This window comes from Triturus cristatus, chromosome 2_1 (assembly GCF_964204655.1).
Source record: "Triturus cristatus chromosome 2_1, aTriCri1.1, whole genome shotgun sequence".
Lineage (NCBI taxonomy): Eukaryota > Metazoa > Chordata > Amphibia > Caudata > Salamandridae > Triturus > Triturus cristatus.
In genome coordinates this window covers 377,913,080-379,066,512 of record NC_140581.1, presented here as the reverse complement: position 1 = coordinate 379,066,512, position 1,153,433 = coordinate 377,913,080, and the positions used below count along the sequence as shown (strand labels likewise).

The window sequence follows — 1,153,433 nt, the reverse complement described above, 5'->3', positions numbered from 1 at the left end:
GAGATTGAGTCGAAGCACAAGAAGATGAAAGATAACCTATTGCTCATTCAGATGCAAGCTGCTTAGGGACCGCCGAATGGGGGTCCAGTGGTAAGGAGACAGGGAAACCATCAGACAGGGAATCAGAATGTGCAGGGTCAGGGAAGGCCGAGGCCCGTAGACCCTAGGACAGGCATAGATGTAGCGATTCTGAAAAAGACGACCGCTTGTCACCAGTGTCACCAGGTGGGACACTGGAGGCGCGAGTGTCCCCTGAATCCCTATAATCAGCAACAGATGGAGGGAGAAATGGTTCAGGTCCCTGGGGCGGAACAGGTACAGACGGTGACTACACCGAGGATGATGCAAGGGGGGACCGGCATCCCGCAAGTGCAGATTCCCCAGCCACCTAGGATACAGAATATACAGCAGGGAGCTCGAACTTATTTGCAGATGCCCATGTTTGAAGTGGGCGAGGAGAGGGATACAGATTTGTTGGCCCGGTTGGGTTTAGGCCAGGATGATGATTGCATACTTAGGGCCATTTTAGAGGTAGATCAGAGAGGACCCTTTGTGGAAGCAGAACTCGATGGACACCCTACTACCTTTTTGGTAGACACGGGGGCTACCAGGTCAACTATAAGGTCAGCAGTAGTTCCGGGGGTAGCCCTTTCTGGAGAAAGCATACAAGTGGTTGGAGTGGCGAACAAAAGGCTAGTTAGCCCCTTGACAGAACCGATTCCAGTCAGGATAGGGAACTTTAGGGATCGACATCAATTCGTGGTGTGCGATTCTAGTCCTGTTTGTTTGTTGGGAAGAGACTTATTGTGTAAGCTCAATTGCACAATCTACTGTACCCCGAAGGGAGTAGAGGTGCAGACAAGGGATGATGACGCGACCTTTAAGGTTGCAAATCAGCGGGTGTGTGTGGAAATGTACCCAGCTTTGACAGTGGAGGAGCTTCCACAGGATTTGAGGGAGTCAGTATCGACTGACGTGTGGGACCTGAGTGGAGAGGAGATTGGCTTGGTCAGGGGAGTGGAACTGGTGAAGATACAGGTTAAGCCAAACGCGGAATTCCCGAGAGCCCCTCAGTATAAACTATCACCTGAGACGATTGCAGGGATTAAACCCGTGATCGAGTCTATGATTAGGCAGGGAATACTGGTGGAGATCATGGGTAGTCCATGTAATTCGCCCATTATGGGACTGCAGAAACCAAGTGGGAAGTTCAGGATAGTGCAAGACCTGCGAAAAATAAACAATATAGTTGTTCCATGTTGTCCAGTGGTACCGAATCCATCTGTGATACTGTTCCAGATCCCATGTGAAGCTGAATGGTTCACAGTAATTGACTTGTCAAGCATTTTTTTTGATTCCCCTACACGAAGAGAGCAGATTTCTTTTTGCATTTAGACTAGAAAATCGTGTGTTAACGTGGTGTCGTATCCCACAGGGGTATACGGAGAGCCCATCGATTTTTAATCAACTCTCGAAGAGAAACTTAGAAAGCCTTGTGTTGCCACAGAACTCTGTTTTAGTGCAATACATTGATGATCTGCTTGTCGCGTCCGAAACAGAAGACGCTTGCAGAACTGATACAATTGCGCTGCTGAACTTCTTGGGAGAAAATGGTCACAAGGTGTCCCCAAACAAGCTGCAATACTGTTTACCTGAGGTACAGTATTTGGGGCACAGAATTGAGAAGGGTAAAAGGAAGGTGTCTCCAGATCGCATTGATGCGATTCTGAGAATGCCAGTTCCCTCGACGCAGAGGGAAGTTAGAATGTTTTTGGGAATGGTGGGTTATTGCCGCCAGTGGATCCCCAACTTTTCCTTTGAAGCGAAGCCTTTACATCGGCTGACGCGAAAGGATGTAAGTGATCCGGTACCATGGGACGACAACTGTTTGAAATCATTTCTGAGGCTGAGAGAAGCCTTATGTAGCGCTCCTGCGTTGGGAATGCCGGATTACAACAAGGCATTCGCATTGTTCTGCTGCGAAAGAGAAGGTTGCGCATTAGCAGTGTTAACTCAGAATCATGGAGGTGTCCGTAGACCAGTTGCCTATTTCTCAGCTACTCTAGATCCAGTAGCTTCTGCGTTGCCCGGATGTCTCAGATCCGTTGCGGCAACAGGTGTCAGCATCGAGAGATGTGAGAGCATTGTGATGGGTCATCCTCTTACTGTACATGTGCCACATTCTGTTGAATTGTTGATGACTAGGACTAAAACACAGCACCTCACGAATAATAGGCTGACTCGTTATGAGCAAGTTATTCTTGCAGCCGATAATGTGATACTGAAGAGGTGTGCTGTTTTAAATCCTGCTACATTGTTACCTGTTCCAAATATAGAGGATAATGAAGATTGTGAGGACCATGATTGTCTCGACGTTACTGAACTATGCACCAAACCGAGACCTGACATTGTCGATGAACCGCTCCCAGTGTCAGATGAGATCTTCTTTGTGGACGGTTCATGTTTAAGAGACAGCGTCGGTCGATTGAGAGCAGCGTTTGCTGTATGCACCATCACGGGGTGGTTGAAGCCGCTTGTTTAGAAGGAGTACACTCCGCGCAGGTGGCTGAGCTCATTGCTTTGACTCGTGCCTGTTTGGCAGCCGACAAGATCCGTGTAACGATTTACACGGACAGCCAGTATGGGTTTGGTGTGGTTCATGACTTCGGACAACTCTGGTCCCAGAGAGGGTTTATGACGTCTTCAGGTTCACCCATAAGAAATGGGGACCATGTACGAAAATTGCTTGAAGCATTGCAAGGTCCTGATGAAATTGCTGTTGTCAAATGTGCTGCACACACGAAGGGAAATGATTTTGTTTCATTGGGTAACAATTATGCAGATGAAGTAGCTCGGTTTTGAGCAGAGCAGGGATGCAATTTCACGGAGACTTATATTGAGGAAACTGAGGAGAAAACGGTGTATAATCAGATGTTAGCAATGGCAGACTCATGGGAGGAACTGAAACAGCTCCAGGAAGGGGTCTCAGATCAGGAGCGAGACAGTTGGATACGAGCTGGATGTGAGAAAGGAGAGGTGGATATATGGGTTTCGAATGATGGACGAGCAGTGTTGCCGGAATGTTTATTGAATCCCATGGCGAGGTTGATACATGGTGCTGTACATCTTGGTAGAGACGCAATGATGAGAGTGTTTCGTCAGACTTGGTACAACCCGAAGTTTCGGGCAGTGGCTGAAACCGTGTGCCAGAGGTGTGTCACTTGTCAACAGATGAATGTAGGAAAGAGGACAGCTGTGACGCTGAGTCACATAGGGAGGTCAGGAGGACCTTTCAATAGGATGCAGCTGGATTTTGTTGAAATGCCGAAGTGTAATGGGTTGAGGTACATATTAGTGATAGTATGTGTCTTTTCCAGGTGGGTGGAGGCATACCCTACACGCAGATGTGACACACTCACGGTAGCAAAACTATTATTGAGGGAACTTATTCCAAGGTACGGGTTCCCGACGTCCTTTGAATCGGACAGAGGAACTCATTTTCACAGCGAAGTTATGAAGTTGCTTTGTGCTGCTTTGAATATAGATCAGAAGTTACACTGTAGCTATAGACCAGAAGCTTCAGGGATAGTGGAGCAGGTGAATGGAACTCTGAAGGCTCGGATGGCGAAGGTGTGTTCGTCTACGTCCCTGAAATGGCCTGACGCATTACCTTTGGTCCTTACGAGCCTCCGAAGTGTGCCTGATAAAAGGACTGGGTTGTCACCCCATGAAATCCTCATGGGAAGAGCGATGCGTTTGCCTGCAATACCTGCTACTGCTCTAATAAATATCACTGATGATATGATCCTGGACTATTGTAAAGGCCTTGCTGACGTGGTCCGTTCTGTGTCTCAGCAGGTGCAGACAGCAACGGTTCCAGCTGCGAGTGACCTGTGCCACGACTTGTGCCCAGGCGATTGGGTCCTAGTCCGAAAGCACGTGAGGAAGAGTTGCTTGGATGCTAGGTGGCGCGGCCCGTTTCAAGTGATCCTCGTTACGAACACAGCCATCAAGTGTGGAGGTTTACCGAACTGGGTGCATGCTTCCCATACCCGTAGAGTTCCAGCACCCTTAGAAGATACAGCCCCTCTCGAGAACGAAAATCCAGCAGAGCCGACAGAACCACCTGAGAGGGCCAGTCAAGCTGTAAGGGTTGCTGAAGCAGCTGATGGTGCACTGAATCGAGCCGAAGAAGAACGTGGAAGAAGTACTGACCCAGAAACAGGCGAAGGAGCAAGAGGTGCAGTGGGCAGTACGGAATCGAGTTCTGCCGAGGAGGAGGAGGCTAGTGCACAGGGTATCGAAGGGAAGACCGGAGGTGCCACAGAAGCAGAGAAGGTTTGGCCCGCAAGACAGAGACGGGTAAACCTGAGGTTGGTACCAGACACAGATCTTGCACCAGTTTCGGAGGAGCCAGAAGAAGAAACAGGCGACGAGGAGTATCCTCAAGGTACTCTGAGAAGGTCAAAGAGAATTAGAGTGCCAAGTCGGAAGTACGCCTCACCAGAGTGGGCATATCCAGTGACTGATGCCAGGGTTACCGAGCACGGGAAGATTGAGGTCGATGACATTGGTCAACAGTGTCCCGCTCCAGAGAGTGGAAGTGTTGCTGAAAGTTCCGGGACTGGAGATCGAAGGAATTCTGACTATCCACATTCCGAGTCCACCCTTTCTGAGTGTCATTCGGGGTATGATCTTGGACAATTTAGAGTTCCCGACGTTCACAGCTGTGCCAGATCCACAAGAATTGATCATCCTTAAGCTCGAAATATTGCAGGGAGTCCTGGAACTGTTGGGACCAGCGGTTATGCTGGACTGATTTGAGAAGGTTGCAAGCAGGGAAGAAGGTGACCTAGATCCGAGTGGAAGAAGAAAAAAAGTAGGGATTTATCTGTTATAGAACGAAGAAAAGTTAGGGAGGGTTTGCCTAAGTTCACGAAAGAGACATTAATGAGAAAGAGACTTACCATTTCAGAGACTGTATTGGACATTGAGTATATTCCGAAGATGGCAGATCCTGCAAACACACATCGTAGGGCTAAATTGATAATAGGCACATTGATAGGAGTTGTGATAGTCACTATATTTGCAGTAGTGATAAGTTCGTACATGGTGGCTCACAGGCAGGAGGGGAAGGTTCAGGGAGCACCCACACCTATTACCCCAGGACAGAGAGGTGTCAGTATCAGAGAACAGGGAACATCGAAGTTGAGGGAGGATCGCAGACTCCACATGGATTTGTCGAGGGGTGATTTTAAGCTTAATGCTTATGCAAAATTGTTGTATGAATATGTTGATGCGATGGATGTGAAGGACTGTTATGTGTGTATGCAGTTGCCTGCTTCAGTGGATGAGGGTATCAAGTATCATCATCTCCCATTGACATATGGGATTTCTTGTAGTTTATTGCTCAGTTTATTTTACGACAGGAGGCAGTTCGAGTATTTCTTTTCAAATTTTGACACGGTACTTCCTGAAGTTCCAGCAATCAAGCATTTGAATAAATATGACTATTATAAGAAAGAGGACAGACTCCTGAAGTATTTTAGACCGACTGTGAAGTTGGATACTGCGCATACTCACAGGTATAACCTGACATGTGCGTTATCTGAGACGGAGAAGAAATTCATTGATCAAGTAGAAGACAGATATAGAAAGTTGACCCAGACACGAGACACCGGAGATAGTCCAGTAGATTGGACAGAGGAGGAGAAAGCTCACAAGTCCAAGGGAAGCTATGGACCAATAGCGTTAGATGAAGTACAGAAAGGGAATTTGTGTATTGGACGGCCTCAATCCGCTACGGAGAAGGTCGCAGTAGGACATAGCACCTGTTCTCAGACCTTCACCATGGAAGCCTCTATTAAGAACTTCATGCAAGGTGTGGTACAAGTGATTCCGACAGTGTATTATGTATGTGGGAAGAATGCTTATGTCAGGCTACCTGCAAATTGGTATGGCATATGCTATTTGGCTATCATATTCCCGAAGATTTATCACACAGAGGACTTGGAGTTGCTAGAGACGAGACAACATTCTAGAAGACGTAGGGCTGTAAATACAGGTGCAGTGATTGGTGATATATTTGGAGCAATGATACCTAGTATGGGTGTGGTGTTGAATGACGTGAAGATCAGGAGGTTGGCGACTGTAGTTGATGAATTGTCTATGAATACGGCGAGGTCTTTGTTGTTGGTGGCTGGAGAGATGTTGTCGATACGAAATATGGTTATGCAGAATCGCCTCGCGTTAGACGTGTTATTAGCCAAGGAAGGCGGAGTCTGCAAATTATTGAAGGTCCAAGAATGTTGCACATATATTCCAGACAACACGAGGGAGTTAGGGAAGTACATAGATAACATCACAACTATTCACAAGGAGATTATGGACTTGACGGAGGAGAATGTGTGGGAAAAGATTGGACAAGGATTTGGAAGAGTGGGAACGTGGTTTGCGAATCTGGGAAGAGGATTTCTTGGATCAGTATTGAAGCCAATTATCATTGCTGTAGTTTGTGTGATTTGTTTGTGGGGATGTGTGAAAGCATGGAAGTGGTATCAAGGAGGCAAGGTTGAAAGAGCTCTTAGAGCAAACGAGAAAAGAATGGCGAAGTTTCAGGAGCAGCAATATGAGAGTCTTAAGAGAATGGAGGGAGTTCGACATGGTAGAGTCATGACCAGTGCGGTTTAAATCAGTTCTAAAGAAAGGAAGATTGTAATGGTGTGATGACAGATGTCATCAAAGGGGGGAACTGATGTAGCGCTTAAAAGTTTGAAAATCGTAGTGGTGCGTTATATTCACTGTTAGTCGGCACCCACATATAATCAAATGTGTACTCAGGTATATTGTGTGCAATGTATTAAGAATTGTGTAACCTATATCGATTTAGATTGAAGTGTTAGCTATGTACAAGCATATTGTGAACGTATTAGAGAAATGCATAGAGTTTAGCTTACTTGAACACAATGTGATGTTAAAAATGTGTAACTTAGAAAACGTGCCTGTAGGCTGTTTAGTTTAACGTACATGAAAGAAAGACGTAAATGTCAATAGTGTGATTTAGACATGCTTGTGTAACCGAAGTAGTGGCCAGAATGCGCATATATCGTTGAGGCGAAAGGCCTGGTATTTTCTTATGTTGACCGAGGGCAATAGGCCAAAAAGGATTTATTCCAGCAGAGGTTTCAGGCTGTAGTAAATTGCAAGTTAAAAGATGCGAAGTATGTCTGCCTTGCATGATCTTACCCCAGGTGCAAGGACAGTTGCTCGTTAGTAGAGAAGCTCTTTGTTCATGAATTGACTTATGTAGTAAAAGCCAGACATGGGAGTGCATTGGAATGTGCCAATCGTAACTCCTAGTGCGGATGGTGTCTGGGACTCAAGGCCAAGCGATGGACGATGGAACTGGACAGTGCTCTGTGGAAAATTACTGAAAGACGACCCCGCTGAAGAGGAGCTGCGAAAGGGCGTGTTCTGGGACTTGGGGTTCTGTATTAGGGAAAGCACCTCGAGGGTGGAGGCAGATCAGAGCAGCCCAGAGCAGAGGAAGGCTAGGCGAAGAGCTAGAGGGGGCAACCTAGATCAAGCTCTCTAAGTGAAGACTTCTTAGGAAGTTTCACTCTGACACCTTTTACTCGATTGAGGGTCTCAAGGGATTGCTAAGTAGGGATGTCATTTAGTACAGAGTAGGGACAGAGATGGTATGGTCCAGTGTCCCTAATATCGACATTGGCTTGGTAGTTTTCTACCTCATGCTTTTAGAGATTGTGCTTTTAGTTATTTTTAGCCGTATGCGGATTCTTCGTAGAGTAGCATTTGTGTTAGTGCCTATGTACTTGTTGTGCCTCGTATTGAGGACTTTGTATCTTCAAATCTTTATGCTGATAATAAAAGCCAGAGAGCCAAGATATTAAGTCTCGAGTCCTTGATTATGACAATTTGCGGACTGCATTTTCTGTTAATGGTGTTTATTCCCTCCACGCTATTGGGCAAGTAAAAAGTTCCATCCGACCAGAGTGGGTTCTAGTAGATAATTGCCAGATACTAAAATGGGCCGGAGCAGGTACAATGTGCAACAACCCAAAGTAATTCAAAGTGCGGGCCCTAATCAGAAACATATTGCCCAAACCCCAAGGCCAAGAAGAACTGCAATGGGTGGTCTTCATCTCTCTGTGGCGGATGACTCGTGGGTGAGATTAGAAACGCAAAAAACAGAACGTCAGAGTACAAAAATATTACTGTAAATTAATACGTTTGTTCTTGTCAACGTTTTTCCTTACATTTTTGACTCAATATACTCTGGGGCATATGTACAAGGAGTGGTGAAAACTACAGCTAACGCTAGTTAGCGGAAGTTTTCTTACCGCTGAAAACTATCCCCTTGTTAGCGACATATGTACAAGGCATCGCTACATGGTTATAGCTTCAGGGATCAGCGGTGAAAACTGCCGCTAACATTACCGTGATTGCGATAGGAATTCTGGCGTTAGCGGGCAAAAATACACGAAAGGCCCATTAGTGTAAAAAAAGCGCATGTTAGTCAGCCTAATGTGAGTTTTTTTTGCCTCTAATGGAAACAATTGCTTATCAGTCGACCTCCAATAGAAAATAGGCACAAAAAAAATGAAATGCAGAATGGAGCAGGCAGGGCCAAGTGCAGCACACTTCAACAACTCCCTCAAGCCGCCCAACATCCAGGGTGACCAGAATGAGAGCCTGGATGCCTCGCTGGACCTGCGTCTGGAGCCTGAATGCCTCACTGGACCTTCGTCTGGAGCCTGCATGCCTCGCTGGACCTGCATCTGGAGCCTGGATGCCTCGCTGGACCTGTGTCTGGAGCCTGGTTGCCTCGCTGGACCTGCGTGTGGAGCCTGCATGCCTCACTGGACCTGCGTGTGGAGCCCGAATGCCTCGCTGGACCTGCGTCTGGAGCCTGAATGCCTTGCTGGACCTGCGTCTGGAGCCTGGATGCGTTGCTGGACCTGCATCTGAAGCTTGAATGCCTCACTCGACCTGCGTCTGGAGCCTGGATGCGTTGCTGGACCTGCATCTGGAGCCTGGATGCCTCGCTGGACCTGCGTCTGGAGCCTGGATGCGTTGCTGGACCTGCGTCTGGAGCCTGGATGCCTCGCTGGACCCGCATCTGGAGCCTGGATGCATTGCTGGACCTGCGTCTGGAGCCTGGATGCCTCGCTGGACCCGCATCAGGAGCATGGAGTGGGATGCGGAGGAGCTGTGGAGTTGATGAGCTGTGATGGTAGACATTGAGGCGCGGCGATCGCCCGTACCTAGTGGTGAAGTCTGGCCGGTCGCATTGAGACACATTGCTGACCTGTTTGTGAAGACGGCCTTGCGCCCCTTGGAGCTGTGAATGGTAGAGGCGCTCCTGCGCTCCAACGTAGGGAGGTCTGCATCACATACTATGATTCACCACTACACCGGGGTGCACAGAGAGGATTACCAAAGGTGGGCGGCACCTCTCTGCATCACAGGCCGGATGAGGTTGCGCTGTCCGGACGCTGTGGAGGGTAAGGCCCCTGAGCTGCGCCAAACTTTTGTTGCGGGAGTGCTGCAAGTTCACGCCTAAGGGGGCCCTGCTGCATCAACTGCATCGGGAGGTTCACCAGTGGACTTGGAAGCGACTGCTGTACCCACGCTTGTGAAATCCCACCTGGCTGAGGCTCCTGCTGGGTGAGTCACAGATGTTCGCAATGCAAGCTGCATTACAACCTGCATGGAGAACATGCCCACACCTCCAGCCCCTGGCTGAATGCCTCATCTGGGAGCCAATGACCAATCTCAACTCCGCATTGCAGCGTTGTGATTGGCTTAGGGGAGGGAGCCTAGCTGCCTACTTCCTGTTCCAGGAAGCAGACTCAGGAGAGCAGGAGCAACAAAGACACGGGACCCGGTCTCGAGGTAAGATTTTTCTCATTTAAATGTTTACAACACCCGCTGACACACACACACCCCTAAGTCCACGCCCCATCCAGTGTTCTTTCCAGCGTTTCCCATTTCCCAGCTGTCCAGTCCCCCCTGCAGCATTTCTCAATGCCGGCCACTGTGCGACCATGCGCAGCGGGAGTACCACTGGTGTGCCAAAGGTATCTATGGAGTTACGACGCATACCATTATATTGCATTCCATTACAATGCATACTAATTCTGGGCATATTGCAACAGTAGGGAAGGTGTTGAATTGCGGAGATGTAAACATTACTATTCCCACTTCAGTGGGTGCAACCCTAAAACTGACCCTTGCACCCCAAAGCAAACTTTGAACCCTAAAATCCATCTTTGAGCCCCCAAAACACATCCTAAAAATCATATTTTACCCAAATGCACACCTCATATTTCATACTTGACCCCATAATACCCCCCACATTTCATCTCTGACACCGGAAACCCATACCCACCCTAAAAATTAAAAATACCCCATTACTGACCTCACAATGCGTTGTAATGGAATGTGATGTAAAGGCACCTGAATTATTGGATTTGCGTTCTAAAGGCATTACGATGTAATGTCTGCGTTGTAATGGACGTCTCCCGTGCCAAAGGCAAGACCATCTGCGTCCATCAGGCCCTGGACCGTGCTCAGCACCAAGGACCCTTCCTCTCAGACACTCCACCCCTACGGCTCCAAAACCCACCTCGCCATCAACCCTGGACGCCACATCACCTGCCAGGACCAACATCTGCTCTGGACCGAACATCGCCATCGCCATCACTGACGGCTACTAAATCACCCGTAAGGACCACCCCGACCGTGCAGGCGGAGGCATTGCCACCACCTACAGAAGCACACTCAGACTGACCATGCACTCTAATGACCCAACGGTGAGCATGGAACACCTCAACTTCCAGATCCAGACCAACCCCAAGCCCATTGTCTGCGGCAACCTCATCTGCAGGCCTCCGGTGCCATGGAGCCCCATTATCCAATACCATTGTAGACCTCATTGCACCCCAGGCTCTCCCATTCACCGACGACATCCTTCTCGGTGAACTCAAGTTGCACCTGGACAACCCCAGTGACCAGAACACTACCCCCTCCCGGGGAAGCTCCCCAACATCAGACTCAAGTGCTGATGTTGATGAAGCGCGGGGACATACCAGTGGTGTAACCAGGCGCTCTATAAATGAATAAATAAATAAGTCAAGCAGCTAGTCATCCCAGCAAGTCAAATAGCAGGACACACGGTCGAGCATGTCTCCTCCGCTAGCGTGAACTTCAACTACAGCCACACCACCGGATTCTCCTGGACCGACCATCATTGTATACATCACGTCTTCACCATGCCCACCAAACAACACCGCCATCATCGCCCCCCCATCGCAGCTGGATCAAGGCCACCAAAGAACGTCTCGTCTACTCCCTCAGCACCACCACTTCACCAATGCTTACAGACGATGACACCGCAGTGTGCAACCGCCAACGATGGATCTTCAACTGCCCCGACACCTGGGCACCCCTCAAGAACAGCATTGCATCAGTACCTTACGCCAGCCTGATGGCAGGCGTAAAGGTGACGCAGTGCCCCAGGGATAGGCTGGCCCCATGCATTGCTGGAGTTGCGTCATGCTTGTGACACAATTACAGCAATGCGTGACTTTAGCGCTGACAGATACATTAGGATTCCAGACGTATCTGTAATTACTTGCAACGTGGCGTGCCGTCCAGTGAATCCAGCGCATCCATGGTGTCGCAAGAAGAGCGTAGTGAAAAGTGTTGCAACGCTGTCTTGTCGCAGTGCTGCAACACTTTTCATGAGTGAGGCCCAGGAATGTGCACTATCTTATTGATGGTGCGCATTGCCGCCCTGTAGCTTTGTCGCAGGGCAACGCAGCGACATTGCTTGCAGCGCGGTCCAGAAAAAAGCATGCTGAAATGAGGCCCCAAGTGTTATCTCCATTTTTAAGACCAGCTATTTTCTGGTCTTAAAAAACTGTCTCTAACTGCAGTTAGAGGCAGTTTTTTTGGTCTTCCACACTTCACTCGCAAAGTGGGGTTAGCAGCTGTTTTTGCACGGGAACGGCTCTCTTGCATGCCATTATCGCTAACAGAAATGGCAATCTTTAAAACAGAGGTTAGCAACAGCTTGTACATACGGCGATAACAATATTGCCGCAAAACCGTTGGAAAAGTGCCGCTAAAGCGGCGTTAGCTCCTTGTACATATGCCCCTCTGTTTTCTTTTCCCTCATTGTGTTGGTGACATTTCTCACCTCTACCATAGTACTTTGCAATGAAGTGCTCATTGTGTTAGAAGCAATGCAAAAGAAGGTACAGCTCCAGGTGCACAGCACATAAGAATCCGTAAAATAGGTTTGCTTGCACCGATGCTTCATAAAAGGCATCACAAGTTTGTTGACGTTCCCTAATCACATGCGAGAGGCACTTTGTTAAATGTGGTGTGTGATCACCTCACTTGCTCTATGTTTATCTAAGGGTTGGAGGTGGGCAAGCCCTTCTCCAACAAGTTCACACCCGTTATTCACCCCTTATTCACATTATGCTGACCTTGTACTGGGCCTCATGTATTGCCAAAATGCACGCAAAGTGACTGGGTGGATGATTAAAGTGTACATATAATCGAGTAATGGTAAGAACAATATCACTCCAAGAGTTTATAACCATTTCCCTGTGCCACACACAAATAACGCTGCCTGGGCTCGAACCCTGATTGTGCTTATTCTTTTTTGGAGCAAAGCCCCTCCCTCACTATCACCACAAAATGTGGAATTTCATTTCCTAAAAAAGGCAGTTGCATAGTTTTCAAATTTTGCACAAGATGAGACTGAGCACTTTTTCTTTAAAACGTTTTTGATTTTCCTTGACTCAGTCCATGGGCTGCCTCTCCCTACTCTTTTCCAATCTCGAACTCTCTCCCTCTCTCTCCCTCTGTCTCTCTCTCACTCACTCTCTCTCTCTCTCTCTGTGTTTCCCTTCTGCAAAACTGAGGGCCATATTCACAAGGATCTATCGCCGAGTCAACAGCACTTTATTGCAGCCAAAGTTGCGATAAACTTATCGCCCCAATCACAAGCTGGTGTTAACAGCTGACAGCATCAGTTTACTCACGATAGCAGCTGCAAAAAACATCGCCGCGGATGACCCCCACAACTATCGCTAATGATATGCAGAGTAGGCGTTCCCGTGCCAAAAGCCACAACACCACTTCACAACGAACAGCCAGAACTGCGATAAGAACAAGAAACAGGCGATAAGGCGCCTTAGCACCAGGAAAATAACACCTGCTCCGACCTGGTGCTAAGTCAGACCACAGCCTGGACCACAAAAGGGAGACCAGCCCGTAACCACACCTGAAGAACAACAGATGCACCCCGGCAACTAAACATGCAGCCCAGAGGGCCAAAAGGGAAACAACACCTGCCACAACCCCCCCAGTACCTCCCTTCCCCAGCACCCCCCGACCAAAGACATGCCACATCAGCTACACCCAATCATGTACAAAACTATCCGCATGATGTCGCAGAATTACAACTGGTGACATGCATGTGTCATCACAAAATCGAGCATTACACATTCATTTCCGAAGCAACAAATCAAACTTTATTAAAATGAACACTGAAATGAAATGAAGACACATTGCGGCTCCCCTCGGGCCAATCCGTAGGTCACAGCCTGCAAGACAAAAATCATGATGAGAAGGTGTGTCCTGCACATATCAAAGGACAGAGAGAGAGCGAAGGGGACAGAGAGAAAGAGAGAGAGAGAGGGGGAGAGAGAGAAGAAGAGAGGGGGAGAGAGAGAGAAGAAGAGAGGGGGAGAGAGAGAGAGGGAGAGAGAGAGAGAGAGAGAGAAGAAGAGAGGAGGAGAGAGAGAGAGAGAGATAAGAAGAGAGGGGGAGAGAGAGAGAAGAAGAGAGGGATAGAGAGAGAGATAGCGCCACCCCTGCGCACCCAGGCCACACTGCTCACCTGCTGCCACCGGTGTGTCTCCAACCACTTACCGGTATGTATAGCAGTTCACCAGGTCACACATCTGAGACAGACCCGTAATCTGAAACAGAGTCCAGATACATGATTGGCACAGTACACACAATTACACAAGACAACTTCGCCAGCCTGCCCATGCACACCCAGACAGAGGCACCGCAGCCCCTCCCGCATGCCCATCGGAGCATGCCCACCCATGTACACCCAGGCCGCACTGCTCACCTTCTGCCACCGGCGTGCAGACAGGAGGTCCCACCACATGCCGCTGCAAGCCACAAGCCCAGGGCCCGCGGACATGGCACACTCCACACCATGCCGCTCCGCAGGCCACCAGGTCCCATGTTTGGTGCTGGGTCTTGATTACTTCATGGCAGAGGACATACCAGTGCACCCGGCCTTATCGCAGGCTGCACACCCGCTCAGACCAATAGATGCCACCACCTCCGTGATCCCAGAATCAATGCCACGTGGCAGTAGGCCCATGCTGCCCGCTGGCTCTGGCCTACACTGTGGTCCAGCAGGGCACACAAAACCTGAACTGTCCAGACCGCCGGGACGGGACATCATCGCAGGCTGCACACCTGCTCAGCAGCTCAAGGTGCCCCTAACTCAGTGCACCCAAAGTCACAGTCCCGTGGCGGGGTGCCTGTGCCGGCCACAGAGCTCCAGGTGCCACTAACCCTGTGCAACCCCAGTCAGCGCCTTGTGGTGGTAGGCCCGTGACGGCCGCAAGGTCTCGGGTGCCACTAACCCTGTGCAACCCCAGTCAGCACCACGTGGTGGCAGGCCCATGACGGCTGCAAGGCCTCGGGTGCCACTAACCCTGTGCGCAACAACTCATGGGCCCTTTATGATTGAGAACCGTGGAGCGTCCGTCATCCAGTCACCATCGCGGATGATGTCAATGATGTCTAGGAGGGCTTGTGCGTCGATGCTGGGGTTGTCCTCCTTGTCATCAGTGAAGAGTGGGTTGGACTGCTCTGCAGGGGGTGTTGACACTACCCCTGCAATGTGAATGGGATATGGTGTATTGCAATGTGTCCACATTAGGCCTGGGCGGTAAATTCCGTCCCACTCGCGGAATTTGCGAAATTTGGGTAATTTCACGTTCCATGGAGAACACGGAAGTGCCCAAATTCTGCGTTCAGCGGCTTTGCGGAATTTTTTGCTTGTTCACGTTCTCAAAATGCGTGTGCACAAGATATTTCCCCCCGAGCACGCAAACAGCGATCGCGAACAGGAAAAAAGCATCGCGAACAAGCAATTCCGCGTTTCTGCATGTTCGCAGAGATTTTTTACCGTTTCGCGGAGCTTTGCGTAGCGCGACTACGCAAATTCCGCCCACCCCATATTCCACATGTATGTAACCGCATGGGACATGTTGACATTCAGATAGCATGGCATTGTACATTGTGACAGTCAATAGATTTGGGCGATGACCCAGAGTCATTGAGGGTGTGCACTGTGCTGTGCTTGATTGTGCATGTGTGCCATTGTGGCCATCTCCACCCGTCCCCCCAGTACCTGGTGGTCACTCACCCTGTTGCGGTTGTGTTGTGTCCTGTCGAGCAGTGTCCAGTTCCCGACTCCGGCCACAGTATCCACACTGATGACTGTCGACACCAGCTCCTCCATGTCATCCAGGCCAAGCTGTGGCGCTGGGCCCCCACCTCCAGTCTGCATTGCTGCCTTCTGGTTGGCTGCAACTTTCTCCTTGGTCTTCCGCTTGATGTCATTTCATCGCTTCTTGACCCCTCCATTGTCCTCTTGTGCTCTCCGACAGCATTCACCTTGTACACGATGTCCCGCCATATTCCAGTTTTGGTGCCCAATGACACGTTGGAGGTGACGAACAGTTGTTGATGTTCTTCCATCACCTCCGTGACTATGATCCTGTTAAATTCTAGCATGTTTGACCTGCTGAAATGTAATGAATGATGAGGTCTTTAATACACCCGGTGATTACTGACTACGATAAATACAAAGCAACTCAGAGATCTCCAATCTCTGCACAAACAGAGGTTTACACAGGGGTTAGAAAACACTGCCTGATTTATAATCCGGGCCTAGGTGTGTTTATCATTTCCCATAGCTTTCTCTAACTCTCTTTACTGATACCTCTCAATTTCGTCTCCTAGCTCTCATTTGATGACCCATTCCCTCTTCTCTGCTTGTGAGTTGCCACTTCAATATTGGCTGCAGTCTCATTATATGAGGAAATTTCTCTCAGGTGGGTTTGGAGGGGTGTGGAGGAAGGCATGGATATGTATAATCAGAAGGGGGACGTCAGAGCGGGTTATTTATGGAGGTCCTGTTCCTATGCTCCTCGGTGCATCAGTGTATACCAGAAGGGAACAGTTCCTCTCCTGGGGTCTGAGTAGAGAGTGTCAATGGCTTTCTACACAAATGTAGGTGGTATCTGGGGGGATCTGACAATCCAGATCATAATGCCCTCACACACCTGTTAGGGTGTCATGCTTCATCATTTGGCGCTCCTCGTCGGACCGGCGCTGCAATGTCCAACGGGCCTGGTGGCATCTTTATCGGAGATCTTTTTGATCTGGGAACGCCGTATGTATGTGGAAAGTGATTTAAAATAGGACCTAACCTTGCTGATTCTCTTTAATAAGCATTCAAGGTAGGGGCTAATTAAAAACAGTGAGGCTACATTGATGAGTTAGGGTATTCTGATAGCCTTTAGTTGATTGGGGTCAAGGTTAGGGCCTATTTTAAATCACTTTCCACATACATTAGAAGACATTGTCCTCTTATTGCCCCACACACCTCACTCACAATACGGCGTTCCCAGATCAAAAAGATCTCCGATAAAGATGCCACCAGGCCCGTTGGACATTGCAGCGCCGGTCCGACGAGGAGCGCCCGATGATAAAGCATGACACCCTAACAGGTGTGTGAGGGCATTATGATCTGGATTGTCAGATCCCCCCAGATACCACCTACATTTGTGTAGAAAGCCATTGACACTCTCTACTCAGACCCCAAGAGAGGAACTGTTCCCTTCTGATATTCAAGGAAGGCATGGATAAGCAGTAGACTTTGTAGAGTAAAAATACCCAGTATGTTTGTGCAGTCTACAAGCCTGAATGTTTGCAGGTATCCACAAAATCCTCGCTGACCCCTCCTCACCCTGGAAAGGGTCGGAAATAAACGTCTGACAGTGGTAGGACTAAATCCTTTTTTCGGGGTGCAAACATCTCCTAGACTCTACCTCCAAAACTGGCGGGTATGTGGGCGAAGGGGTTTCCTCAATGGGTGCTCCACATACAGAATCCACAAAGAAGAGAACATTTATCACATGCCTTTGCTCGACTGATTTTTTTCCACGACAAAATATACAAATGTACATTTGCTGTTTTGAAAATGAAGTTCACAAAAGTTTACTTGGAGTACAAAAAGCCATCTATGACTCCTGCAGGTTTACAAGAGTAACCTAGAAAACCTTTGTGAACTCCAGAAATGAGTATAACCCACAAGAGGTCATAAGCGTCAGTGTGTAGATTGTGAATTGGGGCCAAAAAGTATTAGGACTTTTCCATAGATGGATGGAATTTCCTACACTTCTTAACCTCTCACTCCCCCGTGCCTTCTCTTATTTCTGCTCCTTCCACCCTCTCGACCTTCAACTTTTAAATCCTCTCCCACTCCATATTTATTTTCTTTTCCTCTTTCATCTTTCTGCCAGAACTGAAAGTTTATCTCTTTTCCTTTCTTTCATATTTTTCCCTTCCCCTTAGCTCATCCATCCATATCACCCAAAAATAATTCAAGAGTTCTGCGTTCTGTCTTTGTATCTGGCTGCCTTGCTTTGTGTGAAAGCACCTTAAACGTGAAATGTATACATACATAATTAAGCTCATAAATATCTTGGGCAAACGCTAGTGAACTGGATGTGCTTACGTCGATGCACACCTTCCCAGATACACAAGTTTTGCTCTCTGCACAATCGTTTTAACTTTTTGAAGTTAGAGGGCAACTACTGAGCTGGAATGCAGAAAAAAGTATACTGTCAAAAATGAGGTGTAAACAAATTACTCTCAGAGCTATACTGTAAAAATAAAGTATTGCAATAGGTAGACCCAACCTCCTGAAGAAGTTCAGTCTAACCAGAATTATACACATTAGGGGACTCATTTATGAGACTCCTTGCTCCTCTGGAACGTCACAATCCGTGGCGCAGAACCCTGCTTGATATTTATCAGGCAGCACTAAGCAACTTTTTTTGGCATAATTGTGCCTGATAAATATCAGTCCCTTTAACACAGTGTTCTCCGTTAAAGGGGCGTGCAATGGGTGTTGCTGGGGGCGTTCCCAGCAACATTCATGGCTTTTTGACAATGCCCCAGATTTACAAGAAATCGTAAATCTGAGGCAGCGCCAAAAGCTTACGCCGTAAGGTAGGCACAACGAGGAAAAATAACTTTATTTCTCCTCGTTTTTCCTTTTTCTACGCGTGCTGCATTCTGCAGCACACATAGAAAGAGGAAAAAGCCTCTTGTGATTATTTTTGTACAGAAAGGTTTCCCTTCCTGTACAAAAATAATCATCCACGCAACGCAGGCACCCTTGCACCAAGGTGCAAAGGTGCCTGCATTGATGCACGGCAGCCCATTCTGCGCTGGCGCAGGGGAAAAGGTCAGGAATGCGCCGTATGTTATAGCTACGGCGCTTTCCTGCAGTTTTCTTTTGCCGTAGGGAAGTGCAGCAGGAAGGCCTGTGGGGCTGCCCTATGGCAAAACCTCATAAATGAGGCCCTAAGAGTTCTGCAGTGGAAACACAGAACAGATGAAGCCAAACTTGATGCTCTGAAAATAATCTATGACTCTCCCTACTACGCATCTAGAATCAACACTAAAAAGCACATTTTAAAGAAAGAACACCAGGACACAATAACAGAATCAGACAACTTTAGATGCGTTAGCTATTGTATCAATGATCCAAAATCCATGTATACAAGCAACATTTTAAGTAGCTCAGATAGAAAGCCAATAACACGTAGTATAAAACTACACATTTAGTCAAAGAATTTCAAAGAGGATGGTTTAAGCACTAAAGATTCCCACTATCAATAAGGGCAGGAGGATGGTTATAAGAGGAAAAGCCTCTTCAGGAAGGTTCACAGGATCACGTTAAAGTCCTGTAGGGAAATGTCCAAGAACATGGAAAAGAACACAATTTGGGAAAGTTCAGATTTAGTATCTCACTAACTCTATCCAAAAGAGTTCAGTAATCAAGTTCATTGGAAAAGAAAAGTCAGAGCATTGAGTTCAGGTTGTCATCAAGGAAAGGAATCCAAAATCGATCAGCAGTTACAACAGCAGCTGAAAAAGTATCCCAAGTCATTGAGCAAAAATAAGAGCCAAAAAATAAGACAGCTCTTTGCTCTGCATCTCCAATCTAATTCTTACATTTTCACACACACACCTCCTCCTTTGGGAAGATCGTCTTTATACTATAGATGATGCAGTTGTGACATCAGCGATCGAGCCACAGTGTCTGTCCATTGTGCGGTCATCTTCCATTTGTCAGGTCTCATTTGCTACTCCAGGATTGTTTCCCAAGCTAGTCAGGAGAAATCACAGTCTTGGCCATTCTCACAGGTTTAGTTACAAAAAGAAAAATTTATTTGTAGCTCCTTTATGGGTACAGTCCAAGGATCAGTTCCCACCAATTCACACTCACACAAGGAAAAAGGCTTCATTCATAGTTGAATTGTTACATTAGGCAGGAACAGGTAAAGCATCATTTGAAGGAAACATGTCAAAGTTGATTTTGCTAGGCCATGAAATAATGCAGCCTAAGCAAGAAAATTTCAATGCATTAGAATAATCTTCTTTTAGTAAATCAACTCATTCCAACTATTCAAACAATAGGAAAGCAAATCAAAATGTTTCAAAATAAGAAATAATTATAGTTTTGTCAGTAATTACTATATAACAAATTCAACGATCCTAAATATGGTCTACTCGTATGAATTTCAAAAGTAGCAACATGGAAACTTATTCTAAAAATCATTAAAATTAAATAGTTTTCATGAATACATGTTCTTTATGATGTTAGGTACTTGTACCAAAAGTTTCAAACATGCAACCCTTATCAATGTTGATTTGCACCAATGTTGAGTTTGTGAAAACACTTTGCATTTGAAATTAATTGAAATGCTAAACTTCTCATTAGTCTTCATAACATCCTGTTATTATTATTTGACTAACCCTAATGTTTCTAGCTAATCACGCACACTTTTATGGTGCTGATAATTCAATGTTTACTCTGTTTCTGTGATGTTTTTCATCAAAGTGTCTAAGGTACATGTTATTATTCCAGTGTCAAATCAAGTGCATATGTTCTGCAAAGAATAATCACTATGTATGCTGTTACACCAAGGAAACAGAATTAGCTGCAAGTTAAGTCAAACTTTATTCATACAGATATCAACTGAGGCTAACAAGGCAGTACACCATACAAATTATTACTGAAAATAAAAAATGGTCCAGAAAGTATATATTAATAAATATTTAAAAAGCTTTTTAAACATTTAAAATACAGTAACAAGCACGTTACATTTTCTGGAGACATCATAAAAACATAACTTGCAATCTGGGAACAAACTCTGCATTTCTGTGAAAAGAGCGAATAAAATCCATCCTCGTTGAGCAGTTAGAGCATGGCACATAGGTAAAATATGATATAAACTCTGCAAGCCGCCACTATAGAAAGGACATATCCACTGGTGCAAGGGAAGATCCTTCCACAAATTCAATACTGCTTCAGTAGGCAATCTGCCTGATTTTAACTTAAATAATATTCTTCTGAAGTCATGATCTAGTAATAGGCCTAAATAGGATTGATGAATTAGCGATAACATTGTAATTTCTGAAAAATGGCACTGTAATCTATTTTGTGGCTTTCGGGACAAATCACTCTGTTAAGGGCTAATATTAGTGGCAATATGACCAATCCTTTAAATAATCCAACGCAAATTCCATGATTGATAATACATGAGTAAGGATCTGATAGAAAACATTACTAGAGCTAAAAGCTCGCACCCGACATCGTCTTCCTCACAGAGACCTGGCTCAAACTCACATCTGCCTCAGACATGGCCACAGCGATCCCCAACAAATGTACAATCACTCACCAGGACTGCACCAACAAGCCAGGAGGAGGAACACCCATCATCCACAAAGAGACCATACAGTGAACCACCACCACCCCCATGAATCATCTCAACTTTAAGCTCCACACGGACAATGAGACAACCATCAGAGGCACACTTGCATGCAGACCCCCAGGCCCACGCTCCAGCGTCTGCACCACCATCGCAGATTTCATTGGGTCCCTAGCCTTAGACTCCAAGGACTACATCTTCTTCAGCAACCTAAAATTCCGCATCGATGACCCCAATGAAAAAAACTCTACACACCTCCTTGAGAGTATGAGCAGCCTCGAATTGACCCAGATCATGAACTACCCTACATACACTGCAGGACACACGCTAGACCCAATTTTCACCTCCAGCAACTGCATCAAATACAGCCATGTCACAGAACTCACATGGACAGATCACTCCATTGTCCACTTCAGTAGCTCCAGTCCCTGCACCACCAACCCCAAGATGACCAACGCCTCCCACCGGAGGTGGAACAAAAGAGAGCAGCTGGGCGAATGCCCTCAACACCTCCAACCCTGCTACCGCCCCCAACCTAGAACATGGAGTGAAAAACTTAAATGTCTGTATCACCAATTGTGCAGGTAACATCATCCCCATCAAGAGCACCATCCAGACAAAATCCTCCAAAAAGGCCAGCTGGTACACCCAAGAACTCTGAACAGCGAAATGGGACAGCAAACAGTTGGAAGGGAGATGGCATGCCAGCAAAGGCGCCTCTGACAGGGCTGCCTTCAATGCCTCCCTCAACCTCTACCACTGCCTGTTGAGGGCAACAAAGAAGGCAGCCCTTGCCTCATGCATCGAAACTAGCACCAACGACACCAAAGAACTTTTTAGCATCATTAAGTAATTCTCCAAACCAGCTGCCAGCGAAGACAAAATCATACCCTCACAGGAGCTCTCCCACTTCTTCCACAACAAGATCGCAACCATATACAGAAACTTCGAACCCCAACCCACACCTACAGAATTCCTCGACAGGTACGCCAATACCATAACCGACACGAACAACGCACTGACCACCTGGAACATCCTCTCCACTCAGGACACCACCACCACCATGAAATCCATCCACTCTGGAGGTCCCTTGAACCCATACCCGCATCACATCTTCAACCTCGGAAACCAAAGGATCGACCACAAACTCACTGTAGGAAGGTGGAATCTGACTGCATGGTTTCCCCCATTTTCTTCCTGGTGTTTTGCTGGTTTTCCACTTAGTTGGCAGGAATCCTGCTATTCAGGACCCCAGCCTATCTGCTTTCCCCTTTAAATTGATTGCATGTACTCTAGGTACACTCCAGATTAGATTATGGGGTACCCTTATAAGTCCCTAGTATATGGTATACTATGTACCCGGGACATAGGTACCCCAGAGGCCTACCAGGGGCTGCAGCATGTATTGTGCCACCCCTGGGAAGCCATTTAAACACAACAGGTCTGCTACAGCAGCCTGTGTAAGGGGGTGTATGCACCCCTTACTGAGATATAGGTTCCCTATATCTCTCCAGATCACTGCACATAGTCACCCCTATGGCAGGCCTTATCAATCCTGAAGGCAGGGTGCTGTGTTTTATGTGAGAGGGTGCCCATGCATGAGCAGAGCCCCTCTGCAGCCTTCGGAACCTTTATTCCTGGGTTGTTTGTGATGCAGCCAGACCATATACCATAAGTGCATTATAACCTTGCAGTAAATGTTAACTTTGGAATGGCTGGATGGAAACATGTCCTGTTTGGTGTCAAACACCTTGGAATCATACCTCTACACCAGTGGCTGGTGCGCGAGGTATGATTCCCCCCTACTAGAGGGAGAAATATGACAGCACCGGTATACCCGGTACCATCTTTGCAAGCCCTGGCATCACAAAATGGATGCTGCCAGCCACAGACACAAGTCTGCCCTCCTGCTGTTGGATGAAAACTCCGGCAGGGGAGGCCTGGACAATAGGTTTCTTGTCACAGGGAGGTGTGACCACCTCCCAGCCAGGCTTTAGTGTATTGGGGCTGGGTGGGTACACTCCAAGAGTGCTTTGAAGTCTGCACTGGGGGCCCATTTGGTGTCCCTGTGCATAGTCCAGCTCAAACCGGTTGTAGGGGCTACCAGCCCTTGCTCTGGCGAGAAACTGGACAAAGGATATGGGTGTAGCCACTCTTCTGTCCAGACCCTCCCGTAGGTGGGTCCCCAGAGTTTGTCCCACCCCTTCCTTGGGTATAAAGTAGGAGCCCCTGACTACAGGACTTTAGACTTACCTGGACAAAACTCTGCTACAGAATCTCAGAACTTCTACTATCTACACGACGATGGAGGACCGAAGAATCTCCCTTGGATTAAAGGAGTTACTTCCCTGCAAGGCAGGCACCAAAGACACAACTGTCCGGTTGGCAACTACGCAGCTCCTGAAGGACTCCGAAGCTTTTGCAACACAGGAGGTGGGTTTCCAAGCTTCCCTGAGGCCGATCCGTGCTCTCAGCAAACCTGCGATCCAAAGCCCTCATGGGGACCGTGCAACCCGAACCGCTGAACACCGTGACCATTTGCAGAAGCATATGCTTTTTCGCGACCCCTAATGCTGTGCTTTGGCCTACTTGTAGTCCAGACTTCCACCGAAGATTACTGGCCTACAATCCTCCAGTGACCCGTGGGCTGGTATTGAGTGATTCCTCACGAGGTCCCTTTGCGATCCCTTGTCTGTCGACTTGTGGGTCGCTAAGATGGCTACTTTAACTTTCAACAGCCTTTCCTGGTTGCTCCAGACGTGCCCTGACTCTCTATCACTTGGGGAGTCCACAAAACTCTTCGATCCAGGCTTGGATCACCCTGGACACTTCTCCTTTCCACGGCAGCAGCACTTTGCAGCACATCGTCATTGACATCAACGGCGATTCCCGACACCATTTGACACCTAAGCACCCGGCTTCTCTGGGTGAGGTAACACAAGTACTCCGGTGCTCCCGTGGGTGCTGGCCCTAGAACCCTCTAGGTCTGAAGGGGTTTGCTCAAAGTCCTTTCCTAAGTGTCCTTATTCTTTAAAATTCCAACCGCGGCTGTCCTATTGTACGGGGCTCACAGCTGTGTTCTCACACTGCACACATCCCCCATGGGTCTCCTGTGTCACTGCCTTGGGTGGTTCCTTGGGGTCCCAGCGATTCTACGTGCCCTAGGCACTGTGTATAGTCAAGTCGTGGTTCTTATACCACTTTCTTAATATATGGTTTGGTCTCCCCCTGGGGCCTATTGTATATTGTGCTATTTACTGTCGTTTAATAACTGTATAATTGTGTGCCTTGCTCTCTAACTTCATAAAGAGGTTAGTAGAGAGTGTTTAGAAATAAATACATATATTTTATATATATATACTGTGAGACCGGCCTCGTGGCGTGGGCCCTCCCGACCAGCAAGCTACCCTGCAACCGCGCCGAACCTCGATGTCACAGACTTCCGGCCCCCGTGGCCCAACATTCCGAGGGCCGGCCAGATCCCCAACACGCATACCCGGCCGAGGGAGAGCGAAACCCCCCAAACCAGACCGAGAGGCGCCGACCCTGTCACACCTCTGGTATCTTCCCCAAGGGAGGTTTCGATCGACCACCAGGCCCCCGGTGAGCGGCCGCCTCGCCTGCTGGGTGTCTGGAGTCCCTCCCGGACCCACCTGAACAGATCAAAGGGCCGAGCGACAGGAAATCCCGACACACCGCCCCCCCCAGGCATCAAGACCCCTCTCGGCGAGGACTCCGGACTTCAAAGAGGAGGGGGAGTATAACAAGGGGTGCTGAAGGGACGGGAGGCAGAGAAGACCTGGACTGACGAGACCCTGCTGACCTGGTCGCGGCTCGATCGCTCCCCGAACCGAAGAACTCTGAGCCCTCTGAGCCCTGCTGACGCTGTCGCGGCTCCCCGAACTCTGAACCATCTGAGCCCTGCTGACGCTGTCGCGGCTCCCCGAACTCTGAACCATCTGAGCCCTGCTGATGCTGTCGCGGCTCCCCGAACTCTGAACCATCTGAGCCCTGCTGACGCCGTCGCGGCTCCCCGAACTACGACCCTCCGGTGCCTGCTGAGTGACTCGCGGCCCGCTCCTCCAAAAGAATCGGCAGACATGGCTGAGAGAAGCAACATCCCCTCAGCTCGAGGATTGAGAGCTGTGCGCCGGATACTCCGCAGAGACACTGATTCAAAAACTGTCCCGCTACCCCTTACCCCTCATCACGAGATCGCTGCCGCTTGTGGCACTAATTCTGCACCTGCATTCCGGATCATAAAGATCCCTGACAACTAACGATAAAGCCTATTGTCTTGCAAAGAATTCCTGTGTGGTGTCCCTCTATCCGAAGAGAGTAAGTGCAGCGTGTGCGATCCTAGGTACGAGACCCTTCCAGGAAGGGCCTCCCCGCTCTTGCTCGGCCTAAACTCTGGGAAAGGTGGCCCTCCGGGTGGTTGGGAACGTATTCCGCAGCCTCCCCGGGGAACGCCTTCTAACATTTGGTGGCAGGCGAAGGGATCCGAGCCAACACCTAGAGATCGTGCAGTGGACGGCTAACGCACTACCAAGAAGAAATGGAAGGAGAAACCTCCCTAGGTGCCGCAGGCACCAACCCGAGCACGACATTCCGAGCGGACCAGTTGGAATCTTATACGCACCGAGAACTGAAACAATTTTGCAAAGACCTTGGAATCGCTACCACCGGACTAAGCACGAAAGAGGACTTCCAGGAAGCATTAAAAACCTGGGTCGAGGCGGGAACTCCCCGGACACAAACAGAAGGAGAGCCGCCTAACGAACCACGAAGCACCCCGGGGAGGAACGGCGCCCCCGAGGGGGGCCTAACCCCAGAGGAACTAGCGGACCGAGAAAGAGGTCGCAACCACGAACTAGAACTAGCAAAATTAAAAATCGAAGGAGAACTAAAACTGGCCGAAAAGAAGCTGGCGGTAGAACAGTTACGCCTGCAAGGAGAACTTGAGGAAAAGAAACGACAAAGAGAACGCGAAGAAAGAAAACTCCAACTAGAGCACGAACGTAGCCTGAAAGAGATCGAGCTCAAGGTTAAGAATGCGGAGGCCAGACCCTCGGAAACCCAACCCCTTTCCTCCTCCGTGGAACCAAAGGTCCACATCCCCAAGGATGTGGTGAAGGAATACTATAAGAACGACGACATCCAGCAATGGTTCAAAGCCTACGAAGTCGCCATGACCTCCCACCGAGTCTCGCAGAAAGACTGGGGGGCTGGGCTGTGGGGCAGGTTCCTGAGCGAGGGGAGAGATACCCTGCTGGACCTGCCCTCCACGGTGATGAACTCCTACAGTCACATGAAAGAGGCCCTAGTAGCCAGATATGGGCTCACCCCTGAAATAAACAACGGTTTAGAGACTGCAAGAAGATACCCGGTACCACCTGGGTGGAATACGTGAACTTTTACAGCCGGGCCTTGGACGGGTGGATCAAGGGCAGCAAGGTCTCCACCTTTGAGGAGCTGTTCGACCTAATCGCATGGGAACACTTGTCCGCTAATTGCTTTGTAGAACTGCGCCAGCACCTCCTGGACAGCAAACTCACAGACCCTCGAAAACTGGCCGTCGAGGCTGACCGGTGGGTAAACACCCGGGCCTCCCGGGGTCCCGTGGGAGACTACGGTCGCCACAGTCAGGGACCCCCCCCGCCAGAGGGGTGGAGGGAATCAAGGCCGGCCAAGGGAACTCCTGGGGGGATCCCCGCTCAGCCCCCCCAGAGGACAACCTCCGCCCTTTCCAGCTCCACCTCCGGCCAGCACCGGGCCACCGGGGAGGCCGGGGCCCCGAGTGAGGATCACATGTTTCCGCTGCCAACAGACCGGACACTACGCCAGCGACCCTCAATGTCCCATGTACCAGCGAACCGCAACCACCACCCCGCCGGTTCGACAAATGGCCTCTGTAGCCCTGGGGGAAGAGGTGGAAGACTCCGAAGAATGGGAACCAGCCGCCATGACCTTGGTCTCCCTGGGGGACCGGGAGATGGTCCCCGGAACGTCCCTACCCGCCAACACGAAGAAGTACCGACAGCAGGTGACGGTCAACGGTCACCGCGTCGAGGGCCTCCGGGACACGGGGGCGAGTGTCACGGCGGTTCATTGTCACCTGGTCTCCGAAGATCAAATCCTGCCCGGAGCCTTTTGTCCCGTCATATCATCAGACAATTCCGAGAGCCTCTGCCGGATGGCCCTAGTTCCCTTCGAATGGGGGGGAGTCACTGGCAAGTTAAAAGTGGCGGTCCGAACCTCCCAGCCCGTGGACTGCCTCCTGGCCAACGACCTTGAGAATTCCCCGTGGGGACAAGTGGAACGAAGAGCCCATCTCGAGATGATGGGCCTACCCGAATGGGTATGCGCCACCACGCGCTCAATGACTCTCAGAGTACCTTCCTCCGAGGGGGGGGGAGGCCATGCCACGGAGCACCGCCACCATCCCCGAGGTCCCGGATGCGACACCCGAGGCTAACAACCCCCTTCCGGACGAAGCGACCGTTCCCGACGAGGGGTCCGGGCCTTCTGACCCCGAACCCCTGACCGAGATCCGGGACCTGCCAGAAATGGTCCAGTGGCACGGCGAAGGAGGCCTCTCCCGAGAAGAATTCTGTCAAGAACAATCCACCTGCCCTTCCCTCATTGGACCCTGACAACAGGCCGAGGCCCAAGCAGCAGGCGACCGGACCGTCACCCACTGGGTATACTGGGAAAACGGCCTCCTGTACAGCGAACAGAAGTCGGCCGAGTTGGGATCGGCCCGAGTACTAGTGGTACCCCGGCGCTTCCGAAGTCTCCTCCTGGGCCTGGCACATGATGTACCCCTGGCCGGACACTTGGGCCAAGATAAGACCTACCAGCGACACCCACTTCTACTAGCCCAAGATGCGAGCGAATGTGGAGGCCCACTGCAAGTCCTGCCTCATGTGCCAGGCCAGCGGAAAGAGTGGGGGGAAGCGCAAGGCTCCGCTACAACCCTTCCCCGTCGTCAGTACTCCTTTTGAGCGGGTAGGCATCGACATCGTGGGGCCGCTGGACCCCAAGACCGCCCAGGGCCACCGGTTCATCCTCGTCCTGGTGGACCATGCCACCCGCTACCCCGAAGCCATCCCCCTCCGCACCGTGACGGCCCCCGTGGTGGGCCGGGCCTTGATGGGGATCTTCTCCCTTGTGGGGTTCCCCCGCGAAGTCGTGAGTGATCGGGGTACGAACTTTATCTCCAGATACATGAGGTCCCTCTGGCAGCAGTGCGGGGTATCGTACAAGTTCACCACCCCGTACCACCCCCAAGGGAATGGCCTAGTCGAGCGCTTTAACAGGACACTGAAAGGGATGATCATGGGCCTCGAAGAACCTCTACGCCGAAGATGGAACGTCCTCCTCCCCTGCCTCCTGTTCGCCTACCGGGAGGTTCCACAAAAATCCCTGGGGTTCAGCCCATTCGAACTGCTATATGGACACCCCATCCGGGGACCCCTGAGCCTGGTCAAGGAGGGTTGGGAAACGACTCCCCGGGGGACCCCTCCAGATGTGTTCCGATACATCTTGGCACTCCGCAACTAGACCCGGAAATTCCGAGAACTCGCAGAGGCGAACCTCGAGGCTAGCCAGGAAGAGATGAAGCGCTGGTATAACCAGAATGCTACGCTGGTCGAGTTTCAGCCGGGCCAACAAGTCTGGGTCATGGCCCCGGTGAAACCCTGCGCTCTCCAAGATAAATGGACTGGACCCTTCAAGGTGGTCGAGCGGAAGAGCCAAGTTACCTATCTCGTCGATGTGCAGTCCCCACGGAACCCCCACCGGGTTCTCCACGTGAACCGCCTCAAACCCCACTTTGTAAGGACGGAGTTGAGTTTACTCCTGGCCACCGACGATGGGGCCGAAGAAGACACCGAGCCCCTTCCAGACCCCCTGGGGGCGAAAGAGACCGATGGTTCCGTGGAGGGGGTGAGACTATCAACCGCCCTCACAGCCCAACAGTCCGACGACTGCCGCCAGCTACTAAGGCAGTTCGCAGACCTCTTCTCCCTGACCCCTGGGGTCACCAACTGGTGTGTCCACGACGTGAACACCGGCGACAGCCCGCCAGTGAGACACCGGGCCTACCGGGTCCCTGATCGGGTCGGAACCTGCATCCAGACCGAGGTAGCGAAGATGCTGGCCCTCGGGGTGATTGAACCCTCCGACAGCCCCTGGGCCAGCCCGGTAGTCCTGGTCCCGAAAGTGGCTACCCCTGGTGTCGCCCCGGAGCTGAGATTCTGTGTGGACTACCGAGGACTCAATGCGGTCACCCGAGCGGACGCCCACCCTATCCCCCGCGCAGACGTGCTCATTGACCGCCTCGGGGCCGCTCGCTACCTCAGCACCTTCGACCTAACTTGTGGATACTGGCAGATTGCCCTCACCGAGGGAGCCAAGGAGCGCTCCGCCTTCTCCAACCCGGATGGGCACTACCGCTTTAGGGTGATGCCGTTTGGAATGAAGAATGCCCCGGCCACCTTTCAGCGGCTGGTGAACAGGGTCCTGTCCGGACTAGAGGGGTTCAGCGCAGCATACCTCGACGATATAGCGGTCTTCAGCTCCCAATGGACCGAGCACCTCCAGCACCTCCGACAAGTCCTGCTGGCTCTGCGCCGAGCCGGCCTCACCATCAAAGCCAGCAAGTGTCAAATTGGGCACGGCTCCGTAACCTATCTGGGGCACCAGGTGGGAAGCGGACAGGTCGCCCCCCTCCAGCCAAAGATCAACGCCATCTTGTCCTGGGAACCCCCCACGACCCAAACAGATGTCCGGGCCTTCCTGGGCCTCACCGGTTACTACCGGAGGTTTATTAAGAACTATGGCAGCATTGCAGGCCCCCTCACAGAGCTAACCTCCAAAAGACTCCCCAAGAAAGTACAATGGACTCCCCCCTGCCAGAAGGCGTTCGACGCCCTAAAAGCCGCGATGTGTACGGCTCCGGTGCTTAAAGCCCCCGACTACGCCCAGGAGTTTGTGGTCCAGACGGACGCCTCGGAACACGGCATCGGGGCAGTCCTCTCACAGTACGACGACAAAGGCATAGATCAGCCCATAGCCTTCATCAGCCGAAGGTTGCTGCCCCGAGAACAGCGGTGGAGCACAATTGAAAGAGAGACCTTCGCAGTAGTCTGGGCCCTCAAAAAGCTACGGCCCTACCTGTTCGGAACACACTTCCGAGTACAAACAGATCATCGACCCCTGCGTTGGTTGATGCAGATGCGAGGGGAAAACCCCAAGCTGCTACGCTGGTCCATCTCCCTCCAAGGGATGGACTTCACTGTGGAACATCACCCCGGGACGGACCACGCCAACGCGGACGGCCTGTCCCGATTCTTCCGCTTCAGCGAGGAGAACCCCCAAGTGGATGGGTAGTTCTCCCCGCCTTTCAGCTGGGGGGGGGCATGTGTGAGACCGGCCTCGTGGCGTGGGCCCTCCCGACCAGCAAGCTACCCTGCAACCGCGCCGAACCTCGATGTCACAGACTTCCGGCCCCCGTGGCCCAACATTCCGAGGGCGGGCCAGATCCCCAACACGCATGCCCGGCCGAGGGAGAGCGAAACCCCCCAAACCAGACCGAGAGGCGCCGACCCTGTCACACCTCTGGTATCTTCCCCAAGGGAGGTTTCGATCGACCACCAGGCCCCCGGTGAGCGGCCGCCTCGCCCGCTGGGTGTCTGGAGTCCCTCCCGGACCCACCTGAACAGATCAAAGGGCCGAGCGACAGGAAATCCCGACATACCGCCCCCCCAGGCACCAAGACCCCTCTCGGCGAGGACTCCAGACTTCAAAGAGAAGGGGGAGTATAACAAGCGGTGCTGAAGGGACGGGAGGCAGAGAAGACCTGGACTGACGAGAGCCTGCTGACCTGGTCACGGCTCGATCACTCCCCGAACTGAAGAACTCTGAGCCCTCTGAGCCCTGCTGACGCTGTCGCGGCTCCCTGAACTCTGAACCATCTGAGCCCTGCTGACGCTGTCGCGGCTCCCCGAACTCTGAACCATCTGAGCCCTGCTGACGCTGTCGCGGCTCCCCGAACTCTGAACCATCTGAGCCCTGCTGACGCTGTCGCGGCTCCCCGAACTCTGAACCATCTGAGCCCTGCTGACGCCGTCGCGGCTCCCCGAACTACGACCCTCCGGTGCCTGCTGAGTGACTCGCGGCCCGCTCCTCCAAGAGAATCGGCAGAGATTGCCGAGAGAAGCAACATCCCCTCAGCCCGAGGATTGAGAGCTGTGCGCCGGATACTCCGCAGAGACACTGATTCAAAGACTGTCCCGCTACCCCTTACCCCTCATCACGAGATCGCTGCCGCTTGTGGCACTAATTCTGCACCTGCTTTCAGGATCATAAAGATCCCCGACAACTAACGATAAAGCCTATTGTCTTGCAAAGAATTCCTGTGTGGTGTCCCTCTATCCGAAGAGAGTAAGTGCAGCGTGTGCGATCCTAGGTACGAGACCCTTCCAGGAAGGGCCTCCCCGCTCTTGCTCGGCCTAAACTCTGGGAAAGGTGGCCCTCCGGGTGGTCGGGAACGTATTCCGCAGCCTCCCCGGGGAACGCCTTCTAACATATACCTTCTGTGGTTCTCCTTTCATTTAGTCATTCAGGAGGTTATAATCTGGTAAACCAAGCTGCTTTACACTCCTTCAAGACTTAGTCTGAAGGCTGCTCTCCCTAGCTACCACTAGGATATCTTTCAATAAAGGTTGTCTTAAACCTAATCATCAATAAGGGTTGTTTGGACTGGTGCAAAGTGCCCACTAGAACTAGTGGACAGCATATACCAGGCCAACTTCTCACACTCACCACCCTACTCAACAACTCCATCACCACAGCAACATTTCCCAGTGCCTGGAAACACGCTGACCTCAGAACACTACTCATAACCCTCTGCCAACCCCTGCAAACTCCAAAACTACCAGCCAGTCTCCCTGCTCTCATTCCCAGCAAAGGTACTGGAAAAGATCATCAGCAATCAACTCATGACACACCTGGAGCAGGACCAGCTACTGTATGCCTCCCAATCCGGGTTTCCGCAGCATTAGCAGCACCAAAACTACCCTGATCGCAGCCATCGATGACATCCGAACCCGCCTCAACCGAGGAGAAACAGTAGCTTTGATCCTCCCCGACCCATTGGCAGCTTTCAACACAGTATCCCACCACACGTTGATCGAAAGACTTCACCATATTGGCATCCAAGGGAATCACATCCTTCCTCACCGGAAGAACCCAGATGATCCACCTTTCACTTATGAAGGATCACCTGAGGTGTCCCCAGGGCTCTTCCCTCAGCCTCATGCTCTTCAATGCATATATGTCCCCACTGGCCAACATCATCAAATCTAACAGTCTCAACATAATTCCTATGCAGACAACACCCAACTGATGCTCTAACTCACCGACGACCCCACCACCACCAGAACCAACTTCCACAGATGCATGACAAATGCTGCCGGGTTGATGAAGAATGACAGCCTGCAGCTGAACACTGACAAGACGAAAGTACAGATCTTTGGCAACAGCACCAACACATGGAATGACTCCTGGTGGCCATCAGACCTAGGACCCACACTCACTCCCTCAGACCATGCCAGAAACCTCGGAATCATCATTGACAGCAAGCTCACCATGAAATCACAGATCAAAGCTGTCTCCTCTGCCTGCTTCCTCACTCTGCACATGCTACCTACCATTTTAAAGTGGCTACCCTTACACATGAGATGCACCATGACCCAGGCCCTCACCACTAGAAGACTGGACTATGGCAACGTCCTCCACGCAGGAATTGACCCACACTTTCTACAGAGACTTCAGACCATAAAGAAAGCCACAGCCAGACTCATCGTGGGCCTTCCCCCACAAACCCACATTGCACACTACCGCAGGCAACTGCACTGGCTTCCCGGACAGACAAGATGCTAATTCAAGCTGCTGACCCACGCACACAACAAGGATCTACACAAACAAAGACCCACTTACACTAACCACCCCCTGAACTTCCACAAACTGTTGAGAAGTGTACGCTCTGCCTCTCTTTGACTTGTCCATTCTCCCTGCATCTACCAAAGCAGAAGTGGAGGACACGCCTTCTCCCACATCACAGCAAAGACCTGGAACAGCCTCTCCTCGTGCCTCCGGACCATCACCTCACTTCCGAAATTATGAATGGCCCTCAAGACCTGGCTGTTTGAATAAGCCTCTGGGACCAGCAAGTTCCTTGATACCCTATTGGGTGATTAGCTGCACTTTATAAATCCTGATTGATTGATTGTTTGATAAAAGCTGATAATAATTGATTTCTTAGATGCCATCTTGACAATTCTTCATAGGCATGTAGCAATTGGTATCCCCAGTGGACAAATGCCACAAGACATATGAAATAGGCACTAGAAATGCCAAAACCTAGCCTCATGGCCTGTATTGTGATAGAAGAAATTACCATCAAAAGGACTGATACGGCCTGTCCCTCTATTTTGTGTGATAAGTTAAGTATTGGACCCCATATAACAATGTTTGGGGGTGATCTTGTACTTGTAGGCCAAATCTAGGTGTATAAAGTGTCTTTTCCTCACTGTTTTGGAAGAGGCAGCTAACGGCCCTCTGAATAATTACTTGGGAATTTGGGTGTTCTATTCGAGGTTTCAGGCTATGGTTATAAGAGAATATTCTGCTGAGATAGGGTTACGTTTTTTCCACACTCCATTTTGTCAGGTATTAACTTCCAAAGATGTAACTTTTTTTACTTTCTAGCATTAAAAACTCCAATTTTACTTTTATCAACATTTATCTTTAGAAAATGTTTAGCTGTAAAAAGATTTAATACATTCAAATTTCAATGCAAACCAATTGGTGAGAGATGAAACAAAAATAAATCATCAGGGGACAAAAGATGAATGGTGCAAAAGAGGAAGCCCTGTTTTAAATCGCTGTATGTTTTCATCCTTCAGTGGAACTCTCTGCAAGACTATTATTAAACTCAGCAGAATCAATGGAATTCCCAAACTCACTAGTATTGTCCAAATAACTGGACGATGAACCAGTATTGGCTGGCAGGGATCGGGGGTAGATGGGCGAGGTGGGGCTTGGGGGGGACAAAAGATTTTAAAAAACACTTACCTCCTTGCGGCTGCCTCCGTCTCTCCTCTGTTGTTGCTGACGAGTCCTGGAAGCACACAGGCTAAGTCAATCACAATGCTGCATTGTAGGATTTACAAAAGAGGTCTAGGATATAGGTACAGCACTTATCCCTGTCTCGGGAATATCAGTAAGCGTATGGTGCAAGGATCAGAGAAGCAAGACCCCTCCGCTTCCCAAAAAGTGGAAGAAAACTTTCACTCAAAACAATATAAGGAATTTTGATCCGCACTCATATGAAGAATACAAGTCCATCCAATTTGTGTATTTTTAGATTGTTCTTTATTTTCATATCCTTTCTTCTAGTAGCCAACGCGTTTCGTCCTGTTTAAGGACTTCTTCAGGGCTCAGCAGATGATTTTCTTATCAGTATTTGAGTGATTTTCAATACGCTGGTTTTACCTCGCCTTTCTTTCTTAAGCCATGTTCGATAGTATTATTAAATCTGTTTTTAAAATTGATGAATGTCCTATAAGTAGGAAGATGTATCTTTAAATAGCTTTTAGGTCATCGCTATTATCCGGATCGTACGTCTAGTCTTTAAGAGAGCTGGTACTCCATCGCCATACTGCACGCGCAATGCTGCATTGTGATTGGTCTGAACACCATGGTTCGGGGCTCAGATAGGGACAGGGAACCTGTGCATGTTCTCGTTCAGGTTGTGTATTACAGCCTGGTGGGGAACATGCAAGTGCGCATAACTGTTTGGCCGGGCCAAGACGGACGGCCAAACCGCCATGCGCACTTGGAGCGTGCATGAACCACTCCTCTCAGACCCTGACACCAGCCTTGCCCGCCCTAACCCAGCCCCATAGCAGAGAAACAAAATGATAATAACAAGGTTATTATCATTTTATTTTTATTTTTTCCTGCTCTGAGAGCAGTGAGGTGACGGATCTCCGCCTTCGCAGTGGAGCCCCACCGCTATAAACACCAGACGCGCAACACCCATTGGACTCAAAGGGCTTCAGCGCCCCCGTCGTGTGTGGCAGCCCGGGATGAGACAGCTTCCCAGGCACACACACAGCCGCACCCGAGCACTTCAAAGGTCTTTAAAAAACCATTTGCATGTTAATGAGGCCTCGCTGTTGTTTCACCCCTTCTAAGAGCCCCTACAGCTCCACTCTGCCTATTGCTTAAAGATTCAGCCCCCCCCCCCGAAATTTTTTCTTAGCCACCCCCTCAAAATTTGCCTCTAGTTGCACCTCTGATAAACACAGACCAAAAATGTTTGAAAAATCTATAAAAGCTGTGTAGACAAATTGTTGTTTTCACTGTACATATTTGTCAAGAATGGATTGAAAAACAGCTATGTTGTCAACAGTTGAACAGTTGGATATAAAACTGGATTAATCACAAGGCATGATATATTTTCCTCATAGACCCATTCTTGCAACTTTTGAGGGATACTCTTTGCTAAAATCTTCCCCATTGAAGCAAGTAAGTCTAGTTGCTTCTAACTGTGTGTTCTTTTCTTGATACTTTTTTAAAAAGAGGAAACATTATAGTACCAATCTATCATTTCAGATAATTCTGTCACTTCACCCCTCAAATTCCAATTAGAACCCCCTTCTGCTTCAATTGCCACTCTAATAGATAAAATGGAATAGTGACTCAAGGGGTTTTATGTTACCTGCCATTTAGAAAGCATGTTTGTTTGATTTGACCCCTTCTGCTGGGGCATCCCCATACTTTTTGCCTCCATGCCTCCATTTTTGCTGAATTTCTAACCAGTGCTACAGTGCTTGTGCTCTCTCCTTAAAACAATGTAACATTTGTTTCTATCCAGTTGACATATTTAATTTACCTGCAAGTCCCTCGCAGAGTGGTATAACATATACCCAAGGCCTGTAAATTAAATGCTAAACATGTCCTGGTAGTGAAAAACCTTACATTTGTTTTTCACTACTGCAAGGCCTATCTCTCCCACATGATAATATTGGAGTTACCTTATTACAATTTATAGGTGTGATTTCCAAATGGGAATATGTAACCAGTTCGGGTTTGGTGTCTCTGGAATCACAGTTCAAAATCTTAATTCATGGTGAAGTCGGATTTGAAATAGCAATTTTGAAAATCTCACTGTCAGAAAGTTGGCATTTTTTTGTCTTAACCATTTGCTGGCTGCAGTCTGTCTTCGAGTAACATGTCTGGGTGTAGTTGGCAGCTGGGCTTTGTGTATTCCTCCTAGACAGCCACACACAATGAGAAGCTTAGGTGTGACTGGATGGGCCATCACTGGCAGGATGGGAAGGAGGAGCTGGGCCCAGCCCCACTTACACTTGAATATGCTGTATCTTGTCTCTGCATAAAGGGCTGCATATTCCTTGTAGTTAGTCTGGAGCCAGGGCCAGGAAAGCAGGGCATCTGTGCACTTCAAAGGCGTGCCCCTAGAAGCTTCTCCCCACTTCAAAGGCACAACTGTGTATAAATATTGAACCTCAAACACTATCTCTTCAGGACACTTTCGGACATGTGGATACTTTGCCATGCATAAGGACTGATGTGCTGCTGAAAGGACTGTCACTCTGCTGGACTGCTACTCTGAAGGAACAGCTACCTTGCTGTGCTGACCTGCTGCCTGGTGCCCCCTTCCTGGTGCCGAAGAACTGGACTTGCAATCTCATCTTGAACCCAGATACCAGAGTGACTCCAAAAGCCAGTCTGCTTGCCTCCTGATCTGAGCCTCAGGGACAGAAAAGGCTCCCCACCAACCTGCACCAACCTGCACCAGCCCCTGTGAGTGTTTGCCCCTAAATTGGTGCTCTTAAGGTCCTGGACCCTTAGTGTGGCTCACGGAAGCTGAAATCAAGCTTTTGGGCTCTTTGCACCCGCAAACTGGCCCATCACACTGTGACCTCTCCGCTCGCACCACAAATCAGTACAAAGCTCTTTCCGCCCGCTCTTTGCACTGAAGCATCGACTGCTCACGAGGACCGCCAACACAAAGCTCCACCAAAACCAGCTCACGACACCTGGTCTGCTCTTCTCGCTATGCCGACAGCCTCCCAAGACACTTTCCCTGCTCCTCGCGGCCCCCTTCAAGAACAGACTTTGAGAAGTTAAACCTCAGAGGGTCTAACTTGGTGACTGTATCTGACCTGCACTTCATCGTAGTTTAACCTGAAAGTGCAACTTTGATTTGGTCCAGTGTGACCAGTTAGCCCCGGTTGACGCTTTATGCTTTTTTGCGATATTTTATCCTTCAATCTTTAAAAGTTCCTAACTCCGTTCTTCTGATTGGATTTTTTTTGTTTTGGTCTTGTTTTATTTATTTAATATTGCTCTATTGTTCTAACTTGATATGGGGTCCTTTTTGAGTGGTGTTTCCAATATGTCACTGCTTGACACGCTACACAAATACTTTATAAATCGCCTCTATGTTAAGCCTAACTGGTCTGTTCCATGCTACTAGAGGGTTGAACACAGGTTCATTTATAGTTGGCTTGTGCCTCACCCACAAGGATTGGGCTTGCTGCTTGACCAGGGCTTACACCCCAGTTAACCAATAACTAAATTCTTCATAATGTTAAATGAGGCATAATAACAGGTGATATAATCTATTATTGAGGGACTAGAAGGTCCCCACCTGGTGGGTTTAGCAAGAATATCATCTTAAAAATGCCTATTGACAGTTATTCTCCCTATCTCTCTGAGTTTTGAAAATAGAAGAGTACTTTATCTGCTTTACTATTATGAGGGAATACCACCATTGGAATTGATTACGATTCTTCAAGGTATTTATCCCAATAGTTTAGGTTGGTACAAAATTAGTATACTTTTCTTTTGCATAATGATGTGAAATTTCAAGAAAATGATGCAGAATGATACGTAATCACATAAAGTGCAAATCATTCATTTAGTGCTATATTTTAGAGCAAAATGCACCCTACTGTCAAAAATTGACACACTGATGCATTTTGCACTGAAAATATCACAAAAAACACAAGTGCAGAGAATAACAACTGAATGTGTTCTGGTTGTTTTAGTTGTTCCCAGGTGCCTGGGCTATAATTTAGCCACGTACATAATCACAAGAGTGCTGTAATTTCAGTCATTTTGCATAAAAGCGCAAAGCAAAATTCCCCAAATTGTGCGAATTACGCTAGAGTAATTAAAATTTCACCCTGGTCTACTTTAGGCATCCAGATTTAAAACCAAATATGGTGGATCTCTTTTAATGAGCAAATAAGTAAATTAAATAATTTAATAATCTTAGATTATTCTTATCACCTGGGGAAAGTAAACATTTAGTAACAGGAAAATACATTTCTTATCTGAAAAGGGGAGGTAAAAATAAGACTTGCGCCATGTATATGGGTATTAGAGAATTAAATTATTTCGCACATCCAAGAATAATCAACTGATAGGAGAACTGACGCACCTCTGCTGCAATGACCCTTTGTATTGATTTTGGCCAGGATACTAATCATGTAATAATTTTCAAGAGAAGCATTAGAAGTGCAGCAAGTTCCTTACCAGTGGATTATATCTGTTCTAAAGTTTAATAAAATTATTTTTTTCCAAATTGTTTGATGTCTGGTCAAAGTCCAGGACCAAAGTAATAAATAAGGGCTAAAATGAGACTAACTGGTTATTTGGATTAAGTGCTCCAGCTAGCCAGCTTCAATTGCTGTTTTTGTATTACTTTGGTTATAGCTTGACAGATTAGGAATAGTTACAGTGTGCCCAGTGGTACCACTAGAAGTAGTGAGCGTATTATTTGTCACTGTTGGCACTGAGGAGGATTGAGAATTGAGATAAGAGCCATAACATTTATTTATTTATTTGGAAGTTTTATTCAGCACAAACGTGATCCAGGCGGGTATCAGAGCGCTTTACAATTTGAAAAGGTATACAAAGAGTATACATAAAACACCCAAGATAGTCGTGCAAAATAGATAAGGTATGTGGGATACAGACAATGGAGAACAATATTTGAAAATAATCACTACATACATGAGCATGGCAAGCAAATGATGGGATTCAAGGTGTCTAGCAATCTAATTGTCAATCAGGTGGCATTCAAGGAGCAGTGGGCCAGGAACTTGGCTATTAGGATTTTTTTCACTTCCTTTTCGAAGGTAGTCATTGAGGAAATTCGTTGGACTTCCGGTGGAAGAGAGTTCCAGATCTTTGGGGGCAGCCCCTGAGAAGGCTCTGTGACTCGTTCTCATTTTGTGGAAGATCTGTGGTTTTAACAGCCATGAACTTGCACTTCTTGACTGTCTGCAACCTCCAGATAGATCTAGCGTTTGAGCTAGATATGTGGGAGTCTTGAGATGTAGGCTTTGTGAGTCATGCATGGTATCTTCAGCTGTGTTCTAGCCTCATATGGCAGTCATTTTAGGGATTTGAGGTCTGGGGAGATGTGTTTGTTTTGTTTTGAACCAGTGATCAATCTAGCTGCTGCATTAATGGACGATTTTAGTGGGGCCAAGCAATATTTGGGAAGTCCACAAAGCGTGGAACTACCATAGTCTAGCCTAGGCAGCAGCAGGGCTTGCGCCCCCATCTTGATTTCCTCATATGGGAGGAAAGGTTTTAGATTCCTTAGTGTGTTTATCTGGTGTTTTGCCCACTTGCTTAAATTGCCAATATGATTCTGCATGCTCAAGTGCTTATCCAGAGTGATTCTGAGGGATTTCAGAGTCGATAATGCTGGGAGGGCAGTTAAAAGCCATAAGATATTTTTGCCAATGGTCGATCTTGGGGGTGTGATTAGGCAGAGCGATGAGAAGGAATTCCGGTGGTTGTCAGTTAGCCCGTTTTGAGTATCTAAAAGGGTAGAGTTGAGTGAGATGAGGTTTTCAGGGGAGGTGATTTTCAGATAAAGTTGAGTGTTATCTGCGTACATATGGAAGAGGATTTTTGCGGTATTCAGAGCATTTGCCAAAGGTTCTAGGAATAAATTGAAGAGTATCGGTGATAATGCCGACCCCTGTGGATCCCCCGTAGAAACTGAGGAGGGCTGGGATAGGGATTGCTTTATCTTAACTTTTTGTGATCTATAATGGAGCAAGGAAGTAAACCATCACAATACCGGCCCTGAAAAGCCCATCCTGTGTTCAAGGCTGGATAAGAGATTGTCATGGTTAACAGTGTCAAAAGCTGAAGAAAGGTCAAGGAGAATCAGGAGGCATGCTTCGTTGTAGTCTAGCATTACCAGGATGTCATCCATAATGTGAGTGAGAGCAGATTCCATGCTGTGGCCTCTTCGAAATCCGGATTAATGTTGGTCCAGAAGTTGGAAGTACTCCATGTGTGCACATAGTTTTATCTGCACGCATTTTTCCAGTAGTTTAGCCAGCGTGGGGATGGTGGAGATAGGCCAGAAGTTATTAAGATCAACTCTTTCTGCATAGGGGTTTTTTAGAATGGGGGTGATCGGCGCTACTTTTAAGCAGTCGGGGATCGTGCCTTCTGATAGTCTGATAGCGAGGCATTGATAATCTTTGTCAAAAGGGTGAGGATGGTATCCTTGATGTCTTTGAAGATAGGTGGTGGTAGCGGGTCGGTGAAATGATTAGATGGGTTAATTACCCACAGAGTGTTATAAATATCTCTTTTGCTGAGGGGAGTAAAGGAGAACCAAGAGGAGTCGTGCTTGGTGCCGGTATTGGAGGGGCTGAGCCGCCCATGGAGAGCTGGAGCAGCCCTCCCTGCTGATGGGAGAATAGTCCTCTTTGCTTCCAGGTCGATACCGATGCTCTTAGTTTTCTCAGTGAAGTAGGCCACCAACCCGTCGCAAGATGGAAGGCTGTCGCCAAGGTCAGAGCTGCTGGGTGTCTTGCCCGATTGTTGTTTAATAATTTCAAACAGCTTCTCGGGGCGGTCTTTGGCTTGATTGAGTTGTGTTCGTTATAAATGTTCCTGACCGATCTAAGGTGGATTTGATGTTCAGTGGTGGTACTGATCTCCAGGTCCTATCAGCTGACCTTAGGTTGCGGCTTTCAGAGTTTAGGTTTTCGTTGAACCAAGGTTTGGAGATTTTGAGGGAGCACTTTTTAGTTGTAGAGGGGCAATTTCGTCCAGAATGCCAGCGATGGTGTTAATATAGAAATCTGTGAGGACATGAACATCAGACATGTCCAAATGGGGAGTCAAGTCCTTTCTACAGCAGGTTGCTAGATCCAGAGAACTAATATTATTAAGGTTCCTTTTCCATTGTTTCTTTTCTTGGGTTGGACCCTCTTCGGTGGTACCTCCTTTTTAATTAGGAAGAAGATGCAGTAATGGTCAGACCAATCACAAGGGATAATGGCATCTATTTAGATGGTTTTTCCTTTGGAGATGATGAGGTCCAGAGTTTCACTCATGTTATGGGTTGGACTTTCGCAATTTTGTGTCAGTTTGTGCTCCAATAGGAAGGTTTTTAGACAGTTTACAGCCTGATCATTTGGGTTAGACCAATGAAGGTTGAAATCTCCCAGGAATATTTGGGAGACTAGGGTTTCATCATTGGAGGAGGTTATTTCCATTAATTGTTCAATGAAGGAAAGTTTGTCTCCAGGGGGGTGGTAGAATGTGTGTAATTTGCATACTGGCCGGTGATTGCTAGAGATGTTGATGCATAGGTACTCATAGGAGGTCAGATCAGAGGGATCAGAACGTGAGGCCAAGAGTGTATTTTGATGTATGCAGGCTAAACCTCCACCCTGTTTTTTGGATCTGTCTAATCGAATTATGTCATGGCTGGGTTCGACTAGAAGGTCAAGGATAGGGGTAGATGAGTCTTTTAGCCACGTTTCCGTGAGAATGATGATATCAAGGTCGTTTTAATGGATGAGATCAAAGATGTCAGCTGCGTGTTTACTTACCGATCTGCAATTGAGCAGTGCGCATTTCAATTGGAGAGGTGTGTGGGCGGTCGGAGGCTGCATGATGTTCACTCGTTTGAGGTTGTCATTGTTTATAACTCTGAGGCTGTGGGAGGGTTCCCTGTTCGGGTTGGCATGGATGGTTTGGATTAAGCTCATAGGGGCTTTGCATGCATTGTTAGGTGTCTTGTCGGTGGGAGGGCATAAGAGAGGAGAAGAACATCAATATCACTGTTTGACAGCTCGGACTTTATTCTTCTAGGGCGGGAGAGGGCATTATTGAGGAGTAGCGTACTCAAGGTAAGGTGAGAGAGACACATGTTTGAGACAGGGACTGTGCTTGTGCAGCTCAAGTGTGGGTTTCCTAGTGCGGATATCTTTCTGAGCAGAGGGAGATGTTTGATAGAGAGGGCTTTCAGATCAAGAAATTCATCCGTGAGTAAGCGCAGGTGGAGCAACCAAGTCTGAATGTTGGCCAGAGGTGATAATGGAGAGGTCAAGGGGAGCCAATGATTCAATGAAGTTTTGTGTAATAACTGATCGCTTGGCGAGAAGATAGGGGGACGGGATGGGTGGGTGGGGTGGGCTAGAAGTAAAGGGTAGGAGTTGTGAGGGGTGGTTGGACAGAGTGGATTGGGTAGAATCCATGTAGGGCAAGATCCTAGAATCCGGTTGAGGTGGTAAATTGTTTGATGGCATCGTGCATAGGCGATCACCAGGATAGAGAACAGACGGTGGGGAGTGATGGGATGACCAGCCACTGGGATCAGGGTGTGACCGCTTAGTGATCAGGGAAGTAAATGTCGTAGTCATTGAAAACGATGGTCGAGTGGAAAGTGAGGGGTCTGGTGATACTAAATCAGGGGATTGAGAGGATCTGTCATCACATAGGGGGAGAGGAGGGTTTTGAGGGGTTGAGGCCCTCCCAAGTGCAGTGGTGGGTGTGAAAGTGAGATCATGTGTTGTAGGATGGATTAGACCGGAAAGATTGTCCTTGGAGAACGCCACTTTTTGAGAGTAGGGAAGATATTATCCATCCTAGCTAAGTTGTCATTGGAGGCTTGAATTAGGATATATCGGTATTAGGTGATGATGGCATTCGTATTGAAAAAAGGCAAGGGCGATGTTAAAAGTTTGAGCCTACGGGAGATTTTCCTGGAGTCTGATATAAGAAGCATGGAGTAGAAGACCGACCTCCTACGAGCTTTTTTTCTGGTGTAGAAGATGAGGTCATTAGATACGGTCTATCTATTTGCACTTGCCAATACAGAACCATTGTTTACTAGATTTTTAAACAGGGGTATTCTATATGTGAATATCTATTTCTCAACTTTTAAATGTGTCACTGGAGTTCAAGATGATTGTGGGAATAATAGTAGGGTTAAATTCAACCTGCCATGATGGGTTAGGAGTATAATTCTGACCAATTTAATATAAGCTAATTGTACCATCTGCTGTTGTGAGTGTAGAGAAGTGAAAAGATCTGAGATCCATTCAAAAAAGTATTTTAATTCAAAACAGGTTGACAAATTCAATTTTAGATTATATGATGTCTATATATTTGAAGTCTGGATAAAACTTCCATTGCTTGAGAAGTATAAGAGCCTAGATAATCAGGGAATTGAATTATCAAAACCTTTGTGGCTTCGGGATTTAATCTGGATCCCCAGCCCAGATGGAGAAAACATCATAGTGGACAAAGGTAATGGATCTTGTGAGTGTTAAGCACACAATCAGAATCATTCTGATTTTGAAAATGCAAATGTCTAAGCTGTTTTCTTGAATGTCTATGATTTTCTGCCTTTCCTTACAGTTTTTTTGTAACACTTATTTGGGTTTAAGACCATGGTTCCAGAATAAGGAATTTGATCTTCCTTGACAGTTTCTTTGATTTTTGTTATGGCCTTATGGCTCGACGAAGTCTTTACGTCTAATACTTCAACAGAAACAGGTTAATCCATTTTTAATTGCTTCATGAAAATTGGAAAGAGTGAGTCTTTGTCTGTTTTATTATTAGATGCCACTGTTGCTAATTCTACTTGTTCTTCATGAAACAACAATTTGTCAGTGAATATACTATCAGGTCAGACTGAGGGAGTTGAATTTCCAACAGGAGCAGATTCTGTTCTTTTTCTGACAAAATTTGTGCATAATTACCAAATACTACTGAGTTAACAGATGTGTATTTATTTATGTATTTATTAGTTTTATTCAGCACTCTCTGCTGAACATTTGCATAGTCCAGCTGGGAATTACCAATGGCTACAACTGTCACTTTATAATGTGTACCCTGGAGAAAATGGAAGGACCCTACATGATGGAGAACTTCAAAAGCTCTCAGCTACTGTCCTTATCTGAGAATTAATTCCCAGATCACCTCCAAGGTATTCACCTTTTCCACATAAACCCGTTGGTCACTGAGCAAGAAGTCAGGAAGGGGTTGGTCTCCCATAGGTAGTGTATTAGAATGCAAGAGCCAAGGGGCTGGACCTCAATCTTGGCTCCATTAACCTAAGACCTAGTTTGAGACCATCTGGAAGCTTTTGGACATCATCGCCATACCCTGCTCTCCACTGACAGGTAGATAAAGCTGTGTGACAGCTGCCTATTATTGAAAGCTCAGTTTCTGGATCCAGCAGTGGCTTTATGTAGGTGCTAGAGAGCGGAGCCGGATTGTGAAGACCCATGGTGCATCACACTCTAGATATTAGCTGTATAAAAGACCTTCCATAATGGAATACTGAAAAAGACTACTGTTCTCAATTCAAAGCTAACTTGGGAATATTGAAATATTGAAACAAGCAAAGCTAAAATTACACTAAGTTTTCAGAAATACTCTACAAGACAATCTCAATCACAGACAGTTTGCAAACGGACATGGTAACAATGACCCATGTAAGACTAAAAAAGAAAACATTACATGTGTAACTAATCTGTGTGAAATTCTTTATTTTTGGGGGAGGAGCCTAGCGCGCAACCAAGATGGCCGCGTAGGCTTACGGCTCTCGAGGGCCTCCGCAACCTCCCACGTCTATCCTGACTTAATCCTGGTTTATTTGACGGGCTTTTGCAGATGAACTTGCGCTGAGGTGCCACCCGTTTTCCAAATTCAGATCGGACGCCGGGAGCCGGAATGGTTGCACTCCGAAGTTTGCGGCCTGCTCTTGCCTTGGTCCCGATCTCGAGCTGGTGAAGTGCCCGGGTACGAAGTGAACAACAGCGGCTGGCTGGGCTTGACCTGTCACGGACCCCGCACTTTAACTTTCGTTTTCAAGCTTGTTTTCTGATATCGGCTGAGAGACTTTGGTGTTTCAGAGGGGTGCGGACGGCGGAGTGTCTGGCCTGACTCTCGGACTCTACATGGGCTTACTGTCGCGACGGCTGTGTTTAATTGAATTAGCCACCTGGTTCCCTTTTTCCTGGTGCGGGCGGGTGCCAACCTAGGTGGCCTCCGGACGATGGCGGCGAGACTAGACGGAGACAAGTCGAAACCCAAGTCAACCCGGAGGGGTGCCTATACCCAGGTCAATAATATGAATCGATATGCGCAGGCAAAGGGATCACCTAGTGGCTCGCATAAATCGCCTGAGAGGTCTAAAGAGGTCTCAGACCCATCGTCAGAATTGACTTTGCTGGACGTCATGGGCGCCATTGAGGAGATGAAGACCGCTGTGGGTCAGCAGTTTGATACCCTGGCTCATAAATTGGATGCGGTCCTGATCGATGTGAATTTGGTCAGGGCAGACCTGTCCAAGACTAACGAGCGGGTCGACTCCTTGAGTCAAGCGGCGTCGAGCTTAACTGTGGATGTGGCCGCCCTGCAGACGGAGGTCCGTAGGTTGCGGCTAGCCAGTGACCTGACGGACCGGCGACTTGAGGACTCCGAAAGCAGGGCTAGACGGAACAACGTTCGTATCATTGGAGTGCCGGAAAGATCGGAGGAATCTGCTGCGGATCTTTTTGTGGAGGACCTGGTGACCAATCGTCTCGCGCCCAAGGGACTGAGCAAGTTCTTTGGGGTGGAGCGGGCCCACAGGATTCCGGGTGGTGCGCCCAAAGTGGGTGCTCCCCCGCGGCCTATAATCGCCCGGCTCTTTAACTTTCGGGATAGGGATGCTATCCTTCAGGCGTCGAGGGTGGCCGGGCCGCTGAAGTTTGAGAACTCTAATGTCAGCTTTTACCCGGACTTCACGCAAGCGGTCCAAAAACAACGGCTGGGATTTCTGGGCGTCAAACGGCGCTTGAGGGACATGGAGCTGAAATATGCGATGTTATTCCCGGCTAGGCTGCGGGTTGAGTTCCGGGGTCGCTCACACTTTTTCGACCGGCCGGAGGCGGTTGGAGACTGGTTGGATACCCTGCCTCGGGGACAAGATCGAGACAGTCGGACGACGGAGAGCGGACGGGATTTGGTGGAGCAGGACTAGAACTTGGTTCCTGGTGATGGACTGGACTGGTGACGTTTTGTACCTTGGCTCAACTGGACCCTAGTTTGGCACAATATGCCCTCCAAATGCCCGGGGGTTGTGGGGAGCTTATTGGGGCCCTTTCCTCCTTCTGGGGTTCTTTTTGTGGTATATGTTAGGGCGACAGGCACACTGCGAGTTGGGGGGGCTGTTTGGGCTCATGCAGGGGTGCAGGGAGGGGGGAGTTGTGGTTTGGGGATTGTGGGGGAGGGGGGTTGTTGGGGATTGTTTGTTTGTTTCGCAAGGCAATGTGAAGTTCTCTGCTGACTTATCCGGTTTGTGCTTTCTGGGATGTGGGTATCATGCATGGGAGTGGGATGGGGGGTAGGGGATTGAGAATCCTTTCGTGGAATGTGAATGGACTGGGGGACAGGATCAAGCGCGGGGTGGTGTTGCAGTTTTTGAAACGGATCTCGCCCGACATTGTTTTCCTGCAGGAGACACATTTGATTGGGAACTCCTTCCATGCCCTAAATAGGAGGGGCTATCGCCTTGCCGCTCACTCTGGTTTCACTTCTGGCTCTAGGGGAGTGGGCATTTTGGTTAGGGCCTCTCTCCCCTTGGTGGTGGACGAGGTGCTCCACGATGATAGGGGGGGCTATGTGGCACTGGTGGGGAGATGGGAGGGTAGGACTGTTTCGCTCGTTGCTGTGTATGTGCCTCCGGGGTTACAGACGGCTACATTTGCTGATTTGGGGCGTTTGGTCCTGGGACTCCCTGGGGGGGTTCTGGTGTTGGGGGGTGACTTTAACGCTGTTGTCTCCGGGTTGGAGGACCGTCACCCCCCCAGGGATCTCCCTAGGGCTCAGGCCTGGTTGGGTGGCTTTTTGGACACTTTGGGACTTGTAGATTGCTGGAGATTGATGCACCCGGGACAGGCGCAATATACCTTTCACTCGGGGGCCCATGGGAGTCTCTCGAGACTTGATTACATGCTTATGCCGGCGATCCAAGCTGGTATGATTGGGGAGGTGCGTCATTTGGCCCGAGGTATTTCTGACCATTCCCCTATATGGTTGCAATTGAAGGTTGTCCCTGGGGCAGAGGGGAGAGTGGCACCCATTAGCCCCTGGTATATACGTAACCCTAAGATCCGCGCGGAACTGGTCAAGTCCACTGATCACTACTTCAATGATAATGTGGGGTCGGTGTCGTCGGCCGTCTCCCTATGGGAGGCTTATAAAGTGGTGATCAGGGGGCAGGCCTTGTCCCTTATCTCCCATGCTAAGAGGTGCGAGAGAGCAGAGGTGGTTCGCCTGGAAACTGAAATAGCTGAAATGGAGGAGGACTTGGAGCGGGGAGTTACTGATGAGAAATTGCACGTTTTCAGCCTCAAACAATCAGATTATAGAGCGCTAGTCACGGAAGCCGCTAAAGGGATGAGTAGAGAGCAGCAAGGACGACTGTATGATGTGGGGGATAAGGCCGGAAAGTTGATTGCTTGGTTGGATAAGAAGGAGAGAGCGAGCAGGGTGGTGCTCGTTGTAGAGAGAATGGATGGAGTACGTGTGACTGACCCGGTGGAGATCGTTGACTGCTTCGCGGATTATTTCCGCGGGGTATACTCTCCGGTTTCTGTGCGTTCGGAGGAGGACTCTCATCTGTTGCTTAGAGACATTGCATTGCCAACCCTATCGGAGGCTGATGCAGTGTTGATGGAGGCGAAGTTGTCGTCAGATGAGATCGCCCTGGCCATTCGCTCGATCGCATCGGGTAGGGCTGTGGGTCCTAATGGTCTTCCCATCGAACTATATAAGTTGCGTCCCGGTACGATAGCACCGTATCTTCGGGACATGTTTTTCGCGGCACGTGCGGCGGGCTTCCTCCCCCCTGACCAACGCCTCGCCAACATAGTTGTGATACACAAAGAGGGGAAGCCGCGAGATCGCTGCGCCTCCTTTAGGCCCATTTCGCTGTTGAACGCAGAACCCAAAATTCTGGCTAAGGTACTGGCTAATCGACTGGTTCGGGTCGTGGGCGACTTGATTCATCAGGATCAGTCCGGTTTCATACCCCATCGGAATACCGCTCTGAATTTGAGGCGGTTGCACGGCGTGCTTGCTAGAGCGGAGTTTATACATGAGCCGGCCATCTTGGCATCTTTAGATGCTACTATGACGTTTGACACCTTGGAGTGGCCGTATATTTGGGCTGTGTTGGCGAAATTTGGGTTCGGCCCTGAGTTTATTGGTTGGGTAAAATTACTATATGCTGACCCACTGGCTCAGGTGGTGGTGAGTGGTAGGGTGTCGGCTCCCTTCGCACTAGGGAGAGGTACGCGGCAGGGATGTCCGTTGTCACCCCTTCTCTTTGCACTTTCTTTGGAGCCTCTCGCCGCCTGGTTGCGTTGGGAGCCGTCGCTGCGAGGCATTAGATGGACGCCGGAGTTTGAAGACCGTGTCTCCCTTTATGCGGATGACATCCTTCTGTATCTCACCTCTCCCCGACAGTCGCTAATTGTATTGGTGGACGTACTGAATTCCTTTGGTCGCAACTCTGGCCTGGTCATCAACTGGGCCAAGTCCTGTGTTTACATCTTCTCGGGCGAGGCCCCCCCCCTGCCACGGGATTGCCCCATCCAGATTGCTACACTGGGGTTCATATATTTGGGAATCTTTATCTCTCTGGAAACCGCGGTCCGCTATGAGCAAAACCTTCTCCCTCCCCTCCAGCGATTAAAGGCCGACGTCGCGAGGTGGCGACGACTTCCGCTCTCGCCGCTCGGACGGGCGGCATTGTTTAAAATGATGTCGCTACCTCGCTTCTTGTATGCTTTGCAAAATACTCTAGATGTCGTGCCGGCCCGTTATTTCCGGGAGGTGGAGGGTCTTCAGTGGCAACTGTTTTGGGATGGGCGGCCGCGGATTGCTCTCGCCAAGTTGACGCTTCTTTGGTACGATGGGGGATCGCCCTCCCCGATATTAAACGATACTATTGGGCGTCTCAGTTGGCGGCGGTGAACCACGGGATATACGGTCCTGCCTTGAATCCGGCCTTCGAGATGGATAAATTTCTGCTCCCGAGTGGGGATTATAATAGGGCGCTGTACTCGGTGACCCCGGACACGCGGTTGACAGGACCCACGCAGGTTGCGGTACGTGTGTGGCACGCGGCGAATGCTGCAATGGGGTGGAGGGATCGCTTGACTCGGGCGACGCCGTTGTATGCCTCCGGGCGGCTGGGTTGTTTGTGGAGATCGAAAGGCTTTGAGAAATGGGATATGATTGGTATATGTAAGGTGGGTGATCTTTGGGCGAAGGGGTCTTTCAAAATGTTTGAAATGCTTAAAACTGAATATAAATTAAACGATACAGAGTACTTCCGGTATGCGCAAGTCTACCATGCGCTGTGTTCGGTTTTTCCGGACGTTGCTGCTATCCCCGAGTATTCCCCACTGGAGGATAGAGTGTTGGATGGCTACGTGCCCAACAGCACTATTTCTCTGATTTATAAGAAACTCATTAATGATCGCGCGGACTTGCTGCTCCGTCTGAGGGAGGCATGGACGGGCGATGGCTTGGAACTGGACGATGAGGACTGGGTATCAGCGGTGGCCTCCCCGAAAGAGGTGGCGATCCCGGCCCGCTTACGATTCGTACAGCTGAAGATCCTTCATAGAGTGTATGTCACGGGGCCCGGTTTGCTGCGTATGGGTTACTCGATGGATGGACTGTGTAAGCGTGGATGTGGCCTGCCGGGTACCTTTCTTCATATCTTATGGGAGTGTTCGGAGGTTGTGCGATTCTGGAATGGTATCCACACCGTAATGGAGGAGGTCACGCACGTCGCTCTGTTGCCAGAGGCTAGGAGGTGTTTGTTGAATGTCTGGGAACCGAATGATTATAATGCGGCACAGACGCAGTGGGTGACTCTGGGGTACATGGTGGCTAAGCGTAACATTGCACAGCTATGGGGCTCCCCGAGGCCGCCCACGATCGAGGTATGGAAGGAGAATATGGACTGGTGTATGTTTAGGGAAAAGACGGTGTATGTGGCGAGAGGCAAGCCAGGGAAATGGACTAAGGTATGGGGTCCATGGAATTTATATCGTGGACGTATCTGCACCCCGCCTCTGCCATTAGATGTCGATATTGCTTTGTCCCCCTAGCCACACATTCTGCGGGATTGTTATGTTATGTTATGTTATGTTACAGGAATTTATAGAGCGCACGTGTCTTGGCGCTAGAGGTGTGTTCCATGTTTTGTCTTCCCGTTGCCCCCTACTACCGCTTCCAGACAAGAACTGCTTTGGACACTGTATGTTGTTCCCCGTCCTGGGAAGAGCACGCTGCTATTTCGGACTCTCATTGCCTTGAGTGTGTTTTGTATTTAATAGAAAATGAAACTGTTTTTTCCGATTGCTCCTGGCCTATGGCCACGGTCTGTTATATGTGCTTCCGAACTGCCGGGAGCTTTGCCTCTGATTCATTTGAATGTGTGGCGTCATATTGCGGGCCCTCGGGCTCTATAGCGGCCGGCCTTGGTGGTTGTAGGCCCTTGTCTGTATTTTATCATGTAATAACGGTTTCTAATAAAAAAAATAAAAAATAAAAAAAAAGAAATTATTTATTTTATGAGTTCCAATAGAACCATGTACAATACAAATAACCGAACATATAAAAATATAGCTTAATAAAAATGTACCATTATTTTTTTTCAATAAAATTCATTCTCATAAGCGTGATTAGCCAATTCAAGAAATTTCATGATGTGTCCAATTATTTTTGGAGAACTTCCCTTAAAACTATATAAGGTTACCCCCATTGACAGATCTTATATCTTTTTGATTGCATATTTCTTTCAAATATTTTTTTGTAGATCAACAGAACCTAAACATAGGCAGAATTTGTGCTTGATAGTCTCATGAGTTGCAAAACATACAAAGAGTATTCTTTAGATGTTTTTCTACCTGCGCCATCAGATTGAGAAAAAGTGAGCTAGAGGACTCTGAATTGTAACATAGATTTGTTTTTGTTTGTGTATTAATATCTAAGTAAGGTTATCGCTGCATCATGTAATGATAATGATCTGTCAATATCTGATGAAAAAAATAGTTGAGTTTATTTGCCTGTTTCACCAGTAGTTTCTGTGCCATCTAATCCTTTTTACAAGTTTGCATGATCATGGAATTTAATTTTCCAGCAGTAGCTTGGCCTTGTAATGTTCAGATATTGCTAGGTATTTATCACTTATACTCCATTTTTCTTTTAACAATGCTTTTAAAGTATGCTTTTCCGCTGAGAGACAGTGCACAAAATAATTTGTTTGGTTAATGCATATGATTGGCCGCAAAGGTTTTGGGACAAATTTTAATCTGATGCGGCACTGTGGAGTTGATGATCTTAGATTAAGTAATTGGTGGACGTAATTAAGGGATAATGTTTTCCTTTTTTGTATCAATTGAAGCTTCCAGGTTAGTATTCCATAGGAAATATAAGAAATCATTTCGTTTTTGTCACTATTAATGCTGCAGCTATTGCCTCCCTCCATATTTTATTGCACAGCTTTTATTGGGGCCAGTTTCGATAACAGTTTTGCTGACAAGTTGTTAAAAATGCAAGTTTCGCATCTTGTTCGGTACGACCCAAGGTATGTATGGTGAAGCACATATTCGTTCCTTGTAGTGCCCCCAGCGCAGTGAATTTTGGCAAAATCCAAAACACAATACTTTTGCTTTTCCCGAAATTGACCTGGAGTTTATTTTCAGAGTGATATGTATTCAATCAATTCAGTTTTGGCAGCTGGCATCTACTGGGGAGGAGGGGATGGGACGCACACAAAAATAAATTAGAGACTTACTGAACAACGTCCTCCGCTCCAGAGCTCTTCTTTTGCCAACGCCCACAGGAACTGGATGCTGCAACTCCCTTCATCAATCCTGGCGCTGCTCTCATGCTGTGAAAGCAGTGTCCTGAGTGGAGGATGTGGCCTCACTCTGCACTCCACAGCGCCCTGGAGACCTACACTTTCTCTAACCCGGCTGATTTAAGACGGCTTGTTAGAGGTTTCAAATTGGACAAGTCTGGTTGGCCATCACAATATGGCCGGCCAAAGGGACATGCACAATTTGAAAAGTGCATAGCCAGCCCATCCTCCCTTCTGCTGCTGTCAATCAGCAGCTGCCCCGCACCTGTCCTGATGCTCTATTCGGGACGGGGAATGCAAAATAAAATGGTAATAAATTACCATTTTATTTTCCATCTCGGGGGCTTTGGTAACTTTAGTGGGGCGACGCTCTGCTGCTCCAACTGAGTAGCCGACCTTGTCAGCGTATACTAAATGGGATATTGTGACATTAGCTAGCATTTCCGTCATTACGTTTAAATTCAACTGGTAGGTCAGCTAAGTACATAGGGAACAGTAAAGATACTAAGGTACATCATTGCTTCAAGTCATTTCTTCGGTGCATATCAGCAAGGCGGCGCTATGGAATTATCGCCGCTTTTGCGTCTGTTTTTTGGCGAAAAGCGGCGATAATTTCATCGCCTTATCAGCAAAGACACGCTATTGTGTGTTTTGCTGATTTAGCGCCCCTTAAAACAACGCCCAGCTTTGCATCTCTAATGAGATGCAAAGTGGGCATTCCGTGCCAAAATAACTGGAGAAATGTCGCTAACCGACATTTCTCCAATTATCAAGCTGCACGCAAACAAGCAGAGCGATAAGAAAAGTAGCACTAACCAGAGTTATCGCTACTTTCCTTACGCCTGCTTGTAATCTGATTTAGCCGTGTAATCCAATGGGAGGTGGATTACATGGCTAAAACCACCCTGCCCTATCAGCAAGGTATCACTGGTCGCAATGCGATTATCGTCACACTGTTTTCCAGCTAATGCATGGATTCCTATCGCTTGGGAGATAAGCGTTGCTGATAGCACGCTATCTCCGCGATAGAATCCAGCGGTAGCCTGCGTTAATTATCCTCGCGCTAAAAGCGCTGAGCGATAATTATCGCAGGCCCTTGCTGATATGCCCCTTCTTTTCTTAGGGGTCAAGCCCTTCCTATCAGACAGCTTTATCTGAACCCAAATTTTACCATGTAGATCAACTATTAGCTGCAATAAGACCAGACCAATGCACCACAAAGCTAATTTGCTCCAGATTAATTGTCAGTCTACTTTACCGAATGGAGTTGAAAAGTCAATATAGAATACAAACGTTTTTTTAGTCTTCTTTGTTCATGACCTTTGTGCTTAAGTACTTAATGCAACAATATTTTAAGAGTGCGTAAAATTTGTGGTGTAGTTTGCCTTTGCATAATTAGGTAAAATTTCAGAAAATTGTGAAAAATTGCATGTGATTACGCAAATTCCAGATCCATAATTTTGCTCTAGATTTTGGCGCAAAATGTGTCCATTCATCAATTTGTGACACAAGGATGCATTTATTTTAAACAAAGCATGCGAACAACAGCCGCTTGCGTTCTGTTATTTGTGTGTGTTTGTGGTAAATATTTACTGCAAATGATGCGTTGCTTGGTTAATTTTTACACCAAATGGCACGTAATTGCATGAAGTCGTTGATGGTTTAATTTCCGGAATTTCACGTAACAAGCGTAACACAAAATTATGTGAATTATGCCCCATATGTCACCTGAATTTCACCCAGGCCTAAATATTATCTACAGTTGAACACTTACACCTATATCTCGTCTTGAGGAATGTACATTTTTCTTCTGTCCATTTTGCCAGGAAGAATACTTCCTCATACACTTACCTCGTAATTGCATTATTCCAAGTCCTACTCCCTTGCTTCAATTCATTACTATATGAGGCAGGGTTGCCTTTGTTGACACCACACCCACAAAAGTTATGCATAGAAACCCCTCCCTCCCACCACTCCTCCTCTTCAGTTCCTGAATTGTTATTGGACAAGGCAGCCACCCAAAGAGAACCCAAAGAGGAAGACGCCAAATGTGCCTATTCAATCTTGTTCCTGGTCAATAAAGTGTTAGGGGCTTTCAAACCAGGACTAGATTTGAGGTGGATAAGTTCTTGGGTGAAACAAAACCCTTAGGCACACACTATATACAGGTTATATATTTTGAGTATTTCACAATTTTATGTTCATCAAAAGTATATCCATGAGTAATTACAATTTCTACACGAAAGATATAGTGAACCAAATCTTGGACTCCAGGGATCTTTTATTGTAGATCATTTTCATTTTTCAAAGCATCAAATTCTTTCCAGTTATCAACACTTATTTTGTGGGATTTAACAACCTCACCAGGGCTACAATGATTAATAAGAAATAACAGGGATGTAATTCCCAATATGTGCTTTGTATATTAGGCAGCTACATTAACACCATCAACTCTCGTGAGTTTGTTATTGTCACATTTGTCCTCAGTACAGAGACATGCATTGGTATTAGTGAGCATGCGTGCAACCAAAGTACTGTTCTCATTTCTAGGACACTGTCTACCAGTAACACGGATTCGTTTAGTTACATTAATTCGGACAGAAGCAGAGGGAATAGTTTTTTAAATAAAAGCCTAAATATAGAATATCTCTGCAGTGGTACACTGCATCCTATAGACAGTGATTAAAAACAATATAGTGGTAACTGCAGCATTTAAACAGTAATTGAAAGCGATATCTAAAGTCCATACAACATATGCAAAGTCACGGTAAAAGTAAAGTGCACCTCGCGAGGTCACGGTAATTCAAGGTAACCTCCAGAAGGGAAATAAAGTGTCGTACCTTACAGCCCCATGCAGGAGTAGGCGTGGGATGGCAAGGTGCCCCATACATGTGTGTCTGTCTGTGAATCAATAATAAGCACAACTATGCTTTATGGGGAGGCCAGAACACCACCTGAATATCCAGAAAAAGCCATGTCAATACATATCAAATGAGATCCCATAAATGATCTCACTGTAAAAGTATCATCTCTCACCCTGAGTTATTCCTCAGCGCAGGGTATGAATATCCCAGGGCAAAGACATAACATCCAGTAATCCAGGTTTGAGACCTGTTAGAAGTCCAGATATGTATAATTAGTCAGGGATATCAAGATATATCAAACAACCACTTCTCTGTACTATTTCATCATGGCAGTACCAGAGGGTTGTAATCAACTCACCAATCAATCAATCAATCAATCAGTGACACTTGTAAAGCGCGCTACATACCCGTAGGGTCTCAAGGCGCTGGGGGGGGGGGAGGGGGGGGGTGCCGCTACTGCTCGAACAGCCAGGTCTTCAGCTTCTTCCTGAAGGAGAGGTGGTCTTGGGTCAGGCGCAGGTCGGTCGGGAGGGAGTTCCAGGTCTTGGCGGCCAGTTAGGAGAAGGACCTTCCTCCTGTAGTCGCTCTTCGGATGCGGGGGACGGCGGCGAGGGCGTGGTTGGCTGATCGGAGGTGGCGTTTGGGAGCGTGGAAGTTGACTCGGCTGTTGAGGTAGCTCGGGCCTTGGTCGTGTAGGGCTTTGTGTGCGTGGGTGAGGAGGCGGAAGGTGATTCTTTTGTTGACGGGGAGCCAGTGAAGGTCTCTCAGATGTCCGGAGATGTGGCTGGTTCGTGGGATGTCGAGGATGAGTCTGGCTGAGGCGTTCTGGATCCGCTGGAGTCTCTTCTGGAGCTTGGCGGTGGTACCGGCGTAGAGGGCGTTGCCGTAGTCCAGTCGGCTGGTGACGAGGGCCTGGGTGACGGTCTTCCTGGTCTCGGTGGGGATCCACCAGAAGATCTTCCGTAGCATGCGTAGGATGTTGAAGCACGCCGAGGAGACGTTGTTGACTTGCCTGGTCACGGAGAGGGAGGAGTCCAGGAGGAAGCCCAGGTTGCGTGCATGGTCTGTCGGTTTGGGTGCGGTGCCCAGGGCGGGAGGCCACCAGGAGTCGTCCCAGGCGGAGGGTGAGGAGCCCAGGATGAGGACCTCCGTCTTGTCCGAGTTCAGTTTCAGGCGGCTGGTCGTCATCCACTCGGCTACCTCTTTCATCCCTTCGTGCAGGTTGGATCTGGCGGCGGCGGGGTCGTTGGTCAGGGAGAGGATCAGTTGGGTGTCGTCGGCGTAGGAGATTATGCTGAGGTTGTGTTTGCGTACGATGGCCGCGAGGGGGCTCATGTAGACGTTGAAGAGGGTGGGGCTCAGAGATGATCCTTGAGGGACGCCGCAGGTGACTTCGGAGGCCTCTGACTTGTACGGTGGTAGGCGGACTCTCTGTGTTCTTCCGTCGAGGAAGGAGATGATCCAGTCCAGCGCCTTGTCCTGGATTCCGATGTTGCTGAGGCGCCGTACTAGGGTGCGGTGGCAGACCGTGTCGAATGCCGCAGAGAGGTCTAGGAGGATGAGGGCCGCTGTTTCTCCATTGTCCATCAGGGCTCGGATGTCATCGGTGGCGGCGATGAGGGCGGTCTCGGTGCTGTGATTGGCTCGGAAGCCGGACTGTGAGGGGTCGAGGGATCCGTTTGTCTCGAGGAAGGCGGCCATCTGCTTGTTGACGGTCTTCTCGATGACTTTGGCTGGAAACGGGAGGAGCGAGATGGGGCGGTAATTCTTGAGGTCGGTGGGGTCCGCCGTAGGTTTCTTTAGTAGGGCGCTGAGTTCGGCGTGCTTCCAGCTCTCAGGGAAGATGGTGGTGTCGAAGGAAGTGTTGATGATGTCTCGCAGGTGGGGTGCGATGACAGCGTCGGCCTTGTTGAAGACGTGGTGAGGGCAGGGGTCGGTCGGTGATCCGGAGTGGATGGAGTTCATCGTGCGGATGGTGTCTTCGGTGCTGATCGGGGTCCAGGCGTGGAGGGTGGTGGTGGGGGGTGGTTGTTCGGTCATGGTGTGCGTTGGTTGGTTGTTGAAGCTGTTATGTATGTCCGCGATCTTGTTGTGGAAGTATGAAGCGAGGGAGTTGCAGAGGTCTTGCGATGGGGTGATGTCGTTGTTTCCTGCGCTGGGGTTGGAAAGCTCTTTCACGATGTTGAAGAGTTCCTTGCAGTTGTGTGCGTTGTTGTCCAACCGGTCTTTGAATGCCACCAGGCAATACAGACCAGGCGTGCACTGGTCTGTATTATGCCCAAGGTAAGTAGGATTCTTGGTTCTTGGTCAATTTATGCCAGGTCCGTGTGTGTTACCTATGAGGTGTTAAAGTAAGGTATATGCAAATGGATGGTCGGTCTTTTTCTTATCTGGGCCCCTCTTTGTGGAATTCTCTCCCCCTGTCACTTCGTAACGAAACCATCTATGCGAATTTACGAAAATGTTTAAAAACGTGGTTATTCAATCAGTAGCTCCTTTTTCTACTCTGTTCGTGTCAGGTGGCGCAGGGAAACCTCTGGGTAGCAGTGCGCCTTAGTTATAAAATTAAATAACAATATGCGACAGCGTTACTAAAATATCACCTAATGTATTAAAAAGACAAGTTTTTCTAGCGTGTACTTGGCTTACCTCTTCGGCATTTGTTGTAGTGTTATTGACGGCGTACTTCGTGGGCGCCATGTTGTTTCTCGGCTTTAAAAGCCAATGAGAGACGACTACAGGGCCTTAAGTGGGCCGGGACTCACGGTGCTGAGCACCAGCAGTTTTTAAGTCTCGCCTGAGCTATCGCGTAAGCGATGCTCTGGCGAGAGTTTTAGTAAGCGGGTTTTGGAAGTGCTAACTAGTGGCTTTTCAGGCCTCCAGCTTGCGTTCGCGATGTCGTGCACGTGCACAGCTGCTATCCTGCTTTCTAGCATCCCACGCATGGCAGGCTTTCCTCCCCCTCTCTCACCCGCTCCTCCCCCTCCCTTACTGCGTGACGACAGACAACAGGCGCCACTGGGCTCGAAGCCAGACAGAGCCATCCGGCTTCATTAATGATTAATTACAGTGGGCAGATTGGAGCATTTTCTAATAAAAGTGGCAGATTGGAGCATTTTCAGGAAAATCAAACACACTAATAACTTTCTTTTTTTTCTTTGTCTTGGAGCACTTCATACAGTGCTCGTGTTTTACGTTCACAGGCTCCATCCTCCGTCTCTCTTTAAATTCAAACACACTAGTAACTTTATTTTTGCTTTGTCTTGGAGCACTTCATACAGTACCCGTGTTTTCCGTTCACAGGCTCCATCCTCCGTGTCTCAATTTTTTAACCATTTTACCAGCCCTACTTTACCACTCACTTTACACAGCCAATAGGTCTCGCCTTTGGGACCTTATAAGTGTTTAGTTATCCAGCATCAAGTGTTGCATGGCTAAACACTTATAAGGTCCCAAAGGCGAGAGCTATTGCATATGTCAATGCTTGTTTAAAAGGGGCCTCGAAACGGGTCTCTTTCGGGCTCTGTTTTGTGCCCTGGCCCAAGCGGTCCATTTTTTTCTGGCCTACAGTGACAGCAGGCACATCGATGTGCGCGTGCTCACACGGCATGACGTCATGCCAGGTGAGCGTTGTAGAGGAAGGGAAATACTTTAAAGAGTCATTTTCTCTCTGGATTTCCCTTCTCTTTTTGAAACCCAGGAGCAGAAACATTGTCGTGGTGTCACCAGGGCTTTAAGTGGAAGCTTTTTCAAGATTATATACGAGCCATAGTTGCTGCTTATTTATCTTATGCAACTAACAACCATTGACAAAGCCAATAGTCGTGACTTGTTGTAGGTATGATGTTACTTGTTGTATCATATATCTGAACGCAATGACTGAAACAGCAAAATACAAGTCAGGCGGCACACTATGCTAAGCACAGTTTTTTTGTATTGTGTTGTTAAGCCACGCCCTTAATTACAATGGCCACTCCCCTTTGAGAGACCCCTACGTTTTTTCATTCCACTTAAAACCGTGGACGACGGACTGCAACAAGGAGCGCATCCCAAAAAGGCTTATACAATTAGAGGCGGCATGTTGGCATGGATATCAGCATCTGCATATGTGCCCGAAACGTCCACCATAGGTAAAATTAAACCTAAAAGTATAATAATAGTCTTGTTTGGGGAATACTGTAGTAAACAAAAATCGACTTGGTTTAGGTATACAAACCTTAATATATTGTGTTTGCACTTGGTCATGTGAAACACAATGTAGGAAAGATATTTCATACATAACAGCTATCTGTGTGAATGCATCCTTGATTAACGTCTTAAAGAACAAAAGAGATCTGAGCAATGTTTCAGTGGTCTACTCTTACCTCTCTATTTATGATCTACGAAAAGCATTTATCCAAGTCACCAGTGAATGAAAAATGTGATTTGAAAGGGTAGAGCACAGAGCAATTCAAATATGATTCAGAAAGGTTAACTACAATTTAAACAAGCATTGGACTAGCCAATAGGTCTTGCTTTTGGGGCCTAATAAGTCTTTAACCAGAGCTATTGGCTTTGTCAATGTCTTTAAGCTATGTTGTACAGCATTCAAGTTGAAAACTTATAATAAAAAAATGTTATAAGCTATTTTTGTTTATTAGCTTTTATCATAAACAAGTACAATTGAACATAACTATGAAAACATAATTAGTGTTTTTTGTCCTTGCAATGCTGGCATCTTCTTCCTGCCTGTACAATTGCTTGTTTGTTATAGCATTTTTTTGCTGGGGGTGGGGGGGACAAAAACAACAGGAGGGTAGAAGTTGGGAAATAGTACCTGAATAATAACACCAGCAGTAGCCAGACACTAGGGGAGAATGGACAGAATGGACAGATGCCAGATTCTGAGGGCAGACGTGGTGCTGAGTGATGCTGAGGTGGTGGTGTGCTGGTGCAGAGGTGATGCACAGGTGATGCTGAGTGATACTGAGGAGGTGCTGAGTGATACTGTGGTGCTAATTCATGCTGAGGTGGTGGTGCTGCACTGGTGCTCAGGTGGTGCTGAGTGATGCTGAGTTGGTGCTGTGCTGAAGTGATGCTGCACTCAGGTGGTGCTGCACTGATGCTGAAGTGGTGGTGCGTTGGTGCTGTGTTGCTGCTGAGGTAGGGTTGTGCTGTTACTGAGGTGAGGCTGTGCTGGTGGTGGTGCACTGATGTGGAGGTGGTGCTGTGCTGATGCTGAGATGGTGCTGTGCTGATGTTGAGGTGGTGCTGCACTGATACAGAGTTGGTGCTGCAGAAGTGGTGGTCTGTTGATGAGGAAGTGGTGCTGATGCTGAGATGATTCTGTGCTGATGCTGAGGTGGTTCTGCACTGATGTTGTGCTGGTGCTGAGGTAGTGCTGCACTGGTGATGAGGTGGTGCTGAGTGATACTGAGGTGGTGCTTAGGTGGTGGTTTGCTTTTGTCGAGTTGGTGGCCAGGTGATACTGAGGCAGTGCTGAGTGATGATGATGTGTTGCTGAGTGATGCTTTGGTGTGCTATGCTGGTGCACAGGTAGTGCTGAGTGGTGCTGAGTTGTGCTGAGCTGGTGCTGAGGGGATGCTGCACTGGTGCTGAGGTTGTGCTGCACTAATGCTGAAGTGGTGCTGCATTCGTGCTGTGTTGCTCCTGAGGTGGTGCTGCACTGGTGCTGAGGGTGCGCTGATACTGTGGTGGAGCTGCAATGGTGCAGACTTGGTGCTGCGCTGGTGGTGCACTGATGTGGAGGTGGTGCTGTGCCAATGCTGAGGTGGTGCCTTGGTGGTTTTGAGTGATACTGAGGAAATGCTGTGCTTGTGCTGAGGTTGTGCTGAGTGATGCTGTGGTGGTGATGAGTGATGCTGTGCTGGTGCTGTGTTGATGGTGAGATGGTGAAGCGGCGCTGATGCCGAAGTAGTGCTGCACTGGTAGTGAGGTGGTGCTGCACTGGTGCAGAGGTGGACTGTGCTGGTGCTAAGGTGGTGCTGCGCTGGTGCTGAGGTGGTGGTGAGCTGGGGCTAAGTGATGTTGAGGTTGTGCTGTGCTAGGGCTGCGGTGGTGCTCAAGGGCTGCTGAGTGATGATCAGGTGGTGCTGCTGAAGTGGTGCTGAGTGGTGTTGGCTGGTGCTGAAGTGGTGCTGCGCTGATGCTGAGGTTGTGTTGCACTGTCTACTTTCAGAATATATTGTTAAGTAACCCTACAGTAAATGCGTTTTGAGAGCATAAGTAGGCATACATTGATATTGTTTTGATTTTACCAACTATTGAAAGCATCAAAAGTTAAAAGCGTACAACTTAAAGCTGCTTCCATTTTCATAAACGGAGCAATAACAGCATTTTTACCTCTTTCATTGTATCCAAATAATCACGCTATCAAAAGCACAATGTAAATAGGTTGAGCCTACTGTCAGCCATCTTCTTAAACTACACTTCCATTAAGTAAATATATTTTTTAAGGTTTGGACATCTAAGCTAACAGAACCAAAAATGTTATAGAATGAAAAACAACAGAACCTCCGGCTGAAAAAGTGATTTGCAGCCCTTAGCTGAGCGCATTCAGTAAGCCAAAACAAGCCAAGGCAAAAAAAAAAAGTAGTGCGCTGAAACTAACTTACATGGCCGATAGTGAAGTGATTCATGAAACAAGTGCGTGACCAAAACAGCAAAAGGAGAAACAAATGTAAAAAATTCACCAACAAAAACAAAGGAATTTCAAAAGGCACATGAAGGAACAAATCAAATGGGTATGCTGAAAGCCCATACAGTAGATATAGCATGTCTTGAGAGACAGCGCATGCGCTGCTTAGGCGAGACCTAAGAAAAAAACATTTTGAATTTTGCATTGCATCATCATTTTGATTCATGCTAGATATATATTTTACAGTACACTAAGCCTTATTATACAGTAGCTGATGAAATGATTAAATGCCAAAAGATTGCATATAAAAAACACAGTTAATATTCAATAACTTTATTACAGAAGAAAAACATTTTAGGGGCTTTGTTGAAAATGAACTTTTGAGTGTATTAGAACTGTGTTACAAGGTTTACAAATCAACCCTTATGAAAAGGATGCACTATTGAAATCAATCACTATTAAGAAAACTCAGCTATGACAAAAGTTTTCAATCTATCTAAAATATTGAGAAGTGCTGAATGATAGTCTAAAAAAATCTATCCTTTTATTTTGTTTTCTTTCAATTTCAAAATATTTTCCCTAAAATATCCTCCTGTGGTCTACCAGCTCCATGTAACACGTGAGGTAAATTGTGCAATTTTCACACTTTCTGCAGCTTCTAAACATGGTTGTTTCAGATGTGCTATAATGTGTAAAAACTGTGTACCCTGGTTTGTGAATACCCACTGATTTTGAGCTGAGCGTTGATCACATTTGCATTATATTTGTTTGTCTAGTTCTCTATCACATTATTGGGACAAATATTTTAACCTGCACCAGCTTGGTATACATTGAAACTTTTTCAAGGTGTGGGCTAGATTTACGGAATTTGGCTTTCTAATACCTCTATTTACAAGTATCTTATCAATTTCAGCAAATAGGTGAATTGAGGCAGATAGAAATGAAGAGACTTGTCTAGATTGAGAAAGTATAGTCACATCATCTACTGAGAGCCCCCCTACCTTGAGTCATTGGCAGCTGCTGTCAGGGTAACACATTCTGGTATGTTTTCCTACTCTTTGAGTGTAAGTTTCAATGGGTGTGGTCTTATTATGTGTGATCTGGTCCATCCAGAGCAAACTTTTTCTTCTGTTCCTTCTCAGTGCCTTTAAGAGTTTCCTTACTCTGAGAGCCATTTCATATGGATATATTGTATTTGCACTACTTTATTGTGAATGTTAACCTAGTATGGAGGATGGTTAAGAATGAGGGGAAGAGAGGGGATAACCCTGTTTCTTTAATGAGTTGCTCTTGGTGCAGAATATCTTGTTGTTCAAAAATTGTAAACGTCTCTATGAAGGCCTAAGGAGAGGGATTTAGAGGCGCAGATGTAACACAGTCACGTGTATTTTTAGATATCCGATGGAGTCTCTTGTTTTTTTTTACCCCATGTGTGATTGTTGTTTTGTTCCTTGGGTAAAGCTAACGGCTCTTGCCAATGTAACACTCAGAGGGGGTGTCTATCACACATTTGAAGACTGCTAATATTGTAATTCTCCAATTCAAGCAAAGACTATGACTATTTTATCTCCTACCTGGGATTATCATTTAGGGGTTTCTTTCACCAACCACCATGTTTATTTACAAGTTCATATACAAGTACCCCCTTGGTCACTGAAAGTACTGGGACACACAGTTCATAACCAAGTGTGTACAGCCAGAGTTTGCAGATAATGAAGTACCGATTTATGGTTTATTTATAAGGTTCTACTCATTCCCCACTCCTATGCAGGCCTGACAGGGCTAGCAGGGCTAGTTCACAGGTAGCATTTACTGTTAAAGCAGGTTAAAAGCAATTGAAAGTCCTGCCAAGTCTTGGAAATACATATGTCATGGTTTTTACAATAAGTATAAAAAATGAACTGATTCATGTAAGAGTCTGTTATACTAATTTGAATTTAGTGGATTACGTTTGTTTACTATTCAAATGGTTGATTTTCTTTTTTTTTCGTAAGTGCAAGGTCAGGCGCAAAACAAAAAGCTTTAAAAAAAAAACATTCCAAATTAAACCACAAAAATGTGTCACCCAGGTTTTTCATGGAAACGTTACTGGTAAGTCTTTACCGAGTCAAAATGCAAAACATGTTATTATTAGAACGCATATTCTGTTCAAGTCTAGGACTGTTAAAGACAGCTTGGAATGCAACCTTAATATAATATATTAACCAGTCTTTCTGCATCTTAACACCGAGAACCACAAGCATGCCAACTGTGTGCCATCCTCTAAATACTTCATCCAGGATGTGGTTAATGACAGAGAACAGTTTGGAACTCTTGTGCATAGAGATGCGCTTGCTTGAAAAAACACAGATTACTTTATACATTTTCGTTGGTCTTTATTGTGCCTGATGTCAACACGAGACTAGTTCCGGGCTCTGCAGAACACAGGTTTACTTCTTGTGGGTGATCCATACACGAGAGCATGGCTGTGCTTCTGACCATGTACAGCCACTTCTTGCAATGCCTGAAACTCTCCCTCACTCTCTGAGCAGGCAGGCGTGTAGGCACTTGACAGACCTTCAGCTTCTCTAACAAGTTTCACAGATTTCAGGTGATGTCCCTTCAGCTCTGGGAGGGATTGGACGTTGAGAAGCATGGCAGACAGCTTGTGCAGGGTGGTGCTGGCGGCGTACCCCGATTGTTTGGAGGTGGTGGTGTTGGAGTCTGAGCTTACGCAGATGAAACCGCAATGGGTGCAGGAGAAAGGTCCTACCATGGAGATGGGGGATGCACAGCAGCAGCGTGTTTGGTGGCATGTGTTGTTGAGGTTGCGGAGGATGGCAGAGGATTAGTGGCAGTGTTCATTGGCTCTGGTTGCGGCTGTGGTGTTGCTTTGGATGGTCATGGGGCCAGGGTTCCTGGTGCTGTGCATGGTACAGATGCGGACGAGTGAAGATGGGTTTGCCTTTGATGTGCCTTTGGCATGCCGTGCATTAAGTAGGTCCTGGGGTGGGCAGGCCTTTTGCTGGTGGGAAGAACGGTGAGTCGGAAAATCCCGAACAGGAAAGCCTGGGCAGCGGCGGTGTTACTTGGTCAAAAGGTGGCAACTGATTCAGGCTGGAAGAAGCAGGAATTGGAGGACACTGGCAAGCTAGGTACCCAGGTGCTAAGCCAGACTCACAGAATACGTTTTTGACAGCTCATCATATTTGAATATATGGCAGACTGAGGGCTGCTTCGGGTGTGAAACCAGATACATGCTTCAATTTTGAAGGCATGGTTCAGGCTCTGAGGCCTTCCCAGGATCACTTCCCCCGAAAAACAAAGGAAGCCATCATTATAACACAGTTAACACGTCTTCAACTTGCATTGTGTAAATTAATTTTCCATAACTTGTACCTGGAATTCTATCCCGACCCCTAAATTAGGGCCTTGTTTAGAGTTTGGCCCACAGGAATACTCAGTCACAAACGTGGTGTATGTCTTTACCACTAGCGTATGGCACTTGTAATAAAGTGGTGGGATATCCGGCAAGTTGTGACAGCATATTTCACCAGCCAAACTCTAAGTAAGGCCTCCATTGTTTGAAATGAAATCCATGTAATTTCTCTAGATGAAGCATTCACAGAACAGCCAGAGAAAGGCTCGTCCAGGCCCCTTTCCCTTCTGCACACTCCACAAATGAGTAAAATCAATCAGAATGTACCTCCTGTTGCATTTGTGCTGACAACTTTGAATTCTCTTGCATTGTGGTGCTGCTTTTTAATCAAGACCAAGTATGATGAAGACAGACACCCTCACATTTATGAGCTGAATGTTTCTCTCAGATTTCTGTATGTTTATGAGTCTTGACTATTATTAAAACAAAATAAAAAGAAGAAAGGGACACTTTAAGTAGGCCTGACACTAGCCGAACTCTTTTAATTTTACTTAAATTGTATGTAAAATATACTTACTTATGTGGGCTTACAACCAACTCTGTTCATCCATTGGACTGCTATTGTGTCATTTACATTTTTCTTCCACCCACTGCAGCATAGAGCATGGGGCAATGTGTCAGCCCACTTCAGCAATGGGTTTTATGAAGGGCTGCATCCATACACAAACTTCTTCTCTTGAGTGCTAGGGGCTTCTATGGCAATGTGTGCTTTATGAGACCTAAAATCAATATGACTTTTAGCCAATATTTTTTTTTCTAGATAGACCAGGACCCAGAGGCTTCCCCAACAATAAGATTATGTGGAAACCATTACAAAGCAAAGGAAGCATTGATAAAGTCATAAGGCTGGCAGCAAGTGACAGACCTATTGGTTTAACCAGTGCTTGTATATTCTTAGCTCCTTGCTAAAAGTCAACTTAACATTCTCAGCTCATTCAATGGACTTGCAAAGCTGATACACCATCCTGAAAATTACAGGAGACAGGCACTGCAAGAGAGGCATGACATAAAGTAACAGTTGTTTTTTCTAGCCGGCTAAGCATTTACTGGTGTCCTGATATGGAGTAAGGGACGTCAGAAGGGAGGAGATTATTTAAACATGTTTTATAGTTGCCATCCCTCAGTATGCACCAAATAACATTTTAATGCCCAGAAGGGACTATAGGTAACTTCTTAATTATGTCACTTTCTTGTATTTTTATTGCCTATTTATACATAGCCCCAATCCTAAAGTGACAAATCTTATATGCACTTCAAGAATAGAATCTATCTATCTATCAATCTATCTATCTATCTATCTATCTATCTATCTATCTATCTATCTATCTATCTATCTATCTATCTATCTATCTATCTATCTATCTATCTATCTATCTATCTATCTATCTATCTATCTATCTATCTATCTATCTATCTATCTATCTATCTATCTATCTATCTATCTATCTATCTATCTGTCTGTCCGTCTGTCTGTGGCACTTATTTTATCAACTTAAAAAAAGCTGGACCTGTTGTGATATTACACTGTGGTCTGCAGTTTACTAAACTGATGTCTGCATCTGATGCATTAACACAATGAGCTAACTTGTTAGGATTAAAACTGGTGATTCTTAGACCCCTCTCCCATCGCTGCAGCTGAAGCATTAACCTACTGTCCTATCTTACAGGCATTAGAACTTGCGGCTGAAAGTTACACACACATATTTTCAGCAGTCACGTTACATTGCTTTGCTATCCTTGTTCAAAGAGGACAGAAATAGTGAAATGTGGCTGGTCAGAAGCAGAAATGCACCAGCTAGCCTAGTCCCCACAAAGTTGCAGATGAGCCGAGGCAGTGCCAGTCACATGGCACTGCGGGCAAAGGAACCCCTAAAAGCTTATATCCCAAAATACACCTCAATAGCACACCCACAGGTGGGTGGTATCCCAAAATGAGGTACAAAACAGAAATACAAATAAGTCAAATAAGAAAGGACAGATTCAATAAGTTAGGCCTACGGTAGAATTAGAAAATGTAGAAAGATTTATTAAAAAAACGTAAAAAGGTACAATCTAGAGATTGCAAATTGCAGATGCATTAAGTCATTGTCATGAAGGCAGTTAGTAATAAGACAATGCAGAATTATGGGCTAAACCAAGAATATTCTAAGTCCAATGAGCAGCAAAATCAGTAAGAACTCGAACAGCATTGCTAGCAGCATTGGAGAGGTCTCTGACTCAGCCCCAAATTTGAGGGTTTACATATGAAATCTCATCATAAAACACCATGCAAACTGCAGCCTCAACGTGGTGTGAGCAAAAGAATACATTTTCAGCATAATAGAGGACATTCAATAAAAGTCATATCGCATTACCACCTACGCATGAATGTTTGTTCATCCCCTTCTTTGCTAAAGAAATTTGTGGAACACAGTAGTTACAAAACATCAGTGCACTATTGTGCATGACGGCAATACAGCGAGCAGGGGGAAGAAACCTTGAAGATTGAAACATTGCTGGGCCCATGCTAGAAAGTCTTCTTTGGGAACAACATAATTCAGAAATAAACAATTATGATTTGCATGAATACAGGCAATTGAAAAAGTAAAGAGTGAATATGCAGGTTGAGACATCCATTTTGAACAAGATGGCCTAGTTGAGGACTAGTTAGCATAAGCCAAGGAAAGGCACTCTAACAGGTCATAGGAAAATTGTTTCTGGGGAGAGGATGTGGTCTTGCGGCTCGACTGCCGACCTTGGAGCTGGGAAACCAAGGTTCAAGCCTCAGGTCAACTCCGGATCCTGTGAATCTGGGCAAATCACTTAATCTCCCCATGCCTACCAAAAAAAAAAAAAGGATGTGTCCTGTGTAACGTAACTGGTGCTCAAGTAAACAAGCGCTCCAGTACCTTCGGGTTGAGTTCGCACTACATAAATCCAGCTGTGGTAACTTGGCACTAAAATAAGGTCTAAGGATCAAAGCACAGAACTTTACTGCAAAACACCACTAGGGATGGTGGAACAACCAGGTCTTAAGTAACTTCCAAAACATCAGCAAGTTTGGCCCATCTCTAACAAAGGATGCCAGCACGTTCAATGTGCTAGCAGCTGCTGCAGAAAATGAACATCCGCCAACCAATTTGCAGTAGAATTAGGGCCCCTCAAGGCTGAAATGAGAAACAGATCTAGGTGAGATGCTATCGAGTAAATCGTAAATGAATAGGATACTTAAAAGGTATGCAGATGACTTTATAGACCAGACAGAGAGCCTAAAAAAAGACCCTTTACCTGACCAGAAGCCAATGCAGTCGAGCCAACACTAGAAAGATGCGAAAACATTGGTGTAGACTAATTGCTAATCTAGCAGCATTATTTTGGACCAGTTTTAACTTATAGATGAGACTGGCCAGCAGCTAAATAAGCTGCATTACAGTAGCCCAATCACGACGGTACAAAAGCGTTGAGTAAGAACCATCTGGCCAGGTTTGATGAGACATGGCATGTCTCAATCTCTTCAGCTGGAACTTACAAGCTTTGACACCAGCCGACACCCGAGCATTTAACGATAGAGAGACATCGGTCAACACTCGCAGGAGCATATTCTCAAGGAGTTATCACAGAGTTATCGGCACCTTAGCGCAGCCTAAGTCACGATAAAGTTATCGCCCCATTCACAAGCTGGTGCTAACATCCGATACCACCAGTTTTCCGGCGATAGCATCCTCAAAAAACATTGCCACGGATGACCCTGGCAACTATCGCTAATGAGATGCAGAGTAGGTGTTACCGAGCAAAAAGCCATGACACCACTCCACAACATTCTCAATGACCAGCCAGATCGGCGATAAGATCACAAAGCCGGCGGTAAGGTGCGTTAGCAGCAGGAAATTGACACCTGCTCTGACCTGGTGCAAAGCCGGACGACAATCTGGAGCATAAAAGGGAGTCCAGCCCAGAGCCACACCTGAAGAACAACAGATGCCATGGAGCTACTTATTATGCAGCTTGGAGCCCCAACAGGGCCACAACACCCACCGCCACCACTCCCAAGACCGCCACCCCCCTCGGACACCCACCGCCCCCCTACCCGGACCACCACAGAGGCAGCGCAGACAAAGACAGCGGACCTTCAGGAAACCCACCAGCCTCATAGACTTAACACCAGAGCATGTCATTGCCCACTAAAGACTCAAAAGGACAACCATCTTCCGCATCCTGAACATCATTGTCCACAGGCTGATGGCACCAACAGAGGGGACAACCAGAATCCCTCTGCAGACGAAGCTGCTGGCTGTGCTGCACCTGTTGACCGCTGGGACGTTCCAACCAAACACCACCAGAGTTGGAGGAGTCTCAGCCAGCCCTATCCAAGTTCCTCAAACCTGTCCTGGATGCCATGATCAGCTTGGTACCCCAGTACCTATACTTCCCTCCCACTGCGCAGGAACAGCTGGAGACCAAGCAAAGCTTCTACGCCATAGCTGTATTCCCGCACGTGTTGGGGGCAATTGCCTTCACACATGTCCTACTTGTGCCCCCACCCGACACTGCACACAATTACCACAACAGATAGCACACGGATTCCATCAATGTGCAGGCAATAGTGGACCACTCTGGACTGTTCACCAATGTCGTCGCCAACTACCCAGGCAGTGTGCATGACTCATACATCTTCCGACAGTCCATCATCAACCGGCGCTTCCAGGATGGCATCTACGGAAATGCAGTGCTCGTTGGTAAGTATCAAATGAACACACCAGACACCGCCAATCCACAATCATGCAACTCACAACTCTGGCAAAACACATGTTACAAACACACATACAACATGCCAAACAACATGCCCACCCACCAGAATCAAGAGCACATCTTACTGTGGTAACCTGGGCTAGACATGCACATGAGCCATCAACGGCATGGCACCTCAGCCACACAATAGCAGGATGTGGGGTGAGGTGGAAACCAGGCATGTGCGAAGGAGGCAACTGACCCATGAATGAGAATGTACACAATGCCAAGTGTGGCGTGGATGTGCTGGACAGGCTGCAGTATGCAGATGACAGATATATCCATGTCGACATATAATGCTGGTGGTGGTAGTGTCATGGACAGTGGCCACAACCATTTCACCCCAGCAAGTGGGGAAGATCACGGAAATGTAGCTTGGTACGTCCCATCTTTAAGCATGTGCGGAGTGGGCTGGCCCGGCGTATGCTAGGCTAGCGTAGGGTTGTGATTAAAAATCATGTAGCTCTGGGCGTGGTTCTCTTCCGGAATGCCCAACGTCTCTGCCAGGGCAGCTCCTCTCACCCGCCACGAGGCCAACTACGTGTGTGGCCGTGCCTGCGAACCTGGGCAACTCCTGCAGCCCAGGCCACTGCTCCCAGGACCAGTCTTGTCCACCCCTGCGCATTCCAGGCCTCACTGCTCACCTGCGGACACCAACGTGTCTCCAAGAGTGCCGACCACGTGCCGGTGCAAGCTCCAAGCCCGAGGCCCACGACCTTAGCAGCCTCCTCAGACCAACACAGCCTCCGCGACCAAGGCCCGCAGTACTCCTTTTTCGTTGACGTACTCCACTGGCATACACAGCAGACAAGTACGTCACACATTTGGAACTGAGTCTTGATTACACGATAACAGAGTACATATTTAAGGCAGAGATTAAATCCGTATACTCCATTCTATGTGGTGCCACCAACTCTGTGCATAGCATTCCACTAACTCTGGGCAGATCAGGTCATGGACCCTTGCTGTTTGTACTTTGAACTTCTGATTGTCTGATCACTGTTGTAGTTGTTGCCAGCACAAACCAACCCCTGAGGGGTTGCTTACACTACCCGACACCCATCCAGCACAGGCATCACTGGACGTGTGACCCTGGCAATAAAAGGGGCCGGGCGCATGTGCCCGTAGCCAGTTCCACAAATTCTCTCAGTGTGTCCGTGTGGTCATTATGTATGCATGAGGGTCCCGAGCCATACCACATCACATTGTGCTGTGTACAGCGTGCACAACCTTGTCACCTCAGGCAGTGGGGTAGACCTGGGACATGTAGCTGTGCCGGACCCCCCTGTGAGCATAAATGAGTGGACCAGCGTACGTCAGTGTGGTGTAGGGTTGTGGTCATTCGACACGTGGCTCTGGGCATGGTTGAGTTTTGGCCTTGACAATGAGGTAACTGATGCATGTGTCTCTGGTGTAGTGTCTGCGCTAGCCATCACGTAATGTGCAATGTTGCCATGTAGCATGCCCACGGATTGCAGCCTCGGCAAGGGGTTCATGAGGGTAAGCAAGCCCGCCCGGGGTCCGGGATCATACATGCCAACGTCTGTGTGTGTCGCTATTTCCGCAGCATAGGCCAAAGGTCTACCCTCAACTACAGGGCGAGTTCAGCCAGACATGAACTCTACATCTGTGTCCGCTCTGTCCTTACCATAGGCCTACACCCACGTGGCCGCCCACCTTCAGCGCACAACACCACTGTGTCGTTGTCAGGCTTGTGGACGCAGACGGGCATGACAATGGTGTGCCGTAGGGGTGCAAGTGATGCAACCCCGCTGCGCAAACTGGTGAATGGGCTCAGAGGGGAGGGAGGAGCAGCAGTGAGGCTACGTAATACACATTGATGCCGCTCATTTGCAACAAGCAGTACATGTCATACAGGAATCACAAGATCACACATATCACACACCAATGAACCAGTGAGCCTGCCAACATGTCATGCAGGACCAACTATTGACTCATGTCTCTCTGCACTGTCACAGGTGACCAAGGATATGGTCTCTGCGCTTGGATGATGATGCCCCTCCTAGCCCTGAACACACAGGCCCAGAGGCAGTACAATGCGGCCCACAAATGCACCAAGGGCATTGTGGAGTGCACATTTGGCGTGTTGGAGTCACGTTTCAGGTGCCTGGATGTCACAGGTGGAAAGCTCCTGTACAGCCCAGACATTGTGTGCAAGATGATCGTTGCATGTTGTGTGTTGCACAACATGTGTACGCAGCAAGGCACCATGGATACCAGTTCCAGAGGCTCCGGACGATGATGATGAAGATGAGGCAGGTGGACCACACCCCTCTGGAGGCACAGCAGGAATTGCCCACAGCGACACCATCATTGCAAATTTCTTCTGATGAACACGTCACATTGTGACAGTGCTTGGCACTCATGGGACAGTACAGGAAAACCACAAGCACAGCATGTGCAAATAAATGCATTCCAAATAACATTCCCTAAGTGCATGTCACTCATCTGTTCGGGCACATCACTCAGAGAGGTGTGAGTGCGCCATGTGTTGATGACGATTTTATGACGTGTTCATGGATGGTGGGTGTGTCACCTCTGTGCAGAGGGGTTGTTTGGGGTGTCACGTATTCAAACTGCCAGTTCTATATGTCAGTTAGTAGGGTATCGCACTCTTCGGCGTTTCACGTGTGTCCAAGGTCATTCCATTTTGGCTGCCATTTGTGACCTACAGGTGACAAAAGGGCTCCTTTTGTGGTCAGATACGTACCACCATGATGCAGGGATGCCCGCTGTGACTCAAGTCCCGCAACATGGGCAACATGTATGTAAGCGGGAGTCACTGCTCCTTCATTCGTCCACACTGTCATTTTTGATTGTGCATGCCAATGACACGTCTGTGTGCAGGGGGGTTGCTTGTCCCTCTGCAATGTGAAGGGGAGATGAGGTTTCACTCTGTGTTCCATGCATGTGTCTGCATTGGTGCAGTTTACATGCATACTGCGTGTCAATGTACATTGTGATTGTGTGGAGATGCCTATGTGATGCAGGATGGTCATTTGTCCTAAGTCACGGATGTGGGGTTGTGCTCGTACATTGCCATCTCACCATTTTTGTACTCTGCTTTTATGGTGCCTTTTCCAGCATGACGCGTGGGACTTGTAAGCCTATCGCTGGTTAACGCTGGTTTTTGTATCGCGATTGGCCTCCTTGCAGCTTTTTTTGCGTTTATGTTTCTTTTGCAGTAGTTATCACACGTTCTTGAGAATATCCCCCCCAAGGTTTTTTACTACAGAGAATGAGCAATCAGGAGGAGTTCAAGGCTACAGAACCAGAAACCTTCAGGGAGAGGAGCCATTAAATTATTGCAGAACAGAGAATTTTGGTTTTGAACCCACTCACTTTTTTAAAAAATGGCATTCATCCAAAACTGAAACTCACTTAGGCAATTTGGCAGGTCCCCTGCTGCTCAATTAGAATCATCCTCAAATCTAGCAAATATTTGGGTATCATCTGTGTACAAATAGCATTTGAGTCCAAAAGATTTAATAAGTCGAGCTAAGTGCACAATATTTAAATAATAAAGGCAAGTGAATGAACCTTAGGCACGCCCCAGGGACAGAGACTGTCAGAAGAAGCAAAGGGTGTTTGTGAAACCTGAAAGGACTCATTTGCAAGAACATCCTTGAGCCAACATAGAGGCGGACCATAAAATCCACTTTCAGCAAATCTTTCAAGAAGGACACCATCCGCCGAACTCTACATCAGGCTCAGAATCTGCACAAACAAAAATCACGCAAATCAAAAAGGTAATCAAGATTCAATTCAATTCAACTCAGCTTTATTGCGGTTAGATTTACCATAAAAGCATACACAGAGAAAAAAAAAGAATACAAGCAAATCACAAGTCGAATAATACATTTCGATACATGGATCTCATATTCCTGAGTGATTATTAGATATTATATATAAAAAATTTAAATAAGTTAAAAGGTAGTAAAATTGATAAGAAACAGATCATTAAAAATATAAAAAGGTAGGTCTAGGGACTTGTTGGTCATATACTTATTATTAAAGTGCTACAGTGTCGTTTATCAACTTCCTTCGTGTAATCCACATAGAGTGTAAATATTTAGCTACAGTAAAGGCGATCAATGCGTCAGTATCTGTTTTCAGAACCCTAAAAAAGGCCAAGTATTGCCTCATGCCCAAGTTCTTACATAGCTGAATTATCCATTTTTTCCTAATATAGGAATAAGCTGGACAAAAGAGCATAACATGTACCAGAGATTCATTCTCATGTAGACAGCCTGGGCAAGGTCGTGCAGTGCCCCCTTTCCAACTGTCAATTATCTGAAAAAGAGGTAGGGTGCCATATCTAAATTGTAAGTACAATTTCTTCGCCAGTGTGGGTTGAATTTGGTCAATCACAGACTCAAAGCTATAGGAAGACTTGATATCCAAGAAATTATCGGTCAGACTTGAACTTTTTGTGGAGCTGAAGAGGTTCATTAAATTTTTTTCCTTAATCATACTTATCATAGTTTGTTTACTAATGGCTGGGCAGGAGGTTTCAGGATTAAGCCAGAGTTCCTCGAGCCCAGACAAGATAAGTGATTTTTTTACAAAGGCCAACCATGGAATCTTACCGGATCCCATAGTGGCTAGCACAAATTTAAGCTCCTCCTTGTAGTGCACCAGTTCTGGGGTGCTCCACAAGCGCTTCCAATAAAGTAAGGGCCGAAGAGCAATGATTTCTGCAATTGGATAAATATTAAGATCTAGCCTTAGGGGGACCAAAGGTGTGCTTTGAGGCAAGTCCAACAGCTGTCTTAAAAAGTTGTTTTCAGTTATTGATAAATTACTAACTGATATGTGTCCCCAAAGTTCTGCCCCGTACAGGGAAGATGCCCTGGCTTGGACTTTAAAAATTTCAAGGGGGGCACTTATTATTTTATGTGAGCAGTTCTTTTGCACTTTCAAAATTCCTCCAGCCGATTGTGTTAGCCTAAGGTTTGCTTTGGTCAGTTGTGGACCCCAACCCATTTTATCGTTGAGGGTCAGACCCAGATATTCGAAGATCGGAACCCTTTCAAGTGGACTGGCATCCAATGTTGGATGGGGACAGTTAACAGTATTGGCGTTAAAGACCATGTATTTAGTCTTATTTACATTGATCACCAAGTTTCTTTTGGAACAAAATTTAGAGAATTGGTTTAACACGCGCTGCATCCCCATCGGGGATTTTGATAGTAGAAGCGTGTCATCCGCAAACATTAAAGCGGGGAATCTCCGGGAACCCAGTTTGGGGGAGTCAATGTCGTTTACGGCTAGTAGGTCTTCGATAAGCCCGTTGAGAAACAAGGAGAATAATGTCGGGGCAAGGACACATCCCTGTCTGACACCTTTCTCAATCGGGAAAGGACCAGTTAACTGTCCTTGATTACCGAACCGTACTCTCGCATAGGTGCCATCATGTAAACGCTTCAATTGTTGGCAGAGATATGGTGGGGCCCCCATTGATAATAATATGGACCATAACTGATTCCGTTCCACCATGTCAAACGCTGACTTTAGGTCAACAAAAGTAAGGTAGAGACTACCCCCTTCCAAGGTCACGTGCTTCCAATGGAGAACTTGCAACCGGAATAACTGGTCAATTGTTGATGTTTTTGCCCGGAACCCCGCCTGTAGGTGTGTCAGTATATCATTATCATTGATCCAACTCTCTAGTCGATGAAGCAGTAATCTAGCGTAAATTTTTTGAGTAACGTCAATTAAACTAATCGGCCTATAATTTGAGGGCTGGAGGGGACAACCCTTCTTGTAGATGGGAATGATCTCAGCCCCTAACCAGGTACTTGGCAATGGTAGGCCCTTCAGGATCGCATTGAATAACACCAGGAGATATGGGCCCCAGACTGCTGGCTCATCTCTGAATAAGTCCCCGGGAATCTTATCGAGTCCCGGCGCTTTATTAGACTGGATATTTAAAATGGCCAGCTTTACTTCCTCCAAAGTGAAGGATTGCGTTGGACATGTAAGATTCATAGCTGGAGGGCCAGAGAGAGCTTGATTTATACAAGCGGGGGGAAGTGAGTATAGATCTTTAAAATATATAGACCAAGCTTCTTCTGAGATATTCGGGGAGATCGTAGTTCTCCCTTCTGGAGTCCCTGTGTGAACTAAATTCCAAAAGGTTCTTGGGTCCTTAGCTTCAAGTGCAGATGTGATGGCCACCCAGCGATCCACCTCCCATTCTAGTTTTGCATTTTTTAGCAATTTTTTATATTCCACTCTAGCTGTGATGACATTGTGCCTATTGCCTAGCTTTAAGGCCTGCAATAGCACGTTTTTGGCATCTCTGCATGATTTATTGAACCAAAGATTTTTGCCTTTACATTGTTTGGATTTGATAACACCTTCCCTATAAAAAGTGTCCTTTAGGAGAGTAGCCATTCCATTGTGAATTTCAGCCATTGTCTCAGCCACCATAGTAGGGGATTCAATTAGGGTGGAGTGTGCCCTTTCAAGAAAAGGAATGGCATCATAATAAAGTTTAGCCATAGTTTCAATGGAAGAATAGGCATCCGCCCAGCGGATTCTTCTCCCGCCGTCTACTATTCTTAGATTATTGCTTAGAGGATTAACTGGGGCGCTGTCCCCACTAGATAGCTGATAATCCAACTCAAGTATCAGGGGGTTATGGTCACTTTCTGTGCGAGAAGACACACTAAAATCTAAAATTTTTGACCAAAGTGCCAAACTCACCAGGAAGTAATCAATAATAGACGGGTGCCCCAAAGAATTGTAGGTATATTTGGCGGGAGTGTCGCTCTTAAAGCGTCCACTGCAGGCTCTGATAGAGAACGAATAAGTAAGGGAGGTGTGGAAATATGGATTTTTCTGATCAGTTATGTCCCCTATCTTGGACCCCAACGGTTCTATGTGCATGTCACAAGTACATGTATGTTCCCTCCAGTTCCAGTTATGAAGACGCAAACACATGTGCGTCCACCGTCAACATGTCCTCTGTCAGATCCGCCATGAATAGGCCAGATATTCCATTCCTAAATATGAAAGGCCACCGGCTTTGTATGGTTCACTTATGCCATTTTACAGTCCAGGCAAGTAGGCCCTGATTCTGTCATCAAACTCCTCTTGCCTTCTGCCTCTGAAAACTCGAGTCTGAGCCTGCATCTGTGACCATGAACTTTGTTTCATTCTCTGCGCGGCTCACGAAGCCTGACATCAGCCTATTCTCTGCCAAGAACTGTATTTCACCTTCGAATTATCTGCTTCACTCCTTAGCCGATGCATTCCTGTCTAGCAAATTAAGTAAACATTCTTCCAGCTACTGAGCAAAGGCTCGGCTTCTCTGTCCTCATGCAAGTAATTCATAGCCCTGTTACCATGGAATATTCCTACCCCCTCGCATTCAGTGTAGACACTTAGACGCTTGTACACGCACGCACAGTCAGTATAGAATAGATTCTGTCCGAGAGTCCTTCTTTTGTGGATAACATAGTTCTTTAAACATAGGATGTTAGATATGATTTGGGATTAGGTTGACTTGACCCCCTAGACTTTTTGTCTCCACATGTAGAGCTAAATGTCAAGTCCCCTTCACCCCCTAGTTGCACGTCAATTACACGTCATGCTGCTGCGCGCGCATCTATGCCAAGTATTATCTTATAGATCCACCTATATGTGACATCATAACCAATTATGTTCCTTTTTACTCCTTATTACACCCATTTTCGGTTACGCATATGAATCGTCATTTTCCTTATCAATTGTTACGCCTACTGCATTTGCTTCATTGTAATGTATGTGCTATAAAAATCATTTCTTGTCAATAAAGTATGTACTTCACTTCCTGAACCCCCGTGGTGATGGAACTTGGAGCAACCGATTATAATCGATCATTGGAATAAAGCCCATTCCGAACCTCTAATACCACGGATTCTGCCTCTCATTTTACTGAGCTATTTTATTATGTTTCTGTATCAAATTAAGTCCTGGTAAAGGAATTTTATTTACCACATGAATGGCGCCCGAACAGGGACACTTTCTCATCTCACGCGCCGGCGGTGAGTTGCAGGCCCGGTCTCCTGCCACAGCTGGACGGACAATAACGCGTACCAGCAGGATTTCCTGTATCTCCCTCCGGTCAAGCGGGGGCGACTGAGGCTGCGATCAACACCCAGACGAGGCGGTGAGAAGTGCGAAGTATCCCGACCAGAGCCTAGCTGAGAGAGCAAGATCCGAGGTATACAGAGGCCCACCAGTTCGAAGTCGAGTCCAGTTTCCGACGAGTCGAGTCGAGTCCAGTCCGGTTCAAGTTCAGTTGCCGAGGCCTTCCGTTTCCGAAGCTACCCGGTGAGTACCATTACTGGGGAGGCATTTCTGACGTGCACATAGGTTGTGCCGGTCAAGACGGGTTTGGGTACACAAATCCGGTCTGCACTGTTTTAGCAGTGTATCTGTACTGTTTAGCAGTATATCAAGTATTCCGAAATATCTAGTTATTGTCAAGAATTATGCTTGGTGATTAGTTATGCAGACGATCATCATTGTTGGTTATTTTAAAGGTTAAAAAAAAAAATGTTTAATGTTTAATGTTTAATGTGTTAAACGTCCTGCATATTGTGGTATGAATGGTTGTTCATTATTGTGCTTTTGTATTAAGTGTGTTCAAGATTAAGTATCGGATCAGTTGTCAATATGCCGCTCTTTTCGAAATTAAGACAGATCACTACTAGAAAAGGGGTACTCGAGGAAGCCGTCCCTATTCCTCCTAGGGACACTCCAGGGCACTTCATGTATCACAAACATGGCTTAGACGCTATATTATTCCTTGATTTATGGGTAGACTATACCAAGGAATTACCAGAAAGTCAGAGGTGGCCCGCAGCGGGGACCTGGGATGCAGAGTGCATCATGAAAGTCGAGGAAGAGTTATGGAAAAGGAAAGTCAGACAGTCACAGAAAGACGCCGTTGAGTTATGGCGTAAAGAATCTCATAGACGCACAGAAAAAGCACTCCGACAGGAAGAAAAGAATAAAGAGAGTTCAAATAAAGTTCGAGAAAATCTATTAATTGAGGAAGGTATCCGAGTGAAATCAGAACAAGTAGATAGACAAAGAAATGCCCTTATGAATGGTATGTATCCCCTTCTAGCCGAAGGATTACCTAAGGCTACTCCAGAGATACCGAAAGACTTGCCACCCCCATTATTCCCAATAAAGGTACATCCTAAGGGGCATCCTAGAACCGCAGAAGATGTTTTTCTTTCCTCATATTTAGATGACGCAGCTCCCGAGTATGCTAATTCCGCCCCACATAGACCGCATACCAGGGAGGTCCAACGCCAAGATCCAGCACCCGTATCCCTACAGCAACAGATCGAGTCACAAGTTCCGGTAAGCACATCTGTTTCTACATCCGTTCCTACAGCTACTTCTATAGCTGTGTCCACACCTATAGTTGCTGTGTCACGTTCAACGAATCCTTTCACACCCGACACCCCAGATGGGGCTACGGGAGGTGTTACCAATATTTTTTCTACGCCACCCAGAATAAATAAACTTACTTTTCAAGAGTCAGCTCATTCACGTACACCCAAACTCATAAATGCCCGTACGCTTAAGGAACTTCTTGTAGATTGTAGATATGACCCTGTGCCCGGTAAAGAGGACGAAATGACCCTGGCATCATTACGTATCAGACGAGCCGCAGTGTATTTAGGGAAGTTACCAGGAATGACTGCGCATCTAGATAAAATATATCATTTTGTCCAAACAGGGCGAGATCCAGAATGTATTAACAGAGCTATGGAATACCAGAAAGTGGAGATACAGGGGGAACTGTTACGTTTCCTCATAAATTGTGTGATCAGAAATCAAGACCGACCGGGGGTAGACCCGGAAGCAATGCAAATTCTTACCAGATGGAGCCAGAATATATCAGAAGGTAGACATGATAAGAAAAATTGTATAATAGCCATGTGCCGAAAGATCCGTAAAGAAATAGAACGCCTACACGAAGAAAGATTAGAGGTAGACGAGTTCGAACAAAGCGAGGAAGAAGGGTCAGGACTGCCCGCGAGACAGTCGGACACCATAGCCTATGTAGGTAGAGGAAGATCTTGTAATAGTAATAGATGTCTTACTGACTCGATACGTCCGATATGTCCAGAGAATAACAGGAATTTCCAAATACCTATAATTAATCTAAGGTCTAACGAGCATTCGTTCCAAACCGCCGACAAACTACTCCGAGAACGAAGGGGTTATCATTTTCTCGATTCTATGGATGAACAAGATTTAGCCAGGGCAGCTGTCCATTGGGTGGACAGTCCCGGAAAATATAGTGATGATACAGTAGCACGCACATTTTTGAATCTCACCCCAGATGAACAGAGGTTAGCTGGGATTTATATGATTCAACAACTCATTATACTATATCGGAGTCAGCATTCGGACCCTGGTCCCTTACCTGACATATTGACTGAATTGCTTATGAATAAATGGAGAGGTTCAGGTACTAAATTAATTAAAGAAATTCTAGAATCAAGAAAGCAGTATATTCTTTTTGTATGCTCAGAGCATGTCTCATTGCCCGTCAAGGAAAGAACCACGTATTACATGGATAGACAGAATCCCTTACGAGAAGTGCACCCAATAAAAGGCGAGGACAACGAGTTTAAGCGCGTATTTGTATATACGCCCATATCGAAAATAGAATTGTTACAAATGAAGAAAGTGGTACCCAGTCATGACAAAGATCCAGCGGGTTTTCACCGAGAAATTAAAGACATGTTACTCATGGGAGAGTATACCTATCCCGACATTATGACAATATTAAAGGTATTGATGCCTGCTGGTATTTATGAGAAACTCAAGGAAAAAGAGTGGGAGGTAGGAGACCAAAAGATAGAATGGTCAGTATTAGAAGCGGAAGAAAAGGCCCGAACTGCAGGAGCAGGACTTGGGGATAAAACTAAAGCACTACCAGGTCTACTAGTACAGGTACTGCCACGTTTATTAACTACGAAAAAGGAAGATTGGGGTACAATTTCAGCCTGTAAGCAGAAGCAAGATGAAGACACTAGTGATTACTATGCCCGATTTGAAAAATGTTTTGGTATAAATAGTGGCATAAAAGCAAGTAGCGAATCATACCCGCATCTGTTTGTAACAAAATTAGTAGAAAATGCCCTGCCCCAAGTAAAGAATAGAGTATTAAAATTCGAGAGTACCTGGCAAGGTAACACTCCATCACAAATGTTACAAATGTTACAGTATCATCACAATAGAATTAGAGAGGAACAAGAACATGAACACAGACGCATGAAAGACACGAAAATGAAAATGCTAGTTTCCCAGACTGTTCCAGCTGAAGGACATAAAAAGGGTATGACACATTCCGATTCAGCAGGACCTGTAAAAGGGACATGCAATTATTGTAAAAAGCCAGGTCATTACGTACACGATTGTCCAGTTTTAAAACATAATATCGCCATAGGTAAAACACAAGAAAGACCACGGCCACTCAGACAAGATCAGAATGAACAAGGAGCTCCGCAGCATGCACAAGCCATGCCAGCCGCACAACAGCCAATACAGTTTGTGCCAGCTGCACCAGCGCTGCCTGCTGCTGCCACACAAACCACAACACGACAAATGTATCAGACCGCACAGTATGAATATCCTGAGTATCAGCGTTACGCATGAAAAAGCCTAGAGAGGGAAATTGACTTACCCCTTATTGAAATCCCAGTAGATCAAGAAGGACCTTATGTACATAGTGAATTATTAGGCCAAGATAGAAAATTTTTACTTGATACAGGGGCAAGTCGAACAACTATAAAACGTAGTGAAGTTCCAGGGGCACCCCTCTCAGGCTCTCAGAATATTTCCCTTGGTTTTTCAGGAAAACCTATTGTTAATGAAGTATCACAGCCTCTTCCACTTACGATAGGACCTTTAACCCGAACTACAGATTTATTGCTTACTAAATCATGTCCAGAAAACTTGTTAGGAATAAAAACACTGAAAGCTCTAGGAGCCATAATATGTTGTTCTCCGGAAGGAGTAAGATTGTTTTTACGTGATTTTAAAGGGCACTATGTGTCTAGAGACATGGATCCCCGACTGCAGACTTTACCTACACATCTATGGGCACAAGGCCCTACTGATGTTGGTTGCATGAATATTACACCATATCGAGTCACATTAAAGGCAGGAGTGGTGCTACCACGAATGCGACAATACAAGTTACCACCAGATGCTGTAGTGGCTTTACTACAAATCATTGACGAGCTCATTGCCCAAGGAGTAGTTGTGGAAACAGACTCCAATGTATGTAATTCACCGATAATTCCGATTCTTAAACGAACAGATCCAACGGCCCCGCCAGTATATCGATTGGTTATTGATCTGCGCGAGTTAAACAAATGCATTGTGCCACAATTTCCTGTGGTCCCAGATATCTCGTCATTACTGACAGCTATTGATTCCGAAGCAACATTCTTCACTGTAATTGATCTCAAGAATGCCTTTTTCAGCGTCCCAATAGATCCGGAAAGCCAATATTTGTTCGGATTTAGTTTAAATGGACGTAGCTTTAAATTCTCACGCGCACCTCAAGGATTTACAGAAAGCCCCAGCATCTATAGCCAAGCACTGAAACGAGAACTAGATAGTATCCACATGCCAGTTAACACTGCTCTGCTCCAATACGTCGATGATCTGCTGATCACCGCGAGAAGCGAACCGGAATGTGAAAAAGCATCACTGACAGTTTTACAATTTCTAGCCGAAAAGGGGCACAAGGTGTCCCCTTCTAAGCTGCAATTCTGTGTACAGCGAGTTGTTTATCTTGGTCACTCGCTGTCCAAGGAGGGAAGGCAGCTCACACCCGACCGCATTCAGTTAATAGCTAACATGCCAATACCAAAGACACAAAAGGAGGTGCGGGCTTTCATAGGCCTCACGTCATATAGCAGGCAGTGGATCCCTCAGTACGCATTTCTAGCAAAACCACTCATTCAGTTGACAACACAGGAGGCAGCCACATCGACTGTTCTCCCTTGGACTCAGGAACATACACAAGCTTTTGAAAGCCTAAAGAAAGCTTTATGTCAAGCACCTGTCCTAGCAACACCATGTTACAATAAACAGTTTACACTCTTTGTTACAGAACGCGAAGGTACTGCCCTGTCAGTACTCACACAGGAACAAGCAGGAGCACACAAACCATGTGCTTATTTTTCTAGTACATTAGATCCCGTAGCTCAGGCTCTGCCTGCGTGCCTGAAATCAGTAGCAGCGACAGCTTTAGCAATCAGACAAAGCGACGCCATAGTGTTAGGACATCCATTGACAGTTCAAGTACCACACGCAGTAGAGGTTCTTGTAAATAGAACGCAAACACAACACTTGACTATAGCGCGACTCACTGGGTACGAACTAACATTGTTTCAGCCACATATAGAAATCAGACGCTGTAACACATTGAATCCTGCCACACTGTTGCCAGTAACCGGAACAGACCCACTAGCTCATGACTGTATTGAAGTTATTACAATAACGACGAAACCCAGACAAGACTTAACCGATGTCCCATTGTCAGATCCAGACCTGACGTTGTATGTAGATGGTTCATGTATGAGAACAAGTACAGGAGAGTTAGTGGCCGCTTATGCAGTCACAACAGACACTGAAATCATTGAAACTAATCGTATAAATACCTTGTCCGCTCAAGCAGCAGAGCTCATCGCTCTGACACAAGCCTGTATTCAAGCCACGAATAAAAAAGTCAACATATACACTGATTCACGTTATGCATTCGGAGTTGTACATGACTTCGGCGTGCTGTGGCGAGAGAGAGGTTATTTAACTTCCCACGGTGCCCACATTCAGCACGGACCCCTCATTCATGCCTTATTAGATGCAATACATCTACCCACTGCAATATCAATTATGAAATGTAAGGCTCATACGAAGGTTACTGATATCATTTCCCAAGGCAATGATCTAGCCGACAGAACAGCTAAACAGACTGCTCAAACTCAAACCCCCGACATGACAAAGACAATAGTCCCGACACCGACACATTGTATGACAGTTAAAGATCCTACTCTTGACGTAATTGACATACAGACACATGCTACACCAGACGAAATAAAGAAATGGACTGAATTAGGAGGGATCCAAACGGACCAAGGATGGACGATGAAGGAAAAGTCTGTATGGTTCCTTCCTGATTCAATGGTCCAAGTTATAATTAACACTATACATAGTCCAGCACATCTAGGAGAAAAAGCTATGCTAGACAGCATTCAACACATTTGGTTCAATAAACATTTACGAGCAGCAGCCAAACAAAAGGTCCGTACCTGTATGATTTGTTGCCAGTTTAACCCAGGAAAAAGCGTTCCCGTAGAACAGGGTGGATTTCATCCTCCTAATCACCCTTTTGAAGTACTCCAGATGGACTATATCCAGATGGAACGATGTCGAGGATTCAAATATGTTCTCGTAGTTGTCTGCGCTCTGTCCCGTTGGACAGAGGCATACCCGGTTTCAGATTACACTGCCTCGACTACTGCCAAACAGTTGGTTCGAGAATTCTTCCCACGATACGGTTTACCACGTGTTGTTCACTCAGATAACGGCCAGCCGTTCTCATCCGAATTAATGAAACATGTTTCACTTCTGTTAGGATATCAGTGGAAATTCCACTGTGTCCGACACCCCGAGGCAGCAGGTCTCGTAGAAAGACATAATCAGATACTGAAAATCAGATTGTCCAAAATATGCAGAGAGAAAGGTGTCGACTGGGTAGTAGCGTTACCAGTTGCACTCTTTTACATGAGAATGGTAGCACACTCTCGAACAGGGCTATCCCCGTATGAGGTGATCTTCGGTAGACCACCAAATATGTGGGGGACGCCTATACCACGCAAAATAACTGATATTGACTGTAATATGCTGACAGATTACTTGGCTTCCTTGATGTCTGCACTACAATCTTGTCGTTCACAGGTAGCTGCAGCCTTTCCCGACAACACTGAGGTGAAACCCCATGACGTAGTTCCGGGGGACCTCGTACTTGTGAGGAATTTCGACCGAAAGACTCAGCTGGAGCCCAGGTGGAAGTCACCCAAGTTGGTCCTGCTGACCACAAGAACAGCCGTGAAGATTGAAGGCAGGAAAGGCTGGATTCATTCAAGTCATATCAAGAAATTTCATGGAATTCCTGCAGATGTAAACAGCCCACCTCGTGTGTCTTCACCCATTGACTCAAAACTTCCTTTTGTTGAACAGAGTAACTCTGAACACTATAAACTAAAGCTTAGGCCCAACCAGTCGAGCAATTTGATTGTTTAAGTCCTCTCCAAGGTGAAGCGGTTGAATTGTCTCTGACATGTATCCCTTGGACCTGAGTAGAGAAAACACCCGGAAAATGTTGAAACGACAGGCGTATTGTAAATCACTGCGTAGCCACTGCATAGTGACATTATTAATCTTGTTTTTCTTGAGTCTTTTAATAATTACTGCAAGTATATTGTTGCACATATATTACCCTATTTCTAGACATGTTTACAATGTTACTACTGAACATTCTTTTAGTGATTTACCTCCGCATGAATTGTCTTATAGACTTGCGCTGCGCAATAACACTTTCATTAGTATGTTACATCATTCCCATCAGACTAGTAATGCCACTAATTGTTGGGTGTGTGGCCGGCTCCCTCCCTATCAGAATTATGAAGGAGTCCTGCCTTTCTTTCCACATCCATTTACACATAATGGCTCCTGTGGAGCATGGTTTAGTTTAATCAATTCCATAGACTCAGACACAGCAGTTTACCAAGATCATTGGGTATGGGGAAACCTGAACCTAGTTTTACTCAAGGTCTGCTACCCTGACAAGGAGGGTCGCCCCAAAAGAACAGGAACTGATCTAGAAAATGAAGTATATGGATTAGGCAATTTTACACCTAATCTCATGATTCTAAATGTCGAATCCGAAGTTGAACTAGTCTTACCCACCATGTCAGTATTCCCAGCGAAGGGTGAATTGTGTGTAAGAAAGGTTGGTTCCATACATATGGGCCATAGTAAATGCACTACTATAGTAGAATTCAGTGATCAAGGCAAATCTTCATTTAGAGCTTATCGCCACTCCTACTTTATATGTGGTCAGACTGCATATATGCGTCTACCTCTAGATTGGGATGGTACCTGCTACATTGCATTCCTTTTGCCACCTGTTTTCCTAGCTCCTCCTGATTATTACAGAAATATTCATTTAGTACACAATAGAGAGCGGAGAGATCTCCCCATTGTCGATTACACTGAGACGGCATGGGACAAGTATGTAGATTTTAATAAAGGCATCTTTCCCTATATAGGTACTGTTACTAATAGTAAGCTGATACGTAGATTAACTAGAACCCTTGAAGCAGTAGTGAATGAGACTATTTCCGCCTTAGGCAATTTAACAGAAGAGCAGTCTGCTATGCGGATTGTTGTGCTTCAAAATCGTCTTGTCCTTGACGTCATCCTAGCTGATAGGGGCGGAGCTTGTAGGGTCATCTGATCAAGCTGCTGTGTATTCATACCAGAAAATTCGCCATCAGTATATAAAGCCATCACTCGCCTTCATAAGATTGTAAACCAGATACACCAGAACCCAGGCACTTGGACTTGGTCCAGTTGGTTTTGGAGTGTGATATCAGCCTGGGGATGGAGAGTTTTATCCTTCCTAGGTATTGGCCTTCTCATACTATTCAGTTGCTGTCTATGTCTACAATGTGGACCAGCGATTTGTGGTCTGTGTGCCACATCGTGTATTCCACCACCAAGATTTCATTCGTCACGGAAGAAGAAAGAAGAACAAATGATGTTATATGAACAGATCAATGGATTGATGAAGATTGATATCTCTTAACGGGCAAGTAGGGGACAAGGAGGGAATGTGGAAATATGGATTTTTCTGATCAGTTATGTCCCCTATCTTGGACCCCAACGGTTCTATGTGCATGTCACAAGTACATGTATGTTCCCTCCAGTTCCAGTTATGAAGACGCAAACACATGTGCGTCCACCGTCAACATGTCCTCTGTCAGATCCGCCATGAATAGGCCGGATATTCCATTCCTAAATATGAAAGGCCACCGGCTTTGTATGGTTCACTTATGCCATTTTACAGTCCAGGCAAGTAGGCCCTGATTCTGTCATCAAACTCCTCTTGCCTTCTGCCTCTGAAAACTCGAGTCTGAGCCTGCATCTGTGACCATGAACTTTGTTTCATTCTCTGCGCGGCTCACGAAGCCTGACATCAGCCTATTCTCTGCCAAGAACTGTATTTCACCTTCGAATTATCTGCTTCACTCCTTAGCCGATGCATTCCTGTCTAGCAAATTAAGTAAACATTCTTCCAGCTACTGAGCAAAGGCTCGGCTTCTCTGTCCTCATGCAAGTAATTCATAGCCCTGTTACCATGGAATATTCCTACCCCCTCGCATTCAGTGTAGACACTTAGACGCTTGTACACGCACGCACAGTCAGTATAGAATAGATTCTGTCCGAGAGTCCTTCTTTTGTGGATAACATAGTTCTTTAAACATAGGATGTTAGATATGATTTGGGATTAGGTTGACTTGACCCCCTAGACTTTTTGTCTCCACATGTAGAGCTAAATGTCAAGTCCCCTTCACCCCCTAGTTGCACGTCAATTACACGTCATGCTGCTGCGCGCGCATCTATGCCAAGTATTATCTTATAGATCCACCTATATGTGACATCATAACCAATTATGTTCCTTTTTACTCCTTATTACACCCATTTTCGGTTACGCATATGAATCGTCATTTTCCTTATCAATTGTTACGCCTACTGCATTTGCTTCATTGTAATGTATGTGCTATAAAAATCATTTCTTGTCAATAAAGTATGTACTTCACTTCCTGAACCCCCGTGGTGATGGAACTTGGAGCAACCGATTATAATCGATCATTGGAATAAAGCCCATTCCGAACCTCTAATACCACGGATTCTGCCTCTCATTTTACTGAGCTATTTTATTATGTTTCTGTATCAAATTAAGTCCTGGTAAAGGAATTTTATTTACCACAGAGGTCAACTGGATAGCAAGGGCAGACCAATTTTTTACTGGATATGCATTAGATGGCGGAACTGACCAGATGTCATCCTCAGCCGATGTGATCAAGATTCACAAACTCTCATTTGTCAGCGGCGCGCAACCAAGATGGCCGCGTAGGTGCGAGGCTCCCGAGGACCTCCGCAACCTCCCACGACTATTCTGAATTTATCCTGTCTCGGATGAGGGGAATGTGTTGGTGAGCCTGAGCTGAGGTGGCACCCGTTTCCCGTTGTCAAATCGGACCTCGGACACCGGAGTGAGCACCGATTGAGGTCTGCGGCCTTCTCCTCGCCAGACCCCGGATTTGCGCTGAGGGGTGACCCAGTGACAAAGTGAACAACAGCGGCGGGCCGGGCCTGGCGAGTCGCGCACCCCGCGCTTTCGCTTTCGCTTTCGCACCCCCTTGCAATCACTGCAGGGTTGGGTCGTGGGGCTCTTTGTGTTGGTGTGGTCTCGCTGGGAGACTTGGCCTGCCCGCCGGCTGTGACCCACCCCGCCGATCGGGGGTGGCCCCCCCCGGAGCTTGTGGCCCTGATTGCCTGCCCTTCACGACGTGACTGGTGCGACCGGGAGACTAGTGGCCATGGCCACCAAACAAGATGGAGACCGGGCAAAGACCAAGCCGACCCAGCGTGGCACCACCCATCAGGCCAACAGTATGGACCGCTATACCCTCCAGAAGGGATCTCCCGGCGGACCGCACAAATCCCCTGAGGACCCTCCTGATGCCCCGGACCTGCCCACGGATCTGACTCTGCGGGACGTCATGGGCGCCATTGCCGAGATGAAGGCCTCGGTAGGCCAGCGGTTCGACACACTGGCACAGAAGATCGACTCGGTCCTCGTGGATGTTGGCCTGGTGAGGGCCGATCTTTCCAAGACCAACGACCGAGTTGATTCTTTGGCCCACACCGCATCGGGCCTTACTACTGATGTGGCGGCGCTACAAACAGAGGTGCGCCGGCTTAGTCAGGCGAGCGCGCTTATGGATCGGCGCCTGGAGGACTCCGAGAGTCGGGCCCGGAGAAACAACATCCGCATCATCGGAGTACCCGAGGGACGGGAGGAAGCGGCGGCAGACCTATTTGTGGAGGACCTGATCGCTACCCATCTCCAGCCACGGGGGCTGAGTAAATTCTTCACGGTGGAGCGGGCCCACAGGGTTCCCGGGGGAAGGCCGAAGGTCGGAGCCCCTCCGCGGCCCCTCATTGCCCGGATTTTCAACTTTCGGGACAGAGACGCTATCCTGCAAGCCTCCAGACTGTTGGGGCTGGTTAAGCTTGACAACATGGAGGTGAACTTTTATCCGGATTTCACCCCAGCGGTCCAGAAGCAGAGACTGAGCTTCCAAGGCGTCAAGCGCCGTCTTCGGGACTTGAACCTTAAATACGCAATGCTCTTCCCAGCCAAGCTGCGAGTGGAGGTAGAGGGTCGATCGCACTTTTTTGATCGCCCCGAAGCGGCCGGAGACTGGCTGGACACTCTGTCTGGGCATCGTGATCTGGGGGGCGGGGGGGGGGGGCGGCGGGGGGAGACGGCACACTGGATCGGGACTGAGGGGGTGATGTTGGGCTTCACTCTGGACAAAAATGTTGCCACTCTCGATTAAGCATCTGTCTGTATAATATCCCCTCCTATGGAGGTTGTGTGGGGTCTCTTGGGGGTTCTCCCTCCTCCTCTAGGGGGCTTAGCTAGTTTTTATTATATATATGGGGCGACAGGCACACTGCACGTTGGGGGGGCTGTTCGGGCTCATGCAGGGGTGCAGGGAGGGGGGAGTTTTGTTGGGGTGGGTGGGTAGGGATGGGGGGGTGTTGTTCGTTTTCACCACAAGGCAAAGGTATCATTGTGCTAGCTCTATAGTGCTCTCGGGGGGACGAATGGTGGCTCTTGTCTATGATGGGGGGTAGGGAACTAACTCTTTTGTCCTGGAACGTGAATGGACTGGGGGACAGGATTAAACGTGGGGTGGTCCTGCAGTTCTTGAAGCGAATCTCGCCCGATGTAGTTTTTCAGCAGGAGACACACCTCATTGGCAACTCCTTCTGCGCCATGAATCGGCGTGGCTATCGCCTAGTGGCCCATTTGGGCTTTACGTCTGGCTCAAGGGGTGTGGGCATCATGGTTAAGAACTCGCTTCCGCTGGAGATTGATGAGGTGCTCCATGACGACAGGGGACGTTACGCGGTCTTGGTGGGAAGGATGGAGGGCAAAGTGGTGGTTTTTGTGTCAGTATACGTCCCACCGGGGCTGCAGTCGACTACCTTTGCGGACCTGGGGCGCCTCCTCCTTGGCCTTCCGGGGGGGATTCTGGTGGTGGGGGGGGATTTCAATGCGGTGGTTTCCGGGACTGTGGATCGTCACCCCCCTAGGGACCTCCCCCGGGCCCAAGCGTGGCTCTCTGGTCTATTGGACACTTTGGGATTGGTGGATTGCTGGCGTTTAAAACATCCCACGCAGTTACAGTATACCTTCCATTCGGGGGCCCATGGTAGTCTCTCACGACTAGATTATGTCCTGGTCCCGGCGGCCTATGTTGGGAGGGTGGGAGAGGTGCGCCATTTGGCACGGGGTATCTCGGACCATTCCCCGCTCCTGTTACACCTGGACCTTTTTCCGAGGGGTGAGGGTAGGGTGGTCCCGATCAATCCCTGGTACTTGCGCGACCCCACTATTCGCGCTGAATTGATTAAATCCCTCCAGCGCTACTTTGACGAGAATGTGGGGTCCGTGCCTTCGGCTGTCTCACTGTGGGAGGCATTCAAGACAGTACTACTACGAGGAGAGGCCCTGTCCCTCATTTCCCACACCCGGAGGCACGAGCGGGAGGAGGTGACCCGGGTGGAAGCTGAGATAGCCGAGTTGGAGGGTAATCTAGAAAGCGGGGTGACGGATGCCGTATTGCATGTCCTCCAACTCAAGCAAGCGGCCTATAGGGCCCTCGTCACGGAGGCAGCCAGGGGCCTCAGTAGAGAGCAACAGGGGAGATTGTATGATGTGGGTGATAAGGCTGGTAAATTGATTGCGTGGCTGGACAAAAAGGAGAGAGCGAGTCGTGAGAAAACAGACGGTGTGTGTGTTACTGAGCCGGAAGAAATTGTCTCCTGCTTCGCGGACTATTTCCGTGGGGTGTATTCCCCGGTGTCTTCCTGCTCTGAAGAGGATTCCCGTACCCTGCTCAGGGATATCGCGCTGCCTTCCCTTTCGGAGGAGGACAGAGTGTCGTTGGACGCCGCTCCAACCTCCGACGAAATCGCCCTCGCCATACGTTCGGTCGCTTCCGGCAAGGCCATGGGTCCTAATGGTCTCCCCATCGAGTTGTACAAATTGAGACCGGATACGCTGGCACCACATCTCCGATCGATGTTCCTGGAGGCCCATTCGGTGGGCTCCCTCCCGCTGGACCAGCGTCTGGCTACAATCGTGTCTGAACTGGGGTGGCGTGGTGGGCAAAAGAACGATGGATTTAACCCAGATCTCTTGACTGGGGGAGAATGTCTGCATTGTCAGCATTCCGTCCATCATTTGTTTGTTGTAACGCTTTTCGCCCTAAGTGGGATGGGTATTCCCAGACGTGGGACCCGTGCTCACTACGCCACTGGAGTCAAGCTATCCTGGCTGATGACGGCTGATAGCCAGAAACCGGTCCTAGGATGCTTGATTCCGATCCAGGGAAGACATGGCTTGGCAGTTCGGGCTGGACTGTTCCCATGAGGCACAGGGTCAAGACTGATTTGCATATGGCCATGTCTGAACTGGGGTGGCGTGGTGGGCAAAAGAACGATGGATTTAACCCAGATCTCTTGACTGGGGGAGAATGTCTGCATTGTCAGCATTCCGTCCATCATTTGTTTGTTGTAACGCTTTTCGCCCTAAGTGGGATGGGTATTCCCAGACGTGGGACCCGTGCTCACTACGCCACTGGAGTCAAGCTATCCTGGCTGATGACGGCTGATAGCCAGAAACCGGTCCTAGGATGCTTGATTCCGGTCCAGGGAAGACATGGCTTGGCAGTTCGGGCTGGACTGTTCCCATGACGCATAGGGTCAAGACTGATTTGCATATGGCCATGTCTGAACTGGGGTGGCGTGGTGGGCAAAAGAACGATGGATTTAACCCAGATCTCTTGACTGGGGGAGAATGTCTGCATTGTCAGCATTCCGTCCATCATTTGTTTGTTGTAACGCTTTTCGCCCTAAGTGGGATGGGTATTCCCAGACGTGGGACCCGTGCTCACTACGCCACTGGAGTCAAGCTATCCTGGCTGATGACGGCTGATAGCCAGAAACCGGTCCTAGGATGCTTGATTCCGGTCCAGGGAAGACATGGCTTGGCAGTTCGGGCTGGACTGTTCCCATGAGGCACAGGGTCAAGACTGATTTGCATATGGCCATGTCTGAACTGGGGTGGCGTGGTGGGCAAAAGAACGATGGATTTAACCCAGATCTCTTGACTGGGGGAGAATGTCTGCATTGTCAGCATTCCGTCCATCATTTGTTTGTTGTAACGCTTTTCGTCCTAAGTGGGATGGGTATTCCCAGACGTGGGACCCGTGCTCACTACGCCACTGGAGTCAAGCTATCCTGGCTGATGACGGCTGATAGCCAGAAACCGGTCCTAGGATGCTTGATTCCGGTCCAGGGAAGACATGGCTTGGCAGTTCGGGCTGGACTGTTCCCATGAGGCACAGGGTCAAGACTGATTTGCATATGGCCATGTCTGAACTGGGGTGGCGTGGTGGGCAAAAGAACGATGGATTTAACCCAGATCTCTTGACTGGGGGAGAATGTCTGCATTGTCAGCATTCCGTCCATCATTTGTTTGTTGTTACAATCGTGGTTATCCACAAGGAGGGGAGACCTCGGGACCGGGTTACATCCTATCGGCCCATTTCGCTACTGAACGCAGAGCCTAAAATTCTCGCCAAGGTCCTGGCCAATCGGCTGGTCGGCGTGGTGGGCGAACTGGTTCACCAGGATCAGTCCGGCTTTATTCCCCATCGTAACACAGCTCTTAACTTGCGGCGTTTGCATGGGGTGCTTGCACGTGTTCAGTACATACGGGAGCCGGCCATTTTGGCATCCCTGGACGCCACCATGGCGTTTGATACGCTTGAATGGCCATACATCTGGGCGATGCTTGCGAAGTTTGGCTTTGGCGCAGGGTTCATCAGTTGGGTCAAATTGCTGTATTCGGGCCCATTGGCGCAGGTGGTGGTGAACGGTAGAGTATCGGCTCCGTTCGAGCTGGGCCGGGGCACGCGGCAGGGCTGCCCCTTATCACCGCTCCTTTTTGCGCTTGCCTTGGAGCCCCTGGCGGAGTGGCTGCGGTGGGAGCCTTCCATCCGTGGTCTCCGTTGGACCCCCGAGCATGAGGACCGCGTATCCCTATACGCTGATGACATCCTCTTGTACCTAGCTTCCCCACGTAACTCACTTATAGTACTGGTTGATGTTTTGCATTCATTTGGTCGTAACTCCGGCCTTGTCATCAACTGGGCTAAATCGTGCGTGTATGTTCTCTCTGGGGAGGCGCCCATTCTCCCGCGGGGCTGTCCGATCCAGATCGCCCCGCAGGGATTTCGGTACCTGGGTGTCTTCATTACTCTGGACCCGGAGGCCCGGTATGATCGGAACTTGCTTCCCCCCCTCCAGCGCCTGAAGGAAGATGTCACGCGCTGGCGGCGCTTGCCGCTCTCGCCGCTCGGCCGGGCGGCATTGTTTAAGATGATGTCTCTGCCGCGCTTCCTCTACGCTTTGCAGAATACTATGGACCCCGTCCCAGCGCGCTACTTCCGTGAGGTGGAGAGTTTGCAGCGCCGCCTGTTCTGGGACGGGAGGCCGCGTATCGCCCTGGCGAAGCTGACGCTCCCATGGTATGACGGCGGGATTGCCCTCCCGGATATCAAACGATACTATTGGGCCTCCCAGCTGGCTGCGATTAATCACGGCCTGTATGGGCCCGATTTAAACCCGGCATTCGAAATGGATAAGATGCTACTCCCGGGTGGGGACTATAATCGAGCGCTCTACTCCAGCACGCCCGACGCTCGGCTGACCGGCCCCACGCGTGTCATGGTGCGAGTGTGGCACGTGGCTAATGTGGCGATGGGGTGGAAGGATCGTCTGACCCGGGCGTCACCACTATTCGCGTCCGAGCAGTTGGGCTCCCTGTGGACCTCGAAGGGCTTCGAGAAGTGGGACATGATAGGCATTAGCAAGGTGGGGGATCTCTGGACGAGGGGAGGATTTAAAACATTCGAGATGCTGCAGACGGAGTTCCACTTGCATGGCAGGGAGTACTTTCGGTATTTGCAGATCCGTCATGCACTGGGCTCCGTCTTCCCGGACATTGCATCCATCCCGGAGTGTTCCCCCCTTGAGGATAGAGTGCTGGATGGACACGTTCCGGACAGCACGATCTCACTGATCTACAAAAAACTGATCAATGACTGCACGGGATTGCTGATTGCCCTTCGTGAGGCTTGGGTTGCCGATGGACTGGAGCTGGACGACGAGGACTGGACCCTTGCGGTGGCCACCCCGAAAGAGGTGCCATACCGGCCCGCCTTCGCTTCGTCCAGCTCAAGATACTCCACAGAGTCTACATGACGGGGCCGAGGCTTCTGCGTATGGGCTATGCTGTGGACGGGTTGTGTAAGCGTGGGTGTGGTGCTTTGGGGACCTTTCTGCATATATTGTGGGAATGCCCGGAGGTGGAGCGATTCTGGCGTGGTGTGCATGAGGTCCTGCGTGTGGTTACTCATGTGGTGCTGCTACCCGAAGCGAGGAGATGCCTGTTGAATGTGTGGGAACCCACCGACTACTCGGCGCCACAGACGTGGTGGGTGACTCTGGGATATATGGTGGCCAAGCGTGATATTGCTCAACTGTGGGGATCTCAGAGGTCCCCGACTGTCTCGGCCTGGAAGGAACATATGGATTGGTGCATGTTTCGGGAAAAGGTGGTGTATGTTGCGAGAGGTAAGCCTGGGACATGGGTGAAAGTCTGGGGCCCCTGGAACGCCTACCGCGGGGGAATCTGTACTCCACCGTTATTGCCCGATCCGTCGCCTGCCCCATCCCCGTAGCCGACCCATCTTCTCTGTTCCGGGCATTGAGTTTTACCCAGCCCTAATCCTGATCTCTTCCCCTTCTTGATACTCCTATGGATTGGTAGGGTCCCCCTCTCAGGGGAGCACATGCTGCTATTTCTGATTGTAGATTGCCTTGTGGTTTTTGTTTTTTTCTGGTTGTTATTTCAGTTTAAAATGAAACCGTACAGTGGGGTCCGGATGGTGTGGCTATCAACGCTGCTAACTCCTGTGCATCTTCCTTAGCCGCAACGCGCGCTCTACAATGTATATCATATGCTCCTTTTGTTTACTAGCGGCCGGCCGGAAGGTTATAGGCCCATCTTTGTATATTTTTTGAGTTTTGTAATAAACGGTTTCAAAAAAAAAAAAAAAAAAAAAAAAAAGATTCACAAACTCTCATACTTATTTAAGGTTTGAAGTCATTTGTAGACAGTAAAGGGAAGGCATCAGAGAAGGTTATGTGGTGTTCAGTCTGTGCTGATTTAGGTAATGAGGCATGGTGGAGACACAATTGGGATATTTGATTTGACAAGTGCTGCTTCTTCATATCCGTATACAAATTGTACTGGTAAAGAATATGGGGTTGTGCCTCACTTCTTTGTTGGGTGTGAATTACCCTTGCATTTCCAAAACTCGCTCACACAGCATCTTATGTAAGTGGCTATATTTGATTCCAGAATCAGATGAGTCACATGATTCTCCAGGAGTAAAATGTGCTAATTCACAGAATAAAGGCTTGTCATTCAGGGCTGTGAGTAAGCATGTACTCATAGAAAAAAGCTTTGGAAATCAGACCCTATAGTCTATTTGTCCTTTTACAGAGATGTACTCATTGTTATGATGAGAAGGGTAGCCTAGCATAGACTAGTTCTAGAACCAGGTGGGCAAATGTTCTATATTTAGAAATAACTAAAGGATCTGTACACTTGCGTCAAGACTAAGGGTCTTATTACGAGTTTGCCGGTCCGAGCGTGGTAAGCTCAGCAGTCTGACCGCTGTATTATGAGTTGAGTGGATCAGCTTCTGGAGATCGTCGCTGGACCACCCAGACTGCCGACCGCCAGGTTCACGGTCGGGGAAAGGCAGCCGCCATTGGGCGATACAGAGGAGCTGCACTGCCGTCCCTATTGTGAGTTGCCTGTTCCACAAGTGGACCGCAGCAGTTTAAACGCCTCCTTCAAGGTGGCGGTGACAAAGATTTGGGGTGAGTACTCATCCCTTTCTTCTTTTTCTTCCAAGCAGATTCCAACGTGGGTCCCTTTGTCCAGGTCCCCCCTTCACAGCAGGATCTACATCCCTAGGATCATGACCCTGTTTATGGCGATCTTCAGATACCATATACACATTGCCAGGACTGCCCACATATGGGTGGAACCCTGGTAATGGGTATTTGATAATTTTTCACATATATCATGCATATGTGTGCATCCAACACATCTACAGTCAAAATGCACACACAGGCATCAATATATTTGTGGAAAATACTCACCACAGCTGCAAGATCCCCCCCATGATCAACTCATAATACGGCGGTCTTTGAACCACCAGCACCATGGGCTGGTGGCAGGGGTGGATGTGGTTCTACACCGGTCAGAACACTAAACTCATAATAAGGCCCTAAGGCATGATCCTGCTATGCCAGTCTTACAGTAAGATATATTGTTTCAGCAATAAGTGGGGGATTCGAGCCTCATTATCATAGAATAACAGTTGCAGTGCTGGCTCACACTTAAAGCCACTAGAGTTCCAACTCCTTTTTTTCTGCCCTATTTTTGTAATACCAGTAGTGAATAGTAATACTCTTATTCATCTGATGGTGCAGAGACAGAATATCGATTAAAAAATATAGAGTTGCGGAAATTGCAAATATCGTGGGTCAGAAATATCGACATACAGATTCTCGTGGTCAAGAATATCGATTTTAGGAAAGTAATATCGATGTTAAGAATATCAAAGTGTTCAATATCGTTTGCAAAAATATAATTACAAATATCGTTTGTGTTTCAATGTTATGTATTTTAGTATATATTTTATATGTATGTGTTGCATGTTTGTGGTATAAGAATTGTTTGCATTTTTAATATACGTTTTACATTTTTAGTGGTTATTAATTTTGTTTTTATTTGAATTTTGCGTTTTTAGTTCCATAGGGGGTGTGTGAGTTTATAGGGGAATAGGGTGGGAAGTAATTTAATTATATTAAACGTGTTGATTATTTTGTATTTATTAATATTTGTTTAATTGAGATGTTATAGTGTTAAAAGTGTAAAGTCATTTATTATTAATTAATAATAATTGGTTGTTAATTAATTTAAATCAATTAAATGGTCATTAATTATGATAATTGTGTAATTAATTTTAGGTGTGTGTTGCGGTGTTTATGGGTGTTAAGCGTGGGAAGTAATTTATTTTTAATTGATGAATTCATAATTTGATGTTAATTAATTTAAATGTATTAATTGGTCATTAATTATGGTAATTGTGTAATTAATTTTATGAGTGTGTTTTGTTGTTTATAGAAACAAAGGGTGGGAAGTAATTTGTATTTAATTAATAAATATATAGTTGTTATTTAATGTTAATTATTTGATATGTATTTTGGGTAATTGTCGTTTTTATTATTATTTGTTAATAGTAATAGTTTTTAATTTATAAGTTTAAATTGTTTTCATTATTTTAGAGTTTAATTTAGGTGTGTATTGTGGATATTATAGGGTTAAAGTGTGTGTAGTCAATTAATGTCTATCAGATTTTTTTAATTAATAATATTTTTTTAATTGAGAATTAACTATGTTAATTTTTGGGAAAAATGTAATTCAAAATGTTGAAGTGTTTTGTTATTGGTGTGGTTTTATAGCGTAGGAAATACAATAAATAAATGTATGTATTAAATAATTTATTTGTTTGCAAATATTTTCTAGTTTAAAAGAATTTTATTTTATAAATGTATTTATTATTTTATAGTTTATATTAAATGTGGGTTTTTATATGTAATTAATATTATAATATTTTTATTTTTTATATATTTAATATATTAGATTTTTAATTTCTAAATATTGTCTTTTCACTATCCAACACTTTCCCTACTGTTGCACTAATTGGAGTGGGAATAGTAATTTTTACCCCTCCGCTATCCAACACCTTCCCTACTGTTGGACTCTTTGGAGTGGGAATAGTAATTTTTAATCCTCCGCTATCCAACAATTTCCCTATTGTTGCATTCTTTGGAGTGAGAATAGTGATTTTTACACCTCCGCTATCCAACACTTTCCCTACTGTTGCACTCACTGGATTTGGAATAGTAATATTTACACCTTCGCTATCCAACACTTTCCCTACTGTTGCAGTCACTGGAGTGGGAGTAGTAAATTGTTACCCCTCCGCTATCCAACGCTTTGCCTACTGTTGCATTTACTGGGGTGGGAATAAAAAATGTTATCCATCCACTATCCAACAGTTATTCTACTGTTTTATTCAGTGGAGTGAGAGTAGTAATTTTTACCCCTCCGCTATCCAACACTTTCCCTACTGTTGCACTTATTGGAGTTGGAATAGTAATTTGTACCCCCGCTAGCCAACACTTTCCCTACTGTTGCACTCACTGGAGTTGGAATAGTAATTTTTACACCTCTGCTATCCAACACTTTCCCTACTGTTGCATTCACTGGAGTGGGAGTAAATTTTTTTACCCCTCTGCTATCCAACAGTTATTCTACTGTTGCATTCAGTGGAGTGGGAATAGTAATTTGTACCCCTCCGCTACTCAACACTTTCCCTACTGTTGCACTGTTTGGAGTGGGAATAGTCATTTTTACCCCTCCGCTATCCAACACTTTCTCTACTGTTGCACCTTTTGGAGTGGGAATAGTAATTTTAACTCCTCCGCTATCCAACACTTTCCCTTCTGTTGCATTCTTTGGAGTGGGAATAGTAATTTTTTCCCCTCCGCTATCCAACACTTTCCCTACTGTTGCTCTCACTGGAGTGGGAATAGTCATTTTTACCCCTCCGCTATCCAACACTTTCCCTACTGTTGTACTGACTGGAGGTGGAATAGTAAATTTAATTATTTTTCTATCCAACACTTTCCCTACTGTTGCACTGATTGTATTAGGAAATTTAAGTTTAACTATTTTTAATAGTTTAATGTTTTAAATTATTATAGAATGTTTTTTTATATTGTATGTAATTATTGGTGTAAGGGATCATATGTTGAGTAACCCACGACAAAAATCTGGCCTGGAACACAAGAGGTGCGTATGGACCTAAGGGTGGAACCCACTGCACATTTCATTAAAAAGTGTGTCCATTCCTGGGAAGCGTTAGGCTTCATTGGCTTGGCACACCATGAAAGTACCCGAATATTTAATGAGTGCCCTTTCAAAGCCTATGCCTCTTGAAGAAATTATTGGGAAAATTGGGAAATAAAATTAACAATTCCACCCCAAAATGTGCACCATTTTATCTAGGGAGTAGGCAGACCCCCATAGGCTCGTCTTGAAAAAGTCAGGCTTGCTCACTAGAATTCAGGGCAAATAATACGCAACATTGCTTTCAAAGTCTAGGAATATTGAAAATGAATGGTAACATGTCTGGCCTGAAATTGTCTCAGAGAGTCAAACTGTGAGCACAAAACAATTCTGCCTCTACAGTAAATCACATAATTAAAGTTGTGCTGCTAAAAAGAAAGTACTTATTCCGAATTACCAGACTGCCCAATGTGTGTAATTATCTACATTTTTGTATTCACTCTCTTTTTCGCACAAAGCTTATGAATTTCATTCTAAAGCTCTAGCTGTCGGAGGTGAAAATAAGCTTCTCTCCATGCCAAGGAGCCGATATGACCGGAGGACTGTGCTTTCATCTACATGATAGGGTGGTAGGTGTTGATTTAATTCTTTTTACTATCGCTTAGCTCATATTGCATATTGATTGGTTTCTATAATTTTTGCTTTTTGTTTACAAAAAGCCTGTGGGCCTCATTTATGAGGTTTTTCTGTAGGGCAGCGCCACAGGCCTTCCTGCTGCGATGCCCTAAGGCAAAAGAAAAGAGCAGGGATACGCAGTATCTATCAGACATGGTGCATTCCTGTCCTTTTCCCCTGCGTCAGCTCCCAATGGGCTGCCATGCAGCAATGAAGGCACTTTTGCACCATGGTGCAAGGGTGCCTGCATTGTAGGGATGCAAGAAAGGAATCCTTCCTGCACCAAAACAATCACAAGAGATGTTTTCCTCTTTGTATGTGTTCTGCAGAATGCAGGAAGAGGGGGGGAACACCAGTGGCAGAGAATGCAAACCTTAGCTGTGGTGATTGCCGTATGCAGGAGATGGCCCTGTAGGCATGAGAGGTCTGCGTGGTCTGCGAGGTCATGTAGAAGGAACAGGGGACAAGACAGGGGAGTCACAACCAGTGGAACCTCACTCACAGTAGCACCAACCACCTCCCAAAAGAGGTGTATCGAGGGGCAGTCACAGAAGACGTGCATCAGGTCACAGAAGTCATGGGGGCAGCACCAGCGATTTGCATGAGGTAACAGGCCGGCTGCTCGCATGCAGTGATTTAAAGAGAGGAAACTTCAATCGTGCCTCTCTGGCCCCATGGTCAAGCACCTCCAGGAGGTCAGCCCAATCCTTCTGCTCATATTCCATCTGGAGTCTGGTTTGCCATGTGGTGCAGAGGCTATTGAGGAAGGATACGGAAAAAGATGACAGCATAAGAGGCTTCCTAAGCCAGACTTTACCCCACGGAAGTGGCCCACTGTCCTAATATAGGAAACTACAGGATAATGTTGGAGGACCCAGGGTCGTGACCTAGGCAACGACTGAGCCAATGCCATAGCTGCAGGTGCCGCCAGGATTGGTCGGGTGCGAGGCCAAACTCTTTGCGTAGCATCGGGAAGGATTTGAAGGCACCCTGATCGAGGATCTGAAGGAGACTGCTGATACCCGCTGAGCACCATGCCTCCTAGCTCAACATCTTGCTACCTATGCGGAGGCTTGAGTTGCCCCACAGTGGAGCGTGGTCATGAAGAAGGAGGTCCACCCCAAAGAGGCGATGGGCCTTTCACAATGATTTGAACATGGCTTGCAGCATCAGGTTATTGGATCCCGGCAAAGGCATGCTGCCCTTGTAGAGTGGGCGTAGTCCCTGCGGGCAACCCAGCAGTGTACGTTACGCCAACACCCACTGCGGTGTATCCAAAGTCCCAGCAAGCATGCAAGCAAGCTGTGATAAGTGGAGGGCTAAGGCGTATTTGAAATAGTTTGGTGCTTGTATGATGTGATTTCTGATGACTGTCATTCTGGTTTAGATAATGACACTTTTATTACCTCCCTTGTCGTGGGGGGAATAACATCCAACCAAATGCCTCTGAGTATAGTTAAGCCAGTTTCTAACTGCACTTATTCACCCTATCCGATAGGACAGTAACTTCACTTCACAATCTGCAAGCTTTATTTTAGTTTCTGACAACACTCGGAAATAACAGACAGACAACACACTTCACAAAGCTCAAAAGTGATGGGCCAGAGGTACAGTGCTCTTGAGGCTATGCACCCACTACCCAGCTGAAACCATATGTACATCCCCCCACCCCCCACAACACAATCTAACTAGTCTTTTATGGTATCGAGCTAACCTTTTTAAATTTTACTTGATTATATTTGTTTTTATTGCTTTCTTAGTTTTGTTTCTGAACCACTGGAAATAACTCCATCTATTGTAAAAGCACTCTAGACTAGGACCATCCTTCTAAAGTTTTAGTGAGCGAGCACCCAAATTAGCACTCAGCCATTTACATCTGTTAATCCCTTCTGCTGCTATTTACTAATCTGATTTGATCGTTACACTCTTTATACTTTTCCGCAGCATGCTCCCTTCTCCCTCTCTGCCATTGCTCATTTGATCCTGCTGCACTGCTTGATGGTATTTTGCCCCCGTCCACTCTAGTGGTTACTTAAAAGCTGAGCCCAGGGCCTTCACTTGGAAATAATTGTCGGGGATCCCCCAGTTTTAGCAGATGAACACAATTCCAAAATGACCTGGACTTCTGCCTGTTCACCTCCATGTTAGCCTCTTTGACATACTGGTGGTTAATGCTTCAGATGCCCTCTCTATGCAACAGAAGGAATGTGTATTGCATTGTCTGTGCCTCAGTTGTATTCCTTAAGGCCGCCGCTCCTTATCATGGACCTTACATAGTAGTCAATCAATGGGAACCATCCCAGCCCATCAGCGCCCCACAGTCCGAGTCTCCCACACTAAGGCGCTTCTGTACTAACCTTAAGAGGCACGCCCGGGGAATCCTAAAACCCTTCCTGACTTCTGAACCCTCATTACTCTGTATTTCTAAGTGTACTTGCATCCCTGTTCTTCTTAGGCACTTTCTTTGCCAATAAACAGAACCTTGTCACTGACCTGAGTGACCCCACCTTGCATTTCAAGAGGAAATATTCCTGTTTCGCATTGTCCAGCTCAAACCCAGGAAAGAAAGTTACATCTCTGCATCTTGTCATTTCTCATGGATAAAGCACTCACAGTCTGTCAGTCAAATCCTTAAACATCCTCATTGCCCCAGCACATGTGCTCGTGCTGCACCTGTTCAGTGACAAGAGATCACCTAAGTAAGAGCAACACGGACTGCAACGCATCCCAACCCACACCACCGTCACAGACTGTGCTGAACCTTTCAAAGAAGCTGAACAACTCGTGGGCAAGCATCTGCCATAAGAGCACTACGGGTGGCGTTAGTGACGTAATTTTCCCCGGCGTAATTACACAAAATGACAGCAAAATTGCGCATAACTATGCAGAATTACATGATAAGTGCAATCCAGCATTTAGCACACTTTTCTTAGTGAAAAATGCACCCTCCCGCCCAGGCCAGAGGATGCATAGCAGTTAATGGTACAAGACACGAACAGCAGCATCTCGCTTTCTCTAAGATCACTGTTCCTGTGCTCCTGGGGGAGAATATTTGAACCAATTTACTCTTAAATACACAAGCTGGCATAATCAAGTCATCGTGGTAATTTCACATCACAAGAGTAATGCAGGATTACTGAAATTATTCGGCATAATAAAAAGTTCGCCCAGGCATAAAGAGCACTTATACGCTACTGAGAATCTCAAAAGTGGACAACTGTCAGTTTGAACAGCTAGGTCTCTGCTGACTTGATATCAATCAACAAGACATCCCCACCCTTTCCCATTATCCACCTTTTTACTGCCTAATATGATATATAGGCGACTGAACATTCATCCTTTAAAATAAATCCGGTCACGCAGTTCCTTTCTGCAAGGACGCCATGACGGAATACCACAACCAGATCAGAGCCACCAAGAGGAACTTCATCCACAACAAAATCCTGGCCAACTCCAAGGAACTTTTCAGTATCATTCAAGAATTCACCAATCCATGTAGCGAAGCCACAGACATCACCCCATCCAAAGACCTCTGCGACAAGCTTGGAACCTATTTCCACCTCAAGATCAAAAACCTCTACGACAACTTCATCGACCATCCAGCAGGTGCCACAGACAGCCCCCCGCCCCCCAGAAACACCAGCCAGCCCACCATCTCCAATTGGGCACCGATTACGGCCGAAGACACCGCCTCGACCATGAAAAGCATCCACTCGGGAGCCCCCACAGACCCCTGCCCCCTCACATCTACCACAGAGCCGCAGCCGCCATCGCACCCGAACTACAACGCACCATCAACACCACCTTCAAAACAGGCACCATCCCAGACGAATGGACGCACGCAGAAGTCAGACCTCTGCTCAAGAAGCCCACAGCTGACCCCACTGACCTCAAGAACTATCGGCCCATCTCGCTCCTCTACCTTTGCAGCCAAAGTTGCAGAGAAAACAGTCAACAGGAAACTGACACGATTTATTGAAGAGAACACAGTCCTCGACCCGTCCCAATCCGGATTCCGAAGCAACCACAGCACCGAGACCGCCCTACTCGCCGCCACAGATGACATCCGCACCCTCCTGGACCAAGACCACTACACAGCACTCATCCTGCTCAACCTATCAGCGGCCTTCGACACTGTCTCCCACCGCACACTAGTCGCTAGACTACACAACACAGGCATACAAGGAACAGCCCCGGACTGGATTCGATCATTCCTCACCGGAAGAAGCCAAAGGATCAGACTCCCACCCTTCCTCTCCGACGCCACGAAAATCACCTGCGGAGTCCCACAGGGTTCATACCTGAGCCCCACCCTCTTCAACATCTACATGGCCCCCCTCGCAGCCATCATTCAACAACACGGCCTCAACATCGTATCCTACGTCGACGACACCCAGCTCATCCTCTCCCTCACCAAAGACCCCACCACTGCCAAACTCAACTTCCAGAAAAGAATGCAAGATGTCACAGTCTGGATGACCAACAGCTGCCTGAAGCTCAACTCCGAGAAGACAGAAGTCCTCGTCCTCGGTACCACCCCTTCTGCATGGGACAGCACCTGTTGGCCGACCGCCCTCGGAAGCCCACCTACCCCCTCAGACGACACTTAGAACCTCAGCATCATACTCGACTCATCACTCACCATGAACCGACAGGTCAATGCCGTCATCTCCAGCTGCTTCAACACCCTCCGCATCCTCCGCAAGACCTTCAAGTGGATACCACTGAGTCAAGGAAGACAGTCACCCACGCACTCATCACCAGAAGACTGGACTATGGAAACGCACTCTACGCCGGCATCAATAAGTCCCTACTCCGCAAACTCCAGACAATACAGAACACCGCCGTCAGACTCGTCCTCGGTATCCCCCGACACGAACACATCAGTCAACACCTACGAAGTCTCCACTGGCTCCCCGTGGAGAAAAGAGTAACTTTCAAAATCCTCACTCAAACCTCCAATCTTCCAACCTCGCACTGGCCGAAACCCCGCGCATCCACAGAGCCAGAGCAGGCGGAAGATCTTCTCTCACATTGCAGCCAAGACCTGGAACGAGCTACCGGCAGACATCAGATGTCCCCCCTCCCTGAACACCTTCAGGAAGACCCTCAAGACCTGGCTCTTCGGCTAAACAGATCTGCGTACCCCCACCTCAGCGCCTTGAGACCCTCACGGGTGAGTAGCGTGCTTACAATTCCCTGATTGATTGATTGATTGATTGATTGATTGATGAGATCCTAAATCTTTCCAGATTGGGTTGTCCCCTGCTCAGTGCCCCTTCATTGTTTACCTTCTCCAATGGCATAGGGGGAGGCTCCCCAGCAAATGTTATGCATAGCACCTGAGTGGCTGGAAGTAAGACCTTAAAAGCATGAATAAAACCATTCTCCATCAACTAAGGATCATATCACACACATTTTTACTAAACTCTGCTTTGCACAATTCCGCAACCACCAAAGGATTCCATAGTACCTGCCTTGCTGGCTTTACTATAGTTACTTGTAGTGTCCCACCTCTTATCTTTCTGTTCTTAAGATTCACTTCTCCCATAACCCTTCCCCTATTTTGATCAATGGCGTTTTCCATATGGCCTCTGAAATGTGATCTGACAAATTACACTTAATGCACTGATGCAAGCATCTGCTCACTGAGCCTACCTGTCAATGTCACAGATCAGACTGGCAACAAAAGCCTCTCGCTCATGACCTATGCCTTCCCTTGTACAGCTGTGGCCTATGCAGGTAAGAGCGGTGGGGCCCAGTTGGGGGGGAATTCGACGGTTGACCACGAGGGGAAATTAAATAAATAAATAATTTTTTCCTCCGTTGTAGTCTGTTGAAATCATGCCCGGCCCAACCGCCCTACTGCACTTACATGCACGGGACGCGGCTGCGCTTGTATCCTCGCACCACCTTATGTTGACTCAAAGGGACCGCAAATAGTCCAGCTGTAACTCCTTATGCTTTGTAGCACAACGTATGTCAGGGTGTTTGTCTTTTTTATGTTTACTGGATACATTTCCTATTAGGATTTTAGTCTGGATCCTCTCAAGTTGTTGTTGGTGTTTTTGTTGGTGTTATTATCATTATTGTTATTATAATACAAATACAAGCTAGCTAATGTGTGAGGGGAGAGATGGTTAGCTGATTAAGGTAATTCTCTCTCTGCAGACGAAATTATTTCTCACTTAGGGGCATATTATCAAGAAACGACGTTACAATCATTGCCGCTTTAGCAGCAGAAAACTGCAGCTAAAGCGTCGATAATGGGCTGGATAATATGCCCTGGAGAATTCCAATAGAAGCCCATGTTCTGGTGTCAATGGGCTTCTATTGGAATTCTCTACGGCATATTATCAAGCCCATTATCGCCGCTTTAGCTGTAGTTTTATGCCGCTAAACCGGCCATAATTGTTAATGCCGTCCTTGATAATATGCCCCTTAGGGGTTTGGGAATTAGGCGAAGAATAATTATGAAACCAATCAAGTCTATCCCAAATCCAAGTGCTGTTCCAAAGCAGGACTAGATTGTGCTGAACAGCAAATAAAGTAATGTTGCAAATGGCTGGGTGTTTCAGTTTTTCGCTTGGCTCCTTGTGTAATGCTAGAGGGGCACCCACCCTTCATCCCCAAAGCAATTTACAAGTCTTATCACCATTTGTAAGACATTATGCACTTCAAACCATAACATTAGTTGTACAAGGTGACTAATGTGGTGAGACCCAGGTGTGATGCAATGAGAGAATAATGAACTACTCCCCTGCAGAATTGCAGTAGGAATGTCCTTGCCTTGTGTGTGAAAATGTGATAATTTTGTAAAGGGATATCATGTGCACAACACTCTCCATACTTCTTGCTGATATTTTGAGCATGATTGTATATATTGTTTTCAAGTACCGTGAATATCCTCTGCACATACAGACAGTGGCGGCTGCCAACTTTGGTGAGTGGAGGGTGGGCAACTGGGTGGCGGGCGAGTGGTTGGTTTTATAAAGTATGAACAATAAAGTAAATAAAATAAAAAGTTACGTACCATGGTTGCTCTTGCATAGTCCTCCTTCAGTCTTCTTCCCACACAACTCCAGGGCCCCAGCTAACGCTCTTAAAGAACTCTGGTGCTGCTCTCACAACATAAGGATTGGTGAGAGCGGCCTTTATCAGTGCTCTCTAACCCAGCTGTCATAGAGAGGTTTAAAGTTCGCAAGTGTGGCTGGAAGTCGCAAGACGGGCAGCCGAAGAGACATGCACACTTTAAACAAGTGCAAAACCCTCCTCCCTGCTGCCATTCAGCAGCGGCCCCGCCCCCATCCTGCCACTCCGTTCAGGACGGGGTGACAAAAGATAAAATGGTAATGAATTAACTTAATTATCATTTTATTTTTCCATCTCTGGGTGTATTTCAGTGCGGCGACGCTCCTCCGCTATAACAGGGAAGCCGCCGCTGCATAAAGAATGAAGGGCCAGGTGTATAGGCACTTTTATGGCTGCACTAACCAGATTCAGAGTTTAAATCTGCAAATATGCTCTTGTGAATGTACTAATTATATTTTGGCAATCTCTAAACTTTCACTTTTCTAAACTATCTTGCCCCTATTACAAGTGCCATTGGATATAATGCACTTGTAATATGCAAAACAGGATATCCGTCACATTTGTGATAAAGTAACCCATCTGCTGAACTCTAAATAAGACCCGCAGTCCATTCTGCCTTCGACAGTAGCTGGTGTAGGCAGATGGGGAGGTAGCCACTACACAGCTGAATTCCAGAATATTCATGAACCTCACCTAGTTGCTGCAAGCGCTAGAGCAATCCTCCACTGTGGACAAGTTATAGTGTTGTGTACTTCCTAGTAATCTGTAGGATCTGTGTATTGTTTGGACAACTAAGAGCTTGGGGGCATATTATCAAGACAGGCGATAAAATTATCGCAGCTTTAGCGGCAGAAAACTGCCGCTAAAACGACGATAATTGATAATATGCTCTATGGAATTCCAATTTAAGCCCATTTTAGATGTGAAGGACATCTAACCTGAGCTTCAATTGGAATTCCATAGAGCATATTATCAAGCCCATTATCACCGTTTTAGTGGCAGTTTTCTGCCGCTAAAGCGGCGATCATTTTATCACCTGTCTTGATAATATGCCCCTAGGTCTCTAAACTGGTTCCGGTACACCCCATCAGGATATGTTGGCCTATAGACCAACTAGCTCACAGTGCCACTTTAAGCCCTCACCCTACCAGGGAACAAACAGTTTCTGGCAACCACTGAACATGACAACCCTGATTCCTCAGGAATTGTGTAAACAGTACAGAACCTTTCACTCAGTCACTCGTGCTCACTTGTTCTCAGAGAAATATACAGAAAATACCCAGTGGGACGTTTTCAATAATATTTATTGTACCAACGTTATTCTTGCATAAAATACTTGTGCTGCAATGATTAGGAGACAGAATCAAACAAAAGAGATTACAAACGTGAAAAGAGTAAACAGTAGATACATTTCTACCATAGTGCTGAAGCAATGAATGTATGCAGATCTATATGCAAAATGGTACTCCTATGATGCTGACCCTACTCTAACTGTACCTAGAGTATGTGTAGGTGTAGAGCCAAGAATCCCCCCCTAGGGACGATCCAACTCCATTACCTGATGGGAAAGTGTGAAGGACCCCGTCTTGGTCTCAATTTGGACACACCTCACGGAATGTCAGACCGGTGCATGGTGATTTCTCAGCATACAGGGACCTTCGGTGTCAGCAGAAGTGCCTCCTCCAGCAAACTATCGGGATGCTTATTATTTATATTAAAAAGCTGCCTTGACGATGTGCGCGCTAGAGTAGTGATGTTATGGATATGTGGATACGGCGGCAGCCTTGTGGATGAAGATAGGACGCATTTTGTACCTAGTGCTTAGAGAGGCCTAGTACATGATGTTCAAGGCATCGTGATAATGTTGTGCGAAGATGGATGTGGTAACAAAGTGGTTTCAGAGAAACTAATCCAACATTGTCGTGCATGCAAATGTGTGCAAGAGTAAATCGCTGGAATATTATTCTCTAGGACACTGTAAGGAATAAGCTGCCTCGCTACATGGGCCTTACCCGGGAATATAACACCCACTCCTCATCCTAAGGGTCGATATATAAAAGCTATCTAAAAAAGCCAGTATATTATAATGCCATAAAATGGAAAAAGTTAAACTACTCTTAACATCGTGTAAAAGCAAAGCTTCCCTTAAAAATATCCATAATAAAAGGTCAAAACTGCTCTTAACATTGTCTAAAAGTAAGCTTCCCTTTTCCTATATTCATAAAAGCTTTGAAGTCATTATACTATTTGAAATCCTAAGCACTCCGAAAGCCATGGTGCCTAGAAAAATAAAAATAAAACAAAACTGTTTTGGATTAATTTAGTTTACAAAACAAGCCGCATTGTTGCCAAACGGAAAAAAGGCCAATTATTCCATGTGTTCCAGGTGGCAGGCACAACAGTGTTGTTGTCCACAACCACAGAGCATGATCCCAGAGGCGCACCTCGAAGCAGATTTATGAATCAAAGGTGATTCCATCCAATTCCCACAGCAGCCACTGAGGGAGAGACTCCATCCTGTATGTGTCTAGTAGAGCCGTAGTTCAAGTCACTGTCCAAGTTGATGGACGGAATGCAGAACAAATCAAAACATTCACCCCCAGTCAAGAGATCTGGGTTAAATCCATCATTCTTTGGCTCACCATGCCACCCCAGTTTGGACCTGGCCATATGCAAATCAGTCTTGACCCTGTGCCTCATGGGAACAGTCCAGCCCGAACTGCCAAGTCAGGTATTCCCTGGATCGGTAACAAGCATCCTAGGTCCGGTTTCGGGGTTTCACCCCTCTTCAGCCAGGATAGCTTGATTCCAGTGGCACAGTGAGCCCAGGACCCACGTCTGGGCATACCTGGCGCACTTAAGGCGAGAAAGCAAAAGACACACAATTGATAGACGGAATGCAGAACAAATCAAAATCCATGCCACTGGAATCAGCAAAAAAGGCTGTTTACTGTGAGGTTGCATGCCTTTGGAGAGATAGTAGAGGGAAGATCTATGATGAGTTTTGAACTCTCATATTTGGAGTTTGTACTAAGCCGTATGCCTTGCTGAGATCCAGTCAGCTTGGTATCTAACAGGAAAAAGCTATGGTTGTCTATGAAGGATAAGCTGAGTCTGGGGTGAAATTAATGACTGTTGGGATGGGACTGCCCCCTGCAAGTTGTAAATGTGTGTTCCCCTGCCTTTAGTGCCTGGCTCCATCTGGGATCCTGTTTTTGCATTTTGGACCATAAAGTCACAATAATGTATTGTGTGTACAAAGGTCTAGGCCTGGCCCTTGAAATGAGTGAGGTCCTGTACTTGTCCTGTGACCCTGAGAGGCACCCTAGTTGTGCCCTCATTGTACAGAGAGTGGATTACTGTTCTTGTCATGGGTTTCGTACATAGATTAGTGGTGGCTGTGTACTGTGTTTTGGTAATCCGCAGTTGTGACCCAACCTTATCATTTGTGTCACTGTAGTGGAGGCCTACTTGTTTAAAGTTATGATTCTATGCGCTTACCCACATCATAATGCTAACATCCAGAGTGAATGTTGTTCGCCTTTGTATGGGTAGCTTGCATGGTACATGAATGGTTTGTGTGAGTGAAAAGGAGTCATGGAGGCCTGTGAGTTCCATTTTGGATGTTCCTGGCCTTGCTGTTTGCATAAGATGGACTGTAAGCTTGTTTTCCTAGAGAGTGGAAATGGATTGCTGATATTTCTGAAGTTGGAGTAGGAAGACCGCGACACTGAAGTGAGAGGAGAGGAGACGAGGCTCATTTAAGAAGTTAATTAGCCTTTGATGAGTAATCAGCTGCTGATAAGTCTTCTTAAGGCACTGGCATTTGGTAGATGGTGGTGGCGAAGTGTGGGACCAAAGGCTCTGTTGTACCAGGTGAAGAGGGCTCTTGGGTGAGGCTCAACCTTTTGTCTTTTCCTAAACACTTTCAATGTGGCTGATGACAGCCGGGTGAGTAAGCTCAAACCTCTTTGTGCATCTATGGTGGGTAAGCCAGCCAGGAGATTACCTTGGTGTGAGAAGCATCACTCTACATTAAGTGTGTCTGAAGAACATCCTGGAAAGGACTTTTGAAAGGGAACCACATTAAACAAGTTCTTTAAGTACAGCGACTGTATACACATTTCCTGTCTGCTTTTACTGTATCAAAGTGGAAACCACTGGCCCACTTTAATAAAAATAATCCTTATTGGCATTTTAAACATGAAAACAAACAACACCAACAGAGTGGCCAGTTACTTCCAGTATCGGCACAATCCGGTTGTTTGTGAAGTATGACAATTTATCTGTGCAAGACACACACCTCCAGTGCTAGATAACAAATCATAACATTCATTGTACATCCAGTTAACATTTGGTATTAGCTGTACAAGTTTGACCCCATTTCGCCTGGCATCTCTTCAAGGTAGGGCCCACTTGTGCTTACCAGTGTGAACCTGAATCATTTTGCAACAGCGAGACACCTGGGTCAACTTATTATTTGCCTCTAGGCTTACATAGGTATGTCTACTAGTCGACAGATGCCCCAGAGGGGTCTGCATCCTCCTGTTGGCGTGTGCGTGCCCAACCCAAAAAAGGTTCCCATATGTCCCTTGGCCTGGATGCCGATGGCATAAACCCCCAAAACGTGGACAGCTGTCTATGGCTAAATGTTACATAATGAATCCAATCCTTCATGGAAAGGACCCCCCTCCACCCCCAGAGCACAGCTACCTTCCACTTAGCAAGTAGCAATAACATAGCATGTAGCTTATGTGTCCCGATTAGTGTGTTTTTGACGTATCCCAACATTCCAAATAGGGGATCTGGATCGCCAGAAGTACCAATGATCTTGTGTATAGTGATACAGATTGTAGACCAAAATGTGGCTAACCTACGACAACTCCATGACATGTGCAGGAAAGTAGCTGGGGCAAAGCCACGTCTCCAGCAGCCGTCATCTGCCCTGATCCCTATGCAGTGAAGTTGAGAAGGGGTTCTGTAGAATCTATGGAGAAATTTAAAATTAATCAAGCGAAGCTTGTAATTGGGGGACAAGGCTGTTAGTTGAGTGCAACAAAATGCCCACTGTTCATCAGTTAGCGGATTTTGCAGTTCAGCATTCCATGCCTGGAAGGCCCTTGGCGTCAGCAAGGGGGCGGAATTCTGCATGTTATTGTAGATCCGCGTGATGAGTCTACGAGGGGAGTCAGTCTTGAGCACATTTTCAAGGGTTCCCACGAGATCCGCGCCTGTCGGCCCGCCCCGACCATGGAGATTAATAAGGATCGTATGGAATTAAAAAAGGTTTGTGTAAGAGGAATCGGGATATTGACAAATAGGTACAGCAGTTTCAGCAGTACCACCATTTTTGCGATGGCTATTCTTCCAGCCAGAGACAGGGGGAGACTGGCCCATGCAGTGACCTTGCCTTCCAACCACGACACTGTACGCCCGTAATTCATGTCCCAGATTCCTGCATGTTTCTGCTCAACCAAATTCCGAGATAATTTACCAAGCCATCGGCCCACTTTAATGGGTTGTCGAGTGGAAAGGGCGTAGTATTATCGGTCAGGGGGAATATGTCAGATTGCGTCCAGTTTATTGAGTCTCCAGACAGGCCACCAAATTTTATCATGCCTGATCGTAAATGTGTACGGTAACGTCTCGGCACTTAATGAAATTAGGAGGCTCCTCGAGCTAAATCCTAAGCCTCTAGCGGTGTGATGTTGCCTGATTCGAGCCACCAATGGCCCCATTGCGATCATGAAGAGCAACGGAGACAACAGGCATCCCTGCCTCATGCCCTGCAAAATTATGAATGGGTCCGATATCATTCCACTTACTTTGATCCTAGCAGAGGGCCTTGTGTAGAGCAGCCGCACGAGACTGAGAAAAAGGGGACTGAACCCCATCCCCTCTAGGACTGCAAAGAGATAGGACCACTCAAGCGTGTTGAACGCTTTTGTAGCATCAAGGAAAATCACGACAGCTTTCGTGTCCGGATGGAGATAATGCACCACAGAAAAAAAGTCCTAAGGTTATGAGATGTAGAGGGCCTGGGGATAAAACCTGATTGGTCGGGGTGGGCAAACAGTGGGAGAAGAGGCTGCAGGCGATTGGCGACCAGTTTTGCAAGGATTTGAACATCCACATTTATCAGCGAAAGTGGACGGTAAGAGTCTAGTTCGTCTTTGGGTTTCTCCGGCTTAAGCAGGGTGATTATAATGGCCTCTCGCATTGAGGGCAGTAGGATACCTGTTATCTGAGCCTCTTCGTAAAGAGTTATAAGGTGTGAGGCCAGTTCCTTGACATACACCTTATAAAAAGCTGTGGTCAGCCCATCGGATCCCAGAACCTTGTCCGATGGAAGGCCTAATCACCTGGATCACATCTTCCACTGCAAAGGGAACGTCCGGGTACTCCCTATGGCCCCGACCCAGCCAGAGCAGCTCAAGAGAGTCCAAGAACAGCTTGAGATTGTCCTGAACAGGACCATGGGTTGTCTTGTATAGTGTGGCGTAAAACTGAGTAAACTTGTTTAGTATTTCTTGCGGGCCTCTGGTCACTTGATGAGTCACCCCTAACCTCCTAATGTAAGCAGTCAAGTGTGGGGCACGGAGCATCGTCGCTAGGGTTCTCCCAGGCCTGTCACCCTCCCTGTACCTCCTGGCTTGTGAATATTTGCCAAGGAACCTTACTTCGCGCTGGGCATCCTTTTCAAACTCTAACAGCTTCTCTTTCAATGTCGCCACAAGAGTGGGATCATCAGTGGAATAAAATTGAGTTTCAGTCTCCTTAATCTACCAAGGATTCCAGAGTACCCCTTATGGCTTTCAGCACCCCCGACCCACTGGCCCACTTGATGTTATAGTTTCAAGTGCTCTATGACCAAGGGAGGACGTGCTTTCCACAGTACTTAGATGACTGCTGTGTAACCAGAACTGATGTCGTCTGACAAGTAACTTTGTAGAGGGGAGAGAACATCATCTGAGTCTACCGCTTACCAAAAAGCTGTTCACCTATCCTGAAGTGCCTAGATTAGAAGCCAGCCAGCCTACAGAGTGAAGTGAGGAAGTTAAAAAACTTTACAAAAAATGTGCAACCTATTGATTTAGAAATGTGCCTTAATGTTAACATAAAAATGCGTGATAAAATAGACATTAGGGAAATGTGCGTTTATTAAACGTGCAAAAGTGAAACTGTTGCTTTTTTTCTGCAGAAAGCTCTAATTTATATTGTTCCAGCACTAGTAGGCGCCACTATTCTTTTATTCTTCTCTATCCCTTTCAGAATAAAAATGCTTTCACAAAAGATGAATTAATGCTATAATTGTATTGTGGAACCTGACTTCTTTATAAAATGTGTTGTTTCCTGAAAATAGTTTTTCTCTTTTCCTCATACCATATGATTTCACTGTATTTAGATTATTTCCTCTGCCACATATTGATAATGAACAGGCGTATGTAATGTGTGAAGATGCTCGCTGCAGCTTACATTTCATGATCTAACTAAGACATACCAGCTTCAAATGTTCAGTTTCATAGAACGGCTCATTGCTACATTATGGGACACTAAGCAGCTAATAAAGTAGGCTTGCACAAAGGTTCTCATGAGAACCTTTGTAGATGTATCTTATTGTAATAAGTTGTAGCCACATATGAGTGACTTCATATCCACATAGACGTTTACAGTGGGAATCGAGGATGAAAGCGACGGACCACCAGAAGATCTTCCTCCATTGGACGTTAATGACATATTCACCTGTTTTTGCAACGATGTTAGTGGCTTTTCCATATAGTACCTATTTCCAGCTAGAGCTTGAAGTCACTCTATGCAATCCTGCCATGCCCCTAAGCACATTATGGTGCTAGCTAGAATTACCATAAACTATTGCTAACTGTGATTCTCTTTGATTTTCCCTGCTCTAAGTGAGGAGACTTTCTATCTCTATTTTAATCATAGCTACTGCTATGGTTTTTTCCTTCTACTTGTATTAAACCGCTGCTACTTCAGCTGTTTGGAGAACTCGGCTGTGACTCCGGGACTACCCTTTATGGGGATTTCAAACATTTCTTAGTTATCTGACATTTCTCCAGAATTTACTTGCTCTTTTCCAAAAGGAAGGTTTTATGGGTCTCCAATAGTGTAGGATAGGTCCTTTAGTTTAGAATAGGAACTAATTACTGAATGGAATACACTGTTATTTTCTATGCTTGGTCTAACTAATCTTAATTTTGCTAATTTCTGCAATTGGATCTATTTGATTAATCTGAAAAAAAAAAATCTGAAAAAAAAAATACAGACTTATCTCTTAAAGAGCAAATACACTTCTGAAACACACCAAACCTCTCCTTATTAGCTCATCATCAAATGCAAATAATGATGACTATTTTGTGTGATGCTCCGTTCTAAAACCGTGGCAAAGATTCATTGACTTAGGAAGGCGTGGAAATTACAGTATCTCTCAGTAAGTTTTAAGGTGACGTCACTTGTGGAATTTGTTACACGAGTTCCACTCTCGCAGAGGTAAGGAGCCTACCATCCCTGCAGGAGGAGGGGCTGCTCAGGAGGGGAAAGGTGCAGCCTGACCCTGGTGCATTGGGTCTGCAAAAGAGGAAGACTGCAGAGAAACATTTGCTTGCAATGGTGTGGTGATGGAGATTGATCTGCATGCCCTGGTGTTGGTGGGCCCAAACTCTGTACTGCCATTCCTGATAGAATCATTGAGTTTGCAGTGTCACATGTGTCACTGTGCTACTACCGTGAAGCTGAGTTGTAACCTGAACCACGGTACTCGAATCAAGAAGCTACAACATGATCTGAGCCTCCAGACCTGAATTAGGAAGCTGCAGTGTGACCTGAGTCGAGCCCAGCCTGTATGCCTACCCTGACTCAGAATCAATCAGCCCAAGCAGGACTACACTGAGCACCCACCAGAGAGATTTAGCATGTCACCGGACAGTCACATCACCACCAACGCACCTGCCACGAAGGCCAGCTCATTCTCTGTAAGAAAGAGGGAGAGCAGATGAGGAGCAGGGCAGTGCCTGACAATGCCGACCGGTCATGGATCAAGAGACTCGTTTGGCGGACAACAGTTAACTGAAAATAAAAGCTCTGCACTGTAAAAAGAGTATAGGGGTAATCTGCACCTGTGCCTATTCACACTAGGTATGGACCCACAGAGGAAACTACCTGGAATATAATGCAGTGAACGGGGCCAATGGCAGGACGTGGCACCAACCTACTATCGAGCTAGGACACTTCATTGTGTGGCACATTTTCCTACATGTATTATTTATTTCTAGTGTGCATTAAAGTACTTTCCTTCTTGAAAGTTCATCAGTGAGTTGGAAAATCATTCATTATACTAACGCATGTTTGTTGAGTGCTGAGCTGACACTATCTGCCTGAGAGGTTTGTGGCTGCTCGCCAGCACATCAAGTGCTGAAGGAGTTGTACTTGGACCAGTTTGCAGAGCTACAGTTGGATCCACACCTGGACAGAGCAGGAAAACAACTTTGACCCCCTTGGTTGAGATGCAGTAGCCACTGCTTGGCCTGTGGCTCCTGAATGGGGTTGGACAATTACTTTGTTGATGAAGGTTATGGAGTACTAAAGGGCTCCTGCAAATTGTCTATATTAATAGTTACAGTTGCAAATTAACTAGTGTATTTATTAGCAATTTTGCTAAATGGCGGGAGCAGAAAATCTTTTTAACATTCAGTACCTGATGCATGGAGACCAGTGGCAGCTGCCACCAAGTTGCACACGTGGGGTGGGGTCAGAGCAACAGAAAAGTACAAAAATTACTTAACTTGCTGCCGGACTGACGCCTCGCATCGTCCTCTCCTGTTTCTGCTTGAAGCAGGAAGCACACTCAGGATCCCCTAAGCCATTCACAACACTGCAATGCAGTGTTGTGATTGGTCTGAGCGTCGTGGTTCGGCGCTCAGACAGGCAGTGGGTGCCTGTGTATGTTCCTCACCAGGCTGTGTATTACAGCCTGGTGGGGAACATGCAAAGTGTGTGTGACTGTTTGGCTTGTCCAAGACGGCCGGCCAAACATTCATGTCACTTAAGTGCCCACCACTCCCCCCTTTGCTGCCTGTGACGACAGCCAAGCCCCGCCCTGCCCCACAAACCTGCCCGACAACGGAAAAATAAAATGATAATAACAGTGTTATTATCACTTTATTTTTCCTTTTTCCACTGCGCAAAATGCAGTGGGGCAGCGCTCCTCCGCCTTAACAGAGGAGCCGCTACTGATGGAGACAGTGAGGGACATAAAGGTCTCCAGCCTCAGAAAGAAATTGAATCGTACCAACAGAAGGTTTGGACTTTAGGATATCTAGGCCATTTCCTAAGGGGTAGAAGTAACCAGGAATGTATTTGCTGTCTCACCCGCCATAATCTATGCCTTCCTTACTCAGTCATTATAATGACCATAGGCAATCTTGCAGAAGCTCATCCACCATTCACTGTTGAATTTATATTCCTAGTTTTCTGCTGTATAAATTGCCACCATCTTTCTCGCTTTCTCTATATTCCCTATCTGTGCTGCCATTTGAAAAGAAAAAAAAGTAGTTCTCTCTATTGTTCATATTGATAACTATATTTGTCAACAGAGATTTGTTATAAAAAGTGAGATGATCATAATTTGATGCAAAATGGAATATGACGTTTGCAAAGCTATATTGTAAGGGACTATATATAAAATGCAAATGTGTGGAACACAGTACACAGTCCAGGTGCTATTAAAGCCCATGGGAGGTGCTAAACACCTACATGGAGCATGGTGTTTGGAAAACCCCTTTGAAAGCTACAACTCGGAAGTACACAGAATGTGATGTATGTGAACATATCCTATAAAGCTTTATAGAACTAGCAAGGCATTATACGCCTACATAGAGACCAACACAGTTGCTATACACCTACATCAGGGCACTACATGTAAAATGGATTCCAGTATGAAGTCACACAGATGGTACAAGTAGTTGCAAGATGGAATATGATGTTTGCAATCATATACTGTAAGTCAATACAGGACTAACGAGATGCTATACACATAAATGAGGAAAAAAAATGCGCGCCACCAACGTCACAAGTCAACACTACATGAAATATGATATTGACAAATACATACATTAAGGCATGATATGACTACTGCGATGCTATACAGTAACGTGGAGGGGCTAACCAGGTGTTAGACACCTACATCAAGCTACAAGGAAAGTGCTGTAGACTTCCAATGGTTCAGAAGTGAGAGCACATCATGCTCTGCCAACCCTACAAGTTGGTGCTGTATGGAATCTGATGATTGCAAGATGTATAGTATAAAGCACTATATGACTAGTCATGTGCGAAGTTCATGTGAATTCTATTTCTGTATTTACGTGAAGTTATACGTAGTTGTGCAAAATGCAAATCTATCATTTCGCACTATATTTTAGCTTGAATTCTCGTATCAACTTTTGACACAAGGATGCATTTTCCTGTAAAAATATAGCACAAAAATACAATAGAGGTGCCAGCAACGGTCACTCACATTCTGTAAGTTTGCGTTACTCGTGTGCTCACAATATAATTCTGCGGCAAACAGTGCATAATTATGTGATGTAGCTTAATGATGTAATTTCAAGAACTTTGCTTAATGTCAATTTCCCAAATGACGCGAGCGTAATTTAAATTTTCCCAGGGACTACATATAACATACTAGATGTCTAACGCCAATATCAGGAAGCAAACCAAAGACTAAACACCTACATGAAGCCACAAGGGAGGTGTTGCAGGTGCTATAGGGTGCATGGGTGGAAGACATCCAACCATAGGGTCAGGTATGTACCCTTTCATCCTAACTCACGCTACCATTTGCTGCCATGCCTTATTCAATGTTTCCTTTTGGGGTTATCCACGGTATTATGTGCTTTACGCAAGGACATTTAATTTAGTGTATCTGGTTCTGCCAGAACCAATACTGCAATCAGCCATCTGGGTCCTGTCTTCTTCACATTTGCTTCAATTTCCTCTGCGCAATCACTGCATAATATCAGGTCAAAGAAGCAAGTATACCCATCCTCAAACCTCAAATTCTCCACAGCTCCATCTAACTATTCACATAGCTGTGAAGTACCAGATGTTCCTCCTTCATCTGTGCTCTAAAGTATTGTGATGCCCTCATCACGATGTCCCTCAGACTGCTCACTGGTCCTGAAAGAGCGCTCTGTAGCTAACCATTGGATTTCCAGAACAATTCCTACACCCGTTCAAACTGTACTTCCCTCGCGGTCCTGCACGCCACCTCAGTGTGGTGGACCAGTCCTCTTCATCCTGTGTGCTTGGAGTTTCAACACCACTAGCTGCTACAACGACACATGCCAACAAGCTCCTGTCTGTCCGGAGCCTCCAGAACTAGATCTCGCTCCCATCAGTCGATCGGATCCTCCTCTGGACCTCATAATTTAGGTAAAGTAACAATTTTTGCCATCCGTTGCTGGAGCCTAGAATAGCATTAATTAAGCATGCTTATGCAATGCATTCTACAGGGCAATGACAACAGCCACAAGCTTTGCATTTTGTGGAAACCTGTGCTGGGTCTGTCATATGTGTCACTTTCCTTGACAGTTTATATTTTCAAATTGAAGGGGACAAAGTCACTTTTCATGGCCGATACCAAAGAACTGTGAATCGAGTTAAATTTCATACTGAGCCCCCTTAAAAGTGCAAACATTTGAAAAATGCTTATTTATTTAAAAATAGCAAAAATGCTTATTTATTTAAAAACTTTACTGGTGCATTGCCTTTGTCCTTATTACCTCTCACATGCTTTGTCAACACTTAAGGTGGCTTTGGTCAACACCTGGAGTTCTGGACAAGGGATCGGATCCGCCAGAGCATCCAAGTGGGCTTCTACTACCTCGCACAAGGGCTTCTTTGAGCTGTTCAGCTAGGAGGCGCATGAAAGCCCTCCACGGCCATTTGCCACCCTCCCTGCATAGGGAAGGTGGCTGTGGCTGGATCCATTGGCCCACCTGGGGGACCAGGCCCAAACATTCGTGCAAGCTTTACCCACCTCTCACTGGAGCTTCTTGGAACTGATCGGCCCAGAGGAGCACAAGAATTCTGTCAAGACCCAGAGGACTAACCCAGTGCTTCTCCTGAGGTGACGTGTTTCTAATTCCCAATTCCTCTTCCAACTGAGTGCATCCTTTGAAGTTCATATAATGGTACAGATCAGTAATGTAAGGGAAAGGGGGTGTGGGGTGAGAGAATTTATAAAGGATGTATGTGCTTGTGACAGGTCTCTGTTTTCTAGCACTGCTCTCCAATACCAATGTTCTTTGCACCTGCCTGGTCTTCTGGAAGCTTTGTTCTGTGTGAATCACACAAATTACAAGTGTGATCTAATCTATGCTTTTAACTTTCTTTAATGTTCAGGTTTTTTTTTTTACTTTTACCTGGCTTTAATATGACTAATTCCACTCTTTACCTGACACTCCCCTGTTATCCATTTTACTGATGACTACTGGACCTCTCTACCTTCTTTATATTAAAAGGTAAAACAGATATTAAGGTTTATCTTCTCAGTAATGTGTTTCCTCTACTGTTTTTATTAACTAATGGATCCATTTTTTACTTGTTTTGGTCACACTTTAAAATAATTCACCGTTCATGGCATCAAGAATAACGTGATCATTCTGGACCACATGTATCAAAAAAGCATTTTGCGATTACCAAATAGCGATTTTGATTGAATCGCTATTTGGTAATCACAAAATGCTATGTATATTAGGAATCCCCAAGATTTAGCGATTCCTTAATATTGCCAAATAACTGTTCGGTCAAAAGGTAATTGCTATTAGGTAATACATCTCCATTCATTCCTATTGGCCAAAAGACCCATAGGTGCAAATAGTTTTGCATTAGCGAATTTGCGATTACCTTATGCAAAGCAAACGGGGGGCCTAGGACCCCTCTGAAGCACACCAAAAAATACAAAATGTTCCCATGTAAAACGAACGCATGCCCTACGGCAATGTGTGCACTACATGGCACTTTGAAAAAGGCATTATTGTGCATTTTTCAAAATTTCCACATGGTCACTATCGACTTGAAGCCAATGGTAATAGCATTTTCCTAAATGCACAGTTTACATTTAGAAAATGCTTGGGACATGTGCAATGGGAATCACAAATTGCTATTTTTTATTTATCGTTGCATTCTTAGATAATCGCTATTTTTGCGATTACCTAATATTGCAACTTCAAAGCCTTTCATACATTTTAAAAGGCTATTTTGCATTCGCAAACAGCCGAAGTTACAGATTCTCACCATTTGCAAATTCAAAATTGTTTCATACATGTGGCCCTCTGTCGTTGCACGGCTAAACAGTCTTGTTTCCTTTGTAAGGATATTTTCACATTGTCAATGTTCGAGATGCAACTGTTCGTCAACTAAAAGTGCTAACAATATGTATTACTCTCAAGGTTCTTTCGCAGAATGTCTTTCTCCCAAAACAACAGAAAATGTATTTAAAAAAATATTGGGTCAACAATGTTTCTTTTTAAACAGACATTACAATCAAGCAAGGTTAAGCTATAAAAATATTTATTTTCTTTCCAGGTTTGGGTTTGTTAAATGGTAGCGGCAGTTTCAGTCGATAACCTTTCAAGTATTTGCCCGGCGGTAATCGCCTCTTATACCACTCGATAATTTACCAATGAAAGAGGCAGGCGCCGGAGACTGGAAGGCAGGAAACAAAGTTTTTATTCCGTCGGAGCAGAACACATCAGATCAGACAGCAAGGTATCGTCACGAGGTGCTCTAACTGCATCTCTGAGACCTGGTCTCTTATACACTGGTTTATTGCTTTATTACACATAGTACATTCTTGAGATTCCCTTGATGTATGGGGGAATATCTCCTGAAGCCCCGGTTCAGATCCGATCCCACACATAGATACAGTAGAAGTTCTCACCCCACCCACAGTAGGAGATGGCTATTGCGCAGCAGGGTATTCCGCCAATTCCTGGGGGGGTGTGTGTGACCGGTCGGGTCTCAGGGAGTAGGGGCTTTGATCTACTGTAATCCCTTTGATGTGGGGTGTTTCCCTTACAGTAGGGGCAATAAACTGCATCCGCAGGGCTAGGTGATGGCCTGGGACCAGTTCGGACAATGGGGCGCAGAGGAAGGGGGTTATCAAAGGAGAGGCATGACCATGTATGGGTTGTCGGTCGGAAGTGGTTCCGTAGCAGGGTCGCGCAGAAGGAGAGGGTTTATGGCCTGTATGAGAGAGCGGGGGTGGCCAGCGCGCGGGGGGATGCTCGCAGCGCTAGGGGAAAGCGCTGGTGATCGAAAATGAGCGGGGTGCCTAAAATGGCGGCCGTGCATTCGCGGTGCGTGGTGCTGAGGAGAGGCAAGATGGCGCAGATAATGTTCAGTTTGCACGCTAAATTTCCACAGTCCTCCCTTTTAACATGTCTCGCCAGCTTGCCTGGCCGTCATTTATTCTTCGTTAACCTTCAGCTATAATATCGTTAATGTCTTTCGTACATTCCTTAAAGATACAGAGTTTTTAGGGCATGCAGGAGTAATCTGACATATTTGCTTATAGTTATTTACAGGTGATAAAGTAGGCGGGGAGGTAATACATACAGAGTTACAGTGTAGTCGTGTACATGGCTGGTGTTGTATGGATGTTACTATACAAAGTTACATTTCCTTAACTTCTCAGTGTACAGTCGGAAGTGATTGATGCAACACCATAAAAACTTGATAAGAAGATAGTTAGTATAAAAAGGTGGTTGGGAGAGGATTTTCGACTTTGACATGGGTTCTTCTTTCCAGTGTCCTTTTTATGAAGAGCTATCACTGGTAAGCTCTCATTGTTGTTCTTCTTTCGTTGGCACTGTTGAGCACCGGCGGTGGAGCTAAGGTCCAGCTCAAATCCAATTTCTCACGTTGCAGGGTGTGATCATTCATTGTTCTCCGATCACAGCCCTGTTCATTAACACAGTTCACCATAGGTACTTTGAGACAGGGTACCTGCCTTTTGTTCTTCTGTGGGTAGGTCAGATTCATAATCCATATAAAAGATGGTGAGAGAGAGAAGGGTGTGACGTGCTTCGGGACGCCGAGGGAAGAGGGGGTGGAGTGGGATCAGATCAAAAATGTGGACCAAGGGGAGCAGAATCTTCCAGCACTGGGCCCACCAATCGGGCCCGACGGGTTGAGACTTCAGGCACGCTGGTCGGTGAACAGGGGGTCTCGATGTAGCCCCTCGCGCTTATCATCCTGAAAATGGTGTCTCATCCCACGCCCTTTTTGCTTCGTAGCCTCCCCCTTGGTCGATGTCATAGATGTTCCAAGGTCTGCAGCCAGGCTGTGCGTCACGTCCGACCCCTCCCTTCCGATGGCAGCACGTTATCTTTAAATGGGTACAAGAAACAAAAGTCTTAGAGAGTTGGCAGGGAAGACATTTACATACTTCATCCTCTCTCCCAACCACCGAGTAGTCGCGGACATGTTTTTATCGGTTGCTGCATGATTGGTGTCTTTTAACTCTGATGTTAGTGTGTGCGTTACTAATCTATTAATCATTGCTGTGGTGCAAGTTTCTGTGGGTGTCTCTGTCCATCGTCTGGCCCCCTAGGTGCCGATTCCTGCGCCCGATACTGGTTGCAGGAAGCCTGACATCTGTCAACCTTCTAGTCTATTAAAAATTCGAACCGGCTTCTCCGGCAGAGGCTTGTTCGTCTCAACACAAGTTTTGTTAATATATATATCCTTCCGAGGACTGCTAAGTTTATGAAAAGAAAGTGCGAGGTGCTACTGTCACGGGTTCACGAGTATCCATTTCGGGGAGGGACATAGGCTAAGCATTATTTTTGCTGGCGACAATAGGTAACCCTTTAACAGTTTAGGCGATGTATTATTAGTGAGGCGGCTAATATAGGGCTGGGGTTATCTTGGGAGGGCGGGGTGCTTTAGACGTTCTATTTCGGGGTAATTGGGCGGGGGTAATTCTGGGCGGTGGAGATGGTGTCCCTTAAAAAAAACAAAAACCACTGACATATAGTCCCCGTGTTGAGGGTCAGATTGGGGGACATCCGTCGTCTTACCTGTCCTTTCTTTCTCAGCCGATTAGGCTCAATATTTGCAAAAAGGAGAGGTAGTAATGTGGTAAAGTATGGTCGTTTTGTTTCTGTCAATTTGTTCGAACACCACCGTGTTCAGGCCAATTATACACTTACCGAAAAGGTATGTGTCGTTAATTTATTCAAACAGAAAAGAGGGTAAGAAGGCTTTTTAGTGAGGGAGGGAGTGGGAGAGAGAGAGAGAGAGAGATAGAGAGAGAGAGAGAGAGAGAGAGAGAGAGAGATGTGCATCAAGTAGGCTATTTGGCATACATACGACACAAAACGAGAGAGACATGGGTAAGAAAATAGGCCACTTGGTGCACACACAACATGGAGTAGCATGGGTCTGTTCCATGTAAGAAAACACAAGCGGGGAAAAGACATAAGTTCGGTGATCACGTATACACAAATGCCGGATAGGGTGTGACAGTACATGCATCAAGTGCAGAAACTTAAGATGGAGACTCAGGGCTACGTTGAGCATCGGGACCTCTCCTTTCCTGTCCTCTTTTTCTATGCTGCGTACTTTCAGTATTTTGTAGTTTATCCTAGGGGGTGTCGGACCCTTTATTCTCCTCCCTTTGATCGGTGGACGAGTGCTTCAATCATACAGTGACGCTCTCTTCAAGTGACCCAAATATAAAACGCATACACATTCATGCCGTATAATCGTAGAACACACGCACAATCATATCATACACTTTTTCATGTTCCTAATGGTGGTCTGTAATTTTACGCACTATCTCACAACGTTTGTCTATGTTTTTCCCTGATATTGAACTCTGTGCGGTCCATGTCCATTCCACTCTTCAGTCGGAACTTTGGCGTGACCTATAGAGGGGAAAAAAAAGAGGGGAGGGGATGTGCAGTATTCAAAGTACCCCAGCGCGCGCAGACACGAAAAAGTTCTACTTACCACGTACCAGGCTAGTCGCAGGAATGGGTGATACCACAGACCTATTATTCTCTTTGTCCGAGACAAAGATGCTCTAATTTATTTCATTTCCTAAATTCGGGTTCCCTTGTCATATATGCATTTCTCAATCGGTCGTGTATTAGGATGCAAGATACCATACCTTGCGTTCGGCATATACCCTGAGCTATGGTTGACCATGGTTTAACAACTCTTGGAAAAGATAGGTGTGATGGGTACAAATTCCGTTAATCAAAAAGATTCAAGCAAATGGGGACTGCATTATCTGTTTTCTATTGCTTGGGGGTAACAATCATTTATTCAAATGAAGAGATCTCTATCAACCTATGTGATTAGTCATGGCACTGATTCCGTAATTCTTTCAAGAGACCCTTTATTTAAAACAATGTCAGCATACAAGATACGGGCCTACAACCGTTCAGGCCGGCCACGTGGTGGGGAGGCGTCGAGTGTCATGAGCAACGCTACTACGGCATAAAATCGGTTCCCTTGCCGCCCCTCCCCGACCATCATGTGTGGAAGCATCGCATATATATATATATATATATCTGTTTAACACAAATGTCACGTGACTGGGACGCCACAAGGGTGTGTAGGTCTCTCCTACATCGGCGCCATCTTGGGGCGAAGTCGGGCCAGAGTACAGTCTAAGTCTTTCCATGAATTTGCTGTTGGACCAGAATCCCTTTCAGTAGTTCGAGAACTTTCGTTAGCGTCAATTTTGCGTCAGCATGGCGTCACTGCGACCCCGTAGAAATGCCATGGTTCGTTCTTGGGGCGGGGCAGGAGGCGGGTTCTTCCGCCAACGCTTCGAACCAGTCTTTCTCACTGCACTAAGCGGAGGCAAGGTGGCTGCCGTCCGGGGCAAAGAGCAATGGCGGCGGTTTGTCCTTACCGGAAGTCCGCGGGAGTCGAGTGTCAAATGACTCCAGCAGATTCTGCAAGGCTGAGGGGAGCATCTTGTCAAGGGTGGGGCCCATGCCCAAGCAGACAAGCTTTCGAGTCCAGAATTGTCTCATGGTGGGCTTTAGGCCTGGATCCGGAGGAGTCGACCGCCGGAGTTCAAGGGCAGCAGTAGCAGCAGCTCTTCGGTACAGTCACCGGAGAGGAGCCAGCAGCAGTAACAGCGGCAGTTCGGATGGTACTGCTACCCGGGTGATTCCAGTAGCAGCGACGACAGCAGTTTGGATGGTATCACCACCGGGGTGGGTCCCCGATTACCTTGCTGCGGGGGCCCACTCCTCACGTCGGGTGCTAGCGGCAGTCCTGGTGAACCCGGTGCTTGGGTGGTTGCCTGGCGGCCGCCTGCAGGGGCGCCGGCTCAGCCGAACGGCGAATGAAGTGGCAGGGCGCAACTCAGCTGGCTGACGTGTGAAAGATGCGGTTGGGGTGCCCTCGTCTGCTGGCGAGCCTCCACCTGGGGAGGCGGGGGAAGCCCGTCCGCGTCGCTTCCCCCGGCCAGGGCACCCCTCCGTTATTGAAGGAAGAAGAAAAGAATGGGAGGATCCACTCGACGTGGCAGGGTGCGATCCAGCAGACCGATGAAAAAGATGGTTGGGTGCAGCTTAGCTGGCCGGCGAGTCAAAGACGGTTGGGGTGCCCTCATCTGCTGGCGAGCCTCCACCTGGGGAGGTGGGGGAGGTCCGTCCGCGTCGCTTCCCCCCGCCAGGGCACCCCTCCGTTATTGGAGGAAGAAGAGAATGGGAAGATCCGCACAGCGTGCCAGGGTGAAATTCAGCAGGCCGATGAAAAAGATGGTTGGGGTGCCTGGCGAGCCTCCACCTGGGGAGGTGGGGGAGGCCCGTCTGCGTCGCCTCCCCCCGCCAGGGCATCAGCCCTCATTAAAGAAAGAAGAAGAGAAAGCGGAAAGGCCCGCACAGCGTGGTGGGCTCCGCCTTGGGGTTGCCAGAACTTCGGCGCTTCGTATAGCCTCCGGCCTATTCGCACAGTCGTCCGCCACTGAGGTCAATGGATTTTTGCATGGCTTTTATAGCCCAAAGCCGACTAAAAGAACCGCCCAAAACAGGCCAATGTTGCAATTTCGAGGAAGGAGAGGCGAGGACGGTGTCACGTGGACGTTAAGGCTTTGGGATGGAGGTTGCAGCAGACTGTCATGTAAATAGTTGTTTTAAAACGTGTTTTAACCTGTTTACCCTGTTGGTGTGTTTGTTATATCCTATAAGTTATTAAAATGTTATAACTATACTACTTCGTTGGAGTGTTTGTACATATTTGCAATCTGATGACGAGCACAAGGAGGTTACTGTGCAATCGGAAAAATAACATAGCCCAATTGTGCGCGATCTAGCCCTAGTTTGGTGACGTCGATGGTGGGTGTCAGCAGGCTTCCGTTTGTGCGGGATTTTGTCATGCTTATTGGGCGGGGTGGGCAGTAGGGCAGACATGTTTAGGTAGCGAGAGTAATGGAGTCGGGCTACCTCGTGGTCGTCTCGACCGTGAGCTTGACTCCTTCCCTTGGTTTCATATGTCCCACAAAGGGCTAACTCCTAGCGTTATTTTAGTTTTTGTAAGGTCAAAAAGGATCCTACCAGTGCCTTTACTATCTTGTCGATTCCTGTTCGTTCATCCTTCGCTAGCCGATTCATTATGGTGGACTCTTTCTTTCTCATCTCTGGGTCGTCTAACGTTATAGCCGACGTTGTGTCCAGCACAGGAGGCTCGGCCGGCGCGGAGGCCGTGAGGACCGAGGCCTCTGTACTGCTTTCGCTCGTGTTCGGGGGTTGTAGATGTTGCACTACTGACTGGGAGGGTGCATATGGAGGGGGCATGTAAATGATCGGGGGACCTAACAGTAATTCATCGTTCGTTCGCTGCTTGGAGGACAACTCAGGGTAGAGCAAAGAAGGGGTCCTAACAGCATACTGGCCTTAGGTTTTGGGCTCCTGTCTTAGTTTAGTTTCCCTTCTCTCCTTTATGTCTTCTTCTAACCTTCTAGCGGCAAGGTGAGCTGCCTTTCGTAATTCCTTTTCTGCTTTTACTTCTTCCCTCTTTTTTCCGTTGCGTTGCTTCTTTGCGCCAATTGCCGATACTGTCAAGCATAGTAGGCGTCGTCTTATTGCTACGCAGAGCTATTTCTAGCGTTTCTATCTTATGGTCGTCGAAGGATCCCATCAGTGGCCACTGACTTTCGGGGTCCTTCTTGGTATATTTATGCCACAGCTTGCTATAAGCTACGGCGACTAGTCCATATTTAGTGAACATGTCCTTATTAGGGGTGCCTTCCAGTGGAGCCGGGTGGTTCACCTCTAATAAGCGGTCCGGGCAGAACCAACTACCAATCAGTGGGGAGAAGATAGGCATGACGGGTTTCAACGGGGACAAAAGTCAGCACTACCTATCTTTTCACTGCTTGCAAAGACTAGACAGAATATCTCTATTCTTCGTTATTTGCAAGCAGAGAATACCTCCAAAGAACCAATATCGAACAACTAGTGTTCGGACAATCAATCAATCAATCAATGGGGAGATAAAGATAGGCACGACGGGTTTCAACGGGGACAAAAGTCTGCGTTACCTACCCTTCACTATTTGCAAAGACTAGACAGAATATTCCTATTCTACGTTATTTGCAAACAGAGAATATCTCAAAAAGCACTATTCTTCAAAACAATCAATGTTCGGACAATCAATCAATGGGGAGATAAAGATAGGCACGACGGGTTTCAACGGGGACAAAAGTCTGCGTTACCTACCCTTCACTATCTGCAAAGGGAGAGAGAGAGAGTATTTCTACTCCTCCCCGTTTGTAGACAGCGAATATCTCAAAAAGAACAATCAATGAGCAATACTAGTATTTCCAAAGCTTCAAACAATCAATCAATTATTTCTCAATTTGTCGTGTATCACGACCTTACCCGGACCGCGTGGACAGTTTCTCGTCTTCTGCCTCCAGCGCCCGATCGTCCTCTACTCTCCGTATTTGCCGCGGCACTCCTGATGGTTCCCAGTCAGGACCGTAGATCACTCGAGAGAGGTCTGCTCGGAATCAGTGAAGTTCGGATGATCGGCTGCCAGACGAGGGTCTATTGGGCAGGAGCTCTCCCGATCGTTGCAGTCGTTCACTCTGTCGTCGGGACCTCTCCCACTGGATCCACGTGTCGCTGATGGGCCCCACGTTGGGCGCCAATTGTTAAATGGTAGCGGCAGTTTCAGTCGATAACCTTTCAAGTATTTGCCCGGCGGTAATCGCCTCTTATACCACTCGATAATTTACCAATGAAAGAGGCAGGCGTCGGAGACTGGAAGGCAGGAAACAAAGTTTTTATTCCGTCGGAGCAGAACACATCAGATCAGACAGCAAGGTATCGTCACGAGGTGCTCTAACTGCATCTCTGAGACCTGGTCTCTTATACACTGGTTTATTGCTTTATTACACATAGTACATTCTTGAGATTCCCTTGATGTATGGGGGAATATCTCCTGAAGCCCCGGTTCAGATCCGATCCCACACATAGATACAGTAGAAGTTCTCACCCCACCCACAGTAGGAGATGGCTATTGCGCAGCAGGGTATTCCGCCAATTCCTGGGGGGGTGTGTGTGACCGGTCGGGTCTCAGGGAGTAGGGGCTTTGATCTACTGTAATCCCTTTGATGTGGGGTATTTCCCTTACAGTAGGGGCAATAAACTGCATCCGCAGGGCTAGGTGATGGCCTGGGACCAGTTCGGACAATGGGGGGCAGAGGAAGGGGGTTATCAAAGGAGAGGCATGACCATGTATGGGTTGTCGGTCGGAAGTGGTTCCGTAGCAGGGTCGCGCAGAAGGAGAGGGTTTATGGCCTGTATGAGAGAGCGGGGGTGGCCGGCGCGCGGGGGGATGCTCGCAGCGCTAGGGGAAAGCGCTGGTGATCGAAAATGAGCGGGGAGAGAGTGGGGTGCCTAAAATGGCGGCCGTGCATTCGCGGTGCGTGGTGCTGGGGAGAGGCAAGATGGCGCAGATAATGTTCAGTTTGCACGCTAAATTTCCACAGGTTAAAATAAAACAAGGATTCAACTAACACAATGCTATTCTTGTCTTTTAAAATGTCCCCTTCTAAAATGCTTAACTACAAAGTGTTCCAGAGGTGCCTCTGTCAGGTTAGTTTGTATGCTATTTGGGTGCCTGTGCCTTTCTTACCGTCTTTATGATAGTCGTCGGCCTAGAAGGGAACACCAAGCCCTGTCAGTGGGCAGGGCTCCTTTACCTTAAGGAGGTGCCGGTAGAGAAGACCTGGGCGCCACCCCCGCCGTCAAATTGACTCATGCAATAACCAATGGGGTGAGTGTGTGCAAACCCAAGCAAGCACGCCAGCTCTCCACCTGCCTCTCAAATAAGCAACCTTCAAACAACCGCTGGGATTTGCACATGAGGGCTTAAAGTGGTACAGTATCTCCGTCAAAAGGATCCAGTGTTCCACCATGATCCTGCCCCTTTTCTCATCCAAGCTGTCCTGCCGCTCAGGGTGGGCTGCTCTTCAGTTGCTTGAACCTCTGACAGGCTGGATTGGGTTGCTGGCCAAGGCACCAGGACTCCTGGGGCCCAGCCCAGGAAGGCACTGAGATTTGATTCCCCAGGATCAAGATGGGTCAGTGTAGGTTCTGTCTAAGGAGGGCTTTCTGTCGCATAGGGCCCTTCCACGGTCCATGCCCAGTGGCTGGGGGTCCCCACTACACTCCTCTGCTGATAGGCCATTCTTGCCTCTGCAGTGGCTGAAGGCAAGTCCCAGGCCACAGGTGCTCTGGCCCTTGGGTGTTAGTAGTGTTGTCTAGGGGAGACGCACACCCAGTCCCCGCCTAAGCACATAGCAACTACTTACCACTCTGTTGGCCAGTGTGCAAAGGGCGGGCCAGGCCTTGTGCTCGTATTTCATCTGGAAGCCAACTGAGTTTCTGCTTGCACTGTCCCTCTGGCTGCTCCACCTTTAACGTTTCACAGGTCTACCAGGTTCACCTACCAAAAACTTGTTACAATTTTTACTTCCTCTAGATAGTCAAGTTTTATTCTCAGTGTCCACCAAGGCAGTTGAGGACCCCAGTGGGCTGATCTGAGTACCTCACTAAACAATCCAATTGGTAGTAGGGCAGGTGCTGTGTACAAAGGGCAAAGACTTAATCAATGCAAGCTTAATACCTGTTCTGCACTTGTGAGCTTATGATCCGTATTTGCAAGCTTATGACCAACACTTACTGGGAATTTCTCATTCATGGAAATATTCATAATTCCCAATCACTATCAGGAACATGGCTCAGGGGGTTACCCACAACTGTCGTTGAAGGGTTGACATTTGCTGATCCATTCAGTGTAGTGCATGTGCAGCCACAGACATCTAAGGGCATCACAGACCTATTACTGATTGATCCGATGTGGCTGAACACTACTGGTCCTGCTAAGAAGTTGGATGCTGACCAATGGGGGTCGTGTAACTCGTTAACATGATCTCTCATTATCAGAATTAAACATACAGATTGCTATACCAACCAAGAACCGCCATGCACCACCATCCAAAGAGTCGAGAAAGAGCTATCAATCCTTTCCGAGTCCAGGCTGGGTGTGGTTTGCCTTGTTGAGCCAAATTAATCCACAGGCTCCAATCTAGGTGATGATCTTCCATCAATTCCTCTAAATTGAAACTGTGCTAATCCTACCCCCCAGAAGCAAAAGATTTTGGTTTCCAGGAAGCTGTTTGTACTCCAAGGACACAGTTAAAGGCATTAAAATGGCACTGGGAGCCAAGGGCTGGGATATTTGGCAGCTAACCTTGCAGACGAATGCCAGCTCAATCTCAAAATCCAAATTAAGGTATTTAATTGCAACAACTTTACTATTGGAATTACTATGGCTCCTGGCACCAGAATTGCTCTCCAATGGATCTTCGTTAAATGATTTGAAGTGCATTCATTCAAATTACAGGGATTCAAAAGGGTCGAGTATTGTTATTTTTGTCACTGCCTCCCAGAGTCAGAAGTGGTTAATGTATGCACATGCCGACTTCCTTGGTTTTTGTAACTGTTTCTCAGAGACTCGAACACTGATTTCCTGTTACCCCCAGTTGCTATGATTTACACAAAAAGTACCAATAAATGCTGATAGGGCAGACATCCAAATTTATCATCCCAGTCACAGCGGTGTTGGATAGGCCTGAGGATATCTAGAGTCATCAAAGCAGCCAGGCGAGCCCAGATTAGTCTTTTCTGATAGAAACCCACATCCCAGGAAGTTGGCTACATCGGCATGCATTAGCTTTAGAATTACCACAGTTATCCAAGTAACAGGTTGAGCTATCAAAGGAACTAGAAGTGACTTAATGCGCCATCCGCACATTCACTGTACCACCATGCCTACGTATATTAATCTTTGAGACAAGCATATGGTAGTGAAAGGATCAACCAGGTAGCCACACCAGTCGGGAGAGGAAGCCGCATGTCCATCCCAGACCCACCTTCACACCCTGACAGCTTGCAGGCCCTGTTGCCTTCAAGGACTGGGTAGATAGGATGATGGTATGGGCAGGACAGCGACAGAAGGAAGGCAGGCCAATGTGCAGCTTGAGAGTGATATAGAAGTTCTCGTGTCACCACTGAGATGGGTAGTGGCGAAATAGTTGTTCGGATCTGCTGCACAAATGCACAGGGTGAAGAAGGACCCCTTGTGATATATGAACCCCAAATAGATTGATGCCATCCAGAACAAGTACCACCTAAACCCAGCCATTCTGGTTAGACCGCTATGAGGTGAGCCTTTTGTGCTCCTTGGCTTTTTTGGCTTTTGCTCTTCTGGATGAGAAGGTACTCTGAGAGGGCCTCGCTGAAAGGCACACCTTTTAGTTGAACAGTCGAAAGCAGGGTGAAACCTCTTTGTTAGGTCAAGCCTAGCGGCAGCGCGCTTGCGCTGCACGCTCTGCGAGGCATGCAGTAGTTGAGTATGCTGTGGAAGCCTCGCCTTCTCTCCCCCCATATTTTTGATTGGCTGGTGTCATTGTCCTTGGTAAATGTTGGCTTCCGATTGATTATGAGGCTTGTTAGTCCCTCCTTTTTACCGCCCTTTCGCCATTTATTACATCTCATGAGGACTGGATCTTTTACTTGTGGCGTTACAAGGTCTCCTTCATAAGTCGGTAAGCACTATTTTTATTTATTTATTTGTAGCGCGTTCCACTTTCACTTTAGCGGCTGCGCTTGTTTATTTAATTAATTTTTAAAATTTTAAATTATAATATTTAAGGGAGCGTTTCTACTCACTAATATAACAAGCATTTGCAATGTAATATGTCTTGCATTTACGTGAGTTTGAGCTATTGACATTGCGAATAACAATGCCTTTTATTTTTGTTTTTGTTTTTAAAACATAAATAAAAGGCATGGTCATTTACAATGTAGATAGCTTAAACTCGCGTAAATGAGAGACCTATTGCATTGCAAATTCTTGTTTGAAACAGTAGCCAAGACAGGGCAAACAGTCCATCCCTAATCAGACCAAGAGTGTCCCTGAGCAGGATGCCCTGTCTGGGATGTCTGCTTCAAGCCTTTACCTACTGTATTGGAAGACAGGCTTAAAGAAGTCCCTCTGGAGCAAATCAGAAAGACTGCTTATAGTCTGGGTCCCTGGGGGCCTCATATGGGGTGACAGGACCTTTTGCACTATCTAGGGAGAAAACAGTTGATGTAAAGAGGGTTGCAACCAGCCTGTATCTACTCTTCTGTAGAAAGCTCACTAGCCATTATTGTAATCCCTGCACCCTGGGTGACAAAAAGGGACTTTTGAGAAAATGGATTTGATCTCCTGGAGCCCTGGCTTGGCTACAATCTTCAAATAAGCACTGACCGTGAGTTCTAGGGCAGTCTGGCCATCTTGTGCACCACATGCATTCCTATGGTGCATAAAGCCAGATAATTATGTCCCCTGTTTTATTGGCTCTTTGCAGTTGTGGTGTATCTGGGACTTCCTGGGCCTGCCAGAGCTCTGATCAGAGAACCAATCAGAGCTTTCATTTCGGCACTGAGGTATATATTGGATAGTTAGGGACACTAGTGGTTGGTGCCCGGAGCCAATGGTCCATGGCCGGTGCCCTGGGCGTGCTGCACCTCTGACTGGGACCTCTCAGAGCTTTCCACCCTGTAGGAGCTGGGGCCTGACTATCCCCATCCAGGGAATGGAAGCAGCCTCTGACGTGGATGAGCCTGGCAGTCCCAGGGTGCAGAAAATCAGCCTTGTCGCACCCTCTTGACTGAACGATGCCTCTTTTTGGTGGGCAGTCCCTCTCCCCCCAACAGTAAGGATGTGGGTGAAGGTGGCCAGGCTTCCTTGTAATCTGAGTGGATGACAGCGGGGATTCTGAGAAGATGCTTCTGACCTCATGGTGCCTTGCCCGTGACAACATTTCAAATGGGCCCTTATGGGGAATTCTAGGGCAGCTTGGAAATCTGAATACCGAGTCCCGCCTGCAAATCATGTGTAACATGACCAGTGACGTTGGCATGTCAGGTTTTGCCCCTCTGAGTTTAGGGGTGATAAATGTTACAAGGACTAATTGTGCACACTCTTATAATGAAATCACCAGACCTACTCGATAATGCACAGTGCCGTCTACAGTGTAAATCCCCTGCATTGCTTATACTCCAATTGATCTTATATTAATGACAACATTTTTTTTTTTTTTTTAAACTTTATTTTTGGAATTTCCAACAATACACATCATAACACAACACAGTCGCATATGACACCATCTCGAAACTACTTAGGGTAGCGCTTCTCGCCCCACATGAAGCAAGTGTTGACAGAGCAGTGGCCGGGCATAAATTAACTCCATATATGTACACAGTGCATATTAATGACAACATGTAGTTAATCCCCTGCATACTTGCCCTAATGGAATGGAATACAATGATTGAATTTCATTCCAGAGTGCAGCTAGCACAGGATCTCTTGGTTCCTTTCCAGAAGGCTGTTTGCACTGTCCTTGGAGCCACAGCGATGTCTGACAAGACATGTTCACAAATGTTATATTTAGAATCGGAAAAACGTAGGGGCATATTATCAAGGACGGCGTTAAAATTATCGCCCAGGGATTCTATTGGAATTCTCTGCGGCATATTATCAAGCCCATTATCGCCGCCTTAGCCGGCAGTTTTCTGTCTCTAAAGCGGCGATAATTTTAACACCGTCCTTGATAATATGACCCATAGTTTTCAATCTGACTTCCATTCATACTACAGATAGCTATAATTGGCTGCTGCCGCAGTCTGTGCGTGACTCACTGGAGGAATGCTCATTCCGTATGGAGCTCATGGCTGGAGAATTAGCCTTGGGCATAACATCTCCCTTCGGCCGAGCAGCACGAGTCGCCGTCTTGATTTCCCTCAGCCACTCATCTGTCGAAATATTTCATCTCTTCAACTTTCCTTGTTTAGACTTCGTGTTTCATAGTTGTAATTGACAAGGGACTCTGAGGTTAACTTTTTAATGCAGGCTGGCAGCACAGAGGCCTTGGTGGCAAGTCTGGAGCTCAGGATCTTTGAATGAGCAAGCTTTGCCAAAGCCAGTAGGCAGGCTTTAATTCGGGAAACTGTTCCACTAGCACTTGTGCATGCCCTTGGTGGCTTATTAAAACCGCGCTTACTAGCATTGAAAGTGCTTGGTAATAAAAGTGCATGGAGCGCTCCAGTAGGTGAAATGGGATTCCTGACTAAAATATTTCTAAAAGAAAGCGCAGGGCAGTGAAAGGCGAAATAAAAGTGGACTGCTTTGCGAACTCATTGCATGTATGCAAATAACTTACCGTGGGATGATCCTGTGTTCTTTTCAGCTGTAAAACAGTCCCTCTTGCATTGGAATGCAAGCACTCTATAGGAGGTGGAATGAGACACCCAAGTCTCACTAGCTACAGGTGAGAGACATACACCTCGCGTAGCACTCTCTTTATATTTGAAACAGTTGGTAGCAATAGGCCTTGTAGAGAGCTGCACTGTTAAGCAAGCCGGATCTACAAGGGAAATATATACTAAGGGGCAGATTTACAAGCCCCCTGCGCCACCAGTACGTCACTTTTTGTGACGTACTGGAGGCGCATGTTACTGATCCATATTTACAAGGACAGGAAAAGCCACTTTGCGTGGCTTTTCCTGTCCTTGTAAATATGGCCCCTTTACACTAGCACTTTGCATGAAATGGGCGTTCTATGGGTGTTGCTGTGGGTGTTCTCACGCAACACCCATGGAACAAGACATATTTCCAGATTTACGAGGAATCGTAAATCTGGAAATGCGTCTGAATGCTATGCCATCCTAGGGGTGGCGTAGCGAGGCGCAACGAGGAGAAATGTTTTCATTTCTCCTCGTTTTTTCCTCTTTCAATGTGTGCTGCATTCTACAATTTGTGCAGGAAGGGGCACCTTGACACAGGCATTCTTGCACCATGGTGCAAGGGTGGCTGCGCCAGCGCATGGCAGCAGTTTGTGCGCCAGCGTCGGGGAGAGCACAGGAGTGCAACATATTTTTGTAAAAATGTATGGCAATCCTTTTGCTTTGGAAGTGCCGCACAATGGCTTGGCAAAGGGTTTGCGTTGCCGCGCTGCAGCACTTCCATGTAAAACTGCCCATAAGGGGCTCATTTATGAGCCCTTGTGTTACTTTTGCACCACCGGTGCGTTTTTGTGACACGCCAACGGCGTAAAAAATGCACCATGTTGCGTCATATTTACAAAGTGACGCATCTAGGCAGATGCGTCTCTTTGTAAACCCCTGCACCACATTATACCTGCACACGGTATAATGAATGCAGGGTGGGTGTTCCGACACAAGTAAGCCTCCTAGAAGTGGCGCAGTGAAATCTATGAGATTTCACTACGCCACTTCTAGGACGCAAATGCGTCAAAGTGACGCAACTCCAGCAATGGGTCATTTCACACAGGCTAGTCCCATTTCAAATGTGCCTGTGTCAGTCTTACGCCTGCTGTGAGGCAGACGTAAGATATTGATGCATTTGCGTCCCAGAAGTGGCGCAGTGAAATCTCATAGATTTCACTGCGTCACTTCTATGAGGCTTACTTGCGTCGGAATGCCCACCCTATATACATTATACCTGGCACAGGTATAATGTGGCGCAATGGTTTACAAAGTGACACATCTACCTAGATGCTTCACTATGTAAATATGATGCAACATGGTGCATTTTATACGCCGCTGGTGCGTCACAAAAAGTGATGCACCGGCGGCGCAAAAGAGACGCAAGGGCTCATAAATGAGCACCAAGATGTATACAAAGCCACCAAACGAATATTGGCATACTAATGATGATCTGTATTGTGAGGGTGAATGCTGTGTCCCTTTATGGAATGTATAGCTTCGTTTTAATACTATGGTCCTATGGTTAACTTTGAATAAGGTAACTGCTGGTCAAACACTCTATAACACATGTCAACCCTACTCTCAGAAATGTGCATTAAAGTCCTGTACCCAGGGCAATCTGTACTACAAACCAATCTCTTGCTACGAGTGCTATACATTCTTGCCACCCAGTGCCCCCTTCTGTTTTATTTGTCTCCCCATGCTTACCAGCCATACAGGATATACTCGTTTGCTGTCACCATGTACCATATTGTTTGATCTACGTGTGCTATTTTGCTAGCCGTTAATGCATATCTACCAGCACAGGGGCCCTCTCTTGTGCTTGTCCTTCAGCAGGCAGCAGTGGTATGCATCCAGTGCTTCTTCTACACATACTGATCTTTAATGTTCCCTCTGTGATGCGCCAATACACGCATATCTAGGTTCACTTTGCCGCTTTTGGTGCTGTTGTGTGGGTGGTGTCCCCACATGGGTGATGATCAGACCCTGATTTTAGTATGTAAGAGTAAGCTTGCTGAATATTTTTGTTTGTGTCCTGGGGAGTTCTGTCATAGTCATATTTATTGTACAGTTAATAAAAACCTTTACAAAAAAGCAAAAAAAGCAGATATTTAAAAAGCCTTTTCAAGTGCAAGAGGTAATAAAGTGCTAAGAGCTGCTAAAAAGTGTTGCAGTTAGTCCATAGTGAGTTTTGTTACAGCCAGCCTCTTTGCAACAGTTGGTGTCCCGAAGTGTTGCAGCCTTGTATAAAGATTGCAGAATTCAGTCTGACATCTGGTTGGTAGGTTCAGGCAGTTCATGTCCAGAAAGCAAGTTTTGAGGCTGGGTGCCTGCTGCTGTTGCTCCGGCCCTCCCCTGGGCATTCAGTGAAAACTTTTTGAAATTGCCAATCTGATATGCTTCAATGTGTAAGTTGCAAGCAGTGCTAGAGTCTAAGGGGTGCAGGTCATAAATAGTTTTGCTCCTCCTCAGCCTGAGTATTCCAATCGCTTTTGATCCAGGTAGATGTTCCACATACTACTTGTTGTACCTGCTGTACCTAGTTTGGTAGCTACTATTTTAAGATATTTAGTGGTTTTTATGTTCAGTTGACAATTCTGCGTATCAGGCTGGCGATTATTGTCTGCCAGCATGTGCGTACGCCTAGGCTGATAAAATCGGCACGAAGTAGCAATTTTGTATGCAGTAGGAGCTGAGGGCAGATACATAGGACGTGGGTTAGGGTTTCTCTTCTGAGTCCACATCGCCGGCAGATATTATCATGGTTGGCAGAGAGGCGCCAGGCCGGATGGTGGTCCAAGAAATTCCACTCCTCCATTCTTAGTGCCATCAGCCTGTATTTAATCCTTAGTGGATAAGTATTGGTTATGTAGCTCTGTTGTTTTTCTTTTGAGGAGTACGAGTTCATCACTAACCATTCGTGCAAACGCTGAGACAAAGCTGATTTGTCCTCTAGTGTCGAAATTTTATTTTGGGGCCGTGGCTGAAGTCAGTTTTTTAAACGCTTGTTGGGAAAGATATTTGCTTCAGGCTTCTATTACTGAGAAGGCCCCTCAGAAGGTTGTCTAGTTGGGTCTTATATGCTGATCGCTGTTCTGACTGCTCCAGATCGGACCAGATTAGGGCGTGGATAGAATCCGGCGCCGCCGATCTAAGCCGGTGGCAGAAGTTGAGAGACCAACTGCCGGATGCCCAGGACTGATGGGGATGGCAAATTCTAGTCTCACTTGGACCGGAGATGAGCTTTTTGGCAGGCGTAGGACTGATTTATAGATTGTTTTGAGTAGGTTGTCAACAGGCCCGATTTCTTTCCCTTGAGTAACTTCACTGCCATAAATTAGAGTAGGGTCAATTTTTGCCTTCATTGCCTTGAGCAGCGGGTCGAGACTAGGGCCTTGTAGCTTCTGGACAATAGACATGAAGGCAAACAGTAGACTAGAGCCCTTAGTGTTGGTTGAATGAACGTGGCAGGTGAAGGCCCACCTGCTGCCTAAGAAGACTCCCAAGTACTTGTCGTATTTGCTTTGTTCTAGGGTATCTCCATCAAGATGCCACCTGTTCATCAATCCGGATTTAAGGCTTAAGGCTAATGTTTTGGTTTTAGATTTGTTGATGCCAAGCATGTTTGCTGCAGTGTAGTCCTGAAGCGTTGATATTAATCATTGTAGACCTATCTTTATCTGGCTGAGGAGCACTAAGTCATCTGCGTGTAACAGATGAGTCATTCTTTGGGCTCCAAGTTTGGGGGGTGGCAAATTGCTTCATTGAGGCAGTTGAACATGTCTGCTATATAAAGATTGTAGAGCAAGGGGGCCAACACACAGCCTTGTTTTAGGCCAGAGTTTGTTCGAATCCTGCTTGACACTCAGCGGCCATCCCCCAGCTTGATCTGCACCCAAGTGTTTGAGTATAGCTCTCTTACTGCCCTCAGCAAGATGTCCGATAAGCCCCATTCCCGTAACTTGCACCACAGCCAACTTCTAGAGATGCTATCAAATGCGGCCTTAATGTCCACGAAGCAGGTTAAGAGTGTTCCTTATCATTTGATTGCTTTGTCACACATTAGGGCCAGGGTCATTAGATTCGTAGTGGTGTCTCTAAAGCCACATTGATTCACAGGGACAATCCTCTGTTTTTTCACCCATAATCTTAGGTCGTCGAGGAGCAGGCTTGCATGTATCTTGGCATCATTGTCGATTAGTGCAATCAATCGTTAGTTACGGGGATCTGATTTAGAGCCTCCTTTAAAAATTGGTTGAATGATGGAGCCTCTCTATGAGTCCGGAATGGTGTTAGCTGTTAGGCAGTATTTGAATAGTGGAGTTAGTATCTCAGACCATAGATCAGGCTCATAGGCAAACAGAGCTGTGGGAAGCCCACTGGGGCCAGGGGCACCATCTTGTCCTTGTCGTCTTAGTTTGCTGGTGCAACGCTCTTTCATGCTGATGTTGATCATGACCGAAGTTGGAGCGTCAGATGAGTAGCTTACGTTCTGATTTGAGCATGGTTTTCTTGGGAATGTGCTGGGAGGCAATGGACATTCCGATTGTGTAGAGAAGTGAGCCATAAGATATGAGGCCCACATAGGCTCTGAGATGTTTGCACTCACGATTCTTCTGGGACCAATTGTGGCATGTTTGATTAGTGTCCAGAATTCTTTTGCGTTTTTCTCTTGCAGGTTGTTAGCAGTTGCACCCAAAGGTTTTAATCTTTATCCCTTCTAGTGCGCCAGATGGCTACCCTAAACTGTTATCTTGCTTTGCTCAGGCTGTGTCTGGCTGAGATTGAGGACAGTTGGTTTACAAGAACTCGTAATTTGTGGTTAACGTTTAGGTTTTCTGTCAGTCTGAATTTAGTTGAGGGTTGGGCGTGTGTTTTAGAGCGTGACGGTAGTGTGCCTTGAAAGTCCTGCAGGATTTGTTCTATGAGGTCGGTCCACTGTGAAATGGGTGTGCTGCCTTCTGTTAATGTCTTCTTTAAAAGGTCTTGTATTCGTATCGATATTTCTTGACCGATTTCATCATCCCATTTTAGCCGTTTTAGATTTTCTGTCACCACACCGATGTTGGTGTGTAGGGCTGCTTAACATTTTTGGGGAATTATTTTGAAATTAATGTTTTGTGGCCGGTGGTCACTGTCTAAGCGTTCGTTTAGGAAGAAGTCTATGATGTGTTTAAAAAGGCCGTCTGAGCACAAACTGAAGTCTATATAAGAGATAGAGTTACCCACGGTTCTTGTCCACCCAGGTGGAGAGTCTCCATGAAAGCAGACATTTATAAGCCTCAGGCCCACAACGTAGCATTCGTGCATGAAGCTTTCTGCAGTGGTGTTCTGCCGTGGATTTGGGGAAGATTTTGCATTGGGAAGTCGTATTCAGTGTCCAGGAAGTTGATCTTGCAGCCGGTCACCCCCCCCATAGAGATTTGTGTTGAAGTCACCGGATAGTATGTTTGCAGATGGGTGGTCTATTTTAAGATCAGTTAGTATTTGCATGAGGTCTTATAGTGTCTCCTTTTCTTTGATTTGCAGGGGTTAATGTAAACATTGATAGGAAGGAGCGAAGGGCCTTGTGACGGACAAAGATGTTGAAGCGAAATGCTTGGGCCCAGGGCACTTTCTATTTCTGCCAGTTTTGGGAACTCCACAAAACCTGATAAGGGAACTGTTGATTGGGCCCAGGTTTCTTGCAGTAGTAACAGGTCCAAATCCATCCAAGATGTCAAGGGTTTGTCGTTATTGATTTTTTATTGGAGCCCCCGGATGTTCCAGGAGCTTAGGGTGAAATTTGCCTTGGGTGGTTGTTTCCGATTTACCGTTATTGTGGTTTGTCATATTTCAGGTCTGGTTTGCAGGGTGGTTGAGAGCCAGTCTCGACTAGCATGGGGTGACGTATCCCTGCTGCGGTCTTGACCTCTGATCCAGGTTTCATTTCTTGATGATTGAATTCCCTGATGAACATTGCGGGTGTAAGCCGTGGTAATTTGTGGGCTTTGAGAGCCTTGAGCGCTTTTTAAGATTGAGTAGGTTGGTTAGCTGGTGCAGGAAGGCTAATGGGTAACCCTTGGCCCTTGCTCATTCCATTTTTATGCCCCAGCATTCAAAGAATAGTAGATTGGTCATGATCTTTTCTGCCCATAGTAGCCAGATTAAGGAGGCCTCGGTGACCTATGGCTTTTGAGCTTGTCATGGTTCGAGGAATTTAATTGCCAAAATGTCTGCTGATGTTGTGTCCATTAGATCCAGAATTGACTGAAACAGGAGGATCAGGTTAACCCTATTCAGAATGCAGTGGGTCCCGCTTAATTGGTATTCCTGGAAGAAACTAATTTAGTCATCCCTGGGCAGGCTGATGATTGTGCCTTCAGACCCCTTGCTTTGTGTCGGGGGATCTTCTGATTTATTTTGGTCCCCGTATTTCAGTCTGTCAGGGGTTTGCTTCAGACATTTGCATTGTTAACTAGAATCTCTGCGTTCCCTACTATTAGGATATTTGTTCTTGCCAGGCATTTGGGTTTAAGAGTGCTGGGATTTTATTGAGTCACTTTTTGTATTGCTGCAGCACCTTGTGAGGTTCGAGATTTGTGCCTGAATGGGTTTCAGGAATCCAGCCGGTCACGTTAATGTTAAGCAATTGTTTAGGGTCAGTGTTTGAGTTGGTTGGTCGGCCTGTGTGGGCCGTCATTGACATAAGCTAGTAAGAGTACTCTACCTGGGTCGTGAATGTAGTTTGGCCCTTCGGCTACTTGTGGTCTGGTGTAGCGAGCTTGTTATTACCATGGACTGATACCTCTGCTTGATTTAGTTGTTCAGCTTGTTGGTTCGGTGCAGACTGGTCTAATCTTTGCGAAACTGAGGAAGAATCTGTTGTATTTATTGTTTTGTCCCAGGACTGAGGTCCTCGAGCTGGTTTTGTTTTGGTAAAGATGGAGTCCAGCCTTTCCTGTTTTGCTAGTAGAGGCGCATTTTGAGCTTGTCTGTGGGAGGATAGTGCTGCAGATATAGAATGTATTGTACTCAATAAGGAGGTCCATACGTTGCTTACTTGTCGTGTTGTAGATATTATTGTATTTTATCGTAATTGCATTTATATAGCATTTACTACCCCTGACGAGGCGTTGCAGCGTTTTTTCAGCGAGTAGCACGCTACTCCGGAACCCAGTGGTGGATATCTTAGTTATTTAGATTGAGATGGATAGAGGAGGGACAGAAGAGGGAAAATGGTTTGCATTTATATAGCACTTGCTACCCTTGATGGGGGGTTGAAGCTCTTTTTCGGTGAGTAGCACCGCTACTTCGGAACCCAGAAAGGATTAGTGGTGAATTAATATAGTTAAAATAGGAAAGTAATTTGAGCGGTGGACATGTTAGTCAGTTATTTGGATTGAGAAGGATAGAGGAGGGATAGAGAAGGGAAAAGAGTTTGCATTTATATAGCGCTTGCTACCCCTGATGGGGGGTTTAAGTGCTTTTTTCGGCAAGTAGCATGCTACTCTGGTACCCATTATGTTAAATGAAGTAGAGCGGTGGTCTTTGGCTGTGGCATCTGACCTTGTTGGAGGGCGTTTTTTTCCTGAAGTTAGTTTGTATGGGCTTCCGATGCCTGATTTAAACTCTGCTTGTTCAAGGGGGCTTGATGCGGATAAGGGAGAGCCTGGGGCGTGTGACTGATTGATTGAGCTGGGAGCTCCTGAGTTTGATCGTGAAATATTCCCCTTTTGTGCATCAGTTCCACTCACTCCTTTCTACTCTGAGATCTGGTGAACATTTTCACGCTCGCCTGTAGAGCTCGATCCTGGCCTTCTGCACGTTGGAGGTTCTGACTTTGCTTTTGCCCAGGACTGCTGGGCCGGTTTGACTTTAGGTGATTGGTTTGTTGCATGTAGGCTGTTGCTGTAATCTAAGAGTCCCAGATCTGAGTTGAATCCAGACGTGTGGCCTGACGGGGCCATTGGGCAAGTTGATCCAAAAGTGTCCGGTGTACAGCTTCTGTTCACATTAACTGGGTGAGCTATAGGTGCTACTGGTGATGTTCCTGTGGATCCCAGGGGTGGCGGTTAGTAGCAGCCAGCCCTCATCGCTTGACAAAGGAATTAGAGTTGCCAGCTGGGAGTTTGACATTGGAGCTGTTAGCCCTACGAGGGATGGTGTGCTTGAATCTTGCTCCAGTGGCTGAGGGTGTATGCTACTTTGTGCGGACAGTGGGCCGTCCATCGTAGGGACAGTTTGTTCAATAGCTAGTGCTAAGATTAGGCCGGGTGGCAGTGACGGGCCAGGGGTGCTGGTGAAGCTGGAATCAATATGATAGCTGAGGTGGTGTCTTGTGCAGGGTCTGGTTTTGCTATATTTGGATTCCCGACTAAAGCTTGGTTTGCTGAGTGTTGGAAAAAATCTGTGATCCTTATTTTGAGGGCAAGCTGATGATTTTCTGCTGGAAAGCTTTGAGGTTCGACAGAAGCCTCTGGGGAACAGGGAGTCGGGTTGTCTCTCCTGGTTTGCGTTCTGGCTTGCATCTACATCTGAGTCAGACTGGGTCTTCTAGTGCTTCCGGCACTTGGGCTCTGTTGAGTCTACGGTGTTGCCCCTTGCTCTTCTGGGTCTTAGAGTGTGTTTCCCCACCATGCTCCTCTATTGCAGTGGGCGCTAGGGCCTTGGGCTTAAGGCGATTGTGTGCACCATTCCAGGACCAACTATGGCCCCCTGGTTTCTTAGGGCGGTGGCTGGTATTGTGCAACTCTCTGTCTCTGCCTCTTTGACCCCCTGTCTAGGCCTCTTCAGCGGCTATTGTTTTCTACTGCTCTGCCACTCTTCACTTTCTCCAGTGCCCTGAGGGGAGGACTGGTGCCAACAAACTGTGTGTCTGAGTTGCTGTGTTCCTATGTGCCTCCCTTTGCCCTACTCTGTTCCTCTCTTCTCTGTGGACAGGGTCAGGTCTATTTTGTTTCAGGCGTGTTACAGGCGTGTTGTTGTGGCGCTTACTGGAGCTTACCAGGGCTGATTGGCTTATTAGGGCTCTGGCAGTTTTTCCTGTGGGTCTTTCCTGTTGGGCTTGGCCCCATCCCTGGAGTGCCTTGGGCAGAGGCTGAACACTCCTTCAGTCCTTACCCCCGTCCTCCCTTCAACCCGCCCCAGCCCTCTCCCCACCCCTCCATACCTCCTGGTCCTCCTGGCCCTCCTAGTTCTGATCTGTGTCACCCTACCTGGTGCCTCCTGGGTGAGGAGCGGAGGTGAGGTGCTTGGTGAGGTGCTGGGCAGGGAATGGTGAAGTGGTAAAATGGTGGAGGCAGAGGGTAATGTGCCCCTTGTTATCATTGCACTCCTTGTGCCCTCCTTGTGCTGCTTGGGGTTGTGTAGGGCTGAGCAGTGTGAAGTGGGGCCACCAGGTTTAACTGCAGGCTGAACCTGGTACTAACCAGGATGCGTCTGCAGGACACCTGGGCCCTCTCCCAGTGCCGCCGACTAACAGCAGCAGCACTCGGGCCACACCCATATCTCATGAGATCTGTAGGTGTGGCAGGTTACTCGCAGAAGTGGGCAGCAGGGGGCGGCAGCAGGGTTGGAGCCCGGTTGGCCGACTCCGCAATGACTCTCTGCTGACCCGCCAGCTCGCGGACTTGCTGCGTTTCTCCACCTCCTCACGCTCCTCATCGTGCATCTCGTACGTCTGAGGTCAGTGTGGTACTCTGCAGCCAGTAAGTAGTATGCGTATAGAACTTGCTGACAGCTTCCATTACTACCCCAAGCCTATAGCCCAAGGGAGTTCTGTGTATGGTTTACCTTTGCATCATTTTTGTGCATGTCACTAGTTCCTAAAATCTGTTGAAGGGCAGAGGTTCTTTTGCACAAAGTAGAATCCCCAATCATACTCACGAGATATGAGGTTTTCATAGACTAAGGGTTAATTTGCAAAGAATTGGCATAGGACAGCACCGAAAGTCTTTTTTCTGGGCTGCCATATGCAAATTTGAATGGGCAGGAATGTACCCTAATTACAAGACATGGTGCTTTCCTGTCCTTTCATCCAGTGCACATTTTGCATTCAAGCACCAACGTGGCACTGTCTGTTGTTGACATGATTATTTTTGAGAGGTGTTTTCCTCAGTCTATGTGTCCTGTAGAATGCAGCACAGGTGGAAATAGGAAAATCAAGGAGAATTGAAAGGATTTTTCCTCATTACGCCTCCTCTGGGGTGGCATAAGATTTTGGCGCTGCCCCAGGTTTACATGAGTTTGTAAATCTCCAGAAGCATCATAATCCATGGGTGTTGCATGGGAACAAAATCAATGAACGATCTCTCACGTGACCTAAATTGCTTTAATGCTTGCTACTGTATAGCACAGAAGCGGGTCATTAACTTATGATTTCTCCACACATAAGTTTAATTTTTATAAAGATACTTTTATTTATCTTTTATTTCATTATTCGCTTATAAAAAGACTGTCAAGATACAATTCTGGATCACATTGTCATAATTTCTTTCAACAATGTTGTTTCCTGACCGTGTATAAACGAATTTCAACAATACATTTCTTAAATAGTCATCTCAATCCATGTAGAGAGAAAACATTTATAAAGAGACACAGAATTTTTTTGGGGGGGGATAAATCCTTTTCTCTTAGGAAACATATATCAATAAATTCTCGGCCCACATTTGTACCTCCTTCACATAATCCACACTCGTATCACTGACTCATACTGTACACATTCCTCCTCCCCAGTCCAACATCGCAAACACAGATAAGTAGAAATGTGTGTTTAGGTTAAAACCAGTAACCCTTGAATGCTATGCTGATATCTGGGACATCATACTCAGGCCGACGTACGTTTCAATGGATTTAAAGCATTATCTCCATCTTCATCAGGACCAATCAGTTCTTTCGTTATTTCTTTTTTCTTTTAGAGGTAAGCCATGGGGAATCTAAAAACCACAATATTAACTGTTACTTCTAGCTGTCACGTCAATGCACTCCAGCCAGAGTGTCGATAACCCTTGTAACTTGAGCAGTCATTCAAGGTATCAGCTGTCAAGAGCTAATTTTGTCTAATTCAAGACTCTGGGCGCCTTTGTTAAATATGGTAGTGGCAGTTGCAGTCGATAACCTTTCAAGTATTGCCCGGCGGTAATCGCCTCTTATACCACTCGAAAATTAACCAACAAAGAGGCAGGCGCCGGAGACTGGAAGGCAGGAAACAAAGTTTTTATTCCGTCGGAGTAGAACACATCAGATCAGACAGCAAGGTATCGTCACGAGGTGCTCTAACTGCATCTCTGAGACCTGGGGCCTCATGTAGGAAGCCAAATACCGGTCGGTAACGGCCGATTTTCGGTAATAATACCGTTACCGACCGGTATTTTGGCCATTGGTATGTAGGGGGAATTCGGAATTTACCGAATCGGTAAAATTACCGATTCGGTAATAATACCGAATCGTGAAGGTTACCGAATCGGTAACTTTTCCGATTCGGTAATTTTACCGATTCGGTAAATTCCGAAAGCAAAATCGAGATGTAGGGGGAGTGTGTGTGTGTGTTTATGAGTCGGTATTTACCACCAACTTATAGTTGGTGGTAAATAATGAATGTATGTGTAAATGCATTTTTAAGCGCGTAGCTGTGTGCAATGTGGCATACATACATGCCCTTAGGGCATGTATGTGTGCCACATGTGCACACATGGCCGAAACAGGGGTGCCACAGGGTGTCAATGTGACACCCTGCCACCCTTGTATGTGTTCCCCCCATTACCGAATCGGTATTTACCGATTCGGTAATGAGGCATACCTTCCCATCAATGGGAAGGTGTGCCTCATTACCGAATCGGTAAATACCGATTCGGTAATCACCGACTAGTAACGAATCGGTAAAAATTACCGACTCATTACCTACATACGAGTTACCACTTCTTAAATACCGAGTCGGTACGGCTCGGTATTTAAGAAGTGGTAACTGGTACGCTACCTACATGAGGCCCCTGGTCTCTTATACACACGTTTATGACTTTATTGCAGGTTTATCATACATGGCACATTCTTGAGATCGCTTTGATACATGAAAGAACATCCTCAGAATCCCCGGCTCAGATCCGCTCCCACACAAAGCTACAGTAGAAGTCCCCACCCCACCCACAGTAGGAGATGGCTATCACACAGCTGGACATTCCGCCAATTCCCGGGGGTGTGTGTCGGGTCTCAGGGGGTGGGGGCCTTGATCTACTGTAATCCCTTTGATGTGGGGTGTTTCCCTTACAGTAGGGGCAATAAACTGCATCCGCAGGGCTAGGTGATGGCCTGGGATCGGTTCGGACAATCGGGCACAGAGGAAGGGGGTTATCAAAGAGATGTATGACCATGTATGGGATGTCGGTCAGGCGTGGGATGTGGTTCCATGGCAGGGTCGCGCAGGAGGAGAGGGTTTATGGCCCATGTATGAGAGAGCGGGGGTGGCCGGTGCGCGGGGGGGATGTTCGCAGCGCCAGGGGAATGCGCCAGCGATCGGCAATGAGCAGGGAGAGAGACCAGAGTGCCTAAAATGGCTGCCGTGCGTTTTTCTGTGTGTCGCGCTGGGGAGAGACAAGATGGCGCAGATAATGTTCAGTTACGAGCTACATTTCCACAGTCCTCCCTTTTAACATATCTCGCCAGCTTGTCTAGTTCGGATCTATCCCCATAATGCCACGAACTTCTACCTCGTATAAAGCTTTCATATGTTCGGCTTCAAAGTTCGGAGTCTTAGGGCAGATGCAGTTTATGAAGAGCGAACATAAGGGTGGCAAACACTGAATCCCTAGGCAACATCCACATAGGATCACAATTGGTATTAGGATAAACGTAAATAACCTCCACCCCCAACTTTTAATAGTGTCCCAAAACCAACTCCCAAGCGTCCATCCTTCTTGCTCCTGATGAACCTCTGCGGAAAGTCTGTGGAGGTGTTCAATCGCTTTGTAGACTGAGGGTGAGTTATCCGGTACGTAGGTACAACAGCTGGACCCAATGATGCGGCATGCTCCTCCACGATCAGCCAGAACCACGTCTAGAACGAGGCGGTTCTGAAGAGCTACCAGGCGGACGGCCTGAAGCTCAGCGGTGTTGTTGGTGAGGATGTCGGCTGTAATGTCCATTGTGGTTTCGACTGCCTGGGTCAGGTGCCGGATGGCACGGCTGTTTGCCATTGGACCCCACAGTGGAACAAGTCCCTTTACTGCATCCATGAACTGTGCTCCAGTGGAGTCGGCTTGTACAATGTCCTTTGCACGTTTCTGCCGGTGATGGTTTGCTGGAGCCACATATGTTGGAGGAAGGATAAAAGCGATGTAGCAGGTGCCTCCCCACCCTTTCGGAAGCCAGGTGTAGGCCTTAGTACCACAGACGAAGTACATATTTGGGGAGGTAACAAAGGAGGGTGGGTCAACTGAGTCCAATGTTCGGGTGATGAGACAGGAACTGTGGCCCACCAGCTGCGTTCCCAGACCTTCGATACACACAAGACCTGTGATGTTGATGACGGATAGGGCCACCGTCAGGGTGGCGGCCGTTTGTTTCCGGAGGTAAGAGAAGGTGGGTCTGGCTGGGTTGTTGAACACCTGCATTTCGACTCGCTCTTTGGCAGGGATGTTCATATGAAAGGAAGTGTTTGATTTCAAAGGACAGAAGGGAGTAGAAGTTTTTCCAGTTCTGTTCAGCCAGAACCCATGGTAGAAGTGTGACATAGTTTTGCCGGAAGTAGCATTGTCCTTGTAGCTTTCTTGCAGGAGGATTAGCCAAGCGAGGCAAGAGCCATGGACAGAGAAGGGTGAAGGGATGAAAGGGATAGAATGTCCAGTGGCATGTGGCAGCAGTCCACAGATCCAGCAGTTGGTTGCATTGGCGGCTAGATTGTGTTGGTGGAGCAACTGTACAAAAGACTTATTCCAGAACTCCTTACGCCTTTCTCGGAGTTGGGGTGAAAGTGAGATCAGATGGTGTTCTTTCATGGTGGTAGGTTGGACAGTGGTCAACAATGTCTCATGAGCGGGTGCACTCTCTTCCACGATCCAGAAGGTGATCATGAGGAGAAGGCAAAAGAGTAGGGTAATAAAAAGCGCGATAGTCTTTGAGCTGTGCATTTTGTCAGTCTTTGGGTTTTTGTAGTGGGTATTCGGACGTCCGGTTGCTTCCATCATCTTCATGTCGGGCGCTTCCATCACCTTCAAGGGACTCGGTAGCGGGCAGAAACACAGACTTTGTGTACTTTCTCTTCTGGAGGCCTTTGAGGTGATTAGGCTCCCAGTTCAAGATTTCAACTTAGTTCGTGGTCTGTTTTGCCGAAGTTCCCTCCTTTCGTCGCAGGTTATACCCTTCTTTGGACGGCACAGTGGGATCGGGACATTTCATTAATTCAAGTGTCTCTGTATCCGGGTAGCAGCTCAGGGATGGTCGGTCTTCGTCCAGGAGTTCTTCTTGGCCGGCGACGTTTTCAGTTGTCGTCAGGGTCGGTGATACCTTTTTGCAATGATGTGCGTGCAGCCAATTGCGCTTCCCCTCCACTCGAAGAGCTGTTCGGGTGGTGATCAGGACTTGCAGGGGGCCCGTCCACCGGGGTTCCAGACTCCTTGCACGCTGGAAATTACGCACTAGGACGAAATCTCCCGGTTGGATATCGTGTCCGGGGCCCCTGGAAGCATCGGGAATGGCTTGCAGCACCTGCTGATGGATAACAGACAATGTTTTAGTTAGGTTGTACAAATAGTCAGACATGAGGACGTCCGGGACGTCGTGAATGGATGTTGGTTTTGGTGCGGTCCAAATGTTCATGGGCCGCCCGAATACGACCTCGTAGGGGGTTAAGTGGTGTTTGGTGGGAGTGGAACGCATTGATAGCAATGCTAGCGGGAGAGCGTCTGGCCATTTCAGTCCTGTGGTGGCAACTATTTTGGCTATTTTGAGCTTCAGTGTGGCGTTATGTCGCTCAACCAAGCCTGCAGATTGGGGATGGAAGACCGCATGGAACTTTTGTTTTATACCCAACCCCTTTAGGATGAGTTGGATAACTTCGGCTACAAAGTGGGGGCCGTTGTCGCTCCACAAAATTCGACAAAGGCCGTAACGGGGGAAGAATTCTTTCAGCAATACCTTTGCGGTAGTCATAGCAGTGTTGTCGCGGGTCGGGTAAGCTTCTACCCACTTGCTGAAAGCACACACAACGACAAGTACGTACTTCAAGCTTTGGCACCTTTCTAACTGGATGTAGTCCATCTGTAGGACCTCAAAGGGATGATTAGGAACCCCAAACCCTCCCCGGGGTACAGCAGTTCCTTTACCAGGGTTGTGTTGGAGGCATACCAGGCATTGTTGGACCAGACGTTTGGCTGAGTCTGGGATCTTGTCGTTGTGCCAGACCTTGGAGATGAATTCGATCATGGTGGCAGACCCTATGTGCGCGGGGGAGTGTGTCATGGTTAGCATGGGAATCAGGAACGAGTCAGGTAGCAACCATTTGTTCATGTCTTTAGTTCGCCAGCAACCGTCATCGTCCTTCAATCCCACCCGTGCCCATTCAGTCAATTCGCGTGGTGAGCTGGCTAATTGGATGTCCCTAATCGTTTCCCTAGCATCCTTCCATTTCTCAGTTTGTGACCTGGTCACGTACATGCGTGTTGTTGACCTATTCTCGGCTGTGGTTCGGGCAGTGATGTCAGCCAGCGCATTTCCCTGTCCTATAATGTCTGTCACCTTCTTGTGTGCCTGGCATTTGATCACAGCTAGCCGTGTGGGGAGGGGGACTGCTTCGGTCAGAGCGGAGACTAGATCTCCATGTAGGATGGGTGTGCCATGGGAAGTCAGGAATCCCCTCTCCTTCCATAGGAGCCCAAAGTGGTGAACCACCCCGAAGGCATACTGGCTGTCGGTGTAAATGTTTGCGGTTGTCCCTGCTGCTAGGATGCATGCTCGTGTGAGAGCAATCAATTCAGCCGCCTGTGCGGATCGCTGTGTGATGCGGGCTGTCTTGACAACTGTTCGGGCCGTGGTGACTGCATAGGCGGCTGAGGTGGTGCCGTCGGGGAGCTTGATGCATGAGCCATCTACCCACAGCTCTCCGTCAGGATCTGGGAAGGCAGTATCTCGGAGGTCAACCCTACTCTTGGTCTGTTCGTCGGTGAGGGTCACACATTCATGTATAGGGGACGCATTGGGGTCAGTGTCAGGGAGAGGTAGCAGAGTAGCTGGATTCAGAGTGGTGCATCGTTTCAATGTGATGTGGGGTGCAAGCAGAGTCAGTTCATAACCAGTCAGTCGTGCGCTAGTCAGGTGTTGAGTCTTGGTCTGGTTCAGGAGGGTGTCAACTGCGTGGGGTACTAACACAGTGAGGGGGTTCGAGAGCACGATCCCCTCGCTTTGCCGGATAGAGACAGCAGCGGCGGCTACTGCTCGAAGGCAGGCGGGCAAAGCTCTGGCTACAGGGTCAAGAGTAGCAGAGAAGTAGGCACAAGGGCGTTGTTTAGGACCTATGGACTGGGTTAGGACAGACAACGCGCATCCCTCCCGTTCGTGGGTGTAGAGGGAGAAAGGTTTAGTGTAGTCTGGGGTTCCTAGGACTGGTGCTGAACAAAGGGCATTTCGCAATTCTTTGAAGGAGGACTGGCATTCGGGTGTCCAGGGGAGGGGGAAGGGGGCGTCTTTAGCTAGCAGGGAAAGCAGAGGCTTTACAATAAGGCTGAAGTTTGGCAACCACTGTCGACAGAAGGAGGTGAGGCCGACCAGGGACCGCACTTGCTTCTGAGTTTTGGGGACAGGGGTGTCTAGGATGGTCTGAATTCGGTCAGGTGTAAGTTTCCTCCCGTCTTTGGATAGGAGGTGGCCTAGGTATGTTACTTGGGGTTGGCAGAATTGTAACTTCTTCCTGGAGACCTTGTGACCATTCTCCGCAAGGAAGTGGAGGAGGTGAATGGTGGCTGTGACTGCAAGTGGAGTGGTGTCGGCCGCCAAAAGAATGTCATCGACGTACTGTATTAACACCACTCCATCTGGTAGTTGAACTGCATCTAGTTGTCTCTTGAGTGCTTGGCTATAAATGCTGGGGCTCTCAGTGTAGCCTTGGGGTGCCCTACAGAATCTGTATGAACGGGCTTTTAAGGTGAAGCCGAACAGGTAGCGGCTGTCTGGGTGGATGGGGATGGAAAAGAATGCGTTCTTGAGATCAATAACGGTAAAGGTGGTGGCAGTGGACGGAATCAGGGTGAGGATGGTGGTGATGTCCGAGACCACGGGGTACTGAGGTATGACTACTTTGTTAACCTCTCGCAAGTCAACCATGAAGCGGTATGCTTTCTCATCTCCCTCGCCTTGCTGCTTAACAATGGGTAGGATAGGGCTGTTGCAAACATTACTGACTACTTCTTCTACCACTCCTGCATCGACTAGGGACTGGATGATTTCCACCAAGGCCTTCTCGCCTTCGGGCGATATCCGATACTGTGGAAGTTTTGGGAGTACCGCATCCGGTCGGACAGTTATGTGTACGGGGTCGATCACCATGCGTCCTACGTCCGAGTCGGTCTTTGCCCATAGGTGTGAGGGTAACGTGTCGAGTAGGGACAAGTCAGCATTGGTTATGGAGAACATACGTTGTATGAGACAAGACCTGAACAGATCCGGGTTATCGTGCAGGATGACTCGCACTCCGTCTGGGGAACATCTGATGGTAGCTCGGAAATGTTTTAGCAGATCAAGTCCCATAATAGCATCGGGGGTGTTGGAGGAGAGCAGGAATGTCGTGTCAGTGGTGTTATCTTCTAAGTCAAAGGAGATTGGTGCTGACAAGGGGTTAGTGGAGGGCGTTCCATCGAAGCCTATTGAGGTTACGTGTGAGCCAGACAAGGGTGCCCTAGGAATCAGTCGTTTAGATAACGCACTACGTGTCGCCCCAGTATCTACCAGAAATGGGGACTTTGTGCCCAAGACCTTAGCAGTGACGTAAGGACCTTGCTGGTCAACACGGAGTTCGACTGGATCCCTCCCTTGCCCCTGGCGGTCCTATGCAAAGTCATGGGTGTTTTCGTAGTCGGACTGCTGGCACTGGTTCTGTCGGGGGCGATCAAAGGTGTTTGGTCTGCCTGGCCTATCGTTGGCGGTGTCATTCGTGTACCCTCGTCCCTGTCCTCTACTTCTGGGGTCATATACTATGTCTCTGGTGTCTCTATTTTTGTTCATTTCCAGGAGGACCGGGCACTGGGATTTCCAGTGTCCGAATCCTCTACAGAACGCACATTGGTTCCCGTCTAAGTCTCTTCGTCCAGTGTAGGGTGCAGGTGTATGGTCTCTAGGGGGTAGCTTTCTAGGGGCGGTTGGTTGGTAATTTTCTTTAGGGGGCTCCCTTCCTATGGTCACCCCTTGCAACTGTGCTATCATTACCCTCTCCTTTAGTTCCTTTTTCTTTTTCTCGGACGCCCTATCGTTCTCATTCTTCTGATGTTCGTAGTATTGGGCCATCTGGAGGATAGCAGCGGGTTTGGAGGCTGCCCAACTACTCTCGCTGGTCTGTAGCTTCTGGGAGACTTCTGGTGACAGACCCTTCACATAATTCTGGACAAAGAGGTGATGTCCGGTTGCAGTGGTCATGTCCTGGCCACTATAATCGGAAAACACTGTCTTGAATCGAGAGAAGTATTCAGACACATCCTCCTGGGGTTTCTGGCGACAAGCCGTCACTATTGACCAGTCTACCTTTCTTTCTGGGATTAGAGTCTTCAATTTCTGTACGATCTTGTCTGGGAGTTCCAATATGGCTTTTAGGGGTTTTTGTCCAGGTTCTCGCTGCTTATCTATGGTATCGAGTTGTACCCAGGTATATCCGAACGGCTCAGCGTGGTCGACTCTCCGGATTTGCTTCCACACATCAGCCGGCAGACATAACCCGAAGAACAAATCGATATCCGCTAAAGTCATTATGGTTGAACCTAAGGCCGTACCTAGTTCGGTGTAGAAGGCCGTCGGGTTCTTTCTTAAGTCGGGTAGGGTTTTTCTAAAGGTCAAGATGTCTTGTCGGTCCCATGGCTGGTAAACCCAGTTATATACAACCCTCCCCTTCGCATCTTGGTGGTTGATGTCGTGTGTTCCCTGACCTCGTGGGGGGACCCAGTAGGGGGCGGCTTCTTTGATGGGCATCATGGTATCAGCCTTCCCTGCTTGGGGTTCAGTCGCTATGGGGGTCTCTGCTTTGGTTGTCTGTCTGTGTTCTCTAAGATGCCGGAAGACTTCGAGTGTACGAGTGAAGAGGTTCGTTACATCGCCCTCTCCTTCCTCCCCAATGTCTACCTTCCTATACAAGGTCGCTAAGCCTTCGGGACCTCTATCTTGGTACCTATCCTCATAAGCATTTAGGGTGTGATAACAAAGTCGTACGACAAAGTGTCGTCTGCGGTTGTCGGCATACGAGTTATACATGTCTGTTACATATTCCTCACTTTCTTTTCGTTCTACTAGTGTCCTTACTACCTTATCGATTCCGGCTTGTTCATCCTTTGTTAGTCGATTCATTCTGGCGGAATCTTTCTTTCTCATCTCAGGGTCATCTAACGTTATTGCTAACGTTGTGTTCAGTACAAGAGGCTCGGCCGGCGCGGAGGCCGTGAGGACCGAGGCCCTGGTACTGCTTTCACTTGCGTTTGGGGGTTGCGGGTGCTGTACTACAGGTTGGGAGGGGGCGTATGGAGGGGGCATGTAGATGATCGGGGGACCTAATAGCAATTCGTCATTCGCTCGTTGCTTGGAAGGCAACTCAGGGTAGAGTGTAGAGGAAGTCCTAACAGGGCACTGGCCTGATGCTTCAGACTCTTGTTTTAGTTTAGCTTCCTTTCTCTCCTTTATCTCTTCCTCTAACTTTCTAGCGGCAAGGTGAGCTGCCCTTCGTAATTCCCTTTCTGCCTTTACTTCTTCCCTCTTTTTCCGTTGTGTTGCTTCTTTGTGCCACATGCCAATACTGTCAAGCATAGTAGGCGTCGTTTTATTACTACCTAGAGCTATTTCTAGTGCTTCTATTTTATGGTCATCAAAGGATCCCATCAGTGGCCACTGACTTTCGGAGTCCTTCTTTGTATATTTATGCCATAGTTTGCTATATGCTACAGCGACTAGTCCATATTTAGTAAACATGTCCTTATTAGGGGTGCCTTCCAGAGGAGCCGGATGGTTCATCTCTAATAAGCGGTCCGGGCAGAACCAACTACCAATCAGTGGGGAGAAGACAGGCATGACGGGTTACAACGGGGACAAAAGTCTGCACTACCTATCTTTTCACTGCTTGCAAAGACTAGACAGAATATCTCTATTCCACATTATTTGTAAGCAGAGAATACCTCCAAAGAACCAATATCGAACAACCAGTGTTCGGACAATCAATCAATCAATGGTGAGAAAGAGATAGGCACGACGGGTTACAACGGGGGACAAAAGTCCACGTTACCTACCCTTCACTATCTGCAAAGACTAGACAGAATATTTCTATTCTACGTTATTTGCAAACAGAGAATATCTCAAGAAGTACTATTCTTCAAAACAATCAATATTCGGTCAATCAATCAGTGGGGAGGAAAATAGGCGCGACAGATTACAATGGGGGACAAAAGTCCGCGCTACCTACCCTTCACTATCTGCAAAGGAAGAGAGAGTATTTCTACTCTTCTCCGTTTGTAGGCAGCGAATACCTCAAAAAGAACAATCAATAATTAATACTAGTATTTTCAATCAATTAGTCAATCATTTAGCAATTCGTCGTATTTCACGACCTTACCCGGACCGCGTGGACAGTTTTCTCGTCTTCCGCCTCCAGCGCCCGATCGTCCTCTACTCTCCGTTATTGCTGCGGCACTCCTGATGGTTCCCAGTCAGGACCGTAGATCACTCGAGAGAGGTCTGCTCGGAACCAGTGAAGTTCGGATGATGGGCTGCCAGACGAGGGTCTATCAGGCAGCAGCTCTTCCCGATCGTTGCAGTCGTTAACTTTGTCGTCAGGACCTCTCCCACTGGATCCACGTGTCACTGATGGGCCCCACGTTTGGGACGCCAATTGTTAAATATGGTAGTGGCAGTTGCAGTCGATAACCTTTCAAGTATTGCCCGGCGGTAATCGCCTCTTATACCACTCGAAAATTAACCAGCAAAGAGGCAGGCGCCGGAGACTGGAAGGCAGGAAACAAAGTTTTTATTCCGTCGGAGTAGAACACATCAGATCAGACAGCAAGGTATCGTCACGAGGTGCTCTAACTACATCTCTGAGACCTGGTCTCTTATACACACGTTTATGACTTTATTGCAGGTTTATCATACATGGCACATTCTTGAGATCGCTTTGATACATGAAAGAACATCCTCAGAATCCCCGGCTCAGACCCGCTCCCACACAAAGCTACAGTAGAAGTCCCCACCCCACCCACAGTAGGAGATGGCTATCACACAGCTGGACATTCCGCGGGGGTGTGTGTCGGGTCTCAGGGGGTGAGGGCCTTGATCTACTGTAATCCCTTTGATGTGGGGTGTTTCCCTTACAGTAGGGGCAATAAACTGCATCCGCAGGGCTAGGTGATGGCCTGGTATCGGTTCGGACAATCGGGCACAGAGGAAGGGGGTTATCAAAGAGATGTATGACCATGTATGGGATGTCGGTCAGGCGTGGGATGTGGTTCCATGGCAAGGTCGCGCAGGAGGAGAGGGTTTATGGCCCATGTATGAGAGAGCGGGGGTGGCCGGTACGTGGGGGGGATGTTCGCAGCGCCAGGGGAATGCGCCAGCAATCGGCAATGAGCAGGGAGAGAGACCAGAGTGCCTAAAATGGCTGCCGTGCGTTTTTCTGTGTGTCGCGCTGGGGAGAGACAAGATGGCGCAGATAATGTTCAGTTACGAGCTACATTTCCACACCTCCTGCTCATGTACCTTCTATTGAAAAACTCCGATGCATTGCACACACAGGCTAAACTCTATTCTTTCCAATACCGGGACCGTCGTCGTTCGCTCTATTTTTTGTTTTCTTTTTCTTTTAACTGGATGACTCTCCTGATCATTTGGATATATTATCAAAGCCACACATCCCTTTCAGCGTGCATTCCTTTCTTCAAATGCACTGGAACTGTGCTCGTGCAGAATGGCAATCTCTACGACACCCAGGTTTACATGAGTTTGTAAATCTGCAGCAGCATCATAATCCATGGGTGTTGCATGGGAACATCCACAGCAGTACCAATGGAACGCCTCCTTAATGCAGAGTAAGGTAACGCAGCGCAGTGCGCTGCCTTGCGTTACTTCATATCTATGAGGCCATGAAAAGCCACGCAGAGTGACTTTGAGTAGCCTCATAGACATGATTCGGAGGCCTGAGCCACCTAACTGTCAAAATAAAGTGACACTCCGGCAGCGTAGGCCTCTTGTAAATAAGGCCTTAAGACCTAGAAGGTTATGAGCGCATAATCACAGTAACATTGAGGGCTGCACAATTTGTGTCCACCATTTGTGTGGTATTTTCCAAATTTGCAAGGCAGGAAACATTCTTCAATGTTTGTAGTTCATCACTAGGGCATTGGAGTTTCCCACCTAAGAGGTTTCATTTACATTGGAAGCAGCAACTGCTGGGCATACCCTGCGCATTTAGGGCGAGAAAGCAAAAGAAACACAGATGATGGACGGAAAGCATGGATGGATTTAGGCCCAGATCTCTGTACTGGGGTGAATGTATGACATTGTTCTGCATTCTGTCCATCAATTGTTCTTTTTGCATTTGTCAACCCGAGTGGGACGGGTATGCCCAGCCATGGGTCCTGTGCTCTCCATGCAACTGGAGTCAAGCTATATGGCTGATGAGGGGTCAAACCCCGAAACCGGTCGTAGGATGCTTGTTTCCAGTCCAGGGAGGACCTGGCCTGGCAGCTCAGGCTGGACTGTTCCCATTGGGCCCTGGGTCAAGACTTATTTGCATATGGACGGGTTCAAACTGGAATGGCATGGGGAGCAAAAAAATGATGGATTTAGGCCCAGATCTCGCTACTTGGGTGAATGTGTGACATTGTTCTGCGTTCTGCATTCTGTCCATTAATTGCTCTTTTTGAGGTTCACATGTGGGGCCATTTAAAGGTCAGGAAGGTTGCAAGTGGCCCCTGGGCCATACTTTGAATATCTTTGACCTACATTTTGTGACATTAAGTCTCAGACGATATGTCTAGCTTTGGAATAGTGTGGGAAGGGGCCTGTTGCTTTGTTTTCACTATTTTACACTTCGTAGTTTGCAGTCTGAGGGTGTCCTGGCTGCAGGTGTGCCAAGAGCCACCAGAGATGATGCGCTGATCAGCCAGCTAGATGGGATTTTAGATGATGATGGATTTGTAAATGATGCAGAGGAAACAATTAGGTTGAATCAGGATGCGGCGTTGTGATCATATTTCTTCCTATAATGGGATAAACTGCAGCATGAATGATTCCCTTAATTGGCAAGTGTACAGCTGTAGTGCCAGGCAGGTGACAGAGCAGAATGAGGGAGAATATGAGGGTATGAACAGGAGTTCTGAAGTTGCTTTCTGGGGGGAATGGCTTCACTTTATTTAGTTGAGAGAGCTGGTACCGTGCCATCTTTGTTTTCTTTCCGATGTGTTCCTCGAGAGTGAGGATGGTGTCTAGGGTGAACCCAAGTGACATTGCATTAAGTGAATGTTGGGGTTAGAAGCCATAAAGGTTCCTGTCATTGAACCTGGTTTGTGTTATTTGTTGCTTGTTGTTCTTGCCAAATATGAGGAATTATTGATGGGGTTACGTTTTAGATAGGCGGTGAGCATCCAGGTCTAAATGATGTGTAGGCAATGTTTAAGGGGTTGGATTTCTGTAGTAGACATCTAGATGGCTGGAGTAGAGGAGACTTTTAAGTAGAGTGGTGTATCATCAGCATATTGTTGAATGTGATACTGTTATCAGTGGTAGTTCCCCAAGGTAAACAATAATGAGATTGAATATAACACAGGATAGTATGAACCCTGAGGGAAGATAGGGATAACCTTGGAAATTGAGATGCCCATGTAAACCATATGGTGTCAGTTGAAAAGGTAGACAAACCTCTGAAGAACTTTCCTAGTGAACCCCTGTTTGAGACTTCAGTGTGGGTGACTTTGGGCTAGCCGACGGACTCAAAGATAGCAGAGACGTTCATCAGTAGCTGGAGGCAAGGGTCATCTTCATTTGTGGTCAGGAGGTTGTTGCCTATGATGTGTAACACACCTAGCACAGTGGTACAGAGTGATCTGAAGCCAAATTGTGCATGAAATGGTGCTTAAGAACAAACGCTTGCCAGCATTTAACACGGATCCTCAGTCTCAGTCCTGTGAGGTTTATTGTTATCAAATACTTTGTTCTTGATGGGTTTCCTTGGAAACACTATGGGTGCATCCTTAATAACATGTTCGGTTCCATGAGCATAGTCACCTCAAAAGTATTTTCATTCTATCACAAAGCTTCGTTGTTAGAATTGTAATGCACGCATTAACAGAATTTATATCCATAAATGCATTTCATATCCACGTTTCTCACAGCATTCACACTGGACATCACATGCCATATAAATCCATTCCTCCAAACAAATCTGTCTGAATTTTATAAAATACACCATCTCAATGCAACATGAAACCAACAACAAATATTTATCAAACTTCGATTTTACTCATCCAAACAAAATTGTCAAAAGAAATAGGAAAGTATTGTTTATTTTTTCATGTATAATTGAATTGGCAATTTTTAAAATTTGTGTCAGTTTATTTTTGCACACATATATATATATATATATATATATATATCCAGACAACATCCTCCGTCTACTGGGGGCCACGACTCTGCAGGGTGGGCTCAAAGGTTGCAGGAGCGGAGAAGCCTGCATGTTCAATGCTTCAAAAGTAAAGCCCCACTCCGACTTCTGTGCGAACACAAAACTTTATTCGTCTGAAGCAGCATATATATAACTCAAGTCCTGACCGGTTTCGGTGTCACCACGCCTTGCTCACAGGTGAGTTCAATAATTACCATGTGGTCACGAGGCCATAGGATCAACTACAGCCCCCAGCATGCATCATCGTTGCTTTGTAATCACGAGGCATTGCTTAATATTCATTTTTTGCCCAAATAGCGTTTTATGAACAATGTCCCAACAACGTACCAGATTGTAATGTGCACGCATTCCTTCTCACAGCAAGTGCACTTTTATGCTGCCTCTGTCCATGATAAGGGTTAGCACTGCAGAGCTTCCAAGAGGAGAAAACTCCCCTATTCCCTTTCTCTCTGATGCGCTACCAATACTTCTGGCAATCCTTCGTTTGGTGCGCGAGAGCGTGTCATGCCCCCTCCATAAAATCCAGACAACATCCTCCGTTTACTGGGGGCCACCGACTCTGCAGGGTGGGCTCAAAGGTTGCAGGAGCGGAGAAGCCTGCATGTTCAATGCTTCAAAAGTAAAGCCCCACTCCGACTTCTGTGCAAACACAAAACTTTATTCGTCTGAAGCAGCATATATATAACTCAAGTCCTGACCGGTTTCGGTGTCACCACGCCTTGCTCACAGGTGAGTTCAATAATTACCATGTGGTCACGAGGCCATAGGATCAACTACAGCCCCCAGCATGCATCATCGTTGCTTTGTAATCACGAGGCATTGCTTAATATTCATTTTTTGCCCAAATAGCGTTTTATGAACAATGTCCCAACAACGTACCAGATTGTAATGTGCACGCATTCCTTCTCACAGCAAGTGCACTTTTATGCTGCCTCTGTCCATGATAAGGGTTAGCACTGCGGAGCTTCCAAGAGGAGAAAACTCCCCTATTCCCTTTCTCTCTGATGCGCTACCAATACTTCTGGCAATCCTTCGTTTGGTGCGCGAGAGCGTGTCATGCCCCCTCCATAAAATCCAGACAACATCCTCCGTTTACTGGGGGCCACCGACTCTGCAGGGTGGGCTCAAAGGTTGCAGGAGCGGAGAAGCCTGCATGTTCAATGCTTCAAAAGTAAAGCCCCACTCCGACTTCTGTGCAAACACAAAACTTTATTCGTCTGAAGCAGCATATATATAACTCAAGTCCTGACCGGTTTCGGCGTCACCACGCCTTGCTCACAGGTGAGTTCAATAATTACCATGTGGTCACGAGGCCATAGGATCAACTACAGCCCCCAGCATGCATCATCGTTGCTTTGTAATCACGAGGCATTGCTTAATATTCATTTTTTGCCCAAATAGTGTTTTATGAACAATGTCCCAACAACGTACCAGATTGTAATGTGCACGCATTCCTTCTCACAGCAAGTGCACTTTTATGCTGCCTCTGTCCATGATAAGGGTTAGCACTGCGGAGCGTCCAAGAGGAGAAAACTCCCCTATTCCCTTTCTCTCTGATGCGCTACCAATACTTCTGGCAATCCTTCGTTTGGTCCGCGAGAGCGTGTCATGCCCCCTCCATAAAATCCAGACAACATCCTCCGTTTACTGGGGGCCACCGACTCTGCAGGGTGGGCTCAAAGGTTGCAGGAGCGGAGAAGCCTGCATGTTCAATGCTTCAAAAGTAAAGCCCCACTCCGACTTCTGTGCAAACACAAAACTTTATTCGTCTGAAGCAGCATATATATAACTCAAGTCCTGACCGGTTTCGGCGTCACCACGCCTTGCTCACAGGTGAGTTCAATAATTACCATGTGGTCACGAGGCCATAGGATCAACTACAGCCCCCAGCATGCATCATCGTTGCTTTGTAATCACTAGGCATTGCTTAATATTCATTTTTTGCCCAAATAGCGTTTTATGAACAATGTCCCAACAACGTACCAGATTGTAATGTGCACGCATTCCTTCTCACAGCAAGTGCACTTTTATGCTGCCTCTGTCCATGATAAGGGTTAGCACTGCGGAGCTTCCAAGAGGAGAAAACTCCCCTATTCCCTTTCTCTCTGATGCGCTACCAATACTTCTGGCAATCCTTCGTTTGGTGCGCGAGAGCGTGTCATGCCCCCTCCATAAAATCCAGACAACATCCTCCGTTTACTGGGGGCCACCGACTCTGCAGGGTGGGCTCAAAGGTTGCAGGAGCGGAGAAGCCTGCATGTTCAATGCTTCAAAAGTAAAGCCCCACTCCGACTTCTGTGCAAACACAAAACTTTATTCGTCTGAAGCAGCATATATATAACTCAAGTCCTTACCGGTTTCGGCGTCACCACGCCTTGCTCACAGGTGAGTTAAATAATTACCATGTGGTCACGAGGCCATAGGATCAACTACAGCCCCCAGCATGCATCATCGTTGCTTTGTAATCACGAGGCATTGCTTAATATTCATTTTTTGCCCAAATAGCGTTTTATGAACAATGTCCCAACAACGTACCAGATTGTAATGTGCACGCATTCCTTCTCACAGCAAGTGCACTTTTATGCTGCCACTGTCCATGATAAGGGTTAGCACTGCGGAGCTTCCAAGAGGAGAAAACTCCCCTATTCCCTTTCTCTCTGATGCGCTACCAATACTTCTGGCAATCCTTCGTTTGGTGCGCGAGAGCGTGTCATGCCCCCTCCATAAAATCCAGACAACATCCTCCGTTTACTGGGGGCCACCGACTCTGCAGGGTGGGCTCAAAGGTTGCAGGAGCGGAGAAGCCTGCATGTTCAATGCTTCAAAAGTAAAGCCCCACTCCGACTTCTGTGCAAACACAAAACTTTATTCGTCTGAAGCAGCATATATATAACTCAAGTCCTGACCGGTTTCGGCGTCACCACGCCTTGCTCACAGGTGAGTTCAATAATTACCATGTGGTCACGAGGCCATAGGATCAACTACAGCCCCCAGCATGCATCATCGTTGCTTTGTAATCACGAGGCATTGCTTAATATTCATTTTTTGCCCAAATAGCGTTTTATGAACAATGTCCCAACAACGTACCAGATTGTAATGTGCACGCATTCCTTCTCACAGCAAGTGCACTTTTATGCTGCCTCTGTCCATGTTATGGAGGGGGCATGACACGCTCTCGCGCACCAAACGAAGGATTGCCAGAAGTATTGGTAGCGCATCAGAGAGAAAGGGAATAGGGGAGTTTTCTCCTCTTGGAAGCTCCGCAGTGCTAACCCTTATCATGGACAGAGGCAGCATAAAAGTGCACTTGCTGTGAGAAGGAATGCGTGCACATTACAATCTGGTACGTTGTTGGGACATTGTTCATAAAACGCTATTTGGGCAAAAAATGAATATTAAGCAATGCCTCGTGATTACAAAGCAACGATGATGCATGCTGGGGGCTGTAGTTGATCCTATGGCCTCGTGACCACATTGTAATTATTGAACTCACCTGTGAGCAAGGCATGGTGACGCCGAAACCGGTCAGGACTTGAGTTATATATATGCTGCTTCAGACGAATAAAGTTTTGTGTTTGCACAGAAGTCGGAGTGGGGCTTTACTTTTGAAGCATTGAACATGCAGGCTTCTCCGCTCGTGCAACCTTTGAGCCCACCCTGCAGAGTCGGTGGCCCCCAGTAAACGGAGGATGTTGTCTGGATTTTATGGGGGGGGCATGACACGCTCTCGCGCACCAAACGAAGGATTGCCAGAAGTATTGGTAGCGCATCAGAGAGAAAGGGAATAGGGGAGTTTTCTCCTCTTGGAAGCTCCGCAGTGCTAACCCTTATCATGGACAGAGGCAGCATAAAAGTGCACTTGCTGTGAGAAGGAATGCGTGCACATTACAATCTGGTACGTTGTTGGGACATTGTTGATAAAACGCTATTTGGGCAAAAAATGAATATTAAGCAATGCCTCGTGATTACAAAGCAACGATGATGCATGCTGGGGGCTGTAGTTGATCCTATGGCCTCGTGACCACATGGTAATTATTGAACTCACCTGTGAGCAAGGCGTGGTGACGCCGAAACCGGTCAGGACTTGAGTTATATATATGCTGCTTCAGACGAATAAAGTTTTGTGTTCGCACAGAAGTCGGAGTGGGGCTTTACTTTTGAAGCATTGAACATGCAGGCTTCTCCGCTCCTGCAACCTTTGAGCCCACCCTGCAGAGTCGGTGGCCCCCAGTAAACGGAGGATGTTGTCTGGATTTTATGGAGGGGGCATGACACGCTCTCGCGCACCAAACGCAGGATTGCCAGAAGTATTGGTAGCGCATCAGAGAGAAAGGGAATAGGGGAGTTTTCTCCTCTTGGAAGCTCCGCAGTGCTAACCCTTATCATGGACAGAGGCAGCATAAAAGTGCACTTGCTGTGAGAAGGAATGCGTGCACATTACAATCTGGTACGTTGTTGGGACATTGTTCATAAAACGCTATTTGGGCAAAAAATGAATATTAAGCAATGCCTCGTGATTACAAAGCAACGATGATGCATGCTGGGGGCTGTAGTTGATCCTATGGCCTCGTGACCACATGGTAATTATTGAACTCACCTGTGAGCAAGGCGTGGTGACGCCGAAACCGGTCAGGACTTGAGTTATATATATGCTGCTTCAGACGAATAAAGTTTTGTGTTTGCACAGAAGTCGGAGTGGGGCTTTACTTTTGAAGCATATATATATATATATATATATATATATATATATATATATATATATATATATATATATATATACATATCCAACAAAAGGTTAGCCCCAATGGAAAGAGGCCTCAGGCAGGTGAGTACTTCATCCCTTTAATGGTGGCAACTTGCAAATAGGCAACAGCAAGGACACAAACATCTTCATCTCAAAGCCAGACACGTTTCAGGAATCACTTTTCAGGAAAAAGTAAAATTTAATAAATAATTTGGCACCAAAACGACAAAAATCCAATCAGTAAAACCGGATTTATGAATTTTAACAGTTTTAGTGAGTGCCACTCGCGGCTATCTGGTCATGTGAAACCGGGAGAAAGTCACAGGTTCAGGCCGACCACAATCGAGCGCCGGCTGGATACAGGGACCACGTTAGTCCAGCTGTGAAGTTACCTTCTCAGTCCAGCACAAGTAGTCCAAGTCCCATCGTAAGGGGCTGTGAGGAGCTGGAAAGCTTTGCAGATTCTCAACGATGTAGCGCAAAGAGCAGACTAAGTGTCACAGACGGTTTTTGTTGTAGCGTGAAGATCTTGTTGTCATCGTGAACAGTCATCACAGAGCTTTATGGTGGTGTACCCCCTAAGCGATTGATGCTTTAGCGCGAAGGGTAGGGTTAGTGGAACTTTATGTTGCCGGGCAGTGTGAGCGACGAGGTTTTGGCACCGACAGGCATGAACAAAAGACCAGCCCGTGTATTTACACATAGACCACCTTTTAGGTTTTGCCTACAACATACATGTGAAAGGTATGCAAGGTAAGGTGAATAAACAAACACTGGGAGGGTAGAGAAATGGATAAAAAAGATAGAAACAGGGGGCCCTATTCACAGAACTAACTTAAGACAAAATCCTAAACTTACTACCATTTTAGTATTCACAGAAGGCACTTACTCATTTTGGTATTCACAGAAGATAGGAGTCCTAACTTTAGGGCTCCTAAATGCCTTCTGTTAATACTGAAAGTCTTAAAGTTAGGATTTTTCTCAGTTTAGGAGTCCTAAAGTTTAGGAGTCCTAACTTTACTACTCCTAAACTGAGAAAAATCCTAACTTTAAGACTTTCGGTATTCACAGAAGGCATTTAGGAGTCCTAAAGTTAGGAGTCCTAACTTTACTACTCCTAAACTGAGAAAAGAGGTGACAAACAAGGAAGTGGAGACAATGAGAGGAACAAGATAAGTTAGAGGGAAGCATAATCAAGATATAGATGTGCTAGAGTAAGGGTGGAATGAGAGAGAACAGGGATTAGAGGGAGGTTGTGGAAGAGAGAAGGGTTGGATATAGATTAATGAGAGAGGGGACAGGATGAGGGAGATGTGGAGGAGAGCAGAAAGGGAGAATGAAATGTGGGGAGGGTAAGGAGCAAAGAGAAAGCAAACTAAAAAAGGAGCAAAGGAGATAAAGATAAGAAGAGAGGGATAGAATTAATGTGTATACAGGTGAGAAAAGGTGTGAGGAGGTGATAGACAAGGCAAGGAGAGTGCAAAAGTAGAGGATTGGTAGAATGATTGAGGCACCAGTGCCCAGGGGTGCAAAGAGCCCACTGCATCCTTGTCATGGGTGTCTTTTAATACCAAACCAGAGATGAGTGGGTCAGTAGTCTTGGTTTGCCTAAGGAGCCACAGAACCCTTGCTACACCACTGATTGTGATAGTCTTTGGGCCAGATGTATGACCCCTTCCCCTTTGCGAGTGGTTTACCACCTACTTGAAGTAGGTGGTAAACTGAGAGTGTTTTGCGGCCGCAAATGCGGTTGCAAAACACTAGTACATCGCATGTTGACTCACTATGAGGAAGGGATGCTATTACCCTTTTTTGTGGCGCAAACGGGAGGTTTTCTGATTTGTGGCTGCAAAAAAGGTTCGTACATCTGGCCCTTTGTAAATAAAGTTGTCGTTCGTGTTTCGTGCACACATCCTTGGTTACAGTGCACAGAGCATCTTTATTGCAGCACATAGAGGAAAACATATGAGGGAACATTGACCACCACGTCAACAAGGATGTGGCGGCAGCCATCTTAGGACTCGGGTTACCCTGATTCCCTAAGCCTGATGGTAGGGTTCCAGAGGAACCTTGCCTGGGGCCCAGATGATCAGTAAATGAACTCTTTTGGATCGACACATTTAAATATGCCCCCCTGATTGATTTGTGTGAAGCTCAAAATACCAAGAGCAGCTAATCATGCTAAGTGTTGTACAGCTTCATCAAAGTGCATCAAAGGTATTACCAATTCAAATTTTTTTTACCTCTACCCTTTAACTTACCCCCAACCTTGTTGATCTGCATCCAACCTGGGCTCCCTACACCAAAACTTGCTAATGAAAACATGTTTGCCTCTATCTTTGATATAGCTCCACAAGACTTGCCATGCCCACAGAATACTTAACATGCAAATCATCTGCCAAATTTCTTTCGGATTCATAAATGGATGCCATGGTTATTGAAAAATGCTAACAAATTTTACCCCACCTTTAAAGATGTCCCCATGAGAGATCTACTAAGATAGGATGGTGGAGCTACAAGTGGAGCTGAATGTGATGGTTGCTCAACATAGAGGCTCTGCTATGACAAAGCCTGCATTGATACCGCAGATGTTCTTTGGGAACCTAAGCCAACTCATTTTTGTGGAATTGGTAGCCCTGTAATGCCAGGCGGGGTCGGGGGCTGACAGAGTGCCCTTGGAGCGGCCTGCACCATAGAAGCCCCCATGTAGCTGATCGACCACCATATTGGAGCTGGGCCTGGTCAATATAACACTCTCTCAGCATTGATGCCTTTGCCCAGGGCAGTGGAGTGCTGAGAGGCATTCTGCTACAGGATTTGGGGAATGGGTTTCCTGAGATTGACAATGTTATCAGCCTCCAACTAGGACCATGACTGTAGCACCTCTGCCGCCACACTTCTCTAGGCCTGGCCCAGCTGGGGTGGAGAGTCCCTCAATCCATCCGGGGGCCCTCTTGGCCTGTGGCTTGTGGCCTTACCGCTGGAGAACCAGTCGCTCTCCACCCCTTTCTGCACTTCTGGATGGCCGACTGCCATTTGGAGGTGAGATCATGGGACTGGGAATGGGGTTTGGGCATTCTGCACTGATACCAGGTGAGAGAACCAGCTGCTGCTTTGGATAGCAGTGGGGCCCATCCTTTGCTGATGACTGATGTGCCCGTCCTTCCTGTTATCTGCCACCCATGCCCTTGGCCTCGCCAGCTCTATAGCCCAATGGCTTGCGGTGTGACTTCCCTATGCCCCGCTACGAGGTGGATGGGGCCTCTGATAACACAACCTGGTGGTAGGATTGTACATGATAGGCCCTACATGCTGGGGATTTATGCCATTAATAGTGCAGATACACTCCATGGAGTGATCTGGTGCTGAGAGACATGGAGGGCCTGTGAGTTGAAAGGCCCTGTGACTCTGTTTTGTGGAGAGCCTGTGGAGGTGGTGCTTCAAGTGAAGGGGACAACCAGTGGGCAAGAGTGTGAATGCAAAATCTTGAAAAGGACACCTCTCTGTGGCTCAGTGGCACACTGCTGTAGATATAGAACTCTGTGAGGTCTACCGAGTCCATAGGCTAGTGCATTACATGCGCACATTAGTGCCCCTGGAGACATCTGCACATGAGGTGGCCATCCTTCTTACCCTTCCCCTCAAGAAGTGATTGGGTGCCTCTCTTGACTTCACATGTCATCCCATAAACCAGTGGTCTGTCTACTATATCAGAGGCGGTCATCCACTTCTAGTCTGTATCAACTTTGCGCGTCACCGAGTGTCTGTCGTCAGCCGACATGAATGTCCCTTGAAAGAGATCCCTACTATAGGCATGATTCTCGCAGCCATGGATTCCAAAATGTCAGACCTCACAAGGGAGGTCAAATCAATGAGACAGGAAGCCTCCACTTTCCAAACCACGTTGAACAGGACTGATGATATTGAGGCCTGCTGTGATGCCCTCTCGGTTTGTGGCAGGGTCGTTGGCTACCTGTGCCATAAGATCGTTTATTCGGAAGACAGAACATGCCATAATAATTCTTACATATATGGCATCCCTGAAGATGGGGAAAAAGAAAAAATGATTGCCTTACTGTAAGATTTCCTCCCTTGACTTTTGGATCTTGCTTTACTGAACTTTTGGAGTTCATATGGGCCCACCCTCTTCATGATCGCAATAGGACACGCTGCTCCTCACCAAGTCCAATCATTGCCTGTGCCCTAAGTTAGCAGGACACCAGGTCCTTTCTACAGGGCCTCCAAAGACCCTTTTTATTTGAAGGATGCTGCGTCTCTTTCTTTGCAGATTAATCTTCGGTGACTAGTACTAAGCAGTAGAAATTCTTTGGAAATGGGAGCATTGATATGGCCCGCTAAACCATGCTTGCATGTATGTCATGGTTAATGGAAAAACCACAAACTTTTCTGACCCAGACAAGTTGAAAGCCTTCTTGGACTAAATGGCCCCTACTACACTTCCCATCACAGGCCCTCTAGACTTCAGGAAGCCGGCCTGGCATCTTTGGTGCCACCTGATGCCGCCTCCAGGTCCAAGCAGGGGATCAAATCATTTGTGCCTGTCTTCAAGTGGTATACTCTCTTCATGAGGACAGAGATAGTCCAGAAAGCTCCATAAGCAAGTCTAAAGGACTAACGATCACTTCATGCTCTTTTTGGGGAAATGGGTGGTTGTTTTACCGGGCTATAAACTGTTAGGGGGTGGGGGAAGGCCTCTTCCTTGTCTTTATTCTCCGTGGCTATAAGAGGACTCCATGGTCAACAATCATGTGCCAATTTTTCATATCCATCCTGAGTAATTGCTTCCCTTCCTGGGTGGGCTCCCTAGCACTACCGCACAGAAATGGGGGACCTTGGAGGCACTGGCACTCCCTTCCACTCTTGCAACCTGGTGCAGTCCGTACATCTACTGCCAGTCTCACCATTAACCACATGCTTGCCCAACACTAGTGCGCCAAGCCCGACCCCGCCTGTTATGGTATTCCCTTCACAGCCTTTCACAGACGTGCATGGTGTGGGTTGAGATCACACAGACATTTTCCAGGGGGACTTCTCCCGTGAAAGTCCCTATTATTTTTTTTTATTTTGAGAGTTTTATATAGTGCTGGCCAGACCCAAGGGTATTGGAGCGCTTTACAACCTTTTGTCATGTAGCAATCATTAATAAAGTGAGACAATATAAACACAGTAGTAACTGCAGCGATTTGTGACAAGTTCTTTTCAGGGAGGGGGGACATAGGTATCAATCGTATAACAGTGTAAAACAATAGTAAACAGATTAATTCTTGACGCGAGTCCAGAGGTAGGTGGTGACAAAGTCTTCTTGTCAGCGTGACTGTATACTCTACTGTGCAGGATTGGGTGGCAGCTATCCCTTCGGAAGAGATTTGCTGAGGTAGAGGTCTTTGAGCTGGCTTTTGAATTTTATGAAGGAGGGGTTTATCCTGATATGGACTGGGATGTCGTTCCAGATTTTGGGTGCATTACCGGAAAAGGAGCCTGATAAAGCTTTTTGTGTTCGAGTTCTCGGAGGGATGAGGAGTAGGGTGTTCGTACTCCTAAGGTTCCTTGTCTGACCCGCCTTGGTGAGTTTGGATGCCAGGTAGGCAGGTTTACCTGTGTGCAGAGCTTTGTGAGTGAGACACGCAGTTCTAAAGCTTGCACGCATTTCTATTGGGAGCCATTTTAGCTCCCTGAGAGCAGGAGAGATGTGTTCATGTTTCTTTACTCCTGTGACCATCCTGACTGCGGCATTTAGAGTTGATCGAAGGGGAGCTAAGTGAGATTTTGCCGTGCCTGTGAGGGTTGCATTTCCGTAATCCAATCTGGACAGAACCAGGGATTGTGTGGCTTGTTTGAGGTCATTGGGAGGGATGAAGGGTTTTATTTTGTTGAGTAGTATTAGGTTGAGGAACGCGCTCTTTGCGGTGTACTTGATGTCTTTGACCATGATTTTATGGAGTCTGCAGGGATGAGATTGCAGTTGAGAGCATCAATGGTTTTTAGCCATTCTGTGACCTTGGGGGTCTGCTCTTTGTTGGATATGAGAAGGATTTCCGTCTTCTCTTGGTTGAGTTTCAGGTGGTTGAGTGCTAGCCAGTGTTGTACTTCTTTTAGGGTGCCGTTTAATCTCTGAATGGCATCAATGGAGGAGGTTTCCAGGTAGATCTGTGTGTCGTCTGCATACAGGTGGAAGGGGATGTTAGCTTTTTTGAGTATGATGGTGAGGGGCTCCATGTAGATGTTGAACAGTGATGGGGAGAGGATTGATCCTTGGGGGACACCCCTACTTATGGGGAGTAGGTCAGACATAAAGTTTCAAATTTTCACTCTTTGAGAGCGGTTCCATAGAAAGGAAGTAAACCACTGTAGTACTACTTCTTCCGCTCCCACCCTTTCTCGGAGTGCGTTAATGAGCAATTTGTGGTCTACCGTGTCAAAGGCTGCCAATAGGTCCAGGAGTATGAGTATACAGCATCGGTCCGTGTCGAGTGATTTGTGGACATCATCTAAGACATTCAGGATAGCTGTCTCCGTGCTGCAACCTTTTCTGAAACCCGATTTGTGAAGGTGTAGTAGGGTGTTGCTGTCTAAGTGCTGGGTAAGTTGAAGGAGAACACATCTTTCTAGGATTTTGGCTAAGAATGGAAGATTGGATACAAGCCTGAAGTTATTGAGAACATTTGAGTCAGAGACCGTTTTTTTTAGTAGTGGCGTGATTTGGCTGATTTTGAGACAGTCTGGCATGATTCCGGTTGTCGGGTAGCAGTTTATAATCTTGGTCCAGTGCGGGGCTAATGTGTGTTTGAGCTTTCTAGCCAGTTGGGTAGGGATAGGGTCTGCAATGTGAGACGAGGGATTGTATTTGGTAATCATTTAGTTGATTTCTGCTTCAGAGATGGGGTTGAACGACTTCCAGTTGGTAGAGGGGTGTCTTGGTGGGATGATTTCTTCTTTGCCATGGGACCAGGACGGTTTTTGGCATTGTCTAGTGCACCACAAAAGAAGGAGGATTTTTCATTCTTGATGTGCTTTTTATATTTCCTGCGTTCAGTTTTGAGTTGATCACAATGGATTGGGGACGGGTTTTTGAGCCAGAGTCTTTCTGCAGCTCTTAGTTGTCTTCTTTCCAAGTTTAGGTCTGTGTTGAACCAGGATCTTGATGGATTGTTCCTGACTCTTTTTTGTTTCAAGAGGGCCATTTGGTCAAGTATAGAGGTTATAGTTGCATTGTAGTGTGTAGTAAGCTCCTTTGTAGACAAGTCACATGTGGTGGTGGGAAGGATTGAGCTTATCCTTTCTTCCAGGGAAGCAAGGGGAATCTGTCTTAGATTTCTCTCCCATCGGGGGGAATCCTGTGTGCGAGGTAGGCAATGGATCTTTTGGTTGATGTGGAATAGGTTGATGTGATGGTCTGACCAGTCAACAGAAAGGATGTGGTCAATAGTGATTGTATCTTCTTGAGCTATGATGGCATCAAGGAAGGTGCCTTTATTATGGGTTCTCTCTGAGCAGTGTTGGATAAGATTGTTGTTGCGTAGAAGATCGTTCAAGGATTGTATCAGAGAGTTATTATCATCACCCCAATGTAGGTTGAGGTCGCCTAGTATTATGTTGTTCGAGTCCAAGAGCGAGCAGTGTGTTATCAGGTCGGACAAGTGTTCTCCAAAAGAGGTGGTGTTGCCTGGTGGATGGTAAAGAAGATGGCAGTATAGTGCTTTGTTGTCGGTCGTTTTAATTGTGGCAGTAAGATATTCAAATTTGTTATATTTGAAGGAGTCTGTTTCCGCTACGGAGATGTTGCTCTTGTGGATGATTGCAATCCCCCCACCTCGATGGTCCTTTCTATCTTTATTGATGATTGAGAACCCTGGGGGCACCAGCATGTCAATAATAGGGGAAGAGGATTCGTTCATCCAGGTTACTGTGATTAATGTGGTGTCTATGTCAAGGGTGAGGATGGTTTCTGCCAGTTCTGTTGCATGTTTGGTGGCAGATCTGCAGTTTATGAGCATGCAGTTGATCAACCCCTTATTGTTGATTTCCTTTGTTAGGAAAGCCATGGGGATATTAGTGAGGAGGGCTGGGGGCCTCGACATTCTCGGTGCGATGCGGTCTCTTCCAAATCCAGTGATAACCTGGATCTCGGCAAGGTCAATTGCCTCATTCATGGGCATTGTGGCACTTATTATTTTGAGTCCCTGCTGCTGGTTCAAGAAGTAGGACGTGTTCCAGCTGTGGACCTTGGCAGGGCTTGTGTGTTTATTATTGGTAGCTATCGGTGTAGAGTGTGGACGCTGGGTAGACTCCAGAGGTGTTATGAGGTTCTCTAAGATTTTATAGATCTCCTGAATTACGCTCTCTAGCTGGTTTTCCAGCAGATCGAGTCTCTTAGTCATATTCAAAGAAGGAGGGGTGGGGAAGTTTAGGTTCAGAGTGTCCTGAGATGGGCAGTCAGGGGAGGGAGAGAGCTTGTCTCTGGTAATGTGGTTTACTGTGTTAGTGTTGCCTCTGTTGTCTCTGGCTATTGCTGAGGGCAAGTTGTTTGGGGAGCCACGTCGTGAATCAGGCGGCGGCCACAGGAGTGCCGGTGAGAGGAGAGAGATAACAGTTATTGCTTGCGGGTCGATGGTTGTGCTCAATCCTTGAAAGTGATAGCTTTGTGTGAAGTGTGTGTTGTGCGAGTCAGGGGAAATGGCGGAGTCAGGGAAAATGGCGGAGGAGGAGACAGTGTTGTCGGAGTGGGATAGGTTGGTGGAGTGTGACTTGGGGTTGTTTTGAGAATTCTCCAGGGGGGTCAGTCGGTTGGTGGATAGGGGGTTGTTCAAGAGGGAATAGTGTAAATGATTGAAGGTGTTGCGTATCGTGGGGAACATGGAGTCGAATGAGTCAAGGTTGTCATTGTTGGCTTGGATCAGGATTGTACCATTGCTGTAGATAGTGGCAAAGGTGTTTCAATTGCACGTGGGGCGGTTTGGGATTGAGAAAGTCAGTTTGCAGCTGAGAGGGGTGCTAGTTGTTTTGGTTATGTGAAGGTGGGTTCTAGGAATGGTGTTACAAATCGCAGAGCTCTGGGAGTAGAAGATAAGATCCATTTTCTGTTGGCCTTCAGAGGAACAGTGGTAAATGTCGGCGAATAGTGTTTCCGGTGTTGTCTTAGAAGCCTGTGTTTGAAATTTCTTTTTGCTTTGGGTGAGAGATTGGGGTGGAAGATGACGGAGAAGGAGTTGAGGCCATGGGGTTTCATGCAATGCGGTTCAGGGGAGCAGAGGTAGGTTAGATTGGTCGGTGTCATTTTGTGACACCTTTGACCCCACGCTCACTCTATCTCCTCATAGCTTCATCTCCGTTCCCTCTTTTGGGGCCTTACCCCCCCCCATGGAAGTTCAGTAGCAGTGCAAATGGGCATTTGTTGGCACTGACAAGGGTTGCCAAGACTAGCTCGCAACAAAAGGTTTTCCCTTCATAGGGTTTCCTTTTAGATCCTTCTGTCTTCTCGCTTTTTCCCTCTCGATTTTTGTGTTATTGGACTCTTGCCAAGTTTCTAGATTAACCTCACTTTATCTCTTTGCTTTGCCGTGGGAATTTCCTACATGTTCTCCTGTATGTACCTAGCCATTCTCTCCTAAATATGTCCAAAGAATTATTTCTCCTCACATGCATTGTGTGTAGTTTATCACACTAGATTAAGCAAAAAAAGGTCTTGTATTATCTCAAGACAAAAAGATATTGACATTGCTCTTCTTCTGGAGACGCATCTTTCCCCAGAGGACTCTCTCAAGCTCAAGAGTGACTGGGTTGCATGGTGGTAAGCAGCAGCAGAGTAATGCTGGAGTAACAGCTCCTTCTCGTGGATGGGATCCGGACACACCCTCAGGATATCACGGATTACTTTTCCTTGTTCTGTTCCTCTCACAGTACTTTGGAAATCCTGGCCTCTGTAAATCCTGTAGATGCCTTACCGGCGCTATTATGCCTCCCCACCCTCAGTGGGTAGGGAAGGAAATTGCTGGACGGGGGATTTACAAAGGAAGTGGCTGAAGCCATTTCAACCCTCCCAACTTGAACCTCCCCTACCCACCCCCTCTGGCGAAGATGGCTTTCTGGATGAGAATTATAAGACCAAAAAACTATAGAAATGCATCAAGTCTATGAGGGAGATATGTCTTCAACGCAGTGTCTCCTCGCTCCAGACAGACCTCTATGGACTGATTGAAGCCGGCAAAGCCCTGTGTTTTCTCTGTCTGTGAAACTGTGGGTGGAGACAGATCACTTGAAGTCCGAGGGTAACAACAACGGTGATTAGTCCCACATTCAGTGTGGTACACTGGTTATATCATTTACTTTTTATTACTACTTTTTATTAGTCACTGGCTTCTGTTGCAGAGTGATAAAAGTACACATTTTGGTTGTGTTATTGGCTTTCAAGGACAGTACCCTTACATTAATTTATATAAATAGTTTATTAGAATCCCTGCATTGAGTACGTCTCTTACTATTCTCTATTATTTTGTTTTGTTTTGTTTTTGATTTTGATTGATTCCCTTGATTGGATCTATTTGAGGAGGAGTTTTTATGTTGTTTGCATGGACAGCCAACACCCACTATTCATGCCTGATCCATTTACTGGCTCTTTGCTGACGAAAGATTTGTATTTTTTTTTTTGTTGTGTTTTTTCTAAAGCATAAGGAAGATATGAGAGGACATCAGACTGCTGTACTAGGGCGCCATTATGATATTCAAAGGAATCATAGATAATAGTGCAATTTATCACTTATCTCGATTAAAACAGTTCACTGTTTCAAAGTATGCAATAACTCCAAAAAGATTTAAGAGCGATGGGGTGAAACTGGAGTCGCTGATTCCCAGGCTTGCATTCCATTTGAGAGACATATGATACACATTAATTAGTCTGTGTAGGTCAGTGATAGAGATTGACTAGCAGATGTCATCATATCAGACCCAGTTGTTTTTATTACTGTGATTCCCCTTTATTTGAATGTAAAGAGAGAGAGGATACACACCCTAAGCATATAAAGTCTGTTATGAAACTTTATTTATTATTTATTTCATATCCTCCTTAGAGCACTTTACAGTAAAATGGAGGAAAATGAGTTGGAGACAAATACATTCCTAGGCTAGGCATATGTGCAAAAGAAGTGTATTGTGAAATACATTATCAAGTCAATGTTACAGATATTATGGGGCATATTTAAAAAGAAATGGCGGAGTGCGACGTTAGCCTCCTTGTCTTAACGCTGCACTCTGCCACTTCTGAATCGCAGGGCTGCACCATATTTTCAAGAATACAGTGCAGCTTTGTGTTTCCTCCTCCACAAAGCAGCACACATAGAAACAGAAAAAACGAAGAGAAATAAAGAATTTCTCCTCGTTGCACCATGGTAAGACCAGGTTTTCCCTGGTCTTAATTTTGGTGGAACCCCAAATTTACGCCACCCTTGTAAATATGTTCAGGTAAAGATGTCCTCAAGGGATTCTTTTCAGGATCTGAGCTTAATATGATTTAAAAAAATACATTGTTTTAAGCCCTAAATGGTGGCTTTTTCACAACAAATGTCATAATACATTGATTAATTATACAGCGAATCAAACGCAAGAAAGTAAGACATTCAACAAAGATAAACAATTCAAAACAGGTGTATACCTAATCAAAATTTTAAATTATTTAAAAAACTGTATTGTAAAAAGTGTACAGATTACAAATCACATAATCTCGATCCGAAAAGTTTAGAAGAGAACGAAGATGCTGGCAACTCGCAACTAATGCGAGAGTTGTCGAACTGACAACAATTCATTACTCGAAATGAAGAGAATCGGCACTACTTTATGCGCACTTGCCCCCATATGGCAATTGCCACTTTCATCTTGATTCTTTGAGCACCATTGAATCTAGTGTGCTTTTCTGTATAGTTCTTGGAATGTACAACCTAGGGGCATATTAGCAAGACCGGCGATAAAATTATCGCCGTTTTAGCGGCAGGAAACTGCCGCTAAAACGGCAATAATGGGCTTGCTAATTTGCGTTATAGAATTCCAATAGAATTCCAGGTTAGATGGCTCATTTTCAATATTTTGATGTACAACAGTGCAGCAAGCCTTGCTGCTGCACTGTTGTGCGTCAAATTGAAAAGGGCAGGAATGCACTGTATCTCAAAGATACAGCGTATTCTTGTCCTTTTTCTCTGCACTGGTGCACAATGGGCTGCTATGCGCCAATGTAGGCCCCCTTGCACCATGGTGCAAGGGTGTCTGCGTTGTAGGGGTCATTGTTTTTGAGCAGGAAGGGACACTTTCCTGTGAAAAACAATCACAATGCAGAATGCAGCACACATAGAAAAATGAAAAAGGAGGAGAAATAAAGGTATTTCTCCTCGTTGTGCCTTCCTTACGCCTACCCTGGGGAGCCGTGGGGATATGACGCATTCCCAGCTATGCAAACGTTGTAAATCAGGGAATGTATCATGTTTCATGGATGTTGCATTGGAACACTCACAGCAACACCCATGCAACGCCCCTTTCATGCAGAGTAATGCGTGAAAGGGGCCCATATTTACAAGGGCATGAAAAGTCACGCAGGGTGACTTTGCGTGGCTTTGTAAATATGGGCAAGCCCACTGGGATGCCGGCGCGCCCAAAAAAATGACACACCGGTTGTGCAATGGGTTTGTAAATGAGGCCCTGGGTTTGCACCAAAATGGTGTGCCTACACAACAAAGATGTAACAAGGAGAATTATCTTTATTTCTCCTTTGTACTTCCTCGTTCCATTTGTGCTACATGCAGCACACATTAAAAGAGGAATATGCCTTTAAGAACTAGTTTTTGTTTAGGAAGGGCTCCCTTCCTGCACAAAAGCTATGCTGCCCGTAATGCAGGCACATTTGCACTAAGGAGCAAGAGTGCCTGCATTGGCACTAGGCTGCACACAGTACACCAGGGCAAGGAGGGAGCAGACGTGCTCCATATCTTTGTAAATATGGACCTTTTCTACTGTCTCCCCTTCACACAACTCAGCGCAGCACGTCCCCTTGCTGCGCTGCGTTGCGTGAAATAATAGTATATGTGCACTTCACAGTTTTGTGCTACAGAGAGATTTGTACAGCATGCGTGCCATCCTGAATATGTAGCATTTCTTTGTTTTGCTTAGGAAAGTTTACCACAGTACTGGTCTGAAGCTCCTGAAGGTACCCAGAGCAGCAATTAAAAGGAAGATTGGCAAGGTAGGAACAGTTAGTATGAAGGGGCCCGAGAATAGGCGAAGCACGGATAGGCGACAAAACAAAGCTAATTCGTCTCCCGTTGAAATAAATCAGCCTTCTACTCTTCTCCAGATGTGCCAAAGGTTGGACATACACGTGAGAGGAGGGTATATCTTGGTTGTATGCAGTGATACCAGATTGGGTCAGTTTATTGCTTCTTGACTTGAGGGTTTCTAGGGAAATTTAACTTTTTCTTCACCTTGCTCTCCGCTTCAAGAGGGAGTTATATTGTCAGCCCGTTAACCGTCTTAGGGGCATATCAGCAAGCAGGTGTTAAAAAATTATCGCCGCTTTTGCGTCCGTTTTAGGACGAAAAGCGGCGATAATTTTATCGCCTTATCTGCTAGGTCACGCTATCGCGTGAAACCTTGCCTTATCTCCATTTCCCTTAACGCCCATTTTTGCATCTCTAATGAGATGCAAAGTGGGCGTTCCTCCCCAGGATAACGGGAGAAATGTCGCTAAGCGATATTCCTCTTATTATCAAGCCTCACGCAAAGCAGCATAGCGACAAGAAAAGTAGTGATAACCTCTGTTATCGCTACTTTCCTTACGCCTGCTTTGAAACTGACTTAGCCATGATATTCTATGGAAGGTGGATATCATGGCTAAGTATGTGAGGCCCTATCAGCAAGCTATCGCCAAACTTCGTAGGATTATCGCTGGGTTTCCAGCGATAATCACACGTTTGGCAGTTAGCGCTAGGATTTTTATCGCTTGTGAGATAAGCGTTGCTAATAGCATGCTATCTCAGCGATAAAAATCCACGCTAGCCGACGATAATTATCCTAGCTTTAAGTGCGCTCTGCGATAATTATCGCCGGTTGTTGCTGATATGCCCCTTAGTTGAGGAGAAAAGATGTAATCATAAGTTCACATAAGAGTGATCGTGACCAGAGTGATGTGATGTAAAAAACACCAATTGTCAAAGTTTGCTATCATGCTGCCATTTTTACAGGCTTTGTTGGGGTCCTTCTTTGTGCACCCTCATTCCATAATGCTGTCTTGATAAAATAAAAGTAAGGCCTGAAATACAAAGTGCAGCCTGCTCTACGTGCTTCTCATGCTCTATATTTAAACGTGCGCCCTTTTCACCAAATTGTTTATGTAATGATATTCTTATTCGTGATAATAGCATATACTAGACTGAAGGATGTTTTCAAGTTCATTTCTTGCAAGTTCATGCAGCAAAATGTGTATTAATATTAACCACATTATTAGCATAGATTACAGTAATTTATGTTATGAAGCCAGAGACGTTTTAAGGCATAAGCAAAGTGGACTCTGGTACAGGACTCCAGCCTTTCGGTTCCCCTGATAGAGCTTGCTCTGTTCTGCAGAGAGTCTTGTCCTGATAACCTTTATAAATTTTAAAGTTGATTGTAGACATTTTGCAGAGAAAGCGTGTTTGTGTTTCATGCAACATCCATAAAGAAATTTCTTTAAAATCAAAACAGATATGAGAAGGGGTGTGGCCTGCAGCCGATGGGGACGGACGTGAGCTGAGGAGCTCCGGCCGCCGCCACCCAGTAAACAGATATCCTGATCCCCTAACAAGCCTGGGGAAGCTACTTTTCGGTCCGGAGGGCACCTGAAACTGGCGGCATTCATAAAGGAGCTTTGCACTGACTTTCCAGCAGCTTCACAAGCTGAAATCGCCGAAATTCGTTCCTGTCTTGGAGACGGCAAGATGGCGCTCGTCTCGGGATCGGCCTCCTAAGTCTGCCTTCTCCCATAAATGGAGGTCCTATGGACCGCAGGGGTATTTGCGATTCACACAGGGGTCCCTAGCCACCCTACAGCTGAGCGCCGAACCCCGGTAAAATAGCTGAGGGCCGTGGTGAGAAGTGTGTGGAGCGGTGGAAGCCGCCGGAAAATGGCGCCCATATCCCTGCGGCAGAGCACTAGCCTCAATGCCGGAAGAATGAATTTACCTCACTGAAGTGGCCCAGTGAGGGGTATGCAAAGGCAACGAAACAAGAGGGCCTGGTGACTGGGGTACCCCCGAGTTGCCTGCACAGACTGTCCAGCAACTTGTAAATTGCTGGGAAGGTGAGGAGACCTGGAGGCGGATGACCGGGAGTGAGCCCGCGCGAGTGTGGGCCCTACAACGCTGCAACTGGACACTGGGGACTGACGCCCATTAGCAGTAAGTGGCATCTTACCCCTGGGAGCCCCCAGTAAGTTTGGAATGCCTGAGCTGCATGGCCTGACTGTGGTGACTGCAGGACATGCCTGAATCCCTGCAGGGCCCGGATTGCGGCAGGGGGCGGTGCAGTGTCTGCCCTGGGCAGTCGGGTAGCACGGTCCTGCATCGCCAGCACTGATTCACCCGGCCATCACTGCGGAATCCGGGAATCCCAAGAGTGTGCACATCAGAGAGAGCCCTTACGAAGGGAGCCCTGTGGCGCTGGTGCATACCTTCTGCGGGGGGAGAGATCTCTGCTGCGACCTGCTACGGAGCCTCTTGAGTGCGCGCTGCAGTGTGGGCGAGCCCTGCTGCCATTTATGACAACGTCTGGTGGTCCCTGCACCCTGATTGCTCCTTCTGCTCTGCAAGTTTGGCAGATGCATAAGGGCTCTGTGGAGACACCCACGCTAGACACTGACCACTGGCATCTTGCTCCCAAGGTGAGGAGGGGCTGAGGCACCTTGCGCTAGATGAACTGTCACTGGTGCATTGATTAAACTGTATGCGTTGGCTCGTCTGCCCTTACTTTAGCCAGCGAAGAGAAGACGCAGAGAGTGCCCAAGACTGATGGAAGCGGCCACGTGGCTGGGACTTCTGACAGGGCCTGCGGACCACTAGCAGTGGTTATTTCGGTGAGACCACTCGGCTCACAATGGCTGAAGCTGAGGAGAACACTAAGTGCAGGTGTGACGCCTAGCATGCAAATTCAGGAAATGTGTGGCAGCGGGAGACACTGTGGCACTGGTGACGCTCCAACGCACTTCCTGCGGCGGGCACTGAGGTCGTCCAGATGACGGGGGCAGTGCAGTGTCTGCCCTGGGCAGTTGGGTAGCACGGTCCTGCATCGCCAGCACTGATTCACCTGGCCATCACTGCGGAATCTGGGAATCCCAAGAGTGTGCACATCAGAGAGAGCCCTTACGAAGGGAGCCCTGTGGCGCTGGTGCATACCTTCTGCGGGGGGAGAGATCTCTGCTGCGACCTGCTACGGAGCCTCTTAAGTGCGCGCTGCAGTGTGGGCGAGCCCTGCTGCCATTTATGACAACGTCTGGTGGTCCCTGCACCCTGATTGCTCCTTCTGCTCTGCAAGTTTGGCAGATGCATAAGGGCTCTGTGGAGACACCCACGCTAGACACTGACCACTGGCATCTTGCTCCCAAGGTGAGGAGGGGCTGAGGCACCTTGCGCTAGATGAACTGTCACTGGTGCATTGATTAAACTGTATGCGTTGGCTCGTCTGCCCTTACTTTAGCCAGCGAAGAGAAGACGCAGAGAGTGCCCAAGACTGATGGAAGCGGCCACGTGGCTGGGACTTCTGACAGGGCCTGCGGACCACTAGCAGTGGTTATTTCGGTGAGACCACTCGGCTCACAATGGCTGAAGCTGAGGAGAACACTAAGTGCAGGTGTGACGCCTAGCATGCAAATTCAGGAAATGTGTGGCAGCGGGAGACACTGTGGCACTGGTGACGCTCCAACGCACTTCCTGCGGCGGGCACTGAGGTCGTCCAGATGACATGCTGGTACATAGCGACATTGAGATGGACTGGACCACCTCCTTCCTCTCCGGCAGAACACAGAGCGTTCGCCTCCCCCCCTTCCGCTCCAAAGCCACCGAGATCATCTGCAGCGTACCCCAGGGCTCATCCCTCAGCCCAATGCTGTTCAACATCTAGATGGCACCGCTCGCCCACGTCGTCCGACTGCACGACCTCAACATCATCTCCTACGCCGATGACACCCAGCTGATCCTCTCCCTCACCAAGGACCCCCACACCGCCAAAACCAACCTCCACGAAGGAATGAAGGCCATCACCGAATGGATGAGGAACAGCCGACTGAAGCTGAACTCAGACAAGACGGAGGTCATCATCCTCGGATCCACCCCTTCGGCCTGGAATGACTCCTGGTGGCCGACCGCACTGGGAACAGCTCCAACACCCACCAACCACGCACGCAACCTAGGGGGTCATCCTCGACTCCATCCTCTCCATGACCAAGCAGGTCAATGCCGCCTCTTCCTCCTGCTTCAACACCCTCCGCATGCTCCGCAAGATCTACAAGTGGATCCCCACCGAAACGAGAAGAACGGTCACCCAGGCCCTCATCAGCAGCTGGTTGGACTACGGAAACTCCCTCTATGCAGGAGCCTCGGCCAAACTCCTGAAATGGCTTAAACGCATCCAGAACGCCTCTGCATGCCTGATCCTCGACATCCCCCACCGCAGCCACATCACACCCCACCTGAGAGACCTGCACTGGCTCCCTGTCAACAAGAGGATAAGCTTCAAGCTCCTCACCCACACACACAAGGCACTCCACAACACCGGACCAGCGTACCTCAACAGCCGACTCAGCTTCTACACCCCCACCTGCCAGCTCCGGTCTGCCGACCTCGCCCTCGCCACAGTCCCCTGCATCCGAAGAGCGACCTCCGACAGCAGATCATTTTCCACCTCGCCGCTAAGACCTGGAACACCCTCCCCATCCACCTGCGGCCGACCCAAGCCCTGCTGTCCTTCAGAAGACTCCTCAAGACCTGGCTTTTCAAGCAGTAGCAGAATCCCCCACTCCCGAGCACCTTGAGACCCTCACGGGTAAGTAGTGCGTTTTACAAATGCTATGATTGATTGATTGATTGATTGATTGGGGAGAACGCAAAAGAAGAATGGGGTTCACGGCCCTAAGTGTGAACGCTCCAGGAACCCACTCTGATGAGGAAGATGATGCGCCCAAGACCAACAGAGACCTGGCTTTCCAGAAACCCACCATGTCCGATATCATGCAGGCAATAACAGCCTCCAGGGAAGCACTGGAAGGAAAAATTGACGCCATTGGTAGAGATCTCAGCCTGCTAAAAGATGATCATCGCAAGCTTAAGGACCGAGTGTCCAGCAATGAGAAAGAGATGTGCGGCCTGCCGTAATCCATTCAAGAACTGCGTCGTTCCCTCACTACCCTGGAAACTAAGGTAAAAACCCTGGAAATGACAGCAGAGGACAGTGAAGGGAGATCACAACAGAACAACATCTGCATCATCGGACTAACGGAAAAACAGAAGGGACAAACATGGTCCGTTACTTGGAGGACTGGCTCCGCTCTGAAGTGGCTCCCACAGGTCTGTCCCCTTTCTATGCCCTAGAGCGGGCTCCAGAGTCCCAGCTAAACCACCAAAATCAGGAGCTCCTCCCTGACCTATTGTGGCTCGATTATTACACTTTCGGGACAGAGACCATATTTTACAAAGCACCCGCCAAAAACAAGACCTGCACATTGACAATAACAAGATCATGATTTTCCCAGACTTTACCATGGAGGTGCAGCGTAACAGAGCATCCTTCACTGCTGTCCAGGCTAAGCTACGCCAATTACACCTGCCATACACCATGATATTTCCCTCTCGACTTTGGGTGGCAGACCAGACAGGTGCCTGCTTCTTCAAACCACCACAAGAAGCGTGGGACTGGCTCGAAGCCCGCGGCTCAGCGGACCATCATGTCTCACCTCCAGGAACCCCACAACAGAGCCCCCGCAACCATAGAATCGGATCCAAAGTCCCTTTGCCCAGGGAACTTAGCCTTGAAGGCTGCAGGGCAATGCAGGCAGTTGTGTCCCACAGTCAAAGAAGTCCTGGGTCTTCTCTAGTTGGCAACGGACTCCGCTCTGACAGATCGGAAACCTCAACAGAACGCAGCAATAATGAGAGTCTGAGAGGGGGCTTGCCACAGGTTACACCCCAAATGGCCTATGCCCTTGTGTGAGAGCTGTGTAACGTCACCACCCGTGGGGACTTCCTAAGACCTGTCATCCCCGTGCCAATGGCGCAGTTTCTGAGAACGTATGGCTTCCCCACTATGAATCCTGAATGACATTCAATTGAAATGGGGCTAGTTGGCTGGGGAACAACCTTTACAACGCAACTTTTACAACGCACTACCATTACAACGCATTTTTTACAACGCATAATCCATTACAACGCATGATATTACAACGCATGACACTACAACGCATTTTTAAAAACTACCTTTACAACGCATTCCATTACAACGCATACTACCATTACAACGCATACCATTACAACGCATAATATTACACTATACTATCCAACACTTACCCTACTGATGCACCCCCTGGAGTTAGAATAGTAATTTTTACCCCTATACTATCCAACACTTACCCTACTGATGCACCCCCTGGAGTTAGAATAGTAATTTTTACCCCTATACTATCCAACACTCACCCTACTGATGCACCCCCTGGAGTTAGAATAGTAATTTTTACCCCTATACTATCCAACACTTACCCTACTGATGCACCCCCTGGAGTTAGAATAGTAATTTTTACCCCTATACTATCCAACACTTACCCTACTGATGCACCCCCTGGAGTTAGAATAGTAATTTTTACCCCTATACTATCCAACACTTACCCTACTGATGCACCCCCTGGAGTTAGAATAGTAATTTTTACCCCTACACTATCCAACACTTACCCTACTGATGCACCCCCTGGAGTTAGAATAGTAATTTTTACCCCTACACTATCCAACACTTACCCTACTGTTGCACCCCCTGGAGTTAGAATAGTAATTTTTACCCCTACACTATCCAACACTTACCCTACTGATGCACCCCCTGGAGTTAGAATAGTAATTTTTACCCCTACACTATCCAACACTTACCCTACTGTTGCACCCCCTGGAGTTAGAATAGTAATTTTTACCCCTATACTATCTAATTCTTACCTTAAATGTAATTTAATATTATGCGTTGTAATGGTATGCGTTGTAAAGGTAGTATGCGTTGTAATGGTAGTGCGTTGTAAAGGTATTTTTTAAAAATGCGTTGTAGTGTCATGCGTTGTAATGTCATGCGTTGTAATGGATTATGCGTTGTAAAAAATGCGTTGTAAGTGCATGCGTTGTAAAAGTGTGCGTTGTAACGTCATACATCCTAGTTGGCTAGATCAGATACTGGGGAGGTGGAGGTATGGGACCATTGGCAAGGCACTAGTCAGGTGACCACCCCTACCACTGTCCCTATATGATAGTTTGTTATAATATGGTTTGGACGGGGACTCTCGGTTGGTACCTGTCCTGGGGAGGGGGAGTTGGGGTTGTTACTTCAGTTGGGGTTTTTTAAGGAGATCCAGGCATGTCACAGGGGGACAATTTTTTAACAGACGTATCATGGGGGAAGGTTTTTTAAAAGTTGCACATACTGGCTTCAACAATGGCACCCCCTTTAGGATTGGCTTGACTATCCTGTAATATGAGGGGAATGCACTCCATGACCCAACGTCATAAAATACACTCCTACTTAGTTTGCAGAGGCATTCACATCGCATTCCTCCAGGAAACGCATTTGCTGGCAAAAGAAGGGAAGGCATTGCAGCGTCCCTGGAGGGGCCAGGCTTATTCCACTACTTACTCTGCTTTTGCGAGAGGAGGTTTAGTATGGATTATGGCCGGAGTACCATTCCAATGTACGTCACAGCTGACTGACCCAGACGGTGGGTATGAGGTGGTAACAGGGAAGCTAGATGGTAGGGACCACACCCTCGAAAGTATATACGCACCCAACACAGACCAAACAGTCTTCTTCGCCCATTTATCGAGGAAGTTGGCAACCGTGCTCACGGGCTCTATTTTACTAGGGGGCGACCTTAACTGCACCTCCGTCACATTGGACCATTCACACCCCCCCTTCCAAATGCACCCGCACACAAATTGGCAGAGGCACGTCGTAGCTGGCAACAGAAATGGGGCTTGATAGATACTTGGTGGGCACAACACCCTGACAACCGCGATTACTCCTACTTTTCAGCCCTCCACAAGTTATATGTTAGACTAAACGCCATTTTAAGCTTGCCGGATGTTCATGAGGGGATTGGGTGCAGAGAATACCTTACCAGGACAATCTCTGATCATAACCCAGTCCTAGTGCAGTTGCAATGGTCCTGTGCTTGTCCCAAAATCCCCACCTGGCGACTGCGACCCAAGGCCCTAGATGACCAAGTTTTCTGCGCAGCGATAGGCTCAGCTATCACAACCTATTTTCAAGATAATGGGGGGCACGGCCACATTATCCCTAGTAGAGTGGGACGCATGTAAAGCGGTCCTCAGAGGGAGGTGCATATCTGAGATGGTTGGTGTTTGAAAGGTACTCCTTCAGGACCTAAACAGAGATGACGAACGCCTACGCACCCTGGAATAAGACAGGCCTGGAAACCCAGACAGGCAACAGGAGCTTCTCGAAGCTCAGGAGGCCGTAGCCACGCAGGTAGAATGCTTGTGCTGCTTCGGTTACAAAAATTACATAACTCGTGCGCATTGCGAGAGGGACAAGTCGGGAGCCCTTCTGGCTTGGTTGACCAACCCAGCCAGATGAGGATCGGTGATCCTTGAGCTCCGTGACCAGTGTGGGGTGCCCAGATAGGACCAACAGGGTATCAAAGACCTGATTCTAACGTATTGTACTGAGCTCTACAGGAGTCAGTTGTCCCCCACTGACGAGGAATTGCATGAGTTTACGCGGGAGGTCGACCTACCAGCTCTGGATGACGACAACACAGCCTCACTAGGGTGAGAGATTGAAATTGGGGGGGGTACGGGGAGCTATCAAGACTATGGCCCGCAACAAAACCTCAGGCACTGATGGCCTACCAATCGAATTTTACCTCACTTATATAGACCTTCTGGCTCCAAAACTGGTTCAGTTATATAATGACGCCAAGCTAATTGGCAAACTACTGGTTTCCACTAGGGAAGCAGTTATTATTCCCCTGCTCAAGCCGGGCAAGCAGGCATGGGATAAAACGGCCTATCACCCACTCTCTATGCTCAATTTGGTTTATAAAATATTAAGCAAAATTTTAGCTACCGGGTTATTTCCCCACATGACCACGCTGGTTCACAAGGACCAGTCCGGGTTCATTCCCACCAGAAACAGAGTACTCATTGTCAGAAGGCTTATGAGGGTCCTGGAGGCGGACACTTACCACACAATTGATGCCACGATAATTGCAGTGGACATAAAAAAAGCCTTTGACAGCCTGGAGTGGGCTTTCTTATTTCATGTGATGCGGACCATGGGCCTGGGCTCTGACTTTGTGAACCGGACGGCTCTCCTATATGCTGATTTCACTGCCAGAGTCAGAACTGGGGGGCTCATCTCAGATCCCATCGAAGTGGGACGTGGCACGTGTCAGGGGTGTCCCCTCTCCCACTACTGTTCGCCCTGGCGATGGAGCCGCTGGCAGCACAGGCTAGATCAGGGCGAGCCTACCAGGGGCTTGATATCCATGGCCGGGTCCATTACATCGCATTATATGCTGATGACCTTTTGCTTTTTCTAGCTGACGCAGAGTCGGAACTCCGGGGAGCAAACCGTTTACTCCACGCTTTCAGCAAAGTGGCGGGATTGAAGGTGAACTGGTCGAAATCTTGTCTGTTCCTGGCACGAAGGGGCCGGGTGGGCCCGCAGAGCTTCAAGGGAGTGACTTGGGAGGACCGCTGCCTACCCTATTTAGGTACACAGATATACCACAGCCAGGAAGACATCCTTGCGGGTAACATTGGAAAGGCCATCAGGGGAGCAAAATCTAACTTTGAACTCTGGGGCTTCCTGTAGTTGTCCGTTGTAGGCCGAGTGGCCCTGCTCAAAATGATAACCCTCCCTTGGCTCTTATATTACTTTGGGACCTTGCCGGTCTGGATCCTGACAAAATTCTTCAAGCAACTCTGTTCCATGATCTCCGCCTTCATCTGGGGCAATGGCCGACGACGGGTGGCGCTCAGCACACTCATGCGACCGAGAGCGGAGGGTGGTCTGACGGGTCCAGATTTCGAGACCTATTATTTGGCAGCGCAATTCATGTGGCTCACGCAGTGGGTGGCGGACGTCATCAGGGGAGATGACGAGCACAGGGAGGTCATATGGCCCTTATTGCTATTCCGCATCGTCCCGCGGCTCCTGGTAAACGCTGCATCCCTCACCCTGGAACTTAATACAGCGAGAAAATGCTGGAACAGATATCTGCGATGTGCCTCTATCAAATGCCCTTATGCCCCGGAAATACCATTGCTTATGTGTAGGGCCTTGCCACATGGAGGTAACTGGAGGAGCTTGGGGATATGGGCGGAGCAGGGACTGACTTTCATGGGAGACCTGTATGAGGAGGGCGCCATTGTCCCATTTAATGATCTACAGGCCAGATATGACCTCCCTGGGGGAGATTTCCTACAGTACAAGACCCTTACTTCAGCTACTAGGAAACACTGGGGCGGAGGGCTGACAGAACCACAAACTTCCCTAGGCTGTCAATATGTGGTGATGGCCGCTGGCACATTTAAAGTAGTCACGTATCTATACAGGCGCATGACGCTAGAACCTATACTCCCCTTGACTGACCTAAAGACCAAATGGGAAACTGATAATGGCAAGGGCATCCCGGACAAGGTATGGGGGATGATAGTGGAAAGAGTCTGGAAGAGCACTAGAAATGCACGGTTCCAACTAGTACACTTCCATATTTTGCACAGAGCATATCTCACCCCGGAAAAGCTACACAAGTATTTCCTGACCCACAAAGCGGCCTGTCCGTGCTGTAATGCGGACAGTGCAGACTTCATGCATATGTTATGGAACTGCCCGTTCCTTGACAGGTATTGGGAGGTGATAACGGCAGTCCTTTCAGGCCTCACTGATAGAGAGATCAACCCGACCATGGCGCACTGCCTCTTGCACTGGTTCCCACACATGTCCAAGAATAAAATCACTTGTAAATTTATAGATTTGGGCCTAATACTGGCCAAACGAAACATCACCTCACATTGAAAGGCTAAACAAGGTCCCACTATAGCAAGGTGGAAAGCCGAGTTCATAAAATGGGCTGAATGCGAGGGATTGATCCGGTTACAGTTAGCGAAGCGAGCCGGGAGTGATAAGGTCCTAGATGGGGCGAGAGCATGGGAAGCACTGATCGTCGCACTCAAAGCCCCTGAAGAGTTACATTATAATCGTCCCATGGAAGGCCCCCGAAGAGGCTGCAACATAACATGTGAATGGTCCTTGGATCCCCACGGGGCTGCAACCTCGGGTACTGGGTTGGTCCTAGTTAAATCTGATTGAGCACCATACCCGAAGCCGCATCCCATTCAAATACGTCACATCATGGCGTGCTTCAACCCGTTGACCCCCCTTTTTGCTATCTAGACTTAGTGACATGCCTGGGGGGTGGGGAGGGTGGTGTGGGAGGGAGGTTCGTTTGGGATAAGCTTTTGTAATTGTTGTTTTTTTCTCACTGAGCAGTCTGCATTCTATGCCTGACAGGAGATCCTGGACACTCTATTTTGCCACCTGATTTCAAATGTCATGATTGTACCTTCGTCTTCTGCTGGGAGGCGTCACCGGACCCTCCGACTGGGTTTGTGCAAAATCAATAAAAGTCTGTTAAAAAAAAAATCAAAACAGATATGAGAAATGTGAAGGTGTCACAGAGATTATTTGCAGTAATATGAGTGAGCTGCTGCTGTGTTAAAATATTGAAAATAGACATCACTTTCCCTGAATATTAGATGCAAACGCATTTAGAATTTGGATGAGCGTGCCAGTGCAGGTTGTATGACGGAACAACGTGAGGAAATACTCTGCATACCGCTACTGCTCATTTTTTACCACGCATTGTTTTTAGATCACATATGCTTTTACAAAATATGCCTTTACCACACATTGTGTGTATATATATATATATATATGAAAGTAAGAAGATTTCCCGATTTCGTCAGCTCCACTCCTCCCGGGGTCGGTGCGAGTTCCCGGGTTTCGGGTCCCGGTATTATATTGTAGAAGACTCCACAGTATTTTATACAAAGGAATACCTCGCACTCCAAGGCTCGTTTCAAAGAAATATTTAATGGCAACGCGTTTCGAGCAAGTGCTCTTCTTCACAAGCCAACAGTCACAACTTACTCGTCCACCATTTTTAGTATATGTAAACATAGATAATGGACCAAAATTGCTCGTAACCCGAGCATAGAGGTGAACAAAAGACTTTCATTCCGAAATAAAGATAAGACGCATTTCAAACTGCATAATAACAGTGCGTCAGTTACAATAGTCCAAAAAATATATATATGCAAATACAATTTGCTTATTCATTACAAATACATAAAAAATATATAAGTAATACAAATCCTCAATCAAAACAGAAATAATGGGTGAGAAAAACTTAACAGTTTTGAATTTATCCTCCCATTTGCTAACTAAGGCGGAGGAATATCTACTTGAACTTGGTTTGACTTTTTGCCCGATGGCGAACTTTGATTATAGCAGAACCAGAATTGATGTTTTTCTTTTTGATCGCAAATTGAAGTTGTTAAAAATGTTTTTGCAAAAGAAAAAGCGTGTTTTTGAATGTGACACTGTAGCAACTGACGTGGGCTCCCAGATATCTAAAAATCTGTATTTAGCAGATATAGAGGATTTAGCATGTGTAGTGGAATTGTGTGGTGAGGGAACTGGTGAACAAGATGAAAGAGCAATGTTAGAACAGATGGGTTTGGATGTAGGAGGGAGAGTATCTACTAAATTTAAACCCAAGTCCACATTTAATCCCAATACTCCGCCTGATTCTCTTGACACTTTTCATGAGGTAGTTGTCAGGGATCTGATGTGTGTTTGGGATACTACCAAGAACAGACACGCACATAATTTAACACAGGAACAACGGCAAGCATTGTGCACCTTAAATATTGATCCGGGGTTTATAATTAAACCCTCGGATAAAGGTGGGAATGTTGTCCTTTGGGACATTAATTTGTACAAACAGGAAGCTAATAAACAACTGATCCTTTCAGGCAACTACATGAAATCAAGCAGGGAAGACTATACTTTGGCAATAAATGTCTATTATAATAAACTTGGGGAATGGAGGAAAAAGGGACTATTAGAGGACTGTGAATATAGATTTCTCTATGTTAAACATCCAGTAGCATCTTGTTTTTATATGTTACCAAAGGTACACAAAAATCCCCCAGGTAGACCAATAGTTTCTGCCAATGGCAGTCTTCTTGAGAATACATAAATTTTTCTTGATGCATTCCTCTCTCCTTATGTTCTGAATCCCCCATCATATTGCAGGGACAGCACCGATTTTATTAACAAAATTGAAGGAATAATTTGGCAGGAGAATTTTTGGCTTGTTACGATTGATGTGGTATCCCTGTATACCTGCATAAAACACTCTGATGGTGTGCGTGCGTGTAAAAAATTTTTTAGGGATAGGTCTATCTTCCTATATGATCAAACTCATATGCTTTTGGATATGTTGGTATTCTGTTTGAATAATAACTTTTTCCTTTTTGAGGACAAGTGGTTCAAGCAAGAAAGTGGCACGGCGATGGGAAGTTGCTTCGCGCCGAGTTACGCTTGCATGATGATGGGATGGTGGGAGGAGCAACTAGTGTGGACTGATGTGAATGAGTACTTGACAAAAAATATTGTTTTCTATACAAGATTTATAGACGATATCTTTTTGATATGGGGTGGTTCAAGATCAGATCTTGATAGATTATTTGAAACCCTAGACAACAATGATGTTAACCTTTGTTTCACACATAAATTTGCTCAGGATGAGATGGATTTTCTTGATGTATGTATAAGAATTGAAGAGGGGGTTATAACAACTATCCTGTACAGGAAATCCACAGCCGGCAATAGCATTTTACATGCCAGGAGCCACCATCCCCCTAAATTGAAATGGAGTATCCCGTATGGGGAACTCCTACGGGCCAAACGCAATTGTAGCTCTGAATGTGCCTTTGAGAGGGAGCAGGAGGCTATGTTACAGAGATTCAGAGTGAGGAGTTACCCAGAAGATATCCTCATAAATGCTAAGGAGAAAGTATCAAAACAGAATAGAGCAGCATTATTGGTGAAGAGACCCAAAGATGATAACGGTGAAAACAATATCAGAATGATTACCACATTCAATGTGGCAGCCAAAGCTGTGAGTGATACGCTTAATAAACATTGGCATTTGGTCAGGAATGACCCAATCATAGGTTCAACCGTGAATGCGTATCCTCAGGTAACATATCGCAAAGCTCGTTCATTAAAGGATATGCTTGTGAGGAGCTATATGGGGGCAAGTAAGAAGTTGACATGGATACAACAACAGAAGGGTTTTTTCAAGTGTGGAAAATGTAAGGCCTGTGGTACGAGTAAGAACGTTAAGACATATCCTTTGCCCACAGGGAGAACAGGTGTTATAAAGAAATTTATGAACTGTAACACGGAATTTTGTGTTTATGTTATCAGGTGCCCATGTGCCAAAATGTATGTTGGTAGCACGATTTTCCCTGTGAAAAAACGTATTCTTGAACACCTAAGAGCGATTAGAAATGTGGATTTGAATTATTCTACTGCGAGGCACTGGCTGAAATATCATAACAAAGATGTTAATTGTTTTTCATTCTTTGGCATTGACAGGGTGCCGGTCCAACCCCAGAGGGGGAGATCGGGAGAAACAATTGAGAGTCCTGGAATCGCAGTATATCATCCTCTTAGAGTCCAAGAACCCTTTTGGTTTAAATGAAGATGAGGAACTTTTTATCCATATTGGATGAGTATCCATTGGGTTTCATTTTCTGCTCTATACATATTTATATGTATACTCTTCTGACTATGCCATTATGTTTATTTGAGTTTGGTTTGGTATCCCAATGGTGGGTTTGTCGCCATAGCATAACATTGGAAAATTACATGAAATGAAAATTCTCCTTTGTGACAGTGTGTCGGAACACTGTCTCCATTGATGCATAAGAACAATGTTACCTTTATGAGGCGATTACTGAATCAGTACTGTTATGGATTGTTGATTTAATGGTGACATCCGCCTGTCGAGTGCCCCCTGATCTTTCCTGCTGTGTTTAAAATTTCGTATAAATATTTTGTGACTTTACACTTCTCACCAATTTATATTCTAATGAAAATGATTTGTCTGTGGATATATTTTTGGACCATGACTATTGGGCCACAAGGCCTGCATTTTCAAGAGTCTATATGTGGCAACAGATTGTTCTGACATATTTGGATAAATTGTTTAAAATATTCGTGTGATGTTTCACATATAAGGCCACTTGGCCTTGAGGATTTGTATTACTTATATATTTTTTATGTATTTGCAATGAATAATCAAATTCTATTTGCATATATATATTTTTGGGAATATTGTAACTGACGCACTGTTATTATGCAGTTTGAAATGCGTCTTATCTTTATTTCTGAATGAAAGTCTTTTGTTCACCTCTATGCTCGGGTTACGAGCAATTTTGGTCCGTTATCTATGTTTACATATACTAAAAATGGTGGACGAGTAAGTTGTGACTGTTGGCTTGTGAAGAAGAGCGCTTGCTCGAAACGCGTTGCCATTAAATATTTCTTTGAAACGAGCCTTGGAGTGCGAGGTATTCCTATGTATAAAATACAGTGGAGTCTTCTACAATATATATATATATATATATATATATATATATATATGTAGAGATATAGGTATATGTATTTGTGGGGGAAGAGCCCCCACACCACCAAACTCACCTTAAATGCATGGCAAAGGCAAACGTTGGAAAAGCATATGCGTTCTAAAACCACTGCCTCTGTGGTTACTACACCATGCTTGGTAAAAAATGTGTGGTAAAGGTACAACGTGGTAAAAACCTTGTTGTAAAGGCTGTTTCCCACCTGTGCACTGCAAGTGACCCGGCCAAAGATGGCATGAAAGAGCTGATATTGGCCTAATATTGGACTGAATATGGGCTCCCAGACAGTGGTGCAACGAAACTTGAGGGGGCCCCCCTGCAAAACACATGGAGTGCCCCCTCCACCGGGCAGCTCGGCCCACCACGTACCACTTTGCCCCACCGCCCAAAAATCTGGCATATTTTGATTTGAAACCTCCAACATTTAAATGAAATGCCTCTATATTGTCTTTCTCAAAGTTCTAATGCGAAAGTGGGAAACCCTCTTAACATATAAGCTACGCCATTTGTAACAATAATGTCAAAAGCAGATTATTTAACTGAGGCAGCAATCAGAACAATGCCAAGGAGCGATCCTATTGTCTCAGGACCTGCAGCAATCAGAACAATGCCAAGGACCGATCCTATTGTCTCAGGAACGGCAGCAATCAGAACAATGCCAAAGAGCGGTCCTATTATTCAGGAACTGCCTATGGCTTAAGAATAACTATAACTTGACTGACAATCTGTGGTGGCTGGTGACATTTGAAAGTGGTGTGGTGTAAATGTTCTGTGGGAGAGCACTGTGGCGAGCGAGCAGAGCGAGCGAGCCTGAACAAATAAAAGAGGGGCTTGGGGGGGTTTCCCCCCCGAGAAAATTTTGAAAAAAGAGTGGGTAAATGGTGCATTTTCAATCAAATTTGAGAAGCAAGAAGGTTAATAAAGCAATTGTGAAAGTGCAGGTATTACATTAATAAAGGCATGTCATATAACATCAACATGGTAGCTGCTTATTCAGTATAACCACAGAGCTTCATAACAGACTTCAAGATACAATGCTGAGAACCTCACAGTTTTTATTTAAACTGCAAACAACTAAACAAACAACTAAACAGGTCACAAACTAGCAGCATTCAAGAAGAAATGTTATGATTAACGTATTGTTTACTCTCTGTAGACAAAATCTAGAGAAGTAGTCACTCTGCACTTCAAAAAATGTTAATGTTTATATAGCGGGAACGTGACCCAGAAGTATTAGCGTGGCTGGCTTTACATGAGCGTGCCAGTTGGTACACAAGGAGGACACAATCGGTATCAGTCAATACAAGATTTAAGGCACACGTATTACAGACAAGTGCAAGCAACACCATAAATAACACTGCATGTAGAATAAAAACAAACCATATCAGCAGGTACCTAATGACAATCTATACAAACTGTAGTTTGTAAAGCAAAAGAAAAGTGCAAATACTTTCAAAGTGCACAATAAAGCATTCACCAGTCTGGCAATAAAAAAAAATCAAGCATGTTTAGTAAAACAATTAACTTCTTGCATCAACGTGAAAATACATTCAAAGTACATGATAAAAACAAGTCCAGCAGTATGCAAAATGAAGCCAGGTTAGTCACACAATTCCCTGTTTGGTGTGTGCATAAAGGCACATCAATTTCAAAGCAACTGGTAAACAATAACAACTACAGCACCATACAATAATCAAAAGGGTTTAAACTAACAATTCCCTTTTTGAAGGCTCAAATATTTCAAAGTGACTAGCAAAACAGTAACAAGTACAGCAGACAGCAGCATACAAAAATCAAACCACTTTAGTCAACCAATGACCTTTTGGTTTGTGCTTGTGCTTGAGGTGCAAATATTTCAAAGTGACTGGTAAAACAATAACAAGTACAGCAAGCAGCAGCAGACATAAATCAAACCTATTTAGTCAAACTAATTCCCATTTTGATTGTGCACCACCACAGAAACACTTATGCAGAGTTTAAACATTCTGCGCCTTTGCTACAATTAGTTTTTTTTGCTAAACTTTATACACAAACAGGCACATGCATCACCTGTTTGTCCTCGACTCTGAGTGTCCTCGCTTGCCTGGCTGCTCATAGCACTGTATCTTTATCTTGGTAATGAAGCAATTTTAGCAAGAACGGTCTGGGTGGAGATCCTGGAGGTGGCTTCCGAGCCGGAACCCTGTGCGCCCTCTCTACTGAGAAGAATGACATTAGGTCCTGCGCTTCGGTAAACGTTTTGATCCATGTTTCCACGTACCGTATAGGGTCAGCCCCCTACACTCCCTCTGGCAGATTTAGAATGCGAATGTTGCTCCAGCGGGAGCGTCCCTCCAGGTCATCTGTCTTGTGTTCTAGGAATTTCACTTTGGTCTGAAGTTCTTTGATGGCCTCCTGTTTTGGGGTTCCACCGTCTGTAGAGTTCTTCTCCCTTCTTGACTCTATCCGCCAGTTTTCTATGATCATCTCGCAGTAGGTTGAGTTCCATGGCTAATTTGCCAAATTTGCTCTCCATGGTCATCCAGGATTGCTCTATCGCTGCCAGGACTTTGTCCAGCTTAGCGGACATGGATTCCGAGTGGGGGGAGGTCCCCCATCTGTTTAATTTCTGAAGGGCCCTGGGAAGGCTGTCTCACTGCGGCTGGGCCAGGCGTTGTGCCTGTTATCCGTTGTCTCCCTATGTCGTTTTGGTCGTATGGTCTTCCCTTGCTGCATTCTTTACTCAGTGACCTTGCGATTCTCTTTCATGCGGCGACGTGCTCCGTCTCTCCTTCCTCGCCCTGTGTATCTTTTTCTTTGTATGATGTAAGGTCACCTTAGTGTATGCTCAGTTGTTGGCGATAACTGCTGCTGGTGGTATCTGGGAGTGTACAGTATTGGCTTGCTAAGGATTTTCCCAGCGATGCAGTGGTTGGTTGTGCCAGACTTCAGAGACGTGGCGTTAGGGAGGGTATTATACTGGCGCTGCTGGTGAAGCTCTTCTCGTGGTCCTTTCCCCTGTCTCCTGTCTCTGAATTGCTCCCAAATGCACTAAAGGATCCTACCACGATGGATGTACGATGCTTCAGTTCCTTACTGTGTCCTGTACCTCCCGGCCCGGGTCCACGTGTCTGGGGGCACCTAGTAGAGCTGGCTGTCACCTGTGGGTGTCCCTCTTCTACGGCCCCCGTGCCCTTCCTTGGTTGTTATTGCTTCCCTGTACGTTCGAGGCCCCGATATCGAGTTGGGAGGCTCAGGCCTACCACTCCTCTCCGCCCCTGCTGTGGTAACCTCTGGGTCTGGGTCTGGCTCCATCTCTGCACGGTCCGTTTCTGTGGCAGTCGAGGGTTGCTGAGCCGTGACGAGGGGAAACCGGGGTATCTGTCTCCCTCTACCTTGGCGATGTCTCAGGGGGGGACTCCCCTTCCTCAGTGCCTTCAAGAGTTGTGTTCCCAGTGCTTCAGGGGTGATCGAGGTGCTCCTTTGCCCTCCACAGCTACCGGTGAGTGGGTCCCGCCATTTTGGCCGCGGTCGTGGGCCATCTCTCTAAGCTGGTGGCGCTTCAGGCACTTCAGCTGGCCAGGGGTCTGGGGGGATTGTCAGTGCCCTCTTGTATTAGGGGGGTCCCCCTCCCACTCTGGCTTCCCCACGGCGATCTCTGGTTGCGCGCCGTACGTGGCCGCTTTCCTTCCCCCTCGCGCCTCGAGTCCTGGCGCCGACTGAGGGGAGAAGTGTCCGTTGCGTTCAGGCGGCTCAGGGCTCATATCATAGCGGGGAGTTCTCGGCTCTAATATTCGGCTGCGACGGAGGCGCAGCAGTGTGTATACGGGTCCCGTGTCCCCCCGAAGGTACTCACTGTGTCACCAGACCGTCTTGGACTCCCGTCCAGGTGTCTCCTCCACAGCGGTGCCGCAACCACCGTTCCGCTTGTTGGGTCGCTTGCTTTTTGGGCATTTCTCAGCTATCTATTGTCGGTTGACGGGCGCCGCCATTTTGTGCTTGTTCTGGGATCGGCGGGCCGGTCCCATTTCGTAGCAACCCGCTCTGACTGGGTCGCAATTTTTGGCACTGTGGGGATCTCTGCGGATGGTAGCACTTGCTGCGTTGGATGTTGCAGAGGTTTAGGCATTTTCAGCGAGGCAATGTCTAACTCGCGCAGGCAGCCGATCAGAGCACTAGAAAGGTGCGTCCGCCATCTTGGCTGGCTTGGCCACGCCCCAGTGGGAATAGTAATGTTTACCGCTACGCTATCCAACACTTTCCCTACTGTTGCACTCCCTGGAGTGGGAATAGTAATTTTAACCCCTACGCTTTCCAACATTTTCCCTACTGTTGCACTGTTTGGAGTTGGAATAGTAATTTTATTACCTCCGCTATCTAATATTTTTTGTATTATTTTAGATAATGTCGTATATAATTAATATTAAAAAGAATAAAAATATTTTAAATTTTTTTTATTTTGTTATATATATTTATTTAAATTGTATTTATATTATTGTTTTATGTGTAAAGATGTATTTATAATTTATATGATATTTTCAGATAAATTATAATCTATTAAAATAATTATTACAAATTATAAGTAAGTAAGTATGTATATTATATATGATATGTATATGTTTCATTTATTTTTGCATTATATATATATTACTTATAATTTTGAAACTTTTAAAAATATTTTTAACTCTGTTTATTTTAATTATATGTATTATTTACTTTATTTTACATTATTTTTTTAACTTAAATAAAAAACGATATTTTTAACAATGATATTTTTGACATCGATATTTTTTTCTCGATATTTTTGTACTTACCATAATGTAGATTGGATGTCGATATTCTTGACTTCGATATTCTTGCGTCGATATTTCTGTAGGTCGATATTCTGACCTTCGATATTCTGTCAGTGATTCTGTTCTTGAGTTATGGAATCTTATCAATCTTGAAGAAAGGCAAACAATTACTTGCTTTGGTTTATTGTAACTGTCCCGTGATTTGGAAGGCAGACAGTTACTTGTTTCTATGATTGAGAGGGCGAATGCGTAAAGTGAGATTGTGAAGGTGGGTGAACCGCGGTCAGGGAGTAGAGTGACGTAGAAATGTACTGCCCGAGGGCAGGACGCTGGTCCTGGTGTCGGTTTATGTCCCCCCTGCATTGCAGCCCACTACCCTAGCGGACTTAGAGAGGACATTACTGGATCTCCCAGAGGGCGTGTTGGTGGTGGGTGGTGACTTTAATGCGGTCGGCTCAGGCCTGCTTGACAGGCACCCGCAGAGGATTTCGGGGGGGGCTCAGCGGTGGCTTCCTGATTTCATAGATACCCTAGGGCTGGTTGATTGTTGGAGAATGTTGCATCCCACACAACGGCAGTACACTTTCCACTCAGGTGCGCATGGCAGTCTCTCCAGAATTGATTATGTCCTTACTCTGGCTGCACACGCTTCCAGTGTCTCTGAGGCCAGGCACATGGCACGAGGTATTTCTGACCATTCTCCGGTGTGGATCTGTATGGATGTTGCCAGAGGAGTGGGTGGTAGGGTGGCCCCAATTAACCCGTGGCATCTTAGAGACCCTGTGACTCGTAGTGAGGTACTTAAGGCGATCGACCGTTATTTTCAAGAAAACCTCGGTTCGGTCACGTCGGCGGTGTCCTTGTGGGAAGCATTCAAAACCGTGATTCGGGGTGAGGCCCTCTCCTTGATTACAGCGGCCAAGCGTCGGAGGGACGCGGAGGTCGCCCAGCTTGAGGCGGAGATCGCAGACCTAGGGCTGGCCCTGGAGGGTGAGGTTACGGAGGAGGCGCTGCACGAATTGAGCCTTAAGCAATCGGAGTACAGGGCCCTCGTGACTGACGCAGCCAAGGCTCTGAGTAGGGAACAGCGGGGCCGTCTGTACGACGTCGGGGACAAGGCCGGGAAATTGATCGCGTGGCTGGACAAGAAGGAGAGGGTCAATCGAGTGGTGCCGGACCTAGTGACGGAGGCTGGCGTCCTGGTCACGGAGCCGGAGGACATAGTCCAGTGCTTTGCGGATTACTTCCGCACGGTCTATACATCCGTGTCGGACAGGCCTGTGGAGGACTCATGTGCACTCCTGCGCGATCTCGCCCTGCCTTGCCTCTCCGACGTGGACAGGGACGACCTTGATGGCGACATCACGGTCGATGAGATTGCGGGGGCGATCCGTTCTTTGCGTCCGGGCAAGGCCTCGGGTCCGAATGGTCTGCCCATTGAGCTCTACAAACTCCAGCCGGACAAGATCGCTCCGCATCTACGAGCCATGTTTGTGGAGGCGCGGGCGACGGGTTCCCTCCCGCTCGACCAGCGCCTGGCAATGATCGTGGTCATCCATAAAGATGGCAAGCCTAGAGACAGGTGCAGTTCATACCGGCCGATCTCGCTCCTTAACGCTGAGCCGAAGATCCTTGCTAAAATCCTCGCAAACCGGCTAGTCAGGGTGATCGGTGACCTGATCCACCCCGACCAATCTGGATTCATCCCACATCGGAATACTGCGTTGAATCTTAGGCGCATTCATGGTGTGATCGCAAGGGTCGGGACGATGCGGGAACCGGCCGTGGTGGCGGCGCTCGACGCAACGATGGCGTTCGACACGGTTGAGTGGGCATATTTGTGGGCCGCGCTCGCGAAGTTCGGCTTCGGGCCCGGATTTGTGGGCTGGGTGAGGCTCTTATACGAAGGACCTCTCGCCAAAGTCGCGGTTAACGGGAGGGCCTCCAATCCCTTCGTCTTGGGAAGGGGTACCAGGCAGGGTTGTCCCCTCTCGCCGCTGTTATTCGCTCTCGCCCTTGAGCCGCTAGCGGCATGGATACGGTGGCACCCAGACGTGAGGGGGATTCGCTGGTCCCCCGATCACGAGGACCGCATTTCCCTCTATGCCGACGACATTCTGCTCTATCTTACCTCACCCCGGAAGTCCCTTATAGTTGTCTGCGACATCTTGACTTCTTTCGGGAGGAACTCGGGGCTCACCATCAACTGGGGTAAGTCATATCTGTACGCCCTGTGTGGAGACGCTCCGGTTCCCCCGCGGAATTGCCCGATCCAGATCGCCCGGGAGGGCTTTCAGTATCTTGGGATCTATATTTCAGCCGACCCCACGGTACGGTATGAGCGAAACCTGCTCCCTCCGTTGGCGCGCCTGCGGCGGGACGTGGCAGGCTGGAGGCGGCTGCCGCTTTCCCTCCTCGGTCGTGCGGCGCTCTTTAAAATGATGTCGCTTCCCCGCTTTCTCTATGCCCTGCAGAACACCCAGGAGCTGGTCCCGGCCAGTTACTTTCGGGAGGTTGAGAGTCTACAGCGTTCGCTGCTGTGGGACGGCCGCCCGCGTATAGCGATAGCAAAACTAACTCTCCCTTGGTATGACGGGGGTATCGCGCTTCCCGACATCCGGAGATACTATTGGGCCTCCCAACTGAGCGCAGTCAACCACGGAGTCTACGGTCCTGCGCTTAGCCCCGGCTTCGCTATGGACCGGTGGTTGTTGCGGGGTGGTGGCTACTATAGAGCACTTTATTCAAGGGCCCCGGCTGGATCCCTCACGGGGCCGACCGGGGTGGCGGTGCACGTGTGGAAGGCAGTCACGAACTCCCTGGGGTGGAAGGATAGACTCACACTGGCCACTCCGCTGTTTGACTCGGACATGCTGGGGAAACTCTGGAACTCTAAGGGTTTCGACAAATGGGACCTGATTGGTATCTCCAGGGTGGGGGACATGCTGGCCAAGGGGCGGATTAAGTCGTTTACAGAGCTGCAGACGGAATATGCGCTAGAGGGTACGGAATACTTCCGATACGCGCAGGTACGTCATGCGCTGCGGTCGGTCCTCGTTGAGGGGGAGAAGGTGCCCGAATCCTCTCCGTTGGAGGACCGGATCTTGGACGGCCATGTGCCGGAGAGCACAATCTCTCTCATTTACAAGAAGCTGGTGAACGTCCGTACCGATCTCCTCCTGGGGGTGCGGGACCAGTGGACTAGAGACGGTCTTGAGCTGGACGATGAGGACTGGCAGTGCGCTGTCTCCTCCCCGAAAGAGGTTGCCATCCCCGCCAGGCTGCGGCTGGTCCAGCTTAAGATACTCCACAGAGTCTATGTCACTGGCCCCCGGTTGGTCCACATGGGTTTCTCCGAGGACGGGCTGTGTAAGAGGGGCTGCGGGATGGTGGGCACCTTTCTGCACATTATATGGGAGTGTGGTGTGATTGCGGAATTGTGGAAGCAGATTCATGTTGTGATGCAGGAGGTCACGGGTATTGTGTTGCACTCAGAGGCGCGGCGCTGTCTCTTGAACGTGTGGGGCCCTACAGACTACGATGCTGCGCAGACTCAATGGGTGACCCTTGGTAATATGGTGGCCAAGCGGGATATTGCACGATTGTGGGGATCCCCTAGCCCGCCCACCCTGGATGCATGGAAGAACAACATGGACTGGTGCATGTTTCGGGAGAAAACAGTGTATTGTGCACGGGGGAGGCCCAAGAAATGGCACAAGGTGTGGGGGGGGTGGAACCAGTATAGGGGGTACATCTGCCTGCCTCCTGCCACTGACCCACCAGAGGAGCACCTTTCCCCCTAGCCCCACTTCCGACTTGAGTTTTGCGGATGAAATCTGATAGAAAGTTAGTGCCTCTGCCTCTCCCTCCCCTCCACACTTGAGGGCTGATCTGATGGTGGATATGGGGCCGCCTCATCGGTGGGATCTGACGCGAACACATGATGTATATTGCCTTGCTCGTTATGTTTTTCTTTAAAAATTGAAACCTTTTTTCTCTCCTGCATGACAGCTATAGAAGACTACATATGTTGATTGACGAGCTGCCGAACCTCCGGGTTGTCGGCTGAATAGCTGTGTATCTGAAATATCCGAATAAAGGTTTTTAAAAAAAAAAAAAAAAAAAAAAAAGAAATGTACTGCCCTACGATAGGTTGGTTGGGGTAACGCAGCGCTGGGATTGGATGGTGGTCGTCAAGAAGTGAAAAAGAGAAATGTTTGGGGAAAAAGAATTTGGTTTAATGATGCGATGCTTTAGAGCATTACAAGATCTTTGTAGGTGAGCTAGAGGAGTGGTAACTATAGCGGGTGAGAAAGCACCACCTGAGGATACCCCAGCTCAATACATGGCAATGAAGGTAGGACTCCATACCATAGTTTGGCTTCAAAATTGGCATAAGATTACTGAAAAGGAGGGAGATTTGGCTCTTCGACGTTATGGTTCATTTCGATTGGAGGGGTTATATCAGTTGAGGGGAGAGATGTCTTCATTGCTACCCCACCTATACAAACACAATTTGAGGTACTGGACTCTTGAATGCGAGCAGCTCAGGCAAAGAGTAGGGAAAGATGTCAGGGAAGGATAAAGAAAGTGATGAGGGCATACCGGATGTGTGTTGGGACTCAAAACTAAAGAGGTGGAGAGTAGACCCCATCAAAGGAGAGAGGTTATACCCATTATTAGTGAGAGATGGAGATGCTCGAAATAGGAAGGGAGATGATGACAGTGACACCGATGACAGCTTGTTGGATGGTTTACTAGCAGAGCGTCCTCCACCATACAATCCCAATTCAGAAGAGGGACGACAGGAATCGGCAAATGCAGCAAGCATGGAGAGAATGGGAGTACCGCAGATAGACCCTAGTGCGGGTGTAGTGAGAAATATTTCAACATGGATGGAAGGAATCAGGATACCAACATCCGGAGTATAGAGACGAGCGGCGTTAATGCTGCTATACGGTTACCAGAAGCCCTTACGGTAACGGTCACCATTGGACCCGTAATGTCAGTGTATGACCCAAGTCGAGGTGAAAGCAGTAGTCAGCCATAGTCAGGGTTGGAAGACAGGATCAACTCAAGAGGGAATGTGACTGGGAACAGAGATTGTCCATTTGTTGTGTGTGTGGAAGTGAGCACTCCTTTACCAGCAACCGTGGACCCTTCAAGGGTGTGTGTTGGATCTAGTACAGTATGATCAGTGTTATTGGCAGATTCACATTCAGACTTGAGAATGTGGGAAGCTCCAGTTAGAGGGCCCATGGGAAGGATACCAGAAGCAAGTATAAATCAGGGAGTCTCGGGAGATCTGCATCTTTCGAAGACTACAGCAGCAAGGAATCGTCAGAGGAATCAGAGCAGCGAAAGAGAAGAACAGAGCAGTGTGTCAAGACGGAATAATTAAGGAGGCAGTGAAGGCAAAATTTCTAGATGTGGTGAGATTGAAAACTGAAACAGATGAGATAATCAGCGGAAGCTTGCCTTTGGGAAGGATAGAACTTTATGAGCAAGATGAGCTGATGTCATTCCAAAGGCAAGGAGGGCACATGAGAAATTGACAGACTTGGCACAGAAATATGATGTGGATTTATCCAAAATGAAAATGTTGCAGGGAAACCACAGGTTGAATTGCAGTGATCAGGAATTGGAAGAGAAAAGAATCATAGGCTTGAAAACACACATTCGAGAACTGGTAATAGGGATACGCGCATGAAGTAAGCTTGACAAGTTGGAAGAAAGATGGTCAAAAAAGAAGAGTGTCAAGAAAGGGATAGGAGACATGCCACCTCCGGGAGGGGGGACAGCAGGAGCCGAGGCTTACCCATTTCGAGAGGTGCAGAGCGGAGTGTATGTGTATATGCCTTGGAGCAGGGGTGATTTAGCAGCATTTACAAATGACTTTACTTGGCTGAGGGAGACACCTGCTGACTGGTGTAAGCAAGTTGATCGTTTTGTGAAAATCTCAAAAGAGTTGTGGATTGATTTGAAAACACTCTTTGACATTGTGGTACCTAGTGATCTGTGGTCCACTTGTAAAATTACTGTTAACTGGCAGTCTGCCGAACCAGAGACCCAATAATACATGGTCCTTGACGTTTTGTCATGAAAAAGTTAGACCAGGTAATCACATGACTATAATCTAAAATCTCGCCACAAGATATTGATTGGGTTAAGATAGATTGAGCCACACAAGAGCCTAAGGAGACGGTACAATCTTATTATGAAAGGCTTTTGCAAATCTTCAAGCAGTATAGTGGGCTGGACACTTTAGATTCGAGGGGTATGGGACAGTTTGTCTCTAAATTCGTGTTGGGATTGAGACCGTAAATTAGCTTCATGATCCAACTGCATTTGATTTGCTGGCAAAAAGTCAGTGGATGAAATCCTGCGGTATGCCAGATACTGTAGTGACAAAATGGACTCTAAGCATAGAAAGATAAAGGATAAACTGATGCTGGTCCAGATGAGGAATGCAGATAGGGTAGAACAAACACAGACGAGCAGAGGAATGTTGGGTCGAAAGCAGGGAAACAATCATGGAGGGACTCAGAACGCATCAACTCACACAGGTCAGGGAAGAGGGAAAGGAATAGATCCCAAGACAGGAGTAGATGTCGGTACCCTAAAGAAGACCACTCCATGTCATTGTTGTCAAGGGGCCGGGCATTGGTAGCGCGAGTGGCGATTAAATTCAGCAAATCAGTTCCAAGATGAGGAGATAGTGCTGGCCCATGAGGTCATAAACACTGTAACAAGACCCAAATCTCTCCATTGAGGGCGCCTGAGTTAACAAGCACAAGTACCCCAACCTTTTGCAGGGAAATCGAGTGTACCAGCAGATGCCCTTTATTGAGACCTTTGATGAATTCTATACAGACCCACTACAATGATGGTGCCTGGGGGAGGGGGAGACTGTACCCTCGGAGCAGTCGTGGAGGTAGACCAGAGAGGACCGTATGTGGAGGCAGATGTAGGCGGTCATCCTATTACTTTCTTGATTGATACTGGTGCTTCCTGTGCTACTGTGAGGTCTGCAGGAGTCCCAGACCTACCCCCTCTCGGGACAATCGATCCAAGTTGTAGGAGTAGTGGCCAATAAAAGATGAATCCATTGACAGACACGATTCCTGTGAGAATAGGAACCTTAAAGGATCGACACCAGTTTGTGGTGTGCGATTCGAGTCCAGTCTGCTTGCTGGTTCAAGACCTTTTGTGCAAACTGAATTGTACCATCTATTGTATACCGAAATGAGCAGAATTGCAGATCAATGATGATGACATTGCATTTAAACTGCTGAATCAGAATCTCATCATAAAGATGTTCCAGCGTTGTCTGTGGAAGACCTGCCATATGACTTGAGGGGCTCTGTCTCTCCAGTGGTGTGGGACTTCACGCGAGAAGAGATAGGATTGATTCAAGGAGTTGAGTCAGTTAAGATACAGATCAACCCGAATGCTGAGGTTCACACTTCACTTCAGTATAATCTGACTCCAGAAACAGGAATTAGACTTGTGATTAAATCAACTATCGAGCAGGGCCTTCTGAAGAAAATCATAGGGGGGGCAAGTGATTCACCCATAATGAGGCTGCAGGAGCAGAGTGGAAAATACAGGAACGTGCAGGACCTGCAAAAGGTCAATGCGATTTAGTTTCATACTGTCCCATGGTACCAAATCCATCTGTGATCCTATTCCAAATTCCTTGCAAGGCTGGATTGTTCACTGTGATTGATCTATGTCAGGCGTTCTTCTCGATACCCTTACATGAGGAAAGCCAATTTTTATTTGCTTTCCAGTTGGAAAATCACGTGTTAAAGTGGTGTCATATCCCACAAGGGTATATCCATCGATCTTTAATCAGATTCTGAAGAAAAACCTTGAGAATTTAGTGTTGCTGCAGAGTTCGGTACTCGTGCAGTATACTGATGACCTCCTGATTGCCTCAGAGACTGTGGAGGCTTGTAGGGTCGATTCTGTTGCTCTATTAAACCACCTGGCAGACAATGGACATAAGGTGTCCCCAAGCAAACTCCAGTACTGTTTGCCTGAGTAGAGTATTTGGGTCATTGTATTGAGAAAGGCAAGAGGAAGGTGTCACCAGACCGCATTGAGGCGAGCATGAAAATTAATGTGCCTACCATGCAGAAGGAAGTTAGGATGTTCTTGGGAATGGTAGGCTACTATCGACAGAGGTTTAATAACTTCTCATTGAAGGCAAAACCTTTGCAGAGGTTGACACACAAGAATTTTGAGTGATCCAGTACCATGGGATAACAACTTTTTGGTTCCTTACTTGGAGCTGAGAGAAAGCCTGTGTCACGCTCCAGCTCTAGGAATGCCTGATTACAACAAGACCTTTTCATTATTCTGTTGTGAGCAGGAGGGTTGTGTGCTGTCTGTACTCACCCAGACACATGGGGGTGTCTGTAGACCAGTCTCTTACTTTTCAGCTACATTGAATCCTGTAGCTCAGCGTTGCCCTGTGTCTCAGATCCGTTGCTGCATTGAGAGATGTGAAAGCATTGTGATGGGCCATCCTCTTACTGTCTATGTTCTGCACTCAGTTGAGCTCCTGATGACGAGAACTAAAACGCAGCATTTGACTAATAACCAGCTCACATGCTATGAGCAGGATATTCTTGCCTCAGAGAATATGACCCTGAAAAGATGTTCTGTGTTGAATCTTGCTACTTTGATGCCTATTCCAAATGTTGAGGGGGAAGATTTTGAGGACCAAAACTGACTTGATGTGACGAACTTTGAGCTAAACAGAGACCCAACATTGTTGATAAACCTTTACCTGAATCAGACCAAGTAATTTTGTTGATGGTTCATTTCTAAGAGACAATGCAGGGTATTTGAGAACAGCGTTTGCTGTCTTTACCATTTCTGGAGTTTTGGAAGCTGCTTGTTTACAGGGAGTACACTCCGCCCAAGTAGCTGAAATCATTGCTTTGACATGAGCATGCCTTGTTTCTGATCAAATCCGTGTCACCATCTACACCAATAGCCAATATGGGTTCAGTGTGGTTCATGACTTCGGACAGTTATGGTCACAGAGGGTGTTTTTAACGTCATCAGGATCTCCATTCAGATATGGGGAATATGTGAGACAACTGTTGGAAGCCTTGCAACGGTCAAAGGAAATAGCCATGGTTAAGTGCGCTGCTCATGCGAAGGGGGAGGACATCGTCACATTGGGCAACAGGTATGCTGACGAGGTATCACGTTATTGTGATGAACAAGGTTGTATTTTTAATGGGGACTACACGGGAGAGAGCAAAGAAAGAGCCAAGCTCACCATGATGTTAGCTATAGCGGACACTTGGGACGAGGTCAAGCGTCCGCAGGGAGAAATGTCAGATCAAGAGGAATCTGGTTGGATTAAGGCAGGCTGTGAGAAAAGAGATGATGGCATGTGGGTTTCAACGGATGGTTGAGCAGTGTTTGTTTTTTAAGGGAGAGAATGTAGCCTTACGGCTAGAGCGGTCAACCTCAAAGCTGGGGAACTGGGTTTGAGTCTCGGCAGTGACGCTCAACATCCTGTGATTCTGGGCAAATTACTTAATCTCCTTGTGCCTAACAAAACATGAATGTGTCTTTCTGTAACGAATCTGGTGCTCATGTAAAGTGCTCTGATACCTGATGTCTCGGGTCTAGTTAGCGCTATATAAAACACAAAAAAAAGACGAAAAAAGTCAAATTCATGGAGCAGTTCATATTCGGAGGGATGTCATGGTGTGAGTGTTCAGACAGACCTGGTTTGACCCAAGATTTTGTGTGTTTCCTGAAGCAGTGTGTCACAGATGTTTTACGTGTTAACAGATGAATGCTGGTAAGGAAACTGTGGTTGTGTTGAGTCACATTGGAAGGTCAGGGGGTCCCTTCAACAGAATTCAGCTTGACTTCATTGAGACGCTTAGGTGCTATGGACTGAAATATATTCTGGTTGTGGTGTGTGTCTTTTCACGATGGGTAGATGCATATTCAACTAGGAGGTGTGATAGTCTCACAGTAGCCAAGTCCAACTTCATTGAAGTCGGATAGAAAACCACATTTGCACAGTGAGATCATGAAGCTGTTGTACACTGCTTTACAAGTTGACCAAAGATTGCACTGTAGTTACAGGCCGGAGGCGTCTGGCCTCATTGGGCAGGTAAATGGGACTCTCAAAGTGAAGATTGGGAGGATTTGCGGATCCACTGCGGTCACCAGATATATAGATATTTTAAATATGAATATTTCAGGAACTACTGAATGGATTTACACCATTTTATAAAAAGGTCGCTTTTGAACCAAGAGCTACCTTTTTGCCAAATTTGGTGTAATTCCATTCAGCAGTTCGGGCTGAAGCCTCTTCCAAAATGTCCTAAGGAATTTAACATGGAGAAAATGCATTTGGGACTCCCCCTTTTTTCTCACTTGAGGAATCCCTCCGAAACTTTCAAGACAGGAGCTGATTGGAGCACCCCATTCGTTTTGAAAGTTTCACGAAGATTCGTCAAACAGCGCCAAAGATATTGGCAAAAGGAAAAACATGTTTCCTATGGAAACTAGGTCCTAACTATAACTATAACTACCTACTGGCGAGGTGATATATATATATCTATATATATATCTATAGATAGATAGATAGATAGATAGATAGATAGATAGATAGATAGATAGATAGATAGATAGATAGATAGATAGATAGATAGATAGATAGATAGATAGATAGATAGATAGATAGATAGATAGATAGATAGATAGATAGATAGATAGATAGATAGATAGATAGATAGATAGATAGATAGATAGATAGATAGATAGATAGATAGATAGATAGATAGATAGACAATTTTGTTTAGAAAGTCTGAGTCTGGCTATCTACCTCTAAATCAAACCTTAAAAGAGTCTAAAGTCTCACAGCTTGGCAGGTTACAAAAACCACAGATCAAGAGAAAACAAGTCCGTACATGGTGCTATGCATTTTAGTCCACAACTGCCCAGAGCAGCCTGTCTTCGTGCACAGATAAGAACACGTTCTGAGGATTATATTTCGACTCAGTTTCTGAAAGGCTGGTGGGAGGCATAATTGCATGCCTTCACAAACCAGATGCAGCAGTAATCACAGCAGAGCATCATAGCTGAGATTTATCAGTGATGATGGCAGGAGGCGGAAAGTGAAAGAAGAGCGAACAGTGAGCCCTGCTCGGAGCGGCAAATGGCATCTTAATTGGAATTCTTAATAGTTTTGGCAGAAAAACAAAATGCTAAGAAAGAAATAAGCAGTTTTTTTAAATTACTTTTTGCTGCACAGTTTTGCAGTGAATTGTTGTTAAAGCATCACAATATCTCGTCGCATCATAAAGACTAGAGAAACATCCATTACTTTCAACTGTTTACATTACGCATGTCCTAGACACTTGTTTTCTTCCCTGAACTGTGCAACATCTGTTTCAGCAGAGGGTGATTATGTTGAGATTCTTTTAAATTCTTTCAAATTGCTTAGTTTTCTGTACCTCCAAAATGAAATAAAAATATACTCAGAATGATAAACAATTTTAAACCACCTGGAGGTGCACAAACAAAAACTAGGCAAATTATTCGAGATAATAAAAAAATAACCACCACACTTGCACAGCTCACTCTAAAAACAAACTGAGTTGTCATAAGGTACTGATAACTGGTGCTTAGAGGCACATCTGCATTGAGAGCTCAAACAGCCTTGAATATAGTGTTTGTTGCAAACATCACTTACATATGTTGTTGGACCCATATAAGATCCTGAAGCTGGCCTTGTGATGCAGCTGGCACATAGCGCTGTCCATCACTTATTTGCCAATCGATGCACCAAAATGTTATGAAATGAAGAATGGCATTCCTATAGCGAATGAGGTGATGGTATTTACAAAAGTAGAACAAGTTATTGGAGAACAGGTGATGGAGCAAGGACTCGTGTAAAAGAGACTTGCTCGGATGCGATCCTCTCCTATAACTTGTAACCCGGTATTAATTATGTTTTGTCTAACCTAATATGCACCACATTCCATATTCTATCCAGAATGACGCTTGCATATGCATTTTACTAACAAGTAACTCGAGTGAAACTTAAGATGGCTGCTAACGTGGTAAACTGCACTGCGCATGCATCAACTACATCTACGTAGTAAGACGATCTTTGCTTGGAGGGAATTTTCTGCAGCTGCGCAATTTGATATAAAATGTCCGCTTGGAAGCTCACATGCTGAAAATCTGCCTTGCTGAAACTAAAACATGCTATTTACTAAATCCGTATGCGGGGAGAGCTATTATAAATAAATGGTATTAGAGCAGTGGAATACAGTGAAATTATTTTATTTTGATTTTAATATGTTTCTTTCTGACCCCTCTATTAGTTCGTATTTGGGCCTCCGAGGGTAACTGAAGTCCATACTACAAGTGACTTTCACAGAAGCTCATTAACCACCAGCCAGAAGCCATGATGCTGTCATTGAAACCCGTCCAAATCCAACTTTTAACATGTCCTGGGAACCTGTCGGACATCCTCAGTGCTGAATGGAAGTGAACGCCAAATGTATACATTGTTGTTGATAAAAATGTGAATACGGGTGGGAAATAAAGCTTGGGAAAAAAAATTAATGGGCGGGAATATTAAACAAAGAACTAAAGAAAATTATTAAACTTAGCATGGTGTGATGATCATCCCCCCTTGCCTGTCCAATCAGAATTAAGAGTTTCATAAAGTCGAAACATTAAGGGGTGGCACATGCCTTTAGGAAAGTATAATTGAGGTAGTTTAGTTAGTTAGTTAATGCAGTCGGCTCGTGTTGCTGAGATGCTGAAAGACCAGGATGCTGTCCGAGAGCTGAACAAATGCTGAAGAAGAATCGAATTGCAGAACTTCGATCCTAAACTTAATCAGAATTAGAAGAAGATTGCGGAAGAATCGAGGAGGGAAATTAGGCAAAGAATTAGAAGAAGATCACGGAAGGATCGAGGAGGAAGATAGTGTCAGAGAGGGGTACGACGCAGGCGTCGGATCTAGAAGAGGTCATCTATCCTGTCCTGTAACCTGTCCTGAAGCTTTGTCACCTGATCTGTCCCAGGGGACCTTCCCAGCTCCTTGGCCAAGGGGTTGGTTTCCACACCATACTAGGTAACTATATTTCTTTGTAGTATGTCATTGTACTGCTCTTTTGCTTCTCTCTTCTCCAGGTACTGTCATTGTTGGTAATATTAGATGATTGACCTAATTGATTTAACTATCTTTCTTCCTTGGTGAAACTGAGTTCTTACTGTATATGAATTTGCTCTCATGAAATTAACCAGATAAACATTTAAAACATTCCCGAGTCTGTGATTATTTCAAACAGGAAAGAAAATTAGATTTATGAAATTTCACCGTCAACTAGATCCAACTAAAAGGTCCATTGACCAGAGGAAAGAACGTATTGATCAGTGAAAGATTAGGTAAATAGCAGGTAACTAATCTAGAGTATTTACAAAAATTGACCCCCAGCGGGATTTACTAGCCTATGTGACTGTGTGTGAGTTTATGGGCCCAGGTGAGTATATGGTAGTTGAGCACCTGAGGTTGGTAACCCGCTGGATCAGTTTTCTGGTAGCAGAGCTATGGTTTTTATTGGCTAGTTTGGTGATTATCGATTATTGATTTATGTTTTACCCAACCCGTTTGTCGTTGTTTTTTGTTGTCTGGAAATTCCCGGGAAGTGAATAGTGGGTGGTAAATGGAAGCCACACTGCAGTGAGGTTACTCGTCTGTTGGAATAGCACTGAGAAGCTACGCAGGGCTGGCAGTGTTAAATTAGAGACTATTTTCGTATACAAGTGATAGTGATTGATAGCAAAAGAGTTCGCTGGTGAAACTTTGGTGTTATATCATCTAAAAAAGGTAACACTGAAGGAGTAACAGCTTCGTTGAAGCTTGAGTAAAGGATAAACGGAAGGGTTTTACTCGCAGTGTGTGAACAGTAAGCAGAAGGTTTTACTTGTAGTAAAAGAAAACAACTATCCTTTGGTTTTAGTGGATCAGACAGGGTAGCAAATGTTTTTATGTTGTTATCAATGAAGATTTTAAGAAAAATTGTAAGAAAATAAGTTTTTTGTATTACCTTGTGAAGGTGGGGTCAGTTGCTGGAGTGGCACTGACGTCACAGAGGGCTGTGCTGGGATTGGTTGAAACAGTGGGCGTGTGACTGACGCGAAATTGTAACGGAGTGGTCAGTAGAAAGGAGTGATACTTACGTCACAGAAATGCCGTGCTAGTATTGGCTAGCCGAATAGCGTGAGCCCGAGCTTGATTGGTCAAAAGAATAGAAGCCGCGCTGGAATTGTTCAAACCTCAAGTGTGAGGAAGGATCTAATTGGTTATCAAAATAGAAACTGTAATAGCATTGTATAGTGGAGTCTGTATGTGGAAATATGATCCAACACTAATAGGGAATCGCCCAGACAGGAGATATTTAGGATTTGCCAGAGACTAATATATAAAAAGATCTTCACCAAAAATGTACAGAGAAAAGAGAAAGATGTTATTTATGAAGAAAATTAAAAATGACTTCAAGAAAGATAAACCCATTAAGACTAGAGAAGGAATTCTTATTCCATACCCAAAGACACCCGCATCATTTATGATGATGGAGAGAGGCTACCATACCTGTGTGTGGTTAGAAAATTGGATAGAGTATACCAAAAGTGATGGAGTGTTAGCTTTCCCAGAAAATGGTACGTTCAATGGGAGAATCTTTCATAATTTGAGAATGCGGATGAATGAATTAGAGCCCAGACCTAGATTAACACAGTATGAGGCATTAGAAGAATGGGAAACTGAGTCATTTGAGCGTGACAGATCAAGAAGTAGCAGAAGTTATAGAGGATTTTTCCCTAGACAGATGTGCGAATCACGAGAGAGATGAAACAATGGAGACAAGCATTGGTGACAGAAGGACTGTATCCTGTATTAATAGCAGAGGAACAGTCAGGAGGAAAGTGTACAGGAAAAACTAAACATTTAGTAATGACAGGTTGTAGGGAGTCAGAAGATAAATTTATGGAAGACATTTTAATAAAAACCCACCGCCATATCAGGAAGGAACTAATAGAATTACTCCTAGTGCCCCAGCCTTGGGAACACCTTTGGTTCCATAGATTATATATGACCCAATGAATGGAAGGGTACTTCAGGAAAAAGAAAGACATGCATGAATAAAAATAGAAAAGAACTGACACAGAAAATAACCCAATTGAATGCACATGCTGAAGCACTGACTATACCAATGACTATAGGTCCAGTTGTTCCATTATATGGGGATAAAGTGAACTGTCCCAAACCGACTGATATGACAACTCCCCCAATCGAGCCTAGAAAAGAAAAGATAATAATTGATGATCCAGCCAGTGAATGTGATTCAATAATTTCCTTAATGGATTTACCGATAAGAGGACAAATAAATGAAACCCCGAGAAGAGTTGCACCTAGTTGTTCAAGAGAAATACACTTAGAAACAACTACGGGAACTAAAAGTGCCACAATAGTATCCCCAGAAGAATTAGAAAGGTGGGCACAGGGAATGGATAAGCCAAAACAACTAATGAAGATTTTAGATATTTACAAATTGAAAGTGGAATTGGAAGAAATGATAGCTGGAAATGTGGGATTAGACAGATTAAATGCTTACAATGAAGAAAAATTATTGTTTATTTGTAGAAGCATCACTAGAAATGCAAAGACATTTCATGAGAAATTGACAGATCTTGCTTCCGAAATGGGGATTGAAATAGGGAGATCGAAAATACTACAAAAGCCATTTAGAGCAGAATTTCTGATAAGGATTTGGAAAACATGAATGTGTCTGGAAGGAAATTACAGATTAAGGAATTAATGACCATATTACAATAATGGGGAGATCTGGACAAATGGAAAACTAGGTGGATGAGGAAAAAGTACTAACCGACTAACACAGACACAGACTAACTGATCAACATCTGAATTTTTATTGAAAGAATCCGGAAAGGCAGAAAGATTGTGTCCTATGAGAGAAGTTCCGGCAGGGGGATATGTACATGTTCCATGGACTCGACAAGATATTTTGTCATTTACTGATGATTTCCCAAAGTTAATAGAAAAACCCGTTGAATGGTACTGACAGGTTGAAAGGTTTGTGAAGGTTTCAATAGTTTTGTTGAAAGATTTGGATGGTCTATTTGACATAGTGGTGCCTGTTGATTTATGGACAGAATATAAAATCAACGTTGATTGGCCTAGTGAAGAGTACCCAAGAGATAAGAAAACAGGAGCCCCTTCAGAAGAGGTAATGGAGAAGTATCACCAAGTAATCACTTCCTTGAAAGGGTAAATCCCACCGAAAGAAACAGATTGGGTAAAAATAGATAGGACAACACAAGAAATAAACGTGACTGTACATGCTTATTATGAGTAACCCTGGGCGCAGTGCTACGCTCCGCAGCGGAGTGTGCGTAGCTTTGCCTACTTCGTGATCCGCGAAGTAGGCGTAGGGCATGCAAGCTACGCACAGCCACGGCGGAGCGAGTTGCCCGCCACCCGCCTCCCTGCCGCCCGCTTTTAAAATACATTAAGAATAATGCGGGCGGGAGGGAGGCGGGTGGCGCGTAGTGGGGCTACGCGGAGTGTGCGGGTGGACGTAGATTTGCCCCCACTCCGTGATGCTGTGCATAACCTCACTACGCCCACTACGCCCAGCCTTAATTATGAGTGTCTATTACAGGTGTTCAAGCAGTATAGCGGGTTTGAGAAAATGGGAGACAAAGGCATGGGTCATTTTGTATATCGTTTTGTGTCAGGTTTAAGGCCAGAAATCCCCCAGATGGTTCAGCAGCACATGTTGTGCTGGCAGGCAAAACCTATAGATGAAATCTTAAAATATACCAAGTATGGCGGAGACGATATTGAAAATAAGCGTAAAAAACTTGTAGCAAAAAGTGATGTGAGCATAAGTGAAATTGGCAGAACATCAAGAGCTTAAATTAAATAGTCAGACTGATGATCATTCGAGAGGACAGGGTCAGAATGATAATAATGGGGGAAAACAAAAAGGACAAATGAGTAGGGAGGAAGCAAAGAAAAAATGTCCTTGTCATGGGTGTGGAAAATTGGGACATTGGAAAAACTAGTGTAAAAATATTCAGAATAATAATAGCCCAAATCATAATTTAAATCCACAGACCCAGAATTTGGTGATAATGAGTCAAACGCAAAAGGTTGTAAATCCACAGTCAGTTGCCACCTGCCCCTATGCCAAATTATGTGAACAGAGCAAAATACAGTGTGGACACCGGATTTCCAGGAGAAAGTGGTAAGAAAAATTCTGTAACTTCACAGTTACCTTTACAGGAAAATTATATTTCTGGAGATGAACAATGACGGTGCCTGAGGGGGAGGAGTGCGTACTTGGCGCATCCTTACCGGTAAATTAGTCAGGTCCAAATACTGATGGTAAAGTAGAAGGAAAGGATATTACCTATTTGTTGGACACTAGTGCTACCCATTCTACTGTGGAAACAGCAGATATTCCAAACCTACCCCTCTTGGGATAAGCCCTCCAAGTAGTAGGCATTTTCAATAAACAGATCAGAACCCCAATTACAGAACCAATGGAGGTATGAATTGGCAACTTCATAGAAATGCACAAGTTTGTGGTGTGTGATTCTAGTCCTGTAAACTTACTAGGGAGAGATTTATTGTGTAAAATGAATTGCACAATATTTTGCACACCGGATGGTGTTGCAATTCAGACCCCTGATGAAGATAGGGTCTATAAAAGAATGTTATCAAAACAAGGCACAGAGGTGGACGCGATGTATTCATTAATGACAAAAGATGATTTACCTGAGGAATTAAAACGACAGTGAACCCAGAAGTGTGGGATTTTACAGGAAAAGAAGTAGGGTTGATGGCAAATTTAGACCCAGTGAAAGTGACTGTGAAGGAAGGTGCAGTTTATCCAAATACTGGACAGTACAAAATGAGTCCTGAAGTTAAGGCTGGTGTTGCAGCAGAAATTGATTGAATGATTAAACAAGGCATTTTGAAGGAAATCATGAGCAGTCCTTGTAATTCGCCTATAATTGGCATTAAGAAACCCAGCGGCAAATACAGAATAGTCCAAGATTTACGAAAAATCAATAAAATGGTAGTGCCTTGTTGTCCCATAGTGCCAAATCCAGCAGTGATTTTATATCAGATACCCTAGAATGCAGGATTCTTTACTGTAATTGATTCATGCCAAGCATTTTTCTCCATCCTTTTACACCCCGACAGCCAGTATCTTTTTTAGTTTAAGTTTGAGGACAGTATCTTAGTCTGGAATCGAGTTCCTCAGGGGTACACAGAAAGTCCTTCGATATTTAATCAAATTTTGAAAAAGTGTTTAGAAACTTTAGTGATGCCCAGAAAATCAGTCTTAGTTCAATTTATCGATGACTTACTTGTCGCATCAAAGTCACTAGATGATTGTGTCACTGATTCGAATGCCCTATTAAATCATTTGGCTGACAGTGGACATAAAGAGTCACCAGAGAAACTGCAATTTTGTAGAACTGGAGTCAGATATTTAGGACATCAAATAGAAATAGGAGTGAGGAAAGTGACCCCCGAAAGAATAATGCAGTTACCACAGATCCAAAGAGAGATTAGGATGTTTCTTGGAGAGGTGGGGTACAGTAGGCAATGGATTGCAGGTTTTTCGTTGTTAGCCAAACCCTTAATACAAATGACCAGGAAACGAGCAAAAGACCCCGTAGTATAGAATGATAAAAGCATGGAAGCATTTGTGAGACTACGAAATTGCTTGTGTGAAGCCCCCGCTCTAGGAATGCCAGATTACACAAAAGAATTTGCACTATTTTGTTGTGAAAGAGAAAGTTGTGCACTCTCAGTTTTAACACAAAGACATGGTTTAAGTCGATGTCCAGTGGCATACTTTTTTGCTACCTTGGACCCTGTAGCGTCTGCATTACCTGGATGTTTGAAAGCAGTAGCTGCCACCTGTACGAGTCTGGAACAAAGTGAGTCAATTGTGATGGGACATCCTGTGAAGGTGTATGTTCCACATTCAGTTGAGATTATTTTAACAAGAACACGAACACAGTATCTTACTCCTAGTCAAATTACTAAATACGAAAGAATCATTTTAGGAGCCGAGAATCTGACAGTGGTCAGGTGTACTATGCTAAATCCTGCTACACTATTGCCAGATGTACATGGAGAGGAAGTAAGAGATGAGGTTGAGCATGACTGGATGTGACTGAATTATGCACTAAGCCCAGTCCAGACATACAGGAAGAGCCCCTGAAAGAATCTGAGCATGAGCTATTTGTAGAAGGCTCGTGCATGAGGAAGGAGGATTAAGTGCTGCTTATGCAGTATGCACATTGCCTGGAATAGTCGAAGCATCCTATTTACCAGGAGTCAAATCTGCACAAGTAGGCGAATTGATAGCTCTGATTAAAGCTTGCAAAATTGGTTAAAATTGGAAAATAACCATTTTTATTGATAGCCAGTATGGGTACGGGGTTGTGCATGATTTTAGCAAGCTCTGGATGCAGAAGGATTTCATGACTTCTTCAGGACCCCCTATTAAAATGGGAAATTTGTGAAAAGAATTGCTAGAAGCAATCCAATTGCCAAGAGAAGTTGCAGTGGTCAAGTGTGCTGCACATCAGTCAGGAGATGACTATGTGGTAGCTGGTAATCTATACGCTGACCAGGTTGCCCAGTACTGTGCCAGAAATAAATTGGCAGTAATCAAGAAAATTGAAACAAGTGGAATCAGCTGCCAACTTATGCTACTCTCAGGAATAGAAACATGGGAGGAAGTAAGACAACTGCAGGATGAGGAGGAAAGGACAAGTGGATAAAAGATGTCAGAGAAGAACAGAGGATGACGTGTGGATCTCTATCCAGATGGCAGAACGGTGATGCCAGATTGTTTACTTTCACAAATGGCCAGAATGTATCATGGAGACACAAACATAGGCAGGGATGCCATGATCAGGCTCTTTAGACAGGATTGGTATAATCCAAGATTTAGGGCTGTCGCAGAGAGTCTTTGCCAGAGATGTTTAAAATGTCAACAAATAAACCCAGGCAGGAAGACAGTGGTCAGTTGGGGAAAAATTGGAAAAGCAGAAGGTCCATTTGTGAGGTTGCAGGTAGACTTTATCCAATTACCAGCTTGCAGAGGACTGAAGTGTGTTCTTGTTATTGTTTGTTTGTTTTCCCCGTGGGTGGAGGCGTACCCAACTAGGAGAAATGACATAACAGTTGCCAAACAGCTGTTGAGGGAACTAATTCCGCGATTTGGATTTCCAGTAACTTTGGAATCAGATAGAGGATCTCACTTTAATAATGAAATAATTTGATTAATCTATGAAGAATTTAAAATTGAACAAAAACTGCACTGTGCATATCGCCCAGAGGCTTCTGGAGTGCTAGAACAAATGAATGGCACAATCAAATCAAGACTGGCAAAAGTGTGTGCATCTACCTCATTGGATTGGCCAGATGCATTACCTCTTGTTCTGATGGGACTCAGAAGTATTCCTGACAGACACACATGATTGAGTCCCCATGAAATTATAATGGGAAGAGCAATGAGACAAGCATTTATACTAGGGCACAAACTGTTGAATATAACTGATGATTTGGTGTTAGACTATTGTGAAGGATTGGCTGACCTAGTGCGTTCAGTCTCTCACCAGGTTGGAGAAGAAGCAGTTGCCAGGCAGCCAAATCAAGCACATGATCTGAATCCCGGTGACTGGGTGGTGGTGAAGAAGTCATGCCTAGCACCCAGGTGGGATAACCCACATCAGGTTATATTGCTTACAACAACAGCAGTAAAATGTGCAGGTATACCTAACTGGATACGTGCCAGTCATACCAAAATAGTACCAGCTCCTGACGAAGAGGGACCTCAATTAACTCATGCAGTTGATCCTGCTGAAGGTTGTGCAGCTAAAGGATATAGAACAACAGATCCTGAAGTAGCTGACCAAGAACAACCAAGCACAAGTCAGGATACCAGTGGTTGACATACCCGAGGTGATTGTTAAACAAGAAGCAGAACCAGACTAGAAAGACAGGAATATAGAGAGGTCCAGACAGGTGAAGAAGAACAAGCTCGGGAAAAAGATAATAAAGCTGTTGGAGACCCTGAGCAGGATCAGACAAGGAAAGAACAATATACTCAGACAGAGGTGAACCAATACATTCACGAATCTGAGGAGGGACCGATAGGTCTAGAAGAACACGTTCAGGCCGCAGAAACCCAAAGTGCAGTAAGACCTGAGCAGGACCAGTTAGGAAAAGAAGAACAAGTTCAGGAAGAATGAGAACAAGACGAAATACGACCTGAACAGGGTCAGATAGAAGAAGAAGAACATGTTCAGGCAGATGAAGTCACAACAATAAATCCTGAACCAGGACAGATAGAGAGGGACACTGAAGACAAAGATAATTAAATTGTGCCACAACATAACGAAAATAAAAGAATACTAGCAAAAGAGACGAGGAAAGTGAAAGTGCAGTACAAGCCAAAAAGGTCCGAAAAGGTGATAATTGCCCAGGTGGTGTTAAAAGGTTAAAATATCGCTTAAGAACAATAAGTGAAGAACCTGGACAAGTAAATGAAGTCACTAGTCAAACTGGGCAATTGACTGAGAAACCTAGGCGAAGATGCCAAAGACTACGAATTTTGAACAATAAGTTCAAAGGTCCTGAATGGACCTACGTGGTTCTTGAAGAATTTGAGAATCTAGATTTGAATGAAGAAAGGGACGAAGAAATAATTGCAGAGCAGATTGACGAAGGAGAAGTGAGACCTCCTTGAAAAGCTAAAATATAAGTTCAACAAAAGCAAAGAAAAGAAAGGAAAACTTCTTAGTCCAAAATGACTGATGATAGGGTTGCTGGAAGACCAAAAAAAAGTGTATAAAGAAAGGTTGTAGAATATGTATATGTAGTTTATTTTTAGTACTCATAATCTGGTTAGTATTAACCATATCCAGCCCTTATTTGATGGTGACAGAAAATAAAAATAACATAAACACAAATGAAAAGGTAGCTAACATCATAGGAGATAGAGTAGCATTAGAAGCACTAGATGAGTTAGACCTACATCACACTGTGACAAATAATGACACTGCTTTAAATGTATTCACAAAGTTATTAGCACAATATGTAGATACTGTGGATGTTAGTGATTGTTATGTGTGTATGAAATTACCAGCATCAGTAGCAGAAGGTTCTACTTACCACCATTTACCATTAACATATGGTATTTCATGCAGTATATTATCAAGTTTATTTTATAGAAGAGGAAAATTACAATATTATTATTCTAACGTAGATGTGATTTTTTCAGAGGTTCCTATTCAAAAGAGTATGAATCCAGTTCTTAGTACTATAGATGCACAGTTTATGGGTGAATATTTCTTAACTATGAAAACAATAGATATGGCAGAAGCACACAACAACAATCTAACATGTTCATTACAAGATGAAGAAAAGTTATTTTTGAATTTAGTTGAGCAAAGGAGACAGGACTTCCAAAGAAAAGCTTCTGAAAAGAAACCTCAGATTCCTCAATGGGATGAGAAAGAGGAGATGTATACACCTGGCAAGACTCATGCTGCGATGTCCCTAGATTTTGAAAAGAAAGGGAAGATCTGCCTCCATAGATTAAAAACTGACTATAACAATGTATTAATTGGTTCCAGTGAATGCGAACATAATTTCACAGTTATTGGTGGATGGGGACTAAAAGGTGGAACTGCTCCAGTTTTTCCTGGTGCCTATTATGTGTGTGGGAATAAAGCTTACTTTAGGCTGCCTGCACATTGGTATGGGAGTTGCTATTTTGAAATAGTATTCCCTAAAGTTTACCATGTAAAGAGAATCATTGGAAGCAATGAAAACACAAAGGAACTAACACGCATAAAATGAGCTAGTTTTTCAGAAATAGTAGGTAACATATTTAGTGCATTGATATCTTCAGTGGCAGTCATTTTAAACTCACAAAAAATGTGTCAGTTATCAACAGTGGTTGATCGTCTATCGATGGATACTGCTGGAGGGTTCTTAATGATCAATATGGAAATGGTTGCAATAAGGTCAATGGTTTTACAAAATCCACTTGCTCTTGATATATTATTGGCAAAAGAGGGCGGAGACTGTAAAATGCTGAAAGCGCAACATTGTTGCACTTATATTCCTGACAAAAGTGTTGAAATTGGAGGGTACCTTAAAATTATTTCTAAGTTGGAAGAAGATCTAAAACCACTGGAAGTTGACGGTGTATGGAAGAAATTAACAAACAGAGGGGCATATTATCAAAAAACGGCGTTAAAGTTTTCGCTGCTTTAGCGGCAGAAAACTGCCGCTAAAGTGGCGATAATGGGCTCGATAATATGCCCTAGAGAAATCCCATAGAAGCCCATGTTATGTTGTCAATGTGGGCTTCTATTGGAATTCTCTGCGGCATATTATCAAGCCGATTATCGCCGCTTTAGCGGCAGTTTTCTGTCGCTTAAGCGGCGATAATTTTAACGCGTGCTTGATAATATGCCCCAGTATTACTTCAATAGAGAGTTGGTTTACTAATATAGGCAAGAGTATTATAGGTCAAATAATACTACCCATATTTGGAATAACAGTATGAGTTTTAGCAATAATGATATGGTGCAAATGTTGTAGAAGAAGAAAGAGATATGAAGTGAACGAAAAAGGAAAGAAAATAAAGTTTGAGGAACTCCAGTTAGAAGAAATGAAAGGCGAATTGTACAAAAAGATGAAAAGTTTACAAGGCAATAATGAGGAAGGAAGCAGAAAGATTGAAAGGGGAACTGAGATGTGCTAAAGTTGGCATCGGATTGGGTGAAGGGTAATTTTATGATGGCATAAAATGCCATCAGAGAGGGGATTGATGGAGCTAGGACTCGTGTAAAAGAGACTTGCTCGGATGCGATCTTCTCATATAACTTGTAAATAGGTATTAATTATGTTTTGTGTAAACTAATATTCACCACATTCCGTATTCTGGCCAGAATGACGCTTGCATATGTGTTTTACTAACAAGTAGGTCGAGTGAAATTTAAGATGGCTGCTAACACAGGAAACTGCACTGCGCATGCCTCAACTACATCTGCGTAGTATGACAATCTTTGCTTGGAGGGAATTTTCTGCAGCTGCGCAATTGCATCTAAAATGGCCGCATGGAAGCTCACATGCTAAGCATCTGCCTTGCTGAAACTAAAACATGCTATTTACTAAATGTTAATGCGGGGATAGCTATTATAAGTAAATGGGATTAGAGTAGAGATAGGTGGTATACAATGAAATTATTTTATTTTGATTTTAATCTGTTTCTTTCTGACCTCTCTACTAGTTCGTATTTGGGCCTCCGAGGGTAACTGAAGTGCATACTGCACGTGACTTTCGCGCAAGCTCAGTAACCACCAGTCAGAAGCCATGATGCTGTCATTGAAACCCGTCCAAATCCAACTTGTAACATTTCCTGGGAACCTGACGGACATCCTCAGTGCTGAATAGAAGTGAACGCTAAATGTATACATTGTTGTTGATAAAAATTTGAATATGGGTGGGAAATAAAGCTTGGGAAAATAAATTAATGGGCGGGATTATTAAACAAAGAACTAAAGAAAATGTATTAAATTTAGCATGGTGTGATGATCATCCCTCATTGACTGTCCAATCAGAATTAAGAGATCTTGAACTGGTCATCTATCCTGTCCTGTAACCTGTCCTGAAGCTTTGTCACCTGATCTGTCCCAGGGGACCTTCCCAGCTCCTTGGCCAAGGGGTTGGCTTCCACACCATACTAGGTAACTATATTTCTGTGCTGTATGTCATTGTACTGCTCTTTTTCTTTTTTCTTCTCCAGGTACTGTCATTGTTGGTAATATTGTTTAATTAGATGATTGACCTAATTGATTTAACTGTCTTTCTTCCTTGGAGAAACAAAGTTCTTACTGTATATGAATTTGCTCTCGTGAAATTAACCAAACAAACATTTAAAACTTTCCCGAGTCTGTGATTATTTCAAACTGGAAAGTAAATTAGATCTATGTAATTTCACCATCAACTAGTTCCAACTAAAAGGTCCATTGACCAGAGGAAAGTATGAATTGATCAGTGAAAGATTAGTTAAATAGCAGGTAACTAATCTAGAATATTTACAAAAATTGACCCCCAGCGGGATTTACTAGCCTACTGGACAGTGTGTGAGTTTATGGGCCCAGGTGAGTATATGGTAGTTGAGTACCTGAGGTTGGTAACCTGCTGGATCACAGGTACAAGGAAGGCGGAGTCAGGGACCTGTATAGAAATAGAATTATAGTAGTATTTGTAGTATTTGACAGCAGTCCATTGATATATTAAGGACATTTCTACATATCTTTCCAAAATGAAGTTTAAAACACAAAATGCGTACTTTACAAGGATTGGTTCCTTGCAAGATTAGAAAGCATACAAATTTGCAGGGACACTCACTAGCTTGTTTATCAAAGAAAGTGTGCCAAAGCACCTTTGATCAATTCAGGGTGTTAGTTGTACACCACTCAACAATGCAAACTTTAGTTAGGAGGTTGTACTATATAAAATCTCCTGCTTTATGTTTAGAAGAAATGAATATAGCACTTTTGTATGGTACTGTGGCAGAAGTAGAAAAGGTTTGTGATGATGTGCAGCTTTGTTTCTTTGGTCCTCAGAAGGATTTTAGGGAAAATGAAGAGTTGTTAAGAGGAGGAGTTGTAGAACAGGACACAGATATTAGAGTTGATAGTTTTGAAGCCGAGATTACAAAAGGTAACACAGTGTGGTCTACAAAAACAGAGTATGTTTGTATATGCTGTCGACTCACTCATAGAAGATTTAAACACGGAGGGCCCGATTCACAGAACAAACTTAAGACTAAATCCTAAACTTAGTACCATTCTGGTATTCACAGAATGCACTTAGTACTTCTGGTATTCACAGAATGAACTTACTACTTTTGCTATTCACAGAATGAACTTAGTACTTTTGCTATTCACAGAATGGATTTACGACTCCTAAACTTACGTCCGCACTCGGGCCGGAAATTCCGGCCCAGAGGCGGAGCTTCCGGCCCGGAGGCGGAGCTTCCGGCCCGGAGGCGGAGCTTCCGGGCCGGAGGCGGAGCTTCCGGCCCGGAGGTGGGGATTCCGGCCGATTTAGCTATGGCTGAAATCTCCACCTCCGCCCCGGAAGCTCCGCCTCCGGGCCGGAAGCCCCGCCTCTGGGCCGGAAGCTCCGCCTCCGGGCCGGAAGCTCCGCCTCCGGGCCGGAATTTCCGGCCCGAGTGCGGACGTAAGTTTAGGAGTCGTAAATCCATTCTGTGAATAGCAAAAGTAGTAAGTTCATTCTGTGAATAGCAAAAGTAGTAAGTTCATTCTGTGAATACCAGAAGTACTAGGTGCATTCTGTGAATACCAGAATGGTACTAAGTTTAGGATTTAGTCTTAAGTTTGTTCTGTGAATCGGGCCCCGACTGTTGACTTGTGTTTAAGAAGTGAATAGATAAATAATGATAACTGGCAAATGTTAGCTGTGTATTTATTTGTAGAACTGGCAAAAGTTAGCTGTGTATTTATTTGTAGAGGAACGCTTTGACTTGTCCATATCGCAAGTTATATGTAAGTAGTGTTACAATGAATTAGAAGATAATAAAATGAACTACACATAGATATTACATACCCATTTTGTTACATAATAAAATGCCTGCTAATGTAGAAAAACTATGAAGGGCCAAAAATAAAAAATAAATCAACATTTATGATTCTTTGCAGCATTGTGAAGGGCTCTTAAGGATGTCTCTCCAGCACTCACTACAGCTCCACAATTCATCCAGTATGATGCCATCTGGTAAAACTTTGGAGCCAAATCTTGCAGTTGAGATTAGACTTCTAAAGGGACTCTCTGCCCCTGTGTTGTTGCGGCTGCAATTGAAGATGAGGGTCACTCAGCCGCACATTGCCTTCTTGCTGCTTTTAGATGATGGCCATGGTATGTTTTTAGATGGTAAAGCATTGACGTAGTTTCACAAGAATATTTTGTATTTGTACACAATGTCTTGTCACATATTGTGCATTGCACAATTTTAGCTGTAAAGCTGTATAAACCAAAAACATTTCTTCGGTAGTTATGTTCTATTCGTGAGTTTCGATGTTGAAAGTTATTTTTTGAAACTGTTATTTTTTACAAGTTATCAAAATAAAGTTAAACCATTATGTTACTAAACAGCTAGACTCAAACTTTCTATAAAATATGTTTATATATCTGTTTTACAGTGTTCCGCAGTGTGTCCTTGGCAATTGCACTCATAGAATCACACAAGCACAACCTATGCAATCATACACACTCACTCACAGACACATATAGCCACTCATACACCAAGTCACCGACCTATGCAGCCATTCACACAGCCACTCTCAAAGCTTACAGGCTACAGTTAGGAAATAAAATTAAAAATACCTTTGAAATTAACTGAAAAAACCAAAGGTTACAGGGATGTTATAGTAAGTAATTAGCATTTAAAAAAACATAGGAATTCACTGAAAAAAACAAAGGTCACAGAGACATTATAGTTAGGCCCACGTTTCACTTGCACAAAACCAGAGAAATTCAGCAGTTATAGTTAGCTGAGCTAATTATAACTTGCACCCCTGCAGTGTACTGATTATGATCTAACGTATTACATCACTCATGACATGGTCAGTGGCATCACTGATGACATCATCCACAGAATCTCTGACGCACCCACTCACACCCCAATTTAACCCTTCACATACCCAGTTGAACTTCTACACTAGCATTCTCGAAATCATTGACACACCCATACCAGTACTTACACACCCACTCACTGATTAATAGGTGTACACACCCACTCAGTTACCCATACAGTCACTCATACACCAACTCATTCACTAATATAGCCACTGATATATCCACCCATACAGCCACTCACACACAGTCAGTCACTCATACAGCTACTCACACACCTACTCACTCACCTCTAGAGTCAATCACACAGCTATTCACTCGCCTATACAGCTATACGCACACCCACCCATTTATTTATACAGATACTAATACATACTCACTCCCCTATACAATCACTGAGACAAGCACACACTCAACCATACGACCACTCTCGCAATCACTCAGTCACACATACACTCACTCATATACTCCAACACTCACCTATACTGCCTTTCACATATGCAGTTATGCACCCATATACCACTGACAAATCCAATCACACACACTCACTAACCCATAGAGCCACTGACTCAACCACTCACTCATCCATACAAGTAGTTACACAACCCCTCACCCACCCACAGACATTGAGACGCCCATACATGTACTCAGACAACCAATCACTGGCCCATACAGAAACTTGCGTACCCACTCACACACTTATACAACCACTTAGACAACAACTGACATACAGATACAGACATTCACACAAGTCACTCAGCCATACATTCACTGAGACATCTAAACACTCACTTATACAGTCAGTCACGCACCTACTGACTCATTCCTACAGGCACTCATACACACACCGATTCACCAATACACCTTGGTATATATAAATATATAAATATATATATATTTTATCTACTGGTGGTCGCCAGTAGATAGTTATAGTTAGGACCACGTTTCCATAGGAAAAGCATTTTTTCATGTGCTTATAACTTTGGTGTCGTTTGACGAATCTTTACGAAATGTTCCAAAAAGTTTCTCTTTTTAGATCAGCTCCTATCTTGAAAGTTTGGGGGTGATTGGTCAAGGGGGGGCTGAGAAAAAAGGGGGTTCCCAAAACGTGTTTTCTCAATGCATTTTCCATAGGAAACTTTAGACAAGGCTACAGATCAAACTGCTGAATGGAGTTACACCAAATTTGGCAGGGGGAAAGGCCTTGGCCCAGAAAGCACGCTTTTGTTGAAATGGTGTAAATCCGTTGAGTAGTTTTTGAGATATTAAAGGAAAAATATATATATATATCTGGGCGGAGACTAACTCCCGAGCACGAGCTTGCCTCTGATTGGCTGCTAACTCTTAAAACCAGGAAGTGTTAGCAGCCATCTTGTGCCTCGCATTGAGTGAAAATATAAAACAAAGGTACCGGGGGCAATTTAATATCCCAGAGCTCTGTCTGTGTGATGTACCCCTTTCACGCTCCCTCTGCTCACATCACCAGCTCACAGCTATGCCTTTAGAAGGCAGTCTGTCGGCTCGCAGCTCTTTATCTTCGTGAGCTAGTACGCTGCTGTGCCTCTTTGCGAGTTGATGCGCCACATTTGGCAGGGAGAAAGGTCGTGGTCCAGAAAGCACTCTTTTGTTTATACTCCTTTCACGCTCCCTCTGCCCACATCACCAGCTGACAGCTATGCCTTTAGAAGGCAGTCCGTCGGCTCGAAGCTCTCTACCTTTGCGAGCTAGTACGCTGCTGTGCCTCTTTGCGAGCCGATGCACCACATTTGGCAGGGAGAAAGGTCATGGTCCAGAAAGCACGCTTTTGTTTATACCCCTTTCATGCTCCCTCTGCCCACATCACCAGCTCACAGCTATGTCTTTAGAAGGCAGTCCGTCGGCTCGCAGCTCTCTACCTTTGCGAGCTAGTACGCTGCTGTGCCTCTTTGCGAGCGGATGCGCCACATTTGGCAGGGAGAAAGGTTGTGATCCAGAAAGCACGCTTTTGTTTAAATGGGGTAAATCCATTCAGTAGTTTTTGAGAAATATCATATTGTACAGATATCGATATTTGAGAATTCTGACATCTGATTGGTTGAGGCGTTACGAGCACGAGCTTGCGGCTCTTTGGCTGAGAACTGTTGAGACTAGGAAGTGTTGGCAGCCATTTTGTGATTCAGTCTGTTAGCTTGTTTCTCTCGGTAGTTCTACCTCTGAAAGGCAATACTGAAAATATACCGGAGCTCTGTCTGTGCGAGATTCCTGTTTCACGCTCCCTCTCCCCACATCACCACTTTACAGCTATGCCTTTAGAAGCCAGTCTGCCAGCTTGCAGCTCTGTACTTTTGCAAGCTAGTACGCTGCTGTGCCTCTACCTCTGCGAGCTAGTACTCTGCTGTTCCTTTGGGAGCGGAAGGCCCGTAGTTCTACCTCTGCGAGTCGAACCCACGGGCCGCAGCTGTCCCTCTGCGAGCCTGGGTGTGAACTGTTGATAAGTCACACTATATGAGTATGGAAAAGCCATTTTGTGATTCAGTCCATCAGCTCGCATCTGTCCGAGGCAACTCTGAAAACATACCAGAGCTCTGTCTGTGTGAGATACCCATAACACGCTGCCTCTCCCCACATCAGCAGGTAACGCACCCTCTTCCCACATCATCAGCATACCCCCAACAACCTTCTTGGGCCTGCAAGTCTCCCTCTGCGAACCACCGGTCGGCTCGCAGCTCTTCGGGTACGACTTCTCGGGCCCGCAGTTGTATCTGTGAAGGCAAGACTGGAAATATATTGCAAGTCTCTCTCTGCGAGATACCCCCTTCACGCCCCCTCTCCCCACATCACTGTTCCTCAGCTATCCGTTCGGAAGCCGACGGCCCGCACCTTTCCCTATACCTGTCGGCCCACAGCTGTTCCTCTGCGAGCTGGCCCGCAGCTCTCCCTCTATGAGCCAGCCAGTCGGCTCGCAGCTCTTCATCTACAAGCCAGCCCGCCAGCTCGCAAGTCTCTGATGATAACAGATGCAATGGAGCCAACGATCATGCAGATCGACACCAAACACTGCCCCGACACCCCCCAGCAGCAGCTCCTTGTCCGCCATCCCCCCTCGCCCCCACCCCCCAAAAACAAATGTGACAGTCACGTTAGAGAATCTGGAAAGTAAAAAATTGGCTAATGACGTACAATTATTAATAAGAAGATGCTTGTGAGGTTAGACAAATAGGAATCTTAGTCATGTATGGATCTACATATAAAACATTTTATTTAAACAAAAGAACAAAATAAAAGTAGGTACAGGTATGGCGTGTCATCCCTCGACAATTTGTTAATCACAGCCTGCAAGACAAAAAGAAAGATAAGATGGAGCGTCATGTGTCCAGCAAAGGAGAGAGAGAAAGGAAGAGAGAGAGAAAGAAAGAAAGAGTGAGAGAGAGAGGAAGACAGAGAAAGAGTGAGAGGGAGAGAGAAAGAGTGAGATACAAGGAAGAGAGAATGAAAGAAACAGTGTGAGAGAGAGGAAGAGAGAGAGAGAGAAAGAGTGAGAGAGAAAAAGAGAGAGAAAGAAAGAATGAGAGAGAGAGGAAGAGACAGAGAAAGTGTGAGAGAGAGAAAGGAAGAGATAGAGAATAAGAGAGAGAAAGAGTGTGACTAACAGAAAAGAAGAGATGGAGAGGGAGAGTGAGTGTTGACACTGTGGAGAAAGTCTTCACAGCTCACCTTTCTGCCACCGGTGTGTCTCCAACCACGTGCCGGTATATAATGTAGCCCTCAAGTTCAGTCATCTGAAACATAGTATAGAAACAGTGATGGCAGAGTACATACAACTGCACACGCGTAATTCTCTGTTACGCCCCTGTGCACTCTGGCTGCTGCACCCCATCGACTCCCGTCACCCAGAGGTGTATGTCCGGCCTGCGCACTCAGGCTGTTGCACACCATCGAATCCTGCCGCCCAGAGATGTCTGCCTGCCTCTGCGCACCCAGGCTGCTGTACCCCACCCACTCCCACTGCCCAGAGGTGTCTGCCCGCTGCTGCGCACCCAGGTTGCTGCACCCCATCCACTCCCACTGCCCGGTGGTGACTGCCCGCCGCTGCGCAAACAAGCCTCTCTGCTCACCTTCCGCCACTGGTGTGTGTTGAAGAGGGTCCACCACATGCCGAAGCAACCTCCTCACCCATTGTGTACACGCGGTTAAGCCGAGCTCACAATTCAGGGTGAGTGTTGATTGCAGGATGGCCACGCATCATCGCAGGCCTGCTAGACAAAAAGCAAGATAAGATTGTGCGTCATGCATCCATCAAAGGAGAGAGAGAGAGAGAGAGTGAGAGAGGGTAAGAGAGAGAGAAACAGTGAGAGGAAGAGAGAGTGAAAGAGAGAAAGAGTGTGAGAATGAGGAAGGGAGAAACAGAGGAAGAGTGAGAGAGAGAGAGACAGAGAGAGAGAAAGAGTGAGAGAGAGAGGAACAGAGAGAGAAAGAGAGAAACAGTGTGAGAGAGAGGAAGAGAGAGAGAAAGAGTGTGAGGGAAAGAAAGGAAGAGATGAGGAGGGACAGTGAGTGCCCACACTATAGACAAAACCCTCACAGCTCACCTTTACACCACCGCTGTGTCGCCAACCATGGGCCGGGACCTAGTGGAGCCCTCAAGCTCCCACATCTGAAACCAGTAGCGGTTCGTGGAGGGAGTTCCGTGGGGCGGTGAGGCGGGGCGGGGGAGGGGCAGGGTGGGGAAATGTAAACACCGGAATATGGATGAACGGAGGTAAGTACACATTTAAATTAATAAAACGAATTTCGTTGCGCTCGCTGCATCGCATTTTGCACACCCACTCAGCACTTACAATGCCCCTACCTCAGTGGACCGGAATTCACCGTCCCGTGGCGGACTGCCTGTGCTGGCTGCAGTGCATCCGGTGCACAAAGTCTGAAATGGAAATGGCGTGGAGCACGTGCGTCCGGTCATTTTTACTGGCAGAGTCAAGTGTCCTGTGTAAACCAGCTGTCAGGGAGTGGCTGTGGCGTACTGCGAACTAGACCTGTGAGCAGCAGATCACTACAATGAAAAGCTGGGCCATGTAGCATTGTTGTCCCTCCCTGTATGTGTAAACGGATTGGGCTGGCCTGGTGTATGCCAGTCCTGCGTGAGGCTGTGAACAATGACTCTGGAGCTCTGCGCGTGGTTCCGTCCTGGGCTGTATGAGGAATCAATTGATGCGGGTGTCCCTGTTGTAGTTGTGCCACCAACTGGGCTGCAAGAGCCAAAATGTCACCCTGTACTCTTGGTATTGTGTGCATTATTATTGGTGGGTGACTTGCGTTCTTCACACATGTTTGGTTGCCACATCTCGCTACATTCAGCTATTGTGTGGCTGAGGGGCCATGCCGTTTTTGGAAGGGCCGCTGTCCTGTTGTGTGCTGCCTTGGTGGTAGTAGGGGGGGTGGTCCGGGGGGAGGTTCTGAGGGTGGTGGCAGTTGGTTATGTTTATTTTAAAGAACAAAGGTCCTTGGCATAAGAGGGAATATTGTAAACATTTCTACATAGACTACAATGAGCACTATGGGAAGTCTCCCAATGTCCAGCCGGACAGAGGAATATTTATTCAAATAAGATAACAGGGGAATGAACGGAATACAGAGAACAACAGGGATGGCAAACGGCACAATCCTGTACCGAGAATTGAAGTAAAGGGATAGGGAGTATAGACACAAGAGGAATTAAACAGGCAAGGAAATTGGTAGAAAGAAGAGCAAAAGGCGGCTTACATTAACATGGTAATACTACGTAAGCTCATACCAACAAACAACACAATAGATTTTACACAATGGTTAAATTGTGGTGTTTGCTAAACAGGTCGACGTTTCGATCCCTAGCTCTCAATACTACGGGATCATCATCAGGACTAGAATATAAACTGTTGCCAGATAAGTAGTGTCAAGAAGCCTGTAAGGTTATGAGACAGGAAACAAAGAAACAACAAAAAAATAATAAATAAACAGTAAATATGGTCCACCACACTTAGAGCATATCTATTCGAAAACCGTTTTGATGATGTGGAACAATTCGCCATGTGAATAGGATGGGGTGACGTGAACGTGATGGTAGACATGCGGACAAGAATGACAACGTTGCTATGTGCAGTGGCGCACATTGTGGATACAAGACCCATAAGGTCAGTGGCGGTGAGGGGGCAACAGGAGATGTGAAAAGTGCCCTTTATTGTCAGTGAAAAGGATGTCAGGAAGGCGTATGCGGGTGACGAAGGGCGGTGTGACCAGCTAATAATGCGTGTCATACCGAGATAACCCAAAAACGACGACACGTGCGGTTGAATGACCAGGGGCGGCGCGGTGATATTTGGAACATGCTCGTTGGCAAAATAGGTGCTTACGGAGGGAGAACCGTGTAAAAATCAGCGGACACGGCGCAGTGATGGAATTACTGCAAGACAAATAGTCAGTGTGCGCTGACCTGGCGAGCAGCTCGGCGGGTGCCTGGAGCTCGTGGGGAAGACCGCAAATGTCTCAAGAGGGATCTGGAGGAAGGAAAAGGGGGGGGGAAAGATGGAGTGAGTCTGGTGCTGGGGGTGGTCCATGAGGAAATAGAAGCGGGACGGGTGTTTACCTTAGGTGTAGTCCGAAAGTTGTCGGACTTGTAGCCGGGGTCGATGAAGGCGTTTTGGGTGAAGACACAGAGGAGGATCCAGCAGGCGTTGTAGAGTGCTGGAGCTGAGGGAGGCAAGATAAGTATTGGGGGGAACCCAAAAATTGTGAGGCTGACGAGTGCAGGGGCAGTCAGGGAAAAGGGCTTACCTGGGAGGCAGAAAGAGGAGCGCAGTTGGTTATGTGGCCTTCTTGGGTGTCAGAGGTGCATGAACAGTAGCTCTATGACATGTGTTGGTCTTCAGATGTGATTCAGGGCTGGGCTCCCTTTCACACTGTAGGTAGTCGTCCTACTTTACACCAGTACAAGGCAGATGTTACATTTCTACTGCAAACACAGCTTATCACCTATTTTTGGAACACATCGCAGATTTGGCTGCTCATTGAAAATATCGGGAAGTGGTGTTTGTAGATCCTGCGGAGCATGTGGAGGGTGTTGAAGCAGGAGGAGGAGACGGTTTTGACCTGCTTCGACATGGAGAGGGAGGAGTCGAGGATGATTCCCAGGTTGGGTGCGTGGTCGGTGGGTGTTGGTGTTGTTCCCAGCATGGTCGGCCACCAGGAGTCGTCCCAGGCAGAGGGGGTGGTTCCGAGGATGAGGACCTCCATCTTGTCCGAGTTCAGCTTCAGTCGGCTGTTCCTCAGCCATTCGGCGACGGCCTTCATTCCCTCGTGGAGGTTGGTTTTGGCAGTGTGCGGGTCCTTGGTGAGGGAGAGGATCAGCTGGGTGTTGTCGGCGTAGGAGATGATGTCGAGATCGTGCTGGCGGGTGACGTGAGCGAGGGGGGCCATGTAGACGTTGAACAGCGTCTGGCTGAGGGATGAGCCCTGGGGTACGCCACAGATGATGTAGATGGCTTCGGTGGGGAAGGGGGGAGGCGGACGCTCTGGGTTCTGCCAGAGAGGAAGGATGTGGTCCAGTCCAGGGCCTTCTCTTGGATTCCAGCTTCTTGGAGGCGTGTCCTTAGTGTGCGGTGGCAGACCGTGTCGAAGGCGGCTGACAGGTCCAGAAGCATGAGGGCAGATGTTTCGCCGTTGTTTAGTTGGATCCTGATGTCATCTGTGGCAGCGATGAGGGCTGTCTCGGTGCTGTGGTTTCTTCGGATTCCGGACTGGGACGGGTCTTGGATGTTGTTGTCCTCGAGGTAGCGGGTCAGTTGCGTGTTGACGACTTTTTCGATGACCTTCGCCGGGAACGGGAGCAGGGAGATGGGCCGGAAATTCCTGAGGTCCTTGGGGTCCGCCTTGGGCTTTTTGAGGAGGGCGTTGATCTCGGCGTGCTTCCAGCTTTCCGGAAAAGTGGCTGTCTTGAGGGAGATGTTGATTACCTTCCGTAGTTGGGGTGCGATGGCTGCGTCTGCTTTGTTGAATATGTGGTGTGGGCAGGGGTCTGACGGTGATCCTGAGTGGATGGAGTTCATGATCTTACGGGTTTCGTCGTCATTGACGTTGGTCCAGGAGGTCAGGCAGTTGAAGCGGGTGGTGTTCGCAAGGGGGGTGGAGTCTGGCGTAGTCGAGCGGTCGTGGTATTGAAGCTGTCGTGTATGTCAGCGATCTTGCAGTGGAAGAAGGTGGCCAGCGAGTCGCACAGTTCTTGTGAGGGCGGGATTTCATTGGTGTAGGCGCTGGGGTTTGAGAGTTCCTTCCCGATGCTGAAGAGCTCTTTGCTGTCGTGTGTGTTGCTGTCCAGGCGGGCTTTGAAAGAAGATCTCTTGGCTAATCTGATGAGGTGGTGATGTCTGCGGGTGGCGTCTTTGTGGGCTGCGTAGCTGTCTGATGTTCGTTCGTGGAGCCATTTCTTCTCCAGTTTCCAGCATGCTCGTTTAGAGGTCTGGAGCTCTTCGGTGAACCAGGTGGCTTTCTTGCTGGTGCGGCTGTTGGAGGGTTTCTTGAGCGGGGCGAAGGTGTTGGCGCAGTCGTTGAGCCATTGTCTGAAGTTGCGTGCGGCGGTGTCTGGGTCGGTGGGGTCAGTGGGTGGGAACTAGGCGAATGTCTCAAGAGGGATCTGGAGGAAGGAAAAGGGGGGGGAAAGATGGAGTGAGTCTGGTGCTGGGGGTGGTCCATGAGGAAATGGAAGCGGGACGGGTGTTTACCTTAGGTGTAGTCCGAAAGTTGTCGGACTTGTAGCCGGGGTCGATGAAGGCGTTTTGGGTGAAGACACAGAGGAGGATCCAGCAGGCGTTGTAGAGTGCTGGAGCTGAGGGAGGCAAGATAAGTATTGGGGGGAACCCAAAAATTGTGAGGCTGACGAGTGCAGGGGCAGTCAGGGAAAAGGGCTTACCTGGGAGGCAGAAAGAGGAGCGCAGTTGGTTATGTGGCCTTCTTGGGTGTCAGAGGTGCATGAACAGTAGCTCTATGACATGTGTTGGTCTTCAGATGTGATTCAGGGCTGGGCTCCCTTTCACACTGTAGGTAGTCATCCTACTTTACACCAGTACAAGGCAGATGTTACATTTCTGCTGCTAACACAGCTTATCACCTATTTTTGGAACACATCGCAGATTTGGCTGCTCGTTGAAAATATCGGGAAGTGGTGTTTTCGTGTTATTTTTGTACAGGAACGCCTACTCTTGAATGCGTTGAAGTCGTCGCAGGTGTTTGGCCGGGATACCTGCGTAGAGTGCGTTGCCGTAGTCTAACCTGCTGCTGACGAGGGCCTGGGTCACCGTTCTTGTTTCGGTGGGGATCCACTTGTAGATCCTGCGGAGCATGTGGAGGGTGTTGAAGCAGGAGGAGGAGACGGTGTTGACCTGCTTCGACATGGAGAGGGAGGAGTCGAGGATGATTCCCAGGTTCCGTGCGTGGTCGGTGGGTGTTGGTATTGTTCCCAGCATGGTCGGCCACCAGGAGTCGTCCCAGGCAGAGGGGGTGGTTCCGAGGATGAGGACCTCCATCTTGTCCGAGTTCAGCTTCAGTCGGCTGTTCCTCAGCCATTCGGCGACGGCCTTCATTCCCTCGTGGAGGTTGGTTTTGGCAGTGTGCGGGTCCTTGGTGAGGGAGAGGATCAGCTGGGTGTTGTCGGCGTAGGAGATGATGTTGAGATCGTGCTGGCGGGTGACGTGAGCGAGGGGGGCCATGTAGACGTTGAACAGCGTCTGGCTGAGGGATGAGCCCTGGGGTACGCCACAGATGATGTAGATGGCTTCGGAGGGGAAGGGGGGAGGCAGACGCTCTGGGTTCTGCCAGAGAGGAAGGATGTGGTCCAGTCCAGGGCCTTCTCTTGGATTCCAGCTTCTTGGAGGCGTGTCCTTAGTGTGCGGTGGCAGACCGTGTCGAAGGCGGCTGACAGGTCCAGGAGCATGAGGGCTGATGTTTCGCCGTTGTTTAGTTGGATCCTGATGTCATCTGTGGCAGCGGTGAGGGCTGTCTCGGTGCTGTGGTTTCTTCGGATTCCGGACTGGGACGGGTCTTGGATGTTGCTGTCCTCGAGGTAGCGGGTCAGTTGCGTGTTGATGACTTTCTCGATGACCTTCGCCGGGAACGGGAGCAGGGAGATGGGCCGGAAATTCCTGAGGTCCTTGGGGTCCGCCTTGGGCTTTTTGAGGAGGGCGTTGATCTCGGCGTGCTTCCAGCTTTCCGGAAAAGTGGCTGTCTTGAGGGAGATGTTGATTACCTTCCGTAGTTGGGGTGCGATGGCTGCGTCTGCTTTGTTGAATATGTGGTGTGGGCAGGGGTCTGACGGTGATCCTGTGTGGATGGAGTTCATGATCTTACGGGTTTCGTCGTCATTGACGTTGGTCCAGGAGGTCAGGCAGTTGAAGCGGGTGGTGTTCGCAAGGGGGGTGGAGTCTGGCGTAGTCGAGCGGTCATGGTATTGAAGCTGTCGTGTATGTCAGCGATCTTGCAGTGGAAGAAGGTGGCCAGCGAGTCGCACAGTTCTTGTGAGGGCGGGATTTCATTGGTGTAGGTGCTGGGGTTGGAGAGTTCCTTCCCGATGCTGAAGAGCTCTTTGCTGTCGTGTGTGTTGCTGTCCAGGCGGGCTTTGAAAGAAGATCTCTTGGCTAATCTGATGAGGTGGTGATGTCTGCGGGTGGCGTCTTTGTGGGCTGCGTAGCTGTCTGATGTTCGTTCGTGGAGCCATTTCTTCTCCAGTTTCCAGTATGCTCGTTTAGAGGTCTGGAGCTCTTCGGTGAACCAGGTGGCTTTCTTGCTGGTGCGGCTGTTGGAGGGTTTCTTGAGCGGGGCGAAGGTGTTGGCGCAGTCGTTGAGCCATTGTCTGAAGTTGCGTGCGGCGGTGTCTGGGTCGGTGGGGTCAGTGGGTGGGAACTAGGCGAGGGTGGTGGTCAGCTGTTCTTCGGTGACTTTGCTCCAGCAGCAGCGGGGCAGCTGTTGGGTGCGGTGGTGCGTGATGGGCTTCTTGAAGGTGAAATGGATGCATCGGTGATCGATCCAGTGGATTTCGGTGGTGTGGTCGAAGGAGACGTGGGGGCTTGTGGAGAAGATGGGGTCAAGCGTGTGGCCGGCGGCGTGGGTGGGAGCGGTGACGAGTTGACTGAGCCCGAGGTTGGTGAGGTTGTCGATCAGGGTGGTGGAGTTGGCGTCGTTGTTGTTCTCGAGGTGGAAGTTCAGGTCCCCGATGAGGATGTAGTCCGTGGAGGCGAGTGCGTGGGTGCTGACGAGGTCGGCGATGGAGTCGCTGAACTGTGGCCGGGGTCCGGGGGGGTCTGTAGACGAGGGTTCCTCTGAGGGTGGTGTTGGGGTCGGTGTGGATCCGGAAGTGCAGGTGTTTGGCGGTGCTGATGGTGTTGTCTGCGTGGGTGGAGACCTTGAGGGTGGACTTGTGTACGATGGCTATTCCTCCTCCAATTCCGTTGGTACGGTCTCTGTGGGAGATCTTGTAGCCGTCCGGGGTGGCTATGGCGATGTCGGGTGCCGAGGAGTCGTTCCACCAGGTCTCGGTCAGGAAGGCAACGTCTGGGGCGGAGGTGTCAAGCAGGTTCCAGAGCTCTACGGCATGTTTGCGTGCGGAGCGTGTGTTTAGGAGTATGCAGGGAAGGTGGTCGGGTCCGGTCCTTGGTGGTTTGGTGGTTCTGTCACAGGTGAAACTGCAGGTTCGGCAGGAGAAAGGTCCGTGGGTGCGATTCGGGGCGGCCTGGAAGCAGGTGTGGTCTCGCCTGGCATTGAGTGCGTGGAGTGTATTGGTGTCGTATCGGAGTCTGGCGTCGTGGCGGTCGCGGGGTCCAGGGGTTCTGGCGCTGGGCACGGTCCAGGCGTGGACGGGCGCAGACGGGCTTGCCTTTGGCGCACCCGCGCAGCAGCCGCTATGAGAAGGGGAGGTGGGAGGGAGGAGTAGCTGGGAGGGGGGAGAAATTGGCGAATGGGAGCGATGGGGTGGGCTGCAGGGGACACAGTGGCGGGAAACGGTGAAGGAGACTCAAGGCAAAGGGGCGGGGCTGCAGGGGACGCAGCGGCGAGAGAGCAGGTGACAGGCAAACAGTAACAGGTGCAACAGTGACCAGTGAGCAGGAACGAACCTTCCCAGCAGCAGCAATCAGCTGGGAACAAACACAGGCACAGTCAGGTGGAGCTGTGCGGCGTGGGGAGCGACTACCCGTGCAGCAGCCGCTATGAGAAGGGGAGGTGGGAGGGAGGAGCAGCTGGGAGGGGGGAGAAACAGCGAATGGGAGCGAGGGGGGCGGGGATGCAGCGGCGGGAAACAGCGAAGGAGACTCAAGGCAAGGGGGCGGGGATGCAGCGGTGGGAGAGCGGATGGCAGGGGCGGCGAGGGGAACAAGGCACAAGGGTATAGAAGCAAAATACCAACAAACAGGGCAGAAACGCAGTACAGTACAAAACAGTACACAAGCAGGTGACAGGCAAACAGTAACAGGTGCAACAGTGACCAGTGAGCAGGAACGAACCTTCCCAGCAGCAGCAATCAGCTGGGAACAAACACGGGCACAGTCAGGTGAAGCTGTGCGGCGTGGGGAGTGACCCCATGACCCTGTTTTGCTTGTTCGCATTCTCAAAACAGCGTTCGCGAACAGGAAAAAAGCATCGCAAACAAGCAATTCCGCGTCTTCGCGGAATTTCTGCATGCTCGCGGAGATTTTTTACAGTTTCGCGGAGCTTTGCATAGCGCGACTACGCAAATTCCGCCCACCCCTAACAGTTATACATTCACCATCTAACCTATTCATCCAGATACTAACATATACTTACTCTCTTATACAATCACTGACACAAGCACACACTCATTTATACAGCCACTCTCACAATTACTCACTCTCACATATAGTCATTTATATACTCCAACACTCACATACTGCCTTTCACATATGTAGTTACTCACACATATACATTCACTCACCAACACACTGATACACACACTCACTCACCTATACAGCTATTTCCAATTGCACTATTGAACCCATACACCCAGTAAATGATCCACTCACACATGTAGGTAGAAAGGCACACACCGCCCACCCACCCACACACACAAACACTGAGGCACCCATACAGATACTCATGCAACTAATAAGTAACCCATATAGACAGTCATGTACCTAATCATCAACCCATGCAGCAGCTTACACAACAACTGAGAGACTGATATAGACATTCACACAGTTTAGTCACTAACCCATGCATTCAGTAAGACACATTTAGTCACTAACTTATACAGTCAATCACACACCTATTAAATGCTCCACCCACACACTTATAGACTAACTCATTCTTCAATACACCTTGGCATTAACAAAATAAAATATATTTAAACTTTACAGAAACACACATTCACTGGATGATGTCATCAGTGATGTCATTTGAGGTGTCATCAGTGATGTCATCAGTGATATCACTGACCATGTCATGAGTGATGTAATATGTGACGTCATCAGCAGTGCACTGCAGGGGCGCGAGTTACAGTTAGTTCTACTAACTATAATGTTCGAATTTCTCTGTTTTTGTACGAGTGAAATGACCAACTAACTATAACGTCCCTGAAACCTATGGTTTTTTAGTGAATATATATATATATATATTTATTTCTTTTTAAACACTCATTGTCACTGGATGATGTCATCAGTGATGTCATTTGAGATGTCATCAGTGATGTCATGAGTGATGTCACTGACCATGTCATGAGTGATGTAATATGTGAGGTTATAAGCAGTGCATTGTGGGGGCACAAGTTATAGTTAGCTTAGCTAACAATAACTGCTGAATTTCTCTGGTTTTGTTCAAGTGAAACTTGGGCCTAACTATAACGTCTCTGTAACCTTTGGTTTTTTAAGTAAAATTCAAAGGGTTTTTCTTTAAATTATTTTTCCTAACTATAACGTACCTGTGATCTTTGTTTTTTTCTATGAATATATATATAAATACACACAAACACACACACATATATGAGCTCCCAGTCCTGGCCCACCTCATTCACTCCGTGGGACCTCCCAGGTATGGACCACAGAAACGACGAAATTTGTAAGGTTGTTGTATCAAACAAGTGCTTTATTGTGTTCCATCACCCTTCATACTAAAACAGACCAGTGTCCGCCATGATGCGTTTCGATCGCAATTACACGATTTTGATCACATGATGCGCCACCGACAATACAGCCATAAAATAAAGTGCATGTCCAATCGGATATAAAAAACTCACCATTTGTGTTAATGAACAATGACGACAGACCTCCTTATACATCATAGTAGAACTATTTGTTGAAAGTTCACTACTAATTACGATGCACATAAAATAGTTCAAAATATATACAGCGGCCAATCACATAAAACCATAATCTATGGAAAACTGTGCAGTGTATTAAAGACATTATAGAGTTGATTAGTATGTAAATTTCAGTCAAGGATGATAAAATTGAGTCATACTAGAATCGACTCTCTGAAGCATAACAGTTTCTCAGGTAATAACAGACAAATTGTTAATATTGAGCTGCAAATCTATGAAAGTGCAAATGCAAGTACAATTATCTCATAGTGAGAAGATCAAACTGCTAAATAACTGATAAAAAGCTAGAGAGATTATGTTGCGCATGGCAATTCATATATGCTTAGACAAAACCTTGCCAATTGTTGAAATCAGACTCTTGTCAATACCCCGCTGAATGTATGAACGGTCATAGCGTCTATAAAGTGCAGTGCATAAAAATACTGTAAAAGCTATAGTGCAAATATGCGGGATGTATGACGTTACAACGCATACTTTTACAACGCATGCACTTACAACGCAATTTTTACATCGCAACATCCACTACAACGCATTCCATTACATCGCATGACACTACAACGCATTTTAAAAACTACCTTTACAACGCATTCCATTACATCGCATACTACCTTTACAACGCACACATTACAACGCATACTGTTACATTGCATTTAAGGTAAGTATTGGATAGTATAGGGGTAAAAATTACTATTCTAACTTCAGGGGGTGCAACAGTAGGGTAAGTGTTGGATAGTGTAGGGGTTAAAAATTACTATTCTAACTCCAATGGTATGCATTGTAATGGTATGCATTGTAATGCCTGCGTTGTAGTGACATGCGATGTAGTGTCATGCGTTGTAATGGTATGCGTTGTAATGGTATGCGTTGTAGTGTCATGCGTTGTAAAGGATGTTCCGTTGTAATGCCTGCGTTGTAAGTGTAGTGCGATGTAATAGTTGCGTTGTAAAGGTTGTTTCCCAAATATGTGTGTTAAAAAACATATTTATCAAGGCAATCCAAAATGTAATGGCCAATAGGGCTGCCTGGAGACAAGAGCTAGTTGCTTGGACATAAGAATTGTAAACAATAAAGTGCAAGTGCAATGGTACAAACTGGATACAAATTGAGCAATGTAAATCCCAATCAATGAGCATACATCCAAACTCAGTGGGCCAGTGCCCAAAAAGTGCTCATCTATGTGTGCAGAGTGAAAGATGGAAATGCAGACAGGAATTGCCCTTGGCTAATGGTGTAACAGTATGAGTAGTTGGGACACAGGACAGCACCATGCTGTGAAATCGGAACCATCCAGATCATCCAATGAGAGTATAGAAGTATATATAGTCTATAGCCAAGACTAAAGAAAATTGTGTAAGTCTTCGCTTGTGTTAAGCCCATTAGGCATCACAGTATCGAGTGACAGCATAAAGTGTGATTTGAGTTGACGGAGAACTTTTTCTCTATTACTACCATGTCTAAGTGTGGGGACTGCCTTGATTACAGAGTATTTTAATTCGTTCACATTGCTTTGATGCACCAGCTTAAAATGGCGAGCTACTGGGTAATTGGGATTTGAATTGATGATGGCCCTCAAGTGTTGCAGGATTCGATTGAATACTGGAAGCTTGGTGCTGCCTACGTATTTTAAACCGCAGGTATATTCAAGGACGTATACCGCATGGTCGGTGCGGCACGTGTAATGTTCTTTAATGGGGTTGGCTACCAGACTGAAGGCAGTCCTGTACTCTGTTAAGTTAGCGCCAAACTTACAGACACGACAAGACTTACATTTGAAAAAAAACGGTTTGGAATGCCAAGTGTGTGTAGGTGTTAACTCAGGACTAGTTTTCACTAAGGCGTCCCTCATAGAGGGTGATCTTCTGAACGTTATAGAAGGAAAAACAGGCGAAATTGGTTTTAGGGCTATGTCAATGAGGACAATCAGCCATTGAGAATAGATGATATTCCGAATTTCTTTCTCTTGTTTGCTAAATGTAGTTATTAATCTTATGGATTGTGGATTGTCCACGTCCTGCTCTGTCTGTGATAGCTGCTCAACAGTTCTTTCCTTCTTAGGTACCAGACATACTTCTCTAGACCAGGAATTAGCTTTTTTGAGGGCTTTGTGTAGGTCTTCCTGTCTGTAACCTCGTATCAGGAATGGATCTCACTGGCATTGTTGTAAATCTTGTTCTGTGCTGCAGATATGGCAAATACGTAAAAATTTGCCGTATGGTTTACTCTGAATCAAGTGCCGGGGTGCGAGCTTGTGGCATGCAGAATGGAATTACCCACGGTGCTTTTGCGGTGTAACTCAGTCTGTATCACCTCAGCCCTGATGTAAACTTCAACATCACGACATGAGGGCATGCTCCTCCCACCAGCCAACATGAAGACATGCATAGCTGGAGGGAAACATGCCCCCATCCCCACTCCTCTTAGCTGTTGGTATAATTCATTGTTAAATAAAAAGAAGTTGTTATTGAGACAAAGATCAATCATTCTCAAAATCATGCAGTTGTGCTTATGACGGCATTTACCAGACTGGGTCCAACTAAGTCTCTTCAATCATAGACTATTTTATCTGCAGTTTAGATTTATTTCCGAAGGTCCAATCGCTTTCTACTAGATATTCTCATGAAAGCGATCATGTATTACTCACAGTGGAAGTTGAAGTCTATACCCAGCACACCTCCCTGTGGTCACTCCGTTCCTTCGAAGGACAGGCAGTTGTAGATCACATAACAGGAAGGATTCATTGGAAATCTAAAGCAATTAGAAAGATAAATCATATGATTTATCAAGATCTGCTAACAACAGTGAGTAAAACTGGCAATCCAATAAACAGATTCGAAGTAACTTTACAGTCGGTAGTCGGTAGTCGCCTCTCTTCAAGGAAGTACCTCGAGATGAGAATTTGTTAAAACATGTCATATGGGAAAATCTGTGGAGAATACTTCTCAACAATTAAATAAATTGACTAGAATGCAATTCCGCACTTTCTGTGTGCTAAGACAAGGAGAAATAAGGAAACTGAAAAAACTCCACCAATGGAAAAAGGAGAAAGAAAGACAAGCTCTGAGAGATAGTGTCTGCGTTGACATCCAATTAGCAGTAAAACGCAAAAATAATAAATCATTCTGTAATTTAATCTCTGCACAGATGGGGATAAGAAAATCTGCTCAAGCGACTCCTGTATCATCATCTGACTGGGAAAAGCATATTCTAAGGCTCTATAAATCTAATTATCATGACCTTTTTTCCCACAGGACTGGATCAAGCTCTGAAGAAACAATCTGAACAGGAACCAATGAGAATTTCAGCCGCTCAGATCTCTACTCTGATTTCCTCTGCCAGGTCCTCAGCAGCGATGGGTCCTGACAAGATACCTATTAAAGTTTTACAAAAAAACGCTGATGTCTGGGGAAAATTCTTAGCCCCTCTCTTCCAACATTGCTTGAAAAGTGGAGAAATTCCAGAATCTTGGCAAGGGAGTGTGGTGGTTCCCCTTTTAAAAAAAGGTATAAGAACGAATCCTGCAAACTATTGACAAATAGCTCTTCTCGTCGCCTCCGGCAAGATTTTTGCTGCTTGTGTTTTGGAACACTTAAAAGACTGGGCTTTTTCGAGAAAAGTAATCCCCATGTATCAGGCTGGGTTTCACCCAAAGCATTCTACATTGTCAATATGGCTGTGTTCCAAACAGTGCTCGATAAGTTTGTTAAGTTAAATGATCAAATTTTATATTGTGCTTTTATTGATTTTTCGACGGCGTTCGATAGTGTAGAAAGATTGACACTATGGAGAAAATTGGCTAATATGGGGATTCCCAAAGATCTCTTAACAATAATAATCTCCCTTCATACATCAACATGGTGCAGAGTCCAAATGGGTGGAGAAAAAGGCCTAACCAAACCCATCCCTACACGGAATGGGCTGAAACCGGGATGCTTATTAGCTCCCCTATTATTTTCCATCTACATTAGTGATCTCCCGGGGCGTCTCTCTCAAATTAAAAATTACCCTCCTAAATTAGCTCAAGTTGACATACTCTGTTTAATCTATGCGGATGACATCGTTATGCTCGACCAGACCCCGATAGGCCTACAAAGATCCTTGAATGAATTAAACCTTTATGCAACCGAAAATATTCTGGTGCCAAATATTAATAAAACTAAAGCACTCCCCTTCAGTGGCAGAAGGAAGCCCTTACCATATATTTGGTCTTTAGGAGACGAACCGATAGAGACTGTAAGAGAGTATGTTTATTTGGGTCGTATTTTTACTTCGAATCTGCTAGATACAGCCCACCTCCGCCACCTGAGTCGGAAAGCAGATTCTCACGTTGGGGCTTTACAGAGACTGTACCTCTCCACGGGAAATAGATTCTTTACACCAATGCTGGAAGTCTACGGTATGAAAATCCCTCCAATTTTATCATATGCCATGGAATATTCACAAATTAAAACATGGCAATCTATAAAAGTAAAGGAAGGGACCATACTCCGAAAACTGTTAAAAGTGTCACAGTCGGTACCAGTTCAAGCTCTACGTCTTGAGCTATCGGTAATGGGAATCTCAGCCAGAGTAATTTCAAATATCATTAGGTGGGCGTACAATTTATTACATGCAGCGCCAGACACCTTAAGACATATGTTAAAATTGGAGACATTTAAAGAGGCAGCATCTGGGTATACTCTTAATAGGAATATGGTGAAAGCCTTTGAGGTTTCTCAATGTACGGTTGCACTTTTACAGGAGTGGTCCCCAGCACACTTGAAATTGTTTTTAAAACATCTGGCCCCTAGAATCAGTTATGAGTCTGATAAAGAACATTGTAGTCAATTGAAGCATTATAAAGGGTTTGCAGAACAAATAGAATTTAAAACCTGTGCTCCCTATTTGCGTTTTCAATTAGAGCATGGAGTAAGGCACTGTATTCTTCTCTTACGTTTGGGTATACTCCCTTTAGCCACTTTTTTAGCTAGTTGGGAAGGTACTAATAACCCCAAAGGTTTATGTGAATTATGCAAAGGTGGCCAACATGATTTGCTTCACGTTTTACTAATATGTCCCAATGTGAGTATAGTAGCTGCTCGACGACGTTATATAACCCGAATTCAATTAAAGTATGATGCATTCTCGGCCCAAGATTTAATTACATTGTGTAACTCTCCTGTTAATGAATTTATTTGCCATAACTTGTTTAAGTTTTTAAAAAGCTTTCTGAAGCTGTTTTAAGTAATAAGCACAATCTGAAGATTTTATCTTATCTTATTCTTTTCGAATGTTGTATGGGTAGGTGGTAAAATATTGCTATTGTACCATCTTATAGTGAGTTTAAAAAGCAAAAGTTTTTTATCTAATCATTTTTATGAGTATTAATAATAATTTTAATTTTGTATTTGTTGATCTCAGTTGAGGTCTGGATTAAATAAAAATTTACTGATTTACTTTACAGTTGTGCTTATGTAAGTGAATAGATCTGTTGTCAAGAATATGCTTAATGGCAGCTTGACAGTCAACATGGTGAATACTGGTATATAGAGATGTTATATCCATAACAATCATCAAATAATCAGGGTGCCATGTGACATTGTTAATTTTACGCAGAAAATCACCGGTATCTTTGACGAACGAGGGTAATGCGGTAACAAGGTCCTGTATAAGGTAGTCCACATATTTTGATACCGATTCTAGGATACTTCTTCTTGCTGAGATGTTTGGTCTCCCAGGAACAGGAGAGATGTTTTTGAGGATTGTTGGTATGAAGTACAGAGTGGGGGTAATAGGATGTTCATTTTTTAGAAAAGTGAACTCAAAAAGTAACCCTTGCCTCTTCCATTGGAATAAAAGTTGAGATACCTTGTCCTTAACTGCCCGTAGATCATGTATGGAGGCTTTACAATAACAACAGGTGTCCGAAAAGTGTCTGTTGGCCTCCTCCAGATAATGTTCTTTTGGCCACAACACAATATTACCTCCTTTGTCTGCCTTGTTGATCACTATGTCCAAATCATCACTTAGTTTCTTCATCAGCACAAAGTAGCTTCTCTGAGTGTGATTCTTCCGATGTTGTCGCTGATTGATAACTTTATTGAGTTGTTTTAAATCCTCAATCACCATGTCGCTAAAGACATCTATGACGTCTTTAGGCATCAATGGAAGAAAAGTCGATGGGGGGTGAAAAGGACTGACCGCAGCCTTCCAGATGTTGACACCCTCATTAGTTAGGTCATTTTGTGTAGAACTCATGGAATTGCTGTCATCATTGGTCAGAGAATGTAATAGTTGAAGAGTAGGAATGTCCTTGGCCTGAAGATTACTGCCTCCTTTACCAGTAGTAGTCACCACTTCAACTCTTGCCAACAGCTTGTTCAGTTGGTAAAACTTTTTAAATTTCAGCTTGCGGATGAATTTGAATATGTCGATTCTAGATTGATTATATGCAAAGTTGCTCTCCGGACAATAAGACAAGCCTAATGATAAAAGTTGCATTTCTGCCGTGGTAAGTACTGTGTCAGTTAGATTAATAATCGTGTTGTCATCGGTTTCGGGTAGCAGCTCCATTTTTCAGGTGCCACTCCTCTGTATTGCTGCCTATGTTTCCTCCGCCTCTCGCTCCTTCATTTACTGATGTTTCGCCTTGTTTTTTTTGTTGGTTCCAGGGGTGCAAGGACTGCCTCCGAACCTGGTGCAAAAAATTCAATTCTTGCGCCGGTGTTAATTTCAATTCTACCATTGCCTGTGAACCCAAAGTTGTTGGCCTGTTGTCATCTGAATCACTGTTAGTCATGAATGAGCTGGCATCTGATTCATCATTGACTGTAACTGTGTCACATACCGCTGATGATTGTAAGTCTGGCGTTTTGCTGGTTGATGCCTGCCTCTTATAGATTTCAAATTTGTGGGAAAACGTAAAAACCCTTCCTGTGGCATAATCGTTCTTATCCCAGGCAAATTTGAAAATGTTACGTGCTTTAATGATATCTTCATGTTTTTTCATTCTTGCTTCAATATCGGAACGACCTTTGGCTACCACATCTTTTTGTTCAATATCATCCAACAGTGCGTTGGCCGGGTCAATTTCTTTCAAAATGCCATCCCTATCAATTTCTATATAATACAAGGTTAGGGATCAAAGCATAGATACCTGCACCAGTCTTGACGTCCCTACTTTTATAAACAGAAAAAGGTGCAAGAAGGCTTGAGACACAATCCCCTAGGTCCCAATGCGAAGAGACCAAAGACTACCCCCTTGGTCTGGCATGGATAGTACACAGCAAGTAATTTTTGACACAACTTTTTTCCCAAAGAAAAATCGATGTCATCTTGTGCTTTTTGATTTCATCCTTTATTCATTTTTCTTATCCACTCAGAGGTTTGCACCGAGCCCAGACGATTGTGTGGAGACGGATACGTGTATTTACTGACACATGGTCATGGGCGTCCGCAGAAATTTTTCCAGGGGGGGGGCGAACCTGGCAAATGAAGGGGCGTGGCTAATGTTAATGGGGGCGGGGCTAAAATGGCAGACAATCCGGATCGGGTAATGTTCAGGCCAACCTGAGAAAAACAAGCATTGGCATAGCCAATAGGTCTCGCCTTTGGGACCTTATGACTGACTCACTGACTGAAGAACTTATATAGCGCACTTCTGCCAAGGTGTCTTGGCGCTGGGTAAGTATGATGCCGGCAGTATAAGTATTTAGTTCTGCAGCAGGTCCCAAAGGCGAGACCAATTGGCTATGCCAATGCTTGTTGTTATATCAGGGCATGTTGAGAGGCTAGGGGACTGGGTCTCGATGTCAGGTTGGGAGCACTGCAATGACCTACTCAATTTGAATGCGTAGATAATACAACCGGAGGGGTGAAATGAAAGGTTCACTACCAGGAATAACAGGAAAGTAGAAAGTTAGGCTGGTTAGAAAGGTAAGGAGGAGTAGAGGCAGGCATGGTGGTGAGGGGAGAAACAGATGCATGCTAGGAGAGCGCTGTGAGGGAAGGAGGCGAAATGGGAAAAGGCACTGAAGGTGGGTCGGGTAAAGACCGTAGTGAGGCAAACAGAAGGGTAGCGAGGGGTGAAGGGTAGACAAAGAAGTGAGGTGTAGGAGTAAAAGATTCAGGAGCAGAGACAGGTAAATCAAAGCTGGAGAGGGGAGAATAACGCAGTCGTAGAACCAGAGAGGGCCAGGTAGAGAGAGGGAGAGGTGTGTCAGAGACAGGTAGAGACAGCTGAGGAAGAGGGAATAATAAAGACTGAATTAGACTGGTGAGGTAGAGGGGTGCGTTGATATAAAGGAAGTGCAGAGATGTGTCACAGATGTTACTGAAGTGGAAAAGAAGTAGAGATATTGAGAAAGAAGTAAGGCACAAAAAGAAGTAAGGGGTGAACAGAGGTAGAACGAGTGGAAGGGGAGAGATCACGTAGAAGATGAATGGCAGGGGAAAATGAGCGATCAGGCAGTTAGTGTGAGGAGTGGGATACAGAGGCATATGTGGCAGTGAGCGCGAAGTGCGGGGTACAGAGGGATATGTTGTGGCAGTTAGCGCAAGGTGTGGGGTACAGAGGGATATGTCGTGGCAGTTAGCGCGAGGTGTGGGGTACAGAGGGAAATAAGGCAGTGAGCGTGGGCAGGGCCGACTTTAGCGCTCGTGGGGCCCAGTGCGATAATGCTTTTTGGCACCCCCAATGACCACCTCCACTACAGGTTCTTCATAACCATCCTTTCACAGCGCCCCTCAAGCCTCCGTAACCATTCAGTCTCAGGTGCATTTAATTCATTTTATAGCGCCGCTCCTATCAGTGTAAGGTGTCACAACACTTTACATCACACAGATTACATAGAGACAATCAATCATAGGTGTGTAAATCAGTGCATAGGAAATGTTACATAAGAGAGAGGACAAGAAGGTGTAGGAGTCACATGTCATCCGTACAGGTAGGCAGGATAGTTTAAGAGTGCTTGGTCAGGAGAATCAGAAACCTAGAATTTAAAACCTAGCACCATGGATGGGGGGGTTCTCTTTGTTAATAAGAATTGATTTCTACCCAAATTAACCCATTTTGCCACATTAGGATAATGAAAAACTGGGGGGAAATCATAACGCCCTAGCCCAGTTTGCATGCATCTTTGATAAGTTACTTGCTCACTGTTCCACATTAGGATTTTAACTCATAAAGAGTTATCAACAATATGGTCTCTCTGACAAAAGTGTGACCCACTGACCTATTTACATTACATTATACGCACTTTGTGAGCTGCACGTTCTTTGCAGCAAGCATAGTAACCCTCTGCGCTACCTTAGGATGAGTAGAAACTTCCACTACACAAAACTTTGATCTCTCCCTCTCTCTAAGGAAGTGCATTAATCACTGCAGTCATTTAGACATTTTTATAGGTGGCTGAAAGTTTCTAGGAGTCCAGGAAAGAAGCAGGTGCTTTTAAAATCATCATATTAGGGCCCCCTACACGAAGTCAGCAGCCGGTGCGGTGGCACCGGTCGCACCGCCCTAGAGCCGGCCCTGAGCACGGGGAGTGGGATACAGGGGGATTTGAGGCAGTGAGCGTGGGGTGCAGGGGGATATGAGGTAGTGAAACACAGGGTCGGGACGTCCTGCCAGACATGATAGGGTGCATACTGGCAGATAGATATGTTATTGACACAAGTCTGTGTATGTTTTAGTGGGATCTGAAAACAGGGCTATGCTGCAACCTCAGTTTTTGACTTGGGAGAATAATGCATCGACCCCCCCCCCTCCCCCCGAACTTCATTCAGAAGACCCCTAGCTCTCAGGCTACAGAGTGTTCAGGGCCGGCTTTAGCACTGGTGGCACCCTGTGCGACAAAGTTTGTTGGCGCCCCCCACGGGCGCTGCCCACAGACTCCCACACTACTACCCTTTAACAGTACAGTACCCCCTCAAGTCTCCATAACCACTCTCTCTCAGATGTATTTAATAGTGCCACCTGTACCAGTTTAGGGTGTCAGAGCACTTTACATCGCAAACACTACTCAGATGCAATCAATCATAGGTGTGTAAATCAGTGTATAGGAAATGTTACATAATACAGAGGACTACAAGGTGTAGGAGTTGCATGTCATCCATACTGGTAGGCAGTATAGTTTAAGAGTGCTTGGTCTGGAGAAGCACAGACTCAGAAAGTAAATCAGAACCCGATGGTTGGAGGTTACATTTCATAATGATGATTTTTTGTTACCGAAAGGATCTCTCTGACAAAAGCACTGACCTATTTAAACTATATGCATTTTGTGATCTGCATGGTACACATTCTTTGCAGCACACACATTAACCCTCTGTGATACATAAAATGAGTTAAAACTTCCACTTCACAAAACTCCTTTTCTCTCCAGGAAGAACATTAATCACCAAGTTATCTTGACATTTTTATTTTTGAATGACAATTTCGGAGGCCGGCAATGCAGCAGGTGCTTTTAAAACCGTAAAATACTTCTAAATAGGCGCCCCCTCGAAGAGTCAGCACCCAGTGCGGTGGCACCAGTTGCACCGCCCTAAAGCCGGCCCTGAGAGTGTTAAAAGGAGGTCTTTGTGTCCAGACCTAACCACTCGTGCTTGTGGCGCGCAGCTCAAACCAGCCATTGTCATTCTGTTTGTGGCAATCAGCCGCAGACAGAATGACAATGGGCGGGAGGGGCAGCGAGGAGGAGTGCAAGGAGCCCCATCAGGGAGTTGAGGCCTCTGGCAGGGAACACCTCTGCTCCCTGCAGGGCCCGTAATCCCGAACAAAAGGCGTCCGTAAAAGCATAAGTGGCCACAGGGGGGGCAAGGAGGAGCAGTCCAGGGGGGGGCAAGCGCCCCTCCTTGCCCCCCCCCCCCCCCTGCGGACGCCCATGCACATGGTTATCACTGCAAACCTCTGAGTGGATACAACCTCACCGCCCAGAATGTTCTTCTAAATTAACTGGCCCCAATACATCGGCATAAGAAAAACGCATTAAAACATATACTGTGAGCCCTGAAGAAGTCCGATTGTGGACGAAACGTGTTGGCGGTTGCAAAAACGCTTTTAAAAGATTAAGAAAAATGAATAAAGGATGAAATCAAAAAGCACAAGATGACATCGATTTTTCTTTGGGAAAAAAGTTGTGTCAAAAATTACTTGCTGTGTACTATACATGCCTGACTTCTTGTGCAGGGCTGTTTGTCTTTCCTATCAATTTCTGCGTACTTTATCAGAATGTTAACCATATTCATGGATGCATGCATGTTTTTTTGTGCCCACTCGCTGAGCATTGCGGGATTCGGGTTTTCAAATGTTGGTGCAATTAAAACCCTCAGGCCTCTCGGCACTCTATCAGCCTCCCGGTACTTCTCAAGGGATTTTTTTACCACCATTTTGTTAGTTCTGTTTTGAGCAATTTTTCTGAAGTCCGTAACAATGTTTTGGCATCATTGTTGCTGATGCTATTGGTATGCCACGTTTTTTGATTGCTAATGTCCGGCAAATTCAAGAATAGCACCTCCGCAGCTGCCTCATGGTCACGTAGAGCATCGTTGGAAGACATTTTGGAGGATGTATATGATAAAAAATTTAACACCTGGTACTGACGTGAAATATCACTGCACCGCATATGAAGGCATCAAATTCTCACGACCCATTCACAATACAAGATTAAACGTTGGATCTTTTTACCAGCATAGACCATTCCGTCCCTCGAGTCCTCCGACCACTCGGGCTCCGCTGATACAATCCTGGATTCCGAAGAATCCCGCTGTGTTGCTTCAGCCGTCGTCCGAATGGATAAGAATAAGAGCTCCCAGTCCTGGCACACCTCCTTCACTCCGTGGGACCTCCCAGGTACGGACAACAGAAAAGCTGAAATTTGTAAGGTTGCTGTATCAAACAAGTGCTTTATTGTGTTCCATCACCCTCCATACTAAAACAGACCCGTGTCCGCCATGATGTGTTTCGATCGCAATTACGCAATCTTGATCACATGATGGACCACCGACAATTTGGCCATAAAATAAAGTGCATGCCCTACTGGATCTAAAAAAACTCACCATTTGTGTTAATGAATAATGACAACAGACCTTATACATCACGGTAGAACTATTTGTTGAAAGTTCACTACTAATTACGATGCATATAAAATAGTTCAAAATATATACAGCGGCCAATCACATAAAACCATAATCTATGGAAACTGTGCAGTGTATTAAAGACATTATATTATAGAGTTGATTAGTGTGTAAATTTCAGTCAAGGATGATAAAATTGAGTCAAACTAGAATCGACTCTCTGAAGCATAACAGTTTCTCAGGTAATAACAGACAAATTGTTAATATCGAGCAGCAAATCTATAAAAGTGCAAAAGCAAGTACATATATATACACAATACTAAGGAGGGAACTGGTCTTTAAAGTAACATAAAAATGTTCAAAAATAGGTAGAAATTCATATATATGCATATAAACATTACATACCCATATATTTTAAATGAATTTAAAACTTACCTCCAAAGTTATGAAGTCATGGTACTCTCAATGTAGTGATTCCTGATACAGTTACTCTGTTTTAGTAACACCCAAGGTAATTGCCTGTTTAGTAGTGACATACAACTGTTCTGTTGGCCCACTCAGCATTCCTTTTTGCTTTTATTAAACAACCAAAGAAGGAGTTTCTTTAAGAAACACAAAATATCAATGTCCTTGAGAAGTAAGCTGTTTTTCCTCTTTATGTTAGTCTCATTGATTGTTTTCTTTGCCCAGGTCCACCATGCCTCGCATGGAGTAACTGGGCAGGAATAATCAGTGGCTCTGCTTCACCCATAAATAAAGTGGAACTACTGCCACTGCAGTGGAGCTGTCCTCTGGCAGATAGCACATCAAGTTTCCTACTGCAGAACAAGCTGTTCCAGTGCCGCTGTTTCACCAAACTCTAATGAGGCAACAGAAGTTTGAGATTGGTGGGGTCAGTGACGTAGCAAGGGGGGAGCAGTCTGCCCCGGGTGGCACAGTTTTGGGGGCAGCACACCCCCCCCTTACCTGCAACCATCACAGGACGGCAAACACGTGAATCTCCAGCACCCTGCCCCTCCCCCAGCATTTACTGGCAGCTGCCGCAGGGAACGCCAGGGGCGGCCAATTGTCTAGCTATGTCGCTGGATGGGGTAGAATCCGTCAATTTAAGCCAGAGTTTTGACTCAGCAAACTCTAAATCGCCTTCCACGGAATTGTCGTATAGTATGATGTCTACTTCAATAGCCATATAACCATGCCTGTTGCACCTTGACCCTAGTGAAATCTGCACTGACCAGACCCTGATTTGGCAATCCCCCTGGGGAGAAGCTCAGATCGGTTGCAGACCCACAGGATGTCACTGAACCCAGGGGTGTAACACAGGCCCCCGCAGCCCCCATGGTGCGGGGGCGTCATGCTCCAGAGGACCACCTCAGCACACAACTCTGACCGGAGAGCGCCTGATTGAGCCCAGCCACGTATCTTGCAGGGAGGCCCCCTCTAGTTTCGTTACGCCAGAGACTATCTTTGAAAAATCCCTCAAGTGTCTCAAAAAAGTCTGGAAATCAACATGTTTACATGTGTATATAAACGTAAACATAAACTGGGCAGGAAGAAAAACATGTCAAAGCATATTAAAACATCATACTATTCAAGTTCCTGATATAAATCACGCCATGTCACCATATACGTCTGATGTTCTTATATCATTTGTGTGTTATTTTGGCTGGAATAGGTGCACTTCCACTAAAGGATTAAGAAGATTCGAGTTTCACAGAATTAGTTGCTTATCTCTTCAAAGCAGGTCTCCTAATAAGCAGTTTCCTTCAGCTTCGAGGGAAGGCTTGATTTGCAGTGATGTCAGCCATCAGCGGGCTCACGCCTGACGTGCTGCGTCACGCCGTCAAGAGCTAGTGCACCAATAGATTGAAAAATGCCTCCCAGGACGTCTCTAAATAGAGTTGGGGGAAAGACAATATCAGCACCGACGCTGAACTGAGATATTCCATCGTCCAGAGGCTCTGTTTGGGGAGCGCGTTTAATCTTGTGGCGCCATCTGTCCTGGGTGTGTGAAAAATGAGCCAGCCATCTATGCGCGGCATCAGGAGCCCTCCTTCTCCTCACCTTGGAGATGACAGCAAATTACAGGTTTCTGAAAGGGAAACGCGCGCAGATAATCACAATTGCACAGCACATGGTGTTCTGACGAGGACTGCTTGGTGCATTAGTGTAGAGAGAAAACATTGCAGTCACTGCCGGCTGCCATTCACAAATTAGCAGGATATTTCATGTGCCATTTTGAGCAAAAGGCTTGATGTTTGTCTGGCGAATTGCTAGTTTATTGCACAGGCAGAGACTTATACACACGGTAAGCTTTCCTAGTGTCACTTAGGCATCCATGTTTTGCAAATATCCTGATTTCGGAACAGCACAATGCAAATCGCAGATTTGAAAAACAAAATAGAAAGGAAGTTAGGCAAAAATCAACATATGCAGAGACTATCACATCACCTGAACAGCTGATGCGAAACAAACCGCACAACCAAAGCAACCCCATGATCTTAATAATATAAAGCTACTGGAATGGTCTGTGAGGGGCACCTGCAATGGAAGGGCAGGACAGGGAGAATGACTCTTAACTCAACACTCATGAAAACGTCTGCAGATCACGAGAAGGCTTGGTGAATATAACTCTTACCAGCTGGGACTGAACATGCCTGCATGGCCGTTTATCACGGTGGGTTTCTATGGTCTTGCATACCACCGTCACGTTATTAATTAGGGAGATATTCCTTTCTAGGGTAACTTCGGAATATCTTCAAAAGTGGTGATGGAGCAGGTATTGCAAAATTTTGTATACCTCCTCTAATTTTGCATGAAAATACTAACAACATCATTAATACTTAAAGTACATGTGGGATTTGCATTTTGCATGGCTAAATAACCTTTATAACTGAAATCTGTACTCATTAATAATAGTATATGTGGTAATAGAATACTGCATCAATATGTTGCTTTGTGATGTTGCACCCTCGAGGAGGATCGGAAAAGGTGACTATAATGGCTTTAAATGTTGCTATATTCTAGATAAATACAAACACATAAAGGGATTAGTAAGGGGTTAACATTAGAATCACTATTTCTATGAATAAATTATTCTTTTGTGTTTGTTTCGCTTAAGTTGGCATCTGGGTCTAAATCCAATATGGCCGCTGTCACCACACGCCGAAGTGGCCACTGTCTCATGAGGCGCAGAGTGAGTTGCGCATGTGCGAGAAATCTCCTAAACCTCATAGCGACCTTTGTTCATCATGTACCTGGTCAAGGATATGAAACAGGACGTACGCCAAGACCGGGCAACAATCTACCTTGCAGTAAACCGGAACAAGCCGATACTTCGCTGACCAATGACCTCACCCCAGGGGTTGCCGTTGCTGCTCTTCCCCTTCTTCTTTTTCATGACTTTGTTCATACGCTCTCCCTGATGATCCAGATGCTGCCCGACTGCTTGATGACTGCAAACCTTTTCTAAAATCCACGGGCTATGATAGATGCGTGCACGATTTCTGGTCCTTTGATAAATTGGGGACTGTAACGTGCTGAGCAGAGGACTTTGAGCTTTGGCCTGCTTTTCGGACAATTTACGACAAAATTTGGTTATGCAGAGCCAATGAATTAGAGGAGTTCAAATAGCCAGATTAAGTAAATATGATGTTCTGCGATTTATTTGAATTGATCTAAAAATTCTAAACTTTGACGAGACAAATGCAAGTATAAATCATTATGAAAATTTAGATAAACAATTATTGATTAATGAGAAATAATGAGTTTGTGGGGTTTTTTCATTAAGAAGATTAAGGATTCTGAGTCTTAAAATGTGTTTTAGCTGGTTCTAGATCACCATCAACCAATCCAACTAAATTGGTCCATTGACCAAGTGGGTGGGGTGCCTTGATGTTTAGGATTAAGGATCTATAGGCGAAGGATGTTAATGTATATTTTGTAAAAATAACTTTTCTCTCCCTATAGGTTATAAGGATTCCCCTACACATGTCCAGCGCTTGAATTACTCATCCCTCCTGTGTGTGCAGACTCGTGAGAGAGATGTGTGAGTGTTGGTGTTATGGGCCCCACCAATGACTGTGTGTGTGAATGAGCTAGTGTGACGTCAGGTCTGCGACGCAGTGAGAGTATCGGTAAATGTTATTCATCATTCTGTCCAGTCTCGCGCTGGATCAGTTTTTCTGGTAGCAGTATGATGCTTTTTATTGTTTTGGTTTGGTGATCAGTGCTTGTAAATTGCTTATTGATTATTGATTGTGGGAAAGTATTGGTTTATGTATTAACACTCTATGTTGAGTTGTGTCGAGTTCTATGTTGTTTGACAGCTTCTGGGATGTAGGAAGTCGGAAGTTTGTAATGGTTCCGTAGTAGAACAGAGGTAAGCGCTGCTGTCGGGAAAGACGGAATTGTTGTTGCCCTGTAGGTACACGGGGAAAACGTGTGATGACTGGAGTTGCACGACGCATTGTCTGGGTTCGATTCAGTGGCATCGTCGTGTGTTGCCATTAGGGACATTTTCTGTATGAGAGGAACGTATGGTAGCAAAGGTCACCTGTGAAATTTTGGTCTTAGGTACCAGGAGTCCAAAAGGCACTCTGATTACGCTTATCACTGGAAAGGTAATAGGTGTTCTCTAAGCTTGCTAGAAGGATAAAGTGGAGGGAAGTGCTACTTTATTAACAAGTGTCATAATTCTGTAGTAGGGCAGACTGTTCGCTGCTCTCGGGAAAGACAGAATTCTGTGTGAATGAACTACATTTTCCGTATGAAAGAGCGTGAATGAAATAGCATTCAGGTTAATTGTGAAACTCTGGTTTTATTTCTCAGGAGCAGAGCATCTCCAACCAGGTGTCTTAATTCTGGAGAAACGGTTAGCTAATGCTTGTTAGAAGAGTAAAGTAGAGGGATGTGCTACTTTATCAACAGAAGTAACGATTCCGTAGTAGGGCAGAGGTAAGCGCTGCTCTCGGGAAAGACGGTATTCTTGTAAGAAAGGTCATTAACTATTCTTTTGTTAGTGAAACAGATAATGGTGGCGTTTTTATGTCTTTACTAACAGATTTGTGAGTCAGAAAGAACGTAAGAAAAGTTTGCCGATCATTTTCTAAAGGAGGGGTCAGCAGAAGCAAGAGTAGCGAGAAAAGCTGACATCAGAAAGACTGCGCTGGGATTGGCCAGTCAGTAAGAAACATAGACGCTCCTGATTGGTGCTTTAGGGTATGCTGCACTGAGATTGGATAATTACAGGGTGACGTAGACGTTCTTGATTGGTGCGTTAGGGTGAGTCGCGCTGGGATTGGAGAATTATAGAAGTGACATAGACGCTCCGGATTGGTGCGTTAGTGTGAGTCGCGCTACGATTGGTTAAAACAACAATAGTAGTAGGGAAAATATAGCGATACACGGAAGACAAAATGATGTATTACGATCCACCAGAAAAAGAGAAAAAGACCTGCTTTGGAAAGATCAAGAGTTTATTTAAAAAGGACAAAGCGATTGTGACTAGAGAGGGACAGTTGCTTCCCCCACCAAAATCGCCCGCATCCTTTATGGTTGCGAAATACAGATATCATACATGTATTTGGTTGGACAATTGGGCAAAGTATACAAAAGATGATGGAGTGTTAGCATTTCCGGAACATGGTTCATTTAATTTAGCGGTTTTAAGAAATTTGAGAGAAAGAATGATGAATCTAGAACAGAGACCTAGATCAACTCAGTTTGAAGCATTGACAGAATGGGAAGATGAGATGCATGACAGAGAACGGCAGAGGAGTGTCAGAAGGTACAAGTATATGTTTGGTAGATCACATGGACAGGAGAATCATGATGATAGAATGAGGAGATGGCGAAGCGCAAATATGACTGAGGGTTTGTTTCCCGTGAGAAATGCTGAAGAAATTAGCAATAGAAAATGTATGGAAAAAAGAAATACTATTGAGTCAAAAGAGTATGTGTGCATGAATCGGAGGATGATGTTCTTGACGACATGTTTTATAAAAATCCACCCCCTTATCAGTCAGATTGCACATTATTGACACCAAGTGCCCCAATGAGAGAGACTCCATGGAATATAAAATTTGAATCAGTATCACAAGAGACAGGAAGAAACAATCCTTTTAAAGATATAGAACAAACACAACATGGTAAAACGGGTAATGAAAATTCAGCTGAACTAGCGAAAACCACTTTAGAATTAACTGAAAAAATTAGGGAATTGACAAAAAATGTGGAAGCCGTAACTTTTCCTGTAACCATAGGACCTGTAATGCCTATTTTTGATAAACAGAAGGATAGTGAGCATTGTCTGACGATTCTTTCTAACAGTAATAAACAAACAGAGAGGCCAGAAAAGAATATAGACAAGAACCCATGGAGACAAACAACAAGTATTTCAGAACAAAGTACACCTACAAATTTGACAGTAAATCAAAGTTTAGTGGATAGAATAATAATGACGACAGAATCAGTCCCAGGAACACCAGAGAGATTAGCACAACAAAATACTGAGAAAGATAGTGTAGGGCCTACTTCAGAAGAATTAAATGAATGGCTAAGGAGTTTACAGCAGAAAGATAAAGAATCCCAATCTATAGATGTGGCCAAGCTGAAGATTGTTTTGGAAGAATTAATAGTAGGGACTATCCCCACGGAGAAGTTAAAAGGCTATAAGTAGCAAATGAAATGGGCATAGATTTTGAAAGAGTAAAAGCCTTACAAAAACCCTACAGAGTAGATTTTTCTGAAAAGGATATTGAAAATCTAAACACCGCAGGAAAAACAACTCAGATTAAAGACATATTCATTTTGTTAAGGCAGTGGGGAGATGTAGATAAATGGAAAAGTAGGTGCTTCCGGAAACAAGAAGATGTTTCAGACAAAACCTTTGCAGCTTTCCCCGTAAGAGAAAAGGAAAAGGTAGTAACAGAATTTCCCATGAGAGAAATTCCAGGAGGAAGATATGTACATGTCCCTTGGACTAGACAAGATATTTTGTCATTTACCAATGATTTCCCTCGACTACGCAAAAAGCCAGTCGAGTGGTATAGGCAAATGGATAGGTTTCGTAAAATTATCAAAAGTTTTATGGATCAATTTAAATAGTCTTTTTGACATAATAGTGCCAGCAGATCGATGGACAGAGTGCAAGATTATGATTAGCTGGCCTACACAAGAATACCCTAGAGACTCAAAAACGGGAGCCCCGACCCCGAAGTTATGAAAAAATATGAACAGGTAATTGCCTTTCTGAAGAACAAAGTACCTCCCAAAGAGACTGATTGGGTAAAAATTGACAGGACTCATCAGGAAGCTAAGGAGTCGGTACATGCTTATTATGAGAGGTTAATCCTCGCCTTTAAGCAGTTTAGTGGTGATAAAAATTTGAGTGAAAAAGATTTAGGTCTTTTTGTGTACCGATTTGTATATTGGCTGCGTCCAGAAATAAGTGAAATGATTAAACAGCATACAGTGGACTGGCAAAATAAGAAAATAGATGAAGTACTGAGACATGCAAAATATTTTAGTGATGAAATTGAAGCCAAACAGCGTAAGTTAAAAGAAAAGGCTATTTGGGCACAGGTCAAGGTGGCAGAAAGACAGGAAGCTACATTGATTGAACAGGCCAATAGTGCAGTTATGAAAGCAAAATTTTATAATGGAAAAGGAAAGGGACAATTTAATATAGAAGAAGCCAAAAAGAATTGGCCATGTCATAATTGCGGAAGAATAGGGCACTGGAAATCCGAGTGTAAATTTTCCCCGAGTACTAATGGTGATAATGCATCATTGAATTCGCAGGTGCAGAAAGAGGTGAGTTATCCACCACAGCGACAGCAGCAGGTTGTTGCCCAACAGAATCAGGCGCCAAAACCGCATTTTCCACAGAGGGTAAATCCTCAGAAATACAGTAATGAGACAGGATTCTACAACGAAGAACAGGTAACTAAACTGCCGTGCGCTAGTGCTGTTTCGCAGTATTGGCTACAACGCGATGAGAGTGAGTCAGAAGAAAGTTATTGACGATGCCGAGAGGAGGAAGAAGAGTGCGTACTTGGCGCAACTCTAGAAGTAGACCAGACAGGTCCTTTTGTGGATGGAAAGGTAAATGATGAAAATATTACTTTCCTAGTAGATACTGGTGCTACTCGATCCACAGTCAGGTCAGCTGATGTTAAAAATCTTCCTCTCTCGGACGAAACAATCCAAGTGGTTGGAGTATCCAACAGACAGATTAAAACATATCTCACTGAACCAGTAAAAGTTAACATAGGGAAATTTTTTGAAATGCACCGCTTTGTCGTGTGTGATTTAAGCCCTGTAAATTTGTTAGGAAGAGATTTGTTGTGCAAAATGAATTGCACCATATTTTGCACTCCCGATGGTAGAGCATTTGAGACCCCTGATAAAGATGTACTATATAAAATGACTATGGCTAATATGGAAACCGAAATTACTGAAGCATGTGCTGTATTTAACCCTGAAGAACTACCAAAGGAACTGAAAAAGACGGTAAAAGCAGAAGTCTGGGATTTCACAGGAGAAGATTTAGGATTTAATGAAAAATGTAGATCCTGTAAAAGTGACAGTAAAAGAAGGAATAAGTTACCCAAATATTCCTCAGTACAAATTGACACCCAAAATAATTGAAGGAGTTACTCTTATAATAGAGAAAATGATCAAACAAGGTATTTTGAGAGAAATGATGAGTAGTCCATGTAATTCACCAATTATGGGACTGAAAAAGCTTAATGGAACATTTAGAATAGTGCAAGATTTGAGGAAAATAAACAAGATTGTTGTGTCATGTTGTCCTATTGTACCAAATCCATCTGTGATTTTGTATCAGATTCCACATGATGCAGAATGGTACACAGTGATTGATCTGTGTCATGCTTTCTTTTCCATCCCATTGCATCATGACAGTCAGCAGATTTTTGCGTTCCGTTTTGGCGAACGTATGTTGGCAGGGGTATACAGAGAGCCCCTCAATATTTAACCAGATATTGAAGAAGTCCTTAGAAGATCTAGAGATGTCCAAGAGCTCAGTACTAGTCCAATACATTGACGACCTGCTTGTGGCGTCAAAAACACGAGAAGCTTGTGTAGTGGATACCATAGCATTGCTAAATCATCTAGCAGATGGAGGACTTAAAGTATCCTCATCGAAATTGCAATTTTGTCAGAAAGAAGTACAATATTTAGGCCACAAAATTGAAAAAGGACTGAGGAAAAGAACAGCAGAGAGAATCAAGATAATAAAAGGAATGAGCGCCCCAATGACACAAAGAGAAGTAAGAATGTTTCTTGGAATGGTTGAATATTGTCGTCGGTGGATAAGTAACTTTTCCCTGATTGCAAAACCTTTGGTACGCCTGACGAGAAGTGATGTAAAAGACCCCATTGAATTAAATAGGGAAGAACTAACAACCTTTAAACAATTGAGAGACAGTTTGTGCGAGGCACCAGCACTTGGTATGCCTGGTTATGAAAAGGAGTTTGAACTATACTGTAACGATAGGAATGGATGTGCACTCGATGTATTAATACAGAAACATGGAAAACTGAGAAGACCAATTGCATACTTTTCAGCTATACTCGACCCTGTAGCTGTAGCGTTGCCAGGTTGTTTGAAAGCGGTGGCTGCCACTTGTAAGAGTCTGGAACAGAGTGAAGGAATTGTGATGGGATATCCTCTGCGAGTGTTTGTACCTCATGATGTGGCAATCCTTTTAACAAGGAGCCGCACTCAGTTCATGACGCATAGTCGGCTGACTAAATATGAGAAAGTCATATTAGGTGCAACAAATGTAAGCCTTGTGAGATGTCTGAATGTGAATCCTTCAACGTTATTACCTGATGCAGAAAATGTGGAAGTCAGAGACGATGTGAATCATGACTGTTTGGATGTACTTGATTTCTGTACCAAAGCACGTCCTGATATAAAAGATGTACCTTTGTCATAAAGTGACTATGTGATGTTTGTGGACGGGTCATGCTTGAGAACAGACAAAGGAAATCTGAGTGCAGAATATACAGTATGCACAGCTGCAGCAGTAATGGAAGCATCTTACCTAAAGGAAGTAAAGTCAGCCCAAGTTGCTGAACTTTTTGCTTTAACCAGAGCATGTAAGTTGGGAAAGAATGTGAGAGTGACTGTGATAACTGATAGTCAGTATGGCTTTGGTGTCGTGCATGACTTTGGACAAATTTGGTCACAGAGAGGATTTTTGACTTGAAGTGGAACCCCCTATAAAGAATGCTGAAGTGGTTGGGAAATTGCTTGAGGCGATACAGCTGCCTAAGCAATTGGCTGTTGTGAAGTGTGCTGCACATTCGAAGACCGGAGATTATGTCGCAGTAGGGAATAAGTATGCAAACGATATGGCTCAATATTGTGCGAGAAACCAGAATTCCATAAATAGGGCAAAGGAAAAGGAAATGAATTCATATCCCTTGTTGTTTACTAACATTGGGAATACATGGGAAGAAGTGAGGCAGTTACAGGAAGAAGCAGGAGATGAGGAAATGAGATAATGGGTAAAAGCAGGATGTGCACCAAGAGAAACAGATCATGTATGGGTTTATCGGGATGGAAGACCAGTAATGCCTGATAGCATGGTTTCAGCCATGGCACGGATGTATCACTGACAAGCACATGTAGGAAGAGACGCAATGATTAGATTATTTAAGCAGACATGGTATAATGCACAATTCAGATTTGTAGCTGAGAGCCTTTGTCAAAGATGCCTTCTTTGTCAACAGTTCAATCCTGGAAGGAAAACAGTTGTAAGTTTAGGAACGATAGGTCGAGAAGGAGGGCCTTTCACCAGAATGCAAATTGACTTCATTGAGATGCCTCCCTGTAACAGGTTGATGTATGTTTTAGTGATGGTCTGACTGTTTTCTAGATGGGTAGAAGCATATCCCACAAGAAGAAGTGATGGAATTACAGTAGCAAAACTGCTTTTGAGGGAATTCATCCCTAGATTTGGATTTCCAGTTACAATTGAATCAGATAGAGGAAGACATTTCCATAATGGCTTGGAACGAATTGCCGCGCCATCTGAGAACTATCACAGAGCTCTTACCTTTTCGTAAAGAATTAAAAACCTGGCTCTTTTCTAAGGAGTAGGCGTCCCTCTATTTCTAGCCTGCGTCAGTTTTAGAGAATCAGTAAGCGCCAGGACACCTCCGGGTATTTGTTGCGCTCTATAAATTTCATTAACATTAACATTAACATAATGAAATAATGAAGCTAATTTGTGAAGCATTGAATGTACAACAAAAATTGCATTGTGCCTATCGCCCAGAGGCTTCTGGTGTGGTGGAACAGGTAAATGGCACTATTAAAAACAGATTAGGAAAAATGAGTTTAGCCACAGGACTGAAATGGCCTGATGTCTTGCCTCTGGTACTCATGACTATTAGATCAATTCCAGATAGAAACACAGGTTTGAGTCCCCACGAGATTGTGATGGGGAGAGCAATGAGACATGTATTCATACCAGTCAACAAGTTATTGCCTATTTCTGATGACTTGGTGTTGGATTACTGTAAGGGGCTGACTGACGCCGTACCTTCTGTGTTTCATCAGGTTGGATCAGATGCCACCACCCTTGAAAAGAAGTCAGCTCATGATCTAAGCCCATGTGACTGGGTGAGAATTAAAGTGCACAGACAAAGGAACTGTTTGGTCCCACATTGGGGAAAACCACAACAAGTGATTCTAACTACGACCACAGCTTTGAAGTGTGCAGGAGTAAAGAACTGGATCCATGCCAGTCATACTTTGCGAATTCCAAACCCAGTGGATAACAAGGAAGGAGAATACTTTGAAGAGTCAGAAACTAGTTCCGAATCTGATACTGAGGGACAGCAGAACAAGACAAAATCCTGAAAGGGGGGAGTCAGAACCAAATTTGACCATTGCCCCAGAGAACATTCCCTTGAGAAGAAAGTTGCAGATCTCAGACACCAGCTCAGATTCAGAAACTGAACAAGCACAAGTACATACTGAACAATAGAAAAGCAGTGAAGAGACAATTAAATAAATTTTCGATAAGGAAGTCCCTCATGAAAAGTTGAGAGAAATTCCACCTGAAGTAACAGAAGCAGATGGTCAGGTGTCACATACAGAGAGTGAGGGAAAGATTTTTGCTGAAGACCCCTGAGGAGTTGTAGGGAATTCAAACATCCAGTTAGAGGAAGGGACAGTTAGTCAGCAGGAAGATTGTGTGCAAGAAACACGAGGAGGGACAGAAGTAGGGAAAATTTGGTGGAAAGAAAAACAGTTGAAGGTAAGAGTCAAGTTGAAACAGAATCAGAAGACAGTGATGAAGAGGTACCTGAAGGTCGAGTTCTGAGGAAAAGAGCATGGAGAGCTGAGAAGAATGATAAAGGAAATACATTGAAAAGAACAGCAAAAGATGAAATTTGGCCAAATAAAATAAAGAGATTGAGATACCGATTGACACGAGTGAATTCACCTAGAGCTGAACAAGTGAATGAAGTATCTAGTCAAGAAAAGTTGAAAGGCGAGGGAAAAACGACAACAGAGGAAAATAAGAGAACAAGAAAACCTAACCAGAAGTATAAGTCGCCGGAATGGTTATATGTGGCGCTGCCTGAAATAAAAGAAGAGGCGGATAGCCCAGAAAATCCAGCGGTGACTGTACCAGAAGTGGTTGAGGAAAACGAAGAATCGGAAATCCTGAGAGTTATCTTGTTTGACATTGGAGAAGAAACGGATGTTCAGGAAGTTCTGTATCAAGATTGTGAGAGAAGAGTGAAGGACGATCAAATACCAAACTGAAAAGACCAAAAGTGATACTAATGGAAAGACAATAAATAGCTGGAAAGGACATAACTGATAGAACCAAGTAGGTGCTTAGAGCCTTGGGTTAGACAAAGCTAGTTGTGAAGTAGAAGAGGCTAAGTCAAAAGACACTGATCATTTTTCGAAATGGCAAACACAGAAAGTAGAAAAAGGAAATGTGTATTTCTTAGAAGATAGTTCAAAATGTGTTGGTGTTGTTGTACAGGATTACTAATGCTTCTGTGGAGTGTGTTAGCGCTAATGGTTTCATTTAAGGTTACACTAGAAACAATAGAAGGACATAGTAAGAATAAAACTAATGTAGAAAAGATTCAGGTTGTATATCCAACTAAAATAGATAGAAATTACTTACATAAAGCTAGGTCCATAAATGATTTCTCTAACAATGTATTTTTGAAATTATTGTATGAATATGTAAAGACAATGGACGTGAGGGACTGCTATGTCTGCATGCAGTTACCTGTATCTGTGTCTGAGGGAGTGACCTATCATCACCGCCCAGTAACGTATGGAAGAACATGTAGTGTAATAGCAAGTTTGTTATACAAAATAGGGAAATTAGAATATTATTTTTCAGATGTAGATAACATATTTTCACAAGTACCTGTAATTAACAAATTAAATAAAGTAAAACCAGCCAAGGTATTAGGTGAATTTTTCTTAGAAACTAAAGAACTAACAATAGAGTCCATATTTAGAAATAATCTAACTTGTAGTTTAAAGAAGGAGGAGAAAGTGTTCTTGTATATGGTTGAAGAAAGGAGATTGAAAATGCAAAAGAAAGCATCTGAGGGAAGAGAGGAAAAGACAGTCTGGGATGTTGAAAAGGAAAAACATTTGAAAGGAGAAGCTAGTCCATCAATGGCTTTAGATTGACCTCAGAAAGAAAAATTGTGTATTAGAAGGAATCAAACTGCATATGATAATTATTTTGTAGGTAACAGTGATTGCCATGATACATATCGAATCATGGGTGGATGGGGATTTAAAGGAGGAAATGATTCAGTTTTTCCTGGATTATATTTTATCTGCGGGAACAAAGCATATTATCGATTACCAGATCACTGGTTTGGCACATGTTACGTGGGCCTAGTTTTCCCAAAGATATTCCATGTGGGAAGAGGACGAGATGGTGTACTTGAGTTAGGTAGACAACTAACACGTAGAAAGAGAGAATCTTGGTCAGAAATTGTGGGAGACATTTTTGGAGCATTGATACCAGCAATGGGAATATCTCTGAATGCACACAAAATTAGAAAATTATCAACAGTAGTGGATCGCTTGTTAACAAGCACCACTGGAGGATTTTTAATTGGTAAATACAGAAATGGTTGCCATGCGTGCCATGGTAATGCAAAATCAACTTGCCCTTGATATAATTTTGGCAAAAGAGGGTGGAGTCTGTGGAATGCTGAAAGTTTAACATTGTTGTGCTTACATTCCTGACGAAAGTCAAGATCTAAAGTCATACATTAGAAATATAACTGATTTGCATGAGGAAATTGCACCACTGGAGGTTTAAGGTGTTTGGGAAAAGATTGGAAAGAAATGATCTACTATTAAAGATTTTCTATTAAAATTAGGTAGTACATTTATAGGTAAAATCTTATTTCCACCAACCTGTGTAATTTTAATAGTATTAGTTTTAAGACTAGGGTGTTTATGTTGCAAAAGAAAGAAAATACAGAAAATTTTAAAAACTTTGAAAAAGAAAGAGAATAAAAGACGAGAAAGAGAATTTGAAGAAGAAGTAGAATTAGAAGAAATGAAAGATAGTATGTATAGAAAAGTGAGAGGAGAAGAAATTGGGGAAACTGAATGTAAACTAAAAATCAATTAATTCATTTTCTTTTTATAAAATTTACAAACTTTTAGGTATTGTGGTGATAAAATCACCAAAGGGGGGATTGATGGAGCAGGTAGTGCAACATTTTGTATACATCCTCTATTTTTGCATGAAAATACTAATTATATAATCTGTTAACTGTAATATTATTAAACGAGTGTTGTATGAATAATAATCAACATCATTGATACTTAAAGTACATGTGGGATTTGCATTTTGCATGGCTAAATAACCTTTATGACTAAAATCTGTACGCATATTAATGCATGATATATGTTGCTTTGTGATGTTGCACCCTCGAGGAGGATCGAAAAAGGTGAATATAATGGCTTTAAATGTTGCTATATGCTAGATAAATACAAACACATAAAGGGATTAGTAAGGGGTTAACATTAGAATCACTATTTCTATGAATTAATTATTCTTTTGTGTTTGTTTCGCTTAAGTTGGCATCTGGGCCTAAATCCAATATGGCCACTGTCACCACACGCCGAAGTGGCCACTGTCTCATGAGGCGCAGAGTGAGTTGCACATGCGCAACTCACTCTGCGACTCATGAGACAGAGTGAGTGAGTGAGTGAGTGAGTAAGTAAACCTCGTAGCGACCTTTGTTCATCATGTACCCGGTCAAGGATATGAAACAGGACGTACGCCAAGACCTGAGAACAATCACCCTTACAGTAAACCGGAACAAGCCGATATTTCGCTGACCAATGACCTCACCCCTCGAACTGTACTAAGAATCTGGAAACATAAAGCATACAATCTCAACCAGCCAATCACAACTGTTCTAAAGCTAAAAAATGTATCTTCTTTTACTTCATTGTATTATAAAAGGGGTAGTAGAATAGGGAGAAAAGGTTTCCGTTGCTGCTCTTCCCCTTCTTCTTTTTCATGACTTTGTTCATGACGCTCTCCCTGATGATCCAGATGCTGCCCTACCACTTGATGACTGCAAACCTTTTCCAAAATCCACGGGCTATGATAGATGCTTGCACGATTTCTGGTCCTTTGATAAATTGGGGACTGTAACATGCTGAGCAGATGACTTTGAGCTTTGGCCTGCTTTTCGGACAATTTACGACAAAATTTGGTTATGCAGAGCCAATGAATTAGAGGACTTCAAATAGCCAGATTAGGTAAATATGATGTTCTGCGATTTATTTGAATTGATCTAAAAATTCTAAACTTTGACGAGACAAATGCAAATATAAATCATTATGAAAATTTAGATAAACAATTATTGATTAATGAGAAATAATGAGTTTGTGTTCTTTTTTCATTAAGAAGGTTAAGGATTCTGTGTCTTAAAATATGTTTTAGCTGGTTCTAGATCACCATCAACCAATTCAACTAAATTGGTCCATTGACCAAGTGGGTGGAGTGCCTTGATGTTTAGGATTAAGGGTCTATAGGCGAAGGATGTTAATGTATATTTTGTAAAAATAACTTTTCTCCCCCTATAGGTTATAAGGTTTCCCCCACACATGTCCAGCGCTTGAATTACTCATCCCTCCTGTGTGTGCAGACTCGTGAGAGAGATGTGTGAATGTTGGTGTTATGGGCCCCACCAATGACTGTGTGTGTGAATGAGCTAGTGTGACGTCAGGTCTGTGAGGGTATCAGTAAATGTTATTCATCATTCTCCCCAGTCTTGCGCTGGATCAGGGGCAGCACAAGGTGGCCTATGGTCAGAGCTACAAGAGCGCCCGTCCCTGTATCCATCAGGATGTCCCCACCCCTACTATAATTCAGGAAAGAGCTGACGGTGCACATCTTAAAAGAACACTGAATCACAACAAAATATTAGTCCGCTCCACTCTCAGAAACCAGCTACCCCACCAATCACTTTTCTTTTGTTCAAATATCTTTATTGTTATTTAAAAGCAATAATACAATTATGATATATTGCAATACAACAGAGGGTTATGAAATGTACAATAAGTTAATAACAAAGAATTACAGAATCAAAAACAGATTTCATATCAAGAGTTAATGATCTGGGCTAAAGAAAATTGTAAACACATCATTATACAGTCAATGAAAACCCCATATATAGATAAAAGTGACACAAGTTATATGTTATATATCGAGTCAGATAATATTACAAAACCCAGGTAATAAAAATAAATAAGAACAACAGCAAAAATACTGTCAAGGTCAAACACCAGTCGTATTGCGTGATAAGTAAGATCGCAAAACAAAAGAAAACAGAGATAAAGAAGAAAAGACAGAAAAAAGTAAAGCAAAGAAAAGAAGAAGGTAGAGGTGGGAACATCTGCTTCAATGTAGGAACCAACATAAAGAGTAGAATCAGAGGGATACTGAGCTACCAACCCCTGGGAGGACAAATTAATATAATTGTCCAGTGACCGCCAAACATTACTAGAAATGGAAGGGGAATAATGCTTCTCCTCAACAAAAGTTTGAGCTCCAGGAAGGTAAGATACCCATGCCCACCAAGTATGTTTAAATTACTTTATTTTTTGATTAATAAAAATCGTTAAAACATTTTTACCCATAAAATATGATTACAGCATTACACTGAAAACTTTAGCAGCAATAAAGAGCAGCAGTGAATAAAGTGCGTTTGTGCTAATGGCTAGAGGACAATATCCAAACACTATCATTAACCCCTTCCCCGCTCATGACGGAACCACTCCGTCATGAGCCACGGTTGCGCTGTGCTCATGACGGAGTGGTTCCGTCATGCTACGGCCGTTGGCGGCCGCTCCGCCCACGCGGCGCTAATTCCCCGCCTGTGCGGGCGATTAGCGCAGTGGTCGGAGACGTGACGGAACCACTCCGTCATGAGCACAGCTCAACCGTGGCTCATGACGGAGTGGTTCCGTCACGAGCACAGCGCCACCGCACCTGCCCCCAAACCCCCCCAGCACCGCGGCAGAATTCCTGCCGCGGCGAAGGGGTTAAAACATTTTTTTTTTTAAATGCTTTATCTTTAGTCTTAAATTTGATTAACCAATCCTGTAACAGTTTCAAACCTTTAGTAACTATGATGTAAAGTTATATACAAAACTTTTAAAGTAGAATTCAAAAGCAGATTTTTCATTTTCATTTCATTTTTGCATTCAAATCAATAACGAATGTTACTGTATTAACGATCGATATCAGTTTTGGTTAATAGTTTTTTTTCGGCAATAAAAATAAACTTTACAAATTGAGAGATCATGCAGGGCATAGTCCCAGTAAGACATGTAATAATAGCGTTCTCACCCCTAATTAATTAAAAATAGGTCTTAAAAGGGTCTTCCGCTCTTCTAGCAGTTGGGGGCATGTAGTTACAATATGTATTAAAGTTTCCTCGTAGGAGCCACATAACCTACAAAGTTTAGTGGGCCATTTTTTTCCCCATTTAGGTATTCCGTCCTTAGTTGGATATCTCCCAAACCGCGATAGCATAAATTTGTTCTTTAAGAATGATTTTAAGTGGGTCAACAAGTATAATTGAGGTTCTAATTTAATAAATGAGTTGGTAACTAACCAGGAATGATACTTTTTTCTAAGCTCATCTTTATCTAGAAGACTCTATAGTAGAGTGGCTGATCGATTTATTGTTTGTTTAAAAACAGCTTTGCTCCCAACTTCTTCTTCAAAGGTTGGGCACTCAAAATTATGTAAACTCTCACTTAAAAAGGCTCTCCAGCTACTAGTGTGCTCATACCTCGTTGTCTCCTGCCAGCACTGATTTGCAAGGGTACCTTGTTCTGAGCGATATAACGAATATAGCATTTTTTAAAAGGCAGATTGCCATACCAGAGATTGCCTTTTCAGACCAAGTTCTAATCTTACATCAGCATGTCCTATATACCTGGGGATCCTAAAAACTGATTTGTAGTCTTTTATTTGTATGTCATCAAGAATTTTTGCGTCTTTACCACGAAAAATCATTGAGCTTTAAGCCAAAGATGGAATCAGCTTTGCTTTCATAACCTTCAAAGTTGTTCATGATTTGGACATGACAACTTGTCCCTCAACTTTCTAAAAGCAAATGACAAAGCTGTTGCCTTTGCTTTGAGGTTAATAAAGTGCTGTCTAAAAGACATATTATTGTCAAATGTTCTTCCTAGGTATTTGTAAAATGTTACTGTTTCCATATGTAACCCATTAATGTTCCATTCTTTCTTATCTGTTTTGGTTCCACCTATAGTCATTATTCTTGTCTTTTTGGTATTGATTTTCAAACCGTTAAGGGTGATATAATGATTAAAAGAATCAAGTAATCTTCTTAGGCCTATGACGGAATGACTCAATAATATAGTGTCATCGGCGTATTGTAAATATTTAATATATTTGCCTAATAGGGAAGGTGAGTGAGCATCAACTTCTTTAAAATGTATAGGAAGGTCGGCCATAAAAAGCTTAAAAAGGCATGGAGCCAGAACACAACCTTGTTTCAGACTAGTCTTAGTTTCAAGTCGGCAGGTTGTACTTCTGCCATCTCCGACTTTGATCTGAACCCATGTGTTGGTATATAACAATTTAATCATATTAAGCAATTGTTTTGGGATGCCCCAGTCCAAAAGTTTAGCCCAAAGTAGGTTTCGAGGAACAGAATCAAAGGCGGCTTTAAGATCAACAAAACAGATATATAACTTTTGTTTTCTATATTTTTCCCTTTCGCCTAATAAAGTCAGGAAAATCAAGTTTGTGCTGGTTGATTCGCCTCTTCTAAAACTGGTTTGTAAAGCTGGAATTCGATTTTTTCTTGTGTCCCAATCTTATAGATCTTCAAGGAGGCAGCTCGCAAAGATTTTTGCCTCCACATCAGTTAGGGTGATTAGTCGGTAGTTTGCAGGATTGTCCTGTGGACCTCTTTTATATATCGGCTAAATTATACTTCCTTGCCATGACTCAGGAGCTGATCCAGATTTAATAACATCATTAAATAAAATCGTTAAAACCTCTGGCGAATGCCTAAGATTTACTTTAAAAATTGAATTTGGAATCCCATTGCTCAACAGGCCCTGACTCCTTTGATAAGACAGAGGATGAAAAGATTTCCATTCTGTCAGTATAACTTTAACAGCAATGGATGAAAGTAAATCCAATAGCTGTATATCCGTATTGTCAAGGGGTAGAGGAATATATGTAGTCTATGGACCCAATCGGATCATCGGTAAAGAAAGCTCTACCGATATGTTAAAGATTAATGATAAGTGTTTCCCTATTAAACCCCAAAAGGATTGTAATGACGTACATTCAAAAAACATATGTTGATGAGTGCCAGGTTCTAATTTACAATTCCAACAAAGATCATTATCTCTTAATTTCAATATGTGTAAGTGAGCAGGGGTCCAATGAAGGAGATTTAAGGTAAAGAATTTAGATTGAATAAGAGAAGGAGCAATTTTATTACATAGGGATAGCTTCCCTATCAGTTGCCATGTCTCTTGTGAGATATGTTTAAAAATATCATTATCAAAATGATGAGACCATTTGTCATATGTGATTGTAGACTGTGCAGGAAGTGGAGCAGATAGAAATGTATACATTTTCGATGCGGTATGTCCTGAGCGAGACCACATAGAAAGAAGTGAAACAGTAACCAAATCTGTAGAGAGGGGTATCTTTGAACGAACAAACTTCAATTTCAGAAAATAATAAAAATCCATATTATTAAGGTTATATTCTCTAGCCAAAAAAGAGAAGGGAAGAGGATCATGATTAGAGTTGTAAAGATCCTTGACCAGTCTAATACCACTAGCAGCTCACGAAGAAACCGTATCAGAATCAATATCAGTAACAATTTTAGGATTGTTCCATAATGAGGATCACCTCAATTTATGAATAGGTTTGGATACTTTTTTGTCAATATACTTTAATGCATTAATTGTGTCTAAGATAATACAATCTAAGATAATACGATGAGAATGACCCAGAACGAATTTAGAAGCAGTGAGAAAGGAAGAAGTAGAAAGAGAAGTACACAACTCTCGCTCAATATAAATCCACAGAGGTGTGTGTTGGGAGTCTGGCAAGAACCAAAGGGCACTTTGAGAGGCTAAGAAGGCAATTTGATACAAGTTCCAATCCAGAAGATTACAACCACCCAGAACAGAAGGCATTCTAAGGTGTTTATAAGCTATTCTAGCACGTTTAACACTCCACAAAAATTTTGAAGTCAGTGAATCAATCTCATGAAAAAAGGAAGAAGAAAGCTCAATAGGTAACATGGAGGACAGGAAATTAATAATCGGGGTTATTATCATTTTAAGAGTTTGAAATCTTCCTCATCGGGAGATATACTTAGGAGACCAGGCGGACAAAAGATCGTTAACTTTAGTTTCTCGCAAGAACTGCGCATGCGCGGGCACGTGCGCATGCGCAGTATTTCCAGAAATGGCCATGAAGATGAGGAGGGCAGCCCGGGGATGCCGCAGCCCAGGTCAGTGGATTTAATGTACTTTAAAGTTATTTAATTTAATTGTTTTTCAATTGTTAATGGGGGGGAGGGAGGCGGGGGCTGGCCAACTCTGCTCCGCCGCCGAGTGTGCGGAGATTTGCCTACTCCGCATTCTCCACGGAACGCGGAGTAGGCAAATCTCCGCACACTCTGTGGGCGGAGCGGATTTTTCCGCCCACAGTTACATCTGATAAAGAAAAAAGAGAAAGTTAACCACTAGATCTTCAGATATAGGGGTAGGAGAGCACAAAAATCATAAACAATTTTTTGAAGCAGAAGTCTCCAGAGAAGGAAAGATAGAAAGAGAAGAAGAAAAGACTAGAAAGAAGAAAAGAAAGAATAAAGGTACTCCAAAGAAAAAAGGAGCATAAAAAAGGAAAAACCCCACCAGGGGATGTCTTTAATAGACAATTTGCATGGGGGAATAACGTGGAGGAGCAACCACAGAGGCCAACAAACACAATGCAGAACGCTCAACAATAAATATTACATTAAGCGAAGGAACAAATGTTAATAATATTAATATCTACTATACTATCAATAATCCATCAATAGGAATAAGCAATACAAAGTCCCAAAAATAAATCATATTTGATCGGTGATCAACATATTATCATATGCTGAATAGAAAAGTGAGACAACTATATCAGATAAATATCAAATAAAGGTATTATAAATAACAATATCAGATAATATAAATAACAGTAATAGGCATAATAAATACTAATAAATAGTATAATAAATAACAATTTTAGGCAATATAAATAACAATATAAAACATTAACCCACCAATCACTTTTATCTTTGCCTTCCACATTTTACAGCTCTATGTTACCCTACAGCTAGCTTCGCACTGTACACATACCACATATATACATACATACATACATGGGTTGATTTACTAAGGACTGTACACATACCACATATATACATACATACATACATACATACATACATGGGTTGATTTACTAAGGACTTGCTTTGTCCTTGTGTGACACAAGTCGTCACAAGGCACGCAAGTCCTTAAATGGGACTATTAAAGCCAGGCAAGGGTCCATTTGCACCGCCTTGTGTGACTTTCTAAAATATTGAATGCAACACAGCGGCTTGCGCTGCATTATATTTTGTTGTGGTCGACTCTCCATGGGTGGAGCATAGATGTTCCTGTGCATCGATCCATGGAATCTTATGCAAACTCAGACTTACTAAAGGCACTAAACTTGGCATTGCGCCAAATGGTGCGCCTACCACAGAGAGATGTTATGAGAATAGATATCCTTATTTCTTCCTGTTAGTTACTCTTTCTATGCATGATGCATCCTGCATCACACATAGAAAGAGGAAATTGCCTTTTAGGATTATTTTTGTGAATGAAGGCATCCCTTCCTGCACAAAAACAATCCTGTCTGTAATGCGGGCGCACTTGCAGCATGGCACAAGGGTCCCTGTATTGGTGCTAGGCAGCAAACAGTGCGCCAGCGCTAGGGGAGAGCAGAAGTGATCCATATCTTAATAGGTATGGCTAATTTCTTCTATCTCCCTTTCACTCTATCCAATGCCGCAAGTTGCTTTGCTGTGTTGTGGGTCATATTACTAAATCCTCCCCACAGAGCTTTACCCACAAATGGGACATGGACATTACCATGTTATTCTCCAACAGCTTCTAGCCATGGTAGTTGGTGTGACCTTACTGTTAAAGAATAACATCTAGCACAGTTTAACTGGCAGTGTTGTCCATCCCTTTTCGAACTTCATTAACCAGGAAACTCCGCTAGTAGAACTCCCCAGTGCAGTGGTTAGGGCTAGAACATCAGCATTTTAAAAGAAATGTCTTGATACTAATGAATAGTAATTAGGAAGATGGGTCCTAAGAAACATCTGCCATGCATGCTCTTTCCTCTTCTAAAGGGAGACCGATGGCAGAAGTATGCAATGACTCTTACAAAGCGGTGATCATTGTGCATGGAATAGCAATTGCCGGCTCCCTTTTGTATTTCATATTTTTTATTTTAAATTTCTTTTACTGAAGTTGGTTATTAACGTAAGCATGAAACATATCTCAAATGCACCAACATCGTTCTTTGCTACAGGCAAATAATTTGTTATGCTTGAGAATGTGCCAGAACAAGTAAAGGTAGTCACTCTTTTTTCAGGAAAAAATTCCAATTTAATGCTTTCTTCAGAGGTTTTTGTGATACTGGACTCTTACCATACTTCAGAGTCATGTACAACACAAAGGAATCAGAGATCCATAAAGCAACAAGTGGAGTTACAGCCATCAGGTGTTTCGCCCCCTTACATTGGCCATCTGGCCCGGGGCTTCCTCAGGGCGTGATTTTATATGGTATGATCTCAGGGAGTAGCCCTTTCACTGGTGCTTCGATAGAGGTATGAATCTAAAATTGGAACCGGAAACATCCGGTCATTAACGTGTCATCAGAGTCGGTCGGCATTTGTTATGCTATGCCTAAGGATAAAGTCTACGAGACAAAGGTGAAAGTACGTCATTCTCATTAGTCTTGTGTTAGTATAACACTGGTTGGCAGAGTTGTTGAAATGACAGGAAAGAAAGAAGGAATGAGAGAACTAACGACAAATAACAAACTTGACAGGCTGTCTGCAACTATTCAGGTGGAGCGAGGCAGGTGAATGGCGACATCATGCATAATTCAGTAAATTAGCCAGGAGAGGGATGTTGGACAGTATCTGTGTGTGTCCGTGTGGCAGTTGCTGGGGATGGACCACTAAATTCCATAGTTCTAGGGGCCCAGAGGCTGCAGTGAGGGATGTGATGACACGGGAAGCTTCAGAGTAAGTCTGTGTAGTGCTGAAGGCAACTTTGCATGATGCATCAGCTATTAGTAGGACTTGCTCTTCCCAAGGGGCAGCTTCTAAGGTAGGGGAGTATTGTCTTTGGTCTATGAGTGAAAAAAGTAAAATTCTTGTAACTGAATGCCGGGTCCAAGCCATTCAGGTAAGTAGATTTCTTTATTCAGCACAGAGCAGACAGAAAACGGACCTTTCCTCAGCTGGTCAGCAGCAACGGCCGAGCAAGGAACGTTCCCATTTAAAGCATAACATGGAACCTTTAGGAAAGGTTCTGCAAGGCATAGAATAGGAAACAGCATTACAATAAGAGAGCAAATGGTCAAACAAAGGAAGAACAACTTTACAACACAAAGCTTGTCCCAGTCCTGGGAAATGCGATGCTTCTGGAGGCCCAGACCATCAATAATTGGTGCCAGGTGTTTACACATGGTGGATAACCAGCTTTCCATTATTGTGTGGTGGAGCATTTCGCAGCAAGCTAGGCTAGGTCTAGGAAACTATGGTTACCTTATTGTTCTTGGTATGTTTAAATGAGCCTATAGAGCAAACCTCACATCTGTGTAAGGTAGAATACCCCATTACTCAGGCAAGTTGTTTGTTGATGGTCATCCGATATTGACATAAAGAAGGACAGGTCCAGAGGAAGTGCAGTAGTGCAACACTGACCTTGTTACAAAGGGAACAGCACGTGTTTACCTCAGGAAAGAACTTATTTATCTTGGCAGGTGAGGTAATCTCTATGAAAGACATAAAACTAAATGATTTTAATCCTAGCATTATAGCTAGATAGGCAATTTCATATTAAATGATAGGACGTTGCCATCCTGAAAAAGGGCACCCAAGGTTGTTATGTTTACAGTGCATCAATATTGCAGAACCGAAAATGTCATGAATCTCCTATTCTTGGGGTAGCCTACTAGGGTGATACTAGGGGGTGGTCTGTGTTGTTGTTCGTTAGTTTCTTTGGAAACAGTGGCACACCATCTGGGCTAAACAAGGATATGGAGGAGTCTCTTGTCCTCCATATACTGGTGCAGTTGCCCATTACTTAGCCGACAAATAAATTCATACTGGGCAAGTGAAACAACCAGAGGAGATTGTAACAGTACCAATGAGGCAGTTGCTTGCCTGTTATGGAAAAAGGAGAATTTGCGAAATGTCTATTCATGCCACCATTGTGACAGCGCATTAAAAGCTGACATACAACTTACAAGACAAAGATGAATCAGTGTGTTATGAAAGCTCAGCTTTCCAATTCTCCCTCCCCCACAAAGCCTGAGTAACTCCTTCTCCAGTACCAACATGAGCCTCTGCCGGGCCAACCACTGACCACCAGATTCCTAACTGCACCACGCTTATAAGATGGATGTACTAATCATTACTTGTTAGGCAATTGTCACCTCTCACCACTTTTCTGCTCTACAGAACCCCCACCAGACCACCTGTTTTCGATTTTTATAGAAGCTCTTTAAAAAAAACTCCACTTTGCCCACTTCACTGACTGCATGTTGGACCTGGCATCCTTTTCCTCTAACATTTTGCCTTCCATCCTCCTGTTTTTGCTGACTTCGTTTTTGCTGGGCACGGTACTCTGAACACTTTACCACTGCTATCCAGAGCTAAAGGCGTTATGGTTACTCCTTTAAATATAGTAGAATTGCCTTACACCCAATTGGCACTTTTTTAATTACTTGTAAGTCACTAGTAAAGTGGTTCTACATGTACCCAAGGCCTGTAAATTAAAATCTAGTAGTGGATCTACAGCATGTATTGTGCCATCCATTTAGGTGGCCTTTTAAACATGTCTCAGGCCTGCCATTGCAGCCTGTATGTGCAGATTAAACTGCCATTTTTACCTGGCAAAATAACCATTTTGCCATGCCTAAACCTTCCTTTTTAATACATATAAGTTACCGCTATGGTAGGTCCTGGTAGTGAAAAACTTTTTAATTGGGTTTTCACTACTGCAAGGCCTACCTCTACCATAGGGTAACATTAGGCTACCTTATTACATGTAATAAGTGCTAACTTTCAATTGGGAGTAAGTAGGAATATTGAGTTTGGTGTCTAAAAAACTAATTTGAAACCCTCTTTAATTGTAAAGTCAGATTTCAAGTCCAATTCTGAAATTGCCACATTTAGAAAGTTGGCATTTTCTTGTCCTAACCATTTGGTGTGTGCAACCTGTATCCTGGATCACATGGCTAGGGGTAGCTGGCAGTTGGTCTTTGTGTATTGGTCCCAGACAGTGAGACAAAGGGGGAATAGGTATTGGCAGGATAGGACATCTCTGCCTTGATAGGAGGGAGGAGTTGTCACCTACTACATCACAAAGCCTCTGCCTGAGTACAATCACAAAGGGTTTGACACCAGTCTTTTGTGCCCCAGATAAGTTGGGGCCAGGTTAGGGAGGCAGAAAATTCCAGGCACCTCTGGGTGTTAACCTACAAATAGTTCCCCTACTTCAAAGCTGGCACCAGGTATAAATATTGGATCCTCAGACTTAACTCTTCCTTTCAGCTATGGACCTGTGGAAGACTTAAAAGGACTGCTGTGTTGCTCTGCAAGAAGGGCTACTATTCTATTGACCTGCAGTGTTAAGAAGTGGACCAGCATCTTGAACCGACGACCACTAGAGTGACTTCAAGGAGAAGTTGGCTGGCTCCTGATCTGAGCCTCAGGGACTGAAAAGGCTCCAACCACCTTGAATCAAGTACCTGGACTCTGTCTGATGTGTGTCCTACACCCCAAGTGGTACCACCCCAGTCCTGGACCCTTGGAAGTGGGCAAGAAGGTGCTATGCCAGTCCAGCTGTGGTCCAGTGTGGAGAACCAACGAAGCGCGACACACATGTCTTTGCGTCCGCATCAGAACTGCCACTGGGACCTCACATCGCAGCTTTCTCAGAACTGCCACTGCACAATGCATCCTTGATGCAGGACCTACTATCGCAAGTGCATCGTCAACGGCATCCTCGTCAATGACACAGGACTTTGCCATCGCAGCCCTGCAGCTTTTTCAGAACCTCCACTGAATGACGCATCCTTGACGCAGAACTTCGCATTGCAAGCCCCTTGTCAAGAGCATCCTCTACAACAACACAGGGCCCCACATCGCAGCCTTGCAGCTTACTCTGAACCACTGCTGTGCCACGCATCTACGACACTTGATTTCGTGAAGCTCTGTAAACAAGATTTAAGTTACTTGGTTCAGCCGGCCTAACTTGTTCCCTGCATCCAACCCATGTCCCATTGTGGTCAGCCTGAACTTGTGATTTTGTTCGGGTCTGACGTGACCACATACACAAAGTTGGCACTTGGTGCTTTTAGGCACTTTTTTCGCAAAAATATTTAAAATTACATATCTTCGGTTATACTGATTTGATGTTTGTAGTTTTGGTCCCAAATAATTTATTACATTTTACTCCATTTGTTAAAATGGTGTGGGGTTTTTCTTGTGTTATGTTTTCACTTTATTACCGCAGCCCTCATCATACTAGACCTCTCGACCGCCTTCAACACCATCTCCCACCACACCCTAGTCACAGACTCCAGGACGGCAGCATCCGCGACAAGGCTCTTGACTTGGATCTATTCCTTCCTCACCGGCCAGACCCAGCAAGTCAGACTACCACTGTTCCTCTCAGAACCCACGGAGATCAGTTGGGGAGTCCCCTAGGGTTCCTCCCTGAGCTCCACCCTCTTCATAGTCTACATGGACCCCCTCGCAGCCATCGTCAGAAGCCATGGACTCAACATTGTCTCCCACGCCAATGACACCCATCTGATCCTCTCCCTCACCAATGAACCCTCAACTGCCAGAACCAACTTCCTCGGTGGAATGAAAGCTGTTGTGGCATGGATGAAAGACAGCTACCTCAAGCTCAACTCGTACAAGACTGAAGTTCTCATCCTAGGATTCACTGTGTCAGCCTAGGATGATTCTTGGTGGCCAGCCGCTCTGGGTGCTCCACCCATCCCGACGGACCGCGCATGCAACCTTGGCATCATACTGGACTCCTCGCTCATGATGGACAGCCAAATCAATGCAGTTCCCTCAGTCTGCTTCTACGCACTCCAGCATCTCCTAAATACTTTCAGATGGATCCCCAAAGAATCTAGGACGGTCACCCATGCACTCATCACAAACAGACTCGACTATGGCAACGCACTCTACCCAAGCGTCATCTAGAAACAGCTCAATAAACTACAGAAAGTCAAAAATACTGCCACCAGACTGGTCACGACATTCCCCGCCACAGCCACATCACGCAACACCTCTGACAACTCCACTGGCTCCCAGTTATCAAGAGAGTCACTTTCAAGCGCCTCACTCACGCCTACAAAGCCCTACACAACAAACGCAGCATACCTGAACCACCACCTCACATTCCATGTTCCCACCAGATAACTCCGATCCTCCCAAATCACCCTCGCCTCCATCCCCAGGATCCACAAGACCAGAACAGGAGGAAGATCGTTCTCCTACCTTGCTGCCAAGAAATGGAACACCTTGCCCCTGTACCTCAGGCAATCAGCGTCACTGACCCAATTCAGGAAGGACCTCAAGACCTGGCTCTTCGAATGATCCTCCACCCAGTCTCACCAGCAGCCCCCAGCCCCAGCGCCTTGAGACCCTCTCGGGTGAGTAGTCACGCTTTACAAGCTCCTTATTGATTGATTAATTACTGTTTGAATTGCTGCACAAATACTTTACACATTTCCTCTAAGTTAAGCCTGACTACTTTTGTGCCAAGCTACCAGAGGGTTGATTACAGGGTAATTTGGTTTTTGCTTCTGTTTCACCCTTACAGGAATTGTGTATGATGCTTGAGTAGGGTTTCACCCCCCTCCACCAGTAACCCAGTTTCCTACGCTTCCTATTTTACAATGCCTCATTCTCTTTATCCTACACTCTCCTGAAATCTCCTTCCTCTCACGCAGTGATGCGTCTGTGCCACTTCTTGTTGGCACAGGTCTTCTTCAACTGAACTTCACCTCTTGTGCTTCTGGATACAGATAGTCCTGCGTGCCTCACATATTACATGTGCACTCTTGTACGTCCACAATAAAATAGGAAAGATGATGTGATTTTATTCTTCTGATCCATAGCCACAATCGCCAAAGTGGTGTCAGTTTCTCTTTTATGTGTTTCCACTGCTGAAACATTGCTTAAAAGTTGCCCACAAGCCACACTCGGCATTGTTAGTGATACAGGGCAGTGCATGTCCTGCTCCCGACCTCCTCACCTCCAGTGTGCAGGCCTGCTTGTTTATGCTTTCCCTTGCCTTGGCCTTGTCTTCTGCTCTCTTATCCACCCTTTTCTTCTCCCAAGACTCTCCTGTTCAGAAGTACCAGACCACCTTCTAAACCTCTTCATCCAATCTGGAGCCGACGCATGCTCTGGAAACTAACACGTAAAAATGGAAAACCTGCAAGGGCAGCACATTTCTCAGTTGGCAAATCAACCTTCTGATCATCAAAGTGGGGCTCCACCTACTTGCTTGCGCCTGAATCACCTCTTGCTCTTTCAGCTAAGTAACCAGAAATATTTTTTGGGCCTGTCATATGGATTTTTTTGAACACCTATGTTGAAGTTATGTGGGTAAAAACGTTTTTCGAGTGGCCCCACGATCATTATATGTATTTGAGACTGTGTTTAAAGTTAAGAGTTGGCATAACTCTAAGTAGAGCAACGTCAGAGAAATAGGGCTTTGACTACTGAAGTGATGTTTCTCCATTTCCTTAAATCACAACCACTAAGTTCATCCTCTTTATTTTGAAAGGAAGTGGCACAGGGCAATGCAATCACCACAATCACATCACCGTAAGTCAGCACAGCAATTAAATGCTTAACATACATGAATACGTGTTTTCAAAATATTACATAATCTGGAGAAAGAGACACTGTAATTAATCATCTGAAGTCTTGGTGGGTGCTGTAATTTACTCCTATTTCTTTCTCTTACATTTCTATACTTTGTTTTAGAACATTGATATCTCTTTCTAGGGGACATGTTGTTATTTTACAAGTAGGAACTCATACAGCAAAAACATGCCTACAATACACTAAAACACTGAATGGTAAGGCAAAACAACAGCAGGGAAATACCAGACCCCACCAACAAATCAGTTTCTTAATGCTTGTTTAGCCCTGTGGTAATACAAATATCCTCAAACATCTAGGGGCATATTTACAATAAAGTGGCGGAGCGCGGGTTAACGTCCGAAACGGCTAACTCTGCGCTCCGTCATTTTAGAAATGCAGGAATGCACCGTATGTACAAAAATACGGTGCACCCCTGCGTTTCTCCCTGCGCTGGCACTAAATTCAGCTGCCTAGCGCTAATGCAGACACCTTTGCACCGTAGTGCAAGGATGTTTTCGTTGAGGGAATGATTGCTTATGTGCAGGAAGGTGCAAGTAAGGCAAAGCCCCTATCGCCACAGGAATGTCGTTAAAAGTGACATTCCTGTGGCGATAGCTGCTTGCAAATATTCCCTCTAATTGCTGTCTTTATTGTTGTATTTTTAAGTAAACTGCATTCATGTCTCATATATTTGGAACCCTTTACCCTGGGCCTGCTAGCCCTTGCCCTATTCCATAGACTTTCATTACAAGATTCTTCAGGTATTCCTATTTCTGTGACAGTTTCACCTGAAGACACTCTACTATCTACACTATATTTCACTTACTCTGCAGTGTCTGACACCCCTTGACTTCTGGCCGCGCCATCTAAAACCACATATAAAATAACAAAATGAGGTTCCATATTACGTGGGTGAGTTCTGAGCAGGACGGTTCACAGAGTTAAGCATTTGCTCCTGACACCTGATGTGACTTGTTTGTCACATGTTCAAGCTATTTTGGTGACAAGTCAGCCTTTCATCCTTTTGAAGTTGACAAATTGATTACAATCCAATAGTATGTGTGATTTATTGGGCTAGGAATCTGCAGATGCAAAAGCTAGATGGAAAAAAATAGTTTTCTTAGTCAATTCCACTGTGCGATGAACCTGGGCAGATAGTGAGTACTAAGATGGATCACTCCTGGTCAATGTTGGTAGTTTAATGGGTGATTGTTCAAATTACCACCCAGAGCCAGGCCTTGCTAGGATAGTGCACTGGGCGGACAGACATGTGGAGCCCTCACTCCTGAATAAAATGAGGCAACTTGGGGCCCCTTTTGTGTGCTAAGTACAGCAACGACTGGCCTCTGAACACAAACACACCCCTGCCCCAAACTCACTTGAATCACCCACAGATTAGCTCCATCATGCCGATGCCATGTTGTTTGTTGGGAGAAGGGGAGGTTTTTGATATGTGGTGGCAGGGGTGTTCCCAGTTATTTGCCCTGAGCTGTGCCCTCGGGCAGCACTTTCTCCAATGCAAAATTACTACTTTTCAACCCTTTAAAAAGAAAATTGGGAAAAATATACATTTCCTCAAAATATTACAGGGCTGGAGTAAGAATAGTAAATGGGCCTTCTTGAATATTTAGAGGAAAGTTGCTCTGTCCTCAAATATTCTAAGACTGGAGTTAGAATATTAATTTTGACCTTTTAGTGTCCGCCACGCACCCCTGAGGGCACAGATCAGGGGAAGAAACACAAACAAGCGGCGGCAGGAGGCGAGAGGGAAATGGGAGGGCAATGAAAGGAGCTAAGTATAAAAGCAGTTGGTAGAATTGTCCCTTCCTGCAAGGTCACCCCAAACTTTCTGCCCTCCTCCTCCTCTTTCTCTGACCTTGTTTTTGTTGGCTTTAGGAATCTGGGCACCTTACCACTGCTAATCGATGCTAAAGTGCAAGTGCTCTATAATTAAAATATAATAACATTGGCGTATCCACAATTGGCATATTTACTTATAAGTCCCTAGTAAAGTGCACTATATGTGTCTAGGACCTGTACACTAAATGCTACCAGTGGGCTGGTAGAACTGATTGTGCCACCCACTTAAGTAGCCCTCTAAACAAGTCTCAGGCCTGCCACTGCAGAGCCTCTGTGTGCAGTTTTAAACTGTCCTGTCGACCTGGCAAGTTAACCTACTTGCCAGGCCCAAACCTTTATTTTTATTGTATATAGGTCACGCCTAAGGAAGGTCCAGGACAGCCCCCTGGCAAGGTGAAGTGTGTTTAAAAAGGATGGTCTGCACTTTTAGATTTTACATGTCCTGATAGTGAAATACTCTGAAATTCATGTTTCACTACTGCAAGGCCTATCTCTCCCATAGAATAACATTGGGATTGTCTTATTAAATTTTATAAGTGTAATTCCCATTCCCAATTGGAAAGAGAAGGGACCCCCAAATTTGGTGGGACTATGTGCGCTTCATAGGATCTCTTTGAAGTCTCTCCCAATTCAAAGACCCAACTGGGTATAAGTACTGAACCTCTGATACCATGCACTCAGAACACTTCTGGAACTGAGGACATTCTACCAGGAAGATGGATTGCTGTGCTGCTGGTGTGGCTGCCACTTTGCTGAACTGTTTTGTTATGTTGGCCTGCTGCCCTCTTGCCTGGGAGTGAGAAGGACTGGACCTGCATCTCTACATCCCAGAACCCAAGTATCTCCAAGGGCTTGTTGGATGCCTCCTGTTTTCTGAAGCCTCTGGGATATAAAAGACTTCTCTCTTCAACCTGCAAACAGCACCTGACCTCTCTCTTCCTGCTGTAAGTCCTGCTATGCAAAGTGGTGTGAATCCAGTCCCTGGCCCTTGGAAGTGAGCATAAAGTGCTGCATCTGCGAGAACCCATGCTTCAACATTATTGCGCCAATTGGAACCCGAAGCATCCCCGCCATGGCGGGAACCAGATCAACGCATTGCACTTGGATCTACTGCATAGACTCTGGAACTGCTACATCAGAACCACCGCATCACCACCATTGTGTGGATAAGATCGACGCATCGGCTCTACAACGTGGAGAAGATCAGTGTATCACATTTTGAGCCGCTGCAACTCGGAACCAGCCCATCGATCACAAAACCGATGCATCACTGCTCACAGAACCGTTGAATCCCCTCTGTTGTGTGGAGAAATCCGGTGCATCACCCCAACTGTGTTGGGATCACCCTTGTACCTCGTTGCTTGCCACTTTGCGGAACTGTAAATAGCACCTGGACTCTGTCTGCTGTATGTCCTTCTCTGCCAAGTGATGCCAATTCGGTCCAGTCAGGCTTATCTTAAAGGCAGTGTGTAAAGCATTTGCACATAACCAGTAATACAGTGTAAGCACTAAAAAAGGACACCACACCAGTTCAGAAAAATCTTCAATATTTTTATATATTTAAGACAAGACTAAAACGATAAAAATCCACAATACAGTACTGAAAAATCTTCAATCATCCAAATACGCTTGAAAAATAATTCCTTGATGTCGATAGCTCCGTCCGGGTCTATCATGGCGTCGTGAGCAAACAAATCCAAACACTTCTGGCTGACCACGGCATTGCGTGACAACTACGGTGTCGGGAAGACCTGCAAACAGTAACGACCTCTCGTTGAGCTTCCGAAAGCATGGCGTCTACAGGCGTCGGTTCCGGAGGTCGGTGCAGGAGTCGTCGGGGGCCTTGAAGTCACACGCATTGCAGGTTGAACTCCCCTCTGTTGAAGTCGGGAGCCTTGGCGTCGGCAGGCATCGGGTGCTGTGGTACGAAGTGCAGCGGTGCGGTGTGCGGTGCCCTCAGGTCGGAGTGCGAGCAGCTGCTTGGTGGCGGCCTCAGATGGCGTAGTCGGTGAAACCAGGGTCGTGGTTCGGAGTGAAGGTGGTGCTCGTCGTGGTGCTGGCAGGTCACGGTGCAAACATCAGCGTTGTCGTGGCTAAAGCGCTGTCGTCGGCTGACGAACTGGAGTCGATGGTGCCGCCGCTGGTAGGCCAAGGCTGCAGTGTGGGATGAGGGCGGTGCATCGTGTAACTTTACGAGCTGTGCCCTCGAACCACAGTGCAAGCAGCCGCATAGATTTTGGCATGGAGCGGCGTCATCGGGGATACCAAGGTGTCATCGTGAAGCGAGGCGGTACGGAGTGCGGTGCCCACAGGTCGCGGTGTGAGCAACGGCCCTGTGGCGGCGTCAGCAGGCAGCGTCGATGAGACCAGGGTCGCAGTGCGGCGGTGCCCTCTGCGGTGCCTTCAGGACATGGAGTCGGCAGCGGCGTCATAGATGGCGTCAGGTTGCTTTTTCCTCTGTTGCAGCACAAAACACACAGTTCCCAATGCTGAGGGCAGTATTTGCTGTTCCTGGACTTCTTGAACAGGGGGCAAGCTCTACCTCAAGCCCTTGGAAAAACTCACAAAAGTAGATTGCAGAAATTTCAGTCCAGTCCTTTCACTGCCCAAGACAGAAGCAGCCACTGAAGGCTAACACAGCAAAGCACACAGCAAAGTGGTAGTCCCTCCTCACAGCTTCTACAGCTCTTCTTGCTCCAAAAGAGTTCTAAAAGTCAGGGGTCTGGGCCCCAATATTTATATCCCAAAATCCTTTGATCTCTTAGGCAGAGAGTGTCTGTGCCCAGCCAGAACCAGCTCTGCTTTCTCTGGTGTGACTTCCTGGCAGGAGGTGGAGATGGCATAGCCAGAGGCAGACCAGGCCCTTTGAGGTGCAAGGAAATCTCCTCCCCTTTTACCAATTGCAGCCCAGGTCTATTCATCCCTTTCCTTGAGCCACTCCTGCTCCCCAGCCTTCTGTCATCCAAAACCCAGACAGGCAATCTACATTTCAGCAGAGGCACAGGGGATGACTGAGCAAGAAAATACCTACTTTCTGGGGGGTAGAGCTTGCCCGTCCAAAAGATGGCCGCGATCTACTAGAGCTCCGCACATCACCGCCACTATTATCATCAGAATCCGTCCATTATCCTGCTGCAGCAGCATAGCTGCGACCTGCGCTGATCCCCTGGCTGACGGAGCTCCCGGTGAGCGTGGTTTGCTCACAGCTGCCTTCCATATATCCAAACACTGCGGGGGCTCGGGCGCCGAGGCGCGGTGAGGTCTTGAATACCCGGCCTGGAGTTTGGCGCTGCCCGAGGCCCCTGCCACCTGGGCCGCGCTTAGTGATGCTGCGCCGAGCGTCTCTGTGACGGCTGCTTGAACGGAGGCGGCGGTGGCTGCAGAGTCAGAGTCTGCACATTGGGGGGACCGAGTTAGCAGATACCTGCTGTGGCACCCCCGTGTCCTGCTCTGGTCTAGCTGGTGCTCTGCTGACCGGACCTGTTTCCCCTGCCTGAGAAGTGGCCATTTTGCTTGTCGGACTGGTGAGGAATTGGGGCAGTGCTTGACCTTTGAGATCAACGGCGGGGTGCTCCCCTTGGCTCGCCGCAGTGTTGGTGTCTCCCTCGCTTCTGCCCACATTCAGTGCCTGCTTGGGGGTGCTCCTGTCGGTTGGTGCCCCACTCTTTGTACGTCCCAGTGTCCCCTGGGCAGACTCAGCCTGTGATGGAACCCTCGTTGTCTCGGCTGTTTCGGAGGCCAGTTCTCCACCTGCAGGTTGCGCTTTGGTACCTTTGCCCCTGGAGATGCTGTGACACTGTGCTGCTCCCCGGATACTGGGTCCTGGCCACTGAGCACGAGGTGGTGCTCTTGTCCTTCAGCTTTGGGTTCTCTGTGCCTCCCCTATTGTGACTCACTTACCTGCGCTGCACGGCGTCATGGGGAAGGTCGATCGGAACTTGAGCAACACAAATCCCGGCGAAATGAGGAGGGAGCGGAGGGGACCCCTACAGAGACTGATGCCTCGTCGGACGACCCGGTAAGTGACATCAAACAAATCATTGCCTCCATGCAGCGGGGCCTTACTGCCATTTGCTCCAAGATAGACGCACTTGCTTATAGAATGGACCGGGTCTCTGAGCGCGTCGACAAACACTCTGAGCACCTAGACATGGCGGAGCGCCGCATCACTGAGGTGGAGGAGGCCCAGACGGAGTCAGGGGACACACGGCAGCAGATGGAGCGTGCCTCTCTGCTTTGCGGGACAAAGCGGAGGACCTAGAGGCCCGGCCGCGCCGCAGTAACCTGCGTATAATGGGCCTGGCAGAGTCCACTGCAACAGGAAACATAGAACAGTTTGTGGAACTCCTTCTGACCTCCCTCCTGGGCGCAGACACTTTCTCCCATATATTCGTGGTGGAGAGGGCGCATCGGTCGCTCGGGCCTCGACCCCAACCAGGCGCCTCTCCCCGTAATATAATTGCGAAACTTTTGAATTATCGAGACAGAGACGCTACACTGCGAAAGGCGAGGGAACTGGGTCTCCTGCGATATGAGGGGTCGGATCTATCTCTGTTCCCTTGCTTCACTCTTAAAGTACAGGAGGCGCGGCGGCAATTCACCCCAATCAAGTGTAAACTGCGGGACCAGCACATTGAATACGCTATGTTGTATCCCGCAAGGCTCAAGGTCCTCTTTGATGGGAAGCCGCGCATATTTGCAGACCCGCAAACACTTCAAAAGCCCTTCCGCGACTGGGAGAGGGCCAACAAACGCTTGAACAATCGACAAGCCTCTCCTTCACAGAATGAAGAAGCTGAGACTATGGACGATAATGACTGACTGTCTGGTGATAACTCTACTATATATTATGTATCTTTCCCGCTTTCATAATTGATGGTGTGGTTAATTGTTGCTGTTCTTTTTGATAGTCTATAATAGCCCTGTAGCGAGTGTGGTGCACCTGTTAACGCTTTACTCTAGTGTCTGCTTTCTCCTCCCTTAAGGAGCTCCTCAATACTCTGCCCCGATTCACACCTGGGGTGCGCAGCCGGGGTGTCGCCCCTTTTACTGGAGAGTTTGCCTTTTTGATGCTATCCTGACTCCCCTGAGCAGAGTTGCTCTGCATGTTCCTTGTTCTCAATGTCCCACGGATAAGCTGCAGTAGGATAGGGATTAGCAAGCGGTGTTAGTGCCGGGATTTGGCTCAGTTTATGTCGCTGGGTAACATCTGCCCCACTGTGTTAACCACTGTTTCACTTTTTGCTGATGGGTGTTTTATGGGGCCGATGTGTGGGACTCCCTCACGCTTGGTTTCCTTCTTTGTGAGGGTTGGGTGGGTTGGGACTTGCCTCTGCAGTGTTGGGGTTTGCAGGGCGTGGGAGGGGGGGGTGCGTTTTTATGGAACGATTTGTTTTTTTGCTCTAATATTTTCTGCTTGGATCACCTTTTTTCCTTTTCAGGTTGTGGGGGGCGGTGGGTGGGGTCTGCTTCTGTTTGGACGCTCCTCACCCCTTCTAAGTCCTTCTAAGTCCTTCTCATGTCAGGCATGCAATCCAGGGCGGTAGCGCCACGGCGTCTGACCTTTTTGACATGGAATGTGAGGGACTTAAACGATCGTTGGAAAGTGCATAAAATATTTGCTTACCTGAGGCGTAAGGAGGTAGATGTTGCATTATTACAGGAGACGCATCTGCAGCCGGGCAGTGCTCTCCCTGCAAGTCAAAAAATAGCGAGCACCTCTCATGCAGCTTACTTTACCTCACACTCCAGGTGTGTCTTAACTTGGCTTAATCCTAGCACAGGCCTCCGACTCGAGCCCTTAATTACAGACACGACAGGAAGATACACAGTGACGCGTTGTCATGGCCCTTACTGGGAATTCCTAGTGGTTAACTCCCACGGCCCTAACTATGATGACCCTGACTTCTATCGTTCCTTGTTCGAACTACTCCGGAGTCGTGGCTCCCTCCTTATTTTCTGGGGTAGGGACTTTAACTGTATTACGAACACAGCCCTTGACCGCTCGAGAGGCCCTTCCTGTCCGCTCGCGGCTTCAGCTAAAATGGTGCTAGATGTCACCTTGCAGTTGAATTTAGTTGATTTGTGGCTATCACGATCGCACGGCCAGGGTGGGTATACACACTACTCAGCACCACATGACGTTTATACCCGCATTGACTATTGGTTTATCCCGCGAGACATGATCTCTAGAGTGTTGGATTGTTCCGTCCTTCCTTGCACCTTCTCGGATCATTCGCCAGTCATGTTTTCCCTTGCTGCTCTCCCCGTACTCCTCCTCCATTTCTATGGCGATTTCCCCCTACTTCTTATTAGACTCTGTGTTCCATGCCAAGCTAAAAGAAGCGATCTCTGAGTTTTTTACCACTAATGTGGGCACAGTTGACTCCTTCGCCATGGTGTGGGAGGCGTTTAAGGTGTGTATCTGTAGGGTGGCTATTAGTAAACATGCGGGAGTCCTTCGAGCCATTCGGGGCCGATTAACCTATTTGGAGACCCGTTTGGCTGACCTCGAGGCGCGGCGGTCCAGTATTGATGACCCTTTGCTCAGTGACCAGATTAAGGCTACTCTAGCCGAATTCCATGAGGAAGCTGATCGGTAAGTTAAACACATGGGCAAATACGCGACGGCCAGAGCCTATGGAGAGTCTGATCGCCCGGGCTCGGTACTGGCGGCGCTGGCACTCCATCGGATGGGATCCGGTGCCATTGTCGAGATAGAGGATGAGGACGGCTCAATGTTAACAGATAACGACGCAATATGTTCCCGATTCCACTCTTACTACCAAGACCTGTACAGTTCCAAACTCTCCCCTGGTGATGAGGATATAGCCGGCTACTTAGAATATATACAACTCCTGTGGTTGCAAAACTGGCACCGAGAATTTTTGATGAGACCTATTGAGGTGGCGGAGGTCCGTCTTGCGCTGGGCTCCATGCGTGAGGGGAGCACCCCTGGTATGGATGGCCTAACGGTTGCATTTTATAAAAGCTTCAGTGACCTCCTCATCCCCCACCTTATTACTTTATTTCACGATATTGCCGCTGATGGCTTTATGCCCCTCTCCATGCGCGAGGCGCTAATTATCACCTTATTAAAGCCTAATAAAGACCCGCACAAATGCTCGTCCTACCGTCCTCTCTCGCTCCTCAACGTTGACGCCAAATTATACGCCCAAATCCTTGCGAACCGTTTATCCCCGCTTCTCCCTCAGCTGATTGGACCTGAGCAAGCTGGGTTTATTCCTGGTTGCACCCTTACGCAGAATATTCGTACTGTCCTTGGCGCCCTGCAACACGTGACGCCCGAGGTCAAGGCTGCGGCAGTCTTCCTTGATGCCGAAAAGGCCTTTGATTCGATTGAATGGAAGTTCATGAAGGCTGTTTTGTCTCGAATGGGTGTTGGCGACGTGTACTTACAGCTGATTTCAGCACTGTATCATGATCCAGTGGCTAGGGTTCGCGCGGGTGATGCGGTGTCGACACGGTCTTCAATTTCCCGGGGCACCCGCCAGGGGTGTCCGTTATCACTGCTGTTGTATGCAGTTGCAGCTGAACCGTTGGTGCAGGCCTTAAGTGAATATCACAGTCATAGAGGACTCCGCTTCCCCCGATACAATCTCATTACATCGGCGTATGCTGATGATACTCTTCTCTATGTCAGGGACCCGGAGGTGAACCTTTCCCCGGTAATCCGGGAGGTCCTTCGCTGGAGAGGCCTCTCTGGCTTTTCCATTAATTGGGATAAGTCTCTCATCTTCCCCCTGACGCCTGCTACACTGCAATACCCTCTGCAGTGGACTACATAGCCCGTACGGTATCTTGGCATCCAGATCCACTCCGACGCGGACGTGATTTTGAGGGACAACTACAGGACAACGATTGGAAAGCTCACTGATGATATCGACTGCTGGATGCGTCTCCCTCTCTCTTTTTTCGACCGGCTGTGTCACCTTGATGAAATTGATTGTTCTCCAGCGCCTACTTTTCCTCTTCGTTAACATACCCATAGTCCTCCCGCAGCAACTATTTTGCAACCTCCGCTCACTCATGACAAAACTAGCGTGGGCGGGCAAGACCCTGAGGGTGGTGTTGGACACACTCATGCTCCCATACTCCTCTGGGGAGCTAAATGCCCAAGCCTTGAACTCTATTATATGACTGCACAGGCCTCACATGCGTATAGCTGGGTACATGGCCCCCGGGATCTACCCCATCTCCAAGTTGAGAGAGTTGCTGCTACCCCACATACCTTGCCACGTTTTCTCACACAACCCCCCTCGCGTAGATGCGGCATCCTTGATTCAATCAATTCGGTGACTCATGCATGGAACGCGCTCCTTGATATGTATGATGGCGCACAGCTCTATTCCCCCTGACTACGTGTTGAATGGTGCCAATGGTTCGTGCCCAGTTCAGACAGGGGGACCCTGGACTCTCTTCACAAGCTTCATATTCAGACTATGGGGGATCTCTTTCGGGGGTACGGGTGGGCTCCTGGGAGGAAGCGGCGGGCACTACTGACGTACACTCGGCTCTGACTAAATTTCATTTTTTTACAACTCGTCATGCCTTGCTGGAAGTTTTTGGTGAGGAGCTACAGGAACACTTAGATATCCCCCCTCTGACTCTACTCTTGAGCGCCCAGAGCCCATGTAAACTGATCTCCAAACTGTACTCCTCGACTCTTATCAGGAAGATACCCTCCCTCAACAAATCTCGTTAGGCTTGGCAATTAGACATTGACACCCCCATCACAGACGATGTCTGGTTCTACTGTTGTACCGTGACCCGACAGATCTCTATCAACGGCTGACATCAGCTTGCCCATTTTAAATATTTGCATAGAGTGTATCATTCCCCCTCGCGCTTGTTCCGGTTTGGATTACGTGTCACTGACCACTGTGAGCGTTGTAGATCCCCTCGAGCAGGTTTTTTCCATCTGGCATGGCTCTGTCCCCCAGTTGCACAATTTTGGGCTGCGATCTTTCATAAACTTAGCGACATGTTGGGATCTCCTTTGGTCCCGGATCCTTTGATGGCATTGTTAGGTTATACCAAACCTCTTAACAAGGCTACACACAAATTGGTCGCTTTTGGCCTCCTATTGGCTAAACGCAGACTGGTGATAAGATGGATAAGAGGACCGTTGCCAACCCTGGCAGAATGAGAGCGAGATATGTTGTATTATCACACTCAATCGGAGGTTTACAATGAGATGCGGCCTCCGTGTAATCGCCCGAAGAGTTTTTGGGTCTCTCTGCTCAATACTGCGCTCTCCAAATGTCTCATACTGATGCCTTTGAAAACTAATAACTGTTACTGGCTGTTTCCGACTCATTTATGTTCTGTGGTGCTGTTGCTGTTGACCTTGCTCCCCTTTAGGCTGTCATCTTATTGTAAAGGTTCTATCTGTCGGACAGGCGACCTGCAAATCACTTTGTGGAGTATTGCCTTCTCACCCCTTGGATTGCCACACCCCTTGTGATGCCTCTCCCCACCCTCTCAGTGTCCCCCATTGCCCTCTATATCATTATTGTATATTTGATCCATTGATTATGAAACTGGTGATCTGCCTCCGTTTTTTGTTGATTTTCTGTGTTTTCATCCCTCCCAGATATGTATTGATTTGTGTTTTTATTCTTTTGTTGTGTATTTGTAAAATTCAGAAAATAAAATAAGAATTAAAAAAAAATACCTACTTTCTAAACGTGGTATTTTCAAGCACAGAATGCAAAAATCACCTTCACTAAAAGATGCATCTTTAAATTCTGAGTTCAGGCATACTAAACTTTATTTTCCGACCTAATTCCCTGGGCCAGTTATGTTTATAAGATGTTATAAACAAACTCCCCATTCTGTCCTATGGGGAATAGATAGCCTTGCAATAGTGAAAAACGAAATTGGCCGTAGTTCACTATCAGGACATGCCACACACACCAGGGCATGTCCTACCTTTCACATACACTGCGCCCGACCCACAAGGGTACCTTGGGCCTTCCTTAGGGGTGGCTGACATGTAAGAAAAGGGAAGGTGAGGGACTAGGAAGTGTGTGCACTGGCCAAGTCGACATGGCAGTTACAAACTGTGCGCAGACTCCGCAATGGCGGGTCTGAATTACCTTTTTATGGGCCGTTTGTGTGGATGGCACAATCCTGTGCTGCAGCCCACCAACGGCATTTGATTCACAGGCACCGGCACACGCAGTGCACTTTACTAGGGACTGACACATAAGTCAAACAGGCCAATCATGGAAACACCAATCCACAACACATTTTACCACAGGAGCACTTGCACTTTACCACTGATTAGCAGTGAGAAAAGCGTGCAGAAACAATAAGCCAGCACAAACAGTCAAAACCAGGAGGTCAGAAAGAAAAAAACTCAGGGGAAACACGCCAAAAGATGCCAAGTCTAACACCTGGCATGACGCCATGACGTCAATCAATCAATCAGTCATTTGTAGAGCGCACTACATACCCGCGAGGGTCTCAAGGTGCTGGGGGGGGGGGGGGGGTGCTACTGATCGAACAGCCAGGTCTTCTCCACTAGTGAGAAAAGAGCAGTGTGAGCACACGCACGTCGATGTGCCTGCTGTCACTGCAGTCCGGAAAAAACAGACCACCTGTGCCAGGGCACAAAACGGAGCTCAGTACCGGTGAGACCTGGCCCACCTAAAGCCCTGGCCCTGGGCATGCTACTCCCCTGTAAGGAATGCACACCACTCACCTCGAGGCTCGGTCACCCCTGCTGCGGGGAGGAGGGCCAGGGCCTTCACGATGCTGGAGACGAATATTTCAGTCAGAACATAACCATAATTGCAGGAGTACATAGAACAGAATATGTTGACGCTGAACATGCGGAGAATTTAACAAAACTAGGCACTAAAATGTTAAAGCAAGAGACTGAAGGAATAGAAACTGAATATAAACGCAAAAAGAGATGACATGACGTGGAAAAAAAGCAAAGCAGCACCATCGCCTGACAAATAAGACCCATTCTAGACCAAAAATACCTCTTGTCTCTTTCTGGCTGAATGATCTCGTGATGGCCACAGAAGACATCTTGATGACTGCCTTGGCCTCAATATTTCTCCCTGCAACAAGGGCACAATACATACGTCAATACGCTATAAATATGGACTGCTAAACATAGATGTGAGCTGCTTCTAACAGCGGAAATTATTAATGAAACCTCGCATCCCTTCCTGGCTGGAATGGATGCTTCCAAACGTGGCGCATCACAAGAGCACCTTCGCGATGACATACAGCGTCTGTCCTCTAATGGCCCCGTCTGCAGTAAAGTAGAGCGGTTATCCATAGGGTATGGCAATTTACTGACACATCCGTCACGGGCCCCCTGGGCGGCTCATTTTCAGCCGCAAACAGAGCAAAATCCCACACATCATGCTAACAAGTGACAAGAGACACGGCAACGCGCACCACATGAAGGCTATCGACTCCAACCTCGTGCTCTGTGTATCGATTACACCGTGTTTCCTTGAGCAAAATACCACGAAGGGACAATAAAACACGCAGCTATTCTTTCGCCTTCAGATCCCGAAAGCTGGTACTTAGTTACACGGTCACTCCCAGGAGCGACTGCTTGCTCTAAAACCATGAATAATGGCCGATGCACTCACAGTTCTCACACTTCATCAAGGTGCCCTATTAACCTACATTTTTCACACTACTCACCACCTTCCCCTTAATAACTTAATACGACGCCATTAGACTCACCCTCCGGCTGAGAGCAACTTTACCAGCACAAATAAAACTGCAAAATGTGGTGTTTGTCAAATACGCAGCCATATTTCAGAAATGTCGCAAAAATAACGTTAGAAAATACACTTTCAAACCGTCTCACCCATGTTTTACTTTTTTTTCTAGGAAAACCAAATGGCAAGTTTTTGGTACATAAGAACTTCTTCAGACATACCGAAGAAGAAGTTTATGAACTTTATAAAGACGCTAGCATTTGCATATTTTAAGCTTAATCGTTATGCATTATTCTTAGTAATGGATAATTAACCCAATGTACAACTTTTCAGCGTAATTTTATTTTTCGTACTACAAAATCTTAAATGAATGCCATCAATTCATTGAGGATCTGGCTAGAGGAAAACATGTAGATGTCAGAATAACAGTCCTTCAAAAACACATACGTATTTTTTATTTTTGGGTGCATATTATATCCCCATTTTTTTAATTATAAGGATGGCTGAGATCATATAGAGAAGCTGAGAAAAATGTCAAGCTTTAAACTTTTTCCCCCCCGAATATTAAAGGTTTGAGATATGCCTCAAATCGAGCTGAAGAGCATTCCAAACAGGAAATTCCTTAGAGAAAAAAAAGGCTTTCCTCCAGATAGTTTTCTTTCGAAATGGGTAAACAAACTGAAGGTGGGAGTTCAAATTTAGGAACAAACCTTTGGAATTTGATGGCAGAAAAGAAGGCAGTTTAAGATTAAAAAAAAATATACTAAAACTGTAAAAGCCACTTGCTTGTGCACCGGAAGGCAATGAAGATTTGCTAAGGTTCCTGACACTTGGGCAAGCACCCATAAAGACATACCTCTGTGGCATTCATAAGTATGTTATTTTATAACTCTTTTTGAACTTGTGCATGTTCCCTTACTCTTGGAATAGGCATGCAGTTGAGCTTAAAATGGTACCCAGCATCCTATGTTTTTGGTGTTTTATCAAATAAATGTCTCTACCTAAAAAGTTGCAAGAGTAAGCATATAGCATTAGATGCATGCTTTGAACACGTAGATTTGTTTGAATGTTCATGCCTAGTTCTAGGGAGTTTTGCAAATCCCCTAAAAAATCTATGTGAATGATAGGAGGGGTGCTGTATCTCTTATATCTCTGACTATGGATCCTGGAATCCATCAGATCAAAAGTTAGACTGGTAAAAGCACACTGGGGCATATCAGCAACACCCGGCGATAATTATTGCTCAGCGCTCTTAGCGTGAGGATAATTATCGCCGGGTAACGTGGATTTTTATCGCTGAAATAGCGTGCTATTAGCAACGCTTATCTCCTCAGCGATAAAAATCGTCACGCTAACTGCCTAACGTGAGATTATCGCTGGAAACCCAGCGATAATCTCACGCAGTGTGGCGTTAGCTTGCTGATAGGAACTCACAAACTTAGCCATGATATCCACCTTACATAGGATATCATGGCTAAGTGAGTCCTGAAGCAGGTGTAAGAAAAGTAGCGATAACAGGGGTTATCGCTACTTTTCCTGACGCTATGCTTCATAGCGTGGGGCTTGGTGATAGGAGAAATGTTGCTTAGCAACATTTCTCCTGTCATGTCAGGTCAGGAACGCCCACCTTGCATCTCATTAGAGATGCAAAGCTGGGCGTTAGGAATCCCGACGCTAAAGCAAGGTTTCCCGCGTTAGCGGGACCTTGCTGATTAGGCGATAACATTATCGCCGCTTTTCGGCCGAAAACGGCCGCAAAAGCGGCGATAATTTTTTATCGCCTGCTTGTAGATATGCCCCACTGTCACTGCGAGTTCGTAAATGACGTCAATACCACAGCCGAGTTTGTCATTTGGTGTGTTCTAAGGATAGTAAGATGCACAGTAACTTCAGAAACACTGGCTGGCTGCAGCAGTAGTCCACAGACGCCCACGATGGTACACAATAAGGTATAACAGAATACCTTTTTAGTATATTCAGAGACATTTCTAAAAACGCCACCTTCCAGAGGTAAATGTGTCTTTGAGTTAACCCGATGAATGATGTCGCAGGGGTCTCCAAAACCAAGCACACCTCATCAAAGAAAGCACATTTGTGGAATGCCTCAGAGATGCAGGCAGGGTAAGGATTCTCCACACAAGGGTGGCCCTTTAAGACGGCTGAGGTCGTAGAGGGGTCACTCCATAAACACATAACAGCAGACATCCTTCTAGGAAAAGGTTGGGGACCTTCCCAGCAGAGGTTCCATGCGTACAAATCCGGCAAAAGTGTCATTTTCCAGTCTCTGCTTCCTGCCTGCTGCGGAAGCACTTTGTCGCTTGTCTGCTGATATCCTCTGTCAGGCTCCTAAAGGCAGCGCTGAGCGGCGCTCCTGCACCCCAGTCAAGGCGCTATTTATAGAAACTCACTGGATGCATCCCCAGCTGGGAAGGAAATGAGAGTCAAACACAGACGAGGTACAAGGTGATGAGCCCGGCGTGGTGGGCTGAACGGATGCTTCCAAGGGCCTTGAGCCTCACGCTGTAATTTTGGAAGCCCCTTAAAATCACTATTATTGTGGCCAGTGTATGACTTTGGTGGCCAGCTGGCAGTGCTTAATTTGTGCGGGCGGTGGACACCGGCACTCATATTTGCAGACCAGGTCATATTTTTCATCATCAGACTTTGGCCTAGAGCAAGAAGGAGGAAGATGGAAAAGGAAGAAAGAAGGAGAGGAAAACATGTCACAAAGGGAGACAACAGGGATGAAAAGGAACCTGCAGGAGTGAGAGAGGAGTCAGGAAGGGCAGAGTGGTGGCAGGAATCCGTATGAGGCGGAATCAAGTCCCAGCATTCTTGGCCTGGAGCAATCCCTGCATCCAGGCGCACCAGTATTCACCTTCTAAGAAAACAAGCATTGGCAAGGCCAACAGATCATGCCTTTGGAACCTATTGTCTTTGCCAATTGGTTTAGTAACGTTACTGTACATAAATTGCATTTTCTTACATAAGTAAGGACTTTCAATTTGTTAAAATTTGTAAGCTATTTTTTGCTTTTGTATTGTAATTGAAATTGACTCTACCAAGTATTAACAAAGCCAAGAGGTCTGGGCTCTAAAAGACTGAGTAATTAGGCTTTCTAATGTGTGTTAACATTTGAGCTGAGTCGCATTTAGGTGTCTGGGTGAGTTCTAGTTGTGGGGGGATGTTTATAGGGAGGCACAACGGAGAGCTCTGAAGCAGAGGCCGAAGGCAGTGTGATTCAGTGGCTCATTCATTGTTCAGATTACATGCTCATCCAATCCTTGGCCTTTCTGCACTGTGCATATAGTAATGACCACATTTGTGCTATTTGTAGTTACCTGTCCTAATTATTTACAACAAAATAAAATTGTTATTCACATAAAACTGCTATCAAGCCTTTACAAAACAAAATAGGTCTGGCTTTTTTTTGGCATGTGTTTGTTGTGTGATATGACTGGATGCAATAGCAGAAAATTCAGAAAGAGGCACCTAAACGCTGGTCCGGCAGCATGCTGTGTAAAACACAGGATTGCAGGTAACATGTTTTAAGCCACACCTTTTACAGAGCCCCCTGCACCACCAACAACCAATTTCATGCCACTTAAAGCACTGTGGTCCTGACTGGGTGTTTTACCTATAGACAGCTTAAAGCTGTCTGATAGATGAGATCTACGAATTTGTGATGCTGTACAACTGTGGAGTCCTTGGAGTCAAATCTAAAACTTGTAGTGTAGAAACAAGGAGTGACCGCTTTGCTCCTCTGCAGCACTTACTCTGCACCTTCTCTGGGAGGGCAGGAGTACAGCTGGTGTTACACATCAGAGGGAAGAGTTGTGCACTTCATCGAAACAAAGCCGAGGGCTTGGCCTCCTCCAATGTGGAATGCCTGACTGTGTTTGTAGGTCCCAGGGCTCCTGGTGCCATTTCACCCACTACACTGAGTCTCAGGACAATATTGGGGAGAAGTGGCTTATGGGCCTCATTTATGAGTCCTCTGGGCAACTGAAGCATCACTTTTTGTGACACTCCGGTGGCACGTGTCCTGATACATATAAACGAAGCAGCACTAAGCCACTTTGCATGGCTAAACACGGCCTTGTAAATATTGTTCCCTTTGACGCAGTTTTCTGCATTAAAGGAGCATGCAATGGGTGTTGCTGTCGGCATTACCAACAACACCCATGGCTTTTTGACACTGCCCTAGATTTACAAGGATTCGTAAATCAGTGGCAGCGTCAAAAACCTATGCCACCCCAGGGGAGGCATGAGAGTGGTGCCACAAGGAGACATACGTTTATTTCTCCTCATTTTTTGCTCTGTATTCTTGTAAATATGGTTACTTCCTGCACTTAGACAATGACGCAGCTCGGTGCAGTAACATTCCTTGCGGCACCGTTGATGGAGCAAGGTTTCGCATAAAAAGAAACTTGCTCGTATGCAATCCTCTAGAATAACCTGTAACACTATAATCAATTTGTCTGTGAGTACTAAAAGTGCACCACATTCAACATATTGTATCTAGGGGACGCTTTTGTATGTACCTTACTAATGAATAACCTGAGTGTTCTAAAATGGCCGCTGAAAACGCGGGAATTCTCCTGCGCATGTATCTACAACATCTACGTAGTATGACGTTTCCTGTCGCTTGAGGGGAAAACTCTGCAGCTGCGCAATAGCTTCTAATATGGCCGCTTAAAAGTAACGCACTAACGCACATGCTGAGCTGAAACTAACCCATGCAAGCTCTACTAAGCTATTAATGCAAAAAGATTTATTAAGTAAATGGGGTTAGAGTAGAAGTAAGTGGAATACAGTGAATTCATTTAAGTTTGCACTCTTAACGTGTTTTTCTTTGACTTTATTAATAGTTCACATTTGGGCCTTGGAGGGGGGCCGCGTCTCTGTTTCCTTGTGGCTTCCACGCATGCTCAAACGTCTGCTTATTCTGAACAAGTGAACTAAATTGACTACCTGCCAAACCCTAAGCCCAGCAAGGACATGGGAAACCAACTTTTGATCCTACGAGAGGAAAGAGAAGCAACATTGTAAAAGAGACTTATCGATCCACATATAAAATGCTTGTGGGAATAAAGCTTGTGGGTATTAAAATTAAGGGGTGGGGGAACTAGACAATATACAAAAGAAAATTATTGCACTTAGGGGCATATTAACAACGGCCAGCGATAATTATCACTGGCCGTGCTTAGCGATAATTATATTATCGCAGGCTATCTCTGATATTTATCGCTCTGGTAGCGTGTTATTAACAACGCGTTACTCCAGGGCGATAAAAATTCCAGAGATACCGAGGTTATCGCCCTTTTGCAGGGAACATCGCTGGTTTTCCAGCGATGTTCCCTGCAAAAGGGCGATAACCTTGCTGATATAACCCACAGGTTCATATCAGCAAAATCCACCCCCTATGTTAGGGATGGCTAAGTCAGGATTTTAGCAGACGTTAGGTTTGGCGAAAACGGACGTTTTCGCCAAAATCTAATGTGTGCTAAAATCATGTGGGCTGCCTTGTAAATATCGCAATGTAAACATCAGCGATATTTGCAAGGTAGTCCATCTTGGGTACGCCCAGTAATGCCCACTTTGCATCTCATTGGAGATGCAAAGTGAGGCGTCGGAAAAAAGGGTGCTAACATGCGATTATGCATGTTAGCACCCTCTTGTAAATAGGGCGCTGGTTTTATCTCCGCTTTTTTGGCTCTGTAAGCCAAAAAAGCTGAGATAAAGCCCTTGTAAATATGCCCCTTAGTATGGTGTGAGGTCCTCACCCCACTGCTTGGCCCAATCAAATTGCGGGTGAACATGGAATTGAAACATTTGGGGGTGGACCATACATTTGAATTGGTATAACAGAGGTAAGTTCTAGATAGTTAGACACACTTGATGCTGAGATTATGATGCTATGCTGAGATGCGGCCCGATTTTGCTGCAATCTGACTGAAGAATCCAACACTAGGGAAAATTTGCGGAACAACCGAGGAGGCACATCTAGGAAGGGGTCCAGACGAGCCCGAGCCGGAGAGAGTAGCACCAGAGAGGGGTGTAACGCTGGGGTTACACTAGAAGAGGTCACCTTTCCCTGTCCTGAACCTGTCCTGAATCCTTGACTCTCTGATGTCGGGGTCCTCACACCATTATAGGTAAATATATCTGTAGGGTAAATGCTCCGTACTTGCTCTCTGTTCTTTCCCTCCGCAGGTGCTGTCATTGCAAGAATTTATTAATGCAAACTGATTATAAGCTAACTGTACTATTTTTCCTGATGGAGACTTCTGGTATATCCATGTGTTTGTTGATTTGACTCACAAAATTATTAATTCAGATAAACCTTTAAAACTCCTTCTGAGTCTGTGGGACTTTAAATTGAAGTTAAATGCATTATCATGTTTCCTCCCTATTCTAATCTACTACTAGATCTTATCGAATTGTTCATTTACTCAGGAGACGGGAATGGTAAGAATACTGGTGTAAAGGTTTCCTAGGGTAAATAAAATTGATGACCAGTGGATATTTGCCAGCTCATTGCGTGTATGAATGTATATGGGCCCAAATGAGCGTTGTGTGTGCGCCACTGTCTTGTAAATATGTCCCTATATTTATTACTGTAGAAGAGTGCACTGGCTAGGTTCATCGGCTGCAGTTGCTTGATGAAAAGAGTGCCTTATTAATCAAATTGATGATAGAGTTTTAAACACTGCCATTGTTTTGCTTATGCATGTATCTGCAGCAGGGATCAGTTGTTTGCGTACCTTATCGAATTCCTTGTACTGGTGTTTGGTGGGAGTAGGTACAATTTATTCACATTCTGTAATGGGGGGTGTTAGACCCAGGGAGTAGAAGTTTACTGGAAGGAGAATAGAAAAAGGTCAATAACCATTGAAACATGGGGCATGGCCAGGTTTCCCCCAAGGGTGTCGAAGTTCCAGTTTTAAGAATTAAGGCACCTCTCCTCTTGGTGCAAGTGATGTTTTGTAAGTGCTGAGGAACTTACAGTTTGCTTTTATAGTCAGGTTGTAACTGCATGACCATCTGTTTGTGGAGAAAATATTAAGTCCCCATTATAGGCTTCTCTTCTGGTACAGTATCAGTCAGAGGAATCACCTCAGCTGTGCGAATAGCATGCAGACCTAATAAAGCAGGCTGATTCTCCACAAAGAAAGTAGAGATTTTATCATCTTCCCACAAGAGAAGAGGATTTACGGTAATCTCCCAACCCTTAAATGCCCCATAGAAATATTTCTCTAACTAAAAATGATATCAAAACATGGAAACCTAAACTTGAATAAGTACAACAGGCTATGGGATTTAACATGAAAGCATGATAAGATTCTAATAAGTAACTCTGGAATCAACTATATTCAAAAGATGTGTCCCTCGTTGGTATATAAAAAAGAGTAGGAGCTCATAAGAGCCTTTTTATGGTGGAAGTTCCATCCACTGATGTGACTAGGGCACCATCTCCGCCAGACGGGGAACAACCTTTACAATGCAACTTTTACAACGCACTACCATTACAACGAAACTGTTACAACGCGAGTGCATTGACAATGCAGGACATTACAACGCAAGTCTTTACATCGACTTGCACTAGATGGCGTGCTAACATTAGAAAATAGTGTAGTTTACTATCCCAACACCTTCCCTACTGTTACGTGGACTGGAGTTGGAATAGTAAATTACACTTTTTTAATGTTAGCACGCCATCTAGTGCAAGTCGATGTAAAGACTTGCGTTGTAATGTCCTGCGTTGCCAATGCACTCGCGTTGTAAAACTTTCGTTGTAACAGCATGCGTTGTAACAGCATGCGTTGTAACGTCATACATCCCCGCCAGACTACAGCGAAAGATCTGCCTTATTTCTAGATGCTCACCATGGCGATGAAGAGTTGTTCCCCAAGACGTGGCCTGCTCCACCATGAGAGAAGCAACTTGGATTTGGGATTGAAATTCCTCCTTGCCCATGTGGCACAGAAGAATATGTTTCTATAAAAAACTTCCCCTTGAGTAAAAATACGTGGTTTGTGCCCTCATTTTAAGTGTACAGGACATGCTGGAAGATTTGTCCCATCTCTTCAGTCACTTCAATGTTTGTTGCCATAGAAAAGATACAGAACCTCCACCGACTTTTTTCCAAAAATTCGATTAGCACTGAATCAGATTCTAGGTACATAAAGCAACAAACTGTGCATACATTGAATAACAAATCTTCAAATCTTAGATTAAGTTGACAAATACATTTGGACGTAATTGACAAGGGTTTTCTGGGACAGAAGGTGTTTTTTTTAAAAAAAATAGTTGGGCTGAGAGAGCTTTAACCAGGGCTTTACAAGGGCTGGCTAGCTGGGTTTTCAACCAATATTCTGAAACCTACAGCATCTCTCCTGTGATTAGCGGAGAGATATCGCACTGGAAGGACATATCATCGTGCGTGCACGGGTCCCAACCGAATCTGCTGTTTATGAAATTCGCTGCTTCTGGCTCTTAATTATCTAAGATTTCCCTGAAACCCAGAAAAATATTTTTTTTTCAGAAAAAAAGACAATCTAATATAGCAAATAATAATTTTAAAAAAATCTTCAGGAAATGTTAGCCTGTCCCGCTCATGCATACTGCCTGGTCCCTGAGTGAAATTAAATTCTGACCACACGTTGCGATTGGTAGCCCTGATCGGGTCATTGCAACTCAATAAGTGGGGCAAATTGTTTCATGTCACCGACGGGCATTTGTTCGCCTGACTGTCTGAACGACATCCTGCTATCTCTCTTGCCGTGTTTGTAGCGCACCCCGCTAACAGTGAAAACATTATTTTGTGAAGTTAGCATTTTCTTTCACGCCCATCCTGTATCGTGATTAAAAGTGCGTGTTTTCTGCAGTTCCCTCTTGAACATGGGAAGCGCAAGGGACGCGTGACGCACACTCACCCCGCGAGCCTGGCCTGCTCGACTTCCTCTTGCATCACCGAGCTCTGATGACCTCTGGATGGGTGAAGGGAGGTGGCCGGATGCGTCGGTGTGATTTTTCAGGAATATGCCGCAGCCAGCATCTGTTTCCGCTTCTATAACCAAGAGCAGATGTCCTGGAAGTTTATTCCTATAGGGCTGCTCCTGCCTATAAATCCTATCAATAAACCCATCAGCACTTTATGGCCCATCAGAATGTGTATATCAGGAAGTGAGTGTGTGGCCAGCTGTACTCAGTCACCCGTAAACATAGCCTGACTGGATGATTTCTCCTCGTTTTTATCAACTCAGTTGCATGGCAAGTAAAATACAGGGAGGAAAATACCCACTTTAATTAATGGTCGTCTGTATGTATGTGGGCCAAACAATATAAGTTGGGCAGATTCTAGAGCCCACACGCATTCCTGTGCAGGGCACTGGGGACGTGGGGGTCCTGTGGTGAGTTTGCACCCAGTGCACGGCTCTGTTGAATTACCCACTGCACCCTCAGGTGGAGTTAAACCCTCCCCTCCTCTCTTCCCACTGGCAATAATTGGAACTACTCGCCTTCTGGCAGAGATAAGGCAACGCTTCAGCAGATTTAAAGGGTCAGGTGGCAGTGAGTACCATACCCCGAATGTATGCAGATGAGGTACTTTTGTTTCGAATCCAGGAAATGTGATCTGCGGAGTTGTGTATAATTTTAAATTCTTGCAGAATGTCACATTAATGCGAATCGTCTTTCATATTTCTGATCAGTGATATCCTGTTGATGGCAATCACCCTATATGGCCATCAGGTCAAATAGAAAGGCTTCAAATACCTACGGCCTCGATTATTAAGACGAAAGAACACCCTATAGAGCAGACTCTAAATATTCTCCTGGACAGATTCAAAGTTGAAATTCACCACTAGGGTACTCTCCCATTTCGTTGGCAAGGAGAACAACCCTGTACAAAAGGATACGTTTACCAAGATGTATCTACTTTCTTCAAAACACGGTGGTGTTTGTTTCAGAAAGTGGACCCTGTTGTGCATGTGCTATTTTTGGGTCTTTCTTGCCTCTTGCGTGCCCCAAGCCTTGTCAACTTACCCTACAAAGTAGGTATATCCCCACCCTACCTCAGAGATATTATTGGGTTTCTAAGTTGGCAATGGCACATGAATTGGCCTCCTCTCTGATGGAGAGACATGCTGCTATCAAATCAGATTTCTTAGACATGTGGATAAATGACTTATCAATACTACACGTATGGTGTGAGTGTCCACGACCACCTGCTGCCTGAAACCGTGGCGGTGCCCAAAGCGTGGAATGCCACGACAAAATTCATATGCTCTAAAAGTGTGGTGAATACAGAAACCCTGCTATTGGCTGGGACAGAGCTCCAGGAGGTATGGCCTCTGCAGAGAATTCACCATTGGGTCTCTATCTGGATTTCAATATCAGATGACCAATGACTGAAGGCCTTTGGGGAAACAGAAATAGGTAATTGTCTGATAAGTACAGAAAAGTAAATATACATGTGATTGATACATTCCTTAGCTAGTCTGGGCATGATCTGGAGCCCCGTCCAGGATTATACTCCTTCGGAGGCCAGGGTTCTCATGGAAGACCCACAGCAAAGAGCGACAGCAAGGACTTATAACGCGCTCATTAGCAATGAAAAAAAAAGGTAATAGGCAACCTGAAGGGAAAATGACAAATATTCATAGGCCTGCTGGGAGATGATGAGTGGGGAATACACTAGCCCATCATGTGGCCATGCAGTCTATTCTGAGGTTGATACAGTGAAAAATGTGGCACATGGTTGTACCTTTTCATGACCAACTTCTTTCGTTTAAGGTTGAGACACAGACCCTGTGTGTATCAGATGTAAGAAAGCAGAGGATTCCTTATTTTGCTTGATTTGAAACTGTGATATAATCAGAATTTGACTCCGGAATAGTGCATCCCAAATTGCCAGCTGTTCTGGGGCGGTAAATGAACCTTACCCCTCGCCTAGCAATTATTGGAATGTGGAATGATGTAATGTTTCCCAGACGCAAAATAACTTTATACATTTGAAGTATGATGCTGGCTAGAAGGGATATTTGAAAAAAATGTATTATCTTTTATATCCCTTCTTTTGAGAGATGGCAACAGTAACTGGACAGCATGGGTATAGGAAAGGACATATATGAGAGGAGGTTTTTTATCCCCAAGAAATGGGACAAGATTTCGACAGTGTGGGAGAGATGCTTAAGGATGCTTTTACAGATCCCCTTTCATGGGTGGCCCCCAACGAGGGCGGGGCTGACCTTTTATTCCAAGGGGCATATCCCGTCTGGAGCCCTTGGGGACTGGTTTTGAAAGCCCAGGCTTTGCTCAGGCTCCCTGAGGTTAACTGCAGCAGGCACAGAAGGCTTCAAGAGAAGGAGAGGGGAAATAAGGAGAAAGCGACCAGAGAGAAGAGAGAGAGATGGATGGATGGATGAAAAGAGAGACATTGTGTGAAGAGATGAAGGGAGTGGGGCTGGTTTGAGTATTTTTGCCAGGACTTCTTTTGGTTCCATAGTTCAGCCCTGCCCCCAATTTGGCCTATTGGAAAAGATTAGAGAGAGGCCATGGCTGCTGAAGGAAATGGAGACTGTGTTGTCTCCCAACGTTTAGCATGTAAAACAAGCATTGGCAATGCCGATAGATGTGGCTTTAAAGGAATATTGTTGTATGTTAATGGGAAGCATTACAAATACATAACATGACAATGGATATGCATTTGATTGGAAGCAAATTGTAGAAGAATACAGGTGTGGGTTAAAAGGTTAAATGACATTTACACTGTCAAGCCAGACCTAAAAATTCATGTAGGATAAGGGCTGCCCTCCTCCCATCTGTGCTGCTGCCAGAGAAAAAAACATGAATTATATAACAATGCAATACACCTTTACAGCATTATAGTTTTATGTGTGTGCCCCTGAAAGTTTAAACTCAGGCAGCTGGATAAATAAAACAAATAGTCACAGCTGTTTGAAGGGCAAGCACTTTATTGTGAAAGCACTCAACTTCTGTCCAATCCCAACACGTACTTGTGGCTCCCAACACGTGGGCGGAGCAAAAGACCCTCTCTAGTGATGCTCACATAAATGTCTGGCGACAGCTGCGCTGTCAACCCAGACCATAAAAAAGGAGTAGAACTGAAGTGGACCTGAAAATAATTGCAATAACATAGACAATGTACTAAAATGATCAATACTATTGATGACATATTTTCGAAATGTTTGTGAATATTATTGCATGCATAAAAAAAGAAAACATCTCAATAAAATATGTTTAAAATACTACGTTTAAACTTAAAAAATAGGAATTATTGGAACAATTCAGTCAATATATGTTGCTGAATACCTGCTAAATGAAGAAAAGAACAAAACGAAAACATTAAGAGCAGCATTTTTTGCTGCCAAACAGAAGGACAGACAGAAACAAATTTGATACATAGGTACCTATTCAACTGACTTATCAAGTGCCTGAGATTATTTTCAATGCAAAAAGATCAATTGATGTATGGAATGATAAACAATGTCAAACATTCACCCCCAGTACAGAGATCTGGGCCTAAATCCATTGTTGTTTTGCTCACCATGCCTTTACAGTTTGGACCCAGTCGTTTACAAATCAGACTTGACCCTGCTCCTCATGGGAACAGTCCAGCCCGAACTCCCATGCTCACTGTGCCATTGGATTCAAATTAGTCCGGCTGATGAGAGGTTCCAAACGGGGATGGTGTGGTAAGCAAAAAAATATGAATTAAACCTAGATCTGTGACTGGAAGAGAATGTTTGATTTGTTCATTATTCCATCCATCATCTGTTCTTTTTGCTTTTGTCGCCCTTAGTGGGAAGGGTATGTCCAGACGTGGGCCCCATGCACACTGTGCCACTGGATTCAAGCTAATCTGGCTGATGAGGGGTGATGCCACAAAACTGGTTCCAAGATGCTTGTTTCTGGTCCAAGGATGAATTGGCCTGGCAGTTCGGGCTGGACATCTCCCATGGGGAGCAAGGTCAAGACTGATTTGCATATGACTGGGTCCAAACTAGGGTAGCATGGTGAGCAACAAAACTAATAGATTGAACCAAGATCTGTGACTGAGGGAGAATGTTTGATTTGTTCAGCATTCTGTCCATCCTCTGCTCTTTTTGAGATTATTTGAAAGCATTTGCCAGGGTTAGGATTGGGTGCAACCACCAAACATTAGTTAAAAGAAGTTATTATTTTAGCATACAGGAAGAGCCCCCAATTTGAAGAATTCGCTAATTAGAGTTGAGGAACAAAAATATAAGAATCAAACTGTAAGTATGTGATAAAGAGTAATAAAATGTATAATCTCAACAGTGGAAAAGCAACTGCAATCAAGGAATGAACTGTGCGTCAATCACATTATGTCCTTTTCATGGATGATTCTACATCTGGCAAAGAGCCAGACTGGCAAAATTGCACTGAATTGAACATCATTCAAACATTAGACTAAACAAAGAGCCTTCTTCCATTGCCAAACTGGTAAAACACTTACATCGTTCTGTCCCATAATAGAAATTTCAGATAGTGGTATAGTAGAATTGCTACTTGAGCGGCAGCCTTCCGACAGCAAACGGTTGTGACCGCCTGTGTTAGAAACATCTTGCTGTATTTCCTCCCAGTGACTGAAAATCATGCTGGGGATAGCAAATCTCTCTTGTGCTCGGCAACTTACCATTTTGGTGGGCGCACAAGAAAAAGCTTTCACCACATGGCGATTGGCGTAATATGGGCAGAACTCCGGATTACAAGAGTAACACGGAGTCACCCAAATTCTGCCAATTCCGCCGGCAGAGCGAAATATTCCACCCACCCCTAACAATAACCATGTCAACGGGGTGTAAGGGATAGAAATGTATAACTTGAAGAAAGAGAAAACTGGATTGACGTCCTGGAAGCATTATTATCAAAAGACCTTAATGAATTACAGGACAAGGTGCGTTTCATGCAATATTTATAGATTTTGACAACAATGCAGCTTTTTAACAAGAACCAAATTATGTGTATTATATGTACGATTTATGAATGACTATTCCAGGTAGTGGCGGCCGGCATGGCTCGCAGGGGGTGGTGTGGGGGTGGACACAGGGTGGCAGGGGAAGGGGTCGCGGCCGTAGGAGTTGCATAGTTAAAAAAAATGACTTACCTTCCCGCTGGTCCTGCGTCTCTGCTCTCCCCAAGAAACAGGAAGCACAGCCATGCCCAACTGACTAATGATAACGCTGCAATGCAGTGTTATGATTTTTAGGCACCTAGCCTCCCCTGACCAATCTCAACGCTGCAATGCAGCGTTGTGATTGGATTTGAGCATCCTGGTTTGGCGCTCAACCAGGGAATGGGGCTGGGTATGTTCTCCGCGCAGGCTGTAATGCAGCCTGCATTGAGAACGGGGAAAGGGCGCATGACTGGTTTGGGCAGCTGGGGCCCCTCAAACCAATCCTTGCACACTTAGAAGTGGCCACACCACTCTAGCCCTGCCCACCCGCCCGCCCGCAAAGCAGCACAAACATAAAGTGGTAATAACTAAAAGTTATTACCATTTTATGTTTCTGCTTCTCGCACTGCTTGAAAGCAGTGAGGCGGCGCTCCTCTGCCATAGCGGGGGAGCCGCCTCTGGATAGCAGATCCCGGAAAGAATCTTGCTGGAAATCAAAAGAGTACAAACACAAAAGCAATGTAAGATGGTGTCAATAGTATTAACATTTACTTTCAGTGAAAGTGGGTAAGAGTGTCACAGTTAACATGTATAAACACTCACAAAATGGTGGAGAATGCCATAAACATGTCGACTTGCCACTGGGCATCCAGAGGCAGTTGGTAAATGTGATTATGTTAACCAAAGACTCATTGTAAATATGTTTAAGATGCCAGAAACATTAAAGTATTTTGTTCGTATTTCTTGTGATTACAAGACTGATAATTACTGCGTGGCCTTAATTTTGATAACATAACATGCTTGTGATAGCAATGTAGTATTTACTGGCACGGAGTCGTTTCGAGTGGAGCTTGTGTTCTCGTCTGAGGTGACTGAGTCTGTATCCCAGAGGAGAGGCACTGTGGAACTCCAACAAATGAGTAAATAGAGAACCAGGAGTGTGTGATTACCGCACTCCGACCAGGAGGGAGCTACACTTTGGAAACTGGCAAACAATGGAAATCAAAGCTGCATCAAAAGCAATGGCGTGGGAAGACCCAGATGCCTCAGACTAAAATGCCCATTTCACTTTCCTGACACAACCCTGGAGTTATGGAAAGAGATGTATCTGAGCTCCTGTAGTGTCTGGCACACAGGCTGCTCCAAAGGAGAAGAAAAGGTTTGTGTCTAGCTACACCAGGTAAATCCTCTGGAGGAAGTACAAGTCTTCTTCTGTGTAGTCCTTTTCAATGGCTTCCATGCCTGACCTTGCGGCAGTATACATACAGAATAAGCAGGCTGAGGAAGGGAGACAGACTGTACAAGCAGATAACCAAGGTGAGAGAAGTGCTCCAGCAAGGTCCACTTCTAAGAGGTTTTCACGGTTAGAACTTGATGCCACCCATGCGGGGCCTGTGCTCCATGGAATCACACAAGACTAAGCAAGTCTTCGGCTCTGGCTCGAGTAAAAGAAGAGCTTCCGGAGTCAGGGAGTTCAGCGAGTCACGATGAAAGATATCAGAGAAACAGGAATCCAGCAAGATGCTGCACAGTGAAAGCCGAGAGGAAGAGCCGCTCATGAATGGCGACAAGCTTCAGCAACACATGATAACTCTCTAGATCCGCCACTCCTCAGCAGGCCTGCTGCAGGGTAGGTGGCTAATACAACCCAACAGGAACATTGTAAGGTGTCAGGGAAGCCACAACACAGATATGGCAGAAGGGGAATCGGAAGAGACAAACCAAGTGTCTGCCCATCTGCTACAAATGTGAAGATGTACCCCAAGCCTGCCAATCCAGTGCTAAGCAGCCCCTCCAGTGCTTAATTTGAGACGTGGTTCCCGGTGGAGATCACTGGCGCTCATTTTTGGGGACAGGCACCTAGTTTTCTGTATTAGTCATTTACAGAGAGCTAGAGAGGAGAAACCATACTAACTGGAAAGATGGAGGAAGAGAAAGATGGAAAAACTGTCACAAAGGTAGAAAGCAGAACCTGCAAGAGTGATATAGAGGGGAAGGGAGTGTCTGGGATTGGATTTGGTGTGTGGACATTTAATAGCTCTTGCCGCAGGCATCTGAGAATAGCTTTGGGCACCGATTGCCTCAACAACAGAAGTCTCCCCCTCTGAATATATGTCCTACAGTACAGTGGTGTATAGAGTTACAACCCCTAAGGAGCACGCTGCAACTCCAGGGGGCACATATTTATTTCTGCAGCACCTGCAGACTCATACACAAATGCTGGCAGGTGTTATCCCTCAGCCCCCCCAAAACAGCTGCACATGCTGTTGTCTTCTGAGGCCCAGGGCTTTCTGAAAATGCATAGAATATGGGAGGCATGGAAATCCTCGTATTACAACTTTGAAAAGTACCAATATTCAAAGTGCATTTTGCAGCAAACATCACAGACTGTAAGTACCTATGAATTTTAGACTGCAATTTGCGGACACTATGAGGTGGGGCAAGCAGAAACCTGAAGATTTCAATGCTACCAGAAGCCAAAACTTAAGAACTTTGTATAATGATTGTGTCTTGGGCTATTTTGGGAATAGGTGGCATGTAGTAGGAGGTTCCTTTTTAGGTCTTGTTAGGTCTATTGTTCATAAAAATAAAAAAAATAAGGAAAAAAACGTAAAAGGGGGCTTTAAGCCCACCCATTACTTACTATTGGTTGGCATAATTCCTACTCTTATTTTCTTCCTTTTAATTGGTGAGCATGTGTCAGTGCATGTCGGCTTCACTTCGTCTCCATATTTATGAGTACTTCCCTGGAGCATGGACAAAGTACTTATTGAATTATTGATTGGTTTTTGCTTGTAAGACAACTTGAAACCATCTGAGTTGAAGCGTGTGCTTCCCAGTACTTCCAGGAGCCGAACACAAACCACTAGCAATAATACAAATTTGTCTCATGTGATCAATGAATGAAACATACATTTTGGCTGCCTTTCACTTTTATTGATGGTGAAGTTGTAAACATACTCTGTTGATTTAAGACTTTTGACATACAGTATGTGTTTTTTCTAAATTAACCCTGTTTGCTGCTGTGTCACATTTACTTCTTTGTTGGTTATCTTCTTTATAACTGAGAGAATATTTTATTCACCATGAAACATGTAGTGATTTCAAAATGTTTATGTTTCACCCCTAATACCAAAAGTCACCTCTACCTCCCTTTACCTCTACCCATCCTGAACCCTCAAGTCGCCTTCACCTTCATTTACGTCTACCCACCAATAAACACTCAGGTCACCCTCACCTCCCTTTACCTCTACCCAACCCTGAACCCTCAAGTCACTCTCACCTCCCTTTACCTTTGCTCACACCTGACCCCTCAAATCACCCTCACCTCTATCTCCCTCTACCCTTCCCTGAACCCTCAAGTCACTCTCACCCTCCTTTACCTCTGTACACCCCTGAACCCTCAAATCTACCCTCACCTCGCTTTACCTCTACTCCCGAACCGTCAAATCACCCTCACCTCTCTTTACCTGCATGGTACCTACCTGCGTGGTAAATACAGCGTGGTAATGATCCTGCATGGTAAAGGCTGTATCCCCTCAGGCAGGCCACAAATGTTTTGGGAGCACTGTTAGTTGATTTATGCCTTTCAGTATGTTTGTCGAACAACTTCACCACTTTGACAGTTTGCTCCCTAATTTTCCCCCTAGCCCATGCTCTGTCGCTTGCAAGACATTTCATTTACTTAAGGGGCTTGGAGTCTGCCCTTGCTTACCATTCCTTGGCTTCATTGTCACTCACATTTTCTTTCTTTTATTTGGTCAGGGAGCACGAGCTTCACTTCATGTTCGTGTTTTTGTCCCTACCAAGGAGCATGGCCCAAGTACTGCTTCCCCTTCCCAGTGTCCTTCCACTGCTCACCGCTTTCAGAGGCGCTTTTTTCCTTTTACTTGCACCCCCTCCCATATTGTTACTTGCCCCAACCCCCACCCTCCTCCTTCATCATTTCTTTACACGTCTGCCTCTTCCCCATTGCTACTTGCCCCTTCCAACCCTTCCCTGTTTTCTTTGCTTGCATCCTCCTGTCCCGACAGAAAAAAGGGCTCAACAGTCATGCCAGCGGGTTTCAAGACGCTTCAAAGATGCAAATGGCACTGCCATCCCTAATCTGCATGTTTTTTTTTTACTATGTCTTCATGCGGGGCAAAAACAGCAAACTTCAGCTTGGACGTAAGATAAATGTTTATGTTTTTTGTGAAGACAGAATATTCCCATACTAACAAACCAGATCAATGGCTATTGCAGTTAGAGCTGGCTACATCATAACACTATTTTTCCTAACATTCATCCATGCCGCACAGCAGCCGCGCTGCTGTATAACATGGGTAAAAGAAATTAATTCCCACGCCCAGATGGACCAGCAGCCTCCCCCTCAGCACCTTTAGATCCTCACGGGTGAGTAGCCGCGCTATACAAAATCCTGATTGATTGATTGATAGCTCTGCCAGAGGCAAGACCTATTGGCTATGCCAATGGTTGTTTTGGTGGGTGAAGTGAAGTGGCAAAAAAGGGTCGCATTTCTGTCTCCGAGGAGCAGAAATATTCCATAAGATCCCAGGACCATTCTGCATATCTCCAACTACTGAATAACAATTAGTGCAGACAGCTTGTGTGTGCTAACTCCCCTTACTCACTGCTTCGTATCCACCCCTCTGTTAGCTCCTCACAGCCTACGAGCCGGACTCCAGCAGTATGAAAAGGAACAGGTCCTCAGCCTTCTGCATGGGACTCTCAAGTATCAGTCACCAGTACTGTCCCAGGACCCCCAAACCAAACAAGAAGGGTGCATTGAACCTTCACATCCAACTTATTGTGGTCCAGATTGATGAGGTAACCAGCATTTCAATTGTAGGATTAATGAGTGTGGCAGCAACTTCATGCATTTGCAATGCATATTATACACACAGAAAAACAGAGCAGAACATAGACAGACAAAGGTCTGTTCCAGCAGAGAAAAGGTGGTTTGATGGTTACCAGTGAAACATATTCACTTTATAGCTATTGTCATCTGGCATGAAGGCTCTGAGATATCAGGATAAATATATCTAACAGGTTTATGGGCCTTCTGTTCAGAGACAGAAGGAAGTAATCATCAGCTGCTTCCTACCTCTCACTTGTACAATATGAAGACACAGTTGGGCAGGTGTTAGAAGGTGGGCATGAGGAGGGAAGCACTTCCTGCTAGAGTTTGGCCCAACAAAACTGACCATAGCATTACTGTTTCACAGCGAATACTGCAGTTTCCCAAACTCTTTCCTCTCCTTTTGCTGACACTGCTTCACTTTTGAAGCCCTCCTGCTGACTCCTCCTCCCCTTCCTTGCTGTCATATCACCTCGCACCAATGCTTCCCCGCTGTCTCTGCCTCTTCTCCATCCCTGCCCACTTCCAATCTCTTGGAATTCACAGCACACTTAGGGGTCAGCCTGCCAAATATGAGTGGGTGCCTGAGAACAAACACCCAATTGGTCATTCTGCAACTTTGTCTCCACATTTCGTGAAATGTCCAAACCTTTTGGGGTGGAATTCGAGGGAGGGGTCATAGGAGGGATGCAGTTGCTTGAGATGGGATTATCAGACTTAGAAGGGGATGTGAGGATAATTAAACTCCTTCTGCCCACAAATGGAGTTCAGGGCCATTCAGGGTGGCCTTCACGTTTTCAGTTTCAGCAGCAGCCAATTAGAACACCAATTGATACGTTTTTAGTTGGTGATAACTACGTTATTCTAATTGGTACACAGACTCTTCACTGTCCCTGTACCACAATGAAATCACTTCCTAAAACGACTAACATAACTTCTGGCCAATCACATTCACTATAGTGAAATCACTTCCTATGAAGTCTAGCATTACTGCTGACCAATCACATGCTGAGCTGCCTTAAAGAGGTTGATCAGCAAAGGAATGATTCCACAGCCTCTTCCAGTATACTCTCTTTTTCATTTTAATTCTCGGTTTTGACAGTGTAACTGTCAAACTGTTCTACTACTTACAGTATAAACTGGGGCGGGCTTTGTGTCCATTATTTCCATCAATTTACTTTCTTGAAATAACCTATTTCAGTCACTGGCTTCATATAAAACTCACCCCTCTGGATTATTTGTCCCTCACCTAATGCTATTGACTGTTTGAGTATATCCTTCCACCTCCTGAACAGGGCTTGCTTTGAACTGCATGAAGGACTACTTGACAACTAGGGAGATTCCAGGTAGATTTCATTAATGTATTTCGTTTCTTGCCCCGACCTATTGACTTTGCCTCTCCTTGTTTCTTCTTTAATGGGATAAGATCTGGTGGACAAGTACAACTATATGTAGACAGATCTAAAAAAAAAACATTTGCAAACCATATTGCTCCAGATGGAGTATTAATTCTTCCACAGAGTGTGTGGACCTGTGATATTGGGGGAAGTTAGGAGTAAGGAATAGAGTCCAAGGGCTCACGGTCTGGAGAGTTTGAAAACTCCAGTAGCTGTGGTGAGCTCAGTGCAGCCGCAGCCACCTAAGGATTCGTCTAGTCCATACAAATTACATTTCTGCTGAATGCGACTAAAAGGTAATGTTATGAGTGTTGATAACATGGAGTCTGCACTCAGCTCCTTCTAATCAGGGGAGCAAAAATGTATACAAAAAGGAATAAAAGTTATGAAATGTAAAAGAAAAAATAACACTAGAGATCAGTGTATAATGCCTGGATTTAGGACAGATTCTTTTCAGACTGACCCCACAGCGTGATAAGTTTGCCTTTACTCACATTGGCTACTATGTATATTTTTAACTATCTCGTCATTTTGATAATGAGACCCCCACTTTCTAACAGAATTGCCGCCTTTAACGCCCATCCTGTTTCGTGATTGAAAAGTGTTTCTTTTTGCAGTGCCCACTTGAACACGAAAGCACAAAGGAAGTGTGATCCACCCTCTCTCCTTCCCCAATCATCCAAGGCACAAATGATGGGTCTGGACTTAACAGATTTCCCGTCTACAGATCCTGTGCGGGCCCAGATAAGCGGTGGGAGTCCCCAAAGAATGTGCCTGATTGTGCTGGAATGTGTCACCACCAACACCTGTTTCCCATTCCTAAATCAAGAGCAGATGTGCTGGCTCGGTGCTTCTATAGGACCCCGTTTCCTTCACATAAACTCTCTTTATAACAACTATCAAAGTTTTATAATCCATCAAAATGTTTATAACTGGAAGTCTGAGGAAAGAAAGTGTGTGGTCAGCATTGAACTGAAGCCAACAACCATAGGCGGGGTGGATCATGTCTTTTGTGCCAAACAATTTCACGTTCTTTCCAGGGAACCTTGTGTTGTGATAAGACACATAAGGAAAACAATTAATTGCTGTTTCAGAATCCAAACAAATGCATTTTAAGGGCTTCTACTACAATTGTGTCAATCTTAGATGGTCTTCCTAGGGCTTAGATGTGGTACGGATACAGGACGCCATAGAATGGTGACCCCTATAACAAATGTCCTGCCTCTGGAGAACTCTTTCTTGGATGCCTTCACATTTAGAACAAGCATTTGCAATGCAACAGGTCTCGCATTTACGTGAGTTTGAGCTGTTGGCATTGTAAATGACAATGCCTTTTATTTATGTTTTGGTTTTGGAACATAAATAAAACACATTGTCATTTATAATGCCAACAGCTTAAACTCGAGTAAATGCGAGACCTATTGCATTGCAAATGCTTGTTTACAGTGTGTATATAAAGCGCTCTGATACTTTCGGGTCAAGCTAGCGCTATATAAAACTTTTAAAATAAAAATAAAATAAATAAACGGTGAAAAGGAAAGTGGTGGTGAAACCTGGGGATTTGCAGTGTTTAAAGGCAGCCACTGATGCACTCAATATGTACAGCTGTGTCAAAAACTAACGCTCGCTGCGGGAGTCAGAGGGCTCAGCCAAGCGCGAAAAGCACTGAGGACACGGGAGGGTGGAGGGGCAGAGGGAGGGAGCCTGGCAGAGAGGGCGAGCAGACTGGGAGTGGGAGAGAGATGACAGTGTCCATAGGGGACGGACGAAAGTCATTAAGGATTTAGGTGAGGTCTGGAGACAAGAGAGGCCTGGAGAGAGAGAGAGGGTGGGGAGAGAACATGCTGGCAGGGGGAAGAGGCGGATATAAAGGCACTAGTAAGGAAGGGGAGGCGTCGGCGGGGGAAGCAGATGCTCAGAGAGGCATACAGGGCATAGTAGAGGCAGCGGTCACAGCAAGAGGTACAAGAGGCCCGAAAAGGAAGGTGACGTAACGGCCAGGACTGCCGACTGTGGCGCTGGGGAACCAGATTCGAGTCTGGGCGTCCTCTGCTCAACATCCTGTGATTCCAAGCAAATTACTTAATCTCCCCCTTTCTACCAAAGAATGAATGTGTCCTTGTGTAACATAACTGATGATCATGTGCAAAAACAAGAAAAGAAAGGAGGCGGAAACATCATCAGGCGGTAGAACGGAAATGCTGAATCAGAAGAAAAGTTGGAAGCAGTGTACCGAGAAAGGAAACAACCAGGTGTAGTGGATAACAAGGAAATATGGATTGATTATGCAGAGGGAAGAGTAGGTTACTGGGTGCAGTGAAGGAGAGTAGGTAACGGGGTGCAGTGAAGGATCGAGGAAATGTTGGGGTGTAGAGAAACGTATGGGTACCATTTTAAAAGGCACGTACAGTGTATGAAGACTGAGGTGGTGAACTTGCATGTAAAAGGAGGACACACAATGTGCAGCGGAAGGGTGGGTGGAGTGTGTATGGAAAAAAGACGCCAGGATCAGGGGGCAGGGTGGGGTGCAGAGGGAGGGTCCACTCATTGTGCAGCTGTGGCAGAGTGAGACTGAGAGTTGTGCTGCGCAGGGAGTGAAGAGGAGTGGGTGTGAAGAGCGCACGATGGGGGGCAGTGCAAATGGAGGGGCGGTGTTTCAGGGAGGTAGGGGCACAATGGGCCAGTCACGCAGGCTGCCAAATGCTGCGCGCGCCTGTGTGAAAGTGATCACGATCGCGATCACACATCAAAGCGGACGTGCGGCCGCGAAAGTGAAAGCAAACGAGTGCTTTCAGGCCTCCAAATGGTGCGCGCGCCCGGCCGACGCACATGCACTGTATTTGGAGGCCTGAAAAGCCACTGTTTGCACTGCCAAAACTCGCTTACTATAAGTCTCGCCAGAGCAGCGCTAAAGCGCTGTCTCAGGCGAGACCTAAAAACGGCATCTTCTGCTCTTATCCCTGATAGGGTGTTTGTACGCCTCTGAGCCTCAGCTTTGTCAACAAAATTCAGTGTTAGGTTGATCAAATACACGTACCTCTTTGGTCTCTTTGGGCGCCAATCCAAACTGTATGTTTTTTTTTTGCCACATTCAAGGGCTGCATATTGGTGCAAACACTGCATCAGTATCTCATTGTAGTCTGAATGTAAAATGTAGAAATATATTTTTTTTAAAACACATTTGATCTAGTTTGTGATACCCTTCTCTCATAAACGTGCGGGAGGACAGACTAACAGCTCCTTCCTCTCACAGTGCTTATGGACAGAGGAGAATTGTGACAAGACAGAGCTATGAATCTGCGCTCCAGCAAACAGCCGGATGTCATTCGAATTTTTTTCCTAGCCTGAGACAAGTTCCAAACTGCATATGGCTCCTTGCTGAGGCACAGCACAACGTGCCTGTGACCCAGAAAAGAGACCGAGGCAGATTTGCTTTTTTTCTTAGTGAAATAAAAATGCAAGCAGTGTCTGGCTCCTTGGTGGGGGTACAGAACTGTTTGTCCGTGTCCCGGAAAGGACTCAGATGTTTGTTTTATGAACCGAGGGGTGGCATTGAAGTGGAGGGAGTTGGACAAATGCAAGGCACCCCCTTGCGACCTCCATCTTCTGGTAAATGCCTTCAGTTGATGGGGTCACATGGGTGGTGGGACAGTGGTTTTCTAGAAGTGAATTTTATGCCAGTGCTCCTCTTTCAGAGGGTCACGGGGCAGAAGGGGCTGCTGGCCCAACACTCATGGTTGAGACTTTTACTCCTGATTTTTTGGGGCCCGACCTACTATGGATCCTGAGCAACTGGGCCAAGTACCCTTCAGAAGTTTACTCTCGGTTCTAGCTGTGGTCAAGCAGTCACGGTACCCTCGGGGGAAATGTAGATACAGGTCAGTGAACACAACTCATAATTCAAAGTGCAAACAGTAGGAACAAAAAGTGATGCCCAGTGAAATACTTACTTTTATTAGAAAAGGCAGCATTTTATTTCTACCTCTACATATGTAAAGGAATATGACATTTAGACGCAACTACATAATCCCCTTGAGGATGGGGCTGTAGCAGTTGTCAGGCAAATCCTGTCTCATCCTTCTTCGGGTAATGTGCAATGTGTGCAGGTTATTCCCCATTCACTGGTGGGGGCATCCACGGAAAGCTCACTTTTAGGCTGTACTTAAAAGTTCTCCTTTGACTCTTCAGGTTTTAGTCAAAAAGTGTCTATGGTGCCTCAGCATCATTAGCAGCGAGTCCCCCAGGGGCCAACCAGCCCAGTTCACATCATACCTGCTCTCGCAACACAGAAAAACTCAGCAGTGCAGCGGGTGCAATCAGCGTGAGCACCCACAAGTTCAGCTCTGCTCAGAGAAGACTCGGCCCATGCCGCAGCAACCAGCAGCGCAGGCTGTCTCTCCTGAGCAGTGCTTCTGAAGTTCTCTCAGTTGTTGCAGCCGATGAAGACGCAGAAGTTGGCTTTACTTAGCTGGAGGAGGAAGTCCTTTCTTCAGCTCCTGAATGGAGCCAAAGTGGGAGCGACATCATCCACTGAGTCCTCAGCATCCCTCTGTGGTTAGTCTGGGGCAGTTCACTCGTATTGTGGGTACAACTCTCAGAACGCACCCTTAGTCTCACCTTCGGGCAGTAACCCGAATCCTTCAGCACCATTGGTACCGCAGCTCCTCCTGGCATATGGTATTTCCTCGGTACAGGATAATATAGGCACAGTCTCTTCTGACACAGGTGCCACTGGCAAGACAATTATGAGTCTTAGCACTTCTCACAGCAGCAACTTTACCAGTAGCCCCCTCTGTCATACAGGGTCACCGCAGTGTGGTGGTACGGGCTTCACAAGACCCGCACAGCACTCAAAACATGGCTTACTCCATGTCGGCCCTCTCCTGGCATACGGTGGTTGGCAAGCCGACATTCCTGCACACGGGCTACTACCCGATCGGTGCACAGCTGAATGCTCCACCTCACTCAGGGAAGCCTCACGGTATGGCTCCCCACTGGACATTGCTTCCTCTAATGCCCTCCTCTTCCTCACAGGGCACATTGGTATTGACAAGCAGGCAAGCTCTGACTCCAGGGCGACTGGTCTTTGCCCCCAGTCCTGGTCTTCCCACACAGCCTGTCTTGGCAGATGACAAAATTTGGGGTCTCAATTTATAATTTACACACCACCTTCAAATTACTATGACTTGTGCACCTCCGTACACAGTGCTGTCAACTCACTAGCCACACTACATTAATTATGACTTGCGCCTTTACGATGCACCACTTATACCCTTTCATGTTACCCCACTTATAAATCATAGCATTCATAAAAACACTTATGACATCTCAAATGACATCATTTGTGAGAACACTCTGCATGGTAGAGTTCCCAGTTGCTGATAAATTTATGTGGATAGTGAGTTGACAACACTGTGTATGAAGGTGCGTGAGTCATAGTAATTCGAAGGTGATGCATAATTTATATATTCTGGTTATAATTATAACTTTGGAATTTCTAATGTTTGTGTAGTTTAAGTTGAGTTTGTATAGAAAGAATAAATAAAGGTTTCCTATCTATAAGCTTTACCCTTTGTTTTTTTCATTGAATTCCAAGGGTTTTTAATTTTTAATAAAAATGTGTTTCAAATTATAGAGTTGAGTGTCATCGAGTGGAGTGTCATTAAGTGGAGTGTCATAGAGTACAGTGGAGGAGAGTGTCATGCAGTGTAGTTTAGTGTTGTGGAGTGGAGTGGAGCAGAGTGGAGTGGTGTGGTGTAGCATAGAGTGGGTAAAGTGTCATAGAGTTGAGGGGCATGGTGTGTCATAGAGTGCAGTGGTGTGTTATACATTGGAGTGGCATGTCGTGCAGTGGAGTGTTGTAGACTACAATGGAGTGGCATAGAGTGCAGTGGTGTGTCGTAGAGTAGAGTGGCGTTTCATAGAGTGGCATATCGTACAGTGTCTCAGAGTGGAGGGGCGTAGAGTGTAATGGTATTTCATATAGTGAAGTGGCATGTCATAGAGTGAAGTGGCATGGAATGGAGTGTCGTAGAGTGGAGTGGTGTGTCATTCAGTGGAGTGGCATGTTATAGAGGTGAGTGCTGTATTGCAGAGTGGAATGGAGTAGAGTGGCGTAGAGTGGCATAGATTGCAGGCACAAAGAGTGGAGTAGCGTGTTGCAGAGTGAAGTGACATAGTATGGAGTTGCATCTTGTACAGTAAAGTGGAGTGGTGAATAGTACAGTGGAGTAGATTGATGTACAGTGGAGGGGCAAAGAGTGGAGTAGAGTGGATTGGCGTAGAGTGAAGTGCCATCTCGTGGAGTACAGTGGAGTGGCGTGTCAAAAAGTGGCATATTCTACACTGGGATACAGTGGATTGGCATAGAGTGGAGTGGTGTAGAGTGGACTAGTGGAGTAGAGTTGAGTAGTGTGTTATAGAATACAGTGGAGTAAAGTAGCATGGAGTTTCACAGAGAGAGTTGCGTAGAGTATCGTACATTGGACTACCGTGTCGTAGAGTGACATAGAGTGAAGGGGCGTAGAGTGGCATAGAGTAGAGTGAAGTGGCATAGATGCAGTGGCATGCCATAGAGTAGAATGTAGTGGCGTGTCATAGAGTGGCATATCGTACAATGTCTTAGAGTGGAGGGACACAAAGTGGAGTGGCATAGAGTGTAGTGACATGCCGTAGATTGGAGTGGTGTGGAGTGTAGTAGAGTGGAGTAGACTGTTGGAGAGTGGAGGGAGTGTCGTACAGTGGCGTGGCATGCCATAGTGTGGAGTGGAGTGGTGTGTCATACAGTGTCATAGAGTGGAGAAGAGTGGCGTAGAGTGTATGGGCATATAGTAGAGTAACGTTTTGTAGAGCGCAGTGGCAAAGAGCGGAGTGGTGCGTTGTAGAGTAGAGTTAAGTGGTGTGTCATAGAGTGATGTGTCGTACAGTGTTGCAGAGTGGAGTATGTTGGCGTAGATTGGAGAGGCATAGATTGGATTGCCATGTCCTAGAGCTGAGTGGAGTGGCGTTTTGTACATTATGTTAGAGTGGAGTGGCATAAAGTAGAGGGGCGTAGAGTGGAGCAGTGGAGTAGAGCCAAGTAGTGTGTCATAGAGTAAGAGCTGTGTAGAGTGTCATACATTGGAGTACACTGTCATAGAGTGGCCCTGAGTGGAGTAGAGTGTCATAAAGTGAAGGGGCATAGAGTGGAGTAGACTAGAGTGAAGTTGCATATGGAGTGGTGTTTCATAGAGTAGAATTGAGTAGCGTATCATAGAGTGGCATGTCATACAGTGTTTTAGAATGGAGGGGCATACAGTGGAGGGGCTTATAGAGTAGTGGCATGTCGTAGAATGGAGTCGTTTTTAGAGAGTGGAGTGGTATGCAGTGTTGTAGAGTGAGTGGAATGGAGGGGTGTGTCATATAGTGGAGTGGCATGTCATAGAGTGGAGTGACAAGTCATACAGTGTCGTAGAGTGGCATAGGGTGTATGGACATAGAGTGGAGTAAAGTGTTGTAGAGTGCAGTGGCATATAGACGAGTGTTGTAAATTAGAGTCAAGTGGCATGTCATTGAGTGGTGTGCCATACAATGTTGTAGAGAGGAGTAGGTTTGCGTGATTGCAGGGGGATAGACTGTATTACAGTATTGTAGTGTGGAGTAACATCATAGAGTAGAGTAGAGTGGAGTGGCGTGTTGTACAGTTTGTTAGAGTGGAGTGGGATGCAGTGGCATGGCATAGAGTGGCTAGTGGAGTAGAGTGGAGTAGTGTATTATACAGTAGAGTGTAGTAAAGTAGTGTGGAGGGGTGCAGAGGAAGTTGCGTAGGATGCCGACTGGAGTGCAGTGTCATAGAGTGGAGAAGATTGCCATAGAGTGAAGGAGCATAGAGTGGAGTGTCGTTCAGTGGAGTGTCTTAGAGTGTTGTGTCATAGAGTGGTATGAAGTACACTGTCAGTGTAAAATGAAGAGGCATAGAGTAAAGTGGGGTAGAGTGGAGTGGCATGTCATGGAGTAGATTGGAGTGCTGTAGAGTGTAGTGGGGTGTGTTAGAGTAGAGTTGAATGGCGTGTCGTTGAGTGTCTTAGAGTGGAGGTGTATAAAGTTGAGTGTCGTAGAGTGGAGTGACATGTTTTAAAGTGGAGTGGCGTGTAGTACAGTGGAGTGGCATGGCGCAGAATACACTGGCGTGAAGCATCATAAAGTGGAGTGTTGTGTCATACAGCACGGTGGCATGTGGTACAGTGGAGTGACGTGTGTTAGGTTGGAGTGGCATGACTTTACTGTAGTACAGTGGAGTGGCAAAAGTTGATTGGCGTCGAGTCGAGTGTCATGCAGTGTTGTGTCTTTGCGTGTCGTTGCGTACAGCATGGCGGTGTACAGTGTTGTAGCGTACAGTGTCCATTTGTTGAGTTTAGTTTGCATAGAATAAAGTGGTGTAGAGTGGAGTAGCGTACACTGGAGTAGAATATAGTGAAAGGGTGTGCAGTTAGTAATGTGATGTAGAGGGGTTTGGCATGTCATAGAGTAGAGTGGTGTAGAGTGTTTTAGAGTGGAGTGGAGTGCCGTAGAGTGAAGTTGTGTGTCATGGCGTGTAGTGGCATGTCGTAAAATACATTGGTGTGTTGGAGAGTGTTGCAGATTGGAGTAAGGTAACGTACACTGGAGAGGCATAGAGTTGAGTAGAGTGTTTTAGAGCGGAGTGGCATAGAGTGTTGTAAAATAGAGTGGCATACAGTGGTGTAGAGTGGGCTGGAGTAGAGTGGAGTAGTGTAGTGGAGCACATTGCATTAGTGTGTCATAGAGTCAAGCGGAGTAAACTGGTGCACAGTGACATAGAGTGGAGTGGCCAAGAGTAGAGTGGCATGTCGTAGAAAAGGTCACCCTCAGCACTACTGCATCTTTGTCATCAGTGGGCATTGCTCTTCTGTGCCTCCTGGTCACCTCTGAGTGGTACGTACTCTTTCCCCTCTGCTTGCAGGTTCTTGTGTCAATAATTCACCTTTGGATTCCACAGGACTCTTACACCTTCTTCGCCAGCTGCATATTTTCTGAAGTCCTCCATTGTGGTCTATGGCGGTTTCTGACATCACTTCGCACCTATGCAGCCGGCTTCCCTGGGTTAGGTATCCTGGTTCCTGGGGTATCCACGGGTTGGGTGACTCTCCAACCTTCTGCCTTCCACAGGGTTTCTTCAGGGTCCACTGGGAAGGGTCCTTCTTCTTGAAAACTGCAACCACGACTGTCCCATTGACTTCTTTTTTTACATTTTTTATTTTTTGTAAGTCAATAACAGAAAGCAAGCAATTACGGCCACACATGCACAAGAGGATGGGTCATATTCAACAATACATACATAAAAATCCTTCTATGATATCCTACTGGCACTAGGATCAGATATTTCCCCATATCGAACTGTTGATGGGAATGGCCGCACGGTAGCCGAGCTCCGCTGCGCCACTCCTGAAATATCCATGTAAATCTATTTGCCCCGGCCTGATCTTTGCCCTGAGGGGCTCCCTGACTGCCGTTGCTGCTGCTGAAGGTGCGGACAAAGTTTTGGGTCAATCACAAGTTCCAGTGGAGAACCGCTCCAGAAACCGGCTCCACCAGATGAGGCCACGCTGGCAGGAAGTGTCGCAGTGCGGCGTAGGAGCGCGATGTGACACCGCGGCTGAGGCCTGACCTACATCAGTGTCGGAGGGGACGATCGAGGGGCCCCCTAGCCCTGAACAGAGTACGATGATCCAGCACCTATCAACGGAGCACTACAGCAGGTTTGTGAATGCCGCAGTGGGGAAATAACCCGACTCGGACTTCTGCTGCCCTTGTGCTGCCACATATCCAGAGAGCTGTGAGGCTACAGACCCGGGCAAGACCTTCCACGCAGCCCCCCAGTGCCCGTAAAGACTCTTATCCTGAATATCACTGCACATTTGGGGGCGAGCTGGTGGGCGGTTGTCACCTTCTGCGAGGAAGCCTGCTCCAGCACTGAAAAAGCCCCAGAGTATTGCAAGGACACTCTGAATAACGGGATGCAGCACTGGGCTCCCGGTGGGGACCCGCCGATCTACTAGCTGCTTGTTGATTGTTGTGGTCCAATAGTGAATCACCGGTGGGGCCCATGGGCGTCTGTGATCTGGCAAGGGGTTAAAGGAGCTACGCAGGCGGCCATTGTATAACGCAAGGGGGATGGTGTGCAGTACTATCCTGGCTGGTGCATTGCCGAGACTGGAACACGTGTGGATTCCCTTGGGCTTGACGGTCAGAGGGTTATTGGCCAAGTGAGCCGCGTATCGCAACAGAGTTCCCCCGAACAGGGCCTCGTGGTGAGTGACCGGTGCCCCCGGTTGCGGCGTGGGGCTGGGGAGCCACGTGCCAAAAACAACAGGCCAAGTGGGGGACACAACGCAGGCGGCGGTGAGTAGCTGTTGCTTCCTAACCCTGCATTGTCACCCCTCCCACGGAGCTGGCATGGCGACGGGCTGCAGCAGGCGAACTACGACGCAGGCCAAGCTGGAAAATTTTGCATGGCTAAAGACTCAGGAGGAAAGACCAGGCAATGTCGTTACCCATGGTGAGGACTCCGAGCCTTCCAACAAAGATCTCCTAGCAGCGATTACCACCGTGCAGACCTCTCTCGAGAACCGAATTGACACTGTCGCCACGGAAGTGGCCCTAATGATGGAAGACATGAGAAAAATGGCTGATCGTGTGAATACTATTGAGAGCACAACTACAGAACTGGTAACTGATACAACCCTCCTTAAAAAGCAGGTTACCGACCTGCGCACTTCCCACGATGCAATGGCCATACAACTCGACGAGTACGAAGGCAGAATGTTTGCAATAATGTCTGAATCCTAGGCATTCCTGAATAGGCGGAGGGGCCAGCTGCTGATCTCTTTGTCGAGGAGGTCATCCTGCAACGTCTCCAGCCAAGAGGCCTGTCCAAGTGCTTTTCCATTGAGCGAGCCCTTCGTGTGCCGGGGGAGGCCGAAACCGGGAGCCCCCCCCCGTCCGCTTCTTGCCCGAGTATTTAATTATCGCGACCGCGACGTGATCCTGCAAACTGTGAGAGCGGCCCCCCATTGACAGTTGAAAACAGTAAAGTATCATTCTTCCCAGACTTCACCTTAAGGGTCCAGAAACAACGCCGGAGTTTCCTGGAAGTGAAACGAGCTCTCAGAGACCAAGAGATCAAATATGCCATGTTATTCCCAGCGAAACTCCGAATTGAATCGGATGGTAAATTGTGGTTTTTCACTAGACCTGAGGATGCCTGGGACTGGCTTGACGGCTGGCATGCAGTTGGCAAGAAATCACACAAATCGACACCGATAAACAGAGGTACTAATGAGTGGCGTCAGCAACGACGGTCCCCGCCCCCCTCTGAGTCGGGTTCCCAAAGCCCTATAGGATGAAACCAAGCAATTGACCTCTGAAGAGGTCTGAATGGTGCTTTTTTCTGTCTCTCATGGCCTGCTAAGTGTTGTATTCCTGCTATGGTTTCTTGTTTGGGTTGCCTGGTGGATATACTGGTATGTCTTTGATCCTCTGATGTCCGGCGATGTCTTTCGATCAGGCCTTTTAAGTTGCTTATCCTATGTATTTTGAACTTCACTGAAGTATGTTTCACCCTCTGGGTTTTTGGGCCGGGGCTAGCTATCTGACCTATTATTTTATGCCCTAGGGAGTGGGGTTGTACACGTTCCCGAAGTTGATAAGGGTGGGCGACATGCACTCTGCAAGTTGAGGGTGGCGGGTTGTTCCAGGCCCATTATGCAGGGAGGCAGGGTGGGGGGTTCGTTCTGGGAAGGGGGGGTTTGTTAATTATGTTTCTTTTGTGTTCTGTATCGGTACGCTACAATGCTGGGTTCTCCAATCTCACAATTGGTTTTGCTCTTATTAGTACATATAACATCCAATTAAGCTGCTTCTGGCCCTCTACAATACTCTATTCTGTGGCGGAAGGGAGCCCCGGGAACCCCCCTGACAAGCGAGTTCAACTGGCTTTACTCTTTTTCCACTGACCTGATTTGATGACTCCTGGCTTAACACTCAATTTGTCCACGTGGCATGTTAATGGCCTTGGGGACAAGATTAAGAGGGGTATTGTATTACACTATATTAAGCGGCACGAGCTCGACATGGTGATGCTGCAGGAGACGCACTTAGTTGGAAACTCCTGTAGGGCCCTGATTAGAAAAGGTTATCGAATGGTGGTTCACTCCGGATTCACCTCGGGCTCCAGGGGGGTGGGGATTCTGCTCCGAAAGGGCTGTCCTTATATCATCCATAACACCTGGACTGATGCTCAGGGTAGGTACTCAGCAGTCACGGGCTCCTGTAAGGGACGGGTCATTAATGTTGTCTCTGTATATGCCTCCCCAGGGTTACAACGACTGACATTACGTGACGTAGGTACCCTACAGTTGGAATTGCCATTGGGGGTGTTAGTGTTGGGAGGAGATTTTAACCTTACAATGGATGGTTCTCAGGACCGTCTCCCGCCCCGTGAGGACCCGCCGAGAGGCTCGCATCTAGATGAGTTTGCTAACGCCCTGGGGGTTGTGGACATTTGGAGGTGGTTTAACCCGCTGCACACACGCTTCACCTTTCAATGAGGGGCACATGGTAGCCAATCTTGGATAGACTACATATTCACACACGCCCAGGATATCCACGCCTTCACAAGCTCCAATTGCCTGGCTCGTGGGATCTCCGACCACTACCCCGTCCTTACGACTTTTGGCATACAACAGGTAAGGCGCCCTGGTACCATTACTATACAGCCATGGGCGTTAAAAATACCGCATATCAAAGAGGCTCTCCGTAAGGATACTGAATATTATTTTGCAGAAAATGTGGGCTCATGGAGCAGTCATAAAGGGCAGGGCTTTGTCATTAACGGTGGGACACAGGGCTGAACGATCTAAGAGGGTGGCTGAGCTGGAAGCGGATATATAGAATCTGGAGGAGTCGGTTGCGCGAGACCCCAACCACGCTGCTCAGCATAGCCTTAGGATCAAGAGACAGGATTATAGACAGCTTCTTTTGGAGGAGGCTACGACGCGTTCTCTGTCTTCCTAACATAGAACCTATGAGCAGGGTGAGCGAACAGGCAAGCTCCTGGCGTGGCTAGAACGCAAACAGCAGGCTGCCAGATGGGTGCACACGATACCCAGCCCAGAAGGTACGCTTCTCACTGACCCTCAACTAATTGCTGACACCTTTGCGGCCTATTATGAGGAGGTTTACAGAAGTTCGCAGACATCTTAAGCCCCGATGTCGGCCGATCTCCTAGCCACTATTGATGTCGTCAGCGTCTCCCCACAGGACAGGGAGGCCCTAGAGGTGGACATCACGGGAACGGAGATTCAAAAGGCCATACAAGATGTCCGATCCGGCAAGGCGATGGGTCCCAATGGGCTTCCCGTCGAGCTTTTTAAACCCATGACGACATTATTAGCGCCTCATTTGTTGAATCTATATAATGAATGTTTTGCGTCGGGACTCCTCCCGGCAGATATCCGTACGGCTGTTATAGTAGTCATTCATAAACCAAACAAGCCGGTTGAAGATTGTAAATCATACCGCCCCATATCCCTCCTGATGGTCGAGGCTAAGATCCTGGCCAAACTCCTGGCCAATCGGCTCCTCCCTTATTTTACCGACTTGGTTCATCCGGATCAGTCCGGATTCATGCCGGGGAGAAACATGGCCCGGAATCTGCGATGGGTGCACGGGGCCCTCGGTAGAATTTATACCATCGAGGAAGACGCGATCCTACTATCTTTAGACGCCTCCATGGCGTTTGATACCATAGAATCGGACTTTCTCTTCGCCGTGTTGGCCCGCATGGGGTTCGGACCCAAGTTGATATGCTGGATTAGGCTACTGTATACACAACCCACCTCGCATGTCGTCGTTAATAATCATCGCTCTGCCACTTTCATCCTCCACCGGGGCACGAGACAGGGTTGTCCTTTGTCTCCATTACTCTTCGCCCTAGTCTTGGAGCCACTGGCTGTTTTGGTCCGGGGAGATCCGGGGTTACGGGGGCTCAAATGGAGAGCGGACCACGAGGACCGCATCTCGTTACACACTGATGATATTCTCCTATATCTGGCCTCCAGTATGATCTCTGCAACGGGTGCTCCATATCTTCCATATTTTTGGTGCCCACTCTGGATAGCAGTATAAACTGGTCCAAGTCCCAGATGTATGTGTTATGGGGCAATCCCCCATCTAGTCCTCGGGGCTCCGAGATACCGGTGACTCCCCGTGGCTTTTGTTACCTAGGCATTTTTGTCACCCCAGACGTTGATCTCTTTTTCGAACAAAACATGCTTGGGCCTCTTCAACATTTCAAATCTGATGCCCTACACTGGCGATCTCTCCCTCTCACTCTCCTGGGACGTGCGTCCCTGATTAAGATGCTCGCACTTCCGCGCTTTTTTTATGCGTTGCAAAACACCCTCAACCCTGTCCCGGATTCCTATTTTTCCCAAATCGATGGTGTATTGCAGGGCTTATTGTGGGAAGACCGTACGCCGCGGATTGCAATGAACAAGCTCACTATGGGATGGTATGACGGGGGCATAGGATTACCAGATTTACTACTTTATTATCAGGCGTCCCATCTGACTGCAGTCAATAGATGGATGTTCGGCCCCCACGATGAGCCCAATTTCCAAACAGACCATTGGCTCATGGGACGGGGCGGCTATAACAGGGCGCTTTACACCAATCCCCGTAACCTTAATTTAACCGGCCCCACGGCCCGTACGGTTGAGACTTGGCACGGTGTCACCAGAAAATTGGGTTGGCATAAACGTCTGACAAAGGCGACTCCACTTTGGGAGCCTGATATCCTGGGCCACCTCAGTCAATGCCCGGGGTTTGAAAAGTGGGACACAATTGGGATATCCACTGTTGGGGACATGTGGGTGAAAGGGAAACTGGCCACATTTGCTAAACTCCAGACAAAATACCAATTGGCACAATCCAAGACCTTTAGATATTTGCAGATTAGTCACGCTATTTCGTCTGCCCTGCCAAAGGGTGTCCCTCTCGCTGTCTTCCCCCCTAGAAGACCGGTTGTTATTGGACCCCATGGACCACAAGGCCATCTCACTTACTTATAAGAAACTGGTGAATTACCGTGCAGATCCGATGCAGAAATTGAGGGTGGACTGGGAGAAAGACCTGGGAAGTATAGAGGACGATGACTGGCGAGACGCACTGGCCTTCCCTAGGAAAGTGGCCATTCCCATGCTCCTCCAGCTGAAAATCCTCCATCGGGTTTACTTTGACGCTAAGCTCCTGTTTAAACTAGGTAGACGCCCGGACCGGCTCTGTCTCCGGCGATGTAATCAAGTGGGTACCTTTGTCCACATAATATGGGAATGCCCACAAATCCAGTGTTATTGGGAAAATATTACCCGCTAACTTGAGAGGCCATGTGACAAGCCCCTAAAGCTATCTCCCAAACTCTGCCTACTTAATATTTGGGGGGCAACTGACCTCTCCCAGGTTGAACAGGTTTGGGCCTTGATGGGCTTCACCATTGTGATGCACAACATTGCACAGAAATAGGGGGTGGACACGGTCCAGCTCTTGGGTGATTGGGCAAAGGACATGGATACTGCAATGATTGCAGAGAAGACGGTGTTTAAGCGACGAGGATGCTCCAGGAAATGGGACCATTAATGGGGAAAATGGAATAAGTACAGAGGGGACATCTGCATCTCCCCTATGGTGGAGCTGTGGAGAGAAAGGCGAACACTGATGATCCAGTTGACAGCAGAGGTGGTGTCTTCTCCTCCTCCCGATTAGCAGATATACGGCCACCAGGCCTCCATCACTTATTGTACCATGAACTGTAGCTTTTCAGATAGCAATGTATCTTGTGGTTGGTTGGACATTGAACTGAGGCAGTGAACTGCAACGATCCTCGCTTAATTTATATGTGGATGTAAAAGTGAAAAACAATGTATTGGAGAAGCTACTATAGTAAAGATGTATGATTTGTACCGATACACTGTTGAAAATGAAATAAAAAGTTTTATTTAAAAAAAAAAAAAGATATTTCCCCATATCTGTAACAAGACCTTTTTGTTGAGGAATACCAGGAGCAGTGTACGAGCTCGTTTACATCAGAAGTCGAGAACCAGGGGGTCGGTGTCCGGGGGGAGTACCAACAAACCTTTGCAGCAGCAACAGGCGTGGAAAACAATGAAGGAGCAACGTTGGGACCAGAAAGGTCCAAGGCACTCATCAAGTGCAGGGGAGTCAGAGCAGGCCCCGAGCAAGCTGGGGAGCCCACTGAAGCAGGAAAAGACCCTCGAGAGGACCCACAGGCCGAAGGTACAGGAGTCGCAAGAGGACCTCGAGCAGCTCACCAAAGATGAAGGCCAATGGTGCAGAGGATGCGTTGAGTCCAAGATCTTGGCAGGAAGAGATGCTAGAGGCTGAAGCTTCTTGTAGCCTGAAGATCTCTGGAATGCAGAGCCAACAAGCCTTGGCAATGGCAAGACGATTGTTTGCTATACACAAACGTATTTTGCGAGTAGTATCTTTACGACTGCGGAGTCTCCACACATAAAAAATAGGACAGTCCTTTCTTTTTATGTGCCGAGACTCTGCAGTCCTAAAGAGGCCACTATTTGTGAATAGCAAACAATAGTAAACATACACAAAAGTGTAAGTTTATCATTGTGAATCAGGCTCATAAGGTATAAAAATCTAGTGCTAGATTGGGCCACGGTATACCCCCAGTAATTTTGCAGTATAGCGTGGTGCATGTTGATGACAAGACAGTATATGATTGCCTAATGAATGCCCTTATAAAAGTAAAAAGACAATCCTGTTGGTTAAACCACACTTTGGCTGTGTTCTGGCTTTTAAGTGTAAATATAGTGTCCTACTGTTTTATGAGAATATAGAAAGGGATGAGTTAGTTTATATAAATATGTAAAGGTAAGTAAAAGTTGTTTTGTTACTTTATATATTTTAAAAAAGGTTTGCAGAGTACCGAGGTACTACCATATTGTTTACATCACACTTAATCTGCGTTCTGGGTGGTGTAGTACAGATTTCTTTATGTTTATTTTTACGTATTTTTTCATTTTATTTTTTCAAGTACACTGTACTACACTATACTTCCCCTTAAAACCCAAAACATGAACCAAGAGTGGTCTAAACAATATTTCACCCTTTCAAAATCAAAAGAGCGAAATATAGGTGAGACCACACTTAGTCTGCATTCTAGGTTTAGTGGGGAAATATAGTACACTACAGTGTTTTTGAAATGTTTAACATATTACATTTTTTTAAGTACACTTTACTACACTATATTTCCCCTTAGTACCCAGGATGCAGACTAAGTGTAAAATAAAAAATAATAATAATATGTAGACATTTTTTTTTAAAACCTTGAATATCAAATATTAGTGCTTTTTTTAAATGTTGTACATATTTTGTAAAAAGTTTTAAAGTACCATTGTATGTTCTAGGTAGTACCGCAGTATTCCATAAACTTTAATAAAATAAATAAAGAGAAATAAAACTACTTTTAGCTACCTTTACAAACACCCAAAGTGCCATAATAATTCCTTTCCAGTTATAAATCAATAAGGCACTATATTTCAAATTAAAACCTAGACTACAGACCAAGTGTAGGCTAAACAATATGACTGCCTTTGCATTTTGTAAGGGCTTGGATTACCCAATCATATATTGCCTTGTCATAGGCATGTACTGCAGTATATCGTGAGATTGCAGCGGAATACTGTGGCCAAATGTATCGCTAGGTTTTTTTGTTTTATAAGTAGAAAAGTACTGAATGGATTTTCATGAAATAGCAAATACGATCCTTCCCACATGGAAATTTATAATCCTACCAAATTATGTGAAAATCAGTTCAGCCATTTTGCTGCTACACCTGATACAAAAGTCTACGGAAAATACATTGATGGGAAAACATGTTTTGGGATGCCCTTTCTTCTTTGAGACACACTTTGATTATCTATATGCATATCATTATGGCACTGAAAGGCTCAGGGTCTTATTGCAAGTCTGACTGCATTTCCTGTACCCAATACATAAAATATCCCAAGATGAGGTATTTACCAGATGCAGAAAATTCCTCTTATGCCATCAATTTTGTTGAGAATTATTTTGGAATTATATACAGTATCTGTCTATATAGCACCGATTTACACATGTATCTATTAGGAGAAAATTGTGAGGTTTGGTCAGAATTCTCTGTTGCAAACACTTGTTTTACTTGTTTTAGACTTTCTCTTCACCCATTGGTCTACATTTCCTTTTGGGCTTTTTAGGTCGAGCCTGGGCAGCGCATGCGCTGCTCTGAGAGCCATGCTGTATTGGAGTATGTACTTTAAGCCACGCCCACTCACCGCCCATATTTGGCATTGGCTTGTGCCACTGTCCTTTGTAAATGCTGGCTTCTGATTTGTGATTAGGCTTGTTAGTCCCTCCTTAGTACCACCTTGTCTTCATTTGTAACCTCCCATGAGGACTGGCCCTTGTACTTCGGCTGTTACACGGTACGTCTTCTTTAGCCTGTAAGCACTATTTTCTTTAATTAGTTTCTCTACTGCAGGAGGGTGTCTCAGATGCAGTTGTGACCACCGGCTTGTTTATTAAACTCGTAGCAAACGGGGCCTTGGGAGACAGAAGGGGGCAACTCAGCAATGCCTTCAAGCATTTGGAATGCAAGAGGTCTCGCATTTGCGAGAGTTTAAGATATTGGTATTGTAAATGACAATGCCTTTTATTTATGTTTTAAAAACCAAAACATAAATGAAAGGCATTATCCTTTACAATGTCAATAGCTCAAACTCGCATAAATGTGAGATCAGTTGCATTGCAGATGCTTGTCCTTTCATTTGTTGTGAAAGGGTCACTCTCTGGGCGATACAGTCATCTCCATAATGTCGGCCAGAGTGGGCAACGTCTTGTCAATGTTTCTTATCTGTCATCTGTGAACGGAAGGAAGAGGATGCTATTCTGAAAAATGTCTGTGTGACAGACGAGCAGGAGGGATTTCTGTGACCATGGATGGTCTGGAGGTTGTGTTAAGGTAGAATGTAGGTGGGGGCATACACCTTCGGTCGGAGGTTGAAAGGTTAATGAGATATACCATCACCATTGCTTAGAAGAAGAATCCAAGCCAATCTCAGGCAAGTTTCCAGAGAGGTTGCAATAGGGGATTGACACAACCTCTCCACTAGCTGTCCACTCTCTACTTTGATCTCCCAGCAAGTAGGATGACCTGTAAGGACGATATATATTCGTGTTGACTGCAGGTCACCATTCTTGGTGTATTTTACCTATAAGCACATTATCAAACTCGGGTTAGTCATTGGAGCACTCATGAATAGGAAGAAAGTATTTCGACAGTGGAACACCTCTGCTACATGTGCTACCGAGGTTCATTTTTACACCTTTGAATGCAGCTCTGCACACTACTGTCCACCTAATAAATAAACATCATTGACGTCATCATGTCAATCAATATCTACTGGCTGCCCCATCAGCTTGCACCAAATGCAATACATTGTGTATAATCTACGAAGCCTCCCAAATCAGCAGACAAAACTACTTTTCGAATAAACATAAACAAATGAACACTCAAAATATATAGAAAAAATACCAAGGTACCATGCAATAGATCTAGAATCCAATGTTGTTTCAGGGAAAAGGAAGGTTGGCTAGTTACTTGCTCTCAGTTTAAAATGGATTTGTCAAAAAATATAAAAATACAAACAAACTGATAAAAAAGAAATAAAACTCCCAAATAAAAAACGTTTCCAAAACTAAAAACAGATGTGTATTTTCTTTGTTAAATTGTGCCCGTATCTGTTATGCTTAAAGGTACAATTTTATTTTATGTGAATGGTTGGTATGCTTTGAAAAGTGGACGGGGTAGGGAAATTAGTTGTTGGACAACTTTAACTAGCATAAAAAAATAAAGTTTTAATGGTTTTTTATCGTAGAGGCCAACAAGATCGTGCTGTCCTACCATCAGAGGCCAACACGCAGCAATCATGGCTTCATAAATTCAGAGAATCAATAAAGGAAACAGTTATAAGCAATCATAAGGGTGCCTTCTTGCCCGCACCTCTTATCAGTACTTTCAGATAACAACGGAATATTAAATGGCTTTCGAAATGGGCATATTTTCTTGGCGTACCGGGGCTCCCGTAAGCTAGGGGGAGCCCCGGTATGCCAAGAAGCCAAGCGGGAGCCTACCCCGCTCTGGCAAACGCCCAAGAGCCGCCCAAGACGAAGACAGAGGCAGCGCGATGCTGCTGCCTGGTCAACGGTGACCAGGAGCCTGTAAGTACCTGAGCGGGGCTCCCGTGTGGAGAGGAGAGCCCCGACGGCGAAGAGGGAGACTGGAGGAGCATCCACGAAGCCCGGTGAGTGAGGGCTTCACTTTTTGGACACTCCCAGCTGCCCCGAATTCCAGTGGTCAGTTGGAACGTTAGGGACTAGTTCGTCCTTAGTGCTGGGGGCAAGTTTTCCTCAGTGGCGCCGCCGTAGCGGGCCACTGCAACGTTGGGGGCCATTCTGTTTAAAGTCCCTAAGTGGGGCTTTAGTGGCACAGTGAGTACCAGTGCCGTGGGTAAATATTCAGTTTAGGGTCCCAGGGGGGGACTCACAGGGCACAGTGGTGACTGTGACATTTCCAGCTGCCCTGCGAGAGCGCATGCAGCTGCAACGTTTGGGCCAGTACCTCTGCACACTTTGCTTTCACTGCTCCTGCAGCCAGCCCTGACTTTTGTGGGACATAGGACCTTTTGAGCCCCTGAGAGAGGCCAGTTGGCCTGGGTCCAGGTCCAGTGTGTTGTGCCCCCGATTGGGGCACACTGCGTTTATGTTAAATATTGCCCATGGTGTTTATGCCTGCGAGGCCTGTTGCCTCATGATTCTTACATATTGTGCTTTTACGTATGAGGTTGGTGCATAATGTGTTATCCTAATATGGTTTATGCATAATATCATAACGCTGAGGTCATTATTGTGCCAGTAGTTACTGGTTGTGCTCTACATGGGCTATTTGTGCTACAATTCCTGGCTGTGTTCTACGGTTATGATAAATCTTACTTTTACTATTTCTACAAAGTGATGATTCTGACAGTGGTCCATGTGGCCCTGTCATGTGTATATAATCCCCTGTAAATATTGCCCAGTGCCAGTTGGCAAAGTGTATATTGTGTGATTATCATCTAATGTGTTTTATGATAATACAAAGGCTAGTTTTGATATAACCTTGTGTGGAGTTCCTTTTGTGGTGTGCCTAGTGTGTTGCTGCTGTGTGTGTGTGTTGCGCAAACGCTTTACACATTGCCTCCGGGATAAGCCTGACTGCTCGTGCCAAGCTACCAAGGGGGTGAGCAGGGGTTATCTTGGCGTGTAACTCCCTTACCCTGACTAGAGTGGTGGTCTCTGCCTGGCTTTGGCGCAAGCCTTAGCCAACCAGAGATCCCATTTCTAACATATGCAAACAAAAGGGCATAGAAACACCCAACAGTGGAGCCCTCTATAGACCAGCACCTAATCTGCTATCCCTTGTATATTCGTATCCCTATATGGTTGCTAGGGGTGTGTGTGCACACTGAAACGCACCCACTGTTACAATGCAAATCCCCAAAGGGGACCTAATAGTTTCAAAACACAAGCACAGGTGCACCACACATCAAGAGAACAGGGAAAGCAATAATATAATCATTTCCCACATCAAAATTATTCAAAAAATAATTCATTTTTATTCAAAAATTGTAATCATTATCATTTCTTTTTAAAACACAGAATTGAAAGTACAATTTGGTCTTGACAGCACAGCCGACACGTTTCGTCCTAGAAGCGGACTTCTTCAGGGCTGTTTAGACAGAAACACATATACATAAAAATACACATTAAAAGTCTATATGTAACCCAAGACATTACATACTACAAATTCCATATATACATAGGTTTCTTACATCAATGTCATCTTATTTCCTTGTCTACATCTAATATATACAGCGCTATATTGTTATTCTTGATGGTCATTGATGTCTATATCCCAAGGTTTGGGAATGAGTAACAGAGATCATGCTTGGACCTAGTCCAAAGATAGAGAGAGAGATATATTCAGCAAAAACTCAAATGGCTACCTTAATGGATTCTTAGAAAAGTGAATGGTAAACAACAAATACCGAGGAAAAAGGAGTAAAGACAGGAGAATTAACCGAACTATAAGCCAAATATCAGCAATTATAAAAGGAAAAGATAGAAAAGAGGGAACAAACTCTCGAGCGGGCTTGAAGGTCCCGGGCATCTCTGCACCGGGGCCGTATATCACCATTAACCCCAAAGTTGCATAGTGACACTAGAAATAACAGATTCATAAAAAATCCACTCTCTATTGATTCAAAGGTCCATAGGGGTCAAATAATACCCACCATGTAAGGGATGCAAGAATTAAACAATCCCATTCAGCATAAGTGGATGCAGTGCCAGAGCCGTAGAGTCTGTAAAAGTTTTCCCTTCGTTTTTTTTGTTGTTTTTTTTGTTTTTTTAAAAGATTGAGATTTATCTATAAATCAAAGAATAACAGAGATAGTCAACGTTTAAAAAAACACCATTCAAAGAAACTACACTATGAAAATAGGCAGGCAGTGCCAGCCTATAGATTTGTTACTTACATTCAAGCGTTAAATTCTATAGCATCACCATATTTTCCATGGTTGACCAAGTCACGTCATTTTTAATATTTTCTTGTTTTGAAAGACCGAGAGATAACAGTCTTCACAGTCTGCGATAGGAAATAATAAGTTTAAGGCAAGATGTGTTCTCATAAGATAATTATGACTGTGATATTAAAAACGTCTCTTAACGATAATCTTTTATGATATAACTTGAGCCAATACTAGTACCAAGCCAACATCATATACTCGCCCTCTGATAAATGCTTTACATAAAAAGCTTCTCATCCTTGCTTGGAGCCCGGTGGGCAAGACTCCCAACTGTAGTTACAGTAATCTAATTAAGAAACCAATCGGGTACCTTGCTGTAGTTCAAAAAACAAATATCACTGTCAAATATTATAGCTCTCGTAACCAGTGTACCCCTAATATTTTCTGGGGAATAGAAAATAGGGGGCTATGCCTGTATGATACCCTTTCACATGGTTGGTAGTACTAAGTACTCCTATTAGTAACAGAGTCCCAAAAGAACATACTAACGAGTTAATATCTAATGTCATACTTGTCCTTAATGTCAGAATTAAATTGGAATCTGGTTATTATGCGCATCCCTTAAGATACAAACAAAGAGGTCAGGGAGGTGTGCAAGTCCCATACCTCCCTAGTTCCCACTTATAAGGTCGAGTTTAAATCCTGTGTAAAGAGTAGCAGTCCCAAGATAGAACTTACCAGAATGCAGCTGTGACGGACGTCCAACAAATCCGGTAATAACGGTAGGCGCGTAGTGAAGAAATGACGGGCAAGCACAACCCGAAGGAAATTCCTACGTTTAAATAAACGCGCTAATTGGCGTTTAAACAAGGGACACCTGTAGCCTTTCATAAAACGCAGCGTGAAAATCACCAATAATCGCGTGAGAAGCATTCTAAAATGGAGCGGCCATCTTAGAATGGTGTGGTAACCCGATCGACCCCACTGTTCTTACTTAATTGAATGAACCGAATAGAAGTAAGCTTAATGAGGGCATGGAGCAATGTATATTTTATGTCCTAGTATCCATAGTCATCCGTTTTAATGATAAAAACGTATCCGAGAACGGTCAGTTCCTACACGTGAAAGAACGTTCTATAACGGAGTCGCCATCTTAAAGTGGTGTGGTGACCCGATAGGACTAACTGTTATTTCTAGATCAAATGAATATAATAAGGATCAAGCTGAATATAAGTCAAGGACAATATATGTCATTTTTGCCTTTAAGGTCACAGCAGTCCTTTTTCTTAATATAAATAGTAAATCAAAAGCGGTCACTTCAGACGGAGGGGGATGACATGCTTGGCAGCCATCTTAGATCAGGCAACACATGATCAAGAATAACAGTATTTCTGAGTATGATCAAACCGGATTGGTTTACAATTACGGTCATGTCCAGTAATAAGGAATGAGCTATAGACAGACTTGTTGTCAATCTTAAACAAGTAATGAAAACCAAATGTTGATCTATATCCATACACCTATCCATATCCAATCTTGATACATCCTTAAGCACGTGAACTAGATTTATGATAGAAAAGATATATGAATGAAGAAATGGCAGAAGAATGTCCTGAATGACAATGATAGAGTCAGATTAGGAGTCTGAGGAGCCACTGGGGCGTACGGGCCAGTGGCTCCACAGGACCCATCACGAAATGAACCATATAAATCCAATCAAGGTAGCCAGTTAGAGGCGAGTTTTAAAGGCGGACTAAATTAAGTTAAACAGATGGTGTAGCCAAAGGGTCAGAACATTAAGGGGGAAGGAAGAACGAGAGGATGCAGAGATTTCATCATAAAACCACAATAATGATAAAAATCATTGCACACGACATCAATGATAGACATTTGAGTTTTTGCTGAATATATCTCTCTCTCTATCTTTGGACTAGGTCCAAGCATGATCTCTGTTACTCATTCCCAAACCTTGGGATATAGACATCAATGACCATCAAGAATAACAATATAGCGCTGTATATGTTAGATGTAGACAAGGAAATAAGATGACATTGATGTAAGAAACCTATGTATATATGGAATTTGTAGTATGTAATGTCTTGGGTTACATATAGACTTTTAATGTGTATTTTTATGTATATGTGTTTCTGTCTAAACAGCCCTGAAGAAGTCCGCTTCTAGGACGAAACGCGTCGGCTGTGCTGTCAAGACCAAATTGTACTTTCAATTCTGTGTTTTAAAAAGAAATGATAATGATTACAATTTTTGAATAAAAATGAATTATTTTTTGAATAATTTTGATGTGGGAAATGATTATATTATTGCTTTCCCTGTTCTCTTGATGTGTGGTGCACCTGTGCTTGTGTTTTGATCCCATTTCTAACACTTTGTATGCTAGGTTTTCTCCTGTCCCTTTCAATCTTCTCATATCACATTTTATTTGGGCGATTTAACATCTACGCTGGATAGAAGAGTAGCTAACATCTGATTCAGGAGCAATGACGTAGTTCTCGGTGAGTCCTGTGCAGTAGTCAAGGTTGGCCAGGTACATTCCAGGACCAACGTTCTTTGATTATTAGGACATTGTTTTCAAAAGTAAATTAATCAAAGAAAATCTTAACATATCAAGAATCTTAGTGATGTTCAATATGGAGAAAACAGTTACCTTTGCTAGTAGTGCTATATTGATGTAATCCATCTATTCATCCATCTATCTTTCCCTTGAATGAAATGAGACAATTAGAAGCCATGCAACTGGCGACTCCAGCAATCCAAGAGCCCATCAGAGATGTTGGCCACATTTCTGAACCCCAGAATATTAGAGGTAAATAAAACAAGAGCTCAATCAAATTGTTTTGCAAATGTTCACCACAATTAAATATCACACACTGGACACTTCCTGCAACAAATTACAACACGCAGACATGTTCCTGAAATATCACTTTAAAATAAAATGGCATTCCATACTTGAACATGGACATACATGCAGTAGCCATAATACAGAAATGCATTATTGACAATAAATCCAGGATCAAGTTTAAGGTATCGTGGACCACCCATAATGCCTACTGGTGCAAAGGTATACAGAAGGTCCCACCTCACTGTATCCCAACAGGGCCCTTTCCTCTATGTTCACCCATTGGATCCACTAACAAACGTTCAAGAGGATGAAACACAGAGTAAGAGAGGCAAGGAGCTCGACTCTGCAACACACTAAACCCGAACCCGACATCTGAACCCAACTATGAGAGATGCAGAAGCTCTTGAAATTGAACTATTAAAACTTGGTTTGCCTCAAAACTGGGGTTGTGAGAGAAGAACCTCAGACATGGTTGCTCACACACACAAGTAGACTCATACCTCCCCTTCATACCGATTCTATCTTTTTAGTGCTCTAAAGTAACCAAAAGGAGATCGGATTGCTACATAAAGCTCCAAATGAATACAACATTTCTCCTTTAGAGTTCGATCTCAAAATCCCATAACACCATGGTGCAAATACTTCATCAGATGCAAGACTCACGCCACTGATGTGTCCAACATCTGCTGAAATTCTTCAGTGAAGTATTCACTGCTCCTAGACTGAAGGTAGGGATCAAAGCTTGGTGCAAATTATTTGATTAATGTTTAAATATTCCTCTGGCTTCTTTCCTATGTATGTAGAAAGGTGAGGCCAATTATAACATGATGACCCTTGTGTCTTCCTTTAGTGGGTATCTCTCATAGTTTCTGGAGGGAATCCGCTTGATAAAGGGCTATGTAAATACAACATGGTGTTCACTGATACATTGTAAATTACTGAAGTGGTTGTTTATACATATTCTTTCTAAGATCAAAACGATTGAGATTATTAATAGTGGGAATGTGCTATCTTGCCCAGTTCTGGGCATGTTTGTTCTCGAATCGTTAGTTTGTAATGTAAGGGTTGGTCTTGTAGTTTTATCAGAAACAATTGGCGCAATCATTTGGTGGAAAACATGGCTTGGACATAGAGGCAGTGGTGATATCACAAGGTACAGCAGCAGATTGGATAAGTGGTAGAAAAATACATTGGGTATATGAAAAGGCGGATTCTGGTGCTTACAGAAAAATGGCAGTGCACTGTACTACACCCAAGGGAGATGCTGCACAATCGTAGCCAGGAAGGATCTGCCAATCGGACCAGAGAATGGAGGTTCGGATGATGATGATGACAGTGATGACCTCCCTGCCCTCTAAGCCCCGTGGGCCAAGGTGAAGCAAACGCTGAAGAAAATAGGACACACAAGATAGATGTGACTGATAGCTACTTATGAAATAGGTAATCAACATGCTTGATGTATCTAGAAAACAACATATACACAGTGTTGGTTCATAATAGTTCTGCCTGTGTGTCCAGTGCTACTTGTCCTTCCTGTGTCTGACTCCTGCTGTACCTGCTGCACACATTCAGACTCTTCTTCTCGATGGACAGAGGGATCTGCTGAGAAGTGCAGTGCTTAGTCTACATATCAACAAGTTTATGTGAAAGAATATGTGTGGGACATCACCCGGCAGTCAGGAGGTACCTCAATTGTGTCAATTGGATTCTTACCCCTCTGGTACTTTAACACAAATGCAATTAAAACCTACCCACACAATTACAAATATTTATCTGATATAATGCGGAATAGGCCTGGGCTAAAATTTCGTTCCGTTCGCGGAAATTGCGATAATGTGACATCTTCGTGTTCCGCGGAAAGCGCGAAAATGTCAAAATTTCCGCATTCCGCAGCTTGGCGATAATTAGTTTCTTGCTCGCACTGTAAAATAATACATTCTCGTGCGCGCACGATTGCCTTACCTGAATCCCTGCATTCGCCGTCAAGTTTTCTTGATCCGGTCGCGTTCTCCATGAGATGTTGTATTGTTTTTAGCCATTTGCGCTGTCTCGCGACAGTTCGCGCCCGCAGTGACGTCATGCGTCGCGCGGTCACGTCTTTCTTCTCGCGATCATGCACCGCGAGACAACTGAAAACAAGATGGCCACGCCCGCGAGCAACCACATGGGTAAGTTGGCGAGCCGCAACCATGCAGAAAATCTCGCGAACATGCGGGGAAAAAACTTCCGCATCTTCGCGATATTTCCGCGTGTTTGCGATAATTTTTAACATTTTCGCGATAATTTGCAAAAGTGGATTTCGCAAATTCCACCCACCCCTAATGCGGAACTACCACTTGGATCCACTCCTTAAGGGGCCTTGGATAATAACTTGGTTGCAAATCACGTACCCTAAAGAAATGTCCCAGGGAGCAACTGTCCCCATACTCTTGTGTGTTTCGTTGTGTGCAAAGTAAAAACAACAATAGCCCTATAAGGGCTTGGCACAAAAACAAATATGGAGCTTTTCGCTGACCACAAGTCATGCCTACTTACTTTGTAACGGTATTAACAATTAAAAAGGAACGGCCTAAAGCCTTTAACATCACTTTTTACCATTAACCAAATAACCCAATGTAATTAACAGGATATGTAAACATTTACATTACACAATGTAAAAAAGCAAGAGCATTAGCTTCATCTTAACTTGAGAAATCCTCTTAGATCTAAAAGACTCTTCTTCGTGTTTACTAGATTGCCTAGGAACCAGTATAGACCCACAAAATAAGCCGTCCGCTGTCCCAGGGCTTTCCAACATCAGGATCATGGTGGGCTCCATGCTCTGGGTACCCTGCTTTTCCTGGGCACCCACATTCTCCCACCTGAGACACTTAGCACCACAAATTTCCATCAGCAACGGGGGACCATGTGAAGGTGCATTGTTGTCTTGATGCAGCTGCCCAGTTTAATTTTTAGGATGTGCTTCCAAACAGCCTGGTTTTGCATGAGCTTGGCAAGCATGCCACTTCTTCTGCGGGTGCCCCACATTGTTTCTGTATTTTTCCTTCCTACCCGCTGCCATGGCAGATTTTGTTTTACATGGCCAAATACCCCACTCTCTTGGGGCACACATGCTTTCATGGACTTTTCTTTAGGGCCAGTACCATTTGGGGTGAGTCACTCCTCCTGCATCTGCCCTTGGTCATTATGGGGTTTGCTGCTCTCCCTTTGTGGGTATGCACACCCTGTGTTCGTGCCCCTTTCTTACCAGCAAATGAGGACAGCCCAGTGAGTTTCCACAGCTACCTTTGATAGCAATACAATTACAGTATGTACAGCAAAAGTACTTTTACTGATGGAAAACAAATATACAGCCCTTGCTAAAATGGCATTACAATGATTCACAAAGTGCAAATTTTCTACCCTGAGGGTTTTTCAAAGAGGGTAAACAAAACTTAAACTCTTGCTATTATGGTAATCTATGAGCTTCCCTGTAACAAATACCAGTGTACAAGCTTTAGCACAGTGTAATGACAATATTTACTTTTATATGAGCTTTTCAAACTAAATATTTGAGGCCTACTGTATTTGTGATATATTTTCATATTAAAATGATTAGACCTATGACCTCTGACAAAACTTTCCAATGAACCATTTAAATTGTGACCTTTATCTCTAACTTGTCTCCACAAGCAGCTCAGGCCCACTGCATTTCATATAAGCTTTTCCCCCAAGGCATCTATTAGTATACAGTCACAAAAGTTTGTATACATACAAAATGAGAGTTACAAAACAATATACAACCCTTCATAAAACTGCATAATAGGGATTCTTAAAGTGCAAATCTTCTACCACAAGGGTTTGTCATAGGGGTTAATCAACCCCAAACCTTGTCTGCTATGACACTGTAAGATTCCCTGTATCAAAATGCCTGTCAACGAGCTTTAACACAGTGTAATGACAATGTACCCTTAACGTCCTATTGTCTTTAACACATGCTTTTTGCATATGTTAAAGACAATATATACAGCCTTTTTGGTAAATATTCCTGATAAACAGACCAGGCCTATAACCTTGATCTATGGCTTGTCACCATTACCAGCCGTATTGAGCATACACTTTCCCACAATGCTAAAGGTGCACCGCAAGCACATTTTCAGTAGAAGCACACACCTTCTGCCCAATCAGAATCATGTTCGCCGGGAAATCAACATTTGGGTGGAGCCAGAATGCCTCTCTCACTAGCCATACAATTACTCTTTCAGGTGGCAAAACCATACACAACCCTTTCTAAAATGGCATAAGAAGGATTCACAAAGTGCACATCTTCAACCCTGAGTGTAACCAACACTAAAACTTCTACTATTATAGTATTATGTGAGATTAACTGTAACAAAATACCTGTCTTCAAGATTTAACACAGTGTAATGACAAACTATCCTTTTACATCGGCTTTTCTAAATAAATGTATCAGGTCTACTGCCTTTGGCTAAGAAGCAATACATCCCATCTGCCAGGCTCCCTCTGAACTTTAACGCAAGCAACACCAGACCGTTTTTGGCCTCATCAGTGAGGGATAGCTTGGTTTCTGTGGCACAGTGAGACCCATATCTGGGCATAGCATACTTGAGCTCCTGTTCATAGGAAGACTGGCCGAGCAACTCAGGCAGGATTGTTCCTGCTGGAGCAGGACTAAGGCTGATGTGCAAATGGCTGGTTCCTGCCTGAGATAGCATGGTGGGCAAAAAAAACAGATACACTCGAATGCTGCCCAAATAAGCAGCAGGGACTGAGATCAATTCAAGCATTCCACCCATAATTTATTTTTTTCACCCACTTCAACACTTTATGTGTGATGGCCATGCACAGATGTGGGTCCCATGCTCACTGTGCCACTGTCAAGTTGCACTAACGCTTTTGTGTAAGCTCCAACGGGAGCGGTGCTCTTTCCGTCTCACACTGCTTCACCAGTGACCACACACAAAAGGATATGCCAGTAATAGGGGAATAGGATAAGAGAGAAAACAGAGACACTGGACTCCACCACTCTGCCTTGTCACTTCTGCTGGTCAATCAGGTCTGCTGGATCTAGTGGATCTCTCCAAGACAGAGAGCAATCTTTAGTAACTTGATTTTTAAGAAAAGCTGCAATTATTAATGGATATATGTATGCAATATCTCTACATATCCATTCTCTGTAATTAAATATGAAATTTGGAATTCCTGAAAACTAATCATACGAAAAATAAGTATCTAGAACAATGCATGTGCACTAGCACGCTCACTATGTTTTAAATACCTAAAGCAGTCTTCAGCACTATACATTCTTTTGATGATGAATTTAGATTCTGCTTGACTTCTGTGGGACTGCAAGATAATCAATATAATTACAATCCTATTCCTTATGCTTAGCCATGTTATGCACACACTAGAAATGTAATAGCTTGTACAGTCAGATATATGCATGTGCAATGTTGCTCTATTAAGAATCATTGCTTTTACTTCACAGGGAACTTTTAGAAGAACACACAAACCTGGTCTTCCAGATCAGATAAATGTAACCCAGGCGAAGGAGTTCTCATAATGCTCAAAGAAATCATTCAAAAATGATGTTTTTTCTTTAACAGATGATTTATGATACTTCTCATTAATCCAAATGTCTATATGATCAAACCTTTAGGAAGCGATAGGTCTTGGCAAAGGGAAGTTGAGATCCGTGTAGTGAGGTACTGGCTGCAGCAACAATGTAACACAATGCCATAATCCATGAGAGAAGTTATGGCCAATGACTTTCTAGTCACGTGACAGGTGGCGTGCTGGGAATTGTAGTTGGCCTTCAAGTGCACTTAGCCGAGATCTAGAACCGGCACGCCATTACAATCCCAATCACTTAAGTCAGTCTGATGAACGGATTTGACTTACTGTATTCCCTCACCCTGAACATAGTAAGCAGTCCCTTCACCCTCACTTCCTGAGGGCCATAGGAACCAAGCTATACGTCGATGATGCGGCTTAACTAGGCCAATACCTGTCTGGGCTTGCTTGTGATCCGTTCAGAGGGAACCTGACCTCCTAGTTCATGCCTGACTGTTCCTATTGGAGCAGGTCCAACACTGATTTGCATAGTCTGGTTCCTGTCTGAGGTAGCATTGTAGGCAAAAGCTAGACTGGAAGGCGTCCCAAGTAATTACTAGTGGTTGAAAGTTAAAGTACCATTTGTCGCTTTTCTGTTCTCGTCAGTGCAACGTCCGAAGGGCGATGGGTATGGCCAGATGTATGTCCCGTTCTCACTGTGCTACAGGATCCCTGACGAGGCCAATCTAGGCCAACTCTCATCGGGGTTGCTTGCGTATGATTCAGAGGTGATCTGTCCTGACAGTTCGGCAACAGGGCCTGGGTTGATCTATGGTTGGTCCCTGTCTGAGGGGACATGGTGGACAAAAAACGATGGAATGAAAGCACTCCTGCGTAAGTAGCAGCTGCTAAGATTATTATTCAAACGTTCCACACATCACTTTTTTTGCTTTATAGCACCAGTACCAAATGTCTTATGATCCTTTCCCTTTGGATGGGTTCCCCAGCGAGCCAGCGAGCCAGGGGGCGCTCAATTAGAGCCCCAGAATCTCGAAGGGCACACAGAATTTAAAAGCCAATAAAGACTCGGAATGCGCTTTACAAAAGCACATATCACCACACGGCATATGGACGGTGAGCAGAAAGCGAGGTATATTGTTGGTTTGGAGATGTGATAGCAGCATTTGTGGGGATGGAGTAGTTTGGCTCAAACCGTTTTGGACAAACTTCACCACATTTTCATTTAAATCTGAATTCGTGGTTTCTCACAGCTTTTTCAACAGATCATTTTTGGGGCACAAAAGCGTCCGATGTTGCATCAGCCTCTCTGTCGTCTTCAAGCTCACTATTAGGGACAAAGGAGAAAGTATACCTTTATTTTGTAGAGATTATTTTGAAGGGAAAAGAGCAAAGATAGAATGTTAGAACGAATAGTAAAACTGTGAGCAGTTTAAAGAGTAACTTTTAAGAAAAAAAATCTTGGCTACATTTTTTGAGAGAAAGAAACTGAGAGACACATTAGGAAAATAGGTATTTTCCTCGCAATTACAGAACCCAGTGTTACTCGAGCCCACACAACTCAGCAGGAACAGTTGCTAGGACACCGACTGAACTCAAATACATTTTACACAAAATCTAGCAAGATCAGTTCTGTTTGCAGAAATATGCAGAGATGTGTTTATGAGCACTGGCTAAATGGAATTTGTGTAGAATATTCTTTTCGTGTTAGATATAGGAAGGCCTGCTTTGGGCAAGAGATCACAAATCAAGTGGGGGGAAGAGGGAGGGGGCTTGCACACAGAGTCATTTGAATTTTTGAGAGAAATAAAACCTTCTACCATTTACAGGCATGTCAGGGCGTGTTTTAAGAAAAAAAATGTACCTCCCATTTTTTGGGTAGTTCTATGTAGGGCAAACTCAACCCGAATGTATTCAAATGCTTTAGTGAGCGCCGGTTAAATTACATAAGGTCACATTAACTTTTCTAGACATCAGGAGATGAAGTGGTTTCCCAGAATCACAGGACGTTGAGCCGTTGCCGAGACTTGCAACTGGCACCCCAGTTCCAGAGTCGGCACCTCTGGTCATAACACCACATCCTCTCCTAGTTCCTAGCTTGTATGAGGGAATGCAACTCAAAAGCGACTTTATTTGGTTATCTATATTAAACTAAATATGAAAGAGAAAATACTATGGTCCAGATTTATGAAGCCTTTGCATTGTCCTTGTGTCGTACAAGGTGACGCAAGGACAACACAAAGGCTGCAGTAAAATGTACAAAGCCACACAAGGGACGATTTGTGCTGCCTCGCGGGGCTTTGTAAAGAAATGTAACTCAATGCAGCTGCTTGCGCTGCATTGCATTTCAAGCTTGGGAGGCATTCCACGGATGGAACATGGGTGTTCCCATGCATCTACCAAAGAATTTTGGAGCATTTCCAGGTTTAATAATAAAGCAAGTAAACCTGGGAATGCATCAAAATGCTACACCTTCCTAGGTCAGACATGACGAGGAGCAACATCTTTCTCTTCTTATTTCTTCTTGCCACATTTGCTTATTCTGCAGCATACATAGAAATAGGAAAAGGCCTTTAAAGATTGTTTTTGTGGAGGAAGATGTCCCTTCCTGCACAAAAACAATCGTCATCTTGTAATGCAGGCACACTTCCGCTATGGTGCAAGTGTGCTTGCATTGGTACTAGGGTTCACACAGTGCACCGGCGCATCTTTCCGTTCTCTCCCTTTCATGCAATGCAGCGCAGCACTCACAGATATATTGCCCATAATGGTATGCCCCACTTGTAGAAAAAAACTAGTTAGTGTATTAGGAAAGGAACATGATAATTGAAGGCTTAATTATGAGTCTGGCGGTCTGTGGACTGCTAGACGCGCGGAGGCGTGGCGGTGGTGGTCTCCCGAACGCCCTATTACAATAAGGGCGGTTGGACCGCTAATGCTCTGCTGCAGCTGCCAGGGAACTGCCATTCCCTGGTGTTGTTGCAGCGATCAGGAGGCAGTGATATGCTTGGCAAGACGGCCCCGGCCCCGCCCTGCTGTGGTGTTTATGGCTGTTCCACAGCCATGAAAACCGTGGCGGAGAGGAAACAAAGGTGGCCCTTCAGAGCCCCCTTGTGCTTCTGCGCCATGTGGATGCACACAGGGGGGCAAAACATGTGCCCCCGGTGTATATGCACCCCACTTCCTGCACAACATGGACTTTACAGTCCATGCCGTGCAGGAACAGTTTTTGGCAATCCTATTGCGGTGCCCATATATATATATATACATCTCAAAAGGCTCCCCTTTTGCTGTATGTCATTGGCGCTTTTGCGGTGGTGCGAACCCAGCAGAACGAAAGATCCATGGCGTAAAATATTCCCAAACACTTCAAAGAAGTCTGGCCGCACCCACAGGTGAAATTCAGTGATTCTTTTTATTGCATAATCCACAAGATCATGTTTGCAGGATTTAGGCAGATACCCTACACGTTTTGGTCTCACATAGACCTTTCTCACAGGTAATTTTCACAGTTACAAACTCTGAATTAAAATTAACATCTTGATTACATCACTTCCTGTTACATTGCCCCGTGGCATTTTGGTATATGTAGTGCTTTAAAGTAATTATAAAGTGCAAGGTGCAAGATCAAATCATAGTTAATACAGCTGTTGTAATAAAGATGAAACCACACAGTAGAAGTGCTAACTCTTTATTCTCTGACCATCCGCTCTCAGCAGTGATGGAGCCCTCATGAACATTCTAAGGTGAGCTCCCCAGGGTCATACCATATGCTGGTTAAGGGAAGGGGGTTTGGAACATACCAACTCATCTTAAGATACTAAGATTACAACACATCTCCCCTTGAAGGGATAACAACAAAGCGTTAATTCACGCAGTGTTTACAATTCTGTCTTTGCTCCATGTTTGTCCGTTGTCCAGACGAACTACACTCTTACTTGTGCTTTCCACCCTTTGAGGTACTCCGAATTTGCTGGTTCCAGGTGGCACCCTACCAGGTTTCCTAACACACACCGGGTTGTTGGGTTTTACCTCCACCTCTTTAGCTCCATGTTTCCCATCATACCAAGACTTGTACTTCTGTTGATGAGACTCTACTCGTCCCTCCACACGACCTAGGTCTGGTACAACACTTCTTCCTCCACCCAACCACCTCGGGTTCATTTTGGTGCTGGGTTCCCTTCCTCTGAGAAACACAAATGGGGATAACCCTGTGACCATGTTGGGCGTGGTGTGATATGCCCACATGGCTTCTCTCAATGCTTCTTCCACATTCAACCCGTTGGCGATTGCCAGTTGAATGTGTTCCTTGATCATACGATTCACCCTTTCCACCAATCCATTGGCTTTTGGACAATAGAGAGCAGTCCTCTCATGCTTTATATTGTGTTCCTCCAAAAACTCTCTCATTGTTTCAGAGACGAACTGCACTCCATTGTCCGTTACCAGGGTGGCCGGGATTCCTTCATATACAAAGATATTTTTTAGGAATGCAATGAGATTGCTTGTAGTGGTGGACGCTGTGAAATTAAAATTCACCCAATGGGAAGTGTAATCCACCAACACAAACATAAATCTCTTCTGTGTCCCCAGGATGTCCATGGGACCCACTATGTCCATGGCCAGTTTAGTCCACGGAGTGATTGGCACGTTGACAGGGGCCAAAGGAGCCCTGTGAATGATTTTGCTTTTGTCACTTCTCGCACAGCTGTTACACTCTTTTACTGTGCTTTCCACCTCAGAATCCATCCTGGGGAACCAAAAACAACTCCGCACTTTGTTCTTTGTAAGGCTCCTGCCCAGATGCCCTTCATGGGCCAGGTCTATAATCCTTTTCCTCAACCCTTCCGGTGGAACAATTTTCTCCCCCCTTTGCAAGCGACCAGCTATGATCGAGAGTTCAAATCTGACTTCCCAGAAGTCTTTAACCATGTCAGGGACTTCCGACAACTTGTCGGGCCACCCCTTGACAATGAGTTCTTTTAACATACCCATGACCTTGTCTTCCTCCATGCCCTTGTCCCATTCTGCATCGGTTAGCGAGGGGAGATGCACCGCGCAAATGGGTACGTCTAGCACTTCCTCACTCTGATTGCCCTTGATAGGTAACCTCGACAAACAATCTGCAATCACGTTTTCTGGCCCCGGTAAGTACTCAATTTTGAAACAAAAGTTTTCCAACCCCAACACCCACTTACTTATCCTTGGGGACATGTTTTGCGCCTGTTTCGGCGAGAACATGAACGTAAGGGGTTTGTGTTCTGTGTGAATGGTAAACTTGGTACCCCACAAAAAAAACTTGAAATGGTGTACCGCCCAAAAACACGCGAATGCCTCCCTCTCGATGACAGAGTAGTTGCGTTCTGGCTCACACAGAGTGCGGGAAGCAAACGCTATTACTATTTCTTCCCCATCACCTTTTTGGGACAACATGGCCCCCAATCCCTTGTTAGAGGCGTCAGTGGTTAAAATGGTTCTCTTTTTCGGATCAAAGGACCCCAATGCTGGTGACTCTACTATGCACTTTTTTATCACCTCAACCATCCTACTGTGTTCTTCCTCCCACACAAATGCAGTGTTCTTCTTCAGGAGATCACGTAGGCCCACACACAAATCAGCAAAATTCCTGACAAATTTAGACATGTACTCCACTAAACCCAGAAACGATTTAAGCTCCTCCTTATTCGTTGGGTGTGGGGCCTCACTGACGGCCTGAATTAAACTGTGCTTGGGTCTGAACCCCTCTTTAGTGATGGTGTGCCCCAGATAGTCCACCGATGTTACTTTTATCCTACACTTGTCCAGCTGTACTGTTAACCCTGCATCAACTAGTCTGCGACACACCTCATGAAGGGTGGCATCATGTGCTTCCTCCGTCTCCCCGTACATCAGAATGTCGTCTTGGAAGCAGAGTGTGTTCTTGACCCCTTTTAGTACCTGCTGCATTACTTTCTGGAATACTGAGGCTGCTGAGGCGAGACCGAAAGGCATTCTTACAAACATAAACGCCCCAAACGGCGACGTGAACGCCGTCAACGGTCTCGACTCGGGATGCAGCTCCACTTGATGGTAAGCCCTGGACAGATCGATTACTGAAAAATAACATGCCTTGCCCATGGTGCTTAACATCTTATTTATGTTGGGGAGAGGGAATCTCTCCACCCAAATGTTCTCATTTAAGGAGCGTAAGTCCACACATAGGCAAATGCCTTTCCCATTACCTTTAGATGCCAAAACTAAGGGCGCAAGCCACTCAGTAGCCTCGATAGGTTGTATGACCCCTATCTCACACAGTTTATCTAACTCCTTCTTGAGTGTCTCTCTCAGATGGAAAGGTACTGACCGTGTCTTGTGAACTACTGGTTTGGCTCCAAGTCTGATTTTAATTTTGTGCTGAAACTCACGTAGTTTACCCAACTCCTCACTGAAGAGTTTGGGGAACCTCATCTGTAGACCTTCTTCATCGCTAGCTCTGTCAACCATAATCACCTGATTCTCTCTGTTGGGATCTAACATGATACCTAATTCTCTTTGATGCTGCCACCTAAGGAGATTGGCACCATGCTCTACAATGTACACACTCCCCTTTGTGGTCCTCCCTTTGAAATCAATGTAACTGTTCAACATGCCCACCAGGGGAATAGGATCTCTCGTGTACCCTTCAGGTGTGATATCAGGAGTCTCTAATACTTCTCTTGACCCACCCAATGATTCCTCAAAATCATGCACATTCACTAACGTGAAAGGGGAACAGGAATCTGCAAACACCTCCAGCGGTTTGTTATTGAACAGCACAATACATTTAGGGTAGTTCTGTTTTCCCCCCACCGCAGTGCTCCTCACTTGGAAAACATACTTAGCATGAGATTCCTCACCACTGCTAACCACACTCACAGTGTTACTTATCCCTTCTCTGCACACCCTAGCTAGATGTCCTCTCCTGTTGCATTTCTTACACATAACATTTCTGGCAGTACACACAGGGTTATTGGCAAGATGGTTACTGCTTCCACATCTATAACATTTTAAATTATGCCCATCTCTACTAGCTTTTGTGGCTTGAGCCTCCTTCGTGCTCCATTTATCGGACAATTTAAACACATCCCTACTCTGCTCCTCCACCTGTACTGCTGCTACAACATCTTCTCTAACTTTCATTTCTTTTACGCATTTCGCAGTATGTTCCACAGATTGAGCAATCGCCATCGCATATTTCAAGGTGGGATTTTTCGCCAACAGTTTCTCTTGAATCCTGCTATTGTTTGTGCATCTAACCAATTGGTCACGTATGAGAGAGTCATTCAAATCCCCAAACTCACACAACTGCGTTAGACCCCTTAGAGCTGCAATGTAGTTACTGATCGATTCGCACTTCCCTTGAACTCTGGTGAAGCATTTGTGTCTCTCCAACACCACATTGACTTTATCCCCAAAGTGTGACTCCAGTTTCATCAATGTCACATCAAATACATCAATACCCTCATCATCCTCCAACTCTGGCTCCGGAAGGGTTTCATAAACTTTGCGACCATGCACGCCCAAATTATGCAGTATAATGTGCTGCTTCCTCAAGGCTGAAAAAATGTCACCTCCCATAGCAATTAAGTACGATTCAAACAGCTTGGCCCAATCCTTCCAGTGGATCTCTGGATCCCCACAGTCATTCAAAAAGGACGGGGGTTGACTCATGCCAGGCGTTCCCATGGTGAATTATATGGCTAACACGGACCACAGATGTGTAGTTGGACGAATAGAAAGACGGGGTAGAAAGACCCTTCGATTTCTTGAAAAGCCTTGGGGTGGCTACCACAGTGCACTGAGCAGCTTCCCCTCCCGGTGCTCAAAGTACCAGAGTCACTCCCCTCAACACTGACAGGATCCGCTATACACCACTCTGATTCTGAATTACTCCTTGCACTCACCCCAGCCACAATGCAGGACAGCCCGTTATAGTTTGTAACCAGGAACCTCTCTCCAGCCTCTTCACACGAAGTAAACCGCTGTAACGTGGAACGACCAGCTCTGAAGCGGCTGGGGCACTGGACAAAGCTGACAGGAAGTTCTTTTAGTCGAACGGTCCTCAGAGGCTGGCGCGCCGGCTCCTCTGAGAGGAAATTGCCTCACAGGACGTCCGCTAGCTGAAGAGGCTCGAGAATGAAGCTGCCTCTGTAGCGCGCTGCTCCATACGCCGTCCGCTCGTGAGCAATCCGTCCGATGCCTGGATACTGATACAAGCGGTGACCGGAGTACTCCACAAGATACTTGAAGCGGCTAGAGAGGCGTACGTCCTCCCAGAGCGCCTTCCTCGTGAGGTGCAGTACGGCGCAGAGATTGCCTCCGTACACCTACCACTGCACAAGCTCCGTGGCAGCGGCGCTGACCCGCGTAAGTACCTTCCTCTGTCCAAAACTGAAGCTGCTCACTCCAGGATCATGTACGATCGGGACACCTCACACCTATACGCCTTACACTCAACGGGGATCCACAGGGCACCTTCTTAATGCACCGTAGTACTTGCACACCACAGCGATGTTCAAAGGAATAGCCGGACGCAAAGGCTCATCACCGTCCAACGAGCCACGCGCCCCCTGTGCAGCTGTTAGTCCTCTACTTTACTTCCTTTGCCTGTTAACGCTTACTCATATAGGTGCTCGTTTACGAGGTGTTCTCTATAGTGCCCGCTGCTCGTCTTCTTTTTGCAGAAACTCCTTCTTGTAAAATTCTCCACTCAATCATACTAGTAGTGGTGCTTCACAATGTATTCTGCCTCGAGAGAATACACAGAGGGGAGATGGCCAGCTGCCCCCTTCGCAGTTCGTCGCCAGTGTCGTAATAAAGATGAAACCACACAGTAGAAGTGCTAACTCTTTATTCTCTGACCATCCGCTCTCAGCAGTGATGGAGCCCTCATGAACATTCTAAGGTGAGCTCCCCAGGGTCATACCATATGCTGGTTAAGGGAAGGGGGTTTGGAACATACCAACTCATCTTAAGATACTAAGATTACAACAACAGCGCTAACCCATGTGTTTGAAATATTGGTTGTTACATTTATGGCAAGGCGGGTCCATCGTTATAAAGACCGAATTTGTACGTATGAGATATGTAAAATCCGTTCCATTTCTAACACAATTCCTTTCATGTTTTGTTTCTCACCCGCCATCATACGCTTTGGAAGAGTGCAATCATGATTTATATAGATATTTATAGCCCGTAATGGGGTCCTATCATGGCTGATTCCATACAACTCTATGGATTAACAGGTGGATATTACATGTTGCTACATTTTGTGTTAACCAATCAGAATTCAAACCTTACAAACCAGTCTGTCTATTCTCGGGGTTCCAGTGCCCGTTGTATCTAAGACCGTATTTCATTAATCTATAGTCATTTTCATGCTCTTGATATATTTGTCTAAAACATACAGTTTCCGGCCATATAAAATTAGTGAAGAAGTGATGGTGATGATAATACAAAAGGTAATATATACATTAAAGGTTCGATAGGAGAAAGGAAGTATAATGACAAAATTAATTATAAATGTACAGTTCCTCATTTTGGTTAAGCCCATACGGAGTGAGAGTCCGTATGTTCAGGATATGTCGTGATTCGCGTTGCCTCAATTTTCGGTCACGATCACCCCCCGATCATGACGTTCCACTTGTTCGATTGCATAAAATTTACATTTTTTCCAAACACTGTCATGATAGGTTTCCATGTGTCCATGTATAGCCCCATTATGGGCTAAAATTATCGATATAAATCATGATTGCACTCTTCCAAAACATATGATGGTGGGTGGGAAACAAAACCCGAAAGGAATTGTGTTAGAAATGTAACGGATTTTACATATCTCATACTTACAAATTTGGTCTTTATTGTGATGGACCCGCCTTGCCTTAAATGTAACATCCAATATTTTAAACACATGGGTTTCTGCTGTATTAACTATGATTTGATCTTGCACATTGCACTTTATAAATACTGTAAAGCATTACATATACCACAATGACACTAGGCAATGTAACAGGAAGTGATATAATCAAGATGTTCATTTTAATTCAGAGTCTGTAACTGTGAAAATTACCCGTGAGACCGAAACGCGCAAGGTATCTGCCTAAACCCTGCAAACATGATCTTGTGGATTATGCAATAAAACTAATGGCTGAATTTCACTTGTGAGTGTGGCCAGACCCCTTTGAAGTATTTGGGGAATATATATATATGTGAGTGCATTAAAAATGCCTCGAAATCCTACAACATTGTTTTTTATTGAGTATGTTCTAGGGCAAGATTAACAAGCATTTGCAATGCAATAGGTCTCGCATTTGCAAAAGTTTAAGCTATTGGCATTGTTCATGACAATGCATTTTTTAATCTATTTTATAAAACAAACACATAATGGCATTTATTTATCATTTACAAAGCCAATAGCTAGTGTTGCATTATTATTAGCAATGCCAGCTGCTCACACTTTTATAATGCGAGACCTATTGCATTGCAAATGCTTGTTATGTTTGTTGGCATTGGTTCACTTATTTGTTCAGGATACATACGCCCCCGCCCCTCACCACACACAAAAATTCCCTCGTGACGACTTTCTACTTTCAGTTTCTATTTTATGTTAATTGTGCTGACCGAGGGAGGAAGAGAGAGCAGCAAAGAAAGCCCACAGACAGAACCAATTACCCTCTGCAAACGATTCCGTGGTCAGTCCCCTTTCATGTCGTGTCCACCCAGGGGGAGGGGAAACTGAAGCAGAGAGGAGGGGATTGAAAACGAGAGGCAGCCGCAAACCAAAAAAAAGTCTTAAGTATTTGCAATGCAATCGGTCTTGCATTTCTGAAAGTTAGCACTATTGGCGTGGTAAACGATATTGTATTTTACTTATTTTTTTGTTTGTAGAGGTGGAGAGTGTGTGTGTGTTTTTTTTAAACCTTATGGTAAAGTAACTGTGTTGAAGACCTGAAGAGAACCAATATGAGAAATGCTGAATCAGTGTGTGCATGTGCAATCAAATTATGTGGTTAGTAATTATGTGGTATGAAGTGTTGTGAACTTATGTGTAGTGGTATTGCATGTCCTTGGGTGGCATGTATTGAGTGGAATTATGTGGCATGATGTGGGAATCTGTGGTGTGGATTGGATGTATGTGGTGTGTAGTGAAATTGTGTTGTGGACTTGAATTTTGTGACATGGGATTATGTGGAGTTGAATTGTGTTGCATGGAATTGTATGGCATAGAGTGAAATTATGTGGAGTGTAATACTGTGGTATGGAGTGTATTTTTGTAGGTTGGACTGGAAATATGTGTAGAGGAAATTAAGTGGAGTTTAAATTGTGTTGCGGAATGTAATGGAATTATGTTGCAGGGAAGAGTAATGTGGATTTTGTTTTTTGGGGAGCGAACAGCTGGGAAGACTGCTTTGGTTTGGAATGTGCACGGATCGATTTTTAGGATGTTCTGCATGCAGGAGTATTCATTGGCTGTTAAACAACTGACTGCTGTTTTAAGGCAATCATGATATCGGATTTGAATGTCCGGCCAGAGATTTTATATCTGTGTTAGCACCTGAAGTGTGTAAGGCTCAGGGAGCAAGACAAATAGTTAAGCAGCAGGGAGGGACATGAGTTGGTATGGAGTGGGGATGGCAGGGCAGATCAAGTTAAATACAAGTTTCACAAAGTGACTCCACATTTTGCAACAAGTGTTGCTGTGCCTCTGTGTTAAACGGGCCTGTCTCTTTAAGGGAATCATGATATTGGATTTTACTGGTCCTGGGAGAGATTCTGGTCTCTACAGCCGAAGTGTGTAATGCTTAGGGAGGAAGACAAACAGTTAAACACGCATGGACAGGCGGGAGGTGGTGTGGTAAATGACAACCTTTTTTTTTGCAGTGGAATGATAATTTTATCTACCAAAAAAAGTAACATTCTGAAAAAAGTGGTTGTCAACGGAATAAACAGGAAAAATAATATGTGTGAAAGTTAGGGATTTCTGCTGTTATTACACCATTTTTAAAGAAAACCAGACGTCTGCCAGTCGTGTATATATATTTTTTTAAAAACAGCTTGCACGAAGCAACAGGCGAGTGGGAACAGCGTGAAACGTAAATCAAAGTAAAATGACGTGGAAGGTAAAGTAACGGGGTAGGGACCGTCGGTACCGTCGGTATGTGGCTGTTAAGGTGCCAATAATTTCAAGAGTGTACATTGTGAAGACAAAGGAGCTTTAACATACCTTGTCTCTCCTTCTCCAGCCATAAATGCTTCAAGCTCCCCAGCTGCTTCTCTTCATTCCAGGGCACGGTACTTACTGTAGTGGCTGTGTCTTATGCTGAGAGTGGGTGATAAACATATCTATTGCTTGTTGTTAACACAAACACAAACGTCGGCCACTTATCAGTTAATCATTTTCAGCTGTATAGATTGTGAGGTAAAACCAATCTTCGATCCACGCTTAATAATTATTTGGAATTACTCTGCAATTACTACGTCCGCATGTTTAAGATTAACCAAAAAGCAGCCTTAACAAAGCCCACAATAAGAAAGCCTTGACGGCCAGGGGTGCATCTAAGAGTGGTTGGAAGATTTGCAGCTTCAGCTTAAGAGAGAAAGACAGGAAGAAACACAGAGACGTTACTGTTTGCCACAGCCTGCCGTCCCGGTAACAAAATAAAGGGGAGGGTGTGCCTCATTATTGCTCATGGCCTCATACCTACGTGGCCCCGACCACACAGGAAAGGAGACCAGAAGATGCGCAGGATTAGCAGAGCCAGAGCGCAACAGTGAGCAAGGGACACAGTTGCACCTGTGACTCAGCAGTAGCAGCACCAGATCCTCAGGGCACAACTGGGTCTGCGTGCACACAGCCTGCTGGGAGCTGTAGTGCACTGGAGACACACTTAGGCCAGGTTGCATGACAAATGTAATATTTTTAACTGTAATTGACATAAACGAGAGAGAGCGTAGAAGGACGATTTGCTTCATTACTCTGTGCTGAACACACCTTGACGGAAATGTAGCTGCGTGTTTCCGACTACAGTGCTGGGAGTTTGTGAATAGGCAGCAAATGTTAAGACTAGTGTGAAGGGCTGAAATGCCTCCTTCCCTCGGCAGCGCTCCATGGAAGTCTGTTGGAGCGCATAGAAGTGTGTTAAATTACTCGTGCTGGACGGGAGCAGTGTGGGCATCCCAAATAAAAATACAGCTTGTGTAAAGTCTGCGAATGCGCAGCAGACGTTAAGAGTAGTGGGAGGGGCTGAAAAGCCTCCTGCTCTCTGCAGTGCACGATGCAAACCTGTCGGAGCGACTAAAAGTTACTGTGCGAGCAGGATCGGGGGAACGCACGTAGGCAACAAAAGACCACATTTTGATGAAATGCAAATGCCGTGGGAAACATGAGTGAGCCATGCTCATACACGATGTGTAAGATAGCCGGCAGCAGCACGCAAGACAAACAAGCTTTGGCAACGCGGCCGCGAAAGTGCGAAAGTGAAAGTGATCGCGATCGCGATTGGAAAGACACATGGGGCTGCGCGCGTGCACGTTCATGTGTACTGTAGCTTTAGGCCATGGCAGCACTTGAAAAAGCCTGTTTACAAAATGTCTCGGCCAGATCAGCGCAAGCGCTGGATCAGGCGAGACCTAAAAACTATAAGAGGTCATAAGGGTACAATGATCTGGGACATCAAAAGGTCTCACTCGCTTCTTATATAGAGAACATTGACCATTCTATAGAAAAGGGTTTTTCAGAAGAACTGGGTGTTCCCTCTCAAAAGTAAGTTTGTATTGTTATATTGTCACTTTTGTTACGTTTTTACTTTGTTGCAATTTTGTAGGGGTTCAGCCTTGGGAATAAAGTTAAAGTAGGAATAACATAACAGACCTAAGGTACAAACCAAGATTTCACCTCATTGTTTCCTCTTTCTAAGTGTGCTGAATTCTGCATCACAGGTAGAAAGCGGAAAACACCTCCAAGGATTGTGTTTGTGCAGAAAATTAGCCCTTCCTGCACATGCACAAAAAACAGCAACAAGCAACACTGCGCCCTTGCACCATGACACAAGGGTGCCTGTGTTGGCGCTGGGATATGAGGGGAATATTTATGTAGGTTTTGCATTGACACCACGCAAGGGGGCGCAAGGGCGACGCAAAAGCTAAGTCGGATTTATCAAGCCACGCAAGGCCACCTTGTGTGGCCCTGAGTGAGTTCATAAATCCAGAGTAACGCAACGCCGTGCAAATTTATGCGTTGCGTTACTCTGCACCAGGGAGGCATTCAATGAGTGGAGCGTGGGTGTTCCCACGCATTCACCCATACATTTTGCAGCATTCCCAGATTTACCATTAGCGATAGACCCTGGGAATGCGTCAAAAGGCTATTCCTTTTGAGGAGAGTGCAGGAATGAACCCCATCATAGTAAATAAGGTGCATTCCTGCCATCTCCATTTGATGAAGCGCAGCGGTCTTGATGCATTGCGTTGCGTTAGTTTGATAAATCTTGCCTTTGGTCTATACTCTCCCATTGCACTTTACCCCTCGTAAAAATAATGCCTACATTAGTGAGCTGTGTTAAATTCATCTTTTTACACAGCACTTTCTCTCGTAATTCTGCTTTGTCTCATAGCATTGCTACTGACAGGAGTTATTAATGCCCAATTTAGCGGTACGCTTATCATTGTGGGAGGGTGAAGGGCCGGGTTAGCCCCCCCCAGATATTTGTAGGAATTTTTTACCTGCAAACTACGTTCCGATGCCACCAGCAATCAATGAACTCACTGAGCCATCTTGCCAGAAAGAGTTTTGTCCCCTAAATCCATTACTTGATCTACAAGTTTTCACTCAGGATTCAGTTCAGAATTCCATTGTTGCAGCCCACGGCAGTATTTGACTCAGACTGTAATTTGGACGAAAAAGGGTATTTTTTCGAAAGAAGAATTATTTCTCCTTCTTTCTGCAGTTTTAGGTCTTGGCTGGCACGGGCTGCGCACATGCGCAGTCTCGCTGGCGAGATTTAACGTTTTGGGGTATTTTCAGTAACGGACTTTAAGCCCCTCCCCTTTTTCCCATTGGTCGGCATCACCGTTTATGCTAAACGGTGGCCAGCCATTGGAAAAGAGCTGTTCATGACGTTCACGTTTGGCTTTTTGAGCCATCCCACTTGGACGGGCTTGTCTGCCTTCCGTGCGTCGCAAAAGGTTTCTTATCTTTATGGGGCCATGTATTTCAAACACATGGCCCCATAAAGACAAGCTCCTGCGCGATCCTGCAACAGGGAAGGGATGTGGGGTTGGTTTATGGGGACGCTCACCCTGAAGGAGCCACACTTGAGTCGAGGAAAGGACGCCCCGTTCAGCCAGCGCAGCAGCTGTGTGGAGTAGGAGTCGGTCGTGATCTACCCGAGGCGCTGGCGGCAGTAGAGACACCAATTGTTCAAGCGCCATACATTAATTATCTATCTTCCTAAAATGGCCGCGGCCATTGTAAGGGCCAGGCAACGTCTGGTCAGTCACCTTACAGCATAAGGCGGAACGGCTCCCAGCCGGTGAGTGTCGTGCTCCTGATGCCACGTGACCCAGCTGTGTCTGCCTACTCACCGTGGCGTGTCCCGCGAGGCTTGCCGTAGACCAAAAGTGAGTGAGTGCGGGAAGCGGAGCGGGGAGGGGAGCGCAGGAAGACCTCGCCTGACGTGTATGGCTTGCAGCGCTGCCCTGCTTCAGCTACTGGCAGTACTGGGGATTCTTAGCGCCTGAGGTGCAACCCCACGGGCTGGAGATGAAGCCTGCGTTAAACTTTGAAGGTAACGCGCAGGGGGAGGTGGGGCACTAAGGCCAGAGCCCGGTAGAGAACATCCATTGAGTTCAGCACGTTAACCGGGTAGATACCCTCCTTTCATCTGGTGACTCATTTGTACAATAGCGCCCTTTCGCCCCACCACCTAAGTTCCGCATCTCTCTAGTGACAGTTGAATCTCCTTCACCCAATAAGGCTTACTTAAACCACATCACATGCATGGACACCTCACCCATGCCCGCCACTGTGGTGACACTTGTTCCTTTTACTGTTTTTTTTCTTGAGACTTCCCCCTTTCTATCAATACCGATATTTTAACTTCGTTAAACAGGCCGGGAGAAATGTGTGTGGTTTTAAGTCTCAGCAGTGCCTTTTGCACTTGTCCATAGTTGCACAGAAGCTGTCTCTCTTCCTTTGCTTCTCTCTCTTTTGATGCCACCTCTTGCTTTATTTTGTAACGTCACATCTAGCAGTGTTATCTTACATGTTTTGCAAATTCTGTCCTAGCGCATTTGAGTACCCCATCTTGTTTATCGCTTTGTTTTGCCTCTTCTCTGTGACATTTAGAATCGCGTTCCTTGCTCATTGGTTATCATCACTATGGTGCATTCACACCAACCTACAGTGACAACAGCTCTGCTTCACACGAGGCACAAGGGTGGCTGTTGTGATACCAGATTCCCAGAATCCCGGGCATAGGCTGGCGGAGAGAGGATGTTTTGCCATATTCTGTTTACACTTCAACTGAATAATGAGTTCTACACCAGCCTGCCCATTGTTTCTGACCATGGTTACTAAACACCCTTCGTTATTACTGGCGACAGTCTGCTTGCCAATCTGCCATAATGAAGAGGTAGTTGTCCAAATACATGTCCTATTTGCTGACAACAACCTTCCACGCCCGGTAGGGTGCTTTTCTCTGATGTCACGTACAGTGTCGCCCCCAGAATATGAAACTACTGCCTACGTGGCTAAGCTGGTACTCCTTCAAGTGTGCATGTGGGGAAAACCCTCGGTTTTCTGCTGTCGCCATTCATGCTTCTGCTGATGCTGCCACGGAAGGCATTACTTATTTGACACCTGTGAATACAATATTCCGTGCCCAAGATGGGTAAAGCTCAGTGACATTCTCATCGACTCTATTGACATCACTAGTGAGGAACCCAAGAAAGGATTTCTTCTTTATTTTGCAGACTGTGAAACTCTAGATATTGCTTTTAAACTGACCCACTGATGAAATGTACCACAGGGCTTTAAGTGGGCTAGCAGGTCTGAGACCCCTCAGTAACTAAAAACTGACATTGAAATGGGGCCCTAATTTCATGTACTTGGCTTTACAGGCAAACATTCTGATCGATTGCTGAACAATGACTGTAAAAACATGTTAAGGTAATCCTTGCCAGGGATACATCCCAAATATTTCACGTGGGTCCCTCCTTGCCTGCTTGGGGTATTTGGTGCTGGTATGATCTATCTGGACCCTGCGGGTCCCTCCTGCCCTGTTTGTGATGTTTGGTACTGGTGTCATCTATCTGGACTCCGTGGGTCCCTCCTCTCCTGCTTGTTGTGTTTGGCGCTGGTGGGTTATCCATCTGAGTGTTATCCACCTGGACTCCGTGGGTCCCACTTCCCCACCTTGTGGTGTTTGGTGCTGGTGTTATCCATCTGCCCCTGTAGGTCCCTCCTCCCCCGCTTGCGGTGTTTGGTACTGGTGTGATCCACCTGCACTCCTTTGGTCCCTCCTTGCCTGCTTGCGGTGTTTGGTGCTGGTGTTACCATCTGGACTCTGTGTGTCCCTCCTCCCCTGCTTGTGGTATTTGGTGTTACTACCTGGACTCCATCGGTCCCTCCCCTGCCTCTCCCCTGCTTGTGGTGTTTGTTGTTGGTGGTATACAACCCGGGGTCAGTGTGCCCCCTCCCCTTGTTACTGTCAGTGTTACGGGTTCCGTGTGTCATTTCTTCCCTCGCCTTTGTTTGTCTGTTTGCGAGTGATGTTCAGTCGGGGTCTCAATGTGCCACCTGCGACCTCCACGGCCACCTGCTGCTGCACGTAGTGTTCAGTCCAGGCTCTATTTGCCCCTCCACCCTTCCGCCTGGTTGTGTTTTTTGTTTGACACTGCTACACTTCGGGATCCGTGCGTCCCTTGCCCACCTTGCTAGCTTGCGGTGTCTGCTGCTGGTGCGCAGCCCATGTTCAGTGTCCATGCTGTGTGTGCTGCTTTTTTCTTCCTCATCTGTGCGCTTGCGGGGTGTGAAGCCGGATTGGACACCACCAGTTTCTCCTCTGTGGTGCTTGTGGTGTTTCTTGCTGGTGATCTTACAATCCGGGCTCCACCTCTGCTGCTTGAGGTGTTTGATTGTGGTGGTCACTCCTGGTTTAATCCACCCTCCCCTGCTGCTGATTGTGTTTAGTCCCGGTTCAATGCGTCTCCCTCCTGTACTCTTTGTTGCTGGTCTCTGGCTCCCTCCTGTATTCTTTGTTGCTGGTCTCTGGCTCCCTCCTGTACTCTTTGTTGCTGGTCTCTGGCTCCCTCCTGTACTCTTTGTCGCTGGTCTCTGTCTCCCTCCTGTACTCTTTGTTGCTGGTCTCTGTTTCCCTCCTGTACTCTTTGTTGCTGGTGTCTGTCTTCCTCCTCTCCTATTTGTTGCTAGTCTCTGTCTTCCCCCTGTACTCTTTGTTGATTTGATGATGGTGTTACAGTCTGTATGCTCCTCGTCTTCCTCTCCTGCTTCTGGTGTCTGCCGCTGGTGCGCGTCCCGGTTCAGTGTCTTTCCCCTGTGCTCAGCCTGTGGAGCTTGTCTACAGCGAAGGAACAGGCAGCGCATGGATGAATTACTGACCGCCACTGGAACCTGGTGGTGTTACAGTCTATGCAGGCGGTGGCTGCCTCCACAGGAGAGTACCCCCTCCTCCGCCTCTCTTTCTTAAGCGAATCACGGAGCCCTGGATGCTGCAGGCAACGCTCAGCCCCTCCTCACCACCCAGCGGGGTTTATATGAAAGGTGGCATTGAAAATAAACCGAAAATTACGTGTTTTTAACAGCCGCCACGTTACGCCACAGTTGTGAAATGCAAGACAATCAGCATCCCCCATGGCAGGAAAGCCTCTGATTAGTTACCGTAGCGGCCAACCTTCCGCGGATCCCATGAGGTGTGCGGCGTAAGTTCTGATGGCGCCGTGGGGAACCTTATTACAGTTGCGTTCCATCCTTCAACATTCAAGGAATCAGGCTATTTCCGAATGGCACCAAAACCTTTCGTCCTGGGTGGCGCCACCTGCAGTGCCTGGTGGCACTGCCCCCACACCACCCGGCTTTGCCGGACCGCCCAACTGGTCATCACCCGCCCGCCCTGATATCTTTATCTGAGACATTCCTTCTCCTGGACGACCTCAACCCCCCAACCCAGGCCCCTCCCACCTTTACCAGACCCTTTGCTACCTCTACATCAGCTTCATAAATTGGTGCCCCTGGCGCGCTTTTTCCGCCTTCTAACCCTAGTCAGCGTGTATGTATTTGCTATTTTGATTAACCAGCCTAGCCCCGAAGGCTCGCCCCCTCCCCTGAGACCCCGTCCACCGTTACCTGCTTCCACCCCTACATGCTCCCGACATCCCCCCCCTGCCAGCATTCCTATACCACCATTGAACCTCCCGCCGTCCGGGACACAATTCCCCTTACAGGTGCCCCCCATCCTGCTCCCGAGCCATGCGACCCTCCCCACCTCCCTCACTCATCCAAATTGGAGCCCCAAACCTGCTCACTGAAACCTCAGCTTCCCTCACAACTCTCCACAACCAGCCCCTGCTAGCCGATCGAGCCCAGCAAAACCTCCATCAACACTGCATGGCGACCAAACCGTACCCCATCCTCCATGCGTGCCACTGCAAGGTCCGTCAGGTGGCCATGAGCCCAGCCTCGGGTGCTGCCGCACCCCTCTGCCCGTGAAACCGCACACCCTCTGCCGGGCTCACCCAGGTCACTCCATCCATGCCACCTCTGAAGGTAACAATCTGCTCGGCACCACCTGCACCCATCACCCTCGTCCTCCCCGCATCCTCCCTTGCAATACCCCCTTCACTCCTCTCAGACAGCGCCTGCCATGATTCCAGAGCGCCCGCAGACACTGTACCCAACCGGTCTCTGAAGGATGAAAGGCATGATGAGTACCCCCGCGACGGTCCCCTCTGTCTACGGCCTCGCCCGCCCCCATCCGTCCTGCCACCAGACCCCTCGCTACCTCCTCCCCAGCTGTCCAACTTACTGCCTCCCACCGCACCCCATGGCGCGCCTCCGTCCCAACCCCCAATCCGTCTCCTCCATCCTGACCACGAACCTCCCGGGGCCAAAACAGCAGAAATGCGGCCCTCCCACCGCTCCCCCTAACTCACAATGAAACTCCTCGCTGCCTCCTCCCCAGGCTGCCTAAACATGGTGTCCCCCCTTGCCCCCTTCCACATGAGCCGCCCGAGGAGACCAATCACCCTGCCCAGGATCCCCAGGACAATAAACCACGCCGAGACCCAAACCCAACCCCACCCCCCCCAAAGACGGCAGCTCGGAGCCTATGCCTCCCCCCGCTCCGGAAACCCCGCCATCCCCACTGTCCTGTTACGCCACACCCTATGCTCCCGAGCCCCATCTCGGCATCCGCAACCCCGTCCTGTCCGTCTGTACTTTTTTCACCCCCACTTCCTCCCTCACACTTTCCTTTCACTGCTCCGCTCTTTCATACTTCAATCCTTTAACCCTTCCTATATTCCTTTCTCCTTTTTTCTTTGCCCATCTAGCCATAATAATTTCTTTCCCCCTGTTCTTACCTCTTTATTACTTTCTCTCCCCCACTCGCTTTCTCTGTTTTCTACTCTGTCTCTTTCATCCCTCATTTTCATAATACTAACACAATAATAAAAACACTTCGAAAAAGAAACACCATTTGCTAAAAAAAATGCTCTAACTTGGACAAAGACGAGACCTGTTGCATTTTTAATGCTTGTTAGAAAAGGCAAACTGTCTGCGATGTTATAAATCCAGTGGGAAACTGGTTGAGCATTGGCCTAGAATATCTATTTCTGGAAAGGATTACTTTAATCTTTAAAGCATTCATGGCAAAAAATGCCGTGACCTCATTCCCCCACCCAATTAGCGACTGCTGACAATTTTACATGACCCAGATTGAGTGATTCCTGTTAAAGCGTAAATCTGCGGGTCAGTAAACGTGATCAGGACACACGTGTATTGCAGGAACCTTGTTCAAAGTCTGCTCTCCCTGAGCACTTTTAAAATACATGCAGGATCTCCGCATGGCATCTGCGAGGCACGGTGCCCAGGGGTGCACCTTTTAGGGGTGCTAACCTCTGCATGGTTGTGAGGTGCATTGACTAAGACACTGGTTCTAGAGTCGGTATCACTCCAGGTTTGGTGCAAGCTCCTCCTGTTTGCTCCCAGTGATCAGGATCCCAAGGAGGGTAAACTGTTTTTTCCCCAGGTGAAAAATAGTTCTAATTGAATTTGAAGTTTGATAACCTTAGAATATATTATATGTTACACCCCATTTTGAAGAGCAAAATATCCTTTTCAATCAAAATAACAGACTAACATGTTCACTTCTCAAATTTCATATTCCACTATACTAATTCACCACTAATCCTTTATGGGTTCCAGAGTAGCGTGCTACTCGCCAATAAAGCGCTTCAACACCCCATCAGGGTTACAAGCGCTATATAAATGCAAACCTTTTTCCCTTTTCAACACCTCCCCAACCCTTCTCAATCCAAATAACTGACTAACATATCCACCACTTAAATTACTTTCATATTTCACTATACTAATTCAACACTAATCCTTTGGGGTCCAGAGTAGCAAGCTACTCACCAAAAAAAGCGCGTCAAAACCCCATCAGGGGTAAAAGGTGCTATATGAATGCAAACCATTCTTCCCCTTCTCCGTTATCCTTCTCACTCCAAATAACGGACTAATATCCACCACTCAAATTACTTTCATATTTCACCATACTAATTCACCACTAATCCTTAATGGGTTTCCGGAGTAGTGTGCTACTCACCAAAAAAAGTGCTTTAACACCCCATCAGGTATAACAAGCGCTATATAAATACAAACCTTTTTTCCTCTTCTATCCTTCTGCTGTCCTTCCGAATCCAAATAACTGACAAACCTATCCACCACTTAAGTTACATTCATATTTCACTACACTAATTCAACACTAATCCTTTATGGGTGCGAAGTAGCGTGCTACTTACCGAAAAAGCGCTTTGACGCCTCGTCAGGGGTAGTAAGCGCTATATAAATGCAATTACAACACAGTACAATACAATAAATCACAATGTGGCACAAAGTGCACACCCAATAAATACAATTTATGGTAGTATCGGTGTTACCGGGTGCAGTTTTTAGAAAATACCTGTTTTTTGAATCCTACAAAAACTGGCAGAGAGACGGTGGCAGCACAATAGCTTGGCTCCTGAACGCAGCACAAGATCACACACTGAGTGACTGGAAGTGTTCTCTCTACGGGAATACGACTCAGGGAAGTAGAAAGAAATCTAGGAAGGGATATGATTTGCTGCAGGTGAAGACATAGAGCTCAGGCTCTAAAGTCAGGTAAGGGAATGGTGAAGTGGAGGAGAGTCAGGTAAGGGAATGGTAAAGTGGAGGAGACTGTGGCTGGAGGGGCATGAGTTGATAGATTGATGGCGATAGTGTGCAGATGTGGCAGAACCTATAATAATAATTCCTATTTGTAAAGCGCAAACATATCACCCATTAAAGTTTCAAGGCACTGGGAGCTGTAGGGGAGATTAAGGGGCATATCAACAACAAACGGCGATATTTATCGCAAAGCGCACTTAGCGCTAGGAAATTATCGCCGGCTAGCGTGGATTTTTATCGCTGAGATAGCGTGCTATTAGCAACGCTTATCTCAATAGCGGTAAAAATCCTCACGCTAACTGGCTAACGTGAGATTATCGCTGGAAACCCAGCGATAATCTCACGTTAGCTTGTTGATAGGGACTCACAAACTTAGCCATGATATCCACCTTCCATAGGATATCATGGCTAAGTCAGTCCTGAAGCAGGTGTTAGGAAAGTAGCGATAACAGGTGTTATCGCTACTTTTCCTGACGCTATGCTTCATAGCGTGAGGCTTGATGATAGAAGAAATGTCGTTTAGCGACATTTCTCCTATCATATCAGGTCAGGAACGCCCACTTTGCATCTCATTAGAGATGCAAAGCTGGGCGTTAGAAATCCCCACGCTAAAGCAAGGTTTCACGCGTTAGCCTGACCTTGCTAATATAGCGATAAAATTATCGCCGCTTTTCGGACGAAAACGGCCGCTAAAGCGGCGATAATTTTTTATTGCCTCTTTGTAAATATGCCCCTAAGTGAGCTATTGCTCAGAGTCACATGATGCTGAGCTGAGCTGCCGCCGGCGATCGAACCGTAAGCCCCACACTCCGGCGTCAGCCGCTCTGGTCGTTGCGCCACACCTCTCTCAACCTAAGTTCTGGATAATGAAAACTGATGCAGCCTGCTTAGTACTGAATATTCCGAGGTGTGTCTAAGGGCTGGGTGTCGCCAGCAACAATCACGGCATTGCTCTAGGAAAGCAGGTTACTGAACCCCCACGGCAGCTGGCCAAGGCTCATAAGAAAATCTCAGAGCTGCATAAACTTTTGCAAAGGAATAATGTACGTATTACAGGATCGACGAGCAGGGCTGACAGAGTCAGTCCTATTCAGGGCTTTAAGTGGGCCGGGTCGCTCTGGGTCTCAGGCCCAGGAGTATTTTAGAACAGCCAATGAAACGGGTCCCTCTCTGCCCCTATATTCCTGTCCTTAACTTCACTAGGAAAAACACGGACGACTTCTGAACAACTAATGACAGAAACGTTCAGGTTCCCCCACGGCAGTGGCTTAGTTACCATTTATATTTCACTTGCTTTACTAAATCCTGCCCTCCATTAGTCTGTTAGCTATTCTCAGGATGTTGCGTCTTTTCATTTTTTTCGTGCCGTATGTCACTCTTGTATAGGGCATGCTTTTAAATGAGTCGCATACAGGTGTTCATAACGGCCATGACTGAGAGGTCTGCAGTGCCTGTCAGTGGCTCAAAAGGTGTTCAAAATACGTGCTCATCCAAACCTTGGCCGCTCTGCAGAACGCACACAGACAACTATTGACAAAGCCAATAGTCCAGGCTGGTTTAGTTGCACGTCAGTGGCTCTGTCATTATATCTGGATGGAATACAGAAAGCTCAGAAGGACACTAAAATACCAGTCGGGTGGCACGCTATGGAAATTACAGAAATGTATGCCCCTATTTATCAGCCATGGACTTCCGCCACAAGACCTATAGGACACCACCAATGTAAAAGGAACACAGATGAAAACAGCTAGGCGCACAGGGACCAGCAACTGACCGCAAGCACCCAGCACAACACAACTAGACAGGCAGAAGAAGCCAAGAGGCAAGACTTGACCAAGACAAAAAGGAAATCTTGGCCCAGTAGATACAGGCCCTTTTTGCTGTGGCTTTGTGACACACAAGTCTGGCAATCCTGAGCAAAAGGTGATTTGCACTACAAAGGTGCCATTATCTCAGGGCAAAAATAACTTTGCGCTGATTTGCATTGCTTTGCGTCAAGTTGATCTTACTGGGGCAGATCAGGGCAAATATCCAGACAGCCAGCCCCGTTGTTCTGTCAAAAACTAACGCCTCCTTGAAGCAGGCTTTAACAGTGGGAAGCGTGTCCATTCCTCAAAAAGAACACATTGCGTGTGCGCTGCAGTGCACAGGACACAGCCAGCTCGTGATACTCCTCAGCGTTTGTCTCAGCAGAGGAACGTGTACCTTGAAGGGTATGCTTCCAGTGTGAACCCTGTGCCAGACAGCACGTGCTGTGAGGCTGTGCACTGCATAAGGCAGCCTGTTTGCGCCCATCACAGAGAATGTGGCTCTGAGCGTGTTACCCCTTACACAACACAGTGCAGACAACTTGGTTGTGCTGTGATATGTGACAAATGAGTAAATCTGGCCCAAAGTCATGTATGAAGCTGCTCTGAATTCAAGAATCCTCCTAAAAGTCATAGAGACTGACCTTGTTCACGCCTTCTGAGCCCAAGGAGAAGGGTTACATTCAGGAATAAGCGAACAGCACTTCTGTCGTCTGAAGCGAATGGTGCAGGATAAAGCTGCAGTCTGGGCCCCAGATGTGCAGAGCTCTCATGGCATGTGTCATCATTCTGGGAGAAAGGCCCCCAGCCCGTGCTACCGGTGGGAGGGAGTGGTACCCAAGGCAAAGCTTCTTGTGTTTCATGGAGGGCTAAACTGCACAGAGCTGTCGCAGCGTATGAACCAGTCCAGGAGGAAGTACACAAGAAGCACGTGGTTCTAATGACACAACGAGAAGAGAGTCCCTGCTCAAGGTGAGCAATGCTTATGAAGCAGCTCATTAGAGCGCGTTGCTTCCGGCACCGAGGACGGCACCGGGCAGACTCTCAGCGAAGGCCTCGGTGGGGATTAAAGATGCTGTGCAGACGGCTCCAAAGATCACTTCATGGCACTGAAGAGACGCTAGCAAACAGACAGAAGTGGATTTTGGTTTTCAAACCTAAACTAGCTCTCTGGTAACATCCTAGATGGAGCAAGGCAGAAGAAAGGACTAGTTAGCGTCCACACAGTAAATATGAATGCGGAGCGCTTCCTTGAGGCGCTTAGAAGCACCTTGAATATTCTGATTGAAAAGGCTGCCCTGATTCTTGAAAGCGCCCACCACCCACTGGGTCACATCAAAAGACTTGTTTGGCTGGCGCTATTTCAGGTCCTTGGTGGGATGTTAAGACAGTGCTTGTTGCAAACACCTGATACCATGGTATTATTAAAGGAGGATTCTGGAGGTGGTAATGTATAACTATAATTAATGTTTGAGCATATTTTGTGTGTGCCATTTTGCTGTGGTGGTCATGTGGTTATTGTTGTGTTCAGTTTTGTTGAGCCCTGTCATGTTGCAATTGTGTTATGGTGTTTTGTGTGTGTTATCATGTTATAGTCTATTGTTTACTTCAGATGTGTTAACAGATTATGCTACCTTTTCAGCTAAATGTACCAAAAGACAACACACTATTTTAAAATAGCACTGCTCCTTCAAAACTTAGGACACCAGTTAGACCAAAACTATGGCAAAGACCGCGCAGTACTCCATATGACATGGTCCCAAAATTCTATATACACCATTTTCATGAGTCATGTGATTATGCCTGGAAGGAGCACAAGGGAACGCTCCCTTACTTGCGGGCGGCCATCCCTGCTGCGCGTTCCAGCTGTCAGCCTCCCTTTCTTTTCATGTACGGTCCAGCAGGCAAGTCTGTTGACACTGTAGGGTGCCTCCGCGTGCTGCTGCAGCCTGGCCCGCCTGCTCGGCACAGTAACAACGCACGCGCCAAAGCAGGAATTCAGAACACAGCGTGCGCCGCACGTGCTGTGACGCATGCGTGCTCCTCTTTGATGTAACTTGCAGTCACAGAAAATGTAGGATTGCTCAATTTATCAGTGCTGGAAGGCTGGAAGGCTGAAAGGCTGAAAGGCTGAGTTACCCTACCAGAAATGGAACTGTGACCTACAGATGACGCATAGCGATGCCACTAGCAACCAATTAGAAACTGACCCATCTTGCCAGTAATCATTTTGGTCCTTAAAATGCTGACGGATAAACATATTTTAGAATGTAAATCATTGCAGGATTCCAATTTCAGAGCCCACAGCAGTATGAGATGCAAACTTAAATTTGCATGCAAACTGCATATTTTTTTAAAGGAGAGCTATTTCTCTTTCTTACTGATTTTTATAAAAGGCAAACCGTCTGTGCTGTTATGATTCGAATTGGAAACTGATTGAGTGTGGGTCTAGATTATCTATTTTTGGAAAGGATTAATTTAATCTTCAAGGAAAGTATGGCAATAAACCATGCCATAGACTCATCCCCCCCCCATTAGTGATTGCTAATGCTTTAAAATGACCCAGTTCAATGACCTGCAAGCATAAAGAGCAACCGTGATCCTGATTCGGCCCAGGCACAGTTTTATTAAACCGACACAATCTAACGTAATTTTTGTGATTTCAGGTTACCTCATTAACCGAAATGTCTGAAATTACGCTATTACCCGACATCACGTGATCACGTGCCACTTGTGATATGACTTTACGAGAAACATGCCATTTGTGGTAAATATACCACAAACGCACAGGACCAATGCAAAAAACAGCACGCAGGCGGCTATAGTTTACAATGCTCTTGGGCTTATTTACAAGCCCCTTGCACTGCCGGTGTGTCTCTTTTATGACGCCCTGGCGGCTCAGAGTGCAGACCCATATCTACCCTTTGTAGATATTGTGTAAGGCAACGCATCGCAAGTCGCTGCGTTGCTCTACACTGTATCAGGGAGGCGCTCCATGGGAGTTGGGGTGGGTGTTCCCACGCAGCACCCATGGGTTTTGATGCATTCCCCGATTTACAAACCTGGAAGTGCGTCAGAACTGGACACCTCCCCAGGGCAGGTGTAATGAGGGGAAATATCTTAATTTCTCCTAGTTTTTTCCTCCTTCTATGTGTGCTGTGAATGCAGCACACATAGAAGAAAGAGGAAATGCCCCCATGGATGGTTTTTGTGCAGGAAGATTCCCTTTCTGCACAAAAACAACCCTGCCAACAATGCAGACACCCTTGCACCATGGAGCAAGACGGCCTGCGTTGGATCTAGGCACCAAATTGTGCGCCGGCACTGGCTAAAAGGACAGGAATGCACCATATCTCATAAATACGATGCATTCCTTCTCTTTCGATTTGGCGTAGGACAGCGCAACAAAAAGACTTGCGGAGCTGCCCTATGCCAAATCATTGTAATTACGGCCCTTTGTTTTTTGCACTATTTTTTTGCATTGAATGGATCTTTATTGAAAGTGGATGCAAGGATGCATCTCACGCTAAAATATGGGGCCAAATTCCATTTTCATATTTGCATAATTATGTGTAAAGTTGTGAAATTTCTATGGTGTATTATTACCTCCCCATCCTGACTGTTGGACCTTGGGCTATAGATAGCATGTTAATATTCCATGTTTTACCCACTCAATGCAGAATGTGCAAATTCTTTCCCTAGTATATGTTTAGCCAGATTGGTCTATTTCCCTTAATTGCCAACAGTTCCCTATCGTATACATTGCAATTTCATTCTGTACTGGTCAAGTTACATCATTAGTAAGTAACAGAAATCCTGTGATTGAACCCCTTCATCCTGTGTGAACACAAAGCCCCTAATGCAAAGGGTAAGTCAAAGGATGAGGCATTAATCTGGTCTATAAAAGGAAGCTTAATATGTCAATGAATATGAAAGGGAACTGTTGCAAATGGTTACTGCAAGGCTGAAAAGGCTGTTTCTTGTTTTTCACTAGACTAAAATTGAAAAAGATTCCTTTTTCAGTCAAAGTAGCAATGGGTCAAGTAATGGTTTAGAAAACGTGATAAAAATTGTCAAATTGAACATATGTTGGAATCGACTTAACACTATTAAAACAATGCCATGCTAAGACAACTGTACCTTTGAGTTACTCATCTCAATTCTCTTTTCAAATTTTAAAATCCTAAAAAACTGGTCTCATGAACTTCAAAAAGATATTTATCCAACTTGACGTGGAGAGAGTGTCTACTTAGCCCTGTGAGCACCTTGTTAACATGTTTTCTATATTGTTGTAGGGGAATAGATGACGATATTGTCTAAGTATAGTACTATGAAGGTCTCTGCAAATGTCAGACACTTGGGGGGTGATTATGATGGCGGGCAGATCGCAACCGCCCGGCCGGCGATGGCGATCCGCCCGCCATCCCAACCACATTTACTATCTGCCATATTACCATGGCAGGGGGTACTGCGGCGGACAGAAAGTCCGTCCGCCGCTTTTCCACCGGTAGGCGTTCGTCACGATTGCCGGTGTATCCATATTATTATGCTTGGCTGTAAAGGCCTTTCCATGAAGGGCTGCCAGGAATTGCTTTGGGGGCCCCTTGCGGGCCCCCGGGAGTGGTGGGGGGCTGCACTTGGAGGGTACCTATGGTAGCCCCCTTCATTGCCATGCACAAGGTGGCAGGCACCCCCCGGTGCCTGCCACGTTGTGCACGGCAATGCACAGCTTGCCTCTTTGGCATTGGGGCAGTTGGGCTTGCAGCAACACCCGCCGCAATGCTACAGATCCGGAATGCGACTGCCAGGGTGGCGGTCGCATCCTTATTGGCGGTGCGGGACCGCCACACTGCTGGCACTAAAGTCCGCCCGACATCCTAAAGGGGCCCTAAGTGGTGAAACACACCTGAGTTATTGCATAGACCAAATGCCATGATGAGATATTAATACTGTCCATTGTGTTTTGAATGTTGTCTTCCACTCATCTTCCTCTTGAATACTTACCAAATTGTAGCCAACTCTTGAATCAAGTTTAAAAAAACACTATTCGAGTGATTTCGTTTTTTCCACTAAGACAGAAAAGTGGAAGTGGGTAGCAAATTCATACGGTAACTGAGTTTAATTAACATTTGTGGTTCCCATTTGCCTGCAATCCACATCGTTGACCCAGTTCAGGAAGGAACCCAAGACCTGGCTCTTCCACTGAACCTCCACACCCAGATGGATCAGCAGCCTCCACTTCCTCAGCACCTTGAGACCCTCACTGGTGAGTAGCCGCGCTTTAAAAACCCCTGATTGATTGATTGACAGTCATCAATACACGGCTGGGACTCCCCATTCACATTAAGTAAAAAAAGAGGGAGCAAATTACTGAAATCCTTTTCCAAGTTTTCCTCTAAATACTGTTTTGGTACTTCATCCCCCTTCACTGTTGAGATAAATCTGACCATGGGGCATGGATGCTGTTGGGATAAGATCAATAACAAAATCATAGTCTCAATGAGGAGGAAGAGTGTCTGCCACCTCCTTACTAAAAATGCTAGCCAGATCAGAATATACAGTCGGAACCAATTCCAATGTGAAGATCGCAACTTCCAGTTCCATTGCAGTGTGTTGTAGGGCACATCTCTTCCTTTTACAAGTTTGTGATAACAATGCTTCAAATAATAAGGTCATGAACAATGATTTGCTAGGTTTTTGCCAATCAATGAGCAGTATATGGTACCCTCAATCAAGAGGTTCTCATTAATGTGGGAAAAAGCAGGTTGATGATGTTAAAGTGAACAATTTCAACATGCCAAAGATTAGTACTTATCTTTAGATAATCTCATTAATTAAAGGAATTTCAAGTTAAATTATGTTTAAACAATAAATATCATGAAATCATTTTTAATTATGTATGGTCCAAAATTTGGTTACTATAATCTGTCTAGGACTATAATAGCCAAAGTTAGGTAATTCATTAGCAAAACATTTGATGAGGCCAAGCACCATAAGATTATTTCTAAATGCAAGGAGGTAATTTTGTTTCCATTGGGATTACAGCATGATCATCGGCAAGGTCAATTTCTATGGTTCCAATGGAATCACAATTACCTCCTGTAATTAAAAAATATTGTTATGGCTATGATACAGTCACACATGTATTAAAAGAAATCGAGAAACACGTGTTGGCTTGAGTTGTAGCTCAAGCTGATCAAGAAAAATATATGATCATTATATGTGGAATTCTTTTGAATTAATGAGACTATTTGCTAAACCTATGACCTCAGAACTTTTCTTTCTGGTTCTAATTAGGTAGTGATTGGGAGGAGCTCTACAATTTCTGTGGTCATATTTCTGTGGAATATGTTTTCGTCAAACGTATCTGAAGATGTCTAGACTTCTCTTGTACTGACCCAGATGTGAGGGAAGTGTGATAGATTCACTTGATATCCTTTGTTTCCTCGTTAGCCTCACGGAGAATGGTACTTTGTACACAAAAGACATGCTCTATAAAACTGCTAGAGGTGCCTGAACCCACCAAAGCATGGAGGGCATTTGGACCACCAGGAGTGGTTAGAAGTACCTGAAGGAAAACATTTGATCCTGGAGAGACAGACTGGCATTGCAAACATTTGCCCTGGGTCTGTCTGTCAAACACAATGCTTATGACTTGACAATAATTATACCAATAAACAACACCTGCAAGATAGCTGTAATTAAACAAAGATACATAATCAAACCACTTAATTGTCCTACATTCATTGTTATCTCTGTCAACGGGGTAAGGTCATTGTGGTGTGTAATCTCATCTGTAAACAGGTTTACAAGATGTGTAATTCATCTGTTTCACCAAGGGTCAGGCCATAAGTATTGCATTTGGTGTGCAAGTTATGGTTAGCTTGTCTGTTGTAAGAATTATGGATTGTGCTTCTAACCATAACTTGTGGATTTCAGAGTTATTTTTTAGTTTATTTTGTAACCATAACTTTATTTTCACTGCCTTTTTTAGGTACATTTCTGAGATTTTCTTAAACATACATTAGTAAGTATTCTAACCAAAGATAACCATACATTATATTTACTAAATGCACGCATAGGTAAAAGGTGAGTTATAGCTCTGACTCAGTCTCATCAAATCTCTAAAATCTGCTAGTTATGGTTAACAATGCACAAAAAACATGCCATAACTCACTCTACCCGCCATGGCTCGGAGCTGTTCTATTGAGAGTGCTTTTGTTTGTTTTTGTGCCTTTGCCAAATTGGTGTTTTAAGTATGCTGGGTGGTGCACATTATGGCATGTGTTGCATGTGTTGCCAACCATAATTGGGGAATTTCTGTGACTTGACGAGTTTAAGCCACTGTTATTATCCCCCCTTTTAGTTGACCCCACCTTTTTGGATAGGAACAAAACTTGACATACTAATGAAAAATCAAACATTCTAAGCTTCTGCCAAATTTTGCGCTGATTTATGAAACAGTGATAATGATATCAGCTATAAATGGAATGTCATTAAATTAGATCCAACTACCTCCCAGTGCAGGACAGGTCTTTATTCCACCAGGCATGTCCCCAGTGGGATGGAGCAATTGGAGGCTGGTTTTAAAAACCTGGGCACTCATGGAGCCTCTGTCACGTGCTCCATCTCCCGAGGTTAATTGCAGCAGACACATGGCGGCTTCAATGGAGAAAGAAAGAAAAGGAGAGTGGCAAAGTAAAGATAAAGTAATCAGAGCGGGAGAGAAGCGAAAGGAGAGAAGGAGCCACGACGGAGTCGCTTTGCTGTAAAATTGTGTGAAATCATCCTATGGCTGGGCCATTGCATTTGCTCATAGGCAGCGCACCAGTCCAGAGCATAAAGTAAAAACCAAAATTCAAGTAGAAGCAACAAGGAAGTCTCACGGACCCACATTTGCATAAGGGGGATGAAAAAGTAATCCATCATGAAAGGAAAAACAATAGAGAGGGTGGCCAAGAACTCTCCCTGTAAGCCATATGTTCCCAGATGTACAATATGTCCACAAGAATCTGGCTCAGTGCATGTCAACGCAACTGGACAGGTACCATCAGTTATCAAAGATACAAGATGTCATGGGGAAGACTAACAAAGCAGACAGTCCAGCTCTCCACCAAGTCAAAAAGAAGGGGGATCGGGTATCTCCAAAAAGCTTACAGACACTCCTCATCCCTAATGACAGTTCCATAGGTCCCCATGACATTTTGAATCGTAGAAATACCATCAAATTGTTTAAAAGCATCAAAAAGCTTCAATTCATCGAGTCCTCAAAAATCGACCACATCAAATGTTTACCACAGAGGGGTGCCCAGGGAGTAGACCCCACCTCGGCAAACTGGTGCATCAAGGAGATAGCAGCTGCCATTCTAATGAAGATTGATCCTGGGACATAACCCTCACCACACAACTAGAGGAGGCATATCCAACAGTTTTGTCAAAAAATCCCAATCTGCCGATAGCTAGACCACTTCTAAATGAGAGGTGATCCCCAGTGTTCTCCATACTGAACACAATCGGAAATCCCATAACACGGATTGATAAGGGAAATTGCGCTCGAGGACTCAAAATGTCAAGCACTGATGTGTCTCTAGCAACGATCAAGAATGGAGTTGGTGCCCTGTTGCCCTGCCTGGCCAACCGAGCAAATTAAGGCCCACAAAATGGGCACCTCAGGCATGGACATCTGTTCTGAATCCCTACGAGACTGTTCCTGGAATTAAGTGAATTGAAGCGCAAGACTCACTATGACCAAATCATAAATTACAGGAAGAATTCTAATGTCTTACTCTTGCAAGAAGCATTGGTCTTAGACTCAGTACCAATAATAGGTTTTTGTGAGTTCTACAATTTTGCTGGAAACGTTAAGGCCAAAGGACACTCAAAGGGTGGTCTCTCAACATTCACAGCAATAGATATTACCCAGGGAATAGGAGTTACAGGACTGATTGTGCCACCCTGAGTGACCCAAGTAAACAGATGATAGCAGTCCTGTAATTGCAGACTGCATGAGCAACAGCTCAAACTCGACTTTGCCCTCACCATGTGTGGCAAGAAGCACTATTTTTGATATATGCCAGTCACACATAAGGTAGGCCTCCTGAGTTCAGGAAGCAGGCTGCATTATATTAAAGGTGTGGACATATGAGTGAAACCTCAAAAATCCTTATAGTAGCCTCTTTCCATTAAGGGCTACTATAAGTTATCAGGAGGTCATAGGATAACATGGGCTGCCACTCGGGCACCGCGAGGTTGCCAGCTCCATTATGGTCCCACTGAAATTTGTCAGGTTTGGTATCAAACTACTACTGATCAAACCTGACATGATTACTACGTCAGAATTAATGTAACATGCACCCAAGGTGGCTATCTTAGAGGTTGCCCACTTGGGTGTGCTAGCCTTTCCTGTGCCCTAGCTGACAGCCTGCAGCTGTTGCCACTAAGACAGGGATCTTACCTCCTGCCAGAAGGTGTGAACACTCCCAGGAGTCAAAAGCAAAGGCATGGCCGGGAAGGAGGGGACACCTCCCTCCCTGACAGGATGGCTAGCGAAGTGGCACTTCAAGGCGATGAGCTTCAAAGCTTACACCGCCTCTGATATGCACCCAGGCTACCTCCCAAAGGATGAAACAGCCATGCCCCTGCACTCAGGCACATTTTAATCAATCAAGATTAATAAAGCAGTGCTAATCACCCACCCGGGAGGGTATCCAGGTACTGATGATGTTGCTACCTCTGGAGGGCTTAGTTGAACAGCCAGGTCTTTAGTGCCTTCTGCAATTCCAGAAGAGAGGTGGTGGTCCTGAGTTGCAGAGGGAGATTGTTCCAGGATTTAGCCATAAGGTAGGAGAAGGAGCATCCTCCACTGTTGCTAAGGTGAATTCGGGGTGTGTGTGCGAGGAAGAGGGAGGTGGAATGCAGGTGTCTGGATGGCTGGTGAAAGTTCAGTCAGTGGTTGATGTTGGCCGGTTCTTGGTTGTGCAGGGCTGCCAGGTAGGTGAGAAAATTATGTAGTCAGGCAGTGTATACCCCCAGAAGGCTAGCCACACCCCTAGGATGGGCTACTTGGTCTGTACAGCCCAGGAAGTTTTTTGTCATTTTCAAAAGTGGCAGAATAGAGGGTTCTGGGTAGCAAAGGTGGCGCACACCTCCAGATGTGGTCACCTCAAAGGTGGCTATTAACCCATTGGCTACTTGCACACACACCACTAACTCCCCTAAATCTAGCATTTAAGGGGTACCAATGGCACAGAAACCTCAGATCTGATTCGGCTTGCAACCAAGGACAAAGAAGAGATTCAAGTCTGCACCTTCAGGACCTGCACAAAATTAAGCTGCAATACTCTTCACCTGTGTCAACCACCGTGCAACTGCACAACTCCGACTTGTCCCAGACCAAAGACTTGTTCCTCCAGACAGTGGGACACCTTTATGAGCCAAAAGAAACTCCAGAACTCCCTTGGACTAGTAGCACTAGTCCTCTGCAGTCTACAGGTAAAGCACACTCCCAGAACCAACGAATCACTGGCCATCGGGCCCGCAGAGGGATCGCCCAAAAGTAAATGGTCCAGTGCATTGTGAGAAATGTAGTCCTGACCTCCAGCAAGTTTCAGGTGGCTACCATTTTTCCCAGGACTTCTGAATGTAAAAATATCTTCAAGCTGACCTTGCTCCTGTCAAGGCTTGTTGGTGGTCTGTCGAGCTACTACTACCTTTGTTCGATGCTGTAACACGAGGGAACTCCTCAGCATCTTTAACTTGCCACCTCAGAGGCCATGTTGCCGAGGTTTTGCATCCGTTTCCTCACCAGCACCATCTAAGTAGGAAAACAATCTCCCTCATGACCCCCACTTCAGCACCAGGGACAGTCAGGTAAAATTCAACTGACTTTCGTGGCCTGATCCTTGAATCCGCATCACCTTACCCCTCAGTGGGTTCCACACAACTCAACCTGCAAGTGACCGATTGTCACTACTGCTTTTCCCGTTAACTGCAATGTTAAAGTTTTGAAGTAGTGAATTGCACTGATTTATTTTTCGATCTAAAATCTTTCACTGTTTATTCTCATCTGATAGTATTCGGTTTGGTGGCTAAATTTAAATAAAAATCTGCTTTATTTTTATAAAATTGTCAGATTTCTTTTGAGTCGTGTCAATGACTTATTATACATGTATTTACTCTGAAATGCTTAACACATATTCCTCTAGTAAAGCCTGACTGCTCTGTGCCACACTGCAAGGACTGAGCCAGGGATTTATTAGTGTTCGTCCAAAGGACCTGTTTTGGGGTATTGTGAGAGTACTGCATAGTGAAGCCTAACCAGCCTCAGTGCAAAATACTCCACTTCCTACACATGTGACTTCACCCTAACAGAAATTGTGCCTGCTGCTTGAGTAGAGTTTCACCTCCCTCATCCAGTAACCTTGGGGCATATCAGCAAGCAGGCGTTAAAAATTTTCGCCCCTTTTGCATCTGTTTTTGGACGAAAAGCGGCGATAATTTTATCGCCTTATCTGCAATGTCACGCTATCACGTGAAACCTTGCCTTATCTCCATTTCCCTTAACGCCCGTCTTTGCATCTCTAATGAGATGCAAAGTGGGCGTTCCTCCCCAGGATAACGGGAGAAATGTTGCTAAGCGACATTTCTCCTATTATCAAGCCTCACGCAAAGCAGCATAGCGACAGGAAAAGTAGCGATAACCTCTGTTATCACTACTTTCCTTACGCCTGCTTTGAAACTGACTTAGCCATGATATCCTATGGAAGGTGGATAGCATGACTAAGTATGTGAGGCCCTATCAGCAAGCTATCGCCAAACTTCGTGGGATTATCGCTGGGTTTCCAGCGATAATCTCACGTTTGGCAGTTAGCGCTAGGATTTTTATCGCTTTTGAGATAAGCGTTGCTCATAGCACGCTATCTCAGCGATAAAAATCCATGCTAGCCGGCGATAATTATCCTAGCGCTAAGTGCGCTTAGCGATAATTATCGCCGGTTGTTGCTGATATGCCCCCAAGTTGGCCTGCAAAGATTACTAAACACTCTTGGAGAATAAGTTGAGAACATTCACTAGAAATACATCACTTGCGGCCCCTGGTATTTTACCAATGCAAAGCTTTCTCAGGATCAGGAGTATAAGTATCTAGGTGTACTCATAAACTTCAAGAGTTTCTGTCTCTGCTCAGAAAGCCTCAATGAAAACCAAGGCGGCTTCATTGTCGTTGACTTTCTTCACATTACAAAGGGTCTGAGGGGCCAGGCGGTGCTTCCGTTGCTGAGAGTGCTGAATGCCAGGCTTTTGTCGACCCTCTCTTACAGGCACCAACCCTGGTGTGGCTGAGAGGCCAAAGTGTTACAGTAACTTGATCTCAGGATCTACAGATGCCTTCTGCGCAATGCTTCACACTAGACTTGAGCTTGGTCTCATCAATCAAGGGCTAGCGAGGCAAGGAGCTTTTGTGATATTCTGTTTCAAACTGAAAAATGACAGCTCAACCTCATTGGCCTTTTTACTCTGCCAAGAAAAATCGAAGCCAGCCAGAAATCAATTTTTAGAGACTGCTTTACAAAGAGCTTGAAGTCTCTCCACGTTGAGCAGTTAAGAGATCTGCCTCTTTCATTCACAGTTTAAAAAAAATAATAATACCTGCATGGGCCAGCCATCCTGCCTTGCAGGTAAAAGAAGGCTCCCCAAGAGATCTCATGCTTGGATTATAATGAACAGCTACTGCCAGTCTGGCATGCAGCCCTATCTGGAGAGTTGCTGCTCGAAATCCACCCAAAAACCCAGTTTATGATCCAGCCTTGCGTTTGAGTGGTCTGCCCACTCTGGACTGCTGGCACACATGGCAGGTAAAGGCTACGGATAAAACATACACCGTGGTGTCACCAAGAACGAGAATCCATACTGCACGCCATCCACGTCTTTCCAGCACTTCTTGCGGCCTGTGGGCTCCTGCAGCACCCTCATTGCTTGGTTTTGGGGGTGCACAATTGTAGACAAGATATTATCTTGAGTTATAACAGGGGCAGCATCAGACTTAATTCCCAAACCATCACATTTTTTAACTATTGCCCCCAAAAAATTCTTACCCAGAACAAAGAAGCTTCAAAGGGACAAACCCTTCTAGATAGGTTGCACATGATCACACTTGCTCTTTCTTTCACAGCACTGACACATTGGTACTTTAAGAACATATCAAGATTTTCACAGTGAGTATTCTTGTTAAGCCATCTATTGTTTTGCCTACTTCAATTTTATACATATGTGTATGTTGAAACTATATGCATGATAGTTGCCAGTGTATGCACACTTTAGTAGACATATGTTGGTTATAGTGTCAAGCCAAAGGTTAAGGCTATAACCCTAATTGGTTCACTGAAAAAAGTTATGCCAGATTTCATAGGATAAATGCATCTCATCTATTTATAATGTAAAGTTATGACAAAGTAAGTTGGCCTGACTTACTCATTAGGAAAAGTTTATGTGAAAGGCAGTATATTTTAGGAATGCTATTACACTGTGCTAAAGCCTGTAGGCAGGCATTTTGTTACACAGAAAATTGTAGATTACCGTAGTAGGCAAGTGTTTAGGTGTTCATGACCCACCTAAAGATACCATGGGGATAGAAGATTTGCACTCTAAGAATCCATGTTATACTCTATTAGGAGGGGTTTTACAACTGTCAATTTGTATACGCTTGTAATTGTATTATGGTGTAACTGATGGCTGCCTTGTGGGAATGCTTATGACTAACACAGGAAGTGTTTGTTGGTTACAGTGGCAAGCAAATGTTAAAAGCTATAGACCTGATCTGTTTAGTATGAAATTTTACAATAAAGTGAGGTGGCCTGCCATGCTGATTGTGAAAAGCATATATTGAAATCAACAGCCAATTACAGGTGAGTTGTTATTGCTTTGTATTAAAGCCTACATAGTAGCAATTTGTTACATGGAATACCACAGATTAATGTAATAGGCAAGGGTTTTTATGATGCTTATCTCCCTGACAAAACGCGGATATAGAAGGTTTACGCCATGAGAGTGCATGTTAGACTCTCTTACGATAGTATTTTGCAGTCCTGCCAAGTGCCACGCATCAGGCGTTAGACTAACGCATTTCAGTGTGGTGCTCCACAACGCCGCACTGAAATGCATTGTCATGCATATCTGCATATTGGAACTGCCACTGTGAAACTAGAGTGTGTGGCATTTGGCAGCGCGCCGCCTGTGGCTGCAGCATGGTGTGCTGTTCCGGCAGGCTTGGGGTGCTGATGGCAGGCTCACAGTGGAGTGCCACAATGTATCAGCAGGTTTGATTCCGCTCCGCCGCGCAGCCGAGTCAGACAACCTGACTTCAGGGCCGGGCCCAGTCAGGTTGTTTGATCCAATTGGCTGATGGTGCTACGGGGTGCGGGAACATCATATCCTGCTATTAGAGCGGCGCAGGACGTTTGTGAGGAAGGGGCTGGGACTCACTGGTTTTCGGGTGGCACTTGACTCTCAGCGTTGTCTGCTGCTAAGTGCTCAGCCTAGCCCGGCCGACCGCCTGCACTGTTCTGCTTATGATAGCCTCTGCCCGTGGCAAATTCAGTATTGCTGAGGCCAGCCTCGGGAGAGTCAATTGCAGTGGCCGCTAGAACCGACAGGGCTCACAGTAGAGACAGTATGCCTGGATTAAAGCGGGCCGCTGCTTTTCAAACCAAAATGATTGCCGTGCGGGTGGCTCACGGTCACAGTGCCTCCCTGGCCTGCCCTTATTTATATACCTCAGTCTCTAATGTACTCACTGGGTCTTACCCCTCCCACCTCTTGTGCCTTGAGAAGAGGCTTCAGGGCCTCAGAGTCCCGAGAACTCACACTCATCTCCGGCACTGCCCTGTGTGCCTAATGTTGATTGAAGAGAAGGGAAAAAGTCACAAGGGGACGTCGCAGTAAACAAGATAGGGCATATACTAAAGAAAAGTGAGCCAAAAAGGGAGCAACCAGAAATAAATAATGCCACGTTTAATTATACCACTGATCGCTGATCAAGCAAAAGAAATGGTTTTAAAACCATACAGACTAGTACTGGCAATGGCAGCGCAGCTGTCGCTTGATTGCGGTAAATTAATTATCCCGTGACTGGATCCGACCCCACCGGCGCTGGTGGCAGAATGAATCTGTGGAAGACCTTGGCGACCACTGGAGTGTTCCTCAGCAGCCCAGAACAAATGCAGCTGACACAGAATGATGTGGCATTGCTGCAGGAGTCCACGAGGTGCGGTCACAGACCACCAATTACCGCCGCCTCCCTTCGCAAAGAGCAAGTGCCTGAATGACAGGTATCCTAGGCTTGCTAAGTTGCTAATACTATCATATAGTTTTGCGTTGCTCACAGGTAGCACCCATTCTTTCCATTCACTGACGTGTATTCACACACATTTATCCACTGGTGAGCATACGTCAACCAATACAGCCTTCATCCAGACTTACACAGGAATCCATCACCCGATTGTTTACGTGCCTCTTGGTATAGTCTCGGTGTATACAGCTGCATGCAAATATGTTTCTGGTTGCGCATCCAGATGTTTCACACAACATAAGATATTTACTAGAAATAACTTTTGCGCTTGAAATAATTAGCAAATTCTTGTGCCTTTTCCAATGCTTGTTTCTGGGGTAAGAAGAGATTATGTGCGTGAGGGGTAGAGTGTTCATATCCAACCTTTTGTTTACAGTAAATTTCTGGTATTTATGTTTCCATTGTGTTCATTGCTTGATCTTGCTTGCAAGAAAGTGTCACTCATAGTCCTTGAAATGTCACTCATAATTACACTGAAATTATGAAAATGTCACACTTGGCAATCTGAAACCTTGGCAGCTATGATTTTGCTGACTAATTCTGTAAACCTTTGTAATGATATGACTGTATGCCCGATGGTTGCATTGTGGGAAAGTTTGAGATTAATACAGTAGGGCTGAGTTGGGTAGGGTTACAAGCTATAGGCCTGATTAGTTCACTTAGAAACATATTTCAGTTGCTAAGGGTGTCTGATCTGTTTATTATGAAAAACTAAGACAAAGGCAGCAGTCCTGATTTATTTACTATGTAACACATTTGTAAAAGCCAATAGATCTTCGAGGCTGAACTGTTTTGTACTGTGATTGCATTTTGTCACATTATGACTATCCAGGACCGGGAAGAGGAGGACCCCATTGACCATGTACCCTCTTATGTCTCTCCTACCTTTTATTTGCAGTGGCCCCCGGAACAGTCTGTTGAGGACTATCACGTCCCCTTTAATACGCTCAGTTCCAGGAAGTCGGCCTGATCCATGTGACCATGTCACATGCTCCTATGGAACGTCAGGATGATGAGGAGGAGGGCTTTTTAAGCAACTACTTTGAGAGCAAGAGCTGTGTCGTCGTCGCCATCCAGGAACCCGGAAACGAAGACACGCCGAGACAGCAGCCCGCAACTCGAGGGCTCCCTGAGCTGCAGGACTAAGCGACCGCTGTTCCAGTGAGGTCGGATGGGAGGGTAATGCCGCGACTTCCCCGAGGGAGCCACCAAGACCTTCCTGAACGGGAGCCGGACCCTATCTGGTACCGCAACCAAGTAAGCCACGCTCCTGGAGGAGCGTGACTCCCTGAGGTATGTGCCCACGTATGGGTGTGGTTCTCAAGAGGGGGCTTAACGGCCATCAAGCCGGTGTCCAGGGATGGTGGAGGGATCTGACAGGGTGTGCTCATCAGCGTAGCTCGCCGAGCGCTTGCGACCACTTGGTGATGGTCCGGGTGATGTTTCCCTTCACTCCTTTCCCCTGTAAAGTGCGCAGCAAAGAGCGCCCACCCTAAAACCCAGTTCTTTGGTTTTTTTCCTCCCTCCTGAGTTCATACCTTCGCTGACCCTTTTTGGGAAGAAGACCCGCTCTCAAGCTCTACCGCCGAGGAAAAGATGGAAGGAGAAGCAAACCACGTCTTACCTGACTTAAACCAATTTAAACTGAATAAAGTATCCTTGTTTCACCATATCAACCTCTCTGCCTCACTGCGTGTTTACATGTGGTGTCACAAGTGGGATCCTTCCATTGCTTTGCACAAAATGGAGAACCTCATCCAAAAGCTCATCCACAGACAGGAAAAACTTGAATGGGCAGTTGAGAGGCACATATCATCGGCCCAAGTGGATAGGGAACTCCTTAGCACCTCCATTAACCAACATATGGAGAGTCTTCATAAAACGTCTGAAAGACAGGAACGACTCACAACACAAACTCGGCAAGGAACCCAATCCAACTTCCCTACCATCGCCCTACAGAAATATACCGTGGGTGAAGACCCGGATGTGTTCCTTCTAAACTTTAAACATGCGGCCAGAGCCTCTGGTTGGCCTGAACATAAATGGCCCTTCTTTCTAGCTCCATTTTTAAGCGGCGATGCTCAGGCCGCCTACCAGGCAGCCAAACCTACTGGTAACACTTCCTACAAAGAGATAAAAGAAATTATCCTGGATCACCTGGGTGTGGATGCGGAGGCGAATAGAGTGCGCTTTCGAAAAGAAAAATGAAACCCGAGAGACAGTCCCATGACTTTGTTTCACAAGCTAAAGGCAGCCGTGGACAAATGGCTAAAGCCCCAGGAGCATACCAAAGAGGAGATAATGTCCTTGATATATCTCAAACAGTTCCTAGAAGCCCTACCCTTTCCCACCCAGAGATGGCTTAAACAACACACACGCCTCTCTGTGGAACAAGCGGTGGAGATGGCTACCACCTATTCCAGAGCTCAACCAAGACCAACCACATGTGAGGGAGAGAAGAGTCAACGCCCCGGTCCAGGGAAATCAGACAAGAGGTTCGCTAAACCCATGATAGACATACCAAAAGCACGCTCCCCAAAAGTCAAACCCATCCCAATAAAAGGACCCCAATGCTTTGACTGCAGAGCCTGGGGTCACATAGCCCGTTACTGTCCGCAGAAGAAAGGTGCGGACGAGCCTATGGATGTCAGCTAACTTCCCAGACACGTCCTGTACACCGAGGAGATGGGCACCTGTTTCTATGTAAGTTTAGTCATAGATGGGGTATATGTTAAAACACTACTGGATTCTGGTTGTAGGCAGTCTGTAATTCAAAGAGCCTTAGTTAAACCAGAATAAATCCTCATGCGCTGACACATACCCATAAAGTGTGTCCGTGGCGATGTCAGAACCTACCCAGTAGCCCAGGTGGGAGTAAGGCTGCCCAACAGAAAGGATCTACAAATTATCGCAGGAGTATTACCCAACATACCAGAAAAACTGATATTAGGGACAGATAACCCTGAGTTCATGAAACTCCTCAGAGGTAGACTAAGAGGAGGTCCAGATACTTCTCCTACCCTCCTTACTCAGGCTCCCTTGCAAGGTGATAAGAACTTCCGGTATGCCCAAAAGAACGATCCCTCCCTTCAAATGGCATGTCAACAGGCATCCACTCCCTCAAATACTTATCCATCCTTTGTGATAGAACAAGATTTTCCCTACAGGAAGGGGAATCCACCCAGTCCCAAACAGCTACTTGTCCCTCAGAGGTTCAGAGACCAAGTTATGTTCTTTGCACATAGTCACCTTCTGGCAGGTCATACCGGGGCCCAAAAAACCAGTCAAAACATTCTTGAGCACTTCTACTGGCCTGGTATACATGCACACATCACTAAGTATTGCCAAGAATGCGAGGTGTGCCAAAGGAAGGATGTAATGTAAATGTAAATTGATACTTGTATAGCACACTACTCACCCACAAGGGTCTCAAGGCGCTTGTACGAATACCGCTGTGGAACCCATCCTGGCTTTCCCTGTGAGGCGTCCACTCCTGGGCACCCCCAAGGTGGAGGCCAGGCATCCTTAGCGTTGTGGGGGCCATTGTGGAGATTAATCAAGCTATTGCCCAGAGTTGCAGAGTGGTACTCCATGATTGGAATAGGCACCAAGGCGAGAATTATCAGGTCCGTGGAATTTTTTAGCCCAAGACCCGCCGAGGCAGGGAATTGAACCCTGGTCCCAGGCTAGACCTCTGCATCAGGGTCTGCCGCTCTAATCATTGAGCCACACTTCTCCACAAGGATCCATAACGTCCTCCTGCAGTTCCATTACAACCTCTACCCATTATCAGGAAGCCATTTGATCGTGTAGGTATGGATCTTATAGGACCTCTACCTAAATCCCGAAAAGGGAATCAATACGCCCTCGTCATTAGCGATTATGCCATCAGACACCCAGAAGCTTTTCCATTACAGACTCCAAACACCACTGAGAAGCTCTTAGAGTTGTTCTCTCACGTGAGATTCCCTTGGGAAATTCTCACGGATTAGAGCACTCCATTTGTTTCCTGATTAATGGGTCAAGTATGTAAATCCTTAGATATTACCCAATTAGGTACATCAGTATATCACCCACAAACGGACGGACTGTGCGAACCATATAATGACACGATCAAATTGACCCTCAAGAAGATGACGACAGCCGAAAGAGTGGATTGGGATGCTTTACTACCCTTAGCCCTATTCGTCATTCGCTGTCAGAAGCAGAGTAGCTAAGGGTGTTCCCCCTTTGGGCTCCTGTACGGAAGACAACCCCATACTCTTTTAGAAATGACCAAGGAGGCCTGGGAAAAAGAGAAACCCGAAGAAAGCCAAACCCTCCTCTACTATTCTCAGGGACTGAAGTCCCGGCTATATAAGTTACGTGAATTTGCCAATGCCAATTTGGAGAAAGCCCAAAGACGTCAGCAAGTATTCTATGACAAGGGCAAAAGGTGGCGTCATCTCCAGGTACACGATTGGGTATTAGTTCTCTTACCCTCTTTCCTTCCCAAAACCAAAGCAGAGTGGAAAGGCCCTTATGAGGTAGTAGATAAAATTGGCCTAACAACGTATCGTCTGCGCCTCAGCAAATCCAAGACCCAAATATTCCACATAAATCTGCTTAAGAAATGGTTTGGGGCGCCTCCCAAAACCAGCCTGATGCTAACCTTACAACTAGGTGCAATGTCCTCTACATTGTCCCAACTAGACATAAATGAAGCCCTCTTCGAACCACAAAAGAAAACCTTGGAGACCATGCACAGCTCTTTTTCCCCCATCTTTACCGACCGTCCAGGGAAGAGCTCTCTGATAGAACATACCATTCCTTTCATACCCGGGAAGGTCATAAGAAAACGCCCATTTCCATTCCCACAGGCCGCCGCAATGCTATTGAAGACGAAATCCAAAACATGCTCAAGATGGGGGTCATATGACCCTCCAGGAGCGAATCGTCTTCCCCTGTGGTCCTCGTGTCGAAGCCCAATCGGTCTGTGCGATTCTGCATAGATTTCAGAGCAATGAATGCCATCACACAGTTCGACCCCCATCCCATACCTCGGGTAGATGAACTAATCGAACAGCTTGGTGAGGCCTGATACATAACCACACTAGATCTCACCAAGGGGTATTGGCAGGTCCCTCTCTCTCTCCAAGACCAAGCCAAAACAGCATTCACCACCCCCTCTGGCCTGTAGGAATTCACCGTCCTCTCCTTTGGCCTTCACGGTGCACCAGCCACATTCCAGAGACTTATGGGCGCGGAATTATGGGATCATCGAGGATACTCCTCTGCGTACCTTGATGACATTGTGATATACAGTCCAGACTGGGACAACATCTTCACCACTGTCAGAAAGTACTCCAGGCCCTGCGAGAGGCCTGACTTCACATAAATTCCAAGAAGTCCAGGGTAGTCTATCAGAAAGTCCGCTACTCGGGGTACCTCCTGGGGAACGGGATGATTGAACCACAAAACGAGAAAGTAACATCATTCACCAACACACCATTCCCCACAACTAAAAGGGGCATCAGGGCATTCTTGGGGTTACTTGGTTATTATCGCAGGTTAATTCCCCATTACTCACAGCTAGCTTCTCCACTAACTGACCTTCTAAAAAAGGGTGTTAGAGAAAAGTAGCTCCTATCTCCTTCCTTACAAGCCCGCCAGGCCTTTCAGGATCTAAAGAAAGCTATCACATCTAGTCCTGTCTTAATTTCCCCTCATTTTACGATGCCTTTTATCCTCCAAACCGACGCTTCAGACACCAGTCTTGGTGCCGTACTGTCCCAACAGACGGACGAGGGCGAGGAACTCCCAGTGGTTTTCATCAGCTGTAAATTGTTCCCCTGTGAGAAGAACTACCCAATCATTGAAAAGGAGTGTCTGGCAGTCAAGTGAGCTATTGAAAAACTTTGTTATTATCTTGAGGGTTCCCCATTTGTCTTGTATACAGACCACGCACCCCTTCAGTGGTTGAGTCACAACAGAGGGAACAAAGCCCGGGTCTTGAGGTAGTTTCTCTCCCTCCAACCCTTTTCTTTTGAGGTCCGACATCGAAAAGGCATGCTTGATGCGAACGCTGACTTCCTGTCCCGTTTCGCCCAGTTCCCCGATCGTGTGTCACAGTATGACTATCCAGGACCGGGAGGAGGTGGACCCCACTGACCATTTAGGGCCATATGCATGAACACATTTTCCCATAGACACAGAATAGACAAAACCCTTTGATGCATCTGGCCCTTACTCCCTTATGTCTCGCCTACCGTTTATTTTAGGTTGCCCCGGGAATAGTCTGTCGAGGACTATCACGTCCCCTTTAACTACGCTCAGTTCCAGGAAGTCACCCGACCCATGTGACCATGTCACATGCTCCTATGGAACGTCAGGATGGTGAGGAGGAGGGCCTTTTAAGCAATGACGGTGAGAGCAAGAGGTGTGTTGTCGTCGCTGTCCAGGAACCCAGAAGTGAAGACACGCCGAGACAGCAGCCCGCGACTCGAGGACTCCCTGAGCTGCAGGACCAAGCGACAGTGAGGTCGGATGAGAGGGTAGCGCCGCAACTTCCCCAAGGGAGCCACCAAGACCTTCCTGAATGGGAGCAGGACCCCATCCAGTACTGTGACCATGCCAGCCACGCTCCTGGAGGAGCGTGGCTCCCTGAGGTACGTGCCCGCGTACGGGGCTGGTTCTAAATAGGGGGCTCAACGGCCACCAAGCCAGTGTCCAGGGATGGTGTTGGGATCTGACAGGGAGTGCTCATCAGTGTAGCTTGGTGAGTGCTTGTGACCACTTGGTGACGGTCCAGGTGTTGTTTCCCTTCACTCCTTTCCCCTGTAACGTGCGTGGCAAAAAGCACCCACCCTAAAACCTAGTTCTTTGGGTTTCTTTCCTCCCCCCTGTGTTCATACCTTCGCCGACCCATTTTTGGGAAGAAGACCCGTTCTCGAGCTCTACCGCTGAGTCAAAGTCGGAAGGAGAAGCAAACCACGTCTTACCTGACTTAAGCCAATTTAAACTGACTAAAGTATCCTGGTTTCACCATATCTGCCTTTCACTGCGTGTTTACACATTTGTAGCCAGGTATTTTGTTAAATGAAATATCACAGATTACTTTTGTAGAGAAGGATTTTGATTTGGTTACCCCCTTTGATAAATCCTAGAGTACGAGCTGTGCACTCGAATATTTTATGCAAGAATCTCTTTGGACGCTCTCTGTAAGGATCTTTTAATTAAAATAAATCATCAAATAATACATACATCTAAACATAAAAAATATACATCCACACTGATACAAAGAGGGCTTTTGGATCAGTCCTCTTCTGCCATTGGTCTCTCTGAGTGTTATTTACACTCTGCTACAATCCATAACAGCGTTCTGCAAGGGCAAATGGTCGAGCCCACATCAGCCATTGCCTCTTTTGCCCTTTAAATGACAGCATACTCTGATCACCAGTACACATCCACCTGGAACTGAGCATGCGCCAGTGTCAGGGCTAGCTGGGCAGTCCTCTCGTTTTCAACCTCTTAAGAGGATATTACAGCTCGCCTGGCAGAGCTCATGGGGCGCTTGCCTGGCTTTCATGTCATCTGCAGTGTGCTGCGTCCCACATGGCTACTTCCAACCACGTAACCATTATGAAATGCTGCTGTCCATTATGTATATTTGTTTTATCGCTGCAAGATGGCCGAACATTGGTTATAAACATGGTGGCCATGCTGGAATTTTAAAGCATTAGACTATGTACAACACCACTGCAAGAGGAACCCGAGCTGGTATGCTTGTTGTTGCAAGCATTTACTCAGCCACCTTTAGACGGCTGCATAATTTCTGTTTTTCTACTTTTATTCTTTCAATTTATCTTGCATACATTGTTGAGTTTGAGTGTGTTTTATTGTGTTTGTGTCAGAGGGTACGTAAGAATGAGTCTTTGGATGGATGAATGGATTTATGATTGCGAGGATGAGTGACAGAGCGCATGTTTGATTACTTCTTGAGTGCCTAAACCCATCAACGCACAAAAGGCACTTTCACTCACAAGTCAGAACTATTGTCTTGTGAATCTAGAAAACTAGAAGTAAACTGTTTTCATGGACTTTGCATAAACTTCCTCCTCTCGCAGAGCACCTATAAGCGTGAAGCATCACTGCATTTTAGGAACCTAATTGAGATTCGAATTCTGTACAAAACGTGCTTTTCATGTACACAGTCAGTCCCCATAATGTTACTTGGAACTGGGTAAGGCCATAAGGAGTGGCAGATGGAAGAAGCAAAGCTCTGCTTCTTAGCTTCCAAGCAGCCTAAGCCAATAGAAAGGGCGCATTTAAGTAACCCCGGTATATTTATCCTTCTCAAACAAAGGATAGGTCAGTGGCGACCCATGCTGAGCATCTGTCACAGTTCATGCAAATGCGATTTTCTCTCATTCGAGCATGTCAAAAGACGTGAAGAATGATTGGATTACCAATGGCAAAGCTAAGGCTCCTTTTTATTGACATTCCTTAGCACAATACTCCAAGAATAACATGTGTTTGTTATTCTGTATATATTCAACGACGGCTCTGATAGAAGTTCGTATTTGCTTCGCCCACATGGGAATGCTATAAAAGGCATTTGGCCAGGGGGTTCAAATATTGACAAACATTTTAAGTCATCTGCAGCGCTAGAGTTCACTGATATGAAACAAACTGCACCTGCTGCGTCGCCAAGGAAAATGCGCTTTTGTCTGTGTAGACAGGTATTGACAGGTCAAAAATCACAGGTCATATATGAAACACTTGGCACTGAACATGGCACCATTAGGGCGCGGGGGTGGGGGGGAGTGTGAGAATGAGGGAATAAAGGAAAAGAGGGAAGAGAGAACAGGGAGGGAGGCTATGTGCGTGAATCCATTGTCTCCAGGCACTGTATAACGAACTGAGAAGGAGGGAATAGGATATAAAACAGATCTAGCAGAAGGAAAGGTCTTGTACATTCTTTTGGAAAAGCTAAGGGGCATATCAACAAGGGCTTTATCTCTGCTTTTTTGGCTTTAAAAGCCAAAAAAGCAGAGATAAAACTAGCACCCTATCAACAACAGGGTGCTAACATGCCAATTTGGATGTTAGCACCCTTTTACTCTACGCTTCCCCTTGCATCTCTAATGAGATGCAAAGGGGGCGTTCCAGAGTAAAATAATAGGAGAAATGTCGCTAAGCGACATTTCTCCCATTATCAAGAATGTCGCTAACCCTGTTAGAGACAAAAAAAGCAGCGCTAACCGCGGTTAACGCTGCTTTTTTACGTCTGGTATTTTTCTGACTTAGCCATGATATCCTATGGAAGGTGGATATCATGGCTAAGTTTGTCTGTCCCTATCAACAAGCTAACGTGAGATTATCGCTGGGTTTCCAGCGATAATCTCACGTTAGCCACTTAGCGTGAGGATTTTTATCGCTATTGAGATAAGCGTTGCTAATAGCACGCTATCTCAGCGATAAAAATCAACGCTAGCCGGCGATAATTATCCTAGCGCTAAGTGCGCTTAGCGATAATTATCGCCGGTTGTTGTTGATATGCCCCTAAGATCGTTCCCATTCTGAGGGCCACAAAAGACCCTGCGAGGAGGAGAGGGGACTGCCCTCTCTGCGCGGGGTCACTGGGGAGGAGGGGGTATATGGCGTTCCGATGGCCTGATGGGGTGCACCTTGATATACGCAGAGGGTTCCGGTAGCCGTTCTCTACTGGTAAGAAAGAGAAGCAGTGCTGCCTCCCTCGGGGTCGGAGGTACAGGCTGCGCAAGATGGAGTCCAGGGGGTCCCTGAGCCGCACCTGCTGGATGGGGCATCACACACATGTAGGGGCATATTATCAAGGCAGGTGATAACATTATCGCCGCTTTAGCGGCAGAAAACTGCCACTAAAACGGCGATAACGGGCTTGATAATATGCTCTATGGAATTCCAATTGAAGCCCATGTTAGATGTCCTTCACATCTAACATGGGCTTCAATTGGAATTCCATAGAGCATATTATCAAGCCCATTGTCGCCGTTTTAGCGGCAGTTTTCTGCCACTAAAGTGGCGATAATTTTATCGCCTGGCTTGATAATATGCCCCGTAGAGAGGCAAATGAAGCGCAAAATCAGAGGAGACATAGGGGCATATCAACAACAACTGGCGATAATTATCGCTGAGCGCACTTAGCGCTCGGATAATTATCGCCGGCTAGCGCCGATTTTTATCGCTGAGATAGCGTGCTATTAGCAATGCTTATCTCATCGGCGATAAAAATCCTAGCGCTAACTGGCTAACGTGAGATTATCGCTGGAAACCCAGCGATAATCTCACGTTAGCTAGTTGATAGGGACTCACAAACTTAGCCATGATATCCACCTCCCATAGGATATCATGGCTAAGTCAGTCCTGAAGCAGGTGTTAGGAAAGTAGCGATAACAGGTGTTATCGCTACTTTTCCTGACGCTATGCTTCATAGCGTGGGGCTTGATGATAGGAGAAATGTCGCTTAGCGACATTTCTCCTATCATGTCAGGTCAGGAACGCCCACTTTGCATCTCATTAGAGATGCAAAGCTGGGCGTTAGAAATCCCCCCGATAAAGAAAGGTATCACGCGTTAGCGTGACCTTGCTAATATAGCGATAAAATTATCGCCGCTTTTCGGCTGAAAACGGCCGCTAAAGTGGCGATAATTTTTTATCGCCTCGTTGTAAATATGCCCCATGGTGAGCCCCAAAGGAATGTGGTAGCTCTTTCCAAACACAAGAACGCAGCAGAGGAAACGGGCCGTGAGTGAGAGCCACGATAACCCTCCCAAGAGTAGGTCCACTGTGGCATGGAGAGCGAAAGGGACCGGTGGGGACACCATAGTACAAGGGGCCGTAGGGCAGCGCACAGTGGAACAGAAGGCTGACTCAAGGCAGAGTGCAGGCCCTCCAGGGGGAGTGCACCCGCTTGAGGCCCTGCACTCCAGCACCGCTGCAAGGGTACACCAGGGCGCAAATGACGCACCATGGGCCGGCTGCTAGAAGTAGGCTAGAGAGGGGGGTTGAAAGCCTGCCCCCTGCTTCAAGTATATTGAAAGCACTAAGACAAGCCTCTTTGGAGAAAAACATTGAGCTGGACCCGAGAAGTGCGGGGGCAAGGATAGGAAGTGAGATCAGAGAGTAGGGTAGCGCAGGTTCAAGTCATGCGTCATGGGCCTGGAGCAGAGGGCCGTGGTCCAGCATGGCAAGCAGTGACGGCCAGTACGTTTAGCAGGGAGGGGGCAGACAGGACACACAGGCAAACACACACATACACATACACACTCACAGCCATGCATTCACACGCGCGCACACACACTCAAACATATCCATTCACAACACTCATTACCAAACATTCATACATACAGGCATGCACCAAACATTAATTAAAAAAAAACACACACACTTACCTGCAGCTCTGCCTTGGAGGTCCCAGGAGGCTTGGGATCAGCCAATGAGGGAAGGCAGCAGTCCCAACGTCATCACAGAGTGGGATGGGTCAGTGAGACCACTCACCCCACCTCACTCTGTGATGAAGTGTCACTAATTGACCTTCGACCCAGGGTGATTCAGGGCTTAAAACTGAAGCACCCAGGTGCAAGGTAATCGGTGACGCTTCCCCCTGTCACTGAGGGAAAGGCCTCAGGGACCTTTGCTGAGCTGAGGAGGTCATGCCCACAGGAGCTGTGACTTTCTCAGCCCAGGAAAGTTCAATTCAGGCAGCCAGGAGCCTGCGCCCCTTTAGGGCATGTCGGGCTCCTGGCTGCCTGACCTGAAAATGAACAGTGTCTGTCAGGCTGACCTTTGTTCTGCCTGACAGACACTGTTCATGAGATAAGATTAGACCCTGAATGTGGGGATCATCCAGATCTTTTTCAACTACTTGAGCATGGGGTCTGTTTGCTTAGTGGACTAATGCATCCACTGTAGGAGCTCGTGTTTGACCTCATGGTCACAGGTTCAAATCCTCACAGGTTCACTCATCTTTCTGAGGTCAATAAAATGAGTACCATTGATTTGGATAGCAATAAACATCCGTTATTCAGTGCTGAGATATCCTTGGGTGAACGTTTGCTTTAAATGTTATGTTATGCAAAGCAAGTGGCATTCACCTTGGTCACCCTGAGGCTTTATATATAACTTATCATCCAAAAGGAAGCCCAGATTTTTAACCTTCATGCATGGAGTAGGCAGAGCCCCTAGAGAGTCCAGCCAATGTTGCAGGCACCAAAGAGAAGAGTTCTTGACCAGAATCATGACTTCAGTTTTATCACCAGCGAGCTTGAGTGAGTTTTTATTCATCTATAAGGAGATACAACTCAAGCCCAAACTAAGATCTGACGGTTTGTGATTCTGCGCAGATAACAAATTAAAGATGATCTGTGTGTTATCTGCAGAAGACAAAATGGTCAAGCCACAACTCTTCACTACATCCGCCAAAGGGCGAACGTAAATGTTAAGCAGCTTAGGGCTCAATACTGACCCCTGAGGGACTCCTGAAGTTAAAGCTTGTGGCTCAGACCTGTCACTGGATGAAAAGATTTGAAACAAACGATCTTTTAGAAAGCATATAAGCCAAGCCAGAGCTGAGCCTTCAAAGGCCAAGTGACATCAAACTTTCCCCCAGGATGGAGTAAGACACAGTCTGAAAGGCCGTGCTAAAGTATAATGGAGCATGGTTATTCCATCCTCATCCAGGCACTGCCTCAGATGTTCAGTTACACCCAAAGAGGGTGAATTCAGTGCTGTGCCCAACCCTAACACCCGACTGCGATGAATGAAGAACATTTTGAGTCTCCATAAATTAAGTGAGCTCAGCATTGACCCGTCTTTCAAAATTTTGGAAAAAATGGGTAGCAAAGAAATTGGATGAAAGTTCAACAAATTGAACAGGTCCAGATTAGCTTTTTTTCAAAAGTGGAAGAACCATTGCATGTTTCCACCTCTGAGGGAACAAACCCCTTGCATAAAGAGGAGTTAAATATATCCATTACCATTAGTAACAGACTTGAATCTAATAGTCTCATCATGGCGTAACGAACCTTGAGGTGGCCTCCCTGCAAGGCACCTGGTGGTCCCCCTCCGGGCTCAATCAGGAGCCCTGCAGCCAGAGTGCTGTGCTGAGGGGGCCCCCTGGAGCTTGGGGCCCCCCGCACCGCGGGGGCTGCGGGGCCCTGTGTTACGCCCCTGGGATCCAGCAGGGATCCTAATTTAATAGATTGTAGAATGGCCTTAAAAGTCTCAGGGGGATATTCTCAAGAACGTGTGATAACCATCACAAAATTAGCTTAATGCCACTCTTCACATCGCAGTCTATCACAGGAAAACTACGCCGTGTTAACGTGGTATTCTCAACATGGCGGCACCATGCAATAGTCCCTCGCTAACGCGTCAAATTACCGATTTAAAATCAACACGCCACCACAAAACTGCGAAACACCAACGCCAGAAAAGGTGCAATGAGGCCAGTCGCGATACACAAATCAGCGATAACCAGCAACAGGCCTGCAATTCCCACGCGTCATGCGGCACTCGTCATGTGGGAAAATGCACCATAAAAGCAGAGTGCAAAAACGGTGAGAAGACAATGTATGGGCACAACCCCACATCCGTGACGTACAACAAATGACCATTGTACCGCATCACGTAGGCATCTCCTCACAGTCACAATGTACATTGACATGCCGTCTGCATGTAAACTGGGTCAATGCAGACACATGGATGGAACACACTGTGAAACCGCATCTCCCCTTCACATTGCAGAGGGACAAGCAACCTGTGGAAATATGGATTTTTCTGGTCAGTTATGTCCCCTATCTTGGACCCCAACGGTTCTATGTGCATATTACAAGTACATGTATGTTCCCTCCAGTTCCAGTTATGAAGACGCAAACACATGTGCGTCCACCGTCAACATGTCCTCTGTCAGATCCGCCATGAATAGGCCGGATATTCCATTCCTAAGTATGAAAAGCCACTGGCTTTATATGGTTCACTTATGCCATTTTACAGTCCAGGCAAGTAGGCCCTGATTCTGTCATCGAACTCTTCTTGCCTTCTGCCTCTGAAAACTCCAGTCTGAGCCTGCATCTGTGACCATGAACTTTGTCTCATTCTCTGCGCGGCTCACGAAGCCTGACATCAGCCTATTCTCTGCCAAGAACTGTATTTCACCTTCGAGTTATCTGCTTCACCCCTTAGCCGATGCATTCCTGTCTAGTAGTTTAAATAAACATTCTTCCAGCTACCGAGCAATGGCTCGGCTTCTCTGTCTTTATGCAAGTAATTCATAGTCCTGTTACCATGGAATATTCCTACCCCCTCGCATTTAGTGTAGACACTTAGACGCTTGTACACGCACGCACGGTCAGTATAGAATAGATTCTGTCCGAGAGTCCTTCTTTTGTGGATAACATAGTTCTTTAAACATAGGATGTTAGATATGATTTGGGATTAGGTTGACTTGACCCCCCAGACTTCTTGTCTCCACATGTAGAGCTAAATGTCAAGTCCCCCTCACCCCCTAGTTGCACGTCAATCACACGTCATACTGCTGCGCGCGCATCTATGCCAAGTATTATCTTATAGATCCACCTATATATGACATCATAACCAATTATGTTCCTTTTTACTCCTTATTACACCCATTTTCGGTTACGCATATGAATCGTCATTTTCCTTATCAATTGTTACGCCTACTGTATTCGCTTCATTGTAATGTATGTACTATAAAAGTCATTTCTTGTCAATAAAGTATGTACTTCACTTCCTGAACCTCCGTGGTGATGGAACTTGGAGCAACCGATTATAATCGTTCATTGGAATAAAGCCCATTCCGAACCTCTAATACCACGGATTCTGCCTCTCATTTTACTGAGCTATATTTATTATGTTTCCGTATCAAATTAAGTCCCGGTAATGAATTTTTATTTACCACATGAATGGCGCCCGAACAGGGACTCTTTCTCATCTCACGCGCCGGCGGTGAGTTGCAGGCCCGGTCTCCTGCCACAGCTGGACGGACAATAACGCGTACCAGCAGGATTTCCTGTATCTCCCTCCGGTCAAGCGGGGGCGACTGAGGCTGCGATCAACACCCAGACGAGGCGGTGAGAAGTGCGAAGTATCCCGACCAGAGCCTAGCTGAGAGAGCAAGATCCGAGGTATACAGAGGCCCACCAGTTCGAAGTCGAGTCCAGTTTCCGACGAGTCGAGTCGAGTCCAGTCCGGTCCAAGTTCAGTTTCCGAGGCCTTCCGTTTCCGAAGCTACCCGGTGAGTACCATTGCTGGGGAGGCATTTCTGACGTGCACATAGGTTGTGCCGGTCAAGACGGGTTTGGGTACACAAATCCGGTCTGCACTGTTTTAGCAGTGTATATGTACTGTTTAGCAGTATATCAAGTATTCCGAAGTATCTAGTTATTGTCAAAGAATTATGCTTGGTGATTAGTTATGCAGACGATCATCATTGTTGGTTATTTTAAAGGTTAAAAAAATGTTTAATGTTTAATGTTTAATGTGTTAAACGTCCTGCACATTGTGGTATGAATGGTTGTTCATTATTGTGCTTTTGTACTAAGTGTGTTCAAGATTAAGTATCAGATCAGTTCTCAATATGCCGCTCTTTTCGAAACTAAGACAGATCACTACAAGAAAAGGGGTACTCGAAGAAGCCGTTCCTATTCCTATTCCTCCTAGGGACACTCCAGGGTACTTCATGTATCATAAACATGGCTTAGACGCTATATTATTTCTTGATTTATGGGTAGACTACACCAAGGAATTACCAGAAAGTCAGAGGTGGCCCACAGCGGGAACCTGGGATGCAGAGTGCATCATGAAAGTAGAAGAAGAGTTATGGAAAAGGAAAGTCAGACAGTCACAGAAAGATGCCGTTGAGTTATGGCGTAAAGAATCTCATAGACGTACAGAAAAAGCACGTAGACAGGAGGAGAAGAGTAAAGAGAATTCCAATAAAGTTCGAGAAAATCTATTAATTGAGGAAGGTATCCGAGTGAAATCAGAACAAGTAGACAGACAAAGAAATGCCCTTATGAATGGTATGTATCCCCTTCTGGCCGAAGGATTACCTAAAGCTACTCCAGAAACACCGAAAGACTTGCCGCCCCCATTATTCCCAATAAAGGTACATCCTAAGGGGCATCCTAGAACCGCAGAAGATGTTTTTCTTTCCTCATATTTAGATGACGCAGCTCCCGAGTATGCTAATTCCGCCCCACATAGACCGCCTATCAGGGAGGTTCAACGCCAAGACCCAGTACCCGTATCCCTACAGCAACAGATCGTGTCACAAGTTCCGACAAACACATCTGTTTCTACATCTGTTCCTACAGCTGCTTCTATAGCTGTGTCCACACCTATAGTTGCTGTGTCACGTTCAACGAATCCTTTCACACCCGACACCCCAGATGGGGCTACGGGAGGTGCTAGTAACATTTTTTCTACGCCACCCAGAATAAATAAACTTACTTTTCAAGAGTCAGGACATTCACGTACACCCAAACTCATAAATGCCCGTACGCTTAAGGAACTTCTTATAGATTGCAGATATGACCCTGTGCCCGGCAAAGAGGACGAAATGACCCTGGCATCATTACGTATCAGACGAGCCGCAGTGTACTTAGGGAAGTTACCAGGAATGACTGCGCATCTAGATAAAATATACCATTTTGTCCAAACAGGGCGAGATTCTGAATGTATTAACAGAACTATGGAATATCAGAAAGTGGAGATACAGGGGGAACTGTTACGTTTCCTCATAAATTGTGTGATCAGAAATCAAGACCGACCAGGGGTAGACCCGGAAGCAATGCAAATTCTTACCAGATGGAGCCAGAATATATCAGAAGGGAGACATGATAAGCAAAACTGTATAATAGCCATGTGCCGAAAGATCCGTAAAGAAATAGAACGCCTACACGAAGAAAGATTAGCGGTAGACCAGTTCGAACAAAGCGAGGAAGAAGGATCAGGACTGCCCACAGGACAGTCAGACACCATAGCCTATGTAGGTAAAGGAAGATCTTGTAATAGTAATAGATGTCCTATTGACCCGATACGTCCGATATGTCCAGATAATAACAGGAATTTCCAAATACCTATAATTAACATCAGGTCTAACGAGCATTCGTTCCAAGCCGCCGACAAACTACTTATCATTTTCTCGATTCTATGGATGAACAAGAATTAGCCAGGTCAGCTGTCCATTGGGTTGACAGTCCCGGAAAATATAGTGATGATACAGTAGCACGCGCATTTTTGAATCTCACCCCAGATGAACAGCGGTTAGCTGGGATTTATATGATTCAACAACTCATTATACTATATCAGAGTCAGCATTCGGACTCTGGTCCCTTACCTGATATATTGACTGAATTGCTTATGAATAGATGGAGAGGTTCAGGTACTAAATTAATTAAAGAAATTCTAGAATCAAGAAAGCAGTATATTCTTTTTGTATGTTCAGACCGTGTCTCATTGCCCATCAAGGAAAGAACCACGTATTACATGGATAGACAGAATCCCTTACGAGAAGTGCACCCAATAAAGGGCGAGGACAACGAGTTTAAGCGCGTATTTGTATATACGCACATATCAAAAATAGAATTGTTAGAAATGAAGAAAGTGGTACCCAGTCATGACAAAGATCCAGCGGGTTTTCACCGAGAAATTAAAGACATGTTACTCATGGGAGAGTATACCTATCCCGACATTATGACAATATTAAAGGTATTGATGCCTGCTGGCATTTATGAGAAACTCAGGGAAAAAGAGTGGGAGGTAGGAGACCAAAAGATAGAATGGTCAGTATTAGAAGCAGAAGAAAAGGCCCGAACTGCAGGAGCAGGACTCGGGGATAAAACTAAAGCACTACCAGGTTTATTAGTACAGGTACTGCCACGTTTACTAACTACAAAAAAGGAAGATTGGGGTACAATTTCAGCCTGTAAACAGAAGCAAGATGAAGACACTAGTGATTACTATGCCCGATTTGAAAAATGTTTTGGTATAAATAGTGGCCTAAAAGCAAGTAGCGAATCATACCCACATCTGTTTGTAACAAAATTAGTAGAAAATGCTCTGCCCCAAGTAAAGAATAGAGTATTAAAATTCGAGAGTACCTGGCAAGGTAACACTCCATCACAAATGTTACAAATGTTACAGTACCATCACAATAGAATTAGAGAGGAACAAGAACATGAACACAGACGCATGAAAGACACGAAAATGAAAATGTTAGTTTCTCAGACAGTCCCAGCTGAAGGACATAAAAAGGGTATGACACATTCCGGTGATTCAGCAGGACCTGTAAAAGGGACATGCAATTATTGTAAAAAGCCAGGTCATTACGTACACGATTGTCCAGTTTTGAAACATAATATCGCCATAGGTAAAACACAAGAAAGACCACGGCCACCTAGACAGGATCAGAATGAACAAGGAGCTCCGCAGCATGCACAGTCCATGCCAGCTTCACAACAGTCTATACAGTTTGTGCCAGCTGCACCAGCGCTGCCCGTTGCTGCCACACAAACCACGACACGACAACTGTACCAGACCGCACAGTATGACTATCCTGATTACCAACGATACGCATGAACCAGCCTAGAGAGGGAAGTTGACTTACCCCTTATCGAGATCCCTGTAGATCAAGAAGGACCTTATGTACATAGTGAATTGTTAGGCCAAGACAGAAAATCTTTACTCGATACAGGGGCAAGTCGAACAACCATAAAACGTAGTGAAGTTCCAGGGGCACCCCTCTCAGGCTCACAGAATATTTCCCTTGGTTTTTCAGGAAAACCTATTGTTAATGAAGTGTCACAACCTCTTCCACTTACGATAGGACCTTTGACCCGAACTACCGATTTATTGCTTACTAAATCATGTCCAGAAAATCTGTTAGGAATAAAAACACTGAAAGCTCTAGGAGCCATAATATGTTGTTCTCCGGAAGGAGTAAGATTGTTTTTACGTGATTTTAAAGGTCATTATGTGTCTAGAGACATGGATCCCCGACTGCAGACTTTACCTACACATCTATGGGCACAAGGCCCTACTGATGTTGGATGCATGAATATTACACCATATCGAGTCACATTAAAGGCAGGAGTGGTACTACCACGAATGCGACAATACAAGTTACCACCAGATGCTGTAGTGGCTTTGCTGCAAATCATTGACGAGCTCATTACCCAAGGAGTAGTTGTAGAAACAGACTCCAATGTATGTAATTCACCGATAATTCCGATTCTTAAACGAACAGATCCAAAGGCCCCGCCAGTATATCGATTGGTTATTGATCTGCGCGAATTAAACAAATGCATTGTGCCACAATTCCCTGTGGTCCCTGATATCACGTCATTATTGACAGCCATTGATTCCGAAGCAACATTCTTTACTGTAATTGATCTTAAAAACGCCTTTTTCAGCGTCCCAATAGATCCGGAAAGCCAATATTTGTTCGGATTTAGTTTAAATGGACGTAGCTTTAAATTCTCACGCGCACCTCAAGGATTTACAGAAAGCCCCAGCATCTATAGCCAAGCACTGAAACGAGAACTTGACAGTATCCACATGCCAGTTAACACTGCCTTACTTCAATACGTCGATGATCTGTTGATCACCGCGAGAAGTGAACCGGAATGTGAAAAAGCATCACTGACAGTTTTACAATTTCTAGCTGAAAAGGGTCACAAGGTGTCCCCTTCTAAGCTGCAATTCTGTGTCCAGCGAGTTATTTATCTTGGACACTCGCTGTCCAAGGAGGGAAGGCAGCTTACACCCGACCGCATTCAGTTAATAGCTAACATGCCAATACCCAAGACACAAAAGGAGGTGCGGGCTTTCATAGGCCTCACTTCATACTGTAGACAGTGGATCCCTCAATATGCATTTCTAGCAAAATCGCTCATTCAGTTGACAACACAGGAGGCAGCCACATCGACTGTTCTCCCTTGGACTCAGGAACATACACAAGCTTTTGAAAGCCTAAAGAAAGCTTTATGTCAAGCACCTGTTTTAGCAACGCCATGTTACAGAAAACAGTTTACACTCTTTGTTACAGAACGCGAAGGTACTGCCTTGTCAGTACTCACACAGGAACAAGCAGGAGCACACAAACCATGTGCTTATTTTTCTAGTACATTAGATCCCGTAGCTCAGGCTTTGCCTGCATGCCTAAAATCAGTGGCAGCGACAGCTTTAGCAATCAGACAAAGCGATGCCATAGTGTTAGGACATCCATTGACAGTTCAAGTACCACATGCAGTAGAGGTTCTTGTAAATAGAATGCAAACACAACACTTGACTATAGCGCGACTTACAGGGTACGAACTTACATTGTTCCAGCCACATATAGAAATCAGACGCTGTAACACATTGAATCCTGCCACACTTTTGCCAGTAACCGGAGCAGACCCACTAGCCCATGACTGTATTGAAGTTATTACAATAACGACGAAACCTAGACAAGACTTAACCGATGTCCCATTGTCAGACCCAGACCTGACATTGTATGTAGATGGTTCATGTATGAGAACAAATACAGGAGAGTTAGTGGCTGCTTACGCAGTCACAACAGATACTGAAGTCATTGAAACTAATCGTATAAATACTTTGTCAGCTCAAGCCGCAGAGCTTATTGCTCTGACACAAGCCTGTATTCAAGCCACAAATAAAAAAGTCAACATATACACTGATTCACGTTATGCATTCGGAGTTGTACATGACTTCGGCGTGCTATGGCGAGAGAGAGGTTATTTAACTTCTCACGGTGCCCACATTCAGCACGGACCCCTCATTCATGCCTTATTAGATGCAATACATCTACCTATTGCAATATCGATTATGAAATGCAAAGCACATACGAAAGTTACTGATATCATTTCTCAAGGCAATGGTCTAGCCGACAGAACAGCTAAACAGACTGCTCAAACCCAAACATCCGACATGACAAAGACAATAGTCCCGATGCCGACACATTGTATGACGGTTAAAGATCCTACCCTTGACGTAATTGACATACAGACACATGCTACACCAGACGAAATAAAGAAATGGACTGAATTAGGAGGGATCCAAACGGATCAAGGATGGATGATGAAGGAAAAGTCTGTGTGGTTCCTTCCTGATTCAATGGTCCAAGTCATTATTAACACTATCCATAGTCCAGCGCACCTAGGAGAGAAAGCTATGCTAGACAGCATTCAACACATTTGGTTCAATAAACATTTACGAGCAGCAGCCAAACAAAAGGTCCGTACCTGTATGATCTGTTGCCAGTTCAACCCAGGAAAAAGTGTTCCCGTAGAACAGGGTGGATTTCATCCTCCTAATCACCCTTTTGAAGTCCTCCAGATGGATTATATCCAGATGGAACGATGTCGAGGATTCAAATATGTTCTCGTAGTTGTCTGCGCTCTGTCCCGCTGGACGGAGGCATACCCGGTTTCAGATTACACTGCCCCGACTACTGCCAAACAGTTAGTTCGAGAATTCTTCCCACGATACGGTTTACCACGTGTTGTTCACTCAGATAACGGCCAGCCGTTCTCATCCGAATTAATGAAACATGTTTCACTTCTGTTAGGTTATCAGTGGAAATTTCACTGTGTCCGACACCCCGAAGCAGCAGGTCTCGTAGAAAGACATAATCAGATACTGAAAATCAGACTGTCCAAAATATGCAGAGAGAAAGGTGTCGACTGGGTAGTAGCGTTACCAGTTGCACTCTTCTACATGAGAATGGTAGCACACTCTCGAACAGGGCTATCCCCGTATGAGGTGATCTTCGGCAGACCACCAAATATGTGGGGGACGCCTATACCACGCAAAATAACTGATATTGACTGTAATATGCTGACAGATTACTTGGCTTCCTTGATGTCTGCACTACAATCTTGTCGTTCACAGGTAGCTGCAGCCTTTCCCGACAACACTGAGGTGAAACCCCATGACGTAGTTCCGGGGGACCTTGTGCTTGTGAGAAATTTCGACCGAAAGACTCAGCTGGAGCCCAGGTGGAAGACACCCCAGCTGGTCCTGCTGACCACAAGGACAGCCGTGAAGATCGAGGGCAGGAAAGGATGGGTGCATTCAAGTCATATCAAGAAATTTCATGGACTTCCTTCAGATGTAAACAGCCCACCTCGTGTGTCCTCACCAATTGACTCAAAACTACCTCTGGCTGAGGCCGACAGTAAAGAACTCTACAAACTAAAATTAAGGCCTAGGCCGTCGGACGATTTGATTGTTTAAGTCCTCTCCTAGGTGAAGCGGTTGAATCTGTCTCCGACATGTATCGCCTAGACCTGAATCATGGACAGTCGCGAAAAATGATGAAACGACAGGCGTATTGTAAATCACTGCGTAGCCATTGCATAGTGACATTATTAATCTTGTTTTTCTTAAGTCTTTTAATAATTACTGCAAGTATATTGTTGCACATATATTACCCTATTGCCAGAAATGTTTACAATGTTACTGCTGAACATTCTTTTAGTGACCTACCACCACATGAATTGTCTTATAGACTTGCGCTGCGCAATAACACTTTCATTAGTATGTTACATCATTCCCACCAGACTAGTAATGCAACTAATTGTTGGGTGTGTGGCCGACTCCCTCCCTATCAGAATTATGAAGGAGTCCTGCCTTTCTTTCCACATCCGTTTACACATAATGGCTCCTGTGGAGCATGGTTTAGTTTAATCAATTCCATAGACTCAGATACAGCCGTTTACCAAGACCAGTGGGTATGGGGAAATCTGAACCTAGTTTTATTCAAAGTCTGTTACCCTGACAAGGAGGGTCGCCCCAAAGGAACAGGAACTGATCTAGAAAATGAAGTATATGGATTAGGTAATTTTACACCTAATCTCATGATTCTAAATGTCGAATCCGAAGTTGAACTAGTTTTACCAACCATGTCAGTATTCCCAGCGAAAGGTGAATTGTGTGTAAGAAAAGTTGGTTCCATACATATGGGCCATAGCAAATGCACTACTATAGTAGAATTCAGTGATCAAGGCAAATCTTCATTTAGAGCTTATCGCCACTCCTACTTTATATGTGGTCAGACTGCATATATGCGTCTACCTCTAGATTGGGATGGTACCTGCTACATTGCATTCCTTTTGCCACCTGTTTTCCTAGCTCCTCCTGATTATTATAGAAATATTCATTTAGTACACAACAGAGAGCGGAGAGATCTCCCAATTGTCGATTACACTGAAACAGCATGGGAAAAATACACAGATTTCAATAAAGGCATCTTTCCCTATATAGGTACTGTTACTAATAGTAAGCTGATACGTAGATTAACTAGAACCCTTGAAGCAGTAGTGAATGAAACTATTTCCGCCTTAGGCAATTTAACAGAAGAGCAGTCTGCTATGCGGATTGTTGTGCTTCAAAATCGTCTTGTCCTTGACGTCATCCTGGCTGATAGGGGCGGAGCTTGTAGGGTCATCGGATCAAGCTGCTGCGTATTCATACCAGAAAATTCGCCATCTGTATATAAAGCTATAACTCGCCTTCATAAGATTGTAAGCCAGATACACCAGAACCCAGGCACTTGGACTTGGTCCGGTTGGTTTTGGAGTGTATTATCCACCTTTGGATGGAGAGTCCTATCTTTCCTAGGTATTGGCCTTCTCATACTATTCAGTTGCTGTCTATGTCTACAATGTGGACCAGCGATCTGTGGCCTGTGTGCCACATCGTGTATTCCACCACCAAGATTTTATTCGTCACGGAAGAAGAAAGAAGAACAAATGATGTTATATGAACAGATCAATGGATTAATGAAGATTGATATCTCTTGACGGGCAAGTAGGGGACAAGGAGGGAATGTGGAAATATGGATTTTTCTGGTCAGTTATGTCCCCTATCTTGGACCCCAACGGTTCTATGTGCATATTACAAGTACATGTATGTTCCCTCCAGTTCCAGTTATGAAGACGCAAACACATGTGCGTCCACCGTCAACATGTCCTCTGTCAGATCCGCCATGAATAGGCCGGATATTCCATTCCTAAGTATGAAAAGCCACCGGCTTTATATGGTTCACTTATGCCATTTTACAGTCCAGGCAAGTAGGCCCTGATTCTGTCATCGAACTCTTCTTGCCTTCTGCCTCTGAAAACTCCAGTCTGAGCCTGCATCTGTGACCATGAACTTTGTCTCATTCTCTGCGCGGCTCACGAAGCCTGACATCAGCCTATTCTCTGCCAAGAACTGTATTTCACCTTCGAGTTATCTGCTTCACCCCTTAGCCGATGCATTCCTGTCTAGTAGTTTAAATAAACATTCTTCCAGCTACCGAGCAATGGCTCGGCTTCTCTGTCTTTATGCAAGTAATTCATAGTCCTGTTACCATGGAATATTCCTACCCCCTCGCATTTAGTGTAGACACTTAGACGCTTGTACACGCACGCACGGTCAGTATAGAATAGATTCTGTCCGAGAGTCCTTCTTTTGTGGATAACATAGTTCTTTAAACATAGGATGTTAGATATGATTTGGGATTAGGTTGACTTGACCCCCCAGACTTCTTGTCTCCACATGTAGAGCTAAATGTCAAGTCCCCCTCACCCCCTAGTTGCACGTCAATCACACGTCATACTGCTGCGCGCGCATCTATGCCAAGTATTATCTTATAGATCCACCTATATATGACATCATAACCAATTATGTTCCTTTTTACTCCTTATTACACCCATTTTCGGTTACGCATATGAATCGTCATTTTCCTTATCAATTGTTACGCCTACTGTATTCGCTTCATTGTAATGTATGTACTATAAAAGTCATTTCTTGTCAATAAAGTATGTACTTCACTTCCTGAACCTCCGTGGTGATGGAACTTGGAGCAACCGATTATAATCGTTCATTGGAATAAAGCCCATTCCGAACCTCTAATACCACGGATTCTGCCTCTCATTTTACTGAGCTATATTTATTATGTTTCCGTATCAAATTAAGTCCCGGTAATGAATTTTTATTTACCACAAACCCCTCCTGCACACAGACGTGTCATGCCCATGATCAATCAATTATAACAGCGTGGACGAATGTAGGGGCAGTGACTCCCGCGTACGTACATGTTGCCCATGTTGTGGGACTTGAGTCACAGAGGGCATCCCTGCAAAATGGTGGTACATAACTGACCCCAAAAGGAGCCCTGTTGTCACCTGTAGGTCACAATTAGCAGGTAAAATGAAATGATCTTGGACACATGTGAAACGCAGAAGAGTGGGATACCCTACTAACTGTGACACACAGAACTGGATGTTCGAATACGTAACACCCCAAACAGCCTCTCTGCACATAGGTGACACAGCCACCATCCAAACACACATCATAAAATCGTTAGCAATACATGTCGCACTCACACTTGTCTGAGTGATGTGCCTGTACAGATAAGTGACATGCACTTAGGGAATGTCATTTTGGAATGCATTTATTTGCACTTGCTGTGCCTGTGGTTATTCTGTATTGTCCCATGATTGCAAAGACTGTCACAATGTTACGTGCTCATCTGAAGAAATTTGCAATGATGGTGTCCCGGCGGGCTATTCCTGCTGCGGCTGCAGTGGGGTGTGTTCCACCTGCCTCATCTTCATCATCATCGACCGGTCCCTCTGGAACTGGTATCCATGGTGCCTTGCTGCTCACACATATGTTGTGCAACACACAACATGCAACGATCATCTTGTACACAATGTCTGGGCTGTACAGGAGCCTTCCACCTGTGACGTCCAGGCACCTAAAATGTGACTTCAACACGCCAAATGTGCGTTCCACGATGCCCCTGGTGCGTTTGTGGGCAGCATTGTACTGCCTCTGGGCCTGTGTGTTCGGGGCTCGGAGGGATGTCATCATCCAAGCGCAGAGTGCATATCCTTGGTCACCTGTGACAGTACAGAGACACATGAGTCAATAGTTAGTTCTGCATGATGTGTTGGAAGGCTTACTGGTTCATTCGTGTATGATATGTTTGACTTTGTGATTCCTGTATGACATGTACTGCTTGTTGCAAATGAGCGGCATCAATGTGTATTACGTAGCCTCACTGCTGCTCCTCCCTCCCCGAGCCTATTCACTAGGGTGCACAGCGCAGTTGCATCACTTGCACCCCTACGGCTCACCATTGTCATGCCTGTCTGCGCATGTCCACAAGCCTGACAACGACACAGTGATGTTGTGCGCTGAAGGTGTGCAGCCACGTGTAAGTAGGCCTATGGTAAGGACGGGGTGGACACAGATGTAGAATTCATGCCTGACTGAACTCATCCTGCGGTGGAGGGTAGAACTTTGGCTCATGCTGCGGAAATAGCGACACACACAACAGTTGGCATATATGATCCCAGACCCCGGGCGGGCTTGCGCACCCTCATGTACCCCTCGGCCGAGGCCGCACTCTCTGGGCATGCTACATATCAACATTGCACATTGAGTGAAGGGTGGCGCAGACACTACACCAGAGACACACGCATCAGTTTCCTCTTTGTCAAGGCCTAAACTCAACCACGCCCAAATCCACGTGTCGAACCACACCCCTACTCCGTACTGCCATACGCCGGTCCACTCACTTATGCTCACAGGGGGTCCGACACAGCCACATGTCCCAGGCCTACCACACTGCGTGAGGTGACAAGGTTGCGCACGCTGTACACAGCACAATGTGATGTGGTATGGTCCGGGACCCTCATGCATACATAATGACCACACGGACACACTGAGAAAATTTGTGGAACGGCTACCGGCACGTGCGCCCGGCACCTTTTATTGCCAGGGTCACATGTCCAGTGACGCCTGTGCTAGATGGGTGTTGGGTAGTGTAAGCAACCTTTCAGGGGTTGGTTGGTGCTGGCAACAACTACAACAGTGATCAGACAATCAGAAGTTAAAACTCCAAACAGCAAGGGTCTATGACTTGAGCTGCACAGAATTAGTGGCCCCGGATGCACTGCGGGGGCACCGGCACACCAGCAAGGGACGGTGACTTGTGGTGCACTGAGATAGAGCCACGAGAGCTGAGCGGGTCCTCGTTGCCAACAAAGTTCAACGGGAGAGTGCCCATGACTCCTGTGGCACAGAGTCAGTGGCACCAGAGCTGGTAGGGGATGCAGTCTGCGATGAGGCCTGTACAATGATATAAACTCTGCAATGAACAAATCAAGACTCAGTTCCAATTGTGTGTCCTACTCGACCACAGTGTGTGCCGGAGGCAGCGGTCAGCATGGGGCAACTGATGTGCAGCCAGCTCCTCCTGGATCTCTAACACATGGCGTTGAAATGGCACATGACGGAGGTGGAGGCACCAGAGCTGAGCGGGTGTGCACCCTGCAACGATGCCGTATCCTGCCTGGGACGGACTGTATTGGATTTGTCTGAGGCCTGCTGGACCGGTGTGTAGGCCTAAGGCAGAAGTCCTCAAGGGCCCACAGACACGTGTGGTCGGAATGCTATGCACAGATTTGGTGGCACCACATCGAAGGGAGTATAGGGATTTAAACGATACCATGAATATGTACTCTGCCATCGTGTAATCAAGACTCAGTTCCAAATGTGTAACCTACTTGTCCGCTGTGTATGCCGGTGGAGTGTTTCAACGGGAAAGGAGTACTGCGGGCCTTGCTCGCGGAGGCCGCGATGGTCTTGGAGCTAGCACAGGCACATGGTGGGCACTCTTGGAGACACGAAGGTGTCAGCAGGTGAGCAGTGAGGCCTGGATGCGCAGGGGCGGACGAGACTTGTTCAGGGAGCAGCGGCCCGGGCTGCAGCCGAAGCACAGGGTCGCAGGCACCGCCGCTCATGGTGTCAGCCTCGTGGCGGGGTGAGAGGTGCCGCCCTGGCACACATGTTGGCCATTCCGGAAGAGGAACACTCCCAGGGCTACGTGCTTTTTATTCACACCCCTACGCTAGCCTGGCGTACGCCGAGTAAGCCCACTCTGCACACGCTTACAGGGGGGAAATAACAAGCTACATTTCGTGATCTTCCCCACTGGCTGGGGTGACATGGTTGCGTCCACTGTCCACAACACTACCAACACCAGCATTATATGTCAACATGGATATGTGTGTGGTCTGCATACTGCAGTCTGTCCAGCACATCCACGCCACACTTGGAAATGTGTGCATTCTCATTCATGGGTCACTTGCCTCCTCCGCACATGCCTGGTTGCCATCTACCTCCACATTCCACTGGTTTGCGCCTGATGTGCCATGTCGTTGGTGGCTCATGTACATGGCTAGCCCAGGTTGCCGCAGTAAGTTGTGCTGTTGTGTCTGGTGGGTGGGCATGTTGTTTGGCATGTTGTATGTGGGTTTGTAATGTGTTCATTCTCAGGGTTGTGAGTTGAATGATTGTGGAGTTGAGGTGTGTGGTATGTTCATTCGGTACTTACCAACGAGCAGAGCATTTCCGTAGGTGCCATCCAGGAAGCGCCGGTTGATGATGGACTGTTGGAAGATGTATGAGTCATGCACACTGCCTGGGTAGTTGGCGATGACATAGGTTTAGAGTCCCCAGTGGTCCACAATTGCCTGCACATTGATGGAATGCATGTGCTTTCTATTGCGGTAATTGTGTGCAGTGTCGGCAGGGTGCACAAGTAGGACATGTGTGCAGTCAATTGCCCCCAACATGTGCGGGAATCCAGCTGTGGCATAGAAGCCTTGCTTGGTCTCCAGCTGTTCCTGCACGGTGTGGGGGAAGTATAGGTACTGGGGTACCAGGCTGATGATGGCATCCAGGACAGGTTTGAGGAACTTGGATAGGGCTGGCTGTGAGACTCCTCCAACTCTGGTGGTGGTTGGTTGGAATGTCCCAGAGGCCAACAGGTGTAGCACAGCCAGAGGCTTTGTCTGCGGAGGAATGTTGGTTGTCCGCTGTTTTGGTACCATCAGCCTGTGGGTAATGATGTTCAGGATGCGGAGGATGGTTGTCCTTTTGAGCCTGTAGTGGGCAATGACATGCTCTGGTGTTAAGTCTGTGAGGCTGGTGCGTTTCCTGAAGGTCCGCTGTCTTTGTCTGCGCTGCCTCTGTGGTGGTCCAGGGGGGACAGTGGGAGTCCGGGGCGGGTGGCGGTCCTGGGGGTGGTGGCGGTAGGTGTTGTGGCCCTGTTGGGGCTCCGAGCTGCATGATGAGTAGCTCCATGGCATCTGTTGTTCTTCAGGGTGGCTCTGGGCTGGACACCCTTTATGCTGCAGGTTGTCATCCGGCTTTGCACCAGGTCAGAGCAGGTGTTAATTTCCTGCTGCTAACGCGCCTTATCGCCTGTTTTGAGATCTTATTGCCGATCTGTCTGGTCGTTGAGAATGCGGTGTTGTTGCAGCTTTTTGCTCGGGAACGCCTACTCTGCATCTCATTAGCGATAGTTGCCGGGGTCATCCATGGCGATGTTTTTTGTGGCTGCTATCGCAGGTAAACTGGCGGTATCGGCTGTTAGCACCAGCATGTGAATGGGGCAAAAAATGTATCGCGACTTTGGCTGCGCTAAAGTGCTGATAACTCGACAATAGAGTCTTGAGAATATGCCCCTCAATGTATAAAAGAGACCATATCCTTATTTTAGACATAAAGCCAAAATCGGTTGAAGTGCCAATATGACCAGTTGAATAAGATTCCCAGTATTAGCGTCTACAGCAGAGTCACTAAAATGTTCTCCATTCATACAATCCTTCACCACTAGGGATTGAATATTTTCCACTTTTTGGGTGAAAAGAGAGCTAGCTCCATACCTTGGGTCTGATAAAGCGAGGGGATAGGAGGGAAGTTACCAGAGCCCGAAAGTTCCTTAACCACCTTGAAAACTGTCTTAGGCCAATTTTGAGCGCAAACATTTTTATCAGAGTAAAAGCCAGAGACAAGAGCCAATTATCAGAAAGCTAGGTGATCAAAAAGAGAAAGGCCATGGACAAGAGGCTGAGGTGGTCAGAGAGCTCATTGGAGCCGAGGAGCATCCTAGAACATGAGTTTGAAAGGCAGCTGGTGGAGAACCAGCATCAGGACCTGATGGGGGAAGACAAAATTAATGTGATTGGTGTGAGGGCGGGACGATGGAAGTCTCACATAATGAATTTCGTTTTGGACTGTTTCAGAGAGAATGGTGGGATTCATGGGATAGGCTTTTGTAAAAGACACGACAGTTGAGGTGGCTAAAACTGGGGAGACTTTAAAAGAGGAATAGAGGCAGTTAGAGAGGGAGAACGTGGAAAGATAAGTGGACATGAGCAGGAGGTGGGGTGAACCTCAGAAGTGTACAGAGACTGAAAAGGACAAAGAAGGTCTAGGGTTAGTGCGGAGTATTGGTGTAGTGGGAAGGAAGCTACTAAGTTAAAGACAACAGTTGAGACATCAGATAAGCACTACTTTAGCATTACAGCACCACTGGGAGATCATGTATTGCTTGGAATAAAGGATAAAAATAAGGGCGAATTTGTATGTTGACATACTAAAGCTATTACACAGAGAGACTAAGGGCCATATTTACAGCAAAGTCACACAGCGCAGCAAGTCACCTTACTGCGCTGTACTGCGACAGGCAGGCCAACGCAGGCACCCTTACACCATGGTCAAGGGTGCCTGCGTTGTAAGGAGGATTGCTTTGTGCGGGAAGAGTCACCTTCCTGCACAAAAACAATCCCTTGCAGCATTTTCCTCTTTTTATGTGTGTTGCAGAATGCAGCACACATAGAAAGAAGAAATAACAAGGAGAAATACATATATTTTCCTCGTTATGCCTCACCTGGGAAGGCGTAGTATTTTGGCACATTCCCAGATCAACCACTTTTGGTAAATCTGGGAATGCATCAAAATCCATGGACGGTGCATGCAAACGACCACGCAACACCCATGGAAGGCTTTCTGGAGCAGAGTAACGCAACGCAGTGATTTGCGCATTGTGTTACTCTTGATTTATGAAGCCACTCAGGGCCACTCAAGATGGCCTTGCGTGACTTCATAAATCGCATTTGGGCTTGCATCGCGCATACCCCGTGTTACATGGTGCAAGCCCAATGCAACCTCACTCAAACACCTAAAGTGTTAGGAACATTCAAATGCAAAGGAGAGGGGATTAGAAGTAGGCCTAGGCTGCCTTTTAATATTGATATGTGGATGACAGTGTTCTCTATTTACACTAGTATATATTGCTAGAGGTTTCTGGAGTTCACCGTCATGCTATGTAAACATTTGGACTTTATTGGATGACAGAAAGGAGTTTTGGATGACTGCCATTGTTATGTGTCCTATGGTAAGGTTGACAATGACTTGTGGATCTGGGTGTACTATATGATATAGTGTGGTGCCCTATCTTGGAGTACACTCGCACATACCATCTTGGGTTCAGTCAGTATTGTTCACTTAACCTTAGCTAAACCCTGAGTAGCTGTGGCTGCAAACAGTAAGGCTTTACAAAGGAACTTAGGGCCATATCAACAAGGCGGAGATAAAAAATTATCGCCGCTTTTGCGAACGTTATCGGACGAAAAGCGGCGATAATTTTATCGCTGTACCAGCAAGGTCACGCTATCGCGTGAATCCTTGCCTTAGCGCCCTTTCCCGTAACGCCCAGCTTTGCATCTCTAATGAGATGCAAAGTGGGCGTTCCGTGCCAAAATAACTGGAGAAATGTCGCTAACCGACATTTCTCCAATTGTCAATGGGCACGCTAACAAGCATAGCGATAAGAAAAGTAGCGCTAACCTTGGTTATCGCTACTTTCCTTACGCCGCTTTTCCTTTGACTAAACAATGTTAGCCAATGGGTGGTGGATTATTGGGCTGAGACCACCCAGCCCTATCAACAAAGATATCGCCGTTTTCCATGGAACATCGCTGGAAAACCAGCGATGTTCCATGGAAAACATCGCTATCACACGAATATTTATCGCCATTGCGCTATGTGTTGGTAATAGAGCACTAGCATGGCGATAATTATCTGCGATAGCCGGCGATAAAATTCGTCATGCTAAGGGCGGCCATCGATAATTATCTCTGCCGCTTGTTGATATGCCCCTTAGTGTGCAGCATTTATTAGCACCAACAATGGAATGAGAAAGTCACACACAAACAAAGAGACAGAACAACAATATATAAAAATCGAGCATATTTTTATGAATTTTTAGAGTTCTTAATCATCAAAATCCACCAGAGGATTCTGGAGATTCAGATTTTTAAAGCAATAAGTACTTTTAAATGCAACCACAAACAAGCATTGGTCAACAAAACATTTATAAACTTTTGACAAGTTTGAAACAGATAGTTCGGCGACTCCGACCCATGTTGGATGACCTATTCCGACAGGGCAGAGGTCTGGTTACCTGGCCACCAGATGATTTTTGAGGCAAGTTCCAAACTTTACAGGACAAATGCCATAGACTTCAATAGAGTGGTCCTGATGCTCAGCAAACAGGCAAAGGATGATCAAAGGATGCTCCGGATGCTGTGTGGTCGATGAAGGTGAAGTGTGGTTGATTTCTCGGTGCACGGTTGGGTTGAGGCGACTTTAACCACAGCACTTGGGCTCCCACGATCCCCTCTTTGCGACAGTTGAGGTTCAGCTGCAGCTGGGTACTCGCTCTTGTGACACAGAGGTCACAGCGAATATCCTTGTTGGGGGTTGTTGTCCCTTAGGTGTGACAAATCCAGCCACAGATAGCACTCCCTAGTAGACATGGTTGCAACTATTGGATATCTCGGATTTGTCTCTCAGGATGTCTGGCAACTTGTAGCAGCACGGCATCTGCGGTGGCTACCACTTAGTCATTTTGGGCACTTTCAACTCTTGTGTCCCTGGAGCTGGTTCCAGGGGATCAGCCAACTGATCCTTGGAGTCACTGCTATTGGTGAAGGTGGGAAATCGACTTTTCCCCATGTCAAGAGCCACAGGCACAGTTCCACTCTCGCTAGCCCAAAAGTGCAGCAGGTGCAGTCCTCTTGATGGTGCAGATTTTCTTTGCACAGGTAAAAGGCAGCAGGGCCATCCTTCTTCAGTCCTTTCTTCTTGTCTAGAGTGAACTGAGGGGCTGGGCACCCAGAAACGAGCCCCAAATTGACCACTGGGTCATTAGCCAATGGGTTACTGGATCCCCATCTCTCTAGTGATGAAGTTCCTGTGATGTGTGGCATCAGGCTAGCCCAGAGTACCCCATTCTTGCCCCTTCAAAAGTAGCACAACTCTCCTTGGTTGCCAGGAGCAGGGTAGCACACCCTAGAGGTTGGCTACCAATGGGCTACACGGCCAAAGGAAGAACGATTTGGGAACAGGTTTTCCTTCCTTGGTTCTGTCTCCTGATTGTCTGCAGGAACAAAAGGCATCCTGCTTAGGGGTGTTGTCATGAGCGGCCCTTTGAAGGCACCTTTGAAGCTTCCCTTTTGGGCTAACCCCCTGAGTGTCCAACCCGGGGAAGGAGATGACACCTCATTCTGTGGCAACTGTCTTTGTTCCTGAGCTTGGGAGTCGTTCACATGTCTCCCCAAGCAATCAGGATTCTGTCTAAGTTCCTGTGCCTTTGTGACACCACTGGACTTGCTGGAGTGCAGAGGAGGCAACTTTCTAAAAGTTGTTAACTTTAGTACTGACTTTAAATCTGTCCAGAGCACCAGGTTAGATTTAATGCCACAATTAATTTGATACATTATTTGACCTTGTTTGGGAGTCCCATTCAGAAGTTCGCCAGGCTGTGTTAGCCAATGGGGCTATTAGCTATTCCACAGAAAAACGTTAATTTGGAAGTCAAGTAATATCAGCGCTGGGGCACAACCATTTTCCAAATCCCTTCTCAAATCATCTACAACTGACAACACCACTGTTTCAGTGCTGTTTCATACACAATGTGAATTGAATTGTAGTAGTCTAGGTGTGAGCTGTGTTGTAAATTTATAGGATCAAGAGCACTGAAGATCAAATTCAAATTCAAACCTTTCTAACCATGACTTTGGAAATTGACCTTTGTTGCTACTATGCTTGCTGATTTGTTGACCAAAGGAAAACTCTGAGTTAAACCAACACCCAGGTTTTTTTTTTATAAATACATTTTTATTTTTGTAAATATTATTTCTAAGAAATACAGTTGCTCATTCACATACATGGAGTGCATGTATGATATCAATCGGTACACACATCCTGCGCCCACTACCTTCCAATGCCTACCAAAGGCCCATCTCTAGCTCTGTAGGTTGGGGTATATCCACCATTTGCTCCATATGGCCTCAAACATACGCAACGTAGATTGGTTCCTCCAATTCGCCACACCAGTCCATGCCTTTAATCCAAACTGCCAATGGGGGAGCTGTTGGGGAAGTCCACATTAGAGCAATATCATAGATACAACCCCACTTGTATCCTGTCACCACTAGGCCCACCCACATCATCTAGTCTACTAAGGAGAGCATTTCTAGGGCTTATCTCAACATGGGAACCCACCACCTGGAAAAGAATATTAATCACAGCAGCACCAGACCATATGATAAAAATCTCCTCTCAGGTCTCCGCACCTGGGGCAGTCAGGGCTATCCTGAGTCCCGGCTTTCCACAGGTGTAAGGGTGTAAGGAAAGCCTGATGCAAATACTGAACTGCTCCAAACGAAACCTTCCCGAAATCACCAGGACATGGTGGACCATACACACATTGCACCAATCCACCTCATCCAACTCCCCAATGCACATCTCCCATCTTTCTTTCAGGGCGCTCATCAGATCAGACGAGTGAACCACAAGAGTTTTGTAGATCTGCGTGATCCCACCCTTCCTCAAGTGGCCCATAAGTAAACGTACATCAAGTGGGCTATATTCAGGGACCCCATCCAAGTCCCCACGGAAGTCATGGAGTGCATGGCAAAGCTGGAGGTATCTAAAAAAAACTGTGAGGACAGCATCTGAAACTCATTGTGGGATGCTCATATGTGATCCCTGTCCCAAACATCTCCCATTTTTGAGCTCCCTATGGAATCCTAGCCCTTAAAACCCTGCAACTTCGCTACTTGTGCCAACCAACAATCTACCCACAGGGGTGCTTGAGCGTGAGTGTACAGTTCAATCCAATCCAGCGCTAAGCAGCTCTCCACATCTGAAACACCACCTGGGTCACCTCCAGCAGGGAGGCTGGGATAGGGGCATCATAAAGTACTGCTGTCACTGTGTTTAAGTCTAGAAGGGACAGTTCACACAGATACTCTGGGTCCCCACATCCCACATGCATCCATCTGTTAACAGGCACGAGTTGAGCTGCCCAAAAATAAAGGTGGACGTCAGCCATGGTGAGTCTAGCCTCATTAAACAAGCATTGACATAGCCAATTGGTCGCACCTTTGGGATCCTATAAGTGTTTAGCCATGCAGCACACAAGATGCGAGTTTACAAACATCAAAAAGCAGACAGAGCAACCGGTCACAATTCATGCAACAGCGGCAGAACCCAAATAGTTCCATCCTAAAGGCACGTGCCCTGCATGCTCTCTATGCAGGATTAAGCAAGAGCATTAACGACCGAGCAGAGGGGACATGGAAGGGAGCAAGGCAAAGGGTGCAAAGCCAAGGCGCGAACCTGGTCCAACGAGCGGGAGGCAGCGACTTGAACCACGTAGCAGGCCTTATGTGACAGGAGAGCGCTGGGCACGCTGGAGGCACACGGGTAGCTGAGGCCTGCGGACTGCACCAGTGCCAGAGCGGCTGAGCTAAGGTCGCTGATGGGCGAGCCCGCAGTGCACTGAGATTCTACTTACCTGCAGAGATGCCCGTCCATAGGATCCTCAAACTGAAAAAGTTGAGGATGAAATAAAAGTAAAAAACAAAACAAAAATCAGCGTCTCTTGTAAACGTTCCTCGTGGTATTAAGGGTCTTTCTTTATTGACAACTCTTCTTTTAATGAATAGTAAATATTTGTTTGAATAGTAGATGTCACTAGTTCAGAAATATTTGAACAGACATTAACAGTATAATCCTGATCTTGCATGAGGTGTGTTCCCCTTCCCTACGTCCTATATAGAGGAAGTGGGCCATTCAGGTTTGCCAAATTTCATATACAGATGTCAAAACATAATTTTGTGCAGCAACGTCGAAGAGCCAACCGTTGAAACTGTATTTTGAATTAGGAGTGTCTTATTTCTGGAGAATAGAAGGTAACAGGTGAATGCGAGGATGCATACAAGGGTATTATGGCTTCAGGACTCTATCTTAGGGAAAGGGGAGACTGAGATTGCTTCCAAAACATTCTTGCAGGGGAGGGGGGGGATCAGGCCAGCTTCCACTACTCTCTCCCGGGCAGGGGAGATGAGGATGGCTTCTAATTCAGGGGCATATGTATCAACCGAATTTTTAATCGCAAACGCTGCGATTCGCAAAAAACAGCGTTTGCGATTAAAAATTCGCAAAACGGGATGTATGAGGCAAAATATCATCGCAAATTTAAGGAATCGCTAATTTAGCGATTTCTTAAGTTTGCGTAAGCATTTAAGAAATCGCAAATTGCGATTTCTTAAATGATATGTAACACGCACCAAAGTATTGCGAATTATCCTTAAGAAATCGCAAATTACCACCAACTTCTAGTTGGTGGTAATTTGCGGTTTCTTTTAAAAATGCACTTTTTGTAATTTTACAAAGTGCCACGTGGCGCACATACATGCCCTTAGGGCATGTATGTGCGCCAAATGACCACACATGCTCATTTCAGGGGTGCATCAGGGTGTAATCTTGACACCCTTGCACCTTTGAAATTATTCTCAAATTGCGATTAGCAAATTGCGAATCGCAATTTGAGAATTACTTCCCATTCATTGCTATGGGCCTCCTGGCCCATAGGAATGAATGGGAAGGTATTCCTTAATTGCGATTTCGCAATTTGCTAATCGCAATTAAGGAATTTTAAGAAATCGCAAAAGATTTGCAATTTTTTAAATACATCCCGTTTTGCAATTCTCAAATAGCGATTCTCAAAAAATCGCTATTTGAGAATCGCAAATGGTGATGTTGATACATATGCCCCTCAGTCTCCAGGGCCAGGGAGGGCAGCATCTCTCCTGAGCGGGGGACTCTAGGGGCCATATTTACAAGCAGGCGATAAAAAATTATCGCCGTTTTGCGGCCGTTTTCGGCCGAAAAGCGGCGATAATTTTATCGCCTAATTAGCAAGGCCACGCTAACGCGTGAAACCTTGCGTTAGCGTGGGGATTCCCAACGCCCAGCTTTGCATCTCTAATGAGATGCAAAGTGGGCGTTCCTGACCTAACATGACAGGAGAAATGTCGCTAAGCGACATTTCTCCTATCATCAAGCCCCACGCTATGAAGCATAGCGTCAGGAAAAGTAGCGATAACACCTGTTATCGCTACTTTCCTAACACCTGCTTCAGGACTGACTTAGCCATGATATCCTATGGGAGGTGGATATCATGGCTAAGTTTGTGAGTCCCTATCAACTAGCTAACGTGAGATTATCGCTGGGTTTCCAGCGATAATTTCACGTTAGCCAGTTAGTGCTAGGATTTTTATCGCCGATGAGATAAGCATTGCTAATAGCACGCTATCTCAGCGATAAAAATCGGCGCTAGCCGGCGATAATTATCCGAGCGCTAAGTGCGCTCAGCGATAATTATCGCTGGTTGTTGATATGCCCCTATGATTGCTTCCAAAACATTCTAGCAGGGGAGGGGGGGGGGATCAGGCGAGCTTCCACTACTCTCTCACGGGCAGGGGAGATGATGATGGCTTCTAATTCAGTCTCCAGGGCCAGGGAGGGCAGCATCTCTCCTGAGCGGGGGACTCTAGGGGCCATATTTACAAGCAGGCGATAAAAAATTATCGCCGTTTTGCGGCCGAAAAGCGGCGATAATTTTATCGCCTAGTTAGCAAGGCCACGCTAATGCGTGAAACCTTGCTTTAGCGTCAGGATTCCTAAAGCCCAGCTTTGCATCTCTAATGAGATGCAAAGTGGGCGTTCCTGACCTAACATGACAGGAGAAATGTCGCTAAGCGACATTTCTCCTATCATCAAGCCCCACGCTATGAAGCATAGCGTCAGGAAAAGTAGCGATAACCCCTGTTATCGCTACTTTCCTTACACCTGCTTCAGGACTGACTTAGCCATGATATCCTATGGAAGGTGGATATCATGGCTAAGTTTGTGAGTCCCTATCAGCAAGCTAACGCCACATTGCGTGAGATTATCGCTGGGTTTCCAGCGATAATCTCACGTTAGGCAGTTAGCGCTAGGATTTTTATCGCTTTTGAGATAAGCGTTGCTAATAGCACGCTATATCAGCGATAAAAATCCACGTTACCCGGCGATAATTATCCTCACGCTAAGAGCGCTGAGCGATAATTATCGCCGGGTGTTGCTGATATGCCCCTAGGGGCGCTAGTATATGTCGTTATTGTTCAGTGCTCTCAGTGCTCCTTTTCATCAGCCCCAGCAGACGTGCGGCACATGAACAGGTATTGTAAATAGTGCAGGGTATTCAAGCCATTGTGCTAGGACCTTGTGGTACACAGTGTGTTGAGCACGGGGCACATGCATAGATGGCGTGAGGAGCTTGCTCTTCTATGGTTGCTTCTTCCCAGGACTTTAGTAGATCTTGTCTTTTTAAGAAGGAAGATAGCATTTATTACCTCTGTCAGGGACAGAACCAGATTTTCTTTTAAGGAGCTATAGATTTTGTTAGGTAGTGCGTCTGGGTCAGTCGCTTTCCCTTTCTTTTTAGCTTTGCTATCACACTCGCCACCTCTTCGGTTGTTATCTCGGCATTAACTTCATCTCTCTGTTCTTGTGACAGGGCTGGGACTGCTGTCTTCTCAAGGTAACAGTCTATTTGATCTCCTGAGGCCGCTGTGTCTTCTGAGTATAGCTCTTGGAAAAACTTAGTAAAAACATTCTCGATCTCTGAGTCATCTGTGGTAAAAGCTGTCTGGTTCTCTTCTTGAATGGCCGAGATCTTATTTTGTTTTTGTTCCGTTGTAATTTTCCAGGCAACTATTTTGCCACATCCCTCCCTGTACTCATAATGTGAAAGCTTGCTTGCCTCCCATCTACTTCTAAATATGAGGTCTAAAACACTAGACAGTTCCTCTTTTTTCTCTTTTATTTACTTTTCTACTTTGCCAATCTCTTGAGGGTTTTCGGCTCTCTCTGCTGCCTTACCTGGGCACTGTAATTTGCTTTCTAGCTGACTGATTTTGATCTTAGTATTTTTATGCTTGAAAGCTGATAAGCTAATAAGACCCCCCCCCCCCCCCCTGATAACTGCTTTGTATGCGTCCCAGGTAACCTGGAATGTGGTCCCAATTTTATTTAGTGAAAAAACAGTTTTATCTCTGTTTTCAGCTTTTCTTTGACCTGCAGGTCTGAGAGCAAAAATCGGTCTAGTGTCCATCTCGGGGTGGGGTGAACCTTATCTAATAATACTTCCATGTGGACTGCAGAGTGGTCAGACAGATGTGCTGGTAGATGTTCCAATTTCCCGACGGTATTACATGGGCCCTTGTCCACTAAGAAAAACTCTTTTCAAGAGGCATGTCCATGTTTTTTATTTCTAAAAGTGAATTTATGCTTTTTAACCCCCTTTGCTTTCCAAACATTTACCAGTCCCAGATCCTAAAAATAAAGTTTCAACCATTCCCTCATTCCGGGTAAATTAAGTCCTTTGCTTACGGGTAGTCTAGCTTCCCTTGGATCTATTACCAGGTTGAAGTCCGTGCCCAAAATTACAGGGAACGAAACATCCAAGAGATGGGTTTACAAAACCTGCAGGGGGGTAGGATCATCTACATTAGGACCATAGTATCCTGCCAAGACATATACTCTGCTAAACATTCCGACTTTCGCTATGACCCATCTCCTCTTAGAGTCACTGCTAGCAACTTCTACCTTTGCTTTTACTGACTACTTAATCAAAAATAACTAACCCCCTTCACACAACACGCCTGGTCGGTACACACATATGTGTTCACCCAGCTTTGTTTCTTCATTATTTCTCCCCATTCAGCCTTTAAAAGATGTGTTTCCTGCAAAATTATAATTTTACTATTTACCGATTTTAAATACTCCAAAATCTTTTGTCTTCAACTTCTAACTCAGAGACCATTCACGTTCCATGTTAGGATGTTAACTGGCATCAGGCTAGCTTATATTGACCCTGATGATCACCCACGTCTCCTTAAATCTTAAGTCGCTCAAATTTCCACAAGTCGGACAGGTTTTTTTCCCCATATGCTCCTACACCCAGTGCAAATATGTCATTATACATTCTTGTGAAACACCTCCATTCCTCACCTTCCCCAGGAGAAGCCTCCCTTTCTTCTTGAGATGAAACATTTCGCCCCTTTGGAGATCCCTGCTCTCTAGGCATTAATTCTATTCATTTTGTTGCATTTTAATGTGATTGATTAGCGACTCCACCTCTTTGGGGTCCCTTATGTTATGCATTTGGTTTCTCCACATTATTTTTCAAGAGGCTGGAAAGCGCATTTGGACTGTTGCCCCCCAAGGACCTTAGCTCTTGCATGTGTTGCCCTAGTTCTCACTGCCTATCCTGTGTTGCCTTAGAGATATCTGATCTAATTCTGAAAGCCCATTTACCCTTTGTATAAGAGCCAACTTTAAGAGCCTCATTAAAAACAATTCCTTCAAAACATAGGTTTTGAAGTTTGTCCAAATTCTTCTGGGGTTTTTTCTCTGCTTTTCCCATAAGGGTTCTGGTGTACCCTCTGAATGTCCTCTCCCAGGGCCACCGGCTCCAGCCAGAGGAAAAACTCTTTCAGTAGATCGATCACAAAGCTCTTAATGTTCTCTCCTTCCATCCCCTCCAGAACATTCAGGATCCTTAAATTGTTCCTCCTTTCCTGATTTTCTAGGTATTTGATTTTTCCCCTAAGTTCCTTCTCATTTCCTCCTGGCTTGCCTCTACTTCCCGACCCAGTTCATCTAGAGAGGCCTCCAATGTTGTTATGTACTCCATCAAGGCATTGATCTTGGCCTCATGGCTTCGCATGACCCTTGCATTTTCGTTTGGTTTCTCTCTGAGGTGGCAAAGTTCGCTCTCATATCTGAGATTAGGGACTAAATCAGTTTTTCCGTACCAGCATGTTCTCTTGAGGATTTTTGCCCCTCCAAATGCAACTCAACCTGTAATGCTGCTTGCGCTTGTTGGTCCAGGGACAAGCTACTGGTATCCAACTTATCTAACAGGCTTGATAAGCATATTCCTACAAAGAAGCTAAAAAAGAGAGGGAAACCCTCAGCCCCCTGGTTTAACGAGGAATTGCGAGCACTCAGGATGGGTTGTAAAGTGGCCGAAAAAGCCTGGAGAAAAGGATATAGTGATTCAGATAAAAATGCTTTTAAGAATCAACTTAATATGTACAAAAACACTATAGCGAAAACTAAAGCCGAGTACTTTGCTATTACCATTCTTCTAGCAGCTAATAGCACCAAAGCTGTATTCAGCTTAGTAAAGAGTCTGTCTAAACCTGACTGTGCTAATAACAAAATTCCTGCTACTCAAGCTTTATGCGATGAGTTAGCTTCCTATCTGGAGGATAAAATTGACAAGATAGTTAGGGATTTCGATCCACCAACAGCGGTGGAAGAACCTGATCCTCAGTTATCCAATGCTGAGCAGTGTTCTCTGCCATCATCAGACTCTAAGTCCAGCAACCCTACCATTTTAAAACACTATGAGCATACTCTGGATTGCTTTTGCATTCCGGACGAGGAAACATTTGATACCTTAGCTAGGGGTGTCTCCTCTGGGTCCCCCTTGTACCCCCTGCCCCACAGAATCTGGAAGGAATACGGGGCCAAGCTCTTTCCCTATTTACGACAGATTTGTGGTCTATCCTTGAGTATGGGGAGGTCCCTAAAAACTGGAAGGAAGCAGTTGTGACCCCTCTTCTAAAAAAAACACGCTTGACCCCGGGTGTGTGGCCAACTATCGGCCAATTTCTTTATTGCCATATCTTGTTAAAATTCTGGAACGCATCGTCAGTAAGTCTCTATCCCAGTATCTTGAGGAGTATTCGCTCCTTGATGATATGCAATTTGGCTTTCGGCCTAAGCACGGTACTGAAACAGCACTTGTTACCGTGCTTGATGATATGAGGATGCGGGCGGACAGTGGCCAGTCAGTGATCTTGGTGCTGCTGGACACGTCAGCGGCTTTTGACACTGTAAATCACGGTATACTGTTGGAGAGACTTAAAGACCAGGGTGTGGCCCGTCGCGCCCTTGACTGGCTTTGTTCTTATCTAACAGACAGGACACAGACTGTGCCTTCAGTCGTTCTCCGCTAACAAGTCTTCCTTACGACAGGGGGTCCCGCAGGTCTCAGGGATTAGTCCTGTGCTCTTTAACATCTATTTGCAGCCTCTCATTCCGCTTATTAGATCTTTTGGAGTGGAGGTGGTGAATTACGTGGACGATACCCAGCTCGTGTTTTCCTTGGAAGGGAATGATTACGTTTCCTTGGAAAGATTTCACGAGTGTATGACTAGCACCACGAAGTGGCTTTAGAAGAACTGGTTACAATTTAACAGCTCTAAAACGGAAGTGGTCCTGTGTTCTTCCAGAAGATCTGATCAGCCTGTTTTACCCATCTTTCAGCTGTCCCCTATTGGCGCTCCTATTACCCCTTTTAGCACAGTACGCAATCTGGGGGTGATGGTGGATCAGGACCTCCAACTGAATTCTCAGGTTAACAAAACGGTTGGCACTTGCTTCTCGCTAATCCGAGTGCTGAGAAAGATCCTCCCTTTTTTGCCTAACTCTGCTAGAACGCAGGTTGTGAGATGCGTAATTCTCAGCAGACTTGATTACTGCAACTCTCTATATCTGGGTGCGCCTAACACCCTTACCGGGAAGCTGTACAGAATACAGGCCATTGCAGCGAAACTTGTTTTAAATAGGCAGCGTGGGACCTCAACCACATTAGCCTTGCGAGATTTGCATTGACTGCCGATCCACCAGCGAATTCAATTCAAAGCTCTATGCACTGTCTTTAGGGCAGCTCATGGAATGGGCCCTAAGAACCTGCAAAGAAAATTCAGCTGGTATTCTCCAACTAGAAACCTTCGTTCTGCTTCTGCATTTCTGATGAATGTAGTCAGGTACAGGTGGCAGATATTTTCTGCCGTTGATTCTCGGCTATGGAACACTCTCCCTTTGGCTCTACATCAGGTCCAAAGTCTTATGGATTTCAGGAAAAAGTTGAAAACATTTTTATTCCCTAAGCTGGAGTAATCTTTCCTTCTGATATTATCTCTCTTTCCCTCCCTTCCTGTGTCACACCTCGGCTGCCCCTATTAACTTCTGGTGGGGACTCTCCTTTTTAAGCGCCAGGATACCTGTTGGGTGATAGAGCGCTATATAAGCATCTCATTACATTACATTACATTACATCTACAGCCAGAGCTTGAAATCTGTTATTACTAATGATTTTTCCCCCTATTGGATAGTCCCTTGTCATATTTGGACCTTCTCTCTTTCTCTTCTGTTCACCGGAAAGTAGGCTAGGGGAGTCCTGTTTGGCTTGCACTTTGAAAACGTAGCGTAATGAGGGGGTGATTTTTACTTTGGAGCCTACTGGTCTGGCTCATGGTGGCTTTGGGGAAGGTTTGTTCCCCCTTCTTGTTGTTAATTATGGGCACTAAAACAGAATGTTTGGGTATATTGCCAGTAGGAATATTGACAGCTAGGCTCCTATTCCTTAGACAATAGCTTATCCCCCTTCTTTGAATGAGATCCTGGGCTTGCACTTTTACGGGTATATGCTTTCTGCCCTTTTTCTTTCCAGCCAACTCTGAGGAATTGGAGTTTCATGTTGGGCTGTTTCCCTCACCTCGGTCACTTACAGAAGTCATATGCCTGCTTCCTGGCCTCGGCTCCCTTCTCTGTGTCTTCCTCCCCTTCCACAGTGTGGATGATCCTGCTGCCGTGCTACCAAGACTGATTGCTGTCTGCCCTGGAAGGAAAGCCGAGCCGCCACTTTCCGGTTGCTGTGAAGAACCGTAGCCGCTTCAGCCCACACAGTACTCGCGGGGCTTCCAGGATTCGATAGCCCCTTACGATCCTCGCAGTCCTCACAGTGTTCCGCTAGATATCGGCACTTTCCTGCATATCGTGTTGGTGGAGAAAAATGAAAAGCACATTTAGACGCTTTTGTGATGTGTTCTGCCTCGAAAGCTCGTGAGCTCCCAACCGGACTCCTCAGTCGGCCGTCATGTTCTCTAGCAAGTTGGTGTTCGACACTTCATTTTCTTCCACAATCAAGACACACTTTGAGATCCACCATGTTGTAATTCTCTGACAGATCAAGAGGGAAATTAACTTCAGTATGATCTGCACCCAGAGATAAACTGAGGTGTATATGTGCTAGCTAGCTCTGAACTTTGACTGTCGGACCGGGGGATGTTGTGTGTTTATGTGTCATGTGATTAAAATTCTAGTGTCTTAGTGGGAAATGCAAGTTTGGTTGCAGGTCCACAGTTGGCAGAGTCTATGGGGGTCAGCTGTTTGTACTTTAGCAATGTGGTTATGGTTGAATGTTTTACAGCCTACAACACTATACTTTATCTGATCAAAGCGTTCAGTAATTATGTGATGTCTAATATCAGGATATCCATGATATTTTTGACGGCTGTTACAAGGCAGGGTTTGGCTACCAAGTTTTACTGCTTAATTGCTTGAAAGGCTTGCCACTGGGTCATTAGACTAAATAATAATTAATATGCAGGAGTTTCCATTTGACTGGTACAGGTGAATTTGGACTTCTCTTGGGCGTGAAGGAGTGTAAACCAAATGTTGCCATTCTTGGCCACAAACATGAAGATATTGTCATAATGTTCTGGAATGGCAGCAGGAGATCTTTTGTTTTTTTCTTTTATTCTGGATCAGTAATATCAGAGAAGATTTAGGGGGTGCATTGATTTGTTTAGGAGCTTTTGTAATGTGCAATGTGTAGCATGCTTACTGGTCCTGCAAAGTGCACTACTGATTTAGCAATACATTTGATCCTTTTTGTCCATGGACTTCCTCAAAAGGTATTCTATATTGCGCTCTTTCCTCTGGTGGTGTGTCGCATTTTGGTTGAATCATTTGTTGATTGTCATGTTATTAAATTTAAGCTGGACTAGGTATTTTTCAAATAATGTGCTGGTGAGATGTTATCACTTACAATGTTCTCTAATCTCTCCAGCTCTGTAGCCTATGGAGAAGGAATCCAACGGTTTATGGATGATTGCAAGAGTTTAGTATCACTAATGCTTTCCAGTAGCCTACATGCATCTGGATTATTGGGCAAAAGCATTTGTCTTGTGATGTAACTTTGGTTGCAGAGCATATGTTTAATGAGTGGTCCAACAAGAACTGTCACTGTACTGTTGTTTCAGAAATGCCCATGACATGAGTGAAGACAAAGGGACTCATTCAGAGTTTGGCAGAGTGGGAGCCTCGGGATAAATCATAGGGACACCCACGCTGCCAATCTTTTTGCTTGTACACCTCATTTAGAAGTGGGCAAATCACAGGGTTTCTAGTAGAAGAACATCAGCTTGCTCTGCTGAGAGAAATGCTTTACCTGGTGGCCTACCTCCCACTTTGCTATCAGGTCATAGTGGTGGTCACTGCTCCCTACTTAGGGTGGGGAAATTGTCACTAAATGTCCCATGCAGGGAAATTCATCAATGGTCCATATGCACAGTGAGCTAACTCCCAGCAAATCAGGGTGCATTAACAAATTCTGACTTTGGCAGTTTGTTATTGAGAAACACAAAGGTTTTCAGGGGCAATACAAACATGATAACTGCTGCGAAAAGTTGTCTGTGTTGAGTGCAACCGCTATACCGGCAGCTTCCTTGAAGGCTTGCAAGATCCTCACCAGATCTTTCATTAGAGAAGTGAGGCCCTAGCCTCTGATTAGATGATGGATCATGGGCCACCGCCCACTCACTAAAGGATGACCTAGGTCTAGGGTATGACTAGCTGTATAGGATGTATGTATGTATGTATGTATTTGGTATATGTTAAGTGCATATAACACCGATAGGTCTCATAGCGCTAGCTGCTATTCAGAGAACCAGAAGAGGTGGGGCAAAGAGCTAAAATAGCCAGGTTTTGAGGGCTTTGCCGAATATTTTGTGATTGGTTTCCAAGCGAAGATGTAGAGGCAAGGTGTTCCATATATCAGGAGCAATTCTTGAAAAGGATCTACAACCGTTTCTTACTGTGCGGACCTTGGGTGCAGTTAGAAATTGTTTACTGGAGGAACGAAGGGTTCTAACTGGCTGGTGTTTTATGAGTTTCTTTGCTAGATATTGTGGTCCTTTATTGTTTAGTGTTTTGTGTACCAAACAGCAGAGTTTGAAATTGATCCTCTTTCTGATAGGGAGCCAGTGGAGGGTCTTTAGACTTGGCGCCAATGGAGAGTGGGAGGGGAGGTTTCAGACCAGCCTTGCCGCCGTATTATGTAGAACCTGAAGCTTTGTCAGATGCTTTTCATTTATGGATTCAAGCAGCGCATTTCCATAGTCCAAGCGACTACTGATTAGTCCATGTACAAGGGGCATGCGAAAGGGAAAGGGAATCCATTTGAAGATTTTCCTAACATTGCGCATTAGACCGTAGCTGGTGCGAACCACGGAGTTAACATGGTCCACCGTGGAGAGTTTATTGTCTATTATCACTCCAACATTGTGGGCTGCTGTCTTGCTGGATGGTTTCCTGATTGCTTGTTTGAAGTCTAACAAGCCCAAGTTATTCCTTAAATTGGTCTCTTATTTTTGTATATTTTCTCTTCACTTTAAAACCCAACTGGATGGCATCTGTGATCATGAGTGTGTGAGAAGCACTAGATCTATTTTTCTTTCAGGTTGTGGTACCCACAGATTTGGGCCATTCTCTGCATCAAACAATAAAAGTGCAGCACCTTTTAACTGACACAGTTAAAATGTAATCCATATGAGGCTGTAGAAAACCCCTGAACCTTGAAGAGGGTGATGAATACCCAAGAGAGGGAGTGCAGGCAGCAACAACAACCACTTATGTGTGGATTTTAAGGTCTCCATTAACATCTGAAGAAGAAGGTGCCCAACAGAGAAACTCACCCCATGCGCCTGTGTCACTGTACGTGATTGCGCATAAGGACCTGTAACATTTCTTTGGAAGGGGGTCATTGACTTCCACCTGGGGGGCGAAAGGTGATGATTTTTCATCTGTCTGCGGGGGTCACCAGTGAGTCATACCAACCGACTGTGCTTCTGTCGAAAGGATGCTTCGGGTAGGCATGTTAAATGTTCATCATTTGCTAGGTGTCAGATGTCCATCACTTCCTCGTTTGGTCTCTTTGCTCAAACATTTGCTGTGGTTATATGAATCATGTATGCGAGTGAGGGGATCCTCCGGTGTGCAAGGGCTCAAGCTCCTACTGAAATGAGGTAAGTCTCCTGTGCTAAGACGCACACACTAACTTTTAGTGCTGTCCATACAGTAAAGTGCAAACCAGTCAGAGAGCTTTGATGTACTTGTAGTCTTGTAGGAGTGGGTATATTGTCAATGTGGGTTTTTGTGTCTTTGGGAAAAGGGATTAGCTTTCTGGGACCCAGTAGATGACTCCCACTAGCAGAGACATTGCACCATTTGTTGTTTAACGGAAAATTGAGGCCTTGCATTGTGCTTGGATATGATCAGAGCCATCCCTATGTTTTGTTTCACCAACTTTGAATTTGCAGCATTCAGTGAGTGGGCTTTCACGTAGCTTGTGTCGGATTTTCTGAAGATTTGATTTTTCCTGAGATACAATTGCTTTGAAATGAGTTGAGGTTTGCTTAGAGTTGGCCTGAAGTGAGTGGGAGTTTGTTTAGAGCTGGTCTGAAATGATCTGTAGTTTGCTTAGAGCTAGTCTGAAATGAGTTGGGGTTTGTTTAGAGGTTGTCTGAAATGAGTTGTGGTTTGTTTAGAGGTGGTCTGAAATGAGCTGTAGTTTGCTTAAATTTAGTCTGAAAGGAGTTGGGGTTTGTTTAGCGATGGTCTGAAATTAGTTGTGCTTTGCTTAGTGCTTGTCTGAAATTAGCTATTGTTTGCTTAGTGTTGGTCTGAAATGAGTTGGGGTTTGTTTAGAGGTGATGTGAAATGAGCTGTAGTTTGCTAAGACCTGTTCTTAAATGAGTTGGGGTTTGTTTAGAGGTGGCCTGAAATTAGCTGTAGTTTGTTTAGAGTTTGTCTGAAATGAGCTGCAGCTTGTTTTGAGTTGTTCTGAAGTTGTTTGGGGTTTGCTTAGAGCTGGTCTGAAATGAGCTGGAGTTTGCTTAGATCTAATCTGAAAGGAGTTGGGGTTTCTTAAGAGGTGGTCTGAAATTAGTTGTGGTTTGTTTAGAGGTGGTCTGAACCGAGCTGTAGTTTGCTTAGATGTAGTCTGAAAGGAGTTGTGGTTTGTTTAGAGGTTATCTGAAATGAATTGTGGTTTGCTTAGAACTGGTCTGAAATGAGCTGTAGTTTGCTTAGAGCTGGTCTGAAATGAGTTAGGGTTTGTTTAGAGGTGGTCTGAAATTAGCTGTAGTTTGCGTAGATCTAGTCTGACAGGAGTTGGGGTTTGTTTAGAGGTGGTCTGAAATGAGCTGTGGTTTGGTCAGAGCTGGTCTGAAATGAGCTGTAGTTTGCTTAGACCTGGCCTGAAATGAGTTGGGGTTTGTTTAGAGGTGATCTGAAATGAGCTGCAGTTTGCTTAGAGGTGGTCTGAAATGAGTTGGGAGGTTGTATAGAGGTTGTCTTAAATGAGCTGTAGTTTGTTTAGAGTTGGTCTGAAATGAGCTGTTGTTTGTTTAGAGTTGGTCTGAAGTTATTTGGGATTTGCTTAGAGCTGGTCTGAACTGAGCTTAGTTTGTTTAGAGGCGGTCTGAAATGAGTTGGGGGTTTGCTAAGAGCTGGTCTGAAATGAGTTGTGGTTTGCTTAGAGCTGGTCTGAAATGAGCTTTAGTTTCTTTAGAGGTGGTCTGAAATGAGTTGGGGTTTGCTTAAGAGCTGGTCTGAAATGAGTTGTGGTTTGCTTAGAGGTGTTTTGCATTAAATAACTAAGGGGCATGTCATCAAGGCCCGTGATAAAATTATCACCGCTTTAGCGTCCGTTTCCGGACGAAAAGCGGCGATAATTTTATCGCACTGTCAGCAAGGACATGCTAACGCGTGTTTCTATGCCTCAACGCCATTTACCTTAACGCCCAGCTTTGCATCTCTAATGAGATGCAAAGTGGGTGTTCCTGACCAAAATAACGTAAGAAATGTCGCTAACCGACATTTCTCCAATTATCAAGCTGCACGCTAACCTTCATAGCCTTTAGAAAAGTAGCGTTAAGTGCGCTTATCGCTACTTTCCTTACGCCTGCTTTCAATCTGACTTAGCCATTATATCCAATGAAAGGTGGATATTATGGCTAAGTCTGCCCTGCCCTATCAACAAGCTATCGCCTATGTTTGTGCGATTATCGCTGGATTACTAGCGATAATCGCACATTTTGCAGCTAGCGCTTGGATTTGTATCGCATTGGAGATAAGCGTTGCTGATAGCACGCTATCTCTGCGATAAAATCCAGTGATAGCCGGCGATAATTATCCTCGTGCTAAGCACGCTTAGCGATAATTATCGCCGGCTGTTGCTAATATGCCCCTGTGTTGGGATCGATCAGCATCAAGTCTAAAAACATGTTTTTTTACCCTTATAACTTGTTAGCTAAGAGTGGCGCCCTCAGATCAAAGTAACGCACCATGTAGGCAAATGAGCATTATGCCGAACCACTGATTTACTGAATATCTACCTTGGGCAGGGGCAAGCCTGCTCTCTTCACTGAAGGGTAGGTGATGAGTGATTGGAAAACTATTTCCTGCCCTGCAGCTTAAGTAAATGTCAACTTATTTCCTATCTGCTCCTAGTTCAATACCTTTAGAGACAAACTATTTCTTAATAGGCTACAGGGTTTACTGCGTCGCTCAGTCCTGCTATGGGAAGATTCCTGCTTTGTGTAATTCATTTGACCATGTGTATTGCCTCATTATTTGTAGATGTGTTTAAATTAATCTTCTCCATATTGTTCCAAAAATTCAGGAGTTGGGGACACTGCTGAAATATGTGGATATCATTTGCCAACTCTTCTCCACCTTTGGGACAGCATTTCACCTCCTGTTTATTCAGCTTTGTCAGTTTCTTTGGGGTCCAGTATGTTCTGTGCATTTTGAATAAATGTGTTTTTCTGAGAGCTGAAGATTTAATGGTATACCAAAATATAGACATTGATGCCTGCAATAGTTCTTGTATATCCAGCGTCGACAGGACATTTCCTCAGATCTCTGTAGGTAAGATAAAATCCTCCTCTCCTGCTAAGATGAACATTCAATACCAACTTGATACTTCCTTCTTTTGTACCATATGCCCTTGTATTTTCCTCTCAATGTCACTGTTTCCTGGCCCACCTTTACTTAGGGATTTAAACCAGTGTACCATTAGTCATTGTGGACAGTTGGTTCCACCCTATTATGGTATTCTCTTCTATCAGCTGACCCCATTTCATTATACCTTCATCTTTCAGGGGAGTTGAGAGCTTATCTATCAGACACTCTGGGGTTCCTGGGGAAGACCAGATTGGAGCATGATCACTGTTATATGGCATTTTTAAAGTTCTTCTGATTTGGTACCATAATTTGGAGGCTGACAATTACACCTTCAATTTCACCTTTTTGAAGAACTTTGGATGACCGCATTTATATAGAAAGAAACTGCCTTCCTGTTTTGTAATTGCTTGGAGATAGGTGGGTTAGGTCTGATGTTCTTTAATTTGTGATTTAATATTCTTAAACTGAAATGCTCTGCAGTATTGACAGAGATCAGGGCTAGCAATCCCTCCATGCTCCTTTTTCCTTCGGAGCATTTTCCAAGCTATTTTGATCCCCTTTGAGGCCCATATAAAGCTGCTCAGTTCTCCTTGCAGCTTCTTAAACCATTCTCTCCTAAATTCCAATAGTATGGTACTGAAGATATATGTACATTTTGGGAGGACTGCCATCTTCAGGATGTTGGATTGTCCCATACATGATAGAGGAAGACTCCCACACACTTCTAGGAGCTTTCTTCCTAATTTCTGACATCAATTTGTTAAAGTTCAGGTGGGCTATTTTATCTATGTCCTTCACTATCTATATGCCCAGTTATTGTATCCTTTCCTTTACTAAGGTATTATTGCTTTGGGAGTTCCACTCCATAATTTACATTTTTGGTTGATTGACTTGGTAGCCTGAAACTTTTCTGAACTGCTCCAAGTTCTCTACTATTATCGGGACTGAAACTAACAAATTATACGTAAAAACCATTAGGTCATCCTCATGAAAGGCAGCTTTCTTCTCCCAGGCCTGATAATTAACAGGAGTAATCATATGGTTAGATCTAAGAACTTTAGCTAACGGTTCGATATGTAGATTAAAAAGCAGTGGATGAAGTGGGCATCCTTGCAGTGTGCCTCTTCGAATGGCTAGCCTCTCTGTGAGATTACCATTGACCAGAACACTAGCTGTTGGATTTTTATACAGACATTTTACTGCCCCTGGAAATACTTTCCTCAGTTTTTAAATTTCAATTACTTCATCCAGAAAAGGCCAGCTGACCCTATCAAAACCCTTTGATGCATCAACCATAATCAGTGCTGGGGGAATCCTCTCCTGGGTACCCACATCAATTGCACCAACCGACTCGTGTGTCAGTTCCTGAATTTGTCTTCCCTTGATAAAGCCTTTCTGGTCTCGATGTATCAACTGATCGGCAACCTTTCGGCCAAGATTTGGGTGTAGATTTTATAATCACTATTTAAGAACGATATAGGTCTATACGATTCACATATTGGGTCTTTCCCTGATTTCATTAGTATACATATGGTTGCTTCTTCCCAGGACTTTGGTAGATCTTCTCTTTTTAAGAAGGAAGATAGCATTTATTACCTCTGTCAGGGACAGAACTAGATTTTCTTTTAAGGAGCTATAGATTTTGTTAGGTAGTGCGTCTGGGTCAGTCGCTTTCCCTTTTTTTTAGCTTTGCTATCACACTCGCCACCTCTTCGGTTGTTATCTCTGCATTAATTTCATCTCTCTGTTCTTGTGACAGGGCTGGGACTGCTGTCTTCTCGAGGTAACAGTCTATTTGATCTCCTGAGGCCGCTGTGTCTTCTGAGTATAGCTCTTGGAAAAACTTAGTAAAAACATTCTCGATCTCTGAGTCATCTGTGGTAAAAGCTGTCTGGTTCTCTTCTTGAATGGCCGAGATCTTATTTCGTTTTTGTTCCGTTGTAATTTTCCAGGCAAATATTTTGCCACATCCCTCCCTGTACTCATAATGTGAAACCTTGCTTGCCTCCCATCTACTTCTAAATATGAGGTCTAAAACACTAGACAGTTCCTCTTTTTTCTCTTTTATTTACTTTTCTACTTTGCCAATGTCTTAGGGGTTTTCGGCTCTCTCTGCTGCCTTACCTGGGCACTGTAATTTGCTTTCTAGTTGACTGATTTTCATCGTAGTATTTTTATGCATGAAAGCTGCTAAGCTAATAAGATCCCCCCCCCGATAACTGCTTTGTATGCGTCCCAGGTAACCTGGAATGTGGTCCCAATTTTATTTAGTGAAAAAACAGTTTTATCTCTGTTTTCAGCTTTTCTTTGACCTGCAGGTCTGAGAGCAAAAATCGGTCTAGTGTCCATCTCGGGGTGGGGTGAGCCTTATCTAATAATACTTCCATGTGGACTGCAGAGTGGTCAGACAGATGTGCTGGTAGATGTTCCACCTTCCCGATGGTATTACATGGGCCCTTGTCCACTAAGAAAAACTCTATTCAAGAGGCATGTCCATGTTTTTTATTTCTAAAAGTGAATTTATGCTTTTTAACCCCCTTTGCTTTCCAAACATTTACCAGTCCCAGTTCCTAAAAATAAAGTTTCAACCATTCCCTCATTCCGGGTAAATTAAGTCCTTTGCTTACGGGTAGTCTATCTTTCCTTGGATCTATTATCAGGTTGAAGTCCCTGCCCTAAATTACAGGGGACGAAACATCCAAGAGATGGGTTTACAAAACCTGCAGGGGGGTAGGATCATCTACATTAGGACCATAGTATCCTGCCAAGACATATACTCTGCTAAACATTCCGACTTTCGCTATGACCCATCTCCTCTTAGAGTCACTGCTAGCAACTTCTACCTTTGCTTTTACTGACTACTTAATCAAAAATAACAAACCCCCTTCACACAACACGCCTGGTCGGTACACACATATGTGTTCACCCAGCTTTGTTTCTTCATTATTTCTCCCCATTCAGCCTTTAAAAGATGTGTTTCCTGCAAAATTATAATTTTACTATTTACCGATTTTAAATACTCCAAGATCTTTTGTCTTCTACTTCTAACTCAGAGACCATTCACGTTCCATGTTAGGATGTTAACTGGCATCAGGCTAGCTTATATTGACCCTGATGATCACCCACGTCTCCTTAAATCTTAAGTCGCTCAAATTTCCACAAGTCGGACAGGTTTTTTTCCCCATATGCTCCTACACCCAGGGCAAATATATCATTATACATTCTTGTGAAACACCTCCATCCCTCACCTTCCCCAGGAGAAGCCTCCCTCTCTTCTTGAGGTGAAACATTTCGCCCCTTTCGAGATCCCTGCTCTCTAGGCATTAATTCTATTCATTTTGTTGCATTTTAATGTGATTGATTAGCGACTCCACCTCTTTGGGGTCCCTTATGTTATGCATTTGGTTTCTCCACATTATTTTTAAAGAGGCTGGAAAGCGCATTTGGACTGTTGCCCCCCAAGGACCTTAGCTCTTGCATGTGTTGCCCTAGTTCTCACTGCCTATCCTGTGTTGCCTTCGAGATATCTGATCTAATTCCGAAAGCCCATTTACCCTTTGTATAAGAGCCAACTTTAAGAGCCTCATTAAAAACAATTCCTTCAAAACATAGGTTTTGAAGTTTGTCCAAATTCTTCTGGGGTTTTTTCTCTGCTTTTCCCATAAGGGTTCTGGTGTACCCTCTGAATGTCCTCTCCCAGGGCCACCGGCTCCAGCCAGAGGAAAAACTCTTTCAGTAGATCGATCACAAAGCTCTTAATGTTCTCTCCTTCCATCCCCTCCAGAACATTCAGGATCCTTAAATTGTTCCTCCTTTCCTGATTTTCTAGGTATTTGATTTTTCCCCTAAGTTCCTTCTCATTTCCTCCTGGCTTGCCTCTACTTCCCGACCCAGTTCATCTAGAGAGGCCTCCAATGTTGTTATGTACTCCATCAAGGCATTGATCTTGGCCTCATGGCTTCGCATGACCCTTGCATTTTCGTTTGGTTTCTCTCTGAGGTGGCAAAGTTCGCCCTCATATCTGAGATTAGGGACTAAATCAGTTTTTCCGTACCAGCATGTTCTCTTGAGGATTTTTGCCCCTCCAAATGCAACTCAACCTGTAATGCTGCTTGCGCTTTTTGGTCCGGGGACAAGCTACTGGTATCCAACTTATCTAACAGGCTTGATAAGCATATTCCTACAAAGAAGCTAAAAAAGAGAGGGAAACCCTCAGCCCCCTGGTTTAACGAGGAATTGCGAGCACTCAGGATGGGTTGTAAAGTGGCCGAAAAAAGCCTGGAGAAAAGGATATAGTGATTCAGATAAAAATGCTTTTAAGAATCAACTTAATCTGTACAAAAACACTATAGCGAAAACTAAAGCCGAGTACTTTGCTATTACCATTCTTCTAGCAGCTAATAGCACCAAAGCTGTATTCAGCTTAGTAAAGAGTCTGTCTAAACCTGACTGTGCTAATAACAAAATTCCTGCTACTCAAGCTTTATGCGATGAGTTAGCTTCCTATCTGGAGGATAAAATCGACAAGATAGTTAGGGATTTCGATCCACCAACAGCGGTGGAAGAACCTGACCCTCAGTTATCCAATGCTGAGCAGTGTTCTCTGCCATCACCCGACTCTAAGTCCAGCAACCCTTCCATTTTAAAACACTACGAGCATACTCTGGATTGCTTTTGCATTCCGGACGAGGAAACATTTGATACCTTAGCTAGGGGTGTCTCTTCTGGGTCCCCCTTGGACCCTCTGCCCCACAGAATCTGGAAGGAATACGGGCCGTGCTCTTTCCCTATTTACGACAGATTTGTGGTCTATCCTTGAGTATGGGGGAGGTCCCTAAGAACTGGAAGGAAGCAGTTGTGATCCCTCTTCTAAAAAAAAAACACGCTTGACCCCGGGTGTGTGGCCAACTATCGGCCAATTTCTTTATTGCCATATCCTGTTAAAATTCTGGAACGCATCGTCAGTAAGTCTCTATCCCAGTATCTTGAGGAGTATTCGCTCCTTGATGATGTGCAATTTGGCTTTCGGCCCAAGCACGGTACTGAAACAGCACTTGTTACCGTGCTTGATGATATGAGGATGCGGGCGGACAGTGGCCAGTCAGTGATCTTGGTGCTGCTGGACACGTCAGCGGCTTTTGACACTGTAAATCACGGTATACTGTTGGAGAGACTTAAAGACCAGGGTGTGACCGGTCGCGCCCTTGACTGGCTTTGTTCTTATCTAACAGACAGGACACAGACTGTTCCTTCAGTCGTTCTCCGCTAACAAGTCTTCCTTACGACAGGGGGTCCCACAGGTCTCAGGGATTAGTCCTGTGCTCTTTAACATCTATTTGCAGCCTCTCATTCCGCTTATTAGATCTTTTGGAGTAGAGGTGGTGAATTACGTGGACGATACCCAGCTCGTGTTTTCCTTGGAAGGGAATGATTCAATTTCCTTGGAAAGATTTCACGAGTGGATGACTAGCACCACAAAGTGGCTTAAGAAGAACTGGTTACAATTTAACAGCTCTAAAACGGAAGTGGTCCTGTGTTCTTCCAGAAGATCTGATCAGCCTGTTTTACCCATCTTTCAGCTGTCCCCTACTGGCGCTCCTATTACCCCTTCTAGCACAGTACGCAATCTGGAGGTGATGGTGGATCAGGACCTCCAACTGAATTCTCAGGTTAACAAAACGGTTGGCACTTGCTTCTCGCTAATCCGAGTGCTGAGAAAGATCCTCCCTTTTTTGCCTAACTCTGCTAGAATGCAGGTTGTGAGATGCGTAATTCTCAGCAGACTTGATTACTGCAACTCTCTATATCTGGGTGCGCCTAACACCCTTACCGGGAAGCTGTACAGAATACAGGCCATTGCAGCGAAACTTGTTTTAAATAGGCAGTGTGGGACCTCAACCACATTAGCCTTGCGAGATTTGCATTGACTGCCGATCCACCAGCGAATTCAATTCAAAGCTCTAGGCACTGTCTTTAGGGCAGCTCATGGAATGGGCCCTAAGAACCTGCAAAGAAAATTCAGCTGGTATTCTCCAACTAGAAACCTTCGTTCTGCTTCTGCATTTCTGATGAATGTAGTCAGGTACAGGTGGTAGATATTTTCTGCCGTTGATTCTCGGCTATGGAACACTCTCCCTTTGGCTCTACGTCAGATCCAAAGTCTTATGGATTTCAGGAAAAAGTTGAAAACATTTTTATTCCCTAGGCTGGAGTAATTTTTCCTTCTGATATTATCTCTCTTTCCCTCCCTTCCTGTGTCACACCTCGGCTGCCCCTATTAACTTCTGGTGGGGACTCTCCTTTTTAAGCGCCAGGATACCCGTTGGGTGATAGAGCGCTATATAAGCATCTCATTACATTACATTACATTACATCTACAGCCAGAGCTTGATATCTGTTATTACTAATGATTTTCCCCCTATTGGATAGTCCCCTGTCATATTTGGACCTTCTCTCTTTCTCTTCTGTTCACCGGAAAGTAGGCTAGGGGATTCCTGTTTGGCTTGCACTTTGAAAAAAGAGCGTAATGAGGGGGTGATTTTTACTTTGGAGCCTACTGGTCTGGCTCATGGTGGCTTGGGGGAAGGTTTGTTCCCCCTTCTTGTTGTTAATTATGGGCACTAAAACAGAATTTTTGGGTATATTGCCAGTAGGAATATTGACAGCTAGGCTCCTATTCCTTAGACAATAGCTTATCCCCCTTCTTTGAATGAGATCCTGGGATTGCACTTTCTGCCTTTTTTCTTTCCAGCCAACTCTGAGGAATTGGAGTTTCATGTTGGGCTGTTTCCCTCACCTCGGTCACTTACAGAAGTCATATGCCTGCTTCCTGGCCTCGGCTCCCTTCTCTGTGTCTTCCTCCCCTTCCACAGTGTGGATGATCCTGCTGCCGTGCTACCAAGACTGATTGCTGTCTTGCCCTGGAAGGAAAGCCGAGCCTCCACTTTCCGGTTGCTGCGAAGAACCGTAGCCGCTTCAGCCCACACAGTACTTGCGGGGCTTCCAGGATTCGATAGCCCCTTACGATCCTCGCAGTCCTCACAGTGTTCCGCTAGATATCGGCACTTTCCTGAAAAGCTTAAGGTATCGTTGTGCATAGCGTGTTGGTGGAGAAAAAAGAAAAGCACATTTAGACGCTTTCGTGATGTGTTCTGCCTCGAAAGCTCGGGAGCTCCCAACCGGACTCCTCAGTCGTCCGTCATGTTCTCTAGCAAGTAGGTGTTCGACACTTCATTTTCTTACACAATCAAGACACACTTTGAGATCCACCACGTTGTAATTCTCTGACAGATCAAGAGGGAAATGAACTTCAGTATGATCTGCACCCAGAGATAAACTGAGGTGTATGTGTGCTAGCTAGCTCTGAACTTTGACTGTCAGACCAGGGGATGTTGTGTGTTTATGTGATTTAAATTCTAGTGTCTTAGTGGGAAATGCAAGTTTGGTTGCAGGTCCACAGTTGGCAGAGTCTATGGGGGTCAGCTGTTGGTACTTTAGCAATGTGGTTATGGTTAAATGTTTTACAGCCTACAACACTATACTTTATCTGATCAAAGCGTTCAGTAATTATGTGATGTCTAATATCAGGATATCCATGATATTTTTGACGGCTGTTACAAGGCAGGGTTTGGCAGGCAAGTTTTACTGCTTAATTGCTTGAAAGGCTTGTCACTGGGTCATTAGACTAAATAATAATTAATATGCAGGAGTTTCCATTTGACTGGTACAGGTGAACTAGGACTTCTCTTGGGCGTGAAGGAGTGTAAACCAAATGTTGCCATTCTTGGCCACAAACATAAAGATATTGTCATAATGTTCTGGAATGGCAGCAGGAGATCTTTTGTTTTTTTCTTTTATTCTGGATCAGTAATATCAGAGAAGATTTAGGGGGTGCATTGATTTGTTTAGGAGCTTTTGTAATGTGCAATGTGTAGCATGCTTACTGGTCCTGCAAAGTGCACTACTGATTTAGCAATACATTTGATCCTTTTTGTCCATGGACTTCCTCAAAAGATATTCTATATTGCGCTCTTTCCTCTGGTGGTGTGTCGCATTTTGGTTGAATCATTTGTTGATTGTCATGTTATTAAATTTAAGCTGGACTAGGTATTTTTCAAATAATGTGCTGGTGAGATGTTATCACTTACAATGTTCTCTAATCTCTCCAGCTCTGTAGCCTATGGAGAAGGAATCCAACGGTTTATGGATGATTGCAAGAGTTTAGTATCACTAATGCTTTCCAGTAGCCTACATGCATCTGGATTATTGGGCAAAAGCATTTGTCTTGTGATGTAACTTTGGTTGCAGAGCATATGTTTAATGAGTGGTCCAACAAGAACTGTCACTGTACTGTTGTTTCAGAAATGCCCATGACATGAGTGAAGACAAAGGGACTCATTCAGAGTTTGGCAGAGTGGGAGCCTCGGGATAAATCATAGGGACACCCACGCAGCCAATCTTTTTGCTTGTACACCTCATTTAGAAGTGGGCAAATCACAGGGTTTCTAGCAGAAGAGCATCAGCTTGCTCTGCTGATAGAAATGCTTTACCTGGTGGCCTACCTCCCACTTTGCTGTCAGGTCATAGTGGCGGTCACTGCTCCCTACATAGGATGGGGAAATTGTCACTAAATGTCCCATGCAGGGAAACTCATCAATGGTCCATATGCACAGTGAGCTAACTCCCAGCAAATCAGGGTGCATTAACAAATTCTGACTTTGGCAGTTTGTTATTGAGAAACACAAAGGTTTTCAGGGGCAATACAAACATTATAACTGCTGCGAAAAGTTGTCTGTGTTGAGTGCAACCGCTATACCGGCAGCTTCCTTGAAGGCTTGCAAGATCCCCACCAGATCTTTCATCAGAGAAGTGAGGCCCTAGCCTCTGATTAGATGATGGATCATGGGCCACCGCCCACTCACTAAAGGATGACCTAGGTCTAGGGTATGACTAGCTGTACAGGATGTATGTATGTATTTGGTATTAGTTAAGCGCATACAACACCGATAGGTCTCATAGCGCTAGCTGCTATTCAGAGAACCAGAAGAGGTGGGGCAAAGAGCTAAAACAGCCAGGTTTTGAGGGCTTTGCGGAATATTTTGTGATTGGTTTCCAAGCGAAGATGTAGAGGCAATGTGTTCCATATATCAGGAGCAATTCTTGAAAAGGATCTACAACCGTTCCTTACTGTGCGGACCTTGGGTACAGTTAGAAATTGTTTACTGGTGGAACGAAGGGTTCTAACTGGCTGGTGTTTTATGAGTTTCTTTGCTAGATATTGTGGTCCTTTATTGTTTAGTGTTTTGTGTACCAAACAGCAGAGTTTGAAATTGATCCTCTTTCTGATAGGGAGCCAGTGGAGGGTCTTTACACTGGGTGCCAATGGAGAGTGGGAGGGGAGGTTTCAGACCAGCCTTGCCGCCGTATTATGTAGAACCTGAAGCTTTGTCAGATGCTTTTCATTTATGGATTCAAGTAGCACATTTCCATAGTCCAAGCGACTAATGATTAGTCCATGTACGAGGGGCATGCGAAAGGGAAAGGGAATCCATTTGAAGATTTTCCTAAGATTGCGCATTAGACCGTAGCTGGTGCGAACCACGGAGTTAACATGGTCCACCGTGGAGAGTTCATTGTCTATTATCAGTCCAACATTGTGGGCTGCTGTCTTGCTGGATGGTTTCCTGATTGCTTGTTTGAAGTCTAACAAGCCCAAGTTATTCCTTAAATTGGTCCCTTATTTTTGTATATTTTCTCTTCACTTTAAAACCCAACTGGATGGCCTTCTGTCATCATGAGTGTGTGAGAAGCACTAGATCTATTTTTCTTTCAGGTTGTGGTACCCACAGATTTGGGCCATTCTCTGCATCAAACAATAAAAGTGCAGCACCTTTTAACTGACACAGTTAAAATGTAATCCATATGTGGCTGTAGAAAACCCCTGAACCTTGAAGAGGGTGATGAATACCCAAGAGAGGGAGTGCAGGCAGCAACAACAACCACTTATGTGTGGATTTTAAGGTCTCCATTAACATCTGAAGAAGAAGGTGCCCAACACAGAAACTCACCCCATGCGCCTGGTCACTGTAAGTGATTGCGCATAAGGACCTGTAACATTTCTTTGGAAGGGGGTCATTGACTTCCACCTGGGGGGCGAAAGGTGATGATTTTTCATCTGTGTGCGGGGGTCACCAGTGTGTCATACCAACCGACTGTGCTTCTGTCGAAAGGATGCTTCGGGTAGGCATGTTAAATGTTCATCATTTGCTAGGTGTGAGATGTCTATCACTTCCTCGTTTGGTCTCTTTGCTCAAGCATTTGCTGTGGTTATATGAATCATGTATGTGAGTGAGGGGATCCTCCGGTGTGCAAGGGCTCATGCTCCTACTGAAATGAGGGAAGTGTCCTGTGCTATACGCACACACTAACTTTTAGTGCTGTCCATATAGTAAAGTGCAAACCAGTCAGAGCGCTTTGATGTACTTGTAGTCTTGTAGGAGTGGGTATATTGTCAATGTGGGTTTTTGTGTCTTAGGGAAAAGGGATTAGCTTTCTGGGACCCAGTAGAGGACTCCCACTAGCAGAGACATTGCACCATTTGTTGTTTAAAGGAAAATTGAGGCTTTGCATTGTGCTTGGATATGATCAGAGCCATCCCTATGTTTTGTTTCACCAACTTTGAATTTGCAGCATTCAGTGACTGGGCTTTCATTGCTTTGAAATGAGTTGAGGTTTGCTTAGAGTTGGCCTGAAATGAGTGGGAGTTTACTTAGAGCTGAGTTGGGGTTTGTTTAGAGCTGGTCTGAAATGAGCTGTACTTTGCTTAAAGCTAGTCTGAAATGAGTTGGGGTTTGTTTAGAGGTGGTCTGAAATGAGTTGTGGTTTGTTTAGAGGTGGTCTGAAATGAGCTGTAGTTTGCTTAGAGCTGGTCTGAAATGAGTTGGGGTTTGTTTAGAGGTGATCTGAAATGAGCTGTAGTTTGCTTAGAGCTGTTCTGAAATGAGTTGGGTTTTTTTAGAGGTGGCCTGAAATTAGCTGTAGTTTGTTTAGAGTTGGTCTGAAATGAGTTGCAGTTTGTTTTGAGTTGTTCTGAAGTTGTTTGGGGTTTGCTTAGAGCTGGTCTGAAATGAGCTGTAGTTTGCTTTGATCTAGTCTGAAAGGAGTTGCGGTTTGTTTAGAGGTGGTCTGAAATTAGTTGTGGTTTGTTTAGAGGTGATTTGAAAAGAGCTGTAGTTTGCTTAGAGCTGAGTTGGGGTTTGTTTAGAGGTGGTCTGAACTGAGCTGTAGTTTGCTTAGATCTAGTCTGAAAGGAGTTGGGGTTTGTTTAGAGGTGGTCTGAAATGAATTGTGGTTTACTTTGAGCTGGTCTGAAATGAGCTGTAGTGTGCTTAGAGCTGGTCTGAAATTAATTGGGGTTTGTTTAGAGGTGGTCTGAAATTAGCTGTAGTTTGCTTAGACCTGGCCTGAAATGAGTTGAGGTTTTTTTAGAGGTGGTCTGAAATGAGTTGGGGTTTGTTTAGAGGTGATCTGACATGAGCTCTATATTGTCTTAGAGCTGGTCGGCAATGAGTTGGGAGGTTGTTTAGAGGTTGTCTTAAATGAGCTGTAGTTTGTTTAGAGTTGGTCTGAAATGAGCTGTTGTTTGTTTAGACTTGGTCTGAAATGAGCTGTTGTTTGTTTAGAGTTGGTCTGAAGTTACCTGGGGTTTGCTTAGAGCTGGTCTGAAGTGAGCTTTAGTTTGTTTAAAGGTGGTATGAAATGAGTTGGGGGTTTGCTTAGAGCTTGTCTGAAATGAGTTGTGGTTTGCTTAGAGGTGTTTTGCATTAAATAACTAGGGTCCATATTATCAAGGAACGGCGATAACATTATTGCCGCTTTAGCGGGAGGAAACTGCCGCTAAAGTGGCGATAATGGGCTTGATAATATGCCCTGGAGAATTCCAATAGAAGCCCATGTTCTGGTGTGAACATGGGCTTCTATTGGAATTCTCCAGGGCATATTATCCAGTCCATTATCGCCGCTTTAGCAGCAGTTTCCTACCGCTAAAGCGGCGATAAGTTTATCGCCGTTCCTTGATAATATGCCCCTGTGTTGGGATTGATCAGCATCAAGTCTAAAAACGTGCTTTTTTACTCTTATAACTTGTTAGCTAAGAGTGGCGCCCTCAGATCAAAGTAACGCACCATGTAGGCAAATGAGCATTATGCCGAACCACTGATTTACTGAATATCTGCCTTGGACAGGGGCAAGTCTACTCTCTTCACTGAGGGGTCGGTGATGAGTGATTGGAACACTATTTCCTGCCCTGCAGCTTAAGTAAATGTCAACTTATTTCCCATCTGGCTCCTAGTTCAAGAACTTTAGTGACAAACTATTTCTCAATAGGCTACAGGGTCTACTGCGCCGCTCAGTCCTGCTATGGGAAGATTGCTGCTTTGTGTAATTCATTTGGCCATGTGTGTTGCCTCATTAGTTGTAGATGTGTGTAAATGAATATCAACAACGTCTGCTTTAGAGATCAATTTGTCACTGTTCCTTACATCTTACTGCTTTTATACAAGTGTTCTTTCCTAATGAAAGCCTGTAATTATTCATTCAACGGCTGACACGTAGAAATTCTCATTTTTGACAGACATGACTTCTGATTTAAATGTTTTAGAATGCATTACACTTGCAGCTGTGTGCTGGGTCAAAGCTGTACTTTTTTAAATCCAAGAAAGATTCCCCATTTCCATCGTATGCACTTATTTCCAGTCCACGGTTCTAGTATGTTTGAAGGGGCACCTATCCACATGAATGAATGCAGTAACCATTTGCTTTTTGGTTACTAAAACAAAGTTAATTATAACATTCATAGTTGTAACTGTGAATTCTGGTGCTAAGGAGAAATACTTGCCTAACTTATCTTTTCTCCTTTCTTCTATCTCTTTCCCAACCCATGTTATTCCCTTTTTTTTAATCCTTTGTTTTATTTTTGTTCCACTTCTTCCCTTTCCTAGTAATATATAGCACTGCCATTTATAGTCAGTAGCGTCTCTCTGGGGCCCTGATTCTGAAGGTAGTGAAGCTTGGTGAGGGATTTACTGCACCTGATAAATGCTGTTAGCCTGGGGTCAGGAATTTACCAGAGGCAATACATACCTCCTCTTTTGAGCTTTGCAGGTGATGATGAAGAATTACATGCTGAATCCGCATTTAAGACACCTATTGCCAAAGATATTCTATGCTTTTACAGATTTTATCCAAATAAATGTCACCATGTTTTTGCTGGTGAAATTTGACAGGGGAGAACAGCAAAGTAAATAGTTTCCGATATTTATAGCACAAATTGTCATTTCAGCACCTGTGCAAACATCTGTTTGCACGCCTTCACTGGGAATGGAGGCCTTACTTTTCCAGTGTGCTGGACTTGTTAGTACATGTTGTCAAAGAGTGCCTTGACTTGTCTTGCAGGCATTCTGATCCTGTAATTCCAGATGGGACTAACCGTTGGATCCAGATTTACTAAACTGTCATTCAACGCAATGCAGCAACGGAACTTGCAGCGCTGCGTTGTCTAAAAGGGAGAGCCAGAAATGCACAATGTCTACTAAGAAATTGCACACTTCTGCTCTTTCCATGAGCTGGCGCACTTGTGGCAGCCTAGCGCCAATGCAGGCACCCTTGCGCCACCATCCATGACTGTATTGACGTCACAATCATTTTTGTGCCGGAAAGAACACCTTCCTGAACAAAAACTATTATTTTACATGCAAAGAGGAAGTGACGAGGAGAAATAAATATATTTCTCCATTTTTCACCAACATCGGTAGGCACATCATTTTGGTGCAAACTCAGGTTTCCAGGCTATAGTAAATATGGATTTTTATCAAAATCCATGGGTGGATGCACGGGAACCCATGTTCCACCTATGTAATGCCTCGGCAATTGAACGTAACGCAAGGCAGCGACCTGTATGTTTTTTACAAAGCCATGCAAATCCATCTTGAGTGGCTTTAGAAATCCTGAAATACAAAAAGTGGCGCACCCATGACACAAAATGTTAGCAAATGTGGGCCTTGGTTCCTCTTGAGCATAGACCAATGAAAACTGCATTAAACAAGGATTCAATGCTATGGCATTGAGGAAACTCGCGTAGTGCTTCCAACAGTTTATAGGTGCTTGATTTTATGTTTTGTTGAAGCCACCTCATTCTCACATTTTTTGTTTTCATTTCCTGTTTTTAGATACCAGATGAAATAACTATGTGGTACTTACTCCTCCAAGCAGACACGGCAGCGTTTCCTTTGATGATTTCGCATTCGTAAAGTTTCCATATAATGTATATGTTATGGTTTTGCGTGTGCCAAAGTCAATTCACTTTTGGCAACAGAATATTCACAACGCAAATCTGAGAGTAAACAAATAATTATATCCTGGATTGACAATTTTGTTCAGGTGAAGCAGATGTACCAGGTTTTAACTGAATAGGTTATTATGAGTCATTAAATCATTGGAAAAAAACACAGATAAAAAGCTGTACAGATTCGGTAACATGTGAAAATATATTTAATAATACAATTTTCAAAAGAAGCAAATACCAAATTCTAAAAAAGAAAAATTGTAATGTACATTCTTTAAAAAAGAAAAACCTAAACCAATAAATAAAAATGTTTAATTTCATGAAAGAAACACCTCCTAATCCTAATGCGTCCTCAGCTGGACTGCAGCAATAAGGAATTTCAACTCTGAAGTTTAGCAGACAAGGTAACTAATAAATTAACAAATACTTGTCTGCACTTCCACAAGACTTCAATTTGCAGTGAGGAATAACGTAATACCTACAAAAGAGGGAACAAAGCATACATTATTGTTTTGAGGAAAGTCACAGGTGCAAAAGGGAGATTGAGAGATTTAGGGGCAGTTTTACTAACTCTTTGCTTCAGGTTTGCATCATCCAGAACAAAGTGGTGTTATGGGATTCACTTTTCAGTGCAAAACCTGATTAGCTTTGGGCAGTAGCACTAATGCAAGACAAAGTAGTGCCTGGTGCTAATGTGCACTATTTTTTATCAAGCGGGCACTCCATGGGGTATATTCACAAGAACGTGTGCTAAACATCTCCAAAAAATGTTAACGCAACTTTACACATCGCAGCCTATCGCCGGAAAATAACCCTGTGTCAACGTGGAATTCACAACACGGCGGTACCATGCGATAATCTGCCAGAAATGCGTCCAATGTCCACGATACAACCACCGCGACACAGATAAAAACACAAACCCCAACGTGTAAAAAGACGCAATGTGCCCAAACGCGATAAGAAAACAGTGACAACCAGCGAGAGGCCAGCAATACCCACGCGTAATGCAGGAAAAAGCATAACAGCATATGGAAAATGCCACTAAAAAACGACATCAACTGCGGAGTACCACGGATGCACCCTGGCCGACTGCAGAGGCTAGCATGAACCCCACAATCCCCACGGAGGAATACAGGGCCCGCGGAAGGGTATGAGAAGAGGAAGACGGGGTACAGTCGCCAGGAAAACCCAGCATTGGTGAACATTCCCCTGTGGTCCACTATTGCCTGCACATTGATGGAATGTGTGCGCTGTCTGTTGCGGTAGTGGTGTGCAGTATCAGCAGGGGGCACAAGTGGGACATGTGTGCAGTCTATTCCCCCCAACACGGCCGGGAATCCAGCTGTGGCGTAGAAGCCTTGCTTGGTCTCCTGCTGTTCCTGCGTAGTGTGGGGAAGTGAAGGTACTGGTGTATGAAGCTGAGGATGGCATCCAGGACAGGTGTGATGAACTTTGATAAGACTGGCTGTAAGACCCCTCCGACTCTGGCAGTTGTTGGTTGGAAGGTAACCAGAGGTCAACAGGTGCAGCAAAGCCAACAGCTTTGTCTGCGGTTGGATGTTGGTTCTCCGCTGTGTTGGGACCATCAACCTGTGGGCGAGGTGGGTCATGATGCGGATGATGGTTGTCCTTTTGAGCCTGTAGTGGGCAATGACTTCCTCGGGCTTTAGGTCTGTGAGACTGGTGCGTTTTCAGTAGGTCCGCTGTCTTACTCTGCGCTGCCTCTGTGGCGGTCCGGGGGGGCGGATCCGGGTCCTGGGGGTGGTGGCGGTCCTTGGGGTGGTGGCGGTGGGTGTTGTGGCCCTGTTGGGGCTTCAAGCTGCATGATGAGTAGCTCCATGGCATTGCTTGTTCTTCAGGTGTGGCTGTGTGCGGGGCTCCGTTGCCTACTGCAGGTAGTCGTCCGGCTTTACATCTGCAGGAGGCAGGTGTTAAATACCTACTGCTGCCGCGGCTTATCGCCTGTTTTTGGTTCGCTTCGCATATCTAGCAGTTCGTTGTGAAAGTGGTGTTCTCCTTTTTTCGTGTGTTTTTACACGGGAACGCCTACTCTGCATCTCATTAGGGTTAGTTGGTGGTGTCCACCGTGGAGAGACATTTTTGGGCAGTTATCGCGGGAATACTGGCGATGTCTGCAGTTTGCACCAGCTTGTGAATGGGGTGTTAAATCTATCTCCACTTTTGATGCATTAAGGTGGAGATAAATGCGAGATAAGTCCTTGTGAATATACCCCTATGTGTGGTCCATGATCGTTCCCGTGCAGCTACCTATGGTTTGTGATGGAAAACCGTAGCTACTAAAAAAATTAGACAGAAGTGTGCGCCAAATACTAATGCCTCCCCAAGGGAGGTATACAGTTTGAGATGTTTTCTGTTCACAAAACCGTTCCAACTTTGCATGTGTGCTGCACTGTACAGCACACATATAAAGTGTAACAAAGTGCAATAAATGTTAAACTATGGCTAAGGATAGTATTTTGTAATGGAACGGTACCCTTCTAGTACAAAACCTATGCTTGACATCACACAGGCACTTTTGCACTATGGTGCAAATGTGTGAGCATTGGTGCAAAGCCGCAGAAAGCGCGCCAATGCAAGGAGAGAAAAATATCTCCACATCTTAGCAGGTATGGTACTGTTGTGCTCTCTCCCTTTCACACAACACAGCTAAGTTGTGCAAAAACTCACTAAGCCTGCCCCTGGATCTCTTCTCCTAGCAAATCTCTGCCAGTCTGTCACCAGGCCCATTTGGTAGCGCGTTCACAGAGCGCCTTAATATGAGCTTCCAGCCCTGTCCCTGTCAAAATTCAAGCCCTTAAAAGGGGCTTACATAGGTCTGCATTTTCCCGCTCTACTAAGACGAACAACCTATATCTTCTGGCGATTGACGCAGTGTCCTTTTGCAAGATCCTAGGTGGAACAGACAAGCACTTGCAAACCCCACTTGTTTTAAAGTACTTTTTATGTGACTCAGTCAGACGATCACTGATGAGTTAGGAGTCTTAACAGTCTCTATAATAATTTCCCTAGTGAAATAAGAGTGTGGGTCTTGCAGCTTTGACATAACCCATAACAGCATTGGTGCCCATTACATTTTGCCACTCACACACTGCGTGACAGCGCCTTCATGACAAACGAATGTTGACATCACATTATATATTTAGTGCCACCCAAAGATCCCTTTCGGCTTTCCCACAAGCCTTATTTCACTATTTCGGTGCAGCAGGAATCAGCTGTGTTCACTGCAGCATTGCAGGAGGAACGAAACTCAGCTATTTATAATGCCGCAGCCTTCTCGCGCCTCTTTCTTGCGACCTTGGATGTCCAAGCAGATCATGAAGCCAGACGTAGTGCCCTTCACAAAACATATCTATCATTTTCCAGCAAGTTTTGTCCACCATACTTAGAAATGGATTTATCCCTCATACCCAAACTAGTAGTACTTTGTGCCGAAAGGATCACCAGGGCCTCCAGGATCAGGGTCATAGCATAACAATCACTTTCTGGTCTAGGATTTATTTTTTACATTTGCACATACTATAATAATCTGTTTGACACTAAAGTGTGACCCCCTCCTTTCGAAGGTAAAAGGAGCTCCCAGCATAACTGAAAAGTCCCTGAGAGCTGGTAAAACCATTCTAAAAAACTCACCGTTTAACCCTGCCATCCTCCACCTTGGTGCATCGATCACGTAGAATATCTGGGGTCTACATGCTATCAATTCTATATAAAGAGCAGCACCAATCTTTACAATAAAATCACCCAAAATAGCAGTGGGTAAACGACCCAACGATGCATCATGTAGTGGCTCTCCATTACTATCCAAGACGTTGGAAAGGTTAGCTAGATGAGACGAGAGAGCACAATTGAGTTAACTAATTAAAAGGATTTGTTGTCCGTTTGTAAAAATGAAAAGTAACACCAAATCACCTCACAGCGCGGGGCATAGGGTTCAGCTCCAGGAGCCTTCCAATATCGCTGTATGCAGACGATGTGACCCTCTATCTTATTAACCCGGAAGCAAATCTGGACCCAGTGTTGCGTGAATTTATTCGATTTGGGGGCCTGGCTGGGGTTTTTGTAAACTGGTCAAAATCAGTAATTTTTCCCTTGACGGACAATACCCCGCAGGTATCTTCTGAATATTCCCTGAAGTGGGAGGTGGCAGCGGTCAAGTGCCTGGGTATATGGATAAGCCGGGATCTTCAAGAAATTTGGAATTTAAACTATGGGAGGGCTGTCATGTGCCTAGAGGAGAAGATAAAGATATGGGCAAGGTTGCCTCTTTCGCTTACTGGGAGGATTGCTTTGGCTAAAATGGTCATATTACCCAAATTCCTATATTTATTTGCAAACATACCGAATCCACTCACATCTCACTTTTTCAACACTCTAAGATCGCAACTCGTCACATTGGCATGGGCGGGCAGGCATTCAAGAGCCTCCTGGCATATGCTGATATTGCCTTAGTTTATTTTTGAGGTGAGCCATGACTAGGTTCTCAGATATGCATTTCTTAAACACTATCCCTCGCTGTTGAATGTATTCGTCAGACACATCGAATTCAATATGCATTTGATTCTGCCACAATTAGTCCCCGACTAGTTACATGTATTAACCATGGTAATTGTTTTCTAAAAATTGAGTTTAGTTGCATTACCTGCTTTCGTTACTACGATGCGAGCCAAAGTTAGTTTAAATGTGCGTCTTCCTTTGAGCAATTTGCCTATTCGTTCATGGTATTATTTGCCTCTGGATCGGGCTGCCCATATACCATGCATGTAACGTTTGCGAATCAATTTATAAGGAGTCATTCTTGTCTTGTAGTCCCCTGAACTGTTTGTGGAGCTTTTCTGTATTATTGGTGGTGATTGGATGATTAGTAAAACTATATCTCAAGCCACTACCCTAGGTTCACTTTATTTGAATTCAATTTTCAGAAATTCCATTGGATGAGTGATTCGGCTCTACAATGTGCGAATATTAGGCCTTCCTAGACTAACTGCTAGGTGAGTTATGGCCATCTCCATTACCACATTTTGGTAGTATTGGGAACACATGAATTTTAGTATTAAAGACCATTTTTGACATGCACTTTACTTGCTCCTGCAGGTTGCCATTGTCAATTTTAAGTCCTGATGAAGACCCGCATGACGATTTAAGATCGCATATATAGGGTTGAAACGTCGACAGTACCTAGGTCCAGTTCAAGACCCGGTTTCATAAAGAACTTGAGTTATCCTTGGAAACTGTCATTGTGTTTCTCTCTAATACTGGCCCGTTTTTACTTTGTAAATAGAATTTTTGTATTCACTTTGTATATATTATGCACTAACTGTGTCACTTATGTCACTGATTCACGAATTCACTTTAATGTTTACAACTTTGGTAGCCTTGCTTCGCTAAAAAGAATTATATGGGTGTCAATATAAATGATGCAATTTATATATAAAGAATACTCTGCCACCCAGCAAATCTGATTTCATCGTGATTTGTGCATTGTCATTGTCTATTCTTTCATGTGGTCCTTCTAAATATAATTTCCTTTATAATTAATTTCTTGTTGATTGATATATCTAGCTTCTTTTGATTCAATCGTAAAACAAAGTAATTGTTTGGTCATACCCGACAGAACCATTGTACCTTATATCATTTATACCCAGGTTCTGAGGGACACAGGGTCACCCCATTGATTATGAAATATAGTTTGTGCAGGTGCTGACCTGCGAGGGTTTTTCTCTTATTTGCTGTGCTTTTATAAATATTCGGACACTCTCAGTATTTGTCCTCGTATTGAAATTATTTTGTAATTGTACTATGTCAGATAAGGAGACATTGGCATACAGTGAAGAGTACATAACAAACCTCATACAAGAGCAGGGGGTTTCTAACTTTCTTTTAGGTCCAGACAGATTATCAGTAGATGCTGGTCTAAATGAAAAATTGGCTAAAATTGAACGATTAGAGAAGAAATTAATCCGTTCCTGACTTCATGGGCACGTACTGACCAAATATTTACAATCAAATATAATTCCCAAAGGATTGCAGGTTCGGAATGAGCCAGCAATATTCATAGACGTACCAAAGTTTAGGGAAGGTTTCAGCTACGTGGCCAATAATTGGTCCAGGCACTGGATGGTGCTTGGTGTAGAAACTGCGATTGAGTACGTTAATAAACTCACGCAAGAGATTGCGGAACTTAAGAGAGAAATACTGGGGGACAGTGCCCTAACAAATGCCAAGGAGGCTTTGGATAGGGCGGAGAAGGCCTTAGCTGATTTCAATACAATAACCCTTAATAAAAAGTTAGACAAACTATCCAAAGACATAAGAAATTACGATAAAAAATTCACATACCCATACCTGGCTGCCGACTACTATCAACAGGACAGCCAGGGCTTCTTTTCCAATAAAAGTAAGCAAGGCCCTAGGAGATTTAAGACCTTTTCTGATTCCTCAGGTGGCAGTGGTTCTGATCCAGATCTAGATAGACCTTCCACTAGCCGTCAGGACAACCAAGTGTCCCATTTTTTAGGGGAGGGCCATCGACAATCGAACAGGGGGGGGTGGCCAGGAGCAGTTCTGGGGACGCACAAGAGGATGGAACAACCACAGGGGTGGGAACACTCGGCGCACCAACTCACGGGTCAGTTTCTTTCAGCCAGAAACACATGGCGAGATCTCGACCCGCAGACAAACATACAGATGGTGAACACACATATGGATACTCTAGTGGTTGCTAATCCGTATCTCACTCCAACCAATACGGGTCTTACTAGAAACCCAGACATCTTCGTTATGTCTTTGCCCTCACCTTGTTTACAACATAGACCCGAGACATATGTGTCCACACAGAGCCCGATGGTCATGGACACAGGTGGGAGGACAATGGAACGACAGGAAACTAATGATATTGCGACAGAAACCTTACGGTTGGTTAATTCTGATATAATTTCCACTACACTCCCTCAATCTAATTGTCCTGACGACACCATGTCGGTTCCTCAGAATAATATCTGCTCTATAACGATTCAAGAAATTTCTGATCCATTGACAGTCAGAACCCTGGATCGTCGCCGCTGGGCGCTGGGCGTCGCCGCTGGCCCCTTGGCGTCACCAAGCGCTTTATAAAACCCCCTATAATTAATCTCTCTGATTATAGACTATCAAATGAGGAAAGGATGGTCCTTGCAAAAGGACTAACATTTGTTCCTACGTCTGTTCCTGATTCCTTCAATGTTAAGGTTGAACTGCAACGCTTTTTCAGGAAAATCCGGTTGAAATATTACTTCAGTAAAAATGTCTATGCTCCGGTAGCAGCGGCTACACCATTCAGACCTCCCTCTACATTTACACCAAGTGCATATATGATGAGCGAGAAAATACTCGCATATGAAAGAATTGTCCTCGAAGAAATCATGGATTTGATGGAGAAGAAGAAATATATAAAACATAACATCATTAAGCAGGAAAGACTGGCGTTATCCACATTAGGAACCAACGAGGCTATTGTAGTCAAAGCCGCCGACAAGGGCGGGGCAGTGGTCCTGCAGAATACACAAGACTACATTGCTGAAATGGAGCTCCAATTGGGAATCAGAGACAGTTACTGTCCTATATCAAGGGATCCCACGACGGAGGTGAAATTACTTATTGAAAAGATAACCATGGATGGAGTGGCAATGGGTTTCCTAAGTCAACCTGAATGTGATTTTTTAAATAAAAAGGGAAGCCAGGATTCCTACCATCTATACCCTTCCCAAAATACACAAGCGTCTAGAGAAACCGCCAGGTAGACCAATTGTCTCTGGTTGTGGATCTGTTTTGGAACCACTTAACCAGTTTATATATCATTTTTTACAACCTTGGATACCTGAGACTAAATCATATGTGCGTGATACAATGCACATTATTCCGCTGTTGGAAGGACAACCATTTGACACTCAAACCCAATTACTTGTCACACTGGATGTATCTTCGCTCTACACCTCTATTCCCCAGGCTGGGGCCCTCGATGTAATTAGAGCTACCCTTGACAGGAGAATAAGACCTCATTGGATACCAACAGATTTCCTAATTGGTCTCTTGGAAATTGCAATGATACATAACTACTTTGTCTTCATGAAGCAATTTTATTACCAATGGAAAGGCGTTGCGATGGGTGCTACCTATGCGCCGAGCCTGGCCAATATCTTTATGGATGCATATGAGGAGGAACATCTTTACAGCCATCAAAATCCATTTATCAACCATATTATGGTTTGGAAACGTTACATAGATGACGTGATAATGATTTGGTCAGGCACTGAGGAGGAACTCAAGCGGTTTTACGATTGGTTGAATACAAGATCGGGTGATATCCAATTCATCATGATGAATGACAACAAAACAATTGACTTCCAAGATCTAACATTTGAAGTTGATGATGGACAGTTAGTTTGTGATTTGTATCGTAAACCTACAGAGAGGAACACCCTCCTCAAGTATGACTCCCACCACCCACGCAGCCTGAGGGACAACCTCCCATATGGTCAATACCTTAGATTAAGAAGGAATTGTACACGACAAGCTGATTTTTTTAAGGAAACGGAGATCCTCACTACTCGTCTAAAGGAGAGGGGGTACCCAACTGGCCTTCTGAAACGCGCACGGAAGCGCGCCTGGTATTGCCCAAGGGATCAACTCCTACAAGTGAAAGAGAGAACACCCAAAATGGAGAGTATTGTATGCGTGACGACATACAATACTAAAAGTAACGACATGAAAAAGATTATGAAAAAATACTGGAACCTTGTTGCCAGTGAGCTTCCAACGACTGAGGAACCACTATTTGCCTTTAAATGGGGTAGGAGTGTGAAAGACAATGTTGTCAAGGCATATCTTGAGCCACCAAAACCCCTGGGACTCAGGGACCAACTGGGCTTACCTCCCCTCATGGGCCACCACAAATGCGGCCACTGTATAGCCTGTCTGTTGACAGTGGAGGGATCCTCTTTTACTTATCACAACAGAACATATAAATCACTGAGTTTCACAAATTGCAATAGTACCAATCTAATCTATGCAGTAAGTTGTCCCTGTGACTTATTGTATGTGGGTCAAACCACACAAAAGATAAAAGCCAGGATACTCCAACACATGAGTCGTATCAGATGTAGAACACAAGGGGCCCCTATGGTGGATCACTTTCTCGCGCAGAACCATCAGCCTGAAAACATTAAATGGTGGGTGTTGGAAAAGTAAGTTTAGCTCCGAGAGGGGGTTCGATTACACTTAATCTAAAAAGAAAAGAATGTAGGTGGATACATTCCCTTAATACTGTCCAACACGGTTTGAACGAGCTTGAGGAAACATCTAGACAGATGGGTCAATTATAATCTACTTCTCTTTGTCACCTTGATACACCATCAGATTTACAGATATCACTTAAATATTGCCAGCCATTGATATTTACCTTCTTGATTAGGTTAGGCTATTGATGTGAACACTGTTTCAAATCTTGTTTGTTTTCTTAGATTTATGTGTTGCGCGGATATTTTTAGGGCATGTCACCATTGGGCTTAATGTGCTTCATTTACAGTTAGGCTGTGAAACTGTATTGAAACAAACTTGTCTTTTACATGCAATTGAATATGCTCATTGTGCCTCACTTGCTGAGAGATTTTTTGTAATGTTATTGAAACAAATTTGTCTTTTACATGCGATTGGTTCACAAATTGTAGCATGAAAATGTCTTTGTAAAGTACGCATTTTCTGTTCATCATTGTTTATTGGAAAATACACTATGCGCAATAGCTGCATTATGTTGTTTACATGGATGTACTCTGATCTGTCCAGTCCGGCTCTTTGCCGGAATCCCCGTTGCCCAGTAACCATTACGGCATGCTCTTCATTAATTTTCACTGAACACTAGACGTCTCACGTCAGCGGAGAACTGACGTACTACTGATACGGCGTCCTATCAGCTGCCTGATTTTTTAACGCGACCTCAGTTGCTTGGCAACCAATATGGCGCGTCTTACGTTCCACGTCACGCAGGGAGGGACAAGGATATTTACAAATAGCAGCCGGTTTGTTAGTTGCGTTTCGAATGCGGCTTTCCCACACTGACGAAAGGTGGCCGAGTGGCAGGATTCAATACTGCTCTGAAGCAATTTGTTGCTATTGTCGAAAGTGAGTCCGTGAGTAAAGTGCCTAAGTGTTTTTCTTTTGTTCGCTTTGCCAAGAATAAGTAACTGAGCATGCGTCTGTGGTTTTTGTTATAGACGCTGTTAGATTTTTCTAACGACTTCTGCGCCAAATCGGATTTGACGGCTGCTACATAACCAACTGAGCCTCGTAGCCAAAAAGTTTATTTTTGAGGTGAGACATGACTAGGTTCTCAGTTATGCATTTCTTAAACACTATCCCTCGCTGTTGAATGTATTCGTCAGACACATCGAATTCAATATGCATTTGATTCTGCCACAATTAGTCCCCGACTAGTTACATGTATTAACCATGGTAATTGTTTTCTAAAAATTAAGTTTAGTTGCATTACCTGCTTTCGTTACCACGATGCGAGCCAAAGTTAGTTTAAATGTGCGTCTTCCTTTGAGCAATTTGCCTATTCGTTCATGGTATTATTTGCCTCTGGATCGGACTGCCCATATACCATGCATGTAACGTTTGCGAATCAATTTAGAAGGAGTCATTCTTGTCTTGTAGTCCCCTGAACTGTTTGTGGAGCTTTTCTGTATTATTGGTGGTGGTTGGATGATAAGTAAAACTATATCTCAAGCCACTACCCTAGGTTCACTTTATTTGAATTCAATTTTCAGAAATTCCATTGGATGAGTGATTCGGCTCTACAATGTGCGAATATTAGGCTGTCCTAGACTAACTGCTAGGTGAGTTATGGCATCTCCATTACCACATTTTGGTAGTATTGGGAACACATGAATTTTAGTATTAAAGACCATTTTTGACATGCACTTTACTTGCTCCTGCAGGTTGCCATTGTCAATTTTAAGTCCTGATGAAGACCCGCATGATGATTTAAAATCGCATATATAGGGTTGAAACGTCGACAGTACCTAGGTCCAGTTCAAGACCCGGTTTCATAAAGAACTTGAGTTATCCTTGGAAACTGTGTCATTGTGTTTCTCGGGGAACAACCTTTACAACGCAACTTTTACAACGCACTACCATTACAACAAAACTGTTACAACGCGAGTGCATTGACAACGCAGGACTTTACAACGCAAGTCTTTACATCGACTTGCACTAGATGGCGTGCTAACATTAAAAATAGTGTAGTTTACTATCCCAACACCTTCCCTACTGTTACGTGGACTGGAGTTGGAATAGTAAATTACACTTTTTTAATGTTAGCACGCCATCTAGTGCAAGTCGATGTAAAGACTTGCGTTGTAATGTCCTGCGTTGTCAATGCACTTGCGTTGTAAAACTTTTGTTGTAACAGCATGCGTTGTAACAGCATGCGTTGTAACGCCATACATCCGTGTTTCTCTCTAATACTGGCCCGTTTTTACTTTGTATATAGAATTTTTGTATTCACTTTGCATATATTATGCACTAACTGTGTCACTTATGTCACTATGTCACTGATTCACGAATTCACTTTAATGTTTACAACTTTGGTAGCCTTGCTTCGCTAAAAAGAATTATATGGGTGTCAATATAAATGATGCAATTTATATATAAAGAATACTCTGCCACCCAGCAAATCTGATTTCATCGTGATTTGTGCATTGTCATTGTCTATTCTTTCATGTGGTCCTTCTAAATATAATTTCCTTTATGATTAATTTCTTGTTGATTGATATATCTAGCTTCTTTTGATTCAATCGTAAAACAAAGTAATTGTTTGGTCATACCTGACAGAACCATTGTCCCTTATATCATTTATACCCAGGTTCTGAGGGACACAGGGTCACCCCATTGTTTATGAAAGATATTGCCTTTGAAGCAAGGTGTCTTGGGCGCCCCAGACATGCACCTCTATGCGCTTTGCGCTCAGGCCTAATTTCTACATTTCTGGGTTCACCCGACCCCCTTCCAACCCCATGTAGCGGTAGACCAAGATGCTGTTGCGCCTGTCCCGCAGAAGGTGGCCATCTGTGTAAAAACGCGACGGGGGGATGTGGACTCTGCTGGAACACTGCATTGGGTAAGGGAGGAGTTGCGCAAAAGGGTGCGAGTCCTGATGTTATATGCCCCCTCGCTCTCATTGGCACAAAAGCAATTGTTGCCATGTATTGAAGGCGGGATTAGCAAACCCCTGGAACAGAAGCTGCACCTTCACACATTTGCTGATCTGTTTTCTGACAACTAATTTATGTCCCCTCCGGTGGCAGATGAGGGACAGGCTGTGCCTTTCTCAGAACTGTTTTTGTATCACAGACTGCGGACGGCATGCCACGTGCTCAGTGGGGACTTCCCGTCGGCACCCCCGATCTTTCCTGCACTAGAACGTTTGGTGGGCTCCCCGTCCCCTCGCAGACTGGTCACTATACTATATAGACAAATGCAGAACACAGCGCCAGTGGTCAAGCCTGAATCCCTACAATACTGGAATGAGGACCTTCATTCTGCGCTAACCGAAGAACAGTGGAACTTTTGTTGCGGGCAACTTACGGAACTCTCTCCAAACTATAGATTTAGGCTGATACATTTCAAATACTTACACAGACTTTATAGGTCACCAATTAGTCTGCATAGGATGGGGCTTAGAGAGTAGGATGTATGTTGGAGGTGCGGGTACTCCCCTGCCTCTTTTTTACACATAGCATGATCCTGCCCGGTGCTTGCGGACTATTGGTCTAAGATTTTTATATTGGTGAATCAAATTCTTGGGCGGTCGGATACCCCATCCCCAGAGCTGGGTATACTAGGATATATCAAAGATACTCCACTCAAATCACACAAATTGAATGCATTACTTCTCCTTTCTGCTAAAAGACAAGTGGCGGTACACTGGGGCAGAAGAAGGGCGCCATCAATAAAGGGTTGGCTGGCTGATATAGCTTATGGCCACACACAATTGGAAACATTCTGGGAACTTATGCCGCCAACTTCCCGTCCTCGCGACATCTGGGAGCTGTTCATTCAATGGATTCAGACACAACAAGAGGCGGCTGAGGCCGAAAACGCCACAAATATGTAGCTCCTGGGGTAGATGGAGAAGGTACATGGAGAATACAAATTGAGTGATAGACCGATATTGCTAAAATCCTGGTGTAGGATGGAGGAAAATGTATGGGCATATATACGATTGCACGTCTTTGTGGCAGCTCATTGATGTTTTTACACTCCCATGTCTGTGAATTACTATACTGCTGTTGGGAACCCCTCGAACCTGAGTAGATGTTTAAATATGTGTACCTTTCATTGCAAGACTGACGTGACCAAATGTTGAATATGTATACTACCACATGACATCTGTCCGCACCACGACTCATGAAAGATGTAACAACAACTGGCTTGTTTTGTTGTTGAATTGTTTTATAATTAATCAAAATGCTAATTAAAAAAAATAAAAAAAACACCAAATCACCTCAAGAATTAGAAGGGAAGTGAATCACACGACAGGGGAGAAGCAGAGAAATCCATATAGATAGACCACCAGAAGGATGGCCCTTTGAGACTGTAAGTCCGTCAGATAAAAAGATTGAAAACCACCTGTATGACAAATGTTTTTAGTCCCGGTATATTAAAATAAAATTATAAAAATGTTCTTTATGACGGACATCCCGCTAGGGTCTTGCAACGAAGTACCCAATTCAGCCTTATTCCACGATAAAATAGTAAACCATGAGCACCTTAACTCAGGTCCTATATCTGCTAGGGAGGCCTTCGCCTTAGACCCAGGAAAGATCTCTGAGTTAAACTGCGGACAATCCTGGATGGGTCCATCAATAAGATCCATTTCCGAGAGGAGCTCAAACCTGTTGGACGTGGGGACTGAATTTACTCTGACAGTGCTAGCACCTGAATAGTTTGAAGATGGGAGGCAAGGAAGTCCCAAAAGAAGACTAGACAGGTGGGCCTTGAGTGAGATTAAGTCTCACTGGCTGAAGCGCATCCCCTCTCCTTGACATGACTATCACAGACCTGCATCTCACCATGGAAGATGGTCTACAAAAGAAACCAAGCGGGAACATCATAATCATATATCTGAAACCAGGAAAACAGATAGTCTGTAATACGAACTCCATCACCATCAGGGAGTGAAACGTCAACACAATACATTCTTTCGCCATTTTTCGGAAAGAGCCAACACGAGGTACTCTACGGGCCATTAAAAGAGCATGTGTGTCTCCTTAACAAGTGCACACATTTATTAATTGCAGACACAGTATCTTATTGGGTTCCTTCATCTAGATAGCAACATTAGGAGGAGTCAGTGGATGGAGGTGAAGAGAGCTGGGTATACCATGAAGCTGTAGGCTCTCACACATGTAATCTGTCCTTAAGTAGCACCGAGAAAATACATACAGACTTCACAACCTCGCCCTTGAGTTGGAGCAGACTGGTCTTCTGATGGTGCCGCATCAGAATATCAATGTCCAAGGGCATAGCCGTCTCAGTGGCAGTCAGACACCATACAGCCGGTCTTAATAAAATAACAGTTACCAGAAATAGAGGGCTTTATGTCTGCAAGAGTAGTCCCAATTTTTTCGTAACATTTACAAATGTCTCATACTGAAGTGTCAATACATTTTTAAAAGCATGAGGGTTCTGAGGGGCTGCCATAGGGAGATTAGTCCTGGGTGAAACAACAGTGACAGGAGCCAAGGAGCATAAAATCTTAGAGACAACTTCAGAACACTCACTTGAACCATGTGGGGGAGCAAATTACCTTAAGAATTGTTCAGCATCTGCAATTTCATTGTTCAGAGCTCCAACCGCTTTCTCGAAGAAACCGTTAATTGTAGACCTTGAGTGAGAAGGACTTCTTTGCCGTTGCCAGTTGACTTTTTAGACCTGTGTGAGAGGGCTGAACTCACATGGGCTACACACTTGAAAACCAAGAGTCCAGGCCCAGTCTAGACTGATCCAGTATCTGACGAGCTGCGGAGGGCCGGTCATTGGCACAGGGTTTGCCCAGATGCCGACCAGGCATGTCCGAGCACATTCTGCGCAGCAGTAGTACCTGCAGCCTAATATCACGTCAGAGATGGTGAGCGGGGCTTGTGAGGTAGTCTATTACACGGAGTCCCCTCATTACGCTCTTATTCGAGTCCTTCGCCCCTAGGTATCTTCTGTAGTGTCTCGTGAAGCGTAAGTACCTGATATCTACTATCACAGCTGCGATGATGGGTGGGGCTCGTGGTACTTGTGAGACGCAGTGGTCTCTGGCTTAGTGAGTTCCCCTGTTAACGCCTGGTTACAGACCTTTAGCACCAAACATCTTCTGTGGTATCCCATGCCCCTTCAATACCTGCTGCCCAATGTTAATGCGGTGATGGTTGGTGGGGCTTGAGTGTCACCAGGGACTCTGGTGGACTGAGTTCACCCATTGGCCCTTGGTTCCCCTCCTATGCACTCATGCGTCTTCTTAAATGTACCACGGAATGGGGTTACCTGCCTGTAAATATCGCAGCGGTGATGGTGCAGGGGTTTGTCAGGAATGTGGGACTCTGGCCCTCTGAGTCCCTCTGTTAGCCTTTAGTTAAAATCCTGTGCCCCCAGGAGTCATTTGTGGTGCCATCAAATAAGTTACCTGGGAGAAAGTGTACCTATATGTCTGGTCAATAACAGGAAACATGGCTGCATGGTATTCGAAGGTTGTTACCCAGGACTCCCTTGTTATTACAACCTTCTGCTTCATAGACACCCCTTGCCAACTGTAGCAAGCAGGGGCACTGGATGTAGGGGGACTGCAAGTTGCAATTCTTAAATGCGATGGAAATAAAGATTTTAATAAGATTAAAAAAAGAGCACTTGTGTGATGCACAGATGACAAGTATACGCTGACACCCGATTTCCATGTGCTATCAACAGAGCGCCATATTCCTTTCGCAACATAACTGAATGATGCAAATGTAGTGGTCATTTTAATGGAAAATGTGCTCTTAGTAGGTGCCAATGCATTTCACAACATAGTTTTGTCATATATTCGGAACACTATACTCCACTGAACGCATACTTTTACCCTTTTGGGGGCATATTAACAAGGCGGCAATAAAAATTATTGCCGCTTTTGCAGCCGTTTTCAGCCGAAAAGCGGCGATAATTTTATCACCTAATCAGCCAGGTCACGCTATCGCGTGAATCCTTGCATTATAGCCCTTTCTCCCAACGCCCATCTTTGCATCTCTAATGAGATGCAAAGTGGGTGTTCCTGCCCTGACATAACTGGAGAAATGTCGCTAAGCGACATTTCTCCAATTATCAATGGGCATGCTAACCTGCAGAGCGACAAGCAAGGTGGCGATAACCTCTGTTATCGCTACTTTCCTTACGCCTGCTTCAAGACTGACTTAGCCATGATATCCTATGTAAGGTGGATATCATGGCTAAGTATGCCTTGCCCTATCAGCAAGCTTTCGCCAAACCTTGTGCGATTATCGCTGTATTTCCAGCGATAATCGTACAATTGGCAGATCGCGCTCTGAATTTTATCGCTTTGGAGATGAGCGTTGCTGATAGCATGCTGTCTCCGTGATAAAATTCAGAGTTGGCCGGCGATAATTATCCTCGCGCTAAGAGCGCTGAGTGATAATTATCGCCTGGCCTTGTAGATATGCCCCTTGGCCTCCTGCTGAATAGGCATGGCTCTTTTGAAATGGCTGTTGTTTATGTGACCCTTGGATTTTTCACTGTCCCAAGTATGAAACGTTGATGGTAGCATCCCCACTCTGTAAACTGTTCCAGCACCACTGCTAGTACGTAAATATTTAGACTTTTACACAATTGTACAAAACTTTTTTGCTCTTGGGAACGGGCTGATTTGCAGAATTGATTTAACGATTTTGTATTTGGAAGGGGTGTGTTGAGGGCGTCCCTTCCAAATACAGAATCGCAGTGATATATATGAATGTTTTGGGTCTGAATTAAATTCATATTTTACCGACGCCTCAAAGGGGGTGGTAACCATCTGTAAATAGAAAGAGGTTCCTAAGGGACTCCTTCCCCTTTGTGAATAGCGAAACAAAATTATTTTAAGAACAGGCAGAGGCCCACTGGACCACTGCCTACTCTTACAAAATGAAACATAAATGTTTCATTGTATTTTTTTAAACATATATCGTTTTTCTTTAAGGAAAATTGACTGTAAAAAAAACTGATTGCTTTATTAAAAAGCATTTACAGACATAGTGGTCTGCTGACCCCAGCAGGCCACCATCCCTGTGATGGCTGCAGTTCCTAATGGGTCACAAACTAGAGCTACCGCATTAATATTCATGACGTATGTCAGTTTGTGACCCACTAGGGAGAGCTATTTAAGAGGTGTATGTTTTTGTACATTTTTACATATGGCTCCGAGTATAGATAGCAATGCATTAATATAGGCTGAGCTGTTACTAAAATGTGTTTATTTGTTCCAGTTATAAACAGTGATAATTGATTTAAAAACGAGTAAGCTGCTAATCGGATTGGTGCCCCTTGAGGAAGGTTGTCAAGAGGTAAGTGAAGCATCCAACTTACCATTGGATTACAAACCTTTGGTATTTCACATGACTTAGGGGCATTTTACATATTGTTTTATATAGAAAGGTTCCTACACTCACAAATTTGTAACAAGGGATCAGGTGCTGCCATCACCATTTCTTCCCATTCCAGTTGCATCTTCCTCATTTCACTGTTAATTAGCTGCGTGGGTGAGTACACAAGGGCGATTCATTTCTTAAATGTTTGTAATGTTCCAAGAAGATACTAATTGTTTGATGCTTTTCTCATTAGCACCACAGTTCCGTGACTAGTTCTCTGACACTTTCGTGGGCACGGCACTTATCTCTCACATCTCTACTGTGCGTATTTTTTCATGGTTGTTCATTGCATTATATACATCATGCAGATGTTGCAGATGTATAACAGAGCAAGGGGCGCATTTACTAAAAAGCAGCGCAACACAACAAACGTTGCTGTGCTGCATTGCACTTGGGACGAGAACAGCGCAAAGCCATTTCTAGAGCTCCTTGAGGTTGCGAAGTGCCACGCACATACCTTTGCACCACAGTGCAAAGCTGTGTGCTTGATACCCTGCCAGTAAAAAACCCTGGGGCAGATTTACAAAAAAGTGACGCATCTGTAAAGATGCGTTACTTTCCTTGCGCCACTCTGAAAACCCATGCGCCACTATGGATGCGCCGCATTTACAATACGGCGCACCATGGCGCAAGGATTGACAGATGCATCAGACATTCTGACGCATCTGTTGACGCAAAAGTCACGCATTGCTGGAGTCATGTCGCAAGCACGATACAACTCCAGCAATGCAGGGGGAGGCCTATCCTCCTTGAGCTGCTTCACGCCTTACGCCTGCTTCAAGCAGGCGTAAGAATTTGACGCAGTGGCGTCCTAGAAGTGGCACAATTAAATCTTGTAGATTTCACTGCTTCACTTCTACGAGGCTTTTTTGCGTTGGAATGCCCACCCTGCATACATTATACCTGACGCAGGTATAATGTGACGCAGGGATTTACTACTTGACAAATCTCCCTAGATGCGTCACGTTGTAAATGGGTCACATTTTTATGCTACTGCTGCGTCACAAAAAGTGACGCAACGGCGGCACAAAAATGATGCAAGTAGCTTGTAAATCTGCTCCCCTATGCTTACACTACTTTTAAAACTTTTCACACATTGATGCTGTACAATGAAGCATACATGCAATATTTGAAAAGTTAAGAAAAATAAAAACATATCTTCTTGTTAGCGCCTGCCTCAAGTAAGTGTTACTGCCCTCTTTAAGATTGTGTGTCTGCCACACTAATTATGTATTCTGGGCAGCTACCGCTAACCCATCCCACACAAGTGGTTTCACTCCCTGACTGCCAAGATCGCTAATTTTGTATGGGCAGGTGGAGGGCACAAGGTAACATTTCAGTCCCTGCGCAAATCCCCCTTTGATGGAGACTTAGGCATGTTGGACATTTGCCTAGACTACCTTCCAGCCCACCTGGTACCGATTAACGACTGGTTTATGGGTGGGTGGGATGACCCGGCGTTCCATCTAGAGATTCACTCGCTGAGTCTGGATGGTCTCCTTTATTTGCTGTACAGGGTGGCTGCCCCACCACACTACCTTCTTGTAAGCAGGGGTTTCCCTGTTACCCTTCCATAGGACTACTCAATGCTCTCAACTCAATGGACAATGGTGTGCCTTGTAGATGGATGGCTGACTACACCAAGCACGTCTATCGCATGAATTTATGAGTTTTATGCTTCATGAATTAGACACAATCAACATCCCTAACATACACGTTTTGGCAGAAGCTAGGCAACCTTACACCTGGAAAAAGCTATCTACATTGGGTCTTCTTGTGATCAACCACTTCAACGCCGTTGAAGGTGGCTCTATAGCATGGAGAAATCCTGTAGTTCATTGTTTGCAAATAATTTCAATGACCAAACTGGCTTTAACCCCTTCCCCGCTCATGACGGAACCGTTCCGTCATGAGCCACGGTTGCCGTGTGCTCATGACGGAACGGTTCCGTCATGCCACGACCGTTGGCGGCCGCTCCGCCCACGCGGCTCCGTCATGAGCACAGCGCCACCGCGCTGCCCCCCCCGCACCCTCCCGCGCCGCGGCGGAATTCCCGCCGCGGCGAAGGGGTTAAAACTTTCAGCTATATGTCTCCAATAGAAACAATCACCGGTAAAGGGAATAGGAGCCTCACTAAGTTGCTAAAGCATGTAGCAGTAGCACATTAGTGGGAGACACACAAGCAGCAGCGGCCGGCGCTGATTGGAGGTAGGGGGGTGGGGCGGGGTGTGCGTGGGGGGAGGACACGGAAGGCAGGGGGCAGGTGCCGGGAGGGAGATTTACGAGGGGGAAGCAGGAATGAAAAAAATAAAATGGTGTCAGTGCAAAAAAGCAGGTGGGGAGAAACACACCTGCCTTAGCAGACGGGCCGCTGATGGAGCGGGTAGTACAAAATTTTGTATACCCCCCATTTTTGCATGTCATACTAATTAGAATAATCTATTTATTATAATAATATTAACGTGTTTGGAGTGATAATTAACCAACCTTCTTAATGGATGAATTACACGTGGGATTTGCATTCTGCATGGCTAATATAATTTGTAAACTAATATACGTACTCATACTAATGTTAGAAAATTAGAATATTGGATGATATATGTTGCTTTTGTGACGTAATTGTCAGTCGCACCAGATGACATCACTGGGTGAATATAAACGCTTTGAATGTCGCTATTATACTAGATAATTACATATACATAGGGGAGTTAGTGAGGGTTTATTAGCTATTTCCATATTTTAATTATGTTTTATGTTTGTTTCGCTTAAGTTAACCATTTGGGCCTAAGAAAAGATGGCTGACCGAGACACACGACGCGACTGCTACCATTTCACGAGGTTTCGGGTGAAGTGCTCCTGCGCCACCGCAAGCAACAGTGGCCTCGTCCTGACCCATGCAAGATGTACCCATCAAGGTTGCACTGGGAGAGTCGCCAAGACTACTAAACAAAGGACTGTCTTTAAAAACGGAACCAGCAAGTGTGATGACCTGACTCAATAGACTATGTGAGAACTTTACCAAATGACCCCAAACCAGCCAATCGGGACTGTCTAAAACTGATTTTTGTTACATTTTGACATTAAAATCATTATAAAAGATGGTAGAATAGTGAGATAATAGGGCTGTTGGAGTTGGAGTTATCGCTGCTATTTCCCTGACGTTATGCTGACGGAGAGGACGGTGACACTGCTGGACAGCTGTTTCGGTGAATCTTTGACAGACTGAATCGCTGCCTGACTTTGATGCATTAAAGATTATCACGACTTGATTGACTTAGAGGACGATTGATAGCCAGATTAGATAAATATGATGTTCTGTGGTTTGACTAATGAATTATTAAAGTTTGCAATTAATTAGATAAAAGAATTGATCTACAGACAAATGTGTTGGGCTGTTTATTGAAGAGATTAGAATGAGTTTGAATATATAATAGAAGAATTGAATCACTAATTATCCAACTACAACTAATTTGATCCATCGACTAAATGGAGGGAATATCTAGAGATTCTAAGTTTAATAAAGGTATTCAACGTATATTCATGTAAATTAGGTTCTTTAGGTGAAAAAGTATTCCTTTCATGTCAGCGATTGGAAAACTTATCCCTCCCGTAAGAACAGATCACGTTAGTGTGAGTGTTGGTGTTATGGGGCCCACCAATGAATGTATTGAGTGAAAGTGCTAGTGTGATGTTTGGTCTGTAACGAAGGGAGGATTTGACATTTCCTCGCTGCAGCAGTTTTTCTGGTAGCAGGATGATGGTTTTTATTGTTTTGGTTTGGTGATTATTTCTTGTACATTGCTTACTGATTATTGATTATTGATTGAAATTGATTTATGTATTAACACTCTATGTTGAGTCGCGTTGAGTTTTATGTTGTTAGCACGGCTTCTGGGATGTAGGAAGTCGGAAGTTTGTAACGGTTCCGTAGTAGGGCAGAGGTAAGCGCTGCTCTCGGGAAAGACGGAATTGTTGTTGCCCTGTAGGTACACAGGGGAAACGTGTAACGATTGAAGTTGCATGACGCATTGTGTGGGTTCGATTTGGTAGCCTCGTCGTGTGTTACCACTAGAAACATTTTTTTCTGCATGAGAGAAGTGTGTATGATAGCGAAGGTTACCTGTGAAATTTTGGTCTTAGGTACCAGGAGCCCAAATGGCGCTCTGATAACGCTTATCACTGGAAAGGTAATAGGTGTTCCCTAAGCTTGCTAGGAGGATAAAGTAGAGGGAAGTGCTACTTTATTAACGTATGTCATAATTCTGTAGTAGGACAGACTGTTCGCTGTTCTCGGGAAAGACAGGATTCCGTGTGAATGTACTACATTTTTCGTGTGAAAGTGCGTGAATGAAAAGGCATTCGGGTTAATTGCGAAACTCTGGTTTTATTTCTCAGGAGCATTGGGTCTCCAACCAAGTGTCTTAATTCTGGAGAAACAGTTAGCTAATGCTTGCTAGAAGGGTAAGGTAGAGGGATGTGCTATTTTATCAACGGAAGTAACGATTCTGTAGTAGGGCAGAGGTAAGCGCTGCTCTCGGGAAAGACGGAATTCTTGTGAGAAAGGTCTTTTGCTATTCCTTGGTTAGCGAAGCGGACAATGGTGGTGTTTTTGTGTTGTCACTAACAGATTTGTAAAATTTGAAACAAAACTTACCGAGTGATTTTTATAAAGGAGGGGTAGACAGGAGCAGGAGCTGCGGCAGAAAGACCGCGCTGGGATTGGCTAGTCAGTTAGAAGCGTAAACGCTCCCGATTGGTGCGTTAGTGTGAGTCGCGCAAGGAGTGGAGAATCATAGGTGACGTAGACGATCCTGATTAGTGCGTTAGTGTGAGTCGCGCTGGGATTGGAGAATTGTAGAAGTGACATAGACGCTCCGGATTGGTGCGTTGGTGTGAGTCGCGCTACGATTGGTCAGAATAAGCGGTACAGTCGAGAAGAGAGACTAGTGATACACGAAAAGACAGAGAAAATGTATTACGATCCACCAGAAAAGGAGAAAAAGTCCTGGTTTGGGAGAATTAAGAAGTGGTTTAAAAAGAACTAACCGATTGTGACTAGGGAAGGAGAATTACTTCCTCCAGCAAAAACCCCCGCATCCTTTATGGTTGCGAAATATGGATATCACATTTGTATTTGGTTAGACAATTGGGTAAAGTACACTAAAAATGACGGAGTTTTGGCTTTCCCAGAACATGGTTCCTTTAATTTAGGAGTTCTGAGAAATCTAAGAGAGAAAATGATGAATCTAGAACCGAGACCTAGACCGACACATTTGAAGCATTGACAGAATGGGAAGAGGAGATGCATGACCGAGAAAGACAGAGGAGTGGCGGAAGGTATAGGTATATGTTTGGTAGATCATACGGACATGAGAATCATGATGATCGAATGAGAAGGTGGCGGAATGCGTATATGACTGAATGTTTGTTTACTGTAAGAACTGCAGAAGAAAATGGAGGAAGAAAATGCACAGAAAAGAGACATAATGTGGAATCAAGAGGGTATGGAGTGAATGATTCAGAGGATGATGTTCTTGATGACATGTTTTATAAAAATCCACCTCCGTATCGATCAGAACCAGAAATCTTAACACCAAGTGCCCCAATGATAGAAACTTTACGAATCATTAAGTCAGAACCAGTGTCCCAAGATTTAGAGAAAAATAATTCCATTAGAGAGGTAGAAAGGAAGTCAGAAAATAAAATAAATGGTGAAAATTAAGCAGAATTAGCAAAGACAACTTTAGAATTAACTGAGAAGATAAGAGAATTGACTAAAAATCTGGAAGCCGTAACAGTTCCAGTGACGATAGGTCCAGTGATGCCTATTTTTGATAAACAGAAAGATAGCGAACATTGTTTAACGATTCCTTACAAAAGCAATAAACAGGCTGAGCAGCAAAAACAGAGCCAGCATGAAAATCCATGGAGACAGACGATAAGTATGATCGAACCAAATGTTTCAAATAACCCGTTTATAGGCCAAAATTGTGCAGAAAAACGTATAGCGACAGTGGAGTCAATAATAGAAACACAAAAGGATTCGGAACGAGGTAATGTAGAAAAACCAGTAGGACCCTCTACAGAAGAATTAAGTGAATGGTTGAGAAGCTTACAGAGAAAAGACAAAGAATCTCAATCAATAGATGTGGCCAAATTACGAATGGTACTTGAGGAGTTAATAGTAGGAACTATCCCCACAGAGAAATAAAAAACTTACCAGGATGAGGAATTACCATTTTTATGCAAAAGTGTGACACGGAGAGCGAAAAATCTGCATGAACGATTAGAAGAAGTTGCAAATGAAATGGGTATAGATATTGAGAAGGTAAAGGCTTTGCAAAAACCATATCGAATAGATTTCACTGAAAAAGATATTGAAAATTTGAACACCACAGGACGAATAGGTCAGATTAAGGAAATAATTATCTTATTGAGAAAATGGGGAGATGTGGATAAATGGAGAAGCAGATGGTATTGAAAACAAGATGATGCCTCAGATAAAACATTTGCAGCATTCCCTGTAAGAGAAAAAGAAAAAATAGTAACAGAATGCCCTATGAGAGAAATTCCAGGAGGAGGATATGTGCATGTTCCATGGACAAGGCAGGATATTGTCCTTTACAAATGATTTCCCCCGACTACGCGAAAAGCCTGTCGAGTGGTATAGGCAGGTAGACAGATTTGTGAAACTGTCTAAAGTATTATGGATTGACCTGAATAGTTTGTTTGACATAATAGTACCAGCAGATTTATGGACAGAGGGCAAGCTTATGATTAATTGGCTAACTCAAGAATACCCTAGGGATCCAAAAACAGGGACTCCAGACCCCGAGGTAATGAAGGAATACAAACAGGTTATTGTCTTTCTGAAAAACAAGGTTCCACCTAAAGAGACAGATTGGGTGAAAATTGACAGAACACATCAGGAAAGCAAATAGTCAGTACATGCATATTATGAAAGACTGATTTTGGCTTTTAAGCAGTTTAGTGGAGATGAAAATCTGAGTGAAAAGGATTTAAGTCATTTTGTATACAGATTTGTATATGGTCTACGTCCAGAAATTAGTGAAATGATAAAACAACATACCATAGATTGGCAAAATAAGAAAATAGATGAAGTATTGAGACATGCCAAATATTTTAGTGACAAGATTAAAGCAAAACAGCGAAAATTAAAAGAGAAGGCTATGTGGGCACAGGTAAAGGTAGCGGAAAGGCAGGAAGCCCACTTAGTGGAACAAGCAAATACAGGACCAAGACAAAAGTTCATTCCTGGGAAAGGTAAAGGAAATTTTAATATAGAGGAAGCTAAAAAGAAATTCCCATGTCATAATTACGGTAGAAAAGGGCATTGGAAATCCGAGTGTAAATTTCCCCCAATTACTAATGATGAAAATACATAATTGAATCCACAGGTGCAGAATGAGGTGAGTGGACAACTGCAGTGACAGCAGCAGGTTGTAACACAACAGAATCAGGTGCCAAAACCACCTTTACCACAGAGCAAAAACTCTCTGAAATTTAGTCACAAAACTGGATTCTACAATGAAGAACAGGTAAATAAGCTGCCGCGCGCTAGCACTGTTTCACAGTATTGGCTACAATGCGATGAGAGTGATTCAGAGAAGGGTTATTGACGGTGCCGAAGGAAGGAAGAAGAGTGCGTACTTGGCGCAACTCTAGAAGTAGACCAGTCCGGCCCATTTGTAGATGGAGAGGTTAATAATGAAAATATTACTTTCCTAGTTGATGCTGGTGCTACTCGATCAACTGTCAGATCAGCTAATGTTAAAAATCTTCCTCTCTCGGATAAAACGATCCAAGTAGTTGGTGTATCCAACAGGCAGATTAAAACTTACCTTACAGAGCCAGTGAAAGTTAGCATAGGGAAATTTTCTGAAATGCACCGATTTGTCGTGTGCGATACCAGTCTTGTGAATTTATTAGGTAGGGATTTGTTGTGTAAAATGAACTGCACTATATTTTGTACCCCGGATGGGATAGCATTTGAGACCCCGGATGAAGATTTGTTGTATAAAATGACAATGGCAAACAGGGAGAAGGAGGTTACTGAAGCCTATGCTGTATTTAATCCTGACAAATTACCTAAAGGATTGAAACAGTCTGTAAAAGCAGAAGTTTGGGATTTCACAGGAGAAGATGTGGGATTAATGAGAAATATATATCCAGTAAAAATAACAGTAAAAGAAGGAGTAAGTTATCCAAATGTCCCTCAATATAAACTAACACCTGAAATAATTGAAGGAGTAACTCCTATGATTGAGAAAATGATAAAACAAGGTATTTTGAGAGAAATAATGAGTAGTCAATGTAATTCACCAATCATGGGACTGAAAAAGCCTAATGGGAAGTTCAGGATAGTACAAGATCTGAGAAAAATAAACAAGATTGTTCTGTCATGCTGTCCCATTGTACCAAATCCATCTGTGATTTTATATCAGATTCCTCATAATGCAGAATGGTATACAGTGATTGATTTGTGCCATGCTTTCTTTTCCATCCCATTGCACCATGACAGCCAGCAAATTTTTGCGTTTCGTTTCAGCGATATTTTAGCGTATTTTGCCGTGGTGCCGAATTCCACAGGGGTATACAGAAAGCCCCTCAATATTTAATTAGCTATTGAAGAAGTCTTTGGAAAGCTTAAAAATGCCCGAAAATTCAGTGTTAGTTCAGTACATCAACGACCTTCTTGTGGCGTCGAAAACCCGTGAAGCATGTGAGCTAGACACTATAGCCTTAATGAACCATTTGGCAGATGGAGAACTTAAAGTGTCACAATCAAAATTACAATTCTGCAAGAAAGAAGTACAGTATTTAGGACACAACATTGAAAAAGGACTGAGGAAGATAACAACAGACAAAATCAGGATCATATAAGGAATGAGAGCACCCATGACCCAAAGAGAGGTGAGAATGTTTCTTGGAATGGTTGGATATTGTCGTCAGTGGTTTAGTAACTTTCCATTGATCGCAAAACCTTTGGTACGACTGGCAAGAAGTGATGTGAGAGACCCCATTGATTTGAACAAGGAAGAACTGGCAGCTTTTAAACGATTGAGAGATGGGTTGTGTGAAGCACCTGCATTAGGTATGCCTGATTATGAGAAAGAATTTGAGTTGTATTGCAGTGAGAGGAATGGGTGTGCACTCGCTGTTTTAATACAGAAGCATGGAAAATTGAGGAGACCAATTGCATATTTCTCATCAATGCTGGACCCCGTAGCTGTAGCCTTACCTGGGTGTTTGAAAGCAGTAGCTGCTACATGTCGGAGTTTGGAACAGAGTGAAGGAATTGTGATGGGATATCCTGTGAAAGTGTTTGTGCCTCATGACGTGGCAATCCTTTTAACAAGGAGTCGCACTCAGTATATGACACATAGTCGGCTGACTAAATATGAGAAAGTCATACTAGGCGCAACGAATGTGAGCCTTGTGAGATGTTTGAATGTGAATCCTTCAACATTGCTCCCTGATGCTGAGAATGTGGAAGTGAGAGATGAAGCAGATCATGATTGCTTGGATATACTTGATTTCTGTACAAAACCACGACCTGACATAAAAGATGTACCCTTACCAGAAAGTGATTTTGTCATGTTCGTAGATGGGTCTTGTTTGAGAACAGATGATGGAGTGTTAAGTGCAGCATATGCAGTATGCACGGTTGCAGCAGTGATGGAAGCATCTTATCTGAAAGGAGTTAAATCGGCCCAAGTTGCTGAACTCGTTGCTTTGACGAGAGCATGCAAGATTGTGAAAAGTGTGAGAGTGACTGTGATAACTGATAGCCAGTATGGCTTCGGAGTCGTACACGACTTCGGTCAAATTTGCCTGCAGAGAGGATTTTTCACATCAAGTGGAACTCCCATTAAGAATGCTGAAGTGGTTGGAAAATTACTTGAGGTGATACAGCTGCCTAGACAATTGGCTGTTGTGAAGTGTGCGGCCCATAGTCAAAGTGGTGATTATATTGCCACTGGCAACAAATATGCAAATGACATGGCACAATACTGTGCACGAAATCAGAATTCCATTAATCGGGCTAAGGAAAGAGAAGTGATTTCTTGCTCTTTGATGTTTACTAACACTGTGGGAACATGGGAAGTAGTAAGACAATTGCAGGAAGAGGCAGGCAGGAGAAGAGGAAATGAAGCAGTGGGTAAAAGCAGGATGGTCACCCAGAGAGAAAGATCATGTGTGGGTCTATCGGGATGGAAGACCAGTTATGCCTGATAGCACAATGTCTGCCATGGCACGGATGTATCATGGTCAGGGACACATAGGGAGAGATGCGATGATCAGGTCATTTAAACAAACCTGGTCCAATGCAAAATTCAGATTGGTAGCAGAAAGTCTTTGTCAGAGATGCCTAATATGTCAGCAATACAATCCAGGAAGAAAAACAGTAGTAAGTCTAGGAACAATAGGACGAGAAGGAGGGCCTTTTACCAGAATGCAAGTGGATTTCATTGAGATACCTCCCTGTAACAGGTTGATGTATGTTTTGGTTATGGTCTGTCTGTTTTCTAGATGGGTAGAGGCATTTCCAACAAGAAGAAATGATGGGATGACAGTGGCAAAATTACTTTTGAGGGAATTTATCCCTAGATTTGGGTTCCCAGTTACTATTGAATCTGACCGAGGAGGACATTTCCATAATGAGATCATAAAATTGATTTGTGAAGCATTAAATGTACAACAAAAATTACATTGTGCCTACCGACCAGAAGCTTCTGGTGTAGTGGAACAGATGAATGGTACTATCAAAACAGGATAGGGAAAATGTGTTTAGCCACAGGTATGAAATGGCCTGATGTCTTGCCTCTGGTACTTATGACTATTAGATCAATTCCAGACATAACTACAGGGTTACGCCCCCATGAAATTATCATGGGACGAGCCATGCGACACGTGTATATACCAGTCAACAAGCTGATAACTATAACTGATGACATAGTGTTGGAATACTGTAAAAGCCTGGCTGACGCAGTCCATTCTGTGTTTCATCAGGTTGGAGCGGATACCACCACCCTTGAAAAGAAGCAAGCCCATGATCTGAGCCCAGGGGACTGGGTAAGGATAAAAGTACACAGAAGAAGAAACTGTTTGGTTCCAAGGTGGGGAAAACCAAGACAAGTCATCCTGACCACAACAACAGCTGTAAAGTGTGCTGGACTGCAAAACTGGATCCATGCAAGCCATACATTGAGAATTCCAAATCCAGTGGACAGCACAGAAAAATAGTATTTTGATGAATCAGAATCCAGTACTGAATCGGATAACGGAGAGTTAAAAACAGAAGAAAACCCTGAAAGAGGGGAAACAGAACAAAGTCTAACAGCTGTTCCCAGAAGTATTTCCCCGAGGAGAAGATTACAGTTATCTGATACCAGCTCAGACTCAGAGACTGAATAAGTAGTGAAATGTTCTAGGAAAAAACAAGGAAAGAACAAAGAAAAGGACCATGAAAAGACAATAAAAGAGATTACTAAAAGAGAAGTCCCAGATGAAAGATTGAGAGAACTTCCACCTGAAACAACACATTTAGATGGACAGGTGCCAGATACAGAGAGAGAGGGAAAGATTACTGCCGAAGACCCCCGAGGAGGTGTAGGGAAATCCAACATTCAGTTAGAAGCAGGGACAAGTAGTCAGCAGGAAGATTGCGTGTCGGAGATTCGAAGAGGGACAGAAGTAGAGAAAACAAAAGAAGTGGTGGAAAAAGAGATTGTTGGGAGTAAAAGGCAAGTTGAAACAGAGTCAGAGGAAAGCGAATATAAAGTACCTGAAGGTCGAGTTCTAAGAAAGATAGCTTGGAGAATTGAAAAGAACGATAAAGGAAGTAAATTGAAAAGAGCTGCAAAGGACGATGTTTGGCCAAATAAAATAAAGAAATTAAGATATCGACTGACACGAGTAATTTCACCAAGGGCTGAACAGGTGAATGAAGTGACGAGTCAGGAGAAATCAAAAGCAAAAGAACAAGAAAACCTAACCAGACGTATAAATCACCAGAATGGATGTATGTGGCCCTGCCTGAAATAAAAGAATAGGCAGATAGCCAAGGAAATCCAGAGGTGGTTGTACCAGGAGTGGTTGATGAGGACGAAGAATCGGAAATCCTTAGAGTTATCTTGTCCGATATTGGAGAAGAAGCGGATGTTCAGGATATTCTGTATTCAGATCTCGAAGGAAAGGTGAAAAATGATGAAATGCCAAACTGAATTTAAAAAAAAGAAAATTACTGATGGAAAGATAATAAATTACGGAAAACGACAAAAACTGGTAGAACCAAGTAGATGCTTAGAGCCTTGGGTTAGAAAACTAGTTGTGAAGTAGAAGAGGCTAAGTCAAAAGACACTGTCCATTTTAGCAAAAATGACAAACGCAGATAGTAGAAAAAGTAGATGTACATTTTTGAATAGATATTGTAAAATGTGTTGTTGTTGTACAGGATTACTAATGCTTCTGTGGAGTATACTTGCTCTAATGATTTCATTTAAGGTTACTATTGATACAATAGAAGGACATAGCGAAAACCGATCTAATATAGAAAGAATTCAAAGGGTAATTCCAACTAGAATAAATAGAAACTATCTACACAACGATAGGTCTATAACCGATTTTACTAATAATGTGTTTTCAAAATTGTTGTATGAATATGTAAAGACAATGGACCTAAGGGACTGCTACGTTTGTATGCAGTTACCTGCCTCTGTTTCGGAGGGAGTGACTTATCACCACCTTCCAGTAACATATGGAATAACATGTAGTGTAAAAGCTAGGTTATTTTATCAAACAGGGAAATTAGAGTATTATTTTTCAGATGTAGATAGTATATTTTCACAAGTACCATCAATTAACAAGCTAAACAAAGTAAAACCTGCAAAGGTATTAGGTGAATTTTTCTTAGGAACTAAAGAACTAACATTAGAATATATATTTAAAAACAATTTGACTTGCAGTTTAAAGAAAGAGGAAAATTAATTTCTAGATATGGTTGAAGAAAGGAGACTGAAAATGCAAAGAAAGGCATCTGAAGGAAAGGTGGAGAAGACAGTCTGGGATGTAGAAATGGAGAACCACTTGAAAGGAGAAGCTAGTCCAACTATGGCTTTCTATTGGCCTCAGAAAGGGAAATTGTGTATTAGAAGGAATAAAACTGCATATGATAATTATTTTGTAGGTAATAGTGAGTGCCATGATACATATCGAATCATGGGTGGATGGGGATTTAAAGGTGGAAAAGACCCAGTCTTTCCTGGGTTATATTTCATTTGTGGGAATAGGGCGTATTATCGTTTGCCAGACCATTGGTATGGCATATGTTATGTAGGCCTGGTTTTCCCGAAGATTTTTCATATGGATAGAGAAGAAGATGGTGTACATAGTTTAGGTAGTTATTTAGCACGTAGTAAGAGATAATCTTGGTCAGAAATAGTAGGTGACATTTTTGGAGCATTGATGCCAGCAGTGGGAATATTTCTGAATGCAAACAAAATTAGAAGACTTTCCACAGTAGTGGATCGCTTGTCAACAAGCACCGCTGGAGGATTTTTATTGGTAAACACTGAAATGGTTGCCATGCGTGCTATGGTAATGCAAAATCGACTTGCCCTTGATATATTGGGTGGAGTCTGTGGAATGCTGAAAGTTCAACATTGTTGTACTTACATTCCTGATGAAAGTAAAGATTTGAAAATTTATATTAAAAATATTACAGAACTGCATGATGAAATTGCACCACTGGAGGTTGAAAGTGTTTGGGAAAGGATTGGAAAGAAAGTGTCAGCTATTAAAGATTTTTATGTAAACTTAGGTAGTACTTTCTTAGGTAAAATATTATTTCCATTAACATGTGTGATTTTCATAGTATTAATGATAAGATTAGGATGTATCTTTCGTAAAAATGAGAAAAAGCTAAAAAGAGAAAATTTAAGGAGAAAAGACAAGAAACAAGAGAGAGAATTTGAAGAGATAGAATTAGAGGAAGTCAAGGAGAGTATGTACAGGTTAGCAAAAATAGAAGAGACAGGGGATACCGAATTATGAACAAAACCAAGAAATCACTTTGAGATTCCATAAAAGGGATACAAAATGTTGATGGTGTGGTGATATAATCACCAAAGGGGGGATTGATGGAGCGGGTAGTACAACATTTTGTATACCCCCCATTTTTGCATGTCATACTAATTAGAATAATCTATTAATTATAATAATATTAACGTGTTTGGAGTGATAATTAACCAACCTTATTAATGAATGAATTACACGTAGGATTTGCATTCTGCATGGCTAATATAATTTGTAAACTAATATACGTACGTATACTAATGTTAGAAAATTAGAATATTGCATGATATATGTTGCTTTTGAGACGTAATTGTAAGTCGCACCAGATGACATCACTGGGTGAATATAAACGCTTTGAATGTCGCTATTATGCTAGATAATTACATATACATAGGGGAGTTAGTGAGGTTTAACATTTTATTAGCTATTTCCATATTTTAATTATGTTTTATGTTTGTTTCGCTTAAGTTAACCATTTGGGCCTAAGAAAAGATGGCTGACCGAGACACACAACGCGACTGCTACCATTTCACGAGGTTTCGGGTGAAGTGCGCCTGCGCCACCGCAAGCAACAGTGGCCTCGTCCTGACCCATGCAAGATGTACCCATCAAGGTCGCACTGGGAGAGTCGCAAAGACTACTAAACAAAGGATTGTCTTTAAAACCGGAACCAGCAAGTGTGATGACCTAACTCAATAGACTATGTGAGAACTTTACCGAATGACCCCAAACCAGCCAATCGGGACTGTCTAAAACTGATTTTTGTTACATTTTGACATTAAAATCATTATAAAAGATGGTAGAATAGTGAGATAATAGGGCTGTTGGAGTTGGAGTTATCGCTGCTATTTCCCTGACGTTATGCTGACGGAGAGGACGGTGACACTGCTGCACAGCTTTTTCCCTGAATCTTTGACAGACTGAATCGCTGCCTGACTTTGATGCATTAAAGATTATCACGACTTGATTGACTTAGAGGACGACTAATAGCCAGATTAGGTAAATATGATGTTCTGTGGTTTGACTAATGAAGTATTAAATTTAGCAATTAATTAGATAAAAGAATTGATCTACAGACAAATGTGTTGGGCTGTTTATTGAACAGATTAGAATGAGTTTGAATATATAATAGAAGAATTGAATCACTAATTATCCAACTCCAACTAATTTGATCCATCCACTAAATGGAGGGAATATCTCGAGATTCTAAGTTTAATAAAGGTATTCAACATATATTCATGTAAATTAGGTTCTTTAGGTGAAAAGGTATTCCTTTCATGTCAGCGATTGGAAAACGTATCCCTCCCGTATGAGCAGATCACGTTAGTGTGAGTGTTGGTGTTATGGGCCCCACCAATGAATGTATTGAGTGAAAGTGCTAGTGTGATGTTTGGTCTGTAACGAAGGGAGGATTTTACATTTCCTCACTGCAGCACCGCCACTGCACACAAAAGGGAACCAGCAGAATTAAAGAGGGGGAGATATAGTTGTAACGTAGCTCCTCATGCATTCCAATGCAATCATCAGAGTGAATGCACAGGGATACACCCAAATAGCCACTAGCAATGGGTGAGAGAAGACGCCTCTGCTAAGCTGAGCCAGGATGTGATTGACAAAGTCTCAACCACTGAAAGAAACTGGCTGAAGAAAGCCGTTTATTGAAAGGGGCGAGTAACAAGGCTACTCTATTTGTCAATCAATCAATCAGGTGTTTGTTAAGCGCGACTACTCACCCGTAAGGGTCTCAAGGCGCTGGCTAGTGGGGGAGGTCGCAGGTTCCAGTCCATCAAAGAGAGGGTCTGTCGAAGAGCCAGGTTTTGAGGTTACTTGCGAAGATGTGGAGCGATGCTGTCTGTCTGAGGTGGAGCGGAAGGTCGTGCCAGGCTCTGGCCACGTGGAAGGAGGAGCAGCCTCCCGATCTGGTCTTTCTGGTGCGGGGGACCACGGCGTAGGAGAGCTGGGCTGATTGTAGGGTCCTTTGGGGTGCGTGGAATTTGAGTCGGCTGTTCAGTTATGTTGGTCTGGTGTCGTGTAGGACCTTGTGAGCGTGGGTGAGCATCTTGAAGGTGACTCTAGCTTCGATGGGGAGCCAGTGGACTTTGCGCAGGTGGTGGGACATGTGGCAGTGTCTTGGCAGGTTGAGGACTAGTCTTGTGCTGGCGTTTTGGATGTCCTGTAGTTTGCGGGTGAGGTTTTTGTTTATCCCGGCATAGAGTGCGTAGCCGTAGTCGAGCCTGCTGGTGACCAGGGCGTGAGTGACGGTCTTTCAGTGTTCAAGGGGGATCCATTTGAAGGTTTTACGTAGGAGGCGGAGGGTGGCGGAGGGTGTGGATTTGTAATCTTAGCCTGACTCATCACATAATTCAGAAACAGATCCAGCACTCGAAATCAAGACACGGTCTCTTTTTACACCCTTATTAGTTGAAATCATTTATTTTGTCCACTACCGTATAACCAGCTTTAATAATGTTACCCTTATTGAGGGGCAAACCCGCAGAAGCACCCCAGCCTTTCGGGGGTTCCATTCAGCCCTAGGTCATCATTGCACATTTGCGAGGCATGCTTTACTCAAGGGCCCCTCTTCACATTCTGCAGGGGGCCTCATTGTGCGCTCCGCCACTGCAGGCTGCCTCTCTGTGCCCGTTGTGAATTTGCAAAGGCTTGTACCCCAACGCTCACGCAATTGACGGGAGCTCGGACAGCTGCTTTTCAACTCATTTAAATGATAAGGTTTGCGGCTATCACAAACATTACGGTTGTGTGCCGTATTACACTAACCACTTCTTTCTCGTGGTATTCCAGTGACAATGGAATGCACTTTTGTTACGGGGAAAGCTTTTACTCTAGCGCCCTCTAGCGGCGGTGAGCGCTTCACAATATTTGGATGGATATACTGAAATCTGCACGAGTGCGGTGTTGTTGCCTTTCCTTTCTCCATTCCTGATAACGCGCAGCGTGTCTCCCCCCCAATAGACAAATCTCTGCAAATGATGACGTCAGTTGTCGCGGACATTGTGTTAGGGAGCAGGGAACTCTAGCCAGGCGCGCTCGCATTTGATAAGAGACGCACATTTTAACATCGGTGATTTGGTCTCACGACAAAAGAAACGAACACGCCGGCGGTCTAGCCGAACGAGGCTGCCTGTTGTGCCTCCACTTTACACTGTTGGTCAATAATTCACGTTCTCACAGTCAGGATTGGGAGAACTGTGCACGCGCATGTAGCAGGGACCATTCCCTCAACTGCTTCTGCTTCACAAGACAGTGACGCACACATGCAACAGTGTGCTGAGTGTGTGGGAGGGGCGACTGATCAACATTTTCGAAGCAAATCATTATTTTGTGATTGATATCAGTGCCCAATGTGTAAAAGAATGAGTACCAGACCAGCCCACCAGAGCTCTGGGGCCGACACTTTTACATGTTGGTGTGCAGAATACCAGGGCTGCGGGGCCTCGTATCCACCCTGGTTTTCTTTGATCCACTGCCAGACACTCCCTCCCCCCTCATCTTACTCCTGCCGGCCCTTCTTTCTCCCCTTGTGTTGGTTTATTCCATCTCTCTTCTCTTCCCCCTGTGCGTTTCTGCGAAGGTTAAAAAGACTGTAATCCTGGATGGCTGAGCATAGTTTGCTTTGATATGACCGTACAAATACAGAGGGTGTGACCTTGTGTAAACGTTGTGGTTGTAGACACTGACAGGTCTGTGCTGATTGGGTTTAGTGTCTTCAAATAATTTTAATATGCTTGTTTCCTGTTCATCATATCTCTAATGGCAATGTCCCTGACAGAATTCTCAATGTCAGTAAATCGCAAAACCTCATTATATAAGTATAGTTTTAGGAATTGTTGATTACCTGAATCTACACACCTCTGGGAGCAGATTTACAAGAAACTGACTCATCTGTAGAGATTTTTTGAATACAAATAGGGGGACTAACGAGGCCGTTGTCCACTCAGAGGTGAGTGGGAGGTCCAGTAGGAACAGGGGCCCCAGATACGGAAAAAACAAGTTGTTCCTATAGTTCCTCTGAGGAACTATAGGAACAACTTGTTTTTTCCTCATCTGTAGAGATGCCTCAGTTTCCCTGCGCCAGCCTGCGATACCCTTACTCCATCATGCATGCGCTGTATTTACAATGCAGCGCACCATGGCTCAAGGATTGACAGATCCGTCAGAAATTGACGCATCTGTTGGCACAAAAGTCACACAGAGCTGGGGTCCTTTTGCAAGCACAACGCAATTCCAGCAATGCATGGGAACGCCTATACTTATTGTACTGCGTCACTCCTTGCGCCTGGATAGCGTGAGGTTTTGACGCAGTGGCATCCTAAAAGTGGCTCAGTGAAATCTTGTAGATTTCGCTTTGTCACTTCTATGAGGCTTTCCTGCATGGGAACGCCCACCCTGCACGCATTATACCTGATGCAGGTATAATGTGACATAGGTATTAATAACGTGACGCATCTACCTAGATGCGTCACGTTGAAAATTGGCTGCATTGTTTACTCTGCTGCTGTGTCACAAAAGTGACGCAATGGCCATGCAAAAGTGTCGCAAGGGGCTTGTAAATCTGCCCCTTGGTGTGGTGCGTGTGTCTCAGTTCGAGATGTATCGCTTCATTGCATCCCTATATTTTAGCTGCAAACTGAAATGCATTAAAAGAGTCGGTCTTTGAAATGCGTACATTGAGCAGTCATCTAAAGCGGTTACCAGTGTTCCATGTATACTTGCTTTTTAATTTTAATATTTGCATGGCGCTTGTTTGCACATGGATTTGTCTGGCACGGGCACGCTTTTTAAAACCGAGCCAATTGCAAATGTGGGAATAACGAAGTCCACCTAAATAAATACAGCAACGTGATCAAGAAGCGAGCTGGGCTGGGAGAGTTGGCATCCACAGACGTTCTACCACAGCTTGGCGCAACTTCAGACGTTCAAAGCGATGCACTTTACATAGGAACAGCTTGTTTGAGGCTAATGGGAAAACTGGTATTTTTATCTTTTGTCCAATGTTCACCTTTTATGCATTCTAATCTTGTGGTGGGGGCTGCGGGAGACCAACAGGCTCTTTTTTGGGGACTGGGACATTTCAACAGATTTTGACTCTGAAGGAGAGAGAAAGGCAGGAGAGTGGGAAACAAGGAGGAAGATGTAAAAACACTGACAAAGTGAGAAAGCAGGAGTGAAGAAGAACCTGCAAGAGTGCGATAAACAGGCATGGAGGGTAGGATGATGGATGAAAGAGGCAGGAGGAAATCTCGGGCCCGGCGCTTATTCTTTTGCAAATTAAGCACTGAATTGTGCCCAGCGAGCACTAAAGCGACACAGAGCAAGAACAACGGATGCGTGAGCCGGAGAAAAATATTATGTGGTTTGAAAAAAACATCCTAAGCAATATTGTATTAAGCAAGTTTAAGGAGGAAACAAACATTTCACAGTCAATACATTTTTTCAAAAATGTTACAAGTATTTAAAAAATAAACCCTGTACTGAATCAGCTAGGCATAGCACTTCCTAACCATCCTTCAACCCCATTTCAATTTTGTGAGCTCATGGTCAGACTCTTCCCCATAGACTCCAGCATCTGTAAAACCAATCAGGGACTTACCTGTAACTGGAGGTCCACCAGAGTCTTGAATTACTCTGCTCTCCCGAAGGAGCAGTAGGGCCTGCTACCATGCCAGAAACAACCCGAACGACCCGCTGGCACCCATCGGAGACAGGAGACTGGGCAACCGGGCCATAGTTTGGTTCCCTGGTGCAGGCTGCACCTCTCCACACCTCAGGAAGTGCAAGAATGGGGCTCTCCACTACAGGGAGGGACAGTAACAGTCACGTGAGTGCTCACCCAAGCCCCCTGTCATGAACTAAGCCTCCAGTGTCTACTTGTGGTCCAAGCAGAATGACCACTTGTAGGCACATTTGTCTGCAAGATGCCAGGGTGACCAGATGTATCACAGCCAAACATAGGTGCACCCAGTCAAAAGCTGGCCATGCTTCACCTACATTCGAGTTCTCCTCATAGATACTTTCCACTGAGCAGCAAACAAAGACCAGGAATAGACAAAGAGCTAGTTGCCTTCATTGGACAAGTTAACCTCTTCAACATGGAACAATGCGTTTCCCCTGGTGCAGCCATGCAGAATGGAGTTGAGGCATCCAGTTTTAAGAAGCCTCAACATTTTTCTGTTCAGGTGCTTAACGGAGCCGTTAAGAGTCTTAAAAGAGGACCTGCTTGCCAAACTCTCCTAGGTACCGTGCATCGGGAAAAACTTGGTTCAACCACATTAGCTGTGGAGGCATCAGCAAATAAATTAAGTCATTACTACCCAGATGCAGAATAACCAATCAGGCACCATGAGTCCTCTTGGCAAGGTCCTCTCAATCATTTTTCATATTCCTTCGACATGAAGATCTCTACCCACAATCCTTCGCACTTTGAACCCCGCTTCCTGGGCTCACTTATCATCTTAAAAATGTGTCTCTTGGGCTCAATATGTATAGGAATAGCCTACGACCAGGACGTCAGGACAAGTCATTACACATGAGAAAATATGAAAGGAAAAAACAATAATTAGGTACCATTTTGCCACAAACTGAAAGGGACATTACAGCAGTTATCAGCTTTCTAATTCATGCAAAGGCGCATATAGCGTTTATAACAATCATGCCTCCAACTTCCAATCCTTTCACCTGCCAAGGCTCAAGGCCACACCCAACTACTGGTCTAGCTGCCCCAGTATGCCCTGCACGAGCTAGAGATAGGTTAGAACCCTACTGATCTGTAACTTTGATAAAAGAACCCCATCCTCAAGCAGAAATAAAGCCTTAGGGGCCTATTAGCATGGCGGGTGGATCGCGACCGCCTGACCGGCGGTGGTGATCCGCCCTTCAAAACACCCCGCCGGCCGGCCATTTACCCCCCGCCACATTAGCATGTTGGGCGGTACCGCGGCGAACGGAAAGACCGTCCACTGCTTTTCTGCTGGTAGGCAATCGTCACAATTGCCTGCTGGGTGGAAAAGGCCCATAATATGGTGGCGGTGCCTTGCAGGCACCGCCATCCATATTATGATGGGTGCGGTGGAATGCCTTTCCATGGCAGAGACTCCACCATGGAAAGGCATGCGGAGTTTACTTTGGGGGCCCATTGCGGACCCTAGTTGGGCTGCACTTCGGGGGTCCCATTGGCATTCACAAGGTGGCAGGCACCACGGCGGTGCCTGTTACATTGTGCATGCCAATGCACAACATGCATTTTCAACATTGTGGCGGGTGCTGCTTACAGCACCGCCCGCCACAATGTTGAATATGCGGGATGCGACCGCCAGGGTGGCGGTCGCATCCTAACTGGCAGTGACTCCTTGACCTCCTGGGCCAAGGCCAGCACTCTCCCCAGCAGCTCCAGCTGATCAGCTGCCCCCGGCTCTTGCTCCCTCCCGGCTGCGTTCGAGCGGGCAGCCGTGACTGCGCCGCAGGTCCTCCAGCGTCTGTGGTTCTTTTCCCTAATTGTTTTTACCTTTTTCACCTGTGTTACTTTATTGTGCTTTGTAATGTTCTAGTGTTGTATTTTTAATTTCTCGTGCCCCCTTGGTCCTCCCGTTCCACCAACTCTCTCCTTTCCTGCCGCTGCTGCCCCTGCGGCCTCGCCCCCCAACAGAGCGCGCTCCCGCCCTCTGCTCCCGCCCCCCTCCCCTACATATGTCGACTGCTGCGGGGAGCGCGTGTGACTCCTTGACCTCCTGGGCCAAGGCCAGCACTCTCCCCAGCAGCTCCAGCCGATCAGCTGCCCGCGGCTCTGTGCTCCTTCCCGGTTGGGTTCGAGGACTGCGCCGCAGGTCCTCCGGCGTCTGTGGTTCTTTTCCCTAATTGTTATTACCTTTTTCACCTGTGTTACTTATTGTGCTTTGTAATGTTCTAGTGTTCTAATTTTCATTTCTCGTGCCCCCCCGAGCCTCCCGCGCCACCCACTCTTTCTTTTCCCGCCGCTGCTGCCCCTGCGGCCCCATCCTCCAACCGAGCCCGCTCCCGCCACCCATCCGCAGCTCCCGCCCCCCTCCCCTACATATGCCGACCGCTGCACGGTCGTGCGTAGCGGGTGTGCCGCTGGCGTGCCGAAGGCGCACCTAAGGCAAGCCTGTCTGCGCCAATCCGCGCCTGGACCGCGCCCAGCACCAGACTCCCTGGCCCCCGCAAGCTCCTTGACGCCAGACGATGCTACGCGGCCAGCAACCTCCACGCACTCAACACCGTCCGATCCTCCACCTGCTTCCAGGCCACCCTAAGCTCTCCCACGGACCCTTCACCTGCCAAAACTGTAGGTACTCCTTCCAGCGCACACCTGCACGTCCTGCCCACCCCACCAAAGCGGACCACAACCACCTCAGATGCATACTGCTCAACACCCGCTCTGTCCACAGGCACGCCGTCGAACTCTGGGACCTACTCGACTCATCCTCCCCGGATGTCGCCTTCCTGATGGAGACCTGGACGAACTCCTCATCAGCACCTGACGTTGCCATAGATATCCCGGATGGCTACAAGATCACCCGCAGGGACCGCACCAACCGACCAGGAGGAGGAATCCCCATCGTCCACAGAAATACCCTCAGAATCTCGACCAATACCGAAGACACCCTCAGCACCGCCGAACACCTGCACTTCCAGATCCACATCGATCCCAACACCACCCTCAGAGGAACCCCTGTGTACAGACCCCCCAGACCCTGGCCACAGTCCATCGACTCCATCACAGATGCCGTCAGCGCGCACGCCCTGGCCTCCACAGACTACATCCTCCTCGGAGATCTGAACTTCCACCTCAAGCACCAATGACAGCAACTCCACCACACTACTGGACAACCTCGCCAACCTCTGCCTCAAACAGCTCATCATGACACCCACCCACTCCGCCGGACACACGCTCAACCGCATTTTCTCCGCCAGCAGCCACATATCCATCAGCCACACCACCGAACTCCACTGGACCGACCACTGCTGCATCCACTTCTTCTTCAAGAAAACCACCACACACAACCACCAGCAAAGAATCCCCCACCCAGTGCTTAATTTGTGCCGGTGCTTTGCACCGGTACTTAATGATCAGGGCCGGGTCTACACACATTTAGTGCACTGCACGTAATTGATTTGATACTTAATAGTAATTAATTGAGTGCTACTCTACCGCGTAAGTTACGTACTGGTTGCATTGTGTTGTTGATGACTGATGACTGATATTGAAGTACTGACGATTCTGTTTCTTCACGAGTCACACAGTTAGTAAGTTATTCTCTCACTTCGTAACTGTTTGTTTGTTCCCAATAATGTTCAATGCAGTGCTGCAGGCCCATTGGGCGGGACACTGAGAGTTAAGCAGGGCAGGGCTAAGCCTTTGGTTGGTCTTCTGCGGGGGTTGTCTTGGGGCTGTGCACAGCAGCAGCAAGCAGCGTGCGCAGATTTGTTAAGATTGTAATGCACGTGCATTCACTGCTTGTTGCCACGCCCCAGCATACCCGCACCGGCACCTCACCGAGTCATCGTGGTTCAAAGGCAGCTGCTGCCCTTCAAAGTATCTGACCCGATCTGGACGACGTTGACCGCATTGAGGAGTAGAGTACACTCAGTACATAGTTACAGCAGCACCAGGTGAGGCACGGCCTGGTAGGCCTAAGCTGCATCATTATTTAAAATGAAGCTGTGCAATAAGGAGCACCAGGTGAGAGAGGGGCCTGGCAGGCGCCGCGGCATAATCAGTTAATGAAGCTGCGCAGTGCGCAGCAGCCTAACAGTGACAGAGTCCCGAATGAGTCAGGTCCCATCCCAGACGACTCCCACAGTCCCATTCAGCTTACTTGTCCGGGTCCCATCCCACAGTAGAGTCCTGCAGGCACAGTGCACACTGTCAGCCAAGAGAGCAGTGAGTAGGGAGATTCATGAATGTCTTTCAATATCTCAGACTGTTTATGATTATTCGACTGATTCTATGTTGATTGATGATGGCGTGGCGATTATGCTTATAATTCGATTAGACTGATTATGATGATGATGGCGTGGTGGCCGGGCTGGATGGATTCAGTTACTTTTGGTTTTAGTTCCAGTTCCACAAATGACAAATCTCATTCTGCAGGGGTTGGGGCTGTGCGCGGCAAGCAGCGTTGCGCAGATTTATTTTTATGGTAATGCGCGCACTTTCGCTGCTTAACCACACCCCAGCATACCGCACAGCCTCACCTCGCTCTCTCACCACCACTGAGTCGTCATGGCCATTGTTCAAGGGTACAAGAACCGTTCAGAAGCGTCAGTTCACTTCTAACTTAGGTGTGAAAAGTAAGTCAGCAGCAAGCGCGAACGGCCAGGCCAGACGACGTTTTTGCGGTGTGACGACGTGCATTGAGGACTTATTGGCATTGAGGACTAGTCCCCAGTGGCGTAGTCGCTGCCAGCAGTGAGTGAGTACTACTTCTGGCCAGTCTGACTCTGGCCAGTGCCGCGGCTGCCGCCTGCCAGTACCCACACCAGCCACCAGGTGAGGCAAGGCAAAGCCTAATCAGTTAAACTCAAAATAAAGCTGCACAGCAGCCTAACTAAGTAAGGATGCAGCCTGCGCACTACTGCAGTATTCGGTGTGTTTGTGTGTCCCTGTCCCGAACCGACCAGTAACTTAAGTTTCAATTGACGCACACTGTGACTGGTTGGCTGCACTGTTACTGTAAAGTAAGGTAGCGGCTGTAGCCGCCATGTGATGCCACCATGATCATGCCGTCCGTCCCGTGGGTGGCGGTGGCATGGTGGTGGCCCATGCCAATTGCTTGCTTGCCAAACCAACCAACCAATGCTGCTTTTTGTTTGGGTGTGCACAGTCGTGCGTGCCAGGTGCCTCCCTCCACCCTTGGAATCCTCATCAGACAAAACACACAGACTGAGAGGACAGGATCCAGTCACAATTATAATGCGTGCATTCTAACTCGGCAACCTTAGTGGGGCTTGGACTTGTGACTGGGCCAGGGTGGTGGGCCCAGTAGTCCCAAAGGTAAGCAGAGGCCGGGTTAACCCCCAGCACTTGGGTGGAACTTGGAATTGAGTTGACACGATCCAACTCTCTATTCTCAGACAATCCGAGGAAAGAATGAGAAGCTTTGCAATGTATATTCTTGTTTTAAAAGCACCTGCTGCTGCCGAGTTCCTTCCTGGCCTCCAGTAATATTCGGGCATAAATTAAAATGTCAAGATAACTCTGATGATTAATCGTCTTCCTGGAGACAGACAGGAGTTTTGTCTAGGGGAAGTTGTGACTGCTTGTAAGGTAATACAGATGGTTAATATACCTGCTGCAAAGAACGTTTACCATGCAGATCAAAAAGTGCATATAATGTAAAGTAGGTCAGTGTGTTACTGCTTCTGTCAGAGAGATCCTTTTGTTACTTGCAGTTTGTATGTGAAAATCCTATCATAGAACAGCAAGCTATTAACTGTTATCAAAGAGCTGCATGCAAACTGCAAGTTATATATAAGAGCTATATGTTTTTTTTTGCCCAATGTTTCATTATCCTAATCTTGCAAAAAGGTTCATTTGGGTAGAAATTAATTATAATTGGAGAGAACCCCTAACAATGCTGTTATGTTTTAAATTCTGAATTTGTGCTTTTCCAGACTTAGAACTCTTAAACTATATTGCTTACAATGACAATCATGGATGACATGTGACTCCTATACCTTGTAGTCCTGTCTGATGTAACATTTCCTATATACTGATTTACACACGTAGGATTGTTTCTATGCAATGTGTGTATGATGCAAAGTGCTCCAACACCTTACACTGGTATGAGAGGCGCTATAAAACGAAATTAATCTGAGAGACAGTGGTTATGTTATGGGGTCTTGAACGGCAGTCTTAAAGGGTGGTACTGAGGGAATGCGTGTGAGGGGTGGTCATTGGGGGGGTGCCAACAATGTCGCACAGGGCGCCACGCTGCCACCAGTGTTTAAGCCGGCCCTGAGCGAAGTAACCTTTTGCGAAGGGTAGGAATATTGCATAATGTGCAGTGTGGTGCTAGGCAGCGTGATGCCGGTTGCAGCAGGTCCTGTCACTGCATGGTAGTAGTAGCATGATGTAATATGTATTTAAGAGATGATGTGCAAATAAACTGACAGGAGTAGGTCAGACATCACCCTCTCAGTGTCCTCCATTAATTTAATTTGAACTTCAAAGCAATCTATAACGCCCGCCGGCTGCCACCTGAGCATTTGATTACACAGTCCGCCCCGTTGACTTTTCATGCCACTGGCTTTCTTCAGTGACTCGTGGGTATTTATTTTTCCCAAGAATAGTTTGCCTTTATTTATGGTAGAGGTTGGCAGAGCAGCAGTATCTGTCTCTACTAAGGAAATACTTTTGCTTAATGAAGTTTATTTATGTCTGCACTTTCTTAACTTCATTATTACTAACAGCCGCAGAATCATGGTAGCAAGAGGGAGGTGAGGTGAAGACTAACTTAGAAGATGCCAGTAGGGAAGAAAGGCTAGAAAGCAGAGAGAGAAGAGAGAGAGAGACAGAGGTAAAGAGGGGTGAGCCGTGAGTTCACATACCAAGAGAGAGATTACAGCAAGAGATGGGTGAGGAGAGAAGGAAAGATATATAGAAAGACAGGGTGTTGAGGGAGGGATAGGTAGACTAGAGAGAAACTAAAGTAAAGACAATCAGAGTTAGAGGTAGACATATACTGAATAACCCCATACCCATTCGGCCACTGGAAGTGACTGTGATTGACTCATTCAAGTGTATTGCATGATTTTATTCAGCTTATCTGTTGCAAGTGTTTTTACAACATTTCGTTTAGTTTGCCACATAAGCTATGTAAAAGGTGTACCTTTGTACTCATAGACTCTGTTCAAAATGGCATACCCTACCCCAGTATTGTCCTTTCCCCAAATCAGCACATACAGCACTGAAATTGTCCCTTTTCAATGCATTAGTGATTTTAGCTAATTTATTCCAAAATTGTGCTTTAAATGCACTTTTGATTTAATCTTTTTCAAAATGTTCACAGGGCAGGGGAACCTCCTATCAAAACCTTACTATGAGGAAGGCTCCCTTGCAGAAATTCAGATCGGGTATATATTACATCTGACTTTTAGCAGACCAGTTGACGATGTGGGTGGAGCTAATATAGTTAGTGGGTGGAGCCAGTGGAAGAAGTGGGTAGGGCCAGAGAAAAGTAGGTGTGGCCTCCGACAAACATTTGAGCACCTGCACTTCATATTTTATAAATTAAGCACTGCCCCCACCACAGCTGGAACAAGGTCACCGAAGACCAGCTAATCACCACCCTCGCTCGAGACCCACTGACCGACCACACCGACACAGCCGCCCGCAATCTCTTGGGGAGAGGAGTTGGCCTAACGGCTAGGGCGCTCGACCTTGGACCTGGGGAACTGGGTTCGAGTCTCGATAATGACGCGGAACATCCTGTGATTCAGGGCAAATCACTTAATCTCCCTGTGCCTAAAAAAAAAATGAATGTATGTCCTCATGTAACGTAACTGGTGCTATGTAAAGCACTCTGATACCTGATTGGATTCGGGTCAAGTTCGCGCTATATAAAACTCTGCAAAAAATAAAAAATAAAAAATCTCAAACAATGGATCGACGACTGCACCAACACTCTCGCCCGATCGAGAAACCCACAAACAGACGCACTGACAGAAGAGCCATCTGGTTAACCGCCGACCTCCAGACATGCAAGCAGACCTGCCGGAGACTAGAGAAGAAATGGCGCCACGAGCAAACACCGGACAACCACGGCAGCCCTCAATCATGCCAGCCGCAGACACCACCAACTCATTCGAACGGCCAACAGGACCTCCTTCAAGGAACGCATCGACAACCGCGTACACAATAGCAAAGAGCTCTTCAACATCGTGAAGAAACTCGCCAACCCCAGCTCCAGCTCCAACGACAAACTGCCGCCACAAGACCTCTGCGACTCTCTAGCTACCTTTTTCCACCGCAAGATAGCAGACATCCACGACAGCTTCAACACCCAGACCCCTCCGCAGCTGCTGACACCCCAGACTCACCACCCCCCAGTCACACCGGCCGCCTGATCTCATGGAACCACGTCAACGACGAAGACACCATCAAGACCAAGAACACCATCCACTCCGGTTCACCATCAGACCCCTGCCCCACCACATCTTCAACAAAGCGAGCTCCATCATCGCACCCCAACTCCGTAAGATCTTCAACAGCTCATTCGAGACCGCCACCTTCCCAGAAAGCTGGAAACATGCAGAGATCAACGCCCTACTCAAGAAACCCAAGGCAGACCCAAAGGACCTCAAGAACTCCTGGCCCATCTCCCTGCTCCCGTTACCGGCGAAAGTCATCGAGAAGATCGTCAACAGACAACTGACCCAATTCCTCAAAGAGAACAACACCCTAGACTCGTCCCAATCCGGATTCCGCAGCAACCACAGCACCAAAACTGCCCTCATCGCCGCCACCGACGACATCAGGGCCCTGCTGGACAAAGGCAAAACCGTGGCCCTCATCCTCCTGGACCTCTCGGCCACCACACCCTGCGCACACACCTCTACAATGCGGGGATCCGTGACAAAGCCCTGGACTAGATCACCTCCTTTCTCAACGACAGAACCCAGAGAGACCCCCTCCCTCCATTCCGATCCGAAGCCACCAAGATCACCTGCGGCGTACCCTAAGGATCATCCCTCAGCCCGAACCTCTTCAACGTCTACATGACACCGCTCGCCAACATCGCCCAATCACACCACCTCAACATAGTCTTATACGCCTACGACACCCAACTGATCCTCTCCCTCACCAAAGACCCCGCCACCGCCAAAACCAACTTTCACGCAGGGATGAAGGCAGTCGCCGAATGGATGAAGAGCAGCCGCCTGAAACTGAACTCGGACAAGACAGAGGTCCTCATCCTCGGCTCCACCCCTTCTGCCTGGGATGACTCCTGGTGGCCAGCCTCACTGGGGACTGCACCGGCACCCACCGACCATGCACGCAACCTGGGGTTCATCCTGGACTCTTCGCTGCCAATGACGCAACAAGTCAACGCCGTCTCCTCCTCCTGCTTCAACAACCTCCGTATGCTTCGCAAGATCTACAGATGGATCCCCACCGAAACCCGAAGGACGGTCACCCAGGCCCTCGTCACCAGCAGGCTGGACTACGGCAACTCCCTATACACGGGAACCATGGCCAAACTCCAGAAGAGACTCCAACGCATACAAAACACCTACGCACACCTCATCCTCGACATCTTCCGCCACAGCCACATCACCGTCCACCTGAAGAACCTGCACTGGCTTCCCATCAACAAAAGGATCACCTTCAAGCTCCTCACACACGCTCACAAAGCACTCCACGACGCCGGACCAGCATACCTCAACAAATGACTCACCTTCTACACCCCCAATCGGCAGCTCCGCTCCTCTGACCTTGCCCTCGCCACTGTTCCACGCATCCACCGAACAACCACCGGCGGCAGGTCCTTCTCCCACCTCGCCGCCAAGACATGGAACACCCTCCCCATCGACCTACGACAGACCCAGGACCTGCTGACCTTCAGGAGACTCCTCAAGACCTGGCTGTTTGATCAGGAGCTGACCCCCCCCCCAGCGCCTTGAGACCCTCAGGGGTGAGTAGCACACTTTACAAATGTTTGATTGTTTAATTGATAGTGCGGGACCACAGCACCACAGGCGACCGGTCCCAGCACCGCTAGAGTGGCGGGCGGACTGAAGTCCGCCCGCCATCCTAATGGGGGCCTTAGTGTCACCCAAGGTGAATCCTAATATTGTTCCTCAACATCGGTGCCCAGGAGTCCTGCTGAGTGCATTACATCCTAGGGAAGAAGTGATATCCATTACGTTTGTGATGGAGTAACCCACCACTAAACTCTAAATCAAGCCCCAAGTTGTAAGGTCAAATTCTGGTAGGAATCTACTGTGGTGAATAGAGATGCAGAGGATTATTGATTTACAGACATACTTAATATCCAATAAATCAGGTTTGTCATTTATTTGTCCACAGAACACTGGAACCACTTTGAAGAATAAGTGAGTCTGTATAAAAATCTACTCGAGCGGCAGAAAACGACAGCTCGCACTGTGCGAGATGCCGTTTTCAATGATTGCACAGTGCGGACTAGAATCCGGCACTGTGCAATCATCCCCGAACAGGCAACTACAAAGTTCGCATAGTGCTACGCGTAGCTCACGTAGTGCGAAGTGCACTTCGCGTTACTCAGCGAATCGCTACTTCGCGAACTACGCCCAGGGTTAGAATTTACGCCTGAGGTGGTGTTGAAGTGCTTTGCAGATGGGTGGCATGCAGCGCTGTGGAACTTTGAGCTCATTTTAGTGTTATGTTTCTTATACTGGGTTTGCACTCATCTACCATATTATAGGCCTTTTTTAGAGTTTCACTGAAGGATACTCAGTCACAAATGTGACCGATATCCTGCTTGCTGTATTACAAGTGCTTTGCATCCTTCAGTGTTTAATTTGCAAAAAAATAAGTGAAAGCTTCTCTTGCAGCTCTTCTTCCATAGACTGTATTGCATTACTCCATGTGAATTTACTAAGCCTGGGCAAAGCACTACGCTACGCTCGCGTAGTTTGCGAAGTTTGCGCTTCTTCGCACTACGCAAATTGCACGTAGCACAGTGCAAACAAGCGTAGCGTAGTGCAGTGGTCATTTTTTGCTTACTCGTGGTCCTCAATGTCAAGTTGCCGACTGCGAGCAAGCAAAATGACATCCCCGCGAGACTTTTTCCTCATTCGCGATCAGCAACATCAATTTGCCGATCGCGAGCGTGGAAAATAAACCTCACGGCGAGATTCTCAATGCGGGGAGGTCAGGTTTCTCATTGCGAGTGGTCGCGTATGCTCGCGACCGCTCGCGATAAGAAACTACCAGTCCGCGTTGAGAAAGCTGCCGCTCGAGTAAGAATCTACTCGAGCGGCAGAAAACGACAGCTCGCACTGTGCGAGATGCCGTTTTCAATGATTGCACAGTGCGGAATAGAATCCGGCACTGTGCAATCATCCCCGAACAGGCAACTACAAAGTTCGCGTAGTGCTACGCGTAGCTCACGTAGTGCGAAGTGCACTTCGCGTTACTCAGCGAATCGCTACTTCGCGAACTACGCCTAGGGTTAGAATTTACGCCTGAGGTGGTGTTGAAGTGCTTTGCAGATGGGTGGCATGCAGCGCTGTGGAACTTTGAGCTCATTTTAGTGTTATGTTTCTTATACTGGGTTTGCACTCATCTACCATATTATAGGCCTTTTTTAGAGTTTCACTGAAGGATACTCAGTCACAAATGTGACCGATATCCTGCTTGCTGTATTACAAGTGCTTTGCATCCTTCAGTGTTTAATTTGCAAAAAAATAAGTGCCAGAGCTATTGCCGGGTGACCACTGCAGCTTGTACCACCATTGCCCCTCCCAGCACTACCAATGATAGTACCAACACAACTACTAACATTCAGACTCCTACAAGTGTGACAATTCAGACATTTTAAGGCCTCCAACGCTATAAGAATAGCTTGGGCGGCAGGTAATATTCATTTTTAATATGTATTGAGTTAATAATTAACCGTTATTGTGGTCATCTCTAAATTAGCAAGACAGCACCACCTTGTGACAGACTGTCACAGGCCCCGGTGCTGACAATATTGTGCTGGTGCCAAGTAACGGAAACCACCGGCTCAAATTAAGCCCTGGCATCCTTGTACACTTACACTTGTATAAGGCAGGTGAGATATCGGTCATTCAAGTGGTGGAGTACCTGTCCACCAAACTCTAAATCAGACCCTATATGTCTCAATCATTAGTAATTCAAAAGTCAATATGTTTCCCATCTTCAAGTTCCCCATTTACACATAAATATATACACTATATTCGTTGTTTGTGATGCCAAAAGTAACACTTAATTTTCACTTCATTTCTTCCAAAGCTACATTTTTGGTCACAAACTATTTGTGGAATGTATATATTCTATTGAAAACAAGGTAACTTGAAGATAGGGATAATCAAATTACCTTTTAAATTACTAATGACAGAGAAACATGGTGTGATATGTGAGTGCAACGCAAATTTAAGCAATATAGGGCCATATGTACAAAGCATTTTTACTGCGAATTGGGTAGTTTATAACCAGAAAAATGCTTTTTCAAAATGTTCAAAATGCAAAATGTGATTCTGTAACTTGTTACCGAATCGTATTTTACATTCGCGATTCTGTATTTGAAAGGGACGTGTTTAGGGCGTCCCCTCCAAATATCAAATTGTTATGGTATGTCTTATGGTTTTGTGACTGAAGACCCTGCTGCAAAACAGTAATACTTTACCACCTGTTTAAAACTGGTGGTATTGCATTCTCAAAGGGGAATGTAAATATGTTTTAAGAGCAGGCAGTCGTCCCCTGCCTTCTTTCAAAAAAATGAAACTTCAAGGTTTCATTTTTTTTCTTTTTAAATGCATCCCGTTTTACATTAAGGAAAATGGGATGCATTAAAAAAAAAAAGATTCCTTTATTTAAAAGCAATCACAGACATGGGGATCTGCTGACCTCAGCAGGCCCCCATCCCTGTGATGGCTGTGATTCCTATTGGATCTCAAACTGCAACCAAACTTATCAATATTCATCAGGTAGGTCGATTTACAACCAAAGGGAATTCCTAAATGAAACTTAATGACTTTCATACTTTAGGAATACCGATTTACTAATTGCGATTTAGAGAGAATCTCAATTAGGAAATCAGTATTTGTAATGTTTGTACATCTACCCCATAGTATTAAGGTGGTTACTTGTTGCCAACACCAGTAGATAAAGGCTGTTAATAGTTGACCTCAGTTGTAAGTGTTGCAGCTAGCCATATATTATACACCACTACTGCTATACCGACTTGTTACATGCAGTTTCTAATCTAGAGGAAAGTTATTTGTTAACTTTAGACATACAATCACCAACACCCCATCAATCTACTTCTATTGACAAAATGCTTCAGAGGGCGATAGGGGTGGTGTCATCAGAAATTGAACTGACTGAAAGGCGCCTATCGCTAAGTCCGGACCTAGCCTTTACCCTGACTAATCGCGATACGCAATCAATTGTGGTCTCTGATTCCCCTAAGCCTCAGCCAAGGACACACGCTCTGGAACATGAAACATCCAACAAGGACATCCAGTTAAAAAAGGGAAAACTAAACCGGCTGTAAGAGCTGGGACCAAATGGAAGAAGTGTGCTACGGAACTCACAGTGAATGGAGACTTTGGGAAGGGAGGGCCAGGTGACTGTTCAGTTGCAGGTACGGAACAGCCAACCTGGGTCTCAAACGTGGTGATGGAACTTCAGATTCAAATAAGGGACATTCTTAAGGACAAACTTATCTCTCTGATTACCCGGGTTGACAAGCTCACAACTATGGTAGAGACCTGGGTGGGTAAGGCAGAAGCAAATCATAAGGTGGTGTAGTCCCTATACCAACAGGTATTACAAGTCCCCCCTCCTCATCAAAGGGCTGATCATATTTCTACAAGTAACCTGGGCCCCACCCCATTAAACCAGAACAATACGGGAGATGCACATAGAAATGTAACTATCTCTAATAAGCCAACAGATAAGGATAGTACACAGTGTCAGGGGCCCAGACGGGGGTTGGAGGTTGGTAACAAACATAGATCTTGTAGTAATGCCAGCAGTGGGGAGCTAATGTGCCCTCATTGGGGACAAGTTCTAGGGCTGATGAGGGACATGCTGCACGAACAGAAACACCTGATGCAAGACCAGCCCTGCCTTGTATTAATCTCCCCCCGGACTCCACCCCTTATGTTGTGATCTTAACTGGACTAACAGAATTGAATTTGGGACAAAGGGGATCACATTTCGAATTAAGAAATAAATGCATTTTTTTGGCTGGATAAGCAGTTGCAATTTTCCTACAAAGATGCAGGTGAAATTTTGTTCACAAGAAGGGTGGGATGGGTGGGACAGAGGCCAAAAGATGTACCCGGGGATAGTATTGTGATCAATTTTAGAAATCCTCGAGTTGTAAGGGTTTTCCTAGACCGCAATCAACAAAGGCAGGTGGAGGGTATAAGGCCCTCTGCATTGGGTTATTTATACCCCCCAGGGTTTGTGCTAGAAAATAGAATGTGGACTGCCCAGGGGGTTGGGATTAGCCAGCAGATCAAGCAGAGGACCTTTCTGGGACAGGATCAACCATGCCCACTATTTTTCAATTTACCACTCACAAATAGATTTAAATTCCTAGAGTTAGTACATTGACTCAACCCGGCATATCCTACGATATTGGAACTTAAGTCTCAAAAGGATCCCTGGGGGGGTCCCGCAGAACGTGGGGAGCCTTCTCAGAGTCCCTTGTATCCCAGACAGGAAAGTGGACAAAATACTTAGGGGGCTGATGGAATGGGAGGTGCTCAAAGCATTCAGGTGCAAGGGGTCCCCAGTACTAGAACCACACCTGGCTCATCTCTCAGGCCCACGCAGGTCTTCTAATGGCCTCCAGAGGGCGACTATAGAACCTTCAACCCCCATATTCGAACCCTCTGAAGCTGGTAATGATATAGGGCCACTGTTGAATGAACCTAGTGCACCCCCTTAGTTAAACAACGGCATGCCCAAGTTTCAGGTACTATCATGAACGTTGGTGGCCTCACCTCCAAACTGGAGAATCCAGAGTGGGGGACGTTCATTGAACATAATGAGATCTGCATGTTTCAGGAAGCTTGGGCCAGGGTGGAAACACATAGACTGGGCTATGCATCTTTTAGCATAGCAGCCACATTTGGGGGAAGAGGTTGGCCTGCAGGGGGACTCTGCACCTGAGTACCTGTGCATTTGGGGTGCACAGCTAAATTGATAGAGATATCTTCCCGTGATACTCTTTGCATCTGTAGGAGAGTAGGGTCTGCAATCCTATGATCACCCAGATTTTTTGCTTTTGCTTCATTGGTTTATGACTTTCCCCGGCTGTGGGCCTGCCAATCAGACCCACAGCCTAGCTGTTCTCTCTCGAAATTAAACACATGTACATTAGGTGCATCCACCAATTGGAACTGGGCCGCCTTGTCAGTCCCTGTCTCAGCATACCACAGGTATCCAGGGCATCGGTGTACCCAGGGCCTACCAGGGGCTGCAGCATGTATTAAGCCACCCCTGGAATGGCCGCCCAAATCTGACACAACTGGCTGCACGACAGCTGGGGCAACGTGGTGTAATCACCCGTTGCTGTAGGTGTAGTATTCCTACACCTAACCCTAAAATGGACACATGGATTCCTATCAGTCACTCCTATGGCAGGCCTTATCAATCCTGAAGGCAGAGTGCAGGGAATCACGTGGGACGGTGCTCTGGCACGAGCTGAGCCCGTCGACGGCTTGCGGAACCAAGTCCTAATAGCCGTTCCATGGTGACGCGGGCCAACTACTTTTAAATGCATTATAATCCTCGCGGTTATTTGCTAAACTTGGCATCGCATCACCTACACATGTCGAGTAAGGTGTCATACGAATTGGAATACGAACCCCTCGCCAGTTCTGGCGACGGGGTTAGCATTCCCCCCTTTTAGAGGGGCACGACATGGAAGTAACCTTGAACCCCGGTTAAAGTTGACTCAAGCCTCAGCATCACAAAATGGATGCTGCCACCAGACACAAGTCTGACCTCCTGCGGCTGGGAGACCTTCCAGCGAGGGGAGCTTGGACAAAGGGTTTCCTGTCGAGGGCGGTGTTAGCACCATCCCAGACAGGGTTTGTGTATCCCAGGTAGGCAGGGCTGAAAGGAAGGTGATTGCCAGTGGCACCCCGGTGCTCACTGTGCATAGCCCGGCTCAAACCAGTTTCGGGGGCACACCAGCCCCTGAGCTGGGGCAAAGCCGGACAAAGGATAGGGGTGTAACCACCCCCCTCCTGGCTCCACCCATAGGTAGAACCTAGTCACGGGCCAGCCCCTTTTCTTAGAATAAAGGTAGGAGCGAGTCCCCTTCCCAAATTGGATAATTCTGAATCTTGAACTACTTTCCACGAAAGGAACTCTTGACTATTTCTGAAGACTCTCCCTTGTGGCTAAGGAGTAGCCACCCTGCACCAGCAGGCACCACCTAAGCGCTTGCGGTTTGCTGTAAGTCTCTCCCACGGATCAAGACTGCCCAGCTCGACGAGACCCGAGTTCCCTGCCATCTCTGACCTTTTACCTCCCTCATCAGCCCAGCTGAGAGTCGTAGGTGTGACGAGACCTGCGGGACCGGCCATCTTCAGAACCTGCACGACGCTTATCTAAGCACGCCCACCGAGGGACCCTCGAGTGAGTGCACCTAGGGTTTGAGAAGCCCTAACCCTGAGCAGCTCCAGCACCGAAGTCCGCCTCCCCAGCATCCACGAGATCTGCGTGGGGGCCCTTCCGCTCCTTGCTGTTCACCGCGTTGTTCGACCACTCGCCGACCGGCTTGTGGCCCTCTTCACGACGCACCACGTTTGTTTCATCACTGGTTGCTCCAGACTGGCCCTTGCTCCCCTTCAATAGAGGAGTACCACGGACCCTCCTGGTCCACTCCAGACGCCATCTTGACTCCACCGCGTGGGCTTGCCACTGCCAAGATCCGCTGCCCCATTCCTGGGCCCAGCATCATCGACAGCAGACACCTGCGTGGGACAGCTCGCCCTCCATCCTGGTCGCCGCCGCGCCTCCCGGTCCGAGGAACGGCCGAGTCCGACGTCATCCACTCACCTGGTCGAGGTGACTTCAGCCGGTACCCTCCTGGTGCCCACCCGATCGCTGGCTAGCGGTTGAGAACTGAGTCCCCTCTGCTTTCAGGTTTCCTTCATCACCGATCCAGGCTTGGATCTCGCTGAACATCGACACTGGTCGCCTGCCAGCAACTCTTCTTTCAGGCTCCTGAGACTACAACGAGAATTTCCGACATCTTGCCGAACCTTCCACAGTCGCAGCCTCTGGGCTAGGTAACTCGAGCATTTCGGTGCTCCATCGCAGGTTCGCTTTACAAGTGTCCAGTTCCTTTCCCGTTAGTCCCACTGATCGGATCACTCCAGAATCAGTAACTTTAGACTTTCTAACTTCTCCCCTTCCACTTGCAGTGTAATGGTTTCGTGCCCTCGGGCATTTGTGTAAATTGTGCAACCAGAAGTATTTTCCTAAGAGTTTTGTATTGTGCTTAGCTCCCTGACTCATAAAGAGCCAGGGTAGTCTTGTTATAAATAAATATCCTTTATTTTCATAACAACTTGTGTGGTGCCCTTTCACTTGGTGTTCAAGGGGTATATGTGATGGTAAACAGCTGGCTTAACACGCCCTCTAGAGTTTAGCCTAAGACTGCTCGTATCCACGCTACTAGGATAGCTGGTCTATAAGGTTGACTTACAACCAATCATCAATAAGGGTTGTTTGGAATGATACACAGTGATCACTAGAATAGTGAGCACTACATATCAGGCCAACTTCTCACATTGGTGAGCAGCGGTTGGGATTTGAGCTTGCTGTTGTTTTACCACACACGTATCCTAAGAATATCGCAGTGAAAGATCACATAAGTACCCAGGTACATATAACTTAACTTAGAATACTCCGAGTTCTACTGAACCGGCTGTTGTAGTGTAACAGGGCTTAGCACACCCTGACTACAACTCTTAGCAAGGGATCAGTAGGTAAACACATAGTGTAGGTAGGTGCATCACTTACACCTCACTAGAAAAGCATGTCGGTCCACGGAGAGTCTTCGCAGACTCCCTTAGTGGTCAGTGACCCTCCACAGGTCGTGTTACGATATGCAGCTCTTAGCTTCAAGGAGATGCGACAACTGTGTGCCTCCAGGAAGCTAAACCAGGGTTCTAACCCTACCATCGCAATTCTGATAGGTCTCTTAGAGGCGTACGATGCTAGGAGGTCCTCTAACACAGGTCCCCCCAGTGCTGATGGGAACATGCCTCCCTTAGAGGGAACCCTCGGTGACCCAGACCTCAACCTCCACACAGAGGAGGAGGACGAGGAGGAGTTATCAGGAGACGAGGCAGACAAAGGTCCAGTGGTAGTCGGCAGGCTTACAAGGACCAACTTAAGCAGGCATGAGAATGGAACTGGAGGAGCCCCGGGCCCACGCTCAAGCAGGCCTAACCTTGGGAACGGACGAGCTAGGTCTCTCTCCAGAGGCTCTGGCAGATCGGTTCACACACGTCTCTCAGGCATCTTCTCAGAGAGGAATGACGTCCCCTCAGAGAAGGGAGCATGAAGCGAAGATGAGGGAAGTCAATCTGAGGATCGAGCGGGAAGAACTTGCCCTCGCCAAAGAAAGACTGGCCCTGGCCCGAGAGCAGAAATTGAGTGGGTTAGATCCCACTGGTGGCAGCATTCTCAATAGAGAAAAAGACAGGGGTATAGACACTAGACACCTGAGTAAAATAGTGCCCCTCTTTAAACAAGGGGACGACATCCACAAGTGGATAACTGCCTTGGAGAGGGCCTGCACTGTCCAGTGCGTCCCCCCAAGACAGTGGGCAGCTATACTGTGGCTTTCCTTTGAAGGTAAAGGAAGGGACAAGCTCCTCACTACTAGAGCTGAGGATGCTAACAACTACCAAGTCCTGAAGAACACACTGATTGATGGGTTCGGCTTAACCACGGAACAGTACCGGGTGCTGTTCCGGGACACCCAGAAAATTCAGTCTCAGGATTGGACTGACTTTGTCGATTGTGCCACTAAGGCTTTGGAAGGCTGGTTGCTGGGTAGCAAGGTTACTGATTACACAGGATTGTACAATCTTATCATGCGAGAACAGATTTTAAACAACTGTCAGAACCAATTGTTGCATCAGCACCTTGTCGACTCGGATCTGACCTCTCCCCAAGAATTGGGAAAGAAGGCAGACAGATGGGTCAGAACAAGGGTCAAGCAGAACCAGAACCAGAACCAGGGTGGTCAGAAGAAAGCAGACCAGAAGGGTAGTAACAAGAATGAACAAAATGACCAGAAGTCTTCGACAGGTCCCCAACAAACCAAAGAGGGTGGGGGTCAGGCTTCACAGAAGAAGAAGACTCAAGAAGGCCAGTCAAAAAGGTGGTGCCAATACTGTAAAAGTAAGACTCACTGGTTTAGTGAGTGCACCAAGAAAGGAGGGCAAATTCCTACCACTGCAGCCCCTAAGGCAACTGCACCCCCTAGTACAGTCAGCAGTGGTAGTGCGCCTCCCAAGGCATTAGTTGGGTTAACCTTGGGAACCGAGGGGAGTGACGACTTAGTCGGCACGCTCACTCAGGCCGTCCTTGTCTGTACAGGGGATATGGATATGTCCCCTGATGCCAGTCCCAATACTTTGGGCAAATACAGACAGACACCTTTGATTAATGGAAAAGTGGCTCAGGCCTACAGGGACACTTGTGCCAGTGTCACCATGGTGACGCCTAACTTTGTGGACCCCGGACAGATCATGCTAGGTACCAGTTACCTAGTGACCAATGCCAGCAACGTCACTACCAATCACAGTATGGCAGTTGTTGATTTCTCCTGGGGAGGGGTAAGTGGCCCGAAAAAGGTTGTGGTTAGTTCAGACCTCCCCGTGGAATGTCTGTTGGGCAATGATTTGGAAACGTCACAATGGTCAGAAGTGGAGCAGAGGACTCACATGGAAATGTTAGGCTTGCCAGCACATGTCCTTGCTGTGACCAGGTCACAGGCCAAAAGGTGCCCCACTGAACAGGTGCTGGATCCTGGAAGAACGGACCAGACACCTTCCAAGAAGAGGAGCAGTAAGGGTAAGGCTTCGCCTTCCCCCTTGCCCCAGGTCGTGGATCAAGTCTCTGAGGAGGCTGACCTTAAAGAACTGAGGGAAACTGAGCCGAAAGAGCTTGAACCTGGTCAGGTTGAGTTTCTGGGCTCAGGGGGACCCTCCAGGGAAGACCTGGGGAAGGCACAGTTAGACTGCCCCTCCCTTGAACCCCTCAGACAGCAGGCTGCTGCTGAGACTGCAGGGAACGCCACAGGTACCCACAAAGTGTACTGGGACGATGGACTCCTGTACTCCGAGGCAAGAGACCCCAAACCTGGTGCGACCAGGAGGCTGGTCATCCCCTTGTCTCTGAGAGGTTTCCTTCTTACCTTGGCCCACGAGATTCCCCTTGCAGGTCACTTAGGCCAGAATAAGACTTGGGACAGAATTGTTTCACACTTTCACTGGCCCCACATGTCCGAAGATACGAAGGAGTTTTGCCGCTCCTGTGTCACTTGCCAAGCCAGTGGTAAGTCAGGTGGCACGACAAAGGCCCCCCTCATACCACTGCCGGTGGTGGGGGTACCCTTTGAACGGGTGGGGATCGACATTGTCGGACCAATGGAACCCCAGACAGCATCAGGGCACAAGTTTATACTGGTGGTGGTGGACCACGCCACTAGGTATCCTGAAGCTATTCCACTTAGGACCACTACAGCACCTGTGGTGGCACGGGCCCTACTTGGAGTGTTCTCCAGAGTGGGCTTCCCTAAGGAGGTCGTCTCAGACAGAGGTGCAAACTTCATGTCGGGATATCTGACTGCAATGTGGAAGGAGTGTGGTGTCAACTACAAGTTCACCACACCCTATCACCCACAATGCAATGGGCTTGTTGAGAGATTCAACAGGACCCTAAAAGGGATGATTCACGGACTACCTGAAAAGCTTCGGCGGAGATGGGATGTCCTGATACCCTGCCTCTTGTTCGCCTACAGAGAGGTCCCGCAGAAGGGGGTTGGCTACAGCCCTTTTGAGCTTCTGTTCGGACATCCTGTAAGGGGACCCCTTTGTTTGGTAAAGGAAGGATGGGAGAGACCTCTCAGAAAGCCGGCATCGAACATTGTGGACTATGTACTCGGTCTCCGCTCGCGGATGGCGGAGTACATGGAAAAGGCGTCTAAAAACCTTGAGGCGAGCCAAGAATTACAGAAAGCTTGGCACGACCAAAAGGCTGTCCTGACTGTGTACCAGCCTGGACAGAAGGTGTGGGTGCTGGAGCCAGTGGCCCCAGCAGCACTAAAAGACAAATGGTCTGGGCCCCACACGATCATTGAGCAAAAGGGAGAGGTCACCTACTTGGTAGACCTGGGAACTCCCCGGAGCCCCCACAGGGTGCTCCATGTAAACAGGCTCAAGGCATATGTCGACAGGGAGGGCATGGGCTTGCTCATGGCCACAGACGAGGGACAGGAGGAGGAGAGTGACCCTCTCCCGGACCTGCTCTCTCAGAACCCTGACGATGGGTCAGTAGATGGTGTTGTCTTTTGTGGCAGCCTCTCTGGACATCTACAAAAGGATTGTAAACAGGTTCTTCAATCCTTTCGACATATGTTCTCTCTGACGCCCAGTCAGACCAATTGGTGTACCCATGAGGTCGACACTGGGGACAGTCTGCCCGTAAAGAGTAAAATCTATCGGCAACCTGATCATGTCAGAGACTGCATCAAGACGGAGGTGCAGAAAATGTTGGAGCTAAGAGTCATTGAACCCTCGGACAGCCCCTGGGCTAGTCCCGTAGTTCTCGTACCGAAACCTCACACCCAGGGCGGTAAGAAAGAGATGAGGTTTTGCGTGGACTACAGAGGTCTCAATGCAGTCACTAAGACTGACGCCCACCCAATACCAAGAGCAGACGAACTTATCGACCGGTTGGCTTCGGCCAGCTACTTAAGTACGTTTGACCTGACAGCTGGGTATTGGCAAATCAGGTTAGCTGAGGAGGCCAAGCCCAAAACAGCATTTTCCACCCCGGGTGGGCATTATCAGTTCGTGGTAATGCCCTTTGGTTTGAAAAATGCACCTGCCACCTTCCAAAGGCTGGTGAATCGAGTTCTCACTGGGTTGGACGACTTCTGCGCGGCGTATCTGGACGATATCGCTGTCTTTAGCTCCACCTGGGAGGATCACCTGGTCCACCTGAGGAAAGTGTTAGAGGCCCTGCAAAAGGCAGGCCTCACTATCAAGGCCACTAAGTGCCAGATAGGGCAGACGCAGGTTGTATACCTGGGCCACCTTGTAGGTGGAGGCCAGGTTCAACCATTGGAGAGCAAAATACAGGCCATCCAGGACTGGGCTCCTCCAACCACCCAGACTCAGGTTCGAGCTTTCTTGGGCCTGACTGGTTATTACCGGAAGTTTGTCAGAAATTATGGATCCATTGTGACCCCGCTAAACGACCTGACAAGTAAAAAGATGCCAAAAAAAGTTCAGTGGACAGCAAGCTGTCAGAAGGCATTGGATGACCTAAAGCAGGCCATGTGCACAGCGCCTATCCTAAAGAGTCCAGACTACTCCAGACCATTCATTGTCCAAACAGACGCTTCGGAGCCGGGTGTGGGAGCTGTTCTATCTCAACTGAATTTTGATGGTCATGACCAGCCCATAGCTTTTATTAGCAGGAGGCTGACCCCCAGAGAGAAGAATTGGTCAGCTATTGAGAGGGAGGCCTTTGCTGTGGTTTGGGCCCTGAAGAAGTTGAGGCCATACTTGTTTGGCACTCACTTCAAGATTCAGACCGACCATAAGCCCCTCTTGTGGCTAAATCAAATGAAGGGTGAAAACCCCAAACTACTTAGGTGGTCCATTTCCCTACAGGGGATGGACTTCACAGTGGAGCATAGACCTGGCACTGATCATGGCAATGCAGATGGGCTCTCCAGGTATTTCCACTTAGAGCAAGAAGACTCACCTGGTCAAGGTTAGCTTATTGTCCCAAAGTTTGGGGGGGGGGGGTCATGTAGGAGAGTAGGGTCTGCAATCCTATGATCACCCAGATTTTTTGCTTTTGCTTCATTGGTTTATGACTTTCCCCGGCTGTGGGCCTGCCAATCAGACCCACAGCCTAGCTGTTCTCTCTCGAAATTAAACACATGTACATTAGGTGCATCCACCAATTGGAACTGGGCCGCCTTGTCAGTCCCTGTCTCAGCATACCACAGGTATCCAGGGCATCGGTGTACCCAGGACCTACCAGGGGCTGCAGCATGTATTATGCCACCCCTGGAATGGCCGCCCAAATCTGACACAACTGGCTGCACGACAGCTGGGGCAACGTGGTGTAATCACCCGTTGCTGTAGGTGTAGTATTCCTACACCTAACCCTAAAATGGACACATGGATTCCTATCAGTCACTCCTATGGCAGGCCTTATCAATCCTGAAGGCAGAGTGCAGGGAATCACGTGGGACGGTGCTCTGGCGCGAGCTGAGCCCATCGACGGCTTGCGGAACCAAGTCCTAATAGCCGTTCCATGGTGACGCGGGCCAACTACTTTTAAATGCATTATAATCCTCGCGGTTATTTGCTAAACTTGGCATCGCATCACCTACACATGTCGAGTAAGGTGTCATACGAATTGGAATACGAACCCCTCGCCAGTTCTGGCGACGGGGTTAGCATTCCCCCCTTTTAGAGGGGCACGACATGGAAGTAACCTTGAACCCCGGTTAAAGTTGACTCAAGCCTCAGCATCACAAAATGGATGCTGCCACCAGACACAAGTCTGACCTCCTGCGGCTGGGAGACCTTCCAGCGAGGGGAGCTTGGACAAAGGGTTTCCTGTCGAGGGCGGTGTTAGCACCATCCCAGACAGGGTTTGTGTATCCCAGGTAGGCAGGGCTGAAAGGAAGGTGATTGCCAGTGGCACCCCGGTGCTCACTGTGCATAGCCCGGCTCAAACCAGTTTCGGGGGCACACCAGCCCCTGAGCTGGGGCGAAGCCGGACAAAGGATAGGGGTGTAACCACCCCCCTCCTGGCTCCACCCATAGGTAGAACCTAGTCACGGGCCAGCCCCTTTTCTTAGAATAAAGGTAGGAGCGAGTCCCCTTCCCAAATTGGATAATTCTGAATCTTGAACTACTTTCCACGAAAGGAACTCTTGACTATTTCTGAAGACTCTCCCTTGTGGCTAAGGAGTAGCCACCCTGCACCAGCAGGCACCACCTAAGCGCTTGCGGTTTGCTGTAAGTCTCTCCCACGGATCAAGACTGCCCAGCTCGACGAGACCCGAGTTCCCTGCCATCTCTGACCTTTTACCTCCCTCATCAGCCCAGCTGAGAGTCGTAGGTGTGACGAGACCTGCGGGACCGGCCATCTTCAGAACCTGCACGACGCTTATCTAAGCACGCCCACCGAGGGACCCTCGAGTGAGTGCACCTAGGGTTTGAGAAGCCCTAACCCTGAGCAGCTCCAGCACCGAAGTCCGCCTCCCCAGCATCCACGAGATCTGCGTGGGGTCCCTTCCGCTCCTTGCTGTTCACCGCGTTGTTCGACCACTCGCCGACCGGCTTGTGGCCCTCTTCACGACGCACCACGTTTGTTTCATCACTGGTCTGGTTGCTCCAGACTGGCCCTTGCTCCCCTTCAATAGAGGAGTACCACGGACCCTCCTGGTCCACTCCAGACGCCATCTTGACTCCACCGCGTGGGCTTGCCACTGCCAAGATCCGCTGCCCCATTCCTGGGCCCAGCATCATCGACAGCAGACACCTGCGTGGGACAGCTCGCCCTCCATCCTGGTCGCCGCCGTGCCTCCCGGTCCGAGGAACGGCCGAGTCCGACGTCATCCACTCACCTGGTCGAGGTGACTTCAGCCGGTACCCTCCTGGTGCCCACCCGATCGCTGGCTAGCGGTTGAGAACTGAGTCCCCTCTGCTTTCAGGTTTCCTTCATCACCGATCCAGGCTTGGATCTCGCTGAACATCGACACTGGTCGCCTGCCAGCAACTCTTCTTTCAGGCTCCTGAGACTACAACGAGAACTTCCGACATCTTGCCGAACCTTCCACAGTCGCAGCCTCTGGGCTAGGTAGCTCGAGCATTTCGGTGCTCCATCGCAGGTTCGCTTTACAAGTGTCCAGTTCCTTTCCCGTTAGTCCCACTGATCGGATCACTCCGGAATCAGTAACTTTAGACTTTCTAACTTCTCCCCTTCCACTTGCAGTGTAATGGTTTCGTGCCCACGGGCATTTGTGTAAATTGTGCAACCAGAAGTATTTTCCTAAGAGTTTTGTATTGTGCTTAGCTCCCTGACTCATAAAGAGCCAGGGTAGTCTTGTTATAAATAAATATCCTTTATTTTCATAACAACTTGTGTGGTGCCCTTTCACTTGGTGTTCAAGGGGTATATGTGATGGTAAACAGCTGGCTTAACACGCCCTCTAGAGTTTAGCCTAAGACTGCTCGTATCCACGCTACTAGGATAGCTGGTCTATAAGGTTGACTTACAACCAATCATCAATAAGGGTTGTTTGGAATGATACACAGTGATCACTAGAATAGTGAGCACTACATATCAGGCCAACTACTCACAGCATCTTTTTGAGTTTTCCTGCAAAGATCAGAATGGCTCTGATTAATGTTTATTCCCTACCAGTGAGCTATGGCAATGAGTCAACATCTCTTGACCAATTGACAACCTTTCTGCTTACTATTCCTGATAATACCCTGGTGGTACTTGTGCAGTGACTTCAGTTGCCAGTACGAACCCCTGAATTGCCTGAATGTGAATAACCCCACTGATGAGGACCTGCACTGAGCCATTCCAGAACGCCCAATATCCCGCCAACGCGGGCTTGGACCGCATTGGTACTCCACATGAACACTCTTACACTGAATCACTCACTCAAGGCGTGTAATGGGCGCACAAAATCTGATTCTTTGGCAAATTATACTTATAATAGATTGGGGTGTGCCTCCATTTTAGACTACATCTTGGTTGACACAGTATCCTGGATTAGGGTAATAGACTTTAAGATCGTGTCTCGGCACGACAGTGATCATAACGCCCTGATTTTAGAGATGGTCCCACCATGTCAAAAGAGTGTACTTAAAGTCAAATCTTTAATCGCTTCTAGGTTAACTTTGACCAGTTGCAGGAGAAGAGTTAGATGGGGGAAATATGTCAACCACAGGAAAAGTTAGCCTCCCTCTATCAAACAGCAATTCCATTCCTTAGGGCCGCTAACCAATTTAGCGGAACTGATGATTTTACTAGCGTCCTTCCCAAAATTACTGATAACCACCAAGGTTTAATAGCTGCCATGGGCAATATTTTATTCCCCATTAAAAGAAGAAGGGAAAACGGGCCCCCAGGGCACCCTTGGTATAGTGATGATTGCCGCAAGGCAAAGCAAAGTCTTATTTAAAATAGGGGCAGAAGTATGAGTCCCTATATGTTAGGGAAGAGGGTGATGCAGAGCTAGCTAGAAATTGGTGTTCCTTCTCCCAGTTAATGTGTTCTGATGCTCCTGCAATTTCTAAAAAAGAGATAACAGATGCTTTGAGCAGGGTAGCTCCATCTAAGGCCCCAGGGCTAGATAAGATTCCCGGTGACCTCCTTCGTAATGAACCTACTATATGGGTTCCTTACCCGTGGACCCTATTTAATGCCATCTTGCAGGGAATGTCGATCCCTTCCACCTGGGTGGGGGCAGAAATTATACCGATTTATAAAAAGGCTCACCACTCCTCCCTGCCAACTATCGTCCCATCAGTCTCATAGATGTCAGTCAGAAGATATATGCCCGGGTGCTGCTGGGTCGACTACAGAGTTGGATAGAGAAACACACTATTCTCAGCCCTTATCAAGCTGGTTTCAGAGAATGGATGTCCACATTAGATCAAGGTTACAACTATGGCACTGTAAGACATTGTACATGGAGGGTGTCAGCCTCTATTTGATCTTTGTGGACCTAAAATCAGCGTTTGATTTGGTGCCCAGGGACAAACTGTAGGTCATTTTATTAAATCTGGGGGCCCCACCGTATTTGTGTTATCAGCTGAAACGTCTCCAGGAACGTAACACTGTCCAAATGAGGTATGGTAAAAATGGTGAGTTCACTGATCCCATACCCATAGATAGAGGTGTACGCCAAGGTTCCGTGTTGGCCCGACCCTTTTTTGCCTTTTCATTAATGGCCTAGTGGAGGCTTTGATTGCGGCTATAGAAGCCCCCAGGCTGGTGAATCACAAGGTACCAGCCTTGATGTTTGCCGATGATACCCTCCTGCTATCAAAGTCTCCTATGGGAATCCAGAGGGCCTTAGACACTTTTTATCTTTTCTGCAAAAACAGGGGGTGAGATCAATTTGCAGGAAACCAAATATATTGTATTCAATGCAGGTAACAGTACTCAACCAAATCCCTGCTTAGATGGGAAAGCACTAGAGAGAGTTACTGTTTTTGAATATCTGGGAATTACGTTAACCGAAAAAATGGACTGTGACAAATTAAGAAGGCAAGTCTAAAGTTGGCCCAAACAACAGGGGGACTAGCTAAAGTACACAGGAATTGTATTCACAAAACTGTTGGACCGGTGGTGGAAATCTATAAAGCCCAAGCCAGAGGCGCAACCCTGTATGGGGCAGAAATCTGGGGCCACCGGCCACCTGAATCTCTATCTAAAATAGAGAATTCATTTGCTAGACAACTTCTGGGTTCCTCCACAAGCACTCTGCTTACACCGCTCCGTATGGACGTTGGGGTTTGACCAATTGCAGAGGAGGTTGCTCTCAGACCCCTTCTATTCTGGCGACGCTTATGGAGCACCCCAGAATTGGCTGCATACAGAGAAGAGTTGAAGGAAGTGCTGAGTCTACAGGGAGTGAGCCAAATCCCATGGCTGGCCTTAATCAAAAACATTTTTAGCAGCAATGGGAATGGGTGATTTGTGGGTTAATCCTGAAGAAAACTGCTTGATAACATTCAGGAAGGCTTTGATAGAGAGCTACAGGGAGTTCAATCTTTCCCTGAATGCAGGGCAGTTCTGCTTCATGGTGAATTCGCTTCCTCCTCTTTTTCCCTTCTCTGTGGAGTCCCCCAGGGCTCATATTTGAGCCCTACCTTGTTTAATATGTATGTCATCCCTCTGGCCAAATGAATCAAAAGCTATGGCTACCCCTTGGTGTCATACGCGGATGACATGCAGATTATCGTGTCAATTAACAGTGCATCTGCTGACACTGCGTCTCGATTTCAAGACTGTATGGCCCATATAGAAAAGTGGATGCAAGACAACTGTCTAAAATTAAACTCGTCAAAAACTGAAGTGATGCCCTTTGGGAACTCATCTTCAGTATGGTCAGACAGTTGGTGGCCCGATCACAAGGGTCCTTTACCAGTAGCTTCAAACAAAGTGAAACATCTCGGTGTCCTTTTCGATACCAGCCTATCATTCGAAACCCAGATTAACCACATCACGTCTGCCTGCTTCCTTATTCTTAAAATACTGAAGAAAGTGCTTCCTTTTATCCCTTTTGACTTAAGGAAAACAGTGGTCATGGCACTCATTGCATCTAGGCTTGACTAGTGTAATGCCCTATTCACTAGTGCGAGGAAGCGCAGCATTCATGAACATCAGACTGCTCAGAATACCGCAGCTGGAGTCCTGTTTGAGCTCACACGCTATGACTTGGTCTCCAAGGCACTCATACAACTACATTGGCTAACCATAGCAAGGCGTATTCAATTTAAAGCTCTATGCATAGCCCCCAAAGCTCGGCATGGCCTTGGACCGTGGCAGCTGTCACAATATTTCAAACCCTACATTCAGGCTAGACCACTTAGGTCTTTGGATTGTGGATATATGATCGTGCCCAGGGCGCGGAAAGCAAAATGGGGAGGAAAAAGCTTTACCCATACCACCACCAAGCTCTGGAACTCCATCTCTATAACTTTGAAAAAAGAAACCAATCTGTTTAAATTTAGGAAGGGATTGAAAACCTGGCTTTTCTAATGGTGACTCCCTCGTAATATTCAAAATCCATTCATCTGAACCAGCGCCAAGACACATTCGGGTACATGTAGCGCTTTACAAATGCTTCATTTCATTTCATGGTGACCTACACATTTCATACTATTCTTGCACGAATGGAGAGTTCTAGGATGACACTGAAGTAATGACACTTGTGGCTCACTGGAATGGCTGTGTGTGTTGCACAGCATACAGGACTGATCTGTGGCCAGACTTCAGGTGCTTAGAGGATGCACTTGGCTACCCCCTGACTGATTTGTGGGCCCTCTCCTGTTCATGGGGGCTGCATTGGTGCTATGGCCACCTCTGACCGCTGCTGAAATCCTGATACAGGGTGTGGCCTCTTACTGGAGAGATCGCATTTGGAACTGCGGAGAAAGGTGTGTAGCTCAGCCATGGTGCAGTCTTTTCATTATTCTGAACCAAGTTAATGCCTTCCTCGTGATTTAAACACATGTTTTTTTGTCTCCTCCTTCACCTTTATTATTTAATCTTTTTCTTTGCTTCTCATTTCCAGTGGCTGCTCCTTCACAAAGGCGGTAGAGCGTCGCCCCACTGCTACTTGAGATCCTGAGCAGTTCAAAAGAAAAATTAAATGATAATAGCAAGAAGTTATTATATTTTTCTTTTTCTTTGGTCCATCCAGGTCGGGTGGGGCAGGACTGGCTTGCCACAGAGGGAACATGAGTGGTTTGTACTCCCTCCCTACGTGCGCATGACGGCTCAAACGGCCATTTACGGCCAGCCAAACCGTCCTGCAAACTTGGCATGGTCTTCATTGGGCTGTGTTGCACACCCCCTTGGAAAACATGCCCAACCTCCCCAGGCACTGCCTGAGTGGCCAAACAGGCAGCTCAGACCAATCGTGATGCTGCTCAGGCATCATAGTGATTGGCTGGGAGAGTCCGGAAGCCTGGGTTCTTCCCGTGCTGCCAGACGAAGGGGCATATTAACAAGGGCCATATCTCCGCTTTTTTGGCTTTTAAAGCCAAAAAATATCGCCCTATTTACAAGAGGGTGATAACATGCATTAGCACATGTTAGCACCCTTTTACCTGACGCCTCCCTTTGCATCTCTAATGAGATGCAAAGTGGGCGTCACTGGGCAGTACAACCTTGTAAATATCGCTGATGTGCACATTGCGATATTTACAAGGCTGCCCACGCATTGTAGCAGATGTTAACTTTTGGAGAAAACCTCTGTTTTCGCCAAAAACTAACGTCTGTTAAACTGCAGACTTAGATATACATATCATTGGGGGTGGATTATGCTGATACGACCACAGTGTCGTATCAGCAAGGTTATCGCCGTTTTCCATGGAACATCGCTGGAAAACCAGCGATGTTCCATGGAAAACATCGCTATCGCTGGGAAATTATCGCCATTGCGCTATGATAATTTTCTGCGATAGCCAGTGATAACTATTTTGTCGCTAAGCGCGGCTAGCGATAATTATCGCTGCCGCTTGTTAATATGCCCCGATGGAGGAGATGCTTGTGGTAGAGGGAGCGTTACAACAAACAAATGATGGACGGAATGCTGACAATGCAGACATTCTCCCCCAGTCAAGAGATCTGGGTTAAATCCATAGTTCTTTTGCCCACTACACCACCCCAGCTTAGACATGGCCATATGCAAATCAGTCTTGACCCTGTGCCTCATGGGAACAGTCCAGCCCGAACTGCCAAGCCATGTCTTCCCTGGACTGGAATCAAGCATCCTAGGACCGGTTTCTGGCTATCAGCCGTCATCAGCCAGGATAGCTTGACTCCAGTGGCGTAGTGAGCACGGGTCCCACGTCTGGGAATACCCATCCCACTTAGGGTAAAAAGCGTTACAACAAACAAATGATGGACGGAATGCTGACAATGCAGACATTCTCCCCCAGTCAAGAGATCTGGGTTAAATCCATCGTTCTTTTGCCCACTACACCACCCCAGCTTAGACATGGCCATATGCAAATCAGTCTTGACCCTGTGCCTCATGGGAACAGTCCAGCCCGAACTGCCAAGCCATGTCTTCCCTGGACCGGAATCAAGCATCCTAGGACCGGTTTCTGGCTATCAGCCGTCATCAGCCAGGATAGCTTGACTCCAGTGGCGTAGTGAGCACGGGTCCCACGTCTGGGAATACCCATCCCACTTAGGGTGAAAAGCGTTACAACAAACAAATGATGGACGGAATGCTGACAATGCAGACATTCTCCCCCAGTCAAGAGGGAGAGCCAGCAAAGTTAAGTTTACTATTTTTTTTCCCAATCCTCCTTCTGAGGGAGATAGTGAACACTGGGGGCCTCATTTATGAAAAGTGACGCATCACTGCGTGAAAACAGTGATGCGCCACTTTTCACTGCGCCCTCCCTGCGACTCTAGTGATGCGTCATATTTACAGTATGACGCATCATGTCGCAAGGAGTCACAGATACGTCAGTATTTCTGACGTATCTGTAGGCGCAAAAGGGACGCATCGCTGGAGTGTGTCACAAAAGTGACGCAACTCCAGCAATGTGTCCTTTCACATGGGGCAAGCCCCATGTGAAAGGGCCTGCGTCAGTCTTACGCCTGCTGTGAGGCAGGCGCAAGAAATTGACGCATGTGCACACTAGAAGTGGCGCAGTGAAATCTCGTAGATTTCACTGCGTCACTTCTACGACCCTTGTTTGCGTCAAAATGCCCCCCTTGCATACATTATACCTGGCGCAGGTATAATGTGGCACAGGGGTTTACAAAGTGACGCATCTACCTAGATGCGTCACTTTGTAAATATGGCGCACCATGGCGCATGTTTTATGCCACTGGTGCGTCACAAAAAGTGACGCACCGGCGGCGCAAAAGTGACGCAGGGGCTCATAAATGAGCCCCTGAGTACCTTAGTAAGACTTTATCGGATCACTGCCCACTTAAATTGTTGTTAAGTTGGGGTGTGCACTTGTAGGGTTCCATTGCTCCGCCTTCAACTGGCAACACTGCTTGATCCTCCAGACAGGAAGCCCCTCTGCTGTGCAATTACCTAGTTCTTTTCTGAAAATGGTGGCATGGGGAGTAATGTAATGGTTGAATGGGAGGCCTAAAAGTTAACCGTGAGGGAGACATGCATGGGTATGTCGTAAGGGGGGGAAGAGACCTGGCACGTCACATTGCAAACTGGAGGATGAGCTGAAGGTGTTAGAACCAGCTGCAGTCACAGACCTTGTGGCACAACTGTGGTGGATCTAGTATAGGCATGAACGAAGAGAAGCCATGCATAGCCTGAGTTCCTATAGTTACAGGGTGTATCTAGAAATTAAGCACAGTGAGTGTGACAAGTCTGGGAGATTGCTGGCCAGGCTGATAAAGGCAAATGCCTGACACTTGTCCATGGCTGCTATATACAGGGCAGATAGCAATATTGGTGCTTTGCAGTCTGAGATAAATGGGGCATTGGCTCAGTGTATTTTGGCATTTTATATCAGTAGAGGAAGACGTGACATGGGATAATCGTGATTATGTACCAAGAGCCAGCCTAGCCTGTTTTTTTAGTGGATGAGTCTTTAAAGCTTCAGACCCCTAGCTCAATTGACAAGATCAAAGTAGTTGTACGGGGTCTGGCATCCAAGAAGGCACCAGGAGTAGATACATTTCACAATAAATGTGATCCTCATTATGTGACTGAACTTGCCCTGCAGCTACTGAAAGGGTACACACACGACAGAGAACTGGGTGAACCTCCCCTTTAAAAGAAAGAGACCATCAGTATAACCCTACTGAAGCTGGGAAAGAGCCTTTAGAGGTAGGATATTACCATCCTTTGTCCACGGTAAACCTGGACCATACGATTCTTGACAAATTTCTGACCAGTAGTCTATTGACTGGCTTAATACACCCTGACATATCTGGCTTCATCCCGGACAGGAACACTGCACCTAACATTTGCAGGCTCTTCTAACCAGTACAAAATCCTCTAGTGGGTCATCTAGTAGCACCAGACTATGAGTTATTCTACCTGGCTGCCCAGATGCAGTGGGTGTCAATGTGAGAGGTGGGGAGGTAGTCCAAGACAGAGTACCTTGGCGGTCAGCGGGTTGGAGTGAACCTCTAGCATAGTGTATTACTGGCCAGGCATCCATGTCGTGTTGGGATATATTATTGAATGTGGCCTCCTACTTCTGGTGGTGGTGTCTGACTCTCACAGCTGTGGCTTCCAGATATGCTCTGAAGCTGGAGTTATGGTCCTGCCTGGGAGTAGAGGGAATAGACACAAGGATGGATAGAAGATCTTGGTTACAGGCCAGAATACCGACCCTAGGTGACACGTTCAATGATGAGGCACTGGTACGGCACTGATACCCTTTGATAACTTATGTCAATCCGCACAGCTGCTGAAAAGGGAGTTCCTTATATATGGGTCATTGATTACAAGAATAAAAGGGATTTAGAAGCTGGGAACCGTGAAGCCCACCATTCATGCTGTGCTGCAGTGTGTACTCACACATGGCAGAGCTCAGAGAACAGTGTCGGCTATCTACCGCAACTTGGTGCAACAGACAAAAGCGATCATAATTCTCTTGGTGGAGGCCTGGGATCGTGAGACCCCTCTGGGTCTCTAACAATTCCAACTTCAAAATAATGTAACTCAAAATTTTGCACAGGGCTCACTATACACCATCGAAATTGCACAAAATGTACCCTGGCACATCTGGAGATTGTCTCCACTGTGGGCAATCTAATGCTGAAGTATCCTACATGTTCTGGGCCTTCCCTGTCCTAGCTCAATTTTGTGGTACTGTCAGCAAGTGGGTTTGAGAGGTGACAGGAATTGTCCCCACTGGTTGGAGGCCAATGTACTGGCATTGTATGAAAGATCCAAGTCCTCCAAGTTTGAAGATAGGTCTGCAGAATTGACAAGGCTGTTGGCCCAGCACCAGATTTCGATGATATGAAAGTCGGCGTGGGGTCCCCATTTGAGTGTATGGTCCTGCAGATTGTTTAAATGGAGAGAAGCAAAGAGTGATGTATTGCATGACATAAGGTACATCAATAGGAGGCATTCAGGAGTAATGGTATGGGATGCAATGATAGCTAAACTAAGAGCTAGGGAAAACACCAGGCCACGCGAGATGACTATGTTGGAGCCAACTTATGATCTGAAATATCGTAAGCCAATGCGTCCTGTTGCGGTGGGGTTGGGCACTTTGAATTTGGTGGCATCTTGGTGGTAATACTCGCCCAGAAGCTAATAAGCTCAGCACAACACACAGTTCACACTGCTGACCTTAGTACTGGTGTGGTGGCATAGCTGGAGACGTCATTAACAGTACAGCCCAGTGGGCTCCAATCAACCTTCTACTGCCTGAAGCTTCCCTATATGTCTTAGCTATATGGCCTTCCCTTTCACCCAGCCAATAAGAGTTGCATCTCTGGAGTGATGTTAGACAATGACTTTTTTCTTTCTTGTCCTTTATTATTCATATTTATGTTGATCTGGTTCAATCATTGCTGATAACGATTACAACTGGAATACATCCCTGAGTGTGTTTACATAATAACAATGGGTCACTTCAAAATAAGGCTCATGTCAAACTACTACACACACCTGTAAATTATGCCAAATGATTAGCCTATATGGACATATAATATGCAATGAAAAAGTGTGTTATTATGCAAGAAATACATGTTGGTAGGTGGTAAACGTAAGTTGCTGCAGAGTCTCTCCTATTCACTATTTGTATTGTTCTGGAATAATTCATGATTGAAAAGTAGATTTGCAAAATATATATTGGAACAGTTAGTTGTGGGGCCAATCTGTATCCCAGTATACTTTTCTGGGAGTATTTCTTGAGTTTCAATTGCAAAAATATTGGTCCTCTTCCATGTATTGCCTTATGAATATGCACATTAGTTGGAGGGTTGATTTCTGACAACCGACAGTCAGTATAGAACCTTCAGAGCCTGTGTGATATGATTGTGAAACATAAGGTGCGGAAGCTATCTTGCTACTGCATTTGAATTCTTTGGAGTGATCTCTAGTAGATATTGATAATCCATGGTATAGTCCATTGATATACTCCATATGTAATCAGGTTAATGAGGTTGTTGCCTTGTCTTTCTGCAGGAATCCAAGAAGAGGGATGGTGTGTCTGAATGTCCTCATAGTGTGGAATGTGCATTTTGTCAATTGATTGACTTGTGGCATAACGAAGAGGGCTGAATCCATGACAATGCCTAAATTCTCTACCTAAGAGAAGGTTGTTGGTGGCTTTCCAAGTTGTTCATGCCACTTTGTTAATGGTTGTAGTATTCCTATTCCCTGCTTTTAGGATTACTGTTTTTGATGTGTTGAGTTTGAGTGATTCTCCTCTACTGAGCAATATCTTTGAGGCAATAATTTTGAGAGCTGCTGGTCTTTTAGTGTATCCTATTTGAGGATAATCTGGGTATCAACAGCATAGTTGTAGCATGTGAAGTTGAAAATATTGCTGGTTTCCCAGAGCAGTTCGATTAGGGGTTGAACAAAAGTGGTAGTTAATTGATCCTTATGAAACTCATCTCCCGATGCTGTATGGTTTAAAGTAGAATGGGGGGAGAGGGTATAGAAGCAATGCTCGTACTTCTATAAAACAGGAGATAATCCAATCTAAGATATTTCCTTTGACATACATATCATGTAGGCAGCTCAGTAAGATTTCATGGCATAATGTGTGAAACGCGCTTATAGGTCCAAGAGAATGAGTGCTGCCACTCCCTCTTTACCCACTGCAGTTTTCAAGTCATCCCAACTGGAGATTAGAGAGAATTCAGTGCCTCTTCCTCCCAGAAGCGTTTTTTGTGGTCAGATATTGAGGAGTTTTCCTCCAGACAATTTGAGGTCAGGAAGAAGGAGGCCCTTTCTATCATGATTCCTTCATACAGTCTAATGAACCAGAAAGAGACAAGACAGTAACATGTTGGAGAGAAGGTCTGAGACCCTCTGACTCAGACAGTTCAGGCCCAGACATCGTAGCCTAGGAGGTGGAGGGAAGAACACTGGTCTATGAATCCCTAGCAGAGCCAGCCAGGAACTGCTTTATGACTGGCTATGTGTAGGTGAAAGGGTCTGCGAGTACCTAAGAGATAGGCTCCTACTTCATGTTATAATGACCTGGGGCCATGATTTAAATGAGGTAGGGCACACCAGCACCGACAAGTTGTACCCATCCCTCTCAGCCCATAAAATATAAGATGATAATATGAGATTGCACCTGCTTGTTTTGTCCTAAAAGATATACACTTAGTTATACAAAGAAGAATCCCTCCTCGGTGTCCTGGCCATAGGTTGTTCCTGCTACTCCCACCCTATAACCATTACAGTACCTTCTGCAAGGGAAAAGAGGAGGACCTGGTAACTCCTAGCACAGACTTTACTTGCTCCTCTCACTCTAGAAAATATACAGTAACCCGTATGAGTTTGAGAAGAGGAAGTGCCTCCCATTCCGATAGGATGTACCAGCTCCTCTTGCTGCAAAAGAGAAGCAAAACCCTGAAGAAAAGAAAGATGGCCTGGAGACACCTACTTCAGTCTATACCTGACCTCCTTATTCCGAAAGAGATCAGTGCCTGAAATGTAAATCAAGACATTCAGGTACGAACTGCCTTCTCTCTGAGAAGTGTCTTACATGCCATATAAAAGTCTTGCACCCAGTTAAGAAGGGGCGATTCTCTCCTTTGAAGTTAAGCAAAAGCTTGAAGTCAGTACCCAACAGCACCTGTCCATTTCAAGCACTGGGAGAGATACAGTCACAGGTGCGAGGGTGCCAAATGGGTCACATGATCCGGCACTTCCTACATTACAAGGGGGAGAATGAGGACTGGAAATTCCTACCAAAAGCTGTGTCTGCACCACTTACCCCAGGAAAGAAAAGACAAACACTGCGGGAGAGAAATAAGCAGCAGACAGGAGCCCACGGCACAGGAAGTTAATTCATTATCTTGCATGATATTTCTCTTCCTGGAAGAGACGGGAAAATGTTGTCAGTAGAGACAAAGAGGAACACAGGGACGGGATCCCCCACACAGACTGCATCTTCCTTCAACATAAAATAGACAGCATAGTAACTCTGTTTGTTAAGAATGGACACAGCACTTAGAAACACACCAAGAAGGTACATCCTGTTATTCTTGTTCTAGAAGACACAAGATGACTTCTACCGGGTAAGGTGCACATCACTCCTGCTCTCTCATCCCAGGAGAGGCTGCTGAGTGTCTCACATGAGTGCTAGAGAGTCATCAGCACACGGTACCCCTGCTCCTTCTGACTACATGGGACAGTACAGACATTTCCTTTGGGGTCAAAGAAGCCATAAATGTACACACACATTCCTTTTACCATAAATGAAACAAAACCATAACTCTGCAATGGACATTGAGAGTAAGGTTATGCTAGCGCTCAGAGCAGGCTAAACTAGTTCTTTTACCCAAAAATAGAACAAGGAAAATCCCTTCTGTGAGCTAAAGAGGGCACAGTAATCTCCAATGCACGCTTTTTCTGCTTATTTTAGCATAACTCAGACAGGCTAAGAACTAGTGTTGAGGTTACAGGCCTCAGAAACACAACACCTTCTCCATTTCAACGCATCCCCTAGATGAAACAAAGCAACATTCATTTTTAGGTCACACCTATCGTTGCAGCGCATGTGCTGCTCGCTTTGCGAGGCATGCTTTATTAGGGTAGAAGTGGTGTGGAAGCCCTGCCCATATTTTCCATTGGCTGGCGCCATCATCCATGGTAAATGCTGGCTTCCGATTGACAATGAGGCTTCTTAGTCCCTCCTTGTTATTGCCTTGTGTCCTTTTGGGACCATCCATCAGGAATGGATCTTTCACTTGCGGCGTTACACTGTCTCCTTCATTAGTCGGTAAGCTAACTCATTCAACATCATCTTCCCCCCAACCTCTCACTAAAAGCGAAAAGAAGCTTCAAACACAGACTGATCAGACAACACCCAGAAACTCTGTTCGCTGACATATACCACTGCTCCTCCAAAGGCCAGTCGAAAATGGACCTCATTTTCCATACGAACAACCCCGTTAATTGGAAAACCATCTTTAGAACTCACCATCACATTTCCAAAACAACTACCACCCCTTGAGCTGCAAACTGACAATCTCAATCGCAAACCGCCCTACGGCCACAGCAACACCTCAGCGACAATCTACACCAACGGCACAGTCATGATACAAGCCAATAACGACCACCTAGATGCATTTGACTCTCTCGTCCCTTCACTGCGAAAAGCCCTCACTCACTCATGCTACTCCCACCCGAGCAACCCCCTATCCCCAGACAGATTGACCCCCTGGAAATCTCTCATCATATTCCCAAGACGTATGCCAAAAACGCCAACATCTGCCCCGATCACCGACCTCTTCTCCCCCACCCCTCCCTTGATCCGCATAATACCCACCTCCCCCACACAACTAATCGGAAATACGTCTCAGAGGAGACTCGCCAACCCCCCACTGACCGACTCCTCCCCCCCTCCTCCTCTGATCACTATTCCCAACAAACAATGAAGGAAACTGACCCTCGGTCAAGGACCCAGAACCCTCTCCCCTTACCAGTACGCAATAGGCGGCCGCCTGAATCACAACGTGCTTACACACACCTCTTGTCCATGTCTACCCACAGGGCCAACGGAGACAACACTAACACCAAAAGTCAATCCCCCAATGACAAGCTCTCCTCTTTCTGGGACTACTTTGCTCAGGACAGCCCGAACCCAGACTCCCCCTGCCCTCCTCCTCGGAGACGACTCAGAGACTTTCTTTTCTAGAAAGCCAGCTTAAAACGGCAATTCTGGGCCTTAACAAAATCCTTAAGAAACTATCCGCTCCCCCAATGTCTATCCAACACCCACACTCTACACCCACATTCACCAACACTAAACACTCAATTCCCCCTAAGGCTCAATGGCCCAGCTGGAACATGACACCCGTCTTGAACCAGCCTTAGAGACCCAAAAGAACAAGAGCCTCAATGTCCATGGAAGAGGCGATCGATCTTGCCATCTCTTACGACACAGTCCCGCTTGGCACCCCAAGTTCCAAGATCTAGGTTATCACTGGATTTGGAAGAGACTGTTCCCCTCCTAGAACATCAAGACCCCCAGCCTTCCTCACCAATATCCCCAGGGCCCACTAGAAAAAAACCTCAATATCATTGGGATGATCAACTGCATGCTCATAAATTGCAGATCGGCCACCACACATGCAACAGAGCTGGCAGAATACATCCTTACACATGACATAGACATCGCGTTCATCACTGAAACATGGCTGAATAAGTTCTCTTCCCCAACCTTCGACATGCTCGTGCCCCCAGGCTTCTCAATCATCAATAAAGACCGAAAGAAACAGTGAGGAGGGGGCATCGCTATCATGCACAAGAACAACATCTCCATAACGGAAACTGACTCCCTCAAATACAACATGTTTGAATATATAACAGCTTCCATTAAGACGAAGGATAACAAATCACTATACTGCCATCTACTTTACCACCCGCCTGGCAATACCACCTAATTCGGAGAACACCTTACCGACTTGAGAACTCACTGCACACTACGCGACTCTAACAACATTATACTAGGTGACCTCAATCTACACTGGAACAAGGAAAACCACCCCGTTGACCCAAACCCTGACCGAACTTCTACACAACAACAACCTCACCCAACACTGCACAGAGCAAACTCACAACAGAGGCTCAATCTTAGATGCCATCATTGCTCAAGTAGATGCACTCAACATCGACCACACCCTACCTGTTGACTGGTCAGACCATCATATCATTCTATTCCACATCAACCAATCGAGCCCCCGCCTTCCTAATACTCAGGAACCCCTCCACTGGGCAAGGAACCTAAGAAAGATTCCGCTTGATAACCTCGAGGAAAGGTTAAGTTCACTCCTTCCCAACCCACAGACGACCTATCCACAACAGAACTCGCCGAACACTACAACACAACAATGACCTCCATTCTGTACCAAATGGCTCCCCAGAAACTAAAAAGAGCCAGGAACATTCCATCTAGATCCTGGTTCAACACTGACTTAAACTCCGAAAGAAGACAACTAAGAGCTGCAGAAAGACTCTGGCAAAACAACCCGTCCACAATCCTCCTTGATCGACTCAAATCAGAACACAAGAATTATAAAAAACACATCAAAAATGTGAAAACCTCCTTCTTCTGTGACACCCTTGATAATGCGACAAATAGACCCAAAGAACTCTTCTTTCTCATCAGACAACAAACTTCCAAGCCCCCTGCATCCTCAATGCAGCCCTCCAAAGACCTTTGTAATAACTTTACCCATTTCTTCAATGACAAAATCGCCCTGGACAGTCACAGCAGCGCACCCAACAGAACCACGCTCTCATGGACAGAAGATATCACACCCAAGCACACACCGAACAGCTGGAAATCCTTCAACTCCATCTCCGAAGCAGAGATCATCAAAATGATCTCCAGCTCCAAACCATCATCACACTTCTCGGACCTCATTCCTACCCAACTGGCCAAAAAACTCAAACGCACCCTAGCCCCGCTCTTGACCAAGATCATTAACAGCTCCCTGAGTACCGGAGTCATGCCTGATTGCCTCAAAATCGAACAAGTCACGTCACTACTAAAAAAAACAGGTTTTTACACAAACGATCTGAATAACTTCAGACCCGTCTCCAACCACCCATTCCTAGCTAAAATCCTGGAAAAATGTGTTCTCCTGAAACTCACCCAACATTTGGAAAACACCAACCTCCTAGACCCCCACCAATTGGGTTTCAGAAAAGGATGCAGCATAGAGACAGCGATCCTGAATGTAATAGATGATGTCCACAAATCTCTCGATACGGACCAGTGCTGTCTGCTTATACTCCTGGATCTATCTGCAGCCTTCGACAAGGTTGACCACAAACTTCTCACTAAGGTACTTCGAGAAAAAGTCGGAGCAGAAGAGGTGGTCTTACGGTGGTTCACCTACTTCCTGCAGAACTGTACCCAACAAATAAAAATCAAAAACCTCACGTCTAACCTACTCTCCGTCAGCAGGGGGGTCCTCCAAGGATCAGTTCTCTCCCCACAACTCTTCAAAATCTACATGGAACCCCTCACCATCATATTAAAAAAAGCCAACATCCCCTTCCACCTCTATGCGGATGATACGCAGATCTATCTAGAGACCTCCTCCGTTGATGACATCCAGAGATTAAATGACACTCTAAGAGAAGTCCAACACTGGTTATCCCTCAATCACCTGAAACTCAACCAAGATAAAACAGAAATCCTCCTCATTTCCCACAAAGAACAGAACCCCCTAATCACAGAATGGCTAAAAGCTATCAATGCTCTCAACTGAAATCTCACCCTGGCCGACTCCATAAAATCGCTGGGAATCACTCTGGACCCAAAATTAAACATGGACAAACACATCAAGAACACCGCAAAGAGCGCCTTCCTAAACCTAAAACTACTCAACAAAATAAAACCCTACCTCGCTCCCAACAACCTCAAACTAGCTACCCAATCCCTAGTCCTGTCCAAACTAGACTACGGCAACGCAATGCTCACAGGAACCGCAAAATCTCCCCTAGTTCGGGGGCGTGGCCAAGCCGCTGACTAACATGGCCGCGCGGCATTGAAGCTCCACCAGTCACCCACAGTCCAGGAGTAATATCCCCGTAATCATTAAGAGACCACAGTTCTGCCTGGTGCCAGGGGGCTGCCCACACCGCGGCAATTGCTCAGCTGTATGTGGATTGAGCCCGGATGGCGGCTAGACGAGGTGGCATACGATCAACACCCGGAGGGTAGGATTGAAACATCGCCTGAGCCGCTCCCGCTGCAAGCGCGGCCCACTTTGGACACTGATGCCTGCGACAGCGGAACTCCCGGCTTGACGATACGCCGAGAATCGGGGTGAGTCTGTCGGGCACAGGTTGTGGCTTGTGCTCTCCTCCCCCGTGTGCTCCCCCATCCTGACGGTTTGTGGCCCGTTCGGCCATGCTAGGCCCGCACCACCCGAGCCTCCTCCCCCATAAGCCCCGCGGGGACAGGGCCCGCGTTGGGCCTGGGGATCGTGATTTCAGATTGCAGTGAATGTGGGCTGGGGGGCATTGGGGATTGAGCCGCTGTACCCGTTGTCCGGCAGCGTCTCTGTGAAAGCGGGCGGCCAGCCGATTCCCGGCCTGTGACTCAGGCATCTGGCCTTGGGTTTCTCCTCTACGCCCTGCTCTGCCCCAACAGTCCGTCTTCTGCGCCAAATTGCCTCTATGCAGCTTGCCGCTCAATTCCCATGGCCCTGAGCCTCAGACACACGCAGGGAGAGACCCTGCATCCACAATGCGTCTCCCACCCGGGGCCATCCATCACAGGAAAAACAGACCTCTGGCTCCTCTCCGGTAAGGCCGAACCATCCAGCGCCCAACCTGCAATTTGCTGCTCTCCACCCTGCACCGCCTCCACAATCCGTTCCTTTGGCCTGCATCACTATTCCATTGCCAGCGTCTCCCCCAGGCCTCCCTGGTACTTAGCTACAGGAGGGGAGAGGCCCTGCTCTCACCCCGCACCCCTGCCCAGGGCCTAATAACATTGGTGCAGTCATTTCCTGGCCCACTCTACGGAACGGCATTCCCCCACCAATAGCAGATTGATTAGGGTGTCGACTCACCGGCATCAGGGGTCCCAACGCTAGTCCCCCCTGGACTGGTTTCCTTGCCACGCCGCCCGCTCTTCCTTCAAGCCTCATCATCGCCCCAGACGCAGGCTCGATACCACTGCAGCTACCGCAACCTGGCATCACAGCGGCATGGTCCGCAAAGACCCTAAACAAAGGACCCTCCCGTTCAAAAAAGTCGCAGAGCAGGGTCAAGACGATGGCCCCACCATGGCGGAGAGTGACAAGAGTGCAGACTGCGCTGACGAACAAACGGCACAGACAACTACGCTTCTCCAGGAGATGAGGGCTGGTTTTCGTGCACTAAACGGGCGCTTCGACGCACTAGATAAGCGCCTTGAAGACATGGGGGCTAAAATCAAGACGCACGACGCTTGGATGTAGCCGAAGCGCGTATCTCTGACACTGAGGATGAAACAGCTCAGTCCCTCAAGCGGCTAGAGCACGTGGAGCGCATCCTCAAAGAGGTGGTGATCAAAAATGAAGATCTCGAGGTGCGCAGTCGGCGCAACAACATCCGTATTTTAGGGGTACCGGAGACCACTGCAACGGGCCGCCTGGACCTTTTTGTCGAGACCTTACTTGCGGACTTGTTTGGCACGGAGGACTCCACCCCAGGCTTCGTGGTGGACCGCGCCCACCGCTTTTCTGGGCCCTCGACCACATCCTGGCCTTTCCCCGCGACCCATCATTGCCCGCATAATGAACTTTTGCGACCGTGACACAGCATTGCGCCTCGCCAGAGAGAAGGGAGATACAGACTGGCAAGGTTCCAAAGCAGCTCTCTACCCTGAATTCACATTCATGGTGCAGGAAGCCTGCCGTACATACAATGGGGTCAAGGCCACACTCAGAAACTTGGGTCTAAAATACGGCATGCTGTACCCGGCGAGATTGCGTGTCAATGTCAAGGGCCGGTCACGAATTTTCGACACCCCCACTTAGGCACAGGAATTTTGCCACACTTACAAACAGAACAGCCAGGCAAGGGCAGACGAGAGTAGTTCCTCACTACTGGGCAGCGGTTCTAACGCAAGTATGGAACTGTATCAAGCTCTGGCACAGGCTGACTATCACATCCTACTCGGTGATCGACCAAGGTCATTCTTAATTTGGGATATTAATGTTCATCATTCCACAATATTTCTATTAAATTTCGACTGGCGTGGCGTTGCCACACCTCGTGGTGTACACCTTTCGTTTAATTTCTTGGGATTCGGATGTACCGGGTTGGGGTTTTTCTATTGCAGCGTGAAGTCTATTGGTACTCTTGATGCGTATTCAGATTTGGGGTTTGCCTCGCTCCCTTTCGGACGTGGCCGGGTGGGGGGTGGGACAGGCAGTTCTATTCCGGACTGGGGAAAATGGTTACTGTTTCAACGTTTATAGTTGGCTGCAGGATTGTTCACTGTCACAGATTTTTAGGTCGAGCCTAGAACAGCGCATGCACTGTTGCTCGACATTTAGTATATGGGTTTCCAAAGGGCTGCCAGACCTCGCTGGCCTAACGCTTGCGTTCACGCGAGCGTGCACGCGCACAGCCGCCAATCACTGTTGTGCGCACCACTCGTGTGCTTAACACACAGCGCGTCTCGTCCTCGCGATCGCGATCACTTTCGCTTTGATCGCGATTACTTTCGCTTTCAAGGACGCGCGGCCGTTACTTTTACGGCCACGCAGCCAATGCTTGTAATACTACTGCCATCAGAGCAGGCTCCCTCAGCCTTGTGGTAAACCCCAAAACAACGTAAACACGTTTGAGCTCAACTACTGGCTAAGAATACACCAACCGTGCATCAACTTTTCCGGCTATACAAAAAAAATCATGCCACGAATGCATTACAAGTGGAGCACAAATTGTATGAAATTGCGTCAGTATAATTTACAGTTCCTCTGGGCCTATTCAAAATAGGCTTCTTCTTTGCTTTCTGGAACGTGTTATGCGGTACATCGGACTACGAGTACCAAAATGCAAAGCAATGCCCTGAATTAACTGAGCATCTTAATATTATATCGGTATTATAAAATATATGTTTTATAAGATATCCGGCATGAAATATAAACAGACTTCTGATGGCGTACACTGTCTGCTAGAGTCAGGCATAGCCTTATAGTGCTTCTACACTCAGAAAGTGCAGCCATGCAGAATTTTCGTGGTGAAGACTAGCGTTATGAATTACAACAATGAATTTTGTTTTAGTGACGGGTTGTGATACCTTTTATAGTAGTGAACGATTTGGAGTAAAGACAGGTGTATCAATAACAACATCGTGGTGCCGGTTTCATTGTTAAAGCTTTTCGCTTTAAAGCCTTCATTAAACAAGCATTGGCATAGCCAATAGGTCTCGCCTTTGGGACCTTATAATTGTTTAGTTATCCAGCACAATATCCTTGGTGCAACAACATCAAGTGTTGCATGGCTAAACACTTATAAGGTCCCAAAGGCGAGACCTATTGGCTATGCCAATGCTTGTTTATTATGGTTGTTTTATATGCATGACACGATTGTTACGCTCCCCCAATGGTTCAACTGGGTAATGTAGCTGGTCCTTCAGGTTTGTCCCTGATGTCTTGGAACATCACAGGCCTCAACAATAATCGCAAAGCGAGACATGTTGTTAGTTATCTTCTCAGGCTTAGAGTAGATATCGCCTATTTACAAGAAACGCACTTACCTAAAACTGACCCGCTCCGATTTGCTGCGAGCTGGGGGACACACAGGTACTTTTCCAATTTTAGCGGCTATGCCAGAGGCACGGCCATCCTTATTCACAAAAGGGTCCCCTTCAGCTTGGGTTCTGTTATGAAGGATAGCGATGGCCGATACATCATTGTCACGGTATCTCTTATGGGGCACAGGACGGCTCTGGTGTGCGTGTACACCCCGTCCACTGACTCTCCTGATTTGTTCCACGCTTTGCATGCTCAACTACTAAAATTAGAACCCTGCTTACTCTTGTTGGCGGGGGGTTTTAACTTGCTCCTTAATCCTGTATTAGATAGTACTGCCACATACCCTGACACTATACCGCGTGAGCGGGGCGCCCTCCTGGCCCTAGTCGAGCAGCTCTCTCTCCTAGATATTTGGCGCCTGCGCAACCCCGCCCTCACCGAATATACACATTACGTTGGCCAATATAATACCTGGACGAGAATTGACTTCTGGCTGGTTTCCCCAGGCATTTCTAACTGGTACCGGACAATTGAGACGCTCCCGAGGACGTATTCTGACCACTCCCCGGTCCTGCTCCTCCAGCAGATCCCACGTCCTGAGGGATTTGGACGACAATGGCGCTTCCCGAGTCGCACACTTCATGATGACCTTTTCACTGAAGAAGTGCGCAAAGCCATTGAAGACTACTTCCCTATCAATACTGGCTCAGTTGACATTTGGGCAATCCTGTGGGAGGGCTTCAAAGCATACATTAGAGGCGTTTGCTTCGCCAAACACGCAGGAGTGCTTAAAAGTCTCCGCACCACGATCTCCCATATCGAACATGACCTTGCTGACCTGGATGCCTCCACCTTACACTCCGCTGTTCTGGAAGCAACAGGTCGACGGTTAGCTCTCCTTATAGGATAACTGCCAGCTTATTGCTGAATCTTACCCACTGCCACTTTATAACTAAGTCTTCCACCCCACTCACCCCGATTCGTTCCTTTGTCTCCCCCTCCCCGAAAGGACTTCGTCTTGACTCAATGTATATATTACTGCTATGCTGTTGATCTCTCTGAGAGCGGACCTCGTCACGAGTCATTGTATATACCACTGTTATACTTTGAGATTTCTTTGCTATTAACTTTATAAAGCACCCATTTACTTTCGATTCGTCACAAATCAATGCTTGTATTACTGCTTTTATCATGTAACTTCGTCGCCACTAATGCTGTGAAGCGCTCCGATGCCTTCGGGTCTGGCCAGCGCTATACAAAACTCTTAAATAAATAAATAAATAAAGTAAGCACTCTTTTGTGTTAATTCTGCTTTGGCAAGGGCGCTCATGCTTCACGGGCTGCCATGTACATACCTTAAGTATGCACAGGCGCCACGCTACACCACAGCGCTCGCTTTTTTTTATTGTCTAGTGCTATATTTATTTATTAACTTTTTTTGTGCTCATTTACTTTTTTTTAACTTTGGCGGCACACAAGCTTTACCTTTAGCCATGTTAAGCTAAAGCGCGGGTGCCGCAATTGTTGAAAAAGTAAAGAAATAGATTTTTTTCTATTTCTTTACTTTTGCAGCAATCGCGGCACCCGTGCTTTACTGTAACATGGTTAAAGGTAAAGCGCGGGTGCCGCGATTCTAGCAAAAGTAAACAAATAGAAAAAAAAGAGTGGCCCGCCATTTTATTTTCTATTTGTTATCTCTTGTTTACAACGCCATAGGTTACAAACTCGCAATTGCGACATCTATAGCATTGTAAGTGCTTGTTGTGCGGATGGCTTCAGTCAGCGAACAATGGAAATTTCCAGGCTGCGGCTGATGTATTTTTCGCGTGACGACTGAGGTGGGGCAGGTAATACGGCTATGTTATTAGTGGTGGGAACGTGGAGGGTGGGCAGGGGGGTGCATGGAGGTCCGTGGGAGGAAGATGAGTGTCCTTGAGTGTGCGTCACTGTACACATGACAGACCCCCCCGCCCGGTGACCTTCAGAGTGTGGCCGCTGGCACTGCAGAGGGTACCGGGGTGGCACTGGGGTGCCCTGGCTTCTGTCACGCCTCAGATGCCCCAGCACGCAGCTCATGTGCATGTCTTCATTCATGTTTGCCTCTGCAGACCGGGATGTGCATGTCCAGCAGACACATGTTCGTTGCCACGCAGTTCACGCTCCTAAGGTGACACGCGACATTGACTGATTCAGGTACAAAATGTCACTCAAGTGTAGAATTCCACATTTTACAATGATACAAGTGATGACTGATAAATGCATTGTTTCTAGCTTTATTGTTATTGTTGTTCTTATCATCATCATCGTTATATTATTTGCACAGGGTGTGATCATGAAACAGATAAATGCAAGAAATGTGCACGCCTAAAATTATGAAAGCTTTGTTAATTGCTTATCTAAAGTTTATTCATCAGATATGTGGTTTTCCACAAAAAAAGCAATTATCCAGCTGTTTCTAGGTTTGGGTGAATGCTTTATGCTTTGGTTTAGATGGTGTCAACAGTCATATGTCACACCATAATTTGTGTGCAGTGTATGTTGTTTAACAACACTGGCATCCCCTCTTAACAGTAGGACATGGGGTTGTAGCCTCATGATTGTTACACTGTGCTGGGTATGCAGTGTTCCATATTCACCCAGAGGTGCCTACCGGGCTCGGTATAGAAGCTTTAAATGTGGCTTGTGTTGTAGCAGAGACAGGCGGGTATGATAAAGATGGTAGCACCATTTCTCTCTGTCTCACACACACACTTTTAAAATATTATATGTAATAAATACTTATCTCATAGCTTTCCTGTTCTTTAGAGATCTATGTTCCTCTCTGAAGATGCCCAACTCATAAGCTCTCCTGCTTGGAAGCCAACAGCAGAACTTTCAACTCACAGGGTGCCATCATGTGTTACACATTATCAGCTCTCTTCATACGGTCATCCGTTGAGAAGCCGATATCACATGGTGCGCACAAAATGAGCTGGGATCCCATGCAGAGAGCAGGCTTTTATCTCATTGCGTGGCGTTTACTCAGCCACAGTCCATTCTGTAAAACCTCCCGAGGACATGGGTGGCTTTTAAAGGTTGAGCCTGGGCAGCACATGCACTGTGTGGCATGCTGTATTGGAGTATGGATTTGAAGCCCCACCCACGCTCCGCCCATATTTGTCATTGACTTGTGTCATTGTCCTTCCTAAATGTTGGCTTCTGATTCGTTAATAGGCTTGTTAGTCCCTCCTTAGTACCACCTTGTCTTCATTTGTATCCTACCATGACGACTGGCCCTTTTAATTTGTTTGTTACATGGTACATCTTATTTAGTGAGTAAACACTATTTTCTTTAATGAGTTTTACCTACTGCTGGCACACCACGCTTTCCTGCAACATTCAGCGCGCCATGAAGGCTTTCACTTCCCAAGCAGCCCATGGTAGTCGAGGTCTCGCATTTACAAGAGTTTGAGCTATTGGCATTGTAAATGACAATGCCTTTTATTTATGTGTTAATTATCAAAAAAGATAAATAAAGGGCATTGTCATTTACAACGTCAATAGCTTAAAGTCTCGCAAATGCGAGACCTATTGCATTGCAAATGCTTGTTGTGAAAGGTGGTGTAGACGTTATGGGGACATTTACCACAGACAATGGCTGTTCCCCCGCCCAGGAGGCACATGAAAATACCTGCATTGAGGGAAAGGAAAATGCATGTGATCCCACAAAAAATATTGTACCTGTTCCTCCGAACAAAAAAGACAGAATAATTAATTTGTGGAGTTACACAACCTAAAAACACATTACAAAGTGATTCTTTTCACACATTCTTAAATAAAACAAGAAAACAACTTCTGTTGAAGATGGGGAGCGTGCAAACAGTACTTGCTCATATTACAGTATGTTAGACAGGTAAAAACCTTTTAAGGGAGGAAGAGGGTCTGAACAGCCCTGGGACAGGTTCTACCTACTCCCTTTCTGCAGCCCAGGCTGAACAGCAATTTCTCTGACAGTTAGCATGCCTGTGTGCTTGCAGCGCAGGCAGAATGTGCCTGTTTCCCAGCTTAAGTAGGCCAATCACTCCTGGAGCAAGCAGCTGGAATCCTATGCAGGGCAGTGTGGCCCTATCCCTGGCCCAGCCCGCTGCAAGTCCACCACACACCTGCCATCATCCACACCACATCGACAGGGCTATTGGGCACTCTGAACCACCTCCCTGCCATGCCAAGCAGTGCTTAATTTGAGCCAGTGGTTGTCGGTGCTCGGCACCAGCACTCAATTGTCAACACCGGCACTTATGACAGTCTGCCACATGGTGGCACTTTCCGTCTTATTTAGAGATGAGCACAACAACAGTTATTTATTAATTCAGTAAACATTTAAAAAATGACTGATACATGCCACGCAAGCCATTCTTATAGCTTTAGGGGCATGGAATAGTCTGAATTACCACACTTGCAGGAGTGTGATGGTTAGTAGCTGTGGTGTTGCGGTTATTGACCCACCGGCAGGGGGAATGGTGTGGTGGAGGCTGCAGTGGCCTCTTGACAAGAGCCCTTGCACTTTATTGTTTTACAAATTAAGCACTGACGGCAGATGGACCTATCCTGCTATGGGTCCGGCTGTGGCATCTCTTAACTACAGTGCCCTGTGGACTGTGCTGTAGATCTGATACTTCTCCTCCTACCACACTTCCTTCTCTTCACTGCCAACGTGTGAGAGTGAGAGTACCACACCCGCAGCTCTGCACACTCTTCTGCTATGCTGGGAACTTGCCCTGGCGCCTGAGCGTCCAGCACCAGCTCCAGTACAGCATATTGTTAAGATGTCAAATGTGTTTGCGAGTTCAACTTACTGTCGATCTCTATCCCAAAATAATGGTATATGTTGTTCTAATTTTGCATTGTTTATACCTCATACTCTTGGCCCATGCAATGACCTAGAGAAATCCATTACCGTAGTAACTTACTCAATGAGCTAATGAAAATCACTCCTATTGTTAGAGATGTTTATTGACAGAAAGTTGAGACATTTGTACTCTAGGAATCTATCTAAAGCCATTGAAGCCAACTAGTTGCCATTGGAAGGGCTACAGTTGTGGAAATTATATTGCTTTGCTAAAGCCAGTTTTTTTGGGCAGCAGTTTATTGTTTGCCAGTGCAGGAAGCAAATAAGCCAAATACAGGCAGAAAAGTAATTGGGTCAATATATCCACTTTCTTCAAATCACAGGGGTTGAACTCTTTCGCGACTAGGAATGGGGAAATTCCCTATTTTAATACCCCATAACTTTGGCCATTGCCACTGGTTTGTCATCTGTCTACCCCGTATTAAAGAAAAGGAGAAATGGAGGCCGAACGGCCTTTACCAGAAGTATTCCTTATATTACTCAGAGCACAATTCTTGTGTTATCCAGTACTGTTGGATGCCGAACAATTATAATTGTATTAAGTTAATTGATTACAGTTGCCCATCCCCTGCCAGTGTATCAAAGCAAGTTTTCCAGCAGGGGAACCTCTGTGTGTTGATTGCTTTGTAGAGTGCCAGGAGAACCCTGCAGGCAGGCACTACATACAGGTTTCCCTACTGGGGATGTTGCTTTCAAGAGCAATGTCAGAGGTTCAGGCAATTATTACCTGCTCACTCAATTTTCATTTTGGTAAGTACATTGCACGATTCCTCACAGTACTCCTAAAAGCAACTGTGTTGGTCTTTCTTTTTTTTCCATCTGAGAAGAAGGGAAGTTTTGGAAATGGCCCTTTTTGCAGGGTTATCCACAAACTTTTTGCTTCTTCCTCCTATTTTTTTCTGACCTGCTGTTGTTGATTTTAGGATTCTGGGCACTTTACCACTGTTGATCAGTGGAAAACTGCATATGCTCTCTGTGTAAATTGTGTAATGGATTGGTGTTTCTAATATTGGCATAATTGATTTACTTCTCAGTCCCTAGTAAGGTGCACTGAGTGTGCCAGGACCTGTAAATCAAATGCTGCTAGTGGGCCTGAAGCACTGATTCTGCCACCCACATGAGCCTTGAAAAGGTAACTCATAACATAACATAACACGTGTATTTGTAAAGCGCACGTTCACCACTACAGGTATCTTGGCGCTGAATAACAGATGTTTATTGTTACCCAACTCAATGGTACTCATTTTATCGACCTCAGATGGATGAAAGGCTGAGTGGACCCGCCGGGATTGGAACCTGTGACCATGAGGTCGAACACAGGCCCCTGCAGCAGACGCATTAGTCTACTGAGCCACCAGACCTGTGGGCACCACACTCTGCACCTCCTCGCGACGCCGCCCTGGTGTCCCCAACGACGCCGCTGCTTCACGCCAACATCGACACTGCTGCTTGCACCGTGGTTCGAGGGCACTGCTCGTAAGTTACACAACGCACCGTCCTCATCCCGCACCACAGCCTTGGCCTACCGACGCCAGCGCCATTGACTCCAGTTCATCAGCCGACGACAGCGCTTCAGCAACGATGGTGCCGCTGCTTGCACCGTGATCTGCCAGCACCGCTATGAGCTCCGCATCACTTCGCACTGTGACCCTGGTCTCATCTGATGCCGCCATTGAGCCGCTGCCATCGACATCGAGCCGCTGCTTGCACCGCGACCTGAGGGCATTGCACACCGCACCGCAGCCTCCGACGCCCGCCGACACCAGCACTCCTGACTTCAACCGTGAGGATTACGATCTGCAGTGCTTGTGACTTTGAGGGCCCGATGACGCCATCGCCGACCTCTGGAACCGACGCCTGCAGACGCCTTTATTTCGGAAGCTCAATGAGAGGTCGCCGACGCCCTGCATTTATAAAGGTACTGTTTTGTGGGTCTCCCTGACACCGTAGCTGGCCCACAATGCCGCGGTCAGCCAGAACTCTTTGGATTTGTTTGTTCACGATGCCGTGATAGCCCCGGACGGAGCTATCAACATCAAGGAACTTTATTTCAAGGTTATTTTGATAACTGAAGATTTCTAAGTACTGTATTGTGGATTTTTTTTATTGTTTTTGGTCTTGTCTTAAGTATATTAACATATTGGATATTTTCTAAACTGGTGTGGTGTCCTTTTGTAGTGCTTACACTGTATTACTGTTGGTTATGAGCAAATGCTTTACACACTGCCTCTAAGATAAGCCTGAATGCTTTTGCCAAGCTACAAAGGGGGTGGCAGGGGTTATTTTAGGAGTGTAACTCCCTTATCCTGGCTAGAAGGAAGGGTCCCTACTTGGACAAGGTACAAACCATTGCCAACTAGAGACCCCCATTTCTAATCGGAAGCAACTAGTGAAAAACCAAAACAGGCTAATTTCTCACCCAAATATTTTGCCCACCCCTGCTGGTGGCAGACCTGCTTTGTTTGAGAGTTAAATCTCAACCTAGTGTCTTCGTGCAGTTCAATAATTAGATTCAAAAGAGAGTTGTAATGCCCAAAGTTCATAGTTTAATCCAATAGCACAGTGTTTCTTAACCTTCTGACTGCTGTGGAACCCACTTAATCATTACTGGAAGCTGGGGACCCCCACTGAATCATTATTGGAATCTGGGGACCCGCCCAAGAACTCGTTATTGGAGGTCTGGGGCCCCGGACTAAGGAATTTTGATGATTTGGACCACAAAACAATACATAAAAAATAGAGTAACCAGATTTCATCAAACAACCATAAAAATGATTACATGTTTTTATGCAATTCATAAACAGATTAAAAACAATCAGAATTTTACTTCTAATGGGAAGGTTGGAGCTTTTCTAATTTTGATTGAGGCCACTCATCGTCACTTATCGTCGATACTATATTTTATTTCATGCACTTGCACTTCTCCTATGAATCAATCTGAGAATATTAACTTAATTTTTAGCCTCCCATTTCAAATTCCTACAAATTTACAGAACTTTTAACATTTGCAATTTTAAATGTTGCTTCTTTATTTAGATACACTGCATTAATCTGGTAATATTATTACATTTCCTAAGCAGTGGAGGACCTCTGAGTAGGCTTCACAAACCCCCATGGGTCGCTGGACCACAGGTTCAGAACCACTGCACTAGCATGCCTTATTTACTTTATTTGATTAAGTTAAAGCCATTTGGTTTGCTAATGGTATTGTATAAAAAAGCAAATGTCTTTAACTTAATGAAAGGCGGGACCTATTGCATTTTTAATGCTTGTTTAACATGGAGATTGGTGTTTAGAACCTCCTCTCCCTTTGCAGACAGATGAAGTAAAGTAAATCATGTGACAATCTTGCTGGTGTGCATGAAGTGCGAAAGGGAAGGCTGTATGTCATTTTTTTAATAAAACAACAAAAAATAAATACCAGTAAATTATCTGTACACATTCAGCAGTAAAGCAAGAAAAAATTAAGCACTTTTTTTACATTTGGAAGTGTGATGGCAACAAAGATTTTAATAGGATCAGAACAAATCATTAAGCCTTACTTGGTGATGCAAAAATATATTCACTGAAACCCAATTTCCACACATTATCATTTATGTGCAATATAGTTTGATCAGTGTGGGTATTTCAATGCAAAATGTGCTGCTGCAAATGTCAATGCGCTACCACACGATGCTTTTGTTACATTAAAAATATCTTCCGCCTCATGTCTATTAAAGTTAGGTAGGTCGCGCGAGTTTGTTGTACTAAAACGTGGTCCGTTTCTAAAACGTTTGGGAAGCACTGCTCTAGAGTACTTGAAAGCTCACTCTACACGTCAAAGAACATAGTGTTAATGAACATCGGAGCAGGGAAGGGACCTGCAACAATGTATCACTACCAATCTGACTCTCACAATACCACAAAACCTATTCCACACACCCACATAAAGGGATTCAAACGAACAAAAGAAATATTTGTACTTGTTGATAAGTAAATGAAAAATGAGCGTTTGAACCCGACCCTTTGGATTCCCAGCACCAATATCGTCAGATTTACTCGAGCACCCTTAGGCCTTCCTCTGCCTTTCTCATTTCCTCACAAGTGTCTGTGATCTTCATGTCCCCTCCTTCCCTCAGCTCTCCATATCCCCTCCTTCCCTCAGCTCTCCATATCCCCTCCTTCCCTCAGCTCTCCATGTCCCCTCCTTCCCTCAGCTCTCCATGTCCCCAACTTCCCCCAGCAATCAATGTCCCCTCCTTACCTCAGCACTCCATGTCCCCTCCTTTCCTCAGCCCCCCATGTCCCCTCCTTCCCTCAGCTCTCCATGTCCCCTTCTTCCCTCAGCACTCCATGTACCCTCCTTCCCTCAGCTCTCCATGTCCCCTTCTTCCCTCAGCACTTCATATCCCCTCCTTCCCTCAGCTCTCCATATCCCCTCCTTCCCTCAGCTCTCCATGTCCCCTCCTTCCTTCAGCACTCCATGTCCCCTCCTTCCTTCAGCACCCCATGTCCCCTCCTTCCCTCAGCACTCCATGTCCCCTCCTTCCCTCAGCACCCCATGTCCCCTCCTTCCCCCAGCACTCAATGTCCCCTCCTTCCCCCAGCACCCCATGTCCCCTCCTTCCCTCAGCTCTCCATGTCCCCTTCTTCCCTCAGCACTCCATGTCCCCTCCTTCCCTCAGCACTCCATGTCCCCTCCTTCCCTCAGCACCTCATGTCCCCTCCTTCCCTCAGCTCTCCATGTCCCCTTCTTCCCTTAGCACTCCATGTCCCCTCCTTCCCTCAGCACCTCATGTCCCCTCCTTCCCTCAGCTCTCCATGTCCCCTTCTTCCCTCAGCACTTCATGTCCCCTCCTCCCCTCAGCTCTCCATTCCCCCTCCTTACTTCATCTCTCCATGTCCCCTCCTTCCCTCAGCACTGCATGTCCCCTCCTTCCCTCAGCTCTCCATGTCCCCATCTCCCTCAGCACTCATGTCCCCTCCTTCTATCAGCTCTCTATGTCCCCTCCTTATACCAGGTCCCCATGTCCCCTCCTTCCCTCAGCTCACCATGTCCCCATCTCACCTCAGCACTCCATGTCCTCTCCTTCTATCAGCTCTCCATGTCCCCTCCTTCCCTCAGCACTCCATGTACCCTTCCTCCCTCAGCACTCCATGTCCCCTCCTTCCCTCAGCTCTCCATGTCCCCATCTTCCCTCAGCACTCCAGTCTCCTCTTTCCTTCGAGGCCCTGCTCCCTCTGTAGTCCCCCCATGTGTGATCTCTTCTCTTCCCCTCCTATCTAATCTCTCCCTTTAGTAGCGCCTGCTCCCCCTCAGCCTGTCTAGGCACTTGCCATATCTGCCTTCTCTCTTCCCCTTCGATCGACCCCATTGTTCCCTCCACGGCATTGACTCTCTGCCCTCCTTCTCTTGGGCTCGGGGGTCTCCATGCCCCCCCACCCGCTCTCTCCCTTGAACTGCTCACGCTCCCACCTAACCTTGTGGCGCTGCTCTCCCTCCCTCCACCCCACCTCCCCTGTGTGTGTTCCACCCTCTCCACCATCAGTTCTCCTGCCCTGCACCAGATCACCCTGCCCCGCAGCCTGTGGTTTGGTATTTCTAAAGCGCACGTTCGAGCTTCTTGGCGCTGTGGAGGGAAAGCTGCATTAGCGAGTTGGAGTCATTGAAAATTAGTAAGAAAAAACATTTGAGCCATTTTATGAATTCAGTGTCCCTGTCCTCCCTCCTTTGGGGTTCTGCTCTTACTGTATCCCACTCCTCCCTTTGGGGTTTCACCAGATGTTCCTCTCTAGGGTTCTAGAACTTTCTTACTGTTCAGCTCTCTCCCCTCTTCCTTCTGGAGCCCTCGTCTTGCTACACCCCTAACTTTCATATCACGCTCCTCTCCGTTTTGCTGTGTCCCCCCTCAGCAGGTCCTGCCCCCCATATTGCTTTGGAGTCTTGCACTCCACCACCGCTTGTACCGCCTTCCCCTCTTAGAATGGGGCATTGCACCCCAGTTTTGTTTGCCCCCCTCCGCACACCAGCCCCACCGCGCAAAGGCGTCTGGGAGCCCTGAGTGGATGAACCAAAGTTCAGGCTAATCCTGTGGGGCGCTTCTGTCATGTGAGGGGGATTAGCGGCCTCCCTTGGGCCCCCTGGGGCCCTCTCTCTGCTGGGGGGTCCCGGTGCTGGGCTGGGATCTGCCTGTTGCCCACTGTCCTCTGCAGTGCCTCTCCTCAGCTTCTGCCCTTTCATCTGCCCCTCAAAGAGTCTCCCTGGCTTTCTCCAAGGATCCGAGGCACAATGTCTCCGGGGGGTCGGGGGCTGCTCTTAAACACAGCAGCTCCCAGTGAGCGCCGACATGAGGCTTACTCGGCCCAGCCTGTCCTGACTCCAGGGCTCACAGGTGAGAGAAGCAGAGGCCTCCACGTGCACATAATACAGCGCTGCGAAGTAGGCTCGAGCAGGAGACGAGGCGCTGCCGACTGCCCCTCCATACTACCTGTCTCTCGTCTGCTAGGGATCCCAAGGAGTAAAAGCTGGTTTATATCAGATACACTTTAGGTATTCCTCCGAAATGCACAGCTCTTACAGGGAGTGGTCCTCGTCTCAGCCAAGCTCAGCTGATGTCCGTGACTGCCAGTGCAGGAGCCACATTTACCACAGGGTAAGGCTCAGAGGCTTTCACTCTTCTCTTGTTCCGTCTCGCGAAGCAGTATTTGCCAAATGCTTCCAAGGTCTCTCAGGAAGACGGTGCAATTTACGACCAAAACAAATTATTTTTAAAAATAACAAGCGCTTGCCAGGCAGCCAAGGTTTATTTTTACATCTCGCTTTTATGCAAAAATATATACGCAGCGGAGCTTGTCTTTATGGGTCCATGTGTTTGAAACACATGGCCCCATAATGATAAGAAACCTTTCACGACGCATGGAAGTCAGACGAGCCCGTCCAAGTGGGCTGTCTGAAAGAGCCAAAAGTAAACGTCACAAACAACTCTTTCCCAATGGCTGGCCACCATTTAGCATAAACGGTGACGCCAGCCAATGGGAAAGAGGGGCGGGGCTTGAAGCCCTTTACAGAACTTACTCCAAATCATTAAATCTCGCCAGCGAGACTGCGCATGTGCGCAGCCCACGCCAGCAGAGACCTAAAAAGTGACTTCCTGGCCACATCCTCACCAGAAACTAGATCTTCATGTTAGACTGACAACTGATCTAACATTGGCATTGTGAGAAACGTGCATCTTGGCAATGTGTATTTTGCTATTCCCAAGTAAAGTTTATTGAAGTGATCAGGTTTGGCACAAACTGTCATTCCATTCGAGAAGGTTCCAGGTGTTCTTTTTCAGGAGATGCAATAATTTTTAGACTGACAATTGGTGATTTGTCTCAGAGTACTACTTTTAAAAACTGTTTTCGATTACCTCAGACCTTTTTGTTTTTGGGAAATCCAAGACATTTCTGGGATTTTCTTCCACTTTTTCCGTTAAGCCTGTGTGAGCCTCCACTAGCGCATGCGCTCTCGCTAGCGAGACTTTTTGTGTTCTATAATGTCCTTGGAACCCACCCATTCCTTAACATTCGTTGGCATCATTGTCACTCTTCTTTGGTGGCTTTAAATTGGGCAGTGCTTGCCATGCGTCACTTTCTTTTCATTCTGTGGCGCTTGGATCAAGCACAGATTAATTAAATTTGATTAATGTCGCTCTGCTGGCCATTGCTGCTCGCACTGTGATTCAGGCACTATGGGGCATATTATCAAGAAACGGTGTTAAAAGTATCGCTGATTTAGCGGCAGAAAACTGCCACTAAAGCGTCGATAATGGGCTTGATAATATGCCCGTGAGAATTCCCATAGAAGCCCATGTTCTGGTGTCAACATGGGCTTCTATTGGAATTCTCTGCAGCATATTATCAAGCCCATTATCGCCGCTTTAGCTGCAGTTTTCTGCCGCTAAAGCGGTGATAATTTTAACGCCGTGCTTGATAATATGCCCCTGAGTTCTCTAAAAACAAAATTCAAACAGTCATGGCGCTTTTTTTACCTTCTCCCTATCAGTCCTTATTCCTAATTCTCATCCTCACTCTAATTCTAATCGCCAAACTCTTTCCCATGGCCTACCCTCACCCTAAACGGAACACTTACCCTCAGTTGTGATGAGACCCCTACACTAATTCTTACCTGTACGCTGTTCATGTATCATTTACGGTCTTGTTCTCTACATCTCTCTACTTCGAAACTTCTCTCATGGGGGCATTTTATCAAGACAGGCGATAAAATTATCTCCGCTTTAGCGGCAGAAAACTGCAGCTAAAACGGCGATAATTGGCTTGATAATATGCTCTATGGAATTCCAATTGAAGCCCATGTTAGATGTGAAGGACATCTAACCTGAGCTTCAATTGGAATCGCCTGTCTTGATAATATGCTCCTTAGTGTTTCTCCTCCTGAAAAAGACACGCCAACTTCTTGGTGAGGGAGTCGGATGCATGAATGTTTGCTAACCGAAATTGATGGAAATCAATACTTTCTCTGTCAGCTCCTGAGGGTAAATCCCGCTGACACCAACAATGAAGTCGACCATCAAAAGCAAGCTACATAAGCAACAGGATGATACATGCTTTCATGTGGAAAAATCAGCAGAGCCAGAAAAACGAAATGAGAGTGGATATTTCGGTCTGGCAAGGTTCTTTAAGGCCATTCGGCCCCCCAGCTTGCCTGCAGTCCTGCTTTGTGCAGCATGTTTTTTGTTTCAATCCCCCGTCAAGAAAGACGGAAAGCGAAGCAGACATCTTTCTTCAGCGTCGCTGCTGACAGAATCTGCTTCTCCGAACCCACGCGCACATTTTTTTATGCGGAAGTCTATTCTCATTTAAATGTCGCAATCAGGCCCTATCAGATTACAGTGTTCCTCCCACTCAGATGCGTGGCCATAGAGGCAGCCGTGATCTCAAATGAACAGCGAGAAAGAACATTTGTTGTCATTTTACAGTGTGACAGGCAACAAGCACCACGTGGCCGTTTTCACACAAAAAAGCAAAGAATGAAATAATTGTGCAGAAGCAGTGACAGCAAACAGTGGGAGGAGAGAGGGAAAAGGCATAAAGAGAAAGAAAACTATTTATACATTTTGATTTTCAGCATGGCTCACAATTTACTGGAAAAAACACAAACGACCAAAAATAATAGACCAGTTGTTTAATCCCAGTGCGTCATTGGTAAAGCTTTAGGAAGAGGAGAGAAACTGCACTGATTGTTCTTTGTCGTTTTGTGTCCAGGACGTGACGAGTTTCTAGGGTGGATTCAAATCATGTGAGGGGTGTCCCAAACCAAGACCTCAAGAGCTCCAACCACCTCGACTTTCAAGGTGCACATTCCCAACACTGGAGGTAGCAAAATAAATATATTAGCATCTGTTCTGGCTATTTGTCTGCTCTACCAGTAGCCAGGGAATCTCTCGCCCGCAGGTGGTGTATAGTGCCCTATGCAATACCCGGAGTCAGTAAGCGCACACCGTGATTGGCATTTTACACTATGTGATTATTTATGATACACTGTTGGTCTACACATCATGTCAATTCGAATGATTGCAAATATCATGAGCAACTCAGCAAATATTATATATATTAAGGCAAAGGGTAGGTATACCCCAATCATATTTCATCACACATCCCTTTCCAATTAGAGTAAAGCTCTGCCTGAGTTAGAACCATCTGTCTAACCCCATGGTTGTATTCGTCTATCATAATATGCCATCATGTAAAGCCCACGCATGTACCTTATTGTGCCATCGGGGCTGACATTGTAGCATCTTATGTCCGCATCCCTCCAGCAACCATTCTATGCGTCCTACCCATCCCCTGTATCGGTATCTTTTATACCTTTCTTATGCATGGTGCTTTATGGAGCAAGGGGGGACCAGCGTTGGAGCACAGCTGATGTTTTGTTACATAGGGCAGGGAACAGTTATTTTTCTAAATATAGCAAGAACACACAATCTTACTGATGCTTCCCCTCCTTCCTACCAGACGGAACTTGCAAGGTTATCTTTCCTTGTTTATTTGCAGACTTAGCCCCAGGCAGAGGGATTTGCACAGACAGGCGCAAGGTTATCTTACCACATGTCTACTTCTGTGTTTATGAAATACATTCTACTCCTCCAACCTGTTAGAGTGAGTCTCAGAAAAACACATATTGGATTAACTGCAACGGCGGCTCCTCAGCAATGGTGGAGAGGCACCGCCCCACTGCCTGGCTCGCAGCCTGCAAATGAAAAATAAAACGATGTTCCAGCACTGGAGGGAGGGGCGGGGCCAAGGTATGGGAGGGAGAAGAGGAGTGCTACCTGCACTCCCTAAGTGCGCATATGTATTTTGGTCAGCCACCTTAGGCCGAGCAAAACACATATGCGCACTTAGGCATTGAGCAGCCGGGCTGGAGAAACACTACAGACTCCCTGAGCGGAGCGTCTTTTTAGCCCGCTCAGGCCAATCCTTTTGCTGCTCTGCAGCACCGTGATTGGATGGGAGTCTGTCCCAGGGGCTGCTGGGACCAGGAAGAGGAGAGGAAGCGCAACGAGACGCGGGAGGCGGCCGATGGCTTAAGGAAAGTTCTTTTTTTAATTATTATATTATTACTACCCCACTCCCTTATCCCACCCGTGCGATGTGACCCCTCCTGCGTTCCCTCCACCCACCCCACCACCCTTTGTTTGTGGTGGCCGTTACTGATTAACTGCACCATTTAAATGAGCAAGCCTGCTTTCTAGGCCATGTACCTGTACCACAGACTCTAATATAGTTAATGTACAAGTAGTGACCTTGTTAGCATACAACCATGCTGGTGTTGTGTGCAACATTTGGAAATACACATAGAAGCTTCGCCACACACACATCAAGAGGCTCAAAATGACATTTGAATGTACCAACTCAACTTTTTTGGCACCAGTCCCTCTCTGCTTGTAGGGGAATTAGGCCAAAAACGCATTTGAGTTAACATTCATTCACATATATGAGTGGATAGAGACCTGGCATATGGTCAGATGTGGTAAAAGTACAGTGGAATAACGATGTTTCAGTCATTGTTGATGATATCACAGCTAGAACTGGGAGACAGGCTGGGTGCCCTCAGAGGCGGAGCTCTGAGAGGTTCAGGGCTAGTCAAAAGCAGCGTTCCTTTGTCTCATTAGTCAGGACTCTATTAAGAGCAAGCCTCCCGTGTTCAGGGTTTTCCCAGGAGCACACACTCACACCAAGCTGTTAACAAGACCAGACAACTGTGTAGGAATCTGATGTAATTCAAAACAGAGCCCTAAGTGAGTCGGATATTAGCAAGAGCAGAGCTGAATAAGGCTGGATGGTGTGGAGAAGAGCTCTAAGGGGGAATGAACTTCAGTTTCATATGGGGCATGGAATGACTGTGGGTAACACTGGGCATTATAAAACACAATCTTTCAGCTGCACTAGTTGTACATCTCTGACAATGTGTGCATTATCGAGAGGAAAACCTAAGTGACTCTGTGGTATTCTAGGAAAATAATGTGTTTTTTTTGTCTTGCACATGTATCAAACTGCGCTTACCTTAACTGCACAACATCGACTACTATTATATCAATAAGCTTACTAGAGGTGGAGCTGCAAACAATACATCTATACCTCCCAATATATGCTTAACTTGACAATATGCTGGTGGCTGATATTTTGGGGCCGATTTACGTGCAGTTCGATATTATTAACCTTGCTATGTTGGCATTCAATCGACTCTGAGCTGTTCCAATAGCACAGCTCTGAAAGAGTCTGAGGGTGTCAAGGAGGGACCTTTCAGTTACTCTGACTGTCACAGATACCAGACCAGTGGGTCAAATGAGCCAGGATAATATCAAAAGCAAACGTCTGAGGGATTCTGGGTATTATCAGTAGCATATCCCTGAGCGATCTTAGGCTATTCTAAGACCAAAGCTCTAATTAGAACATTAGAATGCTGAGCACTCCATTGAAGACAATGGGCTTCTAATGGCCGTTAGAAGCCTGGAGCATCAACATCCCAAAGTGTGTTTACAGCTGTTGTTGTGAACAAAGGCTTCATGGAGCCCAAAGGGATTTCAACACCCTGGGCCTCCGTGAGGCCTTTGTTTTTTAAATTAGAACATTCTGCCCTCTGGGGCGGAATGTTCTATTAGCCTTAGAGCCTTCCTTAGCGGGCTCTACTGGCCATTAAAGGCCCAGTCCCTTGTTTTTTTAAATCAACAATGTGTAAAAGGAGAAAATAGAAATCTTGGGCCATAGAGAGAACAATATAAATAGACACAGAGTAATATGAAGGCAAAAATATAGTTATATACAGCGGTAGAAGGAATGCAATGAGTCCTGGTGAAGAACATCCATTAGCATCAACAGAGCGTAACATAGAAAAATAACTCTACTTGGAAACATTAGGTCATGAAAGGTAACAGTATGGATGCTCCTGCTGGGTTCCCATTATTTGGATACCACAATGAGTTCTGCTACCAAAGTCATTATGCTATTTGTAACCAAAGAACAATATTTCTGATGGCTCTTATATCGCCTGGTATCATGTTCACGATGGGCGCTGCCTGTGCAGTGGCCTAGGGATTGAGATACAAAAGATCATTGTTGTCATACAAACAATTTCCTCAACTGTTTCAAGGGCTGCTTCTCATAACAAAACTCTTTTAATTGAAATATGAAACATTTTGAGTAGTAGAATAATAATTTGGGGCAGTGTCTCAGGCCACTGATCTTTTGTTGTTTGCAAAGTTTTATAATGAACATCAGGACACACTTTAGATGGGTACTGTGTTCATCACAAATGGCTCTGCACTACTAAACCTCATGTGTACCATATTTTACCCATTTATTTTGAAACATAGCTTCATAGTGCATTACTGAACCCAATTTTGCAAAAATGTCTTCAAGGAGTACCTCATCCAGGGCACTTTAAATTTAATGAGTTGAAACCACTGACCAGAACCCTTGCTCAGAAAATTGTTCCAGCATCACTGTATATTGGTCTGAATGGCAACACCTTTCGCTGCCTACCTAGCCTCAAGTAATGACAAAAAACGAATTAATGGGACCATCCAGTGAATAGGATCACAGTAGCTCTCAAACCCCCTTCTGACATTGTCAAATAAAACAACATTCTAGAATGCTTATTGTTGATGATTTTTAGAAATGTACGACTGGGTAAAGAGAATTATTTTCTTCTCCACACTGGATGGCCACTTTAAAAAGTTGAGTGCAAAGAGGGGATAGGGATCAGCCACTTTGTTGAGTTTCTTCTTCATGGGCACTTGCTTGGGCAGCAGTTGTGTTGGCCCATATATCAAGTGGTTCCCTAGCTCATAGTGATAAATACATTGTTAACTCAGACCTTTTATCAAATGTAGTAGGAAAGGGTTTTCATGGGATACCCACATGCTAACAGTAGTAGTACGGGACTTTCTTTAAAAGGTGAACTTGTGTTTAACCTAATGAACTCTTTGCTAAATAGAATACTGTTAGGATGGTCACAGGATCCAAACATAATGACACAGTGGCATAAGTCATGGGCATGTGGGTGGTACATGTTGCACTAAATAAATGGCCTAGCCCACGTGGTATGCCGTGTGCTTCTCCACTGGCAGTGCCCACATTATGTGTGGTTTTTTTAACACCCCTTCAACTCAGTGATCAATGATAGCACTGGACGGTTTTAGGCTGTGCTATGCAGTAAGTGCCCTGTGGCACATTAGCAGCACAGTGATCCTACCTGGTGAAGATCAAGCCGTCCCCGTTACACTCCCTATAGCACACGTGCTATAGTGTGGCGTGTGGTCTGAGCATGAAGAACACTTTACTGAACATCCGCACTAGGTCACATTTGATGCTACAAGCTCTTCATGATCTCTGGTTAGTTGCAACAAGGGCTCACCCAACCCGAAAGCAGGGTTTTCTCTATAAAGCAGACAGACTTTAGGTCATTTTTCTGAGCTCAGACCAAACCTTCATGCTCCTCAAAATGCAGCCTACTTTGTGTCCAGACATCTGAAAATATCCAATAATCTACAATTGTTACATTTTTCAGTGAGACTGGTATAAGCAGTAATCTAATCCAGCCATCATGTGTAAAGTGTTTTTAAGTTGACTTTCTACCCATCAACCAGAAAACCATATCTCAAATGTTCACAGGTATGCTAGCTGATCTCACTTGGGGATTCCTATGAGTATCAACACACTGTGCTGACTCTGTGCTAGTAATTTATTTGCAACACACATTGGGCCCGGTTCACAAAGGTAAAATAACACAAAAGTCTAACATTACGACTTTTGGTATTCACAAAGTGCATTTACTACTTGTAAATGTCCTTTGTGAATACCGAGAGTCATAAAGTTAAACTTTTGGTATTCACAAAAGGCATTTACGAGTAGTAAATGCCTTTTATGAATACCAAAAGTCGTAACGTTGGACTCTCGTCTCAGTTTACCTTTGTGAATCGGGCCCGATGACTATATTGGTGGTATTAACTGAAAAAATTAATCTTCCACAAAAACATCAGCGTTCTGGGAACTTCACAGAGGTTCCAGGTGTGGCCCTACCTGCCACCCCTTGAAACAATATTTAATTTGACTGATTTGGTTTTACTGCACATGCTTGCAGATTTTTAGGCTGATGGAATGTCCACCCATCAGCCATTCTGGCCATGGAAAGTCTACTCTATTTAGAAGTCTCTTTCATAGTGGTAAATCTTTCTTAACAAAAACGGTATTCTCTCCAATGAGAGGAGACCCATAAGTGTCAGTGCATATATTGAATCATATAAATTCCGTCACAAAATGCAGGTACTAGAAATGAACCCCCTAGGAGGAGATACATTGTCAGGGCCTTCATACTGAGCCTCACTCCCTTAAAATCTCTTCGAAACACTGGGGACACATTGCTCTCCTTTTAATTAAAGCCCGTCATTCTTCCTGTGGCAGTGTTTCATGGTGTGTAATCTGCCAAAGGTGATGAGTGATCTAACACTGTAAATAGGGCAACTGAACTACAGCTTTCTTTGGTGGAGTTAGCCTTGCCTCGATGGAGTGCCCAGCATTGGAGGCACTGGTGTTTCCACCAGCAGGGCATCCATCAGGTACAGGGCTCTAAATTAAGAAGTAAGCCACTGGAGGAGTGCACGGAGGACCCAACATTTTTGGGCTGGTGCTCCCTCCTAAGTAGGATTTTTTGATGTGATGAAAAGTCAGCCTGATAAGCCTCCTTAAATCTGTATCTGAACATGGGCAAGCAGCTATGGTTTAGTTCAACAGATGGGGTGCGGTTTGAGAACCGGTACAGTAAAATAAGATTCTTTACAGTTTGGTTGCTAGTCTATGGAAGATGCAAACTCTTGAGTTTTCTTAGTAACGTTGAGTCCTTTGAAGTTCGTAGACAGATGCACAGTAATGGAGGAATATATATAACACAAAAGGGTAACCCAACATATCCTTGTGGGCTTAGATCCTTGAAATTGAATAGGTATACTAGGGATTTACTTGAAAACATATTTGTTAGAAATTGGGTTTTTGTTTGGCAGAGCTACGCACCATGTCCAAGAAGGAACCACAATCCTAGTCAGGGTCAGTGTCGTACACCCCAAACGTTAACCTGTGCTCACCGTCTGGTAGCTTGGCACAGAGCAGTCAGGCTAAACTAAAGAGGCAATGTGTAAAGTATTTGTGAACACACACACAGTAACACAGTGACAACACCACAAAAAGACTCTACACTGTTGTAGAAAAATAGTATCTCTTTTGCTCTTTCAAACGACCAAAACGACAAAAATCCAATCAATGGTTCATGAGTTATGATTGCTCAAAGCTATGAATGCAAATATAGTGTTGAAAACTCAAGCGCTTCTAGTAGGTCATTTACGGTAACACTGGGGAAATGACAGAAATCCAAGCAGATCAGCAAATAGGCTTTCTTAGTATGTTTGAACAAATACGTTGTTTTAACAGTCAGGGAAAGTAAGGCAACTGCAGGTCCCTCGAAACCAGTGTAATACAGGCAAATCCAGCCACCTGTGATAATGTGCATGTCGGCTATGGAGACCTAACGGGTTTCAGTACACACAGTACCTTTCTAGGGGGAAGCTGCGAGGTCGACGGCCTCTTCAATGGAGTTCTCAGTGTCAGGATCTCCTCCTTCGGGCAGGCTGCGGTGTTTGGCGAGCCGCGCTGGGTCATCCTGGTGCAGTGCTGCAGCAGCTGTCGTGGTAGCCTCGGCGGGCTGGAGGGAGCGGGCAGACGCAGCAGTCTCCCTTGATCGGTCCCGTACTTGGGATGCCCCTCCAACTCATGGTTGCTGGCAATGTATGCTGACCCATACTGGCCTGTTGTTGAGCGGCACTACAGTGAAACAGACTGATGCAGCGATCACTGCAGCATCTCAGTCAGCGTACAGGCAAACAGCTGCAGTAGCACTGGTTTGATGCCCCGGGGGTGATCTCCACAAGGCAGGGCTCCGGGAGAGCCGGAACCAGCAGGAGTGTTTGTAGGAGCGAAGTCTTTGATGGCCCTGAGACTTCTTGAACAGGGGGCAAGCCAACAAGCCCTTGGAGTTACTTAAGTTGTCTTTGTAGAGGATGCAGGGAGTAGATCCAGTCCTTCTCACTGTCAGGCAAAAGGCAACAGGTAGCAGGCCAACACAGCGAGGTAAGTTGCAAAGTAGCATTCCCTCCTATAGCCCAGCATTCATCAGGCAACAAGCCAACACAGCAGAGCAGTTAGCAAAGTGGAAGTCCCTCCTATAATGTAGCTCCTCTTCCTGACAGAGTCTTGTCAGGTCCCAAAAGTGAACTGAGTACATGGTGTCAGAAATCCAGTACTTATACCCAAAGAAAGTTCTGAAAAGACCCTGTCCTTCCCTGCTCTGGCTCCAGACTCACTACAGGGGGGTATACAGCCCTTTGTGTTTGGAGACAGGACCTAACGCTTTCAGGTAGAAGTCTCAGCCCCTTACACAAATCCTGCTCAGGCAGACCCTTCAACATGCAGATGAACACTGAGGCACACCTATCTTTCCTTTGTGTGTGCCTGTCTAGAGGGAATGCAGGAAGCCAGCTGCCACCCAGAAGTGTATTCTACAGACAGGCAGAATGCACATAAGGGTTTAAGTTAAAAAAAAATACTTTTGTTAAATGTGGCATTTTCAGACCTGAAATTTAAATACCAACTTCACTAAAAGATGTGCTTTAAATTTTGAGTCCAAGGACACCAAACTTACTTTTCCTATATTTTCCCAATTTAATTTTATGCTTGTAAAAGGCTACAAGGCAGTTACAATGATAACGTATGGGAGTGATAGGCCTTGCAGTAGTGACATACGAATTTAAGATTATTTCACTACCAGGACATGTAGAACTTAAAAGCACAGATCCTACATTTTAAGTACACTGCACCTTTCCCATGGGCTGCTCAGGGCCTACTGTAGGGGTGGCCTATATGTAATAAAAGGGAAGGTTTAAGTCTGTCAATTAAGTGAACTTGTCATGTTGAAATGGCAGTTTAGAACTGCACACACAGGCTCTGCAGTGGCAGGCTTGAGACTTTGTTAACGAGCTACTGAGGTGGATGGCACAACCAGTGTGGCAGGCCCACTAGTAGTATTTAATTTATAGGCCCTGGGCACAGGTATTGGAATCTACTTGGGACTTTTAAGTAAAACAAATATGCCAATCATGGATAGACCAATTGTCCTCACATTTTAAGTATAGTGCACATGCTCTTTAGAACCGATCAGCAGTGTTTCTTTATGACGTCTATAACTTACATCTCAAATTATTTAGTTGTGTCTCAGTGTACACAACATGATTGTAAAATAATGGAGGAAAGCAGCCACCAACTCCTTAAAGAAGACAAAGTGCCAAAATATTCAAAATCTTCCATAAGCTTTCAAATAAGCCACAATAAAGTATTTAAAGTGTGTTGCGCATTTAATTATACCATTATTCACTGTGGTTTCCAGCCAACTAATGTGTTTCGACATCTGGAAATCACCAGTGACTTCCCTTGGGCTAGAAAAAATCATATAGTTCAAAATCAATCCAAATATTGTTCTGTAGTATCAACCATAACCACTAGAGTTGTTATTCATGCTCTCAATTGAATGGCCAGTGTGCTATTCAGAAATGTTTATTATGTTCGGTGTAAACCACTGCAATAAAGTATATTCATCAACAAGTGATCATTATGATGAGCTATATTACTAGTTAGGCATACAGTAACACATTATGTGACACAACAGAAGGTTTCCCTTTGCCTAATCAGTAGCTAAAAAGTTGTTTGAGATATATATTACACTGGTGGCCTGCGTCCCATGAAATAACAAGGAATCTTCTTGTGCATTCAATAGAACGTTGATAGGACTAGTAAACCTGCCACTTCCACATCTATCTCTCAGGGCAACCAGTGTGTACCAGTAACATCAGTAGGAATTTACCAGGCACTCCATTTGTGTCTTATTAAAAAGACAACTTGAGGTTAAAAGTTTGTCGTGTATTTTGCCGTTCACACTCAAAGTGAAGCAAGACATTGGGTAGATAAAAAGGAGTATAAATGTCACAGAGTATGGTGTACTAATACAGCAATATTCACATTTTATGGACATTGGATTGGATTACAAGATATATAAGAGCACTTACTACCCAAGTGTGGGTTGCTGAACCGCTTGCCTACATGGGTAGCATGCTACATCAAATACGTTATGTTGTTGGAAGTGTGTACTCTTTGTTTTGGTCCTATGTGGGAAGTGTTTCCATGTCATGCGTGATGACCACCAAGTTGTGGTTAGTGTGTTATAGGACGCAGCACTTAGTGGTGTGATGATTGAGGAGGTGTGAGAGAGAGGCGCTGTTTATGATTTTCAGTAAGCTGGCAGTTTTTAGCAGTTCTGCAGATTCCTTCATAGTATTTCTTATGATCATAGACCACTTAGCTGGTTACTTCATTAGGTTGGCCATTCTGAGATATTTTGCTAAAAGTTTATGGTTCTGAGCAGGCAGAGGGTGGATGGAGAAATGCTGGAGAGATCTGCTAGGATGGACTTTGGTAAGATAATCCTGTATTTATCCTTCTGAGCTCCCAAAAAGCGGTCATAGTATGTAAATTGTTGGGACCTGCAGAGTAGGACTAGATTAAAGTCTTCCATTGGAAACCAGCATGTGGCAGATCTCTTTAGTTATTCTATGCCTGTTCTGTGTGTGATGGGTGGTTTAATTCTGTGAAATGGTACACTACTACTAAGCAATGGGCAGGGCCCATAGAAAGTTTGTCTTGTGTAAGTGTTAGACTGTCACACAGTATATGGTAATTATTATTATGCAGTCTGTATGAACTGCAATTGAGTGCTCGACCGCTGACTGTAATGGTATTAGCCTTTAATGTGAGGCAGGAGTGTTATATATTGTATTGTAGTTGCATTATAAAGCACTTACTGTCCTTGGTGAGGCATTAAACATATTTATGCAGTGCAGTACGTTGCTTCTGAACCCTAGGTTCGCTTTTTTCTCCAATGGTTATTGTTGGTTATTGTGATTAGTCTTGTGCACTTAAGGAAACTATTCTAAGCATGTAATGTGGAATTTTGTTTAGCATTCTCATTGGGCCAGATATACTAAGACATTTTGCATTCTCAACGGGTCTGATTTGCAAAATCTGAACCATTGCGACCGCAGTATGGCCTTTTGATATGTACCAAACCCACATTGCAATTGGGTAACACGTAACTGAATCTCAGTTTGGGTTTGCAAATACAAAATGAAATGCAATTTGACAGGGGCGTGTTTAAGGCATCCCTTCCAAACAGTGATTCGCAAAGGGATCTATTTATGTTGTGCTACAGAAATCTGTTGGATTGCCACTTGCTCATAAAAAATGTTTGTAAAACTTTTCTATTTTTGTTTTTAAACGCATCTTGTCTTCCACAAATGGGATGGGTTTAAAAAAAGAATGCTTTATTGAAAGGCAATCACAGACATTGTAGTCTTCTGACCTTGGCAGGCCACCATCCCTGTGATTGTAGCCAGTCATAGATGGTCACAATTTGCAAACAATCTCATGTATATTAATGAGGTAGGTCGGATTGTGACCCACTACAAATGGTGATTTTGCAAACCTACCCATTAATATATAGGATGTTTTGCAAAATGAGAGTTGATTTGGTAAAAGTTGGTACACAATTTGTTACCATTTTTACCAAATTGATTCTTAGTACATGTGGCCCAGAGTGAGGTAATTATTGCACACCAGGATATCCATCTCTGAGATGGCCTTTAGAAGAACAGCTGGATAAATTATTACAGCGACCTAGATGTGTAGCATGAATTATGTTTATTTCTGCCGTTTGTCTGTGGAAAACTTGAGTTTCTGTCTGAGGTGGTAGTATGTGCTTGGTTTTCAATTGGGGTGGCATTCTTATTTTCAGAAGAGGTATTATTGAATGCACTATAAGAAAGGGAAATGTATCGAGGTCATCTAATTCCTTTATTTTCCCATGGTTTTCCTGCAATCCCTTTTGTTTTTTGTCCAAAAGAACTCTGTTCTGCTTTGGATTACCGGTTAACTTTTAGTTATTTTTCTTTCTGTTTTTGGCACTTATTTCATTGATATTTGATTACTCTTTATGGAGAAGGGGGAACAATGCACTTTGTAGAATATTCTACAGAGCATTCTCTCAGGCCACACTTCAATGGAACAAAGCTGCTTCATTTAGAGTGTGGGATCTCCTATGTGTTGCTGCACTTCAATTGGTACAAAAGGGACATTTTAGTGCCAATGCATTATAGCATTAGCATTAACTGGTCATTTGCAATTCTAAATTCTGCATTTTGAATCATAGCCTCAGGGCATGTGTTCTCGCGTTTGCTGGTGCTTAGACCCAGGACATGTGGTACGCTGTATCACATAAAGTATAGAGGTAAGGTTTCTCCCCAGTTTGGGTTAACTGCTGGAATATATAGCACAAGAGCTGGAGCAGCGGTAAATGGTTGTTTGTCACTGGAAATGTTAAGGAATGTGCTGCTATGTAAGGCAATGAAGCAGCATTTATTGACATCTCTAAGCAATTACAGATCAACCCAGAATGCAATACACTAAATTATTGCAATAAAGCAGCACAAAACACAACAGCACACAAAGCAATAAATCATTACCACAACAAAATGCAAAACGAAAAAATATGTAAACATTTCTTGACACATATTACTGCCTCCTAAAGTCTGCTTTCATAAAATGGTGGTAAAAGCTGTTTGCATCAAGCACTAACTACACTGGATATGTATTAGGACATCTTAATGCCAAAATGGGACCACTCAAATACTAAGTTCTAGATCAAAATTAAGGTCTAATGTTTAATACAGAATTGTCAGAAAAAACATTACAGAGATAGTTGCATATTTTTCATTAAGACCCTGAAACTCTGTCACAAACTCCAGAATGTCCAGAACGCCGCTACCAGGCTAATCCATGACATCCCCTGTCACAGTCACATCACCCAGCACCTCTCGATCTCCACTGGCTCCCAGTTGAAAGAAGAATAACCTTCAAACTCCTCACCCATGCATAGAAGGCCCTTCACAACACCGGACCTGCTTGCCTGAACAACCGCCTCTCCTTCCACGCACCCAAAAGACACCTCCGATCAGCCAAGCTCTCTCTGGCCACCGTCTCACGTATCTACAAGACCAGAACGGAAGGAAATCCCTTCTCCTACCTCGCAGCCAAAGCCTGGAACGACCTCTCCCTCCACCACCGGCAAGCTCCAGCACTGCCCCAGTTCAGGAAGGACCTCAAGACCTGGCTCCTCGGATGACCCCAGCACTCAACAGAGCTGCCCCCCCCCCAGTGCTTTGAGACCCTCACGGGTGAGTAGTTGCACTTTAACAACCCTGATCGATTGATTGCTACAGAATCACAAATCATAACAGAAACCCTAGTTTGTCAATGCAAATCTATAAGTTCTATGTGTCAAACTCATAAAGTATATTGACAGCATTATAAGTGAGAAAATCTCAAAATAATTGGACAGAGTTTCAGGAGGAAAATGGAAAGTTGCGTCCAATCCCTCAAAACCAGAGTGATTTATACACAATAGATACGTATAAATTAACTCAACTGAAAATTCAGCATGGTATGATCATGGTTAGATTGCATTGGCAAATCAAAAACACTCCAGTAAATTTGAAAGGCTCTTAACACTAATCCTTGTCTTAATGTAAGAGAAATCTTCAGCTTGCTTCCTCAACCATTGCACTCCAGAAATGTTCAACCCAATATGAAAATCTTTTAAACAGTCGCCCATAGAATCATGTTCTTCTTCACACTTACTTCGGAACTAACAGTGGAAATCAATCAAAACTATACATCAGGTACACAATGGAAAGTTTCATTCATAATACATGCTTTCTGACGCTACACTACATTGATGCCATTGCTGTTTGTGTTCTACAGAACTGTAGGATGAGAAGACGAGCAGCGGGTAAATCATTGGGAGTGGGGAATGAGCAGAAGTAGGATGAACAGGACCTCAAAAGCTGCATTAATTTTACAAATAAGGGTGACTCGCACGAAAATGTGGCATAACTATACTGCATTATTAATCACACTTCTAAGGGAGATAATCAAACCGTTTTAAGTGCAACATCACAAATTCATTGGTTACGGCCCCATGCATCATTTAATTAGCTAATTTGCACAAATAATATTGCACATCTGAAAAAATGTTTTCTGATCTGGCCCGAGGATTTAACTGAAGTTCTGGTGGGGCGTCATATTTATTACAAACCCCAGCTCAATGAGGTGCACACAGTCCTGTCCTCAGAAGGTGTCTTGTGCCCCTTGCGGCTGTGTTTATATTAAATGAAGTCAGTGTGGAGGGCAGCGTAAAGGTGAGGTGTGCAGGTACAGGTTAGGGGTGCGTTACGCAGCCAGCACACATGCTCTAGCACCTGATGGTGCCATCAGTAATCCAGGTCTGATTCTCCTTCACTCCATTAACTTAAATATACACATATCATAACAGCAAATATGTAGCAGTAGCATTTTACTTATGACAGTTACTCAAAAAAACATGCACAAACCAAATCATATTCTATAATAAATTACTTTAAATAAATGAAGGTGTCAAATTAATTGTAATCCCTTTCAAAAGGTGAACATACCCTGAGAAACTGTAAATGCAGGGAATAATAAGATCTGCATTCATTGGTTGGGCTGAGATAAATGTTTACGGTGTAAATATTGCACACATTCTATGTTGGTTGCAGAATAACTGTGAGTAGTTTGGAATTCATTTTCTATTAAGTATAGCAAAATAATTATAGCAGTTTATGCAGTGAATTATGTTGCTACCCACAAGCCCCCTCGCCAGCACACATCTTCTCCCACTAACTCTCCGTGATGCATATACACCGTACAGAACGCGAATAAATTAATTTATAATTGTTGTCTGTTGCCATGGCAATATGTGCAATCCTCTTTAGTCATTGCCAATCATAACATTTCAAATGGTTTAGATCTCTAGCTCTGGAATTACCAGTCTACCCTCGCAGGCATGACCTGCCCAATCTCATGTGCGATGAGAACGTATGTGGCACTGAATATAGGAGCTTGGCTGATTGGATGTGGCTTCCAAGGGTGGGGTTAGGCAGTGGAAGCTGGAAACCTGAGCTGCAGACTGCAGACTCCAAGAAAAACAAGCACTGGCAATGCCAATAGGCCTGGTTTACAGTTATGTTGTATGGTAATGTGAAACTTTACAAGTAAATAGCATGGGAATAGATATGTATTTGTGTTGAAGCAAAGAACTGTAGAATAATATTGGTGTAGGTTAAAAGGTAAGGTGGCAGTTGCACTGTCAAACCATACCTTAATATCCTTGTAGGTTAATGACTGTCCTCCTCCCATCTGCTGCTGCCAGGAAAAAAACAACATAAATTATCTAGCTATCTAATGCACTTTCATAGCATTCCAATGTAATGCTAGTGTCCCATAAATTTCAAGCTCAGGCAACTGAATAAATAAACAAAATAATCACAGCTGGTGCAGCACAAGTATTTTTGTTGTGGAAGCACACAACTTCTGCCCAATAAAAACATGTATTCCAGGCTCCGAACATGTGGAGAGAGCCAAAGCACGTCTCTAGTGATGAACACATAATTGATTGGCTGTGCGGTGAAACCAGACCTTAAAAATATCCCTGGTACTGCTTTATAAATATAAAAAGCAGCCACAGAAGAGCACACCTTTTTAAAACCATGATAGCCTTTTAGGTGTGTTTTGGGGTGGCATTCACTGTGCCAAGCCTTCCTCTGGTATGTGGAATGCCTGGCTTTGTAATTGGCTGAGCAAGAGGGCAATGCAAGCTAATCCCTGAGGAATGGAGTTTTGCATTCTCACTACAGTAATTGGGTATCTGATATTTCCATTGGGTATGCTGTTAAAAAGAACCCCCTCTATCCAGTTATCAGAATGTTTACCAGGTTCCCCAAAGCATCCAGTGGACTATAAACCAACGTTGCCATTTCAAACGTTTAATAGCCCAGCATAGTGAAATAACTGAAAAGATAAACAAAAGTCAAGATGTAACCATCAAGGGATCAATTAACATTTATTTCCATCCATCTGTTCATGTGTGTATTTTTACATGAGCTTACTTGCCCCTGCCATGTATGAAACCTTTTGCATATTCTGCCTTCCAGCCCAAACTGTACTTTGCTTCTGGGACTTTTGACATTATAGGCATAAGTTTGAAAACTCCTAGCTGGCAAAACGTGTTAGCCAGAACCCCACCATGGTTGAAGGTGCGACACAAGATACAAGACCCTTTGACAGCTATGAAGGTGTGCATGTGTGAGTTGTATGTGCCAATGTCATGGAATCTTGAAAATGTCGTGCCGTCTGTCCGGTCCTGGGCATGTCTAGATTTCCTCTGCTGGCATCCATTGTAAAACAGAGCCAAACCTATTTGCGTTGCCAATGCTTGCCTATAAAAGCAGCAAGGTGGTGCTTCCAAATACGCTTATTTTTGTGAACACGTTGGATTGTAATGTTCCAGCAGTACAGGCCTTCCCCATTGTAATGAAATAAAAATGCCTGTAGCCATGTCTGGTCCTCAGTGAGGCTTCCATTGACCGAAGGATGCCTGCAGCAAAATGGCCTTGAAATTATTTTTGGAGGAACCTCTCTTTTCAACACCACATGTATGCGCTGTTTGGCTTCTTTTAGCATTGAGGTCGGAAGTGGCAGTCACTGTTAGCCATGTTTTTCAAACTGAGACCTTGGGGGCATATTATCAAGGACGGCGTTAAAATTATCGCCGCTTTAGCGGCAGGGAACTGCCGCTAAAGCGGCGACAATAGGCTTGATCAAATGCCGCAGAGAATTCCAATAGAAGCCCAGGTTCACACCAGAACATGGGCTTCTATTGGAATTCTCTGCGGCATATTATCAAGCCCATTATTGCCGCTTTTAGCGGCAGTTTCCTGCCGCTAAAGCGGTGATAATTTTAACGCCGTACCTAGCAAAGCCCCCTTCAGCCAGCGGCCTCCGGTTGGGGCTGAGGGGGCTCCCTGTTTATCCCTGCACTGCGTGGCAGGCACCGTCAAGTACCTGCCACGCAGTGTAGGAATGAACACAAACTCCCTTTTCTGTATGGGAGTTTGCGACTGAACCATGTGGGGTCGCATCAAAATTAAGCGGTCTGGACCGCTGACCGTAGGTCGGTTGGACCCATATCCGCGACAGTGTTGCACCCGCCGACATAATAATAGGTTCCTCAGTTGGGTTTGTTTAATCTGAGCTGAACTTTCTTAGCCTCACATGTGATTCAACAAATGTTCGCATATGTTGTGTTGTATTTGCATTTATGTACAGCTTCATATGTGAGTTCTCCCTTCTTGATCATCCACTGTCGTCTTCATTGTCTCAGAGTCTTTCAGTTGAATCTTATTTTACATCTCCTTGCAGCACTCAAAGGCTTTCATTACACATTTACCAAGCATGACACCCTCCTCTCCATGATCTGAAAGCATTTTTAGGGGCATATCAGCAAGTAGGCGTTAAAAAATTATCGCCGCTTTTGCGTCTGTTTTTGGACGAAAGGCGATGATAATTTTATCGCCTTATCTGCAAGGTCATGCTATCGTGTGAAACCTTGCCTTATCTCCATTTCCCTTAACGCCCATCTTTGCATCTCTAATGAGATGCAAAGTGGGCGTTCCTGCCCAGGATATCGGGAGAAATGTCACTAAGCGACATTTCTCCTCTTATTAAGCCTCACACAAAGCAGCATAGCGACAGGAAAAGTAGTGATAACCTCTGTTATCGCTACTTTCCTAACACCTGCTTTGAAACTGATTTAGCCATGATATCCTATGGAAGGTGGATATAATGGCTAAGTATGTGAGGCCCTATCAGCAAGCTATCACCAAACTTCGTGGGATTATCGCTGGATTTCCAGCGATAATCACACGTTTAGCAGTTAGCGCCAGGATTTTTAACACTTTTGAGATAAGCGTTGCTAATAGCACGCTATCTCAGCAAAAAAAATCCACGCTAGCCGGCGATAATTATCCTAGCGCTAAGTGCGCTTAGCGATAATTATCGCCGGTTGTTGCTGATATGCCCCTTAAATGGACAGCTGGTGACTAGTCTTTGTTGTAGCTTTTTGGGGTAAGAGGAAATGGGAATCCATATAGCCTTTGACTGGTCATAAAAGTCACTTAGAGTTTAATTAAAAAAACACATTTGCAATATAATGTTGTTAAGCTACTTATGTACAAAGATATAGAGCCCTAGGTACAGGATGTCAGAAATACTTATCTTACTAACCAGGAGAAGACAGCTTCAACTGCCTCAATAAAAGGCGTATAACTAATATTCAATAGGGAACATGCCACACGTGAGAATAACTCAATGTACAATTTAGCCTGGAACACAAGGGTTAATCCACAATGGTGTGCGTATGTGTGTGTGTGTGTGTTTGTGTGTGTCTGCGTGTGATTGCGTGTGTCTGTGTGTGTGTGTGATTGTGTGTGTGTGTGTGTGAGTTTAGCTAAGCTGAGACAGGTTTTTTTGTAGTGTAAAAATACTTTTATAGTTCACAAAATGTGGTTTTACACTTGTAAAAATACTTATTTACACAAAGGTTTACATGTGAGTACATCTACTCCTATGATTTAGGAATGTCCAGGACAGGAATGCTCTGAAAGGTGTTTATTTGTGGGCATTTACAAGTGTGATATTAACCCATTCCCTGACCCTGGAAACAAATGGAAATTTACTTCTGTCAAGAACAGTAGTAAATGCCTTCCCATTGTCGAAATTGGGAGGGTAAATCTACCCCACACCTCCTAATTGCTGGAGGTGTTAAGCAAGGGATGTATCCACGTGGAGAAAAACAAGAACAATGCAAGAAGAGCATCTGCACTTGCTTTAGGATTTTCAAATAAACCATGTACATGTATATATGTGAAAATAGAACTCAATGAAAGGCAAAAGTACTGCTGCAAAAAGTGCATCAGCTGAAACTTCCGAGGAGCACTGCTGGAGCGTCTGTGAATTCCAAAAAATAATAAATCTACTCCACTCTCAGAGGTCAACTTAAGGAAGTGGAAGTACAATTTATGTGGCGTATCTATGATACATCAATCCTACACTAAGAGCAGAGTCTGCATCACTTTGCAGATTGCATGTTAATTGGCACATCGGCCTATTGTAGCCACAATATATCATAACAAGCGTTTGCAATGCAATAGGTCTCGCATTACTAAACGTTTCAGTTATTGGCGTTGCATTATTATCAGCAATGCTAATAGCTCAAACTTTTACTAATGCGAGACCTATTGCATTGCAAATTTCTACTGCATGGTGTAACTCCACTGTACAAACCCTACACCTGACTGCACAGACTCGCCTTTGCATCATCACGCAAACTAGCCTATTTTCTTAGCACAGGCAATTCTTTGTAGACCTGGCGGTGCTCTGTTTTCTATAATTTCCGCCTCCTACCAAAGCTACTTTTTTACGCTCCGCTCCATTGTGTGAAAGATCGTACATTTCCCCCTTTGTTTCTTACATGGCCTCCTTTAGTTCTAGTTTATTCGAAAGCTTACATTCTTATAATGGCTTAGATAGCTTTATGGTCCACGCAACTGTTTACTCTCAATAATTTTTTATCACAATATCAGCAAACATTGTCAAAGTCAATAGGTTTTGCTGTTCTGTAATGCATGTGTACAGAGGCACAAATGCAAACAGGCGGTTACATGCATAGGCACTGATGCACAAAGGCACAGTCATAAGTGCACGATCCTGTTCAGCAGGAGGCACACCATGACATGAGTAACTAGGGTGGGAGGTGCATATACATATGTGCGCGTTCATACAGAAGTACCTAGAGGCCATATCCCCATATGACTAAAGCCAATGGTTTGCCGGAACATCACCTCAACTGAGAAGGCTGCTAGGACAAGACCTTAATTTTATGACTGCGGAAATGGGATAGAAAATCCTCTCCCAATGCAGGGTCCAAAAAAGCTGCATTGCAATACTTCTGGTAAAGAAATAGGGTTGATTTAGTGGAAATCTGCCTCCATCCAAAGGAAAACATACCTGAGAGGTGTGCAATAAAGCCAGCCATTGAGAATGAGCATGAAATCGCAGCCATTCAATTGCCGTTGTACCTGAATCCTCCTGGAAAGTAGACGGGCCACCAGAGGAGCCAGCAGATTTGTGAACAACCTAGGAGATTATATTAGTGCAAAGGGGACAGGTAGGGTTGTTTCTACAACTCGAGGCAAAACCACAATCCAACTTAAGGGGAGGAGACGAAATGTAGAAAACAGGCCAGCCCCCACACAGCCTTAAGAATGCACACCACTGCTGTTGTGCCCCAATTGAGGTCTATTGCTAAGTCCACATCTGAATCTGAGTAGCAGGGCATAGTGAGAACGTTAACGTGAAACCTTCAGTAAACACGAAAGAGGGACAACATGAGAAAGGCACGAACATGCATGCAGGTACGTGCAACACCCATCTGTTGGGACAGCAAATTAATAGGAAGCGTTTGGACCAGTCCTGATTTCTTATAGTACGGGCTCCTGGGTTTTAAAGTATTTTTTCTTATTGTTGCGCGATTCCTATCTAGTGGCGAGGAAAAGAGACGCACAGTTAAGGTTAATTCTACATTGACTTCTTCGGAGTCTAATCTGTCATTTGTCACGAAAATCTAAAACTATGAAAGTTAGCCTGACGAAAACAAGCTGACAATATTTAATTTTAGAGAAAGGTAAAAATGACTAAATGCTGTCTTCACAACAGTATATTTTCGTGGAAAAGATAGAGGTAACAATAACGAGAGAAGGACGGCAACACAGGGAAAGGCATACCCTGCTCACAGCAAGAACCAGGACTCTTTTACTCCTTGCCCAAAACGGCTTGTCTGGAATGAAGAGGAGCCTATGCATCCAGCCGCAAACACCAGTCCCGTACTGTAGAGGATATAACTTTATGGCCAGACTAGTTACCAGTTTAGGAGCTGAGTGAACTGGATTCGGGGCTCAGCAGCAACTCAACATTCTGTGATTCTGGGCAAATTACAATCTTATTGTTTTAAGAAAGGCAATTACTGAAATATTTGAGTTCGAGTTCAGAATGAATTCCCTCATCTGATGCCGAACTTAAAATGCCTACATCTGCTAAAAGCAGCACCACGGTGGACGGAAGACCATATGGCGTAACAGCCAGAGCTGCCGCCTTTGGAGCTAAGGCACAGGGTTTGAGTCTCTATGATGACTCAACATTCGATTTAGGGTGAATCGCTCGATTTTCAGAGCCAAATGTAAACTAGTCATTTGGGTAGCACTCCAATACTAAAAGTCAATGTAAAACTCAGAGGTAGGGAAACAAATGTCAAGAGACACGCCTGCATGTCTCTAAATGTCGCCTCAAAGTTCCGTTGTCAAGGTGAACAGCACGATTTGAACCAGTGGTGCGCGTGCACCACAGAGGAGCGGGAATCGAAATCAGTGCTGCGCGCTCAAGACAGAGGAGTGGGGGCGAGGGAGCCTGTCGTCTGTGCCGCGCTGATGCGCGTAACAGACAACGATGGGAATGGGCGGAGCAAAGGCGGGACATGCGCCCGCCATTGCCCAATTGCGTGCTTTTAAAAAAAAAAAAAAGCTAAAGCCAATGGCAGCCGGCGAAAGCCTGACCACACACACTAGCATGTGGTCAGCTTTCAGAACCCCGTACAAGAGGTCTCACGCTGTGCAAGCAGTGCTGCACACTGCAACGCTAGGCGCGAGACCTAAAAACCATTTTTGCCAATCTGTGCATTCCATGTAGGCCTACATATTGTCAAATCCTTTCTGCCTTTCACATACAATTCACGGCTATGCTGCTTGGACACTGCTTTGTAAGCTTAGATAGGCCAAAACTCCCTTACACTAAGTCATGGTTTCCACAGAGACGCCAATCAGATTCCTAATATAACCTAAATTAAGAGACAGTGTGTGACTAGTGATGCATTTACTTAGCTGGCACAGCATTTCAATTGCTGAGTTATAGCTGTTTTGTTTGAAGTAGATGTTATTTTGGGTGCATTAGCGCGTCATAAATATACAATGGTATTCACTTATCACCTCCCCTTTTCATTTGTGTCACTTAGCTGTCGTTTTGTTGGACTTAACATTTTTTTTATTCACAAAGTAAAGGTGTGCACACCCTTAGGCAATAAGAAAAAATGCAAACAAATATTTGCATTTTGTTTGTGTTCCACAGCTGTTGCCACATTGTTATTAAACAGCCCATGCAATTGTCTTACTAACAAAAACAACTACAATACTAATTACGTACAATCACTCAGCTTTAAACAATTGCTTTGCAAACCCACCATTTGCTTGCCACTAACACTAACCTTTTTTAAATACACTACACGACCACTTTCTGTCACAACCCTTTGAGCAAACACTTTTACATCAAAATCTTACCTTCCTATTACAATAAAAACACTTTCATTATTACTTCATATATACTAAGCTTATACCACTCCTCTTTCACTAGTTTGTATATTGCGAACATGTTTGCATTATTGTATTATACTACTCTAACTGACCAACCTTTCGTGCATAACACTTTTCAATTTACCCGTCAGAAATATCCCATAAACTCAACATGCCAGCAATAGGGTTAATGTCAGATGTGATCCAGCAATCAGGGACTAATAATTTTCCACAGACAAGGCCCAATTTCATTACCCACTAAGTCCCTTCATGCTGGGTTAGTGAGTTTCCAAAACATATCAAACTTACCAATCACCAATTAGTATCTTCATCACAATAGACTAATTTTGGTGATGCAATCTTTTTATAGTTGACAGGGTTTGGCAAACTAATACTTGGTTCAAAAATAATACTTATAAACTAGAGAAAACACCTCTAATAAAGACAAACTCATTTGTATATTTATAAATATTTATCCAAATAATGTGGAATAAATACTCATCAGTACTAACATACAGTACAAACGATAGATCGCCACAAGGCAAACAACATCAGAAGAGAAAATGACAAATTCATATCAATGACAATGCATAAATGAGTGGAATGGCGAAGAGACAAAAGATTCAGAAACAAAATACATTTGCAAATGATTATGCAAATTCCTATATCAGTCTATACTAACCCAAATAGGAATAGGACATCTACTCTCTGGCCATAAACGTATATAGCGCAAAAACTGTCACCATACGGGTATCCTGGCGCTGCGACTTACAAATTTATCACTGGACAGAACAGATAGCCTATACGCTGATTTAGAGAGCTCATTTTACTCATCCCTAGGGAAGTGCCAAGTCTTTAAGCTTTTTCTGAATGGGAGCAGAGATTTACTTTGCCTGATGTTCAGGGGGAGATCATTCCAGAGTTGTGAGGCTACTACACCAAATGCTCTGCCACCCGTCCTGGTCTTCTTAAATCTAGTGGTGGTTACCAGACTTGCACTGGAAGAATTAAGATTTCTCCCCGGAGTGTACCAGGTGAGTTTCTCCTCCATGAGCATTGGACCCAGACCATGTACTGCTCTGAACACAATACTGAGGATCTTCAGGGTGTAGAAACAGGATAAGGCAACCTCATTGACTTGGCTGGTCATCACAAGTTGGTTGTCCAACACAATGCCCAGGTATTTCCCTTGACTGGCCAAGCAGAGTTTAAGTCCGAGCTCTGCTGACCACCAGGTAGAGTTCCATAGGAAAGTGTTTTTTTCTGAAGCGTATCACTTCTGTTTTGTCTGTGTTGAGTTTCAAGCAGATGGTCTTCATCCAGCTGGCTACTTTTGTCCTGTATGAGATGGAGTGTTTCTGATCTTATCAATGAAATAGAGGGAGAGTTGGGACAGAGAGCCTGAAATAGTGTGATGGTGAGGAGATGGCGGTGTCTGAGGTGAAATCCTTTACAATGGCAAAGATTTCTTTGTCATTCTTTGAGTTGTTTGTGATCCGCTCGGTCAGTGCTGACCGCTTGGTGGGTCTGATTTGCTGGTGGTAGAACCTGAGGGCTGACTTTGTCTATGTATCAGTTCATTTGCTGCCTGCTCCTGGTGGCAGCGGTGGTTTTGAGCAGCACTACTGTGCCGACACAGGAGGATACAGGCTGTGCATTTGCAAGGTCTGAAATTGAATGGGCACCTAATAACGATTTTACTGTTAAATGTGTATTTTAATTGTAAGGATAGCGCTCGGCAGTGCAAAATGACGTAACTGGTTGGGACACTGGAGAATCTAATCACTAATTATCCAAACTTCGGGATAATATTAGTCAGAGATTTTAACACTCATAACCTGGCAACTGGTAAAGCGCCTAACTCATCAAGAGACCCAGCCGGCAACATGCTAAACTCATTTTAAATACACATTGTCTGAGATCTGCTCAAGACGTTACCCCCGCCCGAGCAAGACACAATCCGTTCAGTAATACGTCAACCATACACTATGTCTTCATGAGCACATTTCTCTATGAACAAGTCCTTGAGTCCACACTATCACATTAGCAGACCAGCGACCATCTCCCTCTTACCACTGCAATATCCCTTCAGGCATGCTGTGCTCAGTTTGTAAATACCATGGGCTCGCCTACCAGGGAAGAATTCCACATATTTTTACGAAGATTAAAGTGGAAAAAAATTGACACGTCATTTTTGGCTGTTTGGAAAAATAAATGGCTGTCGGTTAAGAATAACTGTACAGGGGAGCACATATTTTTTAAATAACCATCTATGGTGGTAGACATGTATTACTTTCTGCATAGCAGGCCAACCAACTTCCAGACTGCACGTAAAAAAGGGTGTGCTACAGACACCAACCGCATTGTACAAAGATAATGCAACGAAAAGAACACTCAGGCAGGCTACCCGCTATTACAAACGGTCTGGGGGAGAAGGGCCGCACCATAAGTGGATCTCAGCCAGGAAAACACACAAGAGAAGTATGTGGCATTTTAAAAAACAACATGAAGAATCACAAAGTCTACATGTCTACAGTCTTTTAAAACAATGCAGACAATCTGAATTTTGCAGTCTATTACCACACTTGAAGGGCACAGTGACAATAGATGAAATGGAGTCCCAGCACACACATGTATTAACCATGTGAAAAAATTGTACTGCACGCCGAGCACCAGAACATGTGTAAATAACCAACTATCTTTAGGAATTAGCAGCCAACAAAATGCTTCTGGAATCAAAACAAACTAGTGAGGACACATACAAACTCAAGGATGTGCACAGCCGCATGTTAACAATATTTAAGAACATCAGAAGTAATTGAGCCCCAGGCCCAAAAGGTCTCCCAGGTCAACTATTCAAAGAGGACTATGATTTCTGGGTAGCTTTACTTACCCCATTATACCAGTTCTGCACTATCAATCCAATAATTCCTGAAGATTGGAAAGGTTCTTTTTTAAAACCAATACATAAAAAGGCAACACTTCAGAACCAAATAACTATAGAATGATAGCTCTGTTAGATGTTGAGGCCAAGGCATACGCACGTCTTTTTTACAGGAGTTACAAAATTGGGTCAGGGATGAAGGTATACTCCCGGAGTACCAATCAGGCTTCAGGACCGGAGCCTTGACATTGGATAACATTTTAGCTCTGGCTTACCTAGTTGAGCAGGCTACCCAAGTAAGACAGCGCACCTTCTTTGCTTGTTTTGTTGACTATTCTGCAGCTTTTGATTGAGTCAACAGGAACATACTTTGGTTGAAATTGCATAATTAAGGGATTCCCAGCATGCTGCTGAATGCCATTATAGTACTCTATTCCCAAACCTGGGTACATGTCAAGCTTATGCTGAATACAGCGACAAAAAAGTACACGGGGACCAAGGCTTAAACAAGGCTGTGTATTGTCGCCCCCAACTTTTTCATTTGTACACTGCAGACCTGAAAAATTCGTCATTATCGGCTAACTTGCTCGTACCAAAAATTGGGCTAACTAGATTGTTTTTGATGCAGTACACAGATGATATGGTACTAATGAACCACACAATGATGGGACTTCAAAAAGCATTGGATGAATTTAGCATTTACATGAATGCCAACAAATTAGTGGCCAATGCCAGCAAAACAAAGGTTGTTATTTTTGGGAGTTATACCAATAAACTTAAACACCACTGTAGATTGGGCAATTTGAATATTCCCACCACCTCCAAGTCTAACTATTTGGGGGTTTGGTTCATGGGCTACCGTAAGCCCAATCAACACATCTCTTACATAAAGGCAAATGCAATGGCGGTGACTTATGCCATGTGTAAACTCAATGCTAAATTGTACAGTCCATCCACTAAGGCAATCCGAAAGGTAGTTAGAGCTGAGCTACTTCCTTCAATGTCTCATGGGCAATTAGTCTTCCCTAGAGCATTGATGAATACTATGGAGACCGCCCATTGCCGCGCCTTCAAACTAATCTTCCAAATTCCTGCCCGTGCCTCGGTACGGCTGGAGTTCGGTTTAAACAAACAATCCTTAAAAAAATTGGGCAGCTCCAATCCGATACTACAGCGGAATTTGTGCAGCATCACCCAATACTATGAAGGAACTCTTCACAAAGGGCAAAAATCCATGGTTGGACTTTCTGTTGACTGCCTGCACTGAATTAAATCTTGGCATAGCGAATAGGGTAAACTTTACCACCAATCAGCAATACTAAAAACAGTGCTAAGGAAACAAGTAAGACTTTTATCCATGTAAGAAGATCTGGGCTTAATTGAAACCTCCGAAAGTAACATTCAGGTTATAGCTCCTACAGGGACAAATTAAGCAAGTCTTATTTAAACTGTGCACTGAACAAATCAATTTTAAAACAAATCCTGTCAGTCAGACTTATGGCTTTGCCAATCAAAGATATAAATGTCAGCTGGAAGCCCCTGGTGACGGTTTCCTTCTGCAGACCGTGTCACCAGTATGAGGAATCTTTGGCCCACTTTGTCTGTATTTATCCAAGTTTGATGCATTCACGTCGCACTTTATTAAAACCATGTTTTCTAAAGTATGGTACTCGCACTTGTATAGAAGCAATGGAACTCCTTTTTAATCTGGAAATCCCAATGGAACTGGTAAGGCTAGCACAATTTGCACGACAACTCAAAATGCTTTTAAGTGAAAGTCAAGCCTTGGGCTAATGCAATAATGATGAATTCCACATCATTGTCTTAATTAGGAACGTATGCCCACAGTCTTAATGGTTTTATCTGTTGTATTTTAATAATTCCAATGTTTTGAAATTAGCTAAATGAAATGGTACGCTCGTGTTTTAAGTAACACTGATATCAAATATGGTTTTATGAAAGGATATAGTGTGTATGGCGTTTGTAACAATTTTTATTAATTGAATCAAATAAAAACATTAATTAATTCGCAGGAGGTGTTCCAGGTGTTAAAGTTGGTGATGGATTACAATAGGTCATCTTGGTTCAGTGGTTGGCGGCCTTGGAGCTCTGTGGTCCATGTTTCTTCCAAGATCTGTTCCAATTTCTTCAGGTAGTTTTAGGAGATGCTGTTCTGTGTTTGTGGGGATGACCAAGTAGAGGCATTACCCACCTAGGGTAGTGCCCAGTAAGTTGCTAAGGGACCTAAAGAAGAATGCCTGACAAAGACTTAGAAAAAGGTGCGGTGATCCTAGAAAAGTATGGCGGAATCACCCGTAAACAAAACTCTTATTTCAGTGTGATATATCGACGAAACACAATGAACTAAACCTACTTTGGTGTTATCTGGAGTATGTCTGAAATCTAAATATTTCACGGAAAATACTATAGGCACACCATAGTAAAAGATTTTTAAAATAAATTCAGCACAAAGTTAAAATTTACTGATCATTAAATAAGGGTTTCATTGCAGAATATGTACTCAGAGTGGGACTGGGTTTCAGAGTGAGAACACCCTGAACGAAATGCGCACATCCCAACCAAATGTGTCCTTGTGTAACACAACTGGTGCTCATGTAAAGCGTTCTTATACCCGATACCTTTGGGTCGAGTTTGCACTATATAAAACTCTATAAAAAAAGAAAAAAAAGAGGCGAATGAATGCAGGATTAGTCCAGGCGAGGGGAATATGCTTGTTCACCAAGATGTCATTGAAATCGGTGAAGATGGGGTCAAGAAGATGTCCAGCGGCATGGATGTGTTCCTTCACTCACTGGGTGAGTCTGAATGTGGTCAGGTCTGCTAGGAGGTTGCTGGTGTTAGGGTCAGTGAAGTCCTCCACGTTGTAGTTGAGGGCACTGAGGAGAATGAAAGACCTAGAGTTGAGCACCAGTTGGACGATGAAATCCAAGATGGAGTTTCCAAAGTCAGATCATGGGCCGGGCAGCTGGTAGATGAGGGAGCTGTAGAGATGCGCACCTTAAAGGGCAGGTGTTCCAGATGGTTGCCAGTGTTTGTGGACATTCTTTGAAGATGATGGGTGGCTCCAGGTCGTAAGTTTCTGTCCTGTCTTATGATCTTGTATCCCTGGAGGATTGCTGTGGTGATGTCATGAGCCAATGTCGGGATGAGCAAGATTTCTGTCAGAAAGAGCAGGTCTGGTGAGAGGTCGAGCAGGAGGTCTCAGACTTTTATGTCGAGTGAGCAGGTGTTGAGGAGGAGGCAGGTCTGGGAAGACTGATAGCTGTGTGGGGGTAGTGTGGGAGACGTTGTGGTGTTGGATGGTGAGAGGAAGGTGAAGGCAGGAGGGATGTGTGGGTGGGGGCACACAGGAGAATAATGCACCTTCTGTGTTGGTAGGAGAGGCCCGAATGCAGTGCTGGGAGACGTGTCTGGGTATCAGAACTTAGAAGGCTTCTGCAGGGTAGTGTCTGAGAGAGTGATTAGTGGAGGACCAGCAGTCTTGGCGCTAGGTTCAAGCGGGGCGCAGACAGGCTTGGTTTTGGCGTACATTTAGCATGCCAATGGCGCACCGCCACACATGCCCTCTGCATATTCACACTGCAACCACAAATAAGTGGGAGCAGGAGAGGGTGGAGTACAGGGAGCAGTAGTTGGTGCGAGTGGCATGAGTGATAGGAAAGTAGGTGAGAGCGTGACGAGGAGAAAAAGGTGGAAAGGCCTCAGAGGGGGAAAGGGAGCAAAAGAGGGAAAGGCTGCAAATAGAAGGCATAATATGAGGCAAAAAGCTGAGTAAAAAGAGGCAAAAAGCAGGGAGAGAAGAGTGAAAAAGCAGAAAGAAAGCATGCAGGAATGAGTGGAAAAGTGGACAAGGAGGGAAAGCAAAAGAGCTGAGTAAGAGTGAGAGTGCAAAGACTGGAAAGAAAACAGCGAAGAGGCAAAACAAGAAAAAACAAAAGCAGGCAGAGGGGCAAAAGAGATCTAAGAAGAAAAGGAAAATGAGCTGAAACAGGAGCACGAGGCTGGGAGCCTCCGGACGGCATCAGAACTGGGTCCGCAAGGACCAGACATAGACGAGTTGTACAATTGAGATATGAGGGTTGGAGAAGAATCGATGCTTTTTTATTTTATATTGATATTTCTGCAGAGAGATCCAAAAGCAATAACTTAGACCAATTTTGTCCCAATGGTCAGATATTTCATTTAGAAGGCCTTTTTAATACTATGGAAGAGGGAGGGTGTACGGCTCATATATGCTACAAGGAAACCATTATGAAAGTGGGGCATCTATTTGGGTAACCTGGTCTTCCTTCAGGGTGATTTGGCTTGCTTTGATGTAAAATGTAATTTATTGTATCGAGTGATGTAAACCTAGTTTATGCTTTCAAAAGAGTAATTCAGTGAAAACACTTTGGGGGAGATTTGCTAATATTTTGCGCCGTGTTTGCGTCATAAAAGTGACATAAAACGGCGCTGATTCTCTTTTTCCTAATTTACTTTCCAGCGCTAAACGTGTTTAGCATTGGAAGAAACATAAAAGTAATGCAAAGCAGTGCAGTGGGATGCTTCGCATTACTTTGCGCCATGGGAGTGTACCAAGGGTGGTGCATGGGCGTTCTCATGGAACCACCCAAGGTTTCTCACGCTAGACCCAACTTACTAAAAACAGTAGATTGAGTTTAGCGTGAGAAAACTGTGCCCTTTTCAACTAGATGCAAGGAAGGAGAAATGCTTTCATTTCACCTCCCTTTTCCGACTTTGCATGTGTGCTGCACTGTGCAGCACGTATGCAAAGTGGGAAAAGCTTTGCATTGTGCCTAGCATAGTATTTTTTACAGGAAGAGTACCCTTCCTGTACAAAACATATGCTACACTCATGCACACACCCTAGCGCTGCGGCGCTAAGGTGTGTGCACGGCGTACGGCAGCTGAAATCAGCACCGGCGCAAGGGAAAGGGGAGGAGAGAGCCATATCTTTAAAAATGAAGGTATGAGGAGAAGATCAAGTGGCTGCCCTGCAAATATCCTCCATGGAAACACCTTTAAAAGCGGCCCAAGAAACAGCCACAGAACAAGTAGAATGACCTAGAATCGGTTGTGAGGGAACAACCGAGAGGACATCATAAGCCAACAGGATAGCCTCCTTAATCCACCTGCTGAGAGTTGAAAGCCCTGCCGTGCAACACCGAAAGTGACAAACAGATTGTCCACTTTACAAAAAGAAGCTGTGCGAGACAAGTAAATCAACAACACATGCTTCAAATCCAAAAGATGTAATAGAAACTCCTCCTCAGAAGTAGGATCCTGAAAGAAAACAGGGAGGACAACCTCTGCCGTCCTATGGAAGAAAGAATCTACCTTAGGGACAAAAGTAGGATGCGCCCGTAACACCACTCTATCCTCCAAAATTCTCAAAAACGGAGCCAACCTCAAGATAGCCCTCAATTCACCAGCACGTCTGGCAGAGGCAATAGCCACCCAAAAAACACTTTCAAGGTTAAAAACTTCAAGTCAACAGACTCCAGGGGCTCAAAGGGAATCCCCTGTAAAGCCCCAACACCAATGGAAGATCCAACGGCGGTGGAGGCAATACAGGACAAGGGCGTTGTAAGGACAGAGATTTCAAAAGACAAGCCACACGGGGTTCAACAGCCACAAAAGGGGAACCATGGAAAGCCTGAATAGCTGCCCACTGGGCCCGTAGGGTAGAAAGGGCCAAGCTCAAAGCAAAACCCTCTTTCAAAAAATCCAGAACACGAGCAGGATCTAACTCAGCAACAAGCCAACCATGGCGCAAACACCAAGCAGAAAGTTTTCCCAATGTTTAGCATAAGATTTTAAAGTAAAAGGGCGCCGGGACTGTTGAATGATATGAAGCCTGAAGACCCATGAACCAGAACACAGGAAGGGGAACTGGAGGACCCATCAACGGATATGGATGAAATGGCAACGTCCAACCCAGATGTACCGCCAACTCCAACAACAGAGGAAACCACGGGCGGCGACGCCAACCCGGCACCCCCAGAAGCACTAAGGTCCCTTCCCTCCTGATCTTCTGCAATACCGCCGGAATCAAGGGAATAGGGGAAAAGGCATACAACAGACCCAGAGGCCACAGGAAGGACATTGCATCCACTCCCCAAGCTTCCCGGCTAGGCATAATCGTGCAGATACAACAGACTTTGGCATTGCCCGGGGACACAAACAAGTTCACCGTCGGACACACAAACATTCTATGCAACCTTTGGAACATCACCTGGGTCAGAGACAATGATCCCATGGAGGGAAAACCTCTGCTCAGACAGTCTGCCATCACATTCTCCCTGCTAGGCGGGTAAATGGCAGATAAGGATGCCAAATTCTTCTCTGCCCACAAACAAATGAGGCAACTGAGGCAACTGAGGGAACGAACCTTGCAACCCACCTGATGATTGATGTAGGACATGACAACCTGGTTGTCCGTCCTGCCTTGAACAAGGTGACCTTCCAGCAAGGCCGAAATCTCCAAGAGACATGGGTGAACCACTTTCAGCTCTCATAGGACATGCTAAAGATATGCAGTTAAACTCCTATTAATAGAATTTCTATATATGTAAACTCTGAAACCTTCTACAAAATCTTTTCTTCACATTGTGAATTTCTCAATTTAGTTCCCTAATGTAATCAGTGATCACCTAATCTCACCAAACTGTTAAGATTCTTTGATTCCATTTTTTCAATGTTAGAAATATGTAGTCAAGTCAAGTCAAAATCCTTCTCACAAGTTGCATTCTCGTCTTTCTTTCTCTGATTGGTCCTTTGAGGCAACTTGGTTGTCGTTGTTCTCCAAAACATCAATGTTGTAGGACTTTCACCTGTGGTCAAATGAGGTATTGAACGATAAGCTCTTAGAGTAGTATCTAACAATGTTTTTGCTATCGAGCTTATCAAAAGTAGCACGCTGCAGTGCTTTCTTTAGCGTATCCATAAAGTGCTCAACAAGTCTGTTGGCATGCAGCCACATGCTCTTCTGGTGCTTTATATTCATATGCTCCATGAAATCTCGGAACTCTCGACTGTTGAAAGGCGGGCCATTGTCAGATTTCACTATGGCTGGAACAACCCATGTCACAAAGATGCCATCTAGTCTCTCAAGGACTCGATCTAAAGTGGTAGATGAGAGATCTTCAGTTAAGGGAAATAGTGGGTATTTATCCTTTAGCTGTCTTGGATGGAGTACCGTGAGCTTGAATAGGCACTCTGAAAAAGTAGTCGGCAGGGTTCTGATCCTTCCCTCTAGTAATCGTAGTCCCCATCGATCAATGCGAGGAGTCATCTTGTCCTTTGGATTACCAAATATAGTCAGTAAAACTTGATGATCAGTTACCAGCATGAAAGGCTTTCCAGACAGGAATATATGGAAATGTTCAAAAGCTCATACCGTGGCTAAACTTTCATTTTCAGGTTATGAATGAGCAAGTTCGGTTTGTGACAAACTTCTACTTGCATATTCCAAAATGTGCCTTCGAGCAGCTGGGTGTCCATTGTGCTGTGCAAGGATAGCACCTGACCCGACTGGGCTAGCATCAACAACCACTTCTGTATGAAGCTTTGGATCGAAGTATGCCATTTCAGTAGCATTCTCAATGGCTTGCTTGATTTTCTTAAAACGTTTCTCACATTCATGTGACCAATAAAATGAAGCATTCTTTTTTGTCAAGTCTCAAAATGTAGCACTTACAATTGCAAAGTGTCGTATATATCTGAAACAGTAACTGGCCATGCCAAGAAATTAGCACACTATAGCAACATCTTGTGTGGGATCAGTATTTGACAGCACTTGCACTTTAGCAGAATTGTGTGTCATAACCCCATCAGAAAAGATATGGCAAAAGAATTTTAGCTTTGTCTTATGGAGCCCACACTTGTCTGCATTCAAAGTCAAACCTGCATCAGCAAGTAAATAACATACCTGTATGAGAGCTTCATCATGGTCTTTTTGTGTAGCTCCGAAAACCAATATGTCATCACTATAATGGAACGCATTCATGGCATGCAGTATGATACGTCGAATGACCTCTTGAAAAAGGTCTGCAGACAGTGACACACAAAAACTTAGGACCTGATTGCGATCTGGGCAGATGGGATACTCCATCAAAAACGTGACGGTTATCCTGTCTACCGTATTACAGGTTACATAGGATATAATGGAATTGTAATTTGATGGATGGGATATCCGTCACGTTTGTGACAGAGTAACCCTGTCCGCCAAGATCGTAATCAGCCCCTGAGTCTTTTTGTATCGAAACAGACCAACATGTGCAGAAAAGTAATGGTCCTGCAATTTTCTTTGAGTTCCAATTGATGGTAACCTTTATTCAAATCAAGGCAAGAGAAGACCTTTACACAATTTAATTGCGTTTTCATGTCAGCAATGTGTGGACCTGGGTTTCGTTCTCATTTAATTGCTTTGTTTGCCTGACATATGTCAACTCATATGTGTACAGTTCATTCACTGTCCTTTTTGGGCACTACCACTATGGGAGAAATCCATGGCGTTGCACCATAGAGCACTCAATGATATCATGCTTCAGTAACCATTCAAGTTCTTTTTTAACAGATTCTTGTAAATGAAAAGCAATTTGTCTAAGTCTTTGAGCAATAGGTTGGATGTCCTAATTAACATGCAACTTTGCGTTATTTGTTTTAAGCTTTCCTAAAGTATGATACAATAAAGAGAATTGACTTACTATTTCGTGGTGAGCAGTAATGTTATATTTTATGGAAATCAGCCCTATATCAGCAGCTGTGCTGAAACTGAGTAGACAAGCACTTGACACTGTGCCTTGAAGCACATGGATGGGTGCTTGCACCTTCGTTTTTTTATCATTGCTACAAATGAACTGTGGATTTTTAGGGGCGTTGATACAACCACTTTGGTTTCCAATGACGTAAGTTGCAGTAATGGAGCAAATTCATTATAATTCTCCTCAGGCATAATGTTTATTGATGCACCACTGTCCATAATGAAAGGTATCGAACAACCATTTATTTTCAGTGTAATCTTCACACAATGTTTGAATGACTTTGGTGCTTTGGTATGTCGACTTTACTTTGACTGACATTTTTCTTCACATGCGACCAGTTCAACATACGCATACTTTTCTGAGGTAAATATCGACATGGCAAATCATCTTCTCTACTTTCACGTGCGACTGATATAGAAGAACTGTTTGAAAATAATTTAAATGACGATCAACTTTGTTCAGTGTTGATTAGTTAACTGATGTCGTCGCTTGACCTTGTGGGTGTTCGTCAAATGTTGCTCCTGGAACATTCTGGCAGCCATTTTGTCTTTGCGCCGTGACACACTTTCTTTTTTCTTCTCTTTACAAACTGTCACAAAATGATTCTCCTTTCACAGCCTTTACATATCTGTCCAATGGCGGGACATTTACCTTTGTGTGGGAATGAAAATTCACATCTGAAACACAACTTCTTTATACATGTAGATATCACTTTTTATGCTTCAGTCCTTTGCTTTGGCTTTCACCAGCTTGCTGTCTAACTTGATTGAAAATGCAGCTTTCATATTCAACACTCTGCATCGGATTATACTTGTTTCCCAATGCTTCTTTGATCTGACGGTGTAATGTTGCACCAGTCTGCAAGATCTTCTTCAACACTTCTTTTACTCCATCACCGGCAAGATTCTTTAAGTATTTAATGATTTGCTTATCATCTAGCTGGCCTAGGTCATCTTATGCAGTTCATCTAGCTCCAATATTCTGCTTTTTGGTGGTGTTAAATGGCGGTTTTGGTTTCAGGAACGCAGGTGTGTCATGCTTCGTGTTCCAATCTGCAGCTATTGAAATTGTTCATGGTTCCAAAAGCCTTTCCGGTCTCTACTGGAACTGTATCTTCTGCAAGCACAACCCCTGTGCTTACACTTGGGTTGTTTTGCCTGAACTTGAGGTCGTACAGCACTCTGTTGTCGCAGGTAAGTGAATCTCCGTCTCTAGTAACTGGTTATCACTGCCTTGATTGCTTGCTTCGTACCTTATTGTAGCTGGCTTTAGCATTTCACTTTGAATGGATGATGGTTCTGTTATATGGTTCAGGTCAGTACCTCTTTCATTAACTTGCCAGCAGGTTTTGGCAGGCTTTCTGATTGTGATTCTCTGCAAGGCCTTCAACTTCCTCAAGGGCCATATATTGGCTGGAGTGGGGCCTCAATTCCACACAAGCCACTTGCCAACTGCTTCTCATTGAATTGGGCGCATGTGGCACACACAAGACGCTTGCTGTAAAGTTGCAAACTTCCAGGGAGAGCAGTCTCGTTCCTTCGGGGCTCAGATCCCGCATTCATCGCCAGTTGTAGCATCCTCACCAGTCCGGGAGCATGCACAATGAATACACCACACATGGAGCTCTAGAGTAGATGCTTTTATTCCTCAGCATATAATCACACTCCACTCTGTTATTACATCATAACCGTAATAACCACACCTTAACACCTCCCAATAAGTTACCTAATTCCTTATTGAGTCCGCCGAGAACCACGAGGTTTCTAGCACACGTAGTCTCACGACCTGCAGTGCTCACAACACCTCCATAATTTCATCAGCTGTATGGTAAGAGATCATTCCTCAAGTAAAAATGTTTACCAGTTGGGAATAAAATAAGGTAAAAATATTTGTGCGAATACTCGTTTCTCCCAAGCTTGTGGATTCCGACAGTGGACAAGCTCCTATGAAAACAGTTAAGAGGAAGGGAGCACACCGCTTGGCATAACAGCACCAGTTCCCCGGATGCATTGATGAATACAGTAACAGCCCAAAAACAGGTAGCAGGAACTCAACCAGCACTGACTGTGCCAGCACTGATGGAAAAGTAATTAACAAACATGAACTGCATCTTCTACTATAATGCCTTGGAGAATGTGTGCTGAACGACTGCTATTGTGAATCCTTTTGAGTATTGTGCTCCCCCAGGATTAAGTCATGATGCGAATGAGCCTCCATGGAATGCTCCTGCCTGCTCGGGAGTGGTACTTCACTTGAAAAACTCAAAGAGACACTTCACATACCCCCATCACGAATGCTACTTGCTGTTGAAGTCAGGCTGCAACTCAGAAACTTGTGTCCAGCAATGCAACCAACATAGATGTCAACATTAATGGAAAATCACTTACCTGTGAGTAATTGGAAAACATGACCTGCCTCTACCACAATGCCTTGGTAGAAGGCGGGTTGATCAGCTGACAGTGTGCGCCACTCTCATTGACTGCAATGAAAAGTGGCTTAGCCTGGAAATCTGCAATCTTTCTAGATTTCAAGACATTCTCCTGGGAACTTTGGTGAAAACTCAAAAATTAGAAACATTCATTGTAGGTGTAAAACTACTGCTTACGTTTTACTTTACTTATGTTTTTCTGTTCTGACTGCTTTAGCTGTCTGCCCGGCTTTTGTGGTAAACAAAAGCTGATTTTAAATAGTTATGATGGCTTGCATCTTACAGGCATTTGTACCCAAGGCCGCATCATTTTCAATGTAGTTCTGTCCATCACAGGAATAGCATGTGGCAGAGGCTTAAGGGGCTCATTTTTTAAAGAGGCCTGAAATTTGGATAAGGCTTGTCTTCAGATGTAAAATACGACCTTAAACCGCTGACTGATTTCAACTTTCAGTAACACATTATAAACAGATTTGAGGCAGATTTACAATAAGTGGCGCATCCCTGCATATTAGCAGGGATGCGCTAGTTATTTTGTGTCACGACAGACACCTCTTGTGCCACCATGGATGCGCCGCATTTACAATGCGGCGCATCATGGGGCAAGAATAGACAGATGCGTGACGCATCTGCTGCTGTAAAGGTGGCGCATTGCTGGAGTCGCGTCGCAAGCGCAAATGTGGCGTACGGGGCTTGTAAATCTGCCCCTCTGTTTGATTAATGAATGGTCTGTTTCCATATTTGCATAGTATTAAGAAAAAGTAGATTTGCTTTTCAAATCAGGTATTGGTATTTTCGGGGGAGCCTTAGGGTGATATTAATTTTAAGCATTTTTTAGTGCACATCCTATTGCCCCAATGTGCACGCGGCTACCTACGTTCACCCATCGACCCGCTCAAGTCACCCTGCTACATTTAGCCATCACTTCACACTCGATGGAAACCTGTGCACGCATAAACGTCTTTGCATATGACAATTCGGAACTCACCCAAGTACTCTCGGCGAGACCCACGACTGCCGCCGGTTTCCAGGGGTAAGTAACCTTGAAAACTTTTGTAATTTCGACGATGCATAAATCTTGAGGCGTATATCTACACGCATGCGACGTAGTAAACATCCGGGGCTGCATTTACTCAATTCTTCGTAAATCATGTTAGATCCTCATGTGCCTTGATAATAATTTCTCTCTTTTAATGTTTTCTTGGGCACTGATTAACAATCACTTGATTGAAAGCACAAATGCAGAGCGTTTATCGTTGTCCATGCTTGTCCACTAGGGCTTCGCTAGAATAATTCTCGTGTTCCCATGCCAAGCCCAGCTTATAACATAAACTCATTATTGAATGTCTGGGATGTGCGTTTAATTATCTCTCCGAAAAGAAACCCTTGCAGATACTTGTCTGAAGGTTGTTTTTATTTAAGCCCCTTGCATTGCAATATGTAGCTAAGCAGCTTTAGTTTTCATCAACCAAACACGCACAACATTCAAGTGAAAAAAAGGATAATAATACAATCTCATACATGTTTTCTGGAGAAACGAGGTCAAACTACATGCTCTTATCTCAGACTAATGAAATATGTTTTTGTGGCACACCACGAAGAGAAAGAAGCAGTATGCAAGGATTCATCAAATGAGGTTATGTCTTGCTCACTTATCTCTGTATTTTTGTGACTCCAGAAACTCCGAATGTCTCAGAAACAACAGGAGCCTCCCATGTATTCATGGTTCGCACTGTTACCAATATATGTCTCCAAACCAAAGCAGTGGTTCTTAACCTGTGGTTCAGGGAACCCTGGGGGTTCCTGACGTCTACTCAGGAAGTTTGCAGATGTTTAGAAAGTTGAATTATATTATCAAATTAGTAAGGTGTATATAAATAAAGAATCAAACTGTAACATTGAAACTGTTAAAACGTTCTGTAAATGTGAAGGAATTTGAAAATGTAGGTTAAAAATTAATTTGGCATCCTCATATCGATTTGTGGGTGTAGTGTAAGTGCATCAAACCGAATACAGTATGGGCTATGAGTGGCTTCTATTGAATTTAGAAAACCTCCAACTTTCCCTTCCAATTCACATTTTTATTTTTTAATCTTTACCCATGAATTGAATACAATATTTAATCATTTGTATATTCGATGAATATTTGTTTCCTTATTTTTGTGTATTTTTTTGCTTTCAAATTATGGACCTTTCTTAGGCTGGAGTTCAGTAATAATTAAGTGGGGGTCCACAGCCTTCAAAAGGTTAAGAACCTCCACTTTAATGGATTAATGGGTCCTTAAATCGTTATCAAGTTATTTTATGAAACATTGTCTTTTTTCTCACATATATTGTGGCACGTTTGAAAAGTAGGTATTTATTTCAGAAAATAGTTATGCAGTGAATATGACTTTCAGATTTGTAATCATATTTTGAATTGGCAGTCAATGATTTTGACATGGAGAGCTTTATTTTTGTGTATTTCAAGGTTTGCCAGTTTCTTCTGTCACAGTAAATTGACATCAAAAGCTTGGTAGCAAAGGGAATATAGTCGGTACTCACCCCTAGATATGCGCCTCACGATGATATCTTCAGAGATGTGCAGACTTGCAGAAAAGTTCAAGCAACGTTTGTTGTTGGTTGTACCTCTGCCTGCCTTGATATTATTTGCAGATCTGTAGCTACTGTGCAGCACTTAAATTAGTAAAATACTTGCTTTATGGCAAGTTTATATGCACGAAACATGGCTGCAGTAGATACAGTCCTAGCGCTTGGACGCCTTCGGGCAACAATTGCGCTCTATAAATCCCCAAGTTTACAAGTTTACAAGTTTACAGTTATGCTACGTCAATAGTTTTCATCGACAACCTTCTCTTTTTGCACTATATTTTAGTACAAATTAGGAAACATGAGGAGTTATTCAACATAATTATTAATCATGAAAATTAATGGCAGGCTCAAAACATTCTAAAGAACCATAATCTGGTTTTCAAAGCATCTCATTACTGGCATGAATAGTTTTTACTGGGCAGGATGAAGAAGTGCCCAGTGGTTCCAGTAATGCATTTGATGGAGGCAATGCAAACTTGGACAGTGATATATATCAGTATACAGATGACAAAGATTGCCAACACAATTTCACAAATCTTTATCCTCCATCCTCCAAAAATATCCTTCAACGAACACCAAGCTCTCCACCCTTTGGAACCCATCCAATCAACCATTATATGTCATTTCTTGATGCTTGGATCAGGGAAGGCTCCTCCGTTATGGCTTAGGAATGTCTCCCCCCTGCTGAAAGCCAGCAGAGGCAAAGGAGTCAGGAAAAAGAAAGGATGATGAAACATGTTTGTTATCATTTGATAGCCCTGCAGGCTGCGAGGGAGGGGCATGGACTCCCTTCCAGACACTGCAGCTGCAGCACCAGGGAGGAGGGGGGAGGGGTGGGAACTGTCAAGTGCTCATGACAGTTTGGCCGGCCCGCTGGGGCTGGCCACACCGTTATGCGCAATTAGCCTTTCTCCACCTAGCTGTGTTGTACAGCTGGGTGGAGAGACCAACACAGGCTCCCACCCTATGTCTGAGCGCCGAGCCGAGGCGCTCAAACCAATCCCAGCGCTGCTGACATGCTGGGACTAGCAGTGGGAGCTGGGAGCCTGCGCAGTGTGCCGCAGGCTCCTGGCAAGGGCGCGAGGATCGGGAGCAGGGTGGCGGCTGTGCGGGCAGGTAAGCTTTCTTTTTTTTATTTATACCTGTTTTTTGTTGGGTTTAACTCCCCCCACCCACCACTTCATACTACAAGTGCCCGCTACTGGCTTGGATGTGTTTGATTAATTATCTTATTGTGTAATTGAAGAGACCTTAGGTACAAAAGTGCAACATTCAGAGCCGACAGTTGTACAAAACACCACTTTTGGCAGCCAGGACAAAATCAAGAGCCACCTTTTTCTGTAAAAGTGCTGCTCTTAGGTGCTTCTGATTCGTCAAATATCAAACTTAGAGGAATTGATGTTGAGCTTGTGACCTCCTCCAGTACTTTAGTTAGTTGCTGAATTTTGTAGATGTACCGTTCTTCTGCATAACTAGGGAACACGATGGCAAAGAAATGGTCAGCCTCAGTAATTTCTCTGGCCAGCCTCTTACAGAGGGGATGACATTTAGCTGGCAAATATCTTATGGCTGCCACAACATAAGCAGGATAACAAGATCCAGACTGGCAGTTTGTCAACTACGGGTTTGCCCTGTTACCATGGATGTAAAGGGTTCCAGAGAAATCACAGGTGCATCTGAGGGTATAGAGTACCCTTAATGGGATTTCAAAGCAGTAAGGAGGCAATTTAGAATCAGACCATGCTGGGTAGCAGGAGTAACATTCACTATGGTCCACAAAGATGCTGCGGGATCTAGTTTCACAGCCCAGCTCGTGAGCAGTGCTAGCAAGGTGAACAGCAGGGGGTGAGATTTTCTGGTCAGGAAAAACGAAGCCTTCAGTTAACAGAGGAACGTGAACAGTTGCATTGCCGCACTCAGAAGGAAAGCACCCATGCAACACCGTTTCAAGACATTGTTCAAGTTCATCGAAACGCATAGGAACCATGGGCACTCCTCCTTTGGAGTCAGAGGGCAGGTGGCCACATATCTATCACAAACAAAGGGATCTGTTCCATTGTACTGCTGTAGAAAATGCAGGACACAATTTGTCAGACTAGAGTGAGCGTTGGTTTCGGAAGTGGGAAGATGGCTCAGTGCTCTTGTTTCTATGCACCAGTCATCTAGATCTTCCAAGCACAGTAACACAAAGAGCAAACCAGCAAGACTCACAACAAAGAGAACAGGAAGACCCACCAACAAATCAGGTGTATTGGAGTATTCCCACAGCCGGAGTCTTAGGGCATAGCCTTCGGAGGCAAGAGGTGCTGCATTATGATGAGATCTGTACAGCTGGGTAGCAGCTACAGGAGCACTTCCAAGCATTGGATCAGGGATGCAGTGAGTTGTTTAGGCAGCAGCAGTCTGCGCTACAGGTGCAGAACCTCCTGTGCTACCAATAGCAGATACACAGGCAGCTTGGTGGACAGGTTCAGACTCTTAGTTCAATAAGCTGTATGAAGTCAGATCACAATTCGAGCCCCAATTAAGTACAGCTGGTGCCCGCTCCGCCCATACTATTTGCTCTAGTACCAGAGCCCCTCATCTGCATTATCAGACAAAAGCACTCGGCAGCAGCATTACGGTTCTGGCAGCGTCCATTGGCTATCTCACTGTATGCCGATGACATGGTGGTGTATGTGAGAGATCCAAGTACAAACCTTGATCCAACGGTGCGTGAATATGTTAGATATAAATGGTACTCAGGACAATGCATTAACAGGTCCAAGTCAGTAATTCCAATGTTGACTCCTGCTACTGTACCCCATGAACCCGAATATCCCCTGGAATGGTGCACAGACCCTCTAAAATATCTGGGAATGCAGATGCACCGTGACCCCGAAGTAGTGATCCAACAGAACTATGGCACAGCCATATCGCACCTGCAGGATAAGGTGGCTCCCCTTATCCCTGGCAGATAGACTGGCACTCATAAAAATGGTTGTACTGCCTAAGTTCTTATATCTATTTATAAATTCATCGCACTGACACAGCCCTTTTTTTAAATGCTGAAATCCTGTCTAACGACCTTAACGTGGGTGAAAAAGCAGCCCAGGATTGGCTGGCAGTCACTCACACGTAAATATATGCACAAGGTGGATTTAATGCACCCGACTTTCGGCTATACTATCTATGTGCGCAAGCCCACTTTGCACACTGCGGGCTTCACCTACAGCGATCCGTGTCCCATACTGCTGTCGAAAATGACTAATCCTATCCTACTCCTCTCACAGCTGCCCTCCAATACGTGCAACCAACAGCTGCATTGCAGACCACTGGCCCAGTGACTGTCATAGCTAGACTATGGCAAACACTAGCTACCCGCACAGGAAAGACCCCAATGTATGCCGCGTCCTTACCCCTGCTGCAGCATCCACGCTTCTAACATTGAGGGAAGCGGGACTGCAGGTAATGGGAGACATCACTCCCAATGGGTCCTTCATCACACTCGAAGAGTTCAGCGAACACCGTGAATACACCCCTCTACTAAGATTTGTGTATTATAGATTGAGAACAGCTCTTAAGGCCTTATACCCCTCCTTTCCACAGGAGCCACCTGCACGCCACTCATTACAGAAGCTGCTCACAGGAGCAGACTGCCAACACCTTATCACCAGGCTATATAACTCCTCCCTGGCGGAGCAAAGAATCAGCGCAGACACAGCTAGAGACAGGTGGAGAGCAGCACTGGGGAACCCACTAACGCAGGTAGAATGGGAGTTCTGCTGTACTCTCCTAGGCAAGCTCACATCCAATTGTAACCTCAGGATCATACATCATCATTGGCACCGCTGGCAAGGGCAATGGGTGGTGCAGGCTGCAGACGCTTGCAGAGAAAGGCCCTGACACTTACCTTTTTACAAATTAAGCACTGTGGGCCCCACAATGTTGTCTGAAGCCTCAACCAAATAAGCAGCTGTGGACCCCTTGCAGAGGCATGAGGCATCCGACCTGCAAGAGAATCCGGACCAAAGGATTAATAAGAAATCATTTCCATTTTATCACGATGAACCTGAACCTGAGTACCTAAAGAAAGTCCCTCCTTTTCATGACAATGCAATGCAATGTGAAAGGTGTGGCGTAATTGGGTAAACATAATGCAGGTATAGAAGCCAACATTTGTTTCTGAGATTCACTTTTCTTTTCATCTTTGGACTAAGGCAAAGGTTTATGGGTGACTTTTCATACAAAATCTTGAAATGGTTTGACAAGTTTAGGATAACCCAAGCCCACTGCCTATAGTAGTTCACCCTGCCCAACAGAGTGCATACCTCAGAGATGGTAATGGGTTTGGGGAACATAAGGATTGCCTCAATTTCATCTGCAGACAAGCTCCATTCTCTTGCCAAAATGCAATGTCCTAAACATCGAACATCGGGTAAGCAACATTTAGATGCCTTGTGCTCTTTCTTTGATAATTCCGTGAGTGGATACAGGTAGTGATACTTGCATTGCTCTAATGAGCTAGAAACAATGAACAAATCATCTACATGTTGAACTAGTGTAGATCATTCCAGGCCGATGAGCGCGTCCAGATCCTTCTTAAGAGCCTGTAGGTAAATATAAGGTGAATCTGTATAGCCTTGGAGACATCTTGAATACGTGATTTGGTCCTCAGAAAATGAGAAAATGAAAAGGTGCTGACTTTCAGGATGTAGTAGGATGGAGCAGACAACAGAACTCAAATCGTAACAGTGAACGGAGCAGCACTCACCAACATATAAGGACAGAATGGTAACAGGCTTGGGCATAAAATATGTTTGCAATACAGCAGTTTAAATAGCAAGTAAATCTTTCCAAAGCCAATGAACTTCTGATCCACACTTTTCCATCAGCCGAATTGGAGTGTTACAAAATACTATGGACACTAAACTCCTCTGTTTCAGTAAAGCAGTGACTATGCAGATTCCTGACAGTGAGGGGCATTTGGGGATACAAGAAAGTTGATTTCATGGGATTCACTCTTATCTTTACTGGCTCAGGAGTGAAAACACAGCATAAATCATAAGCATATTCATGACCATAAGGTCGAAGGAGCTTGGCCAGTCACATCAGACATCGATTCATGTAGAGATTTAACAACATCAATTTCACCCAGGTCATTATTTTCATATAAAACTGCCAAAATGGCATTTTTTCCATAGGCACCCATCGAAGCTAGAGTCTCCTTCAAGATGCTCACCCACGCTCACAAGGCCCTCCACGACACCGGACCAACATAACTGAACAGCCGACTCAAATCCCACGCACCCCAAAAGACCCTACAATCAGCCTAGCTCTCCTACGCCGTGGTCCCCCGCACCAGAAAGACCAGATCGGGGGCAGCTCCTTCTCCTTCCTCACGGCCAAAGCCTGGAACGACCTTCCGCTCCGCCTCAGACAACATCGCTCCCCATCTTCGCAAGAAACCTCAAATCCTGGCTCTTCGACAGACCCCCCTCCTTGATGGACTGGAACCTGCGAACCCCCACCCGATCCCCCCAGCGCCTTGAGACGCTTACGGGTGAGTAGTCGCGCTTAACAAACACCTGATTGATTGATTGATTGATTGATTGATTGATTGATTGATCATAGATACAATACATAGTACATTTCAATTTGCTTGAGAGATTTCTTCCTGGAAGGTTTGCTGCTGAGGCACGCTTTAAAAGGAAAGCTTGATGATCATTGATGAAACCTAGAGAAACAGACATAGAGTTTGTAACATAATTAGGAACACATGCTTTAGAAAGGCCAGCTGCATTAACAGTTTTGCCAGAGAGCTGTGGTGAAGAAAATTAAGAGATTTTCAGTGCTGATTTGCTGGAAATCAAAAAGGCATGAGTCTGACTTTTCATTAATGACACCTCGTACCTTTGGCCCCTTCTGATCTACAGGAATAGAGTAATTGACTCTTTGTGGCCTGTTATCAAATATAAGCTATGCTTTTTTACTCATGCTAACTGTGTAAAGGAAATACCCGTCTATAATACTGAGGGCCACTCTTTCACATCTAGGCTCTTAAGATGAGAAAGTGTTGATTAACTTCCCCAGCCTAGAAGGACTACTTTCTGGTAACAATTGAAGGTTGTCTTCTCCCTTTCTGATGAGTTCAGTGTGTGGCACTTGTTTGCTCCATTTGTTTCTCAAAACCATGTGATTCCCATTGAAAGCCTGTTTGTAAAACACCTTGGGGCAGATTTATGAGCCCCTTGCGCCACTTTTGCGTCACTTTTAACATGGGAAAAGTGACGCAAAAGTGGCGCAAGGGGCTCATAAATCTGCCCCCTTGTATTTTTAAGCAATTTTATTGTTGCCTTAAACTTTGTAATTGCATCTTTTAATTTGCACTCATGTTTTACTCTCCATTTCATTTTTGACCATTCACACTCCATTTTATATTATAGTGACAGCCATTTTGGAGAAAGCTCTTCTTTCTTAATCAGATGTGCAAATGATACTACTCTGGGCATATGAAGGACACAGCTGTGGATTGAAAGATGGCAGTAGTCCGTAAGATGATCAGCGATCATCTCTACATTTGGCGAACAGTAGTCAATCAGGGTGTAAGAGGTAATGTCTTTGCCACCCTGACGGATGGAGTGCATTCACCAAAACAAAAATAAGGCCCTAAGACACAAGGATATCAGATATTACCTCTTCTTACCAATTTCTAACTTCTTATTCCAGAAATGACAACACTGGTCCTAACTGTCAGGCTTGGTCCAGTACTGATTTCTCGCTGCAAATGCTTCATTTCTTGATTCTAGTGTTCCATCAAAGTGGGAGCATGCCTTGGTTATTCTTTTTTAAAAAAAGCTTCAGCAGATCCAAATATTTTAACTAATTACATGGCTATTCCACTACTTCTGTCTGCAGTCAAAATATTAGAAAAGCCTGTTAACGACTGCAGCCTTTTCTGGATCTCAACTCAATTCTTGGCTCTGTTCAATTGGGCTCTATCAGCTTTAGTTCCTGGGGTGGGCACATTTTGCTGATTTCTTGATGAATACTAATCGATCTCTCTGCTGCAATTGATGCTATCTCCCATGATGCCATGCTAATTAATCTTCAGAAAGTTCAAAACAGGGACAAGGCCTTAAATTGGCTTGCTTCCTACTTATGTATTCAAATGAAGGTAGTTAGTATTGCATCATGGTATGCGCCCTAAAAAACAATTCATGCAATGTGTGCTAAAAGGGTCTTCGTCAGCTCCAGGCATTTTATTATTTATGCGCACCCCCCAGGAGTGACTGATCAGATCCTTTAGGTTTACTTTTATGATTTACGTTGATGACGCACAATTGAGTATTTGCCTCGACAATACTGTTGGTGTTGTTAAAGAGTACTTTAAAAAGTGTCTGTCAACAATAGCCTCTTGGGTACAACAAAATGTCCTTCAACGGAGCAAGGTAAAACTGAGGTACTTATTCTGTGCCTCGAACAACACGGATTGGTCGGATAGCTGGTGGCCTTAGGAACTCTAACTCTGTCCTTTCTGTGTATTGATGGTTAAAAACCCAGGAATTCTTTTGAATAATAATTTGATTCTTAGATTGCAAGTTATTAGGGTGACTCCTCTTTCTTTGATTACCTTTGGTGGTGTGACAAAATCTGCCACTTCTTATACATCAATTGCTGTAAGATTGGTGTAAACCTTTCCAGGTTGGACTACTGTACGGCACTATGTAAGGGTTTACCCATGGCATTAATAGACAGGATGCAACCAGTTCACCACTGGGTTACCAAGAGGATCCCATGTCACTGCATATCGCGGTCAGTTACAATGGCATTCTGTTCAGACGACAGTGAGCATAGGGCATTATACTTCACTCATCGTACTTTCTATCAGTCCGGGCACACCTATATTTATGCATAATTCCCACACAATACTGCCAACAAATCTCCTTTGCTCAGTCTCTGCAGCCAAGCTGATAACGCTGTGCTGTAGGAATGAAAGGAATGACAGTGAAGGTGGTCGCTCCTGTTCACTGCAAGCAGCGGGACTATGGATTGCACTGCTTGCCCCGCTGAGATCTGAGGCACATCATCCTTACTTCAGAAAACCTCTGAAGATGCTATTTTTCACATGAATTTCTCATCATCCCCTTCTTCAATGTCCAAGCTAACTCTGGCTTCTACCTGCAGTCCTTAACCAGGAGACTCTTAGAGTATCAGTGTGCTTCACTAAATTTTTAACATTAATCGAACAATAAAGGTCTTGGATTTCGTTTTACTTAGAGCGTAGAAAAAAAAAAAGTTTCAAAAAGATTGCTGAGGACTCGCTTTGGGTTTGCTTGACGTCTGTTTCTGTTTCCGTCCCTGTCACGTCCCTGTCACGCTACTGGAGTAGCGCAACGATCATTTCATCCACCGGAGGAGTCGCTGGGACGCCGGCAACGACGATTACACTGCAGCTGAGGAGGGTGAGGTGCGGGCCCCGGGACTGCGAGGACCAGCATTCCACAACTCCAGCTGGTCCTCTTCCCGCGTGAGCCGCGCCCCCTCTCAGCGCCACGCCCCCAGCCAGCCAAGCCCTACAACAACTCGCGGCACCCGCTTCGCGGGTGCCACTCGCTTTGGGTTTGCTTGACGTCTGTTTCTGTTTCCGTCCCTGTCACGTCCCTGTCACGCTACTGGAGTAGCGCAACGATCATTTCATCCACCGGAGGAGTCGCTGGGACGCCGGCAACGACGATTACACTGCAGCTGAGGAGGGTGAGGTGCGGGCCCCGGGACTGCGAGGACCAGCATTCCACAACTCCAGCTGGTCCTCTTCCCGCGTGAGCCGCGCCCCCTCTCAGCGCCACGCCCCCACAATCTACTTCCCTTTAAAGCACGCGCTTTGGACCGCGTAACGCGGGACGCGCGCGGGACGCAGCCCGGGGCGAAGACCGGGCAAAGAGCGGGCCGTTTAAGGCCGTTCAAGGACGGATGAGGACGGCCCTGGCCCTGAATCCCTGACTTATTGCCTATATCTATCAACTAACGTCTAAGGTAGGCGGTACTGTGTCCTGTTTCTTCGCATATCATCTTCAACGGCCACTACCTTTTACATCATTTATCGCTGACTGTGTGCTCAGATGTCGGCCATGCGTAACAGAACCAGAAGCAGTGCGAAAAAAGCTGCGGCGGTCACACAGGTGACAGGACCTATAGACCTTTTTATTTCCCGTGTAAATGAGACTATTGATCAAAGTATTGTTGTACTGGAAAAAAGAGTCTCCATGGATCTTGCAAATGCTAAGCGTTCATCCCTGGGTCCCCTTGCCAATGTCAAATCACCCGCATTGCAGCCTTCAAATGTCTGCTCCCTACCCCTAACCATACCCACCAATAGTGCTCCGATTGTGCCAAATATTGTTGATTTATCGGTTGCCATATCAGACCTGGATCCGTCTTTTGCGGACCTAGAGGTTACTCCAGACCTAGAGGCCTGTCAGTCTCCCGCCATAGCGGCCCCATGTCTGAGTGGGTCTAACGAGGTGGTAACAGCTCCTGTACCTACAGCTTCCTGGGGAAGGGCCACCAGTCTCCCAAAGGTTATACCTAAGAGAAAAAGCAAAGCTAAAGTTACAGTTAGGAATCATAATTTGATTTCCCCTACCCCACAAAAGACTTCAGGTATTCCTTGTTGGGTGCAAAACTTGGTAATAGATTTAAAACTAGACCTTGAAGCTACAATAGCAGCACAAATTAAGCCTCTAATTTCCAAACTGGATAGGCTTACGTCTTTAATACATTCGAAATGGCCACAAAAAACGAATGGGCAAGGGCCTGATCAGCCACATGGGAGTACAGAATCAGTCCCCAAATGTTCACCATGTATCCAGCCCCCTAAAGATGTATTAACTAACGTTCAAGTAACTGTAGCCCCCGGGAATCCAGTTATACCTAATTTGATGCAAACCGGGAGTAATTCTGCTCAATCTACATCTATACCCACTCCGAGGGTGGTGGGACCGATTTCGACTTCTCAACACATCGTTGTTGGCAACAATACCACCACTACACAAGTAAAAGATGTTGTAGGGAAATCTAATACCCTTTTAGCACCTTCCCTTTCCACGAATATACCCGAAGGTCCTAAACCAAAGCAGGCACGTTTTAGGTCAATCACTTTACCACCAGAGGTTTCCCCTTTTGTGGTCGTGTTGACAGCAGTCCCCCCGTTGAAGGAGGGTGTAAAAGAAAGTCATGTCGAACTAAGAAACAAATGTGCCCAATGGTTTCACCTACATAAACCTCTACCCAACGGTATGAATGGTGAAATTCTTACTGTACGCAGAGGGGATTGGGTGGGCAGAAGCAAGAAAACAATAGCGGGGGATGTAATTACAGTTAATTTTAGAGATATAGGGACAGTTAGTTATATATGTAATGTTCCTAACAGTGGTCCTGCGACTCAAATCAACCCACTCCCCCTATCTTACTTTTTACCGATGCCTTCAAGATTAAACCCTCCCTGTTCCACTTTACAAAGTAACAGAGGATCCGTGTATCCCCCGCAACATTTTACCAAATCATGGCAGCAACCACTTTACTCCTCTTCTTCTTTTTCTCCACATTTTGTTAATTTTCACCAGCAGCCACTACATGTTCCATCTTTTCCCCAGCACCATGTTAATCCTCATTGGTCACATCCTCCCCTTTTTCCATCACCTTCATTTCAGTCTGCCCATCAGTGGCAGCAACCCTTACAGCCACTACAACCTGTTAAACCCCAGTGGCAGCAAGTATGGCAGAACCTGCCCCCTTCCCAAGACTCATTGTATTCACAATTTGCTCACCCCAACAGATATGCCGTGTTGGATGAGGTAGACTGACTGAGCTCTACCGAAGCTTTGGATTTAAACATCCCTTTGTCCTATTTAGACACGGCGAGTGCTTCTCCTGTTACACCTTTAATTGCACTCCCCGAATCCCCAATGGTGTCATCAGTAATACCTTACTGGTGTTTAGAAAACAGGGATAGTTATGATGTATGTACAGATACTGTCATTCCCAGATTAAGTCCAGATATCATCTCTCGGGAAGTTGGTTCTAATTTATTACGAGCTATCCAGCCAGAGCAATCTGTAGTTGGTGACTCTGGCAAACCAGCAGGTCTCTCCCTTGTTTCCTGGAACATAGCTGGCCTTGCCAGTAAATTGGGTACACCCTTCTGGACCAGTTTTTTGGGGGAGGGATTTGACCTAATTTTGTTGCAGGAAACCTGGTGTCTGGATCCTATTAACATCGAAGGGTACATATCCCACTGTCTCAGAGCCACCAAATCGAGCTCGGGTAGGGCTAAGGGGGGCCTCCTGTTGCTTATATCTACCAAGCTGTGCGATTGTACAGTTAAATACAGCACGACAGTTGGGGCTCATAGCCAAGTTATAAGGTTGGAGTGTAAAAAGAATATCGATTTAGTTGTGATAAACTTTTATAACAACCTCTTTGATGCTACTAGAGGGGATATTCTACCGCCTCTAGAAAGGGAAATAACCAAAGCCCTTGGTATCTCGAAAAGAATGGCCGAGGTTGTCTGGGCAGGGGATTTTAACTTGCAGCCCTGCCATTTGTCCAACGGGAACATCTGTGGCTTTGGTGCAGCAATGAGTAGTCATTGGGGGGGTTTGGGCGTGAGGGAGGATTCTCCTCATTTTCAACATTGCAGTTATGGCTCCACATTAAATAATATGCTAGTCACTTTAGACATGAACCTGTTAAATTGCAACACAAACAATCAGGCGAAAATATGCCCTACATTTACAGGTAGAGATGCAGGATCATTTATAGATCATATCCTGTTGTCTAGCAGTGGAGGTTTCACTGATTTGCATGTAAATGAAGAAAGTCTCAGTGACCATAATAGCCTTTTTATTACCCTTTTGAGGCATGGTACCTCGACGGTTTCAGGTGGGAAATGTTCTACTGACTTAGTACCTATTAGACCGAAGGGTCTAAGGATCAAATGGACTGGTCTAAATTCCAAGGTTAAGCAGAAGGAGGTCATCACCAGATGTAAGAACCAAATTAGTTTCTGCTTGGAGGATGATTGTGACCTAGGCTGTTTATTAGTCCACTTTATCTCCATGAATAGTACTATTGATGGTATTTTTACTAAGGCCTCGTTATCAAAGAGCGGTCCGAAGCAAGGGTGGTTTGATAAGACCTGTATAGTCGCCCTCCATGATCTAAAGAATGCTCTAGGCACTAACCCACGTGTTAAGACGGACATACAATTTTGTAGGGCAAGATATAAAACAGCAATTAAAACCAGGAAAAGGGTATTACAGTCCGAGGCATGGGATAAGTTGAAGGAAGCAGCTGAGACCAAAAATTGCAAACTGTACTGGGAAACCATTAACAGCCCGTTTCTCAATAAGGAAGATGTTCCAGAATTAACATCTTATGTGGCATGTAGCGATTGGGTCAGTCACTTTTCCAAAATCTTTAACCCAGACGGGTTACCTCTTGAGCTAATGTTACCTGAGTCTATCTCATGGCTACCCCTTCCGTTGGGAATTACTTTAGAAGAAAGCCATGAAGCAATTTCTTCAAGCAAAGGAGGTAAGGCCCCTGGCCCCGATGGGGTCCCGCTGGATTTATACAAAGATGAACCAGCACTATGGGCTCCCATCCTGACGAGGTTATTTAATTGTGCGGCAGAAACTAACCCCCCGCCCACTTGGGGTCAATCAGTCATTATTCCTTTACACAAGAAAGGTGATAAATCAGAGGCTTCCAACTATCGTCCAATTTCATTATTGGACGCCTCTGTGAAGGTGATGAGTAGGATTTTGCTCAAGAGGTTGGAAGATTGGGCAGCTGATTTTAACATTTTAACTAGAGTCCAATATGGCTTTCGGAAAGGCCTGGGCACATTGGAGCAATGCGTAAATTTGGACCTTTTAATTAATAAATATACTGTGGCTAAAAATGGCAACCTTTTTTTATGTTTTGCTGATTTGAGCAGTGCATTTGATTTGGTTAACCACACTATTCTTTGGGAGGTTTTGCTAGATGCAGGGGCTCCGAGGGAAATAGTCCACTTTTTAGCTAGACTTTACGAAAAACTTTCCTGCAAAGTTCGCTATGGCACCCATGGCGAATGTACCCCGTTTTTCAAAGTGTCTCGGGGCATACGCCAGGGATGCGTTTTGGCCCCGTTGCTATTTTCCCTTTTTATTAACGACGTCGACCGTTCACTGGTTGACATCCCAGCAGATGCCCCCTTGATTGGTGGTAAACCTGTTCCGCTGTTACTTTACGCGGACGACGCTGTTCTCATATCCCGTACACAGTTGGGCCTTCAGCGCCTAATTGACAATTTTATTCATTTTATTCAAGTTAGGCGGCTACGCGTGAATAAAACTAAGACGTATGTTATGTCATGCGGTCGGGCAGCTAAGCAGGTAAAGCATACCTTTTTTCTGGATAAGGAAAAGTTGACTCCTGTCAAGTCCTTTTGTTATCTAGGAATTACATTTAATAATATCGGGTCATGGACCTCGGAATTTGATTCCATAAGATTAAAAATGCTGCGATCTACCGGCAGTATTTTTCGTTTTGCCTCTAAACTCGGCTCACGTAGCATTTTAGACATGATGAACATATACAATGTTCGTTGTGTCTCCTCTGCACTGTATGGGGCAGGTGTATGGGGCCATAGTGTGGGTACATCTCTGCAGAAGGAGGAAAACAAGTTTTTAAGAAGGTTGTTATGTGTTCCCCCTTCTGCTTCCACTCTGCTGATTCACGAAGAAGTTGGGATCGAGTTTATCTCTGATTTAGCAGCAGTCCGGCCACTTTTATTGTGGCGTTCTATTTGGGCTAAACCAGAGACTCGATTCACTCAGGATATTATTCTTGATTGTATAGGCCTGGACCACTCCTCACGCATACAGTGGCTGAGATACATCCACCGCTGGTATCTTCTTCTTTTCAATATAGATGCACTCCGCGAGCCAGAGGAGGTTGTTTCTATTTCAAAGAAAGAAATCAAGACAGCGTTTTTAAACTTTCGAAAGGCAGAGCGAGATAAAATTTCTGGCAACCTTGTCACCGTGAAATTTTATAAAGATCTAAATTTAACTTCGGGGTTCCAACCCTATCTTGCGTATGTGACCCGTCCTTCCCATCAGTATGTTTTAACACGCGTTAGACTGGGTATTGCTCACCATCTGGTTGCATTTCCAAACACAAGAACCAGTTCAGATATACCCTGTCCGTGCGATAGTATTTCCCGACAGAATAGTCGCCACTTTTTACTTTTTTGTAAATTTTATCATTCTCTTAGGTTAAAATACCTTAAGCCAATTTTTATTAAATATAATACTCGTACTACAGAAACAGCACTGATACTTTTATTCTCATTAGAGAACGAAGAGATTTGCTTTTTCCTGGCTACTTTTATCTTGAAATGTACAGCTGCCAGGGAAAGTATTGTACTATAAGATTTTTATACTCACCTGTCTGTACTTATGTTATACAGCTGCCAGGCATTGTATTATGTTGCTATTACTGTTTACATTTTTGCTTGTATATATAAGTTTTAAGTTTTATACCTTCTTTGTAATTAGGGTATTATTTTTGTTTCTGACCACAGTATTTTATGACTATTTATAAACTCTGATGTACAGCTGCTAGGATAGGCCCATTGAGGAACTCCCACTGTTTACCTGTTTGTTTACTCATTTACGCTTTCCTTTCATAACAGCATGTTGACCCAAACTGGCATGATTACCTAACTGTTGCACTTTAGCCTTTTTGTACAATGTCTCTTTACTGTTTCTTATAAGCGGCAATATGGTGATTTTTCACATTTTTAATCATGTATTCTTTTGCTTGTATGGTTTGTATGTACAAATCGAATAAAAGCTTTAAATTGAATTGATTGCTGAGGAATAATATGAAAATTGGTTTAGTGGTAGAAAATATTCCAAAACCTACTTTCATCCGTACTTCTCCTTTTGTGGGAAACCTTAAAAGCAACCAGAATGATAGAAAGTTCATAAACTTCATGACGTTTCCACATAACCTCGTCTTTTTAATCTGCATGTTCTTTATTAAAGAGTATACCTGAAATACAATTACCCAATAGTTTTTTTACTGATTCTTCAACCCACAGTTGCAGAATCCTCACAATTATTTTTTATGTATCCAAATGCAGGCTCATGTGCACCTCACCCTTTTCCACTTTCTCTCCCTAACACCCATGCACAGCACACCATTCTACATTCTTTCTTCAGACCAGCTTATGTTAGGTGGCTTCCATTCTCCAACACAACCGTTCTAAATCTAAATGCTTAGAAACACACATAAATACATATAATTTATCACAGGTCATTTTACCACTCTCTTTCCACCCTAAGATGCTCTCAGGCACCTACAGTATGCACTCCTCAAAAGACTCCTGTTTCGCCCTCAGAGACCCCACAGTTGTTCCTTAAACACTAGTTGAGCTGGCCCTCGTACACCTTCAGAGATTCGCTCCTCCATGTGCTTCTAATACTCTGGTCTAGTGTGTGTGACCCTCCCAGTGGCATAGCTAGCCCTTTGGTCCCTGCAAGATTCTGACGACAACATTGTGGACGGCAGGCAAGAGCGGGAGGAGGCCGCCGCCGCCCCTAAAACTCGAGACAGACCACCCCCCCACGTTGCTACGCCACTGGACTCTCCTCTAGCTGCTCCCCTGAATTATGAGCCTATAAGATTTGACTTTTTCTGCTGTCTTCAAAGAGTGCAACTGTGAGATTTGTATTAAGTGCATTTTTTCACCTTGTCTCTTTCATGTAGTTTCTGACATAGCATGACTGAAATCACCTACTTAGAAGGGGCTGGGTGGAGAAATGAAGTGAAAAAAACTACTATAAACATCATGAAAAATGATAGGCCAAGTGGCCTTGCTTGAACTGATTTTATTAACTACCTGTAATGCATGCAACTCTTTCACCAACTTTAATAGAAAATTATTTTTAAAGATGCACTACCTGTTTTGGCGCTATTTATTCAAACCTTTCTAGGGTTAGTCTTAACACCCATGGCAAATTAAGGTCTGTCTGGAACACTGTAAAAGTTTTGGAACATTTCATAAGTTCCGCTTAAGAACCTCTGGATTTGTTACCCAATTTAAGTAAAGATTGTGCTGTAAATGCACCGATTGCCCTTATTTGTCAATTCTTTCTTGAGAGGGAGAACCCAACAGAATCCGCCTAAAGAAGTTTGGGCTCACTTGCTTCTCTTGCTTGCTCAGTTTACTTCACGAAATGTTTTTACGCCCATCACTTTCAAAGTTCATTATCCCCTACGGATTCCAGGTGGGTGGGTGTAAAATTTCGCATTTCCAGTATCTTTTCAGAAAAATAATATAAGCCAGTGTTGAAAGCAAGACTACTGACATTTTATTGGGCAAAATAGAATGACCCTAGTGCTTTAATGCAGTTCACTTGGAATCTTCTCCCATCTAAAATGGGACCTCTCCAAAGTTCCTCTTTCACATATGGATCTTTGCTAATTTGCATCGATCTCCAACTAGTTCCGTAACTAGGCCGAATCAGTTATCTGTGGAAAATCCTTCCTGCTGGTCCTGGCAGTGGCCTGATCATAGTCATAACGCGTCACTCTACAGTGCACTCTCTGTCTTCCTGAGAGTCAGCACATTCATTCTGTGAATAAAATACATGTCACCAATTGTATCGAACATGGCGCTCTTTTGAACATACTACTGCCTAGTTATTGTGATACTTTATATCTTTATCCTTTAAAGTCAGGCAAGCGAGCAAGTTTACATATTATGGAAACAAATACATTATGACATCAGAATGATGAAAAATGAGAATAGGAAAAGGTATGGTTGCAAGGGAAATGAAAACACTCTATCTAATCTTGGCCAAAATCTCTCACGCACAGTGCTTTTCCAGCACTGAAACAGGAAGCGCGCCCCACCGAGGCACTCTGGCAGGAAGCCAATGAGACTGCGACTTTGCTCTTTGTAGAGAGAGTGGAATGCAAGATCTTCATTCCATGACAACCTACGTCTTGGACCGCCCTTCGAGTGTGCGAGTTTGAGATGCTCCACATCGCAAAGGTAATACATACATTTAGGCAGATTGAAGAAAAGGGGGCCTTTGTGTAGCTATAACTATTTCTTTCTTTGAAATGTTTGTGGCCTGGCCCTCAAATGCCCTCTTTTGTTTTAAGTTGCTGCTTACCCTTATAGATGAGCACTTAGAAAAAAGAAATGTGTGTCCATTGGGCTTCTTTCCCAGCAGCCGCTTGATGCAGTGGAAGGCTGTCTGCACTGTTTCTCTTTTATTTTGCCCCTTCTGCTGTTGAGTTTGGAGTTCCACATTTAGGGCATCATTTAGATCTTGGCGAACGGGTTACTCCGTCGCAACAGTGACGGATATCCAATCTGCCGAAATATAAATCCCATAGGATATAATGGGATTTACATTTCAGCAGAAGGGATATCCGTCACCGCTGTGATGGAGTAACCCATGCACCATCATCTAAATCATGTCGCCTAATGGCTTACTAAAGTCCTGCCATCTAGCCATTTGAGGTTGCCAGTGAGTTTGCCATCAGATCAAGAACAGTCCAGCCCATCATGTCCTCTCCCTTTCCCACGTACAAATGGTGAGGAGCTCCGTTCCACATCTCACTTTACTTTACAAAAATGCCACCTTTAAACATCTGACTTATTTTTTAATTATTTTTTTATTAGTATTTTATTTTTATTAATTGGTTTCTTGTCATCACTAATTTGGTTGCTTATCTTAAGCCCTGTGTTTTGAGACAAGTCAGTTGTTGTGCCTTGTTAAGCAATGTTGCCTGCTCTAGTATCAACACAACCATATTTCACTGTTATACATCCGTATTTTCTACTTAATGAAGTGTCTTTTGTATCCTGTGTCCTGGAAGTCCTGTGAGGTGGGCTGTAGCAAATAGGTTGTAATTGGTGTATCTCGCACTTGATCATTAACCGCTGTGCGAGATTGCAAAGTAATGCCCTCTTGTGCAGCTGCTTCGACCTTCACCACCTACAGGACATTGCCACCTCTGACGGCACCTCCCTAGTGAATGCAGAATGCCGTTTATTTCTATAATATTAAGGGTGCATGGTGCTTGGGTTAAGGTGGACAATGTGGACACAGTGGTAACATTGGTTCTTCTCATGAGTGGTAATATTGGACTTGAATTGTCACTCACACAAAGTTCACCTATCTCATGTTCTGTGCCTGAGAAAGGATCATACGTAAAATACCTAAAATTGTGTTAATTTTCTTTCATAAAGATGTCACATGGTTGAAAATAAATATGAATTTCATACAGGCTCACACCACCCATGTGCACAAAGGTATTGCTAGTGTCTGCACGCTATCCAATAAATGTATACTGTTTATAGAACCCTGCACACTAGTAATCTAACATTAATTTCTTTAGAATGTTCTTACTCAGGCACATGCGCCACTCACAAAAACAGAGCGATGCACTGGATTCGTTCAAAGGAGTCAAATATGGATGAGTGGATATCCTGTTCCTGTTGTGTGAGCACCAGCAAAGGTGTGCGGTGAGCTGAATAGGTTCGCAGAGGGAAGGGACCTTTGATGATAGTGTGACTACAGGGCTTACCCCTACCGCCCCTTGATGGGTATTATCTACCTACTTCTAGGATACTTCCAAAAAGGCAAGTACACCACAAATGTTGCATGCATAAAATAGGTTTGCATACCACGCGTGATCTGCGTCAATCACAGTAGTGCGCCATTGCGGGAACAACATCACTATTTTGCCCCGATGAATGCCCATGACCTTTGTTAGGCCAGTAGTGTAGGGCAGAAACATGTTGGAGTTTTAATATTAGGTTTCCAAAGTGGTTGTCAGGGCAAGTCTGATTTATCGTACTATTTTAGGAAAAAATTCCAATAAACCAGGATTCATGATGATAGTAATTAATATACAGTGTCCTCACTCTTTCTGTGCCACATTACCAGATCAAGACAGACCGGATCGGCATTGTGCCCATAGATTATTAGATTGATCAGGACCTCCCGGATTTACCGACGACCCAAGTCTCGCTAAGAATTCCCTACGTCCTGAGGAAGCCCCAGGCTGGACGTCCGTGTAAATGGGTGAAACATTTACATGGCTGTCAGTCGCTTCTTTGATCACCCTCACAGAAGGAGTGACTACACTGTATAACTGTATATAAATTACTATCATCATGAATCCTGTTTTATTGGAGTTTTTTCCTGAAATAGTATGATAAATCAGACTTGCCCTGCCAACCATTTTGGAAATTGTTTATGCTTAGGGGGTTAGTTTTTTTTTCACCCTGTCAAGGGCAAGTATTGTAACTAGAAAAGCTCAAAAACTAACGGCCAGTAAGGGACCTGGACCTATTTCCCCTTATCTCACAGAACAGTTTTAATATTAGGGTCACAGTACCACAATATCCTGAATGCCCCTTATATAGTTTTTAATCTTTCACATCCTCCCAGTTAATAAAGGGAAACCTTGGGGTTGGATGAGGAATTTTAACTGTAAACAAAAAACCCAAAACAAATTATTCAAAGAGCTTCCTGGAACATGGTCGAGCCCACCTTGACTTTTATGAGTCAGGGTGAACCCGATGATGAAGCATGCCACTACTAGAGTGGGTGTGTGTTATATATAAAAAAAGGCTTTTTTCCCCTTTTCCCACCAGTGAATGTGGTGGAGTTTAGGCGTAGCTTATTTTCCCTCCTCACGCGCCCTGTAACCTCTAGGAGAGGTATACTTCACCGGTGGTTGTTGGTTGTTATGTGAGTAAACCAAGCACTTTTAAAAAAATGGGTGCGGTAGCTCCAACAATAAAGGGACTACTTCTCATTTGGGAAAAGTTTAATCCCTACCATATTTAGTCATCACAGCAGTTCTGTCAGGACATGTGGGAAGGCCAATCTCTTGGAAGAGGAAGCCTCACCCACAATTTATGAGATACTTCATCATAGGCAACGTCTTCCAACCCTGGTAGGTCAGTACCACCAGGGCGGACTTAACCTCCAAGGACAAGAAAGAAAGAGGGAGTTCAAAGATAAAGTAGAACTGGGCAATTGCGGGATCCAGATCAATTAAAAATACCTTAGGGTACCAAGGTGTTTCACCTTTAATTCTGGAACCTTTGGTAAGTCTAAAAACTAAACTAGGGTGCAAAATGAGGACAGTGGCTCAAACCATCCCCCTAAGACAATATCAGGGCCAAGGTTCCCTAATGGACTGGCCTATTTGCCCAAAAGACAATACTTGGTGAAACCAAGAAACCCAGGTGATTCCTACCTGGACGTGAGTATATCACACCTATAAATTTAAAACAATATAGAGAACAAACGCTTAAAACGCTGATTGAAAATCCAAGCGCTAATATGCATAGGCATATTGCCTCATCGTATGACCACATGTGATACTGCACAGCATGCCACTCAAAGACAGACGCGAGATGTGGTAAAATGCACATGCAAAAACCTGCGCACATGCACATTATGAATACCTATTAGTCATATAGGTCAATTCCTTACCCTAACGTTAGGGGATACCAGTTACTCGGTCTAGGAGGGGATGATGTTTTCTGTAGTCACACCAGCATAATGGGACAAAAGGGGTCATTGTGATGATTGATGGGTCTTTGTCAATCAAAGGACCAATGGTCCGCTATACTCGGTCACAAAAGTCCTATCCTTACAACATTACTAATGGTAGATTTACTTTAAAAGAGGGGGACAGGACTAGAGAACAAAATTTTCTTAAAAACGACACGCTCATTGGTATGGTTAAGATTGGTGATACATTGAATGCCAGTGGTAACAATTACAACCACAGCGACATGCTCAGTAGTCTAACATTCCACTTTTCATACGTTCAAATGTTTGCGTTATACTTATGTACCTCAATATATGATTATAAAAATACATGCCCTAGACGCAGGTAGTAATGCCACCAGCATGTTATTGTGTGCACATACATTCCAATTACATACCCTTAAGTCATTGGTGGCAGTGGGAGACCATGCAGCGTTCTTGATCGCCAAAATGTTGCTCTATGACACAATTCCCATTGCCACTTGTTGCCCAAATTACATTTAACAATGCTCCCAAGAGCGCGGTGCTGTAATAATGCTGCGTTTCTAAAGTAGGCCAGGTCTAAGTCTTACGTGCACTAGGTTGTCCCAATCTCAAAAAAGCATTGAGTGTACGATAGGAAGGGCAAGCTGAGTGCCTCTCACCCCTCATTTACTTCATGAAGGGGCCATTGTGCCTGCACACCTACAAAACCGCACCTCCCCCAGCAGCTGGTGTGAATAGTGGAGTGTGGCCAGTCATTTTATCTTCCTCAGGGCCGTGGCACCAGGCTTCGTTGTGAGGTAATCACATCTGAGTGACGTGGTGCTAGCTAGGGCCCTTATTATGAGTCTGGCAGTCCACGGCCTGCCAGATGCTTGGTGGCGGTCTCCCAACCGACCTATTACAACTAGGACATTTGAGACCCCAAGGGACCACCACAACCGCTGCAACCGATGCAACCACTGGGGAACCGCTGTTCCCTAGCAGTTGCATGGCAGTCCTGAGGCCACAATATGCTTAGGGGGGCCATGTGGCCCGCCAAGCATATAGTGAGTTTCCTCACTGCCACACTTTTTTATGGTGGCGCGACTGCCATTAAAAGTGTGGCATTAAGGAAACAAAGGGTGCCCTACACGGCCCCTTGTGCCTCACCCCAAGTGTATGCACACAGGGGGGCACAACATGTGCCCCCCTGTGTGCATGCAGACCAGTATCTCCACGGCATGGACTGCAGCAGTCCATGTCATGCAGGTACTGAATTTGATGTTCCTATTTCATAGGCACCACCGTGGGAACACCAAAAAGCAGCCCGCCAGGCAGGAAAGAACTCCTAATTTGACAGGAGGTTCAGACATGCTTTTGGCGGTGCGGTTCCACTCCCTCATCGCCAAACTCCTAATAAGGCCCTAAGTGCTCATGGAAAGTGTAGTTCCCAGGCACCATAGTGGATACTGGAGCCTTAAAGGCTGTTAGTTTGAGTTGTACGTTAGTAAAATACGTAGGGATTTTTCTCTCTAAATATATTATGAATATATCACTTGCTCAAGGGGAATCGTGCAATTGGCTGGCCCTGTCCTGACCTTAATCATACAGGGGTGTTATACTCATTGGCATGTGAAGTGATAACATAGGTGCCTCGCGGTGCCAGATGCTCCTTCCCCTCTACACTGGTGTTTTTAGAGTAGTCCATGCGCCTTCTTTTTAGAACATGCAACTTCTTTTTGAGGTCTTCAGCTATCTGAGGTGTTGCTGCCATTGCATTCATAATTACTTTCATTACTGCCCAAGGTTTGTCTCTGGCCTTGGAGTGATTTCATCATTTGTGCCACCAAAATAACTTTTGCTGACTCTGCCTTGCAAGTTCCTGGGACAGATTCTGGAATGCGTCACACGTCCCTGTCTCTCTGGTACACAAGGCCACACCTGTGGTATTGTTCTGCTCATGTCAGCTTTGTCTCTTCTGTCTAATTTGTCAGGGAAATATTACATGGAAATGTTTTTCCAGCTGCAGAGGATGCGCTGTGCTAGTGCTGGCTATGTACCTTTCGAGTGCTTTTACAGCAATTTCCGTTACAGGGAAGATTGTGCACGGGTAAATGAGTAACTGTTAAGCCATGCCCCGTCACACCTATAACAGAAATGTCGGTCCACGTGTTGGTAATGGACAGTGCTAAACTTGAGCTGATGGTTGCAGGTGGGGCCCACCGGCACTCATTTTTTGGAACTGGCAATTATTTTTCTCAATAATAATCCACCTTTGTAAAGCGCAAACAATCACCCGTAAGGGTCTTAAGGTGCTGGGGGCCGTCAGGAAGATTAAGCAAGCTATTGCCCAGAGTCACATGGTGCTGGTCTAATCTGCCGCCGGTGCCGGAGATCGAACTGTGAGCCCCTGGTTCTGGAGTCAGGCACCCTGGCCGCTACACTACACCTCTTCCACAATAGAACTTAATGCAGGGTGAGAGAGAGAAAAACACAAAAAAGGGACAGAAGGAGGAAGAGAAATACGTTATAAACAGTGACTAAGGATGAAAGCAGGGACGTAAAAGAACCTGCTCATGTGACATAAAGGGGCCGGGAGTATGTGGTGGTGGATGAAAGGGGCTTGAGGTGGAATCAAGTCTACACAGCCTTTGTATTTGGCGCCTTCTGCCGGCCGCAGGCTTCTGAACAACAAAAATATGGAAATGACAGCAGATTGTCCGTCTATTGTTCTGGAAAAACCTGAATCTCGATTTGATTTATAAAAATCTACTTGACTTTTCCATGTTGGCATATTTTTCTCTTTCATTCCCCGCCAAGAAAATAATTGAGGGCCTCATTTATGAGGCCTTACCGGCACTATTGCCCTGCCGGGACGTCACTTTTTTGACATTCCGGTGATGCAATGTGACACTGGCATATTTATGAGGCCACGCTGAGCGATGTTACGTGGCTTTTCATGGCCTTATAAATATGATCCCCTTTCATGCAGAAAACTGTGTGAAAGGGGCATTCTATGGGTGTTGCTGGGGGCGTTCCCAGTAACCTCCATGGCTTTTTGCCTCTGTCCCAGATTTACCAGAAAGCGTAAGTCTGAGGCAGCACCAAAAACTCTCGTCTCCCCAGGGCAGGCGTAAGGGAGGCACAACAAGGAGAAATATCTTTATTTCTCCTTGTTTTTCCTCTTTCTATGCGTGCTGCATTTTGCAGCACGCATAGAAACAGGAAAAAACCTCTTGTGATTGTTTTTGTACAGGAAGGTTTACCTTCTTGCACAAAAATAATCATGCCAGCAATTCAGGCACCCTTGCACCATGGTGCAAAGGTGCCTGCATTGGCGCACTGCAGCCCATTGTGCGCCGGTGCAGGGGAAAAGGACAGGGATCCGTCTTAGGTAATAGATACCGCTTGTGAGAAGTTGGCCTGGTATATGCTGTCCACTAGTTATAGTGGGCACCTTGCACCAGTCCAAACAACCCCTTATTGATGGTAGCTTAAAGACAACCTTTATTGAAAGCTATCCTAGTGGTAGATATGGAGAGCAGCCTTCAGGCCAAGTCTTGAAGGAATGTAAATCAGCTTGTTTTACCAGTCTATAATCTCTTGAGTGGCTAAATGAAAGGACAACCACACCAGGTATATATATAAAATATATGTATTTATTACTAAACACACCCCTCTAGTCTCTTTATGCGGCTAGAGGCAAAAGCACATAAGTTACACTTCAAATAACACAGTAAATAAGAAAAATATACGTTAGACCCTAGGGGCGAGCCAAACCATATATAAGAACCATGACTTGACTAGACACAAGGCCCAGAGCCTGTAGAATCGCTGGGACCCCAAGGAACCACCCAAGGTAGTGACGCAGGGGACCCACGGGGGACGGGTGCAGTGTGAGAACACAGCCGCAAGCTCCGTTAGCTACTATGGGGAAAGTCGCAGTTAGATTTTTAAAGTTAAAGGGCACTTAGAAATGGACTAGGACAAAACCCTCTTGGACTTAGACAGTTCTAGGGTCAACAACCACAGGAGCACCAGAGTACTCGAGTTACCTCACCCAGGGAAGCCGGGTGCATAGGTGTCAAATGGTGTCGGGACGCGTCGTCGTTTTCAGTGGCAGCTTGCAAAGAAGTGCTGCTGCCAGGAAGATGCGAAGTGTCCAAAGAGATCCAAGCCTGGATCAGAGATGTGAAGAATCTGAAAGCAGAGGGGACAGAGTCTGGGTCACTTGCCAGTGACCAGGGGCACGATAGTCGAATGCCCACCGATGTCGGGTGCTTCAGGTGAGAAGAGGGGAAGCTTGACTCTTCAGACACGAGAACCAGGAGGCGTCGAGGACAACCAGGAGCTGGATTCGAGCTGTCCCATGAAGGATGTCGAGTGTAGCAGCATTGATGCCCGGATTGGACACAACAAGCCTTGGCAACAACAACCCATGCAGAAAGGGATGACATGCTTCGGTGCGGACCAGCAAGGACCTGGGGACTCCCCAAGCAATGGAGAGTCAGGGCACATCTGGAGCAGCCAGGGAAGCCCAACTGAATTCAGAGTTACGTTCACAGGGACCCACCAGTCGACGGACCAGGGATCGCGAAGGAGCCTTGAGTGAACACACAAAGCGCGGGTTCACGGAACACTCGGGAGTGTAGGCCAGCAATCTTCTGTGGAAAAGGTGCTCAGGGTCTGGGCTAGAAGTAACCCAATGCACAGCCTCAAAGGATGTCGAGAAGCTGATGCACTTGCAAATGTGCACGTGTCCAGGGGTTCCGGTTCCACAGTACCCACGAGGGCTACAGGTCTCAGCCTTGCTGGGGACTCGGGTCGGCCTATGGGAAGTCTGGAAATCTACCTCCTGGGCTGCAAAGACTTCGGTGTCCAGCGGGAGCTTTGGAGATGCAGACCGGTCAGATGCGTCTTTGGTGACTGCCAAGCAGGGGAGTAACTCCTTTACTCCAAGAGAGATTCTTCAGTCATCTAGTCGTGTAGATCGTCGAAGTTCCAGGATTTCTGTAGCAGAGTTTCATCCAGGTATAATCTAAAGTCCTAAGGACAGGGGTTCCTTCTTTATATCCAAGGAAGGGGTTGGACTAACTCTGGGGTCCCACCTATAGGAGGGTTTGGAAAGTGGGGTGGCTACACCCATTTCCTTTGTCCAGTTTCGCACCAGAGCAGGGGCTGGTTGCCCCTGCAACCGGTTTGAACTGGACTATGCACAGGGACACCAAATGTGCTCCCAGTGCAGGACTTCAAAGCACTCTTGGAGTGCACCCACCCAGCCCCAATCCACTAAGGCCTGTCTGGGAGGTGGTAACACCTCCCTGTGCCAGGAAACCTATTGTCCTGATGGTGTTTTGGTCAGCAGCAGGAGGCCAGACTTGTGCATGTGGCTGGCAGCATCCATTTTGTGATGCCAGGGCTCTGTTAGCTGGTACCGGGTATACCGGTGCTGTCATGTCTCTCCCTCTAGAAGGGTGGGATCATACTCCCACACCAGTTACTGGTATGGGGGTATGATTCCAAGGTGTTTGACACCAAACAAGACATGTTTCCGTGCAGCCAGTCCAAAGTTAGCATTTACCGTTGGGTTATAATGCACTTAAGAGTATATGGTCAGGCTGCATCACAGACAACCCCGGAGAAGAGATTCCGAAGGCTGCAGAGGGGCTCTGCTCATGCATGGGCACCCTCTCACACAAACCAAGCACCCTGCCTTCAGGACTGATAAGGCCTGCCGTAGGGGTGACTGATAGGTTTATATGTGCAGTGATAGGGTGAGATATAGTGAACCTTTATCGCAGTAATGGGTGCATGCACCACCTTACTCAGGCTGCTGTAGCAGACCTGTGGTGTCATTTTGGAGGTCTTTCCATGGGTGGAATAATACATGCTGAAGCCCCTGATAGGCCTCTGGGGTACCTATGCCCTGGGTACATAGTATACCATATACTACGTACTTATAAGGGCACCCCAGAATCCAATCTGTGGTGTACCTAAGATACTAGGAATCCATTTAGAGAGGAAGCAGCTAGGCTGGGGTCCTGAATAGTAGGATACCAGCCAGTCTAAAGTCGAAAAACAGTGTTGCATCAGCAAAAAGTGGGGGTAACCATAAGAAGCAGATCCTACTCTCCTACACCGCTCATTCCTGCCCTTTTACTTTTGCCATAAGGCAGCACAGCAGCAAGGCATGCGGTGCTGTCCTATGGCAAACAAGCCATAAATGAGGCCCTGAATACCTAACCATATGAAAGAAATTATTGCGTATTTTGATGATAAAGAAAACAATATCAGGGCGCCAATGAAGATGGCTGCCTGATGAGAGAGCGCTGCCGAGGCCGAGCCCTAAAAACCCCTAAAATCCACTTATAATCCAGCAGGAGTGAACCCAACACGATCCTAGCGTTAGCAAAAGAAGCCAGACCGGATCGCTGCAAAATCCGGTCTCTGGAAGGACGTCTTGAGACCGCCCCGCAACACAGAGGCGCTACCGCGACAGCCGGGGGGGACCTCGCGCAGCCTGGAGGTAAAACCCCCGGCCGCCTCTACACGTACTTTGCATGGCGGCTCATCCTTCCGCGATAGCACTGGCATTGCCCCCCTTGAATCCTCGCTCCCCGCCTCCCTCTGCGGCACCCGGCAACCAGCCGCCTTCTGCGCAGGGTGCCTGCCCGGACATCGGCAGCTGCGGTGGGGAACGGCAGCTCGTGACCTTGGACTCCCAGGAGGCCACTCTCGCCATTGTGGGCACTGGATGGGAGGGGCCGATCGTGGCCCACGCCATACAACGGACCCTGCGCTGCCCAGCCGAACAAGGTGAGCGGGACCAGAGCAGCATACCTCTATCCGGACCCCTCCGCTCACGGCCATGGTTTCAGGAGCGGAGCGGGGCACAACGAAGCACCTGACCAGAGACGCACGAAGGCTGCAGAGATTGGAAGCAGGAGGCTCCCTTCTCCTCTTACCACGGGGGCAGTCGGCCCAGAAACGAAGGTTGGATCACAGTTAGACTCGCCTTGGTACGGGTGTGTACTGCCCGCACCTGGGACAGACGTGCACTGGAGCGGCAGCGATTGAGGGTGAGAGGTCTTTTTCTCCCTTATAAGTGGGTGCAACCAACCTGTGAACCACATACCGGACACAAATAAAAATTATACTGGGGCCTACGCGCGCCGCTCGCGCTGACGATGGCCAGGCCCTACTGGTCACCCTGGATTGATTTGCCCATGTGGAGGCGGAGGAAAAGGCCAAACACGTGGTTAGTGGGCGGCGGTGACAATTACCACCCGAGAAAGCAGCGGTGATACCCCTCTTGGCCTGCGGGGAAGGCTACATCCCTCACCACACATACACACATGCCGTACCCACGTACGGACGACGGTCAACGGGGGCCAGAACAGACACGGCGTGTAATTGCTCCCCAGACTTGACCAGACTGAGGCTTTTGGAGAGAAGACACCGCACCACAGTCGAGTCGCACCATGTAGAGACACTATACCTCCACTGAGTGGACCAGAAGCGTGCGCCTACACAATGAAGCCCAAGGGCAGCGCAGCAGTACAAACCAATAAACTCGACAAATACGTGGTCCTGAAGCCGGCCCCCAAAGACGAGGGAGCTCAGAGTGGGCAGACTGAAGCCACCGAGGCATCCCTCACATCCATAATGGTGGCCATCCAGGTGCTGGGGGCCACTCTCGAAACCAAAATCGATAAAGTATCCATCGAAATGAACTTGCTATGAGCCAATATGAACAAAACTGCAGACAGAGTTCGGGTTAACGAAACAAACGTTCTGGAGCTCCAAACCTCCACGAAAAAGCTTGAGGAGCGGGTCCAACAACTAGTTCACCAACACTGTCAAATGGCTCTGAAACTCGAGGATCAGGAAGGGAGAGCCTGCCGAAACAACATCAGAGTGGTCGGAGTCCCAGAGGGCACAGAAGGGCCGAGTATGGACCTCTTCCTCGAGGATCTAATCCTCAACCACCTCAAACCGAAACGGCTCTCATCCCTATTTACAATCGAGAGGGCGCACCGGGCACCAATCCCCAGACCCAAACCGGGGGCGGCCCTCAGGACTATATTATTGCAAAAATCCTCAACTATAGGGACCGTGACGCAATCCTGCAGGCAGCTCGAACACAGGGAGACATACAATACGAAAACTCGGCGGTCCGATTCTTCCCCTATTTTACGCTTAAAGTCCAACAAGAAAGGCACTCCTTCGACGGGGTCAAGGAGGCACTTCGACAAAGAGGAATCAAATACATGATGTTTTTCCCCGTGAAGCTCCAAATCATAGTAGACAGAAAATCGCTTTTCTTTACTAATCCACCGGAGGTGCAGGACTGGTTGGATAGAGCGGCCACGCAGAGATCAACAGCGACTGCAGGAGGCAACTGGAGAGAAACCCACGCCCATTCGCCGGGCTCGGCGGATGGAAGATCAGACAACGGAGTCAGCTTTCCTGGAGATCGAGGTCCAGCAGCCCGGGACACTAGTCGCCCAAAGAGACTAAGCGAACCTGGGTTTGTGGTGTTGTACTCATGGATCTACCTCGACAAACTGTAATGTATAAACCTTTTCTATGAGAACATGGGAGGTATGTCACGAGGCGTCGGGCCTGTAAGACTTTGGGGTCCTAAACCTCTCTCCAAGGGTGGGGGTAGGCCTATGGCCAAAGAGACTAAACAAACCTGAGTTTGTGGTGTTGGACTCGTGGATCTGCCTCAACACACTGTAGGGTAGAAAATGTTCCTATGAGAAAGGGGGCGGGGATATATCGCGAGGCATTGGTCTTGTAAGACTTTGGGGTCCCCAGCCTGACAAATTTTTCAAAGGGTGGGGGGGCCTATGGCGGCCGGAGTTGGTACTTGCCCATATCCCCATGTAACTGTTGACTAGTTTCCGGGGCGATAGGCACTCTGCTAGTTGGGTATGTGGGTAGTTTTAAACCTACGTGGCAGGGTAGCAGGGAGGGGGGGTTGGTGTCGGAGAGGTTTTATTATCAGTCTTATTGTAAACGCTTCTCATGGAAGTTTGGGGGGAGGGAGTTGGGGAGGTGCAGGAAACGACCTTTCATTGTTTGCCCATGTTACATGATTCACAGATTGTGCAGAACTGTTCTTTGTCAAAATGAGTACGAAGTGGGATAAGAGTCTAAAACTCCTCAGTCGGAATGTCAGTGGATTGGGAGACAAGGTGAAAAGAAGCATTGTTCTCCAACATATAAAACGCCACTCCCCAGATGTCGCCCTACTCCAAGAGACACACAATTAATCGCTAACAACTGTAAGGCACTAAACAGATGGGGATACACAATGTTGGCACACGCTGGCTTCACATCTGGGTCCCGAGGGGTGGGCATCCTACTCAGACTTACCTTCCCGCTCAGCATCAAACACACCTGGACTGACCCACTGGGGCGCTTCACGGCAGTCTCGAGACAATGGGAAGGGCACACCCTTACACTACTAGTGGTATATATTCAACCAGGTATCCAAACCCAATCATATAAGGATCTTGGGACGTTCCTACTCTCCGTTCCTGAAGGGCAACTCATACTGGGTGGGGACTTCAACGCAGTTGTATCGGGCATGCTCAACCGACATCCACCTCGAGACATCAGCACTGGGCATAATTGGCTCTCCAATTTTATTGAGGCATTTGGCCTCACAGACCTTTGGAGAATGTGCTATCCTGATTTCCAACAATACACAGTCTTGCACCATACCTTCTCTAGAATAGACTATATCCTCATGCTTATACAGCAAAACACGATCACGCAAGACATCAAACACTTGGCAAGAGGCATATCTGTTCACTCCCCTCTGTGGGTCCACCTAACCATTGGTGAAAAAAGGGTAGGCTGTGTGGCACCCATCAACCCATGGTATCTCCACAACCCAGAAATCAAAGCTACACTCACCCGAACCCTCGACCAATATTTCCAAGAAAACGAAGGTACAGTTGACTCCCCTACCACCTTATGGGAGGCGTTTAAAACGGTAATTAGGGGGCACACCCTCTTGGTCATAGCTGGGTTGCACAAAGAAAAAGATAAACAGATGACTACTATTGAACACGATCTCATCCATCTCGAGGAGGTAGCAAAAGACGGTGAAAATCAGGCTGCTCTTCACAAAATGCAACTTAAGGCGGCTAAATACAAAGCACTAGCAACGGACGCTGCTAAAACCCTCGCGAGAGATAGGGACGGACGCTTATACGATCAGGGAGGCAAAGCGGGCAAGATGATAACCTGGCTGGACAAAAAAGAAAGGGCGAAAAGACTAGTACCAAGCGTAGTTCTGGTAATATGTTGCCGGAACCTCAAGACATTGTACCCAAGTTCACGACACACTTCGAACAAGTGTATTGGAGGGGTTCTGAGCTACCGGAGGAGGACTCCTCCACACTACTTGCAGACATCCTATTGCTTATCCTCGCTGACCCCGATCGAGAGGCATTAGAGAGCACACTTACCAATGACGAGCTGGCTACGACGATCAGGGATCTCCGGCCAGGAAAAGCCCTGGGCCCAAACGGTCTACCCATTGAGCTGTACAAGCTCAAACCCGATAAACTGGCCCCTTACTCAAAGAATATGTACGAAGATGGTAAAGAGCTGCGTGTACTCCCACGAGACCAACGTATCGCCACGCTGGTAGCTATTCCTAAGGCAGGGAAACCTAAAGATGAATGCACCTCAAATAGACCCATCTCCCTATTAAATGCAAAGCCCAAAATACTTGCAAAGCTACTGGCGAACCGACTCAGGCAAGTAATAGAATCACTAGTCCATCCCGACCAATCGGGCTTTATGCCACACCGAAACACTGGACTTAACTTGCGACGACTTCATGGAGTATTGGGGCACCATGCCCCTATCCAAGAAGATGCAATAGTGGTTTCGTTAGACGCAACAATGGCATTCGATATGCTTGAATGGGCATATCTGATGGCGGTCCTTAAAAAGTTGGTCTTCGGCCCCAATTTTATCGGGTGGGTGCGGCTCCTCTACACGGAACCACTAGCCCAAGTGGTAGTAAACAACAAAATCTCTGAAGTATTCGCTCTCAGCAGGGGGACGCGCCAGGGATGCCCCCTCTCGCCCCTGCTCTTCGCCCTGTCCCTCGAGCCGCTTGCGGCTTGGATACGAGATCCCACCTCTGCATAAAAAGAAAGCTACACAATCTCGCTCCTTCTCTGGCAATATCCGTATTATCTGGAACGCCCTCCCAAAAAACCTGCGCTGTAATCCCTCCTATTCTAGTTTAAAAAAAGACCTCAAAAACCACCTCCTCAATTATTATTGGGGTTCCTAACCTCTGTCCTACTCCTGATTTCTTATCTATCACTCTATATTTGTTCAGTAATTATATACCCTGTTCTCCTGTTTCACCATTTACCTAATTACTTAAATGTATAGCTCCTGCCCCTGTTTATTTATCTGGTTTTGTATACTGCTCATGTTGTCTGTACTTAGTAAATTTCTGTTGCACTACCTTTCATATGCTTTTATACCCTATGTGCCTTATACTATCCTTATCTTGTAAAGCGCTTTGATACCTCTGGGTCTAGCCAGCGCTCTATAAAACCTTCAAAATAAAATAAATAAAATAAATAAATCAGGGGACTTAAATGGGCCGAAGGGTGGAAAGATCGAATCTCACTATACGCAGACGACATCCTCCTATATCTTGCCTCCCCTCGGAAGTCAATAAGGGTGGTCCTAGACATTTTCACAAGCTTCGGGAGAAACTCTGGTTATAGGATTAACTAGAGCAAATCTTTGTTATACGTCTTGCACGGTGACCCCCCCTTAGTGCCGAAAAACTGCCCGATTCATACAGTAACGGATGGATTCAAATACCTGGGTATTTTCATCACAACAGATGCTAAAACACGCTATGAACGGAATCTCCTCCCACCCCTTCAGAGGTTCAAGCGAGACACCACTACCTCGAAGCCACTGCCACTATCTCTATTAGGACGGGCAGCTCTATTTAAAATGATGGCATTGCTACATTTCCTATATGCCCTCCAGAACCTCCCAGATTCAGTCCCACCCAGGTTTTTTAAAGACATCGAAACCACCCAAAGAGACCTACTGTAGGACGATAAACCACGTATATCACTTCACAAACTAACACTCAGTTGGTATGATGGAGGTATAGCACTCCCTGACATTAAAAAATACTACTGGGCAGCACACCTTTCAACCATCAACTAATGCACCTACCGCAGTGGGGATGACCCGGGTTATAGGATGGACAAATGGATATTCCCCGGTGGTGGCTTCACGAGGGCGCTCTATTCCAGACCCAACAAATATCCTCTGACAGGGCCCACACAACATTCAGTCCAACTCTGGCATATGGTAAACCGCAGCCTAGGATAGGCCAATAAACTCACACTCGCTACTCCACTCTGGGATTCCGAATTCCTGGGTATTCTGGGTCGAACTAAGGGGTTTGATAAATGGAACTTAATAGGACTCTCCTGAATTGGAGACCTCTGGGGACCAAACGGAGTGATCTCATTTGCTTCATTACAGCAGACATATGAACTAGCCAAATCGGAATATTTTAGATATGCGCAAGTCAGGCATTCCCTCCAAGCCAACATTCCGGCTGGGTCCTCCCTCCCGGAGTCTTCTCCTCTAGAAGATAGACTGCTCAACGGATACCTGCCAGACAAAGCTATCTCCCTCACATACAAATAGCTAATACACAACACTCCTAATCCCCTAATAACACTGAGGGAGAAATGGGGGCAGGATGGCTTAGAATTGGATGACGAGGAATGGCAGGAAGCACTCTCTTCCCCAAAGGAGGTCGCCATCTCAGCAAAACTGAGGCTGATCCACTTAAAGATTTTACATCGAGTGTATCTCTCCGGCCATAGATTGGTACTGATGGGCAGGAGTGAAGAGGGGCTGTGTAAAAGGCATTGTGGCCTGGAGGGGTCCTTTCTACACATTGTTTGGGAGTGTCCAATAATTAAAAACTATTGGAAAAAAGTTCATGAATGTATGAACAGTATGGGGGGTGGAAATTCGACTTGAAGCCAAAAGATGTCTCTTGAATGTTTGGGAGCCCACAGACTTGAACACAAAGGGCAAAACCTGTGCAACGCTTGGCCAGATGGTAGCTAAGCGGAATATCGCCCATCTGTGGGGAGCGGTAACACCACCAACACTGAACGCCTGAAAGGAGGACATGGACTGGTGTATGGTATGGGAGAAAACGGTATATGAAGTACATGGCTGTCCCCGAAAATGGATAGCGCTCTGGACTAAATGGAATGTGTATCGTGGCAATGTTTGTGAGCCCCCAATTGTCCCCTCCCCTGACAAACCACTGACACCTTGATATGTACAGACAGCGACCACTTTGTTCTACCCCACTGTTATAATGTACAAAATAACTGCTTGATTGCGAGACTGTGACACGGCTGTTAGTAATGATTTATTGTATGCAATGACCATTCCACTTGAATTGTTCAATAAAAAGAATTGTTTAAAAAAAAAACACTATCAAAAGACATTTAAGGTTATAAAAAGCTCCTTTAACTTCTGTATTCCTGTTAAAAAGGTATGGATATCTTCATAGCATCTTCAAATTAATGATTAAAAGATGTTACCTTGTAATATTCATAAATATTTCATGTACTTACACTACAACACATGTATTTTAAAGTTATGAAATAATTGTTTAGCAGTTGTATAGCATTAAAAGTAGTTGTGTTTTGGGTTTCTAACAAACGGATTGGAAATGCAACTGTTAAGCTAGCAAACCTATTATTCTGAAATCATTTTTACAGGATAATATTTATCAAAATGAATTATAATCATGTTAAAATATGAACAAATAACAGATAGTTCATCGAGTGCAAAATCATGATTTATGCTGGTTCTGTTGGTGAAACAAATTCTTCATACAAAGTGACACCCACAATTCTGTGTAAACCTGATTATGTTCCCACGGAGTGAGATTAGGTGCTGCCTTTTTGTGTGGCATCGGCTCTCCTTAAGCCATCAAACACTGAGGCCAGCCCAACAGGTTTATATGTCTCATTGTCCTGATGTATCAAATTCCAGTTGCTGAGTCAACTAGAAGGCTAATGCCTGAGACAGTTTTTGCACCCTGTCTTTCCGAATCAGCAGTATGGCATGGTGCTCCTCAGGAGAACTCGTTATTGTGACATTTCCTTCTGCCCTCCCTATTTTAAAAATGGAAATATAATTAGTTTAGAGGCCTGGAATCATAATTAGTGATGTTCCTATTTAACAGTTAGTAACAGGACTTAGGATAATTTTGCCTGATGCCCGACAAGTTCTCAGTACTGGCAGGATACCATCCTTGGGACCTTAGGACGACCACACAGTTGGGATTCTACCACAGGAATAGCCTGTAGTGCTTCGACCGTGTATTTCAAAGCCCTTCCAGCTGGGATAGAAAGATAAATTAGCCTTTTCACAAAGGTAAACCTACACATGACTAAATCTATGCATGTAAGTGTACTGTTACAGGGAGACGTTTACGAGGTTTTGGTGCAGGGCAGTGCCACAAGGAATCTTGGTGCACTGCTCTGCGTAAAAAAAAAGGGCAGGATTGGACAGTATTTATGAGAAATGCCGCATTCCTGTCCATTTCCCCAGAGCTGGTGCACAATGGGCTGCCATGCGCCAACGCAGGCACCCCTACGCCATGGTGCAAGGGTGTCTGTGTTATTGGGCTATTTGTTTTTATGAAGGAAGAGACACCTTCCTGCACAAAAATAATCACAAGAGGTGTTTTTCCTCTTTCTATGTGTGCCTCCCTAAGGCCACCTTTTGGGTGGTGTTAGAATCTGACGCATTCCCAGGTTTACGATTCCTTGTAAATCTGGGAATGCTTCAGATTCCATGTGTGTTGCGTGGGAACATCCACAGCAACACCCATGGAACACCCCTTTCATGCAGTGTTCTGCGTGAAAGGGGCACATATTTTCAAGGGCTTGAAAAGCCATGCAAAGTGGCTTTGCGTGGCCTTGTAAATATGCTGCTGCACATCGCGCCACTGGAGTGTCCAAAAAGTGGCACTCTGGCGGCACAAAGGTGCCGCTAGGGGCCTTGTCAATGAGGCCCACAGTTTTTAGTAAATTTAGTAAAATTGGCTATTCATCATTTCCACGTGTCAACGAACTACAAAGTGTATACTTTCACGTCTCTCCTTCTCAAATAGGGGGTGAATCCAAATTACGAGTGTAGAGTAACTACAGCCAAAGCGACCCAAAACAGTAGAGTTGGTCTAGCACTACATGTGGCCAACCACTGGCACTGCAAGACCCTCCCATAGAAAATAATGGGAGAATGGAGTTAAAAGAGAACTCCAAAGCACATAAAATATTAATACATTAATTTATTTTGATTTGTTTAAAAATAAAATATATAGTCAATGTAATATATAAATAATTGTACATAAGCAAAAATAAATATTCTTTTATGATAAAATACATTATTACCTTTTTTAATTCAAAAGATAAATGTAAAACAAATTTGTAAAACATATTTGTAAAACATATTTGTAAAAATATTTGTAAAACAAATAATTGAGATAATTTAAATTACATCTATATGTAACTTTTGGTAATTTTTAATACATAATAAATTAATAGATACATTTTACTTCAGGCAGGATTTTTTAAATAAATCTTTAAAAATGAAATTCAATTTCGTTTAATATGTTTAAATTAATTAAATATTTATCTTACTACTCCAAAACCTCTCCCATTTAGTAGGAATGACCTCTCTTTTTCCAGCCACTCCCCCTATTCCCTCCTACATTTATTATTAAGTAGTAAACCTACATGTGTGAGGATCCCACTATAGAATATATAGGAGAGGTGGAGATTTACACTCATAGGTTTGGGAATTCCATTTTATAGTAAGTAAGTAGTGCTACTGTAGTGCTAATTAACATATTAAAAAAGACAGTTTGTGTATTGGGCCCAAACTGCATAGATCAACCTTAGCAAACTATTAGTGATATAAGCAGAAGATATCCTCAAAGCCCAGAGTTGTTGCCTGTGTGCCAGGAACATAGTGCAAGCAGTAGATTGCCACTAAGCACTTTAACTTTGAACAAGTGCGGTGCTACACTTGGCATTAGTTGCTATTGTCAAAGACCCTAATAGTAATCAAGCTGACTCAAAGTCATTAAACTGGTTTTGACTGAGTTTGTTCAGTATTCCATTTCTCCAAGTTTTTCATCGATGACTATTGTTAAGCCAGTTTGAAACAACAGATCCAGGCTTGACCTGGTCTGTGTAAAATGTCTACTCAACTACACCTTGCAGCGAAGGAGTATTATCAATATAATACATCTGCTCACCAAGGCTATCGCGTGCTGTATCAGCTTGTATCAGCTTCAGGCAGACTATTGCCATTCCTAGAAGTGTTAGATATTATATTTTAAGAAGTAGTTTTAATAAGTACCCAAGAAGCCAAATGAGTACTGAATTGAAATAAAGAGGTAGGCAGGCAATCTTCTTGAGGATTTTATTCAACGTTTTATGGCACCCACAGCCAAGCGCTCCCGCTGCGTACCAGGATCTCCACCAACTGATTAACGTTGGTAGAATCCTGGCACGCATCGTTCGCGGCCAGACTGTAGAACTACGATCAAATAAATACGAGCTCTCGCGCCTTCAACGCGAGAGCATGTAAACATATACAGCACACTACAACTTCTCTCTTTCTAACAAACAAAAGTGAAAAGATAACTGATAATACAGCAATAACAAATTGGAATTATTAAGACAAAACACAGTCATCAAATCTCACAGGCAATCTTCTTGGACGTGTATCCAAAACAATGGGTGAAGACGATGCATGCCCCGCACTATCACGAGGAACCTCATCAACCAATTGTCCACCCATAGATTCAACAGCTTCCCTCTGAGAACCACGCAAAGCTAACTTAGATGAAGAATCATGCAACCAAGTTGTCCAATCAGATTGATCAAACTGTCGCTTGGATAATTTTAATAAGGAGGAAGCTTGTGAATCAGTAAGTCGGAAAAGCGATCTCTTGTTCCACCACCCTTTATAACCAAGGAGTGCTGAACCTTTGTTCACATTAGTAACCTGCACTGGAGAAGAAAATTTAGACAAACCTTTTGACACTCTTTTTGGATTTTTGATAAGAACCCAATCATTAATTTTTAAATCAACATCATTAAAACTTTTCTTTTGATCATGCACCATTTTCATGTGAGATTGTTTTTCTAGAACTTGTGATGCAAGATTTATATCTTGAGGCGCATTCTTAACTTGTTTATCCTGCAACCAACTAGGGCACATCGTAGTGTGAACATTCCTACCTCTCAATAGGGAAAAAGGCGGAATACCTGTTGTACAATGTGGTGAAATGTTGTATGACCATAACTTTTCCTCAATAAACTCCTGAACATTTTTTCCTGATGAAAGAGCTACTTGAATAGCATATTTGACCACTCTGTTAGCCCTTTCAACTAACCCATTAGATGATGGTGAGTATAAAGCAACCTTGAAATGAGTGACATCCTTTTCCGCTAAAAATCCTGAAAATTTCTGGGAAACGAAGTGTGTACCATTGTCACTAACAATAATGGAGGGTGAACCTTCAATAGCAAACACCCTCCTCAAAAATCTAATGGCATTATTAGAACTAGGTGAGTCACAAAACATATGATAAATCCATTTGGAATGATAGCCAATCAACAAAATTAAAAACCTTAAATCAGAAGATAAAAGATCGTAAGGACCTGAAAAATCCACAGCAACCTTTTCCCAAGGTTTATTTGGAAATGGGACAGGATGTAGGGGTGTTTTCATAACTTTCCACTTTTTGTCTGATAAGAGGCACTCTGAACATGAGTCAATAGAAAACTTGACCTGTGATTCTAAAGATGGCCACCAATAATACAATTTAATGAGTTGAGAGGTTTTTGAAATCCCCAAATGACCCTGATGTGCACACTTAATGATATCCTCCCTTAAACTCAATGGGGGAACAAAGGATTCATGTCTCATAACCATCCCATTGACCAAAGAAAGTTCAGAAGCAACCATGGAAAAGGCTTTTAACTCTTTCGACAGCTTTCTATTTTCTGGCCAACCCTTTACAATATATTGCATGACCAGTTTAAGCGTATTATCCTTAGCTTCCAACCAAATTTGTTCAGTAATGTTAGGACATTCTTTGATTGCATCAAGTGCAGCAACAACACACTCCGTGTCTTCAACAACATCCAAATCAGGAGCCCCATGAAATGCCATGCATGAAAGACAATCAGCCCTGAAATTTCTTCCGCCAGAAATATGTTTGATAGTAAAATGAAATTCTTGCAATTTTGACAATAACCTAACCAACCTGGCAGAGGTTCTTCCAAATCCATCACCATCAAGTAAATGTGTAAGAGGTTTATGATCAGTGAATAGTTCAAACTCACGTCCCCAAATGTAATTCCTGAACTTCTCTATTGCCCAGACACAAGCAAGTGCTTCTCGTTCAATCGTACTTTAATGGGTCTCTGCAGGTTTAAGCATTCTAGATGAAAAAGCTATGGTGTGTTCCTTTCCTGCTACCCACTGACCAAGCACTGCACTCAAGCCTGTGAGACTGGCATCCACCATAATTAAACATTTAGAATCATGTTGAAAAGCATGAAGTGCAGGGGCTTCAACAATCAGTTTTTTTGGTTGATCAAATGAAGATGAAACCTCATTGGACCAAAGAAACTTTGAGACTTTGCGCAATAGGGCGCGTAATGGCTCCACAGTCTGAGCATAACCTTTAACAAAACGGGCATAGTACTCTGCCAAACCTAAGAATGATCGAAGAGCATCTTTATCTTTGGGAGGAACGGCATGACTGATGGCCTCGACAAGCGAAAACTTTGGCTTTATTCCTTGAGAAGACAACGTGTGACCTAAGTAGTCTAACTGTTGTTTACCAAATTGAAACTTGTCTTGTCTGATAGTCATGCCAGCATCATTCAATTTTGTTAGAACACAAGTAAGATTTTTTACATGTGTTTCCCAGTCATTGGCAAAAACAAGAATATCATCTTGATAGGCTTGGACCCCTGGGACATCCTGAAATATATTATCCATAATCTTTTGAAAAACGCCGGCTGCAGATGCCAGGCCAAAAGGAAGCCTAAGATATTTATAGACACCAAAGGGTGTGATAAAAGTAGTAAAATCTTGTGAATCATCTGTCAAACGAATTTGGTGATAGACTGAACGAAGATCGATTAATGAAAAAAATGTTGCACCCCCTAAACTAGCAAGAAGATCATGAATTCTTGGGAGAGGGTGACAATCAATTAAGATGTTTTTATTCAAAGTGCGCAAGTCCGCACATAGCCTAACCTCACCTTATTTTTTTCGGACAATAACGATGGGAGAAACCCATTCTGACGAGTGGCAAGGTGAAATGACCCCATCATCACACAATTTTTTAAGTGTGGACTTGAGTTCATCCCTAGCACTGAATGGTAATGTGCGAACCTTATGTACAAAGGGTTGAGCATTTGGTTTTAACTTTATCTGATGTTGGAAACCTTTGACAGTGCCCAGTTTGTCAGAAAATAAATTAGGAAATAGATCTAGAATCTTTTTAATATCATGTGAATGATCTGTGACATCAATACAATCTAATGTGTTCAGTTCATTTTCTGTCCATCCGGCTGGAGAATAACCTTGGGGAGGATCACCACGCATGATGGGATTATCACCACCAGGAACAAGGTACAGACCCATTCTAGCAAGATCCTGCCAACCAACTATATTGCGTCCCCTAACTGCGACATAGACTTTAGTGTATATTGATCTTTCAAGACACTCCAACCTTGAGATAAAATATTCTAACATCTCTATGTTAAATTCCCCAAACGCTTTTGGATTGATGTCTGTTTTGGTCAAGGTAATGGAATTCTGCCACTTCTCAAAAAACATTACGTCTGATAAAATAGTAATTGGAGAACCTGAATCTGCCATGATTGTAATTTCAATTTTACTAAATAGTGCAACACCTATGGGGCCTTTGACATAATGAGGATTGAAAATTGAATTGCATTCAATTGAAACAATCATATCATGAAATTGTTTTGTACAATCCTCAAGAGATTCTGCAACTTCTATGCTATTGACTCTGGTAGGTCTCTTGACAGATTTGCAAACACTTTGAAAATGCCTAATTTTTTGGCATGAAACGCATCTTTTCCCTGACGCAGGACACATGGGAGGATTGCCAAGATGTGAACGAGAACCACATCTGAAACATATTGTGTTAACCTTTTTAAAAGGCTGCTTATAAATTCTGTGAACATTAACGGCATTGACAGAATTCGCAGGGTCGTTTGGAATCGACTTGAAGGAGTTAATAGATTGATCTTGTTGAAGAACTTTTGAAGTAACGATGGACCTTTCAATACTCTTGGCAATATCAATTGTATCTTGTAAGGATGGTTTTCTACAGCTGAGAAGGCGTTCTTGTATTTTTCTTGAAAAACAAGCAAAAACGAACTGATCACGTATGTAAATTTCCGGTTCTGCCTCAAACTCGCAAGTGGATGCAAGAACACGTAATGCAGCAATGTATTCATCCACTGTTTCATCCTCACGCTATTTTCTCCTGTGAAAATTATGCCTTTCAAGCATAATGTTTGGTTCTTGGTCATAATGTCTTGCTAAGCGAGCTAATGCTTCTTTATAAGAATTCCAATGTTGCGCATCCCCAGCTTCACCAGGTGGTGTGGGAAATTTTGGTAAATTCTCAAATACATGTTGCGCTGCCAGACCCAGACAACCATAAAGAATAGCAACTTTGCGATCATGAGAAAATTTTACAGCGTCTATAGCCACAATATGATTTTCAAAGGCTTTAACCCACTGACGCCATGGAATTTCAGATTTTCCAGGTTGTTGTAAAAAAGGAGGAGGTTGCGCAAATTGCTGAGCAGAGGCCATGAAAGAAACTGAATTATCAATAAATTATATTTAAATTATAAATGAGTCAAACATTTAAGTAATAAAATGACTTATTACTTATTATAAGTAATGACTTATTATGCTATGTTAAATAAAACAATTTTAAATTCAAAATAAGCAATTGAGGTGAACAAGTTACTAATATATCTATTTTACAGTAACAATATGCATTGAGGTTAAAGCAGTCCCTTGAAAAATAGCACTGAACTGAATTTAAACGTGCATATGAAAGGTGTGCCTGTCACCGTGAAAAGTGCAGGCTGAATTGTGCTTAAAACAAGAGTGTGCCTGTCACTGTGTGGTGAAGATGAAGGTTGGATCCTACCTGGGATCAGAAGATTAGCGTTGAATTACCTTTGGACTAAGGTAATTTAAAGTGCCCCAGAGCGTGACTGCTTTCATGTAGAAATAAACGAGCATCGATCTTCTTGACTCGAGCTTGCTGACGTTGCTAAGGATACGTCTGCGTTAAGCGTAATGGACAGAGAGCGTCCGGGCTTGCTTTCCCTCGTTGCTAGGAAACACCGCGTTGTAACCGCGATGTTTACAATTACGAGGAAATCGCCCAGAATGCTTTTGGCATCAAAACCAGAAGACAGGAAGCAGCTCCTACGAAATGAATCCTCCAGCTGGCAGCAAGAGCGTGTGAAAGGAGTGAGGCGGAGTCTCGTGAAAAAGCGTTGCCTTTAAATTTCCTGAAGAACGCTGGTGGGTGCCGGATGCGTTAATCCGTCCTAGGCTGGCAATCTTCTTGAGGAATTTATTCAACGTTTTATGGCACCCACAGCCAAGCGCTCCCGCTGCGTACCAGGATCTCCACCAACTGATTAACGTTGGTAGAATCCTGGCACGCATCGTTCGCGGCCAGACTGTAGAACTACAATCAAATAAATACGAGCTCTCGCGCCTTCAGCGCGAGAGCATGTAAACATATACAGCACACTACATGAATTTACACTGCTGAAGGTGAAGCCACTGTCTGTGCTTTTGCTGCAGTGTTAACCTTGATAATGCACCAGTGGGCCAAAGTAAGCTCCTTTGACAGCAGTGATACAAGCTGGCCAGAGATAACTGCAGGCAGCCAACCCGGCAACGTTGAGGGTTGTCACTCCAGATACCCCAGTGCGCCAGACATCCGTGATCTTCCACTCCCCTAGAGTAGACTGGAGAACCTAGAACTAAATTTGGCAAACACCCTCCAAAACCATCAGAAATTAGCATATAACAGAAATCATTAATGAGCTCCCCTAAACCACCTTGCTGTATTTTATGAAGGGCCAGTAATCACATATTTAATCATGGGGTGTAGGTTAGGTATCGGGCCCAAGGGAAAAAGGCTCAGGGTGGCGAAATGGTATGCTGTTATGTTAATTATACTTGTTCTAGTGCACATTCACTAGTGGTTTCTTGGCACTAAAAGTAGACTAGGTTGGTACTGTGAAAGTACATCAATAATAGAACAATACATGTCAGCAGTGATAGGCTTGTCTAAATAGCCATGTTTTCAGGCTTTCCTGTAATACCAGAATACAGTTTAATGGCATAGATAGTCCAGAATGGATTAATTTGAATTTCCCTAAGGCAGTATGCCTGCTTTTGATCTATAACTGGGTCGTATTTGTTTTAGCTTTCTTCACTTGGGTGGACCTGCACAGTGGGACTTCCTTAGTTTAAAAATTACCAATACCCCAAGGATTCCGCCTCTTTGTAGATATCCTGTATTGCCTTTCATGCAATCTGCCCAATTATCTAGGGGCCGATTCACAGAACTAATCTGAGACAAAATCCTAAACTTACTACTTTTGGTATTCACAGAAGACATTTAGTAGTAGTAAAATTAGGATTTTGTCTTAAGTTAAAATTAAGTTACACTTAAGTTTGTCTTACGTTTTGGTTTTAAGGCAAAATCCTAACTTAAGACAAAATCCTAACTTTACTACTACTTAATGCTTTCTGTGAATACCAAAAGTAGTAAGTTTAGGATTTTGTCTCAGATTAGTTCTGTGAATCAGCCCCTTAGTCTTTCCAGCATCGATCAACCAAATTGTTGCTGGGGCTTGGTGCTCTTTTAATTGCATAGATTGTTGGAGCCAATGGCATCCGATCATCAATGCATGCATGGGCAGTATCAGGCCATAAGGTATCAGAAGGCACTCTCTGGGGTGCTCAGAGGATTTGCTCTGAGATTTACATTCCAGCTTTTCCTCTTTGATTTCCTGCGGGCCTAGAGGACTATCTCTCTGATGCATAAGTAATTATTCCTTCAACTGAGGCGCTCATTCCCCTGTTCAAGTGGGTTATTGTCTTGCAGCCTAGTTGGTTTGCAAAGCTCGTTGCCTTTATTAGCTTTCTCAGCTTGTGTAATTGGTTATTTAAGTGGCTAGGCTGTGCAGTTGTTTGCAATATTTATGCCAAGCTAGAAGTAGCAACTTATATTTTCTAGATTTCATTACTACAACAAAACTTAATAGAAAAAATAGAAGTATTTAGACTGTGTAAATAATAATGATCTCTTCCCATTTATATTAGCATACCCTTTTGTTCAATTGCACTAATAAATTAAGGGGTATATTTATCAAAGAGTTGTTGTGCCTGCATTGGCGCTAGGCAGCACATTGTGCGCCAGCGCAAGGGATAGGCAGGAATGCGCTGTATAATGTTAAATACGGTGCATTGCTGCCCTTGTTGTAACGCTTTTCCTATCGCCAGCGCAGCATGGTGGCTTGCTGCCCTGCGTGATTTCATGGACACTCTGAATGCTCATTCAACTTGCCTACATCTCTCATCTCTTTCGAGAAATCTGGACAATCTCAAGGCTATGTCTCCAGTGCTGCTGAATTGCTGCTTGATGTGCTGGGTGATTCTGACTGACTTGTTAGGCTGTCAAAGGCTTGAACTTGAAGTGGCAGAAAGAGAAAGAGAGCAAGAGAGAAAGAGAACAAGTAAACAGAAACAGAGAGAGGAAAAAGCAAATAAAGAGAAATAAAGAGAATCTCCTCTGAAGGCCCCTCGAAGGATCAAAGATGATTACAGAGCAATTTCATTCAAGGAGAAGGGGGAGAGAGGACTAGAGAGAGAGAGAGAAATAGAGTGTGAGAAAGAAAGAGAAGGGGTAAGAGAGATAAAGAGAAGTACCTCTGAAAGAACCTAAAGGGATTTTAGAGTAATCTCACTTAGAGAAAAAGGGAGGAGATAGCCAGACAGTAAACCTACTGGTCACCAGTTAGAGATTAAAAGCAGTTGGGAGACAGACGTGAAGTTGCAATGAGAGAGGCGGCCACCAGTTCGGTATTTGAGGAATGGTAACACTAGGACAGCAGTGAAGGACAAGTTGAGAGAGTCAAAATACTCAGGTGGGGACACATGATCAAATAACCAGTTTTGTGTTGTAGTTAAAGAAGGCCTCTCTTGCACATGCCGTTGAAGTAGTTTATTTCATCAGAGACTTACGCCAACACACAGTTAGGCTAGGCACAGCCACCAGCTGAACTGGCAGATACAAATACACTGAATACATTGATGTCATCTTAGAATGTTGCTATGTCATTAGAGCAATCACAGCCTCGGCCTAGCCAAAGATGCTTAAGCACAATATAACACATCTGTCTTCTTCTGCACAGAAATGTAATACCGGTGAGTAATGCTTTGAAAAACTCGACACGACTTAAGTACTTTAAAACACACATCTCCCTTCTTTGCCAAAGAAATATAACACCAAAGAGTATTGCATTCACAATGAAGAAAAACTCAACACGAAACAAATAAGCTCACCATCCAACAACGAGCTTCATCACTACGCGGAAGAGCAAAAGCAAATCAAACTGACAAAACACTGAGTAAAGATAAAACAATGAAATTACCGTAGTTCACTACAAATACTACACACACAGCTAAATGAGCATCACTACACACTTAAATACAATGACCAAATATGCAACACACACAAAGATGAAATATGTGCCTTACAACAGTAAAACATAAATCTAAACACTTAAATACCAAAAAGACTCGAAGAGAAAAACAAAAACTACACAACGCCCTTCCCAACCTAACCCTAGAGATAAACCCCCAGATAATTAGGTGGTCTTCTTGTCCTCATCTCCCTTCCAATCCTTACACTCACATCACTCCCACCACAGCGGTCTCCCAAATAACCCAGGAGTCTCCTTGTACTCACTTCTCTTCCACCTCAAAAAAACACTGCACTCTCATCACAGCCACTACAGTCACTCTATTGGTGATTAGTAAACTCATCCACTATTTATTTTGGTTTTACTGTGTCAGGCAAAGTACTCTCTCACCTCATTACACCCTTAGCCAACTTTGCAACTGCTTACAGAGTCTTATCCTGCTCCATAGCTCTAACCCGGGGGAGAGGAGTTGGCCTAACGGTTAGGGCGCTTGACCCCGGACCTGGGGGAACTGGGTTCAAGTCTCGGTAACGATTCTAAACCTCGTGTGATTCTGGGCAAATCACTTAATCTCCCCGTGCCTTAAAAATTTTTTAAAAATTGAATGTGTGTCCTCATGTAACGTAACTGGTGCTATGTAAAGCGCTCTGATACCTGATTGGATTTGGGTCAAGTTCGCGCTATATCAAACTCTGCTAAAAAAAAAAAAAAAAACATACCTCTTTGGAAACCAAGCCTCCCAACCCTTCTGTGCCATCATCCACATTTGCCACCACCTCCTCCATGGTCAACTCACACTGATCAGCTGCTTTGTCTGGATGTCTTGATAAACAGTCTGTCACCTTGTTCTTCCATTCCGGTACAAACTCCACTCTACAGTCATACTCCTGCAAATTGACTGCCTACCTTGTCAATCTGCATGAGCAATTTCTTGTGCCACCAAGTCCCAACACCTTTAATAAAGGGTTGTGATCCCATCCTCATCGCCAATATTGTTGTAGTTTAAGAAGGCTTAACTCGCATATGAGGTTGCACTCGCATATGAGGTTGAAGTACTTTATGTCATCATAGACATAACACCATACACAGTTAGGCCAGGCACAGCCAACAACTTAACTGGCAGATTAAATTCACCGAATACATTGATGCCATCTTAGAATGTTGCTATGTCATAAGAACAACCACAGCTTCAGCATAGCCAACGCTGCTTAAGTACAATATAACCGTTTGATATTTTAGGACAGGATTATTGCGGGACAGCAAATCTTGACATTTCTTAGACGAAAAGAACTCAGGGATGTGTTTTGGAAGGTTATGACAATGGGAAGATCAGTATATCAGTGGATGAAGAGGGGGAAGAAACACATTTCATGTTGGAGATAAATGTGGATCTTAGAAGGAAAGTATATGGGGGCATATCAACAAGGGCCTTATCTCCGCTGAGATAAAACTATCGCCCAATTTACAAGTGGGTGCTGACATGCACGTTAGCATCCGTTTTCCCGACGCCTCGCTTTGCATCTCTAATGAGATGCAATGTGGGCGTCACTGGTCAGTACTGCATGTAAATTATCGCTGATGTGCACATCACGATATTTACAAGGAGGCCCACGCATTTTAGCAGACGTTAGTTTTTGGCGAAAACTACGGTTTTCGCCAAAAACTAACGTCTGCTAAAATGCTGACTCACGTATACTTAATGGGGGTGGATTATGCTGATAGACCACAGGGTCGTATCAGCAAGGTTATCGCCGTTTTCCATGGAACATCGCAGGAAAACCAGCGATGTTCCATGGAAAACACCACTATGGCTGGAATAATTATCGCCATTGTGTTATGCGTTGTTAATACAGCGCTAGCATGCGATAATTTCCAGCGATATCGGGCGAAAAAAAAAGTTTACGCTAAGCGCAGCCAGCGATAATTATCACTGCCGCTTGATAATATGCCCCATGGTGAGTTCTGCGCTCGATACCAGCAAATCTGGGTGCCGGATACCTGATGCGGATTTCCTGCCCAATGTCTCTAATGAGCGCCTAAATCATGGTGATAAGAGGGAAAACTCAAAGCACATTTAAAACGGTTAGGGATTATTTACATATTTGTGGACTCATGCAAAATTAGATGAATAGAAGTGTAATGTAAACATTTATGTTTCTTAGCCACCATGTAGTTAATTAAAAAGCGATTTATGACCATAACTTGCAGATCCTTTCACTTAAAAGCTGTTAGGACGAAGCCCTGAAATTATATTTAAATCAAAGTACGCTTTGAATATATGTTATAAAAATAGACCTACCATCTTGATATGAATTAACCTGTAATGTTAATTAAATCTGCAACAATAATCGAGGTTAACTGTGCTGGGAGTAAAGAGTTGTTAAACCAGGCACTCCTCTGTGCAACCCTTTTCCATCGCTATTATGATATAATTAACTTGCGTAGGTAACACGTCTTCTTTTCTGTCTCCTGAGTTCATGCTTTTTTCCCATTCACACACCCGACAACCCTTGACCCACTTAAAGTAGGTGAGGCCTAAAAGCAACAAGGAGGCCGCTTGGCAGAGATCCCAGAAGCCTCTCTGAGGAATCACCGCGCCCCCATAGAACAACAATGCAGTCATTTAAGAGACTTTAATTGTTCTCTGCTCCAGCAGTCCGAAGCAGTTGTAAAATACGTGATCTTTTACTATGCGAAAATCTCATCATTATGTAACAAAATAAAATAAAACAAATTCGACGACTATCATTATTACTCGATGTAATATTTCCTCAGAATCGTGCTATTAAGCTCCTTGCGTTCCTCCCTATTCAGCTTCTCATTCTTCCCTCCTTCACATCTGTGATTATTCACTTTCATAATGAGCGCAGGGTGTACACGTGGCCCTGCTCTGCCTCCAGCTCCAGAGCCTCACATATATCTTTCATAAATTCGTCCCCAGGCAAATGCGATCACCCAGGGGGAAGGGAGGGGGATCCAGCCGAACAAGCCAGGACGGTGGCTCCAGCTGCTGCAGCCTTTGCACATGGACTACCAACTAGCAATCACCAGGGCGCTGTATTTGATCACAATTGGACCAATGCAACAGTGCGTGCATGGGGGATGTATGACGTTACAACGCATACATTTACATCGCGGTACATTACATCGCGGTTTTGACAACGCAAGTCGTTACAACGACTTGCGTTGGAGGGCGCTGGACTTAGGAGTAGTATAATTTACTATTCCAACTCCAGTCTACGTACAGTAGGGAAGGTGTTGGATAGTAAATTATACTATTCCTTGTCCTAGAGCGCCATCTAGCGCAAGTCGTTGTAACGACTTGCGTTGTAAAAACCGCGATGTAATCGCATCGCGATGTAATCCCCGCGTTGTAAACGATGTTTCCCGTGCACGGGTGTATGTAAGAAGGAGATGCACATGTTTCAGCAGCTCCAAAGCCAAGTTGCCAGAATCCGCCTGGTGCTGAGAAGGGTTGAACACATTACAACCACTCTACATGCCCCCAATACATTGGCTCCTTGTGTAACACAAGTTGCTGTGCACCATACAGAAATATGACTTAGAGAAAGGACCAGTGCTTAATTTCTCATGAGGCCACTGCAGCTTGCACCACATATTGCCCCAGCCATGCTGGAAATGATATTAACAACACAATTTCGAACCATCACACTCCTACAAGACCTCGAACTATTTCAGGTCCCCAAAACTATAAGAATAGCTTGGGTGGCAGGCAATTGTCATTTTTATGTATATTGAATGAGTAATTAACAGTTGTTGTGGTCGTCTCTAAATTAGTCAGACCGGGCCATTGTGTGGCCGACTCTCACAAGCTCCTGTGTTGACAATTAAGTGCCGGTGCCGAGCACCAGAAACCACTGGTTCAAATTAAGCACTGGAAAGGAACACTACATGTCCTATTCAGAGCAGTTTCAAAGAGTTCTGTGACCCACTGTTCAGTCCTTGGCAAATGACTAATCAGTTCTTGTGCATGGATAGCAATGTTTGATAAATTGTACCACCAAATTCTTTTAAGCTAAAGTTCACACTTAATGATTTTAGAGAACATGGAACTACCTTAGGTGGTACATGCTAGAAATTATCACGCACAGGTGTACCTGTGGATGGGGCACAGGAGAAGCTGATGCACTCACCGGGGCTCATTCGGGAAATCCCTACCCTCTTCTTTCTCTTTGTGGTCAACTGGCTGGGAAGGCAATGGCTCCACAAAGTCACCTCCAGCAGTGTGCTGCAGTGGTTTTCAGATCTTCCTTCTGTCACTCTGGTTATTACGGATGTGTAACAAAGGTAGAGTCAGCACGCATCTACGTTCTTCTCTGTGGGGTCTGTGAATCGTTCATATTTTACTTTACAGTTGTCACTAGCATGTCAGACAAAACCTCTCCTGAGTCCGACTTGACTCAGCAATAGGACAGGCACTCTGGGCACTTCACGGGTTTTCTAAGTACTCTCCCACATTTCCTCTGCTGCCACTGTGCTGCTCTTCACACAAGGAGGACAACTCCTGCTGGACAAGGATCTCCCCTCTCAAACAGGCAGGACATAGTGGGAACTTTGAGACTTTGAGGCTCTATTTTATACAGTATTTTCCGACAGAGAATTTAGATTCCATGTCTGGATTTAGAAGCAATCATGTCCTGGTTTCTTTTCATCACTCATTTTTTTCTCAGCAGTACAGGTATTGTGCAAGGTGATGGCTCCTCACACCAGGTAGTGACAATCCAGCAGGAGTACCCACAAAGGCAGCATACTAACTGTGAAGCTCTCCATCTGGCTCTCACCAGCCTTCCAAGATGGCACCCTCGAAGGGAAACAAAGGACCCAGGCTCTTCCCAGAAACGTCTCTTTCACTAGTAACTCTCTTTGCAGACTCACCCCTGTCCTCCCACCATTAACCAAATAGAAGAGCCCAGGTAGTGCGTATCAGCAATTCCTTTCTAAAAATGTCACTTTAATTTCTAAAGCCCCATCTCAATCCCTCAACACTTCTTTGTCTAGAGTTACACCCTCTTCCTCAGGAATCGAGCCAATACACTTCCACTGTCTGGGACTGTTTCCCAACCTCCATCTTGTGCCATGTCAGACAGCAGGGAATTGGGTTAAAGTTGAGGGGGGTGAACCCCACTCAAGCTGCAACCACCATTATTGTCAGGGTGAAACACAAGCAACCCACAAATTAACCTTTTCTTAAGCCTCTGGTAGCTTGGCACAAAAGCAGTATGGCTTAAGCTAGAGGCAATGTGTAAAGTATTTATGCAGTACTTCTTACACTAATAAAGTGAAAACACAACACAGGAAATATGCCGCCATCCCCATTTGGAAAATTAGAGTAAATTGTAATAAATTATTTGAGACCAAAAAGACAATAATCTAATTAGTAGAACTGAAGATATGCAATTTTAAAGTTTTTGTGAAAATCAAGCACTGAGATGTCAAAACTTCTAACCGTAGATATGTGGTCATGGTAGACCGGGTCCAAGTCACACGTAGTGGTGGGTGGCAAACTTCACTCTGCTGGCGCAGTTTGCCTACTCTGCGCTCCACTTGGACCATGGAGTTTGCTAAAAAAACTCTGTGATCCGCTGCATGAAAGAGTTTCCCGCCCACCCTATTACTTATTCATGGTTTGGTAAACATATTTAGACTTCAAATGGATATATTTACAGAAATTAACAGCAAGTGTCCTGTTGGAAATGTTCTTTTATATATTGCCCTCACTTCTTTGTACCAAAATGTTCCTTGCGATAGCACTTGTTCCAAGAAAATGTTTTTTTAAGAGATGGTCCTTACTCCTTTCAGTAGCTTGACAATTCCAAAATGGCGACAATATCCATGTTAGCTTAGCTCCTGGAGGTGGACCCTGTGTGCGCCAGGCAGTGAGCTCTGCAGTGTGTTCTGCCTCCTCTGTGACATCAGACACACAGCATGTCCAACAGCCTGTAAGGTAAGGGCCAGTGTGGGGGTCTGTGCCATCACCGTCTGCTCTGTTCCAAAGCCCCTGGCCTTCCCGCGCAGGTCATCGGTGCTCCCAGTCCCCAGAGGCCGGGTGCCTTTCCAGTCTCAGCGGCGGCACCTGCAGACCTCCCAGGCTCACCACAGGTCGCGGTCCAGAGAGGAAGATGGGCCTGAGAACAGTAGGGGAGGGGATGTGGGAGAAGCCTACTCTGCATCAGTAATGACTGCCCTCGCCCCAAGGTGTTCCCCAATGTGCCGCTCATCGGCGCCACCAGGAACCCGGTGTTCCTCCGGTTCATCAAGAACATCGAGGTGAGGTGGGGTGCTTAATGGAGGTGGGGGACATGTTTGACCCCTTGGAATCCAGCCGAACAAGTGCTGAGGTGGGTGACGCGCAGGGAAGAATTAACTTTTGGTCTGGGATGTTCTAAGGTCAGTGTTTTACATCACATGTACTCAGTATCTGCATGCCAGCACTACTCAGAATTGTGCAGTAGATTTTTTGAGCACTACCGCTCCTCAAAGCAAACAGGTATTCTGCATAGTAAGTACCTGCACTTTTATATTTATTTATTTATTTATTTTAAAGGTTTTATATAGCGCTGGCTAGACCCAGGGGTATCAGAGCGCTTTACAGAAGAATGAGCAAGTACGGTAATCGGAACATTTGAACGAAAACATTGCAATAAGAACCAATATAACAAGGAAAGCAGAAGAATATGAATGCTGTTTACAAAAGTATTAAGTTAACCTCACGTGGGTAGATAGTAATTAGGTTAGGGTGATTGGGTGGAACTGAAAAAGCGAGGATAAAGGATGGGAATAAGGAGAGTGGGAGTTCGGGGAATAGGAGATGAGTGGAAGGCCGTGCGTGAGGCTAGATGTCATAATTGAAGATGGAGGCGGGGGGATTAGGGGGAGGGGAAGGAGTAGCGAGAGGAGGGGAGTTAGGAGGGAGAATTGGGAGGGGAGAGAATTGGAGGGCAATAGATTCCATCGCTGAAATTCAGTCACTGGCAGTTGTGAAATTAGTGAACTGATTACATCACATATGCAGCTCAGAGTGGTGCCAATTAAAGAACACTACTTCACGGAATTTGTCAGAGTTCTTCGGGGACCCAGTGGAAATCCGCGGAGTGAAACTCCTCCTGCTCTGTCCAGGCCAGGCCAGTCGCAAATTCAGGCCAACTGCGATGGAGCATTGGCCAGATACAGGACTGAGTTAAGTCTGTTGAGAGAGAATCTCGTGGGCCTTGCCGTTGAGATGAGAAGACCTTGTGCCATGCTGTGCCGGCTGGCATCAAAGAGAAGTCAACAAGGTGCTGCAATGTGAGGTCCAGGTGTCAAGATACGTCACGCAGAGCTAGGTTGATGAGCTGTCGTCGAGGAGATGCATCGTGCATATTACCAACACTTATACTTTCACCAATACCACAACAACCCAAACACACCCTTTTGCTGCCCCCCCTAACAAACATTGGCCAATCCAATAGATCTGGGTTTCATATGTTTTGCTTTAAAATGTATTCCTACATGCCTATGTTTGCATGCATTGCACCATTAAATGTAGACCTATTGGCTATGCCATTGCTTGCCAGTATTTCAAACTAAGCCTGAGTTCTGGACTGTGCCATTAAAAATGAAGCAAAATGACTCTCTAAATAGTTTTTATTTACATGCAATCCTGAAACTGCATTTCCATTTTTTATTTACACTAACTAGAAATAATCATAATTACTACCTTTAATTATGATAACCTCTTTATATAAAACCAGAAAATATAAACTTCTATCCATTTTGTATATATTTCAGATCATGTTCATGATGTTCACATGCATATGAAGAAATGTTAATCTCCTATGGTAAAGTACTTAATGACCTTGCCATCTTACGGCATTGCTCAAAGGCACACACATTCCGACCTCTCTGGTTCTCAGCACACACCTGTGTGAAGCAGTCTCTATAATCACTATGCTTGAGAAGATATTCAGTGCATCGTTTTGCATTAGCGGTACCTCCACCTTTTCCCAGAGGCTATTGGCAAAGCCAGGCTCTCTTTATCTTCTCAGCTAACACCCAGTAAATGAAGCATCTTAAAATAACACATTATGTGAAACTCTGAGCTAAAGGAAAGCCCTAGTGTAGAACCAACATAATAACGTGGGTGGTTCTGTTGGATTTCCTTTGTTCATTCAAAAGAGCTTGAGCAATTACCTAACATAACCAAATAAAATGTACTGGAACAGGCAAGTCAAAGAACTGTTCTGTGTATAGAACAAGTATATATTGTTACCAAGCTAGTTTATAGCATTTTCTGTCAACAAAATCAATATGTAAAATGCTCTGTGGAAAGTGGGTATATAAAAAGTGCAGATGCAGTGCAGATAGACAAGTGAATAAATGTACAAAAAAAACAAATCGGCAACAATATCTGTTCCTCTCTTGCCTGGCCACACTATTGCAAGAAAGTCCCTTAAGATAGGCTAGCAATTCAATCCACTGTATTTCTTAGCACAACTGGATCTTATAGTCCAAGCCAAACTACAGGATCCATTGATGTTTTGACCTGGTTACAATAAGTGAGCTGTGCATACATCAAAAAGGGTCTTCATCAGGGCAATGAATAGGAACACCCGGCAAACTAAAACAAATACATGTCAACGTTAGTTTGTCCTAAAATTAATGGAAAGACTATTATGACATGGAGTCTACTGAGGAACTCACCTATTCTTTATGGACTTAACTCCCCCTAACCCAGAAATGACTCCTTCATCTCTTGAGCTTCACCATCTCGCCACTAAGGTGATAGATATGGGAAAATCAATGAGTATCTAACTGCTCATTCTTTGTGATTGAAATATTTCTGGATATATGGTACTATTAAGGACTCACCTAGTCCTAGTGTGTATTGTTTCTCAAATCTCTGAAAAAGTCTCAAACGATCACCCCTTCATTCTGCAGCCTTTAAAATCTGCCTCTAAGGTGCAAATCATGAAATTATACCCTTATCCGCACTACAAATCCAAAAGTGCGAAGTGATGCGAAGAACATAGTTGTGTCTGCACTCACCATTAGTCTAGTGAATCATGGAATATTTCTCTCTTTAATTATTTTAGAACATATCCATTGAGACCCATTGTAAAAATATAGGAATTAGAACAATGCAATAATCTTATGTTCTAAACCTAACCTCTATGAGTCTAATGGTTCTGTAAGGAGGGATGGACATATTACCTAATGGATTCTTTGGAGGAGACTGCCGGTCTGTCTGTTGACAGAGGGATAGATAAGGATGGCACTTACACCATACGAACGAGCCACAAACTCGGAACTCTGCTATGTCCACTAGGATGGACCTTTTTATTCAACTAAGGCTGAAATCACAAATTCGATGACAGTTCAATCACAGTGAAGTAGATTTTGCCTCACAATAATGATAGAGAGGAGTACGTTTGCAAATCCTTCATGATTATTAGTAAATTAGTAAATTTACAATCTCAAATAGAACCAATTAAACATAAATCAGTGTTCACCTGAATACAACCTGTATGAATATAAACCAGGCGATTCAATTCAGCAAATGCAAGTACACGTTAATAAAGACAGAATATGCAAAATAAGGTAAAAGAAATGGGTAAAGAGAAACTCCTCATGCTAAGCTACGGCTGTTGGTAAGTCAGGGAATTTAGGAGCAGCAGGTGACAGCAAATGACGATAGCTGTATGAGCAGGAAAATAAGGAGCATTTGGTCTCATGAGAGGGAAAGGAACATCCATCTACGAAGGTGGACATCCGAATGATCCATTCTACAGATTCCCATCAAATAAGAACCAATCACAGCCCAGTGTTCTTTCTGTACTTGTTGTCAACCTCCTTCTCCCAAATAATACAATGCCAACTTCATCCATCATCTTGGCCTTCGTGATATCATGCATAGGAGTATTCACCTCCTCTGCCTCACATCTTGTGCAGTTACTGAGAAACGGATGTATGACATTACAACGCGGGTTTTTATCACGCGTGCAGTTACATCGCATGCGTTACAACGCATGCGATGTTACAACGCTATGCCATTAGAACGCAAGTCTTTACATCGACTTGCGCTAGATGGCGTGCTGACATTAAAAAAGTGTAATTTACTATTCCAACTCCAGTCCACTTAACAGTAGGGAAGGTGTTGGGATAGTAAACTACACTCTTTGTAATGTTAGCACGCCATCTAGCGCAAGTCAATGTACAGACTTGCGTTGTAATGGCATAGCGTTGTAACATCGCATGCGTTATAACGCATGCGATGTAACTGCACAGCGTGGTAATAACCGCGTTGTAATGGCTGTTCCCCCTGAGAAACACCATCCAATTATTCAGTTGTTATAAACATAGGTTTCACACAGTAAGCTAACAGAATCATTTTAAAATGATAACTTGTTGACTCTGGTTACTGTAACGAAAAATGTAACTTTGCACAGCATGCAGAAATGCAACGTTTACTTTAAAAAATCGAGTACAGCACCTAGGCACACTCTTGTCAATGTTAAGATACACTATCTATAGTTAAACAAAAACATGTATAATATGTTTCACTAAATCTAGGTGTAAAATAACATGTGCACATATGTAAGAAATGGTTATGCATGTTACATGTTACTATTCATTAAGCGCAAATACATAATGGTAACACTGTGTCACCACTATCAGTGTCAACGACTCGCATACTGATAAGGAGGAAGAAGCACTTGCCTTTTGTCATGCATGCTTGCAAGAAACCACTTTCTCTTCTCTCAAGATGGCCGACGCATGTCCGTGTTCTTGGCCTACCATGCGGAATGAGTGAAACCGGCACCTGCCAATTTAAAAAAAACATAGGACCAAGTCCTCAGTTACAAAGTATCGTTTAGCTCATCCATTAACGCCCATGGATTTGGACATAAGGCATTCTGGCACAGCTGTTAGAAACTACATTGTATTTAAAACATATTAACTCAATTGTTGAACACTTAAAGATTCTCCTATACTTTTTACCTTAGGGCTAAGAATGCGAAGCCCACTAGATGAAGCAGCCATTTCTGGGTTAGAGGTAAGTAATGCCCATAAAGACTAGATAAATTGCACCATATTGTCCTTGCCATAATCATTTTCCCACCAGTTTTAGAACACACTAAGGTTGACTTTTGGTTGTTTTATTATGTTGGGTTTTCTTATTCATACTCCTGATGAAGACCCATATTGATGTATACACATAAGGTCAAAACATGATTGGATCTTGTAACTTGCATCACGAGACCTAGTTAGACTAAGAAATACAGTGGATAGAATAGTCTATCTTAAGAGACTTTCTTGCGATAATATAGCCAGGCTTGCGAAACAGAAATTGTTTTCTATTTGTGCTTTCTGTACACTTATTCATTCATCTCTACGCACTGTACAAGCACTTTTTATACCCACTTTGCACGGAGCACCTTACTTACCGATTTAGTTGAAAGAAAATACTATAAACTAGCTCGGTAACAATATAAACTTGTTCTATACAAGGAACAGTTCTTTGACTTGTGTGTTCTTGCGCAATAACTTTGGTTATGTAAGAGGATTGTTCAATCTCTAATGAAATGTTTTGCAATGAATAAAACAAATGCGACGGATTCACCTATGTTAATATATTGTATGTAGCTCAGGTTCTGAGGAATACGGGGTAACCCCATTGATAATTACACTAGTATAGAAACAGGCATGGTACACCATCTCTCTGAGAGATGGAAAGACCTATAATTATGCTTCAAAACATGTTCAGTTATTTCTCATTGGCTGAAGAAATAATATATTTTTTTAATCATTTGTGATGGAAATTGAGGAGTGACTGAGTCCATGTTGCTGCAATATACCAAACAATGGAAGGGTGACGCCAAAATGGGGGGGGGGGGGGGAATCTCCACCAGCCCATACTATTGTACAATATGTTAGTTAGTTGGATGTTACTACTTTTCTCTTTTCCTTACTCTTTCGTCCACTGCAACTGTCATATCGGATGCTGCTTGATTGCGAGGGAAGTGTAGAATAAATATTAGTTTCTCCCCAGAGGCCCTAAGGAGGCTTGCCACTCAAGGAAAGTTGATAAATAAGTATGGCATAGAAGTTCATTTTCAGTTCAATGCTCCTGCAAAATGTCTAAAAGGCCAAACGTTGAACGGTCTATACAAATAAACTCAGTAGAAAATTAAGTATTTTTCAAGATGTGCATGGCATCTTTCCTGAATTCTGTCCTTCACCTCCTGTAACCCTTTCACTGCTAGCCCCCCCCCTGCTTAGCCTTTTTTTTGGCTATTTTGGGTAGTTTGCGCTTAGACCTCTCTAACCTTTTGTCCACATAAGGTATCCACGTCACATTTGGTCCTTTTTTGACAACACCCTGAGGATTCTAAAGGTACCCCGGGTTTGTGGATTCCCCTGGAGTGGATCCAGAAAAGAGCCAAAATACAGCTAAGGTTTTTTTCTAATTGGAAAAAAGTGCTGCAAAAGAAAGCCTTTGGTTTTTTCCCTGCAAATGGCATCAACCAAGTGTTTGTGGTGCTGAAATCACCATCTTCTCAGCTTTCAGGCACGGGCAGACTTTTGCCAGAAAACCAAATTGTTCTTTGTAGTTTTGGCATTTTACTGGGACATAACCTATTTTTGTTATTTTTTCTGCTTTCAACCTCCTTCCAGTTAGTGGTAGAAATGGGTGTGAAAGCTATAATGGATCCCAGAAAGTTATACATTTCTGAAAAGTAGAAAACATTCCAAATTCAGCATGGGGTCATTTTTGTAGATACTTTCAAGTTTCTTTTTAAAGAAACTAACAGTTGAATAATAAAAAATATTGAAATTGAGTTATTAAACAGCCATTTGTGCCAACGTTTTCACCTGTAACTTCTTTTAACTATGACAGATTCTTTAAAGCAATATACCGTGACATCTGCAGGACCTTTCTGGTTGTAGGGATATATAGGACTTCTAGATTCACCACGAACCCAAGGAACCCAGAGCCAATTACTGAGCTGTATGTTGCAATGGTTTTACATTGTGTACTGAGTATATAGCAATTCATTTGGTAAAATATAAAGAGTGAAAAATAAGTACCCAGAAAACCTATATATTTATGAAATGGGAACAAAATACTGATTTTAGAAGCAGTGGTTATTTGCACATCTCGACAATTGTGGGTACCCATACAAGCATGTGAATTGGAGCTAATTTTTCAAAAGGTTGTTTTTTTTACAAATTGTCTTACAATTGGAAGGCAGAAATGCAAAGAAAGTCAATTGACAATAACACTTGTTCTACTATTCTGTGTTCCCCTACGTCTCCCAATAAAAATGCTACCTCAATTGTGTGGGTAGGCCTAGTGCCCATGGCAGGAAATGGCTCAAAACGCAATATGGATACATCACAATTTTCCAGTGAAAACGGACCCTTTTTTTGCAATGTGCCTAGCTGTGGATTTTGAACCTTAGCTCAGCCGGCACCCAGGGAAACCTAGCAAACCTATACTTTTTTTAAATAGTCACCAAGGGAAATCCAGGATGGGGTGACTTGTGTGGCTCTCACCAGGTTCTGTTACCCAGAGTCCCTTGTAAACCTCAATTTGCATGGATTCACATACTTCGACCCACCCCACATTTACCAAAGTCTCCAGATAAAAATGGTACATCACTTGTGTGGGTAGGCCCATGACAGTAAACGGCCCACAACGGCAAAACGGCCCACAACGGCACGTGGACACATCAAATCTTTCCAGTGAAAACAGATCCTTTTTTTGCAATTTGCCTAGCTCTGGATTTTGAACCCTAGCTCAGCCGGCACCAAGGGAAATGTTAAGAAGACGTGACATCAGGTAAGTGCGAAGAATCTTTATTATGTTTAACACCACCAACAGGTTCCAGTCAGCTGAAGGCAGTTGTGGAATGTTGGCTCACAAACAGTGGAATGTACCAAAGCAGAACAAGGCAGGGGAAGGGGAAGGGGAAGGCTCAAACTAAGCAGATTACAACACACCTTCCAGAGCAGGAAGGATGAAGGAAAGAAAAGGAAGAAGAGTGAGAAGGAACGAGGCAAAGAGGATAGAAGAAATCAGAGGAATTAAAGGCAGAAAAACTTCAGAACAGGATACAAGGGTGAAGAAGACAGAAAGAATGGAGGAACTTTAACCAATTACAAAGTTGTTGTGCCAAATAGGACAACCACTGTTCCTGGATGATCTGCGAGGAGAAACTGAATGTTTTTTTTATATTAATATCTTCCTCCAGAACAACATGGGGAGACTTGCATGTTAACACTTTGTCCATTCCCCATGTTTGTCCATTTTCTAACTGGACTACATTTCTCCCAACACTCTTTATCTTGAGGGGTTCCGAAAAACGGGAGTAGTTTTTTTCTCCTTGCTTTAGGTAGATTGATGCGTACCCATTCACCTGAATTCAGCACTTGTGTTTTGACATTCTTCATGTAGTCATTTCTTGTTTTGTACTTTGATTGTTGTAGATGAATTCTTCTGGCAATTTCTGATCTGCCTACATTGTATGTGCTGTCTTTGCATAACCATCATGCAGTGAAATGGGTTTTTAGTTCCTTACCTTTTAAAGAGATAAACGGAGACACTCCTGTAACACTATTTGGTGCAGTTCTGTATGCCCATATCATTTCTCGCAAGGCTGATTTTGCTGGGATATTCGTGATTTCTGCTCTTTGAAGACATTCCTTGATAACTCTATTCATGCGTTCTACTAACCCATCAGCCCTAGGGCAATAAAGAGCAGTTTTCTGGCAAGAAATGCATAAGTCTGAGAGAAAATTCTTCATGTGATCGCATGTTAGTTGGACCCCATTGTCTATTACTATGGTATCTGGTATGCCTTCTTCATAAAAAGTATCTTTTAGAAATTGAATGAGAGACTTGGTGTCAATTTGATTTTCACATTTGGTAATCACCCACCTAGTATGGTAGTCTATAAGAACCAAAATGAATCGTTCGGTCAGATGTTTGAGGTTTAATGGGCCAATATTATCTAGAGCAAGTTTTGACCATGGTCAAGTGGGGACAAAGACAGGAGACAAAGGGTGTTTTCTCACTGTGAATGTTTTATCACTTTTAGCACACGCACCACAGTTTTTGACTGACTCCTCTACCATGACATCCATTCCTGGCCACCAGTATTCTTCACGTACCTTGCCTTTAGTTAGGCTACGATCCAAGTGTCCCATGTGTGCTAAGTCCACAATTTTTGTTCCTCACACCCATGGGAGGCACTATCCTCTCTCCACGATAAATAACCTTACCAAATGCACATAGTTCAAGTCTCACTTCCCAATATTTCTTGAGAGCGTCAGGTAGAGCATTTTGTTGTCAGGCCAACCACCCAGAATGTATTTCTTTAAAAGGGGTACTGTTTCATCATGCACATTGGAGTCCTCCAAAATCTTTTCATCCAAGACTGCTACTTCCAAAATCACGTCTCCATCTTCTTCCTATGGTGTGCTAGAGCTGGCATAAAGAGGAGCACGAGACAAGAAATCAGCTACTACGTTGTGTTTGCCAGGCACATATTCTACCTTGAAGTTGTAGCTTTCTAACACCACAATCCATTGGCTATTCTTGGTGTGGTCCTGACAGAACCTGTTGTCATGAATACATAGGTGAGAGGTTTGTGATCAGTCTTGACAGTAAAAGGAATCCCCCACAAGAAAAAATGTAAGTGTCTGATGGCCCAGTAGCACGCCAGGGCCTCTTTTTCTACCACCGAGGACTTTTGTTATGCTCCTTTTAATGTCCTTGAAGCAAGACCAATAACTTGCTCTTCATCCCCTACCCTCTGGGTGAGACTGGCATCTGTGGACAAATCGGTGGTTTTCATAGGATTGAAAGCTGCATTAGTGATGCATGACTTGATGGCTATAGATGCAGTCTCGTAGTCTTCGTTACATACAAAAGGTTTCTTTTCTCTAAGTAAACTGCATAGGGGTTCTACTAGGCTGGCATAGTGTTGTAGAAATTTAGAGTAATACTCTGACATGCATAGAAAGAATTTAAGTTGTTCAACGTTGGTAGGAGCAACAGCATTTAGGGTAGCATCCACTAGATTCATTTTGGGCTTGATACCATCTCGGGAAATGGTATGACCTAGATATTCCACAGAGTTTACTCCAATTTGACAGTTCTCCTTTTTTACAGTTAGGCCAGCTTTACTCAACTTGTGCAGAACTTGCCTCAATATGTCATTATGCTCTTTTAAATGTCTGCCATGTATGAGGATATCATCTTGGAAGCACAAGGTGCCAGGAACATCTTTGAGAACATGCTGCATGATTCTTTGGAACGTGGCTGCAGCTGAGGCCAATCCAAAAGGCATGTGAAGATATTGGACAGTCCCTAGGGGAGTGATGAATGAGGTGAGGTGACAACACTCAGGATGCAATTCCACCTGGTGGCATGCCGATGGTACGTCAAGGACACTAAAGAAACTGGCGTCCTTGATGAGTGTTAGGATCTCATGGATCCTTGTTAGTGGGTGTCTGTCTACCCAGATATTCCTGTTTAGATCTCTGAGGTCAATGCAGAGCCTGACATACTTGCTATTGGATTTGGACATGATAACAATAGGAGCTAACCATTGAGAGCTCTTTATGGGTTCAATGACACCTAATTCTAATAAACCGTCCAACTCCTTTTACAGAGGAACTTGCATTAAATGAGGAATTGGCCTGACTTTATGAGCCATGGCTTTGGCTTTGTCTTTAAGTTTTATGTGGTGTTGGAAATCTTTTAGGAGTCCTAATTTATTGGTGAAAACCTCTGGGAACTCTTCGCAGTTGTTGTGCCCACCCACAGATCGATCAACCAATAGTACTTGGTCAGGACTGTTGGGGTCAAGTTTTAGGCCCAATTCCTTTTCATGTTTCCAACCTAAAAGGTTGGAACCCTTTTCTGTGATGTACACTTTACCAACAGTCCTTCCTTTATACTCAAACCACATGGTGGTCCTCCCAACCAGAGGACTAGAATCACCATTATATCCTCCTTGCTTAATGTCAGCGGCTTGGAGAGTACTTAGGGGCATATCATCAACGAGGCGATAAAAAATTATCGCGCTTTTGCTTCCGTTTTCGGACGAAAAGCGGTGATCATTTTATCGCCTAATCAGCAAGGTCATGCTATCGCGTGAAACCTTGCATTAGCGCCTGTATTCTGAACACCCAGCTTTGCATCTCTAATGAGATGTAAAGTGGGCGTTCCACTTCCTGCCCTGACATAACTGGAGAAATGTCGCTATGCGACATTTCTCCAAATATCAATGGGCACGCTAAACTGCAGAGCGACAAGCAAAGTAGCGATAACCTCTGTTATGGCTACTTTCCTTACGCCTGCTTCAACACTGACTTAGCCATGATATCCTATGTAAGGTGGATATCATGGCTATGTATGCCTTGCCCTATCATCAAGCTATCGCCAAACTTTGTGAGATTATCGCTGGATTTCCAGTGATAATCTCACATTTGGCAGTTAACGCTTGGAATTTTATCGCTTTTGAGATAAGCGTTGCTAATAGCACGCTATCTCAGCGATAAAATTCCACATTTCCCGGCGATAATTATCCTAGCGCTAAGTGCGCTTAGCGATAATTATCGCCGGTCCTTGATGATATGCCCCTTAGTCTGTTGGGGAACATTTGTTCAAAATCTCTGCCCTCCAGAAGGGTGTATGGGGAACATGAGTCTGCATAGACCTTGACCTGTTTGTTGTCTAGAGTGATACAGCACTCTGGAAATTTGTCGCTATCATCTCCGTTCTCTACTTGGAACACAAGTTTGGTTTCTACAGGTGTAGTTTGTTCTATCAAGGACACAGTTTTTTTCACGAGCATCGCGGCAACCTCTGGCCAAATGTTCTTTACGTCCAAACTTGGAGCACGGGACATTGTTGGCAGGACAGGACAGGTTATTTGCAAGATGTGCTGGGTTGCTGCATCTGTAGCAATTAGCTTTAAAATTTGCTCCCCCTTGGTTTTTTATTTGTGATCCTTCTCCAGTTTAAAATTCTCCTTACTCTCTTGTTTTGAAATGGAATTTACCTTGTTGCATTAATCTGCGCTTGTTCTCATCTCCTTTATGCATTCTGCGGTATGCTCTCTTCCCAAAGAAATTTCAATGGCTTGTTTAAGATCAGGGTTTCCTGCCAACAGTTTTCTTGTATTTTGTGGTTCTTAGTACATCTAACTAATTGGTCCCTGATAAGGAAGTCAGTTAAACCCTCAAATTCACAAGTATTGGATAAACCTTTGAGCACCGCAATGTAGGATCTAATCTTCTCACTCTTGCAGAAAAATGTGTGCCTTTCTAACACTACATTTATGGCTTGACCGAAATGTTTTTCCAATTTGTTCACTGTTGCTAAATAAACATTTAAATCTCCATCCCCTTCATCAACCTCATGTTCTGAATCTCTTAAATTAATAAAGGTTTTGCGGCCTTCAATTCCTAAATTGTGCAGCAGGATGTGTTATTTCCTGAAATTCGAAAATGTTTCCCCCCAATGGCTATTGATAAGATTCAAAGAGCTCTTTCCAAGGAATGTTAGGTTCTCCCACTTCATTCAAGAAAGGAGGTGGTAAGGACATATTTAGAGCAGCCATGTTGTAAAAAGGGAACAGTAAGAAGGAGTTGCTAGCCAAAGGAGAATAGGGGTGGTTGTAGAGAATAAAAGAAGGTTGTGCTTGTAAGAGGAAGGTTTATTTGGCTGACGAGTTTGTTGTGCCCTTCAGTGGAGGAAGAAGAAGACGTGAGTCACACCTTGCAGTAATCTCCAGGAGACAATATACGTGGTTGAAGGGCAGATGTCTATTGTGCTTACTGTGCCCCTCAGCGAAAGGCAACTGAAATGACGAGCAATTGCAGTAAAGCTGTGAGGATATAAAGCAGCTGTGCCCGTCAGCGAAAGGAAAATGGCTGTAGGGCTTGCTGTGCCCCTCAGCGAATGGTATGGTGACTGATGAGCAGGAATCAGTAAATATAAAAAGTGCTGTGCCCGTCAGCGAAAAAGTATAATGACTGACAAGAAGAAACAGTGAATATGAATTATGCTGTGCCCGTCAGTGAGTAGTAGATGTGACTGGCAAGCCTGCTGTGCCTGTCAGTAAGAAAATCAAGTGACTGATGTGCAGCTGTGCCCGTCAGCGAAAGAAAGGTATGAAACTGTGGATATGGAACAGGTGAGCCAAATATGCAGAATAAATCAGGAAAACAAAACTCGCTCCCTGTGGCAAATTGAAAGAGGCGGAGCCGGGGGCCGTCTTTGCCTTCTCCGCTCTAGGTAGCAACTTGAAGAAGGTGGAGCCAGGGGTTGTCCTTTCCGAGTTCCCGCCCCGATGAGAGAAGGTGTGACGACGTCGGAAAACCTGCCAGGAAGCGGGGTGGGAAAAACTGGGGGGAAGCGGAGTCTCTTCTTGTTACCGCCGTGCCCCCGCTCCAAACTCTGTGAGGAAGAAGGGCGCTGACAGTGAGGCGCTGTGTCAACGATGATGTGAAGATACAGTCAAAGAGACAGCGGAGATCAGCGCAAGTTTACAGGGCTGCAGCTTGACACCATCCGCTTCACTAGAAGTGTACAAGCTCGGTGGCCATCCGGGGAAACCTATCAAACCCAGAAATTTCTGAAAACTAGACACCCAGGGGAGTCTAGGGAGGTATGGCTTCCACACACACCGCCAGCCAAGCACCATTCACACACACCGCCAGCCAAGCACCATCCATGCACACCACCAGCCAAGAGACATCCACGTACACCACCAGCCAAATGCCATCCATGCCCACAGTCAGCCATGCACTATCCACGCACATTGCCAGCCAAGTGCTACCCATTCACTCTGCCAGCCAAGCACCATCCACGCACACCACCAACCAAGCAGGGCCGGACTGGGAACAGCAGCCAGCCCTGTCAGATTGCTTCTCGGCCGGCCTAGGGAGGGGGTGGGGCATGCTAGTAAAAAGCACAGCTACCGCTTTTGTTACTGGGAGCCGATATTGCAGTACTGCTGCAAAACCGGCCCCCAGTGACAAAACTGGCCCCCACAGCCAGAAAACTGCCCCCACCCCTCTGGGCCCACTGGGAAACGCATGATGCCTGCTACGGCCAGTCCGGACCTGCAGCCAAGCACCAACCATGCACACCGTCAGTCGTGCGCAAGTCTACGTACACCACCAGCCAAGCGCCACTCCATGCAAGTCTCCAGGCAAGCGCCAATCTACACACCCCGTCATCACATAAGGGTGACAGTAGGGGGCTTTCACCTATAATAGAGCAACCTGTCCATCTCGTATTGATTACATCCTACTAGACGTCAGGGTATGCCCTAGATATGGTGGTTGGGAACACAACTGACAGTGACCAAAACCCTCTCTGTCTGTCCATGAAGCTCCCATGGGCACTTTCCTGCTCTCCATCGAATACCCACACGCACTCTGTGACCAAAGAGATGATCCCCATAAACTCTAGAAGAGCTCTAAAATGGCATAAGGTTGCCCTTCAGGACGCAAAGCTAGAGGCCATTAGGCAAGTACTGTGCAAAAGTACCATTGAATTACGGGAAGCAATAGCAGTAGGATCCACCAATGCTCTCATCATACATACACGAACTGTCGAACAGATTAGCACTCATTTCCAAGTGCCCATTAGGCCCACCAAGCCTACAGCATACCCGAGGGGGTGGTAATCATGGTACACCAATGACTGCAGACTTAAATGGAAGGCATTGGTAGTAGCTATTAGAACCAAGGATGGCCACGCTATTAGCGCCACAAGGAAAGATTACAGAAAGGCCCTGAACCAAGCAAAGTTAGAATGGGGCGAAAACCGTTGGCAAGCATTAAGAAACGCTAGCTTAGCAAGGGACTCTACTCTCTTTTGGACTCGAGTTAGAGGGGCAAACAAGGTGGAAGCAGATCAAATCTCCAGCCACATTCCATCCCAGGCTTGGCAGGCCCACTTTGGGGAACTCTGGCTCTAATGATGCAAGTGTGGATGGGCAATGTGACCATCCCCGACCAATCTTGGGGATGGTGACAGTGACCCATTCACTCTAAACGAAGTTGAGTCTGCTATAGGCAGGATAGTCCCTGCTAAGGCCCCGGGACCAGATGGCCTCCCTGGAGACCTGTTTCTGGCAGATTGTAAAAATGTAGCTGAATATGTCCTCCTTCTGATTAATTACATTTCTCGAGGATGTCCAGTCCCAGAATCATGGAAGGGGGCGGAGGTAGTCCCAATTTACAAGAAGGGAGCTAGAGAGGACCCTGCCAACTATAGGCCAATCAGCTTGATTGATGCAATGCAGAATCTGGTTGGCAGGGTCATATTGCAGAGAATCCAATCGTGGGCCGAGGAGGAAGACATCCTCTCTCAATACCATGCGGGATTCCGGGCCAACACGGGAACGGTAGACCAGGTCTTTAGGCTCCTCTTGATCTATTAGAAGGTGGTAGTGATTGGCAAGGGCAGTCTTTACCTCGCCTTTATCGACTTAAAGATTGCCTTTGACCTGGTGCCCAGGAAAAGGTTATGGGAAATATTGTGTGATATGGGTATTCCCCCACTAATCCTTAACCTACTGGTAAGGTTTCACGAGGGTAACTACGCGCAGGTTAGATGGGGTCCCAAGGGCAGCTTACGGATAAGATTCCAGTAAACCTGGGAGTTCGACAGGGCTGTATGATGGCACCCACCTTGTTCTCCCTATACGTGCACGTGTTGGTCAGCTTTTTGCAAGAAACATCAGCTGATGCACCAGCCCTGGCAGGCATCAAGGTACCAACTCTCCTGTTTGCTGATGACACATTGCTGATCTCTAAGACCCCAGCCGGCCTGAAAAACTCCTGAATAGATTCCAGCTTTTCTGCAATACCCAGGGGCTGGTAATAAACACATCCAAGACAACATTTATGACATTCAACCCCCACAAATCGTTCAGAAACAATATTACTCTAGATGGGACTCACTTAGAGAGAGTAACCACCTTTGACTATCTTGGGATATGTCTCTCAGAAAAAATGCAGTGGAGACCCCATCTCGACGAAATGCTTCTGAACCACAAGCGCACTGCTGGGGCACAGAGCAAAGAACACCGCTCATCATTCAGTAGACCTATTGCCCCGGCACTCGCTGTGTATGGAGCTAAGGCAGTTAGCTCGGCTCTGTATGGAGCCAAGCTTTGGGGCTTTGATAATCTAGATGAGATCAGCAGGTCAGAACACAAGTTCTGAATATGCTGCCTCAGAGCGTCCCCCTAACCCCTTTGATATACGACATGGGCAGGCGCCATTTCAAAGACATGACGAAACTTCGTCCATTGCATTTTTGGGCTCGCCTTAGGAGAACAGCGGAACTCTCCAACTATGCAAATGCTTTTGCAGAAGTATTGAGTTTGGACACTAACAAGGGGGTTAAGTTGATTTCCAATGTTAAGGCACTAATGACATATCTTGGCCTTAAGAAATCCTGGGACACCCAAAATCCACCAAACAAGACAGAACTCAAACGCACTCATTGGGGCTGGATAGACGTCAGAGATCTCAGCTGTCCAAGCATGGGAAGGCTTACGGAGGAATTCTTCCAGCATAAACAATCTCGAAGCCTTGAACCATACTTGGACATAATTCAGATCCCAAGAGCGAGGGCACTGTATACTCAATTTAGATTTGGCTCACTTCCAGTTCATGAATTCACTGCGAAGTGGCGCCCCCATAACAGACCACTGAAGAATGACCTTCTTGTGGGGTGTCCAAAGAGAGTATCGCGCATTTTATGTACACCTGCCCAGGGTACGCAAATGCTAGGTCTAGGTGGCTTGAGCCGATCTGCAAACAACTAGGAACTCTCGATCATCGAGTAGCTTTACGTATATTAAAATATGATTCGAGAACCCTCTTTGTTTGCGGAGTCGCCAAGTTCCTAGGCCTTGCCTGGATAATCAGGCACAGTGCCAAACGAAGGGCAACTTGACTTTGATCTGGAACCCTCGTGAGCATGTACAGCTGAGCAAAAAAGGAGGATAAATGTAATTCGAATTATTAAACACTGACCCCTACATGTGGCATCAAATACCCTTATTTTTAACTATATTTTTAGCGTTTTTATCTAACTAATTCAAAATGAAATGTTCAATCCATGATGAAATAGCTTTATATTCTGATTGTTTTAATTCACGTGCTGCTATATTTATTAATTTTATAATCTCTATTCTCTTCTTTTTGTACTGATAGATTGCTCAATGCTTTTATGATGCATGTTTTCGAAATAATGCTATTTGACTTGACTGACACCCCGTCATCAAACGCCAGTCCACATACACCACTAGCCAAATGCAGAAGTCCAATTGGTCGCACACTGCTCTACCTACCAGCGTGTTGCCCCAAAGTATTGTGGTCCCTGAAGTCAGCGTCGGCGGGTACGCCTATGCCCGAGTCATGAGTGCAAGTAAGTGTAGAGTTAGCCATCCCTGGACACGTGTTTCGAGGTAGTTGCCTCTCGTCAGCAGGGAGTAGGTGAGTGTGTAGGGTTGCTGTGTAGGCTGCTAAAATAAGTGTTCTCAGGTAAAGTACCTCTCGTAGCGCGCAGGTGCGTAACCATGAGCTCGTCAGCTCCACCGGCTCAAGGAGCCTGAATATTAACAAAAGTCCAATTGGTCGCACACTGCTCTACCTACCAGCGTGTTGCCCCAAAGAATTGTGGTCCCTGAAGTCAGCGTCGGCGGGTACGCCTATGCCCGAGTCATGAGTGCAAGTAAGTGTAGCGTTAGCCATCCCTGGACACGTGTTTCGAGGTAGTTGCCTCTCGTCAGCAGGGAGTAGGTGAGTGTGTAGGGTTGCTGTGTAGGCTGCTAAAATAAGTGTTCTCAGGTAAAGTACCTCTCGTAGCGCGCAGGTGCGTAACCATGAGCTCGTCAGCTCCACCGGCTCAAGGAGCCTGAATATCAACAAAAGTCCAATTGGTCGCACACTGCTCTACCTACCAGCGTGTTGCCCCAAAGAATTGTAGTCCCTGAAGTCAGCGTCAGCGGGTACGCCTATGCCCGAGTCATGAGTGCAAGTAAGTGTAGCGTTAGCCATCCCTGGACACGTGTTTCAAGGTAGTTGCCTCTCGTCAGCAGGGAGTAGGTGAGTGTGTAGGGTTGCTGTGTAGGCTGCTAAAATAAGTGTTCTCAGGTAAAGTACCTCTCGTAGCGCGCAGGTGCGTAACCATGAGCTCGTCAGCTCCACCGGCTCAAGGAGCCTGAATATTAACAAAAGTCCAATTGGTCGCACACTGATCTACCTACCAGCGTGTTGCCCCAAAGAATTGTGGTCCCTGAAGTCAGCGTCGGCGGGTACGCCTATGCCCGAGTCATGAGTGCAAGTAAGTGTAGCGTTAGCCATCCCTGGACACGTGTTTCAAGGTAGTTGCCTCTCGTCAGCAGGGAGTAGGTGAGTGTGTAGGGTTGCTGTGTAGGCTGCTAAAATAAGTGTTCTCAGGTAAAGTACCTCTCGTAGCGCGCAAGTGCGTAACCATGAGCTCGTCAGCTCCACCGGCTCAAGGAGCCTGAATATTAACAAAAGTCCAATTGGTCGCACACTGCTCTACCTACCAGCGTGTTGCCCCAAAGTATTGTGGTCCCTGAAGTCAGCGTCGGCGGGTACGCCTATGCCTGAGTCATGAGTGCAAGTAAGTGTAGCGTTAGCCATCCCTGGACACGTGTTTCGAGGTAGTTGCCTCTCGTCAGCAGGGAGTAGGTGAGTGTGTAGGGTTGCTGTGTAGGCTGCTAAAATAAGTGTTCTCAGGTAAAGTACCTCTCGTAGCGCGCAGGTGCGTAACCATGAGCTCGTCAGCTTCACCGGCTCAAGGAGCCTGAATATTAACAAGAGTCCAATTGGTCGCACACTGCTCTACCTACCAGCGTGTTGCCCCAAAGAATTGTGGTCCCTGAAGTCAGCCAAATGCAGGTCCACACACACCGAAAGCAAAATGCCAGCCAAAGGTCAGTACATGCACACCGTCAGCCAAACTCCAGTTCACACCCACACAAACTCTCCCAGGTTTCTATTGGTTTTCTTGGGGGCAGATGAGACTAAAAATATCACTTAAACAAAAATAACATAATCCCTGGTGCCTAGAGGGCTTTCTGCCCCCCGAGGGGGCAAGTCAGGGGCTATTGCCCCCATATGCCTCCGGGGGTAAGAAAGACTGTGGAATCGTTTTGGGGGTGGGGGCATTGGCATTCCCATTTGGGGCAGCCCCCACCCCTAAATACCATAACAAAATATTACCTGGTATCTAGTGTGCTTCTGCCCCTCCATATGCCCCCCAGGGGGGGCAGAAAGACTGTTCCCAAATATATTTGGCTGGGGGCATGGTCTTACCCTTTGTGGGCAGCCCCAATACCGCTTTCATAAAAAAAATCCCTGGTGTGTAGTGGGCTTTCTGCCCCCCCCGGGGGGCAGATTTGGGATAATAACCCTCATTTGCCCCCGAGGAGGGCGAAAGTCGGTGGAGGTTTTTGGTGGGGTGGGGGCATTGGCGTGCCCATTTAGGGCAGCCCCCACCCCTAAATACTATTAAAAAAATCCATTGTATCTAGTGTGTTTTCTGCCTCCCCATCTACCCCCCAGGAGGAGCAGAAAGACTGTTCCCAAATATATTTGGGTGGCCGATAATGAAGGCAGGGACTTAACAGGAAGCTTTTTGAACATATCTTAGAAATGTAATTTGCATTAATTATGCACAATATTTAATTAAATTTACCAAATTGTAATTACAAATAAAATTGCTTTGTAGCGTTTTTTTATGATTATTTTGTTTAAAAATGAATACTTATGAAATACATCAATTTATTTAAATGATCTAATTATTTAATAAACATTTATTTTTAAGAGGTAATGTGTGCTAATGTTTTATTCCAGGGTAGCCATAATTATTTAAATTCATTTTACATTCATATTTTACCAAATTTAAAAAACAATATTTAAAAAAAGAATAATAACAGTACATAATTTTACCTCTTGTTTCCCAAAGGAGATCTTCACCGAGGTGGTGGAAATATCCACCTATGTGTTCTAAGCTGCAAATAGAAACTTTACATATGTATATTTGGCACAACCTCCTCGTTTCAGGGGGTTGTGACATTTAAGTCTACATTTCAGAGTAAATTTACTCTTGCAAATGGAGAAGAGCCAAAAGTATTTGTTGGGGCAGGATGTCTTCTGCATGGCTCTGGAGAGCATACCTCCCTGCTCTATGTTGATCTCCTGGCAAGTCACTGTAGGTTTCTTGAGTCCTACCTTAGTGAACATGACAATCATGCATGTCCACTGAGGGTCTCCCTGTGGATGGACTGCAACCCTAGAGTTTGGATCTGAGGTAGAAGTAGCAGCCATAGTGTACCATTCTTTTACAGAGAATGGCTACTGCCCTCTCTACCCAGGCAGTAGTAGACTGACATTGGTGGCAGCATTAATCTATATTCATGTACATGTAACCGTTTGGAAGGGTTGCCTATTAACTCTCTCCTGGTAAAGCCTGTTCAGTTTCCCTTACCTGGGTTCTTTTTTCACCACTCATATCTGGGATATGTATTTTGAGAGCCAGTGGGTTCACTGGATGAGGATGGTGAGTCGTTGTCATTAAATAAAGCTGAAACTATATCTATTCTGCTGGATATACCACCTATAGTGCTTTCCTCCTGAGTCCTTGTAGAAGCTTGGTGGGTTGGTGAAGGCACCAGCTCTTATCTGTGTTTAGCAAAAACTGCTGGTACAACCCTCTCCATTTCTGGTGCATGATAGTCAGGGCCTCCTGGCCTGGAGTTAATTATCCCTGGGGATAGACAGACAGGTACCAAGAGACAAAGGAGGAGGGAAAGCAGGCCCACCTCATGCACTGATGAGGCAGTGAACATTCAGAAAATATGTCAGAGGATTGGGTGGGCACCCAGGATGAAAAAGTAGTAGACCCCTGATTTGGTCAGCTTGCCCATCAGTGAATAATAAAAGACTGGCCTCGCCAGCCTGTGGATTGTTCAATGCAATACTCATTTTCTAACCAGCCACAGACCAGGTTAGCAGACAAAGTAGAGATCAGGGAGTGGAATCCAGAAGTTGTACAGCTACTCCCCTTGCAAGACCAGGGAACAGAGTCTACATTTGAAAAGGTGCCTCTGTGTTGGATTGCCCCTGCAAGGAATTTGTCAGTCTGATGGAAGGAGCTGGGCTTTAGCTCATCAGGCCAAATCATTGTTGGCACCCTAACAGGTAAAAGCTATCTGTGAGAATTGTGAAAGGTCAACCGCTTTGAAGCATAAGGAGACCCCAGGCAGCCACTCTACATAAGGAATCTAACTGCACATAAAAAGAGAGAGGAGAACCTCCTTACTGTTGCTGTAGGTTAGACAGCTTCAACCCCGTGTTGAGGGACTCGGTAGGTGCTTCCAGTCTGTAGTTAGGGAAGATTGCCCTGTTGAAGAACTTACCAGAGGATGTGTCCTAACAGCTAGAGCTGTCGACCTGGAAGCTGGAGAACCGGGTTTGAGTCTCGGCAGGGATGCTCAACATCCTGGGATTCTGGGCAAATCACTTAATTTGCTCATGCCTACCAAAATTAATGTGTCTGTCTATAACGTAACTGGTGCTCATGTAAAGTGCTCTGATACCTTCGGGTCGCGTTTGCGCAATATAAAACTCCCAAAAAATAAAAAATAAATAAACCCTTGGTCTCTGCCCCAGGACCTGCATTGACTCAAGCTTTGGCCTTTCATGTCCAGCACAAATAGTAAGCAGCACTGTTCCTGTGGGTGCCCAGCTATTTGAAGCTCTAGACTGCAACCAGTGGGCTCTGTGGAAAGGGTGGGCGTAGTGTGCGTAGTGAGGCTATGCAGAGTGCAACGGAGAGAGGCACAATGTCCGCACACTCCGCGTAGCCCCACTATGTGCCACCCGCCTCCCTTCCGCCCTATTAACGACATGCGCAGTTTTGATGCTGAAGTCGCGATGAAGGTGGATGAGGGAGCCCCGGGACGCAGCATCTCAGGTAAGGAGTTTCCCTTACTTTTAAATTGTTTTTACACCTCTAATTTAATTGTTAATAGGGCGGCAGGGAGGCGGGGGCTGGTGCCAACTACGCTCCGCTGCCGAGTGTGTGGGGTGCTGCCTACTCCGCCTTATCCACAAAACGCGGAATAGACAACATTCCGCAAATTCCGTGGACGGAGCGGAGCTCTCCACCCACCCTTACTCTGTGGTACAGGTCCCACCCCTGTTTGTATGATCTGAGAGAATCAGGGTGTACTGGCACCATGACAAGCAACTACCATCATACAGCTCGCCCAGCAGCTACTGGACTATTGGGACTCCAGTAACTGTGCCAAGACACCAAACACCACTAGCCAAACCCCTGACACCACTAGAGTAGTGTGCTTTCTAAGGAAGGGTGGGTGCCACATCTGTTACTTTGTGTGATGGGACAACCGGCGGACCTGAAACATTTGACTACATGTCAACTGCTGAAGCCAAATCACTGCAGTCCAAGTATTGGTATAATTGCTTTAGCTTTGCAGAATAACCCTGTTTAACCAGATCTGTACACTGCAATGGTAACTGTTTTTATAGTGCTTAGTGTCAAGGTGCTATAATTGATGATCAGAACTCTGAACGAGAGGGTCACTTGGACTTCTGGTTTTCACAGCTTATCTTAGCTTGATGTGCAGTATATTATTCTTGTATTTGTATTACAAATGCAAGACCTTACTACAGTACATTTCTTTGATAAAGTAAAGCACTGACCGGACATTGATCTTCTTGGCTGGTATTATTTTGTAAACTATATTCTGCATGTCTAACCTACATCACCTCCTTTAGTTAAGACTTGGAAAGTTGTCTCACTACCCTGAGAGAGTCAAGTGCTGGAGATGAATACTTGGTTATCGAGTTCGGGGTCGAATAGTACTGTAACCCCAGGATACCAGTGGTGAACAATTCCAGTTGATGCAAGTGGAGTTCAGTAACCTCTGACTTCTTTAGTGCCCCAACAAACCAGTCATTACTGTAGTAAATTTACTCCAGAGTGTAACAGTACATTTAGACATGTAGAGTTACTCATGTGTCAATTTACTTCTGTAAATAGGCTCTGTTGTTATATGGCCATTAGGGTCATTGTCGACACTGCTAAGTTAGCATGAGCTCTGCTGCCAAGATGCTGCTTTTGCGCACGTTACTACATGACTTTATTTTGCAAGACTCTGTTTGTGCCTTTCACATCAGAAGTGTCTGCTTTCTGTGTTCTCTGCCTGTTCCTGGAGTTTAGTCTGAACACGATTTGCAAGGTCGATAAACAATGCCTCTTGTTATTCTGTTCTGGTCAGTCCCAAGCACCTAAATAAAATATGCAAAACATGCTAGCACTGCTGGAAACTCGTGCTTTGATATTACAGGAATGCATGTTGTTCAAACGCAAACTTGGAGAGGGACCTTTCCAGGGAGAAGAGTTATGCTGGTCCTATGATATAAAATGTCCATCTAGGCACTAAGGTATGGGGTCTGCTGACAAAGCCCAGAGAACTCCCTTTATATAATAAAACTTCACTTCACCAAGGGGAGAGTGGTTGGGCCTTATAGTCCTTTATCCACTGTCCGTATACAATGACCTCCCCCTTTATATTCTATGGAATTGTAACAATGCTAACTGTTTTAGGTATATGCATTTCACTGCTGGTAGTGGCTCGTATACTGCATTATAGAGCACGTTAGATAAAATAAATATTTTTAACTATACAGTTACTCTGACTATTCTTATTGCGGACAAGAACGAGTGAGTAAGCGAAAGGGTATGTCTTGCTATCGTGATGCCTGAGAGAGTCGGGAGTGTTGTGTTATGGGTTGTCTAATCATTTGTAGCTTCGTGATTATGTAGGGGAATGAATGAGACACTATAGCTAGTCGGTTTGGGGATTTTGGGTAATAAGGTGGTAGGTAGGTTCAGCCCTTATACACCGAGGTCCTGTTTTCCTGCACATAGTTCTGTGTGTGTGCAGAATCCCTGCAACAATTTTGTGTCACTAACCAGAGAAACTGAGAGAGGAAAGGTGGGTATTGTGAAGTCTCTTGAGCAGATAAAAGATTCTCATTGAATTTAAATAAACATTGTCAAAGTGTATGCAAGCAAAGTGTGCCAATTTTGTATCCCCTACTTTATTTAAAATAGACCTACCCACATATTTTTTGCAATCTTGTCATGGTAACTGTGAGAAAACCGAGGGGGAAAGCTTGCAGCCAAGGTGAGCAAGCCATTGTTCACACACTAGTTGACAATGAGAATCCTGGCAGATAGAAAAGCTTTCTATTAATAAAATGTATTAAGGCAAAATACACACCATCATTCTTTCAAAATGTCCTGGACTTTACTCCATGGGCCGTGAAAATACTGGTGTAATGTTGCTATTTAGAACAAAGATGTAATAAACTTAAAAACAGTCCAAAGGAAAGATCCACACCATTTTTTGAGCTATGTACTACCTGCTGAAGAGAAAAATTACAGAGGCTGGGTGTCAACAATTCACATCTAACATCACTTAGACATGGGTCCAAACCAACTAGAAATGTTCACTGTTAAATTTCTTATCATAAGCATTTAAGACCCATGTGCAGGCCATTCTCATCTATTTGGAGTAAGCATAGTCAACCACCCTGAAAAGAAATCCAATGGCATCTGTAGAATATCCTGGAGGAAGAAAGAAATGCATCAACTCACGACTACTAAACCTTCAGGTCAAACAACCAGCTGTTAAAGGCCTTTCAGAACGTTATCGGTTCTGGAAAGCGGCATTTATGATTCAGCTATAAAGCAAAGAATATGATCGGCAAACAAAACTAGTTTAGGAACTCCACTTTTTTGTTTAACAAGACTATCTATCTATAGGATTTACATTCCTTGATAACTTTATCGGGTTTAAAAAGTAATGTGAGATTGGATTCCTTCACTGAGTTGGTAATGTTCCCATGTTGTGAAAAGTAATTTAAAACTATTGCTAATAGTTTCACCAGATACTCTTGATATGCTTTACGAAAAGCTGTTTCAAGCTACCAGTCCCATGGCCTTTTAACTGGTTAAGCTACTCATTGCAGTTCTAACCCAGCCTTCGTAATGTGCTTGTCTATTTGTGATACCACCTCTGGGTCCAGTGGTGGCAATCCAATATAGTTGAAAATCAATCGCACAACAACTCCCTGATTTCTTGGAGTTTTATGCAGTTGTGTATAGTAATAATGGGGTCTTTCTCCAATATTTACTTTGGTCTCCTTAGGCTTATCTAATTGTGAAACCACCTCTGGTCCAGTGATGAGAATGCTTACTCAACGATTTTCTGAGTTCTTTGAGTTTTTTATAGGTTTGTGTAGTACTCGTGGAATCTTTCACCAATATTTAGTGTGGTCTGCTGTAGAATGCATTCCTCCTCATCTGAATTTGTAAATGAGTGGACAATCAGTTCCCTTCCACTAAACTTCAGAGTATTTGGCTCGGGATTAAGGGAAGGGGTAATGTATTCCAGCACCTGTAATACCTGTTTGCACTATTTGCTTGTTATTCTTGTTTTGTTTATGTTTCTACTGTATCCTCGATATTGTACATTCTCTTAAAATGTTTCTGGTATTCTAGAGCTTTGGCTTGGTGAGATGCTTCTATCCCTGGAATTGACCAGATCTATCCGCTGCTGTGGGTCGTTTAGTTGGAAATGAATCTTCTTCCACAATTTCCAACTGGAATTCATTGTGGCGTTTATTCTATTACCTGTGTCCAATACTACAGCACCTCACACCAAGCACTTTGGCATGCGCGGTAACAACGCGGTCGATGTAATGGCACGCTTTGTAAGGCCATGCGTTGTGGAAACAGCGTTGTAAGCGCTGTTTCCCTTGTGAGGAAACAACCAGAGCTGCTGACTTTGGGACTGAGGAACCAGGTTTGAGTATCGCTGTTGGCTCAACATGTTGTGATTCTGAGCAAATGTCTTAATCTACCCATGACTAACCCAAAAAAATAATGTGTCCTTATTAAATGTAACTGGTGGTCATGTAAAGTGTTCCAATACCTTTGGGTTGAGTTTGCGCTCTATAAACTGTTAGAAAAAAAGAAAATAGAAGGCCATTCTTGAGATTAGGTGGTGAACGAGTAAACAGAAGCTAAGGGGCATATTATCAAGAAACGGCGTTACAATTATCGCCGCTTTAGCGGCAGAAAACTGCTGCTAAAGCGGCGATAATGGGCTTGATCATATGCCGCAGAGAATTCCCATAGAAGCCCATGTTGTGGTGTCAACATGGGCTTCTATTGTAATTCGCAAGGGCATATTATCAAGCACATTATCTCCGCATTAGCGGCAGTATTCTGCCGCTAAAGTGGTGATAATTTTAACTCCATGCTTGATAATATGCCCGTATGTCTCCTAAGCATTGCCCTTAGTATGATTTGAATATATCTACCAATGGGCTACATTTAGGGCCATCCAGAAAAGATTTTCCTTCCCATGGATGTTCCCACTCACCACATTTAACAGTATCTGTGTGGCATCAGCAATTAATAAAAATATAATCTCATAATGTGGCTAAACTGCTACTGGCCCAGATACTGGTTGAATAATAGGGATGGCAGTGGAAAGCTCTGGGAAACACCCTAAGGGACTGGAAGTATAAGATCCAACCTGCACCATGTGGACAGAGAAAAAAGAGACCACCCAGCATATCCTCTTACTTCAATAGAGGACTATGATACGGAGAGAAGTGTACCTGATGGTGTTGAAAGTTGCTGACAGCGCAAATATAATCTGTGCTACAAAACTGCGGGCATATTTTCAAGGGCCTTTTCTCTGTTTTTTTGGCTTCCAAAGCCAAAAAAGCAGAGATAAAACCAGCGCCCTATTTACAAGAGGGTGCTAACATGCATAATTGCATGTTAGCACCCTTTTTCCGAACGCCTCCCTTTGCATCTCCAATGAGATGCAAAGTGGGCGTTACTGGGCGTAACCACGATGGACTACCTTGCAAATATCGCTGATGTTCACATCGCGATATTTACAAGGCAGCCCACAGGATTTTAGCAGACGTTAGATTTTGGCGAAAACAGCCGTTTTCGCCAAAATCTAACGTCTGCTAAAATCCTGATTTAGCCATCCCTAACATAGGGGGTGGATTATGCTTATACGACCCTGTGGGTCGTATCAGCAAGGTTATCGCCGTTTTGCAGGGAACATCGATGGAAAACCAGCGATGATCCCTGCAAAAGGGCGTTAACCTCGCTATCTCTGGAATTTTTAGCACCCTGGAGGAACGCATTGTTATTAACGTGTTACCCGGGCAAGAAATTCCAGAGATAGACGGCGATACATAACAAAGCGCTGAGCGCGCTTTGCGTTTATTTATCGCCGTCCTTGTAGATATGCCCCTGCCTTTGTCCACAATGGCTCTAAACTCATTTAACTCCACGGCTTCTATCAACTTGGTTCCAAGACAAGCATGAAATCCTAACAGGAACCAAGTAACTGATTATCTTCTACAAAGTTCTGCAATACCTTCCAATGCCTTGCTCCCCCTAGTCCTTTGAAGAACAAATATCTATTTATAGCAGTATGTCACACATATTAAAAGAAGAATGCCTCTCAATTTCCCCTCCCCCTTAAGCCAAGCAATGTCAGTCTCCTTCAAATGAAGGACAAAAGATAAAGTTAAGGAAAAGTCCCCAAACAGAATCCCTCTGAGGCTACCTGCTTGTAGTGTTCCCACTACATGTCCTTTTCTTTCTAGCATGCCAATAGAAGGAGGACCACTACTGCTCTATGCCTCTAGGCCGCAAAGGTTAATCAATGAGTGGTCATGAAACCACATATTTAGTACCCTCCTAAGGACAAGCTCAAAATATGGTAAACAGAAAGGAGTTCAGGCATGTATGCTTCTCAAAGCAGTTTTCCTTCTACTGCGAATCTTTTAACCATGATATGTTCAAGCCTCATGCTCTGTGCCATTTTGGATGAGAATAAGAAAAGTAAATTGATCCAACCCCTTATTTTTACAATCTCAAAATAAATAAATGTAGGAATTTGATGAGAAGAGGACCATAAGCGATTAGAAGGAACTTATCATCACTTAGTATGAGACAAGGTTCTCATTATGATTGCAGTAATCTTGTCCCCTGAATTACTGGTACTTCGGTGATCAGTAGTTCCTGGCTGCTGACTTTCCATTGTAGTCCAAGGTCCTCAGAGACAAAGGGACACATGCATCAAAGTAGGCTTTTACTAGTCCCTAATGGCGATTATTAAGGAATCGCAATTAGGGGCTCTCAAAAGCCTATGCATGTAGAAATCGCTATTAAAATAGCGATTTCTAAACATTCCTTAATTGCGACTACAGGCCCATAGAAAGGAATAGGAAATTGGTACTCGTAAATTGCGCATGCAATTTCAAGGGTGCAAAGGTGTCAAAATGACACCCTGTTGCACCCCTGAAATTGTGATGTGCACCCATATTGCGCACACACATGCCCCAAGGGCATGTGTGTGTGTAACCTGAAACCTTGAAAAATGCACTTTAGTGCATTTTTCAAGGTTTTTGCAAAATACAGACCAGAGTAATTTCTCTGTATTTTGCTATTTCTAAGGGGTACATGCATTGCATTTAAGGAATCACAAATCACTATTCCTTAAATGCAATTGCAATTTAAGAAATCAAAATAAATTGTGATTTCTTAAATTGCGAGTACCTTACACTTTGATGCATCACAAAAGGCCTTTTTGAGGGGGCAAACGGACGATTTTTGCAAATCGCACCATTTGCTCTTGCAAAAAACATTGATGCATGTGCCTGATAGGAAATAACCGATGAAATTGGTGTTTCCACACCAATTCCTCCCAGTGTTTTTTCCTCTTTGGGTTGTTATTCTTGCATACGTTAGGAGAAACACTGTACAGTACAATTCACATCTCATAATGCCAATTTGGCCAGTTACTTCATTACCTGCTAAATAAGCATTTACAAGATTTAAAAACATTAGAGCAATATAGTTCTATTAGTTTTCTTAGACACCGCTTACCATATTGCTACGTCATAAGAAACAAGGTGAACCAACTGTCCTCTTCCCTTATAGTCTGTTTTCAACAAGTTATCCCTAAGGAAACCCACTCCAAACTGATGTGAACATTACATAACTTGATTTTGTTTGATAATCTGTCTTTGAAAAAATTTACTGTCAGGTTCAAGAAGTATCAAATATTCTAGACTGCAAACTTCATAATGAAAGTTGCACTCAGGGGCGCAGCTGCATGGGGGGCTTTTGGAGTGTGACACCCCTCATGTAATTGCATTGCTAGCCTGGTAGTTACTAGGGTCCACTATGATTGTGTTGGTTTTTATCAAGATCCTCATTTCACTTAGAAGTTTTAAATTGTTCATTTTCAGGATCAGGATTTAAAATATATATAGTGGTTGGTTTACTATAAAAGTAGCAAATCTGCACCCACAGAAGTATTCCTTTAAATAGATGCAAATGTACTGCGTTTCAGAAAGCACAAACATTGCCAGTAGTAGGGTTGGAAAGCTGCACCAGTCTCAAGTTTCCAGGCATACTACTGGCAATCAAATACCAAAATGTTGATGGGACAAATGCTTGCAAATAGTCTAACCACTGGCAGTCGCTCTGGGTACTGTTAAACACCATTGTTTTTTGCTCACTGTGCCTCTCTAGACATAGAACTTGGTTTAGGGTTTGGCAGATTTAGTAAAGGCAGACAAGGTTGTGGAGAATTTTACGTTAGCCGCCTTGACTTCAATGCATCCGACAACTTTTGAAATGCCCGCCGGCCCTGCGGATATCTCTAAACATTCATTGGAACCACAGTTGCGGCAGCTCCTGTCAAGGTGGTGACAGACAGTAAAAAAAAAGGCCATCCAACCATCTATTTTAAATAGGGGGGATGGTTGCATGGCTTTCCTCCGACATCGCCTACTCCATAGGGCCAAAGGACACAGTTAACTCTATTGGTGTAAGACCTACACTACGCCTAACCCACAATCATGAGAGAGAACCGTGAGTATAGTAGACAGGGTCCTCCGTCCTCATTGCAATGGAGTAACTATCTGCCAAACTCTAAATCAGCCCCAGAGGGCCACATAATGCAAATCAGACCTGACATTGTTCCTCATGGGAGCAGCCCATCCCCAACCTTGCTTATCTCATCCATTCACCCTGTGGCCCACAGGTTTTTTAGTTGGGAAATTTGAGATTCACCCCCAAAATCACACTAAGTTACGCCCCTGGTTGCACTCCATGGACAGGATATACAGGAAGTGTAATAGATTGTATATGAGCACCTGTTAGCAAGCAGCATAAGGTTTGTAATATCCCTGTCCTATCATTCTAAAAGCTACTCAAACATTTCATCATTTGAGAATTAATGGCTAGATGCACAAAGATTTTTTGCGAATCATAATTAGGAAATCGCTATTCCTAATGTATGAAACTCTTTTGAGTTTCATTAGTGATTCATAGTGGGTCGCAAATAGACCTCCCTCGTGGATATTAAAAAGATAGTTCGCAATTTGTGACCCACAACGATTTGCTGTGATCAAAGCTATGGTGGCCTGCTAGGGTCAGCAGATCACCATATCTGGTTTTGCTTTTACGTAAAGCAACTTTATTTTTTAAACACAGCCCTTTAACAGGATGGGTTTAAATAAATGAAACTTTGAAGTGGGACCACTGCTGCTCTTAAAAAATATTTTACCAACCATTCTCAAAGAGGAACGGGTCCCTTAAGAACCCCTTCCCATTTGCGAATGGCTTACAACCATTTTTCAAATGGCAGTAAATTGCTAATATTTTGCGACCACATTTTGGTTGCAAAACATTTGTACATACCATTTCAATTCGGTATTAGGAAGGTACCACCTCAGCACGCCCCTTCCAAATACTGAGTCACAAAACCCAAAACGCTAAATGTTACTGAATAGCAATTTGGCCTCTACATCTCAAAAAGCATTTTTGCAGTCGCAAATGGCCCGAATCTGCAATTTAGGCTGTTTGCGAATCCATTACTGCTTCATACATCTAGCCTTAAAGTGCTCTGCTTGCCTCTTCCCCACCACAGACCTCCTACTCTGTTTGCATTGCCTTGTAAGCTTTCACATTGTGAACGCCTGCTCTCAATATGTAGAGATCTTTTATGAAAAGCTTATAAAGCTCTCCAGGTGCTACTCCGTCAAGGGCAGCCACGGCCCGTGGAGGGAGTTCCGTGGGGCGGAAAGGCGGGGTGGGGGAGGGGCAGGGTGGGGGGTACTAAAAACCGGAATATGGATAATTGGAGGTAAGTAAACAATTAAATAAATAAAACAAATTTTGTAGCGCGTGCTGCATCGCATTTTGCGATGCAGGTCGCGCAACGAAATTCGTTTTATTTATTTAATTGTTTACTTACCTCCAATTATCCATATTCCGGTTTTTAGTACCCCCCCACCCTGCCCCTCCCCCGCCCCGCCTTTCCGCCCCACGGAACTCCCTCCACGGGCCGCGGCTGCATGGGGTGTTAACCCAGATTGTTAGAGGAAAACATAACATTTGATAATACCTTCCCTTTAATTAGTGCTTGCCAACGGAACTCACTCCAAAAAAGAATTTCACTAACAAATGTATTCCAAAACATCAGTTAGGAAACTCTGGGTAGCTCCCTGTCTTTAGGGACATATCTACGATACCCGCAACACTATAAATCTGCCCACCTCAGCTGTCTTTTTTTTTTATACCTGAATGAGATGGTGCGGGTTTGCGGAACAGAGGTGCGTCTCATATATTTTGATCGGTGTAGAGCACAATCCTGGGCCTAAAGACTTTGATGAAAAATAGCAAAAGGTCTTGGCACAATTAGAGCTAAAACATTGACAGCAGTAGAGCTAGCCCAATGCTGAAAACTGCTAGAAAAAACAGATGTGACGTGAAGTTTAAAGTTTCCTTGGTGTTGTTAATTTCCTCTAAAAAAGGAGCAGCACTACAGCTAAAATAGGGACCTATCAAAGGATCCCCGACTATTGGTTTGCATAATTTATTCAGCAATTTAAGCTTATGATTATAGGTAGTCTATTTATTGCTATGCAAAACCTTTTGATGTGAGTGTTGCTATTCATGATACTCGGTGCATTTCAAGGACTAATTCATTCATAAGGGGTAAAATCAGAATATGCCTAAAGATAAATAATTAGAATAATGATACTTTGTTATGCAATCATGTTTTACTTCTCAGTGGATAGAGTCATCCAGTCCTATTAGATTATCAGAATGAAGGCAATCCCAATAGCTATATCTTCGTGATAACCTGCTATTAATACCTTCTGATTCCCATCCCCTAAAGCTAGAACTACTCTATATGACATCCATTAACTTGAGTTTTTTTCAATACGCAATATTATGTCACCATCTGAGTCACCTGTCCACACTTGACCAGCTTCCTTAGCTAACTGTTATGATCCTCGTCCTAAAGCTAAATCGACTGATGTGCTTCCAGGTACGCTGCTGAAAGAGGGGGCTCATTTATAATCTATCCGTTGATCCAGTTAACGGAAACTCTCCATCGGCCTTGCCAGTAGTTACATTGTAAATTACTCACAGTCCCACAATGGCTGGAGCTGTGTCTACCCATCAACTGTCGAGTTGTCACATAATTGTTTTCAGAAACAGGATCTGCCTTACTTTTGACTTACACTAGTCAATTACACTTTGTAAGAAACTGTGTTACTAGTTGAAAAGGGTGAAACCCTACTTAAGCAGGAACCACAATCCATGTCAGGGTGAGGCACAAGCAAACTGTAAATTAACCTGTGCTCAACCTCTGGGTAGCTTGTAACCGAGCAGTCAGACTTAACTCAGAGGCAGTGAGTAAAGTATTTGTGCAGCACTTCAAACAGTAACACAGTGAAAACACATCACAAAAAGCTCCCATGAAAAAAAGTCAAAAAGCACAAAGCGCCAACTGTGGATATCTGGTCTTGCCGGAATGGGACAAAGTCACAAGTTCAGGCTGATAGTGATGGAGCATGGGCAGACTACAGGGACTCAGATAGGCCCACTGAACAAGAGTACCTTAATTCCTGGTTGCGGAGCGTTGCGAGGTCCAGCTTCGAGGATGCGTCATGCAGCCGAGGCGATGTGATGGTTCGGTGGGGCTGTGAGGCTGTGATGTGAGGGTCTGCGTCATCATCAAGGCTGCCGTCAGCAAGAGATTTGTGATGTGAGGGCCTGTGTCAGGGATGCGTTGTGAACTGGTGGTTCTGATGCGGGTTGCGAGGTCAATGTGGAGTCCTTGCTCTAGGAGAATCCTTGCAGCCTAGGCGACATGCGGTTCTGCTTGGGGTTGCACTGCATAGCAGAAGAGATATGTCGGTTCTGCTGGATCCAAAATGGGTTGGCAGAGCACCTTCAGCACCACTTCCAAGAGTCCAGGACTGGGATGGAACTAGGTGGCAGGGTGGGACTCACAAATGGCAAAGCATAGGTGCTGGGTTCAAGGATTTGGAGCCTTCTGTCCGTGAGGCTCTAGTCAGGAGGCCAAACAACAAGCCCTCTGGGGTCATGGGTTCAACAGATGCAGGTCCAGTCTTTCTCACCCAGGCAAGAGGGCTGCAGGAAGCAGGTCTGCACTGCAGGGCAGCAGTCCTTCAGAGGAGCAGTCCAGGAGAGTGGCAGTCCTTTCAGCAGCACAGCAGTCCTTCTTCCTGGCAGAGTCCACAGATCAGAAGTGTACTGAAGAGCTGGTGTCTGAGGTCCAATATTTATACCAGGTGCCTCCTCTGGAGTGGGAGAAGCTTCTAGATCTTTCCCTTGAAGTGCACAGGTTTCCTGCCTCCCCTGCCCTGACTCCAGACAAACTACAAGGGATATACAGCCCTTTGTGTGGAGGCAGAAACAGCTAGTATAAGTAAGGCTGTGCCTAGCTCCACCCTGCCAAACTGCTAGTGATGACCCATCCAGGCACATCTAAGCTCTCTATTGTGTGTGATTGGCTAGGAGAAATATACAAATCCCAAATATCAGCTACACTAAGTCAAGTGACCCTGTTATAAGGTTGAAGAGGGCCCACACAGAGGTCGCCTTTTTGCACCACACATTTAAACTTGACATCTTTTTTAGACTGTGACTTTTTACATCCCCTGCACTTACATGATAACATACTTAGAAATTATTCTGCTTGCAGCATATTTCTTAGGAAGCATTTTATTGTGTGATTCGAAAATTGTGTCCAAGGCTAAGGAACACTGAGCACGATGCCCTTGCTTTTGGTTGTCCTTTGGAGACAGCTCTGAGTCGCAAGACAAACAATCACATAAGTGCTACACCTCTAACAGAGTGCGATTGGAACAGTACTTTTATTATATAAACCACCTCTGTGCCACATTCGACAGAGGTGAAAATATATGGATTATTCTGGAATACTTGCCTGCGGCTAAAATGCAGCCCTGCTGACTCTAATCTCTATCTGCAAAGGATGCAGTCTGTTCTACACCACATCAGCCATCCTGATACATCGTATACAGGTATGGGGGGTTGGGTTGTACAAGGAGATCTAAGCTCTTGATAGTGTAGATAGCAATAGGTAGGAACATAGGTATATGCATAATCATATATGTATCTGCAATGCTGTCATAATGGTTCAACTGTTTATCTTTTTCACCATTCTTATCATGCTGGCTACAATGCATTGTTTTCTCCTGCTAATAATTGCAGCTCATTTTTTTACACAAGAAAACAATTGCTTCAATAAATGTTTGGAAAGCCAATTCGTATATTTCTTGGGTCTCCCTGTGGGCATACCTAAGTGACAACATAATCTGTTTCCATGATTTCCTTGGAGATTTAGAGTGGTCATCTTCTGAGGTCACAGATACGATCCAGTACCCTATGAGGTTAGGGGTCCAGATGGTGCACTGTGAGCTACCTAGGAATTAGGCCAACATACTCTGATGATATGTGTTGACTCAGTCCCCAGATGCTGACATTTATGTTGTCCGGATACCAGTCCTACTTGATTCGTAGGCACTGAATGACAACCCAGGTACAGGCTGTAGGCACTAAATGGCTAAGGCAGGAACATAGCAAAACCAAAGGGGATGATGGACGGAGTGTTGAACATTACAAGCACTCACCCCCAGTCAACTGATCTGGGTTTAATCCATAATCATTCTTTAGCTCACTCCGCCACCCCAGTTCAGACATGGCCATATGCAAATCAGTCTGACCCTGTGCCTCGTGGGAACAGTCCAACCCGAACTGCCAAGCCATGTCTTCCCTGGACAGGAAACAAGCATCCTCGGACCGGTTTCTGGCTAATCAGCCATCATCAGCCAGGCTAGCTTGAATCCAGTGGCAAAGTGAGCAAGGGACCCACGTCTGGGCATACCCTGCCAACTTAGGGCGAACAAAGCAAAACCAAAGGGGATGATGGACGGTGTGTTGAACATTGCAAGCACTCACCCCCAGTCAACTGATCTGGGTTTAATCCATCATCATCCACTGGATTCAAGCTAGCCTGGCTGATGATGGCTGATTAGCCAGAAACCGGTCCCAGGATGCTTGTTTCCGGTCCAGGGAAGACATGGCTTGGCAGTTCGGGCTGGACTGCTCCCACGAGGCACAGGGTCAGACTGATTTGCATATGGCCATGTCTGAACTGGGGTGGCGGAGTGAGCTAAAGAATGATGATGGATTAAACCCAGATCAGTTGACTGGGGGTGAGTGCTTGCATTTTTCAACACTCCGTCCATCATCCCTTTTGGTTTTGCCTTAAGGCAGGAACATGCCAACTTTCTAAAAGTCATTCTCAAAACAGGGGCGACATTTATGGCAGGTACGGAGCGTTGTATAAGGTTTGAGTGATGTTGGAGCACAATGTTGAGTAATTAAGCAAACATGGGGTAGCTAAGTGAGGAGAGAGTGACACGCTACAGTGCGGTGATGTATGTAAGTGAAAGGGAAAGTGGGAGGCAAGACACAAAGTAAGTTGGGCTATATGTAGTGGGAAAGGAAGGTTATGTTAGGTTAACAAAAGTGTAAGGTGGCCGGAGTACGTAAAGAAAAGGGAGACAGAAGTTTGAGCTAATTGGGGTAAAGAAGTATGAGCCTCATGAGGAAGGTAGGGTCTAAATCACAGTTTCATTTATCGCATTGTTCCATGGGTTCACAAGGGAGTCACGCTAATTATTTAGTGGGAATAGTCCACGTTTCATGCAGGGTTCATTGGTTTCGATCTACAGATTAACTTTTGAGGGATTTTTATGGGGACAGATACGTATAACACTTTGCAATGTAGTTACAAACACAAAAAATGTTGACCTTAGATTAGGAATGTTACCCCATGTTTAATCATGGTTTAAATTGATAATGATTATTGTTTTGCTTGTTGTTACAGTGACCCCTGAAGAAGGGCAATTTTGGCCCGAAATGCATTGGGTTTTTACATAAATAAAATACTGTCCTGGATGAATTTGCGTCATTCGTGTTTTTGGAAGAGGTTCGGATGGCCCACCATTAACATTAGAAAATAGAAAATTGGCATTCCATTCCACGTGTGGATGTGTATAACATTGATACAATTGAAACAAGTAATCTAAAATTCAGATTAACAGGATTACATGGACAAATTTGAAAGAATTATATTACTGCCACAACAGGCACAATTTTGCTGTGCGTTTGGTTTGGGGCGAGACGTCGCCCCTGTTTTGAGAATGTTCTTCCAGGTGCCATTTGGGCAGGGCACCAACCAATCAGCACGCACTCTCTGAAAACAATGGATAAGATGTGAGAAGCTACGATAAAACGGAGTGCATCCCTCATCCCCAAAGTTGATTTCATGTTGAATAAACTGCCCGACGTTGGAATAGCACCGCAGAAAAAGATCGAAGAAAAAATTAAAATTCATCAACTTTGTTTGAACCCACACGGGGTGAGACATCGTGGTTCATCATACAAGCCGGCAATGCATTTATTTTGAATAATTTGAAGAACCTTTATTTGCACTTAATAACAATTCACTTTAGTAAACAGATGTTTGAATGATGTTAATTTCTTACGAACTATTAAGAAATGACATGCGGTCAATGTTTTTATTAATCGCCAATTATTGAGTGGCATTGTGGGAAATGAAGTTTTATGTATTTGTCGTCGTGCTACAATGTAACCATGATGGCGGGAAACGTGAAAACTGTGAACCAATCGGGATGCAATGAAAGATAGGAGCGTGTGGTTAAATAGAGGTTGAAGAAGGGAGGGAATGATTGCTCGTTGATGATAGCTTTGAGGGGAGCGAACGTTCCGATGGACGGGAGATGAAGTGGGCCGCTTTTAACATTTATGGCAGGTACGGAGCGTTGTATAAGGTTTGAGTGATGTGGGAGCACAATGTTGAGTAATTAAGCAAACATGGGGTAGCTAAGTGAGGATAGAGTGACACGCTACAGTGCGGTGATGTATGTAAGTGAAAGGGAAAGTTTGAGGCGAGATACAACGTAAGTTGGGCTATATGTAGTGGGAAAGGAAGGTTATGTTAGGTTAACAAAAAGTGTAAGGTGGCCGGAGTACGTAAAGAAAAGGGAGACAGAAGTTTGAGCTAATTGGGGTAAAGAAGTATGAGCCTCATGAGGAAGGTAGGGTCTAAATCACAGTTTCATTTATCGCATTGTTCCATGGGTTCACAAGGGAGTCACGCTAATTATTTAGTGGGAATAGTCCACGTTTCATGCAGGGTTCATTGGTTTCGATCTAGAGATTAACTTTTGAGGGATTTTTATGGGGACAGATACGTATAACACTTTGCAATGTAGTTACAAACACAAAAAAATTTGACCTTAGATTAGGAATGTTACCCTATGTTTAATCATGGTTTAAATTGATAATGATTATTGTTTTGCTTGTTATTACAGTGACCCCTGAAGAAGGGCAATTTTGGCCCGAAATGCATTGGGTTTTTACATAAATAAAATACTGTCTTGGATGAATTTGTGTCATTCGTGTTTTTGGAAGAGGTTCGGATGGCCCACCATTAACATTAGAAAATAGAAAATTGGCATTCCATTCCACGTGTGGATGTGTATAACATTGATACAATTGAAACAAGTAATCTAAATGTTCAGATTAACAGGATTACATGGACAAATTTGAAAGAATTATATGACTGCCACAACAGGCACAATTTTGCTGTGAGTTTGGTTTGGGGCGAGACGTCGCCCCTGTTTTGAGAATGTTCTTCCAGGTGCCTTTGGGCAGGGCACCAACCAATCAGCACGCACTCTCTGAAAACAATGGATAAGATGTGAGAAGCTACGATAAAACGGAGTGCATCCCTCATCCCCAAAGTCAACTTTCTAAAAGTGCCATTTTCAAAATTGTAATTTCAAATCTGACTTTACTATAAGAGAGGAATTTTCATTACAATTCCAAAGACACTAAAAATTAATTGGCTGCCTATTCCCATTTAAAAGTTACAGCTTATTAAAGGTAATAAGGTAACTACAATCTTATCCCATGGGAGAGGCAGGCCTTGCGAAATGGAAAAATGAACTTAACAGTTTTTCACTAATAGGACATGTAAAACTTAGAAGTACATACCCAACCTTTTAAAGACACCGAATCCTACCCTTTGGGCCTTCTAGGGCCTACCCTAGGGGTGACTTGTATGTATGAAAAAAGAAAGTTTGGGCCTGGTAAAAGGTTTCTTTTGCCTTGTTGGAATGGCAGTTTAAAACTACACGCACAGACTGGAATGGCAGATGTGAGACATGTTTAAAGGGGTACTTAAGTGGGTGGAACAATCATTGCTGCAGGTCCACAAGTAGTACTTAATTTATATGCCCTGTGCACAGGTTGTGACACATTACTAGAGGCCTACAAGTAAACTAAACTCGCCAAAAGGATGCAAGCCAATTTTGCCATGTTTAAGGGAGAGAGCACAAGCACTTTAGCACTGGTTTGCAGTGGCCAACAAAAACGAATTAAGCAAAAAGTAGAGGGTAAAGACAAAACGTTTGGGGATGGCCCTGCAGAGTGGGCCCGGTCCAGCGCACTGATGCTGCATAAAGGCTGGTGTACGTTCAAAGCACTGACGCAAGACCCTTATATTTACCAGTGGAATACTCTCTGTTCTGATATTTAGGCCCAGATTTATCAAGCCTTTGTATTGTACTTGCACTGTGCAAGGTGACACAAGAAAAATGCAAAGGCTTTAGTAATATTTACAAAGCCACAGAAGGGGTGATTTGAGGAGCCGCCTTGTGTGGCTTTGTCTAGAAATGTAACACAGCGCAGCTGCTTGTGCTCCATTATGTTACATTTCACGCAGGGAGGAGCTTAATAGGTGCAACATGGAACACAGGAGAATTTGCATATATTTATAATTTCAGTAAGAAGCCATTTCAGTGTGATCGTTAGTGGTGCAATGTGTTTACACCATTTAGTTCCTGAAACCAGCCTGGTGGTCAGTGGTCACCCATAGGGCCACCTTATGAGTGGCCACCTTTTGAGGTGGAACTTCGGAGTACCTAAGAATAAAGAGCTACCACAGTCAAAGCATGATAGAATTAGGGATGGTGACACTGTTTTGAAGTTGTTTTCTGGGGTATAAGATTGTATTCCTCTCAAAAGTCCAAGTACCTCACTAAGAAAGACCAGTAATAAGAATTCGTTTTTGGCCTTATTGAGATTACAAATTTCATGGAAAAAAGCATGACTCCCATGACGTTCCACCAGGAAAAAACAGGCGAAGTGTATGGAGGTGGGGGAAACTCAGCTAATTGGGAGAATCTGTAGGAATCCGCATGGAAACACTAGTTCCTGCAGTTGTTCTCCAATCAAGGAACTATATCCTATAATTAAATGGTGTTCATGCACCTCATAATTTCTGATCCCATTGTATTAGTGTTTCCCATCAATTTCAGAATAAGAGCCTAAATTGTCAGTGCGCACCTTTTGTTAGGAAAGTATTTTGGGTGAGGAGGTTCACTTTTATGTTGAGCTTAAGGTCCAGAGATGTTTGATGATGGAAAGACAGTAATCAAAAAGATTGAGAGAATTTGGCTACAATTGAACTGCAATGTAGCAATGAGGTGGAAAGATCGCGAGGAACTCGATTGAAGTGGGTTCATCTTTAAATGATGATGGTATCCAGTACTGAAAAAACGTGAAAATGTAGGCAAGGAGGACAATGTCCTGAAGGAGGCGATGTCCATATACACATATATATATATCAGCGTTCTCGTAGGAGATACCGTTGTTTCCTATAAGAGAAAGAAGAGATTGTGTATGGAAGATGAAAAGAACAGAAGAGATGATTGAACTTTGAGGAACTCCTTGGGCGGAGTTCCTCAAAGCAGATGGACTACTTAAATAACATCTCTCAAGATCTAACAAACCACATCTTTGAAAAATATGGGGCATATTATCAAGACAGGCGATAAAATTATCGCCGCTTTAGCGGCAGAAAACTGCAGCTAAAACGGCGATAATGGGCTTGATAATATGCTCTATGGAATTCCAATTGAAGCTCAAGTTAGATGTCTTTCACATCTAAAATGGGCTTCAATTGGAATTCCATAGAGCATATTATCAAGCCCATTATCGTCATTTTAGCTGCAGTTTTCTGCCGCTAAAGCGGCGATAATTTTATCGCCTGTCTTGATAATATGCCCCTAAATTCTTCTGCAAGCAGAATGAACAATATTTATTACCTTCTATGAGGCATATTAGCAAGGGCTGGCGATATAATTATCGCAGCTTTAGCGTCCGTTTTCGGGCGATAAGCGGCGATAATTATATCGCAATATCATCAAGGACACGCTAGCGCGTGTTTCCATGATGTAGAGCCCGTTTTTTCACAGCCTCGCATCGCTAATGAGATGCAAAGAAGGCGTGGCTGTGAAAACAACACATGTTAATATCGTGAAGGCAGCTTCGCGATATTAACCAGGAGGTGCAGCGATAAAAAAATCGCGCTACCTCAGCCTTAACTCAGGAATTTAACGTCTGTTAAATTCCTGACTAAGGCATACGTTTAATGGGAGATGGATTATGCTGATAGGACCACAGGGTCGTATCAGCAATGATATCGCTGTTTTCAATGGAACATCGCTGGAAAACCAGCGATGTTCCATTAAAAACACCGCTATCGCTGAAATATTATCGCCATAGCCCTATGCGTTGTAAATATAGCGTTATCATGGCGATAATATTCAGCGATAGCCGGCGATACTATTTCTATCGCAATGTACAGCCAGCGATAATCATCGCTGGCCGTTGATAATATGCCCCTATGTCTCGTACTGTGTCTATCTTGAAGCGATCCTAGCTCGTCACAGGATTTGAAATAAGTCTCAAGAGCATAGAAAAACTGAATAAAAAATAAACATACAAAAAAATCATGAATTCGATTTTCCATAATACATGCAATTTTCTCATGTAAAGACGTGCTCTCTTAACGAAAGATACATTTGAGTTTCTTAGGTCCCATTGCAGATTACCGCAATTCATATTTTAAGCAACCTTCGATCATGCATTCAGCCTTTTAGCAGAACTGTTGTTCTAGGTATTGGGATGATTTCATAATATTCAAGCACCCGTTCCAAGTTTGGCCTGCAGTGGAAGCCAGCAAGTTTCAAACTATCAATGGACTGGGCTGAGAAACATACAACCGGTTCTCTAGTTAATACCTGCATTTCCTTTCCTTCGGAACAACTTCAGGCCTATCTATTTTGAATTAAAACTATGAAGTGTAAAATTTACGATCGAATTGCTGGACTTTGCAAAGTTAATGCTGCTTGAGACAGAATTGATTGGAGCCAGCGTACTCACGATAGGAATGAAAAGCCACAAATACAATGACGTGCATGTAATATATTGTTTTAAAGAGCTGGGCTGCCCATTCGCATCTTGCCAGGGTTTTTCTATTGAAGAGGTTTTCAAATACTTCGAAATTTCCCTAGAGTAATCTTGAATCATGGCTACAAATTGTCGAACGTGCCAAGAGAAGCAAAGGGAAGAAAATTATACATATTCATAACAGGGAATGGGTGAATTTAAACGAAGAAAACATCGGCTATATAGCTGAGACCCTGCAATTGAACACATGTGAATAACAAAGTATGTGCAAAGTATATATATATACACACACACACACACACACGCACGCACGCACGCACACACACCCCCCAGCACTTACACATGTTTAGTACACTCACCAACATGCCACTTGCAATCTATTACTGAATGTGGCATCTTTAGAAGTGACTTTGTTTGGGGGTGGGGGAAGGGGCACGCGGGACCACAGATAAAGATGGTGGAGCAACCTGTAAAGTTCAATAGAAAAGAGTGTGTGCATGTATACAAACACATTAGTGTACATGTTTGCTTAAAACGTTTAAATCTGACTGATGTGTGCATGAATATCTGTAGCTATATTTTTATATATAGATTTACATATATTTAAACATTCAAAGAAACTCAGATTTGAACGTTTCATGAAAATATATAGGGGCAGATTTATGTTAACTGGCGCATCCCTGCATATCAGCAGGGATGCGCCAATTATTATGCGCCACAGCTGCGCCACCATGGATGCGCCGCATTTATAATGCGGCGCACCATGGGGCAAAAACGGCACAGATGCGTGACGCATCTGTGCCGTAAAAGTGGCGCATTGCTGGAGTTGCGTTGCAAGCGCGACGCAGCTCCAGCAATGTTCAGGGGGGCCCTATCTGTACAATGCTGCGTCAATCCTTACGCCTGCTTCAAGCAGGCGCAGGGTTTTGACGCAGCATGGGCCTAAAAGTGTCTGAGTGAAATCTTGTAGATTTCACTCAGCCACTTTTAGGAGGCGTTCCTGCGCCGGAACGCCCCCACCTGCCCTGGAACGCCTACATGTGGCGCAGGGCTTTACAACGTGACGCATCTCCCAGATGCGTCACGTTGTAAATACCCCGCACCATGGCGCAGGATTTGCGCCGCTGCTGCGTCACAAAAGTGACGCAACGGCGGCGCAAAAGTGGCTCAAGTGCAACATAAACCTGCCCCATAGGGTCCTGCACTGCCTCAAAGAAACACTGCTTTGCAGTGAACCCTAGATGGTCAAATAAGTGCGGTGGCAAGGTGCAGTGAGTGTTCTTGCTGTGCTGCCTTTTGGATCAATCAGCAGCGGTGGTGGTGGGGCATGCATGTGGAGGAGAAGAAGGACAAATAGAGCAGGGGCACAGGTCCCCTCTGGCCCCCTCTAGCGGCCCACGTTTTACTGAAAGCAAACTCCTTCACAACCCGCGAGATATGTCCAGCATAGCAAGCATGGTTTCAGGCTGCAGGGATGTCTCTTTCCCGCTATCTCCCTGGTCACAGTGGGAAAGCACAATGGCCACGGTACAGCTTGAGCTCTCCTTGCCCCTTCCCCGGATTGATGACGCAAAATCAATTTTTTGTATTTATGCTTAAATAAGATGTGAAATTGTTACGTGGGGGGCAGAATTTGTAATTTTGCCAGCGTAATTGGAGGAATTGTATAATTCCGCATTACTGGTTTAATGCCAAATTACTGATAAATTCTGCTGCTCCGCTCCACCAGTAGAATTAATCATTCAGGAGCAGTGCACTAACTAATCCTGGACTAGATTTGCCTGCCCACCATTATGTCAGATTAAAACCCTGTGGAGTCCGGCCCTCCAGTGTTGCACTGTGTTTGAGCAGGCTCGCGCACCGAGGCTCTCATTTATGAAAAGTGTTGCATTGCTGCGGTAAAACAGCAAAGCAACACTTTTAACTGTGCCCTCCTTGCAACACCATGGATACGCCGTATTTACTGTACGGTGCTCTATATCGCAAGGAATGACAGATGCGTCCGGAATCCTGACGTATCTGTTGGCTCAAAACTCACGCATTGCTGGAGTTGTGTCGTAAGCATGAAGCAACTCCAACAATTCATGGGGGAGGCCTAGACACATCGCACTGCATCAAGCTTACGCCTGCTATGAGGCAGGCGTAGGTTTTGACGCAGTGGCATCCTATAAGTGATGCAGTGAAATCTGATAGATTTCTCTGCGCCACCTCTATGAGGCTTTCTTGTGGAGGAACGTACCCGCGTCCTCCACAAGTGGCGCAAAAGTGTCGTAAGGGGCTCATAAATAAGCCCCGAGTATTTAACTCAGAGTCCCAGTTGTGGCTCACCAGTCTCTGCATGGATCGCTCCAATAATCGCCAGAATGAGAAGATTTACTGGGGGTGTCAAACATTAAATGGTGACCCATGCAGCTGGAAGGCCCAGGGGAACCAGCGATTAAATGGAAATGCGCTTTCGGTTGCTGGAAGTTTATGATAAAGAGGCAGCCAGAAGGCCAGGGCCTATTTCGCATTCAGAATAGACGTGCTCGGCTCTGCTTAGTTCCGAGTTCCAAAACTGCGATCAGAACATTATCAAACTCATAGGAGCTATTCATATCATCACGGTGCTCGGTGCATAAACTGTACACTGCTAATTTAAAATGGAGTCGAATTGTGTAAATTGATGACAAATTTACTTTATTCTTGGTGCCTCAGTTCCGTCACGTGCCTTTCACTCTGCAGATTTGTTTGTAACTTTAAAAACGTTTGAAAAAAATAAATAAGCAATTCGTCACAGACTTGGAAGTGTGCCTGTTTATTTATAGCCCAACATTGAGACAGCACAGTATCGTGCGCTGCTCAGCAGTGTCTGCATGCGCACACGCTGCTTCCATTCAGCACAATGTGCCTTTTTTGTCAATGGGCGCATCAATGTCAATGTCAATTGTTCCCTAGAGAGCTCCTCAGCGGGCAGTGTCGACCCCCACAAAAAGCTGGGACCAGTAGCGTCTGTGGTGCAATGTAAAATTCTCCAGCTATGCTGTTTTCTGGGCTTCTTCCGCGCACTTGGGTGTGTATTGTAATCGGGGGCTATACCAGCGTAATTGAATTAACTCGATCTTCTTCCTCGCCCTAAATTAAATTATTAAATTGTTAGGGGCATATCAACAACAACCGGCGATAATTATCGCTAAGCGCACTTAGCGCTAGGATAATTATCGCCGGCTAGCGTGGATTTTTATCGCTGAGATAGTGAGCTATTAGCAACGCTTATCTCAAAAGCGATAAAAATCCTAGCGCTAACTGCCTAACGTGAGATTATCGCTGGAAACCCAGCGATAATCTCACGAAATGTGGCTTTAGCTTGATGATAGGGACTCACAAACTTAGCCATGATATCCACCCTCCATAGGATATCATGGCTAAGTCAGTCCTGAAGCACGCGTAAGGAAAGTAGCGATAACAGGGGTTGATGATAGGAGAAATGTCGCTCAGCGACATTTCTCCTGTCATGTCAGGTCAGGAATGCCCACTTTGAATCTCATTAGAGATGCAAAGCTGGGCGTTAGGAATTAGTGCACTAAAGCAAGGTTTCTCGCGTTAGCGTGAGCTTGCTAATTAGGCGATAAAATTATCGCCGCTTTTTGGCCGAAAACGGCCGCAAAAGCGGCGATAATTTTCTTTCACCTCATTGCTGATATGCCCCATAGTGTCTAATACATTATTCAAATGATGGATGAGGAAGATGTGCAGGAGCTGAAGGAGCACTTCAGCTTCAAATATTCCAAAAGAAATCCAGCTTTCCATCACAGCAGGGTCGCTTTCTTTTGTGCTTTGTTGATGTTCAGTTCTGAACAAACCTTGTCAAGCCGAGGCAGCCAGGACCCTGTAACTATTTCAGTGCCAGTGACAGAGGCCATTCAAAATGCGTGTTTATTCAGAAACCAACAGAACAATGTTCCCTTTTAATTAAATGTTTATGTATCTTGGATAGGTAACTTAGGGGCATATTATCAAGAAACGGCGTTAAAATTGGCTTGATAATATGCCCTTGAGAATTCCAATAGAAGCCCATGTTCTGGTGTCAACGTGGGCTTCTATTGGAATTCTCTGCTGCATATTATCAAGCCCATTATCGCCGTTTTAGCGGCAGTTTTCTGCCGCTAAAGCGGCAATAATTTTAACGCCATGCTTGATAATATGCCCCCATGAGTGTTGCTATTAGTGTTGTCGTATGGCAAACAGGAGCAACGTGGTTTACAGATGAGCCAGTTTTGATTAAAGGTGGGTGGTGAACTCCGCTCCGCCAGCGGAGTTGGCGGAGTTTTTCCAACTCCGTGCTCTGCTGGGAACGCAAAGTTCACCAAAAACTCCGACTCCACAACGTGGCGGAGTTTGCCCCTCCCATTTAGTAAATGGTGTGTTTCAGAGAGCTTTATGTAAAACTAAGAACCTTGAGTTATACTGGTGTATTCTTTTTAATGTTTTGCATTTTTGTTTCACTGTGTTTCATGTTTTTCACATTGATGTGTTTAGTCACATTTATTTGTACAGTTTAAATGTCACAGCTGTTTCACTCAACAATGAGTTGTGTATCTTTATGTACTTTTTGAAAATTTAAATGAGTGCGCAAAAAATAGACATGAATAAGTGCTAAATGTCAAGCATTGTACAATGACCTAATGCATTGTTGCAGAGTCTGCTGAAATAAATAGCAGTTCTAAAACTGGTGGCAGGGTATTTCTGTTCCTTAAAAGGAATTTGGTATGAGGCATTCTGAAAGATGTATATTAGGAGTGGGAGTGTCATCCTTTAAATAGGGCGGCACAGCCCATTAACTTAAGGGCAGCGTCCACTAACGCTGTGCATCCTACTTGAATCTGTCCAGCTGGGGTAGTTGGTTACGATCATAAAACATTTGAGGGTTCCTTGTTATATTTATTCCCAGGTATTTAAACCCATCCAGCACTAGAGGGACCTCACACCTTGACGTCAGTTTAGGGGTCCCCCCCGCTAGTGGGAACAGCAGGGATTTATTCCAATTAAGGCGGTACCCCGAGAAGTCTCCAAAAACATGGAAAATGTACAGGATTCTATCGATAGTCTGCCGTGGGCATTGGACATATAGCAGAATGTTGTCTGCGTATAAGGATATGCGCTCTTCCCACTCATCGCCCACTGCGGACCCATGCCGCTAATTGTTCAAGGGCCAGGGTGAATAAAATTGGTGAGAGGGGGCAGCCCTGCTTTGTCCCCTTCTGCAAGGGAAGTTCACGGTACAGCACAGATTTGACCCGTACCCTCACCAGGGGCTGTTCATATAATAACTTTATCTACCCAATAAATCTTGCTCCAAGTTCCATGCCTGCCAGAACCACCCACTCCACACTATCAAAAGCCATTCCGGCATCTAGGGACAGCAGAGCCGATGCCACCAAAGGATGTGACATGCAGAATCTCGAATAGACTGCACAGGTAAAGCCGGATTGATCTGCATGTACAAGGGAGGTGATCACCTTACGCAAGCGCATGGCAAGAACCTTGGCTAGGACCTTCACTTCAAAGTTAAGGAGGGATATTGGTCGATACGACCCACAACACGTCAGGGGTTTTCCCTCTTTGGGTATCACCACTATCATTGCAATCCGCTGGTCCTGCGGCAGAACCCTTGTCTGGATAGCTTTTTGGAACATTGTAAGGATGTGCAGAACCGTCTTGTTGAGAATACATTTGAACAGATCAAGTGGCCCTTTCAATACTGCAGAGCACGGTGGCCGTACTAATTTCTTCCACCATCAGTTTGTTCTCCAGTCTTCCCTGTCTCCTATGATTCGGCCCGTAAGATGATATCCCAAAGGAAGTCAGCACAGTCTGACTCCGAATGTCCCAAGGTAGATGTGTATAGCTTTTCATAATGGGATGCGAACGCCTCCGCGATCTCTCGCCCGGTCACATGTCTGTCCCCTCGGTCATCCTGTAACTCCGGGACCCACCTCGCCGCCATCTCGCGTCTATCCAACCACGCTAACAGTTTACTGGTCTTGTACCCTATCTCATATATCCTATACTGTGAGGCCCAGGCCGTGGCCCTGGCTTCATCTTCTAGTAGCTCACTCTATTCTCTCTGGATCAGGCCGAGTTGGTCCCACTCTACCCCAAGTGCTCCCTCTTCTCTTTCCACATGTGCCTCCAAGTCCAAACTCTCACACTCAAGGGCCGAGCACTTCAAATTATTTTCCTTCTTGGAGGCCCCAATCTAAGCATGGGCATGGCCCTTGAGTACTGTTTTAAACACCTCCCATATTGACAACCCCGAATCCACTGGTTTCAGATTCTCAGTAAAGACATGGTTGCTGCATTTTCTGACGCTAGTCCTAAAGTTTGGATTGCCTTGGAACCACGGGTCAATACTTGGCGAAGAGACGAAATCCTGTTGAGGAGCTTCTAACATGGCCTCCACCAGGGAATGATCGGATATCCCTCGGGCCACATGTCTGGCCTCCTTAAACTGACCTATGGCGTGAATGTGTGCGAACAAGTAGTCTAGGCGTGTGAGGCTGCCATGCGCCGCGGACAGGTGAGTGTACTGTCTAAGATCGGGATGGTGATGGCGCCAAATGTCACCCAGCCCCATGGTCGAAAGGCAATCTCCCAGAGCCCCGTCCCTTATCCCCGAGGATACCCCACCCAGAACATGCAGCTCAACTGAAAGCACGACATTCATATCACCACCCCAAGATCAGTCTCCCCTGAGGGAGCTCAATGCATCCAGCGTGCGGGCCTGCAACCTCGGCGAGGCATACACAAGCAAAGGTTTATGGTCTGACCCTCCTATTGGCCGGTCATCACCACATATCTGCCCAAGGGTTCTATCCATGCCTTCCCTGGGATGAAGGGGAACAATTTCCTGCATAGCACTCCTACCCCCCCTGGAGCCTGTGGTATGACACCGTTGCACGAGGAGAATGTAACCATATCTATCTAAGGCCTTACACTGATTTCCTCTGAGGTGAGTTTCTTGTAATAGGATGATGTCTGGGGAATGTTTCCTAATGAACTGCAAGGATACTGTACATTTCACCTTATCATTGAGGCCATTTACATTCCAGGACTATATCATCATTGTCTGAGTTTGATTGTTAGGCATTGGTACGAAAGTCTACATATCACCCCATACGGATATGTATGGATGCAAGGGGGGGTGTAGCCCCCATCCCTGTTCCCTTACCATTACACCGTGGTCCCACAGTTCACACCTTGTTTTATTACTGGGATATCTGCTTATAACAAGTACAAAACCACCCCTTCATCCCCCACAGCATCCCTCCTCACCCCTCCCTGCTACCTTGCGAATCTGTTTGTGAAGTCCCCAACTGCCCAGCCTGCAGAGCACCTGTTGCCCATAGAATAACATAACTACATTTCACTTGGGGTGGACTCGTCCCACCAAGACAATCAATAAGCTCAATCTAATTTCAAATTCCTCCCTTCCAAGCCCACATCAAATTATGGTCCCTGTGTGTCCAGTGGGCTGCTATCTGACCATCAAATCCAGGTTGTTCTCACACCAAGTCCCAGGTTTGATGTCCCCGAGTGGAGCCCTCCTCTAGAACAATCAGCAGTCCCATGCACTCTTACCTCTTTGGTGGCCCCACCTATTTGGGCCCCTTCAGTCCACACGTCTGCCCGCGGACTGCCCGCCTGTGACCTTGAAGACTGTTGGTTTTGTGCGGCTTCATCTTCCGTACTGCCTTTACCTGCTCCCTGTTTGTAGCCGGGATCTCTTCCTCTGTTACGGCCGACTGTGCGCCAACCCTCCAGCCACTCCCAAGCCTCCTTCGGAGATGCAAAATGCCAGGTCTTTCCGTCTGCTATAACCCGGAGCCTTACAGGGAAAAGCATCATGTACTTCATGTTCCTGTCTCTGAGTTCCCTTTTCACTGTTTCAAAGCTCCTCCTTTGGTGCTGTACTTGCAGAGTAAAATCTGAAAAGAATCGAAACTGGGTGTTTTCAAATTGTATTTCCCCTTTCACTCTGGCTATCTGGAGGATTGCGTCTCTGTCTCTGTAATTGAACATTTTTGCAATGATCATTCGAGTCAAGACCCAGGTTTGGGTGATGGCACCACGGCTCTATGTGCTCTTTCAATGGAGAACAAGTTTGACAGTCTTTTGGGCTGCAACCTATTTACTATAAGGTTTTCCAGGAATAGGTCAACACTGTCCTCTGCCCCTCCGGTACCCCCTTCACAAGTACATTATTTCTCCTCATCTTCCCTCCTGGTCCTCAAGCCTCACCGCCATGTGTGAGGCTTGTTTCATCAATGTGATCACCTGAGACTCCAGATGTTTTGTCCTTGACTGCAGGTGGGTGATGTGGGTTTCAGCAGGTGAGACTTTGTCACTCAATTTGGAGTGGTTCACTCATATTAGGGTAACATCGACTGACACTGCATCTGTATTAGGTTCCAATGCACCCTTCACATCTCTGATTGCCGCCATTATTGCTGCTAGCTGGGGCTCATCTGCCCCATCTTCCTCTGTGATTCTGGTGGGCTTTGGGATGGCATAGTTATCCATCTTGTTTGATGGCAGAGGGCCTGTGCCCTTTGGTTTCACCATGGTCTCTCTGGCCACCGCTGGGTTATGCGAGTACCACTTCGTAGGGCTAGGCTTGCGGTCGGTCAGCCCAGAGCAGTTCAATGTAATGGCACGGACTAGTGTCACCCCCACTCCACAGGTCCTCCGCTGCTGGATGTCCTCCACCCAGGGCCCGTGTTATAGCCCAACCACTGAGGACCTTGGAGGCTACTCCTCTGTGCCAGAATGCTGGTCACCTCACAACATCTTCACCAGTAGTATAGGCCTGTCTCGTGATGACTCTAACCACAGGGCCTCACTTCATACCACCTAAGCCAACCCAGGGCTCTGGTTGACACCAGAGAGAGAGGGGCAGACTAGAGGGCCTATGAGTCACTGCTCCTTCTTGAGTGCACTCCATGGGTCAAACGATATTAGGATGAAGATGGCACTTGCCCAGACCACTTCGTGCCAGCCGGGTCAAGTCCCTTACTTCCGGGGTGGATCTAACATAGGGCCACCGCTGCCCAACCCTAGCTCCTTGCACCCTCTCCAATACCACGCCGCTGATGGAACATGGATTCGAGAAAAAAAACTTGCTCAGATCAACCTCTTGTTAACAGACACTAACAAATAGAAATCATAGATAAATGAAAATTAACTTACATACGACATTCATACACGGGGAAAAAGGCCTTTTGCTTGCTTAAATAACAAAGAATAATTTGCTACGTAATTAAAATCTTGCTTGAAACCAAAAATCGCTTTGCGCATGTGCGAACCTGTCCTGTGCAAGTAACCAGGTGATTAACCATGCGAGAGGAAAACTCTCACACATGCGCAAAGAGTTGCTAACTGTACGTCTCGAAGTACCGCATGTCTGGCATATGCCTGCCCAAATCTTAAAGGAAGTTTTTTGCTGCTAACGCTTTGCTTAACAAAGAAGAAATAACACGGGATAGAGTAGAAGGGTGAGGTAAACAGTTATAATAACATATTTGAGAAATTAACATCTGTGTATGATTCTTTCGTCAATAGTGAACGTTTTGGGCCTGATATGCTAAGCTAAAAGAAAGATGGCGGGAGAAACGTAATGAAAGTTGAGTCTGCGCATTGAAGACCCAGAGTGACCCGCTGACTGGGACATTGGTCGTCTGCCAAAACCCAAGGACAAGAGCTTGAGAAAAGATCCTCAACTGAAGAAATTATATAAAAATTGTATCTATCTATTGTGTGAGATGTATGGGAACAGGAAGAGTCATGAAAAGTGAATAAATTAGGTGGGAAGTGTTTACTAAACAAAGAATTAGTTAAGGATTTTGGGATGACCGCATGAGGTGATGACAACTACCCTGCCCCGCCCCAATCATAGTTCAGGATTCACAGACATTTGCAACCTTTGAGGGTGGGACATGCAACATTAAAGGGTATAATTTGAGTGACTTAAGGTTAAGAATAGAGAGAGATGATGAGAACTGAGCTGCTGCTGCTGAGAAGAATCGATGCTGAGTGAGGAATAGACGAGAATTTCTACTGAGAAAAACAGACTGGGAAGATTCAATACTGAGAGACAGCCTGATTAGATTGAAGATTTGTGGAAGAATATCGAGGAGGGAGAGAGTGTAAGAGAGGGATGCGCTCTGGTGCGTCGGGTTTCTAGAGAAGTATAGTAAGTACACTCCTATCCTGCACCTGTCCTAAAGTCTTTGTCTCCTGACTCTTAATCAGGTGACCTCCATCAATCCTTTTGGCTAGGGGTTGTGTTTCCTGTTTCATTTCGGTAACTATCACTCTTCCTTAAATTTTGAATATTTTCTGCAAAGTACAGATTATTGTGTCTTTTGTCTCTTCATCTATCACTCTTAATGCATTTGAGTTTGCTGAAAGAGTCTGTAATTTGAATAACATTTGATACATGAATCTATCTCTCCCATGAAAGTTGATGGAGTTTGCACTGTGAATCTGTACAAATGAGCGTTCATTTTGATTGAATTATTAGATAAATATAATAATATATCTTACCTGGAGTCTGTGAATTATTTTACTGGAAAGTTATAAGATAAATTAATGAATTAGTTAATATCACCATCAACTACTCGACTAATGGTCCATTGACCAAAAGAAGAGTGTTGATCTGTGAAGATTAGTTAAGCATAGACTAATTCAGATCATAAAGAAATAAAACATGACCCGCAGCGAAACAGTCAGGAAATCTAATGTGTATATGGGCCCATTGTAAGTGATACATTAACGTGTGAAAAAGCTCATCCTGGCCTTTCGCTGGATCTCCTCTTTGCATCTGGCTAAAGGACTTTCCGGCCATAAGGGTAGCGCTGTTTACTCATGCCTGGATGGGTCCCCAGCCACGGTCACTTCTCCGCTCTGATCTTCACGGTAACTCCGCCTTTGCTCCCACACCGCCACCGATCAAATCCTCAGGTGTGGGAGAGGGGTAGAGGAAGAGAGCCTCCGAATCACTGCTTCGGGGGGAATATCATTCTTGCTTCGCCAGGGCTTGAACTTCATTTCAGGCCTCGTAGGAGCATTCCATGGCCTCCACAGCAGTCTTGTCCTCTGCCAGCTCTCTTTTGGGCCTCTGCACGGGGCTGTCCATGAAACCGACTGATCTTGGTACTGCAGCCAGCCCCGTACACTGTGTTGCTCGGTTCCCTCGGTGGCCGATCCCCTTCAAGTGGCCGAGTTCCACAGCCCTAGTACTCCTGAACACGCCTCAGCCGCGAGTGGCGGCAATCAACGTCTCAGATTGTGACGAGGGCCCACGGCTCCGGAACCCGGACCAGGGTGAGGGAAAAGGAGGTGCTCCCACAGCTCTGAGTAACCCCCTGACAAAAAGGGGAGAATAAGTGTTAAGCAGGGATTGGGATTTGGATGGATGTTTCAGGCTCGATCAGGAGCTACTCTAAAGCGCGGGTCGCAGTCAAGCTATGCTCCTAGCCCAATTTATTTTTCAACATCACCAGTTTTGTGGTTCACAAAGTTCTCACATTTACATTTAACCTTCAAAATTTTGTGAACCTCTTACTCCTCTTACTACAGCAAATAAATACAACACACAGGCTCTCACAAACAGGCTGTACAAGAAAACGAAACAAAACCTGCGTCTCCAGCAATAGCACATTGATACAAAATCCTAATATAATTGAACCCTGCCTTGAGCAGCCATGCACAGATAGCCCACAAGTTACTGAAAATCACATGAACGTCAAGTCTCCCACATGTGGTTGAGCATTCAAAGCCAAGGTAGCATTGAGTCCACAGTGCACTCCCATTGCACACAATCAAATACGGGTGAGTAAAGCTTTTTATTCACTTCCGAAGGTTTGTGCAACTTTCAATCCACCTGCTTGTATACTGTACAGAGCTTTTCAGCATCTCTTCTATTTCAGCCAAGTGAAGATTTTTTTTTAATTCAGCCAGATATACATCATTATTTTATTAATATATCGGTAGCTCCGAAAGAACAAGTTTGTGAAATATGGGATGATCTTTTCCTCAATGTTGAACATTTTGATGATTGTTACAGCATGAGGGCACATTTGCAATTACTACTGCTTGCAAAAATTTTTGCACTTTTTAATGGTACAGTATATATGAAAAACCTAGTCATTTCTTTTTGCAACATAATTACATTTTAGATGTGGCACATGCAAGACAAAAAGAGGTTAGGTATATGGGGAAAGCAATCTGCAGAGCATTTGAGTAGTGCCATGTAAGGAGAAAGGCGATGGCCATATTGGGGAGACACTAGCTATTAATATCTGAAGAAGTGTTGTTTGAAGAGGTGGCTCTTTAAAGTCTGTTTGCACTGAAACAGAGATGAATCCAGTCACATGGGGCCCACAAGGGATTTCCAGATTCTCAGTGCAAAGCAGACATCTTGATCTCTGCTCTCTCCTTGCACTTTTTCATCTCAAGGCTGGGGCTGCTGATGTGATACTTGCAAAATCAACCAAAGATCCACATTTGTGTTGCCAGGTATGCCTTCTAAAAATGATGTACAGTGCCCTCTTTAAACTTTTTTTTTTACCAATAATCTCTAGATACCTACCCACCAAGATCAGGCACACTTACTCACTGTTGCCTAGCAGAAAGATACTCATGATCACCCTCTTAAAAGAGTGATCTACTTGTAAACCTCTGGATGATGGAGCCCAGCTGATCATCCTGCTAATCCCACCTGCATCCCCCACAGTCCTCCTGTGCGCTGGCTCTTACTCCTTACTTTGGAACAGTACCCTACCACTTTGTAGATGGGTTTGTGTTTTAACTTTACATGGCAAACTCCCCACCAGATTTTGTAGGGATACTATTGTAGCAATCCCAATGCCAGGAAAGCCCCCAGGCCCATGCTCTTACTATCGACCCATCTCACTCAAATACAGAAGTCAAGAATATGGCCAAATCACTGGCTGATCGCTTGGTCAAAGTGATTCCCTCATTGATATATCTGGACCAAGCAGGATTCAAGCCCTGGTGTGCTACTCGCCATAATATTAGGTGATTACATAATGCCGTGGCCCTGGAAGTGAAACTAAGCCAACCTAAAGCTATAGTATTCGTAGATTTTGAGTGGGATTCAACTATGTACGACACCCAAGGTGACCCTGCTAATGCCTCTGAGAAATGGGTTCTCCAAGGCTCATCTATACCATACTTACTATATGGAGGGAAAATCCCAGCCACGATGGTAGTCCTCCAGACATGGAGAGTGGCCCTAAAAACCATACACATGGACACTCAACTTAAAGGTCAAACACCTCTGTGGGAGTGTAACATACTTCCCAAAGTAGCGGCGCTGGAAGGTTTCATGACTGGGATACCATTGGGATCTCCATCTTAGGAAACTGGATGGAAGGCACAAAGCTTAAAGCATACCAGACTTTATATTGTGAATATACCGTACATCATAGCTAATTCTACTCTTATTTGCATCTGTGGCATGCCATCATGCCCTCCATTGAAAGCTTTAAAGATCGCCCTGAATTGAACCCTCTGGAAGCCAAGCAGCTCCTGGGGGACCTGGGCAACCATAAAATATCGCAAGTCTACTGCTCCTTGATTCTCAAGACACCAGAAATAGTTTCAGTGCTACATGCCGAATGGGAATAAGACTTAGGCACCCTGCCAGACGAGGACTGGGCAGAAGCTAAGGTGCCCCTGAGATATGCAATGAGAGCCACACGATTTAGCCTCATCCAATTAAAATACATACATAGGACTACCTCACACGATATAGACTTAGACAGATGGAAGTGGTAGCCTCATCCCACTGTCTAAGGTGCAAGATGCACACAGGGAACTTCCTGCACACCACATGGGGATGCACAAATCTGTGCCCATTCTGGGAGAGTGTCTTGACCTGCGTAGATCACATACTGTGTCATCTTACACCAGGAGACCCGAAGCTAACCCTCCTGCATATCACTGCCAATATTTACAGGAACTGCTATAAATTGATGGTGCTCTGGGTGGGCCTCACTGTGGCCAAAAGAGACATCACACGCCACTTGAAGGCAGAGTCACCACCTCTAATTGCAGAGTGGAACAGAAAAGGCATGGACTGTTGCATGATCAGGGAGCAGCCAGTCTAAGACGCCAGGGACTTCCTCAGAAACAGGTACAAATATAGGTTACATGGGTAGACTACAGAGGTGTCATTATTTCGAGGAGATACTCTAAGATTATAAACCTAGACACTGAAATCCAGACATATACAGGACTGGGGCTGCAATCTACTCAAAGATGCACACATGTACAAATAAAGACGGGGGTGAAGGGGTCGTGGGGTGTCCGAGAGCACAGCGCTTACACTGTACTGTTAATGTGTTGTTATCTCTATCAATCAATCAAGGATTTATAAAGCACAGCAAACCACCCTCGAGGGTCCTAAGGCACTGGAGTAGTTAACTGCTTCAAGGTGCTTATCTCATTCAAAACCCAATAAAAAGTGTTATAAAAGGAAAAAGAAACGAAAAGTGGAGAATCAACAAGAATGCAAAACTGTCAACAACTCACAAAGTCTTACCCCCATTAAACCCTGCGCTAGGGGAGGCTCCTCCGCTATGGCGGAGCAGCGTCGCCCCACTGCTTTCAAGCAGAGCAGAAGCAAAAACATAAAATAATAATAACTTTCAGTTATTATCGTTTTATGTTTGGCTGCTTTGCAGGTGGGTGGGTGGGCGGGCGGGGCTGCTCTGTTCTGTGAGCAGGGCAGTGGCGGGGTGGTTTGCCCACTCTTAAAAGTGGGCAGTGACTGTTTGGTCGGCCACACAAACTAGTCATGCGCACTTTCCTACTTCTCCATACAGGCTGCATTACAACCAGCATGGAGAACAGGGCCACCCCTACAGCTGCTGGCTGAGCGCCGTGTCACGGCGCTCATACCAATCACAACGCTGCAATTGTAGCGTTGTAATTGGCTTAGGGGAGGGAGCCTGTCTTCCTGCTTCATGTTGCTAAAATCAGAAGCAGGAGAGCAGGAGCAGCGACGCAGGACCGGGCGGCGGCACGGTAAGTGATTTTTTTGTAAATTAATTTTTTCCCTTCCTCCCGCAATCACCACCTCCTGTATGACCCCCCCACCCTGTTACCACCACCCCGTGACTCAAATGCCAGCCCTCCTACCTGCGAGTCATAGCGGCCACTGCTGCCCTTCTCTCCCTCTACCCCACAGATATCCCACTACAACAATAGCCACAAATCCAGTATCCACTTCGTCATTCCAAGAGGTCCCAGTGGAAAACTAAAAAAAAAAAAAAAAAGTAATAGCCACCAGCATCTAAAAGCAACTCTTTCAGGAAGACGCTGGCCACACCTGCATGAGTTAAAACATTTGGTCCCCCGTTGATACTCAACCAAGAGTTGGATAGGAAAGCCCACTCATACAGTGACACAATGTGTAGTTGTGTGTTGTTTACAACTAGCAGGAGCTTCTTCAATGCTGACACTCATGCCAGGGGCAATGCAGCACAGCACGAGCTATCCCAATGTTGTGGGGTCAGAAGTTGCCACCTACAGGATTTTCGTCCCCCGCAAGTCTCCTTCTACTGGTACCTCCTCCTTAGGAGCAACACAAACAGCACTAGTCTGGGCATCTGGGGCTCACTTTGGATTCAAAATGGTGGGTTTTTAGTCTCTCAATAGCCCCCAAACTCTCACTATAGGATGAGAGGCAAGAGTAGGATTGCCACCACCATCAGGGACACCATAATCAGGTCTAAAGGACAGCAGTGGGCCACATGCCATCCCAAACTGAAGTTGAGGTGTTTTCACCTGTAACGTTACCCCCTATATCAACAACTTCAGAGTCCCAGTGGAGCCGGGGGTCCTCAAATAAGAAGCAGAAACCAACGGCTCAGATGGGGTCTCCAAGGAGCTGCAAATGTTTTTGTTTAGTTATGTTATGTTATGCTATGCTATGCTATGCCATGCTATGCTACGGTATGGTATGATATGCTATGCTATGCTATGCCATGCTATGCCATGGTATGATATGCAATGGTATGCTATGTTATGATATGCTATGTTATACTATGTTATGTTATGTCTTGTCATGTTATGCACTTCTTACTGCTTTGACCTAATGGGCAACTCGCTAGGACATCCTGCCCTTCCAACTTCACATTGCATTTCTCCTGCAACTAGTGATTTTATGTGAAGGTTACACAAATACTATTATTGAACTGGACTGCGAACAGACCTAATCTACCTTTTTCTCTCTTTCAAACCTCTTTGAAAGCCCTCCTGGGGGAAAAAGAAAAACCCTAGACTTTTCTTCTTTGTTGTATCTTACTTGTGTGGGGAAAGGGGTTTCTCTTATGAGCGCTGCCTGACTCATTGGCATCCCCTAATTTGCAACAATTCCTTGCAAACACACACATTCTGAACTAGAATATACAAAGATTGATAATTTCTTAAAACAAGGTATTAATCACTTCCAACAACAGCATTTTTGAAGTGATGAATTATTAACAATAGAGGTGTGCAAAATTAGCGTTGTTAGTTTACAGATAATGATGCAACATTTCGGCAAAATTATGTGAATTAAATGCAAATCAGCCGTTTATTGATTTATTTTAGTATGAAATGCGCCATCACATCAATTTTTAAAGTAAGAACTAATTTACACAAAAAAATTAACATAGAAACCAGAAAAGCCACAAGAATCAGCTGTGAGCGGTCTGGCGTTCAAATCATTCCCACATTCTCACAGTAATGGCTCATAAGAACAGGATGTGGCACAAGGACGTACATTTGGGAAGTTCACATAACAAGAGTGACACAAAATTCCTGAAATGACGGGAAATATGGCAGTGTAATTAAAAGCTTGTCCTGGCGTAATTAAGGCGACATATCTTCACAGCTCATCAGAATGTCTCCCATCTGGCAAATAAATATGAAAAAAAGATTACAGTGTATTTGTTAATTTCTACCAAAACCTTATCCCTGGAAATCATTCTGCTTACCCTTATACCCTTGTAAATATTAGTCCACATTCTGCTCCTGAAAGACTACAGAATAAAAACCACTAATCCCAGAAGAGTTATGTGCAAAACTAATGCCAAGTACAGTTAATAATAACTGTTGACACTTACACCTCCACCTTTGACGTAACCATGATCCCGATCGGCTCCTGGAGGTCTCCCTCATGCACATACTAGTGGAACATCTCTCAGTGTACATTGAAAATTATCAGCTGTTGCATGAAATTGCCCCAGATCATTTGCTTTCACTATCCTATTTTTGCTGAACCCATTTTTGTTGGCCAAAGGACTTGCCATTTGTGCCAAAGTTACATGAAATTAGACCTGAGCCTCAAGTTGGGTTTAATCCAACAATTCTTCTGATGCCGAGAAGTATCACTTTTAGTAGTTCCATTCAGATTTTAGCACTAGTGAGTTGTCAACGTGTAACCCTGTACTCGCCAGTGGGGCACTCGCCTTTCCACAGTAAAAATGGCAATGCTGGGTTATACCTGTCAGGGCATTTAAAGGTAAGTACTACATGTACAATCTTTTAATATAATGCACCCTGCCCTTGGGGCTCATCAGGCCTGCCTTAGGAATGGCTTATAAATATTTTTAAATATTTTGTTCGGCTTTGCCGTTACTTTAAGTGGCAAAGTTAAGTTAGCAGTTGAAATAGTCTCTGCCGGCCAGCAATTGCGGAATGGGAGGTACACCTTGCTTTGTCACACTTGTGGTGGCACGATAAATGCTGCAGTATCCAGGAGAATTTACAGGTCATGGGCATCCCTGACTCCATGTACAAGAGACTTATAAGCGTGTTAGCTTATACCATTAGTCAGTGAAACAATCAAACATAAACCTTTTAAGGGTTAGAACACTGGCATTGAGGCCAGTTTAGCAAGCCTCAGGGCACCTTCAGAGTAAAAAAACTAGCAGCATCAGTCCAAAACTTGGGGGTGATCATGCAAAAAGAGTCATGACATCCCTATGAAGGCTGTAGTGAGTGTGAGTGGTCTGAGAGAGGTGGCTGCGGAGTTCAGGATCTGAGGTGTCGTATCTCATTGCAGTAGCCAGAAGCCTCCAGCAGTACACCCTGAGCATGAATCAGCAATCATAGAGTCATGAATACTGCTTGCCCATGTGTATGTCATTGATATAACCTTTGTTTATGTCACCTTCTTCTGCTTTTCTCTATTATCAGCAGCCTAACCAGTTCTGTGCCTCTTGCCCTGGCAGGGGTTGTCTGTTTTCATCAAGGATTGTTAGTCATATGTTAACAACCACGTTATGACGCATAAGACAGACTTGCAGATGGTCTCTTACATTCAAAGAGTGGACTTGGATCGTACATACTTCCTTTAGGAAATATGCAGGTATCCTTATTTGGTCAATCACTTGACTTGCTCGTTGAAGCATCTAATTTAAACATGTATTCTTTTGTACTTCCTCTCTAACCGGATGGCTGTGCTGTGTTAAGGCAGCATGAGTGGTATGATGGCTAGAGGCACCATGTCCCATGTGGCTATGTGTGCAACTACTTAACAACAACACCTATAACTGAGCGTTTCCATTTGGGATTGGATGGCAGTGTAATGCCAGGAATCCAAAAGTGTGGAGTATGTGTTATAAGTAGTGCATCATACCGGCCAGCATGCACTCTGTGGTCTTAGTGAATAAAGGGATGTATGTGACTTTTTGTTGAAAAGTTGAGCAGTCCTCGCAAGACGTACAACGAAGGGGTTTGCGACCGACGAGAGACCACGGTGAAGAAGAGGGTAGCGCCAGAGCAGGTAAGTGGTTTTAAAAAAATGCTTTTTACTGTGGGAGGGTGGAGCAGAGCGAAGTTCCATGGAGTTTTTTTAAATTTCCGTGGAACTCTGCATAGTGGCAACCCACGTACTACGCCCAGGGTTAATTTTACCATGTTTTAGGGAGTGAGCACAAGCACTTTAGCACTGGATAGACGCATTAAAATGCACAGAGTCCTAAAACGGGTTCAGAAAACAGGAGGGGTGAAGACAAAACATTTGGGGGTGACCATGCAGAGAGGGCCAAGCTGAACAAATGCTCCTGAGTGAATTTTCTTTTGTCTCTAGGTAAATTCTATGTTTGTGTTTATGGCACCTTCTCCTGGAAACTCAGGCATAGTATTGATCCTTAAATCTGCCCTTTCAAATGCAACAGCATCAATCAGTAGCAGGAAGAACTATCTGACAAATTCCCTAATCCCCCTTATTTTAATGACTTGGGATCACCTATCTGGTGATCGATGAGATGTTAAATTCACAAAAGGCCACACTACTGTCTAAAAATAAGAAAATGAAAACCAAATTGTGAGAGTTTTATTAATCATAATACTGAACAATCAGAAGTTGAATGCAAAATCAAATTTAGTGAAGTTCTATGGTGACACTGTGCCACTCTGGAAAATTCTTTGCAGCACATGTATGATGCGTGGGTTTCATTGGAAGCTTCTCAACACTCATCAACGTGCATGTTTGTGGGCATTTCCAAACTCCTCCAATTCTCCTTTCCAATGGCTATCATAATTCCAGTGCCAAGAGGGTATGGGAAAATGATTCCCCCAAATTGTGTGGAAGTATAGGGGAACAAGTATCTCCACGAGCAAGAATATTTCCCCCGTAGCATTCTCTACTATGCAGGTCGTGCACAGCCAGAGTAGCCTTCCAATGTGCTGCATGTCACATGCATGACCTGCCAGTAATATACACAGAAACCGGGGCTTGGCACACTTTTCGGTGAAGAATCCTGGAAACGCGTGTGCATGCCAGAGAGTAGTAACTCTACTCTTGCACATAGGTATACATCTGTAGCTGTCCTAACGCGCCCATAATGTGGTGCAAGAAAAGGGATGCTGCTGCCTACACCGCTCGCTGGGCACACACGAAGATTCCACACCAGAATATCTTGTCGCATTGCCTTCCGTGTCTCTGCGCTACTTTGAAGTCTGGGAGAACAGCAGGATTTTCCCTGCTCTTCTTTTAAAGCAGCTGTGCTCTATTTTTAGCAATGAAAAGGAGTTTAGATTGAGTGAATCTATCCAGAGATTAAGTCATTCGTTCTGTGAATAAAAGGCCATACATTCTGCTCATGCTAATATCAGCAAGCATCCATAGAACAGCCAGGCAGGCTCGACCAGGAAACTGATCCCTCCTTTGCTCATGATGCTATTAGACTGTTCAGCTAAAAGTACTAAACATCATTTTGTTGTTTAACTATTTTTTCTTTCACTATAGCAGTCTCACACTTCTTTGTGTATTCTCACTCACGTGTAACTAATTCCTGCATAATTGTCCTGTGTCAAGAGTTAGGAAATCAAATGTTTTACCTTTTAATTTCTCCTTAGACAGATTTCCTCCACCTCATCTGCCCCATGGTTTGTGCATTTCATATCGATTGGAGAAGCCCCCCTACTTGTAATCACGCTGCTGTCTGATCTATGGAGAGCCGTGCCATGATGCTGAAAATTTGTGCGGACACAAAAAAGAACAATCCCAGTTATGAACAATGCAGAGATTCTGAGACATAAAAGAGAGTGAAGAACACTAAGGTAGCCAAGAGACATCGCAGCCAAGACACCACAGAGAATACCAATAGAAGAAAGTTTATCATGTAGAAGGTGTTTTAAATGGTTTGGGGAAAACAGAAGAGGGGACTCCTTAGAGTAATCTTGGAAAAAAGACAATGGCAAAGGGGGAGCAAATAGATCCTTATAGGATATAAAAGAAGACAGTTTTGATTATGTAATCCTTACTTGTAATTTAGAAATAGTTGTAAATGTGTGAACCATTCTGGGAATTTAGAAGCACAGCAGAAAAAATAAATCAAGCAATAGTAAGATGGCCATGAGATATCTAAGGAAAGAGAGACAAATTGAGCAATATATATCAGAGTAGTGTGCAGTGCGAAATTTATGTCAGAGGTTGGAGGTGCTGGGTGCCAGCACGCTTTTCTGAGCAATGTGATTGTTTTTCATCCTTTAACTTTGACCCAAAGCTAGACACAGCAAAGAAAGAACAGAGAAGGAGGGAGATTAAAGCAGAAACACATTGACAAAGGGAGAAAGAAGGGGTAAAAATTACATTACAAGAGGGAGATAAGAGGCATAGGGTGATGTAAGAAAGAGGAATGAGGTCAAATCAAGACTAGTCTGCCTTTGTATTCAGCATGATCCCATTCTTCAGTGCAGGCTCATAAGAAAACCTTTGATCCTCTGCACTTTTATTATTTTTTGCAAATAAACACTGGTAGTATAGGGTAAGTGGATTTAATAATAGGAGCAGGTAGGAGGTCGGGAGGCAAGTTCTGAGCCCCGGACTGTGTTTAATTCTGATCTGCAAAAACATAAGGGAGGTAAGGCGGCTCAAGAGCGAGGCAGGGCAGCCAATACTTTGTATTTGGGGACCCTCCACAAGCCTGGTCATTGCGCTATTTGGCAGGGTGTTCCCCTCGAGGTGGATGGAAATGGCCTAGGAGGAAATCAGTGTGCAGTGAAACCAGGAGGAGGGGGTGTTTTTCACTCTATGGAGAGGAGTAAAGGTCAGCAGATAAAACCTGTCCCCTTAATGAAAGTGTGTAGGTACACACTTCGTACTAGGGCTGCTCAATTTTCACCTCTTACCGGTATTACCATCCAAGACCCTCCCTCCTTAACCAGTTTAAATTGCCAGAGCAGACCCAGACCACCCGAGGTATCCGAGGCGCTGGAAAAGAAGAGGGTAGGGGAGGTGAAGGAAAAGGCAAGGGAAAAAGAAGTAAGAACAGAGCCTCCTGATGGTGCCAAGAGTCTTAGACCTAGAGAGAGAGGCAGAGGGAAAATAACACCGGCACTGGCACCAAGAGTGCAGATTACACCCTCATTAAAGTCTTATTATAAGGTTCTTGCTACTCCAGCTTCAACCTCAGCTATAACCTCAGCTATTGCTAAAGAAGGAGCTCTCTCCTCGATTACAAGTAAGATAGAGAAGAGTCAGCCCCAGACTACGCCGATTAAAGTTTCTCAGCCCCTCCCTCCCTTCTCGGTCCTCACTCATCTACCTGACACGATGCCTGAGGACTCTTGTAGCCCTCAAATATCTGTTCATTCTGCAATCTCGATTTCAAACCGCTTCAGTGCACTGGAGTCACCAGATGCCGAGCTAGATGTCCATCCAGAAACAGTACAACATGTATTGTCTCCGCAGCATTCGCAGCATTTTCCTAAGACAAGCCCAGAGTCTCTCGCAGATATTCTTCTAACTCTGAAGGAAGAGAGGGAAAACAGATTTACAGTTTCCGAAACCAATCAAGTAGCTATTCAGGCCTCCTGTGCAGTGCTAGCCCAGAAATTAGAACAAGTGAATCTAAGAACACATACTCTGGAGCAGGAGATTCCAAAGATCAAAGAGGCACTTGATACATCTTCAGCAGAAATGGCCAAACTAAGGGCCATATTATCAAGGAATGGCGATAACATTATCGCCGCTTTAGTGGCAGGAAACTGCGGCGATAATGGGCTTGATAATATGTCCTTGTGAATTCCCATAGAAGCCCAGGTTCTGGTATGTTCATGGGCTATCTAAAATAGAGAAATGAGAGACGATTTAGAGCGTCTTGAGAATCATTCTAGGGAGGTGAACCAAACAGTGAGAGTTTTGCCATGTAGCTGTAACTAAAAATCACACGTACCCTTGTTCCCCGTGCCACCCCACCACCCCCACCAGAACGAACCCTTTAATGGTACTCGCCTTGTGCCATGACCCAGAGCCTGGGCCGTGGCATTGGGACCCAGGGCGTCCTTTCCCTTCTCTGGGCCGCCGGGTATATCCACAGTGTACGGAGTTCCAGGGGTCTCGGTTCTCCCGTCTTTCTCTCCTCCGCGCTCCTCCTTAGGCTTGGCTCGCTCTCCCCTCTTCCCTGCCGCCTCCTCCGACTTGACTCGCTCTCCTCTCTTCTCCGCCGCCTCCGTCTCTTTCTCCTTCTCTCCGCTTCTCTCGCCACAATCACCGCCACACTCGTTGTTTGGTTCCGCCCCTTTTTCTTGGCCTTCTCCTGATGACTTCAGGTGTGCTCCTGGGATCCCTCCCACGGCCACTTGACCGCTGGGTTCTTCTTGTGTAGGTAGTGCGTTCTGGCTCGCTTTGCTCCACTTCCGGTCCGCTGCTCCGTCTTTGTTCTCACACACCTCCCCCCTTAGAAATGGACATTGGGGCCATTCAGAGGACGGGTGTTGTGACAGGTAGTCAGCGCTGATTTGTCTCGTACCCGGGATGTGGATGGTCTGGAATGAAAAAGATTGTAATGCAAGAAACCATCTAAGGATACGAGGATTAGTGTCTTTGTTGTTTGCGAGCCTGGTAAGGGGGGCATGATCGGTAAGGACTATGAACTTTCGTCCCAATAAGTAATACTGTAAGGCCTCTATGGCCCATTTGATGGCCAAACATTCCTTTTCTATTGTTGAATACTTAGTCTTCCGGGCAAAGCGCTTCCGGCTGATATAGAGCAGGGGTTTAAGGTCATCGTTAAGGTCAGGCTGGTAAAACACAGGACCCAGACCGAGGCCTGAGGTGTCAGTTTGGAGGACAAACGTTTGAGAAAAATCAGGACAGTGCAATACAGGGGCTGTACAGATGGCCGGTTTTAACATGTTAAAACTGTTATCGTGTTCTGGAGTCCAGGTGTGTATGCGGGAAGAGTAGTTCTTTGTCAAGAGGTTGGTCAGGGGCTGGCTAGGGAGGAGAAATTGGGAATAAACCTGCAATAATAACCTATAAAACCCAAAAAGGAGCGAACCTCCCGTTTTGTTGTGGGCCTAGGGATTGCACTGATATCCTCTACTTTGTTCACCTAGAGCTTAAGGAGTCCCTTCTGAATCGTGTAACCCAGATACTGTATTGTGTTAGTACCCAGTAGGGACTTCTTATTGTTGCCGGTAAGGCCAGCGGTCTGTATTGTTGTGAATATAGTGTCTAAGTGCTCTAAGTGTTCCTGCCATGTTGGGCTGAAAATGACGATGTCGTCAAGATATGCGTAGTCTCTATGGGGTTTCAGAATACGGTTCATCACACTTTGAAAAGTAGCAGGTGCCCCGTGTAGTCCGAAGGGAAGTACTCTAAACTGGTACAGGCCGGAGAGGGTTGCGAATGCTGTTTTTTCTCTGGATTGGGGAGAGAAGGTTATTTGCTATACCCTTTAGTGAGGTCAAGGGTTGACATAAACCTGGCTTTCCCTAGACGCTCGACCATCTCGTCTATTCTGGGCATGGGGTATGTATCGAAATTAGTAATCACGTTTACCTGTCTGAAATCAATACAAGAACGCAATCTACCGTCGGGTTTCGGTACGATTACCACTGGGGAACACCATTTGCTCTGGGAGGGTTCGATTATATTAGACTGGAGCATGTCAGACACTTCTTTTTCTACTGCTTCCCTCCTGGCTGCCGGGATGCGGTATAGTTTTTGTTTTATAACCCTGTTGTCAAGGGACACGATTTCGTGTTGGGCCATGGTGGTTAACCTTGGAAGGGGGGAAAAGAGACCCGGAAAGAATTCCAATAGAATTTTCAGTTGGTCTTTTTGGGTGGGGGAAAGAACCTTCCCCATTGGCACCGTTTCTGCTATTGGATCCGCAACAGATAGGAGGGGTGTCACCAACTGTTTGTTGGTACAGGCAAGATAGGCGAGTATTCTTGCCGCTTGGGATGATTGTGGTTCTTCCCATTTTTTTAAAAGGTTGATATGGTATATATGTTTGCCGACGTGACGTGGGATCAGAACGCTATAGGTAACCGGAGACACTTTTTTTTCTATGACATAGGGCCCTTGCCATTTTGTCAGCATTTTGTCTTCAGTAGAAGGGAGTAAAAGTAGAACCTTTTCACCGGGGTTCAATTCTCTCGGGTAACTGTTTCGATCGTAATACCTCTTTTGTGCCCCTTGGGCTTTTTCCATGTGGTCGTGAACGATACTAATGAATTAATGTGCGCGCACAACCAAATATTCTCAAATGATTTTGAAAAAGTTCAATATGTAGATGTGCTCCTGGGGTATCGTACTCTGGTCCAGTATGTCACTAATATGACTGCGTGTCCTATAATTGGATGCGCTCCCTTGGGCACTAATGAGCCCTGTCATGGGTTACTTCATAAATTCAAACTTTGTTTTTCTTTATGTTGACATGGTGTTTTCAAGTTGAAAAATAAAAGCAATTAATCCAAATTACTGCTGAAGGTTTTGTTTAATCCAGAAACACACAATTCATCTTGGTATTTCAATAATTATACGACGGTCCCTTCGACGTTACACCACCTGATGAACTAATAGAACACTGATGCGACCACAATCCCTAGTTCCCCGATGAAGGGTTAACACCCGAAATGCATTGGAATGTCGAAGGGACAGTTGTATAATTATTGAAATACCAAGAATAATTATGTGTTTCTGGATTAAACAAAACCTTCAGCAGTAATTTGGATTTATTGCTTTTATTTTTCAACTTGAAAACACCATGTCAACATAAAGAAATACAAAGTTTGAACTTATGAACTAACCTGTGACAGGGCTCATTAGTGCCCAGGGGAGCGAATCCTATTATAGGACACGTAGTCATATTAGTGAGTCGTGAACGATACCCCATAGCTGGGTTAGTGAGGACTTCAGGTCAGCGGCATACTTTAATAGGTGCTTTCCTTCCTCATCCTCCTCCTCCCACTGTTCTGCTGCCATGTCGAGCAGGGTTCTGGGTTTTCGCCCAAACACCAACTCGAAAGGGGAATAACCCGTGGATTGCTGTTCGTGTGTTCGTAATGCAAAAAGGACCAAGGGCAACTTTTGGTCCCAATCCCTCCCAGACTCCGAGATGACCTTGCGGAGCATGATTTTGATTGTCTTGTTGTAGCGCTCCATAAGGCCGTCTGAGGATGGTAAACCGAGGTTCTGATCTTATCTATACCCAAAGTTGTGCATATTTGTGTCTTAAGGCGTGACATAAACGGGGTCCCTTGTTCGGTTAAAATGTCTGATGGGAAGCCCACCCTGGAGAAAAGTGTTATCATAGCCTGTGCTATAGCGGGGGTGGTCATACTCGACAGCGGAAAAACCTCAGGATATCGACTGCCGTAATCCACAATAAACTGGATATATCGGTGCCCTCTGGCTGAGGGGGTTAAGGGCCCCACCAGGTCCATCCCTACCCGTTTGAAGGGGATGTCGATAATGGGTAATGGCTGTAATGGGGCTTTCGTCACCCCCCAGGATTCGTTGTATTGACAGTGCTGTGGTAAATAATTTAATTACCGGGACTTAATTTGATACAGAAACATAATAAAACAGCTCAGTAAATAAGAGGCAGAATCCGTGGTATTAGAGGTTCGGAATGGGCTTTATTCCAATGGTCGATTATAATCGGTTGCTCCAAGTTCCATCACCACGAAGGTTCAGGAAGTGAAGTACATACATTATTGACAATCAATTACTTTTATAGAACATACATTTCAATGAAACAAATGCGGGAGGCGTAACAATTGATAAGGAAGATAATAATTCACATGCGTAACCGGAAATGGGCGTAATGAGGAGTAAAAAGGAACATAATTGGTTATGACGTCATATATAGGTGGATCTATAAGATTATACTTGGCATAGATGCGCGCGCAGCTGCATGACGTGTGATTGACGTGCAACTAGGGGGTGAAGGGGACTTGACATTTAGCTCTACATGTGGCGACAGAAGTCTGGAGGGTCAAGTCAACCTAATCCCAAATCATATCTAACATCCTATGTTTAAAGAACTATGTTATCCAAAAGAGAGGTCTCTTCGAGTAGAATCTTATTCTATACTGACTATACTGACTATTAGTGCGTGTACAAGCGTCTAAGTGTCTACACTGTATGCGAGGGCGGAAATCTTCCATAGCAAATAGGGCTATGAATTACTTTCATAAAGACAGAGAAGCCGAGCCTTTGCTCGGTAGCTGGAAGAATGTTTACTTAAACTACTAGACAGGAATGCATCGGGCAGGGAACGGAGCAGATAATTTCGAAGGTGAAATACAGTTTTTGGCAAGCAGCAGGCTGATGTCAGGCTTCGTGAGCCGCGCAGAGAATGAGACAAAGTTCATGGTCACAGATGCAGGCTCAGACTGGAGCTTTCAGAGGCAGAAGGCAAGAAGAGTTCGATGACAGAATCAGGGCCTACTTGCCTGGACTGTAAAATGGCATAAGTGAACCATATAAAACCGGTGGCCTTTCATACTTAGGAATGGAATATCCGGCCTATTCATGGCGGATCTGACAGAGGACATGTTGACGGTGGACGCACATGTGTTTGCGTCTTCATAACTGGAACTGGAGGGAACATACATGTATTTGTGATTCATACATGAAACCGTTGGGGTCCAAGATAGGGGACATAACTGATCAGAAAAATCCATATTTCCACATTCCCTCCTTGTCCCCTACTTGCCCGTTAAGAGATATCAATCTTCATCAATCCATTGATCTGTTCATATAACATCATTTGTTCTTCTTTCTTCTTCCGTGACGAATGAAATCTTGGTGGTGGAATACACGATGTGGCACACAGACCACAGATCGCTGGTCCACATTGTAGACATAGGCAGCAACTGAATAGTATGAGAAGGCCAATACCTAGGAAAGATAGGACCTTCCATCCAAAGGTAGATAATACACTCCAAAACCAACCGGACCAAGTCCAGGTGCCTGGGTTCTGGTGTATCTGGCTTACAATCTTATGAAGGCGAGTTATGGCTTTATATACAGATGGCGAATTTTCTGGTATGAAAATGCAACAGCTTGATCCGATGACCCTACAAGCTCCGCCCCTATCGGCCAGGATGACGTCAAGGACAAGACGATTTTGAAGCACAACAATCCGCATAGCAGACTGCTCTTCTGTTAAATTGCCTAAGGCGGAAATAGTTTCGTTCACTACTGCTTCAAGGGTTCTAGTTAATCTACGTATCAGCTTACTATTAGTAACGGTACCTATATAGGGAAAGAGACCTTTATTGAAATCTGTGTATTTTTCCCATGCTGTTTCAGTGTAATCAACTATCGGGAGATCTCTCCTTACTCTATTATTTACTAAATGAGTGTTTCTGTGATAATCAGGAGGAGCTAGAAAAACAGGTGGCAAAAGGAATCCAATATAGCAAGTACCATCCCAATCTAGAGGCAAGCGTACATATGCCGTCTGACCACATATGAAATAAGAATGGCGGAAAGCTCTAAATGTAGACTTGCCTTGATCACTAAATTCTACTATAGTGGTGCATCTACTATGGCCCATATGTATGGAACCATTCTTTCTTACACATAGTTCACCCTTTACTGGAAATATTGACATAGCGGGCAAAATTGGAGTAGCTTCGGATTCGACATTTAAGATCATAAGATTAAGTGTAAAATTACCTAATCCATACACTTCATTTTCTAGATCAGTTCCTGTTCTCTGGGGAAGTCCCTCCTTGTTAGGATAGCAAACCTTAAGCAAAACTAGGTTCAAATTTCCCCATACCCAGTTATCTTGGTAAACTGCAGAATTCGAATCTAGAGAATTAATTAAACTAAACCATGCTCCACAGGAGCCGTTGTGTGTGAACGGGTATGGAAAGAGAGGTAGAATTCCTTTATAATTCTGATAGGGAGGGAGTCGGCCACATATCCAACAATTTGTAGCATTGCTAACCTGATGGGAATGATGTAACATACTGATAAACGTGTTATTGCGCAGCGCAAATCTATAAGACAACTCAAGCGGAGGTAATTCACTAAAAGAATGTTCAGCAGTAACATTATAAACATGTCTAGAAATAGGGTAATATATGTGCAACAATATACTTGCAGTAATTATTAAAAGACTTAAGAAAAACAACATTAATAATGTCACTATGCAATGACTACGCAGTGATTTACAGTACGCCTGTCGTTTCAACATTTTCCGGGTGTTTTCTCTACTCAGGTCCAAGGGATACATGTCAGAGACAATTCAACCGCTTCACCTTGGAGAGGACTTAAACAATCAAATTGCTTGACTGATTGGGCCTAAGCTTTAGTTTATAGTGTTCGGAATTACTTTGTTCAACAAAAGGAAGTTTTGAGTCAATGGGTGAAGTCACACAAGGTGTGGTATTCACATCTGCTGGTAGTCCGTGAAATTTCTTGATATGACTTGAATGAATCCATCCTTTTCTGCCCTCGATCTTCACGGCTGTTCTTGTGGTGAGCAACACCAACTGGGGCGATTTCCACCTAGGTTCCAGCTGAGTCTTTCGATCAAAGTTCCTCACGAGGACCAAGTCTCCCGGAACTACGTCATGGGGTTTCACCTCAGTGTTGTCAGGAAAAGCTGCAGCTACCTGTGAACGACAAGATTGTAGTGCAGACATCAAGGAAGCCAAGTAATCTGTCAGCATATTACAGTCAACATCAGTTATTTTGCGTGGTATGGGCGTCCCCCACATATTTGGTGGTCTGCCGAAGATCACTTCATACGGGGATAGCCCTGTTCGAGAATGTGCTACCATTCTCATGTAAAAGAGTGCAACTGGTAATGCTACTACCCAGTCGACACCTTTCTCTCTGCATATTTTGGACAATCTTATTTTCAGAGTCTGATTATGTCTTTCTACGAGACCTGCTGCCTCGGGGTGTCGGACACAGTGGAATTTCCACTGATAACCTAACAAAAGTGAAACATGTTTCATTAATTCGGATGAGAACGGCTGGCCGTTATCTGAGTGAACAACACGTGGTAAACCGTATCGTGGGAAGAATTCTCGAACCAACTGTTTGGCAGTAGTCGGGGCAGTGTAATCTGAAACCGGGTATGCCTCCGTCCAACGGGAAAGAGCACAAACAACTACGAGAACATATTTGAATCCTCGACATCGTTCCATCTGGATATAATCCATCTGGAGGACTTCAAAAGGGTGATCAGGAGGATGAAATCCACCCTGTTCTACGGGAACGCTTTTTCCTGGGTTGAACTGGCAACAGATCATACAGGTACGAACTTTTTGTTTGGCTGCTGCTCGCAAATGTTTATTGAACCAAATGTGTTGAATGCTGTCTAGCATAGCTTTTTCTCCTAGATGTGCTGGACTATGTATAGTGTTAATTATAACTTGGACCATTGAATCAGGAAGGAACCACACAGACTTTTCCTTCATCATCCATCCTTGGTCCGTTTGGATCCCTCCTAATTCGGTCCATTTCTTTATTTCATCTGGTGTAGCATGTGTCTGTATGTCAATTACGTCAAGAGTAGGATCTTTAACCGTCATACAATGTGTCAGCGTCGGAACTATTGTCTTTGTCATGTCGGATGTTTGAGTTTGAGCGGTCTGTTTAGCTGTTCTGTCGGCTAGATCATTGCCTTGAGAAATGACATCAGTAACTTTCGTATGAGCCTTACATTTCATAATTGATATTGCAGTGGGTAGATGTATTGCATCTAATAAGGCATGGATAAGGGGTCCGTGCTGAATGTGGGCACCGTGGGAAGTTAAATAACCTCTCTCTCGCCACAGCACGCCGAAGTCATGTACCACTCCGAATGCATAACGTGAATCAGTGTATATGTTGACTTTTTTATTTGTGGCTTGAATACAGGCCTGTGTCAGAGCGATGAGCTCTGCGGCTTGAGCTGACAAGGTATTTATGCGATTAGTTTCAATGACTTCAGTATCTGTTGTGACTGCGTAAGCGGCCACTAACTCTCCTGTACTAGTTCTCATACATGAACCATCTACATACAACGTCAGGTCTGGGTCTGACAATGGGACATCGGTTAAGTCTTGTCTAGGTTTCGTCGTTATTGTAATAACTTCAATACAGTCATGTGCTAGTGGGTCTGTTCCAATCACAGGTAAAAGTGTGGCAGGATTCAATGTGTTACAACGTCTGATTTCTATATGTGGCTGAAACAATGTCAGTTCGTACCCAGTGAGTCGCGCAATAGTTAAGTGTTGTGTTTGTGTTCTATTTACAAGAACCTCTACTGCATGTGGTACTTGAGCTGTCAATGGATGTCCTAACACTATGGCATCGCTTTGTCTGATTGCTAAAGCTGTCGCTGCCACTGATTTCAGGCACGCAGGCAAAGCCTGAGCTACGGGATCTAATGTACTAGAAAAATAAGCACATGGTTTGTGTGCTCCTGCTTGTTCCTGTGTGAGTACTGACAAGGCAGTACCTTCGCGTTCTGTAACAAAGAGTGTAAACTGTTTATTGTAACATGGCGTTGCTAAAACAGGTGCTTGACATAAAGCTTTCTTTAAGCTTTCAAAAGCTTGTGTATGTTCCTGAGTCCAAGGGAGAACAGTCGATGTGGCTGCCTCCTGTGTTGTCAACTGAATTAGTGGTTTTGCTAGAAATGCATACTGAGGGATCCACTGCCTACAATATGAAGTGAGGCCTATGAAAGCCCGTACCTCCTTTTGTGTCTTGGGTATTGGCATGTTAGCTATTAACTGAATGCGGTCAGGTGTAAGCTGCCTTCCCTCCTTGGACAGCGAGTGTCCAAGATAAACAACTCGCTGGACACAGAATTGCAGCTTAGAAGGGGACACCTTGTGCCCCTTTTCGGCTAGAAATTGTAAAACTGTCAGTGATGCTTTCTCACATTCGGGTTCGCTTCTCGCGGTGATCAGCAGATCATCGACATATTGAAGCAGAGCAGTGTTAACTGGCATGTGGATACTGTCGAGTTCTCGTTTCAGTGCTTGGCTATAGATGCTGGGGCTTTCTGTAAATCCTTGAGGTGCGCGTGAGAATTTAAAGCTACGTCCATTTAAACTAAATCCGAACAAATATTGGCTTTCCGGATCTATTGGGACGCTGAAAAAGGCATTCTTGAGCTCAATTACAGTAAAGAATGTTGCTTCGGAATCAATAGCTGTCAGTAATGACGAGATATCTGGGACCACAGGGAATTGTGGCACAATGCATTTGTTTAATTCGCGCAGATCAATAACCAGTCGATATACTGGCGGGGCCTTTGGATCTGTTCGTTTAAGAATCGGAATTATCGGTGAATTACATACATTGGAGTCTGTTTCCACAACCACTCCTTGGGCAATGAGCTCGTCAATGATTTGTAGTAAAGCCACTACAGCATCTGGTGGTAGCTTGTATTGTCGCATTCGTGGTAGTACCACTCCTGCCTTTAGTGTGACTCGATATGGTGTAATGTTCATGCAACCAACATCCGTAGGGCCTTGTGCCCATAGGTGTGTAGGTAAAGTCTGCAGTCGGGGATCCATGTCTCTAGACACATAGTGACCTTTAAAATCACGTAAAAACAATCTTACTCCTTCCGGAGAACAACATATTATAGCTCCTAGAGCTTTCAGTGTTTTTATTCCTAACAAGTTTTCTGGACATGATTTAGTAAGCAATAAATCTGTAGTTCGGGTCAAAGGTCCTATCGTAAGTGGAAGAGGCTGTGACACTTCATTAACAATAGGTTTTCCTGAAAAACCAAGGGAAATATTCTGTGAGCCTGAGAGGGGTGCCCCTGGAACTTCACTACGTTTTATGGTTGTTCGACTTGCCCCTGTATCGAGTAAAAATTTTCTGTCTTGGCCTAATAATTCACTATGTACATAAGGTCCTTCTTGGCCTACAGGGACCTCAATAAGGGGTAAGTCAACTTCCCTCTCTAGGCTGGTTCATGCGTATCGTTGGTAATCAGGATAGTCGTACTGTGCGGTCTGGTACAGTTGTCGTGTCGTGGTTTGTGTGGCAGCAACGGGCAGCGCTGGTGCAGCTGGCACAAACTGTATAGACTGTGGTGGAGCTGGCATGGACTGTGCATGCTGCGGGGCTCCTTGTTCATTCTGATCCTGTCTAGGTGGCCGTGGTCTTTCTTTTGTATTACCTATGGCGATATTATGTTTCAAAACTGGACAATCGTGTACGTAATGACCTGGCTTTTTACAATAATTGCATGTCCCTTTTACAGGTCCTGTTGGATCACTGGAATGTGTCGTACCCTTTTTATGTCCTTCAGCTGGAACTGTCTGGGAAACTAGCATTTTCATTTTCGTGTCTTTCATACGTCTATGTTCATGTTCTTGTTCCTCTCTAATTCTATTGTGATGGTACTGTAACATTTGTAACATTTGTGATGGGGTGTTACCTTGCCAGGTACTCTCGAATTTTAATACTCTGTTCTTCACTTGAGGCAGGGCATTTTCTACTAATTTTGTTACAAACAGATGTGGGTATGATTCGCTACTTGCTTTTATGCCACTATTTATACCAAAACATTTTTCAAATCGGGCATAGTAATCGCTAGTGTCTTCATCTTGCTTCTGTTTACAGGCTGAAATTGTACCCCAGTCTTCCTTTTTCGTAGTTAATAAACGTGGCAGTACCTGTACTAATAAACCTGGTAGTGCTTTAGTTTTATCCCCAAGTCCTGCTCCTGCAGTTCGGGCCTTTTCTTCTGCTTCTAATACTGACCATTCTATCTTTTGGTCTCCTACCTCCCACTCTTTTTCCCTGAGTTTCTCATAAATGCCAGCAGGCATTAATACCTTTAATATTGTCATAATGTCGGGATAGGTATACTCTCCCATGAGTAACATGTCTTTAATTTCTCGGTGAAAACCCGCTGGGTCTTTGTCATGACTGGGTACCACTTTCTTCATTTCTAACAATTCTATTTTCGATATGGGCGTATATACAAATACGCGTTTAAACTCATTGTCCTCGCCTTTTATTGGGTGCACTTCTCGTAAGGGATTCTGTCTGTCCATGTAATACGTGGTTCTTTCCTTGATGGGCAATGAGACATGTTCTGAACATACAAAAAGAATACACTGCTTTCTTGATTCTAATATTTCTTTAATTAATTTAGTACCTGAACCTTTCCATCTATTCATGAGCAATTCAGTCAATATGTCAGGTAAGGGACCAGGGTCCGAATGCTGACTCTGATATAGTATAAGGAGTTGTTGAATCATATAAATCCCAGCTAAACGCTGTTCATCTGGGGTGAGATTCAAAAATGTGCGTGCTACTGTATCGTCACTATACTTTCCGGGACTGTCAACCCAATGGACAGCTGACCTGGCTAATTCTTGTTCATCCATAGAATCGAGAAAATGATAACCCCTTCGTTCTCGGAGTAATTTGTCAGCTGCTTGGAATGAATGCTCGTTAGACCTTATATTAATTATAGGTGTTTGGAAATTCCTGTTATTATCTGAACATATCGGACGTATCGGGTCAATAAGACATCTATTACTATTACGAGATCTTCCTCTACCCACATAGGCTATGGTGTCTGACTGTCCTGTGGACAGTCCTGATCCTTCTTCCTCGTTTTGTTCGGACTGGTCTACCGCTAATCTCTCTTCATGTGAACGTTCTATTTCTTTACGGATCTTTCGGCACATGGCTACTATACAATTTTGCTTATCATGTCTACCTTCTGATATATTCTGGCTCCATCTAGTAAGAATTTGCATTGCTTCCGGGTCTACCCCCGGTCGGTCTTGATTTCTGATCACACAATTTATGAGGAAACGTAACAGTTCCCCCTGTATCTCCACTTTCTGGTATTCCATAGCTCTGTTAATACATTCAGAATCTCGCCCTGTTTGGACAAAATGGTATATATTATCTAGATGCGCAGTCATTCCTGGTAACTTCCCTAAATACACTGCGGCTCGTCTGATACGTAATGATGCCATGATCATTTCGTCCTCTTTGCCGGGCACAGGGTCATATCTACAATCTACAAGAAGTTCCTTAAGCGTACGGGCATTTATGAGTTTGGGGGTACGTGAATGTGCTGACTCTTGAAAGGTAAGTTTATTTATTCTGGGTGGCGTAGAAAAAATGTTGCTAGTACCTCCCGCAGCCCCGTCTGGGGTATCGGGCGTGAAAGGATTCGTTGAACGCGAGACAGCAACTATAGGTGTGGACACAGCTATAGAAGTAGCAGTAGGAACAGATGCAGAAACAGATGTGCTTGCCGGAATTTGTTGCTGTAGAGATACGGGTACTGAATCTTGGCGTTGAACCTCCCTGGCAGGCGGTCTATGTGGGGCGGAATTAGCATACTCGGGAGCTGCGTCATCTAAATATGAAGAAAGAAAAACATCTTCTGCGGTTCTAGGATGCCCTTTAGGATATACCTTTATTGGAAATAATGGGGTTGGCAAGTCTTTTGGTATCTCTGGAGTAGCCTTAGGTAATCCTTCGGCCAGAAGGGGATACATACCATTCATAAGGGTATTTCTTTGTCTGTCTACTTGTTCTGATTTCACTCGGATACCTTCTTCAATTAATAGATTTGTCTCGAACTTTCTTTGAATTCTCTCTATTTCTCTCTTCCTGTCGGAGGGCTTTTTCTGTACGTCTATGAGATTCTTTACGCCATAACTCAACGGCGTCTTTCTGTGACTGTCTGACTTTCCTTTTCCATAACTCTTCCTCTACTTTCATGATGCACTCTGCATCCCAGGTCCCCGCTGTGGGCCACCTCTGACTTTCTGGTAATTCCTTGGTGTAGTCTACCCATAAATCAAGAAATAATATAGCGTCTAAGCCATGTTTATGATACATGAAGTACCCTGGAGTGTCCCTAGGAGGAATAGGAACGGCTTCTTCGAGTACCCCTTTTCTTGTTGTGATCTGTCTTAATTTTGAAAAGAGCGGCATATTGAAAACTGATCTGATACTTGATTCTAAACAAACTTAATACAGTAAACACGATAATGGACAGTCATTCACACCACAATATGCAGAACGTACTTAAAACATTTAACATTTAACATTTACCTGAACAATCAATAATGATGACGATCTAAGGAAAACTTAATCACTAAACATAATACTCGACATTAACTGAATCATTCTGAATTATATACTTGATATACTGCTAAACAGTACAGATACACTGCTGAAACAGTGCAGACCGGATTTGTGTACCCAAACCCGTCTTGACCGGCACAACCTATGTGCACGTCAGAATGCCTCCCCAGTAATGGTACTCACCGGGTAGCTCGGAAACGGAAGGCCTCGGAAACTGAACTGAACTTGAACCGGACTGGACTCGACTCGAACACTGCAGAGACTGGACTCGACTTGGGACTTCGGAAACTGGTGGGCCTCTGTATACCTCGGATCTTGCTCTCTCAGCTAGGCTCTGGTCGGGATACTTCGCACTTCTCACCGCCTCGTCTGGGTGTTGATCGCAGCCTCAGTCGCCCCCGCTTGACCGGAGGGAGATACAGGAAATCCTGCTGGTACGCGTTATTGTCCGTCCAGCTGTGGCAGGAGACCGGGCCTGCAACGCACCGCCGGCGCGTGAGATGAGAAAGTGTCCCTGTTCGGGCGCCATTCATGTGGTAAATAATTTAATTACCGGGACTTAATTTGATACAGAAACATAATAAAACAGCTCAGTAAATAAGAGGCAGAATCCGTGGTATTAGAGGTTCGGAATGGGCTTTATTCCAATGGTCGATTATAATCGGTTGCTCCAAGTTCCATCACCACGAAGGTTCAGGAAGTGAAGTACATACATTATTGACAATCAATTACTTTTATAGAACATACATTTCAATGAAACAAATGCGGGAGGCGTAACAATTGATAAGGAAGATAATAATTCACATGCGTAACCGGAAATGGGCGTAATGAGGAGTAAAAAGGAACATAATTGGTTATGACGTCATATATAGGTGGATCTATAAGATTATACTTGGCATAGATGCGCGCGCAGCTGCATGACGTGTGATTGACGTGCAACTAGGGGGTGAAGGGGACTTGACATTTAGCTCTACATGTGGCGACAGAAGTCTGGAGGGTCAAGTCAACCTAATCCCAAATCATATCTAACATCCTATGTTTAAAGAACTATGTTATCCAAAAGAGAGGTCTCTTCGAGTAGAATCTTATTCTATACTGACTATACTGACTATTAGTGCGTGTACAAGCGTCTAAGTGTCTACACTGTATGCGAGGGCGGAAATCTTCCATAGCAAATAGGGCTATGAATTACTTTCATAAAGACAGAGAAGCCGAGCCTTTGCTCGGTAGCTGGAAGAATGTTTACTTAAACTACTAGACAGGAATGCATCGGGCAGGGAACGGAGCAGATAATTTCGAAGGTGAAATACAGTTTTTGGCAAGCAGCAGGCTGATGTCAGGCTTCGTGAGCCGCGCAGAGAATGAGACAAAGTTCATGGTCACAGATGCAGGCTCAGACTGGAGCTTTCAGAGGCAGAAGGCAAGAAGAGTTCGATGACAGAATCAGGGCCTACTTGCCTGGACTGTAAAATGGCATAAGTGAACCATATAAAACCGGTGGCCTTTCATACTTAGGAATGGAATATCCGGCCTATTCATGGCGGATCTGACAGAGGACATGTTGACGGTGGACGCACATGTGTTTGCGTCTTCATAACTGGAACTGGAGGGAACATACATGTATTTGTGATTCATACATGAAACCGTTGGGGTCCAAGATAGGGGACATAACTGATCAGAAAAATCCATATTTCCACAGTGCACACAAGTAGCGCAGTGTTTTGCCACATCTCTGTACACTCCCGGCCAATAAAACTTCTCCTGGAGGTACTCTAAGGTGTTTTCTTTGCCATAGTGTCCTCCCCCCACCCTATTATGGGCCAAGAGAAGTACGTGCTCGGGAAATGGTGTTGGTACTATGAGTTGTGTGTTGGTTTGTGAACCCCCTTTTATTGCTCTATACAGTAACCCCCTTTTTATACAAAAATAGGGTGCTACCTGTTCCGGTGCTTGCTCATGGGCCTGCTCCCAGGCGTGCATGAGGGTGTTGTCCTCCTGTTGGGCTGTACGGAAGCTATCCGGTTTTGTTCTATTTCTGACTGCAAGGGAAAGAGGAAAGGCAGGACGTGACAGATGCAACTGGGAAAAGCCTCTCTTATCCTGTCATTTTTCCTATCTGCTTTTTTTCTTTTTGACTTCTGGGGTCTCTATATCAGTTTCGCTAAAAGGTGCTTCTTGTAACCATGTCCTGGCGTTCCTTTTTGTTTTTTCCATATAGAGGTCGAATTTGGGAAGATCGGTCCCAATAATGACTGCTTCGGGTTAGGAGGTTATTACCCCTACTCTCCGTAGGAGGGGATCGTCTTCTACTTCCAATAAGACCTCCACCACGGGGTAGGCTTTGGTATCCCCGTGTACACAGGTCACTCTCACTTGTTCTGTTTCTCTAACCTGAGGGGAAGAAACCAATGAGCTGTCTACTACCGTGACGTGACACCCAGTTTTTAGTAAGGTTTGTTGTTTTTTCCATTAAGGAAGACCTCCTTTCTGTACTGATGAGGGCCCCTCCCAGTTACATATATTCGACCCCTGGTATAACCCACCTCCATAGGATCAACTGTCGGGGTACGGTGGAGCCTAGCTATATGTCCCCACTCCGCGCAATTGCAGCACTGTGGTTCTTGCCCGCTTGGACTGGAAGGTGGGAGGGGTGATCTAGGGACTAGGCGAGGAGGTATCGGGGGTTTACCCTCGCATCTGGGAGTGCTGCTCGCGGAGGGATTGTACTGGGGTCGTGTCATACCAGCCCTAAAATCAGGAGACCTATGAAAAGCACAAGCGAGCTCCATCGCTGTTGCTGAAGTAAGATGAGGGTGCTGTTTTACCCACAACCGGGTGTTGAGGGGTAAGGCATCAAAAAACTGTACAAGATAAATCTTCTCTACCACTTTCTCCATCGTAGAAGTATGGGGTGTCAACCACCTGTTACCTAGGTCTCTTATTCGATAATATAAGGCACGGGGTTGTCCCCCGTAGACCACTTTTCTTTTCTGAGCCTGTACCTATAATGTTCTTGGTCACACCCCAGTCTCTCAAGGATGGCCCTCTTTACGTCCTCGTAGGCGGTGGTACCAGAAGGGTTGGCGGTCTGGTAGGCCGCTTGTAGCTCTCCTGATAGGAGTGGGGCGATGTACTGGCCCCACCTCTCCTGGGGCCAAGCTGCTGTGGTTGCTACTTGCTCAAATTTGATGAAAAAATAATCAGGGTCATCACCGTCTTGGAATTTTTTGGAGTACTGTTCCGGGGACATTAGGGAGCACTCTAGTGCTTACTATTGCATCCGTGAGACGTAATATCGCTGTGTCCTGCACCTGCTGGTTAGTGGTGATCAGGCTGGCTTGATCCTTAAGGGCCCGCTGCAGGGCTTCTAAGTCTGCCCGGGCTGTCTGGATCTGTTGCTCCAGGACAAGCTGTAGATGCCGTTGCCCTTCGGCTAACTGGGCTATCACTCCCTCCACAGGCACGGGTTGTGTCATTGTTCGACACGTAGGGACTGGTGGAGAATCCCACTTCTGACACCAATTGTGAGCGGCGCAGTGGCCCTCTGGGCAGAAGGGAACACGGGACACACGTTGTAACGGGTTTTAAAGGTCTTTATTATGACGTGGCAGCCATCCTTTGGATTTGCGGGGTGTTAGTCCCATAAGACCCTTATACACCAGTCAAAGTTAACAAAGGGTCCAAACATAAAGAACAAAAGAAAACACAGCTGGGTCTTCTCCCCTCTTCCAGCTGTTCTCCTTGGCCTCCCAGAGTCCTGGATTTGCGCAGTCAGGGGCGTCACTTCTTCTCTTATCCCAGGGCACTCAAAGAAGAACGGGGAAACAATAGACCAGGATTAGCCTCTAGGGTCTCTGCTGTCTAACGCAGTGCCACCCCCACCAGGTGTTGTGCAAGGGAGGGGAACCAAACAGTGAGGGTTTCGCCATGTAGCTGTAACTAAAAATCACACATGCCCTTGTTCCCCGTGCCACCCCACCACCCCCACGAGAACGAACCCTTTAATGGTACTCATGTTGTGCCACGACCCAGAGCCTGGGCCGTGGCGTCCTTTCCCTACTCTGGGCCACAGGGTATATCCACAGTGTACGAAGTTCCAGGGGTCTCGGTTCTCCCGTCTTTCTCTCCTCTGTGCTCCTCCTCAGGCTTGGCTCGCTCTCCGCTCTTCCATGCCGCCTCCTCCAACTTGAGTCGCTCTCCACTCTTCTCCACCGCCTCCTCTGACTTGACTCGCTCTCTTCTCTTCTCTGCCCCCTCCGTCTCTTTCTCCTTCTCTCCACCCCTCTCGCCACAGCCACCGCCACACTCGTTGTTTGGTTCCGCCCCTTTTTCTTGGCCTCCTCCTGATGACATCAGGTGTGCTTCTGGGATCCCTCCCACGGCCACTAGACCGCTGGGCTCTTCTTGTGTAGGTAGTGCGGCCGTGGCTCGCTCCTCTCCACTTCCGGTCCACCGCTCCGTCTTCGTTATTACAGTGGGTCTCTTGTAAAGTAATGTCCTGGGCTTTGGAGTCATCTAAGTGTTTCATTACCAGTCTCTGTCTATTTTTAGATCTGAGGCAATTTACATTCCAGGTTGAGACTATCAACTTATTATCGCCCCCATCCATTTACCTTAGAAGGAACACATTTTATGGGGCCTGGAGATCTCTGATCATCTATTTTAAAAGTGGACCAAGACAGTACGAATATTGAGGACTTATAATTTTTTTTGCACAGCAATCCACCCAGTGCCCTGCCTTCCTTGGCAACCCTCCCTTGACTGTAAGGCATGGTGCCTGTTAGACCAACGAAGAGAGGGAGCTGCCTCACTAACCCAAAAATGTAGACCGTGCACCCCCTCCCCCCCTTATCTCCCCGATCAACCGATCATAGATATCTAATTTTCTTATTTTCAAATCCCAATTGAGACTATTGCTCAGGATAGTCCACCCTTTCTTATGCTATCTATCAGACTGTCAGGTTCTTCTGCTGTCCATAAATTGCACATTTTATTGTTCCACATGACACGGAGCATTGCCGGGAATTTCAACTGAGCTTTGGCTCCAAGTTTGTTTAACTCCTCCATTCTTTTACCCAGCTCCCACTGCTTCTGATCCGTTGCACGGCATACATTCGACCTGATAGTGAACGTGAAGGTTTGGGCAGTAAAAAGACCATTTCTCAATGCTGCCATCAGGACGGTTTCTTTGACTGTGTATGAAATAAAATTTACCAGTATTTTCTTCTGCTTCTGCCGCTGTAAATCATGCTTAAAGGGATCCCGATATATCCGTTGTATTTCATGATCCAGGTTTATGTCAAGCCTATCTTTCAGGACAGTCTCTTTTAATAGTTTAACTACAAAAGCTTTGATATTAGCCCCCTCCTCCACTTCTGGGATGTTTAAAAGCCTCAGATTATTTATCCTTGAGTGGTTTTCAATTCTTTCCAGGTCTTCCCTGAGTCCTGAGTTTTCTTTGACCAATGCCTCCAGGTCTTCAGTATTTTTAGTAATGTGCTTTCTCATCAAGCCCACTTCCTCCTCTAACATCCCTGTCTGTGCTGCAACGTCATCCAGTTTGTGTACAAGTGCCATGCAGGAAGCTTGTATGTCAGCTTGGTTGGCTTCCGATGCTTTAAATCTACTTCTCAATTCCTCCTTAAGATCAAAAAGAAAGGAAGCCAGCAGGACTTCTAGTTTGGCTTCGGGGCCAAGAGAACTTCTAATTGGGCTAGCGGGGCCGGCGGGACTTCCAGTTGTAAATCCAGGCCGCGTGCAATGCTGCTGGCATCATGTCGCTGCCCCTCCTTGCCCACCCCAGTTGCCAGAGCACTGCATCCTTGTCGCCGCAGGTAACGATTTAATCAATTTTAGAATCAGTCCGTTATTTCAGACATGGGGCGGGGTTAGTTGGTGCGCTCACCCTCTGTAGCGAGACACCCTTCTCCCGGCGATCCATGACCGTTTACCTCGCAGCTGCCATGTTTCCCCATTGACATGCACCTGTGTTTGGACAAAACATTGAATAATTATTTAATATACTTTATTTAATTGTCCGATTGATATTTCATATGCAATTTATGTAATACAGATTTTTTCTCATTATATGTTTTTTTCAGTCTGTTAGGTTTGTAGGAAAATTCTTAATTGGTAATGAATTATTTAATTGATTTTTAATTGTGGAATTTATGGAATACTAATTCATTTTAGTGTAGGGTGGGAAGTTAAGCAGTAATTAATTAACAATTACTTATTAATTGTTAAGTCTGTAATTGATTTTTAGTTATGCGATATAAGAAATACTGATTTATTTTACTGTATTTTAGATGCCGTGCCGGATGCTAGGTTTGTAGAGCTGTAGGGTGGAAAGGTATTTAAGTAATAATTATTTAAATATTCATTATTATTTGTAAAATAATTATTTTATTTTAAATATGTAAATTGTGGAATACATATTTATTTGTATTTAGTTGCAGGATACTATTGTTGTAGGTTTCTAGGGTGGGAAGCTAATTAAGTAATACTTAATTAACAATTAATTATTAATTGCTCATTAATTATCTAATTTATTTTAAATATGTAATTTATGGAATAGGTTTTTTTTGTTATATTTTAGGTGCAGGCTGCCAGCTTTGTAAGGGGACAGGGTGGGAAGTTAATTAATTAACAATTGAATAACAATTAATGTATTTATTGATAATTTTTTATAGAATAGTAATTATGTAAATGTATTAATTGTATGTAATAATTTAAATATACATATATCTTTACGGCATTATTTATTATTAAGAGTTTCATATTTTTTTCACATTCATGGGATTACCCATGTATGTAATGTGTTTGAAGTGAAGTATTTTCCCTACTCTTGCTTAGACTACAGTAGGAATAGCAAATGTAACCTCTTAGCAGTTCGACATTTTCCATACTGTTGTGATGTCCGAAAAGGGAATAGTACATTTTACTCCTCCAAAGTCCAACACTTTCCCTTCTGTTGAGCTGAGTAATTTGGGAGTAGGACATTTCACCCCTCCGAAATCCAAGCTTTCTCTATTGTTGCGCTGTTCGTAGTGGCAATAATAAATGGTGTCCCTCTGAAATGTAATGCTTACTCTACTTTTACCCTGTTTGAGCTAAGAATAGTAAATTTCACTCCTCCGAAACCCAATGCTTTCCCTACTGTTACATAGACAGGATTAGGAATAGTACATTTTACCCCTCTGAAATCCAACACTTTCCCTACTGTTGCGCTGCTTGCAGTGGGAATAGTAAATTTAACCCTTCCATAGTCCAATGCTTTCCCTACTGTTGTCAGACTGGAGCAGGGATAGAAAATTCCACACCTCTGAAGTCCAACGCTTTCCCTACTGTCGCACTGACTGTAGTGGGAATGATAAATCTATACAGGGGCTGCGCCACCGCTGAGGTGGAGGGGCATCGCCCCAGTGCTTTCAGCTGTGGAAATGAAGAAAAAATAAAATGATCAGAACTGGATGTGATTAGCATTTTATTTGTTCCTGCATCTTTGCGGGGCGAGGCTGCTCTGCTCTCAGAGCAGTGGAAGGAGTGGTGGCACTCTGTAAATGACTGTATGGCTGGCCCAGTCATGCGCACTTTGCATATTCTCCAAGTTGGCTCCCTTACAGCCTGCATGGAGAACATGCCTAGGCCCCCATTCCCCAGCTAATCTCCAAACGACGGCGCTCATACCAATCACAACGCTGCATTATCCTTCAACTTCTTTTCATTGTATGTTAATGGTTTTTATTTTTCAATAAAAATGTGTTTCAAATCGCAGCGTGGAGTGTCATTGATTGGAGTGCCATAAGGGTAGTACAGTAGAGTGAAGTAGAATTTTGTAGAGTCTTGTGTCTTAGAGTGGGGTATTGTAGAATGGAATAGAGTGGAGCTGTGTACAGGAGAGTGTTGTAGCATACAATGGAGTAAAATGTTATACAGTGGAGTGGCGTGGTGTGTCAAATTGTAGAGTGGAGTATCGTAGAGCGGAGTGTTGTACAGTATAGTGGCGTGCCAACCAGTTCAGCAGCTTGCTGTTCAGTGGAGTATCATTGACTGGAGTGTCATGAAATGGATTTTGGTGGAGTGGAGTGTCATTGAGTAGAGTGTCGTAGAGTGGTATGAAGTGTAGAGTGTAGTGACATAGAGTGGGGTCGAGTAGAGTGTCATATAGTTCAGTGTTGTCAAGTGAAGTGTCATGCAGTAGAGTGGTGGAGAGTCTTGTACAGTGTAGTTTTGTAACAGTGAAGTATCATTATTTGGGAGAACACAGTGCATGGTAGAGTAGCGAGGTATAATTAGTGTTGTCTGGTTAGCGAGCTGAAAAGAGTGTGTAACGCGGTCTGCTTCTTATAATAAGTTGAAGATGGTGGATAAATTGTAAATGAAAGTTATCAATATAACTTTAGAATTTTGTGTGGTTTAAACTTGGTGTATATAGGGAAAATATGTTTCCTAACTATAACTAAGCTTTAATCTTTTGTTTTTCATTGAATTTGAGTGTTTTTTAGTTTTTATTTTAATAACAATGGGTTTCAAAATATAGAGTCCAGTGTCGCAAGTGGAGATTTTTTATGTGGAGTGTCTTACAGTACAGAGGAGAGAGTGTTGTAAAGTCCATTGTCACAGAGAGGAGTATTGTAGATTGGACTAGAGTGAGGTAAAGTGTAGTAGCGTATTGTACAGTGTAGTAAAGTGTTAAACAGTGTAGTGGCATGGTGACTCATTTGTTGGAGTCAAGTATTGTAGACTGGAGCAGTGAGTTGTACATTGGAATGGCTTGCTGAACAGTAGAGTAGGGTGTTGCAGTCTGTCGTAGAGTGGAATAGAGTGTTTTAGAGTGGCGTATGGTGCAGTAGAGTGTCGTAGACAGGAGTATCATCAAGTAGAGTGTCGTCGAGGACAGTAGAGGAGAGTGTCAAAGAGTAGAGTGCCATGTCATTTGTGGAGTGGCATATCGTAGAGAAAAGAGGAGTGGCGTGACATTAAGTGTCATACAGTGTAGTACAGTGGCGTAGAGTGGATGGCATATAATGGAATAGAGTGGCATTGAGTGTAGTACAGTGTTGTAGAGTGGAGTTGCAAACATTGTAGTAGAGTGTCAGACAGTGGAGCGGCGTAGAGCAATAGAGTGGAATATAGTACATTGGTGTTGAGTGGGATAAAGTGTAGTAGAGTGGAGTATAGTAGAGTGTAGTACACTGCAGTGGGGTAGTGTAGAGTGGAGTAAAGATTCATACCATGTTGTACAATAGAATGTAGTGGGGTGCTGTACAGTATTGGAAAGTGAAGCAGACTACAGTAGAGTGGAGCGGCATACAGTCTAGTTGCTTTTGTTGAGTGGAGTGGTGTACAGTACAGTACAGTGTTGTAGAGTGTGGTAAAGTATATTGGCATACAGTGTTATAGAGTACAATAGCATAGAGTGATGTAGTGTGGAGTGGCATACAGTGGGGTGGTAGAGTAGAGTGGAGTACTGTGTCACTGTAGCGTGGATTAAAGTGGGTTGCAGTGGCATACAAAAAGTTGCATACAGCGTTGTATAGTGGATTAAAGTATTGTGGAGTGGAGTAGAGTGTTGTACAACGGTATATAATATAGTACAATGTTGTACAGTGGAGTAAAGGAGTATAGACAGGCACGGGCAGTTTCTCCATTAGGGCTGTGGGATTGTGTCCCTCTGAAAATTCCTACACATTTACATTAAAAATATAAAATAGATCAATTTATTTAGAGATACGATTGTATGGAGTGGTGGAGAAACAGGGCTGGGCTTCCAACTAACTCTCAGGAATTCCGCTGTGTAGGACTTACAGGAGGTACCAAGGTCCCTCTGGAGCCAAGGGGACTTTATCCCCCAACTAGTAGTGCACCAGGAGGCATATTTGCAGAGTCGTGGAAAGGGGACATGGCCTCTGACAATTATTTTGCAATCCTGCTGTGTGGGACCTACTGGAGGTAACAGGAGAGGTAGTTGGCCCCCAAGGACGTCCTTGGAGGCAAGCTACCCCTCCTATTACCTCCAGTATGTCCTACACAGCAGGATTGCTGAGTTCTGATAGCAGGCCATGCCCCCATTCTCCACCACTTTGCAAACACACCACCTGGCGCACTCTTGGTTGGGGGATGAAGTCCCCTTCACTGCTGAGGGTCCTTAGGGGCCAACTAGTCCACCTGTTATCTCCATCAAGACCCACACAGTGTGATTGCTGAGACATGGTCGCAGGCCACGCCCCTTTCTCAACCACTCTGCAAACGTGCCTCCTGGTGCACTACTATTTGGGGTATGAAGTCCCCTTGCCTCTTAAGGGTCCTTTGGAGCGAACAAGCCCTCCTTTTCCCTCCAGTAAGCCTCACACAGCTGGATTGTTAAGAGGTGGTCAGAGGCCACACACCCTTTCTCCACCACTCTGCAAACATGCCTCCTGGCGCACTGCTGCTTGGGGGATGAAGCCCACTTTAGTCCTGAGGTCCTCAGGACACAAGGGGACCTCATCGCCCCACCAGCAATGTGCCAAGAGGCGCGTTTGCAGAGTGGGGCAAAAGGGGCGAAACCTCGACCACCTCTCAGCAATCCTACTGTGTGATGCTTACTGGAGGTAACAAGTGGGCTAGTGTGGCCCCCCACAGTTCACTTAATTAGCCCAGGGGAGGTGGAAGTAGCCCAAGGCTGTGTGGAGGGGCTGTAGCCCCCCACATAATATTGTACATATAGCCCCAGGGAGGGTGCGGTCCCCGAAGCTGCGGGGGGGTCACGTACCCCCACATTTCCCAAAAATGTGCCCCAGGGAGGTGGCAGTCCCCGGGGCTTTCGGGGCCTAAGTGTGCCCCTGTATCACTACTTTTGATTGCCCCTGGGGTCTGGCCCATCTGGGGACCTAAAGGAAACGAAGGATGGGAGCCCGCACTTTGTCTTTAAAAAATATTTTCAGCTGGATTTGCGGATCCACTGGGCCCAAGAAAAATGCTTTTTTGGGCCCTGGGGGTCCCCGTGGGACCTCCTGAACAGGCCTAGGGGGTCAGGGTGTTTCTACCCTGCTCCCTTTTCTTGTTTTTAACCTTTTATCTTGTGACTCGGTTCAACTGATGGCTGCCAACACTTCATGGTTTCAGGTGTTGGCAGCCAATCAGATCACAGGCTGAGATCAGGAGGGTTTGCGGTTCCACTGCAGCCACAGCTGTATATCTGAGAAATCTTTACATTTCTCATGAACTACTGAACGGATTTAGACCATTTAACAAAAAGAGTACTTTCGGAACCAAGAGCTACTTTTTTGCCAAACTTGGTGTAAATCTGTTTTGCAGTTCAGGCTGTAGCCGTGTCTTAAGTTTCCTATGGAAATTAACATAAAGAACAAGCGTTTTGGGACCCCCTCTCTTTTTCCTTGACCCAGCTTGATGGATCACTCTGACATTTTCAAGACAGCAGCTGATGTGACCATCCCATTAGTTTTGAAATATTAGCGAAGATTCATCAAACGGCGCCAAAGTTATAGGCATATCAAAAAATGCTTTTCCTATATATATATATATATTCACTTAAAAAACCATAGGTCTCACACACGTTATAGTTAGGAATTAGCATTTAAAAAACCTTGCAAATTCACTTAAAAAACCATAGGTTTCACACATGTTATAGTTAGGTGGACATTTCACTCGTAAAAAACCAATGAAATTCCACCGTTATAGTTAGTTCAGATAACTATAACTCACGCGCCCGCAATCCACTGCTCATGACATCACATATTACATCACTCATGACATGGTCAGTGGCATCACTCATGACATCACTGATGACATCATCCTTGTGATAGAGTTGCGGTCGCGTGAGTTATAGTTAACGGTGGAATTTCATTTGTTTTTTACAAGTGAAATGTCCACCTAACTATAACATGTGTGAAACCTATGGTTTTTTAAGTGAATTTGCAAGGTTTTTTAAATGCTAATTCCTAACTATAACGTGTGTGAAACCTATGGTTTTTTAAGTGTATATATATATATATATATATTCACTGAAAAAAACATAGGTTTCACACACGTTATAGTTAGGAATTAGCATTTAAAAAACCTTGCAAATTCACTGAAAAAACCATAAGTTTCACACATGTTATAGGTAGCTGGACATTTCACTCGTAAAAAACCAATGAAATTCCCCCGTTATAGTTAGTGCAGGCAACTATAACTCACGCGACCGCAATCCTCTGCTGATGATGTCAAATATTAATCACTGATGACATATGTGTCTTTATGAAAAATAAATATTTGTAATATATGTATAGCTAAAGATACAGTTTTAGCATCAACAGAGGATTGCGGTCGCGTGAGTTATAGTTGCCTGCACTAACTATAACGGGGGAATTTCATTGGTTTTTTACGAGTGAAATGTCCAGCTAACTATAACATGTGTGAAACCTATGGTTTTTTCAGTGAATTTGCAAGCTTTTTTAAATGCTAATTCCTAACTATAACGTGTGTGAAACCTAAGGTTTTTTCAGTGAATTTGTACGGTTTTTTAAATGCAATTTTTTTTTTGAGATTTTTGGTAAACCTATGTATAAAATAATATATGTACTATATCCTGCATTATGGAATGGTTAATTTTTTTTTTATGCATTTTTTTCGGTGCGCGTACGGTAAGCTGACGCTATGCGCTCCGTACGTCATAAGTACAGTGCGCATACGTGATACGTACGTGACGTACGCGTACACGCATGGGCGTTGCGCGGAAGCAACGTCGCGGTTACGCAGGGACGTGTAATGCGCATGCGCGAGTGCGTCTTACGTACGCGCTCCGTAACAGCTCCGTAAGCGTCACGTTTGCGCATGCGTACTTGTTTACGAGCACGTACCGTAAGCTTACGGAGCGCGCACGGTAGGTCATGTGATCCACAAAGAACACTTTTCATTGGTTGAAACTACTTTCAGTTCCAGAAACTTCCCACACCACACTCATTCCCCTCATTACTGCTTGAGATCCCCTAGGAGAAGGAGCTGAATTGACATTGAGATACAATGGCAGAGCAGCAGACCTCTTCTGAGAGTGAGCGTAGCAGCACCATCATCAGACAGAGAAGGAGGAAACAAAAGGATTCTTTTGTGTGGGAGTATTTTACTTTTCCAGAGGGGCAGAAAAAGGTCAATGCTCCATTGGTCACTTGCACACTTTGTGACCGTGTTTTATCTAGAGGAGATCCAAGGAAGAAGTATTCCTTTGGAAATCACTCTATGAAGAGACACCTTAGGGATAAACATCCCAGGACCTTTGCTCGACGTACTGAAGAAAACTCTTCAGTAAGTCACCGGAGCCCAACCTCAGAAGCTCAGCCGAGTACATCATCGGCAGCTCAGCTGAGCCCTTTCTCTGAGGTGGGAGCATCACCTTCTTCTGCTCCTCTGGACCTTAACCCTCGATTTCGGAGGGTTTCAATGAGGTGTACAACGTGTTGTGGTCTTATTGTTTTTGGGGAGACCAGTGTTTCCCTTATTAACAATAAGATAGACCAGCACGTTTGTAGACGCTCATAATATTCCCATTCTTTCTTTCCTCCATCCCTGTATTAACCCAACGGCTCTTTTAAGAGCCAACCTTACCTCACAATTTTTTTTATTTTTTTTTAAGCTTTCCTTTTTGAAAAAAAATTTCAGCCGTGCGCGCACGGTACGCGTAATCGCGGAATAGTTACGTGAAGTTCGCAGAATTTTTCCTCGCGGAATTTCTCCGTTTACGCCGTGCGCGTACGCTACGCGCATTCGGCGATTTTTTGAAAAAAAATTCAAATTCATTTTTGCCCTTGGGGGTCCTTCTGGGACCCCCTGACAAAGGCTAGGGGGTCAGGAACTGTCCACCCTGCCCCCTTTTCACGTTCTCCACCTTTGTTTTTCACCCCCTCAGACTGCGAGAGACAAAATGGCGGCCGACACTTCCTGGTTTCGACCGATTCGAGATCTAACAACCAATCAGAATTGCGCTCGTGCACGGCGGCGTGCGCGTACCGTAAGCTTACGGTACGCGCTCGGAGCGCGCCCATAGATATATATATTGATTTAAATGCTATTTTCTCAGGAAATACTGAACAGATTTACACGAGACCTTCATAAGGCACATCCCTGACCTGAGGGCTACCTCTCTGCCCAATTTCAAGTAATTCTGTTCAGCCGTTCGGGCTGTAGCTCGGACTAAAGGTCCTATGGAAAAATGCATGGGGAAAACGCGTTTTGGGACCCCCCCCTTTTTCTCAGCCCCCGCTTGACGAATCCCCCCGAGACTTTCAGGGTAGGAGCGGAGCGCCCCACCTATTTTGAGAATTTCGCGAGGATTCGTCAATCGGCGCCAAAGTTTTTCCAAATAGAATGTTGCGGATTTCCTATGGAAACACGGTCCTAACTATAACTATCTACTGGCGACCGCCAGTAGATAATATATATATATATATATATATATATATATATATATACACATGCCCCCTCCAACTGCCCCAGGGACCACCACCTCCCCGGGGCTTGTTTTAATAAGATGCGGGGGACCTCTCAGGACCCCCCAAGCCCTGAGGACCACCACCTCCCTGGGGCTTTCTACAATTCTTTGCGGGGGGCCCGGGGACCACCACCTCCCCGGGGCTTTAGAAACATTGGGTGGGGGGCCACGCGGCCCCGCTCCATGAGCCCTTGATGGACCTGGGGACTGCCACCCCCAGGGCTGGCTCCTGCAATGTCCCAGGGTGCCCACCCCGGGGACATTGCTGTTTGCTATGACTCTGTTGGTTCTTTATGCACATCTCTTACATCTTTCTTCAACTTTCTTCATCTTTCTGGACTTCTGTTGCCTCTTTCTGCATTTCTCTTGCTTCTTTCTGCGCCTTTCTTCCTCTTTCTACACATGTCCTACCTCTGTAGGCATAGTTAGAAATTAGCATTTAAAAAACCTTTGAAATTCACAGAAAAAAACACAGGTTTCAGGTATGTTATAGTTGGAAATTAGCATTTAAAAAACCTTTGAAATTCACTGAAAAAACCATAGGTTTCAGGGACATTATAGTTGGAAATTAGCATTTAAAAAACCTTAGAAATTCACTGAAAAAACCACAGGTTTCAGGGACGTTATAGTTAGTTGGACATTTCACTCGTACAAAAATAAAGAAATTCAGCCGTTATAGTTAGTTCAGCTAACTATAACGCACGCCCCCGCAATGCACTGCTGATGATGTCACATATTACATCATTCATGACATGGTCAGTGACATGTAACTTTGTACATTGTAACAAATGTAACTTTTCTATGTTTATGGCATAATTTGCACACATGATTTTAATTACATTGGTACTGGGCACTTTAAAAAGATCGAATGTAACGTAGGACATTGTCATGTGATCAAGGCTCCCGTGTGAGCTGAAACGCGCCATGCCGATCTGCACCAAATAAAGGAGATTAAGCACTTAGGGGCATATTAACAAGCCAGGCGATAAAATTATCGTCGTTTTAGCGGCAGAAAACTGCCGCTAAAACGGCGATAATGGGCTTGATAATATGCTCTATGGAATTCCAATTGAAGCCCATGTTAGATGTGAAGGACGTCTAACATGGGCTTCAATTGGAATTCCATAGAGCATATTATCAAGCCCATTATCGCCGTTTAAGCAGCAGTTTTCTGCCGCTAAAATGGCGATAATTTTATCGCCTGGCTTGTTAATATGCCCCTTACTTTGTGGTCCGGTTCCGTCTTTGGGCTATCCAGTGGTAAAACGGAAACGAGTGGATATGATAAGCCGATGTGGTCTCCAATGTGGTCTCCGATGTGGTCTCTTCGCGGCTTAACAAAGGACCCCTTTCCTCGAAGGAACGACACATTTGGAGAGACAAAACTTCCGGGGCAACCTGGAAGTGCTGAATGAAATCCGGAAGGAATTGTGTTGTCGTGACCCCCTGTGCCGTAGGAAAGGTGTGCTGATATATGAGGTGAAGTCTTAATAATATATGACAAACACCTCTTGATATCGTAATTAGCAATCAACATTGTGCTGCTTGAAAAATAAAAGAAACTTGAAAACAAAATGCGCGCTGAACAAAGCAAGTGGTGGGAGTCCCGCTCGCTACAATGATATATAGATGTGGATCGGATACGGCGGGGCTTGCGTATATTGCTGGCTCCGAGCTATGAATCTCCAAACCCCGCAATGATGCGGGAATGGGCCCAATGTAATCTCAAGTCCTCTAAACGTCTGGTAACAATTTTAATAAAGTATGCTGACATTGACAGGGCGACACTCTTGGAGGAAATTGATAGGATTAATGAGGAACTAAAAGAACTGGGTGATAGTGATGTGCAACACAAATTATAGCAGGAAATGTTGGTCAGATTAAAACGGGAGGAAGACAAAATCAAGGAACGCAAGACATTTAAATTCCATCGGGACAAAACAGATTATGAACTTGGCCAGATATTCACATTTGCAAAAAAGTATGAGGCAATGCGAGCAGTCAAAAGCAATAAGTCAACAGTGCAAAGACCTGGACCCTCAAAGAATGGAGAGCCAAATTCTAGTACCTCACAATCAGACCTCAGCTCTGCCATTGATAGTGAAACAGAACAGGACATAAGGACAAACTCAATACCAAAACACTCACTAGATGAAGAATTGGGTTTTTCATGCAGCGACAGGAGGCAAGCCCTCCGACCAAGGCCTCAGAAAACAAATTATGGCCAAGCAAAATACACAAACGTGGACAGAGAAGGAAGGCCAACAGAAACAAGTCAAAATGCGAAGAAATGAAGAGGTTGGAGGAGGGGCAAATAAATACAAATAAAACGATTGTTAATCTGACAAATTTAACTTTGAAAGATACAGACATAGGGATTTTAAATTTTGGCCTGTCTTTCTGCCATGCTAGAAATTTTAACTACTCCAAAACCAGACTGGACATTTACAAGGGGTAGGAAAGTTAAAACTCCAAAAATACCATGCATTAAACAAATAAAATGGTACCCATACTAATGTGGTTGGCACCGTGATGCCTCCTTCTGTGCAGAGATGCAGGAGCTTTGGCTGAACAATGAGGTTGACATTGACACGGATACAGCCACGGAAACAACCACATCAAACCGACCCAATGTAAGCAACAGGCCGCCAAAGGCAATAAAAACACACTTCAAGACAAAATCAACATTTAACCGATCATGATACGAGACTCTATCGACATCTTTCATGAGAGTGTGATAGAAGAATTAAAACAACTAAACTTGAAAACTCGGAATTCCAAATGGAAATTCATTAAAAGAAACCACGAATATGATCTACTCATGAGAAAACTGAAGGAAGACAACGGTATAGTAATTCGAAACTCTGATAAGGGTGGTGATATTGTTTTGATGTCTAAAAGTGATTGCACCAATGAAGCTTACAGACAATTAAGAGGTAACTCATGTTACGCCAAAAGTACTGTGGCGGAAATTGAATTCCATGAACACAAGATACTATACCCATTTGTTGGCATGGATAACCAATGAAATATTAACAGCCCAGGAATACAAATATTTGAAAAATGAACATCCAGTTGTACCCACGATTTATTTAATTCCCAAGATTCACAAAGACCCACTCAGACCACTTGGTAGGCCAATAATATCAGCCAGGAACAGCCTACTAGAACATACCTCCCAATATGTTGACTTTTTTCTTCAAGACCTAGTGAAAGACCTACCATCTTATGTATGCGACACTGGGGATTTTCTCAGAAAACTCAAAGATTTCAACTGGAAACCTGGACATTTGGTCATAGCTTTAGATGTGAGCTCATTATATACCAGTATCCAACACCACGACGGATTGAGGGCACTGAGACTTTACTTGGGCAAACTAACAGAAATGCCAGTGGACCAAAAAGAAATGCTCATTACAATGGTTGAATTTTGTTTAACGAACAATATATTTATGTTCAACAACTTACTGTATAGACAAGTCAGAGGCGTAGCCATGGGTGCCAGCTTCTCCCCCAGCTATGCATGTTTGCATATGGGCTGGTTTGGAGGAGCCGGTACTAAATACCCAATATCAACAGGTGGTGACCAAGAACATAAAAATATGGTTACGTTTCATAGACGACTTGTTTGTGATCTGGGAGGGTGGTATTGATGAAGCCAATGATTTTATTAAAGCTCAGAACATTAACAACTTAAACTTACAGTTTACAGCCACTATTAGTGACATAGAGGTGAGCTTCCTAGATACCAAAATCAATGTGCGGGATGATAAAATCGAGTCCAAATTATACTGCAAGGAGACCGCAGGTAACTCCACGCTACATGCGAGTAGCTCCCATGCCAAGCTTCTGATTAACAGCATCCCCTATGGGGAGATGCTTCGGCTGAGGAGGATTGATAGTAATGAGGATGATTTAAGGGAAGCTCAGACCTCAAGTAAAATCGAGTTTCTAGAGAGAGGATGGTCTGGAACAGTGATTGACATGCCATCCTGAAACCGATGCACAGGGACAGATATGAATTACTCTCCATAAATCACCCCAGTGAGTCAATACCCGATACAAAACATTTAGCAAGTACTAGTAAAAACAGTAAGGAATTCAGAATAATTGTACAGTATAGTCAGCAACAAAAGCAACTTCAATCATTCATTTTATGCAATTGGCCTATGGTACTAAGCGATCCCATCATAGGGAAGGATTTACCAACCTGACCTTCCATCACATACAGCAGAGGTTTGTCAATGAGGGATGAGCTGGTGAAAACCAGCCCAGAGGTCATTGAAAATACAAATTGGATTCAGACACACAAGGGTTTCTTTAGGTGTAAAACCTGTAGGGCATGTTAGCAGGGAGAAAACTGAACCACTTATATGACACCATTCAGCACAAGAAGTACTAAAATGTCCAAACTTCTGACGTGCAAAACCGAGTTTGCGGTATACATACTAATTTGCCCTTGCAACCTACATTATGTAGGGAGCACTAAATTACCGGTGCATAAAAGAATTTTAGCAGGCCTAGGGGATCAGGGTAGAAACACCCTGACTCCCTAGGCCTGCTCAGGGGGTCCCACAAGGACCCCCACGGCCAAAAAAGCATTTAAAAAATATTTTCAACCAAATCCGGCCGAAATGTTTTTTAAGCAACGAATCGTGGGCTTTGTTTCTTTGAGCCAGGTCCCGGGGGCAAAGAGTAAATTATATGCGGGCCTGCAGGGTCCCCACAGCCCCAGGGACCGCCACCTCCCCAGGGTTAGTTTATCATATATGGGGGCACGCGTCCACCCCGCTGCCCTGGAGACCGCCACCACCCCAGGGCTTTTTAAAAAAAATGCGTAGAAGGGGGCTCCTGCCGTTCCCATGCTGCCCCAGGGACCGCCACCTCCATGGGGCTTTAAAATATTTTGGGTGGGTGGCCTTGTGGAAACCTCAAGCCCCGGGGACCACCACCTACACCGAGGCTACATGATTTAAATGTGGGCGCCATGCAGCCCCCCCACAGCCCCGGGGACCGCCTCCTCTCCGGGGCTAATTTCAAAAACAGAGTGTGGGGGCTTGAGCCTTCCCACACTGCCCCAGGGATGACCACCTTTCGGGGCTTTAATCATTTGGGAGGGTGGCTACGCGCCCCCCTCCTGGAGCCCTAGATGGCCCTGGGGACCGCCATCTCTCAGGGTCGGCTCCTGCAATGTCCTGGGGTGCCCACCACCTGGGACATTGCCGTTTGCTAAGGCAGGGCGGGAGAATGGCTCCCGCCCTGCCATAGCAAACACTGCTTTGCTTCTTGGAAGCGAGAGCAGGAAAACGGCCTTTGCGTCCAAGAAGCATAACTGAATTGCTTTTGGGCAAGGGAAGCTGCATGTCAGCAGCTCCCCTTGCCCAAAAGCAATGCTGGATCCCGTAGGAGACAGGGAGCTGGCTGGGACACCGGGAGCATCCCTCAGCGATCCCGAACGTGAGGGCCAGCCCCGGGGAATGGGGTCCCCAAGGCCAATAGTGGCCCAGGGAATGGGGCCACTCGGCTCCCCTCCCTAAATAAAAATAAATAAATAAATAAAAGAACGAGGCAAAGCCCAGAGGATGGGGTTCCCAGGGCTAATAATGGCCTGAAGAGGGGGGCCGTGCAGCCCCCCTCCTTAAAAGTAATAGAAAAAAATAAAAAAATATGTGGCCATGCCCGAGGGTATATGGTCCCTGAGGCCAAAATCGGCCATGGGAAGGGAGGCCGCGTGGCCCCCTTCCTGTTTTTTATTATTAAGAAAAAAAAATGCTCAGGCCCTGGGGGATGGGGTCCCAAGGGCCCAAAAATAATAAATGGAAGGGGGGTCCACACAGCCCCCCTTCCAAGAAACAAATTAAAATTAAATTAAAAGAAAGCTGGCACCAGGTACCTCCAGTAATCCCCACACAGTGGGATTGCTGAGAGGTGGCCCGAGGCCATGCCCCTTTTTACACCACTCTGCAAACGCGCCTCTTGGAACACTGCTGGTGGGGTGATGAGGTCCTCTTGTGTCCTGAGGACCTAATGACTAAAGTGGACTTCATCCACCGAGCAGCAGTGCACCAGGAGGCGCGTTTGCAGAGTGCTGTAAAAAGGGGACGTGGCATCGGACCACTCTCAGTAATCCAGCTGTGTGGGGCTTACTAGAGATAACAGAAGGGCTAGGTGGCCCCCAGGGACCCTCAGGAGGCAAGGGGACAACATCTCCCAACCAAGAGCGTGCCAGGTGGTGCGTTTGCAGAGTGGTGGAGAAAGGGGGCGTTGCCTGTGTCCACATCTCAGCAATCCCACTGTGTGGGGCTTACTGGAGGTAACAGGTAGGCTAGTTGGCCCCTAAGGACGCCCACAAGTGAAGGGGATTTCATCTCCCAACCAAGAGCGTGCCAGGAGGCGCATTTGCGTGGTGGGCAAAGGGAACGTGGCCTGCTATGAGAACTAAGCAATCCTGTTGTGTGTGGGACTTACTAGAGATAATAGGAGGGGTGGTTGGTCCCCAAAGATGTCCTTGGAGGCCAACTAACCCTCCTGTTACCTCCAGTAAGTCGCACACAGTGGGATTATTAAGAGGTCTTCGGAGGCCACGCCCCCTTTCTCCACCACTCTGCAAACGCTCCTCCTGGCACACTACGGGTTGGGGGATGAAGTCCACTTTACTCCTGAGGGACTTTGGGGACCAAGAAGCCCTCCTGGTACCTCCTGTAAGTCCTAGCAGTGGAATTTCTGAATGCTGGTCGGAGGCCCAGCCCCCTTTCTACACCACTCTGCAAACGCAACTACTAAGTTATAGTTATATATTAGCATTTAAAAAACCTTAGAAATTCACTGAAAACAACATTGGTTTCAGGGATGTTATAGTTAATAATTATCATTTAAAAAAACCTTATAAATTCACTGAAAAAAACATAGGTTTCAGGGATGGTATAGTTAGAAATTATCATTTAAAAAAACCATAGAAATTCACTGAAAAAAACACAGGTTTCAGGGACGTTATAGTTAGTTGGACATTTCACTTCTATGGTCTATGGTTTCGAGAATGGCAGTTTGTATTTTAGAGTGGGTGTATCAAAGGTTATATTAGGCTGTAAGGAGGTGCATCAGATTATCACGTGGACGATGTCATCAGTGATGTCATCAGTGAAGTCATTTGAGATGTCATCAGTGATATCACTGACCATGTCATGAATGATGTAATATGTGACGTCATCAGCAGTGCATTGCGGGGGCACGAGTTATAGTTAGCTCAACTAATTGCAACCGCCAAATTTCTCTGGTTTTGTACGAGTGAAATGTGCAACTATCTATAAAGTCCCTGAAACCAGTGTTTTTTTAGTGAATTTATATATATATATACACACAAGCATATAGATGTGTGTGTTTGTGTGTTTAAATAAGTATGTATTTATATATAGTATTCAATATTAGTAGAACGTATTTAATTTACATTATATTACATTTATATTTTTAAATATTTCACATTTACTACTTTAAACTCTATATTGCAAAATTGATATTTTTTGTATATTAGTAGAGGATCTTAGAGTCAATAATATTTTTTTCCTGATAGTTTTGTAATTACCGTTAAAGTGTATGATCAAGATAATGTGGCAATCAATAATTTTGCCACAATATTTTTGTCAACGATATTGTGTCAGTGATCCCACTCAGCAATGGGCTATATAAAATAGTTAATTGAGGTGACCAGAACCTCCTTATTAATGCATTGACATGTACACTAATGAATTTAAACTGTGGTTTTAGTAATAAGGTCCATTGGTCTGCAAATTTATCAGCCAGTTACATGCTTGCTCTTGTGCCAAGGTGAGCAGAAATCAGCTGGGAATAAGGCCATGTGAACGGCTCTGACTGTTCCATTTAATAGGCGCATTATCATTATAGATTTATGAAAAGGATTCAGCATTTCATAACTTGGCAAGAGTGTGTTTCACTGTATAACACAATGTCCCCATTAAATCACTGAGTACTGAAATGCTGGCAGGCTCCCAAAACTTAAAGTGGTGAGCACATGCCATCTAGCAAAAAATGCACCAGCATGACATTCCATTGCTGATGTGCAGAGGGCATTATTTTAGCATAAATGGATTCTAATCTCTCTCTCCTTTGTAACTCTCTTAAAAGTGGAATTTTACAAACAAATAGGGAATGCCAAGAACATGCATCGGCTCCATACGTACAGATTACTTCTCCTATGTGTCTACACCCCTTGCCTATTTTTGTTTTGCTCATGGTAATATTGCGATTATATTATGCCTTCTCAGTGGTCACATTTCATGGGGTTTCCACAAACTTCTATATATATGTTTCGTTTTTTCACTTGCCTGGAAGGATCACGTTATAAAACACTACTGGTTGGCACAGCCCTGACAGCAAAGGAGACAGTGGAAGGCGCCTCTCATAAATATCAGTAAAAGAGAAAGGCCTGCCCATGGGAGATGAACCGGAAGTGCATTAGAGAGGGGTAAGTCTGTGGCACCTGCTGAACAGCTGGTAACTATGATAAACTGCGCACGCGGGGCATATCATCAAGGCGGCGCTATGAAATTATCACCGATTTTGCATCCGTTTTCGGGCGAAAAGCGGCGATAATTTCGTCACCTTATCAGCAAAGACACGCTATAGCGTGTTTTGCTGACTTAGCGCCCGTTACAACAACGCCCAGCTTTGCATCGCTAATGAGATGCAAAGTGGACGTAACACAGAGATATTTCGAGGAAAATGTCGCTAAGCGACATTACTCCTATTATCAACCTGCACGCTAGCCTGTGCAGCGATGATAAAAGGAGTGCTAACCGTGCTCATCGCAGGTTTCATTACACCTACTTTTCCTTTGACTAAACAATGTTAGCCAATGGGTGGTGGATTATAGGGCTGAGACCACCCAGCCCTATCAACAAGGTAACCCCTGTCCCTGTGCATTTATCGCTGGATTTCCAGCGATAATCGCACCTTTTTTCAACTATCGCTGGTTTATTTATCGCAATCGAGATAAGCGTTGCTGATAGCATGCTATCTCGGCAATATCAACCAGCGATAGCCGGCGATAATTATCCTAGCGCTAAGTGCGCTTAGCGATAATTATCGCCGGTTGTTGCTGATATGCCCCACGGTTTGTTGGATGTTTAATCTTCCTCCAGACCAAACATGCAGTAATTTCCGACTACCTCTGGGAAGGGGGGTAAATAGGTTAGCTCTGGTGCTATATACCTTGTTTGTGATCATTGGAACAATAATGGAAATGTTTGCAGATGCAGTCCCCACTGCAGTGGTATAGTAATTACTGCGAATAAGGAAGTACGATAAGCCATACGGCATGTTCAAGTTGATATGAAGCTCTTAATAATCCCAGAAAACTGTTAGAACTGCATGAAGAAGTTGAAAGCTGGAAGTTATTGCAAATGGAGAGATTCCATTTCAGCTTGCCCGTGACTCAGAAAATGAGTGCATGGCACAAGCCAAGAAATTGGCTGGCTCATGCTTTGAAAGACTATTAAATGGCTCCCCATTGAAATCCGCAGCACGGTCATCCAAGGACTCATTATGCCACATTTGGATTACCGCAATTCTCTCTATTTTGGGAGCCCTATGTTTGTCATGAGAAAATTACAGGTGATACAAAAAAAAACAGAGTCCTGCTGAATACCCCTAATTCTCATTCTGCACAACTGGCGCTGGTAAGCCTTCACTGGTTGCCTACAAGAAAGAGAATTGAGTTTAAGTCTCTTTGTATAGTCCAGAACGTAAGACATGTTCAGAAGTTACATATCCTGAAGCAAATCCTTGTTCCTCACCAGAACGCACTCAACTTATGCTCAAACAACCAATCTCTCTTGACTATACCAAGAATAAAAGGGGCTAGAGGAGAGGTACGTTCCTTTGCTTATGTTATGTCATGTTATGTTATGTTATTTAATCTTGTAAGGCGCACAGCTACCTGAAGGTTGCCCTGCGCTGCCTGACAGGAACAGAAGAGGGATAGAAGATCTATTGATTAAACAGCCAAGTTTTTTAATACTTTTGAAAATTCCCATAGACGGTTTAATTTCAAAGTGACAAAGGGAGGGAATTCCACATAAAGGGGCCCAGGCAGGAAAAGGACCGACCACCCATTCGCGACAGTCTGGTCCTAGGGACCGAAAATTTAGCCTGAGTAGAGGAGCGAAGAAGGCACGATGGGAAGTAAGGGTGAGCTAAAGCCTTCAGGTACCGAGGTGCCTTGCCAGATTTGATCTTAAACATGTAGCTCAGGGCTTTCAATCAATCAATCATTCATTTGTAGAGCGTACTACTCACCCGTGAGGGTCTCAAGGCGCTGAAGGGGGGAGGGAGAGGATGCTTTTACTGCTCGAACAACCAGGACTTGAGAAGTCTCCTGAAGGTCAGCAGGTCATGGGTCTGTCACTGGTGGATGGGGAGGGTATTCCATGTCTTGGCGGTGAGGTGGGAGAATGATATGCTGCCGGTGGTTGTTCTGTGGATGAATGGAACGGTGGCGAGGGCAAGGTCAGCGGAGCGAAAATGGCGGTTCGGGGTGTAGAAGGTGAGTCGTTTGTTGAGGTCTGTTGGTCCGGTGTTGTGGAGTGCTTTGTGAGCGTGGATGAGGAGCTTGAAGGTGATCCTCTTACTGACAGGGAGCCAGTGCAGGTCTCTCAGGTGGACAGTAATGTGGATGTGTCAGGGGATGTCGAGGATGAGGCGAGCAGAGGCGTTCTGTATGCGTTGAAGTCTTTTCTGGAGTTTGGCCGTGGTTCCTGCGTAGATGGCTTGCCGTAGTCCAGCATGCTGCTGACGAGGGCTTGGATGACCGTCCTTTTGGTTCTGGTGGGGATCCATCTGTAGATCTTGCAAAGCATGTGGAGGGTGTTGAAGCAGGAGGAGGAGACGGCGTTGACTTGCTAGGTCATAGAAAGTGTTGAGTCCAGGATGAACCCCAGGTTGCGTGAGTGGTTGATGGGTGTCGGTGCATCTCCCAGCGTGGCCGGCCACCAGGAGTTGTCCCAGGCGGAGGGGGTGGAGCCGAGGATGAGGACCTCCGTCTTCTCAGAGTTCAGTTTCAGGCGACTGTTCTCCATCCCTTCTGCGACGGCCTTCATTCCTTCGTCGAGGTTGGTTTTGGCGGGGTTCTTGGTGAGGGAAAGGATCAGCTTTGAATTAAATATGATTCTCCACCCTGAGCCAATGAAGGTCAATGAAGGTCCTGAAGATAACCTGAGATGGAAGCCATTCTGGGAACCTAGCAAAGCAACCTGGCGGCCGCATTCTGCACCACCTGTAATTTGCATATCACATCCTTATTGACTCCTAGATACAGGATGTTGCCATAATCCTGTCTAGAAGTGACAAGAGCCTGTACCACAGTTCTTTGAGTGAGGCCAGGCAACATCCAAAGAATTTTCTTGAGCCGTTTAAGGATGGTGAAGGGGGTCAAGGCCACTTTAACCGCCTGTTGCTTAGCTGGTCATCAATGATAAAGCCTAAATTGCGGACCTGATGCATCGGCTGGGATAGAGCACCCATTTCAGAAGGCCAAAGATCTTTATTGTTTCGCAAAATTAGCACTTCCGTCTTTTCACCATTAAGTTTAAGCAGGTTGGCTTGCATCCAACCTGCAATGTTCCTCAATCCAGTCTGAAGATGAGATGACTTAGACGCCGGTTCAGCAGAAAGGGAGAAGATTATCTGGGTGTCATCAGCGTAGGAGAAAATAGACAACCCAGCATCTTCCGCAATGACAGCCAAAGGCCTGACATAGACATTAAACAGCAAAGGGCTGAGAATAGAGCCCTGCGGTACCCATAAGGTGATACATGGGTTTTGGAGCTGGCCGTAGGAGAGAAGACCTGGAACGTGTGACCTGTCAAAAAATCAACAAGCCAATTGAGTGCGGGGCATTTGACACCCATTAATTGTAGGGCTTTCAATAACACGGTATGAGATACCATGTAGAAAGCGGCACTCAAATCAAGCAATGTAAGGGTCACAGTCTCTCCAGCATCCACACGGTTTCGCATCGTTTCTGTCACTCCAAGAAGAGTAGATTCTGTCGAGAAACCTGCTCTGAATCTGGACTGTGAGGGATGCAGAAACCTTTGAGAATCAACGAAGTGAGTCAGTTGTAAATTAATATGTTTTTCCAGGATTTTGGAGAAAATCGGAAGTAAAGAAATAGGCCGAAAGTTGGACAGTTGCGCCGGGTCAGCACTGGCTTTTTTCAAAAGTGGAAGGACCATGGCGTGCTTCCATTCAGGTCGAACAGTTGCTTCCTGTAAGGAAGCATTAAGTAGCTCCATAATTAGCTTCAAAGACGGCAACTCCAGCTTCTGCAGCACGGCTACAGGGAGAGGATCTCTGGGAGAGCCAGATTTAAGACTGTCTAGGAGCCATTTGAAAGATGTTATATCTAAGAGTGACCAATTTTCCAATTTATTGGTGAGTTCGTCAGTCTGACTGTCCAGCTGTTCAGTATTTCTTGGTGTTACAGGAGAGTTCTTAATTTGCTGTGGTGTGTTAGCTGGTTTAACATTCAGTGCCGTATGTATTTTTCCACTTTGCTAAGGAAAAACTTAGCAAGATCCTCACATTGTAATTCAGTAAGCACAGTGGGGTGGATTGACTAGTTGCACCAGACAATTCTTTAACTAGCTTAAATAAAGTTTTAGAGCTATTCTGCATGTTGGAGATGGTAATTGTTAGAACCGGCGGTCTCTAGTTGGCAGAGGTATACACTTCTGACAAATAGGGACCAACCAACTCTAGTCAGGGAAAGGGGATTACACACTCAGATAACCCCTGCTACCCCCTTGGTAGCTTGGCAGAGCAGACAGGCTTATCTCAGAGGCAGTGCGTTAAGCATTTATGACCACATACAGTAATAAAGTGAATACACTACAGATGGACACGACACAGAAGTTATTATAAAAATAGTATTTTTATATAAGGCTTAGCACAAGACCAAATAACGACAAAAATATACCACAGTCTTAATAAATACTCTTTGGAAGGAAAAATAATAGTTCAAGTAAGGTTTCTTCTTGGCAAATAGTTCGTTAGCAAAGTATTCTTCTGAGCACAGTTCTTTGGCAACAATGTAACCCCCACAGGAGTCACACGACGTCGAGTCTACAAGATTCCCAAGGTTCGGCGTCGACCGCGAGGAGCGCTACGTCGAGCCTGGAGTCGCAACAGACCCCACAAGTACAGTACCTTGAGAAACGAAGAAAACGATGATCCACGGCGTCGAGATGTCGGCGTCGAGGTCGGCGTCGATCGTGCCTCGGAGTCGGGTCAATCCGCAGCGGCGTCGAGGGGGGTCGGGCCGGAGCAGCGCTCACGGCGTCGAGAAGGGCGTCGAGTCGATGCGATCAGCAGCGGCGTCGGGACGGGGTCGCTTGGAGGTAGAGCCGATACTCACTCCTCACTGGCGTCGATACCGGCGTCGAGACGGGGTCACTTGGAGCCGGGGCCGATACCCACTGCTCACTGGCGTTGCTGCTGGCGTCGAGACTGCAGATTTTCCCTTGTGTACTGGAAACACTTTCCAGCAATTCAGCAATTCAGTAGATGGTGAAGTCCTTTGGCCCTGTGACTTCAACAGGAGACTGGCACTCTTCCAGTCCTTGGAGATTTTCTAGCAAGTGTTCAGAGAGTACACACCAAGTTCCTCTCTCCTTGTTCCTTGGCAAAAATAAAGAAGCAGCTTTCAGGTTCCTCCACAGCAAAACAGCACTCTGGCAGAAAGGGGAGGCAAGTCCTTAGATCAGCAGGCTTCTTGTCCTTGGTACAGGTTTCCTTGTCAGAAGTGATCTGAGTTCTTGGTTCAGGGGTCCTTCTCTTATACCCCTTTTCTCCTTTGTTCCCTTTGTCCAAGCAGGGAAATTCCCACCATCTCAGGTTTGTTGTGGGTGTTGCCAGGCAGAGGCACCTGGCCTATTCACTGAGCAGGGCAGAGTCCTCAGCCGCCCAGCAGGAGGCGGAGCCAGTATTGTCACTGGCAGGAGCAGGGCTATCAGTCGCCCAGCAGGAGGCGGAGCCAGTATTGTGTCAGGCAGGGCAGGCTACTCTTCCCTCACTCTACGTGTAAACGCCCCATTCACCCCACACTGACTCACTCAGACCTCTGGAGCCACCCAGCCCCTGACACACACACCAAACCAGCAGAGACCGGTAGATAGTTGGACAAGAAAATAGCCACTTTCTAAAAGTGCTATTTTCAAACATAGAATTTAAAAACCATCCATCCTACAGGGTGTGTTATTAAATTCTGAGTTCAGGGATACTAAACTCGACTTGCTACCATGCTCCCTGAGTCAGATAGATTATAATGGAGTTAATAATCAGTCTGCCCAGTCTGGCCTATTGGAGGCAGGTAGCCCTTCAATAGTGAAAAACGAAAATGGCTGTAATTCACTATTAGGTCATACCACACACATCAGGGCATGACCTACCCTTTACCAACAATGCACCCTGCCCTAGGGCCTACCATAGAGGTGTCTGAAATGTGGCAAAGGGAAGGTTTAGAGACTGGTAAGTAGGTTTCCTTACCAAGTCGACATGGCAGTCAGGGACTGCACGCAGGCGCCGCGGTGGCAGGCCTGGGACACATTTTGCACGCTGCTTCTGTGGGTGGCACAACCAGTGCTGCAAGCCCACCAGCAGCAGTTAACTTACACGCCCTTGGCACACGCAGTGCACTAGACTAGGGTCTGAACAGTAAGTCAACCAAGCCAATCATGGTAACACCAATCAATGTAACAATTTAACATAGGGAGCACTTGCACTGTGGCACTGATCAGCAGTGGCACAGCGCCCAAAGCAATAAACCAGCAAAAACATCGTAACCGGAGGAGGCAAACAGAAAAAATGGAGGAGAGACTCATGCCAATGATGCCAGGTCTAACACGTGTCCCCTCCAGCTGAAATGTGGGGAGAACTACCCTTCACCCAGGGAGTCCTCATCACTAAGGCGGAAAAATCTGGACAGACCATCAGCATTGGCGTGATCTGTACCAGGGCGGTGTTCCACCGTAAAGTCCATCCCCTGTAGGGAAATGGACCACCTCAACAGCTTTGGGTTCTCACCCCTCATCTGCATTAACCATCTGAGGGGCCTGTGGTCCGTCTGAACCCGGAAGTGAGACCCAAACAAGTAGGGTCTTAGCTTCTTCAGCGCCCAGACCACAGCAAATGCCTCACGCTCTATCGCACTCCACCTTTGTTCCCTGGGAAGTAACCTCCGGCTGATGAAGGCTACAGGTAAGTCTCGGCCCTCCTCATTCATCTGTGCTAGAACAGCCCCCACACCATGCTCTGAAGCGTCCGTCTGGACAATGAATTCTTTTGAAAAGTCGGGTGCCTGGAGGACCGGTGCTGTACACATTGCAGTTTTCAGGGTGTCAAAGGCTTTCTGACAGGCGTCAGTCCAGATCACAAGTCTCGGCTGCTTCCTGGAAGTCAGCGAGGTCAAGGGGTGCACAATGTTGCCATACCCCTTGACAAACCTCCTGTAGTAACCCGTGAGACCCAAGAAGGCTCTCACCTGAGTCTGGGTTTTGGGCGGTTCCCAAGCCAGGATGGTATCTATCTTGGGTTGCAGGGGGGCCACCTTGCCGCTCCCTACTTGGTGCCCCAAGTACACCACTGAACCCTGCCCAATCTGGCACTTACTAGCCTTGATTGTGAGGCCTGCTCTGCGCAGGGCCAACAACACTTCCTGGAGGTGGCGCAAGTGTTCCTCCCAGCTGGCGCTGAACACTGCTATATCGTCCAGGTAGGCGGCGCTGAAATCTTCCAGCCCGGCCAATACCTGGTTAACCAACCTCTGGAATGTGGCAGGGGCATTCTTCATCCCAAAGGGCATCACACGGAACTGGTAGTGCCCATCTGGTGTGGAGAATGCAGACCTCTCTTTTGCCCCATCAGTCAAGGCGATCTGCCAGTACCCAGACGTTAGATCAAACGTACTAAGGTACCGGGCAGCCCCCAACCGATCGATGAGCTCATCAGCTCTGGGGATGGGGTGCGCGTCAGTCTTGGTGACCGAATTGAGTCCTCGGTAATCCACACAGAACCGAAGTTCTGGTGAAGCACCAGGCGCTGCAGCCTTTGGGACCAAGACCACTGGGCTGGCCCAAGGACTGCTAGAGGACTCAACCACCCCTAAGGCAAACATCTTGGAGACCTCCTCCTTGATGTATGCTCTGACCTTGTCAGTCACCCTGTAGGCCTTGTGCCTCACAGGAGTGCTGTCCCCGGTGTCCACATCATGGACACACCACTGAGTGACACCAGGGATTAAGGAGAACAGATCAGGGAATTGTACCAACAGATGGCGACAATCTTGCTGCTGCTCAGGGGTCAGTGTGTCAGAGAGGACAACACCATCCACTGACCCATCTTTTTCTTTTGCACACAGGAGGTCAGGAAGAGGCTCACTCTCCTCCTCCATCCCAGCATCTGTGGCAAGGAGCATGCCCACTTCGGACCTTTCTAAGTGGGGCTTTAACCGGTTGACATGCAGGACCCTTAAGGGGTTCCTGGGAGATTTCAAGTCCACCAAGTAGGTGACATCGCTCTTCTTCTCCACAACCTCAAACGGTCCAGTCCACCTGTCCTTGAGCGCACAAGGTTCCACAGGGGCCATGACCCAAACTTTCTGACCAGGTTGAAGCTCAACCAGAGTGGCATTCTGATCGTACCACCGCTTCATCTCTTCCTGGCTGGCCTCCAGATTTGCCTGAGCAAGATCTCTGAAGCGCCGAGTCTGGTTCCTAAAGGCCAGCATGTAACTATATACATCCTGGGGAGGTTTCCTGGGAGATTGCTCCCAGCCTTCTTTGACCAGACTCAAAGGTCCTCTTACCGGGTGACCATACAAAAGCTCAAAGGGGCTGAACCCTAGAGACTTCTGTGGCACCTCACGGTAAGCAAACAGCAGGCATGGCAAGAGGACGTCCCATTTACGCCTCATTGGTTCTTCAAGACCCATGATCATGCCTTTTAGGGTCCGGTTGAATCTCTCAACCAGCCCATTACCTTGAGGGTGGTAAGGAGTGGTAAACTTGTAGGTTACCCCACACTCCTTCCACAGAGACTTCATATAATTCGAAATGAAGTTGGTGCCCCGGTCTGACACCACCTCTCGGGGGAACCCCATGCGGGAGAAAACACCCATCAGTGCCCGTCCCACCACGGGGGCCGTCACTGTTCGGAGAGGGATGGCTTCCGGGTACCGGGTGGCATGGTCCACCAAGACCAGGATAAACCTGTTGCCCATGGCTGTCTTGGGGTCCAGTGGCCCCACAATGTCAATTCCCACTCGCTCAAAGGGGGTACTGACGACGGGAAAAGGTTGGAGGGGAGCCTTCTGCTTCCGCCCACTTTTCCCACTTGCCTGGCAAGTTTGGCAGGTCCTACAATGGATATCTGAATCCCTTCTCATCTGAGGCCAATAAAAATGGGTGACAAGCCTGTCATAGGTCTTGTCCTGCCCCAGATGTCCAGCTAACGGAACGTCATGAGCCAACCCCAGTAGGAAGGCTCTGAAGCGCTGGGGTACCACCAGCACACGGGCTGACCCAGGCTCAGCAGCCTTAGGCTCGCTATACAGGAGGTTGTTCTCCCAGTAGACCCAATGTGATCCTGACTGATCACCTGTCGTTTGGGCTGAGGCCTGCTGCCTCATACCCACAAGAGAAGGGCACACTTTCTGTTCAGCACAAAATTCCTCCCTGGAGGGACCACCATCCCGCTGCCAATGGGTCAGCTCGGGCAGGTCTCCCAGTTCGGCCACTTGTTCTCCTGTCGGTTCCAGGGCATCCCCCTCAGGGTCTGCTCCCTCCTGGACCGCGGGAACGATGGGGGACGGTTTCCCGCGCCCCCTGCCTCTTCTCTTCACGGTTGGGACCTGGGCCATACTTTCAGGCTCCGGGCCCCCATCAACACCCTTACTGACTGACATGGACCGGGTGGTCGCACACACCCACTCAGGCAGACCCAACATTTCCAGATGCGCTTTTCTCTCCACCTTAGCCCAAGGGGAGTCCTCCAAATCATTGCCCAAGAGACAATCAACAGGCATGGCGGGCCTCACAGCAACCTGAAGAGTACCTGAGACCCCCCCCCCACTCAAAAGGAACTTGAGCTACCTCACACTTACTCTGTGAGTTGTCAGCAGCTACAACGGGGTAGAATGCATGCGGGACCACCTGCTCTCTGGACACCAAGTGACACTTGACAGCTGTCACACTCGCTCCGGTGTCTCTGAGAGCTTCCACCCTATGGCCATTAATGGTCACCCACTGCCTATATTTCTTAGTGTTACTAGGCAGAGGGGTTGGAGGGACCATTTCCACGTCTCCTAAAGAGACCAGGGACATTGCTGCGGGACCCCACCCACCGGGGGCACCCATCTCCTCCCCTCCCAGGGCTACACTCGCTACCTGACGAGGGGGTGCACGCGGCGGTGCATTCGAATCCTTCATGGGACACTGGGGATCATAATAACGGTGTCCCACCTGCTTACAGGCATAGCAGGTCATGGGGCCCCTGTGAACAGGTTTACCTGTCGGGGCCTCTGGCTTCTTTACAGGGGGAGGCTGGGAACCCTTCCCTTGGTTCCCTTGGGGACTACTTTGGGGCCCTTTCTGAAACTCCCTCTGTTTACCCCTGTCCCCCCCACTCTTCTGCTGGGGACCCTGCCCACCTTTGGCTGAGTCTCCCACTGGACCCTTGTGGACCCTGGTACTGACCCAGCGGTCCGCCTCCTCAGCAAGTTTTCTAGGGTTAGATAGCTTGCTGTCAACAAGGTGCTGGCGTAGCTCTGGAAAACAGTTATTAGACAAGTGCTCCCAAGCAAACAAATCATAAAGAGCATCATAACTATCAACCTTGCTACCCTTTATCCAACCATCCATGGTTCTGCAGAAAAAAGACACATATTCAACCCACGTAGTACCAGGCAACTTCTTACATTCTCTAAAGGTTTGTCTGTACTTTTCTGGGGTTAAGCCATATCTCAGCATTAAAGCATCTTTCATATGAGTATAAGACATCCTATCCTCAGCAGGAAGGCTCAACAAGGTATCTCTCCCCTCGTTTGTAAAGCGGCTCCACAACCCCGTTCCCCAATCCTTCTCAGGGACCCGGTGGGCCAACAATGCTAACTCATACGCTTTAAACCATTGGCTAATATCTTCATTCTTACTGTAATCTTTGATCACATCCTTAGGAAAATAAAACCTACTTTCTGCAGGCGCGGATGGAGTGCTGCCACCAGAGGGATTCAACGCTAAACTCTTAGTTTTAAGCTCCATCTCCCTCACCATCTTCTCACGTTCAAACGCTAATTTCTCTCTCTCAAAATCTAATCTTTTGCTCTCCATTTCAGCTTCTCTCTTGCTTCTCGCATTCTCTAATTCCAACTGCCCTCCTAATTTAAGTTTTGCCATTTCTAACTTGTACCCCCTCTCCTTCTCCCTGTCTTCTAATTCTTCGGGGGAAAGGCTCCTAGAGGACGCACTACTGCCTGGAGATGACACTGGCCCACCTGTGGGCTCTTCCTCTTCCTCTTCTTCTTCCTCTTCCGGTACCACCACCGGATCAGAGGGATTTCTGGCCTCTAACCAGGCCTTCAGCGCTTTGAGGAAGCCCTCTTTCTTTGAGACACCTGTGGTAGGAACTTTAAACTGCTTGCAAAATCCTTTTAGATCTTTTAGCGTGTAGGAATCTATCTTCTCCTTATCGAATTCCCCCACAACATTCTCCACAGGTGTAGCAGCTCCGGCATTCTCCATGGTCAAAACTGGCAGTGTTTAAGAAAATAAGCTCCAGGAAAGCGGAGAACAAAAATAGGCAATCCTACCAAACAGACTGTGGCTGCGTTATGGTCTGCTTTCACTATGTAGCGTACACTAATCACTGCACATGAGTCATAAATGCAAAGTTCAAATCCTCACCGCTGACCACCAATGTTAGAACCGGCGGTCTCTAGTTGGCAGAGGTATACACTTCTGACAAATAGGGACCAACCAACTCTAGTCAGGGAAAGGGGATTACACACTCAGATAACCCCTGCTACCCCCTTGGTAGCTTGGCAGAGCAGACAGGCTTATCTCAGAGGCAGTGCGTTAAGCATTTATGACCACATACAGTAATAAAGTGAATACACTACAGATGGACACGACACAGAAGTTATTATAAAAATAGTATTTTTATATAAGGCTTAGCACAAGACCAAATAACGACAAAAATATACCACAGTCTTAATAAATACTCTTTGGAAGGAAAAATAATAGTTCAAGTAAGGTTTCTTCTTGGCAAATAGTTCGTTAGCAAAGTATTCTTCTGAGCACAGTTCTTTGGCAACAATGTAACCCCCACAGGAGTCACACGACGTCGAGTCTACAAGATTCCCAAGGTTCGGCGTCGACCGCGAGGAGCGCTACGTCGAGCCTGGAGTCGCAACAGACCCCACAAGTACAGTACCTTGAGAAACGAAGAAAACGATGATCCACGGCGTCGAGATGTCGGCGTCGAGGTCGGCGTCGATCGTGCCTCGGAGTCGGGTCAATCCGCAGCGGCGTCGAGGGGGGTCGGGCCGGAGCAGCGCTCACGGCGTCGAGAAGGGCGTCGAGTCGATGCGATCAGCAGCGGCGTCGGGACGGGGTCGCTTGGAGGTAGAGCCGATACTCACTCCTCACTGGCGTCGATACCGGCGTCGAGACGGGGTCACTTGGAGCCGGGGCCGATACCCACTGCTCACTGGCGTTGCTGCTGGCGTCGAGACTGCAGATTTTCCCTTGTGTACTGGAAACACTTTCCAGCAATTCAGCAATTCAGTAGATGGTGAAGTCCTTTGGCCCTGTGACTTCAACAGGAGACTGGCACTCTTCCAGTCCTTGGAGATTTTCTAGCAAGTGTTCAGAGAGTACACACCAAGTTCCTCTCTCCTTGTTCCTTGGCAAAAATAAAGAAGCAGCTTTCAGGTTCCTCCACAGCAAAACAGCACTCTGGCAGAAAGGGGAGGCAAGTCCTTAGATCAGCAGGCTTCTTGTCCTTGGTACAGGTTTCCTTGTCAGAAGTGATCTGAGTTCTTGGTTCAGGGGTCCTTCTCTTATACCCCTTTTCTCCTTTGTTCCCTTTGTCCAAGCAGGGAAATTCCCACCATCTCAGGTTTGTTGTGGGTGTTGCCAGGCAGAGGCACCTGGCCTATTCACTGAGCAGGGCAGAGTCCTCAGCCGCCCAGCAGGAGGCGGAGCCAGTATTGTCACTGGCAGGAGCAGGGCTATCAGTCGCCCAGCAGGAGGCGGAGCCAGTATTGTGTCAGGCAGGGCAGGCTACTCTTCCCTCACTCTACGTGTAAACGCCCCATTCACCCCACACTGACTCACTCAGACCTCTGGAGCCACCCAGCCCCTGACACACACACCAAACCAGCAGAGACCGGTAGATAGTTGGACAAGAAAATAGCCACTTTCTAAAAGTGCTATTTTCAAACATAGAATTTAAAAACCATCCATCCTACAGGGTGTGTTATTAAATTCTGAGTTCAGGGATACTAAACTCGACTTGCTACCATGCTCCCTGAGTCAGATAGATTATAATGGAGTTAATAATCAGTCTGCCCAGTCTGGCCTATTGGAGGCAGGTAGCCCTTCAATAGTGAAAAACGAAAATGGCTGTAATTCACTATTAGGTCATACCACACACATCAGGGCATGACCTACCTTTTACCAACAATGCACCCTGCCCTAGGGCCTACCATAGAGGTGTCTGAAATGTGGCAAAGGGAAGGTTTAGAGACTGGTAAGTAGGTTTCCTTACCAAGTCGACATGGCAGTCAGGGACTGCACGCAGGCGCCGCGGTGGCAGGCCTGGGACACATTTTGCACGCTGCTTCTGTGGGTGGCACAACCAGTGCTGCAAGCCCACCAGCAGCAGTTAACTTACACGCCCTTGGCACACGCAGTGCACTAGACTAGGGTCTGAACAGTAAGTCAACCAAGCCAATCATGGTAACACCAATCAATGTAACAATTTAACATAGGGAGCACTTGCACTGTGGCACTGATCAGCAGTGGCACAGCGCCCAAAGCAATAAACCAGCAAAAACATCGTAACCGGAGGAGGCAAACAGAAAAAATGGAGGAGAGACTCATGCCAATGATGCCAGGTCTAACAGTAATGCTCACACATTCAGCTCGGGCGGCATTACAGAGTGAGCCGTAGTCTCTTTTTGCCGTTTTATATGCAAGTTTGAGTTCAGGTGCATAGTCTTTCCTCCAGATTCTTTCTAACGCTTTACATTTACTTTTTTCTATCTTTGACTTCTCAGTGAAACAAGGGGCAGGGAGACGATGATTGTTCACTGTCTTAATAGAAGGAGGGAGACACACACCAATGGATTTTAAAATCCAATTTTGGATGATATCCAAATCTGCCATAGAGACTTGGTTGTCGGCAGGGGCATTTTTAGATAGCAGCTTATTAGAAGTTTTGATATCCAATTTCTCCCAATTTCTTGAGTTGGATTTAGTACCCAAAGCGGTCATGGATAAGCTTGACATTTCTTTTCTGACCCGGAAACCGACCAAGATGTAATCTGACGAGAGTACTGGGAGAGCAGGGGAGCAAAGAATATTAGCTAATTTGGAACAATTGGGGTCCAGTAAATGGCCAGCCATATGGGTAGAGCCTGAATTACAGAGCAGAATATTCATTGCTGCCAGGTCAGAGATCAACGTAGTGCTCGTTACACATATCGGGTCATCAAAGTGAAGATTCAAGTCGCCCAAGATGGTAAAATTGACAGCGTCCAGAAGATAGGGAGTGATAAGATCTGGGAATGATGTAGTCCATTACCCAGCAGGCCCAGGGGGGTGATAGAGCAGAATCCCTGAGAATGTGAACTGGGGAGACAAAGTAAGTTTAAATAAAGCAGCCTCACATCCCCTAAAGGGTAAATCTTCAAATGTACATGTGTATGAGTTGTTGTAAATGACTGCAATGCCTCCCCCCATTTAGACTCCCCTATCTTTCCTAGTTATCGCATAGTTGGAAGGCAAATCAGATGCTACATCAGGGCCAGACCTCCCATGCAGCCATGTTTCTGTAAGCAAAATAGCACCAGGTCGCTCGCTTATCAGGAGGTTTTTTCCTGAACATTATTATTAAAGGAAGTAGTAATAAAAGAACTATGGAGCATATCAACAACAGGCGATAAAAAATGATCGTCGCTTTTGCGGCCGTTTTCGGACGAAAAGCGGCGATAATTTTATCGCCTAATCAGCAAGGTCACGCTAACGCGTGAAACCTTGCTTTAGCGTCAGGATTCCTAACGCCCAGCTTTGCATCTCTAATGAGATGCAAAGAGGGCGTTCCTGACCTGGCATGACAGGAGAAATGTCGCTAAGCGACATTTCTCCTATCAGCAAGCCTAACGCTATGAAGCATAGCGTCAGGAAAAGTAGCGATAACGCCTGTTATCGCTACTTTCCTGCTTCAGGACTGACTTAGCCATGATATCCTATGGAAGGTGGATATCATGGCTAAGTTTGTGAGGCCCTATCAACTAGCTAACGTGAGATTATCACTGGGTTTCCAGCGATAATCTCACGTTAGCCCATTAGCGCTAGGATTTTTATCGCTGATGAGATAAGCGTTGCTAATAGCACGCTATCTCAGCGATTAAAATCGGCGCTAGCCGGCGATAATTATCGGAGCGCTAAGTGCGCTCAGCGATAATTATCGCCGGTTGTTGTTGATATGCCCCTATGTTCTGTATAAGACTGTGTGTCAAATGCAAATGTACAGCAAATGCAGCTAGTGGTTTCCGGGTTAATTAACGTGCAATCAGGTCGCGGCATACTACGTAAATCCAACAATTGTTTTTGAGAGTAATTAATAGTAGACCTCTTAATTAGAGCAGGGGTCCTGGCCCCTGGACCCGGTCGGGTACGGACGTGCGCAGATGGGCTTGCCTTAGGCGCGCCCGCTGCGCGCATCCGCTCGCATCCGAACTATGGCCATTAAGTAGGGTTGTGGCAGGACGGCGTGCAGCGACTAGAGCGCTGACCGAAAATAGCGCGTGGCACTAACAAAATGGCCGCCCGGGGTCGAGCAAGCCCAGAAAAATGTAAGTAGAGGAAAGAATGGAGTATAAAAACACTCCGATAGTAAAGTGCAAGAATAGCAGAAATATCAATGAAATCTCAATAACAAAGTTTTTTAAAACAATTCAATTCATGCAAGGCATGGTAAACAAAGGTTAAAAGTAGTTAAAAGAGAACCTTACAGGCGCTGCTTACTTGGCTCCCAAGCTCTAGAATTCACTTCCACTAAGTTTGAGATCTAATGATAACCTGCTTAACTTCAGATATCTGTTCTCCTGAAGTGATCTCAGCCTTCCTCATTTAGATTACCTGTCAGTGCTGGGAAGGCTGTTTTTGGGGAGCCATGCACTTTATAAAAACCTTAAAATGAAATTAAATGAAATATTTGAGTAATCATGGACGGAATTGCTAACTCTCCTACCTCTGGTATAGTGAGACACCTGGCAGCAGCTGTACTTTGTCACTGCCAATAACCTAGTGTGTGTCCCCTTTCACATTTGGATCTGGATACACCCCTGTCTGTTGGCAACAAGCATCATCAAAAGCATAATAATGACTAATAGCCCAATTCAACATGCTCCCAATTTCAGCAGATAATTGACCTGAGCCATAACCAGGGGAAGCTAGGACTAGAATAGGACTAGAAGCTAGAATTAGAAGCCTAACAACTTCTGCGTGCATAAATGATGCAGAAATGTGAATTTGCGCTAATGTGAAACCCCTTTTTCCCTATACTTTGCTTAAAAGTGGGGTTATTGCTCCTATTTCCAACCCTGGAAAGGCATTTATTCCTTGATGTAACAGGAATGAATATGTGTATATCTCCAGGATGGAGAGCTTCCTGCAAAATTGATTCTGAATGGCCACACAACTACAGGTGGGGGATTCATCCATCGTGCAAGGCACTACCTCTCACACCAGAATGTTTAGATCCCCCTCCTAAACCTAAAGCTTTAAATGATTTCATTTCACCATATGGGATTAGATGAAGAATCAATGTAGGTAAATTGCTTTTCTGCACCAAAACAACCTTTGTGATTCAAATCCAAAATCATTAGCCCTTTTCAGCCGACTGATATCCCTTGGTTTGTCTCCTATAGATTGAAGAGCACCAGGGCGCGAAGCACATCACACCATTCTAGGAGAAGGGATCTCAATGCCCACATAGCCTTCTCCATTACGGCTTGGGGTATGAGCCGCCTGGGGTACGGCAGAGCCGCTCATGTGTACACGCAACGGTGGCTTAAAGTACATTGTGCAATTTAAAGAAGGTTAAAAGAGAGGCAATAAAACAGATGAGAGAATATGGCCTCCTCATTGGAACACAATGCCTATCCATAACAGGAACCCCTCATTTATAACCATGCTCCTCATATTTACGAAGCAGGTTTGTAACAGAAGATGACAAAAATCATCTCTTCTTTATGGTCCTTAATCACTTAGGGGCATATTATCAAGCACGTTGACACCAGAACATGGACTTCTATTGGAATTCTCAAGGGCATATTATCAAGCCCATTATCACCACTTTAGCTGCAGTTTTCTGCCGCTAAACCGGCGATACTTTTTAACGCCGTCTTTGATAATATGCCCCATAGTTCTTGAATATTGCTGACATCTTACCCTTTGCAGACCAATCGTATTTTAACAAAATGGATTAAGTGCAAAACACCCTCCTGCCACATGTTCAAGGTCCCGGTACCCCTGATCACCCTACGGAAGCCATTTTGCTCTATAGGTGCCCAGTTGGAGGGTGGAAGACTGAAGCGAACACATCATGTACATTGCAGCTCTGAGGTGATCTCATCTTGGTAGACTGCAAACCCATAATGGTCTTCACAGACTTATATGGTTACAGAGGGCTCCCTTATATTTTGCAATAGTTGTTCTAGCTTGCTCTGTCATTATCTAGCCCTTATCAAACCAGCAGTAGATGAATTTATCAGTTTGAGATTTTTCCATAAATCCTACCTGCGGATCCCCTGCAGGTTTTCTCAGAGTGGATGTTCTTGATATAGGATGGCCCTTGGGCTCTACCAAAAGTGCCAGCAAGGGGATGAATCTGTCACCCAATCCACAACATAGTAAGGTTTAGTTCAACTTTACAGGTACAGTTCAGGCCAATCTTAAGTCTCAGTGTGGCTAGTGGAGTTCCTGGATCCAATCTAAGTAGAGCTCTCAGGAAACCGTTTTCTTTCCTTTAAATATTTTTTTACTGTGACACCATATTTATGCCGCATTACCAATGGGTGTTTTGCATTTGTACTCATGTATTTAATTTTACCAGTGTTAACCACCAGATTCTTATAAAAAACAATTCAAACCGCTTAAGCACGCGATGCATTGACAGTGGTCAATATAATAGAACAGCATCATCTAAATATAGTGGTCTGGGCATATCAAGGTTCTGGCTGTCAAGGTAGTTGATAATATTTTTCTAAATAAACTAAAGAGCAAGGGGGCAATACATAACTTTACCTTACTCCCCGTGCAAGGGTAAATGTCTAGGTGCACTTGCCCAGCCGTCCATACCTGACCGCTAATCCAGGATGTTCATGCAGATGCTGCAGGACGTCCAACATCCATTCCAGCATTACTTGTCGTCTGAGATAAGGCCAGAGTACAGAGCGGTCAGCAGTGTTGGAGGACAACTTCAGTCCAACACATGTCAAATACAAAGGGACATTGTAAGCTGCAAGACTTTGAGAAGATCACATGTAACCTAAACTGCTCAACAGTCCCATCGCCTCTCCTGATTCCCCGCCTATGCCGCGCGCAGTAATTTTTTGTCGTCTACGCACTTCTAAAACTGGTTGAGTAACGATTTACCATAAATTATTCCAAGCCTATCTAGAAGGAGATCAGCATTTATATTGATAACATTTGTATTATCTTTATGTCGGTCAGTAAGACCCCAGTCATGAGCTCTCATTAATTCTTGTGCCGCCGGAACGTCACTTTTTGTGACGTTCTGTGGCTCAGGAGCCTGCTCCATATTTACGAGGCAGCACTAAGACACTTTTTTTGGCTTAATGCTGCTTTGAAATATTGTTCCCTTCATGCAATGGGTGTTGCTGGGGACCTTCTGAGGCAGTACCAAAAACGTACGCCTCCCCAGGAGAGGCATAGGAAGCACAATGAGGAGAAATATCTTTATTTCTCCTCATTTCTCCTTTTTGTATGTGTGCTTATTCTGCAGCACACCCTCTTGTGATTGTTGTTTGTGCAGGAAGGTTTCCCTTACTGCCCAAAAAGTATCATCCCCGCAATGCAGGCACCCTTGCACAATGGTGCAAAGGTGCCTGTTTTGGCGCACTGCAACCCATTGTCGCAGGGGAAAGGACAGGAATGTGCCCTATCTGAGAGATACAGCGCATTACCGCCCTTTTCTTGTGACGTAGAGCAGTGCAGCAGGAAGGCATGTGGCGCTGCCCTACAGCAAGACCTCATAAATGAGGCACTAGGCTTTTGTCTGGAAATTGCCACCGCCACCTCTGTGGTGGCGACAGGTGGCACTTGTCTTTCTGTTTATTCCAAGTTCTCCCTCTGAAATGAGCTACCCACCCACTGCATTTAAGGTACACCATGACAAAAACAAATGACTATAAATGTCTCAGCCACTCCATGGCTCACACCCCTATGTTGAAGCAGTTTGGCCAGCCAACATAGCCAAGAGTTCCCAGAATAGTTTGTGTTGCAAAGTCATCCTGTGCCCTGGGCACCCCCCAACTTTTTGCTGACTGATACTGGTGGTAATTGACTCTGACTGACCCCGGGCTCAGCCTAACCAGGCCCAGGGCCAGTGCTATGCTGAAAGAGACATATTAGAATATAATTAAAACACCTACATACACTAGGGTACACAATGGTATGGTGCGGTACCCCTGTGATTTGCATGACCTCCCCTATAGGCCCCTATTATATAATAGGGAAGGGGATTGAAACTACCTAGAAGTCCCCAGTACCCTGAGGCATGGCAATTTAGAGGCCAGCAGCCTTTTTCTGCACTTGCATTTGTGCACTGCTGAAGCCTGAGGTCAGTTTAAAAACAGCCCTGGGTGCCAGGACTGCATTTAAAAAGTAAATTGTGCCCAAACTCGACGTTGGTGTTTGGGCACTTACAAATGGATAACCTGCAATGTTTTGGCATATTAGGGACCCCCAGGGTCTCCCCTAGGTATCCCAGGGGTTGGGGGGGTCAGGTATTTATAAGGTACACCCTTATAAAATGAGTTTTTATATTCCTGGGTAAAGTGACATTTCACATTTCACCCCCCACCTTGTCGTAAAGTGCTGCTCAAATTCGACTTTCATGCTAGGAGCACTGTGGAGGGAGAATCTGCAATATTTCTACAGATTCGGAACCCCTAAAGTCTCCCCTAGTTGCACATGGAGTGGGGTTCCTGTAGATATAAGACAAGTACTATAAAATATTTTTTGTAAGTCCTGGTGCTGGAACAATGTCTCAAGTCATTTTTCTAATTTCAAATCCCCTGTTACATAGGTTAACATGGTAGGAAGTTATTGATTAATAACTCTTGGCAGGAGAGGGCTAAAAATGCCATTTGAAGACCTCCTAGAATGGTATTAATAAATCCAACAATATCATATTGTTGAATTTCTCCTAAAGTTTTCATACAATAAGTTATAAGACTGCCTTGTTTGTAAGTCCAAATTCAGCCTTCCAATGCTCTGCTTGCATGGCAGTGTGCTGTTCCATAGGAATGCCAGGCCAGGGGGAGGAGTCGTAAACTATGTTCTTCAGAGAGGAGAGGGGAGACCAGTGTCATTTAAAGCTCTGAACTTCCCACCTTAGGCAGATGGTATGGTAGGATTAAGGAAGGTATGAGTAGATGCAGGTGGGTGAGTCTAAGTAAATTAGCCATCCTAGGGGTGTGTTTAGCCAGCTCTTACCTCCTTGCTGGAAAATCAGCCATTATGGATTTGGAAGGTTTGATGCACTCTGGGACAAAATAATGCCACACTCTACAGGATGTGATCATATATCGGAGGAGTTACCCTGCTCCCTTTGGTCAGAAGTGACCTCCTGCTTGACCCAGAGAACTAGGAATAATTATCTGTGAGGGGCAGAGCCCTCCAGATCTGCTGCTTGAAACTTACTGAAGCAAGAAGTGCCCTGTTGGGAAGTTTTGCTGTGAAAAGATTTCTAAGGCCTGACCTCTGAAGACTGCACCATCTGAAACTACAGCCCTGTGGATTATCTTGCTGGAAAAGAACTAAAGAGTGGACTCCCTGAAAGCTACAGGTTAAAAGAGCTCATTTGGAACATCACCAACTAAATCTACACCTTGGAGAACCATCGGTGGATTTGTAAGGGTTTTGCACAAGTGGATTGTGGGAACTGACGTCCTCAACTTTCAAGGACCATCTTGGAGCTTCCAGACCCTTGGAATGAGTTTGAGACACTTTGGGACCCCTTGAGGAACTTCAGGAAGAAGTTCAAGAAGTTTGGAGAACTTTGGAGCAACTTTGAAAAAAGCTCCATAGAGGGACCGACTCAACCTGGCCAGCCAGGCCGCCTGCCTTCAACCGGGAGCCGGCCAAGCCAACCAGGTTCGTCCCGCTAAAAGCTCCATCGCTCCACCTTCCAGAGATTGACTGGGACTAGAAGAAAACTGTAGCCTGCGAACCCTCACCAGATCCGGCTATGCTGAGTCCTATCATGTGTTAGTGGCCTTATTACCAGTGGCAGACCTACATTTGCCCCTACCAATAACCCACTTTCCAACATTTTGTTTTCCCAATCCCTGGCTGCCACTAGCAGCACTTCACAAGACCCCCACTGCTTGTCTTTTTTTATATCTCTATTTTTGGGGCCTCAACACCCTTTCATCATCATAGCTGTAATCTTGCAGTCTCAATGCTCTGTATATCAGTGCCTTCCTCATCTCACATTCTTCATCTTGCCGCTCCCACTCATGTTTTATGAGGGGCTTAGGTTGATACATTTGAGATGGAAGGATACAAAAATGGAGATTATCGACCCGTCTAATGAACGCCTGAACCAGCTGCCATCATCCCTTATATTTTAAATTTCCAAAGTCCATGTCAAATAATCTTAGTGCAAGGGGACCAGAGGTGCATATTGCTTAATTTTCCATCATATTAGTTACCGGCTGTTTGAGACACCTAACTCTGCTGAGACTACCGGGTGTTACATTATCACCCCGCCACAGGTAAGACATTGAAGGACCAGTGTCATTAGAGGCCTCATTTATGAAAAGTGGTGCATCGCTGGTTGAAAATAGCGACGCAACACTTTTCATTGCGCCCTCTTTGCAACACCATGGATGCGTGGTATTTACACTACAGCGCTCCATGTTACAAGAATTGAACAGATGCATCAGAAATCCTGGTGTATCTGTTGGCGCAGTAATGATGAATTGCTGGAGCGTGTCGGAAAACAGATGCAACTCCAGCAATGCGTCATTAAGCTTGGGCGAATCCCATGTGAAAGGCCCTGCGTCAGTCCTTAAGCCTGCTTGAAGTAGGCATAAGGATGTGATGCAGTGAAGTTGTAGACGTGGCGCAGTGAAATCTTAAAGATTTCTATGAGCTTTTTTTACGAGGGATGCCCACCATGCACAGGGCCTTACTAAGTGATGCATCTGCCTAGATGAGTCACTTTGTAAATAGGGCGCAGTGTGGCACACTTATTGCACCAGTGCAGCGCCACATAAAAGTTGTGCACTGGTGGTGTAAGCCTTTCATAAATAAGGGCAAACGTGTGGTTTGTGGTAACTCACTGCTTAGGCTTATCTTTCATATCATACATGAGGGACCGTGCTTGCACAATAACAAAAACACTGTCCCTGCACGCAATACATACTGCTTTCTGGTATGTCAGAATTTGTTCTACCATTCAGGAAGTGACAGCCACCCAGGGCCAACATTGATAACAATTGTGCCCCCCTTCTTGATATTTTGTCTGCGTCCGGGATCACCTTGGCTGCCTCTTCATCCACACAATAAATGATCCAGACCAATATTGAGGCTCAGCCAGAGTTTACATCCTTCAAAGGATTCACTGCTTCTCCCTTCTTTGCCCCAAAAATAGCATTTGACAGAAATTGAGAAAAATCTGCCAATATCAAGTTGCAGGGTTAACACAAGGAGAATATGGAAGAACAAATCGTGGACACAGTTGTGTAAAATTTTGCAGCTCATCTTGACAGCAAAGTTGTGCGGCATTTTGATTACCTACAGACACCCCCTCAAGAGTTAGCATGGATGTTGGAGAGAATATCATAGCCATGCGGGATCATCCTGAGGGAGAATGTCAGGTCAGGCGCGATCCGAAGACTCCAGGCTACCAAAGTTTAATATTTCCTGAGCAGAATTTGAGCAAATATGGAGATGCAAAGTGATCCAACTTTGCTCTGGATTCATGAATAGGTTCAGCACCTGACTAGATTGTACTTCACACACAAGAACATATAATTCAACTTTACACAGAAAAACAGGGGCCCAAATGTTCGTCGAGAGTTGCCACGAGACAAGGGTCAAACAAAGATGAAGGTTAAATTGTATGGACAATATCTGGAAAACCTTGCATATTAAGGGGCAGATTTATGTTGCACTTGCGCCACTTTTGCGCCGCCGTTGCGTCACTTTTGTGACGCAGCAGCGGCGCAAATCCTGCACCATGGTGCGGGGTATTTACAACGTGACGCATCTGGGAGATGCGTCACGTTGTAAAGCCCTGCGCCACATGTAGGCGTTCCAGGGCAGGTGGGGGCGTTCCGGTGCAGGAACGCCTCCTAAAAGTGGCTGAGTGAAATCTACAAGATTTCACTCAGTCACTTTTAGGCCCATGCTGCGTCAAAACCCTGCGCCTGCTTGAAGCAGGCGTAAGGATTGACGCAGCATTGTAGAGATAGGGCCCCCCAGATCATTGCTGGAGCTGCGTCGCGCTTGCGACGCAACTCCAGCAATGCGCCACTTTTCGGCACAGATGCGTCACGCATCTGTGCCGTTTTTGCCCCATGGTGCGCCGCATTATAAATGCGGCGCATCCATGGTGGCGCAGCTGTGGCGCATAATAACTGGCGCATCCCTGCTGATATGCAGGGATGCGCCAGTCGTCATAAATCTGCCCCTATGTTACTAAGTCAATGGTTCTAGTGCTCAATGTTCTCGGCGTTCACTGTGATCCTGAGCATGAATGAGTTTAGTATTTCTGAGATTTCCATCCTTTTTTCCTCCACTGGCTCATCCTCTTCCATCCATTAAGTGAATAAGAGTAATGAGAAACGGTATTTAAATAAGTTATAGAGGGTGGAGGGTCTTGAGAGGAAAAGATGGATTTTGCTATTTTCATGTAATAATAAGTGATGAATTAGTATCTGCGGTGAACATGAATTGACCTACTTATTACTCAATGAAAGCCAGGAAATAGAAATTGAACTGTGACCTTAAAGTCTAGACGTGCTGGTGACATGGTTCAAGCAGCAGCTGAAGCTGTCAAACCTGCCATGTCGAGCACTAGGAGCACTTATGTGTTTTTACATCGCTGGCAGGTCAAACGAGAAACAGGTATGTAAAGCATGCGAGCCACACCATGTATCAAAGGGGCGGTAATTAAACATTATAGTTCAAGTGAGTCCCACTGAATCAGCATTGTTCACTAGCAGCAGTGGCTGCAAGAACATACTATACATACCTTAACGCTGGCGAGTGTTGATCTTCTCCACCTTCCTCCCTAAATCCCAGCACAGGGAGCACAGGCTTGTATGACGACGGGGCTTTCAAGTTCATCTTCCACATGTGGGGCTGAAAGTCCTCCCGCGGCTGTGGACGTGTTCCTGTTCAACACTACCTGGCCCAATATTGCATTTCCCAGCTGCAGACTCAGGGGCTTACTTAGGAGAGCCCTGCGTCACGTTTGCACCACGTAATGTGGTACATGCGTGACGCAGGGCTCTGAAACAGATTTATGAAGCCACTGAAAGCCACCGGCGTGGCTTTGAGAGGCCTCAAATCTTGAGTAAGGCGATCACTGCATCACCTTACTCTGCACTTGGGAGGTGTGTAATGGGCTTTGTATGGGGGTTTCCACGCACCACCTGTGGATTTTGACGCTGTCCCAAACTTACTAAATCATGAAAACCTGAGGAAGTGCCACATCTTTACGCCTCCGGAAGTGAAGCATAACGAGGAGTCTATCTTTCTATCTCATTGTTTTTTCCTCTTTCTAAGTGTGCTGCATTCAGCACACATAGAAAGAGGAAAACGCCTCTTAGGATTGTTTATATGCAGGTAGATACCCCTTCCGGTGCAAAATCAATCCTGAATGCAACGGGGGCACCCTTGAACCATGGTGCGAGGTGCTGACGCTGGTGCTAGGCTACCGAAACAGCACCAGCGCAGGGCGAAAGGACAGGACTGTGCCGTATTGCATAAATATGGTGCATTCCTGCTCTTTCACTTCGATGCAGAGAAACGCAACAAAATAAATGAGGGCTGTGAATGAGGGTTTCCGTATTGAAGCCACGGTTGACTATGTGTTTGCATGGACACCCACATGACCTAAAGCAGCCCTACAGGACACAAAGTGGTGCAGCATTGATGAACGTTATTGCGACAAATATATATGGGTCAGAAAAGGTGACACAAGCCAAATGGATTTTTCCAACCTGGCTTGAGCGGCTGTCATCATGCAAAGGTTTCTGCTGGTTACCTCGAATATCGAGGTCGCACAAGACACTGCAGTCTTAGCACTGAGCTTTGCGGCAATGCTTACAGCTGCACTAAAATGCAATGTATTGCTCAACCGTTGCAAGTGATGTCATTGGTGCATCCATTTGTAAATATGGCACTGCACTTTTTCTTTCTTTTTTACAACCCACGCAGTGCGACGCTACAGATATTTATGCAGGCGCTCGCTGCAGGTTCCCGTGTAATATAATGCTGCAGTGCTCAAAGTAAATCTGGGTCACAGTGTTTCCTATGAAGGTGCTTAGGTCGGAAATAAAAACCTGAGGCTGAGGTGGACGATGGGTGCAGGTAAATGTACCCCTGGGGGTTTCTAACTGCTCAATCTCCAGAAAGGCTGAGACTGTTTTTTTTATTATTACCACTGGTGAGGGCAGAGGACGCAGCCCTCCACCCCTCCACTGAAAATCCATGCTTTACACCTTGACTGGGCTTCTTACGTTCCCCTATAATGTGTGTGAGGTGTTGTGTGTGTTATTGTGTCGCTGTGCTTTCATGCGTACAGGCCGGGTGCCTTTGCTCAGGCATACACTGTTTCTATACGTCTGAAATGACTGTGTGCAAGGTGAATGATGACTCCAATGCAAGATATATAGTCTATGAACTCATCAAAGAGATCAGAATGAGGTATCGAGACTTCCCGAAGCCTCCAGGTCCTCACAGTCTAGTTGGCAAGGAACATCTCAGAAGCGATGGTGTCACAAGAATGTCAAGAGCCATCAGAGGGTCATTTCACAAGTCTATCATGAGCTTGAATTGTCCTCAACCTGCTCATCACTATTCCTGACTGTCTGGAAGCCTGTATCTGCCCCTTTCCAGCACCAGAGGGAGCTAGAGGCTCCCCCCCCCCCATTCTCCGCATTAAAGTAGTGTCTTCTCGGTTTTGACTGGTCGCACTAATTTGTTCTGAAGCAAGCAGTTTTTAGGAATAATATTTAGACTATAAGCCTGCATGTTAGTTCCTCAGTTGAAAATGAGGAGCCTATAGATCCAGCAGGTGACCGTGGTTATACGGGACCCTCCGCTAAATTAAAATATTGACTCTGCACGTCCAGTTCACCAGCACATGCCATGAAGTGTCGTAATCCCAATGGATGAGCTTTGAGCGCTGGCCCTGCTCCAACACAAGTAGTTTCCCTGCATTGAGCTGTAACTATGAGACCAGTTAGGACCTCAATTGGCGACTGGTCTCTAGTTGAAATTTGTCTCATTTTAGATACTGTCATCTAAGAACTTGGGATGGGCGATAAAGTCCGCTGGCGAACTCTGCTGAGTTTTGCCCACTCCGCTTGGAGCACGTAGTTCCAGAAAACCTCTGCCAACTGCCAGGTGGCGGAGTTTTATCTTGTGCGTGGCTCGCCAACATTAGGTTGTTAAGCACGACTAAGAAGATCGAGAGCTAAAACGCCTCCCAGAGGGATTTCTCAATGCGGGCAGTCGCGGTAGGTCGCTACTATTCGCGTTAAGAAAGCTGCAGCTCGAGTAGAAAATCTATATGAGCATCAGAAGGAAGCAGTTGCATGGTGGCATTCGTGCTGATTTTACAGCACAGAACAAACGACCGGTGCTAAAAAGCACCACGAGCAGCACGACGTGCCGGAATCCACCACTAGCGGAATCCTGCAGAATCTCACAGAGCTTTTTTTGAAACTCCACGACTTACGCCCACCCCTACTAAGAAAGCGAGAGCCCCATTAATTGGAACCCGAGACTTTATGAAGTAGTGCATTGGAATAATAAACCATCACTTTGGATATTGAATAGTAGGTTTTGAATTACTTGGATTTTGGGACAAACATACTGAGTTGCACAGCCATGCACCCAGTGACAGTTAGAACATATGAAGGAACTGGAGTATAATAGTCTACAAAATATATAGTAGCATTCGGTTTGACTACCTTGTTTATACTGGTAAATAGAAACCTTAGTAAAGCTGAAAGTTCCTGAACACTGCAGCTGACACCTAAACCTGTGCCCAGAGACTGTCAGTGGCTGTACAAGTTCAGGGGTATCCAACTTAGCTACAGGAAGGTTAGATCTATGCCAGGTTTTCATTACAGCAACGGTCCACATTACAATAAATGTCTTAATGGCTACCATCTGTGGAAATTCTAAACATGTGGCAGGGATTTGACCCTCCTGAACCCAGGTTGGACAGTTACTTTGCCTCACCACATACTCCAAGTAATAGTGTCAAGGATTTTAGTTTGAAGGTGGGAGGCCTTCTTCTTTTAGGTGTTTTTCACAATTTTAACTGTCTGGGCCCACTTGCTTCTTTGTAAATTGAAGATGTTCTGTGTTTCAAACATATGGGTAGATATACTATTCTTCCCCACATCACAGGGCAGCAACCAAATTTTAGGTGAGCGTGTGGCGTCATGCAAAGGATTTTTGAATGGAAAATATCCTTTCAGTGCAAGTTCCCATGCCTTTCACACACGCAAGGATCATACACTTTGGATATGAAATGTGCACTACACCACCTATGCAATGTGTGTTTTCTTTTTTAGAAATGACAACATTTCCTTTTGTTAATGCTTGATTCAAGGAGTCACTAGTTTGTGACCAAGGTCTTAGTACATTCGGCTTTACATCATAATCTATTGGTGCTGATACACACAAGATATGTGTCAATAATTTCCCCTTGATGCAAACTGATGCAAAGCAGTGCAAAGTGCTTTCTTCTGTGAGAAATTAGCACCTTTTCAGCAAGAAATTAAGTTTGTTCTAGTAAGGATTGTTAGAAAGGAATTTCATAGCCAGTAAAAGTGCCCCACACCTTCCCATGCACCATGTTAATCACCAAGCAGGCTGTCTTTCAAATGACAGAATATTGCCATTCCGACTGTCTATAATAATTGAAATATCAGTTTTCCACTCATATGCTCTATATTTTCCCATTATCATTATCAAGGAAACGCGATAAATATCGCATTTCCTGCTTTGCGCGATTCTGTTTAATGCCGCGTATCGCAGGAATCAATCGCCGAGATATCACATTATTATCAACGCATATCTCCACAGTGATCAAATCCTGCGATAGCGGCGTCAAACAGAATCACGCAAATCGGGAAATGCGATATTTATCGCGTTTCCTTGATAATATGCCCCGTTGCCTCAGCCGTACAATCCACCTGCCATGATAAGTATGGCTAAGTCAGTTTCAAAGCAGGCGTTGCAAACCCGCGATCACAGCGGTTTGCGCGGTTTATTTTATCACTTCGTGGGTTTGCTCGAGGCTTGCTAATATTGCGCTGCCATGTCAGTGCGGATTTCCACGGAGAGATGTAAGGGAATGCCTACTTTGCATGTCATTAGCGATATTCATCGCTGACATGCAAAGCGGCAAAAAAACGGGCACTATTGCCAGTAAACTGTCGCTAACAGCTGCTAGCAGCAGCTTGCTAATAGGGCGATAAAAATATCGCCGCTTTAGCGGCAAAAAGTGCCGCTAAAGCGACGATATTGCCCTTGATAATAAGCCCCATAGTGTGTTTGAAGTTGAATAAAAAGAAGCTTACACAAGCACCCATGAGCTAGAACAATTAAAACCATGCCTTCGAGAGATTCTATTGATTGAACACCAGGATTGAAAGAGGGAAAGGGTAGTGAAACTACCCACCCTCCTTCACTGGTCTGAGTTCAGTAGAATGATACAACTGTATTCGAGAAGTAACGGATATAAGGAGACGCCATCACTAGTTTTGGAGAGAACTCTTGAGCTTCCAGCTTGACTGACCTGTCATTGACAGGGTCCACTTCAACCAGAAATCTCATGACTGAAAGGCACAGGTTGATACAGATCAACATGTATATCTCATGTACCGAGAAGGACACATGTTGCAAAGCAAAAGTCCATTTAAAGTCTTTATTTTAAAGTTTAGAAGACAAATAAATCAATCATGTTTCCAAATTCAAATTTCTCTTGTAACCACTATTCATTCTTCTGTGCTATCATCTGTTATCTGTTGCGGGTTGTAGCCATCATCTATTTCAAAAAATGAAAATTTGGAATCATGAAAGATGTATTTGTCTTGTGACAATTGAAGTCCTGAAGAAATGAGAAACTTGTGAAACACATGTTGGCTTGGATGTGCATGTCATGCTCTGTAATGGAGAATTTTTATCAAATGTTGGAAATGAAGAAGCTTTAAAATAAAGACTTTACATGGTCTTTTGCATTGAACTGTGTGTCCTTCTCAATACATGAACTAAATTTAGTCCATATGGATTATTCCCTGTGAGGGAAACAGGGATCTGAGAATCAGCGCTGGGCTAAGATTCTATTTTCTGTTTGTGAACTACATGTATATATCATGATTCATCTGCTAGTGACCTGCTCACGAACACTGCTTCATGGAAAACAACCCATGGTACTGGCCCGTTCTTGGTTATCATGCCGCTAAGCTTTTATTAGGAATGGAATCTCTCTTTCTGAACCTCACTCAATAAATCAACAATTTTTTTTTTTTATTATGAGAGTTCTACAGGAATTAAAGTATGTATCTATGTATGTATGTAAGGGATTTGTAGAGCACAGGAATCACTCCATAGGGGTGTCTCCGTGCTATCGTAGCAGGAAAGTCAGACGAACATAGGCAGACAGGTTTAAGCCCTGAATAATGCTGTTTTCAGGAGTTTCCTGAAGCAGAGAAGATTGGAGCATTTGCGCAGGTCCTCGGGCAAGGTGTTCCATAATTTCACGGCTAGATGGACAACGGTTTTGCCTCCTGTTCTAAACTTCTTAAACCGGGGGACCACCAGCAACCCTTTACCTTCCGATCTAAGATGGTGATTCAGACAGTAGACTTTGAATTTGTCTGACAGGTAGCTGGGAACGGAATGGACCCAGGTTGATGGTCTGAGTGCGCTGGTCTAGGAAACTGACAAGCCAATTATGTGCCTCCCTGCAGTCCGGCCTCCCTCAGTTGAAAAATCAATTTCTGATGAGACACCGTGTCGAAGACTGCTGTCAGATCCAGTAAGACCAATATCACTGCTTTATTAGCAAGTAATTCCTTAGCACATCAAGCACGTTGTTACCATGAAAACTATTTGTAATAAACGGGTCACTAACAGATGAATCATGATTTATAATTCATTTTAGATTAGCATTTGTAGGGCCCTGAAGAAGCATCTGTAGTGCTGTGAAACACGTGTTGGCCAGTAATCAATAAATAAGTATTCAATAAAACCTTCTTTTGTGAGAAAGAATCTTAAAGTCTCTCTTATTTCAATTGACAAAAGCCACTGTGTTTGTCCCCTCAGGATTATTTCTGTCCCACACTGTTCTGAGTGGTTGAGTTGTAGCCTTTCTCTGCGGAGTTGAGGGGACTCTTTTTCCTTTGCTTTTAGCGGTCCAGGGGAGTGTATGTCTTTCTTTGGTGTCTTTTCTGCCTGTGCCGCCTAATATCCCATCACCCATGTCCCTACATGCACTCTATTTTGCTACCTTTCTTTGATCCCCAATGCTCTTTGTCCGCTCCCCAATTTACTTTTTTTCCTCATTACAGCACCCCTGTGTGCTCCATATCTTTTACTATCACCCTCTCCCCAGTGGTCTTGGTCCTACTGCCCATATTTATTTAGTAATTTATTACGTGGTTTTGACAGCTGCAAAGTGCTGCCTGGGTCTTCATTTCTGTTTTAAGTGCTGAATCACACTTTCCTTTTCCTTTTTCTTCTATACTGTTCTAAAATTAGCATTGGCTATATTTGAATGGTAAACTAAAAATTGTGAAACGGCCACTGATTCATCTTGAAGCCTGTTTGAAGTGGCTCCATTTGCACAGGTCTCATAAGACCGATTGGTCACAACATGCGTACACATTGGAAAGGATTTTTCTTTATAACAAATACAAAGATGGATGGGCCTGAGTCTGGGTGCATCATGACTGATGCACACTGTGAGACACTCTAGCAGCCATGTTGACATTAGTTAATGTCAGTGCAAAAAGCACAGCTTGGCCTTTCAGAGCAGAGAACTTTTAGCTTTGTCAATATTTGCTGCTTGACTTGGTAAAACATTTGGGCCCCGATTGCCAGTCTGGCGGTCCACCGACCACCAGTCTCGCGGGTTGCAGCGGTGACAGTCCCCTGACTGCCCTAGTACTATATGGGTAGTGGGACCGCCACATCCTTGCTTCAGCCGCCAAGGACCACCGTTCCCTGGCTTTGTTGCGGCGGTCAGGAGGCAGTAAAATGCTGCCAAGCATATTACAAATTTCCTCTCCACCGCTGTTTTTATGGTGGTTCCACCGCCATGAAAACCGTGACGAAGAGGAAACAAAGGAGGGCTCCTGGTGCCTTATGCCCTGTGGATGCAAACAGGGGTGCACAACATGTGTCCCCCTGTGTGCATGCACATCAGTTCCTGCGCGGCATGGACTTTGAAGTCCATGCCGCGCAGGAACTGTTTTTGGCAATTCCATTGCGGTGCACATTTTCAGGGCACCGCCGTTGGAACGTCAAAAACAAAGCCCGTCAGACATAAGCAAACTCCTAATCTGGCAGTTGGTCTGACCCGGCGTCGCCCCACCACTGCACCGCCAAAGTCTTAATCGTGACCATAAAGTGCGTTTTGTCAGTGCTGAAGGACCTCCGGAGTGATGTTAGTCTTACTTAACTGGATTAAAGTTTCAGTTAGAGAAAAAGAGTCAAACGAGGGACGCAAGGGGTCAGTGTTAAAAGTCATCTTAACCTTAATCTTCCAATTCAATATACATCACAATAAAACTGAAACTTCGACATCGTGTTTTTAATCTTATTTGTAGATGTTGATGAAATACAATGAAGCGACTCTAAATAATACTGTAATTCGTTAAAGGCAGTGTCAGAGCCGCTAAAGAAAATGAATGTCTTTGAGTTAGAGAAAAGAAATCCCTGAACCTGAACATAGCCCTGTCTCCACTCTCTGAGTGAGCTTGAACGTGACACAGCTCAGGAATGCTGACGCCGATTATGGTTTGTTGCAGCTGACCCATCCCTGGTAATAAGCGGTGTTACCATTCCACATTTAAATGGCCATGGCCTTAAAGTTCATGCAAGGTGTAACTTCGGGGAAATGTTTATGTTTTTTAAAAGTTTCCACGTTGGCTTCATGAACTGCCAATGCCCGTGTTGATGGAAACTCCTTTGCAAATCTGTCAGCCTTAAAATAGTCCACTGATATTTGAATAAACAAATGTGCGGCAGCAGTGGCTGCTGTGGAAACATTTACCTCTGTTGCTTTGTTCAGATAATGTCCACGTGCCCAATACCTCACTATGGTACCAGTGAACGGTTCCACCCACCAAGTCCTTACAAATATCAAATTATTGTGTTTGTGATCCCTGCCTTTTACAATCTATCAACCTTTATCAAATATGCAACATTTTTGTGCGGCCTGTTATTTATTTTTTAATGATGCTGTTCCTGTAAACTGTCCTTTCTGTTAAAAAACAGAAATGTTCGTCCCTAAATTGCAGGCATTTTAACAACTGAGGTCAAAATCTATCTACTTCAGAAATATCTTATTAAATGTTAACGTCTGTGGTTATGCATGAAGCAAAAACACACCTGTTTTCTACCCATACCCCAAAGACTCACCCACATTCACGTTTCCACTTGGAAGCACCAGTGAGGTTTTTTTCCCTCCAACATAACCTTCTGGCTTTTGGGCTGCCCATATATGGCGTAATTGACTGTTTCTCTACTCTTTAGGCTGACAACTTGTCTTTCTCCTGTAGGAGATTAAAAGTTGTCTCAAATTAGGCCGTAGTGAGAGAAAGTTACACAATATCAGCTATTCTCGCTATTTGAGAAACTGGGGATTTTGCGAATAAAAGCATTTTCATGCGACTCTACCACCCCCTTGAATAGCACGTGGAAAACCAAGGGCCCGATTCACAGAACTAACAAGACAAAATCCTAAACTTACTACCATTTTGGTATTCACAGAAGGCACTTACTCATTTTGGTATTCACTGAAGGCACTTACTCATTTTGGTATTCACTGAAGGCACTTACTCATTTTGGTATTCACTGAAGGCACTTACTCATGCCTATGCTAAGCCAGAAATAAAATGTACAACTTTGACCACATTAGCAATGCCAATCAGAGAGAAAAGGCAATGTCCTTACAAGAAGCCAGTAATCATAAAAGATCAAATTGATCAAAGGTGAAATTGTGAACAAAAGGTATTACAAAATTGGTCTGGGGGTTAAAAATGAGCTCAATTAACCTTATTTGCTGAAGATCACTTTGAACAAACATACATGGAGTATCGCAAAAATCACTAAAACTGATCAGAGTCTAAGTTCAGAAAGTGAAGGTAAATTTTCCAATCATGGGGATTTCTGCAAGTGGTTACTACTAAGTAAGCTAACGGGAGCGCTGATCCACTTGCACAAAAAAGGGAATCAAAGACCGACACATTTGGGGGCAGATTGACAAGAAACTGATTCATCTCTGCATTTTAGCAGCGATGCGTCCGTTTAATTGCGTCACGCAATAAATCCCTTGCACTACCATGGATGCGTTGCATTTACAATGTGGCGCACCGTGGCACAAGGATTGATAGGTGAATCACGAATCTGTTGGCGTAAAGGTAATGCATTGCTGGAGTCGTGTCGCAAGCATGACGCAACTCCTACAATGCTCAAGAATGCCTATTCCTATTGTGCTGCATCACTCCTTACACCTGCTTCAAGCAGGCGCAAGGTTTTGACGCAGTGGCGTCGTAGAAGTTACGCTGCGTCACTTTTACGAGGCTTTCTGCGTCGGAACGACCACCCTGCATACATTATACCTGACGCAGGTATAATGTCATGCAGGGCTTTACAACGTGACGCATCTCCCTAGACGCGTCACGTTGTAAATGTGTTGCAACGTGGTGCATTCTTTACAATGCCACTGCGTCACAAAAGTGACGCAATGGCAGCGTAAAAGTGTCGCAAGGAGCTTGTAAATCTGCCTCTTTGCCTCCTAGGAGGTCCCCATAATCTCCTAGATAACTTAACTGGCTGGAGTTCCTGCTATCAAGACATCTGTAACTCGGGGGCAGAGTTACTAGGGATTACAAGTGACATCCAGACGGTCCATTTAGAAATTCAGAATTACTGAGGTAATTAAAAAATACTTTCTAAATTACCCTAACAATGCCTTATTTTTCCCTAGTATTTCACCTAAATATTCTACCTGTTATCAACAGTAAAGTCTACGTAAAACCACAGATCCGCTGAGTTGCCCCAGGTCTTGTAACTCCTCTTATCTGTTGAATTGGGATGGCCAGGAACCTGCTAATGAGGCCCATTGAATGCTAAAAGCACTAACACTGGGATTGTAAACTATTTGTTCTAATATCTGGGTGCTGTCTCTGCCACTGTTTATATATCAAATGATGAGGGAATTTTGAGAATAATCTTATTTAATATATAGAATTTAGCTCAAGATCTCAGACTCTTGTGACTCAGATTCCCACAACAGGTAAGTATCAGTGTTCATAACAGGGTCATCAACCTCATCTGTGGAGTCCATCTATGGTGGCAAAGAAGGACCTGTGACCAGCCTGGATAGGAATAAAATACCCTATACAGAAGGGGAAACAAAGTGCAGGACTGTATTGCATTCCAGACGCGTTCTTCTGTGTACACTATTATAAAGGCAGATATTGATTTTGGGGATTTTTTAGATTGACGAGTTGCTCTCTTTAGAACAGCACCCTCTAGACACTTGATTGTGAGTATAACTTAATTCTTATTCGGGTCGGTAATGGGAGTTACTAGTCCCACTGGAATTAAAAGACCCACAGGGACATCACACATCTGTGTCTCCCTCAAAGATTTCAGCAGCCAAAATCTAGGCCTTAATCTCTTTGGGAAAATAAGGAATTACCTGGTAAATGGAATGCCTAATTACTAGTTACCAGTGGCGGCTCCTCGTGGGAGTGCTGCGGGGTGGTAGGGTGGGGTGGGGGAGGGGCAGGGTGGAGGTAGTAAACTCCGGCTTACGACCAAACAGAGTTAAGTAAATAAATAAATAAATAAAACAAATTACATTGCGCGCGCTGCAAGGTCATTATTATTAAGAGGGGTGTCTAATACCCAGAATTCTCTCTTTTGAGCTGATGGAGTCCCACAGAGAGGCGTGCTGGGGTCCCAATTGCCTAGTGAGTTGAAAATATTCTGAGGAAGCCCAAGAAGAAAACACCTCGCTGTTAGTTAGTTATCCACTGTCAAAAAAGAGAAGGGATGCTAAGGTTAAACCACCAGGAAGGTCAGCTCCTGAGGAAAGCTTATCTGTATCAGGGGAGCCAATCAAAGTGAATGTGGTGTACAACCCTTAGATGGGGTTAAACAAAGGAATGGTAGGGACAAAGCAATATAAGACAGCCATAAATGTGTTACATAGATATTCAATCAGTTTCTAACCAAAACAGAATCACTACTAAATTACTTTTGCAGTAAGATAGAAACCAGTATTGTGGCACTGATTAAACATAAGCTGTAACAAGTATCTTTGTGTGTGACACTCCTAGACTATAAACCAGCTAGTACCATTTTTAGAACTGAAGAATTGACTAATATACTCCTGACAGGGGAGGGTTTGAACTCACAAAATGAGGGTAGAAATGCAACTGATGGCTCCTAAGAAACTGTCACCTACGTCCGCCAACTAAGAGGCATGGACAACCACAGGGGTTTCCTGGGGGGAAAAGGTTTTTGTGCCCCACCTTGTCATACAGGGACAAAAAAAATCTAAATCTTAAATATCATACCCACACAGAGACCCTGCAGATGCCGCCCTATTGCACTCCTTATGTGATTGTTATGTGAGTGTTAGAAAATATCCCACCACTCTCAAAAGGGATGGAGGAGGATGATGAGGCCTAAAAACTGCTGCAAGACTGCTCATTGGTTACAGGCTACAACCAGTCACTAGGATGATTTCCATAATGAGATGCTACTTACCCGTAGAGTAGGCTGGACTTGACATTCCAGTAAAAAAATCGAAAGGTGACTCTGTTATGGTAAATTTCAGAGATCCAAAGCTTGTTAATCATCTTCTACAATGCCTTAACTACCTGGCTAAAAACAAGAGGGTGTTCGGGCTCATCCTCTTTGTTTCTTTTACAGGCCTGCATCCTTCTTAACAAATAATTGCATTAATGATCAGAGGGTCCAAAGACCTTAAGCTAACATGCACAATCGTTATAATGTCCCTGTGAGAAATCAATATGATTGAATGGAAGGGATAGATATGCTTGACTGACTGCCTTCTCAGGACAAGTTGACTAAGCCTAATTACCAGATGGAAACTGAACCCAATCCTGACTAATTGATACTGGATGTACCAGAGACGTCTTCAGATCAAGAATCTTATTCATCATTGGAGGGTCTCAGTTTCATTTCCTGGAACATTGCGGGAGCACGCTCTAAGATTGTAAATCAAGACTGGATTTGTTTGGTTAGCGCCGTTGATATTTTTGCTGTCAAGAAATTTAGATGACAGAAAGATTTTTCATTGATGGATATCATGCTTTTGCCCAGCCAGCCCTCCCTTCACCGCCTGGAAGGGCTAAGTGGCGCATTGGTACCTTCATATCTGTCCAAACTCCTGCATTGAAAGCCTCAAAAGTCTAGTCCTCCCCTTATTTCTTGGTAGTTATTTTATCCTTCCCTGCAGAACCTGATTTATTGTTGATAAATGTTTGTTATAACATTTTTAATCAGAGTCTCAGTAATGTGATAGACCAGATAGCTTTTTTGAATATTTTTACTTGAAAAAAAACATATTGGGGGATATTCTCAAGAACATATGATAACCATCGCAAATTTAGCTTAACGCAACGTTGCATATCACAGTCTATCGCGGGAAAATAACGACGTGTTAACGTGGTATTCCCAACATGGCGGTACCATGCGATAGTCGCACAATAATGCTTCAAATGAACGCGTTAAAATCAACGTGACGCCGCAAAAACGTGAAACACAAACGTGAAAATAGTAGCGATGACGCCAATCGTGATACAAAAATCAGTGAAAACCAGCCACAGGCCTGTAAATCCCACGCGTCATGCAGGAAAATGCACCATAGAAGTAGGGTAAAAAAACACAAACAAAAGCCAAACAACAGCGAAGCACAATGGAGGTAGCCGGAGCAAGTGCAGAGGACAACCAGAACCCCAAAAGCCCCCCGGAGGACCAGCCTGGGACCTCGGGGTCAGGGAAGGGCAAGGACAAGAAGAGTAGGAAGAAGTGGTTCAGTCCGCAGGAAAACAGGATCCTGATAACGGAGGTGATAGAACACCATCAACCACTGTTCGTCACTTCCACTGTGTCCCTGGGAACTAAAAATGGAATATAGCAGACCATCGTGGACAAGGTGAATGCAGTCGGAGTGCTGAAGAGGACAATGGAAGAGGTCAAGAGGCGCTGAAATGATGTGAAGCGCAAAACCAAACAGAAACTCGCAAACAACCGGAAGGCAGCAATGCAGACTGGAGGTGGGAGTCCAACGCCTCAGGAGGAGCTGGAGGAGATGGAGGAAATGGTGTCCACAGTCATCAGTGGGGAGACGGTGGCAGGAGTTGGGAGACCGGACACTGCTCAACATGATGGGACACAACAGTAACAGGGACTGGGGGAACGGGGGGAGATGGGCACAATGGCACACATGCACAATTAAAGCATAGCACATCTACAGACAAACCATGCCCCAGATCCCAAAATCCCACCAAGAGACCAATGCACCCAATCATGCAACATCCCAGCACTGCATAAGCACAGAAGTCAGAGGCACACCACATGTAAGGGCTAAGGGGCAGCCAAATAAGAGCTGCAGGGGCGACTCACCCAAAATGCGGCACACACACATTACATACAGAGCACATCAACATTGACAACGATGTGGTACAAACCGCAAAACGTCCACAACAGAACAGAGGACACAACTGGTGCCGCATGTGCGTAGAGGCCAATCACATTTGGCATTGCTGTGAAATGTGAGTTGACAATGTACAAGTACAAACACACATCCGTGCTGTATTTGGAATGTCAACTGTCCCACATCAAATAGCCAGCTCCCCTGAAACAGTCACTATGTACACTGTCATGCAGTCTGAATGTAAACATGTACAATGCGTCAACATACATGTGAACACAATGTCAAACTGCATCTCCCCTTCACATTGCAGGTGGAGATCCAACACCTCCTGCAGAGCAGTCGGAACCTCTCTTCTCTGATGACGAAGAGGACCACCACACCTTCCACTCTGACGCCCTCCAACAGCTCACAGAGAGCCTCTGCAGCCCACTTCCAGGAGCAGGGCAGCCCAGCTGCTATGAGGAGAACCCACCCCCTGCACAGAACACACAGCAAGCAGCACCCACCACCACGGCTGCCTCCCAGGACCCCCACGATGAACACATGCTCTTCCAACGCCGTGTGTCTGGGTGCCAGGAGAAGCTGGCTGAACAGGTGCAGGTGGGGTTCAACCGCATGGCAGACAAACCAGACGCCATACTTGGGTGTCTAAGTCCCATCCAGGACCACTCACAGTCTCTAACGGACACCCACAGTCCGCTCCATGCTCTCCAATGAACCATGGCTGACATCGCTAGAGTCCTGACTCTGCAACAAGAACGACTGTCTAGTCAGAGTGCCTCCAGTGAACTCACCAGGGAGTTGGGACACATGTGGAGGACCATGGAGAACATGGAGCGGACACGGGCGGAAAGTGCGCCTGCCACGGCTGCACACCTGAAAGAGGTAGCTGGGTCCCTCAATGTCATAAAGACGCTCGTCATGGCATTGCTGCCACGAGGCCTGGCGCTGATGCATGCTGCTGCTACCACCCCATCCACATCTCCGTCCCCTGATGTGTCAGTGTCAGACAGTGCTGCAGACATTCCACCTCCGGTCCCTGATGTGTCAGTGCCACATAGTGCAGCAGACATTCTACCTCTAGCCCCTGAGGTGTCACTGCCACACAGTGCTGGAGACAGACCACCACCACCCACATGTGAGGCACATGCAACAGCAGAGGACGAAGATGCGGATGAATCTGCCTTCATGTTTAGAAGGAAGCGGTAGCATTCCTCTTCGCCATGTGGCCTGTTTCAGCTTGGTTCTGACCTCTGCATCATCACCTTCCACTATCCCCTGATGCACTCTGCAACACTCACCTTGGACCTCGACCTGGACTGCTATATTCTGTTTGTGCACCAATGACACAGCTATCAGACTGTGGACTGAACTCCTCCTCTTCTGATGTACTTGTCATTCCATGAAGGACTCTGGCTGGCCCTCCACGGGCCAAAAATGTAAAGTGGGGTTTGCATGGCCCTGTACTGCTCCAGCTGCAACACTCCACTGAATGTGCAATAAACATTCATGTTAACACAGATGTGTCATGTCTGTGATCTTTCAAGGGTGGAAGTATCGATGAATGTAGGGTCAGTGATTCCCCCTTATGTCCATGTTGCTCATGTTGTGGGACTTGGGTCACATGGTGACACATTGCCTATTGCGGTCCGGGTGGCGCTGACACTACAACAGAGACACATCCATTAGTCACTTCCTTGTCCAGCCCAGGACGGAACCATGCGCAGAGCCCCGGGGTCATTGTTCACACCCTTACGCTGCACTGGCATACACCAGGACAGACCACTCCGCTTACGCACACAGGACGACAACGATACATGTCCGAGGTCTTCCCTGTAGGAATCTGCTGCTCACAGGTCTAGTTGTCAGCATGTCACAGCTACTCCCTCATGGCTGGTTTACACCCACACCGCACCCATTCAGCACAGGCGTCACAGGACATGTGACCCTGCCAATAAAAAGGGCCTGGCGCACGTGCTGGACGCCATTTCCACTCTCCAACTGGGTGTCTCCGTGTGGTTCTCATATATGCATGAGGGCCTAGGGCCCTGCCGCCTCACATTGTCGGGGGTGACATGATGGCGTCCGCACAACGGTACTCAATCATAAAGGGTCCATGGCTAGCGGTGCACAGACTTGGTGGCACCGGATACACTGCGGCAGGCACAGGCACACTGCCACGGGACGGTGTCTTGCGGTGCAGTGAGATAGGGGCACCTAAAGTGCTGAGCTGGTGTGCAGCCTGTGATGATGCGCTGTCTTGGGGGTCCTGACTGGTGAGGATTAGCGTGCGTCCTTCTGGACTGCAGTGTAGGCCTGAGCCAGCGGGTATTGTGGGCCTCCCTCCACGTAGCGTTGCCTCACGGTTCACAGAGTTAGTGGCATCTCAAGAGCTGAGCGGGTATGCAGCCTGCGATGATGCCGTGTGCACTGATATGGTCTCTGGTATTGCGAAATCAAAAACCAGAATCAAGTGTGTGACCCGGTGGCCTGCGGTGCGGGGCTGCATGATGTGGAGGGTGCCATGGTTGCAGGCCACGGGCTTGGAGCTCCCTCTTGGAGACACGCCGGTGGCGGAAGGTGAGCAGTGAGGCCTGGTTGCACAGGGGCAGGCAATCACCACTGGGCGGTGGGAGGGGCTGGGGTGCAGCAGCCTGTGTGCGCAGGGGCGAGCAAGCGATGATGGGGTGTACAACTGTATTGACTCTGCCATTCATGTCTCTGTAAACTGTTTCAGATAAGGGACCTGGGGGACTGCAGTGTATACCGGCACGTGGTTGGAGACACACCGGTGGCAGCAGGTGAGCAGTAAGGCCTGGATCCGCAGTGTTGGCACTCTCTCTCCCTCTCTTTCTCTCTCCCTCTCTCTATCTCTTTCTCTCTCCCGCTCCCCCTCTCTTTCTCTATCCCCCTCTCTCTCTCTTTCTCTCTCTCTCTTTCTCTCTCCCTCTCTCTCTCTCGTTCTCTCTTCCTCTCTCCTTCTCTTTCTCACCCTCTCTCTCTTTCTCTCTCTCTCTCTCTCCCTCTATCCCTCTCTTTCTCTATCCCCCTCTCTCTCTCTTTCTCTCTCTTTCTCTCTCCCCTCTCTCTCTTTCTCTCTCTTTCTCTCTCTCCCTCTCTCTCCCTCTCTCTCTCTCTCTTTCTCTCTCCCTCTCTTTCTCTCTCCCCCTTTCCCCCTCTCCCCGTCTCTCTCTCTTTTGCTCTCTTTCTCTGTACTTTGATTAGCGCATGACACACCTTCTTATCTGGATTTATGTCTTGCAGGCTGTGACTTACAGAATGTCCTGAGAAGACCCACCATACCTCTTCAGAATTGTTGTTTTGAGTTTAATCTGTAATAAACGTTTTATTTGGATAATATGATATGAATGTATGATTTCCATCTTTCTGGCCACACATGTATGTTAGGTGTTGTGAATGTGCGACTTCAGGCGATTTGTTTGGTTCATGAATTCATGGAGTTGATGTGCAATATCTTTGTCCAAAGGGGGAAGGGGGTGGTGGGGTTCTGGGGGTGGTGGTGGTGGGTGTTGTTGCCCTATTAGGGCTCTGGGCTGCATGATCAGTTGCTCTGGGGCATCTGTTGTTCATCATGTGTGGCTACTATGGGCTGTGATCCCTTGTCTTGTGCCGGTTGTTCGACTTTACACCAGGTCAGAGCAGGTGTTAAAATTCTGCTGCTAACGCGCCTTACCGCATTTTTTGTGATCTTATCCCCGATCTGACTGGTCATTGAGAATGTTGTGGAGTGGTGTTGTCGTGGCTTTTTGCACGGGAACGCCTACTCTGCATCTCATTAGCGTTAGCTGCCGGGGTCATCTGTGGCGATGTTTTTTGCGAATGCTATCGAAGGTAAACTGATGATATGGGCTGTTAGCACCAGCTTGTGAATTGGGCAATACATTTATCGCGACTTTGGCTGCGATAAAGTGCCGATAACTCATCAATAGATCCTTGAGAATATGCCCCATAGTTTTTTTTTTTATGTGGGTAGGAGATATTAACATTACTCTATGCTAATACACTGGTAAGCGTGTCTTTGGCTTAACTAATCAGAAAATTGAACACATTTTTAGCACACAGTATATGGTTAGGCACTAAATACCCTTATATTGAGGTGTAATCTAAATTTTATTATGGATATATAGGGAGAATGACTGAGTCCCAACTTTTATAGGAATTTTCACAGGGAGCACAATCGATTTTATTGTGATATCAACTGACCTCTCTCCTCTACTTTTTGATTTTAAAGTTGTTAGTAAGTGTGCAAGTGACCATAATCCTCTTATTATTGCACTGAATTCTTGCACCAAATCAACAGGATCAGGAAATAAATCCAGTGGCATAGACTATTTAAATAATAAAGGTCTAGGAATAAAATAGAACAAAGTTGATCCAGCTGCTTTCACCCGATATATTGTTGTCGAGAACATGGATATTAATAGGAAGACATGTAGGTTTTATCCTCGAAGGGTCGTCCATAGACCCTAGAGGGAGATGGGCAGTTGCATACGGTAAATTAAACAACGTTTATGTTATTTTTGCCACAATCTATGCACCAATTCTGGACGACCCTCAAGCTATTTTACAGGTCAAGCAGGCATTAACCGGCCTTCCTGGACTGATAATTTGGGGGGGTGATTTTAATCTATTACAAAATCCCCGGTTGGATTCTTCCAAGAAAGACCGTCGACAGAACAAACCTCAAGTTGCCTTAGCTGTCCAAAGTTGCAAAACTGACCTTGATGTCACTGATTATTGGTGTATTTCAAATCCTACCAAGCGCGAGTATACATGCCATTTGGCAAAATATAATTCTGCGTCACGGTTGGATTTTTTTCTGTCATCCCATGTCCTAGAATTTTATAATTACGCCTATTTACCTAACGCTTTTTCAGACCATGCAGCTCTCTGCATGGAGGTCAATTTGGGGAGTCATAAAGCAAGATGTATAAGTAGATGGTTTTTTAATAAAATTAACCTTCTTGACCAACAATGGTGCATGGAAATTAATGAAAAGATAGAGCAATTTTTTACACAGAATAGAGGTACAGCCCCATTAAACATAATCTGGGATGCATTTAAAGCCACTTTACGTGGAATAATCACATCTAAAGAAATTCCCAAGCTTAAGGCAAGAAGGGAGGAGATATCCAAACTCCAAACTGAACTCTCGCAGGCTAGCTTAGAGCACTACAGGGTCAGATCTACGATCTCTGGACATAAACTGTATGAGTCGAAGCGCAGGATGAAGGATCTTTATTATGTTTTAGGTGAGATAAATAGTAATTCACAAGCACAAAAGACTTATGAGGAGAGTGAATACACAGGAAAGCTGCTGGCCTAGCAATCTAAAGAAAAGCAGGTGCGTAATAGAATAGATCAGTTAGTAGATCCTATCACTAAAATACGAGCTAAGACCACCACTTCCATCGGTAAGCTATTTTAAAACCATTATGAGGAGATATATCAAGCAACTGAGGGCGCTACACCTGACTCTATCACGGAATTCCTACAGCCACTTGAAATACCTAAAATAGATGCTGAGGGTAAGAACTACCTTACACAGGATTTTTCACTATTAGAATTAGATGCAGTGATAGAGGCCTTCCCCAATGGCAAGGCCAACGGTGAGGATGGCCTTCCCATCGAATTTAATAAAAAATTTAGGGGAACATTACGCAAGGAACTTTTGAAATTAATGAATAACTTACTTCAAGGAAGCCCCCCGCTGGACTCCTTTCATACAGCAGTGGTGGTCAGTATTTTAAAAAAAGGAAATGATAAGGAAAATATAAACTCATATAGACCGATTAGCCTTTTGAATACCGATTACAAAATCTTTACAAAACTTTTAGCAAATCGATTTAATAAAATAGTAGGATCTCTGGTAGCATATGATCAGTGCGGTTTTATTGCAGGCAGGCATCTCCATTCCAATACTACATTTTTACTGGAGGCACTAGATTATTTTAAAACTAATAAGGTAAAGGCTCAAATTTGGCTTTTAGATGCGGAGAAAGCCTTCGATCTAGTGTCTTGGGATTGCATGTTTGCAATTCTACGCAGTTTTAATTTCCCGAATGTTTTTATTTCTCTTTTACGTCAATTGTATATGAATTCCGGGGCACAAATTATTATCAATAACACTAACATTGGGTCCTGTGAGGTTACTAGAGGCACGCGACAAGGATGCCCCTTGTCGCCAATTTTATTCTCGTTATTTATTGAACCTCTAGCGATCGCCATTAGGAATATCAAAGCTGACACTGCCCCAATATCAGGAATGACAAATATAAAATTATATGCGGACGACATTGCCCTTTTCATAGACTCTAAACCCTCAAGTCAATTGAAGATTTTTAAAATTTTCTCTGACTTTCAAAGGCTTGGGGGTTATAAAATTAATGTAAACAAAACGGAAATTATTCTACTTAACTGCACTATAGACACTTTAGCTCCAGAATTTAGACGGATATACAATACGGATCCAAAGAGATATCTTGGATTACTTATATCTGATAGCCCAGATGATCTCTTCTCACTTAATTTTTTACCTTTATTAAAAAAAGTGGGCTCTCTTTTAGATCGGTGGAATTTATTACCCCTGTCTCTTATGGGGCGGGCATCGCTAATTCGAATGTCGGTCTTATCCCTTTTCAATTTCCTTTTTAGCGCAATTCCCTGTGCAATCCAGACCTCTTATTTTAAAAAAATAGAAACCCTGATCTCCTCTTTCTTATGGGCAAAAAAATCTCCCAGACTAGCACTGAGCACTTTATATTTATCATCTGCCCAAGGAGGGTTGTCCCTCCCAAATATTAAAGAGTATTATTTTGCGTCTTTTGCACATTATAGTCACAGGTTTCTTTTTCTAGACTCTCAAGAGATAGATAATTTCTTTATGAAAAGGATGTTGCTGGAATTGAAAATCTATGACCCGGTCAGAACCACGAAAGATCAAAAAAAAGTACGATATAAATCCCTCCAGTGGATTTTCAAGGCGAAAACTCAGTTTTTAAATTTTATGACCTATCGGTTTTGAGTAATAGGACGAATTTAAAAAATTTTAGTTTGAGAGATGCTTGTTGTATGGACCAAAATATATTAACTCTTTGGAAGGAGAATGGCTTTGAGAAAATTGAAGACTTCCTGCTGGGAAATAGATGGAAATCTTGGGACGAAATCCACAGCCAGTTAATCCATTCGCACTTAATACTTAACTGGTCCTTTATAAGGATAAATCCAAAACTCAGAGAACTCAATATAGGAAATGTATTCAATAAAGAAAATATTTCGACTATTCTTAATAATAAAATACAAAAGAAAATGAGTATCTGGATTAAAATATTAAAAGAAAGCAAGGACCATGACCTCTATAGCAAGATTACTGAAAGATGGGAGAAGAGGGAAGATATTACATTTAATCAACAGGTATGGGACAAAATAAATAAATTCAATAAAACCGTCTTTCGTGGAGCAAATTTTAAACGAATGCAATTTTACAACAAATGGTTATTATATAGAACTCCGTCCTTTCTACACAAAATATTCCCGCAAGTAGCCGACAAATGCTTCCATTGTGATGGAAAAAGCACTTGGAAACACATGGGGCCCGATTCACAGAACTAACTTAAGACAAAATCCTAAACTTACTACCATTTTGGTATTCACAGAAGGCACTTACTCATTTTGGTATTCACAGAAGGCACTTACTCATTTCGGTATTCACAGAAGTTAGGACTCCTAACTTTAGGACTCCTAAATGCCTTCTGTGAATACCGAAAGCCTTAAAATTAGGATTTTTCTCAGTTTAGTAGTAGTATAGTTAGGACTCCTAACTTTAGGACTCCTAAATGCCTTCTGCGAATACCGAAAGTCTTAAAATTGGGATTTTTCTCAATTTAGTAGTCCTAAATTTAGACTTAGGACTACTAAATTGAGAAAAATCCCAATTTTAAGACTTTCGGTATTCGCAGAAGGCATTTAGGAGTCCTAAAGTTAGGAGTCCTAACTATACTACTACTAAACTGAGAAAAATCCTAATTTTAAGACTTTCGGTATTCACAGAAGGCATTTAGGAGTCCTAAAGTTAGGAGTCCTAAATTTAGGACTACTAAATTGAGAAAAATCCTAATTTTAAGACTTTCGGTATTCACAGAAGGCATTTAGGAGTCCTAAAGTTAGGAGTCCTAACTATACTACTACTAAACTGAGAAAAATCCTAATTTTAAGACTTTCGGTATTCACAGAAGGCATTTAGGAGTCCTAAAGTTAGGACTCCTAACTTCTGTGAATACCGAAATGAGTAAGTGCCTTCTGTGAATACCAAAATGGTAGTAAGTTTAGGATTTTGTCTTAAGTTAGTTCTGTGAATCGGGCCCATTGTCCGGGAGTGTCCAAAAATCCAGGCTTTATGGAAGGAAATAGAAAAATATCTTTCAATTGTTCTCAAAACTAATATTGTATTTGATGATTTAATTCCCCTCCTAGGTTGTTCTCCTATCCACACCCAACATGATGAGTCCCTTTTTATAGCTTCTTTAATAGCTAAATCCCTCATTTTACAGTCCTGGAAAACAGATCTTGCTCCATCCTTTCAGGCATGGAAGACAAAACTACTTCTAATCCAGGGTTGGGAAAGAAAATATGCTCTCAGATTAGGGGCTCTCAAAAAATATGATAAATATTGGAGTGTGTTTGATCTTTAAATCTGTCCGGTTATTATCTAATCAGATTTATACTTTTCCGAGAACATCTATTTTGTCTACTAGTCCACTACGATTGTCTCGATTTCGTACGTTGCACTTTATAAATTCTGGTATATTAATTGAGAAGACGCTCATTGTATTTAAATGCCATATATTCAAATTCTTTGTATTTCAATGACATTTGATAGCTTGTTTGTTTGCTTTTACATAACCTTGCACTTTATAATTTTATTGTTATAATGACAATCTGCATGATTGTTTTTAATACTTTCATTCTCATACTGTATTAATTGAATTCTATCTGTGTTCTTTATTGTATTGTCATATTTGAACTCTCAATAAAAAGTAAATTAAAAAAAAATTAAAAAAAAGAGAACATGGATTCTATTCCAACCTGCTTATCTGAGGAGGCAGATTCTACCATCATGCAAGCTGGGTTTAGAAATATCTTTAGGTCAATCTCAGAACATTTAACTTCAAATATGGTCCTTTCAGAGATTCCTCCCCATAGATTGTTCAACGTGGCATGCTCGGCTTCTCACAAACAGATGAAGGCAGCCCTTAAAATCTGTTCACGCTCAATATAAGCTATTAAAGATGCAAGAAGGTTATATAGATCCACCATAGAGAGAGGAAAAATGAGATGCGGAGAAAAGTCTGGGATGACCTCTCAGTGGCAGGGAGGGCGAGGGCTAATACTAACTTCTGGGAAATAGTCAATCATCCTTTCTTCTCCGACCAAGATGCCCCAAAAGTTGAATCTTTGATTACAGCAAAATTGTGGGTGTCCCATTTTTCTAAAATTTTCCAATTGAAAATAAGGCGACCCAATCTACTGATTCAGATGGTGGGCTGTGTATGACTCCCCAAAATTCACAGGGTCTCCCTGACCCGATAGAAACCCATGAAATGGTTTTAGCTGTTGAAAAGAATGTTCTTTGGAAAGCACCCGGCCCAGACGGTGTACCTGCTGATATTTTTTAATCTAACATTAATTTATGGGCCCCTCTGTTAACAAATGCAATAATAACTACTGTGACAGGCCTCATCCCAGATTCCTGGAGGACAGCTACCATTGTTCCTATTTTTAAAGAACGAAACAGAAGATCGACGTCTTGTTATAGACCATTCCCCCTGTTGGATTTCACTGTTAAGATCCTGGGCCATATGCTGCGGTCCCACCTGCAAATCTGGGCTGAATAAAATAACATTTTGACAGAGGTACAATATGATTTTAGACCAGGAAATGGCACTGTGTTCCATTGCCTACATTTTAATCTTATATCAGAAAAATATGTTATGGCCGAGGGGGTAGCTTTACATTTGGCCTAGGACGCCTCAGGGTAGCTATCGCGCTCTACAAATGTTCTTTCCATTCCATCCCATTCCTTCAATAATTCGTCATATGCGTTCAATTTAGTAAATCGCTCAAAGTTATGGGCCATAATGGAATGAATGGAGATTCAAATAGAACTCCTTACCAGTGGCAGCCGGTAGGTTTTGGAGGGAGGGGGGTGGACGGGACACACTCACACGCACACGCACAAATACACATAACACTCAAAACAATGTATTCACACAAACACATCCACTCACAACACTCTTCACCAAACATTCATACAGACATGCACACACGCACGCACACAAACACATCCATTTACAATACTCTTCACCAAACATTCATACATACACGCATGCACGCACACAAACACATCCATTCACAACACTCTTCACCAAACATTCATACACACACGCATGCACGCACACAAACACATCCATTCACAACACTCTTCACCAAACATTCATACACACACGCATGCATGCACCAAACAGTTTAAAAGAAAAATAAACACTTACCTGCAGCCAGCTATGCCTCGGAGGTTCCAGGAGGCTTGGGACTGCTGCCTTCCCTAATTGGGACCTAAGGTCAGCCAATAATAGAAGGCAGTAGTCCCAACGTCATCAAAGAGTGGGAAGGGGTCAGTGAGTCTGCTGAGCCCACCCCACTCTGTGATGAACTGTTACTGATTGATACTCAACCCTGTGTGCTTAAGGGCTTAAAACTGAATAGCCCAGGTGCGAGGCAATCAGTGACGCTGCCCTTGTCACTGAGGGGAGGGCCTCAGAGACCTTTGCTAAGCAGAGGAAGCCACGCCCACAGGAGCTGTGACTTCCTCAGCCCAGCAAAGTTCAGCTCAGGCATCCAGGAGCCTGCGCTAAATGTGCATGTCTGGCTCTTGGCTTCTTGAACTGAAAGTGAACAGTGTCTGGCAGGCTGACCTTTGTGCAGCCTGACAGACACTGATCACGAGGGACGAAAGGTGGAGGGGTGTGGCCCTTCAGTCCCAATGGACCGGCTCCTGCTCCTTACCCTCATAAGACGTATACATCAGGACTTAATGGTAAAGGTCTGCTATGGTTCCCTAGGCGAATGTACCCCTCTGATTAGATTTACTCAGGGCATTAGACAAGGGTGCATCTTAGCCCCTTTATTAAAATACTCTATATAAATGGGATTCACAACGATTTAGTGGGCAAAGGGAAGGATATGCCCCAAATGGGAAGTCAGCTCATAACCATCTTGCTATAAGCAGACGACGCAGTGATTATTGCTCGCACAACAAACGGCCTACAGGCCTTATTGGCTTCCTTCTCGACCTATATGGAAGATTTGGATCCAAAGGTAAACCACTCAAAATCATATAGTATGACTTTTGGGCATCCAAACACGAAGAACAGGTGCCTCGTTATGGAGTGTACACACTTTGACAATACTAAAACATTAATAATCTGGGGATCCTTTATTATCTCATCTGTTAGTTTAAATGCCTTTTTAACATTAAGATCGCAACAATACTTTAATCTTCATTATTGAATATTGAATATTTAGGATTTATCTATTATAATATCTCGCGTTTTTTATCACATTTAGATTTATATATTTCGCACATATTCCCTATTAATGTATTACTTAATCTATATTAAAATGAATTTGTTTGTTCATTTATTAAACATCTATCAGATATAATGCTATGTATGCCTTAATGAACTAGTTTATTTATTCATCTGTACATTCACTAATATCTCGCTTCGGCATTTGTTTTAGAGAATATTGTATTGTATTTTGTAAAATGCTAATAAAAAATTTCAACACAAAAAAAAAGATTGCATCAATATAGTAGGAACACGGAGGCCATCTTTAGATTTGAATATAGATTAAGGCATAAACCAATCAAAGAGATGTTAAATACATATAAAAAAGTAAATGCATTTCAGCAGGGGTATAGGGTGTGGGCTTGAGGAGCTACAGTAATGTGGGAATTCTTCAACGCGCTGAAAATCGCTTCACCTGTAGAGTACACTCCGTCACCTTTATATACTATGAGGAATTAGGGTTACCGTACTTGGAGAATATGAGTGGGCTCACACCACTAATACTTTGGATCAAGAGCTGGGGAAACCCGAAGGCGGGTTTGGTCAGAACTTGTATTTGGGACTCTTGATAAGGTAGAGCGGATCCCTTTGCTCTCCTGTTTGAAGAAAACCTTTGAGAGTAGAGGTTTCCAAGAACTGGATAATATCCCGCAAAAAATAACTCCTAACTGTAAAGAAGCAGTTAAACAGCGCCATTTAGATCATTGTATGAAGCTGCGGTTGGAGAGGGCCCAGACCATGGAGATGGTAGTTAAACACTCTTTGTTATCAGCTACAAGGAGTTTGGAACCATATTTAGTTTGGATTGTGAATCCCACTCATTGTTTTTACTTCTCCCTTTTTAGATTATGCATAGGGCACTTTAGGGTTGACTTCCCATTGCAAGGGTTTTGGCATCAGGATTTACCTCCTTGTCGATGCGATAATGTCTCTAAACAAAGCACAAGTCACTTTACATTGTTCTTCCCACTGTATTCAGTACCTCGGTCCTCCTTCTTGTGCTTATCCTGCGTAGTACAATTCTGAGACAGCATCGGGAAGGACTGGTGTTTCTGCAGCAACTTTGCACAGTAGACGTTTGTTATGTGGTCTTACATTTTAAAAGAATGGCAGACGCAATTAGGAAACGTTATGGAGACCTATAAAAGTGATTGCAGCACGTCTCTGTGGTCAGAAAATGATGAATTTTTTTTTTGAAGGCTTGTCATAATATTTTCTTTTATTACTTGTATTGTTTTTATGCGTACATTTTATATACTGTATATTTATGCTTTTTTATGGCTTTTGTCAAATAAAGATTATTGACTGACTGATTAGCCCAAACCTACACTGCAGCCTTGACTCATTTACAGCTTATGTTAATTTTTGCTTAGCTCAAAGACAAGTAAATTAAGTATGTAAATTATTCTCTGGCGCAAATAAGATTCAGTGCACAAAATAACCAGTACTGCTCTCCCGTCCCGAGGTGAACGTCTATAAATATATGTTAAAAAATACAACAACAATGCCTCATTTGGGTATTGTGCACAGGCACTTAATCATTTATGTACATTTAATAGATTTCCATAATAAGTATGTATTTTTGCAAGCAACAATGTGCACTTGTATGTAATGAAACCATGGGGCATATTTACAAGACATTGTACCACCGGAGCGTCAAATTTTACGACACTCAGGTGGTGCTGTGCTGCGCTCCATATTTACAAGGTAGTGCTACGCCAAATTGCGTGGCTTAACGCCACCTTGTATATATGGTCCTCCTGGACGCAGTTTTCTGCAGCAAAGGAGCGTGCAATGGGTGTTGATGTGGGCAATCCCAAGCAACACCCATTGCTTTTTGACACTGCTCCAGATTTATATGGACCTGTAATTTGGAGGCAGAGCCTAAAACTTACACCTTCCCAGGGGAGGCATAAGAGTGGACCAACGAGGAGAAAGACTTTTATTTCTCCTTGTTTTTTGCTCTCTTTTTGCATTCTGCAGCACATAGAGAAGAAGCAAAACGCCATTGATGATTGTTTTTGTGCAGAAATGTGTCCCTTACTGCACAACAACAATCATCCCAGCAACGGGATGGTACCCTTGCACCATGGTGCAAGGGTGCCTGCGCTGGTGCTAGGCTGCTTGTTTTGTGCGGCCACAGGGGTGAGTACAGGAATGCACCATCTTCTTGTAAATACAACGCATTCCTGTACTTAGAAAATGATGCAGCTTGGGGCAGCAAAACTGCTTGCTGCACTGCGCTGCGCCATTTTCTTGTAAATATGCCCCCAAGTTGGTAAAGAATCATTGACAAGAAATAGATGTAGTAGAAATATACCTTTGAGCACTGTAGTCTTCCAGATCACCTATATATATATATATATATATTTATGTCACATCATAAGGGAGTGAGCATGCAGCCCCGTTTAACAGAATAGTTACTATTGATGTAATCAGATAATGTTTTAGTTCCAGACTATTTAATGACTGCTCATGTTTAATTGTTAATGAACTGAAATTTGAAAGGCAATATCTTTCATCCTTTTGGACGGTTCCCTTCCAGATAGATGATACTGTTCTGTTTCCATCACACCTGAAAAAGTGAGGAAAAATGTGGTGCCACCGCTCATTGAGGATTCTAAGCTCAGATCGGTTAAAGGTGTTCATTCTGGAAAACAACCTCTCAATTACTTTGGATAGAACCAAGATAATGTACTAAAGTCCTGGTAGGAGCAATAGTAGGCCGTGCTTGGATTCCAATATGAGAGAGGTGGTTGCTAAGTAGAAATCATTAGGTGTCAAATTGATGACATGCTGTCATGGACACCTATGGTAAAGAAAATAAATGCCTCTCTAGCAAAACGATTTTAGCTAGGTTTAATTTGGTATATTAAATTATAAAGATTTAAATTAATTATATACTGAAAGGTTGTTAAAACTATCATTGCAAACATAAGGAGATGATGGACAGAGTACTGAAACTTTTGAGACACTCACCCCCAGTCACAGTTCTGGGTTGAATCCATCATCATTCTTTAGCCAGCCCTTCCCTGAAATGGAAACAAGCATCCTGGGACCGGTTTGGCAGGGTATGCCCAGACATGGTTCCCTTGCTCACTTTGCCACTGGAATCAAGCTACCCTGTGTGATGAGCTGTGCTACACCGAAACTGGACCCAGGATGCTTGTTTCAAGTCCAGGGAGAGCCTGGCCTGGCAGTTGAGGCTGGTTTGTTTCCATGAGGCAGAGGGTCAAGACTGATTTGCATATGGCTGGGTCCAAACTGGGGTGGCGAAATGAGCTGACGAATAATGATAGATTTAACCCAGATCTGTGACTGGGGGTGAGTGTCTGCAAATTTTCAGCACTCCGTCCATCATCTCCTTGTGTTTGCTTTAGAACTATCATTGACCATAACTGGTGTCATGGCACTGCTAGTGTTCACTTTTAGAATGGCTTAATTTGTCATTCTACATTGGAGCGTTGATTTTTAATGTAGATGCAGTTGGATTTCTGTCCCTTGGTTCGGGCTGCTATGATTTCTTGCTTCAAGGAATAATCTTCTGTCAACACTTATTGAAGATGTCTGCTTGATGTTTTGCCGGACATGCAATACACAAACCTAGCAGAGGCATACTGGATGGCTAAGCAAGAAAATAACTACTTTCTAAAAGTGGTATTTTCAAACACAGAATGTAAAAATCACCCTCACTAAAAGATGCAGTTTAATATTCTGAGTTCAGGCATACTAAACTTTATTTTTCCACCTCATTCCCACGGGTAGTTATGTTTATAAGATGTTATAAACAAACTCTCTATTCTCTCCTATGGGAACAGGCAACCTTGCAATAGTGAAAAACATAATTGACAGTAATTCACTATCAGGACATGTCACAAACATAAGGGCATGTCCTGCCTTTCACATACAAAGCACACTGCCCACAGGGGTACCTTGGGCCTACCTTAGGGGTGACTAATATGTAGAAAAGGGCAGGTTTGGGGACTGGCTAGTGGGTGCACTTGCCAAGTCGACATGGCAGTACAAGACTGCACACAGGCTCTGCAATGGCAGGCCAGAGTTACATTTTACAAGCTGCTTCTGTGGGTGGCACAATCAGTGCTGCAAGCCCACTAGCAGCATTTGATTTACAGGCCCTGGGCACACACAGTGCACTGTACTAGGGTCTGACTAGTAAATCAAATAGCCAATCATGGAAACACCAATTCATAAAAACAATTTACAGAGAGAGTATATGCACTTTAGCACTGATCAGCAGTGGTAAGTTACGCAGAGTCATAAAACCACCAACAACAGGTCAGAAACAATACAGGAGGAAGGCAAAAAGTCCTGGGATGATCCTGCAAAAAGGGCCAAGTCCAACATTGCCTATTCAACATCAGTGGAAAAGGTGTTCTTAAAATCCATTACCTCTCAACCAATCATTAATATGTTGAAGAAAATCTTTAACATAGAATGTGCACCATTCTATATTCTCACAGACAATGCTACTCAGTTAACATTAGAGGAGATTAGGGTTTTCTTTGACACTTGTGGGGTGAAACACATGCAAACCACACTTTATAATCCACAGAGAAATGGACAGGTTGAGAGAATCAAAAGACGGATAAAAGGTACCATGGAAATGGCACAGAAATGGGGCCTTGATCTGGAAGCATCTTTGAAAGATATACTGTAGGCTTACATGACTACACCCATCACTTCTTTGGAAAAAAGTCAATTTGAGTTAATGAGGGGCAGATCACCTGGTTCTGAACTAAATCCAAAGTGGTTTCACTACTGCACAAGTGAGAGCAAAGGAGAAGTTGTCTCTCAGGACATGGGAAGGAGAATTCAAATGGGTGACTGGGTAAAGGTGAAATCGGGTGCAGTGTGTGCAAGTCTATCCAAATTTAAGGGTCCCTATAAAGTCCAGATAATGAGAAATAATTTATTGGAGTTGGAGAACGGGCAGCGTTGGAATTTGAGGATAGTAGCCCTTTATAAGAAAGAGAATAACACTAATTAACATTTGAGTAATGGTAATGAATGTATAGATGAAGAAGATAGTTGTAGAAGGTGGATGTTGATGTCTGAGTCAGAGATATTATGAAGACCAGCATATGGGCAAACGTCAGACAATGTTGAACCAACAAGTTTACCAGGACCCAGTGGTTACTTCCACATGTTACATAAAGTAGTATTGTATTAAAGTAGTATGTCACATGTCATCAGAGAACCACAAGGCAGAAATTGTAGATCACCTTATTGGATGAATGATTATGTTAGTAGTTAAGTATTTGATTTAGTATCTAACCCTGATTTTGTTTTATTCTAGGTTAATTTATTATGTATGTAAATTTACCCTCAGTTGATGTGCCTGTGTTAATTGTATGTCTGTCTGTGTGTAGCCATACCTGTCTGGAGTCATTACTTTTGTGCAAGAAAAGAGATGTGTTATATCTACCATTGACCATGACTGGTGTCATGGTAACGCTAGTGTTCACTTATAGAATGGCTGAATTTGCCATTCTACATTGGAGTGTTGGTTTTCAATGGGGAGTCAGTTGGATTTAAGTGTCTGTGCTTGGGCTGCCAACACTCGCTGCTCTGAGGAATACACTTTTGTCAACACTTATGGAAGAAGGTTGTTTGATGTGTTGCAAATACAAAGGTCTATATGGCCAGGGTGTTGTGGCCCAGTATTTCTTTTGTAGGAGTTTAAGGTCATGTAATAAACCCATGACTGTAACACATCTAAGGTTGCTTTTGGTACCAGGGTTAAGGAGCTCAATCCTATGTGATCGCCACAGAAGTGTGACACTACTCAGCCTATACATAATTGTCCCAACTTGGATAAAGTTTCAGAGTCACAGAGCATGGGAGGCATCGATGCCCTTGTAAGTTCTGTAGATACATGGTGGAACATGACATCAGAGGTTGCCATAGAAGCGGCTCTGGGCAGGTTCAAGGTCTAGTCAGACAGTGGCGACCCCGGTGAAGAGTCCATTAACTTGCTGCCATCCCTTTCACATGGGTCCGTAGGGTCTTGTCCCCACCTTCCGGCTCATTGAGCAGGATCGATTAACAAACCCTTGAGGAGTCGGTACTCTTCTCACTAATGGACAGTGGAAAGGAACTGATGAAAAGTTATGTTGCAGGGACATTTATGTTATTCACGACCCTGTAGCCAATAGAAAATAGTGAAGACATTGTTTGCCTGCCAATCCAAAGCCACTGTACAGTTTCTGTGAACCAACAGCCAATGAACAATTAAAACTCTCCTCGTTAATCCACTGACATGAGTTTGATGCAACTTAGAGACTGCTCATTCTTGACCCAACACATATGCTTACAATGAGAATGATAGCAGCCATATAAACTGAATGGGCACTTTGCACACATTTTAGAAAATGACAATGATTATGACGAAATGTAGTACATGCACCGTAAAAGACTGCTCAGATTGTAGAAATAGTGGGAAAATATATGATGTTTATCTAATATGTCTAACAGTCGATTCTCGTATAAGTTTGAATCATGCTAAACACTCTAAAGTAGTTGAGCAAACAGAACCTTTTGAAATTAAATAATGAATATGAATTGATGTATGGAAGATATAGTTATGAAACAATATTAGGATTACTCACAATTATAATTATTTAAATGATGATTTAAATGACAAATACTCGCAAAGCCATTCTTTTAGTTTCTCTGAAATGGACTATTGAATTTGAAAAGTTGATGCAAAACTGTTATCTAAGTAGATAGAAAGTATAAACTTTCCTGACATGATCTTTATTTGTGTAGAGTCTCAAATTTCCTAAAACGTTGAAGATCCTTAAATGTATGGACATATACACGTATATATTTTGCAATGTAGTAATTTACTATACTTGTTATTGAACAGTTTCTTGAGACAATATGTGACAACTGACTCCTTTGACAAATGCATGGATGAATTTACACATGCTTATACTTAAAGAAGTAATTGTACATTAACTATGCTGTATTGACTTTCTTAGTACATGAACTTGACTTCGTTCTTTAGGCCTGCACTTTCTCATGATGTCTGTGAGAAGGTATTTCCTTTCAGCCCTCACTCATGCAACATTCTTCTATTTTCCCGGAGACGCAAGGGGAATTGATACATATTGTATTAAAATATTGATACTCCTTTGAGAACCAGACATTTGTAGCTAGTACACGATAAAGGTACAGGATTGAAGGGCCTTTTGTGATTTAACCTGTGTGCCTGAGATGGACAATCGTTTCCCATGCTTGGTGTGGGATAATTCCTTGCCGTTGCCCCTTTCGCACCTTGTGAGAAGAAGATTACCTCATGGATGTCTGAACGTGATGGTGTAACACAGTGGGTGTCACATCCAGACTGTTGAACAATAATATCAAATACTCCCAGGAGGAAAGGTGTTTGTTGTTGTTGGAGTTCTTGATGCAACTTCTTCTGATTTCTGTACGCTCAGTCGGCTTTCTGCCCAGACCCCTTGCTTATGATGGAATTTTGCAGACTCCTTCTTGCCCTTGCAAACGGCAGGAACCTCTTGATTGGTGGACTTTCATTGGATTCCTGGCCGAGCCATATCTCGTAATGTCCTGCCTGGATCTCCTTTGAACATGCTAATTTGAGACCCCTTCCATGATCTATCCTTTACTAGGGACTTTGCGAACTTTACCTTTAGACTCTTTTTTAATGTGTAGTTTTATACTGCACCTGTATCTGGCTTATTTGAGACTTATAAATGGTCTTTCTAAATGATGTTTGATACATTGATTAATATTACTAATTATTATTAACTTTAATTGAAACTCTTTAAATTCTGAGTCTTTTAAATTACATAACCATTATTTCCACAGGGACTGTGCCCAGGATATTTCAATTCAAATGTATAGCAGAAATAGTCAAAAAATGTTGAGGGAACATCAGGTTCTGTTGTTTCTGTAACAGAGTTGTTAGCCTTTGTGATCCTAGCCCGTTTGAATTTCTTCAGGAGCTTCGGACTTGATGTTACCATCCTGCACCTTTACCGTATGGTTCTGAGGGCTTTATATATGAATTTGTTGACAAATCTATAAGTTGGTTATAAATTCCTGGTCCTTATTTGGTAGCCAACGCCGACCTCCTAGTTTCCTTCAGCCCTCAACGCAATGGGCAAGAGCCATGGGAGGACCAAATGAAGGAGAACTAGAGACAGGAAGCAAAGGAAGCAGAGACCAGAGATACAAGGATGAACCATAGACTGTGGGCCCGGTAACAGGAGAAAACGCTGCAACCAGTTTTTCCATCCGGAGTTGATCATACTTTTTCATTTTAACTAAACATGTTTATCCCAATGCGATTGGTTGTGAGCCCCTGGGAGCCCAAGCTTTACCAGTGCGTGTTTAAAAAGTCGTCTCTCCTTTTTAGGGGTGTTTGGTGCCCTTCGAGGCAAAATACAGAACACGCAGCAGCCTTCCGTGGCCGCGCTGCTCGCTGCGCCATTCGAATTAAGATTCGTGTTACTTCTGCACACAGTGAGGGCGTGACCTGGACAGAAACTCGTGTCTCACTGACTCTCACCTTCCCAGGCCGAGTGTGAATCGGAGGAATGCGAGTCTGGGTGTAGCCTTCCCGAATGCAGTGAAAGCGTGTTGGCATACCAGAGAGATGAGCGCGCGGAGCCGGTGCAGTCCCTCCCGCCGGGTCACCGCTTTACTTCATAACAATTGACAACTTCAGTTTCATGAAGCGATCCCACGGGTCTGGAGCTCTGGGCGTGGAGGCCACGCATACCTTTCGCATATATGTAGTCATGCTCTCTTAATCGCATTACATCTCATTGAAAGCAAAGATATGTCTAATGAAAGCCGTCTATGAACTAAAAAATGATGCGACATATTCTATGCATCTCATAAACGCACGGATTGCTGAACGCAAAAAGTCCACATAAATACGATTTTATGCATTGAAGAACTCTAATTCAATCTATCCTCCTTTGTTTGATTTTAATATGTTTATGTTATTAACTTCGCGTTGAAGGATTGGTATTTGATCACACTGGACTGACAAAGAGAGACAGCGGAGAAGCAGCACACACCCAAGGAACACACACGGTGTCTGTGGCCGAGGGGTTATGTATAATGGGAAACGGCAGTCAAAATATGCCGATCGGAGTCCAATTACATGGGCTGGTAGTAAAATCAACAGGAGAAATATGAAAACGGCTGGTCCCGAGCAGATTCATTTCAGGAACAAATTCTACTTTCCGAATCCCACCCATGAATATCAAAGCCCCAGACTCCATCCCCTCCCCCACACCACCAGACATCTCCTGCTTCGTCCCAAGTTGCCTCTCCACATGTGCACTGCACAGAGCTGGTAGGCAGACACCCAATTTATGTTTCTTGTTATTTAAATTGCATACATTCCGGTTTAACAAATCAAATGGATCTCTTCGCCCAAACAACATTTGATTCTGAGAGAGAGGGCAGCTGCCAGAGTTTCTCAAGCTACTCTATAGAGCGGCCCTCTCCACCGGCCCCGGTGGCGTAACTAGGGGGTATATTAACAAGCCAGGCGATAAAATTATCGCCGCTTTAGCGGCAGAAAACTGCCACTAAAACGGCGATAATGGGCTTGATAATATGCTCTATGGAATTCAATTGAAGCCCATGTTAGATGTGAAGGACGTCTAACATGGGCTTTAATTGGAATTCCATAGAGCATATTATCAAGCCCATTATCGCCGTTTTAGCAGCAGTTTTCGGCCGCTAAAGCGGCGATAATTTTATCGCCTGGCTTGTTAATATGCCCCTAGGTAGGGCGATTTGCCCTGGGCGGCACATTTTTGGGGGGTGGCGGCGAGGACAAGGTTAGTTTTTTTTTTGTCGTCTGTCGACTCCCTCCATCCCACCACCTCACCCCTCTTACCCGCACTGGCCGTCACTGGGCAGCAAACTCAGGGACCGCCCCCGGCGGCAAAAGCTCCAGCTAGGCCAGTGACGGCCCTCATATTCGAAGCAACATTCTATCTGGGGCCTCACTGTGCAGATCATCGAGAGCTTTGTGTACCCTCCTCTTTGGCAGGAATACATGTAGTCTAATTTGACTTTTCCGCATATTGCTGCACTCGCAGTAGGAATTTTAATTATAGTTCAGACTGGAAAATAAATCACCCGTTTCTCCATATTTCATAAGGTGGCAGAATGGATGTATGTATGTACGTGGTATTTGTGTTCCGCAAACCTAGCCAAAAGGCCACGAACACTCTAGGGGGTCAAAGGCAAGTTTACAGTCAATATGTGATTAGAGATATATCTACTTTCTGGGAGCAGAAGTTTACAGTTACTGCATTGTGATGTAATATTTTTAGTTCTGGTGTTAGCCAAGACCTTTTGATTTTACCAAAATTATATGTATAATAAAATATACTTACATAAGGGTCTTTCAGCCACCGCTGTTATCCAGTGGTCTGTTCTTGTGTCATTCGCATTTTGCTTCCACCTACTACAGGATACAGCATGGGGCAATAGGTCGGCCTACTTAAGGCACTGGTTAACTTCACTTTGACTGCATTTAAACCTTTCACAAGGAGCTTTTACTTTAATATTACTGTAGTGTTAACTTTTGTTTGTAGAGTCTGATGTGATACCAGAAGGATTTCCACCAGATGAGAGCATAGAGCACATTCCAGCTGTCTCAGTTCCCACCTCATGCCACTACTGTTGTAAATGAATTTGTTACTCTGGCTGCTGCACACATGTTCTCTGAACATAAGCTCATGAGGGTGCTGTATCTTTACAACCCTGTCTGTCTGTCATTCCTTATTTCTGTCCCTTTTTCCTTCTTTGCCATCCTATTTCTTTTGTTCCTTCTTTTGTTTCTTCTTGTTTTCTTTCTTGTCTTCTTTTTCATTCCTTTATTTCATTCTACCTTTATGATTTCCTTTCTTCTTTCTTTCTTCTTTCCAAATGTATTTCCTCCTTCTTTCTCTTTCCTTCTTTCTTTCTTACCTTCTTTCTTTCATTCTTTTCTTTTTTCTTTCATTCCTTTTTCTTTCTTTCACTTTTCATTCCTTTTTTTATCCCTTCCTTTTGTCTTCTTTCCTTCATACTTTCTTTCCTTCTTCCTTTCTTCTTTCTGCTTTCTTCCCTTCTCTCTTTCTTTCTGCTTTCTTTTTCTTTTCTTCTTTCTTTTTTCTTTAATTCTTTATATCTTTCGCTCTCTTTCTTTCTTTGTACCTTCTTTCTTTCCTACCTTCCTTGTTTTTTCTTTCCATCTTTCATTCTTTTCTTCTGTCTTTCCTTCTTTCTAGCCTTCTTTATTTCATTCCTTCTTTCTGTCTCTCTTCTTTCTTTTCTTCTTTTATCATCCTTTCCTTTTTTTGTCTTTCCTTCTTGCTTTTCTTTGTTTTCATCTCTTTCCCTATTTCTTTCATTCATTCTTTCCTTCTTTATTTTTTCTTTCCCTTCCTTCCTTCCTAACTTCTTTCTTTGTTTCTTTGTTTGTTTCTTTGTTTGTTTATTTTTTCTTTCTTTCTTTCTTTCTTTCTTTCTTTCTTTCTTTCTTTCTTTCTTTCTTTCTTTCTTTCTTTCTTTCTTTCTTTCTTTCTTTCTTTCTTTCTCTGCAGCAAAGGTCTCACTGATTGTGTTTTTTACAGTCTGTGTTAGCCAAGAACTTTTTTATTTTTTCTGTAGCTGCCAGACTTTGCTCATTAGTCTGTGGTTCTGTCATTAACTTTTTTCTTCCACCCACTCCAGCATGCATCAGGGGGCAATGTGTCAGCCTATTTTAGCCATTTGACAGAATTCACTATGAGTTATGGCATGCTGCCCTTTCCTAAAGAGCACATCAACACACAAAGTAGTTCCCTTCAGTCCCAGGGAGTACTAAAGCAACGTGTGCTTTATTCAGCCCAAAACAACATTTTTGCTTTTAGCCAATGTTTTTGTTTATATTGATGAGGGCCTGGCAGCTTCATAAACAATAATGCTTTGCAAACATTATGACAAAACAAGAATTGTCAAAAGGTTGGTGGCTAATGCCAGACCTATTGGGTTTTCCAGTGCTTGTTTGAAGAAGTATCTCTTCAACTATTTCCTGAATTGGAACAGATGGATACAGGTATGTTGTTCCAGATGTAAGTGCAAAGGTTGAGAAGGCTTGGTGCCTTGTTTTTTCTTTCTTACTCTTCATTACCTTCAGTCGGATGATGTCTGGATAGACAAGGACACTGGGTGTGAAGGCTTTGTAAATGATGCAGCTAGTTTTGAAGATAGCGCAAGCCGGCAAGTGGAGCCAATGGAGTTCTATCAGGATGAGGGTGATGTGATCATATTTCTTTTCCTGAAATCTGTTTTATTAGTATTATTATGGTAAAGCATAAACACATACCACAGTTCAATGCATATAGCAGGTAAAAGCCAGAGGTAAACTGTACAATAATTTGCAGGAGATTCATCAAGGGGGCCAAGGAATAAGATTCGGTGCAATTAGAGAATTAATGACTGTGGTACAAGAAACAGACAGGCACTTTACTCAACATAACATGTTAACTAGGGATGGAGGGGGAGGGAGGGAAGTGGAAAGGAAAAAAGGGTTGAAAGTATCATACCATGAAGCCTGACAAGCTGGTGAGAGAGCTAGGGCGAGGGACATAAGCGTAGAAGGGAAGGAGTAAGGAAGAAGGGTGTGGGATGGACAAGGAAATGCTCAGCTGAAGTGTGATTGAGCACTTTACGGTGAGAGTTCAGCCCCGCAGGGTAGGAGTTTGTCCTCGAAAAGCTGAAGGGCGTGGAGTCGGGGTGGAGTAAATCGATAGTATTCTAATTTCGAAAAATGGTCTAGCAGCAGTTGCCAGGTATGACTGAATTTAGGTTCGTAATGCGAGACTCGGCATGTTAAAAGTTCTATCACAATGAAATGCCAGAGGTGAGTGAACCACAAGGATGTGGGTGGGGCTGAGGGTTTCTTCCAGTGGGGGGCGAGGGTTTGTTTAGATATCCCCAGCGTTTGCACAATGAGGCGCCAGTCGGAGTGTGTCATGGCTAGGAGGTGATGAGGTCGGATACCCAGGAGAACATCTGTGGGTGAGCTTGGTATGGGGAAGCCCAAGGTGTCTTTGATGTGTCTCAGTACTTCCTTCCAGAATATGGCTAGAAGTGGAAAGGACCACCAGATATGAATGAAGTTCCCTATCGTCGAGTTACACCACTAGCAACGGGGTGCTGAGGCAGGGAACATTTTTTGTAGGCGTGCCGGCATGTAGTACCAGCGGGTCATGATTTTATAGGCCGTTTCACGTTGTGGGATGCTTCTGTGTATCTTGGCGACCTTGCGCCATAGTTTTTCCCATTGTTTCGGGGAGATGTCCTCTGCAGAGTCTGTGTGCCATTGCTTTTGGTAGATGTGAGCGTGTAGAGGGGTAGAGAGTTGTAGAACCTGATGTGTGTGAGAGATCAATCCCCGTGTGCCATCAAAAGAACACACCAGTGACTCAAAGGGAGTGAGTAGTCGTGTTGCGCCCTGTGCATTTGTTGGTGTGAGTAGCCAATGCCGGAGTTGGTAGTATCGCAGTCTTACTGTGTCAGGGAGGTAAAAATCCTTCTTGCATTGGTCAAAGGTCTTGAAAACCTCTCCCTCAAAGAGGTCCCGAGTCCTATGACACCCTCCTGTCGGTGAGACCCCAGGCTAAAAAAAATTGTGGCTGCAGGGCCAGAGGGAATTTAGGGTTACGGGCCAGTGGGGTATTTTGCGAGGGGAAAGAGGCAAGGCCCCCGGAGACCGCAATTTTATCCCAAATGTCAAAAACTGTTTTTGTAGGAGTGGCTATGTACCCACTTCGAGGCCAAGTGTGTCTCGAGAGCCAGACCAAGCCCTAGAAGGGTCTGCATGCTACAGCCCGGACCATATGAAACCAATGTTTTCACTTTTGTGAGCTACCCATTCGGATATGTAGCGAAGATGTGATGCCTAATAATACACCAACAGGTTAGGGCAGGCAAGTCCGCCCCGGTCTCTGGGCAACATGAGAAGTTTATTGGAGAATTTTGGACAGCCCCTTACCCAGATAAAAAAGTTCACATCCCGCTGAAGGCATAAAATGTCTCCCTGAGGAATAGGCATGCGGAGGGTTTGGGAGAGGTACAGGATTTTCGGTAATATGGAAATATTAACCGTATTAAGGCAGCCTAGCCAAGACATGGGTAGCTGTTTCCAAAGTCTCAGGTCTTCCAGAACGGAGCGCCTATACTCCGGCCACGTGGCCTGGAATCACAAGGACAGGAAGGAAGTCACGTTCAGGCCCAAATTACAGATCAAGTGGGTTGCCCATTGGAACGAGGTGTGTGATTGTAGTTCAAGTACTTCCAGCAGTGGGAGCGATATGTTTAGTGCCTGAGATTTGGCCGAGTTGATTTTGAACCCCGAGATCTTCTCAAATAAGTGAAGGAGGGAAACTGTTGTAGGCAGGGAGGTCTTAGGATTGGACAAGGTAAGTAAAAGGTCACCTGCAAAATAGACATGCCGGAATGACGTTGTGCTGTCTCCACTAAATGCGCTATTCGATGGATATTATCCACACCTTGTCACTGGCATATGAATCCAACCTGATCTGGGTCTACCAGGCCAGGTAAATATGATTCCGGTTGTTCACCAGGATTTTGGTATAGATTTTGGCATCTGTGTTAAGCAGGGAGTAAGGGCGATGAGATGCACAGTGGGAGGGGTCCTTTCCTGGCTTGGGTATGAGAGTTATTTTGGCCATGGACATCGTAGGGGTGAAGCCCATAGTTTCAGAGAATGAATCGAAAAGGCATAGTAGGTGGTCTTGCAATTGGGAGTGAAGTTCCTGGCTACAGAGAGCAGTGCAAAAAGAGCGGAATGGCTGTTTAGCACACTCTGAGGTGGCCCATGTGCCATCTGTATTTTTAATTTTGAAGATGTGGGCCCGGGCAGCCCAACTGTGGAATTGACGGGCCAGGATCGAACCCACATTATTCCCTCCTTCATAGTACTTTTGCTTTAATATCAGTAGCGAGATATCTGCCTTGTTTGTCCGAAAGACCCTCAATTGGCCCCTAAGTAGGGCCAACTGCTTCTTGTGTCATCGTGAGGGCGCAGTGTGGTCCAATTGCTCCAGAGCCTTAATGTCCCTAGTCAAACCAGTTTCCACCAGCCAGGCTTCCCCGGTGTGGGCGATTAAAATTGAGGTAGTGATGCCTCGGATGGTCGCCTTGAAGGTGTCTCACAGGGTGTGTCCCGAGGTGTGAGCATGTTTCTTAGAGCCCTGGATGAGGCATGCAACAGCATGTAGGATGCCATTAGGGGTGCCAGAATGGAGTCTGAGAGCCATAGAATAGGGCATTACCACCATCCAGATTACCACCAAGGATTCTAACAGCAGTTCTAAAGTAGCTTTCTGTTAAATTTTTTTAGACTTTCATTAGGAGGGAAAGCTGAAACCAGGCCGTCTTTGGTTTTTGGCATGCATAAAATAAATATAAAAATTTAATTTAAATTCACTGAACACCTTTCAGTTGAAAAATGACTGTGCCCTGAACATCACCTAGCTCTGATGAAAACTGGTGCCTTGCTTGCGAAGATTGTTGCTCATTAATGAATACTGCAGAGGGTATGGTGAACCACAAAGCTATGATCTACGCAAGTAGCTTCACATCACAGGAAGCCATCATTTCATAAAGCCTATGCCTGTAACATGATGGAACAACTGTTAGATCCCTTCACCTGCTATGCCACCAAACAGGAAGAAATGAGTGAGAGACTGTGGATGGCTGAGTGAGAGAATGGTCTAGGAAGCTTGCTTTTAATTTATTTATCACTGGTGACTTATTTTATAATTCCATTGAAAAGTAAATATAGGACCAAGTAGGGAGGGAGGTTTCGATGTTTGTTTACTCCCTTCTTGTAGGTATGGTAACAATGTCCCTTCGTCGTACTTTTCAGATTGGAGAGCAGGAAGCCCAACCTGTGGTCCTCTCAAGGAAAGAAAACACCCAAGGTAAGAGTCATGGGAAAAAGAGTAAAAAACAATTTAAAAATCATGATAATTCCTGAACCACCCTCTGACTGCTAGTGGATCTCTTTCTTTTGAGCCAAGCAAGAGATGCCTAGCCTTCGGGTAACTATGAACATGTAAGTAGGCACCTTGGCTCTAGGTGACCTATTTTGGTCCCCTTAAGAACAAGCATTTGCAATGCAATAGGTCTTGCATTCACGCGGCTTTGACCTATCGGTATTGTAAATGACAATGCCTTTTATTTATATTTTGGGTGGTTTTAAAACATAAATAAAAAGGCATTGTCATTTACTATATTAACAGCTCAAACTCTCGCAAATGCGAGACCTTATGCATTTCAATAAAGGGCCTTCTCGACCGCTTGTTAGGTTGTAAATATCAGAGGGAGCGACCGGCCTGCGACTTCTTCAAAGTAGTGATGAATAGTGCAGTGAAGAAGACACAAAGTGTGAAGTGAGAGTTACATATAATCCGAGATATAAGCACTAACAAAGCGCTCCAACACCTTTCACTCTGCAATTACACAGTCGCCTCTCAGGAGGAAGAGTGGGGCGGCTATTTCCTCCCCTCTCCATTTTTTGAGTGTGCAGTGTGGCACTGCGTAATGCCATTCCTATCTTTGGCCTAATAAAACACACTCCAGCTGTAGAAGGGCACTGACTTCCCCTCCTGGTGCAGGGTGGGCTATGCTTTATGGTAGGCATGGAGTGAGGTAAGGATAGTCTCGGCTACAACTCTGGTCTCGTACAGTGTCCCTGCTATTACTAGTGAGCGAGAGGCGCTGAGGTGGTGGCATTGGTGGTGTGGTATTGGTATTGGTGGTAGTGGTGGTGGTATTGCTGGTGGTGGTGGTATTGCAGGTGGTTGTGGTATTAGTGGTGGTGGTATTGGTGGTGGTGGTGGTATTGGTGGTGGTGGTATTGGTAGTGGTATTGGAGGTGGTGGTATTGGTGGTGGTGGTGGTGGTACTGGTGGTATTGGTGGTGGTGGTATTGGTGGTGGTATAGGTGGTGGTATTGATGGTGGTATGGTGGTGGTTTTATTGGTGGTGGTGATATTGGTGGTGGTATTGGTGTTGATATTAGTGGTGGTGGAGGTGGTGGTGGTATTGGTGGTGGTATTGATGGTGGTATTGGTGGTGTTGTTGGTGGTGGTAATGGCGGTGGTATTGATGGTGGTGGTATTGGTGGTGTTGGTGGTATTGTTGGTGGTGGTGTTGGTGGTGGTGATAGTATCGGTGGTGGTTGCATTGGAAGTGGTGGTGGTATTGGTGGGGGTGGTGGTGGTGGTGGTATTGGTGGTGGTGAAGGTATTGGTGGTGGTTATTGGTGGTATTGGTGGTGGTGATACTGGTGATGGTACAGTGGTGGTATTGGTGGTTTTGATGGTGATGGTATTGGTGGTGGTGGTATTGGTGTTGGTATTGCTGGTGGTATTGGTGGTGGTGAAGGTGGTGGTATTGATGGTGGTGGTAATGGCAGTGGTATCGGTGGTGGTGGTATTGGTGGTGTTGGTGGTGTTGTTGGTGGTGGTGTTGGTGGCGGTGATAGTATCAGTGGTGGTGAAGGTATTGGTGGTGGTTATTGGTGGTGGTGGTATTGGTGGTGGTGATATTGGTGATGGTATGGTGGTGGTATTGGTGGTTTTGATGGTGGTGGTATTGGTGGTGGTGGTATTGGTTTTGGTATTGCTGGTGGTATTGGTGGTGGTGAAGGTGGTGGTGGTGGGGGTGGTATTGGTGGGGGTGGTATTGGTGGTGGTATTGGTGGTGGTGGTAATATTGGTATTGGTGGTGGTGGTAGTGGTGGGGGTGGTATTGGAGGTATTGGTGGTGGTGGTATTACTGGTGGTGGTAGTATTGGTGATGGTATTGGTGGTGGTGGTATTGGTGCTGGTGGTGGTGGTATTGGTCATGGTGGTATTGGCAGTGGTGCTGGTATTGGTGGTGGTATGGTGATGGTGGTGGTATTGGTGGTGGCATTGGTAGTGGTATTAGTGGTGGTGGTGGTATTGGTGGTGGTGGTATTGGTTATGGTTTTGATGGTGGTGGTATTGGTGATGGTGGTATTGGTGGTGGTAGAGGTGGTGGATTTGGTGGTGGCGGTATTGGTGGCAGTGGTGGTATTGATGGTGGTATTGTTATTGGTTGTGGTGGTATTCATGGTATTGGTGGTGGTATTGGTGGTGGTAGTATTGGTGGCGGTGTTATTGGTGGTGGTATTGGTAGTGGTAGTATTGGTGGTGGTGCAGTATTGGTGGTTGTGATATTGGTGATTGTGATATTGGTAGTGGTGGTGGTATTGGTGGTGGTGGAATTGGTGGTGTTGATAGTGTTGGTGGTGGTGTTGGTGATGGTGGTTGTATTGGTGGTGGTATTGGTGGTGGTATTGTTGGTGGTGGTATTGGGGATGGCTGGTATTGGTGATGGTAGAGATGGTGGTGGTGGTATTGGTGGTGGAGGTATTGGCATTGGTGGTGGTGGTATTGGTGGTGGTGGTATTAGTGGTTGTGGTATTGGTAGTGGTGGTATTGTTGGTTGTTGTGGTATTGGTGGTGGTATAGATATTGGTGGCGGTGGTATTGGTGGTATTGGTGGTGGTGGTATTGGTGGTGGTGGTATTGGTGGTGGTGCAGTATTGGTGGTGGTGGTATTGGGGGTGGTGGTATTGGTGGTGGTGGTACTGGTATTGGTGGCAGTGTAATTGGTGGTGGTGGTGGTATTGGTGGTGGTGGTGGTATTGGTGGTGGTAGTATTGGTGGTATTGGTGGTGGTATTGGCCGTGGTATTAGTGGTGGTGGTAGTATTGGTGGTGGTGGTAGTATTGGTGGTGTTGGTGGTGGTGGTGGTGGTGGTGGTGTTGGTGATGGTGGTTGTATCGGTGGTGGTATTGTTGGTGGTGGTATTGGTGATGGCTGGTATTGGTGGTGGTAGAGGTGGTGGTGGTATTGGTGGTGGAGGTATTGGCGTTGGTGGTGGTGGTATTCGTGGTGGTGGTATTGTTGGTGATAGTATTGGTGGTGATGGTATTGGTGGTGGTGGTATTGGTGGTGGTGGTGGTATTGGTGGTGGTGGTATTAGTGGTGGTGGTGGTATTTGTGGTGCTGGGGGTGTTGGTGGTTGTATTGGTGATGGTGGTATTGGTATTGGTGGTGGTTTTGGTGGTGGTGGTAGTGGTGGTGGTGGTATTGGTGGTGGTGAGATTGGTGGTGGTGAGATTGGTGGTGGTGAGATTGGTGGTGGTGATATTGGTGGTGGTGGTCGTATTAGTGGTGGTATTGGTGGTTGTATTAGTGGTGTTATTGGTGGTGGTATTGGTGGTGGTGGTGATATTGGTGGTGGTAGTGGTGGTATTGGTGGTGGTGGTATTGATGGTGGTGGTATTGTTGGTGATAGTATTGGTGGTGATGGTATTGGTGGTGGTGGTATTGGTGATGGTGGTGGTATTGGTGGTGGTGGTATTAGTGGTGGTGGTGGTATTGGTGGTATTGGTGGTGGTGGTGGTATTGGTGGTGGTATTCTTATTGGCAGTGGTATTGGTGGTGGTGGTATTGGTGGTGTTGGTGGTGGTGGTGGTGGTATTGGTGGTGGTGGTACTGGTGGTGGTATTGGTGGTGGTGGTATTTGTGATGCTATTGGTGGTGGTGGTATTGGTTGTGGTGGTATTGGTGGTGGTAGTGGTATTGGTGGTGGTGGTATTGGTGGTGCTGGTGGTATTGGTGGTGTTGGTTGTTGTATTGGTGATGATGGTATTGGTAGTGGTGGTGGTATTGGTGGTGGTGGCATTGTTAGTAGTGGTATTGGTGGAAGTGGTATTGGTGTTGGTGAGATTGGTGGTATTAGTGGTGGTAATGGTGGTGGTATTGGTGGTTGTATTAGTGGTGTTATTGGTGGTGGTGGTGGTATTGGTGGTGATGGTATTGGTGGTGGTGGTATTGGTGGTGGTGGTATTAGTGAGTGGTGGTTGTATTCGTGGTTTTGGAGGTTGTGGTATTCTTATTGGCAATGGTATTGGTGGTGGTGGTATTGGTTTTGGTGGTGGTATTGGTGGTGGTGGTGTTGGTGGTGGTATTGGTGGTGGTGGTACTGGTGGTGATGGTATTGGTGTTGGTATTGGTGGTGGTGGTATTAGTGATGGTATTGGTGGTGGAGGTGGTGGTAGTGATGGTGATGGTGGTATTGGTAGTAGTGGTATTGGTGGTGGTGGTATTGGTGGTGGCGGTATTGGTTGTGGTGATGGTATTGGTGGTGGTGATGTTGGTAGTGGTGGTGGTATTGGTGGTATTGATGGTGGTGATTGTATTAATGGTGGTATCGGTGGTGGTATTTGTGGTGGTGGTTGTATCAATGGCAGTATTTGTGGTGGTGGTATTGGTGATGGTATTGGTGATGGGAGTATTGGTGGTGATGGTATTGGTGGTGATGCTATTGGTGGTGGTGGCGGTATTGGTGGTGTTGGTGGTATTGGTATTATTGGTGGTGGTATTGGTGGTGGTATTGGTATTGGCGTTGGTATTGTTATTGGTGGTGGTATTAGTGGTGGTATTGGTGGTGGTGGTATGGTGGTGGTATTGGTGGTGTTGATGGTGGTGGTGTTGGTGGCGGTGGTATTGGTGGTGGTGATATTGGTGATGGTATGGTGGTGGTATTGGTGGTTTTGATGGTGGTGGTATTGGTGGTGGTGGTATTGGTGTTGGTATTGCTGGTGGTATTGGTGGTGGTGAAGGTGGTGGTATTGATGGTGATATTGGTGGTAGTGGTGTTGGTGGTATTGGTGGTGGTGGTGTTGATGGTGTTGATGGTGGTGGTGCTATATGGTGGTGGTATTGGTGGTGGTGATAGTATTGGTGGTAGTGATATTGGTGGTGGTGGTATTGGTGGTGGTGGTTGTATTAATGGTGGTATTGGTGGTGGTATTGGTGGTGGTATTGGTGGTATTGGTGGTGGTGGTATTGGTGGTAGTATTGGTGGTGATGGTATTGGTGATGGTGTTGGTGGTATTGGTAGTATTGATGGTGGTGGTATTGGTGGTGGTATTGGCGGTGGTATTGGTATTGGTGGAGGTGGTGTTGGTGGTGGTGGTGGTATTGGTGCCTGTTGTTTTGGTAGTGGTATTGGTGGTGGTGGAGGTGGTGGTATTGGTGATGGTGGTGGTATTGGTTGTGGTAGTATTGGTGGTGTTATTGGTGCTGGTGGTATTGGTGGTAGTGGTATTGGTAGTGGTGGCATTGGTGCTGGTGGTATTGAGGGTGGTGGTGTTCTTAGTGGTGGTGGTTTTGGTGGTCAGATTGGTGGTGGTTGTATTAGTGGTGTTATTGGTGGTGGTATTGGTGGTGGTATTGGTGTAGGTGGTATTGGTGGTGGTGGTATTGTTTGTGATAGTATTGGTGGTGATGGTATTGGTGGTATTGGTGGTGGTGGTGGTGTTAGTTGTGGTGGTGGTATTGGTGGTATTGGAGGTTGTGGTATTCTTATTGGCATTGGTATTGGTGGTGGTGGTATTGGTGGTGTTGGTATTGGTGGTGTTGGTATTGGTGGTGGTATTGGTGGTGGTGGTATTGGTGGTGGTGGTGTTGGTGGTGGTATTGGTGGTGGTGGTACTAATGGTGATGGTATTGGTGTTGGTGTTGGTAATGGTGGTGGTGGGGTGGTGGTGGTGTTGGTGGTGGTATTGGTGGTGGTGGTACTAATGGTGATGGTATTGGTGTTGGTGTTGGTAATGGTGGTGGTGGTGGTGGTATTAGTGATGGTATTGGTGGTGGAGGTGGTGGTAGTGATGGTGATGGTGGTATTGGTGGTAGTGGTATTGGTGGTGGTGGTATTGGTGGGAGTGGAATTGGTGGTGGTGGTATTGGTGGTGGTGCTATTATTGGTGGTGGTCGTATTGGTGGTGGTGGTGCTATTATTGGTGGTGGTGGTATTGGTGGTGGTGATGGTATTGGTGGTGGTGATATTGGTAGTGGTGTTGGTATTGGTGGTATTGATGGTGGTGATTGTATTAATGGTGGTATCGGTAGTGGTATTTGTGGTGGTGGTTGTATCAATGGCGGTATTGGTGGTGGTGGTATTGGTGATGGTATTGGTGGTGGGAGTATTGGTGGTGATGGTATTGGTGGTGATGGTATTGGTGGTGGTGGTGGTATTGGTGGTGTTGGTGGTATTGTTATTATTGCTGGTGGTGGTATTGGTGGTGGTATTGGTATTGGCGTTGATATTGTTATTGATGGTGGTATTAGTGGTGGTATTGGTGGTGGTCGTATGGTGGTGGTATTGGTGGTGTTGATGGTGGTGGTGTTGGTGGTGGTGATATTGGTGATGGTATGGTGGTGGTATTGGTGGTTTTGATGGTGGTGGTATTGGTGGTGGTGGTATTGGTGGTGGTATTGCTGGTGGTATTGGTGGTGGTGAAGGTGGTGGTATTGATGGTGATGGTGATATTGGTGGTAGTGGTATTGGTGGTGGCGGTATTGGTGGTGGTGGTGTTGATGGTGGTTGTGCTATTGGTGGTGGTATTGTTGGTGATGATGGTATTGGTGGTAGTGATATTGGTGGTGGTGGTATTGGTGGTGGTGGTTGTATTAATGGTGGTATTGGTGGTGGTATTGGTGAAGGTAGTGGTGGTATTGGTGGTAGTATTGGTGGTGATGGTATTGGTGGTGGTGTTGGTGTTGGTGGTATTGGTAGTATTGATAGTGGTGGTATTGGTATTGGTGGTGGTATTGGTATTGGTGGAGATGGTGTTGGTGGTGGTGGTATTGGTGGTGGTATTGGTGGTTGTGGTATTGGTGTTGGTGGTGGTGGTATTGGTGCCAGTTGTTTTGGTGGTGGTATTGGTGGTGGTGGAGGTGGAGGTGGTGATGGAGGTGGTTGTATTGGTGCTGGTGGTATTGGTGGTAGTGGTATTGGTAGTGGTGGTAGTGGTATTGGTAGTGGATGCATTGGTGCTGGTGGTATTGGTGGTAGTGGTGTTATTAGTGGTGGTGGTATGGTGGTGGTATTGGTGGTGTGGTGGTGGTGTTATTGGTGCTGGTGGTATTGGTGGTGGTTTGGTGGTGGTGGTGGTAGTGGTATTGGTGGTGGTATTGTTGGTGTTGTTTTTGGTGGTGGTGGTAGTATTGGTGGTGATGGTATTGGTGGTGGCACTGGTGGTGGTGTTGGTGGTATTGGTAGTATTAGTGGTGGTGGTATTGGTGGTGGTATTGGTATTGTTATTGGTGGTGGTGGTATTTGTGGTGTTGGTATTGATGGTGGTGGTATAGGTGGTGGTGGTATTGGTGGTGGTGTTGGTGGTATTGGTGCCAGTTGTATTGGTGGTGGTGGAGATGGTGATGGAGGTGGTGTATTGGTGGTGGTGGTGGTATTCGTGGTGGTGGTATTCGTGGTGGTATTGGTGCTGGTTCTATTGGTGGTAGTGGTATTTGTAGTGGTGGTGGTATTGGTGAAGGTGGTGGTATTGGTGGTGGGGGTATTTGCAGTGGTGGTGGTATTGGTGGTGGCATTGGCAGCAGTGGAGGTATTGGTGGCATTGGTGGTTTCGGTGGAGGTGGTGGTATTGGTGTTGGTATTTGTATTGGTACTGGTGGTGGTGGTATTGGTAGTAGTGGTATTGGTGGTGGTGGTGGTTTTGGTTTTGGTATTGGTGGTGGTATTGGTATTGGTGGTGCTGGTGGTATTGGTGGTGGTGGTGGTGGTATTGGTGGTGGTATTGTTGGTGGTGGTTTTGGTGGTGATGGTGGTATTGGTGGTGGTGTTATTGGTGGTGGTGGTATTGGTGGTGGCATTGGTGGTGGATTATGTGCTACTGCTCCAGCGCGGAGTGCAAAATGCCTCCCTCTGTCACGGACCAAAGATCTCACATACACACACTATCCATATATTAGCTGGTGGGGCCCATAACACCAACATTCACTCACCATCAGTCCGTATGGGAGGCGATTATCCTCCAATCGCTGGAAATGAGAGGGAAAATTCTACTTCTACCCTAATGAGCGACGAATCTACACAACCTTCTGATACTCATTAGGCCCTAAACTTCACCTTTAGTATTCCTCTCATAAAACGGGACTGATCAGTTAGTTGCAGGTTTAAGTGAATTTCTAATTCTCTAATTAACCTTTTCATTAACACTTTTCAATGAATAAACAACCCAACTCATTTCTGTAGATATTCAATTCAAATTTTATATTAATACTGCAAATTAAATCATTCATTTGATCAAGTTGCCATTCATATTTACCTATTCTGGCTAAATGTCGTCCTCTATGTCAAATCTGGTAGTCTCGCAAATCTATGCCCATCAATTTAGTAGGTTCAGTTCATCAGGAGTTTGGGCATTAATTCAGTCCATCAAAGATTCAGGCTAACAGCTGTCCTGCAGTGTCACCGTCCTCTCCGTCAGCATAACGTCAAGAAATCGAGAAAGGCCAGAAACGAACCCCCACCAACCTCTCTATTCTACCATAATTTATAGTAAAAATCATTGACAATTTGTATCAAAAAAAGGGTCTTCAAATGTTCTGATTGGTCCATGGAAATCGTCTGACAGGATTCTCATCAAAATAAAGTCTCTGATGTCATTGTACTTGAATTATCCGTTTTTTTAGTAGCACATTATTGTTCATTCAGAAAAGCTGGCTTGCGTCCCAGAGCAACCTTGAAGGGTACATGTTCATCTGGGGTCAGGACGAGGCCATTGTGTATCTGTTGTCAGCGCAGGCGCACTTCACCCAAGCCTTGTTCGGCGTCAGCAGTCGGGTTAGGCACCAAGGGCAGCCATCTTTCGATAGGCCAAAATGGTCAACTTAAGCAAAGAAACACAAAACGTAATTAATACATAAAAATGACTAATTAAATGTTATTCCCTCGCTAATACCCATATGTGTATGTATTTATCTAGCAAAAGCAACACTCAATGCGGTTTATACTTACTAAATAAAGCACGAATCACTAATACATCACAAAAGCGACATATATCATGCAATATTCTAATTGTCTATCATGAGTATGAGTACGAAATTTAATTCACGTATTAATTAAGCCATGCAGATGCAAATCCCACGTGTAATTCATACATTAGTAAGGTTGGTAAATATTTTCCGCATCACTCCAATTCATTAGTTCGATTATAATTAATTATTTAATCTAATTATTAAAACAACATGCAAAATGGGGTGGGTATACACAATTTTGCATAACCCGTTCCAGCAATCCCCCCTTTGGTGATTTTATCACCACACCACCCAAAATTTTGTTCTGTCTTACGGAATCTTCAAAATGTTTTCTTGCTCTTAATCATAATTCAGTTTCACCCATTTCTTCTCTGTTTACTGATTTATACATACTCTCCTTCCATTCTTCTAATGTTATCTCTTCCAAATCCCTATCTTGATCCTTGTCTTTTCTTTTTAATTTTTCTCTTTTTATTCTTTTCTTATCTTTCTTGTTTCTACAGCACATACAACCTAATCTTATCACTAAAATTATGCAGATTACACATGTTAATGGAAACAATATTTTACCTATAAGTGTACTACTTATTTTTACTAAGAAATTCTTAATAGCAGCTATTTTCTTTCCAATTCTTTCCCAAACACCGTCAACCTCCAGTGGTACAAGTTCATCATGCAATTCAGTAATATTCTTAATATAAGTTTTCAGATCTCTGCTTTCGTCAGGAATGTAAGTACAACAATGTTGAACTTTCAGCATTCCACAGACTCTACCCTCTTTTGCCAATAATATATCAAGGGCAAGTCGATTTTGCATTACCATACCAGGCATGGCAACCATCTCAGTGTTAGCCAATAAAAATCCTCCGGCAGTGCTTGTTGACAAGCGATCCACTACTGTTGATAATTTTCTAATTTTGTTTGCATTCAGAGTTATTCCCACTGCTGGTGTCAATGCCTGAAAAATATCACCTACAATTTCTGCCCAAGATTCTCTCTTGGTCCTTGCTAAATGATTACTTAAACTATGTACACCATCTTCTCCTCTATCCATATGAAAGATTTTCGGAAAGACCAGGCCTACGTAACATGTGCCATACCAATGGTCTGGCAAACGATAATATGCCCTGTTCCCACAAATAAAATATAATCCAGGAAAGACTGGATCTCTACCACCTTTGAATCCCCATCCTCCCATGATTCGATATGTATCATGGCACTCACTATTACCTAGAAAATAATTATCATACACAGTTTGATTCCTTCGAATGCAAAATTTCCCTTTCTGAGGCCAATCTAAAGCTATAGTTGAACTAGCTTCTCCTTTCAAATGTTTTTCTTTCTCTATATCCCAGACTGTTTTCTCCACTTTTCCTTCTGCTGCCTTTCTTTGCATTTTCAATCTTCTTTCCTCAACCATGTCTAGGAATGTCTTTTCCTCCTTCTTCAAACTGCATGTCAAATTGTTTCTAAAAATATACTCTAATGTTAGTTCCTTAGTTTCTAAGAAGAATTCACCTAATACCTTAGCAGGTTTTACTTTGTTTAATTTATTATAAGAAGGCACTTGCGCAAAAACGTTATCTACATCTGAAAAATAATATTCTAATTTCCCTGTCTCATAAAATAAACTAGCTATTACACTACATGTTATTCCATACGTTGCCGGAAGGTGATGATATGTCACTCCCTCAGAAACAGATGCAGGTAACTGTATACATACGTAGCAGTCCCGTACGTCCATTGTCTTTACATATTCATACAATAATTTTGAAAACACATTATTAGAAAAATCTGTTATTGACCTGTGTTTATGCAAATTATTATTATCTATTCTAGTTGGAACTACCTTTGGAATTTTCCCTATATTAGTTTTGTTCTCACTATGTCCTTCTAATGTATCTATAGTGGCCTTAAAAGAAAAAACAAGAGCAAGGATGCTCCATAAAAGCATTAATAATCCTGTACAACAACAACACATTTTACACCATCTTCTCATGAATGCACATCTACCTTTACTACTTTCTATGTTAGCCATCTTTGTTAAAATGGACCGTGTCTTTTGACTTAGCCTCTTTTACTTCACAACTAGTTTTCCTAACCTAAGGTTCTAACACCTATTTGGTTCTACCAGTCTCTATCTTTTGATTCAATATTTTGTTTTCCTCATCAATAGTTTTCCTAATTTATTCAGTTTGGCATCTCATCATTCTTCACTCTCCTCTCGTCATCCAAATACGGATTTTCCTGAACTTCCGTTTCTTCTTCTCCAATGTCGGACAAGAGAACTCTCAGGATTTCCGATTCTATTTCATCCTCAACCACTTTCAGTACAGCCTCCTCTGGATTTCCTTGACTATCTGCCTCTTCTCCCTTTTCAGGCAGAGCCACGTACGTCCATTCTGGTGACTTATACTTCTGGTTAGGTTTCCTTGTTCTTCTACTCTCTTTGTCTTCAGTTAATTCGTCTTCTTTTGATTTTTCTTGACTTGTCACTTCATTCCCCTGTTCTGCTCTCGGTAAATTCACCCGTGTCAGTCGGTATCTCAGTTTCCTTATTTTATTGGGCCAAACATCATCTCTAGCAACTCTTTTTACTTTGCTCCCTTTGTCATTCTTTTCATTCCTCCAAGCTCTCGTTCTTAGAACTCGACCTTCGGGTATTTCATTTTCACTCTCTTCAGACTCTGTCTCAACTTGCTTTGTCTTTTCAGCGACTTCTTCTTCCACCACTTGTTTTGTTTTCCCTACTTCTGTCCCTCCTCAGATCTCCGACACGCAATCTTCCTGCTGACTACTTGTCCCTTCACCTAACTGGATGTTGCAGTTCCCTACACCTCCTCGGGGGTCTTCCGCAGAAATCTGTCCCTCTCTCTCTGTACCTGTTCACTTAAATTTGTTACTTCAGGTGGAATTTCTCTCAGTCTCTCATCTGGTACTTCCTTTTCATGAATTTCTCTTATTGTCTCTTCAGTACTCTTTCCTCTTTTCTTTCTGTGTTCTTTCTTGGAACCCTGCGCTTCTTGCTCGTTTCCAGAATCGCTGGATTCAGAAATTTGCAATCTTCTTCTTAGAGAGCTACTTCTGGGGACAAAAGCTGAACTTTGTTATGTTTCCCCCCTTTCAGAGTTTCCTCGTGTCTTTGACCCTTCGTCATCTGACTCAGTACTTGATTCTGATTCATCAAAGTATTCTTTTCCTGTGCTGTCCACCGGATTTGGAATTCTCAATGTATGACTTGCATGGATCCAGTTCTTCAGTCCAGCACACTTCACAGCTGTGGTCGTGGTCAGAATGACTTGTCGTGGTTTTCCCCACCTTGGAACCAAACAATTTCTTCTTCTGTGGACCTTTATCCTTACCCAATCACCTGGGCTTAGATCATGGGCTGGATTCTTTTCAAGTGTGGTGGCACCTGCTCCAACCTGATGAAACACAGAATGAACTGCGTCAGCCAGGCCTTTACAGTATTCCAACACCATGTCATCAGTTATTGTCATCAGCTTGTTGACTGGTATAAACACATGTCTCATAGCACGTCCCATGATTATTTCATGAGGACTCAATCCTGTAGTTCTGTCTGGAATTGACCTTATTGTAATGAGTACTAGAGGCAAGACATCAGGCCATTTCATACCTGTGGCCAAACACATTTTCCCTATTCTATTTTTGATAGTACCATTCATCTGTTCAACCACACCAGAAGCCTCTGGTCGGTAGGCACAATGTAGTTTTTGTTGTACATTCAATGCTTCACAAATTAATCCTACAATCTCATTATGGAAATGTCTTCCTCGGTCTGACTCAATTGTCACTGGGAACCCGAACCTGGGGATGAACTCTCTCAGCAGTAGCTTGGCCACTGTCAACCCATCATTTCTTCTTGTTGGAAATGCTTCCACCCACCTAGAGAATAGGAAGACCACAACCAAAACATACCTAAGTCTGTTACAGGGAGGCATCTCAATGAAATCTACTTGCATTCTGGTGAAAGGCCCTCCTTCTCGACCTATTGTTCCCAGACTTACTACTGTCTTCCTTCCAGGACTGTATTGCTGACATATTAAGCATCTTTGACAATGACTTTCTGCTACAAGTCTGTATTTTGCATTGTACCAGGTCTGCTTAAATGACCTGATCATGGCATCTCTCCCAATATGTCCCTGGCCATGATAAATCCGTGCCATGGTAGACATCATGCTATCAGGCATAACTGGTCTTCCATCTCGATAGACCCACACATGATCCTTTTCTCTTGGGGCGCATCCTGCTTTTACCCACTGTCTCATTTCTTCATCTCCTGCCTCATCCTGCAATTGGCTTACCTCTTCCCAAGTTCCCACAATGTTAGTGAACATTAATGAGCAAGAAGACATTTCTCTTTCCTTAGCCCGATTGACCGAATTCTGATTTCGTGCACAATACTGTGCCATGTCGTTAGCATACCTGTTCCCGGTGGTAATATAGTCACCACCTTGACTATGAGCAGCACATTTTACAACAGCCAATTGTTTAGGCAGCTGTATCGCCTCAAGCAACTTTCCAACCACTTCTGCATTCTTAATAGGAGTCCCACTCGAGGTCAGGAAACCTCTTTGTAGCCATAGTTGGCTAAAGTCGTGGACGACTCCAAAGCCATACTGGCTGTCAGTTATCACAGTCACTCTCACACTCTTCCCAATCTTGCATGCTCTAGTCAAAGCCACAAGCTCCGCTACTTGGGCCGATTTCACTCCTTTCAGAAAGGACGCTTCTATCACTGTTGCGACTTTGCATACTGCATACGCTGCACTCAGAACTCCTTCTTCTGTTCTCAAACATGACCCATCAACGAACATCACAAAATCACTTTCTGGCAAAGGTACATCTTTTATGTCTGGTCGTGGTTTTGTACAAAAATCAAGTACATCCAAACAATCATGATCAACTTCATCTCTTACTTCCACAATCTCAGCATCAGGCAACAAAGTTGCAGGATTCACACTCACACACCTTGCAAGACTCACGTTAGTGGCACCCAATATGACCTTTTCATACTTAGTCAGCCGACTATGTGTCATATACTGAGTACGACTCCTTGTCAACAGAATTTCTACATCATGGGGTGCAAACACTTTCAATGGATATCCCATCACAATTCCTTCACTCTGCTCCAAACTTCGACATGTTGCAGCCACCTCTTTCAAACATCCTGGTAAACCTACAGCTACTGGATCTAGCACTGATGAAAATATGCAATTGGTCTTCTCATTTTCCCATGCTTCTGGGTCAACACAGAAAGTGCACATCCATTTCTCTCACTGCAATATAACTTGAATTATTTTTCATAGTCAGGCATACTCAATGCAGGTGCTTCACACAGACCATCTCTCAATTGTCTAAATGTTGCCAATTCTTCCTTGTTTAATTCAAGGGGATCTTTCACATCACTTCTCGTTAATCGCACCAAAGGCTTTGCGATCAAGGAAAAGTTGCCTATCCACTGACGACAGTACCCAACCATTCCCAAAAACATTCTCACTTCTCTTTGAGTCATGGGAGCTCTCATTCCTTTCATTATTCTGATTCTATCTATGGTTATTTTCCTCAGTCCTTTCTCAATGTTATGTCCCAAATACTGCACTTCCTTTTTGCAAAACTGTAACTTTGCTGGTGACACTTTAAGTCCTCCATCTGCCAAATGATTCAGCAAGGCTATTGTATCTACCTCACAAGCTTCACGTGTTTTTGATGCTACTAAAAGGTCGTCAATATATCGGACCAATACAGAGCTTTCTGGCATATCTAGACTCTCCAAAGACTTCTTTAATAACTGATTGAATATTGAGGGGCTTTCTGTATACCCCTGTGGGATTCGGCACCATGCCAAAATACGCTCACCAAAACGAAATGCAAAAATTTGCTGACTGTCATGATGCAATGGGATGGAAAAGAAAGCATGACACAGATCAATCTGATATGAAATCACTGATGGATTTGGTACAATGGGACAACATGATATCACGATTTTGTTCACTTTTCTCAGATCTTGCACTATCCTGAATTTCCCATTATGCTTTTTCAGTCCCATTATCGGTAAATTACATGGACTACTCATTATTTCTCTCAAAATTCCTTGCCTGATCATTTTCTCTATTACAGGAGTTACACCTTCAATTATTTCAGGTGTCAGTTTATACTGCGGAACATTTGAATATGTTACTCCTTCCTTTACAGTTATTTTAATTGGATCTATATTTCTCATTAGTCCTACATCTTCTCCAGTGAAATCCCAAACTTCTGCCTTTACAGATTTTCTCAATTCTTTAGGTAATTCATCAGGGTTGAATACAGCATATGTTTCAGTAACTTAATTTTCTCTGTTAGCTATGGTCATCTTGTACAATACGTCATCATCTGGTGTTTCAAAAGATATTCAATCCGGAGTACAAAACATAGTGCAATTCATTTTGCACAACAAATCCCTACCTAATAAATTCACAGGACTGGTGTCGCACACCACAAAACGGTGCATTTCTGAAAATTTCCCTATGCTATCTTTCACGGGGTCTGTAAGATATGTTTTAATCTGTTTGTTGGACACACCAACTACTTGGATTGTTTCATCCGAGAGAGGAAGATTCTTAACATCGGCTGATCTAACAGTTGATCGAGTAGCACCAGTATCCACTAGGAAAGTAATATTTTCATCATTAACCCTCCCATCTACAAAAGGTCCTGTCTGGTCTACTTCTAGAGTTGCGCCAAGCACGCACTCTTCTTCCTCCCTTCGGCACTGTCAATAGCTCTCTTCTGCGTCACTCTCATGACGTTGCAGCCAATACTGCGAAACAGCGCTAGCGCGTGGCAGCTTATTTACCTGTTCTTCATTGTAGAATCCCGATTCCCTACTATACTTCTGTTTGTTTCTGCTCTGTGGAAATGGCGGTTTTGGCACCTGATTCTGTGGGGTAACAACTTGCTGCTGTTGCTGCAGTTGACCACTCACCTCATGCTGCACCTGTGGGTTCAATGATGGATTTTCATTGTTAGTACTCGGGAGAAACTTACACTCAGATTTCCAATGCCCTATCCTGCCGCAATTATGACACGGGAATTTCTTTTTAGCTTCTTCAATATTCCCTTTATACTTTCCTTTATAAAATTTAGGCTTTGCCCCTGCTTGTTCTACCAATTGTGCTTCCTGTCTCTCCGCTACCTTTACCTGCGCCCACATTGCCTTCTCCTTTAACTTCCGCTGTTTTGCTTCAATTTAATCACTGAAGTATTTAGCATGTCTCAATACTTCATCTATTCTCTTGTTTTGCCAATCTACCGTATGCTGTTTAATCATTTCACCAATTTCTGGACGTAAACCATATACAAATCTGTATACAAAATGGCTCAAATCCTTTTCACTCAGATTCTCATCTCCGCTAAACTGTTTAAAAGCTTGTATTAGCCTCTCGTAATATGCATGTACTGACTCTTTACTTTCCTGGTATGTTCGATCAATTTTTACCCAATCTGTCTCTTTAGGGGGCACTTTATTTTTCAAAAATACCATAACCTGCTCATATTTCTTCATTACCTCGGGGTCCGGAGCTCCTGTTTTAGGATACCTAGGGTATGCCTTGGTTGGCCAATTTATCATTAATTTACACTCTGACCATAGATCTGCTGGTGCGATTATGTCAAACAGACTATTCAAATCAATCCATAATACTTTAGACAATTTCACAAATCTGTCTACCTGCCTGTACCACTCGACGGGCTTTTCACGTAGTCGAGGGAAATCATTCGTAAAAGACAAAATATCCTGTCTCGTCCATGGGACATGTACATATCCTCCTCCTGGAATCTCTCTCATAGGGCATTCTGTCACTACCTTCTCCCTTTCTCTTACAGGAAAGGCTGAAAATGTCTTATCTGAGGCATCATCGCGTTTTCTATACCACCTGCTTCTCCATTTATCCACGTCTCCCCATTTTCTTAGCAAAATGATTATGTCCTTAATTTGACCTATTCGTCCTGTGGTGTTCACATTCTCAATGTCCTTTTCAGTGAATTCTACTCGATATGGTTTCTGTAAGGCTTTTACCTTTTCAATATCAATACCCATTTCATTTGCTACTTCTTCTAACCTTTCATGCAAGTTTTTCGCTCTCCAGGTCACACTTTTGCACAAAAATAATAGTTCTTCATCCTGATAGGTTTTAAATGTTTCTGTTGGGATAGTCCCTACGATTAATTCTTCCAATACCATTCGTCACTTAGCCACATCAATTGATTGAGATTCCTTGTCTTTCCTCTGCAAACTTCTTAACCATTCACTTAACTCGTCTGTTGATGGTCCTACTGGTTTTTCTATACCTCCGTGTCCAAAATCTTTTTGTGTTTCTGACACTGTCTCTATCATTGTCATACGTCTCTGCACAATTCTGATCTATAAATGGATTATTTGTAAAATTCGGTTCCATTACACTCATAGTCTGCCTCCATAGATTCTCATTCTGACTCACTCTTGGTTGTTCTACTGGTTTATTACTTCTATAAGGGACTGTCAAACAATGCTCACTGTCCTTCTGTTTGTCAAAAATAGGCATTACTGGACCTATCATTACTGGAACAGTTACCGCTTCTAGATTCTTAGTCAATTCTCTTTTTTTCTCAGTTAATTCCAGGGTAGTTTTCGCTAATTCTGTAGAATTTTCTCCATCTGTTCTTTCTTCCAACCTCTTCTCTACTTCCCTAGTAGCACTGTTTTTACTCAAACTTAGGGATTCTGGTTCCGATTTTATGATTCGCATAGTTTCTCTCATTGGGGCACTTGGAGTTAATATTTCTGGTTCTGGTCGATACGGTGGTGGATTTTTATAGAACATATCATCAAGAATATCATCCTCAGACTCATTCGCTCCATACCCTCTCGACTCCACATTATGCCTCTTTTCTACACACTTTCGACCTTCATTCTCTCCTACAGTTCTTACAGGGAACACACCCTCAGTCATACTTACATCTCGCCATCTTTTCATTCGATCACTATTCGTTTCATGTCCGTATGGTCTTCCAAACCAGTACCTATATCCTCTACCACTTATTTGTCTCTCTCGTTCATGCATTTCGTCTTCCCATTCCGTCAAAGACTCAAACTGCGTCGGTCTAGGTCTTGGTTCTAAATTCATCATCTTTTCTCTCAAATTTCTCAAAACAGCCAAATTAAATGAACCATGCTCTGGAAAAGCTAATACTCCATCATCCTTGGTATATCTCACCCAGTTATCTAACCAAATACAAGTATGATACCCTTATTTCGCAATCATAAAGGATGCGTGGGTATTCGGTGGAGGAAGTAACTGTCCTTCCCTAGTTTTAACTGGTTTGTTCTTCTTGAACCACTTCTTGATTCTCCCTAACCATGTCTTTTTTCTTTTTCTGGTGGATCGTAATACATTTTCTTGCCTTTCTGGTATCGCTAGTCTCTCTTTACAACCGTACCACTAGTATATCCAATCCCAGCGCGACTTCACACTAACGCACCAATACAGAGCGTCCACGTCACTGTCACAGTCCTCAAATCCCAGCGCGACTCACACTAACGCACCAATAAGGAGCGTCTACGTCACCCTGTTTTCCTCCAATCCTAGCGCGGCGAACACTAATGCACCAATCCGGAGCGTTTAACAGTTCTGACCGACTGTCCAATCCCAGAGCGGTCGTTCTGACGTCAGCAGCCGCTGCGGCAGCTCCTGCTCCTGCTCCTGTCTACCCCTCCTTTACAAATCCGCTCATTATTTTCTTTGTTTCAATTTCTACACTTCTGTTAGTAACAACGTAGAAACATCTCCATTGTCCGCTTCGCTAACCAAAGAACAGCAAAAGACCTTTCTCACGAGAGCAGCGCTTTCCTCTGCCCTACTACGGAATCATTACTTCCGTTGATAAAGTAGCACATCCCTCTACTTCACCCTTCTATCAAGCATTAGCTAATTGTTTCTCTTAGTATTTAAGACACATAGTTGGAGACCCAATGCTCCTGAGAAATAAACCTAGAGCTTCGCAATCAACCCAAATGCCTTTACATTCACACTCGTTCACACAAGAAAATGTAGTACATTCGCACAGAATCCTGTCTTTCCCGAGAACAGCGAACAGTCTGTCCTACTACAGAATTAGGTCATACGTTAACAAAGCAGCGCTTACCTCTCCTTTGTCCTTCTAACAAGCTCAGAGAGTACCTATTACCTTTCCAGTGATAAGCGTTATCGGAATGCCAGTTGGATCCCTGGTACCTAAGACCAGAATTTCACAGGTAACCTTCGCTATCATACACACTTCTCTCACACAGAAAATGTCTCTAATGGCAACACACGACGATGCTACCGAATCGAACCCAGACAATGCGCCGTGCAACTTCAATTGTCACACGTTTCCCCTATGTACCTACAGGGCAACAACAATTCCGTCTTTTCCGAGAGCAGCGCTTACCTCTGCCCTTCTATGGAACCGTTACAAACTTCCGACTTCCTACATCCCAGAAGCCGTACCAACAACATTAAACTCGACGCAACTCAACATAGAGTATTAGTACAAAAATCAATACCAATCAATAACCAAAATCAATAAGCAATGTACAAGCAATAATCACTAAACCAAAACAATAACAACCATCATCTTGCTACCAGAAAAACTGCTCCAGCGCGGAGTGCAAATCCCTCCCTCCGTCACGGACCAAAGATCTCACATACACACACTATCCATACATTCGCTGGTGGGGCCCATAACACCAACATTCACTCACCATCAGTCCGTATGGGAGGTGATTATCCTCCAATCGCTGGAAATGAGATGGAAAATTCTACTTCTACCCCAATGAGCGACAAATCTACACAACCTTCTGATACTCATTAGGCCCTAATCTTCACCTTTAGTATTCCTCTCATAAAACGGGACGGATCAGTTAGTTGCAGGTTTAAGTGAATTTCTAATTCTCTAATTAACCTTTTCATTAACACTTTTCAATGAATAAACAACCCAACTCATTTCTGAAGATATTCAATTCAAATTTTATATTAATACCGCAAATTAAATCATTCATTTGATCAAGTTGCCATTCATATTTACCTATTCTGGCTAAATGTCGTCCTCTATGTCAAATCTGGTAGTCTCGTAAATCTATGCCCATCAATTTAGTAGGTTCAGTTCATCAGGAGTTTGGGTATTAATTCAGTCCGTCAAAGATTCAGGCTAACAGCTGTCCTGCAGTGTCACCGTCCTCTCCGTCAGCATAACGTCAGAAAATTGAGAAAGGCCAGAAACGAACCCCCACCAACCTCTCTATTCTACCATAATTTATAGTAAAAATCCTTGACAATTTGTATCAAAAAAAGGGTTTTCAAATGTTCTGATTGGTCCATGGAAGTCGTCTGACAGGATTCTCATCAAAATAAAGTCTCTGGTGTCATTGCACTTGAATTATCCATTTTTTTAGTAGTACATTATTGTTCATTCAGAAAAGCTGGCTTGCGTCCCAGAGCAACCTTGAAGGGTACATGTTCATCTGGGGTCAGGACGAGGCCATTGTGTATCTGTTGTCAGCGCAGGCGCACTTCACCCAAGCCTTGTTCAGCGTCGGCAGTCGGGTTAGACACCAAGGGCAGCCATCTTTCGATAGGCCAAAATGGTCAACTTAAACAAAGAAACACAAAACGTAATTAATACATAAAAATGACTAATTAAATGTTATTCCCTCGCTAATACCCATATGTGTATGTATTTATCTAGCAAAAGCAACACTCAATGCGGTTTATACTTACTAAATAAAGCACGAATCACAAATACATCACAAAAGCAACAATATATCATGCAATATTCTAATTGTCTATCATTAGTATGAGTACGAAATTTAATTCACGTATTAATTAAGCCATGCAGATGCAAATCCCACGTGTAATTCATACATTAGTAAGGTTGGTAAATATTTTCCACATCACTCCAATTCATTAGTTTGATTATAATTAATTATTTAATCTAATTAATAAAACAACATGCAAAATGGGGTGGGTATACAACATTTTGCATAACCCGCTCCAGCACTACCTGAAATTCACATGACCTAATTTGCTAATCATTTCTAAATCCATTTGACTTGGTGGGGGGATTGAAACAGACACGAGATAATTCTGGGTTAAAGTGATTGAAAGCAGGCACCCGTGTTACGGGGGCGGCCGTGCTGCTTAAAAAAACACAAGCGATTCCAGCTGAAGCAGCTCATCATGTCTGGGCTGCAGTAAGAGAAACTCAATAAAGGAAATAGTGCTTACAGACTAAATAAGAGGTCCTGTGTAACAACTGAAGTAAAAGGGCCAGTCTCCATGGGAGGTCTCCAACACCACGGTCCTTGGACATTGCATTACCCACTGCTCCAGATCTCCCCTCGGAGTCAAATACCCCGGACGCCAGCCGTTGAACCTAATGACGTGTAGCTTTACTTTCTGCTCCGTTCATAACATTTGGCATATGCAGCTCCTACGCTGCCTGTGAAACCCATACAGTTGGCTCCACCATTGGTCTATACTCCGGACGCAGTACAGTAGTCAGAAATTCTTATTTCACCTTCGCCAGCGGGGACGGAAGTACAACCGGCAGAGAGAGTTCCAGTTTCTTTTCAATTGCCATAAGCCCTGAAGAAGTCTTTGGGTACTACCACAGACGAAACACGTGTTGGCTGGCCAACCGTTCAGGATAAACCACACTCTGAATTGTGTGAATAATTATGATACAGAGAAATTGCTCTACAGACACTGTCTGATGTGTTCACAGGCTCGCTTTGTTTTACAAATGAAGACAAGGCCGTACTAAGGAGGGACTAACAAGCCTATTAACATATCCAAAGGCAGCATTTCCGAAAGACAATGACACAAGCCAATGAAAAATATGGGAGGAGAGTGGGCACGGCTTCTCTCCCATACTCTACTACAGCACTTTGCAGAGCGAGCAGCGCATGCGCACTGCTACTAGGCTCAACCTAAAAAGGGAAGAGATCATTCTAGGTAGTTTGCATAGATTCCCTCCCACCTTCCAATTTAAGATTGGGCAATTTCTCTGGTGCCTGAGTTCTCTCCTTCTCTCAGGTAATCCCGTAGAAGATTGCGGTTTGTTTCAATCCTTTCTTAAAACCCCGATTTGCTCTCTCCTTTCATTGCACCACCATGGTGTTCCCTGATTTATGTTGGTTAGATGGTCCATCAAGTAAAAGAGCATAGGCATGTTAGACAGCCCATTTCCTGGATTAACAAACCCAAACAAACACTCTGTCAATCTATCTGGCCAAACAAAAATAACCATTTCCCGAATGAAATATCCGTGCTCCCAGAAATTAGCCAATTGTTTAAGTGCTCTAGTTCCCCCTTTAAGGGTTTGCCCCTGGAATTCCACCGATCATCCGCAGCTCTCCTGGACTGTGGTGGGTAATCATTCAAGACCCATAGTAGATTGGGCTCTGGGACACCTGGAACAAAATGCCACAACCCCCACAGTTGGGCTTAGTAGCTCCTGGCTGCCTGTGGACATCTGAAAGAGGTTCTAACAAATAGTAATTCAGTGAGGACTGGTAACAAGAGCACGTAGTGGAGATGGGACTACTTGCAGGCATTGAAAATGAATTATAACTTGGGTTGGATATTTCATGAGAGAGTTTGAAATGGCCATATCTCCTATCCTATATTGAGAGCTGTCAGAAAGTGAGCTATTCATGTAGGAGACCGTGGCCTCCTGTGGGAGCCCTGCCGCAACCCAATAAAGCTAGATTCCTCAACTTCAAGGACCGGATCATTATCCTCCGGCTTGTGAGGGAGAAATGGACTTGTGCAAATGAAGGTAACACCCTGTCTATCTTCCCAGACTTCACCCGGCCATCCAGGTAGCGAGGCACGTCCAGAGTACCTACAGTTGAAGCACAAGCTGCAAGCGGCCGGTATCCCCTGCGCGATGCTCTGCTCTGCGAGATTGAAGTTCACCCATTGCAACAAGCTGCATATTTCCCACAACCTGTAAACTGCTGCACCATTTATAAAACTCATTACTACAGAGAGTGGCATGGCATCCTTCTCAAACTCACTGGTGCCAAAGTGAATCCCCTAGCAGTGAGGCGGATTACTTTCCAGTGTCTAGCTGTGTGAGTACTGACTGGTGGACCTGCCAAGACACTGTCAACCCATCTGAGAGGCTCCTGAAACACTGTATTTAAGTCACGTGTCCACAGGATATGCTAACTGCATCTTCAATGTGTATGGACCTCCTATGGCCTTCCTGTCCCTTTGGACTGCTCCGTCCTGGGTGGCAGCATGGAGGCTAACATTGTACCTTGACAATGTATATATAATGTCTTGTTGTTGGCTTACTCTGCCATATTTATCTGGCAGATGCCCTTCGTTGGCAGTGTTGGTAGGCCGCCACTTTGGTTACCCTTTGGGGTAGGCCTCTTCCAACTTAGGATTGATTTGTGGAATGCACAGGTTGCCATTGCACCCTGTTAGTGAAGGATGGGTGGGTGTGGTGGGTTGGTGTTCACTGGCAAGCTGGGGTCGCAGCTACATGCAGGGAAGCCGATATGCCAACAAGCACGGATAGTACAATTTCACAGCTGGCCAAACATGTGGGGAGATGCACGCACACCTCAAACTGGGGTCCGACATACCTCTTTTACAGATAGACCTTAATGCACATGAGCAAGACTAACACGTCAAGACACTACATTTCCTGACCTGGAATGTACAGGGTCTCAACAACCCTCAGAAGATTAGACAGGTGCTGGCATATCTCACTAGACACTACATTGATATAGCTTTCCTCTAAGAAATGCACCTGGAGGATTCAAGAAGCTCCCACTTCACTGCTCAATGGTGCAATTTTAGGGCAACCTCAACCTACACTTCTTATGCTAGAGGAAAGGTTCTCCTGGTCAGATGAGGCATTGCCTTTCAGCAACTCCAGGAGGTTCAGGACCTGTACGGGAGATATCATTTGGTACAGGCTGTTCTAAATGGTAGGCACACTACCCTCGGCAATTCCTTTGGCCCAAATATAGATGATGACGATTTCATTCAACAGGTCTGGCTCAAGTGCACTACACTATCCCCACAAATAGTGCTATGTGGCAAGGACATTAACTTAGTTTTAAATAGGCAGGTTAACTGTTCCAACCCCATCATCCACATGCGTAATAAAACTGCGGCTGTTCTGGTAAAAATTAAGGAAACAAAAGGGTGGGCTGAAAATGGCGGATGACACACCGGTTGGTTAGAGAAGGCACACATGTCTACACAGCACAGGTCACCTGGGTGAGATTGGACTACTGGATGCGCACATAAGAGGCATGCACATGGGTAAAATGGGTGGAACATCCCCAACGCAGGCTGTCAAACCATGCCCCTGTTAATCTTGTGCTGGAGATACTAGCTTCCAAACACCAAGCTTTTACCTGGCACTTATCCCCAACTTCCTTGCATGATAAGAAGGAAGTAAAGACCAAAGCATCGAACTACTTCCAGGTCAATGAGGCATCAGTTGACTCCCTGGGCACCACATTCAAGGCCTATTTGCCTGGCCTCTGTATTGCTAAACAACATGGGATTAGTAAAGCCCTACATACTTCGCTTGACAAGCTAGAATACGAAATAAAGCTCTCGAGGACACTATATCACAAAATCCAGATGCAGGGGCAAGGGCCAAATTATGTGCTTAACTAGACAACTCCACTGAACTCGTTGACCAGGAGCAGGAATACCAGAACAGTCACTCAAGCACCAGGGCACACAGGGAGGCAGAGCAGCCAAGTAGGATGTTGGTGGCTGTCTTGCATAGCTCTCGAGAGCCTCAGGCTGTTACACATTAGAGAGTGATTTTGGACAGACCATGCAAGAGGCAGGAATTTGTGAATTACTTCCCCGGCCTATACACCTTGTGCACACATGCGGGCATATCAGCAAGGCGAGGCAATAGAATTATCGCCACTATTGCGGCCGTTTTCGGCCGAAAAGCGGCGATAATTTTATCGCCTAATTAGCAAGCTCACGCTAACGCGTGAAAGCTTGCGTTAGCGTAGGAATTCCTAACACCCAGCTTTGCATCTCTAATGAGATGCAAAGTGGGCGTTCCTGACCTGACATGAAAGGAGAAATGTCGCTAAGCGACATTTCTCATATCATCAAGCCCCACGCTATGAAGCATAGCGGCAAGAAAAGTAGCGACAACCCCTGTTATCACTACTTTCCTTACCCCTTCTTAAGGACTGACTTAGCCATGATATCCTATGGAAGGTGGATATCATGGCTAAGTTTGTGAGTCCCTATCATCAAGCTAACGCCACATTGTGTGAGATTATCGCTGGGTTTCCAGCGATAATGTCACGTTAGGCAGTTAGCGTGAGGATTTTTATCGCTTTTGAGATAAGCGTTGCTAATAGCACGCTATCTCAGCGATAAAAATCCACGCTAGCCGGCGATAATTATCCTAGCCGGTTGTTGCTGATATGCCCCATAATTCCTTGCGAAAACATACTCCATATTTTGACTGAATAGGCATGGCTGGAGGGTCTGAGGAGACCATTCTTAGATGCACCGATTACCATGGAAGAGATTAACACCATGATTTGAGTCACCCCACCTGCAAAGCCCACGCAGTCATGGCTTTCCGGCAGAGCTTTATAAAGTGTAGACAAACCAACTGGCACCCTATGTCTTGAGAGTGTATAATGAGGTGCTAAGAATGACATTCTACCATCCTCCTTCAGGGAAGCCATACTGAAACTTGGAAAATCACCCACACAATCACCCACACAATGTGACTCCTACTGCCCGTTGTGTCTTAAAGACATAGATGCAAAAATCCGTGTGAAAGCCCTGGCTAATCAGCTGCTACTCCTGTCGCTTGACCTTGTCCTCCCCGACCAGGCAGGATTCATACTGGCAGGTCCATCTCTCATAACCTTCGCACCTTTTTCATCCTGCTGCATCTACACGCAATGGCAGTCTTTCACACAGGTCGTCAACTCCTTAAAGTGATTGCTTCTATTTCAGTTTTTAACGTCTTTATTTCGATTTTTCATCATAAAAGACACACATATACACAAAATTACATTAAATACAATTAGTGCGCCGAAGTCATAAAATCATAAATATTTAAATACACATACTAAACAAATCAAAAAGAAACAAGACAAGAAAAGTTAAGGCAAGGCAAATCTAGTTAAAAATCTCAATTAAACATGCTTGTAAAGACGTCAAAGAGAATTGTAAAAACATTTGAGCATATATAAAAAATAGCAGATCGTCAATACTAATAAAATCATAGGCCAAAAAATCAGTGGGATAACACAGTATACAAGTTGTTTGGGTCATGATACTATGAGCTGACTGACTTAATCCTTATCAGCCAAGCCCACCCAAGGAATTTGGCCAATCCTATGGTTAGCCATTCGGAAGTGTTGGTTCTCAAGATGTACAATGCTTCACTACTCACTCGGGTGTTTAGTCTAGTACATATAGGTTTCAGCCACTTATTACGTGGTTCACAATAAGCAGTACAGACAAATAAAAAATGACCTAGTGTTTCTTTGCAAACGGTACAGCAGGGACAGAAACTTGACTCCAACCTCTGCCAGCCACTAGTAAAAGCCCTCAGAGGCAGTGTACCTACACGGAACTGATGGTATAGTTTCCTATCTAATGTTTTAAGGATAACATCCCAGTATACTTCTTTGTTAGGTACTGCTTTGTGGAGCAAAAACTGGCCTGTCAAATTCATTTTCTCAGAAAGTGCCACATGTTCCGTTTTTACCATAGACCAAAAGAGAAGTTTAAATTCATTCTTGGTAGGGAAGGTTTGAGAACCCGGCTCCGACCAAAGCAAGGGAAGACCCATTTCGGTAAGAGTGTTCTTAATTTGCTTTAGCCACGGTATGTCACCTGCCCCTTGTTGCATTCTCACATCCTGTAATTCACGGGCAAACATGGCCAGCTCCGGGGTGGACCATATGCGTCTCCATAACGCCACCATCCTATAGAGGGCCTGGTGTTTAATGGTATGCATGCCCATGTCCATCAAAAGTGGAAGGACTGGTGTTGAGGGGGGGAGACTAACTAAGTTTCGAAGGAATTTATTCTGTATCCTATCCAGGACAACCAGGTCCACACATCCCCAAATATCGGCCCCATATAATATGGCTGAGCTGATTTTAGCACTATAAATTTTAAGTGCGGGCAGTACTCTTTTAGTCAGGGAACACCGCTGTACTTTTACTAGACAACCAGTCAGGCGGGCAAATTTCAAACAGAGTGCCGCTACTTGATCTTTCCATTGTAGCCTATAATCCAAGGTAACACCAAGATAAGTCATTACATCAACCTGCTCCAGTCTAGACCCATTCATTAAAACATGGCCCCTCAGTGGCTTTTTCTTAGTCAGGACCATGAACTTGGTTTTATTAATATTGATCTCAAGATCATTCATATTGCAAAAGTCCATGAATTTATTTATTGCCGCCTGTAAACCCTTCTGTGTTTTGGCCAATATGAGAGTATCATCTGCAAAAATTAAAAGAGGGAATTTGGTCCCACCCAGTGAAGGAGCATCAGTGGGGGTATCTGAGAGGAACTTAACCACCTGATTAATGAAGAGTACAAATAGGGTGGGGGCCAGGACACAACCCTGCCTCACACCGCGAGTTACGGGGAAGGAATCGGTAACCTGGCCCTGGCGACCCCATCTGACTCTTGCAAAGTTACCCTCATGCATCCTGATGGTAAGTTCTAATAGTGCACTAGGGACCCCCATCCTTCTCAATGCTGCCCACATCTTCCCTCTGGGGACCAGATCAAACGCTGATTTGAGATCCACAAATGCAGCGAAGATCTTCCCGTCTCTCAATAACACAGTTTTCCAATAGATCATGACAAATCTTAATATCTGATCAACTGTGCTGATGTGTGCTCTAAAACCCGCCTGCATTGGAGACAGAATATCTACTTCTGACATCCACGAATGGATTTTCCCTAACAGCATTCTGGCTATTACTTTTTGTAGGGCATCGATGAGGCTGATGGGGCGGTAATTTCCCGCATCAGATCTATCCCCTTTTTTGTGCACTGGCAAAATCTCAGCCCCTTTCCAGGAGTTTGGGATCCTAGTCCCTCTAGCTATAGCATTTGCTAAGATTAATATGTACGGGACCCAGTGTGTTTGATCGTATTTGAAGAGGTCCGCAGGGATGCAGTCCATGCCGGGGGCTTTGCCATTCTGCACTTGTTTAAGAGCAGAAATAGCTTCAGTTTCAGTGAAAACAATGTGATCAAGTGAGGACACCTCAGACTGCACACTGGCATCTTCCCTAATAGTAGTAAGGGAGATCCGTTCCGTGTGGCTGAACTGTGCCTCGTAATGCTTGACCCATTGCTCTGCAGGGACGTGGTTTACTGGAGTATGTAATTCCCCCGCCCCTCCCCATTTCACAACCTCCCAAAATTTTTGTTGGTTAGATAAGGTACTTGCCTGGTATAAATCTAACCAACGCTGATCATCCCATTTGATTTTTGCCTCTTTTAATGCTTTCTTATAATTCACCCTGGCTATCCTTATATCCGGACATGATTTGGATTTAATAGCCCTTAACAGAGAGCTGTGGGCAATACTACAGGTCTTATCATACCATTTCAACCTAGATTGTGCTGGGACATTAATTCCTCCTTTTACGGGTTTGATAAAAAAAGACTTAATTTTACTAAAAAGAGACTCATGAATTGTCCCGATTTGGTCAAGTGGGGTTCCAGCCTCAAGTATGGGTACCATCTGTTTTGTAGCCGCTAGGACCTCCATGGCAATCCTGCTAATAGTAGCAGTATTGTCTTGGAGCCCAGCCCATCTTACCCTTCTGCAATCATTTGTGAGACCAGCGTCTGCTGTATCAATATTTGTTGCAGGGTTCATGCGTAGACCCTCATCCACTGATAATTTTATTACCAGGGGGTTATGATCACTCTCGGATCTAGTGACTATTTCCATGTCCACCAATATTTTCCAAAACTCTATCTTCTATTTGCTGTCCTTGTCATAATGGGTTTTCCTGACAGATTTGTGCACTGGGTAAAACTCTTGTGTACACAACCGACTGTCCTTTACTGCTGGGAAGGGGTACCTGACGGGGATGCCTCCGCTCACCTCTATTATATCCACTAACCTCTGAACCTGTGATGTGTGCAGTTTAACAACTGCACATGCAATGAGGCCTACACTGACTCATTGTGTCATTATAAGCAGATGACATAGCCCTCTATTTGCAAGATCTGGCCAGAAACCTCAGCCCAGTTATTGGAGAGTTTGCAAGCCTTTGTTAATATGGAAATTGATGCATTCATCAATGAAAATGAAATCTTGTCCTTATAAACAGAATCGCCGGTTGTGAACTCCACATCATCCTCGACTCTCAAATATGTGGTCAAGCAGGCCCTGAGACCCAGGCCAGGGATTGCTGATTGATAGGTCACAGGTGGGAGGGTGTGTAGCTGGCAGGCAAATACTTGGTCAGGAAATTCTTGATCAATCCCACGGATAGGCGCAGCAACGTTACAATGGACAAGGGATATTGCCCCAGTAAGGCATACATGGCCGAAGGGGGTACTCGTGCTCTTAAAACACTATAAAAAGTCAGATGTTGGGGCGTGGCCGGGCAAGATGGCTGAACGGACGTAATCCATCTCGGCTCCCGGTCCGCGCTCGAGACTCGGGGACATAATTGCTGAAGCACAACACCGCAACCGATGCTGTGAGCACAAATCGACAGCCCCATGACTGGTGCATGTATGGAGCCCCACGATGAGATGCTAGCTCCCCGCCAGGGGCCACTTCGGAGCCACGCCAGAACGCCCGTGGAACTATCTAATAGAGCGGCCGCCATCTTATGAGCTGAGCCTGCGCTCGACTAACGCGGTGGTGACCGTGGGACCGTACTCGCGTTGGAGCCCCGCTTACCTCAACCAGAAGCACACATCGACAAGCAGTGGTGGTGTGGATATTGGAACGAAGAAGTAAATGAGGAGTGCATGTTCCACAGTCGAATGGCCACTGAGCACCGCACTGCCGGTGGAATCAGGTGCGTTGGGGGCTTCATGAGCAGTTCATTATCAGTGAGCCACACAAGCGGAGCAGTACGGCCTTGATCAATCCAACTCTGGCAATACGGAGGGAGAGGCCTGTTGACCCCTGGGGGAAGCACTCCTTCCATGCCTGACTTCAAGAGGGCAGACAGGATGAGCTCGGGCAGTGCTGTGGGAGTTCTGCTCTGCGCACTATAAGGCTCACTCACACCCTTCGCTCTGGGCTCCCATAATGCAATTGCAACATTGTGAGTGCAGTACTCCATAGGGCCCTGGTACTCGGGGAGGACTAAGACCACCTCAGGTTGCAGCACTCTACCATATGGCAGTGGAAGCCTGCGCTCTCCAGAAAGTCACACTTGACCCGGGAGAAGGGTACAGCTGCCACACTTTCTTCGGAGGCATCCGCGATGGCGACGGATGCAGACTTAGGCCTGGGGCGGTGATGACTTCCCCAGGACTGTGGGAGCAGTTGGCAGCAGTGGGCTCCGGTCGGAATAACAGGTGGGCCTCAACATAGCGGCCCGAGACCCCTGGGGTCGAGGGGTTGAGGAGTGCACCTGACAGGCCGCATCTCAGCCCTTCTTCTGCGGGGCTGACAGCGCTCTGAGAAACCAGCGGCCTACTGGGGGGAGGAGAGCAGACACCTGCTGAAATATGCCAGCAACCCGTGGAAGCAGACTACAGCAGAGATAGAAGGTGTGGCAGAGGGTCCACCTGTCCGATAGCAGTGGGGATACCATTAGGCCTGCCTCTATGCCGCCAAAGAAGACGCTGACCAAAGCTACAAACAGAGTCTCTAATTTCTTTCCTCCAGCGGACAAACACCTACCATCAGAATGCGACGACAACACAGATACCATGGCCTTTACAAAAGACAACCTCATGGCCTCCCTACGTGACTTCAAAACGGAACTCAGGAAGGAGCTTAGCCAAGACATTAAGGCCTCCATTGACCAACTGAAGAGCAACCTCAATGATAGAATGGCCACACTCCAACAAGATGTGGACTCTGTGGGAGTTAGAGTGGTGGATTTGGAGGCGCAGACCCAGGAAGTCCACAAACGTACCTCCGACATGCATGACACAATACACGCCCTTCAAGACCAACTGAACCAGACCCAATTGAAAGCTGTAGACCTAGAAAACAGGGCTCGAAGAGACAACCTACGGGTCCACGACCTGGAGGGGGAGGAGGGGGGGCAGAGGGCCCAGATCTTGAAGCTTTCCTTGAGGGCTTATTTGCAGAGATCATAAGTCCACAAACACTTAAAATCAAGCTGCAACGGGCGCACAGAGTCGGGGGCCCGACGACTGGAGAACGGAGGCGAACAAGAGATGTGCTCGTGAAATTTCACTCCTATAAGGTGAGAGAAGCGGTCTTTCTGGCGGCCAGGACAAAAAGTATGATCTCCTTCCAAGGTCATACCTGCAGCATCTACCAGGATTTGGCACCCGCAACTTTTGCGAGGCGGTAGCAGTTTAGATCCATCATATCCAAGCTACACGACGACAAATTCAGATACCGCTAGACATACTCGTTTGGCCTGAGTTTTGAATATAAAAACAAACAGCGTCATATAACAGAACTGAAGGAGGGGTTAGATCTGCTGGGCCTCCCTGCGATCGATCTTGAGCTCTCACGAATAAAACACCAGGGACTAACCGAAATGGCTCACCTACCTCGCAATGGTCCACAAGCTCGAGTGGAACTCACAAGTGATACCTGAGCTGAGAACCTACTTGGTACGATCCGACACGGGTTAAGGAACTACACTCTTTCCCCAGACAGACATGCTGGCACAGCTGGAGACCACCGTTAACTTGCATCCAGTCGACATCGATCCGACACATGTTATTGTTGGTAAAGTTGGGGGTTGGGATTTTTCTTTTTTTTTTTCTTGGGTTTTTGGGAGGGGGAGGGATAAGGGAGTGGTGGCAGCCTCACTTAAGTATTCGATACAATGATCCTCTGGCTAGTGCACATCTAACAAGACAGGCTTGCCAGACAGTCCACTCTTACCAATTAATGGGACTGAGTGCAGGGGCAGAGGGGGGCTGAGAGAGGGAGGAGGGAGACTCTTCTGGGAAGATGGTGCTCTCTATAGGATTGTGGAACATTAAGGGCCTCAACTCGCCCCAAAAGAGACAAAAAATCTGGAAATATCTTACGGACCATCCCTTTGACATAGTGGCGCTCCAAGAGACGCATCTCCGGAGGGCCTAGGAATCGAGGCTTAGACACAAAAAATACCCCCTTAACTACAGATCTTCAGCACACACTAAGCACCGTGGGGTTGCACTCCTATTTCGCACCTCAGTGAAGTTTCAGCCCATGGCTATCCAATCAGACAAGGAGGGGAGGATTGCTATGGTCAAGGGTACATTGAAGTGTAAATTATGCACCTTTATTGCAGCTTACACACCAAATGCGGGCCAGACGGGCTTTTTAACTAACCTGCTAGACAAAATAGATCACTTTGCGGAAGGGCCAACGAATGGGTGACTTTAATCTCACCTGGCAAGCAGACCTAGACAGCATCCACCCACACAGATCTGAAACTAGCTCCTTCACCGCAGACACTAAGCAAAGAATGCACAACTCTGGCCTTCATGATGCCTGGCATACCCTATACCCCCAGTCTAGAGACTAAACATTTTACTCCCATGTACACCATACCTACTCCAGATTGGACTATATCTTTCTCAGTCAGAACCTGCTGGGCACTCTCAGGGAGGCCAAGATCTTCCCCCTTTCCCTTTCAGATCATCTGTTTACACTGGGGTGCTGCCTCGACGACTACACCTAAATGGAACATCCCGTTCTCGCGTACACGAGATAGAATGTTGCGAACTGAATTGCGAGAAGCGATCACTGATTTTTTAAAACTAAATAGGCCTGAAGACACCTCCATGGTCAATAACTGGGACGCTTTCAAGGCGATCATAAGGGGGAAGTGCATAGAACTTTATTCCACCCTAAATAGACAACGAGCTAAAGAGAGGGAAGGCCTAGAGACGGAGTTGGAATGAGCAGAACAGGCACACAAAAACAATGCCACTAGGGCCTCTCTGCGCACCCTTACCGCACTGCGGGGTAAACTGAAGGCCATCTACAATAACCGGGTGGAGTACACACTTTTGAAACTTTTGACATCTTCAGATCATTTCACAGAGCTGCAGGATGGTTATCTCCAGACTTTACGATTCCCTCTGGTTTCACAAGACTCGAATGACAGACTCATGGCCCCCATAACGGCAGAGGAAGTGGGCGCAACCAGCGTGTCCCTTAAACTCCACAAGGCTCCCGGCCCAACTGATTCACGGCCCACTTCTATAAAACCTTTGCACTCGACCTCTTACCTCACCTCAAGCGGGTTTTTTATCAAATGGCGGAGGCCGGGGAGCGACCCCCTCGATGACCGAGGCTGTTGTTACGGTCATCCCTAAGCCAGGGAAAAATGTACATCTATGTTCCTCCTACAGCCCCATCGCTCTCTTAAATTTGGATGTGAAGCTTTACTCTGCCATTCTAGCAGCCCGGTTGCAGACCCTGATGCCAGATCTAATCCACCCGATCAATCTGGCTTCATAAAAGGGCGCCGGACACATGATAATATTAGACGCACAATATATCTAATTGAAAAAGTCACCAAATTACAGATTCCAGCTGTACTGGTGGGGTTGGATGCCGAGAAGGCCTTGGATCGGGTGGACTGGTCTTTTCTCTTCCGCACACTCACACAGTTTGGTTTTGCAGACAAATTTATTCGCATGATTCAGGCCAACTACACACGTCCCCGCTCTAGGGTGCAGGTCATTGGAGTATTGTCGGACTCCTTCTTCCTCACGAGAAGCACTAGACACAAGGGTGCCCTTTGTCGTCCCTGTTGTTCGCTCTCAGTATTGAACCGTTGGCAATGACCACTCGGGAAACTTTGGCAATTAAGGGGATACCCTTTGGTGGAGACACCCACAAAATATCAATTTTTGCGGATGATGTGCTCTTGTCACTCGCAGAACCATCACTCTCGCACCCCACACTGAAATTAGAACTAGCCAAATTTGAGACAGTAGCAGGCTTTAAGGTTAATCTCGATAAATGGTACATATTTAATCTTACAGTCCCAGATGATGAGGCCCGCAATCTGCAATCCCACTCTCCATTGAAATGGGCTAACCACTCTCTTCAATACTTGGGGATCCAGCTGACACCACGTGTAGAAGGGCTCTACAAAGCCAACTTCCCGGCTGCTCTTCTCCAACTCCAGAATGATCTTAAGCGCTGGACGCCCCTATTCGTTTCTTGGCTTGGCCGAATACATGCGGTCAAAATTACGCTACTTCACAAACTGCTCTATATTTTTCAAGTTCTGCCTATTGATCTCAATACAAACTTCCTACCTAAAATCAAGTCTATGCTCACACGGTTCATATAGCAAGGAGGGAGGGCCCGATTATCCTTTTTAATATTAAGGAGTACCAGAGCAGAGGGTGGAGTAGGAGAAACACTGGCTCCATATGGATAGAGCCATTGCGGGGAGGACAATATGGGACTAAGGGCCATATGTATCATTCCAAATTGCGATCGCAAACGCCTGATGTAGCGTTTAAAAGGTTGAAAATTGTAGGGGTGCGTCATATTCACTGTTAGTTGGCACCTGCATATAATCAAGTGTGTACTCAGGTATTTTACGTGCGAAATGTATTAAGAGATGTATAAGCTGTATTGATTTAAACTAAAAATGTTAGCAATGTACAATGATATTGTGAATGTGTTTAGAGAAATGCATAGAGTTTTAGTTTATATGAAGGCAATGTGAAGTTAATGTGTAACCTAGAAACGTTCGTGTAGATTGCTTAAAACATACATGAAAGGGAAAACGTAAATGTCAATAGCTTGATTTAGGCATGCTTGTGTAACCAAGTAGTGGCCAGAATTCACATATATCGTTAACGAGAAAGGCCTGTTATTTTCTTATGTTAGCTGAGGGCAATAGGCCAAAAGGATTTATTCTAGTAGAGGTTTTAGGCTGTAGTAAATTGCAAAGTTAAAAGATGTGAAGTATGTCTGCATTCCATGATCTCACTCCAGGTGCAAGGACAGTTGCTTCGTTAGTAGAGAAGTCCTTTGTTCACAAATTGAGTTATGTAGTTAAAGCCAGACATGGGAGTGCATTGGAATGTGCCAATCGTAACTCCTAGTGCGGACGGTGTCTGGGACTCAAGGCCAAGCTGATGGACGATGGAACTGGACAGCGCTCAATGGAAAATTACTGAAAGACGACCCGGCTGGAGAGGAGGTGCAAAAGGACGTGTTCTAGGATTTGGGGTTCTGTATTAGGGAAAGCGCCCCGAGGGTGGAGGGCAGAACAGAGCAGATTCGAGCAGAGTAGAGCTAGGCGAGGAGCTAGAGGGGGCTTTTATAGATCAAGCTCTCCAAGTGAAGACTTCTTAGGAAGTATCACTCTGACACCTTTTTTCCCGAGTTGAGGGTCTCAAGGGATTGCTAAGTAGGGATGACATCTAGTACAGAGCAGGGACAGAGATGGTATGGTCCAGCGTTCCTAATATCGACATTGGCTTGGTAGTTTTCTACCTCATGCTTTTAGAAATTGTGCTTTTGGTTATTTTTAGTCGTATACGGGTTCTTCGTAGAGTAGCATTTGTGTTAGTGCCTATGTATTTGTTGTGCCTCGTATTGAGGAGTTTGTATCTTCAAATTTTATGTTGATAATAAAAGCCAGAGAGCCAAGAGATTAAGTCTCGAGTCCTTGATTATAGCCATTTGCGGACAGCATTCTTTGATAATTATGTTTCTTCCCTCCACGCTATTGGGCAAGTAAAAAGGTCCATCCGACCAGAGTGGGTTCTTGTAGATAATTGACAGACAAGAAACTGGGCCTGAGCACGCCGAAATTCGCAGAATTTTGGCATTTGCAATCGTAATTGGGCTCAATGGTATGTATTAAAGAAAAACTGCCTCGCAAAATAAGGAATCGCAAAGTTTGCGATTCCCTATTTTGCAGTTGCATTTAAGGAATCGCAAATTGCTATTCCTTAAATGCAATGTAAGAAGCACAGAAAAAGTGCAATTTGGCCTTAAGGAATCGCAAATTACCACCAACTTCAAGTTGGTGGTAATTTGCGATTTCTCTGAACAATGCACTTTTTTGCATTTTTCAAAGTGCTATGTGGCGCACATACATGCCCTTGGGGCATGTATGTGTGCCACATGTGCACACATGCACATTTCAGGGGTGCAACAGGTTGTCCTTTTGACACCCTGGCACCCTTGAAATTGCATTCTCAATTTGCGATTTTGTAATTGAGAATCGCAAATTGAGAATGTCTTCCCATTCATTTCTATGGGCCTGTAGGCACATAGGAATGAATGGGAAGGTATTCCTTAATTGCGAATCGCAATTGGCAATTTGCAATTAAGGAATATGTAGGATTCGCAAAATTATTTGCAAATCCTACATACATAGCGTTTTGCGATTCTCAAATAGCGATTTGCAAAAAATCGCTATTTGAGAATCGCAAAAGAACATTGTGATACATATGGCCCCTAATCTGGAAGCCCATGAAAGAGAAACCAGCGAATGCGTATATTAGCACCCATACTCGCACCATCCTGAAAGTGTGGGACTCAGTATCAGGGAATGATCTGTGGACTACTTTCCCCTCCCCATACTCACCGATTCATTTTAATTCGCCCTTTTCACCGGCCCTGCAGGAAGGCCCCTCCGACGCCTGGAGAGACTGTGGCTGCCTTATGCTAGACCACTTATTTCATAATCATGATGGGGCATATTATCAAGAAACGGCGTTAGAATTATCGCCACTTTAGCGGCAGAAAACTGCCACTAAAGCGGCGATAATGGGCTTGATAATATGCCCTGGAGAATTCTAATAGAAGCCCATGTTCTGGTGTCAACATGGGCTTCTATTGGAATTCACAAGTGCATATTATCAAGCCCATCATCACCGCTTTAGCGGCAGTTTTCTGCCGATAAAGCGGCGATAATTGTAACGCCGTGCTTGATAATATGCCCCGATATTCTCACTTTCGACAATTGCGGTAGGGAGTTCCACTTAAACCCGGAGGAACACTTCCACTACCTTCAGCTTAGACATTGGGCCCTCACCCCCCACATTCGAGACGCGGCTGCAAGGGAGAAAACAGGCTTTGAAAACCATGGGGCATATCTACAAGTAGGCGATATAAAATTATCAGCGCTTTTGTGGCCGTTATTGGCCGAAAAGCGGCGAGAATTTTATTGCTATATCAGCAAGGTCACGCTACCGCGTGAAACCTTGCCATAGCGCCTGAATTCCGAACGCCCATCTTTGCATCTCTAATGAGATGCAAAGTGGGCGTTCCTCCCCAGGATAACGGGAGAAATGTCGCTAAGCGACCTTTCTCCTATTATCAAGCCTCACGCAAAGCAGCATAGTGACAAGAAAAGTAGCAATAACCTCTGTTATTGCTACTTTCCTTACGCCTGCTTTGAAACTGACTTAGCCATGATATCCTATGGAAGGTGGATATCATGGCTAAGTATGTGAGGCCCTATCAGCAAGCTATCGCCATACTTCGTGGGATTATCGCTGGGTTTCCAGCGATAATCTCACATTTGGCAGTTAGCGCTAGGATTTTTATCGCTTTTGAGATAAGCGTTGCTAATAGCACGCTATCTCAGCCATAAAAATCAATGCTAGCCGGTGAAAATTATCCTAGCGCTAAGTGCGCTTAGCGATAATTATCGCCGGTTGTTGCTGATATGCCCCCATGTGGGATCCATGAAAGGGGTGATTTCCTACCCATACAACTATCTGCTCTCCTCCACACACTCCACGTCCACGGTACATGTCTATGTGGGAGGAGGTGCTACAATGAGACATACAAGATAGGGAATGGACGGCACTATGGTCCGACATCACAAAATTCAATCATTCTCTGGAGTTTGGGGAAGCGCACCTAAAAACTTTAATGGACTGGTACTTATACCCGGCCAAATTTAAACGAATCTTCCCGAACACATCAGATAGATGCTGGAGGGTCTGTGGACTACTCGGTGACTTTTAACACATCTGGTGGGATGGCCCAACCATACGACCATTCTGGGAGGAAATCCTAGCACAAATCAAGACTATGCTGGGCTATCCCATACTGACCACCATGGAGGGGGTCCTCTTAGGCATTCGTGATCCCTCCCTTGAACACCAAACCAAAGCAGATAAAGCCATTATGTGGACTTGCATAGGAGCCGCAAAAGTAACAATCGCAGCAGCTTGGAAGAAAAAAGACAGCTCCCAGCCTTTCATTATGGCACTCGCGACTCTGGAAACTGCTATGTCTCGAAAGAATGGCGGACATCTTCCGCGACGATTATAAAAGCTTTGAATATAAGTGGGGACCGCTGGTTGCCTTACTTACACGAGGTTTGCCGCTGGCAGTTTGCCCACGGTCAGTTAGAGATATGCATCACTTTCAATTCTAAATATCCTGCACATGACCAGACGATGAACCAGCTTCCATATGTACTGTTGCCTCCACTTACCTTGTTGTTGGGGGTGGAGGGTTATGGGGTGTTTTATTTTTAATTTTTTATATTGGTTCTAATTTAGGGTACCTTCCCGGTTAGAAGGGTTGGGTGAAATGCTGTCACAAAGAAAGACGGGTTGTTTGTTTGCATCTTTAAGAAGGGGATACCCTATGCCTGTACATTGTCAGCAACTGTACTCAACATTATAGATTTTCTTTATAGGAAGGCATGGATATGCCTGAGCATGCGACTTCAACCTCGCTCCTTCTCATGATGCAATGCTTTGTATTTTCATCCTGACACTACTGTTGCTGTAATGCACAAAGTGTTTGCTAAAAAAAAATGCCAATAAATATACGTTTGACAAAAAAAAGTCAGATGTCGTAAGAGTTAGGAACCCATAGCCAATCAGGACCTAGCACACTCAGTGATCATTCATTCCGAACATCTGGACACGTTAATCACTGGCCACATTGAGTTTACACGAGAACAAGACTCACCTGTAGTCAATTAATTTATGACTCCAAAGGCAGCAACCAATATTCCTCTACAATATTCCTCAGTGTGTGTCCTATAAAAGAAGGACACACACTGATTGTAAAATGAGACAGTCCTCAGACCTCACGCATGTAACTGTTCTCCCGGCTGCAATGTTTAATTAAACAAAATGTTTCTGTTTTGCCAAATGCCTTGTCTTCTGTTTTTAAGGGGTTTTCATCGCAAGCGACATTTTGGTGAGCCAGATAGGAAGGATTTATTTATTTTTACAGTTTTCTATAGCGTGAACAAGACCCTGAGTAGGGTATCAGAGTGCTTTACAATAGAAAGCAGAGTAAGTATAAAAACATTTTTCAAAGCAGAGCAGTGAAAGTATAAAAACATTTTTAGCAAAGTTCGGCAGATAGCAGAAACAATAATAGAGATGATTTGTTCGGTGCAGTAGGAACAAGTTCGAGTACAAGTAAATCATAGAGGCGAGGACGTCATAAAGGGAAGTGTAGAAACAAGTTTGAAGTAGTAGAATGGTTCAATGCATTGCAAGTCAGTGAGATAGCTGGTGTGATTAATCGGGTCCCAGATGGTGAGGAATGTTAGAAATTAAGTGAGGAATTTGCTCATCAGGAATGATTTGGCTTCCCTTTTGAATAATGGTGTTGAAGAGATTTTTCTGATGCACGGAGCTAGCGAGTTCCATATTCTTGGTGCAGCTCCGGAGAATGCTCTGTCAGAAGTTTGTTTCTTGCTGAAGCGCGAGGGTTTCAGGAGTAGATTGTCAGAGCTCCTAGAGTGTCTGTTTCTTCCAGATAAAGTAAGTTTCTGGGCTAGGTATTGGGGGATATTGTGGTGTAGAGCTTTATGGGTGATACAGGCCATCTTTAGGTGGATTCTAGCTTCGTAGGGTAGCCAGTTGAGTGCCTTCAGGTGTGGAGAGATATGGTCAAATTTTCTAGATCCTGTTAGGAGTCTTGCTGCTGCTTTGAGACAGGCTTTTAAAGGGGCTGTTGAGATTTTGCGAAGCCCTGAGAGGGTAGTACATCCGTACTCCAACCTCGATATGACTAAAGCCTAAACTGCAGTTTTGAGGTCAGGGTTCTCGATGAATGGTTTCATTTGTCTGAGATAGACCTCAAACATGACTGCAGCCCAAAGAAGAAAACCCCACCCGGACAGATTCACGGTTGTGCAATAAGAAAGGTGGGCAGACACCGCAATTGATTGGAAGTTCTGCTGAATCCCCGAGGATGGAGGTCCATCCTGAAGCAGCTGTCACAGTGAGTAAGAGGCTACATCCAAGCCTAAAACATAGTCTAAAACATTTGGCGTATGGTAAACTAGGGAGAAACATAAAAAGATAACCTAAGCATTTGTGTCACTGACAGGGTCTGGCGTATTACTCATTTTATATGGCCTAACGGAATCAGTCATAAAGCGCCCCTGGAGCCGTTCTCATGGTTTTCACCTTTTTTCAATAGCTTAGTAGTCTAGTTAAGGTGAAGAAAGCCCTTGATAGCTCCCAGGACACTGATTTTTGTGCTATAGCTATCCCGTTTGGACGGAGTTGATATCTAAGTCTCATAATTTTTTTAGTTCTACATTTTAACAGTGCTAGGAGGTTTTTTAACACCCTTAGAGGCATATTCACAAGAAACTATAGCTGAGTCAACAGCACTTTATCGCAGCCAAAGTTGCGATAAATCCATCGCCCCATTCACAAGCTGGTGTTAACAGCCCACACCACCAGTTTACCCGTGATAGCAGCCGCAAAAAACATCGCCACAGAGGACCCGCGCAACTATCGCTAATGAGATGTAGAGTGGGCGTTCCCGTGCCAAAAGCCGCGACAACATCATACCTCAACATTCACAACACCCAGACACAACTGTGATAAAAACACAAAACAGGCGATAAGACGCGTTAGCACCAGGAAATCTACACCTGCTCTGACCTGGTGTAAAGTCGAACAGCAGCCTGCACCACAAAAAGGAGACCAGCACAGGGCGACACCTGCAGGGCAACAGAAGCCATGGATCCACCCATCATGTGGCCCAGACACCCAAAAGGGCCACAACATCCACCGACACCACCCCCCAGGACCACCCCTCCCTGGAACCCCCCCGACCAAAGACATGCCACATCAGCTACACCCAAACATGCACAAAATATTCCGCCTGACGTCGCACAATCACAACTGGTGACATGCATGTGTCGACACAGAAAAGAGCAGCACACATTCACTTTCGAAGCAAAAAATGAAAATATTAAAATGAACACGGAAATGAAATCAAGACACATGGCCGCTCCCCTCTGGACAATCCATAGGTCCCAGCCTGCAAGACAAAAATCATGATGAGAAGGTGTGTCCTGCGCACATCAAAGGACAGAGAGAGAGCGAAGGGGAGAGAGAGGAAGAGATGGGGAGAGAGAGAGAAGAGAGGGGGGAGAGAGAAGAAGAGCAGGGGAGAGAGAGAAGAAGAGAGGGGGAGAGAGAGAAGAAGAGAGGGGAGAGAGAGAGACAGAGAAGAGAGGGGGATGGAGAGAAGAAGAGAGGGAGAGAGAGAGAGGGAGAGAAGAGAGGGGGAGAGAGAGACAGTGCCGCCCCTGAGCACCTAGGCCACACTGCTCACCTGCTGCCACCGGAGTGTCTCCAACCACGTGCAGGTATGTATCGCAGTTCACCTGCTCACAGTTCCGATTCAGAGCCGCCAGCTGAAACAGAGTCCAGATACATGACTGGCACAGTACACACACCTGCACAAGACAACAGCGCCTGCCCCCGATGCACACCCAAGCAGAGGCACCCCAACCCCTCCCGCTGCCCATCGGAGTATGCCCGCCCATGCACACCCAGTCCTCACTGCTCACCTTCAGCCACCGGCGCATAGACGGGAGGTCCCACCACGTGCTGCTGCAAGCCACAAGCTAGGGGCCCGCGGACATGGCACCTTCCACACCATGCAGCCCTGCTCCGCAGGCCACCAGGTCTCCCGTTTGGTGCTGGGTCTTGATTACTCCGTGGCAGAGGACATACCAGTGCACCCGACACCATCGCAGGCTGCACACCCGCTCAGCCCAATGGGTGCCACTAACTCTGGGACCCCGGAAGCGACGCCACATGGCAGGAGGCCCGCGCTACCCGCAGGCTCTGGCCTACACTGCGGTCCAGCAGGGCACACAAAACCTGAGCTTAAGATGCCACTGACTCAGTGCACCCAAAGTCACCGTCCCGTGGCGGGGTGCCTTTGCTGGCCGCAATGCTCCGAGTGCCACTAACCCTGTGCAACCCCAGTCAGCACCACGTGGTGTCAGGCCCGTGCCGGCCACAAGGCCTCGGGTGCCACTAACCCTGTGCAACCCCAGTCAGTGTCACATGGCGGTAGACCCGTGTCCTGCGCCAGGCCTCAGATGCCACCAACCCTGTGCGCAGCAACTCATGGGCTCTTTATGAATGAGAAGCGTGGAACGGCCGTCATCCAGTCCCCACCGGAAGAGGGGAATGTGATGTCTTCGGCCCCTTATGTTGGCGGAGTCACATGGCCAGTGACGCCTGTGCTGCGGGATGGGGGTGGTGTGTGTGCAAACCTGTCCTCAGGGAGTGGCTGTGACATGCTGACAACTAGACCACTGACCTGCACACCACCAGCGAGTACGCCTGCGACGGATAGGAATGATGGCCCCCCCCCTCGGTGCGTCATCAGAGTGGTCTGGCCTGCCATATGACAGACCAGCGCAGGGCTTGCCACAATGACTCGTGGGCTCAGGGCGTGGTCCAGTCCATGTCCGGACAAGGAAGTGAATGATGCGTGTGTCCCTGTTGTAGTGTTCACGGGACCAGGTACACAAAATGCAATGTCGCACCCTATGACTCGCATCCCACAGAATGAACATCATTGATGCAAGGGAAGGCCCTGTCCCCACATTCATCCACACAGCCATTCCTGAATAATGTAAGACATGACACAGCAGTGCATCACTGGACGTTTATTTGCACATCCCGTGCAATTCTGCAGCCGGAGCGGTACAGGACGCTGCCGAGCACACTACACGATATAGGCCCGTGGAGGGCCAGCCAGAGTCCATCCGGGGATGCCATGTACTGCGGAAGAGGATGGGTACAGTCAGCAGTCTGTCCGCCGTGTCATTGGTCGTCGAACAGGATGTGGCAGTCCATGTCGCTGTCCAAGGTGAGTGCATCGGAGTGTATCGGGGGTCAGTGAAGGTTATGAGGCCATGTGCGGTACCAAGCAGAAACAGGCCAGGTAGCGGGAAAAAAGTGCCTCCTAATCACAAACCCATCCACGTCCTCGTCCACGGATGTGTGCCCTGCCCCTGTGGGTGTTGCAGTCCCGGCTGCGGCACTGTGTGCCACTGACACATCAGGGGCCTGGGTGGATACGTCTGCCGCACTGTGAGGCACTGACACACCAGGGGTCGGGTTGTGGCTGGTGTGGGGGCAGCAGCATTTATCAGCTCCACGCCTTGTGGCGGCAATGCCATGATGGAGGTCTGCAGGGCATGATAGATCCCAGCTACATTCCGATGATGTGCAGCAGTGGTTGCCATCCTTTCTGCCTCCATCCGCACCATGTCCTTCATGAGCCTCCGCATGTGTGCCAGCTCACGGCTGGTATCGCTGGAGCCACTCTGAGCAGACAGCTGTTCTACTCTCTGCGTCATGACTCCAGCGATGTCAGTTAGGGCTCGTTGGAGACCATGGTGTGGGCATAGACATCCAAGGATGGTGTCCAGTTTGGCAGCCATGAGTTCGAACCTCACACGCACCTGCTCAGCTGTCTCCCTCTGGCCCTCCAGCACACGGCGTTGGAAGGCCATTTGTTGTTCCTGAGGGACTTGGGAGAGTGCCGGGCTGTGGGTGCCTCCTGCTGGGAGGTTTGGGTGGTGGGTGGGGTCTCCTCGATGTAGCTGAGCTGCCCTGATCCTGGAGGTGAGTCGCGGTTGAGGTCAATGATGTCTAGGAGGGCTTGTGCGTCGATTCTGGTGTTGTCCTCCTCGTCATCAGTGAAGAGTGGCTGGGACAATGCCCCTGCAATGTGAAGGGGAGATGGTGTATTACAATATGTCCACATGTATGTAGCCGCATGGTACAGGTTGACATTCTGACAGCATGGTATTGTACATTGTGACAGTCTGTGGGTCTGTGCGAGGAGTCAGGGTCATTGTGGGTGTGTACTGTGCCCTGCTTGATTGTGCATGTGTGCCATTGTGGCCATCTCCATCCGTCCCCCAGTACCTGGTGGTCACTCACCCTGTTGCGGTTGTGTTGCGTCCTGTCGAGCAGTGTCCGGTCCCCCGACTCCGGCTACAGTATCCACACTGATGACTGTTGACACCAGCTCCTCCATGTCATCCAGCCCCAGCTGTGGCACTGGGCCCCCACCTCCAGTCTGCATTGCTGCCTTCTGGTTGGCGGAGAGTTTCTCCTTGGTCTTCTGCTTGATGTCATTCCATCGCCTCTTGACATCGTCCATTGTCCACTTGTGCTCTCCGACGACATTCACCTTGTCGACAATGTCCCGCCATATTCCAGTTTTGGTGCCCAATGACACGTTGGAGGTGACGAAGAGTTGTTGATGGTGTTCCATCACCTCCGTGACTATGATCCTGTTCGCCTGTGGACTGAACTTCGTCTTCCTCGTCTTCTTGTCCTTGCCCTTCCCTGTCCCCAATGTCTCAGGCTGCTCGTCCGTGGTGCTTGTGGGGTTGCACTCCTCCTCTGCCCCTGCTCCGGCTGCCTCTATGGTGCATGGGTGTAGGTCAGTTTGGGTGTTTTTCTACTTTTATGGTGATTTTTTCGGCCTGCCAGGTGTGTGTTGCATGCCTGGCACTGTTTATCACTGATTTCCTCATCACGCTTTGGCCCATCGCGTGTTTTTTGGTGCTGTGGTTTGTGTTTTTATCTCCGTCGTGGTGGTTGTATCATGGACATTGTCCGCGGTGTCAGCGGACTATCGCATGGTACCGCCTTGTTGTGAATTCCACCTTGACACGGGGTTATATTCCCGCGATGGGCTGCGACATTGGAAGTTGCGTTACGCTACTCTTGCGGTAGTTATCACACGTTCTTGTGAATATCCCCCTTAGTGTCTGGAAGGGGTGTGGCAGGTACATCTAGCTTGTGCCCTGGGCATTTAACAAGGTGGAATTTGGACATAGGGAAAAAATTTGAAAGGAAACGGGGTGTAATTTGTGTGTGGCCAAGAGGGGCTGGTGATTACCGAGTTATTACCATTTGGTTTCTATGATTATCACCTTGGTCCAGGAGCGGATATTGGTAGACTATCCAGCTCACTTAGGAACGTGTTCCACACTAGTCTTCTCTCGTTGAAGTTTAACATGTGTTGAGAATGTACAATTTGTTTTTGGCAATGTCGTTTTTTCTGTAAATGTGAAAAATAAATTCTCTCGGAGGATTCAATTCATTCACCTCTTTCATACATCAGTTCTTTCATGCCATATGCTCCTCTTTACCAGTCTTTAAAAAGACCAACAAGCAAATACTAAATAATCAGGTTTTACTATCACACCATATAAGACAATTCACACAATTTCATTAAACACATCAGATAAAGCCAATTTAAAAACAAATGATAAAAAGCTATTTGACAAGATTTCAATACACCATAAAAAGAGAAAACACATAAGAAATGCACCTTTTTCATAAAAAATGTTAATTTGAAGGAATCAATTAGAGTAATCGCGTTGTCTGTTATTTTCTATATGCAACACCTTATTCCTCAAATTTAACAAAGATAGGCATTGGCGCATTTCGGTGGTTAAAACAGGATAAAGCCACCTTCTTCAGGACATCAAAAATATATATCCCTCCTAAAAAAAAGACACAAGTATTTGCCAAATTATTTCTGAGGTGAGGCACTTTCAAGTCTATCAGCGCTGTTCTCAGAATTTTTAGTTATAACTCATATGTCATTTCTGAATAAAACTATGTTCACTACCAATCCAGTATGTGTTCAAACCAAGTAACTGTAGAACAAACCATTGATGAGGTGTGCTCTGCCTCTCAGTCAGAGCTCTTCAATTAAATCCGTTTCTATAGTGCAGGAAATCAATGGATCCACAGGTGTTAGGGCAAGTTCATGCATCAAAGTGAAACTCCTTATATTCCATGTGGAACAGGATTCCTCAAAGCTGGTTTGGTAGGCTCAAATATAAAATTTTAGAATGGAACAACAGAAGCTGAAAAGCCTTCCCACCACATCCATCTGCCCCAACAGCACCTTCAGGATGTCTGTCAACAGTTTCAGGTGTCAAGTAGTGTCAAGTAAAATGCCCTGTTTCCATACCACAGAAAGTGGTGTAGAAACAGGATGCTTTATTTTGACACTTTTCTTTCCACACCACAGAAAGTGGTGTGGAAACAGGACGTTTTTCTTGACACCACGCTTAACCACTGCAAGGTGTTTTTTGGGAAAAACGAACTATGTCCATTGAACCCCTGCTAAAGTCACATTAATATCCCTACCCGAATTCATGGAACCACTCCACAGCATGCCTAACACTGATTTGACCATGCAGAGCAACATTTTTCGAAAAGGTCAGAAAACACCCCAGTAGGATAAGGGGGAGGAGGGACTCAATGGCTTATAACAATAAGATCTGTCTCATTAATACTGTTTATAGTAATCACCATTACTCCCCTAATCACTGAAAGACGCACCCAACAGGGACCACCTTTTCAATACCTAACCGAGCCGCAACTGATAGGTTGATGGGATTACCCCACTGTGGTAAAATATAGGTTCTCCAAAACCATTGAGAACTGAGCGTATGTAACTAAGCTGAATTAACAATCAGCAAAGTTCTTATTCAAAAACAGGTAGCCGCTAGGACAACAAAGTGCACCAACGCTGAAGTGTCAAAGAACACTATGGGGCATACCCAAATGACCCTCCCATACCTGGGTAAAGACACATGTAATATACAGCAAAAAAGGGGGGGAAGGCTTGGGGGGATTAATCTCTTATTTATTTATACACAAGAAACAATGAATTTTCTCGGTACATAATATTTACTTATATCACCAATTTTTTAGATAATTTTTCAGAAGCGAATCTCTCAATAGACATCCGTGAAAAGTGCACAAAATATATACAGATTATTATACATTTGGACATACAAAAACCGAAATTCACAAAACACCTCTATATACAACTTCATCAAACATATATACACATTTTATATACACAACATATACATTCCCCTAATTCTTGCTCCAAACAATGTATACTACTTTTTGCAGTAATACAATCAGAGGTCGTCCTCTTGGCGTCAGAGGTTCTACTCCTCTCCTAATCTTTTGTGTAAGCGCCAAAACCATTAATTTCTAAATCAACCCAATCTGTGGACTCCTCATGAATCAATGTGTCGACGCGTTCGCGTTTCAGCCTTCTATTATTTGGCTTCCTCAGGACGGGGGTTGCAAACTGTCTACAAAAATAATAATAAAACAATCACCATCACACCCCTTGAATACAACTGTCCCTAATTTGCCCATGCAGTGCTTGGAAGGACTCAAGACTGAGACAATGTGAGACAACAAACACCGCACATAATCCAAAACACAACTGGTGTTTCGCCAAGGGGAGCGTGGTCTAATACAGCCCTCACCTCAAGGCACCAGTGAAGACATGCAGGACATGGATCTGGAGTGTACCCACTCGCCCCAAGCAAAGAATGCCTGCCCTGTACCTGCTTTTAATTTTTCGTTGTATAAGGAACTCCAGGCCAGATATTCAATTCAGCGCCTGTAATGGTGCATATGAGTAAGTAAATCGGCGACGAGTGGCCAGTATGCAGAATAATTTACACATCCGTGCCACTCATAAAAAATCATACAAAAGTGATGCTCTTCTATTACCTCCGCGCGTGTGAGACGCTGATAGCCATGTTTAGAATGTCCGTGGACTTCTATTCTTTCTCATCCAGTAGGTTCCGTCAGTTTCATCCACTAGAAAACAAACACAATTCTCCGTAAGGGGGATGATCGTCCCAACTACACGAACTCACAAAAGCCATGCTAACCTTACTCTAGGCTGAGGAAACAACACCTCATACACCCACTCCTGCCTTCCAAACTGCCACTTAATGAACAACGCCTGCTTACGTGATCTTATTAACGCGCCTGATTACAAACGGCAAACCATCTTTTCAGCCATACTCGCTCTACACTTACATAATTTCTTTCGTAGTTTCTCCGGATAATATCCGCTTCAAGCTTCGGTGCTGCTGCTTCGCATCGGAAGACCGCAAGAATGGTCAAGTACACTTCCGCCTGATACGCGTTTGTGTGCGTCGTAGCGTGGTTAATGTACGTAAACTAGAGCGACAAAGAAAGCGGACTATTCTCTGTATAGCGGTAACGGAGCCAACCTAAGGGCACTACTAATATGAAATACGGAGGTGGTCGCCTCTTAGATCTATATCGGGTCTGTAGATCTCAGAGTACTGGCTCAAATGGCTCAATGGCTCAAATCCTTCTTTCATTAATATGCGAGAAAGCCTGCATATACTCAGAAAAACAAACATCCTCGGTTATTTCTTAACCAGTTCTAAATACGAAGCCAACCCTTCCAACATGTCAGTAGTGTAAAATTAAAAAGTTAAAAAGGGGGCATAGGCTTAAGATCTATATGTATAATCTCAAACAGCAAAAAGTATACATATCTCTTTTATCCAGCGCTAAGTAACATCTTGACTAAAGGAATGGAGGTACGCATTCTAAACACGAGAGGCATGTACCTAGTATACCAGAAGCATAGTGTACTGAAATGAATCAAACGGAAGGGGGTACGAGTTGTATAAAATTACCATGGACTCCACAACCGTACACAAACCCTCAAGTAATTCCAAAGCATGCTCAAAGACACCGGGCGTACATTCTAATTTGGTATACTGGAAATAATCATCAGATGTTATATCTGCGCTAATTAATGCACATAATTATTTCATGCCACCTAACTCTCTGAACCGTGTATAAATCATCATCAGTATTGTCTAAATGTACAATTTACCTAATCAATGCCCATAGTTCATCCCTCTCATTTAGGCCTTCACTCGCGGTATGATACCTTTCAATGAGACGGGCTTCTGTGCGGTTAAGTTTCATTTCTACTTCACCCTTACTGTTTGCCTTAATTACAGCTAGAACTGTCCACTCTATGTCATTTTCATTATGGCATGCTTCTACATAATGCTGCACCAGGGGAGCTCCCTGTGTTCTACATTTAATGCGTGATTTATGTTGCAGAATTCGCAGTTTTACCATCTGGGTAGTTTGCCCAATATACATTTTTCCACATGGACAGGTCACAGCATATACGACATTTTTTGTGTTGCAGTTTGAAAAGGCTTGCATCACATGTTCCTTGTTGTTGATCAACACTACTTTGGCATCACTAGTGCCTGCACATGCCACACAATTATTACACCGAAAGTGCCCTATAACCGCGGGCAAGCCAAGTAGCGATCTTGTATCTTTTTTCTGTATTGGCTCCCGCATTGCTCTCACCAAATGCTGCCGGAGGTTTTTACCTTTCTTAAAGGCAAACAAGGGTTTAGGTATGTTAAACTGTTTAATTAGTCTCCAATTTCTCAAGATTATCTTTTTAACTTTGTTGGCTTTGGGATTAAAAGTTAATACACATGTCATCCGTTCAGTTCTTTCATGTCTTTTAGGGATCAATAGATTTTCCCTAGGTGTAAACCAGGCTCTTTTTAAAGCAGCTCGTACTAGCTTTTTTGGGTATCCTCTCACACATAATTTTTCTTGTAGTATGTTAGCATTCTCAAAATAGTCATCTTTGCAAGAACAATTGCGTCTTATTCTTAGAAACTGCCCATAGGGCAGGTTTTCTTTCAGACTTCTTGGGTGCCCTGATGTAAATTCTAACAAAGTATTTCTGTCCGTTGGCTTAGTATATACACTCACTTCCAAAGACCCCTCTTTATCCAAAATCCATACATCCAAAAAACTAATTTGTTTATTGCTCACACTTTTAGTAAAATTTAAATCTGGTGTACGGTCATTAAGCCAGTCATGGAAACTGTCTAATTCCTCCGTATCTCCACTCCAAATAAGAAAGATGTCATCAATGAAACGAACCCACTTATTGATCTTATTAAAAAATGGTGTTGTTTCATTGAAGACATATAATTTCTCAAATTGATCCATCACTAGGTTCGCTATTTCAGGCGCGAAACAGCAACCCATAGCCACGCCCTTTATTTGGAGAAACAACTCATTCTTAAATGTGAAGAAATTACTTTTGAAGGCAGATTTTAGCTAACTCCAACAGGAATTCTGTAGGAACCTGATGAGGTCTCGATCTCTGATTTAATGTTAGTTCCATTACCACGATGGCCTCATCTTGTGGTATGTTGGTATATAGGCTTTCGATGTCAAATGAGACCAACAACTGTTGGTCTCCATTGAAAGCACAATGTTCTATTTTGGAAATGAGGTCCATCGTGTCTCTGACGTACGCCCTAGTCGTACTAACAAAAGGTTTTAGGAAAGTGTCTATATATTTCGCCAATGGCTCGAGTATCGATCCACAGGATGAAATAATAGGCCTGCCAGGGGGATTAATAGTGTTTTTGTGTACTTTAGGAAGTACATAAATCAATGGTACTTTATGTTTCGTGACATTAAGAAATTCATACTCTTTTTTACTTAAATATCCACTTTCCAATGCTTTAGTTGTTAAATGCAGAATCTTAGCTTTCAGTGCACCTGTGGGGTTGTCAAGCATTTTACGGTAATGTGTGGTGTTATTCAACTGTCTATATACTTCTCTATCATAATCTTCTATGTCCCATACCACAATTCCTCCTCCCTTGTCAGCTGGTATTATAATTGTCAGGGGATTATTCGTTAGATTTTTTAAGGCTATCTGTTCAAATTTTGAGAAATTGGGTTTAAATGTCAAACGCTTACTGTTTAGGTAGTCAATTTCCTTTAGTATCTGATTTTCAAAAAACAGGATCTCATCGGAGATCATCTCGCTTTCAGGACAAAAGGAGGATTTGTTTTTTAATCCACTCACACTAATTTCCTGAGCTTCATTCTGTTGTGCAAAAAATACTTTTAATCTGATTTTACGTAAAAATTGTAGTATTTCAGTCTTTGTGTCTACTGGGTTTTGTAGTACCGTTGGTACAAATGATAGTCCTTTTTCTAAGACTCTCATTTCCCAAGGTGTTAAAATATGTTTGGATAAGTTATAGATAGGTATCATCAAGTTGTTTGAATCATTAAACTGGTCCCTACGGCTTCCTTCAGTAGGGTCTACCTTCTGTACACTCGTTGGCGTGTTCGAAAAAACATTTGTTCTGTTACTGGTTGGTGCATTGGAGTCCTCCATCCCCCTCGGAAACCTCTCCCCCTGCGGGCGCCTCTGTCTAAAAAAGGTTGAGGGGTATTTGGGTATTGATAAAAGGGCTGGTATGGTTGGTAGTATGCTCCTGTTCCTTGGTCTGAGTCAGAGGATGAGTCCGAGAAGGTCACAAACCTTGTGCGTGACCTCCCTTTATAGGGTAAGTTTAATGTACTCGGATTATTGGTTTTGAAGAAGTCCTCTTTTAAGTATGGGTATACCAGTTCGTGTTTATAGTTTTTTATATCTCTGCTCAGTTTAGATGTTTTAAAATTAACAGTGTGTGTTTTAAACTCAACCAACGTTTTGTTAATACTTTCCAAAAGCGCCTTGGCATCTGTGATGGTTAAATCACTAGAGATTTCTTCTTCCAGTCTTTTTATTTCCTTTAACTCTTCTTCGCTAATACGCAGTGCAGTGTTAATCGATAACACAATCCAATCACGTGAACACTTGGTACCTATACCACTGAAATCTACTAGATAAGGTTTGTCATTTATAAAAATCACTGGGACGTTCTTCACTTGCAAACCCACAGGGATCGTGTTGGTTTTTAAATATTCAAGTAATACCTGTGCATGTAACTGTGTCCTAGTATTTTTCTTTTTCAATTGGATCAGTCTTTCTCCTTTATCTGAATTTACACTCCTGTCACCTGTCGCCTCACCCCCTAACAGGGAAGGAATTTGTTTTAATCTGTTGATTTCTTCTTCAGAATAACTGACCATATGTAGTTCCATAATCCACTGTGTCTCACAGTCCTTCCACCACACTGGACGATACAAATTCAAACAATATTGAATAAATCATAAATTTCAAACCAAAATAAATTTCTTTAAATGAACGTACTACAAAGAGTTTCAGCTTCTGTTTAGTAAGTCTACTATCTCTAAAGCATCAAAACCCACAACCCAAGGAAAAAGAATATTACTGAACTTGCACAAAGGGGAAAAATAACACGGGCCCTCAGCAAGGGATTTGCTTAACACCCACGCCCCCTCAAAGAGGAGGGGTAAAGTGCATGAGTGCCCCGCTCCAATGGGCAGTCGAGCCCTTCCAGGGGTGACATTACTCTAGAGCTAAAAACTGTGAACATTTATGAACTGGTCAGTAGGAACACAGCCACCGGAGGAGCACAAACCACTCCCAGGAGACCCATTCCTAGAACTGCAGTATCACAAAAAAAATTATATATATTTTTATGAGAGCAAAACAGTTCTCACTCAGTTAAATAATTTGCTTAATCGCAAGCTCAAAAACAGAAATCTTTTAAAGTGGCTCACAATATTCAATATACCAATTCAAACGAAAAACGAATAAGAGCAACATCCAGAATGTAAATCACCATACATTTATTTACTTTTAAAGGCAATTTAAATTATTTCGTCTTTGGTAAAACAGTGCGAGGTTGCTCCAGAGGGAACGTGCATCAAGAGAAAGTGATTAAAGGGTGAGTGAGTGAGACAGAAAGTAATAGGACATAGTAATAAAAATGTTTTTTGAGTTAACAGCAGGGATCAGTTATAATTCACCGTCCACAATCAAAACCTGGCCACATTCATAAATTGCCAAAACACATTACTATAATTCAAAAAAGAGACCCAATTAATGGTCTAGCACGAAGGAAGGTTATGTGTCTCAGGCGGTTAAGGGAGGGCGTCGACGTTTCGACCCGTCTTGATGGCCTTAAGGGGATTTAAACCTTGGCTGTGCGGGTCTTCATCAGGACCAAAAGGGGCAACCTGACTGGCTTGTAGATTAAATCATGCACCTGATAAAATTCAGGATCCAATGATGTTGGAAACGTGTGTCCAACGTTCTAATAGCTGGGAGACTTAATATCAAGGGTCGAGGAGAGACATAAAGATGTCTTGATGTTGAAGAAATCAATTCAAGCTTTGAAAAGTAGAGTCGTGTCGCCGAGTCCACAGCAATAAATGCGCTCAGCCGTGAGGAAGTTTCTTTACCGCGGCATGTAAAGCTTGGATCGTGGCATATGATTCAATCAGGGCGAGTCAGCCGCAATGTATGCGCTCAGTCACGACAAATCGTCTCCGTTGAGTCAACAGCTCAGTCTGCGCTCAGACGCGCGGACGTGCGACTGAGCGCAGACTGAGCTGTTGACTCAGCGGAGACGATTTGCATTACATTCTGGATGTTGCCCTTTTTCGTTTTTCGTTTGAATTGGTATATTGAATATTGTGAGCCACTTTAAAAGATTTCTGTTTTTGAGCTCGCGATTAAGCAAATTATTTAACTGAGTGAGAATTGTTTTGCTCTGATGTATTAATTGGTCCAGGACCACTGTTTTGGATACTAAGATTACACCCAGGTCCTTCACCCTTGGGTTACCCCATTTTTGTAATGACTATATATTTTTATGGTTATGTGTAATCTGCCTACTATGGATAGTCCCACACTTGAGAGAAGTTCACTAATACGAAAGTACAGTGCCTGCGTAGGGATCTATCATATGTTACCTACAGTTTGACCAAATAGAACACCAGCATTCCACATGTCCTGCACAGCACCCTTTTGCATAGCACATGGTACCAGCACTTGACCACAGTCAGCTCCCAAACGTCAGCTAGGTCATGCTATGTCTGCTCATTGACCCCACATGCGGCAGCTGCAGACAGGCTTTATTTGTGCCAAAAAGTAGACCCCAAGAAAGCAAAATGCCATTTGCACCTCTACCTATGTAAAATAAGGGCCAATATCCAACCCAAAAAGATAGAACCACACAGGGTAGTTGTAAACATGAACCAATATGACACCAACTCAGCAGTGCTATGCATCCTAACTGAACCCATTGATATCTAAACCGACACCTGGACAGGATGCGTAGAAAAGGCCACATAGGGGAAGATGTCACATGGCACTGAGATTTCTCAGAGAAAAGATTTTTAGATGTGGCGAAGCCCCCAACTCAGTGTAGAAACACTTCTTCTCTTAGTGAAACATAGGCGGTCTTCTCAAATAACAAGTGGTATCTCGACATCGAATTTCTATGTCGGACCATCCAGCTCAGGGATAAAAACTGGAATGGGTCGCATGGGGGAGGGTTGAATGAAAGTATGACTACCCCATGTAAGGAAATATGGTACACCGAAGTGGGTGGAGACACTTGGTTAGAAGGGAAAGGACAACCTCTGATTGTACTTAAACTTACACTATATACCTTATGTTTCAGAGGAAAAGGAATGTTTCTGATGGGAACGAATGCTAACTGCGGAATGATATTATATATTCCGGATATGCAATGGGATAACCCCACGCTGATGGATTACTACTGGCAATGTGGCAAGCCCCCAAACACTCAACTTGTTCCCAGATGGAGGGGACTATATTCCTTGGTCACCATGCACACGCAACCCTTGTTATTCCTAGAAAACTTGTACCAGCGCCCGTTAAGGAAAAAGACATCCTTGCTGCACCAAGTTCGTGAAAGGAGAGCTGCGGACTGTTTTGGCTGGGTACAATTCAAGGACATTTCAGAAGAGTTTAGACTCTTCACAGAAGCACTGCTGGGGGCGGGGGTGGATATCCTTTTTCACCCTGCAAACAAAAGCTAATGCCCGCTGGTTACAATTAACCCAGTAGGAGGTGTTCAAAATGATGAGCAACTCTAAGCTTGGCCTCAATTCCATCAAAGAAGAAATGTGAGCAATCCGCCTCATGGTAATGCAGCTCCGATGTGTACTGGACTTAATGATTGCAATGGACGGAGGAGTCTGTGCCAAGATCGGGGCAGCTTGCTACACATTCATCCCAGGAAATTACATGGACAACGGGACACTGACGATTGCCATTCAAGCACTGCACAATCTACAAAGAGACATGCGCAAAGAGGGAGGTGTCCTTGAGCAGGAGTGGTTTTCGAATTTGTTCTTCTGGCTCTCACAATGGATATCCGGTTTATGTAAATCACTGTTGTCAGTTCTCATTATGTTGCTATTGGTATGTGGGGCTATACAATTGGGAATCACCTGCTGTAAAAAATGAAGTCATCAAACTGAGAAGGCCAGCGTAAGGAACAACAGACCCCAAATAAAGTAACTGTTAAAATGCATGAGTTAGGTAGTGTAGTTGAAGAATCAACTAGAGGGTGAATGTTTAATATGGAAATTGATGCATGCATCAATGAAAATTTAATCTTGTCATATATGTAGTCAAGTAGAACCTGAGACCTAAGCCTGGGATTGCTGATTGGTAGGTTACAGTTGGGAGGATGCATAGCTGGCAGGCAAACACTCGGGATGAAACTCTTGATCAATCCCACAGATAGACGCAGCGACTTTACAATGGTCAAGGGAGATTGTCATAATAAGTGCTTTATTTTGGCCAAAGGGGTACGTTAGCTCCTAAACCTTCATAAAAAGTCAGATGCCACATGAGTTAGGAACACATAGCCAATTAAGACCTTAATACACAGTGAACATGTGTTTCCCATACTGGACATCTGGACACGCTATCCACTGGCCACATTGTGTTCACGCGAGGTCGAGACCGACCTGTAGTAACCATTAGACAATTAACATATGACTCTAAAGGCAGCAACCAGCATTCCTTACCATATATGGTATGCCGGAAACTTTTATAACCCATCATATTTTGTATAAAAGAAGGACACAGACTAATTGCAAATTGAGACAGTCCCCAGACCTCATACCTGTAACTTTTCTCCCAGCAGTAATGTTTAATTAAACAAACTGTTTCTGTTCTGCCAAACAGTTCTTGTCTTCTGTTTTTTAAGGGGTTCCGAACTCAAGGAACACCTTGTCAAGCATCACCTTTAACTGGAATAAATCTACGGTCTTTCCCCGACCCCCTGTGACCGAGCTGGAGTTTCCAATTCCATGGTGCACATAGCCTGTCAAGTAGGCATACGGGTCAAAATAAGCAAGTTGTCCTTACTAACAACTATGGACTGGCTATGGCCAGGCTGGAAGAAAAGATAGCTGGATGGTGGCATCTTCCTTGCTCCTTGATGGGTTGGCTGGCCCTGCTGAAAATGGTTATACTGCCTCGGCTACTGTATCTCTTCTACAAAGTTTCCATTCTTTTGACCAAACAATTCTTCACCACCTAACATACGTACATCATCTTTTTGGCGTGCGCAGGCAAGTAGCGGCAAATTGTTTGGGAAATACATTGCCGTATGACCAGAGTGGTCTTGCGGCACCAGATTTTGTGTTATATTAGACTTATGCACAAGTCCACTTTGCTCCTGACATATATGACACACGTAGCAATGGAATGTGACACTGCCTCGCCCCATCCCCTTGGGGCGATGATTTGAAGATACCCTTCCTGTGGCAGCACCAAGATTAATTCGGTGGTGTGCACCCAGTATGCCTGGGATAACATCCATAGCAAATCGCAGCTCTTCCTATTCTACGCCCCAGCACAACCCAGCCTCCTGCCGCACTTCCATCCTCATCCCCATATTTAAGAAGGATAACCGAGATGATCCTAGTTGTTATAGACCAATCTCGCTGATTGACACTACTGTCAAAATTGTGGGACGTGTTATCTATAATAGAATCCAGGAGTGGGCCCAAGAAGAATACATTTTACATCCCTCCCAGCACGGATTCAGAAGTAAGATTGGGACAATTGAGCAATGTGCTAATCTGAATCTGATAATAGGTAAATACACTGTTGTAAAACATGTGCCCTTATATCTGGCTTTTATGTATTTAAATGCTGCTTTCGAAGTTGGGATTTTCTCCTGCACGGCAGTGCTGCGTCGGATATTTTAGCCATCAGAAGGACGAAGCATAGATTTTGAAGATTTCTTCAGTGCTTGGTAGTTCTTTGCATCAGGAACAACCTAAAAGGGCCCAGAAATGGATTTGGCACCCAAGACAGGTCAGATGTCCCAGCAGTGAAGTTAATGGATGCTGCAGGTGAGGTTTTTGTGTCCCTGAGACTTCAGAACAGGAGGCAAGCTCTACTTCAAGCCCTTGGAGATCTTCTTAAGCAGGATACCACAGCAAGGCAAAAGTCCAGTCCTTTCCACTGCCTACAGACAGAATCAGCAACTGCAGGTCAACCCAACAAAGAAACACACAGCAAAAGGACAGTACTCCTCCTGGCAGCTATTCAGCTCTTCTTCTTGGCAGGGTCCTCTTAATAGAGAAGTGATTTAAAGTTCTGGTGTTTTAGGTCTAATACTTATACTCTTTTTCCCTTTGAAGTCTTTGTTCAGAAAGTCTCTCTTGCTCAGTAAAACCAGTTCTATCCTCCTTAGTTTGGCCACACTACAGGGAGTGGAGACAGCATTGTGCAGGGCAGCCACAGCCGATCTAGGTGCTAGTGACAACTTCTCTCACCACTCTAGTCTAGGATGACTCACCAGCATATGCAGGGCACACCTCTGCTCTCTTTGTGTGCGTGTCTGGAGTGAATGCACAAACAGCCTCCGTCAGTCTAAAACCAGATATTGGATCCACAAGCAGGCAGAGGCACACAGGATGGTTTAACAAGAAAATGCCCACCTTCTATAATTTCCATTTTTAAACACACAATTTAAAAAACACCTTTACTAAAAGGTATGTTATTAAATTAAGAGTTCAGATGACCCAAACTCCAAATCTCTAGCTGTTGCCAATTGGAAGTTACACCAGCAACAGGTTACAAGGCAGCACCAATGATAGCCAATGGGAAAGCTGGTCCTTGCAATAGTGAAAAACAAGATCCACAGTATTTCACTATCAGGACATGAAAAACACAGCGGTACATGTCTTACCTTTAACATCCACTGCACCCTGCTCATGGGGGTACCTTGGCCCCTTAGGGGTACCTTAGATGTAATAAAAAGGAAGGTTAGGGCCAAACAATAGGGTGCCATTGGCAGGTCAACAATGCAGTGAAAAACTGCATGTGCAGACACTGCAGTGGCAGGTCTGGGACACATTTGAAAGGCAACTTGTTTGGGTGGCACAACCAGTGCTGCAGGCCCACTAGTAATATTTGATTTACTGGCCCTGGGCACACACAGTGCACTTTACTAGAGACGTTTCCGTAAATGAAATATTCCAATGATGGAGAGCCAATCAGAATTAAAATTTCCACAGAGAGCATGTGCACTCTAGCACTGATCAACAATGGTAAAGTGCTCAGAGTCCTAAAGCCAACAAAATGAGCGTCAGAAAAATGCAAAACGTTTGGGAATAAACCTGCAAAAAGGTCCAGGTCCAACAATGAGATATTGTAAATCTGGGGCCGCGTCAAAGTCAATAGGTGTTGCGTGGTAACACCCAAAGTAACACCTATGGACCGCCTCTATGGCGCAGGGTAAGGTATGGCAGTGACTTGCACTGCTTTGCCTTATTCCGGATCTACAAAGCCATGAAAAGCCATGCAGGGTGACTTTACATGGCCTTCTAGATATGGCTGACTCCTGTGCGCCACTGGAATGTCACAAAAAGTGATGTTCCAGCCACGCACAGTGCGTGTAAATATTCCCTTATACGTCTTCAAATGCCTTCTGACACAAAAACGTTTTCTTTAATAAATTTTCAAAGAAAGGATAAAAGTTGTTCCCTGTTACTGCAACAGCTTAACCCCTTCAACGCGCATGACGGAACGGTTCCGTCATGCACGTCGGTTGCGCTGTGCGCATGACGGAACCGTTCCGTCATGGCCCCGCCCGCGCACGGAACCTTCAGCGTGGCGCGGAAATCCGCGCCGCGCTGAAGGGGTAAAACAATGCTCTGTAGTAGGCTTGGTTTATGTCTAACATCTTCCTCAGACAACACATGCCACAAGTACTCAATTTCTCTTGTCTTGAAGACACTCTTTTTTTAGTGTAATTTATTTGCCCTTCAAAATGCTCAACACTTCTTTTTGCTATGTCATGTCTACTTTCTGTTCTCAGGAAGACCAAAATGTCACCCTGGAATACCACATGAGAAGGAATTCTGTGGAAAACACTCATCATCAGATTTTTAACCACAACCGCAGCTGATGCAGGATTGAATATTTACAAAGAATTGGCGTAGGGCTGTGCCACAAGTCATTTTTCTGTGCTGCCCTACCAATGTCAAAAGGCAGGAATGCACCGTATTTACAAGATATCGTGCATTCCTTTCATTTCTACCTGCGCCGTGCACAATTTGCAGTCAAGCACCAATGCAGGCACCCTCGCACCATGGTGCAACGGTGTCTGTGTTGTTGGCAGGTGCCCCTTGCTGCACAAAAACAATCACATAAGGCGTTTACCTTGTTCAATGTGCAACACTTTGAAAGAGAGAAAAGCAAAGAGAAATGTAAACATTTCTCATTGTTACGCCAGCTCTTGGGAGGCACAAGGTTCTGGTGCTTCCCTGGGTTTGCGCGATATTGTAAATATAGGCTGACATCAAAGTCCATGTGTGTTGTGTGAGAACACCCACAACAACACCCATGGAACCCCTCTATGACGCAGAGTAAGGCAAGGCAGCGACTTGCTCTGTTTGCCTTACTACATATCTACAAGGCCATTAAAACCCATGCAGGGTGGCTTTACGTGGTCTTGTAGATATGGCTAAACCCTGTGTCCACCGGAACGTCACAAAGAGTGATGTTCTGGAAGCTCACAAGGCTTGTAAATATACCCCTCCATCTGGAGTGATAAATGTTGTCAAGTGTCAGGACTGAACATGAAATTCCATCTCATGGTAGGCAGCCCTAAGATCGAACTTAATGAACTAACTAGCCGGAGCTAATTTGTTTATTGGATTTTTCCTGGGCAGCGGGAAACTTTCAATCCATATTGCTACATTTAGGCTTCTAAAATCCAAACACATTCTCAACTCACCAGATTTCATGCGTGCCAGCACAATAAGGGATAAACATAGCGTGGCATACATCTGCTTGTTGATGCCCTGCATACACATGTCACTCAGTATAACCATCAGATTGTTTCTCACTCTATGTGGTACAATATAAAACTTCTGATCAACTGGTGTAACTCCTTCCTTCATTTAAATTGTGTGCACAGACCCCTTGATCTTCACAAGGATCTCTTGAAAAATTTCACTGAACATTCAGCCCATACATCCATATAAATGATACTACTAACTAAATTCGTAACACTGCTCTTGTCAATACAAATAGGATTCGACAACCAGGTCTGATAGTGATGTTCAACTTTGCAATATTCCCAACCCATGTGAAGTATAATTTTCGCCACTAATACTAGTTCTCTTGTATTCCCCTTTGAGTCTTCATTCCAATCTTCTTCCCTAAATACACATCTAATAGTGTTATTTTTATCCCCTCTACATGCCTTCTGAAAATGCCTTACTTTTCAATGATTCCTACATTTTTTAATCATCGCAGGACAATTTCTTGCCAAAGACAACTGTGATGTCGAATCACACCTGTAGCACACCACTTTGTGCATCTGCCTAACTTGTGTATTTGTTAGAAAATGTAGTAAGCTTTGCTTAATAACCTCTATAATAGCGTTAGAAGCAGTTAGATCAGCTACCTATCCTACAACTGTATTATTGGAAAATGGCACGTCCAATTGTTTTGTGTTTTCCATTGAATTCTCAATACTTTTTATTATATCAATAATCTTAGCTAAAGTTGGGTCTTTGAACACCATCAGTATTTCCAATATATATTTTTTACGTTATCTAGCACTCAACTAATCTCTTTTCAAATGTGCATTAAAGCTTCTGAAGAGGACATTAAGTGCTTGTCCTCTTTTAAAGAACCGACGCCTATGCACAACAACATTTTCGGAACCTGCTAAATGTTTGTTGAGTTGAGCAATGTCAAATTCATCAGGACCCTCTCCTTCAGGAAGATATATTCTGGAAGATGGTCGAAAAGATTTTGACCCTCCGTCCCTAAGTAAGATTACATTACATTCTTCTTTCTTTTTGGTCTCTATCTCTGAGCTTCTAATGTCCCCAAATAGGCTTTTAAAGACATAGCAACAGACTCCAATCTACTTGTGAATCTCCATAGTCCTGTAAAAATGGTGATGGGGGCATTACATTCTGCATAGTGCTTGTTCAAATGAATATGACTGGAACTCACTAGAGATGTATGCCTCAGAGAATGTTTCCCAATTAACCCCTTCAGCGCTGCGCGGATTTCCGCGCGGTGCTGAAGGTTCTGAGCGCGGGCGGGGCCATGACGGAGCGGTTCCGTCATGCGCACAGCGCAACCGACGCTCATGACGGAACCGCTCCGTCATGAGCGTCGAAGGGGTTAAAGTGTGCAAATCATGATTGCAAAGGCTATTGTGAACCACAGTGTTGTAAAGTAAGCATGCTATTCACTGTAGCTATATATTGACTTGCTCAGTATGACAGATGCATACAAATCACTGCTCGGCTAGGAAGGGTAAACAGTGCCTGTCACAGTGTATTTTATGGTTTCCTTAATAAAGTGCGTAAATATCTGGTTTTAGCAATTGTTCTGCACTTCTTGATGTGTAAATTTTGGCAAACAATAGACTGAATAAGAGCACACAAATTGCAGATGCAAGCAATAGACTTGCACAATATGATAGTTGCATGCAAAATAAAGATGTGCAATTAAATTCGCCTTTGCCTATTTATTTTCCATTTGAAAAGAAAAAATCTCTAGATAATCCACAAAAACCTAGCCTCATGGGCACATATGTGCAAGCCCCTATCGCCACCACAACGCCACTTTTACGGAAGTTGTGGTGGTGATAGGGGCTGCGCCTTATATACAAGGCAGTGTTAAGCCACTTAATAAGGCACCCTTTCACGCTATGGTTAGCGTGGAAAGGTCGTGCAGTGGGTGTTGTGGTGGGCGTTCCACCACAACACCCATTGTATTTGACGCTGCTCCCTATGTACAAGGATGGCGTACATAGGAGGCAGCGCCAAAATTAAGACCAGGAATATCCTGGTCTTAAGTTGGCGAAACGAGGATGAATGCATAATTTCTCCTTGTTTTTGCTTTTTCCATGTGTGCTGCCTTGTGCGTCCCATGTTTTTTTTCTGTACAGGAAGGTGTCCATTTCTGTACATAAACAAACCTTGCATTAAGCAGCCCACATGAAAGTGACAGAATTGCATTTTAGGATTGTTTATGTGCAGGAAGGGACACCTTCCTACACATAAACAACACAATTTAAAAAACACCTTTACTAAAAGGTATGTTATTAAATTAAGAGTTCAGATGACCCAAACTCCAAATCTCTAGCTGTTGCCAATTGGAAGTTACACCAGCAACAGGTTACAAGGCAGCACCAATGATAGCCAATGGGAAAGCTGGTCCTTGCAATAGTGAAAAACAAGATCCACAGTATTTCACTATCAGGACATGAAAAACACAGCGGTACATGTCTTACCTTTAACATCCACTGCACCCTGCTCATGGGGGTACCTTGGCCCCTTAGGGGTACCTTAGATGTAATAAAAAGGAAGGTTAGGGCCAAACAATAGGGTGCCATTGGCAGGTCAACAATGCAGTGAAAAACTGCATGTGCAGACACTGCAGTGGCAGGTCTGGGACACATTTGAAAGGCAACTTGTTTGGGTGGCACAACCAGTGCTGCAGGCCCACTAGTAATATTTGATTTACTGGCCCTGGGCACACACAGTGCACTTTACTAGAGACGTTTCCGTAAATGAAATATTCCAATGATGGAGAGCCAATCAGAATTACAATTTCCACAGAGAGCATGTGCACTCTAGCACTGATCAACAATGGTAAAGTGCTCAGAGTCCTAAAGCCAACAAAATGAGCGTCAGAAAAATGCAAAACGTTTGGGAATAAACCTGCAAAAAGGTCCAGGTCCAACAATGAGATATTGTAAATCTGGGGCCGCGTCAAAGTCAATAGGTGTTGCGTGGGAACACCCAAAGTAACACCTATGGACCGCCTCTATGGCGCAGGGTAAGGTATGGCAGTGACTTGCACTGCTTTGCCTTATTCCGGATCTACAAAGCCATGAAAAGCCATGCAGGGTGACTTTACATGGCCTTCTAGATATGGCTGACTCCTGTGCGCCACTGGAATGTCACAAAAAGTGATGTTCCAGCCACGCACAGTGCGTGTAAATATTCCCTTATACGTCTTCAAATGCCTTCTGACACAAAAACGTTTTCTTTAATAAATTTTCAAAGAAAGGATAAAAGTTGTTCCCTGTTACTGCAACAGCTTAACCCCTTCAACGCGCATGACGGAACGGTTCCGTCATGCACGTCGGTTGCGCTGTGCGCATGACGGAACCGTTCCGTCATGGCCCCGCCCGCGCACGGAACCTTCAGCGTGGCGCGGAAATCCGCGCCGCGCTGAAGGGGTAAAACAATGCTCTGTAGTAGGCTTGGTTTATGTCTAACATCTTCCTCAGACAACACATGCCACAAGTACTCAATTTCTCTTGTCTTGAAGACACTCTTTTTTTAGTGTAATTTATTTGCCCTTCAAAATGCTCAACACTTCTTTTTGCTATGTCATGTCTACTTTCTGTTCTCAGGAAGACCAAAATGTCACCCTGGAATACCACATGAGAAGGAATTCTGTGGAAAACACTCATCATCAGATTTTTAACCACAACCGCAGCTGATGCAGGATTGAATATTTACAAAGAATTGGCGTAGGGCTGTGCCACAAGTCATTTTTCTGTGCTGCCCTACCAATGTCAAAAGGCAGGAATGCACCGTATTTACAAGATATCGTGCATTCCTTTCATTTCTACCTGCGCCGGTGCACAATTTGCAGTCAAGCACCAATGCAGGCACCCTCGCACCATGGTGCAACGGTGTCTGTGTTGTTGGCAGGTGCCCCTTGCTGCACAAAAACAATCACATAAGGCGTTTACCTTGTTCAATGTGCAACACTTTGAAAGAGAGAAAAGCAAAAAGAAATGTAAACATTTCTCATTGTTACGCCAGCTCTTGGGAGGCACAAGGTTCTGGTGCTTCCCTGGGTTTGCGCGATATTGTAAATATAGGCTGACATCAAAGTCCATGTGTGTTGTGTGAGAACACCCACAACAACACCCATGGAACCCCTCTATGACGCAGAGTAAGGCAAGGCAGCGACTTGCTCTGTTTGCCTTACTACATATCTACAAGGCCATTAAAACCCATGCAGGGTGGCTGTACGTGGTCTTGTAGATATGGCTAAACCCTGTGTCCACCGGAACGTCACAAAGAGTGATGTTCTGGAAGCTCACAAGGCTTGTAAATATACCCCTCCATCTGGAGTGATAAATGTTGTCAAGTGTCAGGACTGAACATGAAATTCCATCTCATGGTAGGCAGCCCTAAGATCGAACTTAATGAACTAACTAGCCGGAGCTAATTTGTTTATTGGATTTTTCCTGGGCAGCGGGAAACTTTCAATCCATATTGCTACATTTAGGCTTCTAAAATCCAAACACATTCTCAACTCACCAGATTTCATGCGTGCCAGCACAATAAGGGATAAACATAGCGTGGCATACATCTGCTTGTTGATGCCCTGCATACACATGTCACTCAGTATAACCATCAGATTGTTTCTCACTCTATGTGGTACAATATAAAACTTCTGATCAACTGGTGTAACTCATTCCTTCATTTAAATTGTGTGCACAGACCCCTTGATCTTCACAAGGATCTCTTGAAAAATTTCACTGAACATTCAGCCCATACATCCATATAAATGATACTACTAACTAAATTCGTAACACTGCTCTTGTCAATACAAATAGGATTCGACAACCAGGTCTGATAGTGATGTTCAACTTTGCAATATTCCCAACCCATGTGAAGTATAATTTTCGCCACTAATACTAGTTCTCTTGTATTCCCCTTTGAGTCTTCATTCCAATCTTCTTCCCTAAATACACATCTAATAGTGTTATTTTTATCCCCTCTACATGCCTTCTGAAAATGCCTTACTTTTCAATGATTCCTACATTTTTTAATCATCGCAGGACAATTTCTTGCCAAAGACAACTGTGATGTCGAATCACACCTGTAGCACACCACTTTGTGCATCTGCCTAACTTGTGTATTTGTTAGAAAATGTAGTAAGCTTTGCTTAATAACCTCTATGATAGCGTTAGAAGCAGTTAGATCAGCTACCTATCCTACAACTGTATTATTGGAAAATGGCACGTCCAATTGTTTTGTGTTTTCCATTGAATTCTCAATACTTTTTATTATATCAATAATCTTAGCTAAAGTTGGGTCTTTGAACACCATCAGTATTTCCAATATATATTTTTTACGTTATCTAGCACTCAACTAATCTCTTTTCAAATGTGCATTAAAGCTTCTGAAGAGGACATTAAGTGCTTGTCCTCTTTTAAAGAACCGACGCCTATGCACAACAACATTTTCGGAACCTGCTAAATGTTTGTTGAGTTGAGCAATGTCAAATTCATCAGGACCCTCTCCTTCAGGAAGATATATTCTGGAAGATGGTCGAAAATATTTTGACCCTCCGTCCCTAAGTAAGATTACATTACATTCTTCTTTCTTTTTGGTCTCTATCTCTGAGCTTCTAATGTCCCCAAATAGGCTTTTAAAGACATAGCAACAGACTCCAATCTACTTGTGAATCTCCATAGTCCTGTAAAAATGGTGATGGGGGCATTACATTCTGCATAGTGCTTGTTCAAATGAATATGACTGGAACTCACTAGAGATGTATGCCTCAGAGAATGTTTCCCAATTAACCCCTTCAGCGCTGCGCGGATTTCCGCGCGGTGCTGAAGGTTCTGAGCGCGGGCGGGGCCATGACGGAGCGGTTCCGTCATGCGCACAGCGCAACCGACGCTCATGACGGAACCGCTCCGTCATGAGCGTCGAAGGGGTTAAAGTGTGCAAATCATGATTGCAAGGCTATTGTGAACCACAGTGTTGTAAAGTAAGCATGCTATTCACTGTAGCTATATATTGACTTGCTCAGTATGACAGATGCATACAAATCACTGCTCGGCTAGGAAGGGTAAACAGTGCCTGTCACAGTGTATTTTATGGTTTCCTTAATAAAGTGCGTAAATATCTGGTTTTAGCAATTGTTCTGCACTTCTTGATGTGTAAATTTTGGCAAACAATAGACTGAATAAGAGCACACAAATTGCAGATGCAAGCAATAGACTTGCACAATATGATAGTTGCATGCAAAATAAAGATGTGCAATTAAATTCGCCTTTGCCTATTTATTTTCCATTTGAAAAGAAAAAATCTCTAGATAATCCACAAAAACCTAGCCTCATGGGCACATATGTGCAAGCCCCTATCGCCACCACAACGCCACTTTTACGGAAGTTGTGGTGGTGATAGGGGCTGCGCCTTATATACAAGGCAGTGTTAAGCCACTTAATAAGGCACCCTTTCACGCTATGGTTAGCGTGGAAAGGTCGTGCAGTGGGTGTTGTGGTGGGCGTTCCACCACAACACCCATTGTATTTGACGCTGCTCCCTATGTACAAGGATGGCGTACATAGGAGGCAGCGCCAAAATTAAGACCAGGAATATCCTGGTCTTAAGTTGGCGAAACGAGGATGAATGCATAATTTCTCCTTGTTTTTGCTTTTTCCATGTGTGCTGCCTTGTGCGTCCCATGTTTTTTTTCTGTACAGGAAGGTGTCCATTTCTGTACATAAACAAACCTTGCATTAAGCAGCCCACATGAAAGTGACAGAATTGCATTTTAGGATTGTTTATGTGCAGGAAGGGACACCTTCCTACACATAAACAATCCTCCCCTGCACTCTGGTGCAAGGGTGCCTGCATTGGTGCTAAGTTTCTAAAATTAGTGCCATTGCAGGGGGAAACGCAAGGCTTGACCACAATCTTGTAAATATGGTGCAGCCTTGCATTTCAGAAGTGGATAGGCGTGTCGTCAAGCCAAGCAGGCTAACAACACGCTCCACCGCTTACTTGTACATATCCCCCACGGTGTTTTGTCCGTTTTTTAAAGTTACGCAAAAGAATACAATTTCAGTCCTTCTTCTATGCCACTGCCTTTCTCTATGGTGTAGAGTCGAAAGCACAACAAGTGGAGCATCTTCTTTAGGCACGCAAGAGCCTACCTGCTTGTCCAACTGTGCAAGTTCTTGTAGTTGGGACATGATTGCCCTCTGACCCTGAGAGTAGGGCTGCACCAAGCATAGCTGGACAAGTCTCACATAAATTGCTTGTGCCTTGGAACTTACTTACACATGTAAATGTTGGTAGCATTCCGACTGCTTGACTCTAATGCTGTAGAGTGCTTGCGTCTCTGACAACTTAAGGCGGGCGTTTTTCACTGTCAAAATGTAATTAACTATTGGCAAAACAAGTACTGCCCTGGCCCCTACTATCCCGCTTCACGACCACAAAGATAGCACAGAACCACAAATTATGTTGCAATTTCCTAAAACTGAAGATCACTCACACTGGCTGCCCATGGGGTGTTGTTACAAATGCTGTCCAAGGGGTGGCGTGGAGAGTACCTGCACTCATCGATCCCCTGACGTAATGTGAGAGGATTCACACAATCATCGCAGAGCCAACCTGACGGGGAGAAATGGGGTGATGTCTTAGCTTCCATGACACTGAGCTGAATGTTATGGAGTTTCATGGAACCCTAGTGCTGGTGATATTCTGTGGGAGTCAGTTGCCTCTGAAAGAAAGAACAGGTAAAATGAAGGCTGTTTCAGGGAAAGGAAGAAAGGGTTAGAGGAGGGTATACAGAAGTAACAGTGAAAGGAAGGGGGGTTAAAAAGGAAAAAGCACAATGACGGCGGGATACAAGGGTGACAGGATTGATTGATGTCTGGAAAGATGAAATCAATAGGGCAATAAAATGGTGAAAGGCTGAATGCATGCGTGACAATAGATGGATGGAAGAGTGAGATAATCGATTGATGAACAGATGAATGGCTCAGTGGAAGGATGAATGGATGGATGGATGGGTAAAAAGGTAGATGAATGATCTGAAGAGTGGAAGGGTGCATGGATGGATAGATCGGGATGTAAATAGGTTAAAGGATGGGTGAATGGGAGGGTGGGTGGAAGGTTGTGAGGATCAATGGATAAATGAAAGCAATGATAGAGTAGTTAAAGGAAGGATGAACGAGTGAACAGATGAATAACAAAAAGGATAGGTGGATACATTAGTGGATGGGTGAATGGATGGATGTACAGAATGGATACATTGAATGGTAAAAGCATGGGTGGATGGAAGACCAAAAGCATTAATGAGTAGACGGATGGAAGGATGTAGCGAACTCGCCTACGGTGAGTTGGGCTTGCTCAATGGCATTAGAGGTATGGATCACAGCGTGGGGAGGGATTTTAGTTTTCTGGCTACTCCCCTACAAGAGATAATCTAAGAAGCAATCAATGTGGCACTAGGGCAGTGTATGGTTTCCTTACTCTGGAATACCTCAAGAAATATTCTGAGAAATACACAAATATATCTTTAGTATGCAAACTACTAACATTTAACCCTTTTAGAAACGTGTGCCGTGCAAAGGTTTTTTAACTCTCACATGTATCAACTTTCCATACTCCTACTCAGGCCCTAATTTCAAGAGGCACATTCATCTCATATCTCCAGCAAACAGAAGTTTATACCCAAAGGGCCCGATTCACAGAACTAATTTAAGACAAAATCAATCAATCAATAAAAAACTTTATTTCGGTTTTGTTAAAACAAACCATAAAAGTACACACAAGTACGACACAATAAGAGTAAATATTGGGAATAAGACAAAATCCTAAACTTACTACTATTTTGGTATTCACACAAGGCACTTACTCATTTTGGTATTCACAGACGGCACTTACTCATTTTGGTAGTCACAGACAGCACTTACTCATTGAATAGTAAGTGCCTTCTGTGAATACCAAAATGAGTAAGTGCCTTCTGTGAATACCAAAATGGTAGTAAGTTTAGGATTTTGTCTTAAGCTAGTTCTGTGAATCGGGCCCAATACGTGTATGCCCCTGTGATTTACAAATATATATAAAGCAAGGACCCCCTGGATCTGGTAATAGTTCCTAGGGCAGGGAAACAATATTGAAGTTAATAACAAATCCTAGGCCACAACAAACCTGGCGCTAATCAGGTTTCATACATATAAACAGAAACTCAGTGTACTACCGAAAGACATTAAAAACAATTCATTTTATTATGATAATCATTTTGTTAAAATAAATTTATCGACTTGAAAGACAAATAACATAACAATCAAAATAACCATATATATTTGTGCTGATGTAACTTCACATATATTCTAAACAAAATATATGAAAACACATAGAGGTACATTATATGTTAATAAAAACACAACGAGTGGCTAGGTGTAGGTAGATAGAGATGTAATTCTCTACGCGCGTTTCGGCGTGACAAACGCCATCTTCAGGAGAAGCCACTTGATTTTCTGTATAGAAAAGAGACAAAGTCCGTGTGACATAACACAACATAACATATATAACATGGTAGTACACTGAGTCTGTACTGATAAAAAAGTTACTGAGCGTAGTACAAAAATGAATAAAGTTATCCAAATAAACAGTGGAGCAGAAACGTAAGTCGTTTAATTCGGACCAAAGATGAAAAAAACGAGAAAAAAGAGAAAATGAGATGTATTACCCTATGAGACGGATTGAAAACTACCCAAGATAGATAAAGAAAGAGAAATTGAGATATATCCCCTGTGAGACGGATAAAAGACTACCCAAGATAGATATACCCAAAAGTGTCTATTACTGACAAAGTAAAGGATGTGAAAGATACTTTAGGAAATATCTGATAGATAAAAAGTGCTTACCTAAACATAAAAACATGAGATGTGGTGTCCGTAATCTCAAGAACAATGAGAGAAACTAAAACAGAGAAGGGGGGGTGAAAATAGAAAAAACTATGAGTTTGAATTTCCTAGTATTATGTCTGCTATAACTGATAAGCTGTCAAAAAAGGATGGTTTAGCATTACCTATCCTAGATCTTGCGTAGCCCAATCAAGGATATCTGAAAGGGTTAAGATGAGGGAATATTACGTGGTCCCTTATATAGATCTAGAAAAAAACATGTTTTATATATCAATTGTAAAACTTTTTTTTTATTTTTTTTTATTTCCTTATTACCAACATGAAAGAAAAAGAAAAATTAGTACATATTATACAATTCGATAAGTTTTAAGAAAATAAATACAAACATTGGAGCAGGTAAGTATATCAGTTCTATAAATATCTAGTTCTTCATATCTACATATATATCTATTAGCCCTCACTGCAGAAGAGAAAGGGAGGAAGAGAGAAAAAAAAAAAAGGATTTTTAGAAACACTTTCAGAATAGTACACCCCATATCTTATTTACTTTACAGAGTGCCTTCGTCCCTCTCGTTTTTGCCAATGCTAGTTCCATATCATATGTTTCTTTAACTAATCCCCACCATTCTATGGTCGATGGAGGTGTGGGTAAGATCCATGCACGAGCGATTGTTAATCTTGCGCTAACCAATAGTATTGAAATTAGATCTGCATAACTGCTTGTAATACCCTGGGCTCCAACTAATACCTCTGTTACTGAGACCGTCACTGTACTCCCTAATTTTTGAGAAATCAGATCAGTTATCGTTGACCAAAACTTCTCTAGTGCAGGACATAAAAAAAACATATGTTTTAGGTCAGCAGACTGTAGATTGCACTTTGGGCATTTTGTGCGTTCGCTAAAGGAACCATGGGGAGACCATTTTGATATCCTTTCTGGGGTATAATATAATTGACAGATTGTTTTGAATTGTTGTATCCTAAGGTTAGAAGAGTATACAGAGTTGTTAAGCCTGGAGAAAGCACGTGATATGGTGTTAGCTGTCACTAATGCCCCTGCACTATGTCCCAAGCGCTCAGCTAATCTGTGACAGTCATCTGGCTTAAATGAGCATAAGATCTTATAGCCAGCGCTAATTATTGATTTTGAGTTATCCTTATGCATATAATCCCATATAAGCGAACCTGAAATATTTGTCAATTGCATGCTGCGGATAAAATAATCTCGAATTTGAAAATATTTAAATTGCATGCCTAACGTTGTCTTATATGTAGTCTGTATTTTTTCGAAAGTCATAAACCCATTTTGATCATATATCGCCCAAATATTTTATGCCCAAGCTAGCCCATCATTTACCCTCCATATCTTGAAAAATTTCTGGCAAACCTGGGTTGCCCCATATGGGCAGCTTATCGTGGTAAAATGATGTATTACAGTTGGAAATAATTGCAAACCATATATTAACAACATCTCGTGCAACCTTGAATCTGACTCTCTTGAAATAGTTTGGATCGTTGATTCTGAACAGAAACATTTCATATTCCTTGCCGAGCATAAACTTAAAGAAAAAGGGTGCGTTACATCCTGCGGGGTGTATTAAACTTCTTAGCCGTTTAACAAAAGCTGCCCAAAAGTATAGTTTGAAATCCGGAAAGTCCAGACCTCCTTGATTATATGGGAGTTTAAGTAATCGAATAGCCCTACGGGCTTTTTTATAACCCCATATGAAACTGCCGCAGATACCATCTAATCGTTTAAAAAAGGACATGTTTAATCTTAGCGGGATAGACCGAAATAAATTAATAAATTTAGGCAGTATTTTCATTTTAATTATGTTTATACGGCCCCCAATACCTATAGGAACCTTATGCCATTTTTTGAGCAATGTTGCAGTCTCCTTAAGAAGAGTCTCATAATTTATTTCTATTATTTTATCTATTCTAGTGGTTATCATGACCCCTAGGTAAGTAGCCGTGTTACATATCCCTGTTGTTATTCCAGCGTCTTTATAGTTCATTAATATTTGAGTTTTGTTAATATTAAGTCTGTAGCCAGAGACCAAACCATACCTTTCCGCTTCCTTAACCACCTCATATAATGCGGTTTTAGCATCCGTTTAAAATACATCTATGTCATCAGCGTATGCCGTAATTTTTAGTTCATTTGAGTTATGTATAAAAGGTATAATCCGAGTTTGGATTTGTAATGCTAATATAAATGGCTCTATTGATAGTGCAAATAAAAGAGGTGAGAGAGGGCACCCCTGACGGGTACCCCGAGAAATTGGAAACACATCAGATTGTAAACCTGCATAAGCTAACCTAGCTGTAGGATAGTGGTATAACGATTTGATCATATGTAAACATTTACCCTTGATGCCAAATGTAGATAATGCAGCCCAGAGAAAATCCCATCCCACTCAGTCAAATGCTTTCTCTGCATCTAGTAATATCATACCGAGTGGGGTGGTTCTAACCTTGGCAACATCAAACGCTGCTATAGCCGTATTCACATGGGATGTAGTATCCCGTCCTACAATAAACCCATGTTGTTGAGGTGAAACAAGTTTCGGCATCATTGGTGCTAGACGGGTTGCCAGAATTTTAGCGTAGATTTTCGCATCCGTATTTATAAGTGATATCGGCCTATAAGACCCACATTCCTCTGGAGGCTTATTCTTTTTTAAAAAGAAAATTATCTGAGTCGTATTCCAAGAGTCTGGAGCGTTCCCCCCTACTTCAATGTATTTAATAAGTTGGGAGAAAGTTGGCAGTAGCTCATCTAAACATCTTTTATATAATTCTAAGGGGATTGAATCATCTCCAGATGCTTTTCCTGATGGCAAAGAAGAGATGGCAGCTCTAATCTCGTCGTACGAGATATCATCCAGCAATGTTGCTGATACTTCATTAGCTACCGATGTTTTTTTAATGTACCTTTGGACATATTTTATAATATCAAACATTTGTGGCTGAGCCTCTGGTGTATATAAATTTTGATAGTATGTGACAAACTGCGCTAATATCTGGCTCGGTTGCTCATATATCTCGCTGTTTAAGCCTTTAATTTTCTTTATTTGTGTCTTAGCTTGTTCGTCAGCTACTTTAAAGGCTAGAAATTTCCCAATTTTTTCCCCACTTTCGTATTGAGTTAATTTGTGTTTATTAATTTTAACCGCTATTTTCTCCCTGAAAGTTTGTTTTAATGTTGATTTTAGGTTTATTAGTTCATATCCTATAGTTTCTGAATTTAAAGAACCGTTTAGTAATGCTTCTGCATGTTTATCCTCCATGATCTTGACATCTTTAAGGATCCCAGCTATTTCTATCTTACGCTGCCTATTCTGTGTCCAAATATATTGCTGTGTGAACCCCCTGATGCTGGCCTTACACGAATCCCAGACTATTGTTGGTGTTGCAGAACCATTATTAATTTCTAGATATTCCCTCAAGTGTTGCTTAATGTTAGATAAATAAGTTTCGTCTGTTAAGAGATATCTAGGAAATGAAAAGCCCCTAATCTGTTTCCTTGCTGTAGATGTCTTAAAGTTCAGAAGGATGGGGTTATGATCTGAAGTAACCCTGGGGCATATCTCCATAGCGCATAGTTTTATAATCTCTTCCGATGCCCAGGCCATATCTATACGAGAACAAAGTTTATGTGCAGCAGAGTAATAAGTATAGCCTGGTATATTGGGGTATACTGTCCGCCAAACATCTCTAAGACCGTGTATTTGTCCTAGCTCATTGATTGCTGTACGTGTCTTTTTCATCCTCTGAAATGCATGATGTCTTGTAGTGTCTATCTCGTAGTTCATTATGCAATTAAAATCCCCCATCACGACTTTATCGCCTTCCCAGCTCAGCAATTCAATATTCAATCTATCAATTATTTGATAGTTGTCGCTGTTTGAGCCATATACTACGCATAAAACATATTTTGTACCTTCAACCTGTGCCTGCACAATGGCCCACCTACCACTTTTATCCGTTAATGATTTTTCAATTATACATTTTAGATGTCTATGCCTAAAGATAGCTACGCCTCTAGTTGAGGTATCTTGGTCCGAAGCTATAACAGTTTCATAACCCAATTGTTTAAGAAGCCCTTTATCTTTATATGCAATATGAGTTTCTGATAGTAAAACTAAATGCGGATTATACATCAGCAATTCCTCTGCCACCAAGCGTCTCTTGTTCCTACCGTTAAGGCCTGCAACATTCCAGGCTAAAATTTTTATTTCAGCCATTCAAGAAAAAAAAAAAAAAAGAAGAAAACCTGTCCTTGCTTGTATTATGTCAGTAACTGAAATCACTTTCATGTTGGTTCTTTTATCCTTTACAACAACAATCATTTTGTACATCAGAAAAAACCACCCCAAACCCCTAGCACCTTTACCACCTTTCCCTTTCTTGCCTCCCTCCCCACCCACCCTGTTCCTTGAAGGAGGAGTCGTCCTCTTCTGGTAACTGCCGCTGGTGTGGCAGTCGACTAGGACCCAACCGCCCCCCAGCCCCCGATCTAGAAACCCCCCCAGCCGTTTCATAAAAGAAGTAGTAAGTAGTAAGTAGTAAATAGAGAGACCAAACAGATCTATAAGCTATATATATATGTTAGGACACATTAAGAATCATTTTCAGGAGTCCTAGCTCGTTCTATTTTAGCCAGAGCCTTCCCCTTTCCATTTCTGCGATACCTCCTCTGCTTCCATGCGAGAAACAAAGAAGTAACTTTGCCCATTCTTGATAACTTTAAGCCGGGCAGGTTCCTGTAAGTAAGCTTGGACACCCAGTGCTTTTAGCGGGTCGATCATCTGTTTTAGCTGCCATCTTTTATCCATCGTGAATTTACAAAAATCTGATCGAAAGACCAGAGAGAAAGAGTCCACTACCACGGGTGACCTAGGGCCAGCTTTTAGGGAAACAGCTTGACGCAGCAGATAATTACCAAAGTAGATTAGAAATGGTCTAGGATACTGGGAGTTCTTTTGGCGTTGTATTATTGGCAGCCTGTGTGCTCGTTGTATCTGACAGTCCCAGACCCAGTCCCCCAGCTCAGGGAAAGCCTTCTGCATAATCTGGACAATGTATGCTCTAGAATCCGCCCCCTCCAAACCTTCGGGAATACCAAATAGTTTAAGGTTCTGTCGTCTCTGCCTGTTTTCCAAGTCCTCCAGCTTAGCCTGTACTTCCCTTACTTAGCTGTACTTCTTGTCTCTCCACAGATGAAGCCTCTTCTATGTTGACAACTCTTTGTTGAAGCTCAGCCATTTCTTCCGTCACAGACCCCACTTTCTCCATTACCTCTTTCATGGTCTGCTGAATTTTTCCATTGTCAGCTCGGACTTGTGAAAAAAGTGCCCTTGTTTCTTCTCTCTGTTCATTTAAAGCTTGCAATATCTTAGCAAGCATAATTGTCTCCTGGCCCTGATCCTGAGCATTATAATGGCCGTGTCCCGCAGAGGCTTGATCCTCTAGAGGAGGGCTACAAGAAACCAGAGATGATTCTTGATGTAGTCCTATAAGTGGGTTTGGTGGAGTTAAAGAGATGGAAAAGGTAGTTTCGCCGTTACCAGGAATAGAAAGCTGCTTAGCAACAAAGTCTTGAGTATTTATTTCTTTTGCAGGATCTTGTACTAAACCAGAGTATAGATAATCCTTCTGGTCGATCGGCAATGTTTCTGTTGCTGATAGAGAAATAGCTAACATGCTCCCATCCGTAAGCCCTGCTCCTGATAGCCTGGCAATGGTTTTCTTGATCCCGCCTTTAGACTGAACCCACTTCCTCATTGGGCTATTTTTTGAGTCTTCTTTCGTGTATTTTTCAGATGATGTTCCTACATTGAGTGGGCTTTGCATCCTTTTAAGTTCTTTAGTATGTTTTGCCTTTTTAAGAGGGTCTATCTTAATTGTTGTTTTCTTCTTAGACTCTCTTGGCAAGCGCTGCTCTCTTGAAGATGTAGGTGCTTGATACATAAGCCCATTGCTTAATACTGCGTTATCCGCTGTTTTTGTAGAGCCATCCAAGCCCTTTAAACTCTCTGTCTGTGCCTCTAGTGTATTGGTATCTTGTCCATCTAGAAGAGTAAGAGGCTGTTGACTGTTATTGCCATTATCATCACTGTTGCGCCTTAGTACGCTGGGGCCGTCATCGTTTGATTTTGCTTTTATCGCTTTGATAGGCAGGCTGAGTGATAGCTTAGGATCAATTTCAGGCTGTGATTTAGTGTTGCTGGCTCTCATATTAAGATCACTAGGGTCAAATTGATGTTGAATATCTTGCATACAATGAATGCCAGGGCTAATATTTTTTTGTGGTTTTAAATCAGCATTGTTTTGTTTAGAATTGTTAGTTATAGCATTAATTATTGTCTCTGCCAAGTCGTTACCCCCAGAGAGTGGCACATTTTCTGTAATCTCGGAAATATTCCCAGGCTTTAAATACTGGATCACCTGTCGCCCGAGTTTCAAGGGGGCAGTATCAGCGAGGGTTTCCATCCCCTCTGTTCCCTCCAGTGGTCTCACAGCCGACCCCCCTTCCACCAGACCTCTGTCATCACTGGAGCCTGTATTAGTACCACCGCTATCGCCCCCACTCACCATGGACGATGAGTTTGTTGCCACAGATGTCTCCGTAGGTTGGGGTTTCGCTCCTCGGCCGCTTCTTGTGGGTGCCATTCGGAAATCACCCAGATTGTTGTAGCCGCGAAGATTGCTGATAGGAGAGCGAGATGTCAGCCGCCAATCCGAGCGCCAAACCGGCACTCGCTCGAGGTAGCGAGTTAATAACAAACAGCTGTGTCGTGGCCGTAGAAGGAGTTGCATCCAGTCAGTATTGTAGTATTGCAGTATAGCAGTGGAGAGTTTACTCCAGGGCTTTAAGTTTTTGCAGGTTGGCGTTTTCTCCGGAATCGTTCACCTTCTGAGTTTCTCAAATGTACATAAGCGTCTTAGCCTTACATCCTCATTCCTTCGCGTCGTAGTTTTTAGTATCCTTTTCGACAGAGGGGGTCTGATTACCGGGAGCCGTAGCAGTCCACCCCTAGAGGCGGCTTCAGCCCGCCATCTTGCTTTCCTCCTTTCAAGGAGTCTTTGTCCCACCCACCTTTCTACAGTAAAACTTATAACTAGACTGGAAGAAACCGGAAGCCGTGTAGTCAAAAAATATATACCTGAGCAGTGGTCAAATATGTATAGATATATGTATATATATTCCAGCTGTGTAGACGCTTGAGCACAAGCCGTTTTAGGATAAAGCTTCACAGAGAGGATAATCGAATTAGAATACCGGGAGGCAGGTAGCTAATAAAAACTGAAAAAACAAAAACAAAAAGGAATAATTGATTCCCAATTCCTAAACCGTAAACGTAATAAGAATTAATATGTGATAAAGCATAAAATTACCTGTTTATATTTAAAATCGGGAATGTAGATAACAAATTCATGGGAAATAATGGACTTAGGAGCAGATAGAATATCGCTATGAGCAATGGACCCCTATGAGGTTACATGGGGTCCAGTTCTAAAAGAAAAAAAGGGGAAAGAAATAAGTGTACAAATAATGCTGATGTTGTGTACAGCTATATATATGCTGGTATCTAAAATTGTAGCTGCAAATGAAGAAAACAACATAGGGAAATACCGGTGCTGCAGATCAGAGCATATAAATTCTCCCTACTTCCACGGACAGAGTAAATCCACAGTCACATGCACATACACTCATCATACGCTAGGGCCCATCATACTAATATTCATAACTATTACTCTATCCATACTGAGTATATGAGAGAAACCTAAACCAATCTGCATCCAGTGCGAGGTCAATGTGACCATAAAGATATGTCTTGAGTCATGATTTTAAACACAGGAAATACATTCGGAACTCAATAAATGACAAAGAAATAACCACCCGACACTGGAATTCAAACAAAAGTTATCTTTTATCCAAATTAATTCAAATGAAAGTCAATCAATAGCAAAATCATTATTCTCATAGTTACCTATTCTAGCTAAATGGGTCAGGACAGGTCTCTCAGTAAAGTCTCCCGAGTCGCCGTCCTCTCGATCAGCGTCGATCCTCTCGAGCATAGGTTCGGGAAGAAGTGGCCTTAGACCCTCTCTAGTCTAACAATATTTATAGCGAAACTTACAGAATAACAGTAACAAACAAACTCTAAACGTCCGTTGAGCCGCTGAGCAGAGTGAGCAGGAAAGGATGTTGACTGGTAACATTTAGAAAAACCTCCGCTCAGAAAAATCACAAAAGTAAAAACACGGAAGAAGGAAACTCAAACTGGAAAAAGAAACATCCATGAATGCTCTTCCTCGGAACCATAGTGAAGCCACCGCAAGTGTATCAGAGTTTATTGTGCCTTTATACTTTTACAAGGGCAATTGGCAGCGAGCCTGGAGCTGCTGTCCTCACGGAAACTTATAATACAGACAGAGGCTGTGGTCAGGTGACTTCCAACCATGTTCAGCGAGGCCTCTTGTCAAAATTCAATCACTCGAGCGCAGGCTGTAAATAGCGGCCATCTTGGATTAGGCCAAAACGGACCATCTTAATTAAAAGAAATACAAAACAACGTTACCACATCGTAATGATTTATACAGTGTCAATACCCACTAATACCCTTATGTATATGTAATTATCTAGCCATCTGCAACACAAAGAAGCATTAGGGCACATTATTTTAAAGCGCAAACACGAAACAAATAGCACTCTTACGACACTTATTTAATTAATTTGCTCACCAATTTAGTTCACGTATTAATAAAGTAACATATATGCATTCCCGCGTGTAATTTCTCTCATTAGTAATGTTGGTTAATCAAGACTTTTAACAAAGCTAGTAATTAATGATTATTAATCAGTAATTTTAATCATAACATATAAACAAAACTGGAGCTTAAATCTCAATAAATTTTCAATAGAAAACCCTGCTCCAGCAATCCCCCCTTTGGTGATATATATCACCACAAAAACCAACCCCAAAAAAAAATGTAGTCCCCATTTTTAGGAGATATTGAAATGTCTTTTTCCTTTATGACACTACACACCAGACTCCCTCTCATCATCCCTTTTCGACTCTAAGTAAACACTCTCCCTCAATTCCTCTAATTCTATTTCTTGTGGGTCTCTTTTTGACCTCTTTTGTTTCTTTGCAGTATTTCCTCTAATTATTCTCTTTTTCCCTCCCCTGTTTTTACAACACAAACACACCAATCTTAGTATCAATAAAGCAACAATCACGCATGTCAAAGGAAATAATATTTTACCAACAACGGTACTACCTATCTTAGCAATAAAACTCTTAACAGCAACTATCTTATTAGCTATTTTAGTCCAGATACTTTCAGCTTCCAGTGGTACTAATTCTTCATGCAAATCAGTAATATTTTACCTTTAGATCTTTACTTTCGTAAGGAATGTAAGTGCAACAATGTTGAACTTTCAGCATTCCACAGACTCCACCCTCTTTGGCCAATAAAATATCAAGGGCAAGTCGATTTTGCATTGACATGGCACGTACGGCAATCATCTCCGTATTTACCAAAAGAAACCCTCCAGCGGTGCTTGTCGATAAGCGATCCACCACTGTTGACAGTTTCCGAATTCCATATGCATTTAAAGAAATTCCCACTGCTGGAATTAAAGCTCCAAAAATATCACCTACAATTTCTGACCAAGTTTCTCTCTTAAAACGTGTTAGTAGATTAATGTGTTCTACATCTTCTATCTTATCGATATGGAAAATCTTTGGAAAGACCAGGCCAACATAACAAGTGCCATACCAATGGTCAGGCAACCTGTAATAAGCCTTGTTCCCACAAATATAATACACTCCCGGGAAAACTGGATCTTCTCCACCCTTGAAACCCCATCCTGTTGCAATGAAATATGTATCATGACACTCACTAGTCCCAACAAAGTAATTATCATATTGGGATTTCCTTCTGGTAATGCATAGTTTACCCTTCTGTGGTGCATCTAAAGCCAAAGTTGGACTGGCCCAATTCCTCAACTCCTTTCCCATCTCAATATCCCATATTGTCTCACTCATTTTATATTTCCCTGCCTTCTCATGCATGCTCACTCTCCTTTTCTCTACCAAGTCTAGGAAAGCCTTTTCTTCTTCTTTCAAACTGCAAGTTAAATTGTTTCTAAAAATGTAATCTAATGTTAATTCTTCTGACTCAACAAAAATCTCACCAAAAATGTTGGCTTCTTTAGCTGGATTCAGCTTTCTATTCATAGGCAATTGCCCAAAAATGTTATCTCTGTTAGACATCTCATAATCTATTTTCCCTAACAAATAAAAAACACTACTTAACACACTACATGAAATCCCATACGTAGCTGGAAGATGGTGATAAGTAACACCCTCTGAAACGGATGCAGGTAATTGCATACAAACGTAGCAATCCCTAACTTCCATTGTCTTTACGTATTCGTACAACAACTTTGAAAAAACATTGCTAGAAAAATCATTAATTGACCTATCCTTATGTATGTAAATGTTACTACTTCTAGTTGGAACTACCTTCTGCGAACTCTTCTCTATGTTAGTCACATTTTCAGGATGTATTCCAAAAGTATCTATTGTAACTCTAAATGTAACTAATAAAGCTAGCACACCCCATAACAGCATTAATAATCCAGTACAGCAGCAGCACATTCTACACCATCTTTTCAAGAAGGCACATCTACTTTGATTATTCTCTGTGTTAGCCATTTTACTACTTTGGCAGTGTCTATTGACTTAGCCTCTACTACTCCACTACTGAATTTCTAGAACTCTAGATTATTTCAAACAGCTAATTTCAGACTTTCTTCTTTTCACTTTTCTCCAAGTGACTCCTTTAGTTCACTCAATTTGGATTTTCATCACTTTTCACTTCTTCTTCAGCAACATCGAATTGTATCAGATCTTCAACAACATCCTGAGCATCCGACTCTTCTCCAATGTCAGTCAGGATAACTTTCAAGATTCCAACAGTTTTCTCCTCCTCAATCACTTCTCGTTTGGTCCCCTCTGGATTTCCTTGACTTTCTGCCTCTTCACCTTCAGACAGTGCCACGTACGTCCATTCCGGTGACCTATACTTCTGGTTAGGTTTTCTTATTCTCTTGATCTCCTCTGGTTCTTTTGAGACCTTTTGTTTATCACCTTTTGCTTGATTCTGACTGGACACCTCGTTCACCTGTTCAGCTTTTGATGAATTTGCTCGTGTCAGTCTGTACCTCAGTCTCTTTATTCTGTTAGGCCAAAGATCTCCTCTTACAACCCTTTTTGGTCTTACTTCTTTATTATTTCTTTCTCCGATCCAAGTTCTCTTTCTCAGAACTCGACCCTCTGATTTCTCATTCTCACTTTCATCTGATTCTGTTTCATTTACCGCTTGTTCTTCAACAATTTTCTTTTGCTCCACAGACTTCTTTCCCACCAGTTGAGATTTCCCTGCTACTGTCCCTCCTCGGGTCTCCGACACGCAATCTTCTTGCTGTCTACTTATCCCTTCACCTAGCTTATCAGGAATGTTCCCTACACCTCCTGGGGGGTCTTCCGCAATCTGTCCCTCTCTGACTTCCTCTGACCCTGCTTCTTCAGGTGTAATCTCTGGTGGATTTTCAACCTCTTCATCCGATTCAGGTGTAGTCTCTGTGGATTTGTTCTTTTCTCCTCTTTCTTCTCCACTGCTTGTTGGAACTTCAGGCACTCTTACAGAATCAGATCTCTCCTCTGAAGCTCTCAATGTCTCTCCTGAAGTCTCTCTCGGAAAGAAAAAAGAATCACCTGACTCTCTTTCTCCTTCCCCCCTTTCAGGATTCTTTTTTCTTCTCACTGGTTCAGTGTCTGCATCATCACTGGAATCTGACTCTTCAAAATACTCTTTACCAGTCCCATCCTTTGGATTCAGAACTCTCAGAGTATGACTTGCATGAACCCAGTTCTTCACACCAGCACACTTCACTGCAGTTGTCGTAGTCAGAATAACTTGTCTTGGCCTTCCCCACCTTGCCATTCATCCAGAATTTCTTCTTCTGTGTACTTTTATCCTCACCCAGTCCCCTGGACTCAGATCATGGGCTTGCTTCTTTTCAAGTGTTGTAGCGTCTTCTCCAACCTGGTGAAACACAGAATGAACTGCGTCAGCCAGGCCTTTACAGTAATCCAAAATCATGTCATCAGTTATTGTCATCAACTTGTTGACAGGCACGAATGCATGTCTCATCGCACGTCCCATCAATATTTCATGTGGACTCAACCCTGTGGTTCTATCTGGAGTAGACCTAATAGTCATTAGCACTAGAGGCAAGACACCAGGCCATTTCATTCCAGTGGCTAAACACATCTTACCAATTCGGTTTTTGATTGTGCCATTCATCTGTTCAACAACACCAGAAGCCTCTGGTCTGTATGCACAATGTAGCTTCTGCTGTATGCTCAATGCTTCACAAATTAAACCCATGAGCTCATTGTAGAAGTGTCCACCTCTGTCTGACTCAATTGTCACTGGGAACCCGTACCTAGGAATCAACTCTCTTAACAGTAACTTTGCCACTGTTATTCCATCATTCTTCCTAGTCGGATAGGCCTCCACCCATCTTGAGAACAAACAGACTACCACTAGAACATACCTCAATCTGTTCACTTGGGGCATTTCAATGAAATCTATCTGCATTCTGGTAAAAGGACCTCCTTCTCTGCCTATTGTTCCTAGGCTCGCCACTGTTTTCTTTCCAGTATTGAACTGCTGACAAATCAAACATCTTTGACAGATGCTCTCCGCAATCAGCCTGAACTTTGCATTGTACCAGGTTTGTTTGAAGGACCTAATCATCGCGTCCCTCCCCAGATGTCCCTGGCCATGATACATTCTTTATAAACCAAAAAAGAGGGGGGGACCAAGGAGCTAATTAAGGTCCAGTGTCCACGCTCCTTATACTACTATTGTAATCAACAGGAGGACAAAGTTCCTATGTCAGGGTGCAAAAAGTCACCCATGCATCAGGGTGCAAAAAGTCACCCGTGTAATAAAACGAGAAGGAGAGAGGAAAAGAGACGAAAAAAAGGAAAGAAGAGATCCTAGGTATGGAAGACCCAAATGTGAGAGGGAAAATGATTCTACATCCTCTGCTGCCCTCACACACCCCAAGGGGTGTCATGCTTCATCATCGGGCGTTTGCTCCTCGTAGGGCCGGCGCTGCAATTCCCTACGGGTCCCCCGAAGGGTCACTTTATCGGAGATCTTTTGGAGGATAGCCGGATGGTGCATGAGGGTGTGTGGGGAGTGGGTCATGGAGAGGGTAATGAAAATACGTGCAGTGTAAAAGTATAGGTGAAATGTAATCAAGGGTAAACATGCAGCGATATAATTAGTTAGTATACCCTTGGCAGTCAACAAAACTGCTAAAAAAAGTTATTGACCCAAAAAGGCCTATTTGCCAAGTTGTCAATATACAAGGCCAACACGTTTCGCGCCTCTATCGCCCGTAGGTCGTTAGCGCTTCTTCAGGACCAACATGATGAAAAGGTGAAGTGCACGTGAAAGGTTTGAATATAGAAATAAAAATTAATTAATTGACCCTCTTATCTCAGCCAGGGCGGGGCAGAAACCTGTATACCCTCATTGTGGTTACAGCTGCTAATTGGAGGCCGCTCCTGGATGGTGCCTAGGAAAAAGAACAAACAGATAGACCACAAATGAGCACCAGTAACGACTTGATGCTTCGCAGTGTGCCACTTCTGTGTGCACAACAATTACATAAGAAAAGAAAGAAATAAACAAGCACACAAGACAGGTCAAATGCAACTAATCTGAAAAGCCCCAGCCATGAGTGACGGCTAAATAGGCGTCATAGGACCCATTCTACTGGCAAAGTACATGAAGCCCAATACATACAACACAAGGAGAATCATCCTGTCGTCGTAAATGCAACAAATAGGATTGTCAATTATAAAAAAGCATGCTCACCAAGAACTGCTTATAGAGTATCTCCAATGGTCAGAGGGATGGACGCCCGTATTTAACCGGGCTGTGGAAACAGTAAAACAGAACAGGAACAGAGAGGCACTGTATCAGAACATCAATAATGCTGATCAAAATGCCCGCAGTAATACAATTCCTGCCTCTATTGAATACTTACAAAAATATGCGGGTGCTGCCTCCTATACACCTACCCCTGTCCAAGCGTCTGCCGAGAGAAAATAATTCACGGCAAATCGCGGGGTTAAATGGAGTGACCGGGTCAGGTGATTGGTGGGATCCTTGACAGGGAGGTTCTGACGGGAAGGAACATAGTGCGCATGTGCGAGAAAGGAGAGTGAATGCGCATGTGCATTCGTCGGGCACACTACTCGCCCGCTCCTGCGCACCGGCTTGGTAAAGGAGAGAGAAGGGATAGTCAACGGTAATGCCCTAATAGAGGCTGGCGGTTATAATGCCTAGAACTCGTGCTCAATACCCTTCACATAAAGATAAAGTCGATGAGTAGAAATATTCCTAATGTCACACCTAGACAACACCTCGCACTAAAAGAAGTATAACTCTGTATTACTGGTGCCAAATTGGGAAAAACTCCTCCTAAATGATAATTACATAAGAAACTTGTGGGGGTCTGAAAAATAATCTAAAAGGTGGTAGCCCAAAAATATGCCACTGCATACCTTATTCAAATCTTAACATTAGAAGAGTAAAGCAGTGAATAAGGGCACCGCCCTGGCAAAGGAGTCCAGGCGTAATATGGAACCAGCTCACACTCATACTATGATCCTGTCTCGTGTGCTTGACAGAAAACAGAAATAGAAATAGACAGGTCCCTCGGCTGAACCGCCGTACATCATCTATAAACCAAAAAAGAGGGGGGGACCAAGGAGCTAATTAAGGTCCAGTGTCCACGCTCCTTATACTACTATTGTAATCAACAGGAGGACAAAGTTCCTATGTCAGGGTGCAAAAAGTCACCCATGCATCAGGGTGCAAAAAGTCACCCGTGTAATAAAACGAGAAGGAGAGAGGAAAAGAGACGAAAAAAAGGAAAGAAGAGATCCTAGGTATGGAAGACCCAAATGTGAGAGGGAAAATGATTCTACATCCTCTGCTGCCCTCACACACCCCAAGGGGTGTCATGCTTCATCATCGGGCGTTTGCTCCTCGTAGGGCCGGCGCTGCAATTCCCTACGGGTCCCCCGAAGGGTCACTTTATCGGAGATCTTTTGAAGGATAGCCGGATGGTGCATGAGGGTGTGTGGGGAGTGGGTCATGGAGAGGGTAATGAAAATACGCGCAGTGTAAAAGTATAGGTGAAATGTAATCAAGGGTAAACATGCAGCGATATAATTAGTTAGTATACCCTTGGCAGTCCACAAAACTGCTAAAAAAAGTTATTGACCCAAAAAGGCCTATTTGCCAAGTTGTCAATATACAAGGCCAACATGTTTCGCGCCTCTATCGCCCGTAGGTCGTTAGCGCTTCTTCAGGACCAACATGATGAAAAGGTGAAGTGCACGTGAAAGGTTTGAATATAGAAATAAAAATTAATTAATTGACCCTCTTATCTCAGCCAGGGCGGGGCAGAAACCTGTATACCCTCATTGTGGTTACAGCTGCTAATTGGAGGCCGCTCCTGGATGGTGCCTAGGAAAAAGAACAAACAGATAGACCACAAATGAGCACCAGTAACGACTTGATGCTTCGCAGTGTGCCACTTCTGTGTGCACAACAATTACATAAGAAAAGAAAGAAATAAACAAGCACACAAGACAGGTCAAATGCAACTAATCTGAAAAGCCCCAGCCATGAGTGACGGCTAAATAGGCGTCATAGGACCCATTCTACTGGCATAGGACATGAAGCCCAATACATACAACACAAGGAGAATCATCCTGTCGTCGTAAATGCAACAAATAGGATTGTCAATTATAAAAAAGCATGCTCACCAAGAACTGCTTATAGAGTATCTCCAATGGTCAGAGGGATGGACGCCCGTATTTAACCGGGCTGTGGAAACAGTAAAACAGAACAGAAACAGAGAGGCACTGTATCAGAACATCAATAATGCTGATCAAAATGCCCGCAGTAATACAATTCCTGCCTCTATTGAATACTTACAAAAATATGCGGGTGCTGCCTCCTATACACCTACCCCTGTCCAAGCGTCTGCCGAGAGAAAATAATTCACGGCAAATCGCGGGGTTAAATGGAGTGACCGGGTCAGGTGATTGGTGGGATCCTTGACAGGGAGGTTCTGACGGGAAGGAACATAGTGCGCATGTGCGAGAAAGGAGAGTGAATGCGCAAGTGCATTCGTCGGGCACACTACTCGCCCGCTCCTGCGCACCGGCTTGGTAAAGGAGAGAGAAGGGATAGTCACCGGTAATGCCCTAATAGAGGCTGGCGGTTATAATGCCTAGAACTCGTGCTCAATACCCTTCACATAAAGATAAAGTCGATGAGTAGAAATACTCCTAATGTCACACCTAGACCACACCTCGCACTAAAAGAAGTATAACTCTGTATTACTGGTGCCAAATTGGGAAAAACTCCTCCTAAATGATAATTACATAAGAAACTTGTGGGGGTCTGAAAAATAATCTAAAAGGTGGTAGCCCAAAAATATGCCACTGCATACATTATTCAAATCTTAACATTAGAAGAGTAAAGCAGTGAATAAGGGCACCGCCCTGGCAAAGGAGTCCAGGCGTAATATGGAACCAGCTCACACTCATACTATGATCCTGTCTCGTGTGCTTGACAGAAAACAGAAATAGAAATAGACAGGTCCCTCGGCTGAACCGCCGTACATCATCTATAAACCAAAAAAGAGGGGGGGACCAAGGAGCTAATTAAGGTCCAGTGTCCACGCTCCTTATACTACTATTGTAATCAACAGGAGGACAAAGTTCCTATGTCAGGGTGCAAAAAGTCACCCATGCATCAGGGTGCAAAAAGTCACCCGTGTAATAAAACGAGAAGGAGAGAGGAAAAGAGACGAAACTGCACGTATTTTCATTACCCTCTCCATGACCCACTCCCCACACACCCTCATGCACCATCCGGCTATCCTCCAAAAGATCTCCGATAAAGTGACCCTTCGGGGGACCCGTAGGGAATTGCAGCGCCGGCCCTACGAGGAGCAAACGCCCGATGATGAAGCATGACACCCCTTGGGGTGTGTGAGGGCAGCAGAGGATGTAGAATCATTTTCCCTCTCACATTTGGGTCTTCCATACCTAGGATCTCTTCTTTCCTTTTTTTCGTCTCTTTTCCTCTCTCCTTCTCGTTTTATTACACGGGTGACTTTTTGCACCCTGATGCATGGGTGACTTTTTGCACCCTGACATAGGAACTTTGTCCTCCTGTTGATTACAATAGTAGTATAAGGAGCGTGGACACTGGACCTTAATTAGCTCCTTGGTCCCCCCCTCTTTTTTGGTTTATAGATGATGTACGGCAGTTCAGCCGAGGGACCTGTCTATTTCTATTTCTGTTTTCTGTCAAGCACACGAGACAGGATCATAGTATGAGTGTGAGCTGGTTCCATATTACGCCTGGACTCCTTTGCCAGGGCGGTGCCCTTATTCACTGCTTTACTCTTCTAATGTTAAGATTTGAATAATGTATGCAGTGGCATATTTTTGGGCTACCACCTTTTAGATTATTTTTCAGACCCCCACAAGTTTCTTATGTAATTATCATTTAGGAGGAGTTTTTCCCAATTTGGCACCAGTAATACAGAGTTATACTTCTTTTAGTGCGAGGTGTGGTCTAGGTGTGACATTAGGAGTATTTCTACTCATCGACTTTATCTTTATGTGAAGGGTATTGAGCACGAGTTCTAGGCATTATAACCGCCAGCCTCTATTAGGGCATTACCGTTGACTATCCCTTCTCTCTCCTTTACCAAGCCGGTGCGCAGGAGCGGGCGAGTAGTGTGCCCGACGAATGCACATGCGCATTCACTCTCCTTTCTCGCACATGCGCACTATGTTCCTTCCCGTCAGAACCTCCCTGTCAAGGATCCCACCAATCACCTGACCCGGTCACTCCATTTAACCCCGCGATTTGCCGTGAATTATTTTCTCTCGGCAGACGCTTGGACAGGGGTAGGTGTATAGGAGGCAGCACCCGCATATTTTTGTAAGTATTCAATAGAGGCAGGAATTGTATTACTGCGGGCATTTTGATCAGCATTATTGATGTTCTGATACAGTGCCTCTCTGTTCCTGTTCTGTATTACTGTTTCCACAGCCCGGTTAAATACGGGCGTCCATCCCTCTGACCATTGGAGATACTCTATAAGCAGTTCTTGGTGAGCATGCTTTTTTATAATTGACAATCCTATTTGTTGCATTTACGACGACAGGATGATTCTCCTTGTGTTGTATGTATTGGGCTTCATGTCCTATGCCAGTAGAATGGGTCCTATGACGCCTATTTAGCCGTCACTCATGGCTGGGGCTTTTCAGATTAGTTGCATTTGACCTGTCTTGTGTGCTTGTTTATTTCTTTCTTTTCTTATGTAATTGTTGTGCACACAGAAGTGGCACACTGCGAAGCATCAAGTCGTTACTGGTGCTCATTTGTGGTCTATCTGTTTGTTCTTTTTCCTAGGCACCATCCAGGAGCGGCCTCCAATTAGCAGCTGTAACCACAATGAGGGTATACAGGTTTCTGCCCCGCCCTGGCTGAGATAAGAGGGTCAATTAATTAATTTTTATTTCTATATTCAAACCTTTCACGTGCACTTCACCTTTTCATCATGTTGGTCCTGAAGAAGCGCTAACGACCTACGGGCGATAGAGGCGCGAAACATGTTGGCCTTGTATATTGACAACTTGGCAAATAGGCCTTTTTGGGTCAATAACTTTTTTTAGCAGTTTTGTGGACTGCCAAGGGTATACTAACTAATTATATCGCTGCATGTTTACCCTTGATTACATTTCACCTATACTTTTACACTGCACGTATTTTCATTACCCTCTCCATGACCCACTCCCCACACACCCTCATGCACCATCCGGCTATCCTCCAAAAGATCTCCGATAAAGTGACCCTTCGGGGGACCCGTAGGGAATTGCAGCGCCGGCCCTACGAGGAGCAAACGCCCGATGATGAAGCATGACACCCCTTGGGGTGTGTGAGGGCAGCAGAGGATGTAGAATCATTTTCCCTCTCACATTTGGGTCTTCCATACCTAGGATCTCTTCTTTCCTTTTTTTCGTCTCTTTTCCTCTCTCCTTCTCGTTTTATTACACGGGTGACTTTTTGCACCCTGATGCATGGGTGACTTTTTGCACCCTGACATAGGAACTTTGTCCTCCTGTTGATTACCATGATACATTCTTGCCATTGTTGACAACATGCTATTTGGCATGACTGGTCTTCCATCTCTATAGATCCAAACATGATCTGTCTCTCTTGGGGCACAACCTGCCTTAATCCAATCTCTCATTTCCTCATCTCCTGCTTCAACCTGCAACTGTTTCACTTCATCCCACGTTTCTAGGACATTAGTAAACATCACAGAACAAAAAGACATCTCCCTTTCTCGTCCCCTGTTAATCGAATGATTGTTCTTCACACAATACTGTGCTATGTCATTTGCAAAACGATTACCAAGAGTAACAAAGTCATCTCCTTGTCCATGAGCAGCACACTCACACAACTGCTAATTCTTTAGGCAGCTGTATCGCCTCAAGCAACTTCCCAATCACCTCAGCATTCTTTATTGGATTTCCACTCGACGTCAAGAAACCTCTCTGTAGCCAAAGCTGGCAAAAATCATGAACCACTCCAAATCCATACTGACTATCAGTCCTCACAGTCACTCTCAGATTTTTCCCAATCTTACAAGCTTTCGTCAATGCCACCAATTCAGCCACTTGAGCAGATCTTACTCCTTTCAAAGACGAGGCTTCCATAACTTCGGAAACCTTGCACACCGCATATGCTGCACTCAGCACACCATCATCAGTTCTCAGACATGATCCATCTACAAACAGCACATGATCACTCTCAGGTAATGGCAAATCTCTTATGTCTGGTCTCGGTTTTGTGCAGTAATCAAGCACATCCAAACAATCATGATCAACATCATCTCCCACATTCACATTTTCAGCATCTGGTAAAAGTGTCGCTGGATTCACATTCACAAATCTCTCAAGAGTCACATTTGATGCTCCCAGAATGATTTTCTCATATTTAATCAACCGACTATGTGACATATATTGAGTTCTGCTTCTTGTCAAAAGAATTGCCACATCATGAGGTACGAACACCCTTACAGGATATCCCATTATTATACCCTCACTCTGTTCCAAGCTTCTGCATGTAGCAGCTACTGCTTTCAGGCAACCTGGCAAACCCACAGCTACGGGGTCAAGTGTTGATGAGAAATACGCAATCGGCCTTCTCAGTTGTCCATGTTTCTGAATTAATACTGAAAGTGCACATCCATTTCTCTCACTACAGTACAACTCAAACTCCTTCTCATAGTCTGGTATTCCCAAAGCAGGGGCTTCACACATTCTGCTCTTTAATTCTTCAAATGCTGCCATTTGTTCTGCATTCAGTTCCAATGGGTCTCTCACCTCACTTTTGGTCAATTTAATCAGTGGCTTTGCTATCAGGGAGAAATTACTTATCCACTGACGATAATAACCCACCATCCCCAGAAACATCCTCACCTCTCTCTGGGTCATCGGGGCTCTCATTCCTCTGATAATTTTGATCCTGTCATCAGTCACTTTTCTCAGACCCTTTTCAATATTGTGTCCAAGATAATGCACCTCTTTCTTGCAAAATTGCAACTTGGCTGGAGATACCTTTAACCCTCCATCTGCCAGATGATTCAGTAAAGCTATGGTATCTACTTCACAAGCTTCACGTGTCTTCGATGCCACAAGTAGGTCATCGATATACTGCACTAGTACTGAGCTTTCAGGCATGATCAAACTCTCCAATGATTTTTTCAATAACGGATTGAATATCGATGGACTCTCTGTAAACCCCTGTGGGATACGACACCATGCTAAAATCCGCTGTCCAAACCGAAATGCAAAAATCGGCTGGCTGTCATGATGCAATGGAATTGAAAAGAAAGCATGACACAAATCAATCACCGTGTACCATTCAGCATCATGAGGAATCTGATACAAAATCACTGACGGATTTGGCACAATGGGACAACATGACACCACAATTTTGTTAACCTTTCTCAAATCTTGTACAATCCTAAACTTTCCATTAGGTTTCTTCAGCCCCATTATCGGTGAATTACACGGGCTACTCAGTAACTCTCTCAAAACACCCTGTTGAATCATCTTGTCAATTTTAGGGGTTATTCCCTCAATTATTTCTGGTGTCAATCTGTACTGTGGGATATTAGGATAAACAATTCCCTCTTTCACTGAAATCTTTACTGGATCTACATTATTCATCAATCCCACATCTTCTCCAGTAAAATCCCAAACCGCTGTTTTTACTGTGTGTCTCAACTCCTGAGGCAAATCATCTGGATTAAACACAGCATATGTACCAACAATCTCACTCTCTCTATTATCTAGAGTCATCCTGTACAAAACATCCTCATCTGGTGTCTCAAAAGCTATTCCATCCGGAGTACAGAAAATTGTGCAGTTCATCTTACACAATAGGTCCCTACCTAACAAGTTCACTGGACTAGTGTCACAGACTACAAATCTGTGCATGTCTGAAAATTTCCCTATTCTTACCCTTACTGGTTCGGTAAGACGAGTCTTAATCTGTGTATTAGCTACACCAACCACTTGGATTGCTTCGTCCGAGAGAGGAAGATTTCTTATATCTGCTGACCTGACAGTTGATCTTGTCGCTCCTGTGTCTACCAAAAAAGTAACACTCTCCCCATTTATTTTCCCATCCACAAATGGTCCTGCCTGGTCTATTTCTAGAGTTGCCCCAAGTATGCACTCTTCCTCCTCTCTTCGGCACCGTCAATAGTCCCCTTCAGACTCACTCCCCTCATTCTTTAACCAGTACTGCTGTACCGGGTTTGAACGTCTCGGTTTGTTTACCTGCTCATCATTGTAGAATCCCGAGTCCTGGTTATACTTTTGGGACCCTCTATTCTGCGGCAAGGGCGGTTTTGGCTCTTGGCTCTGCTGTCTGACAACCTTCTGCTGTTGTTGCTGATGATTACACCCCTCGTTCTGCACCTGTTGATTCAAGGATTTATTCTCATTACTCACTAATGGTGGATTGGTACACTCGGATCTCCAATGCCCCAATTGTCCACAGTTGTGACAAGGGAACTTTTTCTTTGCTTCTTCTAGATTTCCCTTCCCTTTTCCTGCATATCTGGGTCTATTTGCTGGATTATTTGCTTGTTCCACCATCTGTGCTTCTTGTCTTTCAGCAACCTTTACCTGTGCCCACATTGCCTTTTCTTTCAGCTTTCTCTGTTTTGCCTCAATCTCATCACTGAAGTACTTTGCATGTCTCAGGATTTCATCAATCTTTTTACTCTGCCAATCAACTGTATGCTCACGAATCCTTTCACTAATTTCAGGTCTCAAGCCATATACAAATCTGTATACAAAATGACTCAAATCCTTATCACCCAAGTGTTCATCTCCACTGAACTGTTTAAAAGCCAGTATCAGCCTTTCATAAAAAGCATGAACTGATTCTTTTGCTTCCTGATGTGTTCGATCTATCTTAACCCAGTCTGTCTCTTTCGGGGGTACCTTATTTTTCAGGAACACAATAACCTGATCATATTTCTTCATCACCTCTGGATCTGGTGCTCCTGTTTTCTGATCTCTTGGATACTCCTTAGCAGGCCAATCTACAACTATTTTACACTCTGCCCACAAGTCTGCTGGAACAATTACATCAAACAGACTATTCAGGTCAATCCACAGCACTTTTGACAATTTCACAAACCTGTCTACCTGCCTATACAACTCGACGGGCTTTTCTCTCAGTCGAGGAAAATCATTCGTAAATGTCTAGTCCATGGGACATGTACATATATTCTCCTCCAGGAATCTCTCTCATAGGATAAGCATCCACTGTTTTCTCTTTTTCTCTCATAGGGAAAGCTGAGTAAGTCCTGTCCACTGAATCTTCCCTTTTCTTGTACCATCTATCCTTCCATTTTTCCACATCACCCCATTTTCGCAATAAGGAAATCATTTCCTTAATTTGCCCTGTTCTGCCAACACCATTTAGATTTTCAATGTCTTTATCCGAGAAATCCATCCTGTAAGACTTCTGCAAAGCTTTCACCTTATCCATGTCAACTCCTAGTTCACTCGCTATTGCTTTTAACCTGTCATGTGTACTCTTAGCCCTCCAGGTGATACTCTTGCACATGAATAACAACTCTCCATCATGATGATTTTTCAGTATTTCTGTAGGAATTGTTCCTGCAATAAGCTCCTCCAATTCTATACGCAACCTGGCTACATCAATTGCCTGTGAATCTTTATCCTTCTTTTGAAGAACTTTCAACCAATCATTCAAATCCTCAGCTGTTATTTCTGTAGATTTTTTCACTGCACCCACTTGTTCTGCCATCCTCTGTGGTTCCAAAATCGTTCCTCCTAAACAACCAGTATTCAATCCTGAATTAGGCTGTACATCTGATCCTCCACTACATGTGTCATGTCTCAGCTGTCTCAAATTATTTTCTCCTGTCCTCATTCTTGATTCCTCCATAGTACAAGAACCAACCAAACCATTTCCAACATAGGGAACTGTCAAACCATTTTCACCCATTCTTTGCTTATCAAAAATAGGCACAACCGGACCTATGGTTACAGGCACTGTAACAGCTTCTAGATTTTTCGTCAGCTCTCTAATTTTCTCAGTCAGCTCAGATGTTGTTCTGGCTAATTCTCTTGTTTTCTCATCACTGACTCGATTCTCTCTCTCCCGCTCTCTCTCTCTTTCCCTTTCCGTGAAAGAGCTACCACTTTTCAGATCAGGTATCACAACTTCAGTTTTAACAATTCGTAAAGTATCTCTTATGGGAGTAGCAACTGGCGTTCTTTCTTCTGGTTCTGGTCTATATGGAGGTGGTCTCTTATAAATCATGTCATCCAAGAACTCATCCTCATAATCATTAGCCCCATACCTTCTCACTTCTGCATCAGGCACCTTTTCCGTACCCTTCCTCTCTTCCTTCTCTTCAACTGTCCTCATAGGATATAATCCTTCTGACATACTAGCATCTCCTCATTCGATCATGATGAGTTTCACGATCATATTGTCTCCCGAAAATATACCTATAATTGCCTCCACTCCTCTGCTTTTCTCGCTCATGCACCTCATCTTCCCATTCCACCAACGCCTCGAACTGTGTCGGCCTTGGTCTAGGCTCTAGACACATCATTTTTTCCGTAAATTTCTCAACACGGCCAGATTAAATGAACCATGTTCCGGGAATGCTAAAACACCATCATCCTTAGTGTACTTAGCCCAGTTATCTAACCATATACAGGTATGATACCCATATTTTGCAACCATGAAGGATGCAGGAGTTCTCGTCGGAAGTAGCAATTCACCTTCTCTAGTTATTATGTTTTTATCCTTGTCAAACCATCTTTTAATTTTACCGAACAAGGATTTCTTTTTCTTTTCCTCCGGTTGATAATACATTTTAGCGTTTACCACTATCCTTTTAGTCCCTTCCGCAACTGTACGATCTTTTGTCCAATAACAGCGCGACTCACACCAACGCACCAATCCTGGAGCGTCTACGTCACCCTATACTCCTTCCAATCCCTGCGCGGCTCACACCAACGCACCAATCCCAGCGCGAGCACTGTCCTAATCCACTGTCCAATCACAGCGCGGTTTGTATGACGTCAGTAGTCGCTGCAGTCACTTCTGCCCTGTCTCCTGTCACTCGTCTACCCCTCCTTTACAAAGCCTTTTCAGTAGACTTCGTTTCAAATTCTACAAAATCTATTAGTTACAACATATAAACATCTCCATTGTCTGTTTCGCTAACCACAGAATAGTAAAGAAAATCCTTTTTCACAAGAATCCCGCTTCTCTCTAGAACAGCGCTTACCTCTGCTCTACCACGGAATAATTACTTTTGTTGACACAGTAGCACATCCCTCTACTCTGCCCTTCTAACATGCATCCATTAACTGCTTCCTCTAGGACTGCTCCAAAGAGACTTACAATCAACTAAATGCTCATGCATTCACCCACTTTCACACCAGAAAAATGTAGCACAACCACACAGAATTCTGCCTTTCCCGAGAACAGCGAACAGTCTGTCCCACTACAGAATTATAACACACGTTAACCAAGCAGCGCTTACCTCTGCCCAGTCCTTCAACCAAGCTTAGAGAATACCTATTACTTCTCCAGCGATAAGCTTTAACGGCAAACCTTACGGATCCCTGGGACTTAAGACCAGAGTTTCACAGATAACCTTCGCTACCATACGCACTCCTTTTATACTGAAAATATTTCCCTAATAGTAACACACGACGATGTCACTGATTCCGAACCCAGACGATGTGACGCGCAACTTCAATTGTCACACGTTTTTCCCCGCATACGTACAGGGCCAACAATCCCGTCTTTCCCGAGAGCAGCACTCACTTCCCTCTGCCCTACTACGGAACCTTCACCAGCTCCCCACGTTCCAGAAGCCGTACACACTACATAGAACTCAATACGACGACTTCAACATATAGTATTAGTACATATATCAACATCAATCAATAAATCAATGAATCAAAAGCCTATGTACAAGCAATCTATCAGATAAAGACAATAATCTAAACCATCCTCTGCTACCAGGAAACTGCTGGAACAATTATATCAAACAGACTATTCAGGTCAATCCACAGCACTTTTGACAATTTCACAAACCTGTCTACCTGCCTATACCACTCGACGGGCTTTTCTCTCAGTCGAGGAAAATCATTCGTAAATGATAAAATATCCTGTCTAGTCCATGGGACATGTACACATCCTCCTCCAGGAATCTCTCTCATAGGATAAGCATCCACTGGAATTCAAACAAAAGTTATCTTTTATCTAAATTAATTCAAATGAAAGTCAATCAATAGCAAAATCATTATTCTCATAGTTACCTATTCTAGCTAAATGGGTCAGGACAGGTCTCTCAGTAAAGTCTCCCGAGTCGCCGTCCTCTCGATCAGCGTCGATCCTCTCGAGCATAGGTTCGGGAAGAAGTGGCCTTAGACCCTCTCTAGTCTAACAATATTTATAGCGAAACTTACAGAATAACAGTAACAAATAAACTCTAAACGTCCGTTGAGCCGCTGAGCAGAGCGAGCAGGAAAGGATGTTGACTGGCAACATTTAGAAAAACCTCCGCTCAGAAAAATCACAAAAATAAAAACACGGAAGAAGGAAACTCAAACTGGAAAAAGAAACATCCATGAATGCTCTTCCTCGGAACCATAGTGAAGCCACCACAAGTTTATCAGAGTTCATTGTGGCTTTATTCTTTTCCAAAGGGCAATTGGCAGCGAGCCTGGAGCTGCTGTCCTCACGGAAACTTTTAATACAGACAGAGGCTGTGGTCAGGTGACTTCCAACCATGTTCAGCGAGGCCTCTTGTCAAAATTCAATCACTCGAGCGCAGGCTGTAAATAGCGGCCATCTTGAATTAGGCCAAAATGGACCATCTTAATTAAAAGAAATACAAAACAACGTTACCACATCGTAATGATTTATACAGTGTCAATACCCACTAATACCCTTATGTATATGTAATTATCTAGCCATCTGCAACACAAAGAAGCATTAGGGCACATTATTTTAAAGCGCAAACACGAAACAAATAGCACTCTTACGACACTTATTTAATTAATTTGCTCACCAATTTAGTTCACGTATTAATAAAGTAACATATATGCATTCCCGCGTGTAATTTCTCTCATTAGTAATGTTGGTTAATCAAGACTTTTAACAAAGCTAGTAATTAATGATTATTATTCAGTAATTTTAATCATAACATATTAACAAAACTGGAGCTTAAATCTCAATACATTTTCAATAGAAATCCCTGCTCCAGCACCGGCACATAACAAAAAAGAAAGACGAGGTGAATTAATGAAGCTAGAGTAAATTGCATTGCTGACAGCGGTCAAAGGACGGCAATGTCCCCAAAGGTCTATACGGGCAATAACTAGATAGTCCTATCAAATGTAAATAAAGAATAAGCGAATAAAAAAAAAGAGAATGCAGAGCCGAGCCTACAGTAGAATCATGTGGGACGCGGTTAGGCATAATGGTGGGCTACACGCGCTGCGTGGTTTAAGCTCTACTCTAAGCTCCGTTTTAAAATTAAAATAAATTGTAAAGTTGAAATTTAACAAAGAATGCAACTTACATTCCGTTAGCTCAAAAGACGTCTGCACTGCCTCCAGGAATATGTGCCGTGCAACAAGCTCGCATTAAATAAGCAGGCTCGAACGCGCCAAGCCGATCAGAATCCGCACTTCCGCAATGCAGGGTGAGGAGATGGTACGTGCGTAGAGAGCGTCTCTATGGTACGCATCACAAAGAAATAGCAAGAAAACACTAGAGTGCTAACCGCTCAATGAAAATGAATGTTTAAAACGTGATAGGAAGGCAACGATCGTGTGAATACTTAAAAGGGAAAAAAGGGGCAAGTCAAAATCGTGATTGCGATGTAAGATGTCAAAATACATTGATAATTTGAAATTGAGTCACGAGATAGCATAACTTTAATGCCTTCAATAAGTATATAACTTTTTGTGAGTAGATAAAGTGAAAATCAAGAACACTTCACATTTTTTGCGAACTTCTTCACTTTGATTTTCTATTATAAACCAGCGAATATCGTTGGGTTTATGTTTGAATTCCAGATAATGCTTAACTAGAGGAGCAGTAGTTTTGGAGGTATGGATTGCTGAGCGATGTTCAGTGAGTCGGATGCAGAATGATCTGGAGGTTTCGCCTACATATCCAAGTCTGCAGGGGCAGATAAGTAAATAAATTACGTTTTTGGTCTTGCAGTTGGAAAACTTGTAGGGGCGGATAATATACTCTTGGTATGTATAACTAGCTCCCTCAATGGTTGTCTCACATGCTTTGCAATTCATACATCTGTATGTACCTTTGATCCGTTGTTTGCCATCAATGGTCTTCTGCACGAATGGTATCCTTTCAGTGAATCTTGACCGTGTAATAAAGTCCTTAATGTTTTTATTTCTACGGTGAGCAAACAAAGGATTAGACATCTTTACCGTCTCTTCTTGGTTGCTATTGAGAATATGCCAGTTAGAATTGACGATCTGACGAACTTTATTGTTCATCGTCGAATGTCTAGTGACACAGACTAGTTGGTTATTGGTTTTCGGAGCTTTTGATTGTAGGAGACAGTCACAATCATAGAAACCGGCTCGTTTGAAGGATTCCTGAACTAATCTATGTGGATATTCACGAGCAAGAAATTTGATTTTCAACATGTAGGCCTAGATATCAAAGTCTTTGATATTAGAACAATTCCTCCGAAGACGGAGGAATTGACTGAAGGGTATACTTTCTTTTTGCGCACGTGGATGGTAGCTATCGAAATGCAATAGCGTGTTGTGTGCTGTAGGCTTAATAAATAAGTCCACTTCCAAGAGTCCCTCATTGAGTCGTATTAAAATGTCCAAAAATTCCACTTGGTTTTTATTGATGAGTGACGTAAAGTGAAGATTATTGTCACACATATTGAGCCAATCGAGGAATTCGGACAATTTGTCTTCTGTATCAGACCAAATGAAAAAAATATCGTCTATGTAACGTGACCAATTGGACATGGACTCATAAAAAGGGGCTACTTCATTATGGATATGTATCATCTCGAAGTAAGCCATATAGATGTTAGCCACTGAAGGGGCTACAGAAGCTCCCATACTTACGCCCTTTATTTGCTTATATAAATTGTTTCCAAACTCAAAGGTGTTCTCGGTGAGAACAATTTCTAAGCTTTGTAGAAGAAATGTTTTGGGGCATGTAACTTCATACTTATCAATGAACCAAGAGATGGCTGCTATAGCTTTATCCTGAGGGATATTACTGTATAAAGCCTCTATGTCTAACATCACTAGTATACTGGTCAGCTGGTTAAAAGGGAGATGTTCCACTTTATTGATAATGGCTGTCATGTCCATGACATACGATGGTATATTGGGTATGTATGGTCTAAGTAATTTATCTGAATATTTCGAAAGAGGTTCTGAAACAGAACCAATAGTAGACACTATTGGGCGGTATGGTGGATTTGATGTATCCTTGTGGATTTTGGGAATGCTGTAGATACAAGGCATTTTAGATTGAGATTGGTTTAGATATTCAAATTCTTTCATGCAAATAAAGCCATTATCTAGTGCCTGTTTAGTCAGATGTTAAATTTTGAGTTTAACTTTAGGCGTAGGGTCTCAGTGTATAGGAAGATAACATTTAGTGTCATTAAGAAGAGATTTCATGTTTTGTTCATAGATTGAGGTATCGATAACTACTAGATCTCCTCCTTTGTCACAACTTTTAATGGTTAGTGTTTTTTCATTCGATAGTTTACGGAGGGATAGGAATTCTTCTCTGTCTAAATTATATACCGGTTTGGGAACAAACTTGGTAGCTTTATTTAGACAATTAAGAACGGTATGTTCAAATACCATAACTTCTGGTCAAAGTTGGTCTAGAGTTGGCATAAATACAGAGGGATTCGACATGCCTGACAAATTCAAAATATTAGTACAAAGATCTTCTTTGTCCATAAAATATTTTTTGAGTCTAATCTTACGGAAAAAAGTAATGATATCTTGGTAAAGCTCAAAGATATTAACAGTGGAATGAGGCATAAACGATAACCCTTTAGATAATAAATTGGTACTGGCCATATCTAAGGGGGTGGAGGATAAATTGAAAATGGGAATTATGTTCCTCTCCTCCAATATGGACCGTTGCGGGTTTATAACATCTGATTGCTGCTCTGTTGATTGTATGCATTTGGGTAACTGCTCCGAGTTTGATTGTGAAATCGCACTCTGGGTTTCCCCCTGCGGGCACCACCCTGCCCTAAAAAAGGCTGCGGGACATTCTGATTAGGAATGAAGGTTCTATGAGGTCCTGCGGATTCATACTGATAATTAGTATTTTCTCCCTCAGAATCTGAGGTATCAGAGAATGTATGTACTCGGAAATTCCTAGAATTGTCATCATTGGGATAATGATTTTGTTTATAGAAATTTTCCGATAGATATGGATATGTTTTTTCTCTTGTATTGTATCTAATATCCTTCTGTAATTTATCTAATTTACGTTTAACAAGATAGTCTTTGAAAGATGACAATTCTTTATCAGCCTGTTCAATTTTCTTTTTAGCTTCATCTAAAGCATTATTCTTTTTTATTTTTTCTTCCAATTCTAATAGTTCGTTTTTAAGTGCTGCAATAAGTTCTTTTGCTGTTTGCCCATTTAATATCATTAAGTCACGTGAACATCTATTTGCGATAAGACTCAATTTTTCCAGGAATTGTTTAACATGTATAAAAAGGCCTGGAATATTGCGTATACGGAGACCTTGTGGGATGACTCCTGCTTTTAAATATTCAAGCATAAATTCGCCATGGGCTTCCATCCTGGCTAATTTTTTTTTTTTGAGGAAAGTTAATTCATTTACCTCATCATTGCTGCGGATGCTGTTGGTAGAGCTACCACTGAAACTGGAACTGGAGCCCACTAATGCCGCAAAATCTTCATCAGTGAACCCAAAAGTTTTCAATTGGTCCATATTTAAAGCAGTAAGTCAGAAATAGATAAACTGAAATTCAAAGAACTGACATAAAAATACTAGACAGAAAAACAGAAAAGTTAAGAAAAGAATGAAGGGTGATGGGAAGGGGATGTGATTGGTCAGAAAATGGACAACAACACGAGGCACAAGTAACTAATATATAACAATTTAACAAATAATGTGAAAAGCACAGCCCCGCACAGACAAGCTGTGGGTAACTCCTGATAGTCCCTAAGAACCCTAGACTTGCAGAGCTGGGTGAGCCACTTCTTCCTTGCCTTGTTATATAGGGGGCAGAAAAGAACAGCATGGAGCTCTGTTTCACAAATATCAATACATACAGGACACGTGCTTAAGGGATCAGATGCATTAGACCATCTGTATGTAAAAGCCCTCAATGGTAACGAACCGTGTCTAAACTGAATGTAAAGTTTCTTTGCCAAAGGGGGTTGGATGACATCCAAGAAAACTTCGAACTGGGGACTAATCTTAATGTCCAGAAAGGTGTCAGTAAGCCTACCCAGAGAGGAATGCAGTAAAATTTCCTTCCGATACAATTGTAAAGCCTCCCGCAGTGATTTCTTAGATAGTGAGCGGCTAGTCTCTTCCGGTGCGGACCATAGGTCCCCCATCCCTATGGAATGACAGAGGTTCTTTACATATGTTAACCAAGGAATTTTTTCCAATTTTCCCCTTGACAGTATATCACCGAGATCATGCCTATAGCTTGCAAGCTCGGGCGTTGACCAGAGTCGTCTCCAAAACAGGAGAGGGCGATTCAGGGCAATCTCTTCTATAGGAACTAAACCTAGATCCCATCTCAAGGGAATTAAAGGGGTACTTGCAGGTAGTTTTAGCAATCGCCTAATAAAAGAATTCTCAATTGACGATAAGGTAGCACAAGTACAATATCCCCAGAGTTCAGCGCCGTAAAGCGCACCCCCTCTTGCTTGGGATTTGTAAATTTCCATGGGGGGGCCCAGAGGTTTAGAAGAGGTGTTATTAAAAACCTTCAGGATACCCCCCACTAATTGTGCTAGCTTCAAATTTGCCTTCGCCATGTGAGACCCCCATTTCATTTTGTCATTAAGGGTCACCCCCAAATAATCAAAAGTAGAGACCCTATCAAGCTCTACATCTCCCATCTTAGGGTGGGGACAGTTGGTTGAATTAGAGCTGAAAACCATAAATTTTGTTTTAGATAGGTTCAGTTCCAGATCCCTTTTTTTGCAGAAGGAGCAAAAGGCCTCTAATGGGCGCTGGATGCCCATGTAAGATTTAGACAACAGGAGCGTGTCATCCGCGAACATTAGGGCCGGTATCTTACGCCCCGCTAGGATAGGGGAATCCAGATTGGCGGCGCACAAGAGATGCTCAATCAACCCATTAATAAAGAGGGAGAAGAGAGTGGGGGCTAGGACACAGCCCTGCCTCACACCCTTTTCAACCGGAAATGGCCCTGAAATTTCCCCGCATCTCCCAAATCTCACCCTTGCATAAGTGCCTTCATGCAGACGTTTGAATAAATGGCAAAGGTAGGGGGGAACACCCATCTCTAGTAATAAGACCCATAGTTTTTCCCTTTGGACCATATCAAATGCGGACCGAAGGTCCACAAAAATCAAGTAAAGATTGCCAGCACCCATACTGACTGTCTTCCAATAAATCAACTGTAGCCTAAACAATTGATCAATAGTAGAAACCTTTGCTCGAAACCCCGCCTGGAGGGAGGTTAGGATTTGATGGTCCTCCATCCAGGTCTGCAGTCTTGTTAGAAGGACTCGGGCAAACAGCTTCTGTAGTACATCAATCAAACTTATAGGGCGATAGTTGGCTGGATCCAAAGGGGAAGATTTTTTATGAATGGGTATAATTTCTGCTCCCAACCAGGTATCCGGGATCTCAAGGCCCTGCAGAATGGCATTAAAGTATACCCGAATGTAAGGGGCCCAAATTTTTAATTCGCTTCTATACAGATCACCAGGGATCCTATCGAGCCCCGGAGCTTTCCCTGCTGGTAGGGTACTAAGGGCCAACTCTATTTCTGGAAGGGAGAAGGATCGACTCACTGAATCTTCCTGGTCCATTAGATTCATTACAGTATCATTAGGCGGGGTTACCAGGTCAAAACCTCCCCTAGGGTTACTAAGAGAGTAAAGGGGTTTAAAATGGGCAAGCCAGACTTCCTCGCTAAGATTGGGAATAATAGCGGGGCTGCATGCTGCCGTACCAGTTCGATCGATGTTCCAGAAAGCCCTCGAATCACGATCTGCTAATGCTTGCTTCATATTTTGCCACCTTAAATCCTCCCACTCAGATTTTGCCTCCTTAATCAGATTTTTGTAAAAGGCCCTCGCAGCCTGGATACTAGACTGTGTGCCCTTTTTTACCTCTTTAATCAGGGCAGCCTTGGCCAGCCTACAAGAACCATTGTACCAATGCTCAGGCCTTGAAGCCCTTAGCCTTGGGACAGTAGAACTGTAGAAAAAGCCAACCAGGCCGCTGAGGAGTTCCTTGTGAATATTCTGAAAATCTGGGAGATGGTTCTGCCGGATATCCCCATTGGGGCTCAAAAAGTGGGAAACCGCCTCCAGAGAACGAGTGACACTACTATATAATGCTGCAAGCTTTATCTCGTCAGTCACAACCCTTGCCCACCTAATCCGTCTACCTCCTGCAGCTAGCACCAAGTTCTCACTATTTGATGGTGTTAGGACCCGTGGGACTCCACTGCCACCAATATTATTTACCAGTTCCAATGACAGTAGGTTATGATCACTATCGACCCGCGGAATAACAGAAAAAGCTGTTAAATAGCCCCACAATTCCACGTTCACCAGAATATAGTCGATAGTCGAACAACTCCCAGGTCTATTAAAGGTGAAGGAACCCGGTATATCAGGACAAAGTCTACCATTGCAAGCCCTCAAGGAATGCGCAATGGCAAGCTTGTTGATCTCAAGGGCTAGTGGGAGAAGACGTTTGGCAGGATAGATAGTAGGATCAGGGATATTATAGTTTTCGTCCTCATCACAAGTAGGCGTGGGGATCCCAAGGAGGGGTTCAAAGTGACAATTAAAATCCGCACCTATTAATTTATGACACGCAGGGGAAAGGGAATGTAATACATCGTCTAGGGCACCCAAAATCGACAGACCCAGCTGTACCGGATAAGGACGCAGGTAGACATTTAGTACTACCAGCGAATAACCGGCAGGGAAGGTAAGTAACAGACACAAGATATCAGGGGACTTTGAATCTATGGGTTTTGCAGAGCAACCTAGGTGGGTTGCAACCCAAACAACTAACCCCCCCGAGGGTCTGCCCCTGGCCCCTTGGACCGCAGGAACAAAAAAAGATGCGTAGCCCGCCCTCACTGGAATGTGCCGTAGCCATGTTTCTTGGAATAGACAAATATCATAATTGTCCATTAACTCTCCCCACTCAGGGTCAGAGAGTTTGGACTCCAATCCAGCCACATTCCAAGACCCTACTAACGGTCGACGTGTAGGTATGCGTAGGGAACTAGCCACCAGGGGGAGAGAGGTGGGGGAACCGTGCGAAGCAATATGCTCACGGGGGCCCAGCTCAGGGCACCCTTCCGTAGAGCTGTTGTACAGAAGCAAAGAAGAGGTGGAAGTGAGTCCTCTCCCGGTACCAGGTGCAGCCAAGGAGAGATCCATCTCCACACCATAGCCATCCCTGCCCAAACTCCCCCCCGTATGCATGTGCCTTCCCTTGTTATGCCTCGGGGATGATGGTCAATCCACGGACCTGAGCACATCAAAGCAGTTGACAACGGGATATTGAAATAGGAATTATGAGAGGCTTGGTAGAAGTAGGGAAGTTCCACAGGGTTCAGAACATTGGAATGGGGATAGAAATACCCCAAATGAGAGGTGTCAATGGATCATAGTTTAAACTTCCCACCCAGGTCCAGTATATGTCCGACTACTCTAGGGTCCCTAAAATTAATCAGGACACAATCCCCACCAATGTCCTTTGGTCGAGTCCCTAGCCAGCTAACCCTGCGAACAAAGAGGATCTCCCCTCTCCCAACTCCATTCAAAGGTCTATTTTTAGACAACCAGTGGATGACTTTATTTTTTAGTTCATAGTATGTTTCCCCCTTAGCATTTGTTAGTGGAGGAACTCCTGTGAGCACGATCACATAGGGAACTGCCTCGGGAGGGAGCTGAACAAGGGGAGATGAATCGGCCAGGTTCCGTGGAGCTGAGTTCCCACCCATATTAGAGAGAAGCCTACCCCCACCGGGGCTCCGAGGAATATGATCCTTATTACTGTGGGACTGAACACATGCTGATGAAACAATGGGAACTCGGGGGATGATCGGGGGCATAGGGGGACCAGCAGAGAGCGGGGGGCAGTTAGCAGCGCCAAAGGTGGCTGAGCTAAAGCAGAAGGGGTAGGATGCGAGGAGAAAGTAGACTGACCCTGTAAAGTAACATTGTTAATCGTGGCTTGGGTACCAGCACCCTCCATACTACCAGAGTTATGCAGAAGATCGTGATTTGGCTGCTTTTTCCCAATACCTTTGGTATTGATTAAGGATACCAGCCTGTCGATTTTAGATGACAGGGTTTTTAAAAGAAGGTTTAGGGAGTGGTCTATATGCGACTGTAGATCTATTACTAAATTAGAAGCCCAGACCGGTGGGTTAGAAATGGAAGGGTGTTGGGCCAGAACTGGAAGGGCATGCCCAGCTGCAGGGGGGGCGGGATGTATGCTCCTTTTTTTGGTTTTCTGTTTTTTTTGCCTTGGCTTTACCTGCTTCTTGGGGGCCACTATAGAAACAAAGGAGGAAGATAATGGGCCAACTTCCACTTGCTCTGACTCGTCTAATATCGCCTGTGCACAAGGTAGCTGGGTAAAGGAGGGCAACATGGATGACATAGCTTCCAGGTCCACCTGATATGAAGACAAATCAGCCAAACCGTCAGAAGGGGGTGCCATAGTAAATGCAGGGGTAATGGAGAGCCGTCTTTCCGTGTTTTCAATGGCTGTAGCGACCACCCCAATTGTTTTCTGCAGCATTTTATCTATAGCTGTAAGACTTGGGAGCGGGGGATTTGAATTGGCGAGTTGTCTAGTCATAGGGCGACTCGATGAAGGTTTAGAGTTTTTCCCCATAGTTCAGGTGCAGACTAACAGACTAGTGTAGTGCAAATAGAAACCCCTATGCAACAAGTAACTAAAAACGAACAGTATTTGTTAAAAGATAGAACACTCTATGCGCAGCTTATGGCTGAGTACTACATATAAAAACAAGAATCTAATGACCTGTGAAGATTAGAAGTCCAAACTGGCCCAGTGTCCGCGACCAAAAGATGTGGCCCAGCCCGGCCTCCTTGGGCCTATGACACCTTCCTTCACATGAACAATCATTCCCTGTAACGCAGGCACCCTTGCACTCTGGTAAAAGGGTGCCTGCGTTGAAGCTAGGCAGCTATATTAAGTGCCAGCACTAAGGAAAAAAGGGGTAATGCAGGGGTGTGCCGCATTCTTGTGAATACGGTGAATCCCAGTATTTTTAAACTGACGGAGCACGACATTAGCAATTTAGGAGCTACACCACGCTCCGTCAGTTTCTTGTAAATATGTTCCTTTAAAAGATATGTCTTTAATGTTACATTCACACTGGTGTCCGGATCACCTTGTACTGTAAGTGGTGAAGACACTTTTCCCTTATTATGCATTTCATAATGCACATCTTACAGCAGAGCATACATTAACACCTTTTCCTTAAACCAGAATTTACTGGAAATGTGTGTGTAATATATTTATTTTCATGTGCATATCACCGTTGTTTTATTACCAGTTGTTTCTCCTTTTACTCTGTAGCTGTCTAAGAGATTTGTTATAGGCAAATTTGGCTTATGCATCAAAATGGTTTGCATATCACTGTCAGTAGAAGTTAAAGAAGGCTAACACCTCCAACATCTAAGTAGTATTGGCTTGCATGCAATTGTCAATATGGTGTATGCATCACCGTCAATAATTCTCTGAAGATGGCGACCCCATTGGTGATAAAAAACAGTCCTTTCTCCACTGCAGTAGTAAAACTTGACAATAAAGATCACCTAAAATGGCAAAAAAAGTGATTCGCGCAATAAGACAGACCACACCAAATTTTGACTTAGCAAAAAAGGTCACTTTATTAGGACAGGTAACTAAGAACCACTTATTGAGACAATATAAATATTATCAAATTGCTTCCCAAACATTTTTGCCACAAACAATTCCAAAAATACCCCAACCAAAATTTACCATAAATTACCCCATGTACTGCCCCAATGGCATCATTTCCTTTTTGACCATTTTGGTTTACCTGTCCAGCTTTTCTTCCACCCTCCCCCCGCCCCAGAGGGAAGGATAAGCCCGCTCCAGACTATCCAAACCCTCAAAAAACCGCATGAAAGAAACACACATGAAATGAAACAAAATGTCACCTGTCCTAAACGTGACTTAAGATCAAAAAATTCATTAATATATATATATATTTTTTTTTTGTTATTTTTTATTTTTTATGTTTTATTATTAATATATATATATTTTTTTGTATTTTTTTTTTTTTTAATGTTTTATTATTATTGTTTTTTTTTGTTTTTTTTATTGCAGAAAAAGAGGGTGGGAGGGAGGGTCACAAAAAAACGACCGTCTCTCTGCCTCAGCGCTCGTTTCTCGCCTAACCGCCTCTCCCGGGTGAAAAACCTAAGCCCCGCCCCCTACCTAACTCGTGATTCGCTGCGTGGTCTGTACCATCGCGCGAACCTTCCCAGGGGGACACCCGGCTCGCGCCGCGGTCCCCCCGGGTCCCATCGCGCAATAAGACAGACCACACCAAATTTTGACTTAGCAAAAAAGGTCACTTTATTAGGACAGGTAACTAAGAACCACTTATTGAGACAATATAAATATTATCAAATTGCTTCCCAAACATTTTTGCCACAAACAATTCCAAAAATACCCCAACCAAAATTTACCATAAATTACCCCATGTACTGCCCCAATGGCATCATTTCCTTTTTGACCATTTTGGTTTACCTGTCCAGCTTTTCTTTCACCCTCCCCCCGCCCCAGAGGGAAGGATAAGCCCGCTCCAGACTATCCAAACCCTCAAAAAACTGCCACCCAGGAAAACCCAAAGAGTTTTCCTGGCCCACCCCCAAAAGAAAATTGCTCAAAAACAACATACTCTACTTTAAAAGATGATCACACCAAAGATTCTCATTCCAAAAACCCGCCAGCAAGTCCCGTAATTCCATCATATAGTAGGCTTGACCTAACTGGGATAAATGAACCCCATCCTCCTGAAAAAGATGATACTCGACACTGGTAATGTTATCATGAGACAAAACCTGAATACCCATTGCATTGCAAAAAATCTTCATCGCACGGTTTAATTTTTTGCGAGCTCTTTCCATGGCTGAATGATTGCGGGCCCCCCTCCACTGTTGTCTATAAATAAATTCGGTCCACACCAGAGACGTACCCACCCAATTGTTCTTGATGACTGCTAGATCCAATTGCATTTGTTTCAAGAGCGATAACCCAGATAAAGGTACAAGATCATTCTCACCTAAATGCATTATTAACAAGTCTGGAAAACCTCTGTCAGCTGATAATTCAGATAGCGTAGAAAACAACTTGCTCCACCTCATCCCACCGTTACCCTTCCATAGAACTTCGTGGCCTTTGCTAGGAAGTCCGAGCGACCTGCCGTAGATCTGACGTTCTGCAAAAACAGCAGACCACTTGACGAAGGAATGACCTATGATCCAAGTACGCATTTTTGAGGAAAAAGAATTGATGGCACGACCTAGGTAGAAAAGTAAAAATTAGCCTGTTTCATAGCAAACGGATAAGCCATCATAGTCTGACATAACGAGAACAACATGCAGACTTCCACCTACCAATCCTCTTAATGTCCTCCCAGTCCCAGCCCAATTTAGCCGCTTCCGTAGCTGCCCCGATCCTAAATGAGTGAGTCCCAAAAAGTAAGGGGTCCCTCCCAACCCTCTTCAAGGATTTGCGTAAAACAGCCAATAAATGAGCATCAGTAATTTTTGACCCATCTTGATGCAAAAATATGGGCCCATGTATGAAATCAGGGGAACCTACAAATGAATCCCATTTCCAAATAGGACAACATCCTTGAACCCCACTCCCACTCAACTTAACCCAAACACCTTTACCCAACTGGTCAGTTTTAGATTTTTTCAAAAATAACTTGATTGACACCCCACGTTGAAAATCAATTTCACTGGACCGAATCCCCATTTGTCCTCGCAACCCCAATAATTCTGAAACCCGAAAGGCACCAAAAAACAACCAAATCATACATAGACGAAAACGCGACACTTCCCAAAGGTCATAACAACAAAAAGGCAATTGAACTAGTAACTGCTGTAACAATCCAAAAGTAATAGGTTCTCGTAAAGGCCCGGACTGCATCCGCTCCCTGCTCAAACCTTTGAGCATCCGCCGCAACAAAACATCCCCAACTAAATCTTGAGCCCACCATAGCTGACCATAAAAGGAAATCCCAGCCAATTTGCCAGAAATGGTTGTGTGTGATAAACCTTTATTGACTAAAGATAAAACAAACTGTAACATACAGAACTTGGAATCCAATAAAGGACCTTCAAAACAGTGTGATCTCATAAAAGTTAAAAATTCAGACCAAGCCTGTAGATAAGTGCGTCTAGTAGCATGGGCTATCGATTTCTCGACCAAATCGATGATTCTCATTCCCCCAGCACCCAGATGTCTTGCGGGATTGGAGTTTTGTAGGTGTCTGCACCAGGCGCCAAGTTGCGGAATTTCTGCCAATTAGAACGAGACAAGGCGTCTGCAATTGAATTATTGACACCTGGAATGTGCCTTGCACGAAAAACAATATTGCATTTTAAACTGAGTAACATGAAAAAACGCAAAAGCTTCAACACCCTTAGATCTTTGGCCTTCTGATTATTTATGAGCTGAACCACAGCCATGTTATCAATGTGGAACATTACACATCTGTTACTGAATTCCACACCCCAAACCATCAGGGCCACAATTATTGGAAACAACTCAAGGAAAGCAATACTGCGCCCTTGTGATAACCAATTGCGTGGCCATGCCTCCGCACACCAACGACCCTCCCAAAAAAGACCAAAACCATGTGCCCCAGAGGCATCCGAAAAAATCTGTATCTGCCAAATAGTATTGTCACCAAGAAAATATAAAGAAACTCCATTGAACTCTGACAAAAAGGTTAACCACACCCGAAGATCTTACTTGATGGCTTTGGTAAGACGAATTCTGTGGTGAGGAAGATAGGCTCCGGACATCGCAAAACCCAAACTTCTGCAAAAAGTCCTGCCTGCCCTAACAACCCGACAAGCAAAATTCAGATAGCCCAAAAGCCGTTGGACTTGCCGAAGCTCAATCTTATCCTTACCAAGAACCTCCAAAAGAAAAGACCTGATCTCTTCTACCTTTGCAGTTGGCAAACTAGCCATCATAGTTACCGTGTCTATCTCTATGCCCAAAAATACGAGCTTAGTGCAAGGACCTTCCGTTTTTTCAGGAGCCAGCGGAACACCAAACTCCTCAGCCAAGTCCTGAAAGAATTCGAGACCTTTAAGACATTGTTTTAGTTGTGCATCGCCAATGAACATAAAATCGTCCAAGTAATGACAGACTTGTGTGTGGCCACTCCTCACCGAAAAACACCATTGTAGGAACGTGCTAAACGTTTCAAACAAGGCACAAGACACTGAGCACCCCATAGGAAGTACTTTGTCAACATAAAAAGCTCCATTAACCCCTTCCATGCTCATGACGGAACGGTTCCGTCATGAGCATCGGTTGAGCTGTGCTCATGACGGAACCGTTCCGTCATGGCCCCGCCCGCGCTCGAACCCTTCAGCACCGCAGAGGAATCCGCGCAGCGCTGAAGGGGTTAAAAAACATACCTAGCAATTCAAATGGATAGGAAGTAAACGGAAGGCCGATTGAATATCACATTTTGCTAATTCTGCACCTACCTCCCGTACCAATCTCAAAGCATCATCCACGGACGCATAAGAGACATTGGAATCCTCAGGGGAAATGAAATCGTTAATAGATTGGCCTTCCGGCCATGACAGGTGTAAAATCATTCTGAACTCACCAACCCGCTTTTTAGGGACTACCCCCACGGAGATATTATCAAATTCTCCAAGGGGCATTGAATAAAAGGCCCAGCTACACGACCAGCTTGAATTTCAGCCTCCAATTTCCGTTGCACCACGTGAGGCAGTTCCTTAGCAGATTTTAGATTGTCAGCCCAACGGTGATCACGAGGCCCTTGGTAGCCAATGCGAAAACCTTCTTTAAAACCCCAAAACAGTTTGGACGCAGCTTCATAATCAGGATAAACTTCCAACCAAGGCAGCAAACGCATCAGATTAATTGGGGTATGAGCCCTTTGACATAAGTTGAGGGAATCCCCCTCCACCCCTTGGAAAACTCCCTGAACCCCCTTGAGGCTGTTTAGCGAAGCATTGGGTGATGGCATGTCTACCGCCACATTGAGAGCACTCGTGCTTGAACCTACAGAATTGCCTAGTGCATGAGCCCCGGTTAAAATTCCAGCAGGCCCCTGGCGTCGGCAAGTGACCCCTTCCTGTAACCCCCGCCCCAACTGGAGCGGGGCGAGGCAGAAAGGGCCGATATATAATCGGCAGACCACTTGCAGTGTGCGTTGACGCAACCGGCTGAGCAGAGGACATCCACTGCAGCCAAAGCTCTTGATCTACTTCACCCCACGGTTTATCTTTAAACATACTGATCCGCGCCCTAAATTCTTCATCGTAATTAAGCCATGCATAGCCCCCAAACTGCAAATGTGCCTTACGAATGGTGTCCATATATTTAAACAATGAAATAGCCCTGTCCGGATACCTCTCACAATACACGCTAGCATATATCAAAAAAGCTGCAGTCCAATTTTCTATAGACTTTGGGACCCTGGGCCGCCTAGAAAGTTCCCACTCCTCCTCCTTGGACCCCTCTCTGGCTTGAATATCCCTATGAAGGAGTTTAAAAATATCGACAAATTCATGCAGCCAAATCTTATTCTTGGAGTTAACTGACAGATGTATGCCTAATGGCATGGCAAGACCCATATAAGGAAGCTTCTGCCGAGTCCCAGCAGTAGCCTTCACCTGACTTGAACCAGCAGGACCAACCTCAGCGACCCCACTACCCAAAGAAGACCATTTGCTGGAACTAACCGCATTACCTGAAATAGATGTTTGAAAAGCCTTGTCCCTTGTATCCCCACCCAAACCAACCCCCAACACCTTAGATGTATTTGACTCGTCCAACCCCACCGAGCCGGGCAAAATTTTGCCTACCAAAGGTTGTGACCAAGCAGCCCACCAATGAGGCTTACCTGACGTTAGTTGTGCAGCACGCTTCTGAAATTCCCGAGGATCATCACGACGCTGATAATCGCGATGCCGCTCTTGGTCCGACGTGAATTCCGCACTTGACTTCTGTAAGACACTAGCAGAATTGGTTGCCCCCGCACCCGTTGAAGGCACGAAAGGAACATGTTCGGAACAACCACCATTACCCCCACGATCCTTTTCTGGAAAAACATCTTCAGTACCATCAAAATAACCCAGACCTTGCACAAAAAACGACCGTCTCTCTGCCTCAGCGCTCGTTTCCAGCCTAACCGCCTCTCCCGGGTGAAAAACCTAAGCCCCGCCCCCTACCTAACTCGCGATTCGCTGCGTGGTCTGTACCATCGTGCGAACCTTCCCAGGGGGACACCCGGCTCGCGCCGCGGTCCCCCCGGGTCCCAATCAGCAGTTTTCCTTCCTCTGTTTTGATAGGTGAAATTCACTTAAGATGTTTTTTTATAATCAGTAAGGGGAGAGAGAAGCTGAGATCCATTCAGCTTCCAAGCGATAGTTAATTCATCAAAGGAGAATGGATCACTTGTCCTGTTAATACAACCGTCTAAAAAACCCCCATTCAAGTGATATTCAAGAGCGCGGTATATCTTGGTTGTCTGCATCAATCTGTTATGTGAACAGCATCATCATAGGGTCTTAGTCGTGCTTGCCTCCACCTGGGGGATGACCAACTGGTTATTCACAGTAGTGACCAGAAATGATAAGGGTGAGAGTGAAGTAAATTTAAAATTACCTCCATCCCTCTGGTTTGAATTTAATCTGTCAGATGGGGCAAGGCTAAAAACGAGGGTGGTGCGTGGATAGAAGGGCTACAATTTTATAGCACCTGTTTAGGAAACGTGAGTGGTCGACATGTTTCAGCCCCTTCAGTGCCTGTTTGGGTCGGAGGGCTTTCTTCAGGACCAAAAGGTTGCAAGTCATGTTTGTGTGATGTGCGGGGGGAAGTTATTCACTTGTCCTTCTTCTCAGTGTGTCAATTAGTACACTGGCTTGCTATGGTTCAATGGTACCTATAACTTTTTAGGGGCATGCACCACCCTCGTTTTTAGCCTTGCCCCATCCCTGACAGAACAAATTCTAAATCACTTGTCGCCAGCATATGTGGTGTATTGAAGATGTAAGAGACAGAAGGTGGGAAGAGCCTCTTATTCATTGTCCCCATCCAAAGACTCTCCACCAACTGTCACGTCTAGAACTTTAGTAGACAAGGCTACCATGAGAGACCATCTCATGAGATTCCAGAGCACGAGCAATATCTGTTCTAGTGAACATTCTGCACCAAGATGTCACAATGGGCCAAGCACAATGGATACAAAAGTGAGCGTTTACTTTCAGGAAAAAGAACTCATTGATGAAACAACTCAATCTGGCCTACATCGATGAGGACTCCTACTACTACCTCGCTCGAGGTTAAGTCTCTTGGTGTATGAATAGATGGAGAGCGTATGGAGAGTATAAGGATATACCACAAACACTCTTTTAAGGATTAAATTATTACTATCACCTTCACTTGCATTTGCATCCTGTGGGAAAGGGCTGCCATTCATTCCCACGTCCATCCACACCAATGAAGTTTCAGCATGTGTGTTCTCTCAAATTGTTTACTGTAATGACTTCCTGTGACAACGTAATTGACAAGCTTCAGTGATTTTGCTATCAGAGTAGATGTCGGGCTTAGGAAATTCGACCATAAATATTTGCCCAGGAGAAGATTGCATGGGTGCCTTCATGCACCCTAAGAGTAAGACCCCGCTATCTACTGCTCTTTCAAGTGGCCAAAATAACAAACAAAAGCAGTTTGGGGATGTCTGCTGTACCACCTGGGACCCAAAATATGGATTGGAATTCTTTTGCAAATGCATTTCATCAACAAAAAAATAAAGTTCTCTGCAGGAAGTCTCAGAGGACTCTATTGTTTTGTTAGACTTGGATCTATCTTCTACTGTCTTCTTTTTTCCCCCTCGGGCATTCATTCCTGTAGGTCTCTGACTTTACTGCCATGATACTCCTTGGAATAACTGCATGCTCTACAGATAAGTATAAAACACATTTTTGAAAAGTTCATTGTCAGAGATTGAGATGCATCTGCAATATCGAAATATCTTTCAGTTTGATTTGTAATGTTTGTATACTAGAGAGTACCAGATGCCAACACCCCCCACCCCCGACCTACAGTACCTCATCTTTGAGCTTTCACTTACAAACTGACATGATCTGGGACTGTAGTAAAATGCTCGTGTCGCTCTGCTACAACTCACAAAATGCAAGACAAATGTACTGTTTGCCGGTGAAGGCTGCTGGACTCCTGCTGCGGAGACACACAACGAAGCGGCGCAGAGTCCACACCCCCTACACTCACCTGCAGGAGTGACCGTTTGACACACCACTCTTCGGAGGCCATAGACTTCGCTCCATATAGAATTACATTCCCTGTGACTATATCTAAGGGATAGGCACTGGGAACCCCCCCCCCTGAACGCTAATCCTTTTGCGGAGAGACCCCCTTCAAAGTGTGGCCCGAGGAGTCGACGCAGGCAGGTGGGCTCCGGGGGTGCTTGCGGTGCTGGGGGGACGTGCTGTGCCTGCCTCCCAGGTGCTGCTTCCGGCGGTACTGGCTGGGACACAAGCTTGCGACTTTCCCCTTTGGTGCCTCCCCTCCCTGAAGAGCTGGCTGATTGACATACCCCCCCCCCCCGGCCTCGACAATGGCTAAAGACAAGGAACCCAAGTCCCACAGCCAAGGGAAAATGGACAAATATACTAAGGTGCTCCCTACACACACTGAACCTGAGGGAGACACTGCGAGTGCGCCCGACAATGCTGCCATTCTTCAGGCGATCCAGGCCTCAAGGGAAACCATTGAGGGCAAAATGGCAGGGATATGATCGGAAGGGACCCTTCTCCGGCAAGATGTTCGCAAAATCGGGGATCGCGTCACACAAACTGAGGCCCGCATATCCGAAATGGAAGTCGCGATGCATACCTCTAGGGGCGATATCAAAGAACTACAGGCTACTGTGAGGGAACTCATGTGGAAGGTTGACGATGCAAGGAGCAGGGCACGGAGAAATAACCTCCGCTTTGTCGGAATACAGGAAGGACAGGACAACAATGACCCCATCACTTTCTTGACTACATAGATGCGAGATGCTCTTCCGGGTGCTAAGATCTCTACCTGCTTTCTCATCGAACGGGCACATAGGATGCCGGCTGTGAGACCCCCCCACCTGGAGCCCCACCCCGCCCATTAAATGCCTGATTCTTAAACTATCAAGACATAGATGCAATCTTAAGAGACGTGCGGAAACTTTGGGAACTCAAGCTAGCCAACTCCAGAGAAATGATCTTCCCGTATTACTCAAGGGAGGTACAGAAAATGCGAAGGTCCTTTGACGCAGCGAAAGTCAAACTCCGGGCCCTAAACATTCAATACATGCTTCCCAGCCCAGCTCAAGGTGATATTCCAAGACTCGACTCAGTTCTTCCAAACACCTGAAGATGCCTGGGCCAGGATTGAAGAAAGACCGAAGCTCGGACCGAAGGCTAGCGGAACCACATCGCATTCGAGAGGGGGATTTTGGTTTTTTTGGTTCCAAGATTGTTCATGGTTATACACAGCATGCAGAATCAGCTACAACTGGTTAGGGATGACACATATAGGATACACTCCTCCTGTGAAGCACACAAATCACAAACGGGATGGGTGATACATCATACACTGTGTTGACATGGAATGTCAACGGCCTGGGAAGTAAGATTAAGAGGGGACTGGTGAGCAGATATGTCAAACGGCTCAAGCCTGACATAGTCCTCCTGCAAGAGACTCATCTCCAAGGTACCCGTTGTGCATTCTTAGGAAGAGGGGCGTACACAACACTTGCGCATGCGGGCTTCTCCCCTGGTGCCCAAGGGGTGGCGGTCCTTATCAGGAAAACCTGACCTTTCCACGTAGTTAAAACATGGGCGGACCCTGGGGGTACATGTGCAGCGGTCCGGGGCACCTGGGGTCAGATGGACTTCACACTGATTAGTGTGTATGCCCGCTGCACTTGCAATCCCAGACATTGCACTCCATGGCTCAGATACTGTTAGATTCAGACTCCTCTACCCATATATTAGGGGGTGACTTTAACAACGTGAATAATCCTCTTATGGACAGATCCAATCGGGCGACGGGCACTCGGACACCTACTCCACTGGCAGACTTGGTACTTTCCTTGGGCCTGACTGATCTTTGGCGCTGCCACCACCCTTTTGACCGTAGTTACGCGTTTTTTTCCGGGGCTCATAAGTCCTTCTCCCAGCTTGACTACCTTTTTGCGCCGGCAGGAGAAATCCAAGTTATCATGGCTGTAGAATATTTAGCTAGGGGCATCTCTGATCACTCCCCATTACAGCTGCAGGTTGGGGGTAGGGGGCATAAGCCCAAATCGGATTGGGGATTAGACGCCTGGGAGCTACGTGATGAACATGTAGCGGAGACCGTGGCCGTAGAGACTAAATTATTTTTTCAGGACAATGAGGGATCCGTACCGTCAGAGGCCACTCTTTGGGAGGCTTACAAGGCGGTGCTCATGGGGAGGCTGCAAGATGTAATAGAAAAAGACATATCCCCGGACACCAAGGCGGAGACGCTCAGACAATTGGAGATCACATGCAGGGAATTCCGAGCCCTAGCAGAGGGAGAGGCTCGCATGCAAATTCTGGCTACCTACCACAGACTATACGAAACTGGGGACAGGGCGGGACGGCTCCTAGCCTGGTTAAGCCAGAAAGACCGGGAAACGAACTGGGTGGACCAAATTGAAGATGGGGAGACACGACACACGACAGAGCCCGCGATTGCAGATGCGTTCGCAAATTATTATGCCAACCTATACTCGGCCCGTTTGACGATGGACGAACGCAAAATAGACGACTAACTCGCCGGGATAGACATGCCCACTCTGCAAACAGATGACACAGAGGCTTTGGACGAGGATATTACCCTAGAAGAAGTTACGGCCGCCATTGCTAAGCAGAAGTCGGGGAAAACCCCAGGGCTGAATGGACTCCCAGGGGACTTTTTTAAACAAAACAGCGATATTCTTGCCCCCGCCTCCTAAACTTGTTTTTAGTGGCGAAAGATGAGGGTTCACTTTCCCCAGACCTCTGCCAAGCCACAGTTGTGGTCATACCAAAACCGGGTAAGCCCCCGGGGAGCTGTGGCTCCTTTCGCCCAATTTCGCTCCTTAATGTTGAAACTAAGATATTGGCCTCCATATTGGCCACGCGCCTTCTGACGGTCATAGCATTCCTGGTACACAAGGACCAATCGGGCTTCATGCCCAAACGCGCTACACGTTTCAATCTCCGTAGACAAGGAAACTGGCTAGACACGACTGCAGGAAGCGCGGTCCCCCATTTGCTGCTATCGCTTGATGCCGAAAAGGCATTTGACACAGTACACTGGCATTTCATGAGGCGGGTCCTCTTAAAACTGGGCTTTAGGCACAACTTCCAAGGGTGGGTCGATCTGTTATACACTAACCCCAGGGCTAGAGTGCAAGTAAATGGCATCAAATCGGCTGAGTTTCCCATCCAAAGAAGGACGAGTCAGGGATGCCCATTGCCCCCTTGCTTTTTTCGCTTCTTCTAGAACCCCTTGCATGCCTGATTAGAACACACCCAGACCTCATGGGTCAGCTGTTAGATGAACGCATTTCGCTCTACGTTGATGATATTCTGTTGTTTGTCACTAACCCGGATAAGACGCTCCCAGTTATTTTTACGGTAACCGAAGAATACGGCAGACAGGCGGGATATAAGATTAACTGGGGAAAGTCAGTCTTCTACCCAATAGCAGGCCACGTTGACGTGCAATCCATACCGGCGCGTCTCCCGATAACTGAGGAAGGCTTAAGTATTTGGGTTTCTTCATCTCCATAGATGTGAGAAACTGCCTCTCCCATAACATCAAACGAGTCTTAACAGATTTTAGGAGTGATGTGGCTCAATGGCCACGTCTTCCCCTGACACTGCTCGCTAGGGCGGCTATATTTAAAATGATCACCTTGCCTAAGTTACTGTATGGCCTCCAGAATACATACCATAAAATACCAGATGCAATTTTCAATACTATAAACTCCGAGCTGCGCACCTTGTTGTGGGACGGGGGCCACCCCCGAGTGTCGCTCCAAACGCTGCAACATAGCCAAAACAACGGTGTGATTGCTCTACCAGATATTAGGGCATACTATAGAGCGGCACACCTAGTGGTACTCAATGAATGGGGATATGCGCCGCAGGACCACCCCACATATGCCCTAGAGAGACTCCAATTTCACAAGAGGAGAGGTGTGGCTCACTGGTTAGAGGCGGCAGACCCGTAAGCAGAGAATCGGCCAGGGACCAGGGTTCAATTCCCAACGCGGCAGGGTCGTGGACCAGGGTCAAAACGGACTCGATAATTCTCGCCTCGGTACCTACTCTAACCAGGAACACACTCGGCAACTCTGGGCATTAAGCTTGCCTCATCTCTACAACGGCCCCCCACAGACGCCAGGGATGCCTGGTTTCACCTTGGAGATACCCAGAAAGGGACCATCTCACAGGGATAGCCAGGACGGGTTCCCCAGCGGTCTACAGCGCCGGGACGCCCCGTTGCTGGGGCAGCTGTGCGCTTTACAAGTCTACAACATTTACATTTACATTTACAAACGCTCACACCTTCACTACATCTATGGGGGGCAAGGAATTAGAAGCCTTCTACCCGCAACGCAGAGAGTGATTGCGGCATGGAGGGAGGCCGAACGGGAGATGCGCTAGGACAAACGGCTAACGAAATCCACGCCACTGTAGGAGGGTAGATGCCTGCCCAAGCTTTTAAAGCTGCAGGGGTTTAAGAGATGGGGTACTATAGGCGTCACTACCCTGGGAGACATAACGCGGCGGGGCGCTCTGATGACATTTGCAGACCTGCAATCGGACTATAATTTGATGGATACGCAGCACTACAAATATGTTCAACTTCAACATGCATGGCTGGTGCAGAAATCGGATATCGCAGAGCTCCCAGAATATGCCCCGTTAGATGGTCGGTTATTACAGGAGGAGATACAGGAGAAAGCAGTCTCCTGGACCTATAAGACTACTAAACAATATGCCTGACAGACTAAAGACACTCCGGGGCAAGTGGGAAGACCTTGTAGGTCACTAGGAGATATAGATTGGGAGATGGCCCTGATGCACCCCAGAGAGGTGGCAATTAAGCTCGAACTTCGATTGGTCCAGCTCAAAATCCTTCATAGGGTTTACTTTGACCGGGCAAAGCTGCACGCGATGGGTAGGGCAGAGACGCCGGAGTGCTTGCGATGTCACACAGAAAGAGGCTCCTTCATTCATACATTGTGGGATTGTCAGCCGATACATCATTACTGGAGGCAGATGGTGCAAGAGTTAAACAAAGTATTAAATGTACAAATCCCGATGAACCCCAGATATGTTTTGTTGGGCATCAATACGGATGTTGACATCTCTAGGTATCAACTTTTATTTAGTAACTTGGGTCTTATAGTGGCTAAACGAGACATACCACATGAATAAACAGTGCTAGAGTTCACAAAAATAATCGGCCTTTCTTTCCTCTATACCCCTGGTTCTGATACAGAAGAGGTTGTTGCAGAATGGCTTGGAGTTTCGAATGACTTGCGTATGAGTCTTTCTATTCTGTCCATGGATTGTCACAAACGCAGCACAATAATGATTTGTTTGAGGGTGGAGTAGTGTAACGCTCATAAATGCTAGGATGCATGTTACGCAGTAATTGAAATGTTGTGTTTTGAGCAAAAATGCAGGTTCTGGAATAGAAAAGAGGTTGTTCCTCTAATGCTAAGCCAGCAGACTGAGTGATTGAGGAATGTCTGCCCTGTGGAGCCGGGGCTTGGCTTGTCCTCCCCTATCAACCTGGCCTCACAACTAGCCATCCAGATAGACATGTATGTACGAGTTTACCTCACCTTGTCAATCTCACTTTCTACCCTTACTCCATTTCAGCATTTTACTACGCCATAGCCCCACCAGCAGAGACATACCTGCACCTATTATTATTGGTAAGATCTTGGGAGCCCCCATCGCTGTATGATTCACTTCCTAGTCTTTTTTGTGAAGCTCGCCATGGAAGGGCAAGTGTTTCCCAGCAATTCTGGTCCTCCTAGCCTGGTCCTCCTAGCCTGCTTATTATCCTGCCTGCTCTACCAACTTGCGTTCCCCCCCCCCACCGGCAACCGGCAACCTGCTCCCATTTTCCTTTTATATATTTTTAAAAGCACTTTGCCAATGCTTGTTTTTGTAGGTTTAAACATGAGTGACATGTAACCTCGCATCCCAAAACCTCATAGAGCAGGGAGATTTCGAGTCCCCTCCTCTCGCTTACACTATATATATTTTTTTGTTTTACAAACTCCTTTTATTGCATGGAAAACAAGCAACTCAGAGCATATTTTCGACCTTCTGATTCAAGATGTTAGGGGCATATTAACAAGCCGGCGATAGAAAATTATTGCTGCTTTGCAGCCGAAAACGTCTGCAAAAGCGGCGATAATTTTAACGCCTTATCAGCAAAGACACGCTATTGCGTATTTTGCTGATTTATCGCCCCTTACAACACCCAGCTTTGCATCTCTAATGAGATGCAAAGTGGGCGTTCCGTGCCAGAATAACTGGAGAAATGTCGCTAACTGACAATTCTCCAATTATCAAGCTGCACGCAAACAAGCAGAGCGATAAGAAAAGTAGTGCTAACCACAGTTATCGCTACTTTCCTTACGCCTGCTTGTGATCTGACTTATCCAATGGGCGGTGGATTACATGGCTAAGACCACCCTACCCTATCAGCAAGGTATCGCTGGTCGCAGTGTGATTATCGCTGGATTTCCAGCGATAATCACACTGTTTTCCAGCTAACGCATGGATTCCTATCGCTTAGGAGATAAGCGTTGCTGACAGCACGCTATTTCCGCCATGGAATCCAGCGTTAGCCTGCGATAATTATCCTCGCGTTAAAAGCGCTGAGCGATAATTATCGCAGGCCCTTGCTGATATGCCCCTAAGTTCTGATCTCATGTAAATGACTGATTTGCTTGCAGTGTTTTACACTGCTTCTGTGTATTGCCATAAATTTGGGCCCTACCTTGTTTTTGTATGACATGCCCTGGCGTTAAGCCCCTTTACACTGGTTTAACTTGCTGCCCGTGTTCAACATATATTAGTCCATCCATTGGCCGGTGCTTATGCGCCCCTAGATGTTGACACTTGTGTTAGCCAGCAGCAATGAACTGCAGGCATCTAGGGCAGGTGATTGCCTTCATTCTGGTACGGTTTCTCATTCGGTACTTGCTTTGCTTTTGAAGTCCTCCTTGTCTATTAGCTCACTTGTGTCAAAGTTTTAATCAATGCAGGTTTCCATGTATGAGTTGAGGTGAAATTAGGTTTGTTCAGTGCAAGTGTTCAGATTTTATTCATTTGCAATGAACAAAGTTTTGTTATTTATTTAATAAAGCGTTTGCATAGAGTCAATAAAAGTTGCCTCATGTCCACTTTATGGCAATACGTAGTATGTATGTCTTAGTGCAGGAAATGGAAAAAACATTACCCTGGGAACCCATAAATTAGAGGTTATGGGTGGAGCCACAAAAAGCATCATCTGACAGTTAACTTATACAAATGTTTTATAAAAACTCTGCCGCAACGCAATTGGCAAAAGGGACATACGTGACAGTAAATCTTTCCTAGCTTAATTAATTGGTCACAAACTGACTGCATTTTAAAATATGGTTTGGAGCTGAGGCTCCTGCTGCAGAGATCTCTGTGTACCCAGCCATTTTCAGAGGCTAATACTTAGGTTAAGATAACTCTGATGGTTAATGCACTTGCTGGGGAGATTTGTTACTCTAATCTCAGTTTTGAGTCAGCAGCATAGAGGAGTTAATGTGCCTGCTGCAAAGTACATCATGCAACATGTAGATCACAGATTTGTATTTTTTGTACATAGCTTCGTAGGTTAGAGAGAACCTTCTGTTACTGTAGTTCATAAGTTGCAATCTTTCAAATTCAGCACAGTGAGCTATGAACTGGCATCAAGGAGCTGCATGGAAACTGCAAAGATATAGAACATTATTGTTTTTCTCAATCTTTCATCATATTAAAGTAGCTAAAAAATGGTTTCTTTGCCCATCTTGCACAAGACCAGAGAATAGCCAAAACCGGTGACCCCATATTTTTATAATCTCCCGAAAGTGCATAAACCAACCAGGCCCCTGCCAGGGAGGCCTATAGTTTCGGGTATGGGGTCACTCTTGGAGCCTTTGTCAAATTTTTATGACTTCTTTTTCAAACCTATTGTACAATCTAGACCGGCGTATCTGAGAGATACGACAGAAGTTTTAAAACTACTGAATACTGTGGAATATGATCCTACAGAGGATTTCTTGGTGGGGCTGGACGTGGAGTCCTTATATACTAACATACCTCAGGTGGAAACTGTAGGAGAGTAGGGTCTGCAATCCTATGATCACCCAGATTTTTTGCTTTTGCTTCATTGGTTTATGACTTTCCCCGGCTGTGGGCCTGCCAATCAGACCCACAGCCTAGCTGTTCTCTCTAGAAATTAAACACATGTACATTAGGTGCATCCACCAATTGCAACTGGGCCGCCTTGTCAGTCCCTGTCTCAGCATACCACAGGTATCCAGGGCATCGGTGTACCCTGGGCCTACCAGGGGCTGCAGCATGTATTATGCCACCCCTGGAATGGCCGCCCAAATCTGACACAACTGGCTGCACGACAGCTGGGGCAACGTGGTGTAGTCACCCGTTGCTGTAAGTGTAGTATTCCTACACCTAACCCTAACATGGACACATGGATTCCTATCAGTCACTCCTATGGCAGGCCTTATCAATCCTGAAGGCAGAGTGCAGGGAATCATGTGGGACGGTGCTCTGGCGCGAGCTGAGCCCGTCGACGGCTTGCGGAACCAAGTCCTAATAGCCGTTCCATGGTGACGCGGGCCAACTACTTTTAAATGCATTATAATCCTCGCGGTTATTTGCTAACTTTGGCATCGCATCACCTACACATGTCGAGTAAGGTGTCATATGAATTGGAATACGAACCCCTCGCCAGTTCTGGCGACGGGGTTAGCATTCCCCCCTTTTAGAGGGGCACGACATGGAAGTAACCTTGAACCCCGGTTAAAGTTGACTCAAGCCTCAGCATCACAAAATGGATGCTGCCACCAGACACAAGTCTGACCTCCTGCTGCTGGGAGACCTTCCAGCGAGGGGAGCTTGGACAAAGGGTTTCCTGTCGAGGGCGGTGTTGGCACCATCCCAGACAGGGTTTGTGTATCCCAGGTAGGCAGGGCTGAAAGGAAGGTGATTGCCAGTGCCACCCCGGTGCTCACTGTGCATAGCCCGGCTTAAACCAGTTTCGGGGGCACACCAGCCCCTGAGCTGGGGCGAAGCCGGACAAAGGAGAGGGGTGTAACCACCCCCCTCCTGGCTCCACCCATAGGTAGAACCTAGTCACGGGCCAGCCCCTTTTCTTAGAATAAAGGTAGGAGCGAGTCCCCTTCCCAAATTGGATAATTCTGAATCTTGAACTACTTTCCACGAAAGGAACTCTTGACTATTTCTGAAGACTCTCCCTTGTGGCTAAGGAGTAGCCACCCTGCACCAGCAGGCACCACCTAAGCGCTTGCGGTTTGCTGTAAGTCTCTCCTACGGATCAAGACTGCCCAGCTCGACGAGACCCGAGTTCCCTGCCATCTCTGACCTTTTACCTACCTCATCAGCCCAGCTGAGAGTCGTAGGTGTGACGAGACCTGCGGGACCGGCTATCTTCAGAACCTGCACGACGCTTATCTAGCACGCCCACCGAGGGACCCTCGAGTGAGTGCACCTAGGGTTTGAGAAGCCCTAACCCTGAGCAGCTCCAGCACCGAAGTCCGCCTCCCCAGCATCCACGAGATCTGCGTGGGGGCCCTTCTGCTCCTTGCTGTTCACCGCGTTGTCCGACCACTCGCCGACCGGCTTGTGGCCCTCCTCACGACGCACCACGTTTGTTTCATCACTGGTCTGGTTGCTCCAGACTGGCCCTTGCTCCCCTTCAACAGAGGAGTACCTCGGACCCTCCTGGTCCACTCCAGACGCCATCTTGACTCCACCGCGTGGGTTGCCACTGCCAAGATCCGCTGCCCCATTCCTGGGCCCAGCCTCATCGACAGCAGACACCTGCATGGGACAGCTCGCCCTCCATCCTGGTCGCCGCCGCGCCTCCTGGTCCGAGGAACAGCCGAGTCCGACGTCATCCACTCACCTGGTCGAGGTGACTTCAGCCGGTACCCTCCTGGTGCCCACACGATCGCTGGCTAGCGGTTGAGAACTGAGTCCCCTCTGCTTTCAGGTTTCCTTCATCACCGATCCAGGCTTGGATCTTGCTGAACATCGTCACTGGTCGCCTGCCAGCAACTCTTCTTTCAGGCTCCTGAGACTACAACGAGGACTTCCGACATCTTGCCGAACCTTCAACCGCCGCAGCCTCTGGGCTAGGTAACTCGAGCATTTCGGTGCTCCATCGCAGGTTCGCTCTACAAGTGTCCAGTTCCTTTTTCGTTTAGTCCCACTGATCGGAATACTCCGGAATCAGTACCTCCAGACTCTAACCATTCGCATTTCACTGTTAGTGTAGATGGTTTCTCGTGCCCCTCGGGCGTTTGTGTAAATTGTGCAACTGAAGTATTCTCCTAAGAGTTTTGTAGTGTGCTTAGCTCCCTGACCCATAAAGAGCCAGGGTAGTCTTGTTATAAATAAATATCTTTTATTTTCATAACAACTTGTGTGGTGTCCTTTCACTTGGTGTTCAAGGGGTATATGTGATGGTAAACAGCTGGCTTAACACGCCCTCTAGAGTTTAGCCTAAGACTGCTCGTATCCACGCTACTAGGATAGTTGGTCTATAAGGTTGACTTACAACCAATCATCAATAAGGGTCGTTTGGAATGATACACAGTGATCACTAGAATAGTGAGCACTACATATCAGGCCAACTTCTCACATTGGTGAGCAGCGGTTGGGATTTGAGCTTGCTGTTGTTTTACCACACACGTATCCTAAGAATATCGAAGTGAAAGATCACATAAGTACCCAGGTACATATAACTTAACTTAGAATACTCCGAGTTCTACTGAACCGGCTGTTGTAGTGTAACAGGGCTTAGCACACCCTGACTACAACTCTTAGCAAGGGATCAGTAGGTAAACCCATAGTGTAGGTAGGTGCAACACTTACACCTCACTAGAAAAGCATGTCGGTCCACGGAGAGTCTGCAGGGACTCCCTTAGTGGTCAGTGACCCTCCACAGGTCGTGTCACGATATGCAACTCTTAGCTTCAAGGAGATGAGACAACTGTGTGCCTCCCGGAAGCTAAACCAGGGTTCTAACCCTACCATCGCAATACTGATAGGTCTCTTAGAGGCGTACGATGCTAGGAGGTCCTCTAACACAGGTCCCCCCAGTGCTGATGGGAACATGCCTCCCTTTGAGGGAACCCTCGGTGACCCAGACCTCGACCTCCACACAGAGGAGGAGGACGAGGACGAGTTATCAGGAGACGAGGCAGACAAAGGTCCAGTGGTAGTCGGCAGGCTTACAAGGACCAACTTAAGCAGGCATGAGAATGGAACTGGGGGAGCCCAGGGCCCACGCTCAAGCAGGCCTAACCTTGGGAACGGACGAGCTAGGTCTCTCTCCAGAGGCTCTGGCAGATCGGTTCATACACAGGTCTCTCAGGCATCTTCTCAGAGAGGAATGACGTCCCCTCAGAGAAGGGAGCATGAAGCGAAGATGCGGGAAGTCAATCTGAGGATCGAGCGGGAAGAACTTGCCCTCGCCAAAGAAAGACTTGCCCTGGCCCGAGAGCAGAAATTAAGTGGGTTAGATCCCACTGGTGGCAGCATTCTCAATAGAGAGAAAGACAGGGGTATAGACACTAGACACCTGAGTAAAATAGTGCCCCCCTTTAAACAAGGGGACGACATCCACAAGTGGATAACTGCCTTGGAGAGGGCCTGCACTGTCCAGTGCGTCCCCCCAAGTCAGTGGGCAGCTATACTGTGGCTTTCCTTTGAAGGTAAAGGAAGGGACAAGCTCCTCACTACAAGAACTGAGGATGCTAACAACTACCAAGTCCTGAAGAACACACTGATTGATGGGTTCGGCTTAACCATGGAACAGTACCGGGTGCTGTTCCGGGACACCCAGAAAATTCAGTCTCAGGATTGGGCTGACTTTGTCGATTGTGCCACTAAGGCTTTGGAAGGCTGGTTGCTGGGTAGCAAGGTTACTGATTACACAGGATTGTACAATCTTATCATGCGAGAACAGATTTTAAACAACTGTCAGAACCAATTGTTGCATCAGCACCTTGTCGACTCGGATCTGACCTCTCCCCAAGAATTGGGAAAGAAGGCAGACAGATGGGTCAGAACAAGGGTCAAGCAGAACCAGAATCAGAACCAGGGTGGTCAGAAGAAAGCAGACCAGAAGGGTAGTAACAAGACCGAACAAAATGACCAGAAGTCTTCGACAGGTCCCCAACAAACCAAAGAGGGTGGGGGTCAGGCTTCACAGAAGAAGAAGACTCAAGAAGGCCAGTCAAAAAGGTGGTGCCAATACTGTAAAAGTAAGACTCACTGGTTTAGTGAGTGCACCAAGAAAGGAGGGCAAACTCCTACCACTGCAGCCCCTAAGGCACCTGCACCCCCTAGTACAGTCAGCAGTGGTAGTGCGCCTCCCAAGGCATTAGTTGGGTTAACCTTGGGAACCGAGGAGAGTGACGACTTAGTCGGCACGCTCACTCAGGCCGTCCTTCCCTGTACAGGGGATATGGATATGTCCCCTGATGCCAGTCCCAATACTTTGGGCAAATACAGACAGACACCTTTGATTAATGGAAAAGTGGCTCAGGCCTACAGGGACACTTGTGCCAGTGTCACCATGGTGACGCCTAACTTTGTGGACCCTGGACAGATCATGCTAGGTACCAGTTACCTAGTGACCAATGCCAGCAACGTCACTACCAATCACAGTATGGCAGTTGTTGATTTCTCCTGGGGAGGGGTAAGTGGCCCGAAAAAGGTTGTGGTTAGTTCAGACCTCCCCGTAGAATGTCTGTTGGGCAATGATTTGGAAACGTCACAATGGTCAGAAGTGGAGCAGAGGACTCACATGGAGATGTTAGGCTTGCCAGCACATGTCCTTGCTGTGACCAGGTCACAGGCCAAAAGATGCCCCACTGAACAGGTGCTGGATCCTGGAAGAACGGACCAGACACCTTCCAAGAAAAGGAGCAGTAAGGGTAAGGCTTCGACTTCCCCCTTGCCCCAGGTCGTGGATCAAGTCTCCGAGGAGGCTGACCTTAAAGAACTGAGGGAAACTGAGCCGCAAGAGCTTGAACCTGGTCAGGTTGAGTTTCTGGGCTCAGGGGGACCCTCCAGGGAAGACCTGGGGAAGGCACAGTTAGACTGCCCTTCACTTGAACCCCTCAGACAGCAGGCTGCTGCTGAGGCTGCAGGGAACGCCACAGGTACCCACAAAGTGTACTGGGACAATGGACTCCTGTACTCCGAGGCAAGAGACCCCAAACCTGGCGCGACCAGAAGGCTGGTCATCCCCTTGTCTCTGAGAGGTTTCCTTCTTACCTTGGCCCACGAGATTCCCCTTGCAGGTCACTTAGGCCAGAATAAGACTTGGGACAGAATTGTTCCACACTTTCACTGGCCCCGCATGTCCGAAGATACGAAGGAGTTTTGCCGGTCCTGTGTCACTTGCCAAGCCAGTGGTAAGTCAGGTGGCACGACAAAGGCCCCCCTCATACCACTACCGGTGGTGGGGGTACCCTTTGAACGAGTGGGGATCGACATTGTCGGACCAATGGAACCCCAGACAGCATCAGGGCACAAGTTTATACTGGTGGTGGTGGACCACGCCACCAGGTATCCTGAAGCTATTCCACTTAGGACCACTACAGCACCTGTGGTGGCACGGGCCCTACTTGGAGTGTTCTCCAGAGTGGGCTTCCCTAAGGAGGTCGTCTCAGACAGAGGTGCAAACTTCATGTCGGGATATCTGACTGCTATGTGGAAGGAGTGTGGTGTCAACTACAAGTTCACCACACCCTATCACCCACAATGCAATGGGCTTGTTGAGAGATTCAACAGGACCCTAAAAGGGATGATTCATGGACTACCTGAAAAGCTTCGGCGGAGATGGGATGTCCTGATACCCTGCCTCTTGTTCCCCTACAGAGAAGTCCCGCAGAAGGGGGTTGGCTACAGCCCTTTTGAGCTTCTGTTCGGACATCCTGTAAGGGGACCCCTTTGTTTGGTAAAGGAAGGATGGGAGAGACCTCTCAGAAAGCCGGCATCAAACATTGTGGACTATGTGCTCGGTCTCCGCTCGCGGATGGCAGAGTACATGGAAAAGGCATCTAAAAACCTTGAGGCGAGCCAAGAATTACAGAAAGCTTGGCACGACCAAAAGGCTGTCCTGACTGTGTACCAGCCTGGACAGAAGGTGTGGGTGCTGGAGCCAGTGGCCCCGGCAGCACTCAAAGACAAATGGTCTGGGCCCCACACGATCATTGAGCAAAAGGGAGAGGTCACCTACCTGGTCGACCTGGGAACTCCCCGGAGCCCCCACCGGGTGCTCCATGTAAACAGGCTCAAGGCATATGTCGACAGGGAGGGCATGGGCTTGCTCATGGCCACAGATGAGGGACAGGAGGAGGAGAGTGACCCTCTCCCGGACCTGCTCTCTCAGAACCCTGACGATGGGTCAGTAGATGGTGTTGTCTTTTGTGGCAGCCTCTCTGGACATCAACAAAAGGATTGTAAACAGGTTCTTCAATCCTTTCGACATATGTTCTCTCTGACACCCAGTCAGACCAAGTGGTGTACCCATGAGGTCGACACTGGGGACAGTCTGCCCGTAAAGAGTAAAATCTATCGGCAACCTGATCATGTCAGAGACTGCATCAAGACAGAGGTGCAGAAAATGTTGGAGCTGGGAGTCATTGAACCCTCGGACAGCCCCTGGGCTAGTCCCGTAGTGCTCGTGCCGAAACCTCACACCCAGGGCGGTAAGAAAGAGATGAGGTTTTGCGTGGACTACAGAGGTCTCAATGCAGTCACTAAGACTGACGCCCACCCGATACCAAGAGCAGACGAACTTATCGACCGGTTGGCCTCGGCCAACTACTTAAATACGTTTGACCTGACAGCTGGGTATTGGCAAATCAGGTTAGCTGAGGAGGCCAAGCCCAAAACAGCATTTTCTACCCCGGGTGGGCATTATCAGTTCGTGGTAATGCCCTTTGGTTTGAAAAATGCACCTGCCACCTTCCAAAGGCTGGTGAATCGAGTTCTCACTGGGCTGGACGACTTCTGTGCGGCGTATCTGGACGATATCGCTGTCTTTAGCTCCACCTGGGAGGATCACCTGGTCCACCTGAGGAAAGTGTTAGAGGCCCTGCAAAAGGCAGGCCTCACTATCAAGGCCACCAAGTGCCAGATAGGGCAGACACAGGTTGTATACCTGGGCCACCTTGTAGCTGGAGGCCAGGTTCAACCATTGGAGAGCAAAATACAGGCCATCCAGGACTGGGCTCCTCCAACCACCCAGACTCAGGTTCGAGCTTTCTTGGGCCTGACTGGTTATTACCGGAAATTTGTCAGAAATTATGGATCCATTGTGACCCCGCTAAACGACCTGACAAGTAAAAAGATGCCAAAAAAAGTTCAGTGGACAGCAAGCTGTCAGAAGGCATTCGATGACCTAAAGCAGGCCATGTGCACAGCACCTATCCTAAAGAGTCCAGACTACTCCAAACCATTCATTGTCCAAACAGACGCTTCGGAACTGGGTGTGGGAGCTGTTCTATCTCAACTGAATTTTGATGGTCATGACCAGCCCATAGCTTTTATTAGCAGGAGGCTGACCCCTAGAGAGAAGAATTGGTGAGCCATTGAGAGGGAGGCCTTTGCTGTGGTTTGGGCCCTGAAGAAGTTGAGGCCATACTTGTTTGGCACTCACTTCAAGATTCAGACCGACCATAAGCCCCTCTTGTGGCTAAATCAAATGAAGGGTGAAAACCCCAAACTACTTAGGTGGTCCATTTCCCTACAGGGGATGGACTTCACAGTGGAGCATAGACCTGGCACTGATCATGGCAATGCAGATGGGCTCTCCAGGTATTTCCACTTAGAGCAAGAAGACTCACCTGGTCAAGGTTAGCTTATTGTCCCAAAGTTGGGGGGGGGGTCATGTAGGAGAGTAGGGTCTGCAATCCTATGATCACCCAGATTTTTTGCTTTTGCTTCATTGGTTTATGACTTTCCCCGGCTGTGGGCCTGCCAATCAGACCCACAGCCTAGCTGTTCTCTCTCGAAATTAAACACATGTACATTAGGTGCATCCACCAATTGGAACTGGGCCGCCTTGTCAGTCCCTGTCTCAGCATACCACAGGTATCCAGGGCATCGGTGTACCCAGGGCCTACCAGGGGCTGCAGCATGTATTATGCCACCCCTGGAATGGCCGCCCAAATCTGACACAACTGGCTGCACGACAGCTGGGGCAACGTGGTGTAGTCACCCGTTGCTGTAGGTGTAGTATTCCTACACCTAACCCTAACATGGACACATGGATTCCTATCAGTCACTCCTATGGCAGGCCTTATCAATCCTGAAGGCAGAGTGCAGGGAATCATGTGGGACGGTGCTCTGGCGCGAGCTGAGCCCGTCGACGGCTTGCGGAACCAAGTCCTAATAGCCGTTCCATGGTGACGCGGGCCAACTACTTTTAAATGCATTATAATCCTCGCGGTTATTTGCTAACTTTGGCATCGCATCACCTACACATGTCGAGTAAGGTGTCATACGAATTGGAATACGAACCCCTCGCCAGTTCTGGCGACGGGGTTAGCATTCCCCCCTTTTAGAGGGGCACAACATGGAAGTAACCTTGAACCCCGGTTAAAGTTGACTCAAGCCTCAGCATCACAAAATGGATGCTGCCACCAGACACAAGTCTGACCTCCTGCTGTTGGGAGACCTTCCAGCGAGGGGAGCTTGGACAAAGGGTTTCCTGTCGAGGGCGGTGTTGGCACCATCCCAGACAAGGTTTGTGTATCCCAGGTAGGCAGGGCTGAAAGGAAGGTGATTGCCAGTGGCACCCCGGTGCTCACTGTGCATAGCCCGGCTCAAACCAGTTTCGGGGACACACCAGCCCCTGAGCTGGGGCGAAGCCGGACAAAGGAGAGGGGTGTAACCACCCCCCTCCTGGCTCCACCCATAGGTAGAACCTAGTCACGGGCCAGCCCCTTTTCTTAGAATAAAGGTAGGAGCGAGTCCCCTTCCCAAATTGGATAATTCTGAATCTTGAACTACTTTCCACGAAAGGAACTCTTGACTATTTCTGAAGACTCTCCCTTGTGGCTAAGGAGTAGCCACCCTGCACCAGCAGGCACCACCTAAACGCTTGCGGTTTGCTGTAAGTCTCTCCTACGGATCAAGACTGCCCAGCTTGACGAGACCCGAGTTCCCTGCCATCTCTGACCTTTTACCTACCTCATCAGCCCAGCTGAGAGTCGTAGGTGTGACGAGACCTGCGGGACCGGCTATCTTCAGAACCTGCACGACGCTTATCTAGCACGCCCACCGAGGGACCCTCGAGTGAGTGCACCTAGGGTTTGAGAAGCCCTAACCCTGAGCAGCTCCAGCACCGAAGTCCGCCTCCCCAGCATCCACGAGATCTGCGTGGGGGCCCTTCTGCTCCTTGCTGTTCACCGCGTTGTCCGACCACTCGCCGACCGGCTTGTGGCCCTCCTCACGACGCACCACGTTTGTTTCATCACTGGTCTGGTTGCTCCAGACTGGCCCTTGCTCCCCTTCAACAGAGGAGTACCTCGGACCCTCCTGGTCCACTCCAGACGCCATCTTGACTCCACCGCGTGGGTTGCCACTGCCAAGATCCGCTGCCCCATTCCTGGGCCCAGCCTCATCGACAGCAGACACCTGCGTGGGACAGCTCGCCCTCCATCCTGGTTGCCGCCGCGCCTCCTGGTCCGAGGAACAGCCGAGTCCGACGTCATCCACTCACCTGGTCGAGGTGACTTCAGCCGGTACCCTCCTGGTGCCCACACGATCGCTGGCTAGCGGTTGAGAACTGAGTCCCCTCTGCTTTCAGGTTTCCTTCATCACCGATCCAGGCTTGGATCTTGCTGAACATCGTCACTGGTCGCCTGCCAGCAACTCTTCTTTCAGGCTCCTGAGACTACAACGAGGACTTCCGACATCTTGCCGAACCTTCAACCGCCGCAGCCTCTGGGCTAGGTAACTCGAGCATTTCGGTGCTCCATCGCAGGTTCGCTCTACAAGTGTCCAGTTCCTTTTTCGTTTAGTCCCACTGATCGGAATACTCCGGAATCAGTACCTCCAGACTCTAACCATTCGCATTTCACTGTTAGTGTAGATGGTTTCTCGTGCCCCTCGGGCGTTTGTGTAAATTGTGCAACTGAAGTATTCTCCTAAGAGTTTTGTAGTGTGCTTAGCTCCCTGACCCATAAAGAGCCAGGGTAGTCTTGTTATAAATAAATATCCTTTTATTTTCATAACAACTTGTGTGGTGTCCTTTCACTTGGTGTTCAAGGGGTATATGTGATGGTAAACAGCTGGCTTAACACGCCCTCTAGAGTTTAGCCTAAGACTGCTCGTATCCACGCTACTAGGATAGCTGGTCTATAAGGTTGACTTACAACCAATCATCAATAAGGGTCGTTTGGAATGATACACAGTGATCACTAGAATAGTGAGCACTACATATCAGGCCAACTTCTCACAGAAACATTAAGGGTGGTTGAAGACATCCTGTATACTTTGGACTGGGAGTACAGTACGCCTAGACCTTTTATTCTCCATTTGGCAGAGATAGTCCTGACAAAAAAAAATTGAATTCCAAGGGACCTACTGCCTCCAGACCCACGGGACCTCCATGGGAAGTGTTTTTGCTCCCAGCTTGGCAGGGTTGTATATGTCGGGCTTTGAGGACCAGTACATCTACTCCCATGGAGGTCCTTGGTCTGATCACATAAAGGTCTGGAGGCGATTTATTGATGATGTCCTTTTGATATGGAATGCCAATAGGGAGTCTCTTGATGATTTTTTAATGTGGCTGAATAGTAGGAATCCCTTAACTCTCTTCACGTCGACTATATCTAAGGATAGTTTGCCTTTTTTGGATTTGACCATTTTTTGTGAAGGTGGCTGCCTGTGAACTAGAATGTTTCATTAGCCCACAGACAGAAACAGTTTATCGTCTTTCAAAAGCTTCCACCCTAAATCCCTTAGGGAAAATCTCCCTGTAGGTCAATGTTTGCGACTTCAGTGCAATTGTTCTAATCATACAGATTTTAAATTGGAAGCTGAGACCTTAGAGAAGAAACTTCTGCAAAGAGACTACCCCGCGAGAGTAGTACGAAGGGCAAAGAAAAGAGCGTCCAACTGCCACCGTGAGGTGCTTCTTGAGTTTAATGAGAAAACACCTACTGAAAGAACAGTCTGTGTGACTACTTTCAACACAGCGTCTAATGACATTCAGAAAATCATCTTACGCAACTGGAGAATCTAAAACCCTAAGGGACTCGCCTCTGAGAAGCCCCTGTTCTCATTTAAGAGGAGCCAACATATCAAAGATATTCTGGTCCATACTAGACCTAGAACAACTAGAAACAGACAAGAGGAAATAGCTGGAGAGAATCGAATAGGTTTCCTTCCCCCAGTCTCAGGGCACACAAGATGCGGTATGTGTGATGTTTGTCATCTTACAGCAAATACAAAGAGTATTGACTTAGGGTTATCCCATCCTTGAGAATAACGGAGTCATACGAATTGTAACTCTGCCTATGTAATCTACTTGCTGAAGTGTCCCTGTGATCTACTATACCTTGGTATGACGACGAGACGGGTCAAGATAAGGATCATGGACCATAGGTCGCCCTTTAGATGTCAGCGAACAACGAGCAGATTGACTAACCATTTCAAAGAAAAGAAGCACTCGGCTGAGGACTTTTTTGGACAGTGCTAGACAAACCTAATATCAATTTGAGTAGTGGCAATCCAGAAAGAGCACTTTTCTTACGTGTACAGAAATGGATCTATAGAGTTGGGAGTTCTACCAGGGGATTGAATGATGATATCCCCCGGAATAGTCTCCTGAATCCTTAGATTAACCTGGATGATATTGCTACTTAATCTTTAACTTTTAACAATGTGCATCAGAGATATTATACTGCCTGATATGGTATGTCTGGGGTGTTTCTGTTCCTTTTATCTTTGCTAACAAATAATAGATACTTGGCTTTTTCCAACGAGCTAGTAGGAAGATTACATCATATTTTGGTCACATTATGGGCCTCTCGGTGCTTTGACCTACATTGGGTCTTTCCATGCCCCAAATCCTTACTCTAGCTTTACCAGCTTTATGAGTGATTTCACTATTACATATTCATCACCTAGCTATTGAGTTATTCCACAGAGTCCTTACCGCCACGATTTGACTGTATAATTGACGGAAGGGGCATGTGTGGAAAAATCTATACAGTTTGACTGTATTTTAATAACATCACTGTACTTCACTACTGGGAGTTGTCATGCTATACCCCCAAGTTATTTAATAAAACATATATATGTTTAAAGAATATCAAATTCTTCTGTATAAATATATATAAAAACTTTTTTCTGTGTGTTCCTTTTATGACACCGACGCTTTAGACAGATCACGTGGGACGATGCCCCGTGAGGGGCGTGGCTTGGACGTCCTCAAAAGTATTGAGGGAACGCCGGTTTAGTATCCTACACGGCGGAGAAGGAGAAACGAAATACGGCGGTGGACAGCTGACCTAGAAAGCAGTAAGCGGGACCTAGGGGGCATTTATAAGCAAAGCATAATATGTAGCACTATTGGAGGGACAAGCGACTGGGGTCTCGAGTACCTAATTTATACGGGGCACTTTTCTTCCAGCAACAAAGGCAGTCTGTTAGTATCTCTTTGGAGCAATAATCAATCAATCAATCAATCAATCAAAGCTTTATTTCGACATGTAATGTCATAAAAGCACAAAATACATAAAAACAATTACAAATTCATTTTTAAGACATGTCGTAAGAAAAATCCAGTTAGGTAATATACAATAAATATCTAAAAATGTATTAAATTTTGCAGCTTTGGGAGTTAAAAAAAAAGATAAAAGGATTTAGCTGGAGCTAATAAATCTCTGTCTCAATCAATCAAAGTTATGTGGCGATTCCGGGACTGTTTTTATTAGGCCTGGGCTACAAATCCACTCCGCTCGCGGAAATTGCGATAATTTGACATTTTCACATTCCGCGGAGAGCGCGAAAATGTCAAAATTTCCGCAATCGGCATTTTACCGGAAATTTTTTGCTTGCTCGCGCTGTAAAATAATACATTCTTGTGTGCGTGCGATCGCCTTACCTGAATCCCCACGTTCGCCGACAAGTTTTCCCGATCCGGTCGCGTTCTCCACGAGATGTTGGATTGTTGGTAGCCATTTGCGCTGTCTCGCGACAGTTCCTGGCCGCAGTAACATCATTCGTCGCGCGATCACGTCTTTCTTCTCGCGATCATGCACCGCGAGACAAGTGAAAACAAGATGGCCGCACCCGCGAGCAACCGCATGGGTAAGTTGGCGAGCCGCGACCACGCAGAACATACCGCGAACGGGCGGGAAAAAAACTTCTGCATCTTCGCGATATTTCCACATGTTTGCGGAGATTTTTAAGATTTTCGCGATCATTTGCGAAAGTGAATTTCGCAAATTTCGCCCACCCCTAGTTTTTATACTATAGCTGTCCCGTATATATAAAATCTGGGTAACAAAAAACTTCCCGGAACGAGAGACAGTTAGCATTAGTATTTGTATTAGACGATTGTGCACAAACCGAACTTAAGTTATTGACAAGACACCATTTGGCGCTTGATAACAGAAGCTTTTTGAGTGTGCAATATATTTCTTTACAATTCAAACCCTCGTCTTGGCTTTACCTTTTCACAGAGAGTGCGTGTGGACGGCTGTCCTCACTCCCCCGCCATTTCGAGTTTACAAATTCAATAAACTCGGTAAGTTGGGCACAGTGAATGGTGCCGGATGGTACTGTGGTGTCTTCTGAGCAATTATTTTATCATTTTGTAGTTTATTGTTTATAACTACACCTCCTGACTTGTACATTTATTACGGGGAGGATATAGCCAGTAGCTATATTGACATCGTGACTGAAAGCAACCACCTTTATCCTCACATGAGGGGAGCTGTGAGTATGCTTCTGTGAAGATCTTTTAATGTGTGATTGGGCAGTATTCACCATTTTTATGTTATTAATTTATACATCTAGTGAGTATTGAGCATATTTCACTGTTAATTTTTATATATATTTGTTTTTTAATCACTATAGGTTCCTCTCGAAAGGCGAGAGACCTCACTTGAGGTGTTTTTTCCTTTGTCTTCCAAATTGGGAGGAGGAAGGTTCTACACCTAGGAACTTGAGTGGTGAGAAGTCCTGAGGAAAGCCGGGTTATTATTTAGTGCTGGCTGAAACATGTCGACATTTATGCAGAGTGGGGGTGTTGGAACCTCATTATAAGCTCTCCAACCTACCATCCACGTTTTTGGTCTTTTAATTCCGTTCTGGGCACCTAACATTAAAATTGGAATAAGGATTTCCCGGTATCGGTTTTATATCACTGATTATCACTGGTTCTGCACTTTCACCTCACCTTTGTTTCCACTTACATTGTGTGTTGTATTGTCTTCTTTTTTTCCCCTCCCCTATTGCTCCACCTCCAGCGTTTGGCTGGAGCGGAGGTGTAGTAGCAGCCCTATGATGAAGCATGACACAGCTTGCTGTGTGTGAGGGCAGTTTTACACACTTATTGATCTTCACGTAATTCTGTTTTTAACCCTCTTCTTTTTGTGATATTCAATAGTCACACTGGCCCAGCTTCCTCAGACCACAGAATAGCCACACTGGTTGTCATACATACAGAAGGAAAACCCCAAAACAAATGCTCCTAATATTGACCCATCTAGTTGTTGAATGCCAAGGTCAAAACATTAGCAAAATAGTTGGTCTCCCGTCTGATCCAGGTCATCTCTGGACTTGTCCAACCAGATCAGTTGGGATTTTTGCCATCCAGGAACACATCACTAAATCTCCGCCAACTTCACGGGGTCATGGAAAGGGTGGATACTTTGAGAGAAGATGCGGTGGTGGTATCCCTGGATGCCACAATGGCGTTTGATACCAGTGAGTGGCCCTACCTTTTTGCTGTACTAGAAAAACTCGGATTTTGTCCCAACTTCACCAGATGGATAAGACTCTTATACACTGACCCACTGGTGCAAGTAGTCATGAATAACAAAAAATCAGACGTCTTTGCCCTTCACAGAGGGACCGGACAAGGCTGCCCATGTCCCCACTGCTATTTGCATTGACACTGGAACCCCAGCAATATGGATCCGTAAATACCCCATTATCAGGGGCTTAAGATAGTCAGAGGAGTGGGAGGACCGTATCTCCCTCTACGCAGATGATATTTGGTTGTATCTGGCATCACATGGGAGATCGCGAAACAGGGTTCTTAATATATTTACACATTTCGGTAAATATTACGGTTATACTTCTAACTGGACGAAATCACTGATATTTGTATTGAGAGGGAGCTTTCCTCCCCTGCCCAAGGGTTGCGGGGTGGCAGAAGCCATAGGCGGATTTAAATACCTTGCATTGTTCATCATCAAAGATCCGAAGTTGTTCTATGCCCACAGTTTCTCGCCGCGGCTACAACAGCTAAAAAGCAATTTAGAACACTGGAAGACACTCCCTCTATCATTATTAGGTAGAGCAGCACTGTTTAAAATTATGTCTTTACCGCTTACTATATGTCCTGCACATCTCACCTAATCCTGTCCCCACAGCCTGCTTTGCGGCCATAGAAAGCAAACAGAGGGCGCTGCTTTGGGTAAACGGACCACCACGAACATCATTCCCGAAGCTAGTAAGAGGGTGGTATGATGGCGGAATCAGGCTTCCAGATATTAAGAAACATTATTGGGCCTTTCAATTGACGGCCATCAACCATTGCATGAACCGATCCCAAGGTGATCCAAGATATAAAATGGACAGATGGCTCTTACCAGGGGGAAATTACATACAGGCACTTTATTCAATGCCCACAAAACCACAGCTGACAGGACCCACAAGACACTCTGTTCATGTGTGGCATACGGTCCATAGGAGTCTCTGTTGGACGAACAAAAATTACACTAGTCACCCCACTGTGGGGCTCGGAACAACTGGGCTCACTAAGGAAGACAAGGGGCTTCGATAGTTGGGATACTATAGGAATATCTAGGGTGGGTGATTTATGGAGAAAGAGGGAAGTAATATCCTTTTCACTTCTGAAACAAGAATATGAATTGGCAAATACAGAAAGATTCAGGTATCTACAGGCACAGGATGCTCTGCAAGTAACCATCCCAAGAGGAGAGTCGCCCCCTGAGGCCTTGCCACTGGAGGATAGACTCATCTACAAATATATGCCTAAAAAGTAATATCCATGACCTATCAAAATGTATTAACCACTCACCAGACCCTCTCCCACAACTCCGTGAAAAGTGGGAGAATGACTTACAGGGCTTGACGATGAGGACTGGCAAGAAGCATTGGCCTTGCCCAGAGAGGTCGCAACTTCTTCCAGACTAAAACTGGTACAGCTAAAAATATTACACAGAATATCCTTCTCAGGGCCTGCACTGGTTAAGCTGGGATACAGGGAAGACTCTAGCTGCAGGTGATAGTGCTGCCTGGAAGGTACGTTCCTACATATAATATGGGAGTGCACTCTCATCAGTGGGTTTTGGAAAGAAGTATGGAGGACTATGGAGGAAACTCTGGGAGTGAGTCTTGTGCCTGAGGCCAAAAAGTGCCTGCTAAATATATGGGATCCTACAAATCTAGGCAGCATAGAGAAAACATGGGTCACGTTAGGTCAGATGGTTGCCAAGCGGAACATCGCAAGGAGGTGGGCAGCACAGGGGGCACCAACAATAACTGAATGGAAGAGAGACATGGATTGGTGCATGTTTAGGGAAAAAACAGAGTAAGTATCCAGGGGGTGCCCAAAAAAATGGACACAAATATGGGGCAAATGGAATGAATATTAGAGGAAACATATGTGCGCCGCCCTTTCTTCCTCTCCTGCTTTCCCTTGATGAGCCAGAGACTTTCGAAAACAGTGACAGACTTACTGTTTAATGTACCTAACACCGGGTGAGAAACCACATGTCCCGAATCAGGATTGTTGTAGATTTGCTGCACGAAAGATGTGATGTTTGTAATGTTACTATTACTATGCCGGCATCAATAAAAGGATATATAAAAAAGGGTTTCTTGGGAATATAACGAGGCTATCCTGTTTTAGGTTTAGACCTATAATAACTGATAAAAGCCCTACCAAAAGGGATATAGCCCTCACCAGTGTAAACATATAAACACTGATAAACACCTGCACAACCACAAACTAAATGCCATTCAAAGAAAGGAAAAAGATAGTTAAAGAGTCATTTTTATTTCTTCCTGAAGGGGCTAATACAATATAACTTTGTTATACAAGAAAGCAGTAAGAAAGACTGGGCTAACATTCTTCTTCTAGAGTTTTGTTCTTTAGGGATGTCACTAAAATATTGTTTCTTCTTCCTTTTGCTTTTTCAGTTTTGTGGTCTTTGGTCTACAGATGCAGGGCTTAGAAGCAGGTTTTAGGTCTTATTTAATTATTTTATAAACTGTAGAGAATCAGGAAATATCAAAATCATATTTGATATTTTGGCTACGTTTGATTCCTTCACTGATAGGTAAAATGTCTGCTGTCATAAGAATCTTTTCCATTATGTACCATCACATTTACCCACAGACAGTCCCCTTTTCCAGTGAGTCAGTTTTGATAGTAGGTGAATTGCCAAACACCCCAAGCTTTAAATATGCAATGCAAGGTGTAGTGACAGGTATATGTGAAAAGAGTGTGGTCACCAAGCATCTGGGATAGTGGTGAAAACATGACACCAGACGTTTGGAAAACATGGAACGCATTGTCTCTTGGAATGCTGTTGCAAATAGTTCTTACTAAATTCAACAAAGATTGGAGTGATTTTGTTTGTATTTGCAGTGATTCACCTACCTATATGAAAAGGTTGTGTGATGACCTGTGAAAATCGATTCCTGAGCAGAAGTGCTTCCCTGTAAGAGGTCCTTGCCACTTGCTAGATGGTATGCTGAAAGCATCTTTACAATCTCCAGAGTTAATGAAGAATGCTATTGACTTTGTAGTCAATTCTGGTGCACTGTTTCATTATGCCTGGGAACTAAAACACAAATATTTCTCATTTTGTGCTTTGTGTGGCATCAAATAAAGTGTCATCCCAACTGTGTCATTTAGCCAGTGGTTCTCAGTCTTAAAGGCCATGAATGCTATATTATCCATGTGGCGACCGCTTACAGAATTTTTGCTTAGCGATGATGCCAAAAGCAAGTAATGTGAGGATCTTCGTTCGCATAATGGTAGTGATGTGAAAAAAATACTCTCTACTGCATTCTTAGATTTTTATAGGAAAACATGACTGATGTAGTGGACATAATAAAAAAAAATAGTGTTTGAAAACACCCTTGCCTACCAAGTGTTCAGCGTAATTGGTGTAGATGTGAAATATCTCCTTGAGAGGAGGCTGGGTGACACTTTTAGTGACTTTAGCACTGCAACATGTTCCATGTTAGAATTCTTGCCACTTGGTAAGCAGAGAAATGTTGAGGAGAAATTCAGGATCTTTTATTTACAATGCATGAGAAATTGTTTGCAATTATGCATAAAAATGTCCCTTCACCAACTATGGCATTTGAAGTCAATGAAGGCTCACTGTGGTACCCTGCATAAGTTCTATATCCCCTCCGTAAAGGGGATTTTTCTCCGGACTTTGAAAAGTACTGCTTCTTTTTTGACCGCTTTAATAACTCTGAGAGCATATGCGCCCAGTTCAACGCATATGTTGCAGAAACTGTCCCAAAGAATCTCAATCTTCAGGTGCACCAGTATTGGCATGGAAAGTTATGTCAGTGGCCAGAGTTAACATATTGTGTACTGTGTGTTCTGGTGATGCCCGTCTCTAGTGCCAATGTTGAGAAGGCCTTTTCACAGATAAAAGTTTACATGGGAAGGAAAGACCGAGCACACATGACCAAAGACTCACTGAAGAAATATTGTATGGTGTTCTACAATAAGTTTGATTTGTAAAAATGTTTTTGAACCTCATATACACTATATGTACACTGTCTAGATACAATGCACTATCAGTGAAGAAAGCAAGCAATAATAAAAGCAAAACATTCCATAAACACCAGAAAAACACTGTTTCTGTTGTTTTTAATGGAGCAAAAACGTGTAATCACTGATAACCACTGTTTTTTTTTTATTTTTTACAAGTAACAAAAGAAGTTTTTATTCCGCTATAAAAACGATGAAACAGGTAAAAAAAAAAAAGACAAATGTCAACATAAAATAATTTAACTCGACTACTATGCTGTACTATCGTCGTTGAACCTCTCCCTCGGATACGATCTGCATCGGGTAAATGAGCCTCGTTTTTCTCAGTTGTTTCCATGCTCTCTTCCTCCTCCTCCTCCTCCTCTGCTACGTCAGTAGCCGATACGTTGATAACCACTGTTTTTTAAGGCAATGGAATCACTGGAAAACACCGAAGAAGCCCCACAAGAATTTACCAAAAATATACTTTGAAAAAAGAAAAGCCTACTTAAAATGTTGTCTTATTAGTATTGAACAAGTGTATGTAAGTTAGCGCACACCAACAATGGACATAGAATCAATACATTTCGTACAAATAAACTAATGAAGCGTGCAACTCAGAGTCGAGGAAGCCCACCTCGCGACTGAACACAAACACTGCTGGTGAACAGACACCAGTATACTGAGTGCACTGCTGGAAATATATGAAGAACAGTTACAACATTTTTTCTGACGTAAAAAATTTTGACATGAATTTGAACTGTTTGAAACAGCAATCTGATGGTCAGTAAAAACAAAAAAGCATGTCAAGAACGACTGTATTTATGAGTCAATCACAAAAAGACAATAAAATGAAACATGACATCAATATGAAAGTTGCATAAGAAAAGAAAACACATTGATACAATCAATGAAAGAGCTGCGCAAGGGCAGTGAACTTGATCGTCAGTTCTTAAGAAATGGCCCAATGCATTTCGGGATGGGTAGCATCCCTTCTTCAGGGGCAGCTGTGGGAAAAAGGAAATTACATTGGAAACTGATGCAAGCCAAAAACTCATAATGCTTAATAAGTGAACAATTACAAGATGCATCGTGTCTGCGACACAGGAAATGGAAGGCTGATCTGAATCAGGTCAAAGCAATTCAACGAGAAATAGCGTGAGGAAAATTGAGGTAACACCGTGCTTGAATTTGAAACGAAAACGAACCCAAAGTGTGGTGAGATGGAAAAGGTAGAGGATGTGCGCAAAATAACCCAAAAACTATCAAATAAAAGTGTGACGCAAAATACAATAATAAGGGAGTGTGCCGTGAAGCTAAACGTAGTGAAAAGACAAGAAAAATAAGAGGTTCTTACTAATTGGGAAGAGACGATGAAACACAATGCGGGGTTCGCAGAGATGGACAATGGGTGGGAGACACCAACGTTAAAAACGCTGAAAAATAAAAGGAAAACTGAGAACCTGGGCTGAACGTGATCATCGGCATGGCAGAAAACGGAATCAAAAAGCAAAAACTTACTAGATGCACATCCACTGAAAGTGGCCAATGGAATGGTGACGTACTTCAACTCCGAGGGGCAGGATTTTTAACCCGGTGGATGCATGAAAGCGCCGTGTATTCAATGAAAGGATGGGCTCTGGGACACAGGGAGAATATGGAAAAATCAAACGGGGATAGGGTCAAAGACGATTGTGCTCGAGAATGACAAAATTGACTAGGAACGTCGGACAAAGAACTTACCACTAAGACGTGTGGTGCGAGGACGGAAAAGTAACAGCTACTGGGAACCTCCGATAAGGACAGCAACGCGAGCCTGCATAACCAGGAAGTTAAATGCCCGCCCGCGTGAGCGCGTGATGACGAGCTGTACTGAATGGTAATAGAAAGAGGACTGGGTAAACGTGAACTGCGGGCCGACAAGAGGGCATAGAATGAAATGTACATAAAAGATGGGAAGATGTAGTCGCTAATAGACAGTTGTCAAAAAATGTATGAATATGTAATGCATTACGAGGAATTGTAAAGTGTAAAATGATGTTCGTTAAAAACGTACGATGAGATCGTTGATGAACAACTGGCGTGTAATGGATGGATATGTGAAACAAAACGTGACAAAACCACGGACGTGATGGAATGTTCCGTGTGGCCAGACAAGGACTGAAACCCCAGGTAGGGACACCACTATGGCACGAAAGGAGAACCGGTGGAACAGAGAACAATGGTAGAGTCAAAGGGATATCTAAAGTCTTGTGTGAGTCAAGAACACCCAAGTGTGGAGCACTGGTGGTAAAACAAATGATAACACAAAGAAGCAAACGGGGGTGTGTGCCACGAAGTGGGAGAAAAAGGGGCAAGAATCTAAAAATGTTGGAAGGTACTGGAACAATTGGAAAAAGCATGGGGATACTGGAAAAACAGAGTCGCGAGAGGTGAAAGAATGTGAAAGGATAGAAATCAATGACCGATAAGAAAAAATGTAAGTAGTCGCTAGAATGACAGAATTTGCTAAAACAAAAATGAAGAATAGAAAATCAAGATTCAACCGGAAGAAGAACAGTGTTGAATTGCTCGCTCTGAAACAAACGTACAATCTGGGGAGAAAGGAATAAATGACACGCATCAATGTTATAAAAAGCATTGCATTTCTATTCTGTCATTAAGCTCGGAGGGTAACAAGGTTTGTAAGAACTTGGTCCACCAAACTTCTCTCTGTGATAGGAGCCTCTTAATATTGGTTTGGGTGTTGCGAGGCATCATTTCGAGAATGGTGAATCTTAATTGTGCGATAGTGTGGTGGTGTTCTAACCAGTGTACAGTCAAGGGAGATTTGAGACTGTTGGTGCGGATTAAACTTTTATGTTCTGAAATCCTAACTTTCACTTTGCGGGAAGTTTTACCAACATACATTAAACCGCAGGGGCATTTGATGGTATAAATGACATTGGTGCTGTCACAAGTGCCAGTGTATCTGAGTTTAATAATTTTGCCTGAACGTGGATGGTGAATGACATTGCCAGTGATAGCATTATGGCAATTAACGCAATTGTGGCACTTCTGCATGCCTTTGAACTCGTCATGATGGACTGTTGATGTGACTGACAATATGTCTTTGATGTTTTTACTGCGAGTATATGCAAAGATGGGATCAGAGGAGAATAGCCCGTTGAAATCTGGTTCATGTTTGAGAACATCCCATCTGTTTTTGATGATCTGACGGATGCGACGTGAACTCGTGGAGAATGTAGATACAAAGACATGACTGTTGTGAGGATTTTTCACTGTGGGAGTCAGGAGTTCTGTGTGTGTTTTAGTGGAGGTTCTGGATATGGCAGTCTCAAGGACTGTTTCAGGATAACCCCGCTCTTTGAATTTGGTGACTTGTTTTTGAAGTGCTGGGTCCAGATGTTGGCTGTCAGAAACAATTCTCTTAATCCTAATAAGCTGGGAGTACTCCCACAGTGAAAAATCCTCACAACCGTCATGTCTTTGTATCTACATTCTCCACGAGTTCACGTCGCATCCGTCAGATCATCAAAAACAGATGGGATGTTCTCAAACATGAACCAGATTTCAACGGGCTATTCTCCTCTGATCCCATCTTTGCATATACTCGCAGTAAAAACATCAAAGACATATTGTCAGTCACATCAACAGTCCATCATGACGAGTTCAAAGGCATGCAGAAGTGCCACAATTGCGTTAATTGCCATAATGCTATCACTGGCAATGTCATTCACAATCCACGTTCAGGCAAAATTATTAAACTCAGATACACTGGCACTTGTGACAGCACCAATGTCATTTATACCATCAAATGCCCATGCGGTTTAATGTATGTTGGTAAAACTTCCCGCAAAGTGAAAGTTAGGATTTCAGAACATAAAAGTTCAATCCGCACCAACAGTCTCAAGTCTCCCTTGACTGTACACTGGTTAGAACACCACCACACTATCGCACAATTAAGATTCACCATTCTCGAAATGATGCCTCGCAACACCCAAACCAATATTGAGAGGCTCCTATCACAGAGAGAAGTTTGGTGGACCAAATTCTTACAAACCTTGTTACCCTCCGGGCTTAATGACAGAATAGAAATGCAATGCTTTTTATAACATTGATGCGTGTCATTTAGTCCTTTCTCCCCAGATTGTACGTTTGTTTCAGAGCGAGCAATTCAACACTGTTCTTCTTCCGGTTGAATCTTGATTTTCTATTCTTCATTTTTGTTTTAGCAAATTCTGTCATTCTAGCGACTTCTTACATTTTTTCATATCGGTCATGGATTTCTATCCTTTCACATTCTTTCACCTCTCGCAACTCTGTTTTTCCAGTATCCCCATTCTTTTTCCAATTGTTCCAGTACCTTCCAACATTTTTAGATTCTTGCCCCTTTTTCTCCCACTTCGTGGCACACACCCCTGTTTGCTTCTTTGTGTTATCATTTGTTTTACCACCAGTGCTCCAGACTTGGGTGTTCTTGACTCACACAAGACTTTAGATATCCCTTTGACTCTACCATTGTTCTCTGTTCCACCGGTTCTCCTTTCGTGCCATAGTGGTGTCCCTACCTGGGGTTTCAGTCCTTGTCTGGCCACACAGAACATTCCTTCACGTCCGTGGTTTTGTCACGTTTTGCTTCACATATCCATCCATTACACGCCAGTTGTTCATCAACGATCTCATCGTTCGTTTTTAACGAACATCATTTTACACTTTACAATTCCTCGTAATGCATTACATATTCATACATTTTTTGACAACTGTCTATTAGCGACTACATCTTCCCATCTTTTATGTACATTTCATTCTATGCCCTCTTGTCGGCCCGCAGTTCACGTTTACCCAGTCCTCTTTCTATTACCATTCAGTACAGCTCGTCATCACGCGCTCACGCGGGCGTGCATTTAACTTCCTGGTTATGCAGGCTCGCGTTGCTGTCCTTATCGGAGGTTCCCAGTAGCTGTTACTTTTCCGTCCTCGCACCACACGTCTTAGTGGTAAGTTCTGTGTCCGACGTTCCTAGTCAATTTTGTCATTCTCGAGCACAATCGTCTTTGACCCTATCCCCGTTTGATTTTTCCATATTCTGCCTGTGTCCCAGAGCCCATCCTTTCATTGAATACACGGCGCTTTCATGCATCCACCGGGTTAAAAGTCCTGCCCCTCGGAGTTGAAGTACGTCACCATCCCATTGGCCACTTTCAGTGGATGTGCATCCAGTAAGTTTTTGCTTTTTGATTCTGTTTTCTGCCATGCCGATGATCACGTTCAGCCCAGGTTCTCAGTTTTCCTTTTATTTTTCAGCGTTTTTAACGTTGGTGTCTCCCACCCATTGTCCATCACTGCGAACCCCGCATTGTGTTTCATCGTCTCTTCCCAATTAGTAAGAACCTCTTTTTTTTCTTGTGTTTTTCACTACGTTTAGCTTCACGGCACACTCCCTTATTATTGTATTTTGCGTCACACTTTTATTTGCTAGTCTTTGGGTTATTTTGCGCACATCCTCTACCTTTTCCATCTCACCACACTTTGGGTTCGTTTTCGTTTCAAATTCAAGCACGGTGTTACCTTTATTTTCCTCACGCTATTTCTCGTTGAATTGCTTTGACCTGATTCAGATCAGCCTTCCATTTCCTGTGTCGCAGACACGATGCATCTTGTAATTGTTCACTTATTAAGCATTATGAGTTTTTGGGTTGCATCAGTTTCCAATGTAATTTCCTTTTTCCCACAGCTGCCCCTGAAGAAGGGATGCTACCCATCCCAAAATGCATTGGGCCATTTCTTAAGAACTGACGATCAAGTTCACTGCCCTTGCGCAGCTCTTTCATTGATTGTATCAATGTGTTTTCTTTTCTTATGCAACTTTCATATTGATGTCATGTTTAATTTTATTGTCTTTTTGTGATTGACTCATAAATACAGTCGTTCTTGACATGCTTTTTTGTTTTTACTGACCATCAGATTGCTGTTTCAAACAGTTCAAATTCATGTCAAAATGTTTTACGTCAGAAACAATGTTATAACTGTTCTTCATATATATCCAGCAGTGCACTCAGTATACTGGTGTCTGTTCACCAGCAGTGTTTGTCTTATTAGTATTGCCAACACCAACCATTATGTTACATTTGAAATCCTGACTTTGTGTTTCTACAGACCATGCACTCTTAATATATATTAGCAACCAAAATGGAGGCTATGTGGGGCATATTATCAAGACAGGCGATAAAATTATCGCCGCTTTAGCGGCAGAAAACTGCCGCTAAAACGGCCATAATGGGCTTGATAATATGCTCTATGGAATTCCAATTGAAGCCCATGTTAGATGTCCTTCACATCTAACATGGGCTTCAATTGGAATTTCATAGAGCATATTATCAAGCCCATTATCGCCGTTTTAGCGGCAGTATTCTGCCGCTAAAGCGGCGTTAATTTTATCGCCTGTCTTGATAATATGCCCCCATGTTTTCACAAAACTTTGTAATGTGCAAGTCATTCAAGAACCAGCGTGATTTTAATGGTTTCATTCAGTTTCCATAGTAGCATCACATGCTATACTAAGATCAAGCTTGTCTCCATGGCCAAAAGCATGAGCTGGGTGCCACTGAAAACAGAATTATGTAACTCACACAACACATGTTTTTAAGTCTTATATGATACTAATAATCTTTCTTTTTCCAGCGTTTCTGCTGATTGTTTTTAATGGTTTACTCCATTTTGAATCTGAGAAGCTTGGGGCACGTCATTTTCCTTGGGCTTGTAGATCTCTTTATTCCAAGACCAAAACCTCAGTATCTTTTATGAGCTAAGTAAGTGGCTAATATTATTATGTCATGCTACAGATAACTATGGGGTATATTCACAAGAACATGTGATAACTACCGCAAGAGTAGCTCAACACAACTCTCAACATCGCAGCCTATCATGGGAAAATTACGCCGTGCCAACCAAGTATTCACAACGCTGTGGTAGCATGCGATAGTCACCAGATAACGAGTCAAATGGCCATGCAAAAATCAACGCCACGCCGCAAAAATGCGAAAGGCGAACGCAAAAAATCATGCGATGAGGCCAATCGCGGTACAAAAAGTAGCGAAAACCAGCCACAGGCCTGCAAATCCCACACGTCTGGGGGGAAAATGCACCATAAAAACCACAGAAACAAGACACCAGAAACAAGCCAAAGTACGTAGCAACATGGATGCACCCTGACCCAGCGCAGAGGCCAAAGCAAACCCCACAAGCACGACAGACCAGCAGCAAGGAAGAACGGGGTCGGGGAAGGCCAAGGAGAAGAGGGAGAGGAAGACGGGGTGCAGACCGCAGGGAAACAAGACCAACGTCACACAGGTGACAGAACACTACCAGCAACTGACGTACAAGCAGACCACCTGGAATGCAGTCGGAGTTCCGAGGAGGCCAATCGAGGAGGCCAAAAGGCGCTGGCATGATGTGACATCCTAAACCAGGCACAAACCCGCTGCCAACAGGAAGGCAGCAACGGCGACAGGAGGTGGCAGTCCTACGCCACAGGAGGAGCTAGAGGAAACTGAGACCACAGTCATCAGTGTGGAGACGGGGCAAGGAGTAGGGAGTACGGACACAGCTTGAGAGGACCTGACACAACATCAACAGGGAGAGTAACGAACAGGGACTTGGGTGACGGGGGAGATAGGCACAATGGCACAGATGCACAACAAGGTGTAGCACACTGCACACCCACAATTACCCAGGATCATGTCCCTGATCCCCTTGCCACACTGCAGCACAAACACATAGCAAGTACAGCACACCCACATTGACGGCAACGTGGTACAATGCGCAAAGCCGACACTACAAAACAGAGGACACAACTGGCTCCGCACATGCACAAAAAGATGCCTACAATATCTGACAGAGCAGGTAACTGTGAAATGGAAATGTAGACGTACGACCACACATCCGTCATGTAGTCCAAATGTACACTGTCCTGCAGCAGTTTTCAGCACCTCCCAAACAGTCACAATGTACATTGTCATACAGTCTATTGTAAACCAGAACAATGCGCCAACATACATGGCAACACAATGTCAACATGCATCTCCCCTTCACATTGCAGAGGCGCACACAACATCTCCAGCAGAGCACAGAAGACAACACATCTGTGATGCCGGAAAGGACCACCACACCTTCAACACCGACGCCCTACAACAGCCCATGGGCATCCCACGCAACCCACCACCAGGACCCGGGCAGCCAAGCTCCTTAGAGGAGAACACAGAGCCTGCAACAGACCACACAGCAGGAAGCACCCGCAAGCACAGCTGGCTCACGACACCTCACCCACCCATACATGGCACCCCAATGCCATGTGTCAGCATGCCAACAGGTGTGGGTGGGGTCCAAACCCATGGCAGGTGAACTAGATCACATACGTTGGTGTCTATTACCCTTCAGGGACCACCTAAACCCCACAAAGAAGACCCCCACTGCCATAGAGACACATGCAGATGCACTCTCCCAGTACACAACCACGCCCAGGGGCACGCACATATCAGTCACACACCCACGTTGGCCCTGCGTACGACGGCCCAGGCCACTCCGCTTACGAATTGAGTGGGTGACGACAAAGCTACATGTCCAAGCTCAAACCCGATGCCTGCGGTGACATGCCTGCATCCGCTGTACACAGCACAATGTAATGTCGTAGGGCCCTGGGCCCTCATCCATACAACAAGACCACAGGGACACACGCAGATATTATGTTGAACTGGCTACAGGCACGTGCGCCCGGCCCCTTTATTGGCAGGGCCACATGTACAGTGATGCCTGTGTTGGATGTGTGTGGGGTGGGTGTAAGCCACCCCTCAGGGAGTTGTTAGTGCTGGCAACAAATACAGCAGTTAACACAATGAATACGTAAACAGACAACACCAGCATCACGGGGACAACTGCGGAGCATCATGGAGGTAGCCTGAGCAAGTCCAGAGGGCACACAGTGAGCAAACAGAAGAGTCCGAGAGTTGCAGTGCACTGAGGTTGGGGCACTACAGCTGAGCGCAACCATGTGTAGTAAAAGTCTTGGATTGTGTCCCTTCAAGACGTTCCTGATGCAGATGCAGTGGGGTGTGTCAGACCTGCATCATCATCCTCATCAATGTCCCAAGTCGCCTACACTGCTTGAGGTGACATTGATGTGCAAACTCTCAACAACACAAAACTCAATCAGTAACGGATGGCTTGCGGTGAACTGAGTCAGTGGCACCTGGAGTGCCAAGCAGGGTATCAGTCTGATGATGGCACCCACGACAGGTGTGAGCAACTCCGTCAGTCTGTCAGGGCCACCGTTTCGACTCTGGCAGATGGCGGTTGGAGGTGGTCCTGGCGGTGGTGGCGTGTGCCTTCTACGGTGATGCGATGTCCAGGCCGGTCAGGACTCGATTTGATGTGTGAGCCCTGGTGGACCGCAGTTGAGGCCGGAGGCAGCGGACAGCGCAGGGCCACAGACACATGGCGTTGATGACCCCAAGGCCATCGCCTCAGAGGCCATCCAATATCTCAGAAGAAAGGCTCACGGACATGAGCAGCACAGAGTTAGTGGCCCCGGATGCACTGCGGCCGGCACAGGCACCCAGCCAGAGGACGGTGACTTGCGGTGCAGTCAGATGGGCCATGCGACCTGAGCGGGTCCTCATCAATGTCCGATGTGTATGTTGCAGAGGGTTGCGGGGGACAGTGGAAGGTGTCCTCGAGGGCATGATGCAGAGGGTGGAAGCTGTCCGGAAGCAGCAAATGGAGGGGTGGAATGCCACGGCCTAGTTTTCGCCACAAAGTCAGTAGCACTGCCATGATGGCGGCGACAACCCCAACTCCATGGACTCGGTCGCCACCAAAGTCCAACCAGAAAGTGTCCAGGTGTCGCGGGGAATAGACATAGTTGCACCGGGGCTATAAGGGGATGCAGTCTGTGATGAGGCCTGTACAATGACATCAAGTCTGCCATGAATAAATCAAGGCTGAATTTGAAAGTGTGTGTGACCTATTCGAGTGCAGTGTAGGCTGGGGGCAGCGGTCAACAAGGGCCCACAGCCACGTGTGGTTGGGATGCTATGCACATGGTTGCTGCCACCTGACCAAAGGGAGTACAGTGAAGTAGAATCTTCCTTTTTGTGCGTACACGGACAATGTATGACCTACTTGACCGTAGTGTAGGCCGGAGGCGGCAGTAGAGTACGTCAACATGAAAGGACTAAAGCGGGCCTGTGTCGTGGAGTCCGTGATGGTCTGAGAGGCTGCCAAAGTCACGGGCCTCAGACTTGGAGCTTGCGCAGGCACGTGGTGGACCCTCCTTGACACAAGCCCATGTTGGCAGGTGATCAGCGTGGCCTGGCTGCGCAGGGGCGGGCCTGACGGGTTCGGGGTCCAGCCGGCCAGGGCACGGCAGGCGCACAGGATCGCAGACAACTACGCTCATGAGGACGGCGTCGGCCTCGTGGTGTGGTGAGAGGCGCCACTCTGGCAGAGACGTTGGGCTTTCCGGAAGAGGACCACGCCCAGGGCTACAAACTTTTTATTCACACCCCTATGCTGACCTGGCTACGCCGGGCCATCCCACTCTGCTCATGCTTACAGGGGGGACATAGCAGGCAACGTTTCCACGAACTCCCCCACTGGCCGGGGTGACATGGTTGGGTCCACTGTCCACTACACTCCATACACCAGAGGTGTATGTCGCCATGGATATGGGTGTGTTCTGCATACTGCGGTCTGTCCAGCACATTCCGCCACTATTGGCATTGTGTACTTTCCCAGGCAGAGTTCTCCTACCTCCTTCACACATGCCTGGTTGCCACCTCTCCTCACATTTGGCTAGTGTGTGGCTGAGGTGCCATGCCATTGATGGCTTATGTTTACAACTTGCCCAGGGTACCATTGTGAGTTGTTATGTCGTGTCTGGTGGGTGGGCATGTTGTTTTGCATGTTGGTTTTGATTTTGTGATGTGTGCATTGCCAGACTTGTGAGTTGCATGGTTGTGGAGTTGAGGTGAGTGGGGTGTCCATTTGGAACTTGCCAAGGGGCTGTGCATTTCCCTTGGTGCCATCCTGGGAACGCTGGTTGCTGATGGACTGTCAGAGGATGGAAAAATCGTGGGCTGGGTATTTGGAGACGAGATTGGTGGAGGTTCCACGGTGTTCGGTTGTTGCCTACACATTGATGTGAGACGTGTGCTTTCTGTTGTGGTGATTGTGTGCTGTGTTGGCAGGAGGCACAGGTATGACATGTGTGCTGTGGATTGCCCCCAACACGTGCGTGCCTCCAGCTATGGCATATGATCCTTGCTTGGTGTCCAGCGGATCCTGCGCATTGTGTTAGACATATAGGGACTGGGGTACCAGGCGGATGGTGATGTCCAGGACAGGTGTGAGGGACTTGGATGTGGCTGGCTGTGTGACTAAAAACGGCGATAATGGGCTTGATAATATGCTCTATGGAATTCCAATTGAAGCCCAGGTTAGATGTCCTTCATATAGAGCATATTATCAAGCCCATTATCGCCGTTTTAGCGGCAGTTTTCTGCCGCTAAAGCGGCGCTTATTTTATCGCCTGGCTTGATAATATGCCCCTATGACTTTATAATAAATAAGGGTAACACCATGCTAGAGAGCAATTATTAAAAAAATATTTGAAATATTATAAATAGGTCCAATAAACGATGGATAAAATTAAAAATCCATTTGCTGTGTTCTACTCTGCACACAGTCAGTATAAAGACTCCAAATCATTCTATCATATATACGTTGTTATATCCATGGGGCAACCTCCTGCTCCCAGGAGACGGGTCAGCTAGTGTTGGCTGAATTTCAGGATGCCGCGTATGCTTTGCTTCCAAAGGTGGTTCAGGGAAGCAATCCAGTAAGTAATTCATAAATGCTCAGCTCGGGTCAGCTCTTAGCCCCTTTGAAACAGCGGAGGAAAGCTTCATCCCCCATGGCTTGCCAGCTTCCCTGACTAATTATGAAGTGACTCTGTCTTAAGTCAGCACAAAACAATTAAATAAACTAGATGACCATTTTGCCCCTCTATTTTGGGGTTGTGGTTTTGGTGTTACACTTGTGCGCTATTTCCAAGAGAAAGCGACTGCCTGAGCATGGGCAAGGGGTTCATCTTTAAATTCTTCTATTCTTTTCCTTTGCTAAAACAGAGGAAGCCATGCAGGTTGCAGAGAGGAGGAAATGACGTTCGTCTCGTGCCACCAGGATGTCAGCCCATCAACACACTTCGCCAGAGAGGAAGCAGAGGAACTTGAATCATTCTGAGACAGATGTGCAGGAAAAAGAGGGCACAGAACGTTAGATTCGCATGACACAAGGATATAATTAGCCAGGTCGACGACAATAAAGCGGCTCTGCAAGTTGGACTACTCTGTAGATGCAAATACTCGACACGAACAGGGGAGGAATGGTAAACCAGTAGCAGGAAACAAATTCAACTGTTTGCCACATTACTGTATTCATCCGAACATGTAAATATGGGTTTACCTTTATTGAAAGATGAAACGGCGAGATACTGGACATGCAAATAAAGGGAAACATATACACTTTTCAATACCAACCGATTTGTGCCATTTGTAGCACTGTCAATAGCCACTGTTGTTAGTAATACCCAAACCAATGGTACTCTTGTTATCGGCCTGGGTAGAAAGAAGGCCAAGTGGGCCCTGGTGGGACTTGCAATTGTTATCTGCAGGTGACACACATAAGTAAGCAGCAATTCCTTAATTCTCTGGCACATTTGACTTGTTTTTCACCTTAATGTTTACATTTAATCAATTGCTGTTCTCCTGAAAGGCATCAATGTGCATTGCAATACAAAAGCTTCTAAAAACTACCATTTTGCATTGAATAAAAAGATAGATATGTTCATCGAAAGACCGCACAGTAATCTAAAAAAATTAACAATCCATTTGGAATTGATGATCTCCTTACAAACATTTCTGTAGATGTGTGTGCAGGGTGTTCCTCACTGACGCAGACTTTTGAAGGAGCCAGGCTCCATGTTCTAGACTTACTCTGGAACCCCTGGCTGATGGCTCTTTGTTGTCTGCTCATAAGTGTGGAGGGGAGAAGATGTAGTTAGCCAATTATATATTACAGTTTCAATGAACCATGACTCTGAAGAATCACAGACTCCCAATTCAAAGTTTAGATAGTTTTTTTACAAAGCCAAGAACAGCTGGACATACAAACACCTCAAAATGAGAGTGTAGCAATACATTGAAACTAATACAAAGCCAAATCTACGGGTGACGTTAAGACGATGCAGCATACACAAAATAACCAGTTAAGGTGATAGAGCAGTTTGTGCTCTATCACCTTCTTACAGTGATAAAAGTATGTGTTAAGTAGCAGCTTCGTAGACTGGATTGCTTAAATGAGGCAAAGCCTTGAGACCTGCAGTCACTGTCCCATGCATTGACCATTGTCAGACTGTACAGATGAATCCTCCAGATGGTTATGAACATAACTGGAGAATGGTTGGCAGAGAGAAAACAAGCACTGGCAGAGCCTAGCAGTATTATTTTTCCAATATTTCTTTGTTGGGGATGTATGGCATGCCAATGTGTTACAAGGACTGGCAAAGTCAATAGCAGGTGTCAGCAAATTTAAAATGGTATTTTCTGTACTTGCAAGCTGGCCTAGTGTCAAGTCTCGACACAACGTGGCTGCCAACTTGAAAGTATTGAAAATTGCATTTTAAGACGGCCAAATGGTTTTTCCTATACCTCCAAAATGCCTGCCCTGTGCCTCTACACATAATATGACCTGCCTTTTAGAAGTATAGAAAATATAGCTTGAAGGGATAAATCAAAGGGATGTCGACCGCTTGCAGTGAGTCCCATACAAAACACTTGTGTGTGCGTGTCTACATTGTTGGGTCCACATCCGCATCCTTGCATCCATGTCTCTTGGGCCTGGCTGACCATTCACAATGACGATGAGGCAGAGAGGAATGCCGACCTGCAGGCCAAGCTGCCCCCACTTGGGTTCCTGTACTCACTGCTGCTACTTCCAGAGGGAGCTTGGCCCAATGATCCTTGTGCGCTGATGGAGGACAAGGCGGCCTGCCAGAGTGAAACAGCACCACTGCCCCGTCCTACTCTGCCGCCTGCCACCAGGAACACATGTACTGAAACTCAGGCACCTTCCTGTGGCCGCCTCCTGACACCATGCGTGGAGACCATGAAAGTTGCCTATAGGCATGTGTTGCCTTGGAGCGACCTTATCCCACCGTACCCTGCCCTGGCCCTGATAGTGCAGCAGTCGTGAATCAAGGACTCCACTACCAGGTACAAGGTGCTCGATAAGGAGAAATCAGAGGGCCATCAGTGCGCTGAAGGGTCCAGCAGTGGTGCTCCCTCCCATCTATACAGTAATTTGCATCACAATGCTGGTGCCCTGCATATCAGCCACATTCCTGGCACAACGGGCCCAGCATCCCGCACCATGTCCAAACACAGAACCCATATACCCATACAGCCAGTGGGCAAATTCACAGGGCTTGGCTGATGATGCAAATAGCGCAGCCGAAGGAGCCAATGCCTCTGCTGTGGTTACCCGCCAAGCAGGTGTGGCAAGCATTCAAAACTCTCAGACAAAGCTCCCAACACAAGAAACAAATTCACTGCCTGCATGACTGCCGTAGCCAACTGGATGGCAATCCAACTGTGTCAAGCTCAACTGTGACAAGTCAGAAGTAGTGCGCTTCACCATAGGACCCCTACAGGTGGCCATCTGAAATCCGGTCCATACCCATGCCCAGCACGCAAGAAATCTCAGGATCATCATTGACAACAAACTGTACATCAGTGCAAGTCAACACTGTCACAGCATCCTGCTTCCCCACCCTGAAGATTCTGAAAAAGATCTTCAAATGGATTCCAAGCAACTCCAGAAAAACTATTTCAGAATTTTTATTTGCATGTAGTAATCATTTCTCTTCTACTTGTCTGTTGTGCATGACATATCTCTTTCTTTTCTACTTGTGTGTTTTTCAGTTATATTTTGTGCCCCTGCCTTTACCATTTAATGTAATTTCTGTACTATAGCCACCTCTGCACCCTTTTCTATATTTTTCCCCTTCTGAATCTCTAGGCCTATTAATGCCCTTCATACATTAATGATTTTGCTTTTTCTGAAGCAGAGTGTGCACACCATGTTTTTGTTTCCTACTCTGACAAGAAGGATTAATACTCTTAATTTTCCCAGCCCACCAAATCTGATTAGGCAGGTTATTTATTAGTAATATATTTCGGTTATATGGATGACTGGAAATATGTTCCACATTTTATGATTCTGATTTAAGTAAGATGAAGTGCCAAAGCACACAAGAGAGAGCTTGGATTTATGGCCTGTATTATCTTCATATAAATATTTGAGGCAGTGTTTCCTTCATGTAATATATTGTTCGGTGGATGTTTTGCTAAACTCCGCACTAAATCTTAGGCCTGGACACAAAAAAGAGATGCACTATAAACCTCTCAGCGGTTAGAAGTTTGCAGTGCTGTGTGTCGAGCATTGAAAGAACCCAGCAGAGACGACACACTCTCTTCATGAAGAGTAGTACCATGTTACAATCCACTGTCCACAGGCATAAGAATGGAAATGAGAAAGGTCTGTGGTCGAGAAGGACCTTGTAAAGTAATTGTGAATATGTGAAAAGCAGTGTCTTACAAAGAAAAAACAACACACGATGAAGCCTAAAGCCCAAGCGTTTAATACAAAACAGCAAGAAGCAAAGAAAAAGATTAAAGACAATTGACATTTTAACTGAGCAAGGTTCTCGCTAGAAAACGCTCAGTTGGAGCTATGCACTAAAACACATGCAAATCCAGCCTCATATATACACCTTCTCTGTGTACAAGTCAAAATAATATGACCATGTGACAGAAACCTATGATCCTCAGCAGAAAAGTACCCGGTGTGCTAGTGTCAGAATCTTTAACTGGAGGAAGTGCAGTACAGCCTTGAAGGGAAGATAGTATTTGATGGAGCAGGATTTCCCAATAACAAACCTGCTCGGATGAATACCCCCATAATACGTACTAACAGTAAGTAGTAATAGAAAACAAACATGCACCTTACATGAACATGAGGGAAATTGCCTTGCGCATATATGCACTAACGTGAGATCATGCATGAAAGAACTGAAAAACGTATTTACATTGGGCTTAGAAAGAAACGAGAAATAATGCATGACTAGGCCGCATGTGCATTTCGTAACTTGCATGTTGCATCTTGCTTTGAAATAATAAATATTGCCGCTTTTGCTTAAGCTTATGCTAGGAAATCATTTTAATAGGGAATAGTACAAAGGTCTACCGCTACCTTTCTTTTCAAACACAGAAACCTGTGCATGCCTGTTTTGCACACCTGTTAGCTTAGCTTAGCTCTATATTCTGTCTGGGCTCATTTTCCTGCGCTATGCTCAGACCCTTCCCTCAACCACCAATTCTGACTCCTTGGATCCACCCTACTTCTTCTATTAATTAATTAATTTGTTCATATAAATTGTGTAACTGTTCATTCCTATACTACATAACTGTAATAGGAATTGTGTTCATAACCTGACCTTATGTCTATGTCTAAAAAGGGAGCTATACAATGACACAACCATGTATGTACAATATCTAGGGATCCGACTATGTTATATTCATTACCCCCCCTTTTTCCTTCCTTCAAAATATTTTAGATTCAGCTTGGTCACCTGTTATATGTCCTGATGATGATCTCGAACAATTGAGATCGAAACGCCGTCGACCCCCTACAACATGAACTCCTCCTACTCTGTATACATTTTTTGAGGAGTCTATACTATTGTTGTCAATGCGGTGTCTTTATTTTGAATTTCACCATCACTTTTCACGTCATGCTTATTTTCACTTATCGTGTGGGCATCTGAATACTACTGTTTTGGAAATAAATAGCTGTCATAAACTGACCTACATGTCCCTTTGTACATTGTTCATCGCTCCCTAGAGGAATTCACTTCCTATTCTCAAACATAGTGCCCCCCACAGGGTCACTTTTTGTATGGACCTTATGGCCACACCAGAACCATTGTTTTTCTAAAACATGCCAAAGGGATGTGACTGACCGTGGGACCTAAAACCTTATCTGCTGACATAACCAAGAGACTTATGAGAATGTTATTTGAATCGCTACATGAATTAAAAGTATGAACAGTCAGAACTAATGTCATGAGAAGGGAAGTAAAACAATAGACTACAGCAGTCATGAATGGGAACCTGATGGTGTGACCCACCACCTCCTAAATCCACCAATCAACTGTCGAGTTTCGTGAAATGTTTCAACTGATGTGGGATGGACATGTAGGTTTTAGGGTATAACTGGGGTGCCTATAGGGGTGTGGTTAAGCTCTTGCGGGGAGAAAGACAAGAAGGGTAGATGCGACGCGGTTTGTCGGTTTGCAGAGAGGACTAGCTATTCCTGTCCTGTCCTGTTCCTGTACCTAATATCTTTGTTCCCTGATTCTATTTCAGGGAACCCCATCACTTCCTTAACCGGGGTTGGTTTTCTACAGATCCTTTGGGTTTGTATTATTCTGACTCGTTCTTGCAAATTACTTGCAAATGTGCTTTGTCTCTCCACCTATCCACTCCATCACATGAATATCGTTTGCATTTTGCTGAAACTGATGTCTCTTAATCTATCCACTCCTTCATGAGCATTTTGTGTATTGTATGGTGAGTTTGATATCAGCTGCAATTGCTAATATTATTTCTCTTGTGAATTTCATTGTTTGCATTTGTGACCATATGCATTGAGCATTTTATTGCCCATATTTGAGATAAAACTTTATTAACCTTATCGAGAGTTGTGATTATTTAGCTGACTTGATAGTTAGTTAGATAGTGCCCTCATTACAATCAACTATTCAACTAATTGGTCCATCGACCAAGAAGAAGGAAAGTTGATGTACAAGCTTAGTTATATATTCAGAAATGACAAACATGAACTTATGGAGGAATTGAGTTGATGTTAGTAACAAATTGATCGCCTGCGCATTAGGGATTTGGGTGTATATGTATGGGCCATTCTATTGTGATGTTATTGAGTATTTATCCCTGATCAGATATTGGCTCGCGCTGGATCAGTTCATATCCACAATACTAACTGCATTCTTCTAACAGAATCCTGCTTCTCTTGCCAGGTTGAAAACGAGGCAACACTTACTGGAAAACGTGCAATGTATGACATGGAGCATTATGGCTACTGGGCCTGCTAAAGCCCTAAAAGGTTTGCAATTAATGCAATACCAAGGGAAACTTTGAATAAAGAACACCATTTATTGTTGTCTAACAATTAATACATGTATGATTTCATTTATGGTAACTAGCATTTCACTTCATGAGTATATGTGTAAATAATACAACACAATTTGCATATGTTTTCACAAGTGTTGTTGTGCAATTCAAATGTGCACATTTGATCAGTGCATAGGTGCACATTACAAGCCAGTGCTGCGTCCGTACCCAGACTTAAAGATCTAGAATCTACTCAAGTTCTTGCAGCCTTTAGAGCAGAAGATGTCTTGAATAGCTCCTGTTCCGCGCCTTGCTGCTCACTGCACCATATTCAGAGCAGGGCCTTTTCTTTGTGCCCCTGGGAGCCTGCAGGAGTTCCTCATGAGCAACAGAGAGCAGCACATAGACTGTCAAACTCAGGGTTCTTCATGGTGGGATCTCAGACTCCATTTGTTTCTGATGGAAGATGGAGCTGGTCCACATATAGTGCCCAATCCAATATGGGGGTTTCTTCAGTGGGAATCATGTGAACTCCCCAATCCAAGATGTAGCAGAGCTTCTTCCTCTAGATCACTTTCTATGTTTGGCAAATAAAAGACAGTGCTTGGAAAGGGTGGATACAACACAATGCATTCTGTTCCCTCATTTTTCGCCACTCTCAATGTCCCCTTGCTGTACATCTTTGTCCCTGATTTTTATCTGCAAATTTGCAAAATTACCGGTGAATTTCCTCTTTTCTGTTGAGTAGTGTGGCTTTTTTTCTCTTTTATGACTTTTTCCTCAGAGCAGCTTTGGATCAACTTATTTGTGGATTGTGTGACTCTGAGCCTATTGTCCCACTTAGCTAATTTCTCCTCCCTGGTGTCAGAGGGGAGAGTTTGGTGCCTAGCTGCTTATCACCAATGCATAAATCAAAATCTACATAGTTTGCCAAATGAGTTTTTTCATTTGTGGGGTTTTCCACCTATCTGTGACCGTTTAAAGGAGAAACTTGTCACTCTTCGCCTATATTATTCCATTGAGGGAGGCACTGTGGCCACTGTGAGGAGTCACATTTTCCTTGGGAAATCTTGAAGGGCACTCAACAGACCTATATCATGTCCATCCTGGACACCCAGCTATGCTTGCACCAACAAATGGCAATATATACAAAGGCCTCTAACACAGAACAGAGTAGCAGACTAATAATGGGCAGTTATAGTAAGAAGATAGTAAAAATGTGCAAAGATACTATCAAAACTAGTAGCATAACAAACAACGGGGCATATTATCAAGACAGGCGATAAAATTATCGCCGCTTTAGCGGCAGAAAACTGCCGCTAAAACGGCGATAATGAGCTTGATAATATGCTCTATGGAATTCCAATTGAAGCTCAGGTTAGATGTCCTTCACATCTAACCTGGGCTTCAATTGGAATTCCAAAGAGTATATTATCAAGCCCATTATCGCCGTTTTAGCAGCAGTTTTCTGCCGCTAAAGCGGCGATAATTTTATCGCCTGTCTTGATAATATGCCCCAACATACGGAGCTAGTGAAAATGTTTAAAGAGCCCGACAAAACTAGAATAACAACTGGCATATATAGCTGATCAGACATCAAAAATTGACTCTTCAAACTGACTATTGTTGAATCCAGAGGGATCAGAATGATTTGTCATTAGGTCCCCACAAGACATTTGGTCATATTGCTATAATGCGCCATCCGAAATATACAAAAGTATACATTTCCTGATGACCACCCTGTCTACTGTGATTACATTTGCTTGCCAACACTCTACTTGCAAACACCATAGACACCATCTGCACATCTAACAGCGCTATCTAACAAATTGTAAAGTGCACTTTCAACAGAAAGCCTTTAGGTAAAGGGTGGCATGATCTTAATGATGGTCAGAGACAACATAGCAGTTTTGACTTGGTGCGGTCACCTACAATGCACAGAGAGGCATGGAGAGCATCCTCACTTGTAGCAATAAAAGGGACTCCACTAATGTTTCTTCTTCTATTGCTACTACGGCCACTACCTAGTACGAAAGAAGAATTGAGGTCCTGATGACATCACGTCTCATCTCACCCTACTAGTCTAGCAGTCTACTGCCACCATTACCGCAAATCCTACCTATGTATGACCTTTAGACTATTGCAAGACACTGAAAATACTGGGCACATCCCGCAACATTAGATGGTGCAGTGCAGAGCGAACCTGCCATGCAGTATCGCTACTTAGCTCATTTGCACTTGTTAAAAAAAATATATATATATTGAGCACAAACACAGTGAATATAAAGAATTACAGCAAATGTTTTGATAAATTGGTATCCTTATATACATATAAAATTAGACAGAGCAACCATTTATAAAGTGCAATATATATTGTTTAACAAATATGCATCATTCCAATAGAATTGATGTTTTAACTTCTATCAATAGATCTTGTCAAAAACGTGCAATGTGCTAATTTACCATCTATACATACTGCTAGCAATTCATCTTACCTAAGTGCAGTCAGTGCAATTTTTATTTCTCCTTTTTTTTGATTTTGCAAAGACAGTTAACTTTAATTTCTGTAAGTATATTCCCCCCCCCCCATAAAGTGCAATGTGCTGATTTACCCTCTAAGCACGATGCTAGGAATTCATCTTCCATGCAAACTCGCCGAAAGTGCAGTCAATACAATCTATTGTATCACTTTCTAATTTAAAGATCACTAAAGTGCAGTGCTAAAGTGCAATTTTTTATTCAGTCCTACTTTTCAGTAGTCTCTAGCCTTTCCATGTAATTCCACACAGTGTTAAATCTTTTATCAGCACCTACTCTCTTGATGTATGCTTCTTCAAATTTCCTAGTACGGGTCATTTACTTCAACCATTCAGAATAGGTAGGTATTTTGGTGGACCTCCAATTCTGAAGTACCAGAGAGCGAGGCACAAGGGAGGCAATCGCTACAAATGTCTCCTCCCCTCTCGACATTCCGAGATCAGCTCATCTGCATTTGTACCAGTATTTCTTGGGTTAGCACATTATCATTCTTTGGCTACTGTTTATAGCAACACCTCCTGTCAGTTGCTGCAAGACACATTGGTATTCGCACCTTTGCCTGAACATCGGCAGAATAAATCTACACCATTAAACCTCCGAGTGAACAGAAAAACTAGCAATGTCCCCTACCCTCCATGTACCAAAATGCTCAAAGCTCATCTGAGATGAACACTGCAATTGTTTTTTTGTGCCTTAGGATTCTAAAACATCTGCAGATTTATATCCTATATCCTCCAAGTTTGAGTGATGGTGCTCTTGCAACCTATGTATATCGTTATTAATTAACCTGTAATAATAGATATCATGTATTTTAATAGTTTGAGTGATTGGTGCCCACAAAGCGTCTATGTCCTGTGAGGCTGTAACCTGTGCCCAGCTGTATCCGACATCACCAATTTGAGTGATTATTACCCAGAATCCCTTCTGGTATATAATAATATACCCTGTACTAAATGGTACCCTGTACCCGCTAATTGCGACATTGCTGCCCTTGCACTCCTCCCATGTTCTGTGACACTACACCTTCCCCTTGTGGCACCTTATATTCTCTAAGTTGAGCATATGTTTCCCGGGTACCCCAATCAACAGCTATAAGGGCATATTATCAAGATCATGCGATAATTATTGCAAACCGAGACTAGCGCTTTTTTTTTATCGCCGCATATGGCTGGATTTTCTCGCCCTATTAGCGGCATATTAACAACGCATTGCTCACAGGTGAAGTAAAATCCAGCGATAGCGGGAAAAACCAGCGATAGCAGGCTGATTCCTGCGATACAAAACCTGCGATATGTGTAATGCTTGGTGATACTCAAGTGCGGACTTAACATAACAATCCATCTTACATTGAAGAGATAGTTAAGTCACATTTTTAGCAGGTGTTAAGTTCCAGCGATACCCGCGGTTAGCGCAGCTTTTATTATCGCTTCGCGGGTCAGGCGCCGCATTGATAATAGGGCGTTGTTGTGTTTGCGAGGGATTCAATGAGGATTAGGAGAGGAACGCCTACTTTGCATGTCATTAGCGATATTGATCGCTGACATGCAAAGTAGCAAGGAAACACGCGTTAACGCTTGTTAGCGTATCCTTGTTAATTAAGCGATAAAAAAATCGTCGCTTTTTCGGCACAATGTGCCGAAAAAGCGCCGATATAAGCCTTGATAATATGCCCCATAGTTTGTACTGAGTTGTTGCGCAACCTTCTCTAATTCTGCAACATGAGTCATCGCTCACACTTTTAGGAACCCAGATTCCTATGGCGGCTCGCCCACAGATTCAGATTGTGACTTGACTGCCCACAGGCAGGTAAATCTATTTCCTGGGTTTAAGGTGAGTGGTGTTGGCCACCGACAATGGGAGTCGCAGAGGCTGTAGGGTAGAAGCTCCTCACTCAGGGGAACCAATCTCAGTGGAGAAAATGAAAATAAACTTCTGTCTGATCCACTGCAATTAATCCAACCTCATAGACACATAGGGCCGGCGTTGGGCCAACCAGGCCTCTCTCAAGGGGGCATTATGTTTCACCACCACAAAAGCAGAAGGGTCAAACGAAAAAGGAAAACAACAAAGGTGGTGCAGTCTAGGAGTACAGCTACCAGGAAGAGTCACTCCTAAGCTCACCTGCTTTTGTACTAGTATCTCTTGGGTAGCACTTCTCCAGTCCCTGATGAGTGATAAAAGAGGCTTCTAGGCACTGTATTTGCCTCAGAACTCCTTAAACACAGGGAGGAAACGGCCAGCACTTAGTCCCACATTCTGGAAGCATCAACAGCAATGGTGGGGTGCACGCTGGTCCTTAGCCAAGAGGTGTTTAATCAGCTGGAGAGACACATCAGTTTCTATATCAAATTTCAGGCATTTTGGCCATTTGGCCCATGTCCCACTACCAATTGGCCTCGGTGCATCCTCCACTTTCTATTCAGCTAGTAAGGGGACGCCAGTGTGGCATGCCACAAGAGAACCCATGTCTAGTTAACAGGTCATTCAAGACTCAAGATCAGCGGACCCCAAACAGTTACCAAAATGCCAAAAGACAGCGAAATGTTAGGGGACAACGGAAAAAGATAAGCATGGCACAGTTCGCCTGGTTGTTGGAGACTTTCATTCTTACACTAACCATGCCTTTTCCCACTTTGATGACTTGCCATGCAGAGGCGGCGAAGGCAGCGTCTTCTTAAGCCAAACACTAATGTTGGCAGCCGAAACACGCCTCAAATATATGCTGGCTGTCTAGCCTCACACATTCTTTCTTTGACGAGGACAACCCCATTCTTAACCTACTGCCTCTCGGTAGCTTGTGACTCATCATTGGCAATATGAACCTTATTCTAAAAAATTCATATCCAAAGCACTCCCTTTTCTCATCTCATTTTTTATTACTCTGTCCAGTACACACATATTTCCTGCCCATTGACACAGTATCTTCCAACCCTGCATGGCAGTCTAAGCCCCCGTCCTGGGAAGCATTAGTGATAAAAGATACTGTGAGCCTCAATTCTTTAAAGCAGATATTTGGTCAGTGGACACAGCGACCACTGCAGAGACCTGGGTGCATTGTCCCGGTCGCAAGATCAGATTCCAGCACGTCTGACACACCTGTTCACTCTTCTCAGATTCATAAAATAAGTGCCATTGAGGTAGGTGAAACCACGCTGTTGGCATGGAAATGCCTCCGCATAGACTGTATGAGTATCTGTTGGAACTGGCACTTTCTGGGCTGCTAAGGATCTGACCTAGCCAGGCCTGCCAGGGGTGGGTGATTACACTCACTGTATAACCTGCTCTCACCCTTGGGTAGCTTGGCACTGAGCAGTCAGGCATATCACAGAGGCAATGTTTAAAGCATTGGCACAACAAATATACTAAGCATCACCAAGGAGACTTCACATGTGATGTATGTAAATGAAGTTTGTATTCAACACACACATTAATTAACAAAACATGAACATCGTGTATTTCTGGGCAAAAATCACATTTTGAGTTATTACTAGCAGTACTAGGCCCAATTGTGTTAAATGACATCAATAGAATGGACACTTGAGAAACATCCTACTTTAACCCCCAGCACCCTTATGCAGTGCAAAACGTTGTCAAAACTGGGCCCACCCTGGCATTTATCACAGTTCAATACCACACAGTTACAGGGTGCACCACAGATCACAACAATATCAAAAATATGTACACACAGATAATAGCGACACTTAAACAACACTGTGGGCCAAGGCCGCACAGGTTAAACCAATGTCAAACGTAGTAATCTTTTGGCAAGGAATCAACGTATAAAGCAACTCCGCCGGGCGGTGTAATTAATAACAGGCAATCCTCACGCAGCCACTCCCACACTCTCACTCAGAGCCGATACACGGTGCCACAGATATCAGGCCAGTCTGTATGGAGCGCACTCACACACAGCACCGTAATGCGGTGCAACTTCTATCCGGCAGATAACTTGATAATACAGATACAGACCCGATGGCCCAAGCCCTCCTATAAATTTCAGCTAAACATGACTACCCTACGCCCACAGGTTGCAGACAAAGAAACCCTCCCCTGATACTAGCCCGATATCGGCAGTTCTCACAATTAGTCAGAGTCCCAGGAAAGAAGGTGGGGGTAGGTAGCTGGGCTAATTAGGAGGCAGTCGAAAAATGGGGGTTTGGCCACCACTCTGGAAGTTCACCCACAGGTTGCGAAGCAGAAGTGGGCTGAGGGAAATAGTCATTCAATCAAAGTATTCCACAAAATGCCTTCCGCCACTAGCCCAGTTCTGCACAGCATGGGGTGTCATGCAGTCATTGATACGAGTTGCACCAGACAGTTCTGGTCACACACAATAAAAAGTCGCGCACTCAGTACCTCCCTCAGAATGAGACAGAATGTCTGGTGCTTGTTGATCTGCGCCTCACCAGACAGTTCCAGTCACACATAATGAAGAGTTGCAAATTCTGGACCACCCAGGAAGTGAGGCACAACGTCCAGTGCTTGTTGATACGAATCACGTTAGACAATACCAGTCACGCACAATGAAGAGTTTCAAATTCCGTCCCTCCCTGGAAATGAGGCACCACATCTGCTGCACATTGATACGGGTCGCACCAGAAACTACGGTCACACACAACCAAGAGTTGCGAATTCCGTACATCCCTGGAAATGAGGCACAATGCCTGGTGCATGTTGATACGGGTCGCACCAGACAATTCCAGTCACAAACACAGGCGCAAGTTTAGTAGTGCTGCACAAGGTAGAATGAGGCACCTTTGAATTGGACACTGCAAGCAATGACCATGCAGCCTACATGTGGCATGAGAGAGATACGGCACGATTGACGAAACAGGCCACGCTTGATCCAGCAACCGGTGAATCCGCTCACCAACAAGATGCTTTTGCGTGTTGAGGCCCCCACTATGCAAGGGCCACACTCCTTAAATGTGGACAGTACTTTTGGGGCTCTGCATAAGGCAATTCAGTCTCCAGGCACAACAATTAATTCCACACTCAAGCTGCACTATCAGTTAAGATCCAGCAGACGATTTGGGCTTCGCAAGACATTAGAAGCTTCGGTGTCGTAGCATCAACAGGTGGACCCTAGAATGACAAGTGTAGGTTAACCTTCAAGGCTTGTCCACCACTATTCATACTGAAGTTAACCTCCAGTCTTGCGGGCAGGCCTATGAAGCAGCACACCCTAGAGCAGCAGTGACCCTTTCACTGAGATCACAGGACCCTTGAGTAGGGCCAGCTCGAGGGCGGTGCAACCGGTGTGACCGCGCCAGGTGCTCACTTTAGGTGGAGGCATCATTTTTGCAAGTATATTATGGTTTTAAAGGCGCTTGCTGCCTCCTTCCTGGCCTCCAGTAATTTTCGGTAACAATACAAATGTCATGATGACTCTGGAGATTAATGTTCTTCCTAGAGAGAGATCGGAATTTTGTCTAATGGAAGATTTGACTCATGGAAAGGTAGCTCAGAGGGTTAACGTACCTGCTGCAAAGAACATGTACCATGCAGATCACAAAGTGCACATAATGTAAATAGGCCAGTGGGCTACTGCTTTTGTCAGAGAGATCCTTTTGTTACTTGCAGTTTAAAAGTTAAAATCCTAACATAGAAAAGTGAGCTATTAACTGTCATCTACTCCGCAGCAACACAAGTCACATTTTTTATTAACTTTTGATATGTTTGAGCTACAAACAATTTATTAGTTTAAATGGTCAGATCATGCTACAGATATTGCATTATGAGGCAAATATGGCAGAGCCATTATTATTTGGAAAACATTTGCAAACTAAGATTTTTAGCCATTCATGTTTGAACTGCTGTTTTGGAAAAGGGAGAAGTGCTGATGACAGAAACTCCATGGCTCGGAGAGAAATGGCTTGTGCTTTCACATTTTATCGTATTTGGGGACATTCTGTGATTAGAAGCATATCACACTTTGTGAACACATTTTACTGTCAATAACTCCTTATAACCTTAAATAATCATGTGTATCCATTGGTTGATAAAACTGGGCAGTGAAACCAAACAAATACAAAAAATTGGGATGTTTGCGCATTCTGGCCACACCTCTGGCTCTGCCCACTGATCCAATCCTTGGGTTATTCCCGCCCTCTGATTCTCCGCCCACAGTTCCCCTACTTTTTTCCCCCCACTTCGACCACTGATATATCGTGTTGCTGGATAGTGGGAACACCACACCAGTAAAAAGTACCATACTTATGATATTATAAATTCCAATAAACTGTTGACTAGCAGGTAGCCCACTGTTCAACCTGATTAATGAGTCACTATCACACTGTTGTTAACAGACACATTTTGTAAATATAGGACCTACATTTACAAACGTTACTAAGGATTCTGTATGGTCCCGTTATTTGCCAGCTGTGTCCACTGGCGGACTCAGGCGGAGGAGGTCCATGCGGTAAGTCGTGAGGGAGTGACACCATGAGTTACCCGCACCTGGTGACACCAACCCTAGTGACGCCACTGGACTGACCTACCAGTCAGAGATGCAGTAATCGACTTGCATCTTCGTATGTGAGCCTACACCTGTGAATTTCCCTCCTCATGGCAATTAATACTCCTTTCTTGTAGCATCATCGTCATATTCTGTGTCGCTCACATGTGGTCTTTGTTGTGTTATATTGCATAGCTGCTGTATTAAAGTGTCTTTTTTCCTTAGTAAAAGCACTGGACTGGGTGGTCATTACTGAGAGGCATTGCGTAAAATGTTGAACTCTGAGTCTCTAAACCCACACCATCTCCCTATGTAAGGCTTGGTCTGCTCGCCTTACTACCTTGAGATTCACGTGCTAAAGGGCTGTACTTGGTGCACGTTCATCAACGGCCATATTAAGCCAGGCCCGGAGACATCAATGGTAAAAGTACCAATCCCCCCACGTTGAGGCCCATCACCTACCATGTGCACCGGCCCTCGAGCGGGCTCCGACACACACCTATTGCTAGCGCTCCTCGACACCGCGCAACACTCGATGTCTGCACCATCATAGGCGGACATGTGACTGAGATCTAATAAAATGAGTATTATATGCAATATGTGCATGTTCGCTGAATAGGTCTTGTGGGTTCCTGATTGGCACACGTGGTCAAATCCTAGGATGCCAGTTGTCATGTGACATGTTTTTCATGAGGGGCTGACAACAGAAATCTAGTCGTCAGAAGACACCGAAACGCTTCCAAATACTATAAAAGTGTGGCTTGAACTGTCCCACTAATTGGGTAGGGTCTTTGTATTTTATAACAACGCACTGCATTCTCATTTCAGGGAAGGTATACTGTAACTTGAACAATGTTCTGTATGGGTGTGGGGGCATAATAGTGCTGCATGACAGATGACTGATATTTCCAAATGATATAAGTGTTACTTTGTCCACTCCTTGCTATCACAAATACACTCAATTATTGTTCTACCTTATGCTGTTGCATGCAATTGAGGTAAATCTAGTGCATCATTTAAAAAAAAGAATCTATTCTTTATATATCTTGTTTTAATTAACTTTCCTAGCCACACCTATATATGCACGATCTATATTATTTTCACCCATTAATTCTAAGCTAGATGACTGGCGTACATATATTTATACAATGTATTTTTGGTATTTATTTTCCTTGTGGTCGCCATCAAAATAAACACCTGTAACATATGATTTATCACAATCTTTCTGTAGAAAAAGGGGACATAAATATTAACCGAATTTAAGGTTGCTCAGAGATCACATCTCGATGTGTGTTTAGTTTTTGTCTCATTCAAATTACATTATGTTTAATTTCCCATGCCAATAACGTGTGTTCTTTCCATTGGAAAGCACAGCCCAGAGATCTAACCATTCACGTGGAAAAACACACAACGTAGCTATTCCACATTTACATAGCAATGACCGAAGTTGAATGCTGAACCACTGGAGGAAGCAATATTAAATAATGCAGAAATGAGCAGTTCCGCATTCGTATACTACTACAGTATGTTCTATGGGCTACTTGTACGAGTGTCAGGTTTTGCGACTCACAAATTGTGATTTGTAGAGACTCACAATATGTGAGTTGCAAAACCTGATGTACAACAGTGTTTCGCACGCTGTTTGCCATACCCAAATGGGTCGCAAGGACCTCATTGTCTTTGACTGCTTTTGAAAGAAAGCATTTTCTTAGGTCTCGCGCCTGCGTTGCACTGCGTAGCAGTGCTTGCGCGGCGCGAAACCTTTAGTGAGTGAAAAACGGGGTTTCAGCACTGACCTAGGAATCGCACACGCTTGTGCGTGTGCGATTCTTTTTGTGCTACCCCATTGGCCTTTGCGTGCGTCTTTTTATAAAAGACTGCACGCAATTGGCCAAAGGCGGCCGCGGTGCTCCGCCCACAGCCTATTGGTGTCTATTACGCGCTTGATGTGCGTAATAGACACCAATAGGCCATGTGGTTTCAATTATCGTGCCCAGACACGGGCGCGATAATTGAAATCACGTGCTTGGTTGTGGCGCGCGTGCACGCACCACTTGTTTCACTACTTCACGCACATTTGGTGTTTACTTGAAGGCCACGTTATCACAGTCTAAATATCAACCTGCACGTGCATTGTGATCATGATATTGGCTCCAAAAAATTGTTAAAGTAAGTGTAGATTTCCTCCTATTAACTCCGTGGTGACAATATTTCAGAGTTGAAATTAATGTTGTGATCAAGTGGTTCAACCGCCTCGTGGTCAGCGTTGGGTTTGAAAAGATATTGCCTAGGTTTTTCCACAGTAAAACGCATACAAATCTCAGATGTAATCATTTTAAGAAGAGGAGCTTCCATTCCAGGGAACACAGCGCCAAGCCCATAAACTTTGAACTTAAGCACCGCGAAGAGCGAGCTCTCCCTGCTGACCTACGAAGCGCAATGATGTGATTGGATGGTTTGCACTTCCAGCCGATCCGCAAAAATCCCACTGCCGGCCTTGTTGGCATTTAACAGCATGTCAGGTGACTTCGATCTGTTTGCATCTGAAATATATGCTGGTGCTGATGTTAAAAAAAAAACTTGCATCTCTTATGGCCCTAGTCAGTTTTAAATGAATGATTACAAAGCCTGTTACTGTGGTTGTCTGACTTCTCCCTAGATTACCTGCAGAGTCTCGGCAGGCCAGAGGCATTCTCCACATCCAAGTCTCTCTGTGACACACTGGACAGTGGGTGAGACGGTGACCCTGTCTATTCTCTCCACTTTGCAGATATTTTAACTACACACTTGGTTCCGGGGATGGCCTGGCTGTAGGGGTGGGAGGGGCAGGGGCTAGTGATTCCTCCGGCTCGCTTCAGTGTGGCCCTGCCCTAGCCCTTCCCTCATGCAGTGTTGTTGGACTAACCATGGTCCGGGCCAAGGTACGTCACGTGCCTGGTCCTGGTGCTTGGCTTCAGTGTGTGCACCCGTTGTGTGTCTATGCTTGCCCTGGGGGTGGATTGGTGGGTGGTCGTGCTCCTGGTGCTCAGTTTGTGGCTTTGCATGCCCCTGGTGACGTCGCTGGTCTTGTCCTCTGGCTCGGTGTGGTGGCTGGCTCAGTCCCGGCTCTTGTAGCCCGCCTGGGGAGGGGGTTGACCTTTACTGGAGTGCTGACTTTACGTCTGACGGTTGTGGCTGCCGGTGTTCTCGGGCTGATGTTTGGCCTAGCCACCCGCAGTCTCTCAGCATGAGAGGATACCGCCTAGGAGGAGGTACTTGTGGAAAGAGTGAAAGGGGTTAAAGGTCACAGGGTCCGCTCTGCTGTGAATGAGGCTTTAGAGAAGTAGATCTCGGACAGCGCCAGTTGGTTGAGATCTCAGGAGCGCATGCGCCGAAGCGCGTGTTTTTTTAACTTATCACTGACATAAGCCAGACCGGTCATGCAATATACTTTTATTTGAATGATTTAAGAGCTGTGTGTCCAGTTACACTGGGCCTCGGACCTGCTCTCCTCGCCTCAGGCCCTCCTCTATTCTCTGGTGGCTAGTGTCCGTTCCTCGCGGGCCTGATACAGTCTCCAGTGTCTCATACATTCTCCAGTGTCTCCCTCACAAGGCCTCATTTATTCCCCCGTATCTCCTTCACAAACATTCCCAAGTGCCTCATACACAGCACCTCATACATTCCCTGGTGTTCATCACACATTCTTCAATGTTTCCCCCACAGAGCAAAATACATTCTCCAGTGTTCCATATTCAGCGCATTCTTCATTCTGCAGTGTCTCCCTCACAGGGCCACATGCATTTTCCAGGGTCCCTTAGTTACTGCCTCGTGCATTTTCCAGTCTCCCTCACAGACCCTTCTACATTCTACAGTGTCTCCCTAATGGGGCTCCATAAATTCTCCAGGGTCCCTCACCGGGTCTCACAAATTCTCCACTGTTCCTCACAAGGCCTCATACACTCTCCAGTGTCTCCCTCACAGGGCCTCACATACAGAACCAGCACCAAGACAGTGCCTGCTACAGCACCTAAAGCACCAGCAGCACTGAGGCATGGCCTCCTACAGCACCTACAGCACCAGCAGCACTGAGGCATGGCCTCCTACAGCACCTACAGCACCAGCACTGAGGCATGGCCTCCTACAGCACATACAGCACCTACAGCACCAGCAGCACTGAGGCATGGCCTCCTACAGCACCTACAGCACCAGCAGCACCAGCAGCACTGAGGCATGGCCTCCTACAGCACCTACAGCACCAGCACTGAGGCATGGCCTCCTACAGCACATACAGCGCCAGCACTGAGGCCTGGCCTGCTACAACACATACAGCGCCAGCACTGGGGCCTGGCCTGCTACAACACCAGCACCGAGGCATGGTCTCCTACAGCACCTACAGCGACAGCACTGAGGCCTGGCCTGCTACAGAAACTACAGCACCAGCACTGAGGCCTGGCCTGCTACAGAAACTACAGCACCAGCACTGAGGCCTGGTCTCCTACAGCACCAGCACTGAGGCCTGGTCTCCTACAGCACCTACAGCGCCAGCACTGATGCCTGCCTGGCCTCCTACATCACCTACAGCGCCAGCACTGAGGCATGGCCTCCTACACCACATACAGCACCAGCACTGAGGGCTGGCCTGCTACAGCACATACAGCGACAGCACTGAGGCATGGCCTGCTACAGCACCTACAGCACCAGCACTGAGGCCTGGTCTCCTACAGCACCTACAGCGCCAGCACTGATGCCTGCCTGGCCCCCTACAGCACCTACAGCGCCAGCACTGAGGCATGGCCTCCTACAGCACATACAGCACCAGCACTGAGGCCTGGCCTGCTACAGCACATACAGCGCCAGCACTGAGGACTGGCCTGCTACAGCACCTACAGCACCAGCACTGAGGCCTGGTCTCCTACAGCACCAGCACTGAGGCCTGGCTTGCTACAGCACCTACAGCTCCAGCACTGAGGCCTGGCCTGCTACAGCACCTATAGAGCCAGCACTGAGGCCTGGCCTGCTACAGCACCTACAGCGCCAGCACTGAGTCCTGGTCTCCTACAGCACATACAGCGCCAGCACTGAGGCATGGCCTCCTACAGCGCATACAGCACCAGCACTGAGGCATGATCTCCTACAGCACCTACAGCACCTACAGCACCTGCACTGAGGCCTGGCCTGCTACAGCACCTACAGCGCCAGCAGTGAGGCCTGGCCTGCCACAGCACCTACAGCGCCAGCACTGAGGCCTGGTCTCCTACAGCACCTACAGCACCAGCACTGAGACCTGGCCTGCTACAGCACCTACAGCGCCAGCACTGAGGCATGGCCTCCTACACCTACAGCGCCAGCACTGAGGCCTGGCCTCCTACAGCTCATACAGCGCCAACACTGAGGCATGGCCTCCTACAGCACATACAGCGCCAGCACTGAAGCATGGCCTCCTACAGCACCAAGACACAGCCTGCTACAACGGCAGAACAAGGACAGTCACAACAGCGGCTCTAACACATGGCCTTCACAATACTGCATGCACTTTTTAGTATATTTATAACTTATGTTATGTAACTAAAGCCTACCCTGCAGAAATAGTCCCTATTGACAACATGTCTCGCATTACAGAACGTTTGAGCTATTGGTGTTGCATTATTATTTGCAACACCAATAGCTCACACTTTCAGTAATGCGAGACCATTGCATTGCAAATGCTTGTTTGTAAATGCAGCCTATTTACCTTAAAGGAAAATGAGATGCATTTCAAAAATAAAAAGGAAAAGTTTTCTTTTATTTTTTTTACACTGGGCCATGGAACCACAGCCTGCTCTGAAATTTTTTTTTTGGCACTCCCCTTCAGAAAGGGGAAGGGGTCCTTTTGGGTCTCCTTCCAGTTTGCAAATGGCTTACCAGCAATTTGAAATTGGTGTTATTCTGTGAATATTTTGTGACGGCATTCCTGCGAGTAAAACATCCATACATACCATTGCTTTAGAAAGAGACGCCCTTTGCATACCCTTTCCTAATAGTGACTCGAAAACCCTATTTTGCAAGTAATAGGTTACCGACTCGCAAATTAGGTTTACATAGGAAAATCCATTTTACTTGTAACAAATGGCTTGATGGGCTGTTTGCGACTGGTAAAATGCCTCGTACATCTGGCCCTATATCTCCATGGATGTGCATTAGATGGTCAGGGCTAAACATTTCTAAGCTGTACACTTGGGTTTGTTATTTTTTGAAAATAAATCACTGTTGACAGTCACTCAGCGTTAATGTTCTGATACCAAGTATCCTTGGCATCATGTTTTCCAGTGTCTATCATGTGTTCTACTTATGAAATGGGAGCAGCGTCTCCATGTAGTTTTCTAGAAAAAAGACTACAGGTGACACTGCGGCCAGGAAGTGACCGGGATGGTGTCCTGCCATGGACAATGAAAAATGATTGATACTTTTATGTAGTAATGCTTACATGTGTACCTCCATAATTAAATTAATTTAATTAAATTACATTTATAAAGCTCATGGTTACTCCTAGAGGAGCGTACCCGCGCTAGGACTGCATCTCAAAAGGAGGCATAAAAAAGGAGAAGCAGATTACTCACTACCCATAAAAGGAAAAAAGATTAAAGAGTAAGCGCGAGAAAAACAAGTCTGGAAAACACAGCACTTGCTGCCAGACCCTAATTCTGTCTAAAAAGGGGTGTCTTGAGTTTCTTTCGAAAAGTTATTTCTGAGCATTCTTGTCTCAGATATGGTGGTAATGTTCACTTGTGTGTGAGATGAACAAACCCTGCTTTGTTAAAACCAGTCTGTTTGACGCTTAAGGTCTCGATGGTAAGGGCTGAGGGCCTCATTTACGGGGCTCCTAGCATCACTTTTGCGCCGCCGGAGCGGCACTTTTTTGACGCTCCGGTGGCACAATGTGCCGTAGTATATTTACAATACCACGCAAAGCCACATTTGCGTGGCTTTTTATGGCCTTGTAAGTATATGCCCCTTTCACACAGAACACTAGGGCATATTATCAAGAAACGGCGTTAAAATTATCGCCGGTTTAGCGGCAGAAAACTGCTGCTAAAGCGGCGATAATGGGCTTGATAATATGCCGCAGAGAATTCCAATAGAAGTCCATGTTCTGGTGTCAACATGGGCTTCTATTGGAATTCTCTGCGGCATATTATCAAGCCCATTTTCGCCGCTTTAGCGGCAGTTTTCTGCCGCTAAAGGGGCGATAATTTTAACGCTGTGCTTGATAATATGCTCCACTGTTCCATGGGTGTTGCTGTGGGTGTTCCCAAGCAACACTCATGGAAGCTGAAGCATTCCTGGGTTTACGAGTCACTGTAAACCTGGATATGCGTCAGAACCTAATGCCACCCCAGGGGTGGCGTTACAGAGGCGCAACAAGGAGAAATATCAATTTTTCATCTCCTTTTGTCCTCCTTCCATGACATTCAAAATGCAACAGATTTTATGCAGTTCTCCAAGTCAAATCTTTATTTTAAAACTACATTAAGTCTAAAGCATGCAGTATGCATCATCTTGGGTATGAACTGGTCTGACTCTATGTATCCTTTTCTTATCAGCTAAACAGAGAATGATCAGACTCCCACAGTCTAATCAATGATTTGATGGGAGATCCCTTGCTCATCAAGGTTCTATCCATCCTTTGGAATCCCTGACCTTTTCGTCTATGGCTCAAATCTTGAAATTCCGAGGAGTGCTGAAACCTTACCTCTTCAAAGTAGCCCATGCTATGTCAGGTTTCCAGATGTTTTGTCACAATGCTGAGGCTTTCATATCCACTTACACTTATATCGCTCCACGATATTAATGACCAGCATATCGTCAAGGTAAGTAGATGTAGAGTTAAGAATAATAAGTCTATAGTTGCCTATCCGCGTGTTTATCTTAGCAATATATTAGTTTCCACGACTACGACGCAGAGTTATATCGTTTCCTTTACTTCTGTGTTCAGCTTCGTGAAGCAGCTGCAAGGCTGTTTATGCACAGTCCAAAATCCAATGACTTGATTCATAAATATGTTCCCTTGGTACTTCAAGATCAGACGCATACCGCATACAGCAGAAGAGTGTCAATACACTGGCATTCTCTGTTATATTCTTGGGGGTCTGATTTTCACCGTTAAATAATCACCACTGCTTCCGGAACGGGAGGGGGGTGAGGGGGCAGCACAGTAAACTGATTCAGCTGAGCTCTCACTTTCCAGAAATGAGAGACCTGCATTCAGAGGTGATATAGCACACCGCCTTGAAGTACCCTTTCACTCACACACACTGTCACCTGGAATGGCACTACCAGCACCAGCCAATCACAAAGAATTAACTCTGCTAGCAGTGGAGCCGTAAAATCAACAAACACCACCATTATCAATTTAAGAGTCAGAGATGAATACAGCTCCTGCAGGATGTATAAAATTAAGGGGCATATCAGCAACAACCGGCGATAATTATCGCTAAGCGCACTTAGCGCTAGGATAATTATCGCCGGCTAACGTGGATTTTTATCGCTGAGATAGCGTGCTATTAGCAACGCTTATCTCAAAAGCGATAAAAATCCTAGCGCTAACTGCCAAACGTGAGATTATCGCTGGAAACCCAGAGATAATCTCATGAAGTTTGGCGTTAGCTTGATGATAGGGCAAGACAAACTTAGCCATGATATCCACCTTCCATAGGATATCATGGCTAAGTCAGTCCTGAAGCAGGCGTAAGGAAAGTAGCGATAACAGGGGTTATCGCTACTTTTCTTGCCGCTATGCTTTATAGCGTGGGGCTTGATGATAGGAGAAATGTCACCTAGCGACATTTCTCCAGCCATGTCAGGTCAGGAACTCCCACTTTTCATCTCATTAGAGATGCAAAGCTGGGCGTTAAGAATCTGGGCGCTAATGCAAGGTTTCACGCGACAGCGTGACCTTGCTAATTAGGCGATAAAATTATCGCCGCTTTTCGCCCGAAAACAGACGCAAAAGCGGCGATAATTTTATATCGCCTCGTTGCTGACATGCCCCAGAGTGTTTTGTTAATAAGAACGTCCAAGCATATACATACATACATACCGACATACACTCATGCAAAAAGGCAAAATGTAAATAATAATTTAACCAATCTAATGTACTTAAATTAAATGGAGATGATTCTTTCAGAATAAAGTTTGAGGAGTCTCATTAAAGTCTGTGGGAAGGTGCAAATGGATGGAAAATAAAAACGTGCCTTTCTGGGTCTTTCCAGTGGAACTGAGACTCAAAACCGTGGTTGAGTGAACCTAAACTGACTAGCTGTTTTGAAAATGCCATCTTAGTATACAGAGTTGGGCAGATGGGCTATTCTGTCACAAATGTGACGGCTATTCTGTCCACCATGGTATGGGCGCATTATATCCCGAGGCACTTGTAATATGGTGGATAGCAGCATCACTTCCATCGGAATCTAAATCTGGCCCATAGGTATTTCTGTAGCGCCCAGTCCATCATTGTGGCTACTGTCTCAATGAAGTGCCAAGGAGACCTTCACAAGGCCCCATCTTGAAGAACAGCTTCTGATTAGAGTCTTGCAAAGCCGGAGAAGCTTCAAGTGTGTAAAGTGAATGATGAGACTGGAGTGGTTCTGCCCTCATTGGATTGACAGCTCAGCTTCAGATCGAGCCTTCAAATTGAAGTGGTTTAAATGAAAGTTCCCTGTTTGTGGAGATTTTCCACTGAAGATATATATACCTTTTGCCTACAATGGTGCTTCTAAAACCTTCACCTCTGATCTACATTTGATCAGAATTCCCTTTTACTGCACCATTATTAAACCAGTAGTTCAATTATCGGCTCCTGTTTGATTCAGATGACATAGTGCCTCGAAACTGGCCTCTTAGAGGTGGAAGCTGCAATGCTGCCCTCTTCTTTTTCCAGCATCCTGAACCTCCCTCTCAGACTCCCCACTGCTGGTATTTGTTTCCTCAGTCCCTGCTGCTCTGATTTCCAAACTCTAAGGCGCAATCCATTCATGGAACAGCTCCGCGTTTAAGGCGGGCTCAGGACAGCCAAACAGCAACCCACTTGCACATTCAAAAAAGCCAACTTGTAGACAAAAAAGCCAGCTTGGTAGACAAAATGGCTTTACTTTTGAAAATGCCAGGGCTTGAGGACAAGTTGTACGATCTGCACTCGTGCAAAAGTGGGAAAAGTGAAATAAGACCCCGTAGCCGCACCAGGGATGAGCAAGAGCTGGTACCCATTGTACCATGGTAAGGGCGCATGTGTTGTGGCTTGCATTGCAAGGCTGGGCCAACAACTATTACTATCCAGGGATATTCCACCGCTGGACACTCAACATAAAAGCATCTGAGCGAAGCCCTAACCCACAGAGGTGATCAGGAACAGCACAGATTCAGGAAAACCATATCTGCGATGCCACAAGCAGATGGATTCCTAATAATACCCATTGACTCACAGATATCCGGTGCTAATAGCCTCTGAAAGCTGTTTATGACAGGGTTAAATGGAAGGAAGAGCCTTTTGGTAGGATTAGGAAAGTTGACAGAGGCCAACCCCAACTTTAAACTTGGTATCAACCAAAGGCATAGTGTGGGAATCAAGGTCTAGTCAGGGAGTAGAAAGATAGATTCAAATATGAATCAGGATAAACATGGCGCACAGGACATCAGCCATGTTTGTTGTGAAGTATCCCATCCGCCAAACTCTAAAGAATGCCCTGAGGGCCAATTGTGAAAACATTGTGTCACAAAATAATGTTCACGAACAAATACTGGTTGCAAATTGTGACTGGTATGTTTGCACCCAGTAAGGATGTTAAAGAACTGACTTATGTACTAAATTATAGGTTGGTTTTTAAAAATCCGAACCGTAGTGGTTCACAGTCCGAGCTACCTCATGCCTATGTATGAAGTGGGTCACAAATTGGGACTCACTGTGATTAAAGGCCTGGGGAGGGATGGTGGCCTAATGGGGCCACCATGTCAGTGATTATCTTTCAATAACGAAAACTTTTTTTTTTAAATGCAGACCGTTTTCCATTAAGGAGATGGGAATGCTTTTAAGAAGAAAAGCTTACTTTATTTTTCTGTTTAAGAGTTGGCAGTGGCCCTCTGGACCACTGCCCTCTGGCCCACTGCCTATTCTTCAACTACTGTTTTTTACATTCACAAACAGCTTCACTTTGGTGAATACATTACCACTTTTTTTGAGGTGTTGGTAAAATATTAATGTTTTGCGACCAAATTACTACTATCATGATTCGGTATTTGGAAGGGACGCCTGCACCGCTCCCCTATCAGATACCAAATTGGTATGCATTCACAATCCGAATGTAGGAGTCGCAAAATAATTCTGACTCCTAAAAAGGAATTAATACATAAGAAAAAGCATCTTAATGGTCAGGAGCGATTGTGACCATTATAATGCAGGTTCTTACTTCAGAAACGTACTTATCACCAGGCTGAATTAATGAAACTTCCATCATACGGAAGTGTTGGGATGAAAGTGCGAAAACACAACAGAAAATGTTTGTGACAAACACAGTAAAGTGAAAGTTGAGTAAATATTAAAGTAAAGTTGGAGAGACAAAAGAGACACTTAGGTACCGCACGCGCAAGGAAATTTAGGGGCAGATTTACAAGCCCCTTGCGCCACTTTTGCGTCACGTTTCCCATGTTAAAAGTGATGCAGAAGTGGCGCAAGGGGCTTGTAAATCTGCTCCTGAATGTTTATAAATGGCAGTTTTTAGGGCATTCATTTGTATATATTTCTGTGTAAAGAGAAATGATCAAGAGGTGCTGATTACCTCTTTTATATAGGTCCTTTATACCACAATTTAACCATGTACCCAAGCCTTAAGGAAATGTCCCGCTCTGTGGGGCATATGTAAAAGGACTTGGGGGCATATTATCAATCACGGCGATAAAATTATCGCCGCTTCAGCGGCAGAAAACTGCCGCTAAAGTGGCGATAATGGGCTTGATAATATGCCGCAGAGAATTCCAATAGAAGCCCATGTTGACACCAAAACATGGGCTTCTATGGGAATTCTGAAGGGCATATTATCAAGCCCATTATCGCCGATTTAGCGGCAGTTTTCTGCCGCTAAAGCGGCGATAATTTTAACGCCGTTTCTTGATAATATGCCCCTTGACGCCTCCGTAGCGTCAATTTTTTGACGTTACGGCAGCTATTTTTTTAATTTTTTTATCACCTTATTTACAAGTTGCTCCTAACAGGAGTTAGCTGCACTTTTGTGAAAAATGTGAATTTTAAAGATTGCCACTTCTGTTAGCGAGAGTTAACGAAAATGAGATGGAAGATGGGTGTTCCCGTGCAAAAACTAACCCTGGGCACTGAACACCGCTCCGGCCTGGCCTTGTTTGCAGAATTTTGCATACTCTGCGTTCCGCGGAGAACGCAAAGTTCCTGCAAAACTTACAGACATGGAAGCAGACGCCCTGAGAGGAAGATTTGATTTGGGGTCCACTTCCACTCGCCACAGACGGAAGATACGGACAATCACCAGACACTTATGATATCCACGCTTTCTGAGCACCTTTGAATCTGGTAAAGCGTGCTTGCAACGAATTAGGCATATCAACAAGGGCTTTATCTCTGCTTTTTTGGCTTTAAAAGCCAAAAAAGCAGAGATAAAACTAGCACCCTATCAACAACAGGGTGCTAACATGCAAATTTGCATGTTAGCACCCTTTTACTCTATGCTTCCCCTTGCATCTCTAATGAGATGCAAAGAGGGCGTTCCAGAGTAAAATAATAGGAGAAATGTCGCTAAGCCACATTTCTCCTATTATATTATATCGCTAACCCTGTTAGAGACAAAAAAAGCAGCGCTAACCGCGGTTAACGCTGCTTTTTTACGTCTGGTATTTTTCTGACTTAGCCATGATATCCTATGGAAGGAGGATATCATGGCTAAGTTTGTCTGTCCCTATCAACAAGGTAACGTGAGATTATCGTTGGGTTTCCAGCGATAATCTCACGTTAGCCACTTAGCGTGAGGATTTTTATCGCTATTGAGATAAGCGTTGCTAATAGCACGCTATCTCAGCGATAAAAATCAACGCTAGCCGGCGATAATTATCCTAGCGCTAAGTGCGCTTTGCGATAATTATCTCCGGTTGTTGTTGATATGCCCCTAGAAAAGCAGTTTCTGTATTTCAGAGATCTCTTGCTGTAAATATTATCACGTATATATTGCTATATGGGTAAGAAGGACCCAGTGCATGAATCAGTGCTTGAGTAAGATTCGAGATATAAGACCATTTTTTGAAAGAGACTTGTCTGAGCAAGGTCAGCAAACGTAACATTCTTTACAAATAGAGCACAGGTCATGGAAAAAATCCCTTCAGCAGGATCACAACATGATGCCCTCGAGCCAGGGCTTGATTGACACACACACGGCAGCGGTGCCGTCGCCTTGACACAACTAATACAGATCTATTTGCACGGGAAAGCCTGAACTCGCCGCCGCTGCTGAAGTGTTGCTGGTGCTTGCTTGCACTTGCCTGCTGCTGTCTTTTGCAAGCTCAGCAGAGTTTCCGATTGATGGAAATAATGGGTTTGTCGGTGGGACTGGGAGAGGTCTCAGGAAGCGGGTATGGGGCGGGGGGTTCCTGTCCGACCAGCTGCAGGTCTGGGTTTGAACAGTGGGAAAAATCCTGCGCAGGAATTCCTTCCTCGCCCCGCGCTGAGAGCGCGAGGAACAATGCTGTGAAAGGGCTCGCGCCACGCCCGGGCCGCGCGCTGACAGGCACGTTCATTCAGCACAGGAGTGCGGCGAAGGAGAGCACGCCCTGCACTTCCAATAACATTCACAGCGCATTGCCCCTTCGCTGCTTCGAGGCACCCGGCCATAGTGAAGCAGGACGGGCCCAAAGCGGTGGGAATTCAGACTAATAAATGAGCAGAGAGGTGCTAGTGTGGAGTCACGGGTTATTCTCTTATCTGTCCAGGCCTTGAAAAGGGCAAAGGGCAATGTACATACTACGGGTCATTGCAAATTGCAACTGTCCGTCCGTTTCACAAGGTGCACATACATCACAAGTCCTTGGAACAGCAAAGCACGCGCCCCTTCTCTTGACCCGGGGGCTCTGCAACCCCGGTGCAGTGTGGCAGTTCTCTCTCAACGAGTGTTATCAGTGCCTTTTGAGGCGAAAGAACCAGGCTAGACTGTGAGCTCACTGAATTGACAAGTACCTTGGGTTTGTATTGCAGTCAAAGCTTAGCCTTGAAGGGCTGAACACCTTGTTCTGGTTGCACATATATCACTCACAGTAAATATAATGTCCCAGCAGTATTACTCTTTTAAAAAAAAGATATACAACTTTATTTACATTTAGAAAATATGCTTAGTTTTAATAAATCTAATAGCAAAGCATCACCCACTGAATACACTTCTATATACTCCCTGACTTCCATGCACCTACTAGGGACTATGTACATTTAGGAAGGAATTTAGGGGGATATGTTTAAAAAGCAACTTGCGGTCAGAGATAACCTGACCGCAAAATGCGTTTCCATATGTGCATCGAGCATAAACTGTGATTCGGTAACATGTTACCGGATCCCAATTTCTGTTTAGCGATTCAGTATTTGGAAGGGGCGTGTTTAGGGCGTCCCTTTCGGATGCTGAATTGCAGGGCTCACTCAAGGGTGCTGGCAGCCATTCGCAAATGGGAGGGGGTCCCCGCGGGATCCCTTCTCCTTTGTGAATGTTGAAATAAATATTTTTAAGACGAGGCAGCTGGCCACTGTACCGCTGTCTGCTCTTAATAAATGAAATGTAAGCATATAATTTTATTTTTTGAACCACTAATAATTTTTCTTTAAGGAAAATGGGCTGCAATAAAAAAAACAAGCATTTGCAATGCAATAGGTCTCACATTTGTGAAAGTTAGAGTTATTGGTATTGTAAATGATAATTTTTTTAATGTATGTTTATTTTTTTGCAGTGGAATGAATGTATGTTTGTACTGGAATTGTTAGTTGTGGAATTGTGTGGGGTGGAATGGTGTTTTTTTTAGGGTGTCTGTGTTTCCGAATTATGTGGTCTGGTGAATAGATATTGGTGAGCGTTATTTAGAATATAGTGACAGCAATATGGAGAGGAATGTAGTAGTTGAGAGGAAAGAGCGGAACTAACTTAAAGAACAAGCTGACACCTTGGGTAAAATATTTGAGTATTTAGAGGACTAGCAGAAGACTGGGTTAAAAGGGGCTCCGGAACGGCAGTGCAATGATGAACGCAGGTATAAGACAGGGGAAGGAGGAGGTGTGCAAGACAGAGGGAAAAGAAGGGAGAGCAATTTACTGTGAAAAGGGGGAAGTGGGAAAAAAAGATGAATGTTGACCGTAGTGCGTATGTTATATCTTCACTATAGATAATCAGGGCCCCATTTTATTTGTGATATTTTCAGTCAGTCGTGGTTTTTAGGTAGTAGCACGTTGCACTCTGGGACTTGTAGTTTTTATATTGTACGAACCTGCTCAAAACAACCCTCAACCTACAGTGGAGTGAGGCCTCTAGGAAATGTAATTGTTGGACTGATACTGAAAGAGCGCTGTGATGTAGAAGTACTATATAAGTGATCACAGAGCAACTGTGAAAGTTAAAATGGAGCCCCACCTTTGAACATGTTGTGAGGCTAAATACCCTACTTATGGCTACTTCTACCTTTCAGGGCTCAAATAGGAAACAAGAAAGAGCAACAAGTGCAGGGCTTAATTTGAGCCAGTGGCTTCCGGTGCTCAGCACCAGCACTTAATTGTCAACACCGGTACTTATGACAATCTGTACCATGGTGGCGCTGACTGTCTGATTTAGAGATGAGCACAACAACTGATGCTTATTAATTCAAGATAAATTAAAATGACTATAACCGGTTCTGATGCCATTCTTGTTGATTGCATGGCCTGGAATAGTCTGAATAGTCACACTTTTAGGGGTGTGATAGTTAATAATTTTGTTGGTACTGTAATTTTGCAGTGCTGGCCGGAGCAATGCGTGGTGCAAGCTGCAGTGGCCTTCTGGTGAGGGCCCCAGCAGTTGTTTTATTTACAAATTAATCACCGAAAGAGTGTGTCGGAAGGCAGAAGGGCCATATAATAGGAGGGACAGTAACATAAAAGAGGGACGAGAATGAAGGCGAGGACTTGGCTCCCACTGGAGGCATGAGGTTCAGCAGAGGAGAGGACAACGGAAGGTTAACACTAGATGGTGCGCTGTGGTCCAAGGGAGTGGTTGAAATCGGGGAATAGGTTGATGGAGTGATGCCCCGGTTACTTACCGGTAATCCTCATTACTCCGAGTATAGTCTTCCTTGCCACATCACTAACAAAGTGAGCTTCAGCTCCACACCAGAACCCTCCAAAGCAAAAAAGTCAGCCTCCCATGCCTCCCATCCCTTCCCAATATGGCCGACCCATTACACCCTTGACCTCTATAAGAGGCGGGTCGGCCCAACCCTTCAGCCTGAAACTACCAAGCACAAACATGAAGCCGATAGCCAGAGAGGGAGGGAGGGACAGGAACTTATGTGGCGAGGAAGACTATACTCAGAGTAATGAAGATTACCGGTAAGTAACAGGGGCATTACCTCCTCATTAGTCTTCCTCGCCACATGACTAACAAAGTGAGCACATGCCAAAGCCAAGCGGCTTCATGGAAACTCACAAGAAACCAACGGACCAGAAAGAGACGCCCATGGAGGAGGGCAAACCCAACAGACTAGACGACTGGAAGGACGACCCAAGAGAGAGGCAACTATGAGCAGGAAGAACCAGCCCGGGACAGAAAGACACTGGAAGGGCCGAAAAAACCCGGACCTCTGAGACACGAAGAGTCGCCAGAAAAACCGCCTCAACCAAAAGCCGAAGCAGGACAGAGAAGGTACGGAACCAGACCGTACGGAGCCAAAAGCAACAGCAAACAGGCCCAAGAACAGCAAGCAGGTCCAATTACACCAAGACCGCCCAACGGACAGCTACAAACGAGAGGGGAGCAGAAGCCCAGACAGAAGAACCAAGGGCATCCTCACCACAGCAACCCAACAAAAAGCCAAAGCAGAAAAGAGACGCAGTCCGACAGAAACACAGCAACACCGCATGGCGGATCACCCACCATGGGAGAACCAAAACCACCAGAGGAACGGGGCAGCGAAACCAGACGCAACCAAACAGACTGGCAGGAGCCGCAAGAACGGATAGGGGTGCAAAGGAAGCCCAGAAAAACGAGGGTCAACACAACCCCACCCGCAAGGAAACAAACAGGCGGGACACAGACCCAGTCACACAAAGGACTCCCTGGAAGGGAGCGCGACACCAAGGAGAGGACCTAGGCAGGTAAAAAGTAAAAAGAACCCAAGAAGGTGCCGGAAACGACTCCGAAGAGACCCGGCCACCAAGGGAACCCAACCGGCCAACAGTGAAAAACTGAAGGCCCATAAGGCCGCCCACGGAGTCCAAAGAGCGGAAGGGACCACGCCCAAAGCCAAGTTACCAGAAAGGAAGTGAACATGCACCAGAGCCCATCATGCAGAAGTAAGCACAGAGAGCCCGTTAGGGAGAGGAACGCAGCACGGAGGAGCGGGACTGCCCCGCACAAGAAACCAAGCAAAAACTGACCCAGTAACATTCCACACGAAGGAAGCGAGCCGCCGAAGCCAGCACCCAGGCAGTCAACCATTAGACCCGGCCCAGCCGAACAATGAAGACCTGACAGAACAAGGAGCGCACTGGGAGGAACAGCCACAGGCAGAAACTCACCCAAGGTGAGAAGTACAGAAGACCTGGCCGAACGAGCCCGAGCCAAGGCAACACTCCCAGGGAGCCACCCGAGCCAGCAGGCCCAGGACCCCAAAACCAGGGACAAAGAAGAAGAGTACACAAAGTCCACACCAGAAGCGCAGGGCCCCGCCCGGGAGAAGAGAATCGGGAGTCCCAGCACCCCTCGGACACCCAAAAGCACCACTGGAAACAAAAACCCCACGGGAAAGCAGGAAGCAGGGGCAGGACACAAAACCCGCTCCTACAGAGGCAAAACACGGACCACCGAGCAACAGCCCTCAAGTCCACCAACCGCAGCAGCAGACGCCACTGGCGAAGCCCCCAGGAGAGCACCACCAACAGGACAAATGACCTGGCCAGGCCAAACAAGCCAAGAACCCCCAGAATAAAATGGACCTTAGGAAAGCGCAAAGCCGGTAGCCCGGACGAAAAGGCCGAATAGTCAACACCGGGGGCACAAACCAGAACAAAAGTGACCCAGGCAAGGATAGCACCATCGTGCTAAAAAAAGGCAACAGTGGTGAACCCCGCAAACCCCCCGGAGCATGAAGCAGGGGAGAAACAGCCCAGGAGAGCAACAAGAAGCCCCCGCAGGGCCGGGGCAAAACTGGGGCAAAACCCAGACCAGCCAAGGAACGGGTGACAGAAGGCAGATCACTGGGCCAATAAGGAAGCGTCTGAAGAAGCAGAGCCACAACACACACTAGACATGGGCCCCACAGGAGAACTAGCCCACAGCACCAGGTAGTCCCAGGCAGACACCGACCATACAGAAATCGGGAACTAAAGCCCCTACCCCAGCCCCAGAGGCCCAAAAAGGCCACAATCACCCGGGAAAGGGACACCAGAAAAAGACAGCCGCAGGACCTACCTGCCGACAGGGAGAGACGGGAACCGAGCGCCCGGCCTGCAAACCAGAAGAAGGGGGAAGAAGCGGGCACCACCAACTACTAACCCAGACAGGACCAACTCCGCGGGGCACAACAAACGGACGAATGTAAACCAAGGGAGCAGGAGACCACACTGCCAACCGAAGGCACTCATAAGGAAACATAGGATGCCGGAGGCCGGAGACAAACCCTAGTCCCGCGTGAGCCTGCTCCAAAGAGGCACAAGACCAGCCACAAGTCCACAGGACCAGGCAGCCCAGTGGAGCCACAGGCAGAAGCTGAAAGCAACACCAGAACCCCCAACCACGGGACCGAAACCAGTGGGGCAGAGGACAAACCAAGGGGGAGCGCCTGGCACCAGAACAGCATGCCACCATCCCGAAACAGGCCGAGACCATGAGAGGAAGGGGGACAGGACCCAGCCAAACACAGGAGGACCCGAAAGACAGCTAACCGCGCCACAGAAAGCACTGGTCAACGACCAACCGCAGCAAAGGTGCGAGCCAAATCCCCGACCTGACCCAGCAAACGCCATCAAAGGCAGCAGCCCACTCAAAGATCAACCGCCACTGGGCACGAGCAGGCGAGTCCCATAACTGAAAACAGGGGACAGCAGGGCGGCAAGGTAGGAGGCAGGATCCATGATCCTGAAACAGAGGCCACACAGGACGCGAGGAGAGGCAAAAGATGGTCCCACAACAGCGCCCCCAAACAGGAACCAAAACCACCACACGAAACCATAAAAGCACACGTGGGAGACGAGAGCAGACACGATCAGGGTGGAAAGGACACAGGCAGAAAAGTCACCGACCTCGGGACCCAAAGCAGAACACAGAACCCCAGTCCAGGGAGAGCCCGTGCCAACGGAGGCACAAGACAAACCAGAGAGCCAACAGGAACGGGACAAAAAGCCAAGCTCAAGAAGGGCCCGAAAAACAGTCAACTGGGCCACACAAGCAGGTGGGGCAGAAGACAGGAGCTTACTGCGCACCCTAGCCGCCCGGAACACCAAAGACCCCGCCACCCAGAACCCTCAGGGCGCTGGGAACCCACGGGGAGGACCACAGGGACCCACTGGCATGCCCCCAGACGGAGGAACAGGCTCAGGGTGCTGCACAGACTGCCGGAGAGAAGGTCAGCCATGGGGGGGGAGGAAGAGGAGGGCGCCCGTGACAACATTGCAGCAGAGGGGCAGTAAACAGGAGAGAGTCCCAAGGAAAAAACAAGGAGCGAAGAACAGGCTCCATCGAGACATCTCGCGACACCGGGAAGGCAAACCGCGGGGGCGCAGACGCTGACCCAGCGCTGAGACCAGAAGACAAGACTCTCGAGTGTTTAAATTCCAATTATAGTGAAATGGATAATGAAAAACCACTCAGTCGTCCCAGGTGCGGCCTAAACTCACAACCCCTGCAAGGTACAGTGCAAGCACTGCAGTATAAGTACCGCATGCTAACCGATTGCGCCACTGGAGCACTCTCCGAAGTCAAAACACAGAAAGGCAATACAGGAACATATACCCAATGGGAACTGAACCCATGTACCAGAACTGATCGGAGAAAACAGTGGTACCTCAACCACAACAAGCCAATATAAAGGCATCCCCGTATTGACCAGACCAGCACGCCGTTACATAAGTACACAATGTCACAGAAAGAACGTGAAATGCCCAGAGTCAGAGGATGCAGCAGCAGACACCGAGACCGGAACCTGGAATCCCAGTTCCAAAGTCATCCTCCCTAGCCATTAAGCCACACCCCATGCGGTCCGAAGACGGTAATTTACGCCCCTACAAGACATAGAAGCCACGCTGTGCACTCAGGACCAAGATAGGAGTGGGGAAAAAAAAACACCGCACACAGATCACAGTGAGACAGACCATGGAACCGCAGGAGCGAGAGGGAGACAAACGTGTACAGACAGCGGGACCAGCTGCACCAGAGAGAGAGAGAGAGAAACAGCCACGCCCCTCAGAGGCAGAGACAGCAAACGGGATGACAAACGGCACCCCGCCCCCTAGAAGACCCGGACAGCCCAGCGCGAGGAATCCCCGCAGGAGAGCCAACAGGAACGGGTTATAGTGAAATGGATAATGCCAAACATGAGCGCCACGGGAGAAGCAAGCCGCACCGAGGAACGCACCCGCCCAGGCCGGTAAGCATAAGCACGGAAAAAAGGAAGAGAGCAGGCCCACTGCCGCCCGCCAGCCCCTCGGGACTGAGAGCGTAGGCCGCAGCGAGGCCCCTGCGGGCCCAGAAAGCACCGGCGCAGGGCTCTGTTCACCTGAGCGCCCAGGTGCAGGCTCAGCATGCTTAATGGTGCGCCGGGCAAACTGAGAAGCCCATATGATACGCAGGAACTGCACGCATCAGTGAAAATGGCGGAAGCAGAATTGCAAACACAGCAATGGGGGCGCGGCCGCGGATTGTAGAACGTCCCGCCGGGCCCCCTAGCTCAACCCTGCCAACAGCCTCCCACACGCAGGGGACAGGAGACGCGGGCGCACCGATCTACTGAAGGGCAGGGCACAGACAAAGCACTAAAACAATGTAAACACGGACGGGGGTCAGAAAGAGCGGCAAGGCATGGCCCCAAACCACCCCGGCCACCCCCCTGTAAACCCTTGGCCCGCTAAGGCAGAGCCTAACCGGCCCTGTAGGACACCGGGGGAAGGAAGGGAGGAGAGTCCTAGGTCCCACAGGTCCGCTAGAGCAGGACCACCGACCAGGGACCCATGCACCTGCTGAAGCAGGAGCCACTTACCTGAACACGCATCTGGAGAGTAATCGTGCGCAGAACAAAAAAAACAGGCTGAAGGGTTGGGCCGGCCCGCATCTTATAGAGGTCAAGGGTGTAATGGGTCGGCCATATTGGGAAGGGATGGGAGGCATGGGAGGCTGACTTTTTTGCTTTGGAGGGTTCTGGTGTGGAGCTGAAGCTCACTTTGTTAGTCATGTGGCGAGGAAGACTAACGAGGAGGTAATGAAGAGGTGCGTGTGCCCTGGCCCTTGCAACATTACACTGGAGGGCCTGTCATGCCGCAAGTGTTCCATTTAAAGGATTGGGCTGCTGTGATGGCACCTGCTTTTCACATGAATTAAACTGTGGGCTTTTCTCAATTTTCTTTTAAAATACCCGATATTAAATTGAGAGTGACTGACCCGAGTGGCATAGTGCACATGTTAGCACAACACTTCCAGCAGGTTTACAAATCGCTGTCGGAGATGTCCGTGGAAGAGGCGCTGACCTATATAAAAGATATTGCAATACCCAAACTTACACCGGAGATGGCCCTTACACTAGAAGCGGACCTTACGTCCGACGAGCTACAGGCGGCGATTGGCTCCTTGCAATCTGGGAAAGCACTAGAACCTAATGGTATCCCAGTGGAACTTTATAAAAGGTTGGCGGGGACAGTGGCCCCGCACCTGCTTAATATGTACTGGGACAGTCTAAAGACAGGCGAACTCTCGCCGGATCAGCGCCTTGCCACAGTGGTGACGATTCCGAAGCCAGGGAAGCCCACGGAGGACTGTGCCTCCTACCGCCCCATTTCCTTAATCAATGCTGAGGCCAAGATTCTAGCAAAGCTCCTTGCGCTCAGGCTGACCTCACACCTCACACCTCACAACCCTGATTCACCCGGACCAGTCTGGGTTCATGCCCAATAGGAACACGTCCTTGAACTTGAGGCGTTTGCTTGGAGTGATGGCCCGCATACCTTATCTTCAAGAGCCAGCAGTTCTTCTGTCATTGGACGCCCGTATGGCGTTTGATATGGTGGAATGGCCCATCTTGTTTGCGGTACTGACGCACCTGGGCTTTGGCCCTAAGTTCTGCGCATGGGTACGTCTTCTCTATACAAAACCACTGGCCCACGTGATGGCTAATGGTCATATATCCCATGACTTCCCACTGTCCCGGGGCACGCGCCAGGGCTGCCCGCTGTTGCCGCTGTTGTTTGCGCTGGTCTTGGAACCATTAGCGGCATGGATCAGGTGGGAGCCAATGATCCGGGGCCATAGGTGGACGGAAGGATGGGAGGACCGCATCTCGTTGTATGCGGATGACGTTTTACTGTACTTGACCTCCCCTAGTCGATCCATTCTGGTACTCCTAAATATATGTGACCAGTTTGGCAGGGCGTCTGGGTACACTATAAAATGGTCCAAGTCAATACTTTTCGTACTCCAGGGCCCGCCACCGCAACTCCCAAAGGACTGCCCACTGCAGATCTCGGAGGACGTCTTTAAGTATCTAGGTATCTATATCACGGCGGACCCGAGCGAATTTGTTAAAAGAAATCTCATGCCTCCCCTGGAGCGTTAAGAAGAGATGCAACTCATTGGGGGGCGCTGCCAATGACGCTGCTGGGAAAGGCAGCGCTTTTTAAAATGATGGCGCTGCCTCGATTCTTGTACGCGCTGGAAAATACACCGTACCCAGTGCCACCTGCCTACTTTAAAAAAATAGCAGCTCAGGTCTCCGGTCTGTTGTGGGGGAACAAACCTGCACGCATAGCACAGCGCAAACTGACTAGAGGGTGGTATGACGGCGCCATTGCACTGCCCGACATACAGCTATATTACTGGGCGGCCCAATTTAAAGTAATCAATCAATGGATCCACGCTCCACAGACGGATCCCGCTTTCAAGGCAGATAGGCATGGACTTGGGGTTGATGGCATGATGTGTGCACTTTATAACAGGAAGCGTACACCAGCGGTAATCGGACCCACAAGGCAGACTGTCAACCTATGGCATGAAGCACACGCTAAATTAGGATGGATGGGAACAATAACCCAACTCACCCCTCTGTGGGATACACAGCGTCTGGGCAGCCTGAGGCATTACAAAGGCTTTGATAAGTGGGACGCAATCGGTATATCTATGGTGGGGGGGTAATTACATTTGAAAACCTTCAAACGCAATATCAACTGGCGCCCTCTGAAAACTTTAGATATCTGCAGATAAGGCATGCGTTGCGGGCGGTCCTGTCACCCGGCACCGAGGTTCCTGAGGCCACCCCCCTGGAGGATAGGCTGCTGACAGACTGTATGTATAAACGGGCTATTTCCCTGACCTACCGAAAATTAGTGAACAATTTACCTGACCCACAAGTGGCTCTCAGGGAAAAGTGGTCTCGGGATATGGGTGAATTTGAGGATTCTGAATGGCGGGAGGCGTCGGCCTCCCCGCGGGAGGTGGGAATACCCTTGAGACTTAAACTAGTGCAGCTCAAAATTCTGCATAGAACATATTACACGAGATACACTCTTCACAAAATAGGGTCAGCATCACACCTGTACTGCTTGCGACGCTGTGGGGAGGAGGGTACATTCTTCATACTGTGTGGGATTGTCCCAGGATAATGGAATACTGGGTAAAAGTGATGAGGACCATATCACAGACGGTGGAGGTATCGTTAGCGCCCGAACCCAGGAGATGCTTACTAATCGTATGGGAACCGAACGATCTTACGCGCCCAGCACAGGAGTGGGCCACATTGGGGATACTGATAGCCAAGCGCAACATCGCACAAAAATAGGGTGCGGGAGAGTCACCATCACTCACCGCCTGGTGTGGAGATCTGGATACTGCCATGGTGGCCGAAAAAGCAGTATTTATCAATCGAGGCTGCCCTAAGAAGAGGAGCAGGGGACACATCTGTGAGCCACCAGAGATACGGGTGGGGGGGGGAGTCTGACAATGAAAATGACGGGGAGTCGGGAATGTAATGCATGGAATATTGTCTTCTGTTGTGGTATATGTAATATCCATAAGTCAATTGCCATAAAACCGCAGATGTCTGGAAATAATGTTTACAATTCTTGTATATGCTACCTGATTCATTTGTGCCTTGACTATAATTACAATAAAAAGTTTATTTAAAAAAACACGGATATTTTCATCGTAAGGCGCATTGTCACATTTTGAGATTATATTTGGTGTTACTTGGTGGTTGGCCGTGTCAAAGGCTTGCAAGAGCTGAAGAAGGATTTGTCAGTGTTTAGTGGATTGTTATCAGCGACTTGTAATTTTGCATTATCAGTGAAATAGCAAGGCTGGAAAATGTTATTTTGGTTGATATGCATTGGTTCTCACGTAGAACAGAAACACATGACTATTTTGCACATTGGTAGAGTTTGTTAAACAAAAATCAAATTGAGTCAAATTGAAAAGTAGTATATAACATAGGGGTCTGTAGTAATGCTGCCCCAATCTGGTGTATGGCACAAGAGCAGCTATGCAGCAGTGGTACCATGGCCCAGGGGTGTGAAAGGTCCACTGCACTCCAATTATTTCGCAGTGCACTACCCTTCAGGGTAGGCCGACCTGATGTCTTCAAGTCACCGGCACAGCCAATTTCCCCCTCCTGGACTATCCTTTTATATGTCAGTGCATTCTGGGAGTTGTAGTCTTGGTTCATAATATGGAAAAGCAAATGTCTGGAATAAAAAGTGGTCACCCCATGCCAGGGTACTGGGCCATTTCTTTTAGCACACATCAGAGCACCATAAATCTTACTGTGCCACTGTACAATCCATAGAAGCTCCTAGGCCTAAGGAGGAAGTACAGATTTGTGCCCATGGGTGCTGCAAATTCTGCGAATCGAGAACCCTTGGAGGGATCTCCATGGCCCGCCACCCTCATGTACCTTCCAGAGCCGGGCTGTTGCTCAGCTCTATCAATGTCTCATTCTCCTCCTGTGTAAAGCGGTGCATGGTGGCTGCCGGGTGAGGAAAGACATTGGGTGTGCTTCACAGCTCTCCTGGTTCCATGTGAGGGCTGAGGGTAGAAGAGAAGCTCAAGTTTCTCCAGAGCCCATGCTCTATTGTGAGGCCAGCCTCAGGCTGCTGCCTCCTTTTTGGATGGAGCCTTAAAGAGATGGCATACCTGGCTCCGGTTACTTTCTGTCGGCAGAAACTGGTGTGTCTTATTTTTAAATTATTTTATTAAATTTTTATGAACAGAAAAATCATTCAATAAAAGAAAACAAACAGGCTTGCAAAGGCACTTACTTTCCTTACAATTTGTATCCTTTTCAAATGTGTGTGGCACAATGCAACGCACAGTTCCATTTTTATATAAATCAAAGTACAACACTTTACACACTGGTAGTTAGTACATCAATAGAATGCGTTTGTGAATAGGTTGTTAATGGCATCCAATCGTCTCTGAGTTTGGATCTTGTTGGAAGTTCTTCCTCATAAGTTTATAGTGTGTCCCAAAAATATATCATGTCATGCAACCATTGTTTAGATGTGGGGTATTTCTTGCCATTCCAATACATAGATATCCGTCTTTTCGCCAATAAAAGAGCTATTACACAGAATTTACGCTTGATTGATCTTAAATGTGTCACAAGACCCAGTAAACATACACGGATTGTACAATCTATCTTGGTTTCCAAAACAGCACTCAGAATTCCGGTTAGGTTTTTCCAGTATTCTCTAAATTGTGGGTAGTGTCACACTAAATGTATAAAATCGGCATCATTGGGCTTACATCTTCTACAGCATGTATCAGGGTGGAGCCCACATTTCTTTAACTTGACTGGTGTATGGTATGTTTGATGGAGATATTTATAATGTCTAATTCGTAAGTTAACGTTTGGGGTAAGCATGTCTGTTAGTGCACAGCAAGTGACCCATTCCTTGTCGACAAGGGGCGCTATAGAACATTTGACCATCTCTCTTGCGCCTTCTGTGTAGAGCCTGCTATATCAGTCTGTAATAGCACATATAGTTTGGTCACTAACTGGATATTATGCAGAGTAGTTATGATCATTTGTAGAGTGTGGAGTATTTCTGGTTCTACAGGAAAAGTCGAATAAAAATCTTTAATTGCTCCCCTCAATCTATGATAAGCAAATTTAAATGGGTGAGTTTGATTGCTAATGTAATGAGGATCAGCTGGTTCTATGAAGACTTTTTTCATTATATAAGTCTCCCATCACGTCTATCCCAACCTGCTGCAGCAATGTCATTCTCACTTTTTTCTGAGTCACTGACAAGACTGGATGTTGTGCCAGAGGCAGTGCTGGTGTGTAGAGTGGCAGTTTATGCGCTAATTTCCCCATTCTCTGCCCGGCCAAATTTGTAGTGCAAATGGTGTTTTTTTCATGCCTCGATACATGTGTGCGGGGGTGTGGTAAGATATGTTGAAGCGAGATTGGGTGAGCGTCCCCATCTTCTACTGCCATATGAGGCAGGTATCGCACTGGGTGGTACCAGTAATGCGCGTATTGCTTTTGCGCACATAAATAATAGAGCAGGAAATCAGGTACCTTAAACCCTCCTTTAGAGTAAGGCAACGTCAACGCGCGCAATCCAATGCTTTATTGCTTACTGGCCCAAATAAGGCGGGTTTCGCACGCTTTCAACCTTTGAAACACAGATTTTGGTGGGGTAATGGGGATGTTATTGAAGAGATATAGGAACTTGGGAAGTACGACTATTTTTACTATAGCTATTCTATCTGCCAGAGATAATGGCATATGTATCCATCTTTCTATGTTTTCTTCTAGTTTACTAATGGCAGTGCCATAATTTGCTCGTATAACCAATGCAGGGTCTTTGTGATACCAAATTCCGAGGTAATTGCCGGGGTCCAGTTACCACTCCAATGGGAATTCTACTGGTTGTGGTGTCATAATATCTGTTAAGGGAATAATGGTGGATTTACTCAAGTTGATTCGGAGGCCTGACTGTCTACCAAATTTTATTTATTCCCGTAAGAGGGGGGATAGATTTACGTGAGGTTCACGAACATAGAGGACCATGTCATCTGCGTATAATGAGATATTTATAGGGCGCTGTAAGAATTGCAAGGTCGTGGTCTTGTGATGTTGTCTAATCTTGCAAGCTAGTGGTTCTAGTGCGATGTCGAACAGTAAAGGGGAGAGAGGACACCCCTGTCTAGTACCCCGTTTAATGTGTATCGTTTTAAATACATGCTGATTTACCTTGGGTTCGTGCCACGGGTTCCATATATAATATTTTGATCCATTGCAGTAGTATCAGGGGCATACCCATTTTTTGTAATACTGTAAAAAGATATGGCCATTCGAACTAATCAAATGCCTTGACGCCATCTAATAAGACCGCCGCTGCTTTGAGATCTGGGTTGAGTTGGTGAGATAATGCAAAGAGGGTTCGTATATTATGTGCTGTGGAGCGATGGGGTATAAACCCCGATTGGTCCAGCAATATAATATTAGCCCTGAGTGGTTGGAGACGTTTGGCAATAAGTTTAGCCAATATTTTAGTGTCCGTATTTATTAGGGACTTTGGGCGGTAGGACTCACAAATTTCAGGGTCTTTATCTGGTTTTAAGAGGGCTATGATCATGGCTTCCCGAAGTGTGGGTGGGAGGATTTGTTTTTCATAAGCATACCCATACAAGTTCACAAGATGGGGTGCTACTAATTCTACGTATTCTTTATAAAATTCACTTGTGAACCCGTAGGGCCAGGTGCTTTCCCATTGGGTAGGGTTTTAATCACTTCTGTGATTTCTTCAAAAGTGATGGGTTGTGCTAGATATTCCTGCTGAGCATCTGACAGTCAAGCTATTGCAATATCTTCAAGATATGCAAGTATTTCAGGTGATTCAGCTGTGTTTCGTGTAGCATACACTGTCCCATAAGTTGTCGTGAAGGCCGACAAAATGCCCTGCGTGTCATACTGTGGGTTGCCTTGCGTATCACAAATTGCAATTACTGTGTGTGGGGTATGTTCACGACAAATGTTTTGTGCTAGTACCCAACCAGATCTGCCGCCTTCACCATACGTTCTCGCTACATGCCTCTTCGAAATGTATTTAAGTTCACTATCTGCGAATTCTTGATATTCTGACAATGTTTCACGAATTTCAGGTAATTCTCTCAGTTTTGACTGGATATCGTTAAAAAAATCAGGGTCGTCTATGTTCGGTCCATATATATTGACTAGCCTAATATGTTGGCCCGAAGCACCCCAGTGATTATGACATAGTGACCGCCTTCGTCTGTGAGTGTTTGATTTACAATAAAGTGCACACCCTTCTTTATTAGGATTTTAACTCCTCTAGAGTATGTCGAGTATGATGATGCAATGGTATGTTCAGCCCACCTATTTCCTAACCCACACCTGGCCGCTTTAGCCAGATGCGTTACTTGCAGTAGGGCTATATCGATAAGGTGTCTGTCAAGGAATGCAAACACCTGAGGTATTTGTTTGGGGTTATTTAATCCTCGAACGTTTCAGGTGAGCAAATTGAGTTGTGATGGCATTACTGTACTGCATATTCTAGCTCATGAAATATGATATTCAACAAGTTGCATATCTTCTAGTTTTGCATGTACAGTTTGTGAGAGAATATAATCTGTTGCACTCATAAACGATTGTTCAAACTACCCTAGTCTGCATTGTGCCGTACCTTCATGTGCCTGAAATAAACTATAAAAAACATTCCCCGAATACTCCCTTCCACTTTAGCATCCCAATCATGCCAAAGACATATCCCATAAAACAATAGGAACATTATACCAACTGTTGCGGGGAACACCCACAGGGGGCCGCTAAGCACGCGTTATCGCATCGGCGGGGGCGGATATGGTTGGGTGTCCTATATATGACCTCAGTTACAAAAAATTGTAATTGTGAAATCCAAATTATCTTAAGTACGATTGGTAGTTGCATAGATGTGACACATTATGGAGTAGCATATATATACCGTTTTTGCAATACCCTGTTGTTGGCAATTTACATAATCCAATGTCAATGCTTACGTTATTATATCTGACGGGTACATTAATCTAAATGAACAACTGTGTCATACAATATCAACATGTCAAATCGGAAACGCATACGTGGCTGTTCAGATCGTTACCTTATGCCATGCACATTGGTCACCGTATACATCAACCTCTTTACCATATTGTCCCACTGCATCAGTCTGACTCCGGATCAGCAGAGGAATGGCCTGGCATCTTACTTTTCATGGCAATCTGCTTGATAAAATCATGTGCTGTTCTAGGTGTGGTCAGTATTTTAGCACGTCCATCATGTGACACACGTAGTCTCGCTGTATAGAGCATAGCATACCCAATGCCCGTATCCCGCAATTTCTTTTTCATAGGTGCAAAGTCTTTATGAGCTGTCTGTACTGCCATCGTGAGGTCCGGGTAGAATGGAACGTTATTTCCCTGGTAGTTGATTTGTTGCTTTTCTCTCGCCAGTCGTAAGATCGTATCTCTATCTCTACAATTAAGTATTCGGGCAATGATGGGTCGCGGCTACTTTGGCGTTTGAAATCTATGACGTGCTAAGTATTGTACTTATATACCTATTCAGACTCACAGAGCAGAGAGCACGTTGATTATTGCTGACATAGAGTGACCATTAGTGTAAGAGGCCCTCTGCAATTGCACATTAAGGTCACCGACAATTTGCAATACTGAGTGTGGAGAATTCTCAGTGATGAACAGGATATGCTATTTGCTTCCGTGCTCTTTGCGCCGTTTTTGTAGACACCAGTTGGCACCGATTGAGATATGTGATATGATGGTGCCACAAAGTGAGTATCAACTCAGATTACAGTGCGCCAGTGGCTTAGGGGCATATTAACAAGCCGGGCGATAAAAATATTGCCGCTTTAGTGGCATAAAACTGCTGCTAAAACGGCAATAATGGGCTTGATAATATGCTCTATGGAATTCCAATTGAAGCTCAGGTTAGATGTCTTTCACATCTAATCTGGGCTTCAATTGGAATTCCATAGAGCATATTATCAAGCCCATTATCGCCGTTTTAGCGGCAGTTTTCTGCCGCTAAAGTGGCGATAATTGTATCGCCTGGCTTGTTAATATGCCCCTTAGTGCCTACACAGGTACAAGTGTTAGTCGGTGAAATCAACAGGGGGAGATTTTTAGTTGCAGGCACACTTTCAGACCGGCTACTTTCACTTTAGGTCATTATGCATTTCAGTGCGCCACTATTTTGTGCCGCCTCAGTGCTCCGGCAGTCCGCTGCTACATCACGATTTTCTCAGGAAGTTACCGGGTTTGTCATCCCGCCAATGGTGTCATTGAGTAGTGCCGATATTCCGCTGTAGTTTTTTGTAGGTTCCGCACCTCAGCAATCGGCCGGTCCGCTATTATTGAAGGATCATTTCCCCGACCAGCGAAGCGGCACTAAAGTGCAGCCCTCAAGCGCCCCCCAGAAACTGGTGCGTCTTTAAGAGGCACTTTGCTAGTGTGTGCTTGGAAAGAAGGGTGCATGTAGGGACAGCGGATCTCTGGAGTCTGGGTTCTTGAGTCCTTCAGTGCATGTCACACAGATAGGACAGGGGCAAACTTCATCAGCAGAGTCTGTACGGTTACAGTAACACGCTGGCAGCAAGTGACCTGTGTTTGCATTGAGAGGAGTGAAGTAGGTGTTTTGCCATGTTTGGAATGTTCGGCTATGTCGGGTATCTGTGCTCCAGAGTTTATTCTAAAAAATACTGCTACTTAATTGCCAAAGTATAATAATCCCTGCTGCACTAGACAGCTGTTAATAGTTAACTTGCCTCCCATTAGGTTTCCTGAGCTCTAAATCAAGGGACTTGTTGGGTACACAGCCCCTTCTCCCTACAGTGCCCACTTTCCAGGAATCTAGCATGAAAGCTGTTACTAGGAGCAGAATGTTCACAAGCTTCTCTCCGACAGAAGGAGAAGTCCATGTGAGTTATACAGGGACGCTGGAACAGGGCCGGGCTGTTTCCAAACAAGGGCAAGGACAGAGGAACGGAGCATACTAAATTGGGAGCAGTCTGGGGGATTATGAGGCAATTCGAGATAGTAAATTATATTTTTTAGAACTGAAAAAACAGGTTACAAACTTATGGGCTCATTTATGAGTCCTTGCGTCACTTTTGCGCCTACAGATACGTCAGAAATACTGACGTATCTGTGACTCCTTGCAACATGATGCGTCATACTGTAAATATGACGCATCATTGGAGTCGCAGGGAGGGCGCAGTGAAAAGTGACGCATCACTGTTTTCACGCAGCGATGCGTCACTTTTCATAAATGAGGCCCAGTATTTCTGCAGCTTCATGTTATTTGTTCTGTTGCCCAAGAGCCTGAAAATAAACAAAACAAGGCACTCCGATAACATCAGAGCTTTACGGGACAAATGTGGGTGCTCCGGGATCAGGGTAATTACGGTGATCATGCTGGCCGCGTCTCCGATCTAGTAATGGAGCGAGTGGAATGAGGACAACTGTTCTAGAGGTACGGCGTGGTGGCAGTTCATGTGAGAGGGGTAAAGTCTTTGGGGCAGATTTATGCTAGACTTGCGCCACTTTTACGCCGCCGTTGTGTCACTTTTGTGACGCAGCAGCGGCGTAAACCCTGTGCCACGTTGCGTCCTATTTACAACGTGATGCATCTAGGGAGAGGCGTCACGTTGTAAAGCCCTGCGCCACATTAAACCTGCGTCAGGTTTTATGTATGCAGGGTGGGCGTTCCAGCGGAAAAAGCCTCGGAAAAGTGACGCAGTGAAATCTACAAGATTTCACTCAGTCACTTTTCCGACGCTGCTGCGTCAAAACCTTGCGCCTGCTTGAAGCAGGCGTAAGGCATGACGCAGCATGTTAGGTATGGGCAGCCCCTAAACATTGCTGGAGTTGCGTCGTGCTTGCGACACGACTCCAGCAATGAGCCGCCCTTACGCCATCGGATGCGTCACGCATCTGTTTATCCTTGCGCCACGATGCGCTGCATTGTAAATGCGGCGCATCTTTGGTGGCGCAAGGGTAAACTTGCGTGACGCATCTTACCTGGCGCATCCCTGCTGATTTGCAGGGATGTGCACATAAATCTGCCCCAAAGTGTCCCTTGTGTGCCGGTGTCATCAATGGTACTATGCAGATCCTGGTGACCGGAATACCTCTGGCATGTTGTTTGTTGGTGAGTGGGTGCAGCAGCCTCCCTTGGCGGAGATTAGAGGCAGAGCTGCCGCTTCCTAGGGCCCAGCCTGTGGGTTTGCCAGACGCGGGCATCTTTAAAGCATTCACATGGGCATCGGAGTAGCCATGGTGGAGGAGAGGGAGGAGATCAGGCAGAGCAGCCAATGCTGAGGGAGGAAGAGGGAGGAAGTGTTGCCGCCTGATAGTGCACAACTATAGTGCAGGCAGCATGATCGCTAGGGCGCGTGCCCAGGAGGTAGAGGACCGGGGCAGATCTAGCTAAAGAAAAATAAACACTCGCCCTCAGGAAACCATGTGTGACATTTGATCACTGTCTTCACATGACCAAACCAGTACAGCGCTTAGCCAGGGAAAACGCTAGTTGTGAAATCCAAAAGCTTTCTGGAGCCACTACTAAAAGAAACTAGCCAAGGAATGAAAACAACGAGGAGGGGCCATCACACACTGTACAGTGTAATGGCCAAACAAAATGTTCTCTAAGTGAAATACCCAGAGACGGAACTAAGCAGGCACAAGAGGGGCACTTACAAAAATGCACCAATAAGAAGCCAGCCTTTCTGAATGGCACAGATAGTAACCATGGCAATCGGTGGGTTGGCCAAACCCCACAGAAGAGATAAAACAGGTCGATCGAAGCTCGACCCAAAAAAAGATTGCTCTATTAAAAAGCAATCACAGACTTGGTGGTCCGCTGACCCGAGTCAGTCACCATCCCTGTGATGGCAGCATTCTTAATGGGTTGCAAACTGCTACCTACCTCATTAATATTCATGAGGTAGGGCTATTGCGACCCCATTAGGAATCGCTATTATTAACTTATATATCATTGTACATTATGAATTGTGATTTCCTAATTGTGATTCGCAAAGAATTGTAATTAGGAACTCGCAATCCCTAAATTCCGTACATATGATCCATAGTTACATGTATGCACCCTGAATATCGACCCCCAAATATCGATGGGTCACAATTGCGAGGACAATATGTCTAAATAAAAATATGAACAGGTAAGTAAATCTAGATTTTCCATATATAACTCCACCAATATATATGCTTATGCTGTACATAGATCTTCAAGGTATGTAGATGTGAAGTTAGGACTCGGAGTAGTAAATCTATATTTCCCTATACGCACTTTCCTTCCGATATTTTGTCTCTCAATATTCTTGTATCGCAATATTCTGGGGGAGTCAATATTCAGAAGTACAATCCAGTACAATCCAGATTCATGTTTTTTAGGGCATAAGACTCTCTTGGGTCATGCATACAGTCTGTGCAGATTGGAACCATCAGGTTAGGCAGCGGTGGCACATTCTCTTGAACTTGAGCTGTTGGGGGATGAAAAATCTGTCATATTTGTGGTATTTGAGGATAAGTATAGCAGCAAATGTGAATAGGACCTCATACTCACCAAGGAAGTCACAGCACAGATTTGGGGAGTGCGACATGTGCTTCAGACTGAATCATCGCACTTGGGCTCTACCAAAACTGACTGGATAACAACTGTAGCCGTATGACATCCTGACAAAGCACTTATATCCCAAAATGATATTAACTTAGCAGAAGTGCCACAGGCACATTTACATTATCAGAAAATCACCATCAGTCCACTAAACCCACACCACTCAATACTGAGGAGGACAGGCAGGTAATACAGGAGGAGGTTGTCCACATTTAACAAGCATCACAATGGAAATTTCTCCCACAAAAGCTGCTTCTTGTGGGATTTTTCACTTTTGTTTCCTAAACTTCACCACTGTCATGAAGTTCAGAAAGATGACAAGGTTTTAAAAAAAATCTTTCCCAAGTTGTTAAACGTCACGTCACTTTCAACAACTTCAAGGAAGCTTTACACAACTATTCGTGAAAAGATGTGACCGCTCTTCAATGGGCTTTATTTGTTCACGTCCATGATTGAGTCTTGAGTCAACGATTTCAAATGGTTGCAACCCAAATGAGACCTTCATCAGTATTTGCGTCATTTGAAGGCATACCCTGGGCTTTATAGGATGACAACATCAACTTTGAAATGTCATAACTTTATTTGCAAATTTATAGCACCTGATGGGGTATGTTATTTATTGGGTGCGATAAAGAAAACATATTCCAAGTCGATGGATAATGCATGCAGATTTTGGTGTTAAATGCACCATAATCTGCATGGTACGGTAAATTCTGTATGCATATCCTCTATAAACTTTGGGCATGTTTGACCTGCTGAAATGTAACAAAGGTTAAGGTATTTAGTGCATCCGATAATTATCCTATGCAATAAATACTTAGCCAAATCATAATCCCAACCCATGCGTAAGCAGGGGTTTACGCACGTCAGAATATAATGGCTAACTTGTCATCATCGCCAAGGTTGTTTGCAGGGGTTTACAAAGAAAATGTGTTTGACACTGCATGAGTTGTGGAAGGTGGTCAATGGCTTCTATATTTGCAATCCATCCTAATTCCAGTTCATAGATTTGTGAATTTCCCAAAGTCTGGTAGTAAAGCTCGCGAGCAGGTGTTTGAAAGCACCTCCTGATAGCACCGATTCTATGTGCCATAACACAGAAATGTAATATGGAATACTGGTAAAAAGAGATGACAAATACAATGCTGATTTCCATTTTCCAGGGTGGAGATCATATTTGCATGAACACTTTTCATAGCCTGCTCCATGTCCGGAGAGACAGGCACTAGAACATTTGTGTCCGACGTCCTCCTGATGCCATCTGTCCAATGCCTCAAAATCGACATCATATTACACACTCATAAAAAGTTATGACAAGAAAAAGTGCTCATTATTTTCCAGTTTGGGTCCATATTTACATGAATGTTCTTGACGGACTGTTCCATTCCCTGGCCTGTGGTTGAGTTAACAGCTGCTGGAACGAGGCAATATCACGCCACACATCAAGGACGCAGCACAGTGGCCACAGTTACACCTATTCAGGGGATGGAAACAACACTGTAATTGTAAGTTGTACTAGGCATTTAAGTCTCTTTAAACTGCAATTCAGTACATCTGTTATTTAAAATGTACATAACCCACTTCTATCAAACTTACATTTTTGCTAATTGTTTGGTGTAAGTAGAGCAGGGCTATAAATTCCCAAATTCTTCTTTTTAATCTTATTTGTAAGAGGACTGACTTGTACTCTAGGTGAAAGAGGGGAACCATATGGCGAACTGTAAGACATTGTCTGGTGTACGAGTCTGACAACAACCAGGAGATAACAGGAGGGCAGCATCAGAGCACACACAGCAGACAGGAGAATGAGAGGTTCAGTTCACCTGAAGAAGCTGGTGCTCGAGAGCATTTGAGGATCTCTGGGGGAAGAGATGGAAGGTGGCGCTCTGGTGCTTACGACTCAGTATTATGCTTCTAAATGTAAGAACCCATGGAAACAGTGTTTTGAACACTGAGGGGCATATTTATAATAACTGACGCATCCCTGCATATCAGCAGGGATGCGCCAGTTATTTTGCGCCCCAGCTCCGCCACCATGGATGCGCCGTATTTATAATGCGGCGCACCATGGGGCAAAAACGGCACAGATGCGTCACGCATCTGTGCCGTAAAAGTGGCGCATTGCTGGAGTTGCGTCGCAAGCGCGACGCAGCTCCAGCAATGCTCTGGGAGGCCCTATCTTCACAATACTGCGTCAATCCTTACACCTGCTTCAAGCAGGCGCAGGGTTTTGACGCAGCATGGGCTCAAAAGTGACTGAGTGAAATCTTGTAGATTTCACTCAGCCACTTTTAGGAGGCGTTCCTGCGCCGGAACGCCCCCACCTGCCCTGGAACGCCTACATGTGGCGCAGGGCTTTACAACGTGACGCATCTCCCAGATGCGTCACGTTGTAAATACCCCGCACCATGGCACAGAATTTGCGCCGCTGCTGCGTCACAAAAGTGACGCAACGGCGGCGTAAATGAAGCGCAAGTCAAACATAAATCTGCCCCTATATATACAGGGAATTGTATATTAAACAAATAATATATAACGCTTTCTGTGGTATGCTTTTATCCATCTACCCCCATCCCCATTTTGATTTTTTTATTCCCATCCCATTTATTTTCCATGTGTGTTCATCTACAGTCGCCTTCCTCCTTTTTAGTATCAGGTGAGAACAGAGTTCTAAATATAAGAATGTATACGAGATAGGCTATACTATTACGTATAGATTTCCACATTATTGTCGTATACCGTATTCTAGCTATATGTTGTAATATTTTAATGTCCTTTTTTTAGAACTTTGGTTTAAACTTGACTTTTAGTAACTGTACATTTATATGGAACGTATGCTTTTTACTGGAACATATTCATAAAAAGTAAAAAAAAAAAGTAAATGTGAAAAGGCTTTCAGCAATTTCTAGTGAGAAGATGGGATGGGTAGGTGTTTGGTGAAATGCGTATGGACATATATGTGTGGGCACGCATAGTAAAAGGATGAGTTAGTGGGAGGAGGAATACTTCACAGTACCGCCCAACGGGAAACAAATCTGTCTCGAACCCCTGTTGTACTGAACCTTATAACCAGATTAGAAACAGACAACTCTTGGATGCTAAGGGGTATTCTATACATTGTTCCCTGCTTGCCTACTGTGGAAGTCAAGCCATGGCACATACATGGCTTTGGCCATCTCCTCTCCCATGGCCCAAATAAGGGTAAGATCCCTGTACTCATAGAACCCTCTCAAAGGGTGGGTTTGAGGACATTCTTGGCTTGAAAGTTTGTGAATGGTGAAAACAGGTAGATTTGTAGGCATTCACAAACTGGTATCATTCCCTGGGAAGGGTTTTATGTTTGCTTTAGCCATGTTCTGGCATAAATTTCCTTGCCAAAGGGAAGGGAAATGGATTGCCCCCAAATTTGGTGGGGATGTGTGGTAAGGGGGTTCTCAACGGGGAAACGCATTACCCCGGTGGAAAAAAAAATAAAAATGTGCATTTGCACTGGAGAATCCATTCCTCCTGTGCAGCTGTCTCTGCTGGGGAGAGCTCTATACAGAGGGAATGCAATCCCAACTGGGAAATCGCAGTATTTCCCAAATAATCTCCATGAACAACTGCGTTTTGTGCAGCTTTCAATGTGGATTTCTTGAGGAGATAATGAATTACAGAAAATAGTAAAACTACACTCGGACGCAAATAAATCAGTATCAGATTTTCTGTTTTTTGTGAATAGGACTCAAAGAGGCAGATTTACAAGCCCGTTGCACCACTTTTGCGTCACTTTTAACATGGGAAAAGCGACGCAAAAGTGGCGCAAGGGGCTTGTAAATCTGCCCCAAAATGTTCATTTTGGAACTGAGTTTGAAACGGGCAAGTGGAAGAACACACTGAGCTCAGTCTGAGTAGCCATGGAAACTCCCCACGGGGAAAAATGCCGCCACCCTTCGCTGCGAGCAGTCACTGGCTTTGCGAACTCAGGCCCTTTCCCCAAACTCCTCTAAGAGTGAGGAAGATCTCACTGGAATAGAACACTTCCAAGTTCTGTAGCTACCAAATTCTGTTGCATAGACGCAGGGGGAAACCTGAAGTTGGACTACTGTCCCTCACCCCGTTCACACCTCTCCAAAAGACTATCCGTCATTGCTGATGCCTTCTAGAACAATGTGTCTTTGGAACAGGAATAGACAGAAATGTAAAATCTTGACTGTCTCTTCAAAAGGGTGCTTCTGTGTGCTTCTCCCTGTCTTCTCAGTTACTAACAGTAAACGAAACAGTGAGGGACCCAATCACGAAGCCTACGTGTGGGTGCAGATATAGGGGCATATTATCAAGCCAGGCGACAAAATTATCGCTGCTTTAGCGGCAGAAAACTGCCGCTAAAACGGCGATAATGGGCTTGATAATATGCTCTATGGAATTCCAATTGAAGCCCATGTTAGATGTCCTTCACATCTAACATGGGCTTCAATTGGAATTCCATAGAGCATATTATTAAGCCCATTATGGACGTTTTAGCGGCAGTTTTCTGCCACTAAAACTGCGATAATTTTATCGCCTGGCTTGATAATATGCCCCTTAGTACTTTTTGTAATTCAACAATTCTGGTTGTAATCAGCATGGAAGCGGTGCCTGGTGCATGTTTCCATAAGAGTTCCTTTTAGAATCATGGGAATCCATTCCCTCTGTACAGGGTTCTTCGTGGCAGAGAACTCCATACAGGGGGAATGGCTTCCTCCATGCGAATCATTTTTTTTTTTTTTTTTTTCTCTGCGGGGAAAATATTTTAGCCCTGAGGCGAAACCTTTCCTTCACAAAACCCCACTAAGGGCCTCAGCTAGAGAAAAAAGAAGCAGGGTGGCCCCGCAAGTCATTTTGCTGTGCCGCGTCAATTTCAAAGCACAGGGATGCATCATATTAACAACAATACGATGCATATCTGTGCATACCCCAACGCTGGTGAGAAATTGCACCCTTGCATCATTTTGGAAGGGTGCCTGCGCTGCGAGGATGATTGTTTTTGGGCAGGAAGGAACACCTTCCTGCACAAAAACAATCATTAATGGCATTTTCTCTTTTATTCTGCAGCACACATAGAAAGAGGTAAAAACGAGGAGAAATAAAACTATTTCTCCTCATTGCACCTCCTTATGCCTCGCCTGGGGAGGTGTAGGATTTTGATGCAATACCAGTTTTACAAAATGTGGCAAATCTTGGAATGTGTCAAGTTCCATGGATGTTGTGTGGGAACACCCACAAGGGTACCCATGGAACGACCCTTTCACGCAGAGTTATGCGTGAAAGAGTCCCATATTTACAAGGCCATGAAAAGCCACTCAGGGTAGCTCTGCATGGGCTTGTAAATATCGGCAAACCCATTGCGCCGCCAGTGCGTCAAAAAAGTGATGCACCGGCGGGTCAATGGGCTTGTAAATAGGCCTGCAAATGTGGTGGTGATCCGTTCTCCTTCCCACTCTGTAAGCAGAGTTACACCAACCAAGCCTTTGCTGATGTAAATCTCTGATAATTTCCAGGATGGGAAGGGGTAGGATTACAGTTTGGGAATGACAACAAACTTACTTGTTTGTGGGTACTCCTAAACTTTCAACTTTCCTCCGCCTAGGAATACCTATCAAACATATTAGAAAGGTTCCCCGAGTATACAATGGCATGAACCTCAGATTTCCCTGTGCAAACATCAAGCATTTTCCTGTGCCAGACTGAGCAAATGGACATATGTAATACACCCCTTATTATTACAGTTGTCAGAGGGTTTACATTGTAAATTTCCTTCCTATTGTATTTGTTAGATAACTGAACATGTGAAGGCCTTCCTATGGCATTTATCATAGAGTTGAGAGTGTAAAACCCAATCCTATTGTATTTACCAAAGATTTCAACATGTAAAAGCACTTTCCTCTGCATTCGTCAAAGTTCACAATGTAGTACCCATTCCTAGTGTAAATGTCAGAGAGTTCACTATGTAAATCCATTTCCTGTGGTGCTTGTCATCGAGCTCCTAAAGTAAAAGGCCATCCTGTTGTATTTGCCAAATCCTTTTTTTTAAATTGTCAGAGAGTTAACAATGTAAAACCCCTTCCTATTGTACTTGTCAGAGTCGAAAAAGCCTGCCTTAGTGCATTTGTCAGAGAGTTCCCAATATAAAACCCCTTCCTATTGTACCTGTCAGAGTCGAAAAACCCAGCCTTAGTGCATTTGTCAGAGAGTTCACAATATAAAACCCCTTCCCGTTGTATGTGTAACAGACTTCACAATGTAAAGCTCCACCTTGTCTTGTCTAAGAAATCCAGTTCAGGAGTCCCAGGGCAAACAGTAGTGATTGGGACCCAATTGTGTCAGTGAGGTCTTTTTCCTTTGGTGCCCTGTTGCCTCTTTACTTACGTCCCTGAAACGGAGGCCTCAGTTTCCCTTTCACCACTTGAATCGCTGGGTAATTATGCAAAGAAGTTTGAGGCTGACTCAGGGTGGTGGTGTGGGCTAGAAAATCAAAACGTAGCAACACGGAAATATAACAGTAAATCATTGTCCAGCCAGTGCTGCTTTAAATAGACAAGCACTGAAACGAAGACACAACTAAATGCTATGCACAAAATATTTAAAAGATTTCAAGTGGAACTGCAAATTGAAAATGCTCCAAAAGGCCACACCAAAGAAATATTACAGGATGAAACTAAGTACATTTATTGTGTTCCCATTATCTGATTGGTATCAGATGAGAATGTGCTCACTAACAAGCTCTGACCCTAAAACCAGTAATGCCCCCACATGGGCCAAATACAAAACATAAAACATTTCACAATCTGCAAGGCGAGGCCTACAGTCTTTGTCAAATCATTAACAATGTAAAATGAGAGGTCTACTGCCTTTGTCACCACATTTAAAAATAAATAGATTAAGCCTATTAGCTTTAAAATGAACATAAACATGATCTTGTGGTCTCTGCCTAGTAGAACCTATCAACCTTTTTAGGCAGACCTAAAGTATGCATTGATTTGAGACACCAATAAAATATTTGTCAGCAATAAAATATTTTTCTCAAAAGTCTTCTGTTTCAACTTCTTCTTTGATACTAGAAGCTATTGACCCAGCAAGATTGCCCTTTGAGCAAAATGTAAACCAAAGCTTAATTTTAAAGTCTTACATTTTTGCTTCAGCCCAAACTGTATTTCGCTGTGGCATAAATCCATCAATCTGCAGAAACTAAACAATTACCTCTTCTAGTTAGTACAAATATATAGAATGGAGCCGATTTCCTCTTTTTCTATATGTGCTACAGAATGCGGCACACATATAAAGAGGAAAAAACAAGGAGAAATAATGTTATTTCTCCTCTTTGTGCCTTCCCTATGCCACCCCTTGGGAGGGGTAGGTTTTGACACACTCGCAGGTTTGCGAAATCTTGTAAATCTGGGAATGTGTCAAATGCCATGGGTGTTACGTGGGAACACCCACCGTAACGCCTGTGGCACGCCTCCCTATCGCAGGGTGAGGCAACCCAGCAACTTGCGCTGCGTTGTCTCAGTCCATATCAACAAGGCCATGAAAAGCCACACAGGGTGGCGTTACGCGGCCTTGTAGATATGGCCTTGCAGTGCGCGCTGCCGGACCATCACTGAAAGTGACGTTCTGGCAGTGCAGGGGCCTTGTAAATATGGCTCTGAGTGAATAGCGTGAAGATTATGCTAGCCACCTTATTTAACAATACGAGAAACCACAAGCCCAACTGTAGGCATAGCACATCAACTCCTGCCACTACAGGCAAAGTTAGGAGTCCCCATAGTGTGGGTCCTTCAGATGATCTAAAGTCCAGCTTTACCTCTCGAACTAGTCTTGGAAATCTATTGGGACAACTTTGCCAGATAGGCCTTCAATAAACGACTTACTTAATGCTCGTTATACTGGTGATTCAATTATCAGTGACCTGGAAAATACCTACTGCACTTAATAGTCAATCTGACATTAATAGCTATTCCTAAATATTTGTACATTTTCACTCTCTCTAGTTTTCGGCCAATATTTGATCAGGTTAAGGTTAACTGTATTGCTGACAACACTATGCTTTACTGTAAGTTCTAACGCGGCGAACCATTATCAGAGCCCAATTTGTATGCAATCCTGCTTTACAAGATCATCTGCATGTGGCAGTGAGTTAATAAGCACTCCATTGAATTTTGGAGAGTTACCTTTAACCTCTTGTGACGCAGATGAAAGATCATAAATGAACAGGGGCAAGTGTCCATCCCTGCGTGAGGCCATTTTGTACTGACACCGGCTCTTCACTCCCCACGCGGACCATCCTTAACTAAGCCTGCATATCCGAACATGGAGCCTCTAAAAGCTTGAAAAGCCTGTTGGGATAGACCTATCTTCACCAAATTAGACCATAATAATTGGTGGTTCAATTCATTGCATCAAATTCCAGTTTAAAATCTACAAAACATATATTTAGACCATTTGCACAGATTATTTTACAGGTGACACAATCAAGTACTACAAAGACAGGGTGCAGCATGGACTGGACCAGGCTATTATTATCTATTAAGTAGGGAATACTGCTATTGAAACACTTTTTTTATGTTGCACTACAAAGGACTATGGCCTTCCCTAGTCATTAACTATTTTTCAATAAAAGCGTGAAAAGTGCCTCAGTCAGCCGCTAGGGCAGACTGCTGCTGTGTTCCTCACACTGACATGCACATTCATTGTACACATTGGATATAATACAGTCCTAGTGTGCCACTTGCCATGGTAGATGTTTGCATGAGCGTGGAGTCTCTATTCTAGGTAATTAGCATCTCTGCCACCTCCATCCCCATCCATTTCTCCATTGGTTATTTGTCTGGTTCATGAATGAGCGGGCATTTGTATATCGCACTGTTACTCCAAGAAGTGTCCTGGCGCCCCACACATAGAAGGCCTCATCATATTAGGCTTGGTTAAACAACCAAGTCTTCAATCTTTTCCTGAATTGAGACATATCTGTAATGCTTCGATTATCATGCCACGCACTGTATATTTGGAGGGTTGAATCCCCCATGTGTCAGGATATTGATTTGGGCAAGAACTGGAGAAGCCATACACGCATGTCACCATGAAGGTTGTGAGTTCAGCATGTCTCCAAATAGCTTTTTACACCTGGTGTTGTTGGTTCATCCTGTGGCCATTTCTGGCGCAATTGCAGCTTTCACCTGTTCCTCACTTGCAGTAACTTTTCCTGGGTATCTGGCCACCACCTGTTGCCTGTGTAGACCTTTTGTTTCTCACTAATTATTTTTCTCCATGCCATATCACTTTCTTAAAATGTCCTCAGCAGTACTTTATGTAGGTAGCATTGCCTTGATTTTTTCCAGGATCTCATTCCATGGTGCAGCTTTCTTTCCGTGTGCTATTATGGAACTTACAAAATGTTTCTTCTTTTGTTCCTGGAAGTCAAAAGTAAGGTTTTCCACCTACTCCTTTTTGAAACTCAGGGACATATTTACAAGAACTGATGCTTCGATGCTTCAGATTTCTTGTGCCTAACACAAATGCACTAATAACGCCTTGGATGCGCTGTATTTCCAATACAGTGTTCCATGGCGCAATGATTCACGGATGCAGCAGAACTTTTGACGCATCTTTCGGCGCTAAAGTGATGCATTCCTGGAGTTGGTTGTAAGACTGATGCAACTCCAGCAATGCATCAGAATACAGAGGCAAGTCCCATGTTAAAATCCCTGCGTCAATCCTTATGCCTGGTTTGAGAAGGCGAAGGGATTTTGACGCAGCTAAATCGTAGAGTGATACAGTGAAGAGTTGTAAACTTCACTGCGTCAGTTCTACTTGTCTTTTAATGAGGGAACACCTGGTTCAGGTGTAATGTGACGCAGGCCTCTTCAAACTGGCGCTTTGGGCCCAATGTGTCAGTTTGCAAATATGGAGCAGTGTGGAGCACTGATTGTGCTGCCACTGAGTAAAGAAAAATGATGCTGTGGCGGAGCTAGCTCCTCGTAAATATGTCCCTCAGGGGCATATTACTAGAAAATGATGCAGCGCCGCAAACCATCTTGCTGTGCCAAGCTGCATCATTAGGAAAGTGCAGGGATGCATTATATTTACAGCAAAGGTATTTCTCCTCCCTGCGCCAATTTAACGCCTTTCCTGGAGAGATGTTAGAATCTGACGCATTCCCAGGTTTTCAGAACCTTGTAAATCTGGGAATGCATCAGAATCCACGGGTGTTGCGTGGGAACACCCACAGCAACACACATGGATCACCCCTTTCACAGAAAGTAAGGCATGAAAGGGGGCCATATGTACAAGGCCATGAAAGGCCATGCAGGGTGGATTTGCATGGCCTTGCTCCTGTGTCGGTCTTCACTTTCCTGTTTCCTAGACAGCACATGTTTGATCCTGGACTCTTCCATAGTTCATGTCCCTCTGAAAAGGTTCTCTTCCAACTGTTTCGTGGATTGCTGCATTCATTTTTATTCCCCCCAATACAGTACTAGTGTGTGTGTGTCCATTTTTACTGCAAGCTGCTTGGCTATGTTTGTGTGTGTTTTTTCTGTGTACACATCCACTGTTTTGAAAAGCAGTCAAATCAAAATCAAATAAACTTTATTCGGTTTTGCATCAAAAAACCATAAGAGTTATACATATATGGATGCATAAAAACATAAAAACACATACCTAAAACAGTAATTCATTAAAACATATTGAAGTCAAACCTCTTGTACAGATTAAAAAGGCCCAAAACCAACCCATCCTAATTGGTTCGGGGCCTTCGTGCGCAAAGTACCGACAGAGCATGACCTCCAGTTTAAGCTGCGCACAGGATTAACTAAACCGTTAAAACCTTAATCAGCCACTATAAAAGCAGTCAAATATAAGTAGAGCAGGTGCAACACAACCTTGGCATCTTGTGTTTCAGCGACGGAGGAGCATTGCCCCACTGAGAAGGTCAAAAAGGTCAAAATAAAATGATGATAACTCATTGTTATTATCATTTTTTGTTTACGTCCTTGCTCAGCTGGGGTGGGGCGGGGCTGCTCTACTCACGAGCAGGGAAGGGCAGGGGAGGAGGAGTAGTTTGCCCACTCCTAGTGCGCATAACCCTTTGGCGGGCCTTCTTGGGCTGGTCAAACCGGCATGCGCACTTTGTATGTTCTCCATACAGGCTGCATTACAGGCTACATGGAGGACATGCCCAGCCTCCCATTCACTGGCTGAGCACCAATCCACGGCGCTCATATCAATCACAGTGCATTGCAGCATTGTGATTGGCTATAGGGAGGCTGGGAGCCGTGTGCTTCCTGCTTCCTGCCGTGCGTCGAAGAGGACCGAGAGGAGGAGGGGGTGGTGGCAGCGTCAGACAGGTAGGTGTATTTTATTTTAATTTAACTCTATCCCCCTTCTCCCCCCCCTCACTCTCGACCCGACTCCCCCACCACCGGTATATACCAGCAGCCACTGTTGTGTTTAAATGTCATGGTTCGACACCTCTTAAGGTAAAGCTGGGCCTACGTGTGTAAAATTCACAGCAGCAGACTGGATTGGCATCTGTTTTCTTGAACTCATTGAAAGAATATGCAATTGAGATGCATTTACAAAGCAGGCCTTTGGCCAAATGTGACTCGTTTATTGTAATACACACAATATGGCTTATTCATTGTTCCAAAAATAAAACCCATGCTCATGCGACAAGCTGTGAACTACAAACTGTAACAATGAAATACTGTTCTCTTCCCCGGTTGCATTGAAAAATAGCTCACACAGCAATGAGAACATGAACAATTAAATCGCTTACATACAGATGAGTGTCACTAATCACGCGTATTCATAAAATCAAAGATCTTGTTTCACATGCTCTTGCATTATGATCACTGCACAATGGTGCAGGTGATGAATGCTATCCCAAACGATTCAGCTTTATTCGTGTATTGCATTCATTGAAAACATCCCTTCCTGTTTGCTTTTAAGGCTGACTTTAAATAAAAGTTTATTTTATATTCATTTACTACAGAAAATTACTGACCACAGAAACCAATGCAGACCTTTGTTCCTCTTGATGTGTTTCTTGTTAGTACCCTGTGTACCCTGACATTGCAGATGGGTATTCAGTACTGTTTCTGTAAAGAGTCTGCATAGATGCATTTCCCAGATGGTTCCTTTCTTTTGCATGCTGGAAAACCCATGTCAGTCTTTTGGTAATCATTGATTCCCCATATCATGATGTGAGGATGGCACTATGACCCTGCAATGTAAATCCTCCCGAATCCTCAGTCAGGACACTAAACACCACGGCCTGCCTAGCGGCTGTACAGGAGTGTGGAGTGGTGAGGGTATTCGATCAGTAGAGTTATAGAGCACTTTTTGTCATTCGTGAGGGTATCCAGGTGCTGATATGGTCCAGTTGATTAGCTGATTCAGGGACTTTCAGAACTCTGAAAGAGATGGGGAGCTATGTAGATGAAAGGGTAGCTCATTCCATATTTTTGCTAATAGGTAGGAGAAGGGGAGACCTTCACGTCTGCTACATCGGATGCGGGGGTGAGAGTTAGAGAAAGGGACATGGAGTGAAGGTGTCTGGTGGGCCGATGGAAGCTTGGTGGTCTAAGTAGGCGGGTTCACAGTTGTGTAGGTCCTTGTATGGGTGGGTCAGGAGCTTGAACTGGCATCTTTTCTGAACAGGGAGCTAGTGGAGTTCCCTGAGGTAGGGGGTCATGTCGGTTTGTCTAGTGAGATCCAGGACGAGTCTGGCTGTGGTATTCTGTATGGTCTGTACTCGTCGGAGGAGCTGCGATCTCTGCGTAAAGAGATTGCGTAGTCCATATAACTGGAGATCAGGGCCTGGGTGATGGTGCGTCTTGAGGTTTGGGGTAGCAATTTGAATATCTTACAAAGCATGCACAGGATGAAGAAGCAGGAGGAGGAGATGGAATTGACCTGTGTTGTCATGGTTAGCTTGTTGTCCAGAATGATGCCTAGGTTTCTAGCATAGTCACTGGGGGTAGGAGTAGGTCCAAGTTCTGAGGGCAACCAGGATGTGTCTCATGGATAACTTTTATTTCCGAAAATCAGTACCTCGGCCCTGTCCGAGATGAGCTTCAATCAGTTGTCCTTCATCCAGTTGGCAACGTCTGTCATGCAGTTTTAGAAGTTGCTCTTTGTGTTGATTATGTCTTTGGAGAGGGAGAGGATAAGTTGAGTGTTGTCAGGGTAAGATATGATGTTGAGTCAGTGGGTTTACAGATGCTGGCCAGAGATTTCATATGTGTTGTAAAGGGAGGGGCTGAGCAAGGATCCTTGAGGTACTCCAAAATTATTTCCTTGGGTTCGAAGGTGAAGGTGGACTTTTTGTGTTCTCCCAGTGAGGAAAGAGGCGATCCATCTGAGAGCGGCTCCTCGGATGCCTATGCTGTACAACTTTGTGATGAGCATGTGGTGAGAGCCCATATCGAAGGCTGCCAAGAAGACTAGGAGGATCAGAACCGCAGTCTCTCCTTGGTCGAGCAGGGCAAGGATGTCATTTGTATCCTGTATTCAAGTGTGGAGCAGTACAGGGAGGCCATGGGTAGAGATAAACACCCACAAAGTTAAAGAACAAAATGGATTAGAGAGATGATGATGATGAACGAGATTTGTAGAGCACATAGATGCTCCTAAGAGAGTTCCCGTGCTAGTCCGTCAGCAGATCAGTTATTACAGGGTGGAAATCTATGTTTTTCACTTCTTTTTAAAAGTATGCTCAGAGATCTCCCTCTGCAGGTTCAGGGGAAATGTATTCCACTCAGAAGGAACCAGTAAGGAGAATGGACGTCTGCCGGTCCTAACCTGAGAGACTCTAGGGATCTTAGCTAAGGCCTGAATAGAGGACTGGAGATTCTTAGCAAGGCAGTAGAAATGGACTCTGCTGGACAAGTAACTTGGGCCGATCTGATGTAGAGCACGCAAAGTCAACACCAGAGACTTGGAAAGAATGCTCTTCTTAACAGGGAGCCAGTGCAATGTATGAACATGCTTAGAAATCTTGGTTCTCTGAGGAAGATTTAATACAAGTCATGCCGCAGCATTCTGGATCGCCTGAAGCCTATGGATGACATAGTCTGGCAGTTCAAAATACAAAGCGTTGGGTAGTCCAAATGAGAAGTAATAAGGTCCAGGATAACAGCTTTTCTGGCTGGGAATGACAGAAATAGCAGGAACCTTTTCAGTGCTCGAAGGAGCCAAAGCACGTTCCAACCACCAAACTAATCTGCGGTTTGAAAGATAACCGATTCTCAAACTTAACTCCTAGGTTATGGCCGCATCCATTTGAGAAACCGGGGGGATGGGCGGCTCCATCTGACCAGCATGCCAGACAATAGTATTTCTTGACGGTGTTACACATCAGCTGTTTCTAATGCATCCAGGCAAACACAGAAGTAATAAATGTGGTGTCTAATAAAACGTTGATGACTACAATTTCCTACCTTGGTGTGTTCCGTTTCAGCACCACCAAAAAAACAACTGGTGATGAAGGGAAGAAACTAATTTGCCAAGGAGGCTTCTCTCGTTATTTAAGACTTTCTCCGCCTAATTGGGACCCTCTTAAGGAGACACTTGACACCTTTCATGTGCATGTTAAGTGTGGGGTGTTACTTTGGCTACTGCAAGGAGACAAGCTTTCTTAGGGCAATTATGACGGAAGCCTAACAGACCTTCACAGCATTTAGTTCTTAACACGGATATTGAATAAAGAACTACTGTGAATTAGATGGTGAAACTGGAATTTTGGGGTTAATGAGTCCTGATGCCTCGACATTTGGCAGCACAACAAAGCTCTACAGGAGTGGGGCTGAAGCACTGGGAATAGCGTGTCTGGAACCTGAAGCAAGGAGAGAGAGTTTGCAGGTTTGGTGTTCAAACTGAGCCACACAGAAGATCCTCTAGGACAACAGCATGATTCTTGCTGACAGGCACAAGTAGAGTGTGAATAACTAAGCAGTGTCAGACTGCAGGAGTCAAGCAGTGTGTGTTAAGCCAAAAGGCAATGAATGCTCCATAAGCACCCGAGAAGGAGCTCACCTCATGCAGCCTTGTGATAGGTACTGTGTGCAGAAACCATGTCTCATGATGCCTGCTAATTACAAGATCCTTGAAGCAGGAGTCATCTTTGCAATCACTATTGTCCCAAACCAGGAGGTCCCAAGACAGCTAGCTAGTCCAGCAAAGAAATAATATTTAAAGAATGCCTAATTCCCATCTTAAGAAGACTGTGTAGCATTCTCCCCAGCCCGGACACTCGTAAATGACTGCGCTACAGACAGAGGGTAATTTTACAGGTCTTTACTCATCAGCATGTAAACGCAAACTCCACATTCAAAACCTTTCTTCCTTTCCCAACATTCGAACGTTCACCTAATTAGTCTACGGAGTCCATTTGGAGCCAAAAGGGTTCTGTCCCGTCTAATACACAAGACACTTCATACAGCTAAGCACAAAAAATAAACCAGAAATACAGCAGCAACCTTAGTTTTGGTCCACATAACTAACTACTACATATAGAAGCATGTCAGTCATTTAAATTGAACCAAAGCTAATGACATGCACAGCAGCAATCAAATAAAAGGATGAAAATAAAATAATACAAATAAATAAGGTAAAAGAATGCAAAAAAAACATGCAAATACATTCTGCAAAAGAGAACCATGAGAAAGCTCTTTTGATGGCACAATCATCTTTGATCCTAGCCATCCAAATAGAAGCAGCATAGCTGACTGGAGTGTCCATTTTAGGGTAAGGTACTATTCTGAATTGTGATCCTACATACATATATAGCTTGGCGAAAAGCCAAAGAAATAAAAGAAAACAGAACAATGAGTCACTAAAGAACAGTTTATGAACCCTGCATTGGAGCATCCCATTCTGCACTTGAAAGGCCCGAGAGAGGCCTTTGCGCTTTGATCACTTGCATTGCATTATGCTGTTCTGTGCCTAATGATCAAGAAGGTCGCATGAGCATGAACCTGCATCACCACATACTGTTTCTCAACCTTGTAAACCACATAATTCCTTTAATGACTGACAACTGTGCATGGCCCCTGATCTTCATGAACCACATAATTTCTTCAAGCGACAGGTGAGCTTTAGTGACCCATGCACCTCTCACCTGCATCACTCCATACCCCCTCCAACCTAAGACAGCTGGCTCCATGGGTAGGCTGTGACCCAGTCCCCACTATTGCACACACCCCATGTTGCCCTACCTGCGCTTCTCACCATCCACTGTCTCAAAAACCTGTGGGACCGCTCCCCACAAAGTGTTTCTCCATGTGTGCCACCAACCGTCATGGCACAAGGGCATTAGGACTGTCAAGTATTGAAATGTGATAAACCTGATCATCTCCTAACCTGTGTTGATCTTAGATAACCATTAGGGATTCTTTCATCTTTAACATCATTATATTAGTGAAACAACAATAAAATAAATCACCAAAGTAAAGTAACATGCTAAATTTTAGTTTATTAATTACAACCCTACAAATATTTTAAAAACATATAATTTGAGGGGGGGGGGGGGGGGTGGTGGAATTTAGTATTTTACCTCCAGACCAACAAACATTGGAGAAAATGCATACGTGAACGTGGTGAGATTTACTATTTTAACTCCAATCTAATAATCATTGAAGAAAGTGCCTAAATTAAAGGGGCTGAGATTTGCTATTCTAACTCCAAAGTCACAAGCATTGTGGAAAGTGCATTAATAGAAGGAGTAACATTTGCTATTCTAATTCCAGGCCAACTAATAATGGTTAAAGTGTATGATTAAAGATGGTTAGATTTACTATCCTGGCTAATAACACTTTAACACACACACATATCACCTAATTGATCAAGGTCTTCATTCTTGACTTCCTATCTCCCCAATCACTTTTCCATTTCAAGCTTCCTCTTGTGTTTTATTATACTTCCCCATTCCTGTGACAAACAACATCAGTCAGTTATCACAAAGTAGGTCGTAATACCCAATTCCCCCAAAGACACCTGTAACCGGGTCAGGCAATAAGACCACAGGAGGGCCACATAATTGGCACTCCCACCATGGCAGCGCTGCCTGCCTGTCTATCAGTGACCCATGGTCGCCCTCAAACCTACCTCTGGTAGGCAGGCGGGATACTACCCTGCTGTGTGAAGCATCACTCTACACAAAGGCTTTGTCTGGAGAACAGAAGAATCAACCAAAACAGGTTCTGAAAGTGCAGACAGTGGATCCACATTTCCTTTCTGCTTTAACCCCATAAAAGTGAGACTCACTTTTTGTTGCACTTCCAAGTTCTCTATAACCAAGGGTGGGACTGCTCTACAGAGTAACCAGCAACTATAATTAGTATCTGCTTGATAGCCAGCTTCCCAGGGGTTAAGGGACATCACCCCTTGCTAAAGATGTGTTCACCTATCCTGAAGCATCTACAAGTCAGCCTGCCTACTCAGAGAGGGAAGGAGTCTACCAACACTGTAAGAGGAGTAACTGTCCACGTGGAGCGAAGTGGCCTGTGTACGTTTTTATTTTGTTCTACATTTTTAATAAATGTAGAAGACTAATTTAGATTAGCAATTAACAAAAACATGTTTAATAAAAAATAAATAAATATTAAATACACTTTTAAAAGTGTTTATATACTTTATCATATGGACATCGCCGCTTCAGTGGCAGAGAACTAGCGAATTCTGGCTTCATGTGAAAAGTTACTAGCAGTAACTTTACACTAATAACTTAATGTTGTATTAAAATTTTAATTAATTATAATATATTGACTGAAATATTTTTAAATATGTTTTTTTTAAAGTCCCACCTAAAGTAAAATGTTTTATATATTCATTATGAATAAAAAATTACCAAACGTAATGCACAGAATTAATTTAAGTGTTTAAAAAAAAATTGCATTTACTTTTAAATCTATTAAGTCTAATAAAATATTTGTTCATAAAATATTCATTTTTTATTTGTATATAATGTTTTTTACCATTACATTAATTATATATATATATTTTAAAAGTCTAAATAAATTAATTTATTTTGGTGTTAATTGCTATGGGATTTGTGTTTTAAGTCCCTGCTTCCATTATTTTCTATGGGAGGGTGTTGCAGCACCACCAGCTGGACTTATCTCAGTTCGTTTTTTTGGCTGTAGTGATGCTGTTTCAAGGGGGTTGACACATAAAAGTCTACACTTCGTAGTAAAGTTACACTTGGAAATGGTGAATAGTCAAAAGTACTAAGGGGCTTATTTACAAGCCCCTTGCACCGCTGGTACATCACTTTTTTTGATGAACCGGTAGCGTATTTTGCTGCCCCATATTTACAAGGACATGTAAAGCCACCCTAAGAGGCTTTTCATGGCCTTGTAAATATGGCCCCTTTTCATGCAGCACTCTGCATGAAAATGGAGTGCCTTAGATGTTGCTGTGGGTGTTCCCACGTAACACCCATGGCTTTTGCGGAATGCGTCAGAATGCTACGGTGCAATGAGGAGAAAGGTTTTCATTTCTCCTCATTTTTTTTTTTTTAAACTCTTTTTATTGATTTTGTACTAACAGTTACAGTGTCATCATATTACAAAGTATACATCCTGTACTGGCAATGACATGTACAATTACACTTGTGGCAGTACACTCCATCTCATCCCTCTGTATCTCTTTACTGAAGGGAGCTTGCAAACTAACCTCCATCGCTGTCCAGGACACCCATATCGGCAACAGCCCTCCCCTGCCCGTATCCCCGACATGGAAACAATCTCTCAACTTTCCCCATCTCCTCAGCTCCCAGGCATTGCCGTCGCTTGGCAGCAGTGGGTAGTAAGGCACCTTCCTCCCGCAGCCACATTCCAGTTTCTCGTTGCTTATTAATTCCCCGTCTCAGGGCCCGTTTCTCCCTCCCTCCCAGTAACATCCCTCTCCCCTTCCGGGTCCGAACCCTCTGGCAGGTGCTCCAGCAAATAGCAGGTCAATGGGGCCCAGATATTCCGTGGCTGGGAAGCGCTGGGCAGCAGCTCCGAATAGTGAGCCAGCTGTTCTTGGCACATCACCAGATCCGCTATCCAGTCCTTAAACTTCGGGGCTCTCCCCCTACCCCACCTACAAGGCCACCCTTCGCTTTGCCATTAGGAGCACCAGTGCAACATATTTCCGATGCACCGCTTGTACCGGTTTGACATACCCCAGCAGAGCCATCACTGGCGCGGGTTCAATGAGCGTGTGTGTCATACTGGAAATAGCCTCAAACACCTGCCGCCAATAGTCGTTCACTCCCGGGTAGTCCCACGCCAGATCCAAAAAATCCGCCCCGGGCGCTCCACATCGGTCGCATCTGTCTGAGTCCCTCAATTTAAAGCGAAGCATCTTTGCTGGTGTATAGTATAATCGGTGCAAGTACTTGTAATGGATCATGCGGAGTCTACTGCTGGCCGCCACCCTCTCAGTTTCTAGACAGCAGTATTCCCACTGCTCATCAGAGAGTGGCATGCCAAGGTCCCCATCCCAGCGCGCCCGTGAGTTTGGGTCGACTAGGTCTCTCTGTGTGTGCACCGTTCTATATATGAGTGATACTAGTCGTGTAGCTGTCGTGCATTTAAGCATTACCTGCAGTGGGGCCAGTGCCCCCGGTTCCTCCGGGAAATTCGGAGTGATTTTACGTAAACCCTGCCGTAGTCTGAGATATAAGAAGACGTCGAGCGATGTCTGCTGCTGACCCTGTAGCAATTGCTCCATCGTACGGAAGCTTCCCCCTAGATACAAGTCCCCCCATGTCGCAATCTTCGCCCGTTTCCTGAACTGGTGAAACACTGCCTCTTGTAATAAGGGTATATCTGGGTGGTACGTAATGGACAATGAGGCTGCATACTGCATGGGGCACCCAGTATATGCCGAATCCGATTCCATGCGTGAATTGTACATGAGACTGTAGTCGGACTCCTGTCTCTAGGCGGCACCCGCTCAAATAGTGCACCCTCTCGTGGCATCGGGTGAGCCAGCCAGTGCTCCGTCGCTACCTGCGGCATATATCTGGGCTGCGTTATCCAGTACAAAGCATAATGGGCCTGCGCACTAAGGTAATGTATCTCAAAATCAGGCACTCCAAAGCCCCCCTGCGCATATGGTCTGGTGAGCACTTACCACTGTAACCGCGGCTGTCGGCCCCCCCAGACCAATCTCGTTAGTTCCGACCTGAGCGTCACGAAGAAGTGTCTCCCCGGATGAAACGGGATATTAAGGAACAGATAGAGCAGCTGAGGGAGTATCACCATTTTAATCAAGGACACACGGCCTGCCATGGACTGGGGCAGTGCAATCCATCGAGTCACACTTTCCTCAATACGTATTATCATAGTGCCATAATTCTGACGCATAAGCTCATCTCTGTCCCTAGTCACCCTTATCCCCAAATAGCGCACCTCCTCATCACACCATGCCAGTGGGATGTCAGGGTCAAACCTAATGGTTGCCGATGTCAGCGGGAAGATGCATGATTTTCCCCAGTTGATATGGATCCTGGACAGTTTCCCAAAGAGTATAAACTCCCTCAAAATCGGGTTCAAATTTTCTTGCGGGTCCCGAACGTACAGTGTGATATCATCCGCATACATGGATATTAGAATTTGCAGCATATTACATCTCAGTGCTTTGTCTTTATGATGCTGACGCAGTTTCGCCGCCAGTGGCTCCATCGCTATTGCAAAAAGCAACGGAGAGAGCGGGCAGCCCTGCCGAGTGCCTCTCGTGATGGACAGTGACCCAGACATGCGCCCATTTATCAGTAGCTTAGCCTCGGGCTCTGTGGACAATAATCGGATCCATGACAAAAACAAGGGGGGGAAGCCCATTCTCAGTAGTACACCAAAAACATAGTCCCACTCAACCGAATCAAACGCCTTAGTGGCATCCAGAAAAATCGCAGCTAAAGGCAGCTCCGGCACGACATTATTAAGTATCGTAAAAAGTGTCCACAAATTATGGGACGTGGCCCTACCCGGGACAAATCCTGATTGATCAGGTAGTATCAGATTTTCCAGTAAAAGGCTCAGGCGGGTAGCAATCAATTTAGCCAGGATTTTAGCATCGCAATTCAGGAGGGACAGCGGTCTATAAGAGTCACACACCCTCGGCGGCTTACCCGGTTTTAACAGTGAAATCAAAAGCGCTTCCCTCATGGAGGCTGGGAGGCAGCCAACCTCCAGCGGTTCCTCATACACTTCACGGAGCACTGGGGCCATTATATCTATGTATGTTTTATAAAATTCGATAGGGATACCGTCCGTCCCAGCAGCTTTCCCCGACTGCATGCTCATGATCGCCTCACGTACCTCATCCAGCTCGAATGGAGCGCATAAAAACTCTCTCTGTCTATCGCTGAGCCACCCCAGCGTCACGTCCTCCAGAAATTCTTCCAGATGCAAGGCATCGCGTCTGGTGGTGGTGTATAACAGTTCATAGTGTCGCAGGAAAGCCTGAAGTATACCCTCCGAGTCACGATAAACCCCTCCCTCTAGATCCTCAATCTCTAAGATGTAATTTGCACAGCGAGGCTTTCGAACTAGGGTCGCTAGCATCTTCCCTGGTCTTTCCCCCTCTCCATAGCTTCTGGCCTTCCAGTTCTTACTCCGGAAGCTCGCCTCTCTCCGCGCCGTGGCCTGGTATTCCGTTAGTTTTTCGCGAAACCTGATCTGGGCTTCTGCAGACAGCTTTCGAGCCAGCTCCGCCTCAATCCCTTTCAGCTCCCTCTCTAGCGTTTGCAAGGAGCGGACCATGTCTCTGAGCACCCCAAACCCCTTGGATATACAAAATCCCCGAATTGTCACCTTGAAGGCTTCCCATATGGTTTCCACATGTTTCACCGAGCCCTTATTCCGGGCAAAGAAGTCATATACCTCCTCCCGCTATTCCTCCTGGAATACCGTGGCCAGCAGCATGGCAGCGTTCATACGCCAGCCACCCCGCGGCATCTCCAATTCCGATGATGCCAGCATGAGCTGCACCGGAGCATGATCCGAATACGTTCGGGCCAGGTGTTGCAATTGAACTATCGCAGGCCCCAGTCCCCGAGACACCAACCAATAGTCGAGTCTCGCCCAGGACGCCGCTCGTGCTGTGAAATGTGTCCCCTCACTAGCGTCAGGGTGGACATGCCTCCAGGCATCTACAAGTTAATATTCTTCAATAGTGTCCCTAAGTATTCCCCCAGTCTTTGTATAATGATGCGGGGCTGGGTGTGATCTATCATAGTTCGGGCTGTAAGTAGCATTAAAGTCCCCACCCCAAATAATATGTTGTGAACTCACCTCAATAATCTTAGCCCACAGCGTGGAGAAGAAAAGCGGGTCATCAACATTTGGCCCATAACAGCAGGCCAGTGTGACAGATACCTCCCCCAGCCATCCCCACATGAGGCAATATCGGCCTTTCTCATCCTCCAGCACCCCCCCCGAAGTGGAATGGTACCTGCCGCTTTATAAGTATTGCCGTCCCTCGAGCATATGAGGAGTAAGAAGAGAACACCCTGTGGTCTGCCCATCTGCTCGCAAATCGATTACATCCCTGCGGTGAAAAGTGCGTTTCTTGTAACATTGCAATGTGCGTATGCTGTCTATCCAGGTAGGACAACACTTGTCGTCTTTACCTCGCATCTCCCAGCCCCCTAACATTCCACGTGAGGATATTCAGTTTGTTTGCCTCCCAATCAGCCATATCCCTTCGCTTCCTTTTTAACCCGGTGCACCACCCAATCGATGCCAATCAGTCCCAGTAATGTCAAAAAGCCTAGTACAGTAGCCAACTCAGAAATCACATTGCTTGAGTCCACCGAACGTGGTTCGGTTTGGTGAAAAAATGTTGTTTACCTTGATGTGTCACTCTGAAGCGTGCCGGGTAGAGCAGTGCGTAATCGATTTGCGCCTTTCTCAGTTTTGCTTTCACCTTAATGAACTTACGTCTCTCCTCTTGCACCATAGGGGTGAAATCCGGATAGATGGAGAGGGTATTCCCATCGTACACCAGTGCTTGTTTCTGTCTGGCGGCCCGCAGGACCACGTCTCGATCCCTATAATTCAGCAGTCTTGCAATTATTGGGCGCGGTTTAGCTCCCGGCGGCGGTCGGGGACCCAGCGATCTGTGGGCATGCTCTACAATAAATTGGCTTGACAGTTCCTCTGCTCCGATAGTGGCGATCAGCAATTTTTTCACATATACCTCCAGCATCCCTACATTGGTGGTCTCCGGGATTCCCAAGACGCGAATATTATTGCGCCGGCTGCACGCTTCCAATTCCTCATTCTTTGCAGCTATCACTCGTAAGAGGTTATCCATTCTTGCGAGCTGCGTGCTATGGCTGGAGGTCACATCTTCTGTTTCCGCCTCTTGGAGCCGCTCCTCATGTCCCTCCATTTTGTGGACCAGCGCGTCCATTCTAGTCGACATATGGTCAACCTTTTCAACCACAGTGGCAAACCCCTGGCGAATTTCTTGGAGGATATTCTGGGTGTCCGTGGTCCCACCTACAGCTCCATCCTGGACCTCGCTCCGCCCCTCCTGTTGTTGGCCACTCTGTTGAGTCTGTGCCCCCTGCCGCGCCCCCTGCTTGGCTTGCCCATATTGCCACCTCAGACTGGGCCCACAGCTCCGGCAAGTCCTCCGCGCTTTCTACAGATGACCCTCTGCTCCTTTCTGCCTCCACTCACCGTCGCCTCTGTATCCGTTAGTCCGAGTTTACACCAGCCTGTTCCGCTGATTTCTTCCACTAGGACAAGGGGGCCTCTCACCGCCACGGTTTCCCGTTAGAATCCCCAGCATCTCCCCACTTCTAATGCTCTCCTCACATTCCTGGCGCAGCGCAGCGAGTGTCCAGACTCCTCTCCAGCGCTGCACTGGGGGTGCAACGCCTGCTCACTGCGTTTCACGGGGCCTCTACTCACCCAGCTCTGTACCGCGTTTCGCTTCCAGCTGCCAGGCAGGGCACACAGCGCACTCCCAGTTCCCAGTTGAGCTGCCTCTCAGGCCTCACTGCAGCGCCCCCGTGTCAGACAGTGCGCATGTGCGCAGCGCCTTCAAGCTTCAGCTCACAACACCAGCCGGGATCGCACTCTCCTAAGTAATGGCCGCTCCATCCACGTTTCTACCCTTCATGGGTTCCTCGCAGGCATGCTATCTTTCCGCTACAAGGGCAGGGTCTAGCGTCTCTCACCCGCTCTTCCGCCGCCTCTCTAGAGCTGCAGCACCGCGCCGTCCTCCGGCAGATACCGTTGCCCCGTCGGTGCGCAAGGTGCCTCCGCTCCGCCGCACAGGCGCGCCCTGCGGCCTTCTCACTCGGGAGCAGCCGCGGCCTCAGGTGCCTTCCACCGCCGTCACACAGCACGCCGGCGCTCCTCCGCCTCTTCCCGGACACAGCTTCCTGCACAAAACCAATCATCCCCGCAACGCAGGCACTCTTGCACCCATGCACCATGGCGCAAGGGTGCCTGCGTCGGCGCATGGCAGCCAATTGTGCTCCAGCCCAGGGGGCGAGGGGCACAGGAATCTGTCATATCGTTGCAGATATGATGCATCCCTGTGCTTTGAAAGTGGCTCAGTGCAGCGCATCAAAATGGCTTGCGGCACCGTAGTGATTCACTTTTTCGTAAATAAATGTCTAACTGTACTAGAAAGTGTAAAAGTAAATTTACACATGCAGATTAACTAATGTGTAAATTTACCTTTGTGAATAGACCCACTGTCTCAAACAAGAAAATGTCCCAGTGTTGCTGTCTCATAAATAAATAAGGGCCATATTATCAAGGCCTGCGTTGAAATTATCGCCGCTTTAGCGGCAGAAAACTGCAGCTAAAAGCGGCGATAATGGACTTGATAATATGCTGCAGAGAATTCCAATAGAAGCCTATGGGGCATATTAGCAAGGGCAATATCGCCGCTTTAGTGGCATTTTATTATTCTATATTATTATTGCCATATCAGCAAGCTGTCGCTAACAGCTGTTAGCGACAGCTTTCATGTGAAAGCGACCTTGTTGGGTGCCGCTTTGCATGTCAGCGATATTAATCGCTAATGACATACAAAGTAGGCGTTCCCGACCACAAGACCAGGAAAACAGCCACTAACAGGCCTATCGCCTATTAGCAATGAGGCCCTGGCCCCGGTTAGTGATGTTAAAAGTCACTCTAACCGGGGTCATCGCTGGACTTTTAACACCTGCCCAAAACCTGACTAGTGCATACTTAACATGGGGGGGGGGGGTGGATTATGCTGATACGACCACAGGGTCGTATCAGCAAGGTTTCCCCAGTCCCCTATGCAACATCGTTGGTTTTGTAGCGATGTTGGCCCATTTCTCCTGCTATCTCTAGGTTATTGATCGCCATGGCGCTAATTGTTGCTAATACAGCGTTAGCGTGGCGATCTATTCCAGCGATAGCAGGCGATAATTATTTTCGCGCTTTATCGCAGTTTCTTGCTAATATGTTGTTCTGGTGTGAACATGGTCTTCTATTGGAATTCTCTGCTGCATATTATCAAGCACATTATCGCCGCTTTAGTGGCAGTTTCCTGCCGCTAAAGCGGCGATACTTTTAACGCCGTCCTTGATAATATGCCCCTTAATAAGTCACACATGACTTGGACACGATGGATTAGAGAAGCAAGCAGTGCTGTTGACAATAAAATCCTACCTGAGTTCATCTTTAGTTCTATAAACGCAACCTGAATCATATATTTAACTTTTGCTTTTCACCAAAAAATCTCTGGCCCTACTGCTTGCCATATTTATTTACTGCCAGGCGGATAGGACTCAGGAACAACCTCCATGAAATGAGAGATAACATGAAGGCGAGGGCTGGCATGTCTCTGTTTCCTCATCACCGCTGCAACGGAGGATGTAGGTTTCACATACATCACTCCTAGAGGTAAAATCAATTGCAAATGCACTTGAAACGAATAATAATTTCATAGAAATCGCTGTTCAGAATGTTGGTTCAAAAACAGACTTCATTGACTTCCAGGTTCATTCCACTGTTTACTTTCTTTGAGTCAATGTTATTAATCAGTTGCTGCGTTCTTGTTCCGCCCGTGTTTTAAGTGAGTCCTTGGGTTTCAGTGACCTCTACAGGCCGGTTTGTTAAGAACATCACACTGAATGCTCCAAAGTGGCTACTTACTAGCAGTGTGAATCTAGCCTGATGCAGCTGAAGTTGTGAACTAATTTCACCAGCTGACACATGTCGGAATGGTATGAAATGGCACTTTAACAGTGGTGTGTAGTTTGATGTTATTTTTATATCAGATTATTCAGTAAATACGCGCTTACACCCATTTTTGGGTTTGACGAAACTAAAATAGTTCTATAGCTATACATGTTTTCAGTGCTTTATTTGTAAAATAATAAGTGCCAGGGCCCTGACCAGGAGGCCACTGTCCTCGCTGCCAATGGGGGTACCAAAACAACTACTAACCGTCTCTCTCACCTGCAAGTGCGACAGTTCAGATTATTCCAGGTCCCCAAAGCTGAAGGGATGGCTGGGGAGGCAGCTGTTAGTAATTTGTTTTAGTATATTGTATTAATAAACAACCGTTTTTCTGCTCATCGCCAAATTAGATGAGCAATGCCACCTTGAGGCAGGCTGTCATAAGTGCGGTGTTGACAATTAAGTGCTGGTGCCGAGCACCAGAAACCAACTAATTGCCAGTGCCAAGCCCAGGAAACCAACAGTTTAAATTGAGCACTGCATATTTTACTTTTCAATTGGAACACAAATAAACCCTTCCAATAAACCAAATACATTAAGCAGGTTTGGTAGGGTGCTTGTTATGCAAAGAAAGATGAAGGCCCAGATTTACTATTATTTAGCTAGAACCCCACATGATGCTGACCGACACTGAATTAAGAGAATGATAGCTTAACCAACTTTAAACGCAAAAGCATTTTTGCAACAAAAGTTAAAGCGAGTGCAATGCTAAACCACATTGCAGAGCTTTGTGTGAAACCCCCAATAATTGATACAAAATGGGTAAAACGAGGCAGAAGCAACTTGCACAGCCCCAGATTTCTATGTAAAGCTATATCAATGCAAGCAGTGCATCACAGCTTTCCCTGAAATAACAGCAACAAATGAAAACAGGCCCAAACAATGGGCAACAGGAAATTGCATAACACTTACTATGTGTAACTTTTCATTAAAATGTACACTTATCACACCTGGTCGGCTGCATGAAAAAAATTGTTCCCAAGGGTGTGCATCAACAGCGAAACACATTCTAGCTACTGCTAGTTCTTACTTTACACGGTGCCACAATGCTAAATGTGTTCTGTGTCACTCATTGCAAAGTATGATTTGTATAGCTAATTAAGTCGTCAGCAGGCAACACATGGTATATGTTGGAATAAAAAGTCCTTTACATTGTAATGGGTGTGGACCCTTGCCCTGAGTGCTCAAGTGTACTATTGTCTGGATCCATGAAGCTGATTTGTGTTGTCATAGGCAAACATGGATCATGACATAGGCCTGTCTCACGTATTGGGGTCTTGAAGGACTGGGAAGGGTGCCCAAAGCACCCCACATAGGGATGGAAGGCTACTGCCTTCACCAAGAGTTAAGCAGCATGAGTGCTGCACAAGTGGGGTAGTGGCAGCATGCTGTGTCATGATCAGCAGGAGTGAACAGCTCCATTGTAACCTGTGTCACTGGAGTGACGCCTTCTGGCTCACTTACCTCTTTCAAAGTTTTTCCGCTGCTGTGTGCTTAACTCATCCCTTGACCTAGATCAGTTAGATGTAGAGTGCTGCATAGCGTAGAAGTGATGATTCTGCACTGGATGTGTGTCTGGGAAGGATACATTACAAGGATAGAGCAGTGCTGTGCAGTGCATGCATGGTGGGTGTGTGTACTGGCTGTATGTATACCTGCAAGGAATACATTACAAGAGAGATGTAGTGCTGTGCAATGCATACACTGTGAAAGCATGTGCTGCATGTATGTGTGCTTGCGAGAAGGGTGAATAATTCTGCAGTGCATGGTGAGTGTGTATGCTGGCAGTGTGTGTTTGCAAATAGTACACCTTGACACAACACAGAAAGGCTACAGCACTGAGCAGTGCGCACAAACTGAATGTGTGGGCTGAACATATGTGTGCCTGGGATGGCACAAAACATTGAGGTGACAGTATTATACAGTATGTGTGAAAGTGTGTCTGCAATGGCACATTACATGGATGACCCTGGGTTCCATTTTGGTAAGCCCAGGCCTGGTGAAGACATGAGGAGTAGCTGACCCCCGCAGACAGATTTGTGTACTGCTGCATTCCTGTGAGCTGGGTGGGCCACACTGGGGTAAGGGAGAGAGAAACTCCACCTGTACACTTCAAAGGCTTCTCTTTGAATCAGTGATAGATCACAAGGGAGGGGCCTAGGTGCATATGAGGAAGGAGATGGGGCTGATATCTGAATCATGAAAATCAGGGCTGGGGGGCATAGGATCAAACTTTTGATGCACATGTCAGTGTGACTGACATCCAGGTATGAACTCTAGTCACTCTCATGCGCTCTGTTGTGGGGCTATCAGCTTTGAAGTCTTTCCTGCTGTGACAACAGGGCTTTAAGGAGGAAGAGAGAGAAAAATGTACACTTCAAAAGAAGCAGAACCCCAACAGAAAACAAACACCCTGACCCTAAATCACATTTGGTGTCTGGAAATGGCCTACAAGAAGGGGAAATTTAGACCCCAAAACCTATCACCTGCCAAGCAGCCAGACAGGCTGTGTAAGGAGGGGAACCTCTGCCTGTGACCAGGAGTGGGGCCAAGGCCTGCTACTCTCCCTTGTGGATGAGGGGACATCACCCACAAGACCACCTGTTCTGGAGCCTGGAGTGCCAGTGCCTGCCTGCATTCCGGGCCCAATGTGCCCTTTGAGGAATAGGAGAGCGTTGGAGGGAGTGAGATCCAGTAGGAAGCCCAGCCGAGTGGACTCTCGGTGTGTGGTATGAGGAGATGGTGACTGCCCTGATCAGTTTGTTGCCTGTGTGCGGATTCCAGTTGATGACCACCATATACGAGAAGGGCCCACTTTTAAAAAGAGCCATGAGCAGAGTGCCGTGTGGGACAAGTGAAACCATGTGGTGCCTGTGATCGTGAACTCGTATGCCAGGAGGGGCTGCCAGGAAAGTTATTACTGGCACGGTTCTGCTGAAGCCTGCACCGAGCCTAGTCGAGACCTCAAATGCTAGGATGGGCCGCCGTGGTATGGACTATCGTGCGGTGAGGGCCGATGCCTTTGTGGTGGAGTTGCAGTAACCCTGTATACCAGGAGGGGCAGCCAATGCTTAACTCGTTTCAAGGATGAGGTCGTCGCCCAGGAAATCTGAGCTGTGAACTATAAGGATTGAGCTGGAACTGCTATGCAGAAGGAGCACCGGAGCACCTCAGCACCTCAACACCTCTGAACGCTGCTGGATCTGGCTGCATGTGCTCAAAAGAGAGCTGTGTGCAGTTGACTCCCCGCACAGGACAGAAGCAGTGTGAGTACCCGCGGTCAGGCACTTGCTGGGACATTGCAAGCGTCCTCTCTGCTGGAGGGGGTAAGACTGGTTACAGGCCTATCGGGTCCTGGGGGAACTCGCTGCTGAGGGCGCTGAGGTGCCACACTTTTGACTATTTTACGAACAGCCGGAGTGGACTAGTAGTGACATTCTCTGAAGAAGGGATTTGCTAGAGAAACATTAGAGGCCCAACCTGAAGGGGAAATGTGTTATTGTTTATAGATGTTGTAATATTGATTTGAATGCAAAGAGTTAGAAATAAAATACTTCTTTTTACTATAAAAATAGGTATTTGATTGGACACTAATTTTGTTGACATTGCTGTGCACTCTTTGAGTTATGAGTCATTGTCACTGAGCTGTATTCCCACTGCCCCCCCGAGGGAGCCTTGGACTACTCCGTCATAGCTACCACTGAGAGCCAAGTGTAGAAAGGGTACTTGGCCCTGTTGCTCAGGATCCATAGTAGTTTGGACCCTGGGACATCAGGAGTAAATGGCCTCTACCCGCATTGTAGTTCCACGTGGCCATTTGAAAAGGGTTTTGACAGTATATAAATATATATAATGGAGCGCAATTTTTTGCTCTTTGATCTAATACAAAGCGATAGAAATTCGCTCAGCATTGGGTTGCCTGCATGAAAAAAAGCCTCAAAACACATGTTGTTTTTGCAATTATTTGTTTTTTAGTAAAATCTGAACTTTTTAAGGGGAAAAATTCCAATCAATATCATGATCTAAGTTCTTGACTAGGGAAAAAGTGGGTAAGTAAAATGTACCTACATCTGAAAACAAGCATTGGCAAAGCCAAGAGGTCTGCATTGTCCACCAACCACTTGGTTTTCTCAATGCTTGTTTGATTTGTGATTGTTTTGACAAAACTTTGGGGTATATTCACAAGAACGTGTGATAACTACCACAAGAGTAGCGTAACGCAACTTTCAATATCGCAGCCCATCATGGCAAAATAACCCCGTGTCAAAGTGGAATTTACAACAAAGCGGTAGCATGGGATAGACACCAGATAACGCGTCAAATGTCAGCGTCAAAATCGACGCCACGCCGCAAAAATGCGAATCGCAAAAAATCATGCGATGAGGACAATCGCGGTACACAAATCAGCGAAGACCAGCCACAGGCCTGCAAATCCCACGCGTCTGACGGGAAAAAGCAACATAAAAGCAAGAAAAAAAAAAGCCAAAAAACATTTCAAACTGAGTAGCAACATGGATGCAACCGGACCGAGTGCAGAGGACAAGCCGGACACCACAAGCCCCACGGAGGACCAGCCAGGAACCCCGCGTTCGTGGAAGGGCAAGGACAAGAGGAAGAGGAAGACGGGGTTCAGTCCGCAGGAAGACCGGATCCTCATCACGGAGATGACCAAACACCATCACCAACTGTTCGGCACCTCCACTGCGGCACTGACAACCCAATCGAAATACGGCAGGCCATCGTTACCAACGTCAATGCAGTCGGAGTGTTGAGGAGGTCACTGGAGGAGGTCAAGAGGCGCTGGCATGATCTGAAAAGGCAGACCAAACATAAGCTCGCCGACAACAGGGAGGCAGCAACGGGGACTAGATGTGGGCCTCCTGCGACACAGGAGGAGCTGGATGAGCTGGAGCAAATGGTGCCACAGTCAGCAGTGAGGAGACAGTGGCAGGATTGGGGGGCCTGGACACAGCGCGATATGACCTGACACAACAGCAACAGGGTGATTAATGACCAGGGACGGAGTGGACGGGGGGAGATGGGCACAATGGCACACATGCACAAGTATACGTAGCACACTGCACACCCACAATGACCGTGAAACATGTCCCTGATTGCCTTGGCACACTAGAGCACACAAAGAAACGCCAAGTAAGACCCCATCCACAATGTGCACAGAGGGCCCCCCCAATCACCAATATCACAACCGACCCATGCACATGTGCCAAATCCAGCAAAGCAGCGGCTTTGTGACCCACACTATGCAAGTAACACTGCATGTCCGATAGCATGGCAGCAGCCAAAAAAAACGACATGGCCCCCAAATCGACATGGAGGTAACCCAGTGCGGATCACATCCGTAAAGGAGCAGGTCACACCCTGACATGTCTATGTGCACCCACAACCCATGCCTTACAATACACGCAGCAGACGAACAATGCACCAGGCCACAAAATCTATCCGAGAGCACATATGACCCAAGTCAAAAACAATTCAACCCCCGAAAAGCACACAATTCAAAGTCACCCCTCCTCAAAGGGAGAAGGCTACACAAAATCAGAGCTGCAGGGTCAACTCCCTCACAATGCAGCACACACACATAGCAATCACAGGACATCAGCAACGACGGCAATGTGGTACAATGTGCAACACCAGCACCACAGGACAGAGCCCACAACAGGTTCCGCTCATGGATAGTAACTGTCCACTCACATCTGGCATTGCCTGACACAGTGTGATGATAATGAACAGGTACCACCACACATCCGTCATGTATTCGGAAAACACACTGACTGCCATTGAATAGCCAGCTCCCCCAAAACATTCATAATGTACATTGACATGCAGTCTGAATGTAAACATATGCAAATCAACAACATACATGTGAAACTCTGTTAACCTGCATCTCCCCTTAAGATTGCAGAGGGACAATCAACACTTACTGCAGAGCAGAACACAAACCCCATAATTGATGATGTAGAGGACAACATGCACATATGTCAAGATACCCTCCAATGGATACTGGACAGCCTCTGACACCACCTCCAGGAGCAGGGCAGGCCAGCTGCCTCGAGGTGACCCCACCACCTGCACAGACCATACAGCAGGAAACACACACCACCACGGCTGTCCCAGGACCCCCCCAACCAATACATGGAGCACATACAACATGTGTGGTCTTCTCGGGTGGAGTTGGCTGAACAGCTGCGGGTGGGTTTCGAGCTCATGGCAGCCAAACTTGATGCCATACATGGGTGCCAGAGTCCCATCATGGACAACGTACAGTCCCTGTCGGACACCCGCTGTCCGTACCATGCTCCGCCACGGACCTTGGCTGACCTCACTGGTGCCATGAATCGGACACAAGAACTGTGTGGGCAGACAGGCACCAGCCATTACATCACAGAGTTGGGACAGTTGAGGAGGTCAATGGAGACCATGGAGCAGATGCAGGCTGGAAGAATGTCTGACATGGATGGACACCAGCGAGTAGTAGCTGGGAACTTCAATGCCCTGCAGTACTTCATCTTGCCATTGCTGCCACTGAGCCGTTCCCAGATGACTGCACCGGGAACATCGACACACACAGCTCCGACCCCTGATGTGTCCGTGGCACACAGTGATGCTGCCCCATCACCTTTGCAGTTTGATGTGTCAGTGGCACACAGTGATGCAGCCATCATCCCGCCACACACACCAGACACACTGGACACAGAACCCGTATCAGGGGAGTAAGAAGGGGATGTGAACTAATGTGTGGGGAAGGAGGCAGTAGCAGCCATCACCGCCGTATGGCCTGTCCCTGCCTGGTTATGACCTGTGCATCATGGCCTGGGAAACACCTCATAGTAACCCCCAGAACACTCTACGACTTTCACCCAAACCCCGACACGGACTGCCATTTCTTCACCACTGGCCAATTACACAGCTATCCTGATGCACTGCACTCTCCCTCTTCCCAATCACTGGTTGGCACACCACTGGGCTTCCATGTGATGTAGGCTTGGATGGCCATGTACAGCCCCAGCTCCCGCAATCACCTGAATGTGAATAAAACATTCTAAATCACACAGATGTGTCATCACTATGTTCACTCATGTATGGAGGTATGACTGGATATAGGTACAATGATTGCAAATGAAGATACACCCTGGTAACTGACATCATGTGGATCCCTGAGACACATGGCCAATTGGATGACTGTGAAGGTGAGTACTAGCTGTGTCCCCATTGCACATCAACAACAGTCTCACAACCCCCAACGTAAGCACACGTCCATGTATTGAATAGGGCTGTGTGTAGGACTGGCCCAAATGAAAGCAGGCCAGGAGTGGTGTCCTACAGCACATGTAACACCAGAAGTTCACGTCGCAAACCTACTCACACACATCTGTGTGGACACATTCTGTTGTGATATGTGACATTGCTCCACATGGTCAGGGGTTGGACACCATACTCACATTGCTGAAGTCACGTAAGTGCACATGGCGTCCAGCACCTATCCAATAACAATGTCTGGCTCGCAGAGGTGGAGCTTGCCAAAGGGACACCCCCTCATTGCACATGCGTCAATCAGTTCCTCCCTGTGTAGGGACGATGCCCATTGTGGCGCACGAGTGGACAATCCAAACAACATACCTCACAGTTAGACACCAGTGGTGTTGCATAGACTTTATTGGCATGTGCGTGTCAGTACGGACGAGGCAACGGCCACAACAGGCAGGGACATGCTTAAGACACTTACACGCAGCATGGGTACATGTCGAAGTTCAGGAAATGTTAGGGCTAAACTGGGCAATATTCATCACGGATGGCAACATTCTCAGCCCACCTTGCCTTGCTGGATGAGTCATGTGTTGTTTGGCGTCTGCCCATTGCCCCGTGTGAGGAGGCACGACTCACTGCCCATGGGATCTGCATAGTGCTCTGCCTCCGGAGTGCGCCGATTGTCTGCTCTGCTGACAGTGATCAAGTGTGAGGGTCCAACAGGTTCACATGATGTTCTACATTGCCATGTGTGTGCTCTCCCCCAGCAGTGTGTCCGAATTGGCAACGTTGCCAAACGACGCTGTGTTGAACCGGGCATTGACCTGCATCACCTTGCACAGGTGTGTGTAGACACGAGTTGTTCCACACCCATGCATCCAGAGCCCAGACATAGGCAGACGTATCCTCTGTTGTGCTGGGATGTGTGAGCAATCCCCACGATGCAACAAGTTGTTGGAACATGTGCTGTGAGTGACAATCGGATGTGGCTGCAGGAACATAGTTACTCGTCCATGAATGCCCGTGCAGCTTCATGTGCAATGTGTTCCAATAGTATGTCGTTGTCGTGTTCAAAGAACCCCAGGGTGAGCCAATCTATTAAGTGATCCGGGCAGATGTGCTCTGCCCACGCCGTTTCACCAATCTGCAACACAGCCCAATAGGGGAGCGCCTCGATGTGGTCACTGCACACAAGGAATTGTGCAATCTCCCATGCACAACTACCAATACATACACAGTATGTCAAGGCATTCCATGCACGGCTGTCTCGGTTACACTCCTGTTCGTAAACAACAGGGGGTGCAGACACAAGTCATAGTCCAATTCATCAACAGTTGTGTTGGATAGGCAGACATCCATGAGACACTCGAATGTGCATGTTCGGCAGTGGAACCAGGGCTGGACGCATGTGACATAGGCAATGCGGAAGCTGAGCCAGTAACTGATCCGCAGCACTGCCAGTGGCACTGCGCCCAGTAAATGCAGCATACGTGCACGGTACTGTTCTACGTGACGGGGGTTGTGCATGTGCCCGGTATGGCCTGCCATTGCGTTGGTGCGTCTCGTGGAACCGGCACTCTTCTGAACTGCGGCAGTTGTGTGGAGGATATGCCACAGCTCTGAACAATGATTCGAATATGTGGAAAAAGTTGGGGAGAGTGGGTTGCTGTTTCTGTGAGTGTCAAGGGCATCCCATGCGGGGGCACCACAGGCAGGGGCGTGTTGCGGGCCTGGGTGTAGTTTCGGACGTTGTTGTGGCCCTCTTGGGTGTCCGGGATGCAAGATGGGTGGCGCCATGGCATCTGTTGCCTTTCCGATGTGGCCCTGGGCTGTGCTCCCTTTTGTTGTGCAGGCTGCCGTCCGACTTTACACCAGGTCAGAGCAGGTGTAGATTTCCTGGTGCTAACGTGCCTTATCGCCTTTGTGTTTCTATCGTTGTTCTGTCTGGTCATTGTGAATGTTGAGGTGTGATGATGTCGTGGCTTTTGGCACTGGAACGCCCACTCTGCATCTCATTAGCGATAGTTGCGGGGGGCCTCTGTGGCAATGTTTTTTGCAGCTGCTATTGCGAGTATACTGGTGCTGTGGGCTGTTAACACCAGCTTGTGAATGGGGCGATAGATTTATCGCAACTTTGGCTGCGATAAAGTGCCGTTGACTCGGCGATAGTTTCTTGTGAATATGCCCCTTCATTGTTTGGGACGGTGCTGGGCACTCATCGATCTAAAAATTACATTGGCTAAAATTATTTTTTGGTGTCAAAAAGCACACATTGCCACAGTAGTCTCTGGCATGTAAGTGAACTACTTTGTCGCAGTGTTCCTTGTCAAAGAGTAGAATGCTGTAATTCAGAATGAAGTCAGCCACTTTATATATGTACAGCTTAGTGAATATCTCAGTGACAACATAATGCATTGAACTACAAAAAACACTGGAATTTAGCGGTTAGACTTACCTCTATAAATATAAGTATGTTTCCCAATAATTTTAGTAAAACCAAAAGGTTTTGGCAACCACCAGATGAAATAAATGTATGACACTACCTGATGATGTTTTTGGTTTAATTTTTTATTTTCAAGTTTGAAATGATGGCATTTTCACCAGTCATGCGAATTATTGCATCCAAGATGCAACTGGAAAATTCTAGCAAAGCTGGTCTGCACAACTGCGATGGTTGAAGTCTTTTGCTGCTGCGGCCAGTAGTGCCATGCGGGTGCTCCTTCTGGTTTTAACTTGAATGTCTCCCCCAGACACTGCTGCCACCGGCCGCCCTTTGATTCCCTCCCCTCCTCTCACTGCCTAGGGGAGATGCATATCAAGGACGTTAGAAGGAGGTGTTTAGGGGTATAGTCTGGACATCTACAGCACTGCAGTTACATTGTCCTTAAGCCCTCACACTCTGACTCAAAGCGCCACAGAGAAAAATAAAAATCCCTTATATAATCATCTCTTTATGGCATATTACAATAGAATCCATAGCAACTAATGAAAGACTAACCCCACGGCAATAGAAAGAGGACTAAGAGTCTCTTGCATCTCTCAAGGGATTCACAGTAACTAAAAACATTTTTTTTAAAAAGACTAACCCCACTGCAATAGAAAGAAGACTAAGATAACCTGCAGCAGTGGCCATTTTGGACTGGGCCCATGCACACCAGCCCCACTCAAATAAATAGAAAGTGACCTATAAACCAGGGCACAGTTGACATATTGGAGTGAGCACTCGCTCACTGATCTAATTAGTGAAATAGGTGCCCACTTCAAAACGATTCATCTGCTAAGTCACCTATTTCACTTTGAACAGCACCCATATATCTAACAGAGATACCTTAAGCCCCTGATACAAATCTTGAAAGATTTGGCCCAGACACTTGGAGCATAAAATACCACAAAAACCTCTCAATTAATGCAAAAAAAAGAATCAAGATCAACCTTCTCAAACTACTTCCAGAAACACTAATAGCTGAATCCTACCACTCCCGAGGATTCAGCGAGGCTTCTCCGGATGACGCCCCTTGTTGCCGGGCAACACCCCGTGCTGGCACGCATCCCAGCACGGCTCCCCTCAGACATCAGCGGGGAAATCCGCACAGTGCTCCCGAGGTTCCCGGGCCGGCGGCGGTGAAATGAGCAAACACAGCGCTTTCTTCCGGTCACAGGCACACAGCGGTCTCAGGTTCCCGGGCCACCGGCGGTGAAATTAGCATACACAGCGCTTTCAGGTTCCCGGGCCGGCAGCGTTGAATTCAGGGACAATGGTTGATGACAGTTGAAATTGCAAGTTGAGCGCAGCCTCATGCACTCCGTGTGGTGGACGATCTTCAGCACAAAGCCCCACTTCCAGCAAAGCAGGAGTTAAGTTAGGCGCAGTTCCGCGTGCACAGCGTTGCAGGGACAGTCCTTGAAATCTTTATTGTCCTTGTGATCCCCCAGTAACCAGGGGCCAGTCAGAAGACAATGGAGACACTCTGGAGATGGCCTTTAGTTCCCCTCTGGCAGGGTAAGATCAGCAGGCAGTAGGGCAGCTCAACAAGTTGGGGCAGCAGTTCCGGGGAGCAGTCAGCCTCAGCAAAAGTGGCAATCCTCCTGGCGCAGCAGTCTTTACTCCAGCAGAGTTTCTTCTCCTTAATCCACTGGTGTAACAAGGATTTGTGGCCAGGACCCTCCATTTTACACCCTGGTGCCTAGCCACTAGAAGGGGCAGAAGCTTCTGGAAGGGTCTAGGGGGTTCTGGGGTGTTCCCTGCCTTCCCTGACCTGGCTCCTGACTGTCTACATTGACAAAGGCAGGGTCGTTAAGTCTATTGTGGGGCAACCGGTCCCAGCCTATTCAGGTGGAACGGCGTGAATCACCACTTCCTCCTCGCAGCCCAGGGAGGCCATCAGCACACAGATGAGAGGGGGAGTCTGCAGTGCACAGACTAAGCGCAGGGCAGGAAAATGTCCACTTTCTAAAAGTGGGATTTCTAAAACAGTAGTGACCAAACCCCATACCCCACTAGAGAGGGTTACCCGCTACCATTCTATCCATACCAAACATGACATATTTATTATGTCCCATTTAGAAGTTATCCCATAAGGGGGGTTCCCAATGTTAGCCTATGGAGGGGTAGGCCTCACTGCGGTAGCAGGGGCCTGCTGCAGGTATGACGATGTAACCATGTTTTTAGGGGAGAGCACCTGCACCTTAGCACTGTTTGGCAGTGGTAAGTCCAACACAAATGTACGGTCAAAGTGGGAGGCAAAAGGGCAAAGATTTAGGGGGTGGCCCCCCTAAGGCTGACAGGTCCAACACGTGTCTTCCCCAGCTGAAAGTTGGGAGATCTACCCAACCTCTAGGGAGTTCTCGTCAATAAGGCGGAAGAACCTAGGCAGACTGTCAGCATTGGCATTGTCTACTCCGGGTCGGTGTTCCATCCTGAAGTCCATACCCTGTAAAGAAATGGACCACCTCATCAATTTGGGATTTTCGCCCCTCATTTGCATGAGCCACCTGAGGGGCCGGTGGTCGGTCTGAATCAGGAAGTGGGAGACAAACAGGTATGGCCTCAGCTTCTTCAGAGCCCAGACCACCGCGAAAGCTTCTCTCTCTATTGCACTCCACCGCTGTTCCCGGGGGAGCAGCCTCCGGGAGATGAAGGCCACCGGTTGGTCCAGGCCCTCCTCATTGAGTTGCGAAAGTACTGCCCCTGTGCCGTCTGAGGAGTCCATTTGGACAATGAATTCTTTGGAGAAGTCAGGGGCCCTGAGCACAGGAGCTGTGCACATGGCCTGCTTTAGGGAGTTAAAGGCTGTCTGGCAAGCCTCCATCCAGATCAATTTCTAGGTTGTTTCTTGGAGGTTAGTTCAGTCAAGGGGGCCACAATGGTGCTGTAACCCTTGACAAATCTTCAGTAATATCCTGTGAGGCCCAGGAAAGCCCTGACCTCAGTCTGTGTTTTGGGGGGCTCAGGATGGTTTCTATCTTGGCCTGTAGGGGCTGCACCTTACCCACACCCACCAAGTGTCCTAAGTACACTACTGGGCCCTGTCCTATCTGGCATTTGCTGGCCTTAATAGTCAGGCCTGCCTGCCGCAGTGCCCGAAGCACTTCTCGGAGGTGACACATATGGTCTTCCCAGCTGCTGCTGAAGACGGCTATGTCGTCCAGGTAGGCAGTGGAGAAGGCCTCTAAACTGGAGAGGACCCGATTCACCAGCCGCTGCAAGGTGGCAGGAGCGTTTTTTTAGCCCATAGGGCATCACCCTAAACTGGTAGTGGCCCTCTGGGGTGGAAAAGGTGGACCTCTCCTTAGCTCCATCTGTTAGGGCGATCTGCCAGTACCCTGACGTAAGGTCAAAGGTACTCAGGTATTGGGCAGTCCCCAGCCGGTCAATGAGCTCATCCGCCCTAGGGATGGCGTGAGCATCAGTCTTGTTCACAGAGTTTAGCCCTTTGTAGTTCACACAGAACCTAAGTTCAGGTGTGGTGCCCGGTGGGGCAGCTTTCGGTACCAGAACCACCGGATTCGACCAGGGGTTGTTGGAGGGCTCTATCACCTCCAATTCCAGGATCTTAGCGACTTCACTCTGGATGCTGGCCTTCACCCTATCCGAAAACCGGTAAGACTTAGTCTTGACAGGGAGGCTGTCTCCTGTGTCCACATCGTGGGTACACAGGTGGGTAATACCAGGGATAAGGGAGAATACAGAGGAGTACTGCCCCAGGGCCTGGTGGCAGTCCCTCTGATGCTCGGGAATCAAGGATGGGGAGAGGACCACTCCTGCCACCGATCCGTCCTTCTCTTGGGAAGCAAAGAGGTCAGGGAGAGGTTCACTTTCCTCTTCCTCTGCCCCGTCAGTCACCATCAGTAAGGTGAGCTCAGACCTCTTGTGGTGGGGTTTGAGGCAGTTGGCATGTAATACCCTGTGAGGTTGCTTGGGGGTCTTAAGTGGCCTTGTCCTTCTTCTCAATCACCTCATAGGGGCCCGTCCAGCGGTCCTGGAGGGCACTGAGCTCTCCAGGCTCCATGACCCACACCTTCTGTCCAGGCTCTAGCTCCACAGGGTGAGAATTCTGATTGTACCATTGCTTCATTACCACCTGACGGGCCTCTAAGTTGTCAGAAGCCTGCTTCCACAACTTAGCCATTTGGCTGCGGAAGGCCACCATATAGCTTACTACATCTTGGGGAATCCTCCTGGGAGTTTTCGCCCACCCATCTTTCATTAAGCTGAGAGGTCCCCTAACAGGGTGACCGTACAGAAGCTCAAAGGGGCTGAATCCCACCCCCTTCTGCGGTACCTCCCTGTAGGAAAACAAGAAACAGGGCAAGAGGACATCCCACTTTTTCCTCGGGCCCTCAGGCAGACTCCTAATCATGCCTTTTAGGGTCTTGTTAAATCTTTCCACAAGCCCATTTGTCTGGGGGTGGTAAGGAGTGGAGAACTTATAAGTAACCCCACACTCCTTACACATAATGTTTGTCCCCCTGTCAGACACAACTTCTTTGGGGAAACCCACTCTGGTAAAAATCCCCATCAGGGCCCGGGCCACCGCAGGTGCAGTGATGGTCCTCAGAGGGATGGCCTCTGGGTACCGGGTGGCGTGGTCCACCAGAACCAGGATAAACCTGTGACCAGAAAAGGTCGGCGGATCCATAGGCCCCACAATGTCGATGCCCACCCTTTCAAAGGGGGTGCTAACGACAGGTAGTGGTTCAAGGGGAGCCTTCAGCTTGGCCCCTGTTTTCCCACTAGCTTGGCAGGTCACAAAGGTCCTGCAGAAGGTATCTGAGGAGATCCTCATCCTGGGCCAATAGAAATGTGGGACAAGCCTAGCAAAGGTTTTGTCTTGGTCCAAATGTCCTGCCAAGGTGATCTCATGAGCCAACTCCAAAAGAAAGGCCCTGTAGCACTGGAAGACCACCAAGACCCTTGATTACCCATGCACAGGAGCCTTGGGCTCACTGTAAAGGAGGCCGTTCTCCCAGTAAATGTGATAGTTCCCGGAGGCATTGCCTGCTGCCTGGTCTTCGGCCTGTCGCCTCATGCCCTCAAGGGTGGGGCACTCCTTCTGTGCCTGACAAAACTCCTCCCTGGGGGTCCTCCTTCCACCTGCCACTCCGCAGGGGTAGGCAAGTCCCCCAGGGGAGCAACATCCCCCTCCGTGGACTCCGGTGCAACCGCCGCAGGTGCCCCATTCATCTCACGGGGTGTGCATTCCAGGGCGGGTTTCACACGCATTCTGGCTTTTTCCTTTTTTGCAGATGGCTGGGCCATTGTTCCAGGTTCCAGCCCTGGTAGACTCCCTTTCCTGGCAGCCATGGACCGTGTGGTAGCACAGATCCACTCTGGTAACCCCAGCATCTCCACATGTGCTTTGAGCTCCTTCTCCTTCCAGGCAGTGTGCTCAAGGTCATTCCCCAACAGACAGTCGACTGGCATGGCAGGGCTCACAGCAACTCTTAGAAAGCCTGAGACCCCTCCCCACTCAAATGGAACCTGGGCCACAGGATAGTGACCCTCCTTGTTGTCAGCCATCACAACTGGGTGGAATGCATTGGGAATACTTGTTCTGGGGACTCCTGCTGACTCCTTACCATAGTCCTGCTGGTGCCTGTGTCCCTCAGGGCCTCCACCCCCCTGACCATTGATGGTGACCCACTGCCTATACTTGGTAGTGTTCGAGGGCACATCAATCTTTGGAACCATCTCACTGTCTCCCAGGGACACTAGGGTCAACCCTCCCTACGCATCCCCATTATCTAGGGACAACTCCTCCCCCAGTGCTACATTAGCCACCGCGGGGTTTTTACCTCCAGTGGGAAGGTGTGCTCTCTTTGGAAACTTGGGATCCCCCTTGTAGTGTCCAATTTCACTACATTCATAGCACCGGACAGTTCTAGACTGCTGACCTTTGTCAGGATAAGTAGGCTTTTGGTGGCCAGATTGGGGCTGGGACCCAGACCCTTTCCCTTGTGAAATGTTTTGGGGCCTTTGGAGAACTCCTTCTTTTTATCTACCCCCTCTTTCTTCTGGTTGGAACCCTGACCACCCTTTTGGGAGTTCCCCCCAGATCCCTTGGTGGACACCCTGGTACCGACCCAAGTGTCCGCCTCTTCGGCAAGCTTCCTAGGATTGGTCAACTTGCGGTTAACCAGGTGTTGGCGCAGCTCTGGAAAACATTTCTCTAGAAAGTGCTCTCTCAAGAACAAGTCATACAACCCCTCATAATTATTTACATCGCTGCCCCACACCCAGCCCTCCAATGCTTTACTAGCATAATCCAGGAAATCTACCCAGTTCTGAGTGGGAAGTTTGTGGCTATTCCTAAACTTCTGCATATACCTTTCAGGGGTAAGACCAATCTTTCTGACATACCGGAGGTATGTACTTGTATAGGCTACCCCCCAGTAACTCTCGGGGACCCCATGGGCTCTTAAAGACACCTCATAGGCTACTAGCCATTTATCAATATCAACCCCCACATTAAAACTGGCCACCACATCTTTAGGGATATAGATCCTGGACTCACGTGAAGCTTCAGTAGGTACGCTGCCACCATTTGTGTTGCTGTTGCCCCTATTTGTAGGGCTCGGATTTCTAGCTCCTTCAGGCTGAGCACATGGGCAAGTTTCCTTACCTCCATGGCTAATCGCTTTTCTTCACGATCCCGCTCCATGGCCAACCTTTTATCTTCACGCTCTTTCTCCAACTTGGCAAGCTCCAGTTTAAGCTGTCTCTCCTCTCTCCTGTCCGCCAATTCCTCTGAGGACAGGCTCCTTGCTGAAACACTACTGCCTGCCCTTGTAGGTATTCTTGGCCCTGGTAGTAAACTGTTGCTTTCATCTGTAGGCAGTAGGTCTAGATCTCCTATGGTGTCTTGCTCTGATCCCTCCTCGTCCCCTACTCCTTCTGGGTGGGCCAGTGTCCATGCTCTCAAGGTTTTTTGAAGCTCCGCCTTCTTGGCGTTTCGCTTGAAGAACACCCCTTTCTCCTGGCAGACATCTTTGAGCTGCGCCACCGTGTAAGCTTCCAGGTTGGCCAGCTCGAATTCCATCTTGCTAGATAGGACCCCAGACATTCGCAGAGAAAACCAATGGGACTTAAGTAAAAAGGACTTTGAAAAAGAGCTGCTCACAATTGCCAGTCAGGGAGAATTTTTGGAAAAACCAAAAGGCCAATTGGAGAGGACAGACAAAAATTCTCTAGTTAGAGAAGGAAAAAGTTTAAGTCGCATCAGGTGTAGGATCGTGGCGCACACTGAGTCACTATATGGTGTTACACAAGCACAAGTCCTATCCCACCGCTGATCACCAGTGTTAGAAACGGGGCCTCTAGTTGGCAGGGGTATGCACCCTAGTCCAAGTAGGGACCACCGGTTCCAGCAAGGTAAGTCCCAAAAACACCCTGGACCACCCTCTGGTAGCTTGGCACAGAGCGGTAAGGTCTAACTCACGAGGCAATGTGTAAAATATTTGAGTGACAGGCACCACAACAACACAGCGAAATACCACAAAAGGGACACTACACCGGTTATTTATAAAAATATAAATATCTTTATCCAATTTTTAGGCAAGATCAAAACAACATAGATCCACTATATAGTAAATAGTTTTCTCTTCAGGTTTTATCTATGATAATGTTCCGAAAAAGGGAAATCAACTTGCAGGTATTGTAGTGGTGACCCCTGTCCCAGGCGTGGGGAAAGTCACGTGGAAAACAAGTTGCGGGCTCAGAACAATGTGGTCCTTTAATGCCGGCGCTTGTATAAGGGGGCAGGACCCCTCACACTCCGTGATAGGTTGTGGCCAAACTACTGAGCCTGAGGTTGATTGTCAAAGTGACAATATGCCCCAGATATGCTTAGATCACCTTGGTCCACAGGCCCCCGGTCTTAGTTAATACAGGCGGGAGGCCGCAAGCGCTGTCCCCCAGTCCCGCAGTACCGCACCTTTTTCCGTCCCAGACGGTAGCCCCGCACGCTCACAGGACTCCCGAGCGGTTACCTGGGGGGGCACGGGCTCTCTCCTTCCTTCGCCGGCACCAGCTGGTCGCAGGGACGGGGTTGGGTTGTCTCGCGCTCCCGAGGATTCAGCGCAGCTTCTCCGGATGACGCCCCTATTCCAATTCCAGCCCGGCTCCCCTCTGACGTCAGCGAGGAAATCCGCACAGTGCTTCCGAGGCTCCCGGGCCGGTGGCGGTGAAATGAGCATACGCAGCGCTTTTCTCCGGTCATAGGCACACAGCGCACTCAAGTTCCCGGGCCGGCGTCGGTGAAATTAGCATACACAGCGCTTACAGGTTCCCGGGCCGGCGGCAGTGAATTCAGGGGCAATAGTTGATGATGGTTGAAATTGCAATTTGAACGCAGCCCTACGCACTCCATGTGGTGGGCGAACCCGAGCACAAAGTCCCTTTTCCAGCAAGGCAGGAGTTAAGTTATGCGCAGTTCCGCACGCACAGCGTTGCAGGGACAGTCCTTGAAATCTTTATTGTCCTTGCGATCCCCCAGTAACCAGGAGCCAGTCAGAAGACAATGGAGACACTCTGGAGATGACCTTTAGTTCCCCTCTGGCAGGGCAAGATCAGCAGGCTGTAGGGCAGCTCAGCAAGTTGGGGCAGCAGATCCTGGGAACAGTCAGCCTCAGCAAAAGTGGCAGTCCTCCTGGCACAGCAGTCTTTACTCCAGCAGAGTTTCTTCTTAATCCAGTGGTGTACCAAGGATGTGTGGCCATGACCCTCCCTTTTATACCCTGGTGCCTAGCCACTAGAAGGGGTCAGAAGCTTCTGGAAGGGCCTAGGGGGATCTTGGGTGTTCCCTGCCTTCCCTGACCTGGCTCCTGGCTGTCTACAGTGACAAAGGCAGGGGGCCTCATTTATGAAAAGTGACGCATCACTGCGTGAAAACAGTGATGCGTCACTTTTCACTGCGCCCTCCCTGCGACTCCAATGATGCGTCATATTTACAGTATGACGCATCATGTCGCAAGGAGTCACAGATACGTCAGTATTTCTGACGTATCTGTAGGCGCAAAAGTGACGCATTGCTGGAGTGTGTCACAAAAGTGACTCAACTCCAGCAATGTGTCCTTTCACATGGGGCAAGCCCCATGTGAAAGGGCCTGTGTCAGTCTTACGCCTGCTGTGAGGCAGGCGCAAGATATTGACGTATTTGCACCCTAGAAGTGGCACAGTGAAATCTCGTAGATTTCACTGCGTCACTTCTACGATGCTTACTTACGTGGGAACGCCCACCCTGCATATATTATACCTGACGCAGGTATAATGTAGCGCAGGGGTTTACAAAGTGACGCATCTAGGTAGATGCGTCACTTTGTAAATATGGCGCATCATGGCGCATGTTTTACGCCACTGGTGCGTCACAAAAAGTGACGCAGCGGTGGCGCCAAAGTGACGCAGGGGCTCATAAATGAGCCCCTTGGTCGTTAAGTCTATTGTGGAGCAGCCGGCCCCAGCCTATTCAGGTGGAAAGGTGTGAATCACCACTCCCTCTTCGCAGCCCAGGGAGGCCATCAGCACACAGATGGGAGGGGGGAGTCTGCAGTGCAGGGCAGGAAAATGGCCACTTTCTAAAAGTGGGATTTCTAAGACAGTAGTACCCAAACCCCACACCCCACTAGAGAGGGTTCCCCGCTACCATTCTAACCATACCAAACCTGACATACTTATTATGTCCCATTTAGAAGCTATCCCATAAGTGAGGTTCCCAATGTTAGCCTATGGAGGGGTAGGCCTCACTGCGGTAGCAGGGGCCTATGGCATGTATGACGATGTCACCATGTTTTTAGGGGAGAGCACCTGCATCTTAGCAGTGTTTAGCAGTGGTAAGGCGCCCAGAGTCCTAAGTCCATCAAAAATGTATGGTCAAAGTGGGAGGCAAAAGGGCAAAAATGTAGGGGAGACTGCCCTAAGGCTGATAGGTCCAACACATGTGATAGTGAATGTTGTATGAATTGAGCATTTCCGTTAGAGTCTCCATGAACAAGTTGAAGAGCGTGGGTGAGAGTGCAGACCCCTGAGGGACCCCAAGTGTGGATGGCGTAGAGTTGGAGAAGGGTTTGATTGACTTTTAATCTTTGCATTCTGTTGTTAAGAAAGGAGACAAGGTATGATCCCTGATTGTTTAAAGTCAGGGCGGGTTAGGCCCATCCTTAAAAAAACCACAGCAGATCAAGATTACCTTAATAACTTCCATCCTATCACTAGCATTCCAACTCTATCGAAGCTCCCAGAGAAATGTGTTCATGTCCAACGATGTAACCACATTGATCAATTCCAGATTTTAGATCAAATCTAATTGGGTCTTCGTCAGGGCCATAGTACTGAAACGGCCCTTACTCACATAGCAGATGACACTCTAAATCTGGAATTGACCAGCCCTGACTTTAAACAATCAGGGATCATACCTTGACGTAGGGAGGCATTTAATATTTTGGTCCAGAGTGGGACTAAGGGCCATTTCAACTCACTGAAAAAACTTGAGGGTAAGGGGTCACAGAAGTGGTTTTAGGATTTCAAAGTAGTAAGCAGTTTGAGTATAGAGAATTCGTCAAAAGGTGAGAATTGGCTCCAGAAGGCGTAATTTTTGGGTGTGAAACTTGGAGCAGGCAGAGGCTGAGGCGGAGGAGGGAATGCAGGGTTACGAGGGAATGGGACAATCAGTTGGTTGCATTGTAGTGCTCGGAGATCAATTTCAATCTTAATCATCTTTTTAAGGAAGAAGGAGGCAAACACTTCACAATTTGGCTGCGTACTGGACTGTGATGGTGGAAGAGTGGGAAGATAATTGGATTGGAGTTTGATTAATTCTAAATGTTTTTAGGTGTGTTTCTGGCATTATTTAGATGTCTTCTGAAGAAGTTCGATTTTGCCCTCCTTATATGTTTGTTGTAAGTGCTTCTTCTAGATCTCAGGAGCATGAGATGTTCAAGGGACGAGGAGCCTCTCTAGGATTGTTCGTCTAGTCTCAGACTGCATCTCTCTGAATTTAAACTATCGTTGAACCAAGGTTTGGAGTCTTTGGTGGACCTTCTTTTTAGTTGAAGGGGACAAATGTACCTAGAATACTCAATATAGAGTTGTTGTAATGCTCCGTGAGGTCCTGTACCACAGACATGTCGATAGTTGGAAGCAAGGTATTCTTCCTGAGGTTCATTCATGTTTGTGTATCGGACAGATCATTTCCTTGAATGGGGCAAAAACTTGGGGGCATATTAACAACGGCCAGTGATAATTATCGCTGGCCGTGCTTAGCGATAATTATATTATCGCAGGCTATCTCTGGTATTTATCGCCCTGGTAGCGTGTTATTAACATCGCGTTACTCCAGGGCGGTAAAAATTCCAGAGATAGCGAGGTTATCGCCCTTTTGCAGGGAACATCGCTGGTTTTGCATAAGGGCGATAACCTTGCTGATACGACCCACAGGGTCGTATCAGCATAATCCACCCACTATGTTAGGGATGGCTAAGTCAGGATTTTAGCAGACAATAGGTTTTGGCGTAAACGGCCATTTTCGCCAAAATCTAATGTGTGCTAAAATCATTTGGGCTGCCTTGTAAATATCGCGATGTAAACATCAGCGATATTTGCAAGGTAATCCTTCTTGGGTACGCCAAGTAACGCCCACTTTGCATCTCATTGGAGTTGGTATTTGCTTGCCTGACCATTTCATCCCGCCTCTGCTATGATGTGTATCTGCCTGTCTGGTTGTGTGAGTGACAAGGCTGGGGAAACCCAGAGGGGCAGGGCTAGGTAGCCTGGTGGTGAATAGGAAGATTGGCAGCCAGATGGGTGGGAGGAGTGCACCTGGGCTCTGAATAGGGTTGTGCTCTGCTACCACAATGCTGGCTCCACCCCCTGTGGAGCGGCTGATGTCTCTGCCCTGCACCCTGAATAGAAAGGCAGAGTCATGTCAACAGAGTACTCAAGAACTGGTTTGGACTGGGCAAAGGCCCCTCTACCCCAGAGGAACAAAGGAATTAGGGGTATAAGTATTGGGACCCTTTTCCCAAGAAATGAGATCCTGCTGAAACAAGAAGAACCTCTGCCAGAGGAGAAGGAACTGGGAAAGCTGTAGGAGGAGTACTGTCCCTGACCTGGGGGATTGGCCTGCAGTGGTTGCCTTGCTACTGAAGGAGAGGAGAAAGACTACTAAAGACTTTGCTTCAACTTGTGCTTTAAAAAGATCTCCAAGGGCTTGAACTGAGCTTGCCCCCTGAACGAAGTCCCAGGACCAGTGGACTTCATCCCCAGCTCCCCAGAGTCTTTTGAAAGTGCCTGCTGCTGTTGTTGGGCCTTCTGAGCGACTGCGTGTCGCAAGGAGCTGGAAGCGCGACGCAAGGAAGAGAAGCGTGCCACCGTCGGAGCTGTTGCCATCGCATCTCGCAGAGAGTGTCGCCGCTGCAGCATCGCATCGAGCGGAAGCGTCTCGCATCATTCCGGAAGTGTCTCGCAACGCCGAAGAAGCGTGTCGCCATCGGAGCCATCGTAGCTGTCGCATTGCACCGCATCGAGAGAAGAGTCTCGCATCGAGGAGGAAGCGTGTCGCCATCGCAGCCATCGTAGTTGTCGCATTGCACCGCATCCAGAAAAGCACCTCGCATCCACGGAACAGCGTGCCGCCGTCGAAGCCGCTGTCGTCGCATCTCGCCAAAGGTGACGGCGCTGTAGCTGACGCATCAAGTCGAGCCTTCTCGCAACATCGGAGAAGCGTAACGCATCTGGAAGATCCCTTCTTTATTTCTTTTGCACCAAGAACTTCAACGCATCTGCATCGCTGCAACACTTTCGTTGCCCTGCGTGTCGCATCCAAGGTACATTGACTTAAAGTGTCGCATTTAAGAACTTAAGAGAAACTAAGCAATCTTCTACCAACTAAGCAACCGTATTGTGTATTTTTAATCGTTTAATGGTCTTGTGATAATCCTGTATAAAGAATCCTCATTTTTAATATAAATACCTGTGTGGTGTCCATTTGTAGTGTTGTCACTTGGTTACTGTATGTGTTCACAAATGCATAACCTATAACGCTCTGAGATAAGCCTTGTCTGCTCGCGCCAAGCTACCTAGAGGGTGAGCAGGGGTTATTTTAGGAGTGTAAGAGTGTAACCCCTTACCCTGACTAGAGGACAGGTTCCCTGCTTGTCACAAGTACCTACCTGTGCCAACCAGAGAACCCGGATTCTAACATTGGTGGTCAGCGGTGAGGATTCTGTATTTGCATTTGTGACTCATGTACAGTAATTGGTGAACACTACTTAGTGAGTGCAGACCTTAAACGCAACCAGTACTTGTTGGTAGATTTCTTTTGGGACTTTCTATTTTTGAGTACTGCCAATCTTAACCATGGTGGAGAAAGCAGCATCCATAGTCTCTGTGAATACTGAATTGGAATGGGAAGAAGAGAAATTGGATAGCTACACTGCAAAGCAGCTGCAATCCTTCTGCAGGAAATTTAATGTTTCTACAACTGGATGTAAAAACAAGGCAGAATTCTACAAGGTGCTGAGGGCCTGGGTAGAAGCAGGGAATGCCACTGATAATGATAATGTAGAGGAGCAGCTGGATGGGCCAGTGAGTCCAAGAGGAAGGAGAACCCCTTCCCCTGCCGGTAGCAGTGTTTCTGGTAAAAGTCTATCTCCAGAGGAGCTGGCAGATAGAAGAGAGTGTAGGATGCACAAAATAGAGCTGACCAAGCTCAAGTTAAAAGGGCAGTTAGAATTGGAATGGCAAATTAGAAAGTTATCCCTAGAGGAAAAGAAAATAGAAATGGAGCATGAATTGATTATGAGGAAGCTTGACTTAGAGCTCGAGAGGCTTGAGACCATGAGTGTCTCAGACCAGCAACAAGAAATGTGTGTAGCTCAGAGATTGAGCTTTGCTGAGTGGGAGGAGGAATCCAGCTCAGATGGTGGCAGCAATATTGAATTTTCTAGTGCTGAGAGAGTAGTACGCACACCCGGAGATGTGGCGCCTGACTTGAAGGAGGGGGTTAATTTACACCAGGAGGTTCAAGGATATGAGGTTGCTCCAGTGGTGCACAGCGTTCCTGAGGTGAATTGGGAAACTGGCACAGGGGTTCATAGTCCTAGTGGTGGGAGGGATTCCCCCATAGTTAAGATCCTGGTGTGTGAGTGTGAAGACCGCCCAGAAGAGTGTGGGTTGTGTGACAGAGACAGTCAGATACTGTCTTGCCAGTCTCAGGAGAGGGGTGTGCAGTACGTATGTGAGGCACTGGATGGTGAGGTGAAGGATAGTTTGGTTAACTCTGCTAGGGGGCTGTGTGATCCAATTGTGGGAGAGCATATTGTAAGTCCCTGTTTTCCAGAGCTATGTCAACACCTGTTGGAGAGTGTGTTCTCTGATCCCAGGGAGCTCACATTGGAGGCCAACCTTTTGGTGGAGTCCAGAGGGTCTGGAAAGGCATTGGCGAATGATCCCAAGATGAGTGGTTCAGGTATCTTCACACCCAGTGTGGTGGAAGTGGTTCAGAGTAGCCCAAATAGGTCCTGTAGTAGTGAGAGGGGTGTAGGGCCTCACGTATTGTCTTTAAGGGGAAGGAGTGAGAATGGGTTATGTCCCGGTAGTGCCCAACCTCAGTCTCAGAGCCTGGATGGTTCTTTAAGGGAACACCAGGTGGGGAGCTTAGTCTGTTCTGAGGGGCTGCCCGTTGTGCGGGACCCCCTAGTGTCTGGTGAACGGGGAGTGTGTGTAAGCAGGACTCCATCATTTCTGGTGTCTGGCAGTACCGCTTCAGTTGGGAGGGTGCAGAAGTCCAGAGTGAGGAGTGAGAGGGGGAAGGAGCCCCCAGTGGAAGAACCAGTGGGTCAGGGGCCAGCCAGAAGGGCGGCGTCCCCAGTAAATGACCATGGTGACACCACTTCTGTCATGGGGGATCTTCGCGCACTGTCAGATGGACAGGGGTTGGGAGATCTGCGCCAGGCAGACTGTCACACATCACAGGAGTTATGTGTCACCCTCAGGGGGGGCATGCGTGCTCCCCGGGAAGTCCTGGTGCGCCAGGCGAGCGTTCAACCGCATGGGTTGGTCCCAGGGTTGGGAAGTCAGGTTCAGGTGTTGTCTGACCTGGAGGGTGGGACAACTGTAATCAGTGTCCTGACCCATGTTGCTTCTAGGGGTACCACGCCAGTTGGGAGTGTGCAGTACTCTGGAAGTGGGTGCAGAGGGAGGGAGTCCTCGCCTCTGACCCCGGTGCAGCCTGAGGGTTTAGACCCTAGGTTGGAGAGCCAGGTTCAGGTGTTATCTGACCTGGAGGGAGGGACATCTGTAATCAGTGTCCCTACCAGTCTGTCTTCTTGGTGTACCACTCCAGGTGGGAGGGTACAACAATCTGGAAGGGAGTGCAGAGGGAGGGAGTCCTCGCCTCTGACCCCCGCTCAACTGAAGGGTTTAGACACTAGGTTGGAGGGCCAGGTTCAGAGTGTCCCCCCTGACCTGGGCGCCCAGTTGCAGGATAGAACCCCTGAACTGGTGGGCGAATTGCGCAGGACACCTGCCACGGGTGCCCTGGCAATTCTGGAAGGGGGTACCACTCCAAGTGGGAGGGTACAGAGCCCCAAGGAGGAGGACCGGGTGTGGGAGAGGCCACCCCAGTTTTTGGTGCAGCCGCCGTGTACAGGCCTGGGGCTGGTGGGTCAGTGCCAGGATGTCATACCTGACCTGACAAGAGGGAGAGTGGACAAAGGTTGCCAAGCACCTGGGGCTACTGCCCCCCGCTCCCTGGCGCCACAGAGGTTTGAGAGCCCTGAGAGGCATACGGCCTGGGTCTCATCCCTGACTACTGTCAGTGGCAACTGTAGCATTTTGCTGTCTGTCTGTTGGGACACACCTGTGAGCCAGTTAAGGTTAGGTGATGCACAGGTGGTGTCCACAGGTGAGGAGAAGAGTTCCCCATGGATTGGCTTGGTGGGCCCTGAGAGTTTGGACAGAGGGATTCCAATAGGTTCAGATTGGCGTAGAACTGGAGTCTGCCCCAGCAGTTGCGGGCCAGGTCCTTGTTCTATCGCCCCAAGCAGGGAAGACCATCACGGTGGTGATTGGTCTGCCCTGTGTTTTGGCTGGAAGGGGGTTGTGTTGTACTTGGCCCTTTTTGCAGGGTCATCCCTGAAATTGTTACCTTCCTCCTGTATTTATTCTGACCTGTTGTTGGCTATTCTATGACTCTGGGCACCTTACCTCTGCTGTTCAGTGCTAAAGTGCATATGCTCTCCCTATGTAAAATGTATATGTTGGTTGGATTCCATGATTGGCTTATTTGGTTTACTGTCAGACCCCAGTAAATTGCACCAGGAGTGCCCAGGGCTTGTAAATACAAATGCTGCTGGTGGGCTTGCAGCACTGGTTGTGCCACCCACAGAAGCGGCCTAGTAAAATGTGTCTAAGGTCTGACATTGCAGAACCTGCGTGCAGTCTGGTACTGTCATGCTGACTGGGCAAGTGCACCCACTTGCCAGTCCCTAAACCTTCCCTTAACTTCATATTAGTCACCCCTATGGTAGGCCCAAGGGCAGGGTGCATTGTAAGCATAAGGTAGGACAAGCCCTGATGTGTGTGGCATGTCCTAATAGTGAATTACAGCCATTTTCGTTTTTCACTATTGCAAGGCTATCTGTTCCCATAGGCCAGAATGGGCTGTTAGAATTGTTACATTCTATGATCCTAACAGACCCAAGGAACATGGTAGAAATTCGAGTTTAGTATGCCTGAACTCAGAATAATAAAATACATCTTTTAGTAAAGTTTATTTTAATATTCTGTGTTTGCAAATACCACTTTTAGAAAGTTGGTATTTGCTTGCCTGAGCATTTCAGCCCGCCTCTGCTATGATGTGTATCTGCCTGTCTGGTTGTGTGAGTGACAGAGCTGGGGAAACCCAGAGGGGCAGGGCTAGGTAGCCTGGTGGTGAATAGGAAGATTGGCAGCCAGATGGGTGGGAGGAGTGCACCTGGGCTCTGAATAGGGTTGTGCTCTGCTACCACAATGCTGGCTCCACCCCCTGTGGAGCGGCTGATGTCTCTGCCCTGCACCCTGAATAGAAAGGCAGAGTCATGTCAACAGAATGTTGAAGAACTGGTTTGGACTGGGCAAAGGCCCCTCTACCCCAGAGGAACAAAGGAATTAGGGGTATAAGTATTGAGACCCTGTTCCCAAGAAATGAGGTCCTGCTGAAACAAGAAGAACCTCTGCCAGAGGAGAAGGAACTGGGAAAGCTGTAGGAGGAGTACTGTCCCTGACCTGGGGGATTGGCCTGCAGTGGTTGCCTTGCTACTGAAGGAGAGGAGAAAGACTACTAAAGACTTTGCTTCAACTTGTGCTTTAAAAAGATCTCCAAGGGCTTGAACTGAGCTTGCCCCCTGAACGAAGTCCCAGGACCAGTGGACTTCATCCCCAGCTCCCCAGAGTCTTTTGGAAGTGCCTGCTGCTGTTGTTGGGCCTTCTGAGGGACTGCGTGTCACAAGGAGCTGGAAGCGCGACGCAAGGAAGAGAAGCGTGCCGCCATCGGAGCTGTTGCCGTCGCATCTCGCAGAGAGTGTCGCCGCTGCAGTATCGCATCGAGCGGAAGCGTCTCGCATCATTCCGGAAGTGTCTCGCAACGCCGAAGAAGCGTGTCGCCATCGCAGCCATTGTAGTTGTCGCATTGCACCGCATCCAGAAAAGCGCCTCGCATCCACGGAGAAGTGTGCCGCTGTCGGAGCCGCTGTCGTCGCATCTCGCAGAAGGGGTGTCGCCGCTGCAGCATCGCATCGAGCGGAAGCGTCTTGCAACGTCGGAGAAAAGTGCCGCTGACAAGGCCGCTGTCATCGCATCTCGCCAAAGGTGACGCCGCTGTAGCTGACGCATCGAGTCGAGGCTTCTCGCAACATCGGAGAAGCGTAACGCATCTGGAAGATCCCGTCTTTATTTCTTTTGCACCAAGAACTTCAACGCATCTGCATCGCTGCAACACTTTTGTTGCCCTGCGTGTCGCATCTAAGGTACATTGACTTAAAGTGTCGCATTTAAGAACTTAAGAGAAACTAAGCAATCTTCTACCAACTAAGCAACCGTATTGTGTATTTTTAATCGTTTAATGGTCTTGTGATAATCCTATATAAAGAATCCTTATTTTTAATGTAAATACCTGTGTGGTGTCCATTTGTAGTGTTGTCACTTGGTTCCTGTATGTGTTCACAAATGCTTAACCTATAATGCTCTGAGATAAGCCTTGTCTGCTCGCGCCAAGCTACCTAGAGGGTGAGCAGGGGTTATTTTAGGAGTGTAACCCCTTACCCTGACTAGAGGAAAGGTTCCCTGCTTGTCACAGCCACCCTAAAAGGAACCACCAAAAGTCACCTCCAGCACCTAACTACAATCTTCAATGTGGCTGCCAGGCTCATCACAGAAACCAAACACTTTGAACACATCTCTCCAGCTCTCAAAACTCTCACTTGGCTCCCCATCGAAGGAGGGTTCATCTACAAAACACCATGTTTCACCCACCAAGCCCTCCATACTGCAACTCACAAATATCTAGAATCTAAACCATCGCAAGCAGGAAGAAGCCGGGCTCTGAGAAGCTCCAACTCGCTCCTTCTCATACCCCTTAAACTAGAAAAAAAATCATCACAGACACGCTCCTTCTCCGGATATGCCCCCATAATCTGGAACTCACTCCCTAAGGACCTATGCTGCAACCCTTCCTTCTTCTGCTTCAAACGAGACCTAAAATCTCTTTTACTCAACAATTACTTCAGCGAGATCATGCAATTACTTACGCTTCCCAAAGACCCAGCTCTCTTGGAAAAGTCCAGTCAGAATCTTTAACATGCTGACTCAAAGTCTATCACCTTCCCCAGCACCCAATTACATTATTTATTTATATTACTGTGCTCTCACTGTGTCTACTCTAATACTCTGTGCTCCTATATTTCTATGTATGACCTCATGTGATTTCAACTTGCCTCTCGTCATGTACTTGTGTAAACTTATTCCCTATACATGTAAAGCGCTCTGTTAACTTTGGGTTGAGCCAGCACTATATAAAACAAAAACAAAAAAACAAGAAAAGAAAATTAAATGAAATAAAAATATAGGGGCAGATTTATGAGGCCCGTTGTGCCATCGGAACGTCACTTTTTGTGACGTTCCGTGGCGCAGAAGCCTGCGTGATATTTATCAGGCAGCACTGAGCCACTTTTTGTGGCTTAATGCTGCCTCATAAATATCAGTCCCTTTAACGCAGTGTTCTGCGTTAAAGGGGCGTGCAATGGGTGTTGCTGGGGGCGTTCCCAGCAACATCCATGGCCTTTTGACACTGGCCCAGATTTACGAGAAATCGTAAATCTGAGGCAGCGCCAAAAGCTTACGCCTCCCCAGGGGAGGCGTAAGGGAGGCGCAATGGGGAGAAATATCTTTATTTCTCCTCGTTTTTCCTTTTTCTATGTGTGCTGCATTCTGCAGCACCCATACAAAGAGGAAAAACCTCTTGTGATTATTTTTGTACAGAAAGGTTTCCCTTCCTATACAAAAATATTCATCCCCGCATTGCAGGCACCCTTGCACCATGGTGCAGAGGTGCCTGCGTTGGCGCAGGCAGCCCATTGTGTGCCGGCGCAGGGGAAAAGGACTGGAATGCGCCGCATTTTATAGATACGGCGCATCCCTGCCCTTTTCTTTTGCCGTAGGGAAGCGCAGTAATGGCTTCCCTACGGCAAAAGAATGGAATTTACATCTCTTATATGCTAAAATCTCTTAATTTTAAAAATAGGCCAATAAGGCTTGTAAAAAAGTGCTTTTGTACAATTGCGCACTTTGAAGTATCTTATCAATGAAGTGCCGGCTGTTTGGTAACGTGTATGTTTTCAAAGCAGTGCTCTAATTAGGTGTGTACGAAATTTGAGTGATTTGCCTTCATGTAACCACGTAATCTCAGGAAAATTATGCAGCATTATATATAATGTATATGCATATTTACACAAAATGCAAATCTGTCATTTAATGCTATGTTTTAACATAAAAATCACAATGGTGTTCTGTTGTTGGCGTTGTCCCCACAGTCCGGCACTGTAAGCTTGCTGCAAACTGCAGCATAATTTCCTGTAACAGGCATAATGTGAAATTCTAGAAATTACAATGGCAGAAATTAAGGGCCATATTAGCAACGCTTTGTGATAAATATCGCAAAGCGCGCTTAGCGCTCATTTTCTTAACACCTGCTATCGCTGGATTTTATCGCCGAGATAGCGCATTATTAGCAACGCGTATCTCCAATGCTATAATTAATCCAGCGATAGCGGCGAAATGCCTGTTCATCTCATGGAATCCAGTTCAAATAGGCCAGCGATAGGGGAATGCTTGCTGATATGCCCTGGTGGATTCAGCCCCACAATCCACCTTCCATTGTGTAGATAGGTAAGAAGTGTTCTGAGCAGGTGTAAAAATTCCAGCGATAAATGCGGTTAGCGCGATTTTTGTCATCGCTAACCGGGTCCGGGGCCTCATTGCTAATAGGGGGTAGATCTGTTAGCGGCTGTTTTTGTAGACTTTTGGTTGGGAACGCCTACTTTGCATGTCATTAGCGATAAATATCGCTGACATGCAAAGTGGCACCCAAAACGGTCGCTTTCGTCATGAAGCTGTCGCTAACAGCTGTTAGCGACAGCTTGCTGATAGGGCGATAAAAATATCGCTGCTTTAGTGGCAAAAAGTGCTGCTAAAGAGGTGATACTGCCCTTGCTAATATGCCCCTAAATTACTTCTGGGCCTGGTTGCCATCTTGCAATTAGAAGCAATTGTCAGTAGTTAAAATTAGCACATGTAGATAGCAGTGAATGATACAAGAATTAAATAGAACTTGTGAAGTGGGTGCAATAGGCAAAAACATTGAACTTCTGATAAAGCAGAAACACATAACTAAGGGCCATATTGGCAACGCTTTGTGATAAATATCGCAAAGCGCGCTTAGCGCTCATTTTCTTAACGCCGGCTATCGCTGGATTTTATCGCCAAGATAGCGCGTTATTAGCAACGTGTATCTCCAATGCGATAATTAATCCAGCGATAGCGGCGAAAGGCCTGTTCATCGCATGGAATCCAGCGCAAATAGGCCAGCGATAGGGGAATGCTTGCTGATATGCCCTGGTGGATTCAGCCCCACAATCCACCTCCCATTGTGTAGATAGGTAAGAAGTGTTCTGAGCAATTCCAGTGATGAATGCGGTTAGCGCGACTTTTGTCATCGCTAACCGGGTCTGGGGCCTCATTGCTAATAGGGGGTAGGTCTGTTAGCGGCCGTTTTTGTAGACTTTTGGTTGGGAAGGCCTACTTTGCATGTCATTAGCGATAAATAACGCTGACATGCAAAGCGGCTCCCAAAACGGTCGCTTTCGCCATGAAGCTGTCGCTAACAGCTGTTAGCGACAGCTTGCTGATACTGCGATAAAAATATCGCCGCTTTAGCGGCAAAAAGTGCCGCTAAAGCGGCGATACTGCCTTTGCTAATATGCCCCTAACATTTCATAAACACAAAAAAGTATACCTAGCACATTGAAAGAACTCAACTTGTTGTATACCATATTGTTTTACTTTATTAATGTGAGAAAGGCCAGTTTAAGGCACTCTTCATTGCCTTCAGAGCACTTCAAGGCATTAGCCCTGAGTAGCTGATACAGCGTTTTCAGCGCTACACCCTGGCAAGCTCCCTGCGTTCATCCCAATGTGGAAATCTCGTAATCCCTAGATTTAAGAAAACCAACTCGGGAGGGAGAAGATTCGTTCTAAGCTCATCGAGGCTGTGGAACTCGCTTCCTATAGAACTAAAATCTAAGACAAACCTATTGGAATTCAGGAAGAACCAATATATGCAGTTTTAAAGATTTCAGTAAATATAGCGCCCCAAAGCACAAAGCGCCAAATGTGGCTATCTGGCTCATGCCCAACCGGGAGAAAGTCACAACTTCAGGTCAACCACAATAGAGCGTAGGCCAGCTACAGGGACCCAGCTAGGCCCGCTGTGCAAGAGTACCTTAAGTCCTGGTTGCAGAGCGTTGCATGGGCCCGTATCGAGAATGCATCTCGCAGATGTGGTAAATCGTTGGTTCCCAGGAGCTGCGATTTGAGGTCCTGTGTCATTGACGAGGATCCTGCCGACAAGGTCCTGTGATGTGGAGTCCAGCATCAAGGATGCGCTACGCAGTCGGGGCGATGCATCATTTCCGAAGAGCTGTGAGGCTGAGTCGTTGTTGAGGCTGCTGTCGTTGTGAGATTTGCAATGCAAGGCCCTGCATCAGTAAAGCTTCATACAGCTGAGGTTCCGACATGGGCTGCAAGGTCGATGCGCAGTCCTTGCACTGGGAGAATCCTAGCTAAGCTAATGCGTCGGTTCTGCTCAGAGTTGTGCCGCAGAGCAGAGGAGATGCGTCAGTTCTGCTTGATCCATAGATGGGCTGGCAGAAACCTTTAGGCCCTCTTCCAGGGGTCCAGGACTGGGGTGGCACCACTTTGCAGAGTGGGACTCACAGATGACAGAGTCCAGGTGTTGGGTTCAAAGTTGTTGGAACCTTCTGTCCCTGAGGCTCTAGTCAGGAGGCCAGCCAACTAGCCCTTGGAGTCACTCTGGGGTCCTGGGTTCAACAGATGAAGGTCTAGTCCTTCGCACCCAGGCAAGAGGGCAGCAGGTCAGCACAACAGGCAGCAATCCTTCAGTGCAGCTGTCCAGCAGATTGGCAGTCCTTTCAGCAGCACAACAGTGCTTCTTCTTGGCAGAATATCTATAGGTCCAGAGGTGTACTGAAGAGTTGGTGTCTGGGGTCCAATATTTATACTTGGAATTTCCTTTGAAGTCGGAGACGCTTCTGGAGGATTCCATTTGAAGACTCCAGGTATCCTGCCTTTCTTGTCATGGCTTCAGACTAACTACAGAGAATATACAGCCCTTTGTGTGGAGGCAAGACACAGCCTATTCAAGTGTAAGCAGGGCCATGCTCAGCTCCGCCCTCCCATCCTGACACAAATGGTTCATCCAGGCACTTCAAAGCGCTCTATTGCGTGTGGCTGTCTAAATAAATACACAAAGCTGAGCTGTCAGTTATTCCCAGTCTTGTGACCCAGAAACAGGCTACAGGCACTAAATGACTCAGGCCATGAGAGAGGATTTTTCATTACAATACCAAAAACACCAAACATGAACTGGTTACCTGCTCCCATTTGGAAATCATCACATATAAGATGTGATAAATAAGGTAACTCCAATGTTATCCTATGGGAAAGGTAGGCCTTGCAGTAGTGAAAAACAAATGTAAGAGTTTTTCACTACCAAGACATGAAAAACTAAAAAGTACTTGTTCCTCATTATAAATACACTGTACCTTGTCCTCTGAGCTGTCTAGGGTCTACCCTAGGGGACCTCCCAGTATTAGAAAAAAGGAAGGTTTGGGCCTGGCAAAAGGTTTATTTTGCCAGGTCCATATGGCAGTTTATAAACTGCACACACAGGCTGCAAAGGTAGACCTGAGATATGTTTAAGTGCTACTTTAGTAGGTGGCACAATCAGTGCTGCAGGTCCAATGGTAGCATTTAATTTACAGGCCCTGGGCACAAGTAGTGGCACTTTATTTGGGACTTACAAATAAAATAAATATGCCAATTCGGAATAAGACATTTCTATCATGTTGTAAGGCGAGAGCACAAGCACTTTAGCACTGGTTAGCAGTGGTAAAATGTGCAGAGACCTAAAGCCAGCAAAAATGAAATCAGCAAAACAGGGGAGCTGAAGGCAAAACGTTAGTGGGGAAAACCATGCCAAGGATGCCAGCAGTGGCATAATGAAACTTGAGGGCCCCCACTGGAAAGTGCATGGAGCCCCTCCCTCCCCCCAGCCCACCACCAGGCACTTTTGCTGATGGGGCCCCCTGGATCTCATGGGGCCCTCCCGCACAAAGGGGTCTGCGGGGGCTTATGCTACGACACTAGATGCCAGGTCTAACAGAAATGTACTCCAGCTCAGCCTTGGAATAACAAATATCACCACACATGGCCAACAACTTGTATTTCAACACACTCCCATACAATCAAGCCACCAAATAATCACATTAATTAATTTGGAATATTTATGACAACATTTTTCTGATCTTCACCACCCATCTACAGGCGAAACATATTTCAACACCAACCAAACACAGCCAGGCTGACCACATACGAAATGAACTCACACATCAGACAACATTTTCTGCCTCCACTATATCGGTAGCATGTTTCTTGCTTTGCCCTTATTTTGAGGAACAATTATTTGAGGAGAAGAGAGAGGGTTTATAGGCAAAGGATCAACATCTTTGGCATGTCTAGAGAAGCATTCATTGCCAGATACCACATCTCTCATTTTGTGCTGTTGTGATCCCTGGTGTGGTTGCAAACTTGGAGCAGGAGCTTGATTCACTACTGCCCGCTCGCAGGCTATCCTGGCCAATGTCAAAATACTGGATGTGCTCCATTTCATTGCAACTGGATCTTTCCAAAGAGTCAACTCTGACAACATTGGCATTTTGTAGACAAGCCACTCTCTACGTTTGTATCAGATACTGAGATGCATCAACAGAAGAGTGCCCCAGTTTACCACCATGCCACAGTAACAGTGGAAAGGCAGAGGGTGGCAAGGGAATTGAATGCCTTTGGACACTTTTCTAGTGTGAGTGAGTGAGTGAGTGAGTACTTTCTTGTATAGCGCATGGCTACCCTATAGCATCCCAGCGCTGTAAGACCAGAGAACGTTAAAAGACATTATTGAAACAAAAATGTCTTTAGTCGCTTCCTGAAAGCCAGATGATTAGATTCATGCCTGATGTTGTCGGGGAGTTTATTCCATCCTTTGGCCGCTTGGACAGAAAGCAGGCGGCCGCCCATCCGGGCCAACTTCACCCTGGGAACTACAAGCAGATTTCGTTGGTTGGATCTAAGAGATCTAACCGATTGATGGCGACGAAACAGGGAGTCCAGAATGGACGGGCCAACATTGTGGATGGACTTATGTGCCAAACACATAGTCTTGAACACAATCCTTTCCTGAATTGATAGCCAATGAAGCAACCGAATTGAGGCCTTCGCTGAACATCGTTTGGGGACTTTCATAAGCAAGCGAGCTGCACAATTCTGCACAGATTGCAGAGTTTTTACGGTAGCTGCTAGTGCCCCCATATAAATAGCATTTGCATAGTCCAGTCGCGAAAGAATCAACGACTGGACCAATACGCGTCTGGCTTCAAATGGAAGAAGATCTAGGACTTTTTTTAGAACTCGCATCAATCCATAGCAGGTCGCGGCCACCTTCTTAGCCTGATGTTGGAAATTCAGGGCGGAGTCCAGCCAGACCCCTAAGCTTTTTATTTTGGTCTTGGGCACTGGAGGAGGTCCCAGACAATGCGGCCACCAGGGGTCCAGGTTAATTGGGGCTTTATAGCCCAGCAGCATAATGTCCGTTTTGGCCCCATTTAGCTTTAAAAAGGACGAGGTCATCCATTCAAGGACTTTGGTGAGACACGGGGTCAGATTGTTGATCCCCTGATGTAAGGCATCGTCCCTCACCAAAGAAACAACCAGCTGTGTGTCATCGGCGTAGGTGATAAGCTGGATTCCCCAGGGAAGCACCACCTCAGCCAAAGGTCTCATGTAAATGTTAAACAACGTGGGGCTGAGTGATGATCCCTGGAGAACGCCGTGACTCAGTTGCAGCTGGCTCGTGGAGGGTGTCTTTGTCTGCATCCATGTATCACTTCAGCTATCGTACCACACAGCACACACTTTTCTCAACAGGCACCACTGGCACTCCATAAATTTGGTGCAATCTGTCTTGGTGCCAGGGGCTGCTTTACTGATGTGCCTGCTGCCTTTTCTACAAGAAAACACCAAGAACATATGACAGCTACATCTTCCATCCATCACCTCTTGCATTCGTTTAGTTACTGGGGATTTCAGTGGCATGTGGCTCACTGGTAAATAACCACACCTCATACTGGGGCTTAATGTTCATTTGGGGGGCATCTCACCCATACTTATTAATCCCTAAAACACAATACACAAACTCACACTTACTGTATGTTGAGAAGATGTAAGTTAGATTAAAGGACTCTGGCTACCACAACAAACAGAAAAGCGTTGGGAGGCCTAAGGGTAGCCATGCACCATATAAAACCCCCAGAATAGAATAGAATAGAAATTTACATACAGAAAGACGATGTCAGTCATTTTGTGGACATTCTGAGACATCTCCTCAATGCCACAGCACCGTTCTCCTCTATCCCGCTGCTCCTTTCTATAACCAAACCCCAAACATGGCTAAGGGACAAGATGAGAGACCCCCCACCCCCACCCATTCAAAGATGAAGAAATGGGTCCATCAAAGGCTCTTTCATCTTTATGAGAATCCTGAGAGCCTGCTCAGCAATGCAGCATTGATCCAAATATGGAGAGACATTGCAATGCAATGCAGTGCATTGGGTGTCCACACCCAGAGGAGCAAACTCTGCTACAAGAAATGGGACAACCTTCATCGGTGGATCTGTATAAAGTAAAAAGATATTCTGGGGTTTTCCTCCTAGTCACACACGCATCATTCATGCATGATACTACTGTACAGATAGGTCCTGAAAGCATCACACACGCAAAATGTGACAGGAGGAATGCTTGCTAAAAGTCAACCACTGTACATCTATTGGGGGAGCATTGCAACCTATTGTTCTTTTGCACACCATGCCAACTCACTTTGGACCTAGCCTTATGCAATCAATTGTGACCTTGCTCTCTGCAGGCAAAACTCCTTTTTTTACTTTAACCACGGGATTAGACAAAAAAACACCTCTTTGCAAGACTGTAAGGAAACTGCCCTGTCTGTAGGATCACCCCCACTTTTTGCCCCACCTTTTGCTAGATGTTGCTAGTTTTTCGACTCTGAAGTGCACTGGGCCATGTTGAAAAGGCCCCAGTGCATGTGCTCTGACTCCTCAAAGTGTATGTATGATTGGCTACTCCCCGATTGGCATCTTTAAATTACCTATAAGCCCTTGTATATGGTACAAAATTCACCCAGGTCTAGTAAGTTAAATGTCAATAGTGGATTGCAGCACTTGTGCTATCACTGCAGTGGCAAAGTGAAAACATGGCTCTAGGCCTGTAACTTCAGCCTAGCCAGGCATCTTTTAAATTACCAACTCGATACAGGAGAATAACCCTTTTACCAAGTCCAAGTGGAGACCTAAAAACCTACCTTTTTAGGTCTCAGCTTGCGCTGTCTTGAAGAGACATGTTGTGTTTAATCTGCGTGCTTCAGCCCACGCACAGGCATCATATATGCTCACTCCATCATCTGTTTCATATTCTTTGTCACCATTTGTTCCTGGCATGCATGGTCGTGCCTTTTCTTGTGTTTAGCCCTCCCCAAGAGCATGGACCAAGGACTTGTAAACATCCACTGCTCCCATTTTTAGAACCATTTTAGGATATACTTTTTTCTTTCTTTTTCAGCACATTATACAATACTCATGATTTTTCCAGCTCCGTCTCCACCCACCCACCTTCATGCCCCGTCCACAGATCCCTCCCATCACTGCTTTTCGCTTCGGTGCTGCTTTTCATTTCCCCTACCTCCTCCCTCCCATCTGTGCTTGCTCCCACGCACCTCTCGATGCTTGCCCCATCCACAAATCACCCCTACCTGTCACTGCTTTAAATGCCCATTGTAGTCTTTTTCATTCTAGTGAGTTGTGGTGTTCTGCCTTTTAATGTCCTGCTAGTGTATAGCTGACGTGCTGATTGGAGCATGTGTGGACAGCTGCTATTAATTGGCACACGTGCAGACGCTGTTTATTTAACGAACTTGTGGGTACCAGGTGGGAGTTTGTGTTTACACCATATGTAGGCATTTGGCAATGGTGTATATAGCTGGAAAATCAGACCTCAAGTGAATCAGGTATGCGTTATCACAGGGCATGTCAGACCTTCTAAAGTACCTTTGTCTTCTGCTGTAATTGCATAGCCATGTTTCTCCTGTGCAAAATGATTAAACTGTTTGTGTCTCACCTTGTTGCTTCTCATTTCAGAGGGTGAAACTCTATTTCTTTAAATTTCTCCTGTCGAGCCAGGCTGAGTCTTGATGTCATCAAGGTCTGCCTACCCCTCAGTGTCCATGGCAAAAGTAATCCTTTTAATGTGGGTGCCGATGTTTTTCCTCTACAGTAAACCAGCCTAACACTGGGATTCTTTCTATTTTTTTGTGTGCAGTTTGATATAATGCCAACACCACCCGAAGGTAGTAGAGTGCTTTACATTAGCACCACTTACTTTTTTTGTGCAGTTTCATATAGCGTCAAAACCACTCGAAGGTATTGCAGCGCTTTACATTAGCACCAGTTCTTTTACGCAGGGACACATTAATTTCTGTAGACACGGGGAGATTACGTGATTTTCCCAGAATCAAGGATGTTAAGCCGACCCTGAAACCCGAACCCAGTTTCCCAGTTCCAAAGTCGGCAGCTCTGGCCCTTCCACCACATCATTTCCCTAGAGGTCGCCACATCGCCTCCATAGCTTCGGCCACAGTTTCACATTCTGTGATTATGGCCAAATCACTTAATCTCCTAATAGCAGCAGGCATTTGTTGTTGGTTGTCCGTCCACCTACCGCATGTCACTGCTTCCCCGCTGAACTCCATTGCGCGGAGCCCCTCCTCATATACCGACTCTGTTTTGCACTTTTTTTGTGCAGTTTTATATAGCGCCATCACCTCCTGAAGGTATTGGAGCAATTTAAATAAGCACCAGTTACTTTTTATTGTGCAGCTTTATATAACGCCCATCACATCCAAAGGTATTAAAGCGTTTCACATTAGCACCATTTACTTTTTTCTGTGCAGTTTTATATAGCACCAACACCACCCAAAGGTATCGGAGCGCTTTACATTAGCACAAGTTTCTTTACATAAGAATATGTTTATTTTTGTAGGTCTGGCGAGTTTAAGTGATTTGTGCAAAATCAAGAACACCGAAACTCGAACCCGCGTTACCACCTCCATAGTCTGCAGCTCTGGCCCTTACGCCACACCTCTCGCAAAAAGACAAAATATCCTCTTCCTAGCCTCAGCCTCAGTTCCACATTTTGTGATTATGGCTAAATCACTTAATCTACCCGTTTCTGAACACTACGAGCACTAGCAAAATCAGTAGGTTTTGCCTGTGCGAAATCTATTGTTTTTAAGTCTCAGGCCATTCGCTGCTTGGCTAAACAGCGCATGTGTTCTATCTGTGGGATCACAGGCTGCCCATCCCCTACCATTGATAAACTTCAGTGTGCTCTCATTTGATTTGATGCCATTCTTCATACGGGCGTCATACCCTCTTCTTGTGTTCGGCCCTCCCATAGCGCATGGACAAAATGCATGTCTCCCTACACTGCTCCCAGTTTACACAGCTATTTTTTCTTTGTTTTCAAGCACTCCATAGGAGTACTTGTGTTTTCAGACTGTCTCCCTTGAACACATACAACACATGCCACAAAATATGCATGTGTATGTACATAAACAAATGCATTTCTTAAAAAGTTGTTAAAACCCTAAAAACATTTGTATACTTTTTTTTGTTTTGCACAATCCGATGGTATTGAAGCACTCACTTCATCCTCCATCTTGATATAGCGTGAACACAAGCCAATGGTATTGGAGCTCATTAAGTGCTCACCAGTTACATTCCACAATGACACATTCATGTTTGTTGCTGATCCTGCTTCAATTAAGGTATTTTTTGTACCCCTTCATTGTTGCTTCCATATTCCCATCCCCTCCTGCTTCCCTGCCTGACCTGCCCCACCACTACGTCCCTCGTTGCTGCTGCTTTTATTTATTTTTATTTTTTATAATAACCAATGGTCCTGGAATGCGGTACTGGAATGCACGTTCCGTCCTCCGTCTGAACAAAGTCTCCCTTGTACACATACAAACATACCACAAAAATGCATGCGCATGTACATAAACGATCACATTTCTTAAAAAGTTGTAAAACATGTACAGCACTTCTTATTTTTCTTTTTGCACTATCTGATGGTATCGGAGAACTCGCTCCGTCCTTCGTTTTGCCATAGTGCGAACATGAGCCAATGATATTGGAGCGATTTACGCGCTCATAGTTACATTCCACAATGACACATCCATTTGTGTCACTGATCCTGTTTCAATGAAGATGTTATTTCCCCCCTTCATTGTTGCTTCCTCCCGCCCTCTACTGTCCTTGCTTGCCTATCTCCCCATCCTCTCCTTAGAGCCATCCCCCACTACCTCCCTCGTCACTGCTGCTTTTATTTATTTATTTTTTTGCACGATCAGATAGTATTGGGGTGTTTTTTCCATCTTCCATCTTGCCATAGTGCTAAACCCAGCCGATGGTATTGTAGTACTTTAAGTGCTTACCAGTTCCATTACACAATTACACATTCATTGTCATATGCAGGGGGAAGTGTAAGTGATTTGCCCAGAATCACAAATTGTTCAGACAACGCTGAGATTGGAACCTGTTTACCCAGTTCCCCTGTTGGCAGCTCTGGCCATTACACCACATCCTCACTTCACTTCAAAGCTTCTCAACTTTTTTTCACTATAACTTCCACATTTTTTTAGCAAGATCCCGTCAACACCGTAAAAGCATTGGCAAAGCCAATAGATCTCGACAATGCCCCAGCTATTGGCCTTGCCAATGTGAATGTCTTTTAGCCATGTTGTCTAGCAGCACATCTGCTATTCAGCATGCCTAAAAGTCACTGAAAAAAGCGCTATGATGCGGTGAGTGCAGGCCACGTCATATCACTTTTTTGTGTTAGGAGGGGCAGGACAATAGACAACATGGGGGGCAAAGAGACTCAGCTTTGGCTCAACATCCTGTGATTCCAGGCTTTCAGTGACTTTCAGCAATGTTTGTAAATATTTATAAGTCACCCTAAGGCAACCCTTAAAAGCCCATAAGACAGTGTTCCGACTGTTAAAAAGAAGGACATGTTTCTTTTATGTTTTACATGTTCTGACAGTAAAAACGTCTGATTGTCACTTTACTGTAGCTGGGCTAATAGTCCAACTGGCTAACATTGAGTTAAACTAGCTCAGCCACTAAATGCTAAGCTCCATTTGAGACTGCCAAATATGGTTCTTCAAGGCATCAAATTAATTGTTACATTAAACCCAACAAATAGCTTAAGTCAAATTTAAATTAACTTTTAAATATTAAAGTGACTTTAGAAAGTCACCCCTTTCTTGTCCTACAGATCTGGCAGTCATTTTCTTATTAACTACAGCAGTTGTCACCGGCCTATTCCTTTGTAGGTAGACAAGTTGACATCTCCCCCAGAGGAGAAAACTCATCGCACAACCAGTTTTCCAGGAGATGTGGCTAATAATACTGGGCACACCTCAGGGGTGTGTCCATAGCTACGATTCAGGGCATTTTGGCTTTAGGCAGAGAGATGCACTCTGGGGGAATGTTTAGTGCCAACCCCAAAGGGAATTATGTCAGAAGGGGTAGGGTTGCCCAGTGGGGCTAATTGTAGCCCCATTGGCTATGGAGTCCTCTCCGCCCAGAATTTTGAAATTGGCATAAACGTTGCACACCTGGCTTCCAGCTTCAGAACATCGCTGGACTCGGAAAGAACAGAAGAAGGATTGCACCTAGCGAACCTGGTGACCTCGGAGAGGCAGGATGCACAAAGATATACTGCACCTGCTGATACAAGACAGAACTCCAGAAAAGGAAGTGCTAGTCCAGCTTTTGACTTTGTGGCGAGAGACTCCAAGGGGTGGATCTGCTTCCACTTGTGCCAAGGACTAGTGCGTGGACCCCCAGCACTAAAAGTTGTCACTGAACTTTCCCTGGCCTCTGCTGGTGTTGCTTGTGAAATCAAGTCTTAGCCCTCAAGATGTGTCCTCCATGTACTGGACCCTTGGCTGGTGCTAGAGTGTACTCTTTCTCTCCACACAACTTCAACAAAAGAATAATGTTTTTCCAGCACCTACTCCAAAGCTCATACACTACAGCTACTTGCCAGTTTTCAGGTAGCCTTAAACGCTGTGGAGAACCACGGCTTTCACAGGAAAACTGGATTTTGTCTTGCAGTCAACATCAAATCCAATGCCGAACTAAAGCTGCAAAGGATCCTGCTGGGAAGCCGTTGACGAGAAAAAGAAACAAAAACATTCCTCAGTGCAAAGGCAAAAGTTTGACTAGGACCAATCAGGCCCTTGCATCCGACCCGCACTCGATCACGGTCAGCCTGAAACTTTGACTTTAGCCTGGACCCTCACATTTAAAGCTCACGGACTACCACAATGAATGAAAAGCAGTGAATTAAAAATGTTTTTGAATGAATTAAATTGATTTATGCAAAGATTTCAAAAATCATAAATCCGGTCCCCTTCACCAGATTTTTGTCACTTAGGTGTCTATTTAAAGAAAAAAATATATACTGTTTTAATAAGTAAGTGGGATTTTTATTCTGTTGTGTGTCTTACTTATTGGCTGTTTTGGTTCTGATAAATGCTTTACACTTCTTTTCCTTTGAGTTAGGCCTGACTTCTCTTTGCCACAGGTACACAGAAGTGAGCTAAGGTTTGATTTAAAGAAACCTGACTGGACCTGAAACACAATAGTAACATTATTTACTTAGTGAGTCCTCACAGACACCCCAACTAATAATCCACTTTCTCACAATGGACCCTTTCTCCTCCTTTGAAATGCTTAATTCAAAAAGAAATTTGGGCAAGAAAATGTTCCTAAAACTTTGAATTGCGACAAGTTTGGCACAGACTGCACAATGTATTTAGGGGCATAATATCCCTTTTAAATAAAGTACTTTCGATATGCACTATTGACCATATGAATTAAAAATATATTTCTTTCTCTCACATTCCTTTTCAGTGGAGCAGGCTGACCAAGGACAATCCCAAGAAGACCGGGAAGAAAATCCTTGTTTGTGAGGTAGGGACTGCCACTCGACACCACCAGCAAGAATGAGGAATCCACCACAAGCATGGAGAATGTTCCATCACAAAGAAAAAATAGATCTGTTACAAAAAGATTATGGGTGTTCGCTGAAGAGCCAGCTACGAGCATGGGGAATGTGGACACCACCGGACAGGGGGAAGCAGATCTTGGGGCTCCATCAGGTCTTGAACAAGAACATCCAACAGACCTCACCACCATCTGGGCCTGCACACACCACCTCCTTAACTTCAGAGGCCCCCATACCATCGGAACCTGCATCTACCTCTACAAGCATCATCTCCTCCTGCCAGTGCCTGCCCAGAGAACACCAGGAGTCGAGGGATACTTAAACAGCTGACATCCCACAGCTCTCTTGTGCAGCCTACTCTCTTCTCCCAGAATATGTGTCCTTGGCTACTTTCAAGAGGTCCTACGACTAATCAGAGAGGTTCAGGGAGGGATCTCTTGGGATATCCAGGACCTAGTTTGAGAGGTCCAGTTGGTTTGAGAGATAGTGACTGAACACTTCTTAACTTTATCTGGCCTCATGACCTCCCTGAGAGCAATTCTTATGTAACGTCTTCTTCCCCAACCCATCCCAACTCCTTTTGTCCCATCTCCTCGTTTGCCTGTATCCTTGTATTCCCTGCTATCCTTTTGTTGTTTTTTTCCCATGGAGTTCCTGGTCCTACCAAGGCCAGCCATTTAAGGTGTTCATCAGAGTAGGACTTCCCCATCATTGTGGTGAAGACAGAGAGCGAGGATGGCCGGGAGTCCAAGTAGGCAACATTAGTGGCTTAGGGTAGAGATTTTATTATAGTTTCAGACACTTGACGGATGTTTTTAGACTCTTTATGGGCTAGGTTTTTAAGGTTTACTGGATCCCCTCTGTATATCGACTGCTTCGCTTGATGTTTCATGGTGTGTTTGTATTATTTGCTCACCCGCTCCAAGTTTGATTTTCTCTTCTGGATTAAGACTCCATTTTATTACCCATTCTGAAGGACAGCTTATATGTTTTTTGTTTTGTTTATAATACTTGCAGATTATAACTCATACGTTGTATGGCAAGCTAAATAATTTTTAGTTATTTAGAAGGTGCATTCAAACTAATTTAAACTACATCAAATACACTTTGAAGGTTAACAAAGACCAGAACATAAATAACAATACTGAAATGCCACATGAAACATTAAACATAGATAAAAGATAGAAACAGGTTTTATATTTAAAAAAAGGTATAGAGCAATGGCCAGGCTCTAAGCCTCCTTCAAGCTTAAGTTAATTAACAGAAAGATCTCACAAGCGGTGACGTATGTGCTGTCTCAAGCAAGACCTACAACTGAGATAAGCACTATCATTATTCTTCATTCATGAAATGACTAAGGATGAGAAGCAGAACTTAAGCTCATAAGTTTTTAGACTTACCTTACCAATGCATGGTAGAGGGCCTAATACATGCTGCAAAGATAACGCCTGATTTCATCTGTGTTGATGTTCGCAGCTTCCGGAGGCTTTCCGTCCGACATCGTAGGTTTCAGTCCGACCACCGTATTAGGATGACGGCAGTCAGAATGAAACCTATGGGGGGATTCCAATGCGCTTCTGTAGGAGCATCGGAAGCCACCATAATCCTCTAATGACGGGGAACCAGGCCCAGCTCCGCCGTCGGGATTATGATGGCACTTTTCAACGGCCGTTTCATGTAGGCCTTTCCAATATGGAAAGGCTGTTGGAAAGTATCTTTGGGGGCCCCTAGCAGGGCCCACTTCACCCTTGGCCCTCCGCTATGGGGACTGGGGGGCACCTATGTTGCCCCTGTAAACATCCCTGCACCTGTAAACATCCCTGCACCGGGTGGCAGGCACCAAGCGGTGCCTGCCACCCGGTGCAGGGATGTTTGAAAACATCCATTTACCAATGGCAGCTTGTGCTGCAGGACTTTTCCGCTCGTCGCACAAGCTGCCATTGGGTAATGGATGCTTCAGGCACACAGGCTCCCCTGAGCCAATCCCAATGTTGCCATGCAGCGTTGGGATTGGTCTGAGTGCCATAGATCGGCGCTCAGTTCAGGACAGGGAGCCCGTGCATATTTTCTACCAGGCTGTTCATTACAGCCTGGTAGGGAGTATGCAAAGTGCGCATGACTGCTTAACTGGCGGTTTACGGACGGCCAAGCAGGAATGCGCACTTAGTGTGCATAGTCCACTCCTCCTCCCACCCTGAGCCACCAGCCCCATCCCTCCCTAACCCAGCCCGCAGCAACCAAAAATAAAGCGATAATATCCTTGATATTATCGTTTTATTTCACACCTTTTCACTGCTCTAAAAGCAGTGAGGCGACACTCTTCCACCTTAGCGGAGGAGCCGCCACTTCAATCAATCAATCAGGGGGTTTAAAGCGCGCTACTCACCTGTGAGGGTCTCAAGGCACTGGGGGTGGGTGGGGTGCAGCTCTAGATCAGCTGAAGAGCCAGGTATAGAGGCTCCTCCTGAAGGTGTGCAGAGAGGAGGAGTGTCTGATGTTGACTGGAAGCTCGTTCCAGGCTTTGGCTGCGATGTAGGGTAAGACTTTTCCATCTGCTCTGGTTCTGCGGATGTGCGGGGTTTCTGCTAGGGCGAGGTCGTTGGAGACGAGGTTTATCTTGGGTATGTGGAAGGAGACTCTTTCGTTGAGGAATTTGGGTCCGCTGTTGCGGATGGATTTGTATGCATGGGTGAGTAGCTTGAAGGTTACTCTCTTCTCAACTGGGAGCCAGTGGAGGTCTCGCAGATGTTGGGTGATGTGCTCATTGCGTGGGATGCCGAGGAAGAGTCTGACCACGGTGTTCTGGATGGTCTTAACTTTGTGTAGCAGGGATTTGTTGATCCCGGCATAGAGGGTGTTTCCGTAGTCCTGTCTGCTTGTAATGAATGCGTGGGTAACAGTCTTTCTGGCCTGGGGGGATCCACTTGAGGAGGATGCGCAGGGTGCAGAAGCAGGTGGAGGTGACGGCATTGATCTGTCATGGTGAGGGAGGAGTCGAGTATGAGTTCCGGGCATGGTCCGTGTGGGTGGGGTAAATGCCGATGGTGGAGGCCCACCAGGAGTTGTCACACACGGAGGGGGAGGGTCCGAGGACTAGGACTTCTGTCTTCTCCGAGTTGAGTTTCAGACAGCTGCTGCTCATCCAAGCTGCGACGTCGTTCATTGCTTCATGGAAGCTGAGTCTGGTGGTTTCGGGGTCCTTCGTGAGGGAGAGGATGAGCTGGGTGTTGTCGGCGTAGGATACAATGCTGAGTCCGTGCTGTCTATGGGGCTATGTAGATGTTGAAGAACGTGGGACTGAGAGAAGATCTTTGTGGAACTCCGCAGTTGATCTCTGTGGGTTTGGATGGAAAAAGCAGGAGTCTGATCCTTTGGGTTCTGCCGGCAAGGAAGGAGCGGAGCCAGTTGAGAGCAGTTACCTATATTCCGGCATCGTGGAGTCTGGCTGTGAGAATGCAGTGGGAGATGGTGTTGAAGGCTGCGGAGAGGTCGAGTAGGATGAGGGCTGCGGTGTGGCCTTGGTCAAGGAGCATGCGGATGTCATCGTTGGCGGCGAGGAGGGCAGTCTCGGTTCTGTGGTTGCTGCCGAATCCAGATTGGAAGGGTCGAGGATGGAGTTCTCTTTAATGAAGTTGGTCAGCTGAGCATTGACGATCTTCTCAGTGACCTTGGCTGCGAAGGGAAGGAGGGAGATGAGTCGGTAGTTCTTCAGGTCCATCGGGTCTGCAGAGGGTTTCTTGAGGAGGGGCTTGACTTCTGCACCACAGTGTATTGTGTAATGGATAGCCTCCTCAAGGGAGTAAGATGGAGAAGTGATCCAGATAGTCCTCCAGGAAGAGCTTGTGCCAGCTGTATCCTGGGGAATTACTCTTTCTCCTGCCATTTTTAATACCAACCACAGTATTTACCTCTCCCCCGTGCATTGATATATTCTGTTACCACCTGCCATCAGGCTGCCTTCTGTGTTCCACTGAGAATAAATAAAGGCAGCCCAGGTAGTTTTTCATAATATTTTACTACAAATGTACCTAGAAGGGCTGTCTCCTACTCCATGAAATTTTGTTTCCTCTTGGTAGCATCCAGACCGTCAGGCAGAATGTGTTGGCTGCAAGAGATGAAGAGACGAAGAGGAAAAAAGTTGAACCTATGGTGTGGCCAGTATTTATGTTTTTGGAATTGAATGGGTGTCAGTTGTGTAGGAGTTTGTTCAATTGCATATAATTCATCTATTGCTCTCCACCAAGTGTGCGGAACGTAAAATAAATGTATACAATTACTAGAAGAAACTTTACAGTAGTAAATTATGTTTATGCAGACTCCACTGACCAGCTGAGGAGGTGGAGAAAGGTAGGTCTCCACTTTGTAGTAACATTACAGTCCGAAAATGGTAAATAGCCAATAGTAGTACAGTTCCTACAAAGTGTAAGAGTACATTTACATGTTTAGATTTACTAATGTGTAAATTTACCTTTGTGAATGCGTCCCAGAATGTTTACGGTAAACAGCATGATCCTGCAAACCAACGTGTCTCATGTTAACATTAAAGAAAAAAGAAGGTACTGAATTGCAGTACTACATATGCTCTAGTATAGCAAAGAGGCACATGGTATATAATAGGTATTCAGAGAACAGTTCATTGTTAACAATAGCAGATCATTCTGAAGAAGGCAGTGACTGAAAAAGCATGGAGACTAAAGTACTGCATCACCCACTGGAAGTCATTACACAGATCCTAAAATGTATACAGCAAAAGGTCCTAAGAAAGTATGCACTGAAATATATAGATAAAAGAGTATAGAATAAAAAATAAGTAAAAAGACATTTCTGCAAATTCAAATAGACCGGGCCCCCAAGACAATTTTAAAATGCATATGTGCAAAGCAGCAAAATGTATGACACATACGGTGCTTAAAGTTCCCACAAGTACAAAATAGCAAAATGTTTTTAAAAAGTTTGATAAAATTCTAATCTGGGAGAGCTTTCCAAACCGCAGTGACTGAGCTACATAGTTTTTTTTGCCTAATCCAAAGAGCATGCCAGAAACTATCAAGACCAAATACAATAGGTTGTCTGGTATCAGTACACAAGAGTCTTAAGACCGCTAGATAATGCCCTCGGCCCACCAAAAACCATAACGGAATGATCCATTTTTTTCTCAGCGACCAGTGAGTCGGACAAAAAAAGAGTAGATGGACTATGGATTCAGAGCTAACTTGGCAAGTGGGACACAAGTCAACCGAATCATTATTGCTGGACAATTTTGAGCAAAACAGTTTGGTGGGAAGTGATTTATAGCGGAACTGCAGAAAAAGTTGCCATGCCATCGGTGGCACAATTTCATCAATGGTCGTCTCAAAGGACGGAAAACATTTCGATTTGAGAAAGGCTTTGGTCAGGCTGGATGCTGGAGCTGAGAGAACTTCTTTTAAAATCGAATCCCAAAACACTTTTTTCATTTTTTCTCTGGGAATTTGCCAAATTGATTCTCGATTTGACCAATAGGCGTCCAAGTCCAATTTTGCAGAGATTTCCGAAGAGTGGAAAACCAGTTTATTGACGAGGCCTTAGGAAATCTCAAGAGGTATAACAGAGTCTCTCGATAGGTCTCCATCTCTTCTACAGTCCATAGCCTAAACCAAAACATTATCAATCTGTACATTGCCTTGTGTCTCAGCTGTTTATGTGCCAGATCCATATGTAAAGGTGTCAGAGGGGTACTAGCGGGGAGATCAACCAAAGATCTCAGGAACCGATTTTCCACAGCTATTAAAGACGATATATTTCCTATCCCCCACAACTCTATGCCGTACATTAAGCCCCCCAATACTTTAGTATTATAAATTTCAAGTGCAGGAGCAATCTGCCGTGACATAGTTTTCCTGTGTATTTTGCTGATATGATTACATTGGAGTATTTGATGAAACTTAGCCTTCTCCTTTTGTGCATCCCAATTTACAGATGGGGATACACGTATTCCTAGGTAATCAAAGACGTCAACTTGTTCAAGTAGGGTGCTACCTGCTCGAATAGATCTACTAGAGAGTTTTGATCCACTTTTGTTAAAAATCATGGATTTGGTTTTTCCCTCGTTTAAGAACAGCCCCCTATCATTACAAAACTGTATAAAATCATTTAAAAGTTGTTGGAGGCCCTGGGGAGATTTAGAAATTAATAGGGTGTCATCCGCAAATAACAAAGCGCGGAATTCTTCTGTCGTTTAATTTCGGTGCATCGCAACCATCCCTGTCCAAAAAATCAATAACTCCATTTATAAAGAGGGTAAAAAGGGAGGGCGCCAGCACGCATCCCTGCCTCACTCCACAATTTACAGGACATTTTTCTGTAACTTCACTTCTTGGGCCCCACCTGACATGGGCTGTGTTTGAGGCATGTAATCTGATTAGGATATCTAAGAGGCTTGCCGGGATGACAAATTCTCTCAATACTCTCCACAGCTTTGCCCGGGGCACAGAGTCAAAAGCTGTGTGGGAGTCAACAAATGCCACATATAATTTACCCCCTTTAAGGTCCACTTCCTTCCAGTACATGCAGATAAAACGGAAGACCTGGTCTAGGGTGCTAACTTTTGAGCGAAAGCCCGCCTGAAGGTCACTTAAAATGTAAAATACCGTCATCCATTCATGGAGCCTCCCTAAAACTTGTTTACAAAAGATCTTTTGGAGAGAATCTATTAGGCTTATTGGCCTATAGTTAGATGGCTTGGTTTTATCTCCTTTCTTATAAATGGGCACAATTTCCGCAACCTGCCACGATTTCGGAATAGGTGCTCCTTGCAGAATCAAATTAGATAAAATATTTATGTACTGCCCCCAAAGGCATTTATCTTCTTTATACAGATCATTGGGGATTCTGTTTGGGCCTGGGGCACGCGCTGGTACACATGAAGAGATTGCCGCATAAGTTTCTACTAGGGAGAAAAACATGTGCTCAAAGTCCCCACCTCAGACAACTCACCCATCTCACCACTACCATCACTCTCAATGGCATAGAGAGACCCAAAGTAGGCTGTCCAATCATCAGGCTGTTTATTAAATTCCAACTGAGGTTTTTCTCTCTTGAGCCAGTGAGTTGCCGCTCTCCAAAAGGACCTTTGGGGCCCTATTCACTGAAATAACTTACTACCATTTTGGTATTCACAGAAGGCACTTACTCATTTCGGTATTCACAGAAGTTAGGAGTCCTAACTTTAGGACTCCTAAATGCCTTCTGTAAATACCGAAAGTCTTAAAGTTAGGATTTTTTCTCAGTTTAGGAATAGTAAAGTTAGGACTTCTAACTTTAGGACTCCTAAATGCCTTCTGTGAATACCGAAAGTCTTAAAGTTAGGATTTTTCTCAGTTTAGGAGTAGTAAAATTAGGACTCCTAACTTTAGGACTCGTAAATGCCTTCTGTGAATACCGAAAGTCTTAAAGTTAGGATTTTTCTCAGTTTAGGAGTAGTGAAGTTCGGAGTCCTAACTTTACTACTCCTAAACTGGGAAATATCCTAACTTTAAGACTTTCGGTATTCACAGAAGGCACTTAGGAGTCCTAAAGTTAGGAGTTCTAACTTTACTGATCCTAAACTGACAAAAATCCTAACTTTAAGACTTTCGGTATTCACAGAAGGCATTTAGGAGTCCTAAAGTTACAACTCCTAACTTCTGTGAATACCGAAATGAGTAATTGCCTTTTGTGAATACCAAAATGAGTAAGTGCCTTCTGTGAATACCAAAATGGTAGTAAGTTTAGGATATTGTCTTAAGTTAGTTCTGTGAATCGGGCCCTTGGTCTTTACCAATTAGTGCTGTGTGTAGAGCTAGCCATAGTGAGCTTTCCCACTCCTTTTTGGCGCTTTCAATAGCCCGCCTGTACCTGGAAGTCATTACTGTGACAAGGGGCAAAGAGTTCATTAGGCATGACTCCAATCTGTCCTCAGTCTCAAATCTTATGTTGTCAACGGAAGTCTGATTTTGTCAACAAGAATTCAGAGTATGATGTGGGCTTGAAACCTGCACACAAACGATCTCAGAATGTGTTTATAGGTAGCTGCATGTTAGGTGGTCTGTGTGTGTGAGTGAGTGTATGTTTATCTACTGGTCTGTGAGTTGCTGTAGGTCTATGTATGCAAGCATGGAGCGCTGTTTGCATATTTATATGTGAGTCATCGGTGTCGTGTGCCTGGATGGTAGGCCTCCATGCGCTATTCAAAATCAAACCTTCTGGGTTTGGCAAGTATTGTTTGGCTTGCCTCTGTCAGCGCTGCTCTGACTCTCCATTGCACAGTATCCTCAAGAAGATGAAATGGGGCATTATCTATGAAGCAAACAGCCGCATCTAAGGGTCACAATACATGTAAACAAAGCATTTTCCCCATCTCTCATTTTCAGATGAAAACAATTTGTGAAGAGGGTCATAGTTAAAGATGCAATGTTTACATAATGCCCGTAAGGGGATACATTTCATTATGTTTAATTATAAATTGCAGTAATCAGACTTGCTGGGTAAATCAAACCATTCCCATCTTTGGAATCAGGAACCCACAGACTTTGGAGGAAATGATATCCACACAATTCCCCTTTGTAATGCTTTTACGGAGCTGCATGCAACTGGAAACAACCTGAGTGGTAGTAGAAGAAATAGACTATAGGGCAGGGAGTAGTCGGGTTCATCTGGTAGCCTTGCTTTGCCAAAGAAGTGCTTCCATAGCTATGCATAGTAGAGACTCCTTCGGTACAATCGGGCACTTAAAGCAACTGGTTGCCTCGTCGCCATGGTCAGTGCATGATCAGCTCAGACAGATGCAACACTGGTTCCCATAGTACTGCTTTGTAAATTTCAAGGAATGTAAATAAAAGTGATAATCAAATCCCAATTATTGCTTCAGAAGAAATGTGGTTTCAACGTGATCGAAGACTGTGGTGATGGGGGTGGACGAGTTCTTGCAGGAGCACAGTAGCAAACAGGAATTGATTCAAATGAGTCCCCCTTATTTCTCAAACGGTGATTGAAATCTTGACATAATTGCTGGCCACAATCTGAGAAGTGCTTTGTAGACTTTTGGTGGTGATGCTAATCGGTCATTCTGCCTTGATAGTGGGTTGCATCAGTGTCGAGCGCCTGGTGCAGCTGTCAGGGTTGAGGTCAGCAGTGGTAAGGTGTGAAAGGTAAGGAGAAAAATAGGACTGGGCTGTTGGACTACAGCTGTTGCCTTGATATCCATTCCTCAGATTTTGTGTGAGGGGTATTCAGAATGAAGTGCTGGTTCAGAGGGCACACTGGGAGCGCTTGGTTTTCGTGTGCATGCCAAGTTTGCACTAGTGCAATGGAAGTGAGAGGGTGCACTCGACAAGCCCTGATGCTATGGACTGGGGCTCCGGTCCCATGGCTCGATGTTGAGGGACCATTTTTTGCAAGATTTGTATTAGGCATTGTTGTGTCCAGCAAAGTGGTGGAAACTCACTGCTGATTGAATGAAGGTGAATTTATGTCTGTTGCCTGGTGTACTTTTCAGAGTTGAGTGGGCCGAAACACTGTATGGGACCCAAAGAGGCGAGAGGGGCTGTGCTTTTGAGGGGGCCTTTAACCCCTCCATTGTTTGGGAGCAATGGAGGGTCAAGAACAGGGGGCATATTAACCAGGAACAGGGAAAATTAACGCTAAGGGCGCTTAGCGTTAAGTTTTTTAACGCCCGTTATCGCTGGATAATATTGCCTGGTTATCGCGTTATTAACAACGCTAACCGCCTAGGCGATAAAAAATCCAGCGATAGCGGCATTTTGGGAGGTTATCGCTGGTAATGCAGCGATAAAACTACAAGGATAGGGATATCCTTGTTGTGATAGCCCATGGTGGACTTAGCCATGTAATCCACCTCCCATTGGATTACATGGCTAAGTCTGAAAATTAGCAGACGTAAAAAAGCAGCGTTAACCGTGGTTAGCGCTGCTTTTTTTGTCTCTAACAGGGTTAGCGTGAAGCTTGATAATAGGAGAAATGTCGCTTAGCGACATTTCTCCTATTATTTTGCTCTGGAACGCCCACTTTGCATCTCATTAGAGATGCAAAGGGAAGCGTAGTGAAAAAGGGTGCTAACGTGATTTTGCATGTTAGCACCCTGTTGTTGATAGGGCGATATTTTTATCTCTTCTTCTTTGGCTTTTAAAGCCAAAAAAGCGGAGACAAAGCCCTTGTTAATATGCCCCAGGGTCCGGGAACATGCAGAGTTTACAAGTTGGCCCATGTCAGGTGAGAGTAACTCAGGGCATATTGGGTGCTAACATGCAAAATCGCATGTTAGCACCCTTTTTCACTATTTGTGATTTGTGAATGCAAAATTACAATTGTCATGATGAGAAGAAAGCCTGCCTAGTGTGACCTTCGCAAGCTTGACATGGTATAACTCTGACTGAACATGGAATGCCTTGTCTGGTCTCACAGTACTGTGTGGCCTCACTGCTTTTACTCCCCCTTGCTCACTTCCCATATTGTTGATTCTACTTGTACAGCAGCAGCAACATCGCCACAACGCTGTGGGGAGACAGACTCACATGAGCTGCTGGAGTGGCCTCTGTGGTGCCCTTTGAAAGGTCAGGGAGCCTTTTCTGGAGTCCCTGCATGACTGTCCACCGTGTGTGGACACACGGCAAGGCAGGAAAGTTGCCAGTGGGTGCTAAGTGAAGTTATTTCTTCCTCTTTGGTTACTCGAGCCCTTTCTACTAATATTACCTGATTCCTTCCGCAGACAAGACGCCATAAAATATTTCAGGCAAAATATCACCCTGGCAAAAGAGGTTCAGGGTCATGTGAAGAGTACACCTTGGCTTGCCCTTCCAGGGGTTAAAGGAGAAGGAAAAACGTCCCCTGTATTCTGAGAAGAGGAGACAAAAAAACACAAAAAAACCTTTTATAGCCGAATGAGCTGTTGCTAGGCACCTCCGTTCTGGGAAAATATTTAACAGTGGTAGCTAGGGTGATAAACAAAATTAAAGGTTGCTGGGTAGACGTGGATTGCTGCAATTTATGCCAGTCTGTCATTCTTTTGTGACCTATAGTACTAAAGTATTATCTCAATATATTATCTCACATTGTACACATTTGTATAGCGCCTTCTACCATTAGTACGCCATTGTAGTGCTTTATTATTGCTGCAATTAAAGCAACTCAGTCTGTTGCGACCTTTAACACCAAAGGATTATCTCTTTATATTACACATATATATCTCCATGGTCTCTTGATATTATGTTACATTGTATACACCTTTGTATAGCGCCTCCTTTCATTAGTATAGCACTGTAGCGCATTATTTATTTCTGCAATTAATAGCACTCAGTCTCTTATGACCTTTAACACCAAAGTATTATCTCTTTATATTTAACATGCATTTCTTTATTGTCTTCTTATATTATATCACATTGTATAGCTCTTTCTATCATTAGTATAGCACTGTAGCGCATTATTTATTGCTGCAATTGATGCCAATCTGTCCTTCTGACTCGTGTTTTAACACCAAAGGATTATCTCCTTATATGATGTCACATTGGACACATTTGTATAGCGCCTTCTACCATTAGTATAGCACTGTAGCGCATTTGTTGCTACAATTAATACCACTCTGTCATTCTTTTATGAGCTTTAACACCAAAATATAATCTCAAAATATTATGTCACACTGTACACATTCGTATAGCCCCTTCTGCCATTAGTATAAAACCAGTAATGTTGTGAGTGCCTTTTACACTGTTCAGTGTTCCATCGATTGGTGGGGTCCAGAGAAAGATCTTCGTGTCGTCTTATGAACACGGATGGGTGAAGGACTCTACAATGGTACTGAACTGCCGCAATCGCAGATTATTTTCTAGATGAACATCACTGACCAGGAATATAGCTAGGATGCAATCGTATACCTCTGAGGGTGAGGTATGTTTGACCTGACTTTATCTGAATGGTTCCAAGATGTATCTTGGTGAGGCGAGCAGCAGTCCTGCAATGCAATGTGTTTGTCTGGGCAAAGCCATTTATTGGGTGTGATTGGAAAGCTGTGATGTAACAGGGATTGGTGGTTTCAAAGTGCTGTTGGCTGTCCGATGAGAACTAGTTATGGCATAATGTGAGTTGATGCATGTGGAAGGTCTATCTACCTTGTCCTGACTGGATAGATAAGTGGCGTTTCCTGGGCTTGGTTGATGTCCCACCATGGCAATTGCGAACTATTTGACAAACCTGAGCTGCTTTGAGCACAGGTAGGATGTGTTAGGTGAGATCTATTGATCTAACGGCTTCCTATGCATCAAGCAGAAATAGGAGGATTTCCTCAAATGCGGGATTATCACAGCACACTTTTTTATCAGTGATATCTGACCCTAGTCTTGTTACTCTATCATCTTAACCTAGGTAAAGCTTATATACCTAATCTTGAAATGCGTTTATACTTTCACCTACTCACCACTTATTGTGCTTGGCACTATGAATCTTTGAAATATATCTACATATGTGAATACTAAGGGGGTCATTAGCATGGCGGGTGGATCGCTACCGCCCGACCGGCGGTGGTGATCCGCCCGCCAAAACACGCCACCGGACGGCCTGTTACCCCCCGCCACATTAGCATGGCGGGGGAAGTACCGTGGTGGACTGAAAGACCGTCCGCGCTTTTCCGCCGGTAGGCAATCGTCACGATTGCCTACCGGGCGGAAAAGGTCCACAATATGGTGGTGGTGCCTTGCAGGCACCGCCATCCATATTAGGATGTTAGTGGTTTCATGCCTTTCCATGGCAGAGACTCTGCCGTGGAAAGGCAGGCGGGAATCGCTTTGGGGGCCTGTTGTGGGCCCCCGGAGAGGCAGGGGGGGTGCACTTGGGGGGTACCCATGGTACCCCCCTACATTGACATACACAAGGTGGCAGGCACTGCGCAGTGCCTGTCACATTGTGCATGCCAATCCACAACATACATTTACGACATTGTGGTGGGTGCTGCTCACAGCACCGCCAGCCACAATGTTGTATATGCGGGATGTGACTGCCACGGTGGCGGTCACATCCTAATTGGTGGTGCGGGACCACCGCACCACTGGCAACCGGTTTCAGCACCGCTAAGGTGGCAAATGGACCCCTATAGGTATATGACTATATTTGAACTGTTACCTACCAAGTATGTCTTTGAGTTAGTCTTTAGACACTTGCACATGATGTATTTTTTCAATTCAGCATCTCAGATGGCAGATTTACTCGTGGTACTGACTATGAATACTATGGTTGGATCCACCTGTATTCACACAAACTTTGCTGACTCCTTGACTTAATGAATCCTTGGGAACTACTGATTGCTTTTTCTTGCGTTTATCACTGGTTACACAATAGGGGAAGGAAATGTATATATTTCAATAAACTGTTGCTCCTTTTTATATGCATAACAGAAATGAAGAAAATAATAAGCAAACAAAAGTGTATGTACAGGGTGGTCGAGGGTCCGAAGCGTTCAAATAGACAGTATACTGCCGAAGCCAGTATTGTCCTACATCAGAGAACCCTAGGCAAGTGGGGATTTCCACCAATAGAACAACAATCGGGCATAGAAACAGGGCAAATCACCATGGATAAATAGAAACACAACACCTAGAAGTGTCATATCTTCTCATGCCTGCCTGGGCACCATCTAGCATTATAAATGGCGACCTCCATTACTATGCGCCTGTACATGCCACAAGCGCATGTCCCAGTGCCGGGTGCTTACTTCACTTGACAATTCCCATCAATATCCCTTTTGGCAAGGAGTAGCTCCAAGCTAACAATACAAAACAACTGGTCATAGGGTCTGAGGGAATTTTAAAGACCTGCGCAGACAAATCCCCAAATCACTTAAATCAACACAACAAATAAAGTCCGCGGGTCTAAGCCAAACACTCATAAGAAAAGAAGCGACAAGTCAGCACATTCAAAAATGAAAGAAGTCCTCATGAAGAGGGCCAAGTCCCATCACCCACCGAAGTGGCATGCTTCATCATCTGGGACCTCCCATAACTACACCTGGTGTAGTTATAGAGCTACTACTCCTTCGATTACTGTAACAAGGAGGAGCTCAGGGATGTTTTGATTCCTGTAGTTGGGAGGGTAGATGATCTCAGACTGAGAAAGCTGTCATAAGTGTGGTGAATCTAGATGCAGTGTGTAGAAAAAAGTGGTTTAAAATTGATCATCATTGGAAAATAAATTTTATTCTGTATCCAATGACACCAAACTAAAAACAGCAGAAATTGTAAAGGGAGCGCGTCCACAAACGTTATAGGGCCGCGCCCTCGTGGGTCAACATGTTTCAGCCAACCTGTGTCTACCCAATGACTGTGGCTTTCGTCAGGACCAAAAAGGTAACACTACTGCAAAATTGTGAATGAGTGAAGAGTAAGATAAAAGGAACAATACAACCTACCAAAGTACCTACTTATCTGTGGATATGTGGCACCGTAGTGATGTAACTTAATCACCCGCAAAAAGTCGGGGATGCACCTACACTCCTGGTTACAACTCAGGGCGTGAGGCAACGCTCTGTCCGTCGTTACCCCGGACTTTCTTCCTGGTTGTACCGAGCGTCCCAGATGATGAAGCATGCCACTTCGGTGGGTGATGGGACTTGGCCCTCTTCATGAGGACTTCTTTCATTTTTGAATGTGCTGACTTGTCGCTTCTTTTCTTATGAGTGTTTGGCTTAGACCCGCGGACTTTATTTGTAGCTCCAAGCTAATCAACAATTTAGGGTATCTCGAAAGCTGTCAAGACTTCCCTTTCTGCAACTCATTATTAAGGGACTTTCACCCCATTATCTAGGAACAAGCAGCAGCTGCAGTACCTCAAGGGACATGTTTCTTTTCTACTGCTCTGTTCTTATTTTCATAGATAAACCATGGTAACCAACAGTTTATAAATGTATGTATTGGTTGTTATACACGCAAACCTTGCTGTGAAGCAATAGATTGCTATGCATTACGTGAGGGATTGAAAGACGTTCTAGTAGAAGGTGAAAGATTTATTCGATTTGAAGAGAAACCAATGTTTTAAAAGAAAGGCAATCTAGTAGATCGTGTAAATCAAGTGGGGATTACACAAATGCATTTTACTCATATTTAGGCACAAGGAGATCAACTGATTCACCCAGAATCACACATGTTGAGTCTCATACCGATGACAGGACTCAAACCGTGGTCCCCAGGTTCCAAAGGTCACCATTAGCCTACATCTCCTCCCATCCTCTCCCATAGCTGGTTAACTGTAGATGATCAGGGCTTAACCATAGATGACTATGGTTTATCTAATGACTACCAGAGATGTCAGTAGTTTAACTATAAATTACGATGACTTTGCTATACATGACCTTGGTTTAACCATAGATGATCTGGTTTTATCATTGAGGACAATGGTTTAATCTAGGAACACCATGGCTTAACGATAGATCATCATGAACGATCTAACCACACATGACCATGTTTTAGCTACCGGTGAACCTTGGTTAGGTCACACCTTCATCTCAAAACCAATAAAAAAAATAGAGAATTACAAAAAAACTGTAAGTGCAGAGTTTAACTTTATATTTAATCCTCTCTATGAAATTATTTTGAGAGCAATCATATCACTTATAAAATAGAAACTTCATGGAGATGTGCTCTGCTTATTATCAACATTGTTTTACAAAACTGATAAACATATTTGCTGAGAAATTTTAATTCGCGTATCCCAAGCCCTCTCATTTACATTCCGACCCAGAGAGCTGATTATTTATCTGGTGCATCACGCGCTGTTGAGCAGACACGCACCGTGCTTCAGCGGCTCGAGCCTGGTGGGACTTCATTTCCGGGTTTTCGCGGCTTCCTTTAACTTCTGAGTCATGGCTGCTTCGGTGAACTTTACAGACTGGAGAGAGAGACTTTGCTTTCTTTTGAAAACAGATGCTCGAAGCTGGCAGGAACACAAGTGGGAGCCGCTCGCTGTGTACAGCTCTGTGATTCACTGAGCTATTATGATGCTCCGACTAGATCAGTGGGAATGCCTCCTTTGTTGTGTGCGCGAGGCATCATTACATGTATTACCGAAGCGCGGGAAACTACAGCCCGTGATCAATGAAAAACACATGTTTACGGAGGATATGACGAGTGCTGGGTCTGTGATGGGAAGGAAAGGGGTACAAAGGCTGCCACTGACTCAAGGGACAGCATGATACATACATGACAACACACTCGATTCAGGTGGGAGACTCCAGACTTTTGAAGCCATGATTGGTTTTATTTAGCTATCTCCTGCCTAAAATTGCCTCGGCCTCAAAAAAAAGCAATGGGGAAAATACATTCCCCCGATTTTGTTTACAAAATCTCCGATTTGACATGTTTCAAATGTTGGCAGGTCTGATGATTCTTTCCTCAGGGATTTCAAGAAATTGGTGCCAATATTCCATATTCAATATTCTTTGGAAGGTTTCACGCATTTCTTATTGCTGGGGTTTTTCGTTTTGATATTTAATCGTTTCCTGTACTTTCTGCACTCATACTTATTACAGAGAGGATGTGGCGTTATGCCAGTTCTGCCGACTCTGGAACTGGGGAGCCAGGTTTGAGTCCGGGCTTGGTTCAACATCCATGTAATTCTGGGCAAATCACTTCACCTCTCCGTGCCTTCATAAAATTAATGTGTCCTTGTTTAATGTAAGTAGGGGTCAAGTAAAGTACCTCAATACTCTTGGGTTTAGGTTGTGCTCTATAAAACAAGAAAAACAAACATGGGCGTCGGCAGAAATTTTTTCAGGGGAGGGGGCAAAATTTTAACGTCATCCATCCTCCGACATGATGTGTGTCTGGTGGGGCAAAAGAAACCATGGGGCGCAGGAGGAGGCGAGGGGTGCAGGAAGCAGGCTGCATATGTTTCCTTACACCATAGGGTTGTTGTTCCACAGCCAGTGGCGTAGCTAGCCCAATGGCTGTCCGAGGCTGCTTCTGCATTTGCCGCCCTGCGGCGGCCATATTAAAAAGTGGGGGAGTGCTGGCGATATTCTGCACCGATTGCCAGGACAAGTTTTGAGTCTCTTTTCCCCCTCTCTACATGTTGGACAGTTCTCCACCCAATCCACAACCTGAGAATCCATACCCGGCCACCAGAAATGATCTTTAAGACGACGTTGAGTGAGAGTTTGACCCAAATGCCCTTCATGAGCCAAGGCCAAAAGTTTGCTTCTTAGGCCACAAGGAGGTATGAACTTTTCCCCTTTCGCAATAAGATTGTCACCAACAAGCGAGAGATCATCTAGTACCTTGAGAAAAAGAACGCACAGAAACTGATACCGCACTCTCCCTTCTAGGGCCAAGCGAAATAAGCTTGATAACCTCTTGCAACGTTGTGTCCACAACCATTTCTCGCTCCCAGTCACACGCTTGGAAAGCCCCTTCACCAACGAACACCGCATCTTCCACTGAAGCCACCGCAATGTCATTAGAAGCACTGGAAGTCGAGGAATCAATAACTGACCTCCAATCTAAAGACAACCTTGAAAGACAATCAGCTTGGGTGTTTTTCCAGCCTTGGATGTATTGAACAGTGTACTGGAATTCTTGGAGCTTAGAGGCAAGCCTAGCCAGTCTAGCAGAACCCTTGCCCGTGCCCCCAGGAGAGAGAACTTTTATGAGAGGTTTATGGTCAGTTTTCAGCACAAACTTCAAACCCCACAAATAAGTTCTAAAATATTCCACCGCCCAAGCAGCAGCTAGAGCCTCTCTCTCAATCACCGAGTAATTTCTTTCCGCATCAGTCAAGGTTCTAGAGGCAAAAGCAACTGTACACTCAGACTGATCATAAATTTGAGATAGCATAGCTCCCAAACCAGTAGCACTGGCATCCACCGTCACAACAGAACTCTTTTTAATGTCAAAAGGAGTAAGCACTTTTGCATCACAAATCTCTCTTTTGATAGCCTCAAAAGACTCTTGCAACTGAGGAGACCATACAAAACTAACACCCCTCTTTAAAAGTGACCTCATAGACACAGTTTTATCAGAATTTTTTTTACAAACTTGGAGTAGTATTCAATAAGTCCCATGAAGGAACGCAACTGATCCTTGTCTTTAGGCCGAGGAGCAGAGTGAATAGCACGACACAAGTCTTGTTTTGGACGTACACCACTTGCACTAATTGTGTATCCTAGATAGTCTATCTGTTCCGTCAAAAACTTACACTTGTCTCTGCGTAGCGTCAGCCCAGCTGACAAAAGTCTGTCCAACACAATCCTGAGAGTAACATTATGTTGCTCCTCAGAGCTACCATAGATCAAAATGTCGTCTTGAAAAAAAACGGTGTTGACCACACCTTCAAAAAGATCAGTTACCATCCTCTGAAACACACTGGCAGCCGAAATGAGACCAAAGGGCAAGCGTGTGAACTGGAACGTGCCAAAAGGTGTGATGAATGCTGTTAAGTGTTTAGAGTCCTTGTGAAGATTAATTTGGTGATAAGCACTTCTGAGAACCAACTTAGAAAACACCCTAGCCCCGTGCAGTGTAGTGACCAGTTCTGAAATGTTAGGGAGGGGAAAAGTGTCCGCAATCACACAGTCATTCAAAGACCTCAAATCAACACAGAAGCGGAGTTTGCCATCCGATTGTTTTGTAACGACAATGGGAGAAACCCATGGTGAAGCTTCTACAGGTTCAATAACCCCAGAAACCAGCATCTCATCAATCATATTTTTAACCTCTTGCCTGACAACTATTGGAATACGCCTGGCTTTGTTTTGCACTGGAACAGAGTTCTCCTTCAAAACAATACGATGGGAATATCCCTTAAGTTGGCCCAAACCCTCCCTGAATACCGAGTTGGCATTCTGTAAGATGTCTTGTAAACCACTGTCCTCAACAACCATTACTTGTGGAGAAGCACGGGGATTGACAATTATCCCTAAATCATACTGATGGACCCACCCGAGTATCGCTGGACCCACCTTTGACACATACACCTTGCCATGTATATTCCTATAGGAAAAAACAATGCTCGCTGTGAAATATCCAACAATGTCAATTGACTCGCCTTGATAACCACCCGGGGAAATGTCCTTGGGTAAGAGACACCTGGAACCCCATTTGTCCCTGAAAAGATCAAAAGGAATAATTGTGTACTTCGAACCTGTATCCACCATTAAGTACACCTCTTTACTATCAATGGTAAAAAGCGCTTTAGGCCTAACTTTGCGCCTATCATCAACTTTCCCTGTAGAGTCATCATCAATGACCAAAATTTTATGACCCTCCTCATCGAACAAGATAGAGTCTTCAACAGTAGTGACCAAAGAGCGAGGTTTGCCACGACAGACTCTCGCATAATGGCCCATTTTACCACACTTTAGACACTCTTGTTTAGCTGCAAAACAAAATTTTGAGTCGGAAGAATGAACAGAACTACCACATCTGTTACACAAGCGAGGTGAAGACAACTTTTGTGTACTTGGTGGTTTGGAAGTAAAGTTCTTTTTGAACACATTCTTGTTCTTCACTGCAGCAACATCAGACAGTTCACCAGAAGCAAACATTTGTTCTGAGTACTCTTGAGTTGAAATTTCATTAACATCACTAGAAGGCTTCTTCTCTAATTCTTTCATGTATCCCTGCGACTCTTCTACTATTTTTGCTAACTCAATAGCGGTTTGTAAGTTAGGATTTTTAGCCGCCCAAAGACGCTCCTGGACTTTCTTATTGTTACATTGAACAATGAGTTGATCTCTAATAAGCTCATCAGTCATATTGCCGAACTTACATTTCACAGACATTTCTCTTAGTCTTTCCACAAAGTTATCAATTGATTCGCCCATCTTTTGACCCTTGGTATAGAATCTATACCTATTCATGACCAAATTCTCCTCTTTGGCATATCTGACCTCTAAGCGACAAATTGCTTCCTTGTACTCATCTGGGACAGGTTGGCCGTTTGCCTGTAGAGCTTGCGGTAAATAACGAAAAATGCGTTGACCTTCCTTGCCCAAAGAACCTAGTAATAACGCTTTCTTCCTTTTCGCAGCATAATCTTGCGCATCCAAAGCGTCTAGATAGTTCTCAAACATTGGGAACCAATCATCCCAAGAAATGCTGGGTTGACCAGGACTAGCTAGAAAACTTGGAGGGAGAACAATCGATGGGTTCTCGTTGGTCATGTTAATTCCAAGAAATTTGTGCGCACACAGCAAAGTAAATTCAAGTACAAAAAAGAGAAGCACCCAGAAACAGGAGAAATAACAGTACCTGTGTGTCTCTTAGAAGTACACCAAAAGCGTGTGTATTGCCGCTGTTGCCAGGACGTTGTAGAAGCGAAGATCGGAGACAGACGATAAACTGTGTCCGTAGTCAAGACAACAGTGTCAACAACCAAAGATGGCCGCCACGTACGGCCACGTACAGTGCGTGTGGACGTCAGAGCGTCAGAGCGTGAGGACGCTTGTGCACATCACACAGGAGATCTGATTCTAGAAGACGAAGATCCTGCTACGCCGCTGTAGAAGGGTTCTACGACGTCACCATTGAGCCTGCAGCCATCAAGATCGACGGAGCTCCTCCAGCACCAACTGCCACCTCAGCACCAGGCGGGACGAAGAACGAAGCAGGAGACAAATGGTGAGTAGCGACTAGCCCCTGGGGAACCTTAGAACTTGGCTCAGCCTCACACACGAGTAAATCTTACTTCCAGTGACAAAGACTTGTTTGACGAACCTTGAGGTCAGCGTTGACCAACCAGCTGCTTTTGCACCGACAAAAATGGAGGAAATTCACGCCTTGAGCCGATGAGAAGATAAATCAGGAGACTCGGAAGTAGATTTCGAAGGAAAACAAGCGGGTGTGGAGGGTGAAGATCTTCCGCTCTTGTGATGAAGCAGCTGTATGCCTTGGATATGTAGCGTGGGTTGTTAACCAGTCGTCGCCAAAATTGTGGTAAATACGCAGACGTAGGCAAGTAGCTTCTTGTAGAGTGATTTATTAAGTTAGGAGCAAACACAAGAGCGGACTCTCCACGACAGAAGCCAACAGCAACTGCCTAGGAAGAGAACCTAGAATTCACCAGGCAATACAGAACATAGGTGAATAAACATTCTATCATCATAGAGAACACTGAGCATGTACTACACCAACCCGCGACGGCCGCAATTTAAAGTGGGGGTGGGTGGGCGATTGCTGCCCCCTAGATGGCAGGTATGAAGGGAAAAGGCCGCCGGCCCCAAAACTCGTGCCGCCAGGGGCAGACCGCCCTCCCCCCACACCCACTTGCACAGCCACTGGCCACAGCCATCTCTTTTTGTGTGTTCTTTGTCAGATATCACACCACCTAGCAGTTGGCAAAGAAAAAAGCAGAGCTGCAGGCTGGAGCAGCTCCTGGCCAAAGGTGAAAAAGTACAGGCATGCAAAGGGTTGAGAAACCTGTTGCAAAAGCTTAATAGAAGGATCAAGCTGCCATTGTCTGATTATTAATTTCGAATCTATTTTTAGGCATTATAACTGAATTATAAAAAAAACATGTAGAATCTGCATTTGGTGTTAACGTACACAAACAAATGACAATTAAATTATATGATAAATGTATTTATTTTGAAAATGTATTAACCCCTTCGACGCGCATGACGGAGCGGTTCCATCATGCACGTCGGTTGCGCTGTGCGCATGACGGAACCGCTCCGTCATGGCCCCGCCCGCGCACAGAACCTTCAGCGTGGCGCAGAAATCCGCGCCGCGCTGAAGGGGTTAATTTACATATATTAAAATAAATCAAATTAAATATATTAACTTAAATAAAATAACAACAGCTCTCATACAAATCAGAAAAAGAAACATATAAACTTAACCTGGATAACTGTTGTAGGTTAGGAAATGCAAATACCTGCACTCTTGCTGAAATTTAACAATCACATTTTTCAATGAGTAGTTTTATACAGTGTGGGTTCACTGGGTAATCATCTCAAAAAAGGAACTGTGAACGTCTGTAGTCTTGTGCAAATTTGTCAATTACTTTTTCAATCAGCTGTTTGTTTTCAGCAATATTTGCTCGATGTATGCTCATCATGAACAAACCCAATAAGCGATCATCTGCCATTGTCGACCTCTATCAGGTTTTCACCCTTTTCATTGTGCTGAAAGACCTTTCCACTAATCCAGTGGTCACTGGTAATGTGAGAGCAATGAGAATTGCTTGCTGGACTGATGGAAATACATCGGTGTGGTTTAGCAAATCCAAAAATCCATTGTCAAACTGCTCATCCTTTATTGACCAGATCTCAAACCATGTGACTGCTTCAGCTTCCAGGTTTTCAATGTTGTAAATTTAGTGTCATTTTTGCGTTCTGTTTTGGGTAAAGTGAGAAAAGACTAAACTTTTTCATGTTTTCATGGCTAAACCCGCTTTCTAATGATGCAAGGATAGAGAGTCCATGTATGGGACATAGACTGCTGACACTATTATTCCACAGAAGAGGAACCAAAATTAAAACGAAACACTTGCCGGCCATACTGTCAGGGAACACAAAGTTCAAAGTAAAATTTTTCTGCCATCATTTGAACAGTTGAAAAAAAATCCTTAAATTGCTCTTCTGATTTTTGTCTGTTATCACGGAACACAGTCAGAAGGTGTTGTATGTGGTTACACACCTTGAGGACATCAAGCTGAACAGCTTGGAGAGGTCTGGCTTACAAATGTGACTGAGGAACATTGCAATTAATATGCATCCTGGCATTTTTTTCCCTGATGCTGATTTAACCAGTAAGGTTAAATGCTTAAAACTCTCTTCAAAGTTTGAGCAAAACTTTCTAATGCTCTTGTATTTTGCTTTCCAACGTGTTTCACTCAGCAATGTCACATTGGGAATAGGAGACCTTATTTTTGGACTCTCATGGAAAAACTTGATGATGGCCTTCACTGTGCCAATAAAATTCCATAAGGAACAGCATCAGGTCATTAATAACTAAATTAACTTTATGTGCAGCACAGTGAGCACAAGCAGCTTTAGGATAGTTTTACTTTATTATGGCCTGAACGCCACCTTCCTGCCATTTTAGAGCCTCCATCATATCCTTGGCCATGTAGTTTTCTAAGTTTAATGCAAATTTAGAACATATATCCATAATCATATTTGCAATTGAGATAGCATCCATTTCTTTAACATTGTAAATCCAAGGAATTCTTCTCTGATGACAGCTACCGTGCTACTTGTGCCAATAAAACGTACTCCAAAGGACAGCTGTTCTTTTCTGGATATGTCACCACTTTTATCAGCGATGATTGAAAATCCATTTGACATATTGACTAAGGATACCAGATCGTCTCAATATTTTTTCACATAATGTAATCAATTCATGTTCAATTCGAACTGATGTATAACATGCATTAGCTGATGCATTTTCCAGATGGTTCCTTAGGATGACATCTCCAGCTTCAATGCGAAATTGGTAGACTTTGCACGTTTCCAGCTGTACTTTTTTTCCCACATAAAGCAATGTCATGTGTGCCACATAATAAGATAGTGGACACAATTGAAAATAAATTTTTCCAATTTTCTTCAACATGCCTTATCACAGCTCTGTCTATGTAGCAAACAATACTTGTTTCCGGTTTCTTTTTGATCATCAAAGAAGTGAGTTGCATCCACTTGTGCGTTTTCATGCAAAGAGACGATGAAACATGGTTGTGTGTACTTTCATGGAAGTCTTTATATTTAGTGAAAAGTGTAGTTATGAAGGCTCCTTGTGTCCCATTATGAACTGGCTGTGGCAAAACTCTTATTTCACTCTCTCTCTTTTCTCTCTATCTCTATCTCTCTCTCTTTTCTCCTCTCCCCTCTCTCTCTTTTTTAGTGCACAGTTCCCTGTAGCATCACAACAATGGTGCGCCACGTCCATTTTTAATCAGGATGGAATCCATATCCATCAAAATAGTTTTGATTGGACTTCTATTCCCTGTTTTAATCCTAACATTGTCTAGTGACCCACATTCCTCACATCTACACTTTTGAGGTCCATCACACCCACTGCACCAAACGGCATGGAATAAAAGATCTCCGCCAAAGAGCCCCTCATAGGGTGCCCGTCAGGTATTGCAGCGCCGACCTGAAGAGGAGCAGACCCTATGATGCACCTAGGGGCCGATTCCGTTCCTGGAAAAACCGGGTACGAACCGTCGGTCGGAGCGTTTTCTCCGTCCGACTCGTACCCGGTAAAAACACCATACAAACTTGCAAGTACGATTCCCACGGAAACACCATTTCCGTACGAGTCGGAAAAAACACCGACCGACTGCAAAATACATACGAATGTGATCCGGGACACCGCGGACGTGACGTCCGGACGGAGTTAGGCATGTTTTTACGTCCCAGCAAGTACGATTAGTACCGACAGCAGTCCGGACAGCAATATTTTTACGGCACCCAAAAAGTGCCAGAAAAGCGGCGTACGCCGCAATGCGAGCGGAATAGAGGGCCCGGTACGCGTCTTCCCCCCCAGCCCCCCCGCGGATGGACGTGACGTACCCCCAGCCCCCCGCGGATGGACGCGCCGTACCCCCAGCCCCCCCGCGGATGGACGCGCCGTACCCCCAGCCCCCGCGGATGGACGTGCCGTACCCCCAGTCCCCCCGCGAATGGACGAGCCGTACCCCCAGACCCCGCGGATGGATGTGCCGTATACCCAGCCCCCCCCCAGATGGACGCACCGTACCCCCAGCCCCCCCGTGGATGGACGCGCCGTACCCCCAGCCCCCCTGCGGAAGGACGCACCATACCCCCCCAGGCCCCCGTAGGTACGGTGCGGACCCCCACCTGTGTATGTACGGCACGTACCCCCACCCGTGTATGTACGGCACGTACCCCCACCCGTGTATGTACGGCGCGTACCCCCACCCGTGTATGTACGGCGCGTACCCCCACCCCCGTCAGTATGGTGCGGACCCCCACCTGTGTATGTACGGCGTGTACCCCCACCCCCGTAGGTACGGTGCGGACACCCAGCACGTAGCGGTACACGCCGTACATACACGGGTGGGGGTGCGCACCCTACCTACGGGGGTGGGGGTACACGCCGTACATACACGGGTGGGGGTCTGCACCGTACCGACGGGGGTGGGGGTACACGCCGTACATACACGGGTGGGGGTCCGCACCGTACCTACGGGGGTGGGGGTATGCGCCATACATACACGGGTGGGGGTCCGCACCGTACTGACGGGGGTGGGGGTACGTGCCCTACATACACGGGTGGGGGTCCACACCGTACCTAAGGGGGTCTGGGGGGGACGGCGCGTACATACGGGGGCTGGGGGGATGGCGCGTACATACGGGGGGGCTGGGGGGGGGGACGGCGCGTACCGGGCACCTGTTTGGACGTCTCCATGGCTGCTATAGGAGTTCGCTCCGGACGGTCTTTTTACCATATGGTTGTACAATCGGACGGACGGTATGAATCGTACTTGCGTGCTCGGACTTCAGTTTTCAGATTCGTACGTAAAAATGTTCGGGGACGTGTCGGACACCTTTTCCGACCCGAGGACGTGTCGGGGAATTTACCCAATGCGATTCGTATGGACTTTTTAACATACGAATAGTACTTGCCAGTTTGTACGGGACTTGTACGATTCGTATGGTAAAAAATCCAGATACGATTCGTACGGGGAATATTTTTCCAGGATCGGAATCGGCCCCTTAGCTGGCTGGGTATATGAGGGTCCTAATTCCGAAAGGAGGAATTCCCCTTCTTTCTTCCAGTTTTGGAGTGAGCACTGCCTCAGACTTAGCCAACCTTTTCTCTGGTCTTTATTAGAACTGCATACCTTTCTATGTTGTGGAAAAACGATGCAATACTTGCAAATTGCACCTTTCAGTTGTGGAGAGTAGGTAAGCCATGGTAAATATTGATTAATCCAGAAATGGCAGCGTGCTCCGCCTGAATTTTTCTTGAAGGAATCCTTTTCTGGTGAAGTATACGTATCGATTAGTAGATTGTATTTAAAATCACCAGTGTTTTGCTTAATTCAAATACAATCCAATTTCCTTTACAGGAGCATCAACATAATTCTGTTGGAGCTGAAACCGGACCTGAAGAACTGCTTGTGCTTGGCTCTTCTGCCCCCTGTTCACCATGTCTAGATTCTTTTCTTGCTTCCTTAATATCAGATTCTAAGTCATCCAATTTTGATTTTGAAAAGAATTTGCGGATGTCCATTTCTAAATAGAAACGGGGATCATTAAATACTCTTCGTATCACCAAGCTGGCTGTATTGAATAAACTGTGAGTTGTAGATGAGCTGTAGGGAGTTGAAAAATCCCTTTAAATTTCTCCTGTAAGGAGAACCAAGCTTTATTTGCATAATGCATAGTTATAGTTGTAAGATGAGATTTGCGAGCGTCAAATAACTCACCTACAATGCACTATTTATTGAATAGAGCCCTGTATACAGCCCTGTATGCAGTAATAGAAACTTGAAAATGGAAAAGTGAATGTGTGTGGGTATATGTATTATTATTATTATTATTTAAGAATTTGTATAGCGCAAACTGTCACCATTGCAGGCATCCTGGCGCTGACAGAAACAGAGGAAGAGCGCGAGAGAACCAGCGGGGAGTGGGCTAGCCAGGGAAAAGCCAGGTTTTAACCATTTTTCTGAACGGCAAGAGTTCATTAATGTGCCTAATCTCGATGGGGAGGGTGTGCCAGAGTTTAGCGGCAGCCACCTCGAAGGATCTGACCATCCTGAATTTGGGGATGACCACCAGTTTGGCATCAGAGGAGCGAAGACACACACACTGACACACACAAGCATACACACTATGGGTCCGATTCCGATCCTGGAAAATACGGGTACGAACCGTCGGTCGGAGCGTTTTCTCTGTCCGACTCGTACCCGGTAAAAACACCATACAAACTTGCAAGTACGATTGGCATGGAAACACCATTTCCGTACGAGTCGTAAAAAACACCGACCGACTGCAAAATACATACGAATGTGATCCGGGACACCGCGGACGTGACGTCCGGACGGAGTTAGGCATGTTTTTACATCCCAGCAAGTACGATTCGTACCGACAGCAGTCCGGACGGCAATATTTTTACGGCACCCAAAAAGTGCCGGAAAAGCGAAGTACGCCGCGATGCGAGAGGAATAGGGGGCCCTGTACGCGCCGTCCCCCCCAGCCCCCCTGCGGATGGACGTGCCGTCCCCCCCAGCCCCCCGTAGGTACGGTGCAGACCCCCACCTGTGTATGTATGGCGCGTACCCCCACCCGTGTATGTACGGTGCGTACCACCACCCGTGTATGTACGGCGCGTACCCCCACCCATGTATGTACGGCGCATACCCCCACCCCCGTCGGTACGGTGCGCACCCCCACCTGTGTATGTACGGGGCGTACCCCCACCCCCGTAGGTACGGTTCGGACCCCCAGTGCATCGCGCTGGGGGTCCGAACCGTCCCTACGGGGGTGGGGGTACGCGCCGTACATACACGGATGGGGGTCCGCACCGTACCGACGGGGGTGGGGGTACGCGCCGTACATACACGGGTGGGGGTCCGCACCGTACCTACGGGGGTGGGGGTACGCACCGTACATACATGGGTGGGGGTCCGCACGTACCGACGGGGGTGGGGGTACATGCCGTACATACACGGGTGGGGGTCCGCACCGTCCCTACGGGGGTGGGGGTACGCGCCATACATACACGGGTGGGGGTCCGCACCGTACCGATGGGGGTGGGGGTACGCGCCGTACATACACGGGTGGGGGTCCACACCGTACCTACAGGGGTGGGGGTACGCGCCGTACATACACGGGTGGGGGTCCGCACCGTACTGATGGGGGTGGGGGTACGCACCGTACATACACAGGTGGGGGTCCGCACCGTACCTACGGGGGTGGGGGTACGCGCCGTACATACACGGGTGGGGGTCCGCACCGTACCGACAGGGGTGGGGGTACACGCCGTACATACACGGGTGGGGGTCCGCACCGTATCGACGGGGGAGGGGGTACGCACCGTACATACATGGGTGGGGGTCCGCACCGTACCGACAGGGGTGGGGGTACACGCCGTACATACACGGGTGGGGGTCTGCACTGTACCGACGGGGGTGGGGGTATGCGCCGTACATACACAGGTGGGGGTCCGCACCGTACCTACGGGGGCTGGGGGGACGGCGCATACATACGGGGGGCTGGGGGGGCGGCGTGCACATACAGGGGGCTGGGGGGGGGACGGTGCGTACCGGGCACCTGTTTGGACGTCTCCATGGTTGCTATAGGAGTTCGCTCCGGACGGTCTTTTTACCATACGGTTGTACAATCGGACGGACGGTATGATTTGTACTTGCGCGCTCGGACTTCAGTTTTCAGATTCGTACGTAAAAATGTCCGGGGACGTGTCAGACACCTTTTCCGACCCGAGGACGTGTCGGGGAATTTACCCAATGCGACTCGTATGGACTTTTTAACATATGAATCGTACTTGCCAGTTTGTGCGGGACTTCTACCATTCGTACGGTAAAAAATCCGGATACGATTCATACGGGGAATATTTTTCCAGGATCGGAATCGGCCCCTATATATATATATATATATATATATATATATATATATATATATATATATCAGGCTCTTGCTTGCACCAACGAGCAGGAGGAACTCGAACACGGTCACGGGCCTCAAGCTGCAGCCCAATCTTCGATCTAGAAGCTGCCTGCTTGTAAAATCCTTTTAGCAGTCCCAATCACCACTGCCTAACGCGTTTCAAACAATCTTCATCAGAGGCTTAGGAGAAGGAGAAAACACGCATATGCCAGACTTGCGGTATTTAAACTTTATTGATTGCGCGCCATGAATCACCTGCTCGTATGAGTCTGCGCATTGCATGTTGGTACCTGCAGTCCGGAGGGATATGGATACCCCCTTTCAAAGTGCGTGAAAATGTTCTGCTGGCAATTGAGGCCCTCCGATGGGCCTTGACAAACAGGTAGGTTCCGTATTCAGTGTCCGTGAACCACAAACTGAGGCTAGCTGGATGCACACCTCCGTGGCCCCCAGGTTCTTGGGGTGGTTCTCTCCCAGCGGCATGGCGGCCGCTAATAGATCAGGCTCTTGCTTGCACCAACGAGCAGGAGGAACTCGAACACGGTCACGGGCCTCAAGCTGCAGCCCAATCTTCGATCTAGAAGCTGCCTGCTTGTAAAATCCTTTTAGCAGTCCCAATCACCACTGCCTAACGCGTTTCAAACAATCTTCATCAGAGGCTTAGGAGAAGGAGAAAACACGCATATGCCAGACTTGCGGTATTTAAACTTTATTGATTGCGCGCCATGAATCAGCTGCTCGTATGAGTCTGCGCATTGCATGTTGGTACCTGCAGTCCGGAGGGATATGGATACCCCCTTTCAAAGTGCGTGAAAATGTTCTGCTGGCAATTGAGGCCCTCCGATGGGCCTTGACAAACAGGTAGGTTCCGTATTCAGTGTCCGTGAACCACAAACTGAGGCTAGCTGGATGCACACCTCCGTGGCCCCCAGGTTCTTGGGGTGGTTCTCTCCCAGCGGCATGGCGGCCGCTAATAGATCAGGCTCTTGCTTGCACCAACGAGCAGGAGGAACTCGAACACGGTCACGGGCCTCAAGCTGCAGCCCAATCTTCGATCTAGAAGCTGCCTGCTTGTAAAATCCTTTTAGCAGTCCCAATCACCACTGCCTAACGCGTTTCAAACAATCTTCATCAGAGGCTTAGGAGAAGGAGAAAACACGCATATGCCAGACTTGCGGTATTTAAACTTTATTGATTGCGCGCCATGAATCAGCTGCTCGTATGAGTCTGCGCATTGCATGTTGGTACCTGCAGTCCGGAGGGATATGGATACCCCCTTTCAAAGTGCGTGAAAATGTTCTGCTGGCAATTGAGGCCCTCCGATGGGCCTTGACAAACAGGTAGGTTCCGTATTCAGTGTCCGTGAACCACAAACTGAGGCTAGCTGGATGCACACCTCCGTGGCCCCCAGGTTCTTGGGGTGGTTCTCTCCCAGCGGCATGGCGGCCGCTAATAGATCAGGCTCTTGCTTGCACCAACGAGCAGGAGGAACTCGAACACGGTCACGGCCTCAAGCTGCAGCCCAATCTTCGATCTAGAAGCTGCCTGCTTGTAAAATCCTTTTAGCAGTCCCAATCACCACTGCCTAACGCGTTTCAAACAATCTTCATCAGAGGCTTAGGAGAAGGAGAAAACACGCATATGCCAGACTTGCGGTATTTAAACTTTATTGATTGCGCGCCATGAATCAGCTGCCCGCTGGGAGAGAACCACCCCAAGAACCTGGGGGCCACGGAGGTGTGCATCCAGCTAGCCTCAGTTTGTGGTTCACGGACACTGAATACGGAACCTACCTGTTTGTCAAGGCCCATCGGAGGGCCTCAATTGCCAGCAGAACATTTTCACGCACTTTGAAAGGGGGTATCTATATCCCTCCGGACTGCAGGTACCAACATGCAATGCGCAGACTCATACGAGCAGCTGATTCATGGCGCGCAATCAATAAAGTTTAAATACCGCAAGTCTGGCATATGCGTGTTTTCTCCTTCTCCTAAGCCTCTGATGAAGATTGTTTGAAACGCGTTAGGCAGTGGTGATTGGGACTGCTAAAAGGATTTTACAAGCAGGCAGCTTCTAGATCGAAGATTGGGCTGCAGCTTGAGGCCCGTGACCGTGTTCGAGTTCCTCCTGCTCGTTGGTGCAAGCAAGAGCCTGATCTATTAGCGGCCGCCATGCCGCTGGGAGAGAACCACCCCAAGAACCTGGGGGCCACGGAGGTGTGCATCCAGCTAGCCTCAGTTTGTGGTTCACGGACACTGAATACGGAACCTACCTGTTTGTCAAGGCCCATCGGAGGGCCTCAATTGCCAGCAGAACATTTTCACGCACTTTGAAAGGGGGTATCTATATCCCTCCGGACTGCAGGTACCAACATGCAATGCGCAGACTCATACGAGCAACTGATTCATGGCGCGCAATCAATAAAGTTTAAATACCGCAAGTCTGGCATATGCGTGTTTTCTCCTTCTCCTAAGCCTCTGATGAAGATTGTTTGAAACGCGTTAGGCAGTGGTGATTGGGACTGCTAAAAGGATTTTACAAGCAGGCAGCTTCTAGATCGAAGATTGGGCTGCAGCTTGAGGCCCGTGACCGTGTTCGAGTTCCTCCTGCTCGTTGGTGCAAGCAAGAGCCTGATCTATTAGCGGCCGCCATGCCGCTGGGAGAGAACCACCCCAAGAACCTGGGGGCCACGGAGGTGTGCATCCAGCTAGCCTCAGTTTGTGGTTCACGGACACTGAATACGGAACCTACCTGTTTGTCAAGGCCCATCGGAGGGCCTCAATTGCCAGCAGAACATTTTCACGCACTTTGAAAGGGGGTATCTATATCCCTCCGGACTGCAGGTACCAACATGCAATGCGCAGACTCATACGAGCAGCTGATTCATGGCGCGCAATCAATAAAGTTTAAATACCGCAAGTCTGGCATATGCGTGTTTTCTCCTTCTCCTAAGCCTCTGATGAAGATTGTTTGAAACGCGTTAGGCAGTGGTGATTGGGACTGCTAAAAGGATTTTACAAGCAGGCAGCTTCTAGATCGAAGATTGGGCTGCAGCTTGAGGCCCGTGACCGTGTTCGAGTTCCTCCTGCTCGTTGGTGCAAGCAAGAGCCTGATCTATTAGCGGCCGCCATGCCGCTGGGAGAGAACCACCCCAAGAACCTGGGGGCCACGGAGGTGTGCATCCAGCTAGCCTCAGTTTGTGGTTCACGGACACTGAATACGGAACCTACCTGTTTGTCAAGGCCCATCGGAGGGCCTCAATTGCCAGCAGAACATTTTCACGCACTTTGAAAGGGGGTATCTATATCCCTCCGGACTGCAGGTACCAACATGCAATGCGCAGACTCATACGAGCAGCTGATTCATGGCGCGCAATCAATAAAGTTTAAATACCGCAAGTCTGGCATATGCGTGTTTTCTCCTTCTCCTAAGCCTCTGATGAAGATTGTTTGAAACGCGTTAGGCAGTGGTGATTGGGACTGCTAAAAGGATTTTACAAGCAGGCAGCTTCTAGATCGAAGATTGGGCTGCAGCTTGAGGCCCGTGACCGTGTTCGAGTTCCTCCTGCTCGTTGGTGCAAGCAAGAGCCTGATCTATTAGCGGCCGCCATGCCGCTGGGAGAGAACCACCCCAAGAACCTGGGGGCCACGGAGGTGTGCATCCAGCTAGCCTCAGTTTGTGGTTCACGGACACTGAATACGGAACCTACCTGTTTGTCAAGGCCCATCGGAGGGCCTCAATTGCCAGCAGAACATTTTCACGCACTTTGAAAGGGGGTATCTATATCCCTCCGGACTGCAGGTACCAACATGCAATGCGCAGACTCATACGAGCAGCTGATTCATGGCGCGCAATCAATAAAGTTTAAATACCGCAAGTCTGGCATATGCGTGTTTTCTCCTTCTCCTAAGCCTCTGATGAAGATTGTTTGAAACGCGTTAGGCAGTGGTGATTGGGACTGCTAAAAGGATTTTACAAGCAGGCAGCTTCTAGATCGAAGATTGGGCTGCAGCTTGAGGCCCGTGACCGTGTTCGAGTTCCTCCTGCTCATTGGTGCAAGCAAGAGCCTGATCTATTAGCGGCCGCCATGCCGCTGGGAGAGAACCACCCCAAGAACCTGGGGGCCACGGAGGTGTGCATCCAGCTAGCCTCAGTGTGTGGGTCACGGACACTGAATACGGAACCTACCTGTTTGTCAAGGCCCATCGGAGGGCCTCAATTGCCAGCAGAACATTTTCACGCACTTTGAAAGGGGGTATCTATATCCCTCCGGACTGCAGGTACCAACATGCAATGCGCAGACTCATACGAGCAGCTGATTCATGGCGCGCAATCAATAAAGTTTAAATACCGCAAGTCTGGCATATGCGTGTTTTCTCCTTCTCCTAAGCCTCTGATGAAGATTGTTTGAAACGCGTTAGGCAGTGGTGATTGGGACTGCTAAAAGGATTTTACAAGCAGGCAGCTTCTAGATCGAAGATTGGGCTGCAGCTTGAGGCCCGTGACCGTGTTCGAGTTCCTCCTGCTCGTTGGTGCAAGCAAGAGCCTGATCTATTAGCGGCCGCCATGCCGCTGGGAGAGAACCACCCCAAGAACCTGGGGGCCACGGAGGTGTGCATCCAGCTAGCCTCAGTTTGTGGTTCACGGACACTGAATACGGAACCTACCTGTTTGTCAAGGCCCATCGGAGGGCCTCAATTGCCAGCAGAACATTTTCACGCACTTTGAAAGGGGTTATCTATATCCCTCCGGACTGCAGGTACCAACATGCAATGCGCAGACTCATACGAGCAGCTGATTCATGGCGCGCAATCAATAAAGTTTAAATACCGCAAGTCTGGCATATGCGTGTTTTCTCCTTCTCCTAAGCCTCTGATGAAGATTGTTTGAAACGCGTTAGGCAGTGGTGATTGGGACTGCTAAAAGGATTTTACAAGCAGGCAGCTTCTAGATCGAAGATTGGGCTGCAGCTTGAGGCCCGTGACCGTGTTCGAGTTCCTCCTGCTCGTTGGTGCAAGCAAGAGCCTGATCTATTAGCGGCCGCCATGCCGCTGGGAGAGAACCACCCCAAGAACCTGGGGGCCACGGAGGTGTGCATCCAGCTAGCCTCAGTTTGTGGTTCACGGACACTGAATACGGAACCTACCTGTTTGTCAAGGCCCATCGGAGGGCCTCAATTGCCAGCAGAACATTTTCACGCACTTTGAAAGGGGGTATCTATATCCCTCCGGACTGCAGGTACCAACATGCAATGCGCAGACTCATACGAGCAGCTGATTCATGGCGCGCAATCAATAAAGTTTAAATACCGCAAGTCTGGCATATGCGTGTTTTCTCCTTCTCCTAAGCCTCTGATGAAGATTGTTTGAAACGCGTTAGGCAGTGGTGATTGGGACTGCTAAAAGGATTTTACAAGCAGGCAGCTTCTAGATCGAAGATTGGGCTGCAGCTTGAGGCCCGTGACCGTGTTCGAGTTCCTCCTGCTCGTTGGTGCAAGCAAGAGCCTGATCTATTAGCGGCCGCCATGCCGCTGGGAGAGAACCACCCCAAGAACCTGGGGGCCACGGAGGTGTGCATCCAGCTAGCCTCAGTTTGTGGTTCACGGACACTGAATACGGAACCTACCTGTTTGTCAAGGCCCATCGGAGGGCCTCAATTGCCAGCAGAACATTTTCACGCACTTTGAAAGGGGGTATCTATATCCCTCCGGACTGCAGGTACCAACATGCAATGCGCAGACTCATACGAGCAGCTGATTCATGGCGCGCAATCAATAAAGTTTAAATACCGCAAGTCTGGCATATGCGTGTTTTCTCCTTCTCCTAAGCCTCTGATGAAGATTGTTTGAAACGCGTTAGGCAGTGGTGATTGGGACTGCTAAAAGGATTTTACAAGCAGGCAGCTTCTAGATCGAAGATTGGGCTGCAGCTTGAGGCCCGTGACCGTGTTCGAGTTCCTCCTGCTCGTTGGTGCAAGCAAGAGCCTGATATATATATATATATATATATATATATACACACATATATATGTATATTACCTACTGGCGATCGCCAGTAGGTAGTTATAGTTAGGACCTTGTTTCTATTCAAAAAGCGTTTCTTCTTCTCCCAATAACTTTGGCGCCGGTTGACGAATCTTCATGAAAATTTCAAAACGTTGGTCTCGTTCCGGTCAGCTCCTATCCTGAAAGTTTCGGGGTGATTCGGCAAGCGGGGACCGAGAAAAAATGGGGGTCCCAAAACGCGTTTTCTCCGTGTTATTTCCCATAAGAAACTTTAGACACGACTACAGCCCGAACTGCTGAACGGAATTACACCAAATTTTGCAAAAAGGTAGCCCTTGGTTCAGAAAGAGAACTTTTGTTAAATGGTGTGAATCCGTTCAGTAGTTGCTGAGAAACTCAAAAAATAAGAGTAACAAAATTACTTTCCCATAGGAAAATTTATGCAAGGATACAGCCGAAACTGCTGAACGGATTTACCCCAAATTTGGCAAAAGATACTGCTTGGCTCAGGAAAGCGACCTTTTTAATAATGGTGTAAATCCGTTCAGTAGTTGCTGAGAGAATCAAAAACAAACGATTCGATATTTAGAGGCACCGAGGTTCCACGCACCCTTCCGACCACGAGCTGCATTCTAATTGGCTGTCAACACCTCAAACCAGGAAGTGTTGGTAGCCATCTTGAGCCTTGGTAGAACCGAGGCACAAGAAATCAGTAAAACAAATGCGAAAAAGAAGAAAAGGGGGCAGGGTAGAAACACCCTGACCCCCTAGGCCTGCTTAGGAGGGACCCCCAAGGGCAAAAAAAACATTATTATTTTTTTTAATCTGGGGATGCACGGAGGATCCGCGGATCTGGCCGTGAAAATAAAAAAAACAAAGCGTGGGCTCCTGCGCTTCGTTATTAATTAGCCCCCGAGTGGGCCAAGTCCCAGGGGCTTCTTAAAAATATATGCGTGGGAGCCCAGGGGGACCCCCACAGCCCCGGGGACTGTCACCCCCCAGGGCTTTCTAAATATATTTGCGGGTGGCACACAGCCCCCCCGCAGCCCCGGGGACCGCCACCCCCAGGGCTTGTTTTTTAAATGGGTGGGGCCTCCAAGGCCCCCCAAACCCTGGGGACCGCCACCCCCTGGGGCTTTTCTAAAATATTTGCGGGGGCTCACGGTCCCCCTGCAGCCCTGGGGACAGCCACCCCCAGGGTTCGTTAAAAAAAAAAACTGTTTGGGGGGCTCGGGAGGGGGCGGGGCCTGAGGTGACATGTGTGCCAACACGCCCTGTGGCGCGTTTTAAGTTGGGGAATTAATTCCTCCCTGGGGCCCAACTAGCCCACCAGGTACCTCCAGTAAGCGCCACAGAGCTGCGTTGCAGAGTGGTGTAAAAAACACCTCTCTGCAATGCAGTTCCCTGGCGCATACTGGAGGTACCTGGTGGGCTGGTTGGCCCCCAGGGACCCTCAGGATTGAAGAGGGATTTAAACCCACAGCACTTCCCTGGCCACTGGACGGCATCCACGTCATTCACCAGATATAATCCCACATCACCAGGAATGACCCCACCAAACCAGATAATCATATAACCCCCTAAGGGGGCACACCATATAAACCGACTTTCTCCTTCCTCTCCCCCATTTTTCTGCTTTCTCCTGCTTATGACTCGTTTTTTACTGCTCTCTCCACCATTTTTCTGAGTGCTTTCTCATGCTTTCGCCTAATTTTTTCTGGTCTCTCCTTCCACTCCCCCTTTTTTCTGAGTGCTTTCTCATGCTTTTGCCTTGTCCTTTACTGCTTTTTCCGTCCTCTTCCCCGTTTTTCTGAGTGCTTTCACCTGCTTTTGCCCGATTTTTTACTGATTTCTCCTTCTTCGCGCCCATTTTTTCTGAGTGATTTCTCATGATTTTGCCTCTTTTTTTCTGCTTTTTTTCTCTTTCCTCACATTTCTGAGTGCTTGCTTTCCCTCATTTTTCACTGGTTCTTGTTATTTTACAACGCTGCGCAGGGCATATAAACTGCCTAACAAATGCCAGAGGCAGCAAACTATGACATACAGGCTACAGCTGCCAGGATTGGATGCAGGTTGCTTGAGGGCTAAATAGCACTATGAGATAGAGGAGGCGTGCCAGTCAGTGAAGGGCCTGTTAGTGCTGCTGCTGCAGCGCACGACACAGATGCTGGTAGTCTCTGGAAGTCCTCCATCTTTCTGATGTGCGAGCCTGCACAGTGCGCACTATGCTGGAGGCTCGGCGGGGGCAGGTCGGACCATGATTGGTCCAACTTCGAGTCTGGACTAGGCCTGGGCGAAGTTCGTGACCAAAAACTGTGCCGCGCTATGTGGAGTTCTGCAAGCGGTGGAATGTGTTAGGTCACGCCATTCATGCTGATTTTTAGTGCTGGGTGTTTGTCCCGTCCTGGAAAATCAATGACAACAGCACCATGCATAGTGCAAGATGGCAGGGCTTCTTTCTGCCGCTCGAGTAGATGTTCTACTCGAGCAGCTGCTTCTTCAAAGCGACCGGAAGGTTTCTCAACACGAGTGACTGCGGCCACCCGCGAGCGCCCGTGTTGAGAAATCTCACCAGGAGGTGATGTGGAGTAAAATGTTCTACGTAACGTTGGCTTGCGAGGAAAAATCACCACTACGCGGAGTGGAGCAGAGTTTTTCGGAACTCCGTGTGCTACACGGAATGCGCGTGGGAAAAACCCAACAAACTCTGCGAGCGAAGCGGAATTTATGCCCAGGCCTAGTCACGGCACCGTTGGAGGCTCTCGTTGGTAGCGCTCAGCTACCAATGACAGTAGGCTACTGGTAGCTGCCTGCCGCCAGGAGGACGACTCCCACACCCTGCTGTGAGTTGACCCGGGGCCAGATTCCGGACAGTTTTTTGCGCAAAGGCACCGCCCATAACACTGGTGCTAGTGCAGGTGCAGCATAACACTACAGCAGGCGGCAGCAATAGTATTACTCTGCACTGCACTGTGCAATCCACAAGGCACCCTTGTCCCCCCGCGACTGCCCATGGACTAATATTTGCTTTTCAGATTTTAAATAGGTACCATATCATATACTCATTATACTGAGAGCATGCAATCAAGATAGGTGAAGCAGAAAAAGGTGCTGATAGATGAATGTAAGAAATGTCTAACACACATTAGCCATGATTTAATATTCCTCTCCTTCCTCTATCTAAAGATACCTATGATTCACCAGCGTCTTTCATCCGCTCCTCACAAACTGTTTCTTTTCCCTGTCCCTTTGTCCCTGTAGTTACACTTCCTCCAACCAAAAGGTAAGTTAAATTCACACACCATTAAATCTACATGTGTAACTTTATTATTACAATTTATAGTAAACGTACTACTTTTTGATATTCACCGTTTCCGAGTATAGAACTACTACAAAGTGTAGAATTACATGTCTCCATCCCGAGCCAAATGTAATTGAAAAATACATGTAACTTTAAATTTTAATTAAATTAATTATAAACATAACGTTTTGTAATTTCTAATACATCATAAGTAAATGCAAGCATTTTACTTTGAGTGTGGTTTTCAAAAGATAATCTTTAAACATAAATTTAAATTTACTCTAATATATTATAATTCATTAAAAAAATTAAAAAGTTAATAATTTAAAGCTACTACTCCTACATTTTCCCATGTAAGCAGAGTTCTCCACCACCTGGGCAGAGATCTACCAACAGCAGAAAAAGGTGCTGATAGATGGATGTAAGAAAATGTAAAAAGTGTTTTAATTTTTAAAACAATAGTAAAAGTATGTTTATGTTCGATATTACTGTAAATTCATTTGATCTAATTCTATTTATTAATTAAAAACATGTTTATGCAAAACAAAATAAAAAATGCCATGGCACTATTAACATACCTTTTAATTAAACATTGAATACATTTAAACATATTAAATTCAATCCCACGTAGAGTGAAATGTGTTTTCCTACTTACTATCTGCCTGATTATGATGCCAGGTGGAAAGCCTTCGACAGCTCGTTGGAGACTTTCAGCCCGACATCAGAGGTTTCCATCCGACCACCGTATTACAATATTGGCAGTTGGAGGGAAACTCATGGGGGAATTCCGCTCCACTTCCAATGGGCTCACGGAGTAATCCCCAAATGGCAGCGAAGCTAGCCTCGGCTCTGCCGTCAGGATTACTATTTCCCTTCCCGCCTACTCTTTCATGGCTGTCTGACTGCCATGAAAAGGCAGACAGAATATGACTTTGGGGTCCCCTAGCAAGTCGCCTTCCCCCCCTGGCCTTCCGCTTTGGGGCTGTGGGGCACCTGTGGTGCCCCCTTAAACCTCCCTGCACAATGGGGCAGGTACATCATGGTAGCAGCACTTAGCACAAGTCACAACAGGAAATAAGCAGTTGCATCTTAATTAGGGAAGCAGGAATGCCAACTCCTTGTTGGGCGGTCCCATTTCGGACACAATGCCGGTCAGACGCTGTGTTCAAAATTACAAAAATGTTATGTATAGAATTAATTTAAATTAATACATTTTTATAGAAAGCTAATTTGCATTTATTTTTAAATTAAAAAACCTATCAAAGTATTTTACTATAAAATTATATTTTTTTTTAATTCATATATAGTCATTATAACATTACATTAAATGCATATATATTTTTCAAAAGTTGAAATACATTCATTTATTTTAAAATTATTTCCAAGGGGTCTACTTTAAGTCCCTGCCTTCATTACTTTCTATGGGAGAGTGTTGCGCTACCAGTGCCTGGCCATGAGTTATGCTGGAATTATTCCAGGTCTTAGTTCAATTGCATTTACTTGTGTTGTGGAGCCTTTTCGGATGTAGAAACTTTAGTCAGAAACATTTACTTTTTTCAGAAACTCACTATCTTTTTCAGTAGTAATTGGTGCAAGTGATCTCAAAACAGTGCCCAGACAAGGATCATTCAGAAGCAGTGCCGGACTGGGAACTGAAAGCAGCCCTGGCAAAATTTGCTAGACCAGCCCCCATCCGGCATGTAGCGAGCGAGCGCAGCGAGCATGCCCAACCGCTACTAGGGGGGTTTGGGGGTGTTCTCCCCCCAAGAAAATTTTGGAAAACAACAGACCAAAATGACGAATTTTAAAGCACATTTTTCATTACATATTCAATTGTATCAACTTTCAAAGCATAGTAAATAGTAGATGATGACCTTAAAGAGCACCAGGTTACCCATTGTGGTCCCCGGACCCACGAAAACTTCTGGCATGCCTGAGAATCTGTGCATTTTATAAGGCCTCTACATGTTGGTGCATGCAGAGCTGCTGTGCAGTTGCGGTTGACATGCATGATTTGCTAATATTTAAATAAAAATATTACGAGGACTGCATGTCAGAGATTGCGAAATACCTTGCTGTGCGTGCCAGAAGTTGTGCTCAAGTTGTAACTACGATGCACACGTTCCAAAAATTTCAATTGAAAATAACAGCAAATAAAAATGTGCAAGTATGTGTACAAAAAAGTGACCACAGCAGAGAAAACACCAATGCCACATGCTTTTGGGTTGTATATTGCTTTCAGTGGCATCAGTGAACACAAAAACAAAACCTTTAGATTAATTGTTCAGACATGCCCTTTATAGCAGGCTCCAGGAGCCCTGGGTTCATTAGCTCTCAATACTTCTTCACTCTCTGACCACTCTTCCACCCAGGAGGAATCGCGTTAGCACTCAGAGGCTGCAGAACATCAATCTTCTCCAGAGATCTGAAGGATCCGCCAGTCATCTTGAAAAAGGAGGACTGTCTCCCACATGAGGGAAGCTGATGTCTGGAGAAACTTTAGAGGGTGGTTCGTCAATCTCTTTCCTTGGAGAGATCCTATGAACTACAGTAGCATCAAATTCCTCATAAGAGGAATTATTTATTTTCTCTTGGATTAGATGCAAAGGTGGTATGTGTAGAACCACAGCACCCACCTTTAGAAAGGTTTTCACCTTTTTCTTATATTTTTTGCCCGAAGGGAATATGTTCTGATGTCAATCGTGAAGACTATTTTGATTTAGAAGCTTTCCTCTTTAATTTCATCAGGGGTGTGGTGGAGTAGTTTCATGTGTCCTGCAGTAGCAAAGCACCTCTGCTGCGTACCCCAATACTGATTGCCTAGTACTGTAAACAAGGGCACAAGCTTGCACACCATTTTACAGTATTTGCCAAAGACTTGGGCTCTAGGTGCAGGATCATTTTCAGGACAGTTGGAGCACAGTTTTGAGAAAGAAGCAATCGCCTATAGTATTGCTCAGGTTCAGTTAGACATGGATAGGCCATCTGATAACATTAAACCAGAACTTGGGAGGAAGTATGGTGGGCGGGGGGGTTGTACGATATTTACTAACAAGATGATGCTCCCAGAGGTTTCGCTCCAAATCATGAAGTAGAAAGCCCTGGAACATGTGGAAGCTACCTTCTTAAAGGGCCAGAAGTGTTTATGGCAATGTGACTGTCCCTAGTATAGAGTCTTCTTACATTGCAAGTTCTTGGAAGATGCAATCAACAACAGAAATGCCATTTAAAGAGTACTCTTTTGAAGCCTGAAGAATAACAAAAGAACAAATTAGTTCCACTCAAAGCGAGGGATCACTGGAGAAGCCAATCACTATGTACTGATCGATCAAGAAAGTGGTGAAGTGGCGGGTGACACATGACTAGGACGCAAAGTTCAATTTTCAAAGGGGACTTGCACTTTGAGGGCACATTTTTTTTTTAAATTAACAGTGTTCATTATGGGGACTTTTTTTTCAAACCCAGTCTGTTATTGCTGGTTATGACCACACAACTTTGAGCTTCTCTGTTATTGTTTTGTCAACATATGACTCTAAGTGAATCACTAGTCCAGTTCTTTACATCACTCTTCTAATTAACGCACCACTCAGCCCTTTTACAATTTACTATCATCCACACTGTGCACATAGGTATGTATACAGACCTATTTCCAATCACAGAGTGTCCCAAATACGCTGAAAAGTGGAAGCACAAGCCATTTGTCTGTGATCCATGGAGATTCTGTTATCAGCACTTCTCCCTTTTTCCACAAGAGCAGTTCAAACATGAATGGGAAAAATATCCTACTTTGCAAAAGTTTTCTATATAATTATGACTCTGCCATATTTGCCACATAATACAACATCTGCTACATTATCTGACAATTTTAACTAATAAATTGTTTTTAGCTCAAACGGATCAAAAGTTACTAAAAAATGTGACTTGTGCTGCTGCGAAGTGGAAGGCCCTTTGCAAAGGTTGACTGATCACCTTTCTCACTGCTGTAGTTGTATGTTACACCGGTACTAATTAGGCAAAATCTTTCCAGAGATTGTTAGCATGTGTAAAAATGTAAAAATTATAAAGTGGCAGAAAATATATTACATTACTTTGCAGCCTTTTTTTGCTGCATAATTTAGTCAACACTGCGGTGTAATTTTGTCTTCTTTTGCTGCATAATTTCAGTGTCCCCAAAGCAGGCAGCACATCTTAAAAGTGCTTGTGCATGAAGCAGAGAGAATGTGAAGTTTGTGAACTTAGTTTAGTGTGCGTGCAAATCCTGTATTGCCAATCACTGGTGAGTTCCAGCTACTACTGTTGAAACAAGGCCAATAGCGATACCAATCGGTGAGGCAGACTGGCCTCAAGGGCAGGGCCGGCTTTAGCGCTGGTGGTGCCCTGTGCAACAGAGTTTGTTGGTGCCCCCCAATGACCACCTCCGCCACAGAGTCCCTCAATTCCACCCTTTAACAGTGCCCCTCAAGTCTCCATAACCACACTCTCTCTCAGATGCATTTAATTTGATTTACAGCGCCACTCAATCCAGTGTAGGGTTTCAGAGCACTTTACATCACACAGACTACACAGAGACAATCAATTATATATGTGTAAATCACTGTATAGGAAATGTTACATAAGACAAAAGACTAAAAGGTGTAGAAGTCACATGCCAACCATACTAGTGGGCAGTACAGTTTAATAGTGATTGGTCTGGACAAACACAAACTCAGAATTTAAAACGTAATACCATGGTTGGGGGTTCTCTTTAATAATCAGAATTGATTTCTATCCAAATGAAATCTTTTTGCAACATTAGGATAATCAAAGCCTGGGGAAAAAAAGATAATGCTCTAATTTGTACCTTGCAGTTTGCATGCAGCTCTTAGATGACAATAGCTCACTGTTCTATGTTAGGATTTTAACTTCTAAACTACAAGCAACCAAAGATCTGTCTTTCAAAATCAGTAACCCACTAACCTATTTATATTATTTGCACATTGTGATCTGCATAGTACATGTTCTTTGCAGCAGGCACATTAACTTTCTGCACAACCTTTCCATGAATCAAAACTTCCACTAGATAAAATTCCGATCTCTCTCTACGAAGAACATTAATCAGCGTGGTTATCATAACATTTTTATTGTTGCCGTAAATTGCTGGAGGCCAGGAGGGAGGCAGCAAGCACTTTTAAAACCATAATATACTTGCCACCCAAAGTCAGCACCCGGTGCAAACACACCGGTTGCACCACCCTAGAGCTGTCACTTCTCAAGGGTCCTGTGACCTCAGTAACAAAGTCACTGTTGCTCTAGGGTGTGCTACTTCATAAGCCTGCCCGCAAGACTAGAGGTGAACTTCATTATGGATTGTGGTGGACAGGCCTCCAAAGTTAATCCACACTTGCCCCCACTAGGGTAAACCTGCTGGTGCTAAGACACTGGGGCTTCTATGGCCTTGCGGGGCCTTCTTAGGCCTAGCATGGGAATGTGCTCCCTCAGGAGAGTGGTCTGGGGGACTGGTCATGAAGGCTGAACCTGGTTCCTCAGTTCCAAATCCACAAGCTCTGACCATAGTGCCCCATCCTCTCCCCCATTGAACACCATACTGCCCCACTGAGAGAAACTCGCTCTGCCTTCAGCTACAACCTAAATGTGCCCTGCTATAAATACCCGGATGTGACTCAGTTCAAATTACGCACTAGACAAGAGCAATATATGCTGCCTAAAAAAACGTAACAACATCCGGAAAAAAGCAAACACCCATAGGGAATGCAAGATTAAGTAAAGCACGTAAAATGTAAGCAGGAACAACATGGATAACTTAAAGCATTTACACTCACTATTCAGAAATAAGTGTGTCCTTGTGTCTGAAAAGTTAAGGACATGACTACATGGCCCGGAAGGGACCTGCTTCAATTTCCATTGCTTATAGCCTTACAAAACGCACGCAGTATGATTTAAAAAGACCACATCCATGACCACCGAGCCGCAGTACGCATTTTGTTTTCCAATCCACCCATCAATCCGGCATTGCAGTATCTCCAGGAGTCTTGCACTTCTTCATTCAAGGAAAAAAATGCTGTTCAAAGAAAAGATAAAACAAAAGTAGCGCTTCACTGGCAAACTCTGTATAGTGGCACTAATGTGTTTGGGTGTGAATAAAATCAATCTGGCTGCTTTGTGAATACTGTCTTGCTTCATTTAGTTATTTATTTATTTTTCATAGTTGAAACTTTTATTTCTCTCACTCCTGAGGCTGTACTTTGGAATAGAATAAAGTCAGAAAAAGACAACATTTGCAGCAAAAGTATTTTTCGTTTTTGGATCCATTTCACAGTGAAACAAATAAACGAAAGGTGGAAAGAGAGGGTGAGAAGCAGGCCAGCCCAGCCACCACCTCACTCCCTGCTACAAGTGACACAGAACAAACAAAAGTCACTGCTCTGCTGAACCGGGCCGGGGTCTAGGCCCTCCTTGCTCCTTCCTTAGGCCCCGGCCCTTTTGCTTTTGATTTCTGGCCCCGGCCCAGTTGCGACGTCCCCGCCCCCGGCCCCAGACAGCGCCAACAGTCACCCATAAATCAGATCTGACCACGGCCAGCAACAAATAGCACTCACCTGCAGACTGGGGGAATTAAATCAGGGGGTGCCGTTCTCTTTCCCTGTTCCTGACAGTCTCCCTCTGGCCTCTGAATGCCTGCCTCGACCTCGCCTCAGAGTCACGTCACCCGACCATGATGATGCTGTAGACGTGCGCAGCGTGACAGGTCAGGTGGTGGGGGCGGTGTTTAATAAATTATAATGAGTAGGCCGGCGGGCGGCGGCTGATCATACTAGCCTACCTGTACACGCGTTGGAGCACCACAGCAGAGAATCCTTGTCCTGCTCACACCAGGCCTCAGTCAGACAGGCTTAATGTAAGCACTGTGTTCTGTTGTTGGGGCCGATTTGGACCGACCGTGACACACGGAGTCACGTCGGTCCAAATCGGCCCCAACAACAGAACCGGCCCCCTGTCACAAAACCGGCCCCCACCCCATCCAGCCTACCGGGGGATTGCCCGGTGCCCGGAATCACCAGTCCGGGCCTGTTCAGAAGCCCAATTTTAATTCAGCCAAAAACATCATACTATTACCCAGGTACTGAGCCTGAACCATGCCCAGACATTCCTACTTCCAAAAAGACAGACAAGTGCTAGAGTGTCTGTTCCATCGAAGTTTACATGCAATAATTCTAACCACTAGCAATTGCTCAGGTTAGCATTCCAACCCATTGTTCTTTTTCACACACCGCTAGCTCAGTTTCAACCCAGCCAAATGCAAACCATTCTTGGCCCTGCTTCAATAGGAACAGTCCTGCCTGAACTGCAAGGTCAGGTCCTCGCTGACCCGCAACACAAACATCCTAAGACCAATTTCACCTTATTGAGGCTCATCAGTTAGGTGTAGCTTGATTCCAGTGTGTGCAGGACCCACTTATGGCATAACGTCAAACGCACAAAAGGTGATGGGAGGAATTCTTGAAATAAGTATACCCACTGGCAATCACTTGGGGAAGCATTCCAACCAGTGCTTAATTTATGCCGGTGCTTTCCGGTGCTTAGCATCGGCACTTATTTCCCAGGGCCGAGTCTATAGTTTTCTCTCCCCTCGGGGTGTGCCCAGTAATTATTGCTTGCCTGTGGTGCACGTTCCCTGTTCTACTCATAGTCATAAGTGACAAGGCTGTTGCTGCAATGGATTAAACTGCGCAGCAGCGCATGAAGGATTGACCTTTTCTCTGGCTCGTCCATCCAGCACACTTTGAGACCTCCCAGCTGCACTTCCTGAGAGCCGGAGGAAAGAGAGAAAGCAGCTCCCTGTTCTTAGATGGAGTGCTTGAATTACGTGTCTCAGCCAATCTAGATGCCCCTTTCAAGTTTTTCTTTTTTAGGAAAGAGGAGAGTGGCTTCAGGATTGGATGGGAGGCCTTCCTCGATGCATATCAAACTCTGTAGACGCGTGCACAATCAGGAAATTACAGGCAGCGCGGAGGTGGAAGCACGCACAGTCTCACCAATCACAGGGCAGCTTCATTTTGAAGGCTTAAGTGGTTGGATATACTTTTCTGGTTCATATTCAGCTTCTTCTTCCATTCGAAATTGTGTGCAAATGCATGTGCGTCCGGACACCTGATAGCTTTAAAGCCAAAAGATGATGTCAAGCTGTCGTCATTGGTGTCGTCCCTGACCTGTGAACACAGGCGAAGGCTCACCTTTCCTTGACCTGAAATAAAGTCATCACACCGAGGGAAAAGGAAACTTCAGTGACTGGTAAATTAATATATTGTACGTAAGACATGCATGCTGATCGCTCATGTTGTGTTTTGGCCTGGATGTGCACTTCATTTTTTGAACCATACTGATTACTTTCTTTACTAAGGCATTTGGCATCTAAAATCATTGAAGCAACATTCCGTCGGGCGCTTAGCTAGTGGATGTGGAAAGGTGATGGGGAAATAGAGTGGTGCATAAAGTAGTCAGGTGTAACTTTAGAGGACGGGCTGTAGAGGAGAGTATGTACCGGGTCATTATAAACGTAGACTTACTTATTTCAGTTTTAACCAGGTTGGAGAGGCACATGCACCGTTTATCTGGATGGCGGCACTGTGTGTTTCCATTTCCCTATATAGAAGTGTCACATGTCTTTTCTTCCAGGACGCCACAAATCTTTTCATTTAATTTTGTATGTCTATGCCGTCATCGAAACCATCATCTGGCAAATGATTGAATATTGGCATTTTATATGAATGTATATTAAAGTAAATGCTTTTATTTGCTTTTATTACATTTTTATGTGTCTGGTTGTAACTCAACTATTTCACCTCTCATTATTTACCCGCTAAGCCAGTGAATCATGCAACCATGTGTGCAGAAAGAAAAAGTACTGCTTTGGTCACTGTACAAATTTGACAAATTATTTACTTATGTGCATGAGATAATTTTCACCAATGGAAATAATATAAAGACACACTCAACCTTAAGAAGTACAATCGGAATTGCTTTTAAAACATATATTTCCAACCTACTGTTTTCTCAAAATATTCTTTAAAAACATCTTTCTGCGCTATTCTCGGATATTTACCTTGCTTTGCTCTCTCAATTTGGGAACATTATTTACCACCACCGCTGCTCCGAATTACACGGTGTTTTTATGGTCTGTTTTCTAATTCTCACATCCCACTGTATTGCTGGGCCACCGTCTTGGCTTCTGGAATGTGTGAGTGCTGAGTGCTTTTGATATGGTCACATTTTCTTCTTTCCTCTGATTGTGGAGGCAGAGGCTGCTCTTTGACTTTGGCACTCAGTGTGCTGTAGATCCGACCCGTGGGGAGCTGAAAACGTCACTCTCCAATCTCACTAAGCTTTTTCCCCCATCCTGGTCCAAATACCGATGCATACATTAAAACACAATAGACTTATAAATTTCAGATTTATATTCTATGCACATGCATATCAGTGCGGTATTTTTCTAGCGCAAAGTGAGCTAGAAATGAACAAAGCACTGTACAGAGACCGGTGTGCAGACATGGAGTACATCACACAGGCTCAAACTTACAGTAAAGAGGAAAGGGTACAGAAATTAAGAGGGGTGGGCAGTGGCATAGCAAGGCTCCCATGGGCCCTAATGCTAGCAAAGAAAATGGGGCCTAAACGTTCCTGTTGGGCGGTAAAAACATCAAAACTTGGAGTTCAGAGGTGCCCTCCCAGCCACTGCATTTGCTGCACAATTGACATCACACGCCCCTGGGGTCCCAAAATAGTTTGTCTCAAAAGATGACCAAGCCTTAAAACAACAGAGTGCTGAAAGTCACTGGAGAAGAAGGCATGCTGCTTTATTGATATAAAAGGTTTAGGTCCAAGAGATTTAGATCATACCAAAGCTGAAAGATTCCATCAAATGTTAACCGACCATCAAAATTTACCCCCTTCTTTCCCTTCTCATTCTTCTACCTTGCATACCCTAATTTGTCCACTGGCTTGAACGCCATCGCCTTTTGGTCAATAAGATTGGTGGGGTGAGCTTCAGGTTTCCAAACAACCACAATGGCATATATTGTTAACACACAATGGGGCAGATTTATGACGACTGGCGCATCCCTGCACATCAGCAGGGATGCGCCAGTTATTATGCGCCACAGCTGTGCCACCATGGATGCGCCGCATTTATAATGCGGCGCACCATGGGGCAAAAACGGCACAGATGCGTGACGCATCTGTGCCGAAAAGTGGCGCATTGCTGGAGTTGCGACGCAGCTCCAGCAATGATCTGGGGGGCCCTATCTCTACAATGCTGCGTCAATCCTTACGCCTGCTTCAAGCAGGCGCAGGGTTTTGACGCAGCATGGGTCTAAAAGTGACTGAGTGAAATCTTGTAGATTTCACTCAGCCACTTTTAGGAGGCGTTCCTGCGCCGGAACGCCCCCACCTGCCCTGGAACGCCTACATGTGGCGCAGGGCTTTACAACGTGACGCATCTGGGAGATGCGTCACGTTTGTAAATACCCCGCACCATGGCGCAGGATTTGCGCCACTGCTGCGTCACAAAAGTGACGCAACGGCGGCGTAAATGAGGCGCAAGTCAAACATAAATCTGCCCCAATATACGGAAAGCAGGGTGCATGAGAGGGTCTAAGGGGCAGTGGAGAAGGAAAGGAATGCAGACTGGTATGGGTACTGAGTGAGCTAAATTGCAATAAATTGTAAAAATGCTCAATATTTTTGAAGAGTTTCAAAACAGAGAGCGGGAGAGTGTGTGTGTGCTTTTTTTGTCTGTGTGTATGTAACAATTCTTGGTGAAATGTTTGATCTGAGGGTCATAAATTTAAATCTTGGTGTGGCCACTCAGCCTTTCATCTTTCTGAGGTGGAAAAAATAAATGCATTTGAGTTGGATAACAGCATTTTGAATTCGGTTGCAAGGCCTACTCTGGCAAATATGTGATTTACAAACATGCATGATGTGTTAAGGACATAGAAATGTATTTTAATCTTTTTTTCTTTCAATTTATTTGCAATATTCCTCAGTCATTATTTCCTCTGTCCCTCCTTGACCCAGTACCTTTCATGCTTGTATCCATTCCCCTGACCTCTTTTATTTCCTTCTTCTCATCTTTTTCTTTTACTCTTCCTCAGCACCTCAAGCCATGCCTCCTTTCTTCTTTCCATTCTTGCTTCCTTACATCCTCATTCATTCCCCACCCTTTCTCCTTCGTTGCATAGCTTCTTCCTTCCTCCATTCATTCCTTCCTTTTTTTCTAGATACTTCCTTCATCCCTTCTTTAAATTCTTTCTCTTTTATCCTCAACCATTCCTTCTTTCAATCCTTTCTTCTTTCTATTCTCCCATCACATATTGTTCACTTCCTTTCTCCCTCTATCCCTTCATTTCTTCCTTTCACATTTTCTTATTTCTTCCATCTTTTATCCATTACTCATTTATTTCCTCACTTCTTTACTCCCCTTCCTGCCTGCACTTGTTGCTGCCTTTTTTAATGTATTCCTTCCTTCATCTTTTCTTTTCTTTTAAACAGCACTGTACAAGCGCATTCTCTTTAGTTTGCCAAGTTGCATCAAGTCCTCAAATGACCTTTCCTAAAGCTGCATTTTGAGATGTACACACATTCTCTAATTTGAGTTCACTTTTGAGTTATTTTCTAAGGCTTTCCATATATTATGTTATATTGATTTGTATAGTGCACTAATCACCTGAGAGGGTATCCAGGCACTTTGGCAGGTGTTCAGGAGTGAGGTCCCCGTGGTGCATATTCAGCATCGTGCAAAACTCAAGAAGTGAGGAGGAGGCTTTGATGTGTTGAGGCTTGTGGATGTGGGTGGTGCCAATAAAGGGAGTGGGTGGAGCCAGTTGAGGAAGTGGGTGGAGCCAGGGAAAGTGGGGGTGGACTCTAAAAATAAATCTGAGCCCCTGCACTTAATATTTTACAAATAAGCACTGATTCCAACCTATCATTCTTTTTTATATCATGCCACCTCAGTTTGGACCCCGTCATATACAAATCATATACAAATCGCTATTGAATGTACTCCAAAAGGGATCAGTCCAGCCTCAGCAGCCAGGCTAAGTTCTCCGTGAACCAGAACACAAGCTACCCAAAACTAGTTCCCCCTGATTGGTGCTTGTCAGTCAGGTGTATCTTTGTCCCAGTGGCACAGTGAGCACAGAAGCAACATACACGCATACCTTTTCAACTTATAGTGTAACATTAAACACACAAAAGGTGACCAACCCATCATTCTTTTCCCATCATGCCACCTCAGTTTAAACCTAGACATACACAAATCAGTCTGTGCCCTGCTTCAGTAAGAACAATTCAGCTCGAACTTCATGACCAAGTCTCCCTGAACCAGAACACAAGCAACCCAAGACCGGTTTCAGTAATTTTGGTTCATCAGTCGGGTGTAGCTTAGCTACAGTGCAACATAAATGATGTTCTTAGGCAGGTATTGCAAATGCATGCAATTAAGCATCCTTAGGACATTTGCCAACTTTATTTGGCCCTTGATGTATCAACCATAAGTAGTCTAGGAATGTGTGCCAACCATAGGCAGCCCTGAGATGTGTGTCAGCCATAGACTGCCAGGAATGTGTGTCAACATTAGTCAGTCCAGAGATTCAACCAATCAAAAGCTTCAAATTTAGTATGTGGGCTGCACTCTGGAGAGCTGCCAGAAGCTCACAAGATACTCATTGCAGAAGCCTGGAGTAGAATATTGTCTTTTTCTCAACCACATCTGCAAAGTGCCACCTACATTACACTGATAAACTAGTAAATGGTCAGAGGAGACTCATAATCATGCACTAACAGGCCCAAGGATGGTTACACTTGGAGCTGAATTTAGGCTCCACCTTTCATTGCCACAATTTTACAATTATATATTCATATCTGACATTATATTCACTGTGTGTCTTACCTTCCTTAATGTATGTGAAGCATTTAAATGTATTAATGAGATATCATCATCGTAGGAATTAGAGGTTTATACACAACTATACTAATGTTCAGTTGAAACATGTAATTATGTACTCTTTAACTCATGTTTTGCAGTTATTCTTGAAGTTATAACTGTGTATGTATAATCATGTATTCAAAGTTCATATGGGTTAGGTTAGACTAACGCAGGGCCCGCTTTAGCACTGGTGGTGCCTGGTGTGAAAATAATTTTTGGCACCCCTTATCCATGACCTCCTCCTCTGATCACTACCACCGGGCAAACGTGCCCCTCATCTCTCCATAGCCCTTCTCTCACATACATTCGATTTGTTTTAAAGAACTGGTAAAGGCTGGATTTACTAATAAGAATGTATAAGAATGTATATCTACCCAAAGAAACCCTTTTTAGCAACATTCTGAATAGATAATAAAAGACGGGGTAAAAGTACAACGTCCCAACCTATTTTATGCAGTTTGCATACAGTTCATTGATGACAGCTCTTAACAGTCACTGTTCTATATTAGAGTTCTATCTCATAAACTGTAGTAACAAAAGGATCTCTGTGATAAAAGCATTATTCCACTCAGCTGTCTACATAAAGTAAGGATCGGTGATCAGCATAACCCCTCTGTGAAACTTTGAGAGTCAAAACAGCCACTAGACAAAACTCCCATCTCTCTTTCTCTAGTAGGAGCATTAACCACAAGAGTTGTCTTGACATTTTTATTGGTGCCTGAAAGCTGGACAAGGAACTCTGCTTGCAGGCGTTATTAAATCCTGAGTTATTGTAAGCACAATGTTCTTCCACGTCTGAGATTACCAGGTCAGCCGTGGTGCGCCCGCACCAGTCACACCACCCTAAAGGCAGCCCTGGCCTGACTACAGGCCTCGGTTGAATTGCGTTTAGCCTTGCCAGTATACTTTTTTTTAATGTTGCAGGTGTATTATCATGTTTCACTTTAGAAAAAGGTGTATTGTTTGTATTAGACTGTTGATAGTAAGGTCTGACGACGCCAAGCGGAATAGGCTTAAAGCTGGGGTAGGACCCTTGACGAAGTGAGTTTTACCTATCTTGTTTCACCACAGGAGGGTAATACAGCATCAAAGTACACATGGCATACCAAGGTAGGGTGACCGACGATCACGCTAATCCTCTGCTTCCCCCTTTTTCCTATATGGCGCCTATCACAGAGTGTGACTACAGGGCACCCCTTTACCGCTCTCGTGATATATATCCCCCAACAATCGCGAGTGAGTGAAAATATGTACTGTTAACCTTTTTACTGATACACGCTGCCTGATCAAAACTTAGGTAGTAATAGAAGGATGCTCTAAGAGAATGGTGCTAACTGAATAAATGGGTGTGTAAAAACCTACTAATCAATGCAAAACACGCACAATGAATTCTCACATGCAATAAGTGTGTGAATCTTACGTAAAATATGCACACTAACCGCAGGCCCATTAAGACAAATTAATTGTAGATATAAAGAAATGCACTATGAAATAAACGTCCTTATTTCGGACTCAAAAGGGATGGTCACAGAGGCACTGAGTGAAATGGATGCATCATTTTTCACATGACATACTGACGCTCCTATAACACAGGAGTGACAGTGAGTACGAGAAGTCTCAAAATACACAATACGAAATGCATACACAGGGAGATGCATGCAAATGTTGTAAACTTTAAATAATACTATGGTAAATTCACGCAATATTCACATGAATCAAGCATGTTAAATGCGTGTATATCTAAATATGTATGTCTATATGTTCTCGTTTCAGGTGAATCCCCACCGGGACAGCTTGAGGGCAAGCCTAATGATTGCCCCAGCATACACAATTCGGCATGCTCTTGTAGTTACATATTAAGGATATCATTATCCACTGCATAAACCAGGGAGGTGCCATTATATTACCCTGATGTAAGCCCTGGACCTGAACAGGCCTTAGAGTAGGGCTGAAATATGTCAGTATAACGCAGGGTCTTACGACCATAAAATCCTCAATACCCACAATATATAGGGCCTTATTTACGAAGGCCTGCGTCACATTTACGCCGCAGTTGCGTCACTTTTTGTGACACTGAGGCAGCATAAATAATGCACTATGTTGCGTCATTTTTAAAAAGTGACGCATCTAAGCAGATGCGTCACTTCGTAAACCCCTGTGTTACATTATACCTGCATCAGGTATAATGTATGCAGGGTGGGCGTTCCCCCGCAAGAAAGGGTCGTGGGAGTGGCGCAGTGTAATCTATAAGATTTCACTGTGCCACTTCTAAGATGTCAATGCATCAAAACCTTACACCTGCCTCATGGCAGGCATAAGAGTGATGCAGGTCCTTTCACATGGGAATTGCCCCATGTGAAAGGACACATTGCTGGAGTTGCGTCTGTTTTCAGACACACCCCAGCAATGTGCCACGTATCTGTTATTCCTTGCATCATGATGCATCATACAGTATATATGGCGCATCCATCATGTTGCAAGGAGGGCACAGTGAGAAGTGTCGCATCTCTGCTTTTACGCAGCGATGCGACCCATAATATTTAACTTTCCCCATCTCCTCCACCAATAAAGGGATACCTTGGAGAAACTGTGGGATTTTTAATCTCTATTTAAGCCCCCTGGTTATTCTTCTTGTAAGTGCTCCCTGAAAGGCAGTCGAGCACACCCTGACCTTTAAAAGTCAGGGTGAACCCGATGATGAAGCATGACACTAGTAGAAAATGTGAGGGTTATATTTAAAAAAATGGTTTTTTTTCCTTCACGCACTAATTGTGCAGAGCCATGTGGTTATTTTATGTGACCACCCACCTCTGTCCGCCTTTTCCTCTATAAAATAGGTGAGCACATCACCCCTGACCTTCAATCACTGAAATGGCTACCCTTCGAGGCTAGAATTCATTTCAAAATTGCTTGTATGACCTACAAAGTGCTGCACTACAGTACCCCCTCCTACCTGACCCAAAACTGACCCCAGCAGGGCCTTGGGAAATATACAGAAGATGTACCGCAGGAGCCCTTATATGGGAACACTATCTTGCCTATCAAGAGGACATGTGTACATGTCTACATGAACATCCACGTCCTTGGGACACATTTTAGTTCCAGGTGAACATATTAAGATGTAAGCCCAATTTCCTGCAGTAAGCACACAGTCACCACCACTGCCAAAATTCATTATTTGAAACATTCGTGCATGGAAAATTGAAATATTTAAGTCTGTTCACGTCACGTGTACAGTTCAGCACACGTCCTCCTTCAGGCTGACATGTTGTCCTTCTGTGTGAATTTTTAGGTTGATCCTTCATTTGCTATTTTAGGGGGATCTCTGAATACAGGGGAGTGGTGAGGCAGACGGATGAGCGGACCTGTGGGAAGCATCATGCTGAGGTCGAATGCAGGGATTACAAAATATATTTTTAATGCAAACAGCATTTGAGCAACTAAACAAAATGGTGAAATCAAAGACAATAACCCAGTAGAGACAATGCGCCTCTACCAAGGCAAACTCTGCCCCTGCAGGCAAAACCACAGAAAGAATCTAATTGTATGCAATGCAAAGGAACTCGTGCACCTTCCCTCAGCCAACCACAGTGTAATCTGCATGCCCTACCCACCCCCCTTCAGTCATACCACAACAAGAGATGAAGAGGATGCATATGTTGTTTACCTCTTGTGGCCACTGTTACTGCACCCAGATACTGCGTGTGCATGCTGTTATTGCACACTGCTGTGCCTCCTGGAAGCCTGCCCAGGCACAGAGTCAGCAGGTTTGAGAGTAGTGCCCCATGAGATGTGCAGATCGGAACTCTGTGGAATCTTGCGGAGTTTTTAGGTGACTCAGCGGAATTCCGCAGAGCAAAAACGCTGCGAGCTTTGCCCAACCCTATTCAGAACACAGGAAGGAAGTTTCTTTATGAAACACCTACTTACTTTTATGTGTTTCATTATTGCTTTGGCTGTCACTAATATGTACTTCATCTTTTATGGCTCAATCTACTAAAATATTTCAGCTTACCTGCTGAATTGTTGTAGGCCTTGAACTTATTTTTACTCTGCTCGTATACTGGATTGAATAGTATCCTAAAATAAAATCCATTTAACAATTGTTGATGATTTCTGGTCCTTACTGTGGAGTCACATGGGCTTCACAAGCTAGAAATGAACAGTTCATGTCTAGTCCTTTACAGCATTTCAAGTCATCCAACAAAGGTCCATACGACTATTGGGGAAAAATCTTTAACAACTTCACCAAGAGATTGTGTTGCCAGTATCACCGCACTGTCCCACTTATCTCCACAAAGTACTCAGTCATATTCATGGGGAGGGTATCCAAGGAGTTTTCTACCTGGACTACCCATTCTCCTTTGATAGTTTTACTTCCTATAATCTTTAAACTCCCAATGCACTCTCCAGCTTGCATCCTTCATAATGCCTCCATTGCTTCTTGACATCTGATTAACACACAGCAAACCTTACGACGGCAAGGAAAGCGTGTAAAAAAAGCCCCTGCACATAAGTAGATAAGCATCTATCAGCGGATTCACTATGTTTACTATTACTGGTGCTGAGATCACTTCCCCTTCGTCCAGTAGAACCCTTCAAGTTCAGGCTCATCCATTAGGCATCTTTTTGAATCAGAAATTTACTTAGATGTTGCCTTTCTTCTTAGTTTTTAGCTACATAGTTCAGAGCTGCTTGCACAATTTGTAATCAAGAGCTGACTCTGCTTCTTTAAAAACTTCAGAAGACCTATGCCAGACCCTTTTTTACTGTGGCAGTCCTGCATCATATTTATAAAGGTTTAGATCTTCTAAGGGCTTGTGTCACTGTTGCGTCACGCTACCCAACACAAGCCCTTGAGTCAGATTTACTAAGCCATCCTAAGCCACCTTGCATGGCTCTGCGTGGCCTAGTAAACCTGGAGTAGCGCAAGACAGCGCTAGTTGCTGCCTTGTGTTACTTTGTATTAGGAAGGCGTTCCATGGGTGGAGCGTGGGTGTTCTCATACGTCCTTCTATGGTTTTTGTCGCATTCCAAGATGTACTAAGACTAGTAAACCTGGGAATGCGTCAAAATGGTACACCATCCTAGCAGAGGTGTAATGAGGAGGAATCAATATCTTTATTTCTCCTTGTTATTTCCTCTTTCTGTGTGAGCTGTATTCTGTAGCACACATAGAAAGAGGAACATTACTCTGAGGATTGTTTTGTGCAAGAAGGTGTCCCTTCTTGAACAAAAACAACACTGCCTGTAATGCAGGCATCCTTGCACCATGGTGCATGGTTTCCTGCGTTGGTGCAAGGCAGAACTCTGTGTACTAGAGCAGAGAGAGAGCAATTATACGCCATACATTAGTAAATATAGTGCATTCCTGCTCTCTCTGCTTGATACAGCACAGCATGTTGCCCTGCTGCATTGCGCCAAATCTCATTCAACCTGGGAATAAGTGTTTTCTGATTTGAAAGATCTGATAGCCATAATGTTTAATCTGGGTACCCAAACCACCAAAGGCATTGCAGAAATCACGACATCTCTACTTATACATCTGGCACCAAGTCTCTAAAACAATCTAAGTTAAAATAAGGAAGATTTTAAGCTGCTTAATCTCTACTTGTACAAATTTAGTAGTAAAGCTGATATTTAGTTTCAATCTCCCTGTATAAAATGTCCTCCACAGCCTCAGAATGTGTAGTCAATTCACCTTGAGTTTATTGCCCACCCGTACAATTAGCTAGAGTTGGTAGAATTGCACAATTTGTTCCCACGCAGAATATGCAGTTTTCACAAAAACTACAAATAATACATAGTTGTCAGTGTCAAAAGGACACTTAAGGTATTTCCTTGCTTAGAAAAGTCATGCAATTTACATGCACAATGGGGCACATTTACATGAAAATGGCGTAGTGCAGTGTCGGAAGCAATTTTGCTGTGCCGTGCTGCGTCATTTTCAAAACGCAGGGATACACCGTATTAACTAGAATATGACTCATCCCTGTGCTAAAAAAACTGCCTAGTGCCACGGCAGGCACCCTTGCACCATGGTAGTAGGGTGCCTGTATTGCAGTGATGATTGTGTTTAGGCGAGACCTATTGGCTATCCCAATGCTTCTTTTGAGTGAGTGGCTCGTGCAGGTATGCCACTGTGAGGTAAAGATGCTGCGAGTACTTTTACAGGAGCCCCTGTGACATTACGCTTCTTCAAAATGTATCTTGGGTCTGGTGTAATACTTTTAGCCCCTATTCCGGTCTTCTAGCACCCAATGCATCCTTAAATGTCCCATGTACAGCCAGGGTTGACACACTCCTATTACTCCTGCCCTCCAGTGACACTTTACCTGTCATGGGTGGTGGTGGTAGTGGAGGTGGTGGACGTGGTGGTGGTGGATGTGGTGGTGGTGGTGGTGGACATGGTGGTGGTGGACGTGGTGGTGGTGGATGTGGTGGTGGTGGACATGGTGGTGGACGAGGTGGTGGTTATGGACATGGTGGTGGACGTGGTGGTGGACATGGTGGTGGTGGACGTGGTGGTGGTGGATGTGGTGGTGGTGGACATGGTGGTGGGACATGGTGGTGGTGGATGTGCTGGTGGTGGATATGGTGGTGGTGGCTATGGTGGTGGCCTTGTTGGTGGTGGATGTGGTGGTGGTGGATGTGGTGGCGGTGGATGTGGTGTGGTGGGCGTGCTGGTTGTGGACATGTTGGTGGTGGACGTGGTGGTTGGCATGGTGGTGGATGTGGTGGTGGTTGTGGATGTGCTGGTGGATGTGGTGGTGGTGGTGGAGGTGGTGGTGGTGGACATGGTGGTGGTGGTGTACATGATGGTGGACGTGGAGGTGGTGGATGTGGTGATGGTGATGGACGTGGATGTGATGGTGGTAGATGTGGTGGAGGTTGTGGACATGGTGGTGGACGTGGTAGTGGATGTGGTGGTGGTTGATGTGGTGGTCATGGTGGACATGGTGGTGGTGGACATGGTGATAGTGGCATGGTGGTGGTGGATGTGCTGGTGGTGGATATGGTGGTGGTGGCTATGGTGGTGGCCTTGTTGGTGGTGGACGTGGTGGTGGTGGATGTGGTGGTGGTGGACGTGGTGGTGGTTGACATGGTGGTGGTGGATTTGGTGGTGGTGGGCGTGCTGGTGGTGGTGGTGGACGTGGTGGTGGTGGAGGTGGACGTGGTGGTGGATGTGGTGGTGGCTGTGGATGTGCTGGTGGATGTGATGGTGGATGTGATGGTGGTGGTCGACATGGTGGACATGGTGGGGGTGGTGGACATGGTGGTGGACGTGGTGGTGGACATGGTGGTGATGATGGATGTGGTGGTGGTGGTGGATGAGGACGTGGTGGTGGTGGTTGTGGAGGTGGTGGGGGACATGGTGGTGGGTGTGGTGGTGGTGGATGTGGTGGTGGTGGATATGGTGGTGGTGAACGAGGTGGCGGGGGTGGATGTGATGGTGGGTGTGGTGGATGTGGTGGTGGTGGATGTGGTGGTGGTGGACATGGTGGTGGTGGTGGATGTGGTGGTGGTTGTGGATGTGCTGCTGGATGTGGTGGAGGATGTGGTGGTGGTGGACATGGTGGTGAACATGGTGGTGGATATGGTGGTGGTGGACATGGTGGTGGTAGTGGATGTGGACATGGTGGTGGACGTGGTGGTGGTGGATGTGGTAGTGATGGACATGGTGGTGGTGGCATGGTGGTGGTGGATGTGCTGGTGGTCCATATGATGGTGGTGGCTATGGTGGTGGCCTTGGTGGTGGACGTGGTGGTGGTGGACGTTGTGATGGTTGATGTGGTGGTGGTGGATGTGGTGGTGGTGTACGTGCTTGTGGTGGTGGTGGGCGTGGTGGTGGGTGTGGTGGTGGTGGACATGGTGGTGGTGGACATGGTGGTGGATGTGGTGGTGGTTGTGGATGTGCTGGTGGATGTGCTGGTGAATGTGGTGGTGGTGGTGGACATGGTGAACATGGTGGTGGTGGTGGACATGGTGGTGGATGTGGTGGTGGACATGGTGGTGGTGGTGGATGTGGTGGTGGTGGTGGACATGGATGTGGTGGTGGTAGACGTGGTGGTGGATGTGGTGGTGGTGGACATGGTGGTGGATATGGTGGACATGGTGGTGGTGGATGTGGTGGTGGCCATGTTGGTGGTGGATGTGGTGGTGGTGGATGTGGTGGTGGTTGACATGGTGGTGGTGGATTTGGTGGTGGTGGGTGTGCTGGTGGTGGGGGACGTGGTGGTGGGCATGGTGGTGGTGGATGTGGTGGTGGTGGTGGTGGATGTGGTACTGGACGTGGTGGTGGTTGTGGATGTGCTGGTGGATGTGGTGGTGGTGATGGACATGGTGGACATGGTGGTGGACATGTTGGTGGACGTGGTGGTGGATGTGGTGGTGGTGGTGGATTTGGTGGTGGTGGTGGATGTGGACATGGTGGTGGTGGTGGTGGAGGTGGTGCTGGATGTGGTGGTGGTGGACATGGTGGTGGGTGTGGTGGTGGTGGATGTGGTGGTGGTGGATATGGTGGTGGTGGTGGCCTTGTTGGTGGTGGACGTGGTGGTGGACAAGGTGGGGGTGGTGGACGTGGTGGTGGGTGTGGTGGATGTAGTGGTGGTGGATGTGGCGGTGGTGAATGTGGTGGTGGTGGTGGATGTGGTGGTGGACATGGTAGTGGTTGTGGATGTGCTGGTGGATGTGGTGCTGGTGGTGGAGGTGGTGGTGGTGGACATGGTGGTGGTGGTGGACATGGTGGTGGATGTGGTGGTGGTGGACATGGTGGTGGTAGTGGACGTGGTGGTGGTGGATGGGGTGTTGGATGTGGTGGAGGGGGTTGTGGATGGTGTGGTGGGCATGGTGGTGGACGTGGTGGTGGTGGTGGTGGATGTGGTGGTGGTGGACATGGTGGTGGTGGACATGGTGGTGGTGGTGGATGTGCTGCTGGTGCATATGGTGGTGGTGGCTATGGTGGTGGCCTTGTTGGTGGTGGACATGGTGGTGGTGGATGTGGTGGTGGTTGATGTGGTGGTGGTGGATGTGGTGGTGGTGGGTGTGCTGGTGGTGGTGGTGAACATGGTGGTGGTGGATGTGGTGGTGGGTGTGGTGGAGGTGGACATGGTGGTGGTGGACATGGTGGTAGATGTGGACGTAGTGGTGATGGTGGATGTGGTGGTGGTGGACATGGTGGTGGGTGTGGTGGTGGTGGACGTGGTGGTGGTGGATGTGGTGGTGGTGGACGTGGTGGTGGACATGGTGGTGGGTGTGGTGGACATGGTGGTGGTGGATGTGGGGGTGGTGGATATGGTGGTGGTGATGGTGGTGGTGGACGTGGTTGTGGAGATGGTGGAGGACGTGGTGGTAGATGTGGTGGTGGTAGTTGTGATGGTGGACGTGGTGGTGGTGGTGGACATGGTGGCGGTGGACGTGGTGGTGGTGGTGGACATGGTGGTGGTGATGGTGAACGTGGTGGTGGTGGTGGTGGATGTGGTGGACATTGTGGTGGTGGATGTGGTGGTCGTGGTGGACATGGTGGTGGTGGATGTGGTGGTGGTGGACGTGGTGATGGAGGACATGGTGGTGGTGGACATGGTGGTGGACATGGTGGTGGTGCTTGACATGGGGATGGTGGACGTTGTGGTGGCTGTGGTGGTGGGCGTTGTGGTGGACAGTGTGGTGGTGGACATGGTGGTGGACATGGTGGTGGATGTGGTGGTGGTGGACATGGTGGTAGTGGTGGTGGACGTGGTGGTAGATGTGGTGGTGGTGGATGTGGTGGTGGTGGACGGGGTGGTGGTGGACGTGGTGGTGATGGTGGATGTGGTGGACATAGTGGTGGTGGATGTGGTGGTGGTGGAGGACATGGTGGTGGTGGTGGTGGAGGACATGGTGGTGGTGGACATGGTGGTGGTGGACGTAGTGGTGGTGGTGGATGTGGTGGTGGTGGACATGGTAGTGTTGGACATGGTGGTGGTAGACATGGTGGTGGATGTGGTGGTGGTGGACGTGGTGGTGGTCATGCTGGTGGTGTACATGGTGGATGTGGTGTTGGTGGTGGATGTGGTGGTGGTGGACGTTTTGGTGGTGGACGTGGTGGTGGTGGTGGACATGGTGGTGGTGGACGTGGTGGTGGACATGGTGGTGGTGGAAGTGGTGGTGGAGGACGTGGTGGTAGTGGTGGTGGACGTGGTGGTGTATGTGGTGGTGGACGTGGTGGTGGGTGTGGTGGATGTGGTGGATGTGGTGGTGGTGGATGTGGTGGTGGTGGACGTGGTGGTGGATGTGGTGGTGGATGTGGTGGTGGTTGTGGATGTGCTGGGGGATGTGATGGTGGTGGTGGATGTGGTGGTGGTGGACATGGTGGTGGTGTTGGACATGGTGGTGGACGTGGTGGTGGTGGACATGGTGGTGGTGGTGGATGTGGTGGTGGATGTGGTGGTGGTGGTGGTTGTGGATGGTGTGGTGGACATGGTGGTGGACGTGGTGGTGGTTGTGGATGTCCTGGTGGATGTGGTGGTGGACATGGTGGTGGTGGACATGGTGGTGGTGGTGGACATGGTGGTGGATGTGGTGGTGGACGTGGTGGTGGTATTGGTGGATGTGGTGGTGGTGGTGGATGTGGACATGGTGGTGGTGGCATGGTGGCAGTGGATGTGCTGGGGGTGCATATGGTGGTGGTGGCTATGGTGGTGGCCTTGTTGGTGGTGGACATGGTGGTGGTGGATGTGGTGGTGGTTGATGTGGTGGTGGTGGATGTGGTGGTGGTGGGTGTGCTGGTGGTGGTGGTGGTGGTGGTGGATGTGGTGGTGGGTGTGGTGGAGGTGGACATGGTGGTGGTGGACATGGTGGTAGATGTGGACGTAGTGGTGATGGTGGATGTGGTGGTGGTGGACATGGTGGTGGGTGTGGTGGTGGTGGACGTGGTGGTGGTGGATGTGGTGGTGGTGGACGTGGTGGTGGACATGGTGGTGGGTGTGGTGGACATGGTGGTGGTGGATGTGGGGGTGGTGGATATGGTGGTGGTGATGGTGGTGGTGGACGTGGTTGTGGAGATGGTGGAGGACGTGGTGGTAGATGTGGTGGTGGTAGTTGTGATGGTGGACGTGGTGGTGGTGGTGGACATGGTGGCGGTGGACGTGGTGGTGGTGGTGGACATGGTGGTGGTGATGGTGAACGTGGTGGTGGTGGTGGTGGATGTGGTGGACATTGTGGTGGTGGATGTGGTGGTCGTGGTGGACATGGTGGTGGTGGATGTGGTGGTGGTGGACGTGGTGATGGAGGACATGGTGGTGGTGGACATGGTGGTGGACATGGTGGTGGTGCTTGACATGGGGATGGTGGATGTTGTGGTGGCTGTGGTGGTGGGCGTTGTGGTGGACAGTGTGGTGGTGGACATGGTGGTGGACATGGTGGTGGATGTGGTGGTGGTGGACATGGTGGTAGTGGTGGTGGACGTGGTGGTAGATGTGGTGGTGGTGGATGTGGTGGTGGTGGACGGGGTGGTGGTGGACGTGGTGGTGATGGTGGATGTGGTGGACATAGTGGTGGTGGATGTGGTGGTGGTGGAGGACATGGTGGTGGTGGTGGAGGACATGGTGGTGGTGGACATGGTGGTGGTGGACGTAGTGGTGGTGGTGGATGTGGTGGTGGTGGACATGGTAGTGTTGGACATGGTGGTGGTAGACATGGTGGTGGATGTGGTGGTGGTGGACGTGGTGGTGGTCATGCTGGTGGTGTACATGGTGGATGTGGTGTTGGTGGTGGATGTGGTGGTGGTGGACGTTTTGGTGGTGGACGTGGTGGTGGTGGTGGACATGGTGGTGGTGGACGTGGTGGTGGACATGGTGGTGGTGGAAGTGGTGGTGGAGGACGTGGTGGTAGTGGTGGTGGACGTGGTGGTGTATGTGGTGGTGGACGTGGTGGTGGGTGTGGTGGATGTGGTGGATGTGGTGGTGGTGGATGTGGTGGTGGTGGACGTGGTGGTGGATGTGGTGGTGGATGTGGTGGTGGTTGTGGATGTGCTGGGGGATGTGATGGTGGTGGTGGATGTGGTGGTGGTGGACATGGTGGTGGTGTTGGACATGGTGGTGGACGTGGTGGTGGTGGACATGGTGGTGGTGGTGGATGTGGTGGTGGATGTGGTGGTGGTGGTGGTTGTGGATGGTGTGGTGGACATGGTGGTGGACGTGGTGGTGGTTGTGGATGTCCTGGTGGATGTGGTGGTGGACATGGTGGTGGTGGACATGGTGGTGGTGGTGGACATGGTGGTGGATGTGGTGGTGGACGTGGTGGTGGTATTGGTGGATGTGGTGGTGGTGGTGGACGTGGACATGGTGGTGGTGGCATGGTGGCAGTGGATGTGCTGGGGGTGCATATGGTGGTGGTGGCTATGGTGGTGGCCTTGTTGGTGGTGGACATGGTGGTGGTGGATGTGGTGGTGGTTGATGTGGTGGTGGTGGATGTGGTGGTGGTGGGTGTGCTGGTGGTGCTGATGAATGTGGTGGTGGTGGACGTGGTGGTGGGTGTGGTGGCGGTGGACATGGTGGTGGGGTGGTGGACATGGTGGTGGACGTGGTGGTGGTTGTGGATGTCCTGGTGGATGTGGTGGTGGACATGGTGGTGGTGGACATGGTGGTGGTGGTGGGCATGGTGGTGGATGTGGTGGTGGACGTGGTGGTGGTATTGGTGGATGTGGTGGTGGTGGTGGACGTGGACATGGTGGTGGTGGTGGATGTGGTGGTGGACCTGGTGGTGGTGGACATGGTGGTGGGTGTGGTGGTGGTGGACGTGGTGGTGGTGGATTTGGTGGTGGTGGCCTTGTTGGTGGTGGACATGGTGATGGTGGTGGACGTGGTGGTGGGTGTGGTGGACGTGGTGGTGGTGCATGTTGTGGTGGTGGATATGGTGGTGGTGGTGGCCTTGGTGGTGGACGTGGTGGTGGATGTGGTGGTGGTTGACATGGTGGTGGATGTGGTGGTGGTGGGTGTGCTGGTGGTGGATGTGGTGGTGGGTGTGGTGGTGGTGGACATGGTGGTGGTGGTGGTGGACGTGGTGGTGGATGTGGTGGTAGTTGTGGATGTGCTGGTGGATGTGGTGGTGGTGGTGGACATGGTGGTGGATGTGGACGTGGTAGATGTGGTGGTGGTAGCCATGGTGGTGGGTGTGGTGCTGGTGGATGTGGTGGTGGTGGATATGGTGGTGGTGGACGTGGTGGTGGTGGACGTGGTGGTGGGTGTGGTGGACATGGTGGTGGTGGATGTGATGGTGGTGGATGTGATGGTGGTGGATATGGTGGTGGCCTTGGTGGTGGACGTGGTGGTGGTGGATGTGGTGGTGGATGTGGTGGTGGTGGTGGTGGACGTGGTGGTGGTGGATGTGGTGCTGGTGGTGGTGGTCGTGGTGGTGGTGGTGGACATGGTGGAGGATGTGGTGGTGGACGTGGTGGTGGTAGGCGTGGTGGTGGTGGATGTGGTGGTGCATATGGTGGTGGTGGACGTGGTGGTGCTGGACATGGTGGTGGTGAATGTGGTGGTGGTGGTGGATGTGGTGGACATTGTGGTGGTGGATGTGCTGGTCGTGGTGGATGTGGTGGTGGTGGATGTGGTGGTGGTGGATGTGGTGGTGGAGGACATGGTGGTGGTGGACATGGTGTGGTGGTGGACATGGTGGTGGTGGTGGACATGGTGGTGGACATGGTGGTGCTTGACATGGGGATGGTGGACGTTGTGGCTGTGGTGGTGGGCGTTGTGGTGGACAGTGTGGTGTTGGACATGGTGGTGGACATGGTGGTGGATGTGGTGGTGGTGGACGTGGTGGTAGTGGTGTTGGACGTGGTGGTAGATGTGGTGGTGGTGGATGTGGTGGTGGTGGACGTGGTGGTGGACATGGTGGTAGTGGTGGACGTGGTGGTGGTGGTGGTGGTGTATGTGGTGGACGTGGTGGACGTGGTGGTGGTGGATGTGGTGGTGGTGGTGGAGGATGTGGTGGTGGTGGAAATGGTGGTGGTGGTGGATATGGTGGTGGTGGTGGATGTGGTGGTGTTGGACATGGTAGTGGATGTGGTGGTAGATGTGGTGGTGGTGGTGGATGTGGTAGTGGTGGATATGGTGGTGGGCATGGTGGTGGACAATGTGGTGGTGGACCTGGTGGTGGACATGGTGGTGATGGTGGATGTGGTGGTGGTGGATGTGGTGGTGGTGGAGGACATGGTGGTGGTGGACGTGGTGGTGGTGGACATGGTGGTGGTGGTGTACATGGAAGTAGACATGGTGGTGGACGTGATGGTGGACGTGGGGGTGATGGTGGTTGGTGGTGGACGTGGTGGTGGTGGACGTGGTGGTGGATATGGTGGTGGTGGACATGGTGGTGGTGGACATGGTGGTGGTGGTGGACATGGTAGACGTGGTGGTGGTGGTGGACTTGGTGGTTGTGGTGGATGTGGTGGTGGAGGACGTGGTGGTGGTGGATGTGGTGGTGGTGGACGTGGTGGTGGTGGTGGACATGGTGGTGGTGGACATGGTGGTGGACGTGGTGGACATGGTGGTGGATATGGTGGTGGTGGACATGGTGGTGGTGGACATGGTGGTGGTGGTGGTAGACATGGTGGTGGTGGTGGACATGGTGGTGGTGGTGGATGTGGTGGACATGGTGGTGTTGGTGGACATGGTGATGGACATGGTAGTGGACATGGTGGATGTCGTGGTGAATGTGCTGGTGGTGGAGGACGTAGTGGTGGTGGATGTGGTGGTGAACGTGGTGGTGGTGGATGTGGTGGTGGATGTGGTGGTGGTGGATGTGGTGGTGGACGTGGTGGATGTGGTGGTGGATGTGGTGGTGGTGGACAAGGTGGTGGTGGATGTGGTGGTGGACGTGGTGGTGGTGGACATGGTGGTGGTGGATGTGGTGGTGGACATAGTGGATGTGGCGGTGGTGGATGCGGTGGTGGTGGACTTGGTGGTGGTGGTGGACGTGGTGTTTGTGGTGGTGGATGTGGTGGTGATGGATGTGGTGGTGGTGGACGTGGTGGTGGTGGTGGCAGATGTGGTGGTGGTGTAGGTGGTGGAACTGATGGTGGTGGTGGGCGTGGTGGTGGTGGTGGACGGGGAGACGTGGTGTGGTGGTGGTGGTGGATATGGTTGTGGTGGACGTGGTGGACATGGTGGTGGTGGACGTGATGGTGGTGGACATGGTGGTGGTGGAAGTGGTGGTGGCGGTGGACGTGGTGGACATGGTAGTGGTGGTGGATGTGGTGGTGGTGGTGGATGTGCTGACAAATAGTGAGAAAAGGTAAAAGCAAGACATAGAGTGAATGATAAAAAAAAGAAAGCAAACTAGAGCACGAGGGAAGAAGTGATGAGAAAACTGTCACAGTAAAAGCAAAACACAAAATAAATGATAGCCATGCACGACTGAATAACTAATGCTGCTATTTTGAAGCACACGCGTGCTTGTCACAGTAAAAGCAAAACCAAGAGTAAATGATAGCCGTGCACAAGTGAATAACTAATGCTGCTATTTTAAAGCACACGCGTGCTTGTCACAGTAAAAGCTAAACACACTGCTAGCACTGCAATTGTGTCTTTGCTGGCCCGGGAGTGGTACGTGAATGCTTGCGTGCGTGCGCAGTCGGCTCTTTTTGGAAGCACATACTCGTGCTTGTGGGGGTGCCCCTGCTCGCTCCCGCAAGGCGGATGCCACCACAAGCACGATTATGTTCTGGTGTCAACATGGGCTTCTATGGGAATTCTCTGCGGCATATTATCAAGCCCATTATCGCCACTTTAGCAGCAGTTTTCTGCCGCTAAAGCGGCAATAATTGTAACGCAGTGCTTGATAATATGCACTGACATTTTTTAAGTGTTCTTCAAATGTAAAGGAATTTGAAATTGGAGGCTAAAAATGTAGTTGGTATCCTTAGATTGATTTGTTGGAACAGCACAAACACAACCACCAGAATAAAGTATAGACGATGGGGGGCCTAAAATGAAGCAGCAACAAAACGCATGCATTAGGAGCAAAAAGTACAAAGTAATATTCTAGAGTTTAGCATATCTCTTTGTCATTAAAAGTTAAAAAATCAACTTAGAAAAGCTCCAACCTTCTCATTAAAATTTCGACTTTTATATATTTGTTTGTGAATTAAATGAAATATTTCAAAAATTGTGTATTTGTTTGACTTATACTTGTTTCTGTATTTGTATTTTAATTTTGGGATTCAGATCATAGAAGCTGCTTAGGCCGGAGGTCCCAGCTTCCAATGATATCTCGGTGGAGGTCCTCTGGTTCCAGTAATGGTTCAGTTGGGGTCCACTGAAGTCAGAGGTTAAGAATCTCTGATTTAGATAATGAGCTACACCTTCTATCCCACTGTCCTTCTTGACAAACCATTAACGGAAAGCGCTTAAGTACTCACAGACCACTCATGACACAACACAAACCATTTGTCAAAGTGAAATTCGCCTTTAGCAGTAAAGCCCAGCAGATAATTGCTTTCAGCATGCACAGATCATAAACTGATGCTAAGGACAGATGTTGATAAAAAAAAGGTCAATTTACTCCTTTCCCTTCTTTCCTTGACTTCTTCTTCAAAAGAGATGTAAGGCAGAGAACATTCTTCTTTGTTGAGGCAAAGAGAAATCAATTAGCCTGTAGGGTAAAAGAAATTCTGGATCAAATTAGGCATGCCTGTTCGTCTCCTCGGAATCTGACCTAAGGATGATACTTTAAAATGTAAATAAGTACCCTTAATACTTCCTAAACTTTCCTACTCAAACATTTTGTAAAGACTCCAAATGTAAACACTTTTTGAAGAAATTGACTAATTGTTTTGTGTTCTTGTTTTTGACAAAGCATATCACTGTCATTTGTAACCCATGAATCTGGATAAATGTCAAAAGAGCATCACTGACAAAATTCTTTAGGTAATTCCATTACTCTGAGTCCATTATTCCTCATTCTAGACCTAGACCCACAGACAGGCAGTCACTTAACCAAACAATCCACTTTTTAAAATAAGCTTACTCCCTCCCAGGTAAATATACTTAGATCACCTAACCAGGAGATATCCTATATTGTCCCTAAGTCTTACCCACTCTGGTGGACAAGGCAGGCTAAGACGAACCAACCGGAAGGTAGAGAAATCAGAGTGAAAATGGAATAATGGAGAACATTTTATGGAATTACCATAAGTAATTTTATCATTACCTCTTCCTTACACAATTGAAAATACCAAAACAAAAAACCTTAGCAAGTCTGATGCCAAAAGAACTGACGCTGACATTTAAATCAAGACTTAAAATTGATGCAGAAAGGTATATTTATTAGAGAATATTTATGCCTATTAACTTTGTGGGCGAATGAACTCTAGATCCAAACTCAGTAGCACCAGTACTCTCCAACTGAAGGCAATAGTGCATGGTACAAATGTAAGGGATTACCCATGTAGTCTCCCCACAAATTTCCACCAGTGAAGCTCCCTGTGCTATCGCCTTGGGAACAGCGTAATTGTAGTGAACCTACCCAGCACCCCAAGGAACCTTTTGAATCTTAGGTGTCCATCAAATGCACAATATTAGCCAATGTGTGAGAGTATGAGTAAAAGGCTTTAAACTTTTCCATGCTGGACTAAAATTGATGAAATGTTGCTTGAGACTTACAAGAGTCAGTGGCATGCTTACGTAGTCTCCGTCCTCAGAAGGAAAGGTAGTGCATCTTTTGTCCTCTCTCCTCGCCCCTGCTCCACAAGGTCACGGTTGCCATTCCCTCAGCCATGTCAACTTGGAACTGTTTCACAAGATGATTGGACAGTCTAGTTGAAGAGTCTGCTGGGGAACATGTGTTCATCTCGTTCATTGCCAACGTAGATGCTTTTTGTCCGTGATTTTTGCTTCTTTTACTGCAGCAGAATTCCTCATTGGATTCTCTTACCTAGAAAACTATATGCTGCACTCTTTTTGCAACCCTGTCTCAGGTTAGTGTTGGTTCCTTGTCTATCAAATCCTGTACAATTCACGATCTACAAGTACTACCAATATCTCCCAGGATGGTTTTCAGTTCTTAGTGGCTTTTCCTTCTTAAATGGGAGTCTCCTAAGGAGAAACTTTACATCTTTCACATGTATATTAAGAGCAGGTTTGAACCGTGCATACTGGAAGCAGTCAACTTTTCCTCAGTCAATCAAGAAGGAAACTAGAGGCACCTTCACATTGTCTAGTCCTTGACATGAAATGGTTATAAATCTCTCAAAAAGAATCCACTCTGACCAGGTGAATCAAACTGCCCAACTCACATCCATAGAGTGGAGGACAACTTCTTGTGACAGACAGAACCAATTTATGTTCAAACGAAAAGAGGACACTACCTTAGGAACAAAGGGTGGTCCTAAATTTTAAATCAATCTGACATATGGATATTTGCAGGGAAGAAATCCTAAGTCCTTTAGTCTTCTGGATGAATTAGTAATAACTAGACAAAAAAACTTTAATATTATGTACATTAATTTAATTGACTCCAAAGGTTCAAAATGAGGTATTTACAGAATCTCCAAAACCAGCACTACTTTCCACTAGGGAGCTAATCTTCTTGTAGCAGGATGAGAAATAGAAAACTGTTCATGAGTCATAAGGCATAAGGCTCAAAGGACTGAACAATGCCCCTTGGTTCTTTCAAAGTCTTGATAGAATCCCACTGTGTTTGCAAACTGGCTACTATAACCAACATTGAAACCCCTCTAGAAGGAAGCGAAGATTATACAATCTATCTCCGGAAAGAGGATTTGGCCCTTTGCGGGCACACATTCTTATGAAAGAAGCCCAATTTTGGGAGGCAGATTTAAACATCGGGCTTTATTACGAGGCTGGTGGTCCACGGACCGCCAGACTCGCATGGGCGCAGCGGTTGTGGTCTTCCGACTGCCCTATTACAATTAGGGCGGTCAAACTGACATTGTCAAGCTGCAGCAGCCAGGAAACCACCATTCCCTTGTGGTGTTGCGGCAGTCAGGAGGCCACAATATGTTTGGCGGGACTGCCAAGGTTCCCCCAAGCATATTATGAGTTTCCTCTCCGCCACGGTTTTCATGATGGTTCAACCATCATGAAAACCGTGGCAGAGAGGAAACAAGGGGGCCCCGCAGGCCCCCTGGTGCCTCACACCATATGGATGTATGCTGGGGTGGCACAACATGTGCTCCCTGTATACATGCACCCCAGTTCCTGCAGGGCATGGTCTTTACAGCCGTTGCTGTGCAGGAACTGTTTTTTGCATTCCCATTGCGGTTCCCATTTTCAGGGCACCACCATGAGAATGTAAAAAAAACACCCACCAGACACAAGAAATACTCGTAATATGGTGGGCGGCCCAACCGCAGGTTTGGCGATGCGGCAGCAGGGCGAAACTGGCGCTGCACCATCAAACTCATAATCAGGCCCATAGACTGATCTAGAATGTTGTTCTGCAACAGCTATTTCTCTAGAGATCCCCTTGTTCTAAAGCCCATCTACTCAGCCTCCAAACCAACAAACGGAGGAGTCATAGAACTTTCTGTTAAAAAGATGGATGGATGAAACACCAACACCGCTCTCTTCTTGCATTTGGACCTCAGCACACCACCTCCACTGTACTTCACTGAATTCAATGAGCATTTCATAGAAGTTAAAGATAAAATATTTCCTTATTACACCCACTCCCACATAGGACCAAGCCCCACCCAAACTGAGATATTGTAGATCAAGCTATAATCAGTGCTCTGAATTCGACTGAAATAAAATAATCCTCCAAAATGAACCCTGAACCAAGGATTACCGACCAGATGACAGGAAGCCAGATGCAAAATAAAATGTCTTCTGGATAAGTGATCTGGATATGCTTACGGGGGTGGGGTGGCACAATATGTTTTACAAGGGGGTTTAGTCAAGGGACTGCCTGTTTCTGGAAGAATGAATCCCTTCTATAGTGAAAAGATTGGAATTAAGCTTGGAACAATGAGGCAATGGCCTCTACTGCTTCATGACTTTTCCCATCATTTCTGACTTTCTTGTTTTCCAGAGTCTTTCCCAAATACTTTACTAAAGCATATTTTGTTCCTTACTAACTCTGATCAAACTGCTTCTCTCTCCCAATAGCTGTGTCACACTTCTTGTCCATAAATGCACCCGTCGTGCCTCATTTGGAAGAATTGTCTCAAGGATCTGTGTATCCACCACTCGCCACCAGTAAATTAAACGGTCAAAAGCATGTACAGGCTTAAACAAGCATTTTCAATGCATTACGTCTTGCATTTGCGAGAATTTGAGCTATTGACATTGTAAATGACAATGGGCATATTATCAAGACAGGCGATAAAATTATCGCCGCTTTAGCGGCAGAAGACTGCCGCTAAAACGGCGATAATGGGCTTGATAATATGCTCTATGGAATTCCAATTGAAGCCCATGTTAGATGTCCTTCACATCTAACATGGGCTTCAATTGGAATTCCATAGAGAATATTATCAAGCCCATTATCACCGTTTTAGCTGCAGTTTTCTGCCGCTAAAGCGGCGATAATTTTATCGCCTGGCTTGATAATATGCCCCACTGTCTTTTATTTATGTGTTGTTTTTAAAACTGATAATTAAAAGGCATTGTCATTTACAATGCCAATTCCTTAAACTCTCGGAAATGTGAGACCTCAGTGAATGTGCTATAGGCTGTAATTAAAGCCTACTGAGTAACAACACACGTAGCAGGGCGTGTCGCCATGAGAGGTTACAAAATGAAACAAGGAGGTACTAAGGAGGGAGTACTTAGCCTATTGACCAATGAACAACCACAGTTTACAGTGGACAATAACACAAGCCATTGAAAAATAAGGGCAGCGAGTGGGCGGGGCTTCAAGTCTCTACCTGAATACAGAATGCCTCGAGCAGCAGCGCATGCACTGCCAAGGCTCGACCTGAAGCATGAGGTTCCAGCAGGAGGGGATGGAGGAGCATATGACCGTACAGACGAGGTACACTGCTTAGTGGACCAGTTGTACATGGCTACTGTACTACTTACAGGGGCATCATGGGAATGAATGAATGAATGAATGAATGAATGAATGAATGAATGAATGAAGGAATGAAGGAATGAAGGAAAACTTATAATGCGTAACTAAGCCCAAAGGCATCAAGGCGCCTAACACAAAAAGATAAAACAGATCAGGAACCAAAACTACGGGTAGGCCTTGGCAAAGAGCCACGCCTTTAATGCCTTCCTAAACGTAGGGACAGTATATTGAGTTTTAATTTCAATGGGGCAGGTATTCCACAGTTTTGGGGCTAAGGACGAGAAGGCCCTCCCTCCCCATTTGACTCTTCGAAAACGGGGAACTGACAACAGATTCTTTCTCGAAGAGCGAAGGTTTCTGCCCGGGACATATGGTACCAGCAGGTCCTTCACCCCCTCAGCCCCCACGCCAGATAAAGCCCCGTAGGTCATGCAAAGGATCTTAAAAACGATCCTGTCTTGGATCGGGAGCCAATGCAGACTCTTCCTGGCAACGGTAGCTGAAGAAGTCCTAGGAGCATTAAGCACAAATTTGGCTGCCGCATTCTGGGCTGTTTGCAAACGTGCCACAAGGCCCTTATTTATGCCGGAATAGAGAGCATTGCAGTAATCAAGCCGTGAGGCGACCAATGCAACAACAATCTGTTTGCGGGCATGCGGAGCCAAATAATGTCTGATTTTCCTAAGGATCCTGATAATAGCCCAACAGGTAGCAACGGTCCTGTTAACCTGCTGCGAAATGAAGAGGGAGGGATCGATCAAAACTCCCGGATTACGAGCCAAGTCCGTGGGCCCAGGGCACGCTCCAAGAGAAGGGGGCCACCACTCAGAGGTCCAGATGTCCCTGTTTCCACCAAAAATAAGAACCTCGGTTTTTTCCCCGTTCAGCTTTAGTGAATTATAAATCATCCACTGAGAAACTGCCTCCATGCAGTTCCTAAAGCTGAGAGCGGAGGTACTGCCCGAGTGGGAAAGGGACACCATAATCTGGGTGTCGTCGGCATATGATACCACCTCCATCCCGTGAGATCTTATTAACTTGGCAAGTGGGGCCACATAGATGTTATAAAAGGTAGGACTTAGGGCCGACCCCTGAGGGACCCCACATTGGACAGGTAGGGATGGAGATAGGTATTCACCCAATTTGACCCTCTGTTCCCTCTGGTCAAGGAAGGAGGCTAGAAGGCTCAAGGCCAAACCTTCCACCCCTATCTCCCTAAGATGAGATATTAGAACCGAGGGAGATAGGGTATCGAAGGCGGCTGTCAAGTCCAACAAGACCAGAAGAGCGGTATGGCCCTGGTCAACCTCCTTACGGATGTTATTGAGCACTACCGTAAGAGCCGACTCCGTACTGTGATGTCTCCGGAAACCATGCTGGGAGTGATCAAGACAGCCCGAGAAGTCCAAAAATGCCGTCAGATGCTCATTAAGATGGGTTTCGAGCATCTTTTCAGGAGCAGGAAGCAGTGAAATCGGGCGAAAATTTTTAAGGATTTCAGGGTCTAGAGTTGGCTTCTTTAGGAGAGGCTTAACCACAGCACTTTTCCACGAAGAGGGAAAAGTGCCCTCCTGTAATGCCTGGTTCATCATACTCAGGAGCGGGGGCAAAAGAGTTTCCCGACATTCCTTAAAAACTTTAAGAGGACAGGGGTCCAGAGGGGACCCTGACCTGGTCTTGCTTAGAAGCAGGTCTAACTGTTGAAGGGAGAGCAGTGGAAAGTTGGACAGAGACGCAGAAGGGGCCACCGTTCCATCACCCACATCAGGTATGACCAGAGGGAGGGGAGACAGCGCAGCCCTTTGCAATTCAAGGGCAGAGTAGATATCGGCTATTTTAGAATGGAAAAATTGGGCGATCTTATCGCAGAGATCCTAGGAGCTGGAGATATGGTCGGGCACTTGCAAGGTGCACAGAGAATCTGCAATTTTAAAGAGTTCTCTGGGGGAGGTAAGCGAGGTAGTCAGATTAGAAAAGTACTCCTGCTTTACTTTAATAACCTCCGCTTTATATCCCTTAAGGAGGAGTTTATGTTTTCCCCTCTCCTGATAGTCCCAGCTCGCCCTCCACAGCCTTTCCTGCCTCCTACAGCCTTGTCTTAGAGCTCTCAAAGACTCAGAGAACCAGGGGGCCGAAGGTCTCTTCCTAGCAGTATAA

The 1,153,433-nt window shown here is 45.4% G+C and overlaps 1 protein-coding gene across 1 annotated transcript; it reads right to left on the bottom strand.

Annotated features, from left to right (window-relative positions):
- Positions 1 to 148,938: 148,938 nt before the first annotated feature.
- On the bottom strand, positions 148,939 to 150,474 carry LOC146865339 (uncharacterized). Its single transcript, XM_085640727.1, has one exon. The coding sequence runs from the start codon at positions 150,472 to 150,474 to the stop codon at positions 148,939 to 148,941; it is 1,536 nt and encodes a 511-aa protein (XP_085496853.1).
- Positions 150,475 to 1,153,433: the final 1,002,959 nt, after the last annotated feature.

Excerpts from the sequence above, each read along its gene's own strand:
- LOC146865339 (XM_085640727.1), bottom strand. The coding sequence starts at position 150,474 with ATGGAAGCGCCCGACATGAAGATGATGGAAGCAACCGGACGTCCGAAT.